Genomic DNA, 1,153,433 nt, shown 5'->3' with positions numbered 1-1,153,433 from the left:
TAGGCGGTCTCCATTGGAGAGAACAGTGTGCGATCGCTATTCACCTCCATCACCGTTGCCTGAACTTGCCACTATCTTGCCTGGAGAGTGGTATAATAGTCCGTTGAAAGTCATACAGAATCTGTATTTATCCACTCAGACACAACTGGAAGATGTTTTGAATGCGAACAGTTCCTCCACTACTAGTCACGGTAATGTGTTGTATTATCGATGATTCCTTCTTTTTGTGCACCCACTATACATCTACATCCACATAGTTACTCAGAAATTCACACTTAAATGCCTGGAAGAGGATTCATGGACCCATTTTCATACGAATTCTCTACCATTCCACTCTCGAATGGCGTGTGGGAAAAAGGAACACCTAAATCTTTCCGTTCGAGCTCTGATTGCTCTTATTTTGTTATGATGATCGAGCTCTGATTTATCTTATTTTATTATGATGATCATTTCTCCCTACGTAAATGGGTATCAACAAAGTATTTACGCATTCGGACGAGAAATTTGATTCGTAAATAGATCTCGCCGCAAAGAAACCCGCCTTTGTTTCAGTGACTGCCACCCCAACTCGCGTTCCATACCAGTGACACTCTCGTCCCTATTGCGCGATAACGCGAAACGAGCTGCCCTTCTTTGCACTTTTTCGATGTCCTCCGTCAATCTTACCTGGTAAGGTTCCCATACCGCTCTGCAATATTCCAGCAGCGGACGGACAAGTGTAATGTAGGCAGTCTCTTTAGTGGGTTTGTCGCATCTTCTAAGTGTTCTGCCAACAAAGCTCAGTCTTTGTTTCGCCTTCCCCACAATATTATCTGTGTGGGCTTTCCAATTTAAGTTGCTCGTAATTGTAATTCGCAGGTATTTAGTCGAATTGACAGGCATTAGATTTGTGTGATTTATCGTATACTAAAAATTTATCGTATTTCTTTTAGTACCCATGTGGATGACCTCACACTTTTCTTTGTTTAGTGCGAATTGCCAATTTTCGCACCATACAGAAATTCTCTCTAGATCATTTTTGTAATTGGAATTGATCGTCAGGTGATTTTACTAGACGGTAAATTACAGCGTCGTCTGCAAACAATCTAAGGGGGCTACTCAGATTATCACATCGATCATTTATATAAATCAAGAAAAGCAGAGGGCCTATGACACTACCTAGCATAACGCCAGATTTTGGTTCAAATGGCTCTGAGCACTATGCGACTTAACTTCTGAGGTCATAAGTCCCCTAGAACTTAGAACTAATTAAACCTAACTAACCTAAGGACATCACACACATCCATGCCCGAGGCAGGATTCGAACCTGCGACCGTACCGGTCGCTCGGCTCCAGACTGTAGCGCCTAGAACCGCACGGCCACTCCGGCCGGCGCAGAACGCCAGATATCACTTTTGTTCTACTCGATGATTTACCGTCTATCACTACGAACTGTGACCTCATTGAGAGGAAGTCACGAATCCAGTCACACAACTGAGACGATACAACATATGCACGCAATTTGATTGACAGTCGCTTGTGAGCAACGGTATCCAAAGCCTTCTGAAAATCTAAGAATAGGGAATCCATCATAGATCCCATGCCGACAACACTCATTACTTCATTACTTCATGTGTGTTGCACAAGAACGATATTTTCTGAATCCGTGTTGGTTATGTATCAATAAGTCATTTTCCTCTAAAAATAGAGGTGACGATTATCGTTCAATTAACCGGTTTTCGGTGAAACCGGTTCTTTTCGCCGATTGTTTAACCTGACAGTTGAAACCGCTCAAAGTAACTGGTTTCTGAGATAACTGATTTTCTGTTTGTTATTGCTCTTACGACCGTTAGAAAACGTCGACTTTGAAGAAAGATTAAAAACATTGTTATGTGGTTGAAGGTGTAGGAGATCGCAATCGATGTGGGTTTGAGCCTGCGGGAGAAATCGGTCTCACTGTCTCTCCAGAAAAACATTGCGAAGCCGAAGGAAGACTGGCGCGACGTCAGAGAGAGTGAAAGGTGACAAGCTGATGACTTCTGGTCATCGTCACTTGGGGGATGGTATTAGTTTTTCACCTTTCAGCAACCAGAAAATTAAGGGTTTAGTTACCAGCCACGTCAATAAAATTGCAGGCACATCAATGAAACTTATCCTGTCTACCAAGGAACATTCTGCATGTATTCTCCCTGTTGCAAGTTTGTTCTGCCTCCTCCCGTTTCTTTTTATAAAGCATATGGAGCATTATACCACTTTTTTATCTCACTGCGTAAAATGCTTCCAAACTAGGGATGGTATCATCCTAAAAAACAACCACAGTGCGAGGACGAGAACGAGAAATTGCCGTTAATACAGGCGGTGGCAAGTCTTGCGCACTGTGCACGCGTGTTGTCTAATAGGATACGCAACACAGCAACACATACTTTCTTGCTAGTGCGAAACTCAGTTTTCCCTTTTCTCAAATGATAAACTGTGGATTACGGAAGAAGACCATCATGCAGATTCGTTATTTCTAGATTTCCGGAAAGCGTTTTACAAGGTGCACAGTTGCGGGCTATGAAAGAAGGAGCGAATGTATGGAATAGGTTCAGAGATATGTGAGTGGCTCGAAGACTTCTTAAGCTATAGAACCCGGTATGTTGTCCTCGACGGAGAGTGTTCACGATAGACAAGGGTATCGTTAGGACTGCCCCAGAGAATCTGATTGGACCGTTGCTATTCTCTTTTTTTTTTTGTCATCAGTCTACTGACTGGCTTTATGCGGCCGACCACGAATTCCTTTCCTGTGCTAACCTCTTCATCTCACAGTAACACTTGCAACCTACGTCCTCAATTATTTGCTTGACGTATTCCAATCTCTGTCTTCCTCTACAGTTTTTGCCCCCTACAGCTCCCTCTAGTACCATGGAAGTCATTCCATGTCTTAGCAGATGTCCTATCATCCTGTCCCTTCTCCTTATCAGTGTTTTCCACATATTTCTTTCCTCTCCGAATCTGCATAGAACCTCTCATTCCTTACCTTATCAGTCCACCTAATTTTCAACATTCGTCTATAGCACCACATCTCAAATGCTTCGATTCTCTTCTGTTCCGGTTTTCCCACAGTCCATGTTTCACTACCATACAATGCTGTACTCCAGACGTACATCCTCAGAAATTTCTTCCTCAAGTTAAGGCCGGTATTTGATATTAGTAGACTTCTCTTGGCCAGAAATGCCTTTATTGCCATAGCGAGTCTGCTTTTGATGTCCTCCTTGCTCCGTCTGTCATTGGTTATTTTACTGCCTAGGTAGCAGAATTCCTTAACTTCATTGACTTCGTGACCATCAATCCTGATGTTAAGTTTCTCGCTGTTCTTATTTCTACTACTTCTCATTACCTTCGTCTTTCCCCGATTTACTCTCAAACCATACTGTGTACTCATTAGACTGTTCATTCTGTTCAGCAGATCATTTAATTCTTCTTCACTTTCACTCAGGATAGCAATGTCATCAGCGAATCATATCATTGATATCCTTTCACCTTGTATTTTAATTCCACTCCTGAACCTTTCTTTTATTTCCATCATTGCTTCCTCGATGTACAGATTGAAGAGTAGGGGCGAAAGGCTACAGCCTTGTCTTACACCCTTCTTAATACGAGCACTTCGTTCTTGATCGTCCACTCTTATTATTCCCTCTTGGTTGCTGTACATATTTTATATGACCCGTCTCTCCCTATAGCTTACCCCTAATTTTTTCAGAATCTCGAACAGCTTGCACAATTTTATATTGTCGAACGCTTTTTCCAGGTCGACAAATCCTATGAAAGTATCTTGATTTTTCTTTAGCCTTGCTTCCATTATTAGCCGTAACGTCAGAATTGCCTCTCTCGTCGCTTCACTTTTCCTAAAGCCAAACTGATCGTCACCTAGCGCATTCTCAATTTTCTTTTCCATTCTTCTGTATATTATTCTTGTAATCAGCTTGGATGCATGAGCTGTTAAGCTGATTGTGCGATAATTCTCGCACTTGTCAGCTCTTGCCGTCTTCGGAATTGTGTGGATGATGCTTTTCCGAAAGTCAGATGGTATGTCGCCAGACTCATATATTCTACACACCAACGTGAATAGTCGTTTTGTTGCCAATTCCCCCAATGATTTTAGAAATTCTGATGGAATGTTATCTATCCCTTCTGCCTTATTTGACCGTAAGTCCTCCAAAGCTTTTTTAAATTCCGATTCTAATACTGGATCCCCTATTTCTTCTAAATCGACTCCTGTTTCTTCTTCTATGACATCACACAAATCTTCACCCTCATAGAGGCTTTCAATGTATTCTTTCCACCTATCTGCTCTCTCCTCTGCATTTAAAAGTGGAATTCCCGTTGCAATCTTAATGTTACCACCGTTGCTTTTAATGTCACCAAAGGTTGTTTTGACTTTCCTGTATGCTGAGTCTGTCCTTCCGACAATCATATCTTTTTCGATGTCTTCATATTTTTCTTGCAGCCATTTCGTCTTAGCTTCCCTGCACTTCCTGTTTATTTCATTCCTCAGCGACTTGTATTTCTGTATTCCTGATTTTCCCGGAACATGTTTGTACTTCCTCCTTTCATCAATCAACTGAATTATTTCTTCTGTTACCCATGGTTTCTTCGCAGCTACCTTCTTTGTACCTATGTTTTCCTTCCCAACTTCTGTGATGGCCCTTTTTAGAGATGTCCATTCCTCTTCAACTGTACTGCCTACTGCGCTATTCCTTATTGCTGTATCTATAGCGTTAGAGAACTTCAATTGTATCTCGTCATTCCTTAGTACTTCCGTATCCCACTTCTTTGCGTATTGATTCTTCCTGACTAATGTCTTGAACTTCAGCCTACTCTTCATCACTACTATTTTGTGATCTGAGTCTATATCTGCTCCTGGGTACGTCTTACAGTCCAGTATCTGATTTCGGAATCTCTGTCTGACCATTATGTAATCTAATTGAAATCTTCCCGTATCTCCCGGCCTTTTCCAAGTATACCTCCTCCTCTTGTGATTCTTGACCAGGGAATTCGCTATTACTAGCTGAAACTTGTTACAGAACTCAATTAGTCTTTCTCCTCTTTCATTCCTTGTTCCAAGCCCATTTTCTCCTGTAACCTTTTCTTCTACTACTTCCCCTACAACTGCATTCCAGTCGCCCATGACTATTAGATTTTCGTCCCCCTTTACATACTGCATTACCCTTTCAATATTCTCATACACTTCCTCTATCTGCTCATCTTCAGCTTGCGACGTCGGCATGTATACCTGAACTATCGTTGTCGGTGTTGGTCTGCTGTCGATTCTGATTAGAACAACCCGGTCACTGAACCGTTCACAGTAACACACCCTCTGCCCTACCTTCCTATTCATAATGAATCCTACACCTGTTATACCATTTTCTGCTGCTGTTGATATTACCCGATACTCATCTGACCAGAAATCCTTGTCTTCCTTCCACTTCACTTCACTGACCCCTATTATATCTAGATTAAGCCTTTGCATTTCCCTTTTCAGATTTTCTAGTTTCCCTACCGCGTTCAAGCTTCTGACATTCCACGCCCCGACTCGTAGAACGTTATCCTTTCGTTGATTATTCAATCTTTTTCTCATGGTAACCTCCCCCTTGGCAGTCCCCTCCCGGAGATCTGAATGGGGGACTATTCCGGAATGTTTTGCCAATGGAGTGATCATCATGACACTTCTTCAATTGCAGGCCACATGTCCTGTGGATACACGTTACGTGTCTTTAATGCAGTGGTTTCCATTGCCTTCTGCATCCTCATGTCGTTGATCATTGCTGATTCTTCCGCCTTTAGGGGCCTTTTCCCACGCCTAGGACAAGAGAGTGCCCTGAATCTCCATCCGCTCCTCCGCCCTCTTTGACAAGGCCGTTGGCAGAATGAGGCTGACTGCTTATGCCGGAAGTCTTCGGCCACCAATGCTGATTATTTATCAAAATTTAAGTAGTGGCGGGGATCGAACCCCGGACCGAAGACGTTTTGTTTATGAATCAAAGACGCTACCCCATAAATTATTTGGTGGTCTGGGTGGGTAGCAGTCTGCCGTTGTTTGCAGATGTTTTGTACGCTAGGGCTTCGCAGTTGAGCAACTGTAGGTGGATACAAGACCTCTTAGACAAAATTTCTTGTTGATGTGATGAATGGCAGCTACCTCTAAATTTAGAGAAATGTAAGTAAATGCTGAGGGAATTAGATTAAGAAATGAGACACTTAAAGTAGTAGATGAGTTTTGCTGTTTGGGGAGCAAAATAATTGATGATGGTCGAAGTAGAGAGGATATAAAAAGTAGACTGGCAATTGCAAGAGAAGCGTTTCTGAAGAAAGAAATTTGTTAACATCGAGTATAGATTTAAGTGTCAGGAAGTCGTCTCTGAAACTGTTTACATGGAGTGTAGCCATATATGGAAGTGGAACATGGACGATAAATAGTTTGGACAAGAAGAGAATAGAAGCTTTCGAAATGTGGTGCTACAGAAGAATGCTGAAGATTAGATGGGTAGATCACATAACTATTGAGGAGATACTAAACAGAATTGGGGAGAAGAGGAGTTTGTGGCACAACTCGACTAGAAGAAGGGATCGGTTGATAGGACATGTTCTGAGGCATCAAGGGATCACCAATTTAGTATTAGATGGCAGTGTGGAGAGTAAAAATCGGAGACCAAGAGATTAATACAGTAAGCGATTCAGACGGATGTAGGTTGCCGGAAGTACTGGGAGATGAAGAAGCTTCCACAGGATAGAGTAGCATGGAGAGCTGCATCAAACCAGACTCTGGACTGAAGACCACAACAATGGCAACACGTTAATGCGAATGAGTAGGAGAAACAAACATGTAATGTTAGTCCTGTTTGAAACGTTTATGTAGTTTAAGTATCTAGATGTAACACTGCAAAGCGAGATGAAATGGAATGAGCATGTGAGGATTGTAGCACGGAAGGCGAATGGTAGACTTTGGCTTATTGCGACAATTCTGGGAAAGTGTGGTTCATCTGTAAAGGAGACCGTATGTAGGACGCTAGTGTTACCTATTCTTGGTTTCTGCTCGAGTATTTGGGTTCCGTACTAGGTCGGATTGAAGAAAGACATCGAAGCAATTCAGATTCTTTTTGGTTCAAATGGCTCTGAGCACTATGGGACTTAACTTCTGAGGTCATTAGTCCCGTAGAACTTAGAACCATTTAAACCTAACTAACCTAAGGACATCACAAACATCCAGGCCCGAGGTTCCAGACTGCAGCGCCTAGAACCGCTCGGCTACTGCGGCCGGCTCAGATTCGGGCTGCTAGGTTTGTTACTAGTAGGTTTGGACAACACGCAAGTATTACGGAGATGCTTCGGGAACTCAAATGGGAATCCCCGGAGGTCAGAAGACACTCTTTTCGAGGAACACCACACAGTAAATGTAGATAACCGGCATTTGAAGCTGACTGCAGAACGATTCTGCTGTCTACAACATAAATTACATGTAATGACTGCGAAGATAAGATACGAGAAATTAGGGGTTATACAAAAAAGAAAAAAAAATAGAACACCGCCCGAACAGGCCATGAAGGCCCAATGGTACCGACCGGCCGCCTTGTTATCCTCAGCCCTGAGGAGTCACCAGATGAGGGTACGGAGGGCATGTGACCAGCACACAGCTACCCAGACGTTGTCAGTTTTCGTCACCAGTGCCGCTGCTTTTCAATCAAGTAGCTCCCCAATTGGCCTCACAAGGGCTGAGTGCACCTCGCTTGGCAACAACACGCGGCAGACCCGGATTGTGACCCATCCAAGTGCTAGCCGAGGCCGACAGGGCTTAACTTCGGTGACCTGACGTCTTCCGGTGTTGTCATTGCGGCAAGGCCATTGGCTAATTAGGGCTTATAAGGAGGTATATAGACAGTTGTTTTCCCCTCGTTCTATTTACGAGCGAAACAGGTACCCGCCACCAAAGGGCCATAGGATGGATTGTGGAGTATCGATGTAGATTTAGATCTAGATTGTCTCAGCAGTGCTGTAGCTTACATCATTCTTTTGTTACTAGTTTCTGAACCTAGGCGTTGTTATTAAAATGGCGGTGATGACCTTTCTCAATTTGATAATCCAATGTTTCAAAGCAATGAATATTTTATGAATAAAACAATAAGTTATAGCACTGATGCTATGTCAAATGGATTTGCCGGCTTTTTAGTCGACTATTAGCAAAAAATGGAAAAAGACCTGTTATAACTATGACCAAACAAATACCGAAAAATGCCCAGTTCAGTACTATAATAACGGTGTCCATAAGCAAAAATTTTAAAACACCTGTTATAACTGACACCAAGCAAATACCGGAAAACAGCGATTGTTCACAACAGCGATACTAGTATGGCTTTTAACCAGTCGGTTTTTCCCATCCCTATGCAGCGCTGAATGGATTGTTGAAGACAGGAGGAGGTAGACTGAGGTTTCCATTACAACTGTCGACGGCTGCAGCAGACGTGTACGGGCTGCCGCCACACGCTGCCCGCGCTACAGACGGCGGCCTCTGGAGCGAGCTTCCACAGAGCGGAAACACTCTCCCTCGGGCGACGTGCGTGCCAGGTGGCGAGGCGTCGGTCGGCCGCCGACTCGGCGCTCGGGCTGGCCGCTCTGCCCCGCCGGATTAACGGCTAGCCGCCCAGTCGCGTCCGGCAGAGTCGACTGAGCCCAATCGATAGTATTTATCCTGGGCCGTGGGCGGCCGGCGCAGCGCCCGCCGTAATCCGCTTAGCCGAAATGAGAATCGCGGCGCGGCGCGGCGCGGCGGCTAGCGCAGTCTGCCGGCCGCTGGTGGTACCGCTACTGTTGCTCCTCCTCCTCGTCATCACCACACCGGCCAGCCGGCCAGAGGCCTCGCGTATCGCGGCAGCGAGAGCGCCCCGAGGCATCCCAGGCTACAGGTGCAGCCCCACCTATACAGGCGCGGCTGCTACCGTGGCGCACCTCTGACTATTGGTCTTACAAGAGGAGGCCGCCAATTGTGAAATTCAGATTCGATTCATACTGCGCATAATAAAAGCTCATGGCCAGAGGTGTAATGTGGCAAAGCACCAAGATGCACTTCTCAGCCGTTGTTGAGAAAATCGACAGTTAAAAGAAACCGTTGCGGTGAAATACTCTCTACGTTTAACAATTTTCTGCAGCGGTGTGGCGCAGCGGTAAGCGCTCGGGTTCGTAATCCGAAGGTCGCCGGATCGAATCTCGCGCCATGGAACTTTTTTTTAGTATTTGTTTTTTGTAATTCTCCCGGCAATCAGTTGCAACAATTATGCATATAATAAGTTGTTGAAAGTCGTTTGTCGTGGAAAACTGGCGACTTCGAACATCATTATGTTTTCCACAAACAAAGTTGTATTTCACAAATGTTATTGTCTTCATAATGTTAACCACGTATAGACGTAGAAACGGTATTCCGAAACGAATACGTATAGCGTAGGTCAAACGTTCGAATTAGAATAGAGACCCCACGAACACAAATTGGCTGCGGTAGGTATGAAATATAAAGTCCGTTACTCGCTCGTTACACTTGAAGGACAGATGTAGAATGGGCCGAAACGAGCCGCCGCATAACAGCGTAGTTGTCTGCTAATTTCGAAAGAAGTTAGATGCGGTCTCTAGCGCAACTTATAACGTCGTCGAAAATCAGTGCGGACGGGAGAGCTTTGGTACACCCCGTTAAAAAAACGGAAAAATGGAGGCGGTACAATTGGAGAGCGATCCGCCTTCACCAACATGCATAAGCAATTCATTAATATATATATATATATATATATATATATATATATATATATATATATATAAACTATTTATTGTACCGCGAATGAACACCTGAATCTTTACGTACCAGCCCTGATTTCCCTTAATTTATCCTGGTGATCGTTCCTCCCTATGTAGGTTGGTGTCAACAAAATATTTTCGCCTTCGGAGGAGAAAGTTGGTGATTGGGATTTCGTGATAAGATTCCGTCGCAACGAAAAACGCCTTTCTTTTAATGATGTCCATCCCAAATCATATATATATATATATATATATATATATATATATATATATATATATATATATAATTTGAATTACAAAAAACTAATAATAAGAAAAATTGCATGGCGCGAGATTCGATCCGACGACCTTCGGATTACGAACCCGAGCGCTTACCGCTGCGCCACAATGCTGTAGAAAATTATTAATCGTAGAGAGTATTTCACCGCAACGGTTTCTTTAAACTGTCGATTTTCTCGACAACGGCTGAGAAGTACATCTTGGCGCTTTGCCACATTACACCTCTGACCATGAGCTTTTATTATGCGCAGTATGAATCGAATCTGAATTTCACAATTGGCGGCCTCCCCTTGTTAGCCAACCACTGGACTGCCTCGTTTGTTACCAACGTCGGAAGAAAAAGTGTATCTTTCTCCTTTCGTTGGGACGCATTTTCTCGCTCATCACAAAGGAACAGGGAGTGCATGTTTACATCCAGGTTAATACAGTGGTGTGACTCTATTTACTGGATAGCGATACGCACATGTACATAGGTGTGTGTGTTGGTTTTAGTATGGGTTAGTTTAAGTAGTGTGTAAGCCTAGGGACCGATGACCTCTGCAGTTTGGTCCCTTAAGAACACACACACACACACACACACTCACACACACGCACACAGTTACGGAGTTACGGCTAATACAAGATTTTGCCTGAAATTTAGCAACTTCGCTAATATGAAGCCATCGCAAAACCGTAGGACGTTAAAGTTAAGTACGATTTCCATTTATTTTGTTCTTATTGATCTGCTGAATCTAAAAAAAACATGTCCCACACGTGTATCTGCAGTAGTTTTCCAGAACACCCAGAGAGGCAAACACATAATTCCGTTAAATTTTTAATTTATTAGCTACTTGCTACAGTTTGTTTTTTAAATTCCAGACAATGGCACTAGCCGGTCGGTGTGGCCGAGTGGTTGTAGGTGCTTCAGTCTGGAACGCGCAACCGCTACAGACGCAGGTTCCAATCTTGCCTCCGGCATGGATGTGTGTGATGTCCTGAGGTTAGTTGATTTAAGTAGGTCTAAGTTCTAGGGGACTGATGACCTCAGATGTTAAGTCCCATAGTGCTCAGAGCCATTTGAACCATTTTTTGAATTGCACAAAGTTTTCAACAGAAGTTGTAGAGAATTTAATTTTGGAAAAATGATAGTAATAACGTTAACTGAAATTGTATGAATGTGTCAGATAATCTGCTTTCATTAATACCACAGCACACGTGAATTCATGTTAAACTGCAAACAAACGGAGCTCAGCGTTACGGAAGTTGTTCATTGTATACAATTGCACAATACATTCACAATAAATGTTCAAAAATGTCTCCACCGACTTCAGTCCATTTAGCTGCAAGTGTATGAACAGATCTTGCTCGTTTCAGTTTCACAGGGTTGTTTTTAATTTTGTCGGAACTCTCAGAGTTGGATAACGTACGCAATATTCGTTAACTGCAGCCATAGTATTAACTGCAGCCGTAGCTTTCATCTACATCTACATAAACATGGATACTCTGCAAATTACATTTAAGTGCCTGGCAGAGGGTTCATCGAACCACCTACACAATTCTCTATTATTCCAATCTCGTATAGCGCGCGGAAAGAATGAACACCTGTATCTTTACGTACCAGCCCTGATTTCCCTTAATTTATCCTGGTGATCGTTCCTCCCTATGTAGGTTGATGTCAACAAAATATTTACGCCTTCGGAGGAGAAAGTTGGTGATTGGGATTTCGTGATAAGATTCCGTCGCAACGAAAAACGCCTTTCTTTTAATGATGTCCATCCCAAATCATGTATCATTTCTGTGACACTCTACTCCCATATTTCGCAATAATACAAAACGTGTTGCCCTTCTTTGAACTTTTTCGATGTACTCCGTCAGTCGTATCTGGTAAGGATCCCACACCGCGCAGCAGTATTCTAAAAGAGGGCGGACAAGCGTAGTGTATGCAGTCTCCTTAGTAAGTCTGTTACATTTTCTAAGTGTCCCGCCAATAAAACGCAGTCTTTGGTTAGCCTTCCCCACAATATTTTCAATGTGTTCCTTCCAATTTAAGTTGTTCGTTATTGTAATACCTAGGTATTTAGTTGAATTTACGGCTTTTGGGTGAGACTGATTTATCGTGTGGATGACCTCACACTTTGCGTTATTTAGGGTCAACTGCCACTTGTCGCACCATTCAGATATCTTTTCTAAATCGTTTAGCAGTTTGTTTTGGTCTTCCGATAACTTTATTAGTCATTAGTCCTTTGCCATAAATAAACACCATATCGGCGTATTCCTCTATCGTAAATTTGAAAAGCATGCCTATTTCATAAATAATATACAAACTACAACAGTTACTATGTGGTTTTACTTAATTACACAGTTGTTATTATGTTCTTTCACTGAACAATACAGAAAACTACCTCGTTTCAAGATTAGGAGACGGCAAAACAACTGACTGACCGTTGCCAACAATGACATGAACATTTCTCCATTCTTAATGGAAAGTAAACAAATTTACTTGTATAATAAATTTTTGCTTCTCTGGATGTTCTGGAAAACTACTGCAGGCACACGTCTGGGACATGTTTTATTAGATTCATCAGACGAATAACAACCAAATAAACGGAAATCGTGCTTTACTTCAACCTCGTACAGTTTTGCCATGGGCTTCATATTACCGAAGTCGCTAAATTTCAGGCAAAACCTTTTATTAGCCGTATCTCCGTAACTAAACATCTGATGATCTATGTTTATGTGATCTTTTTTCTTCAGTTTTACTTTTAGAACAAAATATTGAAATATTTGCGTATCTTCGTGAATCACCGTACAGAGGGTATGGTGCTAAATCGCATACACAAGGTAAAAAAGGCCGTCCAATCGCGGAGCTGTTATTTGGTCTCATGTGATTCATGTGTGATTAGAGACGCGCGGCGGGAATTGACAGACTCTGGACGCCGAATAGTAGCTGGAGCTAGATGCATGGCACGTTCAATTTCGGAAATCGTTAGGGAATTCAATATTCAGAGAGGCACAGTGTCAAGAGTGCACCGCGCATACCACATTTCAGGCGTTACTTCTCACCACTGACTATGCAGTGGCCGACGGGCTTCATTTAACCACCGAGTCCAGCGGTGTTTACCCAGAGTTGTCAGCGCAAACCGACAAGCAGCACTGTGTGAAGTAACCGAAGAAAACATTGTGGGACGTACGACGAATGTGTCCGCTAGGACAGTGCGGCGAAATTTAGTGTGAACGAGGTATCGCAGCAGACGACCAAAGCGAGTGTCTCTGCTGACAGTACAACATCAAGTCAGCGTCTCTCCTGGGCTCGTGACCATACAGGGTGGACCCTAGACGCAGAAAACCATGAACTGGTCGGGTAAGTCCCAATTTCAGTTGATAAGAGCTGATGGTAGTGATCAGTTGTGGCGCAGACCCCACGAAACCATAGACCCATGTTGACAAAACGGCACTGTGCAAGCTTTCGGTGCCTCCATAACGATGTGGACTTCGTTTACATAGACAGGACTGGGCCCTCTGGTGTAACTCAGCCGATCATTAACTGCAAATAGTTACTTTCGGTTGCTTGGACACAATTTGCAGCCATGCATGATCTTCACGTTCCCAAACAACGATGACATTTTTACAGGTCACAGTGTACCATCTCACAGGGGCAGAACAGTTCGCGATTGGTTTGAAGAGCTTCATCTACATCTACATCCATACTCCGCAAGCCACCTGACGGTGCGCGGTGGAGGGTACCTTGACTACCTCTATCGGTTCTCCCTTCTATTACAGTCTCGTATTGTTCGTGTAAAGAATGATTGTCGGTTTGCCTAAGTGTGGGCTCTAATCTCGCTGATTTTATCCTCATGGCCTCTTCGCGAGATATACGTTGATGAAGGTATGTTCTCGAAACTTCAACAAAAGCCCGTATCGAGCTACTGAGCGTCTCTCTTGCAGAGCCTTCCACTGGAGTCTATCTATAATCTCCGTAACGTTTTCGTGAAGATTAAATGATCCTGTAACGAAGCGCGCTGCTCTCCGTTGAGATCTTCTCTATCTCTATCTGGTGCGGATCCCACACCAGTGAGCAGTATTGAAGCAGTGGGGGAGCAAGTGTACTGTAACCTACTTCCTTTGTTTTCGGGCTGCATTTTCTTAGGATTCATCCAATGAATCTGTCTGGCATCTGCTTTACCGACGATTAGTTTTATAGGGTCATTTTAAATCACGCCTAATGCCTACTCCTAGATAATTTATGGATTTAACTTCTTCCAGCTGCTGACTTGCTGTATTGTAGCTAAATGATAAATGATCTTTCTATGTATTCGCAGCACATTACACTTGTCTACATTGAGATTCAATTGCCATTCCCTGCACCATGCGTCAGTTCGTTGCAGATCCTCCAGCATTTCAGTAGAATTTTCCATTGTTACAACCTCTCGATTTACTTCAGCATCATCCGCAAAAAGTCTCACTGAACTTCCGATGTTATCCACATGGACATTTTTATATATAGTGAACAGCAACGGTCCTACGACACTCACTTGCGGCACACCTGAAATCAGTCTTACTTCGGAAGACTACTCTCTATTGAGAATGACATGCTGCGTTTTGTTAACTAGGAACACGTCGGCAATTCGAACGAATCATTTGGCTATCCACATCACCCGACACGAATCCCATTGAACACTTTTTTTTTTTTTTTGGTCATCAGTCTACTGACTGGTTTGATGCGGCCCGCCACGAATTCCTTTCCTGTGCTAACCTCTTCATCTCAGAGTAGCACTTGCAACCTACGTCCTCAATTATTTGCTTGACGTATTCCAATCTCTGTCTTCCTCCACAGTTTTTGCCCTCTACAGCTCCCTCTAGTACCATGGAAGTCATTCCCTCATGTCTTAGCAGATGTCCTATCATCCTGTCCCTTCTCCTTATCAGTGTTTTCCACATATTTCTTTCCTCTCCGAATCTGCATAGAACCTCTCATTCCTTACCTTATCAGTCCACCTAATTTTCAACATTCGTCTATAGCACCACATCTCAAATGCTTCGATTCTCTTCTGTTCCGGTTTTCCCACAGTCCATGTTTCACTACCATACAATGCTGTACTCCAGACGTACATCCTCAGAAATTTCTTCCTCAAGTTAAGGCCGGTATTTGATATTAGTAGACTTCTCTTGGCCAGAAATGCCTTTATTGCCATAGCGAGTCTGCTTTTGATGTCCTCCTTGCTCCGTCTGTCATTGGTTATTTTACTGCCTAGGTAGCAGAATTCCTTAACTTCATTGACTTCGTGACCATCAATCCTGATGTTAAGTTTCTCGCTGTTCTTATTTCTACTACTTCTCATTACCTTCGTCTTTCCCCGATTTACTCTCAAACCATACTGTGTACTCATTAGACTGTTCATTCTGTTCAGCAGATCATTTAATTCTTCTTCACTTTCACTCAGGATAGCAATGTCATCAGCGAATCATATCATTGATATCCTTTCACCTTGTATTTTAATTCCACTCCTGAACCTTTCTTTTATTTCCATCATTGCTTCTCGATGTACAGATTGAAGAGTAGGGGCGAAAGGCTACAGCCTTGTCTTACACTCTTCTTAATACGAGCACTTCGTTCTTGATCGTCCACTCTTATTATTCCCTCTTGGTTGTTGTACATATTGTATATGACCCGTCTCTACCTATAGCTTACCCCTACTTTTTCAGAATCTCGAACAGCTTGAACCATTTTATATTGTCGAACGCTTTTTCCAGGTCGACAAATCCTATGAAAGTATCTTGATTTTTCTTTAGCCTTGCTTCCATTATTAGCCGTAACGTCAGAATTGCCTCTCTCGTCCCTTTACTTTTCCTAAAGCCAAACTGATCGTGACCTAGCGCATTCTCAATTTTCTTTTCCATTCTTCTGTATATTATTATTGTAAGCAGCTTCGATGCATGAGCTGTTAAGCTGATTGTGCGATAATTCTCGCACTTGTCAGCTCTTGCCGTCTTCGGAATTGTGTGGATGATGCTTTTCCGAAAGTCAGATGGTATGTCGCCAGACTCATATATTCTACACACCAACGTGAATAGTCCTTTTGTTGCCACTTCCCCCAATGATTTTAGAAATTCTGATGGAATGTTATCTATCCCTTCTGCCTTATTTGACCGTAAGTCCTCCAAAGCACCTTTAAATTCCGATTCGAATAATGGATCCCCTATTTCTTCTAAATCGACTCATGTATCTTCTTCTATCACATCAGACAAATCTTCACCCTCATAGGGGCTTTCAATGTATTCTTTCCACCTATCTGCTCTCTCCTCTGCATTTAACAGTGGAATTCCCGTTGCACTCTTAATGTTACCACCGTTGCTTTTAATGTCACCAAAGGTTGTTTTGACTTTCCTGTATTCTGAGTCTGTCCATCCGACAATCTTATCTTTTTCGATGTCTTCATATTTTTCTTGCAGCCATTTCGTCTTAGCTTCCCTGCATTTCCTATTTATTTCATTCCTCAGCGACTTGTATTTCTGTATTCCTGATTTTCCCGGAACATGTTTGTACTTCCTCCTTTCATCAATCAACTGAAGTATGTCTTCTGTTACCCACGGTTTCTTCGCAGCTATCTTCTTTGTACCTATGTTTTCCTTCCAAACTTCTGTGATGGCCCTTTTTAGATATGTCCATTTCTCTTCAACTGTACTGCCTACTGCGCTATTCCTTATTGCTGTATCTATAGCGTTAGAGAACTTCAAACGTATCTCGTCATTCCTTAGTTCTTCCGTATCCCACTTCTTTGCGTATCGATTCTTCCTGACTAATGTCTTGAACTTCAGCCTACTCTTCATCACTACTATATTGTGATCTGAGTTTATATCTGCACCTGGGTACGCCTTACAGTCCAGTATCTGATTTCGGAATCTCTGTCTGACCATTATGTAATCTAATTGAAATCTTCCCGTATCTCCCGGCCTTTTCCAAGTATACATCCTCCCCTTGTGATTCTTGAACAGGGAGTTCGCTATTACTAGCTGAAACCTGTTACAGAACTCAATTAGTCTTTCTCGTCTTTCATTCCTTGTCCCAAGCCCATATTCTCCTATAACCTTTTCTTCTACTCCTTCCCCTACAACTGCATTCCAGTCGCCCATGTCTATTAGATTTTCGTCCCCCTTTACATACTGCATTACCCTTTCAATATTCTCATACACTTCCTCTATCTGTTCATCTTCAGCTTGCGACGTCGGCATGTATACCTGAACTATCGTTGTCGGTGTTGGTCTGCTGTCGATTCTGATTAGAACAACCCAGTCACTGAACTGTTCACAGTAACACACCCTCTGCCCTACCTTCCTATTCGTAACGAATCCTACACCTGGCCGGCCGCGGTGGTCTAGCGGTTCTAGGCGCTCAGTCTGGAACCGCGCGACTGCTACGGTCGCAGGTTCGAATCCTGCCTCGGTCATGGATGTGTGTGATGTCCTTAGGTTAGTTAGGTTTAAGTAGTTCTCAGTTCTAGGGGACTGATGACCACAGATGTTAAGTCCCATAGTGCTCAGAGCCATTTAATCCTACACCTGTTATACCATTTTCTGCTGCTGTTGATATTTCCCGATACTCATCTGACCAGAAATCCTTGTCTTCCTTCCACTTCACTTCACTGACCCCTACTATATCTAGATTGATCCTTTGCATTTCCCTTTTCAGATTTTCTAGTTTCCCTACCACGTTCAAGCTTCTGACATTCCACGCCCCGACTCGTAGAACGTTATCCTTTCGTTGATTATTCAATCTTTTTCTCATGGTAACCTCCCCCTTGGCAGCCGCCTCCTGGAGATCTTTTACACACTTTGAAAACCGATGGCCTAAAACGCCTTCGAACATAACGTCGACGACTCATCGTGCGGCTGCTGGTGCGGCTGCTCGTGCGGCTGCAGGATGACTGACGTCATCCACTCCAAGCTAGCTATTTATAGCTGCTCAAGGTCATATGACGTCACACTTGATTTTACAGCGGCCAGTGTCTTGTTAAAACTAGAGACGCTGGCCGGCTTGTCAAAAGCCGAGAAGCGATTCTTCTTGGTGTTATAGCTCTCAGGTCCCTCTGGGATGAACTCTGTGCCGTCACATGTGGGCACCAGAGGTGGTGTTGTGCGGGTTGCCTGCCGGCCTGCCGGCCAGCGTCTCTAGTTTTAACAAGACGCTGGCCGTTTGAAAGTCAAGTGTGACGTCATACGACCTTGAGCAGCTATAAGTAGCTGGCTTGGAGTGGATGACGTCAGTCGTCCTGCAGCCGCTTACCAGACGAAATCGAGTAGTCGATTCGTGCACGAAATCCTGCACCGGCAGTACTTTAGCAGCTACGGATGGCTAAAGAGGCAACATGTCTCAGTATTTCTGAGAGGGACTTCCAACGACTTCCACGTTAACTCGCTGCCTACGCCGGGTAAAAGGAAAAGGTGATCCGACGCGAAATTAGGAAGTATCCCCTGACTTTTGTCTCCTCACCGTATTTCCATGCCCCCACGTGGCATCCAACGTCCAATATAAACTCACAGGACGAAATGTTATCTACTTCCCTGAAAACACTACACATGCCACTTTAGAGAGGAGCAAAACTACAGGGTGATTGTAACTAAACATTCAAACCGCTGTAGAAATAACACCACTCGGCAGAATAACGTTACATCGCAACGGAATATAATCGGAGAAGGGGAAAACGTATGTAAGAAGAAAAATTAATAGTTTCAAAATGCAGAAATAGATGGCGCTGTAAGCATCACAATTTAATAGTTTTCGACTACAACTGATAAATGAATCTTACAACAATGTCTAAGGTGTACGTTTGACGGTAAAGAAACAGTACTACTAAGTGTGCGTGTGTGTACAGGTATGATACTGTTAGTGACGTACGCCCATCCACCTAGGCAAGGTCATATCACATCGGATGGGAAAAACCGGTTTTTCATTGTCCTGAGGCCAAAAGCCACATACAAAGAGTAAATCATATCTGTTTTCAATTGTCCTGAGGCCAAAAACCACATAAAAAGCATCAATTTCATCGGTATCTAATTTTCATGAAGCCAAAAACCGCATATAAAGCATCAATCAAAATCAAATAGGATTACAATTTCCGTGTGACCGGCGCAAAACATATTCAATACGTTGTTCACCGTTTTCTGCGACAAGTTGAAATCGAGAAACAGCAAGTTCCACAACTCATCGAAGTGTTTCCGGGGTCATGTTCACAATGTGTTACGCAATGCGTGCCTTCAATGCAGCTAACTTTGCAATCGAAGCACTGAACACGACATCTTTCAGATAGCCCCAGAGTCAGAAGTAACACGGATTAAGATCAGGTGACCGGGTCGACCAGGCTGCAGGTAAATGGCGGCTAATAATTCTAGCGTTTCCGAAATGGTGATTCAGCAGCTGCTTAACTGGATTTGCAATGTGCGGAAGTGCGCCATCGTGCATAAAAATGGTCCCCCCCACACATCCACTCTGTTGGAGAGCTGGAATGACGTGGTTGCGCAAAAGACACTCATAGCGCTTACCAGTGACGGTACAGGTAACAGGACCGGAAGCACCTGTCTCTACGAAAAAATATGGCCCTATGATAAATGATGCCGTAAGCCTGCACCGCACAGGTGACATTTAAGGATGAACTGGTACTGGTTGATTTGCGTTTGGATTTTCCGTTGTCCATATTCGAAATTCTGTATATTGACATACCGTGTCAGTAGGAAGTGGGCTTCGTTTGTCCACAAAATCTTCCACGGCCAATCGTTGTCCACTTTCATGCGAGCAAGAAATTCTAAAGCAAAGGTCTTGCTGGCAGGTCAACAGGAGGCAACTCGTGCACATGAGTAATTTTGAATGGATAGCAAAGAAGCATGTTTCGTAGGATATTACGCACCGTGCTCACGGGTATGTCCAATGTCCGGGCGATTCTCCGTGCACTACACGTTTGCACACCACAACTCGTCCTGCATTGCTGTGACCACTGCTTCCACTGACATTGAATCGATTCGTTCCCTTCCTCTACCTGGTTGCACACAAAAAGAACCCGTGTTTTCGAATTTCTGAATCGTTTTCTCCAGACTCACGGCAGACATCGGACGAACGCCTTTTTTGAAACCCATCAATGTTAGGAACTTCTGCAGAGCGACGTGTGCACAGTCATAATTCTTGTAGTACAACTTTACAAGCAGAGCGCGATCCTGCATTGAGACAGAAATGGCGAACGTCGCAGACGCGAAAGGAGAAAAAGCCTTTTACCCGGAGTGTTTATACAAAGTTCAGTGGGTTATGCGCATGACAGGTGTTTTCATTTAGGTATTCTAGCAAATACAGCACCATCTATTGACCAATTTTCACACCATTTTTTTTCTTCTGCCGTACGTTTTCCCCCTTCTCCGATTATATTCCGTTGCAATTTGACGTCATTCTTACGAGTGGGATTATTTCTACAGAGTTTAAGTTTAATTATAATCGCTCTGTATAACCAAGCGATCTTGTGATCTTCTATCGAAGGCGTAAGTCACGACATTGCATTGGTGTATACGATTACATACCAGTATGGTACAGTATCGTACCAGTATGACCAAGAGAAGTCTACTGGCATCAAACATATTCCTCAATTTGAGCAAGATATTTGTGAGGATGTACGTTTGGAGCACAGCACTGAACGGAAGTGAATCATGGCAGTGGGAACAAAAGAGAACTGAATCATTTGAAATGTGGCGCAACAGAAGAATGTTGGGAATTAGGTGGACTGATGAAATATAGAATGAGGAGGTTCTCCACAGAATCGGCGAAGAGAGGAACATGTAGGGAAAACACCGACAAGAAGAAGGAACAGGACGATAGGACATGTCTCACGACACCAGCGGAAAACCTCTATGCTGCTAGGGGAAGCTCTAGAGGGTAAAAATTGTATATGAAGACTGAGATTAGAATACAACCAGTGAATAACTGAATATTTTGTGTGGAATTGCTCAAGTACTACTCTGAGGCGAAGAGGTTAGCGCAGGATAGGAATTTGTGGCGGGCTGCATCAAACCAGTCAGAAGCCTAATGACTCAGAGTGCAGGCTCATCTGACTGGCAAAATGGAGCTTCGTGTTTTGGCCTGCTGGTGATCGCACCATGAGTGAAGTTGCTGAATTTGTTTGTGTACCAACGTGAAATGTGTAATACGTCCTCGTGGAACGGTGTACCATTCACACCCACGTAACACTGTGTAAGAACAGTGGTCGTTGAAATTTCCTAACCAGCATGGGCCAGAGACGATTCTCACGCCTTGTCAACGACAATTGGTTTGAAACGCGACATCAATGATGCTGTCAGTGAATTTTGCAACTCATTCAGATTACGTTAACCACTCTCAGTGAGCAGTTGTTGCCCTTGTCTATCCTTATTGATAGTGTAGTGGACTGTTAAGGCAGCCAGTCCGCAGTGAAATAGCCGAAAGGGCACGCCTCAACTCACGCCGTCTGGCGTTAAGTCTGGAACAGGATTCGTAATGAATGTGATAAAAGAACGTAGCTACTAGAACACTTAACTTTTATATTGTCCTTTGGTATACAGCATTCTGGATGATACAAGTGAGACTCTATCTTGAGGTACATGCAACGTTACAAATGGTTAATGGCGCCTTGCTAGGTCGTAGACATTAACTTAGCTGAAGGCTATTCTAACTGTCTCTCGGCAAATGAGAGAAAGGCTTCGTACGTGTAGTCGCTAGCAATGTCGTCTGTACAACTGGGGCGAGTGCTCGTACGTCTCTCTAGACCTGCCATGTGGTGGCGCTCGGTCTGCGATCACACAGTGGCGACACGCGGGTCCGACATGTACTAATGGACCGCGGCCGATTTAAAGCTACCACCTAGCAAGTGTGGTGTCTAGCGGTGACACCACAGATAGTGTATGTGCTACGGACAGCCCTGTCTTCCAAGATGACAAAAACTATGTTCACAGGACATACATTCCTGGTTTGACGGATACCGAGTCATCTTATCACACTTCGACTGGTGAGCTAAGTCAGCCTATGTTAATCCTAAATCAATGTCTTTGACTACTTGAAGAAGCAGGCTCGTCAGAATTTAACCACCACTCAGTGTTTTCAGCCGGATACTTATCAAAGATAGAGGTCGTCTTAAGAGGTATTAGCTTCTTGTCTCCTAGGCATCACTAACTTTTTGTATTGTGTTCACTTAGAGTAGCTTATACCGAGGGTATCACAAGGTTCAACTATTTAAATGACATCTTCACTGGATCTATCCAGGAGCAGTAACTCAAATATTTTATATCAACAGTTTGACAGACTAAGTTTTTTATTCTAAACCAAATCTACATCAGTCCACGTCGAAGTGACAGGTAATGTAGCCACATTCAGATATTTGAAGGAGCTCTAATCATTCTTGGTTAAGACAAATTACTGTGGTAAATTTACATCGAATGTTGTTCAGATACAACATTCTCCTCAGTTATCTTCGAAAAATGACTGTCAAATGCGTTGCTCCACGACTTGTCAGGCAGCGTTCTAGAAGTTAAAAATGTTCATTGGCATCTGTCTCTTGGTTGATCACACGCCAGGAAGTACTTTAGTCCTGTCGACAGATGCCTTACAATTCAGGATTGGCGTTGCTTTGTCGAGCAACTCCACCAACAAAATGGAACTACCAATCGCTTGCAGATCTAAGATACTAACAGTAGTACGCCTGAATTACAGCCAAGCAGAAGAGGACTTTTCATAGTTTAATCCGAATCCGTGAGCGCACTTACCTTGTCAGTGGTTACTGGTAAATAATTTAAATAAATTCTGTAAGTAGTTTGTATTTTATTACTTACATTTTCTTTTAATTTAATTACGAACATAAAGAGACCTGCTTGTGTAAATTAACGTACACTGCAATAGTTTGCGAGACATGGCGCTGGCCCAAACCCGGATCAGCCCCTTGTGGAAGATTAAAACCGTAGTTTTTGGCCGATTTCCGAGGCTCGTTTAGGCAAATTCTGGACTGGACCCCAAATTTCACATCAGGAATACGATACGCTATCAGTTTAAATACGATAACAAACAGAACAGAAGTTTACGCGATTCACAGACAGGTGACACACACGGCTATCCTCGCTTGACTTACGTTGAAGACTGTGGTGCCCGGATGGGCCGACGACAGCAGATTTAAATAATAAAATAAAATTTGCCAAATCCTGGAACAGTGGATCTCCTACCAGACGGGTTAAACCGTGGGGAGACGAAAGAAGGAGAATTTATGAATATAAGGAGTACAACAGTAACTCTTAAGGATTTTATTCGACTATCGAGTTGTCTAACGTTTATGGGAACTTGGTCATATCTACTACGAACCACTGTATTTAATCTGTGACTGCCCACCTTCTTCTACTGATGCGTCGCTGTGCTACACATTGCGTTAAGTTATCATGCTGAGGTCATTTCATAAAGTTTAGTGGTACCAAGCATTGGCTATTCTTGGATCACCTATATTTAATAAAGGAGCAGTGTCTCACTTAAATAACGTACACCGACGGAAAAAAATCGCAGCTCCAAGAAGGGGTTGTGCGAATAAACGAAAGTTGGTGTGTTTTTACGTCTTAAAATTGATGTGTATTCAATTTTCGCCCCAGTCGCTTAAGAATGGTGCTAATGGCGCCAGTACGAGAATGCAAATCAGGTTTGCTTTAAATACATTCCGTAACGATCGTGAGCCTTAGCCACCTTCGAGACTGGACGTCGTGAACTGATGTTAGTCAAGAATCCAGTTAAGGTGACAAAGACGCCATTATCAACACATCATTGAGGTTGTGTAACAGGGCTACGAGAAGCTGGATGTTCCTTCTACGATATCGCAGACAGACTTCGCAGGAATGTAGCCACTGTACGTAATTGTTCGCAGCGGTACTCATAAGAAATTGCGGTGGCAAGCAGACCGGGCTCCGCATGGCTGCGAGGCAGTACCGATAGGGAAGACCATAGGGCTCTCGTCCATTGTAGTGCATCTGCAGTAGCAATCTAAGCAGCAGTTGGGCCCATTGTGAAAAAATGAGCTCGGAAGCTGTTATACATCGGTTACTTTAAGGAGAGCTCCGAGCCAGGCGCCCTGTAGCGTGCGTCCCACTAACCCAAAGTACCGCCACTGGCGACTTCATTGGTGCCAAACGAGAGCTCGTTGGAGGGCATGCTGGAGGTCTGTTGTGTTTTCTGATGAAAGCTGGTTCTCCCTCAGTGCCAGTGAGGACCGTGTGTTTCTTAGGAGGACGCCATTTGGGGACCTGCAACCAACTTGTTTGCTTGCTAGTCACACTAGACCTAACCTGGAGCCATAGTCTGGGGTACGTTTTCGTTTGACAACAGGAACACTCTCGTGGTTATCCCACGCATCCTAACTGCAAATTTGTACGTCAGTCTGGTGATTCGGCCTGTTTTGCTGCTATTCATGAACAGCATTCCATTAGGTGTTTTCCAACAGCATAACGCTCGCCCACATACCGCTGTTGTAACCCAACATGCTTTATAAAGTGTTCATATGTTGCCTTGGCCTGCTCGATAACCAGCTCTGTCTCCGATCGAGCACGTGTGGGACATCATCGGACGACAGTTCAAGTGTCATCCGCATTCAGTATTAACCTTCTCTATATTGACAGATCAAGTGAAACAGACAAGGACTCCATCCCACAGACAGACATCCGGCACTTTTACAACATAATGCATGTACATTTTCATACTTGCATTCAACATTCTGGCGACTACACCGGTTATTAATCTATCAGCATTCCACATTTGCAATAGCTCGTCTTGCGCTTACATTAACCTAAGATCTTGCAGTATGACTTAAATTTGTTGCCTAGACAAATGTATTCCTGAAATTTAATTTGTCTACTCTCTTGTCTGTGGCAATTTTTTTTACGTCAGTGTATGTACGCAGTGGCACTTTTCTTTAGTAATATTGTTCTACCGAGATGATTCTACCCAGCAACGATGTGGGATAGTTTGAATAATCCCTTCACAAAGTTAGTGGCTCGATTGACAGATTACAAATGAATAACCTATGTAAACTGTTATATTATCATCATTATTGAAGATAAATGTACGACTTTTAAGTCCAGAAGTTTTTTATACTTTACCTTTGGAGAATAAACTGTCCCATACAGTGAGTTTTCGTTTAATTGTATGCTGCAAACTTAACCACGATTGTAGCACAGTGTTTGACTTTTCTACATAAATCTTACGTTTCCTCATCATATATTATCATTCGCCTTGTCGAGTTCTCATCTTATTGAGCTATTGCCTTAAAATAGCACAACACGAAAGAGACAATATGGATTCCACTAAATGTAAACAATTGAAGACAACACTGCTGTCCGTCAGGAATCAATGCTAACGTTATACCCTGTGAGGAATTTTTGAGAAGTTGTGACGGTGAGATAACCTAATGGAAACAGAACAATCAAACTGAGACTCGTTTCCAAAACAGTCCAGCAAATAAAAATCAACAGTAAACGGTGGGGCAGGAACAGACGTTCTCCCAGCACAAAAGTCGACAGCCTAATTAGGCATTCTTACGTCAAGCAAAATGATAAAGCAGAAGACTAGCCTAAACTTCCTTGACACACACACACTAAACTCTTTTCTTATATCTGTCACTACTACAACACAGTAACCTAACCTTGCAAATAAATGTGCTACTAACAAACAAATGGCCAATGAGATAGTAAACAGTAACATATGCCTCTCAACAGCATATATCTTAAATGAACGAAGTGTAACAGTTTATAAACCAATTAGCGACTCACATGAAACTAGTGGCAATACTGAATACGGAAAAGCTTGAAATGATTCTGAATTTAAATCAGGGGGTCTGCTAATGATCATAATCTATAACTTCATTGGTTAGTACAGGGTCTCTATGTCTACGCATTAACGAAGTCGTCTTAGAATAGATAACACAGTTAGTAGTTACTTCTTAAACTCGGTTTGAAGCTACTAAACAGAATGCTAATCTAACTACACTGAGTCTAAGGGAGCCTTTACATTGCTTCATTACATAACTAGCTTAGTACATGAGGGCCCTTAACTTCCACGGTTTGAAGAACCATGCTCGTTAACAAAACTACAGCCGTATGTATGAGAAATGGTAAGTATTCTTATCATTAATTATTAATTAAGTAAACCACAAAAAACTATAACTCTTTAAATAACAAATTTCCTTTCATGAGCAGTATTTTGACCTTCTTAGAAATATAATTGGCTGTGCAAATGGCAATATAACATTAAATTCAAGTTCAACCACTTTCTAATAATAAATTAGGATACTCGGAATTAAATTCACTAAGATAGGATTCCTGTCCAGGTTTATGATTTGGGATAATCATGGGCGTAAGACAGAATTTTTAGCAAAACTACTATTATTAATAAAATCAACCAAATTTCACAGATACCTGTGTAAATAGGCTGTTTATGGTTTTATATTGGTAACGCCAAGTAGCGCTCTGTATGAAAATCACTGGCAGTGCTGTGTGCAGTCTGTAGCTGGTTTGCATTGTTGTTGGCTATTGTAGTGTTGGGCAGTTGGCTGTTAACAGCACGTAGCATTGCGCAGTTGGAGGCGAGCCGCCAGCAGTGGTGGATGTGGGGAGGGAGATGGCGGAGTTTTGAGAGCGGATGATCTGGACGTTTGTCCATCAGAGAGAGTAAATTTGTAAGACTGGATGTTATGAACAGATATATATATATTATGACTTCTGAACACTATTAAGGTAAATACATTGTTTGTTCTCTATCAAAATCTCTCATTTGCTAACTATGCCTATCAGTAATTAGTGACTACAGTAGTTAGAATCCTTCATTTAGCTGGCAGTATTGGTGCTCGCTGTATTGCAGCAGTTCGAGTAACGAAGATTTTTGTGAGGTAAGTGATTCATGAAAGGTATAGGTTATTGTTAGTCAGGGCCATTCTTTTGTAGGGATTATTGAAAGTCAGACTGCGTTGCGCTAAAAATATTGTGTGTCAGTTTAGTGATGATCAGAATAAGTAAAGAGAGAAATGTCTGAGTACGTTCAGTTTTGCTCAGCTGTTTGAAAATCAAGTAACGTAAGGGGTTTTTCAGCACAGTAATTCACTGATTTTTCTAAGGGAACGTTTCACCTGGTCCATTTACAAGTGCCAAATGTAAACAATATAGTGGAAGACTGGTAGTCCCGGTGGCGCAATTTTCAGTGGCTATTAACCTGGCGGGGATACAGTCATAGCAATACTATTGGCCTCAACCTTTTACATATCTCCTTGGCGTCGGAATTATACTTTTATAGGGCCAAAACAATGCCATGGTAATGGTATCACCAGATGCAGCATCCGAGGCCCATAAATACCGGTCTTAAGCTCTTCTGGCCCCATAACTTCAGGAATATGAGCCACAATGATCCGCTACTGCTAGCGAGGTGTTAACCACAGCACTGCTCAGTCCACACTCCTTACTCGTCACAAAGAACGAGTCGCCACTTGCACGCCAACCACACCTTTTCCACTCCGCCAGGCTACTTCCGTAACTACGGGGCTTCTCCACATCTTTTACATTTAACCCTGCGTTCCCTAATTATGGACCAAGTCATTTGTAGTACATTACATAAGAATCATTTCAGTAGGTATTTAAATTCACAAGCATAATTTAAACAACGTGGTTCAAAAGTTCACGCAACTGAAATATGTATACATAGTCAAAGAATTTCCACAACAGATTTAACATTTTATATGAGCAACACTACAAAATGACACAGGAATATTGATACAGATTCAAAATAGGGCGAAAATAGGTGTTACACTGTGATTGGCGTGGACTTCTTCTCTGTCTTGGCTCCTATAATGCATTCACTATGCTGTTCATAGTAGCTTTCCCGCACCCTGTATTTTTTATTTATGGTTAAACCGATTCTTTCATTACCTCCTTCTGACTTCCTATTTATGACCCTGTATTCAACTGACCAAAAGTTCCTTTTCTCCTGCCACCGAACTTCACTAATTCCCACTTTATCTAACTTCAACTTACCTATTTCCGTTTTAAAATTTTATAACCCACCTTCCCAATTAAGGGATCTAACATTCCATGTTCCGATCCGTGGCATGCGGGTTTTGTTTCTCCTGATGAAGACATCTTCCAGAGTTGTCCCCGCCAGCAGATCCAAATGACAGAGTATTTTACCTCCGGAATATTTTACCCAAGAGGACGCCATCATCACTTAACCAAGCAGTAAAGCTGCATGTCCTCAGGAAAAATTACGGCTGTAGTTTCCCCTTGCTCTCAGTCGTTCATAGTAGCAGCACTGCAAGGTCGTTTTGGTTGTTGTTACAAGGCGAGATCAGTTAATCATCCAGACTGTTGCCCTTGCAACTATTAAAAAGACTTCCGCTCCTCTTCAGGATCCACACGTTTGTCTGGCCTCTCAACAGGTATGCCTCCGTTGTGGTTGCACCTACTGTACGGCTATCTCTATCGCTGGGGCACACAAACATCCCCACCGACGGCAAGGTCCATGATTCATTGTGGGCGGGGGGGGGGGGGGGGGGGAGGGGGGGGGAGGGGGGGGAAGAGGTTAACGAATTAAAATAGCGTAATCCAGTCTTAAATTATATTAAAGCTTATTTTATAAATATACTTCGTCTTTATAGTTATTGTAGGCATTATTTAAGAAGCTAAAACATGACACGGGATCTCCTAAGACTTGTCTTATGTGGAACGGTAGAACAGTGCAGCTGAAGGTATTAAATTTGTAGAAGCTAATTACTAAATATAAATCTGTCGAACAGCGCATGACACGGACAAAATTCGCGCCGGTAAAATTCATGAGCCTAACAATTCCTCAGACGATAACACATAATTTGTGTCGCAAGACATGCAGGAAGAGAAAATATCACATTTTTAAGTGGTTGTTGCCAGTAAATGAGAACAATTGAAGGTATGTGTACGTCTCATACTAAGAGTTTCCACTTAACTGAGAAATGTAGCCCACTAGAGAGCAGATACATATAAGAAAAGCTTTAAAACGTTCATGTATATTAAAAAATACTCTTGTCACGCATTTTCAGAATAACCTTTCTATCTCTTTTTGTCAGTGAAACTGCGTCTTTGGTACATGATTCATTGACCACGAATGATTTCAACGACCATTTTTAGAATCTCTATGCGTGAATGAAAGAATCTTCTTTCCAAAATTACGTGAAAAACAACTCTTGGAGTTTTGCACCGAGATTGTACACATTTCTGTTGATGGAGCACATATTTAAAGTTTAAGGAAAGAGAAATCATGCACTAAAATAAAAGTACATTCTATAGTGGTTCTGAAATAAAAGCTAGTACACATACTAACTTCAACTACTACTGTCAAGAGCGTATTCAGTTCTATACATTAAAAAGCTGTATTTTTTAAATTAATTATTATAATGACATCCGGTGTTTGAATCATAAACAATTTTATGTAAACTTTCCATTCTTTCCAAATTCAGATTAAAACAATAATGAAAAATGATGTTTTATAAAGTTGCAAAATAGTGATTCAGAGTTTCTAAAATATGCCACATGTAAATGACAATAATTATTTAGCTTTCATAAAATATGGTGCTAATTACGTAAAAGTGTATTTTTAGAAAATAATAATAACTTCCTGTTTAGTGAAATATAAATTTCCACGAAATATTACGCATTTCCATTTGTAAAAATATTCAAACCCTCTGAAGTATGTTATAACGCATGTAAAGTGAAATCTGTAAGATAACTGTCTTTTATGACCAAAAAGTTTTAATCGAAGTATACAAATAGTGCCTGAATGTATTGTGAAATAAATTGAAAAACAGTAGAAGTTTCGTAAATGTGTCAGTGTAACGTGTTAATCCATAGACATGAATCTCGTACTTCATAACTACAGTTCGAATTAATGTTATACAAAAAGAAAAAGATACGATCGCTGTTTCCGGTAAACTAATGATGCCATTACAAACTATTTTTGTCATAGGACTTCCGTAATTATGGTTTGTTATATGGCATCACTTTGACCTTTCACGAAAATTTACTTTTCTCTCGAAGTACGAAGTGTGTGAAAAGTAATGAGACTGACTGTCTCCGTACCAAAGTTTTATGTTTATTTTTTCAAACGATAATGTTGAACGCTTCAAAGTAGTTCCCTTCGGCTGCTGTCACCGGCGGAGTGTTGTTCCCACTCTTGGCGGCAGTACTGAAAGACTTCAACTAGTGGGGCCTTTAACATTCGGTCAAGTTTTCTCGAATGTTCTCCAGAGCCCAAAAATCACGTCTGTTTAAGACGTTTTTCAATTTCAGGAAAAGCAAAAGTCACAAGAGCTCAACTCTGGTAAATAGGGTGTCTGTGGAACCACAGCAATGCCTTTCGACGTCAAAAATTCCGTGATGAAAGTGGCTGTGCGCCGTGGTGCGTTGTCAAGACGCGGCATCCACCTGTCTGCAGTGCGCAAGACTTCGGTGAAAAATTGACCTACGGTGTGAAAGTGTGATTCCTATTGTTGTTCTGATCTCACAAGAGCACCGCTTTTTAAGTTGAAGTTCTCGCCTGAGCGAAGTTCACCTTCAACGTGTTCTCGAGCTACCAAACTTGATCCCTGCCATCAAAAAACTTGAGCTCTTGGTAAGGAATGTTCCCCATACGCTTGTTTCAATTTTTGAAAGGTCACACTCGCGGATTCCGCAAGTTTAAGGCAGAACTTGATGGCATTCCGTAGCTCTAAATTCCGCTATTTCATTTTCGTAACAGACAACAAAAACATCACTGATTGCGCTCTCAACTGTCACGTGATCGGTCTATGGACTGAACATCCGGAAGGGATGAGCACATTGATCTGCACAAGTTGAAGAAGACAGTGTTTCAAGATCGCTCGCAGTGTTGTTATTAAGTTTCTCAAATACCTCGTATAATTGGTAAGAATTAATTAATCGTAACTGCTATTAACTGCAGAATAATCACCCAAAATGCAGTGCTGACTTAGATGAAAGGCTTTCTGTACGAAGAAACAGATCAAAGTGTCCTCATTTGAAAGCAGAGGTGCGTTTCGATCTGAGCTGTACTTCCACAATGGCGCTTTGCAGCACTCTTCCCCGGACGTAATAGTCGTTACGGCGCTGATGAGTGCGGGCTGGTGCCCACGCTTTCGTCTGCTGCCCCACGCGAGCGGTGAGCCGGCAGTGACGATTCCGAGAACTCTTTGCAGGCGGTCCGCGACGACGCGGAAGGCGATGCGACGCCGCGCTGTGTGCCTAGGGCGTTGCTTGCGCCCCGCGCCCACAATTAGCGATATTGGCTGGCGGCGAGCAGGCATTAAGCCAATGACCGACGCGTGGGCCCACACCTGCGTACGGCGCCGCTCCGACACCCCGCGGGCAGTCCTTCCCTGCAGCGTAAAGAGGCGGGGAAGCAAAGTTACTGAGGTCAGGCCGAGGGAAAGGGTACTCTCTCCCGCGTAATCGCTGTCACCACGCGTTAGGTGTGGTCGTTACTCCTGCCACGAACACTGTGACGACGAGAAATGTTGACACTCCACTCCGTTCTAATCTCGTTATCTGAGCATATCTCTTATACTAGGCCTCCTTCTGGCAACATTTACTATTCTACAGTGCCGCCCTTGTGGATCAGGCTTGTGTTTTACTCGAAATACGCAATTACGAGATTTAACCAGTAAATAATGTATCACTTTTTTTCCTCAACCGAAAACAATGCTCGAATGCGAAACGTTACGTATGTATTATTTGAAGTCTTCTGAGTGAGCGCGCCAAGTTTCAGTCACTTCCGGCAGATAGCGTAGCTGCAGAACAGTTTCAAAATGGCGTCTGTAAGTGGTGTACGTTATAAGCAACGTGCCGTCATTGAATTTCTCACTGCAGAGAAAGAAATTGAGGGAAAATTTCACAAGCACTTGTGCAAAGACTATGGAGTATCTACTGTCGTCAGAAGTACAATTAGTAGCTGGGCACGGGGGGTGAGATCATCAGAAGGCGGTTCGGCCGAGCTCCACGATTTGCAGCGCACCGGGAGACCATCCACGGCTGTCAAATCTGACACACCTAACCTAGCCCCCTCGGACTCCCACTTGGTTGGGCCATTAAAGGATGTCATTCACTTTGAGGACGATGAGGAGGTGATACACGCAGTGAAACACTGGCTCCGCCAACAGGACAAGGATTGGCACCGGCAGGGCATACACGCTCTTTTTTCGCGCTAGAGGAAGGCCATAGAACAGTATGGAGATTACGTGGAAAAATAGGGTGTGTAGATAAAATACAATTCCTTCGCGTATGTAATTCTCATACATACATACATATGAGATGTAATTCTCGGCAGTTATAAGAGTCGAGGGGCATGAAAGGGAAGCAGTGGTTGGGAAAGGAGTGAGACAGGGTTGTAGCCTCTCCCCGATGTTATTCAATCTGTATATTGAGCAAGCAGTAAAGGAAACAAAAGAAAAATTCGGAGTAGGTATTAAAATTCATGGAGAAGAAGTAAAAACTTTGAGGTTCGCCGATGACATTGTAATTCTGTCAGAGACAGCAAAAGACTTGGAAGAGCAGTTGAACGGAATGGACAGTGTCTTGAAAGGAGGATATAAGATGAACATCAACAAAAGCAAAACGAGGATAATGGAATGTAGTCAAATTAAATCTGGTGATGCTGAGGGGTTTAGATTAGGAAATGAGACACTTAAAGTAGTAAAGGAGTTTTACTATTTAGGGAGCAAAATAACTGATGATGGTCGAAGTAGAGAGGATATAAAATGTAGACTGGCAATGGCAAGGAAATCGTTTCTGAAGAAGAGAAATTTGTTAACATCTAGTATAGATTTAAGTGTCAGGAAGTCGTTTCTGAAAGTATTTGTATGGAGTGTAGCCATGTATGGAAGTGAAACATGGACGATAACCAGTTTGGACAAGAAGAGAATAGAAGCTTTCGAAATGTGGTGCTACAGAAGAATGCTGAAGATAGGGTGGGTAGATCACGTAACTAATGAGGAGGTATTGAATAGGATTGGGGAGAACAGAAGTTTGTGGCACAACTTGACTAGAAGAAGGGATCGGTTGGTACGACATGTTTTGAGGCATCAAGGGATCACAAATTTATCATTGTAGGGCAGCGTGGAGGGTAAAAATCGTAGAGGTAGATCAAGAGATCAATACACTAAGCAGATTCAGAAGGATGTAGGTAGCAGTAGGTACTGGGAGATGAAGAAGCTTGCACAGGATAGAGTAGCACGGAGAGCTGCATCAAACCAGTCTCAGGACTGAAGACCACAACAACAACAACATGTAATTCTCATTATGTTCAATAAAGAACTGTTGAAGAAAAAAATTGCGTTGCATGACTCTCTGGGCAACCCTCGTAGTATACAAATCTCTTGTTCCGTTGCTGCTGTTTCGTAGCTGTTACAAATGCTAGTGCCTGAATGGACCATTCCACCCCTTTGCTTTCATTGCAGACTCATTCAGAATTGATTATTTAACTACGTGTGCGTACACAGAGTTTCATGGGAAATTTCACGGCTGATATTTGAAGATCCTAGCATACAGTTCGTTCTTCCAGCTTTACATTCCGTTCGGTAAAGTTATTGTATGTTAAACACTGATCACGGCTTCAGCGTGTTTTCCGGAGAGGTATACGCGTATCTTCCTAGATCCCTAGCTCCAAAGAGGAGTTAAGGAAGAAATAGATAACGTAACGTAAGACATTAACTGCACGGTAGAAATGAATGAAAGTGCGGGAGCATGTTTCCACAGGTATGCCAGTCGTGCACTGAAACTTGGACAGCGCATGAACTGAAATCAGCGTGAGTACAGGGCCAGATGGCGCTGGCCGCACACTGCTGGCCTGTTAAAGAACAGGAAAAGACGGTGTGTGTCAATCAGCGAGCAGTGACTGACACTGTGGTTGTGCTCCTCATTACATATCTTGGAGACATTTGGACAACCTCACACGGGGAAGCATCATCGAGAGATCGGAAGAAGGACGATGTGTGACGACTGTAGCCCAGGAGTATGGTATTATTCGTAGGACTGGTTTACGTGCATGGGGAGCCTTCCTAACCCGAGGAACTGCTGCCCCAAGGAGAGAATGTGACCGACCACGGTCAACTGCAGCAGCATATGTAACAGGCAAGTAGGGACGAACGTCAAACAGCGGCTGCAGTTGCAACCACATATAACAGTACTGCAAGGCACGAAATTTCACACTCCACAGTGTCACGGCGACTCTACGGGGATGGGTACGGTCTCTCTGTCCAACGACGAGTACACTGTGTTTCGTTGTCACCCGGATGTCGGCGGCACGGTTTTGGGATGGTGCCTAGAGCATAGGGAATGGACCAAAAGATGAGACCAGATTTCGTGTGAGTAGTATTTCTGGTATTGAATAGAATTGGGGAGAAGAGGAGCATGTGGCACAACTTGACTAGAAGAAGGGAACGGTTGGTAGGACATGTTATGAGACATCGAGGAATCACCAATATAGTATTAGAGGGCAGCGTGGAGGGTAAAAATCGTAGAGGGAGACCGAGAGACGAATACACTAAGCAGATTGAGAAGGATGTAGGCTGCAGTTGGTACTGGGAGATGAAGAAGCTTCCACAGGATAGAGTAGCATGGAGAGCTGCATCAAACCAGTCTCAGTACTGGAGACCACAACAACAACAACAACAAGTATTTCTGGAGGTACCCTCATATTTTGAGAAATGAGAACACGTAATCCTCCCTGGAACATTGCCGATCACGCTCTTTTTTGTTTCTCAGTGTGTTACAGTATGAAAAGGCATAATGTTGCACCGGCGTAGTGACCTCCAAATCTCTGAGCTCGGTGCAGTCACCGATCCACGATATTGTGAGATCGTTCTCCTTCCCGTAGCACATATTTTCAGGGGTGTATTCTGCCCTGACTTCATTTTTATTGATGACAACATGCAACCGTACCGAACTGCGCAGGTTGAAGAGCCCTTTGAACGAGAGGATTTTCGGCGAATGGAGAGGCCTGCTCATTGCCCTCATTTAAATCCCATCGAGCACGTGTGGGATGTGTTGGGGAAATGTATTGGAGCATATCCACATGCACCATCGACCATCAAGCAGTTGTCAATGGCACTGGTGGAGGAATGAAACGTCCTACCAAAGGGACTTTTTATAAACTTTGTGGCCAGAATGTCTGCAGAGAATGATTTGCTTTCCTTGATGATCATACATATACCCTACTAAGAACTATTTCCCGCCTTTTTTAACGTTCAGGGACTATCATAAATCTCCGCGACCTCAGCCTAACCACTATCTGTGACTAAAAGTAACGTATTTCTTTCTGTTACTATTTATTGGTCACGCGATGACGTTAGCAATCCGCAGAAAACTTGAGATTCCCAGTTTCTCTCTATTTCTCCCTGCTTCTCTTTCCCTCTGTCTTTTACTGGTTTTGTCAAAGAATAGACGCGCCACTGATCCCGTCCAGCTATTGGGCCTAGTATTTCAGTTTTGAACTTTACGCGTTGCTAAAATATTATTTGATGTTGATCCTATTATAGAGCTTTGATAACTTTAGAAATGACATAACGTAACTCCTCAAACGGCAGTTCAAATTATTCTGTAATGCGCGACCGATATCCACCATTTCGACCATCCAGCACCTGTTATACAAAACTCAGGAACACAGAAAAATTTCAAATGCAATGAATGTTGAAACATTCTTTTCACCAGAATTTTTCCTGTGATCATGACGTTTGTACACCAGGTGCTGGATATTCGAATTGACCGAAACCGGTCACACATTAAAGAATAATTTAAACTAATGTTTGCCGTGTTATGTGTCATGTCATAAGTTACGACACTATCAGACACTAAGTACTGTCTGATTCGTACTTATTTTTGCAAACATTCCCTACGTCGAAAATACAAGGTAAGCTGAAGTGAAGGTGGCTAACGCGCATGAAAACCTTTTAGTTGAAAGTTCCTGTTCGCTGGTCCCAGATAAATGGCAAGAGTGAAGGTAGGCTATCTGATGTAAGCTGATTCCTTCACCATTTTTATTTTATCCTTGGCCGGCGTTCACACCCTTTTGCCATTCCTCAACTGCCCCACCAACGGCTGAACCAGTACATTAGCTACAAGCTGACACTTTTATCCTCTTATACACTGCCCGTCCAGAAAGTTTCGAGACTGGTTTTATTTCTGGCGTATGGATGACGCCAGCGCAGTAACTATGGCGACAGCTTGAACAAACAACTGTAAATAACAGACATGCAATGGAGACCACTTGTGAGCAGGTAGTGTTAGGTAGTGGACGTGCAGCTGCAGTGTGTCAACGTTGTTGTTTAACAAATCACAAAGAAGCAACAGGTATGAATCCAGTCTGAAAAAGTTCTCTATAACGTTTTGAAAATGAGAAAAGTGTGTGCAAAGTTTCTTTCGCACATCTTTACTCACGAACAGAACGACGTATAGACGTCAGTCGCGAATTTGAAACTTCTTTGTGTTTACAGAAACTGCTTAGTGCAACTGAACCTACTGTCTTGTTACTTATTTTTATCATTTCAACACTGACCTGTGCAATTTTCCTCGACAAAGACAACACAAACTTAACCTATTCACTTATTACCCACAATGTACAAGCCCAACGCCATCTGACTTCTGTACAATGAAAACATGAATTCAAATAATTAACACAAAAGAATGGCCCTGAATTGGAGGAAATCCTAACAGTAACCCATACTTTTCATAATTCACTTACCTCACAGAAAATCTTCATAACACGAACTGCAGCAATTACAGCAAGCAGCAACTACAGCCAGCTAAATAAAAGGATTCTAACTACTATAGGCACTAACTACTAGGAGGCATATGGTTAGCAAATAAAGATTTTGTTTTGAAGAGCAAACAATGTATTTAGCATATTTTACCTTACTCGTGTGACATCAAGTTCCAAAAATTATTTAGTCATCAACAATTTCACTACCCAAACATTACCAACTACATCCATTATCATTTTACAATGCATGTCCTACCAACACTGCGTCTCCATGAAGGACACGTGTCCAAGCCATCCGCTCGCTAACTGCTAACTGCTAGTCCGTTCAACCATAGAGTCTCTTACCGAGGGCGCAGAGCACTGTCAGCGATATTAATTGCAGTCTATAGTGCTGCCAACATACAAACATATGAACTGGGTACTTACATTGCCGCCCCCCCCCCCCACCCCTACTCCCCTCAAAAAATTTTACAGAATGTTTTGGGCAGTGGCTAAGACTAAGCTGTTAAAATTTTTTTATATTAACAATTCAAATAGGTCATATGCACACAAAAGTTAAGTAATATGCTGTTGATCAATAAAGTAAAAACTCTCCTCAAAGTCCCTAAAGATAGTTCTAATTCAGCAGAAGAGAAGTCTACGCCAGTTTTATGAACAAAGGCTGAGCAGTAAAAGAAAATGAAAATGTAAGTAGTGGACCACCATGCAGTCTTGTTCGAAGTACTGTTCTCCTCCTCACGGAAGCACAGTTCAGACTCTTGACATGAAGATTTCAGTTGATATCGTAAGATTGGTAATGGGCCACAACAGAGCAGGCCCACAGCATAATCAGTAGAAGTCTTGAAGAACATCGGTAGAACTGGTGAGTGACCACAGAGCAGACCCACAGTATTCCTTGTAGAGGTTATGGTAGTAATGGGCAACCAAAGGTGCAGACCCACTGTAGTCCTTGTAGAGATGGCCATCAGGCCAGCAGACATCTGTTGCGACTCTACGGGTGCACAATCACAACTGAAGAGTCTTGAGGATAATATAGCAAGTCCATGAAGCACTTTTGCACTCACTATTTTTTTTTTTTTGCAGTATCCTTAGAACCAGCAATACTGTTAACCAATCCCTTGCTGAATTATCAACACGTGTGCAAGCGCTAACACAGTCATATAACCTCTGAGATTAGATGCATATAGTATGACCAACAGGCAAATGTGTGCAGTAAAATGAATCTCCACTATTTACCTAACTTGAAGAACTGGTGTCTGCAATATTACAATTTAACAGTATACAAATTCAATTAAAAATATAAAGAAAACATCGTTATAGTAAAGAACATGATAATACAAATAACATTTGTAGTAATATGGACTTTACAAAAAGGATAAAAATAAGCATAAACACAAGTATTACAGGAATTACGACATATGTAAATAAATGAAAAATGAGAATATCAGTAGAAGCATAAAAGAATAAATGTTTAAAGATCTTCCTAATGTAAAGAACATGGTAAAAAACAGAGATTAGATTTGAGGATAACAGTATTCCTCATAATAGTGGATGGAGCGTAGTATTAGAAGAAGAAATATTCTACGAAATTTATCTCACCTGGTAAACACACAGACATAGGAAAACTACAGACACACAAGGGTACACATAAACATAGCGGAATAACACAAAAGGAAAGGACAGGATCTGTTTTCAAGTGTAAACGTGTCAAAGTGTAAATGTAACATATGATACATCAGTATTTGTGGTGAGCATTTTATACCTACTTTATGCTCACACTTGTTTTACATTCAACCAAAACTACTTCTATTTCAACTAAAACTTCGTTTAATCTTCACAAACCTCTCTTACTTCACTATGTGTTTCCACAAAAAAGTCATAACTATCTATATTTATACTTTTATGTACTTCCTATATCATCATTCGTTTCCAAGAAAATCCTACGTAAACCTGTTGTCACTATACCCTACTTATATCTGTTTATTTCCTCTTTCAAAATAATTGTTACTCATTATACAATACTTTTCGGACAAACCGTTTGCTTATAGCTTCTCAATGCATTTCTTCCCAACTTATCATACCACATTATCTTATATAGCATACCTCCTCTTAAGCTAATTTAAATTTACTCAACTCAGATACATAAACTAGGGAACGAGGCAAGTCAACAGCAAAAAACAAATTGCCACAAACAACGATGACAAAAATGCAAAGTGGATAAAGCAAACAGCAGCATATCTAAATTATCAAAGGTAATGCAACATTAGAACTAATGTAACACAGTATCCACAAACAAGAAAAATACATCAGTGGTAAAACTGGCTTCCCACAGTAATACAAATTAAAATTCAATATGGCATTGTCTGACAATCAGCAGCATCATATACAATAAATTATACCTAAACATGATAAAGCACAAGGAGAAAATATATTACAGTAAAGACAGCTATGCAGATAAAGCAAATATACGTGTAAGCTTAAAATAGCATGTGTGCATCTGTGATCATCAAACATATGCAAAGCGCCAGCACAAAGAACAAGATCTATTCTACCTCCCATGTGAAATGCAATGATTCTCACATCTTAACACTAAAGTGGTACACCGCAACAACTTATTCTACCAAAAAATTACCAAATCCTTGAAAAGAAAATTATGTTTGCTGCTACTCTTACTAGTCCGTTCTCCTTCTTATCGTTCTTTCCTTTCCAAGGGCTCTTTTTTCAGAATGTGCATCATAAAATTATTATTTAATGGATCTGTTGACAGAAAGTGTTCACATCAGCGTATGTATGGAATTTTATTTTATAAAACCAATGATGCAGCGTAGCTAGAAACCAGGTATCAAATAAAACAAGTAAATATGTACAAAGCAGAACATACAAACATCATTCAACAGCCATGTGGCATTTCATGAGTCAGTAGAAATTTCAACTCTCGTAGAGAGATGCTTGTCATAATCACGTATGAAAATATAAGAATATTTCTCGTCAATTCGTAATCATTTGAGTAAGGAGTACAAAGTACAAACTCCAAAGTGTAATCATATGTTTACAAGTAATAGTGTATGTTGTTTTTGTGGTGTGTTCTGCAAATAAATGTCAATAGTGAGGTCAACGGCCTCTCTTTTCTACCGCTTTGTGAGCACTTGCGGGAGTGCAGTGAGCTTAAAAGCGACTGAAGCGACACCATTAAAGTTGACAGCAACACAACGATGGGTATTTCATGCAGACTAGCACGCAGTCCAGTGCAGCAGGGCATTACGTCAATGTCACATACAACGTAAATCACTCAAGGCTCTCGCAGTATCACAATGACTGCTAAAGTAAATGTGAACAGTTCACAAAATGCAGACAGTTTGCTAAATGCAAAGTAATCCAACTGTGTAATTACCTAGACATGTGTCAGAGGCATATCAAAAATGTTTATTTCTCTCTGTTAAATGACCACATAACTGTGTAGTTCTGTGCTAGAGAAATATGGTACCGATGTATAAAACTGTATAAGCAAATATCGTATTAGCTAGGGCCCCTTGCGCTCGCCACATGCATGGTACACAAAGTATTCATACCCCATGAGGGATAATGTAATTATACCTCAGCTCTTACAGATTAAAACTACAGAAAGAAATGTATCACCGAAAACCTTCTCTGTATCATTGTAGTTCAAAAATATTTCTAATAATGTTTCAAGTACAAAAGGTAACCACTCAGATGCGAGCCATGTAGCGCCAAACTGTATATTTGGCTGTAAGAAAATTTCTGTCATTTCTTCAAGGTAAAAATGTGCCAAGTGTCGTAGTTATCGTCATTCATAATCAGAGTTCTCCACAAACCTATTTACTTATCTTGCCATACACAAAAGTCAAGTGCTATGCATATAAATGTCGTAGTTATTACGTTCATTGCCGTTACCTTGAAAGTACTGTACTGTAACGTATTGATGTGAGACTGCAGACATAAAACAAACACAGCATAAAAGCAATGATGAAAATTGTGTCTTGCATAAGTAACGTCGTATAGCTGTCACACAGACCAAATACTGTGTCATCTGTGCCTCTCAGAAAGTACTTTAAATAAAAAAGTTTTTTTTCAAGTAAACCAAAATGTTTCAGTAAAACCTCATTGGCAGTATATGTTCCAAGAATGTGAACCTTTAGTCGTCACGTAATCATGCAATTAACAAGCAAAAATGTACACACAATAAGACTGTGTCATCTGTTCCATATAAAAGTGAACTCGTAAAATTACTGTGTTAATGTGTTCCGTAGGTTCTTGACCAAATAGTTAACTTTAAAACATTGCTGCATGCTAAATGTGACAAAGCGTAATAGTTACCTGAAGTGACAAATTTTATAGCAAATACTAAGACAGAAAGCAAATTATTTCTCAGTAAACGGTTTTGCGTGAGAAATGTGGTGTAATCCTTGACTTTTCTTAGTACAGAGAGCTTCAAGTTCAACGCAATTACCATGCCGTATACGTCGTATTCTGTAAGGTCCATTGTAAGTCAGACAGAATTAGTGACTCAAATGTCTCCTCTTATGTGACAATCAATGGGCCTTAATGAGAACTTTTTGACCATTGTGTAGTTTCTTTGCATTTGACATGCCGTGTAGTTTTCTCCTTTTCTCTGCAGCAGAATTCATACTTTTAATAGCCAAACCAATTATGTCTGTATGTCGAAGTTTACGTGTACTCGACTCGGAAAAGGTACAAGCTCTCTGATTCTATTCGGTGGTTCTTCATTCTTCAGTACCAGAATAGGTGGTACAGCAGTGGAGTTATGAGGCATTTCATTCAGTACATTTTGAAGTAAATGCTTCCTGTGACAATAATGTCTTCAAAGCTTTTACATTTCATTCGTAATGCGTTTAGTTGGCTTGTTTTACGATTCCGCAGCATGCGTGAGCAAGCAGCAGTTCTGAAATGCGGTCCGTTATCTGAAATGACTTTGGCAACGTGTCTAACATCACATAAGAAGTTTTTAACAAAGGCGTTGGATACAGGCCGTCCAGTGGCTTTGCGTAACGGCGAGAAAGAAAGAAATTTTGAAGTAAGTTCAACAGCGACAAGAACGGTCGAAAATCCATTCAGTGTTTTCACAAGGGGTCCCAGAAGATCAACAGCAGCTAATTCTTTTAATCTAATAGGAATAATAGGAAACAATGGAACACGTTGTGAGATGGTAGGTGATTTAGCTTTCTGACAAAGTTTACAAATAGACAAGATTGTCTAATTCTCTTTTCCATGTTTTTAAAATAACAAGCCGTCGGAAGGATATGATAACAATTTCGTGGACCAAAATGTGCGTAGCTGAATTGAATGAACCACATGAGCTTATTAACAAAATCGTCAGGAATACGAAGTACGCACAGCTTGTCATCAACAGTGCAACGTTTGAAGAGTATTTGTTTCTAACCAGATAATAATGACGAATCTGCATGTGTGTCTTTTCATGCTATTTACTTTTAATATCTTTCCAAATCGGATCCTTGTCTGGCTCATGAGCAATGTCTTTTCAAGATACAGTGACGACATTTTCAAAGGTTACTTTTTGAATGTAAAGAATACTGAAATTTTCCTCAAGGTTAGCTTCTGTGTTGCTTTTCTCAAAGAGAGCTGATGCACGTGACAGTGCGCCCGCTAGAATGTTTTCCGTGCCAGAAATGTGGAGTATTGTGAAACGGAATTGTTTAACAATCAATGCCCAATGTTTCAACCTGTCATGATTTAATTTTGAAGACATAAGATATGGTAATGCTTGAGGATCACTATAAACTTTTTGATTTATGCCAGAAAGAAAGAAACGAAATTTCTCAAATGCCCAAACGATAGCTAAAGCTTCCAATTCAGTGAGGGAATAATTTTTCTCAGATTTTGTTAGCACGCGGCTAGCTTTCTGAACAGTAATGTCATTGTCTATAACTTCTTGAAATAAATAGGCACCAAGACCAACTTTAGAAGAATCCGTGTTAAGACAGGAATCTTGTGACAAATCTAGATGAGCTAAGATTGGCGTGTTAAATAGCGTTTCTTTCAAAGAATCAATTTCCAACTGTGCCTGTTAATCTCAGTTCCAAATAGTGTTTTTGCTAGTAAGAGAACAAAGTTTTGGAGCTACTAGAACCTGCATATTCAGGAAACTACGGTAGACATTCACGGGACCTAGAAGACAGCGAACTAGTATTTTTGTGGATGGAACAGGAATGACTCTGATTGCTTCCAACTTCTCAGGATCTGGCAGAATGCTCTCAGAAGAAATAATGTGACCCACAAATTCACCTTTGTCCTACCGAATTCAGATTTTTCCAAGTTAACTGTAATTCCAGACTCAGCAAAACTACGTAACAAACTGTTCAGTATACGTTATGTTGTTCCCAAGAGGCTTCTGCTATTAAAATATCGTCCATGTATAAGGTGATGTGTCGCTTTAATAAGTCAGGTAATATGGAATTTAGCCCACGAATGAATGCTGCCGAAGAAATGTTCAAACCAAAAGGAAGTTTCCGAAATTGATAACAAACGCCGAAACAGAGAAAAGCCGTATATTTTCCACATTCTGGATGAAGTTCAATTTGATAAAAGCTGGATTTGAGATCAATAGAAGACAATACTGATATGCCACTGAAATTTTGTAGAAGTTCTTCCAACATTTGCAGCCTGTCTGTTTCGGGAATGATTTTGGTAATCATCAGTCTGGAATATAAGACAAGCCTGATCGATCCGTTTTTCTTTTCAACACATGTAATGGATTATTGTATGAGCTTACCGCTGGTTCAATAATATCCTCGTCAAGCATAGATTGTATTTCTGTTCTAATACAGTCCCTATAATGGGCCGGAATTACGTATGGTCTGACGCAAAAATTTAGTATGATCACGAACAAAAAATTTGTATTGAAATACTTTAATTGTTCCTGTTTTTTGAGTAAAAACTGTGGAATGTGCTTATAAGATGTCAAAAAGGTCCTGCCTACAGTGTCATTACAGTTATCAATTGTTTGAATTTTTTAACTAAAACGTTAGTATCTATTAACACCATCTATATCATCCCTGTCAGCAATTGAAAAGGGATTATTAGTGTCAGATTCCGTCGAAAGTTCCAAACTGTGATCTGACAAAAGGTAAACCTGATTGATTTCCTCGTCATGGTTTGAAAGCCAATCTTCAAATTTCAAAGGTATTGACTTGTCTTCTATAAATTTATTTCAGCATTGTGAAAGCTTAAACTTGCTTTATACTCATTCAAAAAGTCTACATCTAATATAATCCCCGATGACAGTAATGGAACAATAAGAAAATTTGGGGCTTTGGCAAAAGACTTCTAAGTTACTTTGTTGGTGTACATCTGCACTTATTCCAAAAATTGTGCCTTGTAATTTAATATTACGTAAAGGAAGTGTGGGGCAATCGTTCGATTTGTTGCTGATTCACTAATTACCAAAATAGGACAGCAGGAGTCAAGTACTGCCGTAAATTTTATGTCATTTGTTGTGATGTGAATTACAGGATATGCAGCACTGTTCTGTTTCACGTCATGTTCCTGGAGTAAAATGTCCCTAATGTCTTCCATTTTCAAGTAATTGATAATCACGACAGTTACGTCGTCAGCATCATCAGTACGTTTTGTGACTGCCTGCGTCGTGACTCATTGTCTATTATCTCTTTGTTGTCGCGCGTCGTTACTGGGATTCGGAGGTCTAATTTCTACAATATCAGCTTGTCGAGAGGGCCCTCCCTATTTGAATCACGACACTTCTGTTTAAATTCATGTCTGTTGTCATGACTATAGCGCCTGTCGTCTTGTCAGTACTTTCTGTGATTTCTTTCTTGTCGATTAAGTGGTGGAGAATTTCTCCTGGAATCGTAATTTGGAGGTAGACTGTTGTGTCTGAAGTTATTTTGTCTCCCTTGATAATAATTATTCCGGTTCCCATATTGCCTATTTCTACAGTTGTCTCTGTCATAGTCATTACCATAGAAATGTGATCTTTCTCTGTAACTGTTGTTATTCTGCCAATGGTTGCCATACGGGTGATGTCCATTTTGGTCACGATTTTCGTTATAACAGTAGCCTTGTCGTGTCCGGTTATTATTTCTGACGTCACGAAATTTTGATTTATGTGATCTGTAATTGTTGTAGTTTTCCTGTTTTCACATCAAGCGATTGTCCGTGTCGATTTCCAATTCTTGCAAAAGTCCCTGGAATGCTTGGATATCATCTTTACAACATCCAGCCAAAATAATGTGTCTTAAGTGTGATAGACCCACATCTGAAACACTTCGATTCTCCTCTGTTCCTGTTTTTCCATAGCCCATGATTCTATTAAGACCGAGTTTTGATACTAGCAAACTTCTTTTAGCCAGGAACGTCCTCATTGCCTGTGCTAATGCATTTTTTCATATTCTATTTTCTTCGTTCGTCATGTGTTTTTCAGCTTCCAACGTAGAATTCATCAACTTCTTTTACGTCGTAGTCTCCAATATTGAAGGTAAGTTTTTTGTGAAACAGATTTCTGTTATTTCTCATTAGCTTCGTCTTTCTACGTTTTACTGTCAGTTCATGTCCTGTACTCATTAGACTGGTCGTTCCATTCACACGCCGTGCTATCCTTCTCCACTTTTATTTAGTATAGAAATTAGCCAATATGCGACTGACGTGTGTTCACCCTGAATTTCAATCCAGCTCTTGAATGACCCTTTTTTCTTACGATCGCCACTTCTATGGTTCAAACTCGAGCGAATCGGTTCAAAATTTGTAAAAAGGTAGACTAACACATATAATTTACGGATGACCTGTTGTTTTGGCAAAGCTCTATCCATTTCCACAATATAAGCCACATTTTTGGAAAGACAATAATAAAACCTATACCCAATCAGCCGCCACCGAACAAAAATTTGTAGTGCCTGTCAAGCAATGCCGGTGTAATGACAATGATATGACAGAATGGAAGGTGGGCAACGAATGAAAAATGCTCGTGTGGCAGCAAAAAAGAGCCAAACATAATCCGAGTAGAATCAACTCTTCGACTTACACTGAGGGCACAAGAGTCATGGGACAGCGATAGGAACTTATAGAGATGGCGGTAACATCGCCTACACAAGGTATGAAATAGCAGCGCATTGGCGGATGAGTGCTAAGGCGATTCACGTGGAAACGTGTCGGAAGTGATTATGGGCGCACGACGGTAATTAACAGACTTCAAGCGTGTAATGATAGTTGGAGCTGGACGCATGGAACATTCACTTTCGGAAATGGTTACGGAAATCATAATTTCGAGATCCACAGTGCCAACAGTATGTCGATAATACAAAATTTAATGGTTGATTAACAGATTTCCAGCGTGGAATGGTAGTTGGAGATGGACGCATGGAACGACCACTTTCGGAAATGATTACGTAATTCAATATTTCGAGATCCACAGTGTCAACAGTACGTCGAGAATACCAAATTAAATGGTTGATTAACAGATTTTCAGCACGGAATGGTAGTGGGAGATGGATGCATGGAATGTCCGCTTTCGGAAATGGTTACGGAATTCAATATTTCGAGATCCACGGTGTGAACAGTATGTCGAGAATACCAAATTTAATGGTTGATTAACAGATTTCCAGCATGGAATGGTAGTTGGAGATGGACGCATGGAACGTCCACATTCGGAAATGGTTACGGAATTCAATATATCGAGATCCACGGTGTCAACAGTATGTCGAGAATACCAAATTTAATGGTTGATTAACAGATTTACAGCGTTGAATGGTAGTTGGAGGTGGACGCACGGAACGTCCACTTTCGGAGATGGTTACGAAATTCAATATTTCGAGATCCACAGTGTCAAAACTATGTCGAGCATACCAAATTTAATGGTTGATTAACAGAATTCCAGCATTGGAATGGTAGTGGGAGATGAACGCACGGAACGTCCACTTTCGGAAATGGATACAGAATTCAATATTTCGAGATCCACGGTGTGAACAGTATGTCGAGAATACGAAATTTAATGGTTGATTAACAGATATCCAGCATGGAATGGTAGTTGGAGATGGACGCATGGAACGTCCACTTTCGGAAATTGTTATGGAATTCAATATTTAGAGATCCAAGGTGTCAACAGTATGTCGAGAATACTAAATTTATTATTTGATTAACAGATTTCCATTGTGGAATGGTAGTTGGAGATAGATGCATGGAATGTCCACTTTCGGAAATGGTTATGGAATTCAATATTTCAAGATCCACGGTGTCAACACTACTTCCCGGAATATTAAATTTCATGGTTGATTAAACGACTTCCAGTGTGGAATGGTAGTTGGACCTGGACGCATGGAATGTTCACTTTCAGAAATGGTTAAAGAATTCAATATTTCGAGATCCTCGGTGTCAACAGTATGTCGAGAATACCAAATTTAATTGTTGATTAACAGATTTCCAGCGTTGAATGGTAGTTGTAGATGGACGCATGGAACGTCCACTTTCGAAACGGTTACGGAATTCAATATTTCGAGATCCACTGTATCAACAGTATGTCGAGAATACCAGTTTTAATGGTTGATTAACAGATTTCCAACGTGGAATGGCAGTTGGAGATGGACGCATGGTACGTCCACTTTCGGAAATGGTTATGGAATTCAATATTTCGAGATCCACGGTGTCAACAGTATGTCGAGAATACCAAATTGAATGGGTGATTAACAGATTTCCAGCGTGGAATGGTAGTTGGAGATGGACGCATGGAACGTTCGCTTTTGGAAATGGTTACAGAATTCAATATTTCGAGATCCACGGTGTGAAAAGTATGTCGAGAATACCAAATTTAATGGTTGATTAACAGATTTCAAGCGAGGAATGGTAGTTGGAGCTGGACGCATGGAATGTTCAGTTTCAGAAATGGTTAAAAAATTCAGTATTTCGATATCCTCGGTGTCAATAGTATGTCGAGAATAACAAATTTCATGGTTGATTAACAGACGTCCAGCGTGAATTGGTAGTTGGCCGTGGACGCATGGAACCTTCACTTTCGGAAATGGTTTCAGAATTCAATATTTCGACATCCACAGTGTCAACAGTATATCGAGAATACCAAATTTCATGGTTGATTAACAGACTTCCAGCATGGAATGGAAGTTAGCGCTGGACGCATGGAACATCCACTTTCGGAAATGGTTACAGAATTCAGTATTTCGAGATCCACATTGTGAACAGTATGTCAAGAATACCAAACTTAATGGTTGATTAACAGATTTCCAGCGTGGAATGGTAGTTGGAGATGGATGCATGGAACGTCCAATTTCGGAAATGATTACCGAATTCATAATTCGAGATCCAGGGTGTCAACCCGATGTCGTGAATACCGCATTTAATGGTTGATTAACAGGTTTGCAGGATTGGAAAGGTAGTGTGAGATGGATGCATGGAACGTCCATTTTCGGAAATCGTAACGGAATTCAATATTTCGATATCCACGGTGACAACAGTACGACGAGAATACCAAATTTAATGGTTGATTAACAGATTTACAGCGTGGAATTGTAGTTTTAGATGGACGCATGGAACGTCCACTTTCGGAAATGACTATGGAATCCAATATTTCGAGAACCACCGTTTCAACAGTATGTTGAGAATACCAATTTTAATGGCTGATTAACAGATTTCCAGCGTGTAATGCTAGTTGGAGCTGGGCGCATGGAATGTTCACTTTCAAGAATGGTTATATAATTCAATATTTCGAGATCCTCGGTGTCAACAGTATGTCGAGAATACCAAATTTCATGGTTGATTAACAGGCTTCCAGCATGGAATGGTAGTTGGCGCTGGATGCAATGAACGTACACTTTCGGAAATGGGTACGGAATTCAGTATTTAGAGATCCACGGTGTGAACAGTATGTCGAGAATACCAACTTTAATGGTTGATTCACAGAATTCCAGTGTACAATGGTAGTTGGAGATGGACGCATGGCACTTCCACTTTCGAAATGGTTACGGAATTCAATATTTCGAGATCCACGGTGTCAACAGTATGTGGAAGATACCAAATTTAATGGTTGATTAACAGTTTTCCTGCGTGGAATGGTAGTTGGAGATGGATGCATGGAACGTCCACTTTCGGAAATGGTTACGGAATTCAATATTTCGACTTCCACAGTGTCAACAGTATGTCGAGAATACCAAACTTAATGGTTGATTAGCAGATATCCAGCGTGTGAATGGTAGTTGGAGATGGACGCATGTAACGTCCACTTTCGGAAATGGTAACGGAATTCAATATTTCGAGATCCACGGTGTCAACAGTATGTCGAGAATACCAAATTTAATGGTTGATTAACAGATTTCCAGCATGGAATGGTAGTTGGAGATGGACGCTTGGACTGTCCAATTTCGGAAATGGTTACCGAATTCAATATTTCGAGATCCACGGTGTCAACACTATGTCGAGAGTACAAAATTTAATGGTTGATTAACAGATTTCCAGCATTGGAATGGTAGTTGGAGATGGACGCATGGAACATCCACTTTCGGAAATGGTTACGGAATTCAATATTTCGAGATCCGCGGTGTCAACAGTATGTCGAGAATACCAAATTTAATGATTGATTAACAGATTTCCAGGGTGGAATTGTAGTTGGAGATGGACGCATGGAACGTCCACTTTCGGAAATGATTACGGAATTTAATATTTCGGGAACCACAGTGTCAACAGAATGTCTTGAATACCAAATTTCTAGGTTGATTAACAGACTTCCAGCGTAGAATGCTAGTTGGCGCTGGACGCATGGAATGTGCACTTTCGGAAATAGTTACAGAATTCAATATTTCGAGATCCACGGTGTCAACGGTATGTCGAGAATACCAAATTTCAAGGTTGATTAACTGACTTCCAGTGTGGAATGGTAGTTGTAGCTGGACGCATGGAACGTCCATTTTCGGAAATGATTTTGGAATTCAATATTTCGAGATCCACGATGTCTGCACAATGTCGAGAATACCTAATTTCATGGTTGATTAACAGACTTCCACTGTGGTATGGTAGTTGGAGCTGGACGCATGGAACCTTATCTTTCAGAAATGGTCACGGAATTCAATATTTCGAGATCCACGGTGTCAACAGTATGTCGAGAATTACAAATGTCATGGATGATTAACAGACTTCCCGCGTGGAAAGGTAGTTGGAGAAGGACGCGTGGAACGTCCACTTTCGAGAATGGATATGAAATTCAATATTTCGAGTTCGAAGGTGTCAACACTATTTCCCAGAATACTAAATTTCATGGTTGATTATCAGACTTCCAGTTTGGAATGGTAGTTGGAGCTGGACGCATGGGATGTTCACTTTCAGAAATGGTTAAAGAATTCAATATTTCGAGATCCTCGGTGTCAACAGTATGTGGAGAATACCAAATTTCATGGTTGATTAACAGACTTCCAGCGTGGAATGGTGGTTGGCGCTGGACGCATGGAACGTTCACATTCGGAAATGGTTACAGAATTCAATATTTCAAGATCCACCACGTCAACAATATGTCGAGAATGCCAAATTTCATGGATGATTACCAGACTTCCAGTTTGGAATGGTAGATTGAGCTGGATGCATGGAACTTTCGCTTTGGGAAATGGTTATCTAATTAAATATTTCGAAATCCACGGTGTCGACGTTATGTCGAGAATACTAAATTTAATGGTTGATTAACAGACTTCGAGCGTGGAATGGTAGTTGGAGCTGGACGCATGGAACGTCCACTTTCGGAAATAGTTACGGAATTCAATATTTCGAGATCCACGGTGTCAACACTATGTCGAGAATACCAAATTTATTGGATGATTAACAGATTTCCAGCGTGGAATGGTAATTGGAGCTGGACGCATGGAACGTCCACTTTCGGAAAATGTTACGGAATTCAATATTTCGAGATCCACCTTGTCAACAGTATGTCGAGAATACCAAATTTGATGGTTGATTAACAGACTTCCAGCATGGAAAGGTAGTTGGAGATGGACGCATATAACGTCCACTTTCGGAAATGGTTACGGAACTCAATATTTCGAGATCCACGGTGTGAACACTACTTCCCGGAGTACTAAATTTCGTGGTTGATTAACAGACTTCCAGTGTGTAATGGTAGTTGGAGCTGGACGCATGGTATGTTCACATTCAGAAATGGTTAAAGAATTCAATATTTCGAGATCCTCGGTGTCAACAGTATGTCGAGAATACCAACTTTTATGGTTTATTAACAGACTTCCAGCGTGGAATGGTAGATGGCGCTGGACGCGTGGAAGTTCACTTTCAGAAATGGTTACGTAATTCAATATTTCGAGATCCACTGTGTCAACAATATGTTGAGAATACCAAATTTCATGGTTGATTATCACACTTCTAGCGTGGAATGGTAGTTGGAGCTGGACGCATGGAACATCCACTTACGGAAAATCGTTACGGAATTCAATATTTGGAGATCCACAGTGTCAACACTACGTCGAGAATACCTAATTTCATGGATGATTAACAATCTTCCAGTGTGGAGTGGAAGTTGGAGCTGGACGCATGGAACGTTCACTTTCGGAAATACCTCCACAATTAAATATTTTGATATCCACGGTGTCAACACTATGTCGAGAATACTAAATTTTAAGGATGACTAACATTCTTCCAGCGTGGAATGGTAGTTGGCGCTGGACGCATGGAACGTTCACTTTCGAAAATGATAATGGAACGCAATATTTCGAGATCCATGGTGTTACCCGTATGTCAACAATACGAAATTTCAGAGATGATAACCAGACTTCCAGCGTGGAATGGTAGATTGAGCTTGATGCATGGAACGTTCGCTTTCGTAAATGGTTATGGAATTAAATATTTCGACATCCACGGTGTCAACACTGTGTCTAGAATACTAAATTTCATGGTTGATTAACAGACTTCCAGTGTGGAATGATAGTAGGAGCTGGACACATGGAATGTCCACTTTCGGAAATGGTTATGGAATTCAATATTTCGAGATCCACAGTGTCAACAGTATGTCAAGAATACCAAATTTCATGGTTGATTAACAGATTCCAGCGTGGAATGGTAGTTGGACCTGGACGCATGAACGTTCATTCTCGGAAATGGTTACGGAATTCAATATTTCGAGTTCCACGGTGTTAACAGTATGTCGAGAATACCAAATTTAATGGTTTGATTAACAGACTTCCAGTGGGGAATGGTAGTTGGACCTGGACGTATCGAACATTAACATTCGGAAATGGTTGTGGAATGAAATATTTCGAGATCCTCGGTGTCAACACTATGTCGAGAATAACTAGATTTAATGGTTGATTAACAGACTTCCACCTTGGAATGGTAGTTGGAGCTGGACGCATGGAACGTCTACTTTCGGAAATGGTTACGGAATTCTATATTTCGAGATCGACGGTGTCAACACTATGTCGAGAATACCAGATTTCAGGCATTACCTCTCACCACGAAGGACGATCGTGAGCAGCGACTTTTGCGTGGCGTTGTTGGTGCTAACAGAAAAGATAAAGTGCGTGAAATAACATCTGAAATCTGTGTGGAACGTATCCTTTAGGATAGTGGTGTGGAGCCTGGCGTTAATGAGCTATGGCAGCAGGCGACCGAAGCGAGTGTCTATGCTAACAGCACATCGCCTGCAGCACCTCTCCTGTCCTCGTGTCCCCATAGGTTGGACCCTAGACGACTGGAAAAAACGTGGTCTGGTCGGATGGGACCCGATTTCAATTGGTAAGAGCTGGTGGTATGGTTCCAGTGTGGCGGAGACCACACAAAGCCATGAATTCAGGTGGCTCCATAATGGTTTGGTCTGTGTTTACATGGAGTGGACTGGCTGCTATGGTCCGATTGAACCGATCATCGGCTGGAAAACGTTATGTTCGGCTGCATGGAGACCAATTCTATCTATTCATGGACCTCATGTTTCGAAGCAACAATGGAATTTTTATGGATGAGTATGTGGCATGTCACAACAGTCTGAAGAACTTTCTGGAGAATGCGAGCGAATGATTTGGTCACCCAGATCGACCTTTATGAATCCTACTGGACAGCTATAGGACATTACTGAGAGGTAAGTTAGTGCACAAAATCCTGCATCGGCAACACTTTCTCAGTGATGGACGGTTTTGGCGGCAGCGTGGCTCAATATTTCAGCAACGTCGACTTCCAGTAAAGGAAGTCGGGCACAATATTAGGAGGTATCTCACGACTTTTGTCGTCACAATGTATCTGGCACCTTCAAAGACATTTCAAGGAAAACAACCTGTCATCTTAACGTTTCACACGAGTTAACGCTACTTTCGTAGTGCAATGAGCCCTCTTTTAACGAGCCCCTGTTACGTGATTGGTGAGGAGAGTGAGAGCAAAGAGATAGAAATTTATGTCCTTCTAGAGAGATGCTTCTGCAATACCAGGTATCCTAGAGTCTGGGTGCATCTATAAAAGGAAGTACCCAGATTGGGGATGCATGCATCCTAAATTTTAATTTCACGTCGTGTCAAATTGCCAATTTGCCGTCGTGACAAATGCCGTGTTGGAAGACATGATGGAATGTGTCATATTATACGGCATATTCACCATGCATCACGTTACTTTAGATAGCACGATGCATTATCTTACACGATATGGGTACTAATGCTAACAATGCGAATATATCATAATGTTTTGATTTAAATGTCGTTGAAGCTACCAGATATGTGGGAAAGCTAGTTCCGTTCTGTTACATCCCTTACTCTGCCCTGGACGTACCCGCCTTTCTTCGCGCTATGATAGAGCACTATTCATGCTGTTTGGATACGATTAACTCAGTGACGAATACGCCATGATAGCCAAGCGGGTTATCGCGCCACTTCCGGGCTATGAGGAGGCGACTGTGCGCCAGGCCGAATCAACCTGACGGACTAACGACAAGGGCTGGTGAGGCGGCTAGCCTGTATGTGGTCACTAGACGATTTTCCACGTCTATACAGACAAATAACCTACACTTCAGTCACACGCTACGCATACTTGAACATGAGATTAGACTGACACAGATGGTGTATACAAATTCTGTCACAGGCGGAATGATGATGTCAGAAAGAGCATCCGGCCGCCAAATGTGACCTCGTAGAGAATCGGGGAAACGCAGGGCATACGAACTCAGAGACGGGTACCAATCTCTATGTGTTCTGACCCAATCGAAAAGGAGAACACATGGACAGCATTATCCACGGCCACTCCAAGAGCAAAACTCAACGCGTACGGGACTCAGCTCTATGTAACTTCGGTAGTATCGTGGTTTCCAGTCAAGTGAAAACAATCCAAATGTTCGCAGCTTGAAGCAATCTCACCAGTTCGCTGAATGTTTCTGGTCGAATTCGCCCATATCAAATACGTAAGGCAAGAGTGGGAATAACTTCTGATCCTATCAGCTGCCCAGGTCCAGAGAAGAGAGAAAAGTGCTGTGTACTCTAAACTGTATGAGGCGGCAAACCGAACTTTACCCGCTCAGATCAATCGGTGGACAAGAATGATGGCTTGTCAGTCGACCTACGATTTACGCATAGCACGAAGGAACTCAATGCATGAAAGGAGTGCGGTGGCGGGGTTCCTTTTGTTCTTTTACCTGCACCTACCTGTGAACTCGTTGTAGCATATCGCTGGTAGGAAAGCTGAGCAGAAATCTACTGTACTTAAACTCTCACCAGGCTGCATACAACGTAACTATTCTAAGAATCGGGGAAAGGGCTCAATTTCTAATGAAAGGCGAAACTACTGGCAAAACTTCCGTATATTCTGCAGTCCAGAATTACACATAAATAAACAAAAAAGCCTTCAAGAAATAAAACATACAAGGGCTCAATTTCTAATGAAAGGCGAAACTACTGGCAAAACTTCCGTATATTCTGCAGTCCAGAATTACACATAAATAAACAAAAAAGCCTTCAAGAAATAAACCATACAATTTACAAAAACATTCTCTTGACCTGTTTCTTGAATGTCTCTGTCCGCTACTGTGCTCTGGTGGGTGAAAATTAGAACTACGTTCTTGACTGAACCCTCTTCAGACCATCTGTCACTATGCACGCATGAGTCATCCTCCCGTTACACAGACTCTAGAAAGCAGCGATATTATTCTGTCAGCAACATTCAGGCTGTTGAACTGATTGTGCGATAGTTATTGCACCTACATGCTCCTCTTATCATGGGGACTGTGTGGGTAACATTTTTCCCAAAGTCTGATGGTATATCTCCAGACTAATTGATTCACCCCTGGCAACCTGAATAGTCATTTGATTGCTATTTCCTCCAATAATTTCAAAAAATTGTGAAGAAATGTTATCTATTCCTTCTGCCTTATTTGGTCACAAGCCCTTCAAAGCTCTACTGAATTCTGCCTCTAATACTGGATCCCCTGTGCCTTCCACATCGGCTCCCATTTCACCCTCAACCACTTCGTGAGATAACACCTCTCCCTTCTGTGTTTAACAAGGGAAATCCGATTGCACTCTTGATGTTGACACTACTTCTACCAAATTTCAATGGTTGCCTGAGTGCTAATTGCTGTGTCGGGTACTGTACGAGTCAGCACCGACATAAATACGGAAGGAGAGAAGTTGCAATAACAAACAGCAGGAATCCAAAATGATCTATACAAAACAGTTGTGTATTAATTGAACACAATATTTCTACAAAAGTGAGAACCATTACTTTATTATGTACTGCTGTGGTCATACGCGCAGTTACTTATGCAGACCATTACTACTCGCAGAACACAGGTTAAGTATCGTCTTCCGAATAGTACTGATGTTCTCGAAGTCTGCGACCGTACTGACCCTACCAGCGATGGGTAGTTGGTTAGATCAATATTGGGAGGAGCCGCTGAACTCTGTCTTCCTGGAGGTTTGGCGCTGCCTGCTGTTTCCATTGCCTTGCGGTCAGCGCCTTCTTGATACTGTTTCGTGTTGCTGCGCTGGTCGACGTGCAGTCTATTTTTAGGACACTACGCTAACCTAACCTGCTTGTCTTAATGTAATACTTCTACACTCGCCGTGAATGGTCTTCATACTTCTTTTCATTCCTTGTTTGACACGTTAAGAGACATTCTATCTGATTGCACTCCAACTTTTCTAACATCTTTATTATCTTACATTACATTAACCCTTGTTCCATAGAACATGAAAATGACGTTTCGTAACGTTATGGAACATTTCAGTTTTACATAAGGTTTCTTTACACCACGTAATTGAATTATTCTAATTTTACAATCACTAGTACATACCTAAAAATTCATCTGCTGAGCAGAAGGAGTTGTCATTCAGAAATTCCTTTAATTTGTTTTTAACTTCTTCTTCTTTTGCTGCTGCTTATCCATTAATGGATGTTGGTGGCCACATGCTGCATCTTTCTTTTGTGAACCACAGTATGTAATAGCTGGTCTACACCTCGTAGTCCAGTCCACCACTCTATATTGTCGAACCAGGTTGCTCTTCTTCGCCGTTGTATTCTTTTTCTTTCAAACTTCCCTTCTATTATTAACTGCAGAAGCATATATTTTGTGTTTCGTACTATATGTCCTAGGTATGCAGTTTTTCTTCTTTTAAGCACTGTCAGCATTTCTCGCTGCTTGTTCATTTTTCTTTCAAACTTCCCTTCTATTATTAACTGCAGAAGCATATATTTTGTGTTTCGTACTATATGTCCTAGGTATGCAGTTTTTCTTCTTTTAAGCACTGTCAGCATTTCTCGCTGCTTGTTCATTTGTTCCAGTACTTTGGTGTTGGTTATTCTTACACTCCACAGTATTTTAAGCATTCTGCAGTAAATCCACATTTCAAAGGCCTCTAAATACTTCGTTGATTTCATGTTTAATGTCCATCCTTCAGAGCTATATAGATGCACGGACCAGATGTAGCATTTTACAAATCGTACTCTAAGGTTTAGGTCTAGGTCTCTGCTTGTAAGAATATTCTTAAATTTTATGAAGGCGTTTTAGTAGTTCTCTATTCAACATTTCATTTCCAAGTCTGTTCGCCAGTCTTCAGAAAGCCAATTTCCGAGGTATTTAAACTTGTTGACTCTTTGTATTACAGACCTTTGAAATCGTAGATTTGAATGTTTAAATGAGTCGGACTCTCGTGTGACAATCATAAAATTAGTCTTTTTGATGTTAATATTCATACCTAGAGTACTGCTGTAATCTCCTGCTATGTTGACGAGTCATTGAAGGTCATCTAAATTATCAGCTATAAATACTGTGTCATCAGCATAGGGAATGTTGTTGATTGATCTACACTCTGTTAACCTTTATGCCTTTTTCTACATCATGAAAGACCTTCTGAAAAATATATGTTAAATAACAGCGGTGAAAGCATGCTTCCTTGTCTGACTCCTCTACATACACTCCTGGAAATTGAAATAAGAACACCGTGAATTCATTGTCCCAGGAAGGGGAAACTTTATTGACACATTCCTGGGGTCAGATACATCACATGATCACACTGACAGAACCACAGGCACATAGACACAGGCAACAGAGCATGCACAATGTCGGCACTAGTACAGTGCATATCCACCTTTCGCAGCAATGCAGGCTGCTATTCTCCCATGGAGACGATCGTAGAGATGCTGGATGTAGTCCTGTGGAACGGCTTGCCATGCCATTTCCACCTGGCGCCTCAGTTGGACCAGCGTTCGTGCTGGACGTGCAGACCGCGTGAGACGACGCTTCATCCAGTCCCAAACATGCTCAATGGGGGACAGATCCGGAGATCTTGCTGGCCAGGGTAGTTGACTTACACCTTCTAGAGCACGTTGGGTGGCACGGGATACATGCTGACGTGCATTGTCCTGTTGGAACAGCAAGTTCCCTTGCCGGTCTAGGAATGGTAGAACGATGGGTTCGATGACGGTTTGGATGTACCGTGCACTATTCAGTGTCCCCTCGACGATCACCAGTGGTGTACGGCCAGTGTAGGAGATCGCTCCCCACACCATGATGCCGGGTGTTGGCCCTGTGTGCCTCGGTCGTATGCAGTCCTGATTGTGGCGCTCACCTGCACGGCGCCAAACACGCATACGACCATCATTGGCACCAAGGCAGAAGCGACTCTCATCGGTGAAGACGACACGTCTCCATTCGTCCCTCCATTCACGCCTGTCGCGACACCACTGGAGGCGGGCTGCACGATGTTGGGGCGTGAGCGGAAGACGGCCTAACGGTGTGCGGAACCGTAGCCCAGCTTCATGGAGACGGTTGCGAATGGTCCTCGCCGATACCCCAGGAGCAACAGTGTCCCTAATTTGCTGGGAAGTGGCGGTGCGGTCCCCTACGGCACTGCGTAGGATCCTACGGTCTTGGCGTGCATCCGTGCGTCGCTGCGGTCCGGTCCCAGGTCGACGGGCACGTGCACCTTCCGCCGACCACTGGCGACAACATCGATGTACTGTGGAGACCTCACGCCCCACTTGTTGAGCAATTCGGCGGTACGTCCACCCGGCCTCCCGCATGCCCACTATACGCCCTCGCTCAAAGTCCGTCAACTGCACATACGGTTCACGTCCACGCTGTCGCGGCATGCTACCAGTGTTTAAGACTGCGATGGAGCTCCGTATGCCACGGCAAACTGGCTGACACTGACGGCGGCGGTGCACAAATGCTGCGCAGCTAGCGCAATTCGACGGCCAACACCGCGGTTCCTGGTGTGTCCGCTGTGCCGTGCGTGTGATCATTGCTTGTACAGCCCTCTCGCAGTGTCCGGAGCAAGTATGGTGGGTCTGACACACCGGTGTCAATGTGTTCTTTTTTCCATTTCCAGGAGTGTATATTGACCAGATCTGTGACCTCATTATCAAATTTAACCTTCATTGTCTGATTCCAATATAAATTCTCTATACAGATGATATCTTTCTCATCTATATCAATTCTTTTGAGAATTTCCATGAACTTATGATGTTGTACTCTATAGAATGCTTTATTGTAGTCAATAAAACAGAGACCTACATTTTTATCCTGATCATAGCAGTTTTGTACTAGAACTTGTAGTGTGACTGTTGCTTCTCTTGTACCTAAACCTTTCCTAAATCCAACCTGTCCCACTAATGAATTACTCACATTTTTCGTATAGCCTTTGATGGGTGACTCTCAGAAATATTTTCAGAGAATGGCCGATAAAACTAATGAGTCTCTGATCTTCACATCTTCTCACAATGCTCTTCTTTCGTAAGGGAATGAAAGTTGATAATAGCCTTTTGCCAGGGTAATGACCAGTGTTGTAAATTTTGTTAAACAGTTTGTGTAAGACTTTGATAACTTCTTCATCAAGGAGATTAATAAATTCGATTGGAATTTCATCAGGCCCTGTGGCTATATTGGTTTGGCTTTCTCGGTTTCTTCTTTCATGATTCGAGGTCCTGTTAGATTGTTGTTCCTAGAAATCTCAACATTTGATCTATCATCTGAAAAGAGGTTCTGAATGTAGTCTTCCCATATCTCTTTCTTCTCAATGGTATCTAGAAGTCTTTCATTATTTTTATTGCTTAATAAGGAGATGTTTTATCCTCTATACATCCCAACAGTTTCTTTTAACTTTTTATGTAAGTTAAAATCCTCATGTGAAGTTTGCAAGCTATCAATTCTTTACCAATCACGTTGTAGCCATTAATTTTTTGCTACTCTAATCTTTGATCCTATGAGTTTTTGGATATTCAAAATGGTTCAAATGGCTCTGAGCACTATGGGACTCAACTGCTGTGGTCATTAGTCCCCTAGAACTTAGAACTACTTAAACCTAACTAACCTAAGGACATCACAAACATCCATGCCCGAGGCAGGATTCGAACCTGCGACCGTAGCAGTCGCACGGTTCCGGTTTTGGATATTATTGTACTTAGTTTGATCTAACTGGGCTTTATACCTTCGCTGTTCATCCATGAATGATAGAATTTCGTCAGTCATCCATTTCAGTTTTCGATCCCTTGTTTTAGATCCTATTTTTTTCTCAAGCAGTGGTTAGCATAATGTTTTTCATCTCTTCCCATACTCTAGTACTGTTTACTTGGTCAGTCAGAGGGTTCATTGTCACTATTTTGTTGTTGATGTACTTGCTACTTCTCTTCTTAGTTCAGGCTTTGTGAGTTTTTCATAAGCTGTCTTCCTTTGTTGAGCTGTTTTTTTTTTGTGTTTTACACGTTTTGTTTTTGGAGAAGCTACTAGTACTATATGGTCAGATGGAACATCTGCTCCAGGATAAGTGGATGCTCCTGGAACTGAAGTTCCAAAACACTTATTAATTGAAATATAATCTCTCTGGTTACAGACTATGTTGTCTTTATTGTCAGCTGGAGATTTCCGTGTATAAAGTCGTCGTCGTGGTAATTTGAACCATGTGTTAGTGAGTTTCATGTTTTCTTCTTGGCAGAATTGTAGCACTTGATCACCTCTCTTGTTTCGTGTTCCTAAACCAAAAGGACCTATGAGGTCCTCATATCTGCCATTTCCCAGCTTTGCATTGAAATCTCCCATTATTAAATTAATTTAGTGATATTTTGTAATGGCAAACACCTCTTTGACTAGGTCATAGAATGTGTCCACTTCTTGTTCATCTGCTTCTGCAGTTGGTGCATATGCTTGAATAATATTGAGATTAACTGGTTGGCACTGAGTTTTAACAAGGCAAATCTATTGGAAAGTGACACAAAATCCGTAAAGTTCTGGGAATAGCGCTCTAAGCCAATAACGAGCACTCCTCTTCTATGATTTCTGTCCTGATTCCCAGAATAAAACAGTGTACATCCGTTTGCAGAACACATTCCACTGTCAGGCCACCAAGTTTCTGCTATACCAACCATATCAATACTTAGTTGTGTCATTTCTTGGATAACGTTTACTAATTTTCAGGCTTCATATATGTTTCGAACATTCCAAGGTCCAATACTAATTTTCTTCCTTGTGTTCATCTTTAATGTGGATCCATTCAGAACTGTTACTCCTGGAGATCTAACTGGGAAACTATTTAAAACTCCAGAACATTTAGAAATGAATGCATCCACCCATGTTATTGTCTTGGAATTCTGTCAGAGTGGTATTCTGTTGCCATCCCCAAAAACGTCAGCCACTCCTAACATGGAGACAGACACTGTTAGTAGCTACCCACAGACGCTGCTGAGCCTGTTGGTCTGTGAGAGACATTTGATTTCCCTCCTACCACCCATATATTGGAGGCATTCCCCTACCTACCACCTGAGGACGTGCCCTCTAGGGGTTACAGGCTCCCCCATTTTAAATTAGGCTTGGCTATTTGCCAGATTTTTAATGCTAATTGGCAAATGGCATAAGACTTCTGTGCTGAAGTCAGATTTAAACCACAATAGTGAGGATCAGTCTTTCTTCTAGAATTGTAGCTATCCACTTAGCTCTGACTTTTGAATTGTGATGGATTATTAATAATAAATTCCATGAGTGAAGATATATGTGTTGTGAAGATATTGCGAATATTGCTAGTTCCTTAAATAAATGTCCGTAAAGCGATCTTGGGTGGGTCCCAGGTATACTGATTACATACACACTTTTGCGCAACAAATGATTTTTCCCTTAATGATGAACTACCTCAAAATATGATGCCGTATGAAAGCAGTGAATGAAAATGGGCATAATTGGCTAATTTGTGGATAAATTTATCACCAAAGTCTGCAATAACCATGATAGCATAAATAGCTGCACTCAAACGTTTCAGCAGATCATCAATGTGTTTGTTACAATCCAATCTCTCATCAGTGTACACACTCAAAATTTTGGAACATTCTGCATTTGCTACTGACCTCTGTGAAACTCTGTATTTATTAACAGTGTTGTGGGATTTAGTTTTCTCAAAAGTTTGTGAGAGTCCTTTTGCAGAGAGCCACTTTATAAGTTTCTGAAAGACATTTCTTACTATTTCCTTAGCTAATTCTTGTTTGTTGTGTGTGATTACTGTACTTGCATCATCAGGAAAAAGAACTAGACTTGTACCTTTATGAATATAGAGTGGAAAGTCAATAATATATATCAAGAACAATAAGGGTGTTGTCCGTTGTGTGCCAGGAGGTGCCGTATTAAAACTCAGCAATCACTTTTCAAATTATTTATTTGCTTCCACTACAGTGCTCCATTCACTTCGGTCTGCATTACAGGGCCCCACAATGCTGAGGAAGCACCCCAGCGGCCTGTGCAACACAAATCCGTGTCCTGCCGGCCTTGGCTGGCTTGCTGAGTTCTGATGATGTCAGGATGGCTGTGCCAGTAGCCAACTCAGCGCTGCTCGGTGTGAGCTACGGGCGGCCAGCTGCATCCTTCTCCTCGCCGGTGTGGCTGATATCGTGGCGACGAACAAGCGCCCGCTATCCAGTGTCCAAATCTGCGGCCCTTGCTTTGGGAAGACTTCGGCATGTGTTGGGAGCTGAGACGACTGCCCATGGTAGCGAGACGAAAGTGGCCCGCCACTGGCTGGCTGCGGACCCCATATCAGCCACAGAGGGTCGAACCAATGATCTGCCATAGACTGGGATGCTGGCGCCCCATCAGTTGCTGCATGTAGCCAGCGGTGTGACATGCTTCACTGTCCAGGAGAGTTTCCACACTTGAATGCTCCGTGTTGGCCTCAGAGGGTCGAACCAGTGACTCGCTGTGGACTGAATGCTGGCCCCCCATCTGCTCTGCATGTAGCCAGTGGTGTGACACGCCCCACCATCCAGGAGAGCTGTCACACTTCAATGAATCTCATTAGAAAACGGAGTGGCACCTGTGCGGCTCTGTTCTGCCAAGCGCACCGCTTTGTGTCACATATGCATTAGACTTAGGTTGGACAGTATCCCTCTGCTGCCTGTGACTTGCATCATGGAAACTGCTGTGTGCTCCTTCTCCGGCAGTTCTACGCCCTTGTCGCCTCTATTTGCCTTTGCAACTGCTGGCATGGGTAACTTACTGGAATCCCGCCCCCACCTTTCTGTTACTCATGCTCCGAATATTGCAGAAAATTAACTTTTCCTATCCTAAACTGTGGTGCTGCTACATTATTCCCCTCTTTGTAGCGGCACGGTGATGCCACTACAAAGGAACGCAAGGCTGAACCCTGTGGGACACCGTTCTTGATACCTCCCCAGAGGACTCTGCTGATTTTTGCAGACTATCTGTACTGTTAATTTCTACCTTCTGCATTCTTCCAGTTGAATATGAAGTGAGCCATTTGTGTACTGTCCCACGCATACCACAAGACGTAAACCTATTGGGAAGAATTTCATGCTTCACACAGTGAAAAACCTTTGAGAGATCACAAAAAATTCCATTGTGCAATGTTTGGTTACTCAGAGAGTTTAATATTTGATCACTGAAAGCATAAATAGCATTTTCTGTACAAAAGCCTTGCCAAAGACTCAACCGACATTTTGTTGGTATTTCATTTTTATAACTATGTGAAGCTGCTCTTTAATACGTTACTATTTCTAAAATTTTTGATAAAGCTATTAGAGGCGAGATTGGGCAGTAGTTGTTAGCATTAGACCTATCCCCCTTTTCCCTGTTTCAGTGAGCTAACCTTTTTGCACTCTGTTGGAAATGTCATCAATCCATGTCAGCTTTTACTTTTGACTGAATTTATTATTTTTTTAATTTCAGTATGAGACATTCATTGAATTTCAGTTTTATCAAATCGTGTAGTTTTGCATCTTACATATACAGTCTCGCTTTTTCTAATGAACAAATGGACCCTATTTTCTCCACAAAACTTATAAAATCGCTATTAATGTTTTCTATTTCATACTTTCTGTTAACAAACTTTTCATTGAGTTTCATAGAAATACAATCTTCCCATGTTCTCAGTTGTCCTGTTTCCCTTTTAACAATACTCCAAATTGTTTTACTTTTATCATCAGGACTGCTAACACCAGACGCAATGCACATACTTGTGGACTTCTAAATAATTTTTCTTAATAAAGTGCATCAGGTTTTGTAATTTTAGACTTTTTCTGGATCATTACTCCTTCTAGCTACAAGATACATTTTCATTTTCTGTTTGCAAGATTTTTTTATCCCATTAGTAAGCCACAGCTTTTTATATGGTCTCTTGCAATAATGTTTCACTGTTTTCTTAGAGAAACTGTTTTCAAATTGTCTTTAAGGTATTGTGAAATACGCCAAAATTCAAATTAGCATTAGGTTCCCTGTATACCTCATCCCAGTCAATCTGTTGCAAGCTTTTCCTTAAATCTGCAAATATTTTGGAGGAGAGTTTTGGATTTCTGTATGGAGCTATGTCATATACTTTATCTAGGCAAGCGTCATGATCAGAAAGACCATTCAAAACAGGAAAAGTTTTTGTTTGATCAAATTTATTGTGGTCTACTAAAAGACTATCTAGAAAATTCAGTAACTTGTGTCCGACTGAAAGAACCAAGTAGTACTTAAAGGTCATTCTTTCTGTTAGACTCTTTCAAAAAAATCTACATCCCCACAAACAATAATTTTGCTTCCCTCTGTCTGACAGATAGCCCAACAAAGAAGCCAAGTTTTTTTTAAATAACTGAAAATTTCCCAGTGGGGGCCTATACACAGCTGAAATTATAAAAAAAAACACTATTTAGTTTAAGCTCACAGGCCCCTGCTTCTGTATGTTGCTCTACATAATTTTTTTTCATTTTTTAATTTTTTACACTTTGATAAATTTTTGCATATACAATTATGGCAGCTCCTCCTCTCTCCATAGTGTCTCTACTTACATATGCTGAAAGCATATAATGCACTACATTTACCTCATGCATATCTGTGACTATATGATATTCAGACAGGCATAGTACTTCTATTCCACCCCTTGTTTCTAAATCTTCTGTTCGAACAAGGAGCTCTTCTACTTTGTTTTTTAATCTCCTGATATTCTAATACAAGGTACAAATAATATTTTTCACTTTATTTTTAGAGAATCTTATAACATACTAAAATATATTTTGCTGTAATTTTATCAGAGTCTTGTGATATTTAACATATCTACTGCATGCCTGCTTGAGTTTATCATTAAGCTTAACATCATTCAATATCGAATCATTGGTCACTGATCTTAGCCTGAAAAGGAGGTACTCTCATAAGTTTCAGTGTCACCTCCCTTAAAGATTTGGCTATCATAAAGAGGAATTTACCCTTCCATTTCCTAATGAGATGCAGGTAATGCTTTGTGAAATCCCAAATACAGATAGTAACAACAGAAACCAAACATACGCCTAACAAAGTTGCCATTCGAAGCAATTTGTCTAGCTCCATATTGACCCTCCTAACAGCTCTGTTCACTTAGGGCCAATCATACCGCATGAAAGCAGGAACCAGGCCATCATTTGTATGGTTTGTTGCAGACGCTACTTTTACCAGGTCACTCAGTATTGCAGTCCTGATCCCAGCAATTCTGTTTCCTGCTCCACCCGCCATCACAACATGATCCTGCTTTGTAAAACACTTGCACAGTTATCTGACATCCTCAATGACTTCGTTTGAGAAAACTTGTGAAACAATACCGGTTAACTTATTTTCCCTGCAGTATCTGGCCCACACCACTTTCATGGCTACTACCTACCAACAGAACTTTTCTCCTACTTTGTTCTTTTATTGAAACAGTTGTTTTCCTGCTGAAAGCCTGTTGCATATTAAATCCACTTACATCAGTTTGAGTCTCTTCCTTAGTTAACTGATGTAGCAAGGCAAATCTGTTGTTTGTGCCAATGATGAAACTGTCAGATACTGTTCTCTTGCTGTGGCCTCTGTTCCTTGCTACCACTTCCCATCTGATTTCACACTTCTTCCGCAGTAACCTTACCAGTTACTCCCTAGCACTACACAGTACAGCCTTAAGGACTGATTCTGAATATTAATATGCTACATTTAATTTCACTATACTCATTATTTCAACTACATTATTATTTTCTTCACTTTAATGGATGTCTATTATTCTACAATGTTTCCAGATATTTCCTAAGTCTCATAATGGCTTCAACAATCTTATGACACTACATATTTTTTTATTACTTTGTACCCATTGCTCTCTGACATTTCTACTACCACCAGAGCGTGTATCTGGATGCCTAAGTGCTAACATTACCTGCTTGACTTAATGTCATACTTCTATACTCAGCATGAATGGTCTCTGAACTCCATTTAATTTCTCCTGTGACATGTAACTTAAGAAGTACTAACTATCAGTTGCCATCCTGCCCGGAACCTAGCTTTTCTAGCACCATTTATTACCCACACACAGGTAGATTCTGAATATTACTGAGCTGCATTTAGCCGGCCAGTGTGGCCGTGCGATACTAGGCACTTCAGTCTGGAACCGCGTGACCGCTACGCTCGCACGTTCGAATCCTGCCTCGGGCATGGATGTGTGTAATGTCCTTAGCTTAGTTAGGTTTAAGTAGTTCTAAGTTCTAGGGGACTGATGACCATAGATGTTAAGTCCCATAGAGCTCAGAGCCATTTGAACCATTTTTTTGAGCTGCATTTAGTTCCGCTATGATCATAATTACAGTTATATTACTGCTTTTTTTCACTTTGCAAGTATGTCTAGTACTCCACAGTTTTCTTTCAAATACTTTCTAAATTTCATAATGACTATAATGATCAGACGACTGTTTTTCTTATCACTTGGTTTTCATTGTTCTTTCACATTTTCATCTCAGCGATTTCTTCCACATAAATTTATCTCTCCTGTTACATTATTCCATTCCAAAAATTTTCCTACTTCATTGCGTTCTACTGTCTGTCAATAGATGGCACTTTTGCTACTCTGGTTTACCAATTTGCTTCCTTGTTCGCATCCGCTACTCCCTGTTCTGCGCTCATAGGTAGCACACCGCGCCTAATACACGTCCACCGCGGCGCTCGGGGGCCACAGCACACTGTAAGTGTCCTGCTATTATTTGTATATTTACCTACCCACGCAGTCTTCTGCAGTACTGCCTGGTGTCACTTTCGCATTGACGTAGGTTTCACAGCTCCTAGCCCGACCGGCGGATTCGAAATGTTATTTAAAAGTTTTTTAAAACTATTTTTAGTGAAATTTTTGGTTTTTATATGTGTTGCGGGTGTGAAAATTGTCTCCCGCCTCTTGCTATTTCCATTGCGACACCTGAGGATGGGCTTCAGACAGCCTGAATCCGGTCGTGGTGGCAAAAGTAATTTACAACTGAAGCGGTATTTTCAACCTCTGGTCATTGCATTTCGATGTATACTTTGCTTATACCTACTCTTTACTCCATACCTAACACTTATTTCCTATATTTGTCTTGCAGGTTAACACACTTCGGGAATTCAACGTATCGTAGCTATCAGTTTTAAAGACATCAGCAGCTGCAAACAGTAGGTAGCTGTTGAGTATCACACTAGATGATCAAGTTGTTGGTGCCCTTACCCGCATATATAGTATCTCTACCTGAAAATACATTTCAACGAAATCCTCAGTCATTGGGGAACTAAATAATTCGTGGTTTACGTCATAGGCAATGTGATAAGAACAAAGCAGAACAAAAAGCTAAAGAATGTTCAAGAGGAGGGAGAGAGGAGTAGAAGATGAAGAAGAAGTCTGCAATTAAGGGAAATTTGTGAAGGGTGAAAATGCAAGGCAGTGCTGTGTCGTAGAGTTGCGTTCTAGTTACAGCTCTCACAGGTCCGAGGATCTATTTTCTATGCGTATTAGGACCGCGTTGTCGTAGTGCCTAGAGCTTTCTTCTGATCCCTGTTGTGAGTCCCGTTCTGCTCCTGTGTTTGACAAAACTTCAACATAATTTCCAACTAGCTCGCAGGATCTCTCCAGAGAAGAAAGACACTGTGTGTGTGTGTGGGGGGGGGGGGGAGTCATGAAGTAAATCGTGAAATCTGTCTCATACTCAACAGAATACTCTCTGTACAACTCAACCAAACAATGTTAATATTCTTTCGGAGATGGTCAGCCATCGTCATCCACTAAGCGCGCACTTGTTGCGTTTGTGGTGCTGATTATGAGCGCCAGAGACTTGATAAGTTCCAAATAAAGCTCACAAAACATAAACGACCAAGGCTATGAATTGTCAAATAACTATCTATCTACTAGGACACAATAGAGCTTTTTGCTTTGCTAGAAACAAATGAGCCCAAATTTACTGATTTAATTTCGTACTTCTTGTGTCTGAAAACCTTTTAAGTTGTTCTTTAGTGTGGCCATTAGGGAGGAATTAGAATAATGGTGTTAAAATATCGTATGTCACTGTATGTTGCGTAGGTGAATTGTGAGGTAAGACAGTGGTAGTGACGCAAGTAAAGCTGTGACTTTGGGTCGGATGACTTTCCTGGATAGTTAGATAGGTAAGGGCATTGTCCGGGGAATGAAATGTTGCGGGTTCCAATACTGGTCTGTCGCACTGTTTTCATTCTGACAGGAAATTTCATTTGCATTTGTAAGTACACAGGTTTGAGAGGCAGTGAGTAATATAACTCCACTGTCACTAAATTTTCAGTATTTCAGAAGAAATTCAACTTCATATCTCTGCAACGCCCTGTCAGCAAATTATCACTCAGTTTCACTGTCACAAAATTTTCAGTACTTCAGAAGAAATTCTGTGTCATATTTCTGCAAACTGATGAGAAACCCACGCTGTAAGAACTGACCGCTGTAAGCCAACAAACCCATTGCGATCTTGCGGTGTTACATTTGAATTGAGTGTCCACAGTAACTCACTTTCTAACCGAAGCTGACACCCAGTTTATAAGAAGCGCTAATAGTGGAGAGTAGAGGAAAACTACAAGACGTGGAAGTTGGGGACTACGAGTGGGAAGGAACGGGGAGACACGAGCAGGAAACACCCTAGCGGGACGAATTACAGTGGAGCCAACGTTAAGTCAATAAACGAGAATGAAAGCGAGTGAAGTTATTTATACTTAATTACATGATTATCAGGCTACTATGAATAAAAAAGACATATTACGTTAAAAATCCATTAACCTTATTGACAGGTATTTAGTATACCTGGTTTGGAAAGCTGATTATGTAATGATAGATTTGTTGCGTTATGTAGACCGAACATTAATCGTACATACAAACGGCCTCTAGATGGTGCAATGGAATTGAGGCATAACTAGTCATTTACAATCTACCCTTCCGCATTATTAGAAGACGTCGGTAGTTTCTTCATCGCCAGCGTTTAAAGACATAGTGTTTGAAAAAAACAGATATTATACATTAAAGTATCGTAGGTTGATGTTCCTTTTTGGCAGTTTGTACACTGGCTTAATTCCGCAACAGTGTATCGAGCCGCTTCAATCAACTGTTGTTGATGTATTACATTCAGGAAACGCTCTTTACATGTGATCTGAAGAATGTGGTCTTTTTTGTGCTTCCAACAGTCATGAAATCGCTGGTTTGAGATCGAGTGAACTTTCTCGCGATGACATTTCTGTATGAAACCTTCTCGGTTTACTTGCCGCGTCAAACTCGGGTAAAATCCTAAGCTTTATACGAAATCCTAAATCTTCTTGGTCAACAAAATCAGACTGTCGTGCCTGCTGTTGTTGTGACCATCGCACTGACGGCTTGTGACTGGTAGGTTACGCTACCAGATATTGTGTTTTAGTCTGCAATGACGGCACCAGCCACGGACGTGTAGTAAGAGGGATTGTCATGATGCCACGAAGTTCTAGCCGAGGTTCACCATGTTAGTTTAAGTGCTCGTTTTTCCCGCGCGCCGTTCGAGAGTGGAACGGTAGAGAGACAGCTTGAAGGTGGTTCATTGAACCCTCTGCCAGGCATTTTATTGTGAAGAGCAGGGTAATCAGGTACATGTAGATGTCAGTTGACCCAAACAGTAGCTTCTGGTGGAAGCCAGCTTTCCTCATTTACGGGTGTACAAATCGTACTAATTATAGTACACATTTCATTCATAAGTGGCCTCTTTCAAGTGATGATTTCTTTTGTGTATACGAATTTAGGTCGTCCTGTTTACTTATACTACAGTGGTTTTATTTCTGTCGTTTGACTTTATATTTCCTGTCCGTCCAATTCTAAAAGGTCTGTGGTTGAGCGCTGTGAGAAGGACTGTCTGGAAATCGACGAAACTTAGTAAAACATGTTCTCACTATTTTCGGGAAGAGAAGTGAGCCAGTTCGGTGCTGGCTGGATCTCGAGTACGACAGCTCCTTTTGGTTTCACGTGTGCTGTCAATCACCTAATGTCGGCAGCGGCCGCTATGGTGGAGTCGTCGAGGGTTTTGGCGACGCTTCTTCTAGCACTGAACTGAGGCGCTGCCGGGGAGTCGACCCGGAAAGTGAAACTGTGAACTTCTGCCCCATGGCTGCGACTTGTCGTCATCAGTCGATGTCTGTCTGTGGAGCTGCGTCTGCTAGGTGCAAGGGGCAAAGAGCTGAGTCATTTGATGAGCTCGAACGTATTCGATTATTTTGGAACGAGGTGTGAAATAGTACCCTCAGCAGTATGGTGGCCGCAGATGAGGGCGTCGTTTGTGCAAACTGTTGACCCAAACCGCTGGACGCATCGATTGCCAGGGTGTTGTTTGGTAAAGGTGAGCATTAAGTGTGTTCGGTGCTTGAGCTGTTCACTTGAAAACGAGCTGTCAGTATGGGCCACTTTCTCCGAGAGTCATTATCCTAAGGATTCACTTTGAGTAACATTTCTATATTCTATTGTGGTTTTAATTATCAGTTACTGATGACCATTTCTTCTCTGCTTAACTTGTAAGCTGAACACTAATCTTGTAACGAACTATAAGCTGTGGAACTCAGATTTCTTGTTTACCTCATTGTGAGCTGTTCTGCACTGTGACAAGTACATAAGCTGTTTGCCATGTATCATTTGTCTGCCCAGCAACAAAATTATGGACATTGCTGTTAATTTACCTTAGATGGATTCATGAAGTTGAAGTTTTCCTGTACGTCAGCGTTATTTAAACGTTCTTAAAGCGTTCATTGCCTACGGATAAGATCACAAAACTTAAATTTTACTTCTTGCTGAACTTTTTTTTAAGGTTCCTTGTTTTAAAGATTTGTTTTAATTATTTAGAGCCAAACTTAAAGATTTCATTATTTAAGATCTTGTTGCTCAGTTGTTAAACTTCACTATCTACGTCGTTTGTGGTCGATTATGGCTGATCTTAAGATTTTATGTTATACATACTTTAAAATGTATTTTCTCGCTGTTTTAGTTGTGCCTTAAATGTCCAAGGAGGCTGTCAGAGAATTCGTTCCCTGAGAGTCAGAACTGCATCATTGTAAAATTAAATTTGAATTGTTCTTCATCTTATGAAATGCTAAATTTGGTAATGAGGTATCGCCTTCTTTGTTCATTGGTTCAATGAAGCGGCCGTTTAGTTTAATACTTTAATGGCCTAGACGCTTACTGCTCAACCTATGTCGTCGCCCCGTGCAAAGAACATATGAGGGTCGTTCAATAAGTAATGACCCATGCTTTTTCCTCGGAACACCTTTATTGTTAAGAGTTAGAATTTGGTGACAATATACATCAACATGTCTTGTCCATGTCCTGTTTTTCTACGTAGTCTCCATCAAGTTCTATGGCCGTACGCCAACGTTGTGGAAGAGCATGTATTCCCTGCCGGTAAAACCATTTGCCCTGTAGGTCTATCCATACTTTCACTGAATGACTGACACTCTCGTCTTCTTCAAAATGTGTTCCCCGAAGAGTATCTTTAGGCGGCCCAACGAGATGGAAGTCCGAGGGTGCCAGGTCTGGACTGTAGGGTGGATGTGGCAATGAGGTCCAACCCAATTTGGCGATGTGTTCTCGGGTGTGCATTATCTTGTTAGAGCAAGATTTCTGCTGGACACGTCGCAAACGGTTCTCGAGTTTATTCAGAGTCTTCACGTATGCCTCTGAATGGTTGACACTCTTGGCATAACATCCACGAAAATGACGCCATCACAATCCCGGAAGACTGTGACCATGACTTTTCCGGCAGAAGGGGTTGTCTTGAATTATAATGGTATCCGCACAGTTCAGCAAGTCTGGAGCAGTGGCTGTGACAGGACGTCCCGAGCATGGCTGATCATTGACCTCTGTTTCCGCATTTCCTGAGGTTGTAACTTTCTTTACCCATCGCCCAAATGTAGGCCTCTCCTGTCAACTGCAGCATCGCCATACACTGCACACAAAGGTTTATGAATGTTAACCACGGTTTCTTTTTCTGCACACAATAATTCAATAACAGCACGCTGCTGTGATGCTAGTCGTATGTAGACGCCATGTTGACGCTGTACTAGCGCTCTGCCATCTACCAGAACGGTTCGGAACTTAACCGGCACACTGAACAGAGATCAAATGTGAAGGACATTAATCTGCACACAATAATTCAATAACAGCACGCTGCTGTGATGCTAGTCGTATGTAGACGCCATGTTGACGCTGTACTAGCGCTCTGCCATCTACCAGAACGGTTCGGAACTTAACCGTCACACTGAACAGAGATCAAATGTGAAGGACATTAATCTATGTAAATTAATGGCTTCTTAAAAACATGTGGGGCATTAATTATCGAACGACCCTCGTAGAATGAACATCAGATTTGTCAGTCTGTATTAGGGGAAAACGTTGGATTATCAAAGCAACGTTTCTCCAGCATATATTTCTCTTCTTGGTTATCCAAAACGTACAGCAAAAAGGAAGTTGCGTAAAAGACGCCAAGCGCCTCGCATTACTGGATCAAGTACGCATCCAGGACCCGAAACAGACCTGAAAACGTATTCTCACATTGTGTTATTCATAAAAGCACTGTAACATTTACCATCTAACACAATTGTTAGGTCCAGATTACAGAAAATAAAAAGAAGCAGTAAACGTAAACGGTAGTCTACCAATGTTTTGGAGCATGTAGTACCGTGCCGCCTTATTATACAACGGTGTAACATTTCTCGTAGGTGTGTAAACATTGAGCGCACTGCTCCATGTCTTCTCAGCATCGAGACGTCACTTCCACGCAATGCTTTGTAAGACTAAAGCAGCGTTCCCGCCTGCAGATGTTCTCGCAGTTTCTAATTTATACTGTTCCTTTAGTAAACGACCCCCCAAAATCCTTAAGTGTAAATGAGTTTGTGAGACAGTGTTTGGCAAGTATTGATGACCAACTAATAAGTATATCACTTTCATCAATGCTATTCTGTGTTTTTGACATGGTCTTCAGCAACTACTGATGTGACAAACGTATCAGGATATCGGTTTCTTCAAACGCTGTTCTGTGTTTCTGATACGATGTACAGTAACTACTGACGTAACAAACTTCATCAAACGCCATTCAGTGTTTGTGTGATGGTGTTCAGCAACTAGTGACATGACAACCTTATCACGATATAATTTTCTTCCAACACTTTTTTGTGTTTGTGATCAGTAATTACTAATGTGACAAACTTCTCAGGACATCAGTTTCATCAAATGCTATTCTGTGTTTGTCAGACAACCTTGAACAACTACTGATCCGACAAGTGTATCAGGCTTTCAGTGTCATCGAACGTTAGTCTGTGTTTGTGAGACGGTGTTCAGCAACCAATGACGTGACAGATCTGCCAGGCACCTCAGACTGAACTGGACTGGCGGTTCAAAAGCACGTGTAGCCTTCCCGATCCAAGCTTTCCGTTACTTACCTAAATTACTCCTGGGAATTACTGGGATGGTTCGTCTGAAAGAGCACGGCCGATTTTCTTCGGCATCTTCAACAGAACAATCCAAGCTTGTGCCCTGTTTTTAATGACCTCGTTGTCGACAGGAATAAAGCCCTACCTTCCTTCCTTCCCTTTTTTTTAGCTCAGATTGCACCACACCACAAAGGAAATATAATTACAGAGAAACAAAAATTAATTCATGTGTTCTGAACTAGTTTCTAATATGTGAAACATTTTTGTTTACTTGAAAACACCACTTTGCTTTTGCTTTACTCTCTCAAGTCAGCTTCTTTGCTCTTGAATAGGATAAATCAACTAAGAAACGGCCCAATGAAAACTGTGATATAACTTCGCGCAATGGAGTAACTACCTACATGCAAAAACGTGTTCCAGTGTAAATTGTATTCTGACATATTGCACATTACTCAATCTCGATGTGATTAAACACTTAAGGGACTTACTGTACAACTTATCGTAATTATTCTCAGTATTCGAGTTTTGATGTGGGAAAAGTCTTGTGAACGCTCGGAAACTTTATGCATACAAGAAGAAACGCTTCCATAATTTACAATGATAATCGTTTATTTCCTATGACAGGGCAAAATGGTTCAACAAGCATTTACAATCGCAATCAAAGTATGTACAAGACCGAGTGGTCCTCTGACATGCATCAATTTAAGATTCAGTTAAAACGTCAAAAAGTGTATGCAGTGTGTAGGAACTAAGGTTAATAATCATGCAGTTTGGTCCCTTCACTCTACAAACCATCCAGCTTCCTCTGGTGCTGTCTGTTCTACTTGGTGTTCGTCTTTTCACCATTTGTGTTTCTCTTGCCTTGTGTTTTTGGGTTGGACATTTTAGTGTGTTGCAGAGTGACTGGTTCATCCTTTCTTACTCTTGCGATCAGCCAACCCAGGCCATCTACTATATTGTTTTAACAACTTCTACCACATGTTGCCTTTGGTTAAAGTTTTCAATTTTGGCTTGCTACTTTCGTTTTCTTTTCCAATGCGATTGCACAATTAGTTTTACGCAGTTTGTTCCTTCTCCGGATTTCAGGCGATAGGACTCTTTTGGGGTATGGTTTTAATCCGAGACCTGTATGACTAAGGCAAAGGGACTGATAACCATGCAGTTTGGTCCCTTCACTCTAAAAACCAACCAACCAACCAATTAAATTTTCAGTTTGTGATAGAAAAAATATATTGCATCTCAGATACATGCGGAAAACATACCTTTCCAGTATTTACTGTTCACAAGAGAAGAAAATGGTGACACAGGTATAACTGAAAGGTTTCAAAACTATTTTGAATAAAAAAATCGCTGTTACATGAAATAGCAACACAAAACGATGACTTATCGTAACTTGGCTAAGATAAACGTGATAGAAAACCGTAAACCACAAAACTAAAACACGCTGTTATCTTTCTTCCAAACGAGATAGAAAATCCCTGACGAGCATGTCTGCTCACTTACCCAGTTCAGCTAGACGTGTTTCGAAAACACCTCCGCTAGCGAAATGACTCCTGCGCTCTTAAGAGTACGGTGAGAAACTCGCTCAGCTTGAAGTGAGCAACCAAAATCTCTTGCTCCCATCCTAACTTTTTCGTCCTTGTCCGATACTCCATCTCTCTCTTATCTAGCACCACACAATCCAGAGAGAGGTTTACTCTGTTCCAAAACTACCGGGGAGTGATTCGTGGGGTCCAGGCTGCGGTTTTTTATTCTTCTCATTGCCTGATCCCTTCTGCGTCCTGTCTAAGACGACTCTGACCAAAGAACGATTACTTTGTTTATAAAGGCAGGAGGAGGGCAGATTGTCGCTGAGTTTGAAACACCCAGCCAACTTTCTCGGCTCGTGCCTATCATGGTTCGTTCCATTTTCTGTCTGCATGCTACGTTAATATTCATACAAATTCACAATCATCCAACGACAGTCACTCATGGAATACAGGATAAAGGAAATTAAAATGTCATCCATATGAATAAATAAAAGTCTTTGCATGGTCCATGTATTCTCCAGAGGTTTAGTGCTGTCTTGCCAGTGTAAAATTTAGCGGGTCTGACGCGATAATGGCGCAAAAAAATGTGATACCCAAGTGACAAATTAAGACAAGTCAGAAGAAACGAACCTATGGGCACGATTCACACGTCACAACAGGAATATCGTGGAGCAAGACGACGAGTGAAGTCCAAGCTAACACTATGAAAGTTCTCTATAGTAAGGTATCACAGTCCTGATGTCCCTTATACCAATACTCATCCACCAGTCGTAAACGTCGTCTTCCGCGTTTACCTTTTCCGATAGAATTCAGGGGCAGGCAGATTCACCTACACTATTTTGTCAAATAATATGAAGTAACGACGCTTACATACATTTCCTACCGACGATGCTAATTCTGTCATTATGGTAACGAGGTCAGGCTCCCGGTCTTCTACTACGTGCGTTCTCTGACTAAAAGCACAATCAAGCATTCTAACTCGTCGCGAAGGGACCAACGCCGGGTGAGCGCTTACAAAACTTGTGCGTGGTACCTTTTCAGTGGCCGTCAGCCCGATTCACAGTCTCTACCTAAAAAAAGGAAGCGACAACAATATTGCAAAAGCGAGAAGCGAGAACAGAGAGGCGACGAATCCCGATAAGCCAGGTCTAATTAAGCAACGCGGAGGCTCAGGCACGCTACGACAGATTCATTGTTCTCGCATTAAGGAAGGCTTGGCGAAAAGGGCACTGCATCGCTATTTTCGGAACATGTGCTGCCTGTGTCGCGTGTTAGACGTGCTCCGTAATAATTTTATTTGACAAATCTCTTAGTGATGGAGTCAGTCTGTCAATGGAAGCATATCAGTGTTCTTACTCGCTTGAAACCCTTTGGGCCTTCTCTAAAGTTAACGTGATCTCGCAAACTGAAAATTTTCTGTTGTTACGTGACATCATGGCGTGCGAATATGACGACTGATTTGTTTTACTGAAATAATACTTGAAAATGTTTCACTAAGTATATTTATGGTGGACATGCGGTACCTGTGATTTACTAGCATTCTTAACTGCGATATGTCTTTGAATTGTTTTTTAAAGATAAAAAACAATAAAGATAGTTAATAAATGTTTGTAGCACTCTATACCTATTGTCATGGATTAAACTGGTCGACCTAATCCGGTTTAGTAGTTGATAACAATCTATATGTCTTACTCTACATGTTCTTAACGCAATAGACGGATTTTGATGTCTGATTTCCACCCAGTTTCGCTTCATATTTGGTCCTCATAACTTGGCATTGATCTATATATGTATTTCAGGTTCCAGTTATATGAAGTTATTTTCATTTTCCATTATTTATTATATAACTAGTTGAGTAACCTGCGTTGTTCAAATGGCTCTGAGCACTATGGGACTTAACTTCTGAGGTCATCAGTCCCTTAGAACTTAGAACTACTTAAACCTAACTAACCTAAGGACATGACACACGTCCATGCCGGAGGCAGGATTCGAATCTGCGACTGTAGTGGCCGCGCGGTTCCAGACTGTAACGCCTAGAACCTGCGTTGTCTGGGTATTTGTGTATTCCAATTCTATTAGTCCATCTCGTCCTTCCCCCTGTCTCTGTCCATCCCCTTCTCCCTCTCTGCCTGACCACCACCTCCACACCTTTCCCCCCCCCCACCCTCAATCTGTCTCCTCCTGCTACTCTCCCTCTGTCTCCTCACCTGCATCAGTTTCCATTCCTTTGTCCATCTCCTCCTTCCCCCTCTTGTCCACCTCAATGTATCTCCTCATCCCCCCTCCGTATATCTCCTCTTCCCTCCTTTCTCTTTTCATCTCCTCCTCTTATCTCTCTCCATTGCCTCCTTGTCCTTTACTCTGTTCATCTTCACCCTCTCTCACTCTGTTCTCTGTTCATCTCCACCTGCCCCTCACTCACTCAATCCCCTCCTCCCCCTGTCCACCTCCTCCTCCTCCCTTTTTCTTTCCATCTTGTCCCCCTCCCCCTATCTCTGTCCATCTCCTCCTTCTCCTTTCCCTGTCCATCTCCACCTCCCTCCCTTTCTGTCCACCTGCCCCTCTCTCAAGTTATCTTCTCGTTCCTCCTCTATCCATCTGCTCCTCTTTCCTTCCTTTTTGCATCTTCTCCTCCCCCATCTCGCCTTCCATCTACTCCTTGTTCCTCTCTCTGCCCATCTCTCCTTGACCTCCTCCCTGTCAATCAGCCTCCCCTTCCTTTCTCTATCCATCTCCTCTTTCCTCTTTCCATCTCCTCCTCTTTCCTTCCTCTTTCCATCTCCTTCTAGCCCCTCTCTCCGTCCATCTCCACTTCCCCTAGTATCCGTGTCCATCTCATCCTCACCCTTTTCTCTCCACGTAGTCATCCCCAGTCCAAAAGGAGATTGTTGGTTCCTACCACCACAGTAATTCTTTCCACATACGAAGTAATATGTGTACCAAGTTTGTTGAAAACTATTTAGGGGTTTAGAAGGAGCTGTCTACTTGCAGCTTTTTCATCGTGCACATATCACATATTTCACATCTGTGTGTAATATATGATAAAATAAATGCCCGACATTAGGCTGCAATTGGGCGTTGAGCGATCTCAGCGGCGACAGATGGAAATCGGTGCCGAAGCAGGAGTCGAACCCGGATTTCCCTCTTTACGCGAGCGGCCGCCTTAACCGGCACGCCTATCCGAGCAAGTCACCCGTCCGACCAAGATCTCGATATGCCGCAGACTGCAGGGTAGCGCTCCCTGCCCGTTAATCCACTTGCACGCAGCCTAACTGTACTCCCTAACTGTACTCTTCGGATACTTTTGGGTACCCACCCAGACGACGTTGCGATATTTCAGTGCGAATGTACAAAAGTACCCGAACCATTGCGGGGATACAGTTAAGCTACGAGCAAGGGGATTAAGGGGAACGACAGGGTGACGGTCGTAAAAACTCTAAATGCTCTGTATTACGGAATTCGAAGGTTTATACATTGAAGAACTATTTCCCAAAATGTTATGCACGAACTCTAAAAAGTAACTACTCTGTGAGCGTTTGAAGCCGAGTGTGCACAACAGAAAACGCCATTGCAACGAGTCGTTTTGACTCCCGAAATTTCCTAAAAGATAGGACGATAGATGGAGCCCTCTGAGCTGCCTTTTATAATTTACACAATTATCTTGAAACTTGGAACAGTTTCATTATTAGTTATAATGAATATAGTCTACCATCTTGACTTTGTAGCTTAATACCAAAGATTAATTATTATAACTCGTTTCACTGAATTTAAGTACAAATGTCAGTGTATTCACAATAATTCAGAAAGCAGATGAAGTATGTTCATGGAGATTTCTCCCTTACGTTTTTGTGATAAACTGAGCCTAATTCCACAAGTAGAGCTGTGTGACTTGAGTATTATACACTTCGAACATTTCTAAAAGAAAAGAAGTAAATGAAAAATTAAAAGAAGTAGCTTTCGGGAAACTTCTGTCTTTTGCTTCTACGATAAACTGCATCTAATTCCAAAAGTAGAACTTTCTGGCGTCAGTAGAACGTGGGTCCTACAATTTTACAAAAAATGGATATTTTAAGTAACTGATTGGCGAATCATGTTGAGATCCACAATATTAACCTTTCCATAGCCTCATATATTTTGATCAAGTTTTGAAACAATATTTCCATATTTAATTTTATATAAGTTTGTGGTGTAACGTCTCTGTTAGTTTCTCACACTATACATGAGGCACTCTGTTGGACTGACCTTGGCCAAACGACAGGGTATAATATCAATACTTTATTCACGTCAATAGAGGCAGCTTGCTTCCCCATAGTCAGATTGAAGAAAGACATCGAAGCATTTCAGAGGCGGGCTGCTAGATCTGTTACTAGTAGTTTCGAACAACACGCATGTGTTGCAGAGATTCTCTAGGAACTCAAATTGGAATCTCTGGAGGGAAGGCGGCGTTCTTTTCTAGGAACACTACTGAGCAAATTTAGAAAACAGGCATTTCAAGCTAACTGCAGAACAATTATATTGCGCCAACATATATTTCATGAAAGGACTACGAAGATGAGATACGAGAACATAGCGCTGATACAGAGGCATACAGACAGTCGCTTTTCCCTCTCCGTATTTGCGAGTGGAGCAGGGAAGGAAGTGACTAGTAGTGGTACGGGGCACCCTCCACCGCGCACCTTACAGTGGCCCGTGGAGTATGTTTGTAAATCAAGGTGTAGGTGTAGACCCGTTGCCGGTGTGGGATGAAGGTACAAGAAAAAGTAATAAGAAGTAATCGTCAAGCTCAACTGTTACGTGCAGTGGCGCACTCTAGGTTATACGTGCTGCGAGCTCGTGTATTCGCTCTCCTTTCTACAATCTTTCAATATACTTGGTCCTATAACAAAATAAAGTGACGAGTTTTCAGTTAAACGGGCTGCAGTGGTGCCTGGACAGTCGAGTCTCAGGGCAGTCAGAGACGGTGAGTTTGTAGATGATATCACAGGACCCCACTAGCGGGCTTAAAGCGAGTAAACAGACCTCATTTCTGATAGCTAGAGACCTCTCTACCATATGCCGCAGCTGGGTTTGTGGCAATGATTCAAAATAGACGAAATATGGTCGATATCTCGGTAAACAAAGACCTCTGGTCAATCGTCGTAACAGGCGGTGCGGGAAAAGCAGCGCTGATCCGCCAGTATTTTCGAGCCATACGTTACTCGCTGGAAACAGGATTTAATCATAACAGTAAATTATCAGGGAGCAAATTCGGTTATTATTTCGTAGTGGGCGGGACCCACCCCCAGCGTTTATTAACAAAGCGGCAATATCGCATTCAGTGCGGCCGCGGCAATCACCGCGCTTTGTCACAATGTTATATTAGCAATAACATTAGCGACACTTCATTATATTCTGAAATGTGATGTCGCGCTGCGCGTATCGAGTCCGTCCACGGCCGCCGGCCGGACACACTCGGGTGTGCTTCACGGATCACATCCTGGCCGGTTTTCACAACGCAAACCGCAGAACTTAACCGCACAAGTCTCACTTAACTGTGTTAATGTATGACAGTTTCCTTGGAATTTGTTGGATTTCCGGGCACACAACGGTGAACTGTTTCTTTTTCTATATCTTGCAGGGGTAAAGGTGTTACAGAAAGTAAATGTCTTTAAGGCCTGTCATTTTTTTTATTTTATTTATTTATTTATTGTTCCGTGGGACCAAATTAAAGAGAAGTCTCTATGGTCATGGAACGAGTCAATACATGAAATTATAACACGATAGTAGAAACAGATAAAATGAAATATAAGAAACGTATTCAGGCGACAATTCGTAAGTTTAAGTAAAGAAATTCAACAATGTAACACTGGAATTTGCTTAATTTTTCAGCTCTTCCAGGAGCTCCTCGACAGAATAGAAGGAGTGAGCCATGAGGAAACTCTTCAGTTTAGACTTTAAAGTGTTTGGGTTCTTGTGGTAGCTTATTGGAAATGGATGCAGCAAAATATTGCACTCCTTTCTGCACAAGAGTCAAGGAAGTGCATTCCACATGCAGATCTGATTTCTGCCTAGTATTAACTGAGTGAAAGCTCCTAACTCTTGGGAATAAGCTAATATTGCTAACAACAAACTACATTAAAGAAAATATATACTGTGAGGGCAATGTCAGAATTCCCAGACTATTGAATAGGGGTCGACAAGAGGTTCTCGAACTCACTTCACATATAGCTCGAGCAGCCCGTTTTTGAGCCAAAAATACGCTTTTTGAATCAGAAGAATTACCCCAAAAAATAATACCATATGACATAAGCGTGTGAAAATATGCGAAGTATACTACTTTTCGTGTTGAACTGTCACTTGTTTCACATACTGTTCTAATGGTAAATAAAGCAGCATTTAGTTTCTGAACAAGATCCTGAACATGTGCTTTCCACAACAGCTTACTATCTATTCGAACGCCTAGGAACTTGAACTGTTCCGTCTCGCTTATAATATGCCCATACTGTCTGATCAAAATATCTGTTCTTGTTTAATTGTGAGTTAGAAACTGTAAAAACTGAGTCTTACTGTGATTTAGCATCAAATTATTTTCCACAAGCCACGAACTTATTTCATGAACTACATTATTTGATAATGTTTCATGTACATTCGCCGTTTTATCTCAGACTGATTAAATTCGTTTTACGTTAGTCACGTCAGAACCTTTACTTTTTACAGTGTGACTTGAGACACTCTGCGGACAAATGTTGACAGGTTGATAAGAGTTGTTACCTAGCTCTTTTTACTTACTATACCCGTTTTCCCTAGACCTTCGTTAACATGGATGGAGAAAAACAGATTTGGTGTGGTGTAGAGCATCGATTGCACAACGAGCAACGTAGCTGAGCGCCGCGAAACGGCATCAAAAAGGCGCTGACCCGCACACCAATGGAAAGAGCGGGCAGTGCCACACCTCCAGGAGTACGGAGCTCAGCGCCCACTGTCGACACTGATTTAACCGGCCGCCCATCGCTCGTCGGCCTGCTCTCCGCCTTGCCTATCGCATCCGTATCCCCTCCCCCACGCGGATCCTGTATGATCTCATCCCCTTCCCTCACCTCCTCCTTTTCATTGAAAGGATACGGATCCTGTACACCTCCCATACACTTGATCCTCCTCACCCGCTCGTATCCCCGATCCTCTCCCAGCCCCGCCCGCTACCGTGCCTGTATTCCCACGTCCCGCCCGGTCTCCATCTCTCCACCCTCCTTACCCTCTCCCAAGGTGGCTTCCGCCAGCTCCCTCTCCCTGATGATGTCCTCGTCCCCTCCATCTACCCCTCCTATCAACTTTGACCCTGCCCCACCCCCCACTTCCGGTGTCCTTTCCTTTCGGCACCCTCCCTCCCTTCTCTTCTCTTCCCTTCTTTTTCCTTTTCCCTGTCCCCTCCCTCCCCCCTCTTCCCCCGGGCTTCCTCTCCCCCTTCCTCCCTCCCCCCTATCTCCCCTGCCCATGGCATCTCTGCTCTCCCCTCTCGCTCTCCCACTCCCCTTCCTCCTCCTCCTCTCTTGGCAGGTCCCCGGACTCGCACACGCATAGTGAACATTCGTGCGCCGGAGATCATCGTCTTCTGTGTCTCGTGTGTGTGACGTCGTTTAGTGTTTTTGGTGTCCGCCGTCCCACTACTACGTTCACTTGTGCCATCGGATTCATCAGTGTCCTGTGCGCCGCGCCAACGTGTTTTCAGTGTTGTTATCGTCACGTGTGAACGACTCCGTGTTTTTTGTGTCTCTGTGACCTCTCTCTTTTGCCCACCACTATGTTCATTATCATTCTCTGTTCTTATACTATTGTACAAACTATGGCTGAAGAGCGGCGTAGTGTGCCGCTGCCAGCCTACCTGATTTGTACAGGTATTAAAATAACAATAAAGTAAAAAAAAAAAAAAAAAAGCTCGTCGGCCCACTCCTGTCTCAGATGTCGACAGCATCAGTACTGACGACACTTGGACTGTGTCCTGGGAGTAGTAATGATATAAAGTAATTGCATGTAGGATGCACAGGAAGCAACTAAAGTTATATTTATTTTCCTTCTAGAAATAAAGTGTTATATTAAAGTCTCATGTACAGATAATTTTGCGTTCCTGTCACTGGACATCGCTCTGTCTCTCCTTCCTTGTTTGCGTCGGCGCTGACTCCCACAGTGGCCGATGCAACAGATATTCCATTTCATGACCGAATATATCTACATCTACATCTACATTTACATCTATACTCCGCAAGCCACCTGACGGTGCGTGGTAAAGGCTACCTTGAGTACCTCTATCGGTTCTCCCTTCTATTCCTGTCTCGTATTGTTCGTGGAAAGAAAGATTGTCGGTATGCCTCTGTGTGGGCTCTAATCTCTCTGATTTTATCCTCAAGGTCTCTTAGCGAGATATACATAGGAGGCAGCAATATACTGCTTTACTCCTCGGTGAAGGTATGCTCTCGAAACTTCATCAACAGCCCGAACCGAGCTACTGAGCGTCTCTCTTGCAGAGTGTTCCACTGGAGTCTATCTATCATCTCCGTAACGCTTTCGCGATTACTAAATGATCCTGTAACGAAGTGCGCTGCTCTCCGTTGGATCTTCTCTATCTCTTCTATCAACCGTATCTGGTACGGATCCCACACCGGTGAGCAGTATTCAAGCAGTGGGGGAACAAGTGTACTGTAACCTACATCCTTTGTTTTCGGATTGCATTTCCTCAGGATTCTTCCAATGAATCTCAGGCTGGCATCTGCTTTACCGACGATTAATTTTATATGGTCATTCCATTTTAGATCACTCCTTAAACCTACTCCCATGTAATTTATGGATTTAACTGCTTCCAGTTGCTGACGTGCTATATTGTAACCAAATGATAAAGGATCTTTCTTTCTATGTATTCGCAGCACATTACATTTGTCTACTTTGAGATTCAATTGCCATTCCCTGCACCATGTGTCAATTCTTTGCAGATCCTCCTGCATTTCAGTTTAATTTTCCATTGTTACAACCTCTCGATATACTAAAGCATCATCCGCAAAAAGCCTCAGTGAACTTCCGATGTTATCCACTAGGTCATTTATATATATTGTGAATAGCAACGGTCCTACGACTCTCACCATTGAGAGTGACATGCTGGGTTCTGTTTTCTAGGAACTCTTCAATCCCATCACACAACTGGTCTTATAATCCATATGCTCTTACTTTGTTCATTAAGCGACTATGGGGAACTGTATCAAACGCCTTGCGGAAGTCAAGAAACACCGCATCTACCTGGGAACCCGTGTCTATGGCCCTCTGAGTCCCGCGAACGAATAGCTCAAGCTGGGTTTCACACGATCATCTTTTTCAAAACCCATCCTGATTCCTAAAGAGTAGATTTCTAGTCTCCAGAAAAGACATTATACTCGAACATAATACGTGTTCCAAAATTCTACAACTGATTGACGTTAGAGATATAGGTCTATAGTTCTGCACATGTGTTAGACGTCCCTTCCTGAAAACGGGGATGACGTGTGCCGTTTTCCAATCTTTTGGAACGCTACGCTCTTCTAGAGATCTACGGTACACCGCTGCAAGAAGGGGGGGAAGTTCCTTCGCGTACTCTGTGTAAAATCGAACTGGTATCCAATCAGGCCCAGCGGCCTTTCCTCTTTTGAGCGATTTTAATTGTTTTTCTATCCATCTGTCATCTTTTTCGATATCTACCATTTTGGCATCTGTGCGACAATCTAGAGAAGGAACTACAGAGCAGTCTTCCTCTGTGAAACAGCTTTGGAAAAAGACATTTAGAATTTCGGCCTTTATGTGATGTCTCAGGGTACCGTGACTGCTTTTAATATAACTAAGCGAGACAGACGCTGTCTGGATCAATTTTTTTTTTTTTTGGTTCGGATTCGTTTGTTACAAGTCGTGTTTAGATGCAATACCTAAGAAAAGAAGAGAAAATGGTACGACAGAACAAAGTTGATTGTATGTGATACTGTTTTTAGTTGTGTACTTCCACCGACTTAATTTCTATCCCACATTACAATCAGCTGCCATATCCCTTTCTTCTTAATTGATTAGAAAGTGTTTGTAACGGTGACTTATAATAAATGCCAAAATCAGTAATCCGAATAAACACATTAAGTGACCTAGACGTTGCCACCCTTTCTTCAATAGATTACACATTCCTAGTTATACTGAAAGCATTTGATACGGTACCGAACTACGGACTGTTAACGAAGGACTCACCATAAGCAATAAATTTCTCAAATAAGTCCAAATCCTTAAGTTATTTTGAGCGACAGCAACCAGTGCAAATGTTGTCTGAGCACCAAGGCTTGAAGCCACTAAGTATTTCAGGTACGAAATCATGTTCCCTCACGAACAACCAACCAGTTCGGATTATTTTATTTACCAACAGCTAGTCACCATTCGCGATAAACGCATTGTCAGCAGTAAGACGAGAAAATATATAAAATAACGGTTCTTACATATAAACCACTGGTACAAAGATATGATTTGAGTCCATGTGATCAGAATGTTATAACGTAAAAGATGATAACTAAAATCAAATGAAATCATATTGCACTTAAGGCTCATTGCAATCAATAGAAAGCAATTACTTTTGAAGTGTGTTTTAAACACAAGAATGAATACTTCATGCAAGCCGCAGAAACTTATATAAACAGGAAATATTACGCGCCCGTTGTCAGTTTCATTATATTACCTCTGGGTGTACTACTGAGTCACGGTAGGAAGTGCTTAAAAAGCTGAAATTCTAAAATACTCCACGTTTCGCCTCTGTTACAGTGGTGTACACTACTCCTAGAGGAAAACTGTAGTAATATGTCATAAACGTCGACTATTTTAGTATTTTAGCTTTTTAAGTTTCTTATCAGAAGACACAGCCGTACACACCAAAGGAATTTACTGAACAGAAATTATATTCCTCAATGAAGTTAAAGACCGTTCCAAAATATATCGATAGTGAGCCGTACCGTGTCGATAGGTCGCGGTACCTCGTCCGCACGCCACCTTTGCCTCTGTCGGAGGGCGAGCCGTTGCGACTGAAACAAGTGGCAGTGCGAGAAGTGAGTCGGACGGCGAATGGCGGCGGAGCACGATGCGCTCTTCAGACACGGCGTGTTGTGATTTGAGCCGAGCGATTTCTTTATCGGACGGCTGGACTTTGGTATTCCGACTGGGGCCGCGTGTCCGACAATAAGTTTTCATCCTGGCGGCTCCGGAGGACGCGAGGCGGCCGACGTTACTCCTACTGCGGAAGTCCGTGGTTGCAAAACCTTGGGTAAGAGGGAAGCGTGCCGTCTTAGAACACAGGTGAGGTATCTTATTTCTGTTGAGTCAATTTGGGGACAGTGTTTGGTTCTCAAAATGTTCCATTCTATTGTCTTCCCCAGTGCGTCGCCTTCGCCTTACCCGCGTTCAAGGCTGTTAGAACTCTACAAAAACCGGCTCAAACTTCGTGCTTCCTTAATCCTCCGTCATGGGTACGTTGGGTGTGAGTTGAAGAGGCTTGCACGTGATTGCACCATCTACTTGTTATACCAACCTAAACTTTGACTTCTGAAATTAAGTTCTACTGTGTTTTTAGCTTCTTACATATAATAATGGAATGTAGTGGAATTAAGTCGGATGATGCTGAGAGAATTAGATTAGGAAATGAGACACTCAAAGTAGTAAAGGAGTTTTGCTATTTGGGGGGCAAAATAACTGATGATGGTCGAAGTAGAGAGGATATAAAATGTAGACTGGCAATGGCAAGGAAAGAGTTTCTGAAGAAGAGAAATTTTTTAACGTCGAGTATAGATTTAAGTGTCAGGAAGTCGTTTCTGAAAGTATTTGTATGGAGTGTAGCAATGTATGGAAGTGAAACATGGACGATAAATAGTTTGGACAAGAAGAGAATAGAAGCTTTCGAAATGTGGTGCTACAGAAGAATGCTGAAGATTAGACGGGTAGATCACATAACTAATGAGGAAGTATTGAAAAGGATTGGGGAGAAGAGAAGTTTGTGGCACAACTTGACCAGAAGAAGGGATCGGTTGGTGGGACATGTTCTGAGGCATCAAGGGAACACCAATTTAGTATTCGAGGGCAGCGTGGAGGGTAAAAACCGTAGAGGGAAACCAAGAGATGAATACACTAAGCAGATTCAGAAGGATGTAGGTTGCAGTAGGTACTGGGAGATGAAGCAGCATGCACAGGATAGAGTAGCATGGAGAGCTGCATCAAACCAGTCTCAGGACTGAAGACCACAACAACAACAACAACATATAACAGCTTTGTGAAATTTGGATTAAGTTAACTCATTTATTGCTGTGACTGTCTTTGATACTTCCTAGCTAGCTTGTTAATTCTGGGAGAGTAGGATTCGTGCCAACTGCTTCGTATTTAAGGTACTGCCTTCCAATGTAATCGAAGTTCGTTTGCAACCGTGCGTATCCATTCAAATCTTATTGGTTTTCCGTCCCGCGTTGCGGCCCCTTGCTAACATCAGGCATTCGGACGTTGTTTTGAAAATGAATTGCGGTTGCTGTGAGAATCTACTTACGCCCTTGTGGAAGTTTTGGTGTGCGCTCAGTACTAAGTCCCGATAGTTTTCTTGCTATTAATACTGCAGGGCCCGGTTTCTGCCCCTTTATTGGTAGTGGGTGTGCAATTACGCTCGTAGTCATATTGTGCTCAGTTTCATGATTGAGGAGTTAAAGGTCATTTATGTTTTAATTATTTGTTGAACTTAAAGATTATTTTTTCTTGACAGGTAATACTAGCGCCATGAGCAGAATTGTCTCGATAATCCGGGAGGTGTGTGTATCTGATTTACTCTGAGTAACACCCCGTGTGCAGTCGGTTGGATTCTGAGGTCGTACGTGTTGCGCTCCCTGTTGATCAACGGCACTCGCGTGAGCCAAAAAGACAAACAAAAAAAAAAAGCGTAATTATGTGTCTTTTGAAATTTGTGTGTCCTTTTGGGAAAAAAATGTCAATTTCTAGGTCATTGTTTTAATAAGTTTTCATGCCTTTGGTGAGTAGTGTTGTGGAACTTTCTGTGATACGAAACAAATTCTAAATCAGTAAACTAGCTGTCAGAAAATACGATAAGGTGATTTGTTAAATTGTTTATCAGACAGATTCTTCTGGTTGTAGCTGGCGTGTTGAATCACAGATACTCTATTACATTTTTGCGTCGTTCTTCTGTCACATATGCTTGTACCAAACATTTTTTGGTTTCGTAATAATTACATGGGGGCCGATTGTAAGAACTGAAACTTAGTGATAAGTGATTAATTGTCGATGAACTGCAACAAAGTTCCATGCCTCTGTGATGTACGTTGTTGGAAGTATTTTTTTCCTTATTCTGATAGTTAAGTGCTGAGCTCATTTGTTGTCTATGAACATAGGTACTTTCATGACCATATACAACATTTTGGCTTTTCTATCTTTTTAATAGTATAATGTGTGTCAATGTGACAGTGTATTAAAGTCTTACTCGATACAAAGTAAACACTGCAGGACTTGTTCTGGGACGTGCGTATTTATGAAAAGTAATCGCTTTTGAGACTGGTTTTTGTTAAAAGGTATTATTAACGTTTTTTTAAATTGATTGTTGAAAGCTTTCAATTAAATTTTTCTTCAATAAATATTTTGTTCACGAATGATGTTCAACCCTTACTTGTGCATAGTCCTCCCCTTCCTAGACAACCCGATACAGTAGCTATGTATCACACGTAGTATAAAAATTATTGTGTGTGTGTGTATGTTTGTATGTATGTCTGTATCACATGTCCTCCTAAACCATGCATCGATTTCAGCCAAACTTGGTACACACATCACTTACTGTCTGGAAAGATAAGCCCACCTACCTCTCAAAGGGTGGAGATCGTCTATTCTCTCTTTGTCGTTCACGAGGGCCGGTTTTTACTTTGCCCCACACCGGGTTGTCCTGCTGTCACACCGGTAACACGCTACCACCTGATACGTTCCACGCAGTAGTATGCGTAGTACCACCACTAATCGTGTTAGCAGCGACAATTTTTATCGTCAATCCGGCCAGATTACAAACTTTTTGCTCCCTCTCACCAAAATAATTTTTTCTTTTTTCTTTTTAGATGCAGGCTGATTTTAAAACATAGCTCTGTAGCCACATGTAAATTTTGAGTAGGAGTAAAGGGTATGTGATCTTTTAATGTTATGAGTATATTTTAGGCATTCTTTTATTAATTATAACATCCAAAAAATGTGATGACACTATACTTTGCTTTTTACCATGTGGGTTGCACCTGATGAGGCGGCTTAGGCCGCGAAACCGGTTGTGTTTTAATAAACAACAATTTTACCAACTGTCAGCGGAATTCTTCCTAATATCGTGCCTTTCAACAGCTGAGTATGCCCGGAATATAAATTAGTTGATTACTGTCTAAGAGTTCACATCGGTGTACAATTAGCTTCAACGGCAAGGAAAACAGAAATGGCAGTGAGAACGCCTTCTCGGCGAAGCATACATCGCCTGACTATCCGAGCACGTCTGCCTTCCGACCCATATCTCGATATGCTGCACCGCACGCTACTGGGTACTGCTCCGTAGCCATTAAGGGTGCACGACAGGGTGACGGACGAAAATGTTGCTCAAATTCAGTATTTTTTTCTTCGCACTGGAATGTAGTTGACAAATGGGGTTCGCTGCAATGCATAAAGCATACATTGAAGGTTTTATTGGTATTTTTTATTGAAAATTATTAATATCTTCACTGTATAATTGGGATTTTCCCGAGGCAGCTCTGGTAAGAGATAGATCGACGGTTGTTGCTGTAGCTCCGGCGGTGGATATACACTCCTGGAAATTGAAATAAGAACACCGTGAATTCATTGTCCCAGGAAGGGGAAACTTTATTGACACATTCCTGGGGTCAGATACATCACATGATCACACTGACAGAACCACAGGCACATAGACACAGGCAACAGAGCATGCACAATGTCGGCACTAGTACAGTGTATATCCACCTTTCGCAGCAATGCAGGCTGCTATTCTCCCATGGAGACGATCGTAGAGATGCTGGATGTAGTCCTGTGGAACGGCTTGCCATGCCATTTCCACCTGGCGCCTCAGTTGGACCAGCGTTCGTGCTGGACGTGCAGACCGCGTGAGACGACGCTTCATCCAGTCCCAAACATGCTCAATGGGGGACAGATCCGGAGATCTTGCTGGCCAGGGTAGTTGACTTACACCTTCTAGAGCACGTTGGGTGGCACGGGATACATGCGGATGTGCATTGTTCTGTTGGAACAGCAAGTTCCCTTGCCGGTCTAGGAATGGTAGAACGATGGGTTCGATGACGGTTTGGATGTACCGTGCACTATTCAGTGTCCCCTCGACGATCACCAGTGGTGTACGGCCAGTGTAGGAGATCGCTCCCCACACCATGATGCCGGGTGTTGGCCCTGTGTGCCTCGGTCGTATGCAGTCCTGATTGTGGCGCTCACCTGCACGGCGCCAAACACGCATACGACCATCATTGGCACCAAGGCAGAAGCGACTCTCATCGCTGAAGACGACACGTCTCCATTCGTCCCTCCATTCACGCCTGTCGCGACACCACTGGAGGCGGGCTGCACGATGTTGGGGCGTGAGCGGAAGACGGCCTAACGGTGTGCGGGACCGTAGCCCAGCTTCATGGAGACGGTTGCGAATGGTCCTCGCCGATACCCCAGGAGCAACAGTGTCCCTAATTTGCTGGGAAGTGGCGGTGCGGTCCCCTACGGCACTGCGTAGGATCCTACGGTCTTGGCGTGCATCCGTGCGTCGCTGCGGTCCGGTCCCAGGTCGACGGGCACGTGCACCTTCCGCCGACCACTGGCGACAACATCGATGTACTGTGGAGACCTCACGCCCCACGTGTTGAGCAATTCGGCGGTACGTCCACCCGGCCTCCCGCATGCCCACTATACGCCCTCGCTCAAAGTCCGTCAACTGCACATACGGTTCACGTCCACGCTGTCGCGGCATGCTACCAGTGTTAAAGACTGCGATGGAGCTCCGTATGCCACGGCAAACTGGCTGACACTGACGGCGGCGGTGAACAAATGCTGCGCAGCTAGCGCCATTCGACGGCCAACACCGCGGTTCCTGGTGTGTCCGCTGTGCCGTGCGTGTGATCATTGCTCTCGCAGTGTCCGGAGCAAGTATGGTGGGTCTGACACACCGGTGTCAATGTGTTCTTTTTTCCATTTCCAGGAGTGTATGAAACAAGAAATTAAAATCTCATCCTCATCCTTTCTGATGTAAATTTAGTTCATCGTAGGGATTTTCAAAAATAATTTTTTGCCGGAATTATAGATATTTTTAAAAAATGGCCATTTTTGGACTCATCTATTTGGCCGACAAAAATTCTAGATATCAACGTAAAAAATCGGCTACGATGAACTGAAGAGAATTCAATTTATTCAAGGGAGACCAAAAAGTCGTTGAAATCGGATGAAAACTGTTACAGGGCGACGAAAACCATGCCGAATAACATGGTTTCGAGAAAAACGTGTTTAAAGTGTGACAAGTATATATCATATAGAACCGGGACAAAACTGAAGACTTACTGGCTATCATCGATACCTGTTCCATAATAACTATAGCCCGGGCTAGAGGATGGTCGATTTCTGCCACTTTGATCTGGTAAGCCCTCATTTTCGTCGTCAAAGCCCTTTTCGTTGCTGAGATCATTGCCGCTCGCGTCCCTGTCCTCATGGAATTGGCGCATTTCATCGCCGATTTTGATTTGAAGGGCATTTACCACGTTCATTGCTGCAGTATGCCCTACACTTGATGGACATACGGCCAAATTTGAAGCAATGTTGACAATTTCACTTCTGATGGATGTTATTTTTGGAGTGTATCTCCAAACGAGACTACTTAAACTGTCGTTCACATTTCGAGTAAAGCAGCCCAAACAACGCTCCAGCAAATCAGGTTTACTCAGATCGGTATAAATGGGATTATCTGATTAAGGACTATACAGAACATAAATAACGTGCAGAGATACTTATAGAAAAATATGTGGAAGTTGTTAATCTTTAACTGACAACGACATAAAAGCGTGCTGGCTGGGCTCTGCTCCCAAAGCTAGAAATAGTTTCGGAGCAAGTGTTTGCTTCGCCGTCCGCACCAAGCACGCGTAAATAACGAGGTGTCTGCACCTGAGAAGTTATTCGACAGTTATAAGTCATTCTTGAATGTTCCACGCCCCGCGGTGGATTTGCTCGCGTCCGCTTAGGCCTCGCCTGGCAATCATAATGACAGACAAAATCATGTTCCGTTCTAATGATATATCACGTATAACTCATGAAACTGTTTAATAGGGAACTTGCTTGGATTCTGAATTTATCGAGAATGCTCGTGTTTTGTTCTCAGAGTTCTATTTCATGTGCCGCCCGTTATATCATATAAAAAAAGTTCGACACTATTCTCCTCTTTCAAGGCGAGCAGTTAACGTTTGTACATCGGAAGAAAGCGTAGGAATAGTCTCTGAAATTTTTGGAGTGCTGAGAACTACAGGACAAGATTTAATGAGCTTTCTATTTACTCTTGACGGTGTGAACATTGATCATAACATACTGTTTCGTTAAATGACAATTGACTCTTATTTATGGTTCTTGACTCCATTGAATTATTCTTAGAGAGTTAGAACATTTTATTTGCTATCATATGGGTTGCTTGGGGAATGTGCATGTGGCGTGGATAACTAAATAAAATACAATCTGTTCCATCGGCTCACGGAAAATTATTTATATGCCGTTCACCTCGAGGTCCCCACCTGCTACTTCACGAAAAGATTTACCTCACGCTATACTGCAGAACAACTTCAATGGGTTGGCTACGTTTCGTCTTTGGGGGACCAACTCACATTCGTCGCAATACACTCAAGGTAGGACAAAAGTATTTAATATAAATGCAGGCAGGATTTTCTACGCAAAAATCAGGTACGCACTCACGCATTTTTTAAAATTTCACAAGTTCCAGTTTATTTCCAATAAGAGCATTGAAATATCGAAAGTCACAGTTAACAACAAATTAATTTCGGAGCCTAACCGAGTTTCTTAAGATTTTGGGTGCCTTTGAACAAACAACGATTAAAAACCGTTAAATTTCCACAGTAAACTACAAATCCCACAGTGGCTACACAACGATAGATTATAAGTGCAGCTTGTATCACACGCAACCAGAAAAATAATAAGTTCATCAGATGCCGAAAAATGTCTGTGTCCGAAAGTAGGAACACCGAATAATTCACACATGCGAACTTGCGGATATTTCGCCGCTCATCAGGTAAAACTTCCTCCCAACACAGACCAACACAACCTGACCGCATCAAACGGCGTCCTAAGCTAGACTCCCATCCAAATTGCCGCTATTCACCCAGGAAACCTAGGCCAAGCACCACTAGTTAAACTACTGGACGAGAAAATTGATGAAATTCTTCGTTTTAACCTTTTATACACATGTAATAGATCAAATCATACGGAAATATTTTGCTATTATCAGTTTTCTTTTATCCGCCATAGTTTATTTATAAACAATAACTTCTGTGGTCTTCCTCCATTTTCGGATTTATAAGTGCAAATATTAACGAACAATTTGAATTACACATTAAATAATTCCCTACTTATCCAAAGCTTACGGTATTGTCTCTACTTTTAATTTTCTTAATTTATTTAGCAAGAAAATCTGTTTTTAATTGCTATTATCACATTCCGATAAGTTCTATGAGACGTATCCGTAGACACCTCGTGCGTTCCATTCGCGTAATGCGTAACCGAGATGTTCTCTTTTACAGTTCAGGAGTCATTTACAACATTTAGCGTACAATGACTTATAAACCAATGCGGATATTGAAGGCGCGTCTTCACAAGCGTGACCTTCCACCTTTTCCTCTTCATATAAGCCTACGGGCTCTTCAGTGACACATATGGTTCAATATTTATTAATTTTGGAGTAAATTTTAATTTTGCACTGGATATGAAAAGCGGCCATGACAAACGAGCAGGCATCGTGCTGCCAACGGAAGGTCACCTTAAGCGGCCAGTCGAAGTCCAGCGATGACCCTATATGTGGAGCATAGTGTGGAACTGGCCCTCTGCGAGCTCCTGTCGAGCTGATTTCAGCTTTCAACACGAATACGACCAGATTTTAGCCGGCTCCTGTGCGTCCACAGTCGCGTGCTTGTGACTGAATAAAGTGTCTCTTCCCTTAACATTAGGCTGTCAGTTTAGACGAGCTGAGAAGTGGATCTGTGAAATGAAGACGATGGGCAGGACATTCTCCATCTCTTTCCGGTTGTCCGATTAATTAGTTTTCAGGCCGTTGCAGACGGCTGTGGCAACCAAAAATCTCTAACACGCGAAGCATTTCAGTTTACAAATTAGGGAACAAACACCATATTGTTACCCACCACAAGACGTTGTGGTGTGGTTCTAAATACTGGAGTGTCCTGAAAGCGCTCTCTTTCACAGATGAACCACACTTTACCAAACCTCTCCCATTAAACTGCCTTTCCTGCCACAGTCCTCACATGTTCGCTCCATTCCACATCGGTTTGCAGCATCACTCACAGACATTTAAACGACGTGACTGTGTTAAGGAGAGCACTACTCATATTGTGTCCGTACATTGCAGGTTTGTTTTCCAACTCATCCGTATTAACCAACATTTTTCTACATTTAGAGCTAGGTGTAATTCATCAAGCCGAAAAATATTTTCTAAGTCATTTTGCGTCGTCGTACAGTTACTCGACGACGACAACTTTCCGTTCACCGTTGTATCATCAGCAGACAACCGCAGACTGCTGCCCACCCTGTCCACCAAATACAGGGTGTCCCAAAAAGAATGACCCGATTTTAACTTGCATTAATATTGAGAAAAATGTCACTAGTTAACTGAAACAGCGCTAGATATACGAGGTGTGGCTAGAAAAAAACCGGACTAGTACTGGTGAAACAATAAAACGAATGCAATAAGGTTGAAAGTCGCGTGGCCTGTCACGTGACTCTCACTCCGCCTACTGCTCGAGTTTCATCTGCCTCCTGCACTCAGTCTGCCCGTGGCGTCTGTTTTAAGTAGTTGACGTTTTGTCTGTGCGTCGGAAAATGTTGAGTGTACAGAAAGAACAGCGTGTTAACATCAAATTTTGTTTCAAACTAGGAAAATCTGCAAGTGAAACGTTTGTAATGTTACAACAAGTGTACGGCGATGATTGTTTATCGCGAACACAGGTGTTTGAGTGGTTTAAACGATTTAAAGATGGCCGCGAAGACACCAGTGATGACACTCGCACTAGCAGACCATTGTCAGCAAAAACTGATGCAAACATTGAAAAAAATCGGTAAACTTGTTCGACAAGATCGCCGTTTAACAATCAGAGCAGTGTCTGAGTTAACAGGAGTTGACAAGGAAAGTGTTAGGCAGATTCTTCATGAAAGTTTCAACATGAACAAAGTGTGTTCAAAAATGGTTCCAAAGTGTCTCACAATTGAACAGAAGGAACGCCGAAGAATGATTTGTTCTGACATCCTGGAAAACATTGAAAGTGATTCCACCTTCTTACAAAATGTTATTACTTGCGATGAATCGTGGTTTTTTACTTACGATCCCGAAACTAAACGCCAATCGATGCATTGGGAAACTCCTGGTTCTCCACGACAAAAAAAGCACGAATGTCAAAATCGAAATTCAAGGCAATGATGATTGTTTTTTTTTTTTTTTGACATCAAAGGGATTGTGCACATTGATTGGGTACCAGAGGGACAAACAGTGAATCAGCATTACTACATTAGCGTCCTGGCTACCCTACGTGAGCGAGTACGGAGAAAACGGAACGATTTGTGGAGAAAAAAGTCATGGATCCTTCACCAAGACAATGCCCCAGCTCACAGTGCGTTGTCAGTGAAGACGTTTTTGGCAAAACACAACATTTCCATCTTAGATCATCCACCCTACTCACCTGATTTCGCCCCCTGTGACTTTTTTCTTTTCCCTAAAGTCAAGTCAGCTTTGAAAGGAACTAGATTTGAGACTGTTGAAGCAGTAAAAGGAAAAGCGACGGAAGTAATGTATGGACTTACCGAAAATGATCTGCAGCATTGCTATGAACAGTGGAAAATTCGTATGGAGCGGTGTAGAGACCGAGGAGGAGACTACATTGAAGGAGATAACATGAAATTGTAAATAAATGTTTTTTCCAGCATCAGTCCGGTTTTTTTCTAGCCGCACCTCGTAATCGGCATGGTCTAGAGTTCCAGAAAAGGTTCGCTAGATGTCGCTTCGAGCACTGACCTGGAGCGTGCAGCCAGTCTCGCACAATGTGGCGTCCGCGCAATAGAAGGCGTATTCTGTTACTGAATTTAGTCGTACTCAGTGATCGCAGTTCAGCGGACGTTTCATATTCGATTTAGTGCTAAACCACCATCACCAAAGAACATTCGACGGTGGTATAAACAGTTTGAAGAAACAGGGTGCCTCTGTAAAGGAAAAGGCCTCGTCGGCCACGCGTTCCTGAACAAACAGTGGAACAAATCTGACGAGCATTTGAGTAGAGCCCCGCAAGTCTACGCGTCGTGCTTGCCGAGAACTTGCGTTACCACGCATGGCAGTGTGGCTTGTGTTACGGCGTCCTTTAGCCCTCAAACATATTACAACTGGTACACGTCCTTCGAGATACTGATAAAGTGAAGCTAGTGGATTTTGGCAATGCTATTCTAGAGGACTTGGAAGATGAGACTTTTATGTCACGGTTGATGTGCAGCGATGAGGCAACTTTCCATATTAGCGGTAAGGTTTGGCGTCATAATGTGCGTATATGGGGCTCGAAAATCCACATGAAACAATTGAACACGAATGTGATTCACCAAAAGTGAATGTTTTTTGTGCTGTTTCGCAAAGCCAAGTTTGTGGACCCTACTTTTTTGAGGGAGGAACCGTAACAGGCCAATTGTATCTTGCAATGCTATGGAACTGGTTATTCCCACAACTTGACTCTGACAATTTCGTCTATCAGCAAGATGGAGCACCACCGCAGTGGCACAACAATATGCTCAGTTTCCTCAATGCCAACGTGCCTCAGCATTGGATAGGGCATACAGTAGCGCGAGACCAGGCTTTACACTCTTGGCCTCCTAGATCCCCTGACTTAACACCATGTGATTTCTTCCTGTGCGGATATGTTAAGCAATGTGTTTACGTTCCTCCCTTACCTCGTGACATTGATGAACTAAAAACCAGAATACTAGCTGCTGTAGCTTCAGTGACAGAAGACACCTTACGCTCAGTTTGGGATGAATTCGGCTATCGGCTAGATGTCGTCCCTGCAGCCAGGGGAGAACACATTGAACATTTATGATGGATTTTTTAAACTTCTGTCTTTTCTGAGTAATGAAGTATGCAATTTGTTGGTGTTAAGCCCTTCTTCCTAATAAATAATTCAATTTAAAATCGGGTCATTCTTTTTGGGACACCCTGTATATAGAGAGTATAACAGCGCTCCTATTACACTTCCCTGGGGCATCCCTGACGATATGCTTGTCTGTCATGAGCACTGCTCGTGGAGGACAATGCACTGGGTTATGTTACTTAAGAAGTCTTCGAGCCATTCACATGAAAATATCACGCAGGTTGACCGGCGTACCACCTACCTCGTCGTTAATCAGCCAGGCGCATTCAACCCATGGCCAGAGCCCTTCCCGTCCTGGAGGTGACGCTTTTGCATGCACAGCTCTGTGTGCGGGTTTCTGGAGTGACAGTTACTATTTACCATTAAACTGACAGATCAGTTAGCAATGAACATTTAAACACGTGGTTACCGGAGGTGTTCAATGTGGTGCCCATTCACGTGAATGCACATCTCTGCCCTCTGGTGTAGGGAAGTATACCTGCTGGCACGTGTTGAAGACGCGTCGCTGTAGTGTCCGCATATCGTTGATTGGCGTGCCTTATACCAATTCTTTCAAGTGTCTCGATAACCAAAAGTCTTGGGGGAACGAGCAGGCCAAGGTGTGGGGCCACCAAGACCAGTCCACTGCTCATGAAATCGCCGCGTCAGATGTTCGCGAGCATTGTGACTGAAGTGCGCTGCTGTGGCATCATGCACGAACCACATGTGTTTTCGTTGGTGCAGTGGCACAGCTTCCAACAAGGTAGGGAATGCATTAATAAGAAAGTCCAGATAATGCGCCCCAGTCAACCTTTGTGGTAGCACATATGGCTCTATTAACCCTGAAGTCACATGGTGTGGTCTCTGAGACGGCGCCAGAATTTTCCAAGTCGCTCTCGTAGGTCAATTATGGCGGAATGTTCTTATACACCATCTACCCTCTTTTACTCGCCAACCATAAAAATTTTTACTGTCAGTTGAATAATCGCCTTATTTGATTGCTGTTGGCATGTGTTGTTGACATGTGATGTGGTCTCCTAGACTGCGCCCTGTAGACTACGCACCTGTTTTCGTCACTTCAGTACAATTTTACACACTCTAAGTTCGATGAAATTTTTAGTTAGTGAATGGTAAATGATGTTAATGATATAGAACAAGAAATAGACGAAGAAGACAACGGTTTTTCAATAGCCAGAGATCAGAATTCTGCTAGCGAACAAGAGGACCATTCAGAGGAAGATTTTCAGGGTAATCATGATGAGGACCTTTCTGTTTCTTCAATAAAATACTTAATGTGTTACGGTAGCGCTCTCGCTTCCCACGCCCGGGTTCCCGGGTTCGATTCCCGGCGGGGTCAGGGATTTTCTCTGCCTCGTGATGGCTGGGTGTTGTGTGCTGTCCTTAGGTTAGTTAGGTTTAAGTAGTTCTAAGTTCTAGGGGACTTATGACCACAGCAGTTGAGTCCCATAGTGCTCAGAGCCATTTGAACCATTTTTTGAACTTAATGTGTTAGTTAAAATTAAATGTGCTGTGAGTGGAGGTAAAGAAAAATGTTGATCTCAGAAATGAATGTTAATTTTGCAGCCTTTCTTTTTCTGAGTTCAATTTTTATATGCCAGTTTAAATAACGGAAATTTGTGTTGTGTGAAAATTTGATTTCTACAGAGATACCATAATTTTTCTGAACGTAAAATTCAGTTTTCTAACAGTTCGTTTATGTGTATAGAAAAGTCACCTCCTGAATTGCGGGTTAATCTATAGCCAAATACGCCTGCCCACAGATTGATTGTGAATAGGTAGGTTAAACCCTCTCTCCTGAATTGCAATTGGCCATAAATGCTGGTTACGGAAATTCACAACACTATCCCATGTGAAGCCAGATTCATCGATAAATAAAATTTTAGATGTGAACAGTGGATCTGCGGCAGTCTTCTACAACAGCTATTGCCAGAACGCCGTCTATTATGATGATCCTATTTACTTTGGGCCGGAACGCTCTGCAGATGATATGCGTACATCAACTGTTCAGAAGTGTCCCCCAGGTAAGAGAGTGAGACATGCCTTCTGCTGAAACTAATCGTCGCACAATCGTCCCACGGGTTTCTTCCAACGAACGTAGAACACGCTCCTCCATGTCAGATGTGCGAACAGTGCGGGCCTTTCACTGCCAGTCTTCCGGTGTGCAAGGATACCTGTGTCCCTAGGACGCTGGAAAAGTCTGCCGAACATCAGCTATCCGGATAGCACCCTACGCTGTGGATATTTTTGTGAACAGAGGGCACAGGCTCGCAGGCACGTCCATTTGCTATTTGTCGAGAAGTAAGCCTCCACTGCTGCCAAGTGGCGGAAGAGAGAAAATGTAAATGTACTACACCACTCGTATATACGAATAGCGCAATAGCAGTAAACACGTCAGCGAATCACCATTTGGAAGAAGTAAAAGACAATAATATATATCCATGGTTGATTGTACTGTACAATAAGGCGCACAAATACGGCGATGCTGACTGCAGACCACCTAATGGTAGATACAGTACTGTGAGTAAGACATCATAACACCCTGCTGACATAATTAACGGAGTACCAATGGAACGACTGTTCTAATATCCGCAACAAAGCGTCACACAGCCATTCCTATAAACACGTTTTTATCTCGAAAATTATTCGTTTCCGGAACCATGTTCATTGGTCTTATTTTCCTTGTTTAGATGAGTACTAACGCCTCTCGAAGTATTAGATACTCGTTTTGAACACCCTATACATGTCTTGTAATCCCCAGAGTTTTTAATTCTCACCCGCTCACGGTTACTGTAAAACAACAAGATCATGAGCTCAGCTTCTTTGTTACGTCACAGATATTCATTCCTGCACACTTTAGTAAGAGGAAACGAGTCGAAGATAGGTAAATCACGCTGGGCCCATATCCCAGAGGTTCGTGGATCGTAATCACCCTCTGCACCCAATGATGTGTCAGCACAGCATGGAATTCAATTTTTACACAACGACAGAAGCTCAGCACAATAGGCTGTGGGGTGGTAGGCCTGGACCATGTGACACATCAGCCAATCACCATCGACAGTTGCACTGAACATTTATTGGGCACATTTAATTAAGTCAAATGAAAAATAAAACCATCAACACATTTTTAAAATTACCATTTAGGTGAGAGCAAGTTACTTCCAAATTTAAACATTCGTAGACCACGGCACTTACGGCCTATTACACATTTAGTGAAATGAGATAAAAATTATTTACTCAAAAACTATGATCGACTTGAAGAACAACTTACTAAAATTTAACGAGGAAATGTAGTCTTTCGTTACTGCACTGATTGGTATTGCTAAAATAATTCAGAGTACAGGCAACAACAAATCAGAATTAATTACCATATCCACATACTGTCGTTGAAGGAATTCTTGTACTCTCATTAACAGAATCAGTTTCAAACTATTCAAACACACAATAACAACTGGCCTCTCAGTAACTTGTAAGAATTTATGAAACTGCTCACTTACAATTAAACACATTTCTCTCAGACACACTATCACTTCAGATAGAAGCGTAACAGTAATGTTATTGCAATTCACAGCAATATATATCCAGAGAAAATTTTATCCATGTACATCGGTAATAACTGGCCAGCTTAACTCCGTCGTGTGATGTAAATACAATAACCTGGCGGCACTTAGACAAGGACCAGCCATACTGTTTTCAATGGCGGTTAACACTGATTGTAGTAATCTACAAACCGAACGTATCATCACTCCAGGCCCTAGTAAATGTTAATCATCACATCCAATACAGCTCTCACTATAACCTTGCGTACTAAGCAAGTTGAAATTAAGACATTCGAGGACAGACGCAGTAGGAGTAGCAACGGCCGGCCAAGAAAATGAAGTCAACAACACTGAACCCAGTAGTCGATTCCGGACACAATTTACAACACAAGCAAGGCACTCCCCCTCTTAATTGTTCGACGAAGCCAGCTGCCGCAGATCCCGGTACCAGGAGACTTGCAGGAAGCGAAATACACCAACGGCTTCCCAGTATTGTGACTGCTTCCACGCCGGCGATATTTGCTCCGGCGCCGTCACCCGGGAAAACAGCCCCTTTTAGATGTGCTCTTCCTGCTGCTTCGCGCGGCGCATGTACGGTCCGCCAGGCTTCCCAAACGACGTTGCTGCTAGGCGTGCCAAAGCAAAATCTTCCGCTACTTGCTAGAGCTTACCGCTCGCTCCCCGATCGGCCCGGTGGTTGGCGCCACAGCGCGCTCTGCGCACACCACCGGAAAGATGACCCATACTGGCGGCGGGAATTTCGCTGATCGAGCCACACGGCTCAGTGATGACATGAGGCCTTTGTGACATAGGCCTTTGTGACATAGGTGGCCACGGCAACTGAAGCGTGCTAACGTTAGCACTTGCCCACGAGGAGGGCAGCTAGCAGTGCGATGGTAGCTGCGGCGTCGTGCTGCAATCAGCACAGCAGCAGAATGCTGTTGCAAGGCAGCGGGAGCTGCAGGTGGTGGGTGTCAGCATGCAGCTTTGGCAGCAGACCTACTTTTGCAACTTGGCCAAAAATGCCTTCATGGCTGATGAAAATGGCCTGAGTCCACTTTAGGCAAAGAACAATAACAATGTACGGCCGCTCGAAGTATTGATGGTTAGGCAGCTAGATGAACCAGAGTCAACGCGACAGTCTACTGGAGAGGCAGCAGTGGTCAGATTGTAGTCACCCTGTGGGTGCTGCGGTGGTGTGATAGTGCAGAGCAGACTGGGTATAAACTCATCGCAGGCAGAGACCAGCAACTATTGACAGCAAAATCTGATGGTGGCGGATAGCTGCTTCATCTCAGACGGTAAGTGGAGCTCTTCTAGTGACTATCCCCTAGCGTTTACCTCTTAACAGGATAGACTGTGCTCAGCTGGACGCTACTCAGATGAGTGTCTAAATTAGTTGGTACATATCTGAATCAGTCAAGCTAGCGTTTCTCAAACAGCGATGTTCCTGAAATGGTTCAAATGGCTCTGAGCACTATGGGACTTAACATCTATGGTCATCAGTCCCCTAGAACTTAGAACTACTTAAACCCAACTAACCTAAGGACATCACACAACACCCAGTCATCACGAGGCAGAGAAAATCCCTGACCCCGCCGGGAATCGAACCCGGGAACCCGGGGATGTTCCTGGACTATGTCACTAAAGGGTGGAGTTGCCAGATATGGTGCTATGACCTTGTTTACCACGGTTTCCCTGTCTGGTCAGCTCCAGAATTGTGTGATATCCATATGAGCTGGTTAGCACTCCTGGCATGTACGTCACAGCAGGCTGGGATGGCCGGACATAGTTGTAGAGAAACTAAGACTTGGTTTGCATTGGTTTTCCTGTTGATGTTGTGAGGTGACAAACCGCAAACTTCAGAGCCACATGCTGGCGTCTTCTGCATTGTCAGCATGGTCAATATGTGTCCTTCCATACTGAATATGCGCTCTTGTGCCCTGGCACCTAGTTATAAGGTTGATGCGTGCTACTCTCCTTACGATGTTACCCTGCTACATTGATGAATATGCCATTCATTACGCTACGCGAAACCTCGGTACAGCACTCCTCTCGACTTCATGAGATCCAGCCTCCTGATTGTCACCTGTTTACCTTTATAAGGAAAATCTAAAAATATATTTGATGATACTACTCTGCTTCAGCATGAACCACATTATTCATTGGCTGCTTACTACCTTAAGTGCTCTTTTCTGTTAATATCCCAGTTTTCTGGAAACTGATGTTCTGAGAGATCAAGTTGTGGGGTAGTTTCTCACTTGAAGTTGATGCAGGTTAAGCAAAGTAGAGACAGTTCGAGAATGATGCCAGAACCAAGAAATTCGTTCTCATGATTCTGCTGCATTGCTCATCATGGGGTTTCTGTACACGCTGTAGCATCTGCTCAGCTGTAATATGTCCTTTCGGAATAACTTTAAATTCACTTACTTCGTCCTTATCTCACCTGCAGACATTACCACATTAAGTCATTACTTAACAATAAAGTAAACTCTCTCTTCTCAACAAATTCCTTAACAAATCGTTTAACAGCAGGCAGTTCCACTCGGCTGCTTCTCATGCTTGACATTCCTCTTCGTTTGTAAGGTGGCTTGTTAACCTGCTGTTTTGATACATCATCTGGAACTTGGTATTTATAACAAATGTTACTCTTACGTTTCCCCAGTTCACGCAAAAACCACATATCGTACTACCAAACATAGTACATTGGTTGACAATTCCACTTATTTCCGTTGTTCCAATGCTAATTACAGATTGACTACCTATTGCAATTATGTTCACTACGTACCTTTGTTCATCCAAGAACTTGTGAGTAACTGGCAACAGCTTTCCTCAGTTGATGCAATATCTGCCCAGTACAAAGTGCACTGCGAAAGATCAGTTGTCATGCTGTGTTTCCTCTTAATCTCAGTACCTCGCAAGTATCTTCAACCTTACAACTCGTGTGCTTGGGTATACATTCCCGAAAGGATTCAGCTTCGACATCCCGTTCACTAGTCTTTCTCTTCGCTTCCGTCCTCCCCCCTCCTGTAGAAGTGGCACCAGCACAGGTGCGTGGCGACAAGTTGAAAGGTGGCTGCACTGAGCCACAGCGCCAGAGATCGCGCCAGAGAGTATTATTCCGCCGCTTCCACTGCCAGTGCTTGTCGAGAAGTCGTAGTGGAGTGTGCTTGTTGAGATGTGGTAGTAGTGAGTCGGTGTTGAGATGTTGTAGTAGGGAGTGCTTGTTCCATGTTTTATGCAGTTGTTTGATGGGCTAGACAGCAGATGTTGTTCGAATGGAGATATTGTAATGATCAGAGTGCTTTTCGTCAATATATATGAAGGTAAAAAAATTCCCTTTCTTTTTATTATTTCAATGTCTTAAATAATGCGGCATTACAGGTTCAGTCAATAAAGCATCTGGCTCGTGTTCTTGTATTAGAGTGTAATTCTGGTTTTCTTGCGCAATTATAGTATTTCTATTTTTTAATTACTTCAGTATAAATGGTACTTAAAATTTCTTGTCTTATTGAAGAAGAACCGTGCCAGATGTGTACGTTGAATCACACTTCCACACACAGAACAGTTACACTTGTGCTTGGGTTTCGTACGTTTCATAGTTACTGAGGACTTAATTAATTAATTGTGTTAACGGAAGTTTTCTTTCATTCTTTGTTGCTATTCTATGCAGTCAGATTGCGTACTAAAACTAGTCAGGGCCAACCGCTTACGAGACTTCGTAATCGGACAGACAACTACTAAAAAATTAAAAGTATTTGCATTTAATTATATAATTAAGCCCCCATGGAAAGTCTGCGTTTTTCAGAAATAATTGTGTGTGTGTGTGTGTGTGTGTGTGTGTGTGTTTGTTTGCCGCTTCACTATCCACAAAAGTTGCAATGAAATCTCGTGTGGCTAGGACCAGTCGCCTGATGCAACTCTTCTTAGTTGATGCTACTACGGCGACTTGCTGGTCGAACAGTTGCAATAACTAACTTCACAAATAGCTTCCTGTGCAATCTTCACAGTATCTACAACAAAATTACCGCGTGCAGTTATACTCTGCTTGGCAAAAAGTCATTGGTACATGTACTTCTCTGTACATGTGTCCACGACCTCTACCTGACACCCATGATCACCAATTGCTACTGCTCTTAAATCATTATCACCCATGTTGCTGCTCACAAACTCGTTCACTTCAGTACAGCACACTTTTAATTCGTCTGGCGCTACAGGTGATTCAGGTACCACATTTCGGTTGGAGCTGATAAACCGACGTTATTTTCCTTATCTTCGATAACGTTACTGCCTTGTGAACCAATCAAACTCACACTGTTAACTTCTCTCCCCTTGTTTTCTGTAACCCTATCTAAGTTCTCTAGCCTCACCAAACACCTACTATTTCATAACACTGGAGAAACATACTTGTACTTGCTTTAGTCCACCAAAACCTTCCTGCCTCTTCTCCTCATACTCAGCGTTAACCGAGCTGAGTAAAGCCCTGCTCTCTGTCACAGCGTTTATTTCCTAAGATATATTTGCAATATCTGGTTTCAAATCGCCTACTTGAGCTACTGAAAGTAGCAATGCTTTGTCCAGGGTAGCCCACTGAGGTATCGACGACACTGTCGTGTTTGACCCTCTACCAGTTACGCAGGAAACACCGAAAAACAAGAGAACAAAACAGAGCGACAAGAACACTTGCATATAACACTAACATGACATGTCTAACAGCAGCCTCTGCCTGAATGGTTATACTTACAACTTTACATATTTCACAACAATGATACATACTCCTGGCTTATGATACAATACGTTGCACTTTCCACATGGCGCAAACTAATATAAATTTTTTACACACTTCCGAACACTATAGAAGTTTACTTCCCTCACACTAAGCACACAAAGCAATAAAGCATCTGGCGGAAGACACGTGACATGTCACCCCACATACCGAAGGGATGCCAACCTGACTATCGCCCATCATAAGGCCCAGCAGCCAGGAGTGATAGTCTGGTGTGTCATTTCTTTTCATAGCATGGTCCTTTTGGTTGACATCCGCGGCACCCTTACAGCACAGCGGTACGTCGACGATGTTCTACGCCATGTTTTGTTGCCCTTCAAGGCACGTTATCCTGGGATAACATTTCAGCAAGATAATGCCTACCAACACACTGCAAGAGTTTCTACTGCTTGTCTTCGTGTTTGTCCAGTATGTCCTCTCCCAAGATGAGAACGTCTGGAATGTTTTGGGCATGGCCCTCCAACCAGCTAGGGATTTTGACTATTTAATGCGCCAATTGGACAGAGCTTGGAACGGTATTCCTCATGAGGATATCCATCAATTCTGTCACTCAGTGCCAAACCGAATAACTGCATTTATAATGGCCAGAGGTGGATCAATGCGTTATTGACTTGTTCAATTTACGAAGCTCTTTATCTTGAATAAATCATCCAATTTTTTAGAAACAGTAATGATTTATTTGTTCGTACAAGATCATCACAGCTACCGATTTACATCTCATTGGGATACTTCAATTGTTGTTTGGTTCTCGTTTTATTTTTTATTTATCTTTTTTGTCTTGGATCGTAAGTACCAGTTCACTTTCTCTACTTATTTTCACTTTCACTTACATTCTCTGGAATATCTGAGCCAAAGCTACTTGATTGAAGCTACACAGCGCACAACTGCTGCTAATAAAAATAGAAAAAAAGAGAATTGTGGTGGTTATACCAACAAATAAGTAACATACTACAGCGTAAGTCCACAAATAACTGCGAGGAACTACTTTAAGTAATAAATAGGGGCTTTCAGAAGCAATCTGCAAATGTCTTTTATTTCCCTGATGTCTTGGTCTGATAAAACTCTGCTGAATATGGAATTTGTAGATTAGTGAAACTTTACGGGCTAGACCACAGGGTTGCGAATATATTTTATTATTGAAAGAGAAATAAAAGTCCCACAAAATTGTTGAGGCTTTCGTGGCCACTTGTTGACAAACTGCCTATTGGCTTCTGTCTCGGGTTCTTCGGCCGACGTTCATCTAATGATTTTTCTGACGTTTCGCCAGCACGAGTGGCTGGCATTGTCAAAGCTTCACCCTCCATTGCCGGTGGTGAACTGCTTTGACAATGCCAGCCACTCGTGCTGGCGAAACGTCAGAAAAATCATTAGATGAACGTCGGCCGAAGAACCCGAGACAGAAGCCAATAGGCAGTTTGTCAGAAATAAAAGTTTCATACTTTACCACCAACAAACTCAAAAAGAATTTAGTACATTCTCTGGATAAAGGTACTGATAAATCATCGCTGTCAGGTGTGTATAAGATCACGTGTGCAGAATGTCCTTCTTATTACATTGGCCAGACAGGAAGGGCCCTGTCTGTTAGGTTTAAAGAGCATCTGCCGACAAAAAGCGGTGATGGAACACGAGGATCTACATATGCTGAACATCTGGTCCAAAAGGCGCATGCTCCCAAGCCTCTAAAAGACGCAGAGCTTTTGCAAAATGAAGGGATGCAGGCTAGACACCCTCGAAGAATTGCAAATTTTTAAACATCCTATTATTGATAGAGACAACTTACTTAATGATCAGTTGCAACTAAAAAATAGAAGTTATTTCGAAGGATTTCAACCTTTACTCCAGTGGAGTTGACCCACAGCCCGCTTCGAATGGCCGATGCTGTTTCCCTATCTGCTTTGTCCCTTTATTATAGTGCGATTGTACATGTGTGTCTTTGTATTTCGTAATATGCTTGGTTCAAAATGGCTCTGAGCACTATGGGACTTAACATCTGTGGTCATCAGTCCCCTAGAACTTAGAACTACTTAAACCTAACTAACCTAAGGACATCACACACATCCATGCCCGAGGCAGGATTCGAACCTGCGACCGGAGCGGTCACGCGGTTCCAGACTGAAGCGCATTTAACCGCACGGCCACACCGGCCGGCGATATGCTTGGTAATGACACATAGTTGCTAAGGCGTTTTTATGTTAAAGACATTTATGCTTAGCACGCATAGGTTCGACACTATTTTTTTTTGTTACTGTAGCGGGGCTTCGCCCTCTTACTATAATATTTAAATGTAAAAAAAAAAAATTATACCTAGGCTTTGTAGTTTGTTCTCAGGTAAATTGTTTAATGTTGCCATACCAAAAGATATGTTTGTCCATTTGTAAGACGGCTTTCAGTCACATTTTGTTTATATGTATATTTGCTCTAAATAATTTTGAGACAGTTTGTCTCTCGCGCCTGCGCTTGCGCTTGCGCTCGCGCATGCGCTTGGCCGCGGCTGAGCCTCGCCGCGGAACTGCTCGCGACGCCTAGCTTCCGTGCCGCTCACATGTGGTCCTTATTTCTGGCCAGCGTTGCTTCGTCCACGTTCGCCTTAATGGTTTTAAATTTTGACAGACATAATCTTATGATTATGCGTCTTTATTGTTTTAATTTTTAATCTGTGACATGGCCAGTATTTGGCTCTAAAAATAATTTAATTTTTGTAAGTATCACGATTTCTTTATTATTCAATCGTTAGACTGATGATGCATTTCAGTGAGTAATATATGTCCGTATGTGGTTTAATTTATAGGTTCTGAAGAAGATTCCATTACTGGAATCGAAACCTAGGTAAACGAGTAAAAATTACCTTGCAACTGAAGGCTGAAAAAAAATTGTTTATTTTCTATACATATACGGTTGCTGACGCGCTGCAGTATGTTAAAGATATGTCTTGTTTCTTTCAAGGTTTCCCATTTGTGTTATCGTATGTGATATCCCGACCTATTACAATCCTACTAAACCATGTCTTAATATGTTTGTTGCCAGTTACCATGTCTTGTTGAGAGGGCTCCAAATACTGGAACTGTGCCTCAGAATCGGTCGCACTAGAATCTTGTAAGTACTCGGCAGTCACATCAGTATATCAGATCACAAGTGTTACAGAAGCGCGCGACAGCCCCCTGCTTGGGACCGACCGGTTTGTCTCTCGCCTCACCAACTGTTCTCTGACGTACCTGTTATAGGAGTCGCAGTCGGATTTTTCAGGTGAACGTAATTATCGTAGAAAATGTTTCACTGTCCACGAGAAAGAGCATTGATTGTTATTAGGAGCGAATCGCATGAAATTAGCGATCGAACGCTGTCGGCAGACAAGGTGCACGGTGCAGGAAACTTGGGCCGCCCGCCTTGCTGCTTGAGGAACCGTGTCTCCACTTCCACTTCTGCATCCCCCCACCCCTCCCCACCCCTTCCAACCCAGAGGGATCGCCGCGTAAAGTCAACACAAACAAGCGCGGCCCCATGAGCGGCGCATGACGCGAATCTGAATGAAGAGATTGAGGTCCGGGCTTTAATGACTGAAAACTTGGCAGCTCCTTTAAGCGGCTTACTCGAGTTATTATCCCTAGGCTAGGCCTCCGAACGAAAGAGGTGAGCCCAGTTTTATTCTCTCTTTATTTTCCCTCTTACCTTTCTTACAGTGAAATGCTGTGATACGATAATCACTTACTACTTAACACTACTTGTGAAATATGCAGTCATTAGTGTGATAGTGCTTTTGTCTTTTCACTTATCACCGCACCTACGCAACCACTGGTCATTTCTGAAAGTATCTAAGAATAATTAAATTACTTGATTTTGCTGCAGTATAAGACTTTAAAATGTTCATCTATTTTACGAACTTAATTCTGGAATAATCTTTTTCTATTAAACTTAGTTACCTGTACTTCGAGTCACTGCCGCCAGTGCTGTAAGGACCAGCAATCAACATACTACCCTAGACTGCCAATGGTGGAGGGGACTGCTAATGGCGAGATTAACATGAGAAAGAGATTGAGTAACCAACGGAGGAATAACATTCTATGAGTTGGGGAGTGGAATGTTAGAATTTGGAACATGGTGGGGAAGTTAGAAACCTTCAAAAGGGAAATGCTAAGGCTCAATTTAGATGTAGTGGGGGTCAGCAGAGTGAAATAGAAGACAAAAATTTCTTCTTATGTGAGTATAGGGTAGTATCAATAGTAATAGAAAATTGTGCAATGGGAGTTGGATTCGTCATGAATAGGAAGGCAGGGAAGAGAGTGAGTCTCTATGAACAGTTCAGTGATACGCTCGTTCTTCTCATAATCGTCGGCAAACCAATACCGTCAGCGATATACATACCGACGTCGTAAGCTGAAGATGAAGAGATAGGGAAGGTGAACGGGTAAATCAGTATGTAAAAGGAGATGAAGATCTAATAGACTTGGGGGCAGGACCACAGTCATAGGGGAAGGAGTAGAAGAAAGGATTATGGGAGAATATGGGCTTGGTACTGCGAATGAGAGAAGAAAGAGAATAATTGAGTGCTACAGTCAATTTCAGCCAAAAATAGCGGAAATGGCTGGGAGATGCAGGAGATTTCAGTTAGCCTAAATCATGGTCAGACGGATACTGGACTGTAAGGCGTATCCAGGAGCAGGCATAGACTGAGATCACAATTTAGTAGTGATGAGAAGTAGACAAGTTTAGGAGACTAGTCAAGAAGGATAAATACGCAAAAAAGTGGGATACGGAAGTACTAAGGAATGAATCGATAAGCTTGACGCTCTTTGAGACTATAGGGAACAACCCAGTAACCAGTTTAGTTGAAGGATTTGACATATCCAAAAAGGACAATCACAGAAGTTAGAAAGAAAAACATGCGTACAAAGAAGGTAAAAGCGAACAAACCATGGGTAACAGAAGAAATTCTTCAGTTGATCGATGAAGGGAGAAAGTACAAAAATGTTCAGGGAAATTTAGGAATGAAATAAACAGGAAGTGCAGAGATGCTAAGGCAAAATAGCTGCATGAGCAATTTGCAGAAATCTGAAAAGAAATGACTGTCAGAAGGACTGATTCAGTGTATAGAGAAGTCAAAACAACCTCCAGTGAAATTAGAAGTAAGGTTGGGATTTAAGAGACTGTAGCCGGCTCACGGTCATGCGGTTTGTTTTTTGGCATTTTGTCACAATCGAGTGGCGTCTTATTTCTCCCCGAGTTACTACCATAATCATTTACTGACTTGCCTCCATCAGTGGCAGCAGCAGCGCTTATGGATACTAGTACTGCTGTACCATCTTTAGTGTGACCGCTATTTTTCCGCGTGGTGGAGGGTGTGGCAGTCGGTCGGTTGGGACAGAGGAAGTCTCCTCAGTGCGGGGTCAAGCGGGACCGCTGGCAGCATGCACACGCGGTCGGTTTGTGAGGCGCTAGCTGCGAGAGCTACAAAGTTCGTTGCCCACCGAACCTGGACACTGAAATTGAGTGATCAGCTAACCTGTTATGAAACCTCAACTGCTGTGACACCTCTTTATTCATTGCCAGTTGCTGATTCCTGGGCCGTTTTGGCTAGCAGCAACGTGTGGTGTGTGGGAGTCGACAAAATTTTGCAGACGTCTTCCTGTATGGTCTTTAACTATTAAATTGTTGTTGTTGTTGTGGTCTTCAGTCCTGAGACTGGTTTGATGCAGCTCTCCATGCTACTCTATCCTGTGCAAGCTTCTTCATCTCCCAGTACCTACTGCAACCTACATCCTTCTGAATCTGCTTAGTGTATGCATCTCTTGGTCTCCCCCTACGATTTTTACCCTCCACGCTGCCCTCCAACACTAAATTGGTGATCCCTTGATGACTCAGAACATGTCCTACCAACCGATCCCTTCTTCTGGTCAAGTTGTGCCACAAACTCCTCTTCTCCCCAATCCTATTCAGTACCTCCTCATTAGTTATGTGATCTACCCATCTAATCTTCAGCATTCTTCTGTAGCACCACATTTCGAAAGCTTCTATTCTCTTCTTGTCCAAACTATTTATCGTCCATGTTTCACTTCCATACATAGCTACACTCCATACAAATACTTTCAGAAAAGACTTCCTGACACTTAAATCTATACTCGATGTTAACAAATTTCTCTTCTCCATAAACGCTTTTCTCGCCATTGCCAGTCTACATTTTATATCCTCTCTACTTCGACCATCATCAGTTATTTTGCTCCCCAAATAGCAAAACTCCTTTACTACTTTAAGTGTCTCATTTCCTAATCTGATACGCTCAACATCACCCGACTTAATTCGACTACATTCCATTATCCTCGTTTTGCTTTTGTTGATGTTCATCTTATATCCTCCCTTCAAGACACCATCCATTCCGTTCAACTGCTCATCCAAGTCCTTTGCTGTCTCTGACAGAATTACAATGTCATCGGCGAACCTCAAAGTTTTTATTTTAATACCTACTCCGAATTTTTCTTTTGTTTCCTTTACTGCTTGCTCAATATACAGATTGAATAACATCGGGGAGAGGCTACAATCCTGTCTTACTCCCTTCCCAACCACTGCTTGCCTTTCATGTCCCTCGACTCTTATAACTGCCATCTGGTTTCTGTACAAATTGTAAATAGCCTTTCGCTCCCTGTATTTTACCCCTGCCACCTTTAGAATTTGAAAGAGAGTATTCCAGTCAACATTGTCAAAAGCTTTCTCTAAGTCTACAAATGCTAGAAACGTAGGTTTGCCTTTCCTTAATCTTTCTTCTAAGATAAGTCGTAAGGTCAGTATTGCCTCACGTGTTCCAGTATTTCTACGGAATCCAAACTGTTACTTATCAGTGAAGTGAACCAGCGGCATTTTCTGCCTTGTGGCCGTTAATACCCCAGCTACCTGCCCTGGTCGTTAGCGTAGTTTTTCCAGCAGTGTGTTCTCCTCGTCATGTTGATGCTGTTTGGCACAGTGAGTAGTTCGACACCCTTTTAGTTGTTTGCTAATATTTTTTTCTTAAAAGTGGTTACTGTGCCTTGGCTGTTTTTAGATGCCAATTTTGAAGATGTAGTGTAACTGGTAGCTTCGTCCTCTGATGGTATTTTCCGTTGTCGGACCATTGGTCTGGCAGAAGGGAATTGATTAGGTTGTAGGTCAGTCCTTCAGCCATCCTGGGTCGGGTTGAAATCCGATTATTTAACCTTACTCCGGGCTGCCTGTCTTACCTCACCTTACGTTAGAGCCACCACCTCAGGCCGACCCTTGGAATACTTCTGAGCACCAATGTTCTGTTGTTCCAGAGTGTGATTTTCGTTTTAGTCTGATGTACTGTGCAAGGCCTTCAGCTGTCTATTAATTTAGTTTGTTTTAATTTTAAGATAAGGCTTTCAGCCAAGTTTGAAGATTGATTTGTTTAATAACTAAAATTTGAAGGTGGTTCTATTTGAAATTCTTGTTATCCAGGCCCTAAGCCCTGAGTTGTACAATGTCTTGTGAGCGATCTTCAGCTGAGTATTTACGTGAAATATATTTTTTTTTAGGTAAGGCCTTCAGCCGCGTGTCTTCTTTAAAGCAATTTTTATAACTTGTGTTCAGGCCTTCAGCCGTTCTTGTTTTCGATGTGCCTTCAGCCCAGGAGGTATCACAAGTTTCCTTAACTAGGCTTTCAGCCATGTTGTTTTAATTTGAGCCTTTAAAGGCAATGAGTAATTAAGTGGTTCTTAGGAAAATTAAAGTTTGTGAGTTTTGTGCAACTAAGAGTAACTGATTAGGGTCCCCACAACCATAACCCGATCCGCTCTGTCCTGCGAAACCAGATTTCAGGAGACTTAAGATCATATAAGGTAGAAAGAAGAGATCACATTCCAGCAGAATTTCTAAAATCATTTGGCGAAGTGGCAAACAAAACGACTATTCACACTGGTGTGTAGAATGCATGAGTCTGTCGCTATACCATCTGACTTTAGGGGGAACATCATCCACACAAATCCGAATATTGCAAGAACCGAAAACTGCTAATTTTATAGCACAATGAAGTTAACATTTCAGGCACCCAAGTTGCTGACAAGAATTTTATACATAAGAACGGAAAAGAATTGTGGTTGTGTTAGATGACGACCTGTTTGACTTTATAGAAAGCACCAGAAAGGCAATTCTAACGTTGCGTTTGATAATGAAGGTATGACTGAAGAAAAACCATGACAAGTTCATACGATTTGTCGACCTTGAAATGTTATCGATACTAAGAAAAGATGAAGTAAGCGAAAATGAGTGTAAAGAGAGCAATGAGAGAAGCGTTCAATGACTTTCAAAGTAAAACTTCGTCAACCGATGTGAGTAGAAACCCTAAGATTGGTCAGTAAGTGGGTCAAAATCAACTACTCATTCACTTAGTGACCATACTGGCACCGAAACGGGAGGTAACAGAGAAAAGTCCGAAATACTGAATTCGGTCTTCTGAAACTGTTTCTCGACAAAGGTCATAACACGGTCCGTCCTTTCAATCGTCGTGCGAACGTCGAAATGGCAGACATTGAGATAACCGCTGGTGGAATAGAAGAACATCTACAGTCGCTTAGTAGTGGAAAGGCGGCTGGACCAGATGAGATACTGAGGCGTGCCGCCTGATATCGCTCCTGTCTAGAGTCTGTGTGTCGGGCGAATGACTCAGAAGCGTTTTTAGTCGAGTGCGTAGTTCTAATTTATACCCACCAGAATACAGTAGCGGACAGACGCATTCAAGAAACAGGTCAAGAGAATGTTTTCATGAATTTTTCTGCTTATTTCTTGTTTATTTATGTTTGTACAGTTTTGTATATGCTTTTAGTATCGTTCGTGTGGTCTAAAGTTAATATGTAGATCATTGTTCTATTAATGAATGCTGTAGTGGCTTGGCTCTGAGCACTATGGGACTTAACTGCTGAGGTCATCAGTCCCCTAGAACTTAGAACTACTTAAACCTAACTAACCTAAGGACATCACACACATCCATGCCCGAGGCAGGATTCGAACCTGCGACCGTAGTGGTCGCGCGGTTCCAGACTATAGCGCCTAGAACCGCGTGGCCAATCCGGCCGGCTAAATGCTGTAGTGTGAGAAAGTTTTAAGACAGTGTGAATGCAGACGACAGGCAATTTTATATCATAATATCTTAAGTAAGTTTATGATAAAAGGAAAGCTAATTTGAGTGCAAATGAAAATAGTTAATACCGTAAAATTTAAACAAAATATCAGAATGTTAAATAATTATTTCGGAAAAAATACAGTTCAAAATTGTGTTATTTGTTATTTGGTTAGTCATGAGAAGCGCGGACTAACGCTGGAGAATAGTGTTTTTCTATTAGCCTTAAAGAAAACTGACCAATCAGACCGGAGTATTCTTCGCGCACCTTTCTCTTGGAGACCGAGATTGCTTACAACAGCCTAAGGAGTCGGAGCGCAGCCTTTCAATGGTACGGTCCTGTGCAGTACGAGCTCCGAATGAAGTTATAGTTCGCCGGTTTTAGTTGTGCTACATGCCAAAAAAGTGCATTAAAGTGAAGGAATATTTATTCCGGTGTGTCTTTTAGAACGTGCGGATTTTTTAAGTAATTTTGTATATGAGCAAAGACAGTAATTCGGCTTGGCACATTGAGCAGATCGGTGACAAAAATCTTGAGTGTATTAGACACCGATAAACGTAAGTGTGGCAAGCATTTTCATTTAAGAACAATATGTGCTTAGCAGCTGTTCAGATTTCGGGAAACACGTTACCATAAAATTGCTAACTTGAATAAAGGGTTTATGCATGACTGTGATATGATTAGCACGGGCTTGCCAATGAACTTGTAATTCTCGATTTCAGAATATACCGAGGTTTTGCCAGTATTTTCATCTTTCATTGAAAATAAAGACCTTCCCACGATTCTTAGAACAGTTACTTTGTATGTAGCCTGGGGCGAGTTGCAGTACGGCAGGTTTCTGCTCGGCTTTCCTATCGGCGATCTGCTGCAATACGTTCACAGGTAGGTGCTGGTAAAAAGGACGAAAGCAACCGCGCCGCCGCAATACCCATAAAATTCTAAGAAGATAACGATAAAGAACTTGCTCCCATTCTGGCAGTAATATATCCTATATCGCTTGAGCAACGAACGATACCTAGCGACTCAAAGAAAACGTAGGTCATTCCCGTTTTTAAGAAGATGCACTCAGTTATAGACCTATATCGTTGACGTAAGTCTGTTGTAGCATTATGGAACATGTTTTATGCTCAAGAATTATGCTGTTTTTGGAGAGCTAGGATCTCTCTATAAAAATCAACATGGAGTCCGCAAAAACAGATCCTACGAAACTGCAGCTCGCTCTGTTCTTCGAGGAGATCCACAGCACCGTAGACAATGGCGCTCGGGTTGAAGTGTTCTTTGACTTCAGGAATGATTTGACACAGTCCCGCACTGCCGTCTAGGGAAAAAAATACGAGTTCATCAAGTATCGGAGCAGATTCAGTACTTCCTTGCAGACAGAACGCAACACGTCGCTCTTAACGTAACAATATGGACAGATGTAAAGATAATTTCCTGAGTACATCACGGAAGTGTGATATGACCGTTACTGTTTACAGTATATATAGATGATCTCGTAGAAAGCGTCGGATGCGCTTTAAGGCTTTTCACAGATGATGCGGTTGTCTATAACAAAGTAGCAACGCCAGAAGATAAAAAGATTTGGCAGAATGACCTCCAGAAAGCAAATGAATGGTGCAGGCTCTGGCAGTGAACGTAAATAACTGTTACATATTGCGCATATATAGGAAAATAAACCCGTTACTGTGCAGCTACACTACTGATGACAAACCGCTGGAGAGAGTATTGAAATTTCGGGAGCATTTTCCGAGTTAAATGTGACAACACATTTCTCTCCTCCCCCAACAAATCTCGCTTAAAGTCGTGAGAACAATACAACCAATTCAGTGGATTACCGAATCCCAAGTCATACTCTAATTTCTCTCCTCCCCCAACAAATCTCGCTTAAAGTCGTGAGAACAATACAATCAATTCAGTGGATTACCGAATCCCAAGTCATACTCTAATGATGCCAGATAATTCCGATCATGTTCTCCTGTTATCAGCAGTATTTGTAAACGTAGTGTCAGCATACGCCTGAGAGAGAATTTTTTCTGATCTAAGAATCTTCAGTTTACTTATACCTCCACTGTAGCGTAGCGGTAGTGCTACCGCCTTACCGCCTACCACGCAGGGTCCCGGGTTCGATTCCCGGCAGGGGACTGGGTGTTGTTTGTCCTTCATGATCATTTTCATTACCATTGACTCGCAAGTCGCCGAAGTGGTGTCAGCTAAAAAGGACTTGCAATACCGCGACCGAACTCCCCGAATGGGGCCTCCCGGTAAACAATGCCATACGATCATTTCATTTTATACATCCTAAAAGTAAGCTGTGATTAATAACGATAACGTCTATGAGTAATGGGTGATCCCGTAATGGTAAATGTAATCTGCTCATTTACAGTTACCTAGATATTAATAACACAGTAATTATTCGCTCGTGTAATGTAGTTAAGTTCACAGACGATATAAAATAGCGACTTGAATTACACTGTGTCTTTCATACAAGTGCATTCTCTTTATACCACAGAAGACCGGTCACTATGCTGGTTCAAATGGCTCTGAGCACTATGGGACTTAACTTCTGAGGTAATCAGTCCCCTAGAACTTAGAACTACTTAAACTTAACTAACCTAAGGACATCACACACACCCATGCCCGAGGCATGGTCGCGCGGTTCCAAACTGTTGCTCCTAGAACCGCTCGGCCACCCAGGCCGGCGGTCACTATGAATTCAGACATACTTTAACAGTTTACTTACAACTTTGCCAAGCAATCATATTATGTAACTGAATGCATAAGTCTTATTATACAGGATGAAAAAAAAAAAAAAAGGAAACGCTGCTCTTGGAGGTCAGCAAGCAATTTCTTATCCTGTTTCAAGAAAAAGTTTATCTAGCAAAACCAGACCAGGTGCACTTTCACAACATAGGTATGAAACTGTCCGATCGTGCAGCACATAGAAATGTAACGAGAAAAGTGTATCACCAAACACCACTGTACCAGCCGTCGTAGTTCACTGAGTAGACTGTTGTTGTTGCTGTGGTCTTCAGTCCTGAGACTGGTTTGATGCAGCTCTCCATGCTACTCTATCCTATGCAAGCTTCTTCATCTCCCAGTACCTCTTACAACCTACAACCTTTTGAATCTTCTTGGTATTTTCATCTCTTGGTCTCCCTCTACGATTTTTACCCTCCACGCTGCCCTCCAATACTAAATTGGTGATCCCTTGATGACTCAGAACATGTCCTACCAACCGATCCCTTCTTCTAGTCAAGTTGTGCCACAAACGTCTCTTCTCCCCAATCCTGTTCAACACCTCCTCATTAGTTATCTGATCTACCCATCTAATCTTCAGCATTCTTCTGTAGCACCACATTTCGAAAGCTTCTTTTCTCTTCTTGTCTAAACTATTTATCGTCCATGTTTCACTTCCATACATGGCTACACTCCATACAAATACTTTCAGAAACGACTTCCTAACACTTAAATCAATACTAGATGTTAACAAATTTCTCTTCTTCAGAAACGCTTTCCTTGCCATTGCCAGTCTACATTTTATATCCTCTCTACTTCGACCATCATAAATTATTTTGCTCCCCAAATAGCAAAACTCTTTACTACTTTAAGTGTCACATTTCCTAATCTAATACCATCAACATCATCCGACTTAATTCGACTACATTCCATTATCCTCGTTTGGCTTTTGTTTATGTTCATCTTCTATCCTCCCTTCAAGACACAATCCATTCCGTTCAACTTCTCTTCCAGGTCCTTTGCTGTCTCTGATAGAATTACAATGTCATCGGCGAACCTCAAAGTTTTTATTTCTTCTCCATGGATTTTAATTCCTACACTGAATTTTTCTTTTGTTTCCTTCACTGCTTGCTCAATATACAGATTGAATAACATCGGGGAGAGGCTACAACCCTGTCTCACTCCCTTCCCAACCACTGCTACCCTTTCATGCCCCTCAACTCTTATAACTGCCATTTGGTTTCGATACAAATTGTAAATAGCCTTTCGCTCCCTATATTTTACCCCTGCCACCTTCAGAATTTGAAAGAGTATTCCAGTCAACATTGTCAAAAGCTTTCTCTAGGTCTACAAATGCTAGAAACGTAGGTTTGCCTTTCCTTAATCTGACTTCTAAGATACGCCGTAGGGTCAGTATTGCCTCACGTGTTCCAATATTGCTACGTACTCCAAACTGATCTTCCCCAAGGTTGCCTTCTACCAGTTTTTCCATTCGTCTGTAGAGAATTCGCGTTAGTATTTTGCAGCCGTGACTTATTAAACTGATAGTTCGGTAATTTTCACATCTGTCAACACCTGCTTTCTTTGGGAATGGAATTGTTATATTCTTCTCGAAGTCTGATGGTATTTCGCCTGTCTCATACATCTTGCTCACCAGATGGTATAGTTTTGTCAGGACTGGCTCTCCCAAGGCCGTCAGTAGTTCTAATGGAATGTTGTCTACTCCCGGGGCCTTGTTTCGACTCAGGTCTTTCAGTGCTCTGTCGAACTCCTCACGCAGTATCATATCTCCCATTTCATCTTCATCTACATCCTCTTCCATTTCCATAATATTGTCCTCAAGTACATCACCCTTGTATAGACCCTCTATATACTTCTTCCACCTTTCTGCTTTTCCTTCTTTGCTCAGAATTGGGTTTCCATCTGAGCTCTTGATATTCATACAATTGGTTCTCTTTTCTCCAAAGGTCTCTTTAATTTTCCTGTAGGCAGTATTTATCTTACCCCTAGTGAGATAAGCCTCTACATCCTTACATTTGTCCTCTAGCCATGCCTGCTTAGCCATTTTGCACTTCCTGTCGATCTCATTTTTGAGACGTTTGTCTTCCTTTTTGCCTGCTTCATTTACTGCATTTTTATATTTTCTCCTTTCATCAATTAAATTCAATATTTCTTCTGTTACCCAAGGATTTCTACTAGCCCTCGTCTTTTTACCTACTCGATCCTCTGCTGCCTTCACTACTTCATCCGTCAAAGCTACCCATTCTTCTTCTACTGTATTTGTTTCCCCCATTCTGGTCATTTGTTTCCTTATGCTCTCCCAGAAACTCTGTACAACCTCTGTTTCTTTCAGTTTATCCAGGTCCCATCTCCTTAAATTCCCAACTTTTTGCAGTTTCTTCAGTTTTAATCTACAGGTCATAACCAATAGATTGTGGTCAGAGTCCACATCTGCCCCTGGAAATGTCTTACAATTTAAAACCTGGTTCCTAAATCTCTGTCTTACCATTATATAATCTATCTGATACCTTTTAGTATCTCCAGGGTTCTTCCATGTATACAACCTTCTTTCATGGTTCTTAAACCAAGTGTTAGCTATGATTATGTTGTGCTCTGTGCAAAATTCTACCAGGCGGCTTCCTCTTTCATTTCTTAGCCCAAATCCATATTCACCTACTAGGTTTCCTTCTCTCCCTTTTCCTACACTCCAATTCCAGTCACCCATGACTATTAAATTTTCGTCTCCCTTCACTATCTGAATAATTTCTTTTATTTCATCATACATTTCTTCAATTTCTTCGTCATCTGCAGAGCTAGTTGGCATATAAACTTGTACTACTGTAGTAGGCGTGGGCTTCGTGTCTATCTTGGCCACAATAATGCGTTCACTATGCTGTTTGTAGTAGCTTACCCGCATTCCTATTTTTTATTCATTATTAAACCTACTCCTGCATTACCCGTATTTGACTTTGTATTTATAACCCTGTATTCGCCTGACCAAATGTCTTGTTTCTCCTGCCACCGAACTTAACTCATTCCCACTATATCTAACTTTAACCTATCCATTTCCCTTTTTAAATTTTCTAACCTACCTGACCGATTAAGGAATCTGACATTCCACGCTCCGATCCGTAGAACGCCAGTTTTCTTTCTCCTGATAACGACGTCCTCTTGAGTAGTCCCCGCCCGGAGATCCGAATGGGGGACTATTTTACCTCCGGAATATTTTACCAAAGAGGACGCAATCATTATTAACCATACAGTAAAGCTGCATGCCCTCGGGAAAAATTACGGCTGTAGTTTCCCCTTGCTCTCAACCGTTCGCAGTACCAGCAGAGCAAGGCCGTTTTGGTTAGTGTTACAAGGCCAGATCAGTCAATCATCCAGACTGTTGCCCCTGCAACTACTGAAAAGGCTGCTGCCCCTCTTCAGGAACCACGCGTTTGTCTGGCCTCTCAACAGATACCCCTCCGTTGTGGTTGCGCCTACGGTACGGTTATCTGTATCGCTGAGGCACGCAAGCCTCCCCACCAACGGCAAGGTCCATGGTTCACGGGGGGCGGGGGGGGGAGACTGCTGGACATCAAACCCTCATTCTCTACGAAGTTAGGTTAGAATCATCGTTAGGTTCCTTTTTTTTATTATTTAGACTTTCCTTCCCTAGTTCTCTTTGTTATTAAGCAGGTCATCATATTGTCACGAGACAAAAACGTATCACACGGCAGTGTGTTACATTAAACTGCATGCAGCTGTCTACTAACTGCACAGTGCGCTACCAGGTCGGTTTCCCGACGGAGTACATACACGATGAATACATCAATATGCTTCTTGTGCAGGGTACACCAAGCTGCTGTTGCTGGTTGTGCGTAAGATGGACAGCAGCCTCCAATGCGCCATCCTGACAAGAATGGTTTTCGTCGCTGGAGCAACGCCTTCGGAAAAGTGGTTACCTTCGTCCACAAGTAAAGGACTGAAGTCGTTCAGGGACTAGATGTACTCCAAAAACAGAGGACGCGATTCTTGAAATCGTTCAGCAGTCACCTCGGCGAAGTGCTCTTGAAATTGCAAGGCAGTTCCAGATATCTCAAAGACTAGTTGTTCAAGAACTGTACGATCGAGAAGTGCATTCATATCATTTCACGTTAATTCAACACCAGCGGCCAGAATATCGCATTCGAGAAGTACAGTTTTCTGAATGCTTTTGGAACAAGTGGAATGTAACGAACATTTTATAAATAACGTGATATGTACTGACGAATAAAGCTTCACTATTGAAGGTATTTTCAGCATCCACAACGGCCGTTACTGGTCGAAAAAAAAACCAACATGTCACCTGTGAACGTGGCTGGCTTTCCGGCATACTTTGGCATAAACCTGTGGTCTTGACTCGTGAGAGGAGTATTTTTGGTTCCTTTCCTATTGCCGAACAAGTTGAATGCCACCCCTATATGCACAGTAGTTAGCCTGTCGCATTAGAAAAGGTTCAACCTGGTGTTCGGCGACTATTAAATGAAGCGTTTCCAGGGAAAGGATTGGTTGTTTGAGGTCCTTTGCTCCACGTTCCCCGAACCTTAAACTACCAGACTTTTGTTTTTAGGGGCACTTAAAGGTGCAAGTTTACAGTACACCACCCATGGATGTATACGAATTGACAGCTCGTGTGGATACAAGGGTGTTGGGTAGGGTCCAGCGAAGTGTGACCCAGCGAGTAGCAAAGCGTTTGCATCATGGTGGCTTTGAACGTCTTCTCCAAGATGTACGTTGCTCGTATGCTTATGCACCGACTCCTTAAAGATAAGCCTGGACGCCAAACGTACAGAATGGAATTATTGTGCGTAGAGTAATGTGCAATCTTGTGTAGCCTACCCATAATGTTTTTATACCTCGTTGGATACAAACAATGTTACTGTATCCACTATTATTTTCTATTGGCTTTATTTGTGCCATGGACGAAACAAAGTGTTCGTTTACGTCTGTAAGAAGGTAATCTTATGTCTTAATGTTTAAATAAAGGTAACAGTAACAGAAAGAAACACGCAAGATACCGCATTGTGGAGGTGTAGATTGGATACAACATCTGTTCCCCATGCCACTGCCTCTTCTCACTGAGCTAACGGGACAGCTCCGCCATAGCGTTGATATTGTTCTACCTGTTGTTGGGCCCGCTGCACGTAGTTACAATTTTTCCAGAGCCTCGTTTCTTAAATCACATTTATGTTAAACTTATTGATGGGACTAGGTTTTACTATATACAATTCTGTGTTAAATTGGGATGAGGAATCGCATGCCGACCACCAAGTGCAGCATTTTTTTTTCACTCTGAGTACAGTACTCACGTTAGTTATAGACGAAAATGGTCACCCCCCCCCAGCAGATCGTACAGTGTGTGGAATGATTAATAAACACCAAATTTGGCACGTAGGTCCAGCGGAACTTCGGGACACTTCACGTAAGCACACCAACATCACGTCCCATCACAAAACAACGATACACGAGATTTAAAGTAGCCGCAAGTGGCTTGAAGAGCATGAGTGGTGCCGACGTGGAACGAGTGCAACCAATCCGTCAACCATCTTGACAATCGCAGGTATCACCAATCACGGTGCACAGGATGCTGCATAAGAGACTGAAGCTTCATGTCTACAAAGCGCAGAGGCTGTAAGCGCTTCAAGGTGATGACAGGCCAAAGCACAAAGCATTTGCAATTAATATTCTGAGTCTCACTGGTAATGACTCAGACTATATGAAAAAAGTGATGTTCACAGACCAAGCTTGCTTTCGTGTGTCTGGGAAGGTACACCGACACAACGTGAGGACCTGGGAATCCGAGAACGGCCACTTCAGCACAAAAATTTCTCTTTGCTCTTTACTTGAACATTTTTCAACAGTTTACATTTCAACAGGTCAAAGAAGTGCAATCTCATGCTGTAACAGGTTGGCGCCCCTCCTCATTGGGACTGACACACATCCCCGTCGCTGGATTGCCAGTGGAGGACCCGTTGTTTTGCCCCCAAGGTCTGCTGACATAACTCCATTAAATCTTTTTCGTTGTAGCTCTGTGAAGGATGCTGTCTACCAGACCGCAGTGTAGGACCTGCAGGATCTGCAAGCTCACATCAGATCAAAAACAAGAGCGCGTGGTAATGAGGACACATTAGGCCGGACATAGGAGGAAATGGAATGTTGCTTAGATGTACTGCGATCTACAGATGGCGCACACATCTAACGCTGTTAAATGGTTACTAACACTTTACGAGTGTGTGAACGTATACTGCAAAACACACCTTTGTACCTGACCCCAATTCTTAAATAAACGTGATCCAAGTTGTAAGGATCATTTTAGATCACCCTGTTGGCTGTTTATTTAGAGAGCGGTGGGGGGGGGGGGGGGGGGGAGGGAGGGCGATAAGATCAGAAAAATGTGATCAATGCTGGCATATGACAAATTTAGTGGTAGTTTCGTAGCTTTCAGCGAGATAGCAGATATTTAATTAGCTTGTAGGGAATTAAGGCATTCATTCATATCCATGATATAATCTATTTTTGGGCACTGGTCAATGTCTGAATCCAGTGAATGTTGACTAATATTGTTAGTAGGAATTCCAATTGGGCTCCTCGGGGTGGTGACTGTAGCTATGTTGTGATGCTGTCTTGAGGCACAGTATTTGTACTGTTGAACTAAAAGTTGATTCCCTCTGAGTGGAACCGTGTATCCACTTATATCCGTATTTGGGGGAAGGTTGTCCACTTTTGGTAACTCAACACAATGGTGCATTGTACAGTCACTAATACTTCCTCTCATCCCAATGTTAACCTCACCAAATTATCATGAGAGAGAGTAAACTTCTCGTTATTGCCAAATGAAGTAATGCCCCTCTCTTAACACATTCAATTTCAATTGGAATTTGCGTACCTCTATTCTGCAGGTAACTGATTGCGGTAGCCTCTTCCTGAGTAATATTAACTACCTTCGAGTCTTGAAACTGGTTATACCAATGGCTAGTTTGCACCTGTATTTCATAGAGGACAGATTACTAGACTGAAAAAGTTTAATATTTTCCCCAATACCCGAGAGAGAGAGGAGAACAAACAGTTAGGTCAGGGCTCACCTCACCAATAATGTCCATACTCACTGCCAGTGGACATGCCACTGCCTCGTACAGCCACGTACTCAGCTGAGCAGTCCTTTCCTCTCCTAATTTGCCATGTATCTGAAGTTCATGTTTGACCTGCTCCTTCTTTAAATATGTTATTCCCAGGACAGTGCGCCGGCCGCGGTGACAGAGCGGTTCTAGGCGCTACAGTCTGGAACCGCGCGACCGCTACGATCGCAGGTTCGAATCCTGCCTCCGGCATGGATGTGTGTGATGTCCTTAGGTTAGTTAGGTTTAATTAGTTCCAAGTTGTAGGCGACTAATGACCTCAGAAGTTGAGTCGCATAGTGCTCAGAGCCATTTTGATATGCTGTTTCGATCCACTTACTGATTTAACGTAAGACCAAAACTTCGTAGGATTTTCTGTCAAGTCCGTACATAGAATTTTACTTTCGAATTCACTGAACGCTTCACGCAGAGCCTCCTTACGCTAACTTTGAGATCGTTTAGCTTCTGTTTGTCTGAGAGGTTTTGACTGCGTTTAAACTTGCAGTCAAGCTCTCTCGCAGTAGTTTCCTAACTTTGTTGTTGAACCACGGTGGGTTTTTCCGGTCCCTCACAGTTTTACTCGGCACGTACCTGCCTAAAACGAATTTTACGATTACCTTGAACTTTTTCCATAACCACTCAACATTGTCAGTGTCGGAACAGAAAATTACGTTTCGATCTGTTAGGTAGTCTGAAATCTGCCTCTTACTACTCTTGCTAAACAGATAAACCTTCCTCCCTTTTTTTTATATTCCTATTTACTTCCATATTCAGGGATGATGCAGTGGCCTTATGATCACAGATTCCCTGTTCTGCACTTACAGAGTCGAAACGTTCGGGTCCAAGATGTTATCTCCACGAGTCGGTTCTCTGTGTAATTTCTCGAGGTAATTTTCGGATAGTGCACTCAGTATAATGTCACTCGATGCTCTGTCCCTACCGCCCGTCCTGAACATGTGAGTGTCCCAGTCTATATCTGGTAAATTGAAATCTGCACCTAAGACTGTAACATGCTGAGGAAATTTATGTGAAATGTATTCTAGATTTTCTCTCAGTCGTTCTGCCACTAATGCTGCTGAGTCGGGAGGTCGGTAAAAGGAGCCAATTGTTAAACTAGCTCGGTTGTTGAGTATAACCTCCACCCATAATAATTCACAGGAAATATCCACTTCTATTTCACTTCAGGGTAAACTAGTACTAACAGCGAAAAACACGCCACCACCGGTTGCATGCACCGTCTGTGCCTTTGTAAAAATTTCGGCAGACGTTATCTCTGGCTTCAGCCAGCTTTCCGTACCTATAACGATTTCAGCTTCGGTTCTTTCTATCAGCGATTGAAGTTCCGGTACTTTACCAACGCAGCTTCGACAGTTTACAATTACAATACCGATTGCTGCTTGGTCCCCGCATGTCCTGACTTGGCCTCGCAACCTTTGAGGCTGTTGCCCTTTTTGTATTTACCCAAGGCCATCTAACCTAAAAAACCGCACAGTCCACGCCACACAACCTCTGCTACCCATGTAGCCGCTTGCTGCGTGTAGTGGACTCCTGACCTATCCAGCGGAACTCTAAACCCCACCACCCTATGCCGCAAGTCGAGGAATCTGTAGCCCACACGGTCGCAGAACCGTCTCAGCCTCTGATTCAGACTCTCCACTCGGCTCTGTACCAAAGGTCCGCAGTCAGTCCTGTCAAGGATGCTGCAGATGGTGAGCTCTGATTTCATCCCGCTAGCGAGACTGGCGGTCTTCACCAAATCAGATAGCCGCCGGAAGCCAGAGAGGATTTCCTCCGATCCATAGCGGCACACATTATTGGTGCCGACATGAGCGACCACCTGCAGATGGGTGCACCCTGTACCCTTCATGGCATCCGGAAGGACCCTTTCCATATGTGGAATGACTCCCCCCGGTATGCACACGGAGTGCACATTGGTTTTCTTCCTCTCCCTTTTCGACATCTTTCCGTAGCACCACGTGCCAAAATCTTTGATTCTCTTCTGTTCCATCTTTGCTATAGTACAAGGTTCACTGTGCAACAAAAGTACATTCTCAGAAATTCCTTCCTCAAATCACGGCCTGTTTTCGATACCAGCAGACACCTTTTGACCAGCAATGCCCGCTTTGCCTCTGCTAGTTGGGAACGGGCTGTCCCAAGTGGCCACTGGTACACCAGTCTTCCTCTGGTCGCAGACACGTAAAGTTTCCACCTCGCCTCCTGTACATACGTTAGAACATGCCCCGATATCAGTGTCATACAGTCGGCCACACACTGCTCTAAAGGTGCCCACTTTGTTTGTTAGTGGAGCTTAGGCACGAGTTGCCTGCCGGAATATTGGTACATGACTGCCAGACGAAGACTCTGTCACGCGAACATGGTACGTGTCTGAAGGCTCGGAACTCGCTTCACACGATCTCTGGGTGCCAATTGCTTAACCGCTTCTTGATAAAAGTTGAAGACCATACCTACATGGAATATCGATAGAAGCTGACACGGCTAACTGCGATTACCCTAAATAGCGCCAGGCAGATGCCGCTATGGTTCCCTTGAAAAGGCGTGACCGGTTTCCTTCCCCAACCTTGAAACAATCCGAGCTCGTGCTCCATCTCTCATGACCTCGTTGTCAATGGGTTGTTAAAACGTAATCTTCCTTTTGACGCACATAACCTCTCTCTGCTTCCTAACTCTCTCACCTTTCATATGTGTAAAATTTCTCAGTATAATTTTGCTGTGCTAATAAACTTCGGGTCAATGTCTTATGGTTTATTATGCATCTCCCGACCAAAAAAAAGAAAAGCAACCGGAAACGGAATGGAAACATAAGTGAAATTTCTCTTGTTGGAAAGGTATGACTTGTGTTTTCTTCTCTCTCTTTTGCGCTGTTGGCCTTTTGATTGGTTTGATGCGGCCCACAATGACGTTCCCTCTTGTGCCAATCTCTTCATCTCAAGAGTAGCACTTGCGCCTTACCTCCCCAATTATTTGTTGGATGTGTTCGTGTATCTGTATTCCCCAATTTTTTTTCTCTCTACAGCTTTCTGGAGTATGACGGACGTTATTCCCTGATGGATTAATACATATCCTATCATCGAGTCCCTTCTTCTTATTAGTGTTTCCACATGTTCCTTTATTCTCCGATTCTTCAGAGAACTTCCTCAATCTTTACCTTACAAAATTTTCGACGTCCTTCTGTAGCACCACGTGTCAAAAATCTTTGATTCTCTTCTGTTACACCTTTCACATAGTACAAGGTGCACTGTGCACCAAACGTACATTCTCAGAAATTCCTTCCTCAAATCGAGGGCTATTTTCGATACCAGCAGACATCTTTTGACCAGCATCGCCGCTTTTCCTCTGATAGTCTGCTTATTATATCCTTACATCCAAGGTAGCAGAATTCCCAACTTCATTTACTTCGTGTTTTGGCTTTAAGTGTACCACTATCATTTCTCCCACTCCTACTCGGATTCGTCTTCCTTCTGTTTGATCTCAATCCTCATTTTGTACTCTTTAGACTGTTCATTCCATTCAATAAATCGTTTAATTCTTCATCTGTTCACTGAGGAGAACAATGTCATCAGCGAGTCATATCAAATACACTCCTGGAAATTGAAATAAGAACACCGTGAATTCATTGACCCAGGAAGGGGAAACTTTATTGACACATTCCTGGGGTCAGATACATCACATGATCACACTGAAAGAACCACAGGCACATAGACACAGGCAACAGAGCATGCACAATGTCGACACTAGTACAGTGTATATCCACCTTTCGCAGCAATGCAGGCTGCTATTCTCCCATGGAGACGATCGTAGAGATGCTGGATGTAGTCCTGTGGAACGGCTTGCCATGCCATTTCCACCTGGCGCCTCAGTTGGACCAGCGTTCTTGCTGGACGTGCAGACCGCGTGAGACGACGCTTCATCCAGTCCCAAACATGCTCAATGGGGGACAGATCCGGAGATCTTGCTGGCCAGGGTAGTTGACTTACACCTTCTAGAGCACGTTGGGTGGCACGGGATACATGCGGACGTGCATTGTCCTGTTGGAACAGCAAGTTCCCTTGCCGGTCTAGGAATGGTAGAACGATGGGTTCGATGACGGTTTGGATGTACCGTGCACTATTCAGTGTCCCCTCGACGATCACCAGTGGTGTACGGCCAGTGTAGGAGATCGCTCCCCACCCCATGATGCCGGGTTTGGCCCTGTGTGCCTCGGTCGTATGCAGTCCTGATTGTGGCGCTCACCTGCACGGCGCCAAACACGCTTACGACCATCATTGGCACCAAGGCAGAAGCGACTCTCATCGCTGAAGACGACACGTCTCCATTCGTCCCTCCATTCACGCCTGTCGCGACACCACTGGAGGCGGGCTGCACGATGTTGGGGCGTGAGCGGAAGACGGCCTAACGGTGTGCGGGACCGTAGCCCAGCTTCATGGAGACGGTTGCGAATGGTCCTCGCCGATACCCCAGGAGCAAAAGTGTCCCTAATTTGCTGGGAAGTGGCGGTGCGGTCCCCTACGGCACTGCGTAGGATCCTACGGTCTTGGCGTGCATCCGTGCGTCCCTGCGGTCCGGTCCCAGGTCGACGGGAACGTGCACCTTCCACCGACCACTGGCGACAACATCGATGTACTGTGGAGACCTCACGCCCCACGTGTTGAGCAATTCGGCGGTACGTCCACCCGGCCTCCCGCATGCCCACTATACGCCCTCGCTCAAAGTCCGTCAACTGCACATACGGTTCACGTCCACGCTGTCGCGGCGTGCTACCAGTGTTAAAGACTGCGATGGAGCTCCGTATGCCACGCCAAACTGGCTGACACTGACGGCGGCGGTGCACAAATGCTGCGCAGCTAGCGCCATTCGACGGCCAACACCGCGGTTCCTTTTGTGTCCGCTGTGCCGTGCGTGTGATCATTGCTTGTACAGCCCTCTCGCAGTGTCCAGAGCAAGTATGGTGGGTCTGACACACCGGTGTCAATGTGTTCTTTTTTCCATTTCCAGGAGTGTATATTTTCTCACCTTGAATTTTAGTGCCACTCTTGAACCTTCCTTTCATTTCTGTCATTTGTTCTTTCAGCATAAAGTGAACAGTTGGGTCGAAAGACTGTATCCCTATTTCACAAACTTCTTAATGTGAACACTTCTTAATCTCCCAGTCTTATTGTACATACTGTGTGTCACCTGTCTTCTCCTACACATTTTCCCTTTTTTCTCAGAATCTTGCACCATTTTATTTTGCCAAACTCTTTTTCAGGTCAACGAATCCTATGAATATGCCTTGCTTAAGTCTAGCTTTCGTTATAAATCGCAACACCATAATCTTCACTAAATTCAAATTGACCATCATCTAACAGATCATCGGTTTTATTTACCATTCTTCGGCATATTACTGTCAGCATTTGTATGCATGAATCTTTAAGCTGATTACGCAGTAGTTCTTGTACTTATATGCCATTGCTGTCTTCGGGATTTTGGAGTGATTTTTCTCCAAAAGCTTGATGATTCATCTCTAGACTCAAAGATTCTACACACTAAGTTGAATAGTCGCTTGAATGCCACTTCTTCCAATGATCTAGTAGATTAAGAAGTAAAGTTCTCTATTTCCTCTGCATTATTTAATTGCAAGTCTTCTGAAGCTCTATAAGCTCTGACTCTAATACTGGACCTCCTATGTCTTCCATATTTACTCCAATTTCACACAAGGCCTCCCCTTCGAAGAGGCCTTCAAGGGACTGTTATCATCTATCTGCTCCCTACTCTCCACTTCACAGTGGAAATCCCATTACAGTCTTAATGTTGAGGCCCTTGCTATGCATTTCATCGAAGGCTGTTTTGACTTTTCTGTGTATTGAATCAGTGCTCCTCACAATCATTTCTTCTTAGATTTCTACACATCTTTCTTTCAATGATTTTCTCTCGGCTTCCCTTCACCTCCTATTGATTTCATTCATATGTAAGTTTCATAGCAGCATTCCTGAATTTACCTGAACATTTTTGTATTTCCTTCTTTTGTCGAACAGTTGAGATATATGTTCTGTTACCCTAGTTTTCTTTGTAGTTACATTTCTTCAACCTATATTTGTCTGGTGAACACCTGGAGATGCCGTTTTTAGAGACATTGATTACTCTTCATATAAAAAGGCTACTGCCTTGGAAAACTAGAAAAGTATCTCATTATTCCTCAGTATTTAAAAATCCCAGTTCTTTGCCCAGCGATTCTTCCAAACAATAGTGGGGTTGTTCTACTTCTGAACCGCTGCGCTTTGTTCACAGATTTCCTACGACTTAATTGCTGAAGTAACTACGCATCATTGCCAGATTTCCTCTCCTCAATCGCCGGTTGGAGTGGCCGTGCTGTTCTAGGCGCTACCGTCTAGAACCGAGCGACCGCTCCGGTCGCAGGTTCGAATCCTGCCTCGGGTATGGCTGCGTGTGATGTCCTTGGGTTAGTTAGGTTTAATTAGTTCTGTTCTAGGCGAGTGATGACCTCAGAAGCTAAGTCATATAGTTCTCAGAGCGATTTGAACCATTTTTTGAACCCTCTCCTCAATCGCTCTCACATACAAGACCAGTTGGCATTAGGTATAAAATGACATGAAAATTTTAAAAACTCGTGGTAATTCCAAAAGAATCTGTTTGAGCTATAGGGTTTTTCTCCATTGCTATGTCAGTATAGCTAAGAACCCAATTATTTTACGTGTGAAATGGTGGGTATATCAAAAATCCAAGATGGATTAATGTGTTGAATACAGAATCCAAGAGGCTTAGCATCAGATAATGGCACAGCCTGCATAGTAGACAGGATTAATATCCGTGATAGCAGAACTGGAGGTACTGGTCCAGCCTGCATGGTTGGCCAGTTTTATGTATTCTCATTTTAGAATTCTGTACTAAGTAGAAATTGGAGGATGTTCCAAAATAATTTCCTAAGTTTAAATGTCGCACTGCTTGCATGTTTAAACAATCTCCTCCCACCCATCTGATGTCACAGTTTACTGACACATCTTACATGTTAAAAAAAAATTCCCCTATCCAGTTGCCAATCTGAGCTGTTGTATATCACTGCTGGGACTGTGATCCTAAACAGCATGAGAAGATGGATGGCAGCAGTGGTGCCATGTGAAGGTAGTGCTCATAAATACAAGTCTACCGTTGGAGGGGAAATGTAGCATGAGACTGTCTGGAGCCTTACTGCTGGCGAACTTTGCCACTGGTGTGTCTGAAGGCATTGTGAGCATCCTCCACTCTTGTTTAAGTAAAGACATAACAACTCATATCTCAACACAATAGTGAGGGGCAGCAGCAACAGCACAAGATGGTTGGCAATGGCTGAAGCAAAATTCATTAAATATGCCACCTGTGTCAGTAAACCGTGACCTCAAAGGGATGTTGCAAAATTGTTTGAACATGCAAGCTCTCTTAATTTTACACCTAAGACAAGCGGATTTTGGAATTTCCTGCTCCTTTATGCTTAGGACTGGATTCTGAACATAGAACACATAAAATCAGACAACCATTCATTTGGATTCTAAACTCAGCACAAAAAGCTGGCAACAATGCAGGGTAGCTAGCATCCACAGAGAAGCCATCTGCACCACTGATATCATTGGCCTGGGAAAACCAAGGGACCTTGGATTCTGTACACAACTGAGCTGTGCTGCAGCTCGTGTTGGTACGGTTTGTAGGTTTCCACCCTCTTTTGGAGGTCAGATGGTATCGTTTAGTTGGCATGGTTGTGGTTGTTTGTCTTCTTCTTGTGTTGACTGGCGCCACGCGGTTTCGCAAGCGTTGCCTGTCCGCTAGTGGCAGCAGTGGCGGTTATCCATATGTAGTAATTGTTGCCCTGTCTTTGGGGCGACATCGTTTTTTCAGGGTCGTGCGAGTAGGCCAGTTTGGTTGGGAACCCAGGAGGAGCCAGGTCCGTGCAGTGCGAGTACATGCCGGGACCGCAGGTGGCACACATGGACTGCTGGATGGAAGCACTGTGGTCACGAGGGTGCATGACCTCGTCATAAGCCGGATCCAGCAAGCTTTAAGTTGAGTATATTTCAACCCAAGTAGCGACGAAACCTCCACCATTGTGATATCTTGCGATTCTCCAGTGACTTGGGTTCGTGTTGCTGCTCATAGTGTTACCGAGTCGAAGAGCAGAGAGTGGAGTGTTTGGGGAAGGCGGATCTGATTAGCCTTCCTCGACTTCTTACTACTATTTACTGCATTCAACTTGTTACAAATTGTTAAGTTCAACCAGCGGCCAGCTGGTGATTCTTCTACTCTGGTGGTAGTAATTTCTTTCTCGTTCTGGACCCTCTAAACACAGTATTATGGGGACGAAGTGCAGACTGCCACTTCGGCTTTAGCGTATTGTTCCATCATTGCATTTGGTTTATCGGACGTCAGGTAGCTTCAGCAACATTATCATTAGTCATTCTTTAGACTGCCACTACTCTGAGTTACTATCTTGTGAAGTGAATGCAACTCTTAGCTGTCTATCTCATCGCTCGAGAAAGTGTTTGTTGCCGGACCTTCTCAGAGGTCGATTCCTGGAGCACCGTCTGGACCATTTGCTTGTTTTTTAACTATCTTTTGCCAAGAAGTGGCTTGCTTTTGAAACATTATCTGTTGTATCTGTATTTAATGGTGATTTGCTGTATTGTAACTTACTGAAAACACTGTTATTTTCACTTGTTTATTTTTTCATTAATAATGTGTGGTATTTTTTATTTATTGTTGAGTCTGGAATTACTGATTTAAAATAAATTGTGTGTATTGTAAAAGGTAACCAATAGTAACGGATTACAGCCCCGTCTACATTGGGAACCAAATCCGGCCTTTCCTTGACTAACAGTTTTCTATAGCAGAAAGGGGCTACATCTCCAATCTGGGATTTCCATCAATGGGAAAACTATCTACCTCAGATTTTGTGAATTTGCTACCACTTTACAGTTAAGACCATTTACCTCTTAGCTGTGAAATTAACGAGTTTGCAAAAACCATGTACTGCAATTGGGGTATTTTGAATTACCCACTGCCTTTTTAATTTCCCAGAATTCTCCGCATTTCCTGCCATTTTATATGTGGATAAATTGATCTATGATGTCAGAGGAGTGGAATGATGGGGATGTGGAGATGTAGCAATTCTGCTGGTGGATGACATCGATGATGTCATCCGAAATATTCAAACATTGCAGAGTGGGTCAGAACTGTTACAGCTCCACTACTGACGAGTATCTCAATGTTCAGTGATGTTATTGCAGTGATTACATAATCGAATATATACCATAATGTACACAGCAGCTCGAAACCACTCATCATAGTGATGCCCACCTGGAGATGCAAGCCCTGATACAGCTGGGAAGGGCATCATAAAGCCAGTGTATCCTCTCCTGATGCTAGTTGGCCACAACTGTTTTAACTTGTCCTTGATACAGAGGGTACTGGAGATGAGCGTTATCCTGTTGAAAAATAGCACCATAGTGTTGTTGCATGAGACATAACACTTGATGACACATAGTGTTTGTGACTTACTGTTGTGCCATCAGAATGACATCAATCACTACCAGTCGTGACCTGAAGTCATACCTGATGGCTCCTCACACCATGACACTAGGTGGATCACCACCATCCCTCTCCAAAACATTGGAAGAATGTGGATATAGATAATCATGTGTTGAGAGCCCTGTAGTATGTTTGATGGTAGCATTTTGAAGCAGGAAGTAGAATCTGGCTTTTTAAAAGTTTTTGTGCAGTCTGAGATGAAACCAGATGCTGGAATTTTTCATGTTTGTACAGGATTCCCAATTATTTCATTATCTGATCACAACAGTGGTATTGATCCCTTAAATGTTATGTAGAGGAAGGATGATTCTGTTGAGAATCCTTAGGAATTAGACAGAACAAAACTGTTTCAGATATCACAGTGTTCTTCGTAATGCTCTATATCCAATTTCCGTAGTTCATAAAACAACAGTATAACTGAAACTGAAATGATGTTAGAGCCATAAATAATTGAATCTGCATTCAGCTTTAATAACACTCATCTCTGATGATGTGGAAAAGAGATGGTTGTCATGAATTGGAGGGAGAGTAACACAATCAATTTGATAAAAGTGACGTAAGCGAGAGATTTCAAGTATTAGTGCGGAAATTACATGATGTAAAAGTGTTGTCTGCAGTAGCTACTTATGAACAAATTGATTTGCATGTAGAGACCAGCAAATACACTGCATTTCTATGTTTTAGTATAAGCGATCAGCTTTGAAACTCTTGCTCGTTTTAAATGTGTCTACTGCTGCTTTATTTCGCAGATTTAACTTTTTGTTGACTTAAAGAGATTACTTTGTATGTTGGTGATATTCTTATGGCTAAAAAATCTTTGTCATCATTGGTGCCTCTGTCGTAGAGATAAGTTCTTTCGAGATACTGGCACCGCAATTGGAATTATCGTTAGTCTAGAGAAACTCATATCAACGATTTTGCTGATCCCACATCTAAAAGACATTTCAGAGTGAGTTTAGGGCTTATGAATATTTATAAGCAATTTATTGATGTAATTACGATGTCCACTGTAGACTGTAGTAATTACTTGGAAAACGTGCAATGAGAAATTTGGGGTGAAGAAGCGCAAAGTGGTTCTCCATGTAAGAAGGGTGCACTGCTTGTTGTTCCTCTTCTATTTCATCCTAAAGTATTCACAGACTTTCATGTTCCTACTGATAGCTGAAAAACTAGACTGGGCATGGAATTGTACCAAAAATTTGATGAAAATCGTAATGTTTGTCCAGAGGTGACTAGATTTGATAAAAGGGTGATGTGAAAGAGTGACAGCAACTACACAATGACAGACCTGGAAAATGTTTGCTATGGCGCAGACTACTTCTAAGTTCCACTATTTCTTGTTTGGATGAACTTCAAATCTGTGTAGACTGATCATCATACATTCCAATTTTTGGTGTCTGGTAAGGTAACACACTTTTGTCTGCCACTCTATTTACAAGCGTTTTTTTTTTTTTTTGTTTTGCTGTTATGTATTTTACTGGAAAGCTAGTTATTGTTGCTGATGCCTTGTTGTGGGCTCTCAGTGATTTAATTGGATGTACGGACGATGGTCCTTGCGAAAATAAATTCAGTCTTCTTACGTGATAAGAATTACATGGGAAAACGTAACTGCTACCGTTCCCAAAGATACTGTATACAAGATACAATAATACTAGAATTGAAAGCAAAGTGGACTGACAAATCCGTGAATATTATCTTGTGCACAATGATATTCTGTTAAAATGTAGAAAATCTGGTAATTATACATATGTAATCTGCATACTATAACTAATTAACTGATTGGCTTGGCACAGTTGTTTGAGATATTCTCGTTTTGGTCCTTGAAAGTGTTCTCATATGCTTTTCAGAACTTGATATTTCAGCAACACGGAAAAAATATCAAAGTAGCTTTTGTCATGCAAACTGTGTCAAAAGAAAAGGCCGCCCACTCTTCCACATAAGACTCACTTTTTTCCCTTATTTCTATATTGCTCTTCCTTTGTCACTGACCAGCAGACATCGCAATTTGTTTCTCCCTTCCAATTGCAAAGGACTTCAAGAAAATCAGAGTTGGCTGCTTTCGTAATGTATTTCTTATATGAAGTTGGCCAAATACACTGCAAAAAAAAAGAAAGAGTTTGTGATAATAAATTCAGACCAACTGAATCACGCGTCACAGTAAAGTGTCAATACGCAGCATATCCCCACCTGGTGGCAACTCAGCCGTGTGTTCTCGGTTACAAAGAATCATAAAGTTGCCGAATGGAATACCGTGACGGAGTATCCCAAGTTTCTGGTGCTTTCCGTTGCAATTCGCCATTGTTCGTGCAGGGCCTGAAGAACGAGTAACGTCACACTACACCATGTCTGACACGTGTTTAGTTTGCGAGAGCCCTGGTGACCTTGCTGCCCAGGGTAATTGTTGTACACCATGAAGAGCAAGTTCAGTTTCAGCAACCTTATGTGGACGTGGATTGTCCTACTGAAGAACCACATCAAATTCCTGTCAGAGAAATGGCAGTAGCACGGGAAAAGCAGCCTATGCAACATACCAAGCACTGATTTCATCACCCTGCAGAAACACCAAATGTGACTACCAGCTGTAACTGATCGCCACTACCCCCCCCCCCACCCACACACACACACTATGATGCCTGGGATGGGACTCTGAAACACGCAACTCACCAGGTCTCTATATGTCTATGTATGTCAATCACTCGCATACAGGCAGGAGGTAATCTCATCATTGTCACACAACATAGCACCATTCCTTTCTCCAGTTAACTCTTTCATCAGACAAGAGTAGTGTCTTGGTGTCAATGGCAGCCTGGCCAGAGGCACATGTGATCCTAATCCAGCTGCAAGCAGACGTTTCCCAGTAATCGCTGATGGCACAGCAGGTTGAATATGTCCCTGGGTCTTGTCCCTGGATGATTTTTGATTGGTCACGGGTGTTTCCACAATGCTTCAACATTGACGAGCACTGTACTACACAGATGTCCAAAACCTGGTGTACAGGTGCGGGAATGTTCTACACGTCGCCAATACGTGGTCGCCGACATGTGCTGTTATCTGTCCAGCTTTCTGCAGGCCCACAGTGTAATCCCATTCAAATCGCTGAAGTTGTTCAGCACCAGTACGTACTCGTCAGTGGAGCGTCGTTGTACTAAAGAAAGAAAACTGCAACTACTGCCCACGTCCACACCCAGCACAGTTACTACCAGCAGAGTCAAGACAGAGGGTCACAGACGGGCCTCATGACTGCCATTTTATCGCTGATGTGCGTGACAAATGAATTACTACCACTACACCCTTTCAGTATGCACCGACTACAGTCCGTGAGACTGTTGCATTTTCTTTTATTCTTTTTCTTTTTTTTGCATCAGTGGAGGTGAAGTCATTTCTCAATTTTGTTGACGAGATTGGAGAAGAAATCTGAATCAGCAGGCAGTAGTCTCTTAGGCGAGACGGCACTGGCGACTTGAGTGCAGCCAGCGTCACGAGGCAGCAGTCGGAGCGACAGAATGGAGCCTTGCAGGGAGCACTGAAACAAGTTGGACTACCGGGTAGGGTCCCGGAAGAATATCGTGGTCAGTAGATGCGCAGACGGGACGCCATGCGTGGGGAGAGTGGTAGTGGTGGGGGTTACAGGCAAGCATTGCAGGGGAAATGAAGAGCGCTAGAGGGGAAGCGCCATTCTAAACTGAAGCCTGTGCTCACATTTTTTTTGTAAATATTAAATGGTACCCCTTCACACCCACTTTTTTATGGTGACCATTAAAACAAGATCTACTGTCTCGTGATCTTAGGTTAGTATCTAAAAGGAATTCCGCCGAAAACGCAGCGATTAATTTTTTGTCTAGCTCGTTAACCGTTTGTAGCTTTCACAGTAGGATCGTGAGTGGTGAATTTTGAATAAAACCAACACATTTCTCTGCTTGCCATGCTAAAATTAGCTTTTTTTGTCAAAACATAGTCGAGTCTACGAAATATCACCTCATTAAAATGTTGTGCAGACCCAACTGCGAGAGAATTCTGAAGTTATGGTTTATTAAGTTTATGAATCGACGAACTGAGGAAAAGTAAGGTCAGTAGCTTATGAAAAATTACATCCCTGGCAGAAAAAAAAAACGTGTAATGTCTTCGCTTATGTTGTTGGAAAACTGATCTCATTTTTCGTTTCACCAGCTATCGATGGCCCTTAAAAATTACATTTTTTCATCGAAAATGTTTGTAGTTAAATAACACGGTAGATAATGAAGTAAGTCCTCTTGCATGCCATCATTTGCCTGAATCTCATTCCGATGTCTGAAAACGTTTATGAAATATCAGGAATGCTGTGGATATTTCACTCTGGCTTTATCGCTGCCGCGGCGCGATCATAAATGAGTGGGCTGCATCAGATTAGTTTTCTCGAGATTGGTAACAGACACCTCCGCCCACGTTTAAAGAAAAATTCAATTTGTTAGCTAAATTTCATACTGAGCAACATATTAAGTAATATGCACCAAACCCAAAATCATAGCGACCTCTAATTTTCATTGCTAACTCTTTGGAATTTCGTGCAATGCGTTACTTCCACGTAAATATCACAATATGTATAACGACTACCGAAATGATGGGTACATCATCAGAAACGTGACATATAAAGCCACAAGTAAAGTAAAAATATTTTTTTTTACCGAATAATTTCTGTAAAATCGTTTGAGAAAGACTTGCAGGGCGTGTGCTTCGATTCTTTCGTCACCGATTGGCCGAAAGGCTCCAAACACTTGTCGGCTTTCCCTTCCAAACAAACGAATGAACTAGTCCAGCGCTTTGGACGAAAATTGGTTACTGTGCATCGGCCACTGTTTCCTGCGCAGACTCTACCTGGTCATCAGGAGGAGGGAAGTGTAGGAAGGGGAAGACACTTAGCGGCTGGCGGCGTATGGTGAGCATGAGCGAACACCAGTGTAGTATGGCGGCTGTCGAGTTAGGAGCGTAGCAGTGAGCAGGCGGCTCCAGATGCAGAGCGGACTGCCTGCGGCCGACTTCCACTGGGTTCTGTTCCCGGTGTCTGGAAATTCTTATGGTCAAAGTGCACAGGCAGTGATTGTGCCTTTGCGAAATTTGACCTGTAAATAAGATTCACCAATGACACACTCTCGCTTAGTTGACAATCCTCCAGTTTATCGAACGTTACTTAGATTTAGACAAAAGAGCCGTCCGACTGCGTTTAAATTTAAGTGCATGTATATCTTGTTTTACTTATTTGAGAGTGGACGGAAAGTAACTTCGTATTTTGAATTTCGAATTTCTGTAGATGATACCTACAGTTAAAGTTGTGGATATTTGTAGGAAAATTATCATCGTCAATTGTAATAATTGTGTACAGTGTATATACACTAGCATGAGATCCAGTATACCGACAAATGTAGTCAAATTGTATAGCATTTGACTTCGGTGGTCCAGTATATAACAAGACATCAGCCGTGAACGTGGTAGGGGGTATATATAAATTTAAAAGCAGTCGACTTTGTGCAGAATTAGTGTGTGCGTACATGTCTTTACTGCTGATAGGAAACAAACACCAATAGTGATAGTACGTGTCATGCACATAACCATATTTGTGACAAAGCTACGTCGAAAAGAGTTATCATGTCATGAAAAAGCAAAGAATCTGTGTGTACAAGGAAATGAGACACTCTCATTCTCAAATCGAAAATAAGTTGAATCGTTCAAGTACAGTGATTGATAATTATGTTGGATCGGATGGAAGATATGGACAGAACGGAAAATATGGGCAAAGTAGGCAGTCACCTGATTCATCGAAACGGTTACTTTTGCGCAAATAAAGGACCACAAAACGTTATTCTTCTCAACCCCTTGCTGATTTACAGTTGCCAGTGACTGCCAGACGTATATGACAAATTTTTCCACTAGAAAAAACCTTGCATTCAAGGAACGACTGCAGAAATCTGTTCTAATATCCAAACATAAGCAGGATCGATTGGAGATTGCTGAAAAATGTGTCATAGATTTCAGTATGGAATAATCGACAGTGGTGAGCAAAAGTTTAATTTAGTTGGGTTAGATGGATTTTGTGTTATCGGCACGATATGATAACACACCAGCAGGTAAGAAAGAGCAAAAATTTTGCATTGGATGCGTTATAATTTGGAGAGCCGTCTGCACTTCAGGTAAATCATACATTGCTTTGCTTAATACTAGAATGAACTCTAACGTGTACTCTGAGATGCTGTAGACACAACTGCTTAGATTATATGAGGACCTAGGGAACGAAACTCTAAAAGTTCAACAAGATAATGCAAATATGCCTGTTTCTGCTACAGCGAAAAACTGGTTTGAAGATAAAGGACTGCATATAGTCATGATTTGAAACCCGTGTAAAACATTTGAGAAATGTTTGCATGGTGTGTTTATGACACAGAAGGCAATTTGAGGCCGTTGTTGTTGTTGTTGTGGTCTTCAGTCCTGAGACTGGTTTTATGCAGCTCTCCATGCTACTCTATCCTGTGCAAGCTCCTTCATCTCCCAGTACCTACTGCAACCTACATCCTTCTGAAACTGCTTGGTGTGTTCATCTCTTGGTCTCCCTCTACGATTTTTACCCTCTACACTGCCCTCCAATGCTAAATTTGTGATGCCTTGATGCCTCAGAACATGTCCTACCAACCGGTCCCTTCTTCTAGTCAAGTTGTGCCACAAACTTCTCTTCTCCCCAATCCTATTCAATACCTCCTCGTTAGTTACGTGATCTACCCATCTAACCTTCTGCATTCTTCTGAAGCACCACATTTCGAAAGCTTCTATTCCCTTCTTGTCCAAACTATTTATCAACCATGTTTCACTTCCATACATGGCTACACTCCATACAAATACTTTCAGAAATGACTTCCTGACACTTAAATATATACTCGATGTTAACAAATTTCTCTTCTTCAGAAACTCTTTCCTTCCCATTGCCAGTCTACATTTTATATCTTCTCTACTTCGACCATCATCAGTTATTGTATTGGACCTACTGCCGCCGTTGGATAAGCAGGTGCCAGCAGAAAGTCGTATACTCCTAGCTCACTCATTTGTTACATAGTTTAATTTTTAATTTCTTTGCGTGTTTTTGGTACTTGCATTGTCTAATTCATAAATTTCGGTCGTATTATAGTATTTGACAGTTGTAGCATCGCGTTTTAGTACCTGAATAGTGTAAAATCGCGTAGTTTCCTTCCGCCGCCAAGCAGTGTGCCAGCAATGCGCAAGTAGCAGCATTACTGCATTTACTAGGCAACCTTGTATTTTAATAACCGTTTAAATTTTGTGTCGATTTGTTTGTGCTCTCTGTAGATTAATTCAGACGTTCTTTGCACAACAGTTTTTAGCATGGATAGGGACTGGAACTGCTGTGTTCGGATGCAGGTTGAGTTGGCATCCCTTCGCTCCCAGCTTCAGGCAATGTTGGCTTCGGTGACACAGCTTGAGGCTGTTGCCAATGGGCATCACTGTGGGGGTCCGGATGGGGGTTTGTCGGGGACGGCCAGCTCGTCCCATGCATTCCCCGATCGGACTACGACTGTGGCTGCCCGAGATACTGCCCACATTGACGCTGATCCCTCACCTGTGGTAGAGTGGGAGATCGTCTCGAGGTGTGGCAGGGGGCGAAAGACATTCCGGAGGGCTGAGCGGAAGGCCTCTACAGTTTCTCTGACGAACTGGTTTCAGGCTCTGTCTCCGGCTGATACTGGTCTTCGGCCGGAGATGGCTGCTTGTCCTGTTCCAGAGGTTGCCCCTCAGTCTGCAAGATCCGGGAAGTCACAGAGGTTGGGCTTACTGGTAGCTGGGAGCTCCAACGTCAGGCGCGTAATGGGGCCCCTTAGGGATATGGCAGCAAGAGAGGGGAAGTAACCCAATGTGCACTCCATGTGCGCACCGAGGGGAGTAATTCCAGATGTGGAAAGGGTCCTTCCGGATGCCATGAAGGGTACAGGGTGCACACATCAGCAGGTGGTCGCTCATGTCGGCACCAATGGTGTGTGTCGCTATGGATCGGAGGAAAACCTCTCTGGCTTCCGGCGGCTATCTGATTTGGTGAAGACTGCCAGTCTCGCTAGCGGGATGAAAGCAGAGCTCACCATCTGCAGCATCGTTGACAGGACTGACTGCGGACCTTTGGTACAGAGCCGAGTGGAAAGTCTGAATCAGAGGCTGAGACGGTTCTGCGACCGTGTGGGCTGCAGATTCCTCGACTTGCGGCATAGGGTGGTGGGGTCTCGAGTTCCGCTGGATAGGTCAGGAGTCCACTACATGCAGCAAGCGGCTACACGAGTAGCAGGGGTTGTGTGGCGTGGACTGTGCGGTTTTTTAGGTTAGATGGCCTTGGGCAAGTACAAAAAGGGCAACAGCCTCAAAGGGTGCGAGGCAAAGTCAGGACATGCGGGGACCAAGCAGCAATCGGTATTGTAATTGTAAACTGTCTAAGCTGCGTTGGTAAAGTACCGGAACTTCAAGCGCTGATAGAAAGCACCGAAGCTGAAATCGTTATAGGTACAGAAAGCTGGCTGAAGCCAGAGATAGCTTCTGCCGAAATTTTTAAAAAGGCACAGACGGTGTTTAGTAAGGATAGATTGCATGCAACCGGTGGTGGCGTGTTTGTCGCTGTTAGTAGTAGTTTATCCTGTAGTGAAGTAGAAGTGGATAGTTCCTGTGAAATATCATGGGTGGAGGTTACACTCAACAACCGAGCTAGTTTAATAATTGGCTCCTTTTACCGAACTCCCGACTCAGTAGCATTAGTGGCAGAACAACTGAGAGAAAATTTGGAATACATTCACATAAATTTTCTCAGAATATTATAGTCTTAGGTGGGCATTTCAATTTACCAGATATAGACTGGGACACACTGATGTTTAGGACAGGTGGTAGGGACAGAGCATCGAGTGACATTATACTGAGTGCACTATCCGAAAATTGCCTCGAGCAATTAAACAGAGAACCGACTCGTGGAGATAACATCTTGGACCCGAACGTTTCGACTCTGTAAGTGCAGAACAGGGAATCTGTGATCATAAGGCCGTTGCATCATCCCTGAATATGGAAGTAAATAGGAATATAAAAAAAGGGAGGAGGGTTTATCTGTTTAGCAAGAGTAATAGAAGGCAGATTTCAGACTACCTAACAGATCAAAACGAAAATTCTGTTCCGACACTGACAATGTTGAGTGCTTATGGAAAAAGTTTAAGGCAATTGGAAAATGCGTTTTAGACAGGTACGTGCCGAGTAAAACTGTGAGGGACGGGAAAAAACCCACCGTGGTACAACAACAAAGTTAGGAGACAACTGCGAAAGCAAAGAGAGCTTCACTCCAAGTTTAAACGCAGCCAAAACCTCTCAGACAAACAGAACCCAAACGATGTCAAAGTTAGCGTAAGGAGAGCTATGCGTGAAGCGTTCAGCGAATTCGAAAGTAAAATTCTATGTACCGACTTGACAGAAAATCCTAGGAAGTTATGGTCTTACGTTAAATCAGTAAGTGGCTCCAAACGGCATACCCAGACTCTCGGGGATGATGATGGCATTGAAACAGAGGATGACACGCGTAAAGCTGAAATACTAAACACCTTTTTCCTAAGCTGTTTCACAGAGGAAGACCACACTGCAGTTCCTTCTCTAAATCCTCGCACAAACGAAAAAATGGCTGACATCGAAACAAGTGTCCAAGGAATAGAAAAGCTACTGGAATCACTCAACAGAGGAAAGTCCACTGGACCTGAAGGGTTACCAATTAGATTCTGCACAGAGTACGCGAAAGAACTTGCCCCCCTTCTAACAGCCGTGTACCGCAAGTCTCTAGAGGAACGGAAGGTTCCAAATGATTGCAAAAGAGCACAGGTAGTCCCAGTCTTCAAGAAGGGTCGTCGATCAGATGCGCAAAAGCTATAGACCTATATCTCTGACGTCGATCTGTTGTAGAGTTTTAGAACATGTTTTTTGCTCGAGTATCATCTCGTTTTTGGAAACCCAGAATCTACTCTGTAGTAATCAACATGGATTCCGGAAACAGCGATCGTGTGAGACCCAACTCGCTTTATTTGTTCATGAGACCTAGAAAATATTAGATTCAGGCTCCCAGGTAGATGCTATTTTCCTTGACTTCCGGAAGGCGTTCGATACAGTTCCGCACTGTCGCCTGATAAACAAAGCAAGAGCCTACGGAATATCAGACCAGCTGTGTGGCTGGATTGAAGAGTTTTTAGCAAACAGAACACAGCATGTAGTTCTCAATGGAGAGACTTCTACAGACGTTAAAGTAACCTCTGGCGGGCCACAGGGGAGTGTTATGGGACCATTGCTTTTCACAATATACGAGGGCAGTTCAATAAGTAATGCAACACATTTTTTTTCTGAAACAGGGGTTGTTTTATTCAGCATTGAAATACAGCAGGTTATTCCCCAATCCTTTAGCTACACAACACTATTTTTCAACGTAATCTCCATTCAAAGCTACGGCCTTACGCCACCTTGAAATGAGGGCCTGTATGCCTGCACGGTACCATTCCACTGGTCGACGTCGGAGCCAACGTCGTACTGCATCAATAACTTCTTCATCATCCGCGTAGTGCGTCCCACGGATTGCGTCCTTCATTGGGCCAAACATATGGAAAGCCGACGGTGCGAGATCGGGGCTGTAGGGTGCATGAGGAAGAACAGTCCACTGAAGTTTTGTGAGCTCCTCTCGGGTGCGAAGACTTGTGTGAGGTCTTGCGTTGTCATGAAGAAGGAGAAGTTCGTTCTAATTTTTGTGCCTACGAACACGCTGAAGTCGTTTCTTCAATTTCTGAAGAGTAGCACAATACACTTCAGAGTTGATCGTTTGACGATGGGGAAGGACATCGAACAGAATAAGCCCTTCAGCGTCCCAGAAGACTGTAACCATGATTTTACCGGCTGAGGGTATGGCTTTAAACTTTTTCTTGGTAGGGGAGTGGGTGTGGCGCCACTCCATTGATTGCCGTTTTGTTTCAGGTTCGAAGTGATGAACCCATGTTTCATCGCCTGTAACAATCTTTGACAAGAAATTGTCACCCTCAGCCACATGACGGGCAAGCAATTCCGCACAGATGGTTCTCCTTTGCTCTTTATGGTGTTCGGTTAGACAATGAGGGACCCAGCGGGAACAAACCTTTGAATATCCCAACTGGTGAACAATTGTGACAGCACTACCAATAGAGACGTCAAGTTGAGCACTGAGTTGTTTGATGGTGATCCGTCGATCATCTCGAACGAGTGTGTTCGCACGCTCTGCCATTGCAGGAGTCACAGCTGTGCACGGCCGGCCCGCACGCGGGAGATCAGACAGTCTTGGACCTTGCGGCGATGAGGACACACGCTTTGCCCAACGACTCACCGTGCTTTTGTCCACTGCCAGATCACCGTAGACATTCTGCAAGCGCCTATGAATATCTGAGATGCCCTGGTTTTCTGCCAAAAGAAACTCGATCACTGCCCGTTGTTTGCAACGCACATCCGTTACAGACGCCATTTTAACAGCTCCGTACAGCGCTGCCACCTGTCGGAAGTCAATGAAACTATACGAGACGAAGCGGGAATGTTTGAAAATATTCCACAAGAAATTTCCGGTTTTTTCAACCAAAATTGGCCGAGAAAAAAAATGTGTTGCATTACTTATTGAACTGCCCTCGTACATAAATGACCTAGTAGATAGTGTCGAAAGATCCATGTGGCTTTTCGGCTATGATGCTGTAGTATACAGAGAAGTTGCAGCATTAGAAAATTGCAGCGAAATGCAGGAAGATCTGCAGCGGATAGGCAATTGGTGCAGGGAGTGGCAACTGAACCTTAACTTAGACAAATATAATGTATTGCGAATACATAGAAAGACGGATCCTTTATTGTATGATTATATGATAGTGGAACAGACACTGGTAGCAGTTACTTCTGTAAAATATCTGGGAGTAGGCGTGCGGAACGATTTGAAGTGGAATGATCGCATAAAATTAATTGTTGGTAAGGCGGGTACCAGGTTGAGATTCATTGGGAGAGCCCATAGAAAATGTAGTCCATCAACAAGGGAGGTGGCTTACAAAACACTCGTTCGACCTATACTTGAGTATTGCTCATCAGTGTGGGATCCGTACCAGATCGGATTGACAGAGGAGAGAGAGAAGATCCAAAGAACGGCGGGGCGTTTCGTCACATGGTTATTTGGTAACCGTGATAGCATAACGGAGATGTTTAGCAAACTCAAGTGGCAGACTCTGCAAGAGAGGTGCTCTGCATCGCGGTGTAGCTTGCTCGCCAGGTTTCGAGTGGGTTTGTTTCTGGATGAGGTATCGAATATGTTGCTTCCCTCTACCTATACCTCCCGAGGAGATCACGAATATAAAATTAGAGAGATTCGAGCGCGCACGGAGGCTTTCAGACAGTCGTTCTTCCCGCGAACCATACGCGACTGGAACAGAAAGGGGAGGTAATGACAGTGGCACGTAAAGTGCCCTCCGCCACACACCGTTGGGTGGCTTGCGGAGTATAAATGTAGATGTAGATGTAGATATTGTGCTCCCCAAACAGCAAAACTCCATTACTACTTTAAGTGTCTCATTTCCTAATCTAATTCCCTCAGCATCACGCGACTTAATGCGACTACATTCCATGCCATCTGAAAAGACCGATACGACTAGATCTGCGACAATTTCACAGCAAAAACTACAAACCTTAACAGAATCAGTACCGAAGAGAATTTTGAGTTAATTAGGAAGAATGAATGTTGAACGAAATACTGACAGTGGAATAACAAAGTGGGACAGTGAGTGCCTTTATACCAACTTGTATGTAGGATATGCAAACGCCTTATTTTGTTACTCGTATTACGAAAGAAACAACTTGATTACTTGATGACTGTTTATGTCTTATGTGTATCTGCTGCTTTTATAATAAATTCGATAGTGTATGCTTCAGACATTGCATTATTACTTTCGTCGGGACCCTGTCTTTATACCGAACTCCGCTGCTATAGCAGTATGCACAAGGAGCGATCTGAAGTGGAGCTACCACATAAAATTAATTGGGGTAAGGCAGATGCCAGACTGGGATTCATTCGAAGAATCCTCAGAAATTCTAGTCCACCAGTAACCTAAGTATTGTGAGCCGCGTATATTTTGACCGGTTTTCAGACTGAAATGTGATTATTATGGCTGTTTTTCAAGTTAGCGAACGTAGGGGCTTGTAGGAAAGTATTATGTAGCAATTAGTGCTATATATTTTATAAAATTAATGGAAAAAAAAAGTTGGGGGTCAAAGTTAACGTCTGTTTGGGGATACATTGACTGGCCTGTACTTCCACCACAACTGTCAACTTTCATTTTAATTGTGGTCAGTATTTCAAAAACAGCGAAATTTAGACTACCCACAAATAAATACACTGATCTAAAGTTTTATAAAGTGCTTCTTAAGCCTCATAAAAGAAAAACGTAGTACGTTTGTAATCCATCATCAAAATTATAAATGTAGTGAAAGTTACTAAGGTAGAGGACCAGAAACGCAACTCCAAATTTAAATGAACGTAATACCTTCAGTTTCATCCAGCTTAGACCTAATTCTTCGTTTCAAAACATCCATTGCGGTTCTTCATTTACAGAAATAATATCTGGCACTTGTGGCCAAACAAACTTCATTCTCTGTTTCCATAGGTATCTGACATAATATGGTGCACCTGAATCAATCCCTAAACCACAAAAACTTGTTTTCTGAATAGTATGTGAGTGGTAGCTTCCTTAGTTGTAAGCACATCAATTATTACAATCGATCCTTCATGTATATAGCGATGGATAATGTATGTATTCCTCAGTTCCACCGTCATTGGCATCGATATTGTTTAATAAGTTTTGTATCATTAACCCCAAACAAAGAAATCATGCACATGGCCTTAGACATCGTAATACAGCGTCAGATATATACATGTGAACAAAAAACTAATCAGTGGTTTATTTTGAGAATTAATCGAGTAACATACATAATGTACCTGCAAACAAGGTTCTCTTTACAGTTAAATGACATCGGTGAATGCTGCGCAACCTGATTTTAACACGCTTTTTTCGTGTACAATCTTAAGTCGCTATAGGTTCACCAACTACAGTGCAAGAAAATGGGCTCTACATGGCTCCATTTAGTGTATATTCATGGAATTTTACCACAAACAGTATATACTGAACACCCATCTGAGAGTCAGCAGAGAATTGAAAAACGTTTGGTTCTCAAAGCATAGCCGATTTACAATAGCATACAAAATTGTTCATTAGTCTGGGATTCGCAGCATGAAAGGTTGACAGAGGAAATAGAGAAGATCCAAAGAAGAGCTGCACGTTTCGTTACAGGTTCATTCAGCAAGCGCGAAAGCGTCACTGACACACTCAGTCAGCTCCAGTGGCAGAAACTGCAAGAGAGGCGTTCTGCAACATGGTATGGTCTTCTGTTAAAATACTGAGTGTGTAAATTCGTAGAAGAGTCAACCAATATATTGTTTCATCCTACGAATATCTCGCGGAAACACCAAGAAGATGAAATCAAAGAGATTCTAACCCACACAGATTAACAGCAACCTTCCTTCGAACCACACAGGAAAAGTTGGTAGTGATAATGGTCTAAGGAGGACACTCCGCTGTAAACTATTAGGTGGCTCTTGGAGCATGGATGGAGATGTCACCAGACAACATTCACTGATACGCAAGAAACAGATACGTTTTGCACGTTTCATGCCCGTAGAAGAAACTGCACTGCAAGTTGTCAGTTTTACCTTTTCTCATATAACTCTTTCTGCCTACCTCTCGGCCTCCCTGCGCCTTCAGTGTTTTTTGGAGAATGCTCGCAATGCTGAACGAGTAGTGGTGGGAGCCATTAAGCAGCTTTGCCCCGCAGCTGCTCAGGGCCCGCGCTGCGCCTCTACAAGGCTGCCTCCTTCCTCCCCCCCCCCCCGACCAACCGCGTGACGACACCACTTCCCGGCCACGTCTCGTAATCACCCCGCCCGCCCGTCCCATCAGTATCGCTGCATCGTTTATGGCTTGTGTATCAAGGCTAATGGAAGGGAAAGGAAGCGTTCTGGCTTATTAATAAGGACTTCTCCTCGGGTATCCCCAGTTCAGACAGCTCTTCCGGTGACAACTGAGAGCCCTTTCTGGTGCTTTCCAGTAAAGACGTTAATGGCAAATGGAGCCGTCTCCTCTCTGAGCCGTGAGTGTCCTCGACATTATCTAGATGACAGTGTATGCTACGTCGGTCACAGACATCAGCAACGTAATGGCCCTTCCCATAATGGCGTATTCAGGCAAGGCCGAAGAAAAACGGAATCATACAAACATGCAGAGTGACAGTTATTGAACTATATGAAAAAAACGTAAATTACACTTACGCTCATAAATTAAGGATAATTGCAGAATGTGGTGCCACACAACGTAGCACTACACAAAACTGTCGCTAATAGCATAGGCACATATGGAACACACACGACACAGATCTGTAAGTCCACGGTATTGGGGATAAGATGCGAAAACAGTCCAGAAACACATCTGCTACAAAACGCCACTGTTTTCTGCGCATGTACCCCGTCATCAATGTGGCATATGATAACTAAGCACATGTACAGAGGCCGCGCAACGGTTTGGTATACTCTGAATCAGGTGGTCGAGCAGCTGCTGGAGCATAGCCTCCCATTATTGCACCAGTGCCTGTATGACCTCTTGAAGTGAGATGAGGGTTTGAAGACGTGCAGAGACACATTGACCGAGAGCATCCCAGACGTGCTCGTTGGGGTTTAGGTCTGGAGAACAGGCAGGCCACTCCATTCGCCTGATATGTTCTACTACGAGGTACTCCTCTACAATGGGAGCTCGGTGGGGCAGTGCTTTACCATCCACCAGGAGGAAGGTGGGACCCACTGCACCCCTGAAAATGCGGACATACTGTACTGGTGCAAAATGACGTCCCGATACGCCTGACCTGTTACAGTTCCTCTGTCAAAGACACGCAGGGGTGTACGTGCACCAATCACAATCCCACTCCACACCATCAAACCACGACCTCCATACAGGTCCCTTTCAAGGACATTAAGGGGATGGTATCTGGTTCCTGGTTCACACCAGATGAAAACCCGGCGAGAATCACTGTTCAGACTATACCTGGACTCGTCTGTGAACATAATCTGGGACCACTGTTCCAATGACCATGTACTGCGTTCTTGACACTAGGCTTTACGGGGTCTCCTGTAACCAGGAGTCTTTGTAATGCGACCTGCAGTACTCCGTGGCCGTCTGCAGGCACTGATGGTGAGATATCGGCCTTCTTGTGGTACGTCCCGTAATGTAGCGCCGGGACACATTTCCTGTCTGCCGGAATCGTTGCCATAATCTTGAGATCACACCTTGTGGCACACGGAGGGCCCGTGCGACGACCGGCTGTGTTTGACGAGCCTTCAGTCGCCCTAGTGTCCTACCCCTCATAACGTGATCAATACGTGTTCTTTGAGCCATTTTCAACACACAGTCACCATTAGCACATCTGAAAACGTCAGCACACTTACTCGCTGCACCGTACTCTGACATGCACCAACACACCTCTGCGTATGTGGACTGCTGCCAGCGCCACTGTGCTACGGCTGCAAGTCAAATGCCCCTGATGGCCATACCTCGAGGTGATTTAAACCCGCAAACCGCCCACGAGATCGTTGTTTCACCATGTATCAGAATTATCCTTAATTTATGAGCATGAGTGTAGTTACAAACTACGGCATGCACATACTTTATTCAACATATAAACGTCACTATAGATATTTGGATTTACATTATGACACGCTCGAAATGCCTGCCACCATTGGTGATCATGTTGCGCAGACGAATAGAGAAATCTTGCGTGACACACCGAATTGTCGGAACATCAATGCTGTCGATGACCTTCTGAGTGACTGTTTTCATCTCATCAATGGTTTTGAGGTTATTGTTGTTCACCTTCTCTTTCATATAGACCCACAAAGAGGAATCGCATATGTTCAGATCCGGAGAATGTGGCGGACAATCGAGTCCCATGCCAGTTTCCTCTGGTTACCCCAGAGCCAGAAGGCGGTTCCCAAAGTGTTCCTCCAGGACATCACTCTCCTCCATCGATCATCTTGCATGAACCACATCTTGTCGAAATCAGGGTGACTTTGGATAAGGGGAATGAAATCATCTTCCAAAACCTTCACGTACCGTTCGGTAGTCACCGTGTCATCAAGGAATATCGCACCATTGTTCCGTGACTGGGCATTGCACACCACACAGTCACCCGTTGTGTGTGAAGAGACTTCTTGATCGCGAAATGCGGATTCTCAGTCTCCCAAATACCACAATTTTGTTTACTGACGAAGTCATCCAAGTGAAAGTGGGCTTCGTGGCCAAACCAAACCATGCATCGGCGTACTAATTCCCATCATGCCCCGTGCCCAACAGCGCAGTTTGAACGTCCTAACGCAAAAAATTCAGAAGTTATGACGATTGTATTTCATATAGGTCGTTATTTTCATCCTGTATCTCGCATCCTGCCCCGTCAAAAAGACAGAGGTACCTTTTCGGTATCACTCTGAAAAACCCACAACATGTAAAGGATACTGAGCAGCATCAACTGAACCCAGAGCTGTTCGTCGTGAAATCTCAAAACTATTTCGCGGTTCATCTAACTTGAGCTCTCTCCCCACCCGCCGCCCTGCCCATCCTCTTCCAATCTTCCAGCTCAGATCATGGGGATCCTTGTTGCTATACTGTACAGTTCGTTCGTTCTAGTTTCTTCCGTTGCAAATATTGTCTTACAACAAAGGCCGAGCGGCGATGGGAAATTTCTTTTCAGACTGGCATTCCACTCTTTACTCCTTCTCCTTTACTCGCCTACTTGGCAACAATTCCTGTCGTGTTCCGTTTACCAGTAGTACCACTGCTGAAAATTACTCACTGACGTACTAATGTGGTCGTTGTGTCTCATAATACGATCGTACGTAATATTAACGTTGAAATAAGCTGAACTGGTCCACTACACGTCGATTTATACCTACAACTACAAGGATCTAACAGCATATTGTACTAAACCCTCTGAAAGGCGACGGCGATCATTGTTTTTTCGATTAAGTAACTTGTGAGGGCACATACAAAAGACCCTGTAGGGTGCATGGACAGGAAGAGGTGACGCCCCACCGTCGACTTCCTTCCCTAATCCTCACTTCTGCTCTATACGTAACGACAGTGCCGTCAACGAGATGCTAAACCATAAACTTCTTTTATTCTTCTAGAAGAATTATGATTTACCGAGATCATAAGTTTTATAGCGTGTACAGGGTGAGTAAACTGCCCCTATTACGGTCGTTTAAGGGAACCCGCAATGAAATATGAGGCCGCCAACAACCATGCATGAGATTTTTATATTGTCTCGCTCACTACGCGCGAACTATTATCCCTACAGACAAAAAGAAAATGAACAGGACCCTTTTGTAGGAAATCTGAAGTCGTCAAATTTTGTGCGGCGATACGTTTTCGCTGGAGGCCACGGTTTTCTCTTTATTGAAGAAAAACTTACTAAATTGGCCTTTAAACGCACCTCCACCCCCATGCTCATCCCTCACCATTCAGGCTTTCTAGTGCGTTATTCGTGGGAGTTATCCCTTCACCGTACTAAAGTTTCCAAGTACACGAGCTATTCATAATATTTTACCTTTTTTGGTCTCTATTGATTGGGCAGTTATGTCACAAGCATATAGAGCTATTCTGTTAACGTTGTTAATTTGAACGTGTCCGTGAGGGTAATGAAAGAAGATACGCTAATACTAATTACGTTGACAATCCAAACTTAAACCTTACAAGCACAGTAAGTTCGTAGCCAGAAGGCCAGATGAATACAGCGACGTAACAGATTACTTTATGGTGTTAAAATTCATAAAATTGGTAGGTAAAATTTACAAAAACGTCAGTTTTACAATTTGTAAATGCTCGACTAAGCCGGTGGCGCAATAAGATCTGTCAATGAACATAAAAATGTCAAATTTGGGAAATGATTCGTGCCATCGAAAATTTTTGTGTGGTTGTGGGTGAGAGTCCCGTGAACAACATCCTAGGATTCCTGACCGATGGAGCGGTGAATGTGGAGTAGGAATGTTTTTGAAGGCCTTTCCTGAAGAACTCGAAATCTACTATCTCTAGCGAAATCATGTCACGGCAAAAATTTTAACTAAACGAAGTGTCTCACTCATACACTCCTGGAAATTGAAATAAGAACACCGTGAATTCATTGTCCCAGGAAGGGGAAACTTTATTGACACATTCCTGGGGTCAGATACATCACATGATCACACTGACAGAACCACAGGCACATAGACACAGGCAACAGAGCATGCACAATGTCGGCACTAGTACAGTGTATATACACCTTTCGCAACAATGCAGGCTGCTATTCTCCCATGGAGACGATCGTAGAGATGCTGGATGTAGTCCTGTAGAACGGCGTGCCATGCCATTTCCACCTGGCGCCTCAGTTGGACCAGCGTTCGTGCTGGACGTGCAGACCGCGTGAGACGACGCTTCATCCAGTCCCAAACATGCTCAAAGGGGGACAGATCCGGAGATCTTGCTGGCCAGGGTAGTTGACTTACACCTTCTAGAGCACGTTGGGTGGCACGGGATACATGCGGACGTGCATTGTCCTGTTGGAACAGCAAGTTCCCTTGCCGGTCTAGGAATGGTAGAACAATGGGTTCGATGACGGTTTGGATGTACCGTGCACTATTCAGTGTCCCCTCGACGATCACCAGTGGTGTACGGCCAGTGTAGGAGATCGCCCCCCACACCATGATGCCGGGTGTTGGCCCTGTGTGCCTCGGTCGTATGCAGTCCTGATTGTGGCGCTCACCTGCACGGCGCCAAACACGCATACGACCATCATTGGCACCAAGGCAGAAGCGACTCTCATCGCTGAAGACGACACGTCTCCATTCGTCCCTCCATTCACGCCTGTCGCGACACCACTGGAGGCGGGCTGTACGATGTTGGGGCGTGAGCGGAAGACGGCCTAACGGTGTGCGGGACCGTAGCCCAGCTTCATGGAGACGGTTGCGAATGGTCCTCGCCGATACCCCAGGAGCAACAGTGTCCCTAATTTGCTGGGAAGTGGCGGTGCGGTCCCCTACGGCACTGCGTAGGATCCTACGGTCTTGGCGTGCATCCGTGCGTCGCTGCGGTCCGGTCCCAGGTCGACGGGCACGTGCACCTTCCGCCGACCACTGGCGACAACATCGATGTACTGTGGAGACCTCACGCCCCACGTGTTGAGCAATTCGGCGGTACGTCCACCCGGCCTCCCGCATGCCCACTATACGCCCTCGCTCAAAGTCCGTCAACTGCACATACGGTTCACGTCCACGCTGTCGCGGCATGCTACCAGTGTTAAAGACCGCGATGGAGCTCCGTATGCCACGGCAAACTGGCCGACACTGACAGCGGCGGTGCACAAATGCTGTGCAGCTAGCGCCATTCGACGGCCAACACCGCGGTTCCTGGTGTGTCCGCTGTGCCGTGCGTGTGATCATTGCTTGTACAGCCCTCTCGCAGTGTCCGGAGCAAGTATGGTGGGTCTGACACACCGGTGTCAATGTGTTCTTTTTTCCATTTCCAGGAGTGTATTTTTCTTGGGCATTGTGAGCGAGGGGATGTGAAAATATCACGCGAGGCTTTTGAAAGCCAGATATAATTCTGCGGACTGCGTAAAACGACAGCGATAAGGACAGCTGAATTACCCTGTACAAACGATGAAATACAGTTACTCGAAATTCAAATCAGCTCCAATCTACTTACAAGTCACTCTCCTGTCCACCTACGTCCAGCACAGTGATGAAAGTTACTTGATTTTACAGTTTGTTGTATATAGGATGTTTCAAAATTGCACCAATAAACTTCGACGAGGTGTAGAAGATGTCTTTAGGAACAATTTGAGGATAGGAACCTGTGTACCGAAATGTCATCCGACGACGCTAGAGAACGTCGAAGGTACAGGCGCCGCCGTTTATATACCTCTTCTATAGCAACCTTTGTCTGCTTTCCCCATTTTTGAAGGAGGTTGTATAACCAAGACAGGACAAAACAGTCCCGTAAATACGGCATATAAAATGCATAACTTAATGGCTATGAACACCTATTCAATGGAGGAAATGTCATTCACAGAACCAAAGATGAACATGTCCCATAGTTTCTCAGGTATGCATTTTAGAACCCATGTTTACTATAAGTTTTTTGGTGTTGTTTTGGTCCAAAATACCACCTCTGAAAGCTGCCTACCATACCATCGTAGCAACAACAGGACCGTCACATGTATTCACTGTCAAGATATATCAAACCGATTTTTGCTAATAACTTTCGACTCGTTCGTTTCTGGAACAGAGTCCGGCACCTGAAATTGATACTTTTGTCCTTCTCCATCAGCCCTGAAAATTTATCCCATCATGGAATCACCCTGTATATACATACATTTACTGACGCCGGCATCTGCACCTTCGACACTCTGTAGCGTCCACGAATGACGTTTTCAGACACGAGTTCCTACCCCACTCTTTTCTTCAAGAACTTTCAACATTCCCACGAAGTTCGTCGGTGTATATAATGAAATTTATTTCAACGTAGTTTTATACTGTATAGCTCCCAGAGGAAGTTGCATGTGTAAAAGATTAGTTTACAATTATTTCGTAATAAGCTGTTAGAGACCGTTAGTTTCGTATATTGCTGCAGCAGGGCTTAGTATTTTGCCCTCAGTATGTTTTTGGCAGAAAGTTGGCCATTGCAATTTATAAGTACGTTAACGTAAAGCATACCTTGCCTTTTAGATGGCATTACCAATAATATTTTCAGTACTTTACAATTACAGATGATTTTTCGAGAGGTGACATAGGAAGACGTTCTACAGTGCGTGTGCGTGTGCGTGCTCTGACGTAGGCGGTATGCGCTGACGCTCAGGAGGTTGTAAGATTCCTCTTAGTGGCTCTGAAACCTTGCCGAATGCGTTTCCGCTCGGGTGAGTGTGTCATCTGTTGCTCTGTGCTCGCTTGCTGTTGCAGGCAAAGTCAAGCATGTACACTTTGCAGACTGTCAAAATTTATGCGTCAACATATGGATTAGTTAGTACATTTGTCTTACTCTAATCAGTATGAAACTTTATAGGGCTTTTTGAAATAGCCGAACTTAAATGTATTACGAGTCTCAGTTTCATATTTGAGATAATTTAGGTAGTATGTAAAGGTACATCAAAACCCAAAATTTATCACCTTCCGTTAAATACAACATCAGACATGTAACAATGTTTTTGGAAGTCGATCAGGCAATGACTTAAACTCAGTAGACTATCACCAAGGGGCATAACATATTTTCATGAAGACATTTACCCTATTGTCTGACGCTGGGATAAATGTATTAAATGTTATGGCGATTACTTTTGAAGTAATAAACTCTTAACATACTTTTTTCCATCTTTCTCGTTTCCATTTGACTTTCCCAATGTTTAAACAATAACTTGTTTATCACAGTAAATTATATAATATCATCAGCTTTCAAAAAGTACTCTTTGTGTGTTAAATGTTACTAGTTTGGTCTGTTATGATATCTGAAGGAAGGAAAGATAGTGGCGTGTATGTGAAACAGGAATGATTGAAACTGTGAATAACTAAGTGTGAGTGAGGGTGGGAATCTGATTGTTTTTATTTATTTATTTATTTATTTATTGTTCCGTCGGACCAAATTAAGGAGAAGTCTCCATGGTCATGGAACGAGTCAATACATGAAATTATAGCACGATATTAGAAACAGATAAAATGAAATATAAAAAAAAAATATTCAGGTGACAAGTAAGTTTAAATAAAGAAAATCAACAATGTAACACTGGAATTTGCTTAATTTTTTATCGCTTCCAGGAGCTCCTCGACAGAATAGAAGGAGTGAGCCATGAGGAAACTCTTCAGTTTAGACTTAAAAGAGTTTGGGCTACTGCTAAGATTTTTGAGTTTTTGTGGTAGCTTATTGAAAATGGATGCAGCAGAATACTGCACTCCTTTCTGCACAGGAGTCAAGGAAGTGCATTCCACATGCAGATTTGATTTCTGCCTAGTATTAACTGAGTGAAAGCTGCTGACTCTTGGGAATAGGCTAATATTGCTAACAACAAACGACATTAAAGAAAATATATACTGTGAGGGCAATGTCAGAATTCCCAGACTATTGAATAGGGGTCGACAAGAGGTTCTCGAACTTACACCACATATAGCTCGAACAGCCCGTTTTTGAGCCAAAAATACCCTTTTTGAATCAGAAGAATTACCCCAAAAAATAATACCATATGACATAAGCGTATGAAAATATGCGATGTAGACTACTTTTCGTGTTGAACTGTTACTTATTGCAGATACTGTTTCATATACTGTTCCAATGGTACATAAAGCAGCATTTAGTTTCTGAACAAGATTCTGGACATGGTCTTTCCACAACAGCTTACTATCTATCCGTACGCCTAGGAACTTGAACTGTTCCGTCTCGCTTATAATAAGCCCATTCTGTCTGATCAAAAAATCGGTTCTTGTTGAATTGTGAGTTAGAAACTGTGAAAACTGAGTCTTACTGTGATTTAACATCAAATTATTTTCCACAATCCACGAACTTATTTCATGAACTACATTATTTGATACTGTTTCAATATTACACACAAGATCCTTCACTACCAAGCTGGTGTCATCAGCAAACAGAAATATTTTTGAATCACCTGTAATACTAGAAGGCATATCATTTATATAAATAAGAAACAGCAGTGGCCCCAGCACCGACCCTTGGGGAATGCCCCACTTAACAGTGCCCCATTGGGACTGAACATCACTACCACTCTCAATATTGCGGAGAATTACCTTCTGCTTTCTGTTCTTAAATTAAGAGGCGAACCAATTGTAAGCTACTCCACTTACTCCATAATGGTCCAACTTCTGCAGTAATATTTTGTGGTCAACACAGTCAAAAGCCTTCGTTAAATCAAAGAAAACACCTAGTGTTCGCAACCTTTTATTTAATCCGTCCAAAACCTCAAGAGAAAAGAGAATATAGCATTTTCAGTTGCTAAACCATTTCTAAAACCAAACTGAACATTTGACAGCAAATTATGTGAATTTAAATGCTCCAGTAACCTTGTATATACAACCTTCTCGATAACTTTAGCAAACACCGATGGCATAGAAACAGGTCTATAATTGTCAATATTATCCCTGTCTCCCTTTTTATAAAGTGACTTCACTACCGAGTACTTTAATCGGTCAGGAAATCGACCACTCCTAAAGAAAAAGTTACAGGTATGGCTCAGTACTGGGCTAACATACATAGAACAATACTTCAGTATTCTGCTAGATACCCCGTCGTAGCAATGAGAGTTCTTGGTCTTTAGTCTTTAGTCAGTATCATGGAGGAGCATTTCAGGTAACAGCCTCGGAACACTTTTTCTAATAGCATTATATGATTCCCTTTGGGACTAGGTGTCTATTTAGTTCACCTGCTATATTCAGAAAGTGATTATTAAATGCTGTACATATATGCGACTTATCAGTAACACGGACATTCCCACTACGCACTGATTCTATATCCTCGACCTGTCTCTGTAGACCAGCCACTTCTTTTACGATAGACCATATGGTTTTAATTTTATCCTGAGACTTAGCTATTCTATCTGCATACCACATACTTTTTGCCTTCCTAATAACATTTTTAAGCACCTTACAATACTGTTTGTAATGGGCTGCTGCATTTAGATTCTGACTGTTTCTAACGTTTTGATATAATTGCCACTTTGTTCTACAAGATATTCTTATCCCTCTAGTCAGCCACCCAGGCTGCCTGTTTGTGTTAGTACCCTGTTTTGAACGTTCTAACGGAAAGCAACTTTCAATGAGCACGAGCAAAGTCTTGAGAAAAGCATTATATTTATGGTCTACTATATCAGCGCTATAAACATCTTGCCAGTCTTGTTCCTTGATAAGGTTTACAAAGGTCTCTACAGCCACTGGATCAGCTTTCCTAAACAGCTGATGACTATATTTAACACGTGTAGCAGCACAAAAATATTTTAGAGTTAAAATTAGTGCATCATGATCTGAAAGGCCATTCACCTTTTTGCTAACAGAATGCCCTTCTAGTGATGAGGAATGAACAAAAATGTTGTCTATTGTTGTTCTACTGTTCTCTTGCACTCTCGTTGGAAAGAATACGGTTTGCATAAGATTATATGAATTAAGGAGGTCTACCAGCATCCTCTTCCTTACACAATCACTTATACAATTAATATTGAAGTCACCACATATAGCAAACTTTTTGTATTTCCTATAAAGTGAACCATGCCTCGATGTGAGTCACGTACTTGAGGTATGATGTATTGTACAAATAAAACACATACAACCGTCCTTCAGACGATTAGATATGGGGTGACGTGTTTGCTTGCTTTTCCGGAATGTGTTGTTATGTAATTTAACCTGAACTGATTTCAGAAAGGGGTTGGTGCGAAGAGGGGAGAGTACTGCATTATGCGATATGAAATATGAAGCTGATTAGCTGCTGTGTTATTTGGCCAATCAGAAAATACGAGGTATGTCCACAAAGTAAGTTCCGTTTGGTTATATGAAACAAACGTGTACAGATACAAAAAAAATATTTATTGTACAAAAATCTACAACTGTTAAACTACTTTTCTACATAGCTTCCGAAATTTTGCAGGCACTTGTCATAGCGTGGCACAAGTTTTTGTATACCTTCTTCATAGAAGGTTGCCCCCTGTGTATACAACCATGTGGTAACATGTGGTTTTCAAAATTTCAGTTTTTCAGTACCAATCTCATGAATTAGTGATCGTGAGATGCCGGCCTGTGTGGCCGAGCGGTTCTAGGCACTTCAGTCTGGAACCGCGCGACTGCTACGGTCGCAGGTTCCAATCCTGCCTCGGAAATTGATGTGATGTCCTTAGGTTTGTTAGGTTTAAGTAGTTCTAAGTCTAGGGGACTGATGACCTCAGATGTTAAGTCCCTTAGTGCTCAGAGCCATTTGAATCATTTTTGATCGTGAGATTTGCGGAACTTCGATAGCAAGTGCATTAAGTGTAAACTTTAGGTTGTGCTTATTCTCCTCTCCAATTGTGTGAACAAGCTCATCAGTAGCCACAAACGGGCGTCCACTTCGTTCTTCATCGTGCATTTGATCACGTTCGTCATTGAAGTCTGATCCATCTTCTAACCATTGAATCACTGATAGCATTTTGTCCGTAAACATCGCAGATTTGCCGATGAACTTACTTTGCTTTAAGTTTCTTTGCATTTAGAAAACGAATCACAGATCTGATTTCACACGCGGCGGCATTTTCAATTACAGCTGACATTATAAAGAATCACTACGAAGCACATGTCGGTAGCAGCGATCTGAAAATGGCGGACATGGTTCCTCCGAGAGTCAGAGTAACTGCCACGCATGTTCGGAACTGCGATCGTATCGCTGCCGCGGATAGAAATAGAAACGGAACATACTTTGTGGACGACCCTCGTAGATTTATCGTCTGCTTTTGTACTGGGAGAGGAATTTCGTGCGTGAGTTGAACAGTCTGTGTTTAGATCTCGTGACGTAATGTAACGTAGCCTGAAGCGTTGAGCATTTTCGTTGAAATAGGGTAGTAGGCATTTTTCTAAGAATTTGGGTTATCGGTAAAAGTTTAGGTTTAATAACGGAAGGCGTCTCGGAAAATTGTTAACGGTTTTGGAGGATATGAATTCCGCGTGGTGTGCTGTGAAGCCATAACTGAAAATTTTCGCATCCAGAAGTGATTATCTGTATAGAACTTCAGGGAGCATCCAAACTATGAGACACTGTGTGGTTCCACAAACTTTTTATTGTGAGGGGCGCGCAATAAGTAATGCAGCTCTTTTTTTTCCTGAACTGAGGCTGGTGTTATTAAGGATTCCAATAAATGACATTATTGCCCATTCTCCTGACAAAAAGAACCGTATTTGTCAACATGTTCTTCGCTCTATGTGATGGCCTCACGCCACGTTACTGCGAGGGCCTGCATGCCCGCATGTTACCACTCTACTAGTCGATGTCTGAGCCAACGTCTTGTAGCATGAATAACCTCCTCATCATCCGCGTAAAAGTTCCCCTGGAGTGAATCCTTCAATGGCCAAACAAATGGATATCGTGAGGTGTGAGATTGGACGTGAAGCAAGGATGAGGAAAAACAGTGCAATGAAGTTTTCTGAGGACTACCAACAGGGATGTCTAGTTGTGGAGCGAAGTTGTGATCCATTGATTACCTCGAATGAGAGTATCTGCACGTCTCAACATTGCAAGACTCACAGTTGTGTGAGGTTGGCCGGCGCGCGGGAAATCGGACAAGGTTGCGCAACCTTGTTGCGATAATGACAGACGCCTCGCCCAATGATTCGTCGTGCTTTCGTTCCTACCAAGTCTCCGTAGACATTATGCAAGTGCCTATGAGTATCTGTGATGCTCTGGTTTTCCACAAGAAGAAATTCAACGACAGCTCTCTGCCTGGAACGCGCCTCCGTTAGAGACGACACTTTTAAGGCTAAGTATAGCGCCGCCACCTGTCGGTACTCCATGGAACTACAGGAGCTGAAGCGAGAATATTTCACGATGTGCCACAAGAAGTACCGCATTTTTATCAACCCAAACTAGCAGAGAAAAAAATGTGTTGCACTACATATTGAACACCGCTCGTAACTGGTGGAGAAAGTGGTACTTTAAGTATGAGGACTCTGTGGCGTTAGTGTGACACGAATAGTTAAAACTGTGTTTAACGTCGTTATTTCATTTCTGGATCTGCATGCTAAGACAAATTTGGCAGCAAACGTATGTATACAAAGTGACGATACATTCTTCATAGATACCTTGGCCTCACTCTCGACCGTCACCTCACCTGGACCCATCACCTCCAGACCATTCAGCGGAAACCCCATTCCCACCTCCGCCTCCTGAAACTCCTGTCTGGCTGGACATGGGGATTGCATCCTTCCACCATCCTCCACACCTACAAATCCCTCATCCATCCTATCCTCTGTTAAGCCAGCGTTGCCTGGATCTCCGCACCCACCCGCTTTTACAAGGCCCTCCAAATCCTTGAACACCATGCACTCCGCCTTGCCTTCTGTATCCGCCTTTCTTTCCCCACACGACTCCTCAATGAACTCATCCCCTTCCCCCACCTCCTCCTGTTCCTCCAATACCTCCGCATCCTTTACATTGTTCGCAAGTTTGATCCCACCCACCCCCTGGTTTCCTCCATCCTCTCCACCCCCCACCCATTGCTGCGCCTCTATTGCTGTATCCCTCCCTCTCTCCACCTCCACACCCTCCATCTCCCAGATGATGAACTTTGTGTGACATATACCCTTCCTTCCAACTATAACCTGGCCTTGTTTTCCCCCACCCCAGGGCCTCCTTTTTTCCTCTCCCCTCCTTCTCCCTAGAGCGGATTTTCCTCCTTCCCCCCCCCCTGAGCCTCTGCCCCCATCCTTGCCTCTTTCCCTCCCACGTCCCTTCCTACCTGGCCCTTTCTGGCGTGCTCCCCACCCATCTCTCCCCCTCTCTTACCCTCCCTCCCTTCTTCCCTTCTCCATCATTTCCTTGCGGCTGGCAGATCCTCCATTTTGATCACCATGCCACATCAGTGTTGTGTTTAGTGCTGTTTCTCCTGTGTGTCAAGAGGTGTATTTTTAATTGTGTGCTGGATGTGTACTTAGTGTTACTGTCAGTGTTTGTTCTGTGCTACACCATCCATCGATACTTTTATGCTCCAGTCATTCTGCGCCTTGTTTCTGTTAATTGTCCCAGTGTGTGGTTTTTTGTGTATGCTACTGTTTTGCGTTCTTATCTCCATTTTACAGTCGCCCCCATTTTTGTCTATTGTTTTCCATGATGTTCCCCCTTTTTTGTATCTATGTTCACCATGTTTCCTCCTTTGTTATTTTTAAATGTCTTCCATTGTTTTGTTCTATGTCTTTCAGCTGAAGAGCAGTGCATATGCTGCTGCCAGCCCACCCTGATGGGGAATTGAAATACAATAAAGGAAAAAAAAACAACATCCTTCATTGAGTACTTGTTGTCAGACTGGTACAATTAGCTCCCATTGACAGTACAATAGAATTACATACAATGACGGAAAAAGCATTGCCACACCAAACATTAATTGCTCTGTATAATGACATTTCGGGAATACATTTATTTAGGTAACATATTTATGGGATTATAATTGAATTATATAATTGAAATATAACCGGAATGTAAGCCATCGCAAATGTGATATACAAGTACATTAATAACTGGTGTAACCGACAGAATGTTAAATGCAGGCATGGAAATCTGCATGTACTGAGTTGTACAGGTGCTGGATGTGAGCATGTGGGATGGATTTCCATACCTGTTGCACTCTTTCGGTCAATACGGGGACGGTTAATTCTGTTTGTGCATAGCGCTGGAAATGTCGTCCGATGATGTCCTATATGGGCTGAATTGGAGACACATCTGGTAACTGAGCCGGCCAAAACATAAAGTGCACACTCTGTAGAGCATATTTGCGGTGCAATCGGTATATGTGGGCGAACGTTATCCTGTTGGATATGCTGTTCATGAATGACAGCGCAACAAGTCGAATCACCAGATCGACGTATAAATTTGCAGTCAGACTGCGTGGCATAACCACTAGATTGCTCCACCTGTCATACGAAATCGCCCCCCAGACCACAACTCCAGGTGAAGGTCCAGCTTGTCCAGCATGGAAATTGGCCTCCTTATAACCAATACACAGCCATCACTGGCATCGAGGCCAAACCATTTTTCATCAGGAAACACGGCATACATCCACCCTGCCCTCCAATGAGCTTTCGCTGGACAGCCATGAAGCCACCAATGGCAGTGGTTTGGTGTCAGTGGAATGCACGTTACAGGGCGTCTGGCTCGGAGCTGTCTTTAAACCAGTCGATTTGTGACTGTTGGCTGTGTCAATGTGGTGCCAACTGCTGCTCAAATTGCTGCTGCAGACGCAGCACGATGCGCCACACTCATACGCCGAACACGATGCCACGTGGCTGTCTGGAGCAAGGTCTTCTTGCGACGGTATGTTCTCATGACCAGCGCTGCCAGCAATCATATTCAACGGCTAGATTCCTGACAAGACTTTCTGCAGTATCGCAGCAGGAACATCCAGCTTCTCGTAGCCATATGACACAACCTCGTTCAAACTCACTGAGTTGTTGCTAATAGGGTCTTTGTCCCTTGAAGGCATTCTTGAGTAGTATTAACTCACCACGTCCAATCTCAAAGGTAACTATCGCTCCCGAACGTAATAGCGAACACTTGAAACAGGCGACGTGATTCACATCGGCATAGTGGTTCTACTAGCGCCTCTCTTGAGCTACAGGCGTGAAATTTTAATGGTTCTCATGTTTCATATGTAGCAACACTCCTACCAACTTTCGTACATGTCACACAACTCATGCTCGGTTTTGTGTTTGTTTTCTGTCAGTTTATCTATGCATCTTGTTGAAACGTGTAATGGGGCAAACTTTCTACTATGATTTTTTAACTGGTGAACGTTATATATCATTTCAGGTTAGGCTGTGGTTGTGAAGACATCACTAAAGTGTGCACTTCCCATGTTAGTTCAAATGGTTCAAATGGCTCTGAGCACTATGCGACTTAACTTCCGAGGACATCAGTTGCCTAGAACTTATAACTACTTAAACCTAACTAAGGACATCACACACATCCATGCCCGAGGCAGGATTCCAACCTGCGACCATAGCGGTTGCTCGGTTCCACACTGTAGCGCCTAGATCCGCTCGGCCACTCCGACCAGCCCATGTTAGTAGGAAGGCAGATAAGGTAATCATATTGCCGCACGTGGTGCATTTTTGGGCAGGAAAACGAATTAATAAAGGCTGTGATAGCTCAGAACTACGCGAAAAAAGTGCAGATGAGGGACAGTGAAACACAGTGAGTAGCTAAGAACAAAAGAAGGCCTAAGTGGCGAAATTGGCTGACAGGAATCAGATATAGCGCGGAGCAAGGAGCTTACCATCAGACAGCTGGGGTGGAGCCTTCTGCAGCTGTGCGATCATCCACTTGGATGGGGAGCTGCCAGCTTCAGTAGTGGGCGGGGTCCGTATTCTGGTACTGCTCTGCACTCTGTTCAAACTCTCAGTGGCAATAATGGCGTCTCCCATAGAAAACGAAGGATAAGTTCAATTTATTTCTTTTGGTGCTTAAAATTGTTACAAGAAATATCAGAATGAAATGGTGTGATAATTCAGTGTTAGTGAAGTAAAATGATGTGTGCGGGCTTCCAAAATGAAAAGTGCAGGTGTGGATGTGGCCCTCAACTACGTACCCTCCGACTCAACGTTGAAATACCAAAAGTCTTGGCTGGTTTCGTTCTCTGGGGGCTGGGATACGTAGTTGCCGCACTACAGGCCAAATACCGCTGAGTCTACAGTATACGATAAGAATACACAAATGAACCGAATTGTCGAAGGTTTCTATCACTCGGCAATTGCGAATTATGAATGTAACATATAAATTTATAAACGAAAGATTGCAATTAAATAAAATTTGCAGGTACTATCTTAACGACTTTAAATGATGAGTACGATAGTAGAAGTACTTTTGAGAATGTGGTATATTTATGCAAAACACTTATTGGTGTCGACGGTCCAGCAAGTAAATAAAATATAAGTTGAATAACAGGGAAACAATAGATTCCTACTGCATGTAATTAGTTATGAGCAACAACATAGCTCGCGAGATATTCACTTATAAACGCACACTACGTCTTCACTGCACAAACCACGGAAATCACACAAGAGCACAGGTCGGCACTCCGAAATATTTCTATCCTCCGCGACCACGCGTAAACTGCTCCACTGTGCAAGTCTTTCCGCCGACTTTGCGTCCGTCGCTCTGTACTGTCCGCGTCCAGCACTCATTCCCGTGTCCTGCTCCGTACTGCCTCGTGTCCTCTCCGGAAACGATGCTCCTCCCCCACTTCCATACAGTCTCTCCACGTGTCCTTCTTGCCACGATCGCTGTGATTGGCTAGAGTGCGCCCGCACTGTCTTCAAGCCAACGTATCCACATAAACATAATGAGACATTGGGAATACAGGATTTACATTTATATAACATGAAACTATATAAATATTGCAACGACTGGACAATAAACACGCTCTAACACACATTATTAGGTACATGAACAAATTAAATAAACAAATATCAAAGGAATAGAACAAAAGGTAGGCCTGTAGCCTAATGTTTCTGTGCTTCCTAAAACACAGTAAATATTTAACCAATTTCTTCGTGAATAGTATATATCGGATATAAACAAAGACATAGATATACTTATAAGAATGCTGCTACCGTTTTTTCGTGAACTGTGGAGTACTTATGGCCTGACGCGATCGGTAGTAATCGGCCACTTTGACCTGCAATAACTGATGTACTATTTAAGTTACATGCCTGTAATTCATATCAATTTACGTTTTCACTAACAGCTTTATAAAGACATGTAGATCGAAGAAACAGGATGAACCGTTTAGATTTTGGAAATTCGTTCCTGCGTGTTACTTGTATAATTTACAGTCAGATAATAAACTTTAAACTAATAAAGATATTGAAGATCTGATTACACCATCAGAATCGTCGTGCAAATAGTGGTAAAGTACATGTTTCTTTTTGAGGTATCATGATTAATTTCTATACGAACTGTGAAATGCCTTCCATTAAGGTTTCAGAAAGTCCGCCATCTTTGGCACTCCCGGTGTGTCTCCTTCATCAACACAGCGTCACAATGGAATTCCCAGCCACACGGCTGGAGCCTGAGCTGGGGCTAACCCTCTTGTCCGGCTAACGTTCGGCACCACGTGTTTGATGCCGGGCCCGAGCTGGCCGAGCGGCCCGTGCGGCCACTGCTTCCTCCGAACTTAGAATGTTTTAAGGGCGTGACGATTCCCCCGTTACCTCACATGTGCTACCTTTCGGTGTGCATGTAAGTCAAACTAGTACTCCAGATCAAAGATAGGGAGAAAGAATAGAAAGTAATGTGGTTTCTATTGAAATGTACAACGGATGTCTCCGATTGTGATGGCAGTACTTGAGTGGAATTAATCAACGAATGCAACCATAGGTGATGGCTAACTTCAGCTCGTACAATTATCGCGTAAATGACTTCAGATATTGTGCTTTGTACTTCACAAGTTATGATGAAACAAATTAACGAAAAACGGTTGATGCTGATGTTGCATTCGCAATGCTTCCTGTAAAATAGAGGAGTAAATAAGGAATAGAACACCAGGCTGATGATTTAGAGCACATTTGAAAAAAAAAAGATTTGCAAATGTTTGACGACAAAATTGAGGAAAGAATTTTTCAAGCTGAGGTAAAAAGTAAAATGTCCTTAGAAAATGTAAAAGATATTAACAGAGGAGATTAAACGGGTAGCTCACGAAATAAAACCCTGGGACACTAAATTAAATGATGATGTACAAAAAATATACAAGAAAGTCAGTCCTGTTGAGTCTGTTTGTAAAAGTAAATACGTATCAAGCTTTGGGGTTTAAATTACTGTTGAAAGTGAAAATGTGTTCACCTTAAAAGGAATTTATGTGCTCATGCGGATGTGTCGAGACAAACGTGGGTCAGCTAATTAGTCAAGTTAATATATCAGAGCGTAGTTTGCATAAGTATGATAACAGACTGTCTAGTATGGAAAAGACAATTAGAGTAGGTGTTGTCAAATGTGGAATGTACTTCTGTTACTGAGTCATCTGAAGTGGGTTATTTTACTAACAGATAATATTTCAGGTTTGTTACAGCTAACAAAGCTCATCGAAAAGAGTCTTGGAATGATTTTGAAAATGTTTTGCTTCGACTATGGATAAAAGATCGTTTTTATTAAAAAATGGTTCAAATGGCTCTGAGCACTATGGGACTCAACTGCTGTGGTCATAAGTCCCCTAGAACTTAGAACTACTTAAACCTAACTAACCTAAGGACATCACACACATCCATGCCCGAGGCAGGATTCGAACCTGCGACCGTAGCAGTCGCACGGTTCCGGACTGCGCGCCTAGAACCGCGAGACCACCGCGGCCGGCTCGTTTTTATTAGATTAGTTCAAAATTCTTTTGGAGAAGCCAGATCGTGGAGGATTACTACATCCAAGCTATATGATACACTCGAAAAATTTAAGTAATATTTTTTCCAGGAACATTGGCGTCCACAGAAGCAAATGAAATTACGAAATAATTTCTGGTTTGAGGAAATGTTCAATTCTGGAAAAGATAGTGTAAATAAGTTTACTTCAAAATGGGACGAATTTATCGTATCTAAATAAAACAATGAGCCCAGAGAAAATTGTCATGGATTTCCGTAGGAAGCTATATATGAACTGGAGGAACGAAATCATAGCATTTGCATGAGATGATGTTATCAAATGTATTAATTATTCGGAAAAGGTGGAAAAATTAATTCAAGAAGAGAAGCAGACGAACTGTAATTTTAAGAAGCGTATAATAGGTAAAATCTTAACTTCAGTAGGACATGTACTACAACAAAAATTGTAATCGGGAAACAAGGAGTTGACCCTTTATGAAGTAATAGAGAGCAAGGACTTACTTATAGATCACACTCACCAAAGCATGTCAATGCAAATCTACATTCTGGGCTACAGGTGCGGATATTAAGTGAAAGTGATGCAGGAAAAGACAATACAGGAAACAAAACCCAGTCTGTAAAGTTGCTAGCGCTTACAGAATGGGAAGCAGTAACTTGAATCTCATAGCTACACCTTCTGAGCTGAGAACAGCAACTGTAGGAGAAGAGTACGCAAAAGTAAATAAAAAAAGAACACGAATGTGGCAAGCAAAACAAGTAATGTTAAAATATACATGATCAATGGTGCCTTGGGGTACTTCTTGATTAGAAATGGCCCAAGTAAACACTGTAGTAGAGATACAGTGTTGTATGGTTTTATAGAACAAAACGAAGACCCAGATAAACTGGAAACTGTGCGCAGTGGAACAGATGAGATATCATGTCAGGAAGAAGAGGAGAGAAACATCGCAGGACATATAAAAAGACAATGTAGAGGACGTATTGGAGTTGGTATAGGGAAATTTATTTGTATTAGAGGAAAATTTGAAAGAGGATGATGATAATAACAGGGTTTAGTTATTATTTGGAGACATGAAAGAGGATAAGCTAAAGATGAATCTGTAAAAGTTCAGAGAGAGAATAAAAATTTAATAAGCGACTTTGATTTGCCAGTAGTGGACATTATGAGTATTATTGAGAGGGGGGATAGTAAAGCAGTTCTACAGGTATATGTGTGATGTGTAGAAATGGAGAAAGTTTTGAGAGAAGCTGTACATTATGTACTGGAGGCATCTGAAGTTAATAGTTGTGTGGGTAAGACAAGTCATCCAGTTATTTTGTTAGTACAGGAGAAAGGGTACAGGAAAAACAGGTGCAGTATTCAGCTGGCAGTCCGACTGATCTGTGTGCAGTGAGTCAGAATTGTATAGAAGCTCTACCTGATAAAAAATTATTAATAATAATGCCCGTATCTGGGATTCAAATAATTGTTGCCATGTGGCAAGTAAAGAAATCTGTTAATCAAGAAGTAATGTTGCCTTTAAAAACAATTTGTGTACAGTTGCATTGTAAGGTCCTCATACTTCCTGGGTGAAGTGTTGACATGTTGATGGGTGTAGATATAAGGATTTTAATGAGGATTCTTTGATTCTGGATGTAGACAGGATAAAATTAATTGTACAGTTTTCAGGAAAAGAGAAATTGACACCTGAGGAAAAGGGTAGAATTCCAATAATATACTTCAGGAAAAAGGAAGTTATTAAAGGGTGCAATCGCTGACATTATTGGAATCAAAGGAATTAAAACGGTCCATAAAGAAGTATATAGGAAAATATGTGCACCAGTAGTATAATGTACGGTTGATGACCTCTGGAGTCTTACTTCCTTTGCAATATCAAGTTATCAATGATAACCAGGTGCCCAAGGAATTGGGAAAACTACTTCACTTTCTTTCCATGCTGTATATCTTACTCTTCTGCCATTCTGAACTGTACCTGTTGTCGTTAACAATCTTCAGTATTGGGAGGAAGAAGATGATTGCACTTTAGAGAAACGCAACAGATTTTATAACAAAAAATGTGGGTATGTTTCGAGAGAGAAGTGTTCGGTAGTGAAGTCAGATTGTATAGATACTTGGCATGAGAAATATAATGTTTCGTGGAAATGTACATGAGTTCTTGAAGTAAGTCACCAAAGATTCCTAGAGTCTACTTGTAAAAGGGACAACAAATGTCTGAGTGACAGATGAAGTGTTGAAGGAAGATAACAAGTTGTTGCCATAATGTTGGGACTAAATTATACTTGTATTAGAGGATATTGACTTAAGGGCTCTAAAGGAATGAAGACAGAACATCAGAGATTTTGCCTGACAATCTGAACAATGAGCCAGGGTGAACAACAAGGAGAACACTGTGAAAAGTTTTGTAAATAATATTTATATTTTGTGTTCATAACGCAGTATTGCCTTAGGTCAAAATTTGAAACGACAAAGCTATTACGAGTGTATAAAATTAAGAAAAGGAACAGGAGACTAATGGGAACTACGTTATCCTCCATGTACATAAATATGTGAGTCCCTTAAATTCAGTTTTTATGTAGAACTGTATGAACAAAAGCTAGTTAAAAACAGTGAAATATGATTTCCTTACAACCTAGTTTTGCTAAAGTTGTTTATATTCTTATTCAGAGAGTAATATTTTCAAGTGTATGTACCACTTGAGAGCTCAAGAAAATGAGGTTCTCTGCTATATCGTTTTCCTTTGAAAAAAAAAAAAAAAGAAATGAAAGGAACTTTAGAGAGATGGTGTTGTTAATCTTCATTTTACAAGTTGCGTAGAAAAACAGTTTTGTATTTAAAGGGCGAACGTGTAAGAAAACAAGAGTCTCTATCGTCAATGAAAAGTATTATGGTTACCTTGCAAGTGTTAGATACCTTGGAAATTTTAGTGTCAGTTATATGGACGTTATGCAGCAGAAAAGGAATGTTATTTTGCCAAACAACCAAGTGCTCCCAAACAGTAAATACTGTTTCTAGAGAGGGAAGGACGCGATAAAAGTACGCTTCTCACGTATGCAGGCGCTCCACACGGCGACGAGGCAGTCAGAAAAGTTTCACAGACTTAGGATTACCTGTTCTTGAAGTAATAAGGGACTGAACTACATGAAAACTTGAGCAGGGAAGGTAAGTTAATATACTTTTTTATTCCAGTCTCTGATCACAAATGAATTCTTTAGACGATAGCCGGTTTCAGTCTGTAATGACCATCCTCAGATCTTTTTTACACACCATGTCCTAAAGTGATACGGCCATAATGGCATCGTCAAAACATATAAATATAATCAGCATAGCTAGCATCGTCACATAGATTTAAAATCTGGTGTAGAATAGGCCACATCGTCCACATAGTGATTATTGCCAACTAGCTACTCAAGTTGGCAATAATAACTATGTGGACGATGTGGCCTATTCTACACCAGATTTTAAATCTATGTGACGATGCTAGTTATGCTGATTATATGTTTTGACGATGCCATTATGGCCGTATCACTTTAAGACATGGTGTGTAAAAGAGATCTGAGCATGGTCATTACTGACTGAAACCGGTCATCATCTAAAGAATTCATATTGTGATCAGAGACTGTAATAAAAAAGCATTTTACAGTATTGGATCACTGTTTGTATACGCGATTATGTCGCAGTTGGTGAGGTAAGTTAATAGTTTTAACATAAATATTTAAACTTTCCTTATAAGGACATTTTGTGTGGCGTGCTCCCAAGTCTGGCGTTATAGATTCTGGTTGAAGAAAGGTTTTATGCATGAATGTTAAGATGTTGATGTCCTATGCATTTTACGAAAATCCTAAAGGTTGCTGTTGAAATTTAGAATGGCAGAGGAGGAGCGTGGCGTTGCGATAAGCATTGACGCTTAGGAAGCTACTAGATTCGTCTCAGTGGCATTGATGGCCTGTCGATTGCTTTCCCACTCTGAAAAACATGCCACCTGTCGTTCTGCGCTCTCTTGCTAATGCGAGCCAAATCTTGTGCGTATACGTTGCGGACTGTCTGAATAACACATCAACTGTGGAGTTGATAAAGGGATTTCTCAAGCACCAATCGACATGAAATTTTATAGAGCCTTTCACAATAAAAACAATTAACTATCTTACGAATCTCAGTTCCATATCTGGAGTAATATCGGGAGTATTTAGTAGGACCCAAAAACGGAAATTTATAACGTCCCACTACACTCAAGGTGCAGACACTTTCATATGTTTTTGGAAGTACATCAAATATTGACTTAAATTCAATATTTAGTTACCAAAATAGTTAATAATGTAATGGTTTCGGCTTACAAGAAGTAATAACTTCCTAGTGTGCTTGATACTGATTTTGTTTGTTTGTTATGCTGTCTGAAAAAACGAGGAATTGAATGTGGAACGTACATCAAGTTGGAATCGTAGATGCTGGGAATAAATAAGTGTGGATGAACGTGGAAATCTGTTTGCGCAGGCTAGTTGTAAATCATAAGGATGGTGTTGGATGGGGGAGGGGGAGGGTGGGGTGCTGATATTGTAGAGCAGCCAGTTTGCGGTGTTGTACAAATAAGACTTACATCAGGTCTTCAGATAGTTAAAGAAAGGGTTAATTTTTTATGTTTTTGTGTAATTTCATCTGAGCTGATTTTGGACCGGGGATTGATCCAAAGTGGGAGAGTAAAGTGGATGGAAATATGAAACTGTTTGGCCATTGTGTAATCCAGCCAATCAGAAAAGGTATTCATCGCAAACTTTGGTACTGGGATACTGGGAGATGAATTTTACGATTGGAGTTGGGAGGAAAGCGTTTCTTTTAAAACTGAGTTATACGTGTTGTTAACAGGGGCATCGTTAAAAGTTTATGTTTAATAGTGGACGACTTCTACGAAAATTTAGATGTTTCAATGAGAACTGAGACTTTCTTTTAAAGTTTAAATAAAATTTCACATGGCGTGTTGCACAGTCATAACCGTGAAGTTCCAGAGTGAAATATTGATGGTCTACATAATACTTCAGGGAGCCTTCAAAACTATGAACCAGTGTGTGTTTTTACAAATTACTTGTATACTGATGGGAAGTACGATTCTTTCAGCATTGGGTCTGAGTGAAACCATGTATTGGATATCGGAGATATAAATGTCAAAAGATGAGTGTATACAGTGTTTAATCGTGTTTCCTGGTTTCTGATCTTTGTACTAGGGTACACTTTATGCCAAATTTGTGTGTATGAAGTGACAATACAGAACAGATGGCTCAATGCAAGGACTTTCCTGCATTCACCAATTATAAATGGACCCAGTAAACTAACGTTGCAGTTTTAATACATTCTAATAGGCCTATGTGTCCTGTTGACACTTGTAAGGCAACTAATTTGTTATAGATTTCTTTATCTTTTGAGCATTATGCTTCGCTACTGGGCAGGTAAATAATTTACATAAGTCTGAGGGCAGACCAATAAAGCGCGCCTCTGCAGTAAGTGTGTGCATCTGTATATGGAAACTAAAGATTTCAGTATCGTCTGCCCACACAACAAATTTATTATTACCCCCAAACATATAGCAATTTTTCATATAGGCTAATCCCTTTGCTGAGATATAATTTCTAAATGCCTTGTTATTATAAATGTGCAACCTGCTTTGTAAAACACCATTCTCTTATATTTTCATTACAAAAGCTCTATCTGATGAGCAACCTGTTCTTCACACAGTATGATAGAATTTAAACTATTGCATTGTTTGAATAAACTCAATTAATATATTTCACACAACGCTGAACACATCCCAACTGTTTTCTGTACATCGAAAGGAAGGTGTACAACTTGGTGGTATTCATTCTTGTTTCTAACTCCTACCGAACATTCATTAATACATGATTCACTCCTCTCATATGATGCTTATACCGGAACATTAGGTTTTCATCTCAGATGAAATCAAAATCATAAATTATCTCTTGAAACAAGCAAAATAAATGCTTCTTCAACATTATAACGGCTCGACTACTGATTGTTGTTGATGTTTAATTGCATCCAGCAACAAGGGGTTTGTAAATACTTGTTATCACTAACCAAGGATTATTGTGATCTCAGAATAGTAATTCAGTCACTCAGATTTAATTTTTTCACTCTTTGTGTTTAACCCAGAAACAGCTTAGAGCCAGGATGGAAAACAATGTATTTGTTTGAGTATATAAGGCCATATACTATGATGCATAATAAACGGATCTGGGAGGGGGGGGGGGGGTCCCTGGAGTTAAACCAGATGAGAGCTTTCTTGTACTGGGTTGGACAGAGATCCTTCTGCGAGCAGATACAGCAGACGACGCACCGTCAACCCCCGCCTCCCCCCCCCCCCCCCCACATTTCCTGTAGCAACATAAGTACCTAACAGTTCCAACGCTTGCACAGCAGTTCTAGCAGATCTCTGAAATATGAAGAGTTGAGCTAACTATGAGTATGTGCATAATACTGTCGGACGTAGCTACTAAATCATAGACTGCTGAGAGATAGCAAAGTTATTTAGAATTTCATTGTGGTATGACCCGACGAAACTAGTCTCCAGTCATAAATGTGGGTTCTTCAACTGCACTGTGAGATGGCTGATAGGAACTACAACATATGATATATTGGTTCACTTTATTACATGGATAATACAAAGATTTACTTAACTTTATGCTGTCTATTGCTACAGCAGTGCGTCAAATATTTACAATTGTCTTTGATCAATAAAACATCACTTGATACACACAATTACAAACTCCTCCCTTGAAGTACAATTTCAACATTTATAAAAGTACAGTTTCACGTGGAGACTTGAATAGCACTGGCGTTCTAACTAGATGATGGTGACTGCTTCATCGGAGGTCATGAACCAGGCCACAGTGAGTCCATACTTGGCTCTATGTACACGTCTGTGTGATGGCGCAGCAGTTCTGAGCGAGAGGCCGTGTCTCCAGGAGTGGCTTCCATTCGTCTTTGAGGATTGCAGCGACAAGGCTAATATCTCTGGTAACGATGCATCTTGCCCACATTGGTGTTGCATTAACATTTATGGACGGTGCCACACAATCTACTAGGTACAGGACCTCAAGCGCCACACAAATAATTGCTACCAAAGTTAAGTAAAACTGTGTATCCTCATTGTTAATAAATGATTTTTATTCGTTCTTATTGTGTTGCTGAATTTCTCTCTTTGTTCTAGTGCCGCCTTGTCATGTAAAATAATAAGTGAAGATAGGCTCGCTGCATAGCGCCATGTTTCATACAACTTTTTTTTTTGACTCATCAGTCTTTTCGTTGGTTTGATGCAACCCATCACGAATTCCTCTCCTGTGCCATCCTTCATTTCAGAGTAGCATTTGCCACCTTCTTCCTCAGTTATTTGTTGGATGCATTCCAGTCTTCCTCTACAGTTTTTATCTTCTCTCTAGTACCACCGAAGTTATTCCTTGATGCTTTAACAGATGTTCTACCATCCTGTAGCTTATTCTTGTAGTGTTTTCTACATATTCTTTCCTCACCGATTTTCCAGAGAACCTCCTCATCCCTTTTCTGAGAATGCAGGGGCCGGCCGAAGTGGCCGAGCGTTCTAGGCGCTACAGTCTGGAACCGCGCGACTGCTACGGTCGCAGGTTCGAATCCTGCCTCGGGCATGGATGTGTGTGATGTCCTTAGGTTAGTTAGGTTTAAGTAGTTCTAAGTTCTAGGGGACTGATGACCACAGATGTTGAGTCCCATAGTGCTCAGAGCCATTTGAACCAACCATTTTTTGTCCTTCATTGAGCCCAGCGTAGTCCTCATTTTTACTGGCGGACAGAAGATGGTTTTGATCTTGTTCTTCTCCAGTATCCTGGCAATCTTTGCCGTAGTCGGCCCCGCATGCGGGGGAACATTCGACCCTTGTTGTGCTCTTCTTCCTGATCGTCCTCCTTCTTGCTCTTCTGGAGAGCGCTTCTAATCTGCGTTTCAGTGTAGCCATTCTTCTGAAAGGTTTTCTTCAGGTGCAGCATCTCAGAAGGTAGACTGTCCTTGTCGCATACGTCATGCACTCTGCTACAAGGGTAGTGAGAACGTATTTCCGTTGTCCTGCGTGATGGCAGCTATTGGCCTTGAGGTACAGGTCCGGGTGTGTTTTCTTAAGGTGGACTGTGTGTCCCAGTGCGCGGTGCGTTTTCTTCTCTATTGGGATACCGAGGAAGGGTAGGCATCAATTTTCTTCTACTTTCATTGTGAACACACCCTCCATTTTCTTTTCCATTCCTCTGTACATACGCTGTAGCACAGCGGTTCTAGGCGCTTCAGTCCGGAACCGCGCTGCTGCTAAGGTCTCAGGTTCGAATCCTGTCTCGGGCATGGCTGTTTGTGATGTCCTTAGGTTAGTTAGGTTTAAGTAGTTCTAAGTCTAGGGGACTGATGACCTCAGATGTTAAGTCCTATAGTGCTCAGAGCCATTTGAACCATATCGAATTCTGCCTCGGGCATGGACGTGTGTGATGTTCTTAGGTTATTTTATTTATTTATTTATTTATTGTTCCGTGGGACCACATTAAGCAGAAGTCTCCATGGTCATGGAACGAGTCAATACATGAAATTATAACACGATTGTAGAAACAGATAAAATGAAATATAAGAAACGTATTCAGTTGTAGATTGTAGAAACAGATAAAATGAAATATAACAAACATATTCAGGCGACAAGTCGTTAGTTTAAATAAAGAAAATCAGGAATGTAACACTGGAATTTGCTTAATTTTTTAGCTCTTCCAGGAGCTCCTCGACAGAATAGAAGGAGTGAGCCATGAGGAAACTCTTCAGTTTAGATTTAAAAGTGTTTGGGCTACTGCTAAGATTTTTGAGTTCTTGTGGTAGCATATTGAAAATGGATGCAGCAGAAAACTGCACTCATTTCCGCACAAGAGTCAAGGAAGTGCATTCCACATGCAGATTTGATTTCTGCCTAGTATTAACTCAGTGAAAGCTGCTAACTCTTGGGAATAAGCTAATATTGCAAACAACAAACGACATTAAAGAAAATATATACTGTGAGGGCAATGTCAAAATTCCCAGACTATTGAATAGGGGTCGACAAGAGGTTTTCGAACTTACACCACACATAGCTCGAACAGCCCGTTTTTGAACCAAAAATACCCTTTTTGAATCAGTAGAATTACCCCAAAAAATAATACCATATGACATAAGCGTATGAAAATATGGGAAGTAGACTACTTTTCGTGTTGAAATGTCACTAACTTCATATACTGTTCCAATGGTAAATAAAGCGGCATTTAGTTTCTGATTGAGATCCTGAACATGGGCTTTCCACAACAGCTTACTATCTATCCGTTCGCCTAGGAACTTGAACTGTTCCGTCTCGCTTATAACATGCCCATTCTGTCTGATTAAAATATCAGTTCTCGTTGAATTGTGAGTTACAAACTTTAAAAACTGAGTCTTACTGTGATTTAGCATCAAATTATTTTCCACAAGCACCGAAATTATTTCGTGAACTACATTATTTGATAATGTTTCAATATTACACACAAGATCCTTTACTACCAAGCTGGTGTCATCAGCAAACAGAAATATTTTTGAATCTCCTGTAATACTAGAAGGCATATCATTTATATAAATAAGAAACAGCAGTGGCCCCACCACCGACCCTTGGGGAACGCCCCATTTAACAGTGCCCCATTGGGACTGAACATCATTACCACTCTCAATATTGCGGAGAATTACCTACTGCTTTCTGTTCTTAAAGTAAGAGGCGAACCAATTGTAAGCTACTCCCCTTACTCCATAATGGTCCAACTTCTGCAGTAATATTTTGTGGACAACACAGTCAAAAGCCTTCGTTAAATCAAAGAAAACTCCTAACGTTCGCAACCTTTTATTTAATCCGTCCAAAACCTCACAGAGAAAAGAGACTATAGCATTTTCAGTTGTTAAGCCATTTCTAAAACCAAACTGTACATTTGTCAGCAAATTATGTGAATTTAAATGCTCCAGTAACCTTGTATATACAACCCTCTCGATAACTTTAGCAAACACCGATGGCATAGAAATAGGTCTATAATTGTCAACATTATCCCTGTCTCCCTTTTTATACAGTAGCTTCACTACCGAGTACTTTAATCGGTCAGGAAACCGACCACTCCTAAAGGAAAAGTTACAGATATGGCTAAGTACTGGGCTAACATACATGGAACAATACTTCAGTATTCTGCTAGATACCCCGTCATATCCATGAGAGTTCTTGGTCTTTAGTGATTTAATTATTAAGTCAATCTCCCTCTTGTCAGTAACATGAAGGAGCATTTCAGTTAACAGTCTAGGAACACTTTTTTCTAAGAGCGCAAAATGATTCCCTGTTGGGACTAGGTTTCTATTTAGTTCACCTGCTATATTCAGAAAGTGATTATTAAATACTGTACATATATGCGTCTTATCAGTAACACGGACATTCCCACTACGCACTGATTCTATATCCTCGACCTGTCTCTGCAGACCAGCCACTTCCTTTACGACAGACCATATGGTTTTAATTTTATCCTGAGACTTAGCTATTCTATCTGCATACCACATACTTTTTGCCTTCCTAATAACTTTTTTAAGCGCGTTACAATACTGTTTGTAATGGACTGCTGCATTTAGAGTCTGACTGTTTCTAACGTTTTGAAATAAATGCCACTTTGTTCTACAAGATATTCTTATCCCTTTAGTCAGCCACCCAGGCTGCCTGTTTGTGTTAGTACCCTGTTTTGAACGTTCTAACGGAAAGCAACTTTCAAAGAGCACGAGAAAAGTCTTGAGGAAAGCATTATATTTATCGTCTACTGTATCAGCACTATAAACATCTTGCCACTCTTGTTCCTTGATAAGGTTTACAAAAGTCAGTACTGCAAATGGATCAGCTTTGTTAAAAAGTTGGTAACTATATTTAACAAGTGTTGCAGCACAAAAATCTTTTAGACTTAAAATTTGTGCATCATGATCTGAAAGGCCATTCACCTCTTTGCTAACAGAATGCCCTTCTAGTAATGACGAATGAACAAAAATATTCTCTATGGTTGTTCTACTGTCCCCTTCTACTCTCGTTGGAAAGAATACGGTTTGCATAAGATTATATGAATTAAGGAGGTCTAGCAGCATCCTTTTCCTTGCACAATCACTTATACAATTAATATTGAAGTCACCACATATAACTAACTTTTTGTATTTCCTATAAAGTGAACCAAGAACCTCCTCTAGCTTCAGCAAAAATGTTGTGAAATCGGAGTCTGGGGGTCTATAAATAACAACAGTAAGAAGTTTAGCTCCAGTAAATTTAACCACGTCTGCACAACATTCAAACACTTTTCAGTGCAGTACTTTGAAACATCAATCGACTCAAATGGGATACCGTTTTTCACATACATGGCTACTCCACCATACCGCAAAGAGCTCCTAGAAAAGCTGCCAGCCAACCTGTATCCTGGTAAAGGAAGCCTCTCAATTATCTCCTTATTTAAGAAGTGTTCAGATATACCAATAATTTCAGAGTCAACATCTATAAGCAGTTCACTAACTTTATCTCTAATACCTTGTTTATTTTGATGAAATATACTAATTTCCTCATTAATCGGATACCTAAGCTTTGTCGAAAGTGGTTTCTTTGTTAGAGAGACTTCCCTTAAGCAGGAATACCTGTCAGCTGACTTCAATCTAAAAAAGGTACAGCTCTAACACCCACAACTACCGGAATTTTCCCATGAGTGATCCCACCACCCCTACCTATGCTGTCACCTATAAGCTTTGCCAACCTCCCCTTTCCATACCTGTTGAGGTGCAGGCCAAGTCTAGTGAAACCCGTCCTGCTGATAGACTCCACCGACACCACTGAAATGTGACTCATGCCTTCTGTCATCAGCGCACCCCCAAGTCTCATGTTATTACGCCTGACGGCTGTATTAAGATGAGGCCGATCGTGACGCTGAAACAGTTCCATGAAATGCACATTCGTGTTGCCAGTCTGAGTGGCTATCTTTTCCAGGTCACCATCTATGTCATACTCCCCATCCCTATCAATACTATTACCAGCACCACCCACAATCACTACCTGATGCTCTGTAGTAAAATCCTTACATAACCCCCTATGTTAAAAGTCACCTGAGCCAATCCTGCATTAGGCTTCACAATGCTGGTGACCTGGTACTCACTCCCCAAAACTTCCTGAAACTGCTGGCCTACACCTCTACCATGAGAACTACCTAACAGCAGAACCTTCTTCTTTCTCTTAGACTTTGCAACTGTCCTAGCCACCCTAACTGCTGAGGTCTGCTGCATGCTTGCTACATCTACAGCTACTAGAGATTCCTCTCCACTAGACTCTGACAGTTGGTCATGTCTATTACAAACACCAATAGTAAAATTATCTGAAAATCTCCTTCTCCTAGCAGATCTCTTGCCAACAGCCAGCTCCCACTCCCCAACCCCCTTCTCCCTCCTCATCCTATATAGCTCCTCCTGTGCGTTTTTCAACTGCACTTGAAGGGCACAGATCTTACGCTCCTGCTCCTCTATCAACTTACTCTTGCTACATAACCTGCAGTTCCAGGAGAGGATCTCACCAGAATGCCCACTGGCTTCCCCACTGCATTCCCCCCAGTGAAAATACTTCGAACAAGTCTCACACCGCAATCCACTACTCACGAGCCTACGGCAAAGCCCACACTTCTCACTCATGGTAAAATTTTACAGTTATTGAAACAAGAAAACAACTTTATCTAAGTTCCGCTACTAGAATAAGAAGATGTTAAAAACTGACTACAATAATCACAAACTTGCTCTACAAGGGAAGTAACTACTATTATTGACAGTATTAATCAACAACAAATGAGAATATAACAAAATACTAACACAGAAAGAAAATCAAACGTCTAATGACAGGAACGAAACTGAAAGCAGTTCGCAAAAATTTCTTCTGAAGTTATTTCACCGGAAAACACCAAGAACACCGGTTGAAGACTACTAAAGTTCCTAAATAAACTACTATACACAAACAATTAATTAGTACTTAGCTTTAGATGCGCCGCTACAGCTGCAACTGGTCAGCGCGGAATGTAAACACGGGTAAGAGGTTAAGTTGCTCGATACGAAACACTCACAAATATCAGGTCACAACACAATAAAGGCAGAGGTGAATGAAGAAACCACTTATAAGTCACTTATATAGTAAATATTATCACAAAAACCGTTAAAATAAATATCTGAAACCTAAAAATAGATGAAAACTTAGAGAGCGATCTCACGCGCAGTCACGCTCTTATGACGTCGCACCAAAGGTTTAAGTAGTTGTAAGTCTAGGGGACTGATGACCTCAGATGTTAAGTCCCATAGTGCTTTGAGCCATTCGAACCTCTGTACATTATTGTTGTCAGCAAGTTTGATGCATTACCTATTAAGCTGATTGTGCCATAACTTCGCACTTGTCAGCTTTTGCAACCTTCGTTGTTGTGTGGATGATGTTTTTCCGAAAGTCAGACGGTATATTGCCAGACACATACTTCGTGCACGCCAACGTGAGAATTCGATTTGCCGCCACTTTCTCCAGTGATTTTAGGATTTCTGCTGGAATGTTATTTGTCCCTTCTTCCTTATTCGATCTGAGGTCTTCGAAAGCTCTTTTAATTCTGATGAAAATATTGGGTCCCCCACCTCTTCTACATAAACTCGTGTTTCGTCTTCTATCATGTCGTCAGATAAGTCTTCCCCCGTCATAGAGGCCTCCATTATACTCTTTCCACCTGTTCACTCCCTTATCTGCATTTAATAGTAGAATTCCCGTTGTACTCTTGATGCTATCTCACTTGCTTTTAATATCACCGAACGTTGTTTTGACTTTTCTATACGCGAGTCAGCCCTTCAGACAATCACTTGTTTTTCGATTTCTACACATTTTTCATGCTGCCTTTTCGTCTTAGCTTCCCTGTACTTCCTGTTTATTTCCTTCTTTGGCGAATTGTCTTTCTGTAATCCAGAATTTCTCTCAACATTTTTGTACTTTCTTCTTTCATAGATCAGCTGAAGTATTTCTTCAGTCACTCACGCTTTCTTCGTAGTCAACTTCTTTGTAACCATGTTTTTCTTTCCAAATTCTGTGATTGCCCTTTTTAGAGACGTCCGTTCCTCTTCAACTGAAGACCATGCTTAAATATCCTTATCACAGTTTCTGTACCCTCAGCGACCTTCACGGTTGTCTCTTTAGTCCTTAGCACTTCCGTTCCCACATGTTTGCTAACTGTTTCTGCAAAACATGTCTCTTAAACTTCATCCTAGTTTTCACAACTACTGTAGTGTTATGTGAAGATGTATGTGCTCCTGGGTATACTTTACAATTCAGTGACCGATTTCGGATTTCTGCCTGACCACGAAACAATCTAACTGATATCTTCCCGTATCTCCCGCTCATTTGCAAGTTTACCTCCTCCTCCTGCGATTCCTGAACAGAGTTTTTGCAGTTAATAGCTGAAATTTATTGCAGAACGCTGTTAGTATTTCTCCTCTCTCATTCCTAGTACCAAGCTTATATTCTCCCGTAACCCTTTCCTCTAGTCCTATCCCAACAACCGCTTTCCAGTACTCTTTGACTATTAGATGTTCATCTCCCTTTATGTACCTAATTATCCGTTCAGCATCCTCATATACTTTCTCTATCTCTTCTTCTTCGGCTTGCGACGTCCGCATGTATACTCGAATTATAGTTGACGGTGTTGCTTTGCTGCCGATTGTGATGAACACAACCCTGTCACTGAACTGTTCACAGTAACTCAGTGTCTGCCCTACGTTCATATTCATAAAAAGTCCTACTGCACTTATATTGTTTTCTGCTGTTGTAACCCAATACTCATCTTACTAGAAATCCTTGTCTTCTTTCCATTTCACTTTATTGACCCCCAACATATGTAGATTGAGCTTTAGCAATTCCCATTTCAGATTTTCTAGTTTTCCTTAGACATTCAAACTTACGACATTCGATGCCGCTACTCGTAGAACGTTGTCCTTTCGCTGGTTACTCGATCTTTTTATCAAGATCACCTCTCTCTACTTGGCAGCCTCCTCCCAGATTTACCAATGCAGGGTTAGTCCGGAACCTTTCGCCAATGGAGAGACCATCAAGCCAATTTTTAGTTAAATGCCGCATGTCCTGTGGATACACATTATCTGCCTTTAATACAGTGGTTTCCATAGCCTTCTGGAGGTTCTTCCGTCTTTAGGGGCAGTTCCCGACCCAAAGGGTAAGACAGAGCCCTGAATCTGTGTCCACTCCTCCGCCATCTTTGACATGGCCAGTGGTAGATTGAGGGTAACTTCTAATATTGGAAGTATTCGGCAGGCATTGCTGATAATTTTTATTCTAAATCGATGCGGTGACGGGATTCGAAACCGTGACCGAGGACACCTTGGTTACCAATCAAATACGCCATCTGTAGACCACTATAGCAGTAGATAACATGTTTGCTATAGCGGGTGTTTGGGCTGTATTGACAGTGTCGAGTTAAAGTCATAATTGTTAACAATTTATCGCCAGCTATCAATACTGAGTGCGTTACATGCACTCATTTGGCGAGAGGTCGGACACGTATTGCACTCAGGAACATTGTCGAACAAGACAGTGTTATTGGTCATTGTGTTATAGTGTTAGGAGACATTAGGTTGCATGGACGTACTGCCATCCAGATCTTTGGATACAGTACACTCCACGGACAACGTTGTCCTGACACTGTAATTCTTCCCCGTGAGCGTCGTTTCAGTGGTGAATTCTGCCCGGATTTCATTTTGATGGATGACAGTGTGCGAAAATATCGAACTCTGCAGGAGGTGCAACTCTTGGAACGAGAGGATATTCAGCGAATGGTGTGGCCCGTCCGTTCTCCTGATTAAATCACATCGAGCACGTATGGTGTGCATTGAGGGGGAGGGGAGGGGGGGTTGGGGAGGGGTAGTGGACTGCCCAATGACATGCAGCAGTTGTCAACCACGCTGGTGGGACAGTGGAACGTCCCACTACAGGAACTCTTTACCAACTTTGTGAGCAGCATTTGAGCACGTTGCGGAGCAAGTAATGCCGTCCGTGATGATCACACACCATCAAGAATCATACCTCGTTTTTCTAATGTTAAGGGGACCATCATGAGTCACGGTGATTGCAGTGTAATTACTGTCTTTGAAGTAAGGTGTCATTTCTTTTCGTCTCATTATGTAATTCTTTCAGTTACCTTCTGTAGTGTACAGGAGCATTTCTTTCTATGTATGGTCCGAGTTTCGTCGAGCTATGTTAGTTGGCAACGACATATCATGCAAATGTTACTTTCGTCCTTATGTTTTGTACAACAGTGTAGACGGCAAGTCGTGTGATAGCATGACTGTGATGTTTACTGACTTGAAACTAGGGTCCTACGTGACCTGTGACAGCCGTTTTGGGTGTTTTATGCGTTGAATGAAGCCTAGCAATTTCGACAAATATGTGATTATATTGCCACGTAGAAGAAGGTGTAAGTAGATGAGTGACGAACACTAACTTCACTTAACGAAGGTTTATTCAGCACTTGCACATACAAGGGTGCGAAGCGAACTGTCTCCGGCCAGAACACATACAGTATATATACAGCTACAGAACAGTCCAGTCCAATGATTCTTCACATTTGTGGATACCTCTAGAATGTACTCGAACCGAATATAGGAATTAAAATTGTACAGTCAAGGTGAGTTTAGAATTCACGATCCTGCATGCAACAGTTTAGAATCATAACGACTACACCACGGTGCTACTCAACTTCTTCTGCGACGTTAATGTTTATGTTGTGTACAACTGGATGAACTGGATGAACTTGTCCTTAACGATTCAGTAAACTTAAGGTTGTTGAAGTTTTGCTTGATTCACTGTTGAGCATCTAGCGATCTGCATAAGGCATGATCCTGAAAATCTTGTTTCGAAACGTCTGCTATGTTTATAATTAACAACTGGAAATAACTGAACATACACCTAATGGTCATATAGCAGAGATTTACGTCAAGATGTATCCCTTGTATACATGGCGAAGGACCTGATATTCTCAGTACTTACGCTGTTTCCTTATAGAATGTGGTCACAGTGATTTTATAAAGGAATGAATAATAAGTTTCCGTTACCTGATTAGTCATTCATATGCAGATACAAAAATTTTTCTTGAAATGGAATAGCGCTGTATTTCGACGCAGAGTAAAAGTTTCCAAAAAAGAAAAAAAAATCACTGATAGACTTGTTCGTAGATGGAAAATGAACTGATAGTACGCTACTGCAATAAAATTTAGATTTTGAGTAATTATCGCGTTGTTTGAAATAAAGTACTACTGAGAAAGTTAAGACTATTTTCAGCACTATGACACATCGCTATTAAATAACGCATTATTGTAAGGTCTGCAACAGTTTTGACTTGTGTTAAAATGCTAGATATACTGTCAGGTGACAAAGAACGTCATCATTGTGCATCACTTGATGCTAAATTGATTTAAAATGTTTCACTTAGCCTTGTCTTGGTACTGGCCAAATGCTTATGAAAATGACAATCGAAATGGTTACGTTATTGAAAAAGCAGTAAAAGGAAACCTTCTTTCAATTGCTCCAGTGAACCTGCTTGCCAGTTCCAGTCAACTACTTTGAAAACGACATAGGCCTACTTAAAATGTATTTTGGCACACCTTCCCCGGCGGTTCACGGATCCGATTCGCGTTTACGTTGATTCCATTGCACGTCACGCACTCGGAACAGCAATACACAATTAGTCAAGCATTTCTTTTCTGGTCGAAAAATTTTACGATTTAGAGTAACATAAACATATTAGTGGTGAATCATTATTCTCACTGAAAGTACAACAAATAATCTAAATAACATTTACTTCTTGTTTTGACCTTATATTTGCACAATATCTATACATGTGTGGTGAAGTATCTAGCGAAAAGGTTTAATGATGGGGAATTGCAGGAACTATCTAACTAAACGAAAATTATTTAATTTGGAAATTTCTATTGAAAGGAATGTTGAACATTCACAGTATTAAATGGAACTAACCTCGTCGGGGGAATGGTCACTCTCAGTGACTACACCTTATATGTGTAGAATGTGTTCACGTTATTTCACTGCACGCAACAAGGAACTTTCCTTCCAAACGAATCTCTTAATTAGGCACTAATAATGTCTTATCTGCAACGGACGCTCGGTTCTGTTCTGTATCCGTGAAGCTGCCAGTGACATGCTGGAACCTGAAAGCCAAAAACGCTGCGCTGCGTGATATAATTTACTACTTGTCAAGAAAGACAGCACCTTATCCACTTGTGGTTCTGTTCATTTGCGATCAAGGCTCCTAGTACTCATTGCGTTCTAAAAGTATTCAAAATGTGTGCCATTCAACAAATGGAAGAGGATGATTTGTGTTTGAGGAAGCCCGGGGTCTACAAGATTCCTTGCCATTGCGGGAAAGCCTGTATTGGAAAATGATTCTTACGGTCCAAGATCGATGCGTGGAGCACCATCGCCACACGCGTTTATTTCAACCAGAAAAATCTCCAGTGGAGGAACATCGTCTTACTGAAGGAAATAAACTGTTGTGCGACGAGACAAGTGGTTGCCCGTGCGTCGCAGTACTGGGACTGTGCAGTGAAGAAGCCACTGAAATCCGGCTATCTGACAAAATTATAAACAGAGATAAAGGGTTTCCTTGAAGTGAGGGTTGGAACACTGTTATGTTTGACATTAAGAAGCAACGGTGATTGTTTCGGTCACCAAAAGCTCTCAGTGGTGTTTGATGTCGATTTATCGTTTCCGCGAGCTTTCCCCGCCGGTGCGCTGTTGTGCCTTGCGCTAGAGGGCAGTTATTTTCGCGTTAGCTCGGTGGACCGACGGTCGGTGTATAGAGGCGACGCCGCGGCATGTTTGATACCAGTTCCGGCGAGTTAGTGCGATGGTCTACTCACCTGAAGATGGCGTCCAGGTGGACGTTGAAATATAGTGTCCATATGACGATGTGTTCCGGCTGGAGATCCGACATGAATAGCATAAATTACTACGCGTGGAAAGTTTACGAAGCCCATTGAGTAGGTTGCAAGTGCTACTCTGAGATGAGAAGGTTGACACTGGAGAGGAATTCGATGAGTGCCGTATCACACTAGTCAAAAGACTGATGGCTGAAGAAAAGAAAGTGGAAATATCGGGAATACATTCGTCTAGGTAACATATTTAAGAAATTAACGCTGCACGGTTGCAAGTAATGTATGCGCGAGGTATACCATTGAAAATGTGAAATTCTTGTACATTAATAACCGGTGTAAGCGCCAGAATGTTGAATGGAAGAATGTAAACATGCACGACTTGTGCTTCACAGGTGCCGGATGTCAGATTATGGTATGGAGTTCGATGCCTGTTGAACGTGGTAGGTCAATACAGGAACGGTTAATGCTGTTTGTGGATGACGTTGGAGTTACAGTCCGTTGATGTACCATCTGAGCTCGATTGGAGACAGATCTGGTGAGGGAGTAGACGAAGGCAAGATTTTGACAGTGTGTAGAGCGTGTTGGGTTACCACAGTGGCATGTGGGCGAGCGTTATCCTACTGGAAAACACCGCCTGGAATGCTTTTCATGAATGGCAGTACAATAAGTCGAGTCACCAGACTGAATTAGAATGCTGCAGTCAGGGTGCGTAGGATAACCACGGGAGTTCTCCTGCTGAAACATAAGATCGCACCCAAGACGATAATTCCAGGTGTGGGTCCAGTGAGTCTAGCACGCAGAAAGGTTGGTTGCAGGCCCTCAACTAGCCCTATACTGACCGACACATGGCCATCACTGCCACCAAGCCCGAACTAGCTTGTATCAGAAAGCACAACATACCTCACTTCTGCCCTGCAACTCTCGCTTGATACCACAGAAGTCGCAAATGCCGGTGTTTTGGAGTCAGTGGAGTGCACGCTAGAGGGTGTCAGACTCGCAGCTGTCCTTAAAGTAAACGATTTGTAACAGTTCGTTTTGTCTCTCTGGTTCCAATGGTTGCACACATCGCTCCAGCTGATACAGCGCGATGCGAGCGTACCTGCTCGTGACAGTCGCTGTCAGCCTTCATGTACAGTGGCTACATACTTGCGAAGTCTCTCTGCGTAATCGCAGAAGGAACATTCATCTTCTAGTAGCCCTGTTTCACGACCTCGTTCAAACTCAGTGAGATGTTTGCAATGGTGTCTCCGTCGCTTTAAAGGCTGCTAGTGCCACTCTTTGCGGCTGGTGCGAAATTTGAACAGACATCATCTTTCAGGTGTAGAAACACTCCTTCCAACATTTATGTCGCAGAAGTCCTTGTTGTTATTTCTAACTTTCTTTCCATCAGAGTATAATGCAAAACATAAAATTTTACAGAAATTCATAGATACACAGATGAATTAGTCAGCTGAACATAATTTCTTTAGCATTGTTGATTGTATATTATAAGTCTAAATAAGGCAGTGGAAGTGATTGTAATTTAGTAAGTTGGTCACCTAACCAACGTTTAAGCGTCACATTGTACTTCGAATCTGTACTTGGCATACATCACTTAACGGGTATCTCATACCACAGTCATTCAATATTTCATCGTCTTCTGCATTAATTTGAAGCCTGGTCATCAAAAACCGTCAGGAGTTGCAGATTTAAGAGATTCCGTCTCAACCCTTAGCCACAATACTAAATATGACCTCAGACTCGCCCAGCTGTTTGATTATCGCATTGCTATTTGCTTAAACGCCCTCGTTTAAAGTAATTCTTGACTCGCAGCATGGGTTACAGACATCCTCTACGTGCTGTATGACCCCTTAGCTTAAGGCCAGCTGCTTCGCTCGCGTAAACTGTATGGCCTGCAGAGATTTTTTTTTGTTTTTATTTAACAGAATTTTTATGTTCTTCACAAATTGCAACACCTACTAAACTTTTCACGCTAATTAAGACCATTAGCACGGTCTTTTCCGAATGTACTGCTGACCAAAAAGCAATCCTGGTACATCCAGTCCAAAGTTTTTGTTAATCATGCCTGTTGCGTTCCTGTGGAGAAATGTCCACAGCAGCTTTCCCCACGAGGTTTTCTTTATATCCAATAGATAAGTGAAATATCAATTTTCATAAATTTAGCTTTAAATTTTTTTGGTGCAATGTAACACTTTCTTACAATTTTCATGCCCTAATACATCCCTTATGGACTGAATTTACAGAAACAGCGAAACACGTATTGATTCGTCTCCAAGCGAGAAGCCAAGCACCAATTTTCAAATATTTAGCTTTAAAAATGCTTTCGGAATGAAATATTTTTGTAAAGCATTTCGCCCTATGTCACACCCTTATGGGTTGAATTTCCAAAAACAGTTACATTCGTATGCTTTATTTCTAACAGAGAAGCCAAACACAAATGTTCATACATTTAGCTCCAAAAATTGTTGCACAATGAAATATTTCCGTAACAACTTTCATCCCCCATTTCACCACCCTTAGGGGTATAATTTCCAAAAATTGTGAAATACATACATACATATTTTTATTTCTAACTGAGAAGCCAAATTTAAATTTTCATAGATTTAGCTTTAAAAATGCTTTCATAATAATATGTTTTCATAAAAAATTACCTCCGCGATTTCACCCCCTTAGGGGACCAGTTTTCAGAAACACTGAAACTCAAAAAAAAAAAAGGTTCAAATTTCTCTGAGCACTATGGGACCTAACTTCTGAGGTCATCAGTCCCCTAGAACTTAGAACTACGTAAACCTAACTAACCTAAGGACATCACACACATCCATGCCCGAGGCAGGATTCAAACCTGCGACCGTAGCGGTCGCGCGGTTCCAGATTACAGCGCCTAGAACCGTTCGGCCACCCCGGCCGACCACTGAAACACACATTTTTTAAAATTTGTAACCGAGAAATCAAATACCAGCATTCATAGACATAGATTTAAAAATACTTCAGTAGTTCTTTCGTAATGATATATTATCAACAAAAGCTTTCGCCTACTGTTTCACCCCATTGGTTTAAATTTCGAGAAATGGTGAAACACGTACAATTTGTTTATTTCTAACCGAGAAACCAAATAACAATTTTCGTAGGTCTAGCTTCAAAATTGTCTAATTGCCGACATTTTTCGAAAAAAAAACCTTCATCCTGTATTTCACAACCTTAGCATTGGAAATTTGAAAAAAAAAAAGAATCTTGTTCAACGACGCCTACAGTACAAGATCCGCACCTTCTCCAAATTTAATTTTCTGTCCTCAGCAGTTTGGGCTGGGCGACAATGAATCTGTCAGTCAGTCAGGACATTCTCATTTATATGTAGAGATTCACGTACGCCCTATTATGACCCGTTCATACCTTCAGTTTTTTTTTAGCCATCTACGTTACTTTTTGTAGTATACATCATGTCAGATGACTCTGTAATAAACACCGCGCACACAGTAGTCCTTGCATCTGAATTAGATGTCTTTCGAAGTAAGTTCAGCCCAGCGTAGTCTCTGTGTACGCCCTTCTCCCCTCCGTTTTCAAGGGCGGTACTCCGTAGGGCCTTTTCAGGTCTGGCCAGTTCAGCATAAGCGCTCGCAGCAGTACGGTTTTCTTTTCACAGCACTGACTTTGTTAATTAAAAATCTAAGATATTTTTAAATTTTTGTAATTATTTCTTTTGTTATCCCACTGTCAATAAGCACACACGAGGCAATTACTACAGATTTTTTGTAGGCGGCGTAAGCCCAAGGTAATTTTGTATGTTTGGTTAGATGGCTTTCCTACTTCTATTGGGCATTTTGAAAAATCCACTTTTACTTCTGGTGCATCACCATTCATTGCTCGTAACTACAGCCTGTGATCATAAAACTTGTACTACAGACGCCATCCATCAGCGAGATAGGTAACTTTGTAGAGCCTCTGCCACCTCTATGTCAACATATATGAAGATGGTATTTGTTCTTTCCGGACATGTCCAAAAGAACAGATGCCATATTCATATAGTTGAGGCTAACCGACAACTGACCTTCTTCTTCTGTGCTGGATGCAGACGCGTTGCCCGAACTGTTATGGGACTCGGTAATACAGTCTGCCGCGAGTAATGAGTGCAATGGGCAAGGCCACTACGAATGTAGTGTGTGGACAGGAAGTTGGGAATGTGGATCTCACGGGGAGCGTGCAAGGGATAAATCCCTGCAGTCGCACCATCATCTGTGCCCTCGGTGGCTCAGATGGATAGAGCGTCTGGCATGTAAGCAGGAGATCCCGGGTTCGAGTCCCGATCGGGGCACACATTTGCAACAGTCTCCGTTGATTTATCAACGCCTGTCGACAGCTTAGGGTCTTGATTTCATTGTCTTTTCATTCTATGTCAACACTTCTCTGGCACGTACTGTGGGGCAAGCATGGATGAGTCATCGTCGCTGCCATTATGCCTGGATGGTGGGACGATTCCACCAACTCTGTGCATTTCATCAACAGTGTGCCTTTTGTCAACTTCTGCTTTTATCAACTGTGTGCATTTCATTAACCGTGTGAAGTTCATCAAATGGGATTTTGTCAAGATATGGATACGTGTTAAGTGCCTTTTTTAAGGCTTTGATTTCATACAGTGCAGCATGACAGTTTTATAGCACGTTCCATAAGATAGGTGGTATTTCATATTTCAGAAAATCGGTGAAAGTAATTGTATGGTCCCTCCCCGTTATTATCTTTGTTTTCCTCTTCGATTAGATGAAGGGAATGTAAAAAGACTGTTGAAACCCGTCATCTTGGAGCAATAAAAGTGTCTACAGTGCAATCGCGGCGTATGAGGTGTGTGCTTCATTTCCAACCATATCGATCGTCCCACAGCATAGCATGTGTACCGTACAAAGTAGAATATAAGTTGAACATCAACAAGGGCAAAACAAGTGTAATGGAATATAGTCGAATTAACATAGATGATGCTGAGTGTATTAGATTAGGAAGCGAGATACTTAAAGCAGTAAGTTGAATTTTTATTGAATTTTTACTATTTTGACAGCAGCATAACTGATGACGGCCGAAGTTGAGGGGGTATAAAATGTAGAGTGGCAATGGCAAACAAAGCGTTTCAGAAAAAGAGAAATTTGTCAACATCGAATATAGATTGAAGCGTTGTGTTATGTCTTCCGTGAAAGTATTTGTATGGAGTGAAATCATGTATGGAAGTGAAACATGGGAGATAAGCAGTTTATACAAGAAGAGAGAACACGATCTGAGAGATCAAGGGTTCACGAATTTAGTATTGGACGAAGTGCGTGGGAGTAAAATTTGTAGAAGGAGACCAAGAGATAGTACAGTAAGCAGGTTCAAAAGAATATTTTAACAAGAACCTAACATCCCAAATTATGTCGTAGTAGACAAAAAAATCTAACAACCAAAAACGTCTCGTAGTGGACAAAAAAAATCTACCAACACAAAACGTGTCTTAGTAGACAAAATATTTCTAACACCTATTTTTCTCCCCCTATATATGACAAATAGGCTCCATTGAAGACCAGAAAAGTAAAAAGGAAACCAACACTTTGGCTAACTGAAGAACTAAAGCGGTTCATGAACCGCATAGACGCTGGATATACGACAAGCAAACAGTACCCCACGGCTGAAAAACTTATTACTTACGAGTAGACCGCAACAGAGTCAGTCAAGCTGTGAGAAATGCTGAGGCATGCCCATATGTTAATTGCTAACAGAAATAGACCAGCTGTCCTATGGAAAAACGTGTATGGTCATGGTATAAGCAAAGTGAAAGTTGCACCTCATCCCATTATCCCAGCCGAAGAACCGAACCGCTACTTTACGTACTCTACAACTACAGTTGAACCACAGACGAAACAAAAACTCACTAATCATTTCGTGGAGGCAAACGATTTTAGCCACAAAACCTCTATCTCATGCATGTTACTTGCAATGCCGTAAAAAAGTCATATCAGGTCACTACTGTGCACGATGCCATCACAGTACAGAAAATGGAGTTTGTTATTGGTCTACTACTGCCCACTATAACAATATCTTCAACCATACCTTAACGACTAGTGTTTCATCTGAGACCTGAAAAGAAGGACTAGCTAAGCCACCATCTAAAAAGCACACTCTGATTATGGACATATTTGCAGTCTTACTACACCATCCAAGGGCTTAGAAAATATAGTCCGCGATCAGCTAACAAGTTACCCAACCCCTAATAACCAACTAGATGAATACCAATCAGGTTCCAATAATCATCGTAGCACACCTTATGTTTTAATGAAAATAACAAATGACGGACGCACAACAGACGACTATCACATGCTTCTTAGACTTCAACAAAGTCTTTGAAACTATCGACGTGGACATTTTACTTGCCGAACTTAGCAACCTAAATTTCTTTCTAAGTGCAGTGCAATGACTTCGCTCATGCCTGATGTCTCGCCAGCAATGCGTGATGTCCGGCAACAAAATGGTTCAAATGGCTCTGAGCACTATAAGACATAATATCTGAAGTCATCAGTCCCCTAGACTTAGAACTTCTTAAACCTAACTAACCTAAGGACATCACACACATCAATGCCCGAGGCGGGATTCGAACCGGCGACCGTAGCAGCAGTGCGGTTCCGGACTGAAGCGCCTAGAACCGCTCGGCATCAGCGGCCGGCTGTCCGGCAACACAAAGATACAATGGAGGCAAGTAGTATCACGCATCTCCCAGAATTCGGCATTAGGTCCTATAATCTTTTCATTGTATGTCAATAACGTGTCAGCCGGCCGGTGTGGCCGAGCGGTTCCATGCGCTTCAGTCTGGAACCACGCGACCGCTACGATCGCACGTTCGAAGCCTGCTTCGGGCATAGATGTGTGTGATTTCCTTAGGTTACTTAGGTTTAAGTAGTTCTAAGTTCTAGGGGACTGATGATCTCAGATGTTAAGTTGCATAGTGCTCAGAGCCAATATTGTCTCATCGCTTCCTTCCTAGTGCAAACACCACAGTACGCTGATGAACTTCACTTGTATGTAAGTGCAAAACCAACACATCTGAAGATAGCTGTCGAAAATCTCGCTTCTGACCTGTGTGCACTATCAAAATTGGGGCATGATACAGGATTAAAACTCAATGCACCCAAAGCCAAAGTGGTACTGGTTGGTCGTTGTAGACTTATTAGTCCGAATTATCGGGAATCCCTACCATCTTTAACCTTAAGCGGGACGAACATCAACTACTCTCTTTCAACAAAGAATACCGGAGTAGCAATAAATGAAAATCTAAGGAAAAGTCGTTGGCGCCTAGAACTGGTTATGAATGTTTGTGTTTGTAATATCTGTGATGTTCTACGCTTTCAGTATGGTTCACCTTCATATGTGCAGCTATCCTGGCTGCCTGCCAACAAGTGCAGAGATTTTCACACTTCCCCTCTTCTCTTCTGTGCTATCAACGTAAACTGTACCCCATACCTCTTGTCTGAACAACATAGCAGAAATACCCGTTCTTCTCGGAGCAAAATTCTTTCTGTCCCACTACAATGTTCAGCCACTTTTTCGAAGTCCTTCTTAATGGAAGAAAGTTAATAAAATATCTACTAAAACAACAATGATGATTACCAACGTCCCTGTAGGCACTCATTACCTTGTACATTCTTCTTCCGAACCAGGTATTCCTCATTTTCCAATATTCTTAGCTGGTATACTCTCCTTAAATTTCCTTTCTCTAGGCTTACAGTATCGGAAAACATCTATTTTGTACACCTATAAATAATTTTGTCTCTTCCACTATCATTATTGTTGTTATTAACACTATTATTGTCATTATTATAATTATTATTACCATCATCACGACAACTGTCGGGAGCAGCAGTAATATTAATACTTCCACTATCAACTTTATTATTTCGTAGTCAGTATTGTAACTACAGATTCTCAAATTATTTTAATAGCATTTAACAAATTATAATTGTGTTTTGTTAGGTGACTACGACGTAGAAAAGAGCGCTGCATGTGTGAAACCATTTTCCGATATAAGAGAGGGCCTTATGATTCTTCTCAGATCAGGTTAAATAAATAAATAAATAAATAAATAAATAAATAAAGGAAACCAAAGAAAAACTGGAGAAGTGATTAAAGTTCAAGGAGATGAAACAAAAACGTTAAGGTTTCCCGATGACATTCTAATTCTGTCAGAGACAGCAAGAGACTTGGAATAACAGTTGACAAAATGGACAGTACCTAGAAAGGAGGATATAAGATGAACATTAGCAAAAGCAAAACGACTTTAATGGAATGTAGTGGAATTAAATCAGGTGATGCTGAGGGAACTAGATCAGGTAACGAGTCACTAAAAATAGTAAATGATGTTTTGCTATTTGAGCAGTTAAGTAACTAATGAGAGCCGCAGTAGAGAAGATGTGAAATGTGGACTGGAAATGGCAAGAAAAGCTTTTCTGAAGAAGAGAAATTCGCTTACATAAAATATAGATTTAAGTGTTGGGAATTCTTTTCTGATGGTATTTGTTTGGAGTGTAGCCTTGCACGGACATGAAACGTGGACGCTAAACAGTTCAGAAAATGCGGTACTTCAGAAGAATGCTGAATCTGGGATGGGTAGATCACGTAACTAATGGGGAGGTACTGAACAGAACTGGGGAGAAAGGAAATGTGTGGCACAACCTGACTAGAAAAATGAATCGGTTGACAGGACTCATTCTGAAACATGAAGTAATCACCAGTTCAGTACTTGACGGAAGTTTGGGGGATGAAAACTGTAGACAAGACCAGGAGATGACTTCAGCAAGTAGATTCAAAGGGATATAGGTTGCAGCAGTCACTCGGAGGTGTAGACGCTTGCACAAGATAGGGTAGGGTGAAGAGCTGCATCAAACCAATCTTCGGACCGAAGATCACAACAAACGCTACTAAATAAAGTGATAGGCTAAGTACGAAGAGAAACACATGAAATGGAAACCATATGCATCACTATAGTCAGTGCTTCAGCCCCAGTGTGCAACACAACGGTATGTTTCATGCACTTACGGAAATGTTTAGTTCTGATGTATATTGTAATGCTATGTTTTAATTTACGACTTTCCATAATAAATAACAGGTACATAGTGTGATAAATGTACGTTATCGGTGATTCTCACATCAGGGTCGAAAGTTATGTTGCTAAAATTTTGTTGTGTTTGTTTGATGAAGTATGAACATTCGATACTGCTCGTTTTTGGAACCGTGAATCACATTGATTCATGCTTACCTGTATATTTCCTTCTTAGTGCCAGCGTACCACCTCCTTCTTGTATGACCACCTAGATTTTGGATGTTTATGTGTCATCTTTTCCTTGATGAAATCAGCACATCTATTTTCTTGTGTTACAGAGCATTAATTTACTATGACTCTGAAAGCAAATGTTCAGTGCATAGTCGTGTCAATATTGTTTTGTATTTTATCACTGGTTATTCTTTTTTCTTAAAGAAGAGTGTGTGAAACATTTTCATAAGAATGATACCCTTTAAATGTAAAAGTGGGACAAATATACATCGTCTTCCACATATCAACGAATGCAGCAATGAACAGCATAGTACTAAAAACATAACATTGAACATTTGTTTTCCTGTAAGCTCTAGTCATTGTTTTATTTTTCACAATTTTTTGGATACATTTATAACATAACATTATAAATAGTCGACATACATATATAATATATCTGGTTATTACTTTTTTGTTGACCTGAACAACGGTTAAGCAACGTTATCTTCCATTTCCCTGTTAATATATTAATATATTTTTGTTATAGTAAAGTAACTGCGTTGGGGTTAGAGGTGTTAACCAGAGAACAATACAGCAGTCACAATCGCTCTCTCAACTGTGTGTCTGAAAACACACACACACACACACACACACACACACACACACACACACACAGATGCACTACACGCACACGGCCTGCGCGAAAAATTTTGTGGCTCAGCAAACATCACGAAAAATACACATCTTATAAAGGTCAACTTCACAGTCTTTGACATTCAGTTGTCCAGTGTTTCTGGCTCTGTTTATCAGAAAATACATACAGTGAGTCGTTTTAGTATCTGCCATCAATAACACTATACAGTTTTGTTACATAATATTAGGCTTAAGACGCTTTAGTATACGAGGAGCACATTCATTGTAATTTTTCTTCAGTACAACTGAATTATTTACCTACATTGTGAGCTGTGTAAGCATAACTTTACAACATAGCAGGGCATCGACGTTTGTGCAGTGAGCCGACACATTTGGGAGAGTAGTCTTTGGCACGATTGTTCACACACACACACACACACACACACACACACACACACACACACACAAGCATATACAGACATTATAACTTCATTTAATCTCTTCCTGAACAGCACTGTTATAATTTTATAGCAGAACTATACCGGACAGTGGAATATGTTTCTCGTTTTTCACGAGTTTCTTGGCGTTGTTTCTGTAGATGCCTATTTACTTTAGCACTATATGTACTGTTTCCAAACTGTTTGTTGTATAGACTAAACAGCAACAAATACAAGTAAATCATCTTAGTTTGTAGATACAACTAAATTCGTGTTCTGGTAGATCTGGTTAGAGCTCGTCCTCAACTTGAATTCCTTAGTTCCTCCAGGACTCCCTCATGTCCATTCGGCCTGCTGTCAGATGTGCGTCGGGGATCTTTTCTGGGGGGGGGGGGGGGGGAGGGGTCAAGACAGCAGGGCGATGGAGCTCACCTCCCTCCCCTGCCCGAAGTGCCGCGGCTGCACTCTACTTGCACAGGTCGGAAGCCTTTACCGGCTACGTGCCACTCACCTCTTCTTTTATAAATAATTCATGAAATCATCTACAAAAATATATGCAGAGGACCAGTATTTCGAGCAGTAAATAATTTGTTTTAGATTACATTTTGCGGAAGCGTTGTCCAGAAAGGAGTTTCCTTCAGTTTTTCTCGGGTCCAGAATACTAACCGCAGCTGTGGACACTTTACTTTTACTATATAACAGTATGATTTGTTGGTACTTTAACACACATGCCGTGCTCCGTGTGATATTTATGAAATAATGATGCCAATAATAATGTGGGTATAGCCTGGGAAGACAGGGGGTTAATAAATGAAATGCATACAATGCAAAAAGGGGCAGTTAGAACTGAGAATGTGGAGGCCTAAGAGATAAGCGCTGAAAAGGGTGTAAGCACGGATGCCCACTGTCAGCGAAGCTCTTCAACGTCTATGGAAAACAATTGACAGGTGGGACCATAGAGATTGCAAGACGCATTGTAATTGGAGGAGTAAGGACAGGGACTATAAAATACCAAGCAGTGCTGGCGAAATCAGAAGAGGAGCTACAGAAGATATTGAAGAGTGTAACAGGGAGAGGCAAGAAGTATGCAATGAATTTAAGTACAGCAACGACAAAAGTGATGAGAATAAGCAAGAACGAAGCTCCAGTTAACATATTCCTAAAAAAAAGACAGAACAAGTAAAGTTCTTTCTGTACGTGAGAAGTTGAATGACATGGAATGGAAGCCGTACAGAAGAAATAAGGAAGAGTATACTAATGGGAGATAAGCATCTGTGAAGGTGAAGCCGTTACTACCATCCGGGAGAATTCCAATGGAACCGAGGAAAAGATTGCTAAATGTTGTGTCTGGAGTGTAGGGTTATACAGCAGTTAATCATGGACAGTTAAGAAGAAAGAAGAAATATATCTATAAAGTTTAGAATTGTGGTTATGGAAAAGAATTCTTGAGGAAAAGTGGACTGACAGACTTAAGGACGAGGATCTACGGGGTAACAGAGTTAAAAACGAGAATGTAATAAAGAAAATAAGGTAAGGAAGAAGCTTGTTGAAAGTTATCACAAAGAACAAAATACTTTAGCTGGGATACACACCGCCTGGGAACTATTTGCAACAAATAATTAGAGGAAGAGGTGGGAAGAGATTTGGAAGGATGGATGACATCAGAAGAGGAAGAACATACAGACAGATGAAGGAAGATGCTCAAAACAGGACGCAGTGGAGAGACTTCAATTGAAACCTGTCATGAGGCGGGTATACTAAAGAAGAAGAAGAAAAAGAAGAAGATGTCGAAGAAAAAGAAGAAGAAGAAAAAAATAAGAAGAAATCTCTCTACGGGTTCTTTTAAAGAATATGAATAATGCGATGAAGATTTCGAAATGATAACTGAAATGTACTGTTCTTTACGTCAGGTTTGGTTAAAAAGAAACAGTGTAGTTTGTTTTATTAATTTAAAATACTTGTACGGAATTATCATTGTGCATGTTTCGCAGGTAGACGGATCGAAGGATTAATTTTTGTCTATTCCTATTGGTTATACGACGAGGCCTAAGCAGCAATTGGTTAACAGGGATCTTTCATCCCTTTAACTGTCAACTGCCCTGCTTTAAGGATATCTGCCACATTTAGGACTTAGGTCCTTACTTAAACGATACTAATCATACACAAAACTTGTTGACAACCAACTCTGCATTAAAGCGGTTTCTATAAGCAGTAAAAATAAAATTTGTTTAACATGTGCGTAGGTACAAACTGTCTTGCATGAATTTAATATCACTGCTATTGTTACTAACAAGTAATATTGAGTGTCTTTGACGTCACACAAAATGAATTTCACACAGAATTCAGCATTTTGAGCAATTATTTGGTACTATTACGACCAAGAAAATTTTTAACTTCTGCAATCATTAAATCAGGTCCCATTATCAACGCCAGATATATGTCAGTGCATCTCATAAAATTAATTAAGTCAAAATATGCTGTCGAAATCTTTAAACACAGATGAGACTGGGGGAATTGTCGTGTTTTATGTCTCTACTACAGTAACATAGACAAGAGTCGTCAGATTTTACTAATACAGTAATGCCTGTGTTATTTTCTTGAACGGTATAATGTTTTCCCATTATTTCTTATGCCTCGCGACATTGCAGTTTCCACGCCCCACCCCCTCCATATCCCCCTCCCCATCACTCCAGCCACGCCTCCTTTGGTTTCTACATCCATTTCGAATGATCAAATTTTTTCTCACTTTCATAATGTTACACATCTGTCATTCATATTTGTAATAGGGATATGCATAATGAGAAATATAAGTGGCTATTTCCAGGTCTGAAATATACGAAATGGCATTTGTAGAAGATCATCTGCAGGTCGACGAGTGAAAAAGCTGAACAGCGCGACAACGTGTTACCTTCTATCTTCGACATGCTCTTACGTAAGTTTTACGTGGGAAAGACTTCGTACGAGTAGGCCATAATTGATTAACGGGAAAAGAATGATTTTCAGAGGCAATGATACAGAAGTGATGATACAGGCGTTGATCTTGTGGTCATGTGGGTGTATTAGATTTAAGAGGACTAACCGCTTTTGTATTCCTGTACACTACAAGCACTACAAGTAAAATGTGATTGAGGTATCACTGGTGCAGCGTTTCTTTCTGTTTTCCGAAGTGTGTTTCCTGTGGCGTGATAGAAGGTAGCAAAGATAACGAGGTAACGAGAGACTGGCACCAGCGAGAGTAAGTTGGCTATGTTCATCAGAGATCCTCACTGTGCAACGAACTTTCGTAATTCGACATCCGGCAGGCACAGTATTAGACTGTAATGAGGCCAGCGCTCATAATTTAATTGGCAAATTCTTCTCTCTGGCAAATTTATTTTAATTTCGAAATGTTACCCTGCAGCAGCCTGAGGCCGGTAGCCACCAATTCTGGCAGTGAGGAATTGCTTACACAAAGAAAGTGATTGACACTGTAGTAAAATAAGGTGTACAACACACGACAACTGAAGTACGGAATCAACAATTCACGTCTACTACAATGACGGTATAATGGGAACTGCTACATCAACGCCTAATGTCCTAGTCATCAGAGGGCTTTTATTACAACATTTAGAAAACTTATCATACTGAAACGGGACCAAGCGTAGCAGACATCGTTACAACTATGTCAAATGAACTTCTAACTCTGATGTTATATTGAGACAACAATTTATGAATCATTAAGGTAGGCCACTCGTTGGAAACATTTAAACGACACTAAAATTTTATAAACAATACACTTAATTGCTGACACTGAATGATTTATCTATAGCTATAATACTGCAGCGTCTCCAAAAAGCAGTACTATAGTCGTACAGTAATGACTTCCAACCAGTCACTAACACCGCCAAATGTGATGCCTGTATACCATTTAACATACATACATAGAAAGTTATTTGAAGCACTGCCTTGTAAATCTTGTCAGGAAAAAAGATTGCTCTTTGTTCAACCTTCATAGCTGGAAATTTTCTCTTAGAAGTTGGATATTAGCAATGAGATTACTTGCCAGTAGTATAAGTCATTATGTGTTTCTTTCACCATAAAATATAACCGTCGTAGCTCCGGTAGGTGGATAGTTTCTGTGACACGAAATCTCTCTAGTAACTGAAGCGCCACTAAATGCGCGTAGACTGTACACTTAGACATAATAGTTCCAGAAGATACAGTCACTGTAGCAGCCAATGTTCGTTTTAAATGGCAGGGAGATAGGGTCTGGAGTGCCGTAAAGGAAGCATCTGTCTAGCCGATAGGACAGGGAAGGAATTTTGGCATTAATCTCAGCCGTGTACACGCGGAATCCTACAAAGCAGAGGAGCAATACGGGGCACACAAACACAGCTACGTCGGATCCAAACGTCTGGGCAACGAGCAACACAGGGTACAAGTTCCAGGAGACACAGCCAGGTTGATACCCAGCTTCGTCACGCTGTCTTCTGCATCCTGCGTACGTCGTCACTGGAGGACATGCGCCGCCACCACTGCTAACGTCACGGGGTTGTGGGGATGGGGGTTGGGGGTGGCTGGTGTGAGAGAGTTTAGTCCTGAGTTGATGATTCCGGCGCTACTCTCGGAAAAGCTCGATCAGTCTTGTTGCTGTTGTCGTGGTTCCCAGTTCTCGTGTAGTTTTCACGCTGTCCGTTTACTGTTAACTGCAAAATCCGCCAGTTGGAGTGCTGTTCTGAGGGTGGTCTTCCTTATCTGTGCAGGGCGAATGCTGCGACGGAAGCGGCCGCCGCCGTCACCACCAGCAACACGGCGCCGTTCGACGCGTTGCTACCAGCTGCGAACAGAAAAGCGGGCATGACGTCACATGGCGCGCTCTTACGGAAGTTATGCAGTACACGTGAAACATCACAGCACTGGTGGGGCCAGAAGTGGCTAAAACAGAGAACAGTTTATCAGTCTGGCATTTGTGCATCTTTATACACTCAAGCCCCTAAGAAACTGGTATAGGCATGCTTATTCAAATGCAGAGATATGTAAACAGGCAGAATACGGCGCTGCGGTCGCAACGCCTGTATAAGACAACAAGTGTCTGGCGCAGTTGTTAGATCGGTTACTGCTGCTATAATGGCAGGTTATCAGTCCTTTGTTTCAACGTGCTGTTATAGCCGGTGCACGAGTGACGGGATACAGCATGTCTGAGGTAGCGATGAAGTGGGGATTTTACCGTACGAACATTTCGCGAGTGTACCGTGAATATCAGGAATCTGGTAAAACATCAGATCTCCGACATCGATGCGGACGAAAAGCTCCTGAAATGACAGTACCAACGATAACTGAAGAGAATGGTTCAACGTGACAGAAATTCTACCCTTCCTTAAACTGCTGCAGATTTCAATGCTGTGCCATCAACGAGTGTCAGCGTGCGAACCATTCAATGAAACATCATCGATATGGGCTCTCGTAGCCGAAGACCCACTCGTGTACCCTTGATGACTGCACGACAAAAAGCTTTATGCCTCGCCTGGGACCGTCTTCTTTTAGTTTTTAGTTATGTCATGTTCCGTAGATCATTTTCCCGATAATTTTGTCGATGTGATGTGAAACAAGTCAGATTACAAGATATATATACACACATTAATAGCGCTAATATATTACTGAAATTTTTTAGTTCTACAAATGCAACTTCATTTAGAGGTACCTTCTTTTTTACTAGTTCTGGAATAGAAACTCGTCCACGGAATAGTAGGAGTTGTCCAAAAGGAATGATTTTAAGCTAGATTTAAAACTTGATCTGCTACCTGCCAGACACCTCATGTTGTTGGGCAAATGATCAAAGATTTTTGTTGCTGAATAATGTACTCCGTTTTGAGCAACTGACAGCTTCAATAACGGATAGGAAAGGTCAAAGAATGGTTCAAATGGCTCTGAGCACTATGGGACTTAGCTTCTGAGGTCATCAGTCTCCTAGAACGTAGGACTACTTAAACCTAACTAACCTACCTACATCACACATATCCATGCCCGAGGCAGGATTCGAACCTGCGACCGAAGCGGTCGCGCGGTTCTAGACTGTAGCGCCTAGAACCGCTCGGTCACTCCGGCTGGCGATTTGTCTGGCATTTGTGCATCTTTATACACTGAAGTGCCGAAGAAACTGGTATAATACCAAGACATGTAAACAGGCAGAATACGGCGCTGCGGTCGGCAACGCCTGTGTAACACAACAAGTGTCTGGCGCAATTGCTAGATCGGTTACTGCTGCTATAATGGCAGGTTATCAATATTTGAGTTTGAACGTGCTGTTACAGCCGGTGCACGAGCGACGGGATACGGCATATCTGAGGTAGCGGTGAAGTGGGGATTTTCCCGTACGAACATTACGCGAGTGTACCGTGAATAGCCGGCCGCTGTGGCCAAGCGGTTCTAGGCGCTTCAGTCCGGAACCGCGCTGCTGCTACGGTCGCAGGTTCAAATCCTGCCTCCGGCGTTGCTGTGTGCGATATCTTTAGGTTAGTTAGGTTTCAGTAGTTCTAAGTCTAGGGGACTGATGAACTCAGATGTTAAGTCCCATAGTGCTTAGAGCCATTTGAACCAATTGTACCGCGAATATCAGTAATCCGGTAAAACATCAAATCTCCGACATCAATGCGGACGAAAAACTCCTGCAATAACAGGACCAACGACGATTGAAGAGAATCGTTCAACGTGACAAAAGTGCAACCCTTCCGCAAATTGCTGCAGATTTGATTGCTGGGCCATCAATGGGTGTCAGCGTGTGAACCATTCAATGAGACATCATCGATATGGGCTCTCGTAGCCGAAGGGCCACAGGTGTACCCTTGATGGCTGCACGACACAAAGCTTTACGCCTCGCCTTGGGCAGTCAGCGTCTACATCTACATCTACCTCTACATTTATACTCAGCAAGCCACCCAACGGTGTGTGGCGGAGGGCACTTTACGTGCCACTGTCATTACCCCCCTTTCTTGTTCCAGCCGCGTATGGTTCGCGGGAAGAAAGACTGCCGGAAAGCCTCCGTGCGCGCTCTAATCTCTCTAATGTTACATTCGTGATCTCCTCGGGAGGTATAAGTAGGGGGAAGCAATATATTCGATACCTCATCCAGAAACGCACCCTCTCATAACCTGGACAGCAAGCTACACCGCGATGCAGAGCGCCTCGCTTGCAGAGTCTGCCACTTGAGTTTGCTAAACATCTCTGTAACGCTACCACGCTTACCAAATAGCCCTGTGAAGAAACGTGCCGTTCTTCTTTGGATCTTCTCTATCTCCTCCGTCAACCCGATCTGGTACGGATCCCACACTGATGAGCAATACTCAAGTGTAGGTCGAACGAGTGATTTGTAAGACACCTCCTTGGTTGATGGACTACATTTTCTGAGGACTCTCCCAATGAATCTCAACGTGGCACTCGCCTTACCAACAATGAATTATATATGATCATTCCACTTCAAATCGTTCCGTACGCATACTCCCAGATATTTTACAGAAGTAACTGCTACCAGAGTTTGTTCCGCTATCATGTAATCATACAATAAAGGATCCTTCTTTTTATGTATTCGCAATACATTACATTTGTCTATGTTAAGGGTCAGTTGCCACTCCCTGCGCCAAGTGCCTATCCGCTGCAGATCTTCCTGCATTTCGCTGCAATTTTCTAATGCTGCAACTTCTCTGTGTACTACAGCATCATCCGCGAAAAGCTGCATGGAACTTCCGACACATTTGACTGTTAATTACTGGAAACATGTTGCCTGGTAGGACGAGTCTCGTGTCAAATTGTATCGAGTGGACGGACGTGTACGGATATGGAGACAACCTCATGAATCCATGTACGCTCCGTGTGTGCAGGGAACTGTTCACTCTGGTGGAGGCTCAATAATGGTGTGTCTGATCACCTGTATCCATTCATGTCCACTGTGCATTCCGACGGACTTTGGCCATTTCCAGCAGGACAATGCGACACGTCCAGAATTGCTACAGAGTGGTTCCAGGAACACTCTTCTGAGTTTCAAGACTTCCCCTCACACGAACATTATTGAGCTTATCTGGGATGCCTTGCAACATGCTGTTCAGAAGAGATCTCCACCCCTTCGTACTCTTACGGTTTTATGGAGAGCGCTGCAGGATTCATGGTGTCAGTTCCCCCCAGTACTACTTCAGACATTAGTCAAGTCCATGCCACGTCGTGTTGCGGCACTTCTGCGTGCTAGCGGGGAGCTTACACGATATTAGGCAGGTGTACCGGTTTCTTTTATGCACTTCAGCGTCTCTCGCGCCATATTGCCTGTTCCATTACATTTCTGACTCGCTAAGTCACAAAAACTCCCATTATGTAACAGGTATTTCGGCTAGATAGCTTTCGGTCATCTTCCAAGTAGACTGTAGCTGCAGTCTCTTCAAGTTGCATCAAAACGTCGAAGTTCGAGCTTCGACTTCATAATTCCGCGACTCGGTGGTCACGGAAGGAGCAGGAAATCGGTTAGTGAAGAACTGAATTAATACAAAAACTAGTTTCTGTCTAAACGAAGCAGGGCTCTCTTCGATCAGCCAGCAATGAATCGCTACAGTGCAGGAGACTGATGCATCGACGTGTCAGCGTAGATCGAGAGTCTAACGGCACTTGCAGTTCAGACAAATCTCTTTCCCGTTGGACACCATCTCTGGTCTCTGCGTATCTGTGCCCTCACGCGCAGTGACCAGGGTGTCGTGTTTAAAGTAACGGCTGACAGTGTTCCAGTCCGTCTGCTTGCTCGAAATATGCCCGAAAAGTATACAGCCGACAAATCAGTCGAAGAACAGGAATTTCTGCGGCTACTCGCTTGAAATCTGATGGACCATTTTGACTGTTGCATAAAAAGAAAATGGCTTCACTTTAGCTGTTTAATGATCTTTAAGGAGCCAGTTAAGTCAGACATGTTTCAGGCACCACGTCGATTGTCAAGAATCTTCGCAAAACCAGCACAGCGGTCGTAACATTGCAGTCAGAGCCGGCTTCCAAATAATGTCATGAGAGACATTCAGTATCTGAGACCTACAACTGATATGACTATCAGTTGGCGCTGCACGCTCACAAAAGGCTTACTACTCCTCAGTTCAGACAATCTCTTCCAGTCTTAATCCTACACAGCACAAAAATTACCTTTTCTTCTCCTACAAAGATTTTTAGGAACAATTCTGGCCCATCACCTAGGCTGGACTAAACACACAACTGCAGTCTGTAAGGGGGTCTAAGTATCACTTCATTCACTACCGAAATATAAAAAAATACTTCCATTCGAATTTAAAAAGACACTTGTAGAGTCACTAATACTCCCCATCCTTGATTATGCCTATCCTGTCCTCCAAGGACTTTCGTATGAGAACTTATGTCGGCTGGAACTGGCGATGAATGCTTGTCTGCGATTCATTTGTGATGTACGTTATTTCGACCGTACCAATCCTGGCTACGAAAATTTCATGGCTGCTTGCCGATAAGCGTAGAGATTATCATACTCTGTGTTTATCGTATCATCTTCTTAATTATTGTACTGTTCCCTATTTATCTTCAACCCTTACATTACTATCTGAACAACACAGCATAAATACTCGTTCCCAACAAAGTGAAATATTCTCTGTACCACTACACAGCTCTGTCATGTTCTCTCAATCATTTCCTGTATCAGGAACAAGACTTTGGAACAATCTAACTCAAAATATTAGAAAAATCAAAACCCTTCCAAACTTCAAAAGACAGCTAATGGCCCATCTTCTATAACAATAGCTATCTCTCCTTGCAACTCACTATCATCAAACCTCTCTCACCTACCGCTTTTCTCTCTCCTTGCTACAAACTTCATTGAAAGTCCCTTCTTCGCTAGCAACCATTGTCACTTTCATTTCAGTCCCAACGTGTTTCATTATCCGTTCCACTTCTTCTAATAGTAAACAAGGCTTCAGGTGTGTTAAAATTAAAATCATTCTTAGTGACTCCATTATTTTATTAGCATTATTATTGTTGCTAATGTTATTATTGTAAATTATTACTTTATTTAATAATGCAAATTATTGTACTTGAGTTTGTTTTGTATTTAATAACTATAAGAATCTTAATTCTTCCATTATTTTATCATCATCATCATCATTTTATTATTATTATTATTATTATTATTGTAGTTGTTGCTAATTACTTTTTATTACTTCTGCAAATTAATATTACTGTTAGTTATATAATATTTTCTGTGTGTGTTCTTCTAGGGGCCGATGTAAGAAAGGGCCTAAATGCTCTAATGGTAAGGCTAAGCACGCAAGAAATAAATAAATTTGTTTGACTTACGGGAGAGCGACACAGAACTGCTGAAATAACTTGAATTGTGAGACGGTTGGAGGCAGACACCAACCATCCAGTGAAATCTCGTTTCAAGAACTAGTATTTAGCGAAGAATGTAGAGATATTGTTCAGTGAAGTACGTATCTCTCTCGCAAATACTACGAAAGCTAGGTCAGGCTAACCAGTACGCGCACAGTGACATATAAGCAGTCATCCTTTGCACGCTCCGCACACAATTGAAACAGAAAGAAACGCAAACATATGGGACAGTACTAAAAATCATTTTTCAGTCATTTCACAGTGGTTTGCAGAGTACGGTTGCGGATGGTAAGGTACATGTAGATTTAAAAGGCGAAACACGTGTTCTTGCAGGTCCCATTGCACGTATCTCTTCAAGTGTTGTGGTGCGGGTACCAGGCCGTTTCAGCGTAAACATTTCGAAAAACTACTAATAAAGATAGTCGAATGAAACAGCAAGTTCACCGTTACCAGTCACTATTTATTGCCGTAACCTTTTTCAAAAGCTTAAACCTCCGCCATCACGTGGATTTACGTGTATTATTGTGGCATAGCGTTGTGTTACAACTCTGGTGTAACCTGTAGCACTGTCTAGTATAGAAGACTGGACGTAAATGTAAACTTAGAAGTATATAAACTAAAGTAAATAAAATAAAACACCTCCAGTAGTTACAGTTAAAGGCTCCTTTCTCTGTCGTAATACATCGCATATAATCAGTCAAACTTTGTAAATGAAGATGGTCTCTAGAAACTAGTACGTGCAAAGAACATATATTAAAACAGAAACAGCATTTCTAGCTGCTCTTTGTACTCACTAGTTTCTAGAGACCATCTTTGTTTATGAGGTGTGACGGTTATATGATACGTATTACAACAGAGAAAGGAGCTAGTGACCACTGGAGGTATTCTATTTAATTTCCTTCAGTTATTTTACCTGCACATTTACATTTACCTTCAGTCTTCAGTCAAGAACTTCCACCTCTGAAATAGTATTTTGTGTTTCTCTGCTAGACAGTGCCACAGGTCACCCCAAAAGTCGTAACATACTACACATGCCGTATTAATACACATAAACCCACCTGATGATAGAGGTTTAAACTTTCGGATCGGGTTGTGAAATTAAACAGTGACTGGTAATATTAAATTCGTTGTTCAAATCGATATCAGTAACAGTCATGGTAAAGCCTAACATAAAATGTTCGCATATATAGCAAAGATAATGATATATTAGTTTAACTCCGTGTTTGACCACACAGGAGATATGACTGGTTGTTTTATGAATATTATCCTATGATTGATGTTTTATTTGACAGTGCGTGGAGGTACAGAAACCAGCTGTGTCGATCACATTACGTACGTGCAGCTGTTACGGTGAACGTGCTTCCGAATTGGCGTGATGCCTGAAACATGTCACTTTTGACAGAGTACTATGGGAAATTGAACGGGCGAAATGGAGTCCTTTGCTTTACATGTTAACGACACAGCTGTGCCATCACATAATGGACTCTATTACGCTTATATTTCATTACTGTATATTGTGTGTATTAGGATTAATAAAAAGGAGAATTGAAGATCTGACTTGCCTTCAGAAAAAAAAAATAATGGAACCTCATAATCACTCTTATATTAAGTTTAATAATTGCAAGAAAAAATACATAAAAATTACTGCAGTTTCACGGAATTTGTGGACGTAAAGATTCTTCCAGTATTGTATTGTAGGATAAGATGTTTAAAATCCTGAGAATAATTACAGATGCAACAGTATCTATGATAGGTAGAGACATTAACAAAGATATAAAGATAGTAAATCGAGAAAGATGAATTCTTGTTGAAAAAAAAAATCTATGTTACACTTTCAGTTTATTGGCGCTATTCTTTCATTTGTGGGAATAACAGGGTATTAAAAGTTAATATTTGAGCACGTTATTAGAGCACAAATAAAATATCACATTAACATCATGCCAATATCAATGTTTCAAGGCCTATAATCTTTAGGGTTGAATGTTGGAAGAAACTGGAAAAATTTTTCTATGGGACGAGCAGAATTTACTGATGATGAATAAATAAACCTAAGATGAGATTTTTCGTAATGCAGAACGGCAATATACTGATGAATAATAGTGACATTCAGTGGCACAAGATGAAAAAATTATCACAATTAGTAAACAAGAGAGAAGTGAGAGACACAGTGGTGAAGTTAGAGGACACCGCTCCGCTTCCACGAAACAATCCTGTCACTTTGTCTGCAGGTTTTCGTGGCCGTTGTCACTGAAGTTTAATCTTCTGGGTTATTAGGCCGCGTCATGTTTCGTCTAAAATGTTCAAATGTTCGACGATTCGACCCCTCTGCTGGGATCTTCCTCAGGATATTTTGGTGTCCACTACTTCTAGAACAACAATAGTGGACACCAAAAGACCCTGAGGAAGATCCCAGCACAGGGGTCGAAACGTCGAACATTTTAGAAGAAACATGACGCGGCGTATGCGCAAATGCATTATTCATTTTTAGAAAAGTTGTAGAGAAGTCCACTCAACACAAAAGACCAGCTTATCTTTCTTTTATTGCTTTACAGAAGTCTTGCAGTAGGATTGAATCAACAGATGTGGTGCACTTTCTCTACAGTCAGGGAATTCCTTCCAACTTAATAAAAGCAGTTGAAGACATTTGCTCCAACAACTGCGTCCAGGCGAAAATTGGTTCTAGGTTAACCAGCTGTATATCAGTTAATAGTGACATCAGACAAAGTGACTCTTTGAGTCAGCTACTTTTTACTATAGCCATGGGCGAAGTGATAACAAAAGTATTAGATGGCATTTTATGCCAAACAGGCAAAATAACGGGCAGAAACATTTACATATATTTAACATGGTAGCCAAAAACCTAAATGTGTTCTTATCCATCCAAAGAAACCAAATGTATTATCACATGTATGGAACCAATTAGATGGAAACTGAAAGTAGATGGATAAATTATTCAACAGGTAATTACTTTCAAATTGCTTGGTATTGAACTGTACAGCATTGGAAATGTCGGGAAGGAAGTCAGGGAACGAGTAGCAAAGCAAATAAAATGGCACAGTGTTTATATGATAGTATTTGGAAAAACAAGCATATAGGAAAAGATGTAAATCGAAGAATGTAGAAAACGGTAATGAGACCATTTATGACACACACAGCTGAGACAAGACCAGAAACATGAAAAAGAAATATACTTTTAGAAACATCGGAAATGAAAAATCTACAGACGTTAACAGGGAGAACGCTACGAGATGGAGAGAGAATTGAAAGCATTAGTTAAGGATGTAAAGAGAACTTCATTAATGAGTGGATACACAAGAAAAACGTGAATGGAACGAACACATACACAGGATGAATGAACGGAAGATTGTATGAATCGAAAGAAAGAAATTACCAGCTGATAAAAGAAATACTGGCCGTCCAAGAAAAAGATGGTGCGACAACCTGAGGGTAGACTGAGGGGTACAGAAGAAAACAGGTTTTAGCCAAGGAAGGAAAGAAGTAGAAGATATTTTACTTTCCTAAAACAAATTTATTTATCTACTAGATGAATACCTGGCAATTCCGGAGTATGAATTTATTCCAGTCGGCTGTTAGTCAATCTCCTCCATCCTCTTCTCTCCATCCCTTTCCATCCTCCATCTCTCGGACTCCTCCACCCCCTCCTCACCACCCATTTCCTTCTGCCCTTCTCCGCTCCTTCCCCCACTGTCCATCTCTTCCCCTTTCCTTTCTCTCTCCTCTTCTCCCCTCTTTCCATCCATCCCCTCCTCTTTCATTTCTCTGTCCATTTTCTCCTCCCACTCCATCTGTTCATCTCCTCCTTCACCACCTTTCTGCCTGTCTCTTCCTTGCCCCATATCTACCCAACTCCTCCTCTTTCCTTTGTTCCCTCCCATCTCCTCTTGCCAATCTGTCCATTTGCACCTACCCTACCACTCTCGATCTCCTCCTTCTCCTATCTGTGCATATCTTCTCGTTCTACCTTGATGTCTGTCCTCCTTGTCCTGCCCTCTCTCTCCACGTTATCTCACTCACCCCAATAAGTAGTCGGATCTTACTACTGCATTATTTCTTTCCGAATTGTAACTAATGTGTGTACCAAATTAGTCTGAAATCGTTCCAGCGGTTTACAATGGGCTTTCTGCCTGTGGCTTTGCCCTCATCTACAATTTATTTCACACATATTTAACATATTTTAAGCGTACTGTACACATATTTCACCTGTATGTGTAGCGAATTTCACACTGCAACTTCATTTTCACGCATCTCAATATTTGCGACAATGTATCTTCTAAACTGTCTGTTTCACAATGACTTAATTTTTCAGGTACATCCAGTTATATATGTGCCTACTGTCTGCGAAATATATGATGAATAGAATTAATAGTAAAGGAATAATAAATTAAAGTATGATGATGCGTCACTTTCTCACGCATCTCAGTGTTTATGACGTCATATCTACTTAACTATGTGTCGTACAATGACGTTTTTTTCTAGGCACATTCACCTACAGATGCGGATAATGCCTGCGAAAAGTGTTGCGAACAAAGTTACTAGCAACCAAGTAACAAATTTGAACGTCTTGCATGATTCCGTGGTTTTTTACTCAATCTCAGTGTTTATGACGTTATATCTCCTAAACTAAGTGTTGTACAATGATGCAATTTTTCTTGTACATTCAGTTGTACATATAAATGCTGTTTGCAAAATTTGTCGCGAATACAGTTAATATTAAAGACATAATAAATTAAAACGCCTTGTTACAAGCGGCAATATAGCAAGCGATAGACTTTTTCCCTGTCATCATTTTGTGTTGGCTGTCAGAGGGAAACAGTTTCGTATCGATTTGAAATTATTTGTAAAGTTTATTGCGAATAACTAAGTGCTCTCATTCTCAAATACGGGACGACTGAAATATGGATATTCTCGCGTCGTGGGCTGCATTTCTTTTTCACTCAACACCCCCCCCCCCCCACCGCCACCGCGGTTTGATAGGATATTTGCAGCCGTAAATGATACATGTACCAATTTCGGTGAACATCGGTCAAGTGGTTTAGGAGATGATGTGCAACATACATACGTAGATCCATTTTAAAAATTTTTATGTATTTGGCGTTGTATACATGGAAAAACCCTGGAGATACTAAAAGGTTTAAGATAGATTATATAATGGTAAGACAGAGATTTAGGAACCAGATTTTAATTTGTAAGACATTTCCAGGGGCAGATGTGGACTCTGACCACAATCTATTGGTTATGAACTGTAGATTAAAACTGAAGAAACTGCAAAAAGGTGGGAAATTAAGGAGATGGGACCTGGATAAACTGAAAGAACCAGAGGTTGTACAGAGTTTTAGGGAGAGCATAAGGGAACAACTGACAGGAATGGGGGAAAGAAATACAGTAGAAGAAGAATGGGTAGCTCTGAGGGATGAAGTAGTGAGAGCAGAGGGGGATCAAGTAGGTAAAAAGACGAGGGCTAGTAGAAATCCTTGGGTAACAGAAGAAATATTGAATTTAATTGATGAAAGGAGAAAATACAAAAATGCAGCAAGTGAAGCAGGCAAAAAGGAATACAAACGTCTCAAAAATGAGATCGACAGGAAGTGCAGAATGGCTAAGCAGGGTTGGCTAGAGGTCAAATGTAAGGATGTAGAGGCTTATCTCAAGATGGGTAAGATATATACTGCCTACAGGAAAATTAAAGAGACCTTTGAAGAAAAGAGAACCACTTGCATGAATATCAAGAGCTGAGATGGAAACCCAGTTCCAAGCAAAGAAGAGAAAGCAGAAAGGTGGAAGGAGTATATAGAGGGTCTATACACGGGCGATGTTCTTGAGGACAATATTATGGAAAGGGAAGAGGATGTATATGAAGACGAAATGGGAGATAAGCTACTGCGTGAAGAGTTTGACAGAGCACTGAAAGACCTAAATCGGAACAAGGCCCCGGGGGTAGACAACATTCCATTAGAACTACTTACGACCTTGAGAGAGCCAGTCCCGACAAAACTCTACCATCTGTTGAGCAAGATGTATGAGACAGTCGAAATTCCCTCAGACTTCAAGAAGAATGTAATAATTCCAATCCCAAAGAAAGCAGGTGTTGACAGATGTGAAAATTACCGAACTATCGGTTTAATAAGCCACAGCTCCAAAATACTAACGCGAATTCTTTACAGACGAATGGAAAAACTAGTGGAAGCCGACCTCGGGGAAGATCAGTTTGGATTCCGCAGAAATGTTGGAACACGTGAGGCAATACTGAACCTACGACTTATCTTAGAAGAAAGATTAAGGAAATGCAAACCTACGTTTCTAGCATTTGCAGACTTAGAGAAAACTTTTGACAATGTTGACTGGAATACTCTCTTTCAAATTCTGAAGGTGGCAGGGGTAAAATACAGGGAGCGAAAGGATATTTACAATTTCTACAGAAACCAGATGGCAGTTACAAGAGTCGAGGGACATGAAAGGGAAGCAGTGGTTGGGAAGGGAGTGAAACAGGGCCTGTAGCGTCTCCCCGATGCTATTCAACCTGTATATTGAGCAAGCAGTAAAGGAAATGAAAGAAAAGTTCGGAGTAGGTATTAAAATCCGAGTAGAAGAAATAAAAACCTTGAGGTTCGCCGACGACATTGTAATTTTGTCAGAGACAGCAAAGGACTTGGAAGAGCAGTTGAACGAAATGGACAGTGTCTTGAAAGGAGGATATAAGATGAACATCAAGAAAATCAAAACGAGGATAATGGAATGTAGTCGAATTAAGTCGGATGATGCTGAGGGAATTAGATTAGGAAATGAGACACTTGAAGTAGTAAAGGAGCTTTGCTATTTGGGGAGCAAAATAACTGATGATAGTCAAAGTAGAGAGGATATAAAATGTAGACTGGCAATGGCAAGGAAAGCGTTTTGTTAACATCGAGTATAGATTTAAGTGTCAGGAAGTCGTTTCTGAAAGTATTTGTATGGAAGTGAAACATGGACAGTAAATAGTTTAGACAAGAAGAGTATATAAGCTTTTGAAATGTGGTGCTACAGAAGAATGCTGAAGATTAGGTGGGTAGATCACGTCACTAATGAGGAGGTATTGAATTGAGTTGGGGAGAAGAGGAGTTTGTGGCACAACTTGACTAGAAGAAGGGATCGGTTGGTAGGACATTTTCTGAGGCATCGAGGGATCACCAATTTAGTACTGGAGGGCAGCGTGGATGGTATAAATCGTAGAGGGAGACCAAGTGATGAATACACTAAGCAGATTCAGAAGGATGTAGTCTGCAGTAGGTACTGGGAGATTAAGAGGCTTGCACAGGATAGAGTAACAGGGAGAGCTGCATCAAACCAGTCTCAGGACTGAAGACCACAACAACAACATGTATTTGGCAGTTTCCGCGGGGCCATGCGAGACCTATCCAGTAAGCCACGGAATGTGTCAATACATAGTCACAGTTCGCTGATTAGGTAATTTATAATAAACGGAATTAAAGAATTAATAAAACAGAAACAACTGGTGAGAGTATGTACGAATTAAGAATGTAGTGTTAGACTACTGCAGGAACTCCCGTATGGAACTGGAGTGTGACACGAGGAAACCTTTCGACATGCGAGTAGATTTGAATACTGGTGGTTTATGACTGAATTTCTTTCAGTTTTTCGAGAAACCTTTTGAAAAATAAATGTGGCGAATGGCGCATTCCTTTCTATACAATTTTTAACGAAATGTTACCCAAGTGCAAATAACTTTTCTCCGTCTGTTATTCACAGATTGAAGGTTGCAGTTTCTTCAGATTGTGTCTATACAGCCAACAACTAATCCTGTGATGGAGACATGACGGATATAGAATTCCGAAGCATATGAAGAACGACCTACATGAAATTTGCGAACTGACAGAAAGTATCTGCCTGACTGCCCTTCTCAGGACTAAGAATGGCATTGTTGCGTGCACAGAGTTTCCCCAAAATAGGATATAGTAGGGTGAAAGTAAGCGAAGTAAAAAAAAATATTGTCACGTTTCACTGCCACCGACAATGGGGATTATTTTTACAGTGAATATAGCAGCATTCATTTTCTGCGCGTGATCTTGAACGTTATATTTCCAAGAAAGCTGTTCTTCTTCGCTTAATCTTAGAAATTTAAAACTGTCAACTTCGCTAACTGTCCGACCGCCTTGGAAAGCTGAAATGTTGCTTTTCCAAGAGATCCGCGTTTGCGGTTTGAGTTTAATCTGTCCTCTGAAAGCCTCGTGACGACTTTTCCGACTACTTACTTAGATTCTACGACTATTTACTTCTACGTATTTCACAATAATACGTAGTGGAAAGAGAAAATCTTTTTGATAATCTGTCATGTTTGGTGGCAGATCGCTAATACACAAAGTTGACCACATCTCCACTGACAAACTTTCAGAAGTGTTAGTATGGACCAAACAGAAAAAAACTTTCTAACCAACATAGGCTATGAAATGCATAGGTCCAAGAGCTATGATTACCAGCTCATCTTCGTTACCGCGAAACACATTCCATTTACTGGACAAGTGATCATAGCTCTTAAGGATGATTTTCGAACCTATATGTTCAATAGACTTTTTTCTTGTTTTAGTCCATACTGCCACCTCTGACAGTATGACGATGGAGTCATTCTTCACCGTCTGCGTAGTGTGAAAAATACTAATACAGGTAAGTGTCGAAATTGAGCTACGAGCGTTTTCTCTTTCAGAGTAATTCAAGCACTGATGCCACTGTAGACCTGCATGAGTCGAGACAAAACTGTTATTCCGTTTAGTTTTTTGTTGGTGCCAACAGATGAAGCACCCCCTCTCCCCACCATGTCCAGATGTAATTGCTCACCAAATGCTGTAGACTGTAAGGGCGCTGGGGCTCACCGTAATGCAATTCGCTGCTCTTGCAGTTTATTGTTCCATTCAGAGTGGAGTTCTTTGTGAAACTGACACTGAACCTTCCTCTTCATCAAAAAACAGGAAGGAGAAACAAAATAGAAGGGTAGAACACGAGTAATCATTGGAAAACCAACCAAAATTTTAATCAAAATTACAGCTTTTGACAGTACTTTAACCGAAAATGAATTATTATTGCCCTTCCCGAAAACTAAAAGGTTTCAGTTACTGCAAGATGAAGCTTCTTGGATTTTCTCAGAGCCTCAAGAAAATACATACACGGTGATGCAGCTGACCCTGCCTATGGATTTTATGCAATCTACAACGCCTTGAAAACCCGTCTGTGAGATTGTGATATTCTCTCACTTGCTGTGTGGAAGCTATTAGTCCTACAGAAAAAATTGATACGATCGTTTTGTAGGAAATGTGACGTAATTAAATTTTGTACTGAGATACGTTTCCATTGGTGGCCCGATACTATACTTATTTCAAGAAAAACGCGTTTGGAGGTCATTTTTGTACTTCCTTCTTGATTAATTCAAAAACTACGGCGTCTAGCGAAAACGTATCCCAGTACCAAATTTAACTACGTTAAATTGCCTCAAAAAGGTGCCGTTCATTTTTCCTGTAGGGCTAATACTTTGCGTGCAGGGAGAGAGGCAATGGACAAACCTTGCTCGTTGTATTTGAGGGCGCTGCAAGTTGTATAAAACCCATAAATATGGGCAGCTGAATCACGCTGTGTATACGTCGAAGCTTGAGTGGCACACATCACGACTGTGAATCTGAAAACAACAGCCAAGAGTTGTTTGCTACAGGATAAGCTACGGTCAGCTCCTTTCGGTGGGAGAAGCGGTTCATTCTGATGAGAGCAATCCCAGTCCATCATATTAGAGTGGCAAAACTTTCATGCTTGTCCGATGCAGTACATTTTAGTGAGACAAAAAATGACGTTGGTACTGTTCTTCGACTATGTGGGAAGAAAACCAGGAGTTTTGTGACAGTATTTTAAGTCTTTAACCACTTATTTAAGGATTTGAGTTAGGTCACAATGCATAACTCAGAATTGACGCAGATCATTTTAAGTTTCAAAAATTCTAAAAATACTTTCCATCTGGGTTTCTCACACTTGTTGTTGTAGGTCTACTTGAAAGGATTCATTGTTGTTAGCAGGTAATAAAAAAGTAAATAAAAGTCTTGCTTGAATTCTTATTGTCATACAATATTTTCATTCCCCTGGGAAAAAATGTTTTGGCACTTAAATCTATTGGCTGTTCCACTCTGCAAGTGTTAATGTTCTTTACTTGTACACTGTATCACATGTGACATTCGAAGCAAGTGTAGATTATGAATTAAATACGTAGATGCAAGACACACAAATGGAACTTGTAAGACCCACATTCACGAACGAGGCAAGGGTCGAAGTTACTATCTTCGCTTTGGGCTGTTTCCCCACCAACTTACACCAACGGAAGTCGGGGCTCTGCATTCTCTCTCTCTCTCTCTCTCTCTCTCTCCCTCCGTGACGGCCATCCGAACAACACGATCCTCATAAACTAATCGTCCTTCGGCCTCGGAGCTCCATCGGGCAAGGGAGTAGCGGCTCTGGAGCCAAAAGATCGATCACTGCTGACTCTGTCTTACGACATTCCGAAAACATTGAATTCCAGCTGGCATTCAGATATTGGCGAACTTCATCTGGGCCAGAGAGCAGGGTCATATAAATCAGCGGAAGGAAGGAAACTGGCAACGGAGTTAACGGTACCGGGCAACACGAGACGGTGGCGCGAAGGGAAATGTATTCTTTTTTTTTTTGTGCACTTCCGCCGAATCCCTTTTCTCCCGGTTGCGTTGGCATCACTGCTTCTCACCAGCCAGTATCTGCCGGTGTATTCTGTTTCGGTCCCTTACGGCCATGTCATCAGGACAGCTAGTAGGTAACTCTATATCTTATTTTTCTGGCATGAGAAGTGGAGATACTGCACCTCGGAGCTGCGGACGGACGAGAGGGTGATAAAGGGGGGGAGAAAACAGAAAAAGGAATAAGAAGAATGAGATGGCAGAGAAGTATAGGGACGGACTCTCTCTCTCTCTCCCCCACTGCGCCGGCGAGTTCTCGCCCTTTGCTGGAACCTCACGACTAGCTGCGCCTTTTGAAGGGACTAGAAATGAAAACCTTCCCTGCTTTCCATCACAATACTGGTCGCGAAATTATTTGGATTCTGATTCGCATCAATTTGGCGAGGGGAGCGGCATATGACGTTGGCGTCTCCATTCGTTTCCTATTCCACGCTGCGTGCCTCCGTATAAGAGGCAAACACACACGCGTATACACAACACATCGTACCTTAATCCACACTACCATTTACAATAAGAGCATATGTCGCCGACTAGAACGTTAACTGTATTGTTAAGAACACGATTGAGAAGGGAAAGATGCTTGAACACACGAACTTCCATACTAAACTACGATTGTGTCTTTCATGTCTCTGAATAAAATAAACTGATAATCTACCCTCCACAGAATTTACTGATTACTAAAAATTAACTCATTGAATCTAATAAATGAGAGGATACAAGATGCCGATGAAATGTCGGAATCTGATTTACAGCGAAACGCAGTGCGTTTTACAGACAATAAAAATTGGAAAGAAGAGACTATTATCTTACCTCACTCTCCAATTGTACTTTGTTATACAAGGCGCTGCGACTAATTTTAAAAAGAAGTTACAATCTCTTACTCGTAACTTACGCGTAGATCAGAATTATGTGACTAAGAAGTAAATGTTCGTAACCAGATGGAATATAAATATGGAGTTTCCTGATCAAACAAAAAAGAAACAGAATGTGCGTGTCACACTTCCCGTTCGGAACGGTGCAGCACCTCAGCACGTAGAACCAGCATTTCACTTACTGCAATATATTTCATGCTCAAGAAGTGTCTACTAAGATTATTGTCGATCGTTATCTGATGAAAATTGTCTCTACTATTGTCGATCACTTGTTTCTTGAAGTGGTTTTATTCATATTAATTAAGTATATCGCCCAGGATTTTAATTGTGCCGCCGTAAAGAATTAATAAGCTGTCAGATAATAAATCTGATTTATGTTATTCGTCAGCGGTCAAACGGAGAGAAGTCTGGGACGAATGAGAGAAGCTTTCAACATGTGGCTGTGTGCGGTAATTAGTTGCAGACATTGAGGAGACAAGGAATGACTGAAATTGCAGAAGAAAGGATGTTTTTAAACAACAATTTCCTTTGACACTACTGTCATTTTTTTTTTTTTTTTTGGGAACATTCAGCTCATTAATACCCATAGACACCGAGAAGCAGTTGGTACATAGAACTGTAGGGAGTGAGTTGTTTTACGGAGTGGGTGGAACTGTATTAAAGCTAGTTATAGTGCCACATGGATAATATAGGGCGACCTACTTCGAAGAATATTACAAAGCTGTGGAATGTTACCGAGGAAAGAGGAATTATATGCGTAGCCGCTATCTCGTTCACTATTTTTCCAATAAGCGACTGCACTGGGGATCTTAAAACTTACGAATTCCATTTACAGGAAACAATGAAATATAACACTATCAATATGAAGACTAATATGATTATATCAAGTAAAGTAGGAAGACAGGATGTACCTTCGAGTCAAATGACTTGAAACAAAATGGCTCTGAGCACTATGGGACTCAACATCTGTGGTCATAAGTCCCCTAGAACTTAGAACTACTTAAACCCAAATAACCTAAGGACATCACACACATCCATGCCCGAGGCAGGATTCGAACCTGCGACCGTAGCAGTCGCGCGGTTCCTGACTGAGCGCCTAGAACCGCTAGACCACCGCGGCCGGCGACTTGAAACCGTACTGATGCAGTTAAGAATAAGTCGGTGATACCACATTCTTGAATTGCCCGATACAGTGATCATGTTATGCATCACAGTTTAATAATATGCTTCTATCCGAGTTTGAGAATAAGCCCCAACTGATGAAATCCCCTATCATTATTTTTAATTTCTACGAAAACAGAGAAATCATAGAGAAAAAAGTTGTATTTATTGCATACATTTTATGGCATAAATAAAGCTTATGATGACAGTGCCAAATACTAATTTCAGCTTAAGAGCTAGTTATTTCTGACGCAAGAAGCCGCTAAGAATTGGTCTATAGCTCTGTATGAGAGTACGAGAGGCAGTGCTTCTGTTTCGTCTTCTTCTTTTGAAAATACACAATTCTTTCTGTCTCTTTAGCGGAGTTCCCAGTGAAATTAATAATATCGAATAAATAAATACGTGCGCTGGACGGAGCGTCGAACGTGAATCTTAACAGGAGAGAATCTAGTTTTCGAGTTCCACTCCAGCGCACATATCCATCTTGTCACAAGTATCCAATGAAATTTTTGTTCAGTCAGCAGTCGGTTAGTACTTTAAATGACTCGGAAAGCAACGTAGTTACGTACCTGCAGTGAGCTCCGGTTTTAACCAGTCGCGGTGCATCCCTTTTCCAGACGCCTCAGGCGCTGACTTCTGCTCCGACTTATCGATCTCGTTGAGATTCGACTGGTACTTGGAGCCTACAAAAATGCGAAGGTACAGGAAATATATTTGATTTTAGTGATCTATAATGATTATTTATAAACACATTGCCAGTTTTTTTTACTATTATTATATCTAAAATTGGCTGACTAATTGAAGTGTTAAGGCACTTAGGAAGTCGTACTGTGGTTACAGTTTCACAGAGTTACAGGTATTTGTTTCAAAATTTTAAGTTCTAAAAATATTTCCGAATATCTCTAAAGGATAGACTGTAATCGTATAAAATACAAGCTTACGGCAGTGACTTACCTTGGATACATTATCCAGACATCTAGCAGTACAAAACAATGAATACATTGCTATTAGAATAATGAACTAAGCTAGTTTACATACCTTCTGTGATTCTGTGGCATAACTCATGTGTAGGAAATTTGCAACATTCCTGTTACTTTATTACGAATTAAGTAATATGTTCTGGAATGTTTTCTTGAACTACAAACTCTGTAAATTATTTCATTGTGATTCTTGTTCGCTAGAGGTTGTAACTTAATACAAATGACAGGAAGAAGATATTGTGATATGCAAATGATTAGCTTTTCAGAGCATTCACAAAAGGTTGGCACCGGTGGCGATACCTACAACGTGCTGACATGAGGAAAGTTTCCAACCGAATTCTCATACACAAACAGCAGTTGATCGGCGTTGCCTTATGAAATGTTGTTGTGATGCCTCGTGTAAGGAGGAGAAATGCGTACCATCACGTTTCCGACTGCCGGCCGGAGTGGCCGAGCGGGTTTAGGCGCTTCAGTCTGGAACCGCGCGACCGGTACGGTCGCAGGTTCGAATCCTGCCACGGGCGTGGATGTGTGTGTCGTCCTTAGGTTGGTTAGGTTTAAGTAGTTCTAAGTTCTAGGGGACTGATGACCTCAGATGTTAAGTCCCATAGTGCTCAGAGCCGTTTGAACCATTTTTTGAACGTTTCCGACTTTGACAAAGGTCAGATTGTACCCTATCGCGATTGCGGTTTATCGTATCGCGGCATTGATGCTCGCGTTGGTCGAGATCCAATGACTGTTCGCAGAATATGGAATCGGTGGGTTCAGGAGGGTAATACGGAACGCCGTGCTGGATCCCAACGGCCTCGGATCACTTGCAGTCGAAATGACAGGCATCTTATCCGCATGGCAGTAACGGATCGTGCAGTCACGTCTCGATCCCTGAGTCAACAGATGGAGACGTTTGCAAGACAACAACCATCTGCACGAAGAGTTTGACGACGTTTGCAGCAGCATAGAGACCACGGCTGTGGTTACCCTTGACGCTGCATCACAGACAGGAGCGCCTGCGATGGTGTACTCAACGACGAACCTGGGTGCAAGAATGGCAAAACGTCATTTCCTCGGATGAATCCAGGTTCTGTTTGCAGATGGTCGCTTCCGTGTTTGGCGACATCGCGGTGAATGCACATTGGAAGCGTGTATTCGTCATCGCCATACTGGCGTATCACCCGGCGTGATGGTATAGGGTGCCATTGGTTACACGTCTCGGTCACCTCTTGCTCGCATTGACGGCTCTTTGAACAGTGGACGTTACATTTGAGATGTGTTACGACCCGTGGCTCTACCCTTCACTCGATCCCTGCAAAACCCTACATTTCAGCAGGATAATGCACGATCGCATGTTGCAGGTCCTGTACGGGCCTTTCTGGATACAGAAAATGTTCGACTGGTGCCCTGGCCAGCACATTCTCCAGATCTCTCACCAATTGAAAACGTCTGCTCAGTGCTGGCGGAGCAACTGGCTCGTCACAATACGCCAGTCACTACTCTTGATGAACTGTGATATCGTGTTGAAGCTGCATGGGCAGCTGTACCTGTACACGCCATCCAAGCTCTGTTTGACTCAATGCCCAGGCGTATGAAGGCCGTTATTACGGCCAGAGGTGGTTGATCTGGGTAGTGATTTCTCAGGATCTATGCACCCAAATTGCGTGAAAATGTAATCACATGTCAGTTCTAGTACAATATATTTGTCCAATGAATACCCGTTTATCATCTGCATTTCTTCTTGGTGTACCAATTTTAATGGCTAGTAGTGCATTTGAAAACGGGTACCACTTACGACTGATAGAGGATATTGAGATGATCTAAACCTTAGTAAGGTATGTCGTTAGCCGCTCAAATATAAGGGGCAGTCAAATAAGAATCTAACAACCGTCACAATGGGACCCTGGAATCGTTCCACTCAAAAACAATGACTACAAGCATTAATACATACAGCCCATTGGGAGACAAGACGCTCAATTACTTTTTCGTAGAAAGAGGTCGGCCGCAGACGGATACACAACCTCACCCACTCCGGCACTTTCTAATCCGACTGGAACCGACGTCCACGCATGTCCTTCTTCAGGTCGACAACGATCTAAAAGCCATACAATAAAGGATTTGTGTTGTACGGAGGATGCTGCAGTGTTTTGTAACAAAATCTAGGAATCCTTAGCTTCGACTGATTGACAGTGTGGGGGCGTGCGACATCGTGCAACAGAATAATACCGGCCGACAGCATTTCTGGGCGTTTGGACTCTATGGCGCGCAGCATTTCCTGCAGTGTCTTCATAGCGCTGCGCATTGATTCTCGACGAGCAGAGGGGTCCTTGCAGTAGCTGATGCAGGTCATGATGGCCTTACCGGAACTTGTGGGAATAGCTTTGGATTTGTTTGGCGGGGTAGATGTGGGCTGTCCGACTGCTGACAGACGGGATCATCCTGTTGCACGATTGTGCCCGCCTCCACACTTCCAATTGGACGAAGGCTACACTCCAGCGATTTGTTTGGGAAACACTGCAACATCCTTCGTATGGCCAGATTCTTTCACATCCTCGGTGAACTGAGGGAAGAGACACCTGGAGGTCGATTTCAGTCGGACGAGAAAGTGCAGGAGTGGGTACCGTTGTGAATCTGTCAACAGGGGACCGCGTCTATAAACAGAAATGTTGAAATGTGTGTGAAAAAAATGGCTCTGAGCACTATGGGACTCAACTGCTGAGGTTATTAGTCCCCTAGAACTTAGAACTAGTTAAACCTAACTAACCTAAGGACATCACAAACATCCATGCCCGAGGCAGGATTCGAACCTGCGACCGCAGCGGTCTTGCGGTTCCAGACTGCAGCGCCTTTAACCGCACGGCCACTTTGGCCGGCTCGAAATGTGTGTGAAATCTTATGGAACGTAATTGCTAACAGTCCCTAAGCTTACATACTACTTAACCTAAATTATCCTAAGGACAAACACACACAGCCATGCCCGAGGGGGGACTGGAACCTCCGCCGGGACCGGCTTCACAGTCCCTGACTGCAGCGCCCCTGGCCCCTCGGCTAATCCCGCGCGGCTATAAACAGAAATTGGTCACTTCGTCTCCGTGTGTAATAAATGCCTTAACCCCCATACAAATTTCTTTTGGTTGGAACCGTTCCATGGTCCAGTTGTGATAGGAGATTGGTTTTCATTTCACTGCCACTTATAGTAAGGGAGAATGCATCATGTAGATGTTCAGCCAATTCCAGTCGCAGACGCTGTAAAAGACAATTCTTCATCAGGGTATGGTTTAGTTTTAGAATTCCAATGCGTATGTTCCTGAAAGGATCAGCAAATGTATTGTTTTCTCAAGTTCATGCGGTTCAAGTGGCTCTAAGCACTACTGGACTAACCATCTGAGGTCATCAGTCCCCTAGACTTAGTACTACTTAAACCTAACTAACCTAAGGACATCACACTCATCCATGCCTGAGGCAGGATTCTCATCTCGGACCGTAGCAGCGGACTGAAGAGCCTAGGACCGCTCGGCCACAGCGGCCGGCTATTGTTTTCTCCTACCTATATGTCGGAAGAGGGCCACGAAAGTAAGATTAGAGAGATTCCAGCCCACACGGAGGCCTACCAACACTCATTCTTCCTATGAACCATTGATGACTGTAACACGAAAGGGGACAAGTGACATTGTTAAAAAGTACCCTCTGTCACACACCGTAAGATACAGATGTAGTTGTAGAAGTATGTCAGGCGCATGTCATTCTGCATTAATGTCTTGTCGAGTAGTCCTGGTTGTAACCTGAGTCCTTCTGGGGATGACACTCCTAGCCTTGAAGCGCTAGCTGAGAGAAGTTTTAATAATGTTAATCCACATCTTGTGACGAGGAGTAAGCTCCAACGCTAGTTCTTAATTAGTAGACGTAATAGCAGAAACCGAACTAATTCAGTAACAGGCTCCAACGCTAGCTCTTAATAAGTAGACGTAAGAGTAGAAACCGAACGAATTCAGTTACACCTTGGTAGATTCGATACGTCACGCAGTAGCATATGTGAAAGTGTAATTGGGGTTCTTGGGTACATTTAACTGCGATATTCGGAAGGAAGGCGTTTTAGGCAACTTACTGAACTTGTGTGCGTGGAAGACTGAGCCACAGTTTTGTTACCACCTTTACTTATCAGCTGTGGAGACGATGAGAGTAACATTAGAGCAATTATTCTGCGTGAAGAGTCAAATACACTGTTACTTTTCCGCCACTCAGATACTCGAAAGGAGTTGTAAATAAACTGCTAATATTTGTTCGCAGTACCCTCCAACACCCGCAGTACTGGCGTTCCAAATCCACCAATCTTCTTACTCTCTATTATTAGCAATCCTTTTAATCAAACTCTTAACATGTTTACTCCACAGGTAGTTTAGTACTACAGGTATTCGGCCTTTTGTAATTTTCAATTGTTATCCTTCCGGAGAAAAGCCAGCATAGTGGGCAAAGTAGAGACTTGCGCGTATTTATTTAGTGACCAGTCTGCATTATCCAGTACGACGGTATAGGATGGGGAAATAAAGGAGCAAAATGGAGACGTTAGTGTCCAGGTGCCTTTTGCTGAAGATTCCAGATGGGGAAATATCGCTGGAAAGGTCGTTTCTATGCAGGACATACCACGGAAAGGACAACATGTGGCTCGAAAGAGTGCAATCTGTCTCGTCGTATTACGGTACGATCGTCATGAAAACGACACATTTCTGGATCTGCTAAAGATCGCCACCACTCCCTGAAGGCTTCCAATACGCTATTAAATGTTGAAAAGCAGTAGAGAGAAAGGAATGTAAGGGTGAAAACGGGCCAGAGAGGCTGCTGAAGCCTCAAACCCAACGGACAGAGAGGAGAAAGAGAAGGGCTTCCTGAATAGTAGGAAAGATGAGCTTTAAATTTTCAACGGACTGTTCTTGGCGAACGTGGGCAGTATCGGGAAAAGCTTCTCAGGCAGTTCTTGGGAGGAAGAATTATTAGGATTTAAGGCACCGTGTACGGAGAAGTCTCCAGAAACGAACCGTAATTTCGGAACTAGAGAGTGATGGAGTTTGGAAACTATCAGTCGTCTATTTTAAAGTACCATCGCAGAACTAGTGATGTCATTCAGAGTAACCCTGAAAAGCCAAAATTATGCTAGTGTGTCATCAGCGTAGCAGATGCTTTTCAGCTTGTCTCTATTCAAGACGATTCCGTTTCCGGCATTTTCAAGAGTTTCTTTGATGTGTATTTCGAATAAGGATTAAATGACACTCGTGACAAAAAGGAGCGCTGTCTCACTCCACGGCATATTTTTAATCTGTCAGATTTCCCAACTTATACTGTTTTAGCAGTACATTGATTCAAGTAGAGATTAATTATGATCCGGAGGTCTCTGCATTTGTCCCACTATTTTTAGCACTTCGGCCATATTTTAATGCTGTACTCTATCAAAAGCCTTTTAACTATCAATAAAGCAGGCATGGACGATAGGGCCTATGTCTCTACACCTCTGGCGTAAGACTTGGAAGCAGACTAGAACTTCTTGCGTACCGACAGCATTTCTGAAGCCAAACTGTGTAGGTGTCATTCGTTCTTCAGATTCATTATGGATTCTTTCTGAATAACTTTTACAATGTTTTACACCTGATGACTCATCAAACATACTGTTCTGATATCATTTGACTTTTAGCTCGTCCTTCTGGCAAGATTACAGACTCTGACTGAATCCGCTATTGGGGAATAATACACGACTCATGTATTTTATTGAATAGCTTTGTCTACTTACCGAATTTTTCATCATCAAACAATTTAAGGAATTCAGAATGCAACCCATCTTTCATCGGCTGTACTGCTGGTCTCATTACTTCTGCTACAATATGTCGTCCTATAGCGACAGAGACTCCAGGTGGAGCTGGCCTATCACCAAGAAAAAGTTCCTTCACGTAGTTCTTGCAAGCATGTATTCTTCGATTTTTGTCGATGGTCATCTTACTGTCATTGTCTACTAATGCAGATGAGGGTCTTGCACAGAAGATTCCAGTCACTTCTTTTACGTTCTTGTAAACTTTGCGGTTGTCATATTTACTTTGTTAACTTTCCCTCTGAGCATTTTCGCTTCAATTCTTCTTCTTTTCCATTTGTGAGCTTCCCCTTGGTAATGTGTTCAGTGTTTTACGTTCACCTGAATTTTTTGCAACTACTTCTTTGATGTATTACTAGTAATATTTCATCATTTTTCTTGTTTCATATATAACATTTCTCTTTTGGTGTTTTCGACTCTTCCACATAAATTGGTAATCATTTTACCTTCACAACATTAGATAATGCTCTGAGATTTTCATTAAGTTTGAGTTTCCCCTCACTTTTTACCAATGGTTACTTCAGTTTTCTTATATCATATTTTACTGTCACTTTCTTATTAATTCTTTTTAATTTTACATTTCAAATTCGCACCAAGGGATTGTAATCTGATTGTAGGTCAGTTCCAGCTTAGTGGGGACATTAAGAAGCAGCTTACTGTTGAGTACGACCCTAGTGAGACGATCGATTTCATATTCGCATCAGAATGGGAGTTCAGATTGAGAAAGCCACTGTGTAATCTTTCCTTATATGCAGAATGTGGATATCTTCACTCGTACCTCCTTTGCGAGCTTGGTGGACGTGCTTATAATTGGCATATCTAGACATGTAGAATAGATCATGCCAATTAGACGTCTGTTACATGTCGCTTTCTTGGCGTTAAAATTTCGATGGCCAACAATGTAAATAAACTTTCTGTCGACGTCAAGATGTAAATAGATGAAGTATTGTCAAGTGTTGCAAGAGGAGGTGACTACTAGGTGTCACCCCACCTCATTTCCTTCCTGGCAGCCCTACCTAACTGCCATGCGGCTTTTCAGGGTAAGCGCTTTGCACTGTTCCTGCGTTCTCTCAACTTGTTTGGCGTCACGGTTTTATATGTCCTCTCTTCTTTACAATTTACATTGTTGCATACTGTTTCTCGCGGAATTTACTCACGGAGTAGGTCTGGTCACCTTATGTGTCCTGTGACGGTGCCTCTGATTTCTCAGAGACGCTATGAGCCTGTTTTCGGACTGCCTCGAAAATTATTAGAAAACTCGGGCAGTCTGTTTGAATCGATCGCGTAAGTACGGTATACCAAACCGTTCATGGAACTCTCACGTCAGAAAGTCTCTCGGTTGATGCAGATCAAGTCTGAGGACGCTGCCCTGCAGCCCTTATAGCCGACGTGTATGACTATCGGTGGCTTTCCACCACACTACGGCCGCTTAATCCAGCACTGGACGGATCAGGATTGGGTATTCCGTTATGCCACAGTGTCAATGAATAGCCGATGCTGTGTTTAAAAGAGAGTACAGCGCTTTCAGGCGACCTAATGTTTTCCCTCCGACCTCGTCTATATGTAGCGTGCATGGAAGATACTTCTGCAAGGTACTTTCCTGCTTGGGATAGGACCTTGCATGAATCGCACCGGTAAAGTGTACACAGACATTCCTTCTTTTTTTTTAAACCATCACTTTTCTGACTGGTCTGATGCGGCCCGCCATTAATTCCTCTTTATCTAAACGTAGCACTTGCAGTCTACATATTCAGTTATTTGCTCTGTGTATTCCAGTCTCTGTCTTCCTCTACAGTTTTGGCCCTCTACAGCTCCCTCTTGTACTAAGGAAGTGATTCCCTGACGTGTTATGAGATGTCCCACCATCACCGTGTTTCTTCTCCTGTTAGTTTTTCCCACATATTCCTTTCCTCTCCAATGCTGCACAAAACCTCGTCGTTCCTTACATTAACAGTCCACCTAATTTTCAACATTAGTCTGTAACACTACATCTCAAATACTTAGACTTTCTTCTGTTCCGGTTTTCACACAGTCCACATTTCGCTGGCATACAGTTCTGTGCTCCAAACGTAAATTCTCAGAAACTTCTTCCTGAAATTAAGGTCTATGTTTGATGCTGTTAGACTTCTCTTGGCCAGGACTGCTCTTTCTGCCAGTGCTGGCCTGCTTTTGATGTACTCCTTGCTCCGTCCGTCATTGGTTATTTTATTGCCTAGATAGCAGATTCCTTAACTTCATCTGCTTCGTCACCATCAGTCCTGTTGATAAGTTTCTCGCTGCTTTCATTTGTACTCCTTCTCGTTACTTTCATATTTCTTCAATTTACTCTCAATCCCTATTCTGTACTAGTTAGGCTGTTCATTCCATTCAGAAGATAATGTAATTCTTCTTCACTTTCATCCACGATTGCAGTGTATCAGCGATTCGTGTCATTGATATCCTTTCAACTTGAGTTTTAATTCCAATGCGGAACCTTTCAGTCACTCTAAGCCGTGTTGTAATCGCTATCTGGATTTTAAGACGTCACTTGGTCGTCCATGCTCCTAAAGTGCCACGGGCCGGGTGTCAGCAACACCGCAACACAAATCGAAGGCAGCGCGCACAGAGCGCCATATAATCCACGTAAAGCGTTAGATGGGCCTTCTCCGTGTCGGAGACGTCCATAGCAAAGAGTGGGTACAGCAGGGGACCAAGGATGGATCTCTGTGGAGCAGTCGCCATTTGTGACCTAGCTGTGCAGATACCGTGACCGGCACGGACATGGAAAGCTCTATTTTCCAAATAAGACGCAAGGAGCCGCGCGGTGGAGTCAGTACGCCCAGCACAAAAAGATTGTAAAGGAGACCCTCATGCCACACGCTGCCGAAGGCCTTAGAGACGTCCAGGAGTAGCGCCCCTGAGTAATCCAGACGCTCTAGGGAGCCGATTCCGTGCTCTAGCACCCGCATAGTCGGAAGTCCGCGGCGGAAATCGAACTACTCTGGCGGCATGATCTCCTCACGATCGACGTGTGTCAAAGGTATACGAACATACATCCTTTCTACGACATTCAATTGCGCAGGGAAAAGGTTAATCGGCCTACGCAGGGTTATCGAAAAGGACTTTATATGAAACGATATAGAAATTTATTGAGATAATTCTCAAGTTTCACATTAAAGTGTCAAGTTGATTTTGGTTCGTCGGCCAGTGTGGCCGAGAGGTACTAGGCGCTTCAGTCTGGAACCGCGCGACCACCACAGTCGCAGGTTTGAATCCTGCCTCGGGCGTGGATGTGTGTAATGTGCTTAGGTTAGTAGGTTTAAGTAGTTCTAAGTTCTAGGTGATAGATGACCTCAGATGTTAAGTCCCATAGTGCTCAGAGAAATTTTTTGTTTTTGGTTCGATGTGACTACAATCTATGATGCAGCAAACATCCCACGGGTACTCAATTTCTTCCCACACTTGTTGCAGCAAATCGGGTGTAATTTGTGCAACGGCAGCATAGATTTGAGTTTTCTGGTCAGCTAAAGTGTTTGGTAGGGGAGGAACATAAGCACGGTTTTTAATGTAATTCCAGAGGAAGAAATCCAGTTGAAGCGAGTCAGGGAGCTAGGTGGCCGCGCGATTGTCCTTTCACGGCCAGTCTACCGACCTGGGAAGCGAATATCGAAGAAACCTCTAACTTTGGAAATGAGGTTCTTCGCCATTTTGCTTGTAGTAAACCATCCCATCTAGTTCATCCTCATGGATTTAAGAAGTTTTCAAGTATATCCAGATACACAATACCAGTTTTCTTCTTGAAGAAATGCAGGCCGTATGCATTCAATTTGCTAAAAATGGCTCTGAGCACTATGGGACTCAACTGCTGAGGTCATTAGTCCCCTAGAACTCAGAACTACTTAAACCTAACTAACCTAAGGACATCACAAACATCCATGCCCGAGGCAGGATTCGAACCTGCGACCGTAGCGGTCTTGCGGTTCCAGACTGCAGCGCCTTTAACCGCACGGCCACTTCGGCCGGCTCAATTTGCTAAAGGCACATGGAAATCATTAACTTTGGGGCTGTCACGAACGTGTTCCAGGGTTGCATGCGGATTTTCGCTGCCCCATATTCTGCAGTTGTGAGTGCTCACCACGAAATGTTGACTCTTGCTGAAGATGTGTTCAGGAATGTCTCGTCGTCCTCTATCCGATGCAACATTTCCATACAGAATTCCCCACGAGCAACTTTATCTGCATCACTAATGTGCAGTGTCTTTGCAAATCTGTATGGTTTCAAGCGGAAACGTTTACCCAGTACTTACCAAACAGTCTTTTATTGATCACCAGTCTCGCCTGACGCGCCTATCCTTAATTTTTGTGAACTGCGGGTAAAGCTCTCCCTAACCTGTTTGATATAATCGTAAACAAGCGAGCGACCTGACGATTTATCACGTCGCAGTGAACAGTCCGTCTGAACAAATTTCTTGTGCCGAGTTGTAGGGGTACTTGTTGGAGGATATTTAGTGTATTTGGTACGAAATTTACGCCAAACAGTTGTTGCAGAGCTCGTGTCAAGAAACCAAAACACAAAGCGAGCAGACTCCGCACCAGTAAAAGTAGCCATTGTCACTGTGCACTACGCTGGCGCTCCTGGTGGCGGAATGGGGTACTGATGCACCACATGAATCAGACTTGAGGCTGTTGGCTAAGAAATGACATATCGACTGATTCTGTAGGTTATCTCAATAAATTTCTATATCATTCCAAAGTTGTATAGTCCGTTTTGACTCACCATGCAGTTTTGTGGGAGACACGCATCCTTCCACTATTTGGGAATGGCAGTTACTTCTGCATGTTTCCATGCCACTGGTTAGTCGCCAGTTCTGAATATATGGTTCAAAATATCAGTGACAATCTCCCGACTCCATCTCCCCAAGCTCCTTTCCGGCCGTACGTGGGGTCTGGACCCTCCACCATCCTCCACACCTGTAAATCCCTCATCCGCCCTATCCTCTGTTACGCACATCCTGCCTGTATCTCCGCCCCCCCCCCCCTACCTTTTACAATTTACAAATCCCTTCAGATCCTTGCACGCCATGCTCTCCGCCTCGCCTATCGCATCCATCTCCCCTCCCCCACGCGGATCCTCTAGGACCTCATTCCGTTCCCCCACCTGCTCCTTTTCCTTGAACGGATATGGATTCTGTAAACCTTCCGAAAACTCGATCCTCCTCACCCGCTTGCCTCCCCCATCCTCTCCCACCCCCGCCCGTTGCCGCGCCTGTATTCCCAAGTCCCACCTGGTCTCCATCTCTCCACCCTCCTTAGCCTCTCCCAAGGTGGCTTCCCCCAGCTCACTCTCCCTGATGATGCCCTCCTCCCCTCCATCTTCCCCTCCTACCAACTTTGACCCTCCCTCCCTCTTCCTGTGTTTGCTCCTTTGGGCACCCTCCCTCCCTTCTCTCCCCCTTCCCTCCCTCCTCCATTTCTCTCCACTTCTCCCCCGGGCTTCCCCTCCCCTGTCTCTCTACTCCTCCTGCCATTTCCTCCGCCATTGGCATCTTTGTTCTCCCCTCTCCCCCCCTCAGCCTTCTTCCCCTCTTGGCAGGTCCCCGGACTCGCACACGCTACGTGGACATTCGCGCGCCGGAGATCATCGTCATCAGTGTCGTGTATGCTGTCGTGTTTAGTGTTCAGTGTTCACCGTCGCACTCCATCCTTCACCTGTGCCATCGACATCTTGAGTGTTTGTGCGTCGTAACAACAGTTTGTAGTGTGGATTATCGTCGAGTGTGAACGGCTCTGTGTTTGTCTTTGTGTGTCTACTGTTTTATTACCCACTGTTATGTAACTTCTGTGTATTCTTTCTGTTGTTTCTTTGTCTATTCTATGGCTGAAGAGCTGCTGACAGCCTGCCTGTTTGTACGGGTTTAAAAATAACAATAAAGAAAAAAGAAAAAAAAACAGTGACAATCTGGTATCAGATGGGAGCTGCCTTAGCATAGTATTCTCGATCTGGTCGTAGTCTCCAACTTTCCTACGGTTGAGATGAGTTTGTTGTTGTTTAACCTCCTCTGTGCTGATTATATCAAAGTGTCACACTCGGCCACCGAAACCGACTAGCGTCAGTACAGAGGACGGTAGCAGCTCGCTAACGGCGCCGTTCCCCTCGGCTCCTGGCAGAGCAGGGCCAGCTCCCCGCAAAGTGGCAGCTTCTACCACCCCGCCGCCTTCTAGCCAGTGGGCTATGGTCTCCTTCCGCGGTCCCGGCGCGTCTTACCGACCCACCCACCCCGTACCCGTACACCCCACCCCTCCACCTCCCGCCACCAAAACCCTCCGCACCCACGCCGCGGCTGGGCCCTGTAATCTGAACCGCCGGTAATTAAATCATAAGGCGATTACTGCGTATTTCTGGGCGCCGCGCGGATCGCGTCTTCTGCCGCGGTCGGATCGTGTTTTATTCCTCCGCCAAAAGAGCCGGCCCGAAAGTAATATTTCCTTAATTAATTTCCAGAGTCGCAATTAACCGGAACAATTTAATTTCGAAAGCATTTTCCGTTTACAGGCTGGAATGAATTACAACGGCAAGGCGTCTTTTTTAGGGGTGTACAGTTTCTATGAAGAAAGCTGGTTAACATCTGAGTGAAGAATCACAGAACAAGTAATAAAAGGAGAAAAAAAAAACATTAATTATTAACTCTTTTTATTAGATCCTTATAATGGGCTGTATACTGTAATTGTGTACCAATTGCTATTTGATTAAAATCTTTCTGGGTGTACTGCCGCGTCATCTTATGTAAAATAGTGAAACAATAAAACTGAGAACACTGAATTTGAAAGGTTCTACTGAGGATGCACTGAAGCCCTCAACAACGAATATGTATAGAAATATACATTGTAAGTACGTTGCTGCCTACATTGGGGAAACCCGTGGCCTGTTACAACCTACACAGAGGAGCAGCACAATAGATCGGCATTCGTGGAGCACCATCGCGGTTGTCGAAGCCTATAAGATTCCGGGAAGCCTGTGTACTTTCGAGGTAACAGGGCAGACGCAAACTCAAAATATAAGATTCAGATGTAATCTAGACGCAGGTTAAGAGCCACACGGGAGAAGGTGCCCACAGGCTCCCAGTTTCATGGTTGGCCGGCCGAAGTGGCCGAGCGGTTCTAGGCGCTACAGTCTGGAACCGCGTGACCGCTACCGTCGCAGGTTCGAATCCTGCCTTGGGCATGGATGTGTGTGATGTCCTTAGGTTAGTTAGGTTAAAATAGTTCTAAGTTCTAGGGGACTGATGACCTGAGAAGTTAAGCCCCATAGTGCTCAGAGCCATTTGAACCATTTGTCATGGTTGCCGGAAACTATCAGACGACGGTCCGTGTGCGATGACAGGATAACGATGTCTCTGGACAACACACACTCCAAGCACCGGCTGGAAAAACAGTGCACACGCAACTGGTGCCGATTCTCCGTGACAAACAGCACGTGGCCAAAGCGTGGTTGTCACCGTTCTGCAGTGGGTTATCAGTTACCAGTAAGCCAGGTAACAAACGAACAGTCTCCCATATGTTCGCTCCTCTTCTATTGTCACCACCAAGTGGTATTTTAGAGCCAATGAAATCTAATTTGATGTCAGTGGTTTCGTGACACTGTTAACAATGTATTATATTAACGCACTCAAGGCCCAGCTAAATTAGTCTAGTCACTAAGAAAGGCAGCTGCAACAAGGCTGAAAGGGATACTTTGGTATTTTGACAAGTATTTTACAAAATTACGTGGCAGTACATCTAGAAGGGTTTTAATCATATTGACACGGACTTCTGCGGAAGTGTATACATGGTGGTGTTTTCAATGGAAAGAAAGAAGTGGTTCAGCCACTAATTCCGGGAGGTTGCCATCTACTCGCCATAGAGAGAGAGAAAGAGATATGTGGTGGTGGGGGGGGGGGGGGGGAGACGGAGGGAAAGGAGATGCTGTGTCATCAGGTCACATTACATACAGCGCGTTACTAAAAGAATCGTGAACCAATTGGACGTTGACCTCGTTATCTTTACAAATTGTTCTTCTTCTATGATTCCTGTTTGTGATTCTGTATGCCAAATAAATACTAAACAAAGAAAGCTCTCGTATTTCGTTGAACTAGTGAAACTTCTCTCCAACCTTTAACAGACTTTTCGATCCATAAAACGCAGTCAGCATCGTAAAATTACTAAGGATATTTGAAATCTTCACAAAAGTACGTCTACACGGTAGCGAGGATACATCTACATCTACGTGATTACTCTGCTATTCACAATAAAGTGCCTGGTAGAGGGTTCAATGAACCAACTTCAAGCTGCCTCTCTACCGTTCCACCCTCGAACGGCACGCGGGAAAAACGGGCACTTAAATTTTTCTGTGCGAGCCCTGATTTCTCTTATTTTATCGTGATGATTATTTATCCCTATGTAGGTGGGTGCCAACAGAATGTTTCCGCAATCGGAGGAGAAAACTGGTGATTGAAATTTCATGAGAAGATCACCGCAACGAAAAACGCCTTTGTTTTAATGATTTCCACTCCAATTCACGTATCATGTATGTGACACTATCGCCCCTATTTCGCGATAATACAAAACGAGTTGCCCTTCTTTGTAGTTTTTCGATGTCATCCGTCAGTCCCACCTGATGCGGATCCCACACCTCACAGAAATACTCCAGAATAGGGCGGACAAGCGTGGTGTAAGCAGTCTCTTTAGTAAACCTGTTGCACCTTATACGTGTTCTGCCAATGAATCGCAGTCTTTGGTTTGCTCTACACACAATATTATCTATGTGATCGTTCCAATTTAGGTTATTTGTAATTGTAATTCCTAAGTATTTAGTTGAATTTACAACCTTCAGATTTGTGTGACTTACCGCGTAATCGAAATTTAGCTGATTTCTTTTTGTACTCATGCGAATAACTTCACACTCTTCCTTATTCAGGGTCAATTGCCACTTTTCACACCATACAGACATCTTATCTAAATCATTTTGCAATTCGTTTTGATCATCCGATGACTTTACAAGACGGTAAATGACAGCATCATCTGCAAACAATCTGAGACGGATACTCAGATTGTCTCCTATATCGTTAAGATAGATCAGGAACAATAGAGGGCCTGTAACACTTCCTTGGGGAACACCGGATATTAATTCTGTTTTACTCGATGACCTTCCGTCTATTGCTACGAACTGTGACCTTTCTGACAGGAAATCACGAATCCAGTCGCACAACTGAGGCGATACTCCGTCGGCACGAAGTTTGGTTAGAAGACGCTTGTGAGGAACGGTGTCGAAAGCCTTCTCGAAATTTAATAATATGGATACGTAGGAAATATACTAAATGAACACGAACCAAGGGGTAACAGTAAAAATGGAAGATCAAGACACAAGTTCTAGGATTAAAAAGGGCGTAAGACAGAGATTCAGAGTTTCTCCTCTACTGCATAATATGTATATCGAGGGATCAACGAAGGAATTGAAAGAAACGTTGGGAACTGGGATTAAAATTCAGGATTAACGGATACCAAAATTATATTGCTGACCTATGTGTAAGTGAAAAAGAATTATATGACGTGGTGAATGGGACTGTTAGCTGATTACAGAATATGAATTGACAATGAAGAAATACGAAAGTATTGAGGAGTGACAGAAAAGATATTAGCGACAATCTGATGACCTTGTATTTGACAAAGTGAAGCAATTATGTTACCTTGGAAGAAGAATAAAGCATTACGGACCAGGGAAGCTAATATACACCATAATGTCAACTAGTATGGCTCTGAGCACTATGGGACTCAACTGCTGAGGTTATTAGTCCCCTAGAACTTAGAACTAGTTAAACCTAACTAACCTAAGGACATCACAAACATCCATGCCCGAGGCAGGATTCGAACCTGCGACCGTAGCGGTCTTGCGGTTCCAGACTGCAGCGCCTTACCCGCACGGCCACTTCGGCCGGCGTCAACTAGTATCAATTATGAAGTTTGCTGTAGGTGCTACTTTTCTTCAGTAATGTCGATGATCAGTGCGTACCATGTTAACATAAAATGTAATATGCCAGGAAAATTCAGAAAGAAGATTTCGTTATGCCACTGCATCACATGCACAAAACCACCATGACACGAATTTGGCATAAGAAGACAGCAGACAGGAGATGACAACGACTAATCGAAAACTCCATCACTTACCAAACCCAAAACGGAATTTGTAATATAGAAAAGGTTCCCATCCTGAGAAGCTACCAAACAAGTGTCGCGAAGTATATGGGTTTCTGAACTGATGATTCCGCTCCTGAAAGTATATCTGTAATCCAGTAACTTCTCGGTCAGATCGTGACAGTTAGTTTTCGCATATTTCATTGTATCCAGTCAGTTAGCATCGTACATTTCTTATCTTCCTGTGAGGGACGTTTGGAGTACAACTTTCAGTAATTCATGCAACCATATCAATTTAGCAAGCAACGATGCAGAAATGATACGTCCCTGGATATGCCATCACAGTGGGAGAGACAAGATATTTCAAACGATGTGAGTAGCTACTTTTTACTACAGGGTCACACCTCTTCCTCACAAATGATGTGGCCTCTTTGCTCTCTTTTATGCAATAGCGCTACTACTTACCAAACATAGTTTTTAGCTGAATAACGTCAGCAGTAAGTTATATAAATGGTATGCTTGACTTTTACTCACGTTTTTGTTATAAAAAGGTAACTATAATGGATTTCCCATTTCTGAGAAGGGTAAAGGCCTTCAAAGAGAACACTCTAAGCCATGAGATCTCATAAAAATGGTGTAAACAACAAATAGCCCGATTACCAACTTGGAGAAAGTAACACAAATTCCTAGATTATAATCTGCTATTCGATCGAGTGCTGATGCATAAACTAAACGTTAAAGATCTTGTTTTATCTACTTATTCAAGGAGATATCTTTTTAGAGTATTTTATATGTCGCTTTAAGGAGTTTGAGGAAATACAGAGAGCCAGCAAGTCTCATATCGTGTACAAATTGTTCGTAGCTAGATACTGAAAAGTACAATGTATAAAGGGTAAGATAGAATGCCGTTGATAAAAGGACATCCTTAAATGGTGGAATACTGTTGTTCTGTCAGAGGAATACAAAGTAAAATACAGTTATCAATCCCAACGGCCGAAGAAAATAGTCGAATCGATTGTAGAATCCGATGCTATTTCGTCTAAGAATGATCAGCATCTTACAGAAACTATGATTACGTGGTAATAGAAATTGTAATATTTGTTTATTAAATGAACGTAGCAGCGAGACACCACGGCACCTATTACATGTAACGATTTCTCAAACGACTTGAATCAATTTTGTAGAGTCTTCTTTTCTTATTTCAGTATGTATAACCGTCAAGCTGAAATGTGAACTACGTCATTCGTAAAGTTATTCTATCTGCAGAAAAAAGAATGTTGTTGTACGTGACGCATGAAAAACAAATATCGTCAATAACTTCATAGGATCTTGTTTACAGAATATTTGCAACTGAGCGGCAAGATGAGACTGAAAATATCTGCTTCATTTGTGACTTTATTTTATTATAAACACGAGCGATTTTGGTAAAATTATATTCCTAATTCAGGTGCACAAATTTACTGAATCAAGGGAGGAACATAGTTTAAGTCCGTATAGTACATATGAAAATGTAAAAAAGTAACTAACGAGGGTATTTCACTTACAATCATAACCGAGGATGTGGGATCGGGTTGTCTCTTTTCTAAACTAACACGATCGGATTTTATCTGTTATGTTTGTAAGGGAATTACGCGCGGTAGTTACTTTTTTACATTTTCAAATGTGCTGCACGGAGTAATACTATATTCCTCCCTAGTTTCAGCAAATTTGTACACTTGAAGATGGGAATTTGATGTTTCCGAAACAGGTCATGTTTATAGTAAATAAACTCCAACTGAATCGGTTATTTTCATTCTCACCATTTATCGTTTTACTAAAACACGCACTCCGTTAACTGCAGAGAAAACAGTTTTATAACAGAGGGAAGCTGAGGTGAGTGTATTCACGCAACCAATATCTGAACCAGTGAATTTTCTGTGAGGCGTCTGCAGGTATCTCTTACATCGCTCTCCAAAGAACAGACCACCTCGTAGCTAGGGACACTGAGTACCTATTGTAATCAGCAGTTTTCAGCAGGAGTCTTACACGGGTTGAGAGGAGCGAAGGATCTGGCACCGGCTCTGTCGATACCAACCACTGCGAGCTGAGCTCCCTTTCGAGATATCGATATGCAGATTGGCCGCTCCTTTAGGCCCTCTTCCTCCGCCTGCGCCCACTCCACTCTTCCGTAGTACGGACCAGCCTCGCCGCGAAGGGCTGTTTGCCTTTCTGATTTCGTAATCAGTCCGCCTTTTGTCAGTGGAGGGGCTGACGGGGTGGTATGGGCTGGGACGGAGGGAGGGGGAATGGTGGTGGAAGTCTGGGAGGGATGTGCTCGCTATCGCAGCAAGCAGCCGTGGAAGGGTGAGTTGCGGGGGGCGACGCTAGTTCTGTCCCAGACTGTGCACAAGGACAGCAGAGATGTGTCTAAGGAACATTGGTAAATACGTCTTTCACGACAAATAAGAGGTACATGCCGGTGAAATATTACCTTGGCTCCATGCGCAGAAAAATCTGTACAGTACAGACCACTCAGTACAACATCCTAGAGGAAAATCACTAAATAGGCGACCAGTAAATTTAAGAATATTTCGCAGTCAATAGTCTCGGGTATTTAACTGGTCACCGTAATGGCAGGATAACATTATATTAAGTAGACATCCTTCCGCAACATTTTTGACAGACATTGATCACTTTAAATAGCAGATAATGTGCGACAGTTCAAGAAGGGTTGCACTACTGAGGTCAGAGAATAAGACAGCGTGTACAAACATATTTTCAACGCTGTTTTTGTGACTAAAGCGAGCCGGCCGGTGTGGCCGAGCGGTTCTAGGCGCTTCAGTCTGGAACCGCGCGACTGCTACGGTCGCAGTTTCGAATCATGCCTCGGGCATTGATGTGTGTGATGTCCTTAGGTTAGTTAGGTTTAAGTAGTTCTAAGTTCTAGGGGACTGATGACGTCAGATGTTAAGTCCCATAGTGCTCAGAGCCATTTGACTTAAGCGATTTGTGCCCTTTACAGATTTCAGTACAAAACTAGCAGATGAAAGAACTTTGAGGATTTTGAATCACCATTTCATTATTATTATTATTATTATTATTATTATTCACGTAAGGGACCAATAGGTTCACGCGAGGTGTAATCAATCAATGTCGCTTTTGATGGTTGGCTTTCCCTTGTGTCCATATTTCTTTCATCCTTTCAGAATGAAGTCTCTTTCTTTAATCAGACCACTGTGTTCCACTCCGTTTTCCCATCCTCCTTAACAGCAGCGATCCATTTAATTGGCTCAGGTTTAGCCTCGCTTCTGTTTTCCTAGCATTCTGCTATTGGTTTTGTCAACCTAGCTGGTGCCATTCTTTTAATGTGCCCATAATATTTGTCTTCGTTTTCTCATGTCACCGTGTACGTCTACGTCTGTTTATTCTACTATTTCCTTATTACTTCTCAGCCTCTAAGTTTCTCCCTCTTTCCATTTAGAATTAAAATTTCTGCTCCATAAAGGCATTCAGATGTGATTACAGTGCTGTAATGTCTAAGTTTACAGAATTTAGAAAGTGATTTTTTGTTACAAATATTTCGTGTTAGTCTGAATGCACTAGCCATTTTTTGACAGCGAACTTCGTTTGCATCTTTTCCCAGACCATTATCTTGTATGATTGCTCTCATGTATTAAAACTGAGAAACCCTTTTTATTTTTCTATATTTAGTGTTCAAAAACTTTCGTGATTGTTTGTTGCATCCGATACATTCCATTTTTTCGACTGATATTTGTAGCCCTACTTTTTCCGCAACTTCTTTAAGAATTTCAATTTGTTTTTGAGCTGTGGTCGTATCCCTCGTTAAAATTTCCAGATTATCTGATAAGGCGAGGCAATCTACTCTAACATGACTTCTACCGAGCTTGACTGACTGATCTATACATTGACTCGACTTTTGCTGTCGCCATTCTGTAATTACTTTTTCCAAAACACAGGTAATCAGTTATGGGGAGAGTCCATCACCCTGTGTAACACCAGTATTCATATCAAATGATTCAGAAATTTGTCCCATGATTTTAACTTTAGAGCTATTGTCGGTTAACGTTTCTCCAGCTAGTGTTAGAGCTTTATTTTCTAGCCCGTGTTCCTTTAAAATTTGCAAAAGAGAATCAAGATCAACTGCATCGTAGGCCTTTTTAAAATCCACAAATGTACATACAAAATTGTTACTAGAAATCCTTTGGTGCGTAAGGACTAGTTTTAAATTAAGAATTTTTTCCGGCCAGGATCAGTTTGGTCATTTCATTATATGTTTATTTCTATTCCTTGAATTGCCTTGTACACTGAATATGTGATGAATTTGGATACAAAACCTTATCACAGACAACCTGAGTTTCCTCTTTAAGTTATGTAACTGTTTGTGTGCTGGCAGCAGCTGACGTACGCGACTTATATTTGAAGAAGAATAGTTTACATTGTACTTTCTTCTCCCCAGTCTAGCCTTGCCTACGTAACTTTAGGTTAATGTCGTGTTAAGTTCAGTATTTCTCTATTCTTTCTTTCGATTAGTCTCTCTAATGAACCTGCGGCAAATGTAATTTTATGGCACTCGGGAGTGTATTCCTCTATTCTTTCTTTCGAGTGTCCTCTCTAATGAACCTGCTGCAGACGTAATTTTACGGAACTCGGCAGTATGAATAACTTATGGGTAACAGAAGGTCAAATACACACAGCAAAAAAAGTTTTGCATCACCCAGGTTCCCAGAACACCTGAAAACAGACATTCAGTGTGGATATTGTATCACAAACACAGTCCCTTTGACTGTTCAGAGATGTCACTAAATCCGCCCAAAGATGTAAACAACAATGCATGAGCAGCGGCCATTAGACGGAGGGGGTCCGACAGCCGGTCATTTCCAGTCATTCCACCAGGAAGGAGGTACACGGCACGTGTTGTCTGTAGTTCAACCATGCCTAGACAGTCAATACCGTTGTTAGATCGCGTCCGCATTGTTCCTTTGTGCCAGGAAGGTCTCCCAACAGGGAAAGTGTCCAGGCGTCTCGGAGTGAACGAAAGCGATATTCTTCGGACGTGGGGGAGATACAGTGAGACAGGAACCGTCGATGAAATACCTCGCTCAGGCCGAAAAAGGGCTGCTTCTGCAGTGGATGACCGCTACCTACGGATTATGTTGAATAATGCTTTACGTGCAGACACAGTCCCTTTGACTGTTCAGAGATGTCACTAAATCCGCCCAAAGATGTAAACAACAATGCATGAGCAGCAGCCATTAGACGGAGGGGGTCCGACAGCCGGTCATTTCCAGTCATTCCACCAGGAAAGAGGTACACGGCACGTGTTGTCTGTAGTTCAACCATGCCTAGACAGTAAATACCGTTGTTAGATCGCGTCCGCATTGTTCCTTTATGCCAGGAAGGTCTCCCAACAAGGAAAGTGTCCAGGCGTCTCGGAGTGAACGAAAGCGATATTCTTCGGACATGGGGGAGATACAGTGAGACAGGAACTGTCGATGAAATGCCCAGCTCAGGCCTAAAAAGGGCTGCTTCTGCAGTGGATGACCGCTACCTACGGATTATGTTGAATAATGCTTTACGTGCAGACACAGGAAGTCGTGTTACGACTCAAGCCGTGCGCAGTAGGCTGCATGATGCGCAACTTCACTCTCGACGTCCATGGCGAGGTCCATCTTTACAATCATGACACCATGCAGCGCGGTACAGATGGGCCCAACAACATACCGAATGGACCGCTCAGGATTGGCATCACGTTTCCTTCACCAATGAGTATCGCATATTCCTTCAACAAGACAATGGTCGGAGACGTGTTTGGAGGCCACCCGGTCAGGTTGAACGCCTTAGACCAGGGCCGGCCAGAAATTCTGCACGCGTGCGGTGCTCCTGCACATGTGCAACTTCCGGGTCACAGCGTGCACGCCGCAGCCGTCAGCGTTCATGTAGTGCATGTTTCTACCCACAGATGTCGCTTTATCCACTTGCTGAGATACTCTATACCGTTGCATTCTAGTGCCCTTTCCACAGCTTGCAAGCCAACCATGGGAAGGTATTTCGCGTATTAAACATTTAAAATACTGTCACAGTCTACTCATTGAGACATCTACTTTTATGTTAACAGTTTAACCGAGTGAGACAAGTAATACAGTTAATAACAGTGGGTTTTTATTAAGGCAGCTTGACTGACGGCACGTAAATACGCGTGACGTTTTTGAGCTAGTATTTAAGAAGGTAAGCACTTAGCGACTTCCAACGAATTTATTCATGATTTCAAATAACATTAAACTAATGCAAGGTTTCCTATAACTAATTCTCGGTGCCTACACTCACATAATTTCTGTCTCACTGACCTCTGAACAGAATTATAACCGCAGACCTCTCGCTGATCACTTGTTATTTCAATACCATTATTGCTATATCTTTCATCAGTCCCGTATGAAATCTGCATAATAACCGACAATTAGATGAATGTTATGTTTTATCGACTTCAGCTGAGCGTAGCCCTTCACATATTTTTTTTAAAAAAACCTAAATGTAAGTATACATGGAAACAATCGGTTTAATGACCAATTCTCCTCTTGCTTCTACCACATAAACAGGGAAGTGGAGCCGCCGCCGTTCATTTAGGACACATGTCTAATAATAGATGTCGCTGTCGCTCCCTGTCGCACACGTGCGCACATGTGCAGCACTTCCGCACGTCTGCACACTGTGCAGCGTTTGGCCGGCCCTGCCTTAGACACACTGTCCAGCGAGTGCAGCAAGGTGGATGTTCCCTGCTGTTTTGGGGTGATATAATGTGGGGCCGGCGTACGCCGCTGGTGGTCGTGGAAGGTGCCGTACCGGCTATACGATACGTGAATGCCATCCTCCTACCGATAGTGCAACCATACCGGTAGCGTATTCTTCTTGGACGACAATTTCGCGCCCTCATCGTGTTCATCATGTGAATGATATCCTTGAAGATAACGACATCGCTCGACTGGTGTGGTCAACATGTTCTCCATATATGAACCCTATCGAACATGCCTGGGATAGATTGAAAAGGGCTGTTTATGGACGACGTGAACCACCAACCACTCTGTGGGATCTACGCCGAATCGACGTTGAGGACTGGGACAGTGGCTTGATGAACTTGTGGACACTATGCCACGATGAATACAGTCATGCATCAATGCATGAGAACGTGCTACTCGATATTAGTGGTACCACTGTGTACAGCAGTCTGGACCACCACCTCTGAAGGTCTCGCTGTATGGTGGTACAACATGCAATGTGTGGTTTTCATGAGCAACAAAAACGGCTGAAATGATGTTTATGTTGATCTCTATCTCAATTTTCTGTGCATGTTCCGGAACTCTCGGAACCGAGGTGATGTGTGTAGTTACTTATTTTCACGTAGTACGACAGCGTGCTGAAAAGTAATCTCTCTGTATTATTAAATTCTTGTGCTCGTTAACTAATGTAAACTTCATTACTTTTTAATATTTGTAACCAAGACTTTCTGATGTGAAACAGTTAATTTCATGACCAGTTTCGAGAGCAACTAACTGCCATCCTCAGATTCTCAGGTCTCCCAGAAACCCTACTACACATGTCTCGTCCACATACTGGTCATGAAATAAATTATTCACCTTAAGCGATCTTGGCTTCTGATATTGCGAAAAAAAAGTTCGCCCCCATAACACGTGCAGACTTTATTAACCCTCTATATCATTATTCTTCATGTCTACATATTTGTTTTTAAACATAGTCCCCCTGGCGGCGAACACATTCCTCCTAACGAGAGACCAGTTTTTTGACACGGTCACTGCAGGATGTTTGACTTAGTTGGTTGGTTGGTTTTGGGGAAGGAGACCAGACAGCGTGGTCATCGGTCTCATCGGATTAGGGAAGGATGGGGAAGGAAGTCGGCCGTGCCCTTTCAGAGGAACCATCCCGGCATTTGCCTGGAGTGATTTAGGGAAATCACGGAAAACCTAAATCAGGATGGCCGGACGCGGGATTGAACCGTCGTCCTCCCGAATGCGAGTCCAGTGTCTAACCACTGCGCCACCTCGCTCGGTGTTTGACTTAGTTGACAGAGCCACAACGTCGCCTCTGCTTGCACCACTCGGCACTATCAAAGTGAAGCCCTCGATGGTATTCTTTAAATTTTGGAAACTGGTAGGCCAAGTCGCGACTGTATGGAGGGTGATCAATCACATTAAACCCAATGCGTCGGATTCTTGTAAATGTCGTAGCGCTCATGTATGTTCTGTCATTTTCATGCTGAAACAGAAGGTGCCCCAAGTGTGAACGAAGTGGTTTTCCGTTAGAAACTCGTTTACAGCACTCCGTTTCTCACGCACCGACCTACGATACAAGCCACCATGTTCATGCAAAAATTCAGAGCCCTCTAGCGGCAGAGACTTGCAGCTTGCCTCAGCGAGGTAGGAAATTTGAGTTAGTAATATGCAGGATTTGATTCCTGAGTGGAAAAGGTACAATGAAGTTCACACCAACGTATGTCCGAAACTGCACAGCGAGTCTACAGTAAGTCAGTTGTCACTGGCACATTACTTTGGACGTTATGTGTTATTAATTTTTTATTTAATTATTGCATATTTGCCATGATAAATGAAACTGATTAACAATATTATTCTACATGTTTTACTTGGGTCTTTTTTCATGTATGTCATAGCACAATGGTCCGTGTTTCATTCCAGGAATAAGCCGTTAATTTGGAGTCTACAATCAAGCATATGGAAAAGTACGAGTGGGGACACGGATTTTCCTGACCATTTACGTTAATAGACAGCACCCTCCAAATCACAATTTGCACCCATTTTCGACGTTCGTATGAGCACTAGGCCACAGCATATTAGCACAGCAGTCATTCGCATCGGTTCTACAACATACCGGCATCAACTGGAGTACGAGTTCCAGGCATGTAACCCACCGCCTTGGAGAAAGGTGAAGTACAGTGTTGTATCCCGAATTAAAACGGATACTATCCCTATTTCCTGTGGTTCAGCTACAGCCTGGAACATTCGAAAAGTTGAAGCGATACATGCTGCTACATTTTGCATTGCATCCCATGGGGGGCACTTTTGAACATCTTCGTAAGATGACTGAAATTAAAACAATTTTATGTGCAGTAGAATGAGACCGTAATACTTGCTTCATATAAAACTTAGCGGTTCATTTTCGCATATGTGCCGATTTGTACACATTTGGTAATTTTTCTGTCAGAAACCACAACCTAAAATTTTTCTACTTGCTTAACAGTCACCTAATACGTAAAAGGTATTACGAGTACATTAGCATGTGGTAATTCACCTTCATAGTATTCCTTGGGACAAGTGTTTGTACGGGGGGAAGCAAAAATTCACATTCTTTAGACACCACTGCGTGTCTCCTTGCATACTAACAGTGTTGTTGTGGTCTTCAGTCCTGAGACTGGTTTCATGCAGCTCTCCATGCTAATCTATCCTGTGCAAGCTCCTTCATCTCCCAGTACTTACTGCAACCTACATCCTTCTGAATCTGCTTATTGTATTCATCTCTTGGTCTCCCTCTACGATTTTTAACCTCCACACTGCCCTCCAATGCTAAATTTGTGATCCCTTGATGCCTCAGGACATGTCCTACCAACCGATCCCTTCTTCTAGTCAAGTTGTGAAACAAACTTCTCTTCTCCCCAATCCTATTCAATACCTCCCCATTAGTTACGTGATCTATCCACCTAATCTTCAACATTCTTCTGTAGCACCACATTTCGAAAGCTTCTATTCTCTTCTTGTCCAAACTATTTATTTTCCATGTTTCACTTCCATACATGGCTACACTCCATACAAATAGTTTCAGAAACGACTTCCTGACACTTAAATCTATACTCGATGTTAACAAATTTCTCTTCTTCAGAAACGCTTTCTTTGCCATTGCTAGTCTACATTTTATATCCTCTCTACTTCGACCATCATCAGTTATATTGCTCCCCAAATAGCAAAACTCCTTTACTACTTCAAGTGTCTCATTTCCTAATCTAATTCCCTCAGCATCACCCGACTTCATTCTACTACATTCTATTATCCTCGTTCTGCTTTTGTTGTTGTTCATCTTATATCCTCCTTTCAAGACACTGTCCATTCCGTTCAACTGCTCTTCCAAGTCCTTTGCTGCGTCTGACAGAATTACAATGTCATCGGCGAACCTCAAAGTTTTTATTTCTTCTCCCTGGATTTTAATACCTACTTCAAATTTTTCATTTTTCTCCTTTAATGCTTGCTCAATATACAGATTGAATAACATCGGGGAAAGGCTACAACCCTGTCTCACTCCTTTCCCAACCACTGCTTCCTTTTCATGTCCCTCGACTCTTATAACTGCCATTTGCTTTCTGTACAAATTGTAAATAGCCTTTCGCTCCCTGTATTTTGCCCCTGCTATCTTTACAATTTAAAAGAGAGTATTCCAGTCAACATTGTCAAAAGCTTTCTCTAAGTCTACAAATGCTAGAAACGTAGGTTTGCCTTTCCTTAATCTTTCTTGTAAGATAAGTCATAAGGTCAGTATTGCCTCACGTGTTCCAAAATTTCTACGGAATCCAAACTGGTCTTCCCCGAGGTTGGCTTCTACCAGTTTTTCCATTCGTCTGTAAAGAATTCGTGTTAGTATTTTGCAGCTGTGGCTTATTAAACTGATCGTTCGGTAATTCTCACATCTGTCAACACCTGCTTTCTTTGGGATTGGAATTATTATATTCTTCTTGAAGTCTGAGGGTATTTCGCCTGTTTCATACATCTTGCTCACCAGATGGTAGAGTTTTGTCAGGACTGGCTCTCCCAAGGCTGTCAGTAGTTCCAATGGAATGTTGTCTACTCCGGGGGCCTTGTTTCGACTCAGGTCTTTCAGTGCTCTGTCAAACTCTTCACGCAGTATCGTATCTCCCATTTCATTTTCATCTTCATCTACATCCTCTTCCATTTCCATAATATTGTCCTCAAGTACATTGCCCTTGTATAGGCCCTTTATATACTCCTTCCACCTTTCTGCTTTCCCTTCTTTGCTTAGAACTGCGTTTCCATCTGAGCTCTTGATATTCCTACAAGTGGCTCCCTTTGCTCCAAAGGTCTCTTTAATTTTCTTGTAGGCTGTATCTATCTTACCCCTAGTGAGATAAGCCTCTACATCCTTACATTTGTCCTCTAGCCACGCCTGCTTAGCCATTTTGCACTTCCTGTCGATCTCATTTCTCAGACGTTTGTATTCCTTTTTGCCTGCTTCATTTACTGCATTTTTATATTTTCTCCTTTCGTCAATTAAATTCAATATTTCTTCTGTTACCCAAGGATTTCTACTAGCCCTCGTCTTTTTACCTACTTGATCCTCTGCTGCCTTCACTACTTCATCCCTCAGAGCTACCCATTCGTCTTCTACTGTATTTATTTCCCCCAATCTTGTCAATTGTTCCCTTATGCTGTCCCTGAAACTCTGTACATCCTCTGGTTTAGTCAGTTTATCCAGGTCCCATCTACTTAAATTCCCAACTTTTTGCAGTTTCCTCAGTTTTAATCTACAGTACATAACAAGTAGATTGTGGTCAGACTCCACATCTGCCCCTGGATATGTCTTACAATTTAAAACCTGGTTCCTAAATCTCTGTCTTACCATTATATAACCTATCTGATACCTTTTAGTATCTCCAGGGTTCTTCCATGTATACAACCTTCTTTCATGATTCTCAAACTAAGTGTTAGCCATGATTAAGTTATGCTCTGCACAAAATTCTACCAGGCGGCTTCCTCTTTCATTTCTTAGCCCCAATCCATATTCACCTACTATGTTTCCTTCTCTCCCTTTTCCTACACTCGAATTCCAGTCACCCATGACTATTAAATTTTCGTCTCCCTTCTTTACCTGAATAATTTCTTTTATCTCATCATACATTTCTTCAATTTCTTCGTCATCTGTAGAGCTAGTCGGCATATAAACTTGTACTACTGTAGTAGGCATGGGCTTCGTGTCTATCTTGGCCACAATAATGCGTTCACTATGCTGTTTGTAATTGCTTACCCGCACTCCTATCTTTTTATTCATTATTAAACCTACTCCTGCATTACCCCTATTTGATTTTGTATTTATAACCCTGTATTCACCTGACCAGAAGTCTTGTTCCTCCTGCCACCGAACTTCACTAATTCCCACTTCATCCAACTTTAACCTATCCATTTCCCTTTTTAAATTTTCTAACCAACCTGCCCCATTGAGGGATGTGACATTCCACGCTCCGATTCGTAGAATGCCAGTTTTCTTTCTCCTGATAACGGCGTCCTCTTGAGTAGTCCCCGCCCGGAGATTCGAATGGGGTACTATTTTACCTCCGGAATATTTTACCCAAGAGGACGCCATCATCATTTAACCATACAGTAAAGCTGCATGCCCTCGGGAAAAATTACGGCTGTAGTTTCCCCTTCCTTTCAGCCGTTCGCAGTACCACAACAGCAAGGCCGTTTTGGTTAGTGTTTCAACACCAGATCAGTCAATCATCCAGACTGTTGCCCCTGCAACTACCGATAAGGCTGCTGCCCTCTTCAGGAACCACACGTTTGTCTGGCCTCTCAACAGATACCCCTCCGTTGTGGTTGGACCTATGGTACGGCTATCTGTATCGTTGAGGCACGCAAGCCTCCCCACCAACGGCAAGGTCCATGGTTCATGGGGGGAGGCATACTAACAGTACACCTATAAAAATACATGTAACAAAATTTAATCTCATGTTTATTTTTGGTAGAAGCTGTATGTATAAGAAAGACAATTTAGGAAAGCTCTAATCACAATATTGCGCACGTCCGCTGCTCAATAGTACAGTGTTTTTTGTTAAAACACTCGAATTCTAGAGTTCGATACGGGGTGTAATTTTTTTTTTAATTTTACTTTCTACATTGTACGAATTGGTATCTGTCTTCTTAGTCGTCATACAGCAGTTACAGCAAAACAAAACAAATTATTCAATATTTTAGACAGAAATGAGAGTACTACTGTTTATATTATTCCTCTTTTAATGATGTATTTTGCCTTTAAATATGTACTCTGTTATTTTCCATGGTTTCTGGTCAACTGTCTGCACTTTTTCCTGATCTTCAGCTACATCCCTTCCCCGCACAGTAAAAAAAAAAATGCCGACCTGACCCCTCTTCTACTTAGTCCATCCTTGCTTCTTTTGTCCGAAATAATTCTCCAATAACCATGCAAATCATGTTGTCTAACTAGGTTACATGCCTTCTCACTACTATGACAACTATACTGAACCCAGTTTGCGCTAGACCTTCCGCTACTAGTTCAGGGAATTGGCATCAGATATCGTTCCCACCATTTTAATTTCCATTACAACTCTTTGGGATGTATGTCACCAGAAGGCTATTAATCCGCTTCACAGATAATTTCTAAACTGTTACTGTTTTGACAGTCATTATCATCAGGTGACGACTAATTATGCCATTCAGTTTTCAGCCAATTGGTCGCTCTTACTGAAGGTAACACTGACTGAGTCTGTAGTTATTTCTCTCGACATGTGATTAATTTTAGCAGATTACATATCTTACATAAGATACACAATACCACCACATCCTTTGCGACTTTTGAAGAAATTAATGAATTTCGGATTGGAAACGGTGTAAATCAAGATGACTATATCTCCAAAACTATTTCTGTAGTCCTAGAAAAAGCTAAGTCTGAATTGAATAGGAAAACAAAGGGAATCCAAGATCTGGTAGAAATATCAAATAATCTAATATTTGCTCATGATATTGTTCCATTTACCAATCGTACAAAGGACATTGAAATATTAGTTAGCGAACTTCTCCGAAGTCAGTCATAAAATGAATTGTGGTAAAACCAATTTCATTATGAATGTCAATAGCTTTTCTTCTTTAGGGCGAGCAGCGTAATATATGTCTGATAACAACATGGTTGTTAGATTAGATACACCAAATAGCTGGGTAGACATATAGTGTCGTAAGACGGGAACTGTCAAACTGCTGTCACGCTGTAGTTAATATTTAATTTCGACATCTTGACATCATTTACGATCTTATTAAATCAGTGACAGTTACGAAATAGTCCACTAACGACGCAACATGGACGTTACATCAATCTAGACGTACTTGAAAATGTCGTAAATAAAGATTGCTTACTATAAGCAACTGTTTGGTGTATCTACTCTAAAAATCATGAAGAATGAATGGGCACCAGATGTAAGTACATGTGTTGGAAGTACACAACTGCAAAGGGTCACGAAAAACATCTGAATCAATTTGTAAATACGAAAACAGACTTGATATCAGAAACATTTCGACATGTTAAACTCGGGAGGCGAACTTGTTGGAGATAATCTTCAGTTTTTAAGTATAAGATGTCAACTGAGCCAAAGAAAACAGTTTTTAACCAATGTGTGCTACACGTAATAACTTATGATGTGATATGAGAATTAATGGAGCTCCTTGACAGGAAACTCATAGCAGCTGAAAGAGGAATGGAGAGATCAATGTTGGGCTACAAACAAAAGTAAATACTTGTCTGTAATCGAAAGAAAGAGAGCAGAACATATCACACGTAGAGGAAAGGTCAGTGACAAAAATACTATGAAACGGCGGTGGGTTGCTCATTAAAGCCGGTCGGGGTGGCCGAGCGGTTCTAGGGGCTACAGTCTGGAACAGCGTGACCGCTACGGTCGCAGGTTCGAATCCTGCCTCGGGGATGCATGTGTGTGATGTCCTTAGGTTAGTTAGCTTTAAGTAGTTCTAAGTTCTAGGGGACTGATGACCTCAGAAATTAAGTCCCATAGTGCTCAAGAAAGTTAGATAGGAGCCCAGTTTACCAAAACGAGGGAAGACCAGTGGACAGGAGGGAAAGAGGCTTCGAAAGACAGAGGGATTCAGTTGGCGACGGACGAAAAAATGAAATGGTCGTATGGCATTGTTGGCCGGGAGGCCGCATTCGGAGGAGTTCAGCCGCTGTATTGCAAGTCCTTTTTAGTTGACGCCACTTCGGTGAGTTGCGAGTCAATGAAGATGATAATGATGATACAGAACACACAACACCCAGTCCCTTGCCGGGAATCGAACCAGGGGCCCGTGGGTTGTGGGCTGTAACGCTACCGCTACGCTACGGAGGCGGACGGCAACGGACAGTTCAAGATGGAGAGAAATGAAAAAAAATCCTACTCGGATCCTATGGTGCACGCTGACTCATAGAAGCCACATCACCAAGAGAATGAATTGCCTAGGGATATCGATCTCTAATCATGAATATTTCTGATATTTACGACCAATAATATTCATTTACAACGTTTAAACGTCAGAAGTGGACAAAACCATGGAAATACGACAAACACACTGCAATGTAGGAAAACCGTTGGCACTGAAATCAGCTTTGAGTCATCTCAGAATATCGACGGAATCCTATACGTCTGTTCCTGTGGCAAGTTCAGGTACCGGCGATGGAGACAGCGATCACACGCCCTTGTCCCCAAAGCAGACCAAAGCAGATCAGATATCTGGTGGCTGGGGTGGCCATAGGAAATTGTGAGCTGCGTAACCAGGTACTTTGTCCTCTTGGAACACAGCATCACGTCTGGGAAACAAACACTGTACTATGGGATGTACTTGATCATCCAAAATGGTCAAGACATTTTTGAAAATCTACTGTAATTGAAATTGGGTTGTGTTAATGTGTTGTCTCTTGGTCATAAAAAATGGAAAAGTGTTTCTTGGTTTAATTAATTTTCCGCCAGATAAATCTTCCTTTACCGGTTTAAATCCTTCTGATTGGAAAATATGACTTTAGGGAAAAATATTTGATTTGATGTCCTATACAACCTCCCAGAGTTCGTCGGTTTAAATACTGCGGTACAAACCTTCGATACAGAGCCTCTTGAAACATCGAATACTTACGTCATATTTGTTACGGAAGCACCTACTGAACAAGAGCCAACAATTATTTGACGTTCCAATTCACTTAGCTCCAACATAATGCACTCTCAACTACACAGAACACTCTTCGGACCACGACTGACACTTCCAATGTATTGAGGAAATTTTACAAATAAAATGTTCAAATGTGTGTGAAATCTTATGGGACTTAACTGCTAAGGTCATCAGTCCCTAAGCTTACACACTACTTAACCTAAATTATCCTAAGGACAAACACACACACCCGTGCCCGAGGGAGGACTCGAATCTCCACCGGGACCAGCCTCACAGTCCATGACTGCAACGCCCGAGACCGCTCGGCTAATCCCGCGCGGCGAAATTTATAGGTGCCGTTCGTGATGATGTACAACAGAGGAGCCGGCTGGGGTAGCCGAGCGGTTCTGGGCGCTACAGTCTGGAATCGCGCGACCGCTACGGTCGCAGGTTCGAATCCTGCCCCGCGCATGGATGTGTGTGATGTCCTTAGGTTAGTTAGGTTTAAGTAGTGCTAAGTTCTAGGGGACTGATGACCTCAGCAGTTAAGTCCCATAGTGCTCAGAACCATTTGAACCATTTTGAATCTCATTGATGTGATGCCAAGAGGAAGTTCCATTATTTCAGAAGCATTTGTAAACACATTAACAAATCTCAAGACGCCCTTCCGGCGACTTCGGCGCCACTGCAACCCATGAGATGTTTTGCTGCAACACATAACACTCGGCTCCATACGTCTGAGGACTGTTGAACACATCGCAGAACAGGGCTGGGCAGTGTTACCCCATCCACTCTACAGCCCTGACCTAGCCCCCTCGACTCGCACTTGTTTGGGCCATTAAAGAATGCGATTTTGAGGACAATGAGGAGATGATTCACACAGTGAAACACTGGCTCCGCCACCAAGACAAGTATTCGGCATACACGCCGTTGTTTCACGCTGGGCAAAGAACTTAATGGACAGTATGTGTGTATAAAACACAATTCCTTTGTGTGTAGAAGTCTCATTACGTTCCATAAGGAATTGTTAAAGAAAATAAAAATGCGGTACATTACTTTCTGGGCGTCCGTCCCAGGTAGCTGTGTGGTCAGCGATACAGAATGTCAATGCTATGAGCCCGGGTTCGATCCCAGCTGTGTTGGAGATTTCCTCCACTCAAAGAGTGGGTGTTGTGTTGCTCTAAACGTCATTTCATCCATATCGACGGGCAAGTCGCCGAAGTGGCGTCACATCGAAAGACTTGCACCCGGCGAACGGTCTACCCGACGGGAGGTCCTAGCCACACTACATTTACATTTACTTTCTGGGAAACTCTTGTAGAAATGTTTTAGTTGTTTTAGCTTACGTAACTGTCTCTTAAGTTTGTCGGTGCTTTTTGGGACGTCTTGTGTAAATTTAGGGAAATAAATTATGGTTGGAGTGTGTGTTCAAGCATCCCCTGTGGATATGTAGGTAGATGTGGCACGGTAGAAGAGGGGACAAGTTACAGGTGGCAAGTCATAGGAAACAAGTCACAGGAGACAAATCACAGGAGCTGTTCTGCTCAGTGACTCAATTACTCGTACTATCAGCGTGTCCGGAGAACGTGCCTCACGTGAAGTGGGTCGACCGTAGTAGCGGCTTGGGAGAGGGAGGGGGGGGGGGGAGTGGGAGGGTGGCGAGCGACGGCAGTTGTCGGTCGCGGAGATTTCTTCGCCGCCACTCTGCGAGCTGCAAGCTGGCGCGGCACGGCCCCCGAGGGAGCGCTGCCAGGGAAGAGGGACACAAGGGCAGGGGGAAAAAAATGTGGAATGCGGGAGGGAGAGGAAGAAGGAGACGGAGAAGTCGGGACAGGGGGAGAGGCAGAGAGAGCAAGTGCGACTCGCAGGGAGGGGGACTCCAAATGAACATTCGCAATTAATGCTAAGTGGCGCGCAGCCGGGGTCGCCCGCCGGCTGGAGGAACTTTTCATTAAAGCCTCCGGCGTGCAAGGAGGGCGCGCGGTCTTCTCGTGTCAGCAGGCTGCAGGCTCCGCCAAATGTAGCGCCAGGCGCTGCCGCGGAGAGCGGCGGCCGGCACAAAAGTCGGGAAGCGGGGGCGGTTCGGCCGATAAGTCATGCATAAAATTAGAATGTAATGGGTCGCCCTTCCACGCCCGCCTGCAGGAGGAGACGGATGCCCGGCCGGTTGATCCGCCGAGGTTCCTCCGCGGCGCCGGATTGTCGCCTTTCCAGATTACTGCGCTTCCGCCGGGGGGACGTAATCTCTCCCTACCTTCCGGGGAGGGTACGAGCACTCGCTGCAGGAGTCTGCGGAATTAATAGCGAGGGCTGAGGAGAGCTAGCCTTGTTATGTTCAAGATTGTACACGTATTATTTCGTCTCCCATCGAGGGATCCATGCTACTCAGATAACGGCGTGAAGTAAACTTAACTAGCGCTACTCTTCCTTCCCTCCACCCTTCTCAGGCCTTATCACAAAAATGAGAATCTCTTCCTTTCAGTTGTATAACTTTGGTATTTTTAAATCTGTTCCTGTTATGGTTGGCTTGTGGTTACGGGCTACGGGGGCTGTTACTTTTAAGAGCTCTGAGTTGTGCTGCATATCTTTTTTTCAATTCCCTGCATGTTTGTCCCATGTATTCTGACTATGTGTTGAATGCCGGTTGACACAACAAAATTGCTTTTAGATACAGAGAGATGTGTTAATTCGCCAACCAAATTCATATTAACATCAGTTGATTCCACATAACAAGCTACGAGAGTGATGCTGTACAAGTGCCATATAAACGTATACATATCTCTATACAAGTGTACAATATTTAACACCTTACAGAACTTTAAAGGTAACACAAACATCTAAGAAGCAAGCTCGTCTACAAACACACACACACACACACAAGGAGGGGAGAGAGAGAGAGAGAGAGAGAGAGAGAGAGAGAGAGAGAGTGGAGAGAGAGAGAGACAGAGAGAGAGAGAGAGAGAGAGAGAGAGAGAGAGAGAGAGAGAAGATACAGGTGGGGGGGGGGGGATAAATAAAATTCAACGTCGGCACAGAACACATTTGAGAACAATTGAACACCGACTGGGATGGGACAAAAATTAACACTGTGACACTGCGTGCTGGTCAAGTGAAAAGAGTTTGTTACAAATAAATTCTCCAAAATGTGTGTATTACTTGTGTGTGGTTTTCAATAACTCATGAGTACTCACAAGGGAACCTCCCCATCGCACCCCCCTCAGATTTAGTTATAAGTTGGCACAGTGGACAGGCCTTGAAAAACTGAACACAGATCAATCGAGAAAACAGGAAGAAGTTGAGTGGAACTATGAAAAAATAAGCAAAATATACAAACTGAGTAGTCCATGCGAAGATAGGCAACATCAAGGATAGTTTGAACGCAGGAGCCCCGTGGTCCCGTGTTTAGCGTGAGCAGCTGCGGAATGAGAGGTCCTTGGTTCAAGTCTCCCCTCAAGTGAAACGTTTTTCTTTATTTTCACAAAGTTATGATCTGTCCATTCGTTCATTGACGTCTCTATTCACTGTAATAAGTTTAGTGTCTGTGTTTTGCGACCGCACCGCAAAACCGTGCGATTAGCAGACGAAAGGACGTGCATCTCCAATGGGAACCGAAAACATTTGATCGCAAGGTCATAGGTCAACCGATTCCTCCACGGGAAAACGCGTCTGATATATTCTATAAGACACTGGTGAGGGCATGTGCGTCACATGACAGGAATATGTTGTCGACCCACCTAACCTGTACACTTGGCGAATGGGTCAAAAGATTCTTCTACATTGCCCGATTTAGGTTTTCTTGTGGATGTGAGAATTACTCCCAAAAGAGTGATGAAAACATAAGAGTTTGTCACATAAACTGCAACAAATGAATCCAACAGTTTCACAGTCGCACACTTTTCCCTGTGCTCTGTCAAAAAACATATGTTTTTAACGTTTTCAAATTTTTCCGTGTGTATACCGTCAAATCCTGCATATGTCCAAGCAAATCTGAACGTCCTGGAATTTTGGATAGCGAAGTTGATTATGTGTGAGTGCCCGAACTTTGATAATTGTCTGAAAATAAAAAATAAAATTTTACACTCGAAGGAATACTTGAACCAAAGACCTCTCGTTCCGCAGCTGCTCACGCTAACCACGAGACCACGGCGCTCCTAAGCTCACAGGATCCTTGAAGTTGCCTATCTTCGCATGGACTACTCAGTTTGTATATTTTGCTTCTTTTTTTCATAGTTTCACACAATTTCTTCCTGTTTTCTCGATTGATCTGTGTTCAGTTTTTCAAGGCCTATCCACTGTGCCAACTTATAACTAAATCTGAGGGGGGTGCGATGGGGAGGTTCCCTTGTCAGAAGACAAAGGACCAGCCGTAGAAATAATAACAGAAAATAAATGCCAGAAATATTTTGACACAACAAAATTACATTTGATTATAGAATGATGTGTTGACTCGCCACCAAATTCACATTAACATCATTTTGTTGCTTATGAGTAGCTACCAGTGCCTGATAATGTGCAAGTGGTCCTGCATAGCCGCAAAATTTAAAGGAAAGGTAATGTCAGAAAAAAAGAAAAACCGTTTGTAAGCGTAATTTTGCATACATCAGCTATCGCTTACAATGCGTTTACATTTCACAAATCTGAATAAAGAAAACCCACTTATGATGCTGCAGATGTGCTGAAACATGTTTGGGTCACATGGAGAAGCAGCGTTTTGTATAACAGGAGGACATTATACCCAATAATCCTAACCCAGTGCTTTATTGACTGATAAGATCATACCAGACAAATCACAAAACATTTACTGAGTAAAAGTTCCACTATCTCTTAAAATGGAGAGGGGAAGAGAATTTGATAATCTAAACAGTGATGGACAAGAATGTTGCTGAAAATCTCTATGGCAAGGAATTACAGGTAAATATATTTCAGACAATACACCTCCTGATAGCGAAAGGCGAATAGTGAGATGTGTGGCAGAGACAGAGGATGTCAGAGAGAGTTTGGTACAGTTTGCACTTAAAAGAATCACACCTTCTAACTATTGGGAACGAATCATTAGCTTCGCTGTAAAGTGTGTGGAGTTCTTAAATTTCCTGTAATACATCGTAGACCAATCCTGAACCTCCGTTTCCTCAGGGAAATTCTCTTCCCGAATGAGCTACGCACAGCTCCTCTCCCTGCCACCTCTGCATTATAATGGATAATCCAAATACCTGAAATGCATGAAACTACGAGGAAAATTATATTCAAGGAAAGAGTCACCACATTCGTCACCACCAACACCACCACCACCACCACCATCATCATCATCACCGGCGTCATCGTTATCATTTCCTCTCGACATTTCTATGCATCTCATCTTCAGTTAGGGCATCGTCATGGTCTTTCAGCACCTGCAATCCAGCGAAGATCTTGGTGGGGTCACCTACCAGTAATTTGCCTGGCTACATTTTCCATCGACTTCATTTTAAACAGAGTTCTCCAATTTCTTTGTTATTCCGCACCCTGTAGTGATGCATGACATGAATTTCGCCTCTGCTATCTGTAAAATTCTCAGTTTCCTTATTTGCGTTACAGGTCCATGTCTCATTGCTAAAAGTCGGAGTCAGTAATACTTGCTGATAATAGACTTCCGATTTTAGACACACCGGAAAATTTGTACTGCAAATTTCATTGAATTTGAAAAAAGTTCTCCAAGCCCTTTTTACTTACTTTCATTGCCTTTTGGTTTCCTAAACTTCATTTTAGCTTACTTTCAAACATTTCTTATAAAGAATTTCGAGTATCTTTCGAAATTCAATTTCGCTGTAGACCAAGAATACCCCAAAAACAGCATACAAAAAATACATCAGATAAATTCACTAACACATTCTTCTTTCTCGTTTACGGATGTGAAAATTTTCTGTAAGGTTGCCAGTAAAATTTTAATCATCTGTAATCTGCTTACCTAACTCCTCTTTCAAGTCTAAATTACCTATTTGGCTTACAATGTTAACTGTAACTCTGATATGTACCAAAATGCCCCACAAAGTCCCGGGCACGTGTTGGCCGATTATGTCCGATTAACGTAACCGGTTGTGAAAATTAAAACATTTTTATACAGGAGCGAAGATAGTGACTGATATACAAATTAATTTGTCAAGTATAGTTTACGTTCTTTCACTCTACAGAAGATACGCTAGTTAAATGTTTCTTGGTTCTTTTAATAACCGATTTCGAGTATGTAGTGGAGTGTAATCTATTAATCATTAGTAGAGTCAGCCTCTCATCACAGGATTTAGTGGATCTCCTGACCCCGTGTCACGTGGCAAAAAGCGTATTTGCTGTTGAAGAACACAGTTTCCTGTGACCGAGACAGGAGGTGTGTGCGAGTGTGCTACAGAACAATAATTGTTACGACAGGTTATGGAAGGTCTCTTGAGGCTATTAGCGGGCCAGACAAACTCTGTGCCACAACTTTCTCTCAGTATGACGCTTAGCATAAACAATGTGTGGAATTATTTTTTTTCATTTGATACGACGAGTAATGATAACACAAATAAAAAACCTCCCGTTACTGGCCTGCATAGCATAATTTGTGGAAAATAAATTTGCAGTCGAAAGTGTAATGCAAATATCAGCGTATTACGGTGTGCGTACACTTTAATCAATCATCATTATTTACGAGCGACTTCCTTCAATTTGTTTCAGGTATTACCATAACATCCACTACCAGCGACTGGCTTATGAAATCTAAACTGGTCAGATTGTGGGAGTAAACATTAAAGTCGTGCCGCTCTAGCTACGAATCCAACGTTGAAAGTTTTTGTACGCTAATTTCTCATGAGGTCAGGGAACGTAAACTGTTATAACGCCACAAGGAATATTATTACAGTTCTCGCAACGGACCATTACAACATAACAACATAAGAAAACAATGGAAGCGATGCCGGTGTTTCGGTTTTTTTATTTTTACCATAGCTGTTACATGTGTAGCTGTGGAAGTGACTGCTGAAAAGTTTCTCGTCGAACATTTAAAAATACACTTTCTTCTGAACTATAGTTTACATAACATGAAATGTACTTACCAGTGAGCGCTGAGACACCTGTTTAGCTGCTGGATCTTCTACACTACAATGAATATGTATATAACAATGCACAAATCGAAATACCAGAGATGCTCTATCTAGGATTATCACATACATTTTATAAGTCATTCATCACGGCTATAAAATATACATAACCTAACGTTAACATAATAGTCATGTTAAATGCTAACTGTACAGTATGCAAAGAACAACAGCGACAGAACAGAAGATATGCTGCTGGGGAGGCATTGTTTGTTTCAAAGCGAAGCTCTTTGTCTAGCTAGGTCTAATGTTGTTTCTGTAATGTCTCGTTTTGTTTGTTTCTGTAGATGTTGTTCTGTTAATGGAACTTTCCCTCGGTACCCAGTCTGATCTGCTCAACCAAATCCAAAGACAATGTAAACTAGAAAGTGAAAGACAATCACTTGTGCAGGCGAGATTAACAAACAGTGAAGGGCAGTTTTTTATCTGCTGTGGTATTATTCACATCATGATTTTAGTGATTTGTATGCAGTACACTCGGTCGAGACCAACCCACACAGAACGCCAGAGACTGGCTGGTGAAACTGATAGTTGCGGAGCTGCTATGACGTGGTACCGAGGGGACGTCCGCGGGTGCCCATGCAAGCGGTCGGTTTACCTTTGTCCGAGTAATGCCCGCTGAGGGAGCTGTACACTGAGTTGTTCACGTCATTGCCGGATGGGTCCAACCCGTCATCTGCGAACACAGTCGTACCGTCCACGTCGGTATAAGCGCTGCCTTGCTAACAACGAGCAGAAGACCCGACCGAGACCCCACAGCTAGGTTTCCACCTTACATCTTTTATAATGTTCTCTCCGATTAACATATCAAGACAGAAATACATAAAGAACCAGAGACTGATGCTGCAATCAAGCCTCGTTAGTGATTACTCAACCTACACTACAAATTGGCCAAAAATCGTACAGGGATGTTTCCTGACCAGTTAGTGCTGCAGGTGCAGCGCGCTGTAACCCGATCCGCCAGTTCGTTAAAACGCTGGTTCGTTGAGTATGTCGGGGATTAATCCATTGGACTGTCCTGGATCGCCCTCTGCATCAGTACTGCGTGAAGCAACATTGTGACACGTAGGTAGCAATAGAGAATTATTTATTCTCATACCTCCACGGGCCATTACTTCCTCGTTCGAAAAATGATTACTGGGTTCAATAAGCACAGTACAGCAGTGCGAATTAAGGGAAATGAATCCAGGATAGAAACTACTTTCAGAAATTTCTCGTAGTTCCACATACTCCATTGTCTTATGTTATCAGTTAAATTCTGATCTTATGTCATTCGCAGGTGGTGCCAAATAGCTTATCAGTATTTTAAGACAAAAATTTCAGATCCACCAAGAGCTGCTAATGAAAAAAGTCTTTATTAATTATAGTTCGAGTTAATTTGTAATTTTTGGGTGTCAAAATTGTTTACAATATAATTTATTTGCTAGATCGCACATTCATACAAAGCTATGACCGGTTTCGATTGTGCTAACACTGTCTTTCCGTCCTTCCATACTTTGCATTTTATCTGTTACATTTTTTCGTAATTTATTGACGTACAGTGAAGTCATCGATGACACAACATCTGTTGCACGTAGTATTTTGATTGTTAAATTTGCTTGTAATATAGTGACATTCCCATACCAGTTAGTAGCCCGTTCATTAGGATAGTTGGTTTATCCACTTACATATTGTCCCAATATTTTACTCTTATTACTTGTGGACCTCTTTCACTACCGTAAATCAAATTACCAGATTCTTTTTCTAGTATTTTATTTTTATACGTAATTTTCGTTACATAATTGTGCGTATAGTGGTCTCCTCTAGCAGAAGAACGTTTGTCTCTATCTTAAGCGGTTCCATCATCGAAGACAAAGTAGTTTTAATGACTCAGTACTTGACTGTATAATATATCCCGAGCTACACACGGTAGCGATAGTGTCACTTTGTTTCCATTTTATATTGTAATTACTATAAGTAGAATTTTATGTGAACAAGATTTTTTCTGCTGTTTTAAATTTGTAAATGTTTACTGACACAATCGAAGCTGGTGATAACATTGTATAAATTTGCGATCTAGATAAATAAAGAAAAATATTGAAAAGAAAGATAACTCTTCCAAATGCTTGACCATTGACTTACAAAATTATTTACAGCTGGGATTGTTCTTCCTGAGGGATCAAATAAAATATAAACCATTCTTCATCATTACCACTGGTAGTAAAATGCAATGTTTTAATTTCAGTCATCATAATCAATGTCTTTCAAAAGCCTGCAACCACGTCGTTAATCTTTCCAATAATACAGCTCAGAACCAGCTAAGTGTTCCCATGCATGGCAGAGCGCATTTCAGGAAATGGGAATGAATTCCTGAAACGTTTCACGCTGTGCATGAAAAAGCGTAGCTGGTGCCGTGTTTCATTACTTGAATCAAAATCCAACAATATACAGTCAATAGTAAAATGCATTGTTGCAATTGATCTATCATTCGACACTCTCATAATCAGATTCTGTATGAAGGACACCACAGAAAGAACATTGCATTGTGCCTGCGGTACATAATTTTATGACACCTGTAGATAATCATCTGATCTAAGCAAGTAATACATAAAAAATTATTTCATCAGCAGCTGTTGGTTATGAAATTTGATTTATCTCATCTCATCTTCGCCGTATTTTCTGCTAAGTTATGACGTGTATTTTGAAGGCCGTAAATGTAGAAATTAGTTCTGATTTAAAGCCTAATGAATCTAGATCTTCTTGCTGAAAATTTTTCGTGATTTTATAGCAAGAAAACGATCCCATCATCAAAGTTTATTGAAGCACGGTAGGTCTTGTCACATCTAAGGAATAAGTAAAAACAGAAAAAATAAATACTGCCTAAATGGCCTTTACAAGTTAAAAATATGTTCTTCAGTTGAAAACTGATACATTGTTATTCCTAACAGTGCCAAAAATTGCATGTCTCAATAGAAAATCTGACATTAATGTCATCAGACGTTTTCTTTACCTACGTTTTAAATTGAACACCTTATGCAGTAAATACGAACGTTAAGGATCCTCACTGTGGGAACCAATCTCAAAAGCTTCTGTGGCAGTAGTCGGGTCTTCTGCGTTATACAAATGAGAACTGTTTGTAATGACACAATCTCTCTACAAGCAAACCACAGTCACTTTGCAACACGTCTCTCTGGTCTGAACAGAGTCCAGTCGCGGTCGACAGCTCCTCCAGCGCTTCGCGGGTCGTGGGTGACAGGCGCTACTCAGTGCAGGTGCAAGACAAGGCGAGGGCAGTCAGGCGTGCTCGTATCCGTGGGCGGCCGGTGGGCCCGAGGTGGGGGTGGAGCTCCAAGTGCGTGCAGTGGGCGTGGTCAGGCAGAGCAAGCGTCTCATGCCCAGCTACGGTCCTAACACTCTCTCTAGGCTATCTACGTCTGGCGGTGATCAAAAAGCGGAGTACGAAATTTACTATTCCTCATTAATCCTTAGCAGCGATGTTCAACATTTCCGAATACACAATACGAGATTTTATAGCAAATGTTATACACCTACTGTAAGTCGCTTAACTTTCTGTATGCTGATTTGATCTAATTTTTTTTGACAAAGGCATATGAAAGCCATACATCTTTCGTATTAACAGGAGACATGGAACTCAATAACACACAACGAGCCATCCGATTTCGAAAGACTATGTCTTATACGTGAATGAAGACAGAATCTTGAGGTGAATATTAAATTACCCACTGAAAATATAAGTTTACCTTGGCGCCAGTTGTAAGCTGCCAATTCGTGTGGACGTGAATAGGGGTACCCATGGTGCAGTCAGCTTGCGCTCTCGCTCTTTCATTACCCAATCTGCATCGAGTAATGATGGCAATAACACAGCAAGAAAAGCTGTTTTATATGTTAAATTTCAACAGGCGTACTAGCTGTGGGACCAGAGTTTGCTCGAGAGTACGGCAGTGCACTTCCTACATTGTAAGGTGGGGGTCTCACTGAGGCGATACAATATGTGATACGACACACTGTAGTAAGGCTTGTGCAATGCTACAGTTACTCGTGTGACGCTCATGTTCCTACAGGTGACAAGCAACAAGTTACAGTAGGTGGCAATGGCCTCGTGTGTGGCATGCTGCTGGCAGTCTTATGGCTTTCCTTCCAGCCTTAAAAATAATTTCGTCATGTTAGCTGCATTTCGTACACACTGTGTGACCTAAAATGCAACAAATGTAAACTAGTCAGCGACTAAGTTTTTCACAGCAAACATTTTACTTAATTTAGAAGTATAAGAATAACTATGGACAATAGAAAACAGAAAATCACTTCGTTAACAAGCTGCTAATCAGACTGTAAGATGAATGGGAAAAATTGCATGTCACAGAACTTGTGCAATTACAAAAACAGCGGTTTTTAATGTTTTATGTGAAAAGTAGAAGTTTTACTGAGAAAATAACTACAGAGATGGATGAATTATAGCTTCACATACACTAAACAATTTTTTAGGCTCATTGGATGATCTGAAATTTCCCTCCCAATCTACTGAACGACACATTTGCATGGAGTAACCAGCACTCCACGTTGCGCCAACCAGTACGACAGAGAATCGTGTTGGTGTTTGTATCGCTGTCGTCCCACTGCGGTGCAGTTAAGTCACTTCAACCATGCTTCTGCGGGGTACACCAGTGCGGGTTGGTTCTACAACGTATCATAAGTTGCATCACTTGTCGCATCGCATATCATATCTTATCAACTCTGTGAGAACCACACCTAAGGCAGTACAGAATACACCATTTGAGTCCAAGAACGTCTTATCTCACGGTATCTACTTTTTTGTGGAGGTTTGTGAAAAACTGCATCTATGCGTCTCCCCTTCCGATAAGTTTCGGTGAATCGCTTCAATGTGTAGCAACAGCAGTGAATGCAGTGTTTCTGCTCAGAAATGATCACAAAAGTGTGGGATGAGTTTGACTATTGTGTGGACGCTTGTCGCACGTCCAGTGGAAAGCATATCGATCATTTGGAAAGTTAAACGACAATGATAACCCTGAATATAATTGTAAAACCAACCTCAAGATTGTACATGTATGTGTGTAAGAGATGTAGCGTTGTAAGCCCATATGTCTCTTTTGAAAAGAAGTTAAAATTTACCCCAATTTTCTCTCTTGTCATGTAAAACATATAGTACTGGGAATTCAATGAATAGATTTGAACGACACTGTGCCTGATTCACAGTGGTGTGCTGGAAATTGTCTTCAGCAAGTTCTATGACTGACGACCGACATGGCTGGAAAACGAGGAAATTAGTTAATTTCGAAATATTTTTCGGTGTATACATATGGTTGTCTCTAACGCAAGATATCACTAATTTATGTCGTGTTTTTTGCACAATAGCCCTTGCTCCGGGAACTATCAAACACGTACTCATGTGCCAATTAGCTAGTTGAGGCTGTTGTAGTAATGCAAAAAGCCACTTAGGATTGCTGTAGGTGTGACATCAGTTAGAACGTCATGGCAACAGGCCGACAGCTCCTCTTTTTTTTGTAACGAAGGTTATGGCATGATCGTATTTCACTTGTGGGTACCGTCGGCCCAATAGATATTGAAAGTTCGCTTATTGAGCAGTTTAAGTGGAGTGGAATAGGAACTTTACGGTTATGTTTGTTAATGAATCAGGGACACTATGAAAAAATAACGTGTATATTAGTTATCAAATACTGCACTGTTTCAGTATTACGCATTTAATATAAACTCAAATCAATAACACTTAAAAAATTATCAATAAATTATGGCAGTCAATAATGGGTGTTTTTGTATGAACACTCTCGAAATTAGACAGATGCAGAATTACGTCAGCTGAGATGAAATTTCTCAGGGCAGTAAAACACTGCACACTAACGGACAAGTACGAAACACAAAAATTAAACAAGAGCTGCAAATATTCGATTTTGAAAGCAAAATTTAAAACAATATATGAAAGAAACTGGAGTAAGCATTTAGACAGAATGCAGCAACATCATCTGCCCGAAAACATCATGAATTAAAGCTATCTGGAAAATAATGTGTCGGAAATCCGAAGACAACATCGGAACTGGCTGTGATGAGGAAGGAATGTGTTACCGAAGGCGTGGAGAAGACATTTTTTCAAGGGGAGAGTGACAAAAACGGGACTGGTATTTTTTTGGCAAAGAATAATTAATAGGTGACTAGAACTTTACGAGTGTTCTTCCGTTTTGACTCTTGAGTCCTCTTTGGACTTGACAATCATGAAATAAGCAACACAAAAACGAACCTTTTATACTTCTCAATTTTCACTGTGGACAACCAATAGTTTTAGCGGACAGTTAGAATGTTTGCTAGAAGCGATGTGTTACATAGGGTCAGGAGCAAAACAATAGACAAAAAACACTGTTTATGAGAATATTAAATATCTCTCGGGCTTTAGGCAGGTAGTGAAAGACGTCGGACAAGAAACAGAACGACGAGCTGCAGAAAGTAAGTGAGTACTTAATTCTGTAATGAATGAATGTGAAAAAGTTGAATCATATAATACATTGTATTGGCATAGGTGTTGGGACTGAGACGCTGTTTCAGGAAAAACGGAAAAGAAAGATGAAGTAAAAGTAACCGAAAGAAATAAATTTCAAGAAGACGTGTAAGTTATGGCCTGCTACTGACAATTACTGCAACTTAAGACATTTCAAACTAGATATTAACTAGATGCTCACGTAAACATTCCATGAATGCATCTGTCGTACCATATGAGACTTATGTCCAACACTTCTTACCAAATATGCCTTCTAGAGGCACAGGAGAATATTTGTGGTACTGTGGCTGGAAGTGAGAAACTCTGAAACGGCGCAACTTTTAGCCTATTGGAGTACTACGGCTGTGAGCCGCTATGGAAAGTGGTTGAAGGATGGTGGAATAACGCGTTGGCCGTATGGTACTGGATTTCCACCGCTCATCACAAAACGTAGAGGTCGGAGCAACCCCCATTGTGTAATCCAGAATAGGCAGCAGTCTGTGACAGATATGACGACGGAGTACGATGCTGATACAGGCACTGGTGTTCTGGAGCATACCGTTCGCAGACCATTATTAAATATGGAGCTCCACATCACACGACCCCTACATGTTCCTCTGTTGACGTAACGACATCGTCAGTTACGACTGCGGTGAGCACAGCATCACCGAGCTTTCACCGTGGATTAATAGAAACGTGTCGCCTGTCGAACGAATGGCATTTCTTGTTACACCAGGTCAGTGTTCGGGGCTTTACACGCCTTCATCCAGGCGAATGGTTCCTTGAAACGTCCACCGCGCCACAGACGCAGGCTGGTGAGGCCAGAATTACGCTATGGGTCACACTGAGCTGGGCTGGCCTTTTATGGAACTTACGGTAGCACTCGGAGACACCATAACAGCAGTGAACTACGTGAACATTGCTGCGGATCGCCTGCATCCCTTCACGGTTGAAGTCTTCTCTGATGGCGATTACATTTTCCAGCTGGATATCTCTCCGCGATACAAGGACAGAATCGTGTTGCAGTGTTTCGAGGAGCCTGATAGTGAACTCATATTGATGTCCTATCCAGGAAATACCCCTGGTCCGCACCAATTGGAACACATATCGGGCGCCAGCTGCGTGACCACCGTCGCGTAATTTGCGGAAAATTAGTGACCTGGGAGTAGGTACCTGGTGACACATACTTATGGATATCTGTCAAGGACTTGTACAATCCAAGCAGAATTGCTGTTGTACTGTGTTTGAAAAGCAGACCAACACGCTATTAAAACGGTGTATACTCCTAGGAAAGCGCACGTACCCGCAGTAGCAGAACGGCGGAATACCGCCTGTGTGTCGCGGGCAGCGGTTGCTGCAGGGGCGGGTCGGCAGGTGACAAGTAGGGAGCGCGCGGGTAGCGGTGACGCGCGCCGCCGCTGTTGAGCGTTATCTGGCGGCGCCGGCCGCCGGGCGCTGGCCAGCGGCTGAGTTATTGGCCTTGTAAGCCCGTGGCGGCGTGGCGCGCGCGTGGATTACTCGCGGCGACGCGATTATCGACAGCGCCCGCGGCCACGCGCTCGTTGTTGTGGCCTGTATCGCTTTCGCCTGTGTGTTCCTCCTCCCCCCTTCCACACGCGCTCTGATTTACTGCCTAGTCCCGCCTGCGCATCTCCGAACGTCCTCCTCCCGTCTTTCTCTCCTGCCAGGCTGGTGGACGTGTAGTGCAAGGTGAGTGTGATTCGCTTGTCTGTGTTCTCCCAATTTGACAACATTTTCAATATAATTATGGTAATTTGTGTTGGATGTCGGTGTTAAATAAGTACAAATGCACACATCGTTAGACAGCTGTACTAGCTCTTACACTTTTCCTGTTACATTTTCACTATTCCACAACGATTCCAGATGTGTTGCAGTGACAATTAACCATGAATATCAGATTACATGGCTATCTCGTATGGTACCGGAGAGTTGTATTCATTTCTTTTGGACGCGGTAATGTAGCAACACAGCTGCTGAATTTCTTTCCGCTATATTTGGTAGATTTGAAAAAGACACTTAGTACTGTTTATAACTGCATTGGAATGAGGTGTGCAAATATAATTCTCTGAATGGTGACAGTAAAATTGGATTATAATGAACATTAATTCAGTAGTTACTAAAATGACGCAGCACTTCTAAGATGTGTCAACCAAGTAGTAACTGTTATTTCACTCGAGTGGAGTAGTAAAAAATATTTCAATGAGAAACTGAGATAAAAAGAAACAGAAAACACTGCAATGGTAATTGAAGTAAATGTTCTCCTATTTTTACGGTACCTCGAAAATCGAAATATTTCCGATTCACTAACAATGTGCATATTTGAAACCAACATTGTTATCATATATAATGTAAGGAAATACTTACAAATTATCTACCGTTTTGTCTAAATGCAACACCATGAAGAAAACGTGAGTCTTCGTGAACATACTTTTTTTCATATCATATTTTCTTCTTGTACTTCTATGTGTGAATGTGCAATAAGAGAGCGCATTGGAAACAAAACATCATCTCAGAAGTCAATCCACTTTCTCCACGACTTCCAAAATTGACATCAGCAATCCACATAAACGTTTTCTCAAATCCGCAACTCATTTACTCCCCATATTGATTTAGTGCTCTGGTTGTTTGCATGTTCACTTGACGTTAAACTCGACGTCTCGTGTTTCGTATTGCAGTTCCCGAGAAATGTTTGCTCTTTGTCTTCCCATACAGTTCACCCAAGCTAGATTATGTGCCAGGATTCCTTTGCAAAGGACGTAACCTGCTTCGACAGTGCTCTCGTCTACATCGAACAGGTTTTGCTGAAGACGCTGCTTTGCAAGTTGGGTATAAGTAACTACACTCCTGGAAATGGAAAAAAGAACACATTGACACCGGTGTGTCAGACCCACCATACTTGCTCCGGACACTGCGAGAGGGCTGTACAAGCAATGATCACACGCACGGCACAGCGGACACACCAGGAACCGCGGTGTTGGCCGTCGAATGGCGCTAGCTGCGCAGCATTTGTGCACCGCCGCCGTCAGTGTCAGCCAGTTTGCCGTGGCATACGGAGCTCCATCGCAGTCTTTAACACTGGTAGCATGCCGCGACAGCGTGGACGTGAACCGTATGTGCAGTTGACGAACTTTGAGCGAGGGCGTATAGTGGGCATGCGGGAGGCCGGGTGGACGTACCGCCGAATTGCTCAACAAGTGGGGCGTGAGGTCTCCACAGTACATCGATGTTGTCGCCAGTGGTCGGCGGAAGGTGCACGTGCCCGTCGACCTGGGACCGGACCGCAGCGACGCACGGATGCACGCCAAGACCGTAGGATCCTACGCAGTGCCGTAGGGGACCGCACCGCCACTTCCCAGCAAATTAGGGACACTGTTGCTCCTGGGGTATCGGCGAGGACCATTCGCAACCGTCTCCATGAAGCTGGGCTACGGTCCCGCACACCGTTAGGCCGTCTTCCGCTCACGCCCCAACATCGTGCAGCCCGCCTCCAGTGGTGTCGCGACAAGCGTGAATGGAGGGACGAATGGAGACGTGTCGTCTTCAGCGATGAGAGTCGTTTCTGCCTTGGTGCCAATGATGGTCGTATGCGTGTTTGGCGCCGTGCAGGTGAGCGCCACAATCAGGACTGCATACGACCGAGGCACACAGGGCCAACACCCGGCATCATGGTGTGGGGAGCGATCTCCTACACTGGCCGTACACCACTGGTGATCGTCGAGGGGACACTGAATAGTGCACGGTACATCCAAACCGTCATCGAACCCATCGTTCTACCATTCCTAGACCGGCAAGGGAACTTGCTGTTCCAACAGGACAATGCACGTCCGCCTGTATCCCGTGCCACCCAACGTGCTCTAGAAGGTGTAAGTCAACTACCCTGGCCAGCAAGATCTCCGGATCTGTCCCCCATTGAGCATGTTTGGGACTGGATGAAGCGTCGTCTCACGCGGTCTGCACGTCCAGCACGAACGCTGGTCCAACTGAGGCGCCAGGTGGAAATGGCATGGCAAGCCGTTCCACAGGACTACATCCAGCATCTCTACGATCGTCTCCATGGGAGAATAGCAGCCTGCATTGCTGCGAAAGGTGGATATACACTGTACTAGTGCCGACATTGTGCATGCTCTGTTGCCTGTGTCTATGTGCCTGTGGTTCTGTCAGTGTGATCATGTGATGTATCTGACCCCAGGAATGTGTCAATAAAGTTTCCCCTTCCTGGGACAATGAATTCACGGTGTTCTTATTTCAATTTCCAGGAGTGTATTTGAAAGGAAGATTTAGAGTTTAATGTGACGTCCACAACGAGGCCCTTAAAGACATAGCACTAATTCGGATTAGGAAAACTGAGAAGCAATGGTAAAGAAGTCGACCATGTCTTCTTCAAAAGAACCACCCTGGGATTTTCCTGAAGCGATACAGGGAAACCACCCAAAACATGAATCTCAATAACAAAGCAGGGTTTTAGCCTTCGTTACCAGAATTGGTATCTACTTCGCCACCTGTTTCGGTCTTGGTGCATTAGCACGTGTGAAACATTAGTGATTTATGTCCCAACGCCGAGACTTTATTATCCACAACATAGCAGAACCATGTTTGCATATGGGTCTCTGCGCACCAGTTGGTAGAATGGATCATTTTTCAGGCTCTTTATTGTAGATATTAGGGACAGTCTAATGAAAACAAGGCAGATGGAAGGGAAGTAGGTAAACTATTTATTACTTCAAAAGTAATCACCATAACATTTAATACATGTATCTCACTGTGAAACAAGTTGGTCAGTGACTTCGAAGAAAAATATTTGCGATGGCCTACGGAACCTTGATAGTATCCAGACGTGCATCCCTTCGTTCGGAGCAAACAAACGGCACTAATATTCTGAAGAATGACATTCGTGGCCGCCGGTTTGCTTCGAACGATGGGATGCACTCCAAAGCTATGGAGAGGAATCCGGGCTGTATGAAGCATGTCTAATGGTTTCCCAGTGAATCTTCTGCGGCGAACACTAAACGATCTTGGGGGATATGTGGAACCGCCTGGGTACACTCATGGCTCTCTAGGCAACCGCAGTAAATAGTTTTCCGCGAAGGCGCTGACCGTCCTTTCTCACAGTGGCATAAATGTGTTCCCAGCTATGGTGATTACTTTTGAAATAATGAAAAATTTGCTTTTTTCTTCAAGTGTCACGCGTATATTTAACTCGCAATTATAGTTTACACAGCGATTTGTAACATCACAGAGCTGATACCGATACTGCAAAAAGTTTCTGAAACTGCATTTCGGGAGCATGTGTGCATTCGTTCACAAACTGTAGGGAATGCTATTCTTCTACGTCTTCTGTCACTTCACATGACTCGTAACTCATTCCAAACCTTGATGAACTTCGTTCGTAAGTTACTTAGCCATGGCGCTAGTCATGCAAGTAAAGAAGTTGACCGTATTTGGAAGATCGAAACTCAGTGCAGGAATAAGGTTGAAACTTGGATATATCTCTTTCCTTACAGTGCTGTTTTAACTGAAACACCTGAGAAGGGGTCACGAAGTATCGCAACTTTAATCCGCCACAGCGTTGGTACATCTCCATTGTGTAGGGCATGCATGTCACAGGTTAGACTTATGGTCTAGCATCTGTTTTGTCAGAGTCTCATGGCATGGAGCACAAATTCAGTGCCCTGTAAATGTATTATAAGTTCGTTTTTTCCCCTACAGTGATATGAAAAATATCCTTCTTTCTAGTCCCATGATTTCTTTATGGTGATGCGTGTTTTACAAACAGTAGCACAGCTACAAACGAACTGGCGCTTGTCGTTGCTGGTTTGTTTTGAATTACATATTAATGTTATTCCGAAACTCAGCTCACTTAAAAGAATATTTTTTCTAGAATTCTGAAATAAGTGTAATTAAAATAAAATCTGAGAACATGAAATACTTCCTCCCATCCTATTTGCTTTGTATGAAAGCAGCGACCTGACGTAGCTTCAGTTGTCAAGTTACCTCTAGATTTTGATGTAAGCTATCACGATACAACACCTGCAGTTTTGGCTTATCAGGTATAGCAATTTGTTAGGTTTAATAATTGAATTATATATTGGAATCATAATGGTATTTATGACCAGAAAGTGATTCTCAGGTATGCTTTATTTTGTACAAAACGTAACATTAGAGGTTTATCAAAGGATTTGTCATTCATGGCATGACTATTACTAGATTTCGCATTCTTTTAAACCAATTTCATGACTAAATCGTAGGACTCGGTTGGGAATAAAATATTAGTATTAATTTTAAGATGGAGAACGTATGAGGCTCTGTATTCTTCCTTTGTTCTAAAAGCCGTGAGTGTAGATAGCAATTTCTATAAATCGAAAAGCACAGGAAAGAATTGGCTTATTCGTACGATTAGGGAGAAAGCTAAATGCTTTAGTTATCTTGCTCATAATAATTGCATATTTTTCTGGGCGATTAACGTTGTGTTCACACAATGCATCCACCGTCGAACAAATGCGGTTTCGGCCCTGCTGCAGGTGCTGCGCTGAGAGTGTTGTGTTGGGTTGGCCTGCGCCGGCTGTGTAGTAGTGTGTCGTTGTCGATGTCGTTGTTGTTGTTGTTGTTGTGGCTATACCTGGGTGCCGCCGCGACGCCGCCGCATCGGTCGTGCTCGGCCCGGGCGTTGTCGACGGCGGCGCGGATGCTGGCAGAAAAAAGAGAGAAAGAAGACAAGAAAGAAGGGAAACATGTGAGGTACAGAGAGACAGAAAGTCGTGCAGAGCCGAGTGGGCAAAGAGCTGGAGACCAGCGAAACAGAGCTGCAGCAGCTAATGTTTGCAAGCAACGTACACATTTACCTTATGCTATGTACAACATTGTATGTGCTGCTATAAGATCAACATCATCACAACACTACCATCTATCATACACATTCTTAGCATTCAGCAGAGAGACTGCCAGTTATGAGATAAATCTATGACACTTGTTGCATGCAGTGTTATGCTAGTGTCTCAGAATTTTGTTTGTAGAATGTTATTTACATATTAATGTTCACAAAGTATAACTAGAAAAAAATACTGTATAAGTAACCTTCCAATATCCACTTATATATTAAATTATGTGAAACGTATTATTACCAAGGATTTACTTACTTAATAACTGATTATTTATATTGATACATGGGTATTAGTTACGGATAATATCGGTCACTTATATATGCCCTCTACCAAAAGTCAATAAGTCATTGAATTCAATGGGTAATCACTCAATCAAGACATTTTGTTGTTATAATATTTATCAGTGTCGACATCCCAGCTATAAAGTGCGAAACAACTGCATGGCAAAAAAGTATCACAATTTGTTAATGAGAAATGCAACGACTGGGGAAACTTTGCGTGTAACGGCCTCACCAGATACACATCAAGAAGGAAAGTTTAATTCCGCTCCGCGCTCCTCTGGTGTTACGAACCGACTATAATTCTTACTCTCTGTTAGGAAGTATACAGCCTTTCTACCTTCCGGGGGAGCCATAAGCTTCAGCAGCGTGTCATGAGGTGTCACCAGCACTCGAGACGAACCACCGTAGAGGCCAGCCAGAGGAAAAATGTCATGTGATCAGATCACATTAAACACTCAGTCAGCTACAGAATGTGACAGAAATGTCTTCTTTAGATTGGGTGTGATCAGCTCATTTGTATCTGCCTCCTCCCTGGAAGATGTGAACGTAGCTGTCTCTCTCCGTTAATCCCACCCTCCGTCCCTGCTCACATCTCTCTCTTTGTCTGTCTATATATCTATCTGTCTCTATCTAACGTACATAATACTCGCTTCTTCTATTCTTCATTGTCACATGTGTTGACGTAAATCTACCTCTTCAAGGTCACAATTACCAGAAACCACAAATAGAAGTAGTATATGGACACTCAAATCTTTTTAATCTTATTTGTCATATTAAAATTGTTATATCTTAGGCAACTATGATGTAAAATTGTACTGTATGTGTAAATACTGCTCCACTGTAAAAGAGGGCCTGATGGCCCAAATCAGATCACATTAAATAATTAAATAAAATAACTAGTCCCATAATTCTATTAGAAAGCACACTGCCTTGACGGGTCATGTGTCAAATCTACGGATGCTCTGTATGATTGACCGCAATGTGGAAGATTGTATCAGCACATGGACATGGGTTACTAAAATACTTTTTAGTCTGAATGTGTGATCGTAAATTATAATGAAGTGTCCGGAAACGGAACAGCAGAAATGTCCGCAGCCTAGGCCAGACATAATAAGAGCAACACAGTGAAGTGTTCCACGACCGAAGCCACCAACTGACGTTTATTCCGTTTTACTGAGATACCGTCGACGAAAGAGAGAGAGTACAACTGTAATTGGTCTCCCAAAAAGCAAAATTATACAAAACGTGCAGCCAATTTTTCAGCTCCTCGCCTTTATGAACGTGTAATTAGGACACGTTTTGTGTTACCAGCACGACTCTGTAAACCCTTGCTCTTACGAATCGCGAATTTAATGGACAGTAGCACAATCAACTTGTTCACGTCTTCATGAGAGGTGAAACTGACACAGTCTCACATTTCTTCGCAGTACAATATGGTATCTTCATGAGGGCGTAGGTTGCTGAACGTGTTAATTATCTCGTCATCCAAAACGACTTTTCGAAACGAAAAGATTTAGCTACAATATCTTCTGACCTTCTATTCTGGTATATATTGACATCAGCGATCCTTTCTTGTCTATGGATGATATATCTTGTGTTCACGGACCTAACTTGATGGATCGCTTGATTCAAAATGAAACTATACGCTACATTAGCGTAAACTGATGGTGATCAGAATATCAAATAGTGTTTACAGAAGCCCCAAATGATACTTATACTGAGTTCCTTTTCCAACGTATGAATATTTGAGTATTATTGCGTTGAACATTGGCGTATTCTAAGTTCCTAAAGACATTTTCGCGAATAAATGCCTATAAAAAGGCACGTACTATCATAGATTGACCAATATTAAATAATGTGCAGCTGTAGGCCGGTTCCTTCTGCATGAATCGTGGGATGTGTTTAGCAAATAGCCGGCCGCGGTGGCCGTGCGGTTCTAGGCGCTTCAGTCAGGAACCACGCGACTGCTACGGTTGCAGGTTCGAATCCTGCCTCGGGCATGGATGTGTGTGATGCCCTTAGGTTGGTTAGATTTAAGTAATTCTAAGTTCTAGAAGACTGAGACCTCAGATGTTAAGTCCCATAGTGCTCAGAACCATTTCTTTTGTTTACCAAATATTCGAAATCGCAGATGAGTAGTCAATGACCAGTTAATCACACCGCAATTTGCAGGAACGATTGAATAATCTGCCCAGACTCCTTATTCTTCGAATTACATTCAGATTGCCAGTGTCTTCAAATAGCTTCGCAGTGACATAGCGATCCGTCGTGAAATAGACGGGAAAGGATTAATACAAGAGAGATGTTTGAGCATTCAGAGGGCAAACTGAAGTGGAAATAAAACGGGCCGCGGTTATTTCCGAATTTTAAACGACGTTTGGCGGGGATACCCCCGCCTGCCCCCACCTACCAGCCCGCAGCCCAGCCGCAGCGCAGCAGAATGTCCGCTGCGCAAATCTCGTTTGCATTCAAGAGCGTCTGGCGAGCCAACAGCTTTGTCGCCGGAATTAAGGCGGAAATTCTCTCTGTCTGGCGCTGCTCAAAGGGCCGACGAGCGGGCTGCGGGCAATCTCATAACAAAAACAAAACTTTCTTACAAAAAAAGCACGAAAATTATGCACGAACAGCAGTCGCGCTCCTCCCTGCGAAGCAATGCAAACGTTCAGATCAAAGGTTGGCTTAAGTGTCTATGGTTTCATTATTATACCAGATTTTAAATCAATAGGCCCTCAATTACTGGTTTTACAGTGGCTGTAGTCCCTTTTTTCTCGTTCTAGTTACTCATTCACCTAATACTGCTAAGGAAATCTTTGTGACTTAGTAAACTATTAAGCATTCATCAGGTTAAAAGTATGTAATAATGAATGCTCTCGAGGCGACAGCCTTATTACACCGAGCTGAGACCGTCCCAGACGCCGAAAATCTACAGAAGGAACTGAGCCACTTACGTAAAGTTTTCAAGGAAAACGGTTTCGACAACTGACAAATTTCGCAAGCAGTTTCATCTACGCCACGAAAGCAGAAGGCCTCCGAAGAAGGCAGTAAGAAGATGGCGTTTTTACCATTCTGTCATTCAATAACATGGAAGATTAACCTGCTCATGAAGAGACATAAAATCTACACGGTCTTCAAGACAACCAGCAAGGATCCTGCAAATAATGAAACTTAGGTCTCAGAACACGTCGAATATACGAACTACCGTGTGGCTGTGGTCAACTTTATGTCCTCGGACAGTCCGCACTATTGAAAACCGACGCATCATAGTGAAGGTGTTTACGTCTTCACCATCCTGAAAAATAAGCTGCAGTGGAACATGCACTGGAAAATGAAGACCGAATTGCATTCGTCGATACTTCTGTTATTAAACGGATCAATGGCTTCTGGTATAGCGTGGCAAACGAAGGAACAGAGGTCAAAATATCGGATAACACCCTCAGTAAAGACAGTGGATTGCAGCTGAATACAGTCTGGGATCCTATGACTGGAGAGTTGAAGCGGGCGCAGCGGTCGCGCCACCAAAACATTATCATATACGGTGCAGGACTGAACACCGGCGACGTCACTGGCGAAGTATGACAGTGACCCCCACAACAGTCAACCGCTTGACTATGGCAGAGGAGATCTCTGCCAGAAACTCGTGAGCAGTTGACCACTTAATGGAGCTTGAAACCCGAAAGTATTTTATTGACCTGAAAGAATGTTTGATTTCCACCATGCTCTACTAGGGATGGTCCTTATCAGCGTCAGCATGGTGTTACCTTTAAAGTATTTGCCCGGCCAGTTATACGGAGATATACAATTTAACGCGGTCTCCTAACCACGATTTAGTTTGATATTTTCCACCCTAACAAATCATTGTTCTCTGTTAAAGCGCACCGAAATGCTGCACGTGCTTACTTGCAGAACAAAAATGGCTCTGAGCACTATGGTACTTAACTTCTAAGGTCATCAGTCCCCTAGAACTTAGAACTACTTAAACCTAACTAACTTAAGGACATCACACACTTGCAGAACAGTGCTTAGAAGACGTATGTCATAAAATCTAATTTTATTCAGTAAATGTGGGTGGTTTAGGCTTCCATCACCCAAAATAGTAACGGTGATCAATGGTACGACACAGAATATTAACACATCTGGCTTTCGGGGAATATGGTTTCCTTTGGGAATATACAAATATGTCGCTCGGACAGGATCTTTTAATGTATTCAGATTTTGTACTATGAAGTTGCAAATAACAAACCAGAACTTTCGATAAAAAAAGATTTTCGTAATAACAACCTATTTCATGAACAAGAGTATTGTCATAATTCATAAGACTGCTCAAGTTAATAAATATTAGAACTGTTACATGACCTGCCCTTCAACTTTTGCTTTCTGTTTAGCAGAATTGGAAAGAATATACAAGATAAATTACTCTACGAATAGGGTCTTAGTTTCATAAAAATTAAAGGTATCTAAAAACCTCTCCTGATATTTTCATTAGTACTGGTTGACAGAATAAATAAAATGTAAGATGTATTCGTAGGTCTTACAGGCCTAGCCTACGTCATTGACCTAAATCGATCTTTGGATGGTGGAAGATAGAGCAGGATGTTAGAAATCATGAAGATAATGGAGAAGCGTAAAATTACTATCAAAGTGCGCATTGGCTACCAGGTCCATTTGCTGTCTATGTTGTTATGACAACAGTACAGAGAAATGAAATCTTCAATATTCATGAACGTGATTCAAGGCCAAAAGTAAAAGAAATAACTCCTAAGTCAAGTAGAGGCAGCTCTCATGGGTATAAAGTCAGCAAATCGTTTACGTGCTGAATTAATAGCGTTATTTATAAATGAATGATGTATCCCGTGAACTGGAAAGATTTATCGATGAATAAACAAATAAATAGTGCTTCGAAAGCGAATCAGGTAGTAACGGAGATACCAATCCGGCAGCTCCACGAGCCTTTAACTATCAATACGTCGTTTCTCATCATAACACTGTTCTGATGACGACTCACACTTGAGAATGATACAAACATGAATTTTCTGGTCAAATACAATGGCGCAAAGTGCAGGCGTGGCTAGCATCTGCTTTATTTTGCAGTATGCAGTTCTCGCAGCATTTCCATACTTCTGTCCAACTGCTGTTATGTGTAAGGCGCAAGTGATAATATAAAGACCGCCAAATACAGGCTTCCACTGCAGACGAGTTAATCCATTATAGTGTCTCGTAAGTTCTACTCGCTGTTTAGAAACCGGTCTTGTATCTCACAGGCTACGTTACTCTCCACGAATCAACAGTTTAACGTGTCGCGCTTCTGAATTCGGCGCTCGAGAATGCTCGACAACGTGTAAATCCACGCTGTAACGTCACAAAGCTCGTCTAGTTTCACGTCCGTGCTCGCTTTCACGCCCCGTGCGAGGAGAGCTTCAGACCGGGAAATGGTCTCCGCAGCAGTGCGCTAGGCCCGGGTAGGCTGAGGCTGCAACCCGCAGCGCAGCCGGCGCGGCGGCGGCGGCGGCAGCGAGTTTGCGGTAACGACTTGCGGGGGCGGGCAAGGAGGGCCGCGGTCTCCGTGGCAACCGCACGTGCGGCGCCCGGCGCGCATCGCGCACGCCGGTCACGCTTTGCGCCGCGCCGCCCAGTGGGGCAGGCGTCCCCCCACCCCAGCCACACCCCGCGCCGCCCGCGTACGTCGGCGCGCAGTTACGGATTAGAAACACGCGTCGCGCCTTCCATAATGTATCAGCGGCGACGGCGACAACAGCACCCCGGCGTGCTTCGCGGCTGCGGCCGCGCCGGGGGATTTTCGGCAGGATACGCACACGCGCGTCCGTCCGGAATACACTGCCGGCCCTTCCGACAGGGCTCCAGGGAGAGGAAAGCCGTCACGTGAAGACAGTCCACTGGAGCGGCCACCTTTCGCAGCCGGACTGCAAACCTGACTGCGAGTCGCGACACACGCTGCTACTGGTCCAGAGGGCACAGCGCGACAGCTGCGTGAAAGATACCTTCCGTCAGCCGCCACGTAACACCACGAAACTTGTACGTTGTGCGGAATTACAGAGTTCCTTCACGACGGCAAGTATTATTAGAAGCTTATATTGACACGCCAACGGCCTTGCCGCAATGGTAACAACGGTTCCCGTCCGATCACGGAAGTTAAGCACTATCGGGCTGAGCTAGCACTTGGATGGATGCCGAGTGCTGTTGTCAGGCGGTGTGTGGTCAGTCCCTGTGAGGCCGATTGAGGAGCTACTCGACTGAGAAGCTGCGACACCGGTCACGAAAATTGAGAGAGGTGTGCTGACCACATGCCCCTACATACCCGTATCAGGCGATGCCTATGGGCCAAGGATGAGACGGCGCCCGGTCGATGTGGTTGGGCCTTCAAGGCCTGTTCGGATGGTGTTTAGTTTTATGCATAAATTCTCATTTTTATCTTTAATATTTTAACTAACGTGGTTCAAGGATTGATGCTTGTGTTCAATCATTTCTAGCCGACGCTATACGGCACAAAACGAGATGCCTTGCCGGTCGGACACTCAACTAGCGCCGTGAAAATGGCTGTTTAAACCACTGTGAGGCCTTCCAGCCTTACAAAGGAACTGTCCAATATGACGAAACCTATCCCGAACATTATGAAGCAGGAAAGGAACACCGAAAGAAAAGCCCTGTCAAAATTTTAGCTGATAATGTGTACTGCAAGTATTTTTTTTAAAATGAAAGCTGAAAACTGTCAAACACTTATCTCGCAAGACGATTGGAGAACTCTACATCCTTACCATAGCTTTAGCACGCAGCGCATACGCAACACGGCAGGCACATTGTAACGACAACTGTACATATAATAATTTTTTTCTTTATGAATTTCTCTAAATTAGTGTGAAAAATGGTTGATTTAATTTCTTGCTCTTTTCGTGATGTTAAGGAAACTGTGAGTAACTTTTGAAATGAATATTATTAATTATGTTAGATTTCAAATGATGTGATAATCAAAAGAAAGTGTACTTAATGTTAAAACTATTGTAAAATGTGGAAATTGTAATTTAAACACTTGGTCCATACGTAGGTAATGCATTAGGATATGTGTAGTAGAAAACCTGTGGTGAATACCCTACCTGTAGGGGAGCGGGAAAAGGTGGAGGCAGGCGAGCGCGGGAAAACGCACACTGGGCGCGGTTCGGCACAACGGGCTCAGTAAGACAGTCGGAGGCCAGCATCAGTAAGAGTCGGAGTTGTGAATCGGTCAGAGGAACACGTACTGTACCGAGGTGGCTACCCAGGAAAAGTGGATTCCATTGAGCCTCGGATGCACCGATTCCGACGACTACTTGGCATGGCTATATTCTGAGGCACAAAGTTGGAAAGATTACGACGCTAAGAAGATGGAAAGTGCCTATGTAGCGTGAGCCTTAGCCGCGCTTGTATGTGTGCCGTGCTGCCCGCTACCTCGCTGCCCGCCAACCGCCGCACCGACTTGCACAGGTCAAACATTTATTTCATCTTTAGAAGTGTATTTGTGTGGACCAGTGTCGAAAATGTTTCTAACTGTTCAATAATAACGTGACTTTTACCAGAATTGCCTCAGCCAAGACTTATCCTGATCACTGACCTAGACAGGATCCTTACCTCGTATTGTGCAACCCGAGTATCCTGAACTGAAAGTTTATAATTAGTGTAAATGGGAATTATCAGCAGTCAAACTTTTGCTATAAAGAAATTTAAAAGTTCTGTGAATTATTTCAAATGTTGGTAAAAGACAAAAGTATGACTAAACTGAAAGAGAGTTTTTTGAATTGGGTTAGCGATGCTATTTAATTAACTTGAGACAGAACTAATGACAGTCAAATTATTCAGAAGTAAGGCAAAAGAGTAGTTATCCATTGATTGATAAATTTGAGTGTTAATTTGCCTTTTAGTACTTAACAGTTTCAGTATAACGACCATGACAGTTTCAGGGTCCCCCCCCCCCTTCTCTTGTTCATTCTTTCAAACCTTGAAATGTGCTGATCATATTTGACCTGTAAATTTAAGTCCTTTATTGAACCTAAGTGTATTAGTGTTGTTTTCCCAATTTCAATAGTGACATTGTATGTGTGTTTTCAAAACTGCACTCTAGGAAAATCTATGCCCGATTTCAGTCTGATCAATATACGAAATGCAGTTCGTAATAATCATTGCTGTGTGGTGTTATGTGAATTTAGCTCGTCCAAATTAGTACAAAAAGATAAAGCTTTAGTTCAGTGGATTTTTCCGGGTCCAAACTTTGCCATATAACGCATCATTACTACGTGTTACTATGCTTGTACATGCACCCACTTGTACAAGGAAAAGCTCACTCATTGCCTAAGTAGGCTGGCGACCGAATCATTAATTATAGGTAGCATCTACTGTGTATACTTCTTGTCCATGCGAACGAGCAATTATACTTTACATATGCTTGATGAATCACTGTAGTTATTGACTGATTACATGTCCGATCTTGCTTCTATTAGGTACACGCGGTCAATTTATGTACTAAAATCCTTGGTTATAAGGTGAAGCCCGTGAACTTATTACAGTACAGGCTTTATACAGCTAACGCACTTCCGGTTAAGGGCGGTAGCGTTACACGTGGCTTCCCGGTGACAGGACTTCCAGTTGTTGTCGATTACAAATTAACGTAAAGATCGATCAGTGGATGTCCAGTGGCACGAATAGCAATAAAAGTCAGTAAAGTAAACTGCAGTGAACGTCAAGTACGACGGTGTGTTGTAGTTGGCATTCGATATGGACGGGAATGTAGGCAGGGTAGATGCGCCGAGCGAAATGGAGAATGCGGCTGGCAGTAGCCGGAGTTTACGCGGCCAGATAACAGATGGCATTAGCAGAAGACAATTGGCGTACATACAATACCACGAACACGTTAACGAACAGATTGAAATGGCGAGATCGCCTCGAACGCAGCAAGGAATGAAACAGGAAGTAGAGGGTGACTTTGTAGATGATAGTGGGTATGTGAATGAATCCACTGACATGTTTGAGTCACCACAGATAAAGAAAGAACCGAAAGAAACTTTTGAAGTAGGATCGGAACACACCGATTCCGTAGAACAAAACAGTGTGAACATTTTAAGCATGAACGATTTATTTGAACAATTAACTAAACAAATTGCAGGACAGAGCGAGCAGATCAAAACACAGAATGATCAGCTTCAAAAACAAGTCGGCAATTAGGTTAATCAGCTTAAAACACACGTTGACGAGCAGCTCAAAACACAGAACGAACAGCTTAAAACACAGAATGATCAGCTTCAAAAACAAGTCGGCAATCAGGTTAATCAGCTTAAAACACACGTTGACGAGCAGCTCAAAACACAAAATGAGCAACTTCAAAAACAAGTCGGCAATCAGGTTAATCAACTTAAAACACACGTTGCAGAGCAGCTCAAAACACAGAGTGATCAGATTAAAGCACAGGTCGAGGGACAGGGAATTAAAATTAGTAAACAAATAGAAGAAGTAGAACAGAAAGTGGGTAATTTAAGTTCTGTGGTAAATACTCTGAAATTTGAAATTGATACCATTAACAAAAATATGGATACTATGCAGGAGGAAATTGGAAACATAAATAGTAGATTTGATGTTGAAATTCTCAACATTCAAGAGAAAGTAGAACCCCTGGTTGAAACTAAGGTAGACGAAAAAGTTTTCGGTCTTAAAACTGAGATCGTAAACGAATGTCAACACGGAATATCACGGTTGGAAAAGGTAGTTTTAGAAACTGAAAAGGATTTAGATAAAAAAGTAACCGGATGTGTTCAAAACTGTGAACAAAATACTACGAAAATTCAAGGCAGAATTTTCGATCTGGAGAGCAAAATTAAAGATAGGCCTGGTGTTGTCTGTAATGGCACACCAATTACGAAGCTGTTAGAAGGCGAGGAACGCTTCGATCCTGCCAAGAAACATAACGGGTGGCATCCGTTAGATTTTATCAAAAATTGCGAGAGAATATTTCCTGAGCACTTGTCTGAGCAGGAAAAGGTAAATGTTGTAATTAGCGCCTTAGCAGGTGATGCTAAGCGCTGGGGAATAAATTTAAATACCGAACGAATGACGTTCGAAGAATTTAGGCAAAGATTTACGGAAGAATATTGGTCTGAACAAAAGCAGGACCATTTATGGCGGGAGTTCATCATGGCCAAACAGCATGATAACAGGGGCAGGAATTCTTTGAAAGATTTCTGCGAATATTGGTACCGGAAATTGACGCATTTAAGAGGCCGAAGATCAGATTCAGAAATTATCTGGGAGTTATATAAAAAGCTCCCAGAAGATTCAAAGAGGTATGTAGGAAGCAATCATCGCAGCTTCCAAGCATTTCTCGAAAGAGTCGAAGACGAAGATCATTGGCGCGAAAGTCGTGCCAATTATCAAAATTTTGGTAACCGTAATAACCGAAACAATGATGAAAGAAATGACGGCGATGGATTTCGCGTCAATGTAATACAAAGAGGAAGAGGCAGGGGAAGAGGCAGAGGAAATTATCCAGGTCGCGGTAGAGAGTATACCGCGCAAAATAATAACGACGCGGGAAACTACACTCCTGGAAACGGAAAAAGGAACACATTGACACCGGTGTGTCAGACCCACCATACTTGCTCCGGACACTGCGAGAGGGCTGTACAAGCAATGATCACACGCACGGCACAGCGGACACACCAGGAACCGCGGTGTTGGCCGTCGAATGGCGCTAGCTGCGCAGCATTTGTGCACCGCCGCCGTCATTGTCAGCCAGTTTGCCGTGGCATACGGAGCTCCATCGCAGTCTTTAACACTTGTAGCATGCCGCGACAGCGTGGACGTGAACCGTATGTGCAGTTGACGGACATTGAGCGAGGGCGTATAGTGGGCATGCGGGAGGCCGGGTGGACGTACCGCCGAATTGCTCCACACGTGGGGCGTGAGGTCTCCACAGTACATCGATGTTGTCGCCAGTGGTCGGCGGAAGGTGCACGTGCCCGTCGACCTGGGACCGGACCGCAGCGACGCACGGATGCACGCCAAGACCGTAGGATCCTACGCAGTGCCGTAGGGGACCGCACCGCTACTTCCCAGCAAATTAGGGGCACTGTTGCTCCTGGGGTATCGGCGAGGACCATTCGCAACCGTCTCCATGAAGCTGGGCTACGGTCCCGCACACCGTTAGGCCGTCTTCCGCTCACGCCCCAACATCGTGCAGCCCGCCTCCAGTGGTGTCGCGACAGGCGTGAATGGAGGGACGAATGGAGACGTGTCGTCTTCAGCGATGAGAGTCGCTTCTGCCTTGGTGCCAATGATGGTCGTGTGCGTGTTTGGCGCCGTGCAGGTGAGCGCCACAATGAGGACTGCATACGACCGAGGCACACAGGGCCAACACCCGGCATCATGGTGTGGGGAGCGATCTCCTACACTGGCCGTACACCACTGGTGATCGTCGAGGGGACACTGAATAGTGCACGGTACATCCAAACCGTCATCGAACCCATCGTTCTACCATTCCTAGACCGGCAAGGGAACTTGCTGTTCCAACAGGACAATGCACGTCCGCATGTATCCCGTGCCACCCAACGTGCTCTAGAAGGTGTAAGTCAACTACCCTGGCCAGCAAGATCTCCGGATCTGTCCCCCATTGAGCATGTTTGGGACTGGATGAAGCGTCGTCTCACGCGGTCTGCACGTCCAGCACGAACGCTGGTCCAACTGAGGCGCCAGGTGGAAATGGCATGGCAAGCCGTTCCACAGGACTACATCCAGCATCTCTACGATCGTCTCCATGGGAGAATAGCAGCCTGCATTGCTGCGAAAGGTGGATATACACTGTACTAGTGCCGACATTGTGCATGCTCTGTTGCCTGTGTCTATGTGCCTGTGGTTCTGTCAGTGTGATCATGTGATGTATCTGACCCCAGGAATGTGTCAATAAAGTTTCCCCTTCCTGGGACAATGAATTCACGGTGTTCTTATTTCAATTTCCAGGAGTGTAATTTCCGCGAACGTTGCGGGCCAAACGGAAGCGGACAATACATATCGGCCCCGATTTGAAAAAAGATACTGGACCGACCGTAATGTAATGAGACTGGCTAGGGACAGGAATGGAACGCCGCGGCGTGTGGTGGCGAAACAAGCGTCAGCTGCGAGCCAGAATGAGTCATTTCTGCCGCACAGAACGCTACAGGTTAAAAGGCGAGTGGAGTATCAGAGGGCAACGACCCAGCCTAGCAGAACATCTGTTAGGAAAGAAGCCGCTAGAAATACGGCAGCAGTAGATACGAACATAGCCGTCAGTCTAATGAAAATTTTACGAATGATAATTCCGTGGCAAAGGAAACGATAAAGGAAACTGTGAATACACAGAGAGGTGCGGTTAGCAGTGTTTGCAATGGGATAAAAGGCGAGGATGAATTAGCAGAAGTAACTGATTGGCATGTGCAGATCGATGACCTGTACAAGGGCCTAAAGCAATGTGAGTGGGAGGATTTTAAGAAGGAGTATGAGGCAAAGAAATTAGTTAGTGGAAAAGGACATAGTAGGGACGTCGATAAGGTGACGTGGCCCGAATTGGAAGAGGAGAGAATAAATAGCGCCGCGCAAAGTACGCGTGCCGCCAATAGGATGCAGATTAAGGATAGGAAGGATTTGGAGGATGAAATCCTCAGCATTGACGAAGAAATAACTTCTGCTAACAGTCCGCCAATGGTACTAGCTGCTACCGAGAGGCACCGTGGAGAAGGGGCAGATGATTACCTGAAAGTAATCAAAGTCCACGAGGATTACACCGAATATGAAGTCACAGTGGATGTGAATAAAGCTGAGGATGAGGCCGTATTGCCAAAAGAGGAGATTGAATTGAAATCCAAGCCTGACGACAATACAGAGGAGGAACTTAGTGCCTGTCTCAGAAATGCTTTTATGTTAGAACCTGCAAGCGATCCGGAATGGTCGGATTCCGACGATAGTTCAGATGATGAAAGGTACGCAAATACAGACGAAAATGAATGTACTAAATATCCCTATTGTTCAAAAGTAGCGTACTTAAGTGAATCTGGTACTGAGGAAGATAGTAGTGATGACTCTAGTCAAGATGAATTTGCAGGTGTAAACGAAAGTGAATATACTTTTACTGAAAGAGGGTATGAGAAAATTAGTGACATTTTTCCAAAGAAAGATACAGAAAGTAGAACTGGGTCAAAACCGAATGAATTATTCAGTAATGTAAAACAGGGGCATAATTTGCAGGAACCTCCAGATGATTCTATACTGGGGCACGCCTTAATAAATGTTTTGAAGGAGTGTGAATTACAGGAACAGAAAGAACCACCTGATAAAATGATGGCAGAACAGGGAATGTTGTACCTTGCTAAAGACTTTGAAATTTCAAAACCTAAAAAGCCACCTGATGAAACGAAACGTTGGCAAGATCTGAATGGCTTAGTGAAAGATGTAGAAAATAGGAGGCCTAAAAAGCCACCAGACTTAAGTGACTGTTTTATGAACCCTAAAAGACTGCCTTGTTAATAAAGAGACTGGGGGCAGGATACTGTATTTGTATATATTATTAGTATTATGCATGACTTTATTATTACTGTATCTCAGTGTTACCTGAAAGTGAATTATTGGTTTGTTGATTTGGAGTCTGGGGCAGATTTATATCGGATTTTGAGAATGTCATGAACAGATTACATCATGAAACTACAGGATTTCCACCGGAAGAAATTTTGTTAGACAGAAGTAGTAAAAGTTTAATTGAAGAAAAACTAGAGTTTCCACCTTGTACAAGTTTGAAATTGGATCAAAAGAAAGAATTGGTGATAAAAAGGGCAAAGCAAAAAGCTGAATCTAGATCTAAAAGACACAATAAAAAATTAAAAGTTTCAAAATTTAAAATTGGAGATTATGTTCTTTTAAAAACCCACGAAAAGTCTAGTGAACTAAACCATGAAATTTCCAAATTTAAATATATTTATAATGGACCATATATAATACAGAATATTCCACACGACAATGCTTACTACCTGATCTACCCAAAATCCAAAAGACCTTTAGGTGTAAGAAGTATTGTGGACCTGAAACTGTATGTTCCTAGAAACGAGTAATTGTGCTGTATCTTATGCTGAACCCAAGTTATTCTAAATATAACTAATCTTTGTAAATGTCTGGATACCCTTGAAAGTGTGCTAATGTAGTTATGTGAGTTTCAGATTACCAATTGTACTGTAACTATAAAAATGTATGAAGAAAAGGACTGAAATGAAAGGATAAATGCTATCAGCCAGATAAAAGATGGGACTGTCAAAAATGAAAATGGGCAGTGTATGAACCATGATATGAAGGACTGCCAAATACCAATGAGGGCAGATAAATAGTCGATGGAAAATTGTAAATATGATCCAGGAGATGTGATAATATGAAGTGAAAAGGCCTGCCCAAATCCGCACAATAGGCAGCAAATATGTGTAGTTAATTTTTTTGAATATATGTGTGTGTATTTTGTTTAGTAAGTAAGGAAATGGACTGCTATTCAAAGCAAGGAGCGACAAATTATCTTATAGTGTGTACAAAATATGCAATTGTTTTTGTAGTTAAATGTTTGTATTCCAAAATTTAAATTGTTTCTTTGAGAAAATTAGAAGAATTAATTAAATTACTATTTTAGTAATGTTATGATGAGAAGTTGGACTGTGCAAAAGGCACTTGAGTAAATGATAGATAATTATTCTTGAAGTGTTAAAAGAGTGTAAACTTATATACAGGGAGTAGAAGGACATATGTAGTGTAAACCTTTTGGACATTTAAGTAAAGATTCAGAACCACTGTATAATTGTAAGATTAAGTGTTCCCATAAAATTTGGACTTAAGCAAAATTTTCTGGAAACAGGGGCATGTGTAACGACAACTGTACATATAATAATTTTTTTCTTTATGAATTTCTCTAAATTAGTGTGAAAAATGGTTGATTTAATTTCTTGCTCTTTTCGTGATGTTAAAGAAACTGTGAGTAACTTTTGAAATGAATATTATTAATTATGTTAGATTTCAAATGATGTGATAATCAAAAGAAAGTGTACTTAATGTTAAAACTATTGTAAAATGTGGAAATTGTAATTTAAACACTTGGTCCATACGTAGGTAATGCATTAGGATATGTGTAGTAGAAAACCTGTGGTGAATACCCTACCTGTAGGGGAGCGGGAAAAGGTGGAGGCAGGCGAGCGCGGGAAAACGCACACTGGGCGCGGTTCGGCACAACGGGCTCAGTAAGACAGTCGGAGGCCAGCATCAGTAAGAGTCGGAGTTGTGAATCGGTCAGAGGAACACGTACTGTTCCGAGGCGGCTACCCAGGAAAAGTGGATTCCATTGAGCCTCGGATGCACCGATTCCGACGACTACTTGGCATGGCTATATTCTGAGGCACAAAGTTGGAAAGATTACGACGCTAAGAAGATGGAAAGTGCCTATGTAGCGTGAGCCTTAGCCGCGCTTGTATGTGTGCCGTGCTGCCCGCTACCTCGCTGCCCGCCAACCGCCGCACCGACTTGCACAGGTCAAACATTTATTTCATCTTTAGAAGTGTATTTGTGTGGACCAGTGTCGAAAATGTTTCTAACTATTCAATAATAACGTGACTTTTACCAGAATTGCCTCAGCCAAGACTTATCCTGATCACTGACCTAGACAGGATCCTTACCTCGTATTGTGCAACCCGAGTATCCTGAACTGAAAGTTTATAATTAGTGTAAATGAGAATTATCAGCAGTCAAACTTTTGCTATAAAGAAATTTAAAAGTTCTGTGAATTATTTCAAATGTTGGTAAAAGACAAAAGTATGACTAAACTGAAAGAGAGTTTTTTGAATTGGGTTAGCGATGCTATTTAATTAACTTGAGACAGAACTAATGACAGTTAAATTATTCAGAAGTAAGGCAAAAGGGTAGTTATCCATTGATTGATAAATTTGAGTGTTAATTTGCCTTTTAGTACTTAACAGTTTCAGTATAACGACCATAACAGTTTCAGGGTCCCCCCCCCTTCTCTTGTTCATTCTTTCAAACCTTGAAATGTGCTGATCATATTTGACCTGTAAATTTAAGTCCTTTATTGAACCTAAGTGTATTAGTGTTGTTTTCCCAATTTCAATAGTGACATTGTATGTGTGTTTTCAAAACTGTGCACTCTAGGAAAATCTATGCCCGATTTCAGTCTGATCAATATACGAAATGCAGTTCGTAATAATCATTGCTGTGTGGTGTTATGTGAATTTAGCTCGTCCAAATTAGTACAAAAAGATAAAGCTTTAGTTCAGTGGATTTTTCCGGGTCCAAACTTTGCCATATAACGCATCATTACTACGTGTTACTATGCTTGTACATGCACCCACTTGTACAAGGAAAAGCTCACTCATTGCCTAAGTAGGCTGGCGACCGAATCATTAATTATAGGTAGCATCTACTGTGTATACTTCTTGTCCATGCGAACGAGCAATTATACTTTACATATGCTTGATGAATCACTGTAGTTATTGACTGATTACAAGTCCGATCTTGCTTCTATTAGGTACACGCGGTCAATTTATGTACTAAAATCCTTGGTTATAAGGTGAAGCCCGTGAACTTATTACAGTACAGGCTTTATACAGCTAACGCACGTCCGTTTAAGGGCGGTAGCGTTACAACATTTCCTTGACTGACGGCACATCGGTAAACAGATAACACAGCGCAGCTTGATCGCAATTCGTAAAGCAAATTTCATTTTCCGTTAACAGTTACTCTGACACAATTGTTCACAGTTAATATTAGCTGGAATTCGCACCTTACTTAATAGACACAATAATTAGCAGCTGCCTTTGTGGTATCACGGTTAAGAGCGGAGATAAAGCACAGTTAACCTTTTTCGTGATTTTTTGGTATTTCTTGCAAACATCATCTGTCTTTCGTGTAGTTTCCAGAGTCTCAAAGTAATTTGAAATCCAGCTAATGTTTTCTACCTTGCAAAGACGGGATATGAAGAACATGGTATGCAGCTGATATCATCTACTTCTCCTGAAGACCTACATATGTTTTATAAATTAGTTAGTTCCTTCGACATCCTTTTGAATGGAGTCGAACAATAGAAGAAATGAGAAATAGCTCAGAAAATATCCTGAAACAGGGTTCGAACGATGATTGTTGTACTAATTTAAGTAAAGAATAACAACAGAGTTCCTTCCAAGCCCAAAAAAAATAAACATTTGCAGTAATAGCTTCCAGTGACAAAGAAAAGGGAGTAAATTTTTAGTTAAACGAAGGAGGGCGATATCGATTAAATTTAAGCAGTGTGCAAAACCAATTTTAATTCGTAAAATATGAACATGAACTGTATGGATGGATGAAACATTTACACTAAGTGCCAAGTATGCACCAAAATAAAACTCGCGAAGGTGTGTAAGAAAAATTATTCGAAAAAGTTAAAACTGCTTGTCAGAGTCAGTGCACCGTTACTGAGTGAGATGTACAAGACTGGGCGCTCTGAATTTGCAAGTGAGATGAACATTACTGATTATCATTCTTCTTTATCTGGTTGAAAAGGTTCATGAAATTATACGGAAACGGAATTCGCTAAACTACGAACTTGACATCAAGTAAACAGGTAGAGAACATGTCTTCAATGGACAATACTGTAGAGGTGATGAAGGTTATTGTGATCCTCTAAAATGCTGTGTATGAAGAAATTAGTCAGGTTTCAAGCAAGAACCACGTGCAAACCACCCTTTATCATTTTGAGAGAAAAAAAGATGGTCGCTAGTCCAGCCAATGAATGCTATGACACAGTCTCATACAACAATACCAGTGGTAACTATCAACGCAATACCGTTTTCTCAGGTTTATATCTGTCTTCAGGAACCTCATGGCAAATAATAATCAAAAATTGTAAAAAAAAAGGACTGTTGACTTGTGAAAATCCTGTCATCGACGCAGCAAAATCTGGAACAATCGGAGATAATGATTTTCAGTGTTATATCCGAAAGGTCTTCTGAAAATTTGCCTCATTTTTGAGCTCTTCGCCTGGACATCATGACACCACTGTCTTTAGGAGAACGTCGGAAAGATTTCTAATATAATTCTGATTGCACTCGTAACAAATAGTGTGATTCAGACTCTCGCTAAAAGAATTTTTAACAGTGAAAAACACTTTTCAGAAAATTAACGGACAATATAGTTTGCGGTAGCTCTTTGTTATTTCTGTTTTATCAGTAGCACGGTATTGTTCAACTTCACTGTTTTCTGTACTGTTAGTTCCCGTCACACCCTTTTACGAATTTCATCAAGTATACCTGGCACGTAGCAAAATATACAGAACAACGGCCCTTACCGTTTCTTACGCCAGCCAACTTCTGTCTCAATAAAATTAATAATTGCTGTAAAGTGCCTAAATGAATTAATTTTTCTTCTGTCAGGTGTCTAATGAAAATGTTTATTTTCCTCATATGTAACACGCTTCGCGGTTTTATGACGACTCCAAGGAATAAACAAAGACCTGTTTGATTTGTATCAAAATATGCTTGTTCAAAGATGATAAGGACTGTTCTAGAGGAACTATCCATGTTGTCCCAATTGATGGAAGTCGTCTGTAATGTAACATCGTACATTGCGTTGATTTTCTTTCACTTGTTAGTTGCTCGTGTAACAATTGCATCTGCAGTAGCTCACCTGTTGATATGAACTCCACGTTGCTCAAAAAGTTAATGATCTGAGCCACTGTCGCTATGGTTTAAGCGCTTAAAATTCGCGTGTGTGCACTTCGAAATTCGCGGTACGTGCCGCTACTTTCTCTCGTCCCAGCCCTGTCTGCTTATTCGCGTGCTAGGAAGGAAGATCTGTTGAAACTGCTGTTATAAGCAGTTCTTCGTCTGGCGAAAAATAAGTAACTTTAACATAGAAAATACTTGCAGTACGCTTATTTTATTTTTTTATTCTTTTATTTTTTTTTTTTTTTAGTCATCGGTCATCTGACTGGTTTGATGTGGCCCGCCACGATTTCCTTTCCCGTGCCAACCTCTTCATCTCAGATCAGCACTTGCAACCTACGTCCTCAATTATTTGTTGGATGTATTCCAATCTCTGTTTTCCTATACAACCTTTGTCCTCTATAGCTCCCTCTAATACCATCCAACTTATTCTGTGATGCCCTATCACCTTGTCTCATCTTTCCGGTGTTTTCCACGTATTCCTTTCCTCTCCGATTCTGCGCAAAATGTCCTTACCTTGCCAGTCCACCAGAAATTTCAACGTGCGTCTGTTGCTCCACATCTCAAATGCTTCGATTCTCTTCTGTTTTCCCACCACACCATTTTTAATTACTATATAATGATGTGTTCCAAAAGTACATTCTCAGAAATTTCTTCCTCAAATTAAGGCCTACGTTTGATACTAGTAGACTTTCCTTAGCGAAGAATATCGTTTTTTCCAGTGCTAGTCTGCTTCTTATGTCCTCCTTGCACCGTCTGTCACTGGTTATTTTACTGCCTAGGTAGCAGAACTCCTTAGTTTCATCTAATTTGTGACCATCAATCCTGATGTTAACTTTCTCGCTGTTCACACTGCTGTTCCTTCTCTTTACTTTCGTGTTTCTTCGATTTACTCTCAATCCGTATTCTGTAATCATTAGACTGTTCATTCCATTTAGTAATCCCCTAATTCTTCTTCACTTTCATTGAGGATAGCACTGTCATCAGCGAATTTTTTCATTGATATCCTTTCATCTTGAGTTTTAATTCCACTCCAGAACCTTTCTTTTATTTCCATCACTGCTCCTTCGATGTACAGACTGAACAATAGCGACCGAAGGCTATATCCCTGTCTTACACCATTCTTAATCCGAGCACTGTGTTCTTGATCTTCCATTATTGTTCCCTCTTGGCTCTTGTACATGTTGTATATTACCTGTTTCTCCTCATAGCTTACCCCTATTTTTCTCAGAATTTCTAGCATGTTTCCCCATCTGACATTATCTAACGCTTTTTCGATGTCGATAAATCCAGAGCGACTTAGAAGCAAAAATTTTGACAGTGCGTTTCTTTCGGTGTATTCTTCCTGTGTGTAAAATCTTAGGGCAAGTTTTGACATGTAAGGTTGGACCATTCCTTTGTTAGTTGGAGGGGAAATTCCGATTTATGCCAGATAATTTTTGATTTGACTTTTTTTTTTCAAACTTATTTCAGCACCTCCTCTGCCGCCTGAAGTGGATTTCATTTATTGTTCTTTCTTTTTTGACACCATTAATTATTTACGTCGATAGTTCTACAGCTTGCTTGCTGATTACCGAGAATGAAGATGAACATCAGACTGGAATCTCCAAGTTGCAGCCAACAGGTTTAGATTACAACCTGAAATAGTCTGTAGACATAACTGCAGTGTTGCCATTTCATGCCATGCACCCAGTAATATCAAATTAGCATCAATGACAAAATAATGGAGTAAGTTGAATATTTTATAATATTAGATGGTGAGATCACTTGCTTGATATGAAGCAATTTATTTTATGACCTGTTTCGACAGTAACTAGCTGTCAACCTCAGATTTTCAGATCTCGCAGATATAAAATTCAACATCAGTGTCGTCGACATGTTGAGAACATGATCCAATTACTAACACAACTCCAGACTGATATATTAGGCATATATCAGACGTAATATATCCATAGCTAAACATCTACATCAGCAAAGATGATGCGTCGATAACAGCTCAGGAAGACAAAATCCGTGCGAACAGAATGTCAGACCAGCTTTGTGATGAAATATTCCTCGCATAGAGAATACAGCATGTCTATCTCAAAGGAGAGAAATCATCTGAGTGAAAGCAAATTAGAGTGTACCTTAAGGAAGTGTTATGGAAGCATTATTGCCTACCATGTATATAAATTGCCTAATAGATAATGTCGGAAACACAAACATGCTGTTAGCGGATGATGATGTTGAATACAGAGCAGTCTAAATGCTAATAAATTCTAATGAAGTGCAGAAGTTCGACGATGGTGCAGGGATATCAGTTGATCCTAACATAAAGGCCGTATTGCGCATAAACAGGCCCATTATTTTACGATGACACGGTTGCCAACCAGTCTCTGGAAGCAGTCACACCCACTGAATATCTGGGAGCAAGCATTCTGAAGCATTTAAAATGCAAGAAACAGATAAAACCAACCGTAGGAAAGGCTGATGCCAGATGGGGGTACATTTGAAGAATCCTCATTTCCACCAAAACTTTGAGCAACACTCTTCGTCAAAACGTTCGTTCATTCAATGCGAAAGCGTCGCCCAAGTCTAGTGGCAGGCGCTACAGCGGAGGAAGATTAGAGAGATTCGAGTTAACACGCAGGCTTACCAAGAATCATTCTTCGTGCTCACAATTTGCAACTGGAACAGAAAACGGGGAAGTGGCAGTGATGCGCAATGTACCACGCAGGGCGCACGGTAAGTGTTCTGTAGACGTAGATGCAGGGCTGAAGTGGCTACAGCCTTCAGCATCGAGTTTTTGTGCAAACAACTTTATATTAAATGATATAGATCATTATATTTTGCTTCTAAGTCGTTCTGGATTTATCGACATCGAAAAAGCGTTAGATAATGTCAGATGGGGAAACATGCTTGAAATTCTGAGAAAAATAGGGGTAAGCTATGAGGAGAAACAGGTAATATACAACATTACAGTATTTCAGTTTTTCAAACAAAACACAGAAACATGCATCTTCGTGTTATAGACCTCATTTTTCGGCTATACGAAATAAATATCTGCATTCGTAGCTGAGTGGTCCCTACTCCTTCCACAAGGAGCGCTTGGGTCCAAAGTACTTTTGCCCTGAATGGCTCTGAGCACTATGGGACTTAACATCTATGGTCATCAGTCCCCTAGAACTTAGAACTACTTAAACCTAACTAACCTAAGGACAGCACACAACACCCAGCCATCACGAGGCAGAGAAAATCCCTGACCCCGTCGGGAATCGAACCCGGGAACCCGGGCGTGGGAAGCGAGAACGCTACCGCACGACCACGAGATGCGGGCTTGCCCTGAATGGATTGGGACGGTGTCCACACAGCCTTGTGGGGACATCCGAGAAGAAAAAAAGCTCTGTTTCTGAAAACTGACATTGACGGCCAGAAAGCAGAAGGGCAAACCACATATCGCTTAAAATCTCATACCTGATGACTGATCGTCCATCAGACACAAATTGAAACATTTGACGGTTCACTGCACATTAATAGCAAGCTGTTGCTTTTCTGTTTCAGTGTATTTCTTAATTTCGATTGGAAGATCTCTGTCCGCTGCGACCCGAAACATTAGTACCCTCCTCGAAGTGATATTGTGTTTCACATCCGTGAAAGCTTGGAACTTTGTGGTAAGGTCTTATGGGACAAAAGCCCTGAGGTCATCGGTCCCTAAGCCTAAACACTACGTAATCTAACTTTAACTAACTTACGCTATGGACAACACACGCCCATGACCGAGGGAAGACTCTAAACTCCGACAGTGGGGGAGCCGCACGGACCGTGACAAGGCGCCGTAGACCGCCGTGAAAGCTTCTTGCGCACACAAATTATATACCACTGTCTTTCCATCTGTTCTAAAAGGACACGTTTTTCTTATCTTTCATTCTGTTACCTATACTCGGCTATCTGAATACACTGAACACTTTTCGATTGTCTCTATTATTTACTGTACGTGCGTCTCTACAATGGTTCTTCCTGGTAGGCATTTGCGCTGCTGTCAGTTATGGTTATGGACCCTTTTATGTCCCCGAGTATGCAGTTCTGCTCACTGTGGATGTATACTGCAGAGCACTAGTACGTTATGCAGCACATACTAACGACAGCCCACAGTAAACTATTCTATAAGAGTGAACATGGAGAGTAAACTCCTCAGCTAACAAATGTATCTACAAGAAACTTATCTCTCTGATTCTCAATTAATATGTTGCTCTGATCTCTCTTAGGACTTCCCATTCAATCCGAATTCTTGATTGCCAAGGACTTCGCCTCACTTTACGTATCCCTTCATCCTCCACCACCCGTTTCTTGTACCAGCTTATACACTTCCTGCAGCACCTCAGACTCTTGCAATATCTTTGACAGCCTTCTGTATCACACAAACACGAACCCCAGAATCCTGTGAAGCCATGCTCTTAAGAAACCTGGTATCCGACTGCCTCTGTAGCGTCACTTCCCACCTTCCTTACAACTGCCAAACTAATCTGAACTGCCTCCTCCTCCTCCCAGAGCGTGGAACCGTTCTTGAGATCTACGTAACCTTTCAAAGACTACTTTCGTTTCTAAATGAAGTCTTCAAGCCGACATTGCGCAAATGCAATCCTACTGTACTTCTATCACCTACATTCTGCCTCTCGATCCCTGACGATACTAGTCCCACAACTTTTCGCATATCACTCCGTCTCTTCTTTGACGTGCATCCAAATCCGTCAACCAAGAAATGATACTGGGGCACACAACTTCCAAAGCCGTACATCCTACCATGACGATTATGGTCACTGGTTTCACCCTTGTAACTGTACGTTTCTGTACATAACTGCTTTAATCAAACGTTGAAGAGCGGGAAATTATCCACTGCCAGCGCACCTATGGTGGAGGAGGGTGATGCATAATTAAAAATGTAGGTTAGGTTGCCGTTCGTGCCTTTAAATGTCGATATATCGACACTTTTGATGAATTTGCCTTGCTACAGGGCGTTTCAAAAATGACCGGTATATTTGAAACGGCAATAAAAACTAAACGAGCAGCGATAGAAATACACCGTTTGTTGCAATATGCTTGGGACAACAGTACATTTTCAGGCGGACAAACTTTCGAAATTACAGTAGTTACAATTTTCAACAACAGATGGCGCTGCAAGTGATGTGAAAGATATAGAAGACAACGCAGTCTGTGGGTGCGCCATTCTGTACGTCGTCTTTCTGCTGTAAGCGTGTGCTGTTCACAACGTGCAAGTGTGCTGTAGACAACATGGTTTATTCCTTAGAACAGAGGTTTTTTCTGGTGTTGGAATTCCACCGCCTAGAACACAGTGTTGTTGCAACAAGACGAAGTTTTCAACGGAGGTTTAATGTAACCAAAGGACCGAAAAGCGATACAATAAAGGATCTGTTTGAAAAATTTCAACGGACTGGGAACGTGACGGATGAACGTGTTGGAAAAGTAGGGCGACCGCATACGGCAACCACAGAGGGCAACGCGCAGCTAGTGCAGCAGGTGATCCAACAGCGGCCTCGGGTTTCCGTTCGCCGTGTTGCAGCTGCGGTCCAAATGACGCCAACGTCCACGTATCGTCTCATGCGCCAGAGTTTACACCTCTATCCATACAAAATTCAAACGCGGCAAACCCTCAGCGCCGCTACCATTGCTGCACGAGAGACATTCGCTAACGATATAGTGCACAGGATTGATGACGGCGATATGCATGTGGGCAGTATTTGGTTTACTGACGAAGCTTATTTTTACCTGGACGGCTTCGTCAATAAACAGAACTGGCGCATATGGGGAACCGAAAAGCCCCATGTTGCAGTCCCATCGTCCCTGCATCCTCAAAAAGTACTGGTCTGGGCCGCCATGTCTTCCAAAGGAATCATTGGCCCATTTTTCAGATCCGAAACGATTACTGCATCACGCTATCTGGACATTCTTCGTGAATTTGTGGCGGTACAAACTGCCTTAGACGACACTGCGAACACCTCGTGGTTTATGCAAGATGGTGCCCGGCCACATCGCACGGCCGACGTCTTTAATTTCCTGAATGAATATTTCGATGATCGTGTGATTGCTTTGGGCTATCCGAAACATACAGGAGGCGGCGTGGATTGGCCTCCCTATTCGCCAGACATGAACCCCTGTGACTTCTTTCTGTGGGGACACTTGAAAGACCAGGTGTACCGCCAGAATCCAGAAACAATTGAACAGCTGAAGCAGTACATCTCATCTGCATGTGAAGCCATTCCGCCAGACACGTTGTCAAAGGTTTCGGGTAATTTCATTCAGAGACTACGCCATATTATTGCTACGCATGGTGGATATGTGGAAAATATCGTACTATAGAGTTTCCCAGACCGCAGCGCCATCTGTTGTTGAAAATTGTAACTACTGTAATTTCGAAAGTTTGTCTGCCTGACAATGTACTGTTGTCCCAAGCATATTGCAACAAACGGTGTATTTCTATCGCTGCTCGTTTAGTTTTTATTGCCGTTTCAAATATACCGGTCATTTTTGAAACACCCTGTATATTTAGAAGTGCGATTCGAATCTTTTAATCGAAGTTTGCGAATGGTCAGTGCAGATTAAATAGTGGTAATAAAATTTACTAAAGTATACATTCAAACGAAATTTTTGACAATAATCATAATCGTGTCATGGTATAAAATTCTACAAACGTTTTATTATTCTTCCCTAGAAACAAATGTGAATGGGTACATGAATGGGTGCTCTAATATATTGTATAAACATCATGAAAAGTTTGTAAAGAAACGTGGCCATTCGGGAAACATGGCCACAGTTCTCTTCGAAAGTTAATTAAAAAAGAATCTTCATCGATGCAGTTGAAAGTTTGCTTTCGTTTGTTGAAGTGTTCATTTTATGCTATTCAGCGCAGATTTAGTGTGTACAGAGGAAATAGTTAAGCACTAAAAGGAAAAAGCAAAATAACGGTCAGTTTGTGGAGAACACGTGTTTTAAAGTACAGTGAAGTAACTGCAAAAATGAGAACAAGTAATTAAAATTCAAAAGCTTGTCCTGAAAATAATACATCCAGCCATACAATATCATACATATTGCCTAGACGTAATTCGACTTAAATGGTCAAGAATTCTGACTAGACAGTTACCAATTACGAGAGCATATGTTCTGTGCCTTATTGTTAGTGTTTCTCGTCGTAGTAAAATTCACGGCGTCAGCTATTTAGAGGTTGCGCATATAAATGTTCTGGATGAAGTTATCGCTAATCGAGGAATCGCATTTAGTTGCATTTCTGTTACTGTTTTAAATATTTTCATATGACAGAATGTTAATTACGTGGATTCATTAGCGGATGGAACGCTCGAAATAATTTTCAGGTAAGCCGACCAGATGAGTCTTTACCTTTTCGCTTCTTAGGCTGCAATGCAGAAACCGCAGGGCTTCTTCCAAAATATCCCATCCACAGCGTATCAGCATGAGATAGGACAAGAAACATTTGCCTTCAACCGCACTTTGCAATGGAAATTCAATGGTGTCAGTTAACTGGCAGTTCATGTCCCACGTCTCCAGTAGGCTTACCATGGTTGTAACGCAAATGTCGAAAAATGAAACTTTACCCCGGCATTGCCAATTTTGGCTCCCGCTCCCCTAGCAGCACCTCACCTGACATTTGTCTAAAAGTGGATCGTCATTCGAACAGCCCGCTCGACATACAGAACGAAAAGCCTTAAAAGTAAATAAAGAAGAACGCCCCTCCCATTCAGTGTTCTACCACAGTCCGCCAAATTCTTATGATTAGGGAATGACAGTTGTTAAAGAAATGTGTAAATATGTTCCCAATTGGGACTCCCTCTGCCCCCCCTCCCCCACCAGCTCGCTTGGTAAATTGCTGTAAGGAACAACGACTGGAAACCTGATTTGTTCTCAAACAGCCTGCGCTGCACTTCGGAGTGGAGAAAGGAAAGTAGAACGTCCTGTGGGTGGTAGAGTTCCTAGACAGTAGCTAACCAAAATCTTCTTCGAAGAGGACCCAGTCGCATGTCATACCGAAAGGAAATACGTGATCTGCCCCAGAGGACCTCAACTTCCCAGTCGACTGCCGTGACGCCATTTGTCATAAGGCGCTATTCGGATCTACTTCAGAATCTACGTATATATTCCACTAGCTACCGTATGGTGGGTGGCGAAGCGTACACTGTACAACTACCACACATTTCCTTTCCTGTTCTACTCGCAAACAGAGCGAGGTAAATGTGACTACACTCGGATGCCACCGTATGAGTCCTAATTTCTCGTATCTTATCTTCTTGGTCCTTACTTGGAATGTATGCTGGCGGCGGTGAAATCGTTGTGCAGTCAGCTGCAAATGCCGCTTCTCTAAATTTTCTCTATGGTATTCATCGATAGGAACGTTGCCTTCCTTTCGGGGATTCTCGTTTGAGTTTTCGAAGTATCTCCGTAACACTTGCTTGTTGTTCGAACCCATTGGTAACAGATCTAGCAGCCGGCCACTGAATTGCCTCGATGTTTTCCTTTAATCCTATCCGATACGGATCCCAGACACTCGTTAGTACTCAATAGGTGGCACTAGCGTCCTATACGTGGTGTCCTTCACAAGTGAACTAACATTCCCAAAACTCTCCCAACAAATCTAAGTCGACCTTTCACCTTCCTTATCTCAAACCTCACAATCTCGTTCCGTTTCATATCGCTTTTCAATGTACGCCCATATATTTAAACTGACTGTATCCAGCAGTACACGACTAATCCTGTATCCCAATAGCAGAGGTTTGTTTTTCCTAATCATCTGCATTAACTTACATTTTCCCAACCAGAAATTTTGTCTAAGACATATCGTATCCTTCTAGTTACTCAATTCCGACACGTTCCCATACACCGCAGCATCATCGGCGAAGAATGACAGATTTCTGTCCATCCTCACCGCCAGATCATATGCGTCTGTAGAAAATTACAGCGGTCGTATCATGCTTCGCTGGGCACTCCAGACCATACCCTTGTCTCTGACAAACACTCGCCGTCGACTAAAACATACTTGATACTATTACTTAAGAAGTCTTCTAGCTACTGGGAACGTATTCCCTTTTGCTTGTACCTTCTTTAATAGTCTGCAGTGGGACACAGTGTCAAATGCAGTTCGGAAATATGAAATCTACCTGTTGTCATACATTCATAGTTTGCAGTATATCACGTGAGAAAATGTTAAGCTGAGTTTCGCTTCTAGCGACCCTTTCTACAACCAAACTGATTCGTGGACATAAGCTTCTCGGTCTCAAGAAAATTCATTATATTCAGACTGAGTATATGTTCAAGGATTCTGCAGCAAATCGATCTGATCTGTAATTTTGCACGCCCGTTCTTTCGCTCTTCTTATATACGGGAGTCACGTGCGTTTTTTTCCAGTTGCTGGGGAGTTTGACCTGTGAGAGAGGTTCGCAGCACATACAAGGCAGTTAAGAAGTGAATGCCTTAGAGTACTATCCATAAAACCGATGCGATGTCGAGGGGCATGCAGTCATTACATCGCTCTCCCGGCCGTTATCTGATTTCGAGAGTTTAGAGCTGCTAGTTCTCATTCCAGTAGCCGCTCAGTCGGCATTACGAGACCGAATGAGCCCCATTCCAGTCCTCACACGAAGGAAATTCCCTGGCAGTACAGGGAAGTGAACCCAAAGCCTCTGCGTGGGAACCAAACACGCCGATCATTCACATACGGAAACGAGGAATAGTCGTTAGGAATGTTCGTAAAGAAGCACGCACAATATTATCAGTACAAATTACTATTGTTTAACACACAAGCAGTTCATTGTCTTGTAGTTTATATGACAGCGAATAAAGTTTAATTAGGATGCTATATCAAAACATATGTGGGAGTTCTGGTCAGCTTGTATTTTTCGAGAGTTTTCTGTAGTTTTGAGCGTTGTCGACTATTCTGTCAGGAGCTGTTGAAATCCTACATTAATTGTTTGTGTTTCTATTGTGTCAAAGCCTGAACTGCAGAACGGGTTTGATGTAGACAAAAAGTAACTAAACGGAGCGAATTTGAAGTATAGGAATGTGGACGGAAAAATCATTAGAAACGCAACATAACTCGCATGGGAGAAGGATGTACAAGAAGATTGGTTTTGTCATTTTGAGTGAAAGTATTGTAGATTCGCCTTGAGCAGTTTCAACAAATCACAGAAAACCTAACTCAGGATGGCCTGGGGAGAGGGGGTGGGGGTGTGTGGAGGCAAATCTAAGAACCAGATCTCTCAAATATCAAATCGAGCATAACCCACTGAATAAACGCCTTCTAGCATCACAACTTCACCAAACACACTATATTGCATCGTTTACATAATACACTGCCAGAAAAAAACCTTAGAGGTTTCCAATTCACTCGGGATATATTGTTGCAACAGCGCATATTGAGTAAATGAAATGATCACATTTACTGATTTACTGACCAATAGCACAAAGGGTTCTGTGACACCAGGTTTTGGCCCATTCTGAAACATCCATAATAGTTTGTGGTGTAGTACCCACAGGCAACAATGCAGGCGCTAACTTTGGCATCCAGCCGATCGTACAGATGGCGAATACCGTCCTTGGGGATGTTGTGCCACACCTGCTCGAATTATTCACGTAGCTGTGTAAACGTTGTTAGTTGTTAGAGTCACACGAATCACTTCTCGTCCCGTCATATCCAACACTTGTTTGATTGAAAACAAGTCCGGGGATCATGCTGGCCGCGTAAGTTGCCGCACGTCTTGTAGAGGAAGTTGAGTTTCAAGAGCAGTGTGTGAGCAAGTATTATCCTGACATCTTGGGTTGTCGGATGTTCTGCCGGATATCAGCGTCGTACTTGCACGATATTTCGGTCACGTAGCTCGTGACCTTCATCAGGTGCGACCTGAGACTGCTCCTCGAGTGGACCTGGTCCAGTATTTATGCCTATGGCCATTATTATCCTGTTGAAACAACTCATCACCTTTCTGTTGCAAGAACGGCAAAAGAACGTGTAACAACGTTCCTCATGTACCGAGCGCTCGTTAGCGTCCCCTCCAGAAGTACCAAATGTGAACGAAATTTGTGTCTTATCGCATCCAGGTCCGTAAGACCCCGGATGCGTCCAGTGTGTCTTGGACGAATGCACTCTGAGAGACAGTGGTCACCAGATCTACGTCGTACGCGCAAATGACAATCGCCTGCATGCAGGCAGAATGTGCTGAAGACCACAGCGTGCCATCCCATCTTCCAACTGATCCCCCTGACAACACCGGTCGAGCTGTGCACTTCGACGCTGTCGCGTCAGCGGAGGATGGCTAGAGGTGTGCGTGACCGCAGTCCCTGTGCTAATAACCGGTTCGCAACAGTTCACATTGACACGTCTGGACTCACGAGGCCTCTTATCTATGCTGTGGTAGTTGTATGATCTGCCACTGCTGCCCTTACAATACGACGATCATGGAGAGCGTCTGTGGTGCGTGAACGTACAGAAATTCGTCTATGGGAGTGAGAATGTTCATGTGACCATTAATACTAGCGTCGTTGCATAACTGACGCAGCACATCCAGCTCGTGTGGCAATCCTCCGAAAGAACCATCCCGCCACTCGGAAGTCCACAATCTGACCCCTTCCATACTCGCTCAGTTGGCTGTAAGAAGCACGATTGCATTTCTGTAGCATGGGTGCTGCTTGCTTCACACATCTGCACCTCACGGAGCTTTCTGGCCCCATGAGAATTCCCTATTAAAGGGTACAAACAGATGGCGCTCTGGTAGATATTCCACTGCCCTATCTATTGGCGGAAGATGTTAAAACCATTATCACTACATCCACTAACCCTCAAGTGGCATGTCACAGCTAGTGGTCTAGTGGCAAGCGTTGCTGTCCCTGGATCATGGGGTCCCGGCTTCGATTCCCGATCAACTTGGGGAATTTCTCTCCCCGGGGACTGGGTGTTAGTGTTGCACTCATCATTTTATCATCATCATCCAATGATCATCATTCGTCGTGACAGTGGCTAGATTGGACTGTGTAAGAAACTGGAACGTGACAAAAATTGGGACTTTGTACGTGCGCTGATGACAGCACAGTTGAGCGCCCCACAAACTAAAACTAAAACATAATCCTCATCATCACCTCACGTGGCATATGCCGTCATCGGAATAAAATCGACATCGCCTTACCCGGTGCACCAACTCTGTGTATTAGTTTAGTATCTTACGATGCAGATATCGACTCAGTCGATGAATTGGAGATCCTAAAGGTGTCCGAGTCGACGGCATACGATCCTCAGTGTGTGCGGCGGTCGCAGCGGTTCAGATGTTCACGCGGAGTTCCCCGGTAATATCGAAAAGTGCGCGACTACGACAGCAGTCGTGTGAAGTTAGCGCCCATTTTTCGAGAAATAAAATTTTTTTTCACAGTCCTCGTTAGATGTGCCACAGTTCTAGATTTCTTTGCACAAAATTTCAATAGTTCTGCAGAATGTAACGAAGAAAACAACAATACTCGAAAAACTTTTCGTATCGAAAATATTCTTTGTCAATTTCCGCATAATGTAAATAAATGCAAGAGTTCTGAGCACAGTTCTGAACAGAACTCCAAGAGTTCTATAGAAAATCCAGTAACATATTTTTGTGCACCTAATAGTTTACGAGATAATTGCAATTTAAGGAGAAAATCTTTTCACTTACTGTGAAGTTGGCACCATTTTTTTCAGAAATGTATATTTTTTTCAGAGTTCTTGATAGATATGAAATAGTTCTAGAGTTCTTTGTACAAAATTTCAATAGTTCTGCAGAATTTTGCGAAGAAAACAACAATACTCGACAAGATTTTCGTATCGAAAACGTTCTTTATCAATTTTCGCAAAAAGTAAATTCGTACAACAGTTCTGAGGACAGTTCAGAACAGAACACAAAGAGTACTATCGAAAATCCCAATAACATTTTTTTGTGCAGCTAATAGTTTGCGAGATAATTGCAGTTCAAGGAGAAAATCTTTTCACCTTTTTCTTCAGGAATGTATATTTTTTTCAGAGTGCTTGATAGATATGCCATAGTTCTAGAGTTCTTTGTACAAAATTTGAATAGTTCTGTAGAATATAGGTAAGAAAACAACAATGTATAACATAACTGATTCAGGATCCCTTTCCTTCGGTACAATTCTTACTGTTGCCACAATAAATCACTTGTGCATATATTCCAACCGTATTGATCATTACAAAAATATAACCATTGACCAACGGCGCACATTTCTTGCAGCGTTGTACATAGTATTCAGCTTCTCCGCTGTGAAAATACCACACTTAACGCTATTGTAAGATTTACTATGGATGGCTTCCATTTATCTACAGTGTCAGCATTATCGAATTATCTTCACTCAAACGTGATGTCAGGGTCACACACTTCCCCTTTTTAGGTACTGAGGAAACTAGAGTTCAGTCTTGTGGAAGCCAAAAAAGGAACTGTGGGCAGCCCTTCTTTTACTGATAGCAAACTCTAGAGAAATCTCACGCTTGGTTTTCTTCACCGTGCCAACAAAATAAAAATTGTCCCTTCATAGCTCTATTATCATTCCAATACTAGTAAACCAGTTGTCCGCTTTCGCATTTCGACCGGACTGATATATAGGTTACACAGTCACAGAACAACTTCAAAATGTTTATTGCTCATTTGGTAAATCCTTCTGTCTGCAACACAGCGTATATTTCCAAATTGTACAGGTAAAATAGTTAAGAATTCACAAAAGCATAGATTTTAAATCCATACTTGTTTGTTTTGATAGGTATATATTGGCGAAAACTGCACCTTCCACAGAATCCTTTCAGCTTTTTGTCTACTGTAACATTTTCTCCGAGGGTATAAGATTTCTGGTAGTTGCGTACAAACACAGTAAATATTTCCCGAATTGCTGTTAGCTTGTCTAATTGTCTCCTTTCATCACGAATAGCGCGACTGTAAAATCTAAGGCACTCCACAATTAATTTGAAACGTTTTATGTTGATTTGCGAGGTGAAATTTTTCAGTCCCATCCCCATCAATTCCACACAGATCTTGCAGGCTTAATCTGTTACTTTTGTTATCAACAATTAAAAACAAGAGACGGATGAAGGCTTTCAATTCAATAACATCTATTGATTTTACCCCTCTCTCACGCTGAAATGAAGCTTTGACTCTCTAAAAATGCTGAATGGAGTACAAAACTACAACAGACAAATATCGTCATCTATGAGGCAATTACAGCATCACAAAGACTGCTTTGGGTGCGCCTATTGGTCCAGGTAAATTTCGAATAATATTATCCTCTTCGAACAATATACTTTGGATTTCTTCAACATGATCTAGTACATCCCACTTAAAATAATAAAATTCCTATAAAATAACGCAATCAGGTGCAGTGTATTAATTTGATATTTGACGTTGAGACAGCGGACACTAACGATTAAACAGTTCAAACAGAATTTAAGTGCATTTTACATTATGGATTAGCTTTGTACTACTTACTACGTTGATAAACAAATTAATTAATTGCTAAAATGAAATACGAAAGGGCACAGTGGATAAAAACGAGCAATCGGCTCATATCTCATCAAGAGAACATTAGAGTCGATACTGAATCATACAACAATGGAAGGCATACACAGAAAGGAAGCTATAACGAGAAGGCGCCAGTGCTGACAATTGTTGACAAGTAATTTACAGAATCACACAACAATGAAAAGCATATGGAGAAGGGAAGCTATTAACGAGAAGGCGCCAATACCACAAATTGTTGAAAAGTAATTTACAGAAAATTTCGAAATGTATCAATCTGAACATCTGCGCCCAATGGAAGGATGTGAATAATCATTATGCTCGTTCAGTCTGAGCTCTTGTGCAGTCGGTGCCTGTTGTGCAGTCGGTGCTGTTGTGTAAGTGATATTTATGAACCGTAATACCCATAAATATTTAAAGTAATCGATGATAGAGGCATTCAAACGCATGGTTTGATAGGGCAAAACGTATCTACAATGAAGTTGAAGTTATCGCGAATCAGACTAAGGATGACAATCTCTTTGATTTGAATCTGTACCACATTTCTAATGCTGCATAGATGCTGAAAGAGTTGATGTACTATATACCACTGTGGACAGCTGTGATGTATCCTTCTTTCCATATTCCTTTATCTACTCGTTTGTCAGCAGAGACGAAAGGACAATTTTCAAAATTAAAGACAATGGACTTTGACAAGCTGCCTTTACGAGTAGACAAATTAATTTTTCAACATTTGAAGTGGCTGCGTGAGGAAACAAAACTGTTAGCGCCACTTATGATGGAAAACCAATATTCCAAGCAAGCTGTGAAGCACAAACGAACTGAAGCATCAATGCCTTACCATGAAGAGGAAAACTGCTCAGGAAAAAATAAGAAGCTGAAGATAACAAACCCCAAAAGCAATCATATACTCGATAATTCTAAGAGCACACTGAACAATACCTTACGAATTGAGACCCAACACGAAGATGGCAATGAGACAGAGTTAGACAAACTTTTTATTAGTTTTGAATACCGTTTGCCCTTACTTCGAGCTCACTTGTTATGAATGCGGAGAACAACAGTGTCTCAGTCAAGAGTGATAATGTGTGTGTTTTCAGCGCTCTTCAGATAATAGTTTACTGCCGAATTTGGACTCTAAAGAGATATTTCATTCCAAAACAGACTATCGAAAATCATACTTCACCAGGGATGTCACTGAGGTTTCATCCTGTGTTTCGAAAACAGAAGAAAACCGAGAGGCCTGTAACAATAAAATGGAGGAGAGTGCAATGTTGAAAAAGCTTCAAAATGAAATCATTGTCGCATCGAGATGCAAACTAAGAGCAAGAAAAACTACTTAGATGATTGCCCAAACTGGAATTCGACTAAGAAATTCATAGACATTAATTCGCCACTTTTCCCAAATGGGTCCTCAAGCAAATTCAAATTTGCTACCTACAACTTGAAAGGAACGTGCGGTTTCGATTCTTTGATGACCTTATTCATGCAAGCAATATCACTCAGTGATGATTTAAAAAGTACCATTCAAATGGTGAGTCATCCATTTTTGGATCTGGTTTTGGATGTTTTGGACAAAAAAATTATAAACTCCCAGCATTTTAAGCAGAGATTTGATATTTTGTATCCGATACCGTTTCTAAAAAAAGGAGTAATCTCTCGAAAAATAATGTCTCTGAATGCAGAGTCGAATGTTGGGGAATTATACGAAACAATACTAAAACATATCCCAATTTGCAACAAAAAGATATCGTGTCTGACGTGCCTAAATTCAAGCTATGTGAAACCACATTATATTTCCGTTTATACGTAAGTGCTTTTCAGACTTCGTTATAAATTCATGCTAGAGGCTGTAGATACAACAAATGGAGGTCTAAAGACTATCATAAAATGCAAGAAATGTAAAGGAGAAGCTGTCGAAGAAAAGAAATTCGGATGCTACCAGAGGATGGATACTAGTATAACCACTTGTCCACTAACTGAAGATCAGTTTCCTCCGAATCAGAGGAAGAAATATGTTTTGAGCAGAGAAATTTAGAACTATTGCATACATATCAAGAACTATGGAAAAAATGTATATTTCTCGTAAAAGGGGTGCAAACTTCAAGGGAAATGCTCATAAGCATTCCTTATTAAATGCACTTACTACGTAAACAATTACCTGCACAGAATACGTTACTAGTATTTTCGATAGAACTCTCACATTGCTATCCAGAGTTGTCATCAGAACGTACGAATAGACATATTTTTTTTGTAGAGTAAGTGAGCCCCACAATTAATCAATTATGTTACAAACTATTATAACGACAAAAAATATTGCTATGATTATCGATAGAAGTCTTGTTATCCATAACTCCTCATCAAAACTGATGTACGAATTTACGTTTTTCAAAGCAGTTACCGTATAAACTATCATCGCCACAAAAAGATGTTATAAGGATTTTCGATACAGCTCTTGGTGTTCTGTTCAGAACTGTTGTACGAATTTACTTTTTTGCGAAAATTGACAAGGAATGTTTAGATACGAAAATTTTTTCGAATATTGCTGTTTTCTTCGCTAAATTCTGCAGAACTATTGAAATTTTGTACAAAGAACTCTAGAACTATGGCATATGTATCAAGAACTCTGAAAAAAATACACATATTTGAAAAAAGGGTGCCAACTTCACAGTAAGTGAAAAGATTTAAATTGCAATTATCTCGTAAATTATTAGCAGCACAAAAAAGTGTTATTTGGATTTTCGATAGAACTATTGGGGCTCTATTCAGAACTCTCCCCAGAACTGTTGTACGAATTAACTTTTTGCGAAAATCGACAAAAGATCGTTTCGATACCACAATTTTTACGAATATTGTTGTTTTCTTCGCTAAATTCTGCAGAACTATTGAAATTTTGTACAAAGAACTCTAGAACTATGGCTTATCTATTAAGAACTCCGAAAAAAATATACATTTCTGAAAAAAAGGGTGCGAACTTCACAGTAAGTGAAAAGATTTTCTCCTTAAATTGCAATTATCTCGTAAACTATTAGCTGCACAAAAATATGTTACTTGGATTTTCGATAGAACTCTTGAAGCTCTGTTCAGAACTATGCTCAGAACTCTTGTACTTACTTACATTTTGCGGAAATTACAAAGAATATTTTCGATGCGAAAATTTTTTCGAGTATTATTGTTTTCTTCGTTAAATTATGCAGAACTCTTCAAATTTTGTAGAAAGAACTCTAGAACTATGGCACATCTATCAGGAACTATGAAAAAAATTTACATTTCTCGTAAAAGGGGTGCTAACTTCACACGACTCACGACGGCCAATCGGTCGCTCTACAATAACGTGTGAAGCTAGATGTCCCCTGCCATTCACAGTATCTTGGACCGATCCAGCTACGACTCACTGTCTTGCTTTGGACTAGAACTTTGCATATGCCACATTTGGCTGACGACGTGTTTTCATCTACATCTACATCTACATCTACATGGATAATCTGCAAATCTTATTTAAGTGCTTGGCGGGGGGTTCATCGAACCACCTTCATAATTCCCTGTTATTCCAATGTCGTATAGCGTGCGGAAAGAACGAACACCTATATCTTTCCATACGAGCTTTGATTTCCCTTATTTTATCGTGGTGACTGTTTATCTCTATGTAGGTCTGTGTCTACAAAATATTTTCGCATTCGGAGGAGAAAGATGATGATTGGAATTTTGTGAGAAGATTCCGTCGCAACGAAAAACTCCTTTCTTTGAATGACGTCCAGCCCAAATCCTGTATCATTTCAGTGACACTCTCGCCCATATTTCGCAATAATACAAAACGTGCTGCCCGTCTTTGAACTTTTTCGATGTACTTCGTCAGTCCTATCTGGTAAGGATCCCACACCGCGCAGGAGTATTCTAAAAGACGCCGGACAAGCGTAGTGTAGGCAGTCTCCTAGTGGATCTGTTACATGTTCTAAGTGTCCTGCCAATAATACGCAGTATTTGGTTAGCCGTCCCCACAACATTTTATATGTGTTCCTTCCATTTTATATTGTTCGTAATTGTAATTCGTAGGTATTTTGTTTAATTTGCGGCCCTTATTTGAATGATTTATAGTGTAACCGAAGATTAACGAATTCCTTTTATCACTCATGTGGATGGCCTCACACCTTTCGTTATTTAGGGTCAACTGTCAACTCTCGGACCATTCAGATATCTTTTCTAAACCGTTTTACAATTTGTATTGATCTTCCTATCACTTTATTAGTCGATAAACGACAGCGTCATGTGCAAACAACCTAAGACGGCTTCTCGGATTGTCTCCCAAATCGTTTATGCAAGTAAGGAACAGGAAAGGACCAATAACACTAACTTGAGGAACGCCAGAAATCACTTCTGTTTTACTCGATGGCTTTCCGTCAGTTACTATGAACTGTGAGCTCTCTGACAAGAAATCAGGCATCCAGTCACATAACTGAGACGATGTTCCATAAGCACGCAATTTCACTACAAGCCACTTGTGTGGTACAGTGTCAATAGCCTTCCGGAAATCCAGAAATACTGAATCGACCTGAAATCCCTTGTCAGTACCACTCAACACTTCATGCGAATAAAGAGCTAGTTGTGTTTCACAGGAACGATGTTTCCTAAACCAGTGTTGACTGTGTGTCAATGGACCGTTTTCTTCGAGGTAATTCATAATGTTCGAACACAATATATGTTCCAAAATCCTGCTGCATATCGACGTTGATGATATGGGCCTGTAAGATAGTGGATTACTCCTACGACTTTTCTTGAATATTGATGTGACCTGTGCAACTTTCCAGCCGAGCGAACGGTTGTATATGACTCTTAAGTATGGAGTTAATGCATCAGCATACTCTGAAAGGAACCTAATTGGTATACAGTCTGGTCCAGAAAACTTTCTTTTATTAAGTGAATTAAGTTGCTTCACTACTCTGAGGATATTTACTTCTACATTACTGATGTTGGCAGCTGTTCTTGATTCGAATTCTGGAATATATATTGCGTCTTCTTTTGTGAAGGCATTTCGGAAGGCTGTGTTTAGTAACTCTGTTTTGACAGCACTGTCTTCGGTAGTATCTCCATTGCTTTCGCGCAGAGAAGGCATTGATCGTTTCTTCCGCTAACATACTTCACATACGACCAGAATCACTTTGGTTTTTCTGACAGGTTTCGAGACAAACTGTTATAAGCATCTTGCATTGAAGGCCGCGCTAAATTTCGAGCATCTGTAAAAGATCGCCTATCTTGGGAATTTTGCGTCTGTTTAAATTTGGCATGTTTGTTTCGTTGTCTTGATCCATACTGGTTTGTGATTCGAGTCTTGTTCCCTGTCACGAATCAAAGCATCGGTCTGGCAACAGCAACTGTCGATGGTGATCTCTTTGGCAGACTACAGCTCTCTTTCCTGTGTACGGTATCGCCGCTATGCCCAGTGTGTCATCTGCAGTGTAGTGGAGTAAGTAACGTAGGTTAGCATCTCAGGTTTAATAACATAAAAAAATCCATCATCAAATGAATTAGCCTTCCAGTAGACAAGGAACGTAATTAGTGTATCGTTTGGCTACAGATTTTCTGTGAACTGCTATAACCACTGACCACTACGATGGTTAGAGTGCAACGTTTGGATGTGATTGGCGAGTGAGGAGAGGATTTGTAGTTCTTGATCTTGTACTCGTCTCCCGAGTACCATTTTGTGCCACTACTTTCGAATTTTGTGTTCTTTCATAGAAGTATTTTGCTCCACACAATATAAGATTCATTTTCGTGATGTTATCTGGCACTTGCTGACTCACCTCCGTACGTACACACACACGCGCTGACACAACTAAAACAGCTGTAGTGAGGAAAGCAGTTGAAAGTGCTGCCGCTATTGTCATAAACGTGTTGAATGAAGTCTAAATCACTAATACAGTACATACGCTATGAGGGAACGACCTTTTTTAATATGAATGGATAGAAAAGTGCAATATTCAGTGCAGGGACGTTTCTCAACTTATTCTCCTACGTAGAGACCATAATAAGTCGACAGTAACTTTGAATGAGTAAAGAAAATGGTTTTACAGTCCAAACAGCCTTTGATTTGTCTGATGGATCCGGTGACACGATCATCGGATGGTAACGTTCAACTCACCGCCTTCCCTCTCTCCACCGCCACCAACGACACAAACAGGACGAATGCAATCATCACAGTCTCACTCACTAATGAGTTTGCTAAGAGACGCCCTAGCCTGATTTAGAAAGAGCAAGAAAATCAAATTACTCGAAGAAATTCATCCACCAGCCACCTTTCATACATTTTTATTCATGGCGTTTCGAGCTACCACTAGTCTTGAACTGGTGACTACACACATATCTTCGTCGATACAACTTTTTTATCGACTGCATTTTTAACGCTACAACTGCCTTCTATTCTATATCTCCCATTTTCCGTTTTTATGTGCATAGCGTAAGAATTTCACTCATCACAGTGGCAGTGCAGAATTCGCCATGTGGCCCTATAGACCTCTACCTAGTGGAGGAAGGCAAAAACATTCGCGTCCAGGATCGAGGCAGAATCGTCTGTCTCTACTTTAGGCCTTCCACTAGCCTTCAGTCCAGAATCGGTACTGGGTACAGTGCTGGAAATAGGCTGCACTTCCACCTTGCGTGTCTTTACCAAGTTAGCCATCCATATTAGAGAACCGAGAATGGCCTCGGCAGCCAGTGGGTAACAGGATTCCACACCAACGTGAGCTACCATTTGAAACCGGTAGCACCCAGGGCGCTCAGCAACCACCGATAGAGCCTCTTCCACGTCTCGGAAGAGACTTCCCGTCAAACATGGCGAGTGCACACTGACTGCCATTCTTTCTAGATTTGCCTATTTCTCTGATGGACCCCATTACCCATCCTCTTTGCCTCTCTGGAACTATAATTAAATCATCCACTAACCCGAGATATGAGGCATCACATCCTGGCTCAGGTATATAAGCAGTGTGCAGCACCTTGAACTTGTTGGTAAGGCCTAAGGGAACAATAGTGCTGCCAGTTCACACTTTCACCTTCCCCACAAACCCACCATTCTCTGCCACTCGTCCTCGAGTGAAGATGTCGCATCTCGGGGGACACAATAACAGCTATATTTCCGGATGAATACGAGGGCACCAATGGTGTCGGCTCTAGTGCCCCTTTGTCGCTGCAGCAAAGGGCAGGTGCCTGCAGTCTGTCAACCGTGGCCATTACACCTCCCACCTGTTTCCTCACAAACTCAAACATAACTCCTACCCATCTCTGACTCCTAAAAAAGAGAAATAAAAAGTGGCTGGGGCGTCTTTTAGTAGGCACGTTGAGCAAACTTACAGAATACCCACAGATTCAAACTGCACCATTATGTATATACTTCCATTACACGACAGCTAGTTAGCCAGGAGACCACAGAAATGCGTGGAGTTAATCTGATTTTTCACAACTAATACCTGTTATGCTACAAAATGCAATCGCCAAATCAAGTTAGGTTAAGATATGATTCCAGCTGAACTGCACAAAACTAGGCAAACTTTAAATTCCTTTCAAAGGCTGGTTACGTTAGGAGCGTCTGGAGAGCCAAGTCTAGTAGTTGCGTTGCTGGTTCTAGATCGCTAGGTCTCGAGTTAGATTCCCGGCTGCGTCAGAGAATTTCCTCGCTCGGGATTTGAATCTTGTGTTTCTCTTATCATTTTATCTCATCTTCATCACAGAGACGTACAAGTCGCCGAAGTGGTGCGAGATAGACTTGCACCTGCCGGTCGAATAACCCTAGAGGGTGTATCGCGCTGAATAACGTGATACGATCATTTGATTTTATTTTACGTCAGACATGAAGATCCTGTCTTAGTTAATGGGAAAAGTTTGACTAATAACTCAACAGTCGTACAGTGTCGTAATGCCTTTAATATGGTAAGCTGTGCCACAGAAACACCACTTTAGTAGGATACGCAACGTCAAACACTGTGAAGTGCAATGCTATTAACAGTGAAGCCTGAAGTACGAATGCTTTAATTTTTGGTAATGTTATTGAGAAGTAGATCAGTAAATTTTTATGGAGATAGTACTGAGTTATAGAATACTTAGCGAATTTTAAACTAACTTTTTTTTCTGAAATCGCTTTTTTATGGTGTGAACCGTCTGTCCAAAAAGTTCTGGACAGATTTTATTCCTGGATTATTAGCAACGTCAGCTCAGTACCCACGATAGCAGTTTGAACTAACAACTACAGAGAACATATGCTCATTTGACCAGTCAGCTGTTAGCAGGCAGTCTTAAGTAGTTGACGTGTGGCTGTAGGGTGCGAATGTTGTTGAGTCACAAATTGTAAGCCGGCCGAAGTGGCCGTGCGGTTAAAGGCGCTGCAGTCTGGAACCGGAAGACCGCTACGGTCGCAGGTTCGAATCCTGCCTCGGGCATGGATGTTTGTGATGTCCTTAGGTTAGTTAGGTTTAACTAGTTCTAAGTTCTAGGGGACTAATGACCTCCGCAGTTGAGTCCCATAGTGCTCAGAGCCATTTGAGCCACAAATTGTAATAGAGCAACGAAGTGACCATTACTAAGTCAAGTGTTGAAGACATTCTGGAGAATGTTTTGAGGAAGGGGAAGACTGTGTGCAAATTGTGTCCCGCAGACCTTGACTCCTGAACAAAAACACTGACATCTGGACATCTGCTGAAGAAAAAACGCCGAGAGTTGTTGCCCAGTAAAAGTCGTAGCGGTTGATGATACAAACATATCGTTAAACGACAAAGTGCGCAATGGGTATCTGATTGTTCGCCAACGGAGATGGTGCGAATGTGAGATGGAAGTTAAACAACATAAAAAATAAGGGGTTTTCTGCCAGTTTCTCGTGGGTATATGAACGTTCTGTGCGTTGCACTTAATAGGGGAGGGGGGGCAGAAACACCTGAAGCTTTAAAACCACAACCTTAACTTTTCTCTTCCTCTATTGGCCCAGTGTAGAAAGTCTTTGGACTGACCCGGGCATGCTCATGAACTCCAACATCGCTACGAAGTTGACATTGTCAAAGCACTATCTTCAAAATTCCTTCATATTACGAATAATAGTCTTATGAATAGATTTCAAAGAGTTTTGACATTCGTCCTCTCATTGCTGGTTTCCTGTCTTTTATGGTCGTAGGTCCGCGATGGTGCATTTACGACGCACGTCTATTTTCAATTATTTTGCTCTGTTGGATGTATTCTACACTGCTCTCACAATATTGTCAACTTGTTGTTCTTCACGCTGTATGCACGTATGTGATTCCGCACGCTTATCGACCAAAAGGTTCTTGAATGGTCTTGCATCAACCGTCAATATAATTGCCTGAAGAAGACCAACATGTGCATCCTTGAAATAGTTTGAACAATCACCAAGATCCGTGCCAGCTTTTATTTGTAGAGAAAAAATTGAGCAACCCCTATGCTAATATTAACGGGATGTCACGGTATCTGCCAGGGCCGCACAGTAGTTCTCAGAGGGTCCCCGGGAGCATCGCAGGCGGACGATCCCGCGGGACGTGGCGGCCGGTGTGGATAATGTCGCGGGCATTGTCCGCCGGGACGCGACTGGAATGCGGAGGTGGGGGCTGCGGGGGCAGCATCTGGCGGACAGGCGAGACCGGCCCTGGGTGATTCACGCCCAGCCGCGGCCCCGCGCCGCGCGTGACGAGAATGGCGACCGTGACAGGAGCGCCAGCTGGCGCTAAAGCGGCTCGGGACCAGCCGCTGCCGGCCTCCAGGATGGTATGATAAGCTCCTAGTCGTTCAGCTGCCGACTGTTTCTTCCAAGCTCCAAGTACGTCAACTTATTCACGCTTAAAAACCATACAGGAATTTTTCTTTGCACTTTCACATACATGAATATGCAGTACCAGAAAGGAAAACGTGGTATGTCCATGTTGTTTTTGTGGTCATGTGAAGATCGGTTTGATACAGCTTTCCAGGCTGGTCTGCCCTCTGCAAGCCTATTCATCCTTGTATAACCACTACAACTGCATCCATCTGAAGAGGTTTTGTCCATCCTACAGTCCCATCCATTACCAATTAACGATTCTTAGATGACACGAGATCTGTCCTACAGACTGAGCCCTTTTTCTAACTCAAGCTCTGCCCTAAATTTCCTGGCTCTCCAATTCGCTTCATACCTCCTCACTGACTATAAAATCTACCTGTCTAACCTTCAACATTCTTTAGTACCAAAACATTTCAAAAGATTCTGTTATCTTTTTGTCTGAATTGTTCATCGCCCACCTTTCACTTGAACACAAGGTAGCAATCCACGCAAATCCCTTCATAAAAGACTTTCTAACACTTAAATAGGTATTAGGAGTCGTCAGATGCGTCTTTTTCTTGCTAATGCAAGTCTGTATCTTCCTTACTGCAGCAAATGGCTGTTATTTTGCTGCTCGTATAACAAAACTCATGTGCTAATTTAACTACCACCACTCTCAGGCTAATACTCTTAGTATCGCCTGGTTTAATTCGACTACATTCCACTACCCTCGTTTTCCATTGTAATGTAAATAAGAACCAACTCTATAAACGTAAATTTATTGTGTCACTATCGATTTCATTCAGTAAACGTCATCAAGTGTAGTGAAAAAAAAAAGTAAGCTAAGTGTCACAGTAACTCACATGCGATAAGTGGCATGTAACTCACACTGTGAACAGCCTTCGTTAGGAAATACAATCTTCTTTTAGGTATTGCAACTTAAAGTTTATGTTTCTTGATACCAAATATCCAATGAGCTACAAAAGTGAACTTATTCCAGCCCTCACGTTCTGGCTTGTAAATTGTTCTTCAGAGCTGTATGTACACTTGTGCATTCTCTGTCCGTTTTGAATTAAAGTTCACCTTACCATAGTTATGCGTCCTTCTCTAACACATCTCAACAAATTGAAAACAGATTGACTTTAATTTTGTTATTAATGTACAGTGAAACAATTCAATTTATTTATTCAAACTGTTTTACATCTTCAAGGACTGTACGATTTTTGTTTTGAATTACGAGTTCCATTGCGTTGTACATAATTGCTTCTGATCTACTTTTTCTGATAATGAGACGATTGAACCCATCAAATTGGGCAGTTCAGATGTCTTAAATATGTAATGGTGACGCGACATTTAGTTATCTCGGATTCTTAATATACAAGAATGCGACTGTTTCGTGTATTCAGTAACTTACTATTTTCACTGGCTGCTAGAATACAATACAATAGAAATTTCTGGAATCACTGGCCTTTGTTCGTCTTTTATTGTACGTAACTATTTTGTTCTAATTTTTGTTGGAATACAATTTTGAAAATTGCTTAAATTACTGTATGGTATCTTTTGGACTGGAATACTATCTCTTTAATTCAAGTTATTGCCTTTACTTTTAACTGCTCTGATGTCCTGCAATCGATATACCGAAGTCGACAGATGGCGATCATGATGTCCACGTGTCTACCTCTGTCGTTGTGTGTCTCCTGCCTCCACAGCACAGCGCGTGCAGTACGCGGTGTTCCGTGCATCCAGTGCTCGCTGTGCTTCCGCCAGACGGTCAGCGAATGGATGCGGGCTCTTCACCTTCAAAAATGTGCCTTCAGCACTACGTTAGGCGATTAGATTCCTTTTACTCTTGATATCGGCACATTTCTGCCCGAATTTGCTATGAAGACTGTTGTTGTGCAAGTTGTACAGGGTGGGGCAAATAAAAGTGGCCCAAGCAAGGGGATACTATTTGTGGCAGTATTAATGGATGAGGAAAAGACCTACACTTACTTCCAACAGGAGAGAGGAACTGCACGTACAGCCAGCCGAACCTTGGGGCACATTTACACAATCTTCCCGCCTGACATAGTTGTTAGCAGAGGTCAGCCAGGTCGCGGCTCTACCTGGTCACCCGATCACCTTATCTGTCAGTCTGCGATTATTTTGTGTGGGGAACCCCCAAGTCTAAGGCATATTGCAACAAACCTCTCAGCCTTCAAGAACTGCAGCAGAATATTTCGGATGAGACTGCAACAATTCCAACAGTCCAGCTTCGATCCGCCTTCAGCTGCTTGCTGGCCAGGGCCCAAAAGTGTCAAGAAACTAATGGTGGTCACTTCCAACTTCTGCTATAGTCAGGCTAGTACTGTATTTCCTTTCCTCTGCTGTTTCTTTGTACCCTGGAACTCAGTTTATCAGGTCTCTTATTTGTCGCACCTTGTACAAGGTTTATCACGTATGGATAACTGTACCTTTTAATCTAATTCTCGGTTTCTTCAACTGCAGCCACCTGATGACGTTCATTGATCGAAATCAGGCTACACGTAATGAATGTCGTTTAATACAGCTGCGGTGATTGTTATTAACTTCATCATGAATCAGCAGTGGAGCCCAAGATGACTCCTCGATTTGTTGATGTGCTACCTCCTCGCCGAATTGACTGCCACAGTTTTCCTATCCCAGGCGACCTGTATGAAAGGAGCTCGCACCAGTTAGTGGGTCAGATAAATACTGATAGAACATCCGGATCTCATATTATTATGCTACCCAGTATCAGACGTGTGTAGGTATGGAATTACGACCCTACTTGCAGGGAGCCAATGATTTCAATTGATACGGGGAAAATGTGGTAGAAATCGCAACACAAACAAAAGATTTATTTAGGACAGAGAGATATATTCAGAAATTAGACACAATAAGGTAGTCTTAATCGAGGACAGCCTTCAGAGTCATAGACATATTCATAGAACGACACATCGCAAGAGTATTGAACTGCAACTTCACAAGTTCAACTCGAGAGTACGTAGGAGAGAACCTACTGACAAGACGCGGTCGCGGACGAGACGGTCTCTGGTGGACCATCCAAGAAGATGTTGCGGAATAGGCCGGAGCGGCAATGCTCCGGTGTTTCGTTAGCTGATTGGCACCTCACACTAGGGTGCCTACGACTGGAATAAAACTACTTGTGGCGGCAACTTGGCAGGTGGTCAAACGGCTAACTGTCACCTGCTGGACCATAGAACTGGTTGTTTCGTTTTTGCCACAGAGGCTTCGTAACTTATCGCAATCTCGGCCGAAAAACCGCAGCCTTTTCGGCGTTCGTACAGACCTGAAGACCAAGGAGACACTCCGTTTACACATGAATCTCTTTAACGGCCAACGCTATAATCAACAATTCATTAACTCTCTCAAAATGACAGCATCCGAAAACTGTCACCTGATTTCATATTTGTTAATGACTTTTCGACACATTCTTTGTTTGTGGTCTCGTGCGGCCGCCCGGGCATTCTTGGGATGGTTCGTAACACGATGTACACTGAAGCGCCAAAGAAGCTGGTATAGGCATGCGTATTCAAATACAGATATATGTAAACAGACAGAATACGGCGCTGCGGTCGGCAACGCCTATTTAAGACAACAAGTGTCTGGCGCAGTTGCTAGATCGGTTACTGTTCCTACAATGGCAGGTTATCAAGATTTAAGTGAGTTTGAACATAGTGTTACTGCAAGGGCGATGAGGCACAGCATCTCCGAGGTAGCGACGAAGTGGGGATTTTCTCGTACGACCATTTCGCGAGTGTACCATGAATATCAGGAATCCGGAAAAACATCAAATCTCCGACATCGCTGCGGCCGGAAAAAGATCCTGGAAGAATGGGACCAACGACAATTGAAGAGAATCGTTCAGCGTGACAGAAGCGCAACTCTTCCGCAAATTGGTGCAGATTTCAATGCTGGATCATGAACAAGTGTCAGCGTGTGAACCATGCAGCTAAATATTTTTTTCGGGGCAGAAGGTCCACTCGTCTACCCTTGATGACTGCAGGACACGAAGCTCTACGCCTCGCCTGGGTCCGTCAACATCGACACTGGACTGTTGACAGATGGAAACATGTTGCCTGGTCAGACGAGTCTCATTTCAAATTGTATCGAACTGATGGACGTGCGCCGTTATGGAGACAACCTCGTGAATCCATGAACCCTGCTTGTCATGGGGAGACTGTTCAAGCTGGTGGGGGCACTGTAACAATGTTGGGCGTGTCCAGTTGTGGCGAAACAAGCGCTGTATATCATTTGAGAGATACAGAGGCGAGCGAGTGTGCCGGTACTTACCCCAGTTCACTAGCACCACGTCATCGTAACGCGCCTGTGCGTAACATACAAGTATAGCGCCATAATTTAGAATGAAATAAAAATTAATGTTGCTTTCCCAAACTTTGTCAACATGTGCTTCAGTATATTAAAGTTTAAACTGTCAAATCTCAGAAAGATCAGATGAATATCTATCCCTAAATACATCGTTTTAAGAAAAAAAAGAGGCCCCAAATGATAAAGCTAGAAATCCAAAAATTGGTCAGAATGTACAAATGTATGTCAAAATTAACTGTTACAACTTTGAAATTTTGGTTAGAATCCACGTTTATGAGATAAATGGAATGAGCTGAATATTAAAGACTTACGAAGATGAAAATGCGTTTGAAGCATCAGTTTGATATAAAAAAAACCTTACCTGTGTGACTCCATTGAGCTACCTCGAACAGTTTTTGAATAATTTACTAAAATCTAAATTTGGAACAAAAACGTCCTTATTTGTAGTAGATTGAGTATCTGTTATATTAATGATTGACAGTTCCGACTACAACACGTGATTAAACACATTAAATAATGAAGAAGTAACAAGTTCCAAGACTTTGATGTAAATAACAATTAATACAAGGTCTTTAAAATACATAGCTCAGAGATCATGTTCTACTGTGGATTCCGTTCTAAAAATTCCAGACGGCAAAGTTTTATGTAGGCGCGCTAAATCTTTTTCTGTGATTGTAGCCAACTTCATTACATTCATACAAAAATTACAGAGATTCTAAATTGATACACAACAGTGTTACAAAATATTATGTGTCCGAGAAAGCGGCCATTTAGATGTTGCCATTTGGGGATTTAGCGAATGACGGCAGGTGTTTCCGCCGGCGGTCCACTGCGCCCGTATACGGCCTGAGAGGCAACGATGGGACTTAGCTTCGCATCCAGCTATCGTACGGTCGGCGCCAGTCAAACGCCGGCTTACGTGCTGTCTCGGGTGACGTCACAGCTATGCAGCTGCTAAACGCATGTTTTCGGTACATATAGGAAGTGAACTCACGAGGAGTGTACGCCGTCCTGGATCGCTTAGATTTCGCGGAAGTAACTGTTTGCGTGCCGCCCGCAATGTTAACAAAACCGAGTGGCAAGTGGTGACAGTTATTTTCCTCTTTTGTGGCGAGCAATTAACTTTGAATGTCGGAAGTCAGGGCGAAGGACCATTTAGTGGGAACTTAACCTAGAGATCGCCTCTAAACTGTTCATGGTTCTGTTTATGATAGAGATGTATTTCCAAATGGTTCAAATGGCTCTGAGCACTATGGGACTCACCTGCTGTGGTCATCAGTCCCCTAGAACTTAGAACTACTTAAACCTAACTAACCTAAGGACATCACACACACCCATGCCCGAGGCAGGATTCGAACCTGCGACCGTAGCAGCAGCGCGGCTCCGGACTGGAGCGTCTAGAACCGCACGGCCACCCCGGCCGGCAGAGATGTATTTATTATTAGTATTATCATTATGAATATTATTAATATTATTATCTCGGTCTGGAACACAGTTTTAATGTGCCAGGAAGTTTCATATCAGCACACACTCCGCTGCAGAGTGAAAATCTCATTCTATTAATATTATTATTACTATCTGAAATATTACTATGTTGTGCGTGTGAAAGTTTATGAAATACATATCTATCAATTCGAATTCAAATCTTCATTTATATTCATAGTTCCTGATCCCACTAAGTAAATAGAGAACAATAATATTTGGTTCAGTGGGCTAGAGAAGAATGTGGACTTTCAGACTGGAAACTATAGTGATTACGTTAGCCATCCCTTTCCGGCCTACCACAGAAGTAGTTTTCAGGCTCTCGTAAAAGACGGCGAATAACGTATTACTTATTTCTTATTATTAACCCGCCGCCGCATACAGCTGGAGTGTAATGGGGCCCCTGATAGTCTAGATACGACCCTGACAGATGACACGTACGAGTACGTAACCATCCTCTCTGATCACCAGCATCCATTCATGTCCACTGCGCATTCCGACGAACTTGCCCGCATCTCGTGGTCGTGCGGTAGCGTTCTCACTTCCCACGCCCGGGTTCCCGGGTTCGATTCCCGGCGGGGTCAGGGATTTTCTCTGCCTCGTGATGGCTGGGTGTTGTGTGCTGTCCTTAGGTTAGTTAGGTTTAAGTAGTTCTAAGTTCTAGGGGACTGATGACCATAGATGTTAAGTCCCATAGTGCTCAGAGCCATTTGAACCATTTGAACCATCCGACGAACTTGGGCAATTCCAGCACGACAATGCGACAACCCACAAGTGCAGAACTGCTAGAGAGTTCTGAGTTTAAACACTTCTGCTGGCTACCAAACTCCCCAGACATGAACATTATTGAGCATATCTGGAATACCTTTCAACGTGTTGTTCAGAAGAGACCTCCACCCCCTCGTACGCTTACGCATTTATGGACAGCCCTGCAGGATTTATGGTGTCAGTTCCCTCCAACACTACTTTAGTCACTAGTCGAGTCCATGCCGTATCGTGTTGCAGCACTTCTGCGTGCTCGTGGGTGCCCTACACTATGTTAGGCAGGTGTACCAATTTCTTTGGCTCTTTAGTATATAATTTTTATATCATACTTTCTTTTGAAGACATTTTTGTTTGTACCTCCATCATTACACAGAAATTCCCACACTCGCAACACATCATGAACACCGTTTACTTTATTATGTTACGATTTAACGTAAATAACCTAAGGTTATGGAAAAACGACACCCGACCACGAGTAGTAGTAGAATAAAAACACGCAGACGTCACATCCAATAGTGAAGTGAAACCCCACAGCAGTGGCAGTAAATTCCCGATGCGCGCCTTGCAGTGAAGTAGTCGATTATTTGCAACACCCAAAAGATAACTGGAGGGGGTGTATGGTTGTGAAAACGTGCCAAGTCCTTTAGGAGGCTGCACGTATTACAGCGAAAGTGTCATATTCAAACGCAGATTGAAATACAGAGTATCTTGGCTCCAGGCGTTGCAGCTACTGTTTTTCTTGGGTTTACGTGTGATTTTGAATCATTATGAAGATTAAAGTGGCGGAAGTCTACTCCGTTCCTGCGCAGGAGGAATTGCGTTCTGCTGTTGCGTACGTCGGCAGTCACTGCGGACATTGCAACATTTCATTTTTACTTCTAGCGCAGGTCGACAGCTTTAGCGTCATCCCGTGAAATACGACGTGCTCCCGTCGTCGTTACCGCGCCTTAACGTTCCGCCAGTCCCCCGTTTCCGGATTTATATTCTGAACCACTTCCAGGTTCCTACGTGGCGGCGGCTGCCGAGACATGCAAATCCCCAGCTTCCGTCTCACTAAGGCGCGACTTCTGAATAGGTTTGCGGCTAATTTTAGCCATCCTTTCCCATAACGTCGACACTGGTTTAGTGGTCTTGTAGACATTGAAAATGACGTTGTTGCTTCACCACCAAATGTTGCCATCAGTTTCATCAACCAGCTGTCTACTCCAGTGGCGTCTCCCCCGCATACACACAACACACACACAGGTCCGCGGTGGTGCATTTACGATGCACGAGTGTTTTAATTATTTTGCTCTGTTCAGCGTCTTCTACACTGCTCTGACAAGTCTCTGGGGGACTTCAATCAGCATGATTGCCTTCGTTGTAGCTTTGTTTTTCACAAAGATATGAACAGCGGTGTACCTTTTTTAAATGGCACCCTGTATTTTTTATTCGTTAATTCATTTCCTCTCTTAAAGACCATTCAAAAATGTATCATAGTGTACCATTCACTGAAACACAGCGTTATTAATTACGTAACACAACACTTACTTTGAGCCAGGGATCACAAACTCGTCTACTTACTGAAGTCGTCAGAAAACAAATAAAAACGATGTAAAAACGTAACACAAAATTGACGTTGACTCTCCTGTCCCATTGCCCAGGAGTAGAACATTCAAAGGTGCTCAAAGTAGTGACCCTTTACACCGATACACTTGTGCACACATTGAATGAAAGAATTATTTATTGCTTCCAGTGTTGCTTGCTGAAGAGAATTACAAGCAAGCACGATACTTTCCTACATGTCCTCTATAGTTGTTGGAATATCGTGATAGACAAAATCTTTAATGCATCCCCAAAGAAAAAAGTCCAGATCATTTAAATCAGGGGACCTAGCAGGCCAAGTAACTGTTCCTCCTCGACCAATCCATGTGCCAGGATACCTACAGTTCAGAACACGACGTGCACGAAAGGCATTATTTGCTGGACATCCATCGTGTTGATACCACATAAGCATTCTGGTTCTTAGCGGCACTTCATCCAGAAGAGGAGGAAGAATTCGTCTGAGGAAGTTGCATAAACTGTGCCGTTTAGACTATCATTGATGAAATAAGGGCCAATAATTGTAGTACCAAGCGTCCCACACCAGACGTTAACTCTCCACTGACGCTGATGTTCCACCTGTCTAAGCCATCGTGGGACCAATAATGCATGTTCCCTGTATTCACCTGTCCTTTGTTTGAGAAGGAACATTCATTGGTAAATAATAAAACATAGGAGAAGAAGTTCGGGTTGACGAGGATTTGCTGCTGTGCCCACTGACAGAAATGTGAACGATTCTGGAAATCATTCCCATGCAATTCTTGATGTGGGTCTACATGTTAGGGATGGAACCGGTGGTGTGTAAGCATACGATGTACATTTGTTTTAGGAATGCCAATCTCGTGTTCATGCTGTCGTGTGTGCTCACGGATGCGAGAACAATAATTTCGGGGCCGGCCGAAGTGGCCGTGCGGTTAAAGGCGCTGCAGTCTGGAACCGCAAGACCGCTACGGTCGCAGGTTCGAATCCTGCCTCGGGCATGGATGTTTGTGATGTCCTTAGGTTAGTTAGGTTTAACTAGTTCTAATTTCTAGGGGACTAATGACCTCAGCAGTTGAGTCCCATAGTGCTCAGAGCCATTTGAACCAGTAATTTCGGCAGCTTCGTCTGTGCGAGTGCTACGACGATTGCGTTGTTGTGGGTTGAAACTTCCCGTTTCCTGAAGCCTCCCAACAAGACGAAAAAACATCCGTCGGGAAGGTGGGTTCTTGTCAGGATATCGCTCTCTGTGCAATTCCGCTGCCTGCATAGGATTTCGCCTACCTTCAACAACAACAACAATAAAAGAAACGTTATGTCGATGTAGTTTGTAAGTTTGTAGGAAGAACAGCCTTTACTGTATGCCTACACACAACAGTATTTAAAAGGACTGAACTACTGTATTAACGTACCAGTACATAAGAAAACATTATTGCAATTACTGTTCTGCTAACCTACATTCCCCATAGATGAGCAGCATTTCTACCTTCCCTTCGTTGGTGTACATTCTACTCACATAACTCTTCAACTGACGATGGTTGGCGGGATGACGGGTGTGCATTCTACTTATGTCTACATTTGTACTCTGTCAACGTCAGTTCGTGGAGGTATTCCATTACCCCGAGTACCTGCACTAAGCGCTGGGGCGTGAACGTCAGTGTTGTGTTATGTAATTAATAACGTTGTGTTTCAGTGAATGATACACTGTGATACATTTTTCAATAGGTCTTTAGGAGCGGAAATGAATTACCGAATAAAAAATACAGGGTTCCATTTAAAAAAGTCACATCGCTGTCCATATCTTTGTAAAAATCAAAGCTACAATGAAGGCAATCATGCTGATTATGTCCCCTCTGACGGCTAAAGAACATTTGCTTGAAACGTTTTGTAATTTGCATCTGGACAAACAGTTATTTAGGGTGGTGAAGATAAATAGGACACGATGTATATGCTCCTTAGTTACGACCCACTGAAAGGGAGATAATGCAAATTAAACTGCTGATACTAGTCACAAAAATTGTTGACTATTTAAATTATTCAATTAGCAACATTTTTAAAGGTTGGATTTCTTCATCAGACTACAGTGGGAGCACAGAAAACCATTAACACAAGTGCACAACTTTGTTTGTACAGTATTTGTTACAAAGGACCTTCAATATCGATATGGCCTTGTGTTAATTTTTTTTATATGGCGCTGTATATTGTTGACGTAGGCTAGCCTCTAAAAATTTCCTTTCTTTCTTGGGGCCTTGGTCCTGTGTCACGCGGGGTGGGTGGCCACATGCCCTTCTTGCCGCCATCCCGAACTCCCCAGGATGGAATTTGTGTACCCCAGCTGTCTGTGTCTAGTGTAACCCATGGAATAGTGCGAACGTTTTCAAATGTCTGCAAGCAATGAAGCTGAGGCGGAACGTGGGCAACAGCCCGGTAATCACCTAGCGGGATGCGGAAAACCGCCTAGAAACCACATTCAGGCTGGCCAGCGTACCGGCCGTCGTCGTTAATCCGCCATGAGGATTCCATCCGGGGCCAGTGCTCCTACCTGAGTCCAGGAAGCAGCGTAATAGCGCTCTTGTCTACCCTGGCGGGTAGTCTTGCCTCTAAACATGTTGCCAGTTAAGTTATTTAAGCAGTCAATAGATTTTGGGGCTGGTAGCGGCATTTGTAAAACTTTTCCATATTTTTCAGACATACGCTGTCAGTTAACAGTCAATATGGCTTTAAAATGATTTACTCTGTCTTACCTAAGATCTTGTAGATTATAGCACGCCACACTGTTTCTTTACTGTCCGCAGTTCGTGGTCTAAAATGGTTCAAATGGCTTTGAGCGCTATAGGACTTAACTTCTGAGGTTATCAGTCCCCTAGAACTTACAACTACTTTAACCTAACTAACCTAAGGACATCACACACATCCATGCACGAGGCAGGGTTCGAACCCGTAGCGTTCGCATGGTTCCAGACTGTAGCGCCTAGAACCGCTCGGCCACCCCGGCCGGCTTCGTGGTCTAGCGGCTAGCGTTGCTGCCTGTGGATCGCGGGGTCCCGGGTTCGGTTACTGGCCAGGTTGGGAATATTCTCTGCCTGGGGACTGGGTGTTTGTGATGTACTCATCACTTCATCCTCATTATCATCATTCGTGAAAGTGGCTGACTAGACTTTGTAAGAAAACAGAACTGTGAAAAAATCGGACGCTGATGACGGCGCAGTTGAGCGCCCCACGAACCAAGCATCATCATCAAAGATCATGTTTATGTACTGTAAATTATCAAACTTCGGAGTGGTCTGGAGAGATCGCAGTTTTGTACTACTAATTATGTAATGATTGTATCCATTATAGTGAAGGAAATGAAGGTACTATGTTAATTTTGAAGTGGTGATGATTTGGTTTGTGGGGCGCTCGAGGGCATGTTTATCAGCGCCTGTACAAATTCCTAACTTTTCCAAATTTGCATCTCATGGCATTCGTGAATGATGATGAGATGATGAGGACAACACAAACACCCAGTCCGCAGGTGGAGGAAATCCCAGATCCGGCAGGGTTTTGTAGCCGGGACCCCGTGATTATAGGGCACCAACGCTAGCCACTAGACCGAGCTGCACAGTTACTTTTGAAGCAAAATAACTTGTGAGGGACAAATACAAAAGGACATAAGAAGGAGAGTGGTATAGGCGAAGAGAGAGTTTCGAGCCCAAAGAAGTCCATTAGTGTCACTGATGTGCCTGAAAAGCAGGATGGGCGCTGATGACCCCGCTGTTTAGCGCCCGTAAACCACAAACACACACACACACACATGAAAAGCAGGAAGAAAATTCTGAGGATGTACGTCTGGAGCAGAACATTGTATGGTAGTGACTCACTGACTATGAGCAAACAGGAAAACATGAGAGTCGAAGCATTCAAAAGGATGAAGGACACTGAAAAATAACCGGAGTGACCATAACTGAATACTCAACAGCAGACTCGGTGAATAAAGAAATATAACAAATGGCTCAAATGGCTCTGAGCACTACGTGACTTAACATCTTAGGTCATGAGTCCCCTAGAACTTAGAACTACTTAAACCCAACTAACCTAAGGACAACACACACATCCATGCCCGAGGCAGGATTCGAACCTGCGACCGTAGCGGTCATGCGGTTCCAGACTGAAGCGCCTAGAACCGCTCGGCAACATCGGCCGGCAGCAAAGAAATATATGGAAATGCTAACAAGAAGAATGGACGGTGTGTTAGGTGAGTTAAGACAAAATTGGAAAATTGCATTACAATAGAGGAACTCATAGAGGGCCATATGCAGGTAACAAGAATTCTGCTCATTCACAGCCTTAGTCCCTTAATAATGTTATAAAATACGTTTCCCCTGAACGTAATTTAATCGAAATACGCGACTCATGAACTGCTACTGAAAGTTCAGGGTAGTTCGTCTCCTCATACATGTGAACTCTATCAAAAGCAGGTATTCGTTTGTCTTCACCGACTTCCATATTGACATGGTTGTGAGAAAAAAATCAGAAAAGTCTCTGCCTTCCCTGTTCATGAAGGCAACTGAATTACAGATATTTCTAATAACGTGTACAATATGGCTTCACTTTGACGGACAATAATATTTCGTAAAAGAAAGTTAGGGGTTTACGTCCCTTCGCTGACAAGGCTATTAAGACTGAGATGTGTCTCGGATAGGACGAGGACAGGTTAAGGACTTCGGCCGTGCCTTTTTGGAGGACACGTGGAAGAACTTTTCTTACGTAAGTCAGAGAATACCTAAATTAGGATGGCCGGCGGGAATTGCAACCTCGCTCTTGGCAATACGAGTCATATTAAACACTGAGCAACCTCGATCCGTGAATATAGAAGTACACGGAGAAAGGATGGTGCCTTTGTTCTTCGGTTGGTTTATCTTTGCTCGTTTATAATAAACAATGAAAGGTTACAGCTTGCGGTAGTTTCTAGTATGTGGACTATTTATGTAGCAGCGATAAATAAACAAATACCCTCTCTCGTATTACTCGTTAAGGAGAACTGGCTACCCAGCTGTAGTGGGAACAAACGTGGTCACAGTCAAGTTCAAATTGAAAGCAGCGTGTGTTGTTTGCTCTCAGTGCGGCCGCAAAACTTGTCGCGGAAAGTACCTCCGCAGGAACCCGCGACAACTTCCTGTTAGCGCCGTTAATTTTACTGACGGTAGCGACAAATGTGTGAAAGTGCCAACGGAAAAGGATACATGGGGTTGGGATGGAAAGGTTAAGTAAATCAAATGTGTGCTAAATGTGGCAGGACGCATATGATGCCGAGTCGAGCAGGATTCAGGTATTGCCCCGGAGCAAAAATAAGTTAATTACGCACAGTAAATATGTCACGGATAATGCAGAAAACATGTTATTAGACGGCAGTTTCTGCGATATCATGGAAAACATCGTCTTTGTAAAACATCACAGCTGTTTATTAAAAGTGCTCATGGAGGATAGTAACGGAAATGTGAGTGCAAAAAAAAAAAAAAAAAAAAAAAAGGTTCAAATGGCTCTGAGCACTATGGGACTTAACATCTGAGGTCATCAGTCCCCTATAGCTTAGAACTACTTAAACCTAACTAACCTAAGGACATCTCACACATCTATGCCCGAGGCAGGATTCGAACCTGCGACCGTAGCGGTCGGGCGGTTCCAGACTGTAGGACCTAGAACCACTCGCCACGCCGGCCGGCAAATGTGAGTGCAGAGTTTTCTTTTCGATTCAAATTCTCCATCATGGCCACTCGAACAGCAATTCGGACTCTCGTCTAGCAATGGATAGCAAAAATTAAAAATACGCACAGACAAGGAGAGCCGAACTTTCGGCATTAAAAAGGAGCACCAAATTTCTCCTCGCAGTTATGTTCTGCTGGCATTGCTGGCAAAAACAAGCCTAGTAGTATCAAACATCTGATTTAAATTGTGGAAGAAATTTCTGGTGATGTGAGTTTCGAGCACGTTATTGTACGGAAGTGAAACACGGACGATGACAAAGATGCGATCGATTCCTTTCAGACGTAGAGCTATTGAAGGATGTTGAAAATGAGGTAGACTGACTATTGAGATAAGAAATTAGATGTTTTTCTGCATAAACAGAGCAGAGTGTAACACGTGGGAAACAATGACAAGATGAAAGTGACAAGATGGCAGTACATGTGTCAGAAATGAGAGAATAACTATCTTGGTACTAGAGGGAGCCGTAAAGGGTAGGATCCGGAATGTACCAACGAACAATTGACGACGTTGAGTTGGTACAGAAGAGGAGCTCATGGCCGGCCGCGTGAAACCGGTCGGAATACTGAAAAAGAAAATAGCGGCCATTTGTGGATGTAGGACTTTGCGCACCCAGCCCAATCCACGCGTCATGTTGTGCGAGAACTGCACAACAGGTCTCCTGATAGATGGTTACGACACCGTGGCCTATACGGAGGTCCAGTTTAACACCAGCAGATAAGACACAAACAGCACAGATCATGGAATACAAATGTAAAAATGCGAAACTGGTTACAAAACAGGCCTGCACAAATGGTACTCCACCATAAGAAATGAAAACATTATGAGTTTTATACAAGAAAGGCGGCAAACATCAGAAACGATAAGAGCACTCAAAAGGAAGTATGAAGGAATTCAGCTATCACTAACTTAGGAAAAATTACTTAAGGACAATGCTAGGAACTTCTACAAGACTTTTAAACAGACACTCCAGACTAACCAAACAACCAACTTCTGCTTCAAAAATCAAGATAGAAAATTGGCCATAAACAACCAAAAGAACTGTGAAATATTAGCAAGTTATCTCAAGAAGCTGTAAATTGTGAGTAACCAGAACAAAATCCAGGATGCGCTTATACGAACTCAGATCCCCAGCGTGGATGGAATCCAAAATATAATTAGACTCTTGAAGAATGGTACGGCCTCCGTGGAACGTTCAGTAACTGCTGAGATGGGGAAAACTGGATATGATGGAACAGTCAAGTAGGTAGACGGAGCCTTCCTAAAAGTCTTGGAAATAGAAGCTGTACCAGTAAATTGGATAATAACATTAATTCAACCAGTCCACAAAAAAGATAAAACTGACGCCGACAACTGTAAACGAATGTCCGTCGTTTCAGTGACTTGTAATGTGTTCTTCAGACATATTACAAAACAGGTTGGAAAATTAACTGGATCAGCAGTTATGAGAGTACCAAGGAGGATTAGAAGAAAGAACGATCATCAGCGGAAAAAATTTCAAATCTGAAATTTATAATCAGTTATAGTTTAATAAGAGCCCAAAATAAAGAAGCATATGATTCGACTGACAGCGATACATTATTTAAAAACATAAAAGATTTGGGCGTTAACAATAAATCACTGACAATCATAAAAGACGCACCAACAAATACGAAATAAAAAATTAAATTCTTAGTTGAAACCTCAAAAACTTTGAGATCAAAACTGGTGCAAGGGAAAGAAATGGATCGTCCATATAGCTGTTCAGTTGTGTAGCACAAAATATAATCAGGGAATGGAAGAAGAAGGAATTGAAAAATATCATAATTGAGAGAAATGGAGATAACCTGAAAATTCAATGTTTTGCCTTTGCAGACGATCTTGCCGTCTTAGCTGAATCTATAGAACATGGGAAAATGCAGATAAATCTCCTGCAAGAGAGAGCTTCAAAGCCAGGTGTATGTATATACCTAAAAAAAAACGGCTTACGGAAAAATAAAAAAATGGTACAACAAAACGCTTTGGACAAGGGCAAGCAATACGGAAGTGGCTTTTCAGTTAGCAAAAGACTTGTGTAACAGAACTATATTTCGATAAATGACCCTGGAATTGCAACACTGTGGTTAGATCAGAATGCCTTTATGCGTCAGAACGTGTCTCGATAAATACAGCAACAATGACGTGAAATTGAATAGAAGGAAAGGAAAATAATCAGAAAAATCTTGGGACCAAAATATGACAATGAGGAATGAAAATTAAGAAGAACCAAAGCTGTTTATGAAAGATCAGAATGACTATTTGACGCTATGAGGAAGAGAAGACTGGTGTTCTTTGGACGCCTAAAGAGGCTAGATCAAAAAAGAATAACATAAAGAAATTTCTACTTTGTAGAGAGGAACCCAAAATAATGCGTGAAAGAAGTTAAAGCAAACCTTTGGGAAATGGAAATAACGGAGGAATAAATAGGAGAAAGAGGAAGGCTGAGAACGAAAGTAAAAAGTTTCAAGGGCTTGCAGGAGTAAAGAAAGAAAAAGACAGACGTAATATGGACAGAAGGAAGAAGAGAAAAATATAGCGAAATAATAGAAACTACTGGAAAGAAAGAAAGGAGAAAAGAAAGAAGAAATGATTTATTTCATGTGCTCCTTTGTAGGCCAAACCATTAAAAATATTATATCGTTATTATTTACAAAATATTAGGCATCGATGACTCGTTAAATGTGGGTGCGTCAGTATCAAACTGTGTCACCCACTGCCTCCAAATCAGAACCCTACATCAGCGCCTCTCAAGAGGGTCACTACAGCAGAGTAGATGAGAGAGGAGAGGAGCACGAACCATATTTACTTCTTACGTGTAGATACCGCCCACAGTGAAAAATGAAGATTAGATGACTTTGGTGCAGCCCTATGCGGCTCCAGAGCACTGGCCAACCCTGGTGAGACGCGCCCATCGCAGTCTGTACAAGAGCGACCGCACACACGCGGACAACTTCCACCAGCAGCAGCAGCCGCTATCTGCGGACTGCGCGCTCGCTCGGCCTGCACAAGTTGCGGCGGACTGGATGCCCCCCCCCCCCCCTCTTCCGACCCCACTCCACAGGGAAGCTCTCTGCGACGTAAACAAGCGAGGAATCGCACCGACTTGTCCACCCCGAATGAGGCTGTCTTACTTCTCTAAGGAGCCCACATTCCCAGCAAGTGGAACAAAAAGCTAGCTTTATTTTGTAGCGAATATTCTTAAGACGTCATAAGAACTTTTCCAAAGACCACACCTCATTGATACTAGACACAAGCCTTTCAGTTAAAATATAAATCATCCCGTTAAAAGACTGCACTCATCGCTCTGTATCGCTGAAGGCGCTGTGGGACTGTTACCTGAAAGTCATGACACGGTTCACCGCTGACACAAGTCAAGGCAGTGGAGCATATGTGCCAGTCAGCCGTATGGAAACAGCTTAGATGCTTGCGACGTGGAGTCGTGACAGAACGCCATTCAGGAACTATTGTGTTTGGACGTGCCCGTGACCACACCGTGACAGAAATTCCCAGTTTTTGCTTCACCAGCCCTGACTGTCCGAAGATTCTACATAGAATTTTGTACCAATCGCAGTCATGTGACACGACGTAAGTGCTATGGCCGTAAAAAGATCGTAACCGACAGGGATCGGAGACGAGTTACTCGCCTTGTCAATGGTAATCTGTTTTAAACACGACAGGAAATGCTCCCGTCACTGAATGTACATCCATCTCAACCTGTTTCCGAGCCAAACACTGCCAAGGAAACAGTACAAGGAAACGGTATGTAGCGGACGCTTGGAGGCAAGGACCTAGCAAAGACCACAAGTAGTGATCACACAGCGCAACAAACAGAGCAGCAACTAGACAACAACCGACAGCCGACTACAGGCGTGAACTCTGCTGCCACGAGTAGCGATTTCGCCCATATTGTGGGGATGGGGCGCAGGCTGGACGTTGTTCATTGTATGATGACGCACAGGTTATCGTGAATATGAACCTGGTTGTTTATTTCAGCATTCTCGGAGGTCAAGTGTTGCTCTTTCTTCCACATCTTGATGACAAATACAGTACGGACACTCCCATCTTAGCCGCGCAGGATTAGCCGAGCGGTCTCAGGCGCTGCAGTCATGGACTGTGAGGCTGGTACCGGCGGAGGTTCGAGTCCTCCCTCGGGCATGGGTGTGTGTGTTTGTCCTTAGGATAATTTAGGTTAAGTAGTGTGTAAGCTTAGGGAATGATGACCTTAGTAGTTAAGTCCCATAAGATTTCACACACATTTCAACATTTGAACACTCCCATCTTAGGGCTGTAAGCATGTTGGTTTGACGAACACAAATCAAATCTATCGTACCACGACTGGCGCGCTAAATTATCTGATCGTAATCCTATAGCAAACTGTTTGGGACTACTGAGAACATCAAGTGAAACTCTGCAATCACTATCCACATGACAGAATTTTGGTAGTACTCTCTCTCTTTGCAAGCCATCAGATTTATGCTAACCAGCGCAGTTGTTCCTCATTGGTTTGAGAATCATTCAGAGGCAATTTGTAAAATAGAAAAAAATTGAATATTAAAGAACCACCTCGACACCTCTTTGCATGAATCTCTATACATGAACACCTTTTGCATTAGATTGAAACAGGTGTTGATGGTCCACAACTGATGATACTGAGAAAGGGAACCAGTGTTCGGAAATGTATATCTATTATGTTATGGACACAAACAGGGTATACCGCGTAACAGCAACGTAGTTCATGCTAACTGTTCGAAGCGACGACCGCCAGTCTCGAGGCATGTATTGCAACGGCGGATGCAAGTGCTACCACAGCTTTGGGAGACTGCACCCCTTGTTGTCCAGAAGTACTGGCAGAAGTAAAACTGTGAGGACGGGGCGTGAGTCGTGCTTGGGTAGCTCAGTTGGTAGAGCACTTGCCCGCGAAAGGGAAAGGTCCCGAGTTCGAGTATCGGTCCGGCACACAGTTTTAATCTGCCAGGAAGTTTCATATCAGCGCACACTTCGCTGCAGAGTGAAAATCCTATTCTGGAAAGCATGAGTTAGTTTTACATCCTCTTGCTGCAAAAATACTTTATCTATTTGAGTAATACTGTTTTGAGCTACACATGTATGGAAATTGATCACTGATTCTAAGTTATATGCCATTAATAACACTTCTAGTTGACTTTTCCTATCAGAATTGCTTAGAAAGTTTACATTGAAATCACAACTTCTTCTTTTTGTCTGACAGACCGCTTAATATGGAGTCAAACTTTTATATGAATAACTCCCAATCCCCTAATGGTGACATGTACACCATTTCTACTATCAACACTACATTATCTAAGTTCACATGCACAAACTTCAAAGTACCGATCGACACAAAATTTGCTTACTTCTACTGTTTTGTACTTATGTCCTTGTTTTGTGTAAATGGCAACTCCTCCTTTATCCATACTAAATCTGCTAGTGTACTATGCAAAATTATACCCATTTATACTGACACTTTCCATCCCCACAATTACATGGTGTTCATACAGACAAATTATATCAATCTCATTCTTATTTTTGAGTTCATCTAAACACACTGACAGCTCATCTACTTTATTTTTTATTCCCCTGATATTTTGATGAAGTAAATTGATACTAACCTTAGCTTTATCCCTATTTACTCTACATGAATCATCTTTTATTCTATTTTTCTAGATTTTTATCTGTCTGCACTTTGGCTTTAACCTAAAAAATCTGTCTGCCTGGTCCCACTAACCACAGGGATCATCCCTTGTGTGAATTAGGCCCCCCTTACAGTATCTGCTAGTAGAGAAGCTAACTTATTTCCCCCCTTCCTATTTAGGTGCAGGCCATTTGTGTTGTATCGCCACATAACAATAACATCAATTGGAACAACACTCATGTAAGATTCTGTTGGTGCCTGTAGCTTCCTGTTCAGCTCAGTGTTAACCTGCCTTACAGCAGTGTTTACTCAGGGCCGATCATGCAGCTGAAAGACTTCCACAGACGCCACATTGCTGTGCCAAGTTTCTGCTTCTGTTTTGTCCAGGTCACTTCTGATACTATATCTTGGATTCAAAGCCACCCTGTTTCCCACTCCCTCAACTATAATTACCTGATCTTCCTTCTCAAAGTCCCTGCTTAGCTGATCTAAGTTTTCATTTCCTGGCTAAGGCCTGCAATTGGTTTCACAAAAATTATGATCTGGTATCCTTCACCTAATTTCTCCTCAAGCTGCCGGCATACACCCCTCCCATGACTGCTACCTAGAAGCAGAATTCATCTTTTCCTATTCTGATTTGGTCCCGACCTTTCTTTCTTCTTTAAGATACTATTCTGCTTCAACCTACATTCAGCTACATCTGGATGAGGCCCTTCCTCCACCACTTCAGGTAGCAATCCAATCTGATTTATTAACAGAATTTCTGAAGTTTTTTCAACAGTTTCCCTTTTTTCGCTCTTTGCTTGCTACCTTTTCCGATTACCACATATCTTTTTCCTCCCTTAGGCTACTTAATTGCAAATTCGCCTTCCATAATTCAGTCTGAAGGGCACAAATGTGTGCCTCCTGTTCAACGGTTTTTCTGTCCTTTCTACATAACCTATATTGACATAGAAGAGCCTCATGATGTACCCCCGCTTCCTCGCCGCTACATTCGCCCCAATGAAACAATAACCCGCAGTCTTCACAGAACAACCCATTCTTCAGATTTCTACGGCAACCACCACGTTTGTCACACAAGGTACGAAAGCAGAGAATAACTTAGCACAATATCACATTGAAGTTTCATAGCCTGTACTAACACGTAACTAAACGCTAGTGTAAACAACCTTGTAAACTTACTTTCGAAAGTTCTAATTAACTACCTATTTCTGTATGATAGACACGAATTAATTGAACTTTGCACCGCCCATTCTAGTCAAAAAAATAAAGATCTACACTCGCTCGAAATTTATGCCTAAAATGTAAACAAAATTGGCGACCATCGGCATTTACGAAACACTTTCTTTTCGATCTAAATACTCTCAGAAAAGCGAATTTCAATAGATAGCCTAGCGAAAAGTAAATGCACTAGTCTAAAATGTGATATTAACTAAATTACCTCTTATTTCAATGTTAATTACTTAACTTAGCGAGAGCCTCGTAGACGTGCGTCTTCCAGAGATATTACCACATACAGACACACACCGCCGGCCTTAATGGCCGAGCGGTTCTAGGCGCTACAATATGGAATCGCGCGACCGCTACGGTCGTAGGTTCGAATCCTGCCTCGGGCATGGATGTGTTTGATGTCCTTAGGTTAGTAAGGTTTAGTAGTTCTAAGTTCTAGGGGACTGATGAGCTTAGAAGTTAAGTCCCATAGTGCTCAGAGCCATTTGAACCATTTGGACAGACACACACCATTACTGCTGCAGAAAGCGGTGTGTGTAGTCAGTCTCCTCGGTAGATCGGTTGCATCTTATAAGTGTTCTGTTATCTATTTAACTGTTCAAATTTAAGCTATTGGTAATCGTAATTCATAATTAAATTGTCAGCCTTTAGATTTATGTGATTTATCTTGTAACCGAAGAGTAACGGATTCCTTTCAGTACTCATGTGGATGACTTCACATTTTTCATTATTTACAGTCAATTGCCATATTTTTTGCACTACAAAGAAATTTCATAAAATTTGTTTTCCACTGTGACTTTACTGGATTGTAGGTAACAGCATCATCTCCCAAGGTCTAAGAGGGCTACTCAGATTGTCTCTCAAATCGTTTTATGCAGATTAAGAAAAGCAGAGAGCCTGCAACACGTCTTTGGGGAACGCCAGATATCAGTCGTGTTGTATGCGAAGACTTTATGTCTTCTACTACGAAGAGGAAATCACAAATCCAGTCGTACAGTTTAAATGACGCTCGATAGGCAGCCAATACGATTAGAAGCCGCTGCTAAGGGACGGTATCAAAAAATTACTTTCACAAGAATAATATTTTCGAAACCCGTGCTGACTGTGTGTCAACAGACCTTCTTCCTCAAGGCAATTCATTATGTTCGAACACAGTATACGTTCCGAAATTCTATTGCAAATCGACGACAGTGAAATGAGTCTGTAATTAATCGGGTTACTATTACTTCCTTTCATGAATATTGATGTGACTTGCGCAAGTTTCCTGTCTTCAAGTACGGATGTTTAGTGGAGCATTTTGTTGTATATGACTGTTAAGTAAGGAGTTATTGTATCAGCATTGTCTGAAAAGAACCTGACTGGTACACAATCCAGACCTGCATTTGTTAAGTGATTTAAGCTGCTTTGCCACCCCGAGGATATGCACTAAGTTCCTCATGCTGGCAGCAGCTCTTGATTCGAATTCTGGTATATTTGCATCGTCTTCTTTGATGAAGGAATTTCGGATAACAGTACTTGGTAACTCCGCCTTAGTGGTACTGTCATCGATAACAGTACCATTTCTTTCGTGCTCTGAAGGTACTGATTGTCTCTTGCCACTGGTCTACTGAATCTCTTTGGATTTCCTGTGGGATTTCGTTGTGGCAATTTATTTCATGCTCTGGCAATATTGATTGTGTTTTGCCGCTGGTCCCCTCTCTTTGGATTTTCTGTCAGATTTCGTTCTGGCAATTATCAAAAGCATCTCACATTGAAGTTCACGCTAAATTTAGAGCTTGTGTAAAACTTCGCCAATCATGGGGAATTGGTATTATTTCCAATTTGGCATGCTTTCCCGTCGTCTCACAAGAAGTGGGTGCAAAATCTGGGGGAAGAGGGAGAAGGAAACCTAAAACGAGGTCATAATAGATAGAGCACCAGTTTGTACAGTACGTGGAATGAACTAAGTCCTAGCTTCTTTTAGAGTTCCCATTTCGATTCTGACACAAAGCACTGATTATTTTCGCACGTCTTTAAACTACTTTCTACCTCTCTGTCTGTAACAGCACTGTCCTGGAAAGCTAACGCCTCTATATATTCCTCAGGGCAGTGTTCTTCACTGCAAGCGTTGAAGACGAGTATCTCACCGGGGACGATGTTTTCGACTGTTCTTCTCAACTAGTGCCAAATCAAGTCCAGTATTGAACCCGATATTTGTTGTGCTATTATTTTATTCGTTTAGCTGTTGAACTGTCTAAAATAAGAAGGTAATATTGGCTTAAGTTAGCTTACGTGGCTCCGAATATAGTTTAACAGTGCGTATGTGGCTCTGAACAGACCATCGAATGCAGTATGTGGTATCCACATATTCCATGCTACTACCTCTTCTGGGTGGACCAACTCTGCAACATAGTGGCGTTCAGTGTAGCATATATGATGGTGTGGGCACGACCATCGTGTGCTCCAGTGGTTGTTCACAGAGGCCGCCCACAGCGGCCAGTGTACTTCGCCACGCGAAACACCAGTGCCGACCAGAAACAATAATGACGTCATTACGCTTGGGGAGCAGATGGGTGATAATAGTATGATGCCTAGTGGCAGCAACAAATAAAGTGAATTCGATGTAGCAGTCTGTGCGCCGATACAGCCCAGACTAGTCACTCTGAAAAACAGTCTAAAAATTTCAGATGGCTCTATGCACTATGGGACTTAACATCTGAGGTCATCAGTCCCCTAGACTTAGAACTACTTAAACCCAATTAACCTAAGGACAGCACACACATCCATGCACGAGGCAGGATTCGAACCTGCGACCGTAGCGGTCGCGTGATTCTAGACTTTAGCACCTAGAACCACTCGGCCACCCCGACCGGCTGCAATTACTGTTCTGATAACTTACATTCCCCGTAGATGAGTCTTCGGCGAGCACTTTCAGTCACTACTCTTTAGGCTTTAGCGAGTGCGGGCTATAGTGAGCAATCAATTATCGTCGACACAGTCCATTCGCCATACTGGAATACTCCATTAGCATAAAAAGCCGGTAAGGACCGGCACCATTCCCAACCCATAATGCGGTAACATCGCTACGGACTTGATCTCTAGCCAGGTGATGACTACTGGTAGTGACTATCAGTTACGGAACTCAGTTTTCAGTCTGTACGTATCAAATGTCTAACGAGAGTTGGATATGTAGTAGATAGGAGCGCCTACATTGGCGCAGTCTTTGGTACCCAACGACATCTGTGGTACGATCGATGGTGTGAACGTAACAACTTGTATCATAGCTGTATATTATAAGGATAGGAATACGTTTCAGAAGGTAGCTCTTCACTAAGGCGAAACAGATAGCAAAATATATATTATAATGTCATAAAGGATTTTTTTTAAATGCGTCCCATATGCTTACTGGAGTTAGTACTGCTCACAAGCAGAAAAAATAATGTAAACATGTACGTAGATAATTAATTTATATATATGGTACTTTATTCCTACGAAAGCCCACAGGAGACTCTTAATGTTGTTATAATGAAATTTTCACTCTACAGCGGAGTGTGCGCAGATATGAAACTTCCTGGCAGATTAAAACTGTGTGCCAGACCGAGACTCTCCTTTCTTCCAAGAGTGCTAGTTCTGAAAGGTCGCAGGAGAGCTTCTGTGAAGTTTGGAAGGTAGGAGACGAGGTACTGACGGAATTAAAGCTGTGAGGACGGGGCGTGAGTCGTGCTTGGGTAGCTCTGTTAGTAGAGCACTTGCCCGCGAAAGGCAAAGGTCCCGAGGACGAGTCTCGTTCCGGCAAACAGTTTTATTCTGCCAGGAAGTTTCTTAATGTGGTTATCCGCCACTCTTACGTATTCTTCAGCTCCGCTTTTCAAAGACTCACGCACTCGTGCGAACACAACTCGCTGTTAGAGGATTCGTTGACTTGCACTCCCACAATGCGTACATCTTGTCGATGGGTCTGGAATAAGCCAATGCCTTTATACGTTACCATAGAAAGCTAAGCGGTGAACGACAACACAAATGCTTTTATCAGGCCCTGTCTTACAAGGAGTATACAGTGGGGTAGTGGACTGGTACTTTACTGTACATAAACTACATTTTTGGCAATCGGAACTTGTAACGTTCTCTAGTAGCGCGAGTAATTTGTCGCGCAGAAATTGACGATAGACAGCACTTGAAAATCTTCCCGGTAAAGTGTATTGTCTTATGAGGTTGTCATCCACAACTTGTGAACACTCACTGATGTTAAAACAAACCTGATCCCTGCCCTCTATAAATGATCGACGATTTGCGTCTGCCCACAAAGGGTTGTTTTAGTGATTCATTACTCCAATCTGTAGCAATCTCTTCTTATCCGTAGGCCTACACACACATGGTTTTGAGCACTATGGGTCTTAACTTCTGAGGTCATCAGTCCCCTAGGACCTAGAACTACTTAAACCTAACTAATCTAAGGACATCACACACATCCATGCCTGAGGCAGGATTCGAACCAGCGACCGTAGCGGTCTCGCGGTTCCAGACTGTTGCGCCTAGAACCGCTCGGCCACTCCGGCCGGCCCGTAGGCCTAAATATCATGTAAGGTTGAGCTGCAAAACTTCGGTATTCTGTGTTAGAATCTAGGGATAAAAATGTAATCTCTCATGTTCGTCTTGTGGCCCGAGATGCGCAGTGACAAAGTATTAGAATCAATAAAATTTAGGATGCAGAAATGATAATGAGTGCCTGATGCTAATTTCCTAGAAGGATTGATTTTTGCACGAGTTATTGAACTTAATATTGATCTCTTTCACATCTGTTGTTGCGATACTATTCATATCAGGTGTGTCACTCAATCCGTGGTGGAACATCTGCGTGGTTTGCGTTTGATTTTCGCATGCACATAGCCACTCCTGATTAGCCGAGCCGTCTAGGCACTGCAGTCATGGACTGTGAGGCTGGTACCGGCGGAGGTTCGAGTCCTCCCTCGGGCATAGGCGTGTGTGTTTGTCCTTAGGATAATTTAGGTTAAGTAGTGTGTAAGCTTACGGACTGATGACCTTAGCAGTTAAGTCCCATAAGATTTCACACACACACACACACGAAAGTAGCCAATTCTCTGACTTTGTTTGAGTGCCAATAGTCCCGCAGAGCTTATGTCACTTCGCATCAAATGCTGAACGCTCATGACGGATTACACAAACACATGCGAAACATTATTAGATGAGAAATCCAAATCACTGCTATGTTTAACGTATTTGGTGCTTTATTGGTTGATTGTGGGCCTACTTCGGCTACAGTACGATTTTCTAGCTATGATTATACTTAAAATCCGTCTTGATTGCAAAATTTTTTTATTTATATGACCGGTTTCGGTTCGTTCAGAACCATCTTCAGATCTGATATTTAAGTTACAGGAGTAACCCGTCCAAATCCAGCAACTTTCACATGCTGAGACGGATTATAAGTAACATTATACAATCACTGATTGCTGCTATCCCATCAGACATTATGTCTGTTTTTGCGAAGATTTTCTAGCTGCCTGCGAATAAGTTTCTTTGGCGCTTCAGTGTAAATAGGAGAAACCTTTTTCTATGGATGTAACGTTCAAGGCAGGAAAGTATTCTTGCTTTGTAGTAAGAGGGTAACAAAGACAATAAAAGTGAGGGGAAGGGCAAAGTGCGGCAGCAGCAGGCTGTGGGGCGCTTCATACGGGTTTATGCACCCCAAGTCGCAGCAAGTGTCGCCACGGTTCCTCGTTCCTTGTATCGGTCTGACGCGGAAAACTGGCTATTTCCTTTATTCCGCGCGACGTCCTTCCGCCGCCGGCTGCGTTCCATTTCATGAGGGCGTTTATCAGCTTTACGCCGCCGCGCTGGCAAGACTCTCCTCGGCGGACGGCGCTCCTCCGGGCCGGAGATGGCATGGAGAGCAGTAACAGCTGCGCCCGCCCTGCACATGCACCGACACTCGCTCCCGAGGAGGCTGCAGTCGCCCTTTATAGATTTCGTGCAGTCGCCTCTTGCCTTAATGCTCTCTTCCGCTGCTCTTACGGCACAACTTGTTTTTCTCTTTACAAATACCGTGTCGTGGAAAAGTAATTTTGCAGTTGTGTTGAAGGTTCAGTATCATTATACCATAAAATGGATATACATCTACATCTGTAGTCAATAGATCCAGAATGGTGTATGGCGGATTGTACGTGATGTCTGATTTCAACTGCTTAGCTTCTGATGTTTAAGGTCCAAACTTGCGACGTAAGTGCAGCAAGTATAATAAAACCTCGGTAAATCGAAGTAATAGCGAATACTCTGTTCGAAAATCACAAGAGGAGAAGGTATACTTCGAAAAGACCGGATGATAGGGGAAGATTTCAGTTAGATTGCAACATGGTCAGACAGAGATTCCGAAAATAGATACTGGAACTGTAAGGCGTACTCAGGAGCAGATATAGACTCAGATCACAATATAGTAGTGATGAACAGTAGGCTGAAGTTCGAGAGATTAGTCAGGAAGATTCAGTACGCAAAGAATTGGAATACAGAACTACTAAGGGATGACGAGACACGCTTGAAGTTCTCCAGGGCTATAGATAGAACAGTAAGGAATAGCTCAGTAGGAAGTACAGTTGAAGAGGAATGGACATCTCTAAAGAGGGCAATCACAGAAGCTGGAATGAAAACCGTAGGTACAAAGAAGTTAACTTCGAAGAAACCATGGGTAACAAAGGCAATACTTCAGTTGATCGATAAAAGAAGAAAGTACAAAAATGATCAGGAAAATTCAGGAATACAGAAATGCAAGTCGATAAGGGAGGAAATAAATAGGAAGTGCAGGGAAGCTAAGACGAAATAGCTGCATGAAAAATGTGAAGAAATCGAAAAAGAAATGATTGTCGGAAGGACTGGCTCAGCGTACAGGTAAGTCAAATCAACATTCGGTGACACAAAAAGAAAGGTTAGTAATATTACGAGTTCAACAGGAATTCCACTGTTAAATGCAGAGGAGAGATCGGATGCATGGAAAGAATACATTGAAAGCTTCTATGAGGGGGAAGATTTGTCTGATGTGACAGAAGAAGAAACAGGAGTCGATATAGAAGAGATAGGACATCCAGTATTAGCCTCAGAACGTAGGATTGTGGCAATATGTGAGATAATTAGTAAACATTTAAAATGTAAAACATATAAAAATAAATGTATAAAGTTTTATAAGAATGTCACTATCATGCCTGCATCAGAAAAGTAAGTAAAACACGACACGGTAAAATGATACACAGGAGCACCACCGGTATATATTAGTCTGGCGAAGAAAATTTGGCAGCGCCTATGGTGAGGTATGAAGCTAATGTAATGATGGACGAGATAGCAGCGCAACGGTTGACCTTAAGCATTCAATGAAAAATCTGCAGCTAGACCACATGTTTCAGAGCAAAGCGCCCCATTAATTATCAAATAAGCGATGACTAAAGCCACGAATGAGAATTGCATAGAAACAAAGATCAGAAAACCAACACATAAAAAGAAATTATCCATCCCATAGAAACAATGTAGTCTTGCATTATCTGTAGCGGAAATTAGAACGGAAAGTAAAGTGAGACGTATATTAACAATTAAACATAATAGTGCTGTACCAACAGCCGCTGTTTTCGTATTGTTTTTTTTTAGGCAACCAGTTTCGACGTACCAATCACGTCATCTTCAGGCCTGTAGCACAAATGCCACCAAATACTGCTCGTCATGCGACAGATCTGAAGATGCCGTTATGGAAAATTCGAAACTGGTTGCCTAATAAAACAATATCAAATTAACGGCTGTTAGTGCAGTGTTATTACATTTCTCCGACCAGCCGTGGTCCCAAGCTCCTGCACCCAGGATGTAGTTACATTTACATTAACAAATGGCCACTAATTGTCTTTGGAATCACTACTTTAACTGGTCATCACCTACAGTTGAGAAGCTTCTCATGAAATCACATTCGTTGCCTCCAGGAATCAATAACCGAACTATCACCATCCAAGTCAACCTAGACTTGGAGCAACGCTGCTGATCAGACTGCCACCACAACCTTCTATTTAAATTAACTGCTGGCAATATAAATTGCAACACCATGAAGGCGGTATGCAGAAAACGTCGTATGGGCATGAAGTGTACCTTGTTCTTGGATTAGAAAATAATTTCCACTTCAGCGCAACAGCGCACAGTAGCTTGGTGAACCTCATTTACATTTTTTTTTTTTAGGACGGAGGGATTACCCAGCAGGTTTTCAGGTTTCTCATTCAGAAATTGTATTTGAATGCTGGTTATTTGTGAGACGCTCGTGTTATGAGTCGTGTAAGGAAAAGAAATCTTTAACAGGACACGTCGACAGCAGTAGGCTCCTGGCTTTCCGGAAATTCATTTTATCGTTCCTCAATACCCCTGCACATGATGCTCGTGATCCCACGACAATCACGCGAAAGTGGCTCAGTGGGTTCCGGAGCGCAATACTCAACCCACGCAGGACCTAAACGGCGCCACACGACTAGGGCTCGAGAGGACATATCGATCTTTCGGTACTGCTGGACTGTAAAGCCACGTCCGGAAGTAGGCTTCTTTGCAGCAAGAAAAATATCAACACGGCGTAACGACGTGTTTGGCACATCGACGATTGTTACGGTTTCTCTTGACGTGGCGACATCGGTGCACCCAATGACAACACCGGACGCGGGAGAGGTACCACCCCGTTTCCTCAGCCAAGTCCCATCACGACAAGCGCATCCATGTCTGAAGGCTCCACACAGAACGAACGTTGGCAGACTTCATTCGTCACAGTCATGCGGACCCACTACCTGACGTTTTGGTAATGGGGACCATCGGCTAAACAGCACGGTTATCTCTGTATCGCATGGCGGACAATTTTGACAGCACCCGTTGCGCTTCTGAACTGCTAACGCCTGTAACCGTGCCTCTTACTCGAGGTCTCTGTGATGTTGTCTTCCAAAAAGGTTACGCAAGATCAAGAATTTCCCGCGCTCTCCTGAGATACCTCCATACATAAGGTGTGAGGCTGTCGCTCTAGCCAGCACATTCTCCGGATCTCTCACCCACTGAAAACATCTGGTCACGGGTTACCGAGAGCCTGGCACTGTACCAGCCGCCATTCATTACGACTGACGAAATTATTCTAGCCGGCCACTGTGGCCGAGCTGTTCTAGGCGCTTCAGTCTGGAACCGCGTGACCGCTACGGTCGCAGGTTTCGAATCCTGCCTCGGGCATGGATGTGTGTGATGTCCTTATGTTAGTTAGGTTTAAGTAGTTCTAAGTTCTAGGGGACTGATGACCTGAGATGTTAAGTCCCATAGTGCTCAGAGCCATTTGAACCATCTGAATTACGCTACAGATTTGAAACAGCACAGGATGAGTTACTTATATGTGTCATCCAAGCTCAAGTCGACCAAATATCAAGTATGATAAGAGCCATTGTTGTTGCTGGAGATGGCAGCTCTGTGTACTAATTTCCACATCCCGTATGCTTCCAAATCCCCTATAAAGTTGATGATGTATTCCTCCTACAGTGTTGTAAAATTTCATTATTTGTTAGGATTCCACTATAATTGTTAGCAGAGCAATTAGAAAAGATGACATTAGAGATGTGGCGTTTGTCGTTTAAGCCCCCTTTTCAAGTTCCATCGTAACTACAAATAATTTGCTCAGAATGTTGAATGATTTCGATTTCGTTGCTCAGAATGCATCGCCTCCTTTCTCGCCACAGACTGCTTACTTAAGCTGACCCTCATTCTGACTTGGTGAAACTCATTAGATTCCAACCTATGTCCTATAGGGCCGAAGTGTTGGCCAGCCTATCCTACCCCGCGTTAGACTTCAGACCAAGGACGTGACGCGTGGCGTAGCCGCACAGTCTTGGGCTCCTTGTCACGGTTCGCGCGGCTCCCCCCGAAGTTCGAGTCCTCTCCCTGGGGCACGGGTGTGTGTGTTGTCCTTAGCGTAAGTTAGATTAAGTAGTAGTGTGTAAGCCTTGGCACCGATGACCACAGTAGTTTGGTACCATAGGACCTTACCACAAATTTTCAAAATACCAAGGACACTTACAGAGTGTGGAAATTGGAGTCCCGTTAAAATTACTCAACACATGACACTTCACACGTTGGAGCTGGTTTCCACCAATCAGAGTGCTCAACGCCACGCCCGAGCTGTTCGCCGTAACCATCTTCCACAACGGTTGTCAGTTCACTTTAAATTCCTTGTCTGGATTTCTGTCTTAATGTATCCGGATCCCGAATCGTGAGTCTGGCTCTTTTATTTCGTATTTCGTCACACACGGTAACCACACCAAAACACACACACACACAAACACACACACACACACACACACACACACACACACACACACACACACACACAACGATGCTGACGAAATACGCATCTTTGATTCATGTTGTTGTTGTTATGGTCTTCAGTCCTGAGACTGGTTTGATGCAGCTCTCCATGCTACTCTATCCTGTGTAAGTTTCTTCATCGTCCAATACCTACTACAGTCTACATCCTTCTGAATCTGCTTATTGTATTCATCTCTTGGTCTCCCTCTATGATTTTTACCCTTCACGCTGCCCTCCAATACTAAATTGGTGATCCCTCGATGTCTCAGAACATGTCCTACCAACCGATCCCTTCTTCTAGTCAAGTTTTGCCACAAACTCCTCTTCTCCCCAATTCTACTCAACACCTCCTCATTAGTTATGTGATCTACCCATCTAATCTTCAGCATTCTTCTTTGATTCATAGCAGTGGTGTAGCGTGGTTGGAAAGTTTGGGGAGACTCTGCAGTTATTATAGGGAGAAAAAACAGTACAATAAACAATAATTTCAACAAATGAAACAAAACGCATCAAACAAAACAACAAAAATTACTACTACTACTACTACTACTACTAGTACTACTACTACCACTATCACAGGCTCAAATAATAATAATAACTAACTTGTTCAAGAAACGATGACAAATTTTTAGAACTCCAGCAGCAAGAGAAGAAGCACTTGCAGTTTCTTGTACACAAGTGCAATGCGCCTGTCTTTTCTTTCCACGAATAAGTCTATAGCTCGGTCTACAAAGACCTGATCACTGGATAGCTCTCCAAGTAGTGACTTTTCTATGGCTAACGTGCTCAAACACGACAGCCGGATGTTGGACACTGAATTCCTTAAATAATTCTTCACTCGTTTAAGAGTATTCATGCTTCGTTCACTGCTTGCTGTGGTTGCGGGTAGGGTCAAAACCAAACGCAGGAACTTCGTTGTTTCTTCATAAACGGAATCTAAATCATTGTTGACAATGTACTGTAAGAGGATTCTTGGATGTAAGTGTTTTTTCTCGTCAGCGTATATATCACACAGTTCATTTTCAACTTGTTCTTGTTTGAAAAAAGGGTTCTGTTCTAATAATTGAAGCAGTTTCGACTTGGGGAATTCTTTTTGATAGTTCGGGAAACACTTTTCGTTCAAAAGTCCACCAAACTGAATTGGGGGAAAGTCTTGAAACCTTCTTTCCATCTGAACAATTTGCAAATCCAGTAGCTCGTCAGTTAGTGACCTGAGAGATGTCTCTTGACTGTCACAGAATAATAAGTTGCCATTCAAACACAAGCTCCATTTAATGCATTCATCAACGAATGTTTCCGTTCTTGATTGTCGTAAGTTTCTCAAAACAGTTCTTATTTCGCCGTGGCAAGCAGTTATACTGAAGATTTTGACTGAATAACATTAAAGAGATGATCAACATAAACAAAGCACCGTCTGTGGAAGCAAAGCAAGTAGACAAACGTAGGATCATCCATCCGTCGTTTCGTTCCCAAAGCACAGCTCCAAGATTCTGGGTCCCACTGTATCATCAAATATATAATTAAAAACACCATATAGTCCTGAGAAATGACTAGATGTTGAAATTGCCCTGGAACGATAATTCCAGCGAGTGTTGCTTGCATGTGGCAGTTTAAACCCTGTCTCAGTTAGCAATACAGTTGTTTTGAGGATTTGAAAACGAATGGAATGCAGTGAGATCACTTACAAACATGCGTACTTGTCATATGATTTTGAAAGCATGTAACAGTACCACATTCAGTTGGTGTGCGTAACAATGACGAAACAGCGCATAGGGACAGAACTGCTTCATTAATTGTTGTTGTCCTCTTTCTCTGACCGCCATTACTGAAGCGACATCATATGTTTGACTAACCACTTTTCCTTCCATATTCCATTCTTTCAATACTGCATGAACAATGTCTGACAAAACCTTCAGCAGTTTTATCTCCAGAAACATCGTAAAATTTAACGAATCTTTCCTCAATTTTGTCTGCAGTACAGTACCTGAATATTATACTAATTTGACTCTTACATGATAAGTCTAATGTTTCACCAGCCTGAATCGAAATGAAATTGCACTTCTGAATTTCAGATTTTATTTTCTCACTAACTGCCAGACTTATCATTTCTATTACATCATTCTGTATATCTGGAGACGTTCCTTTAAAGGTTGAGGATGATGATAGATGGTCTCGTATTAACTGGTCTCCTTGAGCTAGTAACTCTAACAATTCCGGAAAGTTACTTTGTTGCTGGAGGATTCGTCTTCTCGATGGCCGCGAAAGGTTAGTTCTTGTTTACAAAGAAATACAATTGCCTGAATAAGACAAGCCAATACTTTCCTGCTGGATGCAACTTGTTCGTTGTATTTTATTGCTGTCAGACGAGCGGCTTCAGAAAGGGTGTGCTCAATTCTACTTTTGCCCAATAACTGAAATGATTCTTTGCTCTGCAGGTGACTTGTTGATGTCTCATGTTTTTGTGCTTTCCTGTCAAAGTTCTTTATTGTACAAATGCCCTCATTGCATCATTCCTTTTCACCACCAAACAGAAGACATATATAACAATATAATCTGTTATTAATTGGATTCGCAGTCAGTCAAGCATACTTTTCGTACGAGGCTGTCTGAAAAGAGCGTTTTTGTTTGGCTTCACTTAAAACTACACTGAATATAGGAGTAGGCCGTTTGTCCCTCAATTCGCACTTTTTATCGTACGTTAATGTACGGAAAGGCGCTTTAAATAAAAATTCAATAAGGTGTACAGTTGCTGGCTCACTCATGTTGGCGACACAACGAAAATGTGCACTAAAATCACCCAAGACTGTTCACTTCCGTGTTAAATGCCAGCATATAAGCGGCAGAGACTAGTCTCGATACCTGCTAGCAAGTGCACCGCACCGGCCTTCGTGGAAGTGGGGGAGGGAGCCGAGAATGCACACAGCCAGGTAAGGGAAAGGGAGGCAGACACTGAGAGCAGTCGAGTCCCAAGCAGGCAGACACACCAATACTCAGGGTGCGGCGGCGCGGGCTACAAAGCTTATGTCTTCGCACATTTAGTGCTCTTAGTAGAAAGTTGTTTATATTTCTGTTACGAATTACTATTGCAGCTTTTTTTATCACGAATACAGGGGGAGACTAAGTCTCAAAGTCTTCCCTCACGCTAAGCCACTGATTCATAGCATCCTTCCGCAAAAGTCGCGAATCAGCCGCACATATACAGATATTTAATCACGGCTTTCATTATATACGCTTCTCACACATTGCGTGAAGCAGAATGTTTGAAATCTGCATCTCATCTTTGCGGTTGCGTCATCAGAATCATAAATATAACAATATTCCGCAGAGAAGTGAGGTAGCGCTGAGGTTAGCGTATAAACCTGCCGTAGGTTTAAATATCGTCAAATGCAGCAACATTTTTTAAATTCTAAATCTAATCAAATAACTTTGCTTATTATTTTTAGTCAGTTAATTGATTTAAATAATTTTTTTTAAATTTCTAACACTCTGACGCGTTATTTTCATAATCGCATTGACACTTTTACTTACTGTTATTTTGCTTCCGATAATTCTGTTTTCGTTTGTAATATGCGTGTATCGCCTATAATGCGCAAATAACTGCCAAAACCAGGACTGCTCATCATTTGGTAACACAGCAGCTCTTGTAGCCAGTATTAGGATAGTTTCAGGTAACCGGTGATAGCGAGATAGTTTGCCTTTAACACTGAAAGTGAAATTTTTTTTGTAGCGAGTTTGTTCGTAGAGGTTAGCTTTAATCACCGTGAACAAAGTAATCCTGAATTTAGTTCTGCCGCACGCCATTTTTCAGATACGTTGTACATCACGAGTTTAATTTCGGGGCTATAAAACGCGACATCTGACGCAGTTCAGTTGTTGATCACTTGAAATCAACTGTCTACAGCGCATCTGCATTTCCATTACACCTCGCGGCGGCCGCTTCCAACATTGCTCCGCGTTATACATTAACAGTGTTTGTGACGTGGCACGTCGTGTTTGTGTGTCCCCTACAACCAAACGGTAGCCGGAATCCAGTGTGGCAACACTGTTTTGGCAAACGACAGACGTCAGTTATCACGTAATTGTAAGCGGAGTGCCGGCCGCGGTGGCCGTGCGGTTCTAGGCGCTTCAGTCCGGAACCGGGTGACTGCTACGGTCGCAGGTTCGAATCCTGCCTCGGGCATGGATGTGTGTGATGTCCTTAGGTAAGTTAGGTTTAAGTAGTTCTAAGTTCTAGGGGACTGAAGACCTCAGATGTTAAGTCCCATAGTGCTCAGAGCCATTTGAACAATTTTTTGTAAGCGGACTATAGCTAGTAATGAGTACAATAGGACGATTGCAATCCACGGTTCTGACAATGCAAAGCTTCATCCTGGAAAAATACTACAAACAGTGGAAAGAAGGGAATGAAAATTTAGACAATGAGTGATATGTTTGTCAATGAAATGGTTCAAATGGCTCTGAGCGCTATGGGACTTAACATCTGTGGTCATCAGTCCCCTAGAACGTAGAACTACATAAACCTAACTAACCTAAGGACATCACACACACATCCATGCCCGAGGCAGGATTCGAACCTGCGACCGTAGCAGTACCGCGGTTCCGGACTGCGCGCCTAAAACCACTGGACCACCGCGTGTTTGTCAACGAATTTAACGGTTTATCGAGAAAGAACTTGGTAAAGTAAAGTAATCAATAGCGTTTGTAATCTGGTATAAGTTTTGTAAGGTAAATGAGAAAGAAGAATGGGGAGCTCATAAAGGAGACTATTAAGTGGAACACAAGAATAGTGTCCACGAAATGAAACCAACAACTCAACAGTCCACTCGATAAATTATCTCTTTATCAATCAGTCCGGGACGGGATTGAAGGCAACATGGGAAGACAATAATTTCGCAGACGTCCTTACGTCACGAATAGCGAGTCATGGTAGGTTTCCGCGAAGTTTTTGCTGCGTCTTTGTGAGGTTAGCTCGGAGTGAAAGACACTCCCCCTGTTCGGAGAGGGGTCGTAGCCCTGCCCGTTGTTTACAAGGGGCGCGGCTGCTACCTGCCGTGACGTATCCGCCCTCCTTCCGTCCCATTACACTAATCGGGACCGTCCGCGGCCTACGGCTCGCTGCCTTGCGACTTCGAGCAAGTTCGGAGACATTCGGCATTGTCCGCCTTAAATCTCCTCCGGACGCGGCGGCGCCACGGCGAATCTGGCGCCAGGCAGCCAGACGCCCCCCCCCCCCCCCCCCTGCAAACGTGTGAGTGAGGACTGCCGTCTTCCGATTCGTGGAGCCAACTGCACCGCTATAAAGGGAACGAACAACGGTGTTTAATAATTAGATTTGGAAGTCCCCTTCTAAAATAATATTTTCACTCTCCAGTGTTCCGTCTCCGGATCCCGTTCTCGAATTTCTGTACCGTTCGTGCATTGAATGTCAGCTTCATGCTGCAGAAGCAATATCCAACCTGTGCTTCTCTTCCCTGCCCATTCATCTTTTCGGCTCTGGCTGCATGCTCCCGTCTTCTTCTGTCGTCCGCTCCCTGTGTCGTGTCCGTTTTGCGACATCGATCATTCGAAATGGTGAAAGCGAAGGGGAGGGAAAGGGTTGTGGTGAGACTTACCGCACACCTTCACTTCGAGAAGAATGGTACGCAGCCGACTTTCCCACTGCTAAGTTGAAAGGTAAAGTTTTAATACTCTGATTCTGATTGCTGAATATAGACCAAGGGAAAAGTTTTAAAAAGGCAATGAAAAGGGAGGAAGCTGCTTCGTCGTTCTCTTTGATGGAATAAAATGTTGATTTGGTGGAGAATATTTTGTTCGTTTGTCGGTCTTATTTCTTCTCCGCTCTTTTAAGTAATTGTGCTTTATTGTTCAATCCAGAGAATGGGTTTTCGAAGTGTTTTGCGGCTGACTGTTCTCCTTAAGAAAAGAAGACTTCCGCGGTAGCCGGCCGGAGTGGCCGTGCGGTTCTAGGCGCTACAGTCTGGAACCGCGTGACTGCTACGGTCGCAGGTTCGAATCCTGCCTCGGGCATGGATGTGTGTGATGTCCTTAGGTTAGTTAGGTTTAAGTAGTTCTAAGTTCTAGGGGACTGATGACCACAGCAGTTAAGTCCCATAGTGCTCAGAGCCATTTGAACCATTTTTGAACTTCCGCGGTGGTCCTCTATATTCCATAATATGTTAAGAATTTCAACACTAAGAACCTACAAAAACTTTAGTTGATTTAAATAAAGTCATTCAGTCGTTTGGAGTATGTTGTGAAGGCAACAAATTGCAGAAAATGGCTCTAAGCACTATGGGACTTAACAGCTGAGGTCATCAGTCCCCTAGACTTAGGACTACTTAAGTCTAACTAACCTAAGGACATCACTGACATCCATGCGTGAGGCAGGATTCGAACCTGCGACCGTAGCAGCAGCGATGTATACTCCAGTTTCCAATCGACTCATCACTATGAAAGCCTTTTTGCTACTACTGTATCAAATACTGTCTTTGTGGGACAAAAATAAGGGCAAAGTTTCAGTGAATAGCAGAACATCAAAATCTCTCTGAGCTTGTTTTTACGTCTAAGAAATTATACTCTGTGGTGCTCGGAAGGTCATTTTCCTATTCAATAATGAGCAAGTTTGTTGTTTCGATATTTATCGTTTTCTGAACTGACCAACATCTTCCTCTCCGTTGAAAGATAGTTATGAACATACAGGCGAGTTAACGCGAGATGATTGCTTCCGATTTTTTTATTTATAATTTTCAGGAATAGGTGAGAAGCAACCTGTTTCTGCAGTACAAATGTGTACTGTGATCCTCGCTTGTGCAGCTCCTGCATAATCTCAGGATTCAGTCTTCAGCTCCCTGCAGTTTAGCTTTACTTTTCCTTCTAAGCACTCAAGCTTCAAATTTCCATTTTATGACAAAAACTGACAATATTTTACAGTTTTAAACTCATTTCTGTCTTTCATTTACGTATCAAGTGTTTTCGTGTACGTCCGCAGCTCGTGGACGTGCGGTAGCGTTCTCGCTTCCCGCGCCCGGGTTCCCGGGTTCGATTCCCGGCGGGGTCAGGGATTTTCTCTTTCTCGTGATGACTGGGTGTTGTGTGATGTCCTTAGGTTAGTTAGGTTTAAGAATTTCTAAGTTCTAGGGGACTGATGACCATAGATGTTAAGTCCCGTAGTGCTCAGAGCCATTTGAACCATTTGTTTTCGTGTACACTGCATAGATATTAATTGATCAGCATTGCTGTTTACACACTGTAATATTTTGCGACATTAGAGCACATAAAACTAAAACACTATACTCGATAAAACATCCAATTGCTGATCACTATCTTACTTCCCAGTAGACCTTTTCAAGAATATGACATCATTTTCGTTTTGTTAGACTTCACACATTTCGAATTAACAGGTTACTTCCACTGTTAACTGTGTTTTCGTTTAGTGGCTTTACTACACGCACAGTAAACACAGTGAATACTGGTAGTGAGTTGTTAAACAGAAACGGGTTCGTAAAACACCGGAAATCGGACAGCACGAGTACGCAGAACAACCATGTACAGCTCGAGGATGGTCTATATTTAATAGCCTGGTTACAAATCACCACTGAAGATGCTTCACAAACAAAAAGAAGCCAAACACGTATGGCACAGTACAAATGCGTGAATCATATTCGCATTAGACAATATGTCTAAACTTTGGCTGCACTATGGTTTCATGAGAATGAAAACCTGTGACAGTCAGAACCTGGATCTTCCACTTGACATGAGCGGTTGCCTCGACCACCTCGGCTACTTGAGCCCCGACCCAGACTTCCGTTTATAAGAACACGTAACACCTAAAACCGTCCTTCTGATGTCATTTATTGTATGTCTACCAGTTTCGGTACTCCATTACACCATCTTCAGGGCTTCGATGAAGCCGAAGCGGTTAACACCATCGATGTACACGAAGAATCAGTTGCCAACATATATGACTGGTTTACGCAGCTGGCTGTATCCAGGATGTTTTCTCTCCAGTCATCAACTATCAACTGATGCATCGTGTATACGGATGGGCGTTAACCCCTTCAGCATCAACTAAGGGCTGAAGATGGTGCACTGAAGCACCGAAACTGGTAGTCATACAATACATGACATCATAAGGACGGTTGTAGGTTTTTTAGTTTCTTACAGTACTGAATTGCCGAAGTCTCCCAGACCTCCAGTCACAAGGATGGCCTTACACAATTTCTATATGTTACCGCTTTCGTCTACATCTAACGGTCGCACAGATAGTGCGTGTCCCGTATAGAAAGAGACGTGTGATTAAAATCGAAGCCCAGTTGTTAGGCATAAAATATTAATTGCAGTGTCTGTATTATTCTAATATACAGGGTGATTCAAAAAGAATACCACAACTTTAGGAATTTAAAACTCTGCGACGACAAAAGGCAGAGCTAAGCACTATCTGTCGGCGAATTAAGGGAGCTATAAAGTTTCATTTAGTTGTACATTTGTTCGCTTGAGGCGCTGTTGACTAGGCGTCAGCGTCAGTTGATGCTAAGATGGCGACCGCTCAACAGAAAGCTTTTTGTGTTATTGAGTACGGCAGAAGTGAATCGACGACAGTTGTTCAGCGTGCATTTCGAACGAAGTATGGTGTTAAACCTCCTGATAGGTGGTGTATTAAACGTTGGTATAAACAGTTTACAGAGAATGGGTGTTTGTGCAAAGGAAAAAGTTCTGGACGGCCGAGAACGAGTGATGAAAATGTAGCACGCATCCAGCAAGCATTTGTTCGCAGCCCAGGAAAATCGACTCGCAGAGCTAGCAGAGAGCTGCAAATTCCGCAATCAACTGTATGGAGAGTCCTACGAAAAAGGTTAGTTATGAAACCTTATCGTCTGAAATTGGTTCAAGCACTGTCTGCAGCTGATAAGATTAAAAGAATCGATTTCTGTGATTTTATCCTTGCTCAAATGGAAACAGATGAATCTTTCGTTTCAAAGATTGTGTTTAGTGATGAAGCAACTTTCCACACTAACGGGAAAGTCAACCGTCACAATGTCTGTATATGGGGCACTGAGAATCCGCGGGAAACAACTCAGTATGAACGTGACTCGCCTAAGGTGAACGTTTTCTGTGCCATTTCAGCCAATAAAGTGTTTGGTCCCTTTTTCTTCGAAGGTGCTACTGTAACTGGACTACAGTATCTGGAGATGTTAGAGAATTGGCTGTTCCCTCAGCTCGAACAAGAAGCACAACAATTCATATTTCAGCAGGATGGAGCACCACCACATTGGCACTTATCTGTCCGTATCTACCTGAACGTCAACTACCCGAGGCGATGGATCGGCCGCCAGGCAGCCCGTGACAGAGCACTTCATCACTGGCCTCCAAGAAGCCCTGATCTTACCCCCTGCGATTTTTTCTTATGGGGGTATGTTAAGGATATGATGTTTCGGCCACCTCTCCCAGCCACCATTGATGATTTGAAACGAGAAATAACAGCAGCTATACAAACTGTTACGCCTGATATGCTACAGAGAGTGTGGAACGAGTTGGAGTATCGGGTTGATATTTCTCGAGTATCTGGTGGGGGCCATATTGAACATCTCTGAACTTGTTTTTGAGTGAAAAAAAAAACCTTTTTAAATACTCTTTGTAATGATGTATAACAGAAGGTTATATTATGTTTCTTTCATTAAATACACATTTTTAAAGTTGTGGTATTCTTTTTGAATCACCCTGTACTTTGCAACGTCCTTCAGACACGCAAGCATGCATGGGACTCCCAGTATCTCTGCGAGTATAGGATGTACATGATAGCAGTGCTACATGGGAGTGACCTCTCATGTTAGGTAGAAGATGCTGGTTCCAGTCCTGGACCAGCAGAGATTTTCATTGTCACCAATGCATACACAACCAGCAGTCGATCGCTGCAGTATTTGTTCCTTCAGACATACATACAAAGCTGAAAGATATAGGAAAGTACATCAGGACAACACAGACACTACAGTTTAGTACGATACAAACGGCCGTTCGTTTAGTCCCATTACACGAGCATTACACGATCTCCAGGAAGATAAATGATGACTTTGACCCTGAAAGTAATTGTAAAATGATTCTATGACCACAAACGAAAAGGTAAAAGTTACAACATTCGAAAATCGGATATTGCTTTTGAAAAGAATAATTTTGTAGTTCTCTTCATTAATAAAAAATGACCCCAGGTTTCTATCTTCGTTGATATAGAAGATACGCTGTCTCGAAACCGTAACAATCTTTTTGAAATGGCCTGTTATTCGACTGATGGCATCACGATTTAAACGTTCCAGTACGAGATGCCGATACCATTTCAGCTCGGCTCGGGATGTGAAGCCGACGCCACCAATAGTTAATGCTCTCCCGCGATCGCTGATCGTGCAGCGTGGGTAGGCAGCGGACGGGTTGGAGCCGATCTCGGAAGACCCGTGTGGGGACAGCTAACACAAGAGCGCAGCCAAATGCGGGCGCTTTCTCGCCCGACTGCGGGGAGAGTCAGACTAATGTCGGCGTTCAGGAGAGACAGCGCGACGGATGCGCGCGCATTTGCGCGCCGCGCTAACTGCCAGTTAGGACGGGGGAGGGGGTTCCCCGCGGGCCGTGCCTCGTCGCGCCGCCACGGTCTTATCGTTTTCGGCGCAGCCACCCCGCCCCTCCCCCTCGCCTGTCGCCTACCGGCCCGCGTCGCGCGCCCATCCACCGGAAGCACCGTTATCCGTCTACTTTGCGTGCGCGCTTACCGGCGGCGGCCGCTACGGTCGATCCAGCCGAATGACTACGTCCCCCCGACTCCCGCTATACTTCGCACCGAGGTCCTGAAGAGGTAGAAAGAGACAGCAGGCAGCGCCAAAGCTGCGTTGGTACTAGAGGGCTAATTACATTACAATCTGAATTGGTTGGCATGTTCGCGAATATGTCACTTGCTCGAGGAATCTTCGACTAATATACGACAGTAAGCTATAATGGACGGCGAATATTCCACAGAAGTGTAAGCAAAATTATGTGTGCTCCTAGAAAGCGTAATACCACCTATATAGTTTTCCATGCACACACCACAGCAGAAGTTTGGAATGTCATAGAGTTTACTACAATGACTCCTTATAGTCCACCCTTTCAGGTCTGTACAGTACAGTACCTTAGAAAGATTTTGCCTAGTTACAAAAAAATTCCAGAATGAGATTTTCACTCTGCAGCGGAGTGTGCACTGATATGAAACTTCCTGGCACATTAAAACTGTGTGCCCGACCGAGACTCGAACTCGGGACCTTTGCCTTTCGCGGGCAAGTGCTCTACCATCTGAGCTACCGAAGCACGACTCACGCCCGGTCCTCACAGCTCTACTTCTGCCAGTATCTCGTCTCCTACCTTCCAAACTTTACAGAAGCTCTCCTGCGAACCTTGCAGAACTAGCAAGTGTACTTATTGAAGACAAAGACAGTGGAAATATTTGTCCCATGATTGTGATTATCAGCCTTTAGTAGTGAGTATGTGCTCTCCACGGAAGTGTCAGTTCTACACTGCGAGGCATGCTGTGGATAAGACCATCAAGTTTATCTTGGGGTATGAGATTCCACTCCTCAATAGCAGCTTCAGTGAGGTCCTGAAGATTTTCAGGTATATTCCGACGCTGTGCAATTGCCACCTTCAATAGGTCCCAGGCGTGCTGAATTGGATTTAGGTCTGTGCTGGCCAATGCTTTTGGTTGATGCTGCATCTTTGAAGATACTGAGACATTGCTAGAGTATGGTGCGGTCTTGCATTCTCATCGACCAGGATGAAGTTGTCACCGACTTCACATCTGTAGGTCCCTACAATAGCTTGAGACCAGCCAATTTGCCGTAGATGGGAATGAGAGGGGGTCTGCTGTCCCATAATTATTGCCGCCCAGAACATTACATTCCACCAGCAAACTGATGGTCTTCCTGAACGTATCTGCGTTCCTGGTGTCGTCTAGCGCTTCCCCAAACCATAACCCGGTCGCAAACCAATCCATATCTCGTCAGTAAACATGGCATTACTCTATTCTGCATGGTCCAGTGATGATGTGTAAGAGCCCAGGTCCTTCAACTGCGTCGGTTCCGTCGGATCAGTGCAAAATATCGCATTGGTATTCTGGAATGAAAACGACCCTAGTGCAACCTTCTATGCACTGTTTTGTCTGAGATATGAACCCCCATTGCTTGGAAGAAGTCATTTCCAATATTTCTGGCAGCTGATTTTGGTGCCTGCGAGCCGACAGTTGTAGGAAATGATCCTGCATTGGTATTGTGATACCGGGATGACATCTGCGAGGTCTCTCGTTGACTTTTCCCATGTCTCTGTACTTTCTCCACATCTTGGATTACTACTTTGAGTACCATGCAACAGACCGGCAACATCTTGGTGTGTATGATGTGCTGAAAGTAAAGCCACTATCCTCACGCTATCAATATGTTGCATGCCTCTACGTGGAATGTTATGCGGTGCTGAAAGCAAACTGGACCGCTCGCGGTGTGCCGCTGCGACTGGGAAACGGCCACTGAATATGCCAGCAGTAAACACCCTCCAGTATACGGACTCTAAATGGACTCAAACTGGATAGTGAATGAAGTGCCTAGGTCAATGAGAATTCTAGAATCGCATACGACATTTTACGATAGTATTCCAAACTTTTGTTGAGTAGTGTACAGGAGCTATTAACCAGATAGTATCAGCAGCACTACAAAATTCTTTGATGATGCTGTTGTGTACAGGAGAGTGTTGCCCTTGGACGATCTCAAGGAATTACGGATAGACTTCGACAACGTTTCCACTTGGTAGACTCAATGGCAGCTCTAATTGAAAGTTGATGTATAAGCGATAATGCCTTTGAAATTCACAAGGAATCGTGTCATACCTGGTTACAAGGTTAGTGGTGAACGTCTAGAGCAGGTCATTGTTTGTAGGCAATACTAAGAAGTGATCTGGAATGAGGTGATCACCGGAAGGAGGTGTCAGGCTAGGCCAGTCGAAGATTCTGATTTATTGGAGGGGTTCTGGTAAAGGAAAACAGAACAAAACAGAACTCCGACCCGTTCTGGAATATTGTTTTGCTTTCTGGAGGTGAAGTAAACACGACAACAGTCATCGAACGTACTCACAGCCGTGCTGTTAGGATCGTAACTGGCCTGTATAACTTATGCGAATGCTCTGCGAACTTGAACAGGGACATTTCTTGATGTGAAACCACCACAGAACTCCTAAAAGTTTCGTTATTTGCAACTAGTACCGGCATAACTGTTATCTCCCGTTTTCAAGAAGGGCTTCCGAACAGATGCACAGAACTATGGGGCTATTTGTCTGACATACGTCTGTCGTAGAATTTTGAAGCACGTTTACGTTCTGGTGTTATGACGTTCATGGGGGCCGAAACTCTCCTCTGTACGAATCACACTGGATTCCGAAAACAAGAAACTTGTGGATCCCAGCTCACTCCGTTCGTTGACGGGGCCCAGAAAACATTAGATACAGGCGTCCAGCTAGATCCGTGTTCCTTGGTTTCCGGAAGGCATTTCATACAGTTGCGCACCGCACCTAAATGAATAAAATACAAAGAGTGTGGAATATGAGATGAACTGTGTGACTGGACTGAAGAGTTTGTACCCAGCAGAATACAGCACGTCGTTCTCAATGGAACGAAGTCTTCAGACGTAAAAGCAACGGGCGGACCACAAGGGAGTGTTACAGGACGAATACTTTTCGCAATACACAGGGTACTCCACCTAACTTTGCCACGTCTCAATTTCTTAAACGAAACAATATTTGAATAAAGCAGTTAGCTAAGGATGCACCTATATAAGGAGCTCACACAATGGACGGGAGTGCACAGCCTGTAGAAGTAAACAAACATCACTTTCAACAAAAAGTTACGTTTTTGTTTTTTATGGTACATGTATGTTTCTGCTACTGAAATGAAAACTAGAGGAGGAGATAATGATGGTAGATATGGTTTCACTGCCCTAAATCTTATATCTTTTGGAAATCTTATACGGTAAGTAATGGAACGCTGAAACAGTTCCTGCCGTAATTGCTGTAATGCCGTAATGCGGGTTGTCTGTACTGATGAGAAGCCTTCTCTAGGCAACCATAGTTCTCCGCATTACAGCAGAAACTGTGGCGCCATCATTTAAAGTCGACGTATTTCAGAAGGAATCAGGTTTAGAACAGTGAGGATAATCTGTCGTCCCTAACTGTACCACTAGTTTGTATTTCCTTAGAACAAACCTTAGTTATGTAAACAAAAAATAAATAAAAAAAAATATTTCAGAAGTGAAGTTGGTTTATTTTATGGATTGCGCCTTCCTACCCATTGTATGAGCCCCTGACGTAGGGCATCGATGGCCATTTGCATTACTAACACTTTTTTCGTTTTGGAAATACAAGGAGTGGCAGCGTCAGGTGGGCCGCCCTGTATGTAAATACCCAGTTAGGCAACATTGGAAGTTCCATGTGGCTCCTCGCGGATAATGCTGTTGTACAAAGAGGAGTCGTAACACTTCAAAACTGTACTGAAATACAAAAACATATGAAGAGAATCGACCCTTGGAGCAGGGAGAAGCAACTGAACTTCAGCATAATCAAATGTAATTTACTGCACATATGTAGACATGAAGACCCATTACTGTGTGATTACACGATAGCTGAACAGTGACAGGAAGCAGTTACATCGACAAAATATCTAGGACTATGTGTATAGAGGGATTTGAACAGGAACGACCACATGAAATTAATCACGGTTAAGGCAAATGCCACATTGATTCAGTGGAAGAATCTGTACGAAATCAATCTGTATCAACAATGGAGAGAGCTTACAAAACACTTGTTCGAGAAGTACTTGAATATTGCTCTCCTGGGATCCGTAACAGATACGACTGATGGAGGAAACAAACAAGATCCAAAGAAGAGCAACACGCTTTGTTGTACGTTCATTTAGTAGCCGTGAAAACGTCACCGAGATGCTCAGCCAGCCCCACTGACAGACGCTGCAACAGAGGAGTTCTGCATCATTCTGTAGTTTCCTGTTAAAGTACCGGGAGCGTACGTCCCTGGAAGAGTCAACCAACAAATTTCTGTTTTCTCCTACGTAAATCTTGCTGAAAGGCTATAATGATGACATCAGAGAGATTCGAACTCACAAGGAGGCTTACCGGCAACCGTTCTTCCTTCGAACCAATTACGACTGGAACAGGAAGAGGGGGGCAGTGACAGCGGCACACAAAGAACGCTCCGTTACACATCGTAAGGTGGCTTGTGGAGTATAGACGTAGAAGTATCATGGTAAACCGCGGGGCAACACGGAAACACGTGACATACACTGTCTCATAAGAAATATCCAGACACGTATTAGTGAGCATTGATATGAGGTGTGTCCACCCTTGGCGTGTATGACAGATCGAACTCTGCTCGGGCACTAAAAATGATGTGTCGCTATGTCTGTGGAGAAACTGCAACCCATTCTTCCTCAAGAGGTGAAACCAGAGAAGGTGTGAATGTGGGGCGGTGGAGTCTGTAGCAAAGCCAACGTTATACCTCATAGCAAAGGTGTTACGTTAGGAGTTCAGGTCGAGACTGAGGGCAGGCCATTCCACTGCAGGAATGTTGCTGTCTTTAAACCATTGCCTTAAAGGTGCTCATCCATGACAGTGGAATCACTCAACAGAGGAAAGTCCACTGGACCTGACGGGATACCAATTCGATTCTACACAGAGTATGCGAAAGAACTTGCCCCCCTTCTAACAGCCGTGTACCGCAAGTCTCTAGAGGAACGGAAGGTTCCAAATGATTGGAAAAGAGCACAGGTAGTCCCAGTCTTCAAGAAGGGTCGTCGAGCAGATGCGCAAAACTATAGACCTATATCTCTGACGTCGATCTGTTGTAGAATTTTAGAACATGTTTTTTGCTCGAGTATCATGTCGTTTTTGGAAACCCAGAATCTACTATGTAGGAATCAACATGGATTCCGTAAACAGCGATCGTGTGAGACCCAACTCGCGTTATTTGTTCATGAGACCCAGAAAATATTAGATACAGGCTCCCAGGTAGATGCTATTTTTCTTGACTTCCGGAAGGCGTTCGATACAGTTCCGCACTGTCGCCTGATAAACAAAGTAAGAGCCTACGGAATATCAGACCAGCTGTGTGGCTGGATTGAAGATTTTTTAGCAAACAGAACACAGCATGTTTTTATCAATGGAGAGACGTCTACAGACTTTAAGGTAACCTCTGGCGTGCCACAGGGGAGTGTTATGGGACCATTGCTTTTCACAATATATATAAATGACCTAGTAGATAGTGTCGGAAGTTCCATGCGGGTTTTCGCGGATGATGCTGTAGTATACAGAGAAGTTGCAGCGTTAGAAAATTGTAGCGAAATGCAGGAAGATCTGCAGCGGATAGGCACTTGGTGCAGGGAGTGGCAACTGTCCCTTAACATAGACAAATGTAATGTATTGCGAATACATAGAAAGAAGGATCCTTTATTGTATGATTATATGATAGCGGAACAAACACTGGTAGCAGTTACTTCTGTAAAATATCTGGGAGTATGCGTGCGGAACGATTTGAAGTGGAATGATCATATAAAATTAATTGTTGGTAAGGCGGGTACCAGGTTGAGATTCATTGGGAGAGTGCTTAGAAAATGTAGTCCAGCAACAAAGGAGGTGGCTTACAAAACACTCGTTCGACCTATACTTGAGTATTGCTCATCAGTGTGGGATCAGTACCAGATCGGGTTGACGGAGGAGATAGAGAAGATCCAAAGAAGAGCGGCGCGTTTCGTCACAGGGTTATTTGGTAACCGTGATAGCATTACGGAGATGTTTAGCAAACTCAAGTGGCAGACTCTGCAAGAGAGGCGCTCTGCATCGCGGTGTAGCTTGCTCGCCAGGTTTCGAGAGGGTGCGTTTCTGGATGAGGTATCGAGTATATTGCTTCCCCCTACTTATACCTCCCGAGGAGATCACGAATGTAAAATTAGAGAGATTAGAGCGCGCACGGAGGCTTTCAGACAGTCGTTCTTCCCGCGAACCATACGCGACTGGAACAGGAAAGGGAGGTAATGACAGTGGCACGTAAAGTGCCCTCCGCCACACACCGTTGGGTGGCTTGCGGAGTATGAATGTAGATGTAGATGTAGATGTAGATTGTCGTGCTGATACGATCAATGCCTCTTAACTGTTACTCTACTGTACGCAGTACACGATGCTGTAAGGAAACTGTTCATATCATTCCGCATTTAGAATATTCTTAAGCACCACCTTCGTCTTACTTCACAGTTGCCGGCCGGAGTGGCCGAGCGGTTCTAGGCGCTACAGTCTGGAACTGCGCGACCGCTACGGTCGCAGCTTCGAATCCTGCCTCGGGCATGGATGTGTGTGATGTCCTTAGGTTAGTTAGGTTTAAGTAGTTCTAAGTTCTAGGGGACTGATGACCACAAAAGTTAAGTCCCATAGTGCTCAGAGCCATTTTTTTACTTCACAGTTGGCACTGGACGTGATGGCAGATAACGTCATCCAGGCAGTAGCCCTTCCATCGGATTGCGACCGGGTGTAGCGTGATTCATGGCTCCAAGTCACTAGTCCCTATTCACCCACCGGCCAGTGGCTTCGCTCGTTACACCACCTCAAGCTTTGATTAGCACTGTCTACAGAAATGTGTGCCTTATGAGGAGCTGCTCGACCATTTTAGCCCATTCTTTTTGACATCCCACACAGAGTAATTGTGCTGGAAGGACTTTAGAATTCGCGAAGAATTCCTTCGGCTGATTTCATTGGATTTTTTCACTGGCACGCTCCGTTGGTCCCCGTCCGTGTCAGTACATGAGGCCTGCGTGGTCTTGTGTTAGCCGCAGTTGATCTTCCGCGTTTCCACTTCACAGTCACATCACCAACAGACGATTTGGACCGCTTTAGAAGGTTGGAACTATTAATTGGAGAAAACGTCCGGTTTCGGAAATTAAATTTGATTTTTCAGATGCTTCAAGTCAAAAGGCAACAGCAACGCTCCCTCCCCAGGCTGTCTACAATGGAGGTTTGGGATGGCGTTAGCCCCAATACATTTTATCATAGATGCTCGCACAGAGCAGAAGTAATATCCGGCATTCCCCAAGAAAGTGTTATAGGCCCTCTATTGTTCCTGATCTATATTAACGACGTAGGAGACAATCTGAGTAGACGTCTTGGATTGTTTTCAGATGATACTGTCATTTACCGTCTTGTAAAGTCATCAGATGATCAAAACGACTTGCAAAATGATTTAGACAATATATCTGTATGGTGCAAAAAGTGGCAATTGACCCTGAATAGGCAGGCCGGTGTGGCCGTGTGGTTCTAGGTGCTACAATAGGGAACTCCGCGACCACTACGGTCGCACTTCGAGTCCTGCCTCGGGCATGGATGTGTGTGATGTCCTTAGTTCAGTTAGGTTTAAGTAGTTCTAAGTTCCAGGGGACTGATAGCCTCAGAAGCTAAGTCCCATAGTGCTCAGAGCCATTTGAACCATTTTGACCCTGAATAAGAAAAAGTGTGAAGTTATTCACATGAGTACCAAAATAAATCAGCTAAATTTCGATTACGCGATACCTGTAATTACAACTAAACACTTAGGGATTGCAATTATAAATAACCTAAATTGGAACGATCACATAGATAATATTGTGAGTAGAGCAAACCAAAGACTGCGATTGATTAGAATTACAAGTAACCTTAATTGGAAGGATCACATAGATAATATTGTGGGTAGAGCAAACCAAAGATGCGATTTTATTGGAAGAACGCTTAGAAGGTGCAACAGGTCTTATAAAGAGACTGCTTACACCACGCTTGTCCGCCCTATTCTGGAGTATTGTTGTGCGGTGTGGGATCCGCATCAGTTGGGACTGACGGATGACATCGGAAAAGTACAAAGAAGGGCAGCTCGTTTTGTACCATCGCGAAATAGGGAAGATAGTGTCACATACATGATACGTGAATTGGAGTGGAAATCATTAAAACAAAGGCGTTTTTCGTTGCGACGGGATCTTCTCATGAAATTTCAATCACCAGTTTTCTCCTCCGATTGCGAAAACATTCTGTTGGCACCCACCTACATAGGGATAAATGATCATCACGATAAAATAAGAGAAATCAGGGCTCGCACAGAAAAATTTAAGGGCTCGTTTTTCCCGCGTGTCGTTCGAGAGTGGAACGGTAGAGAGACGGCTTGAAGGTGGTTCATTGAACCCTCGGCCAGGCACTTTATTGTGAATAGCAGAGTAATCACGTAGATGTAGATGTAGATTCGTGAGTTGGAAGTTTTAAATAGCTGGACGTAAATGTTGTGTATGGCTTTATCCGGTTTAAATGGAATCTTCAATCCTTTGACTTGAAGCACATGAAGATGCAAAATTAATCTGCGAAACCGGTGGTGCACCCCAATAAGCAACTACAACAATCGCAGCTGTCTCGTTTACTGAAATCAGGGAATATTTGGGCTGTGGTTGCCCTACATATAAAATAACATTAGAAGAGTTGAGATCTCCCTTATTGATTTGTTACTCGAGTGACGTACAGTAACTAGTCTACTTTGGAAGTCACTGAGTTCTCTAGAAACAGGCATTCTGTTGTTACTACTTCTCTACTGACATCACAATACTCCCCGCCTCCTTTCATACTGGTGGGTCCCCCTCTCATCACATGTAGCGATCGGTTTCACATCACATGAACGAGTCCGGATACTTTCGATCAGATAACGTACATACATTACGTGATCAAAGGTATCTGGACACCTGGCTGAAAATGACTTACAAGTTCGTGGCGCCCTCCATCGGTAATGCTGAATTCAGTATGGTGTTGTACCACACTTAACCATGATGACAGCTTCCACTCTCGCAGGCATACGTTCAATCAGGTGCTGGAACGTTTATTGGGCAATGGCAGCCCATTCTTCACGGAGTGCTGCACTGAGCAGAGGTATCGATGTCCATCGGTAAGGCCTGGCACGAAGTCGGCGTTCCAAAACGTCCCAAAGGTGTTCTATAGGATTCAGGTCAGGACTCACTGCAGGCCCGTCCATTACAGGGATGTTATTGTCTTGTAACCACTCCTCCACAGGCCGTCCATTATGAACAGGTGCTCGATCGTGTTGAAAGATGCAATAGCCATCCCCGAATTGCTCTTCAACAGTGGGAAGCAAGAAGATGCTTAAAACGTGAATGTAGGCCTGTGTTGTGATAGTGCCACGCAAAACAACAAGGGATGCAAGCCCCCTCCATGAAATCCACGACCACGCTGTAACACCACCGCTTCCGAATTTTACTGTTGGCACTACACACGCTGGCAGATGACGTTCACCGGGAATTCGCCATATGTACACCCTGCCATCGGATCGCCACGTTGTGAACCGTGATTAGTCACTGCACACAACGGTTTTACACTGGTCAATCGCCCAATGTTTACGCTCCTTACACGAAGTGAGGCGTCGTTTGGCATTTACCGGCGTGATGTGTGGCCTATGAGCAGCCGCTCGACCATGAAATCCAAGTTTTCTCACCTCACGCGTAACTGTCGTAGTACTTGCAGTGGATCCTAATGCAGTTTGGAAATCCTGTGGGATGGTGTGGGTAGATGTCTGCCTATTACACATTACGAACCCCTTCAACCGTCGGCGGTCTCTGCCAGTCAACAGAGGAGGTCAGCCTGTACGCTTTTGTGCCGTACGTGTCCCTTTCACGCTTCACTTCACTATGACATCGGGAACAGTGGGCCTAGGGATGCTTAGGAGTGTGGAAATCTCCTGTACAGACGTGTGACACAAGTGACACCCAATCACAATGTCTAATGACTACTGAGGTCGCTGATATGGAATACCTCGAAGTAGGTTGGAGCACAATGCACCTAATACGAAAAACGTATGTTTCTGGGGGTGTCCGGATCCTGTTTATCACGTCGTGTAACGTGCCATTGCGGAACTGCTTCTGTATGTTTGGCTACAGATATACCTGTCGTCATCTTGACTGCGTTTTCTGTGCATTTGGATCATATCTTTCAAGTCCTTGAGAAACTGGGCATGACCGTTAGCCAATATATAGATGCAAATGAATCTTTCTCTGTGGTACGGAGTGTGCACTGCTTTCAAACTTCCTGAGAAACTAAAGCTGTGTGCCGTGCTGGGACAGCGCAGTCGGTAACAGTATTGCCTCCAGAAGGCAAGGTTTTGTGTCCAAGCCCGGGCACTCACGCAGTTTTAGTATGCTAGTACCTTTCGTATTTGAATGACTGACTACACACATAGCTGGGTCATTGGACGACTAAATGTCTTTCGGCGAAGTAAACGTGTAGTTCAGTGTTGTCTATAGGTTTATATTAACGGGGCGGAGAAGATTCCAGGAAAGTTTCAGAAGCAGTCCGGGAAAGAACTACGTTTAACAGCGTAGCGCCAGGGCAATATTTAGCTCACGGTACGTTTTCGAGCACACGCCCGCTGACAAACCGCTCGTCATCGTCTTCAGGAGATGGCCCTGTATGCTCTACGACACATCAGATATATTTTCCCCACATGGAGTAACATAGCGAATGTTCGGATGCTGTGCCTCACACAGAATTGGCAGACACAGGAATAGTGTGATAGTATCTCGTTCACAGATAATTGGTTTTCGCCATACGCCCACCTGGGGGGCAACTGAGATACATTACTGTACTGTCTGTACTGAGGAAACAGCCCAATATGGTGGCGTCAGCGTTCTGATTTTGGGAGTTATTATGTTGCGAAGACGTCCAATGGTGGATGTGTTTCTTACGTGGGCTGTGAGTGCGGCAGTCAACAGGGTGAAATCCTGGAATTATGTGTGAGCATTTTCTCGTTCTACATATTTACATTGGTTACGCTGGAAGTATAATGATACCACCACACAGAGACGGTCTGGTGGAAGAGTAGTATCAACATGAAGTCATCATTTCTAGAATAGCCAGTTCACTCCTGAGAGAATGGGTTATGCCGGTCGTAGAGACGATGAAAGGATTAATGAAAAGCTTTTTTTTGAGCACTGTTGTGCGAAAAATGGAGAGTTCTAAACACAGAAATGAAAAAAACAGAGGACTCTGAAATACAGCCTCACAGGAGGCTATCGAAGATGATCAAGTAAGAAATGAAGTCATTTTGCTACGAGTGCGCGGAAGGAGAAAAGAAAAGTCGACACTACGCTCATTAGAGACGGAGCAGAAGCTCAGAAACAGGAAGGATGGGAAGGAAAATCAGCCGTATCTTTTCCAAACGAACCGTCCATCATTTGCCTGAAACGACTTACGGAAATCACAGAGAATCTAAACCTGGATGGTCGGACGAGGATTTCAACCACCTTCCTCTCGAATGCAAGTCCAGTTTCGTGCCACTGTACCACCGCGATCTGTGGGTCAACGAGGAAAAAAGTTCTAGTAAGGAAGATAATGAAAGAAAGAATCATTGGACACATGTTACGACACGAGCTACTGTTGAAAATTGTAGTCTGACGGTAGAGAGAGAGAGAGTCGCTGGGGGAGGCCTATACGGAGTGTTTCCCACTCATTACAACAAACTTCTCTGGGTGATATAAGGGAGGATCAAAAAGTTTTCGTTTGAGGGCGTTGCTGCAGGGTATATACAACGTAGTGCGATTCCGGGGCGGTTACGTAGCCACCGACGTATACGATCAGTGAGGCATTCGCGTCTTTCTGTCGTGGTGCGGTAAATGGGGAATCGTGTACTATGGCGGAGTTATTATCAAATATTTCTGAACAGGACCACCGAGCTGTCATTCATTTCTAGGTTGCTGAAAGACATCCACTGGATATGAAGAATATCATGATTCCCTCAGCGCTCACGGTGATTTTGCCTGATTAACATACCACTCTGGAGTGTACAGTCCTCTTTTGGGAAATTTTTTGTTTGGTCCTTGTACATGACGTCATGGAGAACAACTTTTGTATAAATGTTTGCTTACGCTTTCCAACGACACCACGAGTTGTTTCATTGAATGTGCCGGCCGTGGGACGACGAGACCATGCCGAACTAGGAGAGGCTGCTAAGTAGGTGTGCTTCATCTGTGCACTATCTGCCACAGTAAATTGATAGAATGATTTTCAGCAAGAATTCTTGCGAACGAGTGTCTCGAAGCGGAGAAAGGTAGTTGAAAAACTCGGTCTACCATCTTTCAGGGGGAGCAGGTGACTGGCAACACACACTGCGCAAGAACGCCCCACAGCGGCTACATGCTAATCTATCTCAGGGACTAGTTATTAAATACGTCCAAAATCGAAGAAAAGCATCGGCAAACATTTTGTCCGTAACAAAAGTTGCTCCTCGCGTAACGATCTCCACCCCAAATTATGAGTACATGAAATATTAATTTACGGAACAGGTGCCTGATTTTATAGGAGAAGCAGTGGATGACATGAAGGGGATACCTGACCAGGTACAGGAATGGAGAATTACATTAGTTCAGCTCAGCTTTAGGACTGATGACCCTTACAGCGTTGTAGGCAAACCTTACCCACCGCCAGCAATCTTTCCAGACACCGAGATAGAAATCTTTATTGCAAACAAAGCTGGTTCGCCTGATCCATAGCACACGATTTTACATTATCAATTATAAAACGAGGGTATTGTACTCCATGTTGGCGTTCTGTATCCAGTACGAATAACGCATGAGGTAAGGAGTCACGTGGCCTATGAGAAGGTTTTGGTGAACTGTGTATCACGAAGTTTCCAGGAAACCTTTTGGTGCACTTACACGCGAACTGCCATATGTTTTGTGTTACCTATGGACATAAATGTGAGTGTAAGCCTGATATCTAACAGCGATTCGTTATTGTATTTATTTTAACTTCAGTGAGGTGTTTTCTTCCAAGAGTGGATCTTGAACAAGTTTCTTCATTGCTTTTGCTGTACTGTAGAACTCAATATTAAGTGTGAGAAGTGCGATGCATAAGCTATTAATCTTTTCTTGCGTTAACAGTGAAGCTTTGAGTTATAAGTAGGCTAATTATTATAAAATATTGTCAGATGGGTAGGAAAGAGGGATACTAGATTTGACGTCTTCGGATAGCCGCCATGTAGTTGGTTAATCCTAGCTTAGTGTGCGAAAAGATAACTGCACGTAACTTAACCTTCCAAGAGCTACGTTTGGAATGTAGTACGGAGAACAACATTGCGTTGTGTGCCCTAAACTCGTATTACAGGAAAAAATCTGATATATTCCTTTACATTACTCATTCGTCAGGTATGTAATTTCCAAGTGAGAACACGACACCATGTACTCATGGTAAACAGATATAGAATTTAGACAGAAGAACACGATATAAGAACTACTGATAAAACTACTGTGCGAAAATGAGTACTAGCAACAGGAAGATGTAAAATATGAAATGAACATTAAAACTGATTCTTCTACTGAACTGGACACTAACGAGAGAAATTGATACACTGACGGACTATGAATTAGAAAATGTAAAGTATAAAACGTTTGACTGTTTAAAAGGATCATGTTCTTAGTCTTGAGGACTGTATTAGCGCTCTTAGTTACACGTACTGAATCTCACACCCATTATAGTTTCAGAACTTGTGAGGATAAATGTTTCGCGACAGGAGTTACGTTGTTCCTTCAGCAACTTCTTGAAGTTGGGTTCAGCAGGTATCATCGTTCACTCGTAATAGCCCAACAGCTTTCGGTCTAAGCTTGCAGCGCTGCATTAAATTAGCAGATTCGTGTTTCTCTCCATCAGTACGACCGCCATAATTGAGATCCAGTAATTAGAGGGCTTACGTAACATGAAACTTCACCGTCTGCAAACACGCGTCTCGCTTGTTTCCCTTTGTTGTAGTGTTAGGCGACGAACATTACACATACATGGAGAGACGGAAACGGAAAGGAGACAATACAGATACACAGTAAACTGTTCATGGCTGACGGGAAGAAAGGGTGAAGCCAAATTACTTCACATTACGGCGACATGAAATACGCAAAAAGTCGTTTCTGATAGTATTTGTATGGAGTGTAACCATGTATGGAAGTAAAACATCGACGATAAATAGATTGGACGAGAACAGAATAGCAGCTTTCGAAATGTGGTGCTACAGAAGAACGCTGAAGATTAGATTGGTAGACCACATAACTAATGAGTAGGTATTAAACAGAATTGGGGAGAAGAGAAATTTGTGGCACAACTTGACTAGAAGAAGGGATCGCTTGGTAGGACATATTCTGAGGCAATTTAGCATTGGAGGGCATCGTGAAGGGTAAAAATCGTAGAGGAAGACCAAGAGATGAATACACTAAACAGATTCAGAAGGATGTAGGTTGCAGTAGGTACTGAGAGATGAAGAAACTTACACAGGATTGAGTAGCATGGAGAGCTGCATCAGACCAGTCTCTGGACTGAAGACCACAACATCAACAACTACAACAAACGTCTGATAGGGTATAATTAATAGTAACTACGTACGATGTTATACATTAAAGGGAAAGAAACGCAGCTCCAAGTATCTTAATGTTAAGGCGAGTATAAGTAGCTCTCCACATGAGTACTTTTTCAAATTACAAATCTTTTCGGAGAAGGTTAGGGTATACCAAGGAAACAAAAAAATTGCGAAAAAAGAAAACAAAGAAGAAACATTTGGAACGAAATAAACGCAGTTTGTTGCTACATAACTGCTGCAAAATGAAACGTTTTTCTTGTAAACTACGAAATCTACTAACGGTACCGAAGACCTGACTATGATATGGAGTCATGAACTACATTTTACTCCTCTGTACATTCCTACTATCATAAGTACACCCAAAGCCACTCTTAGATCAATCAAATTCGGCGTCGAAAATGGGCTAAAATTAACGTCAATAGGTAAGCTCAAGTGGCTTATGAACTGTTAGTCGGCGGTCACAGAATTACCAGACATATTTAATGATTGACATATCAAGGAACCTGGTAGGCCACGAAATCCGATGGCGCTGACGTGCTGAGAAGACATCATGACTAGTCTATTACTTGCGCCAAATGGACGAAAGTTAATTTCAAGAATATCTTGGAGTAAGCATATCATTTTCATCTCTGCATTTTCTCCTGAGATTTAGAGCTTACAAAACAGATCATGATATAACATAGAGATCAGGACAAACCGCCAGTCGTTTGTCGATTCTGATAGCGGATACTGCACTTTAACAGATACGTCCGGCACATCTACTCCTCAAGATGTTACGCAAAATGTGTTATTACACACTTAGCTGCGCTACAATCGTAAAGGAAGCGGCATGAAGTCGTTACCTTCAACGTACCTCGTGTAAGTTTGTGGTGACTTGATCTACCATCTAGTTGTACTTTTCGCAGTACAAGATGCATCATTCTGTCATTCAAGGCTGGAACAGCGTTAACATTCCCGCAACTATGTGACTCGAAACAAATCTTAATGTCGCTCACTGAAAATAATGGCATCGCATACAGATTTGCATGGCCTCCTACGCATAAGAAAGGATATTTCCCAAGTTGGATTGAGGCCAGGTCAATGTCTACATCTACATCATACTCCACAAACCACCTAATAGTGTGTGGAGAAGGTTACTTCCGCTAGCACTAACTGATTTGGATTGTTTGGGGGAGGAGACCAGACAGCGTGGTCATCGGTCTCATCGGATTAGGGAGGGACGGGGAAGGAAGTCAGCCGTGCCCTTTCAAAGGAACCATCCCGGCATTTGCCTGGAGCGATTTAGGGAAATCATGGAAAACCTAAATTAGGATGGCCGGACGCGGGATTGAACCGTCGTCCTCCCGAATGCGAGTCCACTGCGCCACCTTGCTCGGTACACTAACTGATCCGCCTCACCCTGTTCCATAAGAAAATGGCGCTTCGGAAGCATGATTGTCGGTAAGCTTCTATATTTTCTTTAACTTTTCGAGTTTTCTCTTCGTGTTCACTACGCGAGATTTATGTGAGAGGAAGTAATACGTTACCCGACTCTTTCCGGAAAATTCTCTCTCGAAATTTCAATAGTAAATTTCTCCGTGATGCACAACGCCTCTCTTTTAACGACTGACAATGCAGTTTGATCAGCATATCTGCAACGCTCAAGCACCGATCAAACAATCCCGTGACGAAACGTGTCGCTCTTCGTTTGATCTTCTCTATCTCATCTATCAGCCCTTCGTGATAAGGATTCCCATATTGATGATCAACCCTTAACAACAGATCGAACAAAAGCTTTGTAAGCCACTTGCTTTGTCGATGAGCTACATTCCCTTAGGATTCTTCCTCTGAATCTCAGTGTGGCATTTGTTCTTCCCGCTATTTGCTTTACGTGGTCGTTCCACTTAAGGCCGCTCTGGATACAGTTTCCAACAGTATATCGTCAATAATGCAGTTGTACGGTAGTGGATTTCTTTTGCTATGTGTGCACAACATGTTCCATCTATTTATGTATAGGGTCAACTGCACCCTTCATCCATTCTCTGCATGTCATTCTGCGAATCGATACTGTCTGCTGGCGTTACTACTTTGTCATATACGAGGCCTGTTCAGAAAGTAAGCTCCGATTGATTGCCAAATTGAAACCACAGTGAACATCAGAAATGTTTTCCTTGTAACAATTAGCTACACCTTTCAACTACTTCTCTACGTAGTCGCCGTTCTGACTTAGACTTTTGTCATAGCGTTGTACCAACTTTTCAATAGCCTCATCATAGAAGGCAGCCGCCAGTGCTTTCCGCCAATTCTCCACGCTGGCCTACACCTCGTTGTCTGTGTCACAATGTTGTCTTCAAAGACAGCGGTTCATGTGACCAGAGATGAAACTCAGGGGGAGACAATTGCGGACTGTATTGTGGGTAATTTCACATTTCCATTTGAAAACGATGCAGGAGCATCTTCATTGCCCCAGCAGAATGCGGCTGAGAATTGTCTTGAAGAAGAAACAGCACGACAGTTATGTAATGTTAGCTGCATAGCTTCAGGCGAAATTTCTCACCAGGCCCTCGTACTTGGCGGCAGACACTATTTTCTAGACATCTTTACGCACTCACTGCGAGCTCAGAAATGAGAAGAGCGACGTGATGCTCTGGGGTTATACGAGAGACACTACCCAACACATCTGTGCAAAGCTTTATCGGATTTTCATAGTCGTTTCCATTTCGCGACCGATCGGAGCTTACTTTCTGAACGCCCCTCGTACAACCGCATCGTCTGCAAATAGTTTTGAAGATCATCCGTCGCTTTCTGCTAGGTCATTTACATATATTGTAAAAGCTAGCGATCCTACGACACTTCCTTGGGGTACACCGGAAATTACCTTTACATCTTTCAATTTCGTTCCAGTAAGAGCGACTTGTTGAGCTCTATATGCAAAGAAGTCTGGAATCTTTGAACACGAACGAGCACCTGTTCATAATGCATGGCCTATGGCGGAGTGGGTACATGACAATAACATCCCTGTAATGGACTAGCCTGCGCAGAGTCCTGACCTGAAACCTATAGGAAACCTTAGGAATGTTTTGGAACGCCGACTTGTGCCAGGTCTCACCAACCGACATCGATACCTCTCCTCAGTGCAGCTCTCCGTGAAGAATGGGCTGCCATGCCCCAAGGAATCTTCCAGTACCTGAACGTATGCCTGAGAGAGTGAGAGCTATCATCAAGGCTAAGGGTCGGCCAACGCCATATTGAATTCCAGCATTACCGATGGAGGGCGCTACGAACTTGTAGGTCATTTTCAGCCACGTGTCCGGATACTTTTGATCACACAGTATAGCTTGTTCTGGAGCATCTAAGACATTGATTTCTTACGGTCTCGTAATCATGGAAACGATTGCTACTAGAATTCCATTGACCCTAATGATGGAATGAGGACGAGAGCTGGAAAGCTGAAGTATTTAAAGGTAGCTGGCGTGAGGCTGTGTCCCAACGCTCGGTTTGTAATGAGGACGTCAACAGAAGAAAAAAAGAGGATAATGAAATGTAGTTGAATTAAATCAGGTGATGGATTGGGAATTAGGTTAGGAAATGAGACACTTAAAGTAAAAGATGAGTTTTGCTATTTGGGGGGCAAAATAACTGAAGATGGTTGAAGTAGAGAAGATATAAAATGTAGACTGGCAATGGAAAGGAAAGCGTTTCTGAAGAAGAGAAATTTGTTAACATCAAGAATAGAATGAAGTGTCAGTAAGTCTTTTCTGAAATTATTTGTATGGAGTGTAGCCATGTATGGAAGTAAAATGTGGACGATAAATAGGTTAGACAAGAAGAGAACAGAAGCTTTCGATATGTGGTGCTACAGAAGGATGCTGAAGATTAGATGGGTAAATCATGTAACTAATGAGGAGGTACTGAATAGAATTGGGGAGAAGGGGAATTTGTGGCACAACTTCAGTAGAAGGAGGGATCGATTGGTAGGACATGTTCTGAGGCATCAAGGGATCACCAGTTTAGTACTGGAGGCCAGCGTGGAGGATAAAAATCGTAGAGGGAGAGCAAGAGATGAATACACTAAGCAGATTCAGAAGGATGTAGGTTGCAGTAGGTACTTGGAGATGAAGAAGCTTGCACATTATAGAGTAGCATGAAGAGCTGCATCAAAACAGTCTCTGGACTGAAGACCACAACACAACAACAGTTTTGGATCCCCATTACGTTCACCGAAATCACTTGTCTTTGAAGAGATAAATGCACACTAAAATATATTCACATATCATGCCACTCTTTTGAAAAACAGAGTCCACCGGTTAATAACGAATAACGCGGAATGAAATAAGCATTTAAGGGAAACAGTAACATGGTCGAAATGAACTCAAAGTAGTAGAGGGAAAGAGACTGGAAGGAACAGTGCTCCTCCAACAGAGGCGTGCCCCCCGCAGAGCTACGGCCCGCAGGCTGTCCTGCGAGTGGGTCGAGTAGCTGGCGGCTACGTTCTCAGCGCTCTTGTTCAAACTGCAGCTACCGTAGCAAATGTAATTGGCTCTCAGTCAATTGCTTTCCGATTAACGAGTCGTGACAATGGCAGCGAGCCAATGCCGCACACTCACGCTCCACATAATTCGCTCTAGATTCCCGTTGAACCAAATTCGTTTCACACTTTTATCACCATTTCCAAATCATCGACGTAGAATTAGCGCACCATAGATTCGTTGACGTTTCTTTCTCATAATCGTATTGTAGCGATGCTGGACATAGCGTATCAGTAGCATTACCAAGCTCCTAGACTGATCTGTGGTTTCCGTCTATGTCATAGAAGATAATTTTATAGATGGCATTGTGAGGTACTACAGGAAAGCGACGACTGACACAGGGTGACAATTATTGAACTATATGAAAAAAATGTAAATTACTTTAAAGCTATTGCATACTCACCCTTTGATTACGATGATGTTTGGTTTGTAGGGCGCTCAACTGCGCAGTTATCAGTGCCCGTTCAGATCCCCAACTTTTGTTCAGTCCACTCTCGCCACTTTCATGAATGATGATGAAATGATGAGGACACCACAAACACCCACTCATCTCGAGGCAAGTGAAAATCCCTGACCCCGCCGGGAATCGAACCCGGGACCCCGAGCTCGGCAACCGAGAACGCGACCACGGGACCACTAGCTGCGGACTGCACACCCTTTATTCAACATGTCAGCGTGACTACAGCTATTCGGGTTTAGGTTACGACATATCCAGTATGCCTGCCATCATTGGCGAAGATGTGGCGCAGACGAACAGCGATAATCTGCATGACCCGTTGAATTGGTTGGTTGGTTGGTTGGTTGGGGAAGGAGACTAGACAGCGTGGTCACTGGTCTCATCGGATTATGGAAGGAAGTCAGCCGCGCCCTTTCAGAGGAGCCATCCTGGCATTTGCCTGGAATTATTTAGGGAAATCACGGAAAACCTAAATCAGGATGGCCGGACGCGGGATTGAACCGTCATCCTCCCGAATGCGAGTCCAGTGTTTAACCACTGCGCCACCGCGCTCGGTCCCGCTGAATTGTCGATGACCTCCTGAATGGCTGTTTTCAGTTCAGCAATGGTTTTGGGGTTATTTCTGTACACCTTGTCTTTAATATAGCCCAAGAAAAAGGAATACTGCGGCCAATCGAGGCCCATGCCAGTGGCCTCTGCGCAACCCAGTGAAACAATGCGGTCCCCATAGTGCTCCTTTAGGACATTAAACACTGTCCTGCTTCGATGGGGTCGAGCTCCGTCTTGCGTGAACCACTTCTTGTCGAAATCAGCGTCACTTTGGACAATGTGAATTAAATCATCTTCCAAAATCTTCACGTACCGCGGCGTCAAGGAATATTGCACCGAGGCGCTTTATTCCGGGACGACAGAGCTCGTGTTCACACTGCTCTCACCGTCTGGTTTTCTGAGCACGAGGATGAACTGCCGCATTTCGCCTGTCCGCCGCGGTTTCCAGATCTCATTGTTGATCCCTTGCATTGTACTTTGGAAAGAGGAAAGCGTGATCGCTATCCAACTCCATCGTCGTTACTTGAACTTGACATAATTTTGCAGGAAGAATGGTATAAGATTCATTTTAAAACCACACGGGGCGTATAGTTAGCTATTCCGACATCACTGGAAGCTACGAGGGTGGGTCAAACGAAAACCTTAAATTTGTAATAAGTAATCGAAATTTCGCGCCTTTATCCAGTAAGTTGGTAAGCGTGCTACAAACAGAGTGCAGAATGGCCTGTAGGTGGCAGCATAGTGCAGATACACACATACCGTCGCAGTATCAGCATTAAGATGGCCGCCCCACTTGCGCCTTGCACCTGGCAAGAACAGAGTTATGTTATTCGGTTTTTGCCTAGTGAAGGTGTGAAACCTACTGAAATTCATCGACGAATGAAGGTTCAGCACGGTGATGCATGCTTGTCACAGCAAGAAGTCTACGAATGAAGTGGGAAGTTAGCAAATGGTGTGACTTCAGTGGAAGATGGTCCTCGTCCAGGTCAGGCACAACGAGTTGTGACTCCACAGAACATTGCAGCAGTTGAAGCCATAGTGAAGGAAAACCGCCGAGTGACACTGAATGACATTGCAGCATGTTTACAGATTAGTCATGGGTCATCACATTGTGTATGATGTCCTCCAGTTTCACAAAGTGTCTGCAAGGTAGGTGCCACGGCAGCTGATTCCTGAAATGAGAGAACGACGTGTTGATGCTTGTGAAGAACTTCGTCGCCGCTTTGAACGAGAAGGTGATGGCTTCCTTGTAAGAATCGTTACTGGGGACGAAACCTGGACTCACTTCCACCAACCGGAAACGAAGAGAGCGAACAAGGAAAGGCGCCATTAATCATCACCAAAGCTAAAAAAGTTTCGAACTGAACCATCAGCGGGGAAGGTTATGCTGACTCTCTTTTGGGACGAAAAAGGCGTCATTTTGGAGCATAATATACCTAGAGGGACCACTGTCACCAGCGCATCATACACAGATCTCCTAAAAAATCATCTGCGGCCCGCAATCAAATCAAAGCGACGTGGACTGCTATGAGCAGGTGTCCTTTACAACATGACAATGCAAGGCCCCACACTGCCTGTACAACAGTTGCAACAATCACAGACCTGCATTTTGAGCGTCTTCCACATCCACCATACTCACCAGACCTTGCCCCCAAGTGATTTCCATAGGTTTGGACCACTCAGAGACGCAATAGGATGAAAGAAGTTCCGTTCTGATGAAGAGGTACGCCACGCGGTGCATGAGTGGTTGCGCGGACTACCAAAAGAATTTTTTTAAAGTAATTTATGCACTTTGTAAGCGCTGGAGGACTTGCATTGAGCGTGGGGGAGACTATGTTGAAAAGTGATACAGCTTTGTACCACTTCTGCACAATAAATAATATTTAAAAAAATATTTAAGGTTTTCATTTGACTCACAATCGTATCTTGAAAGTCAATGATTTTCCTACTCCACGTTAGGAATTGTAGTGTGTTCTGTTTTTTTTGGTTTCCATATTTTTGGGCACGCCCTGTACGTACACAATACCCGTGAAGATAAAAATCAATATTTTGACGATTATTACCACTGATCTCACCGTCAGAAGATCAAATTCTGACTGGCATTATGTAGTCTGTGGATCACCACCTATCCATAAAAGCCATAACTGACGTTGTTGGATATTGTACAGCTGAAAATCGTAACGATTTCTATAAGGAATTTGAACTATGGAGAGTCAGTAACTGCTGGCGGAAGATCCGATTGGCCTTTGGTCAGAGTTCGTACCGGCGAGGCGCCGAGGTATTTATACTGTCTGCGTCCTCTCTCACGGGCCTCTTCATTTCGTACTGGAGGAATATCCGCCGTCTGTGTCGAAATTTCCAAGACCCTTTAAGGCTTCCTAGACAACCGTCACTGACTTGCTATTTTGCGAAGGATGCAGTAGGGTTTTTTGTGTACGTTGGTTCCGCTACAGGCGATGTCACGGACAGTACCATTTTTATAAGACCGAAGTACCACAAGTAGCATTCACTATTACGGTTGCTTTGGTCTCCGTAATCTGCACCACATATTCACGGGATGCTGTGGACTGTCGGATTATGGTGCGTGGATCGTTTTTCACCAGGTGTAATTTTCTTTTTCACTAGGCGTAATTTCTACACTTATTTTCTGTTATAGGAAAGACTCACCGTTGTGCAATAGCCGTGTCGCGAAACTGCTCCGTAGGGTAAGAGAGCAGCACCTCAGATTCAGGAGAAATAAAAACCTAGCTGAAAAACAGAAGTAGAAAGAGGCGAAAATGAGCGTAAGGAGACCAATGAAAGAAGCGTCCAGTGATGTTGAAAGTAAAATTTGCTCAGTTCGTCTAAGTAGAACCCCTAACATGTTTTGGCCTTATGTACAATCAGTAAGCGCTTCGGAACCATCTGTTCATTCACTCAGAGACCATAATGGTACCGAAATGGAAGATAACAGACAAAAGGCCTAAACACTGTTCACCACAAAAGATTGTAGAACCGTCCCTTCTTTCGATCATCGTTCGAAATAGAACATACTGACATAATCGATAGTGGAACAGAAAAGTAGCTACAGTCGCTTAGTAGTGGAAAGTCATCTTGGCCGGATGAGATACCTATAAGATTCTACAGAGGTTATGCAAAAGTATTTGCTTTTCTTCTAGCAGCAGTTTATCGTAGGTAGCTAGAGCAACTAAAGTACCTAGCGATTGGAAAAAAGGGCAGATCATTCCTGTTTCCAAGAAGGCCCGCAGAACTGAACTCTTACAATGTTTTACTAGCGTCATAGATACTTCACAAGTTCCCAACAGCTATCGTGACTTCACACAGAGGTGTCCCCGCTCGGCCTTCGGTATCACTGAGCCATAAAACTTTGTATTTTTCCTTTCAACATCCTGATTTCTTTGTTTCCGCCCCATTGATCACTTTTGGGCCATCACTTCTGGGCCATCAACTTTTCCTACTGATTTGCTAACAACTATAATTTACACAGAATCTTACACAAATACTTCCATTTCCTCATTATTACTACACGTAACATTTTGGAGAATCAGTTTTGCACGTTAAATATTTAATACAGTGATAGCTTTGAATTTGCAATGAAATGAATAACCCTAGCTGCATACAGGCGTTGATATAAGTCTACGGGGACACCTGAAAATGTGTGCCCCGACTGGGACTCAAACCCGAGATCTCCTGCATACATGGCAGACGCTCTATCTATTTTTTTTTTCTGCCGGCACGGTAGCTCAACGTGTTCGGTCAGAGAGCTGGATGATCTCTGTAATAAAAAAACTGAGTCAATGGACCAACAAACGAACTTCAACGGATGTCGTGTGACGTCCGCTACGACCAAATACAACGAATAGATAAAAAAAAAATCATATGAGCCACCGAGGACAAAGAGAATAGTGCGACTGCAGGGACTTATCTCTGGCACACCTCCCGTGAGACCCACATTCCCAACTGATTGTCCCGCACTATATTCATAGTGCCCCTGCCCATTACACTCATTACTCGCGGCTTTTTGCCGATTCCCGTAAGAGTTCGGGCACTGTTTGTGCATCCGTACAGAAGAAGATGGTCAAATGGCCGGAAAGCCTTAACTTTCGGACATAAGTATATAGTTCTGGCAATTGTAATTTCATTCTGAGCTGCATGGTCGCCGATGGTACCAGTTCTTCCGTATATGTCCGACAGAACAGACGCCATCTTCATATAGTGATAACTTTTACTTTTCCCGGCACCAATATTCATATTTCCACTAACCTGTTCTCATATTTTTTCTATTGTAACCTACAGTTGTGTTTCCTCCCTTACATCAAGTAGAACATTTTCATTTCATACTCGAAGGGGAAACTTAATTCTTAATGAATGCATGTAACAGAGTTCATTTCAAAGTTTGTGGAAAAACATAATTCTTAATACGTGAATGTAACAGTCACTTACTTCTTTAGCAGATTTCCTAACTCCTTGTTTAGATTCCAGAAAAAATACTATGATTCAGCTGTGTAGGATGCCAGCATGAAAGGAATATTCCTCGAAACGATACGTGGGAACCACTCAACAGACACTTGGATGTGTGATGTTTCTGGTTTGAAAGCTGACATTCATAGTCGGGAAGTAGTTCTGTTTCTCAGTCTCGCTTGAGGGAGGGAGCAGCACACAGTCGGCGGAGTGATTTCTCACAAGTACGGTTGGGTCATGACTTCTGTCCATTAAAGAGATACAATTAAAATCGCTCAAAAGAGGAAAGGCCGAGGGACCTGATGGGATACCAGTTCGATTTTACACAGAGTACGCGAAGGAACCTGCCCCCCTTCTTGCAGCGGTGTACCGTAGCTCTCTAGAAGAGCGTAGCGTTCCAAAGGATTGGAAAAGGTCACAGCTCATCCCCGTTTTCAAGAAGGGACGTCGAACAGATGTGCAGAACTATAGACCTATATCTCTAACGTCGATCAGTTGTAGAATTTTGGAACTCGTGTTATGTTCGAATATAATGACTTTTCTGGAGACTAGAAATCTACTCTGTAGGCATCAGCATGGGTTTCGAAAAAGACGGTCGTGTGAAACCCAGCTCGCGCTATTCGTCCACGAGGCTCAGAGGGCCATAGACACGGGTTCCCACGTAGATGCCGTGTTTCTTCACTTCCGCAAGGCGTTCGATACAGTTCCCCACAGTCGTTTAATGAACAAAGTAAGAGCATATGGACTATCAGACCAATTGTGTGATTGGATTGAAGAGTTCCTAGATAACAGAACGCAGCATGTCATTCTCAAAGGAGAGAAGTCATCCGAAGTAAGAGTGATTTCAGGTGTGCCGCAGGGGAGTGTCATAGGACCGTTGCTATTCACAATATATATTCCCTTATCATTTAGCTACAAAATAGCAGGTCGGCCACTGGAAGCAGTTAGTTCCATAAATTATCTGGGAGTACTCATTAGGAGTGATTTAAAATGGAATGATCATATAAAGTTGATCGTCGGTAAAGCAGATGCCAGACTGAGATTCATATATATATGACCTCGTGGGTAACATAGGAAGTTCACTGAGGCTTTTTGCAGATGATTCTGTGGTGTATCGAGAGGTTGTAACAATGGAAAATTGTACTGAAATGCAGGAGGATCTGCAGCGAATTGACGCATGGTTCAGGGATTGAAATTCAATCTCAATGTAGACAAGTGTAATGTTCTGCGAATACATAGAAAGATAGATCCCTTATCATTTAGCTACAAAATAGCAGGTCGGCAAATGGAAGCAGTTAGTTCCATAAATTATCTGGGAGTACTCATTAGGAGTGATTTAAAATGGAATGATCATATAAAGTTGATCGTCGGTAAAGCAGATGCCAGACTGAGATTCATTGGAAGAATCCTAAGGAAATGTAATCCGAAAACAGAAGAAGTAGGTTACAGTACGCTTGTTCGCCCACTGCCTGAACACTGCTCAGCAGTGTGGGATCCGTACCAGATAGGGTTGATAGAAGAGATAGAGAAGATCCAACGGAGAGCCGCGCGCTTCGTTACAGGATCATTTAGTAATCGCGGAAGCGTTACGGAGATGATAGATAAACTCCAGTGGAAGACTCTGCAGGAGAGACGCTCAGTAGCTCGGTACGGGCTTTTGTTAAAGTTTCGAGAACATACCTTCACCGAAGAGTCAAGCAGTATATTGCTCCCTCCTGCGTATATCTCGCGAAGAGACCATGACGATAAAATCAGAGAGATTAGAGCCCGCACAGAAGCATACCGACAATCCTTCTTTCCACGAACAATACGAGACTGGAATAGAAGGGAGAACCGATAGAGGTACTCAGGGTACCCTCCGCCACACACCGTCAGGTGGCTTGCGGAGTATGGATGTAGATGTAGATGTAGAAACTGGCTATGGAATGTGCTTTCGTTATTACTCAGTAACCATATCAAAATTTAGTTCTAGTTCGGTGAATAGTTTTAGAGACATTAGAAATATTACGAAACACCGTGGCGATAAATATTGTGACCGGCACTGGTAACAGTGGCCAGTGTGGAAAACAATGCTTGGATATAGCACAGGTGTCTTACCACTGTTTACTTGTTTGTAGTATATAGATTTTCGTAAAACGATTGTTGTTCCATTTGACATAATCCTTACGTTAGGGAGTTTCCCATGACATCAGTGACGTTATGGCAGCATTAAGCAATGATATGTAAATACAGTAAAAGGAGGAAGCACGAATGAGAATCGGTGTTACCGGATGAAGACCAGAACTGATATACCAATTAACTGAATGTATAACATTGCTTAGCTAAGTGAAAGGGTGGGCTTCCTGCACAGGAATAAGAGCAGGTACAGGCAGAGAGAAAGGTTATGGTCCAAAGAGAAAGGTTAGGGTCTAACGTCCAGTCACAGATTAGGTGCAGTACGGTGTCGATGGATTTCTTGGACACTTTTCAAAGAGGCTGTTAAAATACGAACAAGTGACATCCTTGTCATCCGGAACATGAATACGTTCCATGTAGAACATAGCTGGAAGCCGAATTCGTAAACAATACATTCATCACACAGTGTCATCCGCAGCGGACGGAAAAGAGAGGCGCCAGCAGGACACCTTCCCCCTCCCCCAACAACCCTCAGTCTCCCTCACCACCTCCCTCACCTCAGTCCGGAACCGCGCGACCGCTACGGTCGCAGGTTCGAATCCTGCCTCCGGCATGGATGTGTGTGATGTCCTTAGATTAGTTAGGTTTAAGTAGTTCTAAGTTCTAGGGGACTGATGACCACAGATGTTAAGTCCCATAGTGCTCAGAGCCATTTGAACCATTTCTCCCTCACCAACACACCACCATCACAGGTAGGGTACACATTGATCAGGAGGTCAGCGATTAGCTGGGGTTCTGGAAGATACTTTATCGACTGAGGAGGTTACGGTTCAATAACTTAAAAATGTATTGTCCCAAACTCGTTTCAGAATTGGCTCGATAAGACGCTGCCCCTTGCCTGATAAATCACTTTCTCGGACAGGAGAGTATATAACAACATTCATGGAAGTTCTGATTTCGAAGATGAGAGGAGGGTTGAAAGGAACTAGCGCTGTAACAGTGTAGAAAAAAGGTACTCTGTTTTGCTTCCCTACACAGTAAGTCAATGTGGAAGAGATCAGTGAAAGAATAAAAATTTAGCAACTTGGTGCGATACTTCCTTGCTACCACACAAACACACTTCACATGGAATGCATGGAGGGCCGGTGTTATCTTGTGACGACAGCCCAGTGTTACCGCGGATACCATGGACCTGCTGGTAGGCTGGGCCACTTGGTGTTTCCCGGATTTGTCACAAAGCTGAGGACGCACGCAGTGCTTGGAACAAAGGGCAGACATCACTTCACCATTTGCTAGAACTTGAGCGATGTAACTCTTGACTCTATGTCACAAGTAAATTTTGCTTTTTTTCCAGTGTCGAAACTGATGAAAGATGTAATTTTCAACACCAGCTTTTATTTTTGATGGTAACATGTAATATTGTCATACTAGTATTAATATTTAAGTAGTCTACTGTACAATTCACACTAGCGAAAATGAACGAGTGCTCATAGTCCTTAAGGTATGCACTTCAAAGCTCATGATTACTCGACTTTTTTTCCTGCTCTAGGTCCATGTTACCACCATTCATGGAAAGCTAAGAGCTTGCACTAGAAGAGAATTGTTTCACGCTATCTAAGATGAAGAATCACTCATTGCTCTTAAGGTATGTATTTTAGAGCTCATGGGCCTAGGCTGATTTATCTTATCTTAAAGAACAAAGGGACTATTTCGAATAACATACAAGTAATTTTGCGAAGGTTGTGGTTAACCTGATGATTCGGGCCTTACACTAAAATAAATTCATGTATGGGATACTAAGTACATAGAGATGCTCTTTTAAGGATCACCGGCCTCCCTTTTCCCTATTCACTAGCCTCTGTTTCTTCACCACAGTACTCAAGGCAAGAAAAAAAATGGTTCAAATGGCTCTGAGCACTATGGGACTCAACTGCTGAGGTCATTAGTCCCCTAGAACTTAGAACTAGTTAAACCTAACTAACCTAAGGACATCACACACATCCATGCCCGAGGCAGGATTCGAACCTGCGACCGTAGCGGTCTTGCGGTTCCAGACTGCAGCGCCTTTAACCGCACGGCCACATCGGCCGGCACTCAAGGCAAGAAAATTAGTGTACAAAGACCTGTCATTAAAGACAACACTGTAGTGAAATGCTCTAATCAGACTGCATGTGATACACCGGCTGCTGTCTCCAGATAACAGCATTTATTCTCCAGTCAGGATAATAGCTTTTTGATGTCGTCTTCAGTTCGAAGACTGGTGTGATGCAGCTTTCCACGCCACCCGTCATTAGAGACAACACAGTAGTGAAATGCTCTAATCAGACAGCAGACTGCAAGTGATACACCGGCTGCCGTCTCCAGATAACAGCCTTCATTCTCCAATCGGAATATCAGCTTCTCGATGTCGTCTTCAGTCCGAAGACTGGTCTGATGCAGCTCTCCACGCTACTCTACCTCCGGGTAACCAGTGCAACCTACAACCCTTTTGCCGTGCTTACGCTATTTCTCTCTTTGTCTCCCTTCACAACTTTACCCCCACACTTCCCACCACTACTAAACTGGTAATCCCTTGACGTCTCAGAATGTGTCCTATCAGCTGACCCTTGTTGTAGTGCCACAAATTTCTTGTCTCCTCAATAGTTACGTGATCTACCCATCTAATCCCCAGCATTATTCGGTAAGACCACATTTCAAAAGCTTCTATTCTCTTCTTGTCTAAACCGTTTTACTTCCGTACACGGCTGCTTCAGAAAATACTTCCTAACTCTTAAATCTACATTCGATGTCAACAACTTTATTTTCTTCATAAACGGTTTCCTTGCCATTGCCAGTCTACAATGTAATACCCTCCCGGCATCAGCCATCATCGGCTATTTTACTGTTCAAATAGCAAAACGCGTCTACATCTTTTAGTGTCACGTTTCCTCATCACCTGATTTAATTCCAATACATTTCATTAAACTTGTTTTGCTTCTGTTGTTGGAAATCTTATATTCTCCTTTCAAGACACTGTCCACTTCGTTGTAGGCGCTTCAGTCTGGAACCGCGCGACGCTACGGTCGCAGGTTCGAATCCTGCCTCGGGCATTGATGTGTGTGATGCCCTTAGGTTAATTACGTTTAAGTAGTTCTAAGTTCTAGGGGACTGATGACCTCAGATGTTAAGTCCCATAGTGCTCAGAGCCATTTGAACCATCCACTTCGTTCAACTGCTCATCTAGCTCCTTTACTGTCTGCAATAGAGTTGCAGTGTCATCGGAAAACCGCAAAGTTTTTAATTCTGCTCATCGAACTTTAATTGCTTCTCCAAATTTCTCTTGATTTTCCTTCGTTGCCTGCTTAGTGTACGGAGAGAATAGCATCGTGGAAAGCCTGCAGTCCTGTCTCGTTTCGTTCTAAACCAATGCTTCCATTTCATACCCTTCGATTCTTGTGACTCTGTTTGGTTTCTGTACAATTAGTGTTCAAGCTTTAGCTCCCTATATTTTATCCCTGCTCCAGTCAGAATTTCGATGAGTGTGTTCCAGTCGACACTTTCAAAAGCTTTCTTCAAACCTTTCTTTCAAAAATTATAACATTACGTTTTTCTTTCCTTAATCTATCTTCTAACGTAATCTTAGGGTCAGTATTACCTTGCCTGTTCCTAATAAAGCTAATAAAAGTGATGGATAAAAGTACCAGAAGTGAGATGAAAGTTTTTCCATATACTGGCAATTGAAATTTGGATTTATTAGACTGTGAGCAAATAAGAAATTCAAGAAGGTGGTAGGCTTTGCTCCTCTTATGAATCACATGATGAACTACACCATGCCTGTCTATGACATTATCATCATCAAGTACCACGCTACAGTTCTCCCCTCACCCTCACCTTCACACCCCGTTCCATCCCAGCCAATAAGAACATAGTGTTAAAATGAATTAGCCACTAAAATGAAATACTCAACGTAGCTCCGGAGCAATCATCCTGGCTGTGCCAAAAATTTTCAGAACAGTCACAGTTTTTTTGGCTGTATGTTCAAATGTATTTAAACAAAATATTACGTAAAAGAAAATGGTTCAAATGGCTCTGAGCACTATGCGAATTGACATCTCAGGTCATCAGTTCTCTAGAACTTGGAACTACTTAAACCTAACTAACCTAAGGGCGTTACACACATCCATGCCCGAGGCAGGATTCGAACCTGCGACCGTAGCGCTCGCTCGGTTCCAGACTGAAGCGCCTAGAACCGCTCGGCCACCATCGGCCGGCTACATAAAAGATATAACTTGCAGTATTCCATGTATAAAACACACACACACACACACACACACACACACATGTCTATGCTGTGAATTTACAGGTTAATTAGGTCCAGGTAATGTTCAAAGTTCGATCTCTGTACCATACGTGGTGAAAGGAAAACACACCTGAGTCTGAAATTAATTTTTTTCTACGTGTAACTTATTCTATGCCGTTTATCAAGTGCCCCAGTGTTCTTTTCACATCTGAAATGTCTACAAAAATACGTCAGCGACGTAAAAATGCTATGTTTACATCAAGAGTCACAATCATTTTTACACATACACACACACACACACACACACACACACACACACACACACACACAATACAATACAATCGCAAATTACTATCTAAAACATGATTTTTACTCTCAGTTTAAGTGCCCAAATTCTATTTTCACGCCTAAACGCATGTGGTTTAAAAATAGCAAGCTGAACGAGCATTTAAACTTCACATTTTATCCAGTATGAGATGATGTACTAACCTAACCCAACCAAGATTATAACTGCAGAAAATACGTGGTTAGTTAAAATACCATGGAAATCAGGCAAGCCCACAAACAAATAGGCAGCCCAAATTAGTGCCATATACTGAAAGGATGTAGTTAATTCAGTGCTTTAAGGCTACACTTGGTGTAAAGGACAATGAAGCATCAAATTAAACATTTCCACACCTTAACTGTTCTATGACACTTGTCAAGTGTTGAAATGGTATTACCACGTCTAAAACACGTACAGGCTGTCGTTCTTTGAAACTGAGGCTATGTTTTTGGTGGATTACAGATCAAACTATCACCACCTGACGGTTTTATAAGTTTCTCAGTACTGTTTTAACTTAGGAAGGACCATTTCAAGAGTGGAAGAAGATAATGTATCTTGATCTACACGAGAACTATATATATATATTCGATGTTATTAAATGGCTAGTATTTCATTTGAGCTCGATGTACAAGAAGTTATGTACAAAACGAACTTTCGAAGAATACTGCAATATTTACTGACAGGAAGTATGGTGCCAAGGCACTCTAAAACGTTTGAGGCTATGTTTTCGATATGTAACTACTAAATAATACCAAAACTACGTGATGTAAAAACACAGAACAAAAGTAAAAGACAAATTTATTGACCAAATACATTTTTGGAAGGAAGGACTGAAGAAAGTATTTTGACTATTTCTTTATACCAATGTATCACTTACCTGCAATTATCGTAATACACAAGTATAACTTCTTCATAGAAAATGTTTACTTTCAGCGCAATGTGACTAAGGATAGTAGAGCTAAAAGATGTCCAAAGATAATTGGGGAAGAAGATAAGAGTTAAAAATCGGTAACTCAAAAATACCGTCTTTGCCACGGAATTACAATTATTTATCAAAATAAGTAACGATTTTGGGTACAGAACACATGCTTGATTCTTACTGTAATGTGCAAGTATAGTTACAGTATTCTGTTGGCAAACAAACCTGAAATCTCTGCTAAAATGAAATCTTTCTACTTTTCAGAATATGTAAGATTTCGATCACAAAATACACATGGTGCTAGTATCGTAACTGTTGTACAGTATTAAGAGAAAATACATATGGCCTGCATATTGCTATTATTGATAAACGTCAAGGAAAAAGCATTCACAATACTAATATACATTTCTGTGATAAGAAATGAGGTTTGCTACCCTTCCAACTACCCACTTTCAAATTCAGTCAAACATTAGAGTGAGACCATACGAGGTATTAACTGCATCTTGCAGTTTAAAATGTTGTCACATTCAGCTGTCACACAGTGAAAACTAAATGGAACTTCAGTTTAATGACATACTGAATAGCAGCACTACACATTTGTATATATAAGAAACAAGGTTTGCTCTGCTGTCAGAGTCATTTAAACATTGTAGCAAGTCTGTTCTACGGTATTAATATTATCTTACAATACAAAACATTTGCTGTCTTCTGATGATGGCACTAAATCATGCTGTCACATGGTGGAAATTATATGACACTTTGATGAAATAGCATAATGAACTGTGGATGATGTTGACATTACCCCTGTCATTATGTCTGCATGTCCCCTTGAATGCATGGGGAAAACTATTTGGACTAATGAGGGATGGTTGACATGGTGTCTGCCATTACCATGATTATAGTGGCCACCATTATGCACCGTGCAGTGTAGGTGCCATAATCTGACAGTAGGCGTCAACTACTGGATTTCAAGTAATATTACAACATCAGAAGCTGACAGTGCATGTGTCACAACGTTATAGCAAGTTCTGGTAGTTCTGATGCTGACAGTGTGTATGTTCAATGAGTGTCCATTACCAGATTTTAAATAATATTCCACCAACACTAGCACTGTATATGTGAAGTGGGTTTAAGCAACTGGGGAGTCACTACTGGGGTGTCAGCTAGAATATGAAACAGGAAACGTTTCCTGAAACTCTACCAAATTGACACAAAAATGTGAGAAATTGTTCTGGAACTGTAACAACTTGATAGAAAGCAACTGCAATTTGGCCTGAATGTGTAACCTCTTGTCCCAAAACGCTGAAGTTATTTTGAAACTGTGTCATAACAGCCACAGCTTACCCTGCACCTGCCACAAGTTTCCCCAGAACTGTCACAAGTTGCCCAATGTTACATTTACAGCAAAACTGTAACAAGTTGCCTCTCATGTTAAAGTGAAACCATAATAAGTTGCTCCATCTTACAACAGAACTGTTCACAGCTTTGGGATCTTAAATAGTGTTTCACAAGCCGAATCTTTTAGTGTGTATGTGAAGGGGGTAGCAGCTACTGCAGGTGCCAGCTACTGGAGGTTGTTAGTTGCCACAGGTTTTCAGCTACTGGGGGTGTTAACTGCTGGGGAGGGGGAGGGGGCTTAGCTATTATGTGTATGTGAGTGTCAGCTACTGCAGCTGTCAACGACTGGATACTAAAATTGTGTTGTATCACCAAACTCGCGCACCCCAATACAGGACATCCTCTAGTAGCTGACACCGTTCTAGCAGCTGACACCTCCAAGTATCTAAAAACCCCAGTAGCTGACACTGTACTACTTCGCACCTGCTACATATACACACTATCAGTTTCTGGTGATAGATTACTATTTAAGATCCAATAGCTGTCCACAGACTCGCTGTAACTTAAGATGTGGCATAAAGCGGTGCAGGGAGCTTGTGACCATGATGTAAACTTGAGGCGACTTACATTGAAGCTGAATTGGCCACTAGGAATGACCTGGTGACTTGATGTTCAAAAATTTTTTAATCTAGACACGTTTTTGGTGCAGCACACCTTCATAATGTTAAATTCAATGGCCTTCATACAAAGTACAGAATCATATGTGTCATACATGAGACTCTATACTTCGTATGAACACTATTTTATTTGATGTTCTATAGTTGGGCTGTGCCTGAAATGCTTCAGCAGTAATTGTTTCTTACTAAAAGTCACTAGTTAATTTCTGGCAACTTTTTCAGCATTGACAGAACCAGTTTCAGATTCGCTGTGAGATGAGGCTGTATGTTACAATTTCCCTTTAAGATAGATGGAGCAATTTGTTACAGTTTTTCTGTAACATGGGACAACTTGTTCCAGTCCCAGGGAAAGTTTTTGCAGTTTCAGAGCTACTAGCTACAGTTTCACAACAATGTATTAGCAATTTGGGGCAAGCCCTTACTGTTTACAGACAACTAGTTATAATTTCAGAACAAGTTGTTACAGCTGCAGGGCGAGTTGTTACAGATTGGGAGCAAGTTATTACAGTCCACTGAAATGTGGAGGAATCCGTTAAACTTTCATGATAACATATTGGAACATGTTACAACTTGTACAACCTGGTCTCAACCTGATTTATTGATGGAATAATTATGTTAGCTGACAATAGCACATCCACATTGATACAGTTTCAAAGCAGGTCATGTTTTGTAGAACGAAGATAAATGCATTTGATACGTTTTAACAGTGTTAGAGTGCTATTTAAGACCCAGTAGCTATCAGCCACCGTCAGGTAATGGCATATACACTGTGCCCGTGTATTCCGTGTAAAGCAGTCTCAAAAATATGTAGTAATGGCAGTCGCCATTTCAACTGATTCCCATTATCGCCAGTATCACCCACCATGCAACTGTAATATAGGGAACTTACTAATTTTGCTGCAATCTCCAGGGCCATTTGTTACAGTTTTACTATAAATTGGGGCGACATGTTACAGTGGGGAAATGTGCCAAAATCAAGTCTCAACTTTCTTAGACATATTGTTTCACCATAATATAGAAGGAACATGTTACAGTTTTGTTGCAACACTGGAGCAAGTTGCTATTGGTTGCTACAACAGGGAGTTCAACGTTTTATATTTTTACAATGTAAGGAGTGAGGGGCAACTTGTTACAGTTTTGCTGTAACATAGGGCCAAATTTTAGAGTTCTGCTGTAATTTGGGGCTAAATGTTACACTTTTGGAGCAAGCTTTTCCAGTTTGCAGGGACAAGTTCTTATAGTTCGGGAGGCTAACTGTTGAAGTCTTAGGACAAGTTCTTACAGTTTTTGGGCAATTTCTTACTGTTTTGGGACAAGTTGTTAGAGTTTTTCTGTAAATGGTGTCATTTGTCGAGTGTCGAGGTAACTTGCAATAGTTTCGCTGTAATGGGGGAGAAAAGTTGGAAGAAGTTGCAACTTTCTGGTACAGATCTCAGCTTGATTAGACAACTTCATCATTTACTTTGGTGCCACTTGCAGATGCTTAATGAATCAATCTCTATGTACATACTACCTTTCCAAGTTTAAATAAATGCTCATGTGAGGTAGGGCAGTCACCAAGATCCAGTACCTAACATCCCAGTAAGTTATGCCCACAGCACACAAACACTGTCAGTTATAGGTGTTATAATACAGTTTTAAGATCTAATAGCAGACACCCATAGTCAAGTTATAGTAGATACACTGTCAAGTTGTGATACTTGCTGTATCATGATAATGTGACCAGTCAGATGTAGTGAGAACTATGTAGAACTATTCAGGACTGTTCAGAGCTTGCTGTCCAGTTACATAGACTAAAAATTGTAGTAAGCGTAAGAGTAAGATGGGTAACATACAGTGTGTACTAGAACAAAGAGTGAACTGTAATATTGAACACCAGTAATGTAGTCTTTCGCCCCTCTTATTCGATCCACACATCTAAGAAGCAATGACAGAAATATAAGGAAATTTCAAGAGTGTGCTTAAAATTCAAGGTGAAAAGATATCAATAGTAAGATTCATTGATGACATTGCTACCCATTCTGAAAGTGGAGAAGAATTTTGGGATCTGTTGAATGGAATGAACAGTCTAATGACTACAGAACATGTGCTGAGGATAAATAGAAGAAAGACAAAAGTAATGAGAATTAGCAGAAATGAGGACAGCAAGAAACTTAAAATCGGAACTGGTGATCGCCCAGTAGATGAAGTTAAGGAATTTTGCAACCTACGCAGCAAAATAAAACATGTGGGTGGAGCAAGTAGGACATAAAAACAGACTAGCACTGGCAAAATGGGCGTTCCTGGCCAAGAAAAGGTTTCTGCTATCAAACATAGGCTTTTATGTGGGAACGAAATTTCTGAGAATGTACGTTTGAAGCATAGTACTGCAGAACAGTGAAACATGGACTGTGGGGAAACTGGAACACAAGAGAATTGCAAAATTTGAGGTATGATGCTACAGAAGGATGTGGAAAAATTTGTCGACCAATAAGGTATGGACTGGAGGTTCTTTCCACAATCAATGAAGAAAGTAATATAAGGAAATCACTGACAAGAGAAGGAATACAATGATGGGACATCTGTAAGTCATCACAGAATAATTTCCACTGTACTAGAGGCAGCTGCAGAGGGTAAAAATTGTGGGGGAAGACAGAGATTGGCATACATTCGGCAAATAATTGAAGACATACAACGTGCATCAAATCTGTCAGAATACTCATTACAAAAAAAAATGACTGTCAGCTTATGGTGTTATAATACTATCTGACATCCAGTAGCTTACACCTACTGTGAAATTATAGCACTTACACTGTTGCCACGCATTTAGAATAAGAGTAGCCATCATAAATGTGGTACTGACCAACATTATTCCCACTAGTATCCACCATGCAGCTGCAACATTGGGGATAATGTGTTACACTTTTCCTATAACACAGAGGGTAGACTGATGTAGTTTCATTTAACATGAGGCATTTGTCACAGTGGGTAATGTGTCAGAACAAGCGTCAACTTGCTGTCAGTATCACAATTACACTTGCTGGTTTCTGTACATGTGCTTTGAAGCTGTCTCGAAACACTTTGCTTATTCAAGATAAATATATTTGTGCCGTTAAGACAGTTACCATGGCAACTAAACATTATTGTCCAACCCAGTAGTATCGAAAGCAGTTACACTGGAAACTGCTGTAATGTCGTGTCAATTTGTTATAGTTTTGTTGTAACATAGGGTCAATTTGCTACATTTTGCTGCTACCTAGATGGAACTCCTGTGGCTGACAACCCAATAGCTGACACCCCCAGCCAATATCCCTAGTGGGCGACGCTCCCAGCAGCTGACACTTAGTGCACATACACTGTCACTTATGGTGTGGAAATAAAGTCCTAAGGTACACTAACTGATTCCCACTGCTACGTTTTGGCACACAAACCCTCAAGTTAAGTTGCATACACTGTGGGCCTCTGGTTTTTGAATACTATTTCAGATGTGAATGCCTGTTTCTTTTTGTCAACTACCACTTCCTTGCCTGCTTAGGAATATCAGCATACGATGATAAATGTTTTGAACTGCAAGATAAAATTGATACCTCACCATGAAGTCCGTGCAATGTTTTGGCAACTTTGATCACCTATATGAATGTATTGAGAATATATATCTACTGCACAATAGGGCACTCTATCAGTGTCATGTAATTTCCACTGCGTGACAGCAGAAGATTCCAACCATTTTGAATTAAAAGACAGAATTAATATCCGAGCATGGGGTCACTGCAATGATTGGCTGATTTTGACATCAGTTTCAGAGACAAGTTTTTGATCAATTTAGACATGGGAACAACATTGTTTACTTTAGTTATTCTCATCAACATCTATCCTCTGCCTGTTAATTCAGCAGTAGTGCTCAATTGTATTTTATAGTGCTATAAAATCAATTTTTCCGAATTTTGATTAATTTCGTGAGTGACATTCATGCACAGTACAAAGATCAAACTACCCTGATCAGCGAACATATATTTCAAAAGTGACAATAAGCAAGTTTTGTATATTTAAAAAAAAGTAATATGGATACTTTGATGTGAAAGCATTTAATTGGAAGGTCCATAGTGCTTGCAAAGTGTGGTAAACAATAAAACATTCATCGTCAACAAGTGCTGCTTGAGCTTTACGTTCTATAGCAGTGCCACCACGCAAGGTGTGTGTATTTATTTTACTGTCATAGAACAATTAAGTCATGACAGTAGTGCCATACATGTTTTGTGCTCAAAGTTTTACATTTCGAGAGTAATAGAATATTATTTTGATTCAAAGTTGGAATTCTTGTTCGAAATCAGTAATCCTTGTGAATTACAATAAGCAACCAGTGTTTTCGTGTGTAAATCGTAAAATATTATTATAAACAATTATATTTCAGAGACAAATATGGTATTTTCAATGTATATACATTTCACCTCTGTCTTACTCCACCATTATCTTTCGACACATTCAGCTCTGACATATTCGGGTACTGTCTTTGGTCGTGGTGTGTAGTTTGTAAGAAAATTCGTATTAGGATGTTCTGTTTGTGTAGTACGACAATATTCAGTTACAGTGCCGTATCACAATAAAAATCTCGACAATGAGCTTTCTTCCTTACTTCCTAGAATGGTTTCTGGTCAAATTGTTTGTCCTTTTGCTGTGTTGTGTGTTTCTTACATTGCATACTTTGATGTGATTTTTGTGCTATTTCGTAGCTGCCTGTGAGAATTCAGTCTGAATGTTGTAGAGAGCCTTGGGTCCATACTTCCATAGATCTAGTTCAGATGCTGGATTCGCCTATTAATAACATTGATTCCAGTTTCCTCGTGTATCTTCACTCTCCCTAAAATGATGCTTGCTAGGATAAAACATTACTGAGTAACCTGAAATAACGTCAGGTGACGACAGGTCGTTCTATGAAACACCTATAAGATCCCTCAGGTTGAAATAACATTCCCCCTCATATATATTAGACGTGCCAATAACATTTTAAAATTTGACAAACATCATAGATATATTTAGATGTTGGCTTCATTACGTCCTGCATCAAGTGTAGGTCTAAAAAACTCAGTTAATTACATTGTAACAGGAGCAGAGACTGCCTATTTGTTTGTATACTTACCCGCTTGGCGGAGTATTTTAACCAAAATATGTTTTCCAAACTTATAATTGTGGTCAGGTTAGTGACGTTACATGACTTCATACAGGCCAAAACGTGTAGTTTAATTGCCTGTTTAACATGTCAATTTTTGGCCGCATGTTTACAGACGTAAGTAGCATTTGGGCAAATAATTTGAATGTTCACAGTCATTTTATAGGCACCACTTCCGAAATTTATGTATGTCTATGGAGAATATCGTTGTGACACTTGATGTAACCATTCGGTTTTTTACGTTCCTGGCAATACTTTTACAGACGTTTCAGATGTGGAAGGAACATTTTTGCCACTTGAGAAGATACGTAGAAAAGTTAACAAGTAAGAAATATTTAATATTGTAGTCAGTTGCGTCTTACACCACGTATGGCAGAAAGATCGAACTCTGCTAGATCACTTGTGCTCCTTCACCTACAAGTTGATAAAGACATTTTCTATGTGTTTCTTTTGGGTATTGCCGATGTATTTTAAATGTGGAAACACTTCAAGTTATACACTCTGTGTAAGTTTTTGGGTTAATACTTTTGAGCAAGACGCAAAAAAAAAAAAAAAAAAAAAAAAAAAACCTTTTGAATCTGATACTTCAGATAAGGTGACACGTTATGTGATTGTGATTTCATTTAAATGTCCACTGAAAAACTGCGCTGTAACTGTCTGCTTTATTTTGAGATTGCACTAAATTTTGCTCGAGAGTGGAGGAGGAGAAGGAGGGGGAGGATTAGTGGGAGCAGAGAGGAGGCAGGCCGATGGCAGGGTTGTATTGAGTTACGTGATGATGTCGTCACTGATGTGGAGACCGTGGCTTACCGCCATCTTGGATTGTGTTGTCATTACCGCTGCATCTAGGCAACATGCATTATGAGTTGCAGTTGACTTCTGTGGTCTGCCAAGATTAAATACCGCATTAAACGCAAAGTGCGCATGTGTCGACACCGATGTACTACTTATACTGCTTTCCGCTAGTAAATATTCTCACCCTTTGATGTTTGTATATGTTTAGTATTGTTATTCTATCTTTCCAGTCTAGCTGTGTATCGTTCAATATCCTGGATGGTATCTTGCAGATAATTCTGTAAAATACCTCTTCAAGTCAATAACTGCTTTATAATTATTCTTTTTATTTCAAAAATTCTATCTAGTGGCCTCTTCAATGTTGTGATAGATTCTCTAGTTTCCATTTTTGGTCAATAATGAAACTGATCCTTTTCACATTATACTTGTATCTTGCATTTTATTCTCCTTTTTAAAAATGCCTATGTGAGTTCGTTTGCTGAATATGAAATTGCTTTTCTTGGTCTGTAAAAGAAGTAGTTTCTTGTATCTCTAATTTATGAGCGAGTATTGCCTTACGCTCTGCAGAATAACCTGGGAGAGACTCATGATAATAAAAATAGTTCATAATTTTGAATAGTTCATCTTTAATTTTTTTCCATAGCTCTGTTAGTACCCATCTCGCAATTCATATGAACATAAAGCTTTGTTTGGTCTCTTTTGTTTCAGGGCTGGTTCGTATTCTATATGTTGTGATGCTACATTATCTGCTAGTATTTCTAATTCATCAGAGTATTCGTCTTTGATGGTGTTGTCTTTTGGTTTGTAAAATTCTCAGAAACATTATATTCATTCGTTGGCTATTTCATCTGCTTTATCTGCCTTTCATCATGACTGATCCTTTTCTTATCTTAAACTATAATTTCTAAACGTTTCTGTATATGTTATCCCTCATTCCTTATCTTAGTCTATTTCTATATCGCATTCATTATTCCTTACGCTGTCTGTACTTTTCTGTGATAGTGTTCTAAATGACCCTGTACCTATCTTAACCTTAACTTATACTTATTCCTTCTCTGAGTCAAGTCAGGTTTTAGGGAATCTCCCTAACTCGCTTAAGGCAAATTGTTGAACTGGGTGTGACTTAATGTCCAGGTTCTCAATTGGACGCCAGTTTGTCGCAATGCTGCGATTTTCGACATTCCTCCACGTTCTTCTCTCATTCCAAACATTTGCTCTGTCACTAACGACTTCTTCATTATGGGACATTAAACTCTAACTTTCCTACCTTTTTTCCCTGTTTATAAGTCCAATTTATTACACAGAGTAGTTCAGCTTCCCATACCTATGGGTTTTGTGCGATCTGCTGCAATTTCAGATACCATGTGCACGATTTTCATGTTCTCTTGCCCGATACATCCAGTGTATTAGTTTCACAGAAATGAATATTACCTTTTTGTAGGAAATCTAATGTAGTTAATTTTTTTATAGAGATATGTTTCTGCTAGAGATTGTAGTTGGCAACTTATTCGGAGAAAACTTACGAAAGTGACCTTCAAGCACGCTTTTCTTGAATAATTCGAAAACTGTGGCTTCCAGTGTGAAAGTATTCCAGTACAAAATTTGAATGCATTGAATTTGCTATAAAAGGTGCTGTCCATTTCTTCTGTGGGCGTAATATTTTGTGCATAGCGAGCGAGAGAATATGAAAATCTCGCACATGGTATTTGAAGGTGATGTGGGTTGCATAAAGGCCTTTGGAAGGGCAGCTGGATCAGGCTGTGTAGTCTGTCAGGCATAATACACTACTGGCCATTAAAATTGCTACACCACGAAGATGACGTGCTACAGACGCGAAATTTAACGGACAGGAAGAAGATGCTATGATATGCAATTGATTAGCTTTTCAGAGTATTCACACAAGGTTGGCGCCGGCGGTAACACCAACAACGTGCTGACATGAGGAAAGTTACCAACCGATTTCTCATACACAAACAGCAGTTGACCGGCGGTGCCTGGTGAAACGTTGTTTTGATGCCTCGTGTAAGGAGGAGAAATGCGTACCATCACGTTTCCGACTTTGGTAAAGGTCAGATTGTAGCCTATCGCGATTGCGGTTTATCGTATCGCGACGTTCCTGCTCGCGTTGGTCGAAATCCAATGACTGTTAGCAGAATATGGAATCGGTGGGTTCAGGAGGGTAGTACGGAGCGCCGTGCTGGATACCAACGGCCTCGTATCACTAGCAGTCAAGGTGACAGGCATCTTATCCGCATGGCTCTAACGGATCGTGCAGCCACGTCTCGATCCCTGAGTCAACAGATGGAGACGTTTGCAAGACAACAACCATCTGCACTAACAGTTCGACGACGTTTGCAACAACATGGACTATCAGCTCGGAGACCATGGCTGCGGTTACCCTTGACGCTGCATCACAGACAGGAGAGCCTGCGACGGTGTACTCAACGACGAACCTGGGTGCACGATTGGAAAACGTCATTTTTTCGAATGAATCCAGGTTCTGTTTACAGCATCATGATGGTCGCATCCGTGTTTGGCGACATTGCTGTGAACGCACACGGGAAGCGTGTATTCGTCATCGCCATATTGGCGCATCACCCAGCGTGATGGTCTGGGGTGATATTGTTTACACGTGTCGGTCACCTCTTGTTCGCATTGACGGCACTTTGAACAGTGGACGTTACATTTCAGATGCGTTACGACCCGTGGCTCTACCCTTCATTCGATCCCTGCGAAACCCTACATTTCAGCAGGATAATGCACGACCGCATTTTGCAGGTACTGTACGGGCCTTTCTGGATACAGAAAATGTTCGACTGCTGCCCTGGCCAGCACATTCTCCAGATCTCTCACCAACTGAAAACGTATGGTGAATGGTGGCCGAGAAACTGGCTCGCCCCAATACGCCAGTCACTACTCTTCATGAACTGTGGTATCGTGTTGAAGCTGCATGGGCAGCTGTATCTGTACACGCCATCCAAGCTCAGTTTGACTCAATGCCCAGGCGTATCAAGGCCGTTATTTCGGCCAGAGGTGGTTGTTCTGGGTACAGATTTCTCAGGATCTATGCACCCAAACTGCGTGAAAATGCAATAACATGTCAGTTCTAGTATATTTGTTCAATGAATACCCGTTTATCATTTCTTCTTGGTGTAGCAATTTTAATGGTCTGTAGTGTATTCTACGTTCCGTTTGTTACATCCTAGTACTTCGTTTGCCGGTTTCGTTATAATTCCTTTCACTTTATTCCACGATTTAGAGGTATTGCTACTACTGGATAGGATGTTTGTCCTCGTAGCACATTCCCTGCTAACTGCTCTTGGCCCTCGGAAGTGGGCTGCTTTCGCCAGTAAGACGGCTACGTTTGGGGTGCGGTCACGCATGGCCGCCTCGCAGAATTCCCCGAGCATAAACACGTTTGGCTGGTGAATAGAGGGCCTTTCAGCGCGGTGACGCACCGCCCCCCCCCCCCACTTCATCCCACCCGGTAGCTCTTTTATTGAGGAGAGGAGGCGCCGCGGCGTTCTGACGTTGGCGGGAATCGGCGAGGCGTGCGCCCCGCGAGGCGAGCCGGGCCGGGCCGGCCCGCCGGCTCTGCGGCTTTGGCTTTCAGCGGCGCGCGGGCTGTGTGTGCAGCCGCCCTCCCCAGGGAGCCGGCAGCCGCTGCGCGCCGCCTCACTCTCCTATCGCCACCTGCCTGCCGCCTGCCGACGGCCTGCTTTACACCTGTTGGCCCGCCGATCTGGCAGGCGGAAATAGCCGCGCCGGAGCGCCGGAACGGCTCCGCTGAGCTCTGCCGCCGACAGCGGGTGGGCGCAGCACGTGCTGGCGCCAGCAGAGCGCGGCCAAACACACAGTTGCTTTGTAGCTTTCAAAGAAAGACACCTACCTGACTAGCACTTAAGTTATTTAATGGTATGGAGATAGTGGCAAAATCAAACTCTGAAATACGAGAAGCGTTCAAAAATGGTTCAAATGGCTCTGAGCACTGGAGGACTTAACATCTCAGGTCATCAGTCCCCTAGAACTTAGAACTACTTACACCTAACTAACCTAAGGACATCACACACTTCCATGCCCGAGGCAGGATTCGAACCTGCGACCGTAGCGGTCGCGCGGTTCCAGACTGAAGCGCCTAAAACAGTTCGGCCACCAGCGGCCGGCGAGAAGCGTTCAATAAGTGACACAGCACATCTTTCTTTTCTGAAAACAGGTTCGTTTTAATCAGGATTCCGATGCACCATACAATTCCCCGAACCATTTGGCTACAAAACTCTGTTTTTCAATATAATCTCTGTTCATTGTGACGGCCATAAGCTACCTGGCTGCAAGGACCTGCCGGCCAAGGTGGCCAAGCGGTTCTAGGCGCTTGAGTCCGGAACCACGCGACTGCTGCGGTCGCAGGTTCGTATCCTGCCTCGGGCTTGGATGTGTGTGATGTCCTTAGGTTAGTTACGCTTAAGTAGTTCTACGTTCTAGGGCACTGATGACCTGAAATGTTAAGTCTCATGATGCTCAGAGCCATTTGAACCATTTTTGCAAGGGCCTGTATGCTGATGGTCGACGTTGGAGCCAACGTCTCGCTGCATCAACAACCTCCACATCATCCTCGTACTGCTCCCCACGGAGTGGATCCTTCGTTGCGCCGAACACGTGGAATTCGGACGGTGCGAGATTCGGACTTGAGGATGGATCAGGGGGAATAGCCGAGTGAAGTTTTGTGAGCTCCTCTCGGGTGCGCAGACTTTTGTGAGGCCTTGTGTTCCCATGGAGAAGGGGAAGTTCGCTTGAATTTTTTTGGTAATGAACACGCTGAAGTCGTTTCTCCGGTTTCCTGAGGGTAGCACAATACGCCTCATTATAGGTTGTTGCAGCATGAGAGAGGACATCAAACACAGTAACCCATCCATGGCCCGGAAGACTGTTGGCATGACTTCACCGGCCGAGAATGCCACTTTGAACTTGTTCCATGTGAGACTGTACAGTACTGCCCGACATAGAAAATATGTACAACTTCATACTTCGTTATTCTTGTCCGAATACCATTTTTTGTATAATAACACTATTTTCTTTAATACACCGAGGCCGGATACCAACGTAGGAAAGAATGACAAGTTATTTATTTAGTTATTCAGATGTGCCCTTCCTTAAAATACACTCCTGGAAATTGAAATAAGAACACCGTGAATTCATTGTCCCAGGAAGGGGAAACTTTATTGACACATTCCTGGGGTCAGATACATCACATGATCACACTGACAGAACCACAGGCACATAGACACAGGCAACAGAGCATGCACAATGTCGCCACTAGTACAGTGTATATCCACCTTTCGCAGCAATGCAGGCTGCTATTCTCCCATGGAGACGATCGTAGAGATGCTGGATGTAGTCCTGAGTAACGGCTTGCCATGCCATTTCCATCTGGCGCCTCAGTTGGACCAGCGTTCGTGCTGGACGTGCAGACCGCGTGAGACGACGCTTCATCCAGTCCCAAACATGCTCAATGGGGGACAGATCCGGAGATCTTGCTGGCCAGGGTAGTTGACTTACACCTTCTAGAGCACGTTGGGTGGCACGGGATACATGCGGACGTGCATTGTCCTGTTGGAACAGCAAGTTACCTTGCCGGTCTAGGAATGGTAGAACGATGGGTTCGATGACGGTTTGGATGTACCGTGCACTATTCAGTGTCCCCTCGACGATCACCAGTGGAGTACGGCCAGTGTAGGAGATCGCTCCCCACACCATGATGCCGGGTGTTGGCCCTGTGTGCCTCGGTCGTATGCAGTCCTGATTGTGGCGCTCACCTGCACGGCGCCAAACACGCATACGACCATCATTGGCACCAAGGCAGAAGCGACTCTCATCGCTGAAGACGACACGTCTCCATTCGTCCCTCCATTCACGCCTGTCGCGACACCACTGGAGGCGGGCTGCACGATGTTGGGGCGTGAGCGGAAGACGGCCTAACGGTGTGCGGGACCGTAGCCCAGCTTCATGGAGACGGTTGCGAATGGTCCTCGCCGATACCCCAGGAGCAACAGTGTCCCTAATTTGCTGGGAAGTGGCGGTGCGGTCCCCTACGGCACTGCGTAGGATCCCACGGTCTTGGCGTGCATCCGTGCGTCGCTGCGGTCCGGTCCCAGGTCGACGGGCACGTGCACCTTCCGCCGACCACTGGCGACAACATCGATGTACTGTGGAGACCTCACGCCCCACGTGTTGAGCAATTCGGCGGTACGTCCACCCGGCCTCCCGCATGCCCACTATACGCCCTCGCTCAAAGTCCGTCAACTGCACATACGGTTCACGTCCACGCTGTCGCGGCATGCTACCAGTGTTAAAGACTGCGATGGAGCTCCGTATGCCACGGCAAACTGGCTGACACTGACGGCGGCGGTGCACAAATGCTGCGCAGCTAGCGCCATTCGACGGCCAACACCGCGGATCCTGGTGTGTCCGCTGTGCCGTGCGTGTGATCATTGCTTGTACAGCCCTCTCGCAGTGTCCGGAGCAAGTATGGTGGGGCTGACACACCGTTGTCAATGTGTTCTTTTTTCCATTTCCAGGAGTGTAGGTTGTTGCAGCTTGAGAGAGGACATCAAACACAGTAACCCATCCATGGCCCGGAAGACTGTTGCCATGACTTTACCGGCCGAGAATGCCACTTTGAACTTGTTCCATGTGAGACTGTACAGTACTGCCCGACATAGAAAATATGTACAACTTCATACTTCGTTATTCTTGTCCGAATAGCGTTTTTTGTATAATAACACTATTTTATTTAATACACCGAGGCCGCATACCAACGTAGGAAAGAATGACAAGTTATTTATTTAGTTATTCAGATGTGCCCTTCCTTAAAATAGATCCCTATATCCAGTCTGGTGATGTTTGTGAATTGAATTAATGTCTGGTCGTCTGCTGACCACAGATAGTGGAGGTAGATTCTACAGTCATCTTTGAGACAGTCCTCTGAACACCTTTGACCGAACCAAAGAGAGGAAAAGAGGAAGTATACCACAGCACTAGAGGGCCTGGGATGTGGCTGACCAATACGGTGGCAAGGTCCTCACCCAATTCTGTGGAATCGCGGGATAACCGGATGAACGGCCAGGTTTCAGCACTGTCGCTGATTACTGAGGTGTGAAGACGCGTTTTATGTGTGCTGCATAAAAACAAATTTAAATTAAAATGGTATGCACGTGGAATATTTAAGAGTAGATAAAAATAATGATTTCTCTTTTCAGAAACTTTTGGTGGGAGGCTCATGTGAATTGTTCTGAAAAAGGTAGGCAGGTAAAACTCATGGGGAACGTAGGATTCTTCGGAAGTAACCAACGGTCACAGTGAAACCACAAATTGCAATTATAAGATGAAATACTTGCGTGCGGTAATATTAAGATGAAGTACTTGCATGTGTAAATCTAAGTTGAAAATATTTAAGAACTGCGTCTGTAGAACTTGAATTAGAGACAAGCACTTCAACGTGGTGAGTACGGTGTGAGTCTCAAAACCTGACTATGAGACAATATATAAGTGCTTGTCCAAGCTTTCAGTTGAGAGTCCGTGTGTGAGATAATTAAGATACCAAAAATTTTCATTATGAGATATATCCTTGTGATGCTAGCTTGATATTGTGATACTCTGAGAGAGTATTAAGGTGAGTCAGCCATCTGCCCGGCAACACCATGTGGGTTGCATTGTACAGTGAGATGTGCATAAATCCTCCAGAGTTTGTGGTAGGGAAATTTATTACGTGGCTCAGTGACGTGTGAATCTGGGATGACTATTGATTGATGTGGGAACGCAGAACAAGTAGATAACCAAACATTTTGTTTTTGAGATGTGTTTTATATTGCCAATGTAATTTATTTTGTATATTTAATCTGTGTGATTGGCATGAGACATTAGGGAATTAGTTTCAAATACGGTGGGTCAAGCATGATTTTTCTTAGTACAGCCCGATACTCAGTAAATTCATTATGTCGCTAATGAATGAGCTTATGAGAGTATGGGAGAGGATGAAGTAGCGAAAGATTCCTTACTAATCCAGAAAGTGCACAGTAGCAATAAACAGAAACATTACGAGGCCATAGAATAGTAAAATGCTTATGTAATGTCATTCCCATTGGGTAGAGAATCCCTTGTTTAATTACTGTGTTTAAGTGTAATGCAAGAAATTATGCAACATTAACATGAAAGAATTCATTGTAATAAAAGAGGAGATATGTGAAAGAAGTGGTGGTCTTGATTATTGAGTTGTGGGTAGCCATTTTGTTGAGGCATTATACCATAAGCTCCATTTTTTGCTAATATGCCCTAGCTTTGATTAAAATGTATGCCAGAGAAAGGAAATGTGGTCTTGCCAGGGTGGAGTGAGTCCATCAGAAATGTGCACAAGCTATTAGACAGATGCGTTATCCATTCCGTTGCGTTAAGAAGTAAAGGCGAGAATAAATTATAGCTTAACTGATAGGTGCTAGGGCTCTAATTTCAAGCATAGTTGCAGTGGGTATGATAAACTACGAAAATATTTCTGATGCACAAATAATAAAAGCACTCGCTTGACAGACCACTCATCTAGTAAGGCTGACTACAATTCTACAGACGAGGGTAACCTCCCATATAGATGGCCGTTTTGTTTCCTGTTCGTAGTGATGAACCCATGTTTGATCATCTGTGATGACGTTCGACAGTAATCTGTCACCATAAGCTTCGTAACGTGCAAGCAATTCTACACAGTTGCTCCATATTGTGTTCTGTTAAGCATCAACGAACCCAAGAGGCACACACCTATGAGTACCCCTAGTGCTCGAAGTGTCTGTTGACACTACCTACAGAGACGCCCAGTTGAGCAGCGAGGTGTTCGTGATCCGTCGATCACCTCGAATGAGAGTGTCCGCCCATTCCAACACTGCAGGAGTCACAGCTGTATGCGTTCAGCCGGCACGCGGGGGATCGTGCAGGTGTGCGCGACATCGTTGTTATGATGATAGACGCCTTGCCCAACGACTCACCGTGCTTTTTGTTCACTGTCATGTCTCAGTAGACCTTCTGCAAGCACTATGAACGTCTACGATGCTCTGGTTTTCCGAAAAAAGAAGCTCAAAGAAAAGTCTCTGCTTGCGACGCACGTTCGCTACACGCGCCATTTTGAAGGATATAGCGTCGCCACCGATCGGAACTTAACGAAACTACAGGAACTGACGTGGGAGTATTCCTCAACGTACCGCAACAAATTCTGCATTTTTGCAAACTAAATTGGCGTACTTAACTTCCCTCGTAAACTTTTTTCTTTTCCTTTTATATTGGCTGGTTTTGAAAAGGCTATGAATCGGCAGAGAGAGATTCCCTGCTGAAAACTTTGAAAAAATTATCAGTAGATACTAAAACTCAGAAAATAATAAAACAAACTATTAAAAACAAATTGTATAGGACTAAATTTCTTGCAGCGACTTCAAGTCCCCTCCATATTGTGACAGGAGTCAAACAAGGAGATAGTTTGTCACTAATATTATTCAATTGCGTGCTGGGAAAAGGTATAAGGCCGGCCGGAGTGGCCGTGCGGTTCGAGGCGCTACAGTCTGGAACTGAGCGACCGCTACGGTCGCAGGTTCGAATCCTGCCACGGGCATGGATGTGTGTGATGTCCTTAGGTTAGTTAGGTTTAAGTAGTTCTAAGTTCTAGGGGACTGATGACCTCAGAGGTTAAGTCGCATAGTGCTCAGAGCCATTTGAAAAGGTATAAAAGAATGGAAAATGGAGGAAGAATATCGCAAAGCTAATCAATAACTCAAGCTGGGTTGCTCGAAAGAAACAATAAACTGTTTGCCCTTTGCAGATGATCTCGTAACAATGGATGGAAACTTAGGGAATGCAAATAAAATACAAGAACTTCCGAAGGAGACAGCTGAGAAGGTAGGTCTATAAACATCGCTTGAAAAGATACAATGCATGACCAGTGAAAGCAATTCACCAAGAATTTTAAAAACCAATTATGGTGAGCAAAGAAAAGAGATATCCTTGAATATTTTGGCGAAGATACAAGTAAAAGAAGAGAAATATATAGGCAGTTAAAATTATAAGTGGGAAAATGAAAACAGAGACAATCAAAAATATATACAATAGAAAAGCTATTTTTATGGATGTCAAATTAAAGTGTGATAAAATACTATCATTTTCTAGTTTTGATGAATTATGGATGGGTCCACCTTCTCGCCAGTATACAAATTATTTTGAAAGAAAATAAACCCCATTGGCGGTAGAATACTTTTCATTAAAAGTCACGACTGGTTTCGCGCCACCGGAAGACTCATCCTTAAGTGATAGAAGATTCCTTTTTAACAGGTCACTGTCGAAAAGTAACTGTCTATGAGCCGCTCCTCATCATTCGCGTCATGTGGTTAACAAATCGCGCGCTAAACGCGGTAGTTCTTATTTAAAATGAAGTGGGTAGCAGAACCGCATCACAAGCAGGGAGGTGGCTGGGCGGCAGCAGGAAAAATAACATACACAAACTATTGTTTTGATTTATCACGCGAACATGCTTCACAAAGATTGTGGCATCCTCATTGGTTTCTTTATTATTTGATTAATAGAACAACCCTCTGACAATTCCACAACTGTGATGAAACATGTTTGGGTGATAAATCAAAACAATAATTTGTGTATTTGCAAAAGGGCGGTCTCATCCTTAATTTACTATTACTATAAAATATAATTGTAACACCAAAGTTCTCTATTTGTCCGAAGCACTAATTTTATCTCCATGCAAAATAACGTCAGAAGATTTATAAAAGACAAGAAAAAGAATCTTGTGAAAAACATTAGCTAGAGCCATGAACAAATACAGCAGTATGGTTTTTAAATACGCACATGAAAAAAAGCTGTGGATATTATATCTCAGACACAGTCCCTTTGACTGTTCAGAGATGTCACTAAACCCGCCCAGAGATGTAAACAACCATGCAGGACCAGCGCCTATTAGACGGAGGGGTTCGACCAGCCGATCAGTTCCAGTCGGCTCGTGTTGTGTGTAGTTCAACCATACCTAGACGGTCAATACTGCGGTTCGATCGCGTCCGCATTGTTACTTTGTGTCAGGAAGGGATCTCAACAAGGGGAGCGTCCAGGAGTCTTGGAGTGAACCAAAGCGATGTTGTTCGGACATGGAGGAGATACAGAGGGAGAGGAACTGTCGATGACATGCCTCGTTCAGGCCGCCCAAGGGCTACGACTGCAATGGATGACCGCTACCTACTGATTATGGCTGGGAGGAACATGACAGCAACGCCACCATGTAGAATAATGCTTTTCGTTCAGCCACAGGACATCGTGTTACGACTAAAACTGTGCGCAATTGGCTGCATAATGAGCAACTTCACTCCCGACGTCCATGGCGAGGTCCAGCTTTGCAAGCGCGACATCATGCACCACGGTACAGATGGACCCAACAACATACCGAATGGACCGCTCAGGATTGACATCACGTTCTCTTCACACGTACGCCGCTGGTGGTCATAGAAGGTGCCGTAACGGCTGTAAGATAGGTGAATGTCAGCCTCCGACCGATAGTGCAACTATATCGGCAGCATATTGGCGAGGCATTAGCCTCCAAGGACGACAACTGGCGCCCCCATCGTGCACATCTTCACAGAAGTTCTCATTCATTCTTTGTGGGACCAGCAGTCGTGGAAGAAAGGATAACGCGGAGGACTGCTGCAGCGAATGAGTTGTTCCGAAGCGTCCTGACAGATTAAAAATCTATGCTGGGTCGGTAGTCGAACTCAGGGAATTCGATAGCCGAGGAGTAATCGAGGCAAAGTTACGGATTAGTGTTAGAGTCCAGCGCACAGTTTTATTTTGTCTTGAAGATGTAAGCGATTATTGCTTTTATATTACGTCCGTGCTCGTGTCAGAATAGTCCGCCATCGAGGACAATACGCACCTGGTTACACACTCAACGCTCCCGTACACAAACCACTTGTAGATTTGTCACAAGAGGAGACTTCAAAAGTGGCGTCCCACCCTCTAAGATCATAATGCAACAAAGGTGTCGGAATACAAAATATGTTCTGGGATGTCTGCGGACACCTCTCTGCTGCGGTGAGGGTAACAGTTCCATCCGTAAACTGCGAGTCAAATGCCGCGGCAACTTCAAACATATTCGAAAGTTCAACTACACGTGACAGTACGATGCTTGTGGACAAAACGTCTAAACTGCGCACAGATTTACCGTAAAATTCTTTCAGAATTTGTACCAAATGCCATTTCATGTTCGGATATAGTGACATTTTGCAAACCATTTGACCAAGCCAGCAGATACTGGGGTGATGTTGATGAGGACGGAAGGCAATCGACCACAGACGAAAACATCCAGGCAGTCCAGGAACTGATTCGCAGCGACGCAGAGTTTCCAACTAGGAAAACGTTCACAAGCGGTTCTCGAATGGCTCTGTGAACAAGAAGGGAACTCCCCCCCTCTCCCCACCTATTATTTATTTTATATTGACATATGGTTTGAGTTGTGCTTAGTGCCACTACTGGCTATAGGCATAGTATGGCAATGTAAGAAATTTTGGAGTTTTTTTTAAAAAAGTTATAAAATATTTTAGTGTTAACGTATACGGAAGTACTATTCCGATTTATAGTCGTAATTACACCCTGTTAGAAGTTATATGCTGAGTATATTATTATTAAATTACATGTGAACGCATGGAGCACATGACCATGCAGTGCCCTCTACCGAGGGCGCTTCGCCGCTAGTTGACTTGTTTAGCGTCAGTACACACTCTGCTTCAAGACTGCTCGTGCCGCAGTCATACGTTATTCGACACTTTCTTTGAGTTGTCAAGGCTGGACGGCTGGTTGGTTAGGAAGGGGTTGAAGTTTGTGGTATGTACGCATATGACCAAATCTCATTTTCTGTTACGTTGAGACTTGTTGAGTATGCTGTTCACTTATGTTTTGTACTTTTTTGTGACAGGTGTCTGAAGATGGGTGTAATCCCGAAACGTGTAATATGTTCTAAAAAAAAGAGTCAATTGAACATCTCAAGAATTTATTGCGACTGTACAGCACTGGTTGAGGATTATTAACAAGAAGTGGTCACGAGTTCCGAGCGGCCGCAACCACGAGCTGCGCAAGGAGGGCCTGCGCAGGGCGAAGATACCGGAGTACTTCACCGGGGTCAGCGTCGACTACAAGCTGCAGGCCGACACCCCGTCGGTTGGTTGGTAACATTTGTGTCGGACGACCGCTCGTGGCCTGGCTTCCCTCTTCTACCTGGCTTTCATCGCCACCACTCAGTAACCGCTGCGACGCACCTTGGATCCATGGAATTGCTTGCTGATAAAGGGGAGTAACATTTTGTATTCCTCTCGGTCATTTGTTTCATTTTCTACGTGCCCTCCTTATTATTTCCTGGTTTATTGGTTTGTACCCGACCCTCAGAGTTTTACTCGGTCGGCTCTTTGGTCGTAAATATACTCAATAGTATTGTACTGAGACACTAGTTGTCGTTTGAAAATTTGTCCCGCTATTATATTGCCTTTCCTTTCTGGTTTGTACCCGATCTTTAATGTTCTAATTAATCAGCTCTTTGTCGTAAATACAGTCACAGCAATTGTACTAAGGCACAGGTTGCCGTTAAACAAAAGAGGGACCTTGTGGTTAGATTTAGCTGTTAACCGTTTCAGTTCTTCGATTGTAATTGCATTTCTCACTCGTTAGTTACAATCTGAACGAACTGTTGTTATAAGCTGTTTGTTTCTGTGATTGAAAGACCGGGTCATTATTGGTGTATTTCAGTTGGATCTTGTGGTTCCACCTAGTGAGTTTTCTGGAAGCAAGTGTTCGCAAGTAGTGTTTTAAGACGTTCCTACAGACCGGTCTTAATGATTGACAATCTGTTTAACTATGAAAATATTAACCGACAACTGCCACCAGGGCTTTAGTGAAAATAAAATTGTCAGAAGGGACGGATTGGGATCCAGTCGCACCTTGGTTGCAGATTGAAATTAAGAGGTTGGTTGCTTTGAAGTAATCCTTATTGTTTGCTAATCTGTTTAACCTTTAAGCACAGGTGCGTATCTTAAACCCGAACCCTTCGACATACAGCTTTCAAATTAGAATTTAAGTCATATGTTTTGAGTAATTGAATCACTCTTGTTATCAATGGTGCTTATATAGTTTTCATGTGTTGCAGAAGGGCATTTAATAAGATAGACTGTGTCTCGCACGATAGTAAACACCGCTGTTTCACACAACCGGACCTGCAGCACGCCCGTCTTGTTATCATTGTCATATATTTTGCTGTTTTGCAGTACAGCACTTCAGGTTTCTATTGCGAAGATTAAAATATTATTCAAGTTAAAGTTTAAGGTCAAAAGAATTTTACAAATCTGTTCATTTTGTTAAAGAAAATTTTGTCGTTAAATGCTTCGATTATCTGTAAAACAAAGTTAATATATATTGTTAAATAAACAGGTTGTGTGAAAAGAGATTTATATTGGTGGGTCCTCCCTTCCACGTTTTCCTTAATTCCAGTAAGTATTATAACGTATCTGTAAGTAACGTAAAAATTGGAAAGTTTACACATAGGGACTCGAACCCACGGCCCTCGGCTTACTGTTCGCTACTGTTACCGCTGCACCAACCGCAGCCTGGAGACTACGTTAATCTAAATAGCTCATCCCTCTCCCGACCCGTGCCGAAGATGTAATTTTTTTCCAAACGCTTGTGCAACTGCAGCTCTCACCTTCATGTTTCTCATTTCTGGCCAATGGCTGCACACAAAATACGTGTGGACGAAACCGATGTTGAAGAGTAGGTGTGGTCGCCTTGAGAGTGGTGAAAATCCGTGGGGAGGGATTGAATGTTACGCTGGTCGTCGGCTGGTGAGGCCTATTTGGTGCATTTGCCTGCGTACAATCTTGGTAGCAATGGGTCCGGGACGCTCCACTTTCAGATTGCCGTCGATGTCATTCACAGCAGATCATGTGATGACCGTTCCTTAGACAACAGTGCTCGTCCTGCGCGGTGATTTACCGCGTGCGAACGTCGTGTCTCTACGAGAATAGAGACACTGTTAACCTTGGCAGCCACATTTCTTGTGTAATCCCACCTAATTATGTCCCATACGGCTTGCATCAGTTATCAACCCAAGTCCAAAACCAGTTAGTTCACGACGTGCCGCCCTGTTAATTATTCACCTGTCTGTACCACACTGGTCACATATGGTGTCTACATTCGCACCATAAGCTACATGTAGCAACAACTTCCGGGAGTCATACGCCGGGTAACGTTAAGTGTGACGGCCATGGCGGTGACTTCTGGCCACGCACAAGGGGAACTTCATTTTTGTAACATCTGGCGTTCAACAACCTAACACAAATCTCCTAAAGCAGTAGGACACAAGTGTTAAAGGAACTCGCAAAAGTGATCTACGGGGGGTCAGAAGATTTACGAGCTTTTAAGTGCAAAACATTTCCATCGCTCATAGAGAATCGCCGGGAGCTCAATGTATGGCGTCAAAATCTGGTAATTCTATATTTATTATCAAAGAGAAATGCTAATTAACGAATACTGAATAATCTTTTTTTAAAATTAAAATAACATATTTATAATTTTTATTACTAACCACTTGAAAATAAATTAGCATTTTATACAGATATGTCGAACGCTTATTTTTACGAATATAATTACGCACATAAATAACACCGTTCAGTCTGTGGACATAAAAGAAACATTTTATTTCCTATTTGACGTTTAGTACCAAATTTTAATTAATTGTCAATATATGCACTTTCATGCGATTAATAATTTTGAAATGTCTTATTAAAACATTATGATTCAACATTTATTATTTGATGTTTTCATTTTATAGTACAGAAATTAAATAAAAGTGGGTGGACATAAGCTGTGAGAGAAAATCGAACCAGAGATTTCGCAGTCGAAAGACTATCACGTCACTTAGCTACCGACAAATCTATCAGTTGATGGAGACGTTTTTTGCTTAAGACCTGTAGTAATTTTTCTGATCTCCTAAGGAAATGTTCTCGAGTGTTTATGAGAAATGTGTCGTGCAGCTTTAGCGAAATGATGTCTGGGCGGTGACTTTCGAATTCTGTAAGTAGATATTATGAAAATCGAGGACGGCCAGTCCGCGTGATCTCCCTGAGAGTTTAATTTTACTGACTGCTATTGTGCAAATCATTTGACTTGTCTCACCAGAAATCGTTAAGTACGCTGCAGAAATACCGTGCTGCCTGCTTTTATGACAACTATGTTATAAGAAACCAGTTTTATTACAGTTTTATAGGACAATCTAAAATTAACATATAACGTGAAATATGCCTACGCTTGACACTCTACTTCAATTAACTCTTACCATTGCAGTTACTTTTAATGATATAGATAAGAAAAAGATCAGTCTTTTGCAACCGAATATTTTATTTGTGTCTACCAGAAGTCTTCCTCCTTTCCATATTAGAAATTTTCAGTGGTCTATAATAAAAAGAAGATCACGAGAACTGAAACTTTAATAGTGACAACTATTTATTCACAACTTATACAAAATAGAGGCTTTTTTTTTCAAAGATTTTACTGTCGTTCATAGTAGTCATCAGTACTGTTGACAAGCTGTTGACAGCGATTTGGAAGTCGTAGGTTACACTCAGCAGCGCCAGTTGTGTTGGTAGTTCGGGTGGAGTGACCTATCGCCCAACGAATGTCTGTAACGGCTTTGAATCGCATGCTCCTTTCATCTTAGGAATCAAGTTGAAGTCATAGGGTTTAAGTCCGAGAATCTGGTGAAGGGTACAGCAGTGTGACACTTTCTGCACGACACAACCGTCATTTTGCAGGACAAAACTCTGGCACGTATGGCACAAGCTGTGAATGATTTGTTCATTCGATGGGACTATACACTTCTGTATGTGACGAGTTTAGTCATACAAAATGACTGGTGGGTCGTGCAGAAAGTGTCACCACTTGTTTCTGTAAGCTGTTAGTTTTTTCAGCATAAGCTGCGAACAGTTTAGAGAAAGGAGCGGAGAAACGTTTTGCAGGACTTACCCATAATTGTGCAAAACTGTGCTCGGATGAATATGGGGCAGATTGTGACTGACACGTTCGATGGCGGGGGTGGGGATGTGGTGTACCACCTACCACACGGAACGGACTTGAGCCCTTGTGACTTCAACGTGATTGATAATTTGCACGGAGGACTTCATAGCATCCGCTGCAGAACTGTTACAGAGATTTGTCGGGCACTAGAACGCTCCACTTGAACCATCGTCGCAAATGACGAAACTAAAGGTATCAACCGACTTCAAAATCGCTGGCAACGTTTTAAATAAACTGAAGTGTCACAGAAAGTGGTGTAGGCTTGCGTATCCAAATGCAGAGATACGTTAACAGGCAGAATACGGAGCTGCTGTCGGCAACGCCTATATAAGACAATAACTATCTGGCGCAGTCGTTAGATCGATTATTGCTGCTACAATGACAGGTTATCAAGATTTAAGTGAGTTTGAATGTGGTGTTATAGTCGGCGCACGAGCGATGGGACACAGCATCTCCGAGGTAGAGATGACGTGGTGATTTTCCCGTACGACCATTTCACGAGTGAACCGTGAATATCAGGAATCGGGTAAAACATCAAATCTCCGACATCGCTGTGGCCGGAAAAAGATCCCGTGAACACCGACACTGGACTGTTGATGAGTGGAAACATGTTGCCTAGTCGGACGAGTCTCGTTTCAAATTGTTTCGAGCTGATCGACATGTAGGGGTAAGGAGACAATCTCATGAACCTATGGGCCCTGCATGTCAGTAAAGGACTGTTCAAGCTGGTGGAGGCTCTGTCACGGTGTGGGGCGTGTGCAGTTGGGTGAAGGGGACCCCTGATACGTCTAGATACGACTCTGACGGGTGACATGTACGTAAGCATTCTTCTGACCACCTGGATCCATTCATGTCCATTGTGCATTCCGACGGATTTGATCAATTCCAGCAGGACAATGCGACACCCTATACGTCCAGAATTGCTACAGAATGGCTCTTCTGAGTTTAAAAACGTCTGCAGGCCACCAAGCTCTCCAGACATGAACACTATAGAGCATATATGGGATTCCTTGCAATCTACAGTTCAGAAGAGATCTCCAGATCTCCATTGCCTCTTACTCTTGTGGATTTATGGACGGCCCTGTAGGATTCATGGTGTCAGTTCCCCCTACCACTACTTCAGACATTAGTCGAGTATTTGCCGCATCCTGTTGCCGCACTTCTGCTTGCTCGCGGGGCCCCTACAGGATATTAGGCAGCTGTACCAGTTTCTTTGGCTCTTCAGTGTATAATGCTGGTGAGTATTAAGAGAAGCAGTGAAACTTGCACCTAGCGTTATAAGTTGTACAAAAATGGTTTTAATTACTCATATTTTTATAGGAGATCTGTAGAATTTTGGCAGCTCACTTAATTTACCTAGCTTTTTAAAAAGATAAGCTTGCGTGCTTCTTACATTTACGGTCATTTTATACACTTTCATGTTTCCACATGTTTTCTGTATGCACTAGATGCACGTAGTACAGGTTTCTTCCACTTAGTAGGTCCGATTTCAACTTTACACTGTACATAACCTTCACTGTTGCATACTACATATGCGTTCGCTCACGAACTTTGGAGCTGACTGAGGAATCGTGGGAGCTCTAATGGATGAGAGCAGACTGCGAGTATTGGCTGTAAATGTTAACAATAATTTACCCACTGCACTGAGACTGAACGTTAGACTGTACTGAATGAAGATATTTGTCGTGCACGTCTTAACAGTATTGCAAAATGGTATTATATGATGTATATTTTGTAGTGACAATATGTCAAGCATGAAATTGTATTACAGATGGCTTTTGTAGTGTTAATATGCTGCAAATGAAAATATGAAGTCTGGGAGCGAGAATTTATGTCCACCCGCTGGATCCTAAATACACATTCTCATACATAAAAAACGACGCACCACGAACGAATTACCCGAATTGAACAGAAATCGGTAGATATGATGTATATGTACAGACAAATAAAAATAAAAATTTCAGAAAAATTGTACTATTTATTGAAGAGAAACAGCTCAGCAAATTGAGCAAGTTGCTAACTCGTTGGTGCACCTCTGATTATAATGCAAGCAGTTGTTCGGTTTGCCATTGATTGACAGAGTTGTTGAATTTAATACTGAGGAACATCCTGCTAAATTGTGTCTAACTGGCGCATTAGGTCGTCAAAATTCTGATTTGGTTGGACGTTCGTGCCCGTCCTGCGGGCGGATGGTTCAAATGGTTCAAATGGCTCTGAGCACTATGGGACTTAACATCTATGGCCATCAGCCCCCTAGAACTTAGAACTACTTAAACCTAACTAACCTAAGGACATCACAACACACACAGTCATCACGAGGCAGAGAAAATCCCTGACATAGCTGGGAATCGAACCCGGGAACCCGGGCGCGGGAAGCGAGAACGCTACCGCACGACCACGAGCTGTCTGCGGGCGGACTTTATCTTGCTGAAATGTAAACCCATGATAGCTTCCTATTAAGAGCAACAGAATGGGGCGTAGAATAACATCGACGTACTGCTGTACTGTAAGGTTTCCGCTGCTGGCAACCTAAGGGGCGACACTATGAAATTAAATGACACGTCAAACCATCAGTCCTGGTTGTCCGGTAGTATGGCGGACGACAGGCAGGTTGGTATCACTGCTCTCTGGGGACTTTCCAAACACGTCTTCGGCCTAGAGTCTCATTGACTGGAGTACAATGGTCTCCAGTGATGAGCCCTGATGAGCAGTATAGACGTGTGTGAAGACGCCTCATACAGTGGTGATGAAACTGCCCGACTGTCCGTCGCCATACGACCAAACAAGGACGAGTGATGCTCATAGCAGGATCGCTTTAGTTGTTATCCGTGACACCCCTAGAGCATATGGGTAGTCCGACGACGTACTGTGCCCCTTTTTGTTGCCCTTCATGGAAAGCCGTCCTAGCTTTATATTTCAGCAAGATAATGCCCGTTCACACGTGGCGAGAGCCTTCTGCTGCTGATCTTCGGGCATGCCAGTCACCATCTTGGCTAACTACGTCGCTGGGTCTCTCCCCAGTTGAGAATGCTTGGAACATTACGGCCTGGAACTCCAAGCAGCTCGGGATTTTGAGGATGAGGGCCAGAGGTGGATCAGTGTGTTATCCACTTGCTGAATTTGTAGAGCTCATTTCTCTTTAATAAATCATTCAAATTATTTGAAACTGTAATCATTTGGCTGTCTGTTCATCTAGCAATCTCCGTGCCATTTGGATTATTGGTTCATGGTACACCTTATTTTTGCCTTACAGTGTAAATACTTTTCAGGTGGAAATAACTTGTTACAACTCTCTCTCCGTGTTGAAGTAATTGTGAAGCTGTTACAATGCAAGTACAAGGAGAGCCCCCCTCGCGTTGCTCTGGTCCTGGTGGAGGTAAGCGTGGCGAGAGCGCGAGTTTTGGCTGGAGCGCGGCGCAGCAGCGCGCACTCACTGTATAGTCGGATGGTGCCGTCCGTCTCGCCACGAGGGTTCTTGGCGACGCACTTGTACGTGCCGTAGTCGGCCTCGCGGATGTTCATGATGGAGAGCCGCATGTGCGTCTTGTAGGCGGGCGACCCGGCCGTGTTGGAGATGCTGTACTTGCCCGCCGAGTCGTGGATCATGTTGCCGTCCTCGCGAGTCCAGTAGTTGAGCGAGGTGGGGTGCGCCTCGGTGAAGCACTCCAGCGTCACGCTGTAGCCCAGCGGCGCGCCCACCAGCTGGTGCGGGATCCACAGCATCGGCGGGACTGCAACACACGACACGGGAGGGTGCCGGCTCAACAACTCGTGGCTACACACTGGCGAGCGAGCGCGACTGCTGAGGAGGCATCAACAAATGGTTCAAATGGCTCTGAGCACTATGGGACTTAACTTCTGAGGTCATCAGTCCTCTAGAACTTAGAGCTACTTGAACCTAACTAACCTAAGGACATCACACACATCCATGACGAGGCAGGATTCGAACCTGCGACCGTAGCGGTCGTGTGGTTCCAGACTGTAGCGCCTAGAACCGCTCGGCCACCTCGGCGTGCGGAGGCATCAACAACTAGACCTCATATCGTGAGGAGGAAGAGGCCAACTTGCAAGATAATAGCTCGAGCAATCTCTAGGTCAACAGTCAAGATCGCAATAATATTTATTTATGTACGAGTTTCCTTATGTTAAAACCATCTTCAGTATTTTTGGCCCCCTATGGCTGGTGCTGGCGGCTCCTCCATCTCGCCACCCAGGGTGCGATCACGGTATCAGGAGAAAACCGAGGACCCGCCAGCACCAGCCATTCGGGGCCAAAAGCTCTCTAGATGATCATCTTGATGTTGAAGCTCTTTTGTCTGTGAAACTTGCTGGCAGATTAAAACTGTGTGCCGGACCGAGACTCGAACTCGGGACCTTTGCCTTTCGCGGGCAAGTGATCTACCAACTGAGCTACCCAAGCACGACTCACGTCCCGTCCTCACAGCTTTACTTCTGCCAGTACCTCGTCTCCTACCTTCCAAACTTTCCCCGCGAAAGCCAATGGTCTCGAGTTCGAGTCTCGGTCCGGCACATAGTTTTAATCTGCCAGCAAGTTTCATATAAGCGCACACTTCGCTGCAGAGTGAAAATCTCATTCTTTTGTCTGTGTTTGCTTTAACAGTAACATATTCTTTGAGTGGGGTCCGCCTTTAGCAAAACACAATTTTGTTTTTTGTCCCAGACATGTTTCATTGCTGCAACTAAAGTAAAACTTGTCTAGGACAAAAAGCAAAATTGAGTTTTGCTACAGGCGGACCCTACTCAAAGAACATACGTTATTCTGAAGATGGTTTTAACATAAGCCGAGACTAGTAAATAAATAAATATTATTTCGATTTCAACTGCTAATTTTAACCTAAATATAGTACCAGATCGCTGCACTGCACAGACAATGCTGTCCAAATTTATTTATAGCCTCAGCAATGGATCCTGCACGAAAATTTGGGTCACAATTTTCATTGTACACAGTTTTGACCTTTTTAAAGTAAAGCTTTTAAACTTGTGCGCACTCTACTCCCCCCCCCCCCCCCCCCCCCCCCACACACACACACAATGTAGCCGCTTATGACACGAACTACCGTGCACAGTAAGAGGTTTATGAAATACGGTTTGACAGTGGTAACATGCTTTGTTCACTGAGACAAGGTGTGCGGTTTTTAATGTGTAGCTGCAACCAGCGATCTCTTTGCTTTGAATACTTTTATTTTGCGATTCACAAATGCAGTGCCAATGAATGAAACTAATGAGTGTGTCATTAAGCAGGTAGCGTAGAACTTTATATTTATCGACATCGCTGCTGTACGTTATTTTCTTTGGATTTTAAAGCTAGCGCTGCTAAAGTGAAGGTACGTTTGCAGGAGATGCACTAGTTAGTTTCGCGTTCCATGGGTCATTTTTCACGATAAATCTAAGTGTTGTAGAACGAGACATTTTACATTCACATCACAAATTAATTAGGAAATGTGGCTGCATATTGACATTTATAACTTTAAAAAAATACGGATGTGAGTTAATTCTTGCGCATCTGCTTTTACACATTCGAGTAATAGAAATTCTTCTACGAAGTAAGACTGGTCAATGAGAAACAGTCTCAGTTTGTTTTCAAATTTTAATTTGCTGTCTATGTGATATTTTATAGCACTGAGAAAGTATTCAACAGTTTTACTTTCTGTTTTGTGTACGCCTTTTTGTGTTAAAGATAATCTTAATTCGGAGTAATGAATGACATTTTTCCTTTTAGTTGTGTCATTACGAGCAAGTCCATCATTGTTCCTTTTCAACTGTAATCGACTGTTTACAACAAACTTCATCAGTGACTAAATATGCTGTGAAGCAGTAGTCAGAATGCCTATCTCTTTGAACAGATATCCACAACATTATCGTGGGAGAGCACCACGTGTTATTCTTACAGCACGTTTTTGAGCAATGAAGACTTCCCTTCTTGAAGGTGAGTTACCACAGGACATTATTCCATATGAGATTACTGAATGGAAGTATGTAACATATGTCAACTTACTGATTTGTCTCTTCCGAAGATTTCCCATCATTCTAACTGCAAATGCGGCTGAACTAAGTTGTTCTGGGGATTCCAAAATGTAAATTTTCCAGTTTAAATTGTCATCACCACGGGTAAGGAATTCGATGTTCTAATCCCATTTATTACTTCCTCACGATTTGTTACACTTATCACTGATGTAATACCTTTACATGTGCAGCACTAAATACGTTGTGTCTTTTAAAACTGAGTGTGAGTCCATTCTCAGAAAACCAATCAATGGTACTTCGGAGAACATGTTGACCATTTCTTCTATTTCTGTAAGTATGCTCAGACTGATTACAATACTAGTGTCATGTTCAAAAATAAGAAGTCTGCTTGTTGTGCATCGGTCGGAAGGTCATTTAAATATATGAGGAACAATAGTCGACCTAACTTTGAGCCCTGTAAAACCTCATTGTCAGTAGAGAAATTCTTCTGAAACCCAAACTGTGATTTGCTGTGGACATTATTGTTGCTTATGTGAGGTACTACTCCAGAATACATCACCTTCTCAAAAAGTTTGGAAAATGATACAAGCAGTGTAAGAGCTCGGTCGTCGTTGACATCTCTCTTATCATCTACCTCAAAACAGGGGTTTGACAACGGCATACTTCTGCCCCTCTGGAAAAACGCCTTGAATTATTTTTCAACGAGATTGGCACGATTATATTGTAAATCAAAAATTGTTGTCTTAACTTTATAATAAATCTGCACTGCCTGTGTTTATTCGTCGGGCATCAGGCAACTGCAGTAAGGTACACAGAATTAGAAACAACTGGTACACGTGAAGTTTAACAGCTGTACTCTCAGATGGACATAATTGTTTGCTATCAGAATTACGGCCCAAACTTTCTAACGGGATCGATTGTCGGAACTGATATCATGCAAGTGTACTTTCTTCTCCTTAAAATATAAGGTTTAGTTGATGTTTCCTTGTGAGATTGTAACAAAGCATTTGGATTCCTTCAAGCTATTATTTTTTTCTTCCCCCAAAATAATGTTACATTTTTGCAGATATCTTCGACATGACCATTTATATAGCATGCGCACATTACCAAACATCTTGATTATTAACTTAAGGCTTAGACAATCTAACCTTATTATCTGCTACATTATTTTGGTTAATTATAATCCATTGGCGTGACTAGTTTGCGTAACAACTGTGATAATTACAAAATACCAGTTATTTTAGATGTCGTCATGCTGTATCCCATTACTGTCTTCCTGAGAAAGTAGATTTTATATGTAAGTTAAGTATCACTACAAGTAATGACGAAAACATTTAGTTTGAGGATAATTAACATCCTAAGTCTGGGAGCGAGAATTTATGTCAACCCGCTGGATCCTAAATACACATTCTCATACATAAAAAAACTACGCACCACGAATGAATTACCCGAATGGAACAGAAATCGGTAGATATGATGTATATGTACAGACAAACCAAAAATTATAATTTCAGAAAAATTGTAATATTTATTGAAGAGAAACAGCTCAGCAAATTGAGCAAGTCGCTAACGCGTTGGTGCACCTCTGGTTCTAATGCAAGCAGTTATTCGGTTTGCCATTGATTGACAGAGTTGTTGAATTTAATATTGAGGAACATCCTGCTAAATTGTGTCTAATTGGCGCAATAGGTCGTCAAAATTCTGATTTGGTTGGACGTTCGTGCCCGTCTTGCGGGCGGATGGTGGTTCTGAGCACTATGGGACTTAACATCTATGGTCATCAGTCCCCTAGAACTTAGAACTACTTAAACCTAACTAACCTAAGGACATCACACAACACCCAGTCATCACGAGGCAGAGAAAATCCCTGAGCCCGCCGGGAATCGAACCCGGGAACCTGGGCGCGGGAAGCGAGAACGCTACCGCACGACCACGAGCTGTCTGCGGGCGGACTTTATCTTGCTGAAATGTAAACCCATGATGGCTTCCCATTAAGAGCAACAGAAAGGGGCGTAGAACAACATCGACGTACTGCTGTACTGTAAGGTTTCCACAGCTGGCAACCAAAGGGGTGACACTATGAAATTAAATGACCCGTCAAACCATCAGTCCTGGTTGTCCGGTAGTTACTGAAACAGAATTCCACATTTAGGCGAACTAGCCAGCGTATTTCAGGAGAAACTCTTATTTTTCCTCAAAGTACTAGTTAAAACGATTATCTCTCACTATTCAGTTACTCAGAAAAGTATATCGTTAATTGTGAATTTTGAAAATACCGTAAGCAACAACAGTTTAATATAGCTATAATTACAGTAATCGCATAAAAGGAACTCATCAGAAGCCATTTTAAGTGAGTCTTCGGTGAGTTTGAAAGGGGCAACATCTGTGTCCGCCAAACGAAGAAATATGCAGCAGATATGTTAGCACAGATGACAAGTCGAAAAATATGCCAAGTTTCATCTAAATTTCGCAGGCAGAAAATCATTTTTTTTAATTCTTAAACGATTAACTGGACAATGAATGTGTAATTATTATTATAGATTGTTCCAAACTCCAATAATGCGAACTGTGGCAATAGCATTGGACTGTGAAGTTTATACTTACTGTGCACAGTGCGTTCGTTTCGATATGACTGTCAACTTGGAAGGACAGTGATTTAAGAACTTTAATCAGTTACTGTGTTTGTCACACGTGAAGAACTTTTGTGTTATTTTTGTGTTAGGTTACTGCACTCGAACAACCATATCATAGGGCATCAATTGAGTGTAGTCTGTGGCTAACTGTTTATCTGTGCATAAATTATGACGGATGAGACTCGATCTGGCCATAAACTGTCGGTTATTCAAGATTAATGTGCGATTAAAGTGTGTGAGCTGCAGATCTCTTGTAGACCACATCATTTAAAATAGCCTACTTCTATATAACAAACTTACAGCCAGATTCGACGAGGGTGCAGCAACCGAAGGCACATTATTATAGGTGAAATGGTTACGTTACAGGATGTAGTGAAACTGAGAAGCAGCGACTGAGATGTGGGAAAACTAAAATTCAGCGAGACTCATATCCAGAATAGCTGAACTATAGCGACAGTGAGAGACAGCAAAATTTATTCTAAGATAAAATGGCGCTCAAAAGTTAATCTCCAATCTTATTAATACACGAAACATATACAAAAATGTGAATAATGAGATCTTTGCGCATAACATTGCCTGTAGGTGAAAATGTTTTACCTACAGTGTACCTCAAAATTAAGCACACAGCGGACAACTGTTTCATTTCGGAATTCAAAAAATGTGTTCAACACCTGCTTCTACTTTATAGCGAGATAAATCGAAAAATCATTTCAAAATGCGTTAGCAGTTGCCACCAACCAGCGATCGTCATTAGACTGTCTGTAAATATCGAAGATGATGCTACATCAATCGTTATAGAACCCGCAAAATGTGACAAGTAACTATCTGTACTACATTATAAAAAGTTTCCCGATACCCCTACGTACTGAATTATTGACAGCGAGACGTCACAAAAGGCGGACGCGAAAGTATAAAACGACTTGCGGAAGGAATCACTCCTCAGTTGCAAAGTGCTACCAACAGTCCAGCGGGTCACAATGACTGTGAAAAGAGAGTGATAAATAAGCGAGTACAGTGTTCGAGCAGCTTCTCATTAGCCTCACATTTCTATAATCGTTGCAAAGTGATGCTTGAGGTAGCACAAATATGGATGCCACTGGACAGTCTATGGCTGGAAACCAGTGACTTTGAGTGACAATTCACTCTGTATCCTGTGACAGTCCGATGGATACGTCTCGGTTAGGATAATGTTACCTGCCATCATTAAAGTACGGAGGAGTGGGTGTTACGGTATGGTGAGCGGGACGGGGGGGGGGGGAGGGGGGTTTCTAGTGGCTAGAGTACAGTCCCCTTAACGGCTTAATAAGACGCTACATCCGGAAAGATATCAACACATTTTCAGCATTGTGTACGGCATACATTAGACGAACAATACGCAGACGATGACGATCAGCATGACAATGCGCTCGGCCACAATGCGGAATCTGTGAGGCAACAGGTTGGGCACAATAACGTCCCTGAAGCGAACTGGCCTGCCCAGAGTCGCGACCTCAACCCTCTGGAACTCCTTCGCTCCAGATACCGGCGTCCTGCATTCAAATCTTCTCGCATTTCGGCTCATGATGAAGAATGAGCTGCCGTGTCGAAACCAGTAACTGTGTATGGAATTTTTTTTATTATTGTTGTAAGAAAATGAAAGAAGATAGTTAGTCCGGTACTTACTCTCCGCCAATCAGACTAATATAATTTCGTGTCTGGTCTAGAGTCAAAACCGTCACTGCAGATTGTTATGTACCGTGAGTTCCAAGTGTACGAGAAGGCAGACTAGCAGCCATGTGTCTCCTTCATTGCTGTGAGTGGCACCATTGAGTCACCTTCTTTAGCAGACCTACTCACATCCACTTACATTTGATGAATAAAAATTTGGACAATTCTGTGTAGTGCTGACCAGGTGGGTGCTGTTAGAGAGGGAGAGAGTGGCCAATGGTGATAGCGTCGCTGATTGGCTAAGAGCTGAGGACGCCATGTTTTTACCAAACTGACGCTGACTTGGTACTAGTATAAGTATATACCGTGTGTGATTCTGTACCATTGGTTCTCTTCAACGCTACGAACACCAATTCCATTGTACAATTATGTGCAAGCTGTAAAACGGTAATATTGAAGGACTTTTGCATGTTCTCTGCCGGTTCTATTTACCTTACAGTCACTCTGTTGATCGGATTTATGACGATACTTTTAGAACTTCACAGCAATTTTAGAGGCAATATTTTTATTTAAAGTGATTTACTGAGCGTCACTGATAATATGAATTACAAAATCATCAAGGACAGTCAAGAGGAATGCCTGGTTGCTCCGCTGTTGGGTGCCAAAACCGAAGTGAAGATGCTCGTTTTCTCAAGAAATGAAGAAACTGTTAGAAAGCTCGTTTGGTTTCTTTGTGTGTCGAACAATCAATTTCTTTCTATGTGCTTATAAAGCCTACAAAACGAAATTTAAAAAATTACAGAACAATCTTTTTTACATCGCCTCCATGAAAGTAAAATTATATGAACACTACAGTAATACTATCGTGGCTTTGTAACACATGGGTAGAGTTTTAACTTTGTAATTCAAAGGTCGTGAGATCGAATCCTGCGCGATCCAGGTTTTTTTGAACGTTATTTTCTAGACTTTTAATGGTTCTAGAGTGACAATTCATGCTACACGGCGTGTTTTAACATGTATACGGAACCCTAAGTCTGCGTACTTGGCTCCTTAGTCTTGGCTGTTCACATTCCTGTAAATTATAATTATGGTGCGGATATTCAGTTACCTATTTTGAATTACTTTCTGCTGTTTCAGTAGAGTACCTAAGTATTGATATTTTCCGACTTTCTGAGGTATAGAGTTCCTAAAATTGTGTACAGAATGACATGTTATGCCAACATAAGAAAATGTTATAAGATCGACACACACTTAAAATGCATTATGTGGAAAGAGACAAGAGTTTACCAATTTCAGCGATGAATGTCCGCACGAAAAAATCTGAAATAGCATCATGTACTCTGACATACATTAAATGAAACTTCTTTTTCTCATTAATCAGTTGTCAATGTTTATATAGCATCATACAATACAGCTTTTGAAATTCGGCAGACATACACACTGCTTCACGATACTTCCATCTGCTCACATATTTATTAGGCCTATATAAGTATAGACGAATGGCATTTGTTTTAATCATCTACCGAGTATTAAGCTAGAAGATCAGCTTCGGTCTCATGCATCAAACACCTGTCTTATTTTACTCGTGATGCGGCTAGCTTTCTGCTTGCGTCGCTACGTAATTGCACATCCCGCGCGCAGTCTGGTAGAAACATGGCGGCTCTCCCTATATAGGCTCTGTAGGCGCTGTAATTCCCAATCCTACGCTCCCCTGCGTTTCTTTGACGTGGGTGTCATCGCCAATGACTGTTTGGCCCTACCGCTACATATTTATGTTTTCATAGTTATTTGGTAACACCTGCAGATGAAGCATTAAGCTTCACAACTAGTCGCGGAATAAGTTTAAAAAACAGTAGCAACTGAAGCGGATTTTCATTCTGTAAATCAGTGGTTAAGTAAGGCACTGAAGTAAAATTACGAGGATTCAGGATTTAAATCCCCATCTGACCAACGACATTTTGGTTCTCCGTGTCTTAAGGCAAACGGCAGGACAGTTTTCTTGAAAGGAGAATGTTTATTTACATCTTCATTCTCCATCAATACAAGCTTATGCTTGGTTTCTCATGACGTCGTCCCTGGCTGGACGTTAATCCCTAATCTACACTTTCATTTCTGTACTTGGTGTATAATATGACTAATAAACAGACAGAATCACCTGCTCTAGCGTTCCTATCGGTCAGGACTCTGTCCTTTTATAGGTAAGATCGTATCGCTTCTCCAGTTGCACAGTCCATGAATGTTTCGTATTGTTTTTATGTTTTGAGAGGGTAAGAAGGAAGTTTCTCTGCCTCGAACAGAGGTGATATTGACACCAGTGACCTTATTTTATCTGTTTACCTACGTCTTGGCTTTTAAATGTCATCATGTTGTGTGTTTCGTTGAAAGGTATAAACTGAAATATCACTGCTCTCTAAACTTCTCTCACATGGGTTGTATGTCACCGAGAGAAATATGATCAAATTTGCTAAACGTGTATCAGGAATTTGCTGCTTCATTTTGAACAGTGAAGAAATTGGTGTCGAAAGCCAAACGTGGCCTTACCTCCCTATCGAATAATACATACGGAAATTTCTAGAAACTGCAGAATACAGTGTTTCAGGCTGTAGGCCACAGTCATACAACAACAAATAAATATGGTTTCCATTTTACGTAGTGCTTTAAGTATGAAATTACTTCAGGTGGAGACTGTCTTTGTTAAATGCAGAAATAAATGCCTCAACTATATCCAGAGATTATTTGTGTTTCTGCGAGTTCAAAAAATGGTTCAGATGGCGCTAAGCACTATGGAACTTAACATCTGAGGTCATCAGCTCCCTAGAACTTAGAACTACTTCAACGTAACTAATCTAAGGACATCACACACATCCATGCTCGAGGCAGGATTCGAACCTGCGACCGTAGCAGCAGCGCGGTTCCGGACTGAAGCGCCTAGAACCGCTCGGTCACAACGGCCGGCTGTGTTTCTGCGAGTAAGACAGACGTCCAAAACCTGACATGAGTAACGTACCAGCAGCGAAATTAATGGGTAAAAAAAGGGAAAAAAAACGAAAAAAATCGTTGGTCTCCATCTTTTGAAAATTTCCACCTGCACCGAGAGGCTGTGAGCGTGGGTCGTGAGTCGTGATGGCAGTTCACTAAGTGAGGGCATCATCGCGTACAGCAAGACAAGCGGTTCGCCGCGCGGGATTAGCTGAGCGGTCGAAGGCGCTGCAGTCATGGACTATGAGGTTGGTCCCGGAGGAGGTTCGAGTCCTCCCTCGGGCATGGGTGTGTGTGTTTGTCCTTAGGATAATTTAGGTTAAGTAGTGTGTAAGCTTTGGGACTGATGACCTTAGCAGTTAAGTTCCATAAGATTTCACACACATTTGAACATTTGACTGCTGTTAGGGTCTCACTTTGGCATGCAATTTTAATCTGTGAGGAAGTTTCAAAGGCGAAGTTGTTTTCATCTATCGGGAAGCTCATGGCTATTTATTTCCGTCATATATCAGGGATACTTCTCATTTTACTACGTTGCAAAGTGTGTAACAAAAAACTATTGAATGTTTTGCATTTACAGAGACTACGCATACTGCAACGGCCATCTGGTAAAAATGTTATGATATATTTTTTTTTACTAAATATTTTAATTGCATGTTTTACACGACAGCCCTGTTTAGGCTCACTGTAATTATCAAGTGACCTGAGAAAATAACATTGGTAAGTTTATCCTTACGTAAATTGTGGATTTTTTATGTTCACATTTGCATTGGTACTTACGTCTAGTTGGAAATGGCGACCATAGTGCATCTGTAGTAAATTATTTCTATCATGTCGTGGTAAGTATTATATTTTTTGTAATTACGAAATCTAAAAGTACATTTTTGACAAATGTTTTGACAGTTCAGTATTTTGACAGTTCTTTACTACGATGTTTAGAATTTCGTGTGGATGGACATGAACACTGTCTCGAAAACTTTGTTAACATAATACGACAATACGAAAAGCGACCATAGATAATAATCAAAGTAAAACAATAACAACGAAATGCAACATCACCTCTACTAAGCTATATATACTTTGTTAACACCTACGATCATAGTACAGAACCGTTAAAATACTGAGCTGTTAAAATATGTGTCAAATCCGTTTTTTTTTCGTTTCAAAACTACAAAAAATATTATTCTGTCATTAAATATAGCATTACATCACTTGATGGCCTGAGGTTGAAATTTACATTAATAATGATGGAAACTATGAACTGAAATGCAATGAGAAAAAAATGAACGAGTTAATGAGGATGAAATGGCTCTGAGCACTATGGGACTCAACTGCTGTGGTCATCAGTCCCCTAGAACTTAGAACTACTTAAACCTAACTAACCTAAGGACATCACACACATCCATGCCCGAGGCAGGATTCGAACCTGCGACCGTAAATGAGGATGAAAGCAATGAAGATATAACGAGATGAATAATATGGCTGCAAGCCCTACAGAAAAGCTGAACTTGTAACATAGTAAATATGTAGTGACAACTGGAGATACGTGACACATCATGAATCGAGCCTCGTGACGATGAAGGTCGGTGTCAGTGCTGGAGAGGTGCTCAGGTGTTCTATTTGTTAAGGCGATTGACCGGGATAAGCATGAAGTTCGGGTCCAAGTCCCGGTTAAGCACGAATTTAAACTATGCAAGCGGAGAGAAGATAGTGAGAAGGGTCCAGGATAAGGAAAGAACATAAAGTGATATTTCATCAGGACAGTCCATCTGGTCACAAAACTATCTGACGTGAAATACCAATTGTAAAAAGCACTTCTGCTGTACACTAAATAACTGTTCCACAGCTACACAATATTTCTTTATGCCAAGGATAACTCCGGAAGTATGATAGAAGCTGAAAAGTTTGTGGGACAACAAGAAACCAACGTTATATTATGGCCCCCGTTGTCCCATGCAACATTTGTCCCACAAACATTTCAGCTACGATCATACTTTCGGAGTTATTCTAGGCGGCAATAGTTAGTGACTCACCCTGTATATTTAGTCACAACTTGTTTCACGGCCGTGGTGCCTCTGTCAAGGGTTCAATCAGCCTTCTCTAGGAGTCAGGAAACACAGTACGAACTTAGGTCTTGGTACAAGGAGAATGAGCAACTGATAATGGGGCTTCAGCCTTAAAGCTAGTTGTGACTTAATAAATAAACAAATACAGTGTAGCTGTGGAAGATTTATTTCCTAAAATGCTATGAGTTAGAGGCCCCCCCCCCAAAAAAAAAAAATTCTCTATTAAAAACCTAAGGTGATGGCACCCATACACATAATGCTATTTCCAAATGTAACGCAATTTGTTGCTAGGAGATATTTGGAATCCAACGATGACTTTGTGAAAGCTGTAGGTGGATATTTGGGAGACCTAGCAGCTGTAGGCTTTACACCTTAGTTTTGGTATGCAATGAAAGAGAATCTATTTTCATTGGATATATGACACTTCATACCTTAACGATGGATATTTTTCAAACAAAGTCTTCAATACTCAAAATGTTACTTCACACGGTCCTGCGCACAAACAGTGCGATCTTCGGTTTGAGTCACATTGTCATTCCCAGCGAGAATTCAGAACGAAGTGAGTGCGAGAGTCAGGTGTTAGTCAAGCTACTGAGAAGTTGTAAATATAATTTTGTAAAGACAAAATTGAGAATTGCGAAGATTTTCAGGTAATGTTGACACATCTGACGCCCCCTATCGCTGCCTCCTGGTACTTCCACGACCAGCGAAGGTGTAATGTCCATTTTCTATGCCCAGCCGTTATTCTTCACCTCGTCGAGATAACGTGAAAGCCAGGCGACACAATGCTATCTTTCACTGCTGTCAGTAAGTTTAAATTCAAATGATTACCATCAGCTAGCGGCGTTGTTTATCGGTTGCTGCCAAACATGCACATTAACAGTTACTAGCCGGCCGCTTCGTGTTTCATAACGAATTGATATCTTTGATTTTGCGTAGCACACGTACACCGATTTAATTCCTTTAGAGGGCACAGGGTTAATTCAACGCAGTTTATTTGATATAATTTACTATGAAGGATGTTCATACTTGGGACCGATAAAAAATGTCCAAATCGAAAGTCAAAGAAATTTACTTTTAATTAAACCTGTTTAAGTGTGGTTAACTATTTCATGCAGTGGCGGATGAAAGTAAGAGTCGGGAATATTCAAGACAACTTGGACACTAAAATCTCGAACACAAAGGCACCCAGCTGCCAAAGATTCACAAATGGAGGAGACTAACAGACGCGAAAGATGTTAAAAATACGTGCGTTGTGTTAATATAATAATTATTAAACAAAACGGACGTTCGTTAGAAACTCTTTGAATAAAGCGCCTTGATACTTTGCATATAATTCTATATTACATTGGCTCTTACTATTCTCTTATTTAATGTTTGTGCTTTAAAAAGAGAATTAGTGATTTATATGAAATGTTGGAATTGTTCATGGCCAGTTCGAATAAATTTTAGCTTTCTTTCTTTCTTTCTTTTTTTTTTAAAAAAAAGGGGGAAACATATATGTAAAGACGGGTTACATGTTTCATTGCTTGCTTGCGCGTAATTCATAATGTGTTTAAAAAAATCCTTGTTTTAGCATTTATCTTTATTGCTTCGGGTTAGTTAGTTGGACCGTTGAATCGTGATGAAGCAAAATTATCTGTTCACATGACTTGCATTCAGAAGCTACAACTTTACCAATCCTTTACCTTTTTCGTAACCTAATTTCTTGGCAGAGTAATATTTTTTTTAGTAAGAAGTGATTTTTGTAAAGACGATTGTAATTGTTAAGGCACCCAAATTTTATACTATAGGTTTTGTAGTCTCTTTTCAGTCAGTAAATAAATGCAATACCTCCCACCGTCTTGTCACGAAAATTTTGTTCCGTAATTATGTGATGCTGCATTGCACTTCGCCGAACACAGTGGCTAAAAGTAAAGCATAATCTGCTCTGCATAGGTTCACCTGTTTGCATTGTAGTTGTGCAAGGCTTCCTTTTCTTTAGTTGGTTTGCTCCTGAGCTACATTTTAAAGTCCACCACTTTAGAGCAGTACCAAGTTTTCATTGCCACAGGTAACCTCATTCCCACAGAACAACGTTACATTCGTACGTCCGTGCATGTGTATGTGTATGTGTGTGTGTGTGTGTGTGTGTGTGTGTGTGTGTCGTTTAGTGTTTAGAACTTTAGACAGTTTGCATACGTAAATTTACACGGTGGTTTCAATGGAAGCATTTTGGACATCTATTCTTTCAAAATGCAGTTTGTAATTTTATGAAGAATTTTTATTCTGTTAGCTTTGTGTATTGGAACTACAAGTCAAGCACTCTGTTGCCACTTATTGTAGCACTGTTCACTGCAGTACACAATACAGAATTTCACGGGACAGCTTATTTAGTATTGCTTTTTTAGGTTTTCTATTTCATTTGGAAAAAGCCATATCAAATATAGTTGTACAATTTCAGATTCATTCGGCGAATTTTTTAACACACAGTGTTTACGTAATCAAAACCATTACATTGTTCAGGTTCACAGTAGAGACACACACGAAGTTAGAATACGAAGCCAGTTTCAGTCCAGTTTAGCCTGAAAAAAAAAAAAAAAAAAAAACAACAAGTTGTACGGAGCAACGGTAGTCATAACTTTTTAATTACCGCCTCCCAAAACTAGTTATCTAGTTAAATTTAAGCTTATTTGGAGTTATATGTCTCCAGTCACGATACACAATGACGTTACCGCACAACAGTACCGTCACACGCCGCTAGAAAGCCAAAGGAAAGTAGAGCAAAACTTTGATGCGGTGGAGTGCCGTGTGGTAACTCGTTTCCTGCATTTGAAGAGGAACAGCGCTACAACAGTCGCTGCGTAGTTGCTGGAAATGACCGGCACAAATTTACCCTAATAAAACACAGTTGCTAGGTGGCGTAGTGTGGTCAAACGACTTTGATGAGAAGAACGAAATGGCGGATCATCTCACTGCAAGAAGTACGGAATCGTAAGGAATGCAGAAGCTCCGGTGTTCGATAACAAGCGTCTCACAATTGAGGCGACAGTGGACAAGATGTAAGTCAGTAACGTATCAGTTTTGAACATCGTGCACGTCACTTTGACCGTAACGAAAGTCGCCACTCGCCATGTTCCAAGAATGCTAGCTACCTCTCACAGCCATGCACGGGATATCGTCACACACGTAGTTTCCGTGGGCTACCAGATTTTGCCTTGTCCCACACATTCCCGAACATAGTGTCCAGTGACTTCTTCCTCTTTCTTGGGATGAAAAAACCATTGCGTGGCAGTGATTTCCAGAATGGTGACGATTATGATTTTCATGTTGGAACGTTTCTGGAACTGCCAGAATGCAGATTTCTGTAACCAAGTTGACAATCAAATCATTCATGGTTTCGAGTAGTACACTGTAAGACCAAAAAGAGGCATCACGAAGTAATTATAGGATGTAAATCGGTACATGTGCTGTACATGTACAGCCAAATGAATGATCACAATTTCAGAAAAACTGGATGATTCATTCATGAGTAAGATGTACAGGAAGCCCGAAGACTGATTTGATGCAGCTTCCCATGCTACTCTATCCTGTGCAAGCCTATTCATCTACGAATAACTACTACACCTACACTGTTGTGCATCTCCTTACTCTATTGATCCCTTGGCCTCCCTCTATTATTTTCACTCCTCACACTTCACTCTAACACTAAATTGGTGATCCTTTGTTGTCTCAGATATGTCCTATGAACTTATCCCTTCTTTTAGTCGAGTTGTGGTACAAACTTCTTATCTCCCCCATTCTGTTCAATACCTCATCATTATCTGTCTAACTAGTAACTAAGACGAAACGTGTTCACAAATAAGATTTAGAAACCTTTAATTGCACTTTTAAAGGGAGAGTAGACTTTAGTTAAACTAGTAACAGTCTTGTTACACTATTAAGAAAATTTTAACAGAATTTTCGATGTTTGTAACACGTAAAATTTCTGCCTACGTTGCTGCTGTCGAGATTTCTCGTAACACAAGTTCTTTTTCAAAAAACCACTGGCTTTTACGAATGCCGAATATTCTATTTCGTGGGAAGAATGGACATAAAAAACAACATAAATTTAAACTGAACACTATTTACTGTTAAATAACTATTCTTTGTGATAGAGATATACCTCTGTATCACACTCGGTGACCATCTCGGATCTTGTGTTCGCTTCGCGAGTGTGTATAAACACCTTGATGTCCTCGAATTCATCCTCATATGTTTCCTGTACATGTCGGGAGCAACGACATGGTGTATAGTCTTCCTGAAAGTACTGGGTTATTCAAAAATATAGACCCATATAATGTAATTTTTATTTCTTGTAAAGTAGATATGAATATCTCTTCATCACTTATGTGAGCAACCCATCCATTCTTCAGCATTCTTCTGTATTACCACGTTCCAAAGCTTTTATTCTCTTCTCGTCTAACTTGTTTATCGTCCATGTTTCTCTTCCATACATGTCTATACTCCATACAAATACTTTTAGAAAAGACTTAGTAACAGGTAAGTCTATGTTCGACATTAACAAATCTTTTCTTTCCATTATCAGTTTTCATTTTATATTCTCTCTACTTCGACCATCATAAGTTGTTTGGCGATCCTAATACCAAAACCATCTACTAATCTGCCTCGTTTCCTAATCTAATCACCTTATTTTATTCGACTACATTCCTTTATTCCTGTTCTGCTTTTACCGATATTCATCTTATATCATCCTTTCAAGACACTGTCTATTCTGTTCAACTGCTCTTCCAAGTCTTTTGCTATCTGTGGCAGAATTAAAATGTCATCGTCATGCTTCAAACTTTTTATTCCTTCTCTCTGAACTTCAGTCACTACTCAATGTTTTGTTTTGGTTTGCTTTACTGTCTGCTCAGTGTACATATTGATTAACATCGGGGACAGGCTAGAAGCTCGTCTCACTCCATTCCCAACCACCGCTTCCCTTCATGCTCCTCTACTCTTACAACTCCCGTCTGGTTTCCGCAGAAGTTGTAAATAGCCTTTCGCTCCCGGTATTTTACTCCTGCTTCCATCAGAAGTTCAAGGAGAGTATTTCTGTCAACATTGTCAAAAGCTTCTATAAGTCTGCTAACCAAAGGCTTGCCCCTCTTTAACCCATATTCTAAGATGAGTCGTAGGATCACAAACAGAGCAAGTCAATAACGCGCTGGTCCACCTCTTACCCTTATGCAAGCAGTTATTCGGCTGCGTATTGACTGATAGAGCTGTATGCCCTCCTGATGGACATCACGTCAAATTTTATCCAACTGGCGCTTTAGATCGTCAAAATTCCGAGCTGGTGCGAGGGTCCTGCCCATAATGCTCCAAACTTTCTCACTTGGGGAGAGATCCGGCGACCTTGTTGGGCACGGCAGGGTTTTGGAAGCACGGACACAAGCATTAGAAACTCACGCCGTGAGCGGGTGAGTATTATCTTGCTGAAATGTAAGCTCAGGAAGGCTTCCCATGAATGGCAACATACCGAGACGTAGAATGTCGTCGACATATCGCAGTGCTGTAATGGTGCCACGGATGGCAACCAAAGGGGTTCTTGCTATGAAAATAAATGAGACCCTACCCGATTACTCCTGATTGTCGGGCCATATGGCAGGCAACATTCAGGTTAGCGTGCCATCACTGCTCAGGGCGTCTCCGGACACGTCTTCGGCCTGGAATCTCATTGACTAGAGTATAACAGGCTTCAGTGATGAGTTCCGCTTCAATTGGAACCCCAATGAGCAGCGAATTCGTTTGTGGAGACGTCGCCGACAGCGATGGGATACCAAACTGAATGTCGCCCGTTACACGACCCCAGAGCTAGGACTGATGGTCTGGGATGCCACTTCTTCTCACAGCAGAAGCCCTTTGGTTCTCATCCACAATACCCTTACAGCGCAGTCGTAAGTCGATGATTTTCTACGCTCCGTTTTGTTGCCATTCATAGTAATCCATTCTCGTCTTACATTTCAGGAAGGTATAGCCCGCCCACACACACGGTGAGAGTTTCTGCTGCTTGTTTTCTGGCTTGCCTGACACTACCTTGGCCAGAAAAGTCGCCGGATCTCTCCCGAATTGAGAAAGTTTGGAGCATCATGGATAGGGCTCTCCAGCCAGCTCGGTATTTTGACGACCTATCGCACCAATTTGCCAGAATTTGTCACGGTATCTCTGAGGAGGACATTCAAAAACTCTATCAATCAATGACAAGCCGAATAACTGTTTGCATAAGGGCCGAATGTGGACCAACGCGTTATTGACTTCCTCAATTTGTGAAGCTCTTTCTGTTGAGTAAATCACCCAGTTTGTCTGAAACTATAGTCATCGGTATCTCTATACACGCACACAGCATCTAGCAATTTTGATTGCATTCGGATACTTCCTTCGTGGTGCATCGTTTATTTGTGTCTTAGAGGGTATGTCGCATTGAAGGGTGAAAATGGAGAGGTGAACTACCATCAACACTACTTTTCGCGCTCACATCTTGCTCTTATCGGTGTGATCATTAAAACTTCATTACTATATAAAATATTTCTATATGTAGAGACATTTATTGCTGAAAGAAATTTCGATCCAATAAAGAAGCTACGGCAGCCATAGGTGTGTATTTGGCAAAGCTTACGGCCTAAACAGAATCAGCTAGAGGTACATATTTGCTCGGAAGAAAGAAATTAGATTCAGATTCGTACCGTATCCGCCAGTTAACCAGCTCGTACGCCCATACGTTGAAAAGCAACGCTTGCTGGTCAGGGAGGGGCACCTAAATAGGATGGAATCCGCTCAGCGGGTTATCGGCAAGGGTTGGTGACCGGTGCGACTGGATGTGGTTTTTAGGTGGTTTCCCCACATCCCACAAGGCGAACACCGGCTTAGTACCCACGGCCGCCTCAGTTTCGCGACTGGCGAACTATTAGAAAACTTCCGGTCACTTTCACATGAAGAACACTACACGCACACAGAGTGCACACATTACGTCCAGGGAGGGGGAAGGGAAGGGATGGGGAACTGCATTGGCGAAAGAAAGGTCGTCCGGCCACCCCTTAACCATCCCTTAAACTGCACGGAAGAGCCAAAGAAACTGGTACACTTGACTAATATCGTGAAGGGCCCAGCGAGCCCGCAGAAATGCTCCACACGGAGTAGCATCGACTCGACTAATGTCCCAAGCAGAGGTGAACGGAATTGATACTATGAATCCTGCAGGTCTGTCCCTAAATCAATAAGAGTATGAGGGGTTGGAGATCTATTCTGAACAGCACGTTGCAAAGCATCCCAGATATGGTCAATAATGTTCATGTGTGCAGAGTTTGGTGGCCAGCGGAAGTGTTTAAACTCAGAACAGTGTTCCTGGAGCCAGCATGTAGCAATTCTGGACGTGTGGAGTGTTGCATTGTCCTGCTGGAATTGCCCAAGTTCGTCGGAATGCACAATGGACATGCATGGATGCAGCTGATCAGACAGTATGCTTACGTACGAATCACCTGTCAAACTCATACAGGCCTATAAGGGGTCCAATATCACCCAACTGCACACGAACCACACCATGACAGAGCTTCCACCAGCTTGAAGAGTCCCCTGCTGACATGCACGGTCCATGGATTCATGAGATTGTCTCGATACCCGTACGTGTCGATCCGCTCGATACAATTTGAAACGAGACTCGTCCATCTAGGCAACATGTTTCCACTCATCAACAGTCAACTGTCGGTGTTGACGGGCCCAGACGAGGCGTGAAGCTTGGTGTCGTGCAGTGATCAAGGTTACACGTGTGGCCTTCTACTCCAAAAGCCCATATGGATGATGTTTGGTTGAATGGTTCGCACGCTGACACTTGCTGATGGCCCAGCATTAAAATCTGCAGCAATCTGCAGGAGAGTTGAATTTTTGTCACCGTGAACGATTCTCTTCAGTCATCGTTGGTACCGTTCTTGTAGGATCTTTTTCCGATCGCAGCGAACTCGAAGATTTGATGGTTTACCGGTTTCGTGATATTCACGATACACTCATGAAACGATCGTACGGGAAAATCCCCACTTCATCGCTACCTCGGAGATGCTGCGTCCGATCGCTCGGACGCCGACTGAAACACCTCGTTCAATTTCACTTAAATCTTGATAACCTGCCATTGTATCAGCAGTAACCGATCTAACAACTGCACCAATCACTTATTGTATGATATACGCGTTTCCGACCGCAGCGCGGTGTTATGTCTGTTTACATATCTCTGTATTTGAAAACGCATGCTTATACCAGATTCTTTGGCGCTTCAGTGTAACTATGCCAAGTCCGTTAATGACCAAGCCGCCGTTGCGCCGAAGCGTGACAAAGACACACGAAAAAGAACATGATGGGATCCGCAAGTTCCTTATCCAAATCTCGAAGTCTTTTATCCGCATCCAAGTGTATCAAAATTTTGTAAACCATTTAACTCATTCGTTACTCTGAGCTCTTATGATAGGACTACCCGTGTCGAAAATGTTCGTCTTCTGAAGCCGTACCTCGGAACTGACATTGGGTTGTACTTCTGCTGAAGCATACCAAAAAACAAACAAAACGAATTTGGAAAATTTCAGCGGAACATTGTCGCACAGTTGATAAGTGTGCGAAGCCATGGGATACAGAACGCGATCACCTCTGACTGACATAGCCGTTAATTTGCACTTCAGACGATAAAAACTGCACAGTGTCTAAAATTGCACTATCGGTATATTTAGTTACAGTCACAGATTTTAAAGCGAACATAATTTCCGAGCCGGCCGTTGTGGCCGAGCGGTTCTAGACGCGTTTCAGTCTGGAACCGCTTGACTGCTACGGCCGCAGGTTCTAATCCTGCCTCGGGCATGGATGTCTGTGATGTCCTTAGGTTTGTTAGGTTTAGGCAGTTCTAAGTTCTAGGGGAATGATGACTTCAGCTATTAAGTCCCATAGTGCTCAGAGCCATTTGAACCATAATTTCCGACTTATGTGATGCACAAACTTCAACCGAAACATGAATGTAAGATTCCAATGGATAGACCAACATAGAAAAATCTTCAGGGAGTTTCGTGGCATCTTTCAGTAATTGTGTAAGCAAGCTCTCTTACAGCAAATAGATATTCAGATGTACAGTAGCAGCTGGTACGACGGAAAGAGAACGTGCTTGTAATTATGCGTGAAGAGGGGAAGAAGGGCATGTCGCCCTCTTTAATCCTTACAGACGTCAACAAAGCTGTTACCCTCTCCAGGACAGTGAGCATCGAAGACAGTATCGAATGCTTGTAAAGTAACTTTACGAAATTCGAAATAGTGACAATGTTCTTTAAATTATATCCACGAACAATTATACTTGCAAATTTACTTGGATTTAGAGCTACTTCTACACTGCAAACTCCATGGAATCCATGGCACATTGTACCACTCTTAGTCATTCCATTTGCTGTTCCACTCGTAAGTTGAGAGAAGGAAAAACGACAGTTAAAATTCTTCCGCATCATTCCTGGTTTCTCTTACCTTCTCCGGTTCAAATGGTTAAAATGGCTCTGAGCACTAGGCGACTTAACTTCTGAGGTCATCAGTCGCCTAGAACTTAGAACTAATTAAACCTAACTGACATCACACACATCCATGCCTGAGGCAGGATTTGAACCTGCGACCGTAGCGGTCGCTCGGTTCCAGACTGTAGCGCCTAGAACCGCACGGCCATTCCGGCCGGCCCTTCTCCGGTCCTTAGGCGAGATGTACGTTGAAGACAGTGGAATCGTTTAGCAGTCAGTTGCATGTGCGAGTTATCCAAACTTCATCAATAGCCTTCTTTGAAAACAACGTCTTTATCCCACCAGGGATTCCTGTTTGAGTTCAGTTAGCATTACCGTAATAGTCACATGCTGACCGAACCTACTGGTAACCGAAAGAGCAAGCTTCCAAAATGCTTCGATGTCTTCATTTAGTCCGACTGGTTGCTGTCCCGAGCACCTGAGCAGTACTCAAGGATGGGCCGCTGCTACGGTCGCAGGTTCGAATCCTGCCTCGGGCATGGATGTGTGTGATGTCCTTAGGTTGGTTAGGTTTAAGTAGTTATAAGTTCTAGGGGACTGATGACCTCAGATGCTAAGTCCCATAGCGCTCAGAGCCATTTGAACCATTTGAACTAGAGTCTTCAGTACTAGCCTCCTTTATAGATGAGCTATACTCTCTTAAAATTCTCCCAGTAAAGCGAACTCGGCCAGTCGCTTTCCCTAGAACCGACCTTACTTGGTCGTTTTATTCCATAGCACTTTGCGGAGTTACACCTAGATATTTAACCGGCGCCATTGTGTCAAGCAGCACACCACTAACAATAGTCGATTTTCCTATTCATCAACATTAAATTGCATTATTTCACATTTAGAGAAAGTTGCCATTCGTCTCACCAAAGGGAAATACTGTCCAAGTCGTCTTGTATGTTCCTATAGTCACTGAAAGACAACACTATACAGTACGCTACAGTCACATCAGCAAACAGTGGTAAATTGCTGCCCACCCCATATATCAAATCGCGTAGGTGCACAGGGCACCTCAGGAGGAGCGGTCAGTATTCCGGGATATGACAGGAACGATCATTCGATGCAAAAAAGTCTAATAGACATGCGCTCTAAGAGGGATACCGAAAGAACTGTGAGCACTTCTTCATCTTCGATAGTGTGAAACGAATCTCTTCTACTGCAGGTTCCTTTTTTCCACATTTTGGGAAAAGTTTGTATCGGTCAAGACGAGAAAAAATTGTCTAATAAGCACGAGCGGTCGAATGCATACACTAAGAGCTTTGAGCACTTATTCAGTTGAATGGACTCGCATTCGGGAGAGCGACACTTCAGACTCAAGTTGGCCATTCAGATTCAGGCTTTTCCGTGATTTTCCTAAATCGCCCAAGGCAAATGCCACGATGGTTTCTTCTAAATGGCACAGCAAATTTCCTTCCCATCCCTGACACAATCAAAGCCTGTGCTCCCTCTGTAGTGACCTCGATGTCGACGGGCCGTTAAACCCAATCTTCCTTCCTTCCTTCAGTAGAAGAGATGAGTTTCACAGTAGCGTAAATTAATAAGTGGTCATATCTCTTAAGATATGAATATAAGATCCCATGTTTACTAGACTTCGTTCCTTCGAATGATCACGCCTTTCATATTTCTAAGTGGACACCATGTGTAGATATCAAGACTGGTTCTATTATACTTCTCTTGGGCGACCCTTAAGATACTTTTGTCTCTTAGATGAACACTTGTCGTCCAGGGCAACGTACTGGTCTTAGAGTCACTCACATATCTGACAAAGTATTCGGTATACTAAGACGTTCGTTAACAATCTGCAATGTGGCGCTGTTGCATATACGCATTCGCTCAAGCCTGTAGCTATAGGCATACCTGTGGATGACATGCAGTGACAAAAACCGACACTATTTCGGAAAATGAATACACTGTTTGTAACCTCCCCCTCACTTATCGACCTTAATGACAGTGAAAAATTAAAGCGCGTGTACCTAATGAAAATTTGGGAAAAGCAATCGTCACCGAGGTTAATTTGTCGGTAAAGAGGGAGGAAAGGGTTACATCTAAATGAAAGGAAAAATGCAAATGAAACTGGAGGAAATTAATTTTGAAATAGGGGTAAAGTTAATAAAGAAAGTAAATGTGCGGCCGTTACGTTAACAATTAACTAGCGGTAATTAGATATTTGAGATTTGGGGGAAATTACGGTCGCCAGTCCTAACGACAATTACTATAGTAACTGAGAAAGAAAGGTTATTGCACATAAAATTAGCACTATAAGCGTGGCAACTGAAGGTTGACACGTGTAGTGTGAAAACTGAAAGTTTGTCAGAAGTAATAAATTTCGCTACACTCTGACGTAATTTAGCAAAAGAATTAATAAAACCGGAAAATCGAAAGTTAATTTAGTGACTGAAGTTGATAGTGAGCTTTCTTTCTGAAGCACATTGAAATTGAGTAAAATACGGTTAGTCTTGGACTACCTCAACAATAATTTCAAAAGCTACTTGAATCTACGCAATTTAGAAATAAGAGATTTAACTTTGAACTTGAATTAAATGATTCTGAACAATTAACAATAGTAAAATTTAGTACGTACCAAGCTGAGCTGTAGTCACAGGTAAGCTAAAGTATGGTAACAAAACTCGCACTCATAATTTGTGCTTGTGTAATCTAAATATTGTAGCCAGCTATGAATACTTTAACTGAACTTTGAAATTAAAGCAGTGAAATAGAATAATTGTACTTTAATGCTGGCGTCTGAATTTCAACGACACTCGGGTTCATTTCGGAAAAGGAAGGGACCCTGCTTGGTAATGCAATTGGGACAATGAGCAACAAAGGTTCATGCTAAGTTGCTGTAATTTTGTGAGGCAAATGGAACAGTTTGAAAAGCTGAGGTCTGCCATACAGTTCTGAAACGTTGCGTGATTTTAGTCTTCCTTGTTGGTTGATTGAAGGTTTGAAGTCGTCGATCGAGGAGGTGGCGACAGTCACTCATTGTCGGCCGTCGCTGTTGCAGAAGCTGGATGCTGGCGCGCCTTCTTCTCGACACGGTCACCAGACGAAACGGGCTCTTGATGTGCGCCAGCTAATGCTTCCCGTCCGCGACACCATGTCAGAAACTATCATCGCAAATCGAGCGCAATTACATGCTGCCAAACCCCGAAAGCGCGGCAACTCGCGGGAGCGTCACACAACACACCTGCTCCACTCGCTACTCCAGCCAGACTCCAACTGCCCTGCCCGCGCTCCACGCGGCAGAGTTAACACTACCAAAGATCCTACACACTTTGATTCTTCACACGACCTATCGATGTAATCGTTCGATAGCAGTTTTCCCTAGGCAAGACCCAGCGTGTAAATACAAATAATATTCACAAAACAAACCAATTATACATCGACATAAATGCATAAATATATATATACAAATAGTAAAACAATTACAACATATAAAGGCACAGAAATGTCATATATTCAGGTAACAAAATAAGGAAAAAATTTAGAGTACAATAGATGGAAATAGGAGGATATGCATTTCCGGCGTTACATGTTGATGTAAAATCTAGAAACATTCGCTGTTTGCCGGAGAAACTTTGACGATGCTCTCTTAGTGCCGCTCACTTGGCGCCATTGCCACTGTCGGCCGTGATGCGGCGGCGGTTGCCCGGCGTCTATTACTGCGCTCTGAGGCATTAGCGGGCGGATCGCGCGCGACAATCGATCGCTTGTTTGTCGGCTGCTGTGTGTCACCTGTTGAGCCGGCGGCGGCGGCGGCGTTGGCGGTGGCAGCGGCGCTCGCTTGTTTATCGACCCCGGCGCTACTTGTTAACACGGCCGGCGCATAATGCGAACCGCCCGCAAGCCGCGTTCCGTGTTCTACGCGGCTCACCTCGCCTCCCAGACGGGACGCTGCGGCGGGCCACGCCGGGACGGCAGGCGACAAGCTGCCGGCGCCTGTGTCGCATTGCTACAGCCGCCGCCGCCGCCGCCGCCGCTGCTGCTGCACCCGCGTTTCCTAAATGCAGCCTCGGGAACCTGTTGCCTTGAAAAACTAGCTTCCCAGCTTCTGCGTTTTCCCTCCGACTTTGCGATTTTCGAGGCACTGAAGATAAGCCCATTGGACAAGTACTGTGACCTCTTACGTCACCGAGCGAGGTGGCGCAGTGGTAAGCACACTGGACTCGTATTCGGTAGGATGACGGTTAAAAGCCCACGTCCGGCCATTCTTGTTTAGGTCTTCCGTGATTTCCCTAAGTCGCTTTAGGAAAATGTTTCCTTTGAAAGGGCGCAGCCGACTTCCTTCTCCATCCTCCCCTAATCCGATGGGACCGATGACCTCTCAGTTTGGTACCTTTGTAAGTAGGCTGATTAGGTTTTTATGTTGGTAACGCCACGTAGCAGTCTGTACGAAAATCACTGAATGTGCTGTGTGCAATCTGTGGCTGCTTGGCATTGTTGGAATATTCGCTAATGTAGTGTTGGGCAGCTGGATGTGAACAGCGCGTAGCGTTGGGCAGTTGGAGGTGAGCCGCCAGGAGTGGTGGATGTGGGAAGAGAAACAGCAGAGGTGGATATGGGGGGAGAGACGGCATAATTTTGAGAGTGGACGATCTGCACGTGTGTCCGTCAGAAAAAGGAAATTTGTAAGCCTGGATGTCATGAACTGATATATATATTATGACTTTTGAACACTATTAAGGCAAATATATTCTTTGTTCTCTACCAAAACCTTTCATTTGCTATCTATGCCTATGAGCAGTTAGTGCCTTCCATAGCTAGAATCTTTTTTTTAGCTGGCAGTATTGGCGCTCGCTCTATTGCAGTAATTAGAGTTACAAAGATTTTTGTGAGGTAAGTGATTCATGAAAGGTATAGATTATTGTTAGTCAGGGCCATTCATTTGTGGGGATTATTGAAAGTCAGATTGCGTTGCGCTAACAATATTGTGTGTCAGTTTAGTGTTGATCAGAACAAGTAAAGAGAGAAATGTGTGAGTACGTTCAGTTTTGCTCAGCTTGAAACGTCCCCTTTTAAAAATTTATACACGACTGTGCTTAAACTGACACACAATATTTTGTTATCGCAACGCAATCTGACTTTCAATAATCCCTACAAAAGAATGGCCCTGACTAACATTAACCTATGCATTTCACAAATCGCTTACCTCACAAAAATCTTCGTTACTCGAACTACTGCAGTACAGCGAGCGCCACTACTGCCAGCTAAATAAAAGATTCAAACTACGGAAGGCACTAACTACTGATAGGCATAGTTAGCAAATGAAAGATTTTAATAGAGAACAAACAATGTATTTACCTTAATAGTCATAATATATATAGCAGTTCATGACAAATTACAAAACTCCGCCATCTCTCTCCCCACATCCACCACTGCTGGCGGCTTACCTCCAACTGCGCAACGCTACGCGCTGTTCACAGCCAGCTGCCTAACACTACAATGGCGAGTATTACAACAATGCAAAGCAGCCACAGACTGCACACAGCACAGCCAGTGATTTTCATACAGAGGTGGCGTTACCAAAAAAACCTAAACAGCCTACTTATAGCAGTTCATGACAAATTTCAAAACTCCGCCATCTCTCTCCCCACATCCACCACTGCTGGCGGCTCACCTCCAACTGCGCAACGCTACGCGCTGTTCACATACAGCTGCCGCTGCCCAACACTACAATGGCAGACAACAATACAAACTAGCCACAGACTGCACACAGCACAGCCAGTGATTTTCATACAGTGCGCTACGTAACGTTGCCAATAAGAAAACATAAACAGCCTACTTACAAGCTGTATGAAAGTCAAATAGCGTAGAGTTTTCCCAGCACTGTCATTTATAATTTTTTTTTTCGAAGGGGATATTTCACCTTCTCTAAAAACCAACCAGGCATCCAGCCACTTATTTTAACTAACTTGGGGTTGTTTTTGGCTTATCGATAAGTATCGCAATGCGCTGTATTAGCAACTGCCGTCCGCAAGCGATATCTGAGGAGTGTCAAAAGGGTTGCCTATCCCGCCGGTAACTGGTAATCGGTGAATGCATGTCATGCACAGGGATATGTCGTTAGTGCCCAACTAGGTGCGCACCCCTACCCCCTATGCACATACCACATGAGGGCGCGAGAAAGGGGGGATGAGAATACATAAAGACCCTTTTCTGCTTCAGGTCGCAATAAAATTTCTTTGAATAGTTTTGAACAGTCCCTAATGGTTTCACACTGTATATCAGAGCATAAATTGCTGTCGCGCTGCACTCCAAATGGATAAGATCACATTCAGCGGTCGTGCAGCCCCACAATGTGCTCAGAGACGGGCTCAATCGTCCAGGTATGTCAGAACTGTTATTAAAGGTTGTCGAGGACTAAGTGTTCCATATTACAATGCGAAGTGTTGTTTTCGGGCTCGAAATGAGTGCCCGAAGGTTTCATTTACACCCTTTATGACATGTCTTGAAGCCTCTTTGTTTTGTTTCCGAGCAACTGCATGCGGTGTCGTGGATGTGACCTCTGTCGTAGATGAGTCAGAAAAAGTGGCGAGATGTGAATATGGTGAGGCGGGACGATCTTCCCATGGGGTGACATGTCCACGACGGTGTTGAGTAGAATTTTGTGAAATATAGTGCCATTGTTACATCATTAACCGACCTTGCACCTCACATGAATATCTGACTTCTGGCCTTCTTTTCGTTGTTTGAAGCGTTGCCGAGTCCGAGGCTGACGTCACAGGTATACATGCTTTTGCACCATTACACAGGAAGATAGTAGGAAACTTTAGCCAAATTTTGAACTTTCATGTTCCAGTGGGAGAAAATGACGTAGTTTGAAGAAGGTGACGCTTTAATTTTCTTGCTCAGTTTAGTATGGCTGCTGTTTGTGTAAACTTGGACTGTTGCAGTATAATGTTGCTGCCTATGTACCATCTCGGAAGGCTGTCTACTCACCACACTGGCTTTAGCAAGCTGTAGTCAGTTTCACTAAGTTCTAGAACGCTAGTAAGAGAGAAAAATCGTCCACTTTTAAGAAAAGTTGCGTACTATATTCAAAGTGTCACTATATAAAAAAAGGTATACAGATAAAGCACTCTTTGTGGACTCGTGATTAACGGATTGAGTGACACACTACAAATCCAGTGATCTACGTTTCATTCTCACTGTCCATGCTCTGTTTCCGGTCATACTACCCTTCTTTAACCTCTTGCAATGACATCGGTACGTGAAATCGTTACATAAAGTCGTGGTTTGCAGTATGCAAACTACCTTCTCAAGTATTTGCTGAATGTATTCCAATCTCTGTCTCCCTGTACAGTTCTTGCCCTCTACAGCTCCCTCTAGTACCATGGAAGTCATTCCCTGATGTTTTCGCACATGTATTATCATCGTGTCCCTTCTCACTGTCGAAGTTTTAGACACAATCCTTCCCTCTCGCAAAACCGCCTCATTCCTTACCTTACCAGTCCACATAATTTTCAACATTGTCTTTAGCATCACAAATGGCTCTGAACACTATGGGACTTAACTTCTGAGGTCATCAGTCCCCTAGAACTTGGAACTAGTTCAACTTAACTAACCTAAGGACATCACACACATCCATGCCCGAGGCAAGATTCGAACCTGCGACCGTAGCGGTCTCGCGGCTCCAGACTGCAGTGCCTAGAACCCCTCGGCCACTCCGGCCGGCTTTAGCATCACATCTCAAATACTCCGATTCTCTTCTGTTCCTGTTTTCCCACAGTCCGCATTTCACTACTATATAATGCTGTGCTCCACATGTACATTCTCAGAAATTTCTTCGTCAAATTAAGGCCTACGTTGCAGATCAGTAGACATCTCTTTGCCAGAAATGCCCATTTTTGTCAGTCTTAGACTGCTTTTTATGTCCTCCTTGCTCCATCCGTCACTGCTCGTTTTGCTGCCTAACTAGCAGAATTCCTTAACTTCATTTACTTCGTGACCATCAATCCTGATGTTAAGTTTCTCTCTGTTCTCATCTCTGCTACTTTTCATTATTTTTACCTTTCCTCGATTTACTCGGAATCCATATTCTATGGTCATTAAATTGTTAATTCCATTCAGCATATCATGTAATTCTTCTTCACTTTGACTCAAGAGAGCAAAGGGATACCTGTCTGTAATACAACCGCGCCGTAAAGATGCGAGCCAAAGGCAACATATCATTGCCATAAGTGTAATACTTGCCGCAACATGCTGCTACAGAATTATGCCACGCTGTCCACCTGAGAGCTACAGTATGATCGTTCAATCAATGACTAACCAAGTTACTGTAACCAGGGACGCTTCGGCACTCAGTTACGTACCATCTTTGGTAGTCACTGTACAACAAACCTGTTGCAGTGCCTATAAATAATGGCCCTCTGTCAAAGCTGGGCATCTAATTAGTGAACATCGAGTCGGTCACTCATCGAGTGGTTATCTTGTACAGTGTGGGCTTCGTCTGACATGTCGACATTGCTCAACCATCATCCTGGCAGGACCATCTGCATGGGGCTCCAGTCACGTCAGTGGCGGTCTGAGGATGGAACAGAGGCCTTGCCAACCACTGAGTTAACGAGCGTCCATCAGATCCAGACGCTGCCAGCCAGACACAGGTCCAGGCTTCATACAAAGATGCCTGCGTCGCCACCTTCCAGGGCTGTCTGGAGGCCAGCTGAGGTAATACATGGAGTGATTATGAGTAACGTTGAGGGTTGCATACTTCACATATAATGGTGGTTCCTGGAATGTCAGTCCTATACCACCTTCCTTCGTCTTCACTCACCGACCCCTTAGCTGACTGGTTGGCACCAACTCTGGATGCGATTCCAGGCCAGGTCGGAGATTTTCTCCATTCAGGGACTGGGTGTTGTGTTGTCCTCATCACCAAACACCTGCGGCTCGCCAAATATTGCGTCAAATGAAAAGATTTGCAACTCCATGGTTGAACTTCTTCAGAAAGATATGATCATTTAATTTTCATCCCTACTGTAGCTCCCTAGATATGAAAAGTCTGAGAATGGTAGCACTGCATTCGCTTCCTGCTTACCGAGTCTTACTAAAGCATTTAGGAGTGTCAGGATAGTTGTGACTTAATACAGAAGTTGAGTGCACAATCTTGCTGTTGTGAAGTAGCAGTGGCAGTGCAAAATGACTGATTGTTCGGATCAAAACGCCTTTAACTGTAAGTAGGCTGTTTATGTTTTCTTATTGGCAACGTTACGTAGCGCTCTGTATGAAAATCACTGGCTGTGCTGTGTGCAGTCTGTGGCTAGTTTGCATTGTTGTCTGCCATTGTAGTGTTGGGCAGCTGGATGTGAACAGCGCGTAGCGTTGCGCAGTTGGAGGTGAGCCGCCAGCAGTGGTGGATGTCGGGAGAGAGATGGCGGAGTTTTGAAATTTGTAATACTGGATATCATGAAGTGCTATATATATTATGACTATTAAGGTAAATACATTGTTTGTTCTCTATCAAAATCTTTCATTTGCTAACTATGCCTATCAGTAGTTAGTGCCTTCAGTAGTTTGAATCTTTTATTTAGCTGGCAGTAGTGGCGCTCGCTGTATTGCAGTAGTTCGAGTAACGAAGATTTTTGGTGAGGTAAGTGATTTGTGAAAGGTATAGGTTAATGTTAGTCAGGGCCATTCTTTTGTAGGGATTTTTGAAAGTCAGATTGCGTTGCGCTAAAAATATTGTGTGTCACTTTAAGCACAGTCGTATATAATTTTTCAAAAGGGGACGTTTCATATGTCGACCCTTAGCCGAGGATACATCACTGGAATCTTCTGATTTTTTCTTGTAGTTTGTGTAATTAGTGTAGATTTTGTTTATCGCTAGCACGTAATTGTAGAGAGAATCTCCTTTGTAGTTGCAGTCTTTCATTGTTGTACAGTAAAACAGTTATGGCATGCATGTAGATTTGCACCAAGTATTTCGCAGCTGCGCTTGCAATTAACTACATATTATTTTCAGTGCTATGTTAATGTGTTCTCTTATTTTTGCTCTTCAAATCGTGCTTTTCTGTGTTATCGTGTGAAATATTGTGACAGTAATGGCGTGTGAAAAACGTAACAGACTAGGCTCCAAAGTAAACTGAGAAATAATAGTGACGACGAGCAAAGCTTATCAGCACCACTGTGTAATGAATTAAGAGACATTCGAAGTAGTAATTTGGTAATTGTGCATAGGGAAATGGAGCGGGTGGCAAATAATGGTGTAGGCAGTGAAACAGGTAGTGAACAGGGAAGCATTATCGATCGATCGGTCGGCAACAGCTCGCCTCAGGAATCGGGAATGACAGGACACAATCTTGCAAATACTGCAGATTCAGGTTTTGGGTCCTCACTGTTTTCTCAAATAAGTCAAGACACATTTTTTGCTTGTCGAAATGTGAATGTTGCCGGTGCAACTTCACTGCCGAAAAGCACTGAGGAACATGTTTGAGACACCAGTGCACTGTTATTACAGTTAATGCAACAAAGGACAAAGGCTTCAAAAGTTTGACACAATGGAACAACACCAGAGGCAAACACAGCAACAGTTAGATACAATGGAACAAAATCTTCAAAAGTTAGACACAGTGGAATAAAATCTTAAAAAGTTAGACACAGTGGAACAAAATCTTAAAAAGTTAGACACAATGGAACAAAATCTTAAAAAGCTAGACACAATGGAACAAAATCTTCAAAAGTTAGACACCACGCTTGAACAAACACGTGAAGATTTATCAAAATATCCACGGGTGTACTGCCGGTCTACAGTGTCCAACGGACACTGTAGACCGGCAGTACACCCGTGGATATTTTGATTATCAAATACGCCGGGAGAAACTCAAGAATCACACGTGAAGATTTAACTACTGAGTTACATAACATCGAATCGAAATGTCAAAAAGTCTGTAATGACGTAAAAACACAAATTTGTGAGTATTTCCAACCTATTTTTTCGCGTCATGAAAATGCAATACAGAATCACGAAGCAGCCATAAAAGAACTGCAAACTATTGTTCATGAAAATCACGACACCTTGCAAGCTAAAATTGACTCAGTTGCATCTACCGATTCGGTTATGCACCTTGTAAAAACTCAAGAAAACTTAAAGGACACAGTAGATACGATTTCAACACAAATGGACACTCTGAAACTTGGTTCAGAAAAACACACTGAGGAAATAAGTATACTATCGGAGAAAGTAGCCGAACTTTCGGATCAGTTCACTAACTTATCTGCAAAGGTAGATGATGATCTGAATGACACAAGACCTGTAGCCATCACTGACACAGAAGAGTATGAACAAATTAAGAAATTCAAAGGTGCAGCGAATTTTGAGATGGAACCGCCGACACGACGTAACAATGACCGATATGCTACTCGCCGACACGATGATTTTGAATATAAGCTGTTCATTACCACACGTAAATTCAAAACGTTTAAGAATTCTGCCAACGACATTCATCCACAAGCGTGGCTCCATCAATTCTCTCATTGTTTTCCTCCCAACTGGTCATTGGAGCACAGGTTAGAATTTATGTGTGGCTACTTGGAGAATGAACCAGCTGTAAGAATGCAGTCGGTCATTCACGATTGTCACAGTGAAGGAGAATTTTACCATGCCTTCCTCTCAGCATATTGGTCTCAAGCTACACAAGACCGAGTAAAATATAGCATCATGATGATGAAACACTTTGAACAATCAGAATTTTCGAGTCTTGTCAAATATTTTGAAGACATGTTGCATAAGAATCAATATCTTTCAAACCCATACAGCCCTTCAGAACTCATCCGCATTTGCTTAATGAAATTGCCTGAACATTTAAGAAATATTATTTTAGCAGGACGTTGCAAAGACGACACTGAAGCTTTTCAAAGACTCTTACAAGAATTAGAAATTGATACAGACAGTTGCGGGATGCGAAAACAGGAAAGCAATCAATACAGGTCACATCCGTCACAATTCAGTGACGACAGAAACAATAACTGGACACGACAAGTCTATTCTTACAACGCAAATCGTGACCAAAAGAGACGCCACCCATATGACAACCACTGGCAGAGTAATAATAGTTACAGAGAAAGATCACATTTCTGTGGTAATGAATACGACAGAGATTACCATAGAAACAGACAATATGGGAAGAAAAACAATTATTATCAAGGGAGACAGAATAACTTCAGACGCAACAGTTCAGCGCGCAGTTACGTTTCTGGGAGAAATTCTCCACCACATGACCGACAAACAAGAAACTATGTAAACTACCGACAAAACGACAGACCTGAATTCCATCAGAACTGGCGGGATTAAAACAGAGCAGGGCCCTCTCGTCAAGGTGAATTTGTAGAAGTTCGGTCTCCTAATCCCAATAACGGCGCGCGCCAACAAAGAGACAGACAATGACTCGCACCGCAGGCAGCCGCGTGCGCCGGCTGGCTCAGACAAAAATAACATAGACGCTAACCTTGAGAAAAATTCCAGCATTCTTTACCGACGTATACAACATGATAATTGGTTCAAAATGGCTCTGAGCACTATGGGACTTAACATCTATGGTCATCAGTCCCCTAGAACTTAGAACTACTTAAACCTAACTCACCTAAGGACGGCACACAACACCCAGCCATCACGAGGCAGAGAAAATCCCTGACCCCGCCGAGAATCGAACCCGGGAACATGATAATTACTTTGAAGTTGAAACTCTGCGTACTAGAAAGGGTAAAGGATTGCCCCACATTTCACATGTAAAACCGTTTATTGAGAATTAATCCGCCTTTTTAACTTAGTCTTTGCCATAAAATTTTTCACTTCACGTTACTAGTACTCTCTTTCAATCTTAGAAACTGTTAACATGCAACTATGTTTGAAGTTAAATATCCAGTCAAGAACCAAGAGAACCTATTTCAACAGAAATTATGAATGCATTGTTATAGTGAACAGACGACACAATGTTGTTATTTGTACATTCTTGCTTGTTATTTGCACGATTACGTAACGACTATAAGGCTCACATACTTAGAACATTTACCAGTACTGCTAATGAGATTTTAATGCAACATTTTGGTTTACTTGAAAATACATTCTGGATTTAAAGTACTTTCTGTGAAATACCAGATGACACAGTGGTTAGTTTATGTGACAGCTACACAATTTTATCACGACGCTACTAATGAGTGACAATTTACAATGTTGCTTTTGCGGTGTATCTGTTTTATATCTGCACAGTTTTTCTGAATTCTTCTGTAAAGTAAAACATGTTTTAGTAGTAACTTTTGTGCTATAGCTACAAGGAGACAGCCTTTTCCGTAGCACAACAATCCGTTACAGCACAGTACTTTCTTCATCACGGAAATAAGCGTAATAACTAAGATATCTACACGCAAAGCATTTCACTTTTGTTTATCATGAGGTAAGTACATTGACTTCTGCAGAACTTAGCTTTCAGAGGACGATAACTACGACACTTCCACAGAGATTATGTTGCAACAAGACGCACATTTAGCGCTACAGGACACGTATTTGAGTGATTAATTTTGCACTTAAATCATTTATTTTTAAACATATTTGAAGTACAATGATACAAAGGTTTTCCGTGATACATTTCATTCCACTGCTGTAATCTGTAACACCTGAGGGTATAATTACTTTGTGTACCATGTGTTTGGCAAGCAGAAGGAGCCCTAGCTAATATGGTATTTGCTTATACAACTTTACACATCGGTACCATATTTCTCTAACACATAAATTACACAGCTTTCTGATCATTTAACTGAGAGAGACAAACTTTTTTACTACGTCAGTGACAGATTTTTACGTAATTACTCCGTTGGATAACTTCACACTTACGAAATTGTATTTTGTCTGTAGTTTGTAAACTGTTCATACTTTTTCGGAACCATTGTGATACTATGAGAGCTTTGAATGATGTATTTGGTAAGGGAGCATGTTTTTAAAGTACGTTTGAGGTAGATGACAGTATTGAAATGAGCAGAGAATTTTTTTTTTTAGGTTTTTAAATTATTGGAGGAAGCTACGACGATTTTGAGAGTTGACTGAGGTGTTATGATGTTATTATTACGATGAATATGTGTATTATGCTGTTGCGGTATGTTTATGATCAATAAGCTGATGCCATATGAGTTATTTGAGTATGCTATGTATCTGTTATGATGAAATATTGAAGAAATGTCGACGAATAAGGTAGGAATAATGAGTAGCGGTTAGGGACTCTGGTTTGTGAAAAAGGTTGTTGGAAACCAAGAATCGTATTTTAAGAGTTATGAAAAGTGTGTACATGTGTGAATGTATCACAATGCCACTGAAAATTTTTTGGACACTGTTATATCAATAGCATTTTGTTTCTACAGATTTGTAACGCAAATTCTTGACCTGTGAAATATTTTTATATGAGACTGTCACTGTAGCAGAAACTGCTGTCGTAAATATTTCGGTAAGAAAGTTAAGTGACCACCTTCACATAATGCGTCATGGGCACCCAGCTGTGCGACAGACACCCAGAAAAAAAAGCCATTAGTGTGTGCCTTTCAGAGGCACAGGTGGAGAAAAACAAAAAAAAAAGAGGCCATTATCCTCGCTATTGACATTCCTTTGTAGAAAGCATCGCAAATACGACACGCTCAAACTTGAAAACATGATTACACTGTAGAGTTCTTAATTTATGATATTTACTGAAATGAAATGATGAGAAACGTTTCACATCGATTGTCTTGCTAGTTGAAAGATTGTTTACTGCATTATGAAATGACATATGGCTAATGAATGATGTTTCATCCCTTCCTTTGTACATATTTGCTCATTTTCGTTAATATCTAGTTTCTAGCTGCACCGCAGCATTGGTTAAAATAAAATTTTATAGATGTACTAATATAAATATTTTCTGTCGACAGATCGAGTACATAATAATTTTTTTCAAAAAATGAGGGAGCAGAAAAAGACATTTACCTTCACAGGAACTGCATTCATAATTTTCTTTTCAAGTACTTGGTAATTTTTTGTAGAATTAGTTTTTGTGGTGCACCACTTTAATTACATAGACATTAAGATGTGAATATACATTTGCCTTGTCTGCATTGTTGTCTTTAATGTAATATTTTTTCTGCTTGAGCTATGTCATGTTTAGATATAAGTTATTTCATTTGCTGCTGCTGTTTGCCAGGCATAGTGCTACTAAATTTCCCTTTGTATTACTCTGTTAATCTAGTTTTACTACTGATTTATTTTTCTTGTTGCTGCACATTGGCTCATATTAGTTGTAATGTTGCATTGCTTGGTAATTTAGATTTACTGTAGCTTGCTTTGACAATTTCCATTTTTTTCATTGCTGTTTGTATTAATTGTTTTATGCTGCTGCAGTGCCTTGTCCCTTGGTATGTATATCTGAGCTCAGTAGATTTATGTTAGCTTAAGAGGGGGTAGACTATATAAGAAACTAACTATGATGAATTGGAAGAAATGCATTGATAAGCTATAAGAAAATGGTTTGGCCAAAAAAAAATTATTTTTGAAAGAGAATGTGAACAGAATACAGAAAACATGCTTGGATAGGATTTTTTTTTTTGGCTGGAGCAAATGTTGAAATAAGAGGGACAATCTATGAATGAAGTTTTGGGTTGGACTGCAGTACCAAATGTTACACTGAAAACAAACCCTGTCCTGTATTTTTGTGTTATTACACTATGTGAATTTGTGTTTTTCCTGTCTTATTGTTTTCAGCTAATAAGAGTTATGTTGTAGAATTTTTCTGGTAATATGTTATTTTCTTTGTAAAGATGTTTAGACATTATTTATTCTGTTCTGTTTTAATGCTCATGTGTGAAGTTGATGTTTCAAAAGTTATTCTTATCTTTATGTATGTACTTATGTCATAATTCCTGTAACACTGATGTGCATGTTTATTTCTATTCTTTTGTAAAGCCTGTTTTACTACAAATGTTATCTGTACTATTATGTTCTTTAATGATGTATTTTGTACCTTTGTTATTGTATTCTTATGTTATAAAATTGTAATTGACACCAGTTCATCAAATTAAGTAACTTGTAAGTTACATTTCACTGCACACGTTTCTGTTGGTCATAGTATATGGACAATATGTGAGAAGTAGGGACTGTTAGTGTTTGCACGTGTGTTAATAATTCAGCAAGGGACTGGATAACAGCATTGCTGGTTCTGACAATTCCAAAAACTTTGTGAGTGCACAAGTGGTGGTTATGGACTTGCTATATTATCCACAAGACTCTTCAATGGTGATTGTGCACCTGCACAGTCACAACAGATGGGTGCTGGCCATTTCTACAAGGACTACAGTGGGTCTACACCTTTGCTGACTCACCAGTACTATCATTTCTACAAGGACTACAGTGGGTCTACACCTTTGCTGACTCACCAGTACCATTATTTCTACAAGGACTGCAGTGGGTCTGCTCTGTGATGACCTACCTACCAATATTCTTCAAAACTTCGACTGACTTTGCGGTGGGTTTGCTCTGTTGTGGCCCATTACCTGTCTGCATGTCAAGAGTCAGCACTGCCTTTTCGTTGGAAGGACAACACTACTTCCTCAAGACTGCATGGAAATCCAATACTTCCGTGTGCATTTTCTTCTACTGATCAGACTTTGACAAAAACACTGCTATTTTACTGTGATGAACGATCAGGACTGTCTTTATGGACTGTGAGAAAATTTTAGCTTTTGACCAACATTGTATCAATAAGCGTGTGCATTTGATTTCTTTGTTATTGTAATTACGAAAAATTTTATCAAATCATTATTGGCCACTGCCCAAAATAATTTGTATAATTTTTTGTGGGGATCATGGAGGCTATGTAAGTAGGCTGTTTATGTTTTCTTATTGGCAACGTTACGTAGCGCTCTGTATGAAAATCACTGGCTGTGCTGTGTGCAGTCTGTGGCTAGTTTGCATTGTTGTCTGCCATTGTAGTGTTGGGCAGCTGGATGTGAACAGCGCGTAGCGTTGTGCAGTTGGAGGTGAGCCGCCAGCAGTGGTGGATGTGGGTAGAGAGATGGCGGAGTTTTGAAATTTGTAATACTGGATATCATGAAGTGCTATATATATTATGACTATTAAGGTAAATACATTGTTTGTTCTCTATCAAAATCTTTCATTTGCTAACTATGCCTATCAGTAGTTAGTGCCTTCAGTAGTTTGAATCTTTTATTTAGCTGGCAGTAGTGGCGCTCGCTGTATTGCAGTAGTTCGAGTAACGAAGATTTTTGGTGAGGTAAGTGATTTGTGAAAGGTATAGGTTAATGTTAGTCCGGGCCATTCTTTTGTAGGGATTTTTGAAAGCCAGATTGCGTTGCGCTAAAAATATTGTGTGTCAGTTTAAGCACAGTCGTATATAATTTTTCAAAAGGGGACGTTTCATAACGAAGCTCGGTTTTGTGAGACGAAAACTGGAAATGGGTTCCTTTAGAGAAAGAGCGATGTCTGGAATAAGTTACATGCTATAATCCATGCTTCAAACAAAATGAAAATTCGTCCATTGCAAACAAAGTAGTCGTATTGTTGTTTATAGCACCTTGGCACTTTTTTACATGGCAGTTTATTCACAAACTGTCCTGTGACCTACTTTATATTTTATATGCAGATTCCAGTAGTCAGTCAAGGAAAATCATTAATGCTGCGTGAAAACTCCATACGATATTCACAGTTTTCATGCTGGTTGTTTTTACATCGCCTTACGCTTTGATACACAGAGAGGATTGTTATTTTGACAAACTTGGGGCTTTTAGCTGGCTCGGAAAGTGAGTCTGTCTTAGAGGAACAGAAGAGTTATAAAGTTGTTTGTTGCTGAAAGCCATATTCGACACGGATAAAGAGCAGGGTAAGGCAGTCAGGGGTATTTGCCCAGCAGGACTGACGAAGAAGCCATGCAGTGTGCAACAAAAATCGCACTGTGCAAGAGGCGAAAAGGAATCCCTTGTTAATTAAGATAAGAATTTGAAGGACAGATGAAACACAAGCTCTCATAGCGTGGTAGCAGCCATTAAGCCCTGGTATAGCCTGCGGGATTGTTTGTTCAAATTCTAGTAAGGGGTTCTCTCGTTAGCTGATAGTAATTATTTTCGTAGAATGGGCGAGTTTTCGTGCATGCGTAAGTGCAGGGCATTTGGTTGTCCGTGACTGAAAATCTGTCATGTAGTGGGAGAGATTCTCTGCCTTGTGCCCCACACCACACATTGGTTAACCATGACGGTATCCACAAGAGTAGGAAATTGTTACACTTGCATTCGAAATTACTGTTCGAAACACATAAGGTCCGTTAGAATTGGCCAGGAAGATTCTGATGCTGGTGGAAACAGCTACGTTTTATGGGGTAAACTAAGTACTCACTTCTTCAGGGAAATCTAAGAAGGCAGTTAGCCTTAAGCAGCCACAGAAGACACTTACAGAACGAGATATCTTCGACTAACAGGAAAGTATGGAGGCTGAGCTGAACTTAGAATTTCCAGCCACTACTGCAACCGTCTCCTACACTTACACAGCGTAAGAGCGGTAAGCACCCGCCATCGTTGCTTCCACTGAGACGACAGGCACGCAAAGTTATTTAATTTGCACCAGGGTTTCATCTTGCAGATGTAATTTTCACAGCCAGCTAGTTGCTGTGATAATGTGCCTAGGCAAGAGTACTTGTGTTTGTTCATGCTTTTCCAGGAAATTCTCTTTAATGCTCGCCCTTTCTGCCACATCATTTATTTATATTGAGAATAAGAGCAGTCCTTTCATACATCTGTGGGGCATACCTGACGATATTCTTGTCCCATGATGAACACTCGCTCTCGGGAAAATGTACTGGATTCTATTACTTAAGAAGTGTTCGAACCATTCAAACATGTGAGGAACGGTTCCATATGCTTGTATCCTTGCTAACAGCTCGCAGTGGGGCGCCATGTCGAGCGTTTGCGGAAATCAAGGAGTGCGGAAATTTCATCCATGGTCCGCAGAATATTGTTCGAGAAAAGGGCAATGTGAGTTTTACACGAGTGATCCATCTGTCGGTGCTGATTTATGTACAGAAGCTTGGCCGTCCCAAGGGAATTTATTATATTCGCACTCAAAATATGTTCAAGATTTCTGCAGCAAGTCGATGTTCAGGATATTACCTGTAACTCTAAGGGATCCGTTAGTTTACCCTTTTCATACACAGGAGTCAACTGAACTTTTTTTCCAGTCACTTGTGATTAGGCAAACGCGCACGCACACATTCTCTCTCTCTCTCTCTCTCTCTCTCTCTCTCTCTCTCTCTCTCTCTCTCTCTCTCTCTCTTTCACACATACACACACACAAAGACACACAGAATATATAAACAGTCTTACCTCGAAATATTCTTAGAAGAAAGCAGGAACCAATATATAAGTTGATTCATCTAGGAAAGTTAGATTTTTCGGAATTTAATAGAGAGCCATTTCAATGATGATCAAGGCCTCTCTTGTAGTTTCTGCCACTGGAATTGGATCTCCATGAAGCTCTCGCCCTTGTTACATGAAACTGTGACAAAACGCGTTGTGCTTATTTCGACCATCTCTACTTCCCCTACTAAGCCTGCCCGGTGTGGATCCCAGACTGAAGACCAAAATTGAAGTACTTGTTAAGTGGAGGTTTTGGAAGCTACCTCTTTTGTGGGTGGAATGAATTTCCTGAAGATTCATCGAACGAATCTCAGTATGGAACCTGTAATACCTAAGATCAGTGTTACGTATTTGTTCAACTTTAAGATACTACTTTCGCATACTCCCAGAAACGTAATGGATGTTATTCCTTCCTGTGCTTGTACTGCAAACTTTTAATGATACAGCATTGGGCCTTCCCGTTCATTTTTGTGCAGTAAGGTACATTTGTTAATGCCAGTCCCTGAACCAAGTCGGCCGCGGTGGCCGTGCGGTTCTAGGCGCTCCAGTCCGGAGCCACGCTGCTGCTACGGTCGCAGGTTCGAATCCTGCCTCGGGCATGGATGTGTGTGATGTCCTTAGGTTAGTTAGGTTTAAGTCGTTCTAAGTTCTAGGGGACTGATGACCACAGCAGTTGAGTCCCATAGTGCTCACAGCCATTTGAACCATTTTTGAACCTGAACCAAGCGTTCATCTTCTGCAAGTCTTCTGTGTATAACAACATCAATTACAAAATCTCTGTTGGTCCATTATGGCCAGGGGACATCGGCTGGTTAGTAACTTTCAATGTCAATAAAATTCACCAACATCCGTATACTCTAAGATATTTTGTTTTATTCTGAAAGCAACCAGTTTCGGCATTTCATTTTGCCACCTTCATACCACATATGCTTCTATCTTTGAGTTGCTGTCATGTCGTCATACGAAGCAATTGTATAACGATTGGAATTTACGACAGCCAGTGATTTGTGGCGCTATACGACAAGTTAGTTTATTTGGATAGAAAGGTACGGGACCTGAAGATGACAAAATGAAATGCTGAAACCGGTTGCGTTCAAAATAAAATTAAATATCTTAAAGTATACGGCTGTTGGTGAATTTTATTGACAATGAAAATCAATTACAAAAAGTCCTATGAAACTTCCAATGTTATCCAGTATGTCAACTATGTATACTATGAAAATAATATTATTACACTACGCCTGTGTTGTGGTATGGCCGAAGTTATTTTTACGTTTGAGGTTTTTACTCGGTTAGAATGACAAACTACGCAGTAACCGAAAATTTAGAAGGAACGCCCACATCTGAAGCGGATTTCAAACTTTCAACTTCCACTTAACGATGCGATCAACAATAATAAAATGACACATTTTTTAAATGATACCTTAGCATATAACTCTACAGTAGACATAATGTTCTGTGCAGACGACCAAACGGTTTGCACTTAAACAGAGGATGGCCTACACCTTGGAAAAGCACCTGGTTGTGGAGATAGCAAAGAACATCATTTACAGATTTCGTCGTCGAAAGCAAACAAGAAGATATCTAGAAGATATGAACCAGTTAGGGGCAATGTAATCGTTAATAATCAGACAACAGAGATAGATTAATACCTTTATCTTGGATGTCAAATACCGTAAATATAAAACTATAACGACGTGAGTAGAAAACTATAGAAATTCAGTCACAAATAAACTTAGTTTCAAAAATGGCTTGTTCAAATGGCTCTGAGCACTATGGGACTTAACATCTGTGGTCATCAGTCCCCTAGAACTTAGAACTACTTAAACCTAACTAACCTAAGGACATCACACACATCCATGCCCGAGGCAGGATTCGAACCTGCGACCGTAGTAGTCGCGCGGTTCCGGACTGCGCGCCTAGAACCGCTAGACCACCGCGGCTGGCAAACTTAGTTTCAACGGACGGTGATTAAATTAAATAAAGTAAAGGCAGTAAAAACGTTCTTAAACGGATGTGAAAGCTGGACGCTTAATAAACTCAGGTCAAAAGGACGCAGAGAGCAAAGGCGGTATTATAGATCAGTTTACTTGATAAGAAGTGCAATCGTCAGGAACTAATTCCGCATTTACAGTCTGAATTAACACACAAAGAAATTACAGAAACTGGGTGCGAGTGGGCACTGATGTAAATCCATGGGGAAAGTTGGAAATCTTTGCCAGACGGAGATTCCAACTTGGATCTCGTGCTTACTAAGACAGATGCGCTGACCACTACGCCATCCGAACACAGCGGTCATCGCAACTGCATGGACTATCCTAACACGCCAACCGTCACACCCAAATTCTCAGCTTATCCGTACTGTACCAATGTAGTGGTCGTTGCCCATTATCACCATTACTGGCGGCAATTATATAATTAAGCCGAGGATGACCAACGATCTCTTCAGTGGAGATGCACACAAGGCTCGAACTGTCACGTGACTCGGCGAAATGCCGTGAGTAATGAGGATAAGAGCAAGGGGTACTACATTAGCAGTGTGTGGATAAGTCAAAAATTTGGGTCTGACGGGAGGCGTGCTAAGGTGGTCCGTGCGATTGCAATGACCAGTCTGTCCGGATGGCGCAGTGGTCGGCGAATCTGCCTGGTAAGCAGCAGACTCGGGCTGGAAACTCGGTCCAGTACTACTTTTCAACTTTTCCCATTGATTTAAATCAATGTCCTACTAGCAGTCAATGTCTGTAATTCCTTTGTGTCTTAATTCATAGTGTCTGTTGAATCAAAATGGTTTCTGTTCTTTCAGACATGTCGGAAAGAAAGGACACCACACACGCATTCAGTCTGAATGACGAGGCAGTGAATAACATCGAACGGAAAGAGCGTGTAACAGGAACAGAAGAAAGCAGAACAATATGGACACTGAGGTATAACATAACGAATGGAAGAAGAAATATCCGCCAATTACAGAAAAAGATTGACAGATTGTAAACACTTGAGACCCAGACAAACCAGAGACGGTTCCATCCATGATGATGGTAACGGTGTGCTATAAACTTGGTAGAATCTCATTCTCGTTTCCTATTACGTTTATAGAACGTTCTCACCATCATCTTGGATAGAACCATCTCTGGTTTCAGAGTGAGATTTTTACTCTCCAACGGCGTGTGCGCTGATATGAAACTTCCTGACAGATTAAGACTGTGTGCCGCATCGAGATTCGAACTCGGGACCTTTGCGTTTCGCGGGCAAGTGTTCAGTGTTAGAGCACTTGCCCGCGAAAGGCAAACGTCTCGAGTTCGAATCTCGGTCCGGAAATCAGTTTTCATCTGTCAGGATGTTTCATCTCCAGTTTGTCTGGGTCTCAAGTGTTTACAATCTGTCATCTTGATAGAACGATCTCCGCTCTTCCATACGTTGTGTTACAATCCAGCAATGTCTTTTAGTGTACTGCTTTCTTACATTCCTGTTACATTTCATTCCGTTCGATCTTGTACTCTATGCAAATGCTTTTTACAATGGTATACCCTCTGTGGAACAGTGTGTCGGTCTCTGACACGTCGGAAATTTGCTATTACTATAAGTTAAAAGGTAACTTTCAACGGAGCATTGGCATTTGTTATTGGACTCGGGGTTCTGAAAGAGAATATTTAAATCCGTAAAACTCCAAAGCGAAGAAAGGACACTAATAACTGAAATTCGCCTATCTTTCATTTTGTATTCCTCTTGACATTTCCGTATTTTAAATGCTACTTAATACGCCTGTCTTCAGTAACATATTGCTTATTTTAATGTAACATAAACTTTCATTCGTGACATTACAACTGAGCTCCACCCGAACATACCATCAAGGCCCAACGGTATCGGCTGACCGTTGCGTCATCTTCAGCTCACAGGCGTCACTGGATGCGGATAAGGAGAGGCATGTGGTCAGCACACAGCTCTTCCGGCCGTATGTCAGTTTACGAGACCGTAGGCATTACGTATCAATCAAGTAGCTCCTCAGTTTGCCTCACAAGGGCTGAGTGCACCCCACTTGCAAACAGCGCTCGGCAGACCTGATGGTCACCCATCGATGTGCTAGCCCAGCCCGACAGCGCTACTAGATAAAAATATGTGTGTGTGTCCGTAGCTCAGTGGACAGATAGTCCAGCTACCATGTGGAAGACCCGAGGTTCGATTCTCGGAACTGCCAAAGATATATTTCTGTTTGGGAGGACTTGTACAGGGTGCACTTAGCCTCGTGATCCGAACTGAGAAGCTAAATGGATAAGAAGTAGAGGATTTTAGGTCTGTGAGGGCGACAACTGCCAGGAGAATGGTCTGCTGACCCCACGCATCCGAATCACGCCATTGTCAGACGATGACATGGCGGTCCGCTGCTCTCCGTTGGTCCGTCTGTGTAAGAACGGGGAGAAAAAATATTCGCCGAGGACAGCTCACGTTTTCGGAGACAAAGGAGCTTATTTTATTCAATGTATACTGAAAGCAGGGGGCGTTGACGAGATATTCAAAACATTTGTCGGGCTGGCTTATGAATTGAATCGGCCAGTGAATGCAAAGGATAATGAAATATCAGAATGTGCTCTTTGACGCTCCCCTGCTTTCAGCATATATTGAATAAAATAAGCTCCTTTGTCTCCATAAGCGTGAGCTGATTCATGTCACAAATTAATTTCGGCACAACACAAACATATTTAGGAATGTTGCGTCAGAAAATCTTTAGAAACGTCGACTGTGATAGAGGGCAGTCTGGTTCGTGCTGGTAACAGACACGTATAAAGACGAATATTTCACTGGAAACATTACCTTCAGTTATGAATCGACTTTTCAGTTAAGCTAATAAGCCCGACTTTAGAATCTGGGAAGTGAAAGTCCGAGACAAACACCAGAACACGTTCGTGATAGCCAAAAGGTTAACGTCTTTTGTGCATCGTGCAACAGCAAAGTATATGGCCCTTGCTTATTCCAGGAGGGAGATATCAACACAATAGTGAAATTATCTCTGCTGCAAAACTTTTTAGTACCACTGACTGACGAGGCTGACAAGAACACAGCAACGACGTCTGGTATTTCATCAGCAACTGCTGTCCAGGCTGGTTTAGTTGAGCTACACCGAATGCATGGTGGTCACGGTCATCGGACCTGACACCTCATGATATTTTCCTCTTGGGAATTCATCAAGTATACCGTGTTCTAGCAATAATGGACACCGAAACATCCTGAGGAACATCCCAGCAGAGGGGTCGAAACGATGATTGTTCTAGAAGGAAATAAGACAACCCAGAAAATTTTAACTTTAGTGAAACGGCCACGCAGAGTCGTCCAGGAGGAATGATTTTCAGTTATGTTTAAAACTTCACACAGTTACGTTGTTAGGCAGATGGTCAAAAGTTTTGATGCTGCATATGGAACGCTTTTCTGAGTCACTGAAACCTTTACTAATAGACAATGAAGGTCATTTTTCCTCTAGCGTAGTAGGTATGTACATTACTGTTCTTCTCAAATTGTGATGGCTAATTTATGACGAATTGTACTATCGAGTATATGTATTGTGACTGCGCAGTTAAAATGCCTAATTGCTTGAAGAGGTACCTAATGGCGTCAGTGGGTGAACATCACATATTTTTCTTATCGATCGCTTTTGTGCAATCGATATTTTCTTTCTATTTGACTAGTAACCCCAGATTATTATTTCATAAGGCATTTTTGAGTGGAAATATGCAAAATAAGCTAAGTGGTTGATTGTTTCCAAGATCAGCAATTATACGAAGAGCAAAATTTCGGGAGAGCCCATTTCCTGAAAACTACTTTATAATTCTTTGTAAAATATCCTTTGCCATCTCTTCTGTTGCTTACTCTCTAATGGGATTTATTAGAACACTAGTATCGTCCACAAAGAGTACCAATTCTAATTTTTTGAATGTTGAATGTATGCTCACTCACGTGTAAAAGAAATAGGAGTGTCTGTCTGTCTTGCCTATCTCAGTCTGTTATGCAAGCATCCTATATTCTTTTCTGACTTTGATGATCTGCTACATGTTCTTATTTCTTCCTGTGTAGTTCATTTGCCCGAAAAATTTCAGTAGACATGTCCTCATATTATTATTATTTCGCTGTGGCCATCTACAACCACGTTAATTGTTGTTACATTAGCTCTCACTGAAGCTCAGATTTCGCTCATTCTTTGAGAGTAGGGTCACTTACGCCCCTCCGTCCAAGGGGCGCCGCGCCTTCATCTCTGTTTCTTGTCTCGGTGTACCACCTTCGTCGCTATCTTCTTGCGGAAGAGATCCCTGTCACAGGCATATTTATAGGAGGTCTTCTGTGTTATTTCTAAGCCAGAGCATTCTTGTTTTGGATTTGAATGAAAAAAGTGAAATATCTTCTAGGTCAAACTGTTACCCTCTAGTCGTCTGAGGTACCGAGCCAGGTGGCCCAGTGGTTAGTATACTGGACTCACGCTCGGGAGGACGACGGGTCAAATCCGATTCCGGCCATTCAGACTTAAGTTTACCATAATTTCCCTAAAGCGCTTTATGCAAATGCGGAGATGGTTCCTTTGAAAGGGCACGGCCGATTTCCTTCCCCTTCCTTGAAAAAATATCAGCATATGTTCCATCTCTAATGACCTCGATGTTGACGGAACGTTAAACTCCATCTTCCTTAGTCGTCTCAGGTGACCGAAAAATCTTAAACGTCGTTTGCGGAATTTGTTAAATTTTCCCTATTTTGCCATAGATTTCACTGCTGGATCTTTTTTGGTGGATCTCAATCTTTTAATTGGATTCCATTATTGGACCCTTCTTCGAAGAGGCCTTTGTTGGCATTTAGTGATAGGGCTTTAGTTGCCTATGTAACTGCTGGCTTCAGAACCGTTTGGTAGTAATGTGTCTTAGTGTTCTGTGAAAGATATTTTTTGTGGTAGGTCGTGCACAACGTTGCGTAAGCTATTGCAAGTTTACATGTTAGTTCCGTAACTCTTTCCTCGTCCATTCCGTTTTTCATAATGATCTCATCCAAGTGTTTTAACTTTTCTACTCTGCTGACGTGTCCATATTTAGTCAGGAGTTTCGGTGTGGTGTTTTTGATGCTAGTCATTACGTCTGGTTTTTCGAATGTGTCGGCAGGGCTCTTGGTTCAGCTATTTCTTTTAATAGTTCGATTTAAATCCTTGCAGTTTCTACGTCGTTTGATAAAATGGTTGTATCACCGGCAAAAGCAAGACAGTCTACCAATTTCTCTTGGGTTTAGTTCTCGTTATTTTCAAGATAGACAGAATGTACCAAGTAAGTATATATTTTTTTATAAATATTTCTAGATTTCTCAGCCATCTCAGCATTTCTTTTATTCTTTCTCGTCATTCAAATCAACAGCGATCCTACTTTGTTTGGGCTTTGTGTCCCCTGACAATATGACCTATTCTGGATTCCACATACACTGTTCGCCTAATGATCTAATTTAAAAAAATGGAAATTTGTAGCTTCATACTGTTACTAACTCTAAGGAACACCCTTTACAGATTTCTAGGAAGCCATTCTGCAGTATTACTTCTAATGATATAATGCTAATCACAGAACCTAGAATTAGTTATTACTGTTAGTCAGCAAACACAGTTTCCCAGCAATTATTTGCTAATTCGATACGTTTAACACCGACTGAACTGAAGCGCTTCCAAGCATTCCGTCAGCACACAGCAGATAATGCGTTTAGTGCTTAACTACATGACGCTCAGGAATTAGCTTTGTGCTTCAATTAATGCGCCCACGTGGAAGCTCTAAAGCGTAATAATCGTCGTCTCGTTAGCGCAATAATATTAATGGAGAATACCATAGATTGACATAAATTCCCGGAAAATCTGAGTTACAGCAAGTGAAATAAATTTCATGATGTTAGCACACATTGAACTCAAGGAAATGTGAAGAAGCCATTTGCTTTAAAGAGATGAGTTGCCTAAAAACAGACGCTAAAGATGTCTAGAAAATAAGAATACGTACGAAACTGTTCAAAATTAAGAGCTCACATAGAGGCCACTGTCCAGCATTTATTGTCACATAAACTGTTTGATACCTTCTTTGTCTTTCCGTCAGTCAGACAAATTCGGAGCTGCTATGCTGTGACCAGTTCTTTCATGGATTCTGATGTAGTAGCTGCGCATTCTCCTGAGGTTACTAAGGAACAGCAGACAGTAGTGGGAACGTGAAGTAACGCTTTCCAACACAGTATCAGAAACGTTAATAATATGTATTAATTAGGTAATATCTTCGAATTCATGAAAGTTACGTACCTAGGTATTTATCAGTTCTCACTCATGAACACTCAACGATCCTAGCAAGCTGAACAGTGATGAGAATACGTGAAATGTTTCAAATGGCTCTGAGCACTATGGGACTTATCAGCTGTGGTCATCAGTCCCCTAGAACTTAGAACTACTTAAACCTAGCTAACCTAAGGACAACACACACATCCATGCCCGAGGCAGGATTCGAACCTGCGACCGTAGCGGTCGCGCGGTTCCAGACTGAAGCGCCTAGAGCCGCTCGGCCACCCCGGCCGGCAATACGTGAAATGTATTCGCAGTTGCAATTATGGAAAACTATAAGTTATATAATGGAATGACGTCAATGGAAATTTGTGCTGGACAGGGGCTGTAAAACGGAATTCCCCCTCACGCGGGCGGTCGCCATACTACAATATTAGGCTATCCGAGCGCGACTCACAGCTAGACACAAACTCTCATATGTCGTCAAACTAAGGCGACCGCTCGCGTTAAGCGGAAAACCCGGCTCTGAGTCCCTGTCAGAAATTTTCACTGCCGTCATTCAGCTATACAGTTGTAGGCTGTCCATATTCGCAACTGCGAATACATTTCATGTATTTCATAACGGCTGAAGTCGCCGCAGTGCCTGTTCCTTCAGACATGCATGAATGTACGAATGAATATTGCAACGTAATTTGGGATAACGCAGGCACCACAACATTGTCGACAGTGATAAGAATGTTTGATTACAGTATTAACAGTTGCAGTTGTTCTTGGTCGCAGAACTCTGGATACACTTTTCGAAACAGGTGTTTTTAAAGTTTTCGTTTACCTTATATGGAGAGATTAATTCATGGAAGCACCAAAAATTCAGCTACAGTGTTTTGTAGGTGCCATGTACTTAATAATTGTTTTCATGGAGGTCCTCTGATGTCATGAACCGTTTCTGTGAGAGTTTGCAGCGTAACTACACGCAGTAAACCATCTTAGTCGTGGAAAGCAGGTGGAAAAACATCAAAATGCGACCGAATCCAAATAAACCATTTAAGTGAGATAGCGTCACTAATTGTGTTTGAAATACTTTCTGTAGCACACTCTAAAGTTTCTAGATATCAGTTATTTAGAATTTGCTATTTATTTGATACAGTTACTGTCCAAAATTATCATAGTTATATGTTCCAGGATTCATACAATGACTTACTTAACATTAGTGTCCTTCGAAAGATGTAACCAAACTCTTTCTGTAACGGGGAACCCAACAGTTCCTCACGGTATCAATGACTTCAGAGAATCAAACAGTAATTCACCTACAAATCATTTTAACGTCTCCTTAAATAATGCCTAGATGACACAATGATTAACGAACATCTTTAGAGTATGATAACCTATTATGAAATCTCCCATGGGAACGTTCTTGTCATCATGTAACCAGTTATTTAACACATTTCACTGCCCTTAGTGAAAATGATGAAGATGTGTGCTCGAAACAGTTTACATGTACACAAGACTTATTGCTTTCTACCACTTCCTCATTAACTACTACTAAATACTGTGTTTTACTGAAGATAATACTGCTAAAATTAAATTTTGAAGTACCAAGTTTCTATTTGAGTATTTTAAGGAATTGAAAAGAGGATTAATTCAATGAGAAATATTTTTTCAACGTCTTGCACTACGGAAACCAATATATCCTACTTTTAGCGCACAGCTAGTTACGAGAGAGTACAGAACCTTAAAACTACAGCAATGACTTTTAATGTTTTTTTTTCCCTTAATGACTACACAGAAAGTTTTCTTTGGGCGATTTAAGCATGAGAAAAGAACATTCGAAAGTACTTACGACCTAAGTAAAAGGCGTAATAGTGCTTCTTGGTAGACAATTTACGTAAAAGTTATCGTTGTTATTATATAGCATACAGCACACAAATATGAGGAATGTGATCCATAGCTACGCCTTTCGAGAATCAAGCTCCTATCGTATGCCTGTCTGCGTTCAACTCTGGATATACATGCACTTGAAATAGCAGTAAATAACCAAGAAAAGAAATGAAATAAATATATTCGGGCATTAAGGCCTCGTCTTACTTTAAAATCGCCAGCACCAGACACTGTTTTGCTTCTTCATACTGCAGCCCGTTAACCTGAGTGTTCCCTTTTCTATAGCGGTTATACCGATCGCATCAGCTGAACATCACGCCAGTTGCATTAAACAAGTACTCGCCTACAAGTGACTGCATTCAGCCACCAACTGCTCAACAGTTTTACAGTGTATTCAACATTCAGTCGCGTGCCACATATTTAAATTCGTTACGAATGGGAATCAGATTCTATAATCTATTACCGTCTTCTGTTTAGCCTTTGGGGAAAATATGTACCTCTGCGTCCAAGACTTCTCAAAACTATTAAATATGCACCCACGCAGATGCTGAAATGTGACACACTAAAAAACACATGTAACAAAGAAGTGATTCAGCTTCTAGGTATCTTGATAGAAATTTACAGATATTCCCCTTGTTGTTGTTGTGGTCTTCAGTCCTGAGACTGGTTTGATGCAGCTCTCCATGCTACTCTATCCTGTGCAAGCTTCTTCATCTCCCAGTACCTACTGCAACCTACATCCTTCTGAATCTGCTTAGTGTATGCATCTCTTGGTCTCCCCCTACGATTTTTACCTTCCACGCTGCCCTCCAATACTAAATTGGTGATCCCTTGATGCCTCAGAACATGTCCTACCAACCGATCCCTTCTTCTGGTCAAGTTGTGCCACAAACTCCTCTTCTCCCCAATCCTATTCAGTACCTCCTCATTAGTTATGTGATCTACCCATCTAATCTTCAGCATTCTTCTGTAGCACCACATTTCGAAAGCTTCTATTCTCTTCTTGTCCAAACTATTTATCGTCCATGTTTCACTTCCATACATGGCTACACTCCATACAAATACTTTCAGAAAAGACTTCCTGACACTTAAATCTATACTCGATGTTAACAAATTTCTCTTCTTCAGAAACGCTTTCCTTGCCATTGCCAGTCTACATTTTATATCCTCTCTACTTCGACCATCATCAGTTATTTTGCTCCCCAAATAGCAAAACTCCTTTACTACTTTAAGTGTCTCATTTCCTAATCTAATACCCTCAACATCACCCGACTTAATTCGACTACATTCCATTATCCTCGTTTTGCTTTTGTTGATGTTCATCTTATATCCTCCCTTCAAGACACCATCCATTCCGTCCAACTGCTCTTCCAAGTCCTTTGCTGTCTCTGACAGAATTACAATGTCATCGGCGAACCTCAAAGTTTTTATTTCTTCTCCATGGATTTTAATACCTACTCCGAATTTTTCTTTTGTTTCCTTTACTGCTTGCTCAATATACAGATTAAATAACATCGGGGAGAGGCTACAGCCCTGTCTTACGCCCTTCCCAACCACTGCTTCCCTTTCATGCCCCTCGACTGTTATAACTGCCATCTGGTTTCTGTACAAATTGTAAATAGCCTTTCGCTCCCTGTATTTTACCCCTGCCACCTTTAGAATTTGAAAGAGAGTATTCCAGTCAACATTGTCAAAAGCTTTCTCTAAGTCTACAAATGCTAGAAACGTAGGTTTGCCTTTCCTTAATCTTTCTTCTAAGATAAGTCGTAAGGTCAGTATTGCCTCACGTGTTCCAGTATTTCTACGGAATCCAAACTGATCTTCCCCGAGGTCGGCTTCTACTAGTTTTTCCATTCGTCTGTAAAGAATTCGTGTTAGTATTTTGCAGCTGTGGCTTATTAAACTGATTGTTCGGTAATTCTCACATCTGTCAACACCTGCTTTCTTTGGGATTGGAATTATTATATTCTTCTTGAAGTCTAAGGGTATTTCGCCTGTTTCATGCATCTTGCTCACCAGATGGTAGAGTTTTGTCAGGACTGGCTCTCCCAAGGCCGTCAGTAGTTCCAATGGAATGTTGTCTACTCCGGGGGCCTTGTTTCGACTCAGGTCTTTCAGTGCTCTGTCAAACTCTTCACGCAGTATCGTATCTCCCATTTCATCTTCATCTACATCCTCTTCCATTTCCATAATATTGTCCTCAAGTACATCGCCCTTGTATAGACCCTCTATATACTCCTTCCACCTTTCTGCTTTCCCTTCTTTGCTTAGAACTGGGTTTCCATCTGAGCTCTTGATGTTCATACAAGTGGTTCTCTTATCTCCAAAGGTCTCTTTAATTTTCCTGTAGGCAGTATCTATCTTACCCCTAGTGAGATAAGCCTCTACATCCTTACATTTGTCCTCTAGCCATCCCTGCTTAGCCATTTTGCACTTCCTGTCGATATCATTTTTGAGACGTTTGTATTCCTTTTTGCCTGCTTCATTTACTGTATTTTTATATTTTCTCCTTTCATCAATTAAATTCAATATATCTTCTGTTACCCAAGGATTTCTACTAGCCCTCGTCTTTTTACCTACTTGATCCTCTGCTGCCTTCACTACTTCATCCCTCAAAGCTACCCATTCTTCTTCTACTGTATTTCTTTCCCCCATTCCTGTCAATTGTTCCCTTATGCTCTCCCTGAAACTCTGTACAACCTCTGGTTCTTTCAGTTTATCCAGGTCCCATCTCCTTAAATTCCCACCTTTTTGCAGTTTCTTCAGTTTTAATCTACAGGTCATAACCAATAGATTGTGGTCAGAGTCCACATCTGCCCCTGGAAATGTCTTACAATTTAAAACCTGGTTCCTAAATCTCTGTCTTACCATTATATAATCTATCTGATACCTTTTAGTATCTCCAGGGTTCTTCCATGTATACAACCCTTGTACTTGAAACTAATTACAGACTTAAGCGCTCGTCGGAATTTCACCTCACTTCAAGCTTCAGTCTCTTCCCCTCTTTAAGTCTAGCATCCATCTGAGATCACACATGTCATAGGATGACTCAGCTGCATGGTAGCTTTGATTCCAGTGCAAAACTTTTACTTAGTTCATCTTCGAGCGATTCATCTTCAGGAAAGATAAGTACCTGTGTCCATGTTTGCTTGAACAATAAATAGACTGCCATGAGCAGAACACAATTTGTTATTTTTCCGTTTAGACATACATCTTTTGGTAATACGAGGTCTAACACTGGGCGTAATATTCACCAAAAATATTTTTTGGCAATAAGATGACTACTGTTACAACTTGTATCTTTCACGTATCATTTACGTGATGTCTGGCAGTAAAATAAAGTGAAACCTGTTGATATTCACCCTTCACTCTGCAGTAGCGTGAACGCGATTGTGAAATTGACCGACAGAGTAATACTGTGCCCCGCAATGTAAGAGCAATATCTACTACAGAAAAAGCAGTCTGGGTTAAGAAATAGCCCAATAAATGGCTTTAACCCGACAAAAGAGAAAACTGTTTATACATACACTCCCAGATTGGCTCGGAGACAACAGGTAAAATCGCGTTCAAGTGATATCTAGGCGGTCCCTTGGTTGCCGCTGATACTCGTGTTTGTTAGTCTCTTGTAACAAGAGAACAGAGATACCATAAGCAATTGTAGAGATTCTCCTCCAACGTAGCGTCGTGTTATAGCTCGGAGAGTTCCTCACCAAGCTTCCGTAGTTATTGGCATCTCTCAACCATCAGAGTCGTTGCATCTCGTTGCCAGCTGCACAAGCTGACGTTTAAATTACACTAGCACTGCAAGTCAGTCAGTTGGAATTCCGTCTGACTTCAATGCTCTAGGCTTTAGCCGAGTTGAATTTCCATCGCCGTTCTTTTACTACTTTGCATTTTGTGTTATGTGCAGGACCGTGAGGTGCACGGTCACTATTATTTATAGAGCACTTCATCACATAGAATCAGCTGAGTGTTGTCTCTTCATGCTCTTCTTCTGGGAGCGTTCGCTTCGCCTTCCATAACCACTTTGGTTACTATCTTTTCCGTGCGGTGTGTCAGCAGTCAAGAACACAAGGGAAACATTGCATTTAGTCACAAAAAAAAAAAGACGGGCGAGGAGTCTCCCAAGCTCCATTGTCTCTCAGGAAGGTACAGAGGTTTTCGCGGTACGGTCATTAATAATGCATAACCGACAAGAACAATCCAAAGTAGATTTACAGCTACAATAGTTGCCACCAAATAACTCAATTACATATCAGAGCATCTGAAATGGGAAGGCTAATAAAGAGTGAAATCACACTCAGCTGATGAAATTTTGGATGTTTTTCTTGGATGTTTTCTATTTTGCTGCTAGGGACTAACGATTATGGTGGCTTACTACAAGATAGTAATATTACTATGGTAGTTTTCGGTTTCTTACCTCATTTACGTTCATTTGTATGAAAACACTTCGGCAACACCGAAGAAGTCTGTTCAAATGGTTCAAATGGCTCTGAGCACTATGGGACTCTACTTCTGAGGTCATTAGTCCCCTAGAACTTAGAACTAGTTAAACCTAACTAACCTAAGGACATCACAAACATCCATGCCCGAGGCAGGATTCGAACCTGCGACCGTAGCGGTCTTGCGGTTCCAGACTGCAGCGCCTTTAACCGCACGGCCACTTCGGCCGGCGAAGAAGTCTGTAATATGTAATCACCAGACGATGGAAAAGCTCTGTGCCGTGGTCACCATCCGTACTGGAACATCTGATCATACCGTGCCGTGCCTCTCTTTCAGTGCATTTCAGCCAGTTCCAGGTCAGAAAGCCTTTCTATGCTGCTGTGCATCACTCTTAACACACAACTAACACTGCCGGAGAAAGAAATCTCTGTCAGAATTGAACAGTACAGAATTCACCGCTTAAGCACAGAGCGTGAAGTCAGCGTTTCTGTACTGAACAGCAAGTACCGTCGGTAAATGAGACAAGTTTCTTTCCAAACACGACACATGGCCCCTACCGCCCACATTTCCAATGTTGTGCAGATTTTTCTGTGCAATACAGGTGCAAATATAAATGTGCGTAAGAATTCAAACAAAATGCATTTATTTACTCCGTACAAAGTCATCAGAGACCACGGGTCCATTATACTAAAAAACTCAATCTGAGTTTCGTAAACTGTGTTCCACGGAATGGTGATGTTCCACGGAAAGAGAGTAAGTGCTCCGCGGAAAATTGTTAGTAACTCGGCAGATTTTTCTTCGACAATTTGACGGTACAAGTGTTTTATTTTGTTACGATTTCTGTGTCTTTAGTCATGATTTAAAAATGAAGTAGTCACTGAATAAAACAACTTCCACTCACTTTTCTAAATTTTATTGACCCGCAAAGCAAACAACGTGTTCCCTCAAAGTGCCAGGATTCTCGAAGTCCTGCGTCGGGGGAAATGATTGGGAACCTTCGATTCCTGATAATATACCTGAACAAATTGATAAAGTTAATCGGTAAATTTTGAAGAAATACTCTGGTTAGCATAACGCAAGAGAGGGGGGGGGGGAGAAAGGACACACTCTCACTGTGAGGCACCTCTTCTGTTGGCTGTCATGTAAGACTTTGATCATGATTGTATACGATGACCCAGAACCAAAATCATTTCTGGCAGATACAAAGCGTAGTACAATCATCACCTTCACATACGTCTCTCTGAAATGTTAACATTTTTTGTGCACTTTGCCTCGAGTTCCACAGGATCAACTCATTTCCTGTAACCAACCTTGTAACAAAATGCACTGAAGCACCACTGTGAAACACAGTCTTTCAATTTTATATTTGAAAGTAATAACTACAGTGACTCAGGTATAATTATTTATACCATAGGTATCGTTTTCATTATCTTACTGTGAGATGAAAGAATATCAACTGTTTTGTCAATAACAACTTTAATCATTTTTGCCGTGATACAGAATATGTACGATTTAGAATTTAAACTAATTTTGTATATAATATCATTTGATGAAAATGAATATCGCATCTCCATGAGATAACAGTTACACAATTAACAGACTTTAGGCAGATGTTTGATACATAGCATGCACTAAACGATTTAATTTCACTCCATATGGAACACGTTCATCATCAACACTCGTACGAGTTGTTATCAGCAAGGGCACGAAGATATTAATATTCTTTGTGACACAGAAATAACCAGCCTCCGAATGTGATCTTTCCAGGCCTAAAGCAAATGCTGTCAGTTTATGAAGGTAGCTGGCTGGATGCACGTATGAAAGTATAAGTCTCACCGTCCCATCCCAGACATACTCTGTAGGTGACAGCTCAAGGGCCTGGCAGCCCAGTCAAGGATCTGTACACTCTCCAAGACGTTTGTGATATGAACTGCATAGTCCTCTTGGAATATGCCGTTTCGTAGTCTCGTGAAACAAGGTATGACAACAGAGGTTACTGATTTTGCAGTATAATGGTAAGCATTCAATATCTATGCGATTCATTCTGCTGCTGTATCCATCAGCTCCTCACTCAATGATACCCAAAACTGAATATCCAGTAGTCAAGAGAATGATGGTGTCCTGCGACCTTCTAGTAAGTGACATTGGCTTCGATCTGACCACCTTAAGCGGATGAGGGCTTCCCGCTGAATACCGCAGCGCCCCACAGAATTTCCTGGATGACTGGCGCAACAACATGCAATTTTTTGCTGTCTACAAAAATGGTTCAAATGGCTCTGAGCACTATGGGACTTAACTTCTGATGTTATCAGTCCCCTAGAACTTAGAACTACTTAAACCTAACTAACCTAAGAACATCACAAACGCCCATGCCCGAGGCAGGATTCGAACCTGCGACCGTAGCGGTCGCGAGGTTCCAGACTCTAGCGCCTAGAACCGCTTGGCCACCGCGGCCGGCTGCTGTCTACAGTCTGATGACAGCGGTAAATGACGCATGCCAACACTAGCTCTCAACCTAGCCTCTAGGAATTTATCCCCAGTAATTCGTGGTCATGCTCTGTTTTTAACCTTCACCTGGATTCCAATTGTTGTATTTCGTCCGTTCATCAGACACAGTAGAACATTCCCGCGATCTTCTATTGGAGCAGTCCTTCTGGAAGCACTTGTGCCTAACCTCCTTGCTGTACAGTCATCTTGAGTCCATATCGTCAGTATTCCTTCGACAGACATACCACTACAGCCAATTATCCACGCAATCTGTCAGGATGGCATTGGGATGATTGCACCTTTCTCAAAGTTCGAGAGGTGAAGCTAGACTACAGATTCACGTCCATTAGTCACTTAAAAATTTAGAGGAACTTCAACTAAAATTAAAGGCCAACATATGCTCTTAACAATCCTGATATGTAGAATTGGCTGTTTTCTGTGCTGAGAGTAAGCTCGCATAACGATGAAATTTTTTAATGAAAATGTCTCTGAGGTATAGACATTTGGGAGTACCAGTTTGGTAGCGTTCGGCTAAGGTGTAGAGGTGTAGTACTCTTCGTCAGCATACTACAGGTAAGCTGTACATGTACCTGTTCGTATCATGTTGTGAACAAATGTAGCCCTCCCTCCATTCTGTCTCCAACTCTTCCACCCCTACATTTCACTGTCCTCCTCATCCTCCCATCACTATGTGACCATCTCCTCCACCCCATCTCGCTGTCCATCCCCAGCTTGGCCCCTACTTCTGCCCATCTCCTCCCTCTGCCTATCACATTTTTCATGACCCTACTCTCCTTACCTGTCCATTAACTCATGTCCCCATCTCCCTTAGCTTACCATGTGCAACTCTTCCACTCCAGCTGTCCATATGCCCCTTCACTGTCTATTTACACTTTACCACCCAGCTCCCTACATTCCTTTTCCTCCACCGTCTATGTCTTGCTTCCCACCTGCATAATACGTTTCCCCTGTCTCTGACCATCCCAAAATCTCTCCTATCTCTGCCCAACTTATCCTCTCCACTATTTGCTCCTCCTCCTTCTACTGTCTATCTGTCTGTCTCTCTCTCCCTCCACCCCTCTCTCTCCATCTTCTTCTTTTTCTTTTTCTTCTTCTTCTCTCTCTCTCTCTCTTTCTCTCTCTCTCCCCCCTCCTCTGTCCATCTCCTCCTGTCCTTGGCACCTCTTTCTGTTCATTTACTTCTCCCTACTTTTCCTTATACATCTCCTCACATCATCCCTCTCTTTGTGCATCCTCTACTCTATCCATCTTAACCTCCTCTTCCCCCTGAGCCCATCCACACATCTAGTAACTGCAAAGACGTTGATAATGATATTACTGCCACAGCAAACCTGTCATGCTGAGGAACCTATATTTCAGCAGCTTGAAAAGCATTTCTGCCCCTGATGTGCCGGCTGAACTGCAAAGCAAATCGATAAGGCAAGCTGATAGAGCATGCCTGTCGTGCATGGCAGCCTGCATGGGATGGAAAACTATTTCTTGTCCCTAATGTGTAGGCTGTCCTGAAAAGCAGCTCTATAAGTCAGGCTGATACTGCTCCCACACAAAAAATTGCCTTCTAGACAGCCTACATGTCAGGAGATGAAAAATTTTATTTGCCCATATATCCACTTCTATCAGAGGAAGAGGATACTAAACTCACAGTGATGAAACTCATGAAGTGTGCTGCATGTGTGGCAAATCTGGTAGAAATCGATCCAGTGGTTTGCGAGGAGATCCTATTAAAAGTATAACCAAAAATCTCTTCAAAATCAATCTTGTGGAATTATACTGTTATGGAAGTAAACAGTCTTGGGAAGATTCTGCCCTGATGTATATTCAGTCTGAAGCGGATGATGCTGTAACAACATGCTACTACATCTGAGATGAAACTAATATAGGAAAAAAAGGTGTAAGAGAAATATCGCAAGAAGAAGAAGGGATGGAAAAAGAAAATTAATGAGAACCAGCAGTGGAAACAGGTGAAGAAAATCATCTAAGACAGAGTGTGGGGATGGAACAATCGATAAGAAGAAAGATGTATTTTATTTTGTCTCTCTGCTTCCCATTAGAAGACTTGTTTGCATTTAGAAACAGAAAATTAATAGACCTCTTCCACACAGTGACACAGTATAATCGCTATGGGCTCGACCACTGAATGCGACGTGCACGGACGATAAACAATTAAGCGACTGAATATGGCAATGTGTCCCAGAGCTGCAGTGAAAATGCAAATACCGCTGCCATTTCCAGCGGTGCGCATCAAGCGGAACGCGAGGATCAGGACGCACATTTTTCACCTGACAGACCTGGGCGGAAACAGTAGCGGCGTCGGCGCCGCTGTGGCCGGCGCTGTCGCACACAATTACGCGGATAAATATTTATGCCGGCATTTTCATCGCGCGACGGCGCGGCCGCGACTGACCGAGAGCCGCGATATTAATCACACATTCAGTCCCCGGGAAGCACTTTGAACGGGACTTTAATTACTGTTTACTCGGTCGCAATTTGCCGTTGTGTTTGACCGGCGCCGGGGCCCGGCATAAATCAAATTACTCGCCGTTCCAGTCGGGTGCTCGCCGGCCAGCCGCCGGGGACGCCGCCGTTGCGTTGCGTTGTGTTGCGTTGCGCTGCGTTCTGCGCAGCGTCCCGCGCTTTGTTCGCGGTTACGGGCAGCCCGCGGTGTGCCGGGGGCTGTTCCCGATTCAGTCGGACTGTCAGGCTGACGTGGCGATGTACCGATGGCCGCGGAGCCGCCAAACAGCTACCTGCCGGCGCACTTTTCTCCAGCCGCGAGAGTACTCCCACACCCTAGCAACGGATGATGCCCTGACAGATCTACCGCGCTTTGTAGCTCGAAGACCCAGTAGAGTTTACTTTTAACTGTCTCAGGGGTCACACACACGTGGTACTACACATACACGGTGATTCAGCCGCCCCTACCCATGGGTACTATGCAACCCGCATTACCTTCAAATAACATGCGCCAGATTTTCATATTGTCTCGCACGCTACACGTGAACTATTAGCCATACAGAAAAAATGAGCAGGACATTGTTGCAGGAAATTTAATGTACTTAAATTACGTACTGGAATATGTTTCTGCTGGAGGCCACAATTATCGAGTTATTAAAGAAAAATAAATGTCTTCTGGCAGTTTTTCTTGAATAATTCGAAGACTACGGCCTCTAGAGAAAAATATCATTGTAGAAAATTTGATTACATTAATTTTCCTACAAAAAGATACTGTTTATTTTTTTTCTATAAGAATAATACTTCGCACGTGGCAAAAAAGGGAATATGATAAACCTGCACATTGTAATTGAAGGCATTGTGGGTTGCACATAACCCAAAGGTACAGGCAGCTGCATGATCCTACATACTCTTCGAGACAATGTACAGTAAGGCACAGATCCTGATGAGTGTATGGGAGAGGGGAAATTGTATCCCGGAGGTCACGACCCCACCAAACGACGTTTCAACAACAGTGTTTATACAAACAATCCTGTTGGAAGAACATCCGCAACTGAGCATTATACTAGAGGTTGAAAATACAACTTCAGTTGTAAATTTCTTTTTGTTATCACGACCGGTTTCGGGCTCTCATAAGCCCATCCTCAGGTGTCGCAACTGTGCTGTGTCCTCCGAGATCCGCGGTGGACGTGTGCTAGGCGCGGTGTGCTCCCTATGAGCGCACTTCAGCCGCAGTTGGAGGAAGCAAGGTAGGATTTGATCAGGGTTAAGAGAGACAGCGGAGAGGATGGTGAGTGGGATTTGGCTGTTGTTGGGGAGCAGAGGGAAAGAGAATGCGATCTGATAGTTTTATTATCAACGTTAAAGACAGGTACCTACCACTGCTGGAGTTACGAGGAAACAGACTCAGGTAGGACAAGGAGCAGGAAATGTGCAGGACACTTCCACTCAGATTGGGAGTCTAAAGATGTGCAAAATATTAGGAAGAAAAAAGGGCTGCTGCTAGGTAACAATCATAGGCATCGGATTGCACGTCCTCACTAACAGTAAAGTTGAGTGGCAGCGTACCAGGCCTCCAGCATTTTCAAATTAAACTCAGGACTAAGCCAAGTGAATGAGGATTTAGGATACTTACGTAAGGCTTTTTGAAAAGAGAACAGTGTCGTGATAGTGGATGGGTTGAGAGGCAGTTAAGACAGGGATGAGTCATAAGACACAAGTGGTGAACTGGAAAAGATAGCTTTCGTTCGTGATGAACACTAACCTGTTGATGCTACGTACTGATGTGCTTGATGCTAGTACTGTAGAGCAATGGGTGGCATAGTCGCATGTCAACACAAGCACAAAAGTCAACATTACCTTCCTTCAATTGTACCAACTGGCGGTGAATCGAGGAAGTACAGTACATACTGACGAAACTAAAATAAGCTCTAACATGGAAATTTCTGGACACATGTCCACATAACATCTTTCCTTTATTTGTGTGTGAGGAATGTTTCCTCAAAGTTTGGCCGTACCTTTTTGTACCACCCTGTATAAGACAAGTGTCTGGCGCAGTTGTGACATCGGTTACTGCTGCTACAATGGCAGGTTATCAAGATTCAAGTGAGTTTGAACGTGGTGTTATAGTCGGCCCACGAGTGATGGGACACAACATCTCCGAGACGGTAATTCGTGGTAAGGTCTTATGGGAACAGAATGCTGAGGTCATCGGTTCCTAAGCTTACACTCTAATTTATCTAACTTAAACTAACTTACGCTAAGGACAACACTCACACCCATGCCCGAGGGAGGACTCGAACCTCCGACGGGGCGAGCCGCGCGAATCGTGACAACGCACCTTAGACCGCGCGGCCATCCCGTGCGGTTGGACAGTAATGAAGTGGGGTTTTACGGTATGACCATTTCACGAGTGTACCATGAATATCAGGAATTCACTAAAACATCAAATCTCCGACGTTGCTGAAGCCGGAAAAAGATTCTGCAAGAACGAGACTAAGGACGAATAGATTTCAATGCTGGCCATCAACAAATGTCACGTGTGAACGATTCAACGAAACATCATCGACATGGGCTATCAGAGCCGAAGGCCTACTCATGTACCCTCGATGACAGCCTAACCTGGGCCCGTCAACACAGACGTTGGACTGGAAGCATGTTGCCAGGTTGGACGAGTCTCGTTTCTTACTGTATGGAGCGGATAAACTTGTAAGGGTATGGAGACAACCTCATGACTCCATGGATGCTGCATGTCTACAGGGGACTGTTGAAGCTGGCGGAGGATCAGTAATGGTGGGGGGCGTGTGTAGTTGGAGGTACATGGGACGCCTAAAACGTCTACATACTACTCTGACAGGTGACACGTACCTAAGCTTCCTGTCTGATCATCTGATCCATTTATGTCCATTGTGCATTCCGACGAATCTGGGCAATTCCAGCAGGACAATGCGACACCCCACATGTCCAGAATTGCTACAGAGTAACTCCAGGACACTGTTACGTGTTTAAACACTTCCGCTTGCCACCAAACTCCCTAGACATGAACATTATTGAGCATACCTCGGTTGCCTTGCAACATTCTGTTCAGAAGAGATTTCCACCCCCTCGTACTGTTACGGATTTATGGTCAACCCTGCTGGATTCACTGTGTCAATTCCATCCAGCAGTAGTTCAGACATTAGTCGAGTCCATGCCACGTCATGTTGCGGCACTTCTTCGTGCTCGCGGGTGCCCTACACGATACTAGACAGGTGTACCGGTATCTTTGAGACTTCAGTGTAGTAATTACTGTAAATAAATTTACTTCTCTTTCCAATTTTTAAATTAATTTTATTGCGCTAGCAAAGACGTATTTCACTGTGCCCATACCCTCTCACAGTATCGGTAACCTAACGTCTTTACCACTGTAAAATCTCTGAAAATATTTGCTTTGTTACTCATGCGAAGTTGGGCCACGCTTTGTAAACGTTTATCATGCGGGCAGCGATTAAACAAAGAATGGTATGGTTTAAAGCGTTTTTCAGTGAACTGAATAGCACTCACGTAGGGCGCGTCCAAAATGTGTTAATTTGAAAATTTATGACAAAATCGCAGGACAATTTTATCATCGGTAACTGTACGGCGCTTAAGTTTGGAGCTCGTTTCAGATTTTACAAATCTCAGAACCTTTTCATAAATTTTTAGATACAGATGGCTCTGAGCACTATGGGACTCAACTGCTGAGGTCATTAGTCCCCTAGAACTTAGAACTACTTAAACCTAACTAACCTAAGGACACCACAAACATCCATGCCCGAGGCAGGATTCGAACCTGTGACCGTAGCGGTCTTGCGGTTCCAGGCTGCAGCGCCTTTAACCGCACGGCCACTTCGGCCGGCTTTAGATACAGATCAAAACAATTAAATCTCTCGTAAAATTCATCGAATTGTAAACGGAAACTATCTGTCTGTCCCCCTGCAGCAAACCAATGACGAATGCAAAACGAGACTCTAGCACGAAAGTAAGAAAGTAAGAAAACACCCATCTGAAGATAGATTTGCAAAGTATCCGAAATCTGTCATGGCATGAATCAAATAAATCTTTTCAAACCACGCTTGTGGCTGGTTACTCTTTAAATTTATAAAGCATATACCTACAGAAACTTCCGTGACATGGTGGGAAAAAGCAAGTGGATGCAAAGTAAGTAGTTCAGATTAGATTAGATTAGTTTTTCGTTCCATAGATCCGTGCTGAGGAGATCCTCGTGGATGTGGAAATTGTCATTTTTTTAAAGCTGAAATAACACTACTAGTAGTATGAATATATACAATACATCATTTGTTTCACCTAAAAAATTCGTCAATGGAGTAGAAGGAGTTGGCCACTAGTAAGTCTTTCAGGCTCCTTTTAAACTGATCTTTATTTGTAACTAAATTTTTTATGTTTGCTGGCAAATGATTGAAGATGAGTGTTCCTGAGTAGTGGACCGCTTTTCGAACTGAAGTAAGTGCTTTTATGTCCTTGTGCAGATCATTTTTGTTCCTGGTATTGTATGTATGAACTGAGCTGTTTGTTGGAAAAAGAGATATATTATTTAGGACAAATTTCATTAAGGAGTAAATATACTGAGAGGCAGTAGTTAGTATACCCAGTTCTTTGAAGAGGTTTCTACAGGACGTCCGTGAATTTACTCCACAAATAATACGTATTACACGCTTTTGGACTCTGAAAACGTTTGTTTGACTTGAAGAGGTACCCCAAAATATTATAGTAATTATACCATATGACATTATGGAATGAAAGTAGGCAAAGTATGCAAGCTTTTTCATTTTTATGTCGCCTATGTCTGCTAACACTCGAACTGCAAATACAGATTTGTTAAGGCGTTTCTGCAGTTCTGTGGTGTGCTCCTCCCAACTGAATTTATTATCAAGTTGTAATCCCAGGAATTTAAGACTGTCAACCTCTTCTGTCTGCTCTTCTTCATACTTTATGCATATGCTAGGTGGAAACCTCTTACAGGTTCTGAATTGCATATAGTGAGTCTTTTAGAAGTTTAATGTCAGTGAGTTGGGTTTAAACCATTTATTAAAATCCATGAAAATATCATCAGCAGATCTTTCTAGAACTACACTCGACATACTATTTATTGCAATATTTGTGTCATCCGCAAACAAAACGAAGTCTGCTTCTGGCAGTGTAACTGATGAGAGATCATTAATTTACACAAGAAAAAGCAATGGCCCCAAGATGGATCCTTATGTATAACGCAACCTGCCAGCAGATAAACAGAGCGGTGGGGAGGGGGGTTGGCGATATGACGTCAGCTGTTTGCAGAACAGTGACTGGGTTGTGTCTGGATGGTGGTAGGGGGGGGGGAGGGGGGGCGGAGTACGACCCGCGAGCTGTGCAGGGCGGAGGAGCCACCTGTTGCTGGGGCAGTGGGCAGCGCAGCAGGCGGCACACAAAGGGGTCCCGGGTAGGAGCAGCGAGTAGCCAGCAGCCAGAAGGCGGTCACACGGATTCCTGCGGGGCCCGCCACGAGAACAGAAGAGCAGAGCACAGAGGGAGCCACTCCGGCCGGCCGCGCGCTGCCGCAACTTCACTCAGGTTATTTACCGGGAAAAACAGGCTCCTCCCGAGCGGTAGCGACTTAATTCAAACAGCTCTTTTCTGAGGAAGGGTCTGTCAGGATATCTGTGTTTGTCCACACTCTAACTGCAAAAATTTCATGGGTATACTAAAAATATGGGCAAGTCCAAAATTGTCATTTTACAGATATAAAAGTAAAACTTTCCACCATTTAAAGTGAAGCATGAAAAGCGTTCAAATGATGTTAATGGCATGTTAAACAGCAACACATTTTTCAATGATGATCTTCCTTAAGTGTATAGTCTATAGTTAATTCTTAAGGAACATTTTTTTCTTCGGACATGTCTTGTTTTTGTCTAAAATTTAGAAAAGAGAAGGCTCTAATATTTTTCACTGGACTAATTTCCCGCATTTTCAATATGTTGTGGGGGAAGTATGTAACAATGAATACGAGACAATACTATTTTCTTTACAACAAACTGAAAATAGAGGTTTATTATTCCTAGTGTTTTCATTATTAGTTGTTGTCATCCTCACACCCATCACTATCATCATCATCATCATCATCATCATCATCATCATCAACATCTATATCTATCTCCTCCTCTTCGTTACAATTTTCGTCTGGGATACCATAAAGGAGATTCCTGTACGAGGTTTTGTTTTCTTCTTCCAGCAACTGCGTTAAATTACAGTGATCTCAGGCTTTAGCTGGCTAAATACCTGCATTTATGTCGTACAGCTGATGTAGATCCAAAGTAGTATGCTCTGTAGTAGGACCTCTCTTAACAATGATACGCCTCCTCCCTGGGACAAAGTAAGAGTTTTTCAATGAGACACAAAACATATCTTGCACGTCATTCTAAGGCATTCGTACCTGCTGTTGTTTGAATGGAAGTTTAGGCGTTATCAAACAGAATGAGTCAGGAGCACGTTTAATATCAACGAGATCATCATGTTTCATTATTTTCAGCTGGAATGGATGAGGTAACGTAAGGGTTTCAACAATTTTCCTGATGTGAGTTTCAGAAAACTCTGCAGTCTTTGTCTTCCGCTTCTTGTGTCCTATCAGTGAGAAGCCTTGATCATTTCGTGAATAGCTTTATCCTCGTACTGGAATCACATGTGTGATTCTTTCGTAGACCTTCAAGATGTGCACTTCACTATTCAAGAAGTGAACCATAACTTTTTTTTTGTTCTATCGAGGACAACTGACTTCTTCGATTTGCTAATGGAATGGTCTTCATTTAGTTCACACATGAGTGGGAATTCATTATGCAAACTGAATCTCACTTATCTGCCAGATTCTGAATCTCAAAAGCATTGTACCATCATTGCATAGGAAATGACATCTGACTACAAGTACGATAGGTGCCAGTTTTTGATTTTATCAAACTGAACAGTTAACCAACGATTGTGTGTTAGAATATACGTAATTTCATTTCATGCCTACAAAAGCCTCTGCTCTGTTCAGGTGCAATGCCTCCCCTGCTACTAATTGACTCTTCTCAAAATCTTAGTTAAATGAACAACCGGCTCTGGTATCACTTTTGGTCTGTTGTTCTGGGAATCTCGTTTATTTTTTGGACACTTACCATACATTACAATATCCTTCTGCATCCCGTACGCTCTGTGCTTGGCTATTCCTTGTAGGCTAAGGAAATCTAGTTAACAAATTGGAATATCCCTACCTTCAATTCTCAGCTTACAAGAAAATGTAGCTACATAATTACGAGCCTATCTTTGTCTGCAATCTGAGGAAGCATCCTCTGAATATTTTGCTTAGTAATCAGACAGCAAGATGAGAATAGGAAACCTATGAATCCCGTACTTATCCGGCTTTGTAGGAATAACAAAGGGCTATTCTCCTTTTTTTAGGAGGCCAGGATTTTCAAATGTATACTTCTTTGAATCTGTGTGGCTTTCGCCTAAACGAATTCCGCCATCAAATACATGTGGTAACAGAAGAGCAAGACGGCATTAGCTCCTAAAAGTCCGTTTTTGGTTTCGTCGAGCTTTTGTATTAAGCCCCTCAGTTAAACTTCTTATTACTTATTGTATAGCTCAGTAAACAGGATCACGATAATGATAGAAAGAAGAGCGAATAAAGCCCTAACACATATTTAAAATAGACTTCAGGACGAAACCCTAATGATGAAGTGTATTGTCTCTCGGAAAAAAAAGAAAAAAAAACATTGAGTAAATAAAGAGCTCTACTCGAATTATTGGTGACAAGTAAAACTATATTAACGTTATAAAGGCTGAACGATCGTTACAAATAGGATCAACAGTGCTCCATTAATAAAATTCTGATGGAGCTTCGTGCGGGCACAAGCGATGGCTCGGTTCTACGCGTGCGTGTGTAGGTGCGTGCGTGCCTGGATGTGTGTGTGTGAAAGAAAGAGGGAGACAAAAAATTGGTACAACAAAAACCTAAACAGATGTGGGACCAAGGTAGAGAAGCCATGTAGTTAATACCTGTAGGATGATAGCCCACGCACACTTTCTCAGCGACGTTGCAATGTAACTGATGTTGGTTTATAGACGAAAAGTCAAAGGATTACAACAAGGAAGACAAGACAAATTTACTCTTCTGCCCATTGTACCTGCAACGTCAGAGAGTATGGAAAATGAAATTTTAATTATTACGAGTATTCTGTATAGTAGGCAGAATAGAGAGTTAAATGTGTGCGCTATGTAGGGGCATGCACGCTGCGAAGTTTAATACGCAGCGCTGCCACCAGCGGCGGGGAATCGAGTCAAAATGAGCTCGATTGACAAATATGGAATACATGATTCCATACTATTTCATCTTTGCAGAAGCCATCAGTCCTAGTAATGGCGCAACAGTGTCTATAAACCAGGACACAATGCTGACCATGGCAATAGTCGACCTTGTGTATAGAGGTAGGACAGGAGAGTACGGGAAATAAGCGGTCTTGCGTTATCTTGTTCAAAGAACATGTAACAAAGACTTCGAAGATAGGCTATGCCTCCGGCCTTTTCATGCGATAACTGTAAAACCTTCTGTGAAACGATAACAACGCATATTTGAAATAAATATGAGGATGAAACTCTGATGATGAAACGTATTGACTTTCAGAAAAAGAAGCCCTTGAGTGAATAACGAGCTATAAATCCAATTTAAGAATCAGAGACGGTCAAGTTGTGTATCAAATTATATCACATAACGTCTCGCCAGTTGTTGGGGCCCTCTGACGAAGATGAATGAAATCTAGCAAAGCGTCTTCTCCTTGGAGGCACCACCGATGGATATATCCATCGTCATGCTGTACATCGAACGGGAACCCATTTAAAAACACGAAGATGCTCTGTACCTTTGTTCTGGAATATGATTAGACCACATTCTGATGCCGTGAGAAGGAAACCTGCAAGGACAGTCGCCTTGCTGCGAGTCAGTGGTGCGCGAGACGTCATTGCACTGTGTTCCTGGCGGCTTGTCTTCGTCCAAAGAAATCTATTTGCTTGCGAATGTACATTTTCGTGACCACCGCTTTCAGCAATCATGACCAGTGCCTACATTCCTGCTAAATTTTTCTGCAATCTCGCAGAAGGGGCGTCCAGCTTCTCGTAGCCCTATTACACGACTATGTGAGGTGTCGCCTCAAAGGCATTCTCGACGAACATAAACTCACAACGTCCAATATCGAAGGTTACTAATGCTCACGACCGTTACAGTATGTAGTTAAAGCAAACTTGATTTGCATCCTCATGGAGGCGCTACTAGCTCAACTCTTTTGTGACTGACACAAAATTTTAATGAACATATTAGAAACGTGTGTTTGTGACACACAGCTCCTTTCTGGTGCTGCGGTTTTTTTTCTGTCAGTGGAGTTGGACTGATGACCATATAAATGGAGGTACATCCACTTCAATATGACCATATCATACAAAACTTGTCATTTAACAAAGAGACCAAGCTATTTTCATTAAAATACCGCAGAAAACTCAGATATAAAAATGTCATCCAAAATATGAAAATAAAATCTTTTAACGGACGTGTGTTGCGTTCGTAGTTAACAAAGAATTTGAATTATAATTCTGACAGCTTTTTGATACTTTTTTCACATTATCCGTTTGGTAATAGTTCCAGACACGAATTTAACTGCTTAAAATAAGTTGCTTTTAGGTTTCCTGAGGATGTAACTCATACACATTCAATAATCCACGTTTCGTTTCCTCTCTGAACAATAACCCCATCACAATTCACTGAGCGAATTGCTCTACAGAACAGAAGAACATAACGGAATGTAATCGCTAATGGTATTGTACCTAAACTTCAAATCTTCGCGTTGCAGAATACCTTAGTTTTTACTTATATGTGAATATCATATTTAGTTTAAGATCATATTTCAGATTCTTGTGGGTCTGACCTGAATGTTTTCAGTGTACGAGTATAACGATGTCCATGATATCCTCTTTGAAATTGGATTTGATATTTCTGAATCAATTTGTAAGAGTACAATCATTTTAAGACATGATTTACAAAACGTAACTAATTTTTATCTGTTAACGTGCTGAGATGATTTACAAGACGTAACTAATTTTTATCAGTTAACGTATTTGCATTTCCAAACAGTATTACAGACTGGCAATGTTACACCAATTTAAAGTTCTTATAACAGTAGTAGAGCTGAAACAAGATAAACTTACATTTTTGTAATTCATTAACAACAAAAATCCATAAATAGTCAAGAATTGATGTAAAGTATTTATTACTTCAAAAGGAATCATCATACCTGTCAATACATTTATCCCCCTATGAGAAAAGATTGTCACTGCCTTTATGAAGAAATGTTCTGCGGTAGGCTACGGAACCATGATTATACCTCCAAACAGTCTACATATCCATACCTTTGAAGCCCCGAAGAAAGAAATCGCTATCTTTGATTTGCTTCAGAAGAAGAGGTAGACTCCTCGGTACAGTTTTGGTTCCGCAGTCAACTGCAAACATTGTTCAATCAAAGTACTGACCATCATGTCTCACAGTGGGGTACATATACTATCAGTTATAGCGACTACTTTTGAAATACTAAGCAGTTAACTCATTTTTTTTTCCATCCGTCTCGTTTTTATTTGACTGCTCCTTGTAAATAGCACTGCCGAACTAGGACCTACTCTTGTCAGGCGGGCATTCTGCTGCCTGCAAGGCAATACGTGGAACGATCTGTGACACTGGGACATGGACCAGCAGGTCGCCAAACCCTCCAACCGTTGTTTCCAGTGGATGAAACCTGATGCTTCCGTTGCTTCTTTACTCAAGCAGCTCCTCATCTTGCCTCGTAAAGGCAGAGTGAGCGTCTTAGAGACCTCTCTACGTCGGAAGAAATCTGAGGAGGAATCGGGACTCTAACCTTGGTACTTCGTCACCGAAAGCAGCGGTACTAACCATTCGGCTGCGTAGGTGAATAGGTATTTCATGTTTGAAATGTGAATGTAGACACTGGTCATTATTTTACCAAATGATTATTATCTGAATCAAGGTCCTAGTTCTACTGCAAGTGTCATGTTATAAATGATAAAGTTGTGTAATTCTTGACAGTTGTCAATGTTGCCAAAATGTAAAAGACGAAGAATTTTCTCGACTTGAAAATTCCAAAACAATTGACTCATTAAGGGGAGTAACAAAGCCCTACACTGATAATGTTGAATTTAACATTTTTATATCCCATTTTCTCAGGAATTATCCAAGATAATGAGACAAAAGCTATCCAGGATATCGAGTCACATAATATACATTCATTGATCTACTATCAAATATCTAACTTCCTTAGCAATCAACACATAAAATTTTTTAAAGAAAATTATTTAATTTTTTTAAAATAGTATGTTTTATGATCAAACTAGTTTCTGAGATAAATGAAAACAGTCGCAAAAAATAATTTTTCAGAGATTGTACTTGAAATGTGAGGGAAAGGGAAACTCACTATTGAATAAGAAGACAGCCTAAAACTCTCCAGCTTTGTAATCTTTGTCTTCTTGAGGGTCAGCCACATGAAATCCCTTTCTTTGTCTGAGATATTTTGCTGACCATAATTTATATCATAGTGACTCGCTGTCTATTAAGTTCTTGTAGGATTGCTTCTGTATTATGGACAGAGTTAATCCTAAATTCGGAACCTTCATTCTGTCTGCATTTCCGTCTCTATTTTCAAGCCCAAAAATACATTTTTGGACCCACTGGTTCATAAAACATTGTTGAAAGAGTTTCAGTTCGAATTTTTCGTGTGAGGTATTTCTTAATGGTTTTTAGTATACTTAAACCTAGTGCTGAACTGATATCACTGGCACTGGTTTCACTGCACCCTTTACTACTGTTTACAATCTTCTTCTTGGAAACAGTTGGTGGTGAAGAACGCTGTTCGGAACAGCCTGCCCTAACCTCGGTCTCTATACGTAAACTTCCAATGGGACGTGATGTGTGGACTCTGTTCACTTATTGCTTCTCTTCTTAAATATTCTCTTTGCTGGAGTCATATAAAATATACCATTTAATAAGCAAAAAGTCGAAATAAACACAACGAAAGATGTAGAGCTTCTTCACAAAACGTGGATAATGCCATGCATTATACCACAAACGGGAAGGGATATCACAGCAACCGATGTAGCCAATCTATGCAACAGGATGTTTACTATAAATCAACATAAATCATCACCTTCTAGGGAAAAAATTCCCCAAATATCTTGTAACTGAACGAGTGCTGACGGAACATGTAGAAATTACTTCAGTAGTAAATTATTTCAAAATAAATTAAAATTGATTTTTAACGTAACTAAATTTTACGACCCCATAATTACAAAATTTGATTGCATCAGAATAGTGACTGACTTTCCCCGTGCGAGATTAGATGAGTCCATTTCTAATCAAAAGTAATTGGTTAAAATGCAGGTAGTTCGCTTTACAGCTGCCGAACAGTCTTACCAGATGTGACCGCCTCTGTGATTTTGGTTATGCTAAGTTAATACAATAAACCACGACGAAATTAATAACCTATACAAATTTAACAGTAAAAGTGGGCAACAGTATATATAACGATGTATATCCTTTATATAAGTAAAACTAAAACGTTGATCAATCTCCATATATTTTATGTACGATGTATTAAAAATAGCTTAGTAAAATATTATAGTGGTACAACGAGGGCACACTCTATGCTTCCTAGTACAGTCGCTGGACGGCAATGGCGCTCCCCACACAGCAAAACGATATCTGTAATCCATTTACGCGCCAAAACGTCTACCAGTAGCATGTAAACAGTAATCTGCCGTTACAGTTTGATGCATAAGTGACTAGTGACAGGCTAACGAACATGAGTGGCGACAGACTATGTTGTTTTATGACTTATGGATATGGGTGCTCGCAATATGTAACAGCGTCACAAATATACACTCCTGGAAATTGAAATAAGAACACCGTGAATTCATTGTCCCAGGAAGGGGAAACTTTATTGACACATTCCTGGGGTCAGATACATCACATGATCACACTGACAGAACCACAGGCACATAGACACAGGCAACAGAGCATGCACAATGTCGGCACTAGTACAGTGTATATCCACCTTTCGCAGCAATGCAGGCTGCTATTCTCCCATGGAGACGATCGTAGAATGCTGGATGTAGTCCTATGGAACGGCTTGCCATGTCATTTCCACCTGGCGCCTCAGTTGGACCAGCGTTCGTGCTGGACGTGCAGACCGCGTGAGACGACGCTTCATCCAGTCCCAAACATGCTCAATGGGGGACAGATCCGGAGATCTTGCTGGCCAGGGTAGTTGACTTACACCTTCTAGAGCACGTTGGGTGGCACGGGATACATGCGGACGTGCATTGTCCTGTTGGAACAGCAAGTTCCCTTGCCGGTCTAGGAATGGTAGAACGATGGGTTCGATGACGGTTTGGATGTACCGTGCACTATTCAGTGTCCCCTCGACGATCACCAGTGGTGTACGGCCAGTGTGGGAGATCCCTCCCCACACCATGATGCCGGGTGTTGGCCCTGTGTGCCTCGGTCGTATGCAGTCCTGATTGTGGCGCTCACCTGCACGGCGCCAAACACTCATACGACCATCATTGGCACCAAGGCAGAAGCGCCCCTCATCGCTGAAGACGACACGTCTCCATTCGTCCCTCCATTCACGCCTGTCGCGACACCACTGGAGGCGGGCTGCACGATGTTGGGGCGTGAGCGGAAGACGGCCTAACGGTGTGCGGGACAGTAGCCCAGCTTCATGGAGACGGTTGCGAATGGTCCTCGCCGATACCCCAGGAGCAACAGTGTCCCTAATTTGCTGGGAAGTGGCGGTGCGGTCCCCTACGGCACTGCGTAGGATCCTACGGTCTTGGCGTGCATCCGTGCGTCGCTGCGGTCCGGTCCCAGGTCGACGGGCACGTGCACCTTCCGCCGACCACTGGCGACAACATCGATGTACTGTGGAGACCTCACGCCCCACGTGTTGAGCAATTCGGCGGTACGTCCACCCGGCCTCCCGCATGCCCACTATACGCCCTCGCTCAAAGTCCGTCAACTGCACATACGGTTCACGTCCACGCTGTCGCGGCATGCTACCAGTGTTAAAGACTGCGATGGAGCTCCGTATGCCACGGCAAACTGGCTGACACTGACGGCGGCGGTGCACAAATGCTGCGCAGCTAGCGCCATTCGACGGCCAACACCGCGGTTCCTGGTGTGTCCGCTGTGCCGTGCGTGTGATCATTGCTTGTACAGCCCTCTCGCAGTGTCCGGAGCAAGTATGGTGGGTCTGACACACCGGTGTCAATGTCTTCTTTTTTCCACTTCCAGGAGTGTATTTAATACTAATGACAACGACATATAAAATTGGCCCCCCCTTTTTTGGTTTTTTTCTTTCCTCCCTCCTTGTTCTTCCCCCTCCTGCAGGTCCACCCCTCCCCCATCTGCCTTTGGCTCGGGAGTGTCATCTTTGTGCCACTACTTTCCTACAGTGTTCTCCAGTGAGTGTTCTACAGTGCGTGTGTTACAGTGAGTGTTCCGTGTTGTGTTTTTTTGGGACGTGTTGCGAACGGCCATCATACTGTCGCTGGGTGTGCCTTTTATCTCTTGCGAACAGAAATCAGACTGTCGCCGTGTTCTTTGTGTGTGTTCTATGTTACTTGTCTGATTCCTGTGTCTTTAATTAACGACCGAGCGAGGTGGCGCAGTGGTTAGCACACTGGACTCGCATTCGGGAGGACGACGGTTCAATCCCGTCTCCGGCCATCCTGATTTAGGTTTTCCGTGATTTCCCTAAATCGCTTCAGGCAAATGCCGGGATGGTTCCTTTGAAAGGGCACGGCCGATTTCCTTCCCTATCCTTCCCTCACCCGAGCTTGCGCTCCGTCTCTAATGACCTCGTTGTCGACGGGACGTTAAACACTAATCTCCTCCTCCTCCTTAATTAACGTTGCCAACCCATTTTGCTTTCTGTTTTAACTTTCCGCATTTTTCCACCATGTTACACTTGACGTCACCGTTTTATCGCCTGTTTTCTTGTTTCTTTTCTTCTTCCGTTCTTTAAAATAAAAGTCTGTAGGCTGTAGAGCAGCGTACTAGGCTTCTGCCAGCCCGTCCCCTTCTGGGGGAATTGAAAATCAATAAAGGAAAAAAAACGACATATAAATGTGTCAGCTCATTCTAAGTTGACACGACGTAAATCCACAGAAATGTAAGTAACATGCTTATGAAATTACATTTTTCATTCCGTGCTGAATATCAAGATACAAAACGATTTTGTTAAATAATTTATAGATATTGCGTATTTTTCAGCTGAATTTGATAATGGCCTAAGGCCGAAATTGCAATTGTGAAATAAAGACAGTGTTACAGTCACTGGCGTGAATATGATGTCTTTTATAATGTCTTATCATAATTTCTTACAGTTATATTAAGTCTTTGTAAAGGACGTAAGGTGATTTGTTTAAAATTTCTCACACTCGTTTGGTGAAAATACGAGGCCTGTTCAGAAAGTAAGCTCCGATTGATTGCCAAATTGAAACCACAGTGAACATCAGAAATGTTTTACTTGTAACAATTAGCTACACCTTTCAGCTACTTCTCTACGTAGTCGCCGTTCTGACTTAGACTTTTGTCATAGCGTTGTACCAACTTTTCAATAGCCTCATCATAGAAGGCAGCCGCCAGTGCTTTCCGCCAATTCTCCACGCTGGCCTACACCTCGTTGTCTGTGTCAAAATGTTGTCTTCAAAGACAGCGGTTCATGTGACCAGAGATGAAACTCAGGGGGAGACAACTGCGGACTGTAATGTGGGTAATCTCACATTTCCATTTGAAAACGATGCAGGAGCATCTTCATTGCCCCTGCAGAATGCGGCTGAGAATTGTCTTGAAGAAGAAACAGCACGACAGTTATGTAATGTTAGCTGCATAGCTTCAGGCGAAATTTCTCACCAGGCCCTCGTAGTTGGCGGCAGACACTATTTTCTAGACATCTTTACGCACTCACTGCGAGCTCAGAAATGAGAAGAGCGACGTGATGCTAACTGAGGTTATACTAGAGACACTACCCAACACATCTGTGCAAAGCTTTATCGGATTTTCATAGTCGTTTCCATTTCGCGACCGATCGGAGCTTACTTTCTGAACGCCCCTCGTACATCGGAATTAATGCTTTATTGATACAGTGGGAACACGGGATGATGGTCATTTCAGTTAAGTCGAACGAAAATTACAGACTGAGGGACGGAAAGGTGTCTTAGAGTATATTGCAGCTCTGAATGAACGAGGTATTACAGTCTGTAAGCGGTAAAGAGAATGATGGATCAGGGAAGAGGACATTCCTCGTCACAGAAGCCAAAGGGGCACTGTCGTCCGACGTGGCTGGGTGATGTCACGTTGAGCCTACTGAAGAAAATGTCCCACGGGGCCACAGTCAACGCCAAAAGCTATTCTACATCTACATCTACATCCATACTCCGCAAGCCACCTGACGGTGTGTGGCGGAGGGTACCTTGAGTACCTCTATCGGTTCTCCCTTCTATTCCAGTCTCGTGTAGTTCGTGGAAATAAGGATTGTCGGTATGCCTCTGTGTGCGCTCTCATCCTTCAGATTTTATCCTCATGGTCTCTTCGCGAGATATACGTCGGAGGGAGCAATATACTGCTTGACTCCTCGGTGGAGGTATGTTCTCGAAACTTCAACAAAAGCCCGTACCGAGCTACTGAGCGTCTCTCCTGCAGAGTCTTCCACTGGAGTTTATCTATCATCTCCGTAACGCTTTCGCGATTACTAAATGATCCTGTAAAGAAGCGCGCTGCTCTCCGTTGGATCTCCTCTATCTCTTCTGTCAACCCTATCTGGTACGGATCCCACACTGCTGAGCAGTATTCAAGCAGTGGGCGAACAAGCGTACTGTAACCTACTTCCTTTGTTTTCGGATTGCATTGCCTTAGGATTCTTCCAATGAATCTCAGTTAGGATTGTCAACAGAATCGTTAAGTGTACAGGAAAATTTCAACAAGGAGTGATTTTGTCACACGACAAGGAAAAGGCGGCACACATAGACCGTTACACAGTGCTCTGAATTTTCTCCGAAATGAGGTGCTGGATCACACCTCTGGGAGCCCGTATTTATCGCCTTGCGGTTACGACGCGTGAGCTCTCCTAAAGTAGGCCCTGAAATGTGGTGAACGCCTCCCGACGGTCTAGTGGTGCTTTACGCTGTGAAAGACGGTTCAGAGAGAGGAAAAAAAAATGTGTGTGAAATCTTATGGGACTTAACTGCTAAGGTCATCAGTCCCTAAGCTTACACACTGAAAGGTCTCTGTTGGATTCCTTTCATGTTATTTTCTTAAATCTGTTGTCATTTACGGCATAAATTCCTCTTCTAAATTTACTGTGGTGTTTCTGACTATCTGGGAGGAGACTGAGCAGTGAAACGTGTTACTTTTACACATAAACAAGAACGATCTGTCACACTACTACACTTTAAAACACAGTTTATATGTAATTCATGTCACACAGTCTCATACGGAACCTACATCCACTTTCTTTTATATACTGTATGTGATAAGATACTGTCATCCCCCTTCCCTTCTGTGTGAAAGAATGAATGAGCAAATGTATTTATAGTTGCATGATGGATGGTAGAAGACAAGCCTGTCTGCTAGAGAACAGTAGGACCAACGTCGGAACAGGTAGCTACGCTTTCTAAAAGCAAAGAGGTTTCTATCCTTAGTATGGTCCTGTCCGTCCCTTGTCATGTTGGTATAGGAAGTTGCCTCTCTGGTCACTTCCGTTTGTATTTGTGAGGCACCCCTCAGGTAGGAGCCCAGGTCAGTGTGTCCGTGGCGAGCGTCTTAAGTGGTAAGATCTCCGGCTAAGCGCGTGTCTGCTAAGTCTGCAGGACAATGGATTTCTTAAGTTCAGCCTAACTGAAAATTTAATCACCTTTATTTCAGGTTTACCTCTAAAATATCTAATGTTATCTTAAATCGCAACGCAGTGTAATTCGCGTGTGAAGTTCAGAATATCTTCCGGTAGTTGCTTTGTCACTACTTTGTGAGTAAAGTGGAACCAAGTGTTGATCAGTAACTATAACTAAGATCATCAATCTTGACAATATTTTTCAATATAGCAACTTTTCTTTATGTTCAACCAAAGTGAGGTGTACTTTGTGAGACCAGTACCACGTGCTTATACAACTGTTTGACCCATCAGGTTAATAGTAAGACGATAGTAACCAGTTCGAGGTTTTTCTTTAGTAAATTGCGTTCCGATGTAATTAATTTTAATTATGAAAATTATTGTGGAGTTACACTCTTTGTGTAAACCAAGTTGACCACGTGAAGCATGTGGTGAAAGCATCAAAGTAGCCCTCAGCTATTCTTTTCGGGAAGATTTCACTGAGAGTTAGTATGAATTTAGTATACCAGTGTGTGGTAATTTCATGACGTACAAGATTCCGCTGCGAACGTAACGTCTTTGGGTGAAAATTGAATCGGTTGGTTGTGGTTCATTTCCTCTTGCATATGTTTCAACGTTCTTTGTGTGTTATTTTATGAAAGCAGTGTTGTATGCAGTCTCCCAATCTTGGCTCCATATTTGATGTATTCTGTAAGATTACAAACTCACATTTTCACAGTCCCAGTTTAGTTATGAATCAAGTTTAATATGCTGTAATTTCAATGATCAATGTTAAAATAAATTTCCAAATATAAACTGATTTATATCTTTTTATTTAAATTGTCTTTATATATATATATATATATATATATATATATATATATATATATATATATATATATATATATATATCACCGGTTGTCGTATGACTATTAAAAGATTATAATTAATGTTAGTCTGGTTGGGAATTTGGTAAGCTAGACTGGATACACAGGTGAAACAGTTGCGCAGTAATGCAAGGTTAACTTCCCCAGACAGCTCACAGCTTTTAAACCGCTTTTATTGAATAGCAGCACCGCTTTCACAACAAATCAAATGCAACAACATTACAACACTACTGAACCTTAATTATCCTAAGGACAAACACACACACCTATGCCCGAAGGAGGACTCGAACCTCTGCCGGGACCAGCCGCACAGTCCACGACTACAGCGCCCTAGACCGCTCGGCTACTCTCGCGAGGCACGTTGCAGAGAGACTCGTTCCGCACTGCGACAGTTTTTGGATTAGCGGAGGCGGTTATTTGTACGCATTTAGCAACATCGTTAATATGTCTGTCGACTGCTGGGGATCTGTAATGTCTCTTAACACTAGACTACTTTTCATTCGAAAGAGTCTCAAATAGGTCATTATTCTTATGGTTAAAGGGCTACTCACAGTACATTAAAGCAGCACAAAGGTGATGGATTTTCGCGTTGTTTCTTGTGTTATGATGACAGAGTGTGTAGCTGACTCGGAATCAATTGCTTAAATTTTTTCTGTGTTTCATTGATGTTCTTAATTAATACTTAGAAGTGACAGAATGAGACTCTTCGGGAACTACCCTTACGCGACGCCTTGATCGGAAGAGTACAATGATAACGCTGGTTTTCATTTGCAATGAAAGTAATATAACATTTTCCTACTACTGCACGAATTTCAGAATGGCGTTAAACAACGTTCGACTTTTGATCCAAGCAATTCAGATCGAAACGTCACAAGTATAAATTTCTGCAACATAATCATCCAGAGCTTGTTAAAATTTGGTTAAAACCCTTTACGAAACTTTCGTATGTGTGAATTAAATACTTTTCTTTACTGACTTTTTCATTCGCACATACGTAGCGCGGTCAACTGCTAGCAATTCTGATCGGTCAGTAGACATTTTAACACCTTATAAAGTAGTAAATGGCTTCGGCAAAAGGATAAATATATAAAAAATACCATTAAGCAAATAATACCATTGCTGATGGTGGAGCATTGGTGTTTCATGTTGATAACTGATGAGCTACTAATGGTAAGTCACTTAATGTAAAGTAATATTCTGCAGAGGTTAGTGTAGGCGAACCTGATATAGGCAGCCCGCAGTGTAAGGCATCTTGCCACGGTTCGCGCGGCTACCCCCGTCGCAGGTTTGAGTCATTCCTCGGGAATGGGTGTTTGTGTGCTGTCCTTAGCGTAAGTTAATTTAAGTACGTTAAGTAGTATGTAAGGGACCGATGGCGTCATAGGAACTTACCACAAATTTCCAAAAATTTTGGGCTACCTTTCATGGGATAACTTTAATGAAGATTGTAAAATTGGATAATAGAATAACTAACCGAGTATTAATTTTCAGAGGCAACGTATTGGACAAGAAAGGAATTGCATTCAAGAGAGATGGGATAAGAAGACCAAAATAATGCGCGTTGGATAGGGGAAATCCACTGAACTTATCTTGGCACATATATGACTCTGTGTGGGTGTTGATGGGAAGGGGGGTGCTGGAGGTGGTGGATGTTCCCTGAGCGTCAGTAATGCCCATATTTAGTGAGTGTGTTATTAAACATTAGGGGAGGTCCTATCAAGTTCAGGTGTGCTCTGCAAGTAAATTAGCCGTTGACAGAATCTAACCAAGTAATATCGGCAATGACCTCGATGGAGTAAATTAGTGTAGACGTAACAGTTTGTCTGCTCGTTTGTAGTTTTGTAACTAATGTTTCCGGGTTGGTAATCATTTTACATACGAGGAAGGAAAGGAGGATTACGGTATAGCGTGGGGTCATTAGAAACGTAGCGTAGAATAAAATTGGACAAGTATAATAAGCAGGTTTGCTGTTTTCCCTTTTATGGAATCTACCAGAGCATTCGCTTTATTCGATGCATGGAGTCCATGGAGAACCTGTACGGCACGATGGATTCTGGCGACTGGTATCTACGAAAGAATACACCACGAGCCACAATCAGATCACACGGAGCTTTACGTATGTAGACGATGTCAAATACTTCTATAGCGCTAAAATTGCTTTTGCTGTACTAAAGCGTTCGGTGAGTACTACAGAGTTGGTCACATACTAAGAAGTTTCTCGTTATATGAACTTTAAAAGTGTTCGACAACAGCTGAAGCCTTTTCTTTCTTTCTTTTTTTTTGTGCGATCCGACAAATGCCGGAAATGTCTCCTTACTTCAATTTGTTTTTATAATTTAAATGAAACGGTAAAAGAATAAGCCAATATATTGAACATCCTGAAATTTGATTGGAAGAGGTAATACTGAATTTGCTATAGGTCCCCACAGTTTGCCACAAGTCGTCTATCTGATAAATTAACAAAATTTTACGTTCACATATTTCTTTTAAATCGAGCGATTTCTCGCAATATTTACGGAAATCAATTAGGTAACTGACGCACTAAAACTTTTCAATTCCATTGGGCTGTGTATAATGGAAAATAGCGTCTATCAACTGAATAAACTCTACTCTTTACTGTGATACGTTACATTAAAATCAATAAAAACAGTCATCTGTCTGATGTAGGTTTTCGTTCATTAATTCTAATGAATGATTATAAGCATGGTGATGATGATGTTTGTTTCGTGGGACGCTCAACTGAACGGTCTTCAGCGCCCGTACAAAGTCCCAATCTTAACACAGTCCAATCTCGCCACTTTCACGAATGATGAAATGATGAGGACAACACAAACACCCAGTCCCCGGGCAGAGAAAAATCTGAACACGGCCGGGAATCAAACCCGATTATAAAGATATATTCATCAGATAATCTATTTCGGTCTATAGTGACCATCAGCACGACTGTCAGGAAAAGTGGCAATATACATCTTGTAAATAATAAATTAGAAAATTATGAAAAAGTGCTAATATCATTTAGAGGGTAGACAGAATATGTCTGAAAAGCTTGTAAGGGCGTTGCAGGGTAGGTTGCACTGAGAAATAATTCTTAAGAAAAAACTCGACACCTCGCGCCTTTTTCGAGTTAACTAGCATTGAAGTCAGCCAATCGGGCCGTTGGGCGTGTAGGTTCAAGCGGACCGCCATAGGCGGTGTCACCAAACGTGTCCTTAGTTTTCAAATTCAAATGGCTCTAAGCAATATGGGGCTTAACATCGGAGGTCATCAGTCCCCTAGACTTAGAACTATTTAAATCTAACTAACCTAAGGACGTCACACACACCCAAGCCCAAGGCAGGATTCGAACCTGCGACCGTAGCAGCAGCCTCGAACCTCTCTGCTACAGCGGCCGGCTCCTTACTTTTGTTTCATAAAATTGAACAACAGAGCGATACAAAAACTGGGCACTTTACGATAGTTTGCACCGAAACCAAGCCAAAGACAAGCAGTTCATGCCCAATCATCCACGATTTTGAGAACAGCTGACACTAATTTTATCTGGTGGGCCGTTTGAATTTGCGAGCACCATGGCCTGACTGGCCAGCTTGAAGGCTAATTAACTCAGAAATTAAGCAACGTATTGATTTTTAAATCTTAATAAATACTTCTCAGCACAACCTTCCTTGCCACAAACTTCCAACCTCTTCAGATCGTTTCTGAGCACCCTGTATAAACGATAACCACTTACGACGATCCACAGTGGTGTAGGGGGCGTTGAAACGAACAAATTGGTACAGGACACTTGTCTATCAAGCCAGGACACAACTTCAAATTGGCCTACAACTGCCAACTAAGTTACGTCGGATGTGCAGCGCGCGAAATTTTCAATACCCTCACTCTCTCTTAGTCGCCTATTTCGTCTACAAGATTAATTTAAACTTTCCTCTGAAGGTAATGAAAGGGAAAGGACTTTTGTAAACGTTACGAAAAACTGATTACGGTTACATTTCAGTATAAACTTAATCATTACAAGCACAGTTGTTTCACAGTAAGAAGGCAAGAAAATTTATGCAATTTAATTACTAATTTTATGTTGTCGAAATTCTCAATAATTTAAGGTAAATTGTACACAAACTTCAAATTTACAAAAAAATGGCTCTGAGCACTATGGGACTCAACTGCTGTGGTCATAAGTCCCCTAGAACTTAGAACTACTTAAACCTAACTAACCTAAGGACAGCACACAACACCCAGCCATCACGAGGCAGAGAAAATCCCTGACCCCGCCGGGAATCGAACCCGGGAACCCGGGCGTGGGAAGCGAGAACGCTACTTCAAATTTACATTTTGTAAGTTTAAGGACAGCGGATTTTTAATTTTCAAGGACGATTTTAACCGAAATAGCCTTCAATGCGCAGACCCATATCTAAGGTGGATTTTGCTGGTCAATTTGAGACGGTTACCAGGCTTGATAGACCACACGTGTCCAGTATCAGTTTGTTCGTCTCTACTTCATCTACACCATTGTGGTACGCTGTGAACAGAATAAGTTTAGATCCTGCATAGAAACCACAAGCTTCAAAGTGTGTTGAAAGATAGCCAATAAACACAAATGAGGCCTGACATTACACTAAAATGATTAAGCCAAAGTGGCCTCGACGTAATATGTAAACAAAGCTAGCCTGGCATCGTCGAACGGTGCAGGCCAGTCTAGAGCGCAGGGTACTCGTAATGTGAGCGGCTTTGCCGTTCGTAGTAAACCAGGGTGCAGTTGCGTCACGAAAAACATGCCTCAGATGTTAAGTCGTCAGGGGCCATCACGGTACTCAGACACTGTCCAGTCACATTAATGCAACCACCTGTGCAAAGCATGAATAGCCGCCTTCCGCATCGCGGATCGCTGCGAGATATGCAGGAACAGAGTCACTCAGATCCTTGTAGGTTCCAAAACTGATGTGCACGCATTCAGAAACCAGTGCTGTGACCAGCAGTGTTAGGTTTATCGGCTGACGATCTATGGCGCGAACAGCACAACTCATGTGCTATCACAGATTCTAAATTAGGTTTACATAAGGAGCATTTGGTGGCAGCGGGAGTATGGTAAGCTCATTCTCGTGCAACAATCTGCATGTAGGGGGGTTGACATGATCACCAAGGGTAGGTGAATACTTGTGTTGATAAATCGTGCCTTCCAGAGTGACGAGATCACCCAGGGAATACCACGAAAACATTCCTCAGGCCACAATGCAACCTCTTCCATTTCCTCTAGACGTTTGTCGCCGCACTGGCCAATCTGCCATCTGTCTAACTGAGCATAAAATGTGATTCATCTGAGAATGCCAGCAGTTGCCATGCAGTAGACGTCCAGTTGTGGTACTGGCGTGCTGTTCCAGCCTTTGTCGCCGGTGAACAGCAGTCAGGATGGGAGCGTGAACCAGACGTCTGCTGCGAGGCTCGTACGAACAACGCTCGCTGCACGGTCTTTGAAGACACACCTTTGGTAGTCCCTTGGCTCATTTAGGCGGACAGTTGTTAACAGTTGCACGGCTATTCTCCCACACATATCTCCGCAGCCGTCGTTTGTCCTTGTCATCTATGGTTCGGGGTGAACCACAGTTGACTCGCCGCCGGTTTTGGTCAAGGCCGCTTCGCTATGCCTGCCAAACATTAATAACGTCGACACGCGAACAGTTAAAAAACTTACCCTTTGCGGTAATACTTCCACCCTTGGGCGGAAAGCCAATGATCACGCCCTCTGGAACGTCAGATAAATCGCTTCACTTTCGCATAACGACAACGACTTCACTGCTTTCCACGTCCCCTTGGCACGTTTTATGTACTCTCCACAGCCAGTGTTGCCACCTGCCGTCTGCGAGTGGTTATTACATGTTGACGTCGCACATAGTTGGCAGTCACATTACTGAAACTGGACCGTGTATCTTACGAATATATACACTACTGGCCATTAAAACTGCTACACTAAGAAGAAATGCAGACGATAAACGGGTATTCATTGGACAAATATATTATACTAGAACTGACATGTGATTACATTTTCACGCAATTTGGGTGCATAGATACTGAGAAATCAGTACCCAGAACAACCACCTCTGGCCGTAATAACGGCCTTCATACGCCTGGGCATTGACTCAAACAGAGCTTGGATGGCGTGTACAGGTACAGTTGCCCATGCAGCTTCAACAGGATACCACAGTTCATCAAGAGTAGTGACTGGCGTATTGTGACGACCAGTCGCTTGGCCACCATTGACCAGACGTTTTCATTTGGTGACACATCTGGAGACTCTGCTGGCCAGGGCAGTAGTCGAACATTTTCTGTGTCCAGAAAGGCCCGTACAGGACCTGCAACATGCGGTCGTGCATTATCCTGCTGAAATGTAGGGTTTTGCAGGGATCGGATGAAGGGTACAGCCACGGGACTTAACCCATCCGAAATGTAACGTCCACTGTTCAAAGTGCCGTCAATGCGAACAAGAGGTGACCGAGACGTGTAACCAATGGCACCCCATACCATCACTCCGGGTGATACGCCAGTACGTCGATGAGGAATACACGCTTCCAATGTGCGTTCACCGCAAAGCGGCCAAGCACGGATGAGACTATCATGATGCTGTAAACAGAACCTGGATTCATGCGAGAAAATGACGTTTTGCCATCCGTGCCCCCAGGCTCGTCGTTGAGTACACCATCGCAGGCGCTCCTGTCTGTGGTGCAGCGTCAAGGGTAACCGCAGCCATGGTCTCCGAGCTGATAGTCCATGACGCTGAAAACGTCGTCGAACTGTTCGTGCAGATGGTTGTTGTCTTGCAAACGTTCCCATCTGTTGACTCAGGGATCGAAATGTGGCTGCACGATCCGTTACACCCACGCGGATAAGATGCCTGTCATCTCGACTGCTAGTGATATGAGGCCGTTTGGATCCAGCACGGTGTTCCGTATTACCCTCCTGAACCCACCGATTCCATATTCTGCTAACAGTCATTGGATCTCGACCAACGCGAGCAGCAATGTCGCGATACGATAAACCGCAATCGTGATAGGCTACAATCCGACCTTTATCAAAGTCGAAAACGTGATGGTACGCATTTCTCCTCCTTACACGAGACATCACAACGTTTCACCAGGTAACGCCGGGCAACTGCTGTTTGTGTATGAGAAATTAGTTGTAAACTTTGCTCATGTCAGCACGTTGTAGGTGTCGCCACCGTTGCCAACCTTGTGTGAATGCTCTGAAAAGCTGATCATTTGCATATCACAGCATCTTCTTCCTGACGGTTAAATTTCGCATTTGTAGCACGTCATCTTCGTGGTGTAGTAATTTCAATGGTCAGTTGTGTATATATGTACAACTATGAAACAAACATAGGATTACGCAAAAAAAATTCTGTAAATAGAAAGTGTTATAATTTGTTAGAGTACTATAACTGAGTGCATCAGAATGGGGCAAGGAAATTTATAATTTAAGATTATTATTAAGAAAATGGGTGAAGCACCATATGCGATGCTGAAAATGTATGACAGTAGCTTCGGGTAACACTAATGTATGAAGTTTAAGGAGCTGACAAATTACATAACTACGACAAAAATGTGTAATGCAATTTTGTCATATGATGACATGGTTGGAGACCGTGGCTGTTATTTGAAGACAGTTGTTGATGGTGCAACGATAAGAATGCAATGGGAATGTATTCACGTCTGTTGGACGAATGTAATGAAAACAAACCGATATTTCACGTAAATCACATCCAATGAAAATATGTAACGCAACCATCTATGTGGCGTGCTTACAATTATGTATTATTTATATTTTAGGACAATTAATCTGTAAAAAAGAACGTTGTAATGAAAGCATGAAAACCGTCTGAAGATGAATCATAACGATTAGAAACCGGTAACGGTACCCTTTGAATAAAAGAACTGAAAATAAATTTGTGGCTGGTTGCTGTCTCAACACCATCAAAAAAGAGTAAAACATTGGAGTAGGTAACCTGCAACCTTTGGTGACTTAGCCATCGGAATGCGGTAAAGGCTAGTACTGACCGGAAGAACGCAGTCTCCAGAGGACTCCTCGTAGCTCGCGATACATCGAATAAAAAAAAAGCATTGCAAAACATTGCACCAGTCCATTAATAATATCAGATAGCCTATGAAGTACGTATTGAAACATAGCAGATACAATAAAATAACAAGGTAACACGAGCAGCATAATAAAAAAAGTTAAAAGAGCGATCAGCTTGACCGATAGCTTACTGATTACTATTATTATATCGCAGAGCCATTTATCATATCCACATTCTGAGCTCTACACTGAAGAAGTTCGCTACTTGAATTTAACGGTAAACTTCTACTTGTCAAGTTGGTTGAAAAGTTAGAGCCTGTATTGCATTTGTTTGTCGCCGGTCTCATTTTGCTGCGGGCTCTCTTGGCCTCAAACACCGGCAGTAACGCTGTTTTGAATTTCTCCGGAGCTGAATTGGGCGGCGTCTCCACCGGTGCAGCGGCGCGCCGGACCCTCTGGGGCCCGCTTTTACATAACTTATACAAATCTCTCGGCCCTTGGCCCGCCAGCCAGTGTTCTCCTTTGACTGTGGCTTTACGAAATGGCCCAACTGTCTGTAAAAGTCTCATAAAAAGTTTATCGTCCCCAGGAGGAGAGGGCTCCGGCAAAGTAAGCCGGCCCCCGACTTCCGCCGAGAGCCGCTGATGGCAGTCGTTTGAAGGAGAAACGCATCCTGGACGCCGGACGCGTTTCCTCAAATTCCGCGTGCAGTCTGTCACCAGGTACGTCGTCAGGGATGCGGAGCGATGAGAATTCTCACTGCAGGGCTTGGTAGAGCTACGGACTTCCAACAATCATAATCTTATGCACTTCTGCAGCAGATTTGCAAGTGTTGTTGGGAAACACTGCGTGCGGCTCAATGGCCGATTTATAATGTAGTGGCACAATGTAACGTTGATGGTTAAGTTGGCACCTAGAGCACATCATTATTTATTAAAAATTATTGGAAAGAAAGAGTCATTACGGAAGCCTTACCATGTCGTTAGCGCAATATAATTTAAATTTGCAAAGAATTGTACAGACGAAACATTTTAGGCGCAGTACATTACTGAAACATTTAAATGCTATAAGCTAATATGTATTATACGTGATGTAACAGAATAACGTTTGAAAAATCTGACAGATAAAGAATGAAATTTTGAACGTTTTGATATAAGAAACACTTAACTGGAAATATGAAGTAAAGTTTCTACAGTACTCTGCACTTTCTATGCATTCGTAGTCTAAACGAAACACCAAAATACTGTACTTCGAAAGCGTTTATTAACATTACATTACAAATACTGTGAACCGAATCTGTGGCTTAACTAGTGCACAGTAAATAATTAACGTAACGACCATCAACTTTGTTACGTAATGTGCAACGACGAATCATGTTTTCTCTATTTCTCTGTAAGATTTTGTGCTCTCCTCTCATGGTATCAAATACTGTGAAGATACGAGGGCTGTTCAATAAAGATTGATCATAATTTTTTATGGTCACAATTTCTCGCTCTAAAATTTAATCTTATGATATTGTGTTAGCTTAATGTGCAACAAACACGCCTTAGTAGTTTCATTGATGGGAGCCCTGGTGCCCGCCTCTGAGAGGCAGGCAAGGTCAGACATGTTCAGTATCGCCTACCGCTGCAGTGGAGGTATCAAACGAGGAACAATATGTGGCTTTGAAATTCTGCTTTCGTCTCAACAAACCTTCAGCTGAGGCCTGTACAATGTCTCAGGAGGCCTGTGGAGAATCTGCTCTTCCCTACAACACAGCTCGAAGGTGGTTTAAAATATTTAAAGAGGGAGACAAAAAATTTCAAAGAAAAGTGGAACCGGTTCTCCAGTTACTGTTCTTACTGAAGGAAACATCAACAGTGCTGCTGTCATTGTAACAGAGGATCGACGAATTGCCTTAAGATCACTTTCTGAAACACTGAACATTTCACTGGGTGCAACGCACACGTTGGTGACAGAAAAATCTCAGGTGACACGTATTTATGCGCAGTGGGTTGCAAGACCGTTGATTCCCGAACAAAGGGACATTCGCGTGCAGGTCTGCATGCAGTTGACGTTGATGCTATAGGAAGAGCCGGAGTTTCTTTCAAATGTAATCACTGCTGATGAAACTTGGCGACATCATTTTGATCCTGAGAGCAAACAGCAAAGCTCAGTGTGGAAATCTCCTGCGTCACCAACCCCCAAAAGAGCAAAAGTGGTTGCTTCTTCTAGGAAAGTTATGGTCATCTCGTTCTTTGATACTCATGGTATGGTTTATCAGCATATTGTACCAGCACACACATGAGTAATTGGACAATACTACAGGGATGTCTTCAAAACATTGCAAGTAAATATCAGGTGCAAAAGACCACATTTCCGTGGACCAGGCAGGATGCTGGACCACGATAATGCCCGGCCGTATATTGCCAAAGTTTTTGCTGAATATCTTCTAAAAATCAATGCGAAGTGAATCGATCATCCTCCCGTGCATCGAATTCATGGGAGACTACTTGGAGAGGGACTATCAAAATAATGAGGATGAGTAAAGGTGCGTTGTCAAAAAAAAAAAAAATGGTCATTCTTCATTGAACAGTCTTCGTACATTTAATAAGCTTAGGTACTATTCCTACTGTCGTTGAGCACACAAAGGGCTTTACATAATCCCAGCGAAAAAACTCGAGAGGGGTGAGTTCATCGGAAGGCACAGAACAACGGACTGGGCGTTCCCTTCCAATTAGTCTGTGCCTGATGTTGTCTGTGTGAGGTACCCTGGCCCAACGATCAAAGTGCGCTGCAGCTCCATCGTTTCGAAACCACGAAGTATTGCGATACCAAGAGGACGCCCTCGAGAAGCTTGGGAAGGCATTGTCCAGAAGGTTTAGATACCACGCACCATTCAAACGATCTGTTTGGTCTAGTGTGATCTCTAAGTATTACATCCCAAATGGTCACTGAGAATCTTTTCTGGTAGCCTCTCATACGGGTAGAGCATGGAATTTCAAAAGTGCAGTGGTGGCAGTTGGAACTTTATTTCATACTTCCGACTGTAGGATTGTTATATTGAATAGTTAACAGTTTCGTCCTTTACAATCTCCCAAATTTGTGAAACTTTATGTATAACGTTTACACAAATGCATGGTGATACCGTGGTGATGCTACAAACTTTCAGGGATGATGGAGAACCATAAATGTATCAATTTGAGGTAAGGGATCTTGGTCCAGAAACGACCGATTCAAAAATTACATGCAAAAGGCGTTCTGATATTTCTGACAGGCACAAATGTTGGTGGTATTGTAGGGAAGGCAACTTTTAGAGGTGGTACTACGGGCCTAAACAAGAAAGAAAGAAAGTCTAGGAAACATGGGCTGTAAAATGCATATCTTAAGAGCTGTGAACACTTGTTCATTTTCGCTACTGTGGCACACATTTCTACTGAACAAGTGCTCACAGCTCTTAAGCTATGGGTTTTAGAGTCTATATTTAATAAACTTTTATTTCGTCTTTCAATCCATACTACCATCTTTGAAAGTTGCTTACCCCACAGTTTTCACAAAAATAGTAACAGTGCATGCATTCCACTGTCAAGGTATCACAACAATTTTCGCTTTCAACTCAGTAGTTTGTGGAGCAGGGTTCCTTACCTCTACTTGATACGTTACACCTTGTCCATCACCAAAGTCTGTAACATCATCACAGAATCACTCTGCAGGAAGGTGGTAAGATACAAAGGAGGGGACTAAACTCTTGACTCTTTCCTATATGGTGTTAATTTATTCTTCGGAAGGCTGGTTTAAGTTGAAGGCAGCACACTGGTCGGCAAAGACGTAGCACGGAGATCTATAGTGGGCGCTCAATCAAGCATGCCTATCGCGAGAGAGACCAGAGACAGACTTGCAAGCAACATGCCGCCAACGCCTTCTTGACCGCAAGTACTTAGGCCGCCACCTCTGCGCTCACACTCCAGTTGGCGTCTATCTGACACACATCACAGGATGTACATAGCATCGGCCAGCCAGAGTGGCCGAGCGGTACTAGGCGCAACAGTCTGGAACCGTGCGACCGCTACGGTCACAGGTTCGAATCCTGCCTCGGGCATGGATGTGTGTGATGTCCTTAGGTTAGTTAGGTTTAAGTAGTTCTAAGTTATAGGGGACTGATGACCACAGCAGTTAATTCCCATAGTGTTCAGAGCCATTTGAACCATTTGTACATAGTATCAGATTATAGCAGGATTACCGATATTTTCTGCAAGAGAACTATTATGAATGAGATTGTACCACAACACACGGACAACTGTCAGTATCAGTTACGTATCCAGGTCATGTAAATAAAGACCCATATTAATCAACATGTGCATTTACGTTGTAGACAGAGAATACCGGCCACCTACATCAACATCCTCTCCCTCGCTTCCTGCGGTAGAAGACTCCACATTCTCTACCCAGTTATAGTGAGCACTTGCCCCTCACGAATATCGCAATTTCTACATTTCTGCAGATGATATCCAGTCCATCACATCGCCGCTTCTTACCCGAGATGCAAGGAAAGGTGAAGTGCTTCAACTGTCCTCCAGACGTGTTATTTGTGTTCTGTATGTGGATCAGTTCCGTTTCTGTGTTCGAATTGGGAAACAATGTAGGGGACATACTCAATCTGATCGGTGCATTATAACGATTGTCATGGATTCGAAAAGTGTATGGCTCACCTCACTGTCCCGTATGCTACATCTTCGCCTGTAAACCAGGGCAGAGAGAGCATTGTGTGCTCAGCATTCACTTTCCCGCTCTATTACTTCTTTTGACAGTATGGTACAGGAGGAACAACTCTTGGTAAAGCTGCAACAGGACTCAAAGTTTTCTTACTTCAGCGACATGGTCATTTTGTGAGATACGTATGAGAACAAGTAACATGTTGATTGGCTCTATTTAAAATTTAATCAGTAAATCTCTCCTTGTCCTGGAGCACAGCTCTTGCAGAAATAGACCCAGTAGATAACTACGTGATGCGCTAATGCCTTCTAAATGAAACGGTGGGAAGTCAGCTGCTCTTCTTTATGTTTTCTCTTATCTAAGCTTCACGCTGCCAAAATGACTGGATAAAACATAGCACTAATGTTCGTTTTCTTAAGTGAACCACATGCGACGTCGCAAATGGACCGAACGGAGCAGAGAAAGTAAAGACTGTGCAAACGATCGACTTGTACGTGAGACATAGTGGGCAATTGACGTTCTAAATCCCTTCTTATTACATTGTATTTCCGCGCATATTTCGCAAACTGTAGCACTTAAATGAATGATCCAATCACATTTCAGTCGCCTGCAGTTTCTGCGGCTCCAGAACTGAATGTGGTAAAGGTGGCTCTACTGAAGTCGACTGCGACTTGCGACCGACCGACGGATCGATCGATCGCGGAGTCGAGAGGGTGAAGTACGTGACAGGCGGGGCACCGTTAGCAAATCACCTGTCAGCGCGCCTCAGCCCCGATCCCTCCCCCATTCGCCCCCACTTCCGCCACCGCTGATCCACCAGCCCTGGAAAAATCTTTCGTCTTCGGGCCTTCTTCGCAGTGGATGCCTGCTTTCCCTCCGAAAGCTCCGTCTCCTTTTTCGAGATATCTCAGAACGCACGACGTAAGGTTTCACAGGAAAAATTTCAGGGTCAGGCAGCTCTAACTAAAACAAGGTAGCAGGTGATACGTATTATCGTTATTATTTTGGACTTGTGGTCCAGTTCTGCAAATAAATTATTTGTTTTCCCTTATTTAGGGAACATCTGAGGTCACCCTTAATAGACGTTTGTCACAGTAAAAGTAATAAGTAGTGCATTCTGGTCACTCATAGACGGGCCAACTGGCCCAGATCGACCACCGTGTCGTCCTTTTCAACTTTCTTAACAATTGTGAAGACTTCTTTCGTTTGTTCAAGTTGTGGACATCTTTCTTTGATTTTTTTAGGTCACCACTAATTTTCTGCAAATCGCCTAGGTGCTCCGAGTTTTCCTCAGACAATTTACGTTTTTTGTTTTGCTTTCAACTGTTTCAGTATCAGCATTTGGACACTTCCTTTTCTTGACTGGCCGTGAACTATTACTATCATCATCTTCATCCTTAGGGTCCTTACGTAGTAGGTCCTCATCAAATCCCTCCTCTTCAAATCCAATCATATCTTCTCCTGCTTACCGGAGTTCTTCTTGCTGCTCGGTACTACTGGAACGATCTGTGGATCCTTTGGTTTCTTAAACGCAAGTGCATACATACTTCATTCGAAAGCGTCACAAATTGTGATGCCTCCCTTTGTTTCACATTAACAGCCTTCTGCATTTGTGACTTAAGTAACTAAGCAATTTCAACAGCACTAAAGTCTATAATTGGCAAAAGTATACAATATAGCGTCAATAAGCTTCTCTCCTGTCACTGAAGCAGAAATTTCATTTTCACCATTTTCTTCATCTGGTTCGTCATCTTCACTATCACTGAAGGCCACTGGTACGATGTCACGCCAACTGCTCCCTGGAAATCCAGTCTGCTTCCACGCCTCAAACTTTTCTTGAAATTCAATACCAGGCAGGGACTGTTGAAGCAAGTGATGAAACACCCTTTCTGAAACATGCCGCAGAAACCGGCAATTTTTACTGCAAGCAATTAATGCTGCGAAGGGCAAGAGAACTAAGTGAAGACCCTTTTCAGGGCTTTCCACTTTGCCAGTTATTCGAGTATTACGTCAGCCACATGAAATAACAAGTCCACCGATGGAGGTGATTCGGCAGAAGATGTAATGCCCCGTTCCAACAAGCCCGAGACACTATCACAAGTTTCACTTGGTCACAAGTGTGACGGGCAGTATACAAACAGTTGACGTATGCCTCGACGAATGAGCATCAAGAATTTATCCAAATGGTGTTGGTGAATTCCAAACCATTCCCTCCTCAATGTTAGAAGGAAGCATTCAGCATAAAGTCATATCTGTTCCAATTTCTTGAAACAGTGAATTAAATTTGCAATTCGTTCTGATAACTACTCCTGGTACAACGGTCTGTCAGGTACCCAAATGCAGTAAAATAAATATTTTCGTGTAGTCATCAAATCCTGCTCGGTCAATTCGGATTTGCTACCCGACCTTGCAACTATCCGTCTGCTTAATCTTTTAATACCTTTGTCACGTATTGATTTATCATTTCATACTTGTTGAGCTGTTAATAAAAATTTCTTGCCGAGCTTTTCCCGATAGTGCCATGTTGCAAGCGTTTGGAAACTGTCTTCAAATTCTATACCTGGTAAATACCTAACCGAAAGAAGAGACACTACGAGTTCGTATGACATAACATTCATGTAGTCTACCAACTGCGTTACTGCATGCAATATTGATGCGCATGCATCCAGCACACAGCTCTCCCAGTCGCGTTTCTTGACCGTGGAACCGGTATTAACTGGTAGAATTGATGTTCAGTTGGTCTCACAAGGCTACCTGCATCCCGTTCCAGTCCTCCCACCAAATAAAAATTCCTGACAGTGCCGGGAATCGAACCCGAGCCCCAGTATGGGACTCAATCGTACTGCTCACTCTTTCCTATTTCTTTTTTTTTTATAATTTATACGTCATTTTAACTGACTGAACATCAAATTACACCGAATGATGTTCATCGTTAAATACTTAATTCCGGTCTTTTATCATAGAGAGCAGCCAGCACTGTGACCGAACACGGTGAGCTACCGTGCCGGCAAATTTAAGCAGTGGCGATGTTCGAACCCAGGACTCAGGACGGTTTGGTTACTAGTCAAAGACAATACCCCGAGACCATGGGTGATCCTCACCTCGCAGCTCCGGAGGTCGACACATGTTTGCCTTATGCATGAAATAAAATTGGTGCGTAATGTTTAAAACACGGATATGGACTTCCAACATGGCACAGGAAATGAAAATTATTAGAATGACCAATCGCAACAGAAAGCTTCTAACATCAAAATAAAGCTTGTACGTACAGTGAGCCCTTACAGTGAACAAGGAAGTAATAAATTACAAAATTAATGTAAGTAACAACTCACTCATCATGTTAATCACTAAAACAATAACAAACCAAGACGTAGAACACTCCCAGATTAAAAGTCAGTTTATACTATCTCCCAAGCACTGACATTGGCATTATTACTGGACTGGCATTTGGGAGGACAACGGTTCAAATCCACGTTTCGGCCATCCTGATTTACATTTCGCTTAGTTTTCCTACAATCGCTTTAGGCAAATGCCGGGATGGTTCCCTTCAAAGGGCACGGCAAATTCCCTTTCCCACCCTTCCCATATCCGAGCTTAAGCTCCTTCTCTATTGATTTAGTTGTCGACGGAGCGTTAAACATTCGTCTCCACCTCCTCCTCCTCCGACATTGGAGATATTAAAAATATGTGTTCCTGTGCATTCAAATTCCCTTTTTTCTCACAGCAAGCCAAACCACACGCGCTCTGAATAACAAACGAACACACATCAGACTTCATATACACACACCAGAACGCAAATGAAAGGCAATGGAAAAAGGCAAAACTACTTTTGGCAACACTTTAAACAGCAAACAAACACAACCCACGCACTCTTTTAGAGAGAGAGAGAGAGAGAGAGAGAGAGAGAGAGGTGGGAGGAGATAGAGAATAGCAGTAAAAATTAAGTCTTCATTCAAAATAACCACACAGACGCCGATAATCGTATACCCGGGTGTACGCAGGACAACCAGGTACAATTTCAATGCGACACATCTGCGGTAAAAAATCATCCCAAAAATCGTAAGGCGAACCGAGCTCTGACCTAATCTCCGAAACCTGCGCTCCAAAAACATTTTTTTACTTAACAATAAGAGAATAAAGAAAAACTATTATACATTAATACATCTGTATACATTAATAATACTAATGACAGAAATAATAACAATAATAATATTACTTATTCTTATTATTATGTAGAAACAACTAAGGAACGACAGGAATCACAAAAATGATGAAACGACAGGCCATTTTATGTCCGGTTACCGTCATTTCTTTTTTAATTTTCTTAAAAAAATGCTTTGTACGTCAACGACAAAACTCAAGTAAATCGAAAGTGTGCCTCAAGTAATGTCAGTACTCATGTTGTTGATGAAACAGTTAGCACTAACACATTTCCATCAGTGTCAGTTCAGTGCATAGTCGAGGACAGTAAAATTTTGCATAAAAAAAAAACCAAGATGGTAACACGAAGATTAATGATGAAAGGAATGACACAACAAATGGCTGAATAGAAACACGATTTTACATAAAATTGATTCGTCGATGCTGCGTCACCAGCAGCGACATTGATTGCCAAAAAGTGAATTTGAATGATAATGATGTTACGAGTCTTTAAAAAACAAGTATTTACTACTTGCTAACAAAAGCTGCATGTGTGAGAGACTTTAGGAGTAAAATCATATATAAGGCAGAGAAACTGAAACTCAGTGCTTTTAGAGGAGGATGTAATGGTTGGAAGAGAATATTTAGTTCCTTATTGTCGTAATCAACTAAAATATTCCAGGAGGAAGTAAAGCTCATAACAAGTATTCACAACGACGACCGTCAGTTTCAACTCATCAACGGCAACAGTGTATTTATAGCCTGTCAAATGGTTCAAATGGCTCTGAGGACTATGGGACTCAACTGCTGAGGTCATTAGTCCCCTAGAACTTAGAACTAGTTAAACCTAACTGACCTAAGGACATCACAAACATCCATGCCCGAGGCAGGATTCGAACCTGCGACCGTAGCGGTCTTGCGGTTCCAGACTGCAGCGCCTTTAACCGCACGGCCACATCGGCCGGCGCCTGTCAAATGTAATGATGAACATAGTCTGCTTCGCACACAATCTATTCCTGAAAATTTTTATTTCCTTGTTCCCAGAAGGCTCACACATCGTCTTCAGATCAAAAACTAGTCTCTTTATATACATAACGCACATGCGATGTACACACAGAGGAAAGAAGGAAAACAAACATGTATATAGGGTAGTCAGAAAGAGTCTGAAATGCTTGCAAGGACGTTGCTGGGTAGGTTGTGCTGAGAAACTTCGGTTACACGATAAATCAGTCTACTCTAAAAGCCGTAAATTCAACTAAATAACTAGGTATTACAATTACGAACAATTTAAATTTGAAGGAACACGCAGAAAATGTTGTGGGGAAGGCTAACCTAAGACTGCGTTTTATTGGCAGGACACTTCGAAAATGTAACAGACCTACTAAGGAGACTGCCTATACTACGCTTGTCCGTCCACTTTTAGAATACTGTTGTGCGGTGTGGGCTCCTTACCAGATCGGACTGACTGAGTACATCGAAAAAGTACAAAGAAAGGCAGTTTTGTATTATCGCGAAATATGGGTGAGAGTATCAGAGAAGTGATACAGGATTTCGGATGGACATCATCAAAAGAAAGGCGTTATTCGTTGCGACGGAATAGTCTCACGAAATTCCAGTCACGAACTTTCTCCTCCGAAAGCGAAAATATTTTGATGACACCGAATTACATAGGGAGGAACGATCAGCAAGATAAAATAAGAGAAACCAGAGCTCGTACGGAAAGATATAGGTATTCATTGTTCCCGCTCGCTATTCGAGATTGGAATAACAGAGAATTGTGAAGGTGGTTCGATGAACCCTCTGCCAGTCACTAAAATGTGATTTGCAGAGTATCCATGTAGATGATGTAGAAACTACTGTTAAGAAAAACATTGAATTGATTGCGCCATTACTGAGTTAATTAGCACTCTAGTTAGCCAATCAGGCCCTTACGCGCGGAAATTCAAGTGGTCTGACAGATAGAACTGTATATATAAAACCCAGTTGGGCAGCTGAATCACCAGTTGCCTCTAAAACCGGGTTTTATGCAGCCCATAACGGCTTCAAACATCATGTGCAATATTTTCACATTCTCCCATTCATTACGCTTGAACTATCAGTTCTACAGAAAAAATGAACAGGACTATTTTTGTTGGAAATTTTGTTTAGTTAATTTTTGTACTGGGATACGTTTTCTCTGAAGGCAATGGTTCTCGAGTTGTTAAAAAAATATGGCTGAAGGTCACTTGTGTCCATTTCTTTTAATAATATGACCTTTTTAATAATATGGCCTTCAGCGAAAAAGCATCTCCATGCCTAATTTAACTACATTAAATTTTCTACAAGATGAGCCTGTCCATTTTTTCGTTAGGACTAATGGTTTTCACATAGCGAGCGAGAGAATATGAAATTCTTGTGCGTGGTCTTTGAATGTGATTTGTGTTGCATGAAACCCAGTGGTAGGGGCAGCTGTATCACCCTGTATATACTAGTAAAATCGAGAAATGCGGAGGCTTCTTTTCAGTATTCTTCTGCGCCTGCATAAGCCAAAATGAAAGAGCAGTGAGACTGTTTATCTTTCAAATGTAGTAGTGATTTGCGTTGCTGATCAACAGTCAACACATGGGGCCTCATTTGCCTGCAGGTTTGAATGGCAGCCAATGTAAACGTAAGTTTCTCCATCTCATTTTCCTTCAAAAGGTACTAATCGCGACTAAACTGACAACTGGAAAGTAATTTGAAAAGAAACTGACTTGTATGTAGGTGCTTATTATTGCAATAGTTAGCACAATGGATTCACATTCAGGAGGACGACGTTTCAAACCTGCGTCTGGTTATCCAGATTTAGTTTTTCGATGATTTCCCTAAATTAGTGAGGCTAATGTAGGATAATTCCTTTGAAAGGGCACGACCAATTTCCTTCTCCACCCTTAAATAAATCGGAAGTTGTGCCATGTCTCAGATTACCACGTTGGCGAAAGGGACATTGAACCCTAATCTTGCCTGATTTCTTTGTATGTATTATTATTTTTGTGACAGCTGACCTGCACTGTCCGCTACCATGGACCCTACTTTATGCTGACGACGTGATGCTGGCAGCAGAAAACAAGCTTGATCTGCGGAGCCTAGCCGGCTGTTGGGGCCGAGCGGTTCTAGGCGCTTCAGTCCGGAACCATGCGACTGATACGGTGGCAAGTTCGGATCCTACCTCGGGCATGGATGTGTGTGATGTCCTTAGGTTAGTTAGGTTTAAGTAGTTCTAAGTCTAGGGGACTGATAACCTCAGATGTTAGGTCCCATAGTGCTTAGGGCCATTTGAACCATTTTTGCAGAGCCTAACTCAAGAATGGAGTGACCTGTTGCTGCAACACGGTTTGCGCCTTAATTTGAAGAAAACCGAGTACATGACATCAGACAGACATGAAATGGGAATCAGCACGATTATTGGTAGAGATCTGACTCTTGTGATTACGTTTAAGTACCTTGGTTCCACGACCACCGTTGACGGCTAATTCACAGAAGAGGTTAACACCAGAACTCAGGCAGCCTGGCTGAAGTGGCGAACAACAACCGGAGTCACTTGCGACCGCAGGATGAAAGATAATTTAAAATCAAAAATGCATCGCACTGTCATCCGACCAGTCGCCTTGTATGGTTGTCAGTGCTGGCCGACTACAGTTGAGACAGAACGCCGCCTATCTGTAACGGAAACGAAGATGCTAAGGTAGACAGCGGGCTTCACTAAGCTAGATCACGTTTCTAATTACAGCATTAGGAAACAGTTTGGTGTCACACCGATCCAAGATAAGATGCGTGAGAGTCGTCTTTGATGGTTGTTGTTGTTGTTGTTGTGGTCTTCAGTCCTGAGACTGGTTTGATGCAGCTCTCCATGCTACTCTATCCTGTGCAAGCTTCTTCATCTCCCAGTACCTACTGCAACCTACATCCTTCTGAATCTGCTTAGTGTATTCATCTCTTAGTCTCCCTCTACGATTTTTACCCTCCACGCTGCCCCCCAATGCTAAATTTGTGATCCCTTGATACCTCAAAACATGTCCTACCAACTGATCCCTTCTTCTAGTCAAGTTGTGCCACAAACGTCTCTTCTCCCCAATGCTATTCAATACCTCCTCATTAGTTACGTGATCTACCCACCTTATCTTCAGCATTCATTTGTAGCACCACATTTCGAAAGCTTCTATTCTCTTCTTGTCCAAACTGGTTATCGTCCATGTTTCACTTGCATACATGGCTACACTCCATACAAATACTTTCAGAAATGACTTCCTGACACTTAAATCTATACTCGATGTTAACAAATTTCTCTTCTTCAGAAACGATTTCCTTGCCATTGCCAGTCTGCATTGTATATCCTCTCTACTTCGACCACCATCAGTTATTTTACTCCCCAAATAGCAAAACTCCTTTACTACTTTAAGTGTCTCATTTCCTAATCTAATCGCCTCAGCATCACCCGATTTAATTTGACTACATTCCATCATCGTCGTTTTGCTTTTGTTGATGTTCATCTTATATCCTCCTTTCAAGACACTGTCCATTCCGTTCAACTGCTCTTCCAAGTCCTTTGCTGTCTCTGACAGAATTACAATGTCATCGGCGAACCTAAAAGTTTTTACTTCTTCTCCATGAATTTTAATACCTACTCCGAATTTTTCTTTTGTTTCCTTTACTGCTTGCTCAATATACAGATTGAATAACATCTTTGATGGTATGGGCATGTTTTACGGGCCGGTGATGACTCTATTGCCAAGGGTGGTTACACACTTGAAGTCGTCGGCAGTTGACCCAAAGGACGACCTAAGCAACGTTGGGCTGATACAAATCAAAAAGACCTTAAATGCGTGAACATCCACACTGATGCAGCTCGTGATAGGGCGAAATGGAAACAACGGACCCATGGAGCGGACCCCGCAGGCACGCGGGACGAACGCTGAAGGAAAAGAAGAACATTATTTTGTTTATTATTAGCTGTATTTAGATTTAAAGAACGGGCACAAAAAATCGCAACAGAAAATACAAATGTTGGGTTACGTCTCACTTAAATAAATCGAATACAGTACAAAATATCAGTCGCCTTTGCGTTTCTTAATTATGTCTCGAAATATCGGTCATCACGTCAGAATTCGTCTCTTAGCAAACACTTTTATTGAATACGATCCACAACATCCGTGTCCATTCGTGTAGTAGCACAAATGGTTCAAATGGCTCTAAACACTATGGGACTTAGCATCTGAGGTCATCAGTCCCCTAGCCTTAGAACTACTTAAACCTAACTAACCTAAGGACATCACACACATCCATACCCAAGGCAGGATTCGAACCTGCGACCGTAGCAGCCGCGTGGTTCCGGACTGAAGCGCCAAGAACCGCTCGGCCACAGCGGCCGGCTGTAGTATCACAGGCATGCTGTGTTCTCCGTCGCAGGTTGATGAGTTCAGAAATGTGTCCTGTATAAATTAAAGACTTTAGATCGTCTAAAGAAAGAAACAAAGTAGATTAAAGTCTTTCGATATAGCTGGTCGTGCTATAGAGGCTCCACGACCAACAAATTCTGAAGGATAGGATTTGTTCAAATTGTGTCACGCTGAAGCGCAGAAGTAAGCGGCAGTAGCATAAAGTGTGAACCACGCATTCGTATGATATTTTAGATATTATTCAAGAATAATACAGGAAGCTCAAACAGTGCTCTTTCGTTGCTCTACATCGTAGCACCTATCAGGTAAAGATCGATATTGGCAAAAAATATATCGACGTTACATCTAGAGGGCTGTGATGTTTTTCTTCCGTCCAGTCATGCATACTATGAGAATTAACTACACCTTCCCTTGTGAAATTACTTCATCTGTGAAAGGATTGTTCTGAAAAAATTCTTGTCTTGAATTTTATGATTTACAGTGAAGTTGCGTAAGTCAAATGTCAGCAGGAATGCTCTCGGATAGAACGCTCACATCTTTTGCATGCAACAGGAATCGGGAAGGTGTCTGCGCAGTACTCGGACAAGGGAAGAATAACTTGTGACATCACAAACGCTGCTGAATAACACCTGCTGTTTGCTATTCGGTTCTCAATAAAAATGTGTGTAAAAATTCATTTCGTCCTAAATACTGTAAGAAGATCATAGAGAGGTGCCAAAATGCATCATAAACACTCAAGCGTTTATCCCGTGAGTAATGTGTTCTGGATACAAACTGATTTGCAATTTATGCTCTTCCATCAGCTAGCCCATCGATGAGGTGCGTTTGCGCTTACTCCTCGTTTGCTGAAACAGCCTTGGAAGTCACATGGCGAAGCGCCTGTTAATAGTTGTTGGCGCGGCGCATATCGTCACAAACAGGCGTGATGGCGTTATTGTATAACAGCACGTGCACATCGCGTTGCTCCTCGATCCGTCGGCCGCTCTGCCCGATCAAGTGATGCAAGACAACACACACTGACACTCTCGGCAGCGTGAGGTTCACGAGTTCTTATACGACTGCTCGTACGCCACGCTGGAATGAGTTTTCTAGCGAATCTTCCCAAGACGTATCTTCAGGAGATCGACATGTCCAGATTCTTCAGTATCTCCTTAGAAGAACAACATTTATTTATTTATTTCCTTCGTTCATCCACGAAGGCCATATATATCGACGCGTAGGTTGATCTTATGTTTATTGACTTCCGTAAGTCCACACTTCCGCCGAATGAGCGAAATACGAACGTAGGAATATCAGGCCAAATATGTGACTGGTTTGAGGAGTATGTAGCACCCGGCTGCTGTGGCCGAGCGATTCTAGACGCTTCAGTCCGGAACCGCGCTGCTGATACGGTCGCAGTTTCGAATGCTGTCTCGGGCATCGATGTGTGTGATGTCCTTAGGTTGGTTAGGTGTAAGTAGTTTCTAAGTCTAGGGGACTGATGACCTCCGATGTTAAGTCGCATAGTGTTTAGAGCCATTTGAACCATTTAGTGTGTAGCAAACAGAGCACAGCATGTCATTCTCAGCGGATAGTTGTTTTAAGGTCGTAAAACTAGCTTCGGACTTAACCTAAGGGTGCTTTAAAGGGCTATTACTTTTTAAAATTTATATAAATGACCTAGGGGACAAAACCGGACGTAGAAGTACACGTTTATGCCAATGTCTACATCCACATGACGAATGAAGAACATCTTGGAACCTTCTCACTTCGAAATACATAGTGCAACCAAACGTCCTCTACATATTGTGGATTTTAACAACTGACTAACATCAAAGGAGAGCTACATATGTAGCTATGGCAAGCTGTGTATATTTTTAAATGTGACCAAACTAATTTTATTTTTGACAAATCTGTGTGGGATGTGCAAAAAAAATTTGGCATCACCCTGGTTCCCAGAACTCCTGAAGATAGACGTTGACTGTGGAAATCGTATTTGACTGTTCAGAGATGTCACTAAACGCGCCCAAAGATGTAAACAACCATGCATGAGCAGCGCCTATTAGAGGGAGACGGTCCAACAGCCGATCAGTTCCAGTCATTCCAACAGAAAGGAGGTACACGGCTCTTGTCGCCTGTGGTTCAACCATGCCCAGACGGTCATAACTGCGGTTCGATCTCGTCGGCGTTGTTACTTTGTGCCAGGAAGGACTCTCAAAATGCCGGCCAGAGTGGCCATGCGGTTCTAGGAGCTACAGTCTGGAACCGCGCGACTGCTACGGTCGCAGGTTCGAATCCTGCCTCGGACATGGATGTGTGTGATGTCCTTAGGTTAGTTAGGTTTACGTAGTTCTACGTTCTAGTGGACTGGTGACCTAAGACGTTAAGTCCCATAGTGCTCAGAGCCATTTGAACCATTTGAACTCTCAAAATGGGAAGTGTCAACGCGTCTCTGAGTGAACCAAAGCGATGTTGTTCGGACATGGGGGAGATACAGAGAGACAAGAACTGTCGATGACATGCCTCGCTCAGGCCGCCCAAGGGCTATTACTGACAGCAACGCCACCACGTTGACTAATGCTTTCCGTGTAACCACAGGACGTCGCGTTAGGACTCAAACTGTGCGCAACAGGCTGCATGATGAGCAATTTCACTCCCGATGTCCATGGCGAGGTCCATCTCTGCAAACACGACACCATGCAGCGCGTTACAGATGGACCCAACAACCTGCCGAATGGATCGCTCAAGATTGGCATCACGTTTTCTTCACCGATGAGTGTCGCATATGCCTTCAACCAGACAAACGTCGGAGACGTATTTGGAGGCAACCCGGTCACACTGTCCAACGAGTGCAGCAAAGTGAAAGTTCCCTGCAGTTTTTGAGTGGCTTTATGTGCGGCCGACGTACGCCGCTGGTGGTCATGGAAGGCGCCGTAACGGCTGTAAGATTCGTGAATGCAATCTTCCGACAGATAGTGCAACCAAATCGGCAGCATATTGGCGAGGCATTCGTCTTCATGGACGACAATTCGCACCTCCATTGTGCACATCTCTTGAACGACTTCCTTCAGGATAACGACATCGCTTGACTAGAGGGGCCAGCATTTTCTCCAGACAGGAACCCTATCGAACGTGCCTGGAATGGATTGAAAAGGGCTGTTTACGGACGACGTGACCCACCAACGACTCTGTAGGATCTCCGCCGAATCGCCGTTGAGGAGTAGGACAATCTGGACCAACAGTGCCTTGAAGAATTTGTGGATACCATGCCACGAGTAATACAGGCATGTATCAATGCGAGAGGAGGTAATACTGGGTATTAGAGGTACAGGTGTGTACAGCAATCTGGATCAGCACCTCTGAAGGTCTCGCTTCATGGTGGTACAACATGCAATGATCTCAGTTCCAATTTTCTGTACAGGTTCCGGGACTCTCAGAACCGAGGTGATGCAAAACTTTTTTTTCGATGGGTGTACTTTACTAAAATGTTAATATGGCATGAGTAATAAACAAACAATGGAACATGACGTAAGACCAAGAACGTTCTGAAGATGACAGTCTTACCTGTCGAAATCAGTGAATAAAAATCCGTTTTGAATCTGATCTTGGATGTAAAAAGTATTTAAAGTAGACACAGATCGCTCCTTCACATTTCTCATTATCAGAAACTTCAGTGGAGTATTCTGAAGATAAAATTAATTAAATGCTAGTAGGTCCGAATGTATGCATGACACAAACTTATATTTTTCAGAACGTACTCATTACACTGCAGTTTAAACATATCTGTATGGATTTCAATTATTTCACTTAATGTCACTACATATAATGTATTTCAACCCCACTGATTCTATTAATTTCATTCCAATGAGCACTAAGTTCGGTTATTGTTTGTCTTACGAAGATTAAACAAAAACTGGTGAACACTACACAAGATTTTGGGACCTGCTGTATGAAAACTTGTGTGTGTGTAGTGAACCACTGCAAGAGTTCCACACCCGTGAGTCGAAACATTACGATCACATGCTCAATAGGTTGTTTGTCCATATTTGGAACGAAATACATCACTTATTCTGCTTATCAGCGATCCGGCAGTTTGTTGGTAGCTTTGTGGAGGTACGTGGAATTAGATGTCTATGCACACGTCAAGTAATTTGCGTCAATCACAGGCCGCTGATTTGCGTATGCTATGATGGCACCCCTTAGCGACCCACGTGGGTTCCATAGAATTTACATCAGGCGAATTTAGTAGCCAAGACGTCAACGTGAGTTAACTATAATGCTCCTAAAACCACAGTAGCACGGTTGTGGTCCCAGACACGGACAACTGTACTGGTGAAAGATTACACCGCCGTCGGGGAAGACATTAAGTCTGAAGAGCTGCATGTGATTCACAGCTATGGGCATGTCTTCGGTTTCTACCGAAGGTCCCATACGAGAACAGGAGAATGTCTCCCATAGCATTATACTGCTCGCACCAGATTGCGTCCGAGGAGCGCTGCAAGTTTCGAGCCGCCGCTCACCTCGAAGACGGTGTTCGTGGAGACGACTAGCGACCCAGTGCAGCAAAAGTGTGATTCACTCGAAGAGCCGACACGTGTCCATTGTCTGATGGTCGATTCTCGGTGGTCGAGTGCCCACTGCAAACGTAATTGATAGTGTCATTGGGTCAACATGTGAACACATAGGGGTGGTCTGCTGCGGAGCTCCGTGTTCAACAATGTACGATGAACGGTGTGCTCCGAAACACTTGTGCGTGCACAGGCATTGTGTTCTTTCGGCAGAGATGCCACAGTAGTAGTTTAGAGAGCAGGCAGACCTCCGAACCACACATTCTGTGAAGACTCATGGACGTCCAACCATTTAGCGCCTAATAGTAGTATCACTGTCCTTCTACCTCTTTCCTTAGATGGTCACGACAGTAGCGCGTGAACATTGGAATAGTTTTGCCTCGCCGAGATACTTACTCACAGGCCTTGAGTAATAACAACCTGGCGTTGTCAAAGTCGCTTATGACAATGGATTTCCCCGTTTGCGACTCATATCTTTTCTAGGGTGGTGCCCCATCAACGTCACGTTCCTACAACGCCACAAGATGGCATCGAAAAGCGAGGTGAACAGTGATCATAATGCATTGGCTTAAAAGTGTAGATGAGCAGACACAAACACTGAAAAGCTCAGGGTAGCACAGTCATAGTTAACTGCTGAGAAATCTGGTGTTGGAACTTTCCGATCAAGACCAGTGCATAATATGTGTACTAACACCAAAGTCAAAGCATAGTAAGTTGCTAAGAAGCGTTCTTACGGTGGGCGAGACGGGTAGCGTCCTTGCACGCTCCTGGCTGCCCATGGCCCCTGATAAGATCCTTCTGCGAAAATATTGCCTTAACCCTAAATGTCTCTATCAGCCCTGTAATTTTTCCTTGTTCATCGTTTATTTTGGTCCACGTTTTTCTTTTACCTTTTGTGTACGGTATCAAAGCAAAATTGACAACTGCTGGTGAAACACGTGTCCACTCACCACATCCCACTGTAAGCTCTAAACAGACGAAAAAATCGTTTCATTGGCGATGGGTTAATTGTACGATACAAACTGTGCATCCCAACAAGGAAACATATTTCATTACTAACATAAACAACTGATGCAGCAGTGGCTAAAGCGCCTGCCACACGGAATGTAAAGCCCATCTAATGTTTTCTAGGTGTCAAGCTTGACTGTCGGGTAGCAAGGAGACTGGACGGCTAGCTACCAGGCTGAACCAGTCACACGTTTTAATGTATGCTGCAAGTTATACGTTGGCAAAATATTCGCTCCAGGTACTGATGTTTGTTAGAGTAACTGAGAGTTTTGTCAGCATCTAGGACGAGTCTTCCCCAAACGCATCCGTTGAAGCAACATTGCTCTCTGTCCTCCTCTCTGGAGACATCCATGCAAAGTAAGAGGCACTTCGAGGTTAAATTCCAGTGGAGACCCCCCCTTGGCTTGACTGCACTTGGTGTGGGGACCCGCCTTCTGGGCTGTGATGCCAAATGCCAAGAATACTACTGATTGGCCGGCGCAAGTAACATTCAGAGAAGTAGTGATGGAGCTGTAGAGTTACATATGTTGTGACTCTTCTTCCGGATATGTCCGAAAGAACAGACACCACATATACCGCTACGGTCGCAGGCTCGAATACTGCATCGGACATAGATGTGTGTGTTGTCCTTAGGTTAGCTAGGTTTAAGTAGTTCTAAGTTCTAGGGGACTGATGATCTCAGCAGTTAAGTCCCATAGTGCTCAGAGCCACTTGAACCATTTTGAACCACATATAGATGGTATTTCCATAAGAACGTGCAAAAATGTAACAGGACATAGAGAACGCTCCATTGAACAATTTGAGGTAGTGAATCTGGGGTCGGAGAAGCCGGCTTAAGGAGATATGGAAGTAGACTTGTCTACCGCTTTGTCTAGCATTACTGTTGTCCACCTTATTTACACTAAAATGCGTACAAATTCAAACGTACTGTACAGTCTGTTTACACGTAAATTTTTTCCTTCCGGCAAAGGAACTAGGAGGACGAGCCTGATTACTAGGAAGTCATGATGCAGGTTTTGTTTACTATACTCGTCCATGAGGTAGCTCTGTTGTAACGTATTTACACTGTCCCATGACAGAACGTGCAACGAATCAACGACAGACCCATTCTTTACTCTTTCAGAGACTTAACAGTGCAATATGATGGAGCAGTACAGGTACAGTTTCGCAGAACTCACTGACATGCACGCTGTGTTTGGGGAAGTCCCTTGCAGTGCTCTCAATGCTGAAAGGGTGTACAGAGAACGATTTCCTAGCAGGCATCATCCGTCACGACGAGTGATTATTTCTTTCGATCAACGAATGCGCGAGACTGGTTCACTGGAAAGAAGAAACGAGAGACCTGGCAACATGACGACCACTCGCACACCCGATTTTGAAGAGGGGGTGCTGCAAAGTGTTGCAGCGAATTCGTCGTATTGCTCATTAAACGGACGCTGCGCACACTAGCGTGTGGCGAGCACACCACGAACAACGGTTACTTCCATATCATCCACAACGGGTCCATGCAAAGCTTGTCGTCGACTTCGCATTGGTTGCTCCAAAAGTGGATTTGTTGACCAGATTTCTTCCAAATCGTGCTGTTTACTGACGGGGCCTCATTTGATCGTGGTGGTATTTTGGACATCAGGAATAGCCGTGTGAGAAAATGGATACAACATGACGGTTCATCGCCTGACTTCAGTGTGGACATCCGCAATTATCTCAATGCTGTGTTTCCTGGTCGCTGGATTGGAAGGGGAGGTCCTATTCCGTGGCCTGCGATATCACCTGACCTGAATCCTCTTGATTATTTCCTACGGAGATATCTAAAGTTGCTTGGTTATGAGAGCACTGTGGATAACGAGACGTAATTAGTTGCTAGAATTGCAGTTGCCTGTGACGCGATTCGAAAAACGCCAGGGATATTTGTCAGGGTGCGTGAGAATCTTGTTGGCCGATGTCATGCTTGCATTGAGGCTGGTGGCCGTCAGTTTCAGCACTTTTATAAGATACAATACAAATGGTACATTCATTGCGTAAATGACTGTATTTGCAGTTAACTAATATAAATAAAAATAGTACACATTAATGTGATTTTATTCCTATTATCTCGTTAAGTTGGCTTTCCCCATCCCAGTTCCCTACCTCATATTATTCAGTGGAGAATTATCTATGGCCTGTTAAATTTTTGCACGCTTTTACGGAAACTCCCTGTATAATAATACAGATATGCCTCGATGGGCATACGGCTATTTCAACACTGATACCTGCCATCGTTCGTCCTCTTATGGGACTATAGTTAGGTTGAAAGAAATGATGAACATGTACGGGATAATATCAGTGGTGAGCAGCACTTGGGAATCTGGATAAGACGTGAAGCGTGTTAGAATGGCCGAGGCGGGTACGGCAACCATTCTAGAGAAGCAGAGTATCCAGATTTGAGTTCCAGTCTGGCACAAATTTTCAATAGCCACTGTTCAGATATTTCAACCCCCGAAGCATCTATGTCCTATCGATTTCCCTGAAGTACTGGAGCTGTCATGTGGAAACACACAAAGCTTCATGCAGGCAGAAAGCTTAGGAGTCAATAATGATATCACGAAGCCGTCGCGCGAGATAGCAGTTAAATTTACAGGAACCTTATTCCGTGTTCAGTGGTCTTAAGATCTGCCGTAAGTTTAATTGACGGCTCACGCGACGGCCATTTAGCTAACCTAGGGTGAAACTTGCTCCGTGTGGAAAGAGCTTGATTACGTGTACACAGAAACGAAGAATTTTACTGCTGTGATTCCAGAAGTATTGAGGTGCTGAAGGCGAGAGGCAATTTAATATAGTTACGTCATTCAAAACCTCGTTACGCCACCCACAGTTACGACGTGGATGTAGCCGCATGCATAAAACTGTTTGTATACCGGCGTGTACCGTTGTGCTCTACACTGTGTCACCTGGCTCGCTGACGCATTCGTGCTGAGCGCATGTCTCAGCAACGGACGGTAAATAGCATCCGAGTAGTTCTAGAGTAACGAGTCCGCGTGAAGATCAGATTACCTGTTCTGGAGAGTAGTTGATGAAATTCACGGTGAAAAGAATTCTGACTGATGGAGACAGAGATGACTCCTACACAGCCGAAGGGTGTGACGAGACATGAGCACCACACTCCGCAGCAGCTGGAGTCTTACAGTGGAGGTGCGAGAATAGCTGCCAGTCACACCGCTCTATCACCAATCAACCGTGACAAGTGATATGCAATATGAAAGGAAAATACCTTCATGTAACGAAAGAATGCTTCTACCCACAAAGCTACTTTGGCAGTGGGAAAACAGATTTGAAAGCTAAATTGCATCCCTTCTCGCAAGACTGCCATCCTCTGGTAGTCACGTCTACATAGATCCAAAAATATCCGTTGTGGAAAATACTTTTCAGTTGAATGAAGACGTTACGGTACACGTAAATTGATGTTTTGGTGGCCCCCAGGAGTGGAAATTCAGCGACAGAATCAAATAACGGTATAAACGTTGGACAATGTGGACGGACCCAAAAGAGCATCTAAACTGAGGGAAAGGTTATATTTTTATCACAAGAATACAATTCATTCGTACTGGGAACATCCCTTGTTGTTCTCAGATAGCCCAACAAACGAAATGCAAGCTTAGGCGACTACAACATCATATGCGTGCACTGTGATATGGAAGGAAGCACTGAATTAAAGACCAAAATCGCTGCCGTTGGGCCGCTGCAGTTACCTACAGAATGTTCCAAACTGAAACACTATAACGTTCCCGGAGGAAAGTGAGCTGCTGTAGGAGCATCAGAACGGATTCAGTAAAAGCCACTCATCTGAAACACAGAAGTACAGCTTCTGTACTTCTGTGTTTCAGATGAGTGGCTTTTACTGAATCCGTTCTGATGCTCCTACAGCAAGGACCACGTTCAGTAACACCAGGGCATAAAATGATAATACTGACGGGTTGTGCTGTTAGCGATTGATCTGTTACTATCGTAGGCGGTAATATTGGTCTCAAGAGATCCGTCTGTGTCTGCACGTGTTGGATAAAATGGTGTGCCGCTGCTTTCTGCACTGTCTGTCGAACACTCCCACTCCTGTAAACCAGATTCTGGACGTCCACGTAGTGCAGACGTACGTCAAGATCGACGGCACTGTGCGAGCAGCGGTGGCCAACCCAGCGTAATACGGAGAAGAAATTCGAGAACATGTTGTAGCTGCTGTGTGACCAGAGACCATTGGGAACTTCATGTTTGCAGCAGGAAGAAGGTGACGTTTGCCTCTGGCCAGACTACCACTGACACAACTCCGTCTAGTGTGGCTACTCTAGTGTCGTGAAGTAGTTGACTGATGAGTAGAATGGCGCTCTCTTGTCTTCAGTATTAAGAGTAGGTTTTGTCTCTATGCGAGTGATGGACGTACAAGTGTATGGTGTAGGCCTAGACAGCTGTCTGTTCCAGAGTCCAACCGCCCAGGAGACACAGGAGCCGTCGAAGGATTCGTGGTGTGCGTGGGCCAACAGTTACAACTGGCGGTCACATCTGATATTTCTACGGGTTAAAGCAACCAACACCCGCCACATAGCACGGGCTATTATCCACGCGCCACTTCTTCGACAGGAGGATCATCTGCTATTTCAGCATGACAGTGCACGTCAACATACGACTGCTGCGACATAACGTACTCCTGTGGTGTCCAGCAGTTGCCATCGCCAACGAGATTACCAGATCTCTCTCTCTAACTGAACACGTATTGGCCGTATTGAGGCGAGAACGTACTCGTTCCGCATGGCCTGCAAGAGCACTTCCCGAACATCAATTAAAGGTTCAAGATGGTTGGTAGTATCTATATCGTTGGACGCTGTTCGGCACCATTACGACAGTTTTCATGGGAGAATACACGCCTGAATTGACGCTGGGAGGGGTGCTCTGTGGACTGATACGACTGTTGGGGCACCCAGTTCTTTGAGATGTTTGTTTTATTTGGTCAGAACATTTTTAGCGCATATTGCTACAATGACGACTTACCTGTAACCCCACTTACTAATAAAATGACCATGCTCATGAGGGTAATGCATTTTTTTTACCGAGTGTATGTCGTTGTCGAGGAATGATCGACTAGCAGAATTCAGTTACATTACACTGGATAGGTTTTAGCACACATAAACGATTTGTCACACTGGATCAGCAACGCTATAAGAGCGTTCATTGACGACGCTGTTGCTGATGGTATTGTCGTCTGAACGATCTTTGGGTTTTACAGGAAAACTTCGACACAGTGTTCATTTATAATTAGTGTTACAAATATTAGCGCTCTTTCAATATGAATAAAGGTATGATAACACATGTAACAAACAAAAAGGACCTTAAAGTATCTCATCACATGGTTAGTGGTGAGCATCTAGAGCATTTCATATCGTGTAAATATTGAACTATAATACTATGAAGGTGTATCAGATATGACGATGACGCAATATCAGTGCTAGAGAAGGCGAATGGAAGACTTAAATTTGTCGGAAGGGTTGTGGGGAAATGTGTAGCATTTTTACAGCAAACTGCAGACAAGACGCTAGTGCGACCAGTTCTAGTATATTACTCCAATATTTGTAGTCCTTGTTAAATAGGCATTGCAATAGACGTAAAACGAAAGCAGAGTCACGGTGTTAGAACGTAACAGGTCGGTGTGAACGATACGCAAGTGTAACGGAAATGCTCGGGAAAATTAAACGGGAATCAAGAAAGAAAAACGACACTCTCTCGAGAAAATTAGGAGACCTCGTAATAGAAGAATACTGTAGGACTATTATGCTGCCATCATTGTGCAGGGTGACCCAAAAGCCCGTTAACGTTTGAAAATGCACTGATTCAGGGTATATTTCAGGTAGAGTGGTAAAGACTGACACACATGTCTGAATTAACATGGAGTTTTATTGAAACCAAAAGCTAGTGCAATACTTGCGAAAAAATGGTGGTGGATGGCAACACGTCGGCGATGACGCATGAGAATCTTGCATGAAAAGAGCTTAAGTGACAAAGGAAGTCAGGTCACCTCTAACCTGCCTGATTAACACTTGCTGTATGATTTTTGTGCTGGATGGCGCTGCATGCCTTACAGCTGCAAGTGTGAAAGATCTGCTCTCGGCATCGTTTGGCGAGGATCACGTGCTGAGCCGTCGCTTCCGTCATGCTTTGACCTCCCAGGTCACCAGACTTCAATAAATGTGATTATTGGTTTGTGGGGTTACTAGGACTCGCTGGCCCAACACGGACGTCTGACCTCTTTAGTGATGTTAAATGGCAACATCCGACGGCAGTTGCTCACCATACCTACTGAAATGTTGGACACTGCTGTCCGCAACATTGTGTCTGGACTACAGATACTTTTGATGAATGACGGCCGACATGTTGAGCGCTTGGTATAAAAAACACTGACGTCGCTAAAAATGGGTTTTTACGTAATATATTGCTTTTGTGCCACACGAAGCGCCATCAGTTCATCATTTTCTGCACCCCATGTCATTTAACGCATGTATGTCAGATTTTTACCTTTATGTCTACGTTAATCCTTGAAATAATGAATTTTCAAATGTTAGCGGACTTCTGGGTCAGCCTGTACTGCTCGCGCATGGTTATAGACATAAGATAAGAGAAAGGTATATAGAATGTAAATTTTTCCAACGTTCAGTGTGGAATAGGAAAGAAATAAGGCAATATAGCTAATGGCAGCGGTGTACAGTGGTTTGCGGAATACATATGTAAATGTAGAGGCAGATGGTGTTACCTGTACACTGTGCGCAAATTAGCTGTAATTACTTGGAGCTATTAAGTTCTTACTAGTAAGTACTAATCATCTGCAACGATGACGAAGGAAACCGTCGAAAGCTTGTGTTCCATCATGTCTTTGAAACTGGCTAGCCAATGATAAGATTCTGCACACGCCCGTGTCATTATTGCCCCTGGTAGAGTAGCCGGTTCAAAGCTCAGCTGATGGTACGTGGAGGGGGAAGCCGGTGGTACAGAGCGACCGCCTCCTACTTGTCTGTAGCAGGCGGCGGAGGGGGGGGGGGGGGTTGCGCGGTGTAGTGTGGAGGAGGGTGGACTCGGCCCCGGCATGCAGTTTGCATGGCAGACAGGGGCGCAGGACATACGCAGTGGGGCAGGACGGCACTCCGTAACACGTAGCCGCGGCTGTGACACGGCCGGCAGGACTACCGGCCCCAACACGGCGAATCCTGTGTACCGCTGAGCTGCAGCTAACTGCGACTATTATTAACCGCTTCCGTCTTAGGGCCTGTACGTTTTCTTCTGTGAACGTACTCCTAACTTTCAAAATCAGCACTATCGATACGCAAATTATTAGCCCGGAACCACACGAAGTGGGCAGGAGTATTGCCATGTGCAGGGTGATTCAGCTGTCCCTACCTGTGGGTTTCATGCAACCCACAACACCTTCAAATATCACAAGCGAAATCTCATACTCTCTCCCTTGCAACGTGCTAACTAGTAGCCCCACAGGAAAAAAATGAGCAGGACTTTTTTGTAGAAAATTTAAGATAGTTAAAATTTGTACTGGGATACGTTTTCGCTACAGGAGTACTTTTTGAATTGTTCAAGATAAACTTTGAAATATGTTTTTTTTAATAATTTGAAAACTGTGATCTCTAGCTAAAATTTATCTCGATACAATATTTAAGTGTATTAAATTTCCTACAGAACGTTCTTGTTCATTTTTTCTGTAGAACTGATGGCTTGCACAGAACGAGCGAGACGATATGAAAATCTCGCTAATGCTTTCTGAAGGTGTAGTGGGTCGCATAAGTCCAGTACCAGTACGTAGGGGCATCCGACTGACCTGTACAGTCTCTATGCATGGAAAGATTACGTATTTGACAGCAGCAGGACAATGGTCTATCGAAACTATGGTCATACTTCTGCTCGCACACGTCAGAATGTCATGACTGTCTTGCTATTGTGCAGTCATTGGAATCAATAAGGACATACTCGACACTACCCAAAATCTCAGCATCTACTCGCCTAGTGCCTAAGACGACAATTATTGGAAACTACCTGGAAGATTGAAACTGTCGGCCAGGCTTGGAATCGAGACCGGAATCTTTGCCTTTCATGGCCTGCACTTCGTTGAAATGTAAGTCCAGGATGGCTTGCCATGAGGGGAAACGTAATGGGCCGTAGAATATCCTGGAGATCGTGCGATGAGAAGTTCCGCCTTATGCAAGACACCTTTATTCTTTTGTTTCACCCATACATGTTTCAGCACTTTTGTGCTATCATCAGTGGGTTTTATTTTTATTTTTAACTGTAAATTTGTTGTTAACATATTAACATTTTCGTCGTTTACAACATTATGTAAAGGTTGCATTTATAACTTAATTGGCGAAAAGTAACATACCTTACATTATATTATTGTCCTCTTGTTTTGGTAGCTGTTATGCTACACAATATACAACATGTCATCTGCAAACAGCAAAACGTAATTTATTTTCTATTTGTTATGTATTTACGAATGGAAATAAGACTGTATCACGTTTTCTTTCAGTAACTTACAGTTTTTAAAGTTGTGGTACGTTTTCCTGTTTTGTTGGAGAAGTAAATGGGCTTACTTCTTTGCCTGTGTTCGTGTGGTAATGCAGTTTTTCGATTACTCAAAACATAGGCGGAGTTTTCGCTGCCATTACGTGTTGTTGTGGCTGTGTGGCGTTCATTTGTTTCGTAGCGTGTTCTGCTGGCTGAGGCGCGCGAGTTTGAATTGTATTTGGTGTTAGTTGTGTGTGGTTTATGTGGGTTTGCCTGTGTGTGATGAGTACTGGGGCAGAGAGAGAGTGTATGTGTGTGTGTGTGTGTGTGTGTGTGTGTGTGTGTGTGTGTGTGTGTGAGAGAGAGAGAGAGAGAGAGAGAGAGAGAGAGAGAGAGAAAGAGAGAGAGAAACTGAAAGAAAGAAATAAAGAAAGAAAGAAAAGGGAAAGGATTTGTGTGTGTGTGTGTGTGTGTGTGTGTGTGTGTGTGTGTGTGTGTGTGTGTGTGCGTGTGTGTGTGTGTGTGTGTGTGTTTTACTTGTATAGTTCTTCTATTGTGGCGAAGAGAGTTTTGTTGCAGAGTGATGTGTATTCATTGAGTACTTTCTTTCCTTGGGCTATTGATTTTTGGATGTGGTAGTTTTCTTCTATAGTTAATTTTTGGTATAGGCTGCTGCTAGTTTTTAGGATGTGAAAGTCAGTTTCAATGTTTGTTGGGTGGTGGTTATGTGCTACCAGGTGGTCTGCAAATGTTGAGTGTGTGCTGTTGCTTTTCAGTGATCTGAGGTGTTCATTATATCTGGTTCTGAAGGTTCTGCATGTTTGGCCCACGTATACAGATTGACAGCAGTTGCAAGTAAGTTGGTAGATGCCAGACTAGCTGTATTTGTCAGTGTTGGTGGTAATTCTTCCAAGTCTGCTCTGTATTGTGTTGTTGGTTCTGTATGCTATGTTGAGTCCTTGTTTCTTTAGTATATTACCCACCCTGTGTGTGACTTTGTTGTTGTAAGTCATTATGTGCCATTTGTTGCTTACAGTCTGCCGATTTGTTGTGTGATGAGTTGTGTTTGTATGTGTGTATGTTTCATGGTTATGTGCTGTTTGTTTTTGTATTTTGTGGTTTATTTTGTCTACTCTCTTTGCATCATATCCATTCTCCTGCGCAATTTGTTTTATTGTGTTCAGTTCTTGTATGTAGTCATGCTTATTCATGGGTATTTTGTTCAGCCTGTGAAGTAAATATCTGAAGCTGGCTTCTTTGTGGGTTATGGGGTGATTGGATTGGTTATGAATAATGGTGCTGGTGGGTGTGGGTTTTCTGCAGATTGTGAATTCATGTTTGTTGTTTCTCTTGTGTATAGTGAGATCTAAGAAATTAAGTTTTTCATCTGTTTGTGTTACTATGGTGAATTGTATTTGTGGGTGGATGGAGTTTATGTTATCCTGAAGTTCTTTTATGCGGGACAGTGGTTCATCTATTAAGCAAGAAGAACTGCACCACAAGATGATTAATCCTGGAGATCATTTGCAGTCATTCATGGACTTCATTTTCCCAAACAACGATGCTCCATGTTACCTAGTCACATGGCTGTGATGTAAGGATGCCACTGATGAAAACCGAACGGATCCTACTATGAGATGAAATGGCATACCAGGGCATCACTCCTGGTTGTTGGGCCATACAAAGGCCGACAGTCAGGATGGTATCCTACTGCTGTCCCTGGCTTCTCCAAAAACGTCTTCGGTGGTCATCGAGGTTCAGTTAGAAGCAGTACTTAACACTGAAGACATATCTGCTCAGTCAATGCGATCTCACATCGAAGTAGTGTCTGAGGACGCCCCGGACAGTGGTGTGATACCGACCTGAATATACCCTGCCGTACGTCCCCACAGCCAAGAATGATGGTCCTCACAAGCGACTTCTAATCAAGCTACGGGCCTACGGGGTATCGTCTCAGTTGTGCGATTGGATTCTTGATTTCCTGTCAGGAAGGTCGCAGTTCGTAGTAATAGACGGAAAATCATCGAGTAAAACTGAAGTGATATCAGGTGTTCCCCAGGGAAGCGACCTGGGACCGCTGCTGTTCCTGATCTATATAAATGACCTGGGTGATAATCTGAGCAGTACTCTTAGGTTGTTCGCAGATGATGCTGTAATTTACCGTCTAGTAAGGTCATCCGAAGACCAGTACCAGTTGCAAAGCGATTTAGAAAAGATTGCTGTATGGTGTGGCAGGTGGCAGTTGACGCTAAATAACGAAAAGTGTGAGGTGATCCACTTGAGTTCCAATAGAAATCCGTTGGAATTCGATTACTCGATAAATAGTAAAATTCTCAAGGCTGTCAATTTAACTAAGTACCTGGGTGTTAAAATTACGAACAACTTCAGTTGCAAAGACCACATAGAAAATATTGTGGGGAAGGCGAACCAAAGGTTGCGTTTCATTGGCAGGACACGTAAAAGATGCAACGAGTCCACTAAAGAGACAGCTTACACTGCACTCGTTCGTCCTCTGTTAGAATATTGCTGCGCGGTGTGGGATCCTTACCAGGTGGGATTGACGGAGGACATCGAAAGGGTGCAAAAAAGGGCAGCTTGTTTTGTATTATCAAGTAATAGGGGAGAGAGTGTGGCAGATATGATACGAGATTTGGGATGGAAGTAATTAAAGCAAAGACGTTTTTCGTCGCGGCGAGATCTATTTACGAAATTTCAGTCACCAACTTTCTCTTCCGAATGCGAAAATATTTTGTTGAGCCCAACCTACATAAGTAGGAATGATCATCAAAATAAAATAAGAGAAATCAGAGCTCGAAGAGAATGGTTTAGGTGTTCGTTTTTCCCGCGCGCTGTTCGGGAGTGGAATGGTAGGGAGGTAGTATGATTGTAGTTCGATGAACCCTCTGACAAGCACTTAAATGTGAATTGCAGAGTAATCATGTAGATTTAGATGTAGAGGTACCATTTCTTTTCATACCATGACCAGTTTCATTGTCATCCGTGGCACTCTTACACCAAAGAGGCACGCTGACGATGCTATATCATTCCTCAGTTGCTCTTCATGACAAGTCATGCTGGGCTTACATTTCAGCAAGAAGATGCCCACACGCCCACGGCGATTGTTTTGACTGTCTTCGAGCTTGCCAACTCTTCACTGGCCAGCAACGTCACCATATCTCTCCCTAGTGAGTATGTTTGGAACGTTAATGATCGAAGCAGACGAACGTTATTGCCAGTGCACTGCAACAAGCTCGTGGTTTGGCAATGTAATGCACCAATTGGAGAAATCTTGGCACGATATCGGTCAATCAGTGCGAAGCCGAATAACCACTTGTATAAGTGCTAGAGGTGTATCAACGTTTTATTGACTTGCTCAGTTTGCGAACTTCTTCCTCCTGAATAAATCAAGCCTTTTTTCTGAAACTGTAATAATTTGTTTTCCTGTACATCACACCTACCTATTTCCATCCCATTCGGCTCATTGATTCTTTTGTTCTTTAGAATGTATATGGCTCCAGGGAGGGCATCTGGCCACCCCTTAAACAAACGCTGCCAAACCTGTTAGTAACAGTGACTACCCTGCACCGATTCTGGTCAAAGGCACGACAAATAGAACAAGTTGACGGTATAACATTACAAATATGCGTTTTATGAAAGTTACCACTGTAGAACTTTGAATTAGCTATTGAAGAAGTGTGACAAACGGCCCAAGTCTCGTCCTGCAACAGTCATTTCGATCCTAGAATGCCTATAAGGTATGTCGTGATACTGCAATCCGATGGCTTGAGTCATTAGTGCAGTAAACATACGGAAAGTAATTTCAATAACATAACAAGACCAGAATACGTTACCGACTATCCCAACGTAACAACTTCTTTGATTACTTCGCGGTACATAGCTTCATACGCCTACATCTACATTTACATGACCACGCTACCATTCCCAATGAAGTGCCTGGCAGACGGTTCTTCGAACGACTTTCAGACTGTCTCTGTACCTTTCCATTCTCTAAAAGCGCGTGGGAGAAATGAATACTTAAATCTATCTCTTTGAGCTCTAATTTCTCTGATTTTCACATTGAGAGGAGGAAACTCGTTATGGAAATTTCGTGATTAGGTCTTGCCGCAACGAAACACGCCTTCGTTTTAAAGATTACCACGGTAACACAAAACAAACTGCACTTCTTTCAACTTTTTCAGCGTCCCCTGTCAATGTTTTCCGGAAAGGATCCCATACGGCAAGCAATAACCAAGCAGAGGACGAACGAGTGTCGCCTAGGAAGACTCTCTATTAGACCTGTTGCATCTCATAAACTCTCTTTCAAATCCGTGACATTGTCTTCACTGTTTCACGAAAATACAAAACGAGTTGTCCTTCTATTAACTTTTTCGAATCCTCCGTCAATCCTATCTGGTAAGGATCCTATATGGCACAGCAACACTAACAGAAGACGAACAAACGTAGTGTAGGCAGTCTGTTTGGTAGATCTGGTGTATCTTCTAAATGTTTTGCCAATGAAACGTAGAATTTGGTTTATCTTCCACAAAACGTTATGTATGTGCTCGTTTCAACTTAAGATGTTCGTAACTGTAATTCTTAGGTGTTTAGTCTAATTAAAAGCCCTTAGAATTGTGTGGTTTATTATGTAATAGAAATTTAACGGATTTCTTTTCGTATTCAAGTGGATGAACTAACTATTTCCCTTATAGAGAGGCAGCAGTCACTTTTCGCAACATACAGATATTGCGACCAAACCATTTTTCATTCGGTTTGATCTTCCGATTACCTTACTAGACAATAAATGACATCACTATTTGCAAACGATATAAGGGGACTGCGCAAATGGTCTCCTAAATCGTTTATACTGGTTAGGGACAGCAGAGGGCCTATAGGACTTCCTTGGGATCGCCTGATACCACATGTGTTTTATTCATTGATTTTCCTTCGATTATTACATCTGTACCATTCTGAGAGGAAATTTTCGGATCCAACGGATCCAGTCGCACAACTGAAGCGATACTCCATAGGCACGTAATTTGATTAAAATTCTCTTGTGAGGAACGGTGCCTAAAGCCTTCTAAAAATCTAGAAACATGGAATCAGTTTGAAAGCTCCTGTCGATAGCACTCATTACTTGGTGCGAATAAACACCTAGTTGTGTTTCACGGTTACTCCTATTTCCGTTCTTGAATATTGGTGTGATCTGTGCAACTTTGCAGTCTTTTGTAACGGATATTCCGTCTAGCAATCGGTTGTATACGATTGCTAAGTATGAGGCTTCGTACTGAGTATACTCTGAAAGGAACCTTACTGGCATGCTGCCTGCACTGTTATTTTGGCAGCTATTCTCGATTAGAATTCTGGAATGGCTTGGTTCAAATGGCTCTGAGCACTATGGGACTTAACATCTGTGGTCATCAGTCCACTAGAATTTAGAACTACTTAAACCTAACTAACCTAAGGACATCACACACATCCATGCCCGAGGCAGGATTCGAACCTGCGTCCGTAGCAGTCGCGCGGTTCCGGACTGAGCGCCTAGAACCGCTAGACCACCGCGGCCGGCGAATTCTGGAATGCTTCATCTTCTTTGGTGAAGTATCACCACCTACTTGGACCATTTGGTTTGCCGTTTTACTTTAACAGGCACACGCGTGTGGGAGCCATGCAGAACATTCTGCCTCTTTTGCTGGAGAATGCCCATTTAGTCTAACTGTAACAAAGATAATGTAGCTGATGCATGATAGTGCAGCAGCCCACTTCGATTTAAATGTTCGTCAACACCTCAAAACATATTTTCCGGGGTGTGGATAAGACGAGGTCGCCCTTATGCGTGGGCACTTCGATCACCGGATATTAACGCCCTTGAGATTTACTGTTGAAAGCATCTGGAATGTTATTTGTGTGCTGAACCAGTTGCTGATGTGCCGACCCTTTAATATTGTGTGCTTGTAGCCTGCGACGCTATTGGGCTACATCCTAACACATTTTATAACTTGACGCAATCTATGATGCGAACACTTGCACTGGACAGCATAGCGGCAGCTTTGAACATCTTTTGTAATATAAAATAAATTAATACCATGTAGAGTGTAATGTAATCTGCCAATAGCAACTGCTTAACTGTAGACTCACCCTCAATTTCCGGACAGAGGTTAAGAAGAACTTTTGTGTCAATTTTCCTGTCAGGACTCATCTCCAATAGTTTCCCTCTTTCCTAATATTCACCCTGTGTAGCTTCAGCTGTCCTGAACTCGAACATTGGGTTGAAATGCAATTTGCATTGGTGCGTGTGTTATTGTTGGATATGGGATGTCCTGCTTCTTCAACTGATATTTCATCTGACATACCTAGCATATTATAGGATGGCATACATTGTAAATGTGGTGTCACCGCCAGACACCACACTTGCTAGGTGGTAGCTTTTAAATCGGCCGCGGTCCGCTAGTATACGACGGACCCGCGTGTCGCCACTGTCAGTAATTGCAAACCGAGCGCCGCCACACGGCAGGTCTAGAGAGACTTACTAGCACTCGCCCAGTTGTACAGCCGACGTTGCTAGGAAAGGTTCACTGAGAATTACGCTCTCATTTGCCGAGACGATAGTTAACATAGCCTTCAGCTAAGTCAATTGCTACGACCTAGCAAGGCGCCACTTATCCTTTGCTATGTATCTAATGAAGCATGTACAGTAGCAAGACCAATGTTCACCAATTGTGGATTAAAGTTAAGTATTCCAGCAGCTACGTACTTTTCTTTAAAGCATTCATTAAGTATCCTGTTTTAGACCTCACGCCATCCTGCGTGAGCTTATAGCGTGCATTTCGGCTTCCTCAAACAACACGGTGTTGGCACTTCTGCCGACACATCAGTAAAGTGGACTGCTAATGACGGCGCAGCTTTGGAGTTTTCCAATTAATAAATCATACCAGAAGTAAAACAAGCGATAGGTTATAGAAAAAAGATCGACAGATGATCTAATCCTTATGATTGGGATTGGTAATGTGCTACGTACCCACTCAGCATCCAAGCAACATTCTATGATGGAGGAAACAGAAGGGTAACTAAGGAAGTAAAATATTGCAGTATGTCTCTTTCCCGCGGAAAGTGAGATGTTTTGGAAACTTACTGACAAATTAGAACTTTGAGCTGCGTCAGGACTCTAACCAGGAACTCCAAATTTAACGGGAAATGGTAAGAACATTGCTTCGGGAATGCTTGGTTCCGGGTTCATGACACACTCCTGGTCAGATTTTAAATATATTAGGAAAACTCCATCTGAACAGGTATCGAAATGGCCATCGCTACCAACCGACCGTCGTGTCATCCTCAGCCGATAAGCGTCACTGGATGCGAATATGGGGGCGTATCGGGCGCTGTGAGCTTTCGTGACCGGAGCCGATACTTGTCAGAGAAGTAGCTCCTCACCTGCCCTCAGAAGAGGAGAGTGCACCCCGCTAGCCAACAGCACTCGGCACACTCGGACGGTCACTCATCCAAATCCTATCGAAGACCGACAGCGCTTAACTTCGGTGATTTGACGGGAACTACTGCGACAGGGCCGTTGGACAATAAATTCTGAAGCTGAGGAAGAAAACGCTATTTTTCACAAAAAGCGTTATCGGTGCTGTGGTATTCTTGGTACTTTATGGCATGTTCCTAGTCTCCTTCCAAGTGCCAAATCACGGAGCAAATATTTTGAACATCTAAGACATCTTCCATTTAGTTTTTCATGATATTCCTGGTAAGAATGGGACCGTCTGGAGAGACGACACACAAACTTTTCTGACAGGACGCAGCTTACTAATCTGCGACAGAGATTTAGCAGTTACGGAGAAACGAAGGAAAGGTGAGCAAGGCCTTCGTTCCGCAAGATTTACACAAGGCTTTCGGGTCAGCTCAAGCTACGAACTCGTTCCATATAATTTCAGTGCGTACAGCTGATTTCTGTTGTCAATTCAGCTGTGTAAGATGTGCAAATGCAGTGTGATCGAGGCGTATCATAGCCATGTTAAATAGCCATTGAAAATTCTTAATCTGAGGCAGAAGAATGAAAAAATGTGAATGATTTTAAAAGAGGCAAGACCGTGGCTAATGTCTGCCATCTCTTTCTTCACCTGAAAGACCAGCCACGTCTTTGCAAACAAGGGAAAGACCGGCTTACGATGTTATCGTTCTCTCCTCAAAATCAAAGTGAGTCCTGTAGAGAACTTTGCAATATTTGATCCCAAGAATGTAGTTGTGTAAGAAACAGATGTCAATATTAATAGGTTTTTCCCTTGAATCACTGTTTACACCCTCTTAAAAAATCTGAAAGGTATGAGAAATGATTCTTGTTGACTAAAGTTCTACTAGATATGTTATTACTGTTGTATCAAAAGAAGTATCTCAGTGTTAAAGGTACTTGATGGTTCTTCTTAGAACTAGCCTGTTCCCTGGAAATTCTGTCTTTTTACTTTTTGTAGTTATGAGCATATCTTTATAGTTTTGTGGTATCAGAAAACCTTCTCAGCTTTTGAGACAGAAGAAAGTTATCTTCAAACAGATGCACATCGTTTTCTGGTAACAGTTAACGGTGCTTGACATTTGTCTCTTCCATGATAAAGTTACAAGCATTCAGCAATGATGGAGAACGGTAAACTTATCAATCTGAGGTAAGGGACCCTATCCGGATACAACCGACTCCATCGCTATAAGTGAAAATCGTGCTAACACCTCTGAAGGTGAAATAAATGGGCCGACACTGTTCTTGCTAAGAATGTAGGGTAGGCAACCCTGCCCAGCACTTGGGTGTAGACGCTGGGATATTAACTTAAGTACTCCAATGCAGGCGGCATACTGTGCACTGACACGAGCAGAGCTGGTGTATATTGTCTGTACTGTAGCAGACTGCAGTCTGTGTTTAGAAGATGAAGTACTAACGCCGATCAGCCCTAACCAAACGGTGTTACAGCCAGAGATGGAATTTGCAGGCGTGATTTTCGTGTATGGCGAGGCAAATTGATGCGGCAGGAAATTTGAAAGGTCCGTGTAGAAGATATCCGGCTCACAACATGTTTCCAATATTGTCCCAACGATTCAGTGAAAATGGGTAACCGATACTTCAGTGCAACGACCGAAGAGGATGACAAACCTCACAGACTCTCGAGACTCACAAGATCCAGTGCTTGCTCGAGCGGATGATACACCTGCAATAAGTACTCTGTGAGTCCCACCTGAAATGAACGTTTCGCAGAGTACTGTGTGACCAGTATTACGGGAAATGAAGCAACAACTCTACCATCCACAGAAAGTGCATGCTCTGACTTCTGCTGACTTCGGACCTCGTGTTGTGGTGAGCCAATGGTTCTTGCAGAGCCTTGCAACCGTCCTCGCTTGCATACATATGCACATACGTATGCGGATGGTGCGTGTTTCACAAGAGGTACAGTTGTGAAGAGCCACCAACATAGATTATCAGTCAACAAATGGGCATGCATAGTCAATGATCATGTATGAGGCCCGTCTCTTCTTCCTCCCCGCTTAACTGCACCAGTGTAACCGTCTTATGTGGGAGACATGCTACATAGCTTTCTGAAACACATCGCATTTATTATCGGTCAACGGGTGTGATTCCAATATGATGGAACTCGCATCCCACTTTGTACTGAGGGTTCATGTACACCTGAATCAGACACTGCCTGAAAAGTGAAGAGACAGAGGTGGCCCTGTTTCGTGGACAGCAACTGCACCTGATCTCACCCGACTTCCTTTCTTCTTGTCGGGTCATGAGAAAAGCATTGTATTCAGTACGCCTGTCGAGGCTGAAGAGGATCAGGCAAGAATTCTCGTTGCCTGTGACGACAGTCAGCTGGTGCAAATTTTACCAAAGTGCTACACTATTAGAGAAAAAAAACGGTAAAGAAATTCACAAAAACATATTGAAATAAAAAGTAGTAATCACTCAGTAACGGAAAATGAAGTTCATACGTCCCTTTTTCCTGCCGCAAAATTTTGTGTATAACTTTGGTGTTGAAACGGCCAACATTTGTCTTGTACACATCCTAAGAATTCACGACATATTTGGAAGGGAACGGCGAACTAATTATGGTAAGGAAGAATACAAATGTGACTGCTGATCCCAAAATCTGTTATAAACAAGAAGAAGGAAAAGAAAAATGTATTAGCCTACAATGCGATGGGTCCTACTTCCTTCATTCCCATACCTCGACGTCTTAAACCATACGACCACGGTGAATACAAGCATTTAACAACATAATTATTTATTTTAGCAACTCCTGAAGGCTTTTAGTGACATTTAATTAAAATAAATCGTGTAGAGGGGAATGTGTTTCTGATAGACGTCCAAAGCGCCGAAAACAAAGTTAGTAATACAAACCTGTAAGTGAGTGAAAAACAGCGCTTCTTTTTTGATTGGCCACCCAGTTTTGACTTCGCAGTAGTTGCCTGGCTAGATCTCAGATGGCCTGGTTATGACATTACTAGACCACGTGCTACTTTCATTCTAGCCTCTACTGGCGTGAGCTGCAAATATTGCTCTAGTATTAGTGTCGTCAGAGATGACGTCACATTAGAGTATGTGCAGCTGAACAGACACTGCTGCATCCCTTTTCTCTGTGGATAAAAGCGCCACTAAAATCATTTCAGTACTCGACAAAATGGTTTGTAGTTATCACAGAGAGAGCGCTACAAAACATGTTTTCACCTTTTTTTGTTTGCACGCCAGAACATATTGGAAGAGAAATGGTGTAATTTTAGTGGTGTTTCTGGCTCACATTCGTATAGAAATAGCATAATTTTAGTGCGATATTCACAGGTGTTGTAGAATATTAGCACATGATCACCAGCTGCCACTGTCTGCAACATCCATGAGAGGACACTGCAGATGTTAGAAAGGGAAGGACACACTTATGGTAGCTGCTGCCGCTCGCGCATTGCCGCTAGGGGGAGCTATTTAAAGCCTTTTGAACAACTGTCGTAAATGTAGTTGTGGAGGTACGTTGGAATTTATTATTACTGTATTGTATACTTACAATATTCGGTCTTTCTGACATCAAGTTACGTGCGCTGTTGAAGCCCATCAACAGGGGAAATTCAGCGGGAATTCCGTACGTCGTGATGAGGATTTTGAAGGCGTGGCCCTCATCTCGAGTGCAGCATGAAGCTGAGGCTCGACGTGAGTAGATTTTCCCATGTACCTTTGGACTCGCTTGTTTCTGGACTAGGGAGCCTTGTATCAAATTTATACATATATCATAAATACCAGACATTATTGGCTGGAAAGGGATAGAGAATCCAGTCTCAAGAAAGTTCGAGATGTGAAGTTTCTACTGCCTTGATCGCATGTAGGTACACTACTCGTAGATTCGGCAGGACTAATCTGCCTTCTTCAGATCCTCAGTGTACAGGTTATGAAATCGTGCTGTGCGATAAACAGTACATTTGTGTTTGTACTATCGTTGTCGAGTCATGATGAAAAGAGGCTAAAACATTAAAAAATATAACAACGCCCTCGTGGCAACAGAGAGTCATTCAGGTATAGCACATCAAAACTTGGTGCACGTCTCTCGCATGATTATATACACAGGGTGTTTCCGTAAGAGCGTGCAAAAACTCAGCAGGCCATAGAGGATGTTCCAGGGGTGGGGAAAACCAGCTTAACGAGATAATAGGAATAAAATAACACTACCATGTACTTTTTGATTTACATTAGTTAATGCCAAATACCCTCATTGATACAATGAATGTACCATTTGTACCGTATCTTATAAAAGTGCTGAAACTGACGGCCACTAGCCTCAATGCAAGCAGGATATCGGCAAACAAGTTTCTGACGCACCCTGACAAATATCTGTGGTGTGTTTCGAATCACATCATAGGCAGCTACAGTTGTGGCAACTAATTCCGTCTACTCATCCACTGGGATCTCATACAAAAGTGTCTATAGATATCCCCATAGGAAATAATCAAGGGGATTCAGGCCCATGGAATAGAAGCTTCCCTTCCAATCTAGCGGCCAGGAAATACACGTTGCTGACATCGACACCGACATGAGGCGGTACACCGTCATGTTGTATACACATCCTCTCACGAACAGCCAAGGGTACTGTTCTCCAACAACTCAGGTGGTATACTGCACGAGCCACAAGTACAGGTGGCCCTTCAGCCAGCCAGGTAGAAGGTATGGCCGCGATGAGATTGTCGCCTACGATGCCTGTGCAAACGTGCACAGCAAAACGTTTGGCTCAAATGGCTCTGAGCACTATGGGACTTAACAGCTATGGTCATCAGTCCCCTAGAACTCAGAACTACTTAAACCTAACTAACCTAAGGACATCACACAACACCCAGCCATCACGAGGCAGAGAAAATCCCTGACCCCGCCGGGAATCGAACCCGGGAACCCGGGCGTGGGAAGCGAGAACGCTACCGCACGACCACGAGATGCGGGCACAGCAAAACGTACTTGATGTTGTGACTCTACTACAGCTTGAGCGTTTTCCTCATCCCACGTAGGGCTATTCCTGCTGTTAGAAATACCATCACTATCAAACGATGCCTTTTCGGTAAGCAGCACGATGTGGAGGAAATGCGGTCGATCAATCCATTGTTGGAACAACCACAGACACAATGCGATCCTTGGTGCAAAGTCGGTCACAAGCATTGCACGTGTATAGCGGTGTAATCGTTGTTCGCGGAGTACTTGCCACACGCTGGTTACAGGCAGCACCCATTTCATGTGGAGTACGACGAGTGTTTGTAGTGGGGTCCGCTGCGACAATTTCCAGCGCCTCCTCTTCAAAATAAGGTGTCCGAGTTATCCTCGTTTCTTCTTTCCAACGAACCAGTCTCTCGCATTCGTCGCCGGCCGGAGTGGCCAAGCGGTTAAAGGCGCTACAGTCTGAAACCGCACGACCGCTACGGTTGCAGGTTCGAATCCTGCCTCGGGCATGGATGTGTGTGATGTCCTTAGGTTACTTAGGTTTGAGTAGTTCTAAGTTGTAGGGGACTGATGACCTTACACGTTAAGTCCCATAGTGCTCAGAGCCATTTGAACCAATTTCGCATTCGTCGATCGAAAGAATTAAATATTCTTCGTGACTGGTGATACCCGTTAGGAAATCGTTACCTGTACAGAATTTCAGCAGCGAGAGCGTTACGACGTACTTCCCCATACGCAAGGTGCACGTCAGTGACTTCTGCGAAACTGTACAGTCACCGTTCCGTCGTATTTTACTGTACGTCTCTGAAAAGCACTGGGAAATGAATGGGTCTGTCGTTGATACATAGCGCGTTCTGTTGGGGGCAATCTAAACACGATACAACAGAGCCACCTTATGAATAAGTAAAGTAAACGAAACCTGCATGTGACTTCCTAGTTATCAGGCTCGTCGTCCATGTTTCCATGCAGGAAATAAGGAATGCACGTGTAAATAAACAGCACATAACGTGTAAACTTATTCGCATCCTAGTTGTAAATAAGCTGGAAAACTGTAATGCCAGACAAAGCGGTAAACAAGTTTACTTCCATATCTCCTTAAGCTGGATTCTCCGACCCTAGGTTCCGTACCTCAAATCGTTCAGTGGAGCATTCCCTATGAGTTGTTACATTTTTGCATGCTCTTTCGGAAACACAGTGAACCATTCATGTGTGACACATCAAGAACTGCCGCATGTGTCGATGCTGACTACGTATATAGCCGGCAGTCAATTGATACTCATGCGGCACATCTTGATGTGCGACACCTGTACGACTGTCTGCTGTCATGAGGACACTGTTTTCAACGCGATTCAGTTACGATGGCACAAAAACAAACATGCAGCTTATGGCATGGAGCCATTCCATAATCTCTACACTGAGGATATAAAGATGGCTGCTTAGCCCTGCAGGAATTAATAATCCACTGTACGTACGTGCGATTAAGGCAATAAAAACGTCGTGTAAAATCGTCACAGAGTGGCCTTGCACGTTGGAATATTTGTTGAATCGGTACAGTAACGCTCTAAAGTGATATCAGATGTTCCCCAGGGAAGCGTCCTGGGACCGCTGCTGTTCCTGATCTATATAAATGACCTGGGTGACAATCTGAGCAGTTCTCTTAGGTTGTTCGCAGATGATGCTGTAATTTACCGTCTAGTAAGGTCATCCGAAGACCAGTATCAGTTGCAAAGCGATTTAGAAAAGATTGCTGTATGGTGTGGCAAGTTGACGCTAAATAACGTGTGAGGTGATCCACATGAGTTCCAAAAGAAATCTGTTGGAATTCGATTACTCGATAAATAGTAAAATTCTCAAGGCTGTCAATTCAACTAAGTACCTGGGTGTTAAAATTACGAACCACTTCAGTTGGAAAGACCCCATAGATAATATTGTGGGGAAGGCGAGCCAAAGGTTGCGTTTCATTGGCAGGACACTTAGAAGATGCAACAAGTCCACTAAAGAGACAGCTTCCACTACACTCGTTCGTCCTCTGTTAGAATATTTTTGCGTGGTGTGGAATCCTTACCAGGTGTGATTGACGGAGGACATCGAAAGGGTGCAAAAAAGGGCAGCTCGATTTGTATTATCAAGTTATAGGGGAGCGAGTGTGGCAGATATGATACGTGAGTTGGGATGGAAGTAATTAAAGCAAAGACGTTATTCGTCGTGGCGATATCTATTTACGAAATTTCAGTCACCAACTTTATCTTCCAAAAGCGAAAATATTTTGTTGAGCCCAACCTACATAGGTAAAAATGATCATCAAAACAAAATAAGAGAAATTAGAGCTCGAAGAGAAAAGTTTAGGTGGTCGTTTTTCTCGCGCGCTGTTCGGGAGTGGAATGGTAGAGAGATAATATGACTGTGGTCCGATGAACCCTCTGCCAAGCACTTAAATGTGAACTGCAGAGTAATCATGCAGATGTAGATGTCCCCACAACGATGATATGGCGACGTGATTAACGCCCGAATTGAACAGCGGAATAGCGGAGCTGAGGACCTTTATAAACGGCCTGGTGGAATGAAAATAACTGCCTTCCAGTTGGGGGGCCCACCGACGAGGCGCCGGCGGCGGGGGCAGGCTCCGCCCTTGCGCCTTGCAGGCAGGCAGCCGGTGTCGCGGCCGCCGCTGTGTTGCCTGCAACTTTGATGCAGTGAGTGCGCGCTCGTGTCGCGCCCGCTGCATCTTGCATGGCCAGCACCGGCGCGCCGCGGCGCGCTGCCCGCCGCACAGTAGTCACGTCGCGCTCCAGCGCGGGGCGCAGCGCAGCCCGGCGCTGACTGGCAAGGCACACACGCCCGTCACAGCAGCGCCGGCTTGACCGCAGGCACGCCGACGTTACGTGCACCAGCTCACCGGCCGGCCGCATAAATAACTCCCGTATACGAGGCTCACGCCGGCCAGACTTCTCTACTGGGCAGTCCAGTAGCCAGTAATATCACACGCAGCGCTTTCCTTACCCGTCCCCACCTCCTTCCACCACAACCTGTTCCAGGGGCTGAAAAGCCTCAGCAGTTTCTTTCTGTCTCCAGTCGTCGTAATCCCTATGCATCTGGGCCAAGATTACAAAGCTGTCAGGGACCGCGTGATTGCTGTTCTGCAGGAACGTTTGCATGTCAAAAACATACACACACAGGGGTCCTTTGGAGGACGATACCATCAACCCAGTACAGAAAAGCCCTGCGGTGATAAGCAGGTTGCGACAGGAGCAGGACCGCGTAATCTGGAAGTTCTTTGTGACAAACCGTCACGTATGCGGCATTCGTGTGATCGCCGTTTTAGTCGAGGAGGCTGCAAAGTAACATGTTTGCTGCCCCTCTGACTGAGCAGACCTACTCAGGATCCACCCTCCTCACCCCACATGAGGAGGGAGCTTGGAAAGGTGTCCCAAACATAGCGTATCCAGCCAGCTACCTGACTGGATGGCCGCGTCCATAGGGTACACCATATGCGATCGAAATTCTACAATGCCGTTATCATGCTGTAACCTCCCTCTAATCGGCCTATCCTGCTTGCGATAAAAATATGACCGTGGATCACTTGTATGCCTAATGGATTTTTCCAAATTGTATAAGGCTACCTTTCCAGAAGAAGTGATACCGATAAGTAGGAGAAAAGTGTACAACCGGCCCTTCTGATGTAAAGTCTACTAAAATTAAAAGTAATTAAACCGAACAGGGCTATAATTTGGGAAATGAAAATTATTTTGTGCATTCACTCACAGACAACACTGGACGGAAAAGGGATACCACTGATCATGAATTAAAAAGTTACACTAGTGAACGAAAAGGAAATGCTTAACGGTCGCCAGCCCATTAGGGCAATTTACATCCAAAATCCGGTACAAGATGATGGAAAGAGAAACATGCATTATTAAACACTGACGTGGCAACTGAAGGTTGTCACGTTTTTTCAGCACTAATTTTAAGTATATAGTGATAAAGAAAACTGAGAAGTCACTCTTAGGTTATGTTTGGCATTAAATTTTGGACAAGGCAATCGAATAATGATTTGAAAATATTCAATTCAACTGTATGTTAGTACTGAGCTTCGTTACGTGAACAACGACTTTTACTGACCTCAGCATAACGTCATCAAAGAAATTTAGAAGAAGAAGCAAGCACTTTTTACTTTGCCCTATTTAGTTCGCAAATTGGGATTTCATATTATTGTCTGAACAACTGAGCCTTTTTTACTGCCTTGAACAGAATTAAATACTAGAATATTTACCAAACCAAACAGCCATGTGCTCCAAGCTATATGTAAAATAAATAAAATTTCCGCACTCTTAACTTGTGAATTTCTTTAGATTTGGATTTTTTCCAGTTATTGATTCTCAAACTGGAAAAATGAAATTGCTTTACTTTAGTCATACACTGAAGCCTCTGTTGTACAACAGTTAATTGAAAGTAGGCTGAGGCACAAATTATTAAAAGAAAATTTATTCATTAATAAACTGGCTGTAACTATCCAATTTGTTTCTTATGACAGTTAGCATATTAGGAAAATAAGGAACAAGGATCCTGCTTGGTAGCAATGTCTGGCGGCAATGAGGACATAATTGCCCTGAGTTTAACTGATTATTATTTAAATAAATCTTATCAATCAAATCACATTCAATTGTGCGGCTGGGTTAGCCGTTAATACTTTCTACCAATGACAGTCTTACTTCAGTGCTGTGCATACGACGAAACTCGGAGCCGACGACGAAACCGTGTTGCTGGAACTGCTGCTGTTGTTGAAGACAGTAGCATATTGTGGAGCCACAGCTAATTATAGTAACGGGCAATCGTAATTAATACAGCCTCTTCCGCCCTTCCGCTGTCCGTACTCCTGCTCTAGACATCTGGCCGGCACGAGTACATGAGGCCGCCGAAAATGGTACTCTCTACTGCGAGAGCGTTAACACCACACTTTCGCACACTACAAGCGCAGGAACCCGTCTCTCGCTCTCTCCGCGTGCTCTGCGCAACAACTCCCTACCCAAAGATTTTACAACGCACAAGCACTGCTATTATCGTTGCTAGTCGATACAAATAACAATTCGTTTCGCTTTTTCCCAGAGCGTATAAGTTTCACAGTAAAACACAGATAAATACAAAGAAACGTCAACAGACTTCTACCTAAATGTACACATGCAGTGAAGCAATGTCCTTACTTATTAAAAGAAAGCATTTAAGTTACAAATATTTACATACAATTAAAAAAAAATCTTACGTATCGGTAGCAGGTGCCATGCATCCTGCATTTTCGGTGTTACAATGCCTACACTTCTTTACGGATGTGAAACCTGGACCACCTACTGGCGTCACTTGAAGTTTTTAGCAAAATACCACCAACGCTGCCTAGGTTGAACACTGAAAGTAAATTGGCAGGATCAGCGAACAAACAACCGCATTCTGGATGAAACCAATTCCACCTCCACTGAAGCAAAAATTGTCGGCCACCAACTTCGCTGGGCTGGTCATATCATTCACATGTCAAAGTCCCGTCTCCCAAAGCGAATCATCATCTGTCAATTGCAGAATGGCCAATGCAATCGGGAAGGGCTAACAAAACGATATATAGTTGTCCTCAATTCAAACATGACAAAATGTCAAATAAACGCAAACGATTGGGAAACTGCAGCATTAGATAGATCCGAATGGCGACAAATTGTTCATCAAGGAATACTTAATTTTGAAAAGCTGTAAAATTGCAGGAGAATAGGAACAGAGATCGTAGAAGAGAACAGGAGCTTTTTAGAGGAACAAACCATTTACACCATTCAGTCAACACCAGTTAGGTATGCCATTACTGCGGGAGAATCTGTGGCTCCAGAATAGGACTATTTAGCCAACGAGGAATCCACAGATAACACTACCAAAAGACATTCCATAGTCGTCAACGAGTAAATCCCTTTGAGTGATTAGTACCCAGCGCTGGATACCTCAGTTGCAGCATCAACCAGAAATGGCCTCCAGAACGTCTGTAACTTTCTGTTTTTAGGCTTCTGTACCCCAATCAATAAAAACGGAACCCTTATAGGACCGTAGGTATCTCATCGATGTCTGCTCTGCCAGACACGTGCAACAAAACAGACACCGCTCGTGAAGACGCAGCTGGTGCATACATTTGTATGAAACAGTAAAGGGGGAAACAAATGGAAGGGTTGGATGGGAGCTCATTACTTCCAACCACTTAGAGCAGTGTGGTAATCCAATGGCAAAATTAAAAATTTGTGCTAGACCGGATCTCGAAAGCCGATTTACCGCTTGTATTAAGTGGTTGCCTTAACCGCTTCGGCGATCTCTGGACACTGTCTCTGACCGAATCAAATTTCCGACTTGTCGCAAACTGCAATGCAGCATACCTCATCCATTGATCCCCCAATTACAAGTTATCGATTCCGATAACAGTTCAAACGATGTTAGTGCCCCCGCACTGAAATCAACATTCTGGTATCATTATGTTGTCCATCTGTCTCTCTGTCTCACTGTCCAGCTGCTAAGACCCTTTTCTGACTCGAATGGGTAGATTTACCAAGTTGAAATTTGCGTCGCATACTAAAGTGTATGCGTTGCCGTTGGTGGGGAGGCTTGCGTGCGTCAGCGATACAGATAGCCGTACTGTAGGTGCAACCACAACGGAGGCGTTTCTGTTGAGAGGCCAGACAAACGTGTGGTTCCTGAAGAGGGGCAGCAGCCTTTTCAGTAGTAGCAGGGGCAACAGTCTGGATGATTGACTGATCTGGCCGTGTAACACTAACCAAAACGGCCTTTCTGTGCTGGTACTGCGACCGGCTGAAAGCAGTAGGAAACTACAGCCGTCATTTTTACACGAGGGCATGCAGCTTTACTGTATGGTTAAATGATGATGCCGTCCTCTTGGGTAAAATATTCCGGAGGTAAAAAGTTTCCCATTCGGATCTCAGGGCGGAAACTACTCAAGAGGACGTCGTTATCAGGAGAAAGAAAACTGGCGTTCTACGGATCGGAGCGTGGAATGTCAGATCCCTTAATCGGGCAGGTGGGTTAGATAATTTAAAAAGGGAAATGGATAGGTGAAAGTTATATATAGTGGGAATTAGTGAAGTTCGGTGGCAGGACGAACACGACTTTTGGTCAGGTGACTACAGGGTTATAAATACAAAATCAAATAGGGGTTATGCAGGAGTAGATTTAATAATGAATAAAAAAAATAGGAGCGTGGGTAAGCTACTATAAACAGTATAGTGAACGCAATTGTTGTGGCCAAGATAGACACGAAGCCCACGCCTATTACAATAGTACAAGTTTATATGCCAACTAGCTCTGCAGATGACGAAGAAATTGAAGAAATGTATGATGAAGTAAAAGAAATTATTCAGATAGTGAAGGGAGACGAAAATTTAATAGTCATGGGTGACTGGAATTCGATAGTAGGAAAAGGAAGAGAAGGAAACGTAGTAGGTGGATATGGATTGGGGGGGGGGGGGGGGGGGAAGAAATGAAAGAGGAAGCCGCCTGGTAGAATTTTGCATAGAGCATAACTTAATCTTAGCTAACAGTTGGTTCAAGAATCATAAAAGAAGATTGTATACATGGAAGAAGCCTGGAGATACTGGAAGGTATCAGATAGATTATATAATGGTAAGACAGAGATTTAGGAACCAGGTTTTAAGTTGTAAGACATTTACAGGGGCAGATGTCGACTCTGATCGCAATCTATTGGTTATGAACTGTAGATTAAAACCGAAGAAAAGGCAAAAAGGTGAGAATTAAGGGAGATGGGACCTGGATAAACTGACTCTACCAGAGGTTCTACAGAGTTTCAGGGAGAGCATTAGGGAACAATTGACAAGAATGGGGGAAAGAAATACAGTAGAAGATGAATGGGTAGCTTTGAGGGATGAAGTAGTGAAGGCAGCAGAGGATGAGGTAGGTAAAAAGACGAGGGCTAGAAGAAATCCTTGGGTGACAGAAGAAATATTGAATTTAATTGATGAAAGAAGAAAATATAAAAACGCAGTAAATGAAGCAGGCAAAAAGGAATACAAAAGTCTCAAAAATGAGATCGACAGGAAGTGCAAAATGGCTAAGCAGGCATGGCTGGAGGACAAATGTAAGGATGTAGAGGCTTATCACACTAGGTGTAAGATAGATACTGCCTACAGGAAAATTAAAGAGACCGTTGGAGAAAAGAGAACCACTTGCATGAATATCAAGAGCTCAGATGGGAACCCAGTTCTAAGCAAAGAAGGGAAAGCAGAAAGGTGGAAGGAGTATATAGAGTGTTTATACAAGGGCGATGTACTTCAAGGCAATATTATGAAAATGGAAGAGGTTGTAGATGAAGATGAAATGGGAGATATGATACTGCCTGAAGGCCCCGGGAGTAGTCAACATCCCGTTAGAACTACTGACAGCCTTGGGAGAGCCAGTCATGACAAAACTCTACCATCAGGTGAGCAAAATGTATGAGACAGAAGAAATACCCTCAGACTTCAAGAAGAATATAATAATTCCAATCCCAAAGAAAGCAGGTGTCGACAGATGTGAAAATTACCGAACTATCAGTTTAAAAATCACGGCTGCAAAATACTAACGCGAATTCTTTACAGACGAATGGAAAAAACTGGTAGAAGCGGACCTCGGGGAAGATCAGTTTGGATTCCGTAGAAATATGGGAACACGTGAGGCAATACTGACCCTACGAATTATCTTAAAAGCTAGATTAAGAAAGGGCAAAACTACGTTTATAGGATTTGTAGACTTAGAGAAAGCTGTTGACAATGTTGACTGGAATACTCTCTTTCAAATTCTGAAGGTGGCAGGGGTAAAATATAGAGCGCGAAATGCTATTTACAATTTGTACAGAAATCAGATGGCAGTTATACCAGTCGAGTGGCACGAATGGGAAGCAGTGGTTGGTTGTGAGACAGGTTTGTAGCCTCTCCGTAATGTTATTCAATCTGTATATTGAGCAAGCAGTAAAGGAAACAAAAGAAAAATTCGGAGCAGTTATTAAAATCCATGGAAAAGAAATAAAAACTTTGAGGTTCGCCGATGACATTGTAATTCTGTCAGAGACAGCAAAGGACTTGGAAGAACAGTTGAACGGAATGGACAGTGTCTTGAAAGGACGGTATAAAATGAACATCAACAAAAGCAAAACGAGGATAATGGAACGTAGTCGAATTAAATCGTGTAATTCTGAGGGAATTAGATTAGGAAATGAGACACTTAAAGTGGTAAAGGAGTTTTGCCATTTGGGGAGAAAAATGACTGATGACAGTCGAAGTAGAGAGGATATAAAATGTAGACTGGCAATGGCTAGGAAAGCGTTTCCGAACAAGAGAAATTTGTTAATATCGAGTATAGATTTAAGTGTCAGGAAGTCGTTTCTGAAAGTATTTGTATGGAGTGTAGCCGTGTATGGAAGTGAAACATGAACGATAAATAGTTTGGACAAGAAGAGAATAGAAGCTTTCGAAATGTGATGCTACAGAAAATTTTTAAAATTAGATTGGAGGGATTAAATAGAATTGGGGAGAAGTGGAGTTTGTGGCACAACTTGACTAGAAGAAGGGACCGGTTGGTAGGACATGTTCTGAGGAATCATGGGATCACCAATTTAGTATTGGAGGGCAGTGTGGAGGGTAAAAATCATAGAGAGAGACCAAGAGATGAATACACTAAGCAGATTCAGAAGGATTAGGCTGCAGTACGTACTGGGAGATGAAGCAGCTTGTACAGGACAGTGTAGCATGGAGAGCTGCATCAAACCATTCTCAGGACTGAAGACCACAACAACAACAAACAACTAAAGTGTAAAATGCCTTGCTGGTGTAAAATACGCGACCAAAATATACGGCTATTTCTTTACACTCGTAAACTCACTTACCAAAACCTACAGATTAGGTACTTCATATTCATCTAGAATCATGGAAAAAGGCAACACGCAATCTTCCACAATAAAAATAAAGGAAAACTCCAAAGTTTATTAATTTGTAACTATATCACATAAAATACAGTGTGTGGTGCTTAAATTCGGACAAATGAAACTTTCTTTAAAACTAAATTTATCAAAACAAAATAGAAATGAAAACGAAAATCGTTTTACATGTAAGGAGTGATATCTTTCAAGATTAACAGTAGCTGATGTAACCCCCCTCAGCCGCGATGTCCGCCTTCAGTCTTGTCCTGAACCTGTCGCACTCCCTCTTTAAAACAGCGCTGTCCATATTCGCGAATGCTCCTTCAACAAGGAAGGTGCGACATAGGGTGTATCGCCATACTGGTAACTCTCGACTACGCTCCAAACGTAGTAGTCGAGGGGTTCAAATCTAGGTTATTCGGTAGGCCAGAACTGCTATGACCAGAACATTTTAATCTTATCAGAGAGCCAATTTTGGACTAAATGGCTCGTATGAGGTCCTGCTGTGCTCTCTGACGTACTGTTCTCTCGCTGACATTCAACAATGACGCCAGTTTCCTCAACGGTTGCCCCGGGTGCTTCGAAACCAGCGTCTGAGCCTTTTCGATAACTGCCGCAGTTTGTGACACGCGTTTCCTCGATTGGCCACAATAACGTAAACAGTTGATCTCGGGTACACGAAGACTCGAACTATTTCAGTGGGCGAACGCCCAGCGCGAAGACTTCCGATAATCGCGTGGTTCTTCAGTTGTGCTCCTCACTTGTCCGTAACATCTCGGCCATTTTGAGGCTCTGACTGTTTACTAGGTGCCTATGGCTTTCACGAACGCCAATGGCGGCCTCCGGCGGAACTACGATACGACGAAAAATTAAAATTGAAATTTTTCCGGATTTAAGAGCCGCAACCTGTACTTTTTTGCCATTATAAACTTACATTGCGTTTGTAATCTGTCAAAAATCTCAGGAATTACTATGGGGACTTTGATTTCGTTTCCAGTACTAGGTAGCGTGATTCACGAGGAGGATTTGTGTATGTAATTTACAAATATTTCATGTTAATAGGCTGAGCTACGATGAAGTGAAGTGCCCTGTCACTGCGAAAATGATGGCTTTCCCATCTAGCGGTGACAGGTGTAATGTTGCCCGACTACAGACCACACCGGCGCTAGCGTCGGAGGTCTTTTATGAACTGCTCATTCGGCATGTAACCATTCCCTGACAGTGTGTGCCTTTAAGACGTAGAGTACCTGTAACGTTCCAGATCAAAGTAACACTGGTAACTGATCCAGAATTGAGCTTCCATTGTTAGGGATACGGTTCCGATATACCATAAAATATAGGTTCAAACATTCCACAGAACATTTCGACATTTCCGTAACAACAGTAACAGTCCCACGACCGTCTGTAATGTTTTCTTGCAGACCTGCGTCAAACCTTGTCAGTAATCGCAATAGGGTCGAGAGCAAATAAAATCAACGCATCTGTAACTGACAATAAGCAAATATTTTGATGATAGCAAAATAAATAAATAGTTATCAGCCTCCTTTCAGGGATCAGGCCCTTCGGACTGTTCGAGCCTATTCCATCTTTGCCTTTTTCTTTCTGGGTCTCTTCTGCCAATAGGTCTGTACGACAGTGTCACTTTTCGATATTCTTGTGTTGTCCGTTCTTTCTAACTGCTCATCCCACTTGTTTCTATATTCGTCCATTTTATTACTGATTGCAAGTATTTGTAGCTTATTCCATATACCCTGGTTTCTATTACTTGAGGCTCATGAGTGAAGTTCTTTTTATGTGGACAGGACAGCAACCGAGATGCACAACCGCCAACCTGGAGAGCTGGGGAGGTTTTTGTTGGGGCCCCCTGCCCTTAGATGACCCTTAGATGTTTGCCTTCCTTAGGCTTACTGGAGTCTTCTTTCCTGGCTATTTTCGGAATTTCCTTCTCCTCCCTCGTATAAGCCCCATGGGAAGGCATGCTGCTTCTGCTCTTTGGGGCGCAGTAGTGATCACGTGGTCCCATCTTACCTTGCAGGTCGTTACATACTTCACCAATAAGCTTAGGCGATAAATAAACACATGAAAAACTACAGTTACGAATTGGAAAATATATAAAAAAATTTAACTTAAAATTAAGACATTCTCGAAAGTCTTGGATTCCCGTGATCAATATCGGTACTGATAACAGCGAAAAAATCTTGAGATTGTCTATTCGCGAGATGAATGAACTATCAATATACGTAATTTACGCAATTAATGTTGTATGGAATCCGCGCGGAGTGCGAGTTCTTCTCGCACTTGTCCTGTTTATTTGCATATTTTTCATTTTTTTTTTAGTCGTCAATTCTCAGCTGGTTTGATGCGGTACTTTATCTTTTCCGCGGTTTTATAGCGTTTTAAATTTTATTTTAACCGCGATTCCTCAAAATTTCATCCCACCCATACAGTTTTTTACTTATAGAGACAATACGTTTGCTGGAATAGTTATCCTAGTTCCGCTTGCCAGTTGTGGGTAATTTGTGGGTACGTGACGTACGCTGTGATGGCCTTCATAAATAGGAAAACATCTTGCATGGCCAGTGTGGTGTCACCGCCAGACACCACACTTGCTAGGTGGTAACTTAAATCGGCCGCGGTCCTGTAGTACATGTCGGACCCGCGTGTCGCCACTGTATAATCGCAAACCTAGCGCCACCACATGGCAGGTCACAAGACACGGAATAGACCTCGCCCCAGTTGTACGGACGACATAGCTTGCGACCAGACGTACGAAGCTTTCCTCTCATTTGCCGAGAGACAGATTGAATAGCCTTCAGCTTAGTCCATAGCTACTACCTAGCAAGGCGCCATTTGTATCAGTGCTTATAGCGTACTAATATTCAAGAGAGATGTATTCCAACAAGAGAATAAAAGTTAAGTAACATCTACGTACTTTCCTTCTTATTCATTAATAAGTCTCATGTTCCAGTACTTCAAGCCCGTCTGCGTTAGTTTAGCGTGCACCTAGCTACCTCATTGTGTCTATGCTTTCTGAAATAGACACAACATTATTTGGCGACGAGTAAAAGAGTTTGTATTAATTCGCTTGTGTCATGGCTTCGCCACAATCTCCAGATGTACTGTCCGAATTTTTTCGCTTGCAGAATCAGCAGACGCAGGCGTTATTGGAAGCCCTTGGACAGCTCGTCCAGGGTCAACGTGGGCTGCAAAACGATGCGGCATCCGCCGCTTCTTCGCTACCGCTGCCACAAAACGCTGTTGCACCTCCCTTTCGGCCATACGTGGCGGCCGAAGAGTCGTGGACTGAGTGGTCCCGACAATTTGCCTTCCATCTAGCAGCCTACAGAATTCAAGGTAATGAGCGGCAGCCGTTTTTGCTTTCTTGTGTCGGTGTGGCTACCTACCGTGTGATTGTGAAATTGTTTCCCCGACGCGACGTAGCAACTCTGTCCTACGAAGAAATTTTGTCTGCTTTAGATGCCTATTTCAAAGAAACAGTCAATGTAGTTGCACAACGGTATACGTTCTTTCGTACAAAACGTACGGCCGGTCAGACTAATAGGGAGTGGGTTGCAACTTTGCAAGGACTTACTAGGGAGTGTGCCTTTGAATGTGACTGTGGCCTCCCGTATTCAGACACTATGGTGCGCGATGCAATAGCACAGAACGTTTCTGATGTTCGCATACGGGAACAGATTTTGAAACTCGTAAATCCCTCCCTTCAACAAGTGATAGACATATTGGATAGGCAAGACACACTTGACTTTGCTCAGGCATCATTTGAAACTTCGCCAGCAGTGTGTCACATTAACGGGCCCGCCGGGCCCGCTGCACGGGACGCTAGGCGGCCCTCGCGCCCGTCCGCACAGCAGCGGCAGCCTACCTTGCAAACACGTGCGCCGCGTAAGCCAGCAAATGCAGTGAAATCATGCCCGCGGTGTGCCACTAGACATTCGCGTGAAAATTGCCCGTCACGCCAAGCTATTTGCTTTTACTGTCAGAAGAAAGGACATGTACAAAGTGTTTGCCAGAAAAGGCTTAGATCAGACAATCACAATAATTCCAGGCCCTTTGCTTCGCGCCGGAATCGAACCCAGGAAAATCAGGCTCGTGGACCTTCGCCCATGGACATTCATGTAGTTCATTCCCACCCGTCCAGTGACACTTTAGCTAACGGTGACTGTGTTCGTCCCACCAAAAGTGTGTGTCGACGTCGCCGGAATTCACGTACAGTCGCAAGTGCTTCTGTACCTGTATCAGTTCAAATTGCACGTGACAGTCGCTCTTGTCGTCAACAGGACAATAAACTTTTTGTGGACTTAGACTTTGAAGGCAAAGTGATACCATTCCAGCTCGATACCGGAGCTGCAGTTTCATTGATCGATCACGACACGTACAAACAACTGGGCAAACCGCCATTGCGTGCCGCAAATGTTAAGTTAACTAGTTACTCAGGACAACAGATCCCTGTGTTAGGCCAGTGCAGCCTTCTTGCCACATACAAGGGACAAACAAAACTTGTGTCATTTTACGTTCTTCGTTCTTCTACTGCAGTGAACTTGTTTGGTTTAGATTTGTTTCAATTGTTTAATTTGTCTATAGTAAATCAGGTCCTATCAGTGAATCAGACTGTGCCTTCCGCCAGTGTTTCTAGTCTTTGTGCAGAATTTGCAGACATTTTTGCAGCGGGCCTTGGTTGCGCTAAGAACTATGCAGCACATTTGGAACTGAAAGACAACGCGCAACCGAAATTTTTCAGAGCACGCAATGTTCCCCACGCATTGCGTGATGAGGTCGCCAGAACATTACACGATTTAGAATCTCAAGGTGTAATTGAACGTGTGCAGGCTTCTCTCTGGGCCTCACCCTTAGTAATTTTGCCAAAACCTTCCGGTAAACTGAGACTTTGTGTGGACTTCAAGGCAACTGTGAATCCTCAACTTGTGACTGCTACTTTTCCTTTGCCCCGCCCGGAAGATCTTTTTGACAAACTGTGCCCGGGAAAATATTTTTCCAAATTGGACCTAGCAGATGCGTACTTGCAAATACCTGTGGACGAAGAATCCCAGCGCGTCTTAGTGGTTAACACGCATCTTGGCTTGTATCGCTTCAAAAGACTGCCATTCGGGTGTGCATCCGCCCCTGCATTGTTTCAGCAATATTTACAAACTATTTGTGCGTCGGTCCCTACTGCTGCGAACTATCTGGACGATATTGTGATCTCAGGACAGACAGAAGCAGAACATTTGCAAAATCTCCGCACATTATTTCAGGTCTTGCGTCAGCATGGTCTTCGCTTGAGGAAGGACAAATGTGTGTTTTTTGCTCGGGACTTACCCTACCTGGGGCATGTCATAAATGCCCAAGGTATACATCCGAGTCCAGAGCACCTCCGTGCCATACAGGACTTACCTGCTCCGCAAGATTTGAAACAGCTACAGAGTGTGTTGGGTAAAATAAATTATTATAATAAATTTTTGCGCAATGCTTCTTCCATTTCAGCTCCGCTTCATCGTTTACGCCGTAAAGGTGTTCCGTTCGTCTGGACGACGGAATGCGAACGCGCCTTTCGCCAGTTGAAATCGGCGTTACTTTCAAATACGTGCCTTACGCCATTCGATCCCCGAAAACCTCTTTTGTTGATGGTAGATGCCTCGGATTTCGGGATCGGTGCTGTGCTTGCGCACAAAGATGGTTCGCATGATCGCCCTATTGCCTTTGCGTCCAAATTGCTCTCATCTGCGCAAAGAAATTATTCCCAGATAGAGAAAGAAGCTTTAGCTCTCGTGTTTGGTGTTACAAAGTTTCATGATTTCTTGTATGGTCGTCACTTTACCATCATCACGGACCACAAACCTTTGACATCGCTTTTTCATCCGAACAAGCCTGTACCTCCGCGTACAGCGCAGAAATTCATTCGCTGGTCACTTTTTCTCTCGCAGTACCGCTACGATATCTTGTATCGGTCCACTGCTAAGCACGGAAACGCTGATGCGTTGTCCCGTTTGCCAGTTGCTGAGGATAAAGCATTCGATTCTTCCGAACTTGCTTGCATGTTCATTGATTCGGAAGCCGATGCCGTGGTCGAATCGTTTCCGATTGATTTTCGTCGTGTAGCTACAGCCACAGCTGCTGACCCTGTCCTTGCTACTGTTTTGCGTTTTGTTGATACGCAATGGCCCTTGTCAAAGTCACGGATCGAGGATCCTTTGGTTCGCCGTTTTTTTGCTCACAAGGAGAGACTTTTCGTACGACGTGGTGTTTTGTTGTTGCGTTCCAATAATGATCACTCCCGAGTCGTGGTCCCACGATCGTTACAGTCCTCTGTCTTAAAGCTTCTTCACCAAGGACATTGGGGTATAGTGCGAACGAAACAACTTGCTCGTCAGCACTGTACTTGGTTCGGAATCGATGCTGCGATTACGAATATGCGCTCCTCTTGCGTGGCGTGTGCCGAACAACAATCCGCACCGCCGCGGAAATTCTTTGCATGGCCGAAAGCCACTTCCCCTTGGCAACGCTTGCACATTGATTTTGCTGGTCCATTCTGGAATGCTCGATGGTTGGTTGTGGTCGATGCTTTCAGTAATTTTCCTTTTGTTGTCCGGATGTCTTCCACGACGTCTTCTGCCACAATCCAAGCCTTGTCTGCTATCTTTTGCATTGAAGGTCTTCCGCAGACTATTGTTTCCGACAATGGTCCACAATTCATGTCCGCAGAATTTCAGTCATTCTGCAAAGGCAATGGTATTCAACATCTGACTTCCGCGCCGTTTTCGCCTCAGTCAAACGGTGCCACTGAACGATTGGTCCGGACTTCCAAGTCCCAGATGTTGAAATTGAAAGAGTCGCATTCTCGGGAGGACGCTTTGTTGCTCTTTTTGTCTTCGTATCGCTCTCAGCCCCGCGATGGCCGCTCGCCGGCTGAATTGCTCCATGGTCGATCTCATCGCACCCTGATGTCTTTGCTGCATCCGCCGCATCAGGTTCCTGTGCAGCGGCAGACTCCTGCTTTTGCTCCTGGCGACGTTGTCTATTATCGCAACTATCGCGGTTCACAGCGTTGGCTCGCAGGGCGCATTCTTCGCTGCCTCGGCCGCGCGATGTATTTGGTATTGGGGGCCTCTGGTGAGGTGCGTCGGCATCTCAATCAGCTGCGCCTCTGTCGTCGCCTGGGTTCTGCCGCTCCCCGTCTGCTTTCAGCGACGGTGCCGTCAGGTCAGCGCCCTGGGGACCCATCTACTGGCTCGCCTCATCCCCAGGTGTTACCGACGCTGCCTTCCATTTTGCCTCATGGCGTCGCGCCGCCGCCGCCGCAGCCGCCGCCGGCGCCGCCCGCAGCGGACGCTTCGCTGCAGCCGCCTGGCGCCTCCCTGGGTCACGCGCCGCCGCTCGCTTCCCGTGACCAGCCGTCCTCCGCCATGGACCTCTTGCCCGCTCCGGACCAGATGTCGTCTTCGCCCGTCGGGTGCTCCGACCACATGGAGGTCGACCCTTCGGCCCCTCTTGTCTCCTTACGTGCGCATACACCTCATGTTGACGTGCACCCTGGACTAGGTTTGCAGGCGTTTCCTAGCTCCCCTCGGACCGAATGGCCGGGTGCGGGTGGCACAGCCTCGCCTGTTGTTAGGCTCCCCACCTCATCGCATACGTCAACATGGGGTCCTCCCCACGGCGGGCGGAAGCCTTATCTCACGACCGTTCGCCGATTTGCGGGGGAGGAATGTGGTGTCACCGCCAGACACCACACTTGCTAGGTGGTAACTTAAATCGGCCGCGGTCCTGTAGTACATGTCGGACCCGCGTGTCGCCACTGTATAATCGCAAACCTAGCGCCACCACATGGCAGGTCACAAGACACGGAATAGACCTCGCCCCAGTTGTACGGACGACATAGCTTGCGACCAGACGTACGAAGCTTTCCTCTCATTTGCCGAGAGACAGATTGAATAGCCTTCAGCTTAGTCCATAGCTACTACCTAGCAAGGCGCCATTTGTATCAGTGCTTATAGCGTACTAATATTCAAGAGAGATGTATTCCAACAAGAGAATAAAAGTTAAGTAACATCTACGTACTTTCCTTCTTATTCATTAATAAGTCTCATGTTCCAGTACTTCAAGCCCGTCTGCGTTAGTTTAGCGTGCACCTAGCTACCTCATTGTGTCTATGCTTTCTGAAATAGACACAACAGCCAGCATTAACAATGACCTCCTACAATGCGGTAAAACGTTTCTTCATTTGAAACTGTTACATCTGCTCAATAGGCGTTAGAAATGAAAAGTTACACAGAGAGGTGGCAACATGCAAAACGTAAGTCGCTGTTTCAAATTGGAGATAGAAGTCACTATGAGAACTATAAGGAGCATTTGTTTCTTGGGACGCAGCATACAGGACTTACGCTAAGATCATGAACGGGAGATTAAAAGTTATATTTGAGTGTTATTAAGTGCAGAACAAATGGAATTTTCGTAGAGGAAAAATGACAACACGCGCAGTATTTTTGATGAAATAGGTTGGTGAAAAACACTGATTGTTTAGTAGATATACCCAAGCTACATTTATTCATAAAAGTCTTCTATCAAGTTAATAGAGAAAAATAGTGGAGCACAATGAAGAAACGAGAGTATCCGCTACATTTTAAAAAGTCTTAAAAAGCCATTTCAAAACACAAACAATCATTTTAGATTTAAATGGAGAGATGCCAGCACCATTCATTACAAAGAGGCCGGTGAGACAAGGGTTTTTATAGACGATTTACTGTGAGAATGGACAGCTAAGAATCAGGCAAGTATTAGACTAAGACTGACTACTTTGAATTCCTTCTTATACGCAGCCAATGTCAAAACTTTGACAGAGAAAGAGAATGAACTGCAAAAGGAGAATTAACCTTCTGAGCAAAATTGCCGAATACTACAATATGACAGAATCCACAAGGAAAACTGAAACAATGACTTTCATAGGAAGGGATCTCAAGAAAACAAAAACAGTGTTGAACAATGCAATAATAGAACACGTCAGTAATTTTAATTATCTGTCATGTGATGCCACATTCGAGTATGGCAAAGATAGAGACAAAAATAACAAAATTTGGGTACATATGTAGAACAACAAACAGGTACTTTAGACATAAAAAGCAAAATTTGACAAGAATGAAGTTTTACAAAGTAATGGCCACTGCAATTGTGCTCTACAGACTTGCGTCGTATGTCCTTTACAAATAAGATTTTGGTGTCCAGGTAGCTGGAACGAGTTTTCTTAGGGTCTAAGAGACTGTACCAGAGTATACAGATTAAGAAACAGCGACATTAGGAAGGAACAAATTTGAAGACAAGAGAAGAAACTGTAGAGAGCATCTCGGCTGTATGATAAGACGCAGAGTACCTTCCAACGTCAGAAACTATATCCGGTAAGTCGAAGTTTGGCAAGGCCGCTGAACAGATTGGCACTGTAACAGGCAAAGGCTAAAGTCTTCAGCTGCACAGGAAGAATAAAGTAGTCAAAAAGTAAAAATAAACATTATCCTGCTAAAATAAATTCTTCAACAGAGATTGTCACTATTTAAGTATGCAAATGTATAGCTTCAATCATGACCTAGATTAAGAACAGAATAACGGACATCATAGCTGTGGAGGTATTCCGTCACTGAACCTGCTTGTTGTTTGGTACAGCCAACCAAATCATTATCTGAAGTGACGTTACTTGTAAACGTAGAAGACGTGAACACTTATGTCCGCCATCTTGACATTAGTGTAGTTGCAACATGTCAAGGAAGCAGGCTTTTTTAAATTGGTATTTCATTCCCCCTCGCCCTGTGTAGGCAGAGGGGATGAGATGTGCCTGGCAGTGGTACAGACAATCCACTCTTCAGCCAGTGAAACCTGTCTCTAACCTGAACGCTAATAAAAAAAAAAAAGTCAAGGAGACATATGTACCACGAATTTAATTTTTTTTAATGTTATGTTACTGGGAGAATGTAAATAATACAATGCTGTCTTGGTGAACCGTTTAAGACAGTGATAAAAAATTGAACATACAACACAGTTAAAACAATTGAAAAACAATTAAGAACACATCAAAGATACAATGACCAATATAAACGGAGCATCGTACATTATCACTAAAACTGGTAAGCGACATGCCCTGCGAAGGCGATAGTTGATGAAAACAAAGTTGGGTATGGAGAGAGATAGGAGAGTGGTAGTGGTTACCGCTAAGGACAGTTAATAGGTGGTGACGAGACAAAGGTGGCTGCGGGGGCAAGGAAAGGGGGGTAGCTGGCATGTGGACCTATACTTTGGAAACGGAAAGGGGGTGATGGGGTGCCATGGAAGAGGAAAAGGAAGAGGTACTGAGGAGTTATGATATGGGGATAAGATGAGAGCCCTTGGGTGGGAGGGGGTGGATAGGATTTGGTGGATTCATAGTTGGTAGGATGGGGATATGGCAGGGTGTGGTCCAGGAGAGGGAGGCAGTTAAAATTTCTTTGAGAGAAGACGTGGATGGTGTGCGAGTTTAGGTTTGGTGGGATTTGTAGGTAGAACTATGGCTGCACACTAGGATTTGAAAAGAGAGGGGACACAATAGGACTGTAGGAGTCGAGTTAACGGATGTGCAAGTTATTCGGAGATGTTCATTGTGAGTGAGGAGAGATGGGAATTGGTAAAAGAACTTTGTGAGGGAAGGCAAGCGGATATGGAAGGCGAAAAGCATGGCGTTAGAGGATCTGGAGGGACTTAAAGAACCTGGAAGAGGAGGATTTCCATGCAACATTTGCGTAGCAAAGGATAGAGAAAATCAGGGATTTGTATGCGAGAAGCACATTCGATGGGTGTAGTTCAATGTCCGTTCAGTTAGTAGCTTTAGTCTATCGTGGGCTTTCTGTTGGATGGTTAGTAAGTGGGTTTGCACGTTAGTTGCTGTTCGAAGGGTAATTCAAGGTATTTTATTGTGTCACTTGGCTGGCTGGAATGGTCCTAAATGATGATGTTGATATCATGGAGCCAGAAGGTCCATGTAGTGCATCCTATAATTATTGCCTGGATTTTGGAACCATTGATTAAACAAGGAGGTAGACTGATTGAACTGGATTTGGAAGTATCGTTGGGACTTCTGGAACATAGGAAAGAGGATGAGGAATTTGGTGTCATCAGAATACTGAAGGAGATGGTTGGGAGGAGGTTGTTTGAGCATATTGGCATTGTAGGAGAGATAAAGGAGAGATGAGGGATAGGAACCTTCGTGCATTCCTACAGTGGGGTGGAATGAATGGGTATTAGCGTTGTTAACAATGACATAGGAGGGCGATTGGAGAGGAAGGATGCAATAAAGTGGAAAAGGGTGATTAGAGATGCATAAGCCTTGAATTTGAAAAGGAGGCCAGAATGCTATACATGGCCATATGCTTTCTCTAGGTGAAGGGAGGCAAACATGGAGGATTTATGGTTGCTGAGCTCTTGAGATAGGAGATGGGTGAGGTTCAGGAGTTGACTGTCAGCAGAGAAGAAGGGACAGAAGCCACACTGGATAATAGGGAGCAGATGGTGTTGGTGCAGATGGTGGTGGATGAGACAGAACAGGATGGAGTCAAAGAGCATTCACGAGTCCGTAGGAAGGAGCGATATAAGTGGTGGGATTCACAGAGATTGAGTAGACTGGGCCTATGAGGGCATGTGGCTTTAATAGAGATGAGGATGGAGATAGCATCTGACAAAGTATTTTGCAAGAAGACTTTGGCATGGGGGGGGGCTGAATATCATCGAGTGTCTGGAGGTTAGTGGATGGCTTTCTATCTGGGTGTCTATGGATTCACAGTAGACATTCCAAATGGCATGAGAGTATTCATGTACAACTTTTGGACAGAGACTGGAATGGGGTGCATGGGGACGACACAGTGTGTAGTATTAGGTGAGGAGGACAGGCAGATGGTCACTTCCAACTGGATCAAGGACTTCGACAGTGAGGTATCCAAGGAGTCTGGGGGATACTAGGACAACATATGGGATGGCTTGCTTTCTGGACGGGTGTTATGTGGGATGGGCAAAATATGATGTTGGAGGGAATCTGTAAACTGATGCCATTGCCAGAGTTCTGCAGGAGATCTACTACAGATGTTCAAATGAGCGTCAGTAACATAAGTCGAAAAGTATAGTTGATGGGCAGCTATCTTTGCTATCTATACAGACATATCTTATTTAATGTACACCAGACATATCTTATTTAATGTACACCATTTTTTTCTGTTTGTGGTTGGAGGTTACAGAAACTACTGGTAGAGATTTTGATATAGTTCTCACCAATAGACAGATATACTGATTCACGAGGAATGTTTGTGTAAGTAATTACTAATTGTAATGACGATGAATGTGTAATATATTTGTGAATGTGTAATATATTTGTTGTTATCTATTCCATATTTAATTGGTCTTGTCGAGTGACATGTAAGTGATGGGAGGTATTTACTGGTCAGCAGTATCTGTCGGGAGAACCAGTAAAGTAACAGCCACCACTACTACAGAGAGCAGCGAAGCTTGACCAGAGCTAAACGCATTCGGCCTTTACACATTGTATAGTACCCATCGCGTTTCTCTGTTAGTATGTCAAGGATACATCTCACAAATCGTTTAGCGGTTTTGATACGGTTTTCACTAACAGGTACACGCGTTGACATGGGAGGTCTTGCATATAATTCATTACCACTACATCAGACGTGTGGTCTGCCCATCGATATTTAATGCTATTACTTGTGAGAAGTTGAGGAGGCGGGTGAGGGGCGGCGCTAATAATGTATTAAGTAAGCCCTTACCTCAGGAACGTAAAATGTGTGATAGAGTTCGTGGTATGGTACTGTAAGACTGGCAAGTAAAAATTCGTGGGATTGCTGAGACTGTAGGCATCTCAAATGAAAGGGTACACCCAGAATTGAGTATGAAGAAGCTGTATGTGAGGTTGCTGCCGCGATTGTTGACAATCGATCAAAAGGGCATTCGGAACAACCATTCAACACAATCTCTTGCGGTGATTAATCGCAGTACGGAAGACTTTTTTCGCCTATCTGTGATTGGCAACGAAACCTGGATCCATCATTACACACCAAATCCAAAATGGCTGTCAAGACAATGGACAAAGGCTGTTGAAAGTGCACCGAAGAAGACCATTCTGTCATCTGGTGAGGTGATGGCCTATGTTTCTCTGGTTTCCTAAGGAATAATCCCGATAGTTTATTTGGAAATAGACAGAACCATAATTGGTCCCCATTATCTTCATTGTTGAACCGCTTGAAACTTGCGTTGGCTGAAGAAAGCCAAAGGTTCGCACGCATAAAAGTGCTCTTTGACAAGGATAATGCTCTATCCCACACACCAGCGATAGCAATGTTGACTGTGGTTTTGAATTGGTTCGTCATCCACCCTGTTCTCCAGATGTATTCCCCAAGTGACTTCTTCCGGTTCGCTAACTTTTAACTTTGACTTGCTAGGAAGAAACTTTCATCAAATGAGAAAGTGACAATTGCAGTCAATGACTATTTTACAGAGTTTGGTTCAAATGGCTCTCAGCACTATGGGACTTAACTTCTGAGGTCATCAGTCCCCTAGAACTTAGAATTATTTAAACCTAACTAACCTAAGGACATCACACACATCCATGCCCAAGGCAGGATTCGAACCTGCGACCGAAGCGGTCGCGCGGTTCCAGACTGTAGCGCCTTTAACCGCTTGGCCACCACGGCCGGCTTTACAGGGTTTGTCAGGATCTATTTCTCCGCCGGCCGCTGTGGCCGAGACGTTCTGGGCGCTTCAGCCCGGAACCGCGCTGCTGCTACGGTCGCAGGTTCGAATCCTGCCTCGGGCATGGATGTGTGTGATGTCCTTAGGTTAGTTAGGCTTAAGTAGTTCTAAGTCTAGGGGACTGATGACCTCAGATGTCAAGTCCCATGGTGCTTAGAGCCATTTGAACCATTTGAATCTGATTATCACTGCTAGCATTCAACCGCGATTCTTATACATATTTTAACAACGCGTTTCAAGAGACAATGCTGTCATCATCAGGTTGTAAAATCTATGTCATGAATTAAACGGACTAAAAAGACCAAATATCATCACCAATAGTGGGGAAGTCCATAGAGTAAAACAGAATTAAAAGTATATTGTATTCTGTTTTACTCTATGGACTTCCCCACTATTGGTGATGATATTTGGTCTTTTTAGTCCGTTTAATTCATGACATAGATTTTACAACCTGATGATGAGAGCATTGTCTCTTGAAACGCGTTGTTAAAATATGTATAAGAATCGCGGTTGAATGCTAGCAGTGATAATCAGTATAACGACAACTGCTACCTCGACTCCATAATGGATTATATAAAATCATTTGAATCTATTTCTGTGATGGGACAAGAAAGGTCGAGGGTCGCTGTACGAAGTACGTGTATATCCCTCGAACGAGATTTTATCAAGAAGTAATGCGAGTTGCTTACGACATAATGTGTTGGTTCGTTGGTTGATGTGGAGTAGGTGACCAGGCAGCAAGGTCATCGATCCCATTGGATTCGGGAAGGAAGTAGTCTGTGCGCTTTCAAAGGAACCATCCTGGCATTTACCTGAAATATGTGGTTGTTTACTAAACAAATGTTTTATCTTTCTTTTTTACCATACTTATCGAAGTACCTTCGTACGATGTACCGAATAAAGTTTTTATTGTTGTTAGTCCACTTGGGTGCCCAGTCTTGCTTGTGGAGCCTTTGTCAGGTCACTGCAATTTGCAAACTCGTATTCTACGAGGGCAGTTCAATAAGTAATGCAACACATTTTTTTTCTGAAACAGGGGTTGTTTTATTCAGCATTGAAATACACCAGGTTATTCCCCAATCTTTTAGCTACACAACACTATTTTTCAACGTAATCTCCATTCAATGCTACGGCCTTACGCCACCTTGAAATGAGGGCCTGTATGCCTGCACGGTACCATTCCACTGGTCGATGTCGGAGCCAAAGTCGTATTGCATCAATAACTTCTTCATCATCCGCGTATTGCCTCCCACGGATTGCGTCCTTCATTGGGCCAAACATATGGAAATCCGACGGTGCGAGATCGGGGCTGTAGGGTGCATGAGGAAGAACAGTCCACTGAAGTTTTGTGAGCTCCTCTCGGGTGTGAAGACTTGTGTGAGGTCTTGCGTTGTCATGAAGAAGGAGAAGTTCGTTCAGATTTTTGTGCCTACGAACACGCTGAAGTCGTTTCTTCAATTTCTGAAGATTAGCACAATACACTTCAGAGTTGATCGTTTGACCATGGGGAAGGACATCGAACAGAATAACCCCTTCAGCGTCCCAGAAGACTGTAACCATGACTTTACCGGCTGAGGGTATGGCTTTAAACTTTTTCTTGGTAGGGGAGTGGGTGTGGCGCCACTCCATTGATTGCCGTTTTGTTTCAGGTTCGAAGTGATGAACCCATGTTTCATCTCCTGTAACAATCTTTGACAAGAAATTGTCACCCTCAGCCACATGACGAGCAAGCAATTCCGCACAGATGGTTCTCCTTTGCTCTTTATGGTGTTCGGTTAGACAACGAGGGACCCAGCGGGAACAAACCTTTGAATATCCCAACTGGTGAACAATTGTGACAGCACTACCAACAGAGATGTCAAGTTGAGCACTGAGTTGTTTGATGGTGATCCGTCGATCATCTCGAACGAGTGTGTTCGCACGCTCCGCCATTGCAGGAGTCACAGCTGTGCACGGCCGGCCCGCACGCGGGAGATCAGACAGTCTTGCTTGACCTTGCGGCGATGATGACACACGCTTTGCCCAACGACTCACCGTGCTTTTTTCCACTGCCAGATCACCGTAGACATTCTGCAAGCGCCTATGAATATCTGAGATGCCTTGGTTTTCCGCCAAAAGAAACTCGATCACTGCCCGTTGTTTGCAACGCACATCCGTTACAGACGCCATTTTAACAGCTCCGTACAGCGCTGCCACCTGTCGGAAGTCAATGAAACTATACGAGACGAAGCGGGAATGTTTGAAAATATTCCACAACAAATTTCGGTTTTTTCAACCAAAATTGGCCGAAAAAAAAATGTGTTGCATTACTTATTGAACTGCCCTCGTAGTACTTCTAGAGTCTTTCTCTGTGCACTGAAGAACTCACACGAACAGTCTAAGAGGTAAATACACACACACACACACACACACACACACACACACACACACACACACACGCACGCGCGCAAGCACGCACGCACAGTAACAGAGAGAGAGACAGCGAAAGAAACCGAGAGAGAGAGAGAGAACGAACATACACGGAAGCGTACATACAGATATACGAGCGCAGGCAGTCAGAGCATACATGTAAGCACGGACACATACAGACGTGCGCGCACACCCAGCATTACCGCGCTCGAGTAGGGAGGAAGGCGAAACCACGACGGAGGAAGCGGTGCCACGTCGAGAATTTTATTATTTGCGGCGCAGCGCAGTGCGGGGCACGGCGTGTTTTGGGGCTGGCTGCAGGCCCCAGGCGGCGAGATGAGTTGCCTCCCGAGGAGGGGGGGGGGGGGAGGGATGGAGGAGACGGCGCTGAGTAATTCACTCCTCCAGCCAGACTCTATTACGGCGTTTCTGCTTTTCGTCGGCCGCCTTACACGTTTAGGGCCTAATAATTTTTCGAATGTTTCGCCACCTGCAAATTTACTGCTTCCTAGTTCTTGTGACTTAATAGTTGCTTTGCAGCAGTCTGTCATCTCTGGCTTGTTGTCGTAGTCGTGTATGTAGATAAACGGCCACCAGCATTTTTCTTTCATCCATATGCGACAGGCTCATCAGTGAGACTGACTAATACATATAAAATGTCTTTCAATCAGGCAGAGTGACTTTCACAATACGTTTGATGTCAAATGTGAATTCCATATAAAGAACAAACAGTTACGACGCACATGTTGGTAAGATATGTAACAAGAATTTTCGGAATCTGACTCATGAAAGCTCATGTGAGTAGCAGTAATTTTCCCCCTTTAGCAGATGCGCTTAACCGATTACATGCGAAAAGATCATTTACATGCTTTCCTATTTTGTACACACTGTACTAGTTTATACACTGTAAGAAAAAATAGAAAACAAGATGCACCACGAAGAATTGTGCAGCTGGCGAGGACAGTAAAAGGGTGACATGCCGATTCCAGAGCATAACGCCCTTTCGAATTTCATTCCGTTTACTCAACTGAAGAGTAACTATGCCTCACAGACAAGCGCGTAAGTAATGTACGCAGATACTAGCTTTTGAGAGAGGACGTGTAGTTGGGCTCAAAGCAGCTGGCTGGAGTATACGGTGAATCGATCGACATTTAAGTAGGAGCGATGCAGCTATTCGACGTTCGTGGTGGCGGTGAGTGAACCATGGCCTCAAGAAGTGTGCTGTCGCCCTAGAGAAGCGGCAGAAAGTGAGGACCGAGCAATCATCAGAGAGGCTCTCAGAGTGTCTCATTCAGCATCATCATCGATCCGCCGAGTAGCTGCTGCTTCAGTGACCACAGGGACAATAAATAGACGGCTTATAGAATGGGGGCTGAGCTAGGCACACGGCTCAGGCCATGTTGATGCTTTACATTTGATGTTTGTTCTATGCGCCGCTCAAGTTTAGAACTGTTCTGGAACATGGCATAGCCGTAGTACACCGTCAAAGTGTAGTCTACATACAACTCACGTCACAAGCAGCGTGCTGTTATTGGAATCTTGTGTGAAGAAAAAAAACCTTGGTGAACATCCATAAACGTTTGTGTGTAGTGTAGGGCGATGCTCCAGCTGATAAGGAAACAGTTGGACGGTGCGTAAAGGAAATTACAGCCTCAGGAAATGCAGAAACAGAACTCCATGATCAGCCACTGCTCCAGATATGCTGAATCGTGCGGAGCCCATTATTCGTGCCGACCGGCGCATCACAACTCGACAATCAGCTCTGCAGTTGTCGGTCAGCATTGGAACTGCAATTGCAGTGATGGAGATTCTCGAATATTCAAAGAAGGGGCTCACGATGTGTTCCACGAATGCTCACCGCGGACCATAAGATTCAAAATAAGGCCATTTCATCTAAATTGTTGGAGCGTTTTGAAACCAACGGAGAGGCCTTTATGTCACGCATCGTTACGGGAGACGAAAGCTGGGTGCATCACTTAGCGCCGGAAACGAAAAGGCAGTTCATGGAGTAGCATCATTCTCATTCATCAAAAAGAAGAAATTCAAGACAACCTCTGCGGAAAAGTCATGGTGACAGTCTTCTGGGACTGTGATGGCATCATTCATGTGGATGTGATGCCAAGACAGCCAACCATCAATTCAGAGGCATATGTGAAGACTCTGAATGAACTCAAGAACCGTTTCCGACCGGTTCGATTGGACAAGAATCCAGCAGAAATCTTGCTCCAACATGATAACGCACGCCCCCCACAAGTCTTAGAACCCGGGAACACATCGCTAAATTGTGTTAAACATCGCTGCCTCATCCATCCTACACTGCAGACCTGGCACTCTCGGACTTCCATCTCCTTGGGCCCCTTAAAGATTCTCTACAGGGAACACACTTTGAAGATGACGAGAGACTCAGTCATGATGTGAAAACATGACTACGCCTACAGGACAAGACCTTTTACCAGCAGGGAACACATGCTCTTCCACAACGTTGGCGAACGTCCGTGGAACGTGATACACACTATGTAGAAAAACTGGACATGGAAAAGACATGTTGATGTATATTGCTACCAAATTTTTACTCTTAACGAAAAATATGTTCTGAGAAAAAAATGTGGGGAGTTATTGAACGACCATCGTATTATCGATAAAAAAAATCAGCCCTCTACAATAAACAAGCAAAGCAGAAAAACCCAAGTTCAGTGTTCTGTCCATGATTAGCCAGTCGAGAAGGACCGACTGCCGTGTCATCGTCTGCCAACGGTGTCACTGGGTGCAGTAAGGAGGGCCGTCAGATCAGTACAGCGCTCTCCCGGTAGCAGCTGGCTCTCTTGACGTTGGAGCCCCTACTTTTCACTCAAGTAGCTCCTCGAATGGCATCAAGAGGCTGTGTGCACTCCTTTCAAATTGTCCCATCAGGGAAAAATCGGTGGCAGTACCGAGAATGGAACGCGGGTCCTCCGCAAAGAAGCCAGATACGCTGACCACTGAGCTATGGAGGCAGACACAAGGAAGCAGACAAATGCGTTTACATGAATGCCAGCAGTTTGTTCGGTGTGAAGTAAGTTTACACAGCGAAATGTTTGGGAATTATCCTAGAAACTAACTGTCTAAAAATCGAGTCTTTCATACCAACAGACAGGATTTGCACAGATGAGTCATAATTTTTACCAGAATAAAGCGTAACAAGCTAAGTGCCGGTATGGAAAGCGTGCGGTGTCAGGTAAGGCCAAACTTTCAAGACGCATTCCTGATGCACAGGGGAACAATGTGTTGTATGGAGGTGGGTCCAGAGATTTGTTTTCTCGTCACAGTAAATGGTCGACTCACATTAATGCAGTCACCACCTGAGTTCGACGTAAACGTCCAGTAACCACGCATAGACGGCAGGTGGCAGTGGACGGTATATAATGAGTGTCGGCAGGACAAGTGATGCGGAACCGGAGCGATTTATTTGACGTCCAGAAGGTACCATCATTGGCTTTCGTGCCAAGTGTGGAAGCATTTCCGAAATGGCAAAATTTGTGAACTGCTCTTGTGCCGCCTTCGTTGAAGTAAATCGTGCACAGTAAAATGACGCTATTCAATATCGGGGCTGGGGCAACTGACGAGCAGCACGGGCCATAGATGACAGGGGTAAACGATGGCTGCAGAGATGTGTACGGGCGAGTAGACGTGCAGCTGTTGAGCAACTGCCCGCCCAGGTGAACCGAGGGGCAGCCAACACAGTGTCCTGAACGACCGTTCAGTGAACTTTGCTGCGAAGAGGATCAACAGCAGGTAGCTCGTTCACTCAACCGTGCTCACTGCTGTTCATCAGTGACGAAGGCTGCAGTCTGCAAGCCAGTACCGTAACTGGACCTCCACTGAAGGACGACAGGTAGTCTTATGAGATGAACCTAGTTTTATTATCCATCAGACGGACGGCAGTTGGTTTGTATGGCGTGAAACGCCTGAAAGCAAACACCCTGCATCAATGGTCAGTATTGTACAGACCACAGGGGATTCCCTGGATAATCACGTCATTTTGGAAGGCACAATGGATCAACACAATTGTGCATACATTCTTGTGATCCAGTCCACCCCTATATGCAGTTTGTGTTTCCTCGACACCATGGCCTTCAGCAGGAGGACAATACAGCGTATCAAACAGCTCGCAGCGTATGTGTGTGGTTCCAAGAGCACTAGGATAGGTGTATCGTAATCTCTAGGTTAACAGACTCACGACCACTCTAGACAGGGCTGTTCTTGCTATGGTTACTCAACCGATAAACATAGCGCAGCTAACCACGGACTGGAGTCGGTATAGCTCCATATCCCAGTCGGTTTCTTCCTGAACCTCACTTCCTGCACGTCTCGATGCGGCCCGTGCTGTAAATGGTAGAAAACCACGCTTTTGGCAGGGGATCGTATTAATATGACTGGACAGTGTATATTAATCATGAACCATAGGCAAAAATAGTAAGTACCAGGATAATAAATGAAACTTCTGATGTTCAAAATGTATCCTCCGCTACAGGTAATTAAGTTACAATACTTTTACCTCCAGTAACTTGTTTTCCATTTCATCCTAGATAATGTTCGTAGGGGTACACGTCATTTCTTTTCTTGATACGAAGTTGGCTCCACTGCCATACTTACGCACAATTAGCTGTTTACGTGGTTATTGGCTCTGAGCACTATGGGAAATTTCTGAGATCATCAGTCCCCTAGAACTTAGAACTACTTAAACCTAACTAACCTAAGGACATCACACACATCCATGCCCGAGGCAGGATTCGAACCTGCGACCGTAGCGGTCGCGCGTTTCCAGACTGTAGCGCCTAGAGCCGCTCGGCCACGCCGGCCGACTTACGTGATTATTGTGGCCTCGGCAAGCGCATAAGTGTTTGTTACCGTCAATCAATTTCTTTATTTCCTGTATAGTGCATCCATTCGGCGGGTGTATTGGCACATGGTGATGGTCTAACACAGGGGCGGGCAAACGTCGCACGCGGCTCATGAGCGCACAGCGCTGCACGTGTGCTGCTCGCGTGCAATCGTCGAACGGAGCAGTGGCGACAGCCGGCAGGTTGCCGCAGTGTAGTTCCAGGCTAAGCTGCGGACGTTGAAGCGAAGCGACCACTACGTAGTGAATTTCAGTAATCGGAAAATGCAGAGTGAATCAAGGAAACGGAGATTGGAGATTTGCTATCTTTTAAAAAGGAATGGGAGAATCATTTTTTCTTTGTGCAAAAACGTGAAAATTGGAAATGTATAATATGACAGTTTGATATTGAAAGCCATTATAATAAATTTCAGTATGTTGCCGTTCTTAGTGCAATAAAAGAGGAATTTCTCAAGCGATTTGGGGATATATCTTACTTATCCCAAGGTTTTGAATAGTTCTCGAGACAATCTGCTGTTTCTGTACATGATATTCATCCCAGTTTGCAAATGGAATTAATAGGTCTACAGCGTAATTCTCGTCTGAGAGACAGGTTCCTTTTGGCAAGACGTGTTATAGATTTTTATCACGACTTTCCACAGCAAGTTTCCTCGTCTCCATCGTGAAGCCGCGAAGATAATGTCAATGTTTGGCTCGACATACGTTTGTGAGAGATTTTTTTCTGTTATGAAAATTAATAAGTCTCAGTTAAGAGCAAACATAAATTTGTGTAACTGTTTGCGTTTGTCTGTATGTAGAAATTTTGTTCCAGACATTAAACGTATTGTAAACTCCACCTGTGATAATTAAATAAAACGTATCGTAGGTAATAGGTACTCTTTCAAACGATGATTACTTTCAAGCACTCCTACTACCCTTATTCCTTCATTCAATAAAGCAGGCCAGAAAACAAAACGCATTACAGAGGAAGAAGCGGAGAGACGGTATGGTGGGGAGGGGAGAGAAGCGGGTGGCCAGCTTGCCCCAGTGTGCACGCAGAACACCTGTTAACTGCACACGTGCATGTGCACCGCACACATGCAGAATTCCTGCTCGCTCCTGGTCTAGCAGCTCAACAGCTATACACATACAGATTTACAGACTGAGGTTGACGTCACGGGAGGAAGCTGGAAGCAATCTATAGTCATCTGAGGGAGCATGGTGACGTTTAAGTCTGCTAAAACCGACTGTAAGTGTACACTGCATCTGAAGGTGATAATTCAGCAAATGGTCGATGACGAGCCCAGTCTCAATGTAAGGCAAGTAGCTGCAGCAAATAATACTGACGAAATAACAGTATTTTGAGTGTTACATGGTAATCGGCAACATGAGCACCATATGCAGTTGTCAGCAGCCGATTTTCCTGCACGGGTATACTTCTCTAAATGTTTTTAGTGGAACTGTAGCTGTCGTGGATGAGGCGTCGTTTCATCGTGATCAGATTGTAACTTTTCACAGTCACCATTTTTGACGTAAATCCTTGCCCAACAATGGAAGCGGGTAATCAAGAAAGGTTTTCTGGATCTGTTGGACCAGTAGGTTTGGCCTCTCACTCTTGGGGTCTCATATTCTTCCACCGAAGTTCAAAGGGCTAATTTACAGTGCTTTCTTGGAGACGACGTCCGTTATCAATGCCAAATTAGGCTTTTCATTATTTCAGACTTAATGAACACCGGCTGCTAAGTAACAGGTTTCTGGAAGGTGAGAAAGAACAGGTGGACTAATTGCCTGGATACGTTATCCGGACCTAAACCCACTAAACTTTTCCTGTTGTGTTCTTCAGTCCCGAGGTTGGCTTCATGCGGCTTTTCACAATAATATATCCTGTACAAGCCTTTTTATCTCTGCGCAACTATTTCAACATACACCACACGAAGCTTCTTATTCTAATCAAGCTTTGGTCTCCCTCTACAATTTTAACCCTGCGCACTTCCCTCTATAAACAAACTGATGATTCCTTGACGCTTCAGGATGTGACCCACCAACCGATCACCTCTCTCAGTCGAGTTGTCTCATAATGCTCTTTTCTCTCCCAATTCCAGCAATAGTTCCTCATTTGGTACTCGATCTGTCCACCTAATACTTAGTATTCTTCTGCTGCATCACTAAACCACCAGAATTTTGAATCATGTATCACAAACATTCATGACTGTAAACAGTTTTTGATGTTGCTGAGTAACAGTCATACAATAACTTTTTAATAAACACACAGTCATTTGATTGTATTGTTGTTTATTTAATAATTTAATTGTTTGTTTAATTATCTTTTCTATACCAAAGTACACATGTTTTACTTAATATGACTACTGTCACTATTATTTACTGATATTTTTTCGAGATGGTGATTTTACACCTGGTATTTCGTGGGGACCCAATATTTTTCTTAATTTATGGTCGATTTTGAGCTTGATGTCCTATGATAAATGTTAATTACATAAACGCAGACACTGTAAAATGGCAGAAAGGCCGAAACCTGGGTCTTAATTAAATAAACAACATTACAGTCAAATGGCGCTGTGTTCATTTAAAAATTCATGACTGTAAATTTGCCTGATCGTGAAAAAAGGCAGGGTGGCTGAAAAACATTTTGCATCGGAGAAATCTCGTAAATTTAAGGGAATGTAGTGTGTTTATATACGAAATTAACAAGTATGAACAGAGGTGGATGCACTGAATGTACGACTAGGAATGACTTAATGAGAGTACCATCGAATTGGAAAGCCTACCGAAAAATCTTTTTTATTGGCACTGCACATATTACAGTCACCTGTAATTTAGATTCACTCTCTGCTCTTATTAGAATTGGATGTAAATTACCTATTTTCAATGGTTCGTCGATGGGGAAGTTCCCCTTTCCTTATTGCGTCTCTTAGTAGTACATAGAATTTCTATGAACTTTTCTGGCATATAGGTAAAGTGAGCTACGAGTAAATTGAAAGTTGTAGCATATAGGCCGATAGACTAAACACCTAAATTCCTATTAACATTGGGAACTGCAATGAGTGAGACATCCTCTTGAACCTTGTGTCAGGGTCTACGGCGAACCACTGAAATGAGGAGAGTGAAAAAATGGAAATGCATAGAGAGCGCCACCTAGTTCACAGTTTTCAGTTAAAATATGTGTGAAATGCCGAAGACAGTTAGCCAGCTGCTTCTAAACCTAGGACAGACGTTTGGAATGAAGTTAGGAGTTCGCTCTCGTTGCTGTGCCTTCACTCTCTCTCTCTTTTTCTTGGGTACCTCTTGTCTACACATGAGACGTTTTACCTAATATTAGCTCGAGCAAGGGTCGCGGCACAACATCAGTAGCACACTCAGTACAAGACCTAAATTAGAGCCATACTCCATACATATTATTTATAAAAATTCTCAAAACCAAAGTACTGTGCAAAGATGTATCTTTGTGTAAATCATTATCAAGGATTGAAACACTACTTTCAACAGTAATGTCAAGAACGGTATTTACCAAACTGGTGGACTCTGTTTGTACGTAATTTACAAGTCACTGTATCATGTGTAAAGAAGAACACTTCCTACCAAAGAGATTGACATTCTGTCCTACGCCAATCAATTGCTTATCGGTGAGGGGATGAGTGTAAAATGACTGCTGTTAAGCCTTTTTACGTGTCCACATATCTACCTTCTTCTTAACCCTTCAGTACCAGCGCGGGGTGTGGTGGACAGTCCAAGTATTAAAATCCGCTCGTCATATCAGTTTAAATTTTTATAATTGTCTAAAACTCTTGTTAGCTTAGTATCTAACAGTTATGTAAATAATCGAATCAGAATTCACGAAATTTCAGTTATCATTGTCGTTCAGGTACCAAAAACAAACACCACGTACCAGTCCTAGTGTAACAAACCAGAATAATACCATGTACCAGTTTTTCCAGTTTTACTGCCGTTTCATTATTGTCGCATTTAGTATTACGTTGTTGTGTAGTACCGCTGTTCTAACTAGTTTCCAAATAAAATAAAAGTCTTGGTATCACTGGATGGTAATAACTCAGTCAACACTACGCGTACGTATGAAGAAAATTGAAGACGAATACGGAGATTACTTAAACGTTGAAAACCTATGATAAACCAGATCATCAATCATCTGATTACTGCGAAGACAAGCAGAAATGAAACTGATACAGAGTCAGATGGTGTTAATAACGGAAAAAGTTTCGAAAATAACAATTTCTACATGGAAAAAGTCAAGTCAACGAAATGGATGAAGAACCTACCATGAAGAAATCTAGTCACTACCTCGAAATACTATTATTCATATACCAGGTGCCGGCCGGGGTGGCCGAGCGGTTCTAGGCGCTACATTCTGGAACTGCGCGACCGCTACGGTCGCAGGTTCGACTCCTGCCTCGGGCATGGATGTGTGTGATGTCCTCAGGTTAGTTAGGTTTAAGTAGTTCTAAGTTCTAGGGGACTGATGACCTCAGCTGTTAAGTCCCATAGTGATCAGCGCCATTTGAACCCTATACCAGGTGTGAGAGGTGCAGCCAGAATTGCGAAATGTATCTTAAAGTGCTTCCTTTTGTTTTGTGATGAATAGGTGGATAAATGTATGCGGATATACTAATGTGAACGTAGAAGGCTTTTCGGGGAATCTTTGACGAACATGGCCGAGCGAGGTGGCACAGTGGTTAGCACACTGGACTCACATTCGGGAGGTCTACGGTTCAGACCTGGATTTAGGTTTTCCGGACTTCCCTAAATCGCTCCTGGAAACTGTTGGGATGACTCCTTTCAAACGGCACGGCCGATTTCCTTCCCCATCCTAGTCATAATCCGAACTTGTTTCGGTGTGTAATGATCTCGATGTCGACAGGCGTTAAACCCTGTCTTCCTTCCTTCTTCTACTTCCGTCCTTTGGCCTCATATAAAAGTCTAAAGACACAGGTATGATTGAAATTAAAGCTTTTGTTGGATTAGTACTTTTGACCTGTTTTAACACTCTGGACATATGTATGTAATGGACCTAAGGGATCATATGGTTTTAGGATTAAGGTACTTGACACTACGATGAGTTTGTACTGGTTCCTGTTCGGATGCATATCGTTTGATGACACTGAAAGCAGTCAAGAGAAAAATAAAGCAGATAAACTTGCATCTATTAGGGATGTATTGAAAATGTAACAAGGTGTAGTGACTGGCTGAATACACCACGTAGGATGACCAGTTGGTCACCCTCAGAGGAAAGTGAAGTTTTCGCCGGTATATGCCAAGCAAACCATCAAAGTACGGTATGAAAATTGTTACGCTCTGTAATGCGAGAACTCGGTACGCTCTTCCCACGGGGATACAGTTCGGAAACCAGCCATGTGGACCATAAAACGTATCAAACTCGCCGAAAGATGTGATATACCGCATTAGCAGACACGTGAAGGAAATGGTCATAATACAATGGCAGAAAGTTAGTCTACTGTTGGTAGCTTGTCTAAAGAGCTGCTGACGAAGAGACTTACTTTGATTGGAACTGTTGTTAAAAACAGAGCTGAACTTCCTTCTGAATTAGTAAATGTGAAGCAACTTGAAATAAACAGTAGCTTATATGGATTTGAAAAGGATTTGATAATCGTCTCGCATGTGCCAAAAAAGAGCAAGCATGTGATACTTCTTTCGTCTATACACGTCAATAACAAAATAGAAGACAACACAGAAGAGAAAAAGAAGCCTGAAATTATCACAACGTGCACCTCCATGAAAACAGGAGTAGATTCACTGGATGAAATGTGCGTCTCCCATCCCAAGTCAGGAATAACGGGATTCTGGACTTGTGCAGTATTTTTCCATATCCTGGATATTTCTAGAATAAATACTAAAGAAATAGCTACCAGAAATAATGAGACCAACAATATTGGCGAAAGATTGTACCTACGAAAACGAGAAGCTCATCTAATACAACCAATTATACACAAGAGAGCTGCGAAGACATCCCGACCCAAATTCCTGAAACAAAAGTGGCCAACGTGACAACACAAGAAGGTGAAAACTGATGATCCTCAGCAGATAGACCAGGACTTGCAGTGAAACATGTGGACGATGAAAGAAGCAAGGAGGGAATGTGTTCAAAGTGCCCAAATAGTTAAGATGCGAAATCACAACTTTTCTGTGAGAAGTCGATACAAAATTTGTACAAGTCCTGTGGTGAGAATATTTAATGATTGCTTCGACTAAGAACTTGTTTCTGACTCGGAATTAAACATTAAATCATGGAGAAGATGTTGAAACTTGACCGATACAATAGATGTGTATCAAGTGAAGAAAGAAATACTGAAATATCTGTTCTGCTAAGGTTTAAATAAGTATTACTAACGCCTTTACGGCGTGAAAGAGTTTAAGACTTATCTACAGTAGTATTACAGTAGTATTTTCACTATAATATTACTTAGGCTCTTAAACCCTGGAGTATTTCCAACAAACCGCTCCAGTAATAACGTTATAATAATGTGCGCCAGTCTGTAAAGGTTAACAGGATTCGTAGGTGACACGTATGATACAAACCAAACCTCCAAATTTACCAAACAGGGTTCTCGAGGTCAAGAACGTCTTTCTTCCAGTTATCATTCCAGTTCCACGAAGCTCTGTGTTACACTTTCGACTGAGCTATGCCGACTTGCTGTGTACGTAGCAGGGTGTTCCTAAATTACGTCTAACTTCTTTCGTAGGCTGAAATAAACAGAAGTCGCACTACTGAGAAGTAGTCTTGAATATATCGGGCTAAAGTATTTATAATGACGGGAAAAAATCGCAACACCAAGGAGTTGCGCGACATTTATGAAAGTTGATACACATGTTCTTACATTGGGAAGGATGATGTGTACTCAAATTTTGCACCAGTTGCATAAAATCGTTGTGGTTGTCATGCAGCCACATATAGAATGTAGCAGGCGTCAAATAGAATCTAGAATCCTATATGTAGAGTCAAAGGGATACTGAGTTCATTGAAAATCTTTGTTTGATAAACACAACACTGGAAGAGAAACTAAATTTACTGAGAAATTTTAGTGGTTTGTAAACAGTAATACACACCACCATAACAGAAAAAGCTATTGGCGAGATTGGTGCGTGTCTACACAAAAACTAATAACAGCACAATGAATATTGTACAAACGAAACATTCATGGTGAGACTGTTATCATAATATGGCCATTCTATAAGTTGCTACACCAAGATACCCTCACCTTCTACTGTTTACTTTATTTAATTACGGACAATTGGCCAGTATCGGTCTTATAGCCAGTTATGAAGGTCTTTAGTTGTCAAGTGTCGTAACACACTGACGGAAAAAATCGCAACACCAGTAAATAATTAATACAGAATAATAAAATTTTGGGAATACATTTGTCTACGTGAGATATTTAAGTGATTAACATTGAAAGGTCACAGATTAATGTAAGCACGAGATAACTCATTATAAATGTGAAATGCTGGTACACTAATAACCGGTTTAATCGGTAGAATGGTGAGTGCCATCTTGCAAACGTTTATGCATTGTGATGCACAGCGGACGGATGCCAGTTAGTGGGCTGGAGATCCACACCTGTCGCAGTTGTTCGGCCATTACTGGGTATGTTAATTCTGGTTGTGGATGACGCTGGAATTGTCGTCTGATGATGTCCCATATGTGCTCGATTGGAGACAGATCTGGTGATCGAGCATGCCAAGGTAACATTTCGACTCTGTAGAGCATGTTGGGTTACAACAGCAGTTTGTGGGCGAGCGTTATCCTGTTAGAAAACTTCCGCAGGAGTGCTGTTCCTAAATGGCAGCACAACAGATCAAATCACCAGACCGAAGTACTAATGTGCAGCTGGACGCATGGGATAACCACGAGTGTAGTCCTGCTGTCATATAAAATCTCACCCCAGACCATAACTCCATGTGTAGGTCCAGTGTGCCTTGCACGCCGACAGGTTGCATCCACATCTACATCTACATGGATACTCCACAAACGGAGGGTACCCTGTATCACTACTTGTCATTTCCTTTCCTGTTCGACTCACAAACAGAGCGAAGGAGAAACGACTATCTATATGCATCCGTATGGGCCCTAATATCTCGTATCTTGTCTCCGTCGTCCTTAGGCGTAATGTATGGCGGATGCAGTAGAATCGTTCGGCAGTCAGATTCAAATGCCGCTTCTCTGAATTTTCTCTATAGTGTTTCTCGAAAGGAGCGCCGCCTACCCTCCAGCGATTTCCATTTGAATTCCCGAAGCATCTCCGTTACACTTACGTGTTGTTCGAATCCACACGTAACACATCTGGCAGCCCGCCTCTGAATTTCTTTGACATTTTTCTTCAATCCGACCTGGTACGGATCCCAAACACTGTAACAGTACATAAGAATAGGTCTCCACCAGTTTCCTATCTACGATCTCCTTTAAAAGTGAACCACTCTTTCCTTAAATTCTCCCGATAAACCGCAGTCGACGATTCGTCCTCCCCGCCACAGTTCTCACATGCTCGTTCCATCTCATACCGTCTTGCAACGTTACGCCCGGGCATTTAAACGAGTTGACTGTGTCAAGCAGGACTTTAAAGGTTTAATGTACATACTCATTCGAATTAACTTACATTTTTCCACAGTTAGGGCTAGTTGGCATTCGTCACGCCAAATGGAAATTTTGTCTGAGTCTTCTTGTACCTTCCTACAGTCACTCAACTTCGACACCTTACCGTACACCACGGCATCGTCAGCAAACAGCCGCAGATTGCTGTCCACCAGTCAGCCAAATCATTTATGTGTATAGAGAACATCAGCGGTCCTATCACACTTCCCTGGGGTACTCCCTAGCCTCTGATGAACACTCGCCGTCGACGATAACGTACTGGGTTCTGTTATTTAAGAAATCTTTGGGCCAATCACGTATCTGTGAACTTATTTCATATTCTCGTATTTTCGTCAACAGCCTGCAATGGAGCATCGTGTGAAACGCTTTCCGGAATCTAGAAATACGGAATCTGCATGTTGCTCAGTTGATTGCAGGTTCGCAACTTGCCCCTTTCTAATTGACAATCGGCCATCACTGGCACCGAGGTACAACCAATTTTCATCAGAAAATACGAGAGATCTCCACCCTGCCCTCTCACGAGCTCTCGCTTGACACCACTGAAATCGCAAATGGCGGTGGTCTGGGAACAGTGGAATGCGCGCTACAAGGCGTCTGGTTTGGAGCTATCCTTGAAGTAACCGACTTGTAACAGTTAACTGTGTTACTGTGGTGCCAATTGCTGGACACATTGCAGCTACAAATGAAGTAGATACGCCAGTCATACACCGATAACGATGGTCTTCTCTTTCGATAGTGCAACTTGACCGACCGGAGCCCAGCCTTCTCGCGACCGTACATTCTGGTGATCACCATTTCCAGCAATCATGTACAGTGCCTATATTCCTGCCAAGTCTTTCTGCATTATCACGAAAGGAACATTCAGCTTCTCGTAGCTCTATTACAGGACCTCGTTAATACTTAGTGATGGGTTGATATTGGCATCTCTGTTGCTTAAATGCGTAATTGTCTAACATCAGCTCATCACGTGCAAACTCAAAAGTTACTAAAGCTGACGATCGTTGCACTGTGCATTTGAAGTGTTGTGTACATAGTTCTGCGTAGTCAGCGCGTACACAACTTTCCCAGTAGAGCATGCCCCGCTAAGCACAACAGCACAGACGCAGCGCTCGTCCGTCTCCGCACTACGAGATGGCGCTGCCTTAGAGACGGACCAACTTCTGCTTCCGCCGATCCGTGTATTAATATGTAACGCAACCAATGAGATTGCTGCTAACGTAGAACCTTTTCTCCTCGCGGATCACACTCACGCAGTGATACTTGAACGCGCGAGGTATTATAACGAGTGTACAGACCTCCGATTAGTCAGTCTGCATTTGTCTGCACCAGTCTGTACCAGTCTGCATTAGTCTGTACCAGTCTATAGTCAAGTTTCAGTCTGCGCCTAATAAGATTACCATGTGCTTGTACATAGCCATAAAGATAAATGAATAGACACTTTTTCAAGTATCAGAGATATGTGAGATTAAGACTAACGTACCAAGACCAAAGGAATTTTAGATTGTCAGTTGTAAACAGCATCCAAAATCATGTTGCGTAATATCTATGCTTTTTATTATTTTAATAAATGTGTGTGAAAATTAATCAAGTTCTGTTTAAAGTTGGTCACCGTCAATCAGCTACTCTAAGCGTGCAAGTGGCATTTCTATCGTCTGACCTAACGCCACGATAAGACCACGAGACATATTGCTGACACTCGCCTACTTCATTAGAGCGACAAGTCAAATAATCTGATGGTGTGTGTACTGAACGTCTTACAGTACGCACACCACATAAAGGAAACCAGATTTGCATCCTCATAGAGCCTTTATTAGCCCCACTCTTATGCGACTAACGCGAAATGTAGATAGGTATCAGATCTGAGGGGTAAAATAACGCCCATCAACTTTAGTTTATGTCTCACAACTCCTTCTTGTTGTTCCGATATTTTCCGTCAGTGTATTAGGTCTCAAGTCATCATTACTCACGATAAAATCCTTAGGCGATAGTGGATTCGCTTTTTATTCTCGCGAAAGACCTCCACCTGTATGTTGACATGTTCTTCTTCTTGATGTGCCGTCTCCTCTAAGAAGGTTGGCTGTCATCATGGCAATTTCTGATCTTGATTTGGCCGATCTAAGGAGTTCTGACGTTGAACAGTTGTACCAATTTTTTAAATTGTCAATCCAGGATGTCCGTCTTCTACCCCTCGTTCTCTTCCCACAAATTTTCCCTTCTAGTATTATTCGCAATATTTTGTAATTTACTCCCCTAATAACATGGCCTAAATATTGTAGCTTCCTTACTTTAATAGTTTTAATTAATTCTTTTTCCTTTCCCATTCTTCTTAGGACATCTTGATTAGTAATCCTCGACACCCAACTAATTCTAAGTATTCTTCTATATGCCCACAGTTCAAAAGCTTCTAAACTGTTCATGTCCTTCTTTTTCAATGTCCACGCTTCCATTCCGTATAATAATTTTGAGAATACATAGCATCTTAGCAACCTCATTTTTGTGTTTAAACAAATGTCTCTCGAACAGAATGCATTTTTCATCTTATTAAAGATACTTCTGGCCTGTCCTATTCTCGATTTAATTTCTTCTGAGCTTTCAATCTCCTCATTTACAATTGTTCGGAGATATTTAAATTTACGTACTTGATCGACTCTTTCCCTATTGCTTGTAAGATTTTCTTGTTGGTGTGTTTTAGATATCACCATGAACTTAGTCTTGCTTACGTTAAGAGTCAAGCCAAATTCTTCACTTTTTTCTGCGACTTTGTCAAGAAGTAATTGTAGATCTTTGAGGTTTCCAGCTAGTAGTACAGTGTCATCAGCAAACCTAACATTGTTAATGTTTAGCCCATTCACTTTAATGCCAGCTATTTCATCTGATAGAGCTGCCTGGATTATGTCTTCTGAATACATATTAAACAATAAGGGTGAGAGAACGCAACCTTGTCTCACACCCCTCTTTATTTCTATATCATTCGATAATTCATTTTCTACCTTCACGGTTGCTGTTTGATTGTAGTAGAGATTGTATATAATGCGGATGTCTTTCTTATCAAGTGTTTTCTTTTCTAACAATTCTATGAGATGATCATGACGAACTTTGTCAAATGCTTTATTATAATCCAGAAAGCACACATATAGTGGCTGGTTAACCTCCATACATCGTTGCGCTAATATGTTAAAAGCAAACAATGCTTCTCTTGTACCGAGGGAACTTCTAAAACCGAATTGTGTTTCACTTATACCTTCTTCTACTTTTTTGTATATTCGTTGGTGTATAACTTTTAGAAATATCTTTAAGGTGTGACTCATTAAGCTTATTGTACGGTGATCATTACAAGTTTTGGCATTAGCCTTTTTGGGTAATGTAACAAAGGTAGATGTCAACCAATCCCTAGGAATAATTCCCGAATTATAAATATCATTAAACAATTGTACAAATATATCTATATGGTCTATTCCTATGAGTTTCAGGATGTCATTTGGTATCTTATCCGGTCCAGGGGCTTTTCCTGTCTTCGATTTGTTGATAACATGTAATATTTCTTCTTTCGATATGCTTGGTCCTCGTTCTCCAATCATGTTATCATAAAATTTTTGATCTTTTCTTGTGTCTTCAAATAGTTCTTTGACATATTCTGTCCACCTGTCCAGTTTACCTTTAACATCAGGAATTATTTTGTCATTTTTATCTAACAATAAACTTGTACTTTTCTTTTTATTAAGTCCAGCTAAATCTTTAACTTTTTTGTGTAAGTTGAAACTATCATGTCTTGTTTCATAACTCTCAATTTCAGAGCATTGTTCCTTGTACCATTCTTCTTTTGCTCGCCGTGTTTCTTTTCGTATTTCTGCATGTAATCTTTTATACTCACTTTCATCTCTATTTTTAAGTATTCTTCTTTGTTCCATCAATTGTAATATCTTCTCTGTCATCCACTTCTTTTTCATGTTGTCGTGTTTGGTCACCATTGTGTTTTTACATGCATTATTTAATGTGTCTTTTATAAGTTCCCATTTGCCATCAATATCTTCTGTTTGATTATTCTTTATCCTAACTAATTCCTTATTAATCTCTTCAGAAGTCTTTTGTTTAGTCAAGGGGTCTCTTAGAATAGTTGTATTTATATAGTCCTTCTTTTGTTTCTTTTGTATGGCTTTCAGTTTCACATGGAACTTTGCTACTAAAAGGTTATGATCAGAAAATATATCAGCTCCCAGATATGTTTTCACACCATGAATAGAATTTTTGTACCTCTTGTTTATAAGTATGAAATCAATTTGATTTCTGCAAACTTCTTCATTACAGTCTCTTGGTGATTTCCAAGTATAAAGTCTTCGTTTAGGGAGTTTAAAAAATGTGTTTGTAATAGACAGATTGTTTTCCTGGCAAAATTGTGACAGCAAATCTCCTCTTTCATTTCTTGTTCCTAAACCAAAAGGTCCAATAAGATCACCTTCACTTCCTTCACCTATTTTGGCATTAAAATCTCCCATGATGATAATAATGTCTCTGCTTTTTGAGGTTCCTATTGCTTGTGTTAATTCTTCATAAAATTTTCCTATTTCTTCTTGGTCTTTGTCGGCTGTTGGAGCATAGATTTGGATTAAATTAATATTTGTTTGTTTCGTTTGTAAATGTAGACTGATTACTCTATCTGAGATTGGTAAAATGCTTTTGACAGATTTACTAGCATACTCATCTAAAATTATTCCTACCCCATTCCTGTGCTGGCTATCAGAATTTCCCGAGTAATATACTTTCATGTTGTCAATGGTCATTTCTCCTGAGTCAGGCCAACTTGTTTCACTTACACCCAAAATATTAATTTTTAGACGTTTCATTTCTTGTATAACATTATTTACTTTGCCTGGTTGGTATAATGATCTTACATTCCAAGTTGCTATTGTTGCATTATTTTTGTATTTACTTGTGGCATTGTTCAAGGCTCTCCCCCCCGGAGATCCGAGTGGGGGAGTTGAAACTCCGGATAATTTGACATTGAACTCTGCCATGATGAGTTTTCCTGGGGATATCCATTGGATCTTTAATGCTGTGGTTTCCCGTTGCCTTCAGCATCCTATGCCGTTGACCACCCTTGGTGATTCTTCCGTCTTTAGGAGTGATTTCTCGCTCCAAGGACAAGAGGGTGCCCTTGCTCTACCAGCTCATCCGCCCTCTAGAAGGTCGTTGACTTAGTAGAGGGTTCTCCTTATCCCGGGAGAAACTCGGTCGCCAGAGCCTCGTTAGCGTAGCAGGGGATACCACGTGCCGGAGAGGTTGACATTTGTGTGGGAGAGGCTATTGGTGACGCATCCCACACCTTAGAGGATTAATAATTATTGTGTCATAATACTTGTTATGGACGCATATGCGACGACGTTTGAAGACACGACGTCAACGAGAGCGCCCAGCACTGACATCTGCTGCGGCCGCTCTCAGAGTCGGAGCGGATCCGTCGCCGGTGCACCTAAAATTACCCCTGGAGGAGCCGGGGCCGAGGGGAGCCGCTTCATTACAATTATAAGTTTGCGCGACTTCCGCCGCCGGCTACAAGTAGTCTCGTTACGCTGCGCTGGCCGGTTCCGCCCGACGACGGCGGATATTGTGCGGCGCCGGCTGCGGCGAGGTACACGGCTGCTCGCGGAAGAAACGGCAGGAGGGATAGCGCGGGGGGGGGGGGAGGGGGAAGAAGGGGCAGGGTCCCGCCGACCCGCCACAGTGCCGTACCGCCGCCGGCCGGGTTCTCGTCTCACTGCCGAATTGTGGCGGCGCGCGAGTGACAGAACGATACTGGTGCACAAATTTACCACTTGGAGGCGGCACCTGGAATAGCATCTCCACGACGCCGCTGGCTACATTCCTACTTTGGAGTGACACTATCAACGGCTAATACTGCCAATACGTCATTAGACACAAGAAGTTCAAACAGATGTTCAAAAAATGGCTCTGAGCACTATGGGACTTAACATCTGAGGTCATCAGTCCCCTAGAACTTAGAACTAATTAAACCTAACTAACCTAAGCACATCACACACATCCATGCCCGAAGCAGGATTCGAACCTGCGACCGTAGCAGTCACGCGGTTCCGGACTGACGCGCCTAGAGCCGCACGGCCACCGCGGCCGGCCAAACAGATGTTATGAGTAACAACAGCAACACTCAGCACTAGCGTTGCTGCCTGTGGATCACGGAGTCCCGGGTCGATACCCGGCAAGATTAGGGATTTTCTGTGCCCTGAGACTGGGTGTTTGTGTTGTCCTCATCATTTCATCATCATCCTCCTCATCATCATTCGTGGCAGTGGCTACATTGGACTGAGTAAAAATTAGGACATTGTACGGGCGCTGATGACCGCACGGTTGATCGCCCCCACGAACCAAACATCGTCATCATCAACACTCAGCTTTCAATAACCATTCCAATTATCATAAAATTTGTTGTTGTTGTTGTTGCCTTCAGTCCAGTGACTGGTTTGATGCAGCTCTCCATGCTACTCTATCCTGTGCAAGCTTCCTCATCTCCCAGTATCTACTGCAACCTACATCCTTCTGAATCTGCTTAGTGTATTCATCTCTTGGTCTCCCTCTACGATTTTTACCCTCCACGCTGCCCTCCAATGCTAAATTGGTGATCCCTTGATGCCTCAGAACATGTCCTACCAACCGATCCCTTCTTCTTGTCAAGTTGTGACACAAACTCCTCTTCTCCCCAATTCTATTCAATACGTCCTCATTAGTTATGTGATTTACCCATCTAATCTTCAGCATTCTTCTGTAGCACCACATTTCGAAAGCTTCTATTCTCTTCTTGTCCAAACTATTTATCGTCCACGTTTCACTTCCATACATGGCTTCACTCCATACGAATACTTACGGAAACGACTTCCTGGCACTTAAATCTATACTCGATGTTAACAAATTTCTCTTCTTCAGAAACGCTTTCCTTGCAATTGCCAATCTACATTTTATATACTCTCTACTTCGACTATCATCAGTTATTTTTCTCCCTTAATAGCAAAACATTTACTACTTTAAGCGTCTGATTTCCTAATATAATTCCCGCAGCATCACCTGATTTAATTCGACTACATTCCATTTTCCTCGTTTTGCTTTTGTTGATGTTCATCTTATATCCTCCTTTCAAGACACTGTCCATTCCGTTCAGCTGCTCTTCCAGGTGCTTTGCTGTCTCTGACAAAATTACAATGTCATCTGCGAATCTCAAAGTTTTTATTTCTTCTCCATGGATTTTAATTCCTACTACGAATTTACTTCATAAAATTTATGGCAGCTTATATGACAAGAATGATGACGTGTGTCCAAAAGCCGCACAGCTGTATGAAAGTGCTTTCTACGCAACTACCCGTTTCACGTCACTAGAGACGCATTTTCGGTTTAGAATGGTCGTATTTTCTTGATGTGATTGGACAGTCACGGATTGTCGGCTTTCGGTAACTTATAGAAATTAAGAATCAAACCAGAATGGTGGGCTATCATAATGAAATCTAGTACACACAAAAGATGCTTGTCAAAATATATAAAGCATAACAGTTGAATAGCACAGGCTAACTGGTGACTACCGGATCTTACAAAATATCCTATGGGTGTTATCCGTCCTGAGTCATTCAGCAGTCTCGCTTTGCACATTTTGACAAGCATCTTTGAGTGCACCCAATTTCATTATCACAACTCACAATTTTGATTTGATTTGATTGATTACCTTCCGCAAGCTGATACTCCGTAATTGTCCACCTACATTATGTAAATATAAACATTAAAAACCTGAAGCTGCGTCTATACTGATGTGAAACCCGTAGTTGCGAATGAAGAACCTCCATAGAGCTATGCGCCTTTCAGAATCACCTCATCATTCTTGACTTTTTAATTGTTATAATTTGTATGACAATTTAAATGGTTATTGAGTGTTGAGTGTTTTATTGTTGTTCGTAATGTCTCTGAGCTGCTGTTACCCTCTTCAGAAAGTTGTTTGTATCAAATACATGTTCTCATAATCACTTTATCTGGAAACTTTCTCACTGGTCCGTGTTTGAAACAAAACAATAGTAAGGGATTGTGGGTCACCATTGATGCAAAATACTTTTGATTTATTTATTTTCTTCTTCAAAGTCAGCGTCAGTGAGTTTTTCTTTAATCTAAACCACGTCAAATTAGCAAAATATTATTTCATGTGTACTGTATTGTACCAAATATTGCGTTCTGTGAGTAGTTTTATACTACCTTATTTGCTTTAAGTCACTAAGGGGTTTCCAAGTTAGTTCACGTTATTTCCGACGTTATTTCTGTGTTTTATTTCCGTTTCTTCGCCATGTAGAAAGTCAACTGCAACTGTATCAGCGGATGTTATTAACGAATATGAATAAAGGTTAACATAAATACGTCAGCGTTATACCATTGGGAATTGTGGTAGCGTTGTGGATACAGTTTTTATGTGTACTAGGTGCAGAGGCGGACCACACAGACAACACAACAGAACACACTACATACGGAAAAAAAGATGGTACCCACTAACATGCAATAATAAAATGGCACATCGAGTTGGAAACAGATTGAAAAAGCAAGGGATCCCTGCTAGATTCAGACCAACCAGCATAGTTCAACAAATACTAAGATCAGAAGAAGGAACACCAGACAAATTCAGCAATACAGGAATATACCAACTCACAAATAAATCCCGTCAACACCAATACGTAGGACAAACGACCAGAAACTCCCAAAAAAGGTACACAGAGCTCTCTCTCTCTCTCTCTCTCTCTCTCACACACACACACTCACACACACACACACACACACACACACGCACACACACACACACACACACATTCACACCAATGTTCAAAACCTTCTCGCAATATGCCGTACATTCTCGCTACACATGGGAACAGGAAGGTGGCATAATGTTTTGAATTATGACCAATGTGTAAAAGTTGCGTTTTTCTGTGTTTAAAAGCGACTGGAAACCGAATAACGAATGTGATGGACTGCAAATAGCGTAACAACGTAGTCACAGAGAAACTGTATCCACAATCCTACTGCAATTTCTAATAGTACAACTCTCACATGTATAAATTATTCACAGAATACAGTATTTGCAACCAAAAAGTACACATGTAATGACGTTTGGTAACGTTTATGAAGATACTAATTTTACATGTTTTAGAATAAAGAAAAACCTACTAATGATGACTATACTGCCATTGAAACTAGTTTGGGAAAGAAAAATAATAAATCGAAACTGTTTTGCATCAAGGCAGTGCCACAATCCCATAGTACAGATGTCCTCATACTCACAAGTAAAGTAAATTACTTAACTGATGTTAAGGACTTCGACACACCAACAAACGTGTAGTTCTGTAAGTACAGTGTTTCAGAATCATCATCAGAGCTAATAAACTTCGTCGTCGGTACTCGTTTTAAACGCGTGCGCTAGCGCCCTACCAAATACCTTACGGTTATAAAGAGTGAATCACCTAAAACATGGACTTTTCTATTTCGCGAACGGTCCCATCCACTGGAACGAGATTTATGTCCAATGCTCGCAGGTACAGAGCAACATAATTTATTCTGTGGCTAATGCTCTTAACTTTTGTGTTGTCTGAGATGCTGAAAGAAGCATGGTCTTTCTTTTAACGGCATTTTGTATTCTTGAAACTACAAGTACAGTGATGTAATGCTTATTAACAAAATGACGCCATTTGTACTTCCCGAGGAGACCGATGACCTTTGTCACACGTTAGATTATAAAAGTTGGTTTCTTGGTCAGATGATATTGTATTAAAATTGAGTACTGGTTTCTTCGCCAGCCAAGAAAAAACGGAATAGACGAAATTAGTGGACGTAGAGCGTAACATCAAAGGCGCATGGTACAGAACAATTCATCAACAGATCCCACACCGGCTTTGGTTTCTCAGCTTGGCGCTCAAGAGAAGTTAATTTGTTACTCTTAACAGAGTAAGAGCACGTCATATGAATACACAATAAAAAGCGGCATTTGTTAAAGTTCATTCCTTTTTCAAGATATGATTCCTGCGTCATTGACGATAACACTGCACAGTTATTCAACATCATTATTAGTCGATTAACACATATTGAGTGTCGTGACCTCGTCCCTTCATTCATTTTTTAACTAACCGAATCTTTGAATGGACGTCTCCATCCACAGCGACCTTCAGCTCTTCTTAATATAAAGCGAAGAATTATAATCTTCTTCGAATCATCCAACAATCTGTTTGGAGCTCTTCCTCGTGGTCTTCAGCCTTTGATTCTTCCTTGCAAGATAGTTTTGTCGGAATTATCCCCTTCTCTTCTCAGAAATGCGTCAGTGGAACTGACACGGGAAGGTAAACATCTTTTGATGCTAAATTCTTCTGTAGTGGAAGCATTGGTACTTCTTTCTATCAATGGTACACGTAACACGTTCCGCCAACACCCATTCTCTAAGGCATCAATTGCACTCTCCTCACCAGCTTTCATGGTCCAGGTCTCGCAGCCGTATTAAAACAGCAGAAACACGAACGATTCCACGAGCCGGATCATCGTTGTTTTCAATATTGCCTGCTCTATGAGATCTTAATAAGTTTAACTATTCAGGGTCGGCCAAGAACGATTCTTCGTTTTGATTCTTTGTAACACTTTCCTGTGCCATTGATCAGAGATCCTACCTTTACGCAATCATTCACTACCACCAGATCCTTCAAGCATCTTTTAATTTGAACTCGATCTACATCTTGGCGATTAATAACCATCAGTTTGGCTTTTTCACGTTTATATGTGGACCGAAACTTAACCTAATAGTTTTCACTGTGGAGATCACATCCGTAAGTTCCTCCTCACTCCCTGCCATGAGGAAGGTATCATCTACAAAACATGCATTGTAGATTTTTCTGCGGCCAATTTAAGTTCCACCAACCCAGCCATCTAGTGCTGCCCTGATGACACACTCTGCATAGGTGTTAGAGGGCTGTGTTGACAGTATACACCCTTGCCTGGCTCCATTTGTCACATTGTAAAACTCCGAGTATTCATGATCCACCTTTATACAATAATGCAGGGCCTGTGTTCTTCCGAATTACGATCCAAACTTCCTTCGGACATGCATGCCGTTATGGATTTCAAAAAATATGTTCACAGTTGCCAATGTGGACAACTGTCATCATTACACTGGAATGACGACAATGAAAACGTGTCAATGCATGTTCGAAGGAACTTTGCATCGTAATTAGTAAGAACACAGGCACTGCAATATCGGATCTATCAGCCGACATCGGGCAAGCGACTTTCAAGTACGACGTCTGAAGTGTACGGAAATATACATAATGGATGTACGAGTACATGTTGCAGACACATGGGTGACGACATATGAAAATTAGGGTCTAGGCGTGGGTCAAGATCGGATGGTGAAAGGGTAAGCCGTCTGCTCGCCATAAGCGGGAAATCTGGAATCAAGTCCAAGTCTGGCACAAATTTTCATTGTCTTCAATCCATAATAGAGCTGATGATTGTCCATATTCGCAACGGCGAATATATTTCTGTAATTCACCTTTATGGTTGCAGTAAGATATATATTCATAGAATGTGATTAATACCATGATACAAAAACTTTTACACTGCACAACAGTTTAAAAATTGAAGACTATCTTTCTCTTGGAGGAGATCTTAGTCCCACGAATAGGTCAGTTGCGAAATGTACTTGCCATTACATTCGTCTTTATGAAATCCGACTTTAAAGGATGTCTTTAATATTTCATTATGTGTGTATATAATTAGATTTTATGTTAAAATTTCGTGGTTTTTATTGCAATAGTGCATTCTGATTAAGGTATCCTCATCTAGTTTAATTATGTTTTTATTTTTTAATGAAAACTGACCAATGTTCTGTTTATTTCATTACGTGTAATAACTGTATCTGGTGAAATGTGCTCTGCCTGAAACCAAAAAAAAAAAAAAAAAAAAAAAAAATGAAGTACCGCTTTTCAGTCGCCATCAGCTATAAAACTCAGAAAATAGAAACAAAAGCCTACCACAAATGCGCCAAACACAAATGGGCATTAAATGTGAGATAAAAGAAACATGTTAACTAAACGTTACTAGTGATATGAAGACGTGCAGTCGATACATAAAATAACAATAACTTCTTGTTTATTATAGACTGAATGAAGTCTAGAATGTGACAATCATTGTAAACTTTATTTTATCTATATACATGCATTCCCTCCTCTTGTTGTTCCATATATTGACCATGCATCAACATGCTGCTACTCAAGTTTAGGTAAGTTGCTCCTTTTGTTCGCACTTTTGACGCCTATTCCTGTTTAGTAAATCTATTGGTAAGGTTTTGTTTACATTTTCTTGGTTTCTAACTCTCACGGTCGCTGAAAAACCAAAAATAGTAACCAGTTTCGAAAAAAATATTACGTGATCAAGACTTCTAACCTAGTAATATAATGCTTGCTGCGTTGGCGTTGAAATCTTTCGGAAAAGTACAGTAGAATTATGCCTAAGCATGGGGCAAAGCGAATGGAATCGGCAGTATTGGGGATTTATGAAATCCTGGAAGTTTTCCACTGAATGTATGCAACGTGCAATAACAAAATATGCCACAATGAAGGTTTCCATACCACTATCAGCTACTGATGCCTAAATTCCCGCAAGTGGCGCACTCATGCTGGGCTCAGTCGTGACACTGTGTACAGCAAGAAGGTGGCCATACGCTATTGAAATGAAACCCATTTTCTCTTGCCACTAATATATACAACACAGGTACAGAATTCGGTAAGAATGTTGTAAAATGAATTGTGTATTAACTTCCAGCAAGTCAAGAGAGGATTAGGAAATGTATTTCAAATGATTGTTTGTACTCATGTTCATGTGAGTAGTACCATAGAAAAACACAGCTGAAAGTATTGGTACAATGGCAGCACCTGGGATCAGAACCCCAAGTGGTGGAATTTACACCGCAGCTGTCAATTTCCGAAGCCTTCCGTTTCAATTTTACAAAGTCTTTCGGTTATCGTGAGTTAAAATTTAGAAAGCCTACACTAACAGGTGTTATAAAACTACACTTCTGTTTTCATCATCTTTCGAATACCATTAAAATATCATCGTTACATTAAAAAAAAGAATTTGTTAAAAGCTTTGTCAAAGAACACTACCAGCCACAAACTATTTTTGACTTACCTTAAATTATTTTAAAAAAACAACGTGTTTCGGACTACAAACCTTACCTTGACACTACAACGGCAACGCCAAAAACCTTTAACATAACTGCATACATATATTGAAGTTGTTCTCCACTTTCTTGGAATCTGCTGTGCCACCGTTTGTCATATGAAACGGCTGTCTTCGTGTGATGTGTTCAGATGCGTCCATTGCTATTGCTTCTTGGATCTTGCTAACCACTTTTTATGAAGTCGTAAAGGAAATTTAAGACACGCCATCACAATCGAATCAGCTTTGCTGTAGAAACATGACGACAGCCACACGAAGACAAATGATCACAGCACATGCCATTACGATGAAGAACGACTTCAGTAATCTACGTGCACTTCCGTTAAACATTCTTTGTACTGGAATTATAGTCTCAAGATGAGGTTTTTGTCTCTAAACATTTTGATTAAGTGAAAAAAAATTGTGACTGGTTGCGGTTCTGAAAACTTTTCAGATTTTTTAAACAGTCATACATGGTCTCTGCAGTTTTATATAATTACTTCTTTGAATATCCCAGGTCAGGCAAGAGTTAAATTAGTCACAGAAGCAAGTCATGTTCCGTTACGTTCCGCTCTACCTACTACCACTTGCTGGAAACCTTGAGGGGTTCATGTGCACGTTGTACCTAATCCCCGCTGCACGAGGTGTTACATCCCGTACAACAGTATGTGAAATACATTACTGAGTTCATAGTGCCGGCGTCGGGTGGAGTATATTCGTTTTAAAATATGACTACGTTCCAAAGTTGTCAATGAATACCGCAGGTAAATTAAAACTCTTGCTGATACAGCAGTATGAAGCACCAAAGTCCGTATTTACCTAAGGGACGGGAAAAACCGAGCAGTTAAAACCGATACCGGTACTTTAGTTCTGAGTAACCGGTATTTATCAATATTTGTTCGGTCATGGTGGTAACAGTTTCTTCTAATTTTTTTACTAATAACTGGGTAAAGAAACAGGCATATCAGTTTGCCATAGCAGCAGTCCTAAACCTTTTGTTTGAAAACATTTTTTCTAAACACGAGTAAATTTCCAGTGCTTTGAAATATTGGGCTACTACAGAAAGTGGGAAATGTGACCAGTGATGATTTACAAAGGACGTTCAAAAAGTTTTGCACAGTCGTCTCTTTTTTTTAATTTTTTGCAGGAGGAGAATTAAATATTTTGTGAACTTTCTTGGAACATTTAGCTATAAGTTGGTATATAAAAGTATTTTCTTTTATTTACAGGTGAGCCATAATGGGCCGCGAAGTAGATGTCAGGTTGCGACAACGGTCGGTGATTGAGTTCCTCATCAAGAACGGCGATGACTCTGCCACATCGATTCACAGAACGTTGCTCCCTGTTTATGGGGAGGACACAGTGGATCGCAACAGAATCCAGCGGTGGTTGCAGAGGTTTAAGGAAGGTGATTTCCCACTAATCAACGATGCGGCAGACCATCGACAGCAGTGAGTGATGTGAATAAGGAAACCATTGATCAAATCATCCAAAATGACAGATGTGTGACGACACGACAGCTTACTGAAATGACTCGTTTGTGATTGGGTACTGTGGTATCACTGGATCACTGGTACAGTCACTAGGGCACAGAAAAAACTGTTCTGGGTGCCTAGATTACTGACAAGAGAAATGAAAACGATAAGGCAGAACGTGTGCGAGGGTCTCATGAAGACCTTTACTGAAGAGTGGAAACAGAGTTTTGACGGCGCCATTACCCAGAATGAAACATGGTTGTTTTTGTCCGAACCTGATAGCAAAACCCAATCCATGGTGTTGCGTCATCCGGGGTCCCCTCGGAGGAAGAAACCAAGACTTTCACGAACAGCAAGCCGAAAGGTGATGGCCTCCTTCTTCTGGAATCAGTGTGGTGTCATTTTCATTGACTTTTTGGAACCTGACTCCACAATTAAGCGAGACCGTTACTGTTTGTCATCTGACAAGCTGCATCATGCCACCAAGACCCACGGATCACGGCTTCAGGGTCAGCTCATCAGAGTACACCATTACAATGCCAAACCCCATACAGCCCTTATGACGCAGGAAAAAATCAGAAAAATGGCTTGGGAAATTGTTCGCCCTCCCTACAGCCCGGACTTGGCTCCGTCTAATTTTTACCTGTTTGGTCGTCTGAAGGTCCACCTGCGCGGTGAAACATTTGATAGTGACAAAGACTTTATTTCCTGTGTCAAGCGATGGTGTAAAAGTCTATCCACATAATTTTACCAAAGTGCATTTACATCATGGAAAGAACTTTGGGTCAGATGCTTCACAGCTGGTGGAGGCTACACTGAGTAGGGCCAATATATAGCTAAATGTTCCAAGATGTTCCTGAGACAATACTGTACGTTTTTCCATAGCGTGGCCTGTTTGAAGATAAGCGTGTACGCGTAGTGTGTAAGATTTGTCCCCTCCTGGTCAATACTTCAGCTTTCTTCAGACATCAGCTTTATTGGAGAATGACACCTGCTTTGTTTACAAGTACCGTACAAAGTGTGTTATCAACGAAACACAGTGCTATATTTGCATTGAAAGATTAAAAACGGGAGGGCTGCAACAGCCTCGCGACGTAATACGCGGGTTGGAACTTTAATAGTGGCAACTATTTATTTACAGTTCGTACAAAATTGTATACGTGTTTCAAAGTTTTACTGGCGTTCAAAGTAGTCACCAGCATTGTGTATAACCCGTTGCCAGCGATGTGGAAGCCGTACGATACTCTTAGCAGTGCCAGTTGTGTTGACAGTTCGAGCGGCGCAGTCTGTTACGCGACGAATCGGTAGCAGTTCTGAAGCGAATGCCGTGAAATATTCCCTGCAGTTTAGAAATCGGGTTGAACTCATGTGCGCTTAAGTCAGGGGAGTGCAGTAGGTGGTATAGCACTTAGCAGCCCCATCAGTCAACCAAATCACTAACAGCTTGCACCGTACGTGCTTGAGCATTGTCCTGCAAAATGACGGGTGAGGTCCTGCAGAACGTGTCATCACTTCTGCCTCCAAGCTGGTCGTAGGTTGTGTTCCAAAACTGAACAGCATAGAGACGGAAGTGATGATATTATCTGGAGGACCCGACCATCATTTCGCAGGACAATGCTCAAGCACGTACAGTGCAAGCTGTTATTGATTTGTTTGACTCATGGGGCTGCTAAGTGCTATACCACCTACTGCACTCCCCTGACTTAAGCCCTCGTAAGTTCAGTGCGATTTCTAAACTGAAGGAAACAATTCACGGCATTCGATTCAGAACTGATACAAATTCGTCGGGCAATAGACCACGCCGTTCGAACTTTCAACACAAGTGCAACTGCTAAGAGTATCCTACGACATCCACATCACTGACAATTGGTTATACACGATGCTGGTGACTACTTTGAAGGACAGTAAAACTTTGAAACACGCATCTATTTTGTACGAGCTGAAAATAAATAGTTTGTACTATTAAAGTTGCAACACTTGTATATGGAGAAAGTACTGACAATGTTACTTGGCTGAGAAGGTAAATTTGATTGGTACACCTATTATTTTATTGATACGTTATCAGTTTGGGATAAACGTGGATTTCTTAATTTTGTGGTAGCATCAGGAGGAGAAATGGATACTGTCCAAAAGTGAAGGTGCAGGGTAACCATCAACTTGTGGCCTTTCGCTTACGCCGTCGCCGCGCCTGTCGCCTTCACCTTTGCTGGAGATAGACAGACTTCCGCCACAATCTCAACTTCCTATCAGTCAATATCTCCTTCTCCTTCACCGTCATTAGAATTTTTCAATCTTTGTTCGACGTCTACGTTTATTTTTGAAAATAATAACAATAAGAAGTTGAAAACCAGTTATTTCAGAATCCGGTTATTCCAGAAACCGGTTATTTATAGCGGTTTTTAACATCTTGTTATTCTGGAGACAAAAAAAAAGGGTCTAACCGAAAACCACCATCCATAATTTACCTACATACATAGTGTATCGTATAGTTATGATTGCTGAAAATTCTGCTATGATTGATTTCGGTCGACAGACTTCCTCACTGCCCTCCTCGGTCTGTAGACTTACTCGCAGCGCCTGGCTCAGCGGCGGTACTCACAGTCCACGCTGACTTTGATCCTCTTGCTGACGGTGGGCGGCACGCCGTTGGACGCGATGCACAGGTAGGCGCCCATGTCCAGGCGGGAGATGCGCGTCAGCTCCAGCACCTCCCCCTCCCATTCCAGCACTGGAACACGGAGGCCAGCGGTTTGCTTTAGAACACTGTTTCACTTCAAACGTAATACATTAAACAACGATGTCAAGCACGTGTAATTTCGGTATCTCCCACAGGCTAAATGAAAGCGACATTTATGAATATAAGCGGGGGTTAACAATTGTCAGCACTTCTACATTCACACTAATTACCGAAGCTTTCTGTCTGATTAAAACTATGTGGTGGACCTGGACTCGAACTCGCAATCTTTGCCTTTCACGGGCAAGTGCTCTATCAAATGAGCCACCTAAAGTACTGGAGCTGTGAGGACGGCTCGTGGGTCGTGCTAGCTCAGTTGGGTGAACACTTGCCCGCGAAAGACAAAGGTCCCGAGTTCAAGTCTCGGTTTGGCACACAGTTATAATTTGCCAGGAAGTTTCATATCATCGCACAGTCCGCTGCAGAGTGAATATTTCATTCAGGACACTAATTACTGACACACACACTTCCGGTAGATTTGCATATACAGGGTGTAACAAAACTGTACGGCAAAAGTTGCAGGACACATTTCTCACAGATAGACGAAGACCCCCTGTTATATAAATATGGGTCTGTAACGCTTTGTTTCCATATTACAATTCATTTTCTCCAACCCATCAATCATGAGAAATACACGCGAATAGAACGCACCAGCATACTACGTGCAACTCTTTCTCAAATGAGATGTTCAGTTTGCCCTTTGTGGACACTGATACATGCATCAATCCGCCGTTGTAGTGAATCTCTGATGCGCTGATGTATCCCTGGAGAATTGCGTATGGTTCCGCAGCCTCCCATAAAACGGACATGGAGCCTCTGAACATCTTAAACTGAGGTCCTATACATAGGAGCTTTTATTGACTCCACAAATAAAACTCCAGTCAGTTTAGGTCCTGAGAGCGAGGAGACCAGGCAATTGGTCCATCTCTATCCACCCACCTTGCACTCACACTACGGTCATCATCAACTGCATGTAGAATTTCCGCCTCCTGTTGTTGCGGTGTCCCCGTCCTTTTAGACCTCTCCCTGTCAGCGAATATCAGGCTGAAATGTCTCATGTTCAGTGGCTTAAAAACGTTTTTTATGTCGGTACACCTTCGTCCTGTAAATCTCTCCCGGTACAAATGTTGATCGCGAGCGACATTGCCGTCAGCTAATCCATACATCACAAGAGCGTCTACCATCTCCGCATTTGTGTACACTACCATTGCTCGAGCCAAGTCTATGATTAACTTTGCGCAGTAACGCGGGTGCTTGTAGCGGTCATACAGATCGCTGGAACAGTTGACGTTACCCGTAGACAAGCAATGACGCACGTCGCATGGCAACAAAGGCATGTAAAACAAAACACTGGCGATGCACAACATAACCAGACCTTACCAAGAGTGCGTGTTCCTCATGATTGTAACAGTCGTAACTTGGAAATAAAAATGTTCAAATGTGTGTGAAATCGTATGGGACTTAACTGCTAGGGTCATCAGTCCCTAAGCTTGCACACTACTTAACCTAAATTATCCCAAGGACAAACACACATACGAATGACCGAGGGAGGACTCGAACCTCCACCGGGACCAGCCGCACAGTCCATGACTGTAGCGCCTTAGACCAACTTGGAAACAATGGTTTTCCTGACCGAAGTTCATATAACATTATTTCTTCGGCTATATGTGAAGAATGTGTCCTGCAATTTGTTCCGTACATTTTTGTTAAACCCTGTGTTTACTTTGGAGAATACTGTTCTGCCAAGGGTTCAACGTATTTGTAACAACTGACATTGTCAGGAAGGAAGTAAGCTGTCTTCACGTAATTTATTAAAACTAAAAAAGGAATTACAAAAATCTTTCAATACCTAGACGGTTTCTGCGTAAAATGATGAAACTAAGGTGACTAGACAGTAACAACTAACTTCAGATCTGAAAAGAAGCAAAATATATCGGAAATCGCCTTAGAAAAACGTGTTAACATATAAATACAAACTATACACAACTACTCTGCTGAAAAGCAACCTAACAGCGATGGTAAAAACTATCATATAAAAAAGAACATACATCACAGTCGACTTTGTGATGTTGCTCGGCAGTAATTTTATGCTCTTAACCTATCAGTACGAAACTATTTTCCATAATGTGTACCCCAAAATGGGGAAGTGTGGGTACTTTATACCAACACAGATTTTTTTATCATAATATTTTGTTAAGTGTCATTAAATATTTTACAACACGCTTTTCAAAGGGGCGCTGAAGTGTAAATAGCGTTCAGAAACTAAAAATATCTTTTAGAACAGTGTTACTAATACAAACGGGTTTTCCTTAACCAAAGGGCTATCCTTTATGACAAACGCAAACAAATTTGAAAGGATACACATTTCGTTAACTGTGTTTGATCTCTATTCATCACATACTTTTTGAGTATATACTGATGTGTAAGAAGGGCCCTGAACGTCACAATATGAATATCACGTTTCTTGGGAAAAGTGACGGACACTTCAAAGCCACTAATGTTTGCTGAAAAATTTGAAACAGTTACGGAATGTGATAGAGGACATCATTAAAAGCAATAACAAGCTTTTTCAAAATTTTTAAGTATAAGGCACGTGGCTAGATAACGATATTTTCGAGCGCTGGGCATAAAGTACCACCACTCCCGCTTGCTATTGCGAGGGTTAATATAAGAAACTATGCGTAAACAAAATGCAGGTTGAATGCGAACTGGGCATAGCAGTAGTAACCAACATTTGACATTCGTTCGTGTAGAAAGCAACACGGGTAAGAAAAGTTTTTGAGCAGCAAAATAATATACACCCCCAGAATCACGCAAAACAAATATCTTAGCAACAAGAACTTTTTCGCCTTGCAAGATAATCTTAAAAAAGTTAAAATATATGTAGGAGACAACGCATTGTGAGGAACCTGTCATTCACACTAAAACGTCAACAAGTCACACATGGAATAAATATACTAAATAAAATGTGTTTTATAAATGAACACACGTTTCCAGTGTTACAGCGAAACCTTTCTTAATAAAATACAATAGTTTTACGAGACGCAGATTGTACAAACAAGTGGTATCAGAAAAATCATATGAATCATTAACTTACAACTTTATGAAAGGCAAGTTCTGCGAAGAAAGGTTACTATGCAACCATACAAAAACAACGAAAAGATCAACACCTATACGAAGCGAACGAACAAAAATGTAATAAGTAGTCCAAAACCAGGTCTAAAATTATTGATTTGATTGGTGCTGATACGACCGATTTGTACATCCTGCGTCTCGTAAGAACATGATACGTTGTTAAATTTTTCGGCGTAACACTGCAATCTTGTGTTCCTTCCACATGACTGTTTATTGGACATTTGTTCCATACGTAAAATGTTAGGGTTTGCTACGGATGATAAGTTCTCAACTTACGACTGTTGACTCTTGTTATTTCAAAATGTTTAAGATTATTTAGTATGTGAAAAAAATTAATGCTAAGACTTTTTTTCATTTCTGCAAATTTACGACCTGGGGGACCATAGAACGTCATGTTTTGTACTTACGCACTTGACCAACCACATTAGCTAATGAAATGTGAAAAGAAATGATTTTTTAAAAAATATGGCTTGCTTAAATCGTTTTATTGCAACTCTAGGAAGCAGCTCTTCCACCCATGAACCATAGACCTTGCCGTTGGTGGGGAGGATGGCGTGCCTCAGCGATACAGATAGCCGTACCGCAGGTGCAACCACAACGGATGTGTATCTGTTGAGAATCGAAACAAATGTATGGTTCCTGAAGAGGGGCAGCAGCCTTTTCAGTAGTTGCAGATGATTGACTGATCTGGCCTTGTAACACCAACCAAAACGGGTACTGCGAACGGCTGAAAGCAAGGGGAAACTACGGCCGTCATTTTTCACGAGGGCATTCAGCTTTACTGTATGGATAAATGATGATGGCGTCCTCTTGGGTAAAATATTCCGGAGGTAAAATAGTCCCCCATTCGGATCTCCGGGCGGGGACTGCTCAGGAGGACGTCGTTATCAGGAGAAAGAAAACCGGCGTTCTACGGATCGGAGCGTGGAATGTCAGATCTCTTAACCGGGCAGGTAGGTTAGCAAATTTAAAAAGGGGAATGGATAGGTTAAAGTTAAACATAGTGGGATTTAGCGAAGTTCGGTGGCAGGACTAACACGACTTTTGGTCAGGTGACTACAGGGTTATAAATACAAAATCAAATAGTGGTAATGCAGGAGTAGGTTTAATAATGAAAAAAACAATAGGAATGCGGGTAAGATACTACAATCAGTACAGCGAACGCATTGTTGTGGCTAAGATAGACACGATGCCCACGCCTACGACAGTAGTGCAAGTTTACATGCCAACTAGCTCTGCAGATGATGAATAAATTGAAGAAATGTATGATGAGGCAAAAGAAATATTTCAGATAGTGAAGGGAGACGAAAATTTAATAGTCATGGGTGACAGGAATTCGGTAGTAGGAAAAGGAAGAGAAGGAAACGTAGTAGGTGAATATGGATTGGGGGTAAGAAATGAAAGAGGAAGCCGCCTGGTAGAATATGGCACAGAGCACAACTTAATCATAGCTAACACTTGGTTCAAGAATCATAAAAGAAGGTTACGTACATGGACGAAGCATGGAGATACTGACAGGTTTCAGATAGATTATATAATGGGAAGACAGAGATTTAGGAACCAGGTTTTAAATTGTAAGACATTTCCAGGGGCAGAGGTGGACTCTGACCACAATCTATTGGTTATGAACTGTAGATTGAAACTGAAGAAACTGCAAAAAGGTGGAAATTTAAGGCGATGGGACCTGGATAAACTGAAAGAACCAGAGGTTGTACAGAGTTTCAGGGAGAGCATAAGGGAACAATTGACAGGAATGGGGAAAAGAAATACAGTAGAAGAAGAATGGGTAGCTTTGAGTGATGAAGTAGTGAAGGCAGCAGAGGATCAAGTAGGTAAAAAGACGAGGGCTAGTAGAAATCCTTGGGTAACAGAAGAAATATTGAATTTAATTGATGAAAGGAGAAAATATAAAAATGCAGTAGATGAAGCAGGCAAAAAGGAATACTAACGTCTCAAAAATGAGATCGACAGGAAGTGCAAAATGGCTAAGCAGGCATGGCTAACGGCAAATGTAAGGATGTAGAGGTTTATCTCATGAGGTGTAAGATAGTTACTGCCTACAGGAAAATTAAAGAGACCTTTGGATAAAAGAGAACCACTTGTATGAATATCAAGAGCTCAGATGGAAACCCAGTTCTAAGCAAAGAAGGAAAAGCAGAAAGGTGGAAGGAGTATATAGAGGGTCTATGCAAAGGCGATGTACTTGAGGGCAATGTTACAGAAATGGAAGAGGATGTAGATGAAGATGAAATGAGAGATAAGATACTGCGTGAAGAGTTTGACAGAGCACTGAAAGACCTGAGTCGAAACAAGGCCCCGGGAGTAGACAACATTCCATTACAACTACTGATGGCCTTGGGAGAGCCAGTCATGACAAAACTCTACCATCTGTTGAGCAAGATGTATCAGACAGGCGAAAAACCCTCAGACTTCAAGAAGAATATAATAATTCCAATCCCAAAGAAAGCAGGCGTTGACCGATGTGAAAATTACCGAACTATCAGTTTAATAAGTCACGGCTGCAAAATACTAACACGAATTCTTTACAGACGAATGGAAAAGCTGGTAGAAGCCGACCTCGGGGAAGATCAGTTTGGATTCCGTAGAAATGTTGGAACACATGAGGCAATATTGACCCTACGTCTTATTTTAGAAGCTAGATTAAGAAAAGGCAAACCTACGTTTCTAGCATTTGTAGACTTAGAGAAAGCTTTTGACAGTGTTGACTAGAATCCTCTCTTTCAAATTCTGAAGGTGGCATGGGTAAAACACAGGGAGCGAAAGGCAATTTATACAATTTCTACAGAAACCAGATCGCAGATATAAGAGTATAGGGGAATTAAAGGGAAACAGTCGTTGGGAACGGAGTGAGACATGGCTGTAGCCTTCCCCCGATGTTGTTTAATCTGTATATTGAACAAGCAGTAAAGGAAACAAAAGAAAAATTCGGAGTAGGGATTAAAATCCACGGAGAAGAAGTAAAAGCTTTGAGGTTCACCGATGACACTGTAATTCTGTCAGAGACAGCAAAGGACTTGGAAAAGCAGTTGAACGGAATGGACAGTGTCTTGAAAGGTGGATATAAGATTAACATCAACAAAAGCAAAACGAGGATAATTGAATGTAGTCGAATTAAGTCGGGCGATGTTAGGGAATTAGATTAGGAAATGAGACACTTAAAGTAGTAAAGGAGTAACTGATGACGGACGAAGTATAGATGGTATAAAATGTAGGCTGGCAATGGCAAGGAAAGCGTTTCTGAAGAAGAGAAATTTGTTAACATCGAGTATAGATTTAAGTGTCAGGAAGACGTTTCTGAAAGTATTTGTGTGGAGTGTAGCCATGTATGGAAGTAAACATGGAAGATAAATAGTTTGGACAAGAAGAGAATTGAAGATTTCGAAATGTGGTGCTACAGAAGAATGCTGAAGATTAGATGGGTAGATCACATAATTAATGAGGAGGTATTGAATAGGATTGGGGAGAGGAGGAGTTTGTGGCATAACTTGACTAGAAGAAGGGATCGGCTGGTAGGACATGTTCTGAGGCATCAAGGGATCACCAATTTAGTATTGGAGGGCAGCGTGGAGGGTAAAAATGGTTGAGGGAGACCAAGAGATAAATACACTAAGCAGATTAAGAAGGATGTAGGCTGCAGTAGGTACTGGGAGATGAAGCAGCTTGCGCAGGATAGAGTAGCATGGAGAGCTGCATCAAACCAGTCTCAGGACTGAAGACCACAACAACAACAAGAAGCAGCTGTATCTTCCTCTCATATAACAGTATAGAATTTTTGTTTTGACTTTCCTCAATAAATGGTTTCTGAAGTTTGAAAACTGCCTTGTTTTGGGAATCAGCTCAGGTACATTTTTTCTTATCAACTTCAGAGGTTATTACGTTGCTTGGAAGGAGGTTATTATTTGCAGATAATTTGTGGATAATTATCTTTCGACTCTGTTGATACATTCTACAGCATGTATACTCCGCAAGCCACTTTGGGGTGTGTAGCAGGGGTACTTACTGACTTCTGTCACTACTCCCCTTTCCTTTACAGTCGCGAATAATCTGCGGAAGAGCAGTTCCTGGTAAGCCTCTTTGTAAGCAGGAATCTAATTTTAGTTGGATGGCCTTTCCGGAAGATATACACAGGAGGAAGCAATGTATTGGCTGGCTCTTCCAGAAACGTACCTTTTTGGAACTTTACCAGAAAACCACGCCGCGATGCAGAAAGCCTCTTTTGTAGCATGTGTCACTGGAGCTGCCGAAGCGTCTTCGTGACACTTCCGCGCTTACTAAATGAACCCGTAACAAATCACAACCTTCTTTTTTGGCTTTCCTCTATTTCTTGTTTTAATCCTATCTGGTACGGATCGAAGTCTGACGACCGATGTTAGAGTACTGATCCAACGGGGATTTTGTAAACCACCTCACATGAGTGTGGACTGCATTTCCTGAAGATTCTAACAACGATTCGCAGTTTGACAACTGCCTTCCCTGTGATTACTTCTACGTGGCCGTTCCACTTAAAACCGCTTTGTACGTGTATTACTTCATATTTAATGTATGTGACTCCGTCCAGTGCTTGATCTGGAATGGCGTAATCGTACCAATTCTGTCTCCCTGCCTATTAATGCGCGGTACGTTACATATGGTTACGTTGAGGGTCATTACAACGTATGACAAAATCGCAAACAGAAAATGGCACTTACTGACTAACTACCTAACTACAACTTTAGTAGTGCGTTTTTCTTCTTGGTTCAATGGCTGGTGACATCAGCAAGTCGAAATTTTTCTACATAATTTCTGCATTTCAAATAATTTTATTTATACACAATGCTTGAGTATAATGCATCTTGGACGTTTCGAGCGAGGTATTACTTTACGACTTCGTGATGCACATTATGAACAATAATGAAAAATAACGAAATTCATTAACAGTGTAGGGGAAAATAATTAGAACAACTCTTGCAAAACTGGAGACAAAGTAATCGCTCACATAAGCGAAGTAACTAGTGACGGGCAGGGGAATATATCCCCCCCCTTGCCACCATGTGGAAAATGATATTGGGACCTTCTCGAATAAAACCCGTAGTTTTCCCCACTGTTCCGGTACAGATGTCAGAAGAAATCCAGAACATGAACTACTAACAAATACACTCAGAGACATTTGTTGCCAAATCTCAAAACCATTACGTTGGTCACCACCGCAATTGAAAATGTCAGACAGCTCTGGATTTTAGAATGTCTCAGTACCATTGCGCCTAATATTGGCGATGTTTCTCCTCTTATTACCAGCCAATGTCAAAAATTACTCACATGTGAACGCAGAAGCTCTTCCCATTCTCAAAGAATAGTTTTGGCTCAGAAAAGGGTAATAAGTGGTATAAGGTCACGAACCTCTTGTCGACCCCTGTTCACTAGCCTCTAAACATATATATTTTTTTAATGTCGTTTCTTGTTAACAATATCAGCTTATCCCCAAGACTTAGCAGCTTTCAGTCAGTTAATAATAGGAAGAAGTCCAATCTGCATTTGGATCGGACTTCCTTAACTCTTGTGCAGAGAAGTGTGTAGTATATTGCTGCACCCATTTTCAGTAAGCTACCACAAGGATTCGAAAATCTTATTAATAATCCACACGCTTTCAAATCGAAATTTTATCTGTTATTACCTTATGTTGTAATTTCATGAACTGACACGTTCCGTGACCTTGGAGATTTGCTCCTCAATTTGGTCCTACGGAACTAGACGTGTAAATAAATAAAATAAAAAGCAGGCGACCACGGAAGTTGCAACCTAATCATTGTTCAGGATATGAATGATGGTGATATACAAGCACATGACGAAACGCTGATCTTAGAACCTATTGAAACAATTTTCTCCTCGTTACAAGAACTTAATGCCACGTAACACTTGACAGTGAAACGATTGACGAAATCCTTCCTCATAGAAAATATGTGATACTTACCAGGGAACATACCCATCGCACCCCCCTCAGATTTAGTTATAAGTTGGCACAGTGGATAGGCCTTGAAAAACTGAACACACATCAATCGAGAAAACAGGAAGAAGTGTGTAACTATGAAAAAAATAAGCAAAATATACAAACTGAGTAGTCCATGCCAAAGATAGGCAACATCAAGGAAACTGCATCCAGGAGCGCCGTGGTCGCGGGGTTAGCGTGAGCAGCTGCGGAACGAGAGGTCCATGGTTCAAGTCTTCCCTCGAGTGAAAAGTTTTATTTTTTATTTTCAGACAATTATTATCTGTCCGTCCGTCCGTCCGTCCGTCCGTCCGATGCGAGGTAACTGCGCCGTAGTATGGGGACGCTACACCTAAACGTAAAAATTTGAAAACTTTAAAAACATATGTTTTGACAGAGCACAGGGAAAACTGCGCGACTGTGAAACTGTTGCATTCATTTGTTGTAGCTTATGTGACAAACTCTTATGTTTTCATCTCTTTTTGGGAGTGATTATCACATCCACAAGAAAACCTAAATCGGGCAAGGTAGAAGAATCTTTTTACCCATTCGCCAAGTGCACAAGTTAGGTGGGTCGACAACTTATTCATGTTATGTGACGCACATGGCGTCACCAGTGTCGTATAGAATGTATCAGACGTGTTTTCCTGTGGAGGAATCGGTGGACCTATGACCTTGCGATCAAATGTTTTCGGTTCCCATTGTAGAGGCACGTCCATTCGTCTACTAATCGCACGGTTTTGCGGTGCGGTCGCAAAACACAGACACTAAACTTATTACAGTGAACAGAGACGTCAATGAACGAACGAACAGGTCACGGCTTTACGAAAATAAAAAAGTAAACTTTTCACTCGAGGGAAGATTTGAACCAAGGAGCTCTCGTTCCGCAACTGCTCACGCTAACCATGGGACTACGTCGCTGCTGGGCTCATAGTGTCCTTGAGGTTGCCTATCCTGCACATTGACTACTCAGTTTCTATATTTTGCTTATTTTTTTCGTAGTTCCACACAACTTCTTCCTGTTTTCTCGATTGATCTGTGTTCAGTTTTTCAAGGCCTATCCACTGTGCCAACTTATAACTAAATCTGAGGTGGGTGCGATGGGGAGGTTCCCTTGTTAGATAGTGACTTCGATTACATATGCGTGTATTCACTGCAATATAGTAAAATTAATAAATCAGGATACAGTACAGAAGTAACAGGCTGGGTGGCGGCATGGGCGGAAGGGTACAGATAGATTGCTAGCGAAGGGATTACAGCAATATCGTTAACAGGAGGTGCTCGTGTTCCCGCGGGCAGGGCGCTGTCCTCACCGGAGAGCGACTTGTTGATGGCGATCTTGGAGCCGTCGTCGCGCTTCCACTTGACGCTGGGCGGCGGCGACCCGCTGGCGTGGCACGTCAGAGTGACGTCAGCGCCCTCGCGGACGATCACGTCGGAGCTGCTCAGCGAGTCGTCGATGTTGGGCGGCACTGCAACACGACCAGCCACGATCACCACCAACAGGCCCAAAGGTCACCACTCCACATATCTACGTCTAGCACACTCGATCTACGTCTACGTCATGGCAAAGTGAACTTCTTACTACCGCTAATTTTCCCCTCTCTTGTTTGATTCACAAACCGGGCAAGGGAAAAGGAGTGTCAGTATGTCTCAGTAAGAGTCCAAGTCTGTCTTCTCACAGAGAATAGGATTTTTTACAGTAGCCGGTAGAAGGATGGTGTCAGTAAAATAGCAAATAAACGACGGAATATAGCACAAAAAAGGGGTATATAACAATGCAGTCCATTTAGCGATGTAATTTTGAGGTGAGAGTAAAACAAAACAAAGCAAAATTGCACATATTATAATTTTTAGGTTTAGAACAGTTAAATTAATGTAAATTTAATATTGTACCTTACATAAACAGAAATTTGACCCACAGAAGATCACACATAGGTGTCGAAACATATCTGGGTAAAATACAAAGATTTAAAAAAAAATGAGTTTCCATGGGGCTCATTTTCAAAACAACCCATTTTTAAATCGCAAACAGGGAATAACATCAAGAGGAGCTTCAAACCTCAGTAAAGTGAGTAACAATCAATCTACCTTTAAACTCTCTCAGCAGCATTGTGACCTTACATCACTGTGATAGATCACTGACTGGCAATTGTAGTAGTTGCTATTTAGGCTGGTCCGTTACCATACTTGTGTATTACACTTCATGTTTTTTATTTTTAATAATCTTACTGATGCATTTTCTTCCGATACTATTGTATGCAGCTCACATTCATAAGTTACAGCAGCGCTTTTGTCACAAATCCTCACCCCACCCTCTCCAGGAAAAATTAGAGACTTTGTGTGATACTATTTAGTATGGTAGCTTTGCTATTATTCAAACTTGTCTGTTATCATGTGTGTATAAGATCCTTTTGTATTTCTTAATAAATTTATTGTTACATTTTATTTTGATACCATTATAAAAGATTCATATTGGTAAGTTGTATTATCTGTTCATGTCCTCCGTAAAACATAAGATGTTACATGTATACGACAACGAGCGAGGTGGCGCAGTGGTTAACACACTGCATTCGCATTCGGCAGGCCGACGGTTCAAACCCGCGTCCAGCCATCCTGATTTAGGTTTTCCGCGATTTCCCCAAATCTCTCCAGGCAAATTCTGGGATGGTTCCTTTGAAAGGGCATGGCCGACATCCTTCCCCATTCCTCCCTAATCCAATGGGGCAGATGACCTCGCTGTTTGGTCCCTTCCCTCAAGTCAACTGACCAATTTATACTATTTAATAGGACTGCTTTGTAAAGACTGTATCACTTATTTGAGTCAAAGTATTTTTATCGAAATAGATGAAAGAGGGATACAAAAACAAATAAAATCACTCAAAAGAGGAAAGGCCGCTGGACCTGATGGGATACCAATTAGATTTTACGCAGAGTACGCGAAGGAACTTGTCCCCCTTCTTGCAGCGGTGTACCGTAGGTCTCTAGAAGAGCGTAGCGTTCCAAAAGATTGGAAAAGGGTACAGGTCATCCCCGTTTTCAAGAAGGGACGTCGAACAGATGTGTAGAACTATAGACCTATATCTCTAACGTCGATCAGTTGCAGAATTTTGGAACACGTATTATGTTCGAGTACAATGACTTCTCTGGAGACTAGAAAACTACTCAGTAGCAGTCAGCATGGGTTTTAAAATAGACGATCGTGTGAAACCCAGCTTGAGCTATTCGTTCGCGGGACTCAGAGGGCCATAGACACGGGTTCCCAGGTAGATGCGGTGTTTCTTGACTTCCGCAAGGCATTTGATACAGTTCCCCACAGTCGTTTAATGAGTAAAGTAAGAGCATATGGACTATCAGACCAATTGTGTGATCGGATTGAAGAGTTTCTAGATAACAGAACGCAGCATGTGATTCTCAATGGAGAGAAATCTTCCGAAGTAAGAGTGATTTCGGGTGTGCCGCAGGGGAGTGTCGTAGGACCGTTGCTATTCGCAATGTATATAAAAGACCTTGAGGATAACATCGGAAGTTCAGTGAGGCTTTTTGAGGATGATGCTGTAGTATATCGAGAGGTTGTAACAACGGAAAATTGTACTGAAATGCAGGAGGATCTGCAACGAATCGATGCATGGTGCAGGAAATGGCAATTGAATCTCAATGTAGACAAATGTAATGTGCTGCGAATACATAGGAAGAAAGATCCTTTATCATTTAGCTACAATATAGCAGGTCAGCAACTGGAAGCAGTTAATTCCATAAATTATCAAGGAGTAGCCATTACGGGTGATTTAAAATGGAATGACCATATAAAAATAATCGTCGGTAAAGCAGATGCCAGACTGAGATTCATTGGAAGAATTATAAGGAAATGTAATCCGAAAACAAAGGAAGTAGGTTACAGTACACTTGTTCGCCCACAGCCTAAATACTGCTCACCGGTGTGGGATCCGTACCAGATGGGGTTGATAGAGGAGATAGAGAATATCCAACGGAGAGCAGCGCGCTTCGTTACAGGATCATTTAGTAACCGCGAAAGCGTTACGAAGATGATAGATAAACTCCAGTGGAAGACTCTGCAAGAGAGAAGCTCAGTAGCTCGATACGGGCTTTTGTTGAAGTTTCGAGACCATACCTTCACCGAGGAGTCAAGCAGTATATTGCTCCCTCCTACGTATATCTCGCGAAGAGACGATGAGGATAAAATCAGAGAGATTAGAGCCCACACAGAAGCATACCGGCAATCTTTCTATCTACGAACAATGCGAGGCTGGAATAGAAGGGAGAAACCGATTGAGGTACTCAAGGTACCCTCCGCCACACACCGTCAGGTGGCTTGCGGAGGATAGATGTAGATGTAGATGTAAATACCTCTTCTGTGATTGTTTCCCATTATCGTTGCACAACATCTTCTGTTGGTTATTTTAGAATTTTAATGAGGTGAAATGGCTGAATATTAATTTTATATTTTCTTAAGGTATCCATTCTTTGGTGATATGTATCGTCCTACTCAGTACAATATTTAGTTACTTAAACTAGATGAATCTGATTCTCTCCTGTTTTTGAAAAACTTTCATAAGTTCATTTGCTGTTTGCCTGATGTTCCATAGTGACCTCATACATTTTTACATTGTGTTCTGATGGCTCTAGAGAAATGTATTCCATGCAAGTCTTGTTTGAAAACAAGTAGGACGTCGTGTACTACATTATTTTAGCCATACATACGGACATGGCGTAATCCTTTTATGGATAGGTCTTCTGCATACTACACTAAAATACCTCTTATTAAGAAACAGAGTTTAAACACTGTGTAACTTGTGTTGTTTAACTTTAGTAAGTTTTTTCTTATATCAAAGGTCATATAGCTTCTTAGTTATGTACTGGGAACCTTGATCTTTTAGTGTCATTATTTATTTCTATTAGCTGTGTTTGTGGTGTTATCTTTGAGGCTACAAGTACTTTGGCTGCCGCACGGAGTGGCCGAGCGGTTTAAGGCACCACGTCACGGATTGTGCGGCCTCTCCCGTCGGAGGTACCAGTCCTCGCTCGGGCATGGGTGTGTGTGTTGTGTTCTTAGCATATGTTAGTTTAAGTAGTGTGTAAGTCTAGGGACCGATGACCTCAGCAGTTTGGTCCCTTAGGAATTAACACACATTTGAACATTTTATTACTTTGGCTACTTGTGCTAGGTCCAGACTACAAATGTCCAGTTTCCTGTTCTGTATACATCGCTAAGGTTGCATATGTGCAAAAGTTACTGTTCGTCTGTATTACTATTCATGAATTTGACAGTTAGCGTTAATTTATGTTTCAAAAAAATAACTCTGAGCACTATGGGACTTAACATCTGAGGTCATCAGTTCCCTAGAACTTAGAATTACTTAAACCTAAATAACCTAAGGACATCACACACATCCTTGCCCGAGGCAGGATTCGAAACTGCGATCGTAACCGTCGCACGGTTCCAGACTGAAGCGCCTAGAACCGCTCGGCCACACCGGCCGGCATTTATGTTTCAACTTTACTGACATGTGACTTACGTTAGCCAATACTTCGTAACTTATGTTTAGTATTTCCGTGCCTTCGTGACGTTTTTTACATTGAGATTTTGATGTCGTTTCCGTTTCTTAAAGTTTATTCAGGTGGCAGATGAATCCGGTAGAAAATTAATAAATTGTTCTAATGCAGCTATATGTCATGAGTTTCCTGGAACATATATCCGCTGCTGACAGTTGCCTGAAGATGATGTTTTTCTCAATAACGTTATGCGAAAAGATCATCTTCTTTTCTACAAGGATTCCGATTTACTCTCACCTGAAATTCTCGTTACAGTTGTGTATCGGTACAATAGCTCAGTAGTAAAAATAGCACCAGTTTTCCGTTCTTTGGAAGGCTTTCTTTAATTCGATCCGACAGGTTTGACAGAGATCCCAGACATACATTTAGTACTCGGGAGACGGTCGCACAAACGTTCTTTAAGCTGACTGTTTTATTGCTCTCGCTGCATTTATCACTCACACGCCAAAGCCACTGACAAGAATTATATACAGAAAAACAGGAAGGAAATTAGAGGAACTGTTAGATGATGATTAATTTGACTTTGATAATGGAAACAAGACATGAAAAAACTGAAGACATGTTACAAGATTTGTCGACGTAAAAAAAAAAGCATTCGACAGTGCAAAAAATGTGTAAGATTTCGAAATTTAGGGAAAAATACGAGTAAGCTACAGGGAAAGGCATAATGTACAATGAGTACAAGAACCAAGGAGTACGCAACAATGAAAATGAGGTTCTAAAGGAAATGCTCGAATTAAAAAGGTGTAAGACAAAGATGCAGTATTACGCATCAACTGTTTAAGGTGAACATCGAAGAAAGAATGACGTAAATAAAGGAAACGTTAAACAGTGGCATTAAGTTTCAGGTTGAAATGATATCGGTGATAAGATTTAATGATAATATAACTATTCTCAGTAAAAGTGATGAACATTTACAGGACATAGTTAACTCAATGAACAGCGCACTGAGCACACATTACAGACACAGTAAATCGAAGGAGGACGAAAGTAATGAGAAGTAGCAGAAATGAAATTAGTCATAAACTTAACATCAAACTCGGTAACCACAGAAGTAGGCGAAGTGATGGAATTCTGCTACCATGGAAACAAAATAAGGAAGACATAAAAAACTAGAACAGGAAAAGAGGACATTCATCACCAGAAGTCTGCTGATATATAATACTGACCTCAGTTTGAAAAATAAATTTCTGAGAATGTACGTTTGTAGCACGACATGGTACGGCAGTTAATCTTGCACTGTGAGGAAACCAGAAAAGAAAAGAATAGCTACGATGCTGCAGAAAGATGTTGACAGGTAGATCGACCTGATCAGGTAAGGAACGAGGAGGTTCTCTGCACAATCGGTGAAGAAAGGTACAAATGGACAAGACTGACAAGAAGAAGGGATAGGACGATAGGACATCTGTTAAGATATGATGAAATTATTTCCATGCTACTGTTGAGTTGTAGAGATAAAAAAATCTGGTAGAAGCAGAGACTGCAATACATCCAGCAAAAAATACATAAATAAAGAAGTTCTCCATAATTCACCTTATCTGTCGAAGTCAACAATTCGCTTGTATGCAACTGAACTGATGTGCTCGTTCCATTCATTTCGTTTCACAACGTTATGCCTAGGTATTTAATCGTTGTCCCTGAGTCAAACAAAACACCATTAACATTGTATTCAGCATTACACAAAGGTTCCTCTTAACCAATAGTTCTAACTAACATTTATCCTCACTTAATGCAAGCTGCCATTCGGCACACCAAACATAGTTTCTTTCCACGATATCCTGAATTCTCCAACAGTCGCTCAACGATGACACGTTTTCATAAGAGAGCATCGTTACTAACAAATAATTTCAGACTGATAATCACCATATCTTAACAGATCGTTCATGAATATCAAGAACGAGAGAGCTCGAAACACGCTTCCAATGACACTACTGTTACTTTTGACTCTGATGAAATCTTCAGGTCTAGCACAATGTGTTAGCTTTTCATCATTATTATTAGTTTTCGGTTGTCAGTCATCTAACTGGTTTGCTGTGGCCCACCACGACTTGCTCTTCTCTGTCAACCTTTTGGCCAGAAATACCCACTTTGGTTCCAAAGTAGAATTCCTTTGTTTCCTTTATTTCGCGCTCCCTAATTTTGTTGTCAAATTTATCAGTGATATCATTTCTGCTATTTCTCATTACTTTAGACTTTGTTCTGTTTAATTTTAATCCATGTGCTGTGCGCATTAGGCTGTTCGTTCCATTCAGCAGGTCATGTAATTCTTCCTCGCTATCTCTGAGTACAGTCACGTCTTCAGCTAATCCTATCGTTGATATATTTTCACCATGAATTTTAATCCTACTTCTGAACCTCTCTTTTATTTCCCTCATTGCTCCAAAAATGGTTCAATTGGCTCTGAGCACTAAGGGACTTAACTTCTGAGGGCATCAGTCCCCTAGAAGTTAGAACTACTTAAACCTAACTAACCTAAGGACGTCACACACACCCATTCCCGAGGCAGGATTCGAACCTGCGACCGTAACGGTCGCGCGGTTTCAGAGTGTAGCACCTAGAACCACTCGGCCACTCAGGCCGGCTCATTGCTCCTTTTACATATCAATTGAATGGTAGAGGGAAAGACAGCATCCCTGTGTTACACCACTTTTAATTCGAGTAATTCGTCCTTGGTCTTTTCTTCTTGTTTTTATTTCTTTGTTCTTAACTTTCCCTATAGCTTACAGCTATTTTCCTAAGAATTTCCAACATCTGGCACCACTTTACATTTTCGAAGGTATCTTATAGGTAGAAATACCATGAATATGTGCTGATTTTCTGAAGTCTTGCTTACATTATCAAATATAACGTAAGAGCCGTCGCTCTGGTGCCCTCACCTTTAGTTCGTCACTGAAGAGATCCTTTCTTCTCGAATCTTCTGCGTACTATTTTGTCAGCCACTTGAGTCCAAGAGATGTTAAGCTGACTGTGCGATAGCTCTCGCATTAATCTGACGTCGCTTTCTTCGGGTTGTATCGACGACATTCTTCCGAAATTCTGACTCTAAATCCCTAGTTTCATATATTCTACACATCAACTCGAATAGCCGTTTGGTTGCCATTTGCCCCAAATATTTCAGGAATTCAGAAGGAATGTTACCCATGCTTCCTACCTTACTTGATCTCAAGTCTTCCAAAGCTCTGTCAAACCCTGATTGTAATCAGGGTCCAGCATGTCTACCACATGGACATACATTTGTTTTTCTGTCACATCAGCAGACAATTCCTCCCCCTCTAGAGGCAGTCAACGTATTCTTCCCATTCACTCGCTCTGACTCTAGGTTTAAAAGCGCAATCCCTTCAGCAATCTTACTTTCTACATCTTTCCTTTCAATTTCACAGAATTTTCTTTTACGATTCTTTCGTATTCTTCCTGTAGCCATTTATCAGTACCTTCCCTGCGCTTTCAATTTATTTTATCTCTAATGACCTATGTTACTCTAACCCTCCTCAACTGTATACTATTGCATTCAGTAACGCAGCATGTATAGCCACAGAGAACTTCAAACGCATCCCATCCCTTCATACTGATTCGTCCGAACCAACACTTCACCAATATTAACTTGTGGCCAAAGTGTATATCTGCTCCAGCCTATGCCATACAATCCAACATCTGATTTCGGAATCTCTGTCTCACCGTGATGCAGCTGCTACCTTCTTGTCGTGTCTCTAGGCCCTTTCCGAGTATCCCTACTCCTCTCATGATTTCGGAACAGGGTACATCCTTTACAATTTGAAGTTTATTGCAGAAATCTATCAGTATTTCTCCTGTCCCAGTCATACTGCTAAGCCCATATTCCGCCATAACATGATCTTTAGTTCCTTCCCCTGCCACAGTGTTTTAATCCCTTATGATTATTAATTTATTATCTCACTCTACGTACTGAGTTACCTGGTCACTGACGTCTTACACTGTACCTTCTCACCTTCTGTCTGTGGTATTCGCACATATACCTGCATTATTGTCGTTGCATTGCTCTGCTGTTGATTTTGATGACAACAATTCTTCCACTCAATTGCTCATGTAAGCTCCCTCTCTGGCCTTCCTTCCTCTTCATAACGAATCGTGCTCTACTGTCATTTGCTGCTGCTGATATTACCCTATAACCGTATGACAGAAACCCTTGTCTCATTTTCAGTTCAGTTCACTCATCCCTTATATAAATAGAATGAGGTTTTACATTATCACTATCATATTTACTATCTTCCCTACAACATTTAGTGGGACCACTAACATTCTATGTTCCGAGTCATAGAATGTTACCTTTCCGTTAGTTATTGAAAAGTTTTCTCATGGGTGACTATCCATTGGCAGTACCCTCCACACATCTTATTGATGAACTAATGTGAAATATTTGGCTCGGGAAATATCATTATTACACTGTTTCACTTAGAGGGCACATGTGCTACGGATACACAACATGTGTCTTTGACAAAGCGCTTTCAATTGCCTGTTGCGCCACCATGTAGTTAATAGTTGCTGATTCTTCCGTCTTTTGGGGCAGTTTCCCACCCCAAGGAGATGATGATGCCCTAAACCTGTGGCCTTCACTACACCATTTCTGAGGTCATAGGTATAACGAGGGTGACTCCTTGTAAGGGTAATCTTTGACCGCCGTAGCTGATCATCCTCATTCAAAATTTATGCTATGGCAGGGTCGAACTAAGGACCCAGGCACACTTACATTTTTACTGTTTTTTTCGACTAGCTTGACTGATGTAATCATTGGTGATTGTTCTTCCATGCTTAGAGTATCTTAACTTGAAAAGAGTATTGTTAATTTTTGTTAAAATCAATAACTTCTTTTTAATGAATGTGTGCCTTTTCACAACGTGTTAATCTACCCAGAAAGTACATGAATAAATCACTAAATAATATTAAACTGAAATCATCCTGCTTGGTTAAATAATTCCGGCAGATTGCATATAAGCACAGAAAATTAGGTAATAAATAACAAACATGAAGATATATTTTACAGAGTGACGAAGGTGTTACTTGGCAGTCAGTTTCCAATGCTTCTTCCATTTAATTTGTCACTGGTTGTTTAATTAGAGGATGAACAGCGGGGATTGCATTGAGAATACTTTTATTAAATACCTCGGACCACAGCAGCTGGTAGTACTGTGCCCTACATAGCTTCATTTCCCTTCCTTAACATGATAACGAACTGACTGGTTTCCGAATGCTGTTTCGTTCGTGAGAAGACACATTTCACTGGAGCGGATAGGGGGTAGACGGAAAATGCTTCAGAAATCGTCACTCTTATGTCTGAAATTTTGTATTCTCGTCACAGTCTTTACACTCTGTGTGGTGTCACCGCTAGACACCACACTTGCTAGGTGGTAACTTAAATCGGCCGCGGTCCTGTAGTACATGTCGGACCCGCGTGTCGCCACTGTGTATTCGCAAACGTAGCGCCACCACAGGGCAGGTCACAAGACACGGACTTGACCTCGCCCCAGTTGTACGGACGACATAGCTTGCGACAAGACGTATCACGTCTTCCTCTCATTTGCCGAGAGACAGATTAAATAGCCTTCAGCTAGTCCATCGCTACTACCTAGCAAGGCGCCATGTGTATCATTGCTAATTGCTTACTACTATGCAAGAGATGTATTTCAACAAGAAGAACATCATTAAAAGTTAAGTAGATGACAATCTCTCTTCTTTTCTTTATAGTTTTTCATCCAGTCTCCTGTTTCAGAATTTACGCCCGTCTGCGTTAGTTTCGCGTGCACCTAGCCACTCATTGTGTCGAGACCTTAGGGAATCGACACAACACTCTGGATCTCAGAATACTGAATTTCCTGACGATTTCCGAAACGGAGTGTCTAGCTCCAATTACCATCCCGCGTTCAAAGTGCGGCTATAATCACGTCGTAACTCTTTCCCCGTGAATCAGCTGAGTACAAATGGCTCCCCTTTCACACCTTATGTAAGCGATAATACCGCCATTTATGTATGGGCATATCGCTATCTGATGACATTTGTCATCTCAGTGTACAGTGGCCTATAAAGTGGCAATAGTTATGAAGATCACTATTACTCTACCTAGTAAACATTGTGTTTTCGATTTCGACGAGCGCACGTTCTTGCTAGCTTTCGGAAGGTATACTAAACAGACTGCATAAACTACGCATTTCCGCCCTCTTCTGGAGTACTGCCGTGCGGGGTGGAATCCGCATCAGACAGGATCGACGGAAGGCATTGAAAAAGTTCAAAGAAGGGCAGCTCGTTTTGTACTATCGCGAAATGTGGGAGAGTGTGTCACAGATTTGGTACGTGTAATAGGGTGACAATCATTAAAATACAGGCATTTTACGTTCTGGCAGGATGTTCTTGTGAAATTTTGATCACCAACTTTCTCCTCAGAGTGTGGAAACATTTTATTGACGGCTGCCTACATAAGAAGAAATGATCATCATAATAAAATAAGGTAAATCAGAGCTCGCATGGAAAGATTTAAGTATTCGTTCGTTCAGCGCGCTTCGAGAGTGATACGGTAGAGAAACAGCTTGAAAGTGGTTCGATGAACCCTCTACCAGGCACTCGACTGTGAAGCGCAGATTAATTATCTAGATGTACATGTATTAATTTTTAATCAGTCCTTTACAAATTTTTTTGTATGTAAGTAAGCCAAACATAAACTTGCTGTATCTCTGTTCTGTTTTTTGTAGGCTGCACTTGCAAAAGGCCTGTAAGGCCGTTATTGGTCAGTTGTGCGAGTTATGTTTGTAATAAAGGGAATATGTGTAAGCAACAGTCGAAGTGCAAACTTCACCATGTATTTCAACAAATTTAGGTCTGAGATACTCCACATGAAGCAAATGATAACGTGGTGGACTTGCAGTCCTGAGCAAAAAGCATTGTGTGTTCCTATCTCCACTTCCTTCTAGCTCCAGCACTCTCCGGTATAATAGTATCTTATAACGTTGGTTGTTGTAGTCCTCAGTCCAGAGACTGATTTGATGCCGTTCCCCGTGCTACTCTACCCTGTGCAAGTTTCTTCGTCTCCGAGTAACTACTGCAACCTCCATCCTTCCGAATCTGCTTAGTGTATTCATCTCTTAGTCTCCTTCTACGATTTTTACCCTCCATGCTTACCTCCACTACTAAATTGGTGATCCCTTGATGCATCAAACCTGTCCAACCAACCGATCCCTTCTTTTAGTCAAAGTTGTGCCTCTCTCCCCAATTCTATTCTGTAACTCCTCATTAGCTACGTGATCTACCCATCCAATTTTAAGCATTCTTCTGTAGCACAACATTTCGAAAGCTCCTTTTCTCTTCTTGTCTAAACTAATTATTGTCCATGTTTCACTTCCATACATGGCTACACGCCATTCACATACTTTCAGGAAAGACTTCCTGACTCTTAAATCTATACTCGATGTTAATAAATTTCTCTTCTCCAGAAACGCTTTCCTTGCCATCGCCAGTCTAAATTTTATGTACTCTCTACTTCGACCACCATCATTTATTTTAATCCCCAAATAACAAAACTCATCTACTACTTTAAGTTTCTCATTTCCTAATCTAATACTCTCAGCATCACCTGATTTATTTCGGTGACATTCCATTATCCTCGTTTTCCTTTTTTTTATGTTCATCTTATATCCTCCTTTCGAGAGACTGTCCATTCCGTTCAGCTGCTCTTCCAGGTCCTCTGATGCCTCTGACTGAATTACAATGTCATCGGCAAAACTCAAAGTTTTTATTTCTACACCATGGATTTTAATTCCTATTCCAAAGTTTTCTTTTGTTTCCTTTACTTCTTGCCCACTATATAGATTGAATAACACCGGGGATGGGCTACAACCCTGTCTCACTCTCTGTCCAACTACTGCTTCCCTTTCATGAGCCTCTATTCTTTATGATGTTAAGTCGTTTTATTACATTGAGCTTGAATTGAAGTTGCAGCTGACAGTTTCCCAAATCCCAGATTCCGTCGCTGAGGGATACGGGAAAGAAGATTCATTTAACGCAGTCATTCATCACGGGGTTCAAGGAGTTTACTTCTGGTACTCTAAACGACCTCTAAGTCTCGCACACTTTACTTATATGAGATATATTCAAGTTCATTCTGCTTTAAATGTATTCCACAGTATAAGTGACGATCGAATCGCTTCGCTTGGCGCAGGAAGATGAAATACGCTATCGCCCGTAAACCATTTCCAGTAAAATACCTCGTTCATCTCGTCAAGTTTCAGGTGACTATTGGTTCACATTTTTCCTTTTCTTTTAACAGTAATCATAGCAATGTTGAAATTATTTTAACTTAAAAGAAGAGTTTACATACTTCTTAAAACATTCACTCTGTTTGTTTCTCTGTAAAGAAAATATCTGATTAACTCAATTATATTGGCTAAAAAGGTACAAGTCACAAAGTGATGAAATGATTATATATATACCTCCGACTCCCTTACACAGCAGTGGAACTAAGATTCTTTAACATCATATCTTGTAGATATAGGTACTAAGATATGAGGAAAATTTTACGTTCTCAATTGATCCCTTTTCACTACTAAATCAACAATAGTAATAGATGTAGCAAATAGACGTAACTAACAAGTAGTAACGAAGAATAATTGAACAACGTTAATGTATGTGTTTCTGTTAGTCGTATAGTATATGCTCTGTGCTTAACCTAGGAACATATCCGCTTCATCCCATCCCACACAAACTAAATGCTCATCTGAGCCACCCCTAGTGACTGAGGAAAACGCACAAGATACTTCACACAAGCCTGCTGCCGAACATTCAGTTTCTACATACATGTGTTAAGACTATAAGCTGTTCTCTAATTAGACGCAGCTTTGCATAAGCAGCTTATTCTCGTTAGCTGATGCACTATGGTATCTGAATACTTCCGTCAAAAGTTACCAGTGGGTGTAATGCGTCTAACACCCGAAACACTAGGGTGTTACAATCAACCTCCGGTTCGACAAATGTTTCATTTTAATACCAACTGATTGAATTGTAAGAAACAAGGTTCAGAGCTCTCGTAAAATGTTTATATTTGACGGATATACCTGATAAATAGATGGTCAAATTACAAAGATTGTTTCAAAAAACGAACATGCGTGTACTGTGAGAGCCAAGTTTAAAATAATAATATTTCTCTTGTCACCCAAATCAACGCGAAATTGCTACTGAAATAGACCGCATTAGGCGACAGTTCATCACTGTACATTGTGAGGCTATGGGTATTTTTATGAATATTAAGCTTCTTCGGCGTTATGTTTGGAAATGGATCATCTGTAAAAAAAAGTTAGGTCGAAATTAATATGTCTTCTTTGTCTTTTATATACAAAATGAGAAGCGGTGACCATATCACATTTCCTTAGGCACAGAGAAATTTGCTTTGTTTGCTGACTAATCTTTATCTAGGTTATTACGAAGAGTATAAACTCTAAAGAAACCCCCAGTCCATTCCCTAAACTCGGTAGATATTCCGCATGAACGAATATATTTTAATATACGTATACGCAGTTCTTTTCGAAAGTCACACAACATCGTATACATAGGTACATCATTGTTAGATCATACGAGAAGAGAGCGTGAGACATTTCGTGTGGTCGATGTTTTCGAATGAATATATTGTTACAATGAAAAGAATACTTTGTTCGTGAAATGTTATTATATTTCAGCTCTGATAATGTTAGAATATGCATTAGAGATGAGGACAAGTGAATCATTTTTTCTGCCTTTACTGACTTGCGTTCTCCCATCAGTAAGGAATTTCTAAATCTCAATTTCTCCTGACTGGCTGGATTGCTGTAGACAGTTGGGTTGTATACAAAACAGACACGTTTAACATAATTCTAGGTCAGCTTTTACTGAGGAGAGCAGCTACTGGGTAGTTAGAATGAAAGTGCAGCTACTCACAGAGGTAAAATGGGACTTGCAATTATTGTATGGCATCGAAACTTGGCAGATATGCTAATGCGTTAGCGCGGAACCGATTTAAGCTGAAAAAAAAAATTAGTTAAAATTTTGGCCACCAGGCGTAAATCTACCGCTGTGCATGCGAGAAAAACGCATAGAAATATTTCCGTATGTATCGGATTAGGAACTTGACGTGGGCAGACAAAGTCAGACAAGTGAGGAAGGCATCGTTTTTATTTTATTCTTAACTGTCGCTTACACAATTTGATCCAGTAAATATTCGCAGAATAAAGGACATCCATCTAACGTGCCATTGGAACGTAAACACCATTCGACGGGTTTGGAATACAACACGGTAAGACTAGTATCGTCGAATCAAGCGAATGTGAATGACCTATTCCTTCGAAGAACAATTCGATATGCTTCTCATTTACGGAGGATGCCAATGAAGTGAGAGCTAGAAACTTATACGCGGGAGATATCCTCAACGTACTCACCGTACACGTCGTACATTTATATATGTGTATGATAAACTGAGAACAACTGGATCTTTAACGCATCGGAAACATATCCGTCGAAGGAAAGTTACTAGCGAGGAAACGGAAATTGGCACTCTTGCCACTGTAGTTCGAGATCCTTGTGTTAGTTCGCGTCAAATCGCAAGGGAATTTGGCATGAGCCAGTGCAGTGTTCTTCGTGTTCTGCATCGAAATAAATATCATACTTACCATATCAGTCTCCACCAAGAATTAAATGGTACGGATTGTATGCGTCTCATTGAATTCTGCCGAGACTACATTCACGAACCATGGAAATGTTTATTTGCATTACATGCATTATTGAGAAACTGAAAATCCATGTTGGATGCGGCAAGTTGCACACCAAAAACCGGGGTCAGTGAATGTATGGTGTGGGATTCGGGAGGACAGAATTATAGGGCCTACTTCATCAAGGGAAATCTTAGTGGTAGGAAGTACACCACATCCCTGCAAGCAACATTAGGTCTGTTACTGGAAGAAATAGCTTTAGAAACAAGGAACAGAATGTGGTATCAACACGATGGGTGTCCAGCACATTTTTTGCTGATGGCTAGAAATGAGTTGCACAGAAAGTTCACAGATCGTTGGACTGGACGCGGAGGAGATGTGTCGTTGCCGGCTCGTTCGCCAGACTTGACGCTGCTGGAATTTTTCTTGAGGGGTTTCGTAAAAGACATTGTTTCTAAAGACGTTTCAACTACATCTAAACATATGCGAGAGAGAATTATCACAGCCTGTGCTTCGATAGTTGCGGATGTTTACCACTCAATCCATGATGATAAGATTGCTGTACTGTACTGATACAAATGGTCATCACTTCGAACTCCTTCTGTAAACGGACGTTCATGCCACCTTTGTGGCCTTCGTTGATCTTCGAAGACCTTACTGTTACACATCACTGGATTCGTCTCGATAGCCGCTCGAGTACCAAATTACAGCATCCCATTAAAAAAAAAAGTTGACCTTCATACCTCTCAAGCGACCCTACCTAGCACCAAAAACTAACGTCATGTTTTGACCCTCGTTGTCCCATGGAACTTTTGTCCCACAAACTTTTCAGCTCCTATTATACTTTCTGTAAGAGGTGAGGTATGCGCTATATGCGCTGCCAGCAATAGGCAAGACTTAGGAGAGTCTCTGACCAGAGAGCAGTATGTCGTTAGTTGTTGCTTGTCGCTAGTCTGCGCTTGTCTGCGCGTGTCGACAGTAGTAGTCTTGAGTAGTCTGCGTGAGTCGGCGGTAGTCGGCGCGTGTCGGCTGTCTGCTCTGCTCGGGATTCTGGTCAGGACTCTGGAGGATGAGTATTGTTGTAGAAGGTAAAGAAGCAGCCTTGTGCATATCTAGTAATGTATATTAATTGTCATTCAATGTCTTTCAAAAAAATGCCCCAATAATAATTTTCATAATATAAAGTAATTTTTTTTAAAAAAAAGAAGCATTCATTTCAATTTAAAGATTTTATCCAATGAATATTTAATTCCTTTCACGAGTCACAAAGCAAAGGCCAGCATTACACGGAGCTGTGCCGAAAATTTTTATGTAGGAGCAGATATATTTGCAGTTTTTATTGAGGAAAGAATTTTTGCCTTTTTTTATTCAGAATACAGGGCAGAGGCGCAGCGTGGCTGTCGTCATAAAATTTACCAGGTTACTATTTTTTTTTATTTTGGTGTTTAGGAATTTTTCTGTTTCGAACTTAATATTAAATGAGAAAAGAATTTTGTAGGAACATTAAATGTGAATGCATTTCTGCACACAGATTATAAATGGGAGCCAATTTTGTTCAGAGGTTACAATATTAATAAATTCATTTAAGTGTTATTTTTGTGGGGAGTTTACGCTTGGTTCATTTTCATTTAATTATAATAATTTTGTGGGGAGGTTACATATGGTTCATATTTTTTAAATATAAATTATTCTGTGGGGAGGTTACACTTGGCGACATCCGGCCAGGATCGTATTTCTTTGTGAATCTTCTGAGAAGTAGTCATATATCTGCTCTTATTTACTTAAACGTAGTTTGCATCTGGCGCAACGCATTTACTAATTTGTCACTCTTTCTTTCACAGATCATCGGCAATTTGTTGCTCCTTGTTGTAATTGTGTTTGTTGCATTTTTGCATTCTCCTTGTTTCATTTGTGCTTAATTTTGATTAGTGAAAATGCCGCGAAAAACTGTTAACAGTACATCGCGATGTGCAATGAGTGAAATAGCCGACTCGAATAATTTGACAGATAATATTTGCGACACTCAGTGTAATGATGACAATCCTCCATTTATAGACAATCAGTGCGTACCGACCACTAGTAATGATTTTGATCCTAATGATGAACAAATAAATTCAATTGTGTCGTCTGTTAATTTAACGACAATTGATGACGCGGGACGTTCTGTTACAATGAACGCTGCCCAGTTTGACATACCCGGTTTGCAAAATTTGAATTGTGAACAGATAAATTTTTCTAACGAAACTGAACAGTGTACTCAAAGTACGGCAGATTTGATTCCGAGGTAGTGACTAACAGTGCACATCCGTTTGGCAAATACTTTCAAGAATTACAGAATATCTAAATGGATACACAAAACGTGACAATTGCAGATACACCATCACACAGTACAGCGAATAGAGCCGCTAATTTTGGCTGGGATCAAGTTATGGCATTATTGCTACAAATTAATCAATCTAACAAACAACTTAATGAAAAATAAGACAACCTTAATGAAGATTTCAATCAACTTAGTGAACAGAATAAACAACAGAGTGAAAATTACAAACAGTTGAAGAAAGAACAAGACAACAATTTTAAACAACTTAATGAAAATTTCAAACAACTTAATGAAAAACATGACAACCTTAATGAAAAATTAGACAACAATTCCAGACAGCTTAGTGAACAGATTACAGCCGTTGCCGCGCAGTGTCATGATACTAAGGAACAATTACGTGAGGAAATTAAGGCTTGTGCTAGGAACAGTAGTGAAGAAATTAGATCTTTGGCACAAGAATTAAATAATAGACATGCAGAAACAACTAAATTACTTATAGACGAAATTAGTGCAGTCGGTAAACAATGCTCTGAAAACGCAACACAGTTACGCGACGAGTTTAAATTAATGTCTGCAGAAGTTTCACGCACACTGGATGGAAAAGTAGACGCGAAATTCGACCAACAGAACAGTCAAATTGACGAACGTTTTAATCATCACTTACAAAACAGTGAAACGCGTTTCCGTAAATTCATACAGGAACAGAATAAAGTAAAGCGACAAGTCATGGAAACAATTACCGCACAGAGACAGGAAGATAAACGTAAATTGTTTACGAAAGCAAAAACATACGTAGACAACAATATTGCTACAGTAGCGGACGAAATTAATACTATCAAACATCTGAACATCGAATTGCGTGATGAAATTTCCGATCTTAAATCAAAAACAGATACACACATAGTAGACGTTCAGACAGTGACCGACAGACTCGAACAATTATAACTAATACGGGATTGCGATGTCATCAAAGCTGACAAAAAATTGAACGAAACCACACGTAAAATACAAAAACAAATTAATGCTTGTGACACTAAAAACGATGATCAGGTAAAAATAATGACTGAAAAATATGATGAATTGGCCAGTCGTATTGATGTTATTGAAAGTAATAATGACAGCGAATCAGACGATACTTCACCGATTTCGTTTAATCAAACACCTGAATTCCAAAATTTACAGCAGACGATCAGTGAGATAGATTCGTCTAATAATACATTACGTAGAAAATTGTCGACTTTACAGCAAGAGGTGACAGAGATAAAAAATATTTCAGTCAATAACACGTCACAGCATACGGCACATTCCGAACATTTGTCACACTCACACAGCCAGTATAATTTAGGTAATTTGCAGAGAGTACGTGACTTAGATTCTGAACAATCACAGACGAATAGATTCTCATACAATCCTGAACCTGTTCAGACGTACAGAGACGGTAATTTTGATTACAAACATTTTCTATCAGTGAGAAAATTTAAAGTATTTGAAAATGACAGAGCACAGATGCATCCATTGGATTGGATACAACAATTTAGATTTGCTTTTCCACCGGCTTGGCCCGTAACACATAAACTTGAATTTATTTGCAGGTTTTTTGGAAGGCGAACCAGCAACTCGTATGAGACCGATCGCGAGACAATGCTACTCGGTAGAAGAATTTCAGAATGCTTTTCTGTCAGCGTATTGGTCGAAGACGACACAGCGCGGAATTATGGATCAACTAATTAGTTTACCGAATTATGAGAACTCACATTTTCCCAGTGTCACGCAATTTTTTGAACACATGGTCCAACAAAACCAGTACTTAAGTGAACCATACAGTGAATCTGCACTTATTCAATTATGTATTTCTAAATTACCACGTTCATGAAGAGTATCACTTTTAACGGGTCAGCAGAAAGAAAATATTTCGGCGTTCAGAGATCTGTTACAGCATTTGGAAGTTCAGCAATCAGATTATTCCTTCATAAACAAAAACTTTTCATATAATAACCAAGGTCAACAAGCATACAGCAATTACGATCAGCCACGCAATTTCAATAGCAAAGGTAATAGACGCTTCAGGAACGACAACCACCAGAACTTTAATAACAGACAAAATTTTAATCGTCAGTATCGTCAAAATTTTCAGCAACAGGAACCACATTTTGGTAACAGTAGAGGTTTTTCTCCGCAACAGCAACAAAACCAACCGATTAGCATACCTAACCAACAATATAATGCACAAGGTCAACCAAGCTTTAATTTTTCGCCGCGTGCACGTATAGCATCAGCTCCAACAAATAGTAACGCACAGCAACAAGGGAATAAGTACGTACAGAAAACACACTATTTCAATCCTATCGCAATGCGCCGTATAGAAATGACTATCATGACAGACGTAAAAATAATGAGCACAATTTTCAGCGTACGTTTAATAACATTCGGTCTTACCAGCAGCAGAATCATCCGCAACAGCATATTATCATGAATGAACCAGACAGTAGATATCATCCCGAACGTAATACGTCAGGAAGAAATAACAGAACAGTTCAAATAGTGGAAATGCCACAACATCCTCCCGAAAATAATAGCACGTCAGATAGAATTTGACTAGATATTGTACAGGTTGCATTTTCCAGTAACGCAAGCAATACTTTTGACACAGAGAATCATGTTCACGAAAATGTTATTACTTTTGACGACATCCGAGACACTCTTTTGCAGGAAAGACCAGTTATTCAAAAAACCATTTCACACCCTGTCATCGAAGTAAAAATTGGATCATCCAAATTTTCAGCAGTAATCGATTCTGTATCACCTATGTCAGTTATAAATGAAGAAACTTTCAACGAATGTAACAAAGAGAATAGCTATCCTACGTTACAATTAGGCAAAACGAAAGTAAAAGGAGCAGTATCTAGTAAAGGAGTAGATGTAAAATTACAGACACATTTATCATTTTGTATTGCAGGTCATACATTTAACTCAAATTTTGGGATTATTCTGTTATTGACGACAGACATTAATTTAGGTACGAATTTTCTGGTACAACACGATGCCATTAATGACTTTCAAAATTCCTATTTAATGTTGAAGGATGAAAATGTAGAACTAGCTTTAGAATTTCAGCACTCTTTATCTGCGGAAGAACAAACAATTAATCGTACAGAGGTCATTTCCGTATCACGTAACATAGACTGTAATTCCACATTGTTCACAGATACGTACGTACACAAAAATAATACTCCAGACGAAGCCGACTATGATGTTATACAGATGATTTCTGATAAAGTTAAACAGAGCAGTGCAAATACAGACGACGAACGTACTCAACTACGCAATATTCTTTTACAACAAGCTCCAGTTTTTGACAACGTTCCTGGTACTATGTCCGGTTTTATGTATGAATTTCAAGATAAACAGCACGACACATTTAAAGCCAAACATTATCCCATTCCATATATTCACAGAGAACAAGTTAAGAAAGAATTGCAAGCTATGCTTGACCAAGGAATTATTGAACCGGCAGTTAGTCCGTTCATAAACCCTCTCCATATTGTTAAGAAAAAGGATGGTTCACTTCGCCTCGTACTCTATTCGCGTCACATCAACGACATTATTATTAATGAAACAGATCGCCCACAGACACTAGAAGAACTTCTACAGAAATTTCATGGTACTGCTATTTATTCCACATTAGATTTGAAATCGGGATTTTGGCAAATTCAACTCCATCCGGACTGCAGAAAGGACACGGCTTTTCTTTGTTTTGGTGACTGTTATCAATTTTGTAAATTACCGTTCGGTTTAACTATTTCTTCAGCAGCATTTATTCGCGGTTTGAATACAATACTTCCGACAGAACTTAAAGACAGAATCACAACGTATGTAGACGACATTCTTATTGCAGAAGCTAACTGGTTTGAACACAATCTAATTCCTGAACAACTGTTACGAACTTTTCGTGCACAAGGACTCACAGTTAATCTCAGTAAATCGCACTTTGGTAAAACTTCTATAAAATTTCTTGGACATGTAATTTCAGCAGAAGGCATTGCGCCTGACACGGAAAAACTTCAAGCTTTACGTGAAATTACTGTTCCTACGACGAAGAAACAACTACGTAGCTTTTTGGGTTTAATTAACTTTTTTCGTAAATTTATTCATTACTCTGCTTTAGACACCCCTAGATTATGTCAATTGACAGGTAAAAACACTATTTGGTCCTGGGATAAGCAAGCACATTCTGAATTTGTGAACCTGAAACAAGCTTTGTTGAATGCACCACTTTTATCGCACCCAGATCTTACTAGAAATTTTTCCATTGTCACCGACAGTTCTAACACCGCATTAGGCGTACACATTTTTCAGGAAATAGAAGAAGATGGCACTACAGTAATTAAAAACATCGCTTTTGCAAGTCGCATTCTGTCACCTGCTGAACGCAGTTATTCTGTTACAGAACTTGAATCATTATGTGTTGTTTGGGCATTTACGAGATTTCGGCATTTCCTTTATGGAAGACATCCGACCGTTTACACAGATCATAGAGCTATACAGTTTTTACTTTCGGCTAAATTTACACACGACAGATTAAGCAGATGGAAACTTTACTTGCAGGAATTTAATTTTACAGTTGTTCACATTCCCGGTACACAAAATGTTGTAGCAGACGCTCTATCCCGTTCTCTCAGCAACAATCAGCAAGACATCGCAACCAACTTCTGCAAAACAAATTTCAGCGTCATGTACATTCTGCAAGTTGCATTTGAGAATTTCATTTCGTCGTCATTACAAGATATAGCACAAGAGCAGAGTAAAGGCAACGTATGGAAAGAAATTAAACACCTTTGGCAAGATAGGAATAATGTTACCATTAGAAACCATTACACTGTACGCAATAATATTCTGTTTCGCCGCTCTCACCCTGACAGCAACAATTGGTTATTATGCATTCCTGACCAACTTGTTAACAAATTAATCTGGTATACTCATTTAAGTTACGCACATTACGGAGCCACAAAATGTTTTCTTATACTGAGACAGAACTGTTATTTTACCAACATGGAGAAACGTGTTCGACGAGTTTTAGCGTCATGTAAAATCTGCCAGGAAGCTAAGTCAGATACGACTTCACATATTCCTCCATTACATCCCATGGTACCTGTTAAATTAAGACATATGGCCGCAGTAGACATTTTTCGTCCGATTCCCAGAACTAATAGACGTTTTTGCTACATCTTTGTCGCTGTTGAACTCACCTCAAAATTTGTTACCTTCACTCCGATACGCAAAGCTACTGGTAAAACTGTTTCGAAAGCATTTGTAAAACATTTTCTATTTCATGTAGGGCATGTATTGAAAGTAATTTCCAACAGTGGATCACAGTTTCGATCTGCTATATGGACACGTATGTTACGAGCTAGAAACATTTCTCCGATCTATATATCCAGGTACCATGCTTCTTCGAACCCTTGTGAAAGATTAATGAAAGAAATTGGTAAACTGTGTAGAATATACTGCCATAAAAACATATTGATTGGGACACACACATACTCTCATTCCAGGATGTAATTAATTCCATACCAAATGAATCTACTATGCTATCTCCGTCTGTTATACTGAAAAATGTTGAACCACCTAACAAAATTAAAGAATTAGTAACCTTTCCTACATCTCGTCGACTACGACACCATGAAATAATTGACATTGCGCTGAACAACATCAAACGTGCCGCAGAGCACCGGAGAAGACAGCAAAAACAGGTTTGTACACGCCGTGACTTTCACATTGGACAGAAGATATTAGTACGCACACATTATTTATCTAATAGAGGAAAAGCTAGATGTAGTAAATTTGAGCTTCTATATGCAGGTCCATATCGAATTCGCAGCATTCCTCACCCCAATGTAGTACCCATCGAAACTTTGAGAACCAGAAAAACCAAAGGGAACCACCACGCCTCCAACGTCAAACCTTTTATTGAATGAACATACTTTATGATTTATCACATTGTAATGCCATTTCCTGATTTTTTTATGACCACTTATGCAATTATATTAACATGAACACTTACTGATGATTATCGTATTTTTTCTTGGCAAGTGCCCGGCAAGGTAAGCTTAGCAGGTCACTTGTCGTTACACATTAGACCGTGCACATTTTTCAAAATAAACTTACACATTTTATGACCACTTATGCAATTATATTTATGTGACTACTTACTTATGATTATCGTATTTTTTCTTGGCAAGTTCCCGGCGAGGTAAGGTTAGCAGGTCGCTTTTGTTGTCGTTACACATTAGACCGTGCACATTTTTCCAGATGAACTTACACATTTTATGACCAATTATGCGATTCTATGTAGTGACATATTAATTTTATCAACTTCTTTCTCCATTAAAGTCTTCAACTCTCGCCTCTATCAACTACACAACATACAAGCTGAACAAAGAGAGGCATTTTTTGTTGTTACATATCAGACTGTGCACATTTACATTTTTCTATGTATGTATGATTGTTTTACTGTTTTGTTTGTATGCACTATGTAATTTTTAAGATATAACAAACACCAGTTGACTTTGACATTTTTCCTTATGTATCCCAACATCGTGACTATTTATATATATATATATATATATATATATATATATATATATATATATATATATATATATTTTTTTTTTTTTTTTTTTTTTTTTTTTTTTTTTTTTGCTGCTACATTGTGATATTCTGTGTACATTTTTGCATCTGAACACTGTCTATGTTTTTTGACATATTACGTTTTCTGTCACGCTACGCTGTATGCTCAATTATATCACTAGAAACCAGCTTTTATTTAATGAGCATGTGATTTAAATGCAAGATATTAATCCTTATGCATCATTTTCAGAAAGAAATAACTTGTAAAAGAAATACATTAAACAGAAATGGGAATTTCACCTTCGGAATGACCGAAAGAAGATGCAATACTTCGTCACGAAGAGTAAGTGGATCAGAATTAACAAGCATTAACAAGAATATACTATACACATCGTATGATAGCAGTCTTAACTAATTTTTTTTCTTTCAAAATACGAGGCGATTGATGCAGACTGTCAGACAGAACTACACATCTTAGTTTTAGTGATGAAATATGCTAGAATATGGTAATATGGATAATGAAGTTTTTCTTTACAGGTGATGATAATAATGGAATTATGGTGATATGGATAATGAAGTTTTTCTTTGCAGATGAAAATAATGATGAAGTTTATATATTTACTATTAGTTAAGAGATGCTATGTAGTTATTTAAGTATTTGTTGCAGTTCCTTTTGACAGTATGTCTTGCCCGCATCTCGTGGTCGTGCGGTAGCGTTCTCGCTTCCCACGCCCGGGTTCCCGGGTTCGATTCCCGGCGGGGTCAGGTATTTTCTCTGCCTCGTGATGGCTGGGTGTTGTGTGATGTCCTTATGTTAGTTAGGTTTAAGTAGTTCTAAGTTCTAGGGGACTGATGACCATAGCTGTTAAGTCCCATAGTGCTCAGAGCCATTTGAACCATTTGACAGTATGTCTAATGTCGCATGGTATAATGACTGAATGTTTTGGGAAAGACAGGTACAGTACACAGATACTGTGTACACGTTTCATTACCTGTTAATTCGAAGTTCACTACTTTTCAGCATAACATGCATTTCTTCTTTCAGCTCAATAATCCATTTTGTATTTTTTCCAGGAGAAGCTTTTCATGATACTTACTAAACCTGTTACTTATTAAACCTGTTCTAGTACTTGCATTTTTTTTACCCAGTTGTGTCTATCATTTATAAATGTGATCACATATACTGCCTTTGTTTCATAACCTTGCTACAGCTGACTCATGATGAATGACGTTATTAATCCTTATTTCCAGCAATAAATCAAAAGCAAATATTTTCATGCCCCAGAAATTAATTATCGACCCCAACACAATGCATTGCTAGCAAAAAAAATTATTACCAGTCCCAATTATTACCAGTATACAACCAAATAATGCTACCAGTTTAAGATATATTTCTAGTTCTAAATATAATACATATTTCTCTGTTGTATTGAATCCATTATGTCTATGTATTAGTCGACTACAGACCTTGAGTAATAATTACAGTGTGTTACATTTTTAATATGTCCTATGTCACTTGAATGATGAGTTCTGAGTAATACTGAATGATGACTGATGCATAAATGATATTCCAATACTTAACTCTTGTTTTGAATGATGACTTCTGAATAATACTGAATAATGTTTTGTAAAACTATATGAATACTTTGTAACTGGCCAATGAGTGCCAATAATTACTGCAATCAGATGAGTTATGAATAGTGTTTTATAATATTCAATACTTGCTACATGTTTAGTAACTGGCCAATGAGTGCCAATAATTATTTTTAAATATGTCATGTCACTTGGATGATGAAAAATGTTTTGTAATAATCAATACCTGTTGACCAACGAATGCCACTGTTCCTTATACTTTAAATTTATATTATTTCACTTTCATGCCATATATATGAATTAGCTCCTGTTTGAATGGTGACTTCTGATGATTTGTAACTGGCCAATGAGTGCCTATGTTCTCTGTAAACAGATAACTTATGAACATTATTCTGTAATACTTCATACATGGTACAGAAATGTTCAGTAACTGGGCGATGAGTGCCACGAATTACTTAAAATCAGTTAATAGACTAGTGTAATTATCAATGATGACTGGCATAAGATTTAATGTCCTTCACCTTCTAACCTAATTACGAGAAATTACTGTAATATCCGTTTGTCCTGTCTATCCTCATGCTCATGGAGCACTATATTTGGTTTTTGCACTAATTCTACGTTGGTGTACCTTACAAGAACGTGGTGTTGACACGACATGCTGTCCACCACCTTGAGCTAAGGAGATATTATTATGGTCCCACTGTTTGGTGTACCTGATGTACTACCAAAATGATAACATGGAATATTAATACGACATTTCAGTGTCTTGGCTACACTGATTAATACTTCAGGGAAAAGAACTTCAGATTGTCTCACTTGGTGTTGTGCTTCTGTAGAAAGATATGGACTTTCAGTGCAGCTACGTGCAACCTAATGTGCTACAACCATGATGCAATCCTTCCCATTCCTTTCCTAGTTCGTGAAATATAATGACATATACAGTGCGTGTGCACTTCATTTCATTTGTTAATAAGATTAGTTGTCCTAAATATGCTAAAGACTTCTACAGTGCGTGTGCACTTTATTTCACTCCATGTTATGTTATGTAAAAATGCTTAAGACTTATACAGTGCGTGTGCACTTTATTTCACTCCATGATATGTTATGTAAAAATGTTAAAGACTTCTACAGTGCGTATGCACTTTATTTCACTCCATGATATGTTATGTAAGAATGCTAAAGACTTATACAGTGCGTGTGCACTTTATTTCACTCCATGATATGTTATGTAAAAATGCTAAAGACTTATACAGTGCGTGTGCACTTTATTTCACTCCATGATATGTTATGTAAAAATGCTAAAGACTTATACAGTGCGTGTGCACTTTACTTCACTCCATGATATGTTATGTAAAAATGCTAAAGACTTATACAGTGCGTGTGCACTTCATTTCACTCCATGATATGTTATGTAAAAATACTAAAGAGTTTTAGAGTGTGTGTGCACTTTATGTCATTTGTTAATATGATTTGTATTCATTGCGTATACATTTGGTGATTTGCTGATATATTCTGAACTACAGTGCGTGTGCACTTTATGTCATTTGTTAATATGATTTGTACTCATTCCGTACACATTTTGTGATTTCCTGATATGTTCTGTACTACAGTGCGTGTGCACTTTATGTCATTTGTTAATATGATTTGTACTCATTACGTATGTACTATAGTGCGTGTGCACTTTTGTCATTTGTTAATATGTTTTGTACTCATTGTGTACACATTTTGTCTTTGCTTGATATGTTCTGTACTCAGTGCATGTGCACTATATTTTATATTCTGCACTCATATATATGTATATATTCTGTGGTTGTGAACTTAGTTAATTTGTTGCTCATGGGAAGTCCAATTGACTCACCATCGCTGCCAAATTTTTGCCCCCCCCCCCCCCCCCCCCAGTGGAGGGTTATGTAAGAGGTGAGGTATGCGCTATATGCGCTGCCTGCAATAGGCAAGACTTAGGAGATTCTCTGACCAGAGAGCAGTATGTCGTTATTTGTTGCTTGTCGCTAGTCTGCGCTTGTCTGCGCGTGTCGACGGTAGTAGTCTTGAGTAGTCTGCATGAGTCGGCGGTAGTCGGCGCGTGTCGGCTGTCTGCTCTGCTCGGGACACTGATCAGGACTCTGGAGGATGAGTATTGTTGTAGAAGGTAAAGAAGCAGCCTTGCGCATATCTAGTAAAGTATATTAATTGTCATTTAATTTCTTTCAAAAAAAATGCCCCAATAATAATTTTCATAATATAAAGTAATCTTTTTAAAAAAAAGAAGCATTCATTTCAATTTAAAGATTTTATCCAATGAATATTTAATTCCTTTCACGAGTCACAAAGCAAAGGCCAGCATTGCACGGAGCTGTGCCGAAAATTTTTATGTAAGAGCAGGTATATTTGCAGTTTTTATTGAGGAAAGAATTTTTGCCTTTTTTTATTCAGAATACAGGGCCTAGGCGCTGCGTGGCTGTCGTCATAAATTTTACCAGGCTACTAAATTTTTTTTGTTGTTTTGGTGTTTAGGAATTTTTCTGTTTCGAACTTAACATTAAATGAGAAAAGAATTTTGTGGGAACATTAAATGTGAATGCATTTCTGCACACAGATTATAAATGGGAGCCAATTTTGTTCAGAGGTTACAATATTAATAAATTCATTTAAGTATTATTTTTGTGGGGAGTTTACGCTTGGTTCATTTTCATTTAATTATAATAATTTTGTTGGGAGGTTACATATGGTTCATATTTTTTAAATATAAATTATTCTGTGGGGAAGTTACATTTTTGAGTTATTCTAGGTGGCAGAAGTTAGCGACTCACCCTGTATATAAGCACTGGAGACATCGACGTCCAGCTGCATGCGTAAAACGATTTGATCGACAGTTAGTTGTTCGCAGCAGTTCCAGTGGAGTCCGAGCACTGTGCTACTGAGTACGGGCCTTCAGATCAGATGGAGATCGAACGTGTCCCAGGAAAACGCATGATTTCACATATCCCCGGAGCCAAAAGTTGGGTGGACTCGAATCAGGTGATCTTTGCAGGCCATGTGTCTGGAGAACCTCTGCCGATAACACGTTCGTGTAATATTACATTAAGCAGTTTTCCAGTGGGCGAACGACATGAGGTGTTGCGGCACTTTGCATGGAAACAACAGTTTCTACACAGTTGCGTTCTTATAAAGGAGGAATCACATTCTACACAAGGGTTTCTGGATAAATTGCAGACGTCCCGGTACGCTAGAAAGTACCTCTGGGTGTATTCTCTTCAAAGATGAACTGACCGAGAATAAAGGTGCTTGTGAATGCACACCACACAATCACATACTGCAAGTTCAATAGGACTTTGTGCACTTATAATTAGCGTTAGAGAATAAAAGGATCTGCAAGAAAGCTAAACAAAAGTTTATGATTGGTAAAAACTAAATCATAGAAATTGACGGTGATAATGGGCGCATAACGGAAAGGAAGAAATTCTAAAGCATGTAAAGAATTCCTACAGTAAATTATATGAAAGAACACATGAGCCACTAGGAAAATCTTACGCATATGATGATGAAGTCGCCAAAATCCTCCCCGAAGAAATACGAAGAGCTATAAACGAGATGCAGAATGGCAAAGCAGCGGGTCATGATGGTCTCGCAATTGACGTACTGAAGCTTACAGGGGAGGAAACAGAAAATCATCTCGCTAAAGTCTTTGCTTCGTGTATACAGAATGGCAGCATCCAAACCTGCTGGAACAAAGCGAACATAATCTTACTATATAAGAAGCGAAGTATTCACGATGTGAACAACTAACGCCCCATTAGCTTACTTTCTCTTGTATATAAAGTGTTCATTTAAGTCCTGTAAAGTCGGATTAAAATGATAGTGGAGACTGCACAGCCCATAGAACAAGCTGGATTCCGCAGTGGTTTCAGTACAATTGACCATATAAACACACTGCGTGAGGTAATTAGTCGAGCCAATGAGTATGAAATGCCACTATGCATAGCCTTCATTGACTTCGAAAAAGCCTTTGATTCTGTCAGCCACACTGCAATCATACAAGCACTGGCCGAGCAAAGAGTGGAAACAAAATATATAAACATACGAGTATTGTGCAACATTTAAGACACGTCTGTAGCATCTATCAACACAGGAAAAAACAAGTGCGAATTTCCCATTGGAATACTAGTAAAGCAGGGCGATCCTATATCCCCGAAGTTATTTGCAGCATTTCTCGAGACGGCTATGTCGAAAATTATTCGGAACAACAGAGGAATAAGGATAAATGGTAAAAGGCTCACCAACCTGAGATTTGCTGACGATATAGTGGTCCTAGCTAACAGTAACATGGAAATGCAGTCCTCTATAAAAGACTTAACAGATCGTTGTCAGGAAGTTGGACTTCAAATAAATCACTCTAAAACTAAGTTAATGCATAATAAGTGGTAAGCTGCAGGACAAGTAACTCTGAACGGCTAAATCCTAAACAATGTTAGAGAATTCGTTTATCAGGGGCAATTAATTGACACAAAAGCGGTATTTAAACCTTAAATTTTTCGTCGAATTAAACTGGGTTGGAGGACTTACGGAAGGAACGCAACAGTTTTCAAATCTAACATGCCAGTCTACTTAAATAAGACAGTTTTTGATCATAGTGTCTTCCCGTTTTAACGTACGGGTGTGAAACTAGGACTTTGATTGAATTTTTCAAAAGGAAAGTTAGAACTGCTCAGAGAGCTATGGAAAGGTCAATGTTAGGTCTCACTAAGAAAGATCGACATAAAAGTGAAGACATTGGAGCAATAACAGGAGTAAAAAATATTATAGAACGGGTTAAGACTCTAAAATGGCAGTGGGCAGGACATGTTGCACGAAAGAAGGATGAGAGGCGGGCAAAATCAGTTTTAGAGTGGAGTCCCAGAGAAAAACGAAGACCACCAGGGCGACCACCTGATCGCTGGGATAAGGAACTCAGGAAAGTTGCAGGCAGAAGACAGCAGCGGACAGAGATGCATTGAAAAACCTCTTAAAATGTATTTATTAACCTAAAGAGGCTACATCTTGTATAGAATGAATTCGCTGAGCAATAAATAAATGCGATTTACAGTAAGGCAAATTCGGCAGTTCTGCGTATTCACTGTAGAGCAAAATGTGCCTCGTCACTCGTCATAATACTAACCACCCACATGTCAACGTCAGTAGTAACCGAAACAGACGAGTACATTCAGAAGGGTGCTGTGGATCGCCAGGTTTCAGTTGCTGTACCGTCTGGATCGTGTATGGTACCAGTGTAAAATAGACCGCTAAAGTTTCCGTATAGTTGGTAATAGGATCGGCAATTCTCGGGACACCTCACGAGCACTAGCTCTGTCAGTGGCACGTACTGCGTGGTCAGTTAAAACAACAGCAACCTCATCAGTAACCTCCACAGGGATAAGGTGACTTCCTCTTTTAGGTGCCACACCAAGCTTACCCGTGCTTTCGAATTTCTTTATCATCTTCTTTAAACCGTTGAACGAGGTGGGGCGGCCTTTTAGTTTGAGGTACTCTCTCAATGGAGCGTTGTAATTGCTGCCTTTCAAGTAAAACAGCTTCACTAACAGCACACGACCTCGATAGTCACGCAGATCACTCACGTTATGGCTTGTCATATGACAGCGTTGATGTAATCCCGTCACACTAACAGTGTACAGCGCCAAATTCGAAACTGATGCCCAAAACTGGAACAAATTTTTTTCCAGATTCAAGCGGCTCCACATTAAAGCATTGGATTATCTACTAAGTTTCCCTTTAGTTGTAACGCTGACCATTTCTTACATTTCACAGGTTCTGTCTGGTTATACTTAGGTAGTAGTAAATTGTGAGTTTAGCAGTGTAGTGGCATCTTTCTCTGAGTATCTGCTTGTTGTGCAGTCGCTAGCGATTGATCCCATTACATTAAGGATTTACTTCGTTCGTGAATGTAATTCCTTATCCTTATAATCGAGAGCGAAAATTCATAATTGGGAAGCGATTACCACCGTTTCTATATCTTAATACTACTGGATACTATGTTTATGTTGTTTGGACATGGCTGTCAGGGATATTTGGCTGTATAATTATGAAGCAGCTCAGTCCGCCACTATTGCTGAGGTATTGTTTACTTCTAGGTTTTACGACGGCTCTTGGTTTAAATGGCTCTGAGCACTATGGGACTCAACTGCTGTGGTTATCAGTCCCCTAGAACTTAGAACTACTTAAACCTAACTAACCTAAGGACATCACACACATCCATGCCCGAGGCAGGATTCGAACCTGCGACCGTAGCAGTCCCACGGTTCCGGACTGCGCGCCTAGAACCGCGAGACCACCTCGGCCGGCTACGACGGCTCTTAAAGGTAAATAAAATGGCACTCAGCTGCTAGTGGTACAGATTAAAAAACAGTTTCTTTTATGCACTACGAAACAATTGTGTGTACAAGCATGGCCAACTGATTCGGGCAGAGGGTATAATTAAGATCGCTTATCTTTTAACGATATCGTCAACCCAATTATTCGTACGCAGAGGTGCACTTCACTACTGTGGGTATCTAGGTGTGGCGAAACGGGCAACTTTACTGGCTTTATAATACAATATGACTGTTTGCGCGTCTTTACGCAACGGTCATATCGTAACACCGTAGAATCGTTTGTTAAGCCAACGTATGTTACAGAGCTTGTAGTATGGAAGAGTTGGCGCTGCTTGCTCCATTTGACACTAAGGACAACACCGCGTCTAATTTCAGTCCTCCTTATTTGTTAAAGTGTTTTTTTTTTTGCTTTTAATTTCTACGACCTGTGTCTACATCGTAGCAAAGTAGTGATTGGACCTCGATAAAATTATAGTAGCGGACAAATGAATTTAACTTGCTCGCGTAGCGTAACGTCAGTCCGGATCGAGTTTGTGTTATAGATCAAGGCAGTGGGCTGCTATATTGGTCAGTGTAACAATTGTTTTTAGGCGGTTTACCACGCTCAGTTAGGTAAAAGCTGGACTGGGCCTCAAAATCCGCTGCAGAGAATACGAAACACGGTCAGAATACAATAACACAAAGCACAAACTTCACCACGATTCACAGATATATGGCGCGTTATTTTGACGTCACTCGTGTCAGAAACGGTATAGAACCACAAAGTTAAACAACAAATTAAGATTTGCCAAATGCTGAAACGCCGACCCCGCTCTAAACGGGACGAACGCTAGGGAAGAAAAGAAGCAGAGAAACAAATTTTGTGGTATCCTAGTCACAACACATCATCTACTAGTGCCGATTTATCCCTGTTTCCCACACGGAAATTTGACCTTTTGTTCTTTCATCCAGATTTTAATGCTTCTTTTAGTAATTTATACGTACACTTGACCTCATATGCAAAACATTTAATAGGTTATAGAAAAATTTTTATATTTCTGATGTGGTGAGTGGCGGGCGTCGGTTTCTCTTCAGTGTTCAGATACTCTTGTTGGTTTAAACACTGTGTCATACGATCTGTGACTTCTCTTACGAAAGGGAGGAAAACTTTAGCTTTATATGGCCCCTTTCCACTAAAGGCTTCAGAGCTTTAAGGCTATAGTGTCTTATTCATCTATTTGTTAGAGTAGCCATTTCTTCTGAATGTTATTCTTAAGTGAATGAGCTATTCCTAAATAAACCGTGGCTCTCCCAAAGGCTTTACCCCGAAACCACCCACCATTACCAAATTAACTATTGCTTGGTACGTCACGATGTGATCTATCAGCCTATCCCTTCTTGTAGATACTTGATCCGCCAATCCAGTCTTCAGTATTATACTGTAAGTGCGCTTTTCTATTCTCTGCGTATACGTACTTCGTTCTATGTGATCAGTATCCCCCGTAAGTCCTATTTTGCATGGATAACTTCCACTCAAATAGTGTACCTGGATGGGGGCTGGGAATAAATTTGCCTTCGACTGCAAAAATTTCTTTGTATTGTTCACGAGACCCATCCTCAGATGCACCTCCTATATATACATCTAATCGATAACAGGTATTTTTTCCTGGTATCATGGCACAATAAGAAGAAATAGGAAATCATTCCTGCAGTCAGACACAAATTTATACCTATCCCAAATTACCATATGAATGCGTTCCCGCGTTCCACCACGAAGGAAAGCTTAAACACATTCTTGGATTTTTCACACTAGTGACTTGTAAGCAATCTCTTTTGTAGACTGACTACATTTTACCAGTACCTTCCAAACATATCAAAATATGCCTTTTGCCCTACCTACACCTGCGCCTGTCTGATCACTGTGATTCGTATTCCTGCAGACCGCTACACCCTGCTAAGAATACATGTTGAGCACAAAGTTATTTATTTGTTAACATCGACACTAAACTGTCGTGCTGCCTTAGTTACAAATAATGATATAAAGCTGAAAGCCACACTATAATGCTGCTTCGCCGCGCGGGATTAACCAAGCGGTCTGAGGTGCTACAATCATGGACTGTGCGACTGGTCCCGACGGAGGTTCGAGTCATTGCTGCTTCCATCAGCACGAGTATGTCGTGTAGCGTCTGACAGAGCAGTCAGACTGTTCAGTAGTGAGAAATTATGATTCGACTGTTGATTTTGGGACGGAAATAAATAAACCTATGGATATAAATGTTGTGCGAGAATTTTTGTTGTGTAACATTACAGTTGGCTGACAAAAATATTACAGTGTATTGGAATTCATTGGAGTTTAAAAAATGAATTGGTTTCCACAGATGAAAAGAAATGACAGTGTATCGAGGCGAGACCTTATGTAGATCTTTGGTGCAATTACAACACAGAAAGAGACTCTTTGACGCCGTAACTGAACTTTTTATATTATTCCATTTCCGATAAAAACTGCTTAGTTGAATGTGTCACAGAGAATCAAAAAATGGTTCAAATGACTCTAAGCACTATGGGACTTAACATCAGAGGTCATCAGTCCCCTAGACTTAGAGCTACTTAAACATAACTAACCTAAGGACATCACACACATCCATGCCCGAGGCAGGATTCGAACCTGCAACCGTAGCTGCAGCGCGGTTCCGGACTGAAGCGCCTAGAACCGCTCTGTCACAGCGGCACAGAGAATCGACATGGAACTTCTGCAGCTAACATCACGAGAACATTTTGTTCTTGAAGAAAACTTGTCGAACTTTATGACGTGAGTACGGTTGTATTGTACAATCTAGAATCACACGTACTTGAGTACCAAAAAGCATCTATTTGCGTAGAAAGTATGAGAGATAGAGTAGCCATTTATCTATTTGAAACAATTTATTTCACAATTGGACGTACCGATATTAATAATTCGATGCCTCACTTATTTCTTTTCCGTTATTAGTAAGAAAAAAAAATGTACATTGACATAAAACAGTAGAGATCTATAATATGTGATGCTTTTAATGACTGGCATGTGATTCGTGGTTACGGAGGTTTGCTGTTGCTTTACTGGTCAAACGTTGGAGCAGAGCGGAGACAAAGCCTACGTATAAACCGCACAATGGATTCTTGTCTCAATTTTCATAGACGAATGAAGAGTGGGAAAGGAACAAATGAGATATCAAATTGAACAGGGTGAGGTATGTTTTCTTAAAAAAGAAAAGGTTTATTTGCTTGAAAGGAATCATTATAGTTAAGAAACATTAAATTATTGATTTGAGATAAGATTCTTTTCCGAATTTTCGTAGCCAAACAGGCAGCGGGAAATGGTCAAACGGGGTATCAAACTGACCAGTGGAAGATCTAGTTTTGCAGAACAGGGTTTAATTGCTTGCAACCGGTCAGGATAACTAAAACCATTTAATTATTGATTTGAGAAAAAATTATTGTGTCGAAAAATGAGAGGACGACAGCCGAAACATTCACTGCAGAACTGAGAAACCACACATAAGAAATGTAAATGCCAGTGAAAGGAAAACGAGGTGTGGAAAGCATAAAACCTGGATGATAGAGTAATTGAAGGATGTCATTTCGGCGGATAAGTTTTGTTTTATACTGTTTCCAACTTCTGGCCGAGTTTACATCCCAAGAGTGAAATGTGGCTGGGTTTCGATGATTTGGATAGCCATGTCATGAAATTTCATGGGTCCCATGGTGATCCTGCTAGGTAGCGTTACTGCCAAGGATTATGTTACCATATTGGCCGATCAGGTCCATCCCAAGGTAGAGTGTTTGTTCCCCAAAGGTGGTGCTGTGTTACAAGAAGGCAGGGCCATTGTTCACACAGGTCGTATCGTCCGGGGCTGGTTTTATGAGCACGAAGATGGATTGTAGCATTTACCTTGGCCAGCACACTCACTATAGCTTCTCAATATTACTGAACCTTAGTGGTCTACATCAGTCTACGTTCTTACTTGAACGTGGCACTATTTTGCAGGGCAAACGGTATAGGATTCCCTTGAAAAATTACAGGACCTGTGTTTATACAGAACAAGGTGAGTGGAAGCTATTTTGAACGCCCACAGCGAATTAGGCGTGGTAATGTGTTTTGTTTTTGGTGTTTCTGTTTTTTTTCTACTCTCTGTACGATAGGGTCCCTATTTTTCTGTAAAATCTATATATGCATCTCTTGTCTGATGTCCTACAACACTGATGCTTTTAAAACACAATATGGCATTGTTTAAGAGTTTAGTGATATGACTCATTTTATCATTTACGGCCAACCTTTCTGAAAGAAAATGTAGAGAACGTGCTATTTATAAAGCGATGTATGAGTACATTTTTCTATACAGAGATGTTGCTACTGCCGTTAAAATATTTACTGGTATGCGTAATTTTCTGAAAATTAGATACTGAATTGATATTCAAAGTTGATCCGGTTATACTCTTTGGCTCACTGTTTCAACAGCCACAGAGCTTAAAAATTGAGCACACTGTATTTAAAAACTGATGTTACAGTTTCATATAATGTTCCCGCAAAGTGATATCTACATCTACATCTACGTAGATACTTCGCAGCCCCCGTACATTTCGTGGCGGAGGGTATCTTATACTACTACTTGTCATTTCCTTTCCTTTTCCACTCGTAAACAGAGTGAGGGAATAACGATTGTTTGTATGCCTCCGTATGAACCCTAATTTCTCGTATCTTATCTTCGTGGTACTTCCGCGCAGTGTATGTTAGCGGCAGTAGAATCGTTCGGCAGCCAGCTTCAAATGCCGATTCTCTAAATTGCTTCGAAAGCGACGCAGATACGTTGCGGATATACAGTTTAATGTTCGTTTCTGTTTGTATCTGTTGTGTCGATTCCCTAAGGTCTCGACACAATGAGTGGCTAGGTGCACGCGAAACTAACGCAGACGGGCGTAAATTCTGAAACAGGAGACTGGATGAAAACTATAAAGAAAAGAAGAGAGATTTTAATATACTTAACTTTAATGTAGTCTTGTTCTTGTTGAAATACATCTCTTGCATAGTAGTAAGCAATTAGCAATGATACACATGGCGCCTTGCTAGGTAGTAGCGATGGACTAGCTGAAGGCTATTTAATCTGTCTCTCGGCAATTGAGAGGAATACTTGGTAGGTCTAGTCGCAAGCTATGTCGTCCGTACAACTGGGGCGAGGTCATGTCCGTGTCTTGTGACCTGCCATGTGGTGGCGCTAGGTTTGCGAATACACAGTGGCGACACGCGGGTCCGACATGTACTACAGGACCGCGGCCGATTTAAGTTACCACCTAGCAAGTGTGGTGTCTAGCGGTGACACCACATTCCTCCCCCGCAAATCGGCGAACGGTCGTGAGATAAGGCTTCCGCCCGCCGTGGGGAGGACCCCATGTTGACGTATGCGATGAGGTGGGGAGCCTAACAACAGGCGAGGCTGTGCCACCCGCACCCGGCCATTCGGTCCGAGGGGAGCTAGGAAACGCCTGCAAACCTAGTCCAGGGTGCACGTCAACATGAGGTGTTTGCGCACGTAATGATATAAGAGGAGCCGCGGGGTCGACCTCCATGTGGTCGGAGCACCCGACGGGCGAAGACGACATCTGGTCCGGAGCGGGCAAGAGGTCCATGGCGGAGGACGGCTGGTCACGGGAAGCGAGCGGCGGCGCGTGACCCAGGGAGGCGCGAGGCGGCTGCAGCGAAGCGTCCGCTGCTGGCGGCGCCGGCGGCGGCTGCGGCGGCGCGACGCCATGAGGCAAAATGGAAGGCATCGTCGGGAACACCTGGGGATGAGGCGAGCCAGTAGATGGGTCCCCAGGGCGCTGACCTGACGGCTCCGTCGCTGAAAGCAGACGGGGAGCGGCAGAACCCAGGCGACGACAGAGGCGCAGCTGATTGAGATGCCGACGCACCTCACCAGAGGCCCCCAAAACCAAATACATCGCGCGGCCGAGGCAGCGAAGAATGCGCCCTGCGAGCCAACGCTGTGAACCGCGATAGTTGCGATAATAGACAACGTCGCCAGGAGCAAAAGCAGGAGTCTGCCGCTGCACAGGAACCTGATGTGGCGGATGCAGCAAAGACATCAGAGTTCGATGAGGACGACCATGGAGCAACTCAGCCGGCGAGCGACCATCGCGGGGCTGAGAGCGATATGAGGACAAAAAGAGCAACAAAGCGTCCTCCCGAGAATGCGACTCTTTCAACTTCAACATCTGGGACTTGAAAGTCCGGACCAATCGTTCAGCGGCACCGTTTGACTGAGGCGAAAACGGCGCGGATGTCAGATGTTGAATACCATCGGCCTTGCAGAATGACTGAAATTCAGCGGACATGAATTGTGGGCCATTGTCGGAAACAATAGTCTGCGGAAGACCGTCAATGCAAAAGATAGCAGACAAGGCTTGGATTGTGGCAGAAGACGTCGTGGAAGACATCCGGACAACAAAAGGAAAATTACTGAAAGCATCGACCACAACCAACCATCGAGCATTCCAGAATGGACCAGCAAAATCGATGTGCAAGCGTAGCCAAGGGGAAGTGGCTTTCGGCCATGCAAAGAATTTCCGCGGCGGTGCGGATTGTTGTTCGGCACACGCCACGCAAGAGGAGCACATAGTCGCAATCGCAGCATCGATTCCGAACCAAGTACAGTGCTGTCGAGCAAGTTGTTTCGTTCGCACTATACCCCAATGTCCTTGGTGAAGAAGCTTTAAGACAGAGGACTGTAACGAACGTGGGACCACGACTCGGGATTGATCATTATCGGAACGCAACAACAAAACACCACGTCGGACAAAAAGTCTCTCCTTGTGAGCAAAAAAACGGCGAACCAAAGGATCCTCTATCCGTGACTTTGACAAGGGCCATTGCGTAGCAACAAAACGCAAAACAGGAGCAAGGACAGGGTCAGCAGCTGTGGCTGTAGCTACACGACGAAAATCAATCGGAAACGATGCGACCGTCATCGGCCTCCGAATCAATGAACATGCAAGCAAGTTCGGAAGAATCGAATGCCTTATCCTCAGCAACAGGCAAACGGGACAACGCATCAGCGTTGCCGTGCTTAGCAGTGGACCGATACAAGATATCGTAGCGGTACTGCGAGAGAAAAAGAGACCAGCGAATGAATTTCTGCGCTGTACGTGGAGGTACAGGTTTGTTCGGATGAAAAAGTGATGTCAAAGGTTTGTGGTCCGTGATGATTGTAAAGTGACGACCATACAAGAAATCGTGAAACTTTGTTACACCAAACACAAGAGCCAAAGCTTCCTTCTCTATTTGTGAATAATGTCTTTGCGCAGATGAGAGCAATTTTGACGCAAAGGCAATAGGGCGATCATGCGAGCCATCCTTGTGCGCAAGCACAGCACCGATCCCGAAATCCGATGCATCTACCATCAACAAAAGGGGTTTTCGGGGATCGAATGGCGTAAGGCAAGTATTGGAAAGTAACGCCGATTTCAACTGGCGAAAGGCGCGTTCGCATTCCGTCGTCCAGACGAACGGAACACCTTTACGGCGTAAGCGATGAAGCGGAGCTGAAATGGAAGAAGCATTGCGCACAAATCGGTGATAATAATTTACCTTACCCAGCACACTCTGTAGCTGTTGTAAGTTCTGCGGTGACGGCAAGTCCTGAATGGCACGAAGGTGCTCTGGACTCGGATGTATACCTTGGGCATTTATGACATGCCCCAGGTACGGTAAGTCACGAGCAAAAAACACACATTTGTCCTTCCTCAAGCGAAGACCATTCTGACGCAATACCTGAAATAATGTTCGGAGATTTTGCAAATGTTCTGCTTCTGTCTTTCCTGAGATTACAATATCGTCCAGATAGTTCGCAGCCGTAGGGACCGACGCACAAATAGGTTGTAATTATTGCTGAAACAAAGCAGGGGCGGATGCACACCCGAATGGCAGTCTTTTGAAGCGATACAAGCCAAGATGCGTGTTAACCACTAAGACGCGCTGGGATTCTTCGTCCACAGGTATCTGCAAGTACGCATCTGCTAGGTCCAATTTTGAAAAATATGTTCCCGGGCACAGTTTGTCAAAAAGATCTTCCGGGCGGGGCAAAGGAAAAGTAGCAGTCACAAGTTGTGGATTCACAGTTGCCTTGAAGTCCACGCAAAGTCTCAGTTTTCCGGAAGGTTTTGGCAAAATTACTAAGGGTGAGGCCCAGAGAGAAGCCTGCACACGTTCAATTACACCTTGAGATTCTAACTCGGCCAATGTTCGTGCGACCTCATCACGCAATGCGTGGGGAACATTGCGCGCTCTGAAAAATTTCGGTTGCGCATTGTCTTTCAGTTCCAAATGCGCTTCATAGTTCTGAGCGCAACCAAGGCCCGGTGCAAAAATGTCTGCAAATTCTTCACAAAGACTAGAAACACTGGCGGAAGGCACAGTCTGATTCACTGATAGGACCTGATTTACAATAGACATATTAAACAATTGAAACAAATCTAAACCAAACAAGTTCACTGCACTAGAGGAACGAAGAACATAAAATGACACAAGTTTTGTCTGTCCCTTGTATGTTGCAATAAGGCTGCACTGTCCCAACACAGGTATATGCTGTCCTGAGTAACTAGTTAACGTAACATTTGCGGCACGCAATGGCGGGGCGCCCAGTTGTTTGTACGTGTCGTGATTGAGCAATGAAACTGCAGCTCCGGTATCGAGCTGGAATGGTATCACTTTTCCTGCAAAGTCTAAGTCCACAAAAAGTTTATTGTCTTGTTGACGACCAGAGCGACTGTCTCGTGCAATGTGAACTGATACAGGTCCAGAAGCACTTGCAACTTTACGGGATTTCCGGCGACGTCGACGCACACTGTGGGCGGGACGAACACAGTCACTGGTAGCTAAAGTGTCACTGGACGGGTGGGCATGAACTACATGAATGTCCATGGGCGAAGGTCCACGAGCCTGATTGTCCTGGGTTCGATTCCGGCGCGAAGCAAAAGGCCTGGAATTTGTGTGATTGTCTGATCTTAACTTTTTCTGGCAAACACTTTGTACATGTCCTTTCTTTTGACAGTAAAAGCAAATAGCTTGGCGTGACGGGCAATTTCCACGCGAATATCTAGTTGCACACCGCGGGCAAGATTTCACTGCATTTGCTTGCTTACGCGGCGCACGTGGTTGCAAGCTAGGCGGCCGCTGTGAAGTCGGGCGCGAGGGCCGCTTAGCGTCCCGTGCAGCGGGCCGGGCGGGCCGATTAATGTGACACACTGCTGGCGAAGTTTCAAATGATGCCTGAGCAAAGTCAAGTGTGTCTTGCCTGTCCAATATGTCTATCACTTGTTGCAGGGAGGGATTAACTAGTTTCAAAATCTGTTCCCTTATGCGAACATCAGAAACGTTTTGAGCAATTGCATCACGCACCATAGTATCTGAATATGGGAGGCCACATTCACAGGCAAACGCGCAGTCTCTAGTAAGTCCTTGCAAAGTTGCTACCCACTCCCTGTTAGTCTGACCGGCCGTACGTTTTGTACGAAAAAACGTATACCGTTTGGCAACTACATTTACTGTTTCTTTGAAATAGGCATCTAAAGCCGACAAAATTTCCTCGTAGGTCAGAGTTGCTACGTCGCGTCGGGGAAACAATTTCACTATCACCCGGTAGGTAGACACACCGACACAAGAAAGCAAAAACGGCTGCCGCTCTTTACTTTGAATTCCATAAGCAGTGAGGTGGAAGTTGAACTGATCGGCCCACTCAGTCCAGCTTTCGGTTGTGGCTTCAAAGGGCCGAAATGGCGGTGCGACAGCGTTGTGTGGCTGCGGTAGCGATGAAGCGGCGGGTGCCGCATCGGTTTGCAGCGCACGTTGACCCTGGACGAGCTGTCCAAGGGCTTCCAATAACGCCTGCGTCTGCTGATTCTGCAAGCGAAAAAATTCGGACAGTACATCTGGAGAATGCGGCGAAGCCATGACACAAACAAATTAGAGCAAGTATAACACAAAGACTGCAACGTGGGCGCGGCATCCCATCCTCGTCGCCAAAATATTGTTGTGTCGATTCCCTAAGGTCTCGACACAATGAGTGGCTAGGTGCACGCGAAACTAACGCAGACGGGCGTAAATTCTGAAACAGGAGACTGGATGAAAACTATAAAGAAAAGAAGAGAGATTTTAATATACTTAACTTTAATGTAGTCTTGTTCTTGTTGAAATACATCTCTTGCATAGTAGTAAGCAATTAGCAATGATACACATGGCGCCTTGCTAGGTAGTAGCGATGGACTAGCTGAAGGCTATTTAATCTGTCTCTCGGCAAATGAGAGGAATACTTGGTAGGTCTAGTCGCAAGCTATGTCGTCCGTACAACTGGGGCGAGGTCAAGTCCGTGTCTTGTGACCTGCCCTGTGGTGGCGCTACGTTTGCGAATACACAGTGGCGACACGCGGGTCCGACATGTACTACAGGACCGCGGCCGATTTAAGTTACCACCTAGCAAGTGTGGTGTCTAGCGGTGACACCACAGTATCTGCTTTAATACCAAGAAATGCTCACAAGTTTTCACGTGGTAAAGTCTACCTACATCGCTCATAGCAGTTGTTGTCAATACTGTCACCGAGCGAGATGGCACAGTAGTTAGCACACTGGACTCGCACTCGGGAGGACGACGGTTCAATCCCGCAGCCGGCCTTCCTGATTTAGGTTTTTCGTGATTTCCCTAAATCACTCCAGGCAAACGCCGGGATGGTTCCTTTGAAAGAGCACGGCCGACTTCCTTCCCCGTCCTTCCCTAATCCGATGAGACCGATGACCTCGCTGTTTGGTGTCTTCCCTCAAACAACCCAACCCAACACTGTCAATTTCTTAGAACGTAAGGAAATGCGCAGTTGTTAATTAACACACGTTTAGTGCTCAATAAACCCTTAATATTTCGGACCTTACGAATTCGGAGTTCGCAATAATTAAGACTTTTTTGTTTAGAGCTGAAACGCCGCATTTCTGTACCGGACATCATTCGCGCCAATTGCAAGATTTATTGCAAATTGTTGAACGCATCCACTCGCTCTCCATTCGCCTCACTCTAGCCCGACAGTGAGAAAAGTGTCACTGTCGGTCACAAGCACGCAACAAACTGAAAGGTTGGTCAGCTCGTTGGCTGAAGCCGATATTTTTGTGGTTGGTTAAAAGTGTTTTTATGAGTAAATATAAGTCGTTAAGCTTAGAAGATAAAGTGAGTATGGATGACGAAATCCAAGACAGTGCTTCTGCCGAGAGTGTTAGACTTTGGCGCTTCCAAGTCGATGTCATTAAGAAAAACCGCAATAAACCGTCGGACCTTTTTGTGAAACACGAAAGGTTCGTAAAACGAAAAGACAGAACTGGACCAAAACTGATCACCGCTAAAGATCCTGTGTTCACTTTCTTCAATCTATTGTCAACAGATATATTTGCAAACATCAGGTAGGAGTGACTCTTCGGCTGTTGTGGCCTGTATTATTGTAGCTACAGATGAGACAAGCAAATTACTGTTAAAGTACGTACCTTTCTACAGCTGAAGTAGAGTTTACAGTACAATGAAGACGATCATTTCCAATTACATACAGTAACAGATATGTGTAACATATATTTGCGGTATTGTGTGGCCCCGTCACAAATAGTATCGAGATGGGATTAATAAAAAACACACAAGATGGAGATCATGGTTTTAACACTTGTACACTTCCATTTGAGTACAACGCACAGAACGTTCATACAAGCATGGGAAACTGTCGGAAAATTCCTTCATTGGAACGTTGTTCAACTCTCGCGTTATCTTGACTTGAATGTCGGTTAAGTCGTCAAAGCACTGACCCTTCATGTGAACTGCTGCACTTAATGATTTTATGGTAGGTTCGTACTGACAAAGTCTCGTCATCCGTGGCAGTTTCTTACAGAAAAGAAATGGCCGCGCTTTGCATTTCAATCAAGTCGCTGAAGCGTCATTTTTTTTTTTTTTTTTTTTTTTTTTTTTTTTTTTTTTGGGTAGTCAAGGTGTGCGGAACGAACTTTGTACAGGGATTTTCTGTTTGTGAAAACATTCTGGAAAATGTCTTGAAGACTCGATTTAGGGACGTTGCTCCATTTCGACCTGTGACGCAGCAACGTTGACACACTACGGGCATAGTACTGAACACTGCCTACTCACAACTGACTGATAAAATGCACGTCCGTTGTAAACAGTTGTTAGCTCAAGCTGCCACCGTAGTTAATTGCGCTGTTATCGCTTATAATCCAGGCCTAAAATCAGTCTCAGAACGTTTTAGGAGGACTGTATACACTCGTACGAAGCTTCTGTAGCGTACGTCAGGCGTAAATGTCGCCGGCTCGATTTATAGATTGCGCTATCTCTGTTCCCTGACTCGCCATTCCGAAGGTGAGGAATGTGAGCATCGGGTGGCTGGCCAATTGCGCAGCGGTAGCTCAGAAAACAGTCGCTGCGGAAACCATGCCTGTACGAGGAGGACATCTCTAATTGCCAAGTACGCGGCCGAACTGCCAACAGCGTCAGCCCCGTGGATCAGGGAGAACTTGTCTGTTGTTTCCGTAGCCGGGCTGTTTGAAGACTGCAGTTTACGGTGCTGTGGCACGTTATGCGTATGTTGTTACTGCGTGGCTGTACGGTGTCGGAATGCGAGCGGTTTTTGTGAGCGAGAGCTTGCGTCAAATCTATTGCAGTCTGAACACCACGGAAGGTATCCCACTAAAACGTGTGACTGGTTGAATATTGCACAGTTTTGCATGAAAACTGAGTTAAGTGAATATCGCTTTACTGAAATGATGTGAGCAGCGTGCTAGAACCGTGCTTAAAAATGGTGCGCATCTGCACGCTTCATGTATTGTTCGCAGGGAAGAGTCTTCGTCGGTTTTTTTTTTTTCTTAATCATTACATCGTCATGTTATGACCTGTTGTTTGAATCATTTCTAACATTTATCTGTTGTTTCCTTCTAGGTTCGAGTACGTCACTTTGGGCGTTGGGACAATGTCTACGGTAGCTGAGGTTTTGTTAGAAATTTATGGAGATTAAATTATTCGTATACTGCATTCAGTCATAGTTGTCTTCCGGTCAAAATTTGCGAATAATCTTCACGTCCTCGAGTTTAGTGTGAGTCTTTAATGTGGTTATTGGCTTCAGTTCACTGAATGCTGTTAAACTGTGTTCAAATCAATTAGGAATATTTGTGTATAATCCTAATTCTTTTTAGTGCTGTGTTCACGCGAATGTAATGCCCCATTGAATGTAAACTACAAACCGCAAGCCAGTTTTTAAACCTGAAATCTAAAAAAGAAACGAGTTAATGGTGCGTCACTGGTAGGCTAAATTTATTTGAGACCATAGTGGATGTATATATAAACTATAAAAACAACAATAACTTTTACGTGACCCATTGTTAAGTGACACAGTCATTATCAAAAAATAGCGCCTAACTTCATTACCTGCCTGACATGCACACGAACATTCCGTAAATTGGAGGCTAACTCATCATTATTTAATAATCACAGCATTCAAATGGTTCAAATGGCTCTGAGCACTATGGGACTCAACTGCTGAGGTCATTAGTCCCCTAGAACTTAGAACTAGTTAAACCTAACTAACCTAAGGACATCACACACATCCATGCCCGAGGCAGGATTCGAACCTGCGACCGTAGCGGTCTCGCGGTTCCAGACTGCAGCGCCAGAACCGCGCGGCCACTTCGGCCGGCTAATCACAGCATTACTGGTATATCAGACTAGTCTGCATCAGCAACAGATTCATTTCATCTTTCCCCATCATCCTCGGTTCCATTCCAGAGCACATCATCTTCGCTGCCGTGCAGAGTATTTAAAAGACAGCATTTCTTGAATGATTTTGTGATCATTGATGCTTCGACGTTCTCTCCGGGCAGCCGAAACTCAGTGTGCTATACAGGTAATGTGGGGTGCAGCACACTGAATTTTTCTTGTCGGAGTAATTCCACTGTTTGGTTCGAAAAACCACTTTTCTCACGGTTCCTGAAGTAGTCTTTGAAAGATTTATTTATATTAACGTTTAGGGATTGTAACATAGAAGTCATTCCTCAAGGAATAACGACGAGTTCATTGGCTAGGCTGTGCACTGTCCCTTTTCAGTTGTCAGTGAGATGACCAGGAGTACATCAAGGCAAACATTGATGGTAGTTTGGAAACGTGTAATTACGGGACATGAAACCAAATTGGCGTCTCATCAGCGTTGCCTATTTCTCCCATCGAAAAACTCTTCTCTTCCTCATGTGCGATGAGATGCCCCTGATGTTCTAGATGTTTTTTCAAAATCCTGTGTAAGCTTTTGACATACTGTTGCTCGATGTCGCAGAGATAAGCTCACCCCTTTCTTAAAGCAATCAACCCACCCACTATTGGCCTTAAACTCTTGCCTCAGTGTATTAAGAATTTCAGTCACTGCTTTTGCTTTCTTTCTTACGGTGACACAAGTTACAGGTTGCGCATTCTTCCTCCTTTCACGGACGAATTCCAAAAAATTATCTTCTTCGTTGAGATGCCCCATTGAGAGGGCCGATGAATGTCTTTCTAATAGCGGTAGTTGCAAATAATGGCAATATCTGTTTCTTCCATAAGCGAACGCTACTCTCAGGTACACTGAACTCTCGTTCCACCCTCCTGTTACAATGTTTCTCAGCATAAAGAATTACCTTATCCTTGAAAATAGCATCATACGATGTTCTTGTCTCCATTCCTTCCGTTTCGTGACTACCTAACGCAAACACACTACGCGGTAATGGGCCAACAATAATGTACCGGAGTTGAGGATAACAACAGTGCATTGTGATGTAAGAAACGACACCTAAGGTTGAGTGATTTTGCCGGCGAGCGACAGATACAAGTTTGCACTCGAATGAAATGTGTTAGCGTCTCTAATGCTCAACCCAGTTTTGAATATTACATGTAGTTCAAAAATGCACATTAGTTTCGCGTAAATACGGCATTATTATCGTTATTATTATTATTGTTATTACTATTATTATTATTTGTTAAATGTTGTAAGCTGCGAACAATCAGTTCTTCTTCGATACTAAAAAAGTATTTTGAAGGGAATGTTATTTTCTGTGGACAAATCCACCAGTATGCTCCATTTCCTAATTAACCTGTTATCACAAGCTTTATAGTGATCTTCGAATACTTAGTGGAACTTCAATTTGTTACATCGTTCATTGAAGGGATACCAATACATTAGTTGCTGTTAAATTTAATATACTGTATAGTATTTCACGTCATACTGGAATTCATCTAGTTTTCATTTAATCACTACATGCTCCGTGTGTTATATTACTAATTTAGAAAACATTTCTGCAATTCGGATTTTAATAACTGCAACTGGGGCTCGCCCCAATTAGTTCGAATTATGGAGATTTCCCTGTGCAGATATTTCCTGACTCGGAGATGACTCGGCACGACGCGTCGTCAGTTGGCGCCACACCTCATTACACTTGCTGAAAATGTTATGTTTTTGCTTTCCATTGCTTTCCTTCACAGCGGACCGCTATTAAACAGCAGCGGCTGGAATGGTTGTTGCGAGCGTAATAAGTACCATTGCACCGTAATTGTGGCATGAGTGTCGCGCTGCACGCGCGAGCACAAAAACGCGTACAGCTGGGTGCGCACGTATTTGTGCCCACACACCAATTCACCATAACCCATGAACATGCTTCCAATCACAGGAAGCTAGAACGTGCGAGAGCAAAGCCGCAATGTCCAGTAATTAATCCCCGTGCGGAAGTGCGAAATTTGCCGGTGATTCCTTTTTTTGCCTTCTTTTCCTCCCCGCCTCTGCTTTTTTTTTTTTTTTTTTTTTTTTTTTTTTTTTTTTTTTGCGCGCCCCTCTGGTCCCGGCAACACGGTTCTACAGCTGCGAACGTTTGTTTCCAGAGCCGCTTGCATCACGATCGCGCCGTGGTGTTCGCATGCGTGCTTGCGTGCATGGTGGTCAATTTGTTGCCAGGCTCGCAGCCGTGGAAATCCACCCCCTCCCTCCCTCGCTCCCTCCACCCCCACACACCTCCGCCCCTGCGTCAGGCGGACAGCGGCCCGCTTTGCATTGCAATATCTGTAAAGCCATTAACACCCCCATTGTTGTCGCTATTAATGCGCTGCTAAGGGGGTTACAATGCGGCCGCAAAACACGACCCTGCGCTGTCGGCTGCGCGGCGCGAATCACTGCCCCGATTGTTTCCGATGTGCCGTAATGTGGTGCGTGGCGTGGCCTCGGCTGCGCGAATGCAGGTCTTTCTCGCTGGCTGCCCCGGCAGAGGTGCTCACCGATCCGCCGCCGCAGTCATTTTACTGATAATCACATCGCAGCTGCAACACGGCGTCTAATTTAGAGCGTGATTGCATGTGAACACAATCGTGCGCTACCAAAAACAGGTAGTGTCACGAAAGTTAGGACAGACAAGCAGAACAGGGAAGTCGATTGCATCCCACTCGACTCACTGTACAAGGGTCGAGTGTCGGACGTACAGAAACACTCACACGATCGTATTCAGAGCATTAAACGTTTTCCCTCCGCACATACACGTATACTAGGTCAGAACTTAAATTCGTAGCATTTTTTATTTCCATTATGGTATTCCGGTTGGTGTAAGTTTATTTATCGATTGTCATCTTTATTTGTAGTTCATTGTTGCTATTTGAGTTTACATATTGTCATCTTGTCATTTGGAGATAGCGAGTGGATCTGTGGACGCTAAAAAATGGCGTGCCAAGTGGCGAAATCGGAACATCTCCGACATATTTTTCTCTATGAGTTCAGTAGAGGGTTGACAGCAGTGGCAGCAGCCGGTAACATTTCCGCCGTGTAGGGAGAAGATGCCATTGGACAGAGCACGGCTAGATCTTTCTGACATTAGTGAATTTTAATGTTCAAGCTTTTGACAATGTTGACTGGAATACTCTCCTTCAGATTATATAGGTGGCAGGTGTAAAATAAAGGGAGCGAAAGGCTATTTACAATTTGCACAGAAACCAGATGGCAGTTATAAGAGTCGAGATTGGGTGGTTGGTTGGTTGCTTGGGGAAGGAGACCAAACAGCGTGGTCATCGGTCTCATCGGATTGGGGAAGGATGGGGAAGGAAGTCGGCCGTGCCCTTTCAGAGGAACCATCCCGGCATTTGCCTGGACTGATTTAGGGAAATCACGGAAAACCTAAATCAGGATGGACGGACGCGAGATTGAACCGTCGTCCCCCCGAATCCGAGTCCAGTGTCTAACCACTGCGTCACCTCGCTCGGTAAACAGTCGAGGGACATGAAAGGGAAGCAGTGGTTGGGAAGAGAGTGAGACAGGGTTGTAGCCTCTCCCCGATGTTATTCAATCTGTATATTGAGCAGGCAGTAAAGGAAACAAAAGAAAAATTCGGAGTAGGTATTAAAATCGATGTAGAAGAGATAAATACTTTGAGGTTCGCCGATGACATTGTAATTCTGTCAGACACAGCAAAGGACTTGGAAGAGCAGCTGAACGAAATGGATAGTGTCTTGAAAGCAGGCTATAAGATGAAAATCAACAAAAGAAAAAGAGGATAATGGAATGTAGTCGAATTAAGTCGGGTGATGCTGAGGGAATTAGATTAGGAAATGAGAGACTGAAAGTAGTAAATGAGTTTGGCTATTTGGGGAGCAAAATAACAGATGATGGTTGAAGTAGAGAGGATATAAAATGTAGACTGGCAATGGCAAGGAAAGCGTTTCTGAAGAAGAGAAATTTGTTAACATCGAGTATAGATTTAAGTGTCAGGAAGTCGTTTCTGAAAGTATTTGTATGGAGTGTAGCCATGTATGCAAGTGAAACATGGACGATAAATAGTTTAGACAAGAAGAGAATAGAAGCTTTCGAACTGTGGTGCTACAGAAGAATGCTGAAGATTAGATGGGTAGATCACTTAACTAATGATGATCTATTGAATAGAACTGGGGAGAAGAGGAGTTTGTGGCACAACTTGACAAAAAGAAGGGACCGGTTGGTAGGACATGTTCTGAGTTATCAAGGGATCACAAATTTAGCATTGGAGGGCAGCGTGGAGGGTAAAAATCGTAGAGGGAGACCAAGAGATGAATACACTAAGCAGATTCAGAAGGATGTAGGTTGCAGTAAGTACTGGGAGATGATGCACAGGATAGGGTAGCATGGAGAGCTGCATCAAACCAGTCTCAGGACTGAAGACCTCAACAACAACGACAACGTTCAAGTAGACATTCGGGGTGTGATGAAGATCGTGTGAACACAAAAATCCGTAATGACCCATGTCAGACTACTCGATGACTGGTAAATATGGTGAACTATATTCGTTCCACCATCTTTCGACGTCTGCTTGGTGTGAGGAAGCTTCTAAAATCGAGTGTATGAGTACCGCATGCTCTATGTGAAAATCACACAAATCAGCGGATAGCCAAAAGTGCATCTGTGCTTGCTCGTCATCAACTGGCTTGTGAACAACACCAGGCATTCCCATCCTGCATCGTTCCTGGTGACGAGAAATGTTGTCTTTGTTTGAGCCCAAACAAAGCAGTAACTCCCCGTACAAAGTCCTGCGCGCATCCACAGAAGATAATGTTGTGTATATGGTGGAACAGCGACAGCCGGCCGGAGTGGCCGAGCGGTTCTAGGCGCTTCAGTCTGGAAGCGCGCGACCACTGCGGTCGCAGGTTCGAATCCTGCCTCGGGCATGGATGTGTTTGATGTCCTTAGGTTAGTTAGGTTTAAGTAGTTCTAAGTTCTATGGCACTGGTGACCTTCGATGTTAAGTCCCATAGTGCTCAGAGCCATTTGAACAGCGACACTGTGGCGTACTACGAATTTCTTTCCCGAGATATAACCACCACTGCTGACATTTATTATCAAAAACTGCAGTCTTGCAGACGCAGTCCAAGAAAAACGAATCCGTGAAGTGATGCTACTACACGATAACGCTCATACGCATTACGCCCTCTAACGGATAACGTAATGTTCACAGGTAAGTATTACATTAAAAAAAAATGTTTGTTTCGGTCTCCCGTACAACCTCCCAGAGTTTGTCGGTGTAATAATTTTCACCTTGTAGATTGACTAAAGCACGAGGAAGGTTTGTGTATTGTAAGTAGGCTGTGTAGGCTGTTTAGGTTTTTTTATTGGTAACGCCACCTCAGTATGAAAATCACCGGCTGTGCCGTGTGCAGTCTGTGGCTGCTTTGCATTGTTGTAATACTCAACCATTGTAGTGTTAGGCAGCTGGCTGTGAACAGCGCGTAACGTTGCGCAGTTGGAGGTGAGCCGCCAGCAGTGGTGGATGTGGGGAGAGAGATGGCGGAGTTTTGTAATTTGTCATGATATCAAGGTAAATACATTGTTTGTTCTCTATTAATATCTTTCATTTGCTAACTATCCCTATCAGTAGTTAGTGCCTTCCATAGTTTGAATCTTTTATTTAGCTGGCAGTAGTGGCGCTCGCTGTATTGCAGTAGCTTGAGAGCGAAGATTTTTGTGAGGTAAGTGATTTGTGAGACGTATAGTTTAATGTTAGTCAGGGCCATTCTCTTGTAGAGAATTTTGAAAGTCAGATTGCGTTGCGCTAACAAAATATTGTGTGTTGAAAGTCAGATTGCGTTGCGCTAAAAAATATTGTGTGTCAGTATAAGCACAGTCGTGTAAAATTGTTCAAAGGGGTAGTTTCATATGTCGACCCTTAGCCTAGGATACCTCACTGGAATCTTCTGATTTTTTTCTTGTAGTTTGTGTAATTAGTGTAGATTTTGTTTATTGCTAGCGCGTAATTATAGAGAGAATTTCCATTGTAGTTGTAGTTTTTCATTGTTGTACAGTAAAATAGTTGTGGCATGCATGTAGATTTGCACCAAGTATTTCGCAGCTGCAATTAACTAGATATTATTTTCAGTGTTATGTTAATGTGTTCTCTTATTTTTGCTCTTGAAATTGTGTTTTTCTGTGTTGTCGTGTGAAATACTGTGACAATAATGGCGTGTGAAAAACGTAACACTAGGCTCCAAAGCAAACTGAGAAATAATAGTGACGACGAGCGTAGTTTGCCAGCACCACTGTGTAATGAATTAACAGACGTTCAAAGTAGTAATTTGGTAATTGTGCATAGGGAAATGGAGCGGGTTGCAAACAATGGTGTAGACAGCGAAACAATTAGAGAACAGGGAAGCATTATCGATCGATCGGTCGGCAATAGCGCGGCTCAGGAATCCGAAATGACACGAGACGATCTCACAAATACTGTAGATTCAGGTTTTGGATCCTCACCGTTTTCTCAAATAAGTCAAGACACATTTTCTGCTTGTCAAAATGTGAATGTTGCCGGTGCAAATGCACTGCCGAAAAGCGTAGAGGAACAGATTCCAGACACTAATGCATTGTTATTACAGCTAATGCAACAAATGAAACAAAATCAGAGTCAAACACAGCAACAGTTAGACGCAATGGGACAAAATCTTCAAAAATTAGACACAATTGAGCAAAATCAGAAACAAATGGAACAAAATCTTCAAAAGTTAGACTCCACAGTGGAACAAACACGTGAAGATTTAACTACTGAGTTACATCACATTGAATCGAAATGTCAAAAAGTCTGTAATGACGTAAAAACACAAATTTGTGAGCATTTCCAACCTATTTTTTCGCGTCATGAAAATGCACTACAGAATCACGAAGCAGCCATAAAAGAACTGCAAACTACTGTTCATGAAAATCATGAGACCTTGCAAGCTAAATTTGACTCAGTTGCATCTACCGATTCGGTTATGCAACTTGCAAAAACTCAGGAAAACTTGAAGGACACAGTAGATTCGATTTCAACACAAATGGACACTCTGAAACTTGGTTCAGAAAAACACACTGAGGAAATGTGTTCACTATCGGAGAAAGTAGGCGAACTTTCGGATCAGGTCACTAACTTATCTACAAAGGTAGATGATGATCTGAATGACACAAGACCTGTAGCCTTCACTGCCACAGAAGAGTAAGAACAAATTAGAAAATTCAAACAAAACCAAAATCAAATTAATACGCAACACCAAAGAGAAATCCGCGAAGTACAAGATCATTTGGCACAAGTAATACAAGAATTACATATTTCAGTGGACACTCGCGCTCCAATACGGGAAGAGGGACATAGAAATACGGAACAACCACAAAATAAAAACACAGGACACTTCGGAAACTATGAAAGAAATTGGCAAGGCACACCGAATTTTGAGATGGAACCGCCGACACGACCTAACAATGACCGATATGCGACTCGCCGACATGATGACTTTGACTATAAGCTGTTCATTACTACACGTAAATTCAAAACGTTTAAAAATTCTGCCAACGACATTCATCCACAAGCATGGCTCCATCAATTCTCTCATTGTTTTCCTCCCAACTGGTCGTTAGAACACAGATTAGAATTTATGTGTGGCTACTTAGAGAATGAACCATCTGTAAGAATGCGGTCGGTCATTCACGACTGCCACAGTGAAGGAGAGTTTTACCATGCCTTCCTCTCAGCATATTGGTCTCAAGCCGCACAAGACCGAGTAAAACATGGCATCATGATGATGAAACACTTTGAACAATCTGAATTTTCCAGTCTTGTCAAATATTTTGAACACATGTTGCATAAGAATCAGTATCTTTCAAACCCATACAGCCCCTCAGAACTCATCCGCATTTGCTTAATGAAATTACCTGAACATTTACGACACATTATTTTGGCAGGACGTTGCAAAGACGACATTGAAGCATTTCAAGGACTCTTACAAGAACTGGAAATTGACACTGACAATTGCGGAATGCACGAGCACAACAATTACAGATCACATCTGTCACAATTCCGCGATGACAGAAATAATACACGACAAGGCTATTCTTATAACGTAAATCGTGACCGAAACAGACACCACCCGTATAACAACTGTTGGCAGAGTAGTAATAATTACAGGGAAAGACCACTTTTCCGCGGTAATGACTATCACAGAGATTACCTTAGAAACAGACAATATGGTAACCAGAACTATTATTATCAAGGGAGACAGAATACTTTCAGACGCAACAGTTCAGCGCGCAGTTACGATTCCGGGAGAAATTCTCCACCACATGACCGACAAACAAGAAACTATGTAAACTACCGACATAACGACAGACCTGAATTTCATCAGAACTGGCGGGATTATAACAGAGCTGGGCCTTCTCGTCAGAGTGAATTTGTAGAAGTTAGGTCTCCTAATCCCAATAACGGCGCGCGGCAACAAAGAGACAGACAATGACTCGCACAGCAGGCAGCCGCGTGCGCCCGCTGGCTCCGAGAAAAATAACATAAGACGCTAGCCTTGAGAAAAATTCCAGCATTCTTGACTGACGTATAAAACATGACAATTGCTTTTCAGTTGAAAGTCTGCATACTAGGAAGAGCAAAGGTTTACACCACATTTCACACGTAAAACCGTTAATTGAGAGATAATGTGCTTTTTTAACTTGAGATTTTAATGCAACATTTTGGTTTATTTGAAAATACATTCTGAAATTAAAGTGCTTTCTGTGAGATACCAGATGACACAGAGGTTAGTTTATGTGACAGCTACACGATGTTATCACGACGCTACTAATGAGTGACAGTTTACAATGTTGCTTTTGCGCTGTTATCTGTTTTATATCTGCACAGTTTTTCTGAATTCTTCTGGAAAGTAAAACATGTTTTAGTAGTAACTTTTGTGGTATAGCAACAATGAGGCAGCCTTTTCCGTAGCACAACAATACGTTACAGCACAGTACTTTCTTCATCACAACAATAAGCGTAATAACTAAGATATCTATACGCAAAGCATTTCACTTTTGTGTATCATCAGGTAAGTACATTGACTTCTGCAGAACTTAGCTTTCGGAGGACGATAACTACAAGACTTCCACAGAGATTATCTTACAACATGACGCACAGTTTAGCGCTACAGGACACGTATTTCAGTGATTAATTTTGTACTTAAAACGTTTATTTTTTAAAGATTTTTGAATTATAAAGAAAGTTTTCCGTGATACATTTCATTCCATTACTGTAATCTGTAACACCTGAGGGTATAATTACATTAATCCTCAGGGGGGTACACGCTTACTTTGGGTACCATGTGTGTGGCAACCACAAGGAACCCTAGCTAATATGGTATTTACTTATACAACTTTACACATCGGTACCATATTTCTCTAACACACAAATTACACAGCTATCTGATCATGTAACTGAGAGATAAACATTTTTTTTTACTGCATCAGTGACACATGTTTACGTAATTACACAGGTGGATAACTTCACACTTACGAAATTGTATTTTGTCTGTACTTCGTGAAATGTTCATATTTTTTTCGGAACCATTGTGATACTATGAGAGCTTTGAATGATGTATTTGGTATGGGATCATGATTTTTGAAGTGCGTTTGAGGCGGATGACGCTTTTGACATGAGCAGAGAATTTTTTTTAGGTTTTGAAACTATTGGAGGAAGCTACGACGATTTTGAGAGTTGACTGAGGTGTTATGATGTTATTTTTACGACGACGATGTGTATTATGCTGCTGAGGTATGTTTATGGTCAAGAAGCTGATGCTATATGAGGAATTTGATTATGCTACGTATTTCATATGATGAATTATTAAAGAAGCGTCGACGAATATATATATGTGTAATAAGGTAAGGAGTAATGAGTAGCGGTTAGGAACTCAGCCTTGTGAAGACGTATGTTGGAAACCGAGAATCGTACTTTTAGAATTATGAAATGTGTGTATATGCGTGAATGTATCACAATGCCGACGAAAATTTTTTTGGACACTGTTATATCAATAAGATTTTGTTTCTACAGATTTGCAACGCTAATTCTTGACCTATGAAATTTTTATATGCGACTGTCGCTGTAGCGAAAACTGCTGTCGTAAATATTTCGTTAAGAAAGGTAAGTGACCTTGATGCAATGCGTTGTGGCGCGCAGCTGGGCCAGCTGCCCGGAGAAAAAGCCATTAGGTGGAGAAAAAAAAAGGGGAGGCCATTATCCTGGCTATTGACGTTCCTTTGTAGAAGCATCGCAAATGCGACACGCTCATTACTTGGAAACATATCGTACTTTCTGATTTTTACTGAAATGCCTAATGAAATGACAAGAAATAGTTTGTCTACACACCTGATTATGACTACTGTCTTTCTAGATGAGATATTTTTTTTACTACTTATGAAATGCCACATGGCTATTGAACGATGTTTTTATGCTTTACTTTGTACATAGTTGCTTATTTCATTTGATATCTGGTTTCCAGCTGTCTTGTAGCATTGGTTTCATAAAATAAAATTAAATGCATTTGCTAATGTGAACACTTTCTGTCAACAGATCTATTAAATAATAATTTTGTGATCCACATTTTTCAAAAAAGTAGGCTGTGTAGGCTGTTTAGGTTTTTTTATTGGTAACGCCACCTCAGTATGAAAATCACCGGCTGTGCCGTGTGCAGTCTGTGGCTGCTTTGCATTGTTGTAATACTCAACCATTGTAGTGTTAGGCAGCTGGCTGTGAACAGCGCGTAACGTTGCGCAGTTGGAGGTGAGCCGCCAGCAGTGGTGGATGTGGGGAGAGAGATGGCGGAGTTTTGTAATTTGTCATGATATCAAGGTAAATACATTGTTTGTTCTCTATTAATATCTTTCATTTGCTAACTATCCCTATCAGTAGTTAGCGCCTTCCATAGTTTGAATCTTTTATTTAGCTGGCAGTAGTGGCGCTCGCTGTATTGCAGTAGCTTGAGAGCGAAGATTTTTGTGAGGTAAGTGATTTGTGAGACGTATAGTTTAATGTTAGTCAGGGCCATTCTCTTGTAGAGAATTTTGAAAGTCAGATTGCGTTGCGCTAACAAAATATTGTGTGTTGAAAGTCAGATTGCGTTGCGCTAAAAAATATTGTGTGTCAGTATAAGCACAGTCGTGTAAAATTGTTCAAAGGGGTAGTTTCAGTATATAATTTATTAGTGCCACACAAGACAAGTCGTCTGGACATGGATTCGAATCTGTGGGTAAGTGGGGGGGGGGGGGGAGGGAGGTGCGGAGGATGGGTTGGGGGGCGAGGAGGCATCATTAGTCTCAGTATACAGGGTGTTACAAAAAGGCACGGCCAAACTTTCAGGAAACATTCCTCACACAGAAATAAAGAAAAGATGTTATGTGGACATGTGTCCGGAAACGCTTAATTTCCATGTTAGAGCACATTTTATTACTTCTCTTAAAATCACATTAATCATGGAATGGAAACACACAGCAGCAGAACGTACCAGCGTGACTTCAAACACTTTGCTACAGGAAATGTTCAAAATGTCCTCCGTTAGCGAGGATACATGAATCCACCCTCCGTCGCATGGAATCCCTGAGGCGCTGATGCAGCTCTGGAGAATGGCGTATTGTATCAGAGTCGTCCACAATACGAGCACGAAGAGTCTCTACATTTGGTACCGGGGTTGCGTAGACAAGAGCTTTCAAATGCCCCCATAAATGAAAGTCATGAGGGTTCAGGTCAGGAGAGCGTGGAGGCCATGGAATTGGTCCACCTCTACCAATCCATCGGTCACCGAATCTGTTGTTGAGAAGCGTACGAACACTTCGACTGAAATGTGCAGGAGCTCCATCGTGCATGAACCACATGTTGCGTCGTACTTGTAAAGGCACATGTTCTAGCAGCACAGATAGAGTATCCCGTATGAAATCATGATAACGTGCTCCATTGAGCGCAGGTGGAAGAACATGGGACCCAATCAAGACATCACCAACAATGCGTGCCCAAACGTTCACAAAAAATCTGTGTTGATGACGTGATTGCACGATTGCGTGCGGATTCTCGTCAGCCCACACATGTTGACTGTGAAAATTTACAATGAAGCCGCATCCGTAAAGATAACATTTGCACTGAAATGAGGATTGGCACATTGTTGGATGAATCATTCGCAGAAGTGTACCCGTGGAGGCCATTCAGCTGCTGATAGTGCCTGCACACGCTGTACATGGTACGGAAACAACTGGTTCTCCCGTAGCACTCTCCATACAGTGGCGTGGTCAACGTTACCTTGTACAGCAGCAACTCCTCTGACGCTGACATTAGGGTTATCGTCAACTGCAGGAAGAATTGCCTCGTCCATTGCAAGTGTCCTCGTCGTTCTAGGCCTTCCCCAGTCGCGAGTCATAGGCTGGAATGTTCCGTGCTCTAAGACGCCGATCAATTGCTTCGAACGTCTTCCTGTCGGGACACCTTCGTTCTGGAAATCTGTCTCGATACTAACGTACCGCGTCACGGCTATTGCCCCGTGCTAATCCATACATCAAATGGGCATCTGCCAACTCCGCATTTGTAAACATTGCACTGACTGGAAAACCATGTTCGTGATGGACACTAACCTATTGATGCTACGTACTGATGTGCTTGATGCTAGTACTGTAGAGCAATGAGTCGCATGTCAACACAAGCACCGAAGTCAGCATTACCTTCCTTCAATTGGGCCAACTGGTGGTGAATCGAGGAAGTACAGTGCATACTGACGAAACTAAAATGAGCTCTAACATCGAGATTAAGCGTTTCCGGACACATGTCCACATAACATCCTTTCTTTATTTGTGTGTGAGGAATGTTTCCTGAAAGTTTGGCCGTACCTTTTTGTAACACCCTGTATAGCTAAGGCACTGTGGAATGTCAGCAGCCCGCATCTCGTGGTCGTGCGGTAGCGTTCTCGCTTCCCACGCTCGGGTTCCCGGGTTCGATTCCCGGTGGGGTCAGGGATTTTCTCTGCCTCGTGATGGCTGGGTGTTGTGTGCTGTCCTTAGGTTAGTTAGGTTTAAGTAGTTCTAAGTTCTAGGGGACTGATGACCATAGATGTTTAGTCCCATAATGCTCAGAGCCATCTGAACCATTTTTGAATGTCAGCAGTACTCAAAACGTATTTGGATGTTAATCTTGATCCGATCGGAGGAGCAGCTGTTCACACTTTTTGAGGAGTCTGTGGAACAGGGCTACTGAAAATAAAAATAAAAAGTGCCTCTACGTATGTACGTAACTTTCTGAAAATTTCTGAGAAACCTGTTTCCCACACTAATCTGTGAGGCACGTCAAATTTGCATCATGAGAAACTTTTTGGTTGTGACACTAATCTGTTTATTCTTTTCAGTGCCTATGTGTCTGAAAATTATAACGATTACAAATAACAGTTGTAAACCAGGACAAAAATTCTGTCCACAGTGAAATCCTGTCGGTCTGTTTCTGAAAGGATGGCGTCGATGAGCTGATCATACGAAAACGTCTTAAAAGAAACAAGCCATTCACTCAGTTTTCCTGACTTGTATGTACATCGGTTCGATTTTGTGCTGTTCATGAATGGATTTTCAGAAAACAAATTTACGAAAGCTCGTTCTTGCCGTAGTTTACGATCACCAGCATCTACTGAACTACAACGATACCACGTGATGCTAGAATCTCAAGAATTTTGCAATAGTCAGCAAGTGTATGATATTGACGAGTGACTAAATACATCATATGCTGTGATATCGCTGTGTTTATACGCCATCATCATTCCCTGTATCAGGGTTCAAGATACGTCACCCTCCACGACGAAGATGCACATGTTCTAGTTTTACTGAATCACTCTCAGTTAGCTATAAAGAAATGGTCTTCTCCCAGATATAACAGACGTTTCTCAATGATCTAAAGATAAAGCTGTTATTTGCGCCGGACGGTTTCACCTTTTTGCATAGCCTTTAGATGTTGTTGTCGGATTTTTATTGTCTGCAGTCTTAAGTCCGAAGACGGGTTTCATGCTGCTCTCCAAGCTACCCAAGTCTCTTCATCTTTTTGTAACTATTCCACTCAAAATGCACTTGAACCTGTTAAATGTAGCCAGACCTTGGTCACCCTGTACAACTTTAACCCATCTCATTTCCCTACTTGATTCTTCATCATGTGGCTTTAAAATCTGTAACCTCTTTCAGTGAAGTTATACCATAAATTTCTTTTCTTCCAGATTCGATTCAGTACTACTTTATTACTTATTCTATCTACCCACCTAATCCTCAGAATTCTTCTGTAACACAACTCTGCTATCTGTTGTCTACGTTTCTCCTATTCAGGATGATCGTTATTAACATTAAACAGCCCGAAGTGACTTGGATGACGCGGAGACAAGTAATTTAATATGAGGCACACGGGGCTGCAAGTTCAAGGAAATACCCCAAAAGTAGATGACAAATGTTGAACATGTGACGTCAACAGATGATGTACCTCGAAGCACGTGCAACAGCTGAACCTTCCAATGTGTCGCACCTGACCATTCCGATCAAATCGAGTGTTCACGTCGGTGTGGGTCCGGACCTAACTGGGGGACTTAAGCGCGTCCGGCTCATGGTTTGAGCCTTGTATGTGGCAGGCTGTGATTCTTTGCATTGCCGTAAACAATGATGTGTTTGTATTGAGGTGAGGTTTACTCCTTTATACACCGGTATCGCCGTCTCAACATGTTTACCGCAGAGTACAGTACAGCAAAAGCCAAGCGCATAGCGTCGCAAATAGATGACTATAAACTTTCGAACTGCTTCGCTAACTGTAAATGACCTATATTTTCTTGACTAAACAGAGATCGAAATCCAAAAAGAAGGGACAAAAGGAAAGAAACACATAATAAGAACGGCTTTTGCTTGGTTACCTCAAGGTCAATAATTTTGTGATTTGTTTACAACAGGACACATTTACAAAACATGTCCGAAAAGTAGACTAGCGGAGCGATGTGTAGCACTGACTGCCCCCTATTGGTGAGGGTAGGACTGACAAGTCCAAGCGCTGGGACGTCATCTGGTGACGTCACATATTTAACATTTGTCATCTACTTTTGGGGTGTTTCCTGACATCTGCGACACCATATCGCATTACCTGCTAACCGATTTCCAGCGAAGTACAGCATCCCAGTGTTATACCGCCCACCTTATTCGCTTAACATAGCACCATGTGACATTTATTTATTCTTTGAGGTCAAATCTACATTAAAAGGAACAAGATTTCAGTCTGCTGAAGCAGTGAAAGGAGAAGCGGCAAGCATCATCAAGGAACTCTCAGAGGAAGGCTTCCAGGACTGTTTCCATCAATGGAATGTTCACATAACACGTTGCAGGTATAGAGGAAGGAAGTGTGTTCAGGGTTACAATAATTAAATACGTATGTTTTTGAAATAAGTGTTTTACAGCAACAGTCCCGTCATTTTATACTCACACGTCGTACGCACTTTAATTGCTTTTCAATATAACACCGTATGGAAGGTGAGCACCTCGTTCTGTGTATTCGTCCAGGTGGCGAACGACAGCTTCTATCATTCTATTCATCAAGGTCAGTGATTCAAAGATATGTCCTCCACAGCTGTAGGTATCCTTTCCTTGAGGTCATCCACAGTATGAGGATGTGTAGCCTACATTTGGCTGTTAGCTATCCACACAAACAGAAGACAGGGGCGGTCAAATCGGGCAACCATGCTGGTTCAAAAATGGCTCAGAGCACTATAGGACTTAACATCTGAAGTCATCAGTCCCCTAGAACTTAGAACTACTGAAACCTAACTAACATAAGGACAGCAGACACATCCATGCCCGATGCACGATTCGAACCTGAGACCGTAGTGGTCGCGCGGTTCTAGACTGAAGCGCCTAGAGCCGTTCGGCCACACCGGCCGGCGACAACGCTGGGTAATGAATGTCTCCAAATCAGGAAACGAAACAACACCGAAAATGACGCCACAAGACCTTCATGGATTGGAGTGCCATATGTCGTTGTTGAACTTTGGAAGGAGGAAGACATTTAATATTTGGACATAGCGATCACAACTAACTGTTAGTGCACCACCATCAAGATCCCCCAAAAAATATCTACCGATGATGCACAACAAAGATAATCTAAGACGAGAATCTATAGCACAGTGACATGCTCTGTAGTCATTTACGGTTCAGACGTCTGGAGCACGACAAATTGCGAGAAGGGAAAACTGTTAATATTAGAAAAAGAGTAATGAGGAAGATACGGAGGCCAATTTTAGATAAACCGGAGTGGAGAAGGAGGAGTAATCAGGAAATATGTCTCTCGATGCAAAAACCAATAATACTATCAAAGCTGAAGAGCAAAAGAACTCAGTGGTCAAGCCATGTAGCCAGTATGCCAGAAGAGAGACAGACGAAGAAAGCATTTGAGGGGAAACCGTACACCACATGCCCCACAGGACAACCAAGGCAGCGCTGGACGGACGACCTTGCGTAGGACCTGGAAGTCCTGGAGACTGATGACACCTGGAGGAACCGAGCACCAAACAGACAAAAATGGAGGCAGCCTGTGGAAGCAGTGCGTGGTCTGCAGAGTCTATGACCGTTGGACATGTATATATGATGCCAAATAAAGCCAACTCACACCACACAGTCACTCACTCATACTACAAGGCTTTCTCATACAGCGTACAAGGAGCGCCTTGATTACGAAGTGCCCAGTACCTGTAATTCTGCTTGTTTACACAATCGTCTGGATGAAAACTGGCCTCATTTGACATCAGTATCTTATTTTTCACCTGAGTGTCGGCTGTTAGAAGTTGCGTAAGTGCAAGACGGAAGTTCGTTTGGCAACTTTACCTTGTTTGTTTAGTTTCTGTAACACTTACAATTTGTATGGCTGGAAGCGCAGGTTATCACTGATGATGTACCGGAGGGAAACGGTTTGACAGTATTAGCGCCATGGCATGTCTGCAACAGAGTGGTGAGGACCTAGAACCAGTGTTCCTCTACTCGCTGCGTGGTCTGCTGCGTCCTTAGTAGGCCTCGAGATTTCTTCTTTGCACAAGATGCAGCAGTCCTCAATTATTGCAGCCACCGTACAATCATCTGATGATAAGGGACTTAATCACTTAGTTTCGACTAGAAATGGAGAAGACAGAGTCTCTGGGTTGTCATGAAAGACGCCTTAGTTATGAAATACTCTTCAAAGGCGAATGTGCGATGCTCAGAATTCCCCAAGGTCGTAAATGTGAATAGTCGACCCTTTGCAGCGCGTGCTGGAGTAACAGCAACGTCATGTTACACGACTGGAATCCTACTTTTCATTCTGCCATGCTCTGTATTAGTAGACGGTATGTTGCCAACCTTTTCTCGATGTGCTGGTAATCTGGAAATCTCCTTGCGTGTCTTAATATGTTTCTAACTGCATGACCTTTTGTATAGTAGCGACTAGGAGAAAACGGCGAGCGCTACAATCCAGTTTCCCAGAAACGTGGCTCATTGGAAGAACTGTGCGGCTTGTCCCGGTGGAGGTTCGAGTCCTCCCTCGGGTATGGGTGTGTGTGTTTGTCCTTAGGATAATTTAGATTTAGTAGTGTGTAAGCTTAGGGACTGATGACCTTAGCAGTTGAGTCCCGTAAGATATGACACACATTTGAACATTTTTTTCATTGGAAGAGAAGTCAAAATAAACGAACACGGCTCTTGGCTTATCCGTATATACTCGACCTTTCCTGAGAAAACGACGATCAAAGTTTTCGAGGTACTTCAGATGCCCGTTAGTGCGCCATATTCTAAGATGACATGGTGGCGTAGTGGCTAACGTCGAGCAGGATCACTTTTTCTCACCGAATTTGAAACTCGATTTTACTTCTGTTATTTATTTTCTTCATTTATCTACCCATTTACGTAGAAGGTTATTACAATTACGTTTCGTATAATGTTAAGGGATACAAGCAGGTCATATTAATTGTGAAATTACAACTGAGTTTCAAATTAAGTGTTTGATTTTTTGTATATTTGTGTGTGTATGGTATGTTCAGTTGCTCCAATTATTTTTAAATTCTCGTTTTCTCATATTTCATTCTTATACAAATGGTTATATTATATTTTAAATTTTATTCTTATTTTTGGTCTGCAGGGAGATTTGGTGCATTCTCGTGCATAATATCGATCGTAGAAACGTCCGAAACACAGAAATTCCGAACATCATGAGCATCGCGCGAAGGCAGGATTGCCACAGTGACATTTCTTCGTAGGGACTTAACTCGGGAAAGAAAAGACGATAACTCTGCTGAAGATTTCACGCATTGGTAATAATTTCACTTCAAACCACGCATAACGGATGAGTTTACCAAACACTGGTGCTTTCCACTGACTATAAATCAAGACACACTACAGTAATTTCACCGAAAACGATATCAAATAATTTTCTGATTCATTTATTGTTTTTTTTTTTAATTCATTCACGAGTGAGAGAGCAAGTAGATGAATAAGGAAAAGTTATTTCAGTATACAGTGGAAAACACTGGTCTAGTAATTTTCTTCGGACATCTCTGAAAATAACTTCAAATATTTATCTCATTAATTTTTTTTTTAAATTCATTCGCCAGACATATGTTAGTAGACGAATTATTATTATTGTTATTGTTTTCATTCTCGTGTCAGAAACATATAGGTACATCTACGTACCTTTTACACAGTTACGATTACATTACACTACTTTTGACCAAAAATTGGCCATTACGAGTGCATTTTCTGTTGCTTGTTGAAGGTCATCTTCTGTACAGGAGACTGGACACAATCGACACCGAAGAATGTGGCGGACTGTCTATTCTTTTACACAGTGACACCGAATATGGTTCAAATCGTTCAAATGGCTCTGAGCACTATGGGACATAACAGCTATGGTCATCAGTCCCCTAGAACTTAGAACTACCTAAACCTAACTAACCTAAGGACTTCACACAACACTCAGTCATCACGAGGCAGAGAAAATCCCTGACCCCGCCGGGAATCGAACCCGGGAACCCGGGCGCGGGAAGCGAGAACGCTACCACACGACCACGACCTGCGGACAACACCGAATATCATTTGGATCAGTGTATCCCTATTTTTCCAGGTTAATACGTGAAACATCCGCCTCAGTGGACGTATTAATTTATCACAGGGGCTCCCTTGACAGGGCTGCAACATGTTAAAAATTCTTTCCAAGTTAACTTTTGAACTTCCAACTCCGGATCTCAGTCTATTCAGGGACTTCCAAGTTGTCCATTGTGGACGAATAAGGAAAACGTTATTTCAATGTACAACGGAAAAATTCGTGTAGCTATCTTCTACGGACATTGGTAGATAAATGAAAATCAAAATAAAAATAACAATCAGGTTTCGGACACGGGGCGTAAATTTATGAAGATTTCAAGATATCCACTGTGCCACTGTTTCGGTGGAACTATTTACTCGCTAGAAGGCTCATAAAGTACCTCGGAAACTTTGACAGTCGTTTTCTCTGCAACGGTCCAATATCTACGGGTAAGCCGAGACATGTGTTCACTTACGAGGGCAGTTCAATAAGTAATGCAACACATTTTTTTTCTCGGCCAATTTTGGTTGAAAAAACCGTAAATTTCTTGTGGAATATTTTCAAACATTCCCGCTTCGTCTCGTATAGTTTCATTGACTTCCGACAGGTGGCAGCGCTGTACGGAGCTGTTAAAATGGCGTCTGTAACGGATGTGCGTTGCAAACAATGGGCAGTGATCGAGTTTCTTTTGGCGGAAAACCAGGGCATCTCAGATATTCATAGGTGCTTGCAGAATGTCTACGGTGACCTGGCAGTGGACAAAAGCACGGTGAGTCGTTGGGCAAAGCGTGTGTCATCATCGCCGCAAGGTCAAGCAAGACTGATCTCCCGCATGCGGGCCGGCCGTGCACAGCTGTGACTCCTGCAATGGCGGAGCGTGCGAACACAATCGTTCGAGATGATCGACAGATCACCATCAAACAACTCAGTGCTCAACTTGACATCTCTGTTGGTAGTGCTGTCACAATTGTTCACCAGTTGGGATATTCAAAGGTTTGTTCCCGCTGGGTCCCTCGTTGTCTAACCGAACTCCATAAAGAGCAAAGGAGAACCATCTGTGCGGAATTGCTTGCTCGTCATGTGGCTGAGGGTGACAATTTCTTGTCAAAGATTGTTACAGGCGATGAAACATGGGTTCATCACTTCGAACCTGAAACAAAACGGCAATCAATGGAGTGGCGCCACACCCTCTCCCCTACCAAGAAAAAGTTTAAAGCCATACCCTCAGCCGGTAAAGTCATGGTTACAGTCTTCTGGGACGCTGAAGGGGCTATTCTGTTCGATGTCCTTCCCCATGGTCAAACGATCAACTCTGAAGTGTATTGTGCTACTCTTCAGAAATTGAAGAAACGACTTCAGCGTGTTCGTAGGCACAAAAATCAGAACGAACTTCTCCTTCTTCATGACAACGCAAGACCTCACACAAGTCTTCGCACCCGAGAGGAGCTCACAAAACTTCAGTGGACTGTTCTTCCTCATGCACCCTACAGCCCCGATATCTCACCGTCGGATTTCCATATGTTTGGCCCAATGAAGGACGCAATCCGTGGGACGCACTACGCGGATGATGAAGAAGTTATTGATGCAGTACGACGTTGGCTCCGACATCGACCAGTGGAATGGTACCGTGCAGGCATACAGGCCCTCATTTCAAGGTGGCGTAAGGCCGTAGCATTGAATGGAGATTACGTTGAAAAATAGCGTTGTGTAGCTAAAAGATTGGGGAATAACCTGGTGTATTTCAATGCTGAATAAAACAACCCCTGTTTCAGAAAAAAATGTGTTGCATTACTTATTGAACTGCCCTCGTATTTTTACCACTATTCCACTGAGCGAAGTTTCAGAGAAATCAGTTTCTGGCACTTGCCGGGTTCTCCGCGTCAGTCGTATGTGAACTGTTCCAGGGAGTAAGCATCATGCGGGCGGGCGCGACGGCATCTCAGTACCGCTGCCGACCAGGCGTGGCTACAGAGGGGGTGCGGCGTGCAGCGTGCAGCAGGCAGCAGGCAGACACGTGCAGCCGCGCGACCGGAGGCGTCGTTGTAGCTGTTTGGTGACGCGTCAGGCCAGACTCTTGAGCGTCGCGTCACATCGCAGCGCCGGCTGGCCTTTAATCTCGATGCTCTTTGAGCGCAGTTAATGCCTGGAGGAAATTCCGGGCAAAATTTCTGCCGCTCTGCAGTCGTGCATAATGCATGCCCAGCTGCTGCCTCTTCCGGCGCCAGACCGGCGCTGCGTCAATGTAGTGCGTGTAGCAGGCATGCAGGACACGTGTCGCTGCTCCACTCCGTTTTCTGTTCCAGTGCTTTGCAGACGGTGGCCAGATACCCTCTCCCGATGCCGTGCGTTCACTGAGGGTCCAATGTTTGACGGAGAACGTATTTGAAAGCAGTAAAAGTCCCTAATGACTTTGTTATGTCATACAGTCATGGGTACAACCATATTTAACTAGAAATTATTACAGCTTGGATTTTAGGAGGACATTAATAACACAGCATGAACAGCAAAGGTACTAATACGCTTCGCTGGGGCAAGCGTGAAATTACATCTACTTGTGACGGTGACTCTCCACCCAAGATTACTCTACCACGAAATCCTCAAACCAGTCACAAGTTTTGTTAAAAAACCCCAATATCGTGCTACTGTTCTTAACAGATGGTATGGTACCGAATGAAACGTTTTATACAGTCAAGAAATACCGAATCTCCATGGCATGTCAAAAATGGTTGACGCTCAAATGCCGCGACAAGAGCGCAGAGACAATAAGAAACGTTCAACGAGAAGCCCCTACAGCCACAGAGAAGCTCATGTGGAGTGTAAAATGCGAAAGCGATTGCAGAGTGGCAAAGAAGCTCTTTGAAGTGCACCAATGAAGACAGAAGTACAAATGCCCACTCGCCAGCAGTAGAAGACGATGTTGTTCCCTCCAAGGTCGCAAAAGACGGTTTTCCGAGGATCACAGGTGTTTCCATGCTCACAAGTGGCGAGAAAAACTCACGTCTCGGTCGGAGTCAGGGGAGGCTGCAGACAACAACGGATTCTTATGTTATTTATGATGTTTGAGAGATAGGTTGAGAAATTTAACGTTCGCAGCCGGAGAGCGTATGTGGCTCAATAAAGTAGCATATTATGGCAACGGTGAACAATATTGTTCATGACTGTTAATAACACATCTTAGCCACGCGGGATTCGAAAAGGAATACAAACGTCTCATACATGAGATCGACAGGAAGTCCAAAATGGCTAAGCATGGATGGCTAGAGGAAAAATGTAAGAATGTAGAGGCTTATCTCACTAGGGGTAAGATAGATACTGCCTACAGGAAGATTAAAGAGACCTTTGGAGAAAAGAGAGCCACTTGTATGAATATCAAGAACTCAGATGGATACCCAGTTCTAAGCAAAGAAGGGAAAGCAGAAAGGTGGAAGGAGTATGTAGAGGGTCTATACAAGAGGCGATTTACTTGAGGACAATATTATGGAAATGGAAGAGGATGTAGATGAAGATGAAATGGGAGATTCGATACTGCGTGAAGAGTTTGTTAGAGCACTGAAAGAACCAAGTCGAAACAGGCCCCGGGAGTAGACAACATTCCATTAGAACTATTGACAGCCTTGGGAGAGCCAATCCTGACAAAACTCTACCATCTGTTGAGCAAGATGTATGAGACAGGCGAAATACCCTCAGAGTTCAAGAAGAATATAATAATTCCAATCCCAAAGAAAGCAGGTGTTGACAGATGTGAAAATTACCGAACTGTCAGTTTATTAAGTCACGGCTGCTAAATACTAACGCCAATTCTTTACAGACGAATGAAAAAACTGGTAGAAGCCAACCTCGGGGAAGATCAGTATGGATTCCGTAGAAATATTGGAACACGTGAGGCAATACTGACCTTACGACTTATCTTAGAAGAAAGATTAAGGAAAGGCAAACCTACGTTTCTAGCATTTGTAGACTTAGAGAAAGCTTTTGACAGTGATGACTGGAATACTCTCTTTCAAATTCTAAAGGTGGCATGGGTAAAATACAGGGAGCGAAAGGCTATTTACAATTTGTACAGAAACCAGATTGCAGTTATAAGAGTCGAGGGGCATGAAAGGGCAGCAGTGTTTGGGAAGGGAGTGAGACAGGGTTGTAGCCTCTCCCCGATGTTATTCAATCTGTATATTGAGCAAGCAGTGAAGGAAACAAAAGAAAAATTCGAAATAGGGATTAAAATCCATGGAGAAGAAGTAAATACTTCGAGGTTCGCGGATGACATTGTAATTCTGTCAGAGGCAGCAACGGACTTGGAAGAGAAGTTGAACGGAATGGACAGTGTCTTGAAAGGAGGATATAAGATTAACATCAACAAAAGCAAAACGAGGATAAAGGAATGTAGTCGAATTAAGTCGGGTGATGCTGAGGGAATTAGATTAGGAAATGAGACACTTAAAGTAGTAAAGGAGTTTTGCTATTTGGGGAGCAAAATAACTGATAATGGTCGAAGTAGAGAGGATATAAAATGTAGATTGGCAATGGCAAGGAAAGCGTTTCTGAAGAAGAGAAATTTGTTAACATCGAGTATAGATTTAAGTGTCAGGAAATCGTTTCTGAAAGTATTTGTATGGAGTGTAGCCATGTATGGAAGTGAAACGTGGACGATAAATAGTTTGGACAAGAAGAGAATAGAAGCTTTCGAAATGTGTTGCTACAGAAGAATGCTGAAGATTAGATGGGTAGATCACATAACTAATTATGAGGTACTGAATAGAATTGGGGAGAAGAGGAGTTTGTGGCACAAATTGACAAGAAGAAGGGACCGGTTGGTAGGGCATGTTCTGAGGCATCAAGGGATCACAAATTTAGCATTGGAGGGCAACGTGGAGGGCAAAAATCGTAGAGGGAGACCAAGAGATGAATACACTAAGCAGATTCAGAAGGATGTAGGTTGCAGTAAGTACTGGGAGATGAAGATGCTTGCACAGGATAGAGCAGCATAGAGAGCTTCAATAATGGCTGTGAGCACTATGGGACTTTACATCTATGGGCATCAGTCCCCTAGAACTTAGAACTACTTAAACCTAACTAAGGGCATCACGCAACACCCAGTCATCACGAGGCAGAGAAAATCCCTGACCCCGCCGGGAAGGCATGGAGAGGTGCATCAGACCAGTCTCAGGAGTAAAGACCACAACAACAACAAGCTTAGGGACTGTTGACCTTAGCAGTTAAGTCCCATACGATTTCAAACTCATTTTTGAATAACACATCTTATTTTGTGAACAGACTTCCTGTTGCAATAATTAATACCTATTTTCTGTGCTTAGGTAGTCATTTTTAAGTGTGTCAGGACTGTGAGCCACTTGGTGTGAATATGGAGAGATGATTCGGCGGTTTCATGTGTGTGTCGGCCTGGGTTCCGTGCGCCGTGGCGACGAGCATCGCAAGGCTGAGGGGAGTCGCTCGCATTTGACAGAATGAGGCTTCCCACAGCGCGGTATTATCACGCAGCTCACAACAGCGCATGGCCATTTCCATGTCATTCAATTTTTCTTTGTTTACTTGTTGTATGTATTTAACTGTAATGCAGTGCGATGGATCCATGTTTTGTTGTATTACCATGCGAGGTGTTCAGTGTAATGACTCTACCGTAAAAGGTAAAAACCGGACACGCACTAGTATTTGATAAGATTTCTGTTGCAGTATACAGAAGCATCCAATAAGTACCTTGCTGTTGGCGGTGAAGGCATTTTATCTTTGGAAAGTAGTGCATGAGATGTTGATCGAAGCATGTTAGGATTATTTTGCATGTTAAAGTTTAAGGATTGGGTGAAATATCGCGAATGTACGAAGTAAGGTACACAGAAGATTTGTTTTTAGATTACTGACATTATAGTAGGCGTTGACACGGCTCGGACAGCTGACGGTATTGAATTTAGTTTAAAACAATGCATGCTTAAGTTAAGGGAATTGAAAGTTAAGTACACAAACATTTTTTCCTTGATATTCGAGTCAGCCTACGCGGCTCGCATAGCTGTCACTATGCAACCCCGTAAATGTGAAGGAGGTCTCCGAAAGATCAGTGAGTAGTACATTATACACATAGATTGTGGGTTCTGTGGAAGCAGAAAATGTACAAATCTTATTTTTGGACACATTATAAGGTAACAAAACAGGTGTCTGGTTGACGAAAACATGAAGGTACTACCTGCCCTATCCTATCTATCGTACCGTTATCGTTTCAACAATGTGTGTCATCGGAAAAAGTATTGTTTTGTTTCACCAGATGTTTGAACTGATATCTATAATGTATCGATGTTGTAGAGCCCTTCGGTGAACAGTGCAACTTGAGGTCATCTCTTATGTCATTTGCCTTAATTATGTCTTCAGTATTTTACATGTTGGCATTTCTAACAAATAAGGCTTTTATAAACATTATTGTTGTATAAAGTGCATTTTTGTTTTACATGTCTTAACTCTATGTATCGTATAGATGTATAATATTCCATCTGCGATGTAATTAACACTATTATTGTGAGTGGTTTATTTTGACTTACACTCTTCTTGAATACATATTTGCCGGCCGCTGTGGCCGAGAAGGTCTAGGCGCTTCAGTCTGGAACCACACGGCCGCTACGGTCGCAGGTTCGAATCCTGCCTCTGGCATGGATGTGTGTGATGTCCTTAGATTGGTTAGCTTTAAGTAGTTCTAAATTCAATGGGACTGATGACATCAGACGTTAAGTCCCATAGTGGTTCAAAATGGTTCAAATGGCTCTGAGCACTATGGGACTCAACTGCTGTGGTCATAAGTCCCCTAGAACTTAGAACTACTTAAACCTAACTAACCTAAGGACATCACACACATCCATGGCCGAGGCAGGATTCGAACCTGCGACCGTAGCAGCAGCGCGGCTCCGGACTGGAGCGCCTAGAACCGCACGGCCACCGCGGCCGGCCCCATAGTGCTCAGAGCCATTTGAACCATCTGAATACATGTTTATTTTGCAAACATCTTGCATACGTGTGTGACGTTATCTTCACGTTCATTGTTTTCCGTGTTATTTGTGTTACTCATTTATTGCTTTCTTGTTTTGATCTTCATATATTTGTGCATGTCTTGTCTAATGTACATATGTGCCGTTATCATCATGTTCATTGGGTTCAATGTTATTTGTGTTCCTCATGTACTGTTTATTTGTTTTGATTTTCATTTATTTGTGCATGTCTTTCCTTGCGTACATATGCGATGTTATCATCAATTTCAATGTATTGGTGTTCTTCATGAACAGTTTATTTGTAAGGAAATTTATTTATCTGTTCATGTCTTGTACCTGTTTATTAATGGTAACCATATATGTAAATGGTCGACTGGGTTTCACACGCTAGGTCACGAATAAAAACTTAATATCCCCACAGTATTCCACATCAGTAAATGAAGTGTTAGTGTAACTGTTAGGGCCTGAAGATTTTTGTTTTGTTTTGAAGTGTGTGTGCCACGGGCCATGTGAACATAGATGGGCCTCTTTGCCATGACTTTCAACCTTCCGTATCAGAAGCTTAATAGTCATGACTAGGAAATGAGTAATACGTCCGACTGCAGATACTTTCGCCAAGTCGCCGCGAGTGGCCATGGAGGACTCCCTGTGGTGAGCACCCGGCTGCAGTCATTCTGCAAGCACACAGCGGGAAGCCAGGACGTCCTCTTCTCGCTCAAGATGGGACACAATGCGAAGGGCCCGTCCGACGACGAGAAGCGTGCCGAGAGCTGATGGACACCTGCAACCACATCAGTACGGGACGCCAAAAATGTACACGTGAAAGCATCGGAGTTCTTCTGGCCTTGCGGCAGCCATTTTACCTTCCTTAGAAAACAGGGGTGTGCCGACAATTCCAGCACCCCACGGGCACAGAGCGGAGAGCGCAGCGAATCGGCGCAGGGAGGCGTGTGAAAGAAGCCAGGATTCTTAAGATGATTTCCTCGACAGTGAGGACATTCCTTGTAAATGACGGACGCCGGCAGATTTTTAGACGGAGCCCAAAAATGAGTCTGTCCAGGACTCACGCAGAGAGAGCGGTTATAAAGAAATGTTGTGTAGCTGCTCTCCCAACAGCGTCGGAATGCAGGAAAACATCTTAAGAATGTGAAATCGTGAGAACGTTGCCAACTCACGAGGCACGCGCCAGCCCACGCCAGATAGAAACTTTCCATCCTGCACGGAGAGGCGTAGCAATGAAACGGCGAACTGTCATCGGGATACATTGAAAATTTCATCTCCCAATGACAACGCCGAAAGGAGTATTTAGAAGAGGAGTTGAGCTGAGAGATGGATGAGAAGAGAAAGGGGGAGTCGTGGAAACACCGCCGAAGCGAGAAGACGTGGGCGCTCTTCCACCCAGCGCGAACATCCGCCTTCCGACGCCGTGACAGCACAGCTTCGGCCACGCAACCGACAACTGGCAGAGAACGCGGAGATCGTACCTGGGACCCGCCGCAAAGCCGCGATTGCTGATGAGGGCAGCCGACACTCGCAGCACAGCTCCGAGGCGATGCGCCGTACCGACGCAGCGCCTGCCTCCGACAGCACTGCAGGAAGAACCATAATGAATAATGGTGAACCGAGCGAGGTGGCCCAGTGGTTAGCACACTGGACTCGCATTCGGGAGGACGACGGTTCAATCCTGCGTCCGCCCGTCCTAATTTAGGTTTTCCGTGATTTCCCTAAATCGCTCCAGACAAATGCCGGGATGGTTCCTTTGAAAGGACACGGCTGACTTCCTTCCCCGTCCTTCCTAATCCGATGAGACTGATGACCTCGCTGTTTGGTCTCTTCCCTCAAACAATCCAATCCAATAATGGTGAGACGATTCGTCCCCTCCTACTTCCCCTTAATAACTGAGTCGTGTCTACACCCAGTCAAATCGGCCCTGAGATTTGTAATTTTGTTTTGTTTTGTGTAAACACCACGAAAATAAATACATTTGTTTCATGTTTTGAACATATAAGCAATCTTTTATATTTATACACTAACCCCTAAATTTTGTACCCTTTGTGTTTGATTTCATTCAATTTCTGGAATTCACTACAGTTTTAGCGCCCAACATGGGGCGACCGGTATCTGATGTCATAAAATAATTTCCTGAATTGATCACTACAATGTTTAACAGCTCATGAAGCCTGGCCCATTACCGCCTAGGACTAAGAAAGGTATTTTGCACAGGCCTAATAAGGCGCTTCTCAAAAACCACTGTAATTTTAAAATATTATACATTCGCATCTGATTTCAATCAATAATCACCACCTGGTGCACAGAAATAAAAAATAACAGTCGGCAGGTAAGCAAAAACTTTTATGGGGACAGGAATGCAATCTCACAGTGTGGAATACAATTTTCGAGCAAACTTATAAAATAGTATTTAATGCTGCATAATTGCTTAAAGTGGCTGTTGTATTCCCAAAGAATTACAGACAACACAAATTACTGTAGATGACAGATAGAGTAAGCATTAGCTTCAATCCATTGGAACTTCACTTCTTAAAACTGTTGCAAGGATACAATATTTTAACGGATCAGTCTTGTGCTCGCCTTGATACGGAACGCCGATGGAAAGAGGGCACGCAGTTTCATCTACGATTTGAGCCCCACTGTCACTGATTATGACTCCAAAACTGCACATAATAATGATGCAGCAATGCTTCCATTAAAGTAGAAGTGATTGTTCAAATTGTTGTAGTTGTTCACTTTTAGATTTGCATGACGGCCAGTCATTAATTCCCATAATGGCTTATTGTTCTCTGTCACAATAGTGTTCAAAGAATGTAATATTTTTGCCGACGACTTGTAGCTAACAGTGATTAGGGAGTGCAGCTCTTGTCTGTCATACGCATAGCTTTCCAGTACCCTACATAGCTCATAGTTTCTCCTTAATCTCACTTTGGTGTCCTGAATGAGCAACGAAAGCCGCCAAATCGTGTTATCTCGCCAGTACAGTCAAATACTGATGCCACAAGTTCGTCTGTACGTTGAAAAAACAGATTTGTGTTAGGATTTACGACTCTCTAATGTCTCGTATTTCGTACAGTATTGTTTAGACGGTAATTTCGCGTATCCCGATTCAACGTAACATGATGAACGTACGGGAAATTTGTCCCTAGTGCGGTGTAAAGTGCACATTAAGCGATTTGATTCTTTGCTCTCATTGCAGTTTACTGCTCTTCCGTATAAAAATGAAGTAGTCAGGGCTGTGTAATCGGTCTATCGTTTGCTGTGAAAGGAGGCCTACTTCCGTATGAATAGCTCACAGATACATTATGGCCAACTGCACAAATACCTTCAAGTTGCTCTGTTAGTATTTGGTATCTGCAGCAGACGTCTGACCCAAATATGACGTTCTTTTAATTAAGTTGGCGCAATCACACGACCAAGCAACTATTTCAGTAGCCTACACAGAGTTGCGTTGAGGTAAGCTACTTATAACTCTACAACGTGTGTTTGATTTTGATTTAATTTTCCGTGCGGAGTGACCGCGCGGTTTGAGGTGCCATGTCACGGATTGCAAGTTAGTTTAAGTAGTGTGTAAGTCTAGGGACCGATGACCTCAGCAGTTTGGTCCCTTAAGAATTCACACATTTTGATTTAATTTATGAAGATTTTCTCTTAGCCTATGGGATTAAGTCATGCATTGTTGGTCTTACTTCGTAACATTCAGTTAGAAGCTGAAATTCAGTGAAAGTGTTCCTGTAGCGAATCCCCTTCTGGAAACTGACTTTGTAAACAGGAAGACTCAGACGAACATTGAGTTGGTTTACATGGTACTCTCGTGTTACTGCGACATGTAGATTTTCTCATTCGACCAGTTCAACGCGTAATCCATATTCATTGAGAGAGGGACATCAATACGAGAGGCTCGCATACATGGCAGACATGTTTGCGTCCAGAACCTGCTCAGCTCACCGCGTTCCAACTGTAGCCAATTCCACTTCAATACTGAAAAAGGTTTCTAAATGAACTGTCAGATTCTGTAACTTATGAGGGAAATGATTCACAACAAAAACAGAGGAATGGGAACACCTCCGTATTAGTCCCAAAACACAAAGGTCTTAATGAGGAAGGATGATTAACCTAGTTGGTGAAGCTTTGCATCTTAGGAACTTTAATTGATGGATGTCTTGTTTTCGATAGTTTAAACAAAACATAATCGATAAGAATCGGCACCAAACATGAAAAACAACCTTCCCCCCCAACATGGTGCAGCCAAGGACAATCCACTTTTCAACTGTCTAGACGGATGAAGTTCGAGGAGTACGCCAACACCTGGTCGCTCTGCTTTTTTTAATAAAAAAATCAAATGGGTTTTGTATAAAAAAAATCTATCGCTAGAAGATACTTCCCCAACAAGCATTCCCTTCCTTAATGAGTTTCATTTATAAGGAATACGTTAAAGGCATCTAACTGTGCGCTACACGTGACACGGTCATAATTTTTTTAACTGCTATATTTCGCTTGTGTCTGTGTTTTTTCTTGTACAGAACTGTTGTATCGCTTCGTATTCACGAAATAAAACAACGATAACTAATAATAATAATAATGTTAAATTTGTTCTGGGCAGAATTAGGTCTGTGAAAGAAGGGAACTAGGTTTTCGATTTATCTGGCAGCTTCAGAGACATTTAAATCAAAACAACCTGATATATTCGCACTTTTTTAATATTTAACACTTCTTCGCCAGCAGAGTGAGCCCTCTTAATTGCAAGGTGTTTGCACACCGGCATCTTGCGGGTTTGTAGGTTAATGTCTCTGATCCTGTGTTCAAAAACAAGAAGATTCGCCAGCCATAGTAAACATTAAAAATTGCCACATGTCTGATGAGGATACACGTAACAGTTAAAAAAAGGTGGTGGTGGGGGGCATAAAATTTCTGGAGGTGGATTTGCTCCTTTGGAGATGGCATCATGTTTCATGTTACTTTTCTTTACACGATTGCGTTACATTAAAAGACATGGGTTCCAATACTAACTACTAACAAAGCGCGAATGTATCAAGATATTTTGATTTAAAAGGCTTAGAAATTGCCGGATAAACTGAAAAGCTACTTTCCTTCTTTTATATCCCCAACTCTGCCCACAATACATTCATGGTTCAAATGGCTCTGAGCACTATGGGACTTAACTGCTGAGGTCATCAGTCCCCTAGAACTTAGAACTACTTAAACCTAACTAACCTAAGGACGTCACGCACATCCATGCCCGAGGCAGGATTCGAACCTGCGACCGTAGCGGTCGCGCAGTTGCAGACTGTAGCGCCTAGAACCGCTCGGCCACTTAGGCCGGCAATACATTCATCTTTTCTTGTACTATGGTAGGACCATTCAGTCTGCTTTATCAAATGTAATAAAACGTGCAAACAGAGATTACTTAGACGCACTGTAAATCTCGGTAGAATCATCGCACACACCTTTACTAGGATTTCAGTTGTTAACACATTAGTCGCCTCGTAGTGGACTGGAATGCCCGGTTCCTCACATACCGGACTGTCTTAGTCACACACACACACACACACACACACACACACACACACACAGACAGAAGCGACGAACCGCGAAAGAATTATCCGAATGGGGCGGAAGTCGGTAGATGCGATGTACATGAACAGACAAACAAATGATAACAATTTCAGAAAAAATAGGTTAGTTACTGAAGAGCAAGAACTTCACAAATAGAGCACGTGAATAACGTGTTCGTTCATCTCTGGCTCTTATGCAAGCAGTTACTCGACCTGGCACTGACTGATAGATTCGTTCTACGTCTTCCCGAGTGACTGCGTGCCAAATTCTGTAGAATTATCGAGTTGGATATCCAAACCCCGACCTGACTGATAATGCTCCAAACGTTCTCAGTTACGGAGAGATCCGGGTTTAGCAAGCATGAAGACAAGCAGTGTGAATTCTCGTCATATGCGGGCTGGCATTATTTTGCTGAAATGTAAGCTCAGGAATGCCTTCCAATGAAGGTCAACAAAACGGAGACTAGAATACTGTCGACATACCACTGTGCTGCAATGGTGCCGCGCGTAACAACCACAGGTGTCCTGCTACGAAAATAAATGGCACCACCGACCACCACTCCCTGGTGTCGAGCCGTATGGTGGTCGGCAGTCGGGTTTGTATCCCACCGCTGTCCGGGGGGTCTCCAGATACGTCATCCGACTGGAATCTCACTGAATGCAATAAAGTATTCTTCAGTGATGGGGCCCGCATTTCGTGGTCGTGCGGTAGCGTTCTCGCTTCCCACGCCCGGGTTCCCGGGTTCGATTCCCGGCGGGGTGAGGGATTTTCTCTGCCTCGTGATGGCTGGGTGTTGTGTGCTGTCCTTAGGTTAGTTAGGTTCAAGTAGTTCTAAGTTCTAGGGGACTGATGACCATAGATGTTAAGTCCCCTAGTGCTCAGAGCCATTTGAACCATTTTTTTCAGTGATGGGTCCACTTCGAACAAGGCCTCCATGACCGGCGGACTGAGGAAACAGGAGCAGTGAAGCACAAGAAGCTGTGGAGAACAGTTTATGTAACTGCAATAGAAAAACGAGGACAAGTAATGTAGCTTCTGAATGCATGTAATGTAGTTTCGTATGTAATGCGGTTTCAGAAATGAATCGAGAGTCGAAGATGACTGTTAGGTGTCGAAACCTGTTTGAGTAAACAGAAGAAGAAATACGTTGTGTTTTGCAGAAGGTGGACTTCAAAAACCGAAACAGGATGGAAAACTAAAACTGCCAAAAGTTACAGCTCGGTCACTAAGAAGCGACCGGACTATACCGTACGATAGTAAAGAAACACTATAAAGTAAATACATATGCAGGCAACAAAATTCGTACGCCGTTTTCGTTAAGTGATCTTCGTGCTTCACTGAAAGATGTGTTGATATTTTCCAGCTGTGTTCTCTGAAATACGGTTTGCTTCACGGCTCACCGAGCTATCTGTCTTGAATAGTATACTTACCCTATACGTATTTGCAGTACGCCACCTTTTCATATTTTTCGCTTTTAGCTGGTAAGTTACAGACTTGTACGCGGAATCCTCGTATCTGTAAAGACAAGTTGTTTATTTGAATCGATGTATTTTTTTTCGAGATTGCCAGAGTATCTGTTGCGTTAATGAGGTAAATACTAGTAGCCAATTGCAAACCCTCGCTTTCTAGCAGTGCTCTTTGGACTGAGACAACCATGTACGCTCAAAAAAAAAAGGTTCAAATGGCTCTGAGCACTATGGGACATAACTGCTGTGGTCATACGTCCCCTAGAACTTAGAACTACTTAAACCTAACTAACCTAAGGACATCACAAACACCCATGCTCAAGGCAGCATTCGAACCTGCGACCGCAGCGGTCGCGCGGTTCCAGACTGTAGCGCCTAGAACCGCTCGGCCACATGTACGCTCAGAGAGGAGCTTCACATAGGACCCTATCATGTGAGCCTTTTGACACCTGCCGAATGGATTACAGGGTTAAAGCTGTAGCTGTTATTATTTTATTCCAGTGCTCTGTGGACGTGGAAAGAATTCGAAATGAGTTAGCGGGAAGTTGAACCATCGTGTCAACCGTCGGGTCATATGCTAGTAAACTGCCAAAGAAACAGATATGTCCAGATTCGAGCACCACGCCGATACGACATTTGAACTTGTCTTTTATGGTCAGCCAAAACGTACAACAAACAAGTGTCGTACAGAGAACTGTACTCTCAGGAGTGCAACACTGTTATTTTTACTTGAAAGCAGACGCTCATCACTTTAAGAAGTGATGAGAAGTTACGAATGAAGGGAGAGGTGTTACTTTTTAACTTCTCGTTGACAACCAGGTCAGTAGAGAAGCCATATAACAACGGATTATGAACGATGATAAAGAAAACGGGCGGTGCTCATTCAAAGGAAGCATTCTGTGGCCGAGCGGTTCTACGCGCGACAGTCTGGAGCCGCGCGACCGCTACGGTCGCAGGTTCGAATCCGGCCTCGGGCATAGATGTGTGTGATGTCCTTAGGTTAGTTAGGTTTAAGTAGTTCTACATCCCATAGTGCTCAGAGCCATTTGAACGATTTTTTAAGCATTCTGGCTGTTTACGTTACGTGATTAAAGAGACAGACAGAAAATTTAAATCTGTGTGCCTGGAATGAGGTTTTCCAACCGTCTTCCTCCTGTAAATGCGTCCAGTGTCTTAGCACTGTGACACCTCACTCAGTGGGAATTTAGTAGATACTCCAACCGTACGGGATTATTCGTAAGTACGTCTGGATTTTCAGAAGGCAGCTGCGCGGAAACCACCACTCACAAAGAAAATAAATAAATGTCACTGGATACAGCATCTCTCCAAATTTCGATTGGTGGCGTAGTTGCAGTAGGGGGCACGCGTTCAGAACATGTAGGTAAATCATCGGCTCCATATTATCGCATCGAATTAGTTCGAGTTCGCGCCTTCAGATAGGAGGTCCAATGAACATATTTCGAAACCGGGCTGCAGTCGATAATAATCCAATGAACTGCATACACACGCGTTTGCAGTTGTTAGAAACGGTTCTATACTGAGCTTCTGTAACATGAACTACATATAGCTACTGGTCATTTCCTATAGTGTTCCACTCGAAAATAGAACGTGGGGAAAACGACTATCTACATGGCCCCGTACGAGCCCTAAACACTCTGATCGTTGCCCTACAGAGCGAGGTGGCGCAGTGGTTTGCACACTGGACTCGCATTCGGGAGGACGATGGTTCAAACGCGCTTCCGGCCATCCTGATTTAGGTTTTCCGTCATTTCCCTAAATCGCTTCAGGCAACTGCCACCATAATCCCTTTGAAGGAGCACAGCCCACTTCCTTCCCCACCCTTTCCTGATGGGACACGTGACCTCGCTGTTTGGCCCCCTTCGCCAAAATCAACCAACCAACCTACCTAAACTTGTCTTCAAGATTCTTATGCGCAATGTACGTTGGCGGCAGCATAATCGCTGTGAATGAGCCTCAAACGCCGATTCTCTTAACTTTTTTCTCGATAGTGCTCCTCGAAAAGGACGTCGGCTTTGCTCCGGTGATTCCCATCTGACTGTTGTTCGATCCTACCGGTAACAAATCTAGCAGCACGCCTCTGAATTGCTTCGATGTCTTCCTTTAATCCGATGTGGTGTGGATCCCAGACACTCGAACAGCCCTCGACAATGGGTCCCAGTAGTTTCTCCCTTACGGATGAACCACACTTTCCTAAAATTCTGCCAATAAACCGAAGTCGACCATTCGCCTTGCCTGCTACAGCCTTACATGCTCATTCCACTTCATACCGCTTTGCAACTTTACGCCCACATATTTAACCGACTCCACTGTATCAAGCAGCACACTGCTAATATTTAATTCGAACATTATGCGTTAGCTTTTTTTCTAGTCATTTGCGTTAACTTACATTTTTCCACATTTAGAGCTAGATGCCATTCATCAGACGAACTAGAAATTTTGTCCGAGTCATCTCGTATCCTCCTACAGTCACTCAACGACGACACGTTCTTGTACGCCACAGCATCATCAGCAAACAGCCGGAGACTGCTGCTTACCCTGTTCGCCGTCATAATGACAGCGATCTTATCACGCTTTCCTGGTGCACTCCTGACGATACCTTTGCCTCTGATGAACAATTACCGTCAATGACAACATATTGGGCTTTCTTACTTACGAAGTCCTGAAGCCACACAAGTAACTGGGAGACTATTCCGTATGTTCGTACCATCCTTAACAGTTGGCAGTGTGCGCCCTGTCAAATACTATGCGGAAATCTGGGAACTGGAATCCGCCTGTTGCCTTTCACCCATCGCTCGCAGGATCTGAGTGAGAAAAGGGTAAACTGAGTTTCGAACGAGCGATACTTTCTACACTTGATCTGATTTGTAGACATGAACTTTTCCCTCTCAAGGAAATTAATTGCATTCGAACTGAGAATATGGTCAGGTATTCGGCAGCAAACCGATGTTAAAAATATTGGCCAGTAATTTTTCTGGTCCGTTTCCTCGCCCAACTAGTATACAGGAGTCACATGACCCATTTTCCAGTCGCTTGGGACTTTGACACTGGCAGGAAATTCGTCACAAAATGCAAGCTGGGACTCCATCCGGGACTGGCGACTTATTTATTTAAGTTCGTTCATTTGTTTTTCCTACACCAGCAATCCTTGTAACTACATCTTCCACACGTGATTCCGTGTGATGATCAAACGACGGTATGTCCATATGATTCTCTTGCTTTCACGATTCCTTGAATGCGAAATTTAAAACTTCGGCTTAATTTTTACTATGTTCTACTGCCACGCCAGACTTGTCAACGAGTGACTGGGTAGAAGCCTCAGCCCGACTTAGCGATTTTAGAAAGGACGAGAATTTTTTCGAGTTCTCGGCAAGATCTATTGCTGATGATATAACGGTAGTAAGCTTCACGCATCGATTTTTTTTTACGACCATACGAATTTCTATTAACTTTTGCCGGCGTTATTTGCGCAAAAAATGTTCAAATGTGTGTGAAATCGTATTGGACTTAACTGCTAAGGTCATCAGTCCCTAAGCTAACACACTACTTAACCTAAATTATCCTAAGGACAAACACACACACCCATGCCCGAGGGAGGACTCGAACATCCGCCAGGACCAGCCGCACAGTCCATGACTGCAGCGCCTTAGAGCGCTCGGCTTATTTGCGAATTCTCTTTTGAACCGAGAGTACAACAGCCTTTGCTTCCTCAGTATTTTTCGAATTTGTTTGTTAAACCACGGTGTGTTTCTTCCGGATTTACAACTTGGACCGCTGTTCTGTCCACTGATGTGTGTCTATTTTCTGTAAGTTTTGTGCTTTTCTTACAGTAATGTTCTAAACACCGGAGTTACTTGTGAATAAAATTCTATCACGTGCAAGTAACTGACTCTGTAGGGACATCCATTTGTTAGAGGTGGTTCAGGTGTAGGCTGTTTGTGAAATATCTATTCCGTAATTGGAAACTAAGTGAAACAAGTAGAATTTCAAAACTGCGTGCTATACACCTACAATGCACTGTCACGATAATAGGGTATACGAGTATGTACACCGGCAAGCGCAGTACTTCTTTCCGCTACATTTTGAAAAAAAAAAAAACGTTGTGGATGTCATTTTGTTGGGAAATCTCGCTTCGGGGAACGTATGTTTGATTGCCTATCGAATCGGGCATGCTGAGTTGTCGTTATTGTGAAACATTTCCGGTGGACCACTGATACATCTATCGCAGTCTCGACCACGCGCGCTTCATTTGTGTGATCAAATTATAAGCTATTTTGCAATGCTATTATTCCTCTACAAAAATTTTCCTACTGGTCTCGGCACCGCACCCGAAATGGGACACATCCCGGCAGCTACTGAAACAATCAACAAAGCGCCCTCTTTCTTTTTCCCCGATTCCGGCGTCCATTTTTTTCGGCAGACTAATGGTTGCACCCAAACCGGCTTAGGTAAAATCAGAACGTAAGCCGATTCCGCGGAGGCCCGGAAATCCGTCAAACGCTCGAGGTTGGCGGCTGTCTTTGTGCCTTAATTCGCAAACACGGCTCCCGCTAAACCGCTCAATATCCGTCACGCGTGTATTTTCCCTGCTGACGCATAACTGATGACGCTCATGAGGTTGCGTTTTGTTTATCGAGGAGACGCGTTGCCAACGCGACTACTCTCACATAATGTTGTTTTCCTCATTTGTTTTAATACAGCAACGAGATCTTGTGACTACTAACTTACCCTCCCGTTCTGTATGACACTATTTGACTTCCCTTGTTTTTTAAAGTTCCCTTCAGCAGGAATAGACAGCGTTATTGGAGAGGTTCGGGGATCGATATTGGAAACCCTAATTTCAATTCTCATGAGTTCCCTGTTGAAAAGGAGACAAATACTTTGATTCGAAACAACAGTCGAAATCACAATGACATTTGTTTATTACGACCGGTTTCGGCTTCTGTAAAAGCCATTCACAGATATTTTGGGACCCTGTAAGAGTAGGAAAAACAAACACTATTACTATAAATGGCGTTAAAAGAAAATAGAGGAAAACTGTAGCGTCACCCATAAGGCTGGTGCTGGTGCCTTCTCGGTTTTTGACGTAATACCATGATCGCACAATATGACGGATGGCAATGGAGCCACGGGCCAAATAGTGTGCAGTTCCCGCGCCGATATGGATCACGTCATTGCCAGCCAATGGCAAATGCTTCACAAGAATTGAAATGTCGTTGCTGAGCGAAACTTGCAAAGTAAGGTCTCGTAAACCACGTACCAGTACATAACAAGTTAAAACATCAAGAAACGTCAGGCAAGTAGTAATTTATGTCAAAAGCGCGAGAGAAGAAGCAGTCTCATATAGTGGCAACCACATCGTTCTTATTAATATTTTGTCGATAGACGAATAAACTAGAGAGCAGTAATTATATGCACATACAGATATCACGTAAAGACATAATAGCAGGCAAAATTACATTAAAGGATATAGCTATTAAAATATATCCACGTCGTTGTATATTTACTATGCAGTGACCTCTGGTAAGAATTAAAACCGACTCCATTGTCTAAGCAACGTAAAGGCTAAGATGGCCGCCATGAAATCACACAAGTGTATCTGAAAGAGACGTCGTTGTCATGGCAAAGTAACAGCCAAAGTGGCAGCTAAGAAACCAAAGAAGTACAAAAGGGGACGGCGAATGCGATCATGGTATTGATCCACGTCGATATCTTCGAAGACGTTTGTGAAGACGACTCATAAATTGCTGGAAATACTGAAAAACATCGCTGCCTTATGGTGGCGCGTACCTCATAATTGGCGCATTATAACGCGAAAATTTTAATAACAAACTAGGTATTGGCATGGAAGCGACCACGTTACAAACACTGTAGAAAAGTTACTTAGTACCCTACAGTGCCATCAGTGCAACCAATATGGTGACACATCGACCACTTGAATTGTGTTGATGTGTCACCACATTTCGTCTCCCTAATGACCTATACACCTACCATCGCGATACCAAGCGCTGAGTGTCAGGAGTATTGCTTCTAGACGTAACGAAATTCCTACTGGACTAATCAGCTTCAATATGGCCACGCATTTATTTCCCCCAGTAGTGGGTGGATGACAAACATTAACGTAATTCATTTTGTTCAACCACCGTCATTTCTGATTGCAGCTGTAAGGTGGCTATAATTTCGCGCCTTAGAAGCACTCATCTACATGCTTTGTCGTGATTTACGACCGGAATTAGGTGTCATTTGATAGGTTGTACGTCGTATATATGAATATTTAAGAAGACTGACATTGTCAGATACTCCTTATAAGTAGTTGTTAAAGCTTACTGCATGGATGGTGATGGAGTGTCTTTATTATCAAGATGGCGTAATGAATGATTGCCTATACTAGTAGAGGTTAGAATACCAGTGGAAATGAAAAAGCAGGCGTAACTGAAGCCCTGGTGGAAAAGCCTGCACAGATGTGTTGGTCCTGTTTAACATAGGAAGCGGATCCTGAACACTGAAGCACAATACGGGGGCGGCTGGCGGGTATTGCAGCGGGGCCGGAAAGATAACCGGATAATACTTCGGAAACTCTGCAAATCTAGGACGCAGCAGAGAGGAACGAGGAAGCATTACCTCGGAAATCAGGCAGGCTGGGTTATTTCCAAGGATTTTTACTCTGAGAAGCGTACCATTGTATGCGTTCCTCATTAACAAGGATAGGTATTTCCTCGCAAACTTTCCGCACTGGACGACAAAATATGGTTGGTTGGCGTTCGGAAGAATCTGTAGAGAGGGAGAGCATCCGTGGTTTCGAGAATATGATTCGCGTTCTGCAATTAGGAGGGAGGGGAGCCGAACTTTGCTGGGAAGCCAGTGGTGGAGAGAAAGAAGGCCTCCGTTTTGAGCGCCCATGTTTGACGGCCACTTAGTATCAGCTTTTGTTGGTACGGACGGACTTGCTGTCTTTGCTCTCAGGAGATTTTACTGTTAGAACGGTTAGGCACTGTACTGTTGAGAACGTAGACGATTCTGGACTTTGCCTTCTGGTAGGGAGTCGTCATTGAGTACGCAGCGTTCAGTGATTGAGAAAATTTCTTCTGTCTATACTCACATTGAGACGTTATTTGAATTCCGTCCTTGTGGCTGGGAGTTCGCGTTTCTCGTCTGTAGAACACAGAAAGGAGAACAAAATATTAGATTATAGGAGTCAGAGGACCATCTTCTGCCATCCTACTGTTTGAATGAGGCTTTTTTTAAATACACTCCTGGAAATGGAAAAAAGAACACATTGACAACGGTGTGTCAGACCCACCATACTTGCTCCGGACACTGCGAGAGGGCTGTACAAGCAATGATCACACGCACGGCACAGCGGACACACCAGGAACCGCGGTGTTGGCCGTCGAATGGCGCTAGCTGCGCAGCATTTGTGCACCGCCGCCGTCAGTGTCAGCCAGTTTGCCGTGGCATACGGAGCTCCATCGCAGTCTTTAACACTGGTAGCATGCCGCGACAGCGTGGACGTGAACCGTATGTGCAGTTGACGGACTTTGAGCGAGGGCGTATAGTGGGCATGCGGGAGGCAGGGTGGACGTACCGCCGAATTGCTCAACACGTGGGGCGTGAGGTCTCCACAGTACATCGATGTTGTCGCCAGTGGTCGGCGGAAGGTGCACGTGTCCGTCGACCTGGGACCGGACCGCAGCGACGCACGGATGCACGCCAAGACCGTAGGATCCTACGCAGTGCCGTAGGGGACCGCACCGCCACTTCCCAGCAAATTAGGGACACTGTTGCTCTTGGGGTATCGGCGAGGACCATTCGCAACCGTCTCCATGAAGCTGGGCTACGGTCCCGCACACCGTTAGGCCGTCTTCCGCTCACGCCCCAACATCGTGCAGCCCGCCTCCAGTGGTGTCGCGACAGGCGTGAATGGAGGGACGAATGGAGACGTGTCGCCTTCAGCGATAAGAGTCGCTTCTGCCTTGGTGCCAATGATGGTCGTATGCGTGTTTGGCGCCGTACAGATGAGCGCCACAATCAGGACTGCATACGACCGAGGCACACAGGGCCAACACCCGGCATCATGGTGTGGGGAGCGATCTCCTACACTGGCCGTACACCACTGGTGATCGTCGAGGGGACACTGAATAGTGCACGGTACATCCAAACCGTCATCGAACCCATCGTTCTACCATTCCTAGACCGGCAAGGGAACTTGCTGTTCCAACAGGACAATGCACGTCCGCATGTATCCCGTGCCACCCAACGTGCTCTAGAAGGTGTAAGTCAACTACCCTGGCCAGCAAGATCTCCGGATCTGTCCCCCATTGAGCATGTTTGGGACTGGATGAAGCGTCGTCTCACGCGGTCTGCACGTCCAGCACGAACGCTGGTCCAACTGAGGCGCCAGGTGGAAATGGCATGGCAAGCCGTTCCACAGGACTACATCCAGCATCTCTACGATCGTCTCCATGGGAGAATAGCAGCCTGCATTGCTGCGAAAGGTGGATATACACTGTACTAGTGCCGACATTGTGCATGCTCTGTTGCCTGTGTCTATGTGCCTGTGGTTCTGTCAGTGTGATCAGGTGATGTATCTGACCCCAGGAATGTGTCAATAAAGTTTCCCCTTCCTGGGACAATGAATTCACGGTGTTCTTATTTCAATTTCCAGGAGTGTATTTTGTGGCTGGATTTCTTCCGTCGTCGCAGACGTGTACGAGAACCATCACTCTGACGCACCAGACGCAGTACGCATGGTGACACTGCTAATTGCTGTAAAGCTAAACAGCTGTGTTCTCGTAAATTTTATTTTCACTGAGGTTGCACACCACTGTAGATCATTTTTGAAAGTAGTGTCGTCTAGTGTTTAGTACATAGATGATGTCAGTCATCTCGCGTTATTTATATTAGATCGCGTAGCCATTGAAAGGGGCATATTTGGGCATTTGATCAATCGTTTTAGTTAGGAAATTCATTTGTGTTTCTTTATGTCCATTGCACACTGATATATAAACATTTGTAACGTATAAAGGGGTTTTAATCTACAATAAATGTATAAGCAGAAAAAGCATGTATCATTTTGTAGTTACTAGTTCCCTTAATCATTAATTTACGTTTATGTTGTGATTTATATGTTAAAAAGCAAGAAGAAGGAGATAATATCATCAATAAGAGATCCTAAGATCTGCTTCAGTGGGTAGTCAAACAGAGCCCAACCTTCATTTCCGGCTTCAGTATTTTCCGTTGCGCACATTCATTTTACACCCACCTGGAGTAACATCTTGGACAGTTATATGTTTGTTCGATATGCTAATTGGAGTGTAATTTGCGATTCACATTGTCACTTTTCCTTAATTTTCATCGAAACTAATAGCTGTGACCTTGTTCTGGAGCTGTATTACGTTACGTTGGAGTCGACATGACAGAATTCATCTTCGTCGTCAACACTATTGACGCTATAGCCATCTATCACTCACCGCACTGACCAGCTTCCAATATATCCTATAATCACTTGTGTCAAAGGGAGGAGTGGTTATTTCTACAAAGAATCTTTCTCGACAGTTTGAATTATCTTATTATGTTTCATTATCTGGATCTCAAGAACTCACTTCTAGTTAAGCATTTTCTATCCGCTGCAGCCGTGTATCTGAAACGTCACCTTTGTAAAGCCCGATAACTCACATCGAAGACTGAGAAATAATCCGTTTGGATAGTAGTTAACCATGCGAGTGGAGAGAAAGTGGCAGTTAGGACAGCCACTGTAACATGGAAGAAATATACAAGTTTATTACTCACCGGCGGTATTCGGTTAACACCTGCTTGAAATATTCAGGGACGTCGTGGTCCCAGATTACCAACTCATGAAAGGTAGTGCCCACTGCGGCCAGCTTCTCTGGTGGGTGAATTTTCCACAGTTATAAACCTGAACACCACCGCCTATCGGCGCAGATTTTGAGATTTGAGTCCTATAAGATACGTTTGGGACTCCTTGGTCTAGACGAAGAGCAGCTACCCGCCGTCAGTAAATCTCCGTAATAACCTCGTCGTTGACGTGACCTCAAATCATAACTCTACATTCTTTCGTCGTTCATTTTACACTTATAGAAAACATACAAACGTCGCTGCCAGAAATAAGTAACACCCTCGGCTGTCCTCAACCTACTGAACTGATATGGGATACTGGTTTAAAATATGCGTTTTCTTGCTTGCTTTTAGCGACACTTGCCTGTTTGAACGGATTAGACATTGTCTTGAGAGGAGGACATTCTCTTGAAAGGAGGATACAGGGTGCGTTGGTTAGATCCGGACAAATTTCAATTTGAATATCCCTCCTTATCATAGTTCCACCGGAGGTCGCGATTGGTGTTCTTCAAAGCCATGGGCCCCTAATAAACAGGCAGAACCTCAAAATGGCCGAGATGTTACGGACAAATGCGTAGTACCAACCAAGAGCCGTGATTATCGAAAGTATTCGCGCTGGGGGTTCACCCACTGAAATACTTTGATTCTTCGGGTACCCGAGATCAACTGTTTACGGTATTGTGGCCAAGTATAATGCGTCGGAGAGGTCTGGCGAGGGTTCCGCTAACCCGGAAAGGAAACCTCAGAAGAGGAAACGCGTGTCACGAACTACGGCAGTCATCGAAAAGGCTCAGACGCTGGTTTCGGAGAACGGGGCCAATCGCTGAGGAAGTTGGCGTCAGTATTGAATGTCAGCGAGCGAACAACGCGTCGAATGGCAGAGGGCGACTTCTGTCGATGCATTTAGTCTGAAACTGGCCCTCGGATAACGTTGACATGTTCTGGTCAAAGGAGTTCTGGTCCCCGAACAGCCCGGATTTGAGCCTCCTCGACTACTATACTTGGAGCATAATCGAAAGGGTTTCTAAGAAGACGAGGCACCCTAATGTCACATCTACACGCACTGCTATCGAAGCAGCATTCGCCAATATGGACAGACCTGTTTTAAAGAGCGCGTGCGATCGCTTCAGGACATGATTGGAGGCGGTCGTTGCTGGTGAAGGGGGGTACATCGAGAAATGTTACTCTTGAAAGATATCACTACTTAAATGAAAAAGGATTTTGTATTAATAAATTTGCTTTTAAGAAAAAGTTTCATTTGTGTGGATTTGAGCGCCGCTCCCTATATAACATGAAAGTCACCAAAGGCAGAGCAACGGTACTGGAGTGAAATCGAATTAAATCATCTGACGTTCAGGGAATTAGATTGGGAAATGAGACACTAAAAGAAGTAGATGTGTTTTGCAATTTCGGCAATAAAATAAATGATGATGGCCTAAATAGATGGAAGATAAAAGACGGGCTGGTAACGGAAAGAAAAGCGTTTCTGAAGAAGAGAAATTTGTTAACATCATTTGTAAATTTCAGTGCTAGGGAATCTTTTCTGAAGTTTTCCTGGAGTGTAGCCTTGTACGGAATTGTAACGATAACGATAAGTAGTTCAGAAAAGAATAGAACAGCATACTTTGAAATGTGCTTCTAAGGAAGAATTCTGAAGATTAGATGGATAGATCACGTGTCTAATGAGGAAGTACTGAATACAACTGGCGAGGAAACAAATTTGAAAGAAATTTGAGACCTAATTTGACAAAAAGAAGGATTGGCTTGTAGAACACATTCTGAGACATCAAGTAATCACCAATTTAGATTTCGAGGGAAGTGCCTGGGGGTAAAAATTATAGGGGAAGGTCAAAAGGTGAATACAGTAAATAGATTCAAAAGGATGTAGGTTGCAGCAGTTATTCGAAGGTGAAGAGGCCTGGACAGACAAGAGCTGCATCGGAGCAGTCCTTGGATTGAAGACAACAGCAACAACATTTTCTCTTATTTTACTTTCCTGCACACAGGTTTCTTACTCTGATGTACAGCGAAGGAGCTGTGATTAACGTTTCCTTGCCCTGGCACCGAAGTAGACAATAACTGATTATGCTTTGTTACTGGGTAGTATTGCTACAACAGATTTGCTATTCCAGGTAGACGAAGAAAACTTATTCTTTGAAGTCTTCCAGTTCCGTTTGTCGTCCAAACGTTACATTGCCTCCGCATTATTTTAGAGTGGAAACAGATACCGAGAATTAGTATCGATTCACTGTCAGACAGCGGACAGTAACGGCCATCCAATTTCATTCAATTTTTTTCAGTCGTTCATCTGGTTGACAACAACGTGTGCTTGTATATTCCGGACGATCAAAAAGATTTCCTGGCTGTCCAGTGGAGCGTGTAGCGTTGCGACCTGCCCCACTTCCTCCCCCCTTCTTCGTTCTGCACGTCTCTCACCCCCCCCCCCTCCACCTCCCACCCTGATTTCCTCGCTCTCTCTTTCTCCCGGCGCGTGACAAAGTGGTAGGGACCTGTGTCGTTGGCCAGAGCTAATTCGCCAGCCATTCCATCCCGCGCGCCGCTCTGCCCTGTTTCGTTTCGTTTCATTCCGTTTCATCTGATTGCATTGCGTGCCATTTCATTTTTTGTGTCGTAGCAGTCGGACAACAAAGAGCGCCGCCAGACCACGCCGCTGCGGTGGTACGGGTCTGGCCAGGCCTGCCCTGGGTTGGGATGGGATGGGATGGGATGTGGCGCTTCGGTCCGGCCTGGAGACTTAGCGCGGCCCGTGTTTTTGCGCCGGTCCCGCAACAGGGATTGCTCATTTGCCGGCCGTGCTCTTTTAATAGGATTTATCCCCAGATATCCGCATTAGCGTGGCCCGCACGGGGCCAGGGGCGGTCGATCGGCGCCTCTCCGCCCCCGGCAGCGGCGGCCGCGCACTCCGACCGCCCCCAGTGACGCGCGACCACCTAATGCCCCATCCATTACTCTCCGCACTTTTTCAGCACGACGACATTGTACTCTTATGCACAGGAGCTAGACGAAACAACACGGTCATGTGTCTGATGTGTTGAGCAGGAATCTATTTGACCGATGCTCGTAATTGCTGTATGTCGGGCTACAAGATTTCGTAAAGTAGATGTAACTGGCCAGGATGATCGCCAGATGTCGACTGACGGTGTTACTTTCTTAACGAGATACTGGTTCTCACGATGACCCGACAAAGTAGAAACCGGGTGGTTCTCATAAAAATCCACCAAATGAGATCAAGACATTTGTTAATACACGGAGGTGACAAAATTCACGGGATACCTGCTAATATTGTGTCAGACCTTCTCTTTCTCGGGTAGTGCAGCAACTCGACGTGGCGTGGACTCAACGAGTGCCCTGCTGAAACATTGAGCCAAGCTGCCTCTACAGCCGTACATACAGGGTGTTTCAAAAATGACCGGTATATTTGAAACGGCAATAAAAACTAAACGAGCAGCGATAGAAATACACCGCTTGTTGCAATATGCTTGGGACAACAGTACATTTTCAGGCAGACAAACTTTCGAAATTACAGTAGTTACAATTTTCAACAACAGATGGCGCTGCAAGTGATGTGAAAGATATAGAAGACAACGCAGTCCGTGGGTGCGCCATTCTGTACGTCGTCTTTCTGCTGTAAGCGTGTGCTGTTCACAATGTGCAAGTGTGCTGTAGACAACATGGTTTATTCCTTAGAACAGAGGATTTTTCTGGTGTTGGAATTCCACCGCCTAGAACACAGTGTTGTTGCAACAAGACGAAGTTTTCAACGGAGGTTTAATGTAACCAATGGACCGAAAAGCGATGCAATAAAGGATCTGTTTGAAAAATTTCAACGGACTGGGAACGTGACGGATGAACGTGCTGGAAAGGTAGGGCGACCGCGTACGGCAACCACAGAGGGCAACGCGCAGCTAGTGCAGCAGGTGATCCGACAGCGGCCTCGGGCTTCCGTTCGCCGTGTTGCAGCTGCGGTCCAAATGACGCCAACGTCCACGTATCGTCTCATGCGCCAGAGTTTACACCTCTATCCATACAAAATTCAAACGCGGCAACCCCTCAGCGCCGCTACCATTGCTGCACGAGAGACATTCGCTAACGATATAGTGCACAGGATTGATGACGGCGATATGCATGTGGGCAGCATTTGGTTTACTGACGAAGCTTATTTTTACCTGGACGGCTTCGTCAATAAACAAAACTGGCGCATATGGGGAACCGAAAAGCCCCATGTTGCAGTCCCATCGTCCCTGCATCCTCAAAAAGTACTGGTCTGGGCCGCCATTTCTTCCAAAGGAATCATTGGCCCATTTTTCAGATCCGAAACGATTACTGCATCACGCTATCTGGACATTCTTCGTGAATTTGTGGCGGTACAAACTGCCTTAGACGACACTGCGAACACCTCGTGGTTTATGCAAGATGGTGCCCGGCCACATCGCACGGCCGACGTCTTTAATTTCCTGAATGAATATTTCGATGATCGTGTGATTGCTTTGGGCTATCCGAAACATACAGGAGGCGGCGTGGATTGGCCTCCCTCTTCGCCAGACGTGAACCCCTGTGACTTCTTTCTGTGGGGACACTTGAAAGACCAGGTGTACCGCCAGAATCCAGAAACAATTGAACAGCTGAAGCAGTACATCTCATCTGCATGTGAAGCCATTCCGCCAGACACGTTGTGAAAGGTTTCGGGTAATTTCATTCAGAGACTACGCCATATTATTGCTACGCATGGTGGATATGTGGAAAATATCGTACTATAGAGTTTCCCAGACCGCAGCGCCATCTGTTGTTGAAAATTGTAACTACTGTAATTTCGAAAGTTTGTCTGCCTGAAAATGTACTGTTGTCCCAAGCATATTTCAACAAACGGTGTATTTCTATCGCTGCTCGTTTAGTTTTTATTGCCGTTTCAAATACACCAGTCATTTTTGAAACACCCTGTAACTGCGAAAGGGTTGCCAGTGTAGGATTTTGTGCACGAATTGACTTCTCGGTTACGTTGCACATATGTTCGATGGGATTCACGTTGGGCAGTCCGCTCGAACTGTCTACAAGGTTCTTCAAACCAGTCGCGAACAACTGTAGCTCAAAGACATGGCGGATTGTCGTCCATTAAAATTCCAACGTTGTTTGCGAACATGAAGTCCATGGACGGTTGTATATGATGTACAAGAAGACGAACATAACAACATCCAGTCAATGAACAATCCAGTTGGACAAGGGGACCCGGTCCATTCCAAGTCAACACAGCTCACACCATTAAGGAGCCACCACCAGCCGGCAAAGGGCCCCGTTGACAATCCGGGTGAGTGTAACTCAGCGTACCGGAAAAGTAGTTCAATTAGACTTTAAACTTGTGGAATCAACGAATATCGCCTGATTCAAGTTCATCGCACTTGTACTCAGCTTGTGAACAACTGGGGATAATAATCAAAATTCGGTCACTGTTCCGGCTAGGAATTCGTAGGATTATATACGCTGGTGTCCAAAATTAAAGCAACAAACAAAAGTTTTGCAAGGTTGCTTTTATTCTGCCACAAAACAGTATAAACATGTGATAGTAAAGTAGAAACAACGCAAAAAAAAGTCAAAACGTAAACAACTGCATCATACATAATGGTAGACAAGAGTGTTCTTCGAGTTTTTTTAAACTTAAAGGATTTGCACACACATTCCGACAACTGGTTAATTTGCTCAGTATGGATGTGACACCCTCTGGCAGCAATGCAGGCCTCACAACGAATTGGCATGTTGTGAATGATAACATCAGTCTCATTTTGAGGCTATAACGCCCATTCTTCCTGCAGAGCTGCTCGCAGTCTTCGAGAGTGGTTGGTGGCTGTTCACGTGATGCAACCCATCTCCTTACTGTATCCTTGACATACTGTAAGGGATTCAAATCGGGAGAGCGAGCAGGCCACACCATTCTTGCAGTGTCTTCCATTTTCAAGAAAACATTAACCACCCGAACACTATAAGGTCGAGCATAGTCTTCCATCAATACGAAGTCTGGACCCACAACACCTCGCAACAACTGGAAATGTTGTCCCAAGACCTTGTCAGGATACTTGACCACAGTTAAGCCTTGTCGATTCACCTGTACAATTTCATGAATAGGGGTTCGAGTGGTAAACATATTCCTTATTCACACCACTATGGATCCTCCTCAATTTCAGTCCCTTTCAACAATGTCTACGACGCTTTGTCACGGTCCGTGCTGCTCCCCCCGCCGGAGGTTCCAGTCCTTCCTCAGGCATGGGTGTGTGTGTTGTCCTTAGAGTAAGTTTAAGTTAGATTAAGTAGTGTATAAGCTTAGTGACCGATGACCTAAGGAGTTTGGTCCCATAAGACATAATCAAAAATTTCCAAGTTTTCTAGAACGTTTGGGTCCAGAAATCGGGGACCACGCTCCCTCCAGATGCGAATACATCGAGAATCACTGTCCAGACTAACTTGGGCTCATCTGTGAAAACAACACTGGCTGACCGTTTGACCGCCTAGGTAGCACGTTGATGAGTCCACTCTAAACTTGACATTCCCTGAAGATGCGTCAGAGGCAGACGTACAGCAGGTCTCCGTCGTAAAGGCCACTCTTCCGAAGCCTTCTGCACCCGTTTGCCTCGATGCAACACGTCCAGTGGATGCTGCGAGCTCACATGCCAGTTGCTGTGCACTACTAAGGTGGTACTTTCGTGCACTTGTAGCCAAATGACGGTCTTCTCTTTTGAAGTCAAACGTGGTAAACCCTGCCCTGGCCTTCGGGATACAGTTTCGGTCGCTATAATCTGTTGCCACATACGAGAAAGAACAGAACGATTCACATTAAGCCGTGAGGCCAAATCAGTTTGCGACCGTCCTACTTCCGTTTTTCCTATGGCCCTCCACCGCAGAGAGACTGGTAGGCGTCTTCTCTGTGACTGTGTACACAGCGACTGTGGATGTGGGGCTATCCGGCAAACACTACACCGTTTCATAGGTGCCCTGATGTCATCGTTGGAAAGCTTGTCCGTTGACTGGAATGCTATCTTCCATGCAGAACAAGATCGTACGCACATCGGGCTGACAGTTGGTATGAACATATCATGAATTAGACACAGGATGGGGAAATAACGGTTTGTACCTTTAATTTTGGACATCAGTGTAGATTGAAAATACACTACTGGCCATTAACATTGCTACACCAAGAAGAAATGCAGATGATAAACGGGTATTCATTGGACAAATATATTATACTAGAACTGACATGTGATTACATTTTCACGCAATTTGGGTTCATAGATCCTGAGAAAACAGTACCAAGAACAACAACCTATGGCCGTAATAACGGCCTTGATACGCCTGGGTATTGAGTCAAACAGAGCTTGGATGGCGTGTACAGGTACAGCGGCCCATGCAGCTTCAAAACGATACCACAGTTCATCAAGAGTAGTGACTGGTGTATTGTGACGAGCTAGTTGCTTGGCCACCATTGACCAGACGTTTTCAGTTGGTGAGAGATCTGGAGAATGTGCTGGCCAGGGCAGCAGTCGAACATTTTCTGTATCCAGAAAGACCCGTACAGGACCATCAACATGCGGTCGTGCATTATCCTGCTGAAATGTAAGGTTTCGCAGGGATCGAATGAAGGGTAGAGCCACGGGTCGTAACACATCTGAAATATAACGTCCACTGTTCAAAGTGCCGTCAGTGCAAACAAGAGGTGACCGAGACATGTAACCAATTGCACCCAATACCATCAAGCCTGGTGATACGCCAGTATGGTATGACGAATACACCCTTCTAACGTGCGTTCACCGCGATGTCGCCAAATACGGATGCGACCATCATGATGCTGTAAACAGAACCTGGATTCATCCGAAAAAATGATGTTTTGCCATTCGTGCACGCAGGTTCGTCGTTGAGTACACCACCGTACCCGCAACTGTCGGTGAAGCAGCGTCAAGGGTAACCGCAACCATGGTCTCCGATCTGACAGTCCATGCTGCAGCAAACGTCGTCGAACTGTTCGTGCAGATGGTTGTTGTGTTGCTAACGTCCCCGTCTGTTGACTCAGGGATCGAGGCGTGGCTGCACGATCCGTTACAGCAATGCGGATAAGTTGCCTGTCATCTCGACTGCTAGTGATACGAGGCCGTTGGGATCCAGCACGGCGTTCCGTATTACCCTCTTGAACCCACCGATTCCATATTCTGCTAACAGTCATTGGAACTCGACCAACGCGAACAGCAATGTCGCGATACGATAAACCGCAATCGCGATCGGCTACAATCCGACCTTTATCAAAGTCGGAAACGTGATGGTACGCATTTTTCCTCCTTACACGAGGCATCACAACAACGTTTCACCAGGCAACGCCGGTCAACTGCTGTTTGTGTATGAGAAATCGGTAGGAAACTTTCCTCGTGTCAGCACGTTATAGGTGTCGCCAACGGCGCCAACCTTGTGTGAATGCTCTGAAAAGCTAATCATTTGCATAGCACAGCATCTTCTTTCTGTCGGTTAAATTTCGCGTCTGTAGCACGTCATTTTCGTGGTGTAGAAATTCTAAGGCCAGTAGTGTATGTAAGTGCTTTACTAAGGACTGAATTTACAAGTGGATAATCAGTGAATTCGTAGAACGACAAGTAATACATCCACTTTCTTACACTTACACCTGAGTTAGGAAAAAGAGTTATTACAGTTCTCATAGCAGAATTTGTGTGTTGTTTAATAGATGTGAGTGTTACTAAATTTAATATTTAACTAATCCCTTTCTGCTTAGGGTCTTTCACTATCTTATACTAGATGGAGTCAACCAGTATTTAGGGAGATGTTTTCATGGGTAGTAAACTATACACAAATGAATACTGTCCTGATAACATAGCGTCAATCACATTCAGATTCATGCAGATTACTTACTTTAATGTCTATGCCGAGGACCGTAATTTTGCGTTATCCACTCAGCTTTGCGCTCAATTGAAATTTAAATGGTAGATCTACAGTAAGAGGCCTGATGGTAATTAGTTTTGTGGGGTTGGGAATATAACCGCCACCAGGTGTTTGCATCTGTGATTGCTATACACTGGCTGTGGCCTGACTGAGAAGCTGCGCCCGTATTCGCGGTTCACATTACGGCCCACGGCCCTGGCCTAAGTTTCTCGTGGAGGGACCGGCAGTTATTGTCACCGGCTACAATAGCGGCAGCGGCCAAGTTTATACGGCCGGCCGCGCGCGTCCCGAATTGGTGAGAGCCACCCTGCCTCCCTCCCAGCGACCCACCTCGATCGGTTCCCGGGCTCTGTCCCAGCGAAGAAAACTCGTAATCGCCGGCGATGCCATTAATTTCAGCGAACAAATCCTCAGAAATTCTGCAACTATCCAACCGGGTTCGCGGGGGAGCTATCGCCGCGAGTTTGCGGGACAGCGCGGCGCGAGGCAGTTGTTCGGAGGCCGCGCCGGGGCTGCTCCAGCGGCCAGGAGAACCGCCCGCAGAGCGTGCAGGAATGGCCACTTCTCAAGACGCATGGCCGCCGGCAATAGCGGCGTCGGCGGCGCTGGCTTCCCCCCCGGTCCCGGCCTGCTCGGTCCGCCATTGTCGGCGATGCGAGCCAAGTTGTTCCTCGGCGGTGCCGCCCCTGCCGCCTCCGCATTCGCACTCGCCTGATTGAAAAGTTATTCCGGTCCGGCCGTGACCGTACCTCGTCTCTCGTTAACGGCGGACTAACTCGGCAGAGGTGAAGCGCGTGCGCCGCCTACCTGATTGCCACCGCCCGCGCCCCTTGCGGCAGTCCGCCGGTTGCTGTTTTCGGTGGAGTGGCCGCCTCCAAACCGGAGAGGTGCTAATCGCATTTACTGCGAGCGTCTCAACTTCTCTACGCTACCGTCGCCACCGTGTTGCCCGTACGCTAGGTAGAGTACGAAAGAGCGCTGTCGTACCAACTCATCTCTATTATCGTCCTTACGGTTTCGTACTTCAACCGGTAAAACCGGAATCTTTACAGGACCGCTTTGTTGTCCGCCACTCTGTCTGTCAGACAGTTCAAAACTCTTTCCTAGTAACGGGTAAATGTATCGAGGTGAAAACTGTATCACATATTAAGATGCACGACCCCTTCACGATGCAAACAAATTGAACCTTCTAAATCAATGCAGTCAAAAGATACGGCCCTTTAGGTCACATATTTGTATGCACCTACACGGTACTTCCCGTTGCCCTAGAATTATGAAACCTATCACGAAGCCGGGTTTCACACTACAACATAAGGAAAAAAATCCGACAATTTATAATTTGTAACTGTATCACACGAAAAGAAAAAAAATGGTCATTTGTTATCAGATTGTCTGATGTCCGTCAGTCCTTTAAAGATGTATTCTCTCGGCTACGCGTTGAAACGTGTTATACACTGAGGTCTATGATTCGTAGGCGATATAATAAACGGTAGCTTCTAAGTCAATGCAATCAAAAGTTACCGCAATTTACCCCACATGTTTTCATACAAGAAAAGTCACTCATCAAAACCTATATGGTGCTTCCCTTGACGTAGAATCATGAAACTTAGCAAGAAGCAAGGTTTCGCTGTACAAGCAAAGGAAAAAGTCCGAGAATTATGAATCTGGAATTAAAACACGCTAAAAAAATGTTTCATTGTCAATTGTCATCTGTCTGTCCGTCGTCCCATCTGTTAAGCCCCATTTTTTTCACGAATGGGTAAACATTTAAATTTGAAATTTACGTTACGTACTGAGGTCTGCAGTCGCTTCCTGGTGTAAAAATGTTAAGCTTCTAAATCAGTGCAATCAAAAGAAATGGCTATTTATGTAACATATTTTGGCACTCGCTAACACTCATTAGAGTCTTTATGGTAATTAGGGTACTTCCCCTTTACATAGAACCATGAATTTCTGCAGGAAGAAAGATTTCACGGTAAAAATGAACAAAAAATTGTAATTATTTCACATAAAAAAATTTCCTTTGTCATTTGGTTTCGTAGTTCAATGTCGAAATTAGAACATCCTCAAAAATCTTGGAATTTCTGAAACCGATGTCTTACGATTGTCAATGTCGATAATAACAAAAATAGCCGACATCCTCGAATCAGCGAATGTAAGAACTTTCTATACACATAATTAAATTTGCACAGCACACTCAGAGCGTGTGTCCTACTCGTATTTGTCCAAGCCACTTTTTTTTTGTTTTCTTGTTTTTCTTGGAAAAACTTTCGGCGAGATGACGACGGCGTAAAAAATAAAAAAAATGGAGGTAACAAAACCGGAGAAGGGCCACTATCAGTAACGCTATTTATTAGGACGCTGTTTTTTTATTTCAGAATACAGAATATCAGAATGTATGGTCGGAATAGAGAGACTTTCTAGCAAACAGAATACTGCATGTATTTATGGACGGAGAGAAGTCTTCAGATGTAAAAGTGACGTCGAGGATGTGGCAGTGGAGCTCATACAGCCGTTACTTTCCACAATTCAGATAAACAACCTGAGTATGCGGCGATTCCCGGTTATGTTTTTATTCCAGTTTTCTGTTAAGCCAGCTCCTTATTCCCCCACACTCAGTCCATCTTATTCTTAACTCCTTCTCTGTCCATCTCGTCCCCTCCCATCTCACTGTCCATCTCCTGCTCCCCTATCTCCCTTTTCATGTCCTACTCTTTTCTTTCTCTGTCCATCTCCTCCTGTCCCCTTGTTCTATGCATCTCCTCTTCCTATTCTCTGTGTATTGCATTCTCTCTCTCTTTTTTCATCAACTCCCAGTCCCTTTCTCTGCCTGCTTTCCTTCCCACTGTCTCGGTTCATGTCTTCCTCTTTCTTTTCTCTGTCCACCTCCTCCTCACTCCTCTCTCTGTCTATTTGTCCCTCCTCCTCTCTCTGCCAATCTTTTCCTCCTCTCTACCTGTGTCTGTCTCCTCCTTACCCTTCCCTGACTGTTCACTTCATCTTCAGACTTCTGTCCTCACGTTATCATGCTTACCCCAATAGAACGCTGATGGTTGTTACTCCCAGATCATTAGTAATACGAGTTGCAAATTTGGCTGACATCGTTTCAGCCGTTTAGGATGAGCTGTTCATCCGTGGCGTGTCCGTTACGAATATGAGATATATATTTCACGTATATTTCACATATTTTGTACGTATTTGTACATATATTTCGCCTATACCTGTAGCAATATGTCACCTAGTAGTTGCATTTCCAAGCAACTTAGTCTTTATGACGTCCTGTCTCCTGAACTATGTTCTGTACAGTGATTTAATTTTGCAGGGGCTTTCAGTGGTATATGTAAATACTGTCTGCAAAATGAGTTGTGAATGAGTTAGTCCTAAACAAGTAATAAACTGAAAGGAAAAGTTTTATGCTGGACTTTTACTGCATGAACAGTGAAAATATATTAAGCGATAAATGTTTTTCCTTTCATCATTTTGTTGGGCTTGTCCGGTAGAAGAAGTTACATAAAGGGGCCGCGTGGAGTGGCCGTGAGGTTTGAGGCACCCTGTCCCGGATTGCATGGCCTCTCCCGCCGGCGGTTCGTGTCCTTACTCGGGCATGAGTGTGTGAGTTGTTCTTAGCGTAAGTTAGTTTACGTTAATTTCAGTTGTGTGTACGTCTAGGTATCGATGACCCCAGCAGTTTGGTCCCTCAGGAATTCACACTCTCACATTACATAAAGGTTTGAAATTATGCGTAAACTTGGCTCTAAGTGATTAAATGGCCTCATTCTCAAATACTGGATGACTAAAGTTTGGTTATTCGCGTGTCGCGGCTCACACTGCTTCTTCATCCGCACCCCCACCCCAAAGTCTTTGATAGGTAGGTGGTTCTTACACCCACGGTGATAATTTACAGAAAGTAAGTTATATGTGTACCACCTTTGGTTGAAATTGCTCCAGTGGTTTAGGAGGAAACGTGTAACATACATAGATACACACAATTTCATAATATGTATGAAAGACGTATTAGATAACGTGAAAGGTTACATGAGGCTTTTTGCGCATGCCTCTGCTGTATACAGAGAAGTCCCAACGCTAGAAAATTATAGCGAACATCAGGGAGGTCTGCAAAGGTTCTACGCTTTATGCAGACAAGTTCTTTTATAGTTTGAATTCACGGTTTCAGAACAATCACTGGAATCAGTTACTTCTTAAAATGTCTAGGAGAATGCACAGGGATCGATCTGAAGTGGAACGACCACATAAAATTAATCGAGGGTAAAACAGATAATACAGTGGGATTTACTGGAAGAATCCTCGAGAAATGTAGTCCGTCGGCTAAAGAAGTCGATACTCCAATACCGATACTCGTACCGCTCGTTATTCTGGAGACAGAACCGGATAGGACTGACAGAACAAATAGAGAAGTTCCAAAGAAGAGCAGCACGTTTCGTTCATTTACTACGCGCCAAAGCGTCACAGTGACGCCCAGTCAACTTCAGTGGCAGACGCTGTAAGAGAGGCGCTCTGTATCATGGTGTGGTCCGTTGTTAAAATTCCGAGAGCCTACGTTCCTTGAGCAGTCAACCGATCTATTGCTTTCTACTATGGATATATTGCGAAAAGAGCTTCAAGATAAAATCAGAGATATTCGAGCCCACGCAGAGGCTTACCAGGAATCGTTCGTCTCGCGAACTATACGCAACTAGTTCAGGAAATGGGGGAAGTTATACTGCCAGACATTGTAAGGTGGCTTGCGGAGTGCAGATGAGGACGCAGGTCGTTCGTCTCCTGACCCTTGAACACGGCGAGCAACGTCCCCCCTCTCCGAAGCGCACCTACACCTAACGCCTTCTGCTACTTGTTGGATACATTCCCAGCTCTGTCTTTCCCTACGGGTTTTACCGTCTAAAGCTCCACCTAGTATGGAAGCTACGTACTGAAATTTTAACCTCTTAATAAAGGAATACATTTTTACGTGAAAGAGAAAATGAAAAATCGCATCTCGTAACCAGTGAGGAAGTGTTACACAGTACTTACGCTTATGTCTCAGACGTATTTTACCCGTCAGGTATAACAGGGTACGTCACATATTTGGGACAAGAGGCATCGGTGATGTTGAACACAACACGTCAATGAGAAAAAGATGTTTGTTTAACATTTTGGCGCCACTATGATAGGACTGAAATGATCAAAAATGAAAGATACGAGGTAGTATGGTCGTATACATTTTAAATAACTATATATAATACAATGTAGCGTCAGTCGTGAAATTTTCAGAAACGGTTTATTCTCTTGTGAGGACACAGATGAACTTTATACTTACTCCAGACACGGGATGACAACTATTGAACTACACTGCTGGCCACCGTAAATGCAACACCCTGAAGGAAGCATCCGAATCAAGTGAAATTTACACCATGAGTTTGCAGCGATGAGATATGCAACTGATTAGAATTTCAGCGCAGACGCACATCACGCGCGCCTGTGGCACCACCTCATAGCGCCATTTAAGGCTTGGCGATTTCGACGAGTGTACGTTCGGCACGTGTGTTTACCTTGTGGTTGTTTCACAAGACGATCAGTTATGCCTCGCAGACAACAGCGAACATCTTTTGATCAAGTATCCGAGTTCGACAGAGAAAGGATAGTGGATTACCGAGATTGTGGATTATCATACAGAGAAATCGCTAGTCGTGTTGGACGAAACCAAACAACTGTAATGCGGATATGTGACCGTTGGATGCAGGAGGGTACGACGGACCGACGTGGTCGATCGCATTCACCTCGGTGCACCACTGCACGTGCTGATAGGCAAATTGTGCGCATGACAGTGACGGATCGCTCAGTGACATCCCGAACCATAGCACAGCACATTGCGTCTGTAACGCATCATCCAGTGTCTGCGCGTACCATTCGACGCCGTTTACAGCAGAGTGGTCTGTCCGCAAGACGTCCATTGCTTCGTCTACCATTGACACAGAACCACAGACGTCTCCGTCGCCAATGGTGTGATGACAGACGGATGTGGACGGCAGAATGGAATGACGTTGTCTTTTCTGACGAGTCACGCTTCTGTCTGCAGCACCACGATGGTCGGATTCGAGTGTGGAGACATCGTGGAGAGAGGATGCTGGACAGCTGCATTATGCATCGCCACACTGGTCTTGCACTGGGTATTATGGTATGGGGCGGTATTGGATATTACTCTCGCACGCCTCTAGTACGCATTGCCGGTACTTAAAGTAGCCGGCGCTACATATCCGAGGTTCTGGAGCCAGTTGTCCTTCCTTACCTTCAGGGCTCGGCCACAGCCATATGTCAACAGGATAATGCGCGACCACACGTGGCACGCATTGTCCAAAGGTTCTTCGTCAATAACCAGATTGAATTGCTTCCCTGGCCAGCTCGCTGTCCGGATCTTTCGCCGATAGAAAACATGTGGTCCATGGTTGCTCAACGAGTGACCCAGATTACATCCCCAGCTGCCACACCAGATGATCTTTGGCAACGTGTGGAAGCTGCTTGGGCTGCTGTACCCCAGGAACACATCCAACGTCTCTATGACTCAATGCCGAGATGTGTGGCAGCTGTGATCTCCAACAATGGCGGCTACTCTGGCTACTGATTCTGGCAGGAACCACATGTCACAGACGTCTGTAAACGTAATCATTTGATACTTGGTCAACATGTTATCTACAAAATAAATTTTGTTATGCTACCTCTTGTCTTTCTTGGTGTTGCATTTACGGTGGCCAGCAGTGTATATTAAACAAAAAAACAAAAACAAAAAACGTACAATATTTTACAAACTACGGCGTACACACACTTTATTCAACATGGACGTCACTACAGATATTCGGATTTAGAATATGACATTTACATGTGCCTACTATTATTGGCGATGTGGCGCAGACTAATAGCGAGTTTCTGCATGACCCGCTCATATGTCGGAACACTGATGCTGTTGATGACTGCCTCAGTAACTGTTTTCAGCTCATCAATGGTTTTGGGGCTATTGCGGTACACCTTGTCTTTAATACAGCCTCGCGAAAAGGAGTCGCATGTGTTCGGATGCGGAGAATGTGGCGGCCACTCGAGGCCCATCCCAGAGCCAGAATGCGCTCTCCAAAGTGATCCTCCAGGACATCAAACACTCTCCTGCTCCGATGGTATCGAGCTCTATCGTGCGTCAACCACATCTTGTCGAAATCAGGATCAATTTGGATAATGGGGATGAAATCATCTTCCAAAACCTTCACGTACCGTTCGTAGTCACCGTGCCTTCAAGGAATATCGCACCGACTATTCCGTGACTGGACATTGCGCACCACACACTCACCCGCAGAGGGCGAAGAGGCTTCTCGATCGCGAAATGCTCATTGTCAGTCCCCCAAATGCACCAATTTTGGTTATTGAAGAACCCATTCAAATGAAAGTGGGATTCGTCGCTAAACGAAACCTTGCATGTGCATACTAATTCCTATCATGCCCAGCAGCCTACAGTGCAGTTTGAGCATCCTAACGCAAATCGTTCTGAAGTTATGACGTTTTTCTTTCATGCAGTTCAATAATTGTCACCTCGTAAATACTGTCTTTCGTTAACAGTTTGGTCTTTTCCATCTTTATCTTGGCTCTGTAACCTGAGGATATTAATCTACTGCACCTGTTCGAGTAAACGTACCTGGTACCGGTTTCGTTGGACCCTGATGTTTCTTGCACACTAGTTCAGGCTCTAGACTGCCTGGAGGCCTATCCCTCATTTTATTTGTCATGTCTTTTCGCTGCTTGAGGAGGACCTCTCCTACTATGGATTTACAATCGTAGCAGGTCATTTTGTTTATTACGGAGAAAAAAACTCCTGAAAGAGCAGGCAGGCAGCAGCACTTTACACATGTACTCTGAGCGTCAGCAGGAAATGGGCATTCACAATGACTACTTTCTGCTCTGGAGGTTGATTGGCGGAAATGCCATATGAATCCAAAGTCGTGGAGCTGTAGTCAGCTCGCGAAATCGAGCAGTTGATCGATGACCTGGTAGGATGCAGGAGGCGAGTTTGAACCCTCTGGGACAGAGGTCTGGGGAGCCGTATTTCGGAACTTTGTTGTGAGGAATTAGTAAAGTCTTTCGGTATGTCAGGATTGTGCAGAACGTGCTCGGAAGTGCGTTTTCATTAGCGATCGTAGAAAACGTCCTATTCTATTGGCTCTTTTCGAGGTGGGTGTTGCTAGTAAGCGACTGTAGACTGGCTATTTAGCAAGAGAGCACCTAATAGAGCGTGGAGCTACTGGTTAACCGGACGAAATGGCTTGGCCGGAGACATTAGAGGAGAATAAACCACTTTTTGCTTCATTGGAAATTTGGACTGTGAAGATCTTGTTTAAGTCCTTAGCCTCTTTAGCTTTAGACTGAGATCCTGTGTGGTTTACAGGGGAGATTGTAGAAACGGGTTGGTGACAGTGCAGAGACTGTTTGCGGTATTTGTAGTTCAATCCCGTGGTCAGTTTCGTAGACTTTTGAGATTAGTCAGGTTTCTGCACGGCTTGAAGAAGTGGTATAGTGGAAATGACTAATTTAATCTTGTCTCGCTGTTCAGAGCGACGCTGGTGACCCCGTATTTTTACCTTAATAGCATGTGTTGCGGCTCATAGAACTTATCTAGGCCGCCAAGAAATGTTTCGGAGGTCGTCCAGGGAGCAGTACAACGTATGATTAGTCTCGTCTGCCCTGCGGTCCTAACTGTAAGAGTTCATGCATTCTGTCTATGCTACCTGATGGTGTAGTAGCTCCGAGATGACCGACTAGGAGGAACGTTGTAAACTGAATTTCAGTTGTTGTCGTCACTCGACATACTGCAAAAGTCACATGAACACAGGGCCGAAGAGCTGACTGTGTGCCTAAGTCCAACGTACTTGGTTTCCCCGAGGTTGTCCTTTTGCTTTTCCCGCTGTCAGATAAAGATTTGGTCCTGCAACGTTAATTAATTGTCGAGGGTTGAGGAGACACTCGCTCAAGGCGATCCACCTTTGACTGGCACGATCCTAGTATATTCTGATCGTCAAACACCTAAAATTTTTGGCTGCACTGTTCGCAATCAGTATATTGATAACTGATCTAAATGTCCATTGGCATTTCAGCCACATTGTCCATGAAATGTAACGAACTCTATTGTCGAAACATAAAACACTCGATTGAAATACTTGGAGCACAACCACAAAATCCAGTACTAAACTGGCTCTCATACATGCAGAAGAGTGACACAGTTCCGGCAATTCGGACTGATCCGTTTTCGTGCCGTTACAGTTATTTCACGAGCGTACGCGCAACCGTTCGCAACGCGGTTGTTTGAAGGTTTAGCGGTACGATATCAGCACGAAAATTATCAACGCTCGTGATATACACGTACACAAACCGATTATATGACTGTCTGTCTGTCTGTCTGTCTGTCTCTCTCTCTCTTCCTTTTCGTGTTCACACAGGTAATTGTCCCGTAACCGTCCGGACACGATAGTACTGATATTTTCCCGAAACGACACACGATCTCAGAAGTGCCATTGTCAAACAAATTACCAATACTGAACGATCAACATTGACATGCAATACACAATTTCCGCGGGAAGACATTTATTTACTTCGAAAAGTTTAGTGTAACTAGTGTTCTGCAGCAGCGCCATCGACACTGCATGATACACGCGCCACGGAAGCTAAACCACCACACTAAAATCGCACTCTGCGCCCGTCAGACAAGCGACTATCGACATACGCTTGCGAGATGGTCAGAGATACTACAATAGGCATACATTACTGCAGACGATGCCGAGAATACTCCTGCAGACGTCTTTCGCTATCTACAGCCAAAATGTCGTTAGCATAATCACATAAGGTAGCATTTCAGGGACGCCGTCTTCTTCAGTTAAAACTTCCGGGCTGAGAGGCCGCGATCAGTCTACAAACCTGATTCCTGACGTTTCGTCACTAGCTGCGGCGGACGTCTTCCAATGCAAAACGGCTAGTGCCACTAAGATCTCAGGGGCTCCCACATTTATCGAGCGCATTGAAAGCACCACCATATGCCACGTGATACTGACTGTTTGCCTCTGGAAGGCGTAATCTTTCTCGATTAAAAGTAATCGATCGTCATTATGTTGGCTCCAAGTCGGCATCCTTATTTCATCTAATTTCAAATCTTCTTGGTTTCTATTAAATTTATTACGGTGTTTAGGAATCTCTGTTGTTTCTCTATGTATGGGTGCATGATAATGCGATGTTCTTGTTAAAACGCTCATATCACTGAATTTTATTTAGTGGTTCCCATCTCGAAAAACATGTTCTTCTACGGCCGAATTTTCGCTATGTCCCAGACGACAGTTCCTTTCGTGTTTGGCTATGCGGGTGCTGACAGTTCTTTTCGTAGTTCCAATATACACTTGTCCGCAACTGCACGGAATTTTATATACCCCGGTTATTGCTACAGGCTGTGGTGCATCTTTTGCCGAATTTAAATATTCATTCATCTTCTTGGTGGGTCTACAGATCTCTTCGACCCCGTAATTGGCCAAAACTTACCCTATGCGATCGGTAATTTTATTAATTACGAGGCGTATTCGGAAATTAAGGTCCGAATCGGCGCTAAATGGAAACCACTGCGGAAGTCGTATGGAACTTTGCACACATGTGTTGGGCAGTGTCTTTAGTGCGCCTGTTGATCGATTCACGTCGCTCTTTTCAGTTCAGGGTGCAAAGTGATCACGTAGAAATTTCTAAACAACAGCGTATCCCCCCCCCCCTCTCCCCCCAAGTATGTGGATCTGGTAAGAGATTTCGCCTGAAGCTATGTGGCCCACATAACATAAATGTCATGCGTTTCTTTCTTCAAGACAATTTACAGCCTCATTCTGCAGGAGCAATGAAGACGCTCCTGCAGCGTTTTCGATGCCAAGTGTTTCATCACCCACAATACATCCCGTAATTAGCTCCATCCGTTTTTCAACTCTAGTGACATGACTACAAAGGCTACAAAGACAACATTTTGGCACAAACAACGAAAGGCAGACCAGCGTAGAGAATTGGCGGCAAGTATAGGTGGCTGCTTACTGTGACGAAGGTACTGGATTGTTTGTACAACGCCACGACAAATGTCTTAAGTCTGAGCGCCGACTATTTAGGAAAGTAGCTGGAACGTGTGGCTGACTGTTGCGGATAAAAGATTTTTGATTTCCACTATGGTTTTCATTTCGCGACCGATCGGACCTTACTTTCCGAACAGCTCTCGTACTAAGGCAGACGTGAATAATGAGTCGCCGACAGTTCTCGATCGGTTAATAGCTTGTCTGGGTGAGGATTAAGCAAGGAAGAAAGTTCACTCCTACCTAAAGGGGGTAGTTTTGCAGTGACGCCACTAAAGGACCCCACGTGTAGCGTTATAGCAAATGTGGAGGCAGGAATCCGTCTGTTCTAACCACAATCTGCTTATGGAATTTAGACAGAAACGGCCAGAATATTATGGAAAGCGGTGTCACCTAACAGGAATTTGTCTCGAACCGAAAGGAAGGCGCTGAGGGAGCTGAATGCGGATAAGAGCGTCATCGTAGTTACAGTTGACAAACGTAATGCCACAGTTTGGATGAAGCGAGGATTACCACAAAAAGATGAGTGACCTTTTGGGCCCCACTACCTATAAAAAGCTGCAGAAGGATCCTACAACAAAAGTTTTGATAACCACAAATCAACTGATAAAACAGTGTTCGTTGTCTTCGGACGACAAAAAACAACTGTACAGAACAGAATAATGTTCACCGAGACTATATGGCCTACCAAGGGTGCACAAGCCTAAAGTTCCTACGAGACCCATTGTGAGTGCCGTAGGATCTCCCACCTATGACGTGGTCCGATGTCTCGCCTCCTTGCTGCACCCGTATATTCCTAGAACAGACATTTACGTTATAAAACCCTGTGCATTTTATTGAAAAACTGAAGGACATTAAAGTGAGCCCAACTTACATCCCTGTCAGTTTCCATGTAGTATCTCTGTTTACTATAGTTCCTGTTTAACTCGAGAGTGGAGAGAGCGACTGATGACCCCCTAGTGTGGTTCCTTTGCTCCCCAAACCAACCAACCAAACCATGAAAAAAATATACTACTGTGTATCCAGTTCAGAACTTGTAAAACGTTTCCTGCCAGTATACGCCTCAAATATGACGACAAGCAGACAGAAGAAATTGACTGTGCTAAATTCTTAGAATTCCAGCTTGTAATAAATTTAAATGGGAGGAGAACCGCTGAAGCGCGTAGGCAAATCTCTATTTGTCATGCGAATGTTGCCAGACAAAGGTGATTTAAAAATAAGAAAGCTGACGTACTCCGCTTACTTTCATTCCATCATGTCATACGGGATTACTTTGGGGAGCAACTCATCTAGCCAAGCAACAGGTTTTCCAGCCCAAAAACGTTGAAATGGCTGGCTCTAAGCACTACGGGACTTAAAATCTGAGGTCATCAGTCCCCTAGACTTAGAACTACTTAAACCTAACTAACCTAAGGACATCACACACATCCAAGCCTGCGGCAGGATTCGATCCTGCAACCGTAGCAGCGGCACGGTTCCGGACTGAAGCACCTAGAACCGCTCGGCCACAACGGCTGGCCCCAAAAACATGCACTACGAATTACTTGGGGTGTGAACTCAAGAACGTTCTACATACGTCTGCTTAAGGATATTGGGTGACAAACTATTGTTTCAAAATATATTTGCTCTATATACCACGAGCTCAGTTCATGGAATGAATACTAAAAACAAGGATTACTTTCAGAAAGATTTGAAGTAACTTTCTTTGGTTCAGAAAGGCATCCGCTACTCAGAGATACACATTTTCAACAACATGATCCTTCTACGCCACTGATGAATTTCTTAGCAGAAGCGACTGACGCTTGTATGTTATCAATAATACCACATAATGTGAATATTGTGTACAATCCGACTTCTGCACAAATTTTGTGCAGTAGTGCGATCATTGAAAATGCTGTTGTTTTTGTTGTTGTTGTTGCGGTCTACAGTCCAGAGACTGGTTTTATGCCGTTCTCCATGCAACTCTATCCTGTGCAAGATTCTCCATCTCCAAGTTACTACTGCAGCCTACATCCGTCTTCATCTGCTTAGTGTATTCAGCTCTTGGTCTCCCTCTACGATTTTTACCCTCAGAACATGTCCTACCAACCGATCCCTTCTTCTAGTCAATTTGTGCCACAAATTCCTCTTATCCCCAATTCTATTCCGTACCTCCTCATTAGTTTCGTGATTTACCCATATAATCTTCAGGGTTTTTCTGTAGCACTATATTTCGAAAGCTTCTGTTCTCTTCTTGTCAAAACTACTTATCTTCCATGCTTCACAAAAGTGTTGTATAATGTTTATTATTTACTTTTTTTTAAAGTGATGATGCATGGCTGCAATAGCCTAAGAAATATCATATACACCTAACTGTACTGAACATTTAATATTTTACGCCAAGTTTTGCATCTTTTTAAATGTAAATATTGTAAGATTTCGTTTTATTGACCGATTCCACATCCACAAGGGCAATTTTATTTCTGATCTGTGGAAGATACAGTAGCATGTCTGTTTTTATTTTGCAAGTATTTGTGTGTATTCTTGTTTTCTGAGATGTTCCACGTCCGAGAGGATTTCATCACTGTGGATCAACTGGAACGGAAAGCACTTCTAATCTAATCGAATCTTGCATGCTACACAAACACACACACAAACACACACACACATACACGCTCGCGCGCCTGCGGAGATAGAGGGAGGAGGGAGGGAGGGAGGGAAGAGAGAGAGAGAGAGAGAGAGAGATAGCATGCAGACACCTTGCTACTTCAAATATGGGTTTTTCTGTGTGGGTCGATGTATCACAGCGTTTTTATGCACAAAGTAATGGATGTATGAGGTTGTGCCTGGCGGCCTGCAGTGACAGCGCTGCGCCAGACGTCGGCCGGCCGCGGCGACAGGTTGGCGCCGAGTTCGACTCGCAGGCTGCGCCGGTTGCGCCCGCTGGCCTACCGCTATCCATCTCACGCCGCGCGCCGCTGTCGCCGCCCATGACAAACTACAGTATGGCGGCCGCTCTCCGCTCTAATGAAATTGGCCCTCCAGCGGCCGAATTGTCCATTTCGCAGGGCGATTATTTATGGTTGGCGTCCCATCCGACACGAGAGGGGATCGTTCCCCCTCCGACTGTCCAGTTTCTCTGTCCAGTTCTGGGGGCTCTGTTCGGGCGCATAACGATTCCTGCACCGATAGCAGCTGCTTCCGGAAACCGGGAACGCCTTCCGAGCCGCTTCATTCTCCGCAGAAGGCAGGGCCTACTAGAAATACGGAGCACCCGTTGCGTCTTACTTGACGGTTCACAAGACGGTAAGATAGTAAAGGCTGGACGCAAAATATGATCGCCGCAGGTCGCATGCTACTTTCTTTACCACTACGAGGCACCATCAATAAGTAATGTAACACGTTTCCATTTCTCGGTCGATTTCTGCTGAAAATAGGTGGGATTATTCGTCGGACATCGTGGAATATTCAAGTTTCAACAATTACAACTTCAAGAAGCTCCGAGAGCTTGCGGCACTATATGTAGCCTTCAAGATGTCATCTGTAACGGAGATGCATTGCAAGCAGAGAGCTGTGACTGAGTTTCCCTTAGCGGAAAATCAGAGCATCACAGATATTCATAGCCGCTTGGAAAAATTCTACGGAGAACTGGCAGTCAACAAAAGCTGAGTGAGTCGTTGGGCAAGGCGCCAGTCGTACACTGTTGTGACTGCTGCAGTGATACAACGTGCGGACACTCTCATTCGAGGTGATCGACAGATCACAGTGAAACATTTCGCTAGACGTCTCTGCTGCTAGTACTGACACATTCGTCAACTATCTGGCGTACTCAAAGGTGTGTGCCAGCTGGGTTACTCGACGCCTTACAGAGGACCGTAAAGAGCAACGATGGACCATCCGTGCGCAGTTTCTTGCGCTTTACGAGACTGATCGTGATAATTATGCGCCGAACATCGTGACAGATGACGAAACATGAGTTCATCACGTCGAACCGGAAACAAAACTTCAGTCCATGGAGTGGCGCCATACCACCTCTCCGAAGTAATTCAAAGCCGTTCCCTCAGCCGGTAAAATCATGGCAACGGTCTTATGGCATTTTGGAAGGGTTATTCTCTTTGATGTCTGACCACACGGTGCAATGATCAGCTCCGAAGAGTACTGTTCACCCTCAACAAATTGAAGGAATCACTTCAGCGTGTTAGGCGCCTCAAAAAGGCAACCGAAGGTCTCCTTTCCCATGACAACGCAAGGCTTCACACAAGTGTTCGCACCCGAGAGCAGCTCACACAATTTAATTCGACCGTTCTTCCTCATCCACCCTACAACCCTGACGTCACACCTTCCTACTTCCGTCGATTTGGCCCAATGAATGACGCACGCCGCGGGAAGCAGAACGTGGATGCTGAGGTCATTGATGCAGCAAGACGTTGACTCCGAGATCGACAAACGGAGTGGTTCTAGGCGGACATACAGGTCCTCTCAATGAGGTGGCGTAAGGCCACGGCATTGAACGGAGCTCATGTTGAAAAACAGCGGTTTTTAGAAAAAAGAATGGAGAATTAGATGTATTTGAACGCTAAATGAAACCAACCAGCTTTGAGAAAAAAAGTTGTGCATTTCTTCTTGAACGCCCCTCATGGTTTTCGTTACAGAGGAGAGAATCTTCAGGCATTCACTGCTCTGTAGTTTATCAGTTCTAGGCCGTGCCCGGTGGCTGGTGTTGGTAGCTATCGTGAACGGGACTGTGGCTTTTCCTCAGCCTGGAGATAAATGTCGGGGTCGTAACAAACTTCTGAATATGTCAGCAGACAGTAGCACCTTCGCCGTGCGGGATTAGCCGAGCGGTCTAAAGGCGCTGCAGTCATGGAATGTGTGGCTTTTCCCGGCGGAGGTTCGAGTCCTCCCTCGGGCATGGGTGTGTGCGTTTGTCCTTAAGGTAATTTAGGTTAAGTAGTGTGTAAGCTCAGGGACTGATGACCCTAGCAGTTAAGTCCCATAAGATTTCACACACCTTCCAGAGATAGTACTTGAATCGGTAACTGGAATTTATCAATCGAAATGCCTGCATTCTGCTCTGAAGATCTTAGTATCAAAATAATTTCGTGGAGCGGTTGGGAGCTGTCAAAATCGAGGAGTCATCCAGCAGACATCGTCTGCTGCAGCAGGCTAATTTTGAGCCTTCTGGGGAGGATGTGGCGTGGTGGCGTTTGTGTGGAAGTCAGTAGTCAGGGACCATAAAGTTGTTCTCCAAATCACCTTTGACTTTACGCTGTGATCCTGTGTTTTCCACAAAGCAGAAAGCGGGTGGTGACGATATAGTGATTGATTAGCGTGTTGGCTGTCCAATGCAGCGTTCAGATTTGGAAGTTTCCGACAGTGGATTGTTACAGCTCTTTGATTATTGGTATAGAACACGTGACTATTTTAACCCTGTCTCGCTGGTGAAAGCGGTACTGTCTACCCTTATTTAGATTGACACTATACAAGAAGCAGTGGATATAAATTATCCATGTCCGCCAACAAATATTTTGGAGGTAGTCCGCGGGGCAACACGCGTTATGATTTGTCTCGTGCACCAGACCGCAGGAAGAATGCGTCGGAGTTTACAGAACATCCGTGGGCAGGGCGAGAGCAACATTTCAACTTCTACGTATAGTCATCAGGACAATAAGTCCATGAAGAGGCTCTCGTTGAATGAGTGAAACTAGTTATGAAGCAAATAACACTCGACATGTGACGCTTTATCTATACACGGTGTTACAGAGAGGTACGGCCAAACTTTCACGAAACTTTCCTCACACACTAATAAAGAAAATTTCCATGTTAGAGCTCATTTTAGTTTCGTCAGTATGTACTGCACTTCCTCGATTCACCGCCAGTTGGCCCAATTGAAGGGAGGTAATGCTGACTTCGGTGCTTGTGTTGACACGCGACTCATTGCTCTACAGTACTAGAATCAAGCACATCACTACGTAGCATCAACAGGTTAGTGTTCATCACGAACGTGGTTTTGCAGTCAGTGCAATGTTTACAAATGTGGAGTTGGCAGATGCCCATTTGATGTATGGATTTGCACGGGGCAATAGCCGTGGCGCGGTACCTTTGTATCGAGACAGATTTCCAGAACGAAGGTGTCCCGACAGGAAGACGTTCCAAGCAATTGATCGGCGTCTTAGGGAGCACGGAACATTCCAGCATATGACTCGCGACTGGGGAAGACCTAGAACGACGAGGACACCTGCAATGGACGAGGCAATTCTTCGTGCAGTTGACGATAACCCTAATGTCAGCGTCAGAGAAGTTGCTGCTGTACAAGGTAACGTTGACCACGTCACTGTATGGAGAGTGCTACGGGAGAACCAGTTGTTTCCGTACCAAGTACAGCGTGTGCAGGCACTATCAGCAGCTGATGGGCCTCCACGGTACACTTCTGCGAATGGTTCATCCAACAATGTGTCAATCCTCATTTCAGTGCAAATGTTCTCTTTACGGATGAGACTTCATTCCAACGTGATCAAATTGTAAATTATCACAATCAACATGTGTGGGCTGACGAGAATCCGCACGCAATTGTGCAATCACATCATCAACACAGATTTTCTGTGAACGTTTGGGCTGGCATTGTTGGTGATGTCTTGGTTGGGCCCCATGTTCTTCCACCAACGCTCAATGGAGCACGTTATCATGATTTCATACGGGATACTCTATCTGTGCTGCTAGAACATGTACCTTTACAAGTACGACACAACATGTGGTTCATGCACGATGGAGCTCCTGCACATTTGAGTCGAAGTGTTCGTACGCTTCTCAACAACAGATTCGGTGACGGATGGATTGGTAGAGGCGGACCAATTCCATGGCCTCCACGCTCTCCTGACCTCAACCCTCTTGAGTTTCATTTATGGGGGCATTTAAAAGCTCTTGTCTACGCAACCCCGGTACCAAATGTAGAGACTCTTTGCGCTCGTATTGTGGACGGCTGTGATAAAGTACGCCATTCTCCAGGGCTGCATCAGCCCATCAGGGATTCCATGCGACGGAGGGTGGATGCATGTATCCTCGCTAAGGGAGGACATTTTGAACATTTCCTGTAACAAAGTGTTTGAAGACACTCTGGTACGTTCTGTTGCTGTGTGTTTCCATTCCATGATTAATGTGATTTGAAGAGAAGTAATAAAATGAGCTCTAACATGGAAAGTAAGCGTTTCCGGACACATGTCCACATAACACCTTTTCTTTATTTGTGTGTGAGGAATGTTTCCTGAAAGTTTGGCCGTACCTTTTTGTAACACCCTGTATATTAATTCCTAATAGTCGCTGTATCAGAATACAACATTGGCGTTAATGGAAGACCCGATCCCTACCTGTACAAGCAACCTAATGCTGAAGCGAAGTAATACAAATTCTGATTAAACATTTATACCGACGTTCCAGAGTTGCTAAACGTAACTACCATGAGTCATTTGGAAAATAAATGTCACGTCAAGCATTTTCATTTGTGTTTAGGTATACTTTTTACGTGAACGTACTACTTCATCACGGTACAATTTATTTCTTAATTTGATTTGTCTTCCCTTTGTACATAGAAGAGAACAGTAATACAGCGGGTTTTATGTTTCTTTCTACATACATTCTGTAACTGCCATCAGCGGAATTGTTATTTTCCATTTTCTGCTGTTATGTGCTTAAAATACTATTACGTGCATAAAGTTGTATATTAATATAAATGTGTAATTTAGCTTACACGTTTAAAATACTGTAATCGATGCTGTATTCTACGGGAGATAAGGTTTGAAATGTATCGAGTGCTTGAGCAAGGCAATAGCACGCGCGCATATGTGTGTGTTTGTGTGTGTGTGTGTGTGTGTGTGTGTGTGTGTGTGTGTGTGTTATTGGTTTCATACTGTCTTTTCAGTTAATAATGCTGACTGTTTTCGATAAATATCGTGAACTGCGAAGTTAAAATATATTACATGAAAGTACTTCGTGCGGTGGACTGCCATCTCACTAAGTAAACTTGAAAATTAGGAAGTGCGGACAGTGGAACAACTTGTTTGGTAAGTGGATTGTTGTCGGCGTGTCCCGCGCAATGTGAAGAGGCTGGTTTACGAAGTTGACTGGTTTCAGTGTACAGCACGGACTGTGTCGTTAAAGAACAAATATGCTTGTTGTCACGGACTAACGTTTCGCAAAATAATAATCTAAGAGCTACGATGTCTAGTTAGTGGAGTTACGTGTTTGCCAAGTGATCTGTGATCTTTTCATAACGCGGCTTGTGACATATAGAGGTACTTAATGGGTTCTCACCATAAACTAATATGTAAGAACGAAATACAAAAACTGCAATTGCTGAGATATATTTGATAAGCGCAATGACGCTGGTAAACATCACGTTTCTCCTAAGTGAAGAACGTTTGGCCTACATTAGGGATGATCCAGTCAACGAATAGATTAAGTAACGTACATTTTGAAGAGGTCCATTACAGCGGAACCTTTCAATAAAGATCACACTAATGGAGTTTATGGGTCGACAACGTGGGATGACGACACGACCAATGCTAAGCATTTCTTCATAGGATATTATGAATGTTATGAAACTGTTGTTGTTGTGGTCTTCAGTCCTGAGACTGGTTTGATGCAGCTCTCCATGCTACTCTATCCTGTGCAAGCTTCTTCATCTCCCAGTACCTACTGCAACCTACATCCTTCTGAATCTGCTTAGTGTATTCATCTCTTGGTCTCCCTCTACGATTTTTACCCTCCACGCTGCCCTCCAATGCTAAATTTGTGATCCCTCGATGCCTCAGAACATGTCCTACCAACCGATCCCTTCTTCTAGTCAAGTTGTGCCACAAACTTCTCTTCTCCCCAATCCTATTCAATACCTCCTCATTAGTTACGTGATCTACCCACCTTATCTTCAGCATTCTTCTGTAGCACCACATTTCGAAAGCTTCTATTCTCTTCTTGTCCAAACTGGCTATCGTCCATGTTTCACTTCCATACATGGCTACACTCCATACAAATACTTTCAGAAACGACTTCCTGACACTTGAATCTATACTCGATGTTAACAAATTTCTCTTCTTCAGAAACGATTTCCTTGCCATTGCCAGTCTACATTTTATATCCTCTCTACTTCGACCATCATCAGTTATTTTACTCCCTAAATAGCAAAACTCCTTTACTACTTTAAGTGTCTCATTTCCTAATCTAATCCCCTCAGCATCACCCGATTTAATTTGACTACATTCCATTATCCTCGTTTTGCTTTTGTTGATGTTCATCTTATATCCTCCTTTCAAGACACTGTCCATTCCGTTCAACTGCTCTTCCAAGTCCTTTGCTGTCTCTGACAGAATTACAATGTCATCGGCGAACCTCAAAGTTTTTACTTCTTCTCCATGAATTTTAATACATACTCCGAATTTTTCTTTATTCATTATTAAACCTACTCCTGCATTACCCCTATTTGATTTTGTATTTATAACCCTGTAATCACCTGACCAAAAGTCTAGTTCCTCCTGCCACCGAACTTCAGTAATTCCCACTATATCTAACTTTAACCTATCCATTTCCCTTTTTAAATTTTCTAACCTACCTCCCCGATTAAGGGATCTCACATTCCACGCTCCGATCCGTAGAACGCCAGTTTTCTTTCTCCTGATAACGACGTCCTCTTGAGTAGTCCCCGCCCGGAGATCCTCTCGTAAACTTGCTTCAAAACGACCTACGTAATAAACATACAACTTTTACTTAGGCTTCATTTACGACGTCTCATTGCTTTTTACGTGTCTCACTCATGTCAAATCCCAGTTATACTTTCACTAATTTAAAAAGCTTAAACTGGTATTAGTTTCTGTTATTAGATGCTCTTTCATAGCAAGATATATTTTTGCGAATACTTTCTCTTTCGACATAGCCTTCATTCTTATTGCCTTTGCGCGTGCTGCCGGCGGCTCGTGGTCTAGTGGCTGCCGGCACGGTAGCTCAGCGTATTCGGTCAGAGGATTAGCTACCCCCTGTAATAAAAAAAATGAGTGAACGGATCAACGAACAACCTGAACGGCTGTCATCGGACATCCGCCTCAAACAAATTCAAAGAACAATACAGAACAATATGAGATCAACTAAAAAAAAATAAAGTGGCTAGCGTTGCTGCCTGTGGATCACGGGGTCCCGGGTTCGATGCCCGTCCGGGTTGGGGACTCTCTCTGCCCGGGACTGGGTGTTTGTGTTGTCCTCATCATTTATTCTTAATCATCATTTGTGACAGTGACAATACTGGACTGTGAAAAGATTGGGACTTCGTACGGTTGCTGATGACCGCGCAGTTAAGTGCTCCACAAACCAAACATCATCATCATTTACACGTGCTGTACACCCATTCGAAGTCATAAAAAATTTGCGTTTGTGTGACTTCTATGTTTTGTATGTGTGTCCATGTTGTATATCGAATGCAGTATGCCAGTAAAATACGTGCATCCCACAGTCCCCGCCATCAAGCCAGTTGGCTACGGCCAATCAGGAAAGAACCGGTGTATTTTCATTGATGAAACTCTTACACAACGTGAAAACCTTGTATCTGATAGGTGCGTGTTATCTGGTGTTTGTTGACGTTTACGAATTCGTCATACTAACTGTGGGGAATTGCTTAGTTGCTGGATGACTATTAGTAATTGCTTCAGTCCGAGTATCTCTAACAGTTAGCGAGTTCTGCGAATAGTCAAAATTTTATGTTTTTATTTATTCCCAAGCTAGATGCATGAGATATTTTACTCATTTCGTTAGAAACATATCAAGTTTGTCCACATTTTATATGTTTTTCGGACAAACTCTGCATCACTCTGAAACATCAATTACAGTATTTGTAGTGAGAATATTTTTTATGTGAACAGAGCTATTTCTGGCATAAGTAATACTGGAGTGATTGCTATTTCGTTACAAATGCAGTGCAGTTACAGCAACTATCAGGGCTACAACTGGAATGAATTACTCTATATGTAACAACAGACGAAGGGCACTTCGTATCACATTATCAAAAAACTCTTATCAACCTGTGGAACTTTGCTGTTCTCATTTGAAGTCAAACTTCACTACCTTTAGAATTCAGTTTACTTTTTAATTTTGTCATTTAAACAGCTAAGAAAGATTTTGCACCACTTGCAGTATCTGCGAACGTGTAAGGAATTAGATTCAAGGAGAATCTGGAATGAAAGATTAAGCCTTTTAAAATATGTGTGTTTACTGTGAAACAAAAAGAAAACAATAACAAACTGAAGGTAGTCAGATTGACAGTGCAGATCTATGAAATAAAAATGAGCTGCAGAGCAACTTTACAATACCACGTTGATCCACGCCGTGCATTGTAGCATGTTTCGAACCTCCTTAGAAAATACTGCAGTGACGGAAATCATGGGATACTCCTAATATTCTGCCGGAACTACTTTCCCCTGCGTCAAGCAGCAACTCTACGTGACTTGGACACGACAGGTCGTTGGAAGCCCCTGCAGGAATATTGAGCCATGCTGCTTTTGTAGCCGTCCATAAACGCGAAAGTGGTGCCGATGAAGGATTTTGTTCAAAAATGGTTCAAATGGTTCTGAGCACTATGCGACTTAACTTCTGAGGTCATCAGTCGCCTAGAACTTAGAACTAATTAAACCTAACTAACCTAAGGACATCACACACATCCATGCCCGAGGCAGGATTCGAACCTGCGACCGTAGCGGTCACGCGGTTCCAGACTGAAGCGTCTAAACCGCACGGCCACACCGGCCGGCCGAAGGATTTTGTGTTCAAACTGACCTCTCGTTTATGTGCTATAAATGTTCGATGGGATTCAAGTCGGGTGATCTGGATCGCCAATCATTCGCTAGAGATGTCCAGTGTGTTCTTCAAAACAATTATGAGCAGTTGTAGCCTGGTGACAAGTCCATCGTTGTATGGGAACATGAAGTCCATGAAAGCTGCAAATGGTGTCCAAGTAGCCTAATATATCCGTTTCCAGTCAATGACTGATTCGCCCCGAAAAGATGATCCAATCCATACCATGAAAACACAGCCAACACCATTATGAGGCTAACACCATCATCCACAGTGTCTTAAAGACAACTTGGGTTCACGGGTTCGTGTGTTCTACGTCACACTCGAACTATACCATCAGATCTTACCAACTACGAGGCCTGTTCCGAAAGTAAGCTCCGATTGATTGCCAAATTGAAACCACAGTGAACATCAGAAATGTTTTACTTGTAACAATTAGCTACACCTTTCAGCTACTTCTCTACGTAGTCGCCGTTCTGACTTAGACTTTTGTCATAGCGTTGTACCAACTTTTCAATAGCCTCATCATAGAAGGCAGCCGCCAGTGCTTTCCGCCAATTCTCCACGCTGGCCTACACCTCGTTGTCTGTGTCAAAATGTTGTCTTCAAAGACAGCGGTTCATGTGACCAGAGATGAAACTCAGGGTGAGACAATTGCGGACTGTATTGTGGGTAATCTCACATTTCCATTTGAAAACGATGCAGCAGCATCTTCATTGCCCCTGCAGAATGCGGCTGAGAATTGTCTTGAAGAAGAAACAGCACGACAGTTATGTAATGTTAGCTGCATAGCTTCAGGCGAAATTTCTCACCAGGCCCTCGTACTTGGCGGCAGACACTATTTTCTAGACATCTTTACGCACTCACTGCGAGCTCAGAAATGAGAAGAGCGACGTGATGCTAACTGGGGTTATACTAGAGACACTACCCAACACATCTGTGCAAAGCTTTATCGGATTTTCATAGTCGTTTCCATTTCGCGACCGATCGGAGCTTACTTTCTGAACGCCCCTCGTAAAATCGGGACTCATCTGACCGGGCCACGGTTTTTCTGTCGTCTAGGTGTCCAACCGATATGATCACGAGCTCAGGAAAGGCGCTGCAGGCGATGTCGTGCTGTTAGCAAAGGCACTCGCGTAGGTCGTCTGCTGCCGTAGCCCATTAACGCCAAATTTCGCCGTACTGTCCCAACGTATACGCTTGTCGTACGTCGCACATTTATTTCTGCGGTTATTTCACGCATCGTTCATATTCTGTTGGCACTGACAACTCTAAGGAAACACAGCTGCTCTCTGTTACGGTGGAAGGTAATGCTTGAAATTTGGTGTTCTCGGCAAACTCTTGACATAACTCTCAGACTATAATCGACAGTCCAGAATGAACTCGCGAACTGCGATTATGGTCCCACGTCAGCTGTAGAATATTTCAGAACAAATGACAGTTTGTGCCACACTGGGACTCGAACCCAGATTTCCTGCTTGTCGTGAGCAGTCGCTTTAACCACTTCGGCTATCCGATCGCACTCCCTAGAGCGGTCCAAATCTCAGTTTCTTCTGGTTTCGTTCGTTCTGAAAAATTCTACAACTGATGCGGAACCGTAATAGCAATTGGCGAGTTGATTCTGAACTGAATGTAGCTATTGACGGTCAGCGCAGTGTCTCAGACAATGCAGTGTAGTACATCATATCATAGCAAGGCAGTGACGAGAAAAAACAGTGTCTCACCGTGTGGGGGAAACACGGTAATATAGTGCCAGCACATGAGAGAGTAAAGTAGACATACGAAGAGGTGGATATTCGAAGCGTTAGTGGAAGTTACATTCAAGATCTTGGTCAGCAAGAAACATTTCTGGTGCATGTGCTATTAGAATAGTTGCCTAATTTTTGGGCTTCTTTGTAACACAGTCTGCACAGAAGTCTGTCAGTTCTTGTTGTTGTTGTTGTTGTTGTTGTCATCTACAGTCCAGAGACTGATATGACGGTGCTCTCCATGTTATTCTAGCTTGTGCAATTTTCCGAGTAACTACTGCACACTACATCCTTCTGAACCCGTTCAGTGTATTCATCTTTTAATCTCCGTCTACGATTTTTAACCACCACGCTTCCCAACAGTAAAAGATTGGTAATCCGTTGGTGTCTCAAAATGTGTCCTCCCAATCGATTCCTTCTCCTAGTCAAGTTGAGACACAAATTCCTCTTCTCCCCAATACCCTTCAGTATCTCCTCATTAATTACGTGATCTACCCATCTTATCTTCAGCATTCTTCTGTAGCACCAGATTTCGAAAGCTTCTGTTCTGTTCTTGTCTAAACTATTTATCGTCCACGTTTCGCATCCATACATGGCTGCACTCCATACAAGTACTTTTAAAAAAGACTTCCTGACACTTGAATCTGTACTCGATGTTAACAAATTTCTCTTCTTCAGATACGCTTTCCTTGCCATTGCCAGTCTACATTTTATACCCTCTCTGCTTCAACCATCATCAGTTATTTCGCTGCTTAAATTGCAAAACTCATCTACTACATTAAGTATTTTATGTCCTAATGTAATTCTCTCAGCATCAACTGATTCAATTCGAATTCATTCCAGTATCCTCGTTTTGCTTTTGTTGATGTTCATCTTATATACGCCCTTCAAGACACTGTCCATTCCGTTGAACTGCCCTTGCAAGGCCTTATGCTGCCTCTGACAGAATTACAATGTCATCGGCATACCTCAAAGTTTTTATTTCTTCTCCATGGATTTTAATTCCTGCTCCCAATTTTTCTTTTGTTTCCTTTATTGTCTGCTCAATATAAAGGTTGAATAACATCGGGGATGAGCTAAAACCCTGTCTCACTCCCTTCCCAACCACTGCTTCCATTTCATGTCCCTCGACTCTTATAACCGCCATCTGATTTCTGTACAAACTGTAAATAGCCTTTCACTCCCTTTATTTTACACCTGCCATCTTCAGAATTTGAAAGAGAGTATTCTATACACCACTGTCCTAAAGTTTCACTAATTCTATAATAGCTAGAAACGTAGGTTTATCTTTCCTTAACGTATCTTCTCTGAGAAGTCGAAGGTTTATTACTGCCTCGCGTGTTCCAACACTTACACGGAATCCAAACTAATATTCCCCGAGGTCGGCTTCAACAAATTTTTCCATTCGTGTGTAAGAATTCGTGTTAGTATTTTGCAACCATGATGTATTAAACAGTTAGTTCGGCAATTTTCACATCTGTCAGCATCTACTGTCTTTGGGATTGGAATTATATTCTTCTTGAAGTCTGAGCGTGTGTCACCTGTCTCATATATTTTGCTCAGCAGATGGTAGTGTTTCGTCATGGCTGGATCACCTAAGGCTATCATTAGTTCTATTGGAATGTTGTCTACTCCAGGGGCCTTGTTTCGACCTTGGTCTTTCTGTGCTCTGTGAAATTCGTCACGCAGTATCATATCTCTCATTTCATATTCACCTACGACCTCTTCTATTTCCGTAATATTGCCCTCAAGTACGTTACCCTTGTATAGACCCTCTATGTACTCCTTCCACCTTTCTGCTTTCCCTTCTTTGCTAAGAACTAGTTTTCCATCTGAGCTTTTGATATTCGTACAGGTGGTTTTCTTTTCTCCAAAGGTCTTTTTAATTTTCCTGTAGAGAGTATCTATCTTACCCTTAGTAATATATGCCTCTACATCCTTACGTTTGTTCCCTAGCCATCCCTGCTTAGCCATTTTGCACTTACTGTCGATCTCATTTTTGAGACGTTTGTATTCCTCTTCGCCTGCTTCATTACTGCATTTTTAGATTTTCTCCCTTCATCAATTAAATGCAATATCTCTTCTGTTACCCAATGATTTTTACTACCCCTCGTCTTTTTACCTACTTGAGCCTCTGCTGCCTTCACTATTTCATGTCTCAAAGCTACCAGTTCTTATTCTAATGTATTTCTTATCCCCGTTCCTGTCAATCGTTCCCTAGTGCTCTCTCTGAAGCTCTCTACAACATCTGATTCTTTCAGTTTATCCAGGTCCTATCTCCTTAAATTCCCACCTTTTAGCAGTTTCTTCAGTTTTAATCAACAGTTCCTAACCAATAAATTGTGGCCAGAGTCGATATCTGCCCCTGGAAATGTCTTACAATTTAAAACCTGGTTTCTAAATCTCTGTCCTACCATTATACAATCAATCTGAAACTTTCGAGTGTCTCCACGCCTCTTCCACGTATACAACCCTCTGTGATAATTCTTAAACCAAGTGTTAGATGCCGGCCGGAGTGGCCGTGCGGTTCTAGGCGCTACAGTCTGGAGCCGAGCCACCGCTACGGTCGCAGGTTCGAATCCTGCCTCGGGCATGGATGTGTGTGATGTCCTTAGGTTAGTTAGGTTTAATTAGTTCTACATTCTAGGCGACTGATGACCTCAAAAGTTAAGTCGCATAGTGCTCAGAGCCATTTGAACCAAGTGTTAGCTATGATTAAGTTACGCACTGTGCAAAATTCTTCCGGGCGACTTTTCCTTTCATTCCTTAGCAAAATTCCGTATTCACCTACTACTTTTCCTTCTCTTCCTTTAGTACTCTCGAATTGCAAACCCTATGACTATTAGATTTTCGTCTCCCTTCACTATCTGAATAATTTCTTTTATCGCATCATACATTTCTGCAGTCTCTTCCTCACCTGCTGAGCTAGTTGGCATATGAACTTTTACTACTGCGATAGGCGTGAGCTTCGTGTCTATCTTGGCTAAAATAATGTGTTCACTATGCTATTCATGGTAGCTTACCAGCGCTCCTATATTTTTATTCATTATTGAACCTACTCTTGCGTTACCCCTATTTGAGTTTGTATTTATCAACCTGTATTCATGTGACCAGAAATCTTGTTCCTCCTGCCACTGGACTTCACTAATTTGCTCTGTATCTAACTTTAACCTATCCATTTCCGTTTCCAAATTCTATAATCCACCTGCCTGATAAGAAATCATACATTCCACGCTCAGATCCGTAGAACGGCAGTTTTCTTTCTCGTAATAACGACGTCCTCCTGAATAGTCTCCACCCGGAATTCCGAATGAAGGACTAATTTACCTGCGGAATATTTTACCCAAGAGGAAGTCACCATCATTTAACCATACAGAGAAGCTCAGTTCTACTTGATAGATATAAAATAGTTTGTAGTCTCTGACAGAACCGGCTAGAGAGATAAAATGTAAAAACTATCTAATCGAGTGAAACACCTAAAAAATTTATGAAAAAAAAACGCAGGACAAATGTTTTCCGAAACGATTTGTCTAAAAGAGAGAAATGAAATTGATTAGAGAATCATTTTACGTGTGTTGGAAGCATGGTCGAAACCATGTTGAGTATATGAGGTGGCGATTGAGAATATAGAGTTCAGTGTTTAACCCAGAGTTTTAAACAGTACTAGACGATTCTCAGTCTTCACATCATTTGCCGAACATGCTTGTCTGATCTGTTTTATTTCCTACTTTTAGACGAGTCATTTCATAAAACCTTGGACTGTTGTTTTCCATTTTCTATTTTAAATCTTTTTGTGTTTTCCTCTTTTGCAAAACTAGACCTCACGCTGGTCAATTTGATACCACATTTGTCCATTTCCCACTCTTCGTTGGGCTATGAAAATTCGGACATAAATTCATCACGTTATTTCTAGGGAGTCTTTTTTTCTGCTGCATTCAAACATTTCACTAAAAATGTACAAAGACGCAAGTGAAGTGAAACTAGATCGATTACCTTATAACCACACTCCACACCTCCGCCCCCGCCCCCTTACCAACACCCCTCTCTCACGTATAGTGATATGATAACATATGACATAAAGAAAGTACATCTATTTTGGAAGTCACACAATAGACAATGCAGGTTAGAGAACAACAGTATTATATAAAGCACAGATTTCATATCGTAGTATCGGGTATAATGCCGGTAGTTCACGTCCTCTGAAAACGATATTCCGACGTCGTAACTCAACATCTTCGTCACACTCCCTCAAGACACACTTGATGGGTACGCCTAGTTACGACGTCGGAATGTCGTATTGGAAAGATATGGGCCACCAACAGTACACCCGAATGTATGAGATGACAACGAATCGTTGGGAATGTCTAAGATACTGCGTTATGGGGAGGTTTACTATCTTTTGGTTCAAAATAACGATTTTTTTTTAAATTGCATTTTTGGATCCATAAAAATGTTTAGAATCCACCTCTGAAACGGTTTTTTCGAATACGGAACGGAAATGTTTGTTATTCGCGGCTGACCAAAAAAATGCACCTGCCTGAAATCGGCCTTTTTCACGAAACAGTTTTTTTTTCTTTCGGAGGACGAGATATTGTACCGCTGCTAGGGAGGAAACACACATAATTCAAATGAAAGCTAGCCCCCAAGCACTTTCATTCTGGTGCGAAGACTGTGGGGATTGCGACTTTCCCGGCAGTGAGCAGCTTCAACGAAGGATATTCAGCAATTATGAAGACCATGACAACGATGGACGTCACCCTGGGACTCTATTCGACGCAGTTTGCCAAGCATTCGGGCCACCACCGGATTCAAGCGGCCGAAAACCGCTTGTCACCGGCCGTACGAGCTGCTCTGGAGCAGCACAGGATGGTCCAGATCAAGCAGAATTCCCTCTGTAAAGAAGAGGAAGGACTTGCTAATTGACCCGGAATGGCAGATTGAACGTACGTTGCATACTATTGCATTTATATGTAGTCAAAACTTCATAATAACTTTTTTTATTTCTCGCGGTATGGTAACTTCAAATCTACTGAGCCGAGTGACATGATTCTTTGTTTCCGACGAAGCTAACTAAATTTCCTAGGAGATGTACCACGTTTATTCCGATCCATCAACTATAAATACCTTTTTTTCTCAAATGGCCGCCATTATGTTTCGTATGGTCCAAATAACTTAAGCGACGTACAACTCCTAAGGAATCATATATACTTTGCTAACGTCAACTCAATTTTGATTTCAGACGAGCCGACTGACTTGTGACATACCGCGCGTGGAGGTCTACATCGACATTTTGCTTCGTTCCGACGGCACTTTCGCCTTTGCTCTTCGACATTTCCGGTCGAAAAACTTCCAGTTTGTAGAGGAAATGTCAACAAAGATTTTGACCAAAGTTGACATTGTTATCTATAACACATCCAGAGAAAAAAATTCTCAAAGAGCATGCTTTTCTCGGGCCAAAGATAGTAAATCTCCCCTTAACAGGACAGATTGTAATGAGTGTGCGTATTGTCATATTTGTGTTGGGATAGTGAAAGGAAGGCAGAGGGCGAATCCCGGTACCGGCATGTAGCCTGCTTCTCCCGAGCGTGAGGTCCTCATTCGATGGACGGATCACCATCAACAGTGTAGCGTGTCCTCACTTCAGGAGACACTGCGGAGAGGTTTGGAAGTGAACCCATGACATTTGACGCAAAGACCGGTGATCAAGGGCTTCACTCCAGCACCCCTCCTCCCGACCGTAAAGGCTAAGGGGAAAATAAAATTTCAACAGCGAGAGGCGTAGTTGGACCGTCACCGACACAAGTACTGGCCATGCTCGATGGTGCTTAACTTCGGTGATATGAGAGCAACCGGTGTATCCACCTCGGCACGGTCGTTGACTTTCTGCTTAATAACAAGGCCTCTTCGCCAAAAGCTTAAATGCATAGCAGTCTTTGGTTGTTCCTGTCGCCCACTCAACGTCTCCTCTATATAATATGTCAATCCAAAACACCTGCAGCAGTCTAAATTTCCAGTTTCATTTTACTTTTCATACCAATTTCAGCGTTACATTACGTCATCTTCAGGCCCCCTGACCGTTTTTCAGGATGAATGCGACCTTTTGTACAATCAAAGGAGGGACCAGCGTATAGTCACTCGTATCCGTTGAGCTCTTTTAAAAAAGCGAACCCTTCGATCGTCATCTGCAGACTGTTCGAGAAACACTGATTGTGCAAGAGGTGAAGCTCTTCCTACGCGTCAGTCATGGGGCCTGAGGATGGCGTAATGTAACGCTGAAATTGGTAGCAAAAGTAAAATAAACTGGAGATTTAGACAGCTGAAGGTGTTTCGATGCGGTATATCTTCTTCTTCTTCTTCTTCTTGTGTTACGGCCTCTGTAGGACCTCGGGTAGCCCCTTCATGGACTGCATTTACCTCTTCTTCTCCCAGAACCTCTTCATTCTTTCTCTTCTTCTCTCCCGCTCTTCTTCCGGGATCTTCAGTGTCTGTTTCTCCTGTCGGCTCCACTGGTGACACTCTAATCTTTTCCTGTATTCTTCTCTGTCATTGATCTCCGGCAAATTGATATGTGGTGTATATTTGTTCCTCTAATTTTCCTTACCTTCAAGCTTGATCCCCAATTCCAACCAGTCCTTCCGAAGTTCAACAATCCACTTGGCTCCTGTCTTGCCCCTTGTCCTCCCTGTTGTTTCCCACACTCTCTTCGTCATTCTGTCCATACTCATCCTAACTACACGTCCAACAAACCTTGCCCTTTTGAGTCTGATTTCCCCGGATATTGTTCTCATGTTCGAGTACAATTCTTCCCTGGGTCGTCGCATCCACCTCTCTCCACCTCTTTTGGGACCTAGTATTTTTCTCAGTATTTTTCTCTCTTCTTTCTATAGTTGTACTGCCCCATTTCTTCCTAGTGTGATCGTCTCAGCAGCATTTAATACTGCATTCCTCAGCGTTGCCTTATCTTTGACTCTGTGGACATATTCTTTTTATTGTATATCTCTCTCGTCATGCAGAAGGCTGACCTCATCTTTTTTATCCTCTCTGTTCCTCCCTCCTTGCTCCTGATCCTTCCTGTTACAAATTCTCCAAGGTATTTACATTTGTCCAACATTTGCACAGTGCATCCCGGTGTTCCCCAGTCTGCAGAGGTATTTAATGTCTTTGTCTTGTTATAGGCGATCCTCTGACCCACTTCTGGCTGACTCACATAAGTTGTCGAGTTGTTTCTTTGCGTCTTCTTCCGTCTCACTTGCTATTGCTATGTGGTATATGCTGAACAACCGAGGTTTCACAACCATCCAGTTCAAAGATGGACTTACAGAGTCTCCTCTGTATGGTAAGTAGCAATATATCCTTTTCGGAATACTGTCGTCAAAATGGAAGCCGCTCCCACGTAATCATTGGTAATCACGTGATCGCGACCTAAGAAACTCGGTCTTAAAATGCACTGCAGTCGTTCGGACTGGAGCGCGGATACCCCACTGGCCGCAGCTGTGGCAGGGAGTAGCGCCCCTCCTGCCCGTCTGGCTGTCGCCGTCGCATCTGCCCCCCTCCCCCCAACCCCTGACTGTCCGCCCTCCCTCACACACAGCGGCAGGCGCGACGTGTGCCGCATGCCGGCGCACAGCAGATTCCGCACAGTGGGTCGTCCCAGCGCCGCCGCCGCCACCGCCACCAACAGCAGCAGCGGGCCGTAATGAAGATTGCGCGCGTCGCGCTGCGTTCGTCAGCAATCAGGCCGCCGCGGCGCCGGCGAGACCCGCGCGGCGTTAGCATTCTGCGCGCACCCGCCGTGACGACCAGACGCCGGCTCACTCGCCTCTCCCCGCCCTTTGTTCCTGATGCAATAGACCGGGCAAAGGAAATGCGCTTTGCGGATCGCTGAATAGTCCTCTGGCAGATCGATCAGCGCGGCGTCGTCAGCATCCGACACGCGCGCCGGTCACGCGGAGCCGAGTCACGCATTACCGCAGACAGCGCGCGCTAACATCGATGAAGCATCAAGACACGGCAAAGATTAATCTTGTCACACGGGATGCTCCTTCTCCACGACCTACACACTACCCTCCTTCCGTTTGCCCCTTTCAATTGCTTCTACTCCCACTCGTACACCCCACTAATCTTCTACCTCCATTCCTACTCTGTCTCACCCTGCTTAGTATCATCCACCCTCTCACTGTCACCCATGTAAGTGACATGTTAAACGTAGCCACAATAATCGAGCTAACATACACATCTACAAGATTTTGAACCTGGTTGCGCTACAGCAACTGTGCATGCAATAGCTTCAATGCATTCGAAGTAACAGCCAACCAGTTGCAAAATACAGGTTTGTTAAACCTTGACCATGGTTTCTACGGTTTTAACCCGTCTTCTTCACAAGATATAGAACATGAAATCGCATTGTCTGTAGTCAGAGTGGAAGTTGTTGACTCGGTCTGGTATCTGTGATGCACTTAATCATCACGTAAAGACATTACATAAAAGTAGTGCCGTGTGTTGTAGGGCTTTGTGTTAAAACTTTTAAAAAGCCGTATAGCAGAGGACTACAGCTTTTATATAATATATTTACATGGTGATTAAGTGGATGACAAGTACCAGACAGAGTGAACGATTCCCAATTTGATTATACGCAATGCGATCTTACGTCCTACATCTTCTCAAGAAGACGGTTTTAAAACCGTCGAAATTATGGTCAAGGTTTAATAGCCCTGTATTTTGCAACTTGTTGACTGTTATTTCGAATGCTTTCAAGATGTATAGCTACATCTAAATTTATATGGTTACTCTGCCATACTCACTTACGTGTTTGGCAGAGGGCCCGTGAAACCATTCCCAGGCCATTTCTCGACCGTTCCACTCTAGAATAACACACAGGAAATATGAGCACTTAAATATTTCCCTGTGAACTTTGGTTTCTCTTATTTTACTACGATGGGCGTTGCCATCAACAAAATATTCCCTCTTTCCGGCGAGAAGGTTAGTAACTGAAATTTCTTGGAATGCCTCACCACAACGAAAAATGCGTGTTTTAAAGACTGACAGCCCAAAGACCCTTATCATATCCGTGACACTCTCTCCCCAGATTCGCAGTAATGCAAAAAGAGTTGCCCTTCTTTGAACTTGTTTCGATGTCTTCTATGAATCCTGTCTGGTAAGGAACCCATACCGCACATCAGTACTCTATCATTGGAGATAGAAGCGTAGTGTAGGCCGTCTCTTCGATACACCTGTTGCATCTTCTAAATGTTCCGCCAGTAAAATGTAGCCTTTGATTTCCCTTCTCCACAATATTCTCTGTATAATCGTTCCATCTTAAGCTGTTTGTAATTGTAATAACTAGGTACTACATGAACCTCCAACCCAGTACCTGAAAAAAAAGCACAGGAAACACGTGTTTACATGTAGGTGGCAGAAGTGATTCACCAAATTACCTGCAATACAATCTTTGTACGTCAGTCACACAACTCTTCAACAGATTGTGAGCTCCAACATAATAAGGCATCTCTAACAGAATGACGTCCTCCTTGCCAACCGGCAGGGATTTCCAAACATCAGTCCTTCGAAACAGGACTGCGCTTTTCTAACATCATGTAATGAAAGCCACGGCAGGTACATAGAGTATTTATTGAGTGCGGCAAAGCATACTTTGACACTGTTAATTTATAAAAACATGAATGTACGTTGTATAAGACACAATTGGTGACTTTGTTCAATGTTTGTTGGTAATGAGGGTGCAGAATGTAATTTTGGATGGGTATGATCGACAGAAGTAGAATTAATTTCAGGCGTGCCCCAGCGAAGCGTCTTAGGATCCTAGTTGTCCTTGCTGAAAATTAATGACGTGGCAGACAAAAGCCACCTCAGACGTTTTTCGACAGACGCTTTTATCTATACTGAAGCAGTTTCTGAAAAGGAATACAGAAATATTAGATAAGATTTTAGTAAGATATGAAAGAGGTGGAAAGATTGGCCACATGCCTGACATGTACTACTTGTTAAATTACGCACCCGAGAAATCGAAAAAATCTAGCGTCCAATGACTACAACATCAGTGATTCGCTATTAGAGGCAGTAAAGTTAAACAAATATCTGTGTGGAAAAATGTGTAGGGGTGCAAAATGTAATGGTCACGCCGGCCGCTGGTGGCCGAGCGGTTCTAGGCGCTTCAGTCTGGAACCGCGCGACCGCTACGGTAGCAGGTTCGAATCCTGCCTCGGGCATGTATGTGTGTGATGTCCTTACGTTAGTTAGGTTTAAGTAGTTCTAAGTTCTAGGGGACTGATGACCTGAGATGTTAAGTCCCATAGTGCTCAGAGCCATTTGAACCATTTTTTGTAATGGTCACACAGGCTCAGTCGTAGGTAAGGCAGATGTGAGACATCGCTTCACTGGTGGAATACTGGGCAAATGCACCTAGTCTAGAAAGCAGGCAGCAGAGAAATCACTTGTACGACCCATCTTACAATGTCTTTCAGTTTTGTGGGACTCGTACCAGATAGGACTAACCAGAGGATATTGAAAATGTACAACGGTCACAGGTTTGTTTGCTGGGATGGTGTCGCGAAAACGTTGAAATCCTGGATTGGAACAGTTTTCCCGGGAAAGCTTACTTACAAATTTGGTATTAAACGAAGAATCTAGAAATGTTATTCAACTCACCACGTTTCACTCCCGTAGGGATCTCGAAGGCGAGGTTAGACTAGCTGCAACAAGCACCCTTCTCGCACTCGCAGTAGTTTGCAGAGTATCAACACAGACTGGACAAAATATAGATATACCGCAAAAATGCTGCCTTGAATATAAACGCAGATGATAGCCAAGCGTGTGGGTTGGCCAAAGTTGTGTTTGACCACGAGGGGCGCTTGTGCTATGTCCGTGACCGTAAGTGCATTATGTCGGAGCTAACTACATTCGAACTAGAGTATATTGTCGATGCTCGTAGGGTATGTGCTTCGTAACCAGGGGAGCCGAAGTGTTTGGTGTTTCAAGAATCGCGGTATCGGAAATGTATATCGCATACAGGAAAAGTAGAAAAACATCGTCCGCTAAGTCACGAAGCGGACGAATGAATGTAGTGAGTGACAGTGAACGCACGGTCACTGAAGAGCACCGTGACGCAAAATAAGAGGGTAAGAGGACGACACCTGCAAAAGTCCCTGCAGAACTTAACGTCGCGCTAGCGAACTCTTGTCAGCACCAAAACAATACGCAGTGAGCTCCATAAACAGGAAACTACAGGGCGAGTTGAAATTCCGAAACCACTCACCAGTGATTCTAATGTCTCAAAGAGGAAACCGTGATGCCGGAGAGATAAAACCTGGACTGGGAGCGATTGAAGAAATTCATCTGCTCGGATCAGTCTGCTTCACACTGTTTCCAACTTCTGACCGAATTCATGTCTGTGTACGCTGTCCCTCGTCTACGATACAGACTGCTCGTTCTTCAATAGTGAACCATGGCGTGGGCTCGGTGATGATTTAGGCAGCCATAACGTGGTATTCGATACACCCCTTGGTTACTCTGCAAGGTCCCATTTCTGCCAAAGATTATGCGACGATTTTATCTGATCAGGTCCATCCCATGGTACAGTGTTTGTTATCCAATGGCGATGCTGTGCTCCGAGACGACAGGCCTCTGTCCACACAGCACGTATCTTCCAGAACTCGGTTTGCGAGCATGAAGATGAATTTCGCGTCTGCCCCGGGTCACTACAGTAACCTGATCTCATTATTATTGAGTCTTTGTGGGCTATTGTGCAGAGAAGGACCTCCATCTTCGCTACCTGAACTTGACGCTAATTTGCAGGATAACTGTTCAAGATTCCCTTGAATACTATACAGAACCGGCATTTTTCCATTCCGAGACTACTGGAAGCTGTTTGGAAGACCAACGGGTTTACTAACCGCATTATGCACGACAATGTGCTGTGTTTTTGTTTTTTCCGTATTTCTCTCGATCCACTGTATATAGATGCAGATGTGGATAGGGATGTAGTATGCAACGGCTGAACTTGCTGTCAGTAAAGAAACCATTCAGACCTTGGTCTAGGACCTAAGCGCAGTGCATGGAAAAGCATTTCTCCGTCAAGAAAGAAATCCTTGTCCGAACCGTTGAATAGATGCAGTCTCTCCTCATACCGCCAGTGCATTTCGGTCGATTAGGCTACATGGAACACTATAACCGCGTCACGTGACGACGTGTGCTCCCAGCACAGCCACCTCACCTTCATTCTTTGCCATCCTTCCCTCCCCTCCCCCTCCCCAAACCCACCAGGCCCTTTATACACCGCATTTACTTCTTATTCACATTTTCTCTCTCACCCGTCTCCACGTATAAAAGCTCCTCAGACTTTCGCAACCAAGTTTCCGTTATGTAAACTCAATTTCCAGCAGTTGAATAACATTTCTTTTGTGAGTGTAATCAGTTCCGAGACCTCATCTAAGTGGTCGCTACGACCATAATGGAAAAGGGATGTTTAAGGAGTAAACGTATTTCTTCGGACGGAAAGAAAAGCGAGAAACGGGGGGTGCGGGACTAAGGGGACAGAACAAGTTTATTCGACTGCAAAGCGCGAGCCGACTAAATAATGCGGAACGTTTCGTTACGTAAACCGATACGGAAAGCTCGCCTTTAGTCCGGTGGAAACCACTTCTGCGCGTAAATTCGAATTGTGCAACACCCTACTACAAAGGGTCAGTTCATGACGTAAGAAGCTTTCCCTAAACTTTCGCTTATGAGACCATGTACTGCTCACTTAACGTCCGAGAAAGAGTCTAAGTCTTTAAACTCTTCGATCTATGAAGTTCGCATTTTGCTTGTGGAAGTCTGTGCTGTACATATCACATTCTCATTAATGAAAATCTCTCTCAAGTGCGACGCATTCACTGGAGAGTGGAAGAACAAATTTTTCTAAATATCGTCCCAAAATCATGACCCACAATTCATTGCACGCCACAGTCGGCCTGTAATTAGGTCAGCAGACCAAACAGTCTGATACTTGAAAGTAAGCAGATAGATGTACCGGATTACGAGAGTGAAAAACTTCTTTGCAGAACGTTGTCCGAACCCTCACATTTAGATTTACAATTTAGTCTTATTTTTCTATCATTACCTTCCTGTCGGGTTGTAGATCATTCATGGGGTAATCCTCCCACAATATGCCAGTAACCGTGCTTTACAACAAGACAGCTGACTCTTTACACACTAAATCCAATACAACTGCCACTTCCAGTCAACAGCACACTAATCATATAATTCTGAATCACGTAAATTATAGCCCAGCTGTTTTATAAGTCATGGGAACCAAAGTGCCTTCGAGAGACATTGTTACCGTTATAACGCAAAGTGACGGTTGTCAGAGAGCCACGTTACTCACAGGTAAGCATATGAAATGTAGTCGAATTAAATCAGATGATGCTGAGGAATTAGTTTAGGAAATGAGAAACTTAAAGTAGTAGATGAGTTTTGCTTTTTGGGTAGAAAAATAACGGATGATGGTCGAAGTAGAGAGGATATAAAATGTAGGCTTGCAATGGCCAGGAAAGCGTTTCTGAAGAATAGGATTTGTTAACATCGATTATAGATATAAATGTCAGGAACTCATTTCTGAAAATATTTTAGTGGAGTGTAGCCATGTAGGGGAGTGAAACACGGGCGATAAATAGTTTAGACAAGGAGAGAATAGAAGCTTTCGAATTGTGGTGCTACAGAAGAATGCTGAAGATTAGATGGGTAGATCACATAACTAATGAGGAGGTACTGAATAGAATTGGAGAGAAGTGGACTGTGACACAACTTGGTAGGACTGAGGCATCAAGGGATCTCCAATTAAGTATTGGAGGAAAGTGTGGAGGGTAAAATTCGTAGAGGGAGACTAAGACACTAAGCAGATTCAGAAGGATGTGGGTTGCAGTAGTTATTCGGAGATGAAGAAGCTTGCACAGGATAGCGCAGCATGGAAAGCTGCATCAAACAAGTTTGTGGACTGGAGACCACAACAACAGTAACTAACAACAAGCATATTTTAATCACAGAGGTCGACGAGAAGTTCAAGGATCGATTCAAAGCACCCAGACTTGCAGCGATTGTTACTGTTGCTCAATCAGTGAGACGTTGCCTCCCAGGAAACCGAATAATACCGAATTGTGACAATTATTTTTACCAGGAAGTAATTTCAAATGCGGGATGCCGATATTGCGAGTTCGCGTCTACCACGATGGCCAATTATTTGCGGTAAAGGATATCGTGTGGAGAATGTTACAATATCGTGTGATGATATTTCGATACATTTGACCTGTATCGAGATTAGCCTTAAATACGTGTATATTGATTATGTTACTGACTATCGCCATTGTTTTTATCGAGAATACATAAATTTATGCAAAGCAATATTTCGCGATCTTCATTAATGCAAAACTGTTGCTTGAATGTAGTATCACTAGTCAGCCAGTAATCTGACTGAAACAACTCCCGCAGCAGTCAAAGCAATTACCTGTTATCCATTAAGTCACTATACTTTGAAATGAAGACTAGGTTGCTACAGTATTCGACTGCTAACAGCTAATTTAGTCAGGCGTGTTTCAGCTATAGCTCCCCAATCGTGAATGCTGGTAGGAACGGTGGATCGCTACGGAGCTTGTGGCTCTGCCGGTCGGATCAAAATCTGTCGTTTTAATTTGAGGTAAAATGAAATTGCACATCTTACTTGCAGGATAACCCCTGTCTCTGTTCACACTAACTGAGAAAAGGAGAAACGCACCGCGTACGGGAAGATGAAATGAAATGAAACTCCAGGGGTTGAGACAGGGTCGCCCAAAGGAGGATGCCAGTTGGGGGCATTTGCCCCCAGCGGTAGATCATTAAGTTTACAATATGACGGCGTAAGACTTACGGCAGAAGAAACCAACCTCGTTCTCTCAGTGGCCTTGTCATTGAAGGCGGAGGACCAGAGACAGTTATTGGACAACCTTCTGTCTGTCCTTGGGGTGGAAAACTGCCACCAAAGGCGAAAGAACAAACATGGTAACCAATGAATTAAAGACGTACAGTGAATGACCTGTAACTGTATGACCCGGATTTTTATTACCAGAAATACGTGGAAAATTATTAAAAGGGCCTGAAACTATTCTCGTGAGATGCGGTGCAGGCATAGTGGCGTAGTAACTAGCATCGTTAGTTGGTGTACTGCAGAATGCCCATTTACGAGGTCTGTTCAAAAAATTCCGTAACATCCGTAATTTCGCGCCAATGGTGTGTTGGAACGAAAAGCGGTTTCCGCCCCTGAACGCGCCTGTGCTTGATGTGTAACTCCCGGAAGTTTCATTGTCGTTTGTCTGTTAGTTATTGGTTCAAATGACTCTGAGCACTATGGGACTCAACTTCTGAGGTCATTAGTCCCCTAGAACTTAGAACTAGTTAAACCTAACTAACCTAAGGACATCACAAACATCCATGCCCGAGGCAGGATTCGAACCTGCGACCGTAGTGGTCTTGCGGTTCCAGACTGCAGCGCCTTTAACCGCACGGCTGTTAGTTATTGTTCAGTGCTGTGTCGAGGAGAACGTTGTGTCGCACAGTTTGCGAACGTAGAGATGGCAGAGTTAGACGAGCAATGCGTCTGCATCATAATAAATGAAAAGCACCAGTTTGCTTTTGTTCTACAATATTACTTTTATTGTGTTAACCGATTTTCGGCTTACAAGCCCATCTTCAGACGTTTACTGAGTATTGTCACCAAAGAAGCTACAATGTTTGCAAACAACACTGGAAAAGAAGTAATACGTCTAGACTGAAGTAGAAAAATACAGTAAGTAAGAACTTTGACAGTGTCGTGATAGTGCAATGAGAAAGTAAAAATTGAACAGTACATAAATAACAATGGAGTAGACAGGAAAACTTTTAACACAAAATCGGAATAGTTGGCCTACATAAGTTTCTATTAATAAACAAAACTAATAAAATAAAATAAAATTAGTACTAGACAAGGCTACATCAGGAGGTATGGAACATGGAGAGTGATATACAAACCAATTAAAAGAAGAGACAATTAGCAATGTAACTACAGAATACGTAAGGAACTTAAGCAATATTAATAAGATAAACAGAAATAAATAAAAGCAGGAAAACGAAGGCGTTTGAGGGAACCGACAGTAAATGCAATCTTTGAGAGTGTCGTGGTACTGAATTTTAACATTAACATTATAATCAAAACAGTGGCTATGTAACTCTTTGGATTAAATAAATTAACAAAATAAAATATGAACAATATTTGATGAGACAACTAAAAGGGATATTAAACATGGACAGTAATACAAATACCAAGTTAAAAGAAGCCTTAATTATTGAAACTACAGTCTTTATTGAATACAAAGAAAACTTCAACAAAACAAAAGAACTCAATGAATACAGGAAAATGGGAATATGTAGGAAGAGACAGTGAGGGAAGTAAAGAACAACAGAGATGATTATACGAAGTTTAGGAGGAGGGAAGTGTTGAGCTGTGTCTGGTCATTTAGGATGAGATCTGGACTGTGAGCAAGATGTTTGTTAATTTCCAGGGCTTCCAGTAGGTTGAGTTTATGGCCGTTGTTTGCTAGGTGAAATACACAGGACGCTGGTTGGTAGTTGTGACCCTTACTCAGTACATACTCAGCAAATACAGTCAGAATTCTGCAACTTCCAGCTGCGTTCATGTTCAAATGGCTCTGAGCACTATGGGACTTAACATCTGAGGTCATCAGTGCCCTAGACTAAGAACTACTTAAACCTAACTAACCTAAGGACATCACACACATCCATGCCCGAGGCAGCATTCGAACCTGAGACCGTAGCAGTCACGCAGTTCCGGACTGAAGCCCCTAGAACCGTTCGGCCACCGCTGCCGGCGCGTCAATGTTCAGCCAGCCTAGTTGCTATGTTCTGCCTGACAGACCAATGCATTACATTTTGCGTGAAAATGAAGAAAACCCTTACAGTGCACATAGTTTAAAAATGGCCGGGTGGAACTTAAAGATACTATACCTTTTGCTATTCGTCAAATGTCGAAATGAAAAACAAAATAGCGGGGGATTTAGAAGAAAATAACTCCTTCGGCAGACCTGGGTGCATCTTTATAAACTTACATTAAAAACGTTAGACTTTTCATTTGAAATTTCTTATATCTGTTACCGACTCAACAGTATTCATTCAGAAATATGAAACTCAATTTTCCTCGAGAGGTCTTTTTTTTTTTTTTTTTTTTTTTTTTTTTTAAAGTGTGTCTCTTATTCTGCTGTTAACTACAACATATTCAAAGCCGATCAAAATCGAAGGGTATCCTCTGCATAGGTTTACTTGTAAATCGCTGCTGACTTGCTGTTTATTATTCGTATTTAACTGTTCCTTTTAATACACATAAAGAAAACGAATGTCTGACTAGGCTGAATTCGGAGCGCTCTGTCGAATGGACATATAAAATCAGCATTTAAAAATCATTTTGTTTATAATGGAAAACAGTCAGGCTCTTTGTGTTGACGCTGTGCGTCATATGAAAGACACGACGAAGAGCAATTGCCTGGCCTGACTCCAGCTGCACGGTGCTAAACTAAATTGTTGATATCTACAGAACCTCCAGACAATATGGTCCTGACGACTTTCAGGAGAGACACCCGATATGTATATGATGATGAGCAGATGGCGGCATACTCAGGGTTTATAAATCGCATTTGTAGAGAAAATGTTTTGCCCCTACTGTCATGAAAACCTGCAGCTTCTGTACCTTGTCTGAAGCAGCGTGGGCGCCAGGGACACGTGCACTCCCAAATGGGGCGATATCACATGAAACATTCACTCGAAGTTACTACACAACCCAATGTTGTTAGGAGCGTGCAATAAAGTGCCCCCCCCCCCCAATCCCAAGTGAATGTCAATCAGAACAACTTTGCACAGTTCAATCTAATGATCTACTTCTTTTCGAATCGTTAGTTCAAAACCATTTGTGTTCACTGCATGACGAGTGCTCAGACAATTTTTGATGACAGGAAAATAGTTTATTGATAGAATAAGGCTAATCATGGGAGCTACAGAAAATAACGTAAACGGTAGGGAAACTCAGATTAAAAATATCCTTAAAATTTCGAAATCATATGTAAAGGGGGAAACAGTTTTGCCCCTGTCTACATGAAAACCGGCTGGCGCCCCTCAGTTGACGTGTGATATTGTTTCAGTGATGACAGACTTGAGCCACATTTACAAAGAGCTGGTCCGTGTAGGCCACTTATCAATACGACGCTGAACCCCCTTTGGCCCGGATGCATGCGCTGATTCGGAACATTTCCTCTCCGTCTTACAGGACTTCACTTAACTGTGCCTTGTAAAACAGGGCACCCTCTGTTATGCTACACATACAGCTTGATTAAGAAAATGTCACAAAATCAAAAGCGTGAAACGTAACGGTTACCGGGAAATCAGTCGTAAAATGAAATTCTGTGTGTATAGATTAATCGTACTGAACTCTTACGATATAAAATCATAGTTCACAAGTTTAGTTGGAAACAAGTGTTGTTGTTCCCCCCGCCCCTGTAAGGGGTATGTAGGCCCTTACTATAAATTTGCACTCGGCACAGGTCGATAGGGCGAACAATCGATTGTGTCGTGTTGCGAGAGCGAGTGTGGAGTTGAGCGAGGGCCATGTTGTGGGTAGAGGTGTGTGGAGGCAGTTGTTGAAATGCAAGGCTTTAACGGAGAAGGGAGTCGCCATCGCCGTGGTTAGACCCCTTTGTACTAGAAACAATACCGGGAAAGTGAAGAAGTATCATTACGGAAGTGGTCAGTGACATTTCTAGGGCCGATATTTTGGTTTCGCGTCTACCGCGCCAGCATCACCTTGGATTGTAGTGTTGGATTGCAGTGTTGGATGCAGTGATGGATTAGCGTGTGATCATAATGGAAAATGAAGAAGCCTGTGCTGAGATTAGCCGTATTTAGATATCTATGACGAAGGCAGTGACTATCTCCTCCTTTTTGTGTTTTTGAGACGAATATAGGTTCGTAATTAGTGAAACTGTGTTGGTGTTTTTCTTGTTAGCAGACATTTCATTATTACAGTATTGAGAAGGGCAAACTGGAAAGTAACAACTCCGTAGCAGTCAATTCCGATTGCCAGCCCCATTAGGTACACGGTCACATTAATAATAATTATTGGGCTGCTATTCGATCAGATCAGGTCGGGATAAATAATCGGAGGTGTTACACCTTGGCTTATTGTGAAAGGACAAGTGCAATCTTCGGACAAATAGAATGAACAATAGGTAATTTTATCTTGCTTTATGCGAGAAAATATTTTTCAATTTCGGATGAAGACAGAATATAAACTTTAAAATCGCGACAAGAAACAATGCATCTTGAACAATACGAAGTAATAGCATCTTACGATTGCAAATAAACTGCTTTTCTGCCATATTAGATAAGAGTAATAGTGTCGATAAACTGTGTTATAATGTGCAAACGCTTAAATCCGCGCGAAAAGCTGTGAAATGTGAACACCAAAGAAAGACACATGTGAACATTACCACAAGAAAACGAACCAAGAATTCGTCACGAAAGCTTTAAAGAAGAGTTTACTAGTAATGTTATGATCGAAATTGCTTTTTGAATAATGAAAATCGAGCAAATTCATGTGGACCCATTAACTGTTATGCAGGTGACAATTTATGTGGCGACGCAATTGTTGAATGACGTCACGCAGACCCATGCAGCAGCTGCGCCAAAGAGCTTCAATCCACGAGGTGATTTCACACGTCATCCCAACTACCTGTGCAAGCAGTAGGGCAGGCGCAGACGCACTACACTTACAGTGATCAGCGCGACTTCGAGACACCGAGCGCCAACTTGGCATCTAGCGGCCGAACTACAAACTACGCCCGCCTGCAGCGCCACGGAGCGGCCGACTGAGAACTACGACGACTCGCCACAGATCTTCAGCGCGACTTCACGTGGCTCCGGCGGCAGTACAGCGCCATGCCCACTTCAAACGTCAAAACATCGCGACTCGTGGTAACGTCAGTTGGTGAGTGAAGACAACTGATTAGCATAACATTAAATTGCAGTATACTGTCTTCACGATAAATAAACAGTTTTAAACTGTGTTTCACCTTAGGAGAAGTGCCCAATTACAGTTATTTCCGAAAAGTTTGCGAAACATACTCTGAAATATAGCATACTTATTGATGCATGCTGCGCTGTCTAAATGGTGATTATACAGATATACTCATTGTTTTTGGGGATTTTACATTCATAGATTTAATGAAAGGTGTGATTTGTCTTATTTAAAACATTTTACATAAACTGTGTATGTGAAAATTGATATTTGAAATTATTAGGTTTTGAGAGTCGTTATGTTCAGTACTCATACGGATTGTATAAATTTTGGGATTAACTGGAGATACTGTTTGATTAGTTTTGCGGTAATTAGGAGTGTTTTGGGTTACTAGAGGTTATTTTATATTACTTGCCTGTGCATTAAAAATAAACCAAACATGTCTACCGAAGATAAGCAGGAGGTTTGTGAGGCAGTAGCTGAAAGGAAAGGGATAGGACTGGAAGACAGAGATGATTCAGGAATCAGTGATTATGGATTGTCCCATTAGCACATTCAACCAGTTACCCTGAGACACCAGGGCAAATGACGAGAGATAAGCCAGTTTCAGAGGGTGAGGATATACGGTCGATGTTAGCAGACTTGTTAAAGGAAACCAAGGCAACAAGAAAAAGGGAAGAAATATTCCGCAAATCATTAGAGAAAGGTTTACAAGAAACTAGAGAAAGGGAAGAAATATTCCGCAAACCATTAGAGAAAGGTTTACAAGAAACTAGAGAAAGCTTAGAAAAATCATTTAAGGAAACTCTAGCACAAGAGATCAAAACAACCCAAATGAAGATAGAATATAATCTGAAGAAGGAAATGCAGGAGTTACAAGAACAACTGAAGATGGACATCAACGAGAGAGAGAGTAAGCTACAGAAGAGCTTAGACCAAGTCCAGGGAGACGTGGAGAAGATGGGAGGAAAGTTAACAAAATAGATAGAAAAGGATATTTAAGAGACTAAAGCTGAATTGGGAGAAAGGATCACCGAAGTGGAAACAAATTGCAATCATCGAATCGCCGAGGTGATGCAGGTGCAGAAACAATGCAATGATGCGGTTAAGGGGATAGGAGATAGGGAAAACCAACTGGCTGTCAATTTGAGAAATGCTATAGCCATGCAACGAGAAGAGGGTTGCAATGGAGGTCAGGCAATTACAACAGGGAGTGCAACAATTGGAGAGCGAGACAGAAGAAATTGATAAACGAATTAGCAATGCCACTTTAACCGTTGGGGAAGCTAGAGTCGTTACCTTGATGAGCAGTGATAATTGGTACGTCCAGAATAATACAGGGCAGAAGTTTAAACCGAAAGGAGGGTTGCACCCAATGATATTTATGAAATGATTAAAAGGAGTTTTCCCAGCACATTTCAAAGACGGAGACAAGATTCAATTTGCAATAGATAGGATGGAAGGTGAGGCCCTCACTTGGGGAGTCAGGAAGAAGGAAGGGACTACTAGTTATGATCAGTTTGAATGGGAATTCTTGAAGAAATACTGGTCCAAAAGTCATCAGTGTGCAGCACTTGAGGACCTACTACACCGCAAGTCACTTAATACATGGAGAGGAACGTTGAGAGAGTTTGCCGAACATTTGTGGGAATTGAACGAGATCCTGGAACAACCCCTGAGTGACGACATAATGATATCAGTGATAAAAAGAAGATTGAGCCGGAGAATGCAAGAAACTGTATCCGGGAGCCTAATTAAAGATAGGGAGGCCTTGATGGAGATACTGGAACAGCTGGAATCTGTTCGATCACAGGAACACAATCAAGCTAATGATCAAAACCGAGAGGGACGTAGTGACCAAAGGAATCATTTTAATAATTCGTCTGATTATAGAGGAAGAGGTGGTGGCCATAAGTATAGGAACCATGGTGGTAAACGGCAATATAGAAATGATTGGAGAAGGAGTGAAGAACCAAGAGATCATGAGAGAGGAAGGGATAGGCGAATGAATGACACAGTGCATATAGAAGAGGCGGAGAGACCGGAAAACTGAATAACACTCCAGATGAGGTCCAGTCAGGAGTGAGAGCGACAAGGACCAGAATAAACCTACTAAGACATGTTTAGAACATTTAGTTGTTAAACGGACATTTGAAAAAGGGGAATGTTTATTTGCATTGTATTTTCTGATGTATTATAACTAGAACTTCATATTTCATATCGACGATTACCTAAGAATGGGTGTAAAACCTGTAACAACTAATTAGTAAGATAATAACTCATATGTCATGTGTTCACGTAATAATTTTTGATTGTATGTTGTGTGTGACATTCAGTATGGACTATAGAGGATTATTGCTGCTTGATAAAAAATTGTGATTTGGACAATGCCATGTTTGTGAGATGTAATAACCTTTTGTAGAAAATTATAGTGGAGGCAGCCCACTACCGGAGTCGAGGGATTATTTGGTGAATTGTAATTTCATTAATTATTTACACTGTGTGTTTTGTTCAAATGTAATAATATTTAATTCCTTTGCCGATTCTTTTACGCCAGAGGCTCCAAAGAAGTTTTCGAGGGCGGGGATGGAAAGGGGTCTGTAGGCCATTGCTATAAATTTGCACTGGGCACAGGTCGATAGGGCGAACAGTCGATTGTGTCGTGTTGCGAGAGTGAGTGTGGAGTTGAGCCAGTGCCATGTTGCGGGTAGAGGTGTGTGGAGGCTAGTTGTTGTAATGCAAGGCTTTAACGGAGAAGGGAGTCGCCATCGCCGTGGTTAGACCCCTTTGTACTAGAAATAATACCGGGAAAGTGAAGAAGTATCATTACGGAAGTGGTCAGTGACATTTCTAGGGCCGATATTTTGGTTTCGCGTCTACCGCGCCGGCATCACCTTGGATTGTAGTGTTGGATTGCAGTGTTGGATGCAGTGATGGATTAGCGTGTGATGATAATGGAAAATGAAGAAGCCTGTGCTAAGATTAGCCGTAATTAGATATGTATGACGAAGGCAGTGGCTGTCTCCTCCTTTTTGTGTTTTTGAGACAAATATAGTTTCGTAATTAGTGAAACTGTGTTGGTGTTTTTCTTGTTACCAGACATTTCATTATTACAGTATTGAGAAGGGCGAACTGGAAAGTAATAACTTCCGTAGCAGTCAATTCCGATTGCCAGCCCCATTAGGTACTCGGTCACATTAATAATAATTATTGGGCTGCTGTTCGATCAGATCAGGTCGGGATAAATAAACGGAGGTGTTACACCCCCCCACACCCATACCCCTAATCCATAATTTCGTGCGCAGGCCTATCCACACAAGAAACAGTTTTAAGCTACATTGCCAAGGAATTTCTGGAGAAAGTGATTCTTTCCCGCATCTGAAAATAGCTTTATGTTAGATTTGGGAGCATATAGACACATACATAAAAAAGTTTTGCATCACCTCGGTTCCGAGAGTTCCGGAACCTGTACAGAAAATTGGAATAGAGATCAACATAAACTTCAATTCCGCCCCTTTTATTGACAACACGAGCCGTGTACCTCCTACTGATCGGCTGTCGGAACCCCTCCATCTAATGGGCACTGCTCATGCACGATTGTTTTCATCTTTGGGCGGGTTTAGTGACATCTCTGAACAGTCAAAGGGACTGTGGCTGTGAAACAATATCGGCAGTGAACGCCTGTCTTCAGGAGTTCTGGGAAACGTGGTGATGCATAACTTTTTTTGATATGTATATATACAACTCGTAGCAATCGTAAACATAATTCCTCTTGCTCTCGTAGATTTATTGAACGTTCTTGAAACGTCACATTTCACTGAACAGTACATTGGCTAAATGGCTCTGAGCACTATGGGACTCAACTACTGTGGTTATCAGTCCCCTAGAACTTAGAACTACTTAAACCTAACTAACCTAAGGACATCACACACATCCATGCCCGAGGCAGGATTCGAACCTGCGACCGTAGCAGTCGCACGGTTCCGGACTGCGCGCCTAGAACCGCGAGACCACCGCGGCCGGCTAACAGTACATTAATGCGGTAGATATCGAACATGTTACTATCGTTGTTTTCCAAAAATAGCGCCTGTGTTTGATGAAGTTATCTCTACGTTTTTGACTACATGTGGAAATTTCATATTGAACAAAGACAGAAATGATAATCATGCATCCTATTGATGCGACTGTCCAATACTTTTCCATTCTCCTTCTGCTGTTACTATATTTGCAGCGTATCAGTAACAAATATTCCAGCGAATGGCACGACGTAATGGTCCGGGATGGTAACGGTGTCTACGTTAATATACCGACAATCATTAAATTCTGTCTTAATTTATTTGTCTTCACGTAAGAAGCTCACCTCTTCAGCATGTGACTACTTCGCATGGTACTCATCTTTTGGCTATTCATTTTATTGCTTTATTCTATATTTCAAAAACCTTTTCGTGTCAATGTGAATCCATTATAATAGGCCTTAAACAACTGTAAGATCAGAGGCCATGTCATCATCTCACTACAGACCTCACTAATATCGTCGACTATAGTCACCAGGGCCTCCAATTTTCAAGAATATTCTCATTTGCCTCGTTAGGCTAAATGGAACCGTTGCTACCGTTACAGAAAAATAATCTCCACGGAAGATCGAACCCAGGTTAAATGTGTGACGTACCAAACAACTACGAAGAAATGTTTTCATTTTTTACTCAGTGGGATTCGTTCAGTAAATTTACCGAAATACATGTTAATTTTCTCTGTGCTCACGAGCCTCATTCGAGACGTAAGAAAACGTAAATAGGAAGACTTTCTGTACGAATTGAATAGGACCAATAAGCAATACCTTTGCAACCGCTTTTGCAGTTGTTAGTCATCTGGTGTTGCTAGGCGAACTTGGAAAACAGTTAGTGATTCTGTTAGTACGACTTCATTCATAAGAACTTGTTAATACTCGTAGATTCCATTCAGAGGAACCTACCCCGTGACTGATAATACACGATTGACTCTACTTCAGTCATTTGTATGGGTATCTCCTTTGTCAGAGAAGATATTAGGATTTATACCCTCTTAAAGACAGTTTTTATTCTGGTGCACATTGTGATAACACTCTCACGTCTAAGTTGCAAGATTCACCTAAATGAAACCATGAAAACAGACCAGAAATTTAATCAGTTCAATTGCCTACTTGTAAAAGATTGGGCGTGATGATTTCTATTTTTTGGTTCTATTTTACATTCTTGTTTATATAAGTTTACTTTCTGGACAACTCAAACTGGCCTTGGAATCTATTGTTCAGAACATAAAAATAAAGAAATTACACTGTACATTTCACTACTAATTAAAAAATAATTTTTATTGCGCCACAAGACAATGTGGAAAGAAAACAAAAAAATGAATGCAGCATAGTTAAGTAACGAAGTTACCAGCGGAATGGGCTGATCGGTGTGCAGCTACGTTTCGCCAAGTCTCTTAGTTACCATCCTTTACCACCGAAATATTCTGACAACGTAGTTTCGTTTCGTTCTGAAATGCACTTTGAGCACTTTCTGCCTCCTACATCTGTGTATACAATTTTCATCCATTTCAACCTAATGCTATACTTAAACAAGCAGAGCAGAAATAGTGACCTCGACTATTACATTTTATATATTACAGATGGCACAAGTTCTTCGTACCTATGAATAAGCTGTAAGAGCGCATATCGCGGAGGCACATGCCGATATTTCAGTAATATTCACAACAGAACTCATGTGCCCGAACACTGCCTGAAAACGGTACAGTTACAATAAAAGTGGCGTAACGGTAACAATCACTTACATCTTTGGTTAGTGGCCAGGGGAGAGGGAGTGGGTGGACGATGAGTATGTTATGGGCTCATTACATGGCAGTCAACATGTTCTCACAGTCTCGTTGCGCAAAGGAATAAATACATAAATATCGTAATTTTCTGTTCATTTCTGACTGAATTACAAGCTTGCAACGTTCCCCTGGTACTGCAGCTCCATAAATACACCCCAAGACAAAAAAATAAGACAGGAAAGTTAGATTCGGTGCAACATTTCTGATCGCACAAGTTACAGCCAGGCGCGGGTTTGTTGACAGTAAGTTATGCTGAACAGCAGTTACGAAGTAGAATGGAGACCACAGGGCCGTTGAACCGCTCAAAAGGTAAATGCAGCGGTATGCATGACGCATGTTACAAGCAGAAGGGGCCCACTAGTGCAACCCAGGTGTTGTGCGTACGTGACTCAGAGTGGTGCATTAACAAGACAGAGGTGCACAGTCACATATAAACAGGCGCCGGTTTTCTAACAAGACATGAAGTGTGAAAGCTCTCTTGGATGGCGGGGCATGTCACACCACCAGCTACATGCAGCAGCAGATGCGGCACCAGCATTCCAGTCTACGGTGGGTCACTGGTTCGACCCTCTGAGGCCAAAGAGGGGCATTCAAGTGCTGCACCTCTCCTGGATGGTGGGGCATGTCACACCACACCACGCAGCAGCAGATGACGCGCCAGTGTTCTACTCCACGGTGGGTCGCTGGTTCGACCCTCTGAGGCCAACGTGGGGTTCATAGCCCGCCAGTGGTGGGCCACTCCATGGCGTGCTGCAGCGGGCAGTCTGATTGGCTCCCAACGCACGCTGGAGGCATCCTGAGGCGAGGACCACAGATTCGGATGCAGATTCATAGTCGCTTGTGGTCACTCCAATCTCGGCTACGCCAGCGAGGAAGGAAGCAGTGGACCGCTCATCGGTTCCCAGCAGAGCAGCGCTGAGTCAACGGGAGAAGAAGACTGCTGAGCCAGCTGCAGGTGCAGCCCTGACGACATGGCCCTACAAGGCCAACACACAGCAGTGCGTTACACTGGGTCGCTGGGGCGATGGCCTCAGCATTGCAGGAACGTGTGATGTGGACCGAGGTGAATGGGGCACTGTAGTGGAGATAAATAAATCATTAGGAAAACTTGGATGAGTCTTAATATGGAGCCTTCTACCTCTTCCCCCTACATTTGGTCAAATGGTTCAAATTGCTCTGAACACTATGAGACTTAACATTTGTGGTCATCAGTCTCCTAGAACTTAGAACTACTTAAACCTAAATAACCTAAGGACACCACAGACATCCATTCCCGAGGCAGGATTCGAACCTGCGACCGAAGCGGTCACGCGGTTCCAGACTGAAGCGTCTAGAACCGCACGGCCACAACCGGCCGGCACATTTGGTCATCCTCATACATTTGGTGTCAGGCACCTCCTGGCATCATCCACTACAGCATATACAGGCAAAAGTTGCAGAAAACGTGGATGATTCGTTCAGGAGAAAGAGTTTCACAAATTGATCAAGTCAACAACGCGCTGGTCCACATGTGGCCCTTATGCATGCAGTTGTTTGGCTAGAAATTGATTAATAGAGGTGTATGATGTCCTCTTGAGGGGTATTGGACCAAATTCTGTCCAACTAGTGCGTTAGATAGTCAAAATACTTAGCTGGCTGGCGACTTCGCTGTCAGAGGTGAGGTTTAGTAAGCACGAAGACAAGTCGGGCATTGTCTTACTTAAATGTAAGCCCAGGATGGCTTGTCATGAATGCCAACAGAAGAGGGCGTGCTGTGCGGGATTACCTGAGCGGTCTAAGGTGCTGCAGTCATGGACTGTGCAGCTGGTCTCGGCAGAGGTTCGAGTCCTCCCTCGGGCATGGGTGTGTGTGTTTGTCCTCAGGTTAACTTAGGTTAAGTAGTGTGTAAGCTTAGGGACTGGTGCCTTAGCAGTTCAGTCCCATAGGATAAAAAAGACGAGGGCGTAGATCCGTGTCGACGTACCACTGTACTGTAATGGTGCCATGAATGACAAGCAAAGCGATCCTACTTTAAGAAAAAATGGCATTCCTGGCTGTTGGGGCCGGCCGGAGTGGCCGTGCGGTTCTAGACGCTACAGTCTGGAACCGAGTGACCGCTACGGTCGCAGGTTCGAATCCTGCCTCGGGAATGGATGTGTGTGATGTCCTTAGGTTAGCTAGGTTTAATTATTTCTAAGTTCTAGGAGACTGATGACCTCAGAAGCTAAGTCGTATAGTGCTCAGAGCCATTTGATCCAATTTTTTGGCTGTCGGGCCATATGGCGGGCGACAGTCAGGTTGGTATCCCACCGCTACTCAGGGTCTGCCCAGACACTTCTTCGCTGGTCACTGCGGCGCATATAGTATTGGGAACCATCACTGAAGAAAGGTCTACTCCAGTCAATGAGATTCCAGTCCCAATGTGCTCGACACCACTGCAAACGAGCTTCTCGGTATACAGAGGTCAATTGTAGTCGGCGCAAGGGATTCCAAGCGCTCAGTCCGGAACCGCGCGACTGCTACGGGCGCAGGTGCGAATCCTGCCTCGGGCATGGATATGTTTGATGTCCTTAGGTTAGTTAGGTTTAAGTAGTTCTAAGTTCTAGGGGACTGATGACCACAGATGTTAAGTCCCATAGTGATCAGAGCCATTATTCTGTGAGCCGCCTAATTGTCCTTGTGGTCACTAATGCTCAAGTCGCACGTTGGATCGATGCTAATAATGAATTCGGGGCTTTGAGTGTCCCTCTGACGACTGCTCAGTCCTGATGTTCTGTCATCCCTCTAGCTCGACCGCTTCCTTCTTGACTCTGATTCGGCCATGTTTGATCCATTCCTGCCAATGTCGCTGAAGAGTGACATCCAGTCTTGTTCAAATGTCTAGCGATTCGCCTATTACTCCAACCAGCTTCTGTCAGCCCAACTACATGTGCTGTCTCAAACTCTGATATCTGCTTATATTCTTCACGCGCCTCTCTGTGAGGCATGGTTACTGTCTTTCTGAGTATGCGGAATGAAATTCGATATACTTTATCCATATGCCCCCTGTTTACTATCGCTACAAGCAACAGGGTTGACTGCTCTGAAGCGTCGCGCATTCATCCATCGGCAATGAAAGTTTACAATTTCTTATTTTCCTGTGATGCCTGTATGAATATCAGTTTGTGACCAATTTGCGCAATTCCGTCTTGGTGTGTTGTTTATTGTGTATAATTTTATTTATTTATTTATTTTTGAGTGCAATTTCTCTGTCTAGGCTGTGGAAAGCTTATATAGACGACGTGTAGTACGATTGATGCAGCTTGCGGCTGGTCGATCTTATTCACCCTTTACTGTAAGTCTTAAACTAACCCTTCCTTGGATTACGTTTGTGAATCGGCGCATAGGACATCTTCCGTGCCTTCGTGTGTCTTGTTTTTGCAGCCGTTGTAGCACATCGAGTTACAACCTTACTAGGCCAACTGTTACTCACCCACTTGAATCAGCACGCTGGTCCCTTTGGAACGGCGTTGAAGGTGCGAAAGTGGTACCAATCGGTCAAGTCAGCATCCATCACTGGCGTAAATCATGGCAGTGAAAATGAGTGGAATTGCCGGTCCGTTGTACGGATTCAGCGCCTTCAAATGGCTCGACGTGTTGACGTGGCAAAATGGCAGAAGGGATCAATTGTGTTCCGACGAGCTCAGGAGGGGAAAGGGATGCAGTTACCTTTGGAGACGGATAACTCGCAAACCGCTTCTGCCAACAGCCACAACGGGGCTTCAGTTCTTCACTGGCTGAAATGAAATGTCGTGTGGCGATGGCCTCCCGTCGGGTAGACCGTTCGCCTGGTGCAGGTCTTTCGATTTGATGCCACTTCGGCGACCTGCGCGTCGATGGAGATGAAATGATGATGATTAGGACAACACAACACACAGTCCCTGAGCGGAGAAAATCTCCGCCCCAGCCGGGAATCGAACCCGGGCCCTTAGGATTGACATTCCGTCACGCTGACCACTCAGCTGGATACTGGACTGTAATGACTTGGAGGCATATAGTGCAGTCCGATGACTCACAGGTGTGGTAGTTTCCACACGACACGAGCCCATCGAGGTGTTCAATCGGCAGTTCTTGGAGGGTGCTGTCAAAGCCAGAGGTTTTGGAGGGTGCTGTCAACGCCAGAGGTGGTTGCCTGACGTTTTGGATGTGTTTTACATACCATGACATTAGTAAATTCATTCAGGTCACCGTGAACGAAAGCATTTCTGCATTCTCGGTGACAAAGTGTTACCCTTTCCTCTATATCTTAGTGATGGGTAAGCTATGGACACTCCCGTTGTCCACAATAGCATAACACGCATGCGTTCCTGATTTGATGGTCAGTGCGGCACTCCCGCGCATCTCGACCAACCAGCTAAGTGGCTCTGAGCACTATGCGACTTAACTTCTGCGGTCATGAGTCGCCTAGAACTTAGAACTAATTAAACCTAACTAACCTAAGGACATCACACACATCCATGCCCGAGGCAGGATTCGAACCTGCGACCGTAGCGGCCGCGCGGTTCCAGACTGTAGCGCCTTTAACCGCTTGGCCACCACGGCCGGACCAGCTAAGTCACCGGATCTTAATCCAATAGCAAATGCCAAGAGGTATTTGGAACAGCGGGTGAAATGTATGCAATGTTCCCGCCATTACGTATATCCCTCTGAATATAATCACCAGTGTATGGGATCAGCAAGATATGGCAGATTGAAAGAAAGTTGTGGACTATCTACCTTGATGAAATGAAGCCTTAACGAACACTACAGACAGTTTTGTACGGCTTTGAAGTGATGTCTCTTGGGAGCTACCATGAGAAACTTTTTGTGCCGTCTTCGGGTTTATACCTGACAAGGAATTTCATTTATGGGATATTAATCAGCAAAATGCTTTACTAAAATGAGACACACGCATTAAGTTGTATAATCTCGTTCCCCAAAATTAAAAAAAAAGTACGTATCAATTACTGCAGGGGTATTCCCGACGTCACGGAAGTACGATGGGCAATTTCAATGATCCTCTCTTTTTCTTCCTAAGTGAAGAATATTTTTGAGCCTAAGCATTTATGTGGTAGAAATATCAGGAGGTTCCTCTTTTATTTATGGAAATCAACAATTTAAAATTCTTTCCAGCATCATATCCACACCAATTGTAAAAATTGGTGTATATGCTTATGTATGACCCATATCCCCTCCTATCCCACTGGACCGATTTCTATCAAACTTGATACACGTATTACTTAGTGTCGGCAAATGATCACGCTGAGAGTAAGTACCACCCACTTATCAAAATGGTGGGGGTGGGGGTGAAAACGCAGTGAAATCCACGACACACGAAAACCGATATTTTAGTCAGCCAGTATTTGAGAATAGAAGCATTTAGGAACTTGCAACTTACTTTACACATAATATCAAACCTTTACAAAATTTTTAGTCGCTCACAACGCCCGAAAAATATGAAAGGACAAACTTTAATCTGTTATCATATTTTCGCTGTTAATGCAGTAGAGCCGTCGCGTGAAGCATGAAGTTTCCATTTGTTGCTTCTTTACTACTAACTCCATTCACAACACTTTCACAGACTGTAGACACCTATACCATTAGGTGTACCAACAAAATTATGTCACTGTACAGCACATAGTTCCGGGGATATGACGTAATAAATATTCAGCTGTCTGAAATCGAAAGTACAGGGTTAAATTCGCTCGACATAGAGGTGAAAGATGTGTACAAGTAGGAGTGAAATGTGTTAAATAAATGTGAAATGTATTTGACTGGTGCGTATGCTGACAAAGACAAGGGTAAAAACCTCATCCTTAACCTCCGGAACTATTTCACTCAAATTTGGAAAATATTAATTGCAGACTTGGGAAAGAAATGCTGTCTGGTGCAGAACCACCAACCTCCTATTGAGGTGAGCGTGCTGACGTAGAGAAAAAAAGGGGAGAAGAGAAGGACTGTGATAGGGAAGGGGAAAATGGACGGAGAGAGTGGGGAGGCTGAGATGGAAAGAGAAAGAAAAAAGGGGGAGATGGATAGCGATAGTGGCAGGAACAGATAAGCAGAGACAGGGGGCAGGAGGAGATGAACAGAAAGTGGAGGAGAAAGTGGACATACAAAGGGAAGAGGAGGACAACGACAGTTAGAAGGAAGAGCACGAGATGAACACAGAAAGGAAAGGGTAGGAGATAATTAGGGAGAGGTGAGAGAAATAGCTGGACAGAGAGAGATGGCGAAGGAAATGGACAGAGACAGAAAGAGGAGGAAATGGAATTAAAGAGGGGAGGAGGATGGTTCAAATGGCTCTGAGCACTATGGGACTTAACATCTGTGGTCATCAGTCCCCTATAACTTAGAACTACTGAAACCTAACTAACCTAAGGACATCACACACATCCATGCCCGAGGCAGGATTCGAACCTGCGACCGTAGCAGTCTCGCGGTTCCGGACTGAGCGCCTAGAACCGCTAGACCACCGCGGCCGGCACAGGGGAGGAGGAGAGTGACAGAGGGTATAGGAGCAGATGGATAGAGGAAGGAGGAGAAAGTAGACTGAGATAAGGGGGAGGAGATGGACAGAGAGAGGAGTGGGAGGAGATGGGCAGATAGTGGGGGATATATGAAACAGAGAGAGAGAGAGAGAGTGGGGGGGGGGGGGTAGAGAGACAGGGAAGAAGGAGGTGGACTGACAGAAGATAACAATAAACACGTACCCGAGCAACGCCGGATACACAGCCAATAAGTGTGACGTTGAATTGGTGCTGTCAGTGACGCCAACTCTCGTTTATGGAAACAGCATAAAGGATGACGAGAAGTGTACGGGCGTGCAAGGAGGCAGCTTGGAGATTGACGCGCTGCAAAACGTTTGGGTGTTTGGAGTTACTCTGGAGCCAACAGAATGGGAATCCGCAGTTCACAGCAGCACTCAGTACGGCAGCCGAGCCGCAGCCGATGACACGTGAGCTGGCGGCAGGCGCTGCGCGGGAGAGAGGCGCAGAAAGCGGCCGCGTGGCGCGCCCCAAATCCCCGCCCCACTCTGTCCGGCCTGGCTGGCGCCGCGCTGCCAGAGGGCTGCGGATTAGCGGGACTTTGAGTTCCACCGGCCGCTAACTCTGCTTTAAAACAATTCCCAGGCGCGGGCGGCCGCCCGCCTCTGCTCTGCCTGCTAACACGGCCCCGACTCCCCCTCCACTCAGCCACCCGCCGTACGCGCTCAGCAGGATGCCTGCACTGCAGTGGGTTGACTGGTCAGTCCTTTAAACAGCGGCAACTGTTTCGTTGGCACGACTATACTGCTGGGCATCAGAATTCCAACACTCTGAAGACGGCATGCACCAAACGTCTAATTGGCATAAAGTGTAGAACATGCTCGGGAATACAGCTGATCAGCATTCTTGGAGCTCCGTACACTGCAGGTAGCGCAAAATGGTTCAAATGACTCTGAGCACTATGGGACTTAACTTCGGAGGTATTCAGTCCCCCAGAACTTAGAAGTACTTAAACCTAACTAACCTAAGGACATCACACACATCCATGCCCGAGGCAGGATTCGAACCTGCGACCGAAACGGTCGCTCGGTTCCACACTGTAGCGCCTAGAACTGCTCGGCCAATCAGGTAGCGGTCCCACCATTTAATTCTGTACGTACAGAAAGATTACGCCGCCGATTTCTCATCCTGATGTTAATGTGGTGGTTTTTGAGAAGATCGTGTTATATCTGGTCTACAAATGAGAAACTTCTGTGTCTACATCTACGTCGGAATTCGATAGCAGCAGGATCGTTCCAGCTTCTCGTTCTGTGATACCGTCCATCGTGCGCTTGGGGGTCGAACGACTGACTATGGAATCGATGAGTTCAGGAGGGCCACACTCAATGCGCTGCTGGAGAGCAACGGCCCCATGCGTCTAGCGCCAGAGAGGACTGGCGTGTGGTTTGATTACAGTACCGGATCGTAACCTAACGTCAGTAAATGGGTTTGTCTGCTGTGGGACAGCTATCCACATGGACAGTGAGACGAAATACGGCGAATCGCTGACTGTCGTCACGGCGACCATGTTGCAGATTCCTTTCCTGCACGAGCAGTGGTATGCTCCACGACAACACCGGACACATGTGGGGCAGCACCTCGTCTTGTTATATAGAATCCTAGTCCTAGTATGTTATCATGGCTGATGCATCCATATGAAAAGATTCCAAGGACAATGAACGTTGCCAGTTTCCATTTGTCATCATCGTTCAGACTCAGTAGCTGGGATGATCGTACGCATTAGCTGCGCAGCCCTATCACATTTGGTTGTTGGGCCTGGTGGTCCAGTGGTAAAGCGCGAGCCTAGATACCGTGGGATCGCGAGATCGAATCTCTGTCTGGACCATAGGAATCTTCAGTCCACCTCTAATCGAGCCTTGACTTTTCAACAGCGTAAGGAGTCAGCAGGAACGACATGAGATTGGGTTTACACTTGAAACTATAGAGCCACTTCATTCGGCTCTATAACTGTAGTTACATGCAAGTCAGCAAAGTGGCGTCCAATTGAAAGACATGCTCCTGACCAGTGATTAACACGAAATTATAATAATTGCCTCTGGTTCTCTTAGCTGGTAATTTAGACGGCAACCATTACAGTTTTGATGTGCTATGGCCGATGGCTGTATCCTGTATTAGTTGCCCCTGTGGTCTAACATCTTATGAAGATATCGCCAGATCGCGATGTTGCCCCTGGTTCTTGACTTCCTCGATATAGCCAGTGGTGAACCGTCTCCTTGGCCAGCACATTCCTCACCCTCCTCACCCATACAAAAAATATGGTTCCCGAGAGATTGCCAGCAAGCCACCATTCGCCCATCCTCTACCACTGGTGAAGACTAACGTAGACTGGAAGCAGCATGGATTATCGTACCCGCAACCTTCAAGCAATTCTAATTGATGTCAACCCGGGTTGGAGACATGAGATGGCAAGCGTGAGTGCTAAATTTCACATCTTATGTACTTTCAAATTACCTAACAATTTCATCGAGTATTCCTCATACCTCTGGTGTACTGCCAATTCATATTATCCAACGGGTACAACAATTCAGCGATCAGAAATGCCTCCATCGTCATTCACTGACGCAGTTATCTCCTGAGAAAGATCCAGTTAGACTACATAGCAACTTGTGAAGTAAAATGGAGAGAGAGGACAAAAATTTCTAATCAGATGGGTAAGGCTGTAATATTATAACCATTTAATGGTATGACAGGTGCTGGCTGCGTTATGATAGGAAACGACTTGAGTTACGTCAAGTAATACGGCTTTATACAAACATAAAAAAGTTTTGCATCACTCCAGTTCGCAGAACTCCTGAAGACATACGTTGACTGTGGATATTGTACCACAGACAAAGTCCCTATGAATTTTCAGAGACGTCACTAAACCGGCTCAGAGATGTAAACAACCATGCATGGTTCAAATGGTTCAAATGGCTCTGAGCACTATGCGACTTAACTTCTGAGATCATCAGTCGCCTAGAACTTAGAACTAATTAAACCGAACTAACCTAAGGACATCACACACATCCATGCCCGAGGCAGAATTCGAAACTGCGACCGTAGCGGTCGCTCGGCTCCAGACTGTAGCGCCTAGAACCGCACGGCCACTCCGGCCGGCAACCATGCATGAGCAACGCCTACTGGACGGAGGGGGGTCCGACAGCCTATCAGTTCCAGTCATTATACCAGGAAGGAGGTACACGACTCGTGTTACCAGTACTTCAACCATGCCTAGACGGTCAATGTCGCGGTTCGATCGCGTCAGCATTGTTACGTTGTGTCAGGAAGGGCCCTCAATCAGGGAAGTGTCCAGGCGTCTCGGAGTGAACCGAAGGTATGTTGTTCGAGCATGGAGGAGATACAGACAGACAGGAACTGTCGATGACATGTCTCGCTCGGGCTGCCCAAAAGCTACTACTGCAGTGGATCACCGCTACCTACGGATTATGGCTCGGAAGAGCCCAGAAAGCAACGCCACCATGTTGAATAATTCTTTTCGTGCAGCCAAAGGACGTCGTGTTAAGACTCAAACTGTGCGCAGTTAGGCTGCATTACGCGGAATTTCACTCCCTACGACTATGGCGTGCTGCATCTTTGCAACCACGACACAAGGCAGCGCGGTACAGATGGGTCCAGCAACATGCCGAATGAACCGCTCAGGACTGGCATCAAGTTCTCTTCACCGATAAGTGTCGCATGTATCTTCAGCCAGACAATCGTCGGAGACGTGTTTGGAGGCAACCCGGTCAAGCTGAACGCCTGAGACACACCATCCAGCGAGTGCAGCAAGGTGGAGGTTCCCTGCTGTTTTGGGGTGGCATTATGTGGGGCCGATGTATAACGCTGGTGGTCATTGAAGGCGCCATGACGGCTGTACGATACGTGAATGATATTCTCCGACCGATAGTGCAACCATGTCGGCAGCATATTATCGAGGCGTTCGTCTTCATGAACGAAAATTCGCGGCTACATCTTGCAAATCTTGTGAATGACTTTCTTCAAGATCACGACATCGCTCGGCTAGAGTGGCCAGCATGTTCTCCAGACATGAATCCTATCGAACATGCCTGGGATAGATTGAAAAGAGCTGTTTATGTACAACGTGACTCACCAAGCACTCTGAGGGATCTGCACCTAATCGCAGTTGAGGACTGGGACAATCTGGACCAACAGTGCCTTGATAAACTTGGGGACAGTTCGCCAAGACGAACTGCGGCATGCATCAATGCAAAAGGACGTGCTACTGGGTATTAGAGGTACCGGTGTGTACAGCAGTCTGGACCACCACCTCTGAAGGTCTCCCTGTTTGGTGGTACAACATGCGATGTGTGGTTTTCATGAGCAGTAAAAAGGGCGGAAATGGTGCTTATGTTGATCTCTTTTCCAGTTTTCTGTACAGGTTCCGGAACTCTCGGAACGGAGGTGATGCAAAAAATTTTTGGTGTGTGTACAACGAGGATTCATACAGAACTAAATACTATCAAACGCTTTTGATACGAGCCACAGCTCTGCACATGGCTTCAAATATGTCTCGTTATTCAAATGTGAGGAACGGTACATATTTTATCTTATAGTGGTAATATTTGGTAGCAGCCGACGTCAATGAAGAGCAGTTTGATATCTGGAGAAAAACAGTAATACGAGGGTTGTTTTTTAAGTAAGGGCCGTCTTTATTATTTAAAAAAGATACAAATACTATTGTAAAAAACTTTTATTTTCTGATTCTACACACTTTTACCTATTTTTCTACATAGTTGCCTTGTTTATTTAAGCACTTGTCATACCGTATAACTAAGTTTTTAATTCCCTCTTCAAAGAATTCGGCCGCCTGCTCCGACAGCCAAGAGTTCACGGCCGCTTTCACTTCATCGTCGTCATTGAAGCGCTGCCCGCCAAGATGGTGTTTCAGGTACCGGAAAAGGTGAAAATCGCTAGGAGCAAGGTCGGGGCTGTATGCTGCATTGTCCAAAACTTCCCAGCCAAAAGAATCAATCAAATCCCGAGTCTTTTGAGAGGTGTGAGGCCTAGCGTTATCGTGCAGGAGCAAAATTCCTTTTGTCAGCATGCCGCGCCTTTTGTTTTGAATTGCTCTGCGGAGCTTCTTTAGAGTTGCACAGTAGCCATCTGAGTTGATTGTCGTTCCTCGTGGCATAAAGTCCACTAGCAAAACACCGCGCCGGTCCCAGAACACAGTTGCCATGATCTTGCACTTTGACAGCGTCTGTTTGGCTTTGACCTTGACGGGTGAGGTTGTGTGTCGCTATTCCATCGATTGTCGCTTGCTTTGGGGAGTGATATGGGATACCCATGTTTCATCTCCAGTGACAATTTGACTCAACATGTCGTCCCCTTCTTCCTCGTAACGAATCAAAAAGTCCAATGAAGTGGCAAATCTCTTCCCTTTGTGGTCCTCTGTGAGGAGTCTGGGTACCCACCGAGAACACAGTTTCTTAAAGTTTAGGTTTTCAGACACAATTTTGTACAAAACCGATCTTGAAACTTGTGGAAATCCCAAAGAAAGAGTGGAAATTGTGAATCTTCTGTCCTCACGAATCTTTGTTTCGACTGCAGCCACCAAATCATAGTGATCACAGAGGGCCGGCCTGAGCGTTCTTCGGCATGGACGTTTTGACGGCCATTTTTAAACTCTCTAACCCATTGACGCACTTTACCTTCACTCATTGCATTCAAGCCATAAACTTCTGTTAACTGACGATGAATTTCTGCAGCTGATAGGCTTCTCGCGGTCAAAAAACGTATCACTGACCGTATCTCACACGCGGCGGGCGATTCAATAATCGTAAACATTAGCACAGCGATGCGTGCACGTCAGCTACAGAGCTGCAACTTGCATCAGTGTGAACGGGAAGGATGCCGGCAAGTGGTGCGGTGGCTTGTTGCGGCGTCCGCGCGAACTACGGGACTATACGCGCGAACGGCCCTTACTTAGAAAACAACCCTCGTACAAAAGGCCGTACTGACTCGAATTATTATCTTAAATAGTAGAGCAAACGGTCTGTAGATTCAGAGAATTGCTTTGAAAATGCTGAATGTAATATATTCCTTGAAATGTTGAAGATAGCAGAGATACAAACGGGAAGCGAAAGGTTAACTACAACGTGTACAGAAACCAGACTGCGGTTGTAAGAGTCAAAGCACATGAAAGGAAAATAGTTGAGAAGAGAGGGAGACAATGTTATATGAGCAAGCAGTAGTGGAAATCAAAGACCCCTTTGGAACATAAATAACTTCAGGAAGCAGGTACAAAACTCTTAGGTTGCCGTTGACACTGCTATTCTCTCAGAGACGGCCATTAACTTGGAATATCAGTCGAACAGAATTGAAGTATCCCGAAAAGACACTATTGGATTTCACAGAAGTGAATCAAGGGTAGTGGAGTGTAATTACATCAAGTAAACCTAAAGGAATTACACTAAGAAACGAGGAACTGAAAGTAGAAAATAACTGACGAAGGCCGTAATAGACCAGATATAAAATTCATACTAGCAACAGAATTACAGGAAAAGCAGTGGACAGTTAAACAGAACATCGAAAATTTTTCAGGTAACGAGATGCAGTGGAAATTCTCTGAGCCAATGGCCAAACGTATATGCAAAAATCGTAGAGAGTCGTTCAGTAGTATTGGAATGGAATTAAGAAGGAAATAATTACGACAGGACAGGACAGGGCAACTTAGGTGCTGAGTGGACAGCGGCGACGGAGGGTTTGTGAGTCAGGCAGTGGTCGAGCTTAGAGTTAGGTGAAGAAATTTTAAGAACATTAACAACAAGAAATACAGTCAATACTGTAAGTAATTGGATTGAGATTAGCATGATGTACAAATAGAACAACGGCCATACAAATGACAGAAGTACACCGAAGTTACGTACGACGGACAGAAAATGTCGCGAAGTGTATTAAAAATGGCAGAGGAGGTTGATGTGGAGCAAACAGGTTATCCATTAAGCTGGTTAGATTTTAACAAAAGTGCTGAATGATTGGAGGAACATTCTTGAACAGTAGTGCCCTACGACTATTAGGCAACGATATGGAAAAAAGGAAGTCGTTCCTAGTATTCTAAGAAAGCGAAGTGCGGGCACTGAAAATCAAGAGGAGGACTAATTGGAAGCATCTAAAATTTGTGGTTGTTGAAAAATGTTAAAAATGAGGCAGCTCTGCAAGGAATAGAAATAGAAACATGACCTGCGGAAAGCCTTGCAATCGCGTCAGTTAATGGAGGACTATGTCGTGCCGTTTTCATGAGATTTTGTGTGCAAATCTTACATGTAGTATGTCTTTCGCCTTTACTCACATCCTGTTTGATTCAGAACACGTTCTCATCAAAATCCGCCTCTGGTCTAGGCATCCCCAAACTCACTTGACTCACGTGCAGCAGTTTTAAGTGCATACACGCAGGTCGAAATGTAGACATATTAAAAAGGTCACAGAACAATAACACAAAAAGAAACCAGAAGGAAACAGTTGCAAGAAAAGCTAAAGATCAAGCGTGCATTAGTTTTATTAGTAACATCGAGGATGACCAACATGACAAGCAAACAGCTGCTTAAAAATAATGAAACACCTTCATAAAACTAATAAGGATACAGCCAATATATACCCAATTTCTGAAAAAGTCTAGAAAAGACATTGAAGTGGATATGGTCAAGTGAAAAAAGAAAGTATCGATAGGGAATGTAACAGACGACCGTTACTCAGGTAATCTTTTGACACAAGCAGCAATTTTAACTAAAATTCCAAGATTTGTTGGTCAAAACTGCATACTTTTTTATCAACTGTCTATCAGCTCTGCTAATTATTTAGTTCCTCTCTCAGCTGAAGGGTAGCGGACTGCACATATGCAAACAGTATTCTCAGTTACAGGTCGTTGAGACGCAAAATAGTAGCATGTTACATCACTGTATCTTGTGTGGCAGGTAAAATATTGATGCATTACTACTTCCATCACATTTTTTACTTCCATTACATTTGTTACTTTCTGGAGTCGTGAGGTGCTAGATCATTCATCGTCCATGTGGTGAAACAAAATACTAGTTACTTTTCGGCTGGGAATGGAAATAAAACATCATACTGGTGCAAGAACAAAAAATCTTTTTTTTATTATTTAAAATGAGAACTGCATTAAACACGCCACAACTCTCCCAGGAGCTCCTGGGGCAAGAACTTCGGACGGGACGCCTAACACGACACAGTACGGTGACAGGACATACTAACTCATAGAAGGGCTCAAATGACGACAGTCGGAAGATAAAACGTCTGGCACAGCTGTGAAGCCATTCAGGACTTAATTCAGCTATACTGTCAACGGATAATAACCACAAAGTACGCGCACAGCGTTCGGAACAGCTGCAGCCAGAAGGAAACGCTACAGCCGTTGCTATTGGTCGGCGCACACCACAGACGGAGGGCCACGACGCGGCGCGGACCGCAGAGGGAACGCCTAGCACAACGTAGGCATAAATGCCAGGTTCGTTCCACACTGGAATCAGTACAAGACAGCACCTGAAAAAGACAGCGAGTCACGCAGTTGAAATATCATGCAGGAAAGCCGCGAATAACCGGCAGAAATCCGATTTATCAACATGACAACGCCTCTCCGGGAAAGCTTTAAGAATTATATGGCGAGCTGTGTTTCACACTGACGCTGTTTTCCGAAACCGTGTAGATTGCTAAAGAGATTTCCGGCCACCAGAAATGTCATAATACGCGAGTACAACAAGTGTTCCAAAATTCTGCAAGAGACGAATATCAGCGATCTAGGTCTGTAGTGTTATGCGTCAGTCTGATGACTCCTTTTGAAAACCGGTGTAACCTGTGATTTTCCTAGTGTTATTAATGCTTCGGTCCTCCAGCGCCTTACGGTATACTGCCGCTAGAAGAGGACCAGGTTCTTTCACATACTCTAAGTTGATTCGTATTGGTATCCAAAAACGTCCAGTGGCCTTTCCTCTGTTCACTCTATTGAAAATTGTAGCCTTTTATTTGAAATGTATATTTGGCCTAGATGACATTGTAAAGAACCGCTACAGCAGCTCTTTCAATAAAAATGTGTAAGTCGGCTGTTCAGGTTTTTATGTTGGTAACGCCATGTAGCGCTCTATATGAATATCACTGACTGTGCTGTGTGCAGTCTGTGGCTGGTTTGCATTGTTGGAATTTGCTATTGTAGTGTTGGGCAGTTGGCTGTTAACAGCGCGTAGCGTTGCGCAGTTGGAGGTGAGCCGCCAGCAGTGGTGGATGTGGGGAGAGAGATGGCGGAGTTTTGAGAGCGGATGATCTGGACGGGTGTCCATCAGAGACAGTAAATTTGTAAGACTGGATGTCATGAACTGATTATATATATATATATATATATATATATATATATATATATATATATATATATATATATATATATATATATATATCAGTTCATGACATCCAGTCTTACAAATTTACTGTCTCTGATGGACACACGTCCAGATCATCCGCTCTCAAAACTCCACCATATATATATATATATATATATATATTATGACTTTTGAACTCTATTAAGCCGGCAGTAGTGGCGCTCGCTGTATTGCAGTAGTTTGAGTAACAAAGATTTTTGTGAGGTAAGTGATTCATGAAAGTTATTATAGGTTATTGTTAGTCAGGGCCATTCTTTTGTAGGGATTAATGAAAGTCAGATTGCGTTGCGCTAAAAATATTTAATGCCAGTTTATTGATGATCTAAATAAGTAAAGAGAGAAATGTCTATGCACGTTCAGTTTTGCTCAGCTGTTTGAAAATCAAATAACGTAAGATGTTTATCTGCATAGTCATTCATAAATTTTTCTAAGGGGACGTTTCATAAATGTTTGCCGCATAATATGATATGTGTTATATTTCAATCAGCAGTCTCGATGGGTCACTATGGTGTATATCACCGTTCGTGTTGGAACCGTATAGGAAAAAGCTGAAACCCGAAATTTTGGTATTTGTGTCAGTTAGATGATAATAAGATCGCAGCGTTTCCAACTGATCACATTGTCAACAGCTTGCATATCGTCAGTTAGTATAATGCTGTACGCGCAAGAGGGAAAAGAAAAAAAAATACTTAACTCAAATGCGGTGTTAGTCGCAGTGAATTAATAGGCAAAAGTTAATACACCATTGTGACTTTAACAACGATACATATTCATTACCTACAGTTTCGTCATCAGCATCATTGTATCGCTGATCAACAAGTTGATTCCTATGTAACAGAGCTGTGAAATAGACGGATAAAGGTTTCAAGAGGTGAGTGGATTGCGTTTTGCTTCTTTTTGAGTTACCTTCAGCGTTTAAACTGTCTGCAATCGCCAGTGTTCACAAATTCGTAAAAGTAAAGTAACTATATTGCCCATGAACAAAGTAATAAGCTCGGTCTTCTGCTTAGCCTGCCATAAACAGAAACCGCGACTATTACATAGGCAGATAGTGCCTTAAACAAGACGTGCTACTGTGCAGGTACGGCAGCGCAGTGCTGTGGCCGCGGAGACTCACCGACGACGTGCAGGTAGCCGAACTGCGTCTTGGCGGTGACGGTGTTGATCTGGCACATGTAGCGGCCCTTGTCCTCCTCCTGCACGTTGCTGATGTGCAGGAACCACGTGCGGTGCTTGTCGTGCGTCACGGAGATGCGGGGGTTCCTCGTGATCACGTGGTTGTGCACCGTCAGGATCGCCGACTGCTCGAAGTGCATCCACGCCACCTGCGTCAACACAAAAGACACGCCTCGCGTAAACGTCTCAGTCGGTATGTGAAGTAGTTTTAGGCAGTTCCCTACTGCCAGAAGAGTACAAGACATCTGGATCCGCGTGACCGCTACGGTTGGAGGGGGCATGGATGTGTGTGATGCCCTAAGGTTACTTAGTTTTAAGTGGTTCTAAGTTCTAGGGGACTGATGACCTCCGATGTTAAGTCCCATAGTGCTCAGAGCCATTTGAATCATAATATATTTTCAGCGTGAAGTAATGGAAATGATATAGTCTTTCGGATTTGCTTGCTATGCTCGCATCCCCGGACAGAAGGTATGTCAATTTATTCGGCTATCGTAGACAAGAACACACACTGTTAAAAGTGAACACGATGTTTGAACTATAAATAACGTATCCGTGTAATGTTCGAGTGACTGCTTAGGAGTATTTTAATAACTGAAACACGGAAACTTTCCTTAGAATGTCCTATTCAACCAATTACTCCAATTTTCGACATAGGCTCCAGAGAAATGGTTACAGCTTTAACAACGACACGCAAGTTTCATGAAACCATCACGGAAGATGCTTCTCTTTCAGTAACCAGATTCTCTCCTTTCATTTCAGGCGTGAGCATCCGTAAAATTCATTAATTGTAGAGCTTACGATAGCCGAGTGAAGTACACATGTGAGTCATACTGTCTTACGAAATTTTGAGCCCATCTGTAATTTCCCCTGATACGGTCGCAGGTTCGAATCCTGCCTCGGGCATGGATGAGTGTGATGTCCTTAGGTTGGTTAGGTTTAAGTAGTTCTAAGTTCTAGGGGACTGATGGCCCGCTGAGTGATGCACCATACCCCTGAATCGGCTTTGTATGTGTTTTCATTTAACTGGCTTTTGACCTACAAGCCACAAATTCATCTAAACAGTTTTCGAAGATGACTGCCACCAGCCGTTAAGCAATGTACAAAATGCGCATGTCAACCATCAGCTGTTTTTGTTTTAAATCCAGATTATACATTCTTCGACCATCTTCACGGATGAAGGGTTCAAATGGTTTGAGCCGCGATATTGCGTTAGTTGATGGTCACCACTGCTCTGCGTACAATTCGTATTTGGATGTCTGTTTCTAAAGTCCTTTGTCATATATTTATATTCACGAAACGTAATACACATTTTAAGTTACGAATAACGCAATAAAGTTATAGTGTGCTCCGTGCCGCCGTTGGATAAGCAGCTGCAGCAGCAAGTCGTATACTCCTAGCTCACTCATTTGTTACATAGTTTAATTCTTAATTTCTTTGCATGTTTTTGGTACTTGCATTGTTTAATTCATAAATTTCGGGCGTATTATAGTATTTGAGAGTTGTAGCATCGCGTTTTAGTACCTGAATAGTGTAAAATCGTGTAGTCTCCTTCCGCCGCCGAGCAGTGTGTCAGCAGTGCGCAAGTAGCAGCATTACTGCATTTACTAGGCAATCTTGTATTTTAATAACCGTTTAAATTTTGTGTCGATTTGTTTGCGCTCTCTGTAGATTAGTTCAGACGTTCTTTGCACAACAGTTTTTAGCATGGATAGGGACTGCAACTGCCGTGTTCGGATGCAGGCTGAGTTGGCATCCCTTCGCTCCCAGCTTCAGGCAGTGTTGGCTTCGGTCACACAGCTTGAGGCTGTTGCCAATGGGCATCACTGTGGGGTTCCGGATGGGGGTTTGTCGGGGACGGCCAGCTCGTCCCAGGCATCCCCCGATCGGACTACGACTGTGGTTGCCCGGGATACTGCCCGCATTGAGGCTGATCCCTCACCTGTGGTAGAGTGGGAGGTCGTCTCAAGGTGTGGCAGGGGGCGAAAGACATTCCGGAGGGCTGAACGGAAGGCCTCTCCAGTTTGTCTGACGAACCGGTTTCAGGCTCTATCTCAGGCTGATACTGATCTTCGGCCTGACATGGCTGCTTGTCCTGTTCCAGAGGTTGCCCCTCAGTCTGCAAGATCCGGGCGGTCGCAGAGGGTGGGCTTACTGGTAGTTGGGAGCTCCAACGTCAGGCGCGTCATGGGGCCCCTTAGGGATATGGCAGCAAGAGAGGGGAAGAAAACCAATGTGCACTCCGTGTGCATACCGGGGGGAGTCATTCCAGATGTGGAAAGGGTCCTTCCGGATGCCATGAAGGGTACAGGGTGCACCCATCTGCAGGTGGTCGCTCATGTCGGCACCAATGATGTGTGTCGCTATGGATCCGAGGAAATCCTCTCTGGCTTCCGGCGGCTATCTGATTTGGTGAAGACTGCCAGTCTCGCTAGCGGGATGAAAGCAGAGCTCACCATCTGCAGCATCGTCGACAGGACTGACTGCGGACCTTTGGTACAGAGCCGAGTGGAGGGTCTGAATCAGAGGCTGAGACGGTTCTGCGACCGTGTGGGCTGCAGATTCCTCGACTTGCGCCATAGGGTGGTGGGGTTTCGGGTTCCGCTGGATAGGTCAGGAGTCCACTACACGCAACAAGCGGCTACATGGGTAGCAGGGGATGTGTGGCGTGGGCTTGGCGGTTTTTTAGGTTAGATGGCCTTGGGCAAGTACAGAAAGGGCAACAGCCTCAACGGGTGCAGGGAAAAGTCAGGACATGCGGGGACCAAGCAGCAATCGGTATTGTAATTGTAAACTGTCGAAGCTGCGTTGGTAAAGTACCGGAACTTCAAGCGCTGATAGAAAGCACCGAAGCCGAAATCGTTATAGGTACAGAAAGCTGGTTGAAGCCAGAGATAAATTCTGCCGAAATTTTTACAAAGGTACAGACGGTGTTTAGAAAGGATAGATTGCATGCAACCGGTGGTGGAGTGTTCGTCGCTGTTAGTAGTAGTTTATCCTGTAGTGAAATAGAAGTGGATAGTTCCTGTGAATTATTATGGGTGGAGGTTACACTCAGCAATCGAGCTAGGTTAATAATTGGCTCCTTTTACCGACCTCCCGACTCAGCAGCATTAGTGGCAGAACAACTGAGAGAAAATTTGGAATACAATTCACATAAATTTTCTCAGCATGTTATAGTCTTAGGATGAGATTTCAATTTACCAGATATAGACTGGGACACTCAGATGTTTAGGACGGGTGGTAGGGACAGAGCATCGAGTGACATTATACTGAGTGCACTATCCGAAAATTACCTCGAGCAATTAAACAGAGAACCGACTCGTGGAGATAACATCTTGGACCTACTGATAACAAACAGACCCGAAATTTTCGACTCTGTATGTACAGAACATGGAATCAGTGATCATAAGGCCGTTGCAGCATCCTTGAATATGGAAGTTAGTAGGAATATAAAAAAAAGGGAGGAAGGTTTATCTGTTTAGCAAGAGTAATAGAAGGCAGATTTCAGACTACCTAACAGATCAAAACGAAAATTTCTGTTTCGACACTGACAATGTTGAGTGTTTATGGAAAAAGTTCAAGGCAATCGTGAAATGCGTTTTAGACACGTACGTGCCGATTAAAACTGTGAGGGACGGGAAAAACCCACCGTGGTACAACAACAAAGTTAGGAAACGACTGCGAAAGCAAAGAGAACTTCACTCCAAGTTTAAACGCAGCCAAAACCTCTCAGACAAACAGAAGCTAAACGATGTCAAAGTTAGCGTAAGGAGGGCTATGCGTGAAGCGTTCAGTGAATTCGAAAGTAAAATTCTATGTACCGACTTGACAGAAAATCCGAGGAAGTTCTGGTCTTACGTTAAATCAGTAAGTGACTCGAAACAGCATATCCAGATACTCCGGGATGATGTTGGCATTGAAACAGAGGATGACACGCGTAAAGCTGAAATACACCTTTTTCCAAAGCTGTTTCACAGAGGAAGACCGCACTGCAGTTCCTTCTCTAAATCCTCGCACAAACGAAAAAATGGCTGACATCGAAATAAGTGTCCAGGGAATAGAAAAGCAACTGGAATCACTCAACCGAGGAAAGTCCACTGGACCTGACGGGATACCAATTCGATTCTACACAGAGTACGCGAAAGAACTTGCCCCCCTTCTAACAGCCGTGTACCGCAAGTCTCTAGAGGAACGGAAGGTTCCAAATGATTGGAAAAGAGCACAGGTAGTCCCAGTCTTCAAGAAGGGTCGTCGAGGAGATGCACAAAACTATAGACCTATATCTCTGACGTCGATCTGTTGTAGAATTTTAGAACATGTTTTTTGCTCGAGTATCATGTCGTTTTTGGAAACCCAGATTCTACTATGTAGGAATCAACATAGATTCCGGAAACAGCGATCGTGTGATACCCAACTCGCTTTATTTGTTCATGAGACCCAGAAAATATTAGATACAGTCGTTCGATACAGTTCCGCACTGTCGCCTGTTAAACAAAGTAAGAGCCTACGGAATATCAGACCAGCTGTGTGGCTGGATTGAAGAGTTTTTAGCAAACAGAACACAGCATGTTGTTATCAATGGAGAGACGTCTACAGACGTTAAAGTAACCTCTGGCGTGCCACAGGGGAGTGTTATGGGACCATTACTTTTCACAATATATATATATATATATATATATATATATATATATATATATATATATATATATATATGACATAGTAGATAGTGTCGGAAGTTCCATGCGGCTTTTCGCGGATGATGCTGTAGTATACAGAGAAGTTGCAGCATTAGAAAATTGTAGCGAAATGCAGGAAGATCTGCAGCGGATAGGCACTTGGTGCAGGGAGTGGCAACTGTCCCGTAACATAGACAAATGTAATGTATTGCGAATACATATAAAGAAGGATCCTTTATTGTATGATTATATGATAGCGGAACAAACACTGGTAGCAGTTACTTCTGTAAAATATCTGGGAGTATGCGTGCGGAACGATTTGAAGTGGAACGATCATATAAAATTAATTGTTGGTAAGGCGGGTACCAGGTTGAGATTCATTGGGAGAGTGCTTAGAAAATGTAGTCCATCAACAAAGGAGGTGGCTTACAAAACACTCGTTCGACCTATACTTGTGTACTGCTCATCAGTGTGGGATCCGTACCAGAACGGGTTGACGGAGGAGGTAGAGAAGATCCAAAGTAGAGCGGCGCGTTTCGTCACAGGGTTATTTGGTAACCGTGATAGCGTTACGGAGATGTTTAGCAAACTCAAGTGGCAGACTCTGCAAGAGAGGCGCTCGGCATCGCGGTGTAGCTTGCTCGCCAGGTTTCGAGAGGGTGCGTTTCTGGATGAGGTATCAAATATATTGCTTCCCCCAACTTATACCTCCCGAGGAGATCACGAATGTAAAATTAGAGAGATTAGAGCGCGCACGGAGGCTTTCAGACAGTCGTTCTTCCCGCGAACCATACGCGACTGGAACAGGAAAGGGAGGTAATGACAGTGGCACGTAAAGTGCCCTCCGCCACACACCGTTGGGTGGCTTGCGGAGTATAAATGTAGATGTAGATGTAGAAGGTGGCTTAAATCACTTTAACCCTTCATCCGTGAAAATGGTCTAAGATCTAAACCGGTAGAATTTGGATTTAAGATAGAAACAGCTGGTGGTTTAAATATGCATTTTATACAAATTCATCACTTACTGTTACTGTTTTAGGTATTTTCTATGACTCTCGTTTATTGAACATTCTTCTAAATTATTTTTAAAATTGCTATATTATTTTGATGAAGGCCATTTCCCATGTTGGTGGTTAATTGTTAGTGACATCCTTTAAGTGTATTGGTATTCTCTTTTTAGTATATTTTACTTCCTTAGTAACGAGCAGTATGCACTTCAGTGCCAAACTGCATCCACAATGCACATGTAACACTCATGCATATATCCACATAGGACACCAGTAAAATGTACGGAATATAATGAAAAAATATATATCGAGAGACCTTTTCAAGCCTCAAATGTCTGTGATGTATATAGGCACTCTGAAGCGACGAATATAACAACTTTTATTCTCAACTCTTATTTATCCTCTTTTTGAATACCTTTTTCCAATATGCTCGGAATCTTGCAAAGGAGCTCACAGTTTGGAATTATTAGACTTACTGTTTGTGCACTAACCAGGGAAATATCTTGATCGTTTGTCGGAGATGGGTTTGGAACTATTATGTGAGGGGCGTTAGGAAGAAAAGGTACGACGTAACACTGCGAGTATAAATGAAGTCCTTATTCCTAAGTAATCACCGGAGGCTTAAGAGCACAACTACCCCACTGTTTCACGAGCCAAAAGCCCCTTCCTCCCCACCACCTCAAAAAAAAAAAAAAAAAAAAAAATAGACCAAGGACATGAACGTTGTAGGGCGGCATGTCAGGGCTGTAGAGAGGATGTACATCCGCCCCGACTTGAACTTGATCATTGGACTTGGTGTGACCTTAGGGACGCATGGACGCGCGTTATCGTGGAGTAGAATAACTCTCTACGTGAGCAGCGCAGGCCGTTTTCTCTTGCACAGGCTACAGAGAGTCTCACTGCAGACGTCAATGTCTTTATAGCGGAAATAAATTCTGAAGATATGGAGGAATATCTAGAGGGAAATAATATTTTCAATTTCTTGGAATCTATGATTTTCAACCGTACTTGATCGCAACGCCCAATATATAATCGTGAGGCGAAGTTCGTAAATCAGTAAAACGGTCATCTGAGCTCATTAAACGTTCCGAGAATATCAACTATTGTCATCAACTGTAGTCGCATGTTTTTGGCTAAATGGTTCAAATGGCTCTGAGCACTATGCTGAGGTCATTAGTCCCCTAGAACTTAGAACTAGTTAAACCTAACTAACCTAAGGACATCACGAACATCCATGCCCGAGGCAGGATTCGAACCTGCGACCGTAGCGGTCTTGCGGTTCCAGACTGCAGCGCCTTTAACCGCACGGCCGCTTCGGCCGGCGCATGTTCTTTATTCCACTTTAATACACCTTCTTCATTAAATGTGAGTTCAGATCCTCATTTTCATATCTTCATTGTCCAGGAAATCTCGCGTCGATGCCTTTTTTCTTTCCCTTCTCCTTCAGCTTCCAATGTCAGTTTCTTGTTTATATATATACCAAGTACTAAGCTTAGACGTTGCGAGGGACTCAGTACTCAATGATCCAGACGACCAGTACGGGGCTAGTCGCCTGGTAATTGGGGAGAGGTAGCCAATTAGTCAGCAGTGTGGGAGTTTAGATGAAGACGATCAACGCCTTCTGAGGCAAAGAAGGCGGACGAGTTATTTTCTCCGATACCTGAACGGTAATAAATGCGGAAAGGAAGGTCCTCAGTACGGTGGATCTAGGGGGAAGAGGCAACCCACCAAGCAGAACAATAGTCCACGTCGCTCCTGGGTTGCAACAAGCGGCTACGTGGCCAGCGTCTCTCTACATGTTGATGGCGGCTGCAGAAATCGGTAGCGTCTATTACCAAAGTGGTCGGCTACGAAAGGCGCCTGTTCCCAAACTGGGCATCCTCTTGAGACCCATCTGACGATTCGATCACAGATGTAACATCCCACGAAGAGGCTACACCCCTTCCTGGTTTACTTTCAACCAAGAAATGATGATAAACACTGAACGGAAAATTACTCTAGGAGGTAAACAATCCTTCATCGCGGGAAACAGTGATGCAACTAGGCCGTCTGATTCTGGAGAGCCTAGAACATCGAGTAAGGAAGAGTCGGAGCTTCCTAGAACTTCTCACATACGGCATAAGAAAAAACATCTACTAGGCACAACGAACATCGGCACCCTGGGAAACTTAATTAAGAGATGTGTTAAACAGACGCAACATACTCACACTAGCACTTCAGTAAACCTGATACGGCACTCAGAACACATTTAAATCAGAGGGCTGCAGGATCTATAAGGGAAAATCGGCCATAAAGAATGAACAAATGGTTCAAATGGCTCTAAGCACTATGGGACGTAACATCTGAGGTCATCCGTCCCCTAGTCTTAGAACTACTTAAACCTAACTAACTTAAGGACATCGCACACATCCATGCCCGAGGCAGTATTCGAACCTGCGCCCGTCAAAGCAGCGCGGTTCCGGACTGAAGCGCCTGGAATCCCTCTGTCACAGCGGCCAGAGCAAGAATAAACAGAAAGTCAGCATGATTCGAACAGTTTTATGGTCAAACGGAATCTGACAAAATCCATAACGAATTATGCGTCCGCAACGGAGCGAATATAACTTCTCTCGCTTAGATCAGCAAACAAGGGCTATTCCATCATAAATGCACATGCTCCTACCAACAATGACAACAGAAAAATCCAGGAAAACTCGAACAAATTTGGGAGCACGTAAAACTACTCCTAGGAGACTTCAGCCCACCGATAGACAGAGAAGAGAAATACAAGGAAATAGTAGGATAATTTCCTTCACACAAACGCACCAATAAGAATGGAGAAGGGCTCATTAAATTATGCAGACAATTTGACTTAAAACTAATGTCAACCTTTTTCGGGGAATTACCAAGGAGAAAGAACACCTGGTATTCTCCGTATACACATTTAGGCTTTTATCAACTGGGGAATGTGGCAATAACCAAACAAAAGCATAGAGAAATCATGAACATAGTGGTCATAAGAGGACTAGACACAGGTTTGGACCATTTTTTACAGAAATCAAAGCCAAATTTAAACCTAATAGATCAAACCCAAAATTAAAAAGGTCCATCGAATTGACACAAAATTTCTGTCAGAGAACAGGAACGAATTCGTTCAGCAAAGAAGATGAAAAACTGGGATGAAATTAGAGAAGCAATGAAAAAAAAACGGTGAAAGAAGTAGAGCAGCCACGAAGGAGAAGGAAACATAGGTGATATATGTGACGAAGCGATAGAGCATAATGTAATTGTTTCGAAAAATTGGAACTCCTTCAAAAAGAAAAGAAACTGGAACACATTCACTGAGATCAGAAAACAGGCATTAAAAATTATTCGAACAGAGAGACGAAAATATGACAACGAACGATTAGGGGATATAGATACAAATTTGAAACAGAATAACACAAGGGACTTCTACGAAGTTGCAAGCCGATGAGCCTACACTTCAAAGATTCAACAGGCAAACTGATTAGCACCGACAAAGACAACTGTGAGTTACTAGCAAAATACTTCAAAAATGTTCTAAACTGCGAGAAAATAACACGACTAGCTTCCAGAGAACCTCAATAGGAAAATCTACCTTCAGAACCACCATCACTACATCAAATTCAACGATACATTGGCCAGTTGAAAAACAAGAGAGCGCCATGTGAAGACGGCATATTAGCTGAGATGTGGAAATTGAGAGGGAAGCTGGCAGCTGAAACCAATTGTGAGGCTATTAAAAATTGCTGGGAGAAAAAAAGACTACCGGACGATTGGAAACAGCCCACAATCCATCCGCTACATAAGAAGGGTGGCAGGAGATACATCAACATTTACCGAGACAAATCCTACTTCCAGTCACCTACAAAATTATGGCCAAAGCTCTACAGAATAAGATACAAGATCAAGCAGAACACACGACTGGCAAGTGTCAAACAGGGTTCAGAAACAATAGAACGTACCCAGAGCAAATTTTTAACTTGAAAACTATTCTCAGGATCCAAACACTGTGGTACCTTAACACAGTCGTTAGATAAATCGATTTCAAAAAAATCATATGATTCTGTAGACAGACGGATAGTATTCCTAACACTGGAATAAGCAGGTACCGACAAAAATACCAGGTAATTTGTCGAACAGACACCCACAGACACAACTTCAAAAATTAAATTTCAAGGAGAAGTTTCTGAACCCTTCACAATTAACACAGGTGTTCGGCACGGCGATGGGCTCTCGCCGATTCTCTTCAATCTTGTCTTACATAAGGTCATAATAGAGTAGGATAAAGAACTACAAGAGAAAAACATGGAAATAATCCGTGTAGGACAAGGAAAAGGTAGACCTGAGGTAAAATGTGATGGTGGTGGTAAGTTACTACGAGAGCAACCTTCTGAGGTCATCGGTCCCTAGGCTTGCACACTACTTAAACTAAGGGTAACACACACACACCCATGCCCGAGGGAGGACTCGAACCTCCGACGGGGGAAGCCGGGCGAACCGTGGCAAGGCGCCTCAAACCGCGGTACTACCCCTCGCGGCGAGGTGAAATGTCTCACTTATGCTGACAATATTGCAGTAATTCCTAAGGGCAAAACAGATAGAAAGATAATGATAGCAGCACTTCACAAAACTGAAACTAAACCGGATAACTAATATCGTATGAAAAACGAAATACTACATTGAACATAAACACAATAGAGAAAAATATATGCAAACGCAACATGGAAACATTGGAAGAGTTGTCAAGTTAAAGTATTTGGGAGAATGCATACAATCAGATGTGTTAGATTAGACAACAAGTTAGGAACGATTTTTTCCAAATTTGTGGTAAGGACCATGGGACCAAACTGCTGAGGTCCTCGGTCCCTAGGCTTAAGCACTAATTAATCTAACGTAAGCCTAACTTACGCTAAGGACAACACAAACACCCATGCCTGAGGGAGAACTCGAACCTCAGACGGGGACAGCCGCGCGAACCGTGACAAAACGCCCCAGAACGCTCGGCTACCCCGCGTGGCACTAAGGAAAGATCGAAGAAAATGGATTTAAGATACAAACTCTTACAAAACCGATTATGAACAGATCAATATTGTTCCAGGCAACAATTAAACACTACCCAGCAGTAATTAAAGCGGAAGCACTTCACGGATCCGAATGCTTAACGCTGAATAAAAGAGGTGAACAAGAAGAACTGGAAAAGAAAGAAAGGAAAATATCCAGAAAAATTGTATGGCCGCAAAGGAACAAAGATAACAACTGGACGAAGAGGAAAAATGAAGATCTATTTAGAAACACAGAGACAATCACAAACACAATAAGAAAGACGAGATTAAAATTTTACCGTGATATGTGCAAAATGAATGGTAATAGGCTAACGAAGAAAAATTTGAACTTCAGTTCAAATTGTAAAACACAACGGGAGAAAAGAAATAAACTTGGTAGAAAACACCAAACATAACAGATAAACTTTCAGGCTACTGACCAATACTGAAAAATTTCCTGTTCAACAATGAAATTCGCAACCAAGGAGGGCGATGTGTAATGAATAGAGGCAGGTCATCAGCCAAGAAGTTCTGGGAAGATAAAAAAAAATTGTGCCTTTGTCTTAGGTTCTAAGCGGTCTCTAACTGTCCAGATTCTGTAATAAAAAAAAAGATATACCAATCTCTCTGGGAATAGTGCTTACACAATAGAAAATATGTGCAGCATTTTGTATGTAAATCTACATATATCATATAACATAGATGGCATAAATTAAAAAAAAGAAACAATAAATAAATAAATAACCAAAGGAAATCCAGTGACAATCTGATTAACCGTTATAAGAAATAAGTTTGTGCGTTGCGTACAAGAGAAGGAAACGTTAGTCCATCACATTCACAATAAGGCTTATTTCGTACGTATATGGAGTGCAGGTTCTAACAACCCTACCACAACAAAGGTCAGCATTTAATAACGATTGTGGTGTTGCTCACGCTGCTAAGTACTGGATTTTCGGGCAACATCAGTCATAAAATGTGGCAGGTGTCATTAGAGCACAGTTAATAGTCATTTCATGTAATAATGAAAAAACTAGCCACTCATCTTTTTGTGTTTCCCACGCAGGTCTCGTCGTAAAATCATGGCTCAATCGTTGAAAATCTAGGTGGTTATGATTCCAATCTCGGCTGCAAAGAGGCCCAGGTTTTATTCTGCTGTATTCAAACGTTTTGCAGATGCGCTTCACAAAACATTCTTGGAGATTACACTTTTACTGGACAATGATGATCTAAAAAAATAATCAGCACTCCGAATTTAAGCTACACTTCCTTTTAATTGCAATATCACGTAAACACAAAATATCACTTCACAGTACAAAACATACTTGAAATCATCTTCCTCACAGTCACTGTTAAAGTTCACATTTTATAAGCTGACGACAATATTCGTCTTTCCAACATGACGTCCACGACTTGACTTTCTCACAGGTCCGACTCTCTAACAAGTTAACAACTAACTAACAATTAATCGCTTACGCGCCCAAAAATCAGAGTTACAAGTAAGTCAAAGATCATAGTGACAAAAGAAAGAATACACATAAGAATAATATCATTGCAATATAAACGTATCGATGTGAAATCAAATCTGAATGTTGTCTCAGAAATATGTTAAGTAGTTAACAGAAATACAGTAGACTACTACTGGTATCGAGAGGTTCAGATGAGGTGCCGTAATGGTTACGTAATTCAAGTACCATTAGAAGGTGCGTGAAGAACGATCCAGAACCTTTCTTGCGAAATACATTGATTGTTGTCATAGAACAGTACCATTTTTAATTAGCACATAATTCTATGGTCCCAAGTTTGCCATTCACCCAACTCTTCACACTGATAACAACGGCACAAGCCATAATTCTGCGGTAAATTTCACCTGGAGCAACGTAGCCAGCTGCTAGGAACTCGGTGCTAGAACGCTGCTTAAAAAGATCACCTACGCAACTTGGCACTTAAACACCTTGTAGCTGACAGCACCTGCCTCAGGCAAGGACGTAGTATGTCGCAACCGTCTACGCGCCAGCGCTGCGCGTTAAGCTATATGGAGACATTACTTATCGTTCAGTCCCGTAACACGTCACTTGTAAAATTTTTATACTGATTGGCCTTGAGGCAGTGTTAACTGGCATGTGGGTGAATCGGCTGTTCGCTTCGGTGACTCACAAGAGGCTTATCGAACTGGCCTTCGTTTATTAAACGGCACGTCAGTAAAGACAGTTGTAATTATGTGAAAAATTCTGTCGGACTTAGTTTCACTTATTTTTCATTCGTTATACATTCAACAAAACTTTTCCACCCTCTCTGCTGGACTAAATTATGGAATCGACATAGCTTCTAGAGGAGGAAGCTTTTTTGCACGCGTGGCGTGGCGCTGTGGGCCAACAGTGACACGGGGAGTAATCGAAACGCGTCGCCGGACAATGTAAAAACGCGTTAGAAACGTACGTAACTAATCTTCCGTCGGTATTTTAATTGTAGTAAGCAAGGCAATGCAGTCACAGTTCTTGTTTCTGGGATCCTCATAGACAGAAATGATACCTGATATAGTAAGTAATTTACAAAATTTGTACGACACTTGTTTATATTTGGCTTACTGCACGCTTATATGGTTGTCATTATCATACATTGGGCAACAATAAATTGTTGATTAGAATTTAAGTTTAAATATAAGCTTTCCTCATCGTATCTCTGTCCTCTTACAATGTAATCAACTAGATTGTGTAGATATGTTAGTAGCTGATGTTGTGGTCGAAGCACAATAGTTTACACCAGCCGTCTATAGGTTGGTACGAAACCCTACCTTAAACCTAACGCCAGCTAAGGTACTGTTGTTGATAGTTGTTTCACCTGAAATTGTATTCCTCTGTGTTTATCATTAGTTACGTCTGCATTTATTTTATTTATCTTCTTATTCACATTGCTCTAATTCACATCAAGGTAATTAAAGGTATAATTTGTTTCATTTATGTGCTCATTTATGCTCAGCCAATAATATATAAAATATAAACTATGTTTTTTACTACATCGTACTTTTGTCGCCTTCTCAGGAATTTCAGGCATCAAATGGTTCAAATGACTCTAAGGCCTGTGGAACTTAACATCTGAGGTCATCAGTCCCCTAGACTTAGAACTACTAAAACCTAACTAATCTAAGGGCATCACACACATCCATGCGCGAGGCAGGATTCGAACTTGCGACCGCAGCGGTTGCGTGGTTCCGGACTGAAGCGCCTAGAAGCGCTCGGCCACCGGGGCCGGCTTCAGCCATCATGTATCACTGTTTCAGTCTACTGGCAATATACCTACGGATATATGCTGAAGGAAAACAAAACCGCAACGTCAAAAAATAATGAAAGTAGACTAATAAAATTTCGAAAATATATATGTCTAGGTAACATATTTAAGTGATTGACGCTGCGAGATCACAGGTTAATGTGAAATGCTTGTGCATTAATAACCGGTGTTACCACCAGAACGCTGAACGCAACCGTGCAAACCTATATGCATTATGCTTTAGAGATGCGGGACGACAGTTTGTTTGATGGAGGTCCATGCCTGTTTCGCTTGCTCAGTCAATACAGCGATGGTTAATGCTGTTTGTAGATGTAGATAGAGTTGTCCGACGATGTGCCACATGTGCTCTATTGGGGACAGGTCTGGTCATCGAGCAGACCAAGGCAACATGTCGATACCCTGTAGAGCATGTTGGGCTACATTAGTGATATGTGGGCGAGCGTTATTCTGTTGGAGATCACGGCCTGGCATGCTCATCACGAATAACAACGCAACTAGTCGAATCATCAGATTGACCTACAGATTTGCAGTCAGGCTGTGTGGAATAACTACGAGAGTGCTCGTGTTGTCACACGAAATCACACCCCAGACCATAACTCCAGGTGTAGGTCCAGTGTGTCTAACATGCAGACGGGTTTGTTGCAGGCCCTCAACTGGCCTCATTCTAACCACTGCCGGCACCGAGGCACAAGAAGCTTTCATCAGAAAACACAACCTCCACCCTGCCCTCCAACTCCCTTGACACCACAGAAGTTGCACACGTTGCTGGTTTGGGGTCAGTGGAATACACGCTACAGAGCGTCTGTCTCGGAGCTATACTTGAAGGAACCTATTTCTAACAGTTCGTTTGTGAAATAACGCACCCCGTGACCCGGTAAAAGTAATTAATTATTATGTCTAAGGAAATATATATTTTCTGTTAACTGCAGCGATCATGTAACGCTGATTGTTTGAGTGTTAATGCCAAGCTTACTGTGATCGGCGCGGCATTAACATCTCTGTTTCTACTATAAATTACGATGCGTGACCGATTTTGCACACTCTATTGTCCTAGCGCCTTTCTGTTAGCCTCTCGAACCATCAGATTCTATCTTGTCAGACATTTTAGTTCCAGTGAGTTCTATTTCCTAATATTGTAATTATTCCTTGTGTCTTTTGACATATCATGAATCGCAATTACTGCGATATTATTATTTTCCACGATGATTTCCTCTAGTGATAAGCATTCTAATGTCTAAACAGGACTAAACTTTGTAAACGATAACTAATTTTCACCGTAAGTTGGCAAATTCCATTGTGTTTTCTTTGCAGAAGATGTCTGCCATGAAACTTGTAAATGTACAAAACAATTTTTCTAAATAATAATCTAGTTATTGTAAAATAAAAACGGGATGGTTTACACAAAATTATTTATTAGTTAGATTTCCAGCGTCTCAGATGTACTATATTTCATCGTTAGTCGACCCCACTTCTGGACACTAATAATAAAACATATTTTTCTTAGCAAAGTTTTACCCTGCTCTTTAAAAGCTAGCCGGTATACCAGCAAACAAACAATATATTTACCGCTGAATGACTTCTTCCAGAACTTCGCTACAGAAACTACAAAAGGTAAATTTCATGTTACTAACTTAACTTATAAAATTTACTATTTACTGTCAATAGAAGTCATCTCAATTATAAAATATTTTCTCTATTTAACAAGATTTAACATTCTTTCAAGTAAAAAATAAGTATTAAGTTATATTTTACGTTGTGTTACTGTGATGCAAAGTGCTTGTAATTCCTACAAACAACAATTATGCTACTGTGACTGAGAATTGAATTTCTGCGCTGACGGTTCAAAACTTTTAACTTGTCTCTTTCTAGCAGCGTTGTTGTTGTGTTTCTATCATTTTGTGATTTGTGTGAGGTAAATACTCGAAAGCAGCTTTTGTATATTGGCGTGTGGGTAGGGCAGACCTGCAAACTGTTGGTACTGGTAATAAAAGTATCATTTCAATTTCGATAAACCGTTGTTACTTTAGCATTATTCTCTGTCATTCACAAGTTAATTACTATGCATCAACCATTTATCGAGAAGCATCGTGTAGAGTGATGCGGCGATAAATAACAAGTACACGATGTGTACAATGGGTACACTCAATCTCCAACATTCGACTGAAGAAAGTACCAGGTGTTCTATAGGTGTAGACTGCCATTATTTAAGCAAAAAATGTCTGCAATCTTACATTTAAAGTCAAATAATATAAAACATAAGAAAGGGGAAAACGATGCCTCCACGTTTCCAACATGGTTGCCATTTTGGAAGCCGCCACTTGGACACAACTAAATTTTCAAATGCACACTGTGTCTTGTGATACATCAGACAGGCAGAGAATTAGAAGAGGGAAACAACGGTGCCCTTCAGTTGAGCATAGCTTTTATCGTTATCGAGTTTATTCCTTGCAGATGACGTGAAATCTGATGGCAGTACCTCAAGCTGAACGCATTCGCATCGTGTTACATCACGCGAAAAGAGCAACCTTGTTATAGCAGAGGATTTCGACGAAAGCCACCTAGACAGACCACTCAATACGCACAGTGCGATGGGGAACTTCTGCCAAAATTCCGTGAAACTGACTGTTTCTCCGGCAAACCGAAAGCTGCTCGACTGGGAACGGCTGTAGATGAATCAGTACCAATCGACGTTTGGGCACCGTTTGGTAAACGTGAAAGGCAGTACTGAGCTCTGCAGCAACACCTCAGAGAGCGAAATGTTGACGCTTGTACTCGCATTGCAGTACTAGTCTCGGTTAAAATCTATGAGGAATTGGGCAGGAACTTTCAGACTTGCTGGATCAAGTCAAGCACATCTTGCAACCAGCTCTTACCTTGTTCTGTACAAAATGCGACGTAACTTGAGACCTACAGAGATGAGCTCTATTGAAATACACAATTTTTTTTTATTTCGTGTATTTTTCTACCTGTTTGATGTGTTACATGACTCTATTTCCGTTTGAAAATTAGTAGTGCTTTCAGAATGGCCGCTTTGTTGATAACATAGACTCACAGATTCTCTCCCTCACACATCTCGTGCCACATTATTTTAAATTTCTGTTTATCCACCTGTTCTTGTCTTTGCAGTGTGATTTCGCACCTGCAGACCACCCTCGATAGCCGCGCGCGTTGACACACCGGTTTAGGTATTCGGAAGGCGTTCCAGCTCCGATTAACGACGAGGGGCAGTATGCAGGCCAGCCTGGATGTGAGTTTTAGGTGGTTTTCCAATTCCGAATAGGTGAATACTGGGGACTGGTACCCACGTCCTGCCTCAGTTAAACGATCTGTAAATCTTTAGAAAACGTTCGGACAGTTTCACGTAGGATAACAATACAGACAGACTGTTATGACATGACGAAACGTCCATCTTCCAGTCACGAGTGTGGGTTTTCGATCGCTCTGGGAGATGGCTGATCGGAACTACAACATATGGAACATTAGTTCGCTTTATGACAGAAATGACGAAAACATTTACTCAATTTTATACAATCCATTGCCACAGGAAGGTGTAGAATATTTACAGCTGTTTTTGAACAGTAAACCATCGATTGACGCACTCAATTACGAACTCATCTCTTGACGTACAAGTTCATCATTTACAAAAGTACAGTCTCATCTTGGCTTTGAATAGTACTGGTGTCCTAACAAGATGATGCTGACTCCTTCATTGGAGGTTACGAACTCGGGCTGAGCGAGTCCGTGCCCAGCTCTATATCAACCTCTGTGCTACGGCGCTTTGGGGCTGAGAGAAAAGAGGAGTATCCTCTTCAGTCTTCCCCATTCGTCATTGCGGATTGGAGTTAGACATCGCTAATGTGTCTGGTATCGATGCACGTAGCAGACTGTGATGTGGCACCGCGATCTCAGGACTATACCACAGAGACAGGTGCGATACCCAAACTCCTTCACGAGGGGTCAGAAGGAGGGCGCAGTGGTGGCGACAGGGAAACCATCTCGCCACCCTCTACCACTAACATTAACATGCCGACCGCCTGGAGGGACAGAATAAGGCCATAACAAGAGGGAGCAGGAGTGCCCCTGCACAGTGGAGGAAGGGCCCCAGCAGGCGTAGGACGCAACCCGGCGAACGATGCGGTGCTGCGTGGAGCCGTCGCCGGCGGCGCCCTGGAGGCGGCTGGGAGCCGCATTGGCAGTCGCCGCTCCCAGCTGCCGCCCCCGCTGCCGCCACCAGTTCCCGGCTCTCGTATTTGCTGCCGCGACCGACTTCTGGCTGTATTGTGTCGGGCCTCCCGCAGCTCCTGGGAGCGTCAAATATTCAGGAGCCCATTGTGACGCTATTCCAACAAATTTCCGAAACGGAACGTCGCCTCGCGTCTTTGTTCCTTTGCATACTGAGAGAGCGGGTGCGAGTGTTGCTCGGCAGAATTCTGTGCCCCACGGTGGCCGTGCTTCCGTACTCTTGATCTCGTGTCGAGCATTTGTTAGCCCCTCAAATGAGACCTCAAATATAAATTGTTCCTTTGGTTCTGTCCGCACAGTACCGATGCCAATAAAAGCGTTGTGACGCAATTAGGATGGAGCGAAAACATTTTTGCGCTGATGTTTACAATCTCTTGAGAAGGTAGACGTACTAACTGCAGGCCACCTATGGTAATTTTCGCAGTTCGTTCGACCAACTACAATGACCGATCCACTGCACTTCGTCACATACTGCTATTCTTAACACAAAGTATGCATCAAATATGAGTCTTTTACTAATGAACAATGTAGGAAAAGACAGACTGCTACTTACCGTAAAGAAGACACAGCCTGCATCCAGTAAACGGATGGACACACACCATTCACATATACAAGCAAGCACACCTCATGCATACATGACCGCCAACTCCAGAATCTCGGGAGGGCATGAAGGCTGTCGCTGAAAGCCTTATGTAAGTGTATTTTAATTGTGCGTGTCTGCAACTTAATATATCTTCTTTGCAGTTCCACTCTGTCTTTTCCTGCAGTGTTAATATTCCTGCCTGGAGTTTCCAATGTTTTCTTTTATTAATGAAATGTCTCTTTTCATTAGGAGCTCTTATAAATTTCTATCAACTATGACATGAATGTTCCTTTATTGTATATGGTTCTAAGGGTGTAAAAGCCATTTTCCATTAAATCGATCTTAGACGGTAGAGTTCACTGGAATGAAAACTAAAATGTAAACAACGTCGCTATTACAATAAGATACTAAGGGGCACTCGCTTTTGACTTACTTTAACGTCTTCTGTTATAAAACTTTGGCATCATTGTTGTTTTTGACGAAGGAGGACAGTCGAGAGAATAATAATACCACCGAGTGCTTCAAAAAATCTCAGTAGATTCCTAATATTTCCTTGCTCTCTCTCTCTCTCTCTCTCTCCCTCTCTCTCTCTTTCTCTCAATGTTTGGTATCGCAGAGTTAGTGAACTCTCTCATAGGTGACACACAGGGAAATCCATCGAGGCAATGCACGAAACAGAACCGTGAGCAGCTCGTCTTACCTTTAGTCGCTCCACGCTAAATGCTTTCCGGCATCTTTAAATTACATTATCCGTATTCAATGGGTCGCTCGGGGACTCAAATCAGGGATGCATATTAAAGTCAGAGATGTACATTTTCTTTCAGGGCGATACACTGAAATGAGTCCGAGATGGTGTTACAAACTTTTATAGATGACGGAAAAGCATAAATCTATAAATATGGGGTAATGGAACCTGGTCCGGGAATGACCGAGTCGAAAGTTACAAGCGAAAATCGTTCTGATACCTCTGACAGTGGAATACGTATACCAGTACTATCGTTTCTAAGATCGAAGGTTAGACTACTTTCAGAGTTAGCAGTATGGACCAAAGGAAAGAGAAATGTGTAGTACATGGACTCTAAAATGCATACGTTAAGAGCTATAAACACTTCCTCGTCTTCGATACTGTGAAAAAATTCTTTCTTATGTAAGCTCTCTGGTTACCATATTTTTGGACGAGGTAGTAATGGACCATAATAAGAACAAAATGTTGAATAAATATAAGCAGCCGCGCGGGATTAGCCGAGCGGTCTCAGGCGCTGCCGTCATGGACTGTGCGGCTGATCCCGGCGGAGGTTCGAATCCTCCCTCGAGCATGGGTGTGTGTGTTTGCCCTTAGGATAATTTAGGTTAAGTAGTATGTAAGCTTAGAGACTGATGACCTTAGCAGTTAAGTCCCATAAGATTTCACACAGATTTGAACATTTTTGAAATATAAGCTCTAAAATGCATACCTGAAGAGGTATTGACACTTGCTCAGTAGAAGAGATATGTTTCACAGCAACGAAAATGAACACGTGCTCATAGCTTCATCTGGTATGCATTTCAGACCTGATGTTTACTAGCTCTTTTCTTCTTGTTGTGGATCATAATACCACATCTGAAAGTTGCGTACCCTACAATGTTAGCACAACAGCAACAACACTACCGGTAAATGTGTTCCACTTTCAGAGGTATCAGAAGCTGTTTCGGTTATAACTTTCGACTCGGCCGTTTCCGAACCAGGATTCCTTAGCTCAGACTGATACATTTACCCGTCTCCATCATCGATGACAGATTGTAACATCAGCACGGAATCACCCTGTATGTGGCTTTTAATTTTCTCTAATAGGTGGTCGTGCACATTTCTACCCACTTCTCTGACTTTAGTCTCTACTAATGTTCATCCGATGAAGTCTTTGTAAAGGTTGTTCTTCATCCTTCTATATTAATGCTTTTCAGATTTTTGGTAAAAGAATGAAATTTCTAATTACAAAGAACATTAGTGTACTTATACACCCATTACGAAGAGGTCTCCACAGTATGTTCTAGAATAATCATTAGATGTCACTCTTGAACTATGCTTCTGCATTCTGAAAATACTACCCCCGTGAGTTGAGTTTCACCCGAAAATGACTGCATAAACCGTTAGTGAATAGAAATATGCAGAATAAACTGGCTCTACAATGAGTTCTGCCAAAATGGGTTAACTAAGTACTTTATTAATTCTAGGATCGTGACTGATGGTCTGACGATAAAGCGCGTCCCTGGAAACCGAAACCCAGTATTATTATCGCCTGTCAATGATGTGAGGATTCACCAGGAACGAGACATGGTTCGGAATCTACTTTAAACTCTAAGTACTCTTTTCCTGGTGGGATTACTAAAATACGCTAGGCACACCCAAGTCACCCAAGTGGAATGGAACTGAAAGTCTTGGACCTGGTTCTTGAGCAACACGACATTGTTATTATTAATGCTAGAGCGTGCACTTTTCAATTAAGGTCGTGATGTATTTGTATGCCCAAAATCTTGATGCTTCTAATTCTTGTATTTCATTGTTGAAGAAATCTATTTCGGTAGCGTGTGGAGTTCTATGACAAACACTAAATTTCATGTACCGTCTTTTAACAATACTAATCCGTTAGCGTCAAAGTGCCTGCGAGTTTTTTCGAATACATCATTAGCTGCTTGTTCGTTAAAGTGATTGGTATTACTTCTTCTTCCTCTACTTTATTCTGAGTCATAAGCCTTCTGACTGGTTTGATGCGTCCCGCCATGAATTCCTCTCTTCCACCAAACTCTTCGTATCAGAGAAGTACTTACACCATACGTCTTCAATGATTTGTTTGACGTATTTTAATCCGTATCTTCTCCCAGTTTTTACCATCTGCAGCTCCCTCTAGTACCACGGAAGTCATTCCCAGATGCCTTAACGTAAGTCCTATCATCCAGTACCTTCTTGTCAGTGTTTCTCGTATATTGCTTTCCTCGTCGATTCTGCCGAGAATCTCATCACACGTCATCTGATAATTTCACCTGATTTCCAACATTTTTTTTTTTTTTGTAGCACCACACATCAAACGCTTCGGGTCCCTTCGGTTCCGATGTTTCCACTGTTCATGATGCAGTACCATAAAGTGCCGTGGTCTGTACGTACATTCTTAGAAACATCTCCTCTAAGGCCTATGTTTGACACCAGTAAAGTTATGTTGGACAGGAATGCCTTCAATGCTTGGGCTGGTATGCTTTTCATGTCCTCTTTCCTCCTTGTTTCGTTCGTCATGGACTATTTTGCTTCCAAGAAGCAGCATTATTTAACTTCGTCTACTTCGTAACCACCAATTTTGATGTTATGCTTCTCGATGTTCTCATTTCTGCTGCTTCTCATTACTTTGGCCATTTTCCGGTTTCCCCTCAATCCATATTCTCTGCTAGCTGGACTGTTCATTGCATTCAACAGATCCTGTAATTTTTCTTCATTTTAAATGAGGTAACAATGCCATCAGCGAATCTAATCTTTGATATTTTTTCACCATGAATTTTAATCCTATTCTTGAGCTTTTCTTTTATTTCCGTCATTGATTCCTCAATGTATCGATTGAACAGTAGCGGTGAAAGATTGTATCTGTATTTTACACAATTATTACGAGCACTTCGTTCTTGATCTTTCAGTCCTCTTGTTCCGTCTTCGTTGTTCTACATGCCGTATATTACCTGTCTTTCCCTATAGTTTATTCCTATTTTTCTCAGAATTTCGAACATATTTCATCATTTTACATCGTCGAACGCTGTTTCTAGGTCGACATATCCAATGGACGAGTCTTCATATTTCTTCAGTCTTGGTATTATTATCAACCGCAATGTTATCCCTGCTTCGCTGGTTTCTTTACATTTCCTAACTCCAAACTGATCAACATTTCACATATCCTCAGGTTTCTTTCCTTACACTTGTATCATCTGAAGAAACCACGAAGTATGCATCTTCTGAAACTGAAATTATCTGATCATTTATACACATCACAAAGATCGTACACAAGGTCCTATAGCTTTTGCTGATGTTTGGCTCTTAAAAGTGCCGTTAAGGGGTCGCTGCATGTCGTTTTGGTCGTGAGAGACCTAGTTCGGGCTATTTGTGTATACTTTTAGCCGTCCTGCTCTTACAGTCCGTTGCCTGGGGTGCACCATCTTGGAGGTTGTCTACACGTCTGTCTTCATGACAAAACTAGCAAGTCATATAAACTTAAGAACGGTCTACCACAAGGATCTGTCCTGGCCCCACTATTGTTCATGCTGTACATGAGTGGCATGCCAGAAATTATATCTAGAAAGTTTTGCTACGCTGACGATACCTCCATTGCGTATCAAAGCAAGCACCTAGAGAAGAGAGAAAATGTGCTCACACAAGGCTTTAGAGTGTTCATGACTATTACAGAAATTGGAGATTGTGCCCTAACCCTACAAAAACCTGAAGTGACAGCTTAGCAAACCAGTCACTGAACGTCACCTTCTGTAACAAATCAATTAAAAAGCAACCCTCATCCTTTGTATCTTGGAATCACACTGGACCGATCACTTACGGACAGAACTCACGTCACATCACAAGCAGAAAAGTTAATGACCAGGACAACGTTATCCTGAAAGTAGCTGGAACTTCCTGGGGTGCACAAGCTGACACTCTCCGTACAGCGGCCTTATCTCTCTAATATCCTGTGACTAAATATTGCGCACCTGTATGTTACAGCAGTGTGCATGCTAATAAGGTTGACGTCCAGCTGAAGGACACCATGAGAACTGTAAGGGGCACTCTGAGACCAACCCCACTACCTTGGCTCTCTGCTCTCAGCAGCATTGCCCCACCACATTTGAGACGACAAGAAGTAGTGGCCCTCAAACGGGAAAAGATTAATAACGTAAAGCTTTCCCAAAGGCTACCCGCCCAGGAAATACAGCTCATTCCATCCTGCATGCGTCTCAAATCAAGAAAACCATTCTGGACAGCTCGAAAACCCGAAGCATTCAAGACTGAAGATGTGTGGAAGAAGAAACGGAAAAACGCCACCAACATACTTCTCCGTGGCCTCGAACACCCTACAGGCATACCAGGCTTCCAACTACCTAGAAGAACCTGGTGTGTGCTCAACAGAACCTGATGGGGACATGGAAGAACTAAGTCCTTCCCATACAAATTGGGCCTCTCAGATTCCCGGATGTGCGACTGTGGAGCAGCAGAACAGTCTGTTGAACACATTGTAGAGGAATGTTCCAACAGATGTTTTAGTGGAGGCTGGAACGACAGAATCAACGCCTTTCCAACAGCACTGGATTGGATAGACTCTCTGGATATCAGTTTGTGATATAATTAGTGACCATAATTCTTGTACATTTCTTTCGTTATGTATAAATATTTTATTTGTATTGTGTAAATATCGCTGTAAATTGCATGTGTATTCCCACACGATAAATGATAATAATGATATATCACAAACAACAGAGGAGCAGACAAGGACGATTCCTTTGAGCGCGAGTGTACCGCTATAGGTTTGCACACATCTACTTGGATGTACGACTATTTCATGAACACTGCGTGAGTACCAGCTTTATTACAGGCACTATAATCAGACAGTTCCTTCCAAGCCATAAAGTCGGCATTGCATATTCACCTAGTCTCCTCTTAGCATGAGGTCTCTGGCGCAATGACCTTAGGTTTAGTGTAGTTAAGACGTAAGTTTGATCTGACACCTGTAGAATCTGAAGACAAGAATATTGTCAGCCGAGAAATCGTACTTCGCTGCTGGCACAAGATTATTTTATTTAGAACCCTTAATCCGCGACTCAGGAAGTTGGCAAGTCTGCAGAGCGAGGGGTGGAGTTGAGGGAAAGGGCGGGAGACAAGGGGTTGGGATGTGGAAGGAGGATGGAGGAGGGGGAGGGGGGGAGGGATGCGGGGAAATCTCGGCTGGGTCGCAGGCGCAGTTTGGGGAACTCAGGTACAGGAAAGCAAATCAGCCTAATTGAAGGGGCGAAGGAACCGACTTCGTTCTCGTCGAGCGCGACGGAAACTTAATTCTGGCGAATCGCATCGCGATAAAAACGGCTTCCCGCCGCCGAGTTTGCGCTCCGTGACGCCGGGGTCGGGTTTACGCTCGCCGCTTTAAAGGGGACACCTACCTACCTACCCACCGGGCAGTCCTGTAGCAGCGTTGCTCCGCATTTAAATACCGACCCTGTGTTGTGGGAAAGGCGCGATTGGAGGCCAGTTCGCTAAATGGACGGCGAACAGAAAAGCGGTCGCGGGTGGGGGGGTGGGGTGGGGGGGGGGGTGGTGAAGGCAAGAAAGTAGACAGCCAAGAACAATATTAATTAATTAATCGAAGGATATTGTCTGATATTAGTGATATCAACCAATTTTTTCTTGTCAGACCTCAGGAACGGTAGTGAGCTTAGCTTTATTCACATGGAAGATAATTATTTAACTTTTTGTTGGCAAGGATGTTTGGTTATTAAAATTACATTCCTGTTTGTGGCATGATTTCCCTTGCTTCGGTTCGCCGTAATCATAGCTTGTTGAAGTGTTCTCCAAGTATTTTTTGACAATTCAGATGTAAGTAGGCTGTTTAGGTTTTTATGATGGTAACGCCACGTAGCGCTCTGTATGAAAATCACAGACTGTGCTGTGCGCTGTATGTGGCTGGTTGGCATTGTTGGAATATTCGCTACTGTAGTGTTGAGCGGTTGGATGGGAACAGCGCGTAGCGTTGCGCAGTTGGAGGTGAGCCGCCAGCAGTGGTGGATGTGGAGAGAGAGATGCCAAAGATTTGAGAAGTTACTATAAGCGAATGATCTGGACGTGTGTAAAGATGGATGTCCTGAATTGATAGATATACATATGACGACTTTTGAACACTATTAAGGTAAATACATTGTTTGTTCTTAATCAAAATCTTTCTTTGCTAACTATGCCTATCAGTAGTTAGTGCCTTCAATAGTTAGAATCTTTTATTTGGCTGGATTGTATTGGCACTCGCTGTATTGCAGTAGTTCGAGTAACGAAGAGTTCTGTGAGTTAAGTGATTCATGAAAGGTATAGGTTATTGTTAGTCAGGGCCATTCTTTTGTAGGGATCATTGAAAGATTGCGTTGCGCTAAAAATATTGTGTGTCATTTTAGTGATGATCGGAATAAGTAAAGAGAAAATTGTTTCAGTACGTTGAGTTTTGCTCAGCTGTTTGAAAATCCAATAACATATTAGTTTACCAGCACAGTCATTTATAATTTTTCAAAGGGGACGTTTCACAGATCACAGAAGTAGAAAATTTTGTCCATTCTATATACTCCCTCCGCTACTCGTCCCAACGTTTTCAGGAAGTATTGTACAGTCCAATGCTAGCGCAGGTAATCCATCAGTTATAGGGTTTCCTACTCTGTGAGCAACAGCACAGCCCAGTGTATTTTCAACTACAGTAGCGAATATTCCAACAATGCCAACCAGCCACAGACAGCACACAGCACAGTCAGTGATTTTCATACAGAGCGCTACGTGGCGTTACCATCATAAAAACCTAAACAGCCTACTTACATCTGAATTGTCAAAAAATACTTGGAGAACACGTCAACAAGCTATGTTTATGGCGAACCGAGCAAGGGAAGTCATGCCACAAACAGGAATGTAATTTTAATAACCAAACATCCTTGCAACAAAAAGTTAAATAATTATCTTCCATCTGAATAAAGCTAAGCTCACTACCGTTCCTGAGGTTTGACAAGAAAAAATTGGTTGATATCACTAATATCAGATAATATCCTTCGATTAATTAATTAATACTGTTCTTGGCTGTCCCAGTTCAAGCATAAAAGCACAAAATTTCTTGTCCTGATAGTAGTAAGTTCTGTATTGATCAGTCTGGCAGAGACATAGCGACTAGGCTTCATGGACATGAACGTAGCTGAAGGTTGCAGAATTATGAATCCACATTGTGTGAGCAAGTACTGAGTGAGGGATACTGCTACCAGCCACAGTACTGTGTCTTCCACAGAGGCCAAAAACTCAATCTGTAGGACGCTCTGGAAACCAACGAACATACGGATAACAGTCTTGACTTCATATTAAACGTGCCGCGCGGCGAGGCGCCATGTCACGAACTGCGCGGCCCCTCCCGCCGGAGGTTCGAGTCCTCCATCGGGCATGGGTGAGTGTGTTGTTTTTAGCGTAAGTCAGTTTAAGTGGTGTGTAAGTCCAAGGACCGGTGACCTCAGCAGTTTGGTCCCTTAGGACTTCACACACTTTCATATTAAGTGAGCAAACACAGTTCAATACTTCCTGCCCATTAAACTTCACTCAATCCTCACAATTTTTCAACGCTTACCGTAATGTATGGTCCTTTCCGTTCCTCAAAATTATTTATTTTGTTGTGATGGCCAATGCACAGCATATATTCTGTTCTAATAATGTCATCTCTATCTTTTACTCAGCTTCTGTACTACATTCCGTATGTAATACATCTTGTTAATCACTAATTGGTTTTAATGGGATTATTAATTTAATTCGAATTGTACAGTGTTAATGTTTCTCCTGGTTCGTTAGCTTTACATTTATTTACTATTCAAGTCTTAACCTTTTTAACGGCATTGCCATTGCAATGCCAAAAATGACATTTGCCCTGTGTTCGCGGCTCACTCTAGTGAGTGATTATTTTTGACAATGTTGTTTAGAAATATTGTCCCTGATTTGATCACGATATTCAGTTAAAGTCGAACCAAAATCGTTTAACTAAGTAATTTAATACTTTACAACATATACAACACCGTTTATAATTATGTTATTCTAACAAGAAGGGAAGGAAGAATCAATTAACAAAATCTATTTCTCCAACAAACTAACTTCGTTAAAAGACGAGGGTAGGGTTGCGTTTAGTTGCAGTATAATGACCGGAGTCCGACAAGACGAAGAATGAACCACGGGCCTGCAGGGCCTGCCCGATCGGCAGAGGACGCCGACAATGAGTCGCCGAAAGTAAACACAAGGCGACAACAGAGGGGGAGAAACAACGGTGACCATATGGCGGAAGAACAAGTCCAGCGAGTGAACCAAAATCAAAAACTGAGACGTAGTGAGATCACAACTATAGCGCAGTGAAATCATCACTGACTGGCTGAGCTTTTTTTTCTTTGTTGTTATTTCAGTTCCTCACAGTGGGGGGACAGTTGGCAGCGGATAAAAACCGCTCTTCAGTTAACGAATACATAAACTGTATTTAAAAGTTGGTTTAAATATATAAAGAGATGACTATAACAGACGTCTTTTGCAAAACAAAACGCATTGGTGGATTTACATAAAAACAAATGACAATCAACGAGGGTTTGGAAAAACACACTCGGATGGAAATATTAATGGTTTTTAAAACTAGTTTCTCGATTTTATATTTTAGGTGACTTATAATCACTAATGAATATAAATGACACACGAAAATAATTGTCATTGTGAGGCTGCAATGATGCGTATGACTGTGAGGTCCTGTAGAACGGCAGGTAGCAACTAGAGATCAGCAAGGTGGGTGAAGGGGTAAGGAGGAGATGGAATGATAGTTCGAACTGGAGCGTTGTGATTGGGTATGCAAATTGGGGGATATCCCTGGAGGAATTCATTGTTATGGAGTAGGATCTGGTTAAAATTCCGGGGACGGAGGATGAATAACGTAACAAGGCGCATGGAAGGTGAAATATAGAAGTAGTGGCACTCATGGTACCTGGACTGTTTATTGGTGGGCGAGATATTGGGTGCTGGGACTCGGTTTTGCAACTGATATATCGGATCCGAAGGTGCTCTACGAAGAGAGGAAGGTGTAAGAAGTGGATGTGTTCCTACAGGATGCCAGTTGGGGAAGGTAGGCGAATGCGGAAAGCGATGGCGAGTGCATGTCTTTCCAGAATTTCCAGGGATTTGTAGGATTTAGGTGAGGCAGAGATACAGGCAACGTGGGCGTAGATTACGAGGGGGTGGATGAGGGTTTTATAGGTAAGTATAATGGCAGAAGGCAGTAGACCCCAGGTGGGGCCTGTTGGTAGTATTAGTCTGTTTCGGGCTTTGTATTTGACGGTAAGGAGACGTGAGTTCCATGTTAGTTTTCTGTCGAGAGTTAGTCCTAAATATTTTACTGTGTTAGTCAGAGTGATGAATTGGTTGTAGGTGGACAGTTGAAAATCAGGACGACGAAGACGCCGAGTGGTGCGACCAAAGACGATGGATTGGCTTTTTTGTGGATCTACTTTATGTCCCCACGTATTGCAGCACTCTGCCAGAGATAGAGGTGGCGTTGGAGGGAAGCATGAGGGAGTTGAAGGGTGTGGTGGGTGGCTGGGTAGGCGGTGTCGCCAGTACATTGCAGGAGGTACGTGGGGAGTGGCGGTTTGTCAATGTCTACAATTTACAGGATGTAAAGAAAGGGTGAGAGGACAGAGCCTCGAGACGCACCTGCTGTAGGGTGAAATATGATGGAATTGGTGTGGTTGATTGTGACGAAGGCTGAAATTTTCAAATCAGTATCGCAACTGGACGTCCACTGAATGCCGACAGGCGGCATTTTCAGACGAATCACGTTTACTCTACATCAGGCAGACAGCCGTTGGCTTGTCGGCGTGTAACGCAGAAAGAAAACACCTACAACCAGCAGGGAGCGTTATGAGCTGGGATACGCTTCCCTGGCTGGTATCGTATTACTGGAAAGCACAATGGATCAACACAATTATGCATCTGTTCTTGTGGAAGATGGCCACCTCTACATGCAGTTTGCAGTTCCTCGGCACAATGGTATCTACCAGCAGGACGATGCAGCGTCTCACACAGCTCGCAATGTGAGTTTACCGTATTGCCTTGGCCACCAGTCTCCCCGGATTTAAATCCAATCGAAAATCTCTGAGACCATCTCGATCTCGCAGTTGGGGCCATGGATCTTCAACGAAGATTCCAAACGCAAATGTCCACGGCGTTGGAATCGGCATGGCCCGAACTTCAATGACCCTCTTCTTAACGTCTCGTTCTGCAAAATGTGGTTATTTAGGTTTGTAACTGGTGGTTACATTAATGTGACTGGACAGTGTATTTATTTGGAGAGTGCGAGGTAATAATGATAACACAAATAAGATATGAGATTTGCGTTACACTTGTCTTGTTGGCAGATATAACGGAAACGCTACTAAAACGTTGTGGTACACAGGCGTGTCTGAATACCGCAAAAACATTTCGTATTGAGTTAAAAATAGAAAATGATTCGTCACCAGTGCGGGGACCAGCTATTAAAATAAATTATTTTTCGAATAGTTTTACTAATAGTCAACTGCTGCAGCATATCTTTCTTAGTACAATTACCGATATGTTTTTACGTATCCCTTGCCATATATTTTACGTGGTATCTGAAGATGGTTGGAATACGGCCGAAGTTGTTGAAAGCAACGAGAAAGATATTTTCCCATCGTTTATTGTTTATAAAATAGTTCTGCCATATAATGTGAGAACAAATAAAGGAAAAGAAGAAAAGGAAAGAAACATTTCAGAGGAGACTAGATTACTGGAACACAAAATTTAAAACATTCAAGTTAACTGTGAGTAGGAACAAGAGAGTGGCCATGAAGATGAGCAGGACACCCACACCTTGTCACATCATACTGGAGGGGGAGAAGGTTGAAGGTGTGAAAAGCTTCATTTATCTGTGTAGCAACGTATGACGCCACGGAAGATCCAAACTAGAAGTCTTAAACAGAATAACAAAAGGATCTAGCTTCATCCACCAAGTACGAAATCTAATCTGGGACAAGTTCCTCAGAGAGCCAAACACACCATGTATAAAACTTGTCTCCTGCCAGTCATGATGTATAGTCTAGAGGCCTGTGTCATAAATAAGAGAGAAGAGAGTCAAATGAAAGCATGTGAAATGAAGTTCCTTAGGTCAGCTGTAAAAAATCTCGTAGAGACAGAGTCAGGAATGATTATGTAAGGAGAGACCTGCAGGTGACATTGACTGCAGAGGAGAGGATAAGTGCTTTGAGATTGAAGTGGTTCGCTCATGTGAGGCGAATGCACCCAACTAGAACTCCACGCCAGTATTTGCAGATGGAGGTACCAGAAAGAAGACCAGTTGGGCGGCCTAGAAAGAGATGCACAGACCAGGTTACGGAAGATCTGAATAAGAGAGGAGTAACATGGGATGTAGTGGAGAGGGAAAAGCTATACCAGGACAGAAGCCAATGGAGCCATGTCGTTCACTAAGTTCCTACCCGGCTCGCTGGAAGAAAATCCTGATGATGATGATGAAGAAAAGAAAGGGCGGGAGAGTACTACAACAGTAGCGGTTTTACCGAGGAAATGATTTATTGCAGAAACCACGAAACCACTTAAACATATTGACTAAATCTGCCTTCGCTACTTGGTAAGGCAATATAATTATAAAAGAATAGAAAAATATTGTATGTAGAACATACACAACATGTGGTTGGTTGGTTGGTTCATAATATTAAATCAGGTTGGCCGAAAAGGGCCTGAACCCAACTGCTCAACAGTGTCAGAAGTATGTTTTAGCCACGACCTTATATTACAGCGAGGTCATCGGTCTCATCGGAAGGGAAGGAAGTCGGCCGTGCCCTTTCAGAGGAACCATCCCGGCATTTGCCTGGAGCGATTTAGGGATATCACGGAAAACCTAAATCAGGATGGACGGACGCGGAATTGAACCGTCGTCCTCCTGAATGCGAGTCCAGTGTGCTAACCACTGCGCCACCTCGCTCGGTGGCAACATGTGGTATTCGTTCATAATATTAAATCAGGTTGGCCGAAAAGGGCCTGAACCAAACTGCTCAACAGCGCCAGAAGTATGTTTTAGCCACGACCTTATATTACTTACTTAAATGTATACATGATGTGGGAACCACAGTGAAGGAATTGACGCCTGCATCTCGTTGTCGTGCGGTAGCGTTCTCGCTTCCCACGCCCGGCTTTCCGGGTTCGATTCCCGGCGGGGTCAGGGATTTTCTCTGCCTCGTGATGGCTGGGTGTTGTGTGCTGTCCTTAGGTTAGTTAGGTTTAAGTAGTTCTGAGTTCTAGGGGACTGATGACCATAGATGTTAAGTCCCATAGTGCTCAGAACCATTTGAACCATTTGAAGGAATTGACGTTAAGGGCACAAGTATACAAGATGGCCTTAGAGGAAAGGACAGTATTCAGTGATATGACAGAAACGATCATTAGAAACAAATAAGTGCAGTAAACACGGACTCTAAAATGCGTACCTCAAGAGCTTTGAGCACTTCTTCGTCTTCGATTCTCTGGAACAAATCTCTTCTGCAGAAAGTTCTTTGCTTTCCATATTTTGAGACATGGTAGTAGGGCCCAAAACAAGAAAAAAATATCCAGTAAACGTGGGCTCTTACGTGTATACCTTAAGGACTATGATCACTTGTTCATCTTTAGTAGTGGCAACAAGTGTTCACAGCTGTCATAGCTGTTAAGTTACGCATTGTGGAGCCCACGCTTACTGTACAATTTTGCTTCGAATCCCTGAATATTTATTATTCCTCTTGGGACACGGTGTACATTCGTAGAATAGAACAGAATAGAACTGGGTACAGAGTGAGGATGGGTGAGTCTGATAGGCGTTCGAACGCAGAACGCCACGAACTAGAATGGTTTGCGTAATGTCGAGGTGACGAAAAATGGTCTTAGAGTACAGATACAAACAAACACGGAGGTAATGGCACAAACAGTTGACAATCGATGAAATCCCGCCGGCACTGAAGGTTTGGGAACAGAAAATCAAGTGTACATTGATTCAGTAATGCGTCGGCTGGTGAAGCATTTACTGCGGGCAGTGGTCATGTTTAGAGATAAATATTTAGACATTGTTAAAAGCGATGGCGGTCGGGGAAAGGCCAGCTAATTTAAGATATTTCCCCACCGGCAAGCACGCTCAACCAACCGTGCCATTGCACTGTCTGTCAGCTCGTCCGTGCGTCACTTAGCCACTGTTGACTCGGGCCAGCAAAAGGCTAATGAGTGCGCAGTTTACCGGGCCCCGGCTGGCGCGGCGGTAATGTTCACCCGACGCCGGCAGCTAAGCCGAGCCGAGTACGGCCGAAGCCGCGCGCCGGCGGCCAGTCAAGTTTGCGGCGCAGCGCCGGCCGCGCGGTTGCCGCTGCTGCAGCAGCCGCCGCCCGCCCGCCCTTCATTATGCATGCCGGCCGGCAGAGGCGCTGGTGTAGCCAGCAGCCAACATGGCGCCGCGGCCTGCTCGTATTTATGAATTCATGCGCGAGCAGATGTCGCCGGCAGGGCCCGCTGCCCGGACGGGCGGACAGGCGGGCGGCGGCCGGACGGGCACGCCCACGCGGTGCGATCCTCCTCCCCCCCCACCCTCCCTCAGCCCCCCAAACCTTCCCTGTGGCACGTTGCGATGATGGACAGATGGCGCCAGTGAATCTCATTGGATCGCAGCACGCCGGCGGAGATGAAATTTGGACGGTACCCCACGTACTTGTAAAGTAGAACACTGAACGAAACGCTGATGTGAGGTAGTGTTGTTTGCGGCGGGACACAGAGATGAGGCTTATGACAAACAAAACTTGTTTCATGCTATGTTGTTATATTACATTTAGTGCCACCATGATCTGCGAAACAGACTTTTTTGTTCGACATATGTAAAATACAGTAGATGTGTCTTGCGAGTATATTGATTATAGTCTGTGAAGAGACAGTTTTTAAAAGTTCAGAAATGTGGTGCTACTCTGAAAATTGACTCGCGATCCTTTGCACTGTACCTCCCTCTTCGGTATAGCGTTTAAGCTCCCTATGCATTATTGGTTTTTGTTTTATCAATATTTAGCATCAGACTGATTGACGAGAAGTGAGATCTTATTCATAGATCACATTTGTTGGTAACAGTGACCTTGTACCTTAACAAATACGATAACGATCAGATTTCTTGTTTTGAATAATATACTCCCAATCCAAGCAAATGTGACATCAGTACATTGTTAATGTACTGTCTGCTATCGGGTTCCCCTAAATGGCAGGCAGCACCGCAAAACAGCCACGCTATGAGGGAAACAAAGCAACAGCCAAACAAGACATGAGGTAAACACGCCGAAGATTCTATTCGATTAATAGGATCCTTTCCTTGCAGAGGTCGAAGCGACATATCCGGCCACGGATTCCTACGCCAGGTTTCTATTGGCTCCAGCTCACTATATAGTCCCGGCCGGTCGAAGGCTGACCAGTCTTCGTCCGCTGCTAATGGCAACCGCTATAGCAGAGTCTCCGAGAAGATATCACCGAAGCCGCTGTACTGCACCGCCGATCGAAGTACCAGCCGACCGAGAGGGACCACATCTCCGGCTAGATCGACGGATGTCTACGTCTATTGTACAGCCAGCTATTGTATTGTAGAAGAAGTTACGTTCAATAAACTGTTGGAGAACACAACAGTTAACATCGAATTTTATTAACCATTTACTGTGCTGTTATAGACATTGATGACTTCTGATTTTCGATTCGGCGCACCATGAATTCCTCTTCCATGCCTACCCTTTCATCTCAGGCAAACTATATCATCAATTATTTGCAGTATGTATCAATCTCCGTTTTCCTCTACAGTTTTCAATCTCTACATCGCTCTGTAGTAAAATGGTTCAAATGGCTCTGAGCACTATGGGACTTAACATCTGAGGTCATCAGTCCCCTAGAACTTAGAACTACTGAAACCTAACTAACCTAAGGACAGCACACAAATCCATGCCCGAGGCAGGATTCGAACCTACGACCGTAGCAGTCGCGCGGTTCCAGACTGTAGCGCCTAGATCCGCTCGGCCACACCGGCCGGCGCTCTGTAGTATCATGGAAGTTATTCCCTGTTGTCTTAGCAGATGTCTGTCCCTTTTGCCAGTGTTTTCCTTTCCTCTCTGACCCTGCAGAAAACCTCCTCATTCCTCACCTTATCAGTCGACTTAATTTTCAAAATTTTTCTATAGAACCACATGTAAAATGCTTCGATTGTCTTCTGTTCCGTTTTTCCCGCAGTCGGTGGTTCACTATCATTCAGTGCAAACCTACAAACTCAGAAAATTCTTTCTCACGTTAAGCCCTGTGTTTGATATTAGTAGATTTATCTTGGCTAGGAATTCCCTCTTTCCCACCGCTAGTTTGTTTTTATGTCCTTCTTTCTCCGTCCAACCTGGATTATTGCGCTGTCTTGGTATCAGCATTCCTTAACTTCGTCGACTTCGTGATTCCCAATTCTGATGATGAGTTTCTCCCTGTTCTCATTTCTGGTACTTCTCATTACCTTCGTCTTTCATCGATTTACTCTCAATCCGTATTTTACACTCATTGGAGTATTCATTCCATTTAGCGAATCCTGTAGTTCCCTTCACTATGACTGAGAATATCACTTTCGGTTCCGAACCATACAGGTCGAGTCAAGGTATTGCAATTCAACCCTGCTATGTCAGTATTTTTTAGATGAGATACGAGGTTGTTAGCCCTACCATTGTCAATTTCAAGTGTGTTCGGTTTGATACTCAGATCACTCGCAGTCACAAAACTTTATTCTCGGTGTTTTATGTTTATTCAAAAACCACCACACAGTCGTCCCACGCGTGTGCTGGTCGACAAGAAATTCCAATTAAATTTAGAATATCTCTACCTAATCTAAGTAATACATGTGAAGTACTTCTCATCTGTTTCGATACGGATCGAACTGAAATAATTATAAATATAAACATTTACAGAATATCAAATCATGCCAGTAATACTCGTCATTTCTTACACAACTACCGTATACAACAACCGTAATCTGTGGAAACATTTCGACTACTGCTCTATCGCAAACTCACGCATGACATTCCTAAACGATATTGTCGTTTCACGACAGCAGTGGGGCTGCTCAAAGGTCACCATCGGCGGAAGAAAGACTTCACCCCCGGACTAGAGGGATAGTACACGTTACATGTACCAGTGAGAGGAATTTTACGAACCGAATAGTTTCACAAGTTGCGACATGATCGTGGATTAAAACAGTGGTCCAAGGAAGAGTAGAACTAATTTCTTTCATTTCCGCGGATGATCACAAAGTCCGTAGACTACCTGTTCCTGTTAGCGTTGACCATCTTCAGATCTGCAGCAACACAAGGTAAATGAAATACAGCTAGTAAACAAATTACACATTAGTGCAATAAAATATGCTGCAATGAAAATTTGTTGCGCCCAAAATATTAACGAGGCATACCTGTTTCACAACACGCCCTAAAATAATGAAGCTGTAGTGGCACTAAATGCAAGAAGTGTAGGGTACAATAGGTAAAATTTAAAGTGAGTTTTCCACTTTAGGTTTTATCTTCTGTACTCTTCACTTAATGCATACTCTACAATTCTTGTAATTGATGAATGTGGGAAGACTTAACAGTAGCGACACCTATCCAGCTTATGGCTGAAATATACGTTGTGAGTACTGTATTGCGCCGGCCGCGGTGGTCTAGCGGTTCTAGGCGCTCAGTCCGGAACCGCGCGACTGCTACGGTCGCAGGTTCGAATCCTGCCTCGGGCATGGATACATGTGATGTCCTTAGGTTAGTTAGGTTTAACTAGTTCTACGTTCTAGGGGACTAATGACCTCAGACGTTGAGTCCCGTAGTGCTCAGAGCCATTTGAACCAGTACTGTATTGCCCTTCCTCAGTAAAATTCTTCTGGGCTGTCAACAGTACTGTAAATATATTAAATAGTCCGACGTTTCGGCCACTATTGCAAGTGTCCTTCCTCAGGGCATTGTGCTGATCTCAGCACAAAGCCCTACGGAACGCCACTTGCAATAATGCCCGAACGTCGGACAATACTGTACATTTACAATGCGGTCAACAGTCGAGAAGAATTCTATTGACAGTGACAACGGCCGCGGAAGCCAACGCTTACATGTATTGAAGTTTGTTAGCACTAGTGGCGGTGGACACAGTATGACTCTGCCAGAACTATGGCATAGTTTACAACGTATTTTAAAGATGTGCAACGATGCTATGCTAATTTTGTATTTTGTGACGGTGCCAACATGGATTTATTATTTTGGGCCGTGTTATAAAACAGGAATGCCTCGTCGTATTTTAAGCGCATGTTTTCACATCCGTTAAATTAATAGGTTTTCGTTATAGCGTATTTTATTGTTCTAAGTGGTACTCTGTTTAGTAGCTGTATTCCATTTCCCAATGCTGCATATCTGCAGACGGTCATTGCTGAACGAAACCGGTAGTCCAGGCCGCAGGTACTAACCACAAATTTTCAAATTTTCCGTCCGCTCCATTAGCTGAACGGTCATCGCGCTGGAAAGCCACGCACGGTGGCCCGGGTTCGATTCCCGGCTGGGGCGGGAGGTTTCTCCCCTCAGGGACTGGGTGTTGTGCTGTCCTCATCATCATTTCATCCCCATTGTCAACGCGAAAGTCACCCAACGTGGCGTCGCACTCGATAAGACGAGGACTAGTCGGCCAAGCTTCCTGCCTGGGAACTCCCGGCCACTGACGCCATACCATCGTTTTCCATTTTCCATTTTCCGATAGTCCAAAGACCAAAAGTTTTGTGAGCATTGGCGAAAATAAAAGTAACCAATTCTGAACCGAATAGTGTTTCTGAAGATCTTGTTGTCGACGATACGTTATGCTTAAATAGTGCGTTCGCTGTCCCGTTACAAATATTGTAACCGTCTGTTCGACAGTTTTCAGAAAGCTGTCAAAGCTAAGTTTCGGAGCAAGCCTCCGTTAGAAACGGATGAAGAGCAAATCAAGCGCAATTTCAGTTCGGTGTCCAAATAGTTTTGTTGGCATAGTCTTTCTCTCTCTCTCTCTCTCTATCTCTATCTATCTATCTACCTCTTCCTCCCTTTCTGTCACTGACACTCATACAAAGACACAAACACGCACACATGCACACACATACACACACACACACACACACACACACACACACACACACACCCAGACACTCACACACACACACACACACACACACACACACACACACACACATACAATAAGATGAATCCACACAAGCCATGTTTCATAGAAATAAAAGCGGCTAATGCGAATATCCTAGTGGTTCTGTGAACTGAATTTTTAAATGTCCATTGTCAAGTGCTTGAGCGTTACGAATAATACGCTGCTTTGTCTATGCGCAACGGTGCATTACTCACGGCTCAATTTTTCGACTGTGGAGGTGCGAGATTCGCTCACGGGCCTTTTGTCTAGCACAGCATGAAGGGAACGACCGTTTCTGTCCTCCCATTGTAGGTCGACAAGGACGAATTTCATGAGAATGCCACGCTCACACTGAAGCAGTACATATAAAATTCTATATATCTTAAACAATAGTGGGTAAAACAGTGGCACGGCGTCACCACGCGTAGTCGAATTCTGTATAGAAACTAAGAAAAAAGATAAGTGAGTGGCCCTGGAAGGTAAATTCTTCGTTGTTACAACTGAAAAACTTTATCAATACACAATATTCTTCAAGTGCTTCACCAGTAAATAAATTCTACAATTCATACACAACATTACTGGTTGATGTGTTACAAGACTGCTTCATGGACAGCGAAAACAACTTGTTCAGAAACGGTAGAATCCCGTAATTCAGTTTAATTTCGGTAAGTGCTGCATAGTTGATAGTCATGGCAAGCGCTTTGATTGTCATGGAAACAGTTCAATAAAAATGCCAAAGATTTCCTCAAAGCTGTTGTACGACTGTATGCTGGTTTATAATAGGCTGCTTATTTCGAGTCCATAATTAATTTTTTGATAAAGGTGTTAATGAGAAACAGCTTTAATTTGCATTTGGTAACACTTATTTTATTTTCGAGTGTAGCCGTTTTAAGGCTTTTTGCTTCACTGCAACCTCTCACAAGGTTAGATGAGGTTTTTTTGCTATTTTTGAATATCTTAAATTGCCAAAATTCAAAAATCGCAAAAAATTCGTCAGTTAGTAAATGTAGGATGTTGGCGTTGTTAATACATAAAAGGCATTAACAGGCACTCATAGGACGTTAATGTTTGATTTTCATGCGTAATTGTAGTTGTTTCTTGTGTAATGAATAGTTCTTGTCCTTGAAGGGTAATGCCACAATATTATCTCATACACTATGAGTTAAACAGAGCATGTAAATAATTTCTGGATACTGCTTTGAATGCCGACAATGGCGGTAAGTTTTCCGCTGGTAAGACCTAACACTCTATCATGTCAGTCCTATCGACTTTCTAGTAAGGATTTCTTCGACATCCACAGTTAAGTGTTCCGCCCGGTTTATTACTTTTTGTCGAAGCGTAACATTAAAGGAAGAGCGGTATTTTTTAAGGTATAGTCTTAATACAAGTTGCTTTATGGCATTTGAAACTATGTAATTTGGTGGAAAATCATTTAACAACACAGAAAAAACCTCAGTATATTTCAAACGTCTCACTTCTTTCAGAGTTATTTTAGTCTTCTTGGAAAAATTAGTGAACACTGCGGAAAATGATTACAACAGATTGGAGACTATGCTACAGCTTAATGAGAAACTGTAACAAATTATTCTTAGCCTAACAATAACACTTGTACCGCATGTAGAATGAACTAATTCTACTTCCTGATTGAATTAAATAGTGTGTCACTAACGTAGAACAAGAACAGTAGTTGGTCCATATTCATAGCGGTATCCCCACTCTTTGAGTTATTTGAAAATTATTCTCAGCATATTTATTCTTAAACAGGGATAAGACACATTTATGCTGAATATGTATTAAAAAAAAACGATTTACATACGTAACAGAGTTTTATAACCAAGACAGTTAACAGACTCAGAAGTTCACAACTAGCTTCGAGTTTAAGACGATTATGGAGTGTTCATAGAAAATATATATACGAATAACTTTTTGAGTAGTGCACCTCTTCTGAAAGTGAAATTGCGTCTGTCTAAGTATCGTACTATTCAGCCAGAAGTGATAACCATTGAGCACACTACACTCTCAAGAAGTTTATAAAATTCAAATCCAGAATGCTGGTTATTCACGTCTGTGGAATCGTCTTTCATGAGGGGAATCTTAGCAATTAATTGGTTTAATCAAAGTGGAACATTCATTCATATTTAATGGAAATACTTAATTTTAAATGACGGTAGTGTTAAGGCTTCAGCGTAGACATTGAAAAAATAGTGTTGGCTAGAAAAGAATAATTATGACATGATAAATCCCTTTTCAAACATCTTGTCATAGAAATGGGTGAAGCAGGACCTTAATTGACTGAAATGTTTATTCGAGCTCTTAGAAAATCAAAAAAAAATCGCAGTTTCTTACACTGATTCTCCGTTTTAAGCTCCTCTGCATTCCTGGGTATAAATCTGGAGCTTTTATTGCTCTCATTTATTAGTGTACTGAGCGCCAGCTCTCTCCTTTGTATAATATAGTTTTATTGCGACGTAAAAACTGTTTATGTATTTTATGGGTCGATCGATGCTTCTGCCAAAGGATGTTGTTCCGTAACGGATAATGTGTTCATTGGCCTTCGTACTAGTTTACAAATAAATAGCAGCTACATTCCAACAATTCTGCTTCTTTTACAAAAAACTGTGTACCAACTGTTGGACCACGAACGATGCCAGAGAAAAACTTCTGAATGGTAGAGAAGTTAGAAAGTAATATGGAAGTTTTGCTTGTGACGAAGAAATTCTTTACATTTCGTCAACAGCTGTATTAAAATATGTAGCTTTACATCAGCCGCGAAATAGTGTAGAACTCGACAGCCACAGTGAGTGCGCTTAAGATTTAGATATAAGTAATTAGAAAACTGTTTCGAGATGTGTCGTGAAAGGATAATTTACATATGAGGCAAACCCTGGAAGCTAGCTGACAACGAAGATAAACATAGGGTAATAAATGGAAAGATGACCAAAGGCCCTATATTATTTGAAATGATAGTGTTCTGCTCTAAGATGCAGCAGTGTAGGTTGCCATGAATGCTTATGGAAAGTGTCTTTCTCGGCCAGCCCATGTCTCACAGAAGTTATTTTTGTACGTTTCAAATTTCTGTTATGCTGCTACCGAGTGAGGTGGCGCCGTAGATAAATGTTTCCCATGATTTCCAACTGATTAAGGCGAATGCGGGGACACTCCCTCTCGTAAAGGCAGCATATCCCATCCTCATCAATCCGACCCAGTGTTCGGTCTCTAATGACTGCATTATCGGCGGGACCTTAAACACTAACTTGTCTTTCTTTGTTTTTGCTATGCTGTTGGACTAGGTGCGAGGAAATGGATGGATACGGCACGGTAAGACGATAAGCTGAAGCTCTGAAGCTGCCCCCTATGGGTAGAGATTTGGGTTGGAGTCCCGGTCGAACACACAGATGTGACTGTCACGAATATTCAGCTAATTTGTATTATAAAAGTTATCGGTTCATATCCCGCGAGCTATTCTGATATCTGGCAGGTAGGTTAGAAAATTTAAAAAGGGAAATGGATAGCTTAAAGTTAGATATAGTGGGATTTGTGAAGTTCGGTTGCAGGAGGAACAAGACTTCTGGTTAGGTGAATACAGGGTATCAAATACAAAATGAAATAGGGGTAATGCAGGAGTAGGTTTAATAATGAATAAAAAAAATAGGAGTGCGGGTAAGCTACTACAAACACCTTAGTGAACTCATTATTGTGGCCACGATAGACACGAAGCCAACACCTACTACAGTAGTACAAGTTTATATGCCAACTAGCTCTACAGATGATGAAAGAATTGATGAAATGTATGATGAGATAAAAGAAATTATTCAGGTAGTGAAGGGAGAAGAAAATTTAGTAGTCATATGTGACTGGAATTCGACAGTGGGAAAAGGAAGAGAAGGAAACGTAGTAGATGAATATTGATTGGGGCTAAGAAATGAAAGAGGAAGCCACCTGGTAGAATTTTGAAGAGGGCATAACTCAGTAACAGCTAACACTTGGTTCAAGAATCATGAAAGATGGTTGTATACATGGAAGACTCCTGGAGATAGTAAAAGGTCTCCGACAGATTATATAATGGTAAGACAGAGATTTAGGAACCAGATTTTAAATTGTTAGACATTTCCAGGGGCAAATGTGGACTCTGACCACAATCTATTCGTTATGAACTGTAGATTGAAACTGAAGAAAGTGCAAAAAGGTGGGAATTTAAGGAGATGGGACCTGGATAAACTGAAAGAACCAGAGGGTGTACCGAGTTTCAGGGAGAGCATAAGGGAACAATTTAAAGGAATAGAGGAAAGAAATACATTAGAAGAAGAATGAGTAGCTTTGAGGAATGCAATAGTGGAAGCAGCAGAGGACCAAGTTGGTAAAAAGATGGGGGCTAGTAGAAATCCTTGTGTAGCACAAGAGATACTGAATTTAATTGATGAAAGGAGAAATACAAAGATGCAGTAAGTGAAGCAGGCAAAAAGGAATACAGACGTCTCAAAAATGAGATCGACAGGAAGTACAAAATGGCTAAGCAGGGACGGCTAGAGGACAAATGTAAGGATGCAGAGGCTTATCTCACGAGGGGTAATATAGATACTGCCTACAGGAATATTAAAGTGACCTTTGGAGAAAAGAGAACCACTTGCATGAATATCAAGAGCTCAGATGGAAACCCAGTTCTAAGCAAAGAAGGGAAAGCAAAATGGTGGAAGGAGTATATAGAGGGTCCATACTGGGGCGATGTTCTTGAGGACAGCAGTATGGAAATGAAAGAGGAGGTAGATGAAAATAAAATTGGAGATATGATACTGCGTGAAGAGTTTGACAGAGCACTGAAAGACCTGAGTCGAAACAAGGCCCCGGCAGTAGACAACATTCCATTAGAACTACTAACAGCCTTGGGAGAGCCAGGGCTAACAAAACTCTACCATCTGGTTAGCAAGATGTATGAGACAGGCGAAATTCCCTCAGACTTCAAGAAGAATATAGTAATTGCAATCCCAAAGAAAGCAGGTGTTGACAGATGTGAAAATTATCGATCTATCAGTTTAATAGGTCACAGCTGCAAAATACTAAAGCGAATTCTTTACAGACGAATGGAAAAACTGGTAGAAGCTGACCTCAGGGAAGATCAGTTTGGATTCCGTAGAAATGTTGGAACACGTGAGGCAATACTGACCCTACGACTTACCTTAGAAGAAAGATTAAGGAGAGGCAAAACTACGTTTCTAGGATTTGTAGACTTAGAGAAAGCTTTAGACAATGTTGACTGGAATACTCTCTTTCAAATTCTAAAGGTGGCAGGGGTAAAATAAAGGGAGCGAAAGGCTACTGACAATTTGTACAGAAACCAGATGGCAGTTATAAAAGTCGAGTGACATGAAAGGGAGACAGTGGTTGGGAAGGGAGTGAGACAGGATTGTAGACTCTCCACGATGCTATTCAATCTGTATATTGAGCAGCAGTAAAGGAAACAAAGAAGAGTTCGGAGTAGGTATTAAAATCCATGGAGAAGAAATAAAAACTTTGAGGTTCGCCGATGACACTGTAATTCTGTCAGAGACAGCAAAGCACTTGAAAGAGCAGATGAACGGAATGGACAGTGTCTTGAAAGGAGGGTATAAGTTGAACATCAACAAAAGCAAAACGAGGATAATGGAATGTAGTCGAATTAAATCGGGTGATGCTGAGGGAATTAGATTACGCCTAAATTAGTGAAGGAGTTTTGCTATTTGGGGAGCAAAATACCTGATGATGGTCGAAGTAGAGACGATATAAAATGTAGACTGGCAATGGCAGGGAAAGCGTTTCTGAAGAGAGGAATTTGTTAACAGCGAGTATTGATTTAAGTGTCAGGAAGTAGTTTCTCAAAGTATTTGTATGGAGTTTAGCCATGTATGGAAGTGAAACATGGACCATAAATAGTTTACACAAGAAGAGAATAGAAGCTTTATAAATCTGGTGCTACAGAAGAATACTGAAGATTAGATGGGTAGATCGCACAACTAATGAGGAGGTATTGAATAGAATTGGGGAGAAGAGGAGTTTCTGGCACAACGTGAGTAGAAGAAGGGATCGGCTGGTAAGCCAAGTTCCGAGGCATCAAGGGATCACTGATTTGGTACTGGAGGGCAACGCGGAGGGTAAAAGTCGTAGAGGGAGACCAAGAGATGAATACACTAAGCAGACTCAGAAAGATGTAGGCTCGAGTAGGTACTGGGAGATGAAGAATCTTGCACAGGATAGAGCAGCATGGAGACCTTCATCAAACCTGTCTCAGGACTGAAGACCACAACAACAACAATATTCAGATAAATTCCACAATGACCCAGTCGCTAAAATCTGCTCACTCAGCTATTCATCAGTCAACGCCTAAAAATCCATAGCCTCCTTCATCTAGCACTCCGTCTTCAGGCTACGAGTGGCCCACCGGGACCATCCGACCTCCGTGTAATCCTCCGAGGAGGATGCGGATAGCCGGCCGCGGTGGTCTAGCGGTTCTAGGCGCGCAGTCCGGAACCGCGCGACTGCTATGGTCGCAGGTTCGAATCCTGCCTTGGGCATCGATGTGTGTGATTTCCTTAGGTTAGTTAGGTTTAAGTTGTTTTAAGTTCTAGGGGACTGATGACCTCAGAAGTTTAGTCCCATAGTGCTCAGAGCCATTTGAAGCATTTGAGGATGCGGATAGGAGGTGCGTGGGGTTAGCACTCCGCTCTCCCGGTCGTTATGATGGTATTCTTGACCAAAGCCGCTACTATTCGGTCGATTAGCTCCTCAATTGGCACCACGAGGCTGAGTGCACCCCGGAAAATTGCAACAGCGCATGGCGGCTGGATGATTACATGCAAATGATAAGCTTTTCAGAGCATTCACACAAGGTTGGCGCCGTTGGCGACACCTACAACGTGCTGACATAAGGAAAGTTTCTCATACACAAACAGCAGTTGACGGGCGTTTCCTGGTGAAACGTTGTTGTAATGCCTCGTGTAAGGAGGAGAAGTGCGTACCATCACGTTTCCGACTTTGATAAAGATCGGATTGTAGAATAACGCGATTGCGGTTTATCGTATCGCGACATTGCTGCTCGCGTTGGTCGAGATCAGATGACTGTTAGTAGAATATGGTTGGTTCAGGAGGGTATTACGGAACGCCGTGCTGGATCCCAACGGCCTCGTGTCACTAGCAGTTGAGATGACAGGCATCTTATCCGCATAGCTGTGACGGATCGCGCAGCCACATCTCGATCCCTGAGTCACCAACAGTTCGACGACGTTTGCAGCAGCATGGACTATCAGCTCGGAGATCACGGCCGCGGTTACCCTTGACGCTGCATCACAGACAGGAGCGCCTTCGGTGGTGTACCCAACAACGAACCTGGGCGCACAATTGTCAAAACGTCATTTTTTCGGTTGAATCCAGTTTCTGTTTACAGCATCATGATTGTCGCATCCGTGTTTGACGACATCGTGGAGAACGCACATTGGAAGAATGTATTCGTCCGGCATGATGATATGGGGTGCCACCTGTTGTTCGCACTGACGGCACTTTGAACAGTGGCCGTTACATTTCAGAATTGTTACGACCCATAGCTCTACCCTATATTCGATCCCTGCTAAATTCTATATTTCAGCAGGATAATGCACGACCGCATGCTGTAGGTCCAGTATGGACCTTTCTGGATACAGAAAATGTTCGACTGCTATCCTGGCCAGAACATTCTCCAGATCTCTCACCAATTGAAAACGTCTGGTCAATGGTGGTCGAGGAACTGGCTCGTCACAATACGCCAGTCACTACTCTTGATGAACTGTGGTATCGTGCTGAAGCTGCATGGACAGCTGTACCTGTACACGCCATCCAAGCTCTGTTTGACTCAATGCCCAGGCGTATCAAGGCCGTTATTACGGCCAGAGGTGGTGGTTCTGGGTACTGATTTCGCAGGATCTATGCATCCAAATTGCGTGAAAATGTAATCACATGTCAGTTCTAGTATAATATATTTGTCCAATGAATACCCGTTTATCATCTGCATTCCTTCTTCGTGTAGCAATTTTAATGGACAGTAGTGTATAATCCTTGGCAGTAATACGACTTTCCGAGGGTGTCACAGAGTACCACAATATGACTGCCTAAATCATCACCGACACCCCCCATCTATCACCCTTGGGAGAGAAACTCGGCCACAAGTTGTGAAAAGTGTGAAACATGACTCATCCGACCAAATGACGTTTTCCCGTTGCACCGTACTCCAGATGTTGCGGCTTCGGCACCACGTTCTCTTGTTACGAGCATTTACATCACTGGTGAGTGGTTTTGGACTTCCAGCTCGACCTCCAATTTCCAACTTCTGGAGCTCCCTTTGTGTGGTCTTGGTGCTGACAGTGTAGGCGAGTGCGATATTCACTTCTGCAGTGACTTTTGCAGCTGCCTTGCTGTTATTTTCCAGCAGAATCATCTTCAACGACCGTGTGCCAAGATCAGTCAACGCACACTTTTTCCGCCTTATGACTTCGTGCATGATGTTTTTCCGCTTTCTCTATTTGCCATATAAATATAAAATACGGTGTCTCATGAAAAAGCAGACGCTCCAGCTCTCTGTTGCGGACATATTCGGACCCAAGTGGTCAACAAGGCACTATCTAAGCTAGTGGTGGCTCCATAATGGTGTTCGCTGTGTTTACATGAAACGGCCTGATTCGTCTGGTTCAACTAAACCTATTGGTGACTGGAATTGGTTACGTTCGGACACTTGGAGGCCATTTGCACCCAATCATGGACTTCGTACACCCAAACAACTATGTAACCTTTATGGATGACAATGCGCCACGTCACCGGGCCACAGATGGTCGCGATTGGTTTGAAGTACATTCTAGAGAATTCGAGCAAATTTATTTGGCCACCTGGATCGTCTCACGTGAATCCCATCGAACATTCATGGGACATAACAGAGAGGTCAGTTCGCGGACAAAATCTTGCACCGGTAACACTTCCGCAATTATGGATGTCTCGAGAGGCAGCATGGCTCGGTATTTCTGCAGGGGACTTCCTTCGACACTTGTTGAGTCCATGCCACACCCAGTTGCCACACTGCGCCGGGCAAAAGGAGGACAGACACGATGGTAGGAGGTACCCCATGACCATTGTCACCTCTTTTTATGGCGATCTACAGTTGAATTTGTACTCCGAATTACGATGCACTTGGAGCCCCAGAGCTTTGGATTTGTAGTGAGATGTGCACTGGGCCACCGAGCCACACACTGTGTAACATCAAGTTCGAAAGATCAAGCGAATTATTTAATGGTTTCGCCACCAAGTAAAGGTGCTATCAGTCCGAGGACTGGTTTCAACAGCACACGGCTTTACTAGGCACGGTCGTGTTGCAGTTAACATACCATTGCCTTTCTTCAACTCCTGAACTGACTGACCCAGACAATTACAGCGGGACCTACTGTTCAACATGGGCTCCGTCGCACAATACATCTAGGCACTCTTTGTTAACATTTGAAGATATTTCCTGCCCGATAATAACACTTTTATTTTCGAACGTAATAATTTATGAATGATGAAGCACTCACCACGGTTGGTCGGAGATACGGCTAGCCATAGCCGAACGAATGTCACACTCTGCTGCGGAGTGCGTGCTTTAATGAAACTTAATGGTCAAGGGCCCCCCCACCCCCCACCCCCACCCCCGCCACCATGAACCATGGACCTTGCCGTTGGTAGGGAGGCTTGCGTGCCTCAGCGATACACATAGCCACACTGTAGTTACAATCATAACAGAGGGGTATCTGTGAGAAGCCAAACAAACGTGTGGTTCCTGAAGAGGGGCAGCAGCCAGTCCAGTAGTTGCAGGGGCAACAGTCTGGATGATTGACTGATCTGGCCTTGTAACACAAACCAAAAGTACTTGTATGGAGTATAGCCATGTTGTTATTTTTGTGGTCTTCAGTCCTGACACTGGTTTGATACAGCTCTCCATGCTACTCTATCCTGTGCAAGCTTCTTCATCTCGCAGTACTTACTGCAGCCTACATCCTTCTGAATCTGCTTAGTGTATTCATCTCCTGGTATTCCTCTGCGATTTTTACCCTCCACGATGCCCTCCAATGCTAAATTTGTGACCCCCTGATGCCTCAGAACATGTCCTACCAACCGATCTCTTGTTCTTGTCAAGTTGTGCCACAAACTCCTCTTCTCCCGAATTCTATTCAATACCTCCTCATTAGTTATGTGGTCTACCCATCTAATCTTCAGCATTCTTCTGTAGCACCAGATTTAGAAAGCTTCTATTCTCTTCTTGTCCTAACTATTTATCGTCCATGTTCCACTTCCATACATGGCTACACTCCATACAAATACTTTCAGAAACGACTTTCTGACACTTAAATCTATACTCGATGTTAACTAATTTCTCTTCTGCAGAAACGCTTTCCTTGCCATTGCCAGTCTACATTTTATATCCTCTCTACTTCGACCATCATCAAATATTTTGCTCCCCAAATAGCAAAACCCCTTCTCATTTCCTAATCTAATTCCCTCAGCATCACCAGACTTAATTCGATTATATTCCATTATCCTCGTTTTGCTTTTGTTGATGTTCATCTTATATCCTCCCTTCAAGACACTTTCCATTCCGTTCAACTGCTCTTTCAAGTCCTGTGGTGTCTCTAAGGTGTCTTCCTCAAGAGCGGCTTCTACCAGTTTCTCCATTCGTCTGTAAAGAATTCTTGTTAGCATTTTGCAGCTGTGTCTTATTAAACTGATAGTTTGATAATTTTCACATCTGTCAACACCTGCTTTCTTTGGGATTGGAATTATTATATTCTTCTTGAAGTCCGATGGCATTTCGCCTGTCTCATTCATCGTGCTCGCCAGATGGTAGAGTTTTTTGAGGACTGGCTCTCCTAAGACCGTCAGTAGGTCTAATGGAATGTTGTGTACTCATGAGGCCTTGTATCGACTCAGATCTCTCAGTGATCTGTCAAACTCTTCACGCAGTATCGTAACTCCCATTTCACCTTGATCTACATCCTCTTCCATTTCCATAATATGGTCCTCCAGTACGTCGCCCTTGAATAGACCCTTTATATACTCCTTCCACCTTTCTGCTTTCCCTTCTTTGCTTAGAACTGGGTTTCCAAATGAGTTCTTGATATTCATGCAAGTCCTTCTATTTTCTCCAAAAGTCTCTTTAATTTTCCTGTAGGCAGTATCTATCTTACCCCTAGTGATATGCACCTCTACAGCCTCACATTTGTCCAGTAGCCATCCCTGCTTAGCCATTTTGCACTGCCTGTCGATCTCATTTTTGAGATGTCTGTATTCCTCTTTGCCTGCTTCATTTACTGCATTTGTATATTTTCTCGTTTCATCAATTAAATTTAATGTTTCTTCTGTTACCCAAGGATTTCTAATACCCCTCGTCTCTTTACCTACTTGATCCTCTGCTGCCTTCACTACTTCATCCCTCAGAGCTACCCACTCTTCTTCTACTGTATTTATTTCCCCCATTCCTGTCAATTGTTCCCTTATGCTCTCCCTGAAACTCTGTACAACCTCTGGTTTAGTCAGTTTATCCAGGTCCCATCTCCTTAAATTCCCACCTTTTTGCAGTTTCTTCAGTTTCAATCTACAGTTTATAGCCAATAGATTGTGGTCTGAGTCCACATCTGCCCCTGGAAATGTCTAACAATTTAAAAACTGGTTCCTAAATCTCTGTCTTACCATTACATAATCTATCTCATACCTTCTAGTATCTCCAGGATTCTTCCATGTATACAACCTTGTTTTATGATTCTTGAACCAAGTGTTAGCTATGATTAAGTTATTCTATGTGCAAAATTCTACCAGACGGCTTCCTCTTTCATTTGTCTTCCCCAATCCATATTCACCCACTATGTTTCCTTCTCTCCCTCATCCTACTCTCGAATTGCAGTCTCCCATGACTATTAAATTTTCGTCTCCCTTCACTACCTGAATAATTTCTTTTATCTCATCATACATTTCATCAATTTCTTCATCATCTACAGATCTAGTTGGCATATAAACTTGTTCTACTATAGTAGGCATGGGCTTCGTGTCTATCTTGGCCACAATAATGCGTTCACTATGCTGTTTGTGGTAGCTTACCCGCACTCCTATTTTTTTATTCATTATTAAACGTACTCCTGCATTACCCCGCTTGATTTTGTATTTATAACCCTGTATTCACCTGACCAAAAGTCTTGTTACTCCTGCCACCAAACGGCACTAATTCCCACTATATCTAAATTTAACCTCTCCTTTACCCTTTTTAAATTTTCTAACCTACCTGCCCGATTAAGGAATCTGACATCCTACTTTCCGATCATTACAACGCCAGTTTTCTTTCTCCTGATAACGACGTCCTCTTGAGTAGTCCCCGTCCGGAGATCCGAATTGGGGACTATTTCACCTCCGGAAAATTTTACCCAAGACTGCGCCATCATCATTTATCCATACAGGATAGCAGCATGCCCTCGGGAAAAATTGCGGCTGTAGTTTCCGCTTCCTTTCAGCCGTTCGCAGTACCAGCACAGCAAGGCCGTTTTCGTTAGTGTTACAAGGCCAGATCAGTCAATCATCGAGAATGTTGCCTCTGCAACTACTGAAAAGGCTGCTGCCCCTCTTCAGGAACCATACGTTTGTCTGGCCTCTCAACAGATACCCCTCCGTTGTGGGTTCACCTGTGGTGCGGCTATCTGTATCGCCGAGGCGTGCAAGCCTCCCCACCAACGGGAAGGTCCATGGTTCATGGGGGGCGGATCACCAGATACGGGTACGAAGTACAACCGACGCTAAACATTTAAGCACAGTTCTGTCCAATACAAATGTCCCACTGTTGTCTCTATAGAGAGATGCTGCTGCGTCTGCACTGCACTGCACTGCACCTACGGTACGACCATCTGTATCTGTGAGGCCATGTATGGAACATGGACGATAAATAGTTTCGACAAGAAGAGAATAGAAGCTTTCGAAATGTTGTGCTACAGAAGAATGATGAATATTAGATGGGTAGATCGCATAACTAATGAGGAAGTATTGACTAGAATTGGAGAGAAGAGAAATATGTGGCACAACTTGACTAGAAGAAGGGATCGGTTGGTATGACATGTTCTGAGGGATCAACGGATCACCAATGTAGTATTGGAGGGCAGCGTGGAGGGTACAAATCGTAGACCCAGAGATGAATACACTAAGCATATTCAGAAGGATGTAGGTTGCAGTACGTACTGGGAGATGAAGAAGCTTGAAGGGGATAGAGTAGCATGGAGAACTGCATCAAACCAGTATCTGGACTGAAGACAACAACAACAACAAGAACAACAACAACAGCAATGGTCAATGCATTACTTCGAATCTTTCTTGCTTCCAGAAGTGCTAGTCCCGCGTGTTAAACAATCTGAAGAAAAGAATCCAGACACCGTAGTGTAATGTGGGCTAGACGTTATGGGAGGCGGTCCTGCCAGTAGGAAAGGTGGTGGGGAGAACTGTCTTGTCAGCAATGGAGGAGTAACAGCAGGGTGGGTAGGTAAGGAAACTCAGTGACTTCGAACGTGGCCCACTTATCGGCTGTACCTCAGTAACAAGTGCACCATGGCCATTTCAACGCCACTGAAGCTGTTAGAGTCCACTATTGGTGACGCGATTGTGATGTGGAAACGCGGAGGAAGATCCACAGGTAAACTATGAACAGGTACATCGCACGACGCAGACCGTCGAGCACTGCGGAGGATGGCTGTAAACACTCGCGTCGAAACAGCGGAATGGGTGACTAGTGAGTTCTATCAGCAGTCCAGCCAGCATGATGAGTGCGTGTAGGAAGTCAAAAAGAATGGGCTACCGAGGCCGAGCAGCTTCTCATGAGCCACGCATTTCTGGAGTCAATTTTACGCGACTCTTGAGTTAGTATAAAGAGTGACGCTACTAGACAGTGGATGACAGGAGGCAAATGATCTGAAGCGACAGTTCACTCTGTCTGCCGAATGCCTGGAAACTTTATCTGACGTCACGTGCAGTTCCACAGCGAAGTACAAAGGAACTCATGGTACGGTATGGGGTTGTTTCTCGTGGTTAGCGTGTGATCCCATTATTGCGATTAAGAAAACACTAAATATAGAAGGATATGAACACATCAGGTTCCAGCTCTCGGCTGTGTTACGAGTGCGTTTACAGACCGACAACTTAAGTGTTTATCCTTTCCTGTGTGCTTCCCACGTAGTATATTTATTAAATTTCGTGTGTGTTCCTCTGTTTAAGAAGGTTAATCCCGCGCTTTTGTAAGTTCATGCAGTCTTTGGCGGAAGTGTTGCTCACTGAAAAGCCAACTACGTACAGAAAACACAAAACTACGGCAGCCAAAGTGACTGCAGATCTGAATAGTCGTCTTCGAAACCCTGTATCTATAGACATTGCTCGCCGAGAAAGCGAATATTCATGAACAAGCTGCTATACCGAAACGATTAGTGACTACAACCAATGCATAGAAGCGTAAAACATGGTGTCAGGAGCATAAATCTTGGACGACTGATCAGTGAAAACACGTCATAAGGTCCGACGAGTCAACGTTTTTGTTATTTCCAATATCGGGCAGGGTTTACTTCACGAGAATGCCAAAAGAAGCCTACAGTCCTAATTCCAACGGTTAAGAATGGAGGTGGATGCGTGATGGGTATTCTGCTGGTCCCATCATTACTCTCAAAGGTCGTGCAGCAGCCAACGATTAGGTGAACATTTCAGGTGATCAGGTGCAACCCTCGATTCAAATTTTGTCCCCCAACAATGACGACGTATTTCAGGACAATAATGCACGCACTCACACAGCCAGGACAGTACAATTGTGGTGTGAGGACCATACAACTGCGCCGCAGCATCTTCCCTGGCCAGCACAGTCTCCGGACGTAAACATTATCTAAGCCTTGTGGGCAGTATTGGAGCGCAGAGTCTGGAGCAGATTTCCGTCTCCCATGTCACTAAAGGAGTTAGACGAGGTTCTGATCCAAGAGTGGCATAACATTCCAGTGGAAACTATACAGTCATTATATGCCAGTATTCCAAGAAGTATCGCAGCAGTATTGCAGGAAAATGGGGGTGTAAGAGCAGGTGTTCACATTATTTTGACTTTTGCCTATCCGTGCAGCTGTTAAACGTATCAGCGTCCATTGGTGACATATCGCGGGGGGTGGGTGGGGGGGGGGTAGCAAGTCGCATTTCTACGATTTTTTCGCTTTCGTAGTTCTTCAGTTAGTCTTGCTAGGATGGATAGGATGTATACATGCTGTGGCAGGACGCAAGAGCTGGCCGCAGTTCGCGAATAGCTGAACGTGATGTAGGCTACAGTTAGTCACCTTCATGCTGCTGCCTTTGGGTGTAATTGTGGCGGAGAATCTGACACGTCACATGAGACACCTCTGACATCACTTATTTTTCTCTCAGGATTTGCTTCCGAGGCACCTCCTAGTGCACCCGACGCGTTGGATCCGCGCTCACAACAGGGTGAGTGGCGGGCGGTAAAGCGATCGCATCGCTCGAGGCGGAGGGCGAATGTGGAGACTGGCCGCCTCGCCTCGCCCGTTTAACCTGAGAGTGGAAGGTGGCCGCTCCTTCAGCAGGGTACGACCAGGTACACGGGAGAGGGATTTACTGGTTATTGGGAGCTCCAATGTTTGATGCGTTATGGAGCCCGTTACACAGATAACGTTCAGGGCTGGAACGAAAGGCTATGTGCACCAGGGATGTTTGCCGGGTGGGGGGATTATCTGAGATGTTGAGGCGTCCTTGCCTGTGGTTATCGAGCGTGCAGGGTGCAGTCGTCTGCAGGCTGTGGCTCACGTGGGCACCTGCGGTGCCTATCACATTCGTTCTGAGTCGATCCTCAGTTCGAACAGGATATTGGCAGAGGTGGTGAAGACTGCTGGCTTCGCACGCGGGGTGCAAGCAGAGCTCCCAACTTGCCCTCTGCCAGGAACTTAAATGTGATTCGCTGAGTATCCATGTAGATGTAGATATAGATTTAGCCTCGTTCCCAGAGTTCACCAGGGTTCTTTGGTTTAGAGTCGAGCGGTGGGTCTCAAGGCTTCCTCGACTCTGTGACGGTCTTGGTTGCAGATTTCTAGACCTGCGTTATCGTGTGCGGATTCATATGTCTCCCCTTGAAAGGTTAGGGCTGCACTACACTAGGGAAGCAGTTACTCAGGTAACAGAGTACTTCTGGAGTGAACATGGAGCTGTTTTAGGCTAAGCGCTAGTTTGAGGTGCTCTAATGAACACTTGTCATTCGATTCACAGCAAAGGAAGCCAAACGGCGTTCAGTATAAAGACACTTCGACTGTCACAATTTTATTAGTAAACTGTCGAAGTATTCGTAGCACAGTTCCCGAATTTACTGCCCTCCAAGAAAGTTGTCACGCTCAGATTCTTATGGGGATTGAGACCTGGCTGAACCCCGAAGTGGAAAGCTCTGGGATATTTAGCGATTCGTGGAACGTATATCGGGAAAACAGGTTGGAGGCCGTAAGTTGACAAAAATATAGTCTCTATTGAGGTCGAAGTTGAGTGTGACAGTGAAGTTATCTGGTCGCGTATAACAGGTATAGGTGAAACCAAGATAATTGTTGAATGTATGTACTGGCTACCCGATTACGCTGTGGCAGTTCCAGCGTCATTCTTAGAAAGTCTACTGTCAATAGCGCGTATATACTCAGACAATGCAGTACTAGCTGGAGGCGACTTTAATCAGACGAGTGTAGACTGGGATATTTATGGATTTATTGCTAGGTGTACAGACATATAGTCATTCGAAATATTTTTGAACACGTTTCCTGAAAACTGTCTTGAGCCGCTAGCTCGGCAGCACACACGCAATGGAAATATCATATACGTTGTAGCTATAAATAGTCCGGACCTCATCGACGATGTGAGTATAGAAACGGGTATTAGCTATCACGATATAATTGCAGCAACTACAATTACGAAAGTTCACAAATGACTGAAGAAGGCTAGGTGAGTGTTTCTGCTAGATAGAGCAGATAAGCAGTCATTAACAACTTAAAAAAATGGTTCAAATGGCTCTGAGCACCATGGGACTTAACATCTTAGGTCATCAGTCCCCTAGAACTTAGAACTACTTAAACCTAACTAACCTACGGACATCACACACATCCATGCCCGAGGCAAGACTCGAACCTGCGACCGTAGCAGTCCCGCGGTTCCGGACTGAAGCGCCTGGAACGGCACGGCCACCGCGGCCGGCCATTAACAACTTACTTAGTGAATTGGCATCACTTAGTTCCAGTAAGATGGGAAGTAGGGGACTATGGGCAAAGTTTAAGCAGATTATAAGTCGTGGTCTGGAGAGTTACGTGGCTCGTAAGTGGATAAACGATGGAAAAGTCTCACCATGGTTTCATAACGAAATTCAGCCGATGCTGAGGAAGCTGAGGCTGTTACACTCTAGGCTCAAAAGTAGACGAGCAAATGACAAGAAGCCGTTAATAGAGATTCGTGCGCCTGTGAAAAGGTCTAATCGCGAAACATACAACTACCACTGGCAGAGAACCTGAGAAAATTCTGGTCGTATATAAAATCGCTAAGCGGATGTAATGCTTCCATTCAGTCCCTTGTTAACCTATCTGGTGTGGCAGTATAAGACAGCAAAACGAAAGCAGAAGTTTTCAATTTCAGATTCAAGAAATCGTTCAGACAGGAGAATCGCACAAACATCATCTGACCATCTGGCGGACTCCTGTATGTACGACAAAGAAATAAGCATACCTGGCGTAGAGAAACAACTGAAAGATTTGAAAACAAATAAATCGCCAGGTCGGGAAGGGATCCCAAATCTATTTTAGAAAGAGTACCATATAGCATTGGCCACCTCACCTAGCTTGCATTTATCGTGCATCTCTCGCCCGGCATAAAGTCCCAAGCGACTGGGAAAAGCGCAGGTGACTGCAGTATATTAGAAAGGTAAAAGAACGGACACGCAAAATTGCAGACCAATATCCTTAACTTCTGTTTCCTGCAGAAACCTTGAAAATATACTCAGTACGAATATAATAAACTTTCTTGAGACTGAGAAGCTTATGTCCACGAATCAGCTTGCCCTTTTCTCACGTAATATAGTGAGTACCATAGATGAAGAGCAACAGGGAGATTACATATTTCTATATTTCCGGAAAGCATTTGACACGTTGCCCCATTGCAGGCTGTTCATGAAAATACGAGCGTATGAAAGAAGTTCACAAATATGAGTGCCTCGAAGACTTCTTAAGTAACAGAACCCAGTATATTGTTCTGGACGGCAAGTGTTCATCAGAGAGAAGGGTACCGAGAGAAGGGAAGTCTGATAGGACCGCTGTTGTTGTCTGTACACGTAAATGATTTGGCGGAGAGGGTGGGCAGCAGTCTCCGGTTGCTTGCTGATGATGCCGTGGTGTACAGTAAGGTGTCGAAGTTGAGTGGCTATAGGAAGTTACAAGACGACTTGGCAAAATTTATAGTTGGTGTGATGAATCGTAGCTAGCCATAAATGTGCAAAAATGAAAGCTAATACGGATGAGTAGGAAGAACAAACCTGTGATGTCTGGTTATAGTGTTACTAGTGTCCTGCTAGACACAGTCAAGTCGTTTAAATATCTGTGGAAGGCCGCTGTAGCCGAGTGGTTCTAGGCGCTTCAGTCAGGAACCGCGCTGCTGCTACGGTCGCAGATTCGAATCCTGCTCCGGGCATGGATGTGTGTGATGTCCTTAGGTTAGTCAGATTTAAGTAGTTCTAAGTCTAATTGACTGATGACCTCAGATGTTAAGTCCCATAGTGCTTAGAGCCATTTGAACCATTTGAAATATCTGGGAATGAGGTGGAACGAGTATGTGAAGACAGTGGTAGGGAAGGGAACTGGTCCACTTTGATTTATTGGGAGTATTTTAGGAAAGACTAGTTCAACCGTAAAGGCGACCGCATATAGGACACACGTGTGACCGGTTCTTGAGTACTGCTCGAGTGTTAGGGATCCGTACCACGTCGGATTGAAGGAAGATATCGGAGCAGTTCCCAGATTGTTATCGGTAGGTTCGAACAACACGTAAGTGTTACGGAGATGCTTCGGGAACTCAAACGGGAATCCCTGGAAGGAAGACAACGTTATTTTCGAGAAATATTATTGAGAAAATTCAGAGAAATGGCATTTGAAGGTGACTGCCGAATGATTCAACTGCCTCCAACATACATCGCGCATACAGACTACGAAGATAAGATACGAGAAATTAGGGCTCATTCGGAGGCGTACAGGCAGTCGTCTTTCCCTCTCTCTATTTGTGAATGGAACCGGTGAGGGGGGGGGGGGGAGTTCCGGGAAGGGGGGATGGCAAGTAGGGTACAGGGTACCCTCTGACCCTCTGCCACGCACCGTATGGTGGCTCGCGGAGTATCTATGTAGAGGTTGATGGAGATGAGCAGTGTGTTCTGTATACAGTAAAGGAACTGTCTGGAAGCAGTGTGTTATTATGTCAGCATGACAACTGATTCTGTTATAAAGGTTGTAAAGCCGGAAATGCATATCCTCCTATTTCCATCTATTGTACTATAATTTTTTTCCTTATTTTGTTACCTGAAGATGACATTTCTGTGTCGTTATATATTGTAATCGTTTTACTATATATATATATATATATATATATATATATATATATATATATATATATATATATATATATATAATTGGTTTGTTTTGTAAATATTATTTGTATTTTTACGCTGGGTCTGGCCTAGGGAAAACTATGCTATCGAACGATTACATCGATAGGTCGTGTGGAGAACCAAAGTGTTTAGGATCTATGGTAGTGTTAACTCTGCCGTATGGAGCGCGGGCAGAGGGAGTGTGGCTGGGGTAGGGCGGTGGAGCAGGTGTGTTGTGTGACGCTCCCGCGAGTTGCCGCGCTTTCGGGGTTTGGCAGCATGTAATTGCGTTCGACATGCTATGATTGTTTCTGACACGGTGTCGTGGACGGGAAGCATTATCTGGCGCACATCAAGAGCCCGTTTCGCCTGGTGACAGTGTCGTGAAGAAGGCGCGCCAACGTCCAGCTTCTGCAACAGCGACGGCCGACAATGAGTGACTGTCGCCACCGCCCCGATCGACGACTGCAAACCTTCAATCAACCAACAAGGAAGACCAAAAGCACGTAAAGTTTTAGAACTGTATGGCAGACCTCAGCTTTTCAAACTGTTGCATCACAAAAATACAGCAACTTAGCATGAACCTTTGTTGCTCATTGTCCCAATTGCATTACCAAGCAGGGTCCCTTCCTCTTCTGGAATGAACCCGAGTGTCGTTGAAATTCGTACGCCAGCATTAAAGTAATATCATTCCATTTCACTGCTTTAATTTCAAAGTTCAGTTAAGGTATTCATAGCTGGCTACAATATTTAGATTACACAAGCACAAATTAAGAGTGCGAGTTTTGTTACCATATTTTAGCCTACCTGTGACTGCAGCTCAGCTTGGTACGTACTAAATTTTACTATTGTTAATCGTTCAGAATCATTTAATTCAAGTTCAAAGTTAAATCTCTTTTATTCTAAATTGCGTAAATTCAAGTAGCTTTTGAAATGATTGTTGAGGTAGCCCAAGACTAACCATATTTTATTGAATTTCGTAATGCTTCAGAAACAAAGTTCACTCTTAATATCAGTCACTAAATTAACTTTCAATTTTCCGGTATTATTAATTCTTTTGCTAAATTAAGTCAGAGTGTAGCGATATTTTTTACTTCTGACAAACCTTATCGTTTTCACACAACACGTGTCAATCTTAAGTTGCCACGCTTTTAGTGCTAATTATATGTGCATTAATGTTTCATTTTCAGTTATTATAGTAGTTGTCCATAGGACTGGCGACCGTAATTTTCCCCAAATCTCAAATCTCTAATTAACGCCAATTAATTGTTAACGTAACCACCACACATTTACTTTCTTTATTAATTTTACCCTTTTCTCAAAATTAATTTTCACCAATTTCATTTGCATTTTTTCTTTCATTTAGATGTAACCCTTTCCTCCCTCTTTACCGACAAATTAACTTCGGTGACGATTGCTTTTCCCAAATTTCCATTAGGTGCACGCGGTTTAATTTTTCACTGTCATTAAGGTCGATAAGTGAGGGGGAGGTTACAAGGTATATCTGTGAGGCTTCGGCTTTTTGTGCAGTAAGATTCTCTAAATGGATGCCCTGTCCAGGCTCCCAGCTTGAACCCAATGGAACACCCCTGGGACGATATGAAAGGTTGTCTTCGGTCCGGACGCCAAAGTCCATAGTCAGTAACTCTTCCGGATTCGGCTTTTGAGGGAGTACGGGCTGCCATCCCTTCGCGGGTATTCAGACACATCATTGTATGTGTCGCCAGCAGAGCCCAAACATTCATAAAGGTGAAGGTGGACACGCCCCTTATAAATGTCCGCTAATACGTGTCTAGAGACTTTTGAACAGGTAGGAGAACTTGTGTGAAGTTTAGAAAGTGTGACAGAGGTGCGGTACGAGGTAAAGTACAACTGTGAAGCCAGGTAGTTAGTCCTGCATGCACAAGTCAGTCGGTAAGAAGACTACCGACCAAAATCAAGATTCTGAGTTCGAGTCGAGGGTCGAAGCACAGTTTTAATGTTCCAGGATGCTTCCCAACTACGCACACCCCTGTTCAATGTGAAAGATTCCCTCTACGATCAAGACCTTCGGGAAATGTACTATAGCACGAAAACAAAGCTCTACTGAGCACATGACGATTTGACACATTTTCTTCACCTACTTGCAAGGAATATGCTCTGAAAATTATTAAAACATAGAAATTATACAGCCAACCGTTAGCAATTGACTGTTTGGCACACTGAACTTTGTTTCGTCACCTACTAAGGGTGTCTTCCTCAGAATGAAATTTACTAGTCCGATTTTGTTCATAGCTAGGCCTAGATGACAAGGCTGCAACGTGTCTTATTTTATCTCTGACTTGAGCGTAGATGCTCTAAATTCTGACCATTGATTTCTCGCAATGTAATTTTACATTTCTCGAATATTCCTTCTGATGAAGACACACTTAGTAGGTGTCGAGACCTAGGTCAATGTACCAAACAGATATCTGCGACCGTTGGCTGTCTATAATTCCTGTGTTTGAAAAATTATATACAGTTGATGAGAAACAGCCATGTTTAAAACTCTGAAAATTTTGCTGTAGCTTTTTGTTTATCACTGCATGTTTTCCAAAATTTACGCACATAACAATGTGTGCTCAACTTCCGTCTCTATGAGTACTAGAACATGACGTACGAACTTGTTGAAATTCTTTACGTGCCTATACAAGAAAGTGCCGAAGTTTCGTGCTTTGCTTGTGATATGTGTTCCATTGTCATGCTTTCCATGTAGTACCGTACATTACTCCCGCCGCGAAGCTTTCCGGAGAAGGAATGACCCCGTCGTTACCAGAACAGCTGTCGACAGTCACGTTCATCTCAAGAGTGGATGACGCAGCGGAGGTTGAGGGCGTCAGCCGACGGATCGGCGTGTAGCAGCGCCGTCGCAGACGCTAAGCAAGACGGATGGCCGTCGGTAGGCGGGAGGCAGCCACTTTCGCGTCCGCACCGCTGGCTTATAAACATAAACGCCGCCGTGTTACCAACTTGAGCCCTGTACTTTCCCCTAAACAAGGCGGCCGCCCGCGGAGCCGCCTCTTCTGGGTATAAACTAGGCAAGTTTGCCTACCACCCGTGGAAACATCTCTCTGCTCTCCCTTTCCTTCCGAACACACGAGCACCTACACATACACGTGCGCCGGAGCACCCACCTCTCCGACACTCGGTATGCAGAGATGTGTAGCCGTCTCGTAGGTAGACGCGTATGTGTGCGTGCGTGTGCCCAGGACGGTGACTGCAGCGACGGGCGTAGCTGCGGGCAGGGTTAAGCGGCGGGGAGCTAAATCTCCCGCACAAAGGCTATGCAAATAGCGCGTCGGCTTAGCCTTCCGCGGGAAGGCGCCGCGCCGCAAAGTGGCCCCGCTTGTTGTGTGTATAGGCGGCGCGCACGCATGCACGCAAGTGCGTCTGTGTCTGCGCCCGCGGCCGCTAAGTCTCTCCAGAGCGGGGCGCCGCCCGCCGCTGCGACGTCGCGTTCGTCTCTGTCTTAATGGCTGCGCTCGCTTCGCGGTAAACTGCTGCGGTTAAACAACACTCCAGCAGCCGCTGGCGAAATATGGCTCTCCTGAGCCGTTTACATACAGTGTTTCTCATCAATTAGCCTACTCTCAGTAGGTGGAACTTGTAAAGGGACATCCTCCTCTAGCATTACCTTTTCTCAATAGTAATAGACGATACCAGTAACATTTTTCGAATTTTGGACTGCTCAGTGTTATGTCAGCTGTTTTTCTGAAAAATTTCATTTAATTTTGTACACAATATGTTATATTTCAAGCTAAAATGTATGAAAAGGAACTACTTTAATTTCGTTGCTACAATCGATATGTACTAGTTCTGAATGTACAGTTAATTTTCTTTAGAAACATTTAAAATTGCGAAACATTTGGCACACTTAAAATTTCTATTATTAATTATGCAATCTAGCTCTGGTGTGCATACTGTAAGACCTTCAATACACACACCATCAGATTATTTGACTTGTCGCTCTAACGAAGCAGGCGAGTGTCAGCAATATGTCTCGTGGTCTTATCGTGGCGTGTTTATCTTCTGCCATTAGGTCAGACGATAGAAATGCCACTTGCACGCTTGGGGTAGCAGATTCACGGTGACAAAAATTGACCATCTAAATCTCCTTTGGTATTGGTACGTTAATCTTATTCTCACACATATCTTTGATACTTGACAAAAGTGTCTATACATTTAACTTCATGGCTATGTACAGGAATATGGTACTCTTATTAGGCGCAGACTGGAACTTGACTATAGACTGGTACAGACAAATGTAGAACTCGTACAGACTGGTGCAGACAAATGCAGACTCACTAATCGAAGGTCTGTACACTCGTTATAATACCTCGCGCGTTCATGTATCACTGCGTGAGTGTGATCCGCGAGGAGAAAAGGTCCTACGTTAGCAGAAATCACATATTAATACGCGGATCGGCAGAAGCAGAATTTGGTCCATCTCTATGGCAGCGCCATCTCGTAGTGTGGAGACGGATGAGCGCTGTGCCTGCACTGTTGTGCTTAGCGGGGCGCGCTCTAGTGGGAAAGCTGTGTACGCGCTGACTACGCGGAACTATGTACACAACACTAATACTGTTTATTGTGTTTACTTCTGGATTCATTTACGAAATAATAATCGAACTTAATAAAAATTCAATTGTCAAGAGAAACTCTAAACACTTTGTAATATTTTTACTACTGCAGAGTGAAGTACAAGTGAACATGCCTCTGATACGATCGGACGCTTTTTTTCTACTTTGGGCGAACAATGTAAGTTTGTCTTTGTTAATCAGAAAATTCAAAACACTGTGATGTAGTAAAATGGACACAATAAATTAACATAAAAACGAAAATTCTGCAACCACATTTTTTCAAAATTATTTAGATCGATTGAACCATGAGAAACGAAAACGTGAGAATTGTAGCTTCAAGAATCAGTCCCTAGAAATGAAGAATTGGAGCCAACTCTGCAGGAATGGCTGAGTGCACTAAAAAGTTTATTGTAATCTTACTCCTGTCAAATCATCAGATAAAACTTTGCACATTGGTGAACAATAGCAGCAACTAGGAATGAGAGGGTAGCTTACAGACTACACGTTATTTGATCTCAACGTTGTGAAAAAAAAATAAAAATCTAAGTAATCAAATCTTATTTTATACAGGATGTCTCATCAGGAGTGGCCTATATTTTGGAATATGACAGGAACGCCCAACTGAAGCAAAAAACTTCTTGTGGACGTATGCCCTATTCCTAATGTCTTCAGAGTCGGAACACGTTTAACGAAAATAAGTTTCTTGTAATATGGGACCACAGCTTCAGTAAATTATTGTAAAGGATTTCGTCTTGCTTTCAGCTGCTAGAATTCCGTTTTACAATTGCACTTTCAGGATTAAACCAATTTGAGGCTTCTACAAATATAATACAGCGTAATGAGAACAATTTACAGTGCGCTTAACAGTGGATACAACAAGTTTCGTAGTTTTATTAACATTTACGTACCGCACTTACAAGATTTTGACATATTGGTTTATGTTAGGCTCAGATAACAACGTAGTATGCACAGTTGCACATCAAGGACAAACTATGCGGCGGTACTAGTCAGTATTCCATTCTACCTGTCGACGACTTGAGTGTACTGTATAAACCTTCTGGTCAGGAGCATACAGGGCGATAAATACAAAATCAAACAGGCGTAATAGACGAGTAGATTTAATAATGAATAAAAAAAATAGGAACACGGATAAGCTACAATGAACTACGTAGTGAACGCATTATTGTAGCCAAGACAGACACGAAGCCCACACGCACCACAGTAGTACACGCGTATATGCCAACTAGCTCCGCAGATGAGGAGATTGAGGAAATGTATGATGAGATAAAATAAACTATTCAGACAGTCAAGGAAGACGAAAATTTAATAGTCACTGGGGCCTGGAATTCGATAGTAGGAAAAGGAAGAGAAGAAAAAGTAGTCGGTGAATGTGGACTGGGGGAAGGAATGAAAGAGTAGGCCGCCTGGTAAAATTCTGCACAGAGCATAAATTAATCATAGCGAACAATTGGTTTAAGAATCATGAGAGAAAGTTATATACGTGGAAGAGACCAGGACACCTCGGAAAGTTTCATATCGATTATATAAGGATAAGACAGAGATTTTGGAACCAGGTTTTAAACTGTAAGGCATATCCAGGTGCAGATGTGGACTCTGACAGAATTTATTGGTTATGAACTACGGAATGAAACTGAAGAAACAGCAAAAGGCCAGGAATTTAAGGAGATGGGACGTGGATAAACTGAAAAACAAAAGGTTGTAGAGAACGACGGACGATTACAGGGAAAGGAATACAGTAGAAGAAGAATGGGTAGCTCTAACAAAAGCAAAACGAGGATAATGGAATGTAGTCGAATTAAATCAGGTGGTGATCAGGGAATTAGATTAGGAAATGAGACACTTAAAGTAGCAGACGAGTTTTGCTACTTGCAAAATAGTTGATGATGGTCGAAGTAGGGAGGATATAAAAGGTAGACTGGCAATGGCAAGAAAAGCGTTTCTGAAGAAGAGAAATTTGTTAACATCGACCATAGACTTAAGAGTCAGGAAGTCTTTTCTGAAAGTATTTGTATTGAGTGTAGCCATGGACGATAAAGTTTAGATAAGAAGAGAATATCCCCAGAGTTCAAAATGACTATAATCATTCAAATTCCAAAGAAAGCAGCTGCTAACAGGTGTGAAAATTATCGATCTATTAGTTTAAATGTCATGTCTGAAAATTACTAACACTCATTCTTTACTGACGAATGGAGAAACTGGTAGAAGCCGACTCGGGGATGATCAGTTTGGATTCCACGCAAATGTAGGAACACGCGAAGCAATACTGACCCCACGACTTATCTTCTAAAATAGGTTAAGGAAAGGCAAACCTACGTTTCCAGCATTTGTAGACTTACGAAAAGCTTTTGACAATGTTGACTGGAATAATCTCTTTCAAATTCTGAAGGTAGCAGGCGTAAAATACAGGGAGAAAACGGTTATTTGCAATTCGTTCAGATACCAGGTGGCAGTCACAAGAGTCGAGGGACACAAAGGGAAGCAGAGGTTAAGAAGGGAGTGAGACAGGTTTATAGCCTATCCCCGATGTTATTCAATCTGTATAGTAAGCAAGCAGGAAAGGAAATAAAAGAAAAATTTGGAGTAGGAATTAAAATCCAAGGAGAAGAAATAAAAGCCTTGAGGTTTGCCGATGACATTGTAATTTTGTCATAGACAGCCAAGGACTTGCCACAGCAGTTAAACGGAATGGACAGTGTGTTGAAAGAAGAATATAAGATGAACACTAACAAAGGCCAACCGAAGATAATTGAGTGTAGTCGAATTGAATCAGTTGATGCTGAGGGAATTGCATTAGGACGTGAGACACCTAATGCATTATATGAGTTTTGCAGTTTGCAAAATACATGATAGCGGTCGAAGTAGAGGAGACATAATATGTAGACTGACGATGGCAAGAAAAGCGTTTCTGAAGAAGAGAGATTTGTTAATGTGGAGTATAGATTTAAGTGTCAGGAAATGTTTTCTGTAAGTATTTACATGGAGTGTAGCCATGTTTGGAAGTGAAACATGGATGATAAGCACTTCAGACAAGAAGAGAACAAAAACTTTTGAAATATGGTGCTACAAAAAATGGGAAATTGGTGGTAGGACTTATGGGACCAAACTTTTGAGGTCATCGGGCCCTGAGCCTACACACTACTTAATCTAACTTAAACTAACTTAAGCTGTGGACAACACAGACACCCATGACCGAGGGAGGACTTGAACGTCCAACGGGGGAGCCGTACGGACCGTGACAAGGCGCCACGGACCGCGGGGCTACCCCGCGCTGCTTTGGTGCTACAGATGAATGTTGATGATTAGATGAGTCGATCACCCAACTAATTAAGTTGTAATGAATAGAAATGGGGGAGAAGAGGAATTAGTGGTACAACTTGAGTAGAAGAAGTAATCAGCTGCAAGGACACTTTCTGAGACATCACGGGATCGCCAGTTTAGTAATAGAGGGATGCGCTGAGAGTAAAACTCATAGGGGGAGATGGAGAGATGAATATACGAAGCGGATACCGCAGGATGTAGGTTGCAGTAGTTACTCGGAGATGAAGAGGCTTGGACCGTATATAGTAGCGTGGAGAGCTGCATCAAACCAGTCTTTGGATTGAAGACCACAACAACAATACCATCGTTGTGATTGTGGTACGATCCTTCTTGTTTTCCTAAATCCCGAAAGTATTGATTAATCGATGTTGAAATTGGTTGCCCGATTCACATGCGCAAGTGGGATCGAGCCAGTTGCATCCTGTGCCACACGGTACGGTATCACCTTTACTGGTGTGCACTTGCTGGAGAAAGTGAGGATCAGGTAAGATATAACACCAGACCATAATTTCTCAGTAGTAGCAGCAGACGTTATCCCACGAAGTATTCTCGCACCATTAGTTTCATTTCAGTGCATTTAATTCACTCCATACACATTCCTTTCGGCAAGGGAAGTGACGCTCCTTCATAGACACCGTTCCTGTCAGTGGCGTTATGCTATTCCCACACACCTCGAGGCATCATTCGGAAATCACATGTGGGGATATCGGTGACAACAAATGTTTGATTCAGGGATGTAGGGGTGTTCTGTTAGCCTAATGGGTACGAGGGAAACCAGTAGAATCCAGTAAATCCTAGTCTGAATTCCGGTCTAACAAAAATGTTCATTTCTTACTACACAGTCACATTCTGTCTATGTAGTGGACAGCTCTCTCATATTTACATAAGGAATGTGATCAAAAAATATTACTTATTACCGTCGATGCAATGAGTAACATAAGTTTTCGAACAGCCTATCATTTGGAATGTTAGCTTCTGAAGCAGAGAATCCATTCAAGTCGCTGTATTTCAGTCCATTGACTGCGACTTTAGTAGTTTTCAGCACCTGTTTAGGCATACACGGGACTGGTTTTCTATCTGATTGAATAGTGATGATTTTCACCCCATTAATTATCATTATAGAGTGTCAAGTGATGTCAGACCATGCAGAGGATATCTGGATCGTGTTTTTCCTTTACAATTATTTCACTACTTGTCTGATATAGAAAAATTATTGAAATTTTGTTCGTGATGCCTTTTAAACACACTAAAAGATTCTATACGTAATGTCTTTTCTAAGTAGGACGGTCATTATCTGATTTAACAGCGCTGCACTCTAAAGGTATTGTCTGGACATTTATTAAACTCGAAATACGACTTTCTACGAATGACACGGCAGTACCGAAGCAGACGTCAGCGATAGGAGCCAGCGGGAGGAGGCGAAGAAGAGATGTGGATCTATTGTAATGGGCGCTCCGCATTTTCTCTCGCTATCTGCTTCTGTTTGGAGAGAGTCAAGCGTCAGTTGTCGGTGGGCCGGATCATCTTCATCTCCGCTGAAAAGAGGCTATCTCGGTCACTTCCACAGAAATACACACAGCCAGCCTTCCCCGCTATTCGCTTTTCTGCCTTCGCCACGGCAGGATGAGCCGCTAAGCCCACCCGTCGACTGCGGCCGCGATCGCGTGTGTATGTGGGCTGAGCATACTGAACGGGAAGTCTGGCGGTGGGAGGGAGCGGGGTAGTGAGAGAAAGAGAGAGTGCGTGAGAGAGAGAGAGAGAGAGAGAGAGAGAGAGGGGGAGAGAGAGGGGGGGGGAAAGAGGGAGAGAGGGAGAGAGAGAGACCTGCTGGGCATCGAGGAGGCTGGGGGTGGCAGCAGAAACGGATAAAAAATATATATAGCCGGGGACAAAAACTGAATTGGACTGACGTGTATCTGTGCGCGATTTTGAAAGGCTGCGGCGATTTGCATATCGGAACAATGGTATTCCATCTGTGGCAGGCACGAAGGGAGGAAATCCGCCAGAGAGAGAGAGAGAGGGAGAGAGAGAGAGAGAGAGATTGTGGGGGCTCTGCTCGGTGGGCGGCGAGCAGTGGGCAGTGGCCACTGTGCGGTCGGCGCGCGCGCTGAAAGCCGCGCAGACCGGGCGCGCCGGCGGCTCACTGGCTGGCTAATTCAAAGTGGCGGCGTCGACCGAACGCGGCACTTCAAAGCGTCGCCGCCGCCTGCGGTGCAGGCAGACCCGGCGGGCGCGAAGGCGCAAACACGAGATTACAGGCGGCGACTAAATTACGCGCCAGCGTCTCCTTATTACGGGCCCGGCGTAACCTGTGGAGAGCTGCGGACGGCATACGCGTAAGGGGCCCCCCGAGCTGAGATTCGGCTTGCTGGCACTGCTTGCCCGGGGCGAACTATGCAGTGAGACGAATGGGCACGGAAAACGGTACTTGTTGCGGATACGGAAGCCTCGTGCTGTGAAGGTTAAATAGCGGTCTCGATCTCCATTTCAGGACAATACATCAGCAGAACTTCTTCATTTCAAAGTGGATAAAGGTATTACCAAAATTTTCAAAGAAACTTCCTAATTATGCGAATTCTGGTCCACCTGTTATACAGACATCTGTAAAACGTAAACTTTCACTACCGAAAGTGTCACATTTCGTAAAGTGTTCCGGGGTATCACGCCGTAATCGAATGGGTTACACATTTGAACTCAATGCATGGAAGACAATTTCAAAGGAAATCTTAGCTTCTCTGAGGGTCCGATTTACACCTTAGCTTGCTATTGACTGCAGCAAATTTCCGTTTACGCGTTCCTCCGCGCAGTAGAGTGACGTCATATGTTTTGAATACGTAAAGGTACATTCAAGGACAGCCACGTGACGGCCACATCCCTGCCGTATCACGGACGCCACGTTACGTAATGGAGCCGTCGTGTCTTACCAATGATGTCATCAGACGACGTCATGGCTTCTCCCTCTGCGTATATGGGCTTATTGATAGGTATTCTTTATTGATGTTAAACTTCCAGTTCAGTCATTGTCAGCTTGCTGCCGTTGTTACATCGTGTTTTGCTGCGCTGATAACATACTTACAGCGGAACGGCTGGTTCATTTCAACGTAGATTGTTAACTGTGCGGATATGACGTCGTTGTTCAGTCCTCCTTCTTGACAGTGATGCCACTTCTAAAACGCGTAAGCCTCATTATAAATCGCGTCGTCACACAACGTCATCGGACGTCACACGTAAAGGAATGAAATGATCGTGAGGTGCCTGTGCTTGAAAAAACTTATTGCTCATTTCTTTTTAAAAAGCTTAATCCGATTTCACAAGACCATATCAGAAAGGTAGTCGGGGTAAATTCCAACTTACTCATTTGCCTACAAAGTATTGACCTTCAAAAGATTCGATTTTACAATGGTATGCCTGTTGCGCGTACGCAGAGGATACTTTGATTCACATTTTACAACAACTTCTAAGATCGGAGTTATCATTTAACTTTAACGGATGTCGAAGGTGCCATTCAAAGCACGCGTCACAAACATCAGTCGATAGTCAAACTCGTCTCATACTGTTTCATATCTGGTTGTATTGCATTCACTGTTGTTGCTCTGCGCCGTCCGCTGTCGCTGATCGCCCATCCCCGCTGTAAGGGGAGGTACATGAACGTTGTACTTAACAAACCCACACAAACAGAATCACATACCGCGAAAGTACAGGGAATAGGCAAAGTAACGTGAACAGTGGTAGTAATGGAATGGTAATGTTTGATGATGAAACAACTCAGTAAGCCACGTGCCGCGCTGGACTACGCACCAGTGCAGGTTGTTTACGAATGGTGCGCACGTCGTTTTTCCTTTCAGAGCTGAGGTCGGCGTGCAATGAAGGACCTAACAGAGTTCCAAAGAGGGTAGATTATGGGGTTCCGATTATCTACAGCATCAGTAACCAAGACAGCCAACTTATTGTATGTTTCAAGAGCAACTGTTCAACAGTCATGACAGCCTACACAAAACATAGAGAAACATCATCGTGTAAACGTAATAGTGGGCTCATATCAGAACTAAATGTCAGGGATCACCGTATGCTAACACAAATTGTGTCAAAACAACACAAAACTACGGAGCTAAAGTGACTGCAGATCTCAATAGCCATCTTCGAAACCCCGTATCTATCGACAGTGTCCGCCGAGAACATCATAAAGCGAATATTCATGGACAAGCCGCTATACCGAAACCATTAGTGACGACAACCAACGCAAAGGAGCTTAAAACATGCTGTCAGGAGCATAAATCATGGACATGGAAACACGTCCTACGGTGCGACGAGTCGACGTGTTCGTTATTTCCAACATCGGGCCAGGTTTACGCCTGGAGAGCTCCAGAAGAAGCCTGCAGTCGTGATTGCTTGATTCCAGCGGTTAACCACTGAGGAAGTGTGACAGTGTGGGCAGCCATATCATGGCACTCTGCTGGTCCCATCATTATTGTCAAAGGCGTTGTTGCAGCCAACGATTACGTGAACATTTTAGGTGATCAGGTGCACCCCATGAGCCAAATGGCCGCATCGTTTGACACTTCAGTTTTTGCGCTGAGTCAAGGGACTATAGACCGTAGTGTGTGAGATGCGTTTCAACTTGATACGTCTACCAGTTCATAAGAAAAAGGTTTTTTTAGCTGTCGGGGTAGAAAAACAGACAGACAGGCAAGGAAGTGGCCCTATAAGGGTTCCGTTTGTGCCGGCTGCGATATGGAACCTTAAATAGGGATACGGCGGAAATTACATCTAGCTCATACCAATAATCCATTCACGTTGTTGTTTACCACCACTATGAAGGGCTTGTAGCATTTTGTCCCTTGTGGTTTACTGAGCAAACTTCACCGCAGAACATGGCAGTCATAAACATGGGGAATGACTCATTTTGGGCTGACACGACCAGTATACTTCTCCGCACTAGACTGTTTGGACAAAAATGCAGAAACACCTGAGGTACAACACATTAACATGCCAAATACGGTGTAGGAAGAGCGCTGGCATTCAAAACAGCTTCCAGTCGTCTCTAAATGGACAAATGCTGGCTGTGTATGGTTTCCAAGGGAACCTGAGACCAATCTTCCCACAAAATAGTGGCAAGTTGAGATAACGATGGTGGTGGTCAATAGAGATCACACACCTTTTCCTCTAAGGTAAACCACAGAGGATAAATAATAATGACATCTAGTGACTGTAGTTGCCAGAGAGATTCAAAGTGCATCCTGGCGCCCACAGAACTAGTCCTGGACGATGAGAGCTGTGTGAACAGGGCCTCCATCGTCTTTGAAACGAGCATCACCTTTTGGGAACCAACACTGGACCGTGGGATGAACTTGATCCTCCAAACTGGTTAATAGCATAGGCAGTAATGCAACCTAGCAGAGTAACCATGGGGTCCATGGGACACCACGATATGGCTGCTCAAGTCATGAAAGAGCCACACCATGTTTCACTCTAGAGAGGTAAACTCGACCAGAAGTTGGAAACAGTCTCCAACAAAACTCATCCGACGAAATGACTTTCTTAATTGTTCGATACTCTAGTTTTTATGTCTTCGGCACCACGTTCTCCTGTTACCGGCATTTGCAGCGCTGATGAGATGTTTTGGGATTCCAGCTCGTCCTGGAATTTCTTGCTTGTGGAGCTAGCTTAGTGTTGTTTTCGTGCTAACAGGGTTCGCGAGTGTGATTTCAGTTCTGCGGTAACCTCTGCAGTTGCAGTCCTGTTATTTTTCTTTACAATTCTTTCCAATGGCCGTATGTCTGAATCATTCAACACACACTTTTGTCCTCGTTGTGACTTAGCAGATGATGTTTCTCCACTTTCTATGTATTTGGAAATATTTTCGATAGGGTGCCTCTAGAAGCACCCAACACTTCGGCTACCTTGGTAACGGAAGCACACACTGCACGTGCACCAAGTCGCCCACGTTTACATTAACTGAGCTCGCACATAATGCACCCACAACTTCACAGCACACTGTTCTTACCACTTATGGCGCCGGCCGCTGTGGCCTAGCGGTTCTAGGTGCTTCAGTCCGGAACCTCGCTGCTGCTACGGTCGCAGGTTCGAATCCTGCCTCGGGCATCTATGGGTGTGATGTCCGTAGATTAGTTAGGTTTAAGTAGTTCCAACTCTAGGGGACTGATGACCTCAGCTGTTAAGTCCCATAGTGCTCAGAGCCATTTGAACCATTTACCACTTATGACACTTGCAACGGATTTGAGCGAAGTAAAATACCTCTTGCGGACCAATCACACAACAAAATCAACGGTTAACAGTCGTAACTCGGAGCTTGCTCCATACAAGGCTGACCAGTTTTGAAAGTCAAATAAGGAAGGAAGATGAAGAAAAAAAGGACGACAGGAAGAAGAAAAAGAAGACCACTAATCAAAATAAAAAAAGGGTAAATAAGTGTAGTGAAATTAAGTGAGATGAAGAGCGAATTAGATCAGATATGAGACGCTGAAAGTAGTAGACGAGTTTTACTGTATGGGATAAAATAACTGACAAATGCGGAAGTAAGGAAAATACAAAACACAGACTAGCAATGGAGAGAAAATTTCCCATGAAAAATAGAAATATGCTAGCGTAGAAAATAAATTTAGGTGTTAAAGGTCTTTTCTAAAAGCATTTATCTGAGTCCGTCTTCATTCGGAAGTGAAACTTGGATGATGAAGGCTATAGACAAGAAAATACGGTGTTACGTAGGCGTGCAGAAGACTGGTTATGGAATCAACGATGCAGAGGTACTGAGTGCAGTCGGGAAGAGAACAACTCCGTACAACAACCCGAATAAAAGAAGAGATAGGTTGATTATGAGGCAACAAGTAGTAGTTAATCTGGTAAAGGAGTGACGCACATGTTGTAGTGCGATATTAAGTTTTAAATGCAGAAAAGAGAACTAAATGAGTCCACGTTGTAGTGGTTATACAGAAAGGATGAGCTTTGCAAAGGAGAGGCAGGCGCGGGGTGCTGCATGAAACAAATCTTCGGACTGAAGACTGCAATAACTCCACAACAGCAACTGATAAATAAACACAATAGCAGAAAAAATCTAACTATTTCTTGGGCAATGTGTGTGGATATCCTTAACTGAATAATTGAGGAATATCGGAAATACTGAAGATATGCCCAAAAAGGATTCAGTAAAATCAGCCATGAAAAACTGGTTCATTCTTGACGTCTATCCCCCTGGTAGAAGTAACGAGACACAACTTCAAACATACCAATGCTACATTGTACAATATTTGTTATTTTGCTTCTTGAAGAAGGTGAAGTCGCTTACATTTGCCGGTTGCTCAGACTATAACACTGCGTGGTGTCAATGTTGTTCAGCAGACGTTGACAGTCATGAACATGGTAGAAGAACTCCGATGCCAGAATTACGTATCCTGGTTATAAATTACAGCACCCACTGGAGCCCCAGTCACAAAATGACCAGAAAGGTTTTGAAAAATTTTATCTCTTATACAGTTATTCTTCGTAATTTTTATAAGTTTTCAACGCACACAGATATTTACATGGTTAACAAGTGTAAGAGAAAACGCGTGTAATATGCAAACATTGTGTTTTACAGTGTAAACCACTCCTGTTTCTAGTATTTTCAACTGATAATGCCACCAGAATCATATTTTGATAGAAACATTCATTAACGTTATAAATCATCACTATAGCACGGATTTTCATGCACTGTCAGATCGAAGAACATCCATGCATTCAGGCACCAACGTATCATTAACTACGCAACAAGACCATAAAAACATTCGATATCATAATTCAGTTTTATATTTATTTCTATTTTCTTCTAAAATCGTATGTAGCCATAAATTTCTCCAAATTTTCATCAATCAATGTCACGCGTTCATCAGAAAAAAACATTTAAATCATATAAAATGGCCTTCTTACGTCCCAAGGTGCACACGTGAGTGAAGAAATTACCGACAAAGTCATATCAAGCCGAAAGTCTTTTACACCTGTCACCACGAAATATTTTCTGTCAACTTCATAAATTTAAAATCCTGATTTGATCTGAAAACTTAGTTCGTCTTATCTTTAGCTGCAACATCCACTTCTCCATTTTTCAACCCTTCCAATAACAGTCACAAATTCCACCAGTTACCTGTGTCTCCTAATTTCGTTATTGTTGAAGGCCAATGCGCAAAGTTTGATGTGATGAAAATCAGGTGTTGCTTAAAATCTGTTCTCTTGAGTGCCAGTTCTGCATGATTAATGCAAGGTGAATTAGTGGCTTCGAAAGTGTCTACGACCTAAGACTCTTCAATAGAATGAAGCAAACCCATGGTAACTTCAATAAATTTACAGCAATTTACCGTCTCTAGCCGACTTAGCTACATTATTAAAATTCATTATAAAAATTATCACGATAAAAAAAGGCAGCATTTATGCAGGCACTCGATCTGTTCGAAATCGGTTTTGGTGGCATTGCTAAATGTAGCAGTACTTTTCTAATGTGGTTGTTTCAAGAATACCTTTAGTAAGAATAATATTAGCATATGAGTTAATTAATGGTGTCACAATTATCAAACCTTTTTGTTCTATGTGACTATTTCCGTTGTTTGTAAATGATATCAGCGCACTCACATTTTCATATTTTAGACAAACTGCTTCAACTACAATATGTATTACATGGGCTAAACATGTAAAGTTCTGGCGCTGCAGTCCGGAACCGCGGGACTGCTACGGTCGCAGGTTCGAATCCTGCCTCGGGCATGGGTGTGTGTGATGTCCTTAGGTTAGTTAGGTTTAAGTAGTTCTAGGTTCTAGGGGACTGATGACCTAAGATGTTGAGTCCCATAGTGCTCAGAGCCATTTGAACCATGTAACGTTCTTTAGTTACGGGTAAAATATTATAATTCCTTTCCCGGACGTCGTCACATATGGGCCAGCTTCTTTTCATAACAATAGGAACATTTTTTTATTTAAATTTATTGGCACGAAATATATTGATTTCTACACACATCTACCAAGCCGAAACAGGGCGCCTGAGCCCTCTATGATGTTTAATTATTGTAACATAACTCGCAAAATTAGTCATGCTCTGCTGGTGTTCTGTAGCACATTGGAAAACAGAACAACCCAGTCAGCTACGTTGTTATTCGCTACTTATCATAAAGCAAAATCGGCAATCGCCTCCTTCTGTCTTTCTGTTGCAGGTAATCTCGGAAGGAACAGGGTCGATTTCAACAGAGTTCTCGCTACCGTGTAGTTGGGTTCTTCGGGATGATGAAGTATTCATACTATGTGAAATGCCCATGTTCAGTATTTTACATGCTTACTTTTATGTGCAGGAAGAAACCATACAGGACATACAAGATATTAGTATGCAACCAAGTGAAATCTAGTTGCCTAGTCAGAACATTTATAGGCTTAAAATTGTGGCATTAGAATCTAAGCTCAGTAGCTTGCTGTTAGCACGCGATGCTGGCATTTCGACAGGTAAAGCAACAAAAAGAACTACAGCATTAGGGAAAGACATCCAACGGGAAAGAAACATACTGAAGAGAAAGATCAACGCAGTCGAAGGACAGAGAAAAGTCTTGATTTTAAAAAACAAAGAAATCTTGAAATTATTGAAAGTAATTTCGACTCTTCGACAGTAGCTCTTAACATTCTAGGTGCAGTCGGTCGGCCTAAAGCAGAAGAAAATCAATCCTGTTAACTTGAAGTCATAAAGGAGACTGCAGGTTTTGGTGGTGCAAGTGATGGTCGATGTCGCAAGTAAATCATAAGGTGCTGCGAAACACTGCACGACTTACAAGCCGAACTATGTAACCAAGGCTATGCTATATGTCGAGCATGGTTGTGTTTAAGACACCAATACAGAGCAAGGAAAAATAAGAAATGTATTATCCGTTTCTGTTAAACTGTGCAAACCAGACTCTGCGCTTCATGTAAGGCTTAAATATGGAAACTTCTATACAGCCTACATAAGAAACCTTGAATCTTTACATTCAACTTTAGGTCCTAAGCAAGGCATTCTTTTTATCTACGGATGACAAAGCGTGCTTGCCATTAGGTATTACAGCAGCTAATGCTCAATCGCCAAAATTAATGCACCTTGACAACCGTGTGATATTACCGGACCGCGCGTGGTAGCTGCGTGGCCTCGGGCGCCTTGCCACGGTTCGCGCGGCTCCCCCTCCCCCCCCCTCCCCGTCGGAGGTTCGAGTCCTCCCTCGGGCACGTGTGTGTGTGTTGTCCTTAGCGTAAATTGGTGTAAGATTAAGTAGTGTGTACGCCTAGGGACCGATGACTGCAGCAGTTTCGCCCCACAGAAACTTACCACAAATTTCCAAAATTCCGAAGTTACCGGAAAATGATTTCGTGGTCGCTGAAAAACATAAACTTGTTCCCTCTCTTTATGCAGGTATTGTAATAAAGAAAGACGGTGAAGGGAAACCTGGAACTGTGATGCGCTTTAGGCCTGTTTTCGTAGTGATCCGTAGGGCCAAAAATATTCGTCCTCTAAGGTTAAAACTCACGCCAAATACGTACATAAACTTTCTGAATTACCCGCTTTCGAATGATAACAAGAACACAAGAAGCTTTTGTGAAACACGAGTTTATTCTCACTTCCGATGGTTGTCCCGAAGACACTTCCGTTGGTTGTCCCGACGAGAATCCACAATACTTGCGACTTAGAGTTTCAGCAGTACAACACTTCATAGATTTTGTCTTGGATGCTATTAACATTATCACAAATGCTCCATGAAGAAGTGCATTTAACAGAATGGAGCGACTAACGGCGCGTCTTAGTCGAAAACTTGCTGGTACTGTGTTAAAACATGACAGTTCCGGTTCATTTCTTGATTTCAGTAATCGAACCACTAACTTGGAGCTAGAAAAGCTGAACTTTGAGAGTGCTGGCATCGAACTGGCTAATATTCGGAGCCAACTGGTCACTGACGATTTCTCTGTGACTTCCGAAAACATTGCGCCAGCAGATACCAGCCTGGATATCGTTCAGGCTAGGACACTGAAAAATGATGATACCAGGTACGCAAATCACGTGCATCAGTCACAATAGTTTTTACAAATTGTAAAAATGCGAGGTTTTCGCATATTACAGTGTGTGAATATGTAGCCTGTGGCGATTATTTCGAGAGGAGTTTTTACCATCACCAGTTTTGATCAAACAGGCTTCAGACGGGTATGGACCCTTAGAAAATAATGACTCCGAAGGTAAATTTGCTCCGCTGTTACTACAGCTATCTCTGGATCTCAGAACGTCATCACACATGAAGCAAGTCCAGTACGATGGGTGTTACCCCAGAATCGAGGCACAGTTATTTAAAGATCGTGTGGCGTCTGTGGCCTATATCATTTTTCATCATAAAAAGCCACTAAAGGACACGTACAATCACATAAGAGCCAACAAGAAAAAAAAAAAAAATTCCAATGTGTGTGAAATCCTATGGGACTCAACTGCTAAGGCCATCAGTCCCTAAGCTTACACACTACCTAACCTAAATTATCCTAAGGATAAACACACACACGCATGCCTGAGGGAGGACTCGAACCTCCGTCGGGACCAGCCGCACAGTCCATGATTGCAGCGCCTCAGACTGCTCGGCTAATCCCGCACGGCAGCCAACAAGATGTTTTGCCCATTCTCAAATAATTACAGCTAGACTTACCAGGGAAGTTCTTTGTTTGGTAACTGATGACGCTGTTATATGTTTGGACGAAGATGATGCTGGCACATCGAATGTTCCTAAGTTTATCCAAATCGATAGTGAAATGATTGCTCTGCCACTCCCAAAAAAATTATAAGGAATGGGTTAAAATTCCTTGGGCACAAGATGATAAAATATTGTATTATTCAATTGATTCGATATGTTTTGTAAATTTTCCAAAAGTTTGATTTATCCTTGATTTTATGAAAAAGAGATTTTATACAAAAATATATAAATAATTTTGTAATCATTGTTTCAATTTAATAGTTGCTAAGTTCAATAGTGCAAAATTTATTACGTTACTCCAGGGGAGGGGTTCACATGAATGTCACCACCTGTAACAAGAAGCAGGGGGTGGTTCCAAAACTCATGAAATTCGGATGGCCATAAACGAAGATCAAAGTTCCCCGTCAAGTTGAGCCCGACTGTGGCAGGTATCAGCCTGCAGTTTGATTGCAAATTGATGTTTACGCCATTCCTATACGAATATCGTAGCAGCTAAAGAGTTGTTTTCCTGAAGGCGATGGGGGTTCAGATAAGGTTTCTGGAGGGGATTTATTCACTTCTAGGGAAAGAACTGTCGGTGCTGACGAACACCTGCTTAATAGCAGGTGATTGGGAACGGAGTTGCGGTTTGGGAGGCCGGGACCAAAGAGACCGCAGTGGCAAGGGTGAGGAGCGGGCTCGTCCTGTCGCCACGTCGCTCATTTCCAGTACAAAGGGCCGCCGCCGACCTCAGAGTTTGTGCTGCGGAAGCCGCCGGTTTGGCGAAATGCATCCCGCGCTGCGGCGCGGCAAGCAACAAGTTATACAAACATTTGAGCAGCGCCCGGGGACGCGCAAGCCGCAAGCGCACCGGCTCAAAGGGCAGGCGGCGCCGTGTGGCGGCGTGCCGGCCGGCCCCACACTGTGTGCGCATTTCGCGAGTGCAGGTGCGATTAGCATCGCTGCATTGTCCACACTGGCGGCAGCCGCCGAACTAAAGCGCACGTTTGTCGATGCAGGGGGAAGGTCAACCGGAAGCAGTGAATTCGATACTGCGATGACCGAAGGAACGTCAGTACGGAGAGACAGGGACAGATAACTCTGTGTCTAAATGTTTGCTGCCGGCCGAAGTGGCCGTGCGGTTAAAGGCGCTGCAGTCTGGAACCGCAAGACCGCTACGGTCGCAGGTTCGAATCCTGCCTCGGGCATGGATGTTTGTGATGTCCTTAGGTTAGTTAGGTTTAACTAGTTCTAAGTTCTAGGGGACTAATGACCTCAGAAGTTGAGTCCCATAGTGCTCAGAGCCATTTGAACCATTTCTAAATGTTTGCTCCGCTCTGCACAGCAGAGGGTACTTAGTACCACTTTACTCATTCCCTTTCCTAATTCCATTGTACATGCGGCGACGGAAAAATTATCCACTTTATGACTCAGTACCGTTGTGATCTTCAGTCGGAACACTTGTTTGCCGGCCGCGGTGGTCTAGCGGTTCTAGGCGCTCAGTCCGGAACCGCGGGACTGCTACGGTCGCAGGTTCGAATCCTGCCTCGGGCATGGATGTGTGTGATGTCCTTAGGTTAGTTAGGTTTAAGTAGTTCTAAGTTCTAGGGGACTGATGACCACAGATGTTAAGTCCCATAGCGCTCAGAGCCAACACTTGTTCGACACCTTTGCACACGTTATTCTATGCTCTACAACCTTCATTACTTCTGCTTAGCTTCTGCAACCTATATCAATTTGAAACTGCACAGCAGAAACTTGTTCTCTTTCCACAGAAAGATATCCCCACAGCCCCATCGTGAAGTAATTCAGCTGAAGTACCCCGTCAGTTTCAAAAAAATGGTTCAAATGGTTCTGAGCACTATGGGACTTAACTTCTGAGGCCATCAGTCCCCTAGAACGTAGAACTGCTTAAACCTAACTAACCTAAGGACATCACACACATCCATCCCCGAGGCAGGATTCGAACCTGCGACCGTAGCCGTCGCGCGTTTCCAGACTGTAGTGCCTAGAACCGCTCGGCCTGTTCCACTCCCAAACAGAACGAGAGAAAAATTGCTGCCTATATGCCTCTGTACGAGCCCTAATCTCTCTTATCTTTGTGGTCTTTCCGCGAAATGTAAGTTGGCGACAGTAAAATTGTACTGCAGTCAGCCTCGAATGCTGGTTCTCTAAATTTCCTCAGTAGCGACTCACGAAAAGAAAGCCTCCGTTCCTCTAGAGACTACCACCCGAGTTCCTGAAGCATTTCTTAACACTCGCGTGATGATCAAACCTACCAGTATCAAATCCAGCAGCCCGCCTCTGAATTGCTTCTATGTCCTCCCTCAATCCGACCTGATAGGGATCCCAAACGCTCGAGCAGTACTCAAGAATAGGTCGTATTAGTGTTTTATAAGCGGTCTCCTTTACAGATGATCCACATATTCCCAAAATTCTACCAGTGAACCGAAGACGACTATCCGCCTTCCCCACAACTGACAGTTTCTGCCAACAGTCTTTTTTGTGATAGGGTCATACAGATAGCGCCAAGTCTTGTAAACCGTGAAGATGTTTTCTTTTTTTCAAGAAAAGATTTGTCTGCGATCTGCATTTGAATCGAGTTACACCAGGCGTCCATTAGTCGTCGTTTGCTTCGGGAGTCAAGGTGCGCGGGACATAGTTTGCACACACTTTCGTCTTCTTCAGAACATTCGAGAGAAGATCTTGAACACTTGAAATGTTGCTTCATTGCGATTTATCACAAGCGTTGGCACACTATGATCCCACGTCTGATACTTAACAGTGCCTGCTCGTAACTGACTGGTCGACTGCGCGTCTGTTGTTTACAATTGTTAGTTCCTGCTACCACCGTGCTTGCTGAGCTGACGTCGCTTACACTCCACTAATAAAATCAGTCTAGGAGCTTTCTAGACGGACGCTACAATATCGCCGTAAGATGTTGGCGAGACTCTAACGAGTTATAATCAGATCAGAACGATTGGGCCAAATGCTGGAATGTTTGCAGTAAAGTCTCATGCCACAGACGTTAAACGTAGTTTCGATCATCATATGTTTCCTGAACGTCTCTGGCATGAGACTGTTTTGATCCTTTATCCAACCTGCAAGGACGGGAAAATAGTCCACGCTCCATGTACGAATTATGATTACTTTAGTAAATTTTGTTGCATATCAATAACTGTGACTGATCTGCTTCAGCTTTTATGAAATAAACCAGTCGTGGTGAGTCCATCATTTAAATAAATTTCTGAATTATTTAAACAGAGCATATGTAATGCAACCGTAAACCTGATTTGTCATTACACAAATTATGTCATAGCGACATATTTGTTATAGTCGCGATGGGTGAAAGAAGGGGAAAGAAAGAGATGTAACGACACTTCCCTTCATTAACAAATTGACGATTCTTTGATGCCCTCAATTTGTACCATAAATTTATTTTTCGCGAATTCTATTCAGTACTTCCTTATTATTCAAACAACTGTGACTGACGCCCGATCAATAGGGACTTACATGCACTGAGAATAAAAAATAGCGCATTGAGAATGGCTAGCTACTAACCGAAATATGGATTTGCATAATAATATCTAAAAAGGACAACTGATTATAAAATACTTCCTTACTAGTTATAAGATCTACCCAGGTAGCCGACCTTGTGACCGAGCTGTTCTAGGCGCTTCAGTCCGGAACTACGCGGCTGTTACGGTCGCAGGTTCGAATGCTGCCTCGGGCATGGATGTGTGTAACGTCCTTAGGTTAGTTAGGTTTAAGTAGATCTAAGTCTAGGGGACTGATGACCTCAGATGTTAAGTCCCATAGTGCTCAGAACCATCTACCAAGCTAATTTTTACTATTTCCTGTGCCATTACATTTAGAAAGCTACTCTTCTTGTTTGAACACTTTACTGTTGTGGTGGTCGTCGAGTCGAAGACTGGCTTGACGCAATTCTCGATGCTGTTCTATTCTGTGCGAGCCTTTTCGTCTGTGAATAACTACCGCAACCTACATCCTTCAGCATCTGCTTACTGTATTCACCTCTGTGAATAACTACTGCAACCTAAATCGTATCTGCTTACTGTATTCACCTCTTGGTCTCCCTCTACGATTTTTACCCGCCCCCTCCCCCCCCCCCCCCGCGCCCCACTTTTCCCTCCAATATTAAATTGGCGATCCATTGCCATCTCAGAATATGTCCTACCAACCGAGCCCCTCTTTTATTCTAGTTCTGCTACAAGTTTCTTGTATTCTGAATTATGTTCAGTACCACCTCACTAGTTACGTGATCTACCCATCTAATCTTCAGCATTCTTCTAAAACACCACACTTCAGGAGCTTCTATTCTCTTCTTGTCATGTTTCACTTCCAAGCATGGCTGAACCTCATACTAATGCTTTCAGAAACGACTTCCTAACATTTAAATCTGTATTAGATGTTAACAGATTTCTCAACACTAGAAAAGTTTTTCTTACCATTTCCTGTTTAAGTTTTATGTCCTCTCTACTTCTGCCATCATCGGTTATTTTACTGCCAAAACAGAAAAACTCATCTACTTCTTTAATGTCTCGTTTCCTCCTCTAATTTACTCAGTATAGCTTGATTTAATTCGACTACATTCCATCATCCTTGTCTTGCTTTCGTTGATGTTCATCTTCAAGACGTTATCCATTACATTAAATTGCTTGTCCAAGTCCTTTTCTGTCTCTGACAGAATTACAATGACATATTCACTACTCAATTTTTTTTATTTTTTCTCCTTGAACATTAATTCATACTCCAATTTTGTCTTAGGTTTCTTTATTACTTGCTCAAAGTACAGATTGAATAACATCGGGGATAGACCACAACTCTGTCTCACTCCCTTCTCGATCACTCTTTCCTTTTCATGCCTCTCGACTATTATACGGACAGTTTGTTTCTGTACAAGTTGTAAAAATACTCTCCCTCCCTGTATTTTAACACTGCTATGATCAGAATTCCAAAGACAATATTCCAGTTAACATGGCCAAAAGCTTTCCCTATGTGTACAAATGTTGTAAACGTAGGTTTCTTTTTCCTTAACGGATCTCCTAAGATAAGTCGTAGGGTCCTTACTGCCCCATGTGTGCCACCGTTTCTACGGAATCTAAACTGATCTCCCCCAAAAGTCGGCTTCTACCAGCTTTTCCATTCGTATGTAGGGAATTCGTGCTAGTATTTTGCAACCGTGACTTATTAAACAAGTACTTCGGTAATATTCACACCTGTCAGCATCTGCCTTCTTTGGAATTGGAATTACTACATTACTAAGTATGAGGGTGTGCATCCTCTCTCATATACACCGTTAAGCCAAGAAATCATGACCACTGCCCACCGAGACGTTGGATGCAGCCTGATGGCGTTGCGGGCACTTGACAAGGCAACAAAAGTATGTAAGCGAAACAGACACGGTCAGGGGATCTCCATAGAGAAGATATGACCAGCAAATTGTCAAATCCATTGAGGTAAGCCACCTTGATAATAGGGAAATTATTATTAGCCAAAGCCTGTAAATGAGTACCTCGAAAACGGCGAAGCTAGTAGAATGTTCACGAGCTACTGTCGCGAGCATGTACGGAAAGAGGTAGGAAGACAGTGGAACTACTATTAAGCGCTAAATATTTGGACGTTCACGACTCTTCAAAGAAACAACGTGGGATTCGAAGGCTTGTCTGTTCTCCGCGGAAAAAACACAATGCAGGTGCACGCAAAGTGTTTCGGAGCACACCGCTCATAGTACATTGTTGAACATAGAGCTCCGCAGCAGACCACTCCTACGTTTTCACATGTTGATCCAACTCCATCGTCAGTTATGACTGCAGTGAGCACGAGCACGGGACCATCGGGATTCGACTGTCCGTCAATGGAAACACGTCGGCTCTTCGGGTGAATAACATTTTTGCTGCATTAGCTAGCTGGTCGTCTTCACAAACACCACCATCGAAGTGAACGGCGGCTCGAAACGTACAGCGCGCCACGCTCGCCGGCTGCTGGGAGCAGTTTTATGCTATGGGAGACATTCTCCAGTGCTTGCATAGGACCTGTGATAGCAATCGAAGACACGCTGACAGCTGGGAACCACATGCATCAGGTTATGTTTGATGTCTTTCCCGATGTCGATGGCGATGTCACTTTTCAGCAGTATAATTGCCTGTGTCCCGGAGCCAGAACCGAACTACGTGATTTGAGGAGCATTATAGTGAACTCAGGTTGATGCCTAGGCGACCATATTCACCTGATGTAAATCCTACAGAATGCATCTAAGTCGCTATGGGGTACTATCGCCAGGTATGCAAATCAGCGGTCCGTTATTTGCGTGAATTACGTAATCTACGCGTAGACATCTAATGCCACTTCCCTCCGCAAGCCTACCAACGAACTGTCTGATCCCTGATACGCGGAATCAGTGAAGTTTTTCGTTCCAAAAACGGCATAAAAGATATTAAGCAGGTGGTCAAAATGTTCTGCCTCTTCAGGTGTATGTTGTACACCAGATGGGAGTGTTTTTTCGTGCGTGGGTCTCCTAAGGCTATCAGTAGATTTGACGGAATGTCGTCTGATACGGGGGCCTTGTTTCAGCTTAGGTCTGTCAGTGCTCTGTTAAATCCCTATTGCCATCCACGGCGAATTGACACTCTCATGTTGGTCGACCTGATCCGTAGTAAATTCAGCAGTAAGTGTCTGAAGTCCTTCGATTTGTTCCTTTAATTCAACCTAATGGGAATCCCAAACACTCGAATAGTACTAAATAATGGGTCGCACAAGCTTGCTGTAAAATATTTCTTACAGATGCTCTACATTTTCATACAAGTTTCTCAAAAATCGAAGACGTTCAACCACCTTCCCTACAACTGACATGATATGTTCCTTCCATTTCATGTTCCTTCCAAATCTAGATGTGTTATCATAGCGACAGCATGCAACGTACTGTTAATAATGTATCAATACACAGTAGGAATATCTCTTCTGTTCATCCACACTATATACATTTACCCACAATTACAGCCAGCTGCAATCAGAACCAGCCTCACTTCATCGTAAGAAATATAAATTCTCACAAAGTCATCTTGAGTCTCTCTACCGTATCTGAACGACCTCAATTTCCCTAACAAAACAGGTTCATATGAAACACCTTCAGACTGTTGCCGATATTCTTTGACAGATAACTTAAATGGAGAACACTCGTTGTCTCCGCTCAACACTCTCCGTCCAGCACAAACGTACTGAGTTCTGTCACTCAGGGAGACATCAAGCCATTCATACTTTTGAGAGTTTATTTGGACAGAATCCTTCCGCGCCTTGGGAAACTGATTACATTCGACGTTGAAATATGACCATGAATCCTTCAACAGACCGATACTAAAGGTAATGGTCTGTACCTTTTTAAATCTGTAACTTTGCCCTTTTATGTATGAGAGTAACCATACATTAGTCCTAACACTTTGACCTATTCGTTTGGTACTATCACGCATACACATCTTCGATTCCTATATCGAGGTCGTTTACTTTGACGGACATGCTATGTGTAACTGTAAATGGCTCATGATTTTCGTTTTAAACTGCTTACGGTGATGATGTATCAACATATACAGTACACTTGAAAACGAGCACATGTTCGAAACCAACAAGTAGAGATAAATAAAGCATTAATATAAAGGAAAATATTTAGAGGAAACATCGTCCCTCTCTAACTTTATCGATGCTTTGGTGATTATCTTACTGTAACTGTTGATCAGTCGCCCGAAGATTGAGGTACGTTTGTGTCTGTACAAAGTAAGCTCTTGGGCAAACGTATTTAGGTATTCCAAACTGTTAAGGAATTTATCCTTGGTGATTCACAACATGATTCTTTATGTGGTCGCTTATGTTTTCTCTGCATGATCTGTTAGCAGTGTCAGTCTCGGTGTTGTACCGAATTGTTGTTCACGTTTTATACACAAAATTTGTGTTTTACGCAACATCGGTAAGGGCTCTGAAAAGTAAAAGTAATGGGCGTCGGGAATCAAATTCAGCTATAAACAGCGGCGCGATACCATAAAACTTTATTGTCTGGTTCGAGTGGAGGCGCCGAGTACACATAACAGCAAAAATCGCAGTATCTGGAGAAGACGCCTTCGTCAGCTGTCGATATACAGGGTGGTTTTGTCCACCGTGTACCAACTCTAGGGATAGATCGTTGAGAGGATACGGAACAAAAAAGGTGTAATTAATGTATGACTGCAAATACACGGTTTCCATGCAAGAGACCATTATTCAAAAATGGTTCATATGGCTCTAAGCACAATGGGACTTAACTTCTGAGGTCATCAGTCCCCTAGATCTTAGAACTACTTAAACCTAACTAACTTAAGGACATCACACACATCATTGTTGAGGCTTTCGTGGCCACTTGTTGACAAACTGCCTATTGGCTTCTGTCTCGGGTTCTTCGGCCGACGTTCATCTAATGATTTTTCTGACGTTTCGCCAGCACGAGTGGCTGGCATAGTCAAAGCTTCACCCTCCATTGCCGGTGGTGAACTGGAGCCGAGCTCGCGGGCGCAGGCTATATGTACCTGGCGCGCCAACGTCCGAGGGCTTCTCCGCGGTCATTTCCGGTGCGGTTCTCCTCTTGCTACCTGCGACGGTCGTTCGCTGCAGTACGGGAAGCCAGGATCCGTTGACCTTAAGGCTTTCCTCTTTCTTGTTCAAACTGTTCGCGTGTTTTTGTATTTCTACAGCTTCTCTGAACAAGCGCGTGTGATAGTGCTTCTCTACAGCCAGAACTTCCGTGTCGGCGAATTTTATTACATGGTCGGTCTCATTCAGTGCGTGCTCTGCCACGGCCGATTTCTCCACCTGCCCCAACCTGCAATGTCGCTTATGCTCTTTGATCCTGGTGTTAATGGATCGTCCAGTCATTCCGACATAAACTTTTCCGCATGTGCATGGTATGCGGTATATTCCCGACATTGCAAGTGGGTCTCTTTTCTCCTTCGCCGACCTAAGACACTCTTTGATCTTCCTTGTCGGTTTGAAAATCGTCTTTACGCCATGTTTGCGCAATATACGGCCGATTCTGTCCGTCACTCTGCCATACATTCCCAGAGTGACGGACAGAATCGGCCGTATATTGCGCAAACATGGCGTAAAGACGATTTTCAAACCGACAAGGAAGATCAAAGAGTGTCTTAGGTCGGCGAAGGAGAAAAGAGACCCACTTGCAATGTCAGCAGTATACCGTATACCATGCACATGCGGAAAAGTTTATGTCGGAATGACTGGACGATCCATTAACACCAGGATCAAAGAGCATAAGCGACATTGCAGGTTGGGGCAGGTGGAGAAATCGGCCGTGGCAGAGCACGCACTGAATGAGACCGACCATGTAATAAAATTCGCCGACACGGAAGTTCTGGCTGTAGAGAAGCACTATCACACGCGCTTGTTCAGAGAAGCTGTAGAAATACAAAAACACGCGAACAGTTTGAACAAGAAAGAGGAAAGCCTTAAGGTCAACGGATCCTGGCTTCCCGTACTGCAGCGAACGACCGTCGCAGGTAGCAAATGGAGAACCGCACCGGAAATGACCGCGGAGAAGCCCTCGGACGTTGGCGCGCCAGGTACATATAGCCTGCGCCCGCGAGCTCGGCTCCAGTTCACCACCGGCAATGGAGGGTGAAGCTTTGACAATGCCAGCCACTCGTGCTGGCGAAACGTCAGAAAAATCATTAGATGAACGTCGGCCGAAGAACCCGAGACAGAAGCTAATAGGCAGTTTATCACACACATCCATGCCCGAGGCAGGATTCGAACCTGTGACAGTAGCGGTCACGCGGATCCAGACTGTAGCGCCTAGAACCGCTCGGCCACACTGCCCGGCACCATTATTCAAACATACTTTGTTACAGAAAGTGCCGTCTAATACCCACTTTACCATGGAGTCACGGTTACAGTATTCATTGTTCCCTCCTAGAGGGTGGTACTGTTCCTCATGCGTGATGCCCTGGCGCCCTCTGCTGCCATAGTAATTGGTAATGTTGTGTCCAATTCACTTCTCTTGCTGACTCACCTTGTAGTGGATGTGATATAGCGTTGTTCGTATTCGAATCGAGAGGTTGCCGACGTGGTGTTCACATACAGAAAGGCAAATGGCAACGGGTGGCGGGCAGCAAGGTTGTATCAGGAGACCTATCCCCGCCGACAACAACCACAGCATTTAATGAAATTACAAAGAGATCCAGACCATAAGATGCTTGAAGGCGTTGATAAATATCAACTAGGAGAGTTGAAAATGTGTGCCCCGACCGGGACTCGCACCCGGGATCTCTTGCTTACATGGCAGACGCGCTATCCGACTGAACTATCGAGGTCATGCGACTGCAGGGCCTTATCTCTGGCAAGCTCCCCGTGGGACCCAAATTTCCAACTTATTGTCCACTGTGTCCTCGATGGATCAGTCGGATAAAGCGTGTGCCATGTAAGTATCCAGGGTTCGAGTCCCAGTTCACACATTGTCAACTGTTCCCACTGATATTTATCAAAGCCTGTAACCAGATGATGGTCTGGATTTCACTGTTATTTCATTCTTCGAGAGCTGCTAGATCACCAATGGTATCTGTTCTTTCGGACATTTCCCAAAGAACAGATATCATCTTCATATAGATAAGACATACCGGCCAAAGATCTCCTTTAGTGCAGATGCACTCAAATTGTTCAAAATGTTACGGGAATCGGTAGACTGAGTGCCTCGAGTAATGAGTATGGTGGGCAGGGGCACTACAAATGTAGTGTGTGGACAGTAAGTTGGAAATGTGGGTCTCCCAGGGAGCGTGCCAAAGATAAGTCCCTGCAGCTCCACTGTCCTCTGTGTCCTCGATGGCTCAGTCGGATAGGGCGTCCGCCATGTAAGCAGGAGATCCCAGGTTCGAGTCCCGTTAAGGACACACATTTTCAACTGTCCCCGTTGACGTTTATCAACTTCTGTAAGCAGCTAAAGGTCTGGAATTCATTGCAATTTCGTTAATCGAAATCTGCATGATCTCCAATGGTATCTGTTCCTTCAGACATGTCCGAAAGAACAGATACCATCTTCACACAGCATTTAATGGTTACAACAGTGGTTCGCCGTTTATCTGAGACATGGTCGTTTCAGGAAGCAGGATATCATGAAGAGCCTACACGAAATGTTGTGACAGCGGCCGCCGTGTCAGTAACAGGCCGTTGGTCCGCCAGTACAGGGTAAGCCAAATGACCGTGCGGAACTTTCTCAATGACAATTGCTACTACTCTTATCATTTACAGGGCTAACTAGCTACAGACTTTCCACATCTGGAGCAGTCACTGTTTTTTTTCACCAGGCAACCACGATTCCGGGATTTGTGTCATCCACGTTATTCACAGATGAGGCCACCTTTACGCGAATTGGTGGTTTAAACTTCCATAACAGTCATCTGTGAGATAGTATGGAGAACCTGCATGATATGGTGACAGCGAATCATCAGCGTCTGTGTGGCCGGAATGTGTGGGCTGGGATAATTGCTGACCGCGTTTTGGGACCAGTCTTCCTTCCACTCGCCTAATAGGCTGGAACCGTCGGGACTTCTTGCGGATGATTTTGCCTCCCGTGCTAGAAGAAGTGCCACTGATGATTCGAATGGTTATGCGGGTGCTACGTGATGGTGATGCGGCCCACTTCGCCGTACAGCGCACCAAATGAAAACAACTGTGCGGAACACACGGAAGCACACTGCTTTAGCATATCACGTTTTCAAAGCCGTGTTAATGTGGATACACCTGTTCCTGACATACCACCAAAGTTAAGCCCCTTCGGGCGTGGCCAGCATTTGGATGGGGGCTGTCGGGATGCGTCGCGTGGTGTTGATTATTTTCCCTTCGACTTTACGGAAGGGGAACAGGAGGAGTTGTGGGAAAAAATCTTCGCGTCAATAGCCTGGATTAAATTCTTAACCTATCTCCAGTGTCTTATTTAAGTGAGAGGAAGCGGTACTTTTAATAGTGACACGTCTGTCAGATGTTACGTTACGTTTCTCGGTCCCCTAAGCGCATTTAGAAATGCGTAGGGAGTGTGCCACACTTACCTCGTATAGCTATGCACACACTCTCAGTTTCGCAAAGGAAAGGTGCCTGCAGGCGCGAAGGACAGCGAAAACCTTCCAAATTAGACTCCTGGACCTGCCCTTCGGGATCTTCCAGTCATTCATGCAATACGACCATTTTTACTTTGTCGCATTAGGTGGATGGACATGTGTTAAACTTTAACTTCTATTAAGGTAACGCCACGTTAAGCATACAAGGTTCGTTTGAACCTTCATCTGCCACTGGTAAGTATCCCAAGATGAGAAAGGACATTGGAAATTTTTGGTAAGGTCTTATGGAGTCTTTGGAGTTTCAAATTGTGACAGGACTCAGGCAAGCAGATGGGTTGTCCCCTATCCTGTTCAACTTTGCCCTCGAGAAGATCGTACGCGAGACCTTCCAAGAGAACGAAGGGATTTAAATCGAAGGAAAGAGACTGGCACACTTAGCACATGCAGACGACATCTGTTTACTCTCTAGGTCGGAAGAGGAGTTGGAGCAAATGACCAAAGCACTAAAGGAGGCTGCCAGCAAATTTGGGCTAAACATAAACGAAGCCAAGACAGATTACCTGGTTATGACGCGTGGTCATTGTCAGACTGCTGATCATCTACAATCACTGCAGGCTGGGGACCATTCCTACAAGAGAGTGCAAGAATTCAAATACCTAGGGGCACTTTTCACTGAGAACACGTCATGTGAAGCACAGATCAATGCCAGAATACAATCAGCGTAGCACAACTGCTTCGGTCCAAATCTCTCTCCAGACAGTTCAAGATTCGACTGTACAAAACGCTGATCCAGCCTGTTGTTCTGTATGGCTGTGAGACATGGAGTATCCGGAAACAGGACTTCCATAAGCTCCTTGGTTTTGAGAAAAAAGTGCTTCGGAAGATCTTCGGTCCGGTTCTGGATGCAGATACAGGGGAATGCAGGATCAGATACAACCAAGAGCTTTGAGTAACTATACCAGCAATCCAACAGCAGGAACTGTCAAAGCCAAACGAATGCAGTGGGCCGGCCATGTGGCCCGGATGGAGGATCACAGAGGGCCTCGGAAGATCCGGGATTTCACACCTACAGGAAAGAGACCACCAGGGAGACCCAAGAAGCGTTGGAGGGATGGACTCTATGAAGATTTAAACCAAGTGTCAACAGATGTGGACGAATGGCGGATAGCAGCAATTGACAGAATACAGTGGAGGAGGAAACTTGTAGATGCGTGTGGTCCACTGGGCATGATCACGTAGTAGTAGTAGTCTTATGGGAGCAAACTGCTGAGGTCATCGCTCCCGGAGCTTACTCACTACTTATCAACTAGAAATAACTTAACGCTAGGGACAACATAGACACCCATGCCCGAAGGAGGACTCGAACCTAAGACGGGGGGAGCCGCGCGGCTACCCCGCGACGCCGCCGAGGAAGGATTCAGCCGGTGTATGCGATTAGCTGAGTAGCATAATTCAACAATCACTGATTTCAGGTAGTTTATTTAGGACAAGCAACGGAAATGAGCAACACGTAACGAAAAAAATCAAAGGACTGAATTCTTTCGTTATGGCGGTAAAAATTCCCTAGGCATAAAGCTGCACCATTCTCCGTTCTAACTTAGTTTTCCAAACTACTATATTTGTTCGTGCGACTGCCGTTCCATCGCACAACACAAATACGCGAATATAAATAGCACGTCGCGATGGAGTACTAACCACAAAGCTAAGGCGCCTTTTTACGCAAACGTCGAAGGTAAACGATACAATTCCCAGTAGAATAATAACGATATTCACTGACCGATCGTAAACTGCCGTTAGCGGCATTCGCGGGCTCAATGTTTCATAGTTTGTTCTTCAAACAACTAGCCTAACTCGTCGCGCATGCTTACAGTGTCAGCGGTTTTCTGCCCGGTGAAAAGTGACGGTTGCGGCACGAGAGGGGTGGAGTCGGGGTAGAGGGCGACCTCACGAGCGGAATGCTTAAATAGGCGGCAGCCAATCGCGCGCGCCCGAACGCCTTTTATTTGACGCGAACACAGGCCGCGGCCGGAGACTGAATAACAGCGGTGCCCGCCGACAAACGTTGCGGCAGATCGCCGCGGGCCGGCCGCCGGTCGCGGCGGTGTAACATTAACGAGTGTTTGCACAGCATTCCGAGCGGAGGCGAGCGCCGCCGCGGCGACACAGTTTGCGCAAACTGCTTGGCCGCCCGCGGGCGTCGCACAATGGCCGGGGTTTCCGACGCGGTCGCCGCGGCGGCGGCAACGATTAAAAAGAGACGCTGGTACGCGACAGCGCCGCCGAATAATTGCGCTTAAAAAGCTCGCCGTCGCGGAATGACATGCAAGTGCCGGACTAGGGTAGGGAGGGGGACGCGGCGTCTGGCAAAGGGCCATTGTTAGTGGACGTCCGCAAACAATGCCCGGCGATGCGTTGTCGTCCAGCAGTGAAACCACTGGCTGTCATCTTTGTGCAAATCTACACGCTTATGTATTGTTTGTACTCGAGAATACCGCTCGCCACAGCTACAGATCTGCCTGCCGTAGTGGCCGAGCGGTTCTAGGCGCTACAGTCTGGAACCGCGCAACCGCTACGGTCGCAGGTTCGAATCCTGCCTCGGGCATGGGTGTGTGTGATGTCCTTAGGTTAGTTAGGTTTAAGTAGTTTTAAGTTCTAGGGCACTGGTGACCTCAGAAGTTAAGTCCCATAGCGCTCAGAGCCATTTGAACCATTTAGCTACAGAACTCGTGCAATGGCAGTTCAGGTCTAAGCATAGGTACCACGAAGTAATGGATTTACGGATTCAATAATGTACTGAGGGTTAACTGGTTAAGCGCAACGTAGCTGCGACCTCCCCTCCCTCCACAAGTGAGACACAGTTTTACCGTTGTCAATGTCAGTCTGCCTATAGTTTCCAGGTAGATTCCCTTAAGCACAAGTTCTGCTGTTCAGTTAAATTACTCCGTTTCGATCGTGGGATTCAGCTAAACTGTACTCACTAGGCATCGTTGTCGCAGGATATCGTCGAAAATTCGTAATGTGCAGACTGTGAGTTTAAGTCATACAGGAGCATTTGGGTGGGTTTTGACTTCTGCCGTTGCTGGGCGTATCATATGGAGCGTGTCCCAGAAGGAACGATCAGTATTCAGGGATTTCAAAGCAACGATCATTCTAAGCAATAATGTCCAGCAAACATGGGTTCTAAAATGTATCCCTTAAGAGCCACAAACAGTTATTCATCTTCGATACGGTCAAACAAATCTCTTCTACTACAAGCTCTTTGCTGTCCGTAGTAAATTAACAGAGGAATATTGAAGAACAAATCCTCAACAAATAATGGCCGGCCGGGGTGGCCGTGCGGTTCTAGGCACTTAAGTCTGGAACTGCGTGACCGCTACGGTCGCAGATTCGAATCCTGCCTCGGGAATGGATGTGTGTGATGTCCTTAGGTTACTTAGGTTTAAGTAGTTCTAAGATCTAGGGGACTGATGACCTTAGAAGTTAAGTCCCATAGTGCTCAGAGCCATTTGAACCATTTGAACAATTAATGTGTGTTAGCGGAGAACGATATTTTGGAAGCGAAGCATGGAATTTAATTTTGCTCTGCCTTCACTTTCACGCAGAAGAAATGACTGGATTACATGCAACATGCACTCCATAAACACCTTGCAGAGTGTGCACGCTTTGCTGCCTCTCAGGGACAAATTAATAATAACAGATGCCTAGCATCTCAGGGCTGCATCATCGAACATCTTGTCTTTAGCAAAAGGTGTTCTGTGTGACGTGAACTATCACCCCTTGACGGTTGATGTAAGGACTCTGAATCACCCCGTATGTACAAACACTATGATGAAGCGAACGCATGGTCGATGGAACTTTACCGCTGTGAACAAACAAGTAAATTAAAACGTAGTTCTGAAAACATTAGATCTGTATTTCACACACTGACGCTTGTTGAATGGATAACATTTAGAGACAGGATAGCTTTTCATCCTAGGGTTCATTCACCATTTAACTTGTGCAAAGAAAACAGTAAAGGCAGTTAAAAAGCTGTTAAACGAGAGACCAATCATCAAACGTGTTACAAAATTACCTGTCGCCTTTGTAAGGAACGGAAATCTCCTTCGAAGTGAAAGCGAGACGCAGAAAGCGCCAAAGCATTCTGGTCCAATGTGAAGGGCAGAACTAGAAGAGACATAGCAACAAAAACCGAAAACCTGACTGGTCATATAGACAAGGGCGATTGAGAATAAAAGTGTTTAAGTGTTGCATGCTTTATTCATGCCACTGCGTGTACAGCACTTAGTCTGTTCTTCTGTATAGATAACTGACTAAATGAAAATAGAAGCAAATAAATAAATAAGCTGTTTAAAAATAGTTTATTGAACTGAAAACTATCTCGGAAGTAAAACAGTCTCTCTGTGTCATCTCAATTGACATCAATGTATTTGGTACATCTCTTGACGACAGTTCCAGTTCCGACCTGCAGGAAGCTATCTACCATCGTACACACACACACACACACACACACACACACACACACACACACCGCCTCCAAATCGTCATCATCCACCGAAAACTAGGATTCATGTAGATGCCCGTTCATCCGACCAAACAGGTGAATATCACTAGGAATTAGATAAGCGCTGTGTGCTGAGTGTTCCAGCAGCTCAAAAGTAAGATTTTGAATGTAATGGATTTTTTTACAGTTACACCAAGGCGGGTGTTATACTCAAGCAATATAACATCTTATTAAACATTCCCTCTCGTCTTCGATTTCAGTTTCGCTTTAATAAACTGCCTGACGACAAAAGTGAAAGCCGGCCGGAGTAGCCGTGAGTTTCTAGGCGCTACAGTCTGGAACCGCGAGGCCGCTACGGTCGCAGGTTCGAATCCTGCCTTGGGCATGGATGTGTGTAATGTCCTTAGGTTAGTTAGGTTTAAGTAGTTCTAAGTTCTAGGGGACTGATGACCACAGAAGTTGAGTCCCATAGTGCTCAGAGCCATTTGAACCATTTGATTTGAACAAAAGTGAAGCATCCAGAAAACATGGCCGAATATCAACCTAACTTCTTACAAATACACAGCTAGGGCTGGTGTTTTTGTCATGTACTTAACGAGGCTTCCCCTTAGTGCTTCGTAAAGTTATTAATGTAACTTTGGCCGGCCGAAGTGGCCGTGCGGTTAAAGGCGCTGCAGTCTGGAACCGCAAGACCGCTACGGTCGCAGGTTCGAATCCTGCCTCGGGCATGGATGTTTGTGATGTCCTTAGGTTAGTTAGGTTTAAGTAGTTCTAAGTTCTAGGGGACTAATGACCACAGCAGTTGAGTCCCATAGTGCTCAGAGCCATTTTTTGTAACTTTGAACTTCCTATAAATTTGGCTTCAAGAGGTTCAAATGGCTCTGAGCACTATTGGACTTAACATCTGTGGTCATCAATCCCCTAGAACACAGAACTACTTAAACCTAACTAACCTAAGGACATCACACACATCCATGCCCGAGGCAGGATTCGAACCTGCGACCGTAGCATTCACGCGGTTCCAGACTGAAGCGCCTAGAACCGCACGGCCACATCGGCATAAATTTGGCGTGTGCATGCCAACAGTGTCGTGAGCTAATCGGAAATAACTAGATTTTTTCTTGCTTGGGGCCTTGGTCCCGCTTTACGGGGGTTCTGCCGTGTTACTATTGATGTGGCAGAGTTTGTTGCAGAAGGTGGCCAGGTGCCCTTCCTTCCGTCACCCCGAACCTCCCCCCACCTTGGAGGGGGGGAGGGGTGGACAATAATGTGAAAGTTTTCAAATGTCTGCGAGTCGTGTAACTGAGGCGGAACGTGGGTTCAGATGGCTCTGAGCACTATGGGACTTAACATCTATGGTCATCAGTCCCCTAGATCTTAGAACAACTTAAACCTAACAAATCACACAACACGCAGTCATCACGAGGCAGAGAAAATCCCTGACCCCGCCGGGAATCGAACCCGGGAACGCGGGCGCGGGTAGCGAGAACGCTACCACACGACCACGAGCTGCGGACCGGAACGTGGGGACCAGCCCAGTATTCACCTAGAGGGATGTAGGAAACCGCCTAAAAACCACATCCAGGTTGGCTGGCATACCGGCCCTCGTCGTTAATCCGCCGGGCGGATTCGATCCGGGACCGGCGCGCCTATCCGAGTCCAGGAAGCAGCGCATTAGCGCTCTAGGCTACCCTTTCGGGTACGGAAATAACTTAATATCGCCTGGAAATAAGAGAGGGAGGGGGATACTCTTGACGCTGAAGCTCGATAGTCAAATAAAGCTGTTTTTGCCATACTAAGATTTCGTGAATCCACAATAATTAGACTTCACTTATTGGTGCTTTGCAGCGAAGTCTCGTGTGACCACAGCAGTTTCAATATCCTCCCCCATTTCTCCCATTCGGTTTGATTCTTGGTCCAGATTTTTCCAGGTAAGTTAATACCCGTGCGTCGTTTGTGCGTCACGCACCTCTGGAGTCCGGCAAAGGGGCGGCCGCTGCACGCCGCCGCGGCGCCGCTGTGGACGCCGACGCTCGGCGCCCGCACAGCGCTGAGCCCGCAGCCGGCGCAGGCACACAATAACCGGCTTTCAGCCTGTCGGCGCTCATTAGGCCGCCGCGCGTGGCGGGAGACCGACAGAGAGGGGGCGGCGGCCAGCGGCACGGTGCGACCCCGCCTTTCCGTTTTTCCTCCCCTTTTCTCGCTCTTCCTAGTTTCCCCCTACGAACCGCCGCTCCTCGCCATCCATCCCGCGCCTTCCCCTCCCACCCGTTCCCCCATTTTGCGGAAATAAGCAATAAGAAGGGGCGCGTGGCGTGCAGCGTGCTCTAACGACGTCATCAGACGCGTGCATTCACACGGACGGGCCTGCCCCGCGCTGCACCGCAGAGATTTCTTTCTCCCTGCGCGGCTGGAAAATACTCTCCGCGCGTGGCTATTCATGCCACTGTGCCCACACCAGCCATCCTCCCGTCCCTTTCCACTCCCTCTGTGCGCCGCTCCTAGCGTGCCCAAGCCATCCTTCCGCCGCTGAAATCAGATATTCTATGTATTTGTCGAGCGTGTAACCCGTATGTGCGTAACATCTTCCCCTTCCTCGATTTCTGTGAGTAGCGTGTTGTACAACGGTCTGCATGTCTATAAGAGAGCGTTGTTCTTCTAGTTTTTAATCAGAACAACGAGCAAACAAACTGCGAACTTACGCACTGTCAGGCTGTTCCGCTATGATCTAAACTTAGTCCCTACTTCGTTAACTAAATTCGTGCGTGGTTCACTCTGAACACAAATAAGAAGAGAAAGGAGGTATTTGAAATGTGGTACTGGAGAATGACATTAAAAAAGTGATCAAAGAAAGTAAGAAACGGAGAACAGGAATGAATATGGGGAAAGGAAATACATTGAAAGTCCTTACCGGAATAAGGGACGGGTTTATATGACATTTGTAAGCCGTACAGGAATTCTAAAACTGCCCTTAGAAGGAACAGTAGGAGAGAAAATTGTACAGGTAGATAGCGTATGCAAGAGATACCATTCAGGGCACTAAATATACTCGAGATATAAAGTCGAAATATTAGCAAAAAATAAACGATCGACCACAACGTCGAATCAGTTCACAACTATAGAAGCTCTCTACATGTGCTGAAACGTCAATCTAAAATCACTCTGACGCTCAGTCAGTACAGGCCATTTCAGATCTTTCACGCGCTGCGAGTTTGGTGTAAACGCACCTTTACACCGTGTGCTAGTCACTATGAGGAGATGCCGTAGTATATTTACAATAGGAAACAGTCAAGCTGAGAAACAGTATTTCAAGCTTTGAAAGATGGTAGTATAGACAAAAGCAAGAAAAAACGTGCAGGTCTCTTGCGCTCTAAAGTGCACAACTGAATTGCTTGTTAATCTTCACTACTGTGAAACTCATGCCTCCTATGGCCAGTAGATTACATCGGAAACTTTAGTAATTTATCCATCCTCAGCAACTGTAGTTGTATATAAAGAAATAATCAGCAATCAGTTGCACAAACCAAATTTAATTTCTTTATCGGTTTCGAGCGCCTACTTCAGGAGGCTATACCAATCGCATTATTTGCGAGTGTCAACAGTAAGATGGGTACAGCGAAATGCCGTGTTCACTAGCTCTTTGCCTTTACGAACGACCTACAGAATGCAGTTTACGAATGAGTAAACAAAGGGCAAGACATTATTCTGTTACTCTGAAACAGCAACAGCATGTATGAACGACGTGAACACGGCATTTTGCTGTACCCATCTTACTGTTGACACCCGCAAATAATGCGATTGGTATAACCTCCTGAAGTAGGTGCTGGAAACCGATAAAGACATTAAATTTGGTTTGTGCAACTGATTGCTGATTGTTTCTTTATATACAACTACAGTTGCTGGGGATGGATAAATTACTAAAGTTTCCGATGTAATCTGCTTGCTATTGCGATACCTGATCCTCCGCAACAGATGCACGAATGGTGCGATGCGTCATACAGTCGTCCGTTGTTGGAGGTACTGACCAAGAGTCTGTTAATCGCTGGGAAAGACGGCTGAATAATAGTCCCCGATTTCATCTTTGAAGATGGCAAGGTGCGACAGCCTCGCAAAGCGGAGGCGGAGGAGCTCTTGCAACGAGAGGATATTCGACGAATGTACTGACCTTTTCGTTTCCCCGGCTTGAACCCCATCGAAAACGTTGCGGAGACGTACTGCAGAACGTCCACATGCACCACCGATCATCGGCATTTGTCAAATGCGCTTGTGGATTACTGGCACGCCCTACCCCAAAATCTCCTTAGCAGACTTGTGTCCATCATGCATTACTATCCGTAGAGATCACACGTCTATTGAAAACCATGTCGAGGCCTGTATAATATCCCGGGGACCATCATGAATCTTGATTTCAGTGCGTCAGCAGTATTTGGAAGAAAAGTCACTTCCGTTCGTTTCATTGCGTATTTCTTTCAGTTAACTTCTGTAATGTACTCCACTGCACAATACTGTACCATTAGTGTCTATACAGGGTGTATCATAATTAATGGCGCAAACGCATAGATTTGAAAGTACACGATACTAGAAGCAAAAGAGTCTCAGTAATCATAGTGTCGAAAATGCATGCCTTAAGAGCTACGAGCAATTTTTCATCTTCGATGCTGTGAAGCAAATCTCTTTTACAGTAAGCTCTTTGCTTTCCATATTTTGGGGTGTGATAATGTGGACCAAAACAAGAAAAAATGTCCGTTAAACATGTGATCTAAACTGCATAGCTAAAAGTTATAGACGGCTGCGGTGGCCAAGCGGTTCTAGGCGCTTCAGTCCGCAACCGCGCGACCGTTACGGTCGTAGGTTCGAATCCTGCCTTGGGCATGGATGTGTTTGATGTCCTTAGGTTATTTACGTTTAAGTAGTTCTAAGTTCTAGGGGACTGATGACGTCAGATGTTAAGTCCCATAGTGCTCAGAGCCATTTGAACCATTTAAAAGTTATAAGCACTTGTTCATTAGAAGAGCTGGGATCCAAGGTATCGAAGATGAACAATTGCTCATAGCTCTTAAGTTATGCATTTTAGAGAACATGTTTACTGGATATTTCTACTTTTTTTAGTCCATATTATCACTTCACAAAGTATTGAAAGGGAAGAGCTTGCTGTAGAAGACATTTGCCTCACAGTATTGAAGATGAAAAATTGCTCGTAGCTGTTAAGGCATGCATTTTCGACCCTACGTTAGTGAGACTTTTTTGCTTCTGGTATCGTGTATTTTCAACTGTATGCGTTTACACTATTAATTATGATACACCCTGTATATGGTGCAGCTTTTATTGAGCTTTGCTACTTGACAGAACACATTAGGCAAAAATTAATTTCGTCAGTAAGTTTTGCACGCTAGTGGAAAAGAGAACAGGGTGATTCACCTGCCCCTACCGATCAGGTGTATGCAACCCGCGCTACTTCTGTCTGAGGAACTGTATCTAGGCAGGCGACAGCCACGTAATCGATACAAGTCCTCTCTCAGAGCTCTGGGCGACTGCTAGCAAATGGAATCACACTGTGAAAGGTGCATTATGAATGAAACACACGCAAAACTGGTGTATTCTACAATATTTCTTATTTGTTGCATGAATCGATTTTCAGCTGCTACACGATTATCAGATACAAGGATTAGTATGTGGTGCAGTGAAATTTTGTTGGATCAAATATTGTAATCTAGTGCATGTACAGAGTACTTCCATTTCCAGAGATGAAAATGTTAATATTAGAACAGGAATAAAACAGGCTGTGTTATTTCAGTGCAAATACTATGTAAGAATATTTAACTAAAATAAAATATGTGACATATTAACTAATGAACTGTATACAAATTACAACAGTTGCACATAAAAGAACATAATTGAACAAGATGCTTTGGTAACATATTCGAAGGATGTGTCTGAACAAAATAATCTGATCTTTAATAGATCTTAAATTACAAACAAATAAGATATAACAGTGGTATTTAGCTGTTGAGTGACGATGTGATTGAGCAAAGTAATTTTTCTAATACTACGAGAGAAATTATAGTAACTGAAATAAAGGACGTGGAGCATGTGAGTAAGAGCGATAGTTTACAACATGGTCTACGTGGGATTATGTGTAGTGTTTACAGTTAGTGTACTGACCATGAGTTACACGGTATTTTTGGGGCAAGCTGTACCTTACTTCCGCCATACTTATCCAAGTGTCCCTATCATACAAGTTTTGGATGTCTCTGTTAGTTTATGCTATTTGTAGTAGATAATGTTCCGTAAGTGGTTCAAAAAGAAAATAATGAAATTAATAAAATGGGAGGAGTTGACGTAACTACTTTCTGATTATTAAACCAATGAAAATACTACAGTATATGACTCGCCATGTTAATGTGCTACAGTAGTTTCATAAACAAAACCCATACTATAGGTCTAAGATGTCGTAGTATATTTTACCAGGTATTCAGAGATATTTTGACAATGTGTTTCACATTTCCACAGTGAACTGGCCAGCAACATTATTCTGTCATGTTGTCTAGCATAAAACGACATCGGTAGGGCCAGTTGAGTCGTCGTGTATGAGGAACGCGATCGCTACTACTCGCTGAGGCACTCCTGCCCATACCCTTCTCTCTTATGAAGCCTCTCTGTCCACGGCAACGTACTGGATCCTATAACATAAGCAGTCTTCGAGCCATTCCCATATCTGAGATCGTATTTCGTGTTATCGTAAGTCTGGTAATAGTCTGTAGTGGGGCACTATGCCCGACACTTTCAGGACATTCCGGAATATGGGATCTGCCTGCTGCTTTTCATCCAAGATAACGTGGCGTATCGTGTGAGGAAAGAGAAGCTGAGTTTCACAGAACCAATAATTTGTAAATCCGTGCTGGTTTCTGGACAGAAGCTTTTCTGTCGCTAGGAAATTTATTACATTCGAATTTAGAATATTGGATATTGGTCTGTTCTTTTCGTGTCTGTAATTTTGTCCTCTTTGTGTGCAGGAGTCACTTGCACTTTTCCTATCCTTTTCCAGATTATCTAATTCCTTCTTTGTTGACGAGGACTTAAACCTTCATTCCTTCGTGCTAAATAAATAACATGTGGGTAGACTAGCATCTAGCACGTGATATACGACAGACAGAAGGAAAACGGGAAAGCTGCATGGATTAGGGAATTGTTCGTGACCGTAAAAATTGGAGACTGTGAAGATATGTATAGCTCTCTACTGTGGCGTATTCTCATCGTGCTGAAGCGTATATTACGATGGGACTATTACGGACGGAGCAGCTGTTGCACTTTCAGCTCCAGTTGCCGTAGTCTGGCGCTCTCGGTTCCATCATTACCCGACCTGGCGCTGGCGGATGTTCTGACAGCAGCCTGCAAGTTCCGCCAGCTTCTGCTTCCAAAGCGGAGTTGGCCCAGACACCAGGGCAACAGTTGGCAGCAATGAGAGACGCAAATCCAGAACCGTAGCAGAGGCAGCTGCTGCCTTCAGGATTCTGTCGCCCTCGTCGCCTCAGCACTAATTCTACAAACAGTGCTGTTTTATTATTTTCTAGCACTCTTTCACCCCTGAATACGTTGAATATTGCTGTTGCAAATAGTCTGCCTAGTCTTCATCCCAAAGTACAATTTTATCCGCCATCTCGTCTCCCTGTAGCCGAAACTGATGGTCTTGGTGTAAGTAGGCTGTTTAGGTTTTTATGTTGGTAACGCCGCATAGCGCTCTGTTTGAAAATAGCAGACAGCGTGGTGTGCAGTCTGTGGCTTGTTGGACTCATTGTTGAAATTTGGTTGTAATATTCGCTAGTGTAGTGTTGGGCTGTTGAATGTGAACAGCGCATAGCGTTGGACAGTTGGAGGTGAGCCACCAGTAGTGGTGTTCGTGGGGAGAGAGATGCCAGAGTTTTTAGGAGTTACTGTGAGCGGACGATCTGGACGTGTGTCCGTCAGAAAAAGGAAATTTGTAAGACTGGATGTCATGAACTATATATTATGACTTTTGAACACTATTAAGGTAAATACGTTGTTTGTTCTCTATCAAAACCTTTCATTTGATAACTATGCCTTTCAGTAGTTAGTGCCTTCAGTAGTTAGAATCTTTTATTTAGCTGGCAGTATTGGCGCTCGCTGTATTGTAGTAGTTCGATTAAGGAAGATTTTTGTGAGGTAAGTGACTCATGAAAGGTATAGGTTATTGTTAGTCACGGCCATTCTTTTGTAGGGATTATTGAAAGTCAGATTGCGTTGCGCTAAGAAAAAAAAATTGTGCAGATTAGTTATGACCAGAATAAGTAAAGAGAGAACTGTCTGAAAAAGTTGAGTTTTGCTCACTGTTTGAAAATCATATATCGTTGAAGTTTACCAGCACAGTCATTCTTTACACTCGAAGGGGAAGTTTCACTGGTAGAATTTACGACTGTATTAAAAATTTATCCTTTGTTGTTGTTGTTTTGGGGGAGGAGACCAGACAGGGAGGTCATCGGTCTCATCCGGTTAGGGAAGGAAGTCGGCCCTGCCGTTTCAAAGGAACCATCCCGGTATTTGCCTGGAGCGATTCAGGGAAATCACGGAAAATCTAAATCAGGATGGCCGGATGTGGGATTGAACCGTCATCCTAACACATGCGAGTCAAGTGCGCTAACCACTGCGCCACCTCGCTCGTTTATCTTTTGTTTTGGAAAATATGGCCCCAGGTTTTATTTGTCAACCAGCCGACAAACCCAGCATTTCCGGGTTAATCACTTTGCCAATTTTCTATCAGAAACGAAAACAAAAAATGAACTGTATTTGTGAAAACAACTTTCAAATTATGAAACAGTCGTAGGCAGAAATACGCATAACGTGCACATCCATGAGTACAGTATACAGATTACGAATTATGATTCCGGATAGTTTCTGTACTCAGGGCAATGCTGCTTCGATTGTCTATATCGCGATTTTGTAAACTTCTTTCTCGCGAAGCCTCGTCATTAGCTCTTCAGACGGCTGTCGTTTTCGCCTACAGCCGTTTGAGCTTCGCAGTTGAAAGATGTCAAAAGCGCTGTCACGTCTCAGGTACTTACTCAATCTGACTGGACTGTACGAGTGTCTCAGTAGTGAAGAAAAAATCTATCAAAACTTTACGCACGATGCGGAATTTTTTTGTGCATTTCAGTGGTCTTTATGACGTTTAAACTCACGAGCTGTGTGCCATGTAATGATAAAATTTTGTAGCTACACTGAGCTGCAAATAAAGATACTGTCTGCAAAATGTGTTAAAAATATAGTAGATAACAGTAATAAATTTAAATGTCATTCAATAGGCGGCTGTTTTCCACGTATCTCGTTGTTTGTGACGTCATATTCTCGGAACTATGTGTGGTATAATGATATGCTTTTGTAAGTGAATTTAGGGTCACATGTGGATACTGTCTGCGAAATTTATTTAATACAGTTAGTAGCACAGTAGTAATTCATTTAAAAGTAATGCATGATGTGAAAGCCTTTCACGCACGTCATTGTTTATGACGTCATACCTACTGAACTATGTTAGATAGGTGGTTATTAATCCCACAGCGACTGTCGTCTGACAGTGAAGGATATGTGTACGACGTTTGGTTCACATAGGTACAGTGGATTTGGAGGAGATGTGAAATATACACACCCACATACATACACACACGCACAAGCAGAAGCACACGCACACACACACACACACACACACACACACACACACACACACACACACACAACTTTTATAATGTGATGGATTTAAACTCAAAACGTTTCGTTTCGTTATTAATATGCACATTTTTGCCTGTGAAATATTTTTACTGCATCACATATTAGATAACTCTTCTATTTTTTCTGATTTTTACTTTACACAAGTTTCTATTCTCTCGGTTCTATGTTTCAGATCTGTCCGATCTGCAACTATGCATTTTGTGAAGATTTCGTTACTTTCTTCCAAGGTGTATGGTGTATCGATGTTCCCTTGCAATATTTTTACTCGTTTCAGATAAAATAATATGAATATAGAGTCATGAACACATCATTTTTGGAATGTATTTTCCTGTTATTCAGCGAAGAGCTGCGATGGTTAAGACACTCGACTGACTATTGGGAGGAGGGTGGCTTGAATCCAGGATGACAATTCAGATTTAAGTTTTCTTTTTCTTCCCAAATGGATTAAAGCGAATTCCGAGACGATTTCATGAGATAGGCACGATTGATTTGCTTCTCATTCTTGCCTTATCCGAGTCTCTGCTCCGTCCTAGAGATGACTACGTATTTTATAGAGTAATAAAGACTATTTTCCTTTCTTCTTTCTTCTCTCAGTGTTCTGATATCGATGTATACTTTCCACGGCTCTAAACACAACACATATTATTCTTCGATGCTCGTACGACTGTCTTTGTCCTGATGTATGGGTCCATCGCAATTAGAGCATGCAATTAAGACAGATGTCAGTGATCTCTTAGTTGATAAGTCCAAGACAACCGAGTGTGGTAAATGAAAAATAGTGGAGAATGTATTAAAGGTACTGACAGAGAAACGCAAACTTTCAACAAGAATGTGATCTACAATCTGGAGTTTCTCACCACGTGAGTGCGTAGGTTAGTATTTATACATTACAAACAGCCCGCGGGAATAATTTTACAGAAACTAGATAAACAAATCAGTCATGGCATATCTGCTGCAGAACGTGGTCTTCATTCACACTTGCATGTGGACTATGCAGTCATCTTAGAGTGAGTAGTGCTGCATTTTGTAAACCCTCGTCGCCAGTTTTGTAAAGGTCTCGTCGCTACTACTGAGGAGGCCGAGATGCCACTCATTCATTCAATTCCGTGTCCGGTCAGAATTTCCACAAAATAGCAGCTGCGACGCCTTTGTCATTTCCTTCGTAAACATCTTGCATTGTGCACGGGTTGTCCAGGAGTGGGCATACAAGTAGGTGGCTTGGATCTTCTTGTGCCCCGCAGTCGCAAGAGGTGTCTGCGCTCGCTGGAAGGATTCCCCATTTCTTCAGGTTGGTCTTGCATCGGTGGATGCCTACTCTTAGACGGTTGAGGGACCTTCATACAGGGTATTGTAGGTTTGCACCAGAGGCTAGTTCTTCTCTTGGTGAGAGGTCTACGGGCAGTGAGCTCTTCCATGTTGCAAGACTAATTGCCTCTGGTGCTCCCTCCAGTGGCGCAGTCCTAGCAAGGAAACTCTTTAGGGATTTAATGCGAGATCTTGCTGCCAGATAACCATACAGAGGATGTCGGCGGTCATTTTCCTGCTTTGTTCTCACACTGTCTGCAGCAGTGGCCCTCAGGATACTGGATGGGGTTATTCCAACAATCGGATACAATTTCTGAACTGGTGTTCGCTTCAAGCACCCTGAGATGATGCTTGCAGTATCGTTCACCGCAATAACGACTTGCTCAGCATGAGCTGAAGCGTTCCACATAGGAGCAGCATACTCAGCGGCTGAAACACAAAGCGCAAGTGCAGAACTCCTTAGGAGGTACAGGTTAGCTACCCAGCTGCTGCGAATCAGCTTCTTAAGTATCCTATTGCGAGCAGTGACTTTCTGTTTCATGTTTAGACATTGCTGCCATTACGTTAGAGCCCTGTAAAGTGTGCCACCAAGGTAGACTGGCGTTGGGCAATGTTTCAGTTGTTCTCCTCTCCAGGTGATGTCCAGATTTTGCTGCGCTTCCGTGTTTCGTAAGTGGAAGGCAGTCACTTGAGTTTTTGGCTTCAGGTGCTTGGCATCATAGTACCTGGAGAGTTCGTCCAATAATAGAGACAGTTTTCCCTCTACTTATTTAAAGGTTGGCCCCTGAGCAGCTGCTGCTGTGTCATCGGTATAGGTGAAAAGCCTAGTACTTGCTGGTATTGGCTGGTCATTTGTGTAGATATTGAACAGTGCTGGAGCAAGAACACTGCCTTGGGGGAGACAGTTCGTCTGCGTTCGCCATCTACTCCTCTTACCCTGTAATGAAACTTGCAATCTTCTGTTCTGAAGAAAGGTTTTAATAAGGGATTTTCCTATCATTCACAGTGTCGTATGTTGTGCTGTTAGATCAATAAAAGCGACTCCAGTAATCTCACCACGCTCAAAAGCGTCCTCCATGTGCTGGGTTCGATTCAAGATCTGAATACAGCATGATTTTTCCAGCACGAAAACCTGCTTGTTATGGGATAAACGTGACTTCGGGGGCCGCGCGGGGTAGCCGCGCGGTCTATGGCGTCTTGTCACGGTGTGCGCTGCGCACGGTTCGAGTCCTCTGTCGGGCATGGGTGTCTGTGTTGTCCTTAGCGTAAGTTAGTTTAAGTTACATTAAGTACTGCGTAAGCTTAAGGATCGATGACCCGTGGTACCGTCTGCCACACACCTTAAGGTGTCTAGCGGAGTACTTGATGTAGATTTATCTGTAGGCTTAAAACAGGTTTATTATCCACTTTAACTGTATTAATTTTATGAAATGTTCTGTTTCTGTTCAACACGAACTTTTCTCATAACTGTAGACAACAAAGAAACTAATGAGCAAATACTAAACGATAATGCAAAATGCTATCATACCACATCAAAATCAAATATGAATTGCATCAGAACGTACCTGATTGTATCGGTTACAAGAGTAACCCGTGAAGTTATTATCGGAATTGACATGACTGTATGGGTTACAAGAGTTCACAATATTTGCATACTAAAAATATAAAATAGTGATTTGGTAGAATCCACATCATTAATATTGCCTACAAGACTACTGTCAACAGGTGGCGTCTGGCGCATTTGTTACATTTCATAAAACAGGTGCACCAACACTGAGTTATTATTTTCGTTTCTTTGGGGAGCATAATGTTCTTGGAGGTAATTAACCGAAAGCACTGGTTTTCCAAGGTTAAAAAGCACTATAAGAACATATAAAAATTTATAAATAGAAATTACGGAACGGCGGCGATATCCATGACGTTGCTGTGGGTCGGTCTTCGTCGCGGCCTGCAGCCTCATCTGATCACAATCTTAGCGTTGTGCCGAGAGACGACCAGTACTTCAGCGTTTATCAGGAATTACTGAGGTTCTGATTATTGCATATGGATGTCCGAGCCGACAGGTCAGAGAAACTGTGCGGTGGAACGTCTGTGACGTGCCCTCTCATGGGGTCTGTGAATGGCCCCTCGTGCGCAACACTATGGCCACCGCGGCGGTAAAACTTATGATGTTTTTAAAAATCTTGAAGTCTTGACAAACCACAGGTTTTAGTAAAGTACCTGAAGAACAGTATTCTTATCAAACAACCGAAAATTATTTCCAGTCCGGTTTCGATGTGTTAGTTTTAGATACGACATAAGTACCAGAAGCTACCTATCACCAGTAGCCTTAGCCATACATACACTACTGGCCATTAAAATTGCTACACCAAGAAGAAATGCAGGTGAGAAACGGGTATTCAATGGACAAATATATTATACTAGAACTGACATGTGATTATATTTTTACGGAATTTGGGTGCATAGATCCTGAGAAATCAGTATCCAGAGCAACAACCTCTGGCCGTAATAACGGCCTTGATACGCCTGGGCATTGACTCAAACAGAGCTTGGACGGCGTGTTCAGGTACAGCTGCCCATGCAGCATCAACACGATACCACAGTTCATCAAAAGTAGTGACTGGCGTATTGTGACGAGCCAGTTGCTCGGACACCATTGACCAGACGTTTTCAATTGGTTAGAGATCCGGAGAATGTGGTGGCCAGGGCTGTAGTCGAAGATTTTCTGTATCCAGAAAGGCCCGTATAGGACCTGCATCATGCGGTCGTGCATTATCCTGCTGAAATGTAGGGTTTGTCAGGGATCGAACGAAGGGTAGAGCCACAGGTCGTAACACATCTGAAATGTAACGTCCACTGTTCAAAGTGCTGTCACTGCGAAGAAGAGGTCATCGAGACGTGTAACCACAATGGCACACCATACCATCACGCCGGGTGATACGCCAGTATGGCGATGACGAATACACGCTTCAAATGTGCATTCACCGCCATGTCGCCAAACACGGATGCGACCATCACGATGCTGTAAACAGAACCTGGATTCATCCGAAAAAATGACGTTTTGTCATTCGTGCGCCCAGGTTCGTCGTTGAGTACACCATCGCAGGCGCTCCTGTCTGTGATGCAGCGTCAAGGGTAACCGTAGCTATGGTCTCCGAGCTGATAGTCCATGCTGCTGCCAACGTCGTCGAACTGTTCGTGTAGATGGTTGTTGTCTTGGAAACGTCCCCATCTATTGACTCAGGGATCGAGACGTGGCTGCACGATCCGTTACAGCCATGCGGATAAGATGCCTGTCATCTCGACTGCTAGTGATACGAAGCCGTTGGGATCCAGCACGGCGTTCCGTAATACCCTCCTGAACCCACCGATTCCATACTCTGCTAACAGTCATTGGATCTCAACCAACGCGAGCAGCAATGTCGCGATACGATAAACCACAATCGCGATAGGCTACAATCCGACCTTGATCAAAGTCGGAAACGTGATGGTACGCATTTCTCCTCCTTACACGAGGCATCACAACAACGTTTCACCAGGCAACGCCGGTCAACTGCTGTTTGTGTATGAGAAATCGGTTGGAAACTTCCTCATGTCAGCACGTTAGGTGTCACCACCGGCGCCAACCTTGTGTGAATGCTCTGAAAAGCTAATCATTTGCATATCAAAGCATCTTCTTCCTGTCGGTAAAATTTCGCGTCTGTAGCACGTCATCTTTGTGGTGTAGCAATTTTAATGTCCAGTAGTGGATTAAAAAATAGGAAAAATGTTTGTATGTATGTGTGTGTGTGTGTGTGTGTGTGTGTGTGTGTGTGTGTGTGTGTGTGTGTGTGTGTACGTTTCACATCTCCTCCTAAACGACTGGACAAATTCTGCCATATATAGTACACATAACCCTTACTGCCAGGCAATAGCCGCTGCAGGGGTAACGACTACCTACCTATCACAGTTCAGGAGATACGCAGTCGTAAACAATGGTATGCTTGTAAAACTGCCGCAACACGATTGACGTTTAAGCTTTTTACTCGTTTGCTACAACTCTATTCGCAACATACTTCGCTGACAGTATCCACATTTCCCGCTGAGTATACCCACACAAACATAGCATTCTACAATCCATCGTTCAAGAGAAATGACGTCATAAACACTACGACAGGCGAAAAAATTCCGCAACATGCGTGGAACTGTAATACTTTTATTCTTTACTGTAAAACACTCCTACAGGCGAGTCAAATTCATGAAATCCCTGACACCCAGCAGCGCTTCTGATAGCTTTCAACAGCGAATCACAAAGTCCTGTAGGAGGAAATGATAGCGGTTGATAAACCCGTGAGGAGGTGTTGTCATAGAGACATCGTGTTGTTTGTAGAGATGCGAAGCAGAGTACAGAAACTGTCCGGTATCCTGTTTCTTAATGTGGATATTGTTCTCCTACATTTGTACATTATTTATATTTCTTTTTACGACTCGTAATTTTAAAGGCATATTTACGAATACATGAAAATGAGATTTGTCGATATTTCACTACAAACATCGTTCACTTTTGAATACCTGGACAGTGCTGTGATTGTCAGCTGACGGATTATATTAATAACCGAATTCTATTTCATTTATATTTTAGTATGTAAATTTGTCTGATTGATGAACGCATTATTTCTGTCACCGATAAAAATAGGTACCTCCTGGAGCATTTTATATCTGCTGCTGAAGTTTGATCAGCGTCTCCGTCACGTTTAGTAAATAAAATTGTGATGAAGCGCGTCGCTTTTCTTTGGACCTTCTCTACCCTTTCTATTAATCTAGCCTGGTAATTGTAAGACCTCATGCATCCGCTATTTGAAATAAGGAATCGGTAAATCACAGCAACAGAAAGTGTTAGTATATGATTATGTGGCTTTCTCGAAAGCCACTGCACTAAATAACATGATGCAAGTCTAATGCACCTACATACGTTGAGTACGAAGCACAGTATACGTCTGCCTTATTTTTTACAATGATTTTAACTTATGTTGAATCAGTTTCTCTCTCTCTCTCTCTCTGTTTCTCTCTCTGAGTCTTTCTCTCTCTCTGTCTCTCTCTCTCTCTCTCTCTCTCTCTCTCGCTCTCTCTCTCTTCCCAGTTCTGATCTTTCTAGAGTCAAGATAGCTTCCGAGGTGCTCAGTTCTTGCCTTTTTAACTTCGGTATCCTTAATTTACGCGATTTTTATAGGCACGCTTTCATACTTACAACTTTCATACTTATAACACTTGGTTCTATCCTTCAAATACTGAATATCTTGTATCAATCCTGTTCTAGTTTACCATCCCCAGGCCTCACCCTCATACAGTACCAGGTTTCAGAAACATTTTCCTGAATTCCGAGGCAATGTTACTGAAATCAAGCTACCGCGTAAACATAGGAAACTCGAGTAATGTCATCGAATTTTTTGAAGGAAGTTGAAACAAAGACAGATCAATGCACTAATTATCGTACTATCATTGACAGCGCACGTCTCCAATCGCCTCACTAAAACATCGTGGAAAAGGAAGGAACTGAAAATTTTGACCTTGGTCTTAGGAAACTACATCAACTACATGCTCCAAAAGCTTGCACCTCTACTGTATGGTTAAACGATAGCAGCACCGTATTGGGTAAAATATTTCCGATGTCTTTCATTCGCAGTTCTGGTTGGGGTCTACTCTGGAGGACATCGTAAAATGAAAACCCAAAACTGGCATTCTACGAGTCAAAGCGTGGAATGCTAGTTCCCGTAATCAGATAGTTAAGTTGGAGAAATTTTGAAAAACAAATCAATGGGTTAAAGGTAGATGCAACTAAAGTTAGGTATAATGCGAATTGGTGAAATGACGTGGCCGGAATTACAGGACTTCTGCTCAGTTGAGTACAGGTTTATAAATACAAAATCAAGTAGGGGTAACGCAGGGATATGTCTTACAATGAGTAATAAAATAGGAATGCGGGGAGTCTTCTAAGAAACGCAGAGTCAACGCAGTATCGTGTCCAGACCAACATGAACCACAGTAGGACTGTATTAGACCGACTAGCTCCGCAGGTGATAAAGAGATAAAAAATGCACGACAGGATAAAATAAATTATTCACACAGTTAATGTAACGAAGGTTTATTTGTGATGATGTAAAGAGAGATGGAAAGTAAGTAGTGAGGGAAAGGGAAGGAAGAGGAAACCGCCTGGTAGAATTCTGAATAGAGTTAATGTAGTCGTCGCTGATACTAAGTTTAAAAATCACGATACAAGGTTACTTACATGGAAAATACCTCGAGAAACAGAAAGATTTCAAGCAGATTACGTTATGGTACGACCAGATATTACATTTCATAACGTTCCCAGGGGGAAATGTGAAATCTTGTGATAATCTGTCGGTTACAACAGCAGGATAAAAATGAATGAATGGCAAATATGTATGAAGGATGTGAGATCTGGATAAGCTGAAATAACTAGAGGATGTTGGAAGTTTCAGAGGGAGCATTAGGTACCTATTGACTGAAATGGTGGTAAAGAACATAATAGTCAATGTTGAATGGGTAACCTTCAGAGTCAATTAATGAAGGCATCAGAAGATAAAAAAGGCAAACACTTGTAGCAATCTTTAGATAATGCACGAGATACTGAATCTAACTGATGAAGTGAGAAAATAAAAAAGAATGTAACAAACGAAGTAGGCAAAAAGGATGCAAATTTCTAAAAAATGAGACCTACAGGAAGTGAATAGAGGCAAAACTGGGCTGGCTGGTCAAGAAAGAATGTAGAAGGATGCACGAGAGGGGGAAGATACATAGGGAAAATAAAGAGACTTTCAGAGAAACGAGAAGCAGCTTTCAAATATCAATACCTCAGACAGAATACCAGTATCTAGCAGAGAAGGTAATGATGGCAGTTAGAAGGACTATATCGAAGGATTAAACATGTGAAATTAACGTAAAAGAAATATTTTTGAACGTGTAGAGGGCCTAGACGAAGATGAGCTAAGAGATATGATACTGCGAAAAGATATTTATAGGATAGTGAAATACGTAATTTGAAATAGGGGCCTTGGTGTAGACGACATTCCCTCAGAACTGTGGATTTCCGTGGGAGATCCACCCATAACGAACATATTCAGCCTGGTCTGCAAGATGTATGAAACTTGCGACACACCGCTAGACTTATGTGTAATAATGTAACAATTTCAGATCCAAAGAAAGCAGGTCCGACAGGTGTGACCTACCTCGTTATTAAGCCATGCTTGAAAACTACTGACACGAATTATATGCAGATGGATCGAAAGACTGACGGAAGCCGACTTCAAGAAGAATCAGTTTGGGTTCCTGCGAAATGCAGAAACACATGTGGCAGCAATGATCCTTCGACGTATCTTTGAAGATAGATTAAAAAAAAAGGTTAACCTACATTTATAGCAACTGTGGAGTCAGAGAAAGCTTTCGAAAATGTTGATTGAAATACATTTTTTTGAAAATCTGAAAGTAGCAGGGATAAAATACAGGGAGCGAAAGTTTATTTTCAGTTTGTACAGAATCTAGCAAACAGTAATAAGAGTTTAAGGGCAGCAAAAGAAGAAATGCTTCAAAAGGGTTGAGGCCAATCACCGATGTTATTCAACCTGTACATTGAGCAAGAGGTAATGGAAACCAAATAAATATTTGGAGAAGGAATTAAAGTCCTGTGAAGGATTGCAAGGGGCTAAGGAGATCAGTTGAATGGAATGGATATTGTCTTGAAATAAGGTCACTAAAGGATCATCAATAAAAGCAAGAGAAGGATAATGGAATGTAGTAGAATTAAATCAGGTGATTATGAAGGAATTGGCTTATGAAATGAAACACATTATGTACTAGGTAAGTTTAGCTATTTGGACAGAAAACTCATATGACCAAAAGATGGCTGGCTCTGAGCACTATGGGACTTAACATCTATGGTCATCAGTCCCCTAGAACTTAGAACTACTTAAACCTAACTAACCTAAGGACAGCACACAACACCCAGCCATCACGAGGCAGAGAAAATCCCTGACCCCGCCGGGAATATGACCAAAAGAAGAGGGGATATAAAATACAGTCGGCCTACAAGACAAAAAAAATTAAGCAAAAGAGGAATTTGTTAACATTGAATATCAATATCAGTGTTACGAAGTCTTTTTTTTAAGATATTTGTTTGGAGCGTAGCCTTTCTCGGTAGTGAAACGTCGACTAAATGCAGTTCAGACAAGAAGACAATAGAAGCTTTTGAGATGTGGTGCAATGAAAGAGTACTAAGATTAGATGTGTAGATAGAGTAAGCAATGACGAAGTACTGAACAGAATTGGGAGAAAAAAGAAACTTGTTGCACAAGGTGACTAAAAGGTGGGATCGGTTGATAAGCACATTCTGAGGCATCGCGGAATCGTCAATGAAGGGCAGAGAGGGAGGTAAAATTTGTAATCGAAGACCAAGAGATGACTACAGAAAGTTAAAGTGGATATGGGTTGCAGCAGTAATTCTGACGTGAGAAGATTTGCACAAGATAGTTTAGAATGGACAGGCGCAGCAAAGCAGTCTTCAGACTGAACATCATCACCACCATAACAGCAGCAGCCATAACAACAAAAACCACAAGTTACAGTTAGTTTGAGTCTAATAAAAGTAGAGGTACCAGAGGGACACCTCTGGTATAAACACGTGTACACTACAGTGGAAAGTAAGTAGTACTGAATACTTCAAGAACAGTGACGAACAACAGGACTGAAAGATGAAGAGAGAAGAGCTCGGTTTCAAAAGTATTACACTGGTTTGTCGAAGAAGCAATGAAGGAATTATAAGAAAGACTCAGTACTGTCATTAAAATTCAGCATCAAAAGATATCAGTGACGAAACTTGCTGACAAAATTATTGTACTCTGTGTAAGTGAGGTGGAATCAATTACCTATTGAGAACAGTTTATGGACTCTGAGCAAATCAGTGACGGATGGAAGTATTGACGAACAGTTGGAATGCGACTGGTAACCAAAATAAAATCAGATTTACAGGCCGCTGGTAAACTAGGTGAAGAAATTAACAACGGACGAGGACATGAGAAATAGATTGATCCAGGAAGAGAATACAATCCTAGTCGAAACAAGTCTCCCGGAGTTAAACTTAGGATTTCTTTCAGAAAGAGATCTCGGGGGACTAAGTCTGTAGCACAGCATTATGCATAACTGAAACATGGACTGTGGGAAACCGTTAAGGGCGCAAACCCAAACGTTTGAGATTTAATGTTACAGAAGGACGTGGAAAGTTAAATACACTGGAAGCGTAAGAAAGGAAGAGGGTCTGTAGAATCGCCGAAGAAAGGTATATGTGGGAATGACTCACTAAAAGAAGGGACAGGATGTTGAGATTTTAAGAAATAACTTCAGTGGTACTAGAGGGAGCCGTAGAAAGTGAAAACTGCAGGAGAAAATAAATATTGGAGTGTGTAATCGAGTATGTTGGTTGTAAGTTGTGTTTTGAGGTTAAGAGATCGGCACAGCAGAAAAAATCGTGACGGGTCACTTCGAAACCAGTGATAAGGCTCAGAATGCAAAAGGGAAGGAATGGACGTAACGTAGCTCTCTCGTTGAGTGAGTGAAACATCCAAATACTATAGTCCCTCCAACAGCTCCAGTAACGAAACATCGTGATTACAATACACCAGTTACTTAGCGAAGAGTCAATTGTATTGTCATCACCAGACTAAATTTCTTAATTGAAGAAGGCGATCGTTTTTGGCGAAGTATTGTGAATGTGTAGGATGCTACAGTCGCAGTGTTTAAACATGGCTATGCATATTCTGATGCACAGACTAATATGCGTATTCCTAGCGATTTCCTGTGTGTGTAACAGAGGCGAATCCTTGGCGCTGCCTGGACAACACCATGTGTAATGGATTCTTACCTTCCCCCACCCCGGGTGTTTCAGTATGAAGAGGTCAAACATACTGAATATACTGTCAATGAAGGAAAATAAATGGATTTGTAAATTATATTCATGATAATATGTATGGAACAGTTTAAGAGGTTTCAGTATCCTCACACGGAGTTCTGATATCATCTTTTGTTATATCTCTTTCCGTTGTTTGCACCTGAGGTGAGCGGCGCCCAGCACGTGTAAGGTCTTCCTCTGACAATGTTGGAGAGTGTACAGACAGTGCCGCACGCAACTGCAGAGTGAGCGGTAGTAGTGACTGGCAGTACAACACACTATAATGCTGTCCGTGGAAGCAGTAGAGTCCAGTGTGGAATTGAATCACTATGAATGAATCGGTATTGAAGTTCATGTTTTCTAATGTGATCTACGATGAGGAAATTTGATAATTTTAAAATGAAAAAAATTCAAGTCCAGCTCATGTCCGGTCATAAAGAAAAAGCACAATAATAACAAGTCGTAAATGGAGCCACGTCCGTTAGCTGTGAAACGAAATGAAATAATATTCCACTATTCCACTTGTAGTATGTTCTGGTAGCGTTGTAAGTCAGTGTACAACAAGAAGCACAAAACTGGGAACTCAGAATAATGACAAATATATATTAAATTTTATAAAAAATGTTAACTTCAATTTTATTAATGATATGCTTCGGTTATTCACTGGACGTGCACAACGTTAAAAGTGTCTGACCGGAAGATACCGGCCATAAGAAATATGTTTTCTTTGAACTATAATAACTGTAAAACAGTGTAAGTATTAATGCAGATGCTTCGTCTGCTAATCCGTCCATTTTTGCTGGGCTCATGGATTAGACCATGCGTTATTAACCGTCTGGTCTCTCTATGTGTGTTGCAGATATGGTTTTCGCCGTAACCGTCTTCTTTGTTTTACAGGCGAGGTCAGCCCTGTACGGTCCAAAATCGAGCTACACAGCGATAGAGAGTGAAACGGGAGTTGATCCGCCCCAAACCCAGTGGGAAGCCTGTATCATCTGCAGTTGGCGGAAACGCAACACCCGCGTCGCCATGGCAACGGCGGTGGCAGAATATCGTTTTACGCCGGGGTGCGGTCTGCCTCCGCCGAACAGGCTCCTTCGATGAAGAATGTTTTTAACAAACGTAGCGTGCACGTAGCCGACGGCATCATCCTGATGTATGAGTACCGTCTCTGATTATTTACAAGTCCTGTGTTTGGGTAATGAAAGTGGGAGACCGTAGGTCACAACAGCTGCGAGGAAACTCGTAGCCCGTCATTCTCTCTCTTCCATTGTAATTGAGAGGTAAGTCAATGGAAACGAATAGACGGTGAGGAGACGCAGGGATACTGTCTCTATCATTGTGAAGTTGAGCACAAAAGGATGGAGCGAAGCGAATGCTCTGACAGTTGATCCCTGGAACTCATGGTAAACGTTCTAGGAAAAGGTACTGAAAATGAGTTCCGAAATGGAAATATAGTACCTCTGGAGCAGTGTCCGAGGACTAGGTTTTATCATTCTGAGTCCGAGAATTGTGGCTCGCAAGTTTGGCCTAGCCTTTCATGACTCAGTACATGTATTTCCAAGGGAGATATCCACAGTATACACACTCCAGGTATATAACTACATCTACATCTACATGGATACTCGGCAAATCATATTCAAGTGCCTGGCAGAGGGTTCATCGAACCACCTTCACAATTCTCTATTATTCCAAGCTCGTATAGCGCGCAGAAAGAATGAACACCTATATCTTTCCGTACGAGCTCTGATTTCCCTTAGTTCATTGTGGTGATCGTTCCTCCCTATGCAGGTCGGTGTCAACAAAATATTTTCGCATTCGGAGGAGAAAGCTGGCAATGGAAATTTCATGAGAAGATTCCGTCGCAACGAAAAACGCCTTTCTTTAAATGATTTCCAGCCCAAATCCTGTATCATTTCTGTGACACTCTCTCCCATATTTCGCGATGATACAAAACGTGCTGGCTTTCTTTGAACTTTTTCAATTTACTCCCTCAGTCCTATCTGGTAAGGATCCCACACCGCGCAACAGTATTCTAAAAGAGGACGGACAAGCGTAGTGTAGGCAGTCTCTTTAGCAGGTCTGTTATATTTTCTATGTGTCCCGCCAATAAAACGCAGTCTCTGGTTAGACTTCCCCACAACATTTTCTATGTGTTCCTTCCAATTTAAGTTGTTCGTAATTGTAATACGTAGGTATTTAGTTGAATTTACGGCTTTTAGATTAGACTGATTTATCGTGTAACCGAAGTTTAACGCGTTCCTTTTAGCACTCATGTTGATGACCTCACACTTTTCGTTATTCAAGGTCAAATTCCACTTTTCGCACCATTCCGATATTTCTTCTAAATAGTTTTGCTTTTTGTTTTGATCTTCTTATGACTTTAACAGTCGATAAACGACAGCGTCACCTGCAAACAACCGAACACGGCTGCTCACATTGTCTCCAAAATCATTTATATAGATAAGGAACAGCAAATGGCCTATACCTCTACCTTGGGGAACGCCATAAATCACTTCTGTTTTACTCGATGACGTTCCGTCAATTACTAAGAACTGTGACCTCTCTGACAGGAAATCACAAATCCAGTCACATAACTGAGACGATATTCCATAAGCACGCAATTTCACTACGAGCCGCTTGTGTGGTACAGTGTCGAAAGCGTTCCGGAAATCCAGAAATATGGAATCGATCTGAAATCCCTTGTCAATAGTACTCAACACATCATGTGAATAAAGAGCTATTTGTGTTTTACAGGGACGATGTTTTCTAAACCCATGTTGACTGCGTGTGAATAGACCGTTTTCTTCGAGGTAATTCATAATGTTCGAATACAATGTATGTTCTAAAATCCTGCTGCATATCGACTTTAACGATATGGGCCTGTAATTTAGTGGATTACTCCTACTACGATACCTTTCTTGAATATTGGTGTGACCTGTGCAACTTTCCAGTCTTTGGGTACGGATCTTTCGTCGAGCGAACGGTTGTATATGATTGTTAAGTATGGAGCTAATGCATGAGCATACTCCAAAAGGAACCTAATTGGTAAACAATGTGGATCAGAGGACATGCTTTTATTTTTGTTTTGAGCACAGATGTAATGAAGTTTAGAGATTCGGACAGGGCAGTGTTACAGTCCCCGGCAGCCCTCCTGTTTTATGTTCTGTAGGTGAAATAGATCACTTCAGGTCAGTGACGGAATGCTTTTCCCAAGAAATCCACTGTCACCTTTTATTAAATAATCGTAACTATTTCTAAAATTACTTCCATGTCTAAGGTGTTTAACTGCTGACTTTCTTTCCATTCCAACAGTCACACACCCAAAGTCAATCTGAAACTGTATAGACTGTCAGGGTTCCAGACACGTATGCGACCTGGAATGTTATTGACTGCAATAGAACTGTCTTCGGTGACGAGTCCCGCTTCGAATCAAGCCCCGATGACCAGCGAAAACGTGTCTGGAGACGCACCAGACAGTGGTAGGACGCCAACTGATGTCCTGGGGTGCCATTTCGTTTCATAGCTTGATCCCTTTGCTTGTCAAATGGTTCAAATGGCTCTGAGCACTATGGGACATAACACCTGAGGTCATCAGTCCCCTAGCTAACGTAAGGACATCACACACATCCATGCCCGAGGCAGGATTCGAGCCTGCGACCGCAGCAGCAGCGCCTGACTGAAGCGGCAAACTTCCAGCACAAAGGCTTGTCTACGATATTCTACAATCCATCCTGTGCTTTCGTTTCAACAAGATAATGCCCGCCCGCACTCGCAGAGTCTCTACTGCTTGTCTTCGTCCTTGCCAAACCCTACATCTGCCTGCAAAGGAGCCGGACATCTCGTCAATTGAGAACGTTCGGAGCTTTATGGGCAGGGTCCTCAAATCAACTCGGAGCTTTGGAAACTGAACGCGCCAAGTGGACGGAATCTGCAATGATATCCCACAGGAGGACATCCAGCAACTGTCTCAATCACTGCAAAGCCGAATAACTGCTAGCATAGGGACCAAAGGTGGACCAATCCGTTATTAGCTTGCTCAGTTTGCGCAGCTTCTTCTCTTGAGTATATTATTCATTTTCTTCTGAAGTTCTATTCATTTATTTATCTGTGCATGTACATCACATTTACGATTTATGTCCCATTTACATAATTCCTTTTGCTTTGGTCTTAGATTGTTTTTTGTGTTCCCCATGAGTAATTTCTGAATTCCAAGAGTCCGCTATTAAAAAGAGGCCCAGTTTCCGCCGGAAGACGGCCAGAAGCCCGCATGCCAGCGACCGTGCCGGCAGAGATTGGAGCGAGCCGTCGCCGATGCCGACGCCGCCCCCGACGCCGGGCGTCCTCCGAAGCTCCGCAAATGAATTACGTGACCGGCGGCGGACGGCCACGCAGCGCCACCGGCGACTGCCGAGCCAGCACTGCAGCGCCCGAGGAGGGCGGCTTCCCGCACAGCACTGCGAGCACAGGTATCACGACTCCCTACTGCTACAGCTGCCAGTAGCACAGTGCCAACGCGGGTCGCACACTAACTCAGAGGGGGGTCTGAGTGGCGTTTATAGTGACAGCGGCGCGAACGCAGCAAGTAACGCAAGTTCGATACCGTAGCCTCCGTGCGGTGAAAACACGTGTAATGCATCCTGCCCACGCTCCATCAGCTCATATTTCTATAAAATGGTTACTCCTGGAGAAAGTATACAGAAGCGGATCAGGCTTCTTCCGGTCCAGCACATACGCCACTGTTTAACTGAAGAGAAAATTTGGTATTACCTTCTCTTATATGCGACCGGATGACGACGTCGATAGCGCTACAGTAGGTATCGACTCTATAGAGTCAAAGAGGTCACGGAGGCTCGGCAACTCTGTATCTACATCTACACAGATACGCCGCAAGCCACCGCACGCTAAGTGGTGAAGGATAACCTGTTCCACAACTATTCGTTCCCTTTGCTGTCTCCACTCGCAAACAGTGTTAGCGAAGTCTGACTGTCTACAGGGTGGTCCATTGATCGTGACCGGGCCAAATATCTCAGGAAATAAGCGTGAAACGAAAAAACTACAAACAACGAAACTTGTCTAGTTTGAAGTGGGAAACTAGACGGCGTTATCGTTGGCCCGCTAGATGGCGCTGCCATAGGTCAAACCGATATCAACTGCGTTTTTTAAATAGGAACGCCCATTTTTTATTACATGTTCCTTTAGTACCTAAATAAATATGAATGTTTTAGTTGGACCACTTTTTTTGCTTTGTGATAGATGGCGCTGTAATAGTGACAAACACATGGCTCACAATTTTAGACGAACAGTTGGTAACAGGTAGGTTCTATAAATTAAAATAAAAGACGTAGGTACTTTTGAACATTCTATTTCGGTTGTTCCAATGTGATACATGTACCTTTGTGAACTTATCGTTTCTGAGAACACATGCTGTAACTGCGTGATTACCTGTAAATACCACATTATTGCAATAAATGCTCAAAATGATGTCCGTCAATCTCAATGCATTTGGCAATATGTGTAACGACATTCCTCTCAACAGCGAGTAGTTCGCCTTCCGTAATGTTCACACATGCATTGACAGTGCGCTGACGCATTTTGTCAGGCGTTGTCGGTGGATCACGATAGCAAATATCCTTAAACTTTCCCCACAGAAAGAAATCCGGGGACGTCAGATCCGGTGAACGTGCTGGCCGACGACCAATCCACCTGATAGCAAATATCCTTAAACTTTCCCCACAGAATGAAATCCGGGGACGTCAGATCCGGTGAACGTGCTGGCCGACGACCAATCCACCTGTCATGAAATATGCTATTCAATACCGCTTCAACCGCACGCGAGCTATGTGCCGGACATCCATCATGTCGTCGCCATTCTATCATACAGTGAAACATCGTGTAGTAACATTGGTAGAACATTACGTTGGAAATCAGCATACACTGCAGCATTTAGATTGCCATCGATAAAATGGGGGTCTATTATCCTTCCTCCCATAATGCCGCACCATGCATTAATCCTCTAAGGTCGCTAATGTTCCACTTGTCGCAGCCATCTTGGATATTCCGTTGCCCAATAGTGCATATTATGCCGGTTTACGTTACCGCCGTCGGTGAATGACGCTACGCCGCTAAATAGAACGCGTGCAAAAAATCTATCATCGTCCCGTAATTTCTTTAGTGCCCAGCGGCAGAACTGTACAAGAAATATGTTACGGGTGCATTAGATGTTGATGTGGTATTCTCAACACCGAAGTTCTTGAGATTCCCGCTTCTTTTGCAATTTGTCTGCTACTGATGTGCGGATTAGCCGCGACAGCAGCTAAAACACCTACTTGGGTATCATCATTTGTTGCAGGTAATTCTTGTGGTTGGTTCTAACTTGTCGGCAACAAATCTAGCAGCCTGCTTCTGAACTGTTTCGATGCCCTCCTTTAATCCGACCTGGTGCGGATAACAAACATTTAAGCAGCACATTACATAAATAGTCAGGCGGCAGTTAGAGTTGACGGTAAATTGAGTTCATGGTTCAGAGTAGTTTCAGGGGTAAGACAAGGCTGCAACCTGTCTCCACTGTTGTTCATAATATTTATGGATCATATGTTGAAAACAATAGACTGGCTGGGTGAGATTAAGATATGTGAACACAAAATAAGCAGTCTCGCATATGCGGATGACTTAGTTGTGATGGCAGATTCGATTGAAATTTTGCAAAGTAATATTTCAAAGCCAGCTCAGAAATGTAAGGACTATGGTATGAAGAGTAGCATCTCCAAAACGAAAGTAATGTCAGTGGGAAAGAAATATAAACGGATTGAGTGCCAAATAGGAGGAACAAAGTTAGAACAGGTGGACGGTTTCAAGTACTTAGGACGCATATTCTCACAGAACTGGAAGCGAGGTGTAGCAAAGCCAATGCAGTGTGCGCTCAGCTACGATCTACTCTCTTCTGCAAGAAGGAAGTCAGTACCAAGACTAAGCTATGTGTGCTCCGTTCAATCTTTCGAACAACTTTGTTGTATGGGAGCGAGAGCTGGGTGGATTCAGGTTACTTATCAATAAGGTTGAGGTTACGGTTATGAAAGTAGCTAGGATGATTGCAGGTACTAGTAGATGGGAACAATGGCAGGAGGGTGTCCACAATGAAGAAATCAAAGAAAAACTGGGAATGAACTCCATAGATGTAGCAGTCAGGGCGAACAGGCTTCGATGGTGGGGTCATGTTACACGCATGGGAGATGCAAGGTTACCCAAGAGACTCTTGGTTCAGCAGTAGAGGGTAGGAGGAGTCGGGGTAGAGCAAGGAGATGGTACCTGGATTCGGTTAAGAATAATTTTGAAGTAATATGTTTAACATCAGAAGAGGCACCAATGTTAGCACTGAATAGGTGAGCATGGAGGAATTTTATAAGGGGGACTATGCTCCTGACTGAACGCTGATAGGCATAGTCAGTCTTAAATGATGATGATGATGATGAAGCAGTACTCAAGAATAGGTCGCACTAGCATCCTATATGCAGTATCCTTCACAGATTATCCACACTTCTCTAAAATTCTCCGAACAAACTGAAATCGACCATTTGTCTTCGCTGTCACAATCCTCACATGCTTGTTCCATTTCATATCACTCTGCTACATTATGCCCAGATATTCAAACGACGTGACAGTGTCAAGGGCGACACTATTCGTAATTTAGCCGAGAATTACGGCTTTGCTTCTCCTAGTCATCGGAATTAACTGACATTTCTCTGTATTACGAGCCAGCCTTCATCACAACAGCTAGAAATTTTGTCTAAGTCATTTTATATCATCCTACAGCCACTCAACTTCGACATAGTCCGGTATACCGCAGTGTCATTAGCAAACAACAACTTCCAGTCAAATGGTTCAAATGGCTCGAAGCACTATGGGACTTAACATCTGAGGACATCAGTTTCCTATACTTAGAAACTACTTAAACCTAACTAACCTAAGGACATCACACACACGCATGTCCGAGGCAGGATTTGAACCTGCGACCGTAGCAGCAGCGCGGTTCCGGACTGAAGCGCCTACAACTGCTCGGCCACATCGGCCGGCCAACATCCAGTCCATCAGTTGATTTAGGTATATCGAAAATAGCAGCGGTCTTATCACACTTCCATGGGGCACTCCTGACAATACCATAGCCTGTGATGAGCACTTGCCGTGGAGGACAACGTACTGAATTCTATTACTTAAGAAATCTTTGAGCCACTCACATATCTAGGAACAAATTCAGTGCGCTAGTGTCTTTGTTAACGAGTTGCAGTGGAATATCGTGTCAAATGATTTTCGGAAATCTAGGAATATGGGATCAGCCTGTTGCCGCTCATCCATAGTTCGCAGAGTATCATCTGAAGAAAGGGCAAGCTGAGTTTCGCACTAGCGAGGCTTTCTAAGACAGTGTTGATCCGTGGACGTAAGCTCTTCGGTCTCAATTAAGTTTATTAAATTCGAATACAGAATACATTCTAAAATTCTGCATCAAACCGAAGTTGGGGATATTCGCCTGTAATATTGTGGGACCGTTGTTTTACCCTTCTTATATACAGGAGTCAACTGGGCTTTTTTCCAAATGGGCTGTGGACAGGCTGTGGTCCCGGTGATTCGCCTGTTCCCGCAACCTAAACAGAATGCCTTCATGAGCAACGGCCGGCTGTTGCACTGACACATCGTTTGCCATCGTGATAGCGTACCATGTGGTGCTCTCTTCAGGATTGGACTACGAACTGCTGCACGGACTATTAATTGCTGGGCTGATAACGACTATGTTAGTTACTTAGGTACTTAATTAGTCTATGCATTTATCAGATTCACAATAAACGTTATGATGTAAAAGTATAGAAGAAGTTTTTAAGAAGAAACATCTTTAACCTTCATATGAAAACAATTCAGAACTACTCACGGATTTTATTTCCACAGGCAGATGGCCAAAAAGTTTCAGTGGCTGCTCGTTTCACTCCGTTCTGTGCCAAAGCTGGGTTCTTTGAAGATTAATGAAGCCCATTTTCCCATCTAGTGTGGTTACGAATTTTTCATGTGAAAACATTTAAGGCTTTTTAAATAAAACAGACATCATAAACATTCCATACTTTTATTCTTCATGTCTACATACATGCAGTCCTCTAAAAAATAGAGAGCTACAAATTGTGGAGTGTAATATGGCGGTGTGTAAAGTAATTATGTCGGTGCGTCAGAAACAGTGTGAAGTAATAGTTCCGAATTCGAAGAGAACTCATTCACATGGAGCGCCCTGTCCTTCTGCATGACAATTCCAGTTCACACACGAGCGCTGTGTTATCTCCAACGATCCGGCGCCATGGATTCACCGTCATCGATCATCCATACTGTCTCCACTTGGCCCCATTCGATTTTCATTTGTTTCCGAAACTTAAAGATCACCTTCGAGTACTTCACTCTCATAGTGGTAAGCGGTGCAAGCAGAGGTGAGGTCGTGGTTCCATCAACAAAGTCAAAGATTCTACAGAGACGGTATCAGCAAACTGGTCTGTCCTTGGGAGAAATATGATCGTCACCAGGGTGCCTAAATTCAGAAGTTGACGGTGCTAGCTGAGGTGAAGTTGTTACTCCGTCAACGAAGCCAAATATGCTGCATTGGCGGCGTCATCTAATTGGTCTCTCTCTTTGGGAGAAATGTCATCGTCGTCAGGGTGATAAAGTTCGGAAATAAATACACAAAATGGATAATAAAGATATAGAGTGTCAATCAAGTTTGTTTTATTTAAAAATCTTTAAGAGTTTTCATATAACAGATTCGTAGGGATTACTGTTCTGCATGTCCTCATAAATGTAGTTTCACATTGTGGTTAATATTCCCGATCTCTTAAAGAGTTGCCTCCAGGTTTTATCCATGTGAACCGCATTCATGAATTTAATTACTTGCGTTTTGGGAGTTAGTATTTTTTGCCTAATTAAAGCGTTACCTCAGAATATTATACCGTATGAGAACAACGAATGAAAATATGCATAACGTGTTAATTTGCTGATTTCTGTACACCAAACGGTGGAAATTATTCCTATGACAAAAGTAACTGATCCTAAAGAGTTTAGAGGGTCTACTATATGAACTTGCCATTTTCAGTTTTTTATTCAGTTATTTATTGCTTAATCAGCCAGAACGGATTAGGCCTTAAGACCCTGCCTTACACCTGATCAGGAGCAACACATACAAAAGATATTTGATAAGACCAGTAATAGTACGTTTTGCATTGTTAGTAATAAAATTGGCCATGTTAATAACAATAGTAACACTAATAATAATAACAAAATAATGGAAGCATTAAGAATAATATTGACTGCTTTAGCACATGTGAAGCCTTGTCTGGTGTTACAAAAAGTGGAAGGGATATGCAAGAGTAGAAGATTGAAATGAAAGTGCCAATGGCCCTTTGGAAAGAAGATAATTTCAATAGAGGAATCTGTTGGCGTGGGAGAGGGAATAGTGATGGGGGAGGGAGGGTTTACTAGAGTTTTCAAGTTGCACACATAAGAGCTTACAATTTTCTAACCTGTTTACCACTTCTTGTTGGTATACTAGGTTAATACAAGGTGAGATATCGTTGGCGATAAAAAACTCGAAGATGTGTGTTCTTTGAAATTTCAAAGCTAGCCCATTTGTGCAGAAACAGTCAGTAACGTTCACAAAACCATCTTTTACTATTTTCTCTGTCGATGCTTTCTTGCTCGACTTCACAACAATGCTTCTTTCGTCTGTATGTTAAGCATAAAGCAAGAACAGTAGTGGGACAATGATTGAACTTTGTGGGACTGTCGTTGTGATATCTCCACACGTAGATGATGTGGCATCCCTCTTTGTTTTACTCGAAGAGCCTAGAGTAACTTTCTACATCCATTATATTACATTAATTCTAAAGCAGGTATATGTTGAATTGCGTATTGCATAAAAAGCTAACTTCTCTAATAGAACCTTATGATTCACACAAAGAAGTACATTTGATATGTCACATCATATCGGAACAGGTGATATTTTCTCGTTAAAGCTTTTATTACGTGCTCAGTAAATAGCTGATTCAGTAAAGTGGCATTTTTGAAATCCAGTCTGTGAGTGGATAACTGTCTCTTTACTATGCCGATGGGTGACAACTCTAAAGTACATTAACCTGTCCATTATTTTAGGAAACGATGTAAGGAGGAGAAGGAGGGCACTGAATGGTTGTTATTGTTATCTGTGGTGTCATAGAGCGGCCTAACAACGGCATATTTTAATCTGTGCAAGGAATGACTAAGCACATTACTGTCATAGGGTCACAGCTTTTTAGTGTCTTGCTGGAGACACTATACATCCCATATGAAGTTTTACTTATTACAATCATGACGATTTTCCTTATTTCAGATAGGGATATGAGATTAATTTTTATTTCACTGAATGTCCTCTGTATTGCTTCTTCGATGTACTGCTTTGCTTCTCTTCTGAACTATTTGCATCAATATGGTTAATCTTATAACTGATTAAGTAATTTTAAAAATCGCTCCTATAGATGAACTGTTTGTAACAGAAGCAATATTATCTTGTATGGATTTTTCCGCTGTCTCTCCTTTAAATATATTCCGTAGTGATTTTATTTTATTGAGGTCTTTGTGGAGACTTCAGGACATTCTGGTAATGTTCATCTACTAAATTAATTAAGCTGTTGCGTTGCTGCATTTGAACTAAATAAGGGTATTCTAACCCTTCCTGTGTCTCATGGCCTTACACGAAGAAATTACAGTGCATCATAACTAATTAAAATACACGTACATATGTGAAGGTAGAGTCCGTATTCCTAGATTTCCAAAAGGATTTCGTCACTGCGCCACACTGTCACCTACAATTCAAGATACTATCACAAGGAATAATATAACATGTGACTAGCTTGTAGACTATTTGAGTAATATAACCTAGTACTTGATTCCGGGCTGCGGATGTTCCACAGAAGCGAATGTAACGTCGAGTTTGGCACAAAGAAGCTTCATAGGAACTCTAATATTTCCCATGTAGTTAGAGGATTTATCAGATAACATCAACATCACTATGAACGACGTTGTTCGCTGGATAAGCTTTTGGGTACAGGGAAGTATCGTCGTTTGGACGTTCGTAAGGAGTTGCAGAAATACATTGCAACAGCTTCGTTTGGTGTAGTAAGTGATAGCTCTCTTTTAAATTTTGATAAATGTTCGCTAATGCTTATAATACAGAGAAAGAATATGGTAGTATATTAGAATATTAGTGATGAACAGTTCGCAAATGGCACATCGTATAAGTATTCAGGGGCAGTACTAAGGAGTGACACGAACTCCAACGATCACGAAAAGTCAGTATTTGTACTGATCTCAGAATTAGTAAACTGAGCGTATGATTTAGATTTGTTGGAAGTGTTCTGGGAAAATGCAGTGCACCTGTAAAACAAATGGCACATAGTACGTTAGCGTCATCGATTCTAAAAAGGAGAAGGAAGGTAGGAAAACTAGGTTTAACGTTCCGTCGACATCGGGGTCATTAGAGACGGAGCACCAGCTCGGAATGTGTCAAGGTAATGGGAGGACATCAGACGTGCCATTTCAATGGAACCATCGCGGCATTGGCCTAGATCAATTTACGGAAATCACGAAAAAACTAACTTTAGATGCCTGGACGCTGGTTTGAAGCGTCGTCCTCCCGAATGCGAGTCCAGTGTGCTAAAAACTGAGATATCTCTCTCGGTCCGATTCTAGAATGTTGTTCTGGTCTGTGGAGTCCTTATCACCTATGCACAGTGAATCCGTGATGATGTTACAAGGTTTCAAGGATGACGGAGAATGGTAAATGTATCATTTTGAGGTATGAGAGTCTGGTTGGAAAGCGACAGTGTCGAAAGTTGTAAGTAAAAGTCGTTCTTATGCCTCTGACAATGGAATACATGTACCGGTACTGTTGTTGCTAAGATCGTTGTATAGGCAGTCCCGACGAGTACTTACATGTCGGGGTTGGGATAATAACTCAAATAATCCAATGCAAATGGCGTGCTGTGTTTGACATTGTCTGTACTGTAGCAGACAATGTGTTTACAAGTCCATGTACTAACGTCGATCAGCCCTACCAAATGGAATTGTATCCGGTGACGGAAGTTGCAAGCAGATGGAAGTAGCAGGCTAGTGAAAAGGTTATACAGCACCAGGGTTCAAAAATGGTTCAAATGGCTCTGAGCACTATGGGACTTAACTTCTGAGGTCATCAGTCCTCTAGAACTTAGAACTACTTAAACCTAACTAACCTAAGGACATCACACACATCCATGCCCGAGGCAGGATTCGAACCTGCGACCGTAACGGTCGCGCGGTTCCAGACTGTAGCGCCTATAACCGCTCGGCCACCACGGCCGGCCAGCACCAGGGGTCAGGTATTTTCTCTGCCTCGTGATGACTAGGTGTTGTGTGATGTCCTTAAAAGTTAGGTATAAGTAGTTCTAAGTTGTAGGGACTGATGACCATAGATTTTAAGTCCCATAGTTCTCAGAGCCATCTGAACCATTTATACAGCACCAGATTTCCACATAGAAGATTCCCGGCTAACACCAACTTTCCTAGACTGTTCTAGGATTATGTGAAACAGGGAAATTGATACCACAGTACAATCACCGAGGAGGACGACCAACTATCGGACTCCCGACGTAGAAGATACAGTGCTTGCTCGAGTCAGCACCCGATGAATACACATGAATAAATGTTTCGCGGAGTTCCGTGTTGCGAGTATTACGGGAAATATAGCTACAAACCTAACATCCACAGAAAGTGTATGTTTTGACTTCTGCTGACTTGGGACCTCGTGCTGTGTTCAGCCAATGGTTCTTTCAGAGCCGTACAGTCGACCTTCAGCTGTATGCGTATGTACTTTCCACGGATGAAGACTTTTTCTCCAGCGATGGTAAATGGACTTGGTAGTCATGTTTGGGCCGATTAGAATCCCCACGCCACAGTTGTGAAGAGCCAGCAACACAGATTATCAGTCACCTTGTGAGAAAGCGTAGTCGGTGATTTCTCACTAGGTCCATTTCTTCTTCCTCTTCGCTTAAACGCATCAGGAAAAACAATGTTTATCAGAGACACACTACCTAGGTTCCTGGAACATCTCTCACTTGTTATTCGTCAAAGGACGTAGTTCGAACATGATGGAGTGCCAACTCGCTTGGATTGAGCGTTTGTGAGCACTTGGATTAGACACTTCCTGAAATGTGGATGACCAGATGAGGTCCTGGTTCGTGGCCAACATGTTTATCTGATCTCATCCCTCTTGATTTCTTCTTATGTGGCCATATGGAAAGTCTCGTGTACGACAGGCCTATCGAGTCAAAAGAGGATCTCCTCGCAAGAAATCTCGCTGCCTGCGAAACTGTTCAAACGAGACCCGAGTTTTAGAACGGGGACCAGAGAACTTTGTGTGACGATGCCATGCTTGCATTTACACGGTGGACACCGTTGTGAACAACTTTTGTAACTGTAGCGGCTTGTGAAACGTGTTCAGGTAAATGTAAAACATTTTCACTGTACTGTAGACTAAGGATTTTCGGTCTCTCTGGGATCAAGTTACATGCGTAACTAGTCCATCAACAGGGAAATTATTTGTTGATATTGGTAGGAATTCAGTTGGAATCCTGTACGTTATCGTTATAGTTCGGAAGTTAGGGTTCGTGATTTGAGGACAGCGCGAGGCTTCGGCGCAAGTTAAGTAGATCTACTTCTTAATTAATGTTCATGTTGCAAACGTATGAGATAAACTAATTAAGGAATAATAAGTTAATTAGCTTAGGAAAAGCATATGTTTTGAAAACATAAAACTAGAAGTTTAACTCTTATATTAACTTTTCTTAAAAAATTTCACTAAATAAATGAAATAAATAAAATCTTTAAACCAACAAAGAAAATAAAAAAATTCAAAGATAAAGGAAACCTTTCGACTCTGTTGTTTCCGGACTAGGGTCTGTTAACGGAAACTGATACACCTTCCCAGCTCCATCATCCGTAAAAGTTTGTAACATCATCAGGCAACAATCCTGTACAGGACAATAGACATACGAAAGTGACTTAGGGGAACTTAAACGGATTTCCTTGGAAGGGAGAAGTAGCTCTCGTGAAACCCTGTTGGCTAGATTTAGATAACCCATATATGATCATCCAGCTTACATCTCGTGTGGAGTCCTCGAGAACACGGGGAGAGAGATTAGGCCGCACACATAGGCGTATTCGCTGTATATTCAAGTGGAGCAAGAAAGAAAACTGATACTATCGGTACGATGCACACTTCAAAAGACACTGTATAGTGGCTTTCGGCATTTCTTTGATGATTAACCTCTCCATACTCTTATAAATTTGTTTTGAAATGAAAATATTTAATCGCTCAGAGCTGCCCTGCATCTGCTGAGAGAATTAATTCAGTAGTATATGTCGGCACATGTAAGATGCTCTAATACCGCAGCCAAAGTCGCCGCGAGCGGCTGTGGAGAAGGAAGGGGCCCGACTCCCTGAGGCGAATCCCCGGGTGCAGTCATTCAACACGCACATAGCGGGAAGCCGGGCCGACGTCCTAGCCTCTCTTAAGAACGGACACGATGCGAAAGGCCCGTCTGACAACGAGAAACGTGCCGAGAGCTGATGGACACGTGCAGCCATTAGGACTGAACGCCAATGATGTACACGCGGAAACATCTGAGTTCAGGCCTTGCGACAGTCATTTTACCTGCCTTAGAAAACAGAGATGTGCCGACAATTCCAGCACCCCACGGGCACAGGGAGGATCATGCAAAAAGCACGGGGAATCGGCACAGGGAGACGTGTGAAAGAAGCCAGCATTCTGAAAACGATGTTTTCCTCGACAGCGAGGACATTCCTTGTAAATGACGGACGCCGGCAGATTTTGAGACGGAGGCCAAACACGAGTCTGTCCAGGGCGCTCGCAGAGAGAGCGGCTATAAAGAAGTGTTGTGTAGCTGCTCCCCCAACAGCCTTGGCATGCAGGAAAACATCTTAAGAATGTGAAATAGTGAGAAAGATGCCAATTCACGAGGCACACGCCCGATAGAAAATTTCCACTCTGTACGGAGAGGTGTGGCAATGAAACGGCGATCTGTCATTAGGCTACATCGAAAATTTCGTCCGCTAATGAGAACACCGAAAGGAATAAAGTTTCGAAGAGAAGTTGAGCTGAAAGATGGATGAGAAGCGAAGAAGGAGCGAGTCGTGGAAACACCGCCGAAGCGAGAGGACGTGGGTGCTCTTCCACCCAGCGCGAACATCCACCTTCCGACGCCGTGACAGCACAGCTTCGGCCACGCAACCGACGACGGGCAGACAACGCGGAGATCGTACCTGGGACCCGCCGCAAAGGCGCGATTGCTGATGGGGCAGCCAACACTTGCACCACAGCTCCGAGGCGACGCGCCGTACCGACGCAGCGCCTGCCTCCGACAGCACTAACCGACGAACCATAATGAATAATGGTGAGACCATTCGTCCCCTCCTCCTTCCCCTTAATAGCTGAGTCGTGTTCACACCCAATCAAAACGGCCCTGAGATTAGTTTTGTTTCGGTTTGTATGAACATCACAAGAAGTAAATACATTTCTTTCATGTTTTGATCATATAAACAATCTTTTACATTTATTCATGAACCCCTTAAATTTGTACCCTTTGTTTATGATTTCATTTACTTTCTCTAGTTCACTATATTACTGGTACTTCTTAATTTTGTACCCATTGTGCGTGATTTCATTTAATTTCTCGAGTTCACTACAATACCCGGCAACTTAATACTGAACTTCTGAAACGGAACTGACCTTCGCCCAAGTCTTTTGAGATGAGACATACTCGTACATTCTTTTGGGATCACACTGCCGTAATTGCTGCTCAGCTGTTCGGCAACAAGCTACCTACTTGATATTACTGAACCGTCCCACGATAATGACGGGGTGGTTTCTCGCACCTTTCTTAATCCCCCCTCCCCCACCCCCCTACCGGCCAGCCATCCTCGTGGCAATATACGAGTTTCTATGCCAATGTCGCTGTCAAGAGAGCGATTACTCTTGCCTCTCTGGGATTGGTGGCAACGGCCTTGCCGCAGTGGATACACCGATTCCCGTCAGATCACCGATGTTAAGCACTGTCGGATGTGGCCGGCACTTGGAAGGGTGACCATCTGGGCCGCCACGCGCTGTTGCTATTTTTCGGGGTGCACGCAGCCTCGTGATGCCAATTGAGGAGCTACTCGACAGAATAGTAGCGGCTCCGGTCAAAGAAAACCATCATAACGACCGCGAGAGCGGTGAGCTGACCACACGACCCTCCTATCTGCATCCTCAACTGAGGATGACACTGCGGTCGGATGGTCCCGGTGGGCCACTTGTGGCCTGAAGACGGAGTACCAGTAAATTAAAAAAAAAAAAAAAAAAAGAAAAGAAAAAAAAAAGAAACGTCGTCTTGTGCGTTTTAGAAATGAAACTCTCTCCAGCTGTAATATGATTTATCTACTGATATCTTAAATCGATACTTTTCTTTTTTCCTGGCAATTCTAGGCAGAATAACACTACCTTGTGTGATTTTCGCATACAGTAGCAAGTTCTCTACTGTAATATCAAGATGTATTATTGCTGAATGATTTATTACGTTTCCAACATAATCCGTGCATTTTCCTTTTCATATATTTTTGTAACAGAATTGCTTGATCGCACAAGCTCAGGTCACCAAGGGCGAAACTAAATTACGGAAAACACGTGCACTTGTAAACAAAGGCATTTTTCCCAGGACCGTGCCTGTGTATCTAAATTGCTGATTATTTTAAACGCTTTCTTGCGATGACAGCATCGAAACCAAAGAGTTATCAATCATTATTTGGGAAAATCACATAAATTTTCCAAAGTTGCGTGCCAGTATAATGTCGTTTCTAAGGAAAATAACTGCCGTCTGGTTTTAACTCTTCATGAATCCTCAGTAAACCACCCTAATGTTCGAATCCGGTTATTCTCATTTTAGACCCCTGCCTGTGTTACTGTTAATTCGTTCCTGTGAGCAATTGTGAAACTCAAGGTCAAAACTTCTTCTGTAACCATAGGTAAGGGGCGCGATACACATAACCTCGAGACAAACTGTATGAATCTATGTCGTCTAGATCATTTACACCTCTCTGATCACATAAAAATGTGAACCTATGCAACAGCACTTAGTCAGTTACTAACAACGCCACCAGCTGAGACGTTAACATCAGCAAGCCGTTGGAATGTTGTGGTACAAAACTAAATGGTGGGTCTCCTCTCTTGTTTGCTTCATCATCGAAAACATGTAACACAGCACAGCGGTATATACACACCATGTCATAAGCATTTTGTATTATCTGGAAGAACACTAGTCAGTCAGAACGTTGTAAAGTTATGTGCACTGATTTTACCGCGACCTTACGTCATTGTTTGTTGAAAAAACTTGTATCCAGTTTTTCTCATTGAGTAGCCGGTACAATGGTAGCCGTATGAATGCTAACAGTTTTCTCTTTGCAGTATGTGGAAGATTTGTTTCGCTGATACACATTAATGTTCATTATCATAGCTCGGTAGCCACACAGTGTGTTTTCGTGTCGTATTATCAGTCATGAAAATTGCGCGGCGGTGCACATTTTTTTCTTGTTACCCCAAACATTTCTGCAGACTCTGTTCCTACATCAGGCGTTCTCTGGTAAATGCGTTTGTAAATATTATTTCCAACAAAAATGCGCAGAATGCAAACGAGAGAGGATTAAATTTAACCTTTGATGGCACGAAGTTGCGACTCGCATAGCTGGAAAATGGATTCCAATAATTTTTCACGTAGCTCACATACAGACGCAGCCCATTTCGCTGTAATGCCGTTATGTGGTCCCAACCGCGCAATGTATACACCGGTATTCAGCAGCATCTTAATCACCATGTTTCTATCATCTGTTTGCAGTGTGTGACTCCCAACTGATGGTTCAACCATCACACCCAACATAAGATTTGCTACTTACATAATACAGATAGCCTTATCATAACGACAGTTACTGGAATACGAAACTATGAAAAGTACATAAAAGTGTCACCGACATTTCTGCACGAGACAGTAAAGAATCTAATAGGGATTACTTTTCTGACTGTGGTAAACCACCTAGGCGCTCGCTGAAGGTTCAGCGTAAGTTCTAAGTTCCTCTCCTATTTGCTCTGGAATCTGGATGTGTTACTCTTCATCCTTGGGAAAAACAATACGGACCTTCATAAAATATACTGTAGATTCGCGTTTGACCTACAAACCCACTTGTACCACTCTGAGAATCGATGCATGATCCAAAAACCGTCCGCCTCATATTGCGTTGATACGACTTCGGAATGCATGTTGTCGCATGAATTCGACAAATCTTAAGTAGGTTTTCGAAGGTATGTGACAAGAGATGTCCACGCACTGATCATATAGTTCCCAGAAATTACAGATCGGTGGTTGATCGGCGTGGTGTTTACACCCGACAGCATCTCAGATGTGCTCCATCGGGATCACATCAGAGGAATTTGGTGGCCAAGAGATCACCGTGAATTTACTGCCACCATAGCACGAATCTGGGTTTGTAACACGGACATTTATCCTGGTGAAAGATGCTATCGCTGTCAGGGAAGGCGTCAAGTATGAAAAAATGCAGGTGTTACATAGTAATATGCATGTTTCCCGCACCTGTTACAGAGTCTTCGATTACTACCACAAGTCCAGTGGAAGGTCACAGGGATGTACCTATAGCATATCACTGACCCCCACCAGCCTGTGCCCGTGGCGCATTCTATATTTCAAGCAACTGTGCGCCTGTATGACGGTGTACCTAGACAGGACCATAGACGTGGTGGACCTAACAGTCTCTTGTGATACCGTGCCCTCTGGTACTGCAATTGACGGTATCGTTGGGTCAGCGTGGAAACACGTGGGTGTCTTCAGCTGTGGAGCCCCACGTTCAAGTACTTGGCGGTGAACAGTGTTCTCCAAAACACGGACGCTGCAGCCCATCGCCTGTCCTCGTTTACAGAGCTGCCAAGCCTCCAGCCTTAACGTGAAACGCCTCGCCACTTAAAGCGGTTTCACCATTCTTCAGCCACTTTCAATAACCGCCCACGACGGTATCAAGCTAACACCGAAAAGCTTCGTCGTTTCCGAGATGTTATCGTCAGGCTACAACAATGCGCCCTTTCCCGAAGTCACTTACATCTATGGATTCCTTTAACCGCCTGTCACCCTAATTCCTGCAGAGAAGCTAGATTTAGAGCAGTACAAGATGATATGATTTTAATTCATTGTTTTGTGACGTTTTATCTGAGCACCATCTATTCACGGATGGGTATAAACAGGTGGACAACGTTGGCTGCTCTGCTGTTTTCCCTGATCATGTTCTCCAGTTCTGTTTGTCCCAAGACTTTAACCTCTTCGACGCGGGCACTAGAGCAGCTGAGAAGTGTGACGGGTGCTACATTCCACACCTGTTGCGATTCTGTGAGTATCCTTCATAATTTCCAGAGCAGCAGATAAAAATGTCGAGAATATCCAGGACACTCTCCTCCAACTGCAAAGGCTGCTGAAGGAGATGTCTTTCTGCAGGGTGCCAGGCCGCATGGGAATTGCGGGGACCGAAAGGGATGATGTAGCAGCCAAGGCGGCATGTCGCGATCCTCACTTAGTTCAGTGTGCCATCCACAAGCATACTGTCGCCTCGCTGTTGAAGAAGAGTGGCTGGAAGTGATAGACAATAAGCTGCGTCTAGTAAACTCCACAACGTGGCCATGGCGTAGCTTCTTATAGCCACGCAGGGGTAATGATATCCTCCGTACCCGTCTTCGCATAGGCCACACCGCTCTGACTCATAGCATCTTACTATGGGGAGAGGTCCCTCCAAGGCGTGGTGATTGCGGCGTACAGATCACAGTACGCCACATTTTAACAGACTGCATTTTATCTTCGGACCTAAGGGCAGCGGCAGATTTGCCGACTGATCTGCCCTCCATTTTAAGTGACGTTCAAACGAATGTTGCCTAAAATTTTAGCAGATGTTCTTAATGCGTTAACTGGGTGAGTGGCTACCCCATGTTCTTTGTAATTTGTGACTTAAATACCCCTATGTCGTAATTTTAGCTTCTCTGTCGCTTTACTTACGTTTTAATACCAAATATAACACCTTTCACCCTTTCTCCGTTGTCTAAAGGCAAGTGACATGAAGTGATTGTGTGCTCAACACGAGTGAGGTGGGAATGACTGTCATTTTGTAGCTTCACTTTTCAATGTTTGACCATTTTTAGCCATTTTATCCACATTCGTCTTTTTAAATATTTGTAAGGGTGCTGGTAACCTCGCCGTAAACTCCAAACACTCTCCCTCTCTTCTCTCTCTCTCTCTCTCTCTCTCTGTCTCTCTCTCTCTCTCTCACGCACGCACAGACACACACACACACACACACACACATACACACACACACACACGCGCGCGCGCGCACAAATCAGTGGATTCCCCATTTGTCGGCCGTAGTGGTGCTACGACGATTCAAAATTGATCTGAGCTCCGCCGATTCAGTTATCTTATTCCGTCACGTGTCGCACACGCTGTTCAGCTGGTAGGCATAAATCATTCCAAGTCTGTAAACAACAAGATCCAACTGCTGCTCAAACTCTAACACTCGCAATATGGTTTAAATATCGGCTCACGGCCAGATCTAGCACAGGAGTAACAACTGATGGCCAGATACTGTCGCTCATGAAATGTAAGCTACGGAACAAGCGCGGACAATTCGACAACAGAATACATTTAATAACATTGCTCCTACATGGACGAGTGACTAGCATCAATATAACACAAGTGTGACGCAACTTTATGTCAAACAGCGTCGAGCCGCATCAGGCTCCAAGGTAACCGCCCAGTCTTAAGAAGAGAACCATTCAAAATTATAGTAATTTAAGCTTATATGTATCATGTTGAGAAGACTACATTTTTCAACCTCACATGTCATTCTAACTTATCTCTTTCACTGTTAAACAATGAAAATATGACTATCACTCACACATGCACACATGCTAAACATTTTAAATAGTACAAAATAGTAAACGTGACCTACATATAACTAGTGTCTTCAGGAGCTCTTTTCAATAGCGCTTCAGGAATTTGTATGTACGTTGCATGGAGTGTAAATGATGTGCATTATTATTAACGGCCGAATGAATGATTTCTATTAAATAGTAAATACATCTTGAATCTACTAATGTAAGATACGTTGACAAAAAGAAATTTACCAGGGTTATACAGTACAGTATTCGTATTTCGCACATATGTTAATTATCCTGCGTTATGGGACACTTACATAAACAGACGCAATTAGAATAAGATGTGATACAAAAAACAAAGAGTATTTATTTTATGCAACAACAGATTTATGCACGCTGTTGTAAGTTTCTTTACTGTCATTGTACAATTATCAAGTAAATGACAAAGAAATTGTCTGATTGACGACAGCATCTTGGTGTGTTTGCAATTTCTGTCGAATTATTCGAAGTCGTGGAACTTGATTTTTGTAACAACAGCGTGTTCCATTTTCAAAAGTTAACACGGCACGGCAATCGGAGGAGACAACACTCGTCACGTGGCTCATCCCCCAGAAGCTGTGGAATTCGGGGCTCCTCCAGGTGTCAGCTCTCAGAGATGACCCGTGCCTGCCTGTCAGCCAAGGCGTCCAGACCGCGATATCCCTTGTTTACCGCTCTCGTCAGCTGGTAGTCAAACAGTGGACTTCAACCCTATAGATCTCTCATGGGAATACTTATTTCATACACTGTAGATTGTTTCAAAGCTGCTCTGAAAATGTGCTAAAGAAGCGCACACAGTTCCATGCACACACTGATAATTGTTGTTTTCGGAGTGTGCATAGTTCACCTCCGCATTTCGTCCTTTAGATGTAATGGAATTCGCACAGTACACAGATTCGCTCACAGCAATTATAAAAATTGGTCTATCACTGGCTAAGACCATAAACGTGTCAGTGAACTAGCACAGATTATTGTACTTGCGGACCGATCGTGATGAAAAGCTAAGAGCCCGCATCTCGCGGTAGTGCGGTAGCGTTCTCACTTCCAACGCCCGGGTTCCCGGGTTCGATTCCCGGAGGGGTCAGGGATTTTCTCTGCCTCGTGATGGCTGGGTATTGTGTGATGTCCTTAGGTTAGTTGGGTTTAAGTAGTTCTAAGTTCTAGGCGACTGATGACCATAGATGTTAAGTCCCATAGTGCTCAGAGCCATTTGAACCATTTGAAAAACTAAGTAGAGAATGGATGCATTTTCTCAGGTACATGCAGTCAACAGGATGCATCTACTACCATACCTAATGCTCGTTTCATATTCTCAATGACAATATCTACACTCCTGGAAATGGAAAAAAGAACACATTGACACCTGTGTGTCAGACGCACCATACTTGCTCCGGACACTGCGAGAGGGCTGTACAAGCAATGATCACACGCACGGCACAGCGGACACACCAGGAACCGCGGTGTTGGCCGTCGAATGGCGCTAGCTGCGCAGCATTTGTGCACCGCCGCCGTCAGTGTCAGCCAGTTTGCCGTGGCATACGGAGCTCAATCGCAGTCTTTAACACTGGTAGCATGCCGCGATAGCGTGGACGTGAACCGTATGTGCAGTTGACGGACTTTGAGCGAGGGCGTATAGTGGGCATGCGGGAGGCCGGGTGGACGTACCGCCGAATTGCTCAACACGTGGGGCGTGAGGTCTCCACAGTACATCGATGTTGTCGCCAGTGGTCGGCGGAAGGTGCACGTGCCCGTCGACCTGGGACCGGACCGCAGCGACGCACGGATGCACGCCAAGACCGTAGGATCCTACGCAGTGCCGTAGGGGACCGCACCGCCACTTCCCAGCAAATTAGGGACACTGTTGCTCCTGGGGTATCGGCGAGGACCATTCGCAACCGTCTCCATGAAGCTGGGCTACGGTCCCGCACACCGTTAGGCCGTCTTCCGCTCACGCCCCAACATCGTGCAGCCCGCCTCCAGTGGTGTCGCGACAGGCGTGAATGGAGGGACGAATGGAGACGTGTCGTCTTCAGCGATGAGAGTCGCTTCTGCCTTGGTGCCAATGATGGTCGTATGCGTGTTTGGCGCCGTGCAGGTGAGCGCCACAATCAGGACTGCATTCGACCGAGGCACACAGGGCCAACACCCGGCATCATGGTGTGGGGAGCGATCTCCTACACTGGCCGTACACCACTGGTGATCGTCGAGGGGACACTGAATAGTGCACGGTACATCCAAACCGTCATCGAACCCATCGTTCTACCATTCCTAGACCGGCAAGGGAACTTGCTGTTCCAACAGGACAATGCACGTCCGCATGTATCCCGTGCCACCCAACGTGCTCTAGAAGGTGTAAGTCAACTACCCTGGCCACCAAGGTCTCCGGATCTGTCCCCCATTGAGCATGTTTGGGACTGGATGAAGCGTCGTCTCACGCGGTCTGCACGTCCAGCACGAACGCTGGTCCAACTGAGGCGCCAGGTGGAAATGGCATGGCAAGCCGTTCCACAGGACTACATCCAGTATCTCTACGATCGTCTCCATGGGGGAATGTATCTGACCCCAGGAATGTGTCAATAAAGTTTCCCCTTCCTGGGACAATGAATTCACGGTGTTCTTATTTCAATTTCCAGGAGTGTAGTTTGTGGTTGCTCTGCAATGATGTGGGCCGTGTGCAGTTGGAGAGATACGGGACCCCTGATACGTCTAGATACGACTCTGACAAGTAAGCATCCTTTCTGATCGCCTGCATCCATTCGTGTCCATTGCGCATTGCAACGGACTTGGTCAATTCCAGCAGGACAATGCGACACCTCAAACGTCCATAATTGCTACATAGTGGCTCCTAGAACACTTTTCTGAGTTTAAGCACTTCCGCTTGCCACCAAACTCCCCAGAGATGAACATTAATGAGCATATCTGGGATACCTTGCAACGAGCTGTTCAGAAGAGATCTCCACTCCCTCGTACTCTTACGGATTTATGGACAGCCCGTAGGATTCATAGTGTCAATTCTCTCCGCCACTACTTCAGACATTAGTCGAGTGCATGCCACGTCGTGTTGCAGCACCTCTGCATGCTCTTGGGGCCCGAACGGTATGAGGCAGGTGTAACAATTTCTTTGACTCCTCAGTGTAGTAGTAATAGTAATAGCAATAGAGGCACGACTACACCTCGTATTTAGGATTAGGCCTATCATCTTGGTTTGCGACTACACCTCATTTTGTTAGACACAAAACTATTGGAGATAAGTCAGTGGTTCCAGATGACGTTGTCACGATCACAGACCGTCAACCTAGTGTGTACCATACAGCGATCTTCCCATTTGGTCTGTACTGGTGCGTCCCTAGTGGTTTCCGTGTTGTCGTCCTTCAGGTGAGAATCAGTTCCACATGCACTAGGAAACTGGTACAAAGTGACTAAGGTGCCATCTTTCTATACTGCTGTAGTACTAGTACCCACTGGAACCAACTGTAACATCGTTGCCCAATACATGATACGGCTAAGAATATAAAACATGGGACCGCCATGTCGATCAGTTTTCATTGCATTACCGGAATTTTAACCACCTAAAGAGATTGCGCGAAACACTCTAGTCTGCAACACATACTCCAACAGTTCCGTGGACGGAGCTCATCAGCAAAAGTCTTGCGGTCAGAGACGACAGTCGCCAAGTTACGCAGTGCAATTTGTGGAAGTGGAACTTCCGATGATTCACCTAACGTATACGCCGACTTGAGAATGCTGGCGACACACACTACAATGGGATACGGCTGATCACAGGCCACCGAGACACCTCAAGGCATAGTGGCATCTGTGTGGACATTCTTGCCTGGATCAGACAGCATGACGGTCTTAGAACTGGAATTTAGCACGCAGAACTTTCCTTTACTGCCTGTAAATGCTACCTTGCCCCCGGAATCTTTTCCGTGGTTGTGAAATGACGCGTTTGACAAAGTTCAAATACCGCTGCATTTGCGCTAACGGTCGCCGGAGTTTAATCTGTCAATGATCCGACCAAGCGCAATGTCATATAGGTATGTTTGCTGTGCAATCCTTCAACTGTGTGACTAGTATATGCCAAATAAACACCTACGCATCCACCAGACAAACATGATTATACGGAACTGCTGTACCTGTAATGCCACCATCCACCGCAGGCACTCCATTTCGTGCGCCAGAGTTAAGTCTAGACAACAATGACATGAGTGCATGGTTTATTATGTACAGGGTCCCTCATGCATAATACTACAACACTCTGCTTCATATTTTCAGTTCTCACACTTTCGTTAGTAAATTTCAAATTATAAATGCAGTGTATTGTCATTTTACTGTTAATAATAATTATTTGAAATATTGTGAAAGAACCTTATTGTAAATCATTTAAAAATACTGTTGCAAGGAGAAGTATTAGGAATGTTGGCAATGTCAACAAACTGAGAGGTGTACCACTATGCAGAATAGAATTCTTTTTTTTATCGTCAGTGCATCAGTTTCACCGTAGTTTACACATATTCTCACTTTGAAGTCTTACGTATGATGCGACATTCAGTGTGTGACAAGCAATATCAGTTTACAGAGCACAAAAAATATATAATTTTTAAGCACGTTGAAGCATCAAGCAATACTGTATATATGATTAAGGGAATGGTATGAAACTCTTAGACCCCTAAAATGGATATTTTACTTTAACAGGTATGTATGTAACTTTTCTTAGTAATGATAGTCTAACCTGTGTAACATATAGATATACCTTTCCAGCAATAACCTGTTTGCTTCTTTTCCCTGTATATTTCTCGCCAGTAACCGTTAATTTTTTAGGAATAACCAGATGTATCACAACTGGAATGTACGTTTACTCTGATCATTTGTTGCACTTTACCTTTGAATTTCATTTTGAGATATTCAAAGTATGTAAGTCTATACCATTATTGGTGATATGCCAATAGTTACTAAGTTAGTTAATTAGTTTCATGTTATGTTTATCATTTGCATGATAAATCATCATGATGTGTAAGAGTAATTTTATATTCAATTTTTTTTAATATGCCTCCTTGCCGATCATTTATTAGATGTTTGTTTTTTAGTTAAAGACTGATAGACGTTAGTAATTTCTACTCATCACTAATTTACGCGTTACAGTAATAGGTAGTCCTCTGCGGGCTAGGAGCATTTTCGAAAGATAAATGTTGGTTGGTTGATTTGGAGGGAGGGGACAAAATAGCGAGGTCATCGGCCCCATCGGATTAGTGAAGGATGAGGAAGGACTTCGGTCGTGTCTATTCAAATGAACTATCCCGGCATTTGCCTGAAGCGATTTAGGGAAATCACGGAAAATCTAAATCACAATGACCGGATGCGGGTTTGAACCATTGTCCTCCGCATGCGAGTCCCATTGTGCTTACCACAGGGCCACCTCGCTCGGTGGAGAAATGTTTTCACTTTAGCTTCTAGTTTTACTTTGCTGTCTGTTAGGCATTTTATATCACTGTGTAAGTGATCAAAACTTTTGGTTGGATACGTGATCAAATCTTTTGGTTGCTGCATTGTGAACCACTATTTGTGCTACAGACGAACTTAATGTGCCGTAATAAGTGTCATTTTTTCCTTCTGGTTTTGTAATTATGTACATAATTGTTCCTGTTGAAATGGAGTGATCATTTGCAACAAACTTCATGAGGGAATAATTATTCTGTGAAGCGGGTAGATTGCTACTCACACGCCGAGCAGCAGGCAAGCACGATGAAAAGAGTGTTCACACAAGTTTTCGGCCGAAGACTTATTCAGAAAAGACGCAAGGCGCGCGCACACACACATACACACACACACACATTCATATAATCACACACACAGCCGCGCGGGATTAGCCGAGCGGTCTATAGCGCAGCAGTCATGGACTGTGCGGCTGGTCCCGGCGTAGGTTAGAGTCTTCACTCGGGCATGGGTGTGTGTGTTGTTCCTTAGGATAATTTAGGTTAAGTAGTGTGTAAGCTTAGTGACTGATGACCTTAGCAGTTAAGTCCCATAAGACTTCACACACATTAGACACACACAGAACTCATGAACAGATGACCCCTATCTCCGGCTGCTCTCGCCAGAATCTTTTGAAAGAGGGAGGAAATGTCAATAATGAATACTTATTCGATTTAGCGCATGAGACGCTGCACCAAAAATAAGCGCAGTCACGTACCCGTGTGTTGTACAGGAACGAGTCCGATGATACAGTGCTACTCGGGTGTCAAAGCATTTGTGGTTTGGAAGACTGTGAGAAACACAGGTCTAAATAAAAGTAAATAGTGCACTCAAAATTGACGTATACGAAAGAAAACATTACTTCAGCGACTCCATTTACGCATGAAATGTGATTGCTTTAAATTTTAATTTACAATCGGATCGACAGGTGCACCCGTAAACGACGCAAGCTGTCATTTTGATGAAACAACTACATCTCCACACAAATCGAAGCACAAGATGCGATACTACTGCAAAAGTCGACAGATATGCCCTACCTTAGGAACAGGGCAAGGGAGCGTCAACGTGACATCACGGAGAAGTATCACCGTGGAGAACCTAATGTTTTGGGCTACATAATATGACGGATGTCGGCTTCAACTTTGCGACCTAACGACAGCTCTCTTCTTGTTTTACCTCCATGGGTTTTTTCAGTGTGTAGTAAGGATCTGTAACCAAAGATAATTTCGGAAAGGTAATAACATATTTGGTGGGCGAGAGCGCGCGCACTCTCAAGCAATTGCCACTTGACAGCGAGTGAGACCGAACGTGGGTAATGGCGAAAGCGCGTGCGAAACGTAGTGTGTGAATTTCGTGGTGATAAAATATTGCGAAAGGCAGTGTGAAGATAACGAGCAATACTATGGGTCACAGTACAGTAATTATTTGAGGAGAGTTCAAGAGTGTTTTGGAAAGAAATGTACTACGTGGCCTGCTCGCAGGTGGAATGAGGGGCATGTTGGAGCACACATTGTCGCATTAAATCACCACGCCGCGCCTGCAGCAACTCCACTTCTAAGTAAGACTGCGTTGTTTTAAGAATAAAGAAACGTAAACGACTCGTCAGCGTTTTAGCATCAGCAGTTGAACGTCACATATATAATCTTCACTTTCCGAAGCTAATTTAAAAGTAAAACTTTACAAGTTAACTGACAGCGTTGATTAACTTTTGCAGATTTAACTACTTTTATTACCTTTTTGAAAAAGAGACATTGACATTCATATAAGTTTGCCTGGCCGAATTATAATGTACGAACTATTTCAACACTGTTATGTAACATTATATATTTATGAGTATTCTGTGTGATTCTTGACTTTCGTACTCTGCTGTTACCTGATTCCACTGCTGCTGATTGTGACATGTTCGGTGCACATTTATGGTGTATCTGGTAAAGATATTTTATTTATTGGAAAAAAATGATTATTAAGCACAGATGACAGTAAACGTTATAGTGACGACACGTTTCTCTATCATGACTTTGTTTTGTGTCAAAATTAGTAAACTACTTTTCATTTTGAATTATTACAAACTGATGAGTGTCATGTCAATTTTCGAAGATTTAGTAGTGTATCAAATATCCTCCGAGATGTCGCGAAAGCACTGACCGTTACTGCATACAGAATTTTCAGTACTTATTACAGGATTACATATTTTATTCCACTCCATCAGTTTCATAACTTTTGCTCAGATACGAGCTGGCGACATTAATACTTCACTAAACAACTTCAATTTTGCTTAATTTCAGTTCAAAATTAAAAACATTCTCGTCAACTACGCACATCATTTATTAGTAATGCATATTTTTCCCAATCATTACTAGAGTAACGTTTTTCGTTGGAAAGATAACATTCAGTAGTACACTTAGTGCCATGCTGCTGGTATAAATTTCTTCGTAATACATGAATTTTCTGAAAATTACAGAACGTTAGGCACACGTGTCAGGTAATCACCGGAGTGTAAGAATCGACAAATTCGTCTAGGGTATCAGTGACGGAAAAAAAAACACACACACACACACACACACAAACACTTACATACGTATATACATACATACTCTGGCGAGCCAAAACAATACGATCACTGACAACTGCACATGTTCTGCGTGTGAATTGTGTGAAAGGGCTCCCATACCTAAAAATGTCTTTGCAAACTAACTGTGAAGCTATAGGGTGAACGCTCATCGAGGCTTTGCTTAATGCACTAGTGTCTGCTTAAGCTCAAGATATAGCTTCATTAGTTATATTTAATCCGTTTAATCAGAGCTCCATTTATATGCTCTATTTGTTTCACCGTAAGGCCACCATTCACACGTTTCACTGGTCTGAATGGAAAATAAATGTATGATTTAGTTTATGCGTACTTTTTCTGTATTGGCTACCATCATTGACCCACCCAAACTGCAGTCGTTCAGCTATTAATCATCATCATCTCGCAAGTAACCTATGGCGGGGAGGGGGGTCGGGGGTGGGAGAGTGCCGCTTCTCGCATCCTTATTCACTCCTTCTGCTGTTACCAGCCTCCTTGTTGTAGTCCTTTGGCATACATCGCGTCCGGGACCCTTCGACTGCAGCCCCTCCTAGGTCGTCCACTCTTTCTTCCACTGCCGTACTACTACCGTCCTTCCTTTCTAAACGTCCATACACCTGTAGGCTTCTCATCTCTACGGTGTCTCTTATTGTTTTACCAACAGATATACCCTCTCTTATGTTGGTATTTGGTACACGGCCCAGTCTTTAGATGCCATAACTTCGTCTTCCAAAACAACTTGTTTCCCTGACGCTTGTTAACTGTCAGCGTTTCTGTTCCGTACGTAGCGAGGTTTTCAACAACTGAACGATATATCACCTGTTTGGTGCTGTTTGTTGTTTTGTTATTCCAAAGGACTGAGTTCAGTTCTCGTACAGTCTCCCTGCCGTGCAATTATTACTATTTAAGTCATCTCCACATTTTCGTTTGATGACATCGTAAGCCCCAAGTACTTAAGACTTACATCGCCTGATCTTACTGTCTTAACCTTCACATCCTCCGTGGTATCATCATCAGCCTTCAGATATTCTCTTATTGGCATGCTTATTGTGTGGCCCACCTTTTCATACTCGTCTTTTAACAACCGAGGCATGTACTCAGCATCAGCCTTGTCTCCTGTTACGATGACCTAGTCTACATATCTACATCTATATCTACATCCATACTCCGCAAGCCACCTGACGGTGTGTGGCGGATGGTACCCTGAGTACCTCTATCGGTTCTCCCTTCTATTCCAGTCTCGTATTGTTCGTGGAAAGAAGGATTGTCGATATGCCTCTGTGTGGGTTCTAATCTCTCCGATTTTATCCTCATGGTCTCTTCGCGAGATATACGTAGGAGGGAGCAATATACTGCTTGACTCCTCGGTGAAGGTATGTTCTCGAAACTTCAACAAAAGCCCGTACCGAGCGACTGAGCGCCTCTCCTGCAGAGTCTTTCACTGGAGTTTTTCTATCATCTCCGTAACGCTTTCGGGGTTACTAAATGATCCTGTAACGAAGCGCGCTGCTCTCCGTTGGACCGTCTCTATCTCTTCTATCAACCCTATCTGGTACGGATCCCACACTGCTGAGCAGTATTCAAGCAGTGGGCGAACAAGCGTACTGTAATCTACTTCCTTTGTTTTCGGATTGCATTTCCTTAGGATTCTTCCAATGAATCTCAGTCTGGCATCTGCTTTACCGACGATCAACTTTATATGATCATTCCACTTTAAATCACTCCTAATGCCTACTCCCAGATAATTTATGGAATTAACTGCTTCCAGTTGCTGACCTGCTATTTTGTAGATAAATGATAAGGGATCTATCTTTCTATGTATTCGCAGCACATTACACTTGTCTACATTCAGATTCAGTTGCCATTCCCTGCACCATGCGTCAATTAGCTGTAGATCCTCCTGCATTTCATTACAATTTTCCATTGTTACAACCTCTCGATACACCACAGCATCATCTGCAAAAAGCCTCAGTGAACTTCCGATGTCATCCATAAGGTCATTTATGTATATTGTGAATAGCAACGGTCCTATGACACTCCCCTGCGGCACACCTGAAACACTCTTACTTCGGAAGACTTCTCTTCATTGAGAATGACATGCTGCGTTCTGTTATCTAGGAACTGTTCAATCCAATCACACAATTGTTCTGATAGTCCATATGCTCTTACTTTGTTCATTAAACGACTGTGGGGAACTGTATCGAACGCCTTGCGGAAGTCAAGAAACACGGCATCTACCTGTGAACCCGTGTCTATAGCCCTCTGAGTCTCGTGGACGAATAGCGCGAGCTGGGTTTCACACGACCGTCTTTTTCGAAACCCATGCTGATTCCTACAGAGTAGATTTCTAGTCTCCAGAAAAGTCATTATACTCGAACATAATACGTGTTCCAAAATTCTACAACTGTCATCACTGAAGAAGAACGTGTGCAAGATTTCATCATCCACAGGGAGTTCGTGCCTTCATATTTATTCCTCCAGGCTTTATGTGCTTTCTCGTATAGATTTTAGATAGCGTCGATGCTACAGAACTTCCTTAGCGTAACCCTTTTGCAACAGGAACCTCCGATGACAACGAATTTCCCACTTTGATGGCGCTCTGACAGTTCGTATAGAACTGTTCAACCGCTTTGATGTAAATAGGTGACACACCTTAATTCTTGTGCACAGATCATGTTGTGGTACCTTATCACAGGCCCTCTGAAAATCCACGAAGGCTAAATGTGGCTCTAGCAATTCCATTCTCTATTAGATTCCGTAGTGTTTGTATTCTGTGAATACATCAACTCCCAGGTCTAAGAGCATTCTATTCATAAGAGATTATAGCTGCCATCTCTATCCGTTCTTTTAAAATTCTGCCGTATAATCGCGCTACTGATGGCATGACACTTTTCTCCCGGTAATTTACAAAGTTCTGCCTATATCCTTTATTGTATATTGAAGTAATAATAGACTTTTCCCATTCCTTGGATATCTGGTCCCTTTCCAAACACTTATTATACAACTGAGCCCAGATACGATATTATTCCGCTACGACGAGGTGATTTCAAATTTTGCAGATGCTTTACAGCTTCACAAAATTTCTTGCAAGTGGCGTGGATGTTTGCCTTCTTCCGTTAAATGTAACGTCACCAGTATAAATTCAAAAATTTTCAAATGTGGGTGAAATCTTATGGGACTTAACTGCTAAGGTCATCGGTCCCTAAGCTTACACACTACTTAACCTAAATTATCCTGAGGACAAATACACAGCCGGCCGAAGTGGCCGTGCGGTTAAAGGCGCTGCAGTCTGGAACCGCAAGACCGCTACGGTCGCAGGTTCGAATCCTGCCTCGGGCATGGATGTTTGTGATGTCCTTAGGTTAGTTAGGTTTAACTAGTTCTAAGTTCTAGGGGACTAATAACCTCAGCAGTTGAGTCCCATAGTGCTCAGAGCCATTTGAACCATTTGAACAAATACACACACCCATGCCCGAGGGAGGACTCGAACCTTCCCCGGGACCAGACGCACAGTCCGCCACTGTGGCGCCCTAGACCGCTCGGCTAATCCCGCGCGGCTGTATAAATTCCATCCTCTTCTCCGTTAACAGAGCTTGTAATAATTCACCCACTCCTCCAAGCTTATCAGAGTTATCACAGCATGGTCTCTGTTTTCAGCTCTCGTCTTCTCGAGTATCTTCCGTGCTGTACTCGTTCTTGTACCTCTCAGACTTTCTGCCACGCCTCATTTTTAGCTTCACTAACAGACCTTTGTGTTTATTTCGATTTAGCTCTATATGTTCAAAGGTATCTTCACCAATTTCCCCACTTCCTCATTCCACGGTGGATTCCTCCTTTTTCTACCCAAAAATGGTTCAAATGGCTGTGAGCAGTATGGGACTTAACTGCTGAGGTCATCAGTCCCCTAGAGCTTAAAGCTACTTAAACCTAAGTAACCTAAGGACATCACACACATCCATGCCCGAGGCAGGATTCGAACCTGTTTTTTTTTTCTCCCCAATTTTGTTATATCCCCGGGAGCCTCGAAGGCGGCATCATGTATCACTGCTTTAACAGACTGGTACATGTTAACTACAGTATCATCCTTGATATGTAATGTCTTGGCTTCCAGACTAAGTTTATAGTGGGAGCGAGTTGAATCCTCCTGCAAACTTGACAGATTATACCGGATCTCCGACGACGTCACACTTGCCAACTATAGCTGCTACTTTTTTCCGTCTAAATGAAGAGCAGATTCTTGAAACGAGTACGTAAAGGTGTGCTCCTTATTCGGGGCTCCGCTTAGCTCTCATATCATTAACAAAAAGTCTTGTATTTTTTCATATTATCACATAGTTAATTACTGGTCTTAACTTAAGAGTCAGTTGTTCCCATGTATTGAGTATGGCTGAACCTTCCATCCTTTAACTTCATTATCTTTCAATCATTATTTAAATTCGTAAACTTACGACTGTTTCGATCGCACGATCAACTGATAAACGTGTTTTATTGTGTGCTAGAATGGCAGCAGGGCAATTAAGTAAGAGGCTGAGACCCTTACTGACATTGAGGATAAGAGCTATTGTAACACAGCACAACTCATTAGCACATCCCTTCTTAATATATTAGAGTTTCTTCTCGTCAGTAAGAGGCGGCCTAGAAGCAAATAGATGAGAAGTTACAAATGTCCTACTTTTCGTTTTTATTTTATTTTCACATCAAAGAGAATTCCCATAATGTGGGTTTGGTATTTCTTTCTAGACACCATGTGTAACTGCAATCTGTAACTGGTATTGTGTGCTTATCCATTCGTTAATATGGTATTAAAATTTTCTACGAACATAGAATCACATACTAAAAATGTGAAATTGTAATTACCGTTTTAATTTTTGAGAGTGGCGGGCTTTGAAATCTATCGAAAGGTCTCTACGTGAAACACTAACAGAGGAGTCTGTGGAGAAGTAGAGAGACTGATTACTGTCGTGAATGAGAGAAGACATGGTATGTCTATAGAAACAGCTTTAGACCGTGTTTTCGGTGTGTAACCTGGACTGTGAATTTAAATGTAAATATATTTAAGAGCTTGCTGTAGTGGTCTACAATCCAAGGAGGTAACTTGAAAAGTACGGTATGCTGACAGTGGAGTAACGTGTTTGCTAATTCGACTGTTTTCGGTACGTACGGCGGACTGTCATTCTCGTTGTAAGCTATTGTATCAGAACGCAAGAACGTGGAAGCTACAAAAGCGAAACAGCGAAGGGAGTTGTTTACCGACTTGGCTGCATTCAACGCACAGCACTCATTGTGAAATTAAAGTATCACCGTGTTTCTTGTTTGGACTAATATTTCACAAGGTGACTGAAAAATAGGGACGTTCGGACAAAGGAGTAACGTGTTTACTAAGGGGATTGTTTTTGACACTGAGCACATGCAGTCAACTATGAAAATAATTATCGAGTACGTTTCACCTATATCGTCGACTACAGATGTTTCAATCAACAAGCACGACATACTTTCTACTTTCAGCTTTCGCTGTACAAGTGGCTATTTCTAAGAAGTTAACTACAACGGCAGTTGTTGATAACGATTGCGCTAATGTGGTTTACGAGCCGACAACGTGTAATGACAACGAGCCCAAAGCTAAGCTTTTTCTTTTTTTTCCATCAGACATTACCAATGTTAGAAAGTTCTTCTCTCGCAATTTGTTTGAAAAAAAAAGTTATGTAATCAACACATAATTTTTCGCAGGAGTTACTTTTAGGACTTTGCATTGTTGTTACCCTCCACACTCAAGTAACATAATTCCCTAGTACTTTAAACCATACCATTACTAGTTTAAAAAATAAAACTGAAACTAATTTGTATTATTAAATGTTTTTCAATAGGAAAACTTTATATTTGCGAATACTTTCTTTTTGACAGGGCTTTTATTCTTGCGACATTTACATGTGATTCACTTGTTTTGCAGTGACACAAAATTTACCATTTCATCGTTTCTTCATCTTTTACTACACATAAATGTGTATTAGCATTGTTTGTGGGAGTTACTCCTTGGTTATCCAAAGCAAATGTTGAATTATGTGCTGTTTTATGCAATGTACTAGCAAAATACACTCCTGGAAATTGAAATAAGAACACCGTGAATTCATTGTCCCAGGAAGGGGAAACTTTATTGACACATTCCTGGGGTCAGATACATCACATGATCACACTGACAGAACCACAGGCACATAGACACAGGCAACAGAGCATGCACAATGTCGGCACTAGTACAGTGTATATCCACCTTTCGCAGCAATGCAGGCTGCTATTCTCCCATGGAGACGATCGTAGAGATGCTGGATGTAGTCCTGTGGAATGGCTTGCCATGCCATTTCCACCTGGCGCCTCAGTTGGACCAGCGTTCGTGCTGGACGTGCAGACCGCGTGAGACGACGCTTCATCCAGTCCCAAACATGCTCAATGGGGGACAGATCCGGAGATCTTGCTGGCCAGGGTAGTTGACTTACACCTTCTAGAGCACGTTGGGTGGCACGGGATACATGCGGACGTGCATTGTCCTGTTGGAACAGCAAGTTCCCTTGCCGGTCTAGAAATGGTAGAACGATGGGTTCGATGACGGTTTGGATGTACCGTGCACTATTCAGTGTCCCCTCGACGATCACCAGTGGTGTACGGCCAGTGTAGGAGATCGCTCCCCACACCATGATGCCGGGTGTTGGCCCTGTGTGCCTCGGTCGTATGCAGTCCTGATTGTGGCGCTCACCTGCACGGCGCCAAACACGCATACGACCATCATTGGCACCAAGGCAGAAGCGACTCTCATCGCGGAAGACGACACGTCTCCATTCGTCCCTCCATTCACGCCTGTCGCGACACCACTGGAGGCGGGCTGCATGATGTTGGGGCGTGAGCGGAAGACGGCCTAACGGTGTGCGGGACCGTAGCCCAGCTTCATGGAGACGGTTGCGAATGGTCCTCGCCGATACCCCAGGAGCAACAGTGTCCCTAATTTGCTGGGAAGTGGCGGTGCGGTCCCCTACGGCACTGCGTAGGATCCTACGGTCTTGGCGTGCATCCGTGCGTCGCTACGGTCCGGTCCCAGGTCGACGGGCACGTGCACCTTCCGCCGACCACTGGCGACAACATCGATGTACTGTGGAGACCTCACGCCCCACGTGTTGAGCAATTCGGCGGTACGTCCACCCGGCCTCCCGCATGCCCACTATACGCCCTCGCTCAAAGTCCGTCAACTGCACATACGGTTCACGTTCACGATGTCGCGGCATGCTACCAGTGTTAAAGACTGCGATGGAGCTCCGTATGCCACAGCAAACTGGCTGACACTGACGGCGGCGGTGCACAAATGCTGCGCAGCTAGCGCCATTCGACGGCCAACACCGCGGTTCCTGGTGTGTCCGCTGTGCCGTGCGTGTGATCATTGCTTGTACAGCCCTCTCGCAGTGTCCGGAGAAAGTATGGTGGGTCTGACACACCGGTGTCAATGTGTTCTTTTTTCCATTTCCAGGAGTGTACATGTGTTGTATAGTGTCCGACATTATTCTAGCTGGCTACTACCAAGAAAGGTAGAGTAGATGGATTTTTATTGCTGAAGAACTTGAAACAAAAACCACGTGAAAACGTTAGATCTGACCAATGGCTGTTGGCTGGCGTTTGTTTGCATCCCAGAGTTCGGCATATTACAGTATTCCAGAACTATTGTGGAACTTATTTGTGATTATCAGTAATTGTTTCAACCCAAGAGAATGTAATGTGCACAGAATTCCTGGAATAGTAAGAATTTTATGCATTTTGGTTATTCCAAGATTGCATACTAGAGACATTAGACTGATTTAGTTAGAAACATGTCAGGTTTCCTCCACTTATGTTAATTTGGGTCCAATTTCTCTTCAGTTCAAGCGACCAACCATTTTTTAAAATTTTTTACATGAACGCGCTCTTTTCTGGTAGAGGTAATATTAGGAAGACCCTTAGTTCGTAGCAGTGCGTATAGGTTCATACTCAAAACGTTGAGTCGCGTATGTCAACAAAATAGGGGCCCCTTTGAACATTAGCTGTTTCACCAAATGTTCATGAATCGTCAAGCATTTCTTATATTTTCTGTATTGTTCTGTGCAGCTGCACTGATTGTTCAGCGACGCTGTTCAGTGTTTCAGGCGACTTGAAGGGGAGTAAACTAATATTGGTTAGTGACATAAATATGCAAGCTATTTATGGTGTTTTTCAAGTTTCGTATTAATTAGGTAACCAATTTACATTGCAGTGGGGTCATTTCACACGGCGAGGGCAAATAATTTTCTAGAACGATATGAATCAGATACGTGGGCCCAGAGTTTTATTGCTAATTTGTTTCAGTGGCAAATGAATAAAAATACGTTCAACTTTTGAGGGAGATCGATCCACATGGAGCAGTAGTTATTTATGATAGTAAGAGGTCGAGATTCGTTCTGTGTGAATCTCAACATCGATGGGCAATTGTTTTGTTAAGTTATCTGTCCAGTTGGATAGGTTGGTAAAGAGAAATACGACAAGGTTTTTTTTTCTAAAAGCCTTCCTTTCTTGCAACCGTTTAAACATGAGAATAAGTGTATTTCACCTCTTTCATATTCGGATGACTGCAAGAAATATTAATATCACTTGCAGAGAACGTCTAAGGACGTTGAAGTGTGAATGTACCCACTCCATATACGGAGAACATCTAATACAAGAAAATCACTGCCACACAGGGATGAAAACAGACATGGTGATCTTATGCCATAGCAACAAAAGAAAGGGAATGCACATTTCATAGGAAGAATATTTCGTAGAGAAGGCTATAAATGAAAATGAAAATATGCTCAGTGTCCAATAGGCACCAGCAGAAGAACAATATTCAAACTAATTCACGATGTACACAAATAAAAAAAATTGCACACACACACACACACACACACACAGACACAGACACACCTACACACACTCACTCACACATAAACACACACACACACACACACACACACACACACACACACACACACACATACACACACATCACACATCCTTCCTCCACCCTGATCCTAAAACGACAATGTACTATCGCTGACTACAACTCCCATCAGCCTTCTAAAGCATGTGAACAAGAACCTTCACAGCTTGCTACAGTAGAGACGATTGCAGTGAAATATTTAAATGTGATGAGTTATTTGGAAGAAACCTGTGCTATACATATCCAGTACATACAGACGATCACATGGATAGATGAACAGCTCTTAGAAATGAGTGTAAGTGAAGAAAGAAAACGACAATGTAATTGTAAATCGCTAAATAACTAAATGAGCTACCAAGTAGCACTAGAGATCTATTATCAACATATGTGTAACGTGGTCATATCGTTTGGTTTTTGTGTGTCATCGATGTGCACATCAATGAGGGAGAGCAAGTTACGTAACTGTTAAGCAATCTTTGGTCTTGTGGCAAAGTCTTTGCCTCTCTGCAGTCTGATCCACTAGTAGTAGAGGTGTGGTAGGTGAAGGACGTATTCAGTTGTGTTGTGTTGACTTGTGATGGTATCTCTTAGATACACACTCCTGGAAATTGAAATAAGAACACCGTGAATTCATTGTCCCAGGAAGGGGAAACTTTATTGACACATTCCTGGGGTCAGATACATCACATGATCACACTGACAGAACCACAGGCACATAGACACAGGCAACAGAGCATGCACAATGTCGGCACTAGTACAGTGTATATCCACCTTTCGCAGCAATGCAGGCTGCTATTCTCCCATGGAGACGATCGTAGAGATGCTGGATGTAGTCCTGTGGAACGGCTTGCCATGCCATTTCCAAAATGGCTCTGAGCACTATGGGACTTAACATCTATGGTCATCAGTCCCCTAGAACTTAGAACTAATTAAACCTAACTAACCTAAGGACAGCACACAACACCCAGCCATCACGAGGCAGAGAAAATCCCTGACCCCGCCGGGAATCGAACCCGGGAACCCGGGCGTGGGAAGCGAGAACGCTACCGCACGACCACGAGATGCGGGCCATGCCATTTCCACCTGGCGCCTCAGTTGGACCAGCGTTCGTGCTGGACGTGCAGACCGCGTGAGACGACGCTTCATCCAGTCCCAAACATGCTCAATGGGGGACAGATCCGGAGATCTTGCTGGCCAGGGTAGTTGACTTACACCTTCTAGAGCACGTTGGGTGGCACGGGATACATGCGGACGTGCATTGTCCTGTTGGAACAGCAAGTTCCCTTCCCGGTCTAGAAATGGTAGAACGATGGGTTCGATGACGGTTTGGATGTACCGTGCACTATTCAGTGTCCCCTCTACGATCACCAGTGGTGTACGGCCAGTGTAGAAGATCGCTCCCCACACCATGATGCCGGGTGTTGGCCCTGTGTGCCTCGATCGTATGCAGTCCTGGTTGTGGCGCTCACCTGCACGGCGCCAAACACGCATACGACCATCATTGGCACCAAGGCAGAAGCGACTCTCATCGCTGAAGACGACACGTCTCCATTCGTCCCTCCATTCACGCCTGTCGCGACACCACTGGAGGCGGGCTGCACGATGTTGGGGCGTGAGCGGAAGACGGCCTAACGGTGTGCGGGACCGTAGCCCAGCTTCATGGAGACGGTTGCGAATGGTCCTCGCCGATACCCCAGGAGCAACAGTGTCCCTAATTTGCTGGGAAGTGGCGGTAGGGTCACCTACGGCACTGCGTAGGATCCTACGGTCTTGGCGTGCATCCGTGCGTCGCTGCGGTCCGGTCCCAGGTCGACGGGCACGTGCACCTTCCGCCGACCACTGGCGACAACATCGATGTACTGTGGAGACCTCACGCCCCACGTGTTGAGCAATTCGGCGGTACGTCCACCCGGCCTCCCGCATGCCCACTATACGCCCTCGCTCAAAGTCCGTCAACTGCACATACGGTTCACGTCCACGCTGTCGCGGCATGCTACCAGTGTTAAAGACTGCGATGGAGCTCCGTATGCCACGGCAAACTGGCTGACACTGACGGCGGCGGTGCACAAATGCTGCGCAGCTAGCGCCATTCGACGACCAACACCGCGGTTCCTGGTGTGTCCGCTGTGCCGTGCGTGTGATCATTGCTTGTACAGCCCTCTCGCAGTGTCCGGAGCAAGTATGGTGGGTCTGACACACCGGTGTCAATGTGTTCTTTTTTCCATTTCCAGGAGTGTAGATTATGGTAAAGGGCAATGAGGACGAGTATGATGTATGGATTGAAAAGTGAAAGGAATTTATATTTTGAAGAATGTCATTATTTTTTAAGAGAAGAAGTCTGAGGTAGGACTGAGCGGTTCTAGGCGCTTCAGTCCGGAACCGCGCTGCTGCTACGGTCGCAGGTTAGAATCCTGCATCGGGCATAGATGTGTGTGATGTCCTTGGGTTACTTAGGTTTAGGTAGTTCTAAGTGTAGGGGACTGATGACCTCAGATGTTAAGTCCCATAGTGCTTAGAGCCATTTTAACCGTTTGAGGTAAGACTGCAGCTTTGAGCAGCTAGGAATGATTATTGTCAGCTAATTAACCTGCTCAGAGCTGAGAGAAAGGCCACCCCACTTCCCTGACTCATGCGTTAACTTACTAACTGATTAGGCAGTTTGATTTTTATAGAAGCTCTCTGTTAACATTGTACCCTCTTTAAATCATTGTTCACTTTGTTAAGATTAGTGTTATTAAGACCCACATTGTGAGTGAAGGTCATGCGAAATTTTACTCTGTGTTTTTGAATATATACTTCATTCTAAAATCTTTGGCTTGGGATATCAATTCGCCGGCCGCTGTGGTCGAGCGGCTCTATGTGTTTCAGTCCGGAACCGCGAGACTGCTACGGTCCCAGGTTCGAATCCTGCCTCGGGCATGGATGTGTGTGATGTCCTTAGGTTTGTTAGGTTTACGTAGTTCTAAGTTCTAGGGGACTGATGACCTCGGATGTTAAGTCCCATAGTGCTCAGAGCCATTTGAACCATTTGGATATCATTTCATCTCTCCCCATCCCACTATTTGTCGTTATGCATTACCACATGAAACAGCTTGAATAGGTATCTAGAAACAGAACTCTAGCTTAGCCACTGCCTGCTTGCTGTTTGCTGTTGTGCTTTCGAGAAATGTGCAAAAATTTGTGAAGACGTAAAGTAAGTGGACTTTTTGATTTTGGAGAGATAATTGTTTTACTTCAGCTGCTCAATTAATACAAAGACAAGCTGCATTCAGATCAGTTACAGTTCATTTCAAATTAGGTTTTGCTTAGTCAAAGGCTAGAATACGAGCTTAGGTTGGATAAAAGTTTGTGGTGACATAGTTTTTGGTACTATGTAGAGTTTTTTAGAGTTGGGCGGAAAGTCGGGCTGTATTTCATATGGGAGGTTACATATGTTTAGTTAACTAATTTTCTTGTATATTGTAGACCAGTGAGAACGCCTGGTACGAATAGGTGAAAAATGTTTGCTACACACAAATAAAATATTCATCTGTAAAAAGACGGATTTTTTTTCATGTCTGTCTGATAAAGAATAAATAAAACAGCATCTTGCACTGAAACTTCAACAACTTTTCTCAGATAGTACATGTTGTATCACTCGCATTTGTGTTAGAAGCGTTCACTCCACGAGGTAGTCCAGAGAGGTCTGGGTTTCATAGCAGGAGGTTGCTAGATCTAGTAACAGGGGTAGTAGGGATAAGAAGTATATGGAAATAGGGACTCACTTGTGGAAAATATTGTTCAGAGTAAACTTGGAGTTGAAATGAGTTGTATAAGAGGAATGTAGCCAGGGAAGATGAACCGTGGAATATTTAAAACGGATGATAAATACTGCTGGGTGTAGTAAGTACGACAGAAAACTACATCAGGCAGCGTTAAATCGCTAGCAAGATTTGCGGCTTAAATGAAACTGTCTCAGCATCTATTTACGAGAGACATTTCACCCCACTTTTTCTCCCTTTGCCGGTGACAAACAAAATACTTCTACACTTAATTCTGCAGCTGTGTTACCGCCCTTGAGCACTGACTCCTGCTTACAGAACAAGAAACCACTTCTTCCGAAACACGGGAAGTCGTGGAAAAGTTGACCTTGTGAACGAAAATTGTTTGTTTGCAGAAACCTGATGCCTTCGATATAATATGACGATGACGTATCATGGTGTGGAAGCATGAGACAGTTGATATAAAATGAAGTATCATTGAGCAGGATCTCGTTTATTGTCATATAATCAATTAGCGATTGGCAAAAAAAGAAAAAAGTTAAATGTACTCAGCCGAGAGAGACAACTCACGACTTGCTGATGGCTGCTGGAAAGAAGGGCTTTGGAGAACAACAGACGTGAACCAACATGGGAAAGAAAGACAGGAAGGTAGAAGGCATTGGATTACATGCAACATATGGATGGAGTCTGACTCGAGAAAGCCACATTGCATTGTTACATAGGCCGCCGAGCGTATCTGCTACCTTCGGAAAGGGAAGTTTCCAAGAGAAACGTGAAGCAAGTAATTTTGAGGATGTATCCAACAATCATTCGTTCCGTTCTTCTTGTAACAGTAATAGGGACAACACACACACACACACACACACACACACACACAAGCACATACACACACACAAACAATAGAGCCAACAAGACACTCCGAGTATTTCACGAACAGGGGCGGGAATAAATGCGGAGTTTGCCAATCATCTGTGAGCAAAGTCGCGTAAAGAAAATGGTCTGGTGGTGGGGGGAACTCAGCAGCAGCAGACAGAGGAACAGTCGCGGGGCCCCGCCTGGCCCGGTAGGCAACCAGGCGCACAACGGCGGACGAAAAACGAGATCTGCCGCTGCCACCATCAGTTAAATTAGACCCACCGCAGAGGCGCGCTCCGCCATGAAGTTTCCGCCAAGGAGCAGCCTCCGAACAACAAGTCTACGTTACCGCCGCCGCGAAGCGACTGGGCGGCCGAAAGAATTCCCGCTTCAGTTTCCAGTCGTTTCTTTCCATTTTCAAATAACTGCTCGTTGCTCGAGTCGTATTCTTTATGGCAGGGTGAATCTCTGTCGCTCTCCGCTTGCACAGACTAAGCTTCTGCAGAATTCCTTATTGATCGATCCGCGTGGAGCATTGCTTATTTATGAGGGTAAGAGGTAGAGTAACTTTTACTCAGTTTAACGTTTATCTCAATATCGACGGGAAATATTTTTGGTGATTCATTTTTCAGATTTGATAGGTTAGTAAAGAAAAATGCAGCTAACTCTCGATTTCACGAAGCAGTAGCAAACGTGTAAATTATAATTTATTCCAGTCTATTGTGACGCGGTGGTACAGCAACCTTCTATTATGATTAATATTAAAAGAAGTCCTAGACTGCACAATGCTCTTGATTGGTTCAAAAGCGACGCGTTTCACCCAGCTAGGGCATCATCAGGTTATCTTGTGCAATGTGTGTAACCAGTCATACCACCACAGAGTAAGACCACACTCAAAAACTGTAAATTATTTAATTATTTAACAATGAAATTCGCCAAGAGCCGTGCGATTGAGAGGTTATTTTACTTTGTTTTAAGTACAAGTTTCGGCATTTCATTATGCCAGCACAGGTCGGCCAATGACACTTTCTTTCGGGGCATTGTTTACAGTTTATCAGCGTGGTCTTACTCGGCGCTGCTCTGAGTGATGACACACACCGTACGAGATAACCTGATGATGCCCTACCCCGGTAAAACGCATCGTCTTTGATACAATATAGAGCATTCTGCAACCTAGGACTTTCTTTGATATTGACATACGAATTGCATCAAACTAACTAATTCTTATCAACTCCATCGCGCTGACAACGAAGGTCGCAAATAAAGTTGAAACTTAGCCGTTAAGTGCACAGTGCTGCATAACTGCAATATTGATTATAAAATTATTCTGTGCATCTGCAGTGAGAATTTAGCAGAGTAACACAAGTTTCACTGTTGGAACTAAGTTACAATACAGTACGTGTGATACTAGGCATGTGGTACTTGGCTGCACTGCGGAATTTTGGTAACTTCTTTGGATGCCTGCAGAGAAAGTTGCGAGTGTTAGTTTTGAGTAGTTTGAAATTGCTTTTCCCTTGTTAAAAGAAGGAAGGAGAAGATCACAAAAAGTAAAGAAATTATTTAGAACAATAGTCAACAAGAAAAGCAATGCAACTTATTCAACTTCGGTTCTTACGTGATAGTTTGCGTACGGTGTACATGTCCAACATTGCGTGACTACTGACGCACGCTACTTATGAGGTTACTTTGCATTGTAACTATTTCTGATTAAATATTGTCAGTCAGTGGTACGTACACTACTTATGAGGTTAACTTTGCATTGTAACTATTTCTGATTAAATATTGTCAGTCAGTGGTCTGTTTTTTTTTTTTAAATGCTGGATGTTATTATTTCAGGATGGTATAGTTACTGTTGTGGTTAACTATTACTGTTCAACATTGAGTTTTAGGTTACGTGTTGGTTATTCAATCACTTTATTTTTCTGAAGAGAGACGTTGCCTCAGAGGATGTAAGACGGCCATTAGGTATACCTCCAGGGAGTGGCGGTCAGCTCACTGATGACGATCCGTGAAGCCATACCAAATAGGAGATCACACCAGTTCTGAAAATGATGAAATAGAAACTGCACAGTCATCACATTTGTCTGTTAATAACTCACAAAGCGTTGAGACTCAGCAAGTTTCTCGTTGCATTACGCCAAAAAACCGTCACCATAACAGAAAACTGTTGACTGTGTTCACAAACAGTCGCAAAAGACTGGTGAACCTAAAAGTGTGAAAGCCACTAAAAACCCACACTCAAATGAAAGAACGTCTCCGTGACTGAGGAACAAAATAAATTTGAAAGAACCTTTGATTATTATGATGTGCTAAGACAAATTCAGGCTTTGTTACCATTTGCTTGACCTAAATCAGAAATTCTTGCATCCTTTATAAGGAAGTATTATTGAAGCAGAAACCTTCTTATTAAAGCAGAAATCTTCTGAGCAACGCTTGACTCATAAACGGTTCAGGATTGAGGTGATGCAATTTCCTTGTAACATAGAAACATACAGACAAGAGAGGGGTAGGCCAAACAACATAATTCTGAAGCAGCTAGAGACAAGAAGGAAAATGTGTCCCAGGGTTGTTGTTTGCACCACAAGATCTACAAAATGACTCTACTGACCATTGCCCTAAAAGGAATGCCACAATAAATTTATGCAAATGTGCTAGATGCCGTGGATATGTATTGGTGTCTTGCACAAAATGTGATGTATACCTTGCTTTCAATAAAGAGAAGAACTTCTACCCCAATGAATTGTATAATATCTCTTGATGCTCTACTAATATTTGAACGATGAAATTGAGACGCGAAGTCCCCATAGCAGACGCTGTTCATTATATATTCATGAAATTGTCGGAATAATGATATTCAGTGACCAGCACTACGAGAAGACTGGTGAAGTAGTGATGAGAAGCCCGTTGTCTCCTATTTTGGCCAATTTGCTTATAGAGAATTTCGAGGAATGCGCACTGGACTCAGAGGTTCTGAAACTTGCGTGTTTTTTTTCAGTTATGTAAACGATACTGTTGTTGTCTGGCCTCGTAGCAATGAGAATTTGAACGACTTTTAGAACATCTGAGTTCAGTTCACCCGAATATTTGTGTAAAAGGATGGCTGTCTTCGCTTCCTGGATGTTTTGGTCAGGAGGAATGTTGACGGTACGTTGGGACTTGCCTTTTATAGGAAGCCTACTCACAGTGACTTGCATCTGCTGGCTGGTAGTTGTCTCCATCCGACTCAACCTAAAGGCGTACTTGGAACCCTGGTTGACAGAGTCCGTGGCATCTCGGATCCTGAGGGTTTGCCAGCTGAGTTAGCCCACAGAGAAGTCACCTTTCGTCAGTGTGGTTACAGTAAAAAACAGATCAGACGTGCTTTCTGCTATCGACCAACTGTGCACCGGGAGAGTGACGATAAACCGAGCTGGGACCAAAGTCTACGGCCTCTTTCCCTTACGCAGGGAGCCTTTCTAACAGGAATGGCAGCATTTTGTGGAAATATGACGTGAAATGTGCTTCTCGACTACCATTTAAGATGGGGTCCTTTTAGGTTCCATAAATGATCTTGGTTTGCGTAAGGCGGGTGTCTACTGCTTTCCTTTCAGTTATGTCACGTCGTATATTGGTCAGACTATCAGGACTGTTTGTGTACTGAGCATAAGCGGCACACACGCTTTCAACAGCCGAGCAAATTCGCCTTTGCAGAACATTGTCTTGGCACCGGTCATCCTATGGAATATAACAACACGGGAAATCTGGCATGCAATTCCAAACGTTGGGATAGTGTTATTACGGAAGCTGTTGAAATTAAATTAGGAAGTAACCTTACAAATTGAGATGGTGATTTGTTTAAATTCTGCATGGAGTCTATAACTCAATCATTACGAAGGTGTTCGAAGTAATGACCGTTGGTATCAATGCAGTGCTGCAATCTTCTTATCATGGACTGAGTGGTATTTCTTATCACATCGTCACTTATCGAAGGACATAGTCTGACAATTCCCCCTCGCATATCTTCAGATGTAGTAGGAACGTCTTTATTAACTATGTCTTTCACGAATCCCCACACGAAAAAATCCAGAAGCGTCGAGTCCGGCGAACGAGTCGGCCACGACATATCTCCTTCGAGTCAAATCGAACGATTTGGGAATTGTCTCTGCAACTCATTTCTAGTCATAAACGAAAAATAACACACCAAATATTTCTTGCAGAAATGTGGTGTACTTCCTACCATTAAGATTTCTTTCGATGAAATAGGGGCCTATAATTCTGTCCTCCAGTATCCCACACCATACATTCATCGACCATGGTTTTTGGTGTGCAACTTGCCGCAGCCAAATTGGATTTTCAGTTGCCCAATAATACATGTTATGCAAATTACCATTTCCATGGTTCGTGAATGTAGCCCCGTCAGTAGATAAAATCAAATTGATAAATGTGAATCCCTTTCAATCTGAAGTTGACCCCATCAACAGAAATAAATGCGACCCATACAGTCAGTACCAGTTAATTCTTGGTGGAGACTTCTATGGTAAGGATGATATTTATGGCGGTGCAGAACACGAATAACACTGCTCTGGCTCATGCCAGATCCCTTGCGATTTGACGCGAACTAATACAAGGATCTCGAACCACAGTGGCAAGAGTACCAATTTCTGTTTCCTCGTTAGCAGTTTTCCTTTTCGAGATATGTTTCCGACGCTTTAAAGATCCAGTTGTTCTCAATTTATCATACACGTATTTGAATGTACGACGCGTAGGGTGAGTACGTTGAGGATATCTTTCAGCGTGTAAGTCTCTAGCTCTCACTGAATTTCGTTGTCACTTTCCTTAAATAAGAAGCACATCGGCTTGTTCTTCGAAGGAACACATTATTCACATTCGCTTGATTCGATGCTACTTGTCTTGCCGTTCCTATTAGTCTTGTATTGCGAAACGGTCGAATGGTGTTTACATGTAAGTGGCACGTAAGGTGGATACGCCGTATTCGGAGAATATTTACTATTTGCAAGATATATAAGAGAGTATTGTCAGAGCATGTGCTTCGGTAAGTGCCAATGTGATAAGGAATACCACTCAGTCCATGATAAGAAGACTGCAACCCTGCATTCATATCAATGGTCATCATTTCGAACACCTTCTGTAAATGGATGTCCGTGCCACTTTTTGGTCTTCGTTTACCTTCAAAGACCATACTGTTACACATCACTGGATTCGTCTCGATAGCCGCTATCAGAAATTATGTACCAAACTATAGCATCCCATTTAAGAAAACAAAGCTGACCATATCTCTGACACGACCCCATATAGCAACAAACATCCTACGTCATATTATGGCCCCCGTTGTTCCATGCAACATTTGTCCAACAAACTTTTCAGCTACTATCATACTTTCGGAGTTATTCTAGGTGGCAATAGTTTGTGACTCACCCTGTATAGCTTTTGAAATAAACATGTCTATATGATATTATAAAGCAGGGCTTTTTTTCATCATATTGTGTGTAAATGAATGTAGAAATTCAAAATTTAAGTAATTCACAATTCATTGCACAATGTTAGCACGTAATTTGACGGTTTTTGAAAACGTAAACAGCGAAGCCTGAAGTATTTTGTTGTAATTTAAAAAGTTTAATTACAAAACACTGCTTTGCTTGTGATGCATGTTTTAACGCCGGTAGACAACGACGCTGCCGGACATCTCGAACAAATTTACAAACCGAATTTTATCGAATACAGTGTGTAAGATGATTCACACATCCTCAGTCTCTGAATATACCTGGAAATGCTCGATGAACTCTCCGGCGTTCGTAAGGAATGGAACGACTAGAAGATAACAACAATAGCTCGCTCGCTGAAGTGGCTTTGATCACGCACACCGAGCTACTGAAATGCGTTGGTCTGTTAATGGAGTATGCATGTCTCCGGAAGATGAGACCTGCTGTTCGGAGGTAGTAGGCAGTCATTGTGATGTAAGCTAAAACGAAATGACTGGAAGAGATTTTCAGCTCTGCTCCTCCTGAGTTATACAACAGTATCACGACTACTGCGACATAACACTTCGCCGGAGGGGCTTGAATACGCACTTAAATACAGGGCCGTTGGTGTTCTCGTTAACGCTGACGAGAACATCATGACAGATCCTGTAATATCATACCTAACACATTAGGATATTTTCTTTTACCCATGTTATCCACGTATAATCAAGGAAAAGAAAGCAGTGTAAAGCCAACTGGACGACTGTTTGCTTCGGAGTTCTTAAGGATTTTCCAAAAACTGCAGACGAAATCTACTATTTGCCGTCAATGGGAAACATTTTTCTGCAAAAGGAAACGGCACATAGAAGCCTCACAAAATATGATTTTTCATTTCGATAAGGATAGAAGCAGAAATAATGAATCAGAATTTTTGCGAAGGCTGGGACTTGAACTCAGGTCTTCTGCTTAGTAGGCTGATATGCTAACCATTACTTCACCACGACATTTTGCTGCACAGATTACCTAGGTTCTGTGCCCTGAACTGAAGTGTGTGTTAGAGAGGACACTGGTGTAAGGTAATCCATGAAGGTGTCTTAGCCACAGTGCCAGGGTGAGGTACTGGGTAGCACCTCTACCTACTAAGCGGGGGACCTGAGTTCGAGACCCGCACTTAACATATGTTTTAATTCATTACTTGAGCTTCTATCTATATTGAAGATAAAATTGAGATTCAGTGTGTGTCTAGGGAAATGTAATCCCATCAGATTTTTTCTTTTTTTAAATAATTTTTTCTCTGAACCAATCTAGAGCAGGTAATAAAAATTATTGGAACAAATTTCGCAATAATGAATGTCGCCATATGATACAAATGACGCATTTTGCAGAAATATTTTGTTGTGTCACATCAGTAAACTGTGGTGGCTGCTATGCTAACCAGTAACGTAGTATCTGCCTGACGATTAGCTGGATTAATGGTGTAATCAATAAGTGATAAAAGAAAAAGGTGAAGTTCCGCTTTCTGGCCCGGGATAATCGGTCCCGACTGACCGCCGTGTCATCCTTTGTCAATGGCATCGTCCGATGCAGTGTGGAGGGTCATGTGGTCAGCACACCGCTGCCCTGGTCGTTGTCGGGTTTTTTTGACCCTGGAAACGCTGCTAAGTGGTCGAGCAGTTGGCCTCACGAGGCTGAGTGCACCAAGTACAAGTCATCCCACCGAAGAAAACTCTATGGAAGCAGCGGGAACTGAAGGCTGGTCACCCACATGGCAGTCAGCCGCACCGATCACTCAACTGCGGAGGTGGACTAGTGAAGCAGCAGTGAATCAGTCCAGAAAGAACAGAAATTTATAGAAAGAGTTCACTCAAAGAAGGAATAGACTGCTAGCACATATCGTGAAGATTAAAGAAATAGTCACCCTGATACTGAATGTAGGTACATGGCATAAAAGAGACGTCATTCTTTTCACTGGTGGTCCCGTTTGGTCGGGAGTTTGAGTATGGTATCGAATCATTAACCTTTATAGTACATCCTATTACTGAAAAATTTCGCAAAACCGTAGAATAATTCCGATGTTGATAGAAACAGGGCAGCCAGTTACACGCATCAGTAAAGAGAAAATCTTTTAATTATCATTATTTTAATTACACTGAGGCGACAAAATTCGTTGGATAGCGATATGCACATATAAAGATGGCTGTAGTATTGCACTCTGGTGATTCATGTGAAAAGATTTCCGACGTGAATATGGGAATTAACAGATTTTGTACGCGGGTTGGTAGTTGGAGCTAAACGCATGGGGCATTCCATTTTGGAAATCGTTACGGAATTCAAGTTTTCGACAGCCACAGTGCGAAGTGTGTGTCGAGGATACCATATTTCAGACATTACCTCTCACCACGGACATCGCACTGGGCGACAGGCTTCACTTAACGACCCAGAGCAGCGGCGTCTGCGTAGAATTGTCACTACTAACAGACAAGTAACACTGCATGAAATAATCGCAGAAATCAATGTGGGACGTAGGACACACGTACTCGTTAGGACAGCGGGACGAAATTTGGCGTTAATGGGCTATTGCAACAAACGACCGACGTGAGTGCCTCTGCTAACATTGCGAAATCACCTGCAGCACATCACCAGAACTCGTGACTATATTGGTAGGATCCTAGACGACTGGAAACCCGTCGTCTGGTCAGAGGAGTCCCGGTTTCAGTTGATAAGAGCTGATGGTAGGATTTGGGTGTGACACAGACTCCTCGATGTGTGGGATGTAGGACGAACATACCCGTTAGAACAGTGGGGCGTAATTTGGCGTTAATGGGCTGTGGCAACGAACAACCGACGCGAGTGCCTTTGATAGCCGCGCGACATCACCTGCAGCACCTCACCAGGACTCGTGACTATATCGGTAGGACCCTAGACGACTGGAAACGCGTGGTCTGGCCAGATGAGTCCCAATTTCAGTTGCCAAGAGCTGATGGTAGGATTCGGGTGTGACACAGACTCCTCAAAGCCATGGACCGAAGTTGTCACAAGGCGCTGTGCAAGCTGGTAGTGACTCCACAATGATGTGGGCTCTGGTTTACTCGGAATGGACTGGATCCTCTGGTCCAAGTGAACTGATTATTGACAGTAAATTGTTACGATTGGCTGTTTGGACACCATCTACAGCCATTCATAGACTTCATATTCGCAAACAACGATGCGCCATTTCACTAGGCCACAATTTTTCGCGCCGGCCGAAGTGGCCGTGCGGTTAAAGGCGCTGCAGTCTGGAACCGCAAGACTGCTACGGTCGCAGGTTCGAATCCTGCCTCGGGCATGGATGTTTGTGATGTCCTTAGGTTAGTTAGGTTTAACTAGTTCTAAGTTCTAGGGGACTAATGACCTCAGCAGTTGAGTCCCATAGTGCTCAGAGCCATTTGAACCATTTGAACAATTTTTCGCGATTGGTCTGAAGAACATTCTGGACAATTCGAGTGAATTATTTGGCCACACAGAGAGCCCAACACGAATCCCAGCGAATGTGTATTGGATCTAATCGTGAGGTCAGTTCTTGCATGAAATCCTGCACCGATAACACTTTCGCAATTATGGACGGCTAGAGTGGCAGCATGGTTCAATATTTCTGCAAGGGCTTCCACCGACTTGTTGAGTCCAAGGAGATCCGATACGCCAGCAGGAGGTATCCCAAAACTTTTCTCACTCCAGTGTAAACCTTCGTAGTAAATCCTGCTACTGAAATATTGCCCAACAGATTAGAATGATTCCGATGTCGATAGAAGTAGATTGGTTCAAATGGCTCTAAGCACTATGGGACGTAACATCTATGGTCATCAGTCCCCTAGAACTTAGAACTACTTAAACCTATCTAACCTAAGGACATCACACACATCGATGCCCGATGCAGGATTCGAACCTGTGACCGTAGCGGTCAGGCGGTTCCAGACTGACGCGCCTAGAACCGCACGGCCACACCGGCCGGCATCCGATAGTCACATCTATCAGGCGAGAAAATTTTTCAGTTCTCCTTATTTGAACTGTATCTCACTTTGTACGATTTATCCTTCCAGTGGAGTCTCTATCTACCTCGTATGAGTTGGGTTGCATCACGGTGAGGTATTACAAGAGCCTTGTCGAACTTCCAGAGATGGGCTCCTTGGCGATTCATCTGGTACTGCTAGTGCGTCACTTTGTAAAGTGATCGGCAAGCAGTTAGTAATATGTGGCTATCGATGCCCAAATTTATAGACGCCTGGGAATAGAACGACCAGCGTGCACATTTACTGGACCACTACCAACACAGTTGATACGCAAGTAAGATCTTATTCCAGATTTATTGAAAGACCATCCACGTTTCCTGAGACCTGCAATATGATCTCACAAAAATTTCCGTAGCACAGTTCTTTAGGCCACTACCTCTGTCAGTGACCGACCTACATCAGTAGCTGAAGCCACTAACGAACTATTGTTTAGCTGTACTAGGATTAAATGGTAACCTATTTACCTGCTGAGGATGCAAGAAATTTTCAACGCCAGATATTACCTGGGAAGGGACGGCGGTGATAGCATATTTTTGAGCACCCAACTTTACGTCAGTGTAGTGAATTTTATTCCGGAGCAGACAGCATTTTAGCGTGGAGGGACAGCACGCGATGCTGTAGATTGCTGGGGTCACTACAGACAATCAGTAGTATCAGATCTGATTATATGCTAGATCATCAGATCGAGTAACTAATGAAATTGAGATAAAAAAAGCACCTTGACACAACTTGACTGAAAGGGCCTGTAATTCGTCAAATGCTGTCTGAGAGAAGAAAGGTTTCTGCCGTCGACAATCCCAACTCTTTATCTTCCTTTCAGCTGTAACACCAACATCAACAACAACAAAACAACACTACAGTGAATAAGCAGTCATCCACACAACACGCAATTCGACGGCTTAAGCTGGAAAATACAAAGCTCCTCTTGAAGTGTTACCAATATTGCACTTCTTACAGTTGACTTTCAAATTCTCACAAAGTCAGGATGTATTCTCACTACCTGCGTGAGGAAACCACTACAATGTATACTTTATTACTATACCTGTGTTGTCTCTTTTATCACACTCATCTGTGTTTATTGCAAGGAAGGGCACTGATGATCTCGCTGTTCAGTGCCCTAAAGCATCGACAATGATCATCATCATTTACACTGAGTAAGCAGTTCTCTGCGGGTCACACTAAGATCTTAATGCTTTGTAAACGATCGCAGAGTTCTGGAATCTGTACCAACATGGCGTATTTTTTCCCAGCACGGGGGTGGGAGAGTCCTCGGTTCTTGAACAGTTACTTCTGTCTGAAATGAAATGAGTGTGACCCGCACGTACCGGATTAGGCAGAGTGTTAACTGACGTAGTCTAAATTTCACTAGGGATGCCAGTTAGACAGACATCGCTGTTGCCGACAAGAAGGTCGGCTCAATAGACACTGACAGCACACGGATGACCTTCCGAGTCATTGTTCGTGGCAAATCGAGAACGCACGATGTCATTCGGACTGTTCGTATTTTTTATTATTTTACAAAAGTTATAGCCACATCACTTTAATAAATGGATTTTAATAACTTCACTGGAAAGAGTATTTTTACTCTTTAGCAAAGTTTTATGCGACGGATTATTTAATTCATAAAGTGAACTGAAGTTGTCGGTTTTCGAGCGCAAACAGTATCCCATTAACCGAGCAGAACGAAGCATTCAGCACTGGTTAAAGGTTAGCTAAAAGCAGGAGGTTACCAAACATAAGAGGCATGAGCGCTCAAGATCCGTATTTAAAGACTTGAAAGCCGCACAGGACACATCAATACTAAAGAAAGGAAACAAGAGTAATCCGCTGATTTACATACCTGTATCTCTGACGCCGAATTGCAGTAGGATTTAAGAAGGTATAATGTCTCCCAACAGCCGGCCGCTGGTGGCCGAGCGGTTCTGGCGCTACAGTCTGGAACCGCGCGACCGCTACGGTCGCAGGTTCGAATCCTGCCTTGGGCATGGATGTGTGTGTTGTCCTTAGGTTAGTTAGGTTTAAGTAGTTCTAAGTTCTAGGGGACTTATGACCTCAGCAGTTGAGTACCATAGTGCTCAGAGCCATTTGAATCATTTTCTGTCCCAACATTATGAATTACCTCGATGGAAACGGTCTATTGAGACACAATGAACGCGGATTCAGTAAATGTCGTTCTTGTGTAACAAACTAGCTCTTCATTCTCGAGGAGCAATGAGTGCCATCGACAGGGGATCTAAGATTGGTAGCACATTTCTGGATTTTTACAAGAGGTTTCTAATGCACTATCATCTCCCTTGTTCGACTCGATTAATGATTTCCTGTCAGAAAGGTCATATTTCGTAGCAATTGACAGAAAATCGTAAAGTAAAATAGAAGCGGTATTTATCGTTCAGCAAAGAAGTATTATAAGCCCTCTGCTTTCCTAGTCAATATTTAATGGTTTGGTAGACAATCTGAGTAGCCCTGTTAGATTGTTGGCAGAAGATGTTGTTTTCTACAGTCTAATAAAGTCATCAGAAGATCAAAAACAACAATTGCAAAGTGATTTAAATAGAGTATCTGTATGGGTTGAAAAGTGCCAATTCACTCTAAATAATAAAAATTGTGACGTTTTTTGCTTGAGTACTAAAAGAAATCCATCAAGCCTCTGTTACAGAATAAATCACACGTATCTAAAAGCTGCGATTTGAATTAAGAAGTTATGGATTGCAATTACGAATTACTTAAATTGGAACGATCACCTAGATAATGATGTGGAGGAAGCGACTCAAAGATTGCAATTTGTTGCAGAACGTTTAGAAGCAGTAACACGTCTACTAAAGACACTGCCTACACTACGCTTATCAGTCCTCTTCTGCAGTAGTTCGAAATGATACTCGAGTTCGGATGGCAGTCATTCAAAGAGAAAACCTTTTTTGTTTGCGGTGAGATCTTTTCATGAAATTTCAGTCTCCAACATTTGTCTCCAAATTCGAAAATATTTTGTTGACGCTTGCCTATAGAGGGAGAAATGATCATCGTAATAAAAGAACAGAAATCACACAGCTCGCATGGAAAGACTTGAATGTTCGTTTTTCCTGCACGCTGATAAAGAGCAGAACGGTAGGGACGTGGTTTGAAAGTGTTTCGATGAAACATTGTGCCAGGGAATGAAGTGTGAACTGCATAAAATTCCTGTAGATACAGACCCAGATGAAATCTACGCATACACAGTTCAGTACTAATTCACTACTTCTGTGTGGCGTCAGTTGCCCGCTATAACACTAATGATGCTTTGGATGCCAAGAAAGCAATCATGGCTTCCAGAACCAGAAAGATCACTAGATACATACTTGACACTTAATAACAGGTCGGAATACGATGATGCCAAACATCTCCAATTCAGGATTCCGCCAACTCCCTAACAAAAATGGTTCAAATGGCTCTGAGCACTATGGGACTCAACTGCTGAGGTCATTAGTCCCCTAGAACTTAGAACTAGTTAAACCTAACTAACCTAAGGACATCACAAACATCCATGCCCGAGGCAGGATTCGAACCTGCGACCGTAGCGGCCTTGCGGTTCCAGACTGCTGCGCCTTTAACCGCACGAACTCCCTAACATTCAAATCATTCATATTCTGAATACTGGATTGACTATGGTCTGTAATCGCTATTGTATGCATACACTGTACACATTTATGACTTCGAGCTCTGTATTTTATGTTAGTGTGCATTTTTTGATGGGCTTGTCACTCATGATAAAATGTTTTTACTCATTGGAATGTGTCACATTCCGGTTCAGACTTCTTCACTGCTCTACGCTTCTTCCCTTACCCTGCCATCTTCTGCAGTATTCCACACTGTTGGGCCATCCAGACACACCAGTGGAATAGCGATGAAGATCCCAGCCGAGGGATCGACAAATCGACTAGGCAGGAGGTCTGAAGAGAAATCTCACATGTCTAAACGACTAAGAAAATTTTCCGATCAGTATATTCCATGTTTTGATGCTTCTTGTTCGTGTCTTTCTTAAGCGGGTTTCTGACTTCAGTAAATTAATTCATTTCCCTCTCTGCCCATATTTTACACTAATTACATTACCAAACACATCAAAATGTCACTTCGCATTTTCGTTTCAGTCGGATGCCTGACATTCGGCGTCAAGTGAACGCTTTTTCAGACGTCTTTGCGTTGCATCAAAGGGACTGTAAGCCCACTGCTGAGGCCCCGGCAGCGGCTGTCGGCGTGGCAGGAGGAGTGGACGGACAAAGCCGACGTAGGCAGTTCGTGTCTTGTGCACGAGGGGACAAAGAAACCGCAGGAAAGAGACAGACGGGTCGCTGTTGCGCTACGGACGTCACGGCCCAGCGGACACGTGACCACTGTAGTAGGCGTGGGTGGGTGGCTGCGGGGCCGGGCGGCTCCCTTTGATGTCCGGAGGCACACGGGCCTTGCCTGTCTTCCTCGCTGTCTGCTGTGAAAGCCAGAGGACTACCTAAACCAACTCCGAAGCTGTTATACGCTCAGAGTACGAGTAACACGATACTTTCAATGGCAACAGAGAGGCTATACGCTACAAGTGTCGTGTTGCAGCGTCATTCCACCGGATTAACCGCAGAATTTCCCTTGTCGAAATGTGACCAGTCTACGACCACAGATACACGGGATACATGAGGAATGCCACGGGATTAACCGGAGAATTTCCCTTGTCAAAACGAGACCAGTCTATGTATTACAGACACGAGGGAGAAATGAGGAGTATCGTCTCAGACACAATCCCTTATGTTACAGGATATGTCACTCAAATATGTTTACTAGATGTAATCCTTAAAAATATATTAGAACAGAAATTACTTTTTCTACGCATCCACATTAACCTCTATTTATCCACATTTAAAGCAATCTTTCATTAATTATACGAAATGGATATGCTGTCCAAATTATTGTGAATCTTCCCACAATCATTTGACGGAAAAACGTTCTCATATACATCGGCTTCCTCAACAAACAGCCTCACACTGTTGTCCACGTATCAACAGAAAACGTTTACATGAATGGAGAACACGAGTGGTATTAAAACATTTATCTGGGAGATTCCTGACGTTACCTTGCTCTCTTATTAACCCTCGCCGGTGGTTTTTGTGGTAAACGTATCTGCTTAGCACAACGGCCAAAGTTGGATACTCTGACATAAAAAATCTCCAGTGAAAGTAAGCACACAATACCTTTGCCTTTCATGTTGTGGGTGTTAAACTTTCTCCGTAAAGGGATGGAAAGTGAAAGTACGTTAATATTCAACTGTTAACTTATTGGTGTTTCAATAGAAACTGACGCACCAGCAATATAACTCATGTTCTTCTCCACTGGATTCGGCAATTCTGTACTGTGCAAATGTCTCTTTTTTAAATGTTGGAGCAGTTTCGCACGTGGATCAGAAGCAAACCGTTCCTCAACATTCAATTTTTTTCCGATAGAAAATAGACTGTGGCCGCGGTGGTCTAACTGGTAGAGTACTACACTCCAGCCCTGGAGATCCCAGCTTCAGTTCCGGATTAGGATGACGATTTTCCCCTCGTTCCAGTGCCTGCAGACCGACCGCAGGACCACTCAGCTAATTATCAAAAGAGTAACGGGGATCCATCCCAGAGGACTAAAAGGTCGCTGGGGAGAAGCGCCTATGAGAGTTCCTTTCTAGTAGTGCAGCGAAGAAGCTCGGCAATCCAGCTACACTAAGGGCAAAAGCACGGTCCCGGTCTTGCACCACAGGCTTTACTTTTAGAAAATATATTACGATCTCTGACAAGACCAGGATACACAGATAAAACTCAGCGAAGATGTCGAATCGATTCGTGCAGCACAGCAAGAAAGTGACCAGACACTACTGAAGAGATTGTACACTTAATGTTTTACACATCACCCCTCCCCCCCTCCCTGCCAAACCCTGTCAAAGATGATGACTTTCTATGGGCTGAGGAAGGTAAATTGATTGTGAACAACGGCTGATTCCCGAATCAATGGGTTACAGGTTCAGACTACACGCTTGGACATAAAACTTGCCGGCCGGAGTGGCCGTGCGGTTCTAGGCGCTACAGTCTGGAACCGAGTGACCGCTACGGTCGCAGGTTCGAATCCTGCCTCGGGCATGGATGTATGTGATGTCCTTAGGTTAGTTAGGTTTAATTAGTTCTAAGTTCTAGGCGACTGATGACCTCAGAAGTTAAGTCGCATAATGCTCAGAGACATTTGAACCATAAAACCTGGCCGACGGCTGGCCACTGCAGACTTTTAAGTCTGCCAACCTCAGCTGCTGATAGGTGTTGTTGTTATACCTCGATGTGGACAGCTGAAAATGCGTGCCCCGACCGGGACCCGAACCCGGGATCCCCTGCTTACATGGCAGACGCTCTATCCATCTGAGCCACCGAGGACACAGATGAATAGCGCGACTGCAGGGACTTATCCCTTGCACGCCTCCCGTGAGACTCACATTCCCAACTGTCCACAATTCTACATATGTACTGTACCTTATAGACATTTGCCCACCCACTCATTACTCGCGCACGCGCTGGCGATTCCCGTAAGAGTTAGGGCAACCTGTGCGCATTCGCACAGACAAAGGTCAATGGCTGGGTAGCCTTTAACTATATATACAAAGTTAGTCATCATTTATTTCAGGGAAAAGCTGCACGGTCATCAACAATAACTGTTCTCTCGAGAACAAGTTACTGTCTTTGTATATATAGTTAAAGGCTACCCAGCCATTGACCTTTGTCTGTGCGAATGCGCACAGGTTGCCCTAACTCTTACGGGAATCGCCAGCGCGTGCGCGAGTAATGAGTGGGTGGGCAAATGTCTATAAGGTACAGTACATATGTAGAATTGTGGACAGTTGGGAATGTGAGTCTCACGGGAGGCGTGCAAGGGATAAGTCCCTGCAGTCGCGCTATTCATCTGTGTCCTCGGTGGCTCAGATGGATAGAGCGTCTGCCATGTAAGCAGGGGATCCCGGGTTCGGGTCCCGGTCGGGGCACGCATTTTCAGCTGTCCACATCGAGGTATAACAACAACACCTATCAGCAGCTGAGGTTGTCAGTTAGTCATCATTTATTTCAGGGAAAAGCTGCACGGTCATCAACAATAACTGTTCTTTCGAGAACAAGTTACTGTCTTTGTATATATTTTAAGTCTGTGTTGGACGTGATGTGGGACAAATTAACAGGCCACGGTGTTGTTATTCTAGGGCTGGCTACCTGCCCAATCTGGCAACACTGAAGGCTATGGCAGTTACTGGAGGCAGTCTTGTTTTCTGTTCTACGTCTATGCTCATAGTCTAACGATAAACAGCGAGTCGTCTGAATGCAACGTGTCGCGGTCGAAATCCCTCGTCCCTTAAATTTTTATAGCACCTTTCGCCTGCATGCTGCAGTCCTGAGTGGAATGGTAGCAAAGCTACAATATACACACATCAAAAAAATTTTGCATCACCTCGGATCCGAGAGTTCCAGAACCTGTACAGAAAATTGGAATAGAGATCAGCATAAACGTCATTTCCGCCCTTTTTATTGCTCATGAAAACCACACACTGCATGTTGTACCACCATGCAGCGACAACTTCAGAAGTGATCGTCCAGATTTCTGTACACGCCAGTACCTCTAATACCGTGTAACAAGTCCTCCTGCATTGATGAATGCCTGTATTCGTCATGGCATACTATGCACAAGTTCATCAAGGCACTGTTGCTCCAGATTGTCCAACTCCTCAACGGAGGTTCGGTGTAGATCTCTCAGACTGGTTGGTGGGTCACGTCGTTTATAAACAGCCCTTTTCAATCTATCCCAGTCAAGTTCGATAGCGTACATGTCTATAGAACATGCAGACCACTCTAGTCGAGCGATGTCGTTATCCTGAAGGAAGTTATTGACGAGATGTGCATGATGGAGACGCGAATTGTCTTCCATGAAGGTGAATGGCTCGCCAATATGTTGCCGATATGGTTGCACTATCAGTCGGAGGATGGCATTCACGTATTGTACAGCCGTAATGACACCTTACATGACCACTAGCGGCCTCACATAATGCCACCCCAAAGCAACTGTCGCTGGACAGTGTGTCTATGGAGTTCAGCCTGACCGGGTTGCCTCCAAACACGTCTCCGACGACTTTCTTGTTGACGGCATATGCGACACTTATCGGTGAAGAGAACATGATGCCAATCCTTAGCGGTCCATTCGGCGTGTTGTTTGGCCTATCTGTATCGCAGCGCATGGTGTCGTAGTTGCAAAGATAGACCTCGCCACAGGCGTCAGGACGTCAGGAGTGAAGTTGCGCATCATGCAGGCTATTGCGCACAGTTTGATTCATGACACGACGTCCTGTGGCTGCACGAAAAGCATTATTCAACATGGTGGCGTTTCTGTCAGTGTTCCTCTGAGCTATAATCCATATCTAGCGGTCATCAACTGCAGCAGTAGCCCTTGGGCGGCCTGAGCGGGGCATGTCAGCGACACTTCCTGACTCTCTGTATCTCCTCCATGTCCGAACAACATCGTTTTGGTTCACTCCAAGACGGCTGGGCATTTCCTTTGTTGAGAGCCCTTCCTGGCACAACATAATAAGCGGACGGGATCGAACTGCGGTATTGAACGTTTAGGCATGGTTGAACTACAGAGTACATGAGTCGTGTCCCTCGTTCCTGGTGGAATGACTGGAACCACCTCCATCTAATAGGCCCTGCTCATGCATGGTTGTTTACATCTTTGGGCGGGTTTAGTGACTTCTCTGAACAGTCAAAGGGACTGTGTCGGTGATACAATATCCACAGTCAACGTCTAACTTCAGGAGCTCTGGAAACAAAGGTAATGCAAGACTTTTTTTGATGTGTTCATTTTACATTATGACACACCGGTGATAACTGTTACATACAACAGCGTTTTAGGAAATAATTTTAGGCAGAACGTGTGTCCTTGGCCACCGGATGTGTCATACACGTGCCCGACCCACTCGTTAGCACGCAGCAGCGACGGCGCCACGCTCATTCTGCCTGTGTCTCAAGCGCCAGCTACCGCTCATCGGTCTGAAGAGTATAAAATGCTCTACTGTTCTTGAGTGACACTTCACAGAAAATAATCGTATCTATGATTTGTGTACTAACGGAGGCTGGCGACCAGTTCCTACTGATGAGTACTGTATGACATTAACATGTAAGATGTCAGAGTGTTTCAAAACTAATTTTAGAGTGCCTGATACAATCAGAACATCTCACTACGCGGTTTAATAATATTGTTAATGATTTATATCATGTTTCTTATCCTTTCAGAAGCGGCTCATGACGCAACCTTTTCGTAAGGAATTGGAATGTTTTCGTCAAGCCACAGTGTGCTACTGCAGTGTAATGTGTTTCGCTGTCGTTGTTTAATTTCTTAAGTTAAATGTATACTGTAAGCGGTGTGAACAGCTTGCAGTGCATCCTCTATAGCAACGCAGGCGTACTGTAGGTTATGAAGTCCACGTATGAATTAACGGAAAACTTAACGCTGATCAAAGGTGATATTTACGGTATCGAATTAGATTTAAACCAACGAAATTGCCCGTTTTTGAAGCTACCCAGAGAAGGAGGAAGTTGGTAACGCCATATAGATGTATGTCCATCACTCACATAAATATGGAATCAACAGTCGTCACTGTAGGCAACAGAGGGCCATCCACTCCTTTCAAGTCTCTGACGACACCAGTGGCAGCCTGGCTATAGGAATATGTGATAGTAATCCTGTTGCTAGCAGACGATTCCCTATGGTCCCTGAGGGCACAGCAGGTGCTACATGAACCCTGGTTTCGCCCCTGGGTGAAACTCTGTCAGCTACCGCTGTTCGCAAAACACATCGTTATTGACGTGCGCCTGTACTAAAATTTTTCGAAGACCTCTGCTTAAAACGATGACTCACCACCGATATATTGTGCCTAAGATGTGTAGCAATCCATCTACACATTCATACAACTTTTCGCAGACTCACAATGCAGTCCCGTTCAAATGGGTGAAGCCGTTCAACAGGAGTACAAACTCGTCGCTGGGACATGGTTGTATCCGTGAATGAATTTGGCAAACACTGTTCACCATTGAACTCAGCACAGTTATTGCCTTCAGCGTCCAAAAAGGGGTTACACTGAAACGCCTACTGAGCACCATCTCATAGCTGATGAATGTGACAAATGAATCACTAACACTACAACCCTTCATGGTGCATATGTTATACCACGTGCTACTGAGCACAGTCCTTGAGAGAGTAGATGATGAGACAGGCTTGAATTACCTGATTGAACAAAACTGCTTCATTTTATGTAACTTCATTTCAAGTCTTTTTAACGTCTCGTAATGAAATATTGAGAGGATCGTCATTCACAGGTTGACAATTAAACATCTGAGTAGGGATAGCCACTATGCCTGCTGTATAGCCACTACACCTCAACCATCGAGTCCTAAGGTTTCATTCTGCCTTAGCACATAACACGAAATGTATTCCCGGTGATGTAGAACTATTCCATAAAGGTAATCAGACAATCAGAATTCTGTATTTTGTGTAGCTTCCCAGCACATGTTACTATTGAGTATGTTCTTAAGAATGTTTGATCATGCAAGAAGCATAGGAAATGTCCGTAGATTTGACTTTCCTGGATAGAAAGTGGGAGGACGTATGGAAGACTAAACGTTTTAACTGGCTTCGACAGCGTAGTCATTAGAGCTGAAGATTTAGTTCAGGAGAACAAGAATACAAAAGGCAATGGGTCAAAGCCATCATCCGAGAAGCATTCGACTGAAGTAATTTACGGAAACCAAGGAAACAAATGTGTATGGAAATCCGAACTTTAGTCATACGGAATGAGAGTCCAGTGTGTTAAGCACTGCGTCATCTCACGTGGCGCTACACCAACACGGTAATTGAAGCTTATAGGACTAAATAAATACAAATTACGAATCGGGATGATTTGAGGTCCATGCACAGAACTCCTCTCCTTGCCATTTCGTTGATCGTCAAATGGAAGAGAGGACCAAAAATTGGAGTGAGATAGGAATGCAATCTTTCATCCGAACTGTTCAAACCATGGATTTAGGAAGCAATGATATAAGTAATACATATGATCAGTAGTGGGATAAAATTTCAGAGGGAAAGGTTATCAATAACCAGATTTGCTGATGACACTGCTACTCTCAATGGAAGTGAGGAAGAACTGTGGGACATACGGAACGGGACGAACATCCTGCTGAACATAGAATATGTACTGAGAATTAACTAAACAAGACGAAAGCGTGGATGATTAACAGAAATTATATTAACCATAAACTTATCATGAAAATTGGAAGGCTGCAAATTAGAAAAAGTGATGGAGCTCTTCTACCTGCGAATCAAAATGACACATGATGGGCGAAGATAGGACGACACCAAAGCAGACTGGCGCAGCAACAGAGAGCATCCTTGGCCAAAACAAGTCTAACAGCATGAATGATTGACTTTAATTTCATGAAGAAATTTCAGATAATACATGCTTGAAGCACAACATTGTAAGAAAGTGAATCATCGATTATGAGAAAACAGCAGAAGAATAGAATCGAAGCATTCGAGTTATGGTGCTGTAGGAGGACACTGAAAATTAGGTGGAGTGCGTCGGTAAGATATGGGTAGGCTCTACGCAGTGGGCGATGAAAGGAATATGCGCAAAGTGCATCGACGAAGAAGAAGAAGAAGAAGAAGGGACAGGATGATAGGACGTGTAAGTCACCAATGAATAACTTCTATAATACTAAAGCGAGCTGGAGAAGATGATTACCATAGACAAAAACACAGATTGGACTATATACCAAGAATAACTGAGAACATTTGACGTAAGTTGTACTTGCTGATGTTGAGGTTGACACAAGAGAAGGAGAAATGGCCGTAGGCAGTACATCACTGTTGTTAAACCCGAAACGCGTCCTACTGTAGCCAACGTCGTGTTTCACGCTTTTTCACGGTGCAAAATAGGAGTGCGGGTAAGCTACTACAAACAGCATAGTGAACGCATTATTGTGGCTAAGATAGACACGAAGCCCACGCCTACTACAGTAGTACAAGTTTATACGCCAACTAGCTCTGCAGATGACGAAGAAATTGAAGAAATGTATGATGAAATAAAAGAAATTATTCAGATAGTGAAGGGAGACGAAAATTTAATAGTGATGGGTGACTGGAATTCGGTACTAGGAAAAGGGAGAGAAGAAAACGTAGTAGGTGAATATGGATTGGGGGTAGGAAATGAAAGAGGAAGCCGCCTGGTAGAATTTTGCACGGAGCACAACTTAATCATAGCTAATACTTGGTTCAAGAATCATAAAAGAAGGTTGTATACATGGAAGAAGCCTGGCGATACTGACAGGTTTCAGATAGATTATATAATGGTAAGACAGAGATTTAGGAACCAGGTTTTAAATTGTAAGACATTTCCAGGGGCAGATGTGCACTCTAACCACAATCTATTGGTTATGAACTGTAGATTAAAACTGAAGAAACTGCAAAAAGGTGGGAATTTAAGGAGATGGGACCTGGGTAAACTGAAAGAACCAGAGGTTGTACAGAGTTTCAGGGAGAGCATAAGGGAACAATTGATAGGAGTGGGGGAAAAGTACAGTAGAAGAAGGATGGGTAGCTCTGAGGGATGACGTAGTGAAGGCAGCAGAGGATCAAGTAGGTAAAAAGACAAGGACTAGTAGAAATCCTTGGGTAACAGAAGAAATATTGAATTTAATTGAAGAAAGGAGAAAATATACAAATGCAGTAAGTGAAGCAGGGAAAAAGGAATACAAACGTCTCAAAAATGAGACCGAAAGGAAGTGCAAATTGCCTAAGTAGGGATGGCTAGAGGACAAATGTAAGGATGTAGAGGCTTATCTCACTAGGGGTAAGATAGATACAGCCTACAGGAAAATTAAAGAGACCTTTGGAGAAAAGAGAACGACTAGTATGAATATCAAGAGCTCAGATGGAAACCCAGTTCTAAGCAAAGAAGGGAACGCAGAAAGGTAGAAGGAGTATGTAGAGGGTCTATACAAGGGCGATGTACTTGAGGACAATATTATGGAAATGGAAGAGGATGTAGATGAAGATGAAATGGGAGATGTGATACTGCGTGAAGAGTTTGACAAAGCACTGAAAGACCTGAGTCGAAACAAGGCCCCGGGAATAGATAACATTCCACTAGAACTACTGACAGCCTTGGGAGAGCCAGTCCTGACAAAACTCTACCATCTGGTGAGCTAGATGTATGAGACACGCGAAATACCCTCAGACTTCAAGAAGAATATAATAATTCCAATCCCAAAGAAAGCAGGTGTTGACAGATTTGAAAATTACCGAACTATCAGTTTAATAAGTCACGGCTGCAAAATACTAACGCGAATTCTTTACAGACGAATGGAAAAACTTGTAGAAGTCGACCTCGGGGAAGATCAGTTTGGATTCCGTAGAAATATTGGAACACGTGAGGCAATACTGACCCTACGATTTATCTTGGAAGCTAGATTAAGGAAAGGCAAACCTACGTTTCTAGCATTTGTAGACTTAGAGAAAGCTTTTGACAATGTCGACTGGAATACTCTCTTTCAGATTCTGAAGGTGGTAGGGGTAAAATACAGGGAACGAAAGGCTATTTACAATTTGTACAGAAACCAAATGGCAGTTATAAGAGTTCAGGGGCATGAAAGGGAAGCAGTGGTTGGGAAGGGAGTGAGACAGGGTTGTAGCCTCTCCCCGATGTTATTCAATCTGTATATTGAGCAAGAAGAGAAGGAAACAAAAGAAATATTCGGAGTAGGTATTAAAGTCAATGGAGAAGAAATAAAAACCTTGAGGTTCTCCGATGACATTGTAATTCTCTCAGAGACAGCAAAGGACTTGGAAGAGCAGTTGAACGGAATGGATAGCGTCTTGAAAGGGGAATATAAGGTGAACATCAACAAAAGCAAGACGAGGATAATGGAATGTAGTCGAATTAAATCGGGTGATGCTGAGGGAATTAGATTAGGAAATGAGACACTTAAAGTAGTAAAGGAGTTTTGCTATTTGGGGAGCAAAATAACTGATGATGGTCGAAGTAGAGAGGATATAAAATGTAGATTGGCAATGGCAAGGAAAGCGTTTCTGAAGAAGAGAAATTTTTTAACATCGAGTGTAGATTTAAGTGTCAGGAAGTCATTTCTGAAAGTATTTGTATGGAGTGTAGTCATGTATGGAAGTGAAACATGGACGATAAATAGTTTGGACAAGAAGAGAATAGAAGCTTTCGAAATGTGGTGCTGCAGAAGAATGCTGAAGATTAGATGGGTAGATCACATAACTAATGAGGAGGTATTGAATAGGATTGGGGAGAAGAGAAGTTTGTGGCACAACTTGACTCGAAGAAGGGATCGATTGGTAGGACATGTTCTGAGGCATCAAGGGATCACCAATTTAGCATTGGAGGGCAGCGTGGAGGGTAAAAATCGTAGAGGGAGACCAAGAGATGAATACACTAAGCAGATTCAGAAGGATGTAGGTTGCAGTAGGTACTGGGAGATGAAGAAGCTTGCACAGGATAGAGTAGTATGGAGAGCTGCATCAAACCAGTCTCAGGACTGAAGACCGCAACAACAACAACACGGTGCAACTTGATTCTTCGACGTTATAAGACAATTATCTCCGTAATTTCTGATTTATATGCAACAGAGAGGTATCGTCAATTGAAGTGCGTGGTGATTGTGGAAGATTTCCTTTTTCTATTTAATTCTAAGGTGCATGATCAGCCCGTTTCTTTGGTAGTTAGCGGGGAGGAATGAAGGCCCACAGGTTTCCTTCAGTCTCAGCAGGTGAGGAGATTAACCAGACACACCGGCTCACCTTATCGGCTGAGGATGGCATGAGCTCTTGACCAGATTACAAATTCTCGAGGAAGACGTCGACTGCTTGTTGTAGTTTGGTGGGCACCCTCAGTCCTCACCACAGTGGTGATTTTGAGTATGGATGTTTCCACGAAAGGATCTCGACCACCCACTTAGCGCAGCATACCTGGTAGAACTAACATCTAACTGATGTGTAGGAGCCATAGGACGCCTCCACACACGTGTCTGGCGCCACAATTGTAAACATTCCAAAGGAAAATTTACAGAATATTTTGGTGCAGCGGATTTTGGTTGGTCGGCCCCCGCAAATTTTGAGACAATTTGCCACAGGTCGTCGATCGCGACTCTTTTGAACGGGAAGTTGTCTGTCAGACATGGGAGCTCGCAACTTTCCAATACCTGGCACCGAACCTTCGAGAATAAAATTGGTAGCAATCTTGTGATTGGGAGAATAAGGTACGCAGTCTCAGATTGCCTTAATCTACACTTTTCATGGGCACACACCGTGAAGGTTCAGGGAGCACCAGGTTACAGAGAATTTGGTATTCGGAATTTGGTGGGGCAGTTGTCTGGAAGCGGAGAAGACGAGTCGATTGAGATTTAGCAATTCAGAACACAGTCAACAATTTTCTGGAGAGCAGATGGGTCGTGCCGTGCTCCACCTGCAACCTCTCATTCCCTTATCTCAAGCAGGTGATGTAAGTTTCGCAGCGAAATAGTGTACGAGAATCGTATAGCGTGAGAGGCAGTGTTTCATATTAATTCTTTTAAGGTGAGTTCTCGGCCATGATTTTGCTCTTACGGATTCTCATTCCTTTACTCACTAACTTTCCATGCATGCATTAGCATCAATTTAATTTCGCGGTTAACAATCATCTAGCACGGGAGGGGGGTGGGGGCACGTTTCCTACTCATTCAGTTTACTTGTTAGAAGGTTTCCGGTCCCTTCCTTTCCGGTGATCCATCATTATCACGCACTGATGAGCGTATCTGCACCCTTTCTCTCATAAAATGTTTTTTGACCTAATTTTGGTTCACAGCACAAACCTTTGAAATAGCAGTCAATCAGTGGCTGTGATTTGTAATCCTTGTTTCATTACAGCAGCTGATAGTCCCACACTACTTAGAAATTCTATTGCTTATTAAGGCACGCAGCTAAGGTCCACTATTTAGGGCAGACCCATCCTTCTGTTTCCTTGTGCAAAGTATAATTACGCGCATCTGGATTGTAGTCGGGGACTTGTATCTTGAGCTGGAATAATCAGTGCATGTCAGTGACAAGTTAGACTGAGTGGAGTCTTAAACGCCAGTGGTGTCTTGCAAACAAGAGTATCTTTATTGGCCAGAGACACTCATTTTAAACAAATCTAGAGACACTGAGCAAATACAATACAGAACAGATTAAGTTATCAGTAAAATTTTAGATCCACGAGAGAACGTACATACTAAAGCGAATGTAGGAACTCAGAATTGTAGCAACACTTATTCGGATACGACAAACCTATGCTGAAACGCTGTGGTCATATTAAAAGAATGGAACTGATCAGATTAACGATTAACAAGACATGCAGTGTGATTTCAGAGACATCTCACCAAAGCGAAACTTGAAACGATGAAATGAATCAGTGCAGTTAAGAAAACGTGATGGAAACTGCAATTAACAAAACATGATATTCTACAAAGAAAACTTATTGGGCAGAAAGTTCGCTACTGTATGCGTGGATTAGCAGAAAAAACACAACAGATGCAAAGCAAAGTGGTCTCACGAGCGGAAAAAAGTACATTTGTGAGAATAAAAGTAACATGACCACCCAAAAAAATTTTAAAATGGCCTTCGCTGTACAGTTCTTGGCCCGCGGAACAACTCAAACGTGAATAGTAGAATATACACACAAAAAATAATAATAATAATAATAATTTGCATCAACTCGGTTCCCAGAACTCCTCAAGACAGACGTTGACCATGGATATTGTATCACAGACACGGTTCCTTTGACTCTTCAGAGATGTCACTAAATCCGCCCAAATATGTAAACAACCATGCATGAGCAGCGCCTATTAGACAGAGGGGATCCGACAGCCGATCAGTTCCAGTCATTCCACCAGGAACGAGGTACACGGCTCGTGTTGTCTGTAGTTCAACCATGCCTAGACGGTCAATACCGCTGTCCGATTTCGTCGGCAATGTTACTTTGTGCCAGGAAGGCTCTCAGTAAGTGAAGTGTCCACGCGTCTCGGAGAGAAACCAAAGCGTTGTTGTTCGGATATGGAGGAGATACAGACAGACAGGAACTGTCGATTACATGCCTCACTCAGGCTGCACAAAGACTAATACTGAAGTGTACGACCGCTACCTACGGAATATGGCTCGCACGAATCCTGACGACAATGCAACCATGTTGAATAATGCTTTTGGTGCAGTTACAGTACGTCATGTTACGACTCAAACTTTGCTCAGTATGCAGTATCATGCACAACTTCACTCCCGACGTCCACGGAGAGGTCTATCTTTGCAACCACGTCACCATAGAACGTGTTACAGATGGGCCAAACAACACGCCGTATGGACCGCTCGGGATTGGCAACATGCTCTCTTCACCGATGAGTATCGCATATGGCTTCAACCAGACAATCGTCGTAGACGTGTTTGGAGGCAACCCGGTCAGCCTGAACGCCTTAGACACACTGTTCAGTTAATGCAGAGAGGTGGAGGTTCCCTGCTGTTTTGGGGTGGCATTATGTGGGGCCGACGTACGCCACTGGTGGTCATGGAAGGCGCCGTAACGGCTGTACGATACGTAAATGCCATCCTCCGGCGGTACTACAACCATATCAGCAGCATATTGGCGAGGCATTCATCTTAATGGAAGACAATTCGCACTCCCATCGTGCGCATATTGTATATGACTTCCTTCCGGATAACGACATCGCTCGACCATAGTGGTCAGCATGTTCTCCAGACATAAACCCTATAGAACATGCCTGGGATAGATTGAAAAGGTCTGTTTATGGACGACGTGACCCACCAACCACTCTGAGAGATCTACGCCGAATCGTCGTTGATGAGTGGTACAAAAAAATGGTCAAATGGCTCTGAGCACTATGGGACTCAACATCTTAGGCCATAAGTCCCCTAGAACTTAGAACTACTTAAACCTAACCAACCTAAGGACATCACACACACCCATGCCCGAGGCAGGATTCGAACCTGCGACCGTAGCAGTCCCGTGGTTCCGGACTGCAGCGCCAGAACCGCACGGCCACCGCGGCCGGCTATGAGTGGGACAATCTGGACCAACAGTGCCTGGATGGACTTGTGGATAGTATGCCAGGACGAAAACTGGCGTGCATCAATGCAGAGGACGTGCTACTGGGTATTAGAGGTACCGTTGTGTACGGCAGTCTGCACCACCACTTCTGAAGGTCTCGGTTTACGTTGGCACAACATGCAGTGTGTGGTTTTCATGAGCAATAAAAAGGGTGTAAAATGATGTTTATGTTGATCTCTATTCCAATTTTCTGTACAGGTTCTAGAACTCCCGGAACATAGGTGATGGAAAACTTGTTTGGGTTTGTGTATATGTTGATAGCAACATTGTCCTTATTATTAAATAATATTGTTCGGTATTTTGAAGAACTACTTTATTTCCACGGCAGTTTTTATGCTGACATATTTTTGGACTTATAGTGTACAACATTAATCTGAAGGCGTTTGCCATTCTTAATTTGAAACTGATATACGTGATATAAAATGACACAGATAGTTTTACAATTTCTGAAGTATCACATATGAATGGAGACTGTATAGTTGAATCTTGCTGTTATTGCCTTATCTAAGAGCAGAGTTACCTGGCACAATGGATATTGTGTGAAGATCTAATAAAGCAATGAATGAAAAGACAGCCTATTACAACGATGGCAGTTCTCTGTATACAAACGTGATGCCTTCGTACCTGGTAACGGTAAAGCTGTATCTTCACCCATTTTAATATGTATAGCGAAAGTTCATTTCACCAAGTCTGTCCAATGTGAAGCATAGGTCACGGGGGTCAGGAAAACGTGACGGAATTAAAAACGATAAAAAATTCCTTTTGATCGCCTAGTTTCTGGTCGAATCGGTGTTAGTCGGTGCGGTACTTTATTATACATTAGTGGCACTGAATTAAGCATACGGTTGCGGGCGGGCAATCAATTCAGCGCGACGTCAAAAAAAGAGGAAAGCGCCACTGTCGTTCTCTGCAGCGTGAGGACACGAGAGCGGAGGGACGATCGGCGAGAAAATACCGGAAGAGGAAGGAAAACGCAAAAATAGCGGCTGAGGGAAAGGGAACGAGGGAATGAGAGACAGAGAGAGAGAGAGAGAGAGAGCGAGAGAGAGTAGAAGGAGACGAGAGAGAAGCGAGAGGGTAAAGGATTTGAGGGGACGAGAGGACACGAACAGGTCGCTCTAAGTGAATTCCGATTGGCTTATCCGAAGCTTGCGTACATCGACGTTCATAATTAATGCCCACGCTCGGGGAGTCGCGAGAGACCTCTGACGTTCGCTTGTCGGACACGTGCTGCGGCAGTCTGTGTGTGTGTGTGTGTGTGTGTGTGTGTGTGTCTCCATGTTTCGCATTCCGTCAGTGCTCGCTGTATCAACCACACAGGTAGCCCAGCGGCAATGAGGACCAGTTCACTGCTGAACTTGCGGGCCCTAGACGTATAGAGGGGATCGGAGGATGGCCTGAATAATACGTCACTCGCGAACCAGAGATCCAATTGAAATCGCTACCCAGCTCCTCCGCATGTGAGTGGCTAACTCGACTACGTGTAGCAGTATACTGCTTGGTATATCCTTCATATGCAGGAAAAGGAACCAAGATTTAATGTCATCGAAAATAAAGTCGTTAGAGATCGAGCACATATTAAGATTCGCGAAGTAAAAGGCAGGAAATAGGCGATGTTCTTTTCAGAGGAGGCGTTTGAGCATCTGTATTAAGTTGCTTTACTTTCAGCTCCATTAATCTCCTGTAAGATCTGCTACCAGACAGAACTGACGTTGATTTATTTAAGAGAGTACATTTTCGGGCTTGTCTCCATATTAAGATGGTCATGCATTCATTTGCATGTTCCCACATTCACTATTGGAGTTTACTGTTTAAACAGAAGGCAACTTACGTAATGCTGACGCAACAAAAAGAACTGAAAGTGGCGAAGTGACATATGCTGAAAATATTAATCTACTTACATATAGCTCGTTTATCCAAATCGTAATTGCATATTTCTCACATTTTTTACAAACACATTTACATTTTCGTATGTTATCTGCACATCTGTCACCACAGCAATTATTTCAAATGTTATATTACGCTTTTCACACATTAATGGCACTTGAGATGTGAATAATTGTGTATAAAACATAAACTCGCAACATGCAACGTGTTTAAATTGGAATACAGCGGTTATGGTCAAACTCAGATCAAAGGCGTACAGAGATATTACAGACATAGAAGCGAAGCAGATATTACAGACTGCGAAAATGAAAATGTTCACAGCCCCTGGACTAATGCCACGTTACATCGTTGCGAATAGTATGCTATTCCCGATAAACACGATAGGGAGTGAGCGTTGATACACCAGCAAAAATGGTAGCTTCATTCACCTTGAGATGACGGGCACGACCTAAGACGATGGTTATTTTCTACATAATTTGAAGGTTGTATCAGTGCTACTATGGACGCTATAAAAATATACGCAGTCGCAGGTTATGTAGTGGCTACTTTCTTTCATTTCTTAATAATTACAGGTTCCGATCTATACATCGTCGCCAGATTAGTCTGAAAAAAATCGTAAAGAACCACAAATGACACACAATGCATTATATTAGTTACTGACCACAAAAAAACAAATAGGAAGAGCCAAAGAAACTGATGCACATGGCCAACATCGTGTAGGGCACCCGCGAGCACGCAGAAGTACCACAACACGACGTCGCATGGACTCGACTAATGTCTGATGTAGTGCTGCTAGGAACTGACACCATGATTCCTGTAGGGCTGTCCATGAGTCAGTAAGAGTACGTGAGGGTGGAAATCTGTTCGGAACAGCACATTGAAAGCCATCGTAATACCATGTTCATGTCTGGGAAGTTTGGTGGCAAGAGGAAGTGTTTAAACTCAGAAGAGTGATCCTGGCGCCACTCTTTAGCAATTCTGGACTGTGGGGTGTCGGATTGTGCTGCTGGTATCTCCCAAGTCTGTCGCAATGTACAATGGACATGAATGGATGCAGGTGATAAGACAGGGTGCTTACGGACGTGTCACCTGTCACAGTCGTATCTAAAAGTTATCAGGAGTCCCGTATCACTCCAACTGCACACGCCATACAACAATACAGAACCTCCACCAGGTTCAAGAGTCCCCTGCTGACATGCAGGTTCCATGGATTCTTGAGGTTGTCTGCACATCCGTACATTCCCATCCTCTCGATACAATTCGAAACGAGACTCGTCCGACCAGGCAACATGTTTCCAGTCATCAGCAGTCCATTGTCCAAGTTGGTGGGCCCAGGTGAGGCGTAAAGCTTTTTATCATGCAGTCACCAAGGATACACAAGTGGGCCTTCAGCTCCGAAAGCCCATATCGATGATGTTTCGTTGAATAGTTCGCACGCTGACACTTGTTGATAGCCTAGCGCTGGAATCTGCAGTAATTTGTTGACGGGTTGCATTCTTGTCACGTTGAGCGATTCTCTTCAGTCGTCATTGGACCCGTTCTTCGAGGATCTTTCTCAGGCTGCAGTGATGTCGGAGATTTGATGATTTACCAGATTACTGATATTCACGGTACACTCGTGACGTGGTCGTACGGGAAAATCCTCACTTAATCGATACCTTGGAGACGCTGTGTCCCATCGCTCGTGCGCCGACTGTAACACCACCTTGAAACTCACTTAAATATTGATAACCGCCCTTGTAGCAGCAGGAACCGATCTAACTGCGCCAGACACCTGTTGTCTTATATAGGTGTTGCCGACAGCAGCACCGTATTCTGCCTGTTTACATGTCTCTGTATTTGAATACGCTTGGTATACCAGTTACTTTGGCGCTTCTGTGTGTATTAAAGTGCAATGTGAAAGCATACAAGGGTTTGGGTGAACACGTCATAAATAGGTATGGAGTCATCCATCTTATACATAAGACACTGAAAACCTGAATCATCATGGCAGTTGCGCAGTTCAGGAAGACAAATAGGTTACCAGGTGGCAGTGCTGGTGCGCGTTAATATCTGAGACTTAAACAAATTGCTATAATCACATGAAAATGACGAAGATATGACCCGGTGGTAGTGTATATTTCCAAAACAAATATACTTCATGTCAAACACCATAAAATAACAACTGTATTGGACACAAAATCAAATCTCATGTTGTAGGGAGGGGAGCCAACAGGGGAGTACCAAGTAAAGGCGGAACGGACCAGTCCACGGGTTGGTACGACGAATAAACTTTTTATGACAGAACACTTATTGTAAAAACTGATATGTTACAACACACCTACATTATTACAGTCAGAGTGTTTGTTCCTCCGCTTCCCGGAAACGTCGACGAGCTCGGACAACGGATAACAAAAGCTGTCGCCACTGTACGTCTAGACTTCCTTACTAGGATTTGTAAGGAAATTTGATACCAATGGGACATTTGTCGTGTTACAAAATGTAGCCACAATGAAAACTTCTAATTAAAACCTGAAGACATACTGCATTCAGTGCTGTATCGAACATTCCTGTAAGTTATTTACTCTTCTAACTCACACAAAATTAAATTTTTTTCCATAACAGAATACTGGGGTAACCCAGTGAATTTACTAACGTATAGTCACGGTTGACAACACCCGGCTAAGGGTATACACGAAATAATTGCAACAAGGCATTTAATTGTTGCTGGCTGCTGTTGCTATTGTTGCACAATATTATGAACTGTTCATAATTGTGTCAGCTTTGCTACTGTGAAACTCAAGTCTGAATCTCATGGAATTTAAACTGAAATACTCTAAACCTGAAAACAACAGATTAACCCATAAAGCGAAAGAAGAGTGTATCAGAAAATTTTGCCTACTGTTGATACAGAAGAGGATGACGCTAATAATTTCAGCGACGAAGATTCTCAGACGAATGGATTCCGAGTAAGGAATATGCTGCTGCTTCGTTTGTTAAAGATGCTATTTGTGCTTGTAGCGGTAATGACGTTGAAAGAGAGACAACTGATAATATTATTGATGAAAGTGACACAGCAGACGAAAGCAATGAAGTATTCTACGAGGTAAAGACGCAACTAAATGATATAAGGAACCTTTTCAGACAAGAAAGTTGCTGAAGCATATTTGGCGGGAAAGGTCTGGTCCAACACGTAAAACAAAATGTATTTCTATACAATACAGCTTCAAGAATGTGACTTCCAAAGTAATGTGTGGTAAATAATACAACAGAAAGACAAATCAGATATTTGCAAACTGTAACATCTATTCAGAAAGAGAAGCGAAAGTATGGAAGCTATTGACAACTGAACTATTTGTTGCATATCTTGGTATACTGATTACAGCAAGAGTAAAACTCTCTAACACTGAACTCACAAAGGAAATGTGGAAAACGAATGCATTCGTACTATATAGTGCAAGCTTATTCCTCAACAGGGTTTGGCAAGTAAGCACATTTATAAGATTTGAAAAGTGACAAAGTTGCTACAATATTCGACATATTTGAAATCCTAAACTCAAACTATCGAAAAAACTGTGCGCCTTCTGATTGCTCACTATTAATGAACAATTTTTTTCCTTGCAAAGCCAGCCTTGAAGGTTTGGAGGGTTCGTGATTCGCGAAATTCTTAAGCAATAAATGACCAAATTTATGCAGGTAAATTTGCTCCCCGAAGAGAAACTAATGAAGGGGGATGGTGGTAAAAGATTTATGTCACCATTTGAAAGGTATTTTGTCACAACACTATCATAGCAAGGCTGTTGACAACTTCCGATTTTTCCATGGGTGGCACTGTGAAAAGAAACAAGCTCTATATACCACCATCAATGCAGCCTTCATATTTTTGCCAAGAACTGTCATCTATATTTGTATTCAGTGAAGATAACGTAGCTCTGTGTTCGTACGTTCCAAAAACGAAGAAAACAGTTCTTATAGTATCCACAATGCATTATGATGCATCGACTTCTGGCTCTCTTTCAAAGCCAGATATTATACATTACTGTAACAGCAGAAAATGGGGCGCTGATAATATGGACAAGCTGTGTTCTCATTACAGTGTGAAAAAGAGGACACAGAGATGGGTGCTAGAATTTTTTCACAACTTTCTGGATATCTCTGGCGTAGCTGCATACGTTATTTACACTGAAAACAAACCTCACGCAAAAAATGTGACACATAAAGCAGACTGTTTCTACTGAATCTGGAAAAACATTTGGCAATGCTTTCCATTATCCGTAGGTCATCATATCCTAATTTCTTGAGAAAATTTCCCGTGAAATCGGGTACTGAGTGCACGATAGGAGGACCTCTAATTCTAGTTTCTCAACAGGTGGAGGCTCAGCCAAAACGATATGTTTCTGGACGGCTGAAAATCATTGGTGGCTTTTATATGCAGATCTCATCAGATGAAAGGAAGAGAAAAGCAAAAAAGTAACAAGAAATGTAAAAATATAGTGTGTGATTAGCATTTCACTACAACAACAGTCTGTGGACTTTGTTAATACATAATAATTCCCAGTTCATCTTTCCATTATAACCAGCAGCAAAATTTAGTAGCTGTATAAAGTTATGTACTTTCCTCTGTCATATATAGTAAAAGTTGGTGTATTTTGCACATATTTATGACAGTCTTCTGTATTATTACTCAGTCGTCTAGTAAGTAATAAAACTATTAATATGTTAGATATAATAAAGCTTTACATTTGTGAACTTCACACCTGTTCTCATGGGGATATGTGGTTACCAGGGTAGCGCGAATGCAGATTAGAGAGTGCATTATGTTCCTTCCCATTTCAATGCTCTTCTTTGAAAGTATTTAAATTTTGCTTCTATTATGAAATTTATAAAGATGAGTGGTCCTACTGATTTGCTGTGTCAGTTCACTAAGTTCGTATAGGGTGTTGTACAGATATCTTGGAATTGTAGTTCTGTCGTCTATATAGATATATGCCATCATGTGGCTTGTTGCTGGCTGTACTATCTTATTCAGAAGAAACTGTAACATTTATTCAGCTCATACTGCATCGAAAAACGGTTTGCATTTGGGTAACAGTTTCTTAAGCATTCTACAGAAAGCTGTGAGCTATTCATGAGATTTAATTTAAGTATGTTTCAATCAAAAAAATAACTAGTAAGACCAAAGACGTCAATGCGAAGTTGAAATGTTCATTTGTGGCATACTACAACTATTCTATACAGGAGCTGCTCGTAGCAGTTCAGAACTTTTCTCCTTAATGTGTTATTTACTCGTATAGTGTCTCATAAACAAATTTGCAATCTCGCCTGTTTCACGCCACAGGAGGTCAGAAAACAGGAGTGTTAAAGAAGCATACGTAGCTACGGCTGCTTCGGATCACGTGCAAATTCCGTCGAATGGCACTGAGTGGTCCCTAGTGGTTCCATCCTGTAGACGAGAGAAAATGTTGCGGATGCGCTGTACTCCAGATGATTGCGACGAGGTTCAGTTGAGATGCAGCCCCACAGTGTCCTTAGAAAAGGTTTGAAACGTGCGAGGATGCGAGCAGTTTCAAAGGCTGTCAAGCACATCTCCCTGTTGCTCATCGCACTGAGCGACGGTTTATCTGAAATAATTTCCTCGGCCACTCGTAAGAAATACCTGTGATTTCAACGCTGGGTGTCGAGGTTCCGACGTCCATCGCAGGGCCCTCACTAAAAGAAATAAAATGTGGATAATGGTGCTGTTACGCCCTTCCCATAGTGTGAAACGTCCACGGTGGCATTTGACGGAATTGTAGTGAATTGTGGTCGTAATAAGAGATCATTAACCCATCTTCAAGCTCACATGAACTTCCAAGCTGTGGTCTTTGCTTCGCATGTGTCGACATCTTGTTACTTACAGCATCGCCGAGCCTAAGGGTGAAGACGCAGGGCACCGAGCTTTAGCACCAATACAGAGAAAAGCTATAGGCACCTTTGAGCCAAATTGTAAACCTGTGCCGGCCGCTGGTGGCCGAGCGGTTCTGGCGCTACAGTCTGGAACCACGCGACCGCTACGGTCGCAGGTTCGAATCCTGCCTCGGGCATGGATGTGTGTGTCGTCCTTAGGTTAGTTAGGTTTAAGTAGTTCTAAGTTCTAGGGGACTTATGACCTCAGCAGTTGAGTCCCATAGTGCTCAGAGCCATTTGAACCATTTTTTTGTAAACCTGTGCTTCACAACGGGAGGGAATTACGGGGTGTCGAAAACGTGATTTTTTGATTTTGTTGCGCAGTAAATGTACTGACTTCTTGCCTTATCCAGTAGCTTCGGATCGCAAGGACCCATAGAACACGATGAATCAGTAAACAAGAATAAATCGTTAAATTATTATCCTCCCTCTTCGGACACGCTCCATCACCCTACCTCCTCCTCAATATCCGTGTAAACTGTTTCAAATCTTTACACCAACGAACGTGAGGTGATAGGGAATCATGTGACCGTATAAGAAACAGCGCTTTCCGGAACGACGAGTGCCATAGGAATACGGGTACCTCACATTAGGGCATCCCGTTTCGGATGTCAGATTTATTATTGTATGTCTGCATCGTCGTTAGAGATAAAACTGTAGATATTGGCATCTGCTTGTAGTTTCATTTTAAAACACTGGTCAGTTGAGTATTAACTTACATTTTCTATATATTCTACGATTACCTACATTGTAATTGTTTCATTTTTGCCCTGCGGGCTTCTGCTTTTAGGGGAATTCGCAAACACATTGCGTTCTTGCGTTTGTGTTTCGGTTGATGGTAGCTAATTTGCTGTCTATATGCTAATTCCGAAATCATTTTATTTTCCCCTTAACGCAGGTTGCTTTGAAGCTGTCGTGGTCATTGTTAGCGCTATTCGTTACTTAATTGGTGATCTGTACATCCGGAAAGAGAACCGCACGCAATTTGCTTATAAAAGCTTTCCCTTGTATTCTGCCTCTGCAATTTTCTGGCTGCACTGTGTTGATTGGATTTCGATTGGAGTTCCCCGTGACGTGGTGTCTCATGGGTAGGCGGCGTACACTGCTGGGAAGAATCGCAAGCAGTCACATCGGCAGCTACCAGATAAGGATACAGGCAGACCGACCGATTTTCTTGAATCTATCTGAAAACATGGATGACGCATAAAGCTGAATTACTTTCTGTCGTAAACCAAATAAATATATACGCAACCTGTTTGTCATCCATACTAACCAAAAATTCTAAAACATCTCTTGAGTGGGATGTGAAGTACACAGAAAAAGTTTAGTATGTTTCGCTTTCCTTTATCTTACGAACACGTCATTCATTCAGCGAACCAGTTACTTAAATCTGATCGAGTCTCTGTATTGTGTCGAAAATTACGCACAATTTCTTATCAGACTGTCAAAATTTGTACTCTAATTTCCAACACCAAGAACTCTGTAAATAATTCCGTGGACAGAAAATTACTATATAGCGTTAATGGAAATCTTGGAGTTTCTTTTGTTGCTAAATGTAGGGAAATGATCTAGTTTTGTCTCTTTTCTCTTTTTAAGATGCTAAATGTAATTTAAAGCATTCACCGTCTCCTATTGAAGTTCATGGACGTGTTACTGTCAACTTGTAATGAAAGAGGCTTATTCGTTTTATCTATATCAGACTATGTGCTCAATTCATTTAACAGTTGTGGGATTTTTGCTGAAGGTATTTTCTGATGAAGAGTAAATTACAATCTAATTATACTGCAATTTACAGTTGAAAGCACATACCCTATCACATGACTACACTATAAAGGTTTTGATACGTTAATTATATGCTTATACATCTTCAACAGCAAAATTTACGTCGGCAAAATTCAAACAAATTGCGTCATTATCAACCTGTTAAAAGCAGGATGAAACCATTTTGCAGGCTCCTTGGGTAAAGGACACCTACTTCGAGTAAAAGTGTTTATAAAAGAAAATACCAATGGAATTACGTGAAGTAACATTTACATGTAGTTCTGAAGCGCTGTGGGACTCACAACGTATACAAAACTTAAAAAAATGTGGATTTACTTTTTATAACTTGGATTAGCTGCCTTTGCATTGGCCGCGTACGCAGACGAAAATATTAGATATAAGGTCCGCCTGTTATTCAAAACACTGCCGCTGAAACACGGTTGGATCTGTTCGAAAAAAACTTTGAATTTACTTTTGTTGTGCATGATGTAACCGAAAAGAGAGTACATTCTCAAAAGATTTTGAAGCGAGTTGCAAAAAAAGAATATCGTTTCCATTTCCTCAAAAGAGTTTTGGAACACGAAAGAAATACCGGACTAAAATATTACACAACGTTAGTTATGTACACTATGAAGGGCTTATTCCAATAGCGGTACAAGTACATTTTTCTTCGTTTTGAGATACAGATTCCTAAAGTTAAATGAGCGCTGAAAAATCTGCAACTGAGATACCAGAAATATCCAAACGTAGGGCTTCTTGCCAGAGATGAACCTTTCTTTCTGCTTGTTTGGATCATTAATTTCAGAATCATTTTAGGCAGGAAAATGTAATAAATAAGCCCTACATATAAAGAAATGAAGGTTAGTCTAAGTGATGTCTAGCGTTACTTCCGTTTCTATTGCTTTTCAGTCCAGCCTTTTGTTAGAAACTCTGTTGACTCCGATTTCATTGGTGCATTAAGTACTGACCTTCCTTCCTTTTCCCTACACAAATGATATCTTTCAATGTTTTTAATTTATTTCTGTTATGAGCGACTCTTTACTAGCTTACTGAGCTTGCGGGAATTGCTAAGCTTACCTTGCAAAGTTCCTCTCTCTGCTTACATTCCCCATAGACAGACAATGTCTTTGTAATCATACACTAACTACATGAAGAATGAGTTTTTTTTTGTATATGTCGACATGATACTCCATTCCGTTTTCTTATTGGCTTCATTTAGTATGTATGTATCTCCAGTTGTTTTGTTTTATTTCATTCAATTGTGTTTCTTTGTCAGTAATACAAAAACTCAGAATTTTATCGTATACCAAACAAACAATTAAAATATTTTAAAAATGGGTAGTAAAACTTTGATTTGTGATGTTCCATAACAGAATTAATGTGAAAACAGCAACAAAACTATGTGTAGTAATAATAAAGTGTCGTTGAATTATAATTGCTTTGAAATTTTATAAATGAACAGATCTCATAGCTGTCGAGTTATTAATTCGCACAGAGGCTTTAAAACTGGGAGAAGTAAGCATAGTACTTTCTTAATATCTATCCTCTCAGTATTTTGTTCTGTTCTGAGAATTAAGTGATTGGATCAAGGGATACAGAAAATTGAAAACGCTCAAATGTGGCGCTAAATAATGAATTGGACAAAGAAAATGTGAAATAAAGATGAGTGGGACATAACAACAAACAAATGACATGAAACGCTTACCATAAGAAGAGACGGATCGACCGGATATCTGATAAGCATCTAAAAGGAGTCACTGGAAGGAACAACATGTACGAAAACCTGAGGGTACAAAGAGAATGTTTTTTTGAAAAAAAAAGAAAAAACGAAAAGAAAGAAGATTTATCTTACTGTACTCGGCATGTAACGGCTAATGGAGTAAGAAAGTGGGTAGTGAACTGGTGTCAAACAGCTGAAAAGACTGAGGAAGAAATAGCAACATTGAAAGCATTCTATGCAGTTTGCCTGTTTCTTTCGTGTTATTTGCTCAGTAAAAATGCCCAAGACACGCCATAATACGTCTCAGTTTCACTGGGAAAGCAACACTTAGAAAAGACGATTACTGAGAGGAAATGGAAAAATGACGGATAGCTGCCCGTAAGAATTCCGGCAGTTTAATTAGAGGGACAATGAAGTGTGGAAAAACAGCAGTTACAACTGCTTAGAATCCTCACCTTGAATGCCTGACTTAATTTCAGTAAAATATTAGCTATTAACAGAGTTTCCCACTTGATATTGCCAGTCACGAGATGCAATGATATTTCCTAACAAACAGTTTCGTTGGTAGAATTAGAGGCACTTCCCAAAAAATTCCCACTACAAAGGAAATATACAGCTTTGTGAAAAAGAGATATATACAAAACTTCTTGGGAAACTATTATTCATGCGCCTGAGGCAAACAGAGAGGCAAAACAAGCAAGAGAAAAATACCTCGATGATCTCTGTATTTCAGCTGAGAACAACATGAGCAAGGGAAATATCGACAAGGCCTATAAATGTGTGAGGCATTGCTTTGGAGACAGAAGAAACAAGTGTAGGGCAGTGATGGATGAAAATGGCAATATGTTGGATGACGATGATGAAGTTGCAAGAAGATGGAAATAATATATAGGAAAACTGTACAGCGGACCAGACCTGTCTGAAAACATCATGGAAGAAGAAACAGAAGTAGATGTACACAACATAGGTGAACCTATATTAAAGGTAGAGTTGGAACTAGCTCTGAAAAAATTGAAAAACAACAAATCGCCTGGTATAGACAATATCCCAGCCGAACGTCAGAAATCTGGAGGAGCAAAACTGAGTCAGGAGTTACATAATCTTGTTTTCAACATGTACGAACAGGGTAAAATTCCTACAGACTTCGAGAAAAACATTATGATCCCCATTCCAAAGAAGGAAAATGCTACAAGATGTGAAAATTATAGGACACTCAGCCTAGTTACTCACGCCTCTAAAATATTAAACTCAATTATCCTAAAACGCATAGAACAAAAAGTCGGATCTACACTCTCCGAAGACCAGTTTGGATTCCGGAAAGATAGAGGAACCAGAGGAGCAATATTTGCTCTAAAACTAATAATAGAGAAACGACTAGATAAGAACCTGAAAACATACATAGCTTTCGTAGATGTAGAGAAAGCCTTTCATAATGTTAAATGGGATAAGATGTTTGAGGTACTCAAAAAAGTAGGAATAGACCATAAAGATAGAAAAATGATATGGAACCTGTACAAAAATGAGACAGCAGTTATCCGTGGACGGACAAAACAAGATGAGGTGCAGATACGGAAAGGTGTCCGACAAGTTTGCGCACTATGCCCTGTTATCTTTAACGTATACATTGAAGCGGCGCTGAAAAAAGTAAAGGAAAATTCACAGACAGGTGTAGTAATTCATGGCCAACGAATAGATATGATATGCCGATGATATAGCTGTCCTGGCTGAAAGTGAAGAAGATCTTGTAGTTCTACTGAATAGAATGGATAAAGTTATGGGTGAAGAATATAATATGAGAATTAATAAAGCAAAAACAAATGTAATGGCATGCGACAAAGAAGATCAAGTGACAGTCCAAGTTCATGTAGGCAATGAACTGCTTGAACAAGTTGATAAATTTACTTATCTGGGCAGTAATATTACCAGGGATGGAAGGAGCAAGGCAGAAGTGAGAAGTAGAATAGCTCAAGCAAAGGCTGCTTTTAACAAGAAGAAAAACATATTAACATCTAAGAGCATCAGCCTTGAAACCAGGAAAAGATTTTTGAAATCATATGTGTGGAGTGTGGCATGCTATGGGTGTGAAACATGGACTCTCGGGACAGAGGAACAGCAGAAGCTAAATTCTTTTGAAATGTGGTGGTATAGACGCATGCTCAAAATAAAATGGATCGACAAGGTCACAAACGAAGTGGTTCTGGAAAGAGCAGGTGAGTAGAGAAGCTTCTGGAGTTTCATTGTTAAAAGAAGAGTGCAGTTTACAGGCCATCTATTAAGACATAAAGGACTCCTGAACACAATCATAGAGGGATATGTCGAGAGAAAAAGACCAAGAGGAAGACCACGACTGAGGTACATGGATCAAATCTTGAAAGATGTGGGATGTAACACCTATAAAGAAATGAAGAGAAAAGCTGAAAGACGCACACAATGGAGACAAGCTGCCATTGTAGCTGTTGCAAATCAATCCTTGGATTGACCACTACAGAAGAAGAAGGAGCTACGAAGTCATGCGGGAGACTGGAGTTAGAAACAGTTTAGTATGGATGTCCCAGTATATGAGACGGAGGAATATCCATTCCGACCCTACAGCTTCCTTCCAAATAATAAAGAAATAAGTAAAAAAAAAAAACAACAACTGCTGCAGCCTCCCATTGGCGGCACAGCTCGTTGCATCGTGAAATTCGCTAACGGACAAAATGTACCCAGTGCTCCACAGTTCACAAATATTCGAAGAAGATTTTCCTAAAGACAATGACAACTGTTGAGATGGGTCACTTCATTTTGCCTCAATCATAAAAGCCATTACTATACCATTTCCATATTATGTAAATACTACTGATGACATAAATTACAATTTCTTATCTAATCAGAAACAAATCTGCTTCAAGAAATCTTATTTCGGGAAAAGTAAACTAATTGTAAGCAAACACAATGATACAATGCCAAGTTGTGTTTGATAACAAACATCGTTTCTGAGAATAAATTTTCTTAAAGTAAGTTTGATTTATTAATAACTAATTCGACACAGAATGATCGTTTGTGACATCATGCTTCTTGTGTGACATAGCGATATGCATTGACGATTAGGATGCCGCTAGACGTGTTTCATTGACCTCATATCTGGAGTTCTCATTTTCGAAAACAGAAAGCCAGACTCGGTGTTATACCTAGTCAAGCAATTCGTCCTAAAAAGGCCATCTAGGTGTTTCTAGTCTTTTATTAATAATCGATTACAGTTTTTTTTTGCAAGATTACCTTGAACGTGCTTGAACTAAAAATAAAACTGTCAGTAATCAGCCATAAAGTTCAGCCGTTATGATGAAACTAATTGCTCAGTCTTATAAACCACTCAGACTTCTTCCCAAGATAATCTTATATCAAAGTAAAATAACGTTGGCGTCGCTTCTTAAATGGAAACAAGAAAAGATGTTCCGTAACTCTCGTCATTCGAGTCAGACTTATAAAGGAGATGGGTAGGAGCGACCCGCGACTGAAGTGGGGTGGGGCAGGTTGGTGACGGTTGATCAAAACACTTAATCTTACTTCGCATCGTTCGGCCTGCGCGTAGCGTGGCTCCGCCATTGCGTGATATGCTCGTTTGGTCTATGAAGAAAAATAAAGGACACAGATATAAGATTAGCACTAGTCTTTATAGCCACACATAGTATGAAAAAGCATCGAATATTTTTTGAGATGGTAGTACCCACGAAAACAAGAATAAAAGTCCAATAAACATGGGCTATTAGATAAATACCTTAAGGCATATGAGCACTTCTCTATCTTCGATACTGTGAAAAAAATCTCTTACACTGCAAGCTCGTTGTTTTCCATATTTTGATACGCGATAGTATGGAAAGAAGAAAAAAGTCCGATAAATGTCAACTCCAAGATGCATACCTGAAGATGTGTCAGCACTTGTTCAGTGGAATAGTTTCACAGTAGCAAAGAAGAACACGTGCTCATAGCTCCTAGGGTATGGATCTTAGAGAATATCTTCACCGGATTTTTTCCTTCTTTTGGCCCATAATACTTCCTCCCAAAATATGGAAAGCAAAGAGCTTGCTGTAAAAGAGGGGTGCAGCACAGTACTGAAAATGAGCAAGTGGTCACAGCTCTTCAGGTATGGACCTTAGGCTCAATGTTTATTGGAAATTTCTCTTGCCTTGGCGGGTAACTATGACCTCTCAAAGTAATCGACATGTTTTAACACCTTTTATATTCTTATCGTACATCTCCTCGTTATACGTACTACTCGCTTATACGTCATTATCGTGGAACGAACCTTAGTTACGTGTTCTCTCCTAACAAAATCCAGACAGGCAGGGTCTGTATATATTTGGCCGGACACGACGGTAAAAATTCGGACATACCCGGTTAAATCAGGACGCCTGGCAAACTTATCCATGTTCCGAAAAGAGCTTTGCCCCACTGGGAAGTTAAGAATTACGCGTCACTATGTTCATACATTGCAGGTCCGGTCAAGAGCAGGTACGTTTTGCAAACCGTTCAAATCACACACCGACTTGCAAATTAATAAAGTCATTTACCGCAGGCCAACTGCGACAAAATTTTAAATATTGTTTCAGGATAGCAACGGTTAACTGATGTACGAGTCTAAGTTCCATACTTGAAATTATTTAGGAGATATTACGAATCACATGAAACATAAATTTTACAAATTCACATTAAATGTAACATTCGAACACAATGACATGGTATTTTCGAAACATTGGAGGACGGCTTCATATAATCAATTCGCCATTAAATGGTTACCTGGTAAGTATCTTGTTCATAACAATAACACGTAACGTTTCTGTTTTCAAACGGTAATTACAATATGGCATTTGTATTCTGAATTGTTAAGCTGTCAACGTGAGTGAGGGTGTAAATGTAGCACTTATTTGACTAAGAATCTTGAAAGCCGGCCGTAGTGGCCGTGCGGTTCTAGGTGCTACAGTCTGGAGCCGAGCGACCGATACTGCCGCAGGTTAGAATCCTGCTTCGGGCTTGGATGTGTGTGATGTCCTTAGGTTAGTTAGGTTTAATTAGTTCTAAGTTCTAGGCGACTGATGACCTCAGAAGTTAAGTCGCATAGTGCTTAGAGCCATTTTTGAATCTTGAAATTTGTTAGTACTCGTGAGTGAGTATGTGAATCATGTCACCGTTCTTTGGACAGTAGCTCGCGGGGTTCATGCTTAAGCTGGCTAGCAGTGAGAGAATGTGCTACGTGCGTGAATGTGGTGGTACACACTTAGAGCAAGTACATGTTTTTACGTCGTGAACTGTGTGTTGGGCCGTATCTGATTGCAGTATGTGTATCATTAAAATAAAGAAATTTAGACAAGAGTTTGTTTTGTTCAGTAGCCTCAGTCAGATCTGGTATGAAAGCCCTCTTTGCAGCAAGAAACACAACATTTTATGGGGGGTGCTGAGACATATAGTGTAAATTACCTTTTAAACAACCGTTCCAATATGAATCACATTATAGTCAGTTTAGAATTTGCCGTGTTTCGGAGAAACAATCTAGCCTAAGTGAGAAAAGTTATAAAACATATAACTGTGGTGTCACCGCCAGACACCACACCTGCTAGGTGGTAGCTTAAATCGGCCGCGGTCCATTAGTACATGTCGGACCCGCGTGTCGCCACTGTCAGGATCGCAGACCGAGCGCCACCACAAGGCAGGTCTCGAGAGGCGTACTAGCACTCGCCCCAGTTGTACGACGACGTTGCTAGCGACTACACTGACGAAGCCTTTCTCTCATTTGCCGAGAGACAGTTAGAATAGCCTTCAGCTAAGTTAATGGCTACGACCTAGCAAGGCGCCATTAACCATTTGTAACGTTGCATGTACCTCAAGATAGAGTCTCACTTGTATCATCCAGAATGCTGTATACCAAAGGACAATATAAAAGTTAAGTGTTCTAGTAGCTACGTTCTTTTCTTTATCACATTCATTACGAATCCTGTTCCAGACTTAACGCCAGACGGCGTGAGTTGACGCGTGCCCTTTCGGCTACTTCACTGTGGACTGGCTGCCTTAACAGTCCACTACAATAACACTCACCGAGTCCCTTTAGATGCTATGACAGAAGTTTCTGTGCCTCCTTTAATATTTTCAAATGTGGAAAACTCATATTATTTGAATTCTGTTAAATCTGATAAGTCTTTTCAAAATATATTTTACTTTTGTTACCAATGCAACGTTTCAGTATTTTAGTATTATTAATTCGGATGTATGTGTATACAGGGTGATTCACCTGGTGCTACCTATGGACCAATAGGTTTTATGCAACCCGCAATGCCTTCAAAACCAGCGGGCTAGATTTTCATGTTATCTCGCCAGCTAAGAGGAAACATACTAGTCCTACAGAAAAAATTAACAGGACCTTTTTATTGTAAATTTAATGTAGTAAAATTTTCGTGTTAGGACACATTTTCGCTGGAGGCCTCAGTTTTATATTATTTGAAATAATATATTCCAGTACAAAATTTAACTATATTAAATTTCCTACTAAAATAATCTGTTCATTTCTTCTGTAGGACTAACAGTTTGTGCAAAGTGAATAAGACAATATGAAAACTTTATGCATGGTATTTTTGTTGTGTCGTCGGTTGTATAAAATCCATAGGCTGTGGCAGATGAATCACGCTGTCTATATATGTTGTTTTGTTATGACGGTCGTCGCTTTCCGTTTCTTATCTTCCATAGTTTCATATCTATTCAGTCTTCTTCCTGAAGGCCCCTTGAATTCATTACGTACGTGGTCGTCCACATACTCTTCGCTCAGCTGGTATCTATTACTAAATAGTTATTGGCCACTGGTTACCCCCCAATCGTTGGAGGTGGCCATACCAACTTAATACTTTGCTATTAGCGCATCTAGCGTCGTTTTCTCCTATAATTTCCCTATTGTGTCATTTCCGCTGTGTTCTAGTCTGGAGATGCGCCAACTTATTCGTCGAAAATCGACTTCAAGGGGCAGCAAATAATTATTTTCTATTTCTTTTCCTTTTTGGTTAACTTCCATATTTCAGTATCACATGTGGTGACACCCTCTAAGACAGACCTGTACAGCCAGACCTTTGTTCTATTTGCACTTTTGTTGCTCCATAGCAAAGATTTTAGTTGGCCAGTTGCCTTTTTTTTTTCCTTACACAATTTCACTTGTGATGCCTTGTTTGCTTCTTCTAGTTTGTATAAAAGTGACGCCAAAGTATTTAAACGTATACACACTGAATTCACGTTGTTAATTAATTAATTAATGTGAAGAGGGGAGACTCTGTAATGTTTGCAAGCCTCCCTTTATGAAGTTCAACGGCATCATGTATATTGCGTTCTTACCATACACTGAGCCACGTACTTGACACAGAATGTTTATGACAGTCAGTACCACTGTGGAAAGTAATTTTCTTTATTGTGCACTGTTTATTTTTTCCTACGAATTGCAGCGCAGTCATACAACACTGTTCCGTTTGACCTCTGACTCTTGTATCGACGCCTTCTGCTGCCGCTGTTTGTTCCGAATCGCCATCTCCTGGAATCGGAGACATCGAGCCGGAACGCTCGAAGGAACATCCGGCTGCTCGGTCTCGAACCGTGGGGGCAGGCGGGCAGGCAGTGAGCGCGCGGGCCATATCGACAGCTCGCTCTCTTCGGTCGATGTCGGGTCGAGGCTGCAAGTCGACTGCGGCGCGGGGCGGCGTGGGGCGGCGCGCCCCCCAGTAACAGATGCGCAGCCGGCAGGCGGCAGCAGTCACGTCCGTTTAATGGAATTTCAGCAGCTCGTTACGCCAGTGCGGGGATGGCGCGGGCGCGGGGGCGGCGAGGAAATCCAATAAAAGAAAACAGGGTGGCGGCGGCGGGGGCGGCGGTCGCGGAGGAGCGGCGAGAAGAACGCCGGGGGCGGAAGCAGCGCCGCCGCCGCCGACTGCCAGCGGTGGCCACAGCCACGTCTACTAGCGTCTTTGGGCCTCTGCACAGTCTTGCCGCGCGGGCAGAATAGACACTCGCTTCACTGTGCAGCGCAGTTTACTTCTTGTATAGTCTCACTGATCTCGCTTTAGTAGACTACCGTGGACGTCGTGTACCAAGTACCTGTCCTAAGGACGAACCGGAAGAGATGGTGAAGCCGTCCAAATACTCTAATCGTTCTCGAAGCTTGCAGAGTTCAGACTAGCACCATTTCTGTTTTTTAGCTCTCCTTAATAAGAGCTGTGGGAGTTACATCGGCGAAGGGTCTACTGATTTAAAAATACCGGGATACAAAATATTTTTCTGTGGAAATAACTGGCTTGGCTTTGAATTTATGCAACTGTTAAAGTGTGAATCATTTCTAGAGCGACAATTTAATTCACACTAGCTTATCGGACTTCTTAATTAAATGAAGAGCAGGTTGTAAACAGTTACTACAATTAGTAGTTATCTCTGTGAGATGACTGCATTGGCGGCTATGCAAACATCGCCCAAGCCCGTTATTTCGGCAACAACACTTACCCACTTTTCCACTTAATAATCTGTTAATAACATACGAGAGAGATTAATGTCAAGAAATAACGAAACGAAAGTCATTACTGCTAAAAAAAATAATTATTTGCTCCACTACATTTACAGTGACACATACATCTTATCACACCAAGCCTAGGAGGTGGAAAGGTATGGACAGAAGTGACGTAAGAAGAAAGACAAATGATTAACAACACTTCAAAAATACCAGTTAGACTTCTTCATTTGAAACAGTATGGATTTATGTTTCACAAAAATGTGATTCCTTTCTTTATAATTCATTGCTCATTGTACCATCAATTCATGATATTTAAAAATTGTAATCTTAATAGCACAGGGAAACCAAGAAATATACTGATACGTTTTTATAACTGCTGGAGAATACCTATGAAGAGGATGCTCGTATTCTCACTTGAACAAGGCGATCACTAATTTTGTTGCGAATTCCTCTATATTTTATACGATTAATAGTGATATACGCCCTTTGTTTGTTTGCTCCTTCCATTACAGGGAGCTGCTTTCAGTACAGGCCGGTGGGAATTGTGTACCACTTGGTCTTTCACGGGCTTTCCGTTAGAAAGCGGACACCTGCAGTGCTTGGAATAAAGTGCACGCATGAGACCGTCATTAGCTAGAACCTGAGTGATGTAGCCGTTTTATTTTTTTCTGAGATTCAAAGCTGGCGAACAATGTAATTATCAGCATCAGTTTATGCTTTTAAAGTGAAGAAGTAGTATCATCAGACTAGTATTAATATTTATCTAGTATAATGTACAGTAGTAAGCCAAATAACCACTGCACACCTCGCCGTTGGATTATGCCTGGTGGCGTTCCGGCCACGTCACACGGTAACAAAACTATGCAAGCGGAGAAAACATGGACGGGGGATCATCTCAGCGAGGGTATGGACTGCAAAAGGTCAAATTCATTGAGATAAGCGACTTTGACAAAGGGCAGATTATTATTACGCAGAACCTGTGAGCGAATATCTGGAAACGGCGAAGACTGGTCGAATGTTCACGTGCTACTGTGGTGAGCATCTACGGAAAGAAATAGGACTGTGAAAATACCACTAGGCGCTAAATGTTGGACGTCGACGGCTTTTCACAGAACGTAGTGTTCGTAGTCTTGTCCGCTCGACAAAGTAGAATAGATGGTGATCTGTGGCATGTCAATGCTAGTGCACGCACACGTGTTTCGCAGCCCACCGTTCATCGTACATTGTTGAACATGGAGATCCGCAAGAGACCACCTCTATGTGTTCACATGTTGGCCCAACGAAATGTCAGTTACGACTGCAGTGCGCACAGGACCATCGGGATTTGATTGTTGATCAATGGAAACGTGTCGGCTCTTCGGTAGGATCAAATTTTTGCTACACTACGTCGGCGGTCGTCTTCACAAGCACCGTCGTCGAGGTGAACGGCGACTCGAAACGTGCAGCGCCCCCCGGACGCAGCCTGGTGGGAGCAGTATTACGCTACTGGAGACATTCCCCTGCGCTTGCATGGGACCTGTGGTAGTAACTGAAGACACGCTAACAGCTGCGAACCACCAGCATCCCTTCATGCTTGATGCCTTCGACTACGGTGATGTTACATTTCAGCGGCATAACTGCCCTTGTCTCGGAACCAGATCCGTGCTGCAGTGGTTTGAGGAGCACTATAATGAATTCACTTAGATGTCTCGGCGACCAAATTCGCCTGATATAAATCCAAAGGTAGCTAGCTGGCGCCATCACCTTATACGCAAATACGCGAATTACATGACTTCCGCGCAGACATCTAATGCCATATAACCTCCACAAAACCTTCCATCAAAGTGTCGGATCCGTGACGGATAACCAGAATGAGTGACGTATTTCGTTCCAAAGACGGACAAGCAGCTGTTACGCAGATGGTCATCAGGTTTTGGCTCCATCAATGTAGGCCGCATCTGTATGATGAATTTCCGCTCACTCACGCTGGTTCCTGTTTCCTCTTTGTTTTATTATGCAATGTGTAATGAGTCACTCTTCTCTAACATTACGTTTTTTTGAAGAGATAACCGATAACATATATACTGGTTCAAATGGCTCTGAGCACTATGGGACTTAACATCTATGGTCATCAGTCCCCTAGAACTTAGAACTACTTAAACCTAACTAACCTAAGGACAGCACACAACACCCAGCCATCACGAGGCAGAGAAAATCCCTGACCCCGCCGGGAATCGAACCCGGGAACCCGGGCGTGGGAAGCGAGAACGCTACCACACGACCACGAGATGCGGGCTAACATATATACTATTGACCCTTGCATAGGTTAAAGTTACCTCAGCTATTTCATTAAAAGAATTCATATGATTTTGTGTACGATGTATTATTTCAGGCTAAAATGAATAAAAAAGAAATTAATCTGTTACCTTCGATATGCACTAACAATTAAAATTTCTCCTTTTTTTAAAAAAATTGAAATTACAAAATTTGTGGCGTACTTAATATTCATATTTTTAATTGCACAATCTAACGCCAAATATTAAATTTATTTCTTGATTAATTTACAAAATAATGATATATTTTAGCGAAGATTTTTCTTTGGTAAAGAAAGTTTGTAAACTCTTTTGCTTTGTAAACTTTTTGAAATAATGTGAGTACCGCAGAATGTAAGTAGTGGTGGGAATGCCTATGGTGGAAGTACATTTTCTAAGTTTGTCACCAACAACGTAACTATTGTTTTTTTTTTTTTAATATGGAAAATATAAAGACGGTGTGATGTTGAAAGATGTGACAAAATATAAAGGACTATGGAACCAAACATCTGAGGTCATCGGTCCCTATGCTTACGCACTACTTAATCTAACTTAAACTAACTTACGCGAAGGACAACACACACACCAATGCCCGAGGGGGGAAGCCGAGCGAACCGTGACAGCACCCCTAAGACCGCACGGCTACCCCGCGCGGCCATGATTTGATGAAATTTGCAAATTATAAAGTCAGATCTGCGACAGTTTCATCACAACATTAGTTTAACAAAGTAAACTGATTATAACGAACAAATTTAGTTTATCACTGGGACAAAAAATGAATATTTATCATTGAAATTTGCCTACAACCGTATAATTGTGATGTTATTTCATTTTATTTTGACTACCAGTTTCGCCACTCCACTGTGCCATATTCACGCCCCATATGCGTGTCTCGAAAATAAACAATATTGTCATACAGTGCCACATTCTCCTGCACGTCGCGAGTTCAAAACTGTATTCTAAGTGCTTCATTCGAAGAGCTGCAATCAAGTCTTCGCATGAAGCACTTGGGATACGGTTTTGAATTCACGCCATCCAGGAGTATATGCCATTGCATGACAATATCGTTTATTTTCGAGAGATGCATATGGGGCCTAAAGATGGTATAGTGGATTGCCGAACGTGGGAGTCAGAATAAAATAAAATAAAATCGCAATTACTCGGCTGTAGGTGAATTTCTTTGATAATTACTTGACCAGCTGATACCCCTGTCCATGACGGATCAACAGAGACAGAAAGAATGAATAAGTTGTCAATGAGCAAGAAACAGTGTGTGCGTGTATGTGTGATGTGTGTGTGTGTGTGTGTGTGTTTGTGTGTGTGTGTTTGTGTGTGTGTGAGCGCACGCGCGCTTGTCGGCACACTTGGTTGTATCTGTCTTAGCATCATTCGTTGTCACCTTTAAAAACTTATTGACAAATCTAATTGGCTTAAGTCCCGTCGTTTTCTACTGAACGTTCCATCTCAATTGATTTTATGTGTATGTTTCTCTGCAGGAAGCATAAATATTTCTCAGGACATGAAAACACAATTCTAACAAAGTCCATGGTAAATTTCAGAGCAGAGCCGGCCGGAGTGGCCAAGCGGTTCTAGGAGCTACAGTCTGGAACCGCGCGACCGCTACGGTCACAGGTTCGAATCCTGCCTCGGGCATGGATGTGTATGATGTCCTTAGGTTAGTTAGGTTTAATTAGTTCTAAGTTCTAGGAGACTGATGACCTCAGAAGTTAAGTCCCATAGTGCTCAGAGCCAAATTCCAGAATTCTATTGGAATAAACGAGGAATTAAATGTCGTAAGTGCTATAAATCTGTCAGTCATTGAGAAAACTACGCTTTCAACGCTAATGTTGGTCGGTATTGATTACTTTTACATATCGCCAGGTCAGACTCTCCTTCTAGTCTTATCTCCAGAGGTGTAGAGAGGTGTGTTTCCTATCAGTCTGATGATCACATAATGTAGTTTCGAGGCTTTTATCGATCGTTAGTATGCTGTCTGTCAAAGAAAGTAAAGCACCTAGAAACGTGATCGGATGTCAATGTAACTTCAAATATATACGCAACATCGGTGATCAGAGGTGCAATTTTCTGCGACAGGTAGAACGGCCACCAGAATGGATTAATGGTATTCGTTTATAGCATTATTGAAAAGACTGGGTAAGGTAGATATGTGGTGTGAACAACGTCAGATATTGCACGATCGCTGTGGAGGACATAAAAAGGGCGTGTACTCCAGTGAGAAAGAGTTATCGGCATCAGATGGAGTTCGAAAAGTGCCTTATTGTGGCTCTCCATCCGGCTAGGTGGTCGAATCGTGCATTATCCAGAGTTATGGGGCGTTTGGATGTTGCGGAGGCCCAATGTTGCGCTACAAGGCAACATGTGGGCAGAAATATTCGTTGTCAAACTTTTGGTCGTCTACCCTTGACAACCACAACAAAGGATTGTCCTACTGTGTGCCAAGCACGTCGTAATCCTTTCACAACTGCGCTTAACATCCGAGAAACAGTAATGGACTCCCTTCAATATTCTGTGTCACTTCCTACCATTAGTCGGAGACAATCAGCAGCCACATTAGGAAAGTACCATCACACACATAGTCTGCCATTAAAACCACAACACAAATGTCTTTGTTTCGAGTGGTTCCTTGACAAAGAAGCATGGAGTGCTGACGAACTGGATCGCAGTGTGTTCAGATGTGAATCTTGGATCCGCAGTAACCTGGACGACCATCATCGGCGAGTCTTACAACGTTTTGGGGAGGCACAATGGTGCTACAGCTGGTGTCAAAGTGTGGGTAGCTATTTGATATGACTTCAGGCCACGTCTGACGGTAATTGGAGGGACTCTAACGACACAACTGCACATCACAGACATCACGTGTCCTCAGGTGCTACATCGTAGACATCACGCAGACAGTTCGTAGAGACATGTGTCATACACGGACAAGCATTGTCATGTTGAAAAATTTGAACCGCAGTACAAGTTTTTCAACATGACAATGCTGGTCCACATATGGCACAGGTCTCTATCAACTGTCAGCGTGATGTTGAGCTACTTCGGTGGCCAGGAAGATCTCCAGATCTGTCCATGGTAGCATATATGTGGGACACACTGGTACAAATCAACTCCACCTCAGCACTAGTATCCAGGATACGAAGGGCCAGTTACAACAGTTGTGGATCAGTTTGCCATAGAAGGAGATACAAAGACTGTGACACCCATGCCAACCGAATCCATGTGTGCATCCACCCCAGAGGGGGTGCAGTGCAAGTGCAAACGCCAAATTCTTTATAAATTAGATTCGGTTTTATAATCACATATCCTATCAGCCTGTGGATTTTTTTAATTTCATTTCGTCCCCTTCTGAGCGCTTAACCTTAATCCGTCAGACAGGGCACTTTTACAAGTCTCACCATTTCAACCCTCAGCCCACTCTAAGGCAAGGTAAATGAGTCTTAGTCAAATACCACGTTTTCTAGTTAATAAGTCATATGCATATCATGTTTGATTCAAACTGCTCTAGATAATTAAGACATTATTTTATTTCAACAGGTCACATTGTTTCCGCTTTACTAGTTTCTTTTCTCTGTACATATGCACGAAGTTTAGTCGACATATTCTACCTGTTCCAGTGCTACGCTTGTGTTTACGTGATGCAATCCTTGCTCAAATATCCGCAGATTACGGGGCTTCTGATATCTCAGCTCACAGTTTTCCCAGGTAGTAGTTATTTCGGGCACTTGGTTTGGTTTAAATGGTTCCAAGCGCTGCAGAGTTACAATGAAACAAACAGGGCCACCCACAAACATTCATCTATTTTTAAATACGGCACAAAATCTCATGTTCCACGAAAATGTTTTACGGACGAGAGAAGAACTACGCTAATGGAAGGAAGTTGCTTTTGTGTACGAATATTAAATAACGAATTAAGCGAGGATAGGGCTTCAGTTAAAGCCAACTGCATGTCAGTCAACTTGCTCGTTAACTTCCTGCGTATATTGCTTAAGTTAATGGCGTAGAAACCTACTACAGTAAAGTCTGACGAAGTATTCCTGGAGCCTAAGCGAAATGCGTTTGCTGTAAAATAAATAAATGCACAGCAACAGGTAGCAGTTAAAAAGAAGCAGTTATTTCTTCAAAGCAATCTTTACTCTCTGGTGACTTTCTGACGGCAAATACCCTCCAAATTGTGAGATTGTGACGAGTGTTTTAACCTTCTCGTTAAATTGAGGGGAAGCAGTTACGGTAGTATAAGAAACGAATTACAACAGATGTAAAGGATACAACTACATACTTGCTTCTATTTCACTCAAAAATTTTTGATTATTGTCTTTTAAGAAAAGTTGTCGACTTGGGAGCTATGATATATACAGTCTCCACTGTATGATTAGGTATAAATAACTTTAGTTTGTGTAAAAAATGAGTTCTGACAAGGAAATCAAGACTTTCTGAACTCATGTGCATGTAACGTATTTCCATCCGCTCTGTTTGAATAATGTATCGTGAAAATCTCGCCCTACGTCTTAGTTATATACGGCAATCCTGTTATATGCCTCTGGTAGTCGAATTCTGAGTTTTCAGGGTAACTGTTGGTATACTTCGACAGATTCTATATATATTCTATCCAACACCGGCAAAATAATAACAATAAATAAAATGTAACTGTTCAGGGCTCAAAAAGGAAAAAAAAAAAAAACTCGTGCCTTATGCAGCTCACAGCGGATGTAGCCCCGTACAGTCATTTGAATCCCTAATTTATGACGTATACCGCGAAAAAATCCGACAGGAATGTTTGGTATCATGCTGATGTAATGTGCATGAAACTTTAAAACAGAAACGAATATCGATTACGCACAGTCGTGGCATATGACAGTAAATAACTCCTCTGTCTTCGTTTTTCATTTTAATACCTCGTGCAGAATAAAAGTCCTATGCGTAGTCGTACGTCAGTGTTTAAAGCAACGACAACAGTAAACACAATGATTGTAGATGACAGGCAGTTATATGAAATGTTTTGCACCGGGATATAGCTGCCAATTTATTTGTTTTTATTTGTATGATGTCCGATTAAAAAACACAGATGTTGTTTAAGAATTTCTAACACAGTATGTCTTATTACATACTATGGACCTGTAGACATTCAGAACTACTTGCGGAAATAGTTTGAACGTTGGGCCGTATGTGTGCAGTTATAAACCCCAAGTTCTGGCTATCTCTTCTGTTGTAGCCGAAGTCTAACTACATCTTTAGTTCACGATTTTCGTTCCACACAGGTAGTTAAATTTTATTATTGGCGTGTCACCACCGGCAGGAAGTCTTCCGATGAATTTGTCTAGTAATACACAGAAATGGTCACAAAATATCGTTTAAATTCATTGGCTGTCTAGTCCCTGAATGCGGCTAGCCTAGTTCTAGTACAGATGAGGAACCGATAACCGACCATTTCGCACTGTATCCTTTCTGACAAGGTTTCCGAGTATAGTGGAAATATTAATTAATTTTCAGAGCATTTGAACCAATGATTAATTATATTAGCGTGACGGACCAGATTGGTACAGTGAATAACTTACACTGCTTAGTAATACGGTTAAACACAGCAAATTATTTAATTAATTACATCTTTCTTTATGTTCTTCATTGGCTATATTACAATTATTGTCTTTTGTGGTAGAGGTATTATAGAAATTGAAAGAGAGATATGCTTCCTTCACTTATAATTTGATTTGAATAGCACTATGGCACTACGGGCGCACTTGGAGGGGGGATGGGCGAGGTTGACTGTGGTATAACGGCAGCAGCATACCCCTACAAAAAAGTGGTCTGCACAAAACGAATTCGAGGCCGTCCCCCGACAAACACAGACAAATGAAATCAGTCTCAGTTTGGAGAATACAGGACGTGCAAAGATATTGACTAGTACCAAGTATACCTAGAACCATTTGTAAGCGGTCCGCAGACCCTTACTACTAAGTTTTCATCGGCACAGGTCGACAGGGCAACTATCGATTAGTGTGTCGAGTTGCGAGAGCGAGAAGAGAGTAGTAGTCAGTGTGTGTTGTAGGTTCCCGCGAGGCGGGCAGAGCTGTGCAGAAGCCAGCAGTTGATATAATGCAAAGTTTATCGACATAGGGAGTGGCCATCGCCGCGGTTTAACCCCTTTGTGTTAGTATTATACGGGAAAGTGAAGAAGTTTAATTACAAGTGTGATCAGTGACATATGTGTGCCGTTATTGAGATTCCGCGTCTACCGCGCCGGCATTATTTGGATTACAGTGTTGGATTCCAGTGATTGTAATTTGCGTGTGACGATTTTGAATAGCGAGGAAGCCTGTGCCGAGATTAGCCGTTACTAAAAGTGTATGACGAAGGCAGTGGCTGTCTCCTTCTTTTGGTGTTGTTTTTGATACGAATATAGGTCTTGATTAGTGAAGCTGTGTTGTTGTTCTCTTTCTTACCAGACAGTACATTATTGCAGCATTTGAGAAGGACAAAATGGAATGTAACAACTCCGTAGCAGTCCAATCCGATTGCCAGCCCCAATAGGTACACGATCATATTAATTAATACTTATGTGGGCTGCTATTCAGATCCCGAACGAACGGGCTATAATAGAATAACAGGGAGTGTTACACATTTCTAGTGAAATCTCAACCCATTCTTTCCACTTATCTAGGTCATGAGAGGGGTGACTGGCGCTTACGAGTTTTGGCCTCCGTCCTCTGCCATAGCTCAAATCATGTGTGCGCTCTCGAACAGCATTATGTGAACAAGTCGGTATGCTCGTGGGTGAGATTGAAAAACTCTCGACATACATATAGATTATTTTATTGCGTTTCCGTTATAAATGGTTGTGGAATACTGTATAGGATACGAGGTTATCCGTCTAAAAAATGGGTATGGAAATCTCATTGCCTTACTCTACATAGTCTTATCGAAAATAATGTGTCTTAGTATTACTCCTACTTCTGAACTTAATAATGTAGCCAGTTACAGTTACAAATGAAGCAGAAAGTGGCAGAAAATATCCTAATGAAGAAAAGAGCTGAAAGGCAATTCTATGGGTTCCTAGTCTGGTACGTAACTTTTTAGCGTCTATTTTTATCCACTTCTTTAGTCATTATTTTCTTTTGCATCCAGCTGGCGTTAGTACTCCTACCCTGTATCAACGTATACCAACTAGCCCACACTGCCCATGAACGCCGCTGCTGTCACTAAAGACGGAGCATCAAAGTATATGCTTTTATTGAGTGGCGGATAGCAAAGGAAATCGGACACGTCTGTTTCAGTGGAACCATCTGGACGTTTACCTCACGCAATGTAGAGAAACCCCAAAATAACCAAATACGGATGTCTGGACGAGATTTGTAACTGCTGAGCCGGCCGGAGTGGCCGTGCGGTTCTGGGCGCTACAGTCTGGAGCCGAGCGACCGCTACGGTCGTAGGTTCGAATCCTGCCTCGGGCATGGATGTGTGTGATGTCCTTAGGTTAGTTAGGTTTAATTAGTTCTAAGTTCTAGGCGACTGATGACCTCAGAAGTTAAGTCGCATAGTGCTCAGAGCCATTTGAACCATTTTTTTGTAACTGCTGAATACGAGTTTAGCTGCCTCCTGCAGAGCAGGGAGGCGATTGTTTTAACCATTAATCACCGACTTAGGAATGTTACTGATATGACTTCTTTATCTCTTAAACGTGTGTCGAATGCAAATCGCAGAGAACACAAAATAACATTTCATGTGTAACGTCATAGAAGTCGTAAACAACGTGTTTGGCTGGTTCAAATGGCTCTGAGCACTATGCGACTTAACTTCCAAGGTCATCAGTCGCCTAGAACTTCGAACTAATTAAACCTAACTAACCTAAGGACATCACACACATCTATGCCCGAGGCAGGATTCGAACCTGCGACCGTAGCGGTCGCTCGGTTCCAGACAAACAACGTGTTTCCGAGAAAGATTTAGGTGCCTTACTGAAAGAAATAGAACGCATAAGTACTTCGATAAAAGTGGAGAAAGTCTCTTGAGATGGAAGCTTACATGTAGATATGTAGGCTGAGAGGCAATGGAGAGGCATGGTGTAAGTCAGTCAGCAGAGTCTACACATTTAAGTGCTGTGTAATACAGGTATCTTCAAAATGAATGTACAGGTTTTAAGGTTTAGATGCATTTATTATATTCCACCTACAATCATAAATAATACGTTTACTGAAGAATGTGTTGAACGAGTGAGTCTTTCACCCACAGCTCCAAGAAATCAGTTCGGGAGGCTAGTCGTGTTAGCAATTCCAGTGACGTCTTTGTGGAGACTTCTAGGAGACGCTTACAACTACGTCCTTATTGTTTGCAGCTGTTACAACCCTAAGGCCTACAAACTACGGTTTACCTGCCAAGTTAGCAAACGAAATGATGCTGCATGACGATGTACGTTTCCTGGATCGTGTCGTCTTCAGTGATGAATTGACATTTCACGTAAGTGGAAATGTGGACATACATGATGCGTTGGCATCTGGGAGTCAGAAATTTCCCACGAGATGGTACATTGCGACGAGACTCCCATAAACTGAATTTTTTTTTCTGCCATGTCCCGGCTGAATGTTCGTGGACCACTCTTTTTTGTGAATAAACTGTTTATTACCTTGATGCGCTGGAACTATAGCTTTTTTCTCCACTGGAAGAAGCTGAACCACGGAACTGTATGTCGCAGCAAGATAATAGCATACTTCAGTACGCAATTGATTCAACGACGTTGTACGCGACTTTTGGATTGGCAGAAAGAGGCCGGATGAAAGCCGCATTCGCACACGATGCGACGCCATGCTATTTTTACCTTTGGGGGTTCATTACAGATCATGTGTATGCGCCTCCACTACCAACTGGCTTACCCGACTTTAGAAGCAGCTTTGTTGCATCAATGACTCCATACACAGTGATCATGGTTTGGGAAGGGCTCGCCTACCGACTCGATGTGTGACGAATGGTGCTCACACTGAACACCTATAGGAAAAAACTGTTTGAGTTACTCTTGCATTTGATTTGTTATTTATAATTGTGAGTTGAATGTAACAAATGCTACAGAGCCTTAAAACCCAAATATTTATTTTGAATCTACATGTACAATACAGCTGTTTGGAATATATTGTTAATTCTTCAGCTACAGAATGTTATTGTGAGTGAGATGCTACATATTTTTACAGTTATCTATATAACCCGTGGAAAGTTCAACCCTACTTAGTGTTCCTTGAAACAGAAGAAGTTCTTTTCCCATGGAACACAGGATTTAACTCGCAAGCCTTTTTTTATTACTTCTGCTTAATCTGACTTCACTTGCTGATTATTGGTCTGTAGTAGACTAATAATGTAACAGACAGACGAGCAAACAAAGTGGTGACAAGATTCTCTCGATTACAACGCTTCGTTCTTAGGACATGACCAAGTTTTACCTTAGGAATTGTTTACACATTTGGAGAGACTTAAATTTTTCGTATTGATTTTGCCGATATAAGGAAAATACTGCAGGACTTGAAACGTTAATGCCATTATTTAGAAATCGAATTCGAAACAACCTCTGGACAAGTACGTAGGAGAGAAATAACTGCGCAGCCACCAAGAGCATTATTACTGGGGAAATATAAAGGGCAAAATCGAGCACAAAGTTTAAGGGGGAAACTGAAAGCCCTATTTCTTCAACATTAAAACAACTAAATTTATGTACTTTTTTCTCTGTAAATATTGTACTTACAATTCTGAAATTTCAACAGTTGTTTTCAACATATATTTTTAGCGCACTGTACTAAAATAAAGTTTCTTTTTCATTGCTATAATATGAAGGGCTTATTTCAATAGTGGCGCAAGTCCATTACTTCCACTTTTCTGTCTATAATGCTCCTGAAAGTAATGAGCCAAACAAAGAGAAAGAAAGATTCATCACTAGCAAGAAGTCATATGCTTGAATATTTCTGTTGTCTCAACTGCAGATTTTTCAGCGCTCATTTGAATTTAGGACTCTGTATCTCAATATGAACAAAAATGTACTTGTACCACTATTGAAATAAGCCCTTCATATTTACGAATTTTTACATTTAAGCCGTTTTTAATTCGGGAAACTTCCATGTAGATCTCCCTGATTCAGAGGATACAACAGTTTTTGTCATGAGTATGGTTCAGTGACACCTTTCCACTATTTTATAGCACTTCTGAAAATCTGCATGTCAATGGTTTACTGATTTGTACGATAACGGTACATATAACACTGAAAATGTGAAACGCTAAAAAATTGCGATTGCAGTAATATCATTATGAAAATTCACAAACACCACATATTTCATCATCAGGAGTGTCCAGCAATATAATCAAGTCACCTTCCGGTTCTTCTTCTTCACCGAGATGCTTTCTTTTTCCTGCTGCTCTACCTTTCTTTGTATTAAATTCAACTACATTCCAAGCCTTCCCTACTCGCACTTTGTCCACAAGCTGAGGACCTTTGGTGATTTTAATACCAGGAACGATACCAAGCCTTTCCATGCTCTATAATCTATCCAGATGCCCATCACTGAATGATGGATCAGCGTTACTGACTCATCATTTCTAAATATTTATCCCAGCAAATGCATTCTTAGGCAAAGGAGTCCATATGAGGTTGTTAAACGATTCTTTTTGATTCTGTGTACAATCATGAAGACATTTCCTGAGGCTATCAGGATGCCCCAAGCTCCGTCCACAACAGACACCGGGATAGAATTTTTATGATGGGTGTGCCTCTTCACACTTTCTAACAGTACAAGCGTCACAACTTTCGCTACCATCAACAGCAGAACGACTTACATGAAAGGTGTCTGTAAATTGATTCCCGCGGAAATTACGCTTGTTAAATAATGTGTCTCTCCTAGGGATCGTAAAAAGTACGACAGTCGGCGCTAAAAATAACAAGAAGACACATAACAAACTTCAGACGGGGTGCAAGCGGAACTCAATACTAACTCACAAAATACAAACTGAGCTGCAGTCAGAGTTTGTTGCTATGGCCGTGGTACCAACACAAAGATCGAAGTATTTTTTTTTTACAACAGAAGACAGAATTCCACAACCTTCAGTAGGTAATGTTTTCGCATATGCGGAGGTGTGAATGGGAACACGTCACAAATTCGGTAACTTTCCTGAGCACACACACCTAGTAGTGAGGAATGAAATAAAAATAATTCTAATTAATTGTAGAGTTTTTAAAAAAAATTCCACCGACAAAGGAGCCAAAAGGTTTTGACCTACCGAGGAACCTCTGGTGCCGCCTCAAAAAGTTAAGGACTGGACATGGTTGTTGTAGCTACTTCAGGTACAAATGGTGCTGGATCAGTTCACAAATGTGTTAATGTAATCAGGAAGAGCAGACAATTAAACATTTAGTCCAACGCTGTCCACTTCATTCATACCCTGGAATTCCCGACGACTTGTTCACTCTCACACCCAGCTTAATTAATTGGTTGAAAAACACGGACTTTAAGGTTTAACCTTGTATCATATGTATATTGTATAAAATCACTTGCCTTGTATCAACTGTATATTGTATAAAATCACCATACGGTTAACTTAAGTAAAGCTCTGTAGCAGAAAATTTAAAACTATTTTACACGCTTAAAAACTGAAGGGTGATTTTTTATCATTCTGTGGCATTCCAAGTCACCTTAAAAAAGTTGTATTTTAAATGTCAATTGGAAATAAGACATAGAACTAGTGCACCACCACTGCATGCAGACTGGGAGGAGAGTGAGCGGGGATAGCTGCAGATTTCAGTAAGTGAGGTTCCGGAACGTACCGAGGTGGGTACATTCGGCCGATACCTCGCCCGCGCGGCGCCCGTGCTGCCATTGGCAGGTAGCCGCGCCGAGTGGCCTGGCGGCTTGGCGAACTGTAGTACTGGAGGGCTGGTCGTAATGAGGACGCGTCGGTGCGCCGGGGTGGGATTTTCACGGCTGGCCGGGCGGCGGGCGTCGATCTGTTTGCGGATAATTACGAAGCGGCCGCTACAGGCCGGAATAATTTAAGCGGCCGCCTTTGGCGGGTCGCGCAGCGCAGCCTGTGGACTCCACGAGGGCACACTTTGCTCCGTCGGAGACCTTTTCATATTCGCTGCGCACCTGCTTCACACTGTCTCCGTCAAAACCAGAGGGGTGCCGAGAGAGAAGAAAGGAGATATGCGAAGCGGGGAGGAAGAGATGAAAGACCTAAAGTGGTGGTGGTTGTGGAGGGGTGGAGGGGGGGGGGAGGAGCGGGGAGCGAGTTGCTCCAGGGAGGGTTGGAAATGGAAGGCGTAACACCATGAAGGACTAGTCCCACAATTGTTGAACTATATGATATAAAATCGTCATAACTTCTGAACTGTTTGCGTTAGTATCCTCAAACTACACAGTTGGCCACAGGGCATGATGGAAATCAGTATGGTATGATTAAGCGACGACGCCCACTTTCATTTGAATGGGTTCGTTAATAAGCAAAATTGGCGCATTTTGGGGACTGAGAATCCGCATTTCGCAGTCGTTATATCTCTTCATCAGCAACGGATGACTGTGTCTGTGTGCAGCGTCAAGGCACGGAGTAATCAGTATAATATTCCTTGATGGCACGGTGACTACCGAATGCTACGTGAAGGTTTTGGAAGATGAATTCATCCACATTACCCAAAGTCACCCTGATTTCGACAAGATGTGGTTCATGTAACACGGAGCTCGACCCCATAGAAGCAGGAGAGTATTTTATGTCCTGGAGGAACACTTTGGGGACTGCATTCTGACTTTGGGGTATACAGAGGCCACTGGCATGGTCCTCAATTGGCCACCATATTCTCCGGATCTGAACACATGAGTCTCATTTCGTGTGGAGCTATATTAAAAAGAATAACAACAATAACCCCAAAGCCGTTACTGAGCTGAAAACAGACGTTCAGGAGACCGTCGACAACATCGATGTTCCGAGACTTCAGCGGTTCATGCGGAATTTCGCTATTCGTCTGCACCACACGATCGCCAATGATGGAGGGCATATCAAACATGTCATAAACCAAATCCTAATATCTGTAGTGACGATTACGTGTTGAATAAAGAGGGTAGTTTGTAACTAATTCACGTTTTTCTTTGATGTAGTTCAATAATTGTCACCCTGTATAAACTTTATTAAGTGCAAATACACTACTAGCCTTTAAAATTGCTACACCACGAAGATGACGTGCTACAGACGCGAAATTTAACCGACAGGAAGAAGATGCTGTGATATGCAAATGATTAGCTTTTCAGGGAATTCACACAAGGTTGGCGCCGGTGGCGACACCTACAACGTGCTGACATGAGGAAAGTTTCCAACCGATTTCTCATACACAAACAGCAGTTGACCGGCGTTGCCTGGTGAAACGTTGTTGTGATGCCTCGTGTAAGGAGGAGAAATGCGTACCATGACGTTTCCGACTTTGATAAAGGTCGGATTGTAGCCTATCGCGATTGCGGTTTATCGTAACGCGACATTGCTGCTCGCGTTGGTCGAGATCCAATGACTGTTAGCAGAATATGGAATCGTTGGGTCCAGGAGGGTAATACGGAACGCCGTGCTCGATGTCAACGGCTTCACTAGCAGTCGAGATGACAGGCATCTCATCCGCATGGCTGTAACGGATCGTGCAGCCCCGTCTCGATCCGTGAGTAAAAGATGGGGACGTTTGCAAGACAACAATCATCTGCACGAACAGTTCGACGACGTTTGCAGCAGCATGGACTAACACCTCGGAGAGCATGGTTGCGGTTACCCTTGACGCTGCATCACAGACAGGAGCGCCTGCGATGGTGTACTCAACGACGTACCTGCGTGCACGAATGGCAAAACGTCATTTTTTCGGATGAATCCAGGTTTTGTTTACAGCATCATGATCGTCGGATCCGTGTTTGGCGACATCGCGGTGAACGCACATTGGAAACGTGTATTCGTCACCGCCAAACTGGCGTATCACGCGGCGTGATGGTATGGGGTGCCATTGGTTACACGTCTCGGTCACCTTTTGTTCGCATTGACGGCACTTTGGACAGTGGACCTTACATTTCAGATGTGTTACGACCCGTGGCTCTACCCTTCATTCGATACCTGCTAAACCCTACATTTCAGGAGGATAATGCACGACGGCTTGTTTCAGGTCCTGTACGGGTCTTTCTGGATACAGAAAATGTTCGACTGCTGCCCTGGCCAGCAGATTCTCCAGATCTCTCACCAAATGAAAACGTCTGGTCAATGGTGGCCGAGCAACTGGCTCGTTACAATACGCCAGTTACGACTCTTGATGAACTCTGGTATCGTGTTGAAGCTGCATTGGACAGCTGTACCCGTACACGCCATCCAAGCTCTGTTTGACTCAATGCTCAGGCGTATCAAGGCCGGTACTACGGCCAGAGGTGGTTCTTCTGGGTGCTGATGTCTCTGGATCTATGCATCGAAATTGCGTAAAAATGTAATCACATGCCACTTCTAGTATAATATACTTGTCCAATGAATACCCATTTATCATATGCATTTCTTCTTGGTGTAGCGATTTTAATGGCCAGTAGTGCAATAACTAAAGATGCAGCACAAATTAAGGGTCCGCAATTTCATTCATTATGTATTTAGCTTAGCGAGTGACTTCTGCTGGCATGGTATGAATTTTATTGTTGCTGTTTTAAAAGTAAAATCAATTGCTCATTTTCTTGAAATAAAATCAGTTCAATCTTTCAATAACCAAAAGTAAATTGCTTGCCTTTTTCTAAATTTTGCATTACGTTGCACTGAGGTTCCTGAAAGCTATTTTTCTACATAACGTAGTTTAAGTTCAGCTCAAAAAATGGTTGAGATGGCTCTAAGCACTATGGGACTTAACATCTGTGGTCATCAGTCCACTAGACTTAGATGTGCGTAAATTTAACTAACCTAAGGACATCACACACATCCACGCCCGAGGCAGGATTCGAACCTGCGACCGTAGCAGCAGCGCGGTTCAAGACTGAAACGCCTAGAACCGCTCGGCCACAGTGGCCGCCATAAGTTACGCCAGTCACTTACTTAACCAGTAATTTCGTTTAACGTTAATTTTAAAATTTATTAATTTCGGAGTAAGTACCTGTAAACTCAGTGCTTTCTGATCCATTTATTTTCTCGTGAACTATTGTGCTGTGGAAATACGTGACAACCTTCTTTTCAGCCACGACCGTGAGTATATGCTTAAATTCCTTTGCCATTACCTTTCTTAAGATTCTGGTGATTCACTACCCTAGTGGGCAGGCGACTGTTTAATTATCCCTTCCTTTCAAGCTAATCAGTGTTACCTTTGCGTTAAGAGTGATTTTTGTAGGAAATATTACGTGGTGCCCAATTTTTCTCTCCTGTGTGGTTCGTGAGCGATTGCACTACACTCGACGCATTTCCAAATTATCACCATTATTTAGGTTAAGGTTAGAAGAGATTCTTCCTTGAGAAGATTCTGTTGTACACTTTTCTCCAACTAAACCGGTTATTTTCCTTCTGTAACGGTAGCCTTACTCACTGTAAAATTTCGTTAGGCATATGTGATCACGGTCATTTATATCGCAGTCCAGTAGGCCGATTAGGAAGGCGGAGGTTAAAACATCACAAATATGGACGTCAGAAACTTCGACACACATGCAGCCTCGCAGCTGCTCTGACGCTGAGGGTTTGGCAACGCCCCTTAGATGGGGTTCGCCTGCCTTCCAGTGCTAGAGACGCCACTTGGCTGAATGTGCATCGACGTTTCCGACAGGCACACTAGTAGCATGCTCAAAAAAGGTGGATGGTGGCACCGAGGGTGTTGCCAAACTGGGAATCGTAGGAGGACCCTTTGCCGTTATATTCACGCACATGTTAATCTTGCATCACCCACGATCACGCCATACCATATCGTCCCTCTCTGTTGTACTAAAGTGTTTCGATTTTAATGTAAGATGTGGTCGGGATTGTTGGGAAAAAGGTAGCGGATATTTAACACACTGTTGGCGCCTCGTATATTCTGCACGTTCGTAAATGTAGCTTACATATACGCCGACGATAATCAAGGTTGCTGTGCAGGCACAAATGTTAGTAAAAATGAGTGCATTATTGCTTGTAATGATTTAATTACGTTATCTAAACTCGCGGCCAGATCAAAGATAATCAGAAGTTGCATGAAACTATTACTGTTATCACCCGCTAACTTAATAGTTGCGAAGAGAGAGGCGATATGACCATCTACGTAGCGTAACCATTTGAGCTGACGATAAATAATTTCATTGATATCACACTGGCTTCATTTTAGGCTAAACATTTCCTTGACAGAAATAAACTCAATTGCAAACTCAAAGATACCGTGAAGAAAACCTAAGCCATGTCGCCTACTGCGATTTAATGAAATTCAGTAAAAATTATGGTAAAATAGACTTTACAAATATTAATATCTGAAAATTATTATCAATGTTCAAAGTATCTGTCACGTTAACTTGAGGGTGGAGTCCAATATTTAGTACTTTAATCAAATTCCGCGTAATGGTCGCCTGTGCGCCATTACGACAAAAGGAAGCCAGATGGGCAACATTATACATAACTCACTTTAAATAATTATTTCCACTTAAATACTTTCAAGGAGGGGGGGAGGGAGAGGGGTTTGAATAAGAACAAGAGAAATTCATTTTTTGCCATATATCGTAATAGTAAATATGAACATCGAATACTTAGTGCGTCAGAACAGCTAAGCGACTTAATTCCTCAACAGCAGAGACAGAAGTTGTATTCCATCTTAAAACCAAGTCTTTTTTAACCTTAAGGAGATAAGATGTGAGTGTTTACAAAGAATATCTTTACATTGTATAGTTACTCTTTGACGCTAAAATACATATTTCGTTAAGACATTTAACACAGAAAATATCAGATTAACGTTTTGTAGATCTTATAGTCATCTGTTCGTATTAGCTACAGATTTTATGGACAGAAATACACTGAATTTTGTACTTTCTTCACACTTCACATTTACACGTCTGGTATACGTTCAGTTTAATTTTTATCCCTTAACTCACGAGGTGTGGTCTCTCAGACTGAGCGAAAATTTTCGAACTCGCTCCCCAAGGCCAGTTGTGGTGGAATGCTTCTATAGTCCCCGTACCCTCCTTAAATTGCCAAGCCTATCATGTTTTGTTGTCGCTTGCGTTATCGCCTTCTGTGTTTATTGTTGACACATGTTACTGACTGGTTCAAATGGTTCAAATGGCTCTGAGCACTATGGGACTTAACATCTATGGTCATCAGTCCCCTAGAACTTAGAACTACTTAAACCTAACTAACCTAAGGACATCACACAACACCCAGCCATCACGAGGCAGAGAAAATCCCTGACCCCGCCGGGAATCGAACCCGGGAACCCGGGCGTGGGAAGCGAGAACGCTACCGCACGACCACGAGATGCGGACTACTGACAGGTGTTGGAGTCTCGTAGACTGCGCCTCGTGAACTACGAAACTGTTTTCTTCAGTACGGTACCTTATAGCTAAAAATGTGTTCACACGAATGTGTCAGTTTTAACTTTCTCGAGTTTGATGAAATTGTTAGTCAGTCTATGGAGGATGGTGTGAGTGATATAGATGAAGAAATGAACGAAAAAACGACGATTTTACATTAGCCAGTGATCACAGTTCTGCTATCGAACAGGAGTATCACTCAGAGGAAGAACTTCAGGAAAGTTGTGATGGAGATCTGTCTGTTTCTCAATGAAATATTTAAAGTGTCTGTTAAAATCGAATGTGTTCTGCGTGGTTATAAAAAATGGTTCAAATGGCTCTGAGCACTATGGGACTCAACATCTGAAGTCATAAGTCCCCTAGAACTTAGAACTACTTAAACCTAACTAACCTAAGGACATCACACACACCCATGCCCGAGGCAGGATTCGAACCTGCGACCGTAGCATGCGTGGTTATAAGCAAAATGTAGTTCCCAGCAATGAATGTCAATTTGACAGATTTTCTTTTTGTACCTATCGGATGCCGGCCGGTGTGGCCGTGCCGTTCTAGGCGCTTCAGTTTGGAACCGCGTAACCGCTACGGTCGCAGGTTCGAATCCTGCCTCAGGCATGGATGTGTGTGATGTACTTAGGTTAGTTAGGTTTAAGTAGTTCTAAGTTCTAGGGGGCTGATGACCACAGATGTTAAGTCCCTTAGTGCTCAGAGCCGTTTGAACCAACCTATCGGATGGAATTTCTATGCTGAAATTTAAGTCCTGAAAACTAAAATTGTTTGGAAATTTATTTGCTACAGAGATTATATAACATTTCAGATTGTAAAATTCAATACTCTAACAGTCCATATAGGGTACTATTTAAAACAACCACACAAAATTATGTGATTTTGTAAGATAAATAGTAACATGCGGCAGGCGTTGTTTATTGCAATAAAATAAACTAGGAGCATTTTTAACGAAAACTTAAATAATTGTAAAAATATGTTATATAGCATAAATTGAAAATGTAATATGATTTTTGCCTTAAATCTCGGTTTAAACATAGGGGTCCCAGAGATCCCACCTCGCGGTATACGTTACAAGAAAGTCACCTCGCGAGCTAAGGGTTATTGGGCTTTCTAGGAGATATCACAACAGGAGGACGCGAAACAGGAAGGGTGGAAATGTACCACTGCTTCGAATCACGTTCAGAATTCATCGAATGGTTTTAAACGGTCTCTAGTGATTCCAACCTGTATACCAGAGCAAAACGTGAGGCCCCCACAGTCCAAAAGGGTCAGACCACGTTGGAGGGGGTTGCAGCCACACGATGTCCTTAGAGTAGGGCTGAAGCGTCCAAGGGGTAGAAACATAGTCGAATGTTGTCAAGAACAGCGTCCCATGGCTCACTGCTCTCTTAACTGTCATTTTCAATTGCGAATTGTGTGGTAATCATCACCCCAATAGAATAAATGGTTTCACTGACACCTTTGCGCCACATCTGAAGCCTTTTAGTGTTGGTTCTGAGTGACAGTGTGTCTGAAATGCTTCCCTCTGGCACACATAAGAAAACCCAGTGATTTCATTAATGGTTGGCGCTATTATGACCTCCGTCACAGAGGCATCAGGAGAAGATGGGTAAGAATGGGTGTGACGACTTTTCCATCTTCTGTCACTTCCACGGTGACGTCAGGCAGAACTGTGGTGAAATTTCGTGTGGATGTCACATCATTAACGCGGCTTATATCTCACACGAAATTCTGAGCTGTAGGCTTTATTTCTGCATGTGACGATACGTTGCTGTTTGAAGCTTTGCCGTGTCGGATAGTAACATTGCAGGGCGCCACGCTCTCGCACCGTTACATAGAAATCTTGTAGCCACCTTTGAGCCAAATTTGGAATTTATGCGTCGGAATGGAAGACAGTTACGGAGTCTCGAAACACAGAAACTTTAATTTTGTTTGGCAGTGTATATTGTAAACTCAGACGCAAATTGAGGTAGCCCTGTCACTGTAATACTTGTCTACTAGCATTTACCAGCGACTTGTTGAGCTGCCTTCTTGATGTAAGCCTTAGCGCACAGATCAAACACATTAAACGTTCAATGAAACAATGAGATCGAAAACAAGAACTTACACACACACACACACACACACACACACAGAGAGAGAGAGAGAGAGAGAGAGAGAGAGAGAAAGAGAATGAAATAATTTAGAGAGTCGGACCTCGAAAATTAGAAAATCAGGGCGCAATAATCGAGCGATGGTAGCATAAACAAGGACAGCATATTCAAGTTCACTGAGATGTGGTTGACGGACTCGATGTGCCGAATGCGAGCGGCGCATTCTCTCTGACTGCTTCATAGTAGTTATTGTAACTGCTGCAACCTTCCGACCACCTTGCACGCTACCCGATTCTTATCTGTTGCATAAACATTGCTGCTCACAAGGCGATGAAGTGATTGACGTGTTCAAAGGTGGCGCTAACTTCCAACTTGTGGCTATTCACAGAGAGACACGTCCTACGTCTTCGAGCATCTGTGTACAGATGAAGCCGGGAGATTGGGACTCCGAACTCCTGTTACCTCACACCTACGCTTCAGCGGTAGACGAGGAAGTGGCCATTGCCATCTTAATACACTGCTGGCCACCGTAAATGCAACACCCTGAAGGAAGCATCCGAATCAAGTGAAATTTACACCATGAGTTTGCAGCGATGTAATATGCAACTGATTAGAATTTCAGCGCAGACGCACATCACGCGCGCCTGTGGCGCCACCTCATAGCGCCATTTAACGCTTGGCGATTTCGGCGAGTGCACGTTCGGCACGTGTGTTTACCTTGTGGTTGTTTCACAAGACGATCAGTTATGCCTCGTAGACAACAGCGAACATCTTTTGAACAAGTATCCGAGTTCGACAAAGGAAGGATAGTGGCTTACCGAGATGGTGGATTGTCATACAGAGAAATCGCTAGTCGTGTTGGACGAAACCAAACAACTGTAATGCGGATATATGACCGTTGGATGCAGGAGGGTACGACGGACCGACGTGTTCGATCGCATTCATCTCGGTGCACCACTGCACGTGCTGATAGGCAAATTGTGCGCATAGCAGTGACGGATCGCTCAGTGACATCCCGAACCATAGCACAGCACATTGCGTCTGTAACGCATCATCCAGTGTCTGCGCGTACCATTCGACGCCGTTTACAGCAGAGTGGTCTGTCCGCAAGACGTCCATTGCTTCGTCTATCATTGACGCAGAACCACAGACGTCTCCGTCGCCAATGGTGTGATGACAGACGGATGTGGACGGCAGAATGGAATGACGTTGTCTTTACTGACGAGGCACGCTTCTGTCTGCAGCACCACGATGGTCGGATTCGAGTGTGGAGACACCGTGGAGAGAGGATGCGGGACAGCTGCATTATGCACCGCCACACTGGTCTTGCACCGGGTATTATGGTATGGGGCGGTATTGGGTATTACTCTCGCACGCCTGTAGTACGCATTGCCGGTACTTTAAATAGCCGGCGCTACATATCCGAGGTGCTGGAGCCAGTTGTCCTTCCTTACCTTCAGGGCTCGGCCACAGCCATATTTCAACAGGATAATGCGCGACCACACGTGGCACGCATTGTCCAAAGGTTCTTCGTCAATAACCAGATTGAATTGCTTCCCTGGCCGGCTCGCTCTCCGGATCTTTCGCCGATAGAAAACATGTGGTCCATGGTTGCTCAACGAGTGACCCAGATTACATCCCCAGCTGCCACACCAGATGAACTTTGGCAACGTGTGGAAGCTGCTTGGGCTGCTGTACCCCAAGAACACATCCAACGTCTCTTTGACTCAATGCCGAGACGTGTGGCAGCGGTGATCTCCAACAATGGCGGCTACTCTGGCTACTGATTCTGGCAGGAACCACATGTCACAGACGTCTGTAAACGTAATCATTTGATACTTGGTCAACATGTTATCTACAAAATAAATTTTGTTGTGCTACCTCTTGTCTTTCTTGGTGTTGCATTTACGGTGGCCAGCAGTGTACGTGGAAGAAGGATCAACTGTTTCCGTGTCTCGAGACTGGTGGAGCGGTTCAGTTTTTAAAGTTTATGTTAGCAGGCCTGTTTTGTCGCCAATTCGTGGAATACATGAAAAACTGGTGTCCCAATGTGATTTTGTGTACTCTGCGCAGATTGAAGGACGACTAAAATTTTACGAAAAGTCTCCATCTTGAGCAATGCAGACAAAAAGATCTTTGTTTTTTTTTTCCCAACTTAATGGATTTGCACAGACATTCCGGCAGCTGGTTAATGTGCTCAGTATGTGGTGTGACACCCTCTGGAAACAATACATACCTGACAACGACAGGTAATGCTGTGAATGAGGCCGTCAGTCTCATGTTCAGGCAATAACACCCATTCATCCTGCAGAACTGCTCGCAGTCTTGGAGACTGGTTGGTGGATGTTGATGTGATGCAAGCCGTCTCCTTAGTGCATCCCAGACATGCACTATGCTATTCAGATCGGGAGAGCAAGCAGGCCACGCCGTGCGTTCAGTAACTTCCATTTCCAAGAAAACATCAACCGCCCGTGCTGTATGGGGTCGACCATTATCGCCCATCAAGAAGAAGTCAGAGTCATCAGCACCTGGCAACAATCACAAACGAGGTCCCAAGATCTCGTCACGATACCTGACAGCAGTTAAACCTTGCCGATTCTCCGAATCACCTGTACAATTTCATGAAGAGGGGTTCGAGTGATAAACATAGTCCCTGCTCTTTCCACAATGTTTGGGTCCCGAAATCGTATTCCACGTCCCCTCAAGATGCGAATCCATCGAGAATCACTCTCCAGACTGAACTGGGACTCATTTTTGAAAACAACATTGGTCCACTGTTCGACCATTCAAAGGTTAATGAGAAAAATGTTCAGCTCTCCGCTCCCCAAATAAGATTATCTCTCATGACAGCGTGACATCGATGGTGTTTGTTGGCCAAAGAAAATGAGATTTTATACTTAAACTGATTAATTTAATTAGTGAGCTTTTAATTAGACAGCTGATAGGTCTGTGCTTGGTAACAATAAACACGGTATCTCATCAGGATCATGAACATTTAATCAGATTATCTGAATTAATTTTATTTCACTCCTGGCCGTGCGCTTCAGTCTGGAACCGCGTGACCGCTACGGTCGTAGGTTCGAATCCTGCCTCGGGCATGGATGTGTGTGATGTCCTTAGGTTAGTTAGGTTTAAGTAGTTTATGTTCTAGGGGACTGATGACCACAGATGTTAAGTCCCATAGTGCCCAGAGCTGTTTTTTATTTCACTCCCTCTTCGCTTTCTAGTACTGTTAAGGACAGTCTAAGTGGCTTCGCCACGTGCTGTGTCTGTCCGCGAAAATTCCATGTGTTACATGTTATTCCTTACCAACATCAAAATGAGGAGTGGCATGAAGATTGCTGCTAGAAGGCAGGTAGGAAGATAAAAATGGTTCAAATGGCCCTGAGCACTATGGGACTTAACATCTGTGGTCATCAGTCCACTAGAACTTAGAACTACTTAAACCTAACTAACCTAAGGACATCATACACATCCATGCCCGAGGCAGAATTCGAACCTGCGACGTTAGCGGTCTTGCGGTTTGAGACTGAAGCGCCTAGAACCGCTCGGCCACACTGGCCGGCTCTTTGAACATTTTCTCAGGTCGAATACAATACATTTTCTTGAGATTGATAGCGTAGCTCCAAAAATCAAGACGGTTTTTAAAAGCATCGCTCGGGCGAAACTGAGCTTGCACTTTCCTCACATGTGACACTGTGAACTATGGAAGAAAGGCACCACACAATTCGATATCTGCAGACTTCCGGAAAGCATTTGATAAGGTTCCGCACTGCATAATGTTAACGCAGGCACGAGCACGTGGAAGAGGTTCTCAGATATCTGAGTGGCTCGAAGACTACTGCATAATAGAACTCAGTATGTGGCCCTCGGCGACGAGTCTTCACCAGAGACAAAGGTAACGTCAAGAGTGCCCCAGGGAAATGTGATAGGACCGCTACTATATTCTGTATACATAACTGCTCTGGCAGACGGGGTGAGCAGCAGTCTGCCGCTGTTTGCTGATGATGCTGTGGTGTACGGGAAGAGTCGAAGCTAAGTGAATGTATGAGGATACAAGATGACTGAGACCAATTTCTAGTTACTGTGGGAATGGCAGCTAGCGCTGAATATAGGGAAACGTAAGTTAATTCGGATGATTAGCAGAAACAAATCCGTTGTGTCCGGATTACAGCAGTAGTACTGTATTGCTTTACACAATCACATCGTTTGAATATGTGGACATAACGTTGCAAAGCAATATGAAATGGAACAAGCATGTGAAGATTGTGGTAGGTTGGGTTGGGTTGGGTTCTTTGGGTGAAGAGACCAAACAGCGAGGTCGTCGGTCTCATCGGATTAGGGAAGGACGGGGAAGGAAGTCGGCCGTGCCCTTTCCAAGGAACCATCCCGGCATTTGCATGGAGCGATTTAGGGAAATCACGGAAAACCTAAATCAGGATGGCCATACGCGGGATTGAACCGTCGTCCTCCCGAATGTGAGTCCAGTGTGCTAACCACTGCGCCACCTCGATTGTGGTAGGGAAAGCGAATGGTGACTTCGGTTTATTGGAAGATTTTTAGGGGAAGTGTGTTTCATCTGTAAAGGGGACCGCATATAGGATGCTAATGCCCACTCTTCTTGAGAGCTGTTTGAATGTTTGGGATACGACTCAGATCGGATTAAAGGAAAACGTCGAACAACTAAGAGGTGGTCTACTAGATTTGTTACCGGTGGTTTCGAACAATACGCAAGTGTTATAGATATGCTTCGGGAACTGAAATGTCTATTCCTGGGAGAAAGGCGACCTCCTTTTCCAGGGTCACTCTTGAGAAAATTTAGAGAACCGGCACTTACAGCTGACTACAGAACGATTCTCCTGCCCCAAAGAATACATCATGCTTGAGGACTGGGAAAACAAAAATTAAGAAATAAGGGCTCATAATGAGGCACGTAGACAGTCGTCCTCCTCTTGGTCTATTTGCGAGTGGAACAGAAAAGGGACTGACTAACAGTGGTGTGGGGATCTCTCCGACACGCATTTTGCAGTGGCTTGCTGGTTCTCTATGTACATGTAGATGTAGACGCAGATGCAGATGTTGTCCTTCCAGTGGGACCCGCGCCTACCTTTGTGCTTGTCACGCTGTTTTCCTGAGTTCGTCTCTACTCCACTCGTGCTGCAACCATTCGATTTCTGCCATCTGTCTGTGCCGTCCTTCCGTATGACGCTCCCATGTCCCACGTGCCAATATTTCAACCTTTCACAAAGTCCAAAAAATGGCGATTCGCTGCTCCTTAACGCCCTCTGGGCATGCTGTGTTGTGTGACCCGTGCTAGAAAAGTTCCAGTAGCGTTAGTCACATCCAATAGTCATAACACAGGCACATCATTCTTCAGTAGGTATGGCAGTTTTCTGTACTAGAAATAAACATGGAGAATAACGAAGTTTTAATCAATGTACCTCACAGGCATGGAAATACTCAAGCATCAGTTTAGTGGTGCTCGCCCAAGGTGTTCATTGTGGAAAAGTCTCTATTTCTGACAGTGTCATTAACAGCACTGAGGCAAACGCTGTCATATACAACAATTAAGTGTAATACTACGTAATTCTAAGCACAAAGAGTTAATACATGTACAGGATTCGTAAGTCACTAGAGCATGTACTTGTAAGAATTGAATAACAAGAAGTGGGGCAGTATTTTAGAAAGGAGTGAGATAGAATTGTAGTCTGTTAACCGTGTTATTCCATCTCTACATAGAGGTACTGTATCAGAAGAGAAGAACTGTAAATTTGGAAAATAAATTAAAGTCAACGAAAATAGATTAACAAATTTAGCTATAAGATATCATGATAATACAATAATTCGGTTACAGGCTGCCAAGCTCTCGGAAGATTAACTGAACGAAGTGGAAAGTGTTTGAAGTAATATAAAATGCACATCAGCAAAGTGCAACAAGGGTATTGGAGTGGAGTCGAATTTAGTAATATGGTACTAGTCGAGTTATATTAAGAAATGAGACACTAAAAGTATTAAACGACATCGCTATTTGCTTAGCTGTTCTTTATTTTATCAGCATCCAGCCAGGGTTCGGCACGAAGATAGCAGTAAGAAGAAGAAGAACAACAACAACAATACAGGGTATGCTGCAAAGCAATGTGTGATAGTAAATGAAACGGATGCTTACGTCTGAGCCTTGGCACCGCATATACTTTCATTACCGTCGTAAATCATATACCGCAAAGGATTCAGGTTTTAGAAAAAAGTAACTTACTCATTTCACATGTGGGCTCGCATTTCTTACACTCTCGGCCGATACTCAGAGGCAAATAAACATTCCATGTATGGGAATCTCACAGGTGCTGTCGTACTGCGTCCTAATTTGAGATAATACTCTCCATATTCTAATGAGCCGCGAGGGTAGCTGCGTGGTATGAGGCGCCTTGCCACTGTTCAGGCGGGTCCACCCATCGGAGGTTCGAGTCCTCCCCTGGGCAGGGGTGTGTGTGTTGTCCTTAGTTAGTTTAAGTTAGATTAAGTAGTGTGTAAGCCTAGGAACCGATGACCTCAGCAGATTGATCCAATTGGAATTTACCACCACCACCACCCATATTCTGTTCACTGTACACAGAGTTCCTCGCGAAATATTATTACATGGAAATGTCTTCGCTCTGATGTTGATGGTTGCGTCATATTCAGTGCCAAACGTTGTTTTTTGGTCATATATGCTCAAATGCTTTCAACGTTTTGGCTGGAAGTTGTCTATATCACACAGGCAGAGTTGCCTGGTTAACATTCTTGACACCTTTTGCTAATTTCATTGTAGGTATTTGGTAAAATATTATTATAACACTCACTATGTTTTGTGATACGATAGCCAGCATTGACACTGTGTATGTCCGTCTAAAAGATTTATAGACCACAGTGAGAAACTTTTCCTGCTACTGGAGGGGTAGGATATCTGGTGCGTGATTGTCTTCACATTCGGTAAATGCAGACAATTTAAATTTGTCCATCTTCTTTGATCATCCCGTCTATTTATTGTGTCCTCAACTAACTACTAAAAAGAACGAGTTCCCACACACCACAACACTAGCTTACGCATATTTAATGAAATCGCCCGACACATCCTTAAAGTATCCAACCACCTGAGCCGCAAAACCTTGAAGAAAGGCTCCCTCCGGAGGCATCTCATAGTGTATGGATAACAGTCAATTTGCAGCGAAGAGTTGTCAGGGGACTCAACATTAGCCTGGAAACGTATGGCAAGCTGGAAGAGGAAAATACCTGTTGCAGATGCCGTACGCCTGACACAATAGCACACGTGACGTACAGTACTATCTTCTTGCACACCTCTAGACTTAGCCTATGATAGTATGAAAAGTATCTACAACTATTTTAATATATACTCTTGATTACTGTAGATTAAAACTGAAGAAACTGCAAAAAGTTGGGAATTTAAGGAGATGGGACCTGGATAAACTGAAAGAACCAGAGGTTGTTCAGAGTTTCAAGGAGAGCATAAGGGAACAATTGACAGGAATAGGGGAAAGAAATACGTACAGTAGAAGAAGAATGGGTAGCTTTCAGGGATGAAGTAGTGAAGGCAGCAGAGGATCAAGTAGGTAAAAAGACGAGGGCTAGTAGAAATCCTTGGGTAACAGAAGAAATATTGAACTTAATTTATCAAAGGAGAAAATATAAAAATGCAGTAAATGAAGCAGGCAAAAAGGAATACAAACGTCTCAAAAATGAGATCGACAGGAAGTGCAAAATGGTTAAGCAGGGATGGCTAGAGGACAAATGTAAGGATGTAGAGGCTTGTCTCACCAGGGGTAAGATAGGTACAGCCTACAGGAAAATTAAAGAGACCTTTGGAGAGAAGAGAACCACTTGTATGAATAACAAGAGCTCAGATGGAAACCCAGTTCTAAGCAAAGAAGGGAAAGCAGAAAGGTGGAAGGAGTATATAGAGGGTCTATACAAGGGCGATGTACTTGAGGACAATATTATGGAAATGGAAGAGGATGTAGATGAAGATGCAATGGGGGATATGATACTGCGTGAAGAGTTTGACAGAGCACTGAGAGACCTGAGTCGAAACAAGGCCCCGGGAGTAGACAACATTCCATTAGAACTACTGACAGCCTTGGGAGAGCCAGTCCCGACAAAACTGTACCATCTGGTGAGCAAGATATATGAGACAGGCGAAATACCCTCAGACTTCAAGAAGAATATAATAATTCCAATCCCAAAGAAAGCAATTGCTGACAGATGTGAAAATTACCGAACTATCAGTTTAATAAGACACGGCTGCAAAATACTAACACGAATTCTTTACAGACGAATGGAAAAACTAGTAGAAGCCGTTCTCGGCGAAGATCAGTTTGGACTCCGTAGAAATATAGGAACACGTGAGGCAATATTGTCCCTACGACTTATCTTAGAAGCTAGATTAAGGAAAGGAAAACCTACGTTTCTAGCATTTGTGGACTTAGAGAAAGCTTTTGACAATTTTGACTGGAACACTCTCTTTCAAATTCTGAAGGTGGCAGGCGTAAAATACAGGGAGCGAAAGGCTATTTACAACTTGTACAGAAACCAGATGGCAGTTATAAGAGTCGAGGGACATGAAAGGGAAGCAGTGATTGGGAAGGGAGTCAGTCTGGATTGTAGCCTCTCCCCAATGTTATTCAATCTGTATATTGAGCAAGCAGTGAAGGAAACAAAAGAAAAATTCGGAGTAGGTATTAAAATCCATGGAGAAGAAATAAAAACTTTGAGGTTCGCCGATGACATTATAATTCTCTCAGAGACAGCAAAGGACTTGGAAGAGCAGTTGAACGGAATGGATAGTGTCTTGAAAGGAGGATATAAGATGAACATCAACAGAAGTAAAACGAGGATAATGGAATACAGTCGAATTAAGTCGGGTGATGCTGAGGGAATTAGATTAGGAAATGAGACACTTGAAGTAGTAAAGGAGTTTTGCTATTTGGGGAGCAAAATAACTGATGATGGTCGAAGTAGAGAGGATATAAAATGTAGACTGGCAATGGGAAGGAAAGCGTTTCTGAAGAAGAGAAATTTGTTAACATCGAGTATAGATGTAAATGTCAGGAAGTCGTTTCTGAAAGTATTTGTATGGAGTGTAGCCATGTATGGAAGTAAAGCATGGACGATAAATAGTTTGGACAAGAAGTGAATAGAAGCTTTTGAAATGTGGTGCTACAGAAGAATGCTGAAGATTAGATGGGTAGATTACGTAACTAATGAGGAGCTATTGAATAGGATTGGGGAGAAGAGAAATTTGTGGCACAACTTGACCAGTAGTAGGGATCTGTTGGTAGTACATGTTCTGAGGCATCAAGGGATCACCAATTTAGTATTGGAGGGCAGCGTGGAGGGTAAAAATCGTAGAGGGAGACCAAGAGGTGAATACACTAAGCAGATTCAGAAGGATGTAGGTTGTAGTAGTTACTGGGAGATGAAGCAGCTTGCACAGGATAGAGTAGCATGGAGAGCTGCATCAAACCAGTCTCAGGACTGAAGACCACAACAACAACAACTCTTGATTACCTCTGTTCTAAGGGTAATAATTGGTTAAGTTTCAGTATACATCAACGAAATTAACACACATCCTGGCAGGAAATAGAAGCCTCTACATCATTCACAGAACAAACGCATAAACGTTATCCCATTAAAGGCATTAATATGTGAGCTGGATCGTCACAGTTATAAAAGCCAGTATGCAGGACTTACCTGCATATATTAATAGAAACATGTAACATATGATGGATTCCTTAAAAAATAATATCAATAACACAGAAAAATGAGAAAAATGTGAAAATAGAAGAAACAATCACAACTAAATCACGGTAAGTCCAGCGGAATGCTAATATAACAAAACAACACTTTCAGGCAAGATTAATGCACTGAAACGTGAGACAGGTTTAAATAATATATCACTTCTAAAACTGAGTATCAAAATAGTAAAACACACACACACACACACACACACACACACAGAGAGAGAGAGAGAGAGAGAGAGAGAGAGACAGCGGCGCGAGTGCGCATCCACGCACGCATGCAGAGGAAGGGAGTGCTGTGGGGGAGGGGGGGGGGATGGAGGGTGAGAGAAAGAGAGACAGAGAAAGATAGAGAGAGAGAGAGAGAGAGAGAGAGAGAGAGAACCTCCTATTCATCCCTCCACCTGTCATCTCTGATACATCCAGGCACAATTTTCCCCATTTCGTGTTGCATGCCGCTGTAGTAGAGGGTTATAATCACACAAAAACAACGTACCAACCTTACACTTGAGGGATGTGTATAGAACTGATGACAACGATAACAACGAGCACGACACACGACTAAAGACGAGACTAATTTCGAAGTACAATGCACCATTGTGCAACGGAGTCTAAAGCTATTGTAACATAAGTTGCGAAATGGTGACCAGTTCTTATTCTACACAAAAAATGAACATCCAAAAAACTATAACAAAGAAGTAATAATCAAAACTCTCGGAAAATTACAAACAATTCTAAGTGTCTCTAAGAATCAAAGAAAAATGTTCTGTACAGAACTTTGGTAGCTGTCACAAAGCATATTACAGCAAAGTCATACCACAGGCCTTCCCGATCCTTTAGGGAGATCGAAAGTGCAAGGTATTTGTATCTGCACAATAAAACACTGTTTTAACTGAAAGATACAACTTTTATTTATTGTTACCCAGAGCATCGCAGTATTTCCTGCTGCTCACCGTATCCATTTAAGCGCCAAGGCTCAGAGAAGAGAAGGTTATTTCCACTAATTCTGTAGTACGGGAAGAAAGAAGAAAAATTAGAGTTTGACGTCCAGTCGACAACTAGATAATTACAGCAGAACACCAAATCAGATTAGCGAACGATAGGGAAAACTGTAGACGCTCATAGGAACCATCCCGGTATTCACTTTAACCGGTTTACGGAAACCATGAGAAATCTTAGTCTGGATTACTGCAGTGGGACTTGAACCGCCGTCCTCTATAGCGCCACGCTACTTAGCTGGGTCTGCAACATAAGCTTGGAATCTAAGCCATACATTTTCTGGTATTGGCTATTTTTAGAACAACGTTAAGATAGCAACGCTGTCTGGTGAAAGTTAAGCTTTGCTTCCCGGCAGCGATTTAGATATATTATAAACCGGAGACTCTAAGTTAATTTTCATACTAGATATGTATTGGGTGATTGGAAATCAATCTTTTCGTTTTTCGTATCATTCAAAATGTGAGCAGCATCGAATCTTAAGGTTAATATCATATGTACCAGAAATTTTCATTATGATAATGCTGAGGAAAGTTGAAAAGAAGGTGGAGGATGTGCTGATGATGATCAGTTTGAATTCAAAAGGGGATTAGGAACAACAGGGGCGATTCTGGAACTGAAGCTTCTTATCCAAAAGCAATTACAGAAAAAGAAACCAACTTTTGTTGATTTTGTGGAACCAGAAAAGGCACTTTATGGATTTATCCGGTAATAGATGTTCAGAGAGTGGCAGCAGGTCGTAATACAAAGACATACGGATGATATTCAGCATCTGTAAGGTGGAGGGGCTGTCACTACGATAAAATTAATTTTTATTATAACACGTTTTTAAGTCGAACCAAGGAGAGTATAAAATAATTTCTCCTAGTCCTATGCAGATTTCTAACACAACATAAATACTCCTGCAACCTTGTGCTTGTGAATACTTGTAAGATTTACAACGGAAAACGTAGAGCACATGCAGTATGTAATTGCATGTGCGAATAGTTCACCTCCTGTCACCTAACGAATGTGCTCTACATTTTTAGTTTTAAATCATACAAGTATTGTCATAACTATTAAAAGTTCACAAACACAAAATTCCAGAACCACTTGTATTGGTCTAGGAATCTGTATGGCTCTAGAACAAATTATTTTACACTCTTTATTCCGATTTCAAAACGTATTATACTGGCAGTTTATTTTTAACTAAACAATTATCTTCTGCTTACTGTCGTGTGTAGGAAATTTCTCAATGTATTTTAAACATATTGGTGATATTATGTTTTGTATCTAAGTAGTTATTTATAAACTATCTGACTAACTTAGCACTTTCAGGGTGTTCAATTCACCAATTTTCTATTCGAACCAAAAAATTAACTTCGAAGATATACTGAAAAAAATTTATTTCCATATATTCGTCGAAAAACCTTTGAAATTACGAACAGACGAACAAAAAAAAAATTCATAATGTGCAGTTTGTAAGTGCAGCATCAAAATTTGGATACATGACCCTGTACAGTTTCTGCATGCTGGGCACAGCTGTTTCGCATGTCTACAAAGTGATTATGTAAACGTCTCTATACCAACACCTCTACGTAGCTCTATAGACGGTTACCGACCTCGTCTACAGTAGTTTGCACATTGAAATAGAAAGGTGTCAAAATCACTGCCAGACATCAAGGATTTACTTAAGTTGACTCGAGTGTAGAAGTGTCCTAACAGTAAATAATAAATGTAGGAAACCTCCATACATGATGTGCAATTTTTCCACATATCTAATTGTTTATGAGGTCATTTCTCCTAAACTGTGATAGGTAGTAATTCTTACCCGACAATGAGTGTTACCTGACAGTAAGGGATATGTGTACAAAGTTTGGATAAAGTCGGTCAGATGATTTAGGGAGAGCTATGGAACATACATGCATACACATCCATACATACCTCTTTTTGTGATGTGTATGGATATGCTAGCTTTTTATCTGTGCCTATGTACATGTATGCGACAAATTTTGCTCAGATCTCGTCCTTCCCTCATCTTGGTCCACCTTCTTTTCTCCCCACCCCCCCTCTCTTGTTCATCTATTCACATACCGCCTGGGAAACATTCTGATGCTGCCCACACAACATACCAGTCCTGCACAGCAGCCAAGGTATCAGCCGTTACTAAGATTTCTCTCCCTCACCAGCACCCCTGCCGAACAGGCCGGCAGTAAAACGAGTTAATATTGCATTATCAGGGCAATGTTTTAAACTTCTAGTCTCTATCTCATCGGGAAGTTAGTTTAAATTCAATTGTGACAGACAAACAGACTAAGAACGACCTAATAAAAAGTGTTAAAAAGCATGAGACAAGGATATGCTGTCTTTCCTCCTAAATTCAGTGCTTTCCTCCAGGAAGCTACCTGGCCAAGTTTGTTGAGGTGAAGATCAAAGCTAATGGACGGAAGATAAACATTCTGAGATATAAAGATGACAGACAATTCTGTGATTACGCAGATGAAAGAAGATTTAAAAGAGGTCTTTTGCACAATGGTAAGGATATTCTGTGAGCAGTATTATATCAGAATAAACAAGAGAAATAATAAACTGATCATATGCACCTCTCAGGAATGAGAATTGGAAGAGAGGAATGAGGAGTGGCAGGAATTTACGTTTTGGAAAGCAGATTCACAAGAGGTGGCAGAAGCCTAAAAGGGGTAGTGACCAGACTACAGGAGGCCAAAACTCCATTTAATTTGAGAAAGATTCTACTCGCCAGCAAGAACATCAGTCTAGAATTTAGGTATCTTGTCTTAAAAAGCACTTGTCTGGTGTGTGACCCCACATGGGTGTGAAACTTGAGCAATAGGAAAACGAGAAGAAGACTGACAGGAGCCCTGGAGATTTGGTGCTACAGAAGGGTTTTGAAGATCAGCTGGAGAGAGAGAGAGAGAGAGAGAGAGAGAAAGTTACCAACGAGAGATGCTGAGAGGAGTGCAGGGAACGAGTTTCTCTGGATGCACACACAAACTAGACGGACAAGGTAGCAGGACACAATTTAATACACAAAAGCAATGGGTGAAATCTTCTTGGGCGACCAAGAATGTCCTAAAAGCTGCAGATTATAACTAATTTAAGGAGTGTCACGTACTGAGAGATGAACAGGAAGGCAGGGGAAAAATAGAAAAAAAAACTTCAGCATTGAATCCTGAATAAGAAGAAGAAGACAAATCAACAGCTATGAAGGCTACGCCTCAAGGACAACCGTTTCTCAGTCCTTCGGAGCAAAATGCCAAATGAACAACGGTTATCAGGTATTCAGAGGCGTGACTTATAGATAGGGATCCGCTAGTTCGGCAACTGGCTATAAAGCGATCGTGTGGGAAAAGCGGCAGCTGTGAGCAAAGCGAATGTGCCTCCGTAGCGCCAAACGAGTTCGCTTCTGGCCACAGGCAAAGCGCGTGCTTTCGAAGGGCAGGTTTTAATGGTGATTAAAGGGGAAAGGCTGGAACGGTGACCCAGAAAAGCGATACATATGAGAAAGCAATGTGCTATAAAACAACTCTAAATGTTAAAACTGCAGACATAAAAGACACTTATACTGTGATCACATCACTTCCCAAGTACATTATGTTATTAGTGGTCAAATCCAGCTAGAATACACTGAAAATGTTTTAGTCAGTTGCACACTGAATACCAATCATCATTCTACCTAACCCTTTAACGACATGTCAGAAGGTTTCAGTTGTCATCTGGAAAAGGTCACGAAGATAATTTAGTGTTTGTTTTGCAATTAGGTGTCTGCAGTCCTCGTACACAATGAAATCCTCGGGCTACAATACCGCAGCACGGCGGTACCAAAACAATAATGGGCAGCTTATTCACACGGTACACAATGTTCGTTTCGTGTGCTAAGCACATTAACGAATATCAGTTTGCCATTACGCGTGGATGCTTAGTGCAACAATGTGCGCAGCGTCTATACTCGTATTGCACAACACTCTAAACTGAATACTTAACTTTAATATTACTTTAATAAACGATGAAAAACAGATTTCTAAAATACTGCTCTCTTACACAGAGTCGAAGACTCATCCAGACAGTGAAATACCGTGTTCATTAGTTATAAGACACACATGCCTTTCGGTACTAAGGATTTACGCCAGTATTCAAAGTAAAATCACTTTATACTGACTACATGCCATCATGGAAACCTGATTTTGCATCATCACTATATTGCCAAGCTATGGCTACGATAACCTCTGTACCGGATGCTAAACGTTTTCCAGCTACAAATTTCTTTAAAGGTGAAAGTACATATAATTTTATTATGCAGTGTCTACTAAACCGGGTTCATTTTTCCACAATTCGTAGCATTCTATTGCCAAGACGTTTTTGTCAGTAGGTGCAAACCTCCTGAGGAGAGGTGACCAATTCTTCCGTAATCTACGACTCTTTTTCCGTAAGACGGTGTTGAAGAGTATTGTATTAAACACTGCATACTCTACCAGTTCTTGAAGGAGTCCTACACAATTCTAACAGCACCAGTAATACTCATAGTTCATCCTTATCATACGATATATTTCAGCCCTCCTCGCGATACAAGCTTTTGCATCGACCATTACTCGCCAGATGTGTTTACAGTTTTGAAACGTCTATTATGTGGCCAGCACTGGATTCACTCATCAATCGGTAACAACTGGAAATGAAGAAGCAGATTTCTTATAGACATGCTACATTCTCCCAAAATAATCAACATTTAATAAATTGTTTGTAGCCAAGACTACGTTCAATTCTGTTTCTTATTGACCTGTTTCGACAGACACGACTGTTATCTTCAGATCTGTAACATTATGCATTTACATATAAAAAAAACTTTGAGTTATAGATGCATGATGTTACAGATCTGAAGATGACAGCCTTAGCTGTCGGAATGAGTCAATCAAAAAGAGTTTCCAACACGATCTTGGCTATAAAAAGTTGCTTAAAGTACATACGGATCGCTCCTTCTGTTGTCTCGTCATGAGAATCGTCAATGATAATCAACAGTATTTGAAAGCGCTAACTCAGAAAGTCCATTTCAATAAAACACATACAAAACAACTACTTCGAGAAACCTAACGAAGAAATGCATTTCGCTTACAAATTGTGAAGTGACCATATTGTTCTATTTAATAACTCTTTTTCTCTTCTGCAGCTTTATTATTCTGCTTAAAAATTATGTGTAAGTGCTTTTAGGATTCCATCCAGCAATCGGTAAAAACAGAACCCTTAAAGGAACACTGGTGTCCGTCTGCTGTTCTCAGGAACGGGTTGAGGCTTCAAGTTTAAATTCATGTCAAATACTACGGTCTACGGACCCTTGCTGGTGTGAAAAATTAAAGCTTGTAAGTCAATGCAGTGAAATGATATGGCTATTTATGTGACATGTTTCGATACTCGATAACTCACACATCAAACCGTATAGACGAACTATCTACATATTCGTGCATGTCAGGCCTCAGCTTAGCGTGTTCGATCAGAGGGCTCGCATCCCTCTGTGATAAAAAAAAGTAAATAAAAAGACTGAGAAGGGAGCAATCCCAAGAGTCAATAAATGATCTTGATGAACTTGGCGGGTGTGTAGAGGAGTCAAAATAGTGAGATACGCATACACACGTTTATGGCCAGTTTCACTCTGAAGAGGTAGCACACCCCAGAAGGTAATTTTGGCATTTTAGGTTTGGATGGAATTTCTTCAAAAATGGTTCAAATGGCTCTGAGCACTATGGGACTCAACTGCTGAGGTCATTAGTCCCCTAGAACTTAGAACTAGTTAAACTAGTTAAACTAACCTAACGACATCACAAACATCCATGCCCGAGGCAGGATTCGAACCTGCGACCGTAGCGGTCTTGCGGTTCCAGACTGCAGCGCCTTTAACCGCACGGCCACTTCGGCCGGCTGGAATTTCTTCGAAACGATGTATAAACATGTTTTTCATATGAAAGTTGATTAGTAATTAATGTTATTGAGAACAGTATAATCTGCTTCTGTAATAATTTGAAATGTTACGAAATACCCCGTTGTTGTTGTTGTGGTCTTCAGTCCTGAGACTGGTTTGATGCAGCTCTCCATGCTACTCTATCCTGTGCAAGCTTCTTCATCTCCCAGTACCTACTGCAACCTACATCCTTTTGAATCTGCTTAGTGTATTCATCTCTTGGTCTCCCTCTACGATTTTTACCCTCCACGCTGCCCTCCAATGCTAAATTTGTGATCCCTTGATGCCTCAAAACATGTCCTACCAACGGATCCCTTCTTCTCATTTAATCATACAGTAGAGCTGCACGTCCTCGGGAAAAATTACGGCTGTAGTTTCCCCTTGCTTTCAGCCGTTCGCAGTACCAGCACAGCAAGGCCGTTTTGGTTAATGTTACAAGGCCAGATCAGTCAATCATCCAGACTGTTGCCCCTGCAACTACTGAAAAGGCTGCTGCCCCTCTTCAGGAACCACATGTTTGTCTGGCCTCTCAACAGATACCCCTCCATGACTATTAATTAAGTTTTAAAACTGAAAGCTTTTCTTCCAACATGAATGAAAGAAGCTTTCAAGCCACATACAAAGCTGTGTAATAAAGCTCATTTCTGAAATATCATTTCTGGGAAATAAACTGAACACAGTGTGTTGTTGGAGTGCTTAAAACGCACCTAGTTTAAATAATTAAACATTCGTTTCAAGTATTTCTTGTGCTTACATTTGTCTCATGTTTTAAATGATTATTTGACGTTTTACATTCGTGCTCTTATTTTTAGCTTATGCCTATTTTGTAAATGAAAAATACTAAGTATCTCACTATTATAACAGAAACAATTACAATAATAGCAATCTGCAAAGAAATGCTTCAAACATAACTTTTTGTACAACAGGCATATAAAATGAACGAAATCTCTTCACATAATACGAGTATATACGACGGAGAAGACTATGTAAAACAAAAATCAGCAGGATTTCAAATTTCCATGGGTGATACCCTAAATATCCTGATTTGTGCCAGGCACATTCCAGTAAATTGGTAAGTCTTGGCGAAGACAACTGATTTTGTGCTAATCACTGCAGCTTAATTATATTGTTCCTAAAGTGTAGACTGACATCATAAATATTCGACAGAACTAAGTCTGAAAATCTTCTCACTAAGTTCTTACAACATCGATTGCTGTATACGTCCCACGGCTGTTCCTTGACGTCGAGCCCTTTGAGATCACCAGATGAACAAGTTCCTTGTCCTCAAGTACGACGTTCTAAACAGTTCTTTCCCACTAACGACCGAAAGAGTCTGATAATAATACACTATTTCTCCCTCACTGCAAAAGAAAACATTTTCCAAATTCCTTTTCCCTTGGAAAGACGTTTGTTTACCAGTTTTCAATGCTGTCACAAGGACATTTGGGTTTTAAAGAGAGATCCTCGAATTCTGAGCCGAAAACCACCACTAATTTCTTTGAAACTAAGAAAAGGCGGGTGATTAGTGTGCAGAAACCTGTTTTGAGCGCCGTACCCGATGAGACTAAACATCTGGTGATCCCAAAGGGCTGAGTAGCACAGGTGTGGTCGTGGAATAGAAATATGATGAAGCACCAGTCACCAATACATAATTAATTGGCGAATGCTTACCAATGTAATGAAATAAGCTTCATACAGGTTACTGTATTTACAGGATACCCCGTGACAATTTGAAATCCTGTTGAATTTTGTTTTATATTGTCTTCTCCGGCTTTTATATTATGGGAAAGAATTTAGTTCATTTTATGCGTGTGGTGTAAAAGGAAAACCTTTATGTTTTAAGCATTTACTTACAGGTTATCGTCACTGTAATTATTTTCTATAATAATAATGAATTATTTACTATTTTCAATTAACAAAACACATACCTGTGAAACGGTAACCTAAAAAGAAAAATCCAACGATGTTATATATAATTAACAATTTTAAAAATAAAACAAAATGAAGGAAAATAAACAATTAGAATTGTAATGAATGTTTAGATAATTTAATTAGGTTTGTTGAAAATACTCCAACAGCACACTGCATACAGCTTATTCTCAAAAAATAGTATTTCAGAGAGTAGCTTTATTACAAAGTCAGCTATGTGGTTTGAATGCTTCCATGGTTTATGTTGTGACAAAAGTTTATAGTTTTCAAAATGAATGTAGTAGGGTATTTCGCAAAATTTCAAATTGTTACAAAACTTCATTATATACTTTTCAGGATGACTAATTAGATATCAACTTTTATATGAAAAACAGTTTTTATAAATCATCGTTTCGAAGATATTCCCTCTAAACCTAAAATGTCAGGTTACTTTTCGGTACGAGTCTTATCCCCTAGAAGTGAAACTGGTCATATACAAAAATATACGTATTTTGCTATTTCGACCCCTCTGCAAAACCGACAAGTTTCATCAAGATTGTTTACTGACACTGGCAATGTTCTCTTCTGAATGAAGTATTTAATAAAGAATTTGAAGGTGTTTCATGTGACTTCCACCCAAACCAAATGCCAAGAATAATTGTGAACAAAAAGAAGAAAAATTTGGTAAAGTGCGTGATTGGAAACTGATAGGTCGCGGGATCGAAGGTCGGTCGGACCACGAATTATTTAGTCTTCGTTTTAACCTAGCCTTCACCTGTCTACGATATGAGAAGTCACCAGAAAAAAAACACGTAGTTCGTACTAAACAGTAGATTAGGGACACGCAACTCACCGAATTTGTGTCCAATAGAAAGACTTGCGCCAGGCCATTTAGACCAGCGATATTATTAATATTATTATTGTGATATATAAACATGTTTTAAGGTGCTACTATCGTCCTGTTTTTACAGTCAATCCAATTAATGAGCGCTAAATATTTCAGTAAATATTTTATTCAACTAATGACCACTCAATTTTGCCGATAAATATCAAACTCTTAGAGACTGTCACCTTAACTTCAGATGAACACTTGAAAGAAAAGGGGCGGAATGTTCAAACGCCCTTAAAAAGTTGTAAAGAAAAGTAGCAGGAGAAGTCTAATAACAGAAGAATAAAGTATAAACATCTAGCAGGTATAAGCCTAACACAGAAAAGTACAGTTCTGAGTAAAGTGGGGTGTATTATTTAACATCAGCTGTAGTACAAATTATTGTCATCTTAAAGACAGTGTAATTACAATGGAACATTACTTATACGAAATTTATTCATAGTGTTTCGGGCCAAAGTTTATAGTTCAACTTCATGAAAAACAATTGCTTCTTGTACAACGAATGAACAAACGCACATATTTATTAATTTTTACGGTTTATGAAGATATTTCTTTCGCGTATTCTTTGCATACTTTTACCAAGGCGTTAAGTGTTCGTCGACGCTCATGCGGTATTCTGTTTTTGGCATTATGAAAAGTTTTGTCGGGAAGTTACTGTAGTCCGCACACTATTTCTAGTCATACAGAAAGTGTAAACTTAGATCAAGGAATGGTACACGTGCCACCAATGTATTAACTCTAGAATTTCTTCGAAGGCACATTTTTAAAATATGTCGTTAGTACTATCTGGGGATTTAATCTCTAAATTATCGTATCTGTCTGTGATATTATTCATTTCAATAAAGATTACAACATTACGCAACTGCATTTCAGTGGCCTCCATGTATACGGCAGTTACTACAAGATGTAATCCTAATTAGTAGTAACTTTTACTTAATTCCTCCTACGTCACGTCAATGAATGTAAGAAACTGCAGATTTGTTCTGTTGTTTGGCTACTGTCCGCAAAGTATCTGATTAAGATGCCAAGTGCATATTTATTTTTATTGTATTTTAATCCATTTTTCGCAGTTTGGGAGACTGTACCAAGCTGTTTTGCCCAAAGCCCATATGAGGAATCGCCAATTTTGGACACGCGTTTGGGTCGGAGCTTCATGCACACGTAGGGTGTACCCTTCAATTTCGATGCTGCAACCGCTTGTACACCCGCGGCCCATTAATACACACATTCGGGAGGTTGCATCACAACATTATGTTATTTTAACGTAACTCATCTACCAGTATAAAAGAAGTAAAAAGTAGTTCATGTCAACGACATTTCTGTAGCAGATGGAGAACGTTGTACATTACTTTAGGTAACATCAAACTGAAAATTGTTACTGTACGAATCTGCTCTGCCATTTTGCACCGAGCGAGGTGGCGCAGTGGCTAGCACACTAGACTCGCATTCGGGAGGATGACGGTCCAATCCCGCGTCCGGTCATCCTGATTTAGGTTTTCCGTGATTTCCCTAAATCGCTCCAGGCAAATGCCGGGATGGTTCCTTTGAAAGGGCACGGCCGACATCCTTCCCTAATCCGATGAGACCGATGACCTCGCTGTCTGGTCTCCACCCCCAAACAAACCAACCCCCATTTTGCAACGTAGCTGAGTAATTATCAGTAAATACGTGGTGTTTCTAGAGATTCAGACGATTTTTTAAGACTATATCTCCTGGAAGTAATGAAATGGTACTTGTGTAAATTTTAACTTATGAATCGAAACTACACTCATGCTGATAAATTAAGGATAACGCTGATGTATGACGAAACAACGCTCTGGTGGGCGGTTTGCGGGTTTCAATCACCTCGGCGTATGACCATTCGATGCATCTGACTTGCGGTCGTCGCACGGTGGCGCTGGCAGCACTCTACATACACAGAGGTGTGTTGGTGTATGTCAGACTACGGTGTAGCGAGCAAGTGTGCAGACGTTTTCAGACGTGCTAATGGTGACTATGTGTTGAAAATGGCTCAAAGAACACACGTTGATGACGTTATGAGGGGTAATATACTAGGGCGACTGGAGACTGGTCAAACACAGCAGGTCGTAGCATGGGCCCTCTGTGTGCCACAAAGTGTGATCTCAAGATTATGGCAACGATTCCAGCAGACAGGAAACGTATCCAGGCGGTACAGCACGAGACGTCCACAGTGTATAACCCCACAAGACGATCGATATCTCACCATCAGTGTCTGCAGTGACAAGACGGCCACGGAGTACTGCAGGTATCCTTGCTCGGGACCTTAATGTAGCCCGGAGAGCTGAAAGGTCCATTCCACTGACCCCTGCTCACAGGAGAGCCCGTAAAGCCTGGTGTCAAGAACACAGGTATAGTCTGAACAGTCCTTCTCACCGGGTTTTCATCTGTCGTGAACCAGGAATGATATACCATCCCCTTAATGTACTTGAAAGGGAGCTGTATGGAGGTCGTGGTTTGATGGTGTGGGGTGGGATTATGATTGGTGCACGTACACCCCTACACGTCTTTGACAGAGGAACTGTAACAGGTCAGGTGTATCGGGACGTCGTTTTGTATTAGTATGTCCGCCTTTTCAGGGGTGCAGTAGGTCCCACCTTCCTCCTGATGGATGATAACTCATGGCCCCACCGAGCAGCCATCCTGCAACACCTTGAAACAGAAGATATTAGGCGAATGGAGTGGCCTGCCTGTTCGCCAGACCTAAATCCCATCGAGCACGTCTGGCATCCTCTCGGCCGACGTATCGCTGCACGTCTTCAAACCCCTACGACACTTCAGGAGTTCCAACAGGCAGTGGTGCAAGAATGGGAGGCTACATCCCAGCAGCTGCTCGACCAACTGATCCAGAGTGTAGTACCCGCTGTGCGGCCTGTGTACTTCTGCATGGTGATCATATCCCGTATTGATGTCCAGGTACATGTGCAGGAAACAGTGGCGTTTTGTAGCACATGTATTTCTGGACGGTTGTCTCAACTTATCACCAATACCGAGGACTTACAGAACTGTGTCGTGTGTGTTCCCTATGTGCCTATGCTATTAGCGCCAGTTTTGTATAGTGCCACATTCTACAATTATCCTTAATTTATGAGAATGAGTGTATAAGCTTTCCTTGGTCGGTGGCATTGGTCTTGCTGCTGCAGCTAGCTCTCACACTCGGTGCCGGGCTGGTTCATTACCGTGCTTATCGAGCCGAGTTGGCGATAACACGGCAACAAAAATAGTCGTATGATCGTTCTCCGTTTCAACAGCTCCAGTTCTGTTGCAAATGTGAGGCGTGATTTCCTCAACAATGAGCTACCTCAAAGATGAATCAAGAATAAAGAGCGACAAACTTTTCTTCCCTTTGCGGGTGGGTCTTGTGGAGGTTCGGTCTCTGTTCCTCCATTTCCGATGAGTCTGAATGTATCTTGACGCTGCGTAGCTACAGCAGCGGAAGCAGTTTCTCCACAGATGCGTTCAGAGTTGTGGGACAAGTTTGATTATAGTCTGCATATTTGTCGTCTGTCCAGTAGAGAACACAATGAACATTTTTTAAAGATAAATTTAAACCTTGATCGTAAACATAACAGTAAAATGTACTTCATGATTGTATTCACATACACGTAAAAGACGTTCCCTTATCAAATCAGGTGAATCTTATGAAAATAAAATTTTTGTAGTCCTGTGTGTAAGTTAAAATTGACCCAGGACTTCGATATTCATTCATGTTGAAGTTATTGTCATGTGAAATCCACAGAATCTTTTTGATACACCCTAACTCCTACAGGTGGTAGTACAGCAAACAGATTCTGGGTGTGCTTCGTAACAGCCAGCCCACAGTAGTTACCAGCAAACAAGTGCATGTGTCGATGAACGTTGTTTCCTAATCTCTTAAATACATAGTAGCCTTTTTGGTCGTTTATTGGCCATACTTAACTGAAAGTAGTGGGAAAACAAACACTATATATTAGAGCTTGTAGCGGTACAACGCAGTTTTTATGTTTATGTAGTGTGTAGTCGATATCTGATATTATTTATTACTGATTACTTAATGATTATTATGGGGAGACAGATGTTGTTAAACAACTGCAAAAGTTAATTGTGATTAGTAACTGCATATTTATTTCTTTGTTATATAATTAGGGATTTGTAATATCTGAACCATTAGAACTACTGATGGCCTTGGGAGAGCCAGTCATGACAAAACTCTACCATCTGGTGAGCAAGATGTATCAGACAGGCGAAATAGCCTCAGACTTCAAGAAGGATATAACAATTCCAATCGCAAAGAAAGCAGGTGTTGACAGATGTGAAAATTACCGAACTATCAGTTTAATAAGTCACAGCTGCAAAATACTAACGCGAATTCTTTACAGACGAATGGAAAAACTAGTAGAAGCCAACCTTGGGGAAGATCAGTTTGGATTCCGTAGAAAAATTGGAACACGTGAGGCAATACTGAACTTAAGACTTATCTTAGAAGAAAGAATAAGGAAAGGCAAACCTACGTTTCTAGCATTTGTAGACTTAGAGAAAGCTTTTGATAATGTTAACTGGAATACTCTCTTTCAAATTCTGAAAGTGGCAGGGTTAAAATACAGGGAGCGAAAGGCTATTTACAATTTGTACAGAAACCAGATGGCAGTTATAAGAGTCGAGGGGCATGAAAGGGAAGCAGTGGTTGGGAAAGGAGTGAGACAGGATTGTAGCCTCTCACCAATGTTATGCAATCTGTATATTGAGCAAGCAGTAAAGGAAACAAAAGAAAAATTCGGAGTAGGTATTAAAATTCATGGAGAAGAAATAAAAACTTTGAGGTTCGCCGATGACATTGTAATTCTGCCAGAGACAGCAAAGGACTTGGAAGAACAATTGAACGGAATGGACAGTGTCTTGAAAGGAGGGTATAAGATGAACATCAACAAAAGCAAAACGAGGGTAATGGAATGTAGTCAAATTAAATCGGGTGATGCTGAGGGAATTAGATTAGGAAATGAGACACTTAAAGTAGTAAAGGAGTTTTGCTATTTAGGGAGTAAAATAACTGATGATGGTCGAAGTAGAGAGGATATAAAATGTAGACTGGCAATGGCAAGGAAAGCGTTCCTGAAGAAGAGAAATTTGTTAACATCGAGTATAGATTTAAGTGTCAGGAAGTCGTTTCTGAAAGTATTTGTATGGAGTGTAGCCATGTATGGAAGTGAAGCATGGACCATAACTAGTTTGGACAAGAAGGGAATAGAAGCTTTCGAAATGTGGTGCTGCAGACGAATGCTGAAGAGAAGGTGGGTACATCTACATCTACATCTATACTCCGCGAGCCACCTTACGGTGTGTGGCGGAGGGTACTTATTGTACCACTATCTGATCCCCCCTTCCCTGTTCCATTCACGAATTGTGCGTGGGAAGAACGACTGCTTGTAAGTCTCCGTATTTGCTCTAATTTCTCGGATCTTTTCGTTGTGATCATTACGCGAGATATATGTGGGCGGTAGTAATATGTTGCCCATCTCTTCCTGGAATGTGCTCTCTCGTAATTTCGATAATAAACCTCTCCGTATTGCGTAACGCCTTTCTTGAAGTGTCCGCCACTGGAGCTTGTTCAGCATCTCCGTAATGCTCTCGCGCTGACTAAATGTCCCCATGACGAATCGCGCTGCTTTTTGCTGGATCATGTCTATCTCTTCTATTAATCCAACCTGGTAAGGGTCCCATACTGATGAGCAATACTCAAGAATCGGACGAACAAGCGTTTTGTAAGCTACTTCTTTCGTCGATGACTCACATTTTCTTAGAATTCTTCCTATGAATCTCAACCTGGCGCCTGCTTTTTCCACTATTTGTTTTATGTGATCATTCCACTTCAGATCGCTCCGGATAGTAACTCCTAAGTATTTTACGGTCGTTACCGCTTCCAATGATTTACCACCTATGGCATAATCGTACTGGAATGGATTTCTGCCCCTATGTATGCGCATTATATTACATTTATCTACGTTTAGGGAAAGCTGCCAGCTGTCGCACCATTCATTAATCCTCTGCAGGTCTTCCTGGAGTACGTACGAGTCTTCTGATGTTGCTACTTTCTTGTAGACAACCGTGTCATCTGCAAATAGCCTCACGGAGCTACCGATGTTGTCAACTAAGTCATTTATGTATATTGTAAACAATAAAGGTCCTATCACGCTTCCTTGCGGTACTCCCGAAATTACCTCTACATCTGCAGATTTTGAACCGTTAAGAATGACATGTTGTGTTCTTTCTTCTAGGAAATCCTGAATCCAATCACAAACCTGGTCCGATATTCCGTAAGCTCGTTTTTTTTTCACTAAACGTAAGTGCGGAACCGTATCAAATGCCTTCCTGAAGTCCAGGAATACGGCATCAATCTGCTCGCCAGTGTCTACGGCACTGTGAATTTCTTGGACAAATAGGGCGAGCTGAGTTTCACATGATCTCTGTTTGCGGAATCCATGTTGGTTATGATGAAGGAGATTTGTATTATCTAAGAACGTCATAATACGAGAACATAAAACATGTTCCATTATTCTACAACAGATTGACGTAAGCGAAATAGGCCTATAATTATTCGCATCTGATTTATGACCCTTCTTGAAAATGGGAACGACCTGCGCTTTCTTCCAGTCGCTAGGTACTTTACGTTCTTCCAGAGATCTACGATAAATTGCTGATAGAAAGGGGGCAAGTTCTTTAGCATAATCACTGTAGAATCTTACGGGTATCTCGTCTGGTCCGGATGCTTTTCCGCTACTAAGTGATAGCAGTTGTTTTTCAATTCCGATATCGTTTATTTCAATATTTTCCATTTTGGCGTCCGTGCGACGGCTGAAGTCAGGGACCGTGTTACGATTTTCCGCAGTGAAACAGTTTCGGAACACTGAATTCAGTATTTCTGCCTTTCTTCGGTCGTCCTCTGTTTCGGTGCCATCGTGGTCAACGAGTGACTGAATAGGGGATTTAGATCCGCTTACCGATTTTACATATGACCAAAACTTTTTAGGGTTCTTGTTTAGATTGTTTGCCAATGTTTTATGTTCGAATTCGTTGAATGCTTCTCTCATTGCTCTCTTTACGCTCTTTTTCGCTTCGTTCAGCTTTTCCTTATCAGCTATGATTCGACTACTCTTAAACCTATGATGAAGCTTTCTTTGTTTCCGTAGTACCTTTCGTACATGATTGTTATACCACGGTGGATCTTTCCCCTCGCTTTGGACCTTAGTCGGTACGAACTTATCTAAGGCGTACTGGACGATGTTTCTGAATTTTTTCCATTTTTGTTCCACATCCTCTTCCTCAGAAATGAACGTTTGATGGTGGTCACTCAGATATTCTGCGATTTGTGCCCTATCACTCTTGTTAAGCAAATATATTTTCCTTCCTTTCTTGGCATTTATTATTACACTTGTAGTCATTGATGCAACCACTGACTTATGATCACTGATACCCTCTTCTACATTCACGGAGTCGAAAAGTTCCGGTCTATTTGTTGCTATGAGGTCTAAAACGTTAGCTTCACGAGTTGGTTCTCTAACTACCTGCTCGAAGTAATTCTCGGACAAGGCAGTCAGGATAATGTCACAAGAGTCTCTGTCCCTGGCTCCAGTTCTGATTGTGTGACTATCCCATTCTATACCTGGTAGATTGAAGTCTCCCCCTATTACAATAGTATGATCACGAAACTTCTTCACAACGTTCTGCAGGTTCTCTCTGAGGCGCTCAACTACTACGGTTGCTGATGCAGGTGGTCTATAGAAGCATCCGACTATCATATCTGACCCACCTTTGATACTTAACTTAACCCAGATTATTTCACATTCGCATTCGCTAATAACTTCACTGGATATTATTGAATTCTTTACTGCTATAAATACTCCTCCACCATTCTGTGTCTAGGATTTCGTTACTGTTCACTTCCGGTTTTAACCAACTTTCCGTTCCTAATACTATATGCGCACTATTTCCTTCAATAAGCGATACTAATTCAGGAACCTTGCCCTGGATACTCCTGCAGTTTACCAATATTACGTTAACTTTTCCTGTTTTTGGTCTCTGAGGACGGACGTTCTTTATCAACGATGCTGATGTTCTCTCTGGTAAGCCGTCAGGTATTTTATCGTTTCGCCCAAGGGGGGGTCCCTCTAACCTAAAAAACCCCCGTGTGCACGCCACACGTACTCTGCTACCCTAGTAGCTGCTTCCGGTGTGTAGTGCACGCCTGACCTGTCTAGGGGGGCCCTACAGTTCTCCACCCAATAACGGAGGTCGATGAATTTGCAACCATTATAGTCGCAGAGTCGTCTGAGCCTCTGGTTTAGACTCTCCACACGGCTCCAAACCAGAGGACCGCGATCGACTCTGGGCACTATGCTGCAGATATTAAGCTCAGCTTGCACTCCGCGTGCGATGCTGGTTGTCTTCACCAAATCAGCCAACCGCCGGAAGGAACCAAGGATGGCCTCAGAACCCAAGCGGAAGGCGTCATTCGTTCCGACATGTGCTACTATCTGCAGCCGGTCACACCCAGTGCGTTCAATAGCTGCCGGAAGGGCCTCCTCCACATTACGGACGAGAGCCCCCCGGCAAGCACACCGAGTGCACACTGGCATTCTTCCCCGACCTACCCGCTATTTTCCTGAGGGGCTCCATAACCCGCCTAACGTTGGAGCTCCCTATAACTAATAGGCCCGCCCTCTGTGACTGTCGGGACCTTGCCGGAGAATCGGCCACTGGCCCAACAGGCGAGGCATCCTGTGGTGGCTCGGAAACGATGTCATCACCACTAGGATGCACCCCGTCCCTGTTGGAAAGGGGTAAGGCAGCTGCCACGCGGCCAGATCCCACCTTCGCCTTTCGGCCAGGCACGCGCGAGCCCACCACTGTCCGCCATTCACCCTGGAGTGATGGCTGACCGGTAAGATGCTCACTGCCGGAAGACGCAGCGACATCAGGGGTTCCATGTGATTCCAAGGCCACCGAAGTAGGCATAGGTCTCACCACAGTTGCCCCAACGCCACTACGAGCCGACGCCTGCGCCTCGAGCTCGATGAGCCTAACAGACAAAGCCTCCACCTGCCCCCGAAGAGTGGCCAATTCTCCTTGCGTCCGCTCACAACAACCACAGTCCCTACACATGACTATGTTTACCCTACTCTATACGGTGACAAATTCCCAAGATAATCTTCTGATGAGCTACTCTGATAATCAAGAAACACTCACTGAAATACGAGACGCGAAAACTACGCTAGGTTTTCCCAGAAAAACTATTTAAAAGCTAAGCGCAGCAAATAAGTACAAAATAAATTTCTCTCCTAACGATCAATAACTGTTAGTTTCTATGCAGAGCAGATAAACACAAATAGAATCCCTTCCTTAGTGGAAGGTCGTAAACAAAATGCAAAATAAACGCTTTATACAAACAGTACTCGCTGCTGCTGGTGCTCTCGCTCTGGCTGTCACAAGATTACGTAACTAATGAGGAGGTATTGAATAGGATTGGGGAGAAGAGAAGTTTGTGTCACAACTTGACTAGAAGAAGGGATCGGTTGGTAGGACATGTTTTGAGGCATCAAGGGATCACCAATTTAGCATTGGAGGGCAGCGTGGAGGGTAAAAACCGTAGAGGGAGACCAAGAGATGAATACACTAAGCAGATTCAGAAGGATGTAGGTTGCAGTAAGTACTGGGAGATGAAGAAGCTTGCACAGGATAGAGTAGCATGGAGAGCTGCATCAAACCTGTCTCAGGACTGAAGACCACAACAACACAACTGCATATTTATTTCTTTGTTATATAATTAGGGATTTGTAATATCTGAACCCTACCTGGGGATGCTGGTTTTATTATTACGAATGGAAAAATATTCTCTCACAAGAAAGAGGAAGCCTTTATTCCATAGGACTGGGAAGCCTTTTCCCTTATCATTCTGCTTCGGGAACACCTTTTCTACGAGGGAAATTGTGCAGTAGGCTGACCCAGTGTACAGCACCGAGATAGAGTTTACAGGTGTCCCTTGTCGTTTCCGTTTTTCGAACGCCTGTTTAAGAATATGTACGGCAGAGAGACTGAACTACGAAACATAACCAGCTAACAACGGTTGAGTGAGGTGCACTCTTTAAGATATCAAATATTTTGAGCTAACATGGGTACAACATATGGAAGAAGGCGCTAATTAGAACTTCTGCAACATCGGGTCATCTCATGTAAACTGTAGGCGTACATGTGAGACTTTTGAATGCTAAATATCATGTTTGTAGAATTGCAGCATCTTACTTCAAGAATGCTTCTATGAGGTGAACATTACGGCATCTTTTGTCTATATAATTATGAAGAGCCATGAAGAAACTTTGGGATTATGTTTTGCACCACATTCTCAACTGCCCTGCTTCTGACAAGGTACGCTATATACAAAATGTTTCATTATTCACGTAAAAGAAATCCAGACTTGAGTTAACAAAAAGTGTTATGTACAGTGCGTTTGGTTCATTATATTGATAGCAAATTCGAACAGTGTTTTACAGTCTTATTTAAGAACTTGTCACTACATCGCTTAAATACAGTCTGACTATTTATTGAGTACAAAGTAACAGTAGCGAATGCAATGTCTATGTGGTCTGTTGCAGTAAGGTAATGGAAATACATAACATCGACGCGTTGCATTGCAACAGTATTTGCATAATTTTCATTTGCTTACATTCATCCGCTAAGAGCCTCAAGACTAACGTAACTTCAGTCTAATGACAATTATTCACGTCAACATTTGACTGCTAAGTTTGTTAAGTAATCTTTGAGAAGGAAGTCGCTTAAGAACTTCATTCTGATACATAAATTCAGTAACTGTTCTATGTCCAGTGAACAGACTTACTTTAAAAATTTATCCTTTCAGGACATGTCAGCCGGAAATAGAGATAGCGATTTTTAGGAGAAAAGTTAATAACATTAGTTAGTACTGATTCCTGGCTCACAGTCAGTGGTAAATGCTAACACTACGCTTTAGTGACAAACACGGTTTATCAAACTGATAAGTATACTTTGTTTCTGGTTGCAATGACCCCTAGTTTGTCCATTAAACGGTCTGGAAGAAGTGTAATAGCCCAATTAATCATAGCAATGCAAGGGCGAGAGGGTAGTTTAAGCCTGCCTTTTTGAAAATATTGCTGTCTAGTCAGTTACTTTATATTTTAAAATTTTGAAGGTAATAATTATTGTTTTTAGTGAATTCTTCTACCAGATATCAAAAACTTTTTAAATTTTTCTATTAAACTTAACTGAAAAATTTAAGTGTTTCTAGTTGTCAGTTTCTCCATTGAATCTCGTATTCAGTATTTTCAGGATTGGGACAGTAGTTACACATCGGTATCTCTTTAAAAAGGAGATTGTATGTGAAGGTCCACAGTCAACTAAATTTGAATTCCTTATTTTTTAGAGTGTGCATTAAGTACCCCCTCTAGTTTGTGCATATTATTGAACGTTTGTTAATATTGCTCAAAGTGTTCTAAAATATATTTTCGTGTTCTGGACACAAATAACACGTCAGTACCTCCTTAAATAGTAATATGTTAATGTAAGTCAAGAACAAATAACGAATCCTATTTTACTTATGTATAAGTACCACTCCATCCTCCTCCTTGCTAAAGTGCATTATGCAAACGGTGTTGGCACTGCTAGGGTTAATAAATAGACATGCATGCAAACGGTTAACATTGACAAAATAAATCAGGTCATTCTGAAATATTGTTTAGAGTGCTAATATTATTGTTTTTATTGGCAAGTCCGACGTTAGACGTTGCAGAAGACAGACACATTTGTAGCAAAGTCACTGGCAGACAATCTAAATAAAAGATGATAAGAGACCGCTATATTGTCGAATAGAGTAAAGGGCGCTGGGTCGTTATAAGTTAAGCATTCTGACATCAAGGGGAGTAGAAATGGAAGTCAATCAGCGAGAGGCAAATGAGTATTATCCTGTTCCAAGAACCTGTTTTTGTATTCAGCTGAATCTGTATTCACAGAGAGACATCGATAATGGCCGATATGCGGCGCAGAGAGACAGTTCTATGTTGCAGCGAGCAACAGCAGCGGTAATTATCTGCCTGTCACCTACCACTCGCCAGTCTGGAAGCAACGGAATATCTCCCCCACCACCGTCAATTCCAGACTTGGGTGTGAGAGAGAAGGCGTGCTGCGAGGCAGCAACAACATTCTGCCGAAAGCGTACTATACTGCGCATGAGATTCGACAGACCCGTTTCCAGCAACTCACAAAGGCACCCTACCTGACCTTGGAACCCAAGGCCGCCCAACTTGGCGTGAAACTCCATTAACGTCGAAGGGTGAGGAAGCGTGTAGTCCGGGGCTGCCTACAGCGTCAGGCGTTCCCCACCTCGTGCCATGTCGGTTCCACTTCGCAAAGCTGTGGTTCGGCGTCCGTGTTGGCAGCAGTCAACAACCGTTAGCGCAATCAGTGACGGTTCTCAATAAAAATGAAAGCGTTTTCTGCGATTATGCTAGGCGCATAAAAGTGTTCGCGCGAGGTAAGATAAGAAGATACTCACTCATGTAACGACTGTTCTTAGCCTGTGAATTATTTAGAATTCCACCATTTGATGGGTTTTTTGACCGGATGGAACTTGTTTCTTTGCGATAAAGATTGTGTGGGTGTACTAATCTGCTCTACGTGGCAGTCAATTACGTATAGTGCTACATATTTGTGCTGATGTTGTTGGACTATCTTCTCAGATTCAAATCCCATATTTTAATTCTTTCATGTAATCCGTTAGTAAGTGTATGAAACGAGCGGGGAAGTCCACCTGTGACTGCTTATTAGCTGAGATAAAAAGCAATACTTCTGTTATGTGATACGATTGCCACAGGTACGCCATTTCCGACTAGAGGTCCTTGAATGGCTAGAAGCTAGATTTCCCTGAGCTCAACTTGCTCAACGTTCATAGTTTAACATGTACAGTAGCCATATCTCGGCTAAGGCAACTCGCTTGTTCCATGATCAACAGAGAGTTACCATAATGTGTGGGCTGGTACTGTTTACAATCATCTTACAGGACCGTGTAGTCTTCCAAACGCGCTCGACGGAGGACATTACCATATCTGTCTCCATGAAATATTTCTAGAAATATTTGCAAATGTCTTGGTAGCATTCAGGCAGCGACTGTGGTTTTATCACAACCGGACCCCACAATACTTTGCCACTGATATCACAGAACATTCATCCAATGTCTTTACCAGCCAACGTCTTTCACAGCCCACGTATTTCCCAGCCAGCGTCATTCCCAGTTGTTGGACTGCGAGCGTGGCCAGTACTTTATTCCTACGTACGGATTTCTTTTAGTGGAGCGAAATGTAGCGTTTCGGGAATGGAACACCGATAGATATTCCACAAGAACTGATTTCCCGTTTAGTTCAAGCTGGCGCCATTATTATTATTTGAGCCCGTTAGAAATCTTTAGCTTGCAGATACCAGTTGAGCTTTATTGTAAACGGAAGACATATTTAGCAACATCTCTAAAATAATTTTCATCACAGGGCAGTTGGAATACCATCTCTGAAATCATTGGCGTCAAAACATTGATAAAACTTTTGACGGTAGTGAAATTTTGTCACATAAGAAGAGTATTTCTTTTTAGCTCCTCTGACAGTTGTAACGGGACCTCCTTCTCTACCATTACTTTTCCTCAAAAGTAGTTGTCGATAGCAGTATTATTTTTCAAATTTTGGACAGATCAGTATCATGTCAGTTGCTTTTCTGAAAACTTTCATATAATTTTATACACAGTATGTTATATTTCAGGCTAAAATTCATGAAAAGAAATTACATTATAAAATATTTTAGTTTCGATGTTATAATCGGTAAGTACTAGAACTAAATGTAGAGTTAAAATAATTTTTGTAGAAACATTTGAAATTACGAATTATTTGCGCTCTTAAAATTTCTATTGCTGTTTACTATGTTTATTTCTCGATTCATTTATGAAATAATAATCGAAATTAATAATGTTACGAAAACTAGTATGAATCTGTTTGTTAAGAAATATTGTAAATCCTTTGGAATATTGTTATTTCCGCAGAGTAAGAAAGTCGTAAGCTTGCCTCTGATGTGAACGGACGTGTTTTTTTTTTATAATAGGTGCGAACAATGTAATTTCGGCTTGGTAAATGTGAAAAATCAAAATGCTGTATGATATACTAAAATGCAAGAAAATCAGAGTAAAATATATTAACTTAAAAAATTCTGCAACAACAATGTTCCAATTTATTTAGTTCAAACCGTGAGGACCTCATGTTAGCTCTTCAGCTTCAGGAATCGGACCCCTAGAGAAGAAGAACTTGAGCCATCTCAACATGACAACTTACGTAAACTTGAAAGTTTATTGTAATCTTCGCTCCTCTCAAATCTTCATAAAATACTGTGCTTATTAATTACTTGGACTGGGCATTGTTTAATGTGGACAGTAGATGGAAGAACGAAGGATGGGGGAGATTACAACACTAGAATTGTCTACACGTAGTTTCCACACATCCCGTGTAAGAGTGTTCGCTGCAGGGTCAGGCGGTATCTGAGCTAGCCCTCGCAGGTAAGAAACGTCTCCAAGTATTTGAAAAATGACAGCCACAATACAGGGTGATTCAAAAAGAATACCACAACTTTAGGAACTTAAAACTCTGCAACGACAAAAGGCAGAGCTAAGCACTATCTGTCGGCGAATTAAGGGAGCTATAAAGTTTCATTTAGTTGTACATTTGTTCGCTTGAGGCGCTGTTGACTAGGCGTCAGCGTCAGTTGATGCTAAGATGGCGACCGCTCAACAGAAAGCTTTTTGTGTTATTGAGTACGGAAGAAGTGAATCGACGACAGTTGTTCAGCGTGCATTTCGAACGAAGTATGGTGTTAGACCTCCTGATAGGTGGTGTATTAAACGTTGGTATAAACAGTTTACAGAGAATGGGTGTTTGTGCAAAGGGAAAAGTTCTGGACGGCCGAGAACGAGTCATGAAAATGTAGCACGCATCCAGCAAGCATTTGTTTGCAGCCCAGGAAAATCGACTCGCAGAGCTAGCAGAGAGCTGCAAATTCCACAATCAACTGTATGGAGAGTCCTACGAAAAAGGTTAGTTATGAAACCTTATCGTCTGAAATTGGTTCAAGCACTGTCTGCAGCTGATAAGATTAAAAGAATCGATTTCTGTGATTTTATCCTTGCTCAAATGGAAACAGATGAATCTTTCGTTTCAAAGATTGTGTTTAGTGATGAAGCAACTTTCCACACTAACGGGAAAGTCAACCGTCACAATGTCTGTATATGGGGCACTGAGAATCCGCGGGAAACAACTCAGTATGAACGTGACTCGCCTAAGGTGAACGTTTTCTGTGCCATTTCAGCCAATAAAGTTTTTGGTCCCTTTTTCTTCGAAGGTGCTACTGTAACTGGACTACAGTATCTGGAGATGTTAGAGAATTGGCTGTTCCCTCAGCTCGAACAAGAAGCACAACAATTCATATTTCAGCAGGATGGAGCGCCACCACATTGGCACTTATCTGTCCATAACTACCTGAACGTCAACTACCCGAGGCGATGGATCGGCCGCCAGGCAGCCCGTAACAGAGCACTTCATCACTGGCCTCCAAGAAGCCCTGATCTTACCCCCTGCGATTTTTTCTTATGGGGGTATGTTAAGGATATGGTGTTTCGGCCACCTCTCCCGGCCACCATTGATGATTTGAAACGAGAAATAACAGCAGCTATCCAAACTGTTACACCTGATATGCTACAGAGAGTGTCGAACGAGTTGGAGTATCGGGTTGATATTGCTCGAGTGTCTGGAGGGGGCCATATTTAACATCTCTGAACTTGTTTTTAAGTGAAAAAAAACCTTTTTAAATACTCTTTGTAATTATGTATAACAGAAGGTTACATTATGTTTCTTTCATTAAATACACATTTTTAAAGTTGTGGTATTCTTTTTGAATCACCCTGTATTAGGAATTGATTCACTGGGACATTAGTTGTAGCGCTTACTTTGCAGAAATTAACGAATTTGAGACACATTATGCTTAAATCATGTAGCTCGTTCTTCGTTTATATTCGACTCTTCCCTTCGATACTCTTATGATGTTCGATATATCATACATCTTTGATCGACAATCCAACCATCCAACCAATTCCGTTTTCATCTGTGGTGGCAATACCAGTCACTCTTTAAGTGGATAATATTCAAGAGAAGTTCAGTTACGTTTGAAATGAGATTTCTAATCCATAGATGTTCATTATTATGGAGTAATTTCCTACAAAGGTGTGCAAAGTTTAGGCTGAATTTCCCTTGGTGATAACCCATAGAGAAAAAATAATTTTATAACGGCAATGTATTTAAGTACATGCCACGGTAAATTTAAGGAACTTCTTTTTACACAATATGCACTACGAAAATAATGTTTTTGGAGTAGCATGGTGGAGATAATTGAGATCAGAGTCAAAAATATTCGAAATACGCTGGTGAACGTTCTTCAGATATCGCACTTTTTAATATCTAGAAAAATTAAAACAACGTTTTCATCCACATCTCTTTTACTTTCTGACATGGTATGAAAAGCGGAGAATAAATTATGTAAACTGTTATGCTATACAAACACCTCACCCAAATATGTTGCTTACATATAAGAAAAGCACACTATGGATACTATGTTTGATGTTTCAGTAAGTACTGTACTGTAAAAAGGTTTTTCTGAGACAGTAGGCGACTCATCAGAATGACTCTCGCCAGCTTTCGTCTTTTCTCTTGCTTTCTTCTCCAAATGTTTGTGTTACCTCTCAGCCTTCTTGCTCTTTTCATTGTCTATGAAGACCGAATACTGGTAATTTATTTTCCAGAGGACATTATAATAATATTTGATTTCATCTATAAGGCAGTTGTATTATATGCTCCAAAAATCCGCCTACAGATCTTGATACTTGACGCGGATTTTTCCCAAGGTACTAGATAGGTGATGCGAATGCAGCAGACATCAGGAATAGGAGGAAGTTCTTAAGCATAGCCACAGTCAGTCAACATCCGTTATGGACCCTAATAAACCAATTTTCAGAGATCTGTCTGATACCAAATTGTCGTTGAAGAGAGATCTTCAGATTCGCACAAAAGAGTCAGAGTAAGCGTGTGAACAACGTGAGTAGGACCACAATTTTGGTCCTTGTATCCCTGAATCTTCTTTGCACTGGGTATTGGAGTTGATGCTTCCTTACACACATTCTCAGTAATGCTAGTAGCATTATCTGTAATATCACAAAAAAGCAGTTATTGTTTTTTTACTTATGAGTACTCTTAACAAATCTTATTTTTGAAATCCAAGCCACTGAATCGCGTTGTTTGCACTTAACTAACAATGCATTTCAGAAAGTAACATAAGAGTAGATGATTACGATATCGTGACACGAAAGCAATAATCTATAGAACTACGTTAGCCAACTGGGGAAAGATGTTCCATAGACATATTATCTGAGGAATTAACCAAAATTTGAATAACGTATAATTTCAGAGAATATGTCAAGATGATCCTATGGGAGCAAAGTTTTAGAAACAAACGTACGTCATAACCAAGATGCATCTCTGTGTTTGTTTGGTTCAAGAAACGAAATTTTCGTTACTTTTTTTGTGTCCTGTTCCCTTTAAAAGAATCATAAACAAAACTTCTGCGTGGACCAAACTGACACTAACGTTATTGTGCAGCATGTATGGATATAATGAAAACCAAATTTTCTTGATTCGGTGCTCCTTTGAGAGCCTGACTAAGGAGACTGCTGACAATACGCTCGTCCGGCTTCTGATAGGGTATTACTGTGAGGTATGGGTTCCTTAGCAGATAGGACTGGCATCGCAAAACTTCACAGTATAGCCACTCGTTTTGTATTATCGCGAAATAGGGCAGATTAAGGAAATTTTACTCTAAAAATTTCTCCTCTGAATGTGAAAATACTTTGTTAACACCCAAGCCGAGTTCATACAGATAGATTGAAGTGTTCGTCTCTCCACAGCGCTGTTCGAGGGTGGAACGGTAGAGACATAGAGTGAGGTAGTTCGATGAACCCTCTGCCAGGCACTTGAGTGGGAACTGCAGAGTAGTCATGTAGATGTAAATGTAGAGGAATCGTTCGAGTTTTCTCGCGCACGTGCAGGAAACGAAATAGCGAATAGTTACTAAGAGAGTCTATCTGAATGTCGTCTGTCTGGGTCGTTTAAAAAGGCTGCAAAGCTGCTTAAGGGACCGTCCGCGTTAGCAAGCGACTGGCAGCTCAGCGAATCCTACCGACGCAGGTGGCGGCAACCCGGCAGACAGCAGCGCCATGGGCCGGCCCCCACCGCGCTGCCATCTGGCGGAATGCGGAGCAATCACAGCGCGCGTCTGAGGCCTGCCTCAGCTAATTGAAACAACAACGGCTCTAACTCTGCCCGGGGAATGTGGGTTCCGGAATGTTGCCTGCCTGACTGCCCGCCGACTCAGCCACCAAGCGACATCCGATAATGGCTTGTGAGGCTGCCTTCTCGCCGTTAATTTACTGGACGCCACAAGCGCCTGTGAGAGGTGCTCCGCCGTTGCACGTAATATGCGTGCAGCTCTGCCGACCGCAGGCATTCGAGGGCTGCTCGCGCTGTACTTACCTTTGTCAGGTCTGCTTCAGGATGCCAGTTACCAAATTTTAATTTTAATAATCAACAGCCTCAGTTGCACCGTTTACCTTGAATTTACCTAGGTTCCAGTACAGCACTCGTGGCTGCCGCGGACAAAAGGTAGTTACTGTTATTCTGAAGTAGGTTGGGTTATCCCAACTGAAACCTAGGTAAATTATAGGTAAACGGTGCAACTGAGGCTGTTCATTATTAAAATCAAAATTAATATTTTTACAGTTGCTGACAGGGCCGCAAAATTTTGAAGATATTTAAGTTACCTAATCCCTTCTTTGCCTCTCTTCACCACGACTATGTCTACTAAAGAATGGTTTGTCTGTGTGCGTGACTAATTGTGTGTGTGTGTGTGTGTGTGTTGTGTGTGTGTTTTTAGTACTTATTTTAGAAAAATGTTATCAGTTTCCCATGTGTGTTTGTTTGGTTCAAGAAACGAAATTTTCGTTACTTTTTTTGTTATGTATTTGGGATATTTCAAACATGTTGACCGCGAGCTGCATCGAACATACGGAATTCGAGGGGATTGGACGGTCTTAAAAATGTTCTGGGCTCGTATCTGGTAAGACCTGGGCTAAATTCCTTGTCTTGCTATCCAGTTGATATTTCTTCTGTTTCCCAAAATCAGTTCAGGCGAATGATGTATTATCCTGTAAAGGACACTAGCATTCCTGTACGAACATCTAGGACTTGTAGAGGGAGTGAGTATGTAATATTTTGAATAGGAACCTATGTTATGAAACGTACTGTTTCAGTTCTATTATGGTCTCGGTTCGGATATTTAACTCACTCACTTCTGCTTGAGGAACTGACTTAGGCATGACGCAGTATAATTATTAGGTAAAAATTTGAAATGAAACATAACGAAACGTCTGTTTATCGCTTAAGCACATTTGCTTGTATTAACACTTAAACATTTCGTGTTTAGATAATTCCACAACGAAAACGGACGCAACATATTGTACGTACAAAACAGTACTAATGCATTACATCATCAGCTGACTGTGTCTTGTAGTACACGTCACCCGCCTACCCTACTGCATACCAGCCCCTTGTCTCTTTCACTCAGCAAACGGGGACGTGTTATATATCTGAACTGAAACCGTATAATGGAAATGGTACGCTTCTATAATGACTTTCTATTCCAAATATTATGTACTCACACCCTTCTACAAGTCCTAGTAGTTTGTCCAAGGAATTTCCGAATACCTTGTATGTACCAGTCCCATCCTTATCCGACTAGAATTTGTGCCAAAGTGCAACCTAACAACCTCGCTGTAACCACAACGTTAAAACTTAACCTGTCTTTCATTTTAGTAGGTTAAACGCCGAACTGGTCATACACTGGATTCACATCCTGGAGGTTCACATAACCTATTCCGGGATCCAGGTTACCATTGTCGTACAGCACGAATATTGTGGCAGTTACTAAAAAAAAAGAAGAAGAAAACAACAGATTTCTTTACCTATCCTCCACAAATCTGAGCTTGTGCGCTGTCTAAAATAACTTATTATTGGAAGAAGCATTAAAAATTAATCTTTCTTTGCTGCAGGTTAAAAACAAATCACCATTATTTCAAAGTCATCACTGTAGACTCTTCTCAGGGTCCGCAATCTATTCATGCTTATTTTATACATGTTTCAAACAACTTCTAACAAAAATAAGTGATGAAAATGACTGCATCGTAAGATCTGTAATATTGCGACTGATGCTGACAAAGTATAATTACCTAACTAGTTTACCGTAAAACTCAGATAGTACTTTTCGATTTGTACTCTTATTGAATTTAAGTTTTATCAGAAGTATATTTTACTATGTTGGCGCTTTTCTCTCTCCCGGCATTCGTCGAGAAATGAAAGTATTACGCTCTTTTTCCACCTAGCCCACCGTGGTGAATAGAGAAGAATCCGGCGGAGGTTCGAGTCCTCCCTCGGGCATGGGTGTGTGTGTTTGTCCTTAGGATAATTTAGGTTAAGTAGTGTGTAAGCTTAGGGACTGATGACCTTAGCAGCTAAGTCCCATAAGATTTCACACACATTTGAAGAGAAGAATTCCTGAGAAATCTGGCCCACCATGATGAATCGTGATTAAATCCAGAGAAACAGTTTTCTGTATTTTGTGTCAAGAAATAAACACAACGTCATTGATTAATAAAACACGGAAAAAACTCTAGACAATCATTTTTTTGTTCTTCTTTATGTCAAGAAATACACAGAACGCCGTTTACTAAACGAGAAGGCATTCTATTAATTATGTCGTATAACACCGTGAAATACGTACAAAGATAATAATATCTTGTAATAGTGATGTTTCTGTGACAGTCCCTTCCGTACATTACAGACACTACAGGGAATTGGAGCTACAGTTAGGGTTCCTCAGCCAAGTTAGAGTCACAAATTTTTTTCGAAATCATTGCTCAACAATATGAGAATGTGTTATACGCTCTGTCACGATAGACGATTTTTATACAACGTGTGCGCTCTCAACATACACCTGAACTCATGTTCGATGTTTGTTAACAGACGGTTCCGCTACAAATACTGGTATGTAATTGCAGTAATGAAGTAATTTAAGTGAGTAATAAGCAAATTAACGCAGGCAATCAATACTGTAATTTGAATACTAAAGCAGATTTAAAAAAAAAATTATCTGGAACACGAACAGACTACAAAAATCTGAACAGTGTTTTATAAAAACGAATTTAGTGTGGTATTCCGTAATTAAAACCACTGTGAAGTTGAACTGAGTGGAAATCTAATGACGAGAAATAAAATTTCCCCGGTCGTAATGGAGCGTTGCAGTGAAGTTGCAGTAAAATATGTTTTGGTTAGGGAATGGTTAAGAGATAATCATGGGTTTTAATTGCATATCTAAAGAGGAAACATATGTGGCTTTTCTTAAAGTGGAATATACGAAGTGTGTGCAATATCCGCTTAGAGACCAAACATAATTTTTCAGCTACGCGTTTTCAATGGAGGGCCTGTTCTCTTTCGCGTTCTAAATTATATCAAGGCGCTAATGTAGTATGAAGTCTGTGTGACATTCGTTATTAACAAACGAGATTAAAAAGGATACAAATTTGTATAGCTCACTCATTCTTGATTTATGTAACGTCCTTTGGTGGTTTTTTCCAAATCGTGCACCCAGACAGGAACCAGTTAACAATCGCACTGCAAAGACCACAGTTCGTAAGGTTATCTTTAGTGCATCAACTTAAGGAAAGTTTACTAATTACGTCTTCATAAATGTGATCTGAATGAAATTCTCCCAGAATGAATGTCTTTGGGAAGAGGGACATGTTGTGGGCAAGAAAGGGATATGAACAATACAGCACAGAATATTCTCTGTTATCTTCTACCCGTCAGTTGTTGGGTTGACTGATTGGGGGAGGGGGGGGAGAGGGGGGAGACAAAACAGCGAAGTCATCGGTCCCGTCGGAGAAGTGAAGGACGGGGAAGGAAGTCGGCCGTGTCCTTTCAAAGGAAAATCCCGGTATTTGCCTGAGGCGATTTAGGGGCAGCACGGAGAACCTAAATCAAATGGTTCAAATGGCTCTGAGCACTATGGGACTTAACATCTGTGGTCATCAGTCCCCTAAAACTTAGAACTACTTAAACCTAACCAACCTAAGGACATCACACACATCCATGCCCGAGGCAGGATTCGAACTTGCGACCGTAGCAGACGCGCGGTTCCGGACTGAGCGCCAAGAACCGCCAGACCACCGCGGCAGGCGAACCTAAATCAAGATGGCCGGAGGCGAGTTTGAACCATAGTCCTCCCGACAACGAGTCCAGTGTGCTAACCGCTGCCTCAGCTTACTGGGTCAGCACGTCAGTTCTGCATTATATATCGAGATTGCAACGCCATCGCCGACAGTTACGAAAAACAAATTATTTACGTAAACTGACGCTGTTTTTGTAAAATGCAGTAACTTATCAATCCAGTCCACCGCGAGAAACCACTGTGTCGTACTCCGGAAAAATGTCGTCCATACTTTGAAAACATTCATTTCCATGTTGCTTTCCAGTGCTAATATGGTTATCATTTCTTATATACGGCCAGGAAATAATGCCGGTGCACGTCCTTACGTGAAGTAGTACTCCGTATCCGAATACGACTGTCCTATGGGAGTTGCGATCAATCACTTCCAACAATTTCCTCTGATTTAATCTTTTGGTATACGAAGTGCCGTTACTGGCCTACTTTATCATACTGCACTATACAATCGCCGAAAATGCGTCATTCGGAGTGTGGAGAAGAAAGACTGATATGCATTATAAATTTATTTTTAATTCATTCTTGACGCAATGATAGATCGCGCTTTTAATCTCAGTCGTTTCCGGCCATACTTTGACCATCTGCAGAAACTGAATTAGGCAGCATATGCTGAACAGAGAGTGCAAAATATTCGTTTGTATACCAGGATTCCGAAATAGAGTTGCTTGTCACCAGTTGGAAATTAACAAGGGTTAAGATTATGGACACCTAGTGACATTCTTGGTAACTGGGGTTCCAGGTGAGGAAGTTCCAGTTTGCAAATCTATTTATGTGTTTAGATTTATATATAAGCTGTTGATAAGGAATTTCCTGACGGAGGGTAAATAAAACAGCATACTACGTACAGAATACCGATGAACCTTTTTGGGGGTATACTTCATGGTGCTCTCGGGTTGCATCTTTCAAAGCAAAGTGGAGCTGACAAAGGTTGCCAAAGACGACAGGCCTAACTGCAGGCATCTAGGCGGCGATTATAATTCTGGACTTCACAGGCAGCTGTCGAGCTGAAGCCTTGGAGTTTCAACCTGCTCGGAGGCTCCCGAGTGGACTGAAATATTGCCGCTGTTAAGTCTTAAAGTTTCCCAACATTTCTGCCTCGGGAGCTGATTAAATTATCCGCTCCGGAATAAATAGCACGCCTGTGCGCATCAGAGAGAAGATTTCAATTCTTAATAGCTCCCTTAGTTAACTGAATACCTGGCAACAACGTTTATCCGCCTTGCAGACGATCTCGGGACAGACTCTACAAACTCCGCAAATTCGAGCTCTTGCCTAATAACGCATCTGCGATTTCAGTTACGCTAATGCCTAGCGAGACTATACTCATGTTTACCGCCTGAAGAAGTTATCGTAATTATAATGTGTTTGGAGAGTCGAAGTTGTTGATCAGATCTTATGTCTAACTTTTCGAATACCAAAATTATCATTTTTAATAAATTTATGTGATTAATTTATTTAACTCCTAAAAAGCCACTATTATTCTTCGCATTTGGTCTCCATGAAGTGTCTTAGTTCTGTTATCAGTTACTGGACGTTTCTGTGAACAGTGTGTCTGAGAACCCGGTGCGTTCACGAGATCGTTGCCACGGTGGGTGACTGTCCTATAACTCACTGCTTATTGTTCGACGTGGACAAGTATTGTCCACACGTTTCTACAACGGCATGCTTCTTTCTGGAGCAGATAAGGTGAAAAATGGAGGCTACAGGCCAGATAATTCCCCCATTGAAACACTACAGACCTCCAAAAACAGAAATAAAAAAGCAGTCCGTTTTATCTGTGAGAAAGAAGGTAGAAAATAAAGGAAAAAAATTCTGTCGTTACTGAAGGCGAGGAAACTGCAGTTTGCTGTACCCGGAGGAGAATTACACCTATAAACTGAGATTTAAAAATTTCGACGGTAAAAACAGATGCTCAGTTACCAAATGGTGAACAGATATATGTTTACTTGACAACAGATTCTACCTGTTAAAAATGGTGTGCATTGTGAGGAATGATAACACACCACAGATGTTGTTTATTAGAAGATAAATAATATGGACTAAAGATGAGGTGTCTGTGGAAAAATGTACCTCACCTACTGGTTAGCATAAATTTATATAGCTTAATCTAATGAAATTAACAGTTGGAAGCGTGTACTATATGTGAAAAACAATACTTCTTCGATTTCCTATGTCTCATATAAGGGAAATGCTTAGTGATTCAGATTATTGAAAATAGTGAAATGACAAGCCTAGCAATTTGCAGAATAGCTATGGCATTCGATTACCAAGAAATGATGTCATGTTGACGTCATGAGGAAATCAATGAAAATTGTGAGGGAGATGGGAGATTTTCCACAATGAAACTTTTAAACCGTCGAGACGATACTAATCACAAAGGCATATTTCGGTGAATAGAAGCAATTACATGTGCATATCAACTTTACTTAGAAGTGAGCTAGTGAAAGAGCATACGATAATATGTAGTTAGTTAAAAGTCTTACTGACATTATTCCCCCTAGAGCTTATGAGGTGAACCTGGATTTAACGCACGAGAGACATTCATGTGACCATTTTATTTCCTACAGCCTCATTCTGCTTGAAGTTGGATCCACTGTTCGCACATCTCACTCAGCGGCCTCTGAAGTGGGCTCGACATAGTGCTGAAAAGGTAACCTACAATAAAGGTTATTAGAACGTTCATCACATCATTTTCATGTAACTGAAGATCGATTAGGCAGTGAATTATTTATTGACGCTACGAGATCCCAGGGGAAAGCTGTAGAGGATAAATGGATTCATACGGTCAGACAGCAGCATCTTGATTCGTCAGACAGTTCGATTCTGCGTCATTTCATACAACTCGTGGTCTGAGAAGCGTCCTGTTGGGAAAAAGGACACATGGATTTAGCGATGTATTTAATACACTGTTATCGGCATGTATTAATTTGTACCGCAACTCATCAGCCCATGTAACCTCATATAGTTTCAAGGGCTATTGCATATTTCGCTGCATAGTTGCTAATTTCTGTTCCGTCTGATATTCGGTAAAACATGCTTGCGGTTCCGTAATGTTTGTATCCGAAGTGAATGAGGTCGTTCTGGATGCTACGGTTGGTTACCATTTATTAATATGCAGCATTGATTGGCGAATGATTCAGTACATTTTAGCCCTCCTGTCGGCCCTTACAAATCCCTTTGGTCAATATAATGCCTTGTAGGCAATGCTATCATGAACACGTTTTGCCCGTGACTGTCGCTTTTAGTGACGGCTATTTCCAATAATCGAAGTTTCACGTGAACCTAGGTTACCATGGCGAAAAGCCCGGCGTTACCCCGTCATCAAGCGATGGAGTGTTCCGTGCGTCAGGCACCCACCATTGAGCAGCACTAAATGCACTGACGTCACACATCACGTCCACTCTCCATTAGACCACTTTTTGCAGTCGTCATCTTCAGTCCGAAGGCCGATTTGATGCAGTCCTCCATGCTAGTCTATCCTGTACAGGTTTGTTCAACTCTGCTAAACTACCGCAACATACAAGGGATAGACGAAACACTTAGCTATAGGCATGAAGTCAACCCGCACTGGCGGCCCATAAACCAAATTAGAGAAACCTTTATTAATAATTGCTACTATAATTGTCCTCTTGAAAACGACCACTTGTATAGCGAGGTAGTAGAGAGTGGTTCGTTATTTACAGTCTCCTAGATGATTTACGTGCATGAGGTAGAGAAAAATATGGAAACAACAAAAACGCAACACATCACCATGCCTAACACGGTAGAAGAAAACTGTTCGAATTCAAAACGGCTTCCAGTCGTCCCGGAATGTATGAATGCAGGTCACCTGAGATTTTCAATGGAATCTTATACCATTATTCCTGCAAAATATTACCATGTTCAGATAACTATGATGAAGATGGATAGCAATAACAGCCGGCCGGAGTGGCCGTGCGGTTCTAGGCGCTACAGTCTGGAGCTGAGCGACCGCTCCGGTGGCAGGTGCCAATCCTGCTTCGGGCATGGATGTATGTGATGTCCTTAGGTTAGTTAGGTTTAATTAGTTCTAAGTTCTAGGTGACTGATGACCTCAGAAGTTAAGTCACATAGTGCTCAGAGCCATTTTTGATAGCAATAACAAACCCTTCTCTCGAAAGTAGACCAACATGCGGCAGTTTATCCGCGTACAAACAAAACCAGTCCCTGGCATAATAAGAGCTTTGTGATCAGGGTCCCTGTGGTCCTGGAACACAGCAACATCATTGGAGAACCAAAAACTTCCCCCTGTATGGACGTGATCAGCCTAAATGGTCAAATAATGCTAGGCAGTAATGCAACCCTGTAGAGTAACCATTTTGCCTGTGGTATCGTGCACAACTGGTGGTGCCACACTAAAGTCGTCAGTGCGGATCGATACCACAGACACTATCGACGGCTCACTGCAATCTACAACAACCAATGGGAGACACTCCAGAAGGCAGGGCTTCCTTCTCAGTATAACAGCGCCCTCAAACTAAGATCAATATAGTATCGAGCGTGCAAGAGGTCAGGCCCAATTTGAGACTTTAGATATAGATGTAGCAGTCATCGTTCAGGATCTACGAGTAATTAAAGTTTCAGATGAACTTGTACTGTTGTTATGTTGAACTTTGTAACTCAAGAGAACGATATAATAACTAGCGCATCACATGATGCTTCGATAGTCCATGACAGTTGCAAATTATCAAGCAACCCGGTGCCAAAGAATTCCTTCAAAGTTCAGTAATTCTTTTATTCATTTATATAACAAAATGAACCAATGTTTCAAGCGATCTAGTTTGATGTAACACTTCACCGTGCAATCAAGAACTCACAGTTACAGCCGGACGAATATAGTTTCTCCTGATCACAACAGAACCTATGGAATACAGCGATATAGCTTTCTAAATCATCACGGAACCCTGGCCGTGTTAAACTCTTGGGATGTAAACTTGGTCACAATTTGGAAACAGTGTGATGCACGACTTTGTTACCTTGTGGTATAGTCCATGTTATGTAGATTCAGCAGATTGTTTTCCCGCTATGGGGATTTACATCACTGATACGTGGTTTTGGAACTGCAGCCTCCCTCCCCGGAAATTTCCAGCTTATGGAGCACCCGCCGTGATGTTTTGATGCTGACATGGTTCGCGAACGTGACATTAAGCTCCTCATTCACTTTATCACCTTAGGTGCCCGTATTTTTCGTCACAAGCCTCTTCAACGACCATCCGTAACGATCACCCAACACAAACTTTCGTCCACATTATGCCTTAGCCGATGAAGATTTCCGCTTTCCCTTGACGCAGTATGAATCTTCGATATGACGCGTCTTGGAACACCAAATACCTCGGCTACGTTGCCTAAGTAAGCACCCTCCATACAGAACGTAGCTCTAACCCCTACAGACACTTGCAACATATTGAGGGAATTGTACAGATATTGCTCGTTGTCAAATACAAGATCGCAACCTAAAGGCATGGCATTTATGTTCAAGAAAGCATTTCTCGCCGTGTTTCCATATTTTACCCAACCCCTGAACATCCACTTGAACACGCTTACTGTATTGAAGCCTTTGTCTGCTGTTTCTGCTTCAATTTATCCATTTTCCGTTTTGAATCTCCACATTCGTACCGGATTAAGTCTCTAACATATCTCACTCCGACCTGTAGCAAGCCAGTTTGGTTTTCTCTGATGAACATTCCAGTCGCATCACAAGCTGATCTACACTCCTGGAAATTGAAATAAGAACACCGTGAATTCATTGTCCCAGGAAGGGGAAACTTTATTGACACATTCCTGGGGTCAGATACATCACATGATCACACTGACAGAACCACAGGCACATAGACACAGGCAACAGAGCATGCACAATGTCGGCACTAGTACAGTGTATATCCACCTTTCGCAGCAATGCAGGCTGCTATTCTCCCATGGAGACGATCGTAGAGATGCTGGATGTAGTCCTGTGGAACGGCTTGCCGTGCCATTTCCACCTGGCGCCTCAGTTGGACCAGCGTTCGTGCTGGACGTGCAGACCGCGTGAGACGACGCTTCATCCAGTCCCAAACATGCTCAATGGGGGACAGATCCGGAGATCTTGCTGGCCAGGGTAGTTGACTTACACCTTCTAGAGCACGTTGGGTGGCACGGGATACATGCGGACGTGCATTGTCCTGTTGGAACAGCAAGTTCCCTTGCCGGTCTAGGAATGGTAGAACGATGGGTTCGATGACGGTTTGGATGTACCGTGCACTATTCAGTGTCCCCTCGACGATCACCAGTAGTGTACGGCCAGTGTAGGAGATCGCTCCCCACACCATGATGCCGGGTGTTGGCCCTGTGTGCCTCGGTCGTATGCAGTCCTGATTGTGGCGCTCACCTGCACGGCGCCAAACACGCATACGACCATCATTGGCACCAAGGCAGAAGCGACTCTCATCGCTGAAGACGACACGTCTCCATTCGTCCCTCCATTCACGCCTGTCGCGACACCACTGGAGGCGGGCTGCACGATGTTGGGGCGTGAGCGGAAGACGGCCTAACGGTGTGCGGGACCGTAGCCCAGCTTCATGGAGACGGTTGCGAATGGTCCTCGCCGATACCCCAGGAGCAACAGTGTCCCTAATTTGCTGGGAAGTGGCGGTGCGGTCCCCTACGGCACTGCGTACGATCCTACGGTCTTGGCGTGCATCCGTGCGTCGCTGCGGTCCGGTCCCAGGTCGACGGGCACGTGCACCTTCCGCCGACCACTGGCGACAACAACGATGTACTGTGGAGACCTCACGCCCCACGTGTTGAGCAATTCGGCGGTACGTCCACCCGGCCTCCCGCATGCCCACTATACGCCCTCGCTCAAAGTCCGTCAACTGCACATACGGTTCACGTCCACGCTGTCGCGGCATGCTACCAGTGTTAAAGACTGCGATGGAGCTCCGTATGCCACGGCAAACTGGCTGACACTGACGGCGGCGGTGCACAAATGCTGCGCAGCTAGCGCCATTCGACGGCCAACACCGCGGTTCCTGGTGTGTCCGCTGTGCCGTGCGTGTGATAATTGCTTGTACAGCCCTCTCGCAGTGTCCGGAGCAAGTATGGTGGGTCTGACACACCGGTGTCAATGCGTTCTTTTTTCCATTTCCAGGAGTGTATTTTCTTGGAACAGAATGTGGCGACCCATCTGATACAGCAGTCGGTCTTCATTCGTGAGTAGTGAAGTTCAAATGTCCGTTCAGTCTGCTGTCTTAGCTTTTCCACACTCTCCCTAAATCACTTAAAAAAAACACTAGGATTGTTGCGCTGGGGATGGGACGGCCAATCTTCTATCCAGTCCTAGTTCTCGCTGAACTTTTGCTTCGTGTCTAGTGACAGCGTCATAGATGAGAATTTAAATCGTAAAATGCCATGAAGCAGTCCACCTTCCTTTTATTCCATCTGCCTTGGTGAAAGAGACGCCCTGTCCCCAACCTGACAGCTGTCTCTGTTTCGCGTGTGTATCAATTTTGTGTACTAACAGAAAGTTGAATGTCAAGAAATCTTCACATCGTCGTATTGTTTGGGACAGTATCTCTCTTCTAAGCGCATCGAATGACTCTGTATTTGCTTCCACGAAAACATGCACTGACAATTCCTTTGAGGCTGCCATATTATTCCGTTTACTCTCTCATTATGGAATCAGCATCGAATAAATACAAAGTCTCTTATCAATAGTTAGATAGGTGTGAGCAACATCCGCCCATCCTTACTTGAGCGGCAATTGTTTACTGTCGTAGAATAGAGGGTATTTGAGCTTGTAGAACTCTACCATCAAGGCACTATGTGTATACGGTAATAGCTACGTTCGTTTTCACATTAACAGGAAAAGATGGCGATTGTTTTGGGGTAGATTTAACATATGATATGAATCTAAATGAACCTGCACGTTAGAAATCGCTTTAAAGCACGTTACGAAATACACGAAGCTCACACTCACCGCAGTAGTAGAAGTTTATATGCCACCCAGCTTCACTGATGATGAAGAGATTAGAGAAACGTGTGATGAGATGAAAGAAAATATTCAGATAGTTAAGGGAGACGAAAATTTGGTAGTGACGTGGATTGGAATTCGATAATAGGAAAAGAGTATATATAGTATTTATTACAGTGGTGTTTGATATTAACAGGAAAAGATGGTGGTCCTTTGGGGGAGGTTTGTACAAATGATTTAAACCTAAATGAAGTAGCATATCAGAAACCGCTTTAAAGTAGGTAATGAAGAAGCAGGTTACGTACAAGATAGTACAAAACCCCACAGTATTACGACACTTAGAATTTTTTTCCGTTAGTTTAGTAAAGGATTGTTTCTTTATTCTCTTTAGTTTGTGCTCCTAGGGTCAATAATGACAATTTTATCGTGGCAGGTAGTTTTTATTTCCTTAACATATATAAGTTACTTCATAAGCTACACACTTATCCATTCAGATAAAAAATAAATCTTGAACTCAGTAACCACCAGAGCAGCGCAGGGCGCTTTAAAAGCTATTTGTGAATGGAATGAAAACTCCGGTTTATTAATGTACTGTATGAAATATGCATGCTTATGAGGAACGTATTACATGGCATTAACTGATCACAGCAAGTGCATTAAATATTTGAATTATAAACCATAGACGATAATTGAGGGCAATTAATAACGGCACGTTGCGAAACTGCATCGATGTGAGAACACATGACAATGCGAAACGACAGCGACGTTTTCGATAAAAAACGTACATTAACGAGACAACTGTAACTGCATCTTCTTATGTACACACAATGACATAACCAATGCTAAGATATTCAGTACTTCATTTAATTACTAGTTATTGAAACAATAGTAATGTCCGAAACTATTTTATGGGTTTACAACGTGGAAGTAAAGCCATTCCGAGCAAAAAAATCTAATGACTGACGCCGACTACAACAACTGGAAATTCAAATAAACACTAGTGTATTCCACTAAAAAGTTGTGATATTTGAAAGGTAGTTACTTACTTATCTTAACATAAATAGAAACGAGAAAATGAATGAGGTGCCTATATTTATGTAAATATAATAAATAACCGATGCTTAAAAAACTTACTGAAGTAAGCCTAAGTGAGAAATGTCATTCACAACAATACGGCTTAAGAAAGTTTTAGGAAACATTAATGAGACGCAAGACGGAACAGATAAAAAATATCATTTAAATAGTTATAAATACTAGAACTTAAAAACGATAGAAAGTGTCCAGGTACAAAATCTTTCACACAGAGGACAAGAAAGTAAGAATAGCTTAATACATGACAGGCGTCTTGATGAAATCGAACCGTAGACAAGAAGTAATTAAAATATTTTAGGCGTTCTTAGATTTTTATTACGACAGCAAAAATAATAATATTCTTTTTTTTAAATAACGAGAAAATATTAAGATAACTGTTATATTCATATTCTGTGAAATGTGAAAATTTTGAATACAAGGCACGACAGCAACTCTAAGACCAAACAGTAAAGGCATGGATCCCTAGGAAATATATTGGCTCAACTAGAGAAAAGTTAGGGTTGGGAATCTAAGCTCTTTTCACCTTGTACGTGGGTCAGTCAAATGAAAACCTTAAATATTTTTTTAAATATTATTTACTGTGCAGAAGTCGTACAAAGCTGCATCACTTTTCAACATAATCTCCCCCACGCTCAATGCAAGTCCTTCAGTGCTTACAAAGTGCATAAATTCCTTTAGAAAAAAAATTCTTTTGGCAGTCCGCGCAACCACTCATGCACAGCGTGGCGTACCTCTTCATCTGAACGGACCTTCTTTCCTCCCATTGCGTCTTTGAGTGGTCCAAACATATGGAAATCAAATGGGGCAAGGTGTGATGATTATGGTGGATGAGGAAGACACTCAAAATGCAAGTCAGTGATAGTTGCAACTATCGTACGGGCAGTGTAGGGCCTTGCATTGTCATGTTGCAAAAGGACACCTGCTGACAGCAATCCACGTCGCTTTGATTTGATTGCAGGCCGCAGATGATTTTTAGGAGATATGTGCATGAGGCACTGGTGACAGGCATGTAATGCTCCAAAATAAAGCATTTTCGTCCCAAAAGAGAGTCAGCATAACCTTTCCTGCTGATGGTTCTGTTCGAAACTTCTTTGGTTTTGGTGATGAGGAATGGCGCCATTCCTTGCTCGCTCTCTTCGTTTCCGGTGGGTGGAAGTGAACCCAGGTTTCGTCCCCAGTAACGATTCTTGCAAGGAAGCCATTACCTTCTCGTTCAAAGCGCCGAATAAGTTCTTCACAAGCATCGACACGTCGTTCTCTCAATTCAGGTGTCAGCTGCCGTGGCAACCATCTTGCAGACACTTTGTGAAACTGGGGCACATAATGCACAATGTGGTGTGGTGACCCATGACTAATCTGTAAACATGCCGCAATATCATTCAGTGTCAATCGGCGGTTTTCCTTCACTATGGCTTCAACTGCTGCAATGTTCTGTGGAGTCACAACTCGTTGTGCCTGACCTGGACGAGGAGCATCTTCCACTGAAGTCACATCAATTGCGAACTTCCTATTCCGTTCGTAGACTTGCTGCTGTGACAGACATGCATCACCGTACTGAACCTTCATTCGTAGATGAATTTCAATAGCTTTCACACCTTCACTACGCAAAAACCGAATAACAAAACGCTGTTCTTCCTTGGTGCAAGTCTCAAGTGGGGTGGCCATCTTTATACCGATACTGCGACGGTATGTGTGCATCTGCACTATGCTGCCACCGACAGGCCATTCTGCACGCTGTTTGTAGCACGCTTACCAACATACAGGATAACGGCGAGAAATTTCGATTTGTTATTACAAACTTAAGGTTTTCATTTGACTCACCGTCGTACTTAAACTTAAATTAAGCATTGTTGTATATCACCCCCGCCTCCTTCCATAAACCAATGGCCTTGCCGCAGTAGTAAACCGGTTCCCGTTAGTTCACCGAAAATAAACGCTATTGGGCTTTGCTGGCACATGAATGAGTGACTGTCCGGGACTTCCGAAAACTATTGGCAAGCGAGGTGCACTCAGCCCTTGTCAGGTCAATCCAGGAGCTTCTTGACTGAGAAATGGCGCCTCCGGCCATGATAGCTGACAAGCGATGTGCTGACCACATTAATCTCCATATCCAAATCCAGTGACGCCTATCGGCGGAGGATGACACGGCGGTCGGTTTGTTCGGACGGAGACCCCACTGTAACCGGACTTTCCATCTAGTTCGTCAATTTCTATATCGTTAACTGGAGTACGGAAAGATGTTACCAGTATAGCTACCACACCAGTAGAGGCAGGAATACCGATAAGTCAGAATCATACCTAGTGCCACACTCAGGCATTATCAAACGAGCCTACGGGAGACACTACACCCTGACGCGAATGCAGAGTAGTAATTAGCGGGGCGAGTATTACGAAGGCGCATCAGTAACGTCTCATAGGCAGATTCAGACGCTGCACTTTGACTTCACCAAACCTCGGATGACGGTTGCCTGCCGGCCGATGTGGCAGAGCGGTTCTAGGCGCTCAATCCGAAACCGCACAGCTGCTACGGTCACAGGTTCGAATCCTGCCTCGGTGATGGATGTTTGTGATGTCCTTAGGTTAGTAACGTTTAAAAGTCTAGGGGACTGATGACCTCTGATATTAAGCCCCATAGTGATCAGAGCCATTTGAACCATTCTTTTTTTTGAAAGTTGGCTGCATCCATGTCAGTTGTTTACGAGGACACTATAGAATAGACAGGCAAAGTCGGTAGCTTCCGTACATGAGAGACGACCAAATCGTCAGTGACGGCAAGGCACCGTAGCGTTAGAAATTCTTTGATATACACTGAAGCGCCAAAGAAACTGGTATAGGTATGCGTATTCAAATACAGAGACAAGTAAACACGCAGAATTCGGCGCTGCGGTCGGCAAGGCCTATATACGACAACAACGGTCTGGCACAGTTGTTAGATCGTTTACTGCTGATTCAATGGCAGGTTCTCCAGATTTAAGTGAGTTTGAACATGATGTTGTAGACGGCGCACGAGCGGTTGGACACAGCATCTCCGAGGTAACGATGAAGTAGGGACTTTCCCGTACGACCATTCCACGAATGTACCGTCAATATGAGGAATCCGGTAAAACATGAAATCTCCGACATCGCTGCGGCCGGTAAAAGATTCTACAAGAACGGGACCAACAACGATTGAAGAGAATCGTTCAACGTCACAGGAGTGCAACCCTTCAGCACATTGCTGCTGATTTCAATGCTGGGCCATCAACAAGTGTCAGCGTTAGAACCATTTAACGAAACTTCATCGATAAGGGCTTTCAGAGCCGGAGGCCCAGTCGTGTACCCTTGATGACTGTGCAGCACAAAGCCTTAAGCCTCACCCGGACTCGTCGACAACGACACTGGACTATTGTTGACTGTAAACATGTTGCCTGGTCGGGCGAGTCTCGTTTCAAATTGTATCGAGTGGATAGACGCGTATGGGTATGGAGACAACCTCATGAATCCATGCACTCTGCATGTCAGCAGACGACTGTTCAAGCTGGTGGAGGCTCTGTAATGGTGTGTGGCTTGTGAAATTTGAGTGATATGGGACCCCTGATACGTGTAGATGGGACTCTGACCGGAGACAAGTACGTAAGCATCCAGTCTGATCACCTGCTACCATTCATGTCCATTGTTAATTCCGACGAACTTGGGCAATTCCAGCAGAACAATGTGACAACCTACACGTCCAGAATTGTTACACAATGGCTCCACGAACACTCTTCTGAGTTTAAACTCTTCTACTGGCCACCAGACTCCCCAGACGCGAATATTATTGAGCCTGTCTGGGATGCCTTGCAAAGTGCTGTTCAGAAGAGATCTCAACCCCCTCGTACTTTTACGGATTTATGGGTAGCCTCCCAGGATCCATGGTGTCAGCTTCCTCCAGTACTGCTTCTGACATTAGTAGAGTCCATGCCACAAGTCATGTTACGACAGTTCTGCGTGCTCGCAGGGGCACTGCACGGTATTAGGCAGGTGTACGTTTCTTTGGCTGTTCAGTGTATAATGAAGAGGCGTCAACGAAGGGTTACAGGCTGATGCAGTCGCTGCACACTGACTTCTCCTAGTCTCGGACGAAGGTTGGGTGCTCCCGCAGCAGTTGTTTTAGAGGGGCCTTTAGAATAGGTGGGCAAAGTAGGTAGCTTTCGTACAGGGGAGACGGCCAAGTCGACAGTGACAGAAAGACACTGTAACATCAGAAATTCTTCAATATACATAGCTAAATAAGTACTGGGTATATAACATTCTTCAACACTCCGCTCTTATCTGTTACTAACTTCGTGATCAAAGGTCACGGCAATGATTGTCCCATTTGAATATAAGCAGTATATGACGCTTATATGTTGCACCTATATGTGGCGTATGGATCAATTATAAGCACGATATGTGGGCAGTTTGTTGCAGACAGGTCTCTACTGAAACGTCTCTGAACGTCGGACGCAAGACGCGTAGTTCATAACATATCTGATATTACCCAAGTGTTCGTACATCCGAGACGAACAGTGTCTGGGGGTGGATCTTGAAGAAACGCACAGACAACGTTGTTTCCACGCTAGTAAATCGCAGCACAGGATGTAACGGATCAACAGTTATTAACAACTGACATAACAACAAAGTATATTCAAATTTTTCTTTAGTATGTTTTATAGTGTTTTTTCGTTACTTACATTACTTCATGTTAGTTTCATTTTGTTTGCAATGGAATGCTGTTATATTTTTAGCAACATAAATGTGCAGTGATAAGTCAAAGAAAAGATAATGAAACACATAATTTACAAAATCACCCGGAGTAATACCGATATTTATGTATCTCTTAAGCAGGGAACTACTTAATAGTCTGAGGACAGTACCTGTGGGAACTGCCGTGTGAGTGCAGCGGTTTCAGCTACAGTGGCGCATGTTCTCTTAAGTCAGTGGCTACTATCAGCGTGAGGCCATAAAAATATTAGACAGGATGTAATGTGGAAGATTGTTGCTATAAATACTAATTATGAGCCTCTAACAGATTATCTACCTAAGATACAGCAAGCGGAGTATAAATGCACGTAATGGCGCTTCAAGAGGATGACATGTATATTTATTTACGTATGGTCGTTATAGTTCAAGTGCAGCTACTCACAGAGATCCAGTGTGGGTTGTAATTTTAGTATGGCAGCGAAATTCAATAGATACTCTAACGCGTTAATGCGAAACCGATTTATGCTGGAAAAAAATAATTAGTTTAAATTTTGGTCATAAGGCACAAATCTGGCGCTGTGAATGGAAGGAAGACGCACAGAAATATTTCCTTATGTAATACATTAGAAATGGGACGTGGACACGAAAGATCAAACAAGTTAGAAATGCATAATATTGACTTCATTATTACCTGCTGTTTACACCGTTTGTTCGGTAGGAACACTGAAGACGTCGTTTATATGCAGTGCAGCGCCAGTACTTCCACCTGGAGGCCAAAATAGGATCGAATTTTTTCGCATTGAAGTATTAGCATATCTAACAAGTTCTAATGCCATACAAAAATTATAGCCCACATTGCACATCCGTGAGCAGCTGTACTTTTGTTATAACCCTCCAGAATTACTATCAGGTACAAATTAAGCAAATAATTCTTCGACCACGGCCGTCAAAACGGAAGATCTAAACATAGTATATATTATTTCAGTAACAGGGAACAGAATAATAATTTTTGCTAGTTTCGAACAATACGAGACATAAAGAAATTAAGGGTCTGTCAATGGCTAAAAATTACTCCGCCAGCCCTTTCACATCATGTAACTTTGTATGTGACTAGAAAGTATTTTATAATTTTCGCTTTAGCAACGAAGTATTAATTAGTATTGCCTCGTGCTGCCTGAAATAATGTGGTATTTTCAAAGTGATTATTTACATGTATTAAATGAAGTGTTCGATACACCGATGCCGCAAAGGATCATTATGGTGAGAAATAACTGTTTTCATACTGTTACTGCAAATTTGATAGCAAGTATAGTAATTAAGACTTTGTTGAGAATATTTGCGAGAAATGGTGCTATTGCCTTACATTCCTTCCGTAATAATAAAAGTGGTTTCTTCACTGCTTATTGAAGTTCATGCAAGTAATAAAGGTTTAACAGGTAGACTCATTATCAGCTGAATGACAACAGAGAATACAACTGCTGTTTGATTTATGTCTGCAAGCGATTAGTTGATTACATTATTACAGTGGAAGCAAATGAGATATTGCCTGGAATTGCGACACTGTTCGTATACCTATACATCTTACGCTATGACTGTTGAATTTGTTCGTACACATCAAGCAGTAGTGAGTCCCAGCGAATCTATGAAGTTAAAGTGTCTTTTTGGCTTCAAATTCTTAGTTTTGTCAGTGAATTTATTGCGTTAGTGGTTTGCTAAACTCTTGCTGAAAGAAAACATTAAAGCTTACACAGTATTTTAATTGATAGAGTACTGAATGTAACAAAGAAAACTAACTCTAGAATGAGTTTCTTTTATTTCCGCCAATGATCACAGAACCTTTCATCCTTAGAGTACCGGTTTCAGTCAGCTATGGCCATATTCGAAATAAAATAAAATAACCTGAAGCATATGGCTGTTGGTAAAGTCTATTGAACTACAAAATCTTCAGATCTATCTTACAACATGTCCTGAAGATAGTCATTTTTGACCGAAACCGGTGTTCTATGGATCAAAAGTTTTGAGATCATTGGAGGAAATAAAAGAAATTTATTCTGCATTTCCTGGATCACTGTTGTAACCTGCGACCATGTCACAACTTGTGAAATAGTAACTCTATCTTCTCATCTTTTGAGGCACCATAACAGTTCGTTTACACAAGGTTTATGCTACTTTTAAATATTAATGTTAACTACTACAGTCAGATTCTGGCCAGTCGAGCTTTTCAAGTTCATGACTTCCAAAAGAGTATTTAGTTCATGAAACTTTCATGTGGATAAATTAAAGGTAAGTACTGGTTCTGTCTTAGCTGTGTGCACTGCACTGCCACAAACTCTACTAAAGAGGAAGTAGAAGGAGATATGTAATAATGATGTTTATTGACGATTAATCTGCACTGTATCATTGTGTCGGACACTTACTGCCTACTTGTTAGCTAAGTCACGGTCTAAGCACACTGCAATAATTTCAGAAGTCAACTGGTTAGCTACTATGCACAAGAGACAGCTCTCATTAATTAATTATTCTCGTAATCTGAAGTAATTAATTACGTTACTTTCCCTTTATTAAACAAAGTGGTTTCTGTAAACCTACTTTGCAAAGGCGGCAGTTTATTTATATTAACGGGAGTGGTTAATTGATTTAATTAGGTGCACATGCTAATTACTGAATTGAGATTCAGCAAGTAAATAAATTCATTGTCTTAGTGAACAGGAGGAAGCGAGTGAGATCGTTAGGATTTGCTCTGAATAACTGAATAACATGTTAATTAGACAGAAGGGCTTTTAGACGTGGCTTTGAGTGACGAGACTAATTCTGAAGTTGGCTCGTTAGATTTGACTTTCGTTTATAGGGAAGTTGGGATACAGTCATTAGAAGGTGGGCACAATTGGGGCGATCGAAGATCTTCTGTGAGTCAGTGACTGTGCGAACACAAATCCAACGCAGAGGCTTGAGCGACCAAAACGTGTGCCACTGTCTTACCATGACTTTTGAACACCTAGTGTATTTGCTGTCAATTCATTGACATCCAGGTTTAAGTAACCATGCGTACAGACTTCGAGAGCTATAATGCGTGTTCTGAGATCCAGTTTGAGGACAGGACATCATGTCGGTTGGCCACACTTTCCGTTGCAAACGTGTGGCTACTGACAGGCGTTAGTCACTACATTACAGCACTGAAAATGTTTTCAGGGCGCTCGAAACATCCTCACCAATAAGTAGAAAGTTAGAGCCCGGAGCTTACACCTGTGACGCTTTACACTCTACGTCAGATTCAGATTTCTTTCCACGACTTGAAGGTGTAGCAGTGCCATTTGTTAGCTACGAAAGAAACGAATGGTTGGTTAGTTGATTTGGGGAGAGGGGACCAAAAAGCGAGGTCATCGTTCCCATCGGATTAGAGAAGGATGGGGAAGGAACTCGGCCGTGCCCTTTCAAAGGAACTATCCAAGTATTTGCCTTAAGTGATTTAGGAAAATGACGGAAAGCTTAAATCAGGATGGCCGGACGCGGGTTTGAACCGTCATCCTCACGAATGTGCTAACAACCGCACCAACTCGTTCTGTAAATAGACGGTTGAAGTGTGTTTCTCCTGAACTCTAACGTTTACAAAACATGCAAAACCATAGCGTAGGTCGTATATATGAATGGGTTTGTTAAATAAAATTAGTTACTTAATGTAGCTTAACGTTTGGCGGGGTCATCGGAAGAGAGAGTTAACCATCAGATTCGGAAGGATTGGTTTGGCCTCGCTATGTGCTGTGTTATCTAATGTTTAACAAATCGCCTGGACCATTGAAAACCGCTGTGTACTACGTACATAGTGTTTATATTCTTCTCTTTGAATTTATAAAACATATGAACTGTAATAACTAAAACACTATGTTAGCACTTGGTATTTTCCGATGACGCTCACTTAAGTACAGGTAAATTAACATACATTCTGTTTCAGGTGACACAAGGCTCTGTCCTCTCTGCACTCCTGACATATCCTTTACACAACTGGTTTCCCAAAAATCCACCTCTTGTCCTTCCCCTCCAGGATGCCGATGACGACGCCCTTCTAGCTCTCTAGTCTCCTCTGCAGAATCCCAACGCTTGTCTATAGATACATCTCAACCAGTTTACATCCTGGCACAACAAGTGGTTCACCAAGATTAATTCCTCCAAAGGCCAGGCAGTAATGATAGGATGAACCACGCAGAGTCTTCACCTCCGTGACTCTCGCCTTACCATTTACTATCATCCTATTCAATTAACAAAAACTAAAATATCTGAGACTAACATTTGATCGTAAAGAAATACTGAATCCACACCTGCAAACCATCTAACAAGCAATCGACAACAGACCAAAACTACTAACCGGCGGGACATGAGGTTTGTAGCTCTCCACTATCCTCTGGTGAATTCCCCTCCTACAACCATATAACCTCGACATCTGCCCCACTGATATCCTACCAGTCTGTTCAAATCCTAGAACGCCTCGCACTTCACCTTGCTTTGTCAATTCATATATTCCCCCACTCCCCTACATAACTCGTTTACGTATTCACCTGTTTTTCGCCCACCCTGAACATTATCCTATACATCCCGTAAACTCGATTGAAACAACCCCATTTTTCCCCCATATCACATATCCTGGTGTGCTACAACGAATCTGTAAACACATTACTCCCACTCTACACACAGACACTTCTCCCAACGCAATTTTAACAGACTCCCACTCCCTGACAGTGAAATTTGCCCTGATAGCTTGAAATGCGGCAGGCATTTTACACGCCGGTTACATCAACAGAATCTTTTCATCATTCTGGGACTGTCAACAGAGAAAATCAGTGTAAAATATTATTGATATTATAAAACATGGTGACTGACAATAGGATGTCCTGTATAGTTTGCAAGTCTCTCTTTATTGGCGGTGACTGTTTTTATTGAATCGTTAATGGTTCTGTAGCGCGCAGAGTAGTAGACTTGAGACAGAACAACGAGAAAAGTTTCACTCAAGGAGTTCGATGACCGATGGACGGGCCCACAGCCTGGTTGGCGTAAAATTCTTGGACGTGAGATCGACCCAGAACCCACAAGGGGCGGCAGGCATTATCCTCCCACAGGACTGCTTGCAGCTACGGCACGACCAAGGGCGCCACGGCCAAGTGTGCTGTAATCTAGACGCCTTTCCATGTTTCCTGTGTTCTTCTGAAGATCAGCATCTGCCGTTCGTAGAAAGCGCAGGCCTCAGAAAACAAATTCTAGCCACGCAGCGCTCGTCTCTGAATCTCTCGAACCAAGATGCGATCCTATGAACATTAGCAGGAGAACATGTGGTTGGCATAAAGATGTGTGACGTCAGATCGCAGCGTTGAAATGAATGCTTTTTGGTAGTGGAGGAATTTCTTGTTTTCATTGGAGGCTTGGAAAAGACGCGCTATTTTTGGTGGATTTCTCTGTTGAAGGGAATCCTCATGCCTGGAATGCAGTGGTTCGTAATTTTGCGATTGGCGACTCGCACCTTTTGGCGGCGAAGAACACGCAGGGCGCAAGTGAGCGCTGCAAGTGAAGCACTTCACGGCATCCGGTTCGACTAGGCGGTAGCTCACGACAGTGCCCAGTTCCACATTCCAGCAGGACGCAATGGCGTCCTGGTCGACTAGGCGTACAGGCTCCGTAGAGGCTGCCAAATCTCGGAGTCTCGCAAAGGGGCTGACGTCTCCGTCTTTGTGAAGAGGCCAGCATGTCTGCAGCGCATAGCTCACTGTAATACAGTCTCGCTAATGGTGAGCATACTTCGCAGCAACGGAAGAGTAGTTCAATTTGACTTCACACTGGTGGAATCCAGAACGATGACTTGTGTCATATCGTCTGCAATGGTAATGTACGTGTGGACTATTGGGGTTTTAGTTACAAACTTCCAGTCACTGTTCCGATCGAGAATTACGAGATTTAATAGTTGTCGTTTATCGTCAGACATCAGGAGAATAAGTTCTTAAGAGGGCAAGAAGTAATTTAAATGATAGGGGACTGACTCTGCTTTCCATTTAATCTTGAAGTACATTAGAGTTTATATAAATGTGAAAGGTTTTTGATTATTGATTTTCTACGTTCATCCCGTAAATGTGTTTATGAATAAATGATAGTACCGAATGTAATCAGAGTTTCTGTTCGAGTCCTTTACTTACTTTAAGTAGGTTTTATTTACTTTAAGGAGGCTTTTTAAATTGTGACCAGGAAGATATTAAAAACCAGGCCAAGATGATATCTAACATACTACTCCAGTCAGATAGTGTTCGTAATATTGAAATTTTGTGACAATTATCCACTTTAAGAGCTATGTTAAGGGGCCGTAATATTGGTATTATCCGATTAGCGTTGTGCACAAGTATTTAAAGGATACTTCTTAAACAGGTGGCCTACCCAAAAATAATTTAGGTGGATTAAGGGAAATTATACACCGAGGGGTTCTGCTATCTCCCCTTTCTATCGGATTTAACACGCTCCACCCATCAGCTTTCCGGTATCAGGGTTCCTCTCCCTCCCCACCCATTAATTTTATTTCTTCCTTTTGACCTTGGATTGGCCCAAATTCCAACTATCTCTTTCCCGATTCCTACGTTTTTCTACTAAATACACTCCTGGAAATGGAAAAAAGAACACATTGACACCGGTGTGTCAGACCCACCATACTTGCTCCGGACACTGCGAGAGGGCTGTACAAGCAATGATCACACGCACGGCACAGCGGACACACCAGGAACCGCGGTGTTGGCCGTCGAATGGCGCTAGCTGCGCAGCATTTGTGCACCGCCGCCGTCAGTGTCAGCCAGTTTGCCGTGGCATACGGAGCTCCATCGCAGTCTTTAACACTGGTAGCATGCCGCGACAGCGTGGACGTGAACCGTATGTGCAGTTGACGGACTTTGAGCGAGGGCGTATAGTGGGCATGCGGGAGGCCGTGTGGACGTACCGCCGAATTGCTCAACACGTGGGGCGTGAGGTCTCCACAGTATATCGCTGTTGTCGCCAGTGGTCGGCGGAAGGTGCACGTGCCCGTCGGCCTGGGACCGGACCGCAGCGACGCACGGATGCACGCCAAGACCGTAGGATCCTACGCAGTGCCGTAGGGGACCTAACCGCCACTTCCCAGCAAATTAGGGACACTGTTGCTCCTGGGGTATCGGCGAGGACCATTCGCAACCGTCTCCATGAAGCTGGGCTACGGTCCCGCACACCGTTAGGCCGTCGTCCGCTCACGCCCCAACATCGTGCAGCCCGCCTCCAGTGGTGTCGCGACAGGCGTGAATGGAGGGACGAATGGAGACGTGTCGTCTTCAGCGATGAGAGTCGCTTCTGCCTTGGTGCCAATGATGGTCGTATGCGTGTTTGGCGCCGTGCAGGTGAGCGCCACAATGAGGACTGCATACGACCGAGGCACACAGGGCCAACACCCGGCATCATGGTGTGGGGAGCGATCTCCTACACTGGCCGTACAGCACTGGTGATCGTCGAGGGGACACTGAATAGTGCACGGTACATCCAAACTGTCATCGAACCCATCGTTCTACCATTCCTAGACCGGCAAGGGAACTTGCTGTTCCAACAGGACAATGCACGTCCGCATGTATCCCGTGCCACCCAACGTGCTCTAGAAGGTGTAAGTCAACTACCCTGGCCAGCAAGATCTCCGGATCTGTCCCCCATTGAGCATGTTTGGGACTGGATGAAGCGTCGTCTCACGCGGTCTGCACGTCCAGCACGAACGATGGTCCAACTGAGGCGCCAGGTGGAAATGGCATGGGAAGCCGTTCCACAGGACTACATCCAGCATCTCTACGATCGTCTCCATGGGAGAATAGCAGCCTGCATTGCTGCGAAAGGTGGATATACACTGTACTAGTGCCGACATTGTGCATGCTCTGTTGCCTGTGTCTATGTGCCTGTGGTTCTGTCAGTGTGATCATGTGATGTATCTGACCCCAGGAATGTGTCAATAAAGTTTCCCCTTCCTGGGACAATGAATTCACGGTGTTCTTATTTCAATTTCCAGGTGTGTATTTTCCCACGTTACACCTATCCCAAAAACACAACCCTCCTAAACACGGTTGCACCAGAAACACTTCAACTGCCTCAAGGAACCTATCCACCTGCCCTCTCTCCATTACCTTAAGTCCGTGGCGATCAACCCTTGAATCGACTCGTGGTCTGACGGCAGGTACAATGCAGACTTTCATTCGCCGCGGCATTAGGAGGGGAAGGTTCCTGACCACATTGTCCTGCCCTCCACATTCCACAGCGAAGCGACCATAGCACTCAATTTAATAGCGAGCCCTGTGGACCTGTAGCCGTCCTGGAGGGACGGTATCGAGGAAGAATGCCCGGTCCTACACGAGAGCCAACCTCCCCATTACTCATCCTAAATGCAGGTCTATTCCACCAACTGGTAGAGAAGTATAATACAGACTAATGTTTGCTTTAACTTTACTGTATTACATTATCAGTGTTTTAAACGTCATACAGACTTCTTCTGTGTCTTACTTTAACCTGTCGTCAATGAAAACTGTCCTTTTAAGTACATTGGTGTGCAAAACTTCAAATCGAAAATAACTTCCACAAGCAGTTGTGATTTCCAGGTAACATAACTCTATGACACTTGGACCATGCACAGAAATAACTGCCACTGCATAGTACAAGTACCTGAAAGAAATAGGAACGAAACGAATCTAAATGATACTATTATTCACAGAGAGTAATTACAATGTAGTCATCGCAGTTTATGTGGTTCTTTGGACATTACAAAAGCGGGACGTGGTTCTTAATAGGATATGTTACCAGGAAATTCACCAGCTCATGTTCTGCAACGTGCTTCCATGCTCCCCACAATGTTGGTAAGGAGTTCTGGTGGCAGGGCGCTCTAGTCCTCCAGAAGTGCCCATTGACAACTGCTGGATGGTCGTTAAGTCTCCCCAGCAATCCCATACGCGATGGATGGGATTTAAATTGGAGGAACGAGCAGGTCAGTTCATTGATCAGCCTCCCGTTCCAACAGCTGGTGCAGTTGCGCTGTTGTATGCCGCCGCGCACTGTCACCGAGAAAGATGGAACCAGGGCCGAATGCACCCGTACCTGGGGAACGAGCAAAGTGTCACAACGATGTTGACAAGTCAGAGCACCGTGTTTAAAGATTTGTAGGTCAGTACGCCCACGCAACATTAAGCCGCCCATACGGTAATACCTGGACCAAGTAAACAATCGGTTTGGAAAACAAAATTCCTAGCTGCATTAAGTGTTGCCAGCGTTCGCTGTATGAAGATACGTCCATCACTGTTGAACACGATCATTATGGGGTCGACAGACCTCCAAATCGTTGAACTCGTTGCTCTCACCGGTCAACGTCATTGTGACACTGTACTCATTCCCCACGTGCGTCTTTTCAGAGGAGCATTCGGCCTTGATTTTATTCGTATGGATGAAAATGTACGGCCGCGTTCAATGGTGCCGGTGAAGGAGCTCTTGGAACGAGAGGATATTCTGGGGATAATCTGGCCTGCTCATTCCCCCAAGTTAAATCCAATAGAGCATGTATGAAAGGCGTTGAAGAGATTTAAAGCGGCTCGTGCACAGGCGGTAACGACTACCCGCAGCTGCCAAACGCGGTGGTCTAGGAACGGGATGCACTATCACAAGGACGCCTCACAAACGTTGTGGCCAGCACAGGAGCACGTCCCCGAGTATCCGTCACCGTCCATGGTTATGACACACCCTATTAAGAACCAAGTCCCGCCTTTTATAATGTCCAGGAGACCATCACAAATCGCTGTGACTTTAATATAAACGTTTACTTTGAATAAAAGTGTCATTTCTGCGTGCCTCATTACGTGTTTCTTTCTCTACCACACTGTAGCAGTTCTTTCTATGTATGGTCCAAATTTCATCGAGCTATATTTCTCGCTAATGTCACATCATGACACAGTTACTTTAGTCCTCAAGTTTTGAAGCCAGTGCATTTTAAAACTGTTGTAACCTGGGTCTTATGCCCTCCTGCGGTACAGCTACATGTAACGGGTTGTCTCCTCGGCAGACGTCGACAGCCTAGTGGCAACATCTTTAGGTTAAGGGTTGTGTAAGGTGTCGACTCATACAGGCGAAGACAAAGTCGTCCCACTGCTTCCTTACGCAGTCAAATGTACAGAAATCGAACGGAACATGTATCCTTCAGCTCGCCTGGAATTTATGAGACCGCACAGGTGCACGATAGCCACTTGATTTGTGATCTCAGTTGAAGTGAACTCAAGAACTGAAGAAATGTGAACTACAATTAAGTGAAGCACCCAGCAGTTACTTCCGATTCTAAGAGCGGTTATCCATAATTTACCAACAATTATTAGTCATCAAGATACCTTAGGTCAATTAGCCAACGTCCTGTAAATTGGTCCTCCGAAACAGGACTTTGAATCTGAAATGTACTGTGGAATCAACGTTCGATACCACACTTGTTAGGGGTTTCAGATATCGACCGCGGTCAGAATAGATATCGCTGGACCCGCGAGTCGCAATTAGCGAGTTCTCGCCCACTCTTGCTCGGGACGTGAACTAGGAATGTAGCATAGCCTTCAGCTGATAAGAAGCAACCTCTAACAACGCGCATAGTCAAGTATGGCATAAGTAATGTCTCTGTAGATATGTTTGTAATTATATGTATGCAGCATACGAAGAAGTCTGTAACACAGGTTAAGTGCAATATATATCATTTTTTACCAACGACTGCTAATTATTTCAGTCGTTGCAAATACAGACTATGCAACCAGCTCCTTACCGACTTCTCTGTCAAACCTGAATATATGTTTCTATTTAGCATTGGCCATCTGTCATCGTAACAACTGACGACGAGAATCATAACATGTACAACTTAGTCTTTAGCTCGCGTTTAAGTGATCTTTAGCGAAATTACGAATTCGTTTTATTGAGATTCTGTAGCATCTCTTTTCTAAAACAGGCGCGAAAGTAAAGCTGCCGTCCTGCCTTCGAAAACTTATTGTCAATGTAAGGAAATTAATCGAGCAATTAAATATGTTGAATGTAAATTCCCAGAAAAGTTAGTCACAGTTCTAATCTTTCCCCCACTTCTACTTTCGCTACATTAATATAACATTTATTTGAATAAACTGTTACCTTTCAGTATACTCCTGGTCTGCTTTCGGAACTACTTGGTTCTTTTAGCCCACCGCCGCTTCTGTTGGCACTGGAGAAAGCATAATTGGAATCGTTATCGAACAAAACCACAAGTATCCCGTTGTTCTCATCCACCTCGTCTCACTTCTTCGCAGACCTTAGTCGAGTTACGTGATCATCCGCAGGTCGCCTCCGTCGCCAGTGTGCCGACATGAGAACATCTTGCACCGGTGAGCCGTCCCCCACCCGCCCCCTCTTCCCTTCTCTAAGATATAACCCATCATCTCCACTCGGCCTAGGCCCGTCTTAAAGGGATTCCTAGGGTGACAGTAAAGCAATGTGCTGTAACTAGAGTTTCCTATACGACGTGTGTGTGTGTGTGTGTGTGTGTGTGTGTGTGTGTGTGTGTGAGTGTGTGCACTTCTTTTGTATCATTTCACTCAAGTTCAGAGCACCCTTTAACAACAGCTAAGTGCTAACCTAAAATGTATAACAGTATTCTGGTAGTGAGACGATATACTCTTTGATAAACCCCGAAACAACCTTCTGGAACTGTTTTTCAGTGACAAATATACGCTGTTCATTCACATTAAAGTGACCACCCGTCAAAATCCCAAATAATCACCTTCCGAAGTGCCGATCGCTGTGTCACGTGCAGGAAGAGCGTAATGAGATTGGGGAAGCTACCGACAGGGATTTGGAGCCACGCTGACTCAAATTACGCGGCCATATGTGCTAGCTTTCTCGGTTGATGATCAACGGCGCGTATTGCCCGATCGAGTCGATGCCACAAATTCTCGATTAGGCTTAAATCCGGAGTGTCTGGTGGCCAATGATGGATGTTAAACTAATCTTCGCTCTCGCCGAACTACGTAAGTACACTGTGAGCTGTGCAGCACGACACACTGTTTTGCTGGAAGAAGCCATCATGCCTTCCAGAATGCCGAGATCACCCAGGGAATTCCACGAAGATATTCCCAAGACTAAAGTACTCCTCCTTCCACCCTGGACCATTTGCTTCCAAACGCTTCATGCCTTACACGTCAATTGCCAACTATCCGATGGAGCATAAAACGTGATTCACCTGAAAAGGCCACCTCTCTGCACTCAGTGGCCATCTGTACTACTGGCCATTAAAATTGCTACACCAAAAAGAAATGCAGATGATAAACGGATATTCATTCGACAAATGTATTATACTAGAAGTGACATTTGATTACATTTTCACGCAATTACCGTGCACAGATCCTGAGAAATCAGTAACCAGAACAACAACTTCTGGCCGTAATGACGGCCTTGATACGCCTGGGCATTGAGTCAAACAGAGCTTGGTTGGCGTGTACAGCTACAGCTGCCCTTGCAGCTTCAAGACGGTACACAGTTCATCAAGAGTAGTGACTGGCGTATTCTGACGAGCCAGTTGCTCGGCCAACATTGACCAGACGTTTTTAGTTGGTGAAACATCTGGAGAATGTGCTGACCAGGGCAGCAGTCGAACATCCTGAAACGCCCGTACAGGACATGCAACATGCGGTCGTGCATTATCCTGCTGAAATGTGGGGTTTCGCAGGGATCTAATGAAGGGTACAGCCACGGGTCGTAACACATCTGAAATGTAACGTCCACTGTTCAAAGTGCCGTCAATGCGAACAAGAGGTGACCGAGACGTGTAACGAATGGCACTCCATACCATCACGCCGGGTGATACGCCAGTGTGGCGATGAGGAATACACGCTTCCAATGTGAGTTCACCGCTATGTCGCCGAACACGGATGCGACCATCATGATGCTGTAAACAGAACCTGGATTCGTCCGGAAAAATGACGTTTTGCCATTCGTGCACCCAGGTTCGTCGTTGAGTACACCATCGTAGGCGCTACTGTCGGTGATGCAGAGTCAAGGGTGACCGAAGCTATGGTCCCCGAGGTGATAGTCCATGCTGCTGCAGCCGGCCGCGGTGGTCTCGCGGTTCTAGGCGCGCAGTCCGGAACTGTGCGACTGCTACGGTCGCAGGTTCGAATCCTGCCTCGGGCATGGATGTGTGTGATGTCCTTAGGTTAGGTAGGTTTAAGTAGTTCTAAGTTCTAGGGGACTTATGACCACGGCAGTTGAGTCCCATAGTGCTCAGAGCCATTTGAACCATGCTGCTGCAAACGTCGTCCAACTGTTAGTGCAGATGGTTGTTGTCTTACAAACGTCCCCATCTGTTGACTAAGGGATCGAGACGTGGCTGCACCATCTGTTACAGCCAAGCGGATGAGATGCCTGTCATCTCGACTGCTAGTGGTACGAGGCCGTTGGGATCCAGCACGGCGTTCCGTATTACCCTCCTGAACCCACCGATTCCATATTCTGCTAACAGTCATTGGATCTCGACCAACACGAGCAGCAATGTCGCGATACGATAAACCGCAATCTCGATAGGCTACAATCCGACCTTATCAAAGTCGGAAACGTGATGGTACGCATTTCTCCTCCTTACACGAGGCATCACAAAAAACGTTTCACCAGGCAACGCCGGTCTACTGCTGTTTGTGTATGAGAATTCGGTTGGAAACTTTCCTCATGTCAACACGTTGTCGGTATCGCCACAGGCGCCAATCTTGTGTGAATGCTCTGAAAAGCTAATCATTTGCATATCGTAGCATCTTCTTCGTGTAGGTTAAATTTCGCGTCTGTAGCACGTCATCTTCGTGGTGTAGCAATTTTAATGGCCAGTAGTGTAGTTGCGGTTCTGGAGTGCAAACTTCAACCTGTCGCTGTACAGCAGTCAGCATGACTGCGTGAACCAGGCATCCAACCTTCGTTGCAGGTGTACAGCAATCAGCATGAGTGCATGAACCAGACCATTTTGCGTAGGCGCATACACAGCTACGCTCTCTGGCCGGTGGTCGAGGTCACACTGCTCGTAGCCCAATAGTTAATCTGGGCGGTAAGTTGCTCAACAGTTGCACGTCTATTCACCCTACACGTCTCAGCAGCTGTCGATCATCTCTGTCATGTAATGTCCGTGATGATTCACAGTTGCCTCAGTGCCAATTCTGAATAGCGCCATTTTGCCATTCACGACTTACAGAGTGGGAATTTTTTAGCTACATGAAATAAAATCGTTATAACTTCTGAACGGTTTGCGTTAGGACGTTCGACACTGCGCGGTTGGTCGTGGGGCACTATGGAAATTAGTATGCGCATGCGTCTCTTTTGGTTTAGCGCTGAAGCCCACTTCCATTTGGATGGATTTGTCAATTAGCAAAATTTTCTCACTTGGGAGACTGAGAACAAGCATTTCGCGATCGAGAAGTCTCTTCACCTTAAAGAGTGAGTGTGTGGTGTGTAACGTCCAGTAACGGAATAATCGGTGCGAAATTCCTTCATGGCACGGCGATTACCGAACGCCACGTGAAAGTTTTGGAAGAAAATTACATCCCCTTTATCCAAAGTGACCCTGATTTCGACATGTTGTGGTTCATGGAAGACGGAGATCGACCCCACCCGACCTGGAGAGTGTTTGATGTCCTGTTGGAGCACTTTAGGGACGGCAATCTGGCTCTGGGGTACCCACAGGCCACTGGCATGGATCTCGATCGGCCACCCTCTCTGAACACAACCGACTCCTTTTTGTGGGGCTCTAATAAAGGCAAGGCGAACAGAATAGCTCAAAGACTAGCCTGAAAACAGCCATTCAGGAGGTAATCGACAGCATAGATGTTTCGAAACTTAAGCGGGCCATGCAGAATTTCGCTGATCGTTTGCGCCACATTATCGCCAATGATGGAAGTGTTGTGAATTGGCAGGAGCCAATTCACGGGGGATGGAGGAAGCCGAAAGGCACGCGTTTAAGCTCACGCAGGCTGGCGTGAGGTCTGGAACAGGTAAAGTAATTATACTATCAAGAAAAGTACGTAGCTGCTGGAATACTTAACCTTAATCCATAATTGGAACATCGGTCTGACTGTACATGCATCACAATATAAATAGTAATTGATAATGACGCCTTGCTAGGTCGTAGCAAATGACGTAGCTGAAGGCTATGCTAACTATCGTCTCGGCAAATGAGAGCGTAATTTGTCAGTGAACCATCTCTAGCAAAGTCGGCTGTACAACTGGGACGAGTGCTAGGAAGTCTCTCTAGACCTGCCGTGTGGCGGCGCTCGGTCTGCAATCACTGACAGTGGCGACACGAGGGTCCGACGTATACTGGCGGACTGCGGCCGATTTAAAGGCTACCACCTAGCAAGTGTGGTGTCTGGCGATGACACCACAGGAAGGCATATCTAACATGTCAAAACCTAAATCTTAATACGTGTAGTGACGTTTACATGTTGAATAAAGTGTGTGCAAGCTGAAGGTTGTAACTAATTTACTTTTATTTTCTCATATAGTTGAATAATAGCCAGCCAGTATTTTAACCAAGGCAACACGCGAATAGTTCACCAACTTAGCTGTTTATGAAATGCTTCCACCGTTGGCTCAAAAGGCCATGATCATATTTTTATTTATTTCTTTATTTATGCATTTATTTTACTTGGCCTTCAGGTTCAAAATGGCTCTGAGCACCATGGGACTTAACATCTATGGTCATCAGTCCCCTAGAACTTAGAACTACTTAAACCTAACTAACCTAAGGATATCACACAACACCCAGTCATCACGAGGCAGAGAAAAATCCCTGACCCCGCCGGGAATCGAACCCGGGAACCCGGGCACGGGAAGCGAGAACGCTACCGCACGACCACGAGCTGCGGACAGGGCCTTCAGGCCCTCTCTTACACCTAACCAGGCATACTCAGATCGAACGAAACTCGGTTTGTACAGAACATTATGGACATACCAAGTGTTATACAGTATTAATGTTAAAGAAAAAAATAGAGATTATAACAGTAGTACAAGGATAACTACAACAATCAAGAAATAATTATAAGAATCAAGAATAATAATAAAATTAATAATAATAATAATAATAGTAATGACTATGTATATGAAAGTAAACATATTTTTCTATTATGAATGTCAGTCCTATTGCTAGTTGGGAATTTTCTCGTTATGTTATTGCAGCTTGTGAGTTATTCACATCGAGCAGAGACATAAGACGATAGAATGGGCTGAGAGACATATAGAAGAGGTAGCTAGGTTAGATGAAGAGAAATAGAATGGTAAAAATCGAAGCTGTGATGGAGAGGAGAAAGAAAGGGATGAGAAGGACACAACAATGGTGGCTATACCGTCCCTAATATGTAAGTTTTGAGTTCGCTCTTGAATGTTGAGTGGTTCTGGATAAGACGCAGATCACAGGGGAGCGCGTTCCATAGTCGTATCGCTGAGAAGGAGAATGACACTGAGAAAGATTTTGTGTTATGTAAAGGTACGGCCAAGATGCTAGACGTATCCGATCTGGTATTGCGGTTGTGGAATGATGATAGATGTTTAATGTGATAAGATTAGTATTGGGGGCACCAGTGACTAACAAATCGATGAAGTAAACACATCGTCTGGAGATCGCGTACCTTATGTAGGCGTATCCAACCTAGCTGGGAGTGTGAAGGACTGATATGATCATACAACCGTATATTGCACACGTATCTAACACAAAAAATGGTTCAAATGGCTCTGAGCACTATGGGACTTAACATCTATGGTCATCAGTCCCCTAGAACTTAGAACTACGTAAACCTAACTAACCTAAGGACATCACACAACACCCAGTCATCACGAGGCAGAGAAAATCCCTGACCCCGCCGGGAATCGAACCCGGGACCCCGTGCTCGGGAAGCGAGAACGCTACCGCGAGACCACGAGCTGCGGACGTATCTAACACAAGCATTCGTCACTATCACGAGGCATTTCGAATTTTCACTATTTGTGCCGTGTTGAACTACATCACAGTAGTAAGGATTAGGCAAGACTAGTGTTTGGACTGATTTTTGTTTAACATGGGTTGGAAATATTTTTCAAAATTTTTGGATTGCATGTAGGGAGGAGAGCGATTTTCGGCAAGCTGTGAATGTTTGTTCTTCCCAGTTTAGGTGTTCATCCAAGATTATTCCAAGGTCTTTTACTTTTTTTTTTTGTATGGTAGCTGGGTACCATTGAGGAGTGCTTGAGGGACTGTTTCGCGAAAGTACCGGCTGATTAACTTTGGATGAGATATAAGAATGACCTGGGATTTCTTGGGGTTTAGTTTCAGACCTAGGTTCTGTGCCCACCGAGAAACAGAGCAAAGATCTGCGTTCACACTCTCTACTGCGTCATGCGTCATCAACGTTCTTTGGGCTTGCACTTACGTACAGTTGGATGTCGTCGGTATACAGATGGTAGTTGCAGGAGTGAATCACTGAAGAAATATCATTAATGTACAGTGAGAAGAGTAATGGACCAAGGACAGAGCTTAGGGAACTCAAGAGCGCACGTTTTTCCATGTACATCAGATAAACCTCTCCGTTTCCGCATTACGACAACAACTGCATTGTGTTCCTTATCCTTCTTACACTCTTTAATACCCTCCACTTCTAGTACAGCCACCTGCCGTCTGTGAGGGGCTATTGCACGTTGACAGCCAACGCAGGCAGTGGTTACATGAATGTTACTGGATCATGTATCTTCTTATTGTAGGCGATAGGGAGTAGCCACGCCATTACTTGGAAGATATGTGTCATTAAAACTACAATTACAGGACACGAACCTCTTCTGTGTGTAGGAAAAGAAATCAACATTGCCTGTGCAATAATAAGTTATTTGATCATATTAGTTGCCTGTCAATTTTGCTTGGACAACATTTTTACCAGCACCGTCCACATAATCGATTCTTCTTTCCTCCTCCCACCTCCGTGCTACTGAAACTCTTCACGGGAGTACTGTAGATACTGTGCCTTTATTAACAGTAGTGACTTTTATTACTTTCGCTGCTCGCTGTTGTCTGGTGACCTTGATACATTGACATTTAATCTGCGTGCAATACTGCACTCGGTAACGACAATCACAAAAAAATCAGCATAGAGAGTGTCCCAGAACAAATTTTCTTTATTCAGGGATATGTTACGCCACATAATAATTTACATGCGTAAACGTCGTTGAAATCCTGCCCAGTGAGCTCAGAGCCGAGGAGGCTATCTCGGGGCCAGTGTGCGAATCAGAATGTACCGCCAATGTGGTGGACGGCAGGGTACCAGGCACGTATTGGCACACCACCTCAAAGTGAGGCAAGAAAAAGCGCAAACGCCGCGGTGGTACCTAACAAGGTAGTATGAAGTAACCCCCAGTAACTTAAGTGCCAGGCCGCTACTGCAGTAGTCAAACGATGGAGAAAGAGCACAGCTCGTAGGTCCTGAATAGTTATTGTGTTACCACAGCGAGGCAAGAAGCACTGACAAGACCGGTAAATGAGGGCAAATGTTATCGTACCTCCAGAGCCAGCATGTCATAGATGCAGGCTGGGCCCTTTAAATAACAGGGCTCTCACAGCTCAACCGCAGGTCCAGTCATCAGTGAAACCACGAGAGGCTGACCGACGATGGTCTGCCTGCTACCCACATGCTAACTTTAACTCCGAGATGCAGCCAACCTGACGCGATCTGTCATCTCCATAACGAGCAGGTGCGGCGAATTCTCGCAGCAGATTAGCTGTTGCAGTCTTGGTCGCTCTATGGTGGATGACCAGGTCCTGGCCTTCACGAAAACCACTATCGTGGACCTCAGCTTTGGCTGTTCTCGCCTGATCACGCGACAGGCTGTCCGTGGGAGCACCGAAATGTGAGCCGTATGCACAGCAGATCGTCCGGTTGGCGACGAATTCCCGTTTCAGAACACCAGTCTGTAGCTGGCTGACCTGTGGCTTCGAAATCACGATTCGCCGATCAGCGTTCAGCACAACTTCACGGCTGGCGCTTACGCTGCTGTCTGATACAATGAGATGCTTCATAACTTCGTAAAAACAACCTGGAAGATAAATGTCATTACAGATACAGCTGTGTCACTAAAGCCTATGGACGCAAGCTCTCTCGCAGCCTGTGGGCCGCCTCCTACACACAACGCGACACCAGCACTCCGTATTGCAACACAGATTCGAGAACAACTTCATGATTGATACTGTGAAATAAACCTCTTATACCATGCTTCTCGTATTTTGATGGGTGGTAGTACGGACCAAGACAAGAAAAAAGTGTCCAGTACGTGTGGACTGTAAAGTGCATATATTAAGAAATACGAGGACTTGTTTATCTGCACTGCCCTCAAAACACATTTCTTCTACTGAACAAGTGCTCATGGCTCTTAAGGTAAGCATTTTACGGTCCATTTGAGTAGACTTTCTGGTTCCAATAATCATTTACAATGTATATATAAACATTGACGCTTCCTCCAAGGACAATCTGTGTAGTTAACACTGGTCTTGTGCATAGCTACCGCCCTTGTGAGGCAAACTGAGAAGCTACTTTATTGAGATGTAGCAGTTCCGGTTTCGTAAACTGACATACCACCGGGAGAGCGGTGTGATGACCATATGCCCTTCGGTATCCGCATCAGGTGACGCTTGTGAACTAAGGATGACACGGCGGCCGGTCGGTACCGTTTGGGCCTTCATGGTCTGTTCGGGCGGAGTTTAATTTAATATTGTACATGGCTGCCATTTCCTGTGAACTAGCTAAAATTATGTGGTTCATGGAAGTTGTCACCCTTACGTAGAAATTTGTAGGTGGAATTTCCGATCCCGGCGGGGTCAGGGATTTTCTCTGCCTCGTGATGGCTGGGTGTTGTGTGCTGTCCTTAGGTTAGTTAGGTTTAAGTAGTTCTAAGTTCTAGGGGACTTATGACCACAGCAGTTGAGTCCCGTAGTGGTCAGAGCCATTTGAACCATTTTTGAATTTCCGAACTTTTTCTGGTTTCTTGAACTGTTTTTGTTGTTGTGGTCTTCAGTCCTGAGACTGGTTTGATGCAGCTCTCCATGCTACTCTATCCTGTGCAAGCAGCTTCATCTCCCAGTACCTACTGCAACCTGCATCCTTCTGAAACTGTTTAGTGTCTTCATCTCTTTGTCTCCCTCCACGATTCTTACCATCCATGCTGCCCTCCAATACTAAATTGGTGATCCCTTGATGACTCAGAATGTGTCCTACCAACCTATCGCTTCTTCTAGTCAAGTTGTGCCACAAACTCCTCTTCTCCCCAATCCTATTCACATCCAGTTATTGAACTATCTAATTTAAATATACAAATTTTGGCGTTGCTGTTAATAATCTGAATTCACAGATAAAATTTCAGTTTAATAGCAGAGGTTGAACATACTACTTCAGTTGTAAAGTTCTTTTCATTTATACGACGACCAGTTTCGGACTCTTATACGAGTATGCCCATCATCAGGTATTGTAACTTTGTGTTGTGACCCCGAGCGCCGCGGTGGACGAGTACAGGACGCGGTGTATCACCAGTGAGCGTAGAGCGTGGCCTTTCTGCTTTAAATAAACACTTTTTGGTTGGTGCGCTCGCTGGTGGTACGCCGCGCCCAGAACTCGTCCACCACGGCGCTCGGGGTCACAGCACAAAGTTTGAACACCTGATGATGGGCATATAAGAGTCCCGATACGGGTCGTGTCTTAAATGAAAAGAAAGTTACAACTGAAGCGATATTTTCAACCTCCGCTATAATGGTCAGTTGCGGATGTCCCTCCGACAGGATTCCTTGAAGGTCAATTTAATAGTAATAATCTAAAAAAAATTGAAAAATAGTTCTGGGATTCATGTACAAACCCCGATAGGCAAACAAATGATCTTTCTGTTTAACTTTCTCTTACAGCCAATTTGAAAATACACGGAACAGAACAAAGAAAAATTCAGCGTCCATACTGGAGTACAGTGTATTACGAATTGAAACATTGAGAGATACAGTGTCGAAACTTACGATCAGGCATTCTGATCCTCGCATTAATTTTCAGATTTACGTGCAGGAAAGTCCTTCATAACAACACAACATGCGAAAATAATACGATAGACGTGGATTTCATTCTCATCATGTGCAGAATCGTGAAGGACTTTATAAATTATTTGGTTCAGTTTTTTTCTGTTCTTCACTGCAAATTCTGAAATCAAAATCAACATAAAAAGCACAGGCCAGGATCTATGGCGGGTCTGGGGTATCTGGTATCTGCCCCGGACAGCAATTTCCGAGGGCGCCATTCCTGTTGGTCTTTAAACATTTTTTAATATATTCTAAGTTGATTTTTGAACGGCTCATAAGATTATTTTTGAATGCGTGCAGAGTATACGTAATGTCTCAGTCAGGGTAATTCCCGTCGCATCTATAATTAAAAAGTTTTTCCGCAGACAAAAGCGGAGGGACTACACTAGTTGAGTCCAATAAACCCGAACGGGTGAATACCAATCGCTGTTTGTTTATGTGGTTCATTGGGTGTGCGAATGATCAGCATTGTTATAATTATTAGCTAAATCCATAGACTAAGGCTACCCGAGTGGAAATACACGACTAACAGAAATAATAGGTCAGAAAGATTGCATATTATCTTCTCGGTTTATTCAAGAAAAGGAAACTTTGACAGAACATTTACTGCCAGCTCGCTGCACTACTAAGTGTCTGTTGTACAGACCCCGGTTAGCAGCCGCTTAAGTTTTATTCTCGTAATAGCGTTGAAAATGCGTTGTACTAAGTTGTAATAGTGCCTAACTGGAGAATAAACGTGGGGTAATTAAACCGGTGATTCTGGTATGGTTAAGGAAGTTCACCAGGAAATAAGTTTTGTCAGTGGCAGGAGTAGTTAGAGAGTTAGTAATAACAATATTGTTAGAACGCGAGCGGAGAAGAAACGGGGACATCACACAATTTATATGGAAGAATACGACAATCCCAACTTTATATTAAAATTTCGTCCTACCACTTTTCGATCTCACGCTTTAGAAACTGGAGCATATGTATGGAACGTGAAACTATTTCCTCACATAAAACATTTTGCTTTAGTAGGCCTGGTAAGCATTTCATATTGGTACTTTGTGAATTATATTCTGTAGTCTTGTCTATGTAAATGGGGTAGATAAAAATGAACATATGTGCCAAAATAGTGTCACTTCCTTGGTGTGTGTTAGAACTGCTGCAATACTAGAAAGGCCTATTCGTTTTACCTAGCAGACAATGACAAAATAGACGAAATCAGATCGAGAAACCACACCAGTCTTGGGTACTATCCGTGTTAATTGTTTTTTCCAGTATTAGACAACTTTGTTGAGGTGATGGACTCTTTCGCAGAAAGGAAAGCAAACCGTGTAAAGCTGTAGCACGGCTGCCGGCCGGAGTGGCAGAGTGGTTAAAGGCGCTTCAGTCTGGAACCGCGCGACCGCTAGGGTCGCAGGTTCTAATCCTGCCTCGGGCATGGATGTGTGTGATGTCCTTAGGTTAGTTAGGCTTAAGTAGTTCTAAGTTCTAGGGGACTGATGACCTCAGCTGTTAAGTCCCATAGTGCTCAGAGCCATTTGAACCATTTGTAGAACGCGCGGGATTAGCCGAGCGGTCTTAGGCGCTGCAGTCATGGACTGTGCGGCTGGTCGTGGCGGAGGTTCGAGTCCTCCCTCGGGCATGGGTGTGTGTGTTTGTCCTTAGGATAATTTAGGTTAAGTAGTATGTAAGCTTAGGGACCGATGACCTTAGCTGTTGAGTCCCTAAGATTTCACACACTTTTTTTTTTGTAGCAGATTAGAGAGAAAAAAAAGAAGTAGGACCGAAGAATTGAACGCATTTGTAATGTCCAGCTTGTCTCTTGTCTTTACTGGTTTCATGTTTTCTATGTTTCATTTATCTCACACAAAAGAGAAGGCTATTAGCTAACAGGCTATAAAGAGTGTAAATTCTCTGAAGAGTTTTCTTATTCTCCTAGTTAGAAATAATACCACTCAGTATTAATTGCGACATATTTTAAAATGGGGGTTGGATGTCAAACTGGTTGACAGGGAACAGGACAGGCATTGCAGAACATTTTAATTTCCATTATCCTGAAAATAGGTTTGATGGCTTCCATTACAAAGTACACACATGTTAATTTCACAGAGCGAAATAAATGACGAGCGATAAAATAAAGCTGTGTGAAGAAGCGTGACACTGCATTTTGGCACATTTAAGACTAAATGTTACGTCTGACATTTCTACACGTTTTATATATTAAACTCTTCAGAAACAGCCGGCCTGCGTGGCCGAGCGGTTCTAGGCTCTTCAGTCTGGAACCGCGCGACCGCTGCAGTCGCAGGTTCGAATCCTGCCTCGGGCATGGATGTGTGTGATGTCCTTAGGTTAGTTAGGTTTAAGTAGTTCTAAGTTCTAGGGGACTGATGACCTCAGCAGTTAAGTCCCATAGTTCAGAGCCATTTGAACCATCTTTTCTTCAGATAGATGTGTGCTAAAAAATGAACATGTTTTTCAAAAATTAGTTTCTATTAAATTTTTGACGTCCTATCTCAAACGGTCAAGAAAAGGAGAGGGGCGGGGGAGAGGGGGGGGGGGTGGAAGGGCACCACCAGCAAGTTTTGGTCGTGGTTCGGAAATATCGAAGATCCGGGGCTGAAAATGCAAGAAACAGAGAGAAAATCAACGTCAGCTAATGCTTTCGGAAAAGAGACACTGTAATAAAGCTTTCAAAAGTAACGAATTTTCCAACGATACCGTTGCTACCATCTAGCGGAAACTACGCAAGCTGGAGGCCTGACACTCGTTCCAGGAAGCCGTACATACACGTCCGATCCCGCGAAAAACCGTCGTCATTGGCGTGACGTAATTTTACGTCCGTCGCACATTCCCACTTGCCGCAAGCCCCGCAAAATTACCTCATCCACACACTAAGTGACAATCCTTTACAGACTTTCCTTACACCTTTCGAGGTTTTTAAGGCACGAGTATTGTTCCGCTGGCAGCTCATCCGCGCCCCTCGCGTGACACTGGGTTGTGTTGACCGGCAGCAGAGCGCCTGGGTGCGGGCTGGGGGCACAGTGGCGCCGCCGCCTCCGCTTAATCGCCGCTGCAGCGCGCGCCCCGCTGCCGGCGCTGCCCCTTTAAGCGGCCCGGCGGATCATCCCGCGCGCCGTAACCCGCTTACCCTCGTTACGCTAACGACGCGCTACGCCGCGCCCTGCGCGTGCCGCGACGTGACGTCACGAGCGCGCGCGCCGCCCTCCTCGCCGCGGGGGCATGCAGTGGCGCTCGCGTCGCCGTTGCTTTGCCTCGGTCACCGCACACGCACCGTGTTTTCGAGAACTCGCATCAGTGCTCAAATCCTCCACCTTGTTACATTACGGAATCCGAGATACATAACTGAGGCTCCTCCAAAATAGGCTGAAAATGGGAAACTCAACAGAAATTTCGCCGTGCGATCACGCGGTAGGCAGTGAGCAGACACGAGGACGTTTTATGAGAACGAAGTCTTTCGCGACGGCACTGTCGTATAAAACATTCTTGGACTTCTTGGCGCGTCTGTTGAGGGTAAGACCTCGACCTTCGGATGATTACCTCCATCGTCTTCATCAACTGGGCCAGTTGCTCCTGGCGCAGACGATGGATGTACATGTCGACAGCCCGAGGTTTTCCTCTCAACTGACGCGCCAAGAAGCCCGAGAACGTTTTATACAAGCAGGCGTTTTTCAGGACCCATCGATGAGTAGCCATGCAATATTAAGTGACTCCTATACAAAATAACTTGACGCTGTCGAGTTTTTGTTCGTTTATATTTACTCGCCTGCAGCCCTGGCACACACAGAAATCCCAGCGCCACAGTACCGTAGATGTCGGTAGAGGATCAAAACAAAACGGCGCAGCAGATTGCTGAAGTGCATTACAAATGGTTCAAATGGCTCTGAGAACTATGGGACTGAACATCTGAGGTCATCAGTCCCCTAGAATATAGAACTACTTAAAGCTAAGTAACCTAAAGACTTGACACACATCCATGCCTTAGGCAGGGTTCGAAACTGCGGCCGTAGCGGTCGCTCGGTTCCCGACTGAAGCGTCTAGAATCACTCGGCCACAGCGGCCGGCCGAAGTGCAGTACAGTGCGGTAATTTGTGCTTTTAGTCTAAAGCGGAGTGACGCAGCAACGTTCATGCTTAGTTGGTGACAGTGTACTGCAATAATGCGCCAAATGACGCAGGGAAACTTCCACTGTAGGGAAAACTGCGTATAACGAAGAACGAAATCCCAGGCTATCTGTCGATGCTTAGCTGCTGCTCCGACAAGGCACCACTTAACGCAGTAACCTGCGCGAACCCTTTCATTGTACGGAAATGGATGAATGATGAATAACGATTTAGGCAGACCTTCTGACTGTGGAGAACTGGGCATCGCGGCTAGTGAAAGTCCATGTGCTCGAACACCGGCGATTTACAACTGACAAGAGACGTTATAGGGCAAAAAGTGAAAATCAGTCGTGGGACATGTTTCTTCTTCTTGCAGGAAGTACCGAAAGTTCCGCAACTGTTCACCTCCACTCATAAGGCAGGCGAACCGAGGTAGCGTGTGACAGAGCAGGTTGACGCCCACCTTCCTACTTTGTATGCACAGCTATTTCACGTGTTAAGAACTATGTAGAATTTTCGCTAATTTCTTTTCAAAATTCCGATCTTAAGGTACGCACAGAAAGCACATTTCATGAAAAGTATCAAAATTATTGAAACATATGCACCCCCCGTCACCCTCCCCCCCCCCCCCCCCCCACACACACACAAAGAACTTTATTATGCAGATCATTCAGTTAGTTTTCGTGCTTGTAATGAGCTGACGACAATCAGAAGTTATTGCAGTTATAAAATTTCTTACATCTAGCCATGTGCAAAATCTTCTGAGCTAATAGATAAATTCTGGAAGACAGACCACTTCCAGATTAAAGAGCTATTTTTCCTCTTTTCAATAACGTATTTACATTAGCGCAAAAACTAAGTATTAAAGATATTGTTAGTTCAATATTTCTCCTGGCACCAAATTTCAGCCTCGGTTATAGCTTAACTACCGTAAATTTCCGGGACTGGTTAATAGACATTTGGTCGCATGATTTTTATGAATCCAGTGATATTCATAGTGATGAGCACGAGTCACTAATTAAAAATTACTGAATTTTCAGTAGCTAAATCTTAACATACGAGATGAATTCCATGTTTATTAACCTGGAATTGCCAGCTGCGTTAACATAAATTAGTACCGCACGTCTTAATAGATGCAGTTCATGAGAAATAATATGTAAACAAAATATAATAATAACCTTGTCAGCCACTAAAGTCAACATTTATATAATAATATAAATGAAAGATGGTGAACAATATCTTGGAGCGAGCCCAACACTCGCGCCGTTTCAGTTAGCTGCTTTTAGTCTTCAGTTAGCAATCCTCTAGTTTCTTTCAGGATTGTAACCGGCTGCGTACAGGGCTAATCTTTGCTCTGTCTTTGTTCAGTTTAGCCTCGGGAAACGTTAGTGCTAAAATGAAGATTTGTTTAATCAAGACTGAGTGAGTGTGTACTTCACAGCAGAGCTGTTAAAGACTGGCAAACTTCCAACACTGAATTAAAAAAGAAACCTGTGGCTATTCATTTTAAGGATAGATACTCCATCAGTATATTCAGGTGGTGATCCAGCGAAATTGCGCAGCTACCAAGGCTTATTCGGTAACACATGGGATCATTACGTGACATGAAATGTTGCAGCGTGTAGGACAATTCCAGATGACGTCATCCTCCGAATGTTCGATTGATGGGTTCATTATCGTGACTCCGAGTCACAGGAGCAAAGCAGGCAGCTAATACAAGTGGATTTACTACCACAGAAAATGTGAAGAGAGGTCCATCATCTAGAAAGGTGATTCCTAGTGCTTCTGTCGGACTGCCTTTCCATGGTGCTAACAGATTGTACTCGCAGTGGGGTAACCGCCACAGGAGTACACAACTGAAATCTCATCGCGTCGTTGCGGGATGTTGTAAGACGAAGCCTCACGGGACGCTCTTTAATATACTGATTTCCCTCAGCGACGAAGCCAGAGTTCGTTTTGCACAGGACAGCACAGTCCCACATGTGGCTTCTTCGGGGCTTCAGCCTTTGCCTTATCCGCATATTCTCCTGACAGGGTGTCCTATGACTTCTTCCTCTCTCCTCGTACGAAGAAACCATTGCGTTGCAAACTTTTCCAATATGACGACCAACCCATCTTCGAGGTCAAACGCTTCCGAAACAGCCAAAAATGAAGACTTCTGCAACCAAAGGTTCCACAAAGCCAACCTCACTGAACTATTTTTGTCTCTTATCAACACTGATACCGGCAAGGTATCGGTCACAATCATTACAAGACTTTATACAATGTAATTTCAACTTTGAAGTCGGATAACAAACGTCAAATTTTTTTTCGTGTGATATAATTACAAATTCACAATATTGTATTTTTTTTCCTTAGGTATAATGTGAAACCTTGCTTGGTAAATTTCGTGATTCTATGTCAGCGGGAAGTTACGGCAAGTTGGAAAAGAGAGAGAGTGGAGAGAGGGTTGTATATATGTACGTATGAACGGTCCCTTCCCACAAAAATATTTCTCTTCTTCATACCTCCTCTGTGTTACCAGAGATGACGTGTCACTGATCTAACTTGTACTGACATTGCACTACACGCTAAGTGCCTTTTTGCTTCCACCACCCTGAGTGGAAAGCATATGTTATAATAAATATTCACCGACCTGCAGTCTTCTGTATTTGTTGTCCCCTGTGCAGAAAACAGTACGTAGGTCGTGGATACCTAATCTTCAGGCTGTAAGAAACTCTTAGCGAGGAACTCCTGTTTTAGAAATGATTGAATTTCCAATCAGTTTGTTTATACAGGATATCACTCGCCTTTTTAATGACAGAACACGAGAAACTGCACAATCACGTAACTTTTTAGCGCCAAAAATGATTTTTATTCTTCAACAAATATAATGAACTGCATATTTCTGGAATTAGTATCACACTGTTCTCAACTATACGTCCAAATAACCATATATTGATAATAAAGTTTAACTTATACTGACCGCGTAAGAGTACATGTCTGTCTTTCGACACTAACGAACCAGCTCCGATTTACACGCTAGACATTGCTAACTAAGTCTTAACTGATACCGCGGCGGCCGGCCGCTGTGGCCGAGCGATTCTAGGCGCTTCAGTACGGAACCGTGCTGCTGCTACTGTTGCAGGTTCGATTCCTGCCTCGGGCATGGATGTGTGTGATGTTCATAGGTCAGTTGGGTTTAAGTAGTTCTAAGTCGAGGGGACTGATGACCTCAAATGTTAAGTCCCATAGTACTTAGAGCCATTTGAACCATTTTGACATTGGGGCGGACGAAATGTCCGTCCTCCGACACTACCGAACCAGCTCTGATCTTACAGATTAGTCATTGCTACCTAAGTCTTAACTGATACCGCGGCAGATAACATGTCTGTTCTCCGACACTCCCGAAACAGCTTTGATCTTACAGCCTAATAATTTCACCCGCCATCCAAGTTACAGCGATCCGATGCGTTTTGCAGTTGTTTATTATTCTGCTGTTTATTAATACTTGTGAAATAATGACAGTACAGTACGCTATGGAGATATGCTTTAATTTGAGTTTCAAGTAAATATGCAGTTTAGTTTATCTAATATTAATAATAGAAGATTACCATATTGGCGCGCAACTTCCGAACGTAGCAACCAATCGCGGAGAAGGACCACAATGTAGGCGGTCTGCCTCACGATATCCGTACCGAACGAACCATCTGTCATCAGTTCATCAGACCACATTATGTCATCTTGTCACAGCTGCCTTCTCAACTGCTCTAAACAGAGCTTCTTGTAGCCGAATATGATTGGTGCAGAGCCAGAAATATTACAAACTGCCCTATACGTTTTGATGAGTGAGTTTTCAGTTGTATGTAGAGAAGAACCATCACAATCTTCATGGTCGAAGCTGGAATTGATCGAGGCGGTATTTGAAATGTTATGACCACCTCTAACCAGCGAAGCGCTATCAAACACACAGACCCACATTAATTCGGCTACACCGAGGACGGACAATTTTGAGTGTAATCACACTGCGAGACACTGCTACTTACATGTTGCAGCCGGATACGCATAGAGGGCGTTTATCGTAAGATACCCTAACAAGGTGTGCAGTTTCGTTTTACGTACTCCGCAGAGGAACGATGCAGAAAGGATCTCCACAGTCAGGAAAAGCAGATGAAGAATTTGAGAGCCAATATGGGGCGCAGGGTACATGACAGAAGCCATAAGCGTGAGCGTGTTTGCGCGTTTTCTTAAAGATTTGGGAACGACTAAGATGCATCACATCAGTCTTAGTCAGGGCAATATGCACCATAACAACGGACAAAACCCCTATCCAGATCTACTGCTGCACATTTATAAACGTGTAATCTACACCCTCCTTCCTTCTTGCAGCTATTATGTGTCCACATTAGTCTTTGATGAAGGTTAGAGAGCAGAACGATTACAGTAAACTTACTAGTTTACTTAGCTTTCCTCGTAGAGTTCGCTCCAGTTCTTCTTGTAGGGGTCTGATTCTCGGAGCTAAAATTCTCAAATTTTAAGTCCTCGTGCTAGAATTGATCTAAATAAATTTGAAGATTATTGTTAAAGAATTTTTGTTATTACGTTAATATATATTGTCACATTTTAGTACATCGTAAAGTCTTCAGATTTTTCGCATCACCAAATCCAAAATCACATTGTTCGCACAAAATGCAAAAATATTGCCAATACTCTTGTTAGCCATTATTCAGAAATCTCTAGAGATAACTTAAAACACCACATCACAAACATGCAGTATCAACAGTGCAGAAGAACAAGATGGCGGTCAAAACGAAGCCTGTTTCGATTTAACTGTCTGCGGTGATCCTGGGATTGTGGCAATCCTGCAATGTATGACAGATGAGGCTACGATCGCGTGACAGCAGAGAAGACCTTGTACACGCCTATCTTCCCTTCATATCTTTAATTAATCTTGATAGTATGTGATACAGTACGTTTAACTGTTAAAGTAGAAGTGAATCAGAAAGATATTTTGTTACAGAATTTTTCTGAGTGTCGTAACGCGTCATGGAGCACGGTTACAGTTGCCTTCTTCTGGTCATCAGCACACTCACATGAAGGCTGCTACAGCCATACGAGAAACACCGGTTTCTCCAGTATAGTTTATTACACTGTGACGCGGTACGATACTCAGAAAACTTTTAAAACAACTGGCTCTGGCCGCGAAAGCCTACGCAGTTACAAAGACTTCGTGTTTGTGGACTCTGAGTTGTTGTCCTTCAGAATATCGAGCGACATTCGTGTACAGTTCTAAGCGATACCCATTTGGGATATAGTAGTACATCCGTTGAAAGTAAACTCCACACATCTGACGTAAACAGATTTCTTTACTCGTGGTGGTACTGAGGGCGGTAGATAGAAGTCATTTATCAGTCCTTTGCAAATACCACCTTTTCTGGACTCATACCTGCCAAATGTTGTTTGTTGTTGTGGTCTTCAGTCCTGAGACTGGTTTGATGCAGCTCTCCATGCTACTCTATCCTGTGCAAGCTTCTTCATCTCCCAGTACCTACTGCAACCTACATCCTTCTGAATCTGCTTAGTGTATTGATCTCTTGGTCTCCCTCTACGATTTTTACCCTCCACGCTGCCCTCCAATGCTAAAGTTGTGATCCCTTGATGCCTCAAAACATGTCCTACCAACCGATCCCTTCTTTTAGTCAAGTTGTGCCACAAACTTCTCTTCTCCCCAATCCTATTCAATACCTCCTCATTAGTTACGTGATCTATCCACCTTATCTTCAGCATTCTTCTGTAGCACCACATTTCGAAAGCTTCTATTCTCTTCTTGTCCAAACTAGTTATCGTCCATGTCTCACTTCCATACATGGCTACACTCCATACAAATACTTTCAGAAACGACTTCCTGACACCTAAATCTATACTCGATGTTAACAAATTTCTCTTCTTGAGAAACGCTTTCCTTGCCATTGCCAGTCTACATTTTATATCCTCTCTACTTCGACCATCATCGGTTATTTTACTCCCTAAATAGCAAAACTCCTTTACTACTTTAAGTGTCTCATTTCCTAATCTAATTCCCTCAGCATCACCCGACTTAATTTGACTACATTCCATTATCCTCGTTTTGCTTTTGTTGATGTTCATCTTATATCCTCCTTTCAAGACATTGTCCATTCCGTTCAACTGCTCTTCCAAGTCCTTTGCTGTCTCTGCCAGAATTACAATGTCATCGGCGAACCTCAAAGTTTTTACTTCTTCTCCATGAATTTTAATACCTACTCCGAACTTTTCTTTTGTTTCCTTTACTGCTTGCTCAATATACAGATTGAATAACATCGGGGAGAGGCTACAACCCTGTCTCACTCCTTTCCCAACCACTGCTTCCCTTTCATGCCCCTCGACTCTTATAACTGCCATCTGGTTTCTGTACAAATTGTAAATAGCCTTTCGCTCCCTGTATTTTACCCCTGCCACCTTCAGAATTTGAAAGAGAGTATTCCAGTCAACATTGTCAAAAGCTTTCTCTAAGTCTACAAATGCTAGAAACGTAGGTTTGCCTTTTCTTAATCTTTCTTCCAAGATAAGTCGTAAGGTCAGTATTGCCTCACGTGTTCCAACATTTCTACGGAATCCAAACTGATCTTCCCCGAGGTCGGCTTCTACCAGTTTTTCCATTCGTCTGTAAAGAATTCGCGTTAGTATTTTGCAGCTGTGACTTATTAAACTGATAGTTCGGTAATTTTCACATCTGTCAACACCTGCTTTCTTTGGGATTGGAATTATTATATTCTTCTTGAAGTCTGAGGGTATTTCACCTGTCTCATACATCGTGCTCACTAGATGGTAGAGTTTTGTCATGACTGGCTCTCCCGAGGCCATCAGTAGTTCTAGTGGAATGTTGTCTACTCCCGGGGCCTTGTTTCGACTCAGGTCTTTCAGTGCTCTGTCAAACTCTTCACGCAGTATCTTATCTCCCATTTCGTCTTCATCTACATCCTCTTCCATTTCCATAATATTGTCCTCGAGTACATCTCCCTTGTATAAATGTTATGATGTACTATATATATATAGCTCACACGGTTTTCTCCATGCGACGCGACACTGTCCATGTTTAATTTGTACTGCTCCAGAATCAACAGGGAATACTCAAATGTGTGAATTCTACAATGATAGATCCCAAAGCAAAAGTACCATCACAGAATAAAATGTAACGTCAAATGGAGCGTTCAGAACTACAGAATCTTTCTCCAGGAACACAGGCGTATTAACATACTTACAATAATGACAAAGTTAACAAAGACAAACTCATTATTAAAAGGAAATTTTTTTCGGTAAGGAGCGAAGTATGTTGTCTTTATGAACAAACTCCTGTATCGTTTACATGGTTTTCCATATGGAATACAGTCTTTGATATTATGAAGGTAGCAAGGATAAAATACAAGGAATAAGGGTTTTTTACAAATTGTAAAGAAATCAAAAAACAGATATCAAAGATGAAGGACATGAAAAGAAAGCAGTGATTGAGAAGCGAGTAAGACATCGTTGTAGCCAGTCCCCAACGTTATTCGATCTGTACACTCAGCATGCACTGAAGGAAACCAAGCAGAAATGTAGAGAGCAAATCAAAGTTGAGGGAGAAAGAACCAATACCTTGAAATTTCCCGATGGCATTGTAGTTCTGTCAAAGACAAGTAAGAACTGCGAAAAGTATTTGAACTAAACGCATAGCGTCATGAAAATAAAAAGACGGATATGAACGAAAGTAAATGGCTGTGAGCACTATGGGACTCAACTTCTGAGGTCACTAGTCCCGTAGAACTTAGTAATAGTTAAACCTAACTAACCTAAGGACATCACACACATCCATGCCCGAGGCAGGATTCGAACCTGCGACCGTAGCGGTCTCGCGGTTCCAGACTGCAGCGCCTAGAACCGCACGGCCACTTCGGCCGGCTATCAACGAAAGTAAAACAAGGATAATGGAATATAAACGAATTAATTTGGACTACGCAGAGGGACGTAGATTACGTAATGAGACAGTAAAACTAGCACATGTGTTTTCCTATTTGGGCAGTAAAATAGCTGATGAGGGCCGAAGCAGAGAGAATTTAAAATGCAGACTCGCTGGAGCAAGAAAAGCATTTCTGAAAAAGCGTAATTCGTAAGCCGCGCGGTGTTGCCACGCGGTTTGAGGCACCATGTCACGGATTATGCAGCCCCTCCCGCCGGAGGCTTGAGTCCTCCTTCAGGGATGGGTGTTTGTGTTGTTCTTCGCATCAGTTAGTGTAAGTAGTGTATATGTCTAGGGACGGATGACCTCTGCAGTTTGGTCCATCAGGACTTCACACACATTTGAACATTTTTGTAATTTGTAATATCTAATACTAATAATATTCATGGGGTGTAGCTTGCATGGAAGTGAAATATGGAAGGTAAGCAATTCAGACAAGAAGACCGTATATGTATTTGAAATGTGCTGCTACAGAAGAACGCTGAGGATTAAATGGTTAGATCGAATACGAAGTGAGGCGGTACAGAATCGAAAGGAGATAAAAAATTTTATAGTACAATTTGACTAAAAGTAGGGATGTGTGTGTACGACACATCATGAGGGATAAAGCAATCATCAGTTTAACAACGAATGGAAGTGTTGAAGTAAAAACTATAGAGGGAGACCAAGGGATGAATGCATTAAGCAGATTGAATTTGATGTATGTTTCAATAGCTATTTACAGATAAAGAGGCTTGCACAGGATAGAATAGAGTGATAAACTGCACCAAACTAGCCTGCGGACTGAAGCCCTCAAATACAACAACACGAATCAGTATCATTTTAATTAATTTCACGGATAACATTGTGAATGACAAAGCTACGGTCGTTAAATCGGTTCATTTAATACAAACGCAGTAGTCGAACAGAATATGTTTGAATTACACAAATATGTCTCTGTATTTTGCTGTGAGTACAAGTACGTAACGATTAGCATTTAATGTACACGCGAAGGTAAGGTCATAAAGTAGGAAAGCCTAGAAAATTCCTTAACTGGCCTTGGGAAATCATGGGGAGCAATACGCGTAACTTGTTGTGTACGTTCCGAATCAGTTGTGTTTATTTAAGGAATATCAGCATAGGATCTTCTCGCAATACACATATACATTGATATTCCTGGTAGCAGATTTGTTGTGGGTTCTTAAATCTACCAAACCGAATGTTTAGGAGCTACAAAGACTGATAGCGCGATATAATGCACAACTCCAAAGTTTAATTCATGGTAGTGATTGTTACTACATTTTTCATTTTCTTAAACTGATTTACCTAGTTCCCAAATAATTCCGGGCAATTTATTTTTCTGTGTCTACAACTACAAAGCCTCTATTGCCAGATCATCTGAAGCTTGCCTTGGTTCGACAAAGAAAACGGAACTCCATATAATGATCGTATAAGGGACAACACTGAACGATTTTCGATGACAAATTAAACACTTTTCAGCCGACTAGTTTTCAAACGCCATATTTTATTTTGTAACCAGATTCAGCGTTTTACTACGCCCTCGTCAGGCCCCTGACCGATGTGTAGGAAGAATCTACCTCGATTGTGATCAAAACAGGGGCCAGCAGTACTGTGTAATGGTTCTTTATTTACGTGACCATTACGTCACTCCAACCCCAGTTCTCGATACCAGTAATATAGTACTACTTTTCTGCGAAGTAACAGACATATTTTTGTGACAATATTCAAATTTGGTTTTATTGATGTATAGGTACTCCAATGTATCGATAAATTACTGTGATATGGTTCTTGTGTGTATTCATTTCTGTGAGACTGTCACTATCTTTGACTTCATTGTAACCGTTTTGGCGATAATGCGCACAGAGCAGTCTTCGTTTCACTTTGCAGAAGTTAAGTTGTTACTTCGCTTTGTAAAAGAACAGTCAAGTTTTGTGTTTGGTTAAAGTGGAATTTAAATATATGAAGATTCATACAATACTGTTTTCTTGATGATGTGACAATTAAGAAGAAGTATACGTGAATTTACAAGAAGTTTATTAAAAATGTGGATCGTGAACACCAAGTAACAAATTATTTCTATCATACCGTTGTTCTGATATGGGATTGTTTGGTCATTATTAATTTCCTGAAAAACGCATTTGTTAGATCTTCAAATATTGCTAAAATACAGATCTGGACCTTCTAGCAATCAAAGTGGAATCACCCTAGAATCAACAAGATGAGCCATAACAACTTCGACGAAATCTACCTCGGAATCCATTCAAGATAAGTGCCAAAATTAATGACTTCTTTACAGTGACTTCATTATTTCCATTCTGACGATACCAACCACAGCCAATAACTTTGTTGTTGCCCGATAAAACGAACACGTGCTACGTGAGCAACATTACTAATCTGATTTCTAAACTACTTTGCAAGTGGTGGTATTGTTAGAACTGGTATTAGTAGATTTTTGCTGTAGTGATTACTATAGCAAAAATCTACTAATATGAGTATTGATGGCCCCTGTTTTGATCACAATCGACGCAGATTCTCCCTACACTTCGATCAGGGGCCTGAGAACGGCGTAGTAAAACGCTGATATTGGTTGACAAATAAAATAAAACGGTTGAAAACTTGACGGCTGAAAGGTGTTTAATTTGACATTCTCTATCGAACGGCCGAGTCCCGCAACCCTCTCTAAAAAGATAGACGTACAGAGACTGAACGACTTTGGTCTCCTTACCTACTGTCTATGTTTTACACCATCTTCTTGTCGCTCCCTTCTGCCGGCCACAGTCGTACAGCACTAACCGCTCTCTTAATTCTTCTCACCCTATACACTCACTCACACACACACACACATACACACGCAGATGCAGCATCCCGCAGCATCTCTGCTTGAGGAGATAAGTGCGTGAAGGGAAAAGAGGAGGCAGCAAGCAGAGCAGATTTATGGCTGTTTATTTCTTCCCTCGCTTGGATTACGCCGGGCGACTGCATCTTTTCGTAGTCGTCCATGACGCGATGCGACCTCCATCATTTGTCACAGTTGCCCTTTTGCCAGCACGTATCTTTTTGCCGAGGCTTTATTCGCACAGAAGTGGACGCCCGTGCAGGCTTGCTACACATGCCTCTCCGGTTCGTGTCTCCTACTCGCATGTTTCGTAACGGGATATGCTATTCACTGTCCACCTTCAAGCAGCAGCCTCCATCGCCAAGGCAGAAATCAATTGCTTGACACCCATTTTAATCTTCTGTCCCCTCCCTGGTAACAATAGTTGCCTTATTGTAGGAAACCAGGTTATCGATCCGGCCTCATCTATTTTGATGCAATATATATGCATTCCTCTCTAGCAGGAACATCCCTCTCGGGCTCACCCCCTCACACAACAGGTTCAAGGACGTAGGATCGTGTCTCTGATTGATTGCTTGCCGGAGATCGCCGGAAATACGCAGATTTTTCTTGTCCCTAGCCAGTTATGAGACTCCTCATTTTTCATTCTTGATATCTCCTTTACTTTGTTGCACGACTTTTCCTGTCGGGTGGAGGGTGGGGGTGGGGTGGGGTGGGGGCAGGCCCCTGAAAAGCAGCCAAAATTCATGAAGTAGTTCTAAACAAAATATTTTCCCTCGCTAATACAGAGAAAAACACCGAGAAATAAGAGAAAAATGTAACAGTAGTTGAGAACATAATACTATAAAAAAGTAGCATATCTTGAAATATTTCTATACTAGTTACTTGGCAGTATCGTTATATGCAGCGAAATAATAGCTTCCAGGGCAGGAGACCCCTGCGACACTCCCGTACTTTTACAGTTTTAAATACCTATAGTAATTGGAGTAATAGTAGCCGTTGGGTTGAGGATAGTTGTGAGAATGAAGAGAAAACGTCTTTAGAGGTGAATCTAACAACGTGAAAAAATAATCATGAATTTATGATGCATTATCATATATACATTTCCAAGTGTCCAAAAATGTGTTTTATATTTGGAATGTTTGTCCCGGCTTGTACGAAGGGCAGAGATCAGAGGCTGTAATTAGGAACACATAACGTATCCTCTTCAGATCCAAGAAAAATGTTTCTACTGTTTCAGTTATTTGTTGATATGGCTGTAACTTACGCATATCATAAATAAGTATTGTAATGATAGTTCTATAGTACTGCTCATCCGGACAGAGATTTTCCTACATCCAGCTGGCTGGACACTGGGACTCAAAGCGACTATTCGTGATATATGGTCATGAAAGTAATAATACAAATTTATGTTTCTTAAATTTATTTAACATTTAGATACAATATTTACAGAGTATTACAAAAGTATGACACAAGAAAACCAGTTTCAGCATCAATATTTCTGAAATTCTTTTAGTACATCGCAATCACTTTTCAGTTGTGGAAGTTAAAGAAACATCATCTGTCATTAGTGACACTCGGATATACTTGGCATTCGTAGCGTGTGAACTTGGTTCTAGCTTCGCAGCCCTTGTTTCGGTATCTCATCCGTTTATTGTTGTCTGTAACTGGGCAGAGAAGCATATGTGTACTCCCACTTCCCCTAACACTTCTGTTTGAAAGTTGAATTACCTTTGCGCGTTTTGTAGGAGCTGCTCCATGATATTCAGATTCAGATTCTGAAGAGTAAAGGTGGTGTCGTGCTGCAGTTGCAGCTGAAATCAGGGATTCACTAATATAAATGTTAAAATCCAATAGATCCGTGATTGATTTTTTGCTAGCACCTAATGCCTCCTGATCCTTTGTGTACTCAGTCCACGAGTGCACAATCGCCAAGTCAACTGAAGGGAAGAAAACTCTTACATGCCACTTCTTTGTGCCGCCGTAACACAGTTAGCGGTACATCACAGTGTAACAACAGTAGAAAACAAATATCACCGAAAAAAAAATTACAGAGGCGACTAAAATGTCCACTGCACTGGACAAATGATTATGTAGAAGAAACTGTAATTGCATTCATAGAAAAACAGAGAAGTAGCGTCCAGCAGGCTGGACGCGCGGACTGAGGAGGGTATAACCTTAACTCGACGAACATTTTCAGTTACAGTAAGCAAGTTAGGCCGTGGGAGTAACAGGTAAATTACAATCCAAGGCGACCACGACGTATACGTTTGTTGTTCCGCAAAATATGTTCATTCAGGAAAATGAACTTTTTCGACGGGTAGAGAAAATGACCTATCTTAGTGGTTGCGATTATTGTTTATGACAATGCTGCATACAAATTATCCAGTTAATAAGTACTAAAAACAACGAAAATGCTATTATTATTACTATTGTTGGCGGATTTTCCCTAAAAGGAAATCGTTAAGCTTATGACTTTGAAGGCTTGTTCTTCTTGTCCTTCCAATACTCCTTCATTCTCTTGGAGAGGGCCTCTTTTCTCTCCTCAGACCATTCTTGTTTGGTCCGCTGTTTTAGCGCTTCTGACTTTACTTCCCAATTGTCTATGTGTTTTCGGAAGGTGCTTCTGTCTGTGGTGTTTGTGGTGCCAATTGCTTGTAGGTCTTTTCGGACTCCTTCCATCCAGGGTGTCGAGACTTTAAGTGTCTTGATGTGTTCTAGAATTTTCTTGGTGAGTCTTGTTTCAGGGAGTCTATCTAAATGTCCGTAGAATTTAAGGCGCCTTTTTCTCATATCGTTCTCGATGTTCGAATATGCTTCTACTGTTGAGTTCTTCTGTAGTCTGTAGCCATCTCGTGTGGGTCTTCCTCCTAAAATTTTCCTCATGATTTTGCGTTCTTCTTTTTTGATTTCTTCAATTTTGATTTTCCTGTTGAGTGCTAGTGTTTCGCTGGCATACAGTACGGCGGGTTTGATCACTGTGTTATAGTGTCTGATCTTGGTGTTTCTGGAAATGCATTGTTTGTTGTAGACGTTTCGTACCATGCCTAGTGATTTCCGTGTCTTCTGTTGTCTGTCTTCGTAAGCCAGTTTCTCTGTTCCGGTCGGTTCGATGATTTCGCCCAGGTATCTGAAGTGTGTGACCCCTTTAATTTTGCCGTACTTGGTTGTGATGTCGTAAATCGTAGACTACAGCTATTCAATTCCCTCAATTTACCAGTGTTGTATTACCAGCAAATGTGAACCAACAGTACTCTTTGACTCAAGGTATTAAAATACTTTCATGGTTGCCGCGAAGCTGATGTGTTCATGGGGTATTTTTGTTTCCTCGACTTCTTAAACACAGCCATAAAATGCTATTAGTAATAAGATGATGTGAAAAAGTAGTCTCTTATTCGTGATTAACACGTCAGCTTAATAAAATATAGGTACGAAGCTGGGCATCCATGATTCCCTTTTGTCTATAATATTAAAAGTCTCTTTGACGTCAAAAGTTTCCATAAATAGTAAGTTTTAGCGCATAATCGGTATGTAAAATTAGAAGCTGGTTAAAGAAACCTTTCTAACAATACCTCATTCATCCCTGTACGATTAGTATGCGCTGAGAAAAACAGATGTTGACTTGAGGAATAATAAATATGATTTATAGCTTACCAATCAAGGCCAGAGACGAAACCCAAACAGTAAATCGTAGACTACAGCTATTCAATTCCCTCAATTTACCAGTGTTGTATTACCAGCAAATGTGAACCAACAGTACTCTTTGACTCAAGGTATTAAAATACTTTCATGGTTGCCGCGAAGCTGATGTGTTCATGGGGTATTTTCGTTTCCTCGACTTCTTAAACACAGCCATAAACTCATCAAAAGTTGAGAACAGTGTTAACAATGGTGCGCACTTAGAGGGCGAAATGACATTAGGCAATCGAACTGTGTTTCTACAGTGAGTACAGCAGTAAATCTACAACTATATCTACATCCATACTTCTCAAGCCACCTGACAGTGTGTGGAGGAGAGTACCTTGAGTACCTCTATCAGTTCTCCCTTCAATTCAAGTATCGTATTGTTTGTGGAAGGAAAGATTGTCGGTATGCCTCTGTGTGGGCTCTAATCTCTGTGATTTTATCCTCATGGTCTCTTCGCCAGATATACTTAGGAGGGAGCAATATGCTGCTTGACTCGTCGGTGAAGATATGTCCTAGAAACTTCAACAAAAGCCCGTACCGAGCTATTCAGCGTCTCTCTTGCAGAGTCCTCCACTGGAGTTTATCTATCATCTCCGTAACGCTTTCGCGATTACTAAATGATCCTGTAACGAAGCGCGCTGCTCTCCGTTGGGTCATCTCTATCTCTTCTTTCAACCCTATCTGGTACGGATCTCACACCAGTGAGGAGTATTAAAGCAGTGGGCGAACAAGTTTACTGTAACATACTTCCTTTGTTTTCGGACTGCATTTCATTAGGATTCTTCCTAAGAATCTCAGTCTGGCATCTGCTTTATCGATGATTAATTTTATACGACCATTCTATTTTAAATCATTCCTAATGCCTACTTCCAGATAATTTGTGGAATTAACTGCTTCCAGTTCCTGATTTGCTATAATGTAGCTAAATGATAAATGATCTTCCTTTCTATGTGTTCGGGGCACATTACACTTGTCTACATTGAGGTTCAATTGCCATTCCCTCCACCATGCGTCAATTCGTTGCAGATCCTCCTGCATTTCAGTACAATTTTCCATTGTTACAACCTCTCGATACACCACAGCATCATCTGCAAAAAGCCTCAGTGAACTTCCGATGTCATCCACCAGGTCATTTATGTATATTGTGAATAGCAACGGTCCTATGACACTCCCCTGCGGCACACCTCAAATCACTCTTACTTTGGAAGATTTCTATGCACTGAGAATGACATGCTGCGTTATCTAGGAACTCTTCAATCCAATCACACAATTGGTCTGATAGTCATATGCTCTTACTATGTTCATTAAACGACTGTGGGGAACTGTATCGAACGCCTTGCGGAAGTCAAGAAACGGGACATCTACCTGGGAACCCGTGCCTATGGCCCTCTGGGTCTCTTGGACGAATAGCGCGAGCTGGGTTTCACGCGATCGTCTTTATCGAAACCCATGCTGTTTGCTACAGAGTAGATTTCTAGTCTCCAGAAAAGTCATTATACTCGAAAATAATACGTGTTCCAAAATTCTACAACCGATCGATGTTAGAGATATAGGTCCATAGTTCTGCACATCTGTTCGACGTTCCTTCTTGAAAACGGGGTTGACCTGTGCCCTTTTGCAATCTTTTGGAACGCTACGCTCTTCTAGAGACCTACGCTACAAAGCTGCAAGAAGCGGGGCAAGTTCCTTCGCGTACTCTGTGTGAAATCGAACTGGTATCCCATCAGGTCCAGCGGCCTTTCCTCATTTGAGGGATTTTAATTATTTTTCCATCCCTCTGTCATCTATTTCGATATCTACCATGTTGTCATCTGTACGACAATCTAGAGAAGGAACTACAGCGCATTCTTCCTCTGTGAAACAGCTTTGGAAAAATACATTTAGTATTTCGGCCTTCAGTCTGTCATCCTCTGTTTAAGTACCATTTTGGTCACTGAGTGTCAGGACATTTTGTTTTGATCCACCTACCGCTTTGACATAACAACAAAATTTCTTAAGATTTTCTGCAAAGTCAGTACATAGATCTTTACTTTAGAATTCGTTGAACGCCTCTCGCATAGCCTTCCTCACACTACATTTCGCTTCGTGTAATTTTTGTTTGTCTGCAGGGCTTTGGCTGTGTTTATGTTTGCTGTGAAGTTCCCTTTGCTTCCTTAGCAGTTTTCTAACTCGGTTGTTGAACCACGGTGGCTCTTTTCCATCTCTTACTATCTTGCTTGGCACATACACATCTAAAGCATATTGTATGATGATTTTGAACTTTGTCCACTGATCCTCAACACTATCTGTACTTGAGATAAAACGTTTGTGTTGAGCCGTCAAGTACTCTGAAATCAGCTTTTTTGTAGCTTTTGATAAACAGAAAAATCTTCCTACCTTTTTAAATATTTCTATCTACGGCTGAAATCACCGATTCTGTAACCGCTTTATGATCGCTGATTCCCTGTTCTGCGTTAACTGTTTAAAATAGTTCGGGTCTGATTGTCACCAGAAGGTCTAATATGTTATCGCCACGAGTCGGGTCTCTGTTTAACTGCTCCAGGTAATTTTCAGATACTGTAGTTAAAAAAATTTCACTAGTTTCTTTGTCTCTGCCACCCGTTATAATCGATTGAGTCTTCCAGTCTACATCTGGTAAATTAAAATCTCCACCCAAAACCATAATATGGTCGGGAAATCTAATGAAAATATTTTACAAATTTTCCATCAGGTGCTCTGCCACAAAAGCTGCTGAGCCAGGGGGCCTATAGAGACATCCAATTACCATGTTTGAGCCTGCTTTAACCGTGACATTCATCCAAATTATTTCACATTTCAGATCCCCGTCAATTTCCTTCGACACTATTTCACTTTTTGTCGCTATAAACACTCCTCCCCCTTCTCTGTCCAGCCTGTCTCGGCGGTATGCAGTCCAATCTGAGTTTGTAATTTCATTACTGTTTACATCTGGTTTCAGTCAACTTTCCGTTCCTAGTACTACGTGGGCACTGTGACCGTTTATTAATGAGAGCAGTTCTGGGATCTTTCTACAGACGCTCCTGCAGTTTACTATTAGCACATTAATATTGTCATTCCCTGTTGCGTTTAGCCTAGTGCAACCTTGTCGAATCTCAGGAGCCGTCTTGTCCGGCCTATGGAGGGAATTCTCTAACATGTGCACCACACACGTGCTCCGCTACTCTTATATCCGCTTCCTGCGTGTAGTGTACGCCTGACCTATTCAGGGGGACCATACATTTCCCTACCCGATAGCGGAGGACGCGAAATTTGCACCCCAGATCTCCGGAGAATCGTCTGAGACTCTGGTTTAAGCCTTCCACTCGGCGCCAAACCAGATGACTGGTATCGGTTCTGGGAACGACACTACAAATAGTTAGCTCTGATTCTACCCTGCGAGCGTGGCTTTCCGCCTTCACCAACTCCGCCAACCGCCTGTATGAACTGAGGATGACATCTGAACCCAGACGGCAGGAGTCATCGGTGCCGACATGAGCAACAATTTGCAGTCGGGTGCACCCAGTGCTCTCTACCGCCGCCGGCAGGGCCTCCTCCAAATCTCGGATGAGATTCCCCGGCAAACAGACAGAGTGAACACTGGCCTTCTTCCCCGACCTTTCCGCTATTTCCCTAAGGGGCTCCATCACCCGCCTAACATTGGAGCTCCCAATCACTAATAAACTCCTGCCCCCGTGTGCCTGATCGGACCTTGCTGAAGGAGCGGCCACATGTTTACTCACAGGCAGAGCGGGCGATGCCACATGACCAGCCTCCACATTGACCCTCCGCCTCGTGCAACGCGATAGCGTTGAACCCACCATTCCCCTTGGGGAGAGAGTGGCCCAACCGCTCCCGATACCCGCGAAGATGTCTCGACTGCAGTGATCGTGGGTGAAGCATGCAACAACTAGAGTGCACTACGCGACACACTAGACTCCCCACTGCCGCTACACTTCGAGGCAGCAGCCTGAAGACGGTTGACCACGGCCATCAGCACGTTAAGCTCTTCGCAAACAGTGGCCAGCTCCTGCTGCGTCCGTACACAGAAGTTACACGTCCTATCCATCCTAAGAAATCAACAATTTATTGTAGAGAGTTAAGTAATCAACTTATAACTAGACTGCTAATTCACTAAAGACGGCTGATAGCTGACTAAATTGTGGTTACTAGACCCTTCTTGTTAGAAACAATGAAAATAAGCACTAACTGTCTCTGGTCTGTATTCAAAACAAACACGAAATCTATGGAACACTATTACTTGTACTCGAAAATTAAACCTTCCTAAAAGCAAAAACACACGGAAAAAGAAGTGACAAGTAAGAAAAACACAGTTAATACTTAAATTTACGTAGCTTGCTGCACAGGAGATGTGAAGCAGACGGCAGTTACGACTTATGTGCTTTACGTCGTCGTGGTGTTGGAATGGGGAGAAGGTATGCAGCGCTAGTGTGATCGAAGCACAGTGTATGAAAGTAAAAGTCTTAGCACCTTCGAGAACAAGCCTATTTAATTCCTGATGATCAGGTTACGTACCAGAAATCGATATTAACTGAAGGGTAATTGTGTAAGTCTTTCAGCCGTCGGAGCAGTGGAACGGCGCAAACTACAGTCAGGACTCGATATGCCACGAGGTTGCTACGATGGTCGGGAAGGCTGTAGAGGAACCTTGAAAACTGACGGAGGGCTGATGATGGAGCTCTGGTGAAGACCTCGACGACAATAACAACAGAGAAAACAGTCTTGACCATGTGGTAGGGAGGGGAGGGAGCTGGCGGAGGCGGGGGGGGGGGGCACCTTAGTCGTAGCTTTGGGGAGAAGAGGAATCTTTAATAGCTAACGGTTCTAACTATGACAGAAATTCGTCAGCCTGAAGGCATAGAGGTGGTAGAAGCACCAGACGGTTCATCCCGATCAGTGTTCGTAGCGCTACTAGGCGCCATTTCATCTGCTGGCAATCCTCTCAAAAAAGCCTCGGATAACGGGGCAACCAACAACAATGACAACTGGAAACACAAGAGATTCAAGACGTTCGGTATAAAATAACGCCTTAAAATTATGGCGTGGAATGTCATGAGTATAATGAATAAAACTGAAGGTATTCTAAGAATAGTAGACGAAATATAAATTGATATTGCTTTAATTACAGAAATAAAAAAGAAACGAAAAGGATCTACAGTGTTAAGAATACTGAACTCCCCTTACGTTGGTAAGTACATGCCCTGGTGTCTAGTTGTGATAATTCGACCATACACGTGAGAGCTGTGTTCGTACATGTGCACATCCGTCGCAGCTCGCCAAGTGTATCTACAGAGGCCTCACATTTACTTGTGGATTAGTTGAGATGTCAGAATAATGTTATGAGAACATAATGAGTCACTGATGAAATGCCTTCACTAATGAGCATTTCAAGTAAATTTTAGCGCTTCCAGGTTTAATTACTTTCTGCAAGTAGTGCTGCAGCAGTCTGTCACAAATGTTCAAATGTGTGTGAAATTTTATGGGACTTAACTGGTAAGGTCAACAGTCCCTAAGCTTACACACTACTTAACCTAAATTATCCTAAGGAGAAACACACACACCCATGCCCGAGGGTGGACTCGAACCTCCGCCGGGCACTGTGTCAAAACAATTTACAAAGAGTAATGTCACATAGCGCACTGGATAATACGCAGCGATTCTAGATCATCACATTCGCGTCTTATTTAACAATTACGATTGTCAAAACTCTCGCTACCGGTTCTGTTGCCTTTTGTTCATGATATTGAATTTAGTTGACAATAAGTAAGACACTACGCAACATTTAATGCGATCTGTGACCGAAATGCCGTGTTTGCTGCCGCCAACGTTGCGGGAGTCCCCAAGCTGTGACATTGACGCTACTGGCGTCGAACTCTGCGACCAATTAGGGGCCTGCATTTGTTTTTATGTTCATGATTGTCTCGGCTAGCAAGGATGATATGTGGAAAAACTGCCTCGCTGGCACCTTCACGTCGTCAAAACGCTACGTTACCTTTCTCTCCAGACTGAAGGTCTTCTCTAGTATTGCACCACTTAACATAAATGTTGCAAGAGAATAATCTATCATATGAAATAGCGCCCAGGAAGAAGGCAGAGTGTCAGTAGGACTAGCCATAATACTAAATGAGAAATGGAAAAGTAAGAAACACACATACACATGCGTGAGTGGAACGATGGTATTCATATCGATCCGGGTACGACAGTGCACGGTATCAATACGTTACAAAAAGCTGCGAACAAAAATTTGATTTTTCGGTTGATCATATCTCGTGTTCTACTGATCACAGGGATAATGGATCGAGTGTTTTGGATAGTCTTTTTTATATATATCCGAGGACGGGTTACAGAAGCTACCTTACGGTACAGAGTCAAAATTTATATATCACACTCTCCTCCAGCCCAGGCAAACTGAGAGAATCGGTTGGTTCTCTTGCAGTAGGTGTGGCGTTTGGTGATATTTAGGCAGTTTATAAAAGCGTTATTTGTTCATGAGCGCGTCCCGAGAAACCTCCGAAAATCCATGATTTTTGGGTACCAAAAGCACCAGTGTGAACATATCAACATCTTCTGTTCACGGCAAATCGTTGCAGTTTCCACCATATGTTCTTAAGATGATTTCCTCAGCAGACTTCGAAAAAGATTTCCCTATCATTATCCGTTACAAAGATTCATATGTCCAAATTTACGTTACTTATGCAGAAATCACAAAAATCGGTTTCCAGCTATTTTCGTATCGTGTGTCGCAATTACCTAAGTAACGTACAGTTGAGAGGGGGTCAAATTTTAACTGCACACTATTTAGACATTTATTTTTGGAAACGCCAATTTCCAGTTTTCGTAAATCTTTATTCATTATCAATATACACTCGAAAAACCATGATCTTTGGTTATCTAAAGTACGTACGAATTGTGAGGGTGGCCAGTTCCATAATTTCTATTAATGACATGTCATCTAAATTTGTGCCGTATGTTGTTAAGATGATGTTCTCGAGGGGACCTTGAAACTTTTTTCGGTATCATTATACGTTGCCAAAATCCAGAGGTTCAAAGTTACTGTACTTGTACACGTACAATATGCACGTAATAGCCAGTCTGAAGCGTCTGGGGGTAAAAATCGTGGAGGGAAACAAAGAGATGAATAAAGTTAACAGATTCAGAAGGATATAAATTGCAGTAGTTATTCGGATGTGAAGAGGCTTGCAAAAGATAAGGTAGCATAGAGACCTGGAGCTGCATCAAACCAGTCTTCGGACTGAAGATCGTAACAACAAATAATTCGTTTCCAGTTCACCGTGGTTAGTGATTTTTCATCGAATTCAAACAGTCATTTCTGTAATTAGGTAGTAATTGCCTGGTGAAGTGCTTTTCGTTGATGCTTTTACTGTCGTTTTCTTTCGTCTTCCATGGCTTAAATCCCATAGTAGTCACAGCTATACACATTTGTTTCCACTGTGTAACATCTTAAGTCTAATCAGAAATGTAATATTTTCACAGTCTGGAAGGACACTGATCAACACTGATATCACATTCTCAAAAATATGGCTCTGAGAACTATGGGACTTAACATCTGAGGTGATCATTCCCGTAGACCTAGAACTACTTAAACCTAACTAATCTAATGACATCACACACATCCATGCCCGAGGCAGGATTCGAACCTGCGACCGTAGCAGCAGCGCAGTTCCGGACTGAAGCGCCTAGAAGCGCTTGGCCACAACGGCGAGCTCGCATTCTCACTAACGAAGTTGCATCCCTTGTGCAGCTAAGTCTCTTTTATACTTAAATATGGTTGGAGCTTTACACAGTTCACAGTTGCAATTAAATTCAATTATGAGCAACAAAAACAGCAAAAACAGACTTGTACAACAATAGAACTTCTTTGTAAACTCTTCTGCAACTGAGTTACGTGGAAGTGATTATAAACAGTAAAAATGGACTTGTACAAAAACAGAATTTCTTTGTAAACTCTTCAGAAACTGAGTTACTTGGAAGTTATTATGTATTTGATATATTCTAAAGTAGATACTTACTTCAAAATTCGGCACCTTTTCTTTGACGACACACAGAGTATGGTACATCAGCACACAAGACACACAGACACACACAGTCCTCCAATTTATAACGAGCATCCCTCATCATTTACCAACCTAATGCAAGATTTCTTAAAGTGATGCACAAAATGAGTTCTACGAATGAAAAAATTAAGATCAAGGAGGGAAAACCTGAACACTTAAAATTGTGGACCGAATAACGTTGTTAGTAAATTAAATTAAAGAACAAACTTTTGGGAAGATCAGCGACTCGATAGAGTCAGTGGAAATATTTGGTGTTATAAGGCAGAGTACAGTTGAAGTACACGCTGGTAGTGGAACACTGTCAATATTTTACCACTACGTCAGATATGAAACGGGCCGCATTATTTTACGGTAGAAATGGCTAGCCACGAACGATGTTTTTAATAAAACATTTTACGGTATAATGTAGACTGAGCGTATGGGTGCCACCATCAGAAGATAGAATTCTATATACCATATATGAATTCCAACTGCTCTTTAAAACTAGAAGCTTTCAGGTTTACTTAAGGGACATAAAAATAGATGGGCTTCCACTCAACAATGCCGTAATACCGGTAAAAAAAAGACGCTTGTCCGTTGAGTGTAAGAATTTATCAGCTGACGTGAGAAAAATGTCGGCAGTTCCAGACTGAAAATGTATCGAAGGCGACAGCCGACAATGAAGAGGGTCAAGTCCTGCCGGCTGTGCTCAGCAATAATACAGGCAGCCCCTAAGCGAACCTCAACGACGACTGGTCGGTAATGGCGCGCAGCACGGCAGGCGGGCATTAGTGCTGCCGGGCCTCAATCATTCAGCACCTGTGGCTCGGCACGGCCCGGGTCGCTGTGCCGGCGCGCTGCTCTGCCGTCAACACCGGCCATCCGGCAGGTCGCGTGCGCGCTGCGGGACCGTATAACCTCCAGGCGAATGAACATCGCTTTCTTCTGTAACCTATTAGTGATAGTTCCATATCCTTACAACAAAAGCGATAAACTGCCGGAACGGTCTCCTGACTGGAAATGAAGGAAAAATATTTCCTATGAACATGTGTCCGGAAATGGACAGTGTGCGTGCAACGACAACAAATCGTCCCTGGACACAGTACAGAGCTGTATCGTATCCAAATCGCAACAGATGTTCAAAGTGGCCCCTATGGGATTGCAGGTGATAGGGATAATAGTGATTGTCATGCACGATCCACGTAATCGTTCTTTCGCTCACACCAACTTGGCGGGCCACTTGCCTGGAGCTTGTACTCAGGTTCGTCTCAATATCCTTTAGAATGAGGTCCTCGAAAACTGGTGTACGAACATTCGGCCGCATCCCTACACGTTCGTCTGTCCGAAAGGACCCATGATCACGGAAATGCCCAAAAATGGCTTGAAATGTTGTGTGATGAGGTCGGTGTCCATCAGGGTACTTGTTTTGGCATAGCCGTGTCGCCTCTCCATTGTTTCGATCTGCTTGGCGTTCGCGACATGAATATCGGACTATTCGACTGCTTGCAGTCCGCCACACAGCCTGCGGCACGCAAGGAACAAACTACACATGGTCAGAGGAACTCTCATTCAATAGTGTCATCCACCGTGGCAACGCTGCACTTCCGGACACATGACCATAGGACCTTTTTCTCCTCCATTTCCGGCCAGCAGTTTGTCGGTTTATTAATGTTCACCCTTATATATACAAGTTGTTTCTACAATGAACGTAAAAATGGCGGCCGCGGTGGTCTAGCGGTTCTAGGCGCTTCAGTCTGGAACCGCGTGACCGCTACGGTCGCAGTTACGAATCCTGCCTCGGGCATGGATGTGTGTGATGTCCTTAAGTTAGTTAGGTTTAAGTAGTTCTAAGTTCTGGGGGACTGATGACCAGAGATGTTAATTCCCATAGTGCTCAGAGCCATTTGAACCATTTTGAACGTAAAAATGAGAGAGCTGGTAGACTGGTTTGTAATAAGCCACTTTCACGCAGTAACCCACAAGCACATCCCTTAGAATTGGGCGCTAGGCGTCATTTAACTGCATCACACGCGACTGGGAAGGTAGGATTACAACCCCCCATAGGAGTTGATATGGTAGCATGTGTGCAAGCCAACGTTTTCAATTTCTTTGTGACATCAAGGTAAGAAAGAAGTGGAGTTGGCGTTTTGTGTTCTTTATTGCCGCGCGGGATTAGCCGAACGGTCTGAGGCGCTCCAGTCATGGACTGGTCCCGGCGGAGGTTCGAGTCCTCCCTCGGGCATGGGTGTGTGTGTTTGTCCTTAGGATAATTTAGGTTAAGTAGTGTGTTAGCTCAGGGATTGATAACCTTAGAAGTTAAGTCCCATAAGATTTCAAACACATTTGAAAATTTTTTGTTCTTTATTTGCAAACAGTTACAAAAACTGCTCGAAATTACGCTGCCCTGTTTGAATGCGCACGTTTCAACGACACCTGAGTGATTTTTGCACTTCAGACTCCCCTGACCAACTGGGGATTGCATCAGTGGCTGTCGTAACTCCCGTTATCAGGTCTTAGTCCTTCTCGATAGATGTTTCATTAACAACAGATTTTAGGTGTCGCCAGACGAAAGCACCAGGGACGTGCAGACCATGCCACAGTCCCACTGTACCCTGTCCTGTTCGCGCTAAACGCCTCATCCAAATGATTTTGCACCGCATGAGCAAAGTGGGCTGATGAACCACCATGTGGTTGCCACATGCACTCTCGTAGGTTAAGTGAGACATGTTTCAATAACTGTGGCAGTGGTTTACCTTAAGGAGGTTAAGTATGTGTTTGCGTTCAGTCATTGGGGTGGCATGTATGTATCAGCTGTATTACCGTCTGCCAGCCCTGCCCAGCCCAGATGTTGACGGCGAAGCACTCCTGATGACCATGAAAAAAAGGTACAAACTGATTTTTCTCTGCCGGCCGCTGGTGGCCGAGCGGTTCTGGCGCTACAGTCTGGAACCGCGCGACCCCTACGGTCGCAGGTTCGAATCCTGCCTCGGGCATGGATGTGTGTGTTGTCCTTAGGTTAGTTAGGTTTAAGTAGTTCTAAGTTCTAGGGGACTTATGACCTCAGCAGTTGAGTCCCATAGTGCTCAGAGCCATTTGAACCATTTTTGATTTTCCTCTGCCCATACGTGTTGATTATGGCTGTTGAACACAGCTTCCTTTGTAAAGCATGACTGATCTGTAAAAAGTACTATGTGTGGGATTTCGCCGGCCGCGGTGGTCTCGCGGTTCTAGGCGCGCAGTCCGGAACCGTGCGACTGCTACGGTCGCAGGTTCGAATCCTGCCTCGGGCATGGATGTGTGTGATGTCCTTAGGTTAGTTGAGTTTAAGTAGTTCTAAGTTCAAGGGGACTTATGACCACAGCAGTTGAGTCCCATAGTGCTCAGAGCCATTTGAACCATTTTTTTTTTTTTTTGGGATTTCAGACTGAATGGACACTGTTGCAAAAATCACTGTCTGATGTCAATGAGACGCAGAAAATCTACTGGGTTATGGGCTTAAACGTTCTAAAGACTGTAATGGTACAATTCATCTTTATTGAACACGCCCCAGACTGTGAGATGGGTTGCACTCATTTCTCGAGCAACAATCCGTGAAGTTGCTGAGGGTGTGTTTTACAGCACTGCTGCCACCTCCTCTTCAGACTCAGGTGTACGCACTCTGCGCTGACGACAGCGTTCGTACCTTTACCACAAAATTAATGTATCAGTTTCTGACGTAGGCCAGGATCTGACACTAGGCGATTCAGATACCGCTGAACTTATAACCACTGAGCTACGATAAAATTTTCACCCACACCCCACATGCACACTTCATGTCTGCCCATCCGTCCCAGGAGAAGCACCCCATTTCCAATCCGCTCTGCACAGTGCCAAACAGAGGAGTATCTCTGTTTGATGACACAATGACTCAAGGAAAACCAGAGTCTGCAGTGTGCAAAGGTGTCATCCCCTGTGCGACACTGTATAAAAGAGGCATTAGCACAGCCGAAAGGAACTATCTTGCATACCAGCAAACGCTGGAAGAAACTTCGTGCTGTTACCCCACCCAGAATACTGGCTACCATGTCGACGCAGATGGCGGGCTGTATGTCTATCTTACATTGATATGTGAAAGTTGCTAGGTTACTTGTTATGACCCCCCGCCCACTGGGATAAAAATGATGGATATATAGACACAATGTGAGTCACCTAACATTACCACCGGAAACACCTCCCAAACCACAACAAACGGTGAATAACCAATACCGCAGACCGAAAAAGAGGATATGGACTGACGTAATTGGTTAATACAGACCATTGAGAAATGCACGGAAGTATGATTTTCAACATGTACTTACGTTTTTTCAAATAGAAACATGTTATTATTTTTAGCACAACTGAAAATAGAAACAAATACTTAATCAATGCCGTTTGTTACATTGTAAAACGTGAAGTACGTTCGGAGTAATTTGTAGCGGTAGTTGAAGTTTGAAACCTCAGACGTTCGGTCGTGTTTGTAACAAACAAGATCTGTTGGGGTATGTTCCCGAAGACAACAATGTTCACCAGTTTGGCTGTCTCAGTGTCGGCATGTAGCGCTTGCTGAATTAGTCCTTGTACTCAGAAAAACTGTAGTACACTCTGTTCCCGGACGTACGTGATACTGTACTGTACACAAGTAAGAACAGAAGTACGCACAGTAGGAACGTGAGAAGGTCGCGAGTACAACAGTATATACAGTGTCGTAAGAACTGTGAAAATGGTTATTCTAACTCTGAAAAGGCAGAGATGATAGTCTTCTATGGCGAGTGTAGACAAAATGCAGCTGCAGCCTGCAGGTTGTATGCAGAAACGTACCCGGACAGAGATCATCCAATGCGCCGCGCATTTGAAAACATCTACAAACAATTGTATGCAACAGGTACAGTCGTAACACGCAAGATGGTCCGTAACAAATCCATCACTGGAGAAGCACGCGCAGTTGGCGTGTTAGCTGCTGTTGCCGTGGACTCGCACATGAGTTCAGGTGACATCGCTCGAGGCAGTGCAATGAGTCAAAGTAGTGTAATGCGCATGTTTCATCGTCACAAATTTCACCTGTATTATGTGTCGCTGCATCAGCAGTTACATGGAGATGACTTTAATAAACGAGTGAATTTCTGTCACTGGGCGTTGCAGTTCTACCTGTTTACCGATAAAGCAGGTTTCACAAACCACGGTGCACTGAATTTACGAAACATCCATTACTGGTCTGTGGACAATTCTCGCTGGCTTCGACAGGTAGAGCGACAGCGACCGTGGAATGTAGATGTATGGTGCGGAGTAATTGGCGATCATCTCATTGGTCCTCAGTTCATTGAAGGCACCCAAACAGCTGCAAAATACATCGAGTTTCTACAGACTGATCTGCCAACATTGCTAGAAAATGTCCCGCTGGAAACTCGTAGACGCATGTGGTATAAACATGGTGGTGCTCCTGCACATTCTGCAATTAACGATAGGGTGACCCTCCTTGACAAAATGTTCGATGGGCGTTTCATAGGACGTAGCGAACGCATAAATTGGCCAGCTCATTCTCCTGATCTTACACCTTTAGACTTCTTTGTGTGGGGTTCGCTTAAGGATAAAGTGTACCGTAATCTACCTACAATCCCAGAGAATATGAAACATCGTATTGAGGCAGCCAGTGGCTACATTACACCAGATATACTGCGTCGTGTAAGACGTTCATTACGTGGTAAATTGCAAATGTCTGCAGCAAATTATGGACACCACTTTGAACATTTATTGGCCTGAATTGTCAGGACACATTCTTTTACATTCTGTAATTGCAAACAAAAAACAGATTTGTAAGTTTAACTAGATTCTCATGTTAATTTTCTTCTAACAAATCTGTGCCGTACAGTATTCCGCAGAGAAAAAGACATAAAATGTTAACATGGGGACGTGACGAGCTGTTCATGTTTCTTCTGTACCTACGCTACATCACTGTTCTTTTTGTATCCATAATTAATTCGGTTCTCTCCGATACACACGATTGAACTGCTGAGAAGTTACTCAAGCGTAATTATTCTGAATGTAATTAATATTCTACAATGTTAGAAACGGCATTGATTAAGTATTTTTTGTATTTTCAGTTGTGCTAAAAATAATAATACACTCCTGGAAATGGAAAAAAGAACACATTGACACCGGTGTGTCAGACCCACCATACTTGCTCCGGACACTGCGAGAGGGTTGTACAAGCAATGATCACACGCACGGCACAGCGGACACACCAGGAACCGCGGTGTTGGCAATCGAATGGCGCTAGCTGCGCAGCATTGACGGACTTTGAGCGAGGACGTATAGTGGGCATGCGGGACGCCGGGTGGACGTACCGCCGAATTGTCAACACGTGGGGCGTGAGGTCTCCACAGTACATCGATGTTGTCGCCAGTGGTCGGCGGAAGGTGCACGTGCCCGTCGACCTGGGACCGGACCGCAGCGACGCACGGATGCACGCCAAGACCGTAGGATCCTACGCAGTGCCGTAGGGGACCGCACCGCCACTTCCCAGCAAATTAGGGACACTGTTGCTCCTGGGGTATCGGCGAGGACCATTCGCAACCGTCTCCATGAAGCTGGGCTACGGTCCCGCACACCGTTAGGCCGTCTTCCGCTCACGCCCCAACATCGTGCAGCCCGCCTCCAGTGGTGTCGCGACAGGCGTGAATGGACGAATGGAGACGTGTCGTCTTCAGCGATGAGAGTCGCTTCTGCCTTGGTGCCAATGATGGTCGTATGCGTGTTTGGCGCCGTGCAGGTGAGCGCCACAATCAGGACTGCATACGACCGAGGCACACAGGGCCAACACCCGGCATCATGGTGTGGGGAGCGATCTCCTACACTGGCCGTACACCACTGGTGATCGTCGAGGGGACACTGAATAGTGCACGGTACATCCAAACCGTCATCGAACCCATCGTTCTACCATTCCTAGACCGGCAAGGGAACTTGCTGTTCCAACAGGACAATGCACGTCCGCATGTATCCCGTGCCACCCAACGTGCTCTAGAAGGTGTAAGTCAACTACCCTGGCCAGCAAGATCTCCGGATCTGTCCCCCATTGAGCATGTTTGGGACTGGATGAAGCGTCGTCTCACGCGGTCTGCACGTCCAGCACGAACGCTGGTCCAACTGAGGCGCCAGGTGGAAATGGCATGGCAAGCCGTTCCACAGGACTACATCTAGCATCTCTACGATCGTCTCCATGGGAGAATAGCAGCCTGCATTGCTGCGAAAGGTGGATATACACTGTACTAGTGCCGACATTGTGCATGCTCTGTTGCCTGTGTCTATGTGCCTGTGGTTCTGTCAGTGTGATCATGTGATGTATCTGACCCCAGGAATGTGTCAATAAAGTTTCCCCTTCCTGGGACAATGAATTCACGGTGTTCTTATTTCAATTTCCAGGAGTGTATGTTCCCACTTAAAAAGAACATAAGTGCCTTTAGAAAATCATACTTCCGTGCATTTCTCAATGGTTTCTATTAACCTATTATGCCAGTGCCAGTGCCTCTCCTCACTTTCGGTCTGGGGTATTGGTTATTAAGTGTTTGTTGTGGTTTGGAACGTGTTTTTAGTGGTGTGACTAGGGCCTCCCGTTGGGTATATATATACGCTACTGGCCATTAAAATTGCTACACCAAAAAGAAATGCAGATGATAAACGGGTATTCATTGGACAAATATAGTATACTAGAACTGACATGTGATTACATTTTCACACAGTTTGGGTGAATAGATCCTGAGAAATCAGTACCCAGAACAACCACCTCTGGCCATAGTAACGGCCTTGATACGCCTGGGCATTGAATCAAACAGGGCTTGGATGGCGTGTACAGGTACAGCTGCCCATGCAGCTACAACACGATACCACAGTTCATCAGGAGTAGTGACTGGCATATTGTGACGAGCCAGTTTCTCGGCCACCATTGACCAGATGTTTTCAATTTGTGAGAGATCTGGAGAATGTGCTGGAAAGGGCAGCAGTCGAACATTTTCTGTATCCAGAAAGGCCCGTACAGGACCCTGCAACATGCGGTCGTGCATTATCCTGGTGAAATGTAGGGTTTTGCAGGGATCGAATGAAGGGTAGAGCCACGGGTCGTAACACATCTGAAATGTAGCGTCCAATGTTCAAAGTACCGTCAATGCGAACAAGACGTGACCGAGACGTGTAACCAATGGCACCCCATACCATCACGCCGGGTTATACGCCAGTATGGCGATGACGAATAAATGCTTCCAATGTGTGTTCACCGCGATGTCGGCAAACACGGATGCGACCAACATGATGCTGTAAACAGAACCTGAGATTCGTGCACCCAGGTTCCTCGTTGAGTACACCATCGCAGGGGCTCCTATCAGTGATGCAGCGTCAAAGGTAACCGCAGCTATGGTCTCCGAGCTGATGGTCCATGCTGCGGGAAACGTCGTCGAACTGTTCATGCAGATGGTTGTTGTCTTGCAAACGTCCCCATCTGTTGACTCAGGGATCGAGACGTGGCTGCACGACCCGTTACAGCCATGCGGATGAGATGACTGTCATCTCGACTGCTAGTGATATGAGGCCGTTGGGATCCAGCACGGCGTTCCGTATTACCCCCCTGAACCCACCGATTTCATATTCTGCTAACAGTCATTGGATCTCAACCAAAGCGAGCAGCAATGTCACTATACGAAAAACCGCAATCGCGATAGGCTACAATCCGACCTTTATGAAAGTGGGAAACGTGACGGTACGCATTTCTTCTCCTTACACGAGGCATCACAACAACGTTTCACCTGGCAATGCCGGTCAACTGCTGTTTGTGTATGAGAAATCGGTTGGAAACTTTCCTCGTGTCAGCACATTGTGGGTGTCGCCACCGGCGCCAACCTTGTGTGAATGCTATGGAAAGGTAATCATTTGCATTTCACAGCATCTTCTTCCTGTCGGTTAAATTTCGCGTCTGTAGCACGTCATTTTCGTGGTGTGGCAATTTTAATGGCCAATAGTGTATATACATATGCCTTTTGTTGCCATTCAGCAACGACTCTTGCAGGTACTATAGAACGAGTGACTTTCTGCTTCACTGTGTTCCATACGGGTCCAGTTTGGTGAACTTGCTGGCCAGGGCAGTTGTTGGACACCACGAAGATCACGATGTGTCACAACAGCTGTAGATGGACGTGCACTGCCCTGTTCAAAAAGCACATCACCTTCCTGTCGAAGAAATGACAGCAGCACGCTGATAACAGCCACGGCAATATAGCGGCACTGATTCTTTTAGACTGCAGAAACACCAATTGTGACCGCGAGCGTCAACTGATGTGACCACGCACCGTGTATTCCGGGATTGGACTTGTGCGTCTTGGGCGAATCCACTGTAGAATAGGCAGCTCACCAGGTCTGTGCCATACATGTGTACGTTCATTACTCAGATACAGGTAGAACCTACTCTCATCACAGAAGCAAACAGAGCTCCTTTCCACTGTCCAGTCGATTCTTTCACGACACCAGTGTAGCCATGCTGCTGGTGTCATGGTGTCAGTGGTAGCCTGGCCACGGACACACGTGATTTTATTCCTGCTGCAAGTGGGGCGTCCCCAATGGTCCCTAATGGTACGGCAGGTGCAAAATGAGCCGGTTCTTGTCCGTGGATAATCTTCCGTCAGGCACCACTCCTCGCAGAATACGTCTATCCTTATGTGCGTCTCTACTGTACGGGCGTACAGACGTGGTCTACAGGTGGAGGATGTTCCACAGACCAGTGTTGAAAACAGCGGCACACTACCGCTCAGTATGTTCAACGTGTGCAGCATACCGTCGATACGTCGGTTCAACTTCCTGCAGGCCTATAAGCAACCCCATTCAAATGCCTGAAGCTGCTGAACTGGAGTACTTACCTACTCACGGTAATCGTTGGCTATACACTAGAAGGAAGTCGAGGGAATAAACGTGGGGTATAACCGAGATCTCACGTAACTCTTAAGGCAGGATTTTAACTTTGAACTCAGAACAGTCACTGGCTGCACGGCCAAAACAGCAGGCATACAGACAGGACTCCTAAGCGTTATGCGATCGACGATCATCATAAAAAAATGAAACATCAGCACTACAAATCATCCGCATGCACACATAATACACCGGTGCCAGTAAAGACAGTCCATGTTGGGGTTCATTTTTCTCTTCCAGCAGTGAGTATGTACACGGGATAACGGGCGCAAGTGCAGGTATTTTTATTTGTGGTATCTTAATATGTATACACTTCAGTGTTTTGATTGATTTTCCTCTGCGCTGAACAGTCTTCACACAAAAAAGTGGTAAAATTTACAATCTGATGATTTTTGCATGGCCGAACCACGGCCTCAAAGTGAACGACGCCCGGCAGTGTAGACTAACTGCTTTGCGTCGACACATCCTCGCTTCAATAGCTGATGTGGTGCCCAGTTTTTGTAATCCATATTACGAATTCTGACTTAGTTGCCCTTATTTTTCTAATTCCTGTTTATTTTTTCCTGTGCACCTTTCAATGGTTAATTACAACTTGCTTGAATCCAGGCACGGTATCGTTAGCATACTTAACAGTTGTGAATATTTCATTCAGTTCAAGGAAGCACATGACGTCTTCTTTCCCCTCTGCGGGTGTACGTCCTACTAGTATCGTTTCCCCATCATTTTATTTTGCTTCCTAAGCATTACGGTATCAGTAATTACAATTAATGTCGCTGAAATGATGTAGAAAATAGATCTTAAGACAGTGATAGTGAAGCTGGTCCCTACCTCCCACCAATGGGCACTCCAGCTTTCATAGTGAGCGCGGTAGGTGGTAGGGATTTTAAAGGATTTGCTCATTTGATTTCATAAAGTTTTGAAATAAAAAGGTTGATAAGCAATTATTAGTATTATGTGCATTAATTTCTTGTAACTTTTCTTTAAAAATATGACAAATTAATGTTACATTGGTACTTTATAAATCACCAGTACCTTGAAACCAGTGTGCGTTAGTGTAACCGGTGGCCGATTAGAAAATTTTGCTCTTGAAGAGGTCAAAACTGGGTGGTAGGTAAACAAACGTTGATTACTCCTGCCTTAAGAGTTACGTGAGATCTCGGTTAAAAAAATGGTTCAAATGGCTCTGAGCACTATGGGACTTAACTACTGAGGTCATCAGTCCCCTAGAACTTAGAACTACGTAAACCTAACTAACCTAAGGACATCACACACATCCATGCCCGAGGCAGGATTCGAACCTGCGACCGTAGCGGTCACGCGGTTCCAAACCGAAGCGCTTAGAACCGCACAACCACACAACCACACCGGCCGGCAGATCTCGGTTATACCCCACGTTTATTCCCTCTACTTCTTTCAGTTTCGCTCTGTGTTCGTAGTACTACGTACATGAAACCAAAGACAAGGAAATTTTAATGATACATTTAAAACGAGGGGAAAAATGATGCGATTGCAGAACAAAAATTACGCTCCTGCTTAAGACTGTGACTGAAAAATGGGGTACCATCTGCCTCATTCTACCTTCCTCACCACCTTAAAAAATTTTCCCCAACAATTCTAGCACGCAAAAATATTCGCGCGCTTTTCAACATGCAGTTCACCTGTCACTCCCGCAAGCTCCCTAACTGTAACTCGCTTAAATCCTCTGGTCCATCATTGTAAGTTGCTCATATCCAGCCACTCCCACTTGATCGTTCGAATTCATTCAGCCCAACTTATTATCATTATGTCTTCTTGGCTCTCCAACTGTCACTGTCTCCTGATTCACAGCCAGAACCTCCTTCGTCCTGACACGTTCCACATCATTACGAAGTGTCGTATTCATGGTCTGTGGAACAAGTACTAATCTAATCCTATCACTACTGTCTCCGCTCACTGTCACTGCCTCGCTCTTACTCCCTCGCACTGCTACTGCCTCATTCCTTCGGTCCAACTGCTGCTACCTCCTCTCACTATGACGTCTCTCTCTTCCTGGTTGTCATTGTCACAGACACTATCACCCATTATCGCTGGCTATCACCCACTTTTACCCTCCCCTTCTCTTTATTCCTCTCGCACGGGAACTGTATCGTTCAATCTTTTGCAACCACAGTTCTGTCACTATCAATTGTCTTCCACTGCCACTGTGTCCCTCTCTTTCTATCACACCGCCTTTCACAACCACAACGACTGTCTACTATCTTCCAGTACTTGTTAGTTTCCCGTCTCTTTTCCAATGCCACGGTTTCCTTCTCTCACAATGACATGGTTTCATTAGCTCTTTCTGTAGCGCAACGACTGCCTACCATCTCCCAGTATTTATTACCTTTCTGTCAGCATGAAAATGAGCGAGTATGTTCACGTGCAAAAATATATGGGAAAAGTTTTAAAGGTGCTGAAGAAGGTAGAATGAGACAGCTAGTATCCCAGTTTCCTTTAAATATGAGCATATTCGTCTTTTCTGTGCTCCCGTAGGAGTATTTTTCCGCTGGGTCCTTTTGTTTCTGCTACAGCAGAGCATGCCTCTCATATGAAGACAACTTTATGGGTCAGTAAAATTCTGATAGTTTTTTAAGTGATACTTCTATAACGCAAAACTATTGTTACATTTAAGACCGTATTTTAAGCGCATAAAATTCTGCATGTGGTCAGTACTACAACATAGGGTTTACATAATTCTTCTGATGATAACGGAGACAGTTAACAGCATATTTCTCCGTATTACATCGCTTTATATACTACGTTTTCGCCTCAAACTGTGATTACGTGCGTATTTTACATCTACAAGTAGGGTAACTTTGAACCTCTACATCAAAGAAAGGGATAAAAAAATCAAGTAAATTTGGAGATCTTATGGGTATGTCGTAAAAACCAAAGCCATCTGCCGTGCATATCCGTTTTGGGATCCGCGGGTAGGTTTTAGTACTGAAAAACCATGTTTTTTGGATGTTCCTGGGTAACGGACAAGATTTTTGAAAAGGGAAAGAGGCATTTATAGAGAATACACCAAATTTGAGGAATTTCCTGTGGTTAGGTGTTAAGGCTTCCGCTGCTGACGGCGGAAAGATGTTATAAATCGCGTTTTTCAGGTTTTCTCAGGAACCGCCGATGAACTGAACGGTGCCTCTATAAGCCCATTAAGACACACTGTAGTACGAACCTAATATAAAAAGACCAAACCGATTTGATTCACTTGCCTAAGCTGGAGGAAGGGATCATGTACTGTTGGATAGTTATAGTAGGATGATCCTTCCATTGGGTATACAAATTGTCCCTAGCGAAAGGGATATCCAAATCACTTGACTCTGCATGGTTATCGCCGATAGAATACGAGGTATGAGCCTCGGAAAACCCCGTTTTTACGCGTTCTTGTCGAATGTATTGGTAGCAGATACTGTCACATGTGTACCGATTAGAACGTTACGCAGATAGATGGCAGGAAGCTTCTATATGTGTGAAACGACTCTGTGTAGTGAGTGATGAAGCAGATGGCAGGAAGAGTTCTCGTGCGTATACCAAGCTCCGTCTTTCCTGCCTCATTTTCTATTCAACGGCGCAGGCGCCGTCACCACAAAGTACTCCTGATTTCTGTTCGTGCCGCAGCTGGAGATCGATTTCACCGCTTGAGTGTTCTAAATTACAGACTAACCATCGTATTGATCTTGATTTCTGTTTTCTTGGAGTCACTGGACGATGAACTTGTTGATTAATCTTTACCTTTTGTCACGTCGTGAAGTCTTCTTAACTGATTGCTACCTTTTTGATTGTATTTGCATTCTGTATTCGCTCTTCCCTACAGTAAGTAAATACAACGTTATGGCAATAGGTTAAGAGACGTCAGTACCTGTGTGGCAAAGGGGAACATACAGTTCGCCATGTGTCGGATTTTACTACCACATGGAGTGCGGACAGTGGTAGACAGCAAAACATGTCCGTATACACGACTCTGAATTCCTACAGGCTACGAGAAATTCGAGCTGCGAGCAGTTACTGTGCGATACTAAAGCTACGTCCGATAGGACTGATATCTGACTCAGGACGAGGATAACTGAAATTCATCGTCTTCCTAAAATCACTTACAAGCTTGAACTATCGCCTCGTCGTTACACAGAACGTCTTGTCGGAAGATATCAATCAGAATAAACGTTGTCGAAAACCACAGGTTACATGGATTCTCTCCTAACGACTGAAAATTGCTCATGTCACACCTATACGCAAAAAGGGAAGTAGGAGTAAGACGTTGAATTACAGGCCCATATTACCAACGTCGATTTGCAGTAGGGTTTTGGAACATTATGTAGTACCTCGAAGAAAACGATTTATTGACACGTAGTCAGTACGGTTTCAGAAAATATCGTTCTGGCGAAACACAACTAACACTTTATACTCATGAAGTAATGAGTGCTATCGACAGGGGATGTCAAATTGATTCCATATTTTAGATTTCCAGAACGCTTTCGACACCGTTCCTCACAAGTGTCTTCTAACCAAACTGCGTGCCTATGGAATATCGCCTCAATTGTGCGACTAGATTAGCGATTTTCTGACAGGAAGGCCACAGTCCGTAGTAATGGACGGAAAATCATCGAGTAAAACAGAAGTAATATCCGGCGTTTACCAAGGAAGTGTTATAGGCCCTCCACTGTTCCTGATCTACACTCCTGGAAATTGAAATAAGAACACCGTGAATTCATTGTCCCAGGAAGGGGAAACTTTATTGACACATTCCTGGGGTCAGATACATCACATGATCACACTGACAGAACCACAGGCACATAGACACAGGCAACAGAGCATGCACAATGTCGGCACTAGTACAGTGTATATCCACCTTTCGCAGCAATGCAGGCTGCTATTCTCCCATGGAGACGATCGTAGAGATGCTGGATGTAGTCCTGTGGAACGGCTTGCCATGCCATTTCCACCTGGCGCCTCAGTTGGACCAGCGTTCGTGCTGGACGTGCAGACCGCGTGAGACGACGCTTCATCCAGTCCCAAACATGCTCAATGGGGGATAGATCCGGAGATCTTGCTGGCCAGGGTAGTTGACTTACACCTTCTAGAGCACGTTGGGTGGCACGGGATACATGCGGACGTGCATTGTCCTGTTGGAACAGCAAGTTCCCTTGCCGGTCTAGGAATGGTAGAACGATGGGTTCGATGGCGGTTTGGATGTACCGTGCACTATTCAGTATCCCCTCGACGATCACCAGTGGTGTACGGCCAGTGTAGGAGATCGCTCCCCACACCATGATGCCGGGTGTTGGCCCTGTGTGCCTCGGTCGTATGCAGTCCCGATTGTGGCGCTCACCTGCACGGCGCCAAACACGCATACGACCATCATTGGCACCAAGGCAGAAGCAACTCTCATCGCTGAAGACGACACGTCTCCATTCGTCCCTCCATTCACGCCTGTCGCGACACCACTGGAGGCGGGCTGCACGATGTTGGGGCGTGAGCGGAAGACGGCCTAACGGTGTGCGGGACCGTAGCCCAGCTTCATGGAGACGGTTGCGAATGGTCCTCGCCGATACCCCAGGAGAAACAGTGTCCCTAATTTGCTGGGAAGTGGCGGTGCGGTCCCCTACGGCACTGCGTAGGATCCTACGGTCTTGGCGTGCATCCGTGCGTCGCTGCGGTCCGGTCCCAGGTCGACGGGCACGTGCACCTTCCGCCGACCACTGGCGACAACATCGATGTACTGTGGAGACCTCACGCCCCACGTGTTGAGCAATTCGGCGGTACGTCCACCCGGCCTCCCGCATGCCCACTATACGCCCTCGCTCAAAGTCCGTCAACTGCACATACGGTTCACGTCCACGCTGTCGTGGCATGCTACCAGTGTTAAAGACTGCGATGGAGCTCCGTATGCCACGGCAAACTGGCTGACACTGACGGCGGCGGTGCACAAATGCTGCGCAGCTAGCGCCATTCGACGGCCAACACCGCGGTTCCTGGTGTGTCCGCTGTGCGTGCGTGTGATAATTGCTTGTACAGCCCTCTCGCAGTGTCCGGAGCAAGTATGGTGGGTCTGACACACCGGTGTCAATGTGTTCTTTTTTCCATTTCCAGGAGTGTATATTAACGACATAGGAGACAATCTCAGTAGCCGTCTTAGTTTGTTTTGCAGATGATGCTGTCATTTACAGTCTTGTAAAGTCATCAGATGACCAAAACGAATTGCAGAATGATTTGGATAAGATATCTGTATTGCGCAAAAAGTGGCAATTGACCCAGAGTAAAGAAAAGTGTGAAGTTATTCACATGAGTACTGAAAGAAATCCACTAAATTTCGATTACTCGGTAAGTCACACAAATCTGAAGGCTGTAAATTCAACTAAATGCTTAGGTTTTACAACTAATAATACCCTAAAGTGGAACGATGACATAGATAATGTTGTGGGTAGAGCCAACCAAAGACTGCGGTTCATTAGCAGAACACTTTGAAGGTGCAACAATAATACTAAAGAGACTGCTTACACCACGCTAGTCTGCCCTATTCTGGAGTATTTCTGTGCGGTGTGGGATCCGCTTCGGATGGGACTATTGGATAAAATCGAAGAAGTACAAAGAAGGGAAGCTCATTTTGTACTATCGCGAAATGATACGTGAATTGGAGTGGCAATCATTAAAAGAAAGGCTTTTTTCGTTGCGACGGGGTCTTCTCATAAAATTTCAGTGACCAGTTTTCTCCTCCGATTGCGAAAAATTTCTGTTGTTACCCACCAACATAGGTATAAATGATCATCACGATAAGAAAAAAAAAAGAAATCAGGGTTCTCACAGGAAAATGTAAGTGCTCGTTTTTCCCGCTCGCCGTTCGAGTGTGGAACGGTAGAGACACAGCTTGAAGGTCATTCATCGAACCCTCTGCCAGGCACTTTCTTGTGAATAGCAGACTAAGCACGTAGATGGAGATGTAGACGTAAGGATCCCACACCGTGCAGCAGTATTCTAAAAGAGGATGTGGAAGCGTAGTGTAGGCAGTCTCCTTAGTAGATTTGTTACATTTTCTAAGTGTCCTGCCAATAAAACGCGGTCTTTGGTTAGCCTTTCCCACAAAATTTTCTATATTTTCCTTCCGAATTAAGTTGTTCCTAATTTGTTCCTTATACAACGGGATGCGTTTGTGTTTTGGAAAGAGTGAATGTCATTACTTTGTGGATATTGTTAATATTAGCTTTGGGATTTAAGAGTTACCGACTTTATATTGTTATTTAGTTAACTATAGACTGCAGTTCCAATAATCGAAGAGCAGATATGTTTACACTGGGTGGATAGCTATGGGCCGCTTCAGTTGCCGAGTTGCTATGTAACGAATGCAATTATGTATAGAAGTTTGATTTTTAATATGGTTACCGAAGATTTCAATGTAGCTCTTATTATTTCTTTTTAAATATTTCATCTGATGATGGTCTGGTAACTAGTCGAAACTGGTAAAGATACCATTTCGAAACCTGAGTATATATATATATATATATATATATATATATATATATATATATATATATATATATATAGTTGCTGTTGGAAAAAACGCAACATCATCAGAGACAAGGTCATTTTATAGACTATTGAAGTGCCAGGTAGTTCAGCACTGTAGGCGTATATGATGGAAAATTCAGACCAAAGGAAACATACAAGTCACAGTAAAGGGCGACTTAGCAGTCACAAAGTACAGTGTCCCTGCCTCTGGCAGCAATCCAGGCATGTCTTCTCTCATTCAAACGATCATAATGATACGGAATGTCCCAAGCATCTTCCGCCTTTTCTTGCAATTGGGCAATCATTCTTGCATGCCCTGGAGAGCTAGTAAGTTCCCGTTTCATCATGACTCATAGCGTTCAATTGGCGCGATATGTGGTGACCTTGTTGGCCAGGTAAGTGTTGTACACCAAGATCAGCCGTATGTGGACGTGTAGAAACTCGAAGGGTGTACGTCCTTCACTGGCATAGCGAGAGAACCTATCCACACCCCTGAAGACAACAGAGAGCCATTCTGCCCTCTGGTCAACTCCTTCATGAAACCTAAATAGTCATACCTGGTGGTGTCGTGTGTCAGCGATAGTCTGGCCAGAGGCACACGTGATCTTAATCCTGCTGCAATCTAACGGTTCCCAAAGGTGACACAGCGAGTGAAACCTCTGCCCATAACTGCTCGCTCAACGAGTTCATTTTGAAACTCGTCTGTTCTACGTGGACGTCCAGAACCTGGCCTACAGGTTTGGGAATGTTCCACAGACCACCGTTAGGAGCAGCGAAACACAGAAACATAACCAGTACGAGCTACCCAATATATGTAGCATAGATAAATCCCTCCACCTTCCAACAGGCCAACAATACAATCGCGTTGAAATGGCTAAAACTTCCCAGCGGGTGCATACTCATCGGTGGGGCATGGTTGTACTCTAGAATCAATGTTGCAACCTCTGTTCACTTCTCAACTCAGCAGAGAAATTGCCTGCACAGTCACAACAGAGGGTACACAGACAGGCCTCCTGTGCTGCATCTCATCGGCGATGATCGTGACGAATTAATCATTAACACTACAATTCCTCAGTATGCACACGTTATACCCTGGAACCACTGAACACAGTTCCTGCTGGTGTTGCATTCCTTATTCTGGCAGTATGTATGTATATATAGAAGACTTGGTCGATGTGGAGGGGATACTGACACTACGCTTTTTGTACCACATATCATGCAGCAAGTCACCGAGATAAGTCATTCATACTGAAAGAAAATGCAGTGTTACTGTGAGCATGCAAATAAGGCACGATAATGATGGCACTTAATTTGTAAATTCCTTTACAGTAACACCTTTCATGAGACGCATGTACGAAACACATTAACGGTAAGGTAATGAGAATGCACAAATGAAGCACATGCAACTATGCATTTGAGCAATACAAAGCGCACAATTACGAGACCGTAAAACCAATTGTTTCTTGTTTAATGTCATGTGAGTAGCAAATCATAGATCTCATGAGTCTCCCTACAGGAAGGAAAACACAATCGGTGAAAGATACTGACTGGTGAAAGAATCATTATCACAAGTTTAAAGATATGGTGCTTCATTGTAAGTCAGTGGTACCACGGGTTAAAATTTTAGTACTCAACTATGCACAAATATTCTGTGCAGAGAGTACGCATAGGAAAACGATCAGACCTTCTCTGCAAAATGAGGATGTTTGGAGGCTCATCATTAACCGGGCCACACTTCCACCAATGGGGCCGTTCATCCAGACCGATCCCGCACTAGCCGAGAGGATCGTTAGCCGGCCCGGATCTTGGGGAGCGCTATTAATACGCCCACCCTTGGGGCTAAAGTGGATTTTCGGAAGAGCGGCCGCACAACAGGTTGCTGGCGCCAGCTGGTGCTAATCCAATAGACCGCAGGTAATTTGCGTAATTTCCTCTTCAGAGGCAGCCGCAACTTCCGGTGGGGCCGACCTGCTGTCCGCTATTAAAAGCACGTGCGTGCATGCGTGCGCGAATATGAGGAATCCACTCACGCAACTCGCTCTTTCCTCCAACGTCCGTATCACCCGTTGAGATAACCCATCTGCAGGTGGCCCAGATATTGCAAAACTGTACGAGTAATACTGGACAAGTATTTTAATGCCAAGGTTTGCAAGCAATAAGCAAAAGATTTTTCTCTTGCTCTGTAGCTATGCTTCTCGTAACAATGAATACTGCCAATATATTAGGGTTGTTACGTTAAAGTAGGATAAACATTTATCACATCGCGCAGCTTCCAGCAACCAACATGTTCTTTAATCACCGTAATGTCCTATTTAATCAGTCCATTCGTAAGTAAATGCATGGTCATATACCATACAATAGCCTTGTTACATCTCTCCAGCAGTCAAATTTTTTTTATCTATGCCTATTTCAATATTCCATTTCGGAACAGACGAAGTAGAAAAGCACTTTTGCGAAAAGCGTAAGCATACTCCAAGAACGACTCTATAGATAAATCTGCTTCTTACGTGTAACGGGATGATGATTAATCTGGAAGTAACCATCCCCAGTCTTAGCATTGGAAAACATTTTCTTTGCTGCTATGTGCTCAGTAGGAAGATGTGATTTTACAACAACATTAACTTCTGTCTGACACTATCACAATATTCTGAATTCAACAGGAAACGTTTCCGCTGTGATTCATGAAATGAAACCATGCCATTACGCTCTGGACACAGATTTACAGTTCGATCGCAGATCGCAACCGATTTCACATTTCTAAATATTGTTGGTATTCCGTTTTCAGTAACACCATAGTACTGTAACACGAAGACTATACTTTCAGGAGACAATCCTGATACACAGAAAAAAGAAAAAGTGTTAAATGGGAATGATTTCCGAAACACATTATTTAGGTGTCAGAATTCATTTTCTGTATCACTTCACGGTACATTTATCATGTCAAATACACAAGAACAGAGCGTACCAGCGTACCGTACGAAACTCATTTTGAGAAATGTTCAGAACGTTGTCTTGGTTACACCTGATATTTTGCAATTCTTACGCTCACTGCCTGTGTTAAGATCCCCACGTGATGGGGTGTAATGTTGAGACATGGCACACGTCACTTAGGCATTCGTAGTATCAACTATCTGATCAATAACTGTAAACTCAGAAAGCATGGAACTGTTTAGTATTGGGCATCACAGACTTGAGATCTTGTACGGTGCATTTCAAGTGTAGAAAAAAATGTGCAACACGATGAACAAAGACGCTCATTTCGAACACATACATTATCTGATCAAAAGTTTCCGCGTACCTATTTGTGGACATTTATATGTCGTGTTGTGGAGAAACAAGCGCTGTATCATTTGAGAGATAGAGAGGTGGGCGTGTGTGCCGGGACGTACTCTAGTTCACTGTTACTAGCGCCACGTCATCGCAACGCGCCTGTGCTTAGCATACAGAGTATTGCGACATAATATAAGGATGAAAATAAATTTACAATAGCATTTTCAAATTTTGTCAGCATATGCTCAGGTACAGTAATGTTAAAACTGTTAAATCTCAAGATCATTTGATGAATATATTTCACTAAATACATTGTTTTAATTCAGAAACAAGTGATGCTAAATAATAAAGCTAGAAAGCCAAAAATTGGCCAGCATGTGTATGTATACGTCGTAATCAATTGCTACAAGTCAGAACTTGATCGGAGCAATATTTTGGTCAAAAGCGGTGGTTTTACGAAAAATTCAAGTGCTAAATATTACAATAGAGGTACGAAAATTCGTATGAAGTTTCGGTTTGATATCGAAACATTAAGTATGTGACCCCATTAAGCTCTCTCTAATAGTTTGGAAGTAAATTACTAAAAAGTAAATTTGGATCAAAAGCTTCCTTATTTGTAATAGATCAAGTATAATTAATATTAATGATAGACTGTTATTATTAAAGCATTTCATTACATCTATTAAATAATAAATATGTAACAAGTTTAAAGACTTTGAAGGAAATACCAATCAATACAGGGACTCTTAAAGAAGTAGTTCAGAGGTCATGTTCTACTGTCGTTTCCGTTCTCAAAATTCTAGCTGGCAAAGGTTAAATGCAGCGGAGCTAAAACTATGTCTGTGGTTAGAGCCAACTCAATTCCATTCATGTAAAAATTACGAAGACTGTAAATTGACACACAACAATGTTATAAAATAATATGTGTCCGAGAACGCGGCCATTTAGTTGCTGCTATCTAGGCATAGAGCGGATGACGGTAGATGTTCTGTTCGGCCGTCCGCTGCTCCCATATATAAATATCGTCTGAGAGGCAGTGACAGACTCACATCACACCCAACTATCAATCTGTTCGCGTCAGTCAAACGCTGGCTTACGCGCTGCCTAGGCTAACGTCACATCCAGGCTGCTGCTAAACGCACGTTTTCGGTACAGGACTGTACACCCTCCTGGAGCGCTTAGATTTCGCGAAGTAACTGTTATTATAACGCCCGTAATGTTAACAAAGCGGCGTGGAAAATCATGAGACTACTTTCCAATTTTGAGGGGAGCAATTGCCTTTAATGTCTAGTAGCCAGGGCGAAAGACCATTTGAAATGGAAGTTATTATAGAGGTCGGCTCTGAACTGCTGAAGGGGTTGTTTGTGATAATGACGTTATTATATTTATTATTATCAGGAATATCACTACGTTTTTGCATGTGAAATTTGACTGAATATATGAATCAGTTGAACTCAAAAATATTTTTTGTAATCACAGTTTCTGATCCCACTGAGTAAATAGCGAGTAAAAACGTTTCTTTAAGTGAGTACAAGAATAATGCGGACTTGCAGACTAGAAATTATGATCAGAAACTTCTCCATCACTTTCTGGATGACCGCAAAACCGTTTTCAGTCTCTTGTAAAATATGGCGAAGCATTATTTTCTTATTACACACTCATCGTCCCACAGTGTGTCCAGCATTCGCCGTTATGGTGACTACGACTCTAGTATGGACACTCTCAATGAGATGCCTGAACGTCCAAGGGGGAGCCGCAGCCCATTCACCCTGAAGGACCGAGACCTGAGAATGCACTGATGCTGGAAGATGGGGTCCGGGGCGAACTCGACGTCTTAGCTCTCCGCAGAGGTGTTCCATCGGGATTAGGTCGGGGCTCTTGGCAAGCCACTCCATTTCAGGAATTTTGATTGTCCAAAAACAATTCCTTCACAGAGGCTGCCTTTTGACAGGATGCATTGTTAAGCTGATAGAAACAATTGTCGCCTCCGAACTGTTCCTCTACTGTATGCGTTACACATACATAGCGCTGTAAAATATGTTCATATCCTACCGCATTTATCATTTTCTTATGCGCAGTATGGGGATCACGCCCTAACCAGATAAATCATCCACATACCTTAACTCCACCACCTCATTACTTTACTGATGGCGCAACAAACAGTGCCAGGAAACATTACCCATACATTAAGAATCATATCCCATCTTCTTTAATGTCCACGGGACAATAATAAATCCCAGGGACTTCAGTGCAATTATTGCCATTGAATAAAAGCGTCATTTCTATTGTCTCGTTGCGTGTTTCTTGAAGTTACCTACTGTAGTTTAATGTAAAAGTTCTTTCTATTTATGGTCCACATTTTATAGAGCTACGTTACCTGACAGTGACCAATCTTGCGGACGTTACTTCTGTCTTTAAGTTTTACACATCAGTGTAGTTTACATCAGAAGCCACTAAGGTCTACTGACAGACCAATTCTGTTGTTGCTGCTGCTCTACTGACAACACAATACCACTCCTCTTATACTGCCTGCTCCGGCTCTCGCGAAGCCTAGAGATCAATTCCACATTACGTAGGGGTGTCCAGATACCTTTGATCAAATTGTGTTTCATCTTATAGTAATGTTTTTCCTTTAGTAACGTTTCCAGAGATACACTCCTGGAAATGGAAAAAAGAACACATTGACACCGGTGTGTCAGACCCACCATACTTGCTCCAGACACTGCGAGAGGGCTGTACAAGCAATTATCACACGCACGGCACAGCGGACACACCAGGAACCGCGGTGTTGGCCGTCGAATGGCGCTAGCTGCGCAGCATTTGTGCACCGCCGCCGTCAGTGTCAGCCAGTTTGCCGTGGCATACGGAGCTCCATCGCAGTCTTTAACACTGGTAGCATGCCGCGACAGCGTGGACGTGAACCGTATGTGCAGTTAACGGACTTTGAGCGAGGGCGTATAGTGGGCATGCGGGAGGCCGGGTGGACGTACCGCCGAATTGCTCCACACGTGGGGTGTGAGGTCTCCACAGTACATCGATGTTGTCGCCAGTGGTCGGCGGAAGGTGCACGTGCCCGTCGACCTGGGACCGGACCGCAGCGACGCACGGATGCACGCCAAGACCATAGGATCCTACGCAGTGCCGTAGGGGACCGCACCGCCACTTCCCAGCAAATTAGGGACACTGTTGCTCCTGGGGTATCGGCGAGGACCATTCGCAACCGTCTCCATGAAGCTGGGCTACGGTCCCGCATACCGTTAGGCCGTCTTCCGCTCACGCCCCAACATCGTGCAGCCCGCCTCCAGTGGTGTCGCGACAGGCGTGAATGGAGGGACGAATGGAGACGTGTCGTCTTCAGCGATGAGAGTCGCTTCTGCCTTGGTGCCAATGATGGTCGTATGCGTGTTTGGCGCCGTGCAGGTGAGCGCCACAATCAGGACTACATACGACCGAGGCACACAGGGCCAACACCCGTTATCATGGTGTGGGGAGCGATCTCCTACACTGGCCGTACACCACTGGTGATCGTCGAGGGGACACTGAATAGTGCACGGTACATCCAAACCGTCATCGAACCCATCGTTCTACCATTCCTAGACCGGCAAGGGAACTTGCTGTTCCAACAGGACAATGCACGTCCGCATGTATCCCGTGCCATCCAACGTGCTCTAGAAGGTGTAAGTCAACTACCCTGGCCAGCAAGATCTCCGGATCTGTCCCCCATTGAGCATGTTTGGGACTGGAAGAAGCGTCGTCTCACGCGGTCTGCACGTCCAGCAGGAACGCTGGTCCAACTGAGGCGCCAGGTGGAAATGGCATGGCAAGCCGTTCCACAGGACTACATCCAGCATCTCTACGATCGTCTCCATGGGAGAATAGCAGCCTGCATTGCTGCGTAAGGTGGATATACACTGTACTAGTGCCGACATTGTGCATGCTCTGTTGCCTGTGTCTATGTGCCTGTGGTTCTGTCAGTGTGATCATGTGATGTATCTGACCCCAGGAATGTGTCAATAAAGTTTCCCCTTCCTGGGACAATGAATTCACGGTGTTCTTATTTCAATATCCAGGAGTGTATTTCGAGACAGAATGTGGCTTCACAGGTGGCCGTCAGAAGTGAATGATCGTCATCTTACTGGGCGTGGGAAGCTTACGTCTGCTACTTGCGACCGTGGAAACAATGAAACGAAGAGGAGTCCGCAACTAGGGGAGCCAATCGTAAATGTAGTTGACTTCGACCATAACGTCATCTGACAGGCAAATGCAGCAAGTAATTTTGACCACGTAACTTCCGAGTGTTTCATAACTTTCAGTATCGGTACAATTTAATAAGTGAACAGGAATTTAAAGGTCGGGTACCCCTTTGTGAATAGTGTATTAAACAATGTCTCAACACTTGTCTTAATTCAGGTGTGTTTTCGAGACTGTCACGCCATTTCTACGTGTTAAGACTGTAAATTTTCACAGTCATAACATACAGGTTGACGTAAATCCTAACTCAACTCATTAACAAAGATTTTCTGTCAGTATTTCGACTGTAAGTGTTGGCGATTGTTTGCTACCGCCTCTTATTCTTTCACCAGGGTACAACATGCGAACTTACAATGCGCACTGAAAGAATAGTCTTGCTGATCTCTTAGAAAACCTGCCTTTTTAGTTGCAATGGAACACGTACTTCATGCACAATGACGATTCTCTTCATTTCATTACACGTCGTCTCATAAATAACAAATTCCCTAAAAGACGAATGGGAAGAGATGGATCATACTCCTTATTTCCTCGCTCTCCGAACCTAGACGCACTAGACTTTTATTTGTTTGGCTCTAGAAAACCGCGTTCTATCGAAACACCACACAGTCTACAGAGAGACAATGTGTCCGCAGTGTGGAAGACCCAGAAACCATGCACAATACTTCACAGACCGATCACAGCATCAGGGATTCACTATAACGGCGGATGCTGCGCTAGTAAAGGCTACCACAGGACGTTCTGAACTCTTTATGAAACAAGTAGTTTCGTCAGATCCTCTGATACGTACAGTTCCTTTATGTTTCCCATGATTAGTGTACTGTGAGTAGTTACAGAAAATAGGTTCTAAGACAGAAATAAAGACATTCCGTAGCCACGTTCATACGTTTTCATCTCTTTATGTGTGAAATATGCGTCTTCAAAAGGTAGGCGTACCGTTTAGTTGCGCTCGGTTTTTTGGTGATTTTGACGTGATGCCTGTGTACAAAACAAGAAGTACACTTTACATTAAGCCGCACGCAGTCATGTGGTACACGTGGTTACGTCGACCTGCGTTTTACTGCAAGTGCCACCAAGGCTCATAATCAGGATACGCTGATGTACGTCTGCTCAAGCGCAGATGCTGACGGGCTAAGGGAGTGGATGCAAGGGAAGTGATCACGAAATTTTTAACGGCAATTATATACGTTTTTAGGGTTTACCTTCACACCGTTACGATACTGCTACGGACATTTTGCATGCATGGGTTTATAAACACATTCCGTACTATGAGGTCTGTTGTGTGAAGAAAATTCTGATGATCAAAGCATATACCTTCTAGCGCACTAAAGTAATGCTTTTCATTGTGTATGACTGAGCTACAGTTAGCTTTGACTATTACATCAGCCATATTTTATATTTCTTCCAGAATTAGCGTACCCAAGATCTAACTTAAGAAGGGGCAAATCCTGTCATGTTCCGTTTGAACGACAAAATACTGTAAAAGAAACCTGTATAATGTTACTATCTCAATAACCAGTTGAATCGTCCTAGTAGTTATTGACAGTTTGAAAGAATACTATGCGGTTTAATAACTGAGCTGGCCTGTGGTAGTAATTAAGGGGATTCAACTATATAATTAGTTTAAAATGCTAAGCGCTGAATGCGTTCAATACGCGACTACAGTTTAGTGTAAATAGGGTATTTCTTGTAGGTACAACCAGTGCAAAGTACTTGTTTGTATTGCCTGTATCAAGCGAAAATACATAAATGATTAAATGATAAGTGCACTCGCATTTGACAGTGATAATAATGGCCATACTGGCTTACATACAAGCCCCAAAACTTGAAACCTTGGTATACTATTGCGTGTTTCCACAGACCTCAGCTCAATTCCACTCCTGACCCACAAGAACGTCCGCGCTGCACATTGTCACAGCTCACTGAAGTTACTTTAACAAAGCTGAAAGTCTCTAAAAGATAAACATCGTTTACTGCAGCAGCGGGCTATACAGCAGAGGGGATTGATTGCACGATAAATTAAAGTACTTTTTCGGGATACCCAGTGCCTGCGTAAGCTTTTAAGATGGTCTCCGTTAACAGATAAGGAGGAGATGTTACTATGATTGGCGGAAAATTTTTCATGAGCTCTAGATTAATTACGCATCTACAAGTGTTTCAAAATGAACTCACTCTTGGAGGTACTGCTGGAGCTCACAGCAACCAGCAAAGGGCATCATGAGTCCACTAACCAAACCCTGAGTATAAACAACAACCAAAAATTAGTCTTTAGTAGGAAAATTTCAAAGAAATGCATTAAGGAAACCTACATCAGCAACAGGTCTCTGGCCGGCCGCAGTGGCCGCGCGGTTCTAGGTGTTTCTGTCTGGAACCGCGCGACCGCTACGGTCATAGCTTCGAATCCTTCCTCCGGCATGGATGTGTGTGATGTGCTAAGGTTAGGTTAGGTTTAAGTATTTCTAAGTTCTAGATGTTAAGTCCCATAGTATTCAGAACCATTTGAGCCAACGGGTCTCTACTAATAGTCCCTAGAAAGAGTGTTGGGTGGTATACGAATAGGAAGGAAGGAAAATTATGGTTTAACGTCTCGTCGACATCGAGTTCATTACGGAGGAAGCTCGGATTGTTTCAAGGAAGGGGAAGCGAATCGGCCACTCCCTGTCAAAGGAAACATCTCAGCATTTGCCTGCAACGACTTAAGGAAGTAACAGAAAACGCAAATCTGGATGGCCAGACGCGGATACGAACCGTTTCCTACAGAATGCGTCCAATGCGCTAGCTACTGCACCTTCTAGATTGTTTGGTGTACAAAAGGAAACAAAGCAGACGATCTACCTGCACAGCATTCTGGTTAACAACTTAGATTTTATCCTCGCAAAATATCGTTGGTGAAAGATAAACACTCATTTCAATTTGAAAGAGGCAGGTTAGACTAAACAGAGAGGTTGATGGGAAAATATTGAAGAAATACTCTCGCCCAAGTGACCTCCAATTTCAAAACAGTTCACAGAATTTACAAATGCCTATTTGATACAAAATTAGGATCGTTACTAAATAATACATAAAGACAAATCGCACAAAACCAATTGGATAAAGAAGCGAGTTAGGAATGACAGATGTTTAAGTTCTCCAATGTATTTCACGCACAAAGCATGATTATATCACAGCAGGGAAAACCACAAATGAGGCAATCTAGAGTCTGCGTCCTTCTTCCTCGGGCACCGGAACAGAGCTCTTTTACTTAAATGTTGTTCGATTGCGGTCCATGCATCCCCTCTGTGATGTCACAAAGAATTGGTGAGCAGACAGCCAGCCGCTTGTCGATTCAAAGAGCTCTGGACACTGTGGCATATATTCCTAACACTTATATCTTTAGGATGCCACTTGCCAGCAAATACGTCTGACGAACAGTTTTAGCACAATAATGAAACAATGCTGGAAACCTAATTTCAGTTTCTTAGATTTCACCTCATAGGTCTCTTAGTACACTTGCTGCTCCTCAGTACACATAAAATTATGGAACATGTATTATGCTCAATAATTATGACGTTTTTGGAGAATGAAAATCTTATCTATAAAAATCAACATGGAATACGCAAACAGAGATCCTGCGAAACTCAGCTCGCTCTGTCCCTTCATGAGATCAACAGCGCCGTAGACGCTTATTTATGGAACAAAATCTACAGACGTGTCATAGGACCGTTACTGTTTACATTTTACATAGATGATGTAATACAAGCGTCCGATGCTCTTTAAGGCTGTTTGCATATGATATGGTTGTCTATAACAAAGTAGCAACCCCAGAAGGTATAAAAATTTGCATAAGAACCTCCAGAGAATTGACGAATGCGGAAGGTTGTGGCAGCTAAGCCTGAACATAAGTAAATGTAACATGTTATGCACACATAGGAAAATAAGTCCACCACTGTACAGGTACGCTATTTATGGCGATTGGCTGGAAACAGCATCTAACGTAACATATTTAGGAGTAACTAGCAAGAGCGACCTTAAGTGGAATGACCACATAAAACAAACAATGGGGAAGAACACGCCAGACTCAGTTTCTTAACAAGAATCTTAAGGGAATGTAACTCAACCACGGACAAAGTAGCTTACTGGAACTTGTTGGACTAATGCTTGAGTATTGTTCATGTACTTGGTATCCCTACCAGGTACGACTGATAGAAGAGATACGGAAGATCCAATGAAGAGAGGCGTGTTTCGTCACGGGATCGCTTAGCCCGCACCAAAGTGTTACGAAGATACTCAACAAACTCCACTGGCAGACGTTACAAGAGAGGCGCTGTGCATCACGGAGAGATTTGCTATTGATATTTCGAGACAGCACTTTCCGGAAAGAGTCGGGCGACATGGTAGGAAAAATACAGACGCTTAACAACAGTCATTCTTCCCACGAGCTCTTCGCATGTGGAACATGGTTGGTGGGCCGCAGTTAGTAGTACAAAAAGTACCGTCCACTGCGAACCGTTAGGTGGCTTGCGGAGTATGATGTAGATGTTCTAGCTTTCTTCAAATTAGTGTACGTCCCTGATTAAAACGGATATGTCTGTCTGCTTGAGAAACGAAATTTTTAGGGTTATTTTGTTGGGAAGAGACAATACGAGTAGCAGAATGTAGTCTCTGATAAAATATTAGACTACATGCAATGACTTAAATGAGTCGCTGTCAAACAATAGATGTATACGAGACCTGATAATGTACTTTCACGGCTAACAACTTGTCCTGGTAACTCTAGGAGGTAAATAATATTTCCTGTTGAAAGACACATCATTAATAAATATGAAAGAGAACTATCTTATATGTAAACGGCGGATATTTCAATACTTCTTGGCCACTGACACGAAATACAAGGTTGGACAGATGATGGTCAGGTCATGGAGAAAGTGTCATCACTTCTATCTCTAGGCTGGTCGTAGGTTGTGTTCCAAAATTGAACAGCATAGAGACGGAAGTGATGACATTTTCTGCAGGAACTCACCATCGTGTTGCAGGACAATGCTCAACCACGTACAGTGCAAGCTGTTATTGATTTGTCCGGCCGGAGTGGCCGAGCGGTTCTAGGCGCATGACTCTGGAGCCGCGCGACCGCTACGGTCGCAGGTTCGAATCCTGCCTCGGACATGGACGTGTGTGATGTCCTTAGGTTAGTTAGGTTTAAGTAGTTCTAGGGGACTGATGACCTCAGATGTTAAGTCCCATAAGTGCTCGGAGCCTTTTTTTGTTATTGATTTGTTTGACTGGTGGAGCTGCTAAGTGCTATACCACCTACTGCACTCCCCTGACTTAAGCCCTCGTAAGTTCAACTCGATTTCTAAACTGAAGGAAACACTTCACGACATTCGCTTCACAACTGCTACAAATTCCCCGGGCAACAGACCGCACTGCTCGAACTGTCTACACAACTTGCACTGCTTAGAGTATCCTACGACTTCCACATCGCTGGCAACGGGCTATACACAATGATGGTGACTGCTTTGAAGGTCATCAAAACTTTGAAACACGTATCTATTTTGTACGAGCTGTAAATAAATGGTTGGCACTACCAAAGTTCCAACCCTCGTACTTATTTCTGATAGGAGCGCCTGCGTAACGTTGTGGGCGCGCTGTGCACGGTGCGCGGGTTGCCTCCCTAGCAGGCGCCGGCGTGTCGCGGCGCCTCGAGTTGTGCCGGCTGCGGGGTGCGGCGGGGCGTATCGGCCATCAATCTGAGTGGCAGTCAGAAGAGAGCGGTGGTTTTTACCGGCGCCGCCCAGTCACGGCTCGTTGGCGCGCTAACCGATCTGATGGCCTGTCGTTCCACCACAGAAAGACGACGAGGGAAAACCTCCAAACGATTCCTGTTCCCTCGTAACGGCTTCTCGCGGCGTTCAGGAATCTGATACAGAACCCCTTAAGTGATAGTACATTCCAGGCAAGGCGGATTTAGTGGAGCAATAAAGCAACTAAAGAACCGTTAACACAAACCAATCTGTTTCTTTCACAACTTCTGTAGTGAAGTTAGTTCAGTCTACAGGTATTGATCTCAGTTTTGTAAACAATGTGAAGATCATATTCGTAACCCACCAACATATAAATGCGTCACAAATGGAACGGAATAACAAGATCCTTAAGAATTTCCATTTCTTAGGGCTTTGATAACGAACTGAAATCAAGCGTATCGTCTAAAGATGGAGGCAAATGTTACAAAGGATTCGTAATTTATAAATATAAAAATTAATAACTTGCGGACTTTCCCGTTGTTTTAAAAAATTTAAACATGTAGTAATTGCCAGAGGTCATTACAAAAATTGTCATTAGAGGCTTTCGTATCCCACTGTCACAGCCGTAGTACACTATAAGAAGAAACGAATGCCGAACAAAATGTGTTTGTGAAATCCTAAGAGACCAAACTCCTGAGGTCATAGGCCCCTAGAGTTGCACACTACTTAAACTACCTTATGTTGAGAACAACACACACACACACCCATGCCCGAGGGAGGACTCGAAACTCTGGAGGAGAGATCCGTGCAATCCGTGACATGGCGCCTCTAACAGCGCGGCCACTCCGTGCGGCGAGTACCTAATACATTTTCTATACTCGACAGAGTGACTGGCTGTGTACAAATTTAATGGATGCATAAAGAGAACAGTAAACTCATCAAGTTTGTATTTTGCATTCTTCTGCAAAGAACTTAGGGTTCATTCTAGACTATCTACTATACTGGACTGTTCACGCAACTGCAGTCAGTAAGAATGTGTCATGTTACCGCATTCACTACAGAAATATAAAAAGATATTCCCTTTCGAGCTTAAAAAGAAGTTCGTAGAGCCACTAACACTTCTCGTAGAACACTATGTTGCTGCTGCCCTCCAAACACTTTCTTATGAAAGTTCACACAGGTTAGAACTATCGATGACTGCTTGTGTGGAATACATCTGTGACGAACGCTATTTTGACCATCACTATTGTCAACGAAAAATTATCTTGGCTGCATACCAATAAGCGTAGAAACTGCCACACCCTGTGTTTGCTCCTTATTGTCTTCTCAATCATTGCACTCGCTCCTAGTTATCTTCAACTATTACTCTACTATCAGAACTGTACGGCAGAACTACCCGTTCTCAACAATGTAAAATCCTCTCTGTACCAACACGCAACACTGCCATCTCTCTTAAACATTTTGTGTATCAGGAGCCGACTTTCGAACAATCTTTCTCAAAAAACCAGAGAAATGAAGTGCATTCTAAACTTCAAAAGACAGTTGATGGCCCACCTTCTATCACAATAGCCATCCCTCTCGTATACTAGTGTGCAGCTCACTCTCGTCAATCCCCTTTCCCACATCTTGAACTTCCCACAATTTGGTAGAGTTCTTTATTTAAATCCTGTTCTGTCCTAACTGCCACTGTCGCTGTCATCCTGTCTTCCCCACTTTCTTTATCCTTTCCGCTACTGTAATACTAAATATGTATGCAACTGTGCTAAGCTAATCTATATCACACTTAATGCCCGGTACTGTTATCACTGTTTGTATTAGTGACAACTATTATTTTCATTATTATTACGACTGAATATTATTATTATCGTTATTAGTGTCAATAATAATAATTGTACTTTTATAACTCTGAATGTTTTTGTAATATCTTTGGTAAACGTTGTTTCTGGTCAGATGTAAGAGAGGGCTTTACAACCCTAATCTTGTCAGGTTAAATAAGCAATAAGTAAATAATAAATAAATTAAAATTTTCTATGTGTGTCCCTCTATTCTCACGACACATGTCCTAGCGTTAGCCAAATTCGTTGCATACTTTATGTAGCAACACCATGCAAATGGTCATCACAGTGTACAACTAAAACATATCAAAGTAAGAGAAACTTCTCACAGACTTCTTACAGCAGAAAAACGGCCAAACAGCTCCGTTTGTGACACTTCAGAGAAAACATCAACCTGCTGCGAATCTCGTTCATGAGATCCAATTTTAGGAGGATTTTCAGTTCCTCACACTCTTACAATGTGGCAGTTAACCTTCCCAGATAAATGAAAGGTTGGTTCTTACCTGAACACCAGCTTGGAGGCGAAATGGGCATCCTCAAGTGCTTCCTGCATTGTGATGCAAAATTGAAGGCGCCGACCATAATCATACGGTTGTAATTGATGCAGGAGCTGCAGACGCTGCGCTTTGAAATGCAACCACAGTACCAAAATCTTCCACAAAATGTCCTGCGGTATTCGCAGTTTGTGGCATGTGCAGCAAATTGATTTTTTTGTACTTTGTGCGAAAATTTCTCTCGCCCTCTTCGCGGTTGCATCCAGTACATTTGATCAATTGATACTTTTCTGTTCATAAAGACAACCAGCGTAGCTATATTGTTGATACCAATGCACAATTCTCTGTTTACACGGTCTTTTTTCCCAAAGATCCGTCAGAATGCACACTGCACTGTTGTAACAGATAAACGTCAAGCAACAACTGAAACTCTATTCGTGCTTTGTCACCCTTTCGTCAAGTCACTGCACTCGTTACACCAGTTGCTGGGCAGAATGCCAAACCGGCGATTTTACGGTTCTGCTCAGCATCAATCAAATTAGTAGTTGTAATACTGGGAGAAAGACAAACTTGAAAACGAATGGAACCTTTATAGTAGTCCTGTAGTGTAGAATCCTCAATCAATATGAGTGTGCCGAAACACGTCATAGGACACAGCGGTAAGTAGAAGAAATAACTAGTTCAAGAAATCAGTTGAGTGTAGAGAAGACAAAAATGAGATAGCGCATCTTCCGGTTCATATATTTATGTTACAGTAGGAAGTCTGCAACAGACAGCTGTTGTGACCTGCATCATCACAATACCACACTGCAAAAAAATTATATTTTGAACATATCTGCCTGATATACACCGACTATTTAGAGCATATTTACAGACCATATCAAACCCTTTAAAGAGAAAAATTTATTGTGAGTGGCTCGAAAAGTTCGTAACTAACAGAACAGAGTACATGGTCCTCGACATCGAGAGTTGAACAGAAACGTCCCAAGGAAGGCTGGTAAAATAAAAGAAAATGCCGTGAGACTAGGGCCTCCCGTCTGGTAGACGGTTCACCTGGTACAAGTCTTTCGAGTTGACGCCACTTCGGCGACTTGTGTGTCGCAGGAAGACTGGTAGGACAGCTATTATTTTCTATAAACTCGCATACAAATGATCTGGCCGACAGTGTGGGCAGGAACCTGTGGTTGATTGCTGATGATCCTGTAGAGCACGGGAAAGAGTCGTTGTTGAGTTACTGTAGGAAGATTTATACAAAATTGGTAGTCGGTGTGATAAATGGCAGCTAGCTCTAAGTGTGGAAAAAATATAAGTTAATGCAGATGTGGAGGAAAAACAAAACTATAGCGTTCTAGTACATCATTAGTAGTTTGCCGATTGAAACAGTCAAATCGGTTATATATCTAGGCGTATCGTTGTAAAGTAGTACGAATCGAATGAGCGTATAAGGATTGTAGTAGGAAAGGCGAATGGCTGACTACGATTTATTGGTAGAATTTTAGGAACGTAGTTGATCTGAAAAGGTGACGGCATGTAGGACACTAGTGCGACCCATGGTTGACAATACTGATTGATCAGGAGTTACATGAGGATAATTAACTTTCATGTTTATACAAAGTTTTTCTCTTCGCAAAGTCACGCAGTACAGTTTTGTTTACATCTGTTAATTATTAGCTCGTCCCTATCTGAAAAACACTGCAGCAAAGGTATTCTATACGAGTAGCTACAAACGCATTGAGAAATGTCTCTTCAAAGTAGTAGATGATTCCAAAGAATAACACCCGTACTGTACAAAATCTATTGTACAAACAATAACGGAATAAGGAATGTTCTCATTTCGTAGAGTAGCAGGTGGCAAAAAATTGCAGCACAGCAAAACCGTGTAACTCCGCTATTTATTTTTCACAGCTCACTAACAACAACAGAAATCTCTCTCTGGAAGCAATTGTCAACAATTCGAGAACTTACTGTTCGATAGGTCACTATGAGCTGCTGAAAATACTGCACCCTATGGTAACAGCAATACTTGCTGCAAGTTACTCGATATTTGATACTTGACAGTTCGGTATCATTGTAAAGCCAATTGTAATTTAAAACCATTAGCAGAGACTGGTCTTGAAAAGCAATTGTAAGTTGGGACTGACCTTGTAGGTGCCGAGGTTCTTGACGGAGCACGCCAGCTTCACGTTTCGGCCCGCCGGCACTGTGATGTTCTCGATCTGCTCTGTGAACTCCGGGTCCTCCGTTGGCGCTGCAACAAATGGATCGAAATTAGCATCCAGCAGGTTTTACGTAAGGCTGACAGACACTTAACGCCACTTACTCTCAGGTGACAAAATTCATGAGACAGCGATACGCACATATACGGATGGTGGTAGCATCACGTACACGACGTATATAAGGGCAGTGCATTGACGGAGCTGTCGTTTCCACACATCTGATTCATGCGAAAGGTTTTCCGACGTGATTATGGCCGCACGACGAAAACTAACAGAACTTCAAGGCGGAGGGGTACATGTAGCTAGATGCATGGGACATTCCATTTCGTAAATCGTTAGAGAATTCAGAATTCCGAGATCCACAGTTTCAAGAGTGTGCCGCGTATACCAGATTTCCGGCATTACCTCCAACCACGAGCAACTCAGTGACCGGCGGACTTTAGTTAACGACAGATGGCAGTGGTGTTTGCTCAGAGTTGTCAGTGTTAACAGACAAGGAACACTGCTTGAAATGACCACAGAAATCAATATAGGACGTATGGTGAACGCATCCATTAGGACATTGCGGCGAAATTTTGCGTTAATGGGCTACGGCAGCAGACGACCGACGCAAATAAATTTGCTAACGGCACGACAAGGCCTGCAGCGCTGCTCCTTGTCGACAAGATGCAAGCTAATGGTGGCTCAATAAAGTTGTACAATGTGTTTACAAAGAACGGACTGGGTCCTCTTGTGCAACTGAATCAATCATTGACTGGAAGTGGTTATGTTCATCTACTTGAAGACAATCTGCAGCATTTCATGGACATCATGTTCCCAATTAACGATGGAATTTTTATGGATGAAAATGCGCCATGTCACCGGGCGACAATTGTTAATGACTGGTTTGAGGAACAGTGGATAACCCGAGCGAATGATTAGGCCATCCAGATCGCCCAACATGAATCCAATGGCACATTTATAGGACATGATCGAGAGGCCAGTTCGTGAACAACGTCCTGACGGACAACCCTTTCGCAGTTATGGACGAGTTGCTGCACTAAGGCGCGACGAAGGGTGTCCGACACGATATTAGGAGGTACCTCATGACTTTCGTCACCTCAGTGTACGTAAGACTAGTTTAACATTTTTAATAATATCTACATCTACTTCTACATCGTTACTCTGCAAATCACATTTAAGCGCCTAGCAGAGGGTTCATCGAACCACCTTCACAATTCTCTATTATTCCAATCACGTACAGCGCGCGGAAAGAACGAACACCTATATCTTTCCGTACGAGCTCTGATTTCCCTTATTTGGTCGTGGTGATCGTCTCTCCCTATGTAGGTCGATGTCAACAAAATCTTTTCACATTCGGAGGAGAAAGTTGGTGATTAGAATTTCGTGAGAAGATTCCGTCGCAACGAAAAACGCCTTTCTTTTTATGATGTCCAGCCCAAACCCCGTATCATTTCTGTGACACACTCTCCCATATTTCGCGATAATACAAAACGTGCTGCCCTTCTTTGAACTTTTCGATGTACTCCGCCAGTCCTATCTAGAAAGAATCCCACACCGCGCAGCAATATTCTAAAAGAGGACGGACAAGCGTAGTGTAGGCAGTCTCCTTAGTAGATTGTTACATTTTCTAAGTGTCCTGCCAATAAAACGTAGTATTTGGGTAGCCCCCCCCACAAAGTTTTTCTCTGTGTTCCTTCCAATTTAAGTTATTCGTAATTGTAATACCTAGGAATACAAACGTCTCAAAAATGAGATCGACAGGAAGTGCAAAATGGCTAAGCAGGGATGGCTAGAGGACAAATGTAAGGATGTAGAGGCTTATCTTACTAGGGGTAAGATAGATACTGCCTACAGGAAAATTAAAGAGACCTTTGGAGAGAAGAGAACCACTTGTATGAACATCAAGAGCTCAGATGGAAACCCAGTTCTAAGCAAAGAAGAGAAAGCAGAAAGGTGGAAGGAGTATATAGAGGGTCTATACAAGGGCGATGTACTTGAGGACAATATTATGGAAATGGAAGAGGATGTAGATGAAGATGAAATGGGAGATACGATACTGCGTGAAGAGTTTGACAGAGCACTGAAAGACCTGAGTCGAAACAAGGCCCCAGGAGTAGACAACATTCCATCGGAACTACTGACGGCCTTGGGAGAGCCAGTCCTGACAAAACTCTACCATCTGGTGAGCAAGATGTATGAAACAGGCGAAATACCCTCAGACTTCAAGAAGAATATAATAATTCCAATCCCAAAGAAAGCAGGTGTTGACAGATGTGAGAATTACCGACCAATCAGTTTAATAAGCCACAGCTGCAAAATACTAACGCGAATTCTTTACAGACGAATGGAAAAACTAGTAGAAGCCGACCTCGGGGAAGATCAGTTTGGATTCCGTAGAAATACTGGGACACGTGAGGCAATACTGACCTTACGACTTATCTTAGAAGAAAGATTAAGGAAAGGCAAACCAAAGTTTCTAGCATTTGTAGACTTAGAGAAAGCTTTTGACAATGTTGACTGGAATACTCTCTTTCAAATTCTAAAGGTGGCGGGGGTAAAATACAGGGAGCGAAAGGCTATTTACAATTTGTACAGAAACCAGATGGCAGTTATAAGAGTCGAAGGACATGAAAGGGAAGCAGTGGTTGGGAAGGGAGTAAGACAGGGTTGTAGCCTCTCCCCGATGTTATTCAATCTGTATATTGAGCAAGCAGTAAAGGAAACAAAAGAAAAATTCGGAGTAGGTATTAAAATCCATGGAGAAGAAATAAAAACTTTGAGGTTCGCCGATGACATTGTAATTCTGTCAGAGACAGCAAAGGACTTGGAAGAGCAGTTGAATGGAATGGATGGTGTCTTGAAGGGAGGATATAAGATGAACATCAACAAAAGCAAAACGAGGATAATGGAATGTAGTCGAATTAAGTCGGGTGATGTTGAGGGTATTAGATTAGGAAATGAGACACTTAAAGTAGTAAAGGAGTTTTGCTATTTGGGGAGCAAAATAACTGATGATGGTCGAAGTAGAGAGGATATAAAATGTAGACTGGCAATGGCAAGGAAAGCGTTTCTGAAGAAGAGAAATTTGTTAACATCGAGTATAGATTTAAGTGTCAGGAAGTCATTTCTGAAAGTATTTGTATGGAGTGTAGCCATGTATGGAAGTGAAACATGGACGATAAATAGTTTGGACAAGAAGAGAATAGAAGCTTTCGAAATGTGGTGCTACAGAAGAATGCTGAAGATTAGATGGGTAGATCACATAACTAATGAGGAGGTACTGAACAGGATTGGGGAGAAGAGGAGTTTGTGGCACAACTTGACCAGAAGAAGGGATCGGTTGGTAGGACATGTTCTGAGGCATCAAGGGATCACCAATTTAGTATTGGAGGGCAGCGTGGAGGGTAAAAATCGTAGGGGGAGACCAAGAGATGCATACACTAAGCAGATTCAGAAGGATGTAGGTTGCAGTAGGTACTGGGAGATGAAGAAGCTTGCACAGGATAGAGTAGCATGGAGAGCTGCATCAAACCAGTCTCAGGACTGAAGACCACAACAACAACAGGTATTTAGATGAATTTGCGGCTTTTAGATTAGACTGATTTATCGTGTAACCGTAGTTTAACGAATTCCTTTTAGCACTCATGTGGATGACCTCACACTTTTCGTTATTTAGGGTCAACTGCCAATTTTCGCACCATACAGATATCTTTTCTAAATCTTTTTGCAATTTGTTTTATCTTCTTATGACTTTATTAGTCGATAAACGACAGCGTCATCTGCAAACAACCTAAGACGCCTGCTTAGATTGTCTCCTAAATCGTTTAAATAGATAAGGAACAGCAAAGTGCCTATAACACGACCTTGGGGAACGCCAGAAATCTTTTCTGTTTTACTCGACGACTTTCCGTCAATTACTACGAACTGTGCTCTCTATGACAGGAAGTCACAAATCCAGTCACATAACTGAGATGATATTCCAAAAGCACGGAATTTCACCACAAGCCCGCTCTATGGTACAGTGACAAAAGCCTTTCGGAAATCCGGAAATTCGAAACCGATCTGAAATACCCAGTCAACAGCACTGAACACTTCATGTGAATAAAGAGATAGTTGTGTTTCACAAGAACGATGTTTTCTAAACCCATGTTGACTGTGTGTCAATAGAACGTTTTCTTCGAGGTAATTCAAAATATTGGAAAGCAATATATGTTCCAAAATCCTGCTCCATGTCGACGTTAACGATGTGGACCTGTAATTTAGTGGATTACTCCTACTACCTTTATTGAATATTGGTGTGACCTGTGCAACTTTCCAGTCTGTGGGTACGGATCTTCCTCCGAGCGAACTGGAGTCAACAATCGGCGTAAAATTATCAAGTCCCATGAGTTTTACTGTATGTGGTTGTTTTAAATAAATGATGTTGGGTCAGCCCTTGAAAAGTGAAAACTATGTTACGTTGTATTACTTTCTGTTTCTTTGTTTAGTGGCAAGTTAATGCACCTCGCATCATGAAATCTTCGCTGTATATTGTGTCATACCCAGGTCTAACTAATTTATTTTTATGTACATGTTAATGCGTGAATGTAAATTATACAACTGTGAGACAGTGTCAATGTACGACCTATTAAATTGCTAACACTATAATTTTACGCCCTGTTTTACTGCTTCCTGTGATCGCCACACCGAATGTTATGGACGCTGTATTTAGTTAAGAGAATTATTGTAGCTGTATCACGCGGAATTTAAAATGCGCAGTAGATAATATGGATGCGTTAATAAGGGTGGAAGTAAGTACTCGACATTTAACACACATATTGAAAACAGAACTCTATTTCGTACCTAACACCGACGTAATGCTTAAAGCTTTCTCTGAAGTTGATAAAACATCGATATAGGGATATATTAGAAGTTGAGATTCTTAAGCGCACAATGAGAAATCTAATGAGCAAGTCTAATTAAACGATTAAGGATTTATTGAGGAATTAGTGATGTCCTCAAAGAGTTATAGATTTTCTATTTCTTCAGTTGTTTGTCCAAAAATGCACACAAAGTTTGATACTTCTTCTTTTCTCATTATTTTTTTCTGTCTTAAATATACTTTTATATCTACGTTTCAGTAACAACTCTCCCTCGTCGCTGGACATTTGATATTCATTACGCTGTATCCTTCGTAAAGACTTCCCTTTGTTTAAAAGCATCTTGTCCTCTTACAGTTCGATTTCTCATTACTTTAGTTGTGACGTAGAATGTACAACTGGAGATGGTTTATTTATTGTTAGGCATTTGTCTAGTGATACTCTGAATTTAATACACAGCCGATCATTGTATTATCTGAACGTTTTTTGGGTTATCGACCAATGTAAGACGTACATTATCACACAGTGTCATTGTTAGATGTGTTTTCAGCATATGACGCATCACAATACGATCGTATGTTCAACTGTGTAGGACGCTT

At 42.8% G+C, this 1,153,433-nt stretch overlaps 1 protein-coding gene across 4 annotated transcripts; it reads right to left on the bottom strand.

The window, feature by feature from the left end:
* Nucleotides 1–197,168: 197,168 nt before the first annotated feature.
* Nucleotides 197,169–1,147,999, bottom strand: LOC126262264 (lachesin-like). Of its 4 annotated transcripts, XM_049958762.1 has the most exons (9): nt 1,147,898–1,147,999; nt 781,241–781,448; nt 615,983–616,141; nt 605,417–605,545; nt 420,489–420,785; nt 274,165–274,233; nt 261,624–261,701; nt 221,578–221,691; nt 197,169–202,687 (listed from the first exon to the last, which is right to left on the bottom strand). In XM_049958762.1, exons 2-9 carry the CDS (start codon nt 781,437–781,439, stop codon nt 202,602–202,604), a joined length of 1,131 nt encoding a protein of 376 aa, XP_049814719.1. In that variant the 5' UTR covers nt 781,440–781,448; nt 1,147,898–1,147,999; the 3' UTR covers nt 197,169–202,601. The 4 variants fall into 4 exon arrangements, with proteins under 4 accessions (XP_049814719.1, XP_049814721.1, XP_049814720.1 ...); XM_049958764.1 differs by lacking the exon at nt 261,624–261,701; XM_049958763.1 differs by lacking the exon at nt 274,165–274,233.
* Between the last annotated feature and the right edge of the window lie 5,434 nt (nt 1,148,000–1,153,433).

Source organism: Schistocerca nitens, chromosome 6 (genome assembly GCF_023898315.1).
Source record: "Schistocerca nitens isolate TAMUIC-IGC-003100 chromosome 6, iqSchNite1.1, whole genome shotgun sequence".
NCBI lineage: Eukaryota > Metazoa > Arthropoda > Insecta > Orthoptera > Acrididae > Schistocerca > Schistocerca nitens.
This window is presented reverse-complemented; position numbering and strand designations above follow the sequence as displayed.

Excerpts from the sequence above, each read along its gene's own strand:
- LOC126262264 (XM_049958761.1), bottom strand. The coding sequence starts at position 781,439 with ATGCACTTCGAGCAGTCGGCGATCCTGACGGTGCACAACCACGTGATC. Across the intron at positions 616,142-781,240 it reads CGGCTACCTGCACGTCGTCG|TGCCGCCCAACATCGACGAC; the intron begins GTGAGTCTCCGC and ends GTCGTGTTGCAG. Across the intron at positions 274,234-420,488 it reads CGGCACCATCCGACTATACA|CATCCGCGCCGCCGTCGACA; the intron begins GTGAGTGCGCGC and ends TTTTTCTGCCAG.